This window comes from Cydia pomonella, chromosome 6 (genome assembly GCF_033807575.1).
Source record: "Cydia pomonella isolate Wapato2018A chromosome 6, ilCydPomo1, whole genome shotgun sequence".
In the NCBI taxonomy this organism is placed as follows: Eukaryota; Metazoa; Arthropoda; class Insecta; order Lepidoptera; family Tortricidae; genus Cydia; species Cydia pomonella.
In genome coordinates, this window is record NC_084708.1 from 2,786,932 (window position 1) to 3,702,019 (window position 915,088).

General features: G+C 37.0%; 8 protein-coding genes and 2 long non-coding RNA genes across 10 annotated transcripts; 4 read left to right on the plus strand and 6 right to left on the minus strand.

Annotated features, from left to right (window-relative positions):
• Positions 1 to 86,673: 86,673 nt before the first annotated feature.
• On the plus strand, positions 86,674 to 785,027 carry LOC133518725 (zwei Ig domain protein zig-8-like). Its single transcript, XM_061852405.1, has 8 exons — positions 86,674 to 86,687; positions 88,350 to 89,441; positions 187,197 to 187,360; positions 634,273 to 634,483; positions 647,755 to 647,793; positions 767,944 to 768,071; positions 781,816 to 781,984; positions 782,994 to 785,027. The coding sequence occupies exons 2-8, from the start codon at positions 89,381 to 89,383 to the stop codon at positions 783,116 to 783,118; spliced, it is 897 nt and encodes a 298-aa protein (XP_061708389.1). The 5' UTR covers positions 86,674 to 86,687; positions 88,350 to 89,380; the 3' UTR covers positions 783,119 to 785,027.
• Positions 539,024 to 543,158, minus strand: LOC133518696 (uncharacterized). The gene is made up of 2 exons (XM_061852370.1): positions 540,262 to 543,158; positions 539,024 to 539,697 (listed from the first exon to the last, which is right to left on the minus strand). Exons 1-2 carry the CDS (start codon positions 542,537 to 542,539, stop codon positions 539,282 to 539,284), a joined length of 2,694 nt encoding a protein of 897 aa, XP_061708354.1. The 5' UTR covers positions 542,540 to 543,158; the 3' UTR covers positions 539,024 to 539,281.
• LOC133518647 (uncharacterized) lies at positions 714,627 to 717,281 on the minus strand. Its single transcript, XM_061852327.1, has 2 exons — positions 716,631 to 717,281; positions 714,627 to 716,472 (listed from the first exon to the last, which is right to left on the minus strand). Exons 1-2 carry the CDS (start codon positions 717,045 to 717,047, stop codon positions 716,203 to 716,205), a joined length of 687 nt encoding a protein of 228 aa, XP_061708311.1. The 5' UTR covers positions 717,048 to 717,281; the 3' UTR covers positions 714,627 to 716,202.
• On the minus strand, positions 731,676 to 736,240 carry LOC133518697 (uncharacterized). Its single transcript, XR_009799513.1, has 2 exons — positions 733,678 to 736,240; positions 731,676 to 733,097 (listed from the first exon to the last, which is right to left on the minus strand). It is a non-coding gene; the product is annotated as an uncharacterized LOC133518697 (long non-coding RNA).
• Positions 738,124 to 739,679, plus strand: LOC133518698 (uncharacterized). The gene is made up of 2 exons (XR_009799514.1): positions 738,124 to 738,302; positions 739,484 to 739,679. It is a non-coding gene; the product is annotated as an uncharacterized LOC133518698 (long non-coding RNA).
• A 371-nt stretch (positions 785,028 to 785,398) lies between the features above and the next one.
• Positions 785,399 to 787,023, plus strand: LOC133518700 (uncharacterized). Its single transcript, XM_061852371.1, has 3 exons — positions 785,399 to 785,829; positions 785,926 to 786,102; positions 786,273 to 787,023. The coding sequence occupies exons 2-3, from the start codon at positions 786,072 to 786,074 to the stop codon at positions 786,911 to 786,913; spliced, it is 672 nt and encodes a 223-aa protein (XP_061708355.1). The 5' UTR covers positions 785,399 to 785,829; positions 785,926 to 786,071; the 3' UTR covers positions 786,914 to 787,023.
• A 5,825-nt stretch (positions 787,024 to 792,848) lies between these two features.
• LOC133518579 (uncharacterized) lies at positions 792,849 to 794,072 on the plus strand. Its single transcript, XM_061852240.1, has one exon. The coding sequence runs from the start codon at positions 792,849 to 792,851 to the stop codon at positions 794,070 to 794,072; it is 1,224 nt and encodes a 407-aa protein (XP_061708224.1).
• Positions 794,073 to 877,933: 83,861 nt separating this feature from the next.
• On the minus strand, positions 877,934 to 878,558 carry LOC133518701 (cytochrome b5-like). Its single transcript, XM_061852372.1, has one exon. It carries the CDS (start codon positions 878,390 to 878,392, stop codon positions 878,009 to 878,011), a length of 384 nt encoding a protein of 127 aa, XP_061708356.1. The 5' UTR covers positions 878,393 to 878,558; the 3' UTR covers positions 877,934 to 878,008.
• A 6,235-nt stretch (positions 878,559 to 884,793) lies between these two features.
• Positions 884,794 to 885,323, minus strand: LOC133518702 (cytochrome b5-like). Its single transcript, XM_061852373.1, has one exon. It carries the CDS (start codon positions 885,240 to 885,242, stop codon positions 884,859 to 884,861), a length of 384 nt encoding a protein of 127 aa, XP_061708357.1. The 5' UTR covers positions 885,243 to 885,323; the 3' UTR covers positions 884,794 to 884,858.
• Positions 885,324 to 892,278: 6,955 nt separating this feature from the next.
• On the minus strand, positions 892,279 to 892,665 carry LOC133518580 (cytochrome b5-like). Its single transcript, XM_061852241.1, has one exon. It carries the CDS (start codon positions 892,663 to 892,665, stop codon positions 892,279 to 892,281), a length of 387 nt encoding a protein of 128 aa, XP_061708225.1.
• Positions 892,666 to 915,088: the final 22,423 nt, after the last annotated feature.

A 915,088-nucleotide genomic window follows, 5' to 3' on the forward strand; every position in this document is an offset into this window, starting at 1 on the left:
ACGAGGAATTTGCGTGATTGGGAACCAATTAGGTTGGTATATGTTTGGGTCCTGTTTGTAGGGTTGGTGACTGGTACCGGGCCCGGGGCGCCGGAAGTGGCTCGAGATGTCACGTGAGATTAACACTTAAGTGTGCTGGTTTTATAGGTTCCTGCGAGTTGCATATCTTTATGCGTTAAAGCTCTGGGAAAACTTGTGTGTGTGACGTTTTTAAGTCAAAGGGTAGCTAAAATGTGCCTGTTTTACTCCTATTTTTTTTAATTTTAAAATTATTATATTGTGGCAGATATACGATGTATATGCCGATTTAAAAAGTAGACTATGACTAGGTACTATCATGATGTAATACTTAATAGTACATTACGATACAAGTGCGAAAAATAGGACATTCGAAACGAGTGGCGATAAATTAAAAAACGACCGAAGGGAGTGTTTTAAATCGACACGAGTTGCGAAATTGCCTATTCGCACATGTATCGTACAACGTTTTACAGTACATATGGCCCTTTAAATGTTCGACACAGTAACGTAATAGGCTAATTTTCGCACTAGTGCTATAAAGTAGCACCATATGTACTGTAAATGACTTTTCATTTATAAAAACTGTTGGAGCAAAATTATTAATATATATATAATAAAAATTAAGGGTAGTCAATAAAGAGTTAATTTCAAAAATATTGAATAAGATATCAATATTATCAACGATCAATAATGCGGTATTTTGGGAAAATGTGACGAAAAATCTTTGCCTGAAAACGTCACATGTGTGTGATTTTCAGGATTTTCTTTTTTATCTAATTCAGGACTTATATGATTTTGACGATGATCTTTATGCGTGTCGATACATATTAAAATTGTATATATCTACGAAAATCCGAGTATAATAATAATATAATTTAATTTAGGTACGACAGATTGACCAAAAAGTTTTACGCTATAACCTACTCAATATTGTTTTGTCATATATGTTAAGTTAAATCATCATCTTCGTCGCGTTGTCCCGGCGTTTTTGCCACGGCTCGTGGGAGCCTGGGGTCCGCTTGGCAACTAATCCCTAGAATTGGCATAGGCTCTAGTTTTTTCGAAAGCGACTGCCATCTGACCTTCCAATCCAGAGGGTAACTAGGCCTTATTGGGATTAGTCCGGTTTCCTCACGATGTTTTCCTTCACCGAAAAGCGACTGGTAAATATCAAATGATATTTCGTACGTAAGTTCTGTTAAACTCATTGGTACGAGCCGGGGTTTGAATCCTTCGGATTGAAAGTCGCACGCTCTTACCGCTAGGCCACCAGCGCTTCACCGTATTCCTAATAATTATGAACTATAATTAAATTGCTATCGACTATATTTATGAATTAGCATACAAAAAAAACAGTTTTAACGTAGCGTACATTGGTTATAAATATCATTAGGAATATGGATATGAATCTCATACATAGGAAAACAGACATTAAGAATATTTCAAAACTATTGCCATGATTTAAATGGGTCAAAATGATTTTTGTTGTTTTGTTTCTGACCACTCTGTCACGCTTGTATTGGTGGCTTGTAACAAATAAATTAAAAATGCATGTCTTTATATATATATATATATATTATATGACATTATTACACAAATTGACTAAGTCCCACAGTAAGCTCAATAAGGCTTGTGTTGAGGGTACTTTAGACAATGATATATATAATATAATATATCAATGTTTATAAATACTTAAATACATAGCAGTTTATAGCTGTAGATTATAATTTACTTAAGAAAAATTAAACATTAAAAAGCTACACTGTGTCACATTTTCTGGGGATAAATACCAAGACAACGAAAAAGAGTGTTGACCCAAATAACTTAAACATTTTGATAATTTTAATAAACCAGATTAGTCCCAGACGTTCCAAAACACCACAAAATGAGTATTAAGCCAAAAACTTTAGTTATTCGATCTGTTTCAGATACTGATTCAGTGTGAAAAGTGACGTTTTTGGTTGAAGAAATGTCACTTTTGACAATGACAGATCGCATAACTAAAACACGAATTAGCCCTCTGTATGTTTTGATATATTATTATTACCGAAATTATCGCGGTATTTTACCAATATTATAAGAGTTAGGAGCATTAAAAAATGTATGAAACATGTTTTTGCTCCTAACTTTTATAATAATTAAAAAACCGGGCAAGTGCGACTCGGACTCGCGCACGAAGGGTCCTGTACCATTATTTACAAAAACGGCAAAACAATTATGTTTGTTGTATGGGAGCCCCCCTTAAATATTTATTCTATTCTGTTTTTAGTATTTGTTGTTTTTTTTTTAAATACTACGTCGGCGGCAAACAAGCATACGGCCCGCCTGATGGTAAGCAGTCTCCGTAGCCTATGTACGCCTGCAACTCCAGAGGAGTTACATGCGCGTTGCCGACCCTAAACCCGCCCCCCCTCGATGAGCTCTGGCAACCTTACTCACCGGCAGGAACACAACACTATGAGTAGGGTCTAGTGTTATTTGGCTGCTGTTTTCTGTAAGGTGGAGGTACTTCCCCAGTTGGGCTCTGCTCTAGATTTGGAATGACATCCACTGGCTATGCCCTACCACACAAAGCCAGATGACATTCACAATGCTCATACCTCTCTTTTGGACGTAGTTTAAGGACGTACCCGGGTCCAATATGTTATAGCGGCAACAAAAATACATCATCTGTGAAAATTTCAACTGTCTAGCTATCACGGTTCATGTGATACAGCCTGGTGACAGACGGACGGACGGACAGCGAAGTCTCAGTAATAGGGTCCCGTTTGACCCTTCGGGTAAAAACGAAAAAATCAAATTGTCGGGCATAGTTATTACTAAAACACATCAAATAGATTAAAAATATTTTCAATAATGTTTGTATGGAGAATCGATCGTCCTCTTTCCTCTCAACTGGGTTATTTTTGTATTATTTATTATTAATTCATTACCCATTATATCATCGTGTTATGAAAGAAAAATCGATATTCTGAAGGTTGTTGCTTAGGTGCACGTATTGCAATAAGACATGTTATTTCGCCTTTGTATCATTTTTGATTAATGATTTTCAACAGCGCCCGCTTTCAGCTTATATTTAACTTGCAATATTCGTAGGTATGTTTTTTACAAGCTTTTATTCGTAGGTAGGCATGTATTAAGTATCAGACCAATTTTATTTTTTGTAATTTAGTATTCTGCCTATGAAGCCGATGGTCCAAGGTTCAAATCCTGGTAAGGGCATTTATTCGTGTGATGAGCATGGATATGTGTTCCCGAGTCATGGATGTTTTCTATGTATTTAAGTATTTATAAATATGTATATATTATATATATTGTAGTCTAAGTACCCGCAACACAAGCTTTATTGAGCTTACTATGGGACTTCCTTGGATATGTCCTTAAACTACGTCCACAAGAGAGGTATGGGCATTGTGAATGTCATCTCGCTCTGTGTGGTAGGGCACAGCACAGCGGATGTCATTCCAGATCTAGAGCAGAGCCCAACTGGGGAAGTACCTCCACCTTACAGAAAATCGCAGCCAAATAACACTAGACCCTACTCATAGTGTTGTGTTCCTGCCGGTGAGTAAGGTTGCCAGAGCTCAACGAGGGTGGGACGGGGTTAGGATAGGCAACGCGCATGTAACTCCTCTGGAGTTGCAGGCGTACATAGGCTACGGATACTGCTTACCATCAGGCAGGCCGTATGCTTGTTTGCCACCGACGTAGTATAAGACTTAGCCAGTTGGTGTAATAACGTCTTATAATATTTATTTTAATTATTTATATCGATTATTTAATATTCATAGTTTTAACAATATTTCTAATGACATAACCATATTAAATTTCAAAATTATACCTGTGACAGAAACACTGTAAATACATATTAAATATATGAAATAATAGCTAACAACATTCTATCATGGTTGCCTTAGGACTATGTACCTAATAGATGCTAAACTAAATTAATTACGCAATCAAGACGAGTAAATAATATACGATTACAAACATAATTTACACAAACAATCGCTACAATACAAAATACATCTTATTGTCAAGAGATTAAGGGCGAGATTGAAAGTGGTCATATTATTAAAGCTAAGTAATTTTAAACACGCATGATACGATTAGTTCAGCTTTCGTTATTATGATTGCAATTAAATAGTTCTAGAGGCAAACAAGATTAATAAATATGGTGAAGCGATAGCGGTAAAATACTTCAATAGTGTTACTAAATGTATAAAGGGATGTCAGGGCATGTGGTGCTAGCGACTATGGAAGGTAGAGGCAAGAAACAGAATCTCCATATACCAAAAAGTGTCCGACAAAAAACCATAAATAGGTGGCGCTACAATACCTAGAATACTTGAGAAAAAAATCTAATCAGAGACAGCGCACTTTACTCCGTCAATAACGCATAGGTTCTTAACTGCTCTAGCGCTACTCTGGAGAGATTTGGAACTATTATTTATAGCTGACAGCTGGATACTTTTGCAACAGTTCTGCCTAAGGAGATTCTGTTCCTTGCCTCTACCTTCCATACTACCGACGTTGTTATCCTCCTGACGACTGGGTTTAAAATGCCAGCTTAATTTTCACTGTCAAATTGACAGAGTCAAAAGTTAAGAGGAAAACGGAGGACCCGCGCGAAATCGCCTTTCCATACAAACGTAGTCCTCATTTTGCTCTCTATGGAAATTAATATTATTGAAAATATTTTGACACAGTTATGAGCATTTAAGAATTTGTATGGAATCAAAAAATCGAAAAAAAAATCGTAGCTATGGTTAATATACATCAAATTGTATTTAAATATTTTTCATAATTTTATTACTCTGAGAGGGAAATTATTAAATTAGGGTCGGCAACGTGCATGTAACTCCTCTAGAGCCGCAGGCATACATAGGCTACGGAGACCATGCTTACCATCAGGCGGGCCGTATGCTTGTTTGCCACCGACGTAGTATAAAAAAAAAAAGAAATGGGGACTACGTTTGAATGGAGAAGCAGCTGTCCCGTTTCCTCTTAATTGAGGCCTATGTACTATGTGTAGGACGCGAGTCGTCAGGAGGTATGTATATTAAACCAAATGATAAACTTCATAATAAAAAACAATTTATAAACTGAAATAGACGTTGTACCTAACTATACTATCGTACTAAAGCAAGCGAACAACCGCTCCACGTCCCCATATATTGTAATTAGCTGTAAGTAAATAAATAATAAATAAATAAATAAATATTATAGGACATCATTACACAAATTGACTAAGTCCCACAGTAAGCTCAATAAGGCTTGTGTTGAGGGTACTTAGACAACGATATATATAATATATAAATATTTATAAATACTTAAATACATAGAAAACACCCATGACTCAGGAACAAATATCCATGCTCATCACACAAATACATGCCCTTACCAGGATTTGAACCCGGGACCATCAGCTTCGTAGGCAGGGTCACTACCCACTAGGCCAAACTGGTCGTCAAAGTAGGATAAGGCAATATTCAACAACATCTTAAATTTATATAAACTTACTTTGTTCATGACACACTAACAAGCATACAGCACACACTAATCGACACTTATATAGATCTCTCAGACAAACATACGAGTAAGTAGATCGTAAGTAGCTGACACACCCACAGGCCGAATACACTACCGCCGGTGACAGAGGCCGTTTAAAAATATTTGTACACAGCATAATTTTGCTTGTTAGAATGGTAGGGTATCATAACACAATGCTACTGAGCTGTGTATGGAAGGCATCCGCCCTTATGGGCAATGATCGATGGTGAAGTTTAAAATAGCCTGATTTCCCACTGCTGGGCCTCCCCTCGTTTCTTCTACTCGACCTTGTTATTTGTGTTTTCCCACCGATTTGGGTAGAATGCATCGAAGTCATCTTGCCATCTCTTTCTCAATTTGCCGACGCCCCGAGCTGCACCATCTATGCTGTTCCGTGGATCCACTAGGTAACCTAGGTTTTGGCCCACGTTTCTCGGTGCATGCGGCAGACATGTCCAGCCCAGTCCCACTTTAGGTTAGCGGTCTTGACACCTACGATTCGTGTTCTGGAGCGCAGTTTATAGTTTTATTAAAAATGTTTTTCTACTCCAGCACTTTTATTTGTCAATTAATTGACTTCATGTTATCGAAATCTACTTAAGAAGCCCGGACGCGTGTCCCAGCGGGGCCCGGCAGGGACCCTTGTGCGATCCTAAAAGCAGTGATCTTAGGAATATTCATACAATATCATGCAACTGCTGTTTTTTTTTAATTCTAGGGAAAGGTCTACAAACCAATATTTACTTTGATTTTATATATAATTTTAGGTGTTTGCTGCTGCCTTAGAAAAAATATTGTGTGCAACGGTACATGCTCTAGGGATTGCAATCCGGTCCGGCGGATCCGGTAATCCGGCCGGATCTGGCTTTTTTCAGGAGCTACCGGATCCGTTCCGGATCCGGTAGCTCCTGAAAAAAGCCTAAATTATTAAAAATGCCTAAATACAGCACGCGCTGTGCATTTTAGAAGAGGAAAAGGCGATGGATGAGAGGTATGAAGTTGAACAGAACAGAAAACGAATGAAAAAGTTTAAATTTAGTGAGATAAAAATATATTTATTATGACGATGACTGGGAACAGGAGAGGATTTCTTCTTCTTTCATATTGGTTGCACGATATGACGATTACATAAATAATGTAATAGAAGGAAAAATTAAAGGATGGAGATGCCATGGAAGGCATTTTAAATTTATGCTAAAGAGAAGGTTTATGTTATGTCATAATGTTGTGATAGGAGATTAAAATAAAACAAATGAACAGGATTAAGTCGGCGGTTCTCAACCGACTAGAGTTGGGCTCATCAATATGTGTGAATGAATATTTGATAGTATTGATAATGTTTAGTTTACTCAGATTATATATATATGATAAATTAGAGATTCTTTTCTATTCAAATTTAAGAGAGAATTTTTTGCCTTTACAATTTCATGCAATTTCCTTTATCTCCTGGTACGTGATACTCTACGTCTAGCCAATTCTTTATTTGATCCATGTAACTTTTCTTAGGAAGTCCCATTCCGCGATGGTTTTTAATCCTACACTCTATTTGCGCATGAGATCGTCGTGTCGTGTTTTGTTCCCTATAATTTGACCAATATACTTTTCTGTAAAAAAAATTTATCATACAGTTTACTACTTTCTCGGACAAAAAAATTAGAACAAGGATATATTGGAGCGCATTAAATGTAAAATATCTTCTTTTGTTACTAGAATGGATGTCAACGTTACAAAGAATTCAATCAGAGAACAGTTACGAAAACTTGTCCTTTCAAGAAGTTTTATTTCCCACACCACATCCCATCATCAGGCTTTGGAAACTAGTCAAATTTATAATTGTAAACGAAAATTTGAGCACTTGCGAATGGTTAAATATAATAAAAAACAGATTTCAAATTTTGTTTTTAAAGTGATATTGATATTGTAACACTTTTTACTACTAAATTCTATTTTATTGTTAAGAAATTATTTATTAACTTCAAATTATAGATTTAGGAATACGTATTACGCAAACAACTAGAAAAATGTGTCATTTAATTAACTTAAATATTCCTATATTAATCCGGATCAGGGCCAAAATCCGGCCGGAACCGGCCGGATTGAAAATCAATCCGGTTTGCAATCCCTAACATGCTCGTAATTTTTCTAACTATAATAACGTTGCGTTTCATTTTGTAACTTCAGCCATTGAATTTTAAGAACCCTTATTATGTCCCTGTTACACAAAATACTATGAATTGATTTGTGACGATGAAAGCAACTTCTTACCCAGTCTTCGAATTCTTCAGAAAATGTCAAGTGACTTTTAAAATGAAGTTCTACATTCAGTAACTCCTACGTCCGGAAATATTGACAGCAGCTTAACGAATCGAATCGAGAATTTCCAAACATTTTCATAAAGTTAAGAAAGACAAGTTCCTGCCTACAGAATAATTCAATTAGGGAGTTGGAGTGACAATGAGGCCAAGTTTCGAGTTCACCTTGGCGATCGACAGATAAAACGTTTTCGAGCAAATTATTTACAAGCTATTGCTTTTAAGAATGCGCTGAGGCGATTTTTTCTATAAAAAAGTTTGTATATTTTCCGATACCTATCCAATGTTATAATTTTCTCAAAATTTTTCCTTATAGCCAAGTCAAGCAAGCATTATATTTTTCACCACACCAACTGGTAAAGGCCCTCTTGATTGTTCGAAAACGAAAGTTGCATTGTATCCACATGTGGGGCAAAGTAATCAGATGCAAATTTTGAGTTGTTTCCTTATGTTAGCTAGTAGAATTGACTTTTAAATGATGATTTTGAATGATTATTTTTGTATTACGTTCATTTGGATTTGATTTTATTTGAATTTTTTGGTATTTCATAGTTAGTAGTTTCCTCGTGTTGGTGCGGTGAAAATTTTTGTGTTTCACTCGGATGCAAAGTTTGTTTAACCCTCGTGCATTGAAACCCTCGCAACGCTCAAGATTCCACTTCTAGAATCACTCGCTACGCTCGTGGTTCAATTTTGGAATCTTTCGCTTGCTCGGGTATCAATATTAGCACGAGCGGTTAAACAACAACTTTGCCCCCTTGTAAAACAAATAACGATTCTTTAGCTCAAACAATGAATGAATTAATGAATGTAAATCTTTCTTTTCAGGCAACTATTGGCCCTGACCTTATAAACTAGCATACATATTATAAAATATATTTAAAAACTAAAAACACACAATTGGCTGCGATGCAGTTCGCAACCCCGCAGTGTCAGGAAGCCGGCCGCGGAACCGCCGGAACTTGACACTCTTCGGCCAAAACTCCTCCTTGGTGAAGGTGTTCAGTAAATAAAAGTAACGTTTCGTTAGGCTTAAGATACACTTGTCAGTGTCACCAAAAGCCCGACCAGAAATATATGATCATTGTCAAGAGGGCGCTGTTATTCTTATATATAGGTTGACAGATCAGTTTAGTATGAAAAATTTAGTTCCATAGAAATTCCGCAACATGGCGCGTGTCATATATTACTGATCAGGCTTTACGTAAGTAAGGCTATCCTACAGATTGAGAGATGAATATCATTATCTTGTTCGAACAAATAGCTTTGTCCCTTTGGGAATCATTCTAGGAATCATCTTTGAATTCGTAGGATTAGGGAGAAGTCCTCTGATGCCCGGGCGGGTTCGTACCTAGTGCAGAGGTTGGCCATCGCTATCCAGCTCGGTAACGCGGCAAGTGTGATGGGCACCTTTGCACCCGGTGCAGCTCGAGGAGGTCTTATATAATGAGATAGTTCATTTACCATTGTACTCGTAGTTTATTTATATATTGTTGTTTTTTGTGTTTTGTTTTTCCCCAATTGTATGTCACTTTTTGTTGAAAAACTATATCTTAGAATATGTATATTTAAAAGTAAACCACGTTTCTGTGACACTAGCATACAATTTATCGGTAAGTGATGGAATTAATTTTTTTTTTTAAATAAATCTTGATGGCATATTTTTTAAGTTCATGATTTTAAAATTTTAATTTCTGAAATTACTAATCACAAAAAATGTTCCATCCTTCATTTTATTTACGAACTAAACCAATCAACTTTTTTAGAGTGCTTTCCACAATTCTTCAATATTCCATTTCCAAACTATTACAGACTACTAGAGCGGAAAATCGCATCGAAAGAACAAAGTCAACTAAAAATCCGCGAAGTTAATTAATTCGTGTTCTAAAATATTTCCAACTGTTCTGACAGGTGTCTAAATATATACCGGCGCGGCTGACAGCTGTCAGTGTCAAGTCGTGTTGGAGTTAGTCGGTCAACGTGTTTGTTAATGATGAGTTAGGGCGGTTGCAGACTAGCGTTTTATACGAGCGTACGCGTACGCGCGTGTATGCTCGTACAGACCAAATGTAGGTGTGGTTGGACTTCAAGTTCAAATAGCGAAGTCGTCTCGAGAACATTTTGTTTTCTGCTAATTGTTTATTTTATTTTATTTATTTAAACTTTATTGCACACATAAAGAAAAATGTACAAATGGCGAACTTAATGCCAAAAGGCATTCTCTACCAGTCAACCATTGGGTCAAACAGAGACATTTGTGTATGTTGGTGCAGGAAAAAATAATAACAAATAATAAGGAAAAAATTAAACGTGAAGTTGATGTTATTTAAAGTTATATTGAAAGCTTTTTATGCAGTGAATTAACATAGGATTGTGCTGCTAATGAAGAATTAGTTTTGAAATGCGTTTATTATCCTTTAGTAAAGTTAACACCCGTCGTGGCTATTGGTAAATTCCAGCTATCACTTTACTAAAAGCGACTACCAAACAACGTTATTTTGGGCAATGTCGAAATCATAATGATGAAAGCTTTTTTTTAAAGAAGTACTTAGTAGTGGCACTGCTACTATCTTACCGCGCCATTCTCGAGAAGAGACGATCGACGCGACTTGATGCTTTGTCGCGACTCACGCCCGGGAGACGCGTAAAACTCGCGGTCAAATGTCACTGTCAGAAAGTTATTTCAGCATTTCCTCGCTGAATCGAAACGCTTATTCGTTGTACGCTCACGTTCTAACAAGTATGTAAGTGCGAACGTGACGGGCATAGTGACAAGCGATAAAATTGGAACCATGCTGCCACTGCTGGTGTAGATAAATTCTCATTTAGATATCGTGTCGTATAATTGACAGAAGCAGCTCGATTCGGGAAACCAATGTCCCGCGGATTCGGGAAACCAACCAAAACCGCGACTCGCGCCCGGGAGACGCGACAAACTTACGATCAAATGTCACTGTCAGAAAGTTATTTCAGCTTTTCCTCGCTGAATCGAAACGCTTATTCGTTGAGCGAGAAAACTGCCAGCTCTTTTGTCCCCAGTAACATCAACCTGCCGTTTGGCCAAATCTGTAAAGATGCTCTGAGCTCCCGGGCCCCACGGAACGAGGCTCTCGACACCGAAAGGATCAAAGTTGTAATTGGCGTCGACACCCCCGTATTTCATTTAATAACAAATTTTGCTGGCTTCTATGCTGGCATTATGTATTTTTTATGGTTATTTCTATTATTTATTAAATGTATACTAGAATGAATGAATGAAACTTAAAGAATGAAAAATAATCCAGTCGTTATTGGATTTTTTGTGCGTGCCTTCGTCATCAATTTGTCGCATTCAAAAATATTCTCGCATAAAATAAAATAAAAAATATTATGACAAAACGTTTCGAATATTTTCGGTGAGTCATTTCTTCTCTTATTTTAATATCTCTTTGAGTTGGCGGGAATCATCACATTTCACAATTAAGAGCTGCTATATCGCGAAGTGGTAAAAAGTCGAATCCTGCTCTTGTTCAAAATAGCATTTTGAACGTTTAATGTCGCAATGCAGAGTGAGTAAGCAGATATTTTAGTCGAATGGCCTGTAATTTCTCGACTAAGTGGTTTGAGAGTACCCAGAAAACGTCCACAATTTTACTAATAAACTAAACCGTATTCTAAAGACATAAATCCACTTTTGGTCAGTTAGTGTGATAAATGATAACATAAAATCACAGAAAATTTAACATAAACGGTCTTTTAAGCCTATGACAACGACGCGACGTTAAAACAGACGCCTAAAATAAATATGATCATTATAAAGTAAACGCTCGATAATTAGTTAGGAACCAAACTTATTAAAACAATTACATCTCGTTTCCACTAAGTCCAGCTCGAAACCGCCTTTTCATGCAAACGTAGTACAGTCAACTGTAAAAATAAGGGTGTACACATCTTACTCAAAAATATGTCCCATAGCATCTTATTCCAGTGTAATAAAAGTGTAGTACAATATTTATGAGACGATTCTCTCGATACATGTTTTTGCAGCTGACTGTACCCATTTTCCTCTCTGGATATTAACATTATTGAAAATATTTTGACACAATTTGACTTCGAATTATTAAGTATTATTAAGGTTAAGAGCGTAAAAAAATTTGTAATGTATGGAATTCGTTTTTTGCTTATAATATTTAAGATGACGCATTGTTGAACAATAAAATCTAAACATGTGGCGCTTGCCTGCTTCCCGAAACCCAGGCTCATTTCGATACTTAACATAGTGAAATTGCTTTTGCGCTAGCTTATTCTATAAGGTCGTATACGGCAAAACGGGTTTCATCGTTTAAAGTAATAAAAAAAGATTAATCTAAATATCATAACATCATAAATCGCGCCACTCAATTGCCAATGTCGCCCGATTGCCGGCGCTCGGCTGCTTTCTCCTCAGGCCGCGTAGCCAACGTGCATATCGTTCACGCTCCGTGACTAACGAAACGCAACTGTCACAGTCGCACTAATATGGAAGAGTGATAGAGAGAGATGACTACGATACGCTACGGAGCGTGAACGATTGTAAGGTTGGCTACGCGGCCAGTGCGCTTTTGTACGTCAGCCGAGCAACACGTCTCCAAAAATCATAACTACAGAATTGAAGTAACAAGACTAATAAATCTACATGGAAATTTTGGAAGTTTGAACCGGTCCCATATGCCTGTACAATGAAAATGTTTGTTTAAGAAGAGGCATTTTTAATACGATTTTCTCTGCTATGAGTACGAGTATAAAAGTTAACCAACCGTGTAACGGCAACTATAGTACCCCTAGTGTAAATTTAGTCGATAGCGAAACGTGTCGTACGCGTTTGCGTTAAGTCTCATTTTGTATGGGTTTTTGAACAGCGCGCCAAGCGGGACGTTTTGGAAAGTCAAAAATCTCATACAAAATGACACTTAACGCGTACGTCACGTTTCGCTGTCGAAAATATTTACACTAGGGGTACAGATTTGAAGTCGATGCCATGAATAACCAGTTCACCAAACAATACTTTCATGAGTTTTGTAATTGCTGAGATAATTCAAGATACCTGACGCCAAAATTTACAAAGTAAAGTCAAACGAAGGGGCACAGCTATGGTTAATTCCTTTCCCATTAAATTTTTTTTTGCACCACTTTGTACAGTACGGATGTCTACCGTCTCCAATTCTCCCTCAATTGCTCAAAGGTTAACTGGAAGATATCCCTTAAAGGCATAAGTTCGCCTTTGTACTAACGATGACTGTTTTATTTCCTGTTTTGTTTTCATTTCTGTACAATAAAGAGTCTTACTACTACTACTACTAATATACAATAAATTGTATAAAAATATTTTCCATAATGAGAAAGAGAGAGAGAGAGAAGCTGCCGTTCCCTTTCCTCTTAACGAATTAGAATAATATAATATACAAATTATGCTCGTTCAATAGCAGGATAAAGTCGAGTGTCCAGTATTTTAGCAACTAAATGTTTCCAGACATGTTTAGAAGCGTAATTAATCTCCACTTAAATCCTAATTAGTTTTGAACAGACACTCGCCAGTGAAAATTGGTTTTGCTGAAACCTATTTATTGTTTCATGGAAACCAACATTTTGCATTTAAATCTGGTGTACAGATCACCAATACTAGATACGGCATAAATATTTTATAAGACAACATCATATGTGTTATTCTATCCAATGACAACATAAAAAAAGGTCCGATTCGAAGAATAATTAAGACACGTTTAAGATCTTGGAAAGATCTTTAAAAGATCGATAACTAGACGTCATGTCAAAATTGACGTTTATTTCGATTCCGCTGTGTGTCAAAGTGACATTGGTTTCCCGAATCGAACTGCTTCTGTCAATTATACGACACGATATCTAAATGAGAACTTATCTACACCAGCAGTGGCAGCATGGTTCCAATTTTATCGCTTGTCACTATGCCCGTCACGTTCGCACTTACATACTTGTTAGAACGTGACAGGCATGGTGACAAATGATAAAGAGCCAACCATCTTAGCCGTACAGAACTTATTGTTATCGTATCTTAAGTATTCTTCAAATCGGGCCGATAGTATACGTAGCGTAGCATAGTTAGGGGAGACTGACTACGTTTGTAACAGGGTACGCGTAAAAGGGTTATTCCCACTATAGTCTGTATCTTTAGGTATTTAAAAAAAGGTAAACAAAATCTACCCTCAAATGGCTCCTTAAGGCAGCTGAGGGTAGATGAAAACATTACATGATCAAATAATGTAGGTTTAAAGTCAGGTCGTTCAGTGACAGATCCAGGTGGTTTTATATTTGGTTGGATAACCAATAAATATTAAAACTACCCGAAAATGTACAAATTGTTTGTTTACCTTTTTTAAATACCTAAAGATACAGACTATAGTTACCACCAAGTTGTTTGGAATAAAAAGTGCTATAGTAGAAAAAACTATTTTAAAGTACATATGGTGCTGCTTTCTCGCACGCGTGCGGGAATGAGCACTTTCCGTGCATGTGTCGAAACTTGAAAGAGCCATATGTACTGTAAAACGTTGTACGATACACTTGCGAATAGGTAATTCGAAACTCGTGTCGATTTAAAACACTCCCTTCGGTCGTGTTTTAATTCCTATTTTCTGCACTTGTATCGTAAATAACTATTGTGGGTGACTTCAATAACTTAATGGGATTATATTATTACGTTTGGGAGCGGCAGGAAACTTTCGATTTAGGGTTTAATCGAAAGTTAATCACATTTTAATGTCTGCCTACGCAATATTTCCGTGGCCATTATTTGTGGATAAGTGCTGGTTTGTGTTATGTTATGAAACTTACTTAAATGTTATATATTATTATTTATCTGATATATAAAGAAGGGTGGGTGTATTTATATTTTCACGTCAACAGCTCGAACAAGGGTAATTTGCTGCTTAAAAACAGTGAGCAAAATCGCATTTTGCTCATTGAGTGAGACTAAATAACATTCAAGTGACCTTTACATTCAAATGTCATTTTAACGTGCGGGGACAAGTTCGAAATATTTGGATTCAACTGTCTTTGTCCGTTTCATGTCCTTAGCAAAAAGAAAGAGACAAAAAAATTGCATACATAATTCAACGGTTTATAATAGACCCTCGAAATAAGTCAGACCGCATCGTTCCAAAAAAAACTACGTGTCTATAATTAATAAATAAAATAAAAGTTTAAAATTTAATACAAATACCATATTTTACGTATTTTATTATACAATCAAAACAATGAACTAATAAAAATGTACGCAATTGTTACGCAAAGTAAATAATTCTACTTTTAACGATATCTACAGCTGACAAATAGTAGTATCCGCAATTCGGACCGTATCGGACCGCATTTTACAAAAAAGTTGTCGATTAAACTGTCAATTGATGTTCGTTATTTCATTATCTCCGTATTAATTTATTGAAATTTCTTTCGTTTTTTTTATTGGGGTTATTAAACTTAATTGTTAGAATACCTTAAGAAAACATGTGTGAAATAGTGATGACTGATGAAGATGGATTTTATTTTTTTAGGTTATATTCTTATCTTCCAAATATGTTCTCACGGCTGACGTGAAAATTTTTGTGTACTACACGAAATCAAAATTATTTACATCTCGTGCACTTTTGAGTCCCTTACTACGCTCAAGATTCTAAATTAGAATCTTTCGCTTGCACGGGACTTAAATAAGCACTCGAAGAAATATCAAAATTTGCTCTCTTGTTGTACAAATAACTATTGTATATTTGACTAGTCTTGCCTAGTAAGTGACCCTGCCTATGAAGCCAGATTACCAGGATTTGAACCCGGGACGTTCAAATCCTGGTAAGACCATTTATTTGTGTGATGAGCACGGATATTTCTTCCTGAGTCGCAGGTAGGTAGGGCCTTTGCGCTTTGCTTGACTCGTCTTGGCGGGGGCACTGCCGTGCCACCAAATACAGCCAATCGATTAAAGCTTTGTAAACTAGTAAACCAAAAGTAAAAAAAGTAAAAGTAAGGTATAGTACGATTGGCGAGATCAAAGCTTCACCATTCAGCTGGCTCGGTGACAGAGAGGATGGGAGACGATCGTGCTGTGAGAAGAGCGTATATGGGGCAGCCAGGAAGAATAACGTCCGTCTGGGCGTCCCAGATACTACTGGAGTGACGAAGTCCTGAAAGACCTGTTCGCCCTCGGAATACCCAACTGGCGCGAAGTGGCGCAGGATAGAACAGAGTGGCGCTCTCTTGTGTTAGAGGCCAAAATCCTGTTTTGGTCACTGAGCCAGTGAAGTAAGTAAGTAAACTAGTAAACCACCATTTAAATTACAACTTACACAAACTAAACTTATTACAAACTCAGCTCTTGCACCGTTTATCTTCAAGCCGGGATCAATCAAACTATCCAAATATAGCAAGTAGTTTCTCGCGTGATTACACACTTAATGGGATCCTGTTGTAAACGTGAATCTTTAGTTGAGGGGGGTAGGAACTATTTTTGAATAGCAATTTCGTCTTAGAATGGGTGTGCGTAATGACGATGGTTTGACAGAGTGTATCTGAGTGTATAATAATTTAGGAACGGATTAATGTAAATATATTACATAGTTACGATTTGCATCGGATATATCACAGCTGCCGAGATACTAAAAATATCTGAACCTTAAAAACAAAGGATTTGTTCAGATATTTGTGACACCTTGGCCGCTCCAATATATCTGGTGATATTTCTATTTAAAACGGAATAATAACGAAAATGCGGACAAACAATACATTATGACTTAAAACTTTATAGGAAATAATAGAGACCCGTATTAGGTACATGCCTTATTTATGAAAAAGAAGTAATTAATATTCTTTTCTACTGCGTGTATCAAAAGATGCCTCAATACAAACAAGATATAATATATATATATTTACTGCAATAACAATATTCTTTCGGCTCAAAAGTTGTCAGTCCTCAATTTTGCGTGGCCGCTGACTGGACGCAAGCGGCGCGCGGCACGGCGAGCGACAAATCAAGGCCATTCATACATTGCGTTCGGCCAAATGTATGAATGACTTTGGGTCGCTCGCCGCTTGCATCCAGTTCGCGGCATGCGTTTCGCCCGAAATTTACGGCCTCATAAAGCTAACCAGTGGAATGAACTGTCGCATGCGGTATTTTCGGACCGATACAATCCTTCAAACCTTTAAGAAAAGAGCGTAGTTTCATCTTAAAAAGCCGGCTACGCATTTGCATCCCCACTGGTGTTGCAGGTGTCCATGTGCGACAATTGCTTCCCATCAGGAGTTCCATCTGCTCGTTTGCCTCCTATGTCATAAAAAAAGTTATAGGTAATTGTTGTTTGTGCCACTAAACGCCTGTAATTCGAGTATATATACCTAATTGGTGACAGTCAAGGTTATTCCACTCTGGTTATTTTTCTTTATTACGGTGTTAGTTTTGTGTTGTTGTAGTTATTGGCTGGTTCTTGGCATTACGTATTCATCGATAAGGGAATGATTAATGTTTCTGGTGATCGTTATGCTTTTGTCCTTGAGGCCAATTCAACCATTTTGATATCAAAATTATATCTAAATGAAGTCATTTTGTTCACATTTGCCCGTGCGTCTCGCTCGCGCCAATACATGAACGATCAAGTACGAGTGAAATGCACGCGCGAATGATAACGGCCAAGTGATATCATTTAGATGTCATTTCGATACCAAAATGTACTTTCGAATTTGCTTTCTTCGCTTAATATAACTGACTCAATATATAATGACGTGTGTATTGTGCATTTGTAAGTATGTCTTTATTCAAATCTTGTAAAAAAATACTATACACGATGAAATTTAATCGGTGATGATGAAAAATATGAAGTTATAGGTCATATTGAGCAACTCTTACTATGGGGCCAATCCCGAAATCGCGAAAAAAAATTGACTCTCCCATATGAAATGGCATCGTTAGACCAGACAAAATGTATGAAACAGCCAATTGACTCTCCCATAGGAAATGACATCGTTAGACCAGACAAAATGTATGAAACAGCCAATTGATTCTCCCATAGGAAATGTCATCGTTAGACCAGACAAAATATATGAAACAGCCAATTGACTCTCCCATAGGAAATGTCATCGTTAGACCAGACAAAATGTATGAAACAGCCAATTGACTCTCCCATAGGAAATGACATCGTTAGACCAGACAAAATGTATGAAACAGCCAATTGACTCTCCCATAGGAAATGTCATCTTTAGACCATATAAAATGCATGAAACAGCCAATTGACTCTCCCATATGAAATGGCATCGTTAGACTAGACAAAATGTATGAAACAGCCAATTGACTCTCCCATAGGAAATTACATCGTTAGACCAGACAAAATGTATGAAACAGCCAATTGACTCTCCCATAGGAAATGTCATCTTTAGACCATACAAAATGTATGAAACAGCCAATTGACTCTCCCATAGGAAATGTCATCGTTAGACCAGACAAAATGTATGAAACAGCCAATTGACTCACCCATAGGAAATGACATCGTTAGACCAGACAAAATGTATGAAACAGCCAATTGACTCTCCCATAGGAAATGTCATCGTTAGACCAGACAAAATGTATGAAACAGCCAATTGACTCTCCCATAGGAAATGGCATCGTTAGACCAGACAAAATGTATGAAACAGCCAATTGACTCTCCCATAGGAAATGGCATCGTTAGACCAGACAAAATGTATGGAACAGCCAATATTGTTTCGTCATTTTTATGGTGCTGTAATATGGGACGTAATCTAAATATCCTCATAAATTGATGTAAAAAAAAGACAAATAACAATTTGAATAACCTAGCCTCTTGAGACCCAGAACCAATAATTTGTATTTTGAATTTGGAACCCTTAGTTACATAATAAAAATTTGACGACCGGTTTGGCCTAGTGGGTAGTGACCCTGCCTACGAAGCTGGTGGTCCCGGGTTCAAATCCTGGTAAGGGCATTTATTCGTGTGATGAGCATGGATATTTGTTCCTGAGTCATGGGTGTTTTCTATGTATTTAAGTATTTATATTTTATAAAAAAAAATTTTTTATTTTTTTATTTTTTTATTTTTTTTATTTAAATATGAAACAAACGGTCATACAAAAAATATTATTACAGTTTCTTATCTTAATCTAGACCTATAGTTTCCATGTTTGTTAAACATATCTTTATATAGAAGCACGAAAAGTACCTATCTACGTTTAGGTTCAGCTAAATAGTAAGAGGTTACACAGAATTTGAGAAATCAGATTTACAAAACACTCAGTGAAAAGCACAATGTAAAACACGTTCTACGTTTATAACAACTTTTGTATAAGTATGAAGTATCGACAAACATGACATAATAATACTTATTATATACGCGTTAAGATTTATATGCTACTAGTCTTGAATACTGTTTTCAATGAACTTATGGTACAATTAAATATGTCTACATTTTTAACAATGTTATGATCATTATAGAGGGCACATGCTCGTTTAATAAACATATTTTTAGAATAGTTAGTTCTACTACATGGAATGGAGAATAAATGCTTGTATCTGGGACGACATCGGCGCTCTTTATTACCTGGAACTCTTATACATATGTCTTTCAACAAGCTAGGGGCATCAATATAACCATTTATTATTTTAAATAATAGAACAGAATCAACGCAGTCTCTCCGACACTCTAGTGACTGCATTTTATGACGGTTTAAGGATTCCACATAATCTTTGTATTCAATACCACATTTAAAATCAAGGGATTTTAGGAACTTTTTTTGCAATCGCTCTATCCTGTCAATATGAATGCTGTAATGGGGTTTCCAAACCGCACATGCGAACTCAAGCCGACTTCGTACATAACTGTTATAAAGAATTTTAAGTGTTAATGTATTCCTGAAAGGTTTACCAATTCGCAGGATCATACCTAATTGTTTAAAAGACTTAGCTAAAATGGAATCGATATGAGGTATAAATGATAATTTCTCGTCAATGACTACCCCAAGATCACGAATCTCCCCTACTCTTACCAGGTCCTGGTTACACTGGTTTATATATTATATATATCGTTGTCTAAGTACCCTCAACACAAGCTTTATTGAGCTTACTGTGGGACTTAGTCAATTTGTGTAATAATGTTCTATAATACCTATTTATTTTATTTATTTATTTATTTTTTATTTTTTTATTTATTTAAGTTTATAGTTAGTTGTAGTTAGTTGTAAGTTTGATTTGTGTTTGTTCTTTTTAAAGTGTTCGTCTGTAAGTTGTATATTTGTATTATGAAATAAAGAATTGTTGATTGAGAGTTTAAAATAGATTTTGGAATATGTACAAAAAATTGTACTCAGGGTCTTAGGAGGTTATGTTTTACGAAAAAATAAGTGAACATTTTAAAGTGACAGGTTTACTAATAAAAACGAAAAATATACAAACGAATAATATACAAGCATATTGATAGATAGATAAATCATTTATTTGGCATCTTCAAAAACACACAATATAAAGTTTAAATCATCATAATAACAAAAACACAAATTATGACAGTAACAAAATAAAAATGGCAAAAAAGACAATTTAGACAACAAAATAGAGATAAACACACACAAAATCGAATAATTAATACAAAATAAAATAAAATAGATGTACCTCTCTACATACTGTGTACTTCTGAAGTACACAGTACTTCTGAAGTACCAGTGCTTTACTCGAAAGAGTGAATCACTCTTTCGAGTAAAGCACTGGTTTTCTGCCGGAACCCAAGGTCAACAGATGTACTTTAAATAAAATGAGGGTATGTTTTTTTTAATACTACGTCGGTGGCAAACAAGCATACGGCCCGCTTGATGGTAAGCAGTCTCCGTAGCCTATGTACGCCTGCAACTCCAGAGGAGTTACATGCGCGTTGCCGACTCTAACCCCGCCTCCCCTCGTTGAGCTCTGGCAACCTTACTCACCGACAGGAACACAACACTATGAGTATGTGTGTGTTACATGTTTTATTTAATAAATATATATATATATAATACTGAGATAATAGATGAGTCGGCAAGGGTGTGAACTGCAGTGTGTACAAAATATTAAATAAATAAGATTACAATGACGACCGGTCTGGCCTATAGTCTGTATCTTTAGGTATTTAAAAAAAGGTAAACAAACAATTTGTACATTTTCGGGTAGTTTTAATATTTATTGGTTAACCAACCAAATACAAAACCGCCTGGATCTGTCACTAAACGACCTGACTTTAAACCTACATTATTTGATCATGTAATGTTTTCATCTACCCTCAACTGCCTTAAGGAGCCATTTGAGGGTAGATTTTGTTTACCTTTTTTTAAATACCTAAAGATACAGACTATAGTGGGTAGACCCTGCCTATGAAGCTGATGGTCCCGGGTTCAAATCCTGGTAAGGGCATTTATTCGTGTGATAAGCATGGATATTTGTTCCTAAGACATGGGTGTTTTCTATGTATGTAAGTATTTATAAATATTTATATATTATATATATCGTTGTCTAAGTACCCTCAACACAAGCCTTATTACTGTGGGACTTAGTTAATTTGTGTAGTAATGTCCTATAATATTTATTATTTATTTATTTATTTACAATATTTTTTGGCGTTATTGACCTAGTCTCATATTACATTTTTTTCTTCTTTTTCCTCAGAAATGCATATTAAAATCTTTCGGATTCCTGGTATTACACCGTATATGTAAAACATTTGACACGTATTTTTTTTTAACGTGAACTGTATATATATATTTGGAATAGTATTCCAGGCTGGCATATACTTTTGGCACGTTCATCCGCTGTTGTTGATGCTGACTGTACCCCGGCAGTAGGCGTGCATAATTTAGTTAGGCGAGAATGGTGAGCTTTACGACCTACTGTGCTTTCTCCACTGCGCCACTGAATTGAAAATGTCATTATTTTTTAATTTTTACGACTACACAAAGCATTGTAGAAACGAGGTTTTTGGTTTTTAAATTACTTTTTCTTATTAATTTTAAAACATATGGGCTACTAGCTTTTATATGGACTTTAGTTTCTACAGATACATATTATAATATCTACAGACACATATTATAAGAATATGTTTATTTTATATAAATATAATTATAATAATTGGCATTCTGAGCGAAAACACAGAAGACAAAATTCCTGAAGAAAGAAACCTAACTAGATCTATTTCAGGGCGCCTAAAATTACCTAATGTGTAAATAAGTTTTGCTCACAAGAAACTATAAATTATTTTTTAAAGTTAAAAAAAATCTTGACAATATCTTACTATTAAAGAAAAGGGTTTTATTCAATATACTGAATTCTTATAATATAAACATTGAATATTTTAAACATTAGCGAAAAACAACATATTTGAAACTCTTTTTTGACACGATAATTTGTCACAGTAATTTGAATAAGAAATAAATCAAGTCAAAGTTCGTTGACTTTCATATTAATTAACGTTTCACACCTGAACACAACACTTTCGCTAGTTCAAAATAAATAAATCCAACTATTCATATAACAATCTAAATTAAACCTTATTCTTACTGCGTTACGATTTATTTCACTTCACATTAAATCAGCTAAGGAATTCACATAGCGTGCTTAGAACTCCGTCGTATGATGGAGCCATGCTATATGGGATTCTATACATAAAGTAATAAGGTGCTATTTATTTTATGTTAAGGCTTCATAGCGTGCGCGTAGAGGCTCGTAGCACGGTGGTTGCTACGGCGTAGCAAAGCTACGGAGGTTATTGACGTGTCACATCACAATGACTCCTTAGAGACCGGTCACTCGCCATCTTGTTAGTTCTTCTATATTTATGGCATTCTATATACATATCAATAATAGTTTATAAAAAAATAATGCAATATGAATTCAAACAGTTTAGGTGTTTGAACAGCCATTTTCTCATACAAAAGTTTTAAATCATGAAAGACTAACTAACTAACTATAATTATTTCGTGAGAAAATTGTTGGTGTCGATTATCCATTTTTTACAATATAAGATTTTTTGTTTGTAGACATAGTTTATAAGTACTGTAAGATAAACGTAGAGCATAATAATATTAACACATATGATACTTAGTTAGTTCAGTCAGCAGTATACATGTATCGTTCACGAGTGAATGTGAACTAAATGAACTATATCTTTTGATTGAACTCACTCACTCTTCAACCGACTGAAGATTTTACTCGCTCTGTAACTCATCAATTTCAGTATTGCTCGCTCTTTCTCATTCACGATTCGAATAAGCCGGCCGAAACAAAATAATGCCAGATGAATTCAGAATATCAGAAGGTGTCGGGAAATCATGACGGGATCGTATCGCATGATTCGCTATCTGTTTCGCACTTATGGCTGTGTGTATACTCTACAGATACACTGAGCGAAATGAGTGAAATGAATGATATATATCTCCGCGAGCGAAAGATATGAATCAATCTTTTCAACTCAGTCATCAGTTTACTTATAAAAGTGAGCCTTTTAACGGTTACAACGAACTATTAAAATATTTTCAGCGCTCTTAAACTTATAATAAAAGCAGACGAGAAAATTGTAAATACTAATAATTTAGTACATTAATAAATTAGTACTTTAAGTAAGTAAGTAATAAACACTTTATAGTACGAAAATATTTTAGAACAGATGATACTCGTACATAATATATAATGATGTAGTACAAAGGCGAACTTAATTTTAATAAAACCAAGTAGGATAGGTGACTTAATTTAGAAAACTAAAATAAAATAACAGCATTCAAAGTAGCAATCGTAAAATACGACTATTTTACCAAAGTCCGATTGGAACAGTCTGCCGTTTTTCATTAGTAATTTCATGAATGATATTTCTGATCGGGAACGCGCTAGGACGGAGTTCCAAAACTTGATTAAAATTGCTTTTCATTCGCTTATATGGTTTATTTTGCTTTGTTCATTTTGCTTTATTAGATACACTGGGACTGGGCAGGGCACGTCTGCCGTATGCCGGATGACCTGTGGGCCAAAACAGCCACCTGTTGGGTCCCACAGGTTGTAAGGCGTCACGGTAGACCTCGTCGGAGATGGCGGGACGAGCTTGATGCCTTCGAAAGAGACTGGTGGGAGACTTCCGAGGATAGGGACACGTGGAAGAATAAGAGGGAGGCTTTTGCCCAGCAGTGGGACAATATGGGCTCATAGTAATAATAATAATCATCCCATAACCCAGTATTTAGTCCATCGCTTTCACCCAATAGCCCAGTTCATTTTAGATTCCATCAACTCTCAAATAGTCCTTACACCCTGGCGGGTGCTGCCTCTGCGTGCGTCCCATGACACGGGCAAGGGCAACATCCGCTAGGTGTACCCCTTACATTTCATTAAAGTGTCAAAAGGGCCTCTACGTGTTGGCTTCGGCTCCGCGCACGCCTCCCAAAGGTCCGGAACACCATTGTTCCGTGATGGGAAAGACATAATAATAATAATAGGTACACTAAAAATATATCGTACAATATCATACAATTGCATATTATGGCTTAAAAACTAGCACGAGATCCAAAACAAGTGTACACAGCATGCTTCACAAGTAAGCGCAAATCTTACAAATTAATTTAACACCATATCTTAGCTACAGTGAAAAATATCAGAGAACAAATAACTATCTAAACATCACAATATACGAGAGTAATAAACTTTACATTATAAAGATCAAACCTCGCAAATGAGACAAACTTAGAGTCAAAGCAGATGTCATCGGTCAGTGAAAGAGGAGGAGAAAACGATGTCAGCCAAGAATTTCTTAAACCTAGCAATGTGGGATTGGGTTTTAGATGGTGTTAAAGTTATGTTAGGGCTTTTGTCCGCTACTTTGATCATCATTATGTTAGCCTTCTGTCTCCTACTGCCTCTATTTGTGTACACCACTCATTCCGATCATGAGATATCCCCCGCGGACTCCAAAGGTCATCCATCCAATGGACCATCAGACGCCAGGTGTTATTAAATGACCTTTTAATAGACTTGCAATGGTGATAGAGATGATTTGAGTAATCGAAGATTTTTCTTTCATTTTTATTCGAAGTCAAGTAACCTTGTTCTTAAGTTTATTTATTTATTTATTTGTTTATTAGGATCACCAACAGAAGATACAATTCACATACTATAATTTACATACTAAAAGAGCACATTTATAATTGATCCCCCACTTAAAGGCAATCACAGCATGCATTATTTAAGTTAAGATTCAGAATAAGACCTTAATATAAATATGATATTAATTAACAAAACATCTACTTAATACGAACAATAAATTTTCCACACAAAAGTAATCAAGTTAGCTGAGCTAGCTGAGGTTGTCAACAGATAATAATTTGTTTTTAAATGAGGCTTCACTGTCGTGAAACACATCCAAAGAAGGGACATTATTAGCATGCTTGTTGTATAGGCGAGCCAGGCGAGGCAAATATTAAATATTAAGTTTCCAATATTATCGTGCTAAACATATAAGAAACATAAGTTTTGATTATAAAACTTGTACTTGCTTTTTTTTGTTTTACTGGGGTTCTTTAGTAGGGGGTCGTTTCCAGTTTAAAAATAATATCTTTTCTTTAGGATTACCAACAGATAATACATCTTACATGCTCTTAAATCTATATGACAATCAGGACTGATGCTTATCTAATTACATCTTATATAAGTGTCTTCTACCAGTGAACATGCAGTAATCTTAGGGTTAAATTAATTAGTACCAGTACATTATCATTATATTAATATTCTATTCTAAAGATGTCAAAAATAATAATAATTCTTCATGTTATTGGAAATAAAATGTCTATTGGGTTGCTTAAGCCTTAACACGTCCACCGCTGAGCTACGGTCGCAACGCTACTTTGTAGCCGATAACATGGATTTCCCGGTATGCAGCGGAAATACTTCGTAGAGGCAAAACGATAACGTGTCGTGATTATCGCTGAATGGGTTAAATTCACCAGCTTTGTCAGTAAGCTACCGTAACGGTCAAAAGGCCTAGATTAAAAAACAGACAACGCCTCGCATGAGCTCAAATAAAATACGGCACAGCATCCCAATCCCGACATTGAATATTCAGACTTTGCGGACTTGGCCCATTTTTCACGGACAGGAAATTAAATCGCTTTATTGTTTTAAGCGGAGGTTTATGCAAAGGTTTTTTGGTAATTCTAATGATATTAAAATGCAGGGATTCATGCTAGATTTCATTTTAAGTTGTTAAAAAACGAATTTATGTGTATATTGTAGATCTATCCTCTCCTAGTTATTATAGCCAATGTGGAAAATATCAGGATTAATATTTTAACTTATAACCTGTATTAAAATACCATTTATACTCGTATTTCAAACTTCGAACTTCAACATTTTATTCAGCAAATAGGCCACAAGGGCACTTTTACACGTCATCATGGAATTTACATACAAAAAAAACACATAAACAATTATAAAATACAACTAATTGAAAATATCAATGCAAACTAAAGTATTATTATTACTTAGAAACGTATAAAGCCCGAATTATAAAAAATAACTATAATAATAGTATAAACAAACACAAACAGATACACAAAAATAATGTAAAATTCATTTTATAAGAACTGGTACGAGATTTGCTCTCTACGGACTTCATCGATTCGAATCCATTTTTTATTTATTTTAGGGTAGAAAAAAACACGGACATAGGGCTAAAACGCACTTTAAAAATTTGTAACAGTTTACGCACAAGGCTAAAAATGAAAAAGCAATTTAAACACGCATTATTTTTAAAACTTACCACAAATTAACATTAAAAAACATGATATCCGCGGTCCCGAGTACGCACATCCATCCCGCTCTCGCTTACGCTAAGTGAGAGTGAGAGAAAAACACGAACCTATTGAGCCCTAACAAGCCTTATTCAATCACTCACGATCCCAGATTGAAAATAACGGCCCGATTCGAAGAATAAGATAATGGAAAGTTCTTTAAAAGATCGGTAACTAAACAACATGTCAACATTGACGTTTATTTCGATTCTGCTGTGATACCTATAAGATCTATCTACGATATTTCTAATGCCAAAGTGACATTGGTTGCCCGAATCGAGATGCTTCTGTCAATTATACGACATACAAACGATACCTAAATAACAACTTATCTAAACCAGAACTTATCGTTATCGTATTTCATTCTTCGACTAGGGCTGTAACTTACATAATGTTCTTTTCCGAGAAACACTGATGTTCTTTTCAGAATCCAAACGAGTTCATATCGATTCTCGAAACCGTCGGAATAAGTGAATTTCGCAACCTGTAAATGTAAATATTCCCTGAAATCACATTTTTTCTGATGCACCTGCTCCCGAAACGTACATGTTCATTAAACGCGCGATATTGCCCGGAAAATTGTACATTTCTGGCCTGTCTGGTAAATGTTTCATTTCCCGTTTAGCCGTGGTACTTTTTTTATTAATTTTCTACTTAACATAATAAAAAAAACTTACTATTCAAATGCACAATAAATAAACACATATTTTATGCATTGACAAAATTTTGAGAAACCGACATTCCTATTTTGAACGAATATTTTTTATTTTATTTAATGAGTTATTATTGACATAAATGTATTGAAGACTGGTCTTGATATTTTTTTAAACATTATTCTATTATGATTTGTTTTATTAATGCTTTGTTTATTATCAATTATCATGCCCCTGAATGATACCACGGTTAATCTTATATTGACCTCAAGGTGTAGTTTTTTTTACTTTTTATTTAGTGACAATATTACTCGTGCCCGCACAAAATATTATCAAAAAATTTGAAATTGCCATAGATTTCCATTGTTATTATTAAACTCTCATAATTTAAGCGCCCAAATCCTACCCTCATAAAAGCGGTTAAAACCATAACAATTAGCTGTTCAACCGACAGTAAATTACATAATACAATAAATCATACAATACGTCCACGGGAACGTTAATTGCCGGGGCCGTAAAATTTCCTTGCCGGCCGCTGTTCAGTAATACGCAAGATCTTACTAAATTGCACGAAATGAGGGCAATAGATTGAAACAACATGTTCTAAATTTACGGCCCAATTCGAACAATGCTTATAATATAAGATGTAATAGCGATAAGATAGCGATCTGTCAGTGTATAATACAAGAGGCCAATTCGAGTTTTAGTAATTCGATCTTATTCCAATATGATACTGATCTGATACTGACATGTCATGGTTAAAAGTGACGTTTTTGGATTCGAATTTTAGTTGTTAGATATCATTCCGTTCCATAGGTATTTTTTTTATTTAAATACACATGCTTTTTTTAAACACTTTATTTGTAGTTGAAATAAAAAGTAGAGTGTTTAACTCGGGTATAAGTTCATTTCAGTCTTGGACTATTGGCGTTCTCACTGCATTCGAGCGCTAAACTACCTCGAGAGCAACGAGTGCCTTTTACCCCTTGGTTAACAATCTACTATAGTAAACACCCCTATAATGGAACAGGCACCAGTAATGGGATGGTATAGACAAATCCTGTAAAACAAGTATTTACCATCAGTTTTTAAACGCTGGCAACATTTTACCATAAACAAGTGCCAAAGAGCTGCTTAAGTTTAATTTTTCATTGATATTTGTTAGTTTGTAAATTAATGGCGCCATACATCCCATGACTGGAGCAAAAAGCATAGTTTTAAATGGTTAATAATATTGAAAACAATTGCATTAGCTTTCATTAAATAAATAGAAAACATAAAGAACGAATGGGACATTCAACTTTTAAAGCATAAAGCGGTAGAAATTTTACAGATGTCGGTTAAATATCAAAAATACTCTCTTCAATGTTCCATGATTGGTGCCGTTAACATATTACCTGACATCAGCTAAAAACTCTCTTGTATAACGTAATCTATAGCTTTAAATTCAGAAAGCCAACATTTAATGAGGGCACCAATCAACAAGCCATAAAACATTTCGTGACTTTTATTCCAATCTTACTTACTCCGTTGGCTCAGCGACCCAAAATGAGACTTGGCCTCCGACACAAGACAGCGCCACTTTTCTCGGTCCTGTGCGACCTCTCGCCAATTGTCGACTCGAAGCTCGCGCAGATTCGCCTCCACCGTGTCGCTCCAGCGATACCTAGGGCGTCCGATAGGACGTCCTCCTGCTAGGCGACCCAGGTACGCTCTTTATTCCAATTTTGACGACTGTAAATTCGGGCCAGGATTTTACGGCACTAGAAAATCATATTGGTGCTATAAAGAAGCGAAATGGCGGATTTCCTAAACCTTAGGCTTAAAATGAGGGTTCAAATTTAGCAGTACAAACAATCTTTTATCTCTTTATACCTATAATTGTTTCTTTTTTTAATCAACTTCCGATTTCACTAGACTTAAATCGAGCGGGATGTAGACCGTGGTTATCTTTTGTATTGTTTTTGAGCTCCCGATATTTCGACGCAGTTACATGCATCTTGTTCACGGGTAACTGGCGATACCGGGTGGGTGTTGAAGTTGTGTCGATCGATTTAAGTCTAGTGAAACTAACCGTGAATCATTAAGGCGAAGGGTAGAGCAAGCTCTTTCCATACAAACTTTGTGCGCGTTTTTCTTCGTTTGTGTTTGCGCTATAGTTATTATTTTTAGTAAATATGCTTATTTTTCTGTTAGCTAGGGCTTGATGTAGTATAAATTTTTTTTTATTGTATTTTTGTATATTTATTTTTTTAAATAAAGAAAAATTTCTACATCAAGTTCTGCGTATATCCAATATATACAAGCAATAAATGAAATTAAATGCTGTAGTGCCAAAACTAACGAATAAAACTTGCACAAGGTTTGTATGGAGAATGCCTTGCCCTACCCTGCGCCTTAAAAACTTCGATTTCTTTTTTTACTCCTACGAGAGGTGCAGACTTTACTTTTTAACCGACATCAATTTCTTAGAAGGAAGAGGTTCTGTATTCGGTTGTGGCTATTTTTTTTAAATATACGATCACCGATTACTCCGACGCCCGTGATCCGATTTGAGTAATTCTTTTTTTGTTTGAAAAGAGTCCATGAGGAATTGAGGGAACTGCTCATTTTTTAAAGGCACGTGTATGGTGATTTGGGTGTTCTTAAGCAATACGAGCAATTTTTCTCAAAAATTTTGGACTGTTACTGTTACTATTTGGCTTGGCACCGACTTCAAATATATCAGTTGGTAACGCATATACTTAAAAAAGGATACTATTTTATTTTATCCTTTTTGAAGTCGGTTTACTTTTTTTGTAAAAAGTTTTTATAAATAGTATATGTATAAATAGTAACCACTAAGTAAGTATTATATAATTATTAGTATAATAGTAAGTATTATATACGTAACGCGGTGACCCAAAATGGATCTTGGCCTCCGACATCTAAGACGTCGATGCTACTCTGTCCAAAGCCTTTTCTGTCCAATCGACAGCGCCGAGTTCGCTAAGGTGTTTTTGCACTTCGTCTCTCCATTAGTGCTTAGGACGTCCATTTAGTACGCTGCGCGATCTTTACCCACAGATTGCAATTCTGGATATTATGATAGTCAACCATATGATGGTCCTAACTTGGCATTTAACCAGCAGAGTGTTAAGACGAATATAAATCAAATTGAACAAATATCAAAGCGGCTTAGGATTTGAACCCGGGAAAGGTTTACACGGTTCAATGGACCCGGAAAGTGGATTTGGATTTCTTTCACTATTGTACGTGTTCCATTTATATATTATCTGTACTTGTCTTTGATGGGAATATTATGTACTAGCTTATACAAGACTTCTACGTAGAAAGATGATTTCAGTGATAAAAACCCATGTCATTCTGCGAGAGGAGGATGAAATTTGATTATGCAGATAGTTTGAGCTAAGGATCAATACGGATAAGTGCGACTGTGGTATAAGTGTGGCTAGCACATTGCGGCCGTTTACACATTCATTATTGTTCATTGAGAGTTCATACATTCAAGTCGCCAGTTGATGAGTTGCTATGTTCGGTCGCTGAGGGGAGTGGGAGGGGCATATATTTAGTTACAAATTCTATTCTCAAGGGTGTTTTGATCTTATCTATCTCGTTTTTAAGTTCGTTTAAGCGTAAGTAAAGTATCGTTGATGAAATATAATTTGCACTGATTAGTCATAAAACTGTATCTTTACGAATATAAAGAGCGCCAATATAATTTATGAAATATATAGATACGTTATTATGTAAATGAAGCCTTTTCTTCGGTTCTTTAAGGTAGACATCCACAGGGCCGCATCGCACGGATCGGACGCATCGCACGCAGTGGATTTTAGTATTCTTTGTATAGAAAGCCACACAAGTGCGTCCACTGATCCGTTGCGTGCAATGCGTCCGATGCGGCCCTGTGGACGTCTACTTTTAGATTAATTCGTACTTGTCCAAACGTGTATGACGCGTGCAAGGCGAACGATAACTAAATAACATTATTCAAATATCATTCTGATGTCAGTGTATGTCAATGGTTTAATCAATGGTTTATTTTTCTTGTATATTTTTACTGAGGTGTGCCAATAAAGAGTATTCTATCTATCTATCTATCTATGTTTAAATTGGCCTGAGAGTCCGTAAATATTCTATGTATTTGTATGTAATTCTTTCAGTCTTTCAGTCGCCGAGTTTCTTGCCGGTCCCATATTGGTATACAATTTAGGAGGGATTTAAATCTTCTCGGGTCAGAAGTGTAGGGTTAGAGCCGGCGTAGCTTTATTTGACGTTCATGAGCGCATTGTAATATGGCTACTTGGAGAATAAACTTCATCTTTATCTTAGTCATGTTTCGTCAATTAAGAGACAAAATGTTTTCTTTGTTATATTTCAATACGTTGCAAACTTTCTTAACACACTTAGGTCATTAGTTGTAACTTAATTATTACACACTTTTTACACCAACTTACCTTACAAAGGTTTAATCTTTTTTTTTTGACATGGAAATCAGAGTCGACCTGACAAATCCGGTCCTATTTCGTACCCTAAGATAGTACAAATTTTTGCCCGCAGGCCTGATGCTAGCAACTATGATGATGATGATGGTGTATTCTTGTTATTCCTCATTAGGGACAGGATATATATAATAATAATTCAGCCTATATACGTCCCACTGCTGGGCACAGGCCTCCTCTCATGTGCGAGAGGGCTCGGGCTATAGTCCCCACGCTAGCCCAATGCGGATTGGGGACTTCACATACACCTTTGAATTTCTTCTCAGATGTATGCAGGTTTCCTAACGATGTTTTCCTTCACCGAAAAGCTAGTGGTAAATATCAAATGATATTTCGTACATAAGTTCCGAAAAACTCATTGGTACGAGCCAGGATTTGAACCCGCGACCTCCGGATTGAAAGTCGGACGTCACACATTAGGGACAGGACAGGGAAAAATTCTCCATTTGTCGCGATCCTGAGCGGCTAGCTCCAGCTCTTTCCAGCCGAGTCCAGTTGAGCCGGTTCCTTCTCAACTTATCGCTTCCAACTATATTTACAGAAAAAGTCCTTATTAAACATGAGGTGTGAGCAAACCTTATTTTCAACAATACTATATTTACAAAGTAAAACTAGCGTTATACATTATACCTTAAGAATGACTTATATAGGATCACTAAGTTTTTCGTCTGTCAAGGTCCTTTTTCTAATACAATCTGTTTTTTACACGTGCGATTTTATTTTAATACCCCGTCTGACCTCAATCTCACTTGACTGAAGACTGAAACTTTAAAAAGAGGCCTCATAGTCTAGCTAGGATATTAAGTACTCTGTTTTCCCAAGCCTGCCTATTCAGGCACGGTGTTAAATATTCACGCGATATCCAACATGGCGACCCTTACAAAGTATAGATTTAGGGCGGTACGGTATACGTACTCATACAGTCAACAAATAGTATTTTATACAATCGTGATATAATAGAGAGTTTTTCAGTCGAGTACCGTGTTTTGGCAACGAAGCTTGCTGAGTTGCCTACGTAAGGTACGAGATTGAAAATCTTAATTATATCACTATTGTATACAATACTTGTTCTACGAGTCACGTAAAATAAAACTTTTTTTACTATAAAACCTATAAATATAATAAAATAATATTTTAAGGCCACTATAGAACTATATCATAATGAATATATTGATTTATATTCTACCACAGTGCGTTGTGTGATGTATAGTAGGTATGTATTTACATTTAGTAGTTTATTAGGAAGATACATACTAAAATATATCTAGACATAAAACTAATTAAAAACTAAACCTAAATATATAAGAACTTAAATATAAATATAAACTAAATATGTATAAAATAATCACCTACCTATTGGCTACCGGGCCGCCCTCGATGCAAAGGTGCCCATCACGCTGCATTGCCGCGTTGGATTGCGATGGATAGCCTTTGCATCAGGAAAAATCCAGAGCGGGGTCAAGACCCCTTTCTAGCAGGCGACGACCCAGATCCCGGAGGAAGGACTTACCCTCAGCGCACCAGCAACCCGAAGTGAGACAAGAGAAGAGACAGTGAGAGGAACAAATAAATAACCGCTCAGCGACGAGTATTTATCTTTTTTAAAGGACGCTGCGTGCTCAGCAGACGCTCCTGCCGACCGCATACATAGTGCGGCTAAGATGCGATATTTAGTAGTTAAAGCGACAAGGTTCTGAAATCAAAGTGGTTGACTGTACACGGAGCATTTTATTCAATATATTTTTTTTTTAATCTCGACACCCGTTTAGAATCACAAGCTCTTTCGAAAAAAAGTGTTCCAAGATTTTAATTTTCATTCCGATACCACTTTGACTTTGTTTTTGAATGACGGTAACGGAACGAACCTTGCATAATAGAAAATAGGTTTATAGGTTTCTTGAAATTTCGTCCATTTTGATTTCAATGCTCGATTTCCACCAATATCCTAAAAACAGACAATCTCAACATATCTTTCTATTTCCCCATGAAATTGAAACCTCGTTTTTAAATACTGCAAATTCAACGGCATGTTTGAAAAAGCAATATTCCTTTTAACACAGCCCACATTTAATTTAGCTTTTTTATATTTTTCAGTTCAGGTTTCAGGCAGTGTTTCAGCGCTCGTCTACTTTATTTTCCTTTCAGAATATAGAATTACAAGTTTTTTCTTGCAAACTTAAAAGTAGGCTTGGAGGCGTATTCAAAAATATTATATTTTATATTTGTTTCCAGCCAGTATAGCAACGGAAATATTTACAAACACGTTAACAGTACATTGTTAACAAGAATTCAAGAACAAGTATGATTTTAAGCCCGAAGCCGAAGGCGAAAGCGTAATTAACACGAGTTCGTAATTCTTGTACCGCTCGTGGCAGACACAATGTTTTTCATCATACTTGTGAGGATAAAACTAAATTATAAGCGAAGTAATTATGAATACGGTGAGATTTCAAACATTAGTCCGCCATATTGTAATTTTTAACAGGTTAGGCATCGAAGGTACTGACTTATTCGGCATACACCCACGATTGAAAATTGCGTAAAAATGTTTTGAACGGCTATTTAATTAATCAAATTAAATATTTATATACAAATTAAAAATAATATATAAACGTCAGTAATTTAAAAGTAAAACTCATTTATACCTACTTGGAAAAACTTTATGCCCAAAATTCCCATGGGCGTAATGAAAATAAAATAAAAAACTGGCCAAGTGCGAGTCGGTCTCGCGCACGAAGGGTTCCGTACAATTATTTATAAAAACGGCAAAAAAATTATGTTTGTTGTATGGGAGCCCCCTCTTATTTTTTTCTGTTTTAGTATTTGTTGTTATAGCAGCAACAAAAAATCTATCACGGTTTATGAGATACAGCCTGGTGACAGACGGACGGACGGACGGAGGGACAGCGAAGTCTCAGTAATAGGGTCCCGTTTGACCCTTTGGTACGGGACCCTAAAACTATTTTACCCATAGGCATAATATACTCGTAGCTCATTTTATCTCAGTATGCTGGCAAAAAATAAAACCGTATACGAGCAAGTGTGATGAAAATTGAATATAGTTTCGCAATGAGTGCCTTATCAGTGGAGCACTAGGCGCAAATTTAACAAAAAAAAGTAATCGATCAATTGCATTAAAAATAAAATTGCGCATATAATAAATAAATAAATATTATAGGACATTATTACACAAATTGACTAAGTCCCACAGTAAGCTCAATAAGGCTTGTGTTGAGGGTACTTAGACAACGATATATATAATATATAAATATCTATAAATACTTAAATACATAGAAAACACCCATGACTCAGGAACAAATATCCATGCTTATCACACAAATACATGCCCTTACCAGGATTTGAACCCGGGACCATCAGTTTTGTAGGCAGGGTCGTCGTCAAATAAAATAAAAAATTTAGAAGCATATTTCATAATTTTATCTTTCGTGCAAAAAAAATTACAAATTTTTAAGGTGCGTTTTAGTCTTTTGTTCGTGATTTTTTTATGGACCTTAATAAGGAACCTGTATAATTTCGCCAAGTCCTTCTGTCGGTCTTTCTTGACTTGGCTCTTTTTAGTATGTGGTTGATATCAATTTTGCCGACATGTCGTAAAATAATAACCCCGATGTATTAGCGTAGTAACAGAATCGAAGATAATTTTAATATAAAATCTACATCGTGCTGTACGAACGTCGCTCCATCTGTTATTTTAGCATCCCGAAGGTCAATTCGAACTTTCCGATATCTAAATAATGCAATTTTGTTATCATTCGCCCAAGCGTCTCGCTCACTCCAATACAACGAAAAAGTATGAGTGAAATGCCATTGCGAATGATAGCAAATAATATCATTTTGCTATCGGAATATGTTTTCGAATTAGCCTTCGGTACTCCCAAGTCCCAATAAAGTATGAGTTCAGTGAGATCTGAAATTCAGATCCGTTCGGGATGCGTATAATAAAATTGACGGGGAGTCAAAAAGAGTGTAGAAAAAGTTGACAATGTAATTGCTACGTATAGGTTAAAGTTAAAAGGTTAAAGTATTCGAAACGATTATTCGATATTGGTGTTCGTACTTGATTCGTCATTGATAAACCGTTCGCTGTTTAATTTGTTTTAAGGGGGTCCCTAACGCCAATGACCTTCGATCTGAATCCCTGAGTTTTCCTCGGGTTTTTGTAGCTTATCATATTAACAGCAACGGCTGTAAGCAGTATAGAGTCACACTTCGAGATATTTAGCATCAGTTTTGTGTTAATTACTTTAAAATTAAAATCTCTGACCAATTTTTAGAGACGTCGAAGACGAACCCAAATGAGCAGATTTCGTACATGTAAACTACTTCACAGCAATCGAGTAACGAAAAAAGTGTTTTTTTAGACAATGTTTAAAAAATATATTAAAAAATAAGTGTTCATTTCTTTCAAAATCCGGCAGATCAGAATGCAGATAAAAAGTTAAAGAACCGATAGCCGTTTGTCTTAAAATTCTATTTATAGTGCAAACGTAGGAGTAACGACTCAAAACTAGTCAACAATCGATGTATTTAAACCGCGGGCAGCTCCTTAAACTCGTAATCCTTACGGCCCTACCTTGGGCCCATCTCTCGAACGATATTAGACTAATATTATTAGTCTCCGAACTGTCAAGTAGTATGGGTTACCATGGCAACATTAATATTAGACTAATACCGTTTGAGAAATGGGCCCCAGTACGCATATTATGGTCATGTCATGGGTTAGGTACCATGGCAGCGCACTATAACTAATATTATTAGTCTAACACCGTTCGAGAAATAGGCCCCTGTATTAGGGTAAACCGTTTGCTGTTGCAATAATTAATTAATCAACCATCATCAGGCTTCAATATGACAATGGCCAGTAAAGTTACACTTATCCCGCAGCCGCACTTAACCTTATTGACCTGACTTGTTTTTCGCAATAAAGTAACAATAAGGAAATAAACCTTACCTACGCATTTGTAGCAGCAAATACGCTTAGGAATATGATACGTATATTCATAGTGAAGGAGAGTGTATTGTCATTCTTATTTTTCGTAATTTGATATGTATTGACAGTTTGGTATCCAATAACTAGTACATACGTTTGTTTATCGGGCCTTTATTAAAATAAGAATATTTTATAATATTGTTGCCAAAAGTTGCCAAATTACCATCAAATATGGGTATAGATATACCTACCCATCGACCTCAGAAAAGTTACGCATGCATACAAAGAGTAAGTACACTGAATGTGGCACTATATATGTAGGTATCTAAAAAAAACAGTTTTCACGGAATAATTATCTAAACCTTGCTTTTATAATGGATAATATGATTTCTATAATAAAATTATAGACAACAAAAACAACGTGCAAAATCGACTTGTTTAACAAACTTTTTTTACGATAGTCCTTTATTTGTAAAAAGTAACATTAATAAAAACCTTGTAAAATGGGCCTAAAACTCAGAATCCCTAGTGTAAATTTATTCGATAGCGTGACGTGACGTACGCGTTTGCGTTAAGACTCATTTTGTATGGGATTTAGAAACAGCGCGCCAAGCGGGTCGTTTTGGAAACTCAAAATATACAAACTGAGACTTAGCGCAAACGCGTAAGTCACGTCACGATATCCAATAAATTTACACTAGGGATACAGATCGCAAAAGTAGCTCCCGTCACTCGCTGGTATTCCAATATTCTACTGATAGTGCCTCACCTCCCTCGTTTAATAAATATTATACACAATGCCAAAGTGACTGTATACCGGAAAAGTACGCCTTTTTCCCGGCATTTCATACGGAAATATATTATACATAAATGTCACTAAGGTTCATTCTTAAATGCACGTGGCATTTGTAAATGCCCGTTATTGTCCGTGGGGAGCCAAGCTATTTTCGTACATAGCGCATTCGGATTATTTCCCAAGCCGTGGTATTCATCATTATGGCAAAAAACTATCTCAAGGGATATATTTCATTTCGGTCTATAGGTCAATATTCCAATTATGTACATTATTTATTGTTGTAGGAATATTTATTATCTGTCGGGAACGTTTCTTCAAAGGCCTTTGTTAATAAATCATCTATTGAGTTTGTTGAATAAATTGGGCCTACATTTTTAATTGTGTACAGTTGCCATCAGATATATCGGAACGGGCAAAGTGCTCAAAAATATCTGAACACGCACTCTAACGCCTTGGCAATAGAGGCGTATTCAGATATTTGTGAGCACCTTGGCCGCTCCGATATATCTGATGGCGACTGTACAAAGCTTGGAGGCTCTTTATCTGCGCACAAGTATACAATTTTCCATTATATTATTTTTTTATCGCCTACACAATAGTAGTTTATATGACTGCTACATAATGAAAGACATTAAAATATGAGTGTGGGTTTATGAAAGGAATGAAATGAGTGTGTTTGATTCATGTCATTTAGTTATCGTGCGTCTCGCCTGCACCAATACGTGTACGAATAACTGCGAGCGAAATGCAGGATAACTGAATGATATCAGTGTAGGTTCGAATTGACCTGTCTCTCGTTTCGAGCGTTTATGAGTGAATTATCGCCGTAAAACTAAAAACCATATTTCCTAAAATAAAACGAAACAACACAAATTAAACCAAGCGGCGGTAGCCTAGTGGATCTGACGTTCAACTTTCAATCCGGAGATCGCGGGTTCACATCCTGCCTTGTATCATAGAGGTTTTCGGAATTTATGTAGGGAATATAATTTGATATTGATAGAAATGTTTAAAGCTGTTGGTTTTCCATGCATGTAATAAAAATAAAAAAAATATTTGCGACTAGGTTTTCGATGAAGGATAAAATGGTGAGGAAACCTGCATAGTTATATCCGCGAAGGAATTCAAGATATATGTCAAGTCCCTAATTCGCATTGGGCTGGCCCAATGGGAACTACAGCCCAAACTCTCTCGCACATGACAGGAGACCTGTACCCAGCAGTGGGCTAAGCCTATGTAACTATGTTTATATGGGTCAAATCATGCAAGTTTGACCCACTTTCTGACATCCAATGAAGCTGAAAATTTGCATACATACCTAAAGGTAAGTATGCAAATTTTGTAAGTCGTAAGTCGGACGATAATACAATATTATGGTACAATCAAGCTGATCTGATGATGGAGACTCCCGTCTCATCATCAGATCAGCTCGATGGCCAGAGGAACTCTGTGATAAAACAACAATTTTTCGAATTATCTCGTTGAGTATTAGTTGCTTGTGGAAAGAAAAGTACAATCAGCAATAAAAGCTTGTACCAAAAATGAAATTATTGCTATAAACATATTTAAAACTAAATCTATACCACTTCTATTAAATACCTAATACAAATTTAATAATAAACGTAGCGTTGGAAGAATATATTAAGACAGTATCCTACCAGTTGACCTTGATAGGCGATATCCATCCATTGTTCAGATGAATTCCGTGTAAAGGCTTAATCAGAGCCTACTTGACTCAAGGACGAGGGTATCCTAGCTACAAATTACTGCCTACGCCCTATTTTACTTTAAATATATTGGTAAATATAGTCTGGCAGATACAACTTGTCAGTCAGTAAGAAACTACGTCCAAAAGAGAGGTATTGTGAATGTTATCTCGCTTTGTGTGGTAGGGCACAGCCAGCGGATGTCATTCCAGATCTAGAGCAGGGCTCAACTGGGGAAGTACCTCCACCTTACAGAAAACCGCAGCCAGATAACACTAGACCAGAGCTCAACGAGGATGCAGACTAGCACCGCGGCAACGCGCATGTAACTCCTCAGGAGTTGCAGACGTACTTACATAGGCTACGGAGACTGCTTACCATCAGGCGGGCCGTATGCTTGTTTGACACCGACGTAGTATTAAAAAAAAGGGTCACCAGGAAATTGTTCTCATCACCAGGGATCGGATATCGGTATTTTGTCGATACAAAAATACTCGTATTACGTTCTTTTTCGTTTTTTGGTTTATTATTTCATTTTTAAAGTGACAGTCTTAATACGAAGTTGTTTAAATACATGATTCAGACCTACGTAAAGAGTATCAGATAATTTTGTATGTGTTTTTGCGCGCGATATATTTATGTTCTCCGAATCGTACAATGGAGTAAAAACATTTTGTTCTCCTAACCATTCCGTCTAACAAGAAAATGAAACAGATATTTCCGGAACAAGAACACCACAAAAAACAATCAACCAAACCAATTCCCATAATGTTACCAAAGTAAAGTTCCAATTCCTTTACAAAACTGTTTACCCTCATTAGGGGTAAATGGAACACCCGCTGTAAGCGGGAGGGGGCACCTGGGTAATAAAAAGCGGGGAAAAAACTCGCTTTGTGTGACCTCTATGAATACTATATGAGACCCCATGTGCGGGATGGATGTACACTTTACTTTGTACGGGGAAAATAGGGCTAGCAAAAGTTGGGATTTTCTGGAAATATCAGAAAGTTAGATTATTTGTGAGGTGACTGCGTAGAAATTCATAATGCTTTTTGTATATTTTTGTATATATAAAAACCTATTTTATTTTACAAGTTTGTTGTGTTTTAAGACCAAGTGATGCATGCTTCCACTTTGGTGATGAAATATGGACCAGGGTGCCTAGCCAAGAGCTATCTTTTGTTTATCACACTAATATATAAAAGTGATAGAGTTGCCGATTAGCATCTGGGCTATCCTCTGGGCAAGCCTCTGGTGCATTTACATGAGTGATAGATGATCCCGTTGGCCTTCAAGACATCACAGGTCTTCCACCGTGACACAGCCGGCAGGCAATTTTTAATTTACAATAGTTCTTCAACCGTTCCTCAGCCCACCAACGGACTGGTAACTGACGTCCACGAGGGTTCACTACACACCACTTTATAAGTTACCGCCCGGGATGCTACTGGTCACAGAAATCTCTTTTTCAATTGGGTTTTTTGTCTACATTACGTTTTCATGAAGATAACTACGTATAACTAATATGCGTATAGGGGCTGATTTCTCGAACGGTATTAGTCTAATATTATTAGTCCACAAACTGTCAAATCGTATGGGTTTCCATGTCAGCGCACGAATAATAAAAGCCTAATATGATTAATATTATTAGTCCATGTACTGTCAAGTCGTATGGGTTACCAGCGCACACTTATAATATTAGACTAATACCGTTCGTGAAATGGGCCCATGATTTGAGAAAAGGGCCCCCGGTGATAAAATTCTGTTTAAAGTTATATACAATTTTATGATGTGCAGTATTTTGTTCGTCTGAATCGTTTGATAAAACGGTCCAAGTTTTAGAAACTATATTAAGCGCTTGGCAGACTCAATCCGATTCGCACTTCGCTCCGATGTTTGAGCGAGACGAACATGTTTGAGCGCCGTGGAAATCAGATACAGTATGCCAAGCGCCAAAGTTTAAAAGTAATACCATGGATCACATATGAATCGATGTCCCTTTGTGCATATTTTTCATTTCAACTTTATTTCCATATCATGTCACGTCATCTCCTCCGCACTCTTCCTTACAATCACAATTAACTAGCACCATTAATAACGTGCTTTTGTTGTACACATCCACGCAATTACACACTTTATTAACAGCTCAATAAGGTCACCATCTCATTGTAGACATTACTTTTCATTGCATTCAAATAGTGTTTCATTTTGAGCTTTATTACTATGATATAAAGTTGGGAATGGTTGAGTTTTTTCGAGTATATTCCGGCGCTCTGTTTGCGGTTGCTTTAATGAGAACAATCAAAACTTATGCTGCATCTCTCTGCAGCAACGCGGCGATTGGCTACATTGTGTGCATAAAACTGCTTTATCATTGGCCGTTTAACATTCGCATTATTTTGCTAAAGAGACATTAAATGTTATGGTGGATGCAATGATCGTAATGCTCGGCGCGGTGCTCAGGCAAAGTGCTTTATTGTGCGAAATGTTGGATCATTACTTTTATATGCATGCAATTTAGAAAACATTGCTATAACGTGGTTAAAAATCTTAAAGTAGAGAAATTTCGTTGGCGCCGCGTGATCGCAAGGAAGCTGGGAAAGGTTTTTGAACCTTTTTGCCTCACTGGCTATAAGCTCTATGGGAATTAGGGGATACTGACTAGCTGAGCTATGTGTACGACCTAGTCGACCTACAAATTCGTCCTTTATCTCTATTTCCACAGATAAGAGTGTGCTTTAAATAAAATTTTGTGCATCTGTTACATAATAAGGGTTTTTTAAATTCAGGAGCCGAATTACAAAACGAGACGAAGTAATTAGGTACCGTTGTAAATGATATTTTTAAGACAGCAGCAAACACATAAAATTATAAATAAAATCGTGAACATAAGTACCTTACTCTTAGAAAAAATACAACAGTTGTACTACTTATACAGAGTGTTTGTTTACTTTATTTTGTCAACTGCAATAATTTACATACTGAGCCACTTTAACTATGGGACCAACCCCGAAATCGCGAAAAAACTTAGCTGTTTCATACATTTGTGGCTGTCTGAACTTGACATTTCATTCATTTTTTTTTTTCATTTTTCATTTCATTTTTTTTGTTTTTTTTTCTATGGGAGAGTAAATTTTTTTTGCGTTTTCGGGGTTGGTCCCATAGTAAAAGTTGCTCAGCGTGACCTATAATATTCAGCCCGTAAATTGTTGCAGGTGACTAAATACTGTATAGTATAAATATTCATAACTTTCATAAAATGATATGAAGTGCCGTCGCGCCTCAAATGAAGTTCATTTTAATATCATTGTCAGTCATATAATTGACTGATGGAAGAGTACAAAAAATACTTAAAATACACATCTATAAAACAATAAATAAAGAAATCTCCTTACAAGATGTCACATAGCTTATTAAGCTAAAATTGGCTTTGTCTTTCTAGTGCTTTAAAGCCTGAAGGTTTTTGAGCGTAGTACTTCATTAGCCGACGACGTGACAGCAGTACTTTATTTTTTACAGTACAAACAGAGTAGATTTATAAGAGTAGTCTATCTTCAAACCAATACTGACAAAACGCTCTCAAAGCGTGTAACACATACACGCTGGATCAATAAGTATTTGTAAGCAAGCAATAGTTGCATCAGAAATTTGACCGTTAAAAGTGAATAAGAATTAAATAAATTTTCTAAGATGAATTACAATACAATACTATTACTCTTTATTGCACACCTCACATAGTTTACAATAAATGTACAGAAACAAACAAAGACAATTTGATAGAGGTAACAACAGGCGGTCTTATCGCTTAAGAGCTATCTCTTCCAGACAACCTTTGGGTATCGGACACAATAAAATTTGAATATACGGTAGGTGGCACAAAGAAAAATAACAAAAAAATAATAATTGAAAGTCGAATTGAATATAACCAAACAACACAAGACATTAATATGAATAAACGTACTTAAATATACGTCTAACCATAAACATACATAGACATACATACATAACAATATTAATTAAATAAAAAAACAACAGTGTCATTAATAAAAAAATAAAAATAAGGTAGGGAAAGATACTATTCCTTAAGGTTTGATTTGAAGGAGGTAGATTGAGAACGTCTTAACTCAACACAATGGATTACTGTCTTTAGTGCTTATAACTTTGTTTCAAGTGACTCCGGTATAATAAAAAGCCTCTCGTCATAATAGTCCTTATGTAAGCTATTTAGTTTGGCATCTTTTATGTTTATTTTTAGGTTCAAGTCATTTTTCGTGGTTTTGAGTGAAATTTTCGGAATTTATTCTCATTGATCTTTTGTGGTATTTGCGGTCGGTAAATTCATTTTATGCCAGTTCCTGCTATGTTTACGAAGTTAGGCTCACTTTTTCTTGTTAACCGACTTCAAGATTTCAAAAGAGGAGGTTATCAATTCGGTTTTATGTTTTTTTTTTGTTTTTTTTTTTAATGTTAACCATAACTCCGTCATTTCTGAACCGATTTTAAAAATTATTTTTTTGTTTGAATTTATATATTTTATAATCTAATTAAATAAACTGCTGAATGTTGAAAAGTATGAAGATAAGCGGACCGAGTTAACTCTACTTGGTATTAGCAATGACAAAGTGTGCCAATGTCATCATTAATGTTAAATTTCTATAATAATATGAGGTATGTAATTAATGATACTGTCATACTTTGTTATTTCCAAGTTTAGTTTAGCTTACACGAACTCTAATTTCAGTAAATGCAAATGTTGGATGTAAGTAGTTACAATTAAATTGCATTTTGGGCTCATGGCACTTTAGTCGACCTAATTATTGACAGTAGAATACTTGGATTATTCATTGTGGCAAAACCTTTTATCATGATTGCGGAAAAACATCTAATTATAAAATATTCACACTTAACTCCGAGAAACTGGCTAAGGCTACACAAACGTATAAAGTCTTGTATTTCTTACAATCATTAACGAGTCAGGCCACCACATAACCCCCTATAGCTTAAACCGACTTCAAAGGCATGCCGCCTATTCCGATTGGGTGCCAGAGCGCGGGCGCAGTGGTTCGTCGGTTCGACGCCATACTTGAAGTTACACATGAAAATTTTCTGTTTTTTTTTTACTACGTTGGTGGAAAACAAGCATATTAGCTAGCTAACTATAGACTAAGTAAGTGGTTACCTTGAAGCCTAGTCAAGGTGGTAATCGTACATCGACAAATGCGTTAAATCGAAAAAAAAATGTTTCTTGATAGCAGATGCATGGAAAAGTTCATTTCCATACACAAACACCATACGAGCCATACCATATTTTCATACGAGGGGGGGGGGGGGGGGGGGGGGGGGGGGGGTGTTAAGGGTCGGCAACGCGCATGTAACTCCTCTGGAGTTGCAGGCGTACATAGGCTACGGAGACTGCTTACCATCAGGCGGGCCGTATGCTTGTTTGCCACCGACGTTGTATTTAAAAAAAAAACATTTAGTATAACATTTAATTTACAATCACAATATACATAATGGATATATACAAGGGATTACTATAACAAGCCTAAATCTAAAATAAGCCCTTGGTACACCAAGGATGCTGGTGGCATTTCCTCGTTGTATCACAATACTGATACATTGTGCCAGGAAGCCGCCAGCTCGTCGGTCACCAGTTAGGTCAACCATTTTACTTACGATTAGTGCTTTTTTTTATATTGTAGGACATTATTACACAAATTGACTAAGTCCCACAATAAGCTCAATAAGGCTTGTGTTGAGGGTACTTAGACAACGATATATATAATATATAAATATTTATAAATACTTAAATACATAGAAAACACCCATGACTCAGGAACAAATATCCATGCTCATCACACGAATAAATGCTCTTACCAGGATTTGAACCCGGGACCATCAGCTTCGTAGGCAGGGTCACTACCCACTAGGCCAAACCGGTCGTCAAATTTAAAGCTTTATATTAACTATTGTCACTAGGCTAAACTGCATTGCCTTTAAACGCCTGCAACTCCAAAGTGGACATGGCTACCGACCCGTTAGAAGCCCTGTTACACTCCTTTTTGAAGAACTGCCCGTGAGATTAAAAACCTCGGCATTCAACAGCCGAAGCCAACAGCGAAGTTTTTTCACGGTAACTTTTTGCTTTGTTAACAAGAAGCCGTTTAATCTGGGAAGGATAATCCTGAAAAGATTCCTAAAATTCTAGAAGGATCTATCTAACTATAAGTTTTCGTTATACTAATGGAAGACCTTTCGATCTTAACAACTATCCGAGAGTATCTATAGTAACTTGAGCTTAATGAATCTTAATTACTTGAATTAATTTTGCGAAACTCCGCGTGAAGCCTTACGCATCCTGATTTCTGTTCCTATCGTTTTAATGGCTATATCTAAATAAGAACAATACATTTATCGCTGTTGGAATAATTTATTTACGCAAATCATGAAATGTATTTGAAGACCACGCTTCTTGTCTTGAATCTAAAACTCATTTAGTCTTCATTGATTTAAGTAAATACATACTGGCTTTTTCAAGTTTTGACAAAATGTCGTCTAAAATGAGATGAGCCTTAAAGATAAAGTCTTCAAAGACTTCACGAGGCCTTATAAACATACTCGGGGTTTTGGATAAAGGAATTAAGTTTTGTATTTATAACTTTGAAGTTAAAAAACTATGAATTAAAAATAGGTAGTTAGCTCAAAACGTATTCGACTGGGTTTACCTACGTATTTCTTGAGTGTCAAATATTTCTGAGCCCCTAGTGTAAATTTATTCGATAGCGAAACGTGACGTACGCGTTTGCGTTAAGTCTCATTTTGTATGGGATTTTGAGTTTCCAAAACGTCCCACTCGGCGCGCTGTTTCTAAATTCCATACAAAATGAAACTTATCGCAAACGCGTACGTCACGTTTCGCTATCGAATAAATGTACACTAGGGGTTCTGTACCCGAAACCCCGAGGTATGGTAATCAAATTGTCATTACTTTTTATCAAACGGTTATGAACATCAGTAGCAGAAATGTTACTATTGACAGCTGACAGAAAGTACTCTCTGAATAGGCCTAAAGTTTTAACAACCACTGCTTAAGTTGATCCCTCGTTCTCGGTAAGGGATCAGAATTGTACTCTAGCCAGGGTTTGGTATATAAATAGAAATGAGGCGAGAAGCAAATAGCGAGAGATGCCGCGGCAACAGACAAGTTTATGCCGGCTATTTGGAGAATAATAACCGTATTCGTTTGTCGTAAATAGCAACATGTTTTGTGAGATGTTTTCATGGAAGTCGATTTGCGAATAAGATCAACCTTGGTATAATAAATAAATATTATAGGGACATTATTACAAATTGACTTAGTCCCGCGGTGAGTCAAGAAGGCTTGTGTTGTGGATATTCAGACAACGATAAATATAATATACATATATTTGAATACATAGAAAACATCCATGACACAGAAACAAATATTTGTGTGATAAGCACAAATAAATGCCCTTATCGGGATTCGAACCCAGAACCATCGGCTTCATAGGCAGGGTCACTACCCACAACGCCAAACCGGTCGTCGGTATGCATATCAACTTGGTAACACTTGATATGTTTGGTAGTAATCCATTAAAAATTTTTAACGTACCGTTACTTACTTTTTTTGTTTGTCATTATGTGTAGGACATTCTCTATGGATCGGTTACATCTGTGGCAGTAAGACGGTGACGCACCGTTAAGAAAAAAAAACGATACGCAATGCCCGAGGGCAGCGAAAAAACGCTCAGTTTTTTTCACACACGGTACGGTACGACACGCACGTGTCAATTTCCGGTGCCGTGTTTTGTTTTACGATAATAGCTAACAAGCAAATGGCCTGGTAAGGGAACTCCAGAGACGCCGACCCTTTATAAATACAAATAATTAACTGTGATGACAGGTTAAGGGACAAAAATAAGCGTCTATCAGCCAACACAGTGTATCCTGGAGGTTAGACAACCTTATAAATAGGTGTAGGTATATCGGACGGAGGATCCTAATAGATAAGGACAAATAATATACAATATACATAAGTGTATTCCTTTCGGTCATTTCAGATCACGCACACTACTAGAAACATATTGCTACACATGCAAGCACACAAACAAAAATTGTCGTCCGACATTGTTAAAACTGTCGGAAGCACCTTCCGATATCGGATGTCGGATGGTGTTCATGGCATGAAGTCGTTTTTGCGTTATATATATATTTTTTAGTAAATACATAAATTAACACAAAGAAGCATATATAATTTACAGTTTACGTCCTTCCGACAGCCGATACGGATCGGACAATGTGAAGATGCTCTTAGTGTACAAAACGTTCAAGTTGATAATACCAAGCGTGGGTACTTCGAAAAATTCGCGCATCTAGAAGATATTGATGTCGACTTTAACCAGTCTTTCTTCGAGATTTTTTTTTTTTACACGACTTACTACTTAACTTAATTACACGATTAAGTCCCATTGGCGTAATTAATAACCTTCTTACAATTAACACCATATACACACATCATGCTACGGCAGTTTTTATCACTGTGCTAAGGTGGCGGTTTGATACTTCTTCGGTTGCGATGTTCCATTTTTGAGCGATTAGATTTGAGTCGATCCTTTAATCGCCAGCGTGCACTGACAGTTGTACGCTGCGCGCGGCGCCGGCGCAAGTGCTTGTATTTATAGATCATTAGGCCGGTTCACACGATCCGTTAGATTTACATTGATCGTTGGCACCCGCCTCAGCACCATGTTTTATCCTTTGTTTACATTCCGACGGTTTTACTGGCGTATCAATGAACTGGTTAAATGTTTTGTTCATGTGCACTGTAAATCTAAATAAGTGGGTTTATTTTTGGTTAAACGTCTCAATCGAATTAATGTCGGCGGTTGACGACGTGCACATTATGCGTGTACATAATCACGTTTGGTGACAATCGGATGAGAAGAAAGCGAACGGAGAAGATAGGAATGAAGAACGGATGAATGCTATATAGGCAACAGAATGTTAAGGATGAATGTTGATGGACGGAGAGCAGATGGTAGACCCAAAAAAAGGTGGGAGGAGTGAAAGAGAAAGGAGTAAGTGCTGAGGTGATGAAAGATAGAGGAGAATGGAAGAGAAAAATATGTGCCGGCCCCACACAACGTGGGATAACGGCGGGAAGAAGAAGAGGATGAGAAGAAAGCATAAAATCTTGATACATCAAAATAACTCTACTCAACATTATAAATGCGAAAATACCTCTGTCTGTCTGTCTATTACCTCTTCATGCTTAAACCGCTGAATCGATTTAGATGAAATTTTGTATGGAGATAGTTTGAGGCCCGGGGTAGGACATAAGATAGTTTTCATCAATCATCATCCCACGCAGACGAAGTCGCGGAGAGAAGCTAGTTACGTATCTCTAACTATGAGGTAGACAAACTTCTACAAAGGAACCTAAAATGACATTTTCATTGTCGTATAAACAAACTTCAGGGTTTTCTAATAAACAGTAGATTATTATACAATTTGGATGTTACAAAGTATACAATTAAGTCAGTAGAGATACATCATAATTGTCTCTTCGATTACCACTATAACTATTACTCCAGAAGAATGACTTAGACCCATAAGTACTTTGTTTGATTTCGCGTTTGAGGCTTATCCGGTGCGATGTGACGCTGACATAATCCACCGACTCGCTGTCACTTAGGTTGAATCAGCAGTCATGCGAGCTTACAGTGCTATTTCGTATCAACATCTAGGATCTGCTGGTTGGAGTTACCCCAAGTATTAGTATCAGTATCAGTGAAGAGTTACTTAGACCAATTAGAGTAGTCCTTTTTACGGATTATGCCAGATATCAATCATGCTGTGCTCAAATCTCCCACCTGGGCAAGTATCCCGGATGCCCCCTATGACTAAGCGACGCATAAAAAACCGCCCTACATACAAATGTGTGAGACGTCTCCGTGTAATTATGTCTGCTGAATCACTTGGCATTCGAGAAATTTCTTAATTGGTTTCGAAGGGAAACTTTTTACTAACTTGAGAATACGCATGATATCATTAGCAATGTACCTAATGAAAAATTAAATCAATCAGTGTCAGTCTTAATAATTGTTTTAAGTTTGTCAGAATGACATCGGTATGGTGATGGGAACCATAGATTTGTATATGTTATTTGTCTGTCACATTCAATGCCGCGGTGTTAAGTAGGGATTATTTTATCACGTGGATAAAGTCGTCCATCCATAATATGTCTACCGACTTTGTACAACTATTATGATTATTTATTACCTACGTTATTATATATAGTTATTTTCTCATGTACTAGATCATTCGTCCTGTAAGTTCAAAACAAAAACGCAGAGGATAAACGCAAATTATGTAATAAAACCAGCTTGTTATTTGATTACATGTGTTATCGTGATTCAGAAAAGCCGCCTTTTATACACCGCGGGCCAATTAAACCCGACAGATTTCAAAGGTGTATTCTTGACTGTATTTAGAGACTAAAATGTCATACAATGTTTTCTGAAATCGGTCTTGTTTTAGAGATAAGTAATGACAATTTCTGTGAAAATTTGTTTCTTTTATAACTTAGTCAAAAACTCCTTTTTAGCTGTGACGCTGCCACTATGTGACTTGGTTTAGACATACCTACTGACAGATATTAAAGTTTTAAAGTAAACTCGCAATTTTCGTCTGTAAATAAAAAAAAAACTTTACTTATTCGTTGTAATAATTTTTTTTTTCACCAAGGTGTAAAAATAAATAACGTGTCATGTGCAGAAAATGCAAAAGGATTTTTTTTTTCGGCAAAAAAAGAATTTTTTTTGGCGAATTTGGCCAAAACTCATATAATATTTTTTGCTCCTTATGACCTCAGGAATGCGTGGTTAAAATCTGTCGGGTTTAATTGGCCCACGGTGTATATGCAGGGTAAAGAAATGAAGAAACCCTTACAAAACAAATGATGACATGTGAATGGGTAAAATAATGGGTAATATAGTATTGTTTGCAGACGACACTTCACTTATTTTCAAAGTCAAACGACAGCAACAAGCTTACAATGATGTAAACGATGCTATTTCTAAAGTAGTAAATTGGTTCAATGTTAATAATTTATTGTTAAATGAGAATAAGACTAAATGTATTAAGTTTGTCACTAGTAATGTAAGGCATGTACAAACAAGTGTCATTGTGAAGGATGAGGAATTGGAACTAGTTGATAGTACAGTTTTTCTTGGTATAACTTTAGATTCTAAACTCCAGTGGGGTCCCCATATTGCTACTCTTTCGAATAGACTGAGTTCTGCAGCTTTTGCAGTAAGCAAAATCCGTCAGTTAACTGATGTCAAAACAGCTCGATTAGTATATTTTAGTTACTTCCATAGCATTATGTCATATGGTATTTTACTGTGGGGTGGTGCTTCAGAGATAAATACCATTTTTGTTCTGCAGAAGAGGGCTATTCGAGCAATATATAAAATGAACCATAGAGACTCACTGAGAGATAAATTTAAGGAAATTGACATCATGACAGTGCACTGTCAATACATTTATGAGAATATTCTGTATGTGCATAAAAATATTGCCGATTTTAAGAAAAATTGTGACATTCATAATATTAATACTAGAAATAAACATAAGCTCGCCGTGCCCTTCACTCGGCTCCATAAAATTAAAAAATCATTCATGGGTAATTGTGTGAGATTTTATAATAAACTTCCAAACCATATTACTGAGTTACCAATTAATAAATTTAAGAATCATGTAAAGCGTAAACTTATTTCTAAAGCTTATTATACCACACAAGACTACATGAATGATGAAACAACGTGGGATTAATTGTGATTCGAAATGATTAATTATTTATTATATTTGAATAATGATGATGAAATGGATATTCCAATGCATGTATTTCCTTTGTTGTTTTTATTATATTTGTTTGACATTTAGAATTTATTCTAGAAACAATCTAGACAAGTATTTTTTATACATTTTTTTTTGTATGACTATTTTGTGAAAGTTTTAGTATTAAATTTTATCTATGAATTATATTCATTAGTATTATATATGGAATAATATTTACAACATCAATAAATTGCTCTGATAATTAGATTAAGATAATTATATGTAATACTGTCTTACTATTCATAAGTGCTTGTTGCTAGGCCTACATGAATAAAGTATATTTGAATTGAATTGAATTGAAATGAAAACGTTCGCGACGTTTGAAATGACTTGTATAATTTTGTTGATTGGCCAAAATGGGAGGGTGTTTCTGACGATAAAAACAATTTGTTGCTTACTATGTTCTTGACAATTTTACTCTGTGAAATTTACTCAGATTACGTGTAGGCTTTGTAATGGACTGTGAATGACTTATAAAATGGGACCAACTCCACAATTGTGAGACGAGACATGTGATAAATCTGATATCGCAAAAAAAGAGCGCTAGGAGACCTCGAAACCTGATGAAATATAGGAAAATACGTTGATAAAAATTTTAGTAATTTTCTTATAAACACCTTTCAGAAAATTAACTAAAACTATAATCATTTAACTGAAACAAAACGTATTATGTGTCAGAATATTTTCTTCTGGCTTTCATACACAAACGCAAACTATTATTAAAATTATAAACAATATAAATTTACGTGCATTTCATTAATTTCAGTGATTGTACACTTTTGTTTGTGTTTGTCATTCATTCACCGTTACTTCTGTTATACTCATTTCCTCAAAGGTTAACTGGAAGAGATCCCATACAGGGATAAGTTCGCCTTTGTTGTATTTAATTTACTCTGTAACTGTGTTTTTCGTGTTTTTATTTCTATGTACAATAAAGTATATACATACATACATACATACATTTAAATAAAAATGTTAACGTATTTTGGGTTTTGGGCTACTCAATATACAGAACAATCATTATTGCCGTTTCTAAATAATTTCATAGTAAAAGTTGTTCAGTACAACGTACATTATTTAAATTGAAAAAAAAAAACCCGGTTATTTGCGAGTTCGTTTTACTCGCGCACCGAGGGTTCTGTGCAAACTTTGAATTATCTCGTGTAATGATAAATGCGAAAGACTTTTGAACAGAGGTACCTAGTACCTACACTTAGTATAATTGTGTACAGCGACATCTATTGGCTAATTGTCTTACTAATTTGCGCGACGTAATGAATCCACGTTGGTTTTTCGAGGATAATTCTCTATCATGTCCGAATTCGGAATTTCAATTGTTTTTCTTTTATTTGAAAAAAGCTGTATTTTGTGTAATCTCATAGAAATTTAAAATATAATAAACACACGTAGGGTTACTTAAATTACAATCTGTATTCGGAAATGTATTTTGTTAATTAGTTTCCATAGTTCATAATTTAAAAAAAAAACTTCCAATCTGTTTGGGTTAGCGTTGTTCATAACTATTCCAAATTTAAAATCGATAGCTTAAGTGGTTCTCGAGATATTTAGCGATATGACAGACAGACAGACAGACGGAAGGACAGAGGCGTACCATAAGGGCTCCTTTTGTACCTTTTTGGTACGGAACCCTAAAAGCTAGGGTGCATAACTTAATTAAGAAGTTTCAAATGATTCAGCAGCTGCAATTAGTCGAGGGTGTTTCACATTAGTTAAGATCATGTGGTATTAACATTAATACGTTACGTTTAGACTCGAGCTGTTACACTTCTACTATTCTGTTTGTCACTGTCTGTCACATGTGATAAAATAAATCAGGCGTTCTAAACTTGTGTACGTACGTGACAATGCCTCTGAACTAAAATAATTATTTTATTTTATTTCTTTTATGCAAGGTTGGGAAATAATGTTGTTTAAATTCTTGTGCTAATATTGACAGGTACCTAAGCTACCGAAAGTAGCCAAAATTGAACCATGAGCATTGCGAGTGCTTTGAAAAGTGGAATCTTAAGCGTTGCTTACAAAGTTTCCTGTGAATCGATTGAGAAATACAATCTGTAGAAGATAACAGTCGAACAGCCGAAACATACATACGAAAGCATTATTGGCCATGCTGAAACGGGGTATTAAAGTATGGGAGTGCCATGTTGTCTCACGCAGCGGCTTACGTGAGCGAATGACTCGCGAATGCGACGCGGCGCAGCGCGGCGGCCCATCGGCATTCGCGTTCACAACGATATCGCCCACGTAGGACACTTCCATAGGAATCACAGGATTGAATTCACCCGCGCCGCGCCGCGCCGTTTCGCGTTCGCGAGTAATTCGCTCACGTAAGCCGCTGTGTTACATCTGGAGACTAATTCTAACATTTTGATGTCAAAATGGTATCTAAAAAAGTCTTGGCATAAATTTCAATTTTGATACAAGCTTTTATCGCTGACTGTACTTACTTTTCTTTACACAGGCAACTAATACTTATTCATAGAAAAAAATCTAAGACAATTACGGCCCGATTCGAAGAATGAAATACGATAACGATAAGTTTCGGTTTAGATAAGTTCTCATTTAGATATCGTTTGTATGTCGTATAATTGGCAGAAGCAGCTCGATTCAGCAACCAATGTCACTTTGACATAAGAAATATCGTAGATAGATCCTATTGGGATCACAACGGAATCGAAATAAACGTCAATTTTGGCATGTGGTTTAGTTATCGATCTTTTACAGATCTTTCCAAGATCTTAAACGTGTCTTAATCATTCTTCGAATTGGGCCGGTTAGGATGCGTTTATGACGAGTTCCATGCCATCATCAGATCAACTGGTACCATATGTCACCCGACTTACTTATACATTATGTATGAAAAATTTCAGCTTCATCGGAAACGGGGAATCGACTCAAATTTAACTGGCAAGATTTGACCCTTAAAATGTATTTATATTGCAAGTTAATAAAATCTTACAATGTAGTTATTTTGATATGATATGATTCTCGTGTTTTCGCTTGTGCAAATACATGGTGCCAACGGATAAATGCAAGCGAAATGCAGTCGCCAATCATAACAAAATGACATCGTTTAGATATCATTCAGACATCAAAAAGTTATAAGTATGAATTCACCTCCTGTACATGCCCCTTTCTGAATACGTTTCTCGGTTACACGTTCATGAATTATGATTATAACTTTTCAATTTTCCATAATTTACGCACAGGCCACTAATTTCGTCTGGAACTAGTTTTTTCTCGTCTAATTTAATATGGACTTTTCTCGCCAGTCTGCGCATTTAAAATTTAAATTAAGCTAGATAATAGGGGAATTAAGCTAACTCACTTAATTTCTACTTGAAACGGGATGCCCAGAGCATTGTGTTTTCGTCAAACGTTAGGAGTGTTAAGTAAATGGACCAGTATCCCTAGTGTTTTATTCGATAGTAAGACGTGACGTACGCGTTTGCGTTAAGTCTCATGTTGTAAGGGATTTTGAGTTTCCAAAACGTTCCGCTTGGCGCGCTGTTTCTAAATCCCATACAAAATGAGAGTTAACGCAAACGCGTACGTCACGTCACGCTAACGAATAAATTTACACTAGGGGTTCAGTTTATTGAAAAGTATTATAATCAGAATCAAAGTTACGCACATGAATTCGAGCCAATCGTGCAGTTAAATGCCACAACACGATTGGTTGATGAGTTCGCATCACGCACGCGATTGGTCGCAACTAGTTGCGCTATATTGCACGATTGGCTCATATTCGTAAGTGACACCACTGAACTAGCACCATGTTTAGTGCTCGTAAGGCCAGTCCGTAGATATATGTCAATGTACTACCTTTTTTTGTAATTTCAGAATACGTTTGAATTGGCTTGTTTGACTGTAGATATAACAATCCTTTGTTACCATTTTGAAGCGAAATTTACTTAGTAATTTAAACTGCGAAATTTAACTACACTGTCCGTTTGTTTTTTTCATGCAGAATATGTTAGTTTAAGCGAAGGCTGTAATTGGAGCTCGAGTATTTGGGGGTCGTTTTCAGCTCTTTTGTGTGAACTATTTGAATTATTAAAAAGTTTTTGTTTATTATTGAAATGTAGAATAACTTTGGGGACTGTGTCTTTGTGTGTGTGGCGGAGTGGCTTAGGGGGTCAATGGCGCTAGCCTGGTTTCATGGCTTCTGTACACGATGGCCCAGCGCTTGACCAGCGAGATGGTCATGCGATGGTTATGGCTCCTCTACACGATGGTCCAGTGCTTGACCAGCGAGATGGCCATGCGATGGTTATGGCTCCTCTACACGATGGCCCAGCGCTGGTCCAGCGAGGTCCATGCGATGGTTGAAAGCACGCACTATGGAATGGGTCACGTGTAGATGCGTACACACCATCGCTGGCCCACCCTTAATGTGCGGATGAAAACCGACACCGTGGCCATCCCATCACCATCCCGCTGCGCCATAAGCCACGACCACTACCCTCTCTACATGCTGGCCCATTTAAGTGGCCCAGTATGATGGCCCATCGTGCAGAGGAGCCATTACCTAAAGACGCCGATTCAAATCCAGACTTCACCACTTTTTAGGGTTCTGTAGCCAAATGGCAAAAAACGGAACCCTTATACTCGTAGATTCGTCATGTCCGTCTGTCTGTCCGATTATTTCTATTAAGTATATGACATATATTTCAGTTTATGAAATGTACAATAGTTGGGGAAGTAAGTGCAGTAAGTACGCAATTTTGTCTCAGGCGATGCCGCTTGGCACGGTTATCACTTGGATCGTACTAAGCACATCCAATGCCCTAGCCATGAGATTACTCTTGACCTTAACTTGCTGATCGCATAACCAACAAGCTTATCGTTCACGCTCCGTAGCGTAGCGTAGTCATCTCTCTCTATCTCTTACATATTAGTGCGACAGTGACAGTTGCGTTTCGTTCGCTACGGCGCGTTAACGACACGTTGGCTACGCGGGCTGGATCAGGATCAAATCCATAACAATTTCAAAACAAGAAATTAGAAATTTTCCTACTCCTCTACTGTTATCTGTCATTTATGCATTCATTAACACGAATATAAGAACATACATAAAAGGTTTCAAGAAAAGTCTATATTGTCTATTCCTCATAAAAGCTCTTGTGCTTTTAATCGCTATAACGTTACTGCGATTAATGGCTACCAACCTAACAAAACCAAAACGAATACAGTTTTAAACTAAGTGCATTGCTGCCAAGTTACAAAATATTCATTTGGTTGCATAGTAAAAATAATTACTTCATAAGTCAGAAACACGCATGTGACACCCGTAATATAGCAACACCCATAGACTACGAAGACCGCTTAGCGTTGCTTGTTAGTCTCCGTAGGCTACGGTGGCCAAAATTGAGAAAAAACTGTCCAAAATATTAATTTAGCAAGTAGCAAGTACCAGGGCCTCATGAGTTACGAGGAGGTGTCGCCGACCGGCCGGCCGCGGCCCGGGGCGGGCCGGGCGCGTAACAAGGTATGCTCGCGCGTCTTGGCTATATACTTTTGCTGTAATTTGTTTACCTAAATTAAGATTTATTTTTGTTGACTCATAGGAAAAATATTGTATGCAACGTTGTATAAGTAGGTCAAAAAATTCTCGTGGCGTATTCCTTTACAATGTTCGCCTACGCCTTCGGCTCCGGCTCACATTGTAACTCACGCCACTCGCCTTTTTTGACCCTTCTTATACAACTGTTGCATAAAATACTATTTCCTACTCCTCTACTGTTATCTGTCATTTATGCATTCATTAACACGAATATAAGAACATACATAAAAGATTTCAAGAAAAGTCTATATTGTCTATTCCTCATAAAAGCTCTTGTGCTTTTATAAGCTATAATGTTACTGCGATTAATGGCTACCAACCTAACAAAACCAAAACGAATACAGTTTTAAACTAAGTGCATTGATGCCAACTTACAAAATATTCATTTGGTTGCATAGTAAAAATAATTACGTCATAAGTCAGAAACACGCATGTGACACCCGTAATATAGCAACACCCATAGACTACGAAGACCGCTTAGCGTTGCTTGTTAGTCTCCGTAGGCTACGGTGGCCAAAATTGAGAAAAAACTGTCCAAAAAATTTATTTAGCAAGTAGCGAGTACCAGGGCCTCATGAGTTACGAGGAGGTGTCGCCGACCGGCCGGCCGCGGCCCGGGGCGGGCCGGGCGCGTAACAAGGTATGCTCGCGCGTCTTGGCTATATACTTTTGCTGTAATTTGTTTACCTAAATTAAGATTTATTTTTGTTGACTCGTAGGAAAAATATTGTATGCAACGTTGTATAAGTAGGTCAAAAAATTCTCGTGGCGTATTCCTTTACAATGTTCGCCTACGCCTTCGGCTCCGGCTCACATTGTAACTCACGCCACTCGCCTTTTTTGACCCTTCTTATACAACTGATGCATAAAATACTATAAAATCGGGCGCATGGCCCTTTAATAATCCCGTGCGACATAAAAACCTAGCGGTTTTCCAGAACTATTAAAGATCCTCGTGGTAAGGAAATTACATTCCATAACATTTTATTTATACATTTACATTATTATCTGAGATCCTATTATCTGAGATCCAATCCCTGTTTAACCTAAGATCCTCCTTCAACACGAAAGGGATTATCTTCCTAACAAATCCTAGTCACTTACGACCTTTATCATGAGCCGTTTTTAACTGGGCGCAGTTAAAAATAGCCGTCTTTATTACTCTCTACCGCTTAGCGTTTAATCACGCTATTTCTGTCTCTGTCACGCGGTGATTTATTGGCCTCGTTACACGCGCACGCGTCACTTTGAGACGCATGTCAAAAACAAAAGAGTAACAGAATGTTTGTGTGATTTTGGACGCTGTGGGGTGGTGTTAAGGTTGAAAATTGAGTGGTTTTTGTGTTTGGTACGAATATAAGGAACGGGACGGGATTAGTTCTGCAATTATGAAGATATGTGTGGATGTGGAGGCATGTAATAATGGGCAACTGTTTGGTTCCAATTTTACGTTAATTCAGCGGGCGAGAATCTACGACAGTTCATGGTCATACTTCTTCGTGTGATGCAGGGATCGGAACCGGTTTTTTGCAAAAACATCGAAAAAAACATATATTTCGGTTTATTTTATACTCTAAATGTAGGACTCAGTTGTGTTTTCAGATAAAGACTTCGTATTATTACATTGCCTAATTAGAAATGAAGTAATTAACAAAGAACGAAAAAATACCGTTTTCGTTCCCATACAAAAAATACCGGTTCCCGATCCCTGGTGTGATGTTTACATGAAACTTGCTTTCAGCTCGTTTTATAAATTCACACCCGTGTTTTAATGCCTGTCATTATGTAGCGGTCATATAAACTATAATAACTATAGTTTATAATTCAATTATGAATATGTACAATATAATGTACACTGATTTCTACGGAGTTACTATAAAGGCAGGTTTTTATGTTTTTGTTACCGACGTGGTATATCCTCATAAAACAAATTGACATCTATGGAAGGAGGAAAGAATATCTCGGAGCAGATCTTGATTGTGTTCGGTATACTTAATCTTGGAGCTCGATTCTGATTTGATAAATTGTTACAGTTTTGATTTTATTTTGATATGACCCTTTTATATTGTTCATGGAGTGGTCAAATGCGTTTACGTACCGTCCCCCCGGCCGCGGGAAGGCCATGATGGGGAGGTGTGTGCGACTCGCCGCTCCTGCCCCCTCTCAGAGGGACAGGGGTCAGAGGGGAGGAGAATTTGGCCCTACCCACTAAACCCACTCTGGCGTTTCGCCCTTTTTGCCGTTTGCGAGATCGCCATGGGATCGAGTATACTCCACCATAGCGCCCCCCGGTCCTAGAACTCCATTTGTAATGCAATGTTCTCCCTGCTGACTGCTGTCAATCGGTATACCTCAGGCGATGAGGTGGCGTTTGAGAACATCTTTATGTCGCAGTTAATAACCAGTTAATTGTTAAATTAGAATCGACCCTTAGATCTCGATTGTGTTTGGTAGACTTAATCCTTGCCATTTCGGCGGACGACCGCGTTTGATTGACTTTTTATTAATCGCGCTATGTCCGCGGTGATAACCTTAAGTGTTCTTGTCATTGGTTAGAGGCATATCTGTTCTGTTACCATAATAAAATCCTTATATTTTGTATAATACGAATGATTAGTGAATATATTATTAATATATTTTTTTTGTGAATGATAAGATGACGGGCGAGAGAGAGGTATGGAGAAAAAAGATATGTTACACCGACCCCAAATGAATGGGATAAGGCGATGCGAGTCAAGCAAATGATGTTTTTTTACAAAACCCCATCATCATCACAGGCCTTTGCGTCTATTGCTAACGATTTAGGCATTGCTGTTTAGACAACGGGTTTGGTGACTGTGGAGGCCGATGCGTGAGCGGCATGACCTCGCACATTTTTGGCAGAGAAAACTCATGCCACCTGAGGTTCCAGTCCCGGTTTGCTTACCCTAATAAGAGTTTAATACCTTTTTCCTTAACTTGGATGTTTTACTGAGGTGTGGCAATAAAGAGTCTATTTATCTGCGTCAATTCTTAGTATTAGGTTGCCACCAGACCTTATGCTGCCTGAGCAAGCAATTATCATAAGGCACCTTACCAATATCTATACATCCTTTTATCTAGGCAAATGCTCCAAAGCAACGCGAATAACCGTGAAGTTCGGAAACATTTTTGTCATTTTTTCACCCCCTCTTAATGGATGGCTTAAGCTGGTTTAATTTAATTACCTTGACCTACTTGTCGAAGTTCCTTCGAGAATGACGGGTGAAGCAGGAGACTGATGTCCTCAAAGTCTTCTGTCAGATTAGTCGTTTCACATTTGTTTTTTTTTATGAAACGTCTTACAAATCATGGATTATGTGTTCATAATCTAGTCAATTTATTATTATTTACAAGGTCGCTGAGAGCAGTGAGAGCTAATTGAATATAGTAGCTCTCGTAGACAGGAAATTTAATCAACTAGAATTTTTTAGTTTCTGAGTGTGACCCATATAAATGTTTCATTCCATAGTACGGTGGATTTCTATTACAGAGCGAAACATCAAAGGCCAGAACACACCGACTGCGCTAATACAGTTTGATTTGTGCACGCATATGTCACGCAAGCAGTGTGCCGTCTCCCATAAGGATCTGTATGTTGCAACGCGCACGTGCACATCTACGCACACGCATTCGGTATCCACACATGCCTTTAGTCGCTTTCGCAAATAAATTACTACCCACCATAAAATTCAAAATTCAAAATTCAAAATTCAAAAATTTATTCTGCAAGTAGGCCTCAAGGGCTCTTTTACAAGTCAATACAACATTTATAGTAACATCATATAGTGACATGAAAAATACATAACAACATTTATAAATACAACAGCCAATACCTGGGTAAACATTACATTATAATAATCTTAAAATAAATAATTAATACAATACAATAGAGATGTATAGTCTCTATGGTTAAAAACACATTAAATCTGGAGATGTAAAAGGTCCCCAATGCACGGTGGGCTGCGCGCCAAGGGAAGGCGGCCATAACTAATATTTTATGATTTTTCCTGATTTCTTCTACTTTTTCTTTAAATACAATTATTAAGTAGGTAGTATATTAAAAAAAACGTGTTAGGTGCATGCAAAATATATTCATAAATTCTAACAAAAAGTCATTCTCTTAATAATAAAAAAGTTAATTCTTAAATATCTATGTTAATTAACATTATTTACATTTTAATACTAATACATTAATAAAATATGTTTATGTATAATATTATAATATACCTATTATGCTAACAGACAAGCATAGGTAAACAAAAACTAACCAAAAATGCAGATTAATACATGTAGAATTAAAGTTAGTAAGTCCTTAAATGTGTATGTTACTTACAACTATTTATTAACAGAAAATCAGTAAAAAAAACTTTTATTTCGTATAATATATACTAAAGAAAAAATATATGTAAAGGTTAAATAAATCTTGTAAATAAAATAGTAACAAAAACAATATTTTTCTAGCCTAATAATGAATAAAGGAAAACAAAAAGTAAAATTTTATAAGTAAAAGTCAAATCTACGCTATTCTGTACAATCTAACAAACTTAATGCTTCTAAGGAACACTTTTTTTTTGCATCAATAACTTTACCATACGAAGGCAAAATAGGATTAACTCGAGAATTAATAAAAGTACGAAGCAACAGATATTGGTGTTTTGTTAGCTTAGCTTCGTGAGGAGAGATAACACATCGCATCGTCAGGATTTACTTCTTGGGTCTCGAAACTAGTTGTTTTCGTCAGATCACTAACTGCTGATTCATCAAATGAAGCCAGAGCTGCCAATCTTCTACGCTTTGACCGCTTACTACAAGCCAAAAAATCTTTTTTTGGCCGTCCTCCGGCTGCAGTCGAGGCTCCCAAAGGGCCCGATGAAGATGGTTGCTCCAAAGCAACAATTAACGCCTTTTTGTTCACTTTTGGCAGATTTACATTTTGCTTCTCACTGAACCAGTCCGCATGTATCTTGAAAACTGCACACTTTTTTCTCTCAGAAGATTTCCAAAAAACCAGGATTCGATTGCAAATGTACGTGACGACGTTATTCAAATTACTTGTATCCACATTTTCTGCATTTGGTACCATTTGTATTAAATATTGCAGCACTTGACGACGTCTTTCAATATCTCAACCACTCGTAGGTAGCCATTGTTCGAATATAAATCCTCTTGTAAATGATGCGATGTACATGTCATCTGAAAAAAATAAAAAAAAAGGTGAATTGTCATTCGTAATATTTTCGTAGAGCTGCTACGTGTTCGCTTACCGAAGCGTAGCAGTCTTTTAACTATCAAAGCCGCAGGCGTCTGCAGATAATCTTTTATGGCCGTTAATCTAGAGATATCAAGCTTCAAAACAATACTACTTTCAATGTTAGAATTCATTCGAAACATAACTAGAAGTTTAAGTAAACAAAATATTCTAATCCTGTTTATATGACTTTTTGTTACCTCGTAGACCTATTGTTGTGCTTAAATACCAAATAGGTTTCACTGTATTTTATACTTTATGGTCTGTAGTAGTTAGCTATTTGAAATATTTGAATTCTGATGTTCCAATAAAAATGTATGTCAGTCGTGGCTCATGATCCGTGCGTTTCCTTTGTATATTATAGAGGATGTTGTCTCAGATGAGAGTTCAGTTTCAGTGGGGGAACCTTCATCTACAGAAGAGGAGTATATCACAGATAAGACTTTGACAGAAGATGAGTATTTGACAGATAAGACAATGACAGAACCTGAAGATGACTCATACATCCCTAGCAGTGAAAATGAGGACACAGATGAAACCACTAACCAACCGAGAAGGTCTACTCGGATAATTAATTAATTAAAAATATTTATTTCGGACTCTGGTTCCATAATTTGTTAGTATAATACACACAATACACTTACGACTACAACACTGTACAATTTACTTTACAACTAGTGTTAGTGACATACATTACTTAAACCTAAACCTAATATCTCCGGGGAGAGGCGCGCACTGGGGCATGCATCTTATCCCAATAACGCATTATCGGGCAATCTACCCGTTCAGCAAGTGAGCTCAAAATGCTGTTGGTGCTACCCAGAACTCTTCGCATCAAAGATGATATTCTGGTGCGTAAAATTGCGTGGAACCCCGGCACGCCCGCCGCCGCGAACATGCCGGACGCACTGCAATAGCGAGGGTGCCCCATCAGCATCCTGAACGCATTGTTGTATTGAACTTTCAATACATTGACGGCCCTCTGAGAATAGCTAATCCACAGTGCACACGAGTAGAAGGATTGGCAGAATGCCTTAAACAAGGTAACTTTTACACTGTCACTACATCGTGCGAACCTACGACTCAGCATATTACAACGGACCGCCAAAGCTCGACGTTCCCTGTCTATGTCCTGATCATCACATAGCGTGTCCGATACCCAGTGCCCCAAGTACTTAAATTTAGAGACTCTGTTTAGTGGTGTGCCATCAAGTACAACAGGCGGGACAATGTTGTATGTTTTATTGCCAGCCTTAAACAGCAACAACTCACTCTTCGTCGCATTGTACTTAAGGCCATGGGCAGCAGCGTAGCGCTCGCATATGCATAGCAACTTTCTCAATGCACTGATGCATGGACTCAGTAACACCATATCATCGGCATAGCTGATGTTGTTTATAACTTTTCCGCCCACGGAGCAACCTATAGAAGTGTTACTGAGTTCATTGATCAGCCCATTCATATAGAGATTGAAGAGCTTCGGAGACGTCAACCCACCCTGTCTCACTCCGCACTTCAACCTATACTCGTCAGAAACCGATCCTAAGGAGGATAAGGAAAGCTCCAGATTTTTATGGTGTTGCCAATAAATGCCAGGATGCAGATGCAGATGTTCTAGATGATGCCAGTGGCTTGACACTGAAAGAAGCCTTAAGTGGACCAGAGAAGGACCAGTGGCTTAAGGCAGTTGATGAAGAACTCCAGTGTTTTGAGCAAAATAAAGCATGGGAGCTAGTGGACGTTCCAAAGAGTGGCACAGTAGTAAGATGCAAGTGGGTCCTGAAGAAGAAATATGACAGTGATAACAATGTTCGTTTTCGTGCGAGGTTGGTAGCTTCATGCAGAAACAAGGTATGGACTATACTGATACTTTTTCGCCAGTAGTTAGGCATACAACTTTGCGAATGTTATTTGCTTTGTCTGTTCAGCTTGGTTTTGACATAACTCATCTTGATGTTGTCACAGCATTCTTGAATGGGGATCTTGAGGAAACGCTTTACATGCAGCAACCAGAAGGTTTTCCTAACATGCAGAGTAATAAAGTGTTAAAGCTAAAGAGAGCCATATATGGGCTAAAGCAGTCCTCAAGAGCCTGGTACAAGAAGGTGGACCAGAGTCTTATTGAGATGGGTTATAGGAGGTCAAAACTGGAACCATGTCTTTACTCTAGGAATAAGGGTGAATTAAAAACGATCATTGCTTTGTATGTCGATGATTTCTTTATATTTTCAAATGACAGTGTTGAAACTGATAGATTGAAAGGCGCTTTAGCTTCCAGATTTAAGATTAAGGACTTGGGGGAAGTTAGGCAATGTCTAGGTATGACTGTAAGTTTAGATAAGGCTAATGGGGTCATTGCACTCAGTCAAGAAAATTACATTAATCAACTGTTAGATCGTTTTCAGATGACTGATTGCAAGGCTGCTGACAGTCCTTTGGAACCTAAGTTGAACATTAACGGTACTAAAAGTGATTGTGACAAAAATATACCCTATCAACAGCTTATTGGCAGCCTTATGTACCTTGCTGTGCTCACAAGGCCAGATATAGCTTTTGCAGTAGGCTATTTGAGCCAATTCAATAACTGCTTTAATAATGAAACTTGGACTTATGCTAAAAGAGTGCTGAGGTATCTCAAGAAAACTAGGCATATAGGTCTTAGGTATTGTAAGACAGGTAATTCCCAACTAGTTGGCTTTGTAGATGCTGATTGGGGCAACAATTCGGCAGATAGGCGTTCTTACACTGGTATGTGTTTTACTATGTCAGGGGGTGCGGTTTCTTGGGAGACTAAAAAACAGAAGACTGTCGCTTTAAGCTCTACCGAAGCTGAGTTGATGGGAATCACCGAAGCCTGTAGGGAGGCTATATATTTGCGTAATTTGTTAAATGAAATTACAAATACAATTTACACTGTTGATATATTTAATGACAACCAGGGTGCGATCAAGCTGTCATATAACAATGGTTTTAGCAAGCGCACCAAACATATTGATATGCGATATTTTTTCTGTCGTGACTGTATTAATGATAAGATAGTTAATCTTAAATATTTAGAAACGACAGAGATGCCAGCAGACATTCTGACCAAGAGTTTATCTGGTAATAAACATCATTATTTAATGAAAAAATTAGGTTTGTGTTAAATGTTTATTAAGACTTGTTGGTCAAAAGGGTATTTATAGTATTTGGTATTAGTGGGGGTGTTGTGCTTAAATACCAAATAGGTTTCACTGTATTTTATACTTTATGGTCTGTAGTAGTTAGCTATTTGAAATATTTGAATTCTGATGTTCCAATAAAAATGTATGTCAGTCGTGGCTCATGATCCGTGCGTTTCCTTTGTATATTAAATAAATATACTTTTAATGAAAAATTTATACTTTGTATATAAAATGAAACAACATACCTGATTCTTTAAGCTCCATATTAATAATAATCACTAAAATCACTATTGCCTCAGGAATTCACTACTAATGACGTTCACTAATGAGCCTTTGATAAGAGAGCGCGTACAAACGGGAGTTGCGTTAACTTTCAAGGATTGTTAGAGAATGAAAGTAATTAGTTATGCGGGATCTATTTATACCTGATACAAGTACACTTATTAGCTAATAATATTCAGTCATTGGAAACCAAAAAATACAACATGCGTTTTTTTGAGTTATGGCCTAAGGCCAGCCCACCGTGCAATGTCAGAGTACTAATACTAATAAAATTTGGAGGTGTAAAGTCTCTCCAAGTGTCAAAATAAAATTTATACTAAATAAATAAACCGCGTCTGGACTTTAAACTAGCAGTCTCATAAACTAATGCTACATTCTGTACATAACTAGTATGTACCAAGTCAAGTATATTATACAATATGACAGAGACGTATAGTCTCCACGGTTAATACATTAAGTTTGGAGATGTATAAGGTCCCCACGGTCTGAGAAAAATAATAATACACAATAATAAGATTTGGAGGTGTAAAGGTTCTCCAAATGTCAAAGAATAAAAAAAAAAATTGTATGAAATACATATTTCACGTCAAGAGACTGTTAAGCTAACAATCTTAAAACTAGTTCTACAGAATACATAACTACTATGTATTTAATATGTCAATGTCATCATCAAAATAACTAAAACATAACAAACATTAATACATAAGGTTGAACAGCTAGAAACAACAGCGCCATATGCCTCTCCGGGACACTGCACGCAAAACTATTACAGCTTTTGAGACTGGATACTTGGCCATGATTCCGTGTCTCCCAAGTAGTCATCTATTTTATAGTATCCCTTTTTGAGAAGTGCATTTTTGACGTATTGCTTGAATGAAGTATAGGGCAGGTTCCATGCCTCTAAGGGTACTTTGTTATAAAATGTTACACAGTTTCCCATGAACGATTTTTTAACTTTCTGTAGACGAAACTTGGAGACTACTAACTTATGTTTATTTCGCGTATTATAACTATGGATATCGGACAGTTTCTTAAAGGACTTTATATTCTTATGCGTATACATTATCACATCTAGTATGTATTGTGAAGCTACTGTGAGAATATCTATTTCCTTGAATCGTTCTCTCAGTGAGTCACGAGAAGCCATGTTATAAATAGATCTGATTGCCCTCTTCTGAAGAACGAAGATGGTTTCTATGTCAGCTGCTTTGCCCCACGCCAGTATGCCATAAGACATAATACTGTGAAAGTAACTGAAGTAAACTAGGCGAGCTGTCTCCACGTCAGTAAACTGGCTGATTCTTCTTACTGCATACGCGGCACAGCTCAACCTTTTCGCCAGGGCAGATATGTGAGGGGCCCATTGCAGTTTACTATCTAAAGTAAGGCCCAGAAAAACCGTATTCTCGACAAGGTCCAGCGTTTCGCCATTTAATGTGATGATAGTTTCAGATTTTCTTACATTCGGCAGCGAAAATTTGACACATTTCGTCTTTTTCGCATTAAGAAGTAAGTTATTTGCTGTGAACCATTCTAGTACCTTTTCCAAAGTTTCATTGACTTGGCTATAATCGCTCAGTTTCCTGTCAACTTTGAAAATTAGTGAGGTGTCATCAGCAAATAAGACTATCTCACATTTATGTTTTACAAGGTTCGGCAGATCATTTATATATACAAGGAAGAGAAAAGGACCCAAAATTGAACCCTGTGGAACTCCGAGCTTTACAGTCATTCCAGTAGACTCCGTTCCATTTACAACCACTTTCTGGGTTCTTTGGTTTAAGTAAGACTTAACAAGGCTTAGAGCTTCCGTTGACAGACCGTAGTGCTTCAGCTTGTGTAGAAGTGTGTCATGCTCCACGCAATCAAATGCTTTGGACAGATCGCAGAAGACACCTATAGCATCTAGCGAGTGTTCCCAGGCGTCGTATATGTGCTTGATTAGTACAGAGGCGGCATCAGTCGTCGAACGACCTCTTGTAAAACCAAATTGCTGATCTTGAAGTAGTTCATTCGAGTTGAAATGTCGAAGCAATATAGTCCTATATAGTCCTCCTCATCGTTTTCGATGACGGCGACCCTAAATATACATTATGGACGTTGTCTAGCATGAGCCCTAATGTGGCTGGCCAGGCCGAACTTGCTCTTAAATACTCTATTGCACGCGTGATAATGAAGTTGGCCAGCTGTGTTGAACGTGTACGCGTAGGAGTCCTTAGGTCTTTATTTCCATAACTGGCGTTTACCCACCATACAATAGTTTGAAAAGTATTTTTGTCAGTTGCGTTCCTCATTCGCCACATCTCGTATCATAAGTATAATGGAGAATACAAATATCAAAACAAGATCAATTTGCGAAGTGCAAAACCCGCTTCAGAGATTGCTCCATAAAACAGTAAACAGATTCATGAAATGAATGCAGTTTAAGTGTAGCAATATGGCGGAGTTATGGCACGCAAAACGTTTCAAACTAGCTGCTGGCTTGTTATTACCTTTTTATTAGCGAAATGTTGTTTTAGCAAACACTGGGACTATGTACGGATTTTAAGAGTCCCCGGCAAGCGAGGCCGAATTTCACCTTTCCATACAAAATGGCGTTTCGTTATCATTTTAAAACTACGTGTTGGATTGTAATGAAACTTTGCACATACTATGACATAAGGTATATCTAGTCCTGTAATTAGTTTATTAGCAGAGACTTGGAGGACGTGTTTTATTTATAGGACCTTTATTTTAAGCTTATTTTGAGTTTGTATTATTATTTTTAAGTTTATATTGTATAAGTTATTGTTCCATATTGTAATTATTATTCTATCTTTATTTCTACTGTTTATTAGCTCCAGATTATAAAACAAAATAAATACAGCAAAAACAAGTTTTATATGAAAAACTTAAATTCGCTGTATTTTTTTAAGTATGGTCTCTGAAGCTACATAAACTAATTACAGCCCTAGATATACCTTGTCCTATTGTAAGTACAAAGTTTCAGAGCAATCTAGCTAGTCGTTTTAAAATGAGACCATAACTACGTGTGATGGAGAACCGAGCTGGCTGGGGACCCTTAACAGAACATTAACATATTCACTGCCAGACCATGCTAACTCGGCAGCGATTTTGATATCCCAGACTGTGCAGGTGTTATTTTGATATCCCAGACTGTGCAGGTGTTATTTTGATATCCCAGACTGTGCAGGTGTTATTTTAAACGTCATAATTTCACAGAAGCTTGACAGAGTCTGCTATCAAAATCTCTGCCGTGTTTGATTGGTCTGACTGTAGCGCTTACTGCTACAAGGCGAAAAATACATGGTATCTGCCATGTATTGTCCGCCTTGTAGCAGTAAGCGCCTCGGAACAGAAAATCCTCCAGCATACACCCTAGCAAGTTAGCAGTATATGTCTTAAAGCTATTGTTCTTAAACTTTCAGTAATAAGAGACCACTTGACAAAAATATTCTTGCCAATGGCCACCCAATGTTACAAAGTAAATACTTACGACGAAGAAAGTCAAATAAACGGTCCTGTTAATGAATTTGCGGACTACTTCAGATGATTCCAGGAATTTCTAGGTACTGTGTGTAATTGTAAGAAATTTAAGCATTAGTTGACTATAGTTTTGACTAGGAAATATGTTTAAAATACAAACCCAAAATGATAAAAGCCAAAAAGGTGTTGACTAGCTCTCTTTTCATAAGGTTAGAAATAAATTAAAAGTGACGACGAAGAAGTACGAGGCTCCAACTCGCAACTCTAATACTAGGGGCTACTTGCACCATCTCACTAACCCCGGGTTAACCAGTTAAACCGTTAACCCAGTGTCAAATTGTACAGTCAGCGTCAAATACTTTGTAGCAGTCAAAGTAGCCAAATAGTTCGGTACACCATACTAAATATATGGTGTACCGAACTATTTGGCTACTTTGGTTGCTACAAAGTATTTGACGCTGACTGTACTGGTAACCATGGTAAGTACAAGTTTAACCGGTTAACCCCGCGTTAGTGATTGGTGCAAGTAGCTCTTACGGTAGATGTCGCTAGGCGACTCCCTAAGGCGCATATGGTGGAAATATTCGCTGTCCTCGAGTGAAGTTTCATTAGCTTGGCAGAGCGAATGGGCTAGTGATCCAGAGACACGTTTTGGGTTTCAGTTCGCGCTGAACCCGCGACTCTGAGGGCCTACCGCGAACACCGAAGTATAATATTTGAATATAAAGCAGCGTGTAGATACTGTCACGGAAGAGTATTGTTTGACAGGAGTATAGATAGGTGCGACGACGAGCGAAGCGAGGAGGAGCAGCGTGTTAGGTGAACTGCGAGCTAATTGAACTGACTTTTTTTTTGGAGAATTGTAAGGCGTTTATTAGTATATTACTTTTTTGAATTATTATTGGTAATGTTTGTTATATATTTTTAAAGTTATATTAATTCAACATTTTATTACATGAATTTTATCATAAATAATAGTATACTTACAGGGTGTTATTGATTATGAAATTATAATTTTCGTTGTTATTCGTTATAATCGTTATTCTTAGTGAATGTTATACTTTTAAATATTATACTATTACAGTTTATATGTTCTATGGAATATATCATAAGTACGTATACGTTTCATTACTTACCCATAAGATTTACAAGGGTCTACAGTATGGGGTTCTTCAGAGTGTACAGGTTTTTAAAGGGTCGGCAACGCGCATACAACACTTCTGGGGTTGCAGGCGTCCATAGGCTGCGGTGACTGCTTACCATCAGGCGGGCCGTATGCTTGTTTGCCACCGTCGTGGTATAAAAAAAAGATTTTATCAAGCTTATATTTTTAGGGTTCTGTAGTCAAGTAGGAACCTTTATATTTTCGCCATATCCGTCTGTCTGTCCGTCCGCGGCTTTGCTTCGTGATCGTTAGGAAGCTGCAATTTGGCATTGATACATAAATCATGCGTACGGTTTAATAAAAACTACAAAAAAAATGTAAAAAAAGCCAATGGTATGGGGTTGGAGTTTTGTTGGATAGCTCTTTCAAAACAAATAAGGGTCTCCAACAACCTTTTTTTTATGAAGTGAATATTTTCGGAAATAATACTCCGAAAGAAAAATAATATGTGTCTCCCCCCTCTATCTTTTGTACCGTGGGTACAATATTATATAAAAAATATCATTAAACAAAAGTTTAATAAATACTTTCAATGAAAACTATAGCGAACATGATCGATCAAGCCGTTTTTGAGTTATTTCATAGTTTTCCCTTCTTAGTAATAATCGGACAGACAGACAGACATGACGAATCTATACGGGTTCCGTTTTTTGCCATTTGGATACGGAACCCTAAAAAGATGTACAGTGTTAGGTAAACTCCCTTATGCATGTAATGTACTTGATAGGTACTTACTAATAGCCCCCGCTTAGCCTATTTTGACATAATGGTAACTACGGTACTCTGAGCATGGCCTGATACACTCCTGGCCGATTTTACCAAATGTTATCGTCTCAGCAAAACTTTATGGCATAGGTACCTCTATTGCTATACGTAACAAACTTAAGTAAGTCACCTGTTGTATGTAGTTGTGACGTGTTCGAATAGACAATACATGTTTAAAAGACACACACAAACAAAACAAATGTATATTCTATGGAAGGTAGAGTTAAGGAACGCAATCTCCATAGGCAGAACTTATGCCAAAGTGTCCAGTGGTCAGCTATAAATAATAGTTCCAAATCTCTCCAGAGTAGCGCTAGAGTAGGTAAGAACCAAGGCGTTATTGACGGAGCGAAGTGCGCTGTCTATGATTTGATTTTTTTTCAAGTATTCTAGATATTGTAGCGCCACCTATTTAAGGTTTTTTGATGACACTTCTTGGTATATGGAGATTCCATTCCTTATCTCCACCTTCCGTAGTCTATTCGAACACGTCACAACTACATACAACAGGTGACTTACTTAAGTTTTTTACCTATAGTATCAGTTTATAAACTCCTTTTTAGGCTAATTGCCAGGACATTTGACCTATTTTCCTTTTCAACTCATATGGCTATATCACGTGACATGATTAATGTTGCCAGGCTGCTGTCTTGTCTTCTTATACAACGCTATGTTGTGCGCCGCGCATAGCTTTAAGGTTCTGTCAACACCCAATTTCGTTAAAATTGATGTTACTTACCAGTTTTTTAAGAGAAAATATTTGTTTCAGTAAAGCAAAAAGAAAAATGACAATATTCATTATATTTCAAATAACGTGGACGTACTCGATAAATGATTGGGCGAAATGGGTCTGCAATGAAAATCACAATTTCAAAACATTTATACCTAAAACACGAGTATTATTATACAAATATTCCATATTATTTTATACATTGCAATAGTTTTCTTATTAATTCCCTTGCCCAGGCCCAGTAACACTGATGGTGCTATCTCATTTACTCCGATACAAATAGACAGTGTGCGCGCTTATGGTCTTAAGAGGGAAGAATAGCTTTTCGAATCTAACGAAATAGCGGTAATTTTTCTATGATTCCATTTCGTTTGAAAACGGTTTCCACTAACTAAATTTTAACAAATCACTTTGATTTTGATGTCGATCGCTTCAGCATAATATATTCTAGATTTATAAGTTTCGCTTTTTTGAAAAAAAAAAAAAAACATTTTGCAGATTTTGAAAAAAATAACCAATAAACCTAGTTTTTTTCATTGTGTTAATAACATACTAAAAAGTCATGAAGAATGGAAAATATTTAGAAGTGGAAAAACGTTTTCTCTTTTTGTATGGACGTTCTAACTTCACTCCGCATAAGCCCCGCAGTCATAATTCTGCCGCATGTCGCGACGCAGTATACTGTAATAGATTAGCTTTTTTGCGCGGAATTTACTGAACTGAAATCATTTTACATAAAAGTGTTTGGATTGAATGCTATTTTCAGCATAATAATACCAAAGTTTGAACACTTATAACGTTTTTTGATTTGCAAACTTTAAATACACTAGCGGTTGATCCTCGTTCTTTTAATAAATTATAGTAATTATTATGAACCCAGGTTCATTGGTTCAACACTCATAATCGACGACCGGTCTGGCCTAGTGGATAGTAGCCTATGAAGCTGTTGGTCCTAGGTTTGAGTCCCGGTAAGGGAATTTATTTGTGTGATGAGTCCAGATTGTTGTTTCGGAGTTATGGGTACAAGTTGCATTCATAAATACTTTGTAGTAATGTCACATCAGAAAGATCATATCCATAATCGTTTGATAACAAGAACTTACTATTGGAATAGACCTCCTGGTTCCAATTACTTAGGTTTTCCACCATTTTTTTCTTGTACTCATGCTGTAGTTTTCCACGCGTATTACAAATGAAATATATATGTAAATAATGTTATTTTATGTTGACAAGATAATAGGAATGTGTGGGAATAGCTACACCACAAAATACGATGAATGATTTTTTTCCTAGCGTTTGTCCCGGCTTATTGCTACGGCTCATGGGAGCCTGGGGTTCGCTTGGCATATATGAATGAATATTTAGTGAAAATGCGATTATTTCTCAAGAAATGTGGATGAGGAATAGTTATAATAAATAAATAAATATTATAGGACATTATTACACAAATTGACTAAGTCCCACAGTAAACTCAATAAGGCTTGTGTTGAGGGTACTTAGACAACGATATATATATATAATATATAAATATTTATAAATACTTAAATACACAGAAAACACCATGACTCAGGAACAAATATCCATGCTCATCACACGAATAAATGTCCTTACCAGGATTTGAACCCGGGACCATCAGCTTCATAGGCAGGGTCACTACCCACTAGGCCAAACCGGTCATCAAACAGATGAAATATAGATTGTTGTGTTTTATAATATTTATATTATTTTTGAAATTTCCTGCAAAACCGGAAATCAAATCTGGTCACTCTAGCGAAATGCTACTTTAATATTTAGAAAACCTTTTTAGGTTTATACACACATCGGAAACAAAATGAAAATAAAAAGTCTTCAATTTGTAAAACCTTAGATGTCACTTACCTATTTCGTATTCTTTGATGACCCCAACCACAATGAATAATTCCCATCTTATTTGTAGATAACCCACGTATCCCGTAATCAGGGTGGCCATAAACCTATATTTTTATGGATTCGCTTTACGACGGCTCTAGTGCTCGACTCAACAGTTGGCCTGACTCGTGCTGGCTCGAGCTCGAGCTTTATTGGCGGTTAACGTTGGATTGAACCGGTTTACGCGGTTTATGGCCCGATACGGTTGTTTATTAAAATCGGAGGCGCTGTGATCGGATTTGTGATGGATTGTATTGTTTTTATGGGATATAACTTCTGAAAGGTCGTAAGTTCAATTCTATACTTATCAGGGTGTTTAGCCCATGTGTCAATCGTTAACGCTCCGTGCCGTAGCGTAGTCATCTCTTTCTATCACTCTCCCATATTGCGATACAGTTGCGTTTCGTTCGTAAACGATTGGCACTTTGGCTACGCATCCTGCTGCCACTATGAAAACAGTTCCTATAACCAACTTTAACGTTTTCATGATTACCAATTTTCATTACTTATTAGGTAAAGATCTTCAATTATAATATGTAGGTACACATTTACCTTGGGTACCTACGCCAAACTAAAGAAGGTCCGGTTTATACATGTGCCGACTTACAAAATTTGATACTTCTATAAATGTTTAAAGTACGCTTCTATGTTCGCTAGTACCATAGATAAAACTGCAAGTTTATATTAAATATACGAAAATTTGCTTCTTTGGCGCAGGTTAGTATTTTTTTGTATGTACAGTCAGCATCAAAAGTAGCGGATGAAACAACGCGCCAAAAGTATCTGACATCCCAGATAACTTTTCCAAATACAGAAAAAAATCTAAAATTCACGTTCCAAAGTATATCTTTTGCAGTCTTAGTTGTTCTATATTAAAGACATCACTTTTTGTTAAGTTGTTATAGAATGGTAGATACTTATGAAGCGTTATTTGATCCGCTACTTTTGATGCTGACTGTACCAGTTTGTGAATACTTATGAAGGCAATAAATAATGGCAGTGTTCTATGTTAAGTCGGTTATTTTTTGTGCAATATTGCAATATCATTAATTTTGTGTCTCCTATGATATTTATACGGGCTATTTTTTTAGTCGCCTGCAATAATTTTCGAGGTAAATATACTTATAGCTCATACTGAGCAACTTTCACTATGAGACCAATCCCGAAATCGCGAAAAAATAATTGGCTGTGCCATACATTTTCGCTGGTCACATGTTGATATATTGTATGGGAGAGTCCATTTTTTTCTCGATTTCGGTATTGTTACAATAGTAAAAGTTGCTCAGTATGACTTTTATGTTTTTATCCCGTAAATTATTGCAGGAGACTAAAAACATTCTGTATATAGTTTTAGTTTGGGACTCGAGTTTTGAATCAAGCGCAAAGACATTATAAGGAAATAAATATTAGGAGCAATAAATAAATTAAATTGAAATTGAATTTAACTGAATTTCATATTCATTTGTTACTATGGCTTTCAATAGGTACCTACTTTCAATCCGGATTTCGCGGGTTCAAACCCCGGCTCGTACCAATGAGTTTTTCGGAACTTATGTACGAAATATCATTTGATATTTACCAGTCACTCTTCGGTGAAGGAAAACATCGTAGGAAACCGGACTAATCCCCATAAGGCCTAGTTACCCTATAGGTTATAAGCTCAGATGGCAGTCGCTTTCGTAAAAACTAGTGCCTACGCCAATTTTTGAGATAAGTTGCCAAGCGGACTCCAGGCTATAAGGAGCCGTGATTTTGGCTTTCTATAAATAAGGCATATGCAAGAATTTATTTTTAAATGTGCGAATTTATTTCGTTTGCCATGTAAATCTTACAACATTTTTGGACCCGGGTACGTCCTTAAACTACGTCCAAAAGAGAGGTATGGGCATTGTGAATGTCATCTCGCTTTGTGTGGTAGGGCACAGCCAGTGGATGTCATTCCAGATCTAGAGCAGAGCCCAACTGAGGAAGTACCTCCACCTTACAGAAAACAGCAGCCAAATAACACTAGACCATACTCGTAGGTAGTGTTGTGTTCCTGCCGGTGAGCCAGAGCTCAACGAGGGGGGGCGGGTATAGGGTCGGCAACCTACCAGTCCTCTGGAGTTGCAGGCGTATATAGGCTACGGAGACTGCTTACCATCAGGCGGGCCGTATGCTTGTTTGCCACCGACGTAGTATAAAAACCAATGTCAGTGACTCGCAACACAATTTCAAAACAAATTCACTTTTTGTTTTTCCTCCTCACCTAAAATGAAATTCTGAACGTAACCTTATTGCCAGAAAATGCCGTTAGATCCAAAACAAAGCAACTAAATAAACATTTCATACCCATATCACCTTTTAGCTTCAGGAGACAATAGATTTCTTCTCCCCAAGTGTTATGTGTACACACTTCACAAGTGATACATATTACTTCTGTACTATGCCAAAAAGTCGTATCTTTAATATAAGCTTCATAGTAACATACGACATTTTGGTATGTGATATGATATTGGGTTACGTAAGTCCCGAAACGCGAATGTTTGCCTGAAGGCATTGATACATGAGGCAAAGGGGTAAGCACATACACGTAGTATGTACCTATCTATATAGCTGGCACACTCAAGTGGCAGTGAGTGGAACTCCTTGAGCCCGATTTAGACTCCACAATTTGGTTTTTGGTTACGACCTTGATGAACGGTTTACAGTCGTTTTGCCCGCCCCGGACGGCTAATTCTTTGTCTAATATAAGTAGTCCCCAACAAGGTCAGTCATTTAAGTCGAGACATCCTTAAGGCAGGCCTTTTCCCAAAAGTTTAAGTAAATACGCTGTCCGAATAAATAATGAAAAACCTAGGTCGGTTTGGATTTCTTATATTTTTATTAGGCGTCTGTTTACGATATCATACTTTTAATTATTAAGAAAAGAGTGGATGATCGTTTTTCCTTACAAACGTAGTCGCTATTTTCCTCTATAAATATTGTCAGGAAAATATATTTTCCTATACACAGTTTGATACGTACTAACCAAAGTTATGGACTTTCGTTTGACTTTTTTCGATTTCTTAACTGTTATAAGGAAGCTTGTTTTTGGCACCTAACTTTTATTATAATCACATAATATGGTTAATGTACAATAAATTGTGTAATAATATTTTCCATAAATGTGTAGTGGGAGGAAAAGCTCATTGTCGTCTTAAATAAAGGAAAAAAAAAACTGTCTTAAATAAGATTCGAATTCACTACCTTCTGCAGGTTCAGTCATGAAGCTTTATCCAATCTTGCTCAAATCTGTTGAGCATTTGTGTTTGATGAAGTAATAAAACATTAATTTTTCGACAATACAAACGCAAACGTACAGACAAATCGCTTGATGTAAGCAATTACCCATGGACAACACCAGAGAGGTTGCAAAAGCGTTGCTGGCCACATGACAGGAGAACGCTCTTTTCTTGAAGGTTTGAAGGTCGTATCGGTACAATACAACAGGTGACAGTTCATTCCACAGTTCCAAATTTTAAAAATTAATGGAATAGATTTTAAGTATATTGTATTGCCTAGTACTCGTAGTAGGTAATACGTACAGGTAATTATTTATACTCATCACAAAAAATTAATCAACTTTTCATCCCAAATTGCTTTACAAATCCTAACAAACTCCACAAACAACCCCCATAGCCAATTGTTGGAACATTTTACTAAAATCGAACCCAGTAATAAGGGACGCTGCTATACATTCCACATAAGCACGTCCCTGTCACCCTTGTAGGGCTTCGTCACGTAAAAACCACGATTTATTTGTGCGAAACAAAAGTTTATTGGGAAAGTTGGGGATTCATTGCGCGTTCGAGAGATCTTGACGAGTTTCGATCGGATCCTTCAATATGGCGAAGGATATTGGTTTTTCAAAAAAGGAGGCTGATTTGTTTTTTTATTCATAATGTTATAAGAAAAAGTTTAATTGTTTAGAAACGAGAATAGCAGGCCAATTCGAGATTTATTTATTAGATTGTGTTTCCGTCAAAAGTGACATTCATCAAACAAAAACGTCACTTTTGACACTGACAGATCACTATCATATCGGAAACAGATCGAATAACTAAAACTCAAATTAGCCTATATATTTATGTCCTGACACAGCTCTCATCTCATGTCACGAATTACCGACATTTACAAATATGTCAACTTAGAAAAATAACCTCCGCTTCACCAAACATTTGCCTGTGACATATGTCACTACTTTTTTATGAACTCGTCAATTGTTACTTGTCATATGCCGAGATGTCAGCCGACATATGTCGCCGACATTTGTCAGCGTGGTGGAACAGGCCAGGCGACCGATTAAGATTTAACCTTTTGTTAAAGTTTTGATCTTGTGATACGAACTTGGCAATCACACGTGGTGGTGGTGCATTAGGATGTTTTTGACAACGGGATAGTTTTAAAAATAGCTAAAATTTACTAAACTAGAAGCACCTTCTGATGATGATGCTCCTGACCGATTTTGACTGACATTTTTACGTACCGTTCACAGAGTGTAACTGTTCCACTCTCTGGTGCAATTTTAGGTGGCTCGCGTGGTTACGCGTTAAGGTTTGTTAACCTTCCTACTAATAACCATAGAGGAACAATTTGACAGAGGCTGCGCCCCTGACGATCAGACTGTGACACTGAAATAGCGGACGGCTTCAACGTGTGCGTGTGGCGAATGTATACCACGCATGCCGGCGTATTTTTTTTTTCTTCGAACAATTTATGCACTAACGTCTCAATTTGACTGAAGGCAGATTGGTGGACGAGGTCATAGTGATAACTGTCAATGTGTGTATGTCACGCGTAAATACTAGGAAATTGGTGGATGATGGAACCCTAGTTGTGGTTTAGCGAAACTAAGTCCTTAGTATTCTAGGTTCATGCTAATAACAACACTAGAAGCACTTTCTACTGTAGCAACAGTAAGCAAGAAGCCTTGGTATAATTCGTGTCATTCACGATGACGCGCAGATTTGTCAAATATAACCTTTAATGACAAGACAATGAGAGTTAAGCCACGCGTCTTCGTGAATTACACGATCTATTAAGTAGGTAAGCGTTGCAGTAGCGTTAGTTAAATTTTACCAAAATATGAAGTGTTTTAAGCTTGTACGACCACAATGCACGTACGAGTTGTATCGAAATGAAAACTAAACATCAATCAAAATTATCATCATTATCATCTTCCTCGCGCATTATTCCCGGCATTTTTTCCACGGCTCATGGGAGCCTGAGGTCCGCTTGGCAACTAATCCCTAGAAATGACGTAGGCTCCAGTGTTTACGAACGCGATGGCCATCTGACGTTTTAACCCAGAGTGGAAACGGCCTTATTGGGATTAGTCCGGTTTCCTCACGATTTTTTCCTTCACCGAAAAGCGACTGGTAAATATCAAATGATATTTCGTACATATGGCATTGGATTGGATTGGGCATATCTTCAAGAAGCCCCTATCCAAAGTGGCCCTGACCTGGAAGATGCCCGGAAAACGGAAACATGGTCGCCTTAAATATACTTGGCGCCATTCTGTGGAGCAATGCAAGGTTGGGTGTATTGGGGATGGAGTGGGAGGAGGTTACCCAAGCTACCCAGAACCGGAGTCAGTGGAAGAAAATGCTTCGAACCCTATACCCCCGCAGGGGGTAACAGGATGAAAAGAAGAAGAAGAAGATTTTGTACATATAGTTCAGAAAAACTCATTGGTACGACCCAAGGTTTGAACCCGCGACCTCCAGATTGCAAGTCGCACGCTCGCTAGGCCACCAGCGCTTTTTAAATCAATCAAAATTAATGAAGTTGAAAATGTTGAAATCGACCTCCAAATAAAAACATGAATATTTTCATCATTCAAGCTGAAATCACAAGGCACAAAGACGCGGAGGTATTAAATATTGTCAACTCGTCATTTGTATTGTTCTGAAATGAAATTGTAATATTAGGTACCTGTATTTACTGTAGCATACAGATGATACAAAGATAGCTACGAAATACCAGTGTGGAATTATTTACATTATTTAAACAAACACCGTCATTACCACACCATACAAAATTTCCTACTTTAGATTTGAACCTTGTTGTCAATGTAAATTGGGATGATATTCGTTCGTTTTAAAAAGCAGTTAAACAAAACAAATGCTACTGTATTTGATTCATAAAAGGTTCTAATTAGATTACAAAGAATATGAACATTGAGCCTTATGAGGTTATCAACAAGGTTGTTTTTGTGGACATTTCACCGGCCAATATACATATTTTAACCGTTTGAATATTTACAACTCGAGGCAACTTCCGTCCAATTTTGTTTTCTCAAAGTTGCTATGACAAATTGAACAAAATTAAATTGTCTTTTATTGCGAACTGGCAAATAGAATGCACGTGCCAAATTTCAGGGCAGATGGAACTGTAAGCGATGATTAAGAGAAAAGGGGCGGCCGTTTCTCCATACGAACGTAGTTCCCATTTTTCTCTCTGGATATTGACATTATGTAAAACATTTTTACATAATTCGATGTACATTAACATAGCTAACTATGCCCCTACGTTTGATTATTTTAGAATACTGATCACTGTGGTGATACTTATAAGTAAAGCGTAGATAATTCTAATAACTCCTCGTGCGGCAAAGTAGTAGTTAAAACTCTCACGCCGTGCGTTTCCCATATTAAAAATGGCGGCTGCCACACGCGCGGTTGTCGGAGAGCGTCCATTTCGAGGCATCTTGCCGCACGAGGGGATAATACTCTTTGTCTTTATGCTGATATGATGATGACTAAATCAGTAATTCACAGTAGCAGTGGGCACTTCAATACTCCAACTCGCTCGAGCGATCCATTAGCAACTTAGGCAACGGAACCAACAACATGTCTGTCCAAACAGAGTTGCCATGCACAAACACTGGTTGCCAGATGGAAAGGGCGTATCAAGTAGCAATGATTCCGGTTAGATACGAGTATAACTGGATTCTGTGCAGGGACTATTATACTAACAGGCCAATTCGAACGTACACTCACAGTATACTCGTTCGTTTCGTAGCTGGCCCCGAACGGCTAGTGCTTTGTCTGTTGTTAAGTAAAACCGCACGTGCTACTACCAGCATAAAAATGGTCCGGTCACTTTAACCGGTTATTGAATTACATCTATAGAAAAATATTATATATATAACGATTCTATTATTATATCCTCGTAGGAATAGGATTTTCTGTCCACTATCTACATCTGTTAAAGCGACGAAATGTTCGCAAGACTGCCCCAAATCCCTTTGTACTGTGATTCTGTCTCTCGGTATTGCACTGAAATAAACTTTTAATTTTCTCTCTCAAAGCGAATCTGGCTGGTCGTTCCGATTGCCTGACGAGGCATACGATAAAGAAAACCAGCAGAGCAACATTGGAATATACAGGACGGGCAAATAAGAAGTATATATTTTGTTTTTAAATTTTAACTATATTAAGTTAAAATATTATTAAGTATTGTTTTAAAAAAATATTATTCACAGTTGGAAAATACATGCGGAACATAATGTCTGACATATGTCTACCTCTAACAGCAGGCAAATGCATCATCGCAATTTTCAGCATAGTTTCGCACATTATCGGCGTTATCTTAGTCAGTTTGTGTGGGATTGTTGGTATTAACTGTTTGAATTTCATCAGCTTGTTAGCATAGATACTTAATTTTAGATGGCCCCACATAAATAAGTCAAGAGCTGCAAAATTTGGGTGCCAATCACTGTCACTTATTTTCGAAATTAATCGAGCAATAAAGGTGCTTTAAACAGCGCAAACATTTGAGAAAAAAATCCTTGCTGCAAGAGGTAGACATTTGGCAGAAGTTATATTCCGTATACAATTGCCAACCCTGAATAATATATTTATGCTATATTTAATCAATTTTGCACTGAATATTATTATAATTTAAAAACAAAGTGTATCACTCTTATTTGCCCTACCTTTATTATGTAGATAAAGCTTCTTCTTCTTCTTTCCAAATATGGCCTACATCAAACTTTTATTATTTTTATTATTATTTGAATAATTTTGCCAATGTCATGTTTCGTTGATCAGTAGTAACTTTTAAGTGTGCTCGTAGAGCATGACGTTGTTCGGTAGTTGCTTCTAGTAAAGAGACCTCCTCGACCTCGTTTCCGACCGTGTAATAAGCGCGTTATTTTGTCGCACTTCAATATCGACTCGCCAGCACTCGTTCGCCAGCGGAATGTAGGCGTGGTCGGATCGCGGTCACAAAGACGGCTAAAAGGCGGTTGTTTAACGGACTTTGTTTGAATTCGGCTATTTCAAGAGTTCTGTTTTCGAAATTATAAATACTTACATCCTGTGAAAAACGGTTATGACATTTGAAACGAGTATACACTGGGTGTCATTTTTGAAATAGGTGCCCGAGTCTGTCTGCCGGGCGAGAACTATCTTACCCCATTATACTGCGTTTTTTTTTTTTTTTTTTTTTTTTATTATTATTATATTATTAGTTACTTATAAAGTTTTGCTGGGCATTTTCCGCAAATCGATACTCTAACCACCCCAGCTCCTCCACGAAACCTAGCAGTGTTCAGGTTGCTAACTACCTCCTATAGTGTGCACGAATTTTTAATGTAACCACAAACTTAAACGAGACAGCAGCGGTATCATGGTCGTGTTTTTGTCATATCACGCGTCACTTTCGCACTTACATATTTGTTAGAACATGACAGGTATGGTGACAAATGATAAACAGCCGTCCATCTTAGCCCTGCAGGTTTTAGTTGTATGAAATAATTCTTAAAAAACAACTGAATATATTTTTTTTTTAATTTTCGAGCGGCAATTTTGTTCTCACATCTCACTTGTGACAGTTGTGACGTCGCGTCGTTAAGAGGTAACAGGAGTGGTCATTTCTCCATACAAACGTACTCGACTGTTTCCTCCGTGGTTTTTGAAGCAGCAATGATCGTTTCAACACAGATAATACTACTAATATCTATGTTGGAATGTTTAAATTTTTTGGATATTTTTGTTTCTTAATGCGCTAGTGCACTTCAAATATTAGTAAAAACGGCCTAATTTACTAGGCCGCAAAGAGAAGCATGGTATTCAAAACTGACATCAATTAGCCCAAAAAACAAAACGTTCCTAATCAGATAATTTTATTACTGTTTAGATCTCAAAATTTCGTTACATTTGGTGAAGTTATCGAGGAGGGAACAGTCGAGTACGAAAAATCGTTTTTTGAGATTTTTACGCAGGATTTACCCCCTAACGTGGCGTTGTCCTTACCGCACTACTTTTAGGAGCCGCTTCTGTTAGCGAGACGGATATATTCACCTAAAATATTTAAATCTCAGCATATCCTCTTAATGCGACGTTGTGAGTTAAAACAAAGTAGTGATACATTCCTTGCTGAATTATTATATGGAAAACTAAAAGTCGTATTTTTTTTATAAAACAAATGAAAGTGTGATCATTAAAGCCTAAACTAACTACCCTTTGATAATGTGGTCGTTTCAAAAATACACGCTGTATAATATAGTGCTTCGTAAACGGCCCATTGTGGAAAGGGCTTGCCCAGGCAACTGTAACTATGGCAGCTAGCTAAAAGAAAATTTGATTTACCCACCTAAAAAATCTTAAGTACTGTAACTAATTATTTATATTATTATTGTAGGTACACATATATATATAATGTATTTTCTGGACCATGATAGTCATGCTAACATATGATGTCAACTGCTTCATTGCAGCTTTGTTGTTTACCGTCGTAATTATTATAGTTATCTCAGTAACTTAACTGTAGTTGGTAGCTGAGCGCAACTACGCTCCCTACAGGTGTCCACGGAAGACCAGCGTCAGCGTACTACTTCAGTAGGACCTGGCATTGTGCTGAGTGTTCACCTTTTTCAGTATAATTATATACAGTGTACAAGTTAGTTATAAGTAATTTTTTCTCTTTCTTTCTCTATATGTCTTGTATAACTGTGTACTTAAACTGAAATAAACTTATATCAACCAAAGGTGCCACGATGCGTCGCGAGAGATGTGTTAAAATGTTAAAAACCAATAAAATCAATTCATTTTATTGGTTATCCTTGCTCAGCGTGGGGGATCTCTGGTAGAAATGCGGCTTTGGTAGCCCTGTGAAAGATTATTAAAACACGTGGTAGGGCACAGCAGAGTGGATGTCATTCCAGATCTAGAGCAAAGAGTCTAACTGGGGAACTACCTCCACCTTATAGAAAACCGCAGCCAAATAACACTAGACCCTACACAGTGTTGTGTTCCTGGTGAGTAAGATTTAGTAAGATTTCCAGAGCTCAACGATGTTGCGGAGTGTTTGGCTCGGCAACGCGCATGTAACACCTCTGCAGGCATCCATAGGCTATAGAGACTGCTTACCATCAGGCGGGCCGTATGTTTGTTTGCCACCGACGTAGTATAAAACAAAAGATACTACGTCGTTTAGTAATTCATTCTCTCGATTAAGTTTGTCTATCGCTCGATTTATTTTATTTCCTAGACATTTATCAGAGTTTGGCGAATCAAATGAAACTAAAATTTATTGCAACATATTTATATTGTACCAATAGTCACGAAATGTTAGGCTCACGCACGAGTTAACTAAAATATCAGGCTTAATATTTGTTGGCCGCGAAAAGAAAAAATATCGGTTTTTTCGTCAAATTGTCCGTTAGCGGTCGAAAAGTCAAAGTGTCGAAAAATAACTAAGAATGATTGAAATTGATTAATCGGTTACTATCGGAGAATTACAAACAATTTCGACTTCGAATCCCGTTTTTCCTACTTTTTAAGTTAAGGAAGTCCCCAGGGCGTTTTATTAGTCCCTTGGAATTCCAATATGGCCGACGCAACTCGCCCGGCACTAATTATTTCTGCTCCGCTTCCTATTTATTTTCGAACTCTAAATATGTGATGTTCGAAAATATAGCGGAAAAAACTTGGAAAAAATGCTAAAATAATATTCAATTGAAATATTATTAATACAAATGGGACTTAATCGCGTATTAAGTTTTAAATTTACCTCTGACGTTTCGAGGTCGGCGATGTCCCCGTGATCTCTGAGAAGACCGGCGAAAATTGACATCAACAGCTAGCCGCGCGATTTTTTCGAACTACCCGCACTTGGTCTTGTTTGGTTTGTTTGTTATTTTTTATTAGTTAATAATGTGTAAAAATTGTGAATTTAAAATCAGTGTAATTATAAATAGCCATTTGTCTCCAAAAAAGTTTACATAGTATATATTATTTAACGTATAAAAATAAATAAAACGTAATTAAAAATTAAAATTAGGTATTAAAACAATACATTTTTCATTTCTTAAGCTCTGAAAGTCGGTCATTGTTGTTTTACCAGAACATTTTACGTTCCAAGTGAGTTTAAAAAAAATACGATAAGCAATAAAAACTTGGTTTCAAATGAATTTGTTAGACCATTTAATTTTTTTTTGACACCACGACGGTGGCAAACAAGCATACGGCCCGCCTGACGGTAAGCAGTCACCGTAGTCTATGGACGCCTGCAACTTCAGAGGTGTTACATGCGCGTTGCCGACCCTTTAAAAATCTGTACAATCCTTCTTTGAAGAACCTCATACTGTAGACCCTCGGGATTTCCATACTGATATTAACCTCCCCATTCTGTAAATAACGATACTTTTACATAAACTGTTAATTGAAGTACCCTTAAGAAGTCCTGAAAATGGAGGCGTATTCATTTGCGGTCCGATTCAAAGAATGAGATACGATAACGATAAGTTCTGGTTTAGATAAGTTCTCATTTTAGATATATGACGATGAAAGACGTCATATGACGTGCGCGGCTACAGCCCAATATCAACCTTCATGCGTACCGACAAGGTTCACGATTACGCGCCGCGTGCGATAGGCGTGGCGTTCAAAAGGTCAAAGATTTTTCCAAGATCTTAAACGTGTCTTAATCATTATTCGAATCGGGCCGTTGATCTGGGTTTATTATGGATACACTTTTGACACTAATAGATCTTTTAATATAACAATGTGCATTCCACATTGTTTTATATACTGCATCAAACAATACGATTTTGATTTAAAAAAAATCACAAACTGTACCCCTTTTTTTTTTAATAGCCTATATTGTGTCACACTGCTGGGCAAAGGCCTCCCCTGTTTTCCGCCACTCGTCACGGCTTTGTGCATGCTCCCGCCACCAGTACCCCTAGTGTAAATTTATTCGATAGCGAAACATGACGTACGCGTTTGCGTTAAGTCTCATTTTGTATGGGATTTTGGGTTTCCAAAACGTCCCGCTTGGCGCGTTGTTTCTAAATCCCATACAAAATGATAACGCAAACGCGTACGTCACGTTACGCCATCGAATAAATTTACACTAGGGGTACAGATATATTTTAAGTTTGTTTTGTTAACTGTATGTAAAGTAAATTAACAAGATTAGTTTGATCTCGTTCGAACTGATCATTAAAAATAATTGGGTACGTTGCATCATATTTCATGATACCTAATTAATTTTATTTTACTCAAAAAGTTACTCATTTTATATCTAACTAAATGCTTTGGCTCAGCGATCCAAAAAGAATCTTGGCCTCCGAAACGAGAGAACGCCACCTGTCCCGATCCAGCGCGGTTTCCTGCCATGAATTGGCATTCAGCCGACGCAGGTCCGCCTCCACGATATCACACCAGCGGTACCTGGGGCGCCCGATCGGTCGACGGCCGGTTGGTCGCCCCAAGTACGCTTCCTTGACTACGCGATCCTCCCCCATTCTGAGTAGGTGACCGAGCCAGCGAAGTCTGTGGGATTTAGTTACGCCTATGATATTGGGCTCAGCCACCAACTCTTCGATCTCGGCATTTTTCCGGATCCTCCAGGAGCCGTCGTCATTTTATATCAGTATATGTTATTTAATTAATGCTGTCGAATTAAAAATAGGTTATTTATATATGCTATCTTCACGGAGAAATATATGGAACTCAACTAGAAACCCAAAAAAGTTTTGCCGTAAAAACCTGAAGGTGATTATTTTTGGCCGGTACTGTATATGGAATGCGGGTAACGGGTATAGGTTCGCCGGATGTATGCCGGATGTCCGGTTCAACCAAAGTTCAGTGCGTAAAGCACTTCTTTCCCTCGACACTCATAAGTCGAGTGGGCCCGACGGAATCCCTCCGATTGTGCTGAAGATATGTGCTCCTGAGTTGGCACCGGTCTTAACGCGTTTTTTTTGGCTCTCTTACTCTTCTGGCGTAGTCCCAACCTCGTGGAAGTCAGCTTTGGTACACCCGATCCCTAAAAAAGGCGACCGCTCAAATCCATCCAACTACAGGCCAATAGCTATAACCTCCCTTTTCTCGAAGATAATGGAGTCCATTATCAACTGCCAGCTCCTTCGGTACCTAGAGGACCACCAGTTGCTTAGTGACCGACAATACGGATTCCGTAGAGGCCGCTCGGCTGGTGATCTTCTAGTTTACCTGACACATCGTTGGGCACAGGCGATCGAGACAAAGGGTGAAGCATTGGCTGTTAGTTTGGATATAGCGAAGGCCTTCGATCGCGTTTGGCATAAAGCACTTCTTTCGAAGCTACCATCTTATGGGCTTCCCGAGAGATTATGTGTATGGGTCAGGAGCTTTCTAGCAGACAGAAGCATAAAGGTCGTAGTTGACGGTAAATGCTCAGACTCCATGTCTGTGAATGCTGGTGTCCCCCAAGGCTGTGTGCTATCACCCACCCTATTCCTTCTTCATATCAATGACATGCTGCAAATTAGCGGCATTCATTGTTATGCTGATGATAGTACGGGTGATGCGTCTTACACCGGCCGCACCAATATCTCTCGGGAAAACGTCATAGAGAGCCGGAACAAACTTGTGTCTGAAATTGAGACTTCCCTAAAAGAAGTCTCTGAATGGGGTCGACTTAACTTAGTCCGTTTCAACCCTACCAAGACACAAGTTTGCGCGTTTACCGCAAAAAAGTTAGAGTTTGTCGTATCACCTCGTTTTGAGAGCACTCCCCTGACTGCCACACCCGGTATCGGAATCCTTGGCGTCGACATCTCGAGTGAAGTCCAGTTCCGCGGCCATCTAGAGGGTAAGGCTAAATTAGCCTCAAAAAAGCTCGGTGTGCTCAACAGATCGAGACAGTATTTCACACCGGCCCAACGCCTACAGCTTTATAAGGCGCAGGTGCGCCCGCACATGGAATACTGTTCTCATCTATGGGCAGGGGCACCCCAGTACCAGCTTATTCCTCTGGACCGCATCCAACGAAGAGCGACTCGAATTGTCGACTGCCAGTGCATTTCGGATCGGCTTGACTCCTTGGCGCTGCGTAGAGATGTGGCCTCGCTCTGCATTTTCTATCGCATGTACAACGGGGAGTGCTCCGAGGAATTGTTCGGATTAATCCCTGCCATTCGCCATCGCCCTACGCGACAACATTTCCATCCTCACCACTTAGATGGTTGGCAGTCCTCAACTGTGCGTTTTTCCAGGAACTTTCTGCCTCGCACAGCTAAACTGTGGAATGAACTGTCGCCTGCGGTATTTCCGGACCGATACGACCTTCAAACCTTCAAGAAAAGAGCGTACTCCCATCTTAAAGGCCGGCAACGCACTTACAACCCCTCTGGTGTTGCAGGTGTCCATGGGCGGCGGTAATCGCTTACCATCAGGTGATCCGTCTGCTCGTTTGCCTCCTCTACCATAAAAAAAAAAAAAAGGTTCAATACGGGTAAGTGTGGTTGCGGGTTAAGTGTGTATAATTTGCTACTTGCGTGCTAATGGCAAATGTATGACCTCGCCAACACTAATATTATACGTCAAAAAAAATATGGAAAGAGAAATATATTTTTAATCAATAATGACAATAAAGAAAATACGTTTTAAATAATACAATTTCAGTGCCAAATTAGTAAGAATAATCTTCTTCTTCTTCGCGTTGTCCCGGCATATTGCCACGGCTCATGGGAGCCTGGGGTCCGCTTGACAACTAATCCCAAGATTTGGCGTAGGCACCAGTTTTTACGAAAGCGACTGCCATCTGATCTTCCAACCCAGAGGGTAAACTAGGCCTTGTTGGGATTAGTCCGGTTTCCTCACGATGTTTTCCTTCACCGAAAAGCGACTGGTAAATATCAAATGATATTTCCTACATAAGTTCCGAAAAACTCATTGGTACGAGCCGGGGTTTGAACCCGCGACCTCCGGATTGCAAGTCGCACGCTCTTACCGCTAGGCCACCAGCGTTTCAAATACGGCACATGGGTATAGGTTAATAATACGGGGAAGTGTGGTTGCTGGTTAAGTGTGTATAATTTGCTACTTGCGTGGTAGTGGCAAATGTGTGGCTTCGCAATATTCGTACTAATTTATTTCGTAAATGCACACAAACATTACACGTAATTTTTTTTTCTGTTTCATACATTTTAGCTGGTCTGACGTCGTTGACATTTCATGTCACTATAATTATGATGTTACTATAATGTTGTACTGACTTGTAAAAGAGCCCTTGAGGCTTACTTGCAGCATAAATTGTTAAATTATGAATTTTTGACTTTTTCTATATTCAATTTTTTTTTCGCGATTTCGGGGTTGACCTCTTAATAAAAGTTGCTGTGAAAATGATTGTAGGTGACTAAATGAACAACCTGTATAATCGTTACCATGTTGTTGCAGGTGCCGTGCCGTGTAGAGCTGCGAGCCAAGTGCGCGAGTGAGTTAGTGTAGTGAACGGGCATGTGGCGGTGAAGCGATGCGCGACCGGTGCCGCGCCGCGGCGCTCGCGCTGCTGCTCCTGACGCACTTCTCTCCAGGTTAGTGTGGTTTAGAAAGTTTTAGTGCAGTAGGTTCAAAAAAGGATTGAAAAAAGTCATAGCACTTTAAATTGCCTTTCTCTAGGGACTTCAGCGATTCAAATCCTTAGTTTTTGACTTTTGCTTAATAGAAAAAAATCACGAACATCTATAATGACTGCAATTTAAAAAATATTTAAAAAATTGCACAAAAGCTAAGCATAAGAAAATTATTTCTAAAATACAGCTGCCATAAATTTAATTTGCAATCTTATTTGAGGCCTTTCTCTAGGGACTTCAGCGATTCGAATCCCGAGTTTTTGAGTTCCATCTCGCTCACGCTTACGCTCAGTGAGAGTGAGGGCAGAACACGAACTTACTGCATCTTAAATGTTGCTTATATGGGAGAAAAGATGACTACTATGATGGCTGGTTGTCATGTGTCCTTGATGAGACCATATTTTTGAAAGGTTGGGTCTATCACTGAGACTTTCTGTCGAGGCCAATTCTATTTAAAAGTAAAGCTTATATCTTTATTGATGTTTTTGTTTGGTTATAAATATCCTTTATTTCAAAATAAGTATAAAATACCCCATACCTATAAAGAATGGCATAAGCATAACCTTATTTTCAGGCAAACACATACGTTTTTTTGTGATTTTGGGGTTGGTTTTATATCCATAGTTAAAGGATTGAATTAGAAAAAATGGTTCCTGAACACCGGTTAAATTTCATGGTGTATTTAAAGAATAATAATTTATTATCTTAATAATTCAAATACAAATTACCTTCTTTTCAAAACGAAATTCCTTTTGGCTTACTCTTAAGTGAAGCTATTGAATGTGTTACTAAAATAAACCTTAACTTGTATTACATAAAATTACCCTCTGAATTAGGCCGGCAGCGGTAATCCTCCTACACAAATCACATAGTATCATTACTAATGTCGCTATAAACGTAATGAAATCCGGAACCCGCCTCTAAAGGGGCTCGCGTGCATGTAATTTACTAAGTGCCATTTCAATCAGACCAAATTACACCATCACGACGACACGTAATATGATAATTCGTAAATTGTTTTATCCCAAAACTTTCTTGGCACTCCGTCGAACGATCTTTATTGAAATTGAAAAACGCGGGGCGGGCTGGGTTACATGAATAAATTCGATAAAATTTACTTAATCGTAAAAACTTGGGAACATTGCTGTTCAGGGTTCGACCAGCCGTGTTTTGTTATCGGTAGCGCAGGAGCGGAGGCAAATTTTTGCACAATCTAGTATAAGGTGGCCTCATAATCTATAAACACATGGACATTGTGATAGGTGGACCAAAATGTTAACGGATTAGAGGCCGCTTTAGGATGAAAGAAGCGCCTGGCGTCCATTACCTCGTTGAATATATTCGGAAGATCGCGATGCATTTTGTGCGAGATAAGCCCGAACCAGAATTAGTAGTGTACACGGAGAGAGACCAATATTCAGCAGTGGACGAGAGGAGGCTAAAATGATGAGGATGATTATTGTAATCCAATATACGTCCCAGTGCTGCATAGGCCACTGTCATTACACAAGTTCCCGAAACTTATAACTGTACACTGCTTCATCGTTCACGCTTTGCTTAACCCTTTGAACACCAACCCAATAATACGTGCCAAAAACCTTATTGGAATGCATGAAGGTTAATATCACACTGTAATCATGCGCGCCTGTGTCTACAGGCCCCGTCGCAGGAAACACCAAAGATGTGACATGATTCCGGATGGCAAATTCCCAGACCTTTCGGTATCTTTGGTGGATGAAAGATTAATTAAGGTAAACACGCCATAAATAGACAGCCAACTCGAAGTAAAAGGCTACATTTTCGCTCATGTTGAAGGTACTTTTAACTGGTTCCCTTGAGGCGAATGTTTGCTGTTTCTACGAGCAATAGGATTTTAGTTTCAGGACTTTACTGACCCAATATCCTTTGAAATTTGATGATATCGCGCTCAGATATTGAATATTAGCCTCCCCCATACAGTATTGCGAGGTGATTTGATTTAGTGACCTTTCGGACCTTTGCGGGTCGCATTTCTCACGTGTTATAAGCTTGTTACGAATGTCCTTGAGCTCTGGGTTCCTTGACTTCAGATGTGAAAGGAAGTTATACTATGCTGGTAAAAATTGTACTAGATCAGCGTGAAGGAAATCTTTGGTTACTTCGTTTTAAATGAGGTTAAATAAATGTTTCGAGTTATGAAGGGTTTGTGGGTTTAAGGGAATGGGATTTTGTTTAATGTTAACAATGGTTTCACCTTATCGAGGTTCGGGTTACCAAAGTTTTTTTTTAGGAAAAGGTAAGCATTTGAGCACTATCTCGCCGATACAGTCTCGGATGGAGTATGCTTACCTAAAAGATGTATTTTCACTCTCGATTTAAAAAGATCCATATTATAGCAGGCTGGGAATTTAGCAGGAAAAGAGTTCCACTCCCAAACTGTGTGCATAAAAAAGCTTTCCAGCATAGAGTTTCGTGCGAATCTGGATCTGATTTAATGCTGAGTATCATAAAATCGACAGGGCTCTTTAAATCATTATATCTTTTTGAACAATTTTTAATTAAGTACTGTATTATACAATTGCATTGGAAAACGCAAATATATAATAGAACCGATAGAGCCAATAGAATCAATTAGGATCTTTCGGTTTGGCTCATGGTTGGCTTCATGTATTGTGCAATAAAGTTTAAATAAAATAATAAATAAATAAATAGAGGCTCGCTTGCCATAAATACTAAATTAGTAGCTTTGTTAAATATGAACTATAATAAACTGCGAATGTAATTTGAAATATAATAATTAATACGCCAGTAATTAAAAGTTACGGATATAACGACAGTTTGGTAGGTTTAATTTTAAAAAGCACATTTAAAGTTCATAATCAACTAGAATTATTCATTTCCTGCCTAAAGCTAATTAAAATTTATTGTTATAGTAAATTACGGAACTTACCTACTATGAACACTTCAAACTTGCAGGTTCAGAAACTATCAAAGTTATACTTGCCTGGTTTTAGCGGTAAAGTTTAACATTGTAAACAATACGAAACCTCTGAATCGATAATGATATAATGTTTTAATTATGAAATATGTTAACGACCAGAATTCTGCTTACAAAATGATGCTCCTACACTGGAAGTTATATAAGCTTAGTTTCATTTATTCTAGACCTGGTCTCCGAAAGTTTGGACTGTAAATATCATGATTATGAAAGCTTAAAAAGCGTTTATACGAGAAATTGCATGATGAAGTCATGAAACTTTCAAATTGAATAATCGAATATTTTGTTCTGGATATTCGTGTGCGGACCTGAAAATAACTAGGCAGTAAAATATAGAGAAAATAGTCGCCACATACCAGCCAAGTTCCAATAATTTTTTTAAGCAAATAAAATTTCAGAAAAAAAAACTTTCGCATCCCGAAAACACAGGATCGATATCTCTCATCCTAAAAATAGCAAAGCTTATTAGCATCCCACACAAAGGAGCTGTGCGTAATTATGACTTGCGATTTTCATCACAAAGGCATCGTAATAAGGTCCATTGTGCGGCCAGCCGACCATGTCAGCCGTCTTTTGTGGTATAATGGTATTATAAAAATATTATTCAACTACCCGTGTAACGTTCTCAAGGCCGCATATTCTCATTATTAAGACACGTCAACCTTTTAGGTGAACCGGTGAAATTTGACCTTGAAATCTATGACAACTATGCGTAACCCGAGCTCGCCCTTATACTGGAAATAAGCAATCTTATTTAGTTCTGTAGGCTATTATTACATCCAAGGTCTCCGTAATAAAAAGGCGGCACATCACTGTTATGAGAGTAAATGACGATCCTTTCCTCCTAAAATCTGAATTTTATCATGCCTTAAATTGCTACGGTTGATTTCATCGATTAGGATTAAGATGAGTTTTTAAAGTTGTTAAACATCTAATAGTACATTACGATACAAGTGCGAAAAATAGGAAATTCGAAATGAGTGGCGATACATTAAAACACGACCGGAGGGAGTGTTTTAAATCGACACGAGTTGGGAATTACCTATTCGCACATGTATCGTACAACGTTTTACAGTACATATGGCCCTTTAAATGTTCGACACAATAACGTAATATGCTAATATTCGCACTAGTGCGGTAAAGTAGCACCATATGTACTGTAAAATATTTTTTAAGTCTAATTTAGATGTTTTACATGAGCTGAATATCTAAGTATTTACTTAAACGAATATCTAAGTTTTTCTAGATAAATCATTTGTTTTACACAATTATTTCAGAACAGACAATATTGATTACCAAAGGAAAACTTGAACACTAATTGTTTCTTCAAAATCTAACAAAAAAACTTAAAAACCGAGCGTTGAAAATATACCGCTCAATAACTTAAAACCATCTACGAAAGTTATTAATTTGAGATCGTTTATTTTTGCTCATTACACTCGTTGTTTGAGTTTAGACAAAAAGTTTATTTCAACTGCTTGCCGAGCGCTAACTAGTTGAAGTGAACTAGCATACCCGGAGCAATATTCTTCTTTTTAATCAAATATATTTTTCTCAGAACTATATAATTTAAAAAGTAAGACTTTTTAAAAATTCAAAATGTAATTTTTGGTACATTGGAAAATAAACTGATTCTAAGTAAGGAAAGCCCTTGTTTCTGCACTCCAACGATTATGGCTACATTCAATCTTATGACTGGTAGATCCTACAAAAATAGTTCTAATGACTGATACTTTTCAGTAATCCAATTATTTGGTATCCCCAAGGTCTTAAATTTGCACGTAGTTCAGTGACGTAGTTCAAAAAATGTCGTTTAAAAAAATGACTTCATTTTGAAAGAAAGTTCAAATTTTATTTACAGGTTTTTGTGGTTTGGATACTTTTCCCAAAATTACGTCGTAATTTAATTGTAAAACGTCTTGAGGCCACAGTAAATTGGTTTGCTTGAGCCCGAGAATCAGTCGTGAACAGAAATAGCGGCAAGTTCACCTACAAGTAATTATCGCGAGCGCTGAAGTTCGAGTTGGCGGGACTTGGCTGGGAGCACTCCGTGCACACTTTTGGGAAACTAAACAATTTTTTTAATTGAAGCTTTGAAAGTTGTACGGTTGCGGTGAGATAAGATAGATAAGATAAGATAAGATAATCATTTATTTCATTTTAATCTTAGTTGGTAAATACACAGTGGTCGAGTCCTCCTATTAGGTATGAAGTACCTGTGTCAGGAGAAAACCTGAGTGAGGAATTGTTAGATAATACAAATACCATTAAAAAAGAAAAACCGCTTTCGAATAGAGAAAATATTATATACTCTAGTAAATTCTATATGTATATTGTTCCACATTACTTATGACTTGGCTATTTAGCATATTTTGTGTCAAAAACGCAAATTTCTGGCAATAAACATGTTAAAATGACAAGTCTCAAAATTTATTTCCGGTGGTCAACAATTACTGATAATTGATAATTCAGCCTACGTCCCACTGCTGGGCACAGGCCTCCTCACATGCGCGACAGGGCTCGGGCTATAGTCCCACGCTAGCCCAATGCGGATTGGGGACATCACATACACCTTTGAATTTCTTCGCAGACGTGTGCAGGTTTCCTCACGACAAAACAACAACAACAATTAGTAAATATCGTAATTACATAAATACAGCAAATCACTTCAGAGAAGTCACTGACTCAACGCCCACAAATTGCCAAAACACGATTTCATTGAACAGTCCCCTAAAACCTATCACTGTAATTTGAACTATAAATTTGAGACGCTAAGGCTGCAATTAGAACGATTCTTTTTACAAATCTGCCTCCCTAATCATTCTTAGTCCACGAAAAACGACAGTCAACTGTCAGAGAGACACGTGTAGTTATTTATTGCTAAGATCGTTTGTAGTTAACTGAAAGTAAACCTTATTGAACAGTGATAAGGTCTTTCAATACATAGTCATTTAAGTGTGTTGCTTAGTACAGGGTGTCCGGCGCCGCGCGGCAGATTTACGATTTCAAAATTTGATGAAAAAAAATATATAAACCAAACTATTTATTTCTGTATAAAAAGACTATTGCGAGTTTCATTTTGTGTAAAAAAAAAAAAAATGTCGACCTTTTCTGCGTACGCGCTCCTTCAACATACCGCACATTTAAAAATGATGCATTAGTTATGTTTTTCGGTAATAGGAGAAACAGTAGATTGTTAACCGAGGGATGAAAGAAACTCTCTTCTGTCGAGATACTTTGGTGTTTGAGCGCCAATATTCCAAGTCTGAAATGATGCCTTTTACCCGAGTTAAACACTCTACTTTTCATTTTGAATACGAGGAAAGTAAAATACCTGTGTACCTATTTAAAAAAAATATTAGTCAGTGTAAACTTACATACAATGTGCTTCTTTACTTTAATATATTAACAATTTAGGTAAAAGTACTATGGATACTAGGCGTCGATATACGTAGGTATATAGATAAATACATAGAAAACACCCATGACTCAGGAACAAATATCCGTGTTCATCACACAAATAAATGCCTTTACCGGTTGCTAACTAGCGATTCTATGATCGGTCCGCAACGTTCAAGAAACTACCTATAACATCCGTTCGAAAATGATTTGAATTTTGAATCTCCCGCTGAACACACCGTACCATCGTCAACTCTGATAACTAGCCAATCGTGGAACTTAACACATAGACATAAGATCTATGATTGGTCAGTTGACCGTGCTGTTGAAAGTACAGTCGGGTTCAAGCCAACGTTCCCAAGATTATTATAGTTCGTGTCATCCACGATGACGCGCAAATTTGTCAAATCTAATCTTTAATAACACGACAATACGAGTCAAGTCAACGCGTCCTCGTGAATGACACGGTATATTGAACGCCTCTATGACACTGACAATAAGTTCGTTTAAATTTTAATGATCTCGGAAACGGCTCTAACGATTTCGCTGAAATTTGGTATATGGGGGTATACAATCTATCTAGATTAGTCTTATGTTTGGAAAAACGCGTGTTTTCGAGTTTTCATGTGTTTTTCTTTCGACGCAGAATATGGTCGCTAATTTCGTGTTGCCGGCCACTGTCCGTCTGGTCCAGCGAGTTAAGACGCGGACTGCTAAACGAGTGTTACGGGTTCGAACCTCGCCCGGTGACTAACTTTTGTTTTTTTTTTATATGTTCAAGTTTATATATAATTTTTTAATTTTTATCGTTTTAGACAAGTTTAATTTAGTAAAAAAATTACCTATGTAATAAGAGAAATTGATAATTTAGATGGCGTTACTCTGTGACAAGTGCTGTAAGGTTAAAATCGATTGTAAATAATAATAATTGTCAGTTCACATTTTACTTTTTAAGTTTATGTAGATTATCACCTATAAACCACCATATTACAATAAATAGTTATAACCGAGCAAAGCTCGGTCGCCCAGGTACTGTCTACTAAAGTTGACAAGCCGCTAATAATCGTTTGTCCCTTTCCATCATACCAATACGTCGAAAAGTGACAACGATTAATAGCGGCTTGTTAACTTTAGTAGACATTTATGAATAAGGGGGTTAGAATGTTAGCTTGTAATGTTTGTGAGACTGTACATCTGTTTTGACTGGTTTTTTAGATGTTTTGTGGATATTTTTGGATACAAGTAACAGATCTCGAAAATTAGACGTGTCAGAGGCGTAGGGCAGACTTAAAACGGGTGAGGTGTTAAAAGTAGACGTTTTATTTAAGTAGAAAAACACGTGTAAATACTGTTAATGCTTATTAGATAAAAAGCCGTTAGTTTATTTTCATAAACCCACACATATTGGTCGTGATTGATATATTTTGGTATGTTAATTTTCATCACACTTGCCCGAAAAAGATCTTATTTCATGCAGGTGTACTGAAGGACAAATGCCTGTTTTGTTCCCGCGGGAGTTATAGGTTGTAAAGAAAAAGCTATAACTCCCTAGGGAGTTATAGCTTTTATACAAAAATATGTCACTTATTCATACAAACCAAGTAGCATTAATGAGTTTTACTTTTAAAATACTGACGTTTATAATTTAATATTTCTGTTTGTGTTTAAAATTATTTAATTTGATTAATTTAAGAGCCGTTTAAAATATGTTTACATAATTTTCAATCGTGGCTGAATGCCGAATAGGTCTGTGCCCTCGATGCCTATCCTGACAAATAAATACAAAATGGCAGACGAATGTTTGATATGTCACCGTATTTAAGAATTATTTCGCTTAAAATTTAGTTTTTCTTCGCAAGTGTGATGAAAAACATTGTATGTAACTCCGGGGGTAAGAATTTTGCAAATCATATCCAAAGTTTCACATACCTCCCTCGTTGCACAATGTACTACTATTATACACAATATTAGTAAGTAGGCAGTCAAATATATATAATTTATGGGCATAACATGCGAGTATAATACAAAAAGCCCCTCTTTCACGCGTGTAATAAATAACTTAAACATGAACAAATACCGTAAAATGTGCCAAGTTTACTCCAAAATTTAAAATATATTTTGAATTTTAAAATAAAATATTGTATTGTGGTGAGTTATATGCCAATTCAAAAACGGTCAAAACACTTAACTGAGGTCGTGATCTAGTGTCAAAAGTGACGTTTCTTCAAACAAAAACGTCACTATTGACATTGACATATCTAATCCATATCGTATCTGTGTCGTATTAGCTAAGTGAATAGTGTATATATATATGACAATAAGTTCCGAAAATTTGATTGGTACGAGCCGGGGTTTGAACCAGCGACCTCCGGATTGCAAGCCGCACGCTCTTACCGCTAGGCCACCAGCGCCGCAAAAAAAAGTGTCGTAATTTTAATACAGTGACATCACAACAGGACATAAGCCAATAAAACCAGTCTATCGTCCTGTCAATAAGCGACAACTTTCTCACAGATCGACCACCAATAAAAGATCCCCAAACTTACTTTGACAGTTGGAAAAGTTTGAATATATAGCTTCATTGGCCCCTGTCAGCGGCACCTGGATGCTTGACGGGTAACACTCCCTTAGGGGCTTATATTCGCATTGGAGGGCAAAAATTTCGTTTGCTTCAATGACCCTAAGACGGACGGAACTTAAACAATTGAAAAGGAAACATTCGTTTAAAATATTTATCACACATATCGCTTTTTAGATAATAACACGGTTGCCAAAAAATATGAATAACAATGCCCCCTTATTCATAAACGTCTACTAAACTTGACAAGCCGCAGCCGCTAATAATCGTTTGTCCCTTTCCATCATACCAATACGTCGGAAAGGGACAAACGATTATTAGCGGCTTGTCAACTTTAGTAGACGTTTATGAATAAGGGATCCGAAACCTGATTAAATAGCTTTCGCTTGGTTAAAAAAGAAATTATGAACTTTATTTTCACCGACCACCAGACCGGTCTAGCCTTGTGGGTAGTGACAGTGACCCTGCCACTACCCACAAGGCTAGACCATGAAGCTGATGGTTCCGGGTTCGAATCCTGGTAAGGGTATTTATTTGTGTGATGAACACAGATATTTGTTCCTGAGTCATGAGTGTTTTTTTATGTGTATAAATTACCTAATATTTATCTATATATACGTATATGTATAGTCGCCTAGTACCCATAGTACAGGCTTTGCTTATTTTGGAGCTAGTCTGTGTAGGATTGTCCCCAAATTCTTCTTCTTCTTCTTTGCCTTGTCCCGTTATCTGGGGTCGCGGCCCTCCTCGTTCGAAGGCGCCAGGTTTTTCTGTCCTGGGTTGTCTGGGTGTTGATCTGCGCCCGCTCCATGTCCCTGGTAACGGTTGTCCACCACGTGGTAAGCGGCCTCCCTTTGCCGTTCTTTTTCTCTGGAATGGCCAAGGCCTTTTTGACCGCATACTCTTCGTCGCGTCTCATTATATGCCCGAACCATCTCAAACGACTTTCAGCCATCTTTTCTGCAATGGGAGCGACCTTGAAAGAGCCTCGTACATATTCATTTCGAACTCTGTCCAGTCTCGTCACTCCCGCTGCCCACCTCAACATTTTCATCTCATTGGTGTGCATCTTTTGTTCATGTTTCTTGTTGGTCGCCCATCACTCGGAGCCATACATTAATGCCGGTCGTACTGCGGTTTTGTAGGATTGTCCCCAAATATTAAATAATTTATACATTTATAAAATAAATACAAAAGCCATTGATAATTACTTCTAGAATGGCTGAGGTTATTTTTCATCGAACTCATCGATTCCTTTTGTTTAAAAAAAAACTAAAATTAACAATTCAATGACAATGATATCTGCGATCCCGGGCATGCACAGCCGTCCGCTCAGAGCTCACCTAGCTCTGAATGGAGAAGGACCAGGGCTATAACCGCGAAAATCGGTTCCTAAATGCGGGCATTTTTCTCTGTCTAATTACGATTTAATGAGAGTAAAAGAGAAAGATCCCCGCAGCTTGCGCATTTAGGTTTTCGCGTTAGGCCCCCTGAACTTATGGCACGAACGATGTTGCCTGTCAAGTCAGGTAACCACATATATAATTTATCGTAAAATTCTAAAACTCGGTTTTGCATCGGTTAAAAACCGACGGTTAAACTCGATACTCGGTTTTTTTATTACTCGGTTGCATTCCCTACTGTCAAGACTTTCAATCGGCACAAATCGTAGCCCCATCTTCTAAAAGTCTCACCTTATACGACCGCTCTAACGCTCAACAACGCAAAATCGAGTAAAAACGTCCCTAGAGCGCAGGTGGGATCCAGGCAACTCCCGGACAGTTACCAACTTTGCCCACTTCGGCAAAGTTCGGGATAGTTCGGCAACTGGGACCGCCGCTGTATGGAGTTGAAGTTTAATTTCGCAGATCACTGCTTGCCACTAGATGGAGCAGTTACACTGGGCACGCATGTCATTAAAACATAATTTTAAAATAAATAAATATTATAGGACATTTATTACACAAATTGACCAAGTCCCACAGTAAGCTCAATAAGGCTTGTGTTGAGGGTACTTAGACAACGATATATATAATATATAAATATTTATAAATACTTAAATACATAGAAAATACCCATGACTCAGGAACAAATATCCATGCTCATCACACGAATAAATGCCCTTATCAGGATTTGAACACGGGACCATCGGCATAGGCAGGATCACTACCCACTAGGCCAAACAGGTCGTCATAAAAATAAGCTTTTATTTAAAAGCTCAAAAAAGAAGAAAATAAACTTTTCAATTCAATCAAGACCATCAAATTGATTATATGACACATTTTATATGATATAAAAAGCTTCTCGCGCCTATTTTATAACACATACTTTTATTTAGAATTACTTTCGTCAAGATCAATGTAGGTACATAATTATTGTATTCTTGTTTATTTATAAAAAAAACATTGCAAGTTAAATAAAATCTCACAATGATCGCCTGATGAATTATCATGTGCCAAGCACTGGTTATAATAATAAGCATCAATCAGTGACACACAGAGGCCAATCCGAACGTGCCCCTGTCGTTAGCAGATAACAAAACGATACGCTACCGTCTCTCTATTACCCTTCCATATTAGTGCGATAGAGTTATTCGCACGGGCGGGTGTCTCGCTCGCACTAATACATGTATGGACTAGTCAGAGCGAAATGAACGCGCGAATGAAATTTGATTCAAGTATCGCTTTTATGTCAAGTGCACGTTGGAATTGGTCTTCTTTATCTTTAAAAAAAAGACATTTCTCTTCACAATACAAGTCTTCTTTGCTTACCGTGGGATTTAGTCAATTTGTGTAAGAATGTCCCTAATAACATTTATTTTTTTATAATTCACAAAGCTGCATCTAGTGGAAGGCAATCTACGTCCTGCAGTCAGTGTGGAGCGAAGTGGTTTTTTGATTGAAATGAGTTGAGGATCTCGGATGTTTAATTTGTCAGAATGTTTGCGGATGCACTGCCTCGTACATTGTGCGGAGTTTCGTGCGAATTAAAGCTACTACTTTATTTGTTTCATTAAGCTGTTACTTTATGTGCTTTATTAAAATTTTGCTATTGTGAAACAAAGTGTTTAATGTGTGTGTATGTAAACGAATTTCTTAATAATTTCTGCATAGAATTGAATTGAATAAAAACGTTTATTTGCACAACATACGTACAAGGTGTTCCATTTGTGCCAGAAATCTCCTGAGACCGCGAAGTCACAAGCTTTTGGCAGTCCCAATTACATGTACTGTAGCTCATAAAAAATTCGCCAGGTGTGCTCTAAGGCTCCTGAACTAGCTTCTGTCATGGGCGCCAGATTGTGACATGTTTGCAAGTCGATGGATGGCTGTTTATCAGATGTGTCTGCGGTATTGTGAGGTGATGGACGAAAATTGATTGTTATCTGTTTTTCCTAATGTGTAATCCTATTTTATAATCTGTGTAGCCGCCGTGCAGGTCAGGATCTCGACGACTCAAATAAAACTTCGATTTATAATGAAGTGAAGTATAATCTTCCAAAAGGTACTGGTTTACAAGGGTTCTTGTCAAAATAAATGTAGAAAGTGGGTGTTGATAGTATGGAGGATGACGAAAGAGTGAATTTGCAATGTTTAATTAGTACAAAAAGTGGTTTAAATTTAGATGCTTCTAATTGGCCGCGATACAGAATATGTGGAGAGCTCCAATTGGTGCTTTTGAAAAGCCTCCGAATACTAGCCGAGCCCGACGGCTGCGTTTAGCTACTGCATTGGGAATCTTTTTATATAATAATAAATTGCATTCGCAACAATCTAAAATAAATAATTCTTAAGTCCACTCACCAGAGGGTCCCTGAATGTTACATACAGATGATAGTCGATATGTACAGGAACGTCACTACAAACGTAAGATGTCCAGCGGGAATGGGTGATGAGTTTCACGTAAATGTTGGAGTTCACCAAGGGTCAGCTCTCAGCCCGCTTTTATTCAACCTCGTTATGGACTACCTCACTTCTAATATCCAGAAACCAACACCTTGGAACCTTCTCTACGCAGACGATGTTGTCCTCATCGATGAAGAACCAAGAGCACTCCAAAGAACGCTGGAAGGCTGGAGGTCAGCCCTAGAAAAAGCGGGATTAAGAATAAGCAGAGAGAAAACTGAATATATGCACTGCAAGTTTGCCAACAGTAACTCCCAACACACTTTACACCTGCAAAATACTGCGCTTAAAACCGTACAAAACTTTAAGTACCTAGGCAGTGTAATTGCCAATGACGGTTACATTGACAACGACGTAGTGCATCGTAAAAGTACGGGCTGGCAAAAGTGGAGGGAGCTTACAGGAGTACTCTGTGACCCGAGGATGCCTATCCGCATAAAGGGCAAAGTGTACAAAACTGCCGTCAGACCAGCAATGTTATATGGTGCAGAATGTTGGCCTCTCAAGAAGCAACAATCCGACCAACTTCACGTCGCTGAAATGCGAATGCTTAGGTGGTCTGCAGGAGTGACACTCATGGACAAAGTACCGAACCGTTACATCAGAGGCTCGTTCAAAATAAGACCCATACAGGACAAGCTAACAGAAACACGACTCCGATGGTATGGGCATGTCATGAGAAGGCCGGAGGACCACATGACTAGAAAGGTGCTCGAATGTATGAAAGAACCGAAAAAGAGTGGACGACCCCGACTTACATGGATTTCCGTAGTTAAGAAAGACCTAGAGAATAAGAATATAGACCCAACGACGACCCGGAACAGATATAACTGGAGAAAATTGATTAGGAGAGCCGACCCCAAATAAAAATGGGATAAGGCCAGAAGAAGAAGAAGTCCATAAAGCATTTATTTATATGTTAAAACACGCCAAAATAAATGCGTAAGCAAGGCTGTATAACTCATCATCTACTTATTTCCACCCCACTGTAGCGTCTACCGAGCGTCGGCGTCTAATCAACTCTATAGCAGCTGCTTGACGCAACGTTGGCGCAACTGCGCAGCGACGCCATTTTGCATATCGCTGCCTAGACACCGACGCTCAAAAGACGCTAGAGTATGGTGGCCCTTAATCGTAACTTTTTTTTGTGACGCACGGGTAAATGTATTTACGCCTCACCCCGGGCCAGCTCAGCCCATATAGGGGTGGTATGTGGGACTCGCTCCTCCTGCAACTCCCTCTGCAGTGCTACTCAGACGGAGGGGAGGAGAATACCCACTAACATCCCCTGCGGCGTCACCCGCTCTGCCGTTAGGCCCAGGGAGTGCATCGGGATTGCATCCATTCTTTCGGACCCGGGTACGTCCTTAAACTACGTCCAAAAGAGAGATATGGACATTGTGAATGTCATCTCGCTTTGTGTGGTAGGGCACAGCCAGTGGATGTCATTCCAGATCTAGAACCGAGCCCAACTGGGGAAGTACCTCCACCTTACAGAAAACAACAGCCCAATAATACTAGACCCTACTCATAGTGTTGTGTTCCTGCCGGTGAGTAAGGTTGCCAGAGCTCAACGAGGGGAGGGAGGGTTGTTAGGGTTGGCAACGCGCATATAGCTCCTTTGGAGTTGCAGGCGTACATAGGCTACGGAGACTGCTTACCATCAGGCGGGCCGTATGCTTGTTTGCCACCGACGTAGTATTAAAAAAAAATACCACGATGCTCCCCGGAAGCTCCAGTCCAGCGTAAACGCTGGGAGCACCCGCGCTAAGGGAGGAGAGGATCAGGTCCCTCCCCCCAGAGGTGTGGGGCCGTATGGTGGGTACCCAACCCACTAGCCCTATTGGAGGGTCAGACTATGGCTGCTGCATAACCCCTTCGCCGTCTGTGCCTGAGTCCACATTTTCCTCGCACCCTAAATCGTAACTAGAACAACGCGAGGGCTGAGCGGTCAAACTCGATCCAGATATTTTTTCATTAATATAAAAACTCCACATATGTCACTCTTCTTCTTCTTATCATCCTGTTACCCCCTATTGGGATGTAGTGGTTGAACTATTTTCTTCCACTGACTCCGGTACTGGGCAGCTTGGGTAACCTCATCCCACTCCATCCCCGATACACCCAACTCTTGCTCGACGGAACGGCGCCAAATTAGCAACTATACGTATGTCACACATAGTTCTAATTTCAAATACTATTTTCCTTGAGTTATCAGTTAACCACTCACCCCTCGAACGTATCTGTACGCGTGCCGGTGTAATTAGTTCAGGATCCTCTAATTATTACTGCTAATAGACGAGGAATGTTCCTCTACTGCCCGGGGCTAATATCTGCCCTTTTCACCCAAATAAGCCGCTTATTCAGTTGCGTATGATGTAATGTCAATTTGACAGTCAAATAGTTGATTTTAGGTGTATGAAAAGCAAGCATTTGCAAAAAAAAAACAAAGACGTGTCCCGATTCTCGATAAATAAAAAGGTCCATAATAGGTTATGATAACACAACTTGGACCCGGGTACGTCCTTAAACTACGTCCAAAAGAGAGGTATGGGGATTGAGAATATCATCTCGCTTTGTGTGGTAAGGTACAGCTCAGCGGATGTCATTCCAGATCTAGAGCAGAGACCAACTGGTGAAGTACTTGCACCTTACAGAAAACCGCAGCCAAATAACACTAGACCCTATTAATAGTATTGTATTCAGGAATACAATACTATTAAGAGGGCAGGTGAGTAAGGTTGCCAGAGCTCAACGAGAGTGTTAGGGTCGCCAACGCGCATGTAACTCCTTCCAATCCAAATCATTAAATAATAATAAATATAATAAGGACATTATTACACAAATTGACTAAGTCCCACAGTAAGCTCAATAAGGCTCGTGTTGAGGCTACTTAGACAACGATATACATATAATATATAAATATTTATAAATACTTAAATACATAGAAAACACCCATGACTCAGTAACAAATATCCGTGCTTATCACACAAATAAATGCCCTTACCAGGATTTGAACCCGGGACCATCAGCTTCGTAGGCAGGGTCACTACCCACTAGGCCAGACCGATAGAGTCGGCTAACTTTCATAATGTCCACAATAAAGACGCCTGTTTGGAGAACGTTTTGACCCTTGCGACTTTAATGAGTACGAGCTCTCTCGACTCTGAGAGTGTTTTCATATTTGTGACATTATCTATGAAAAGGGACCTTATTGTCGATGGCGCTTACGCCGCACTGCGTAGCGCGGCGTTGTTAATAATATGGGAGCATCGTTGATAATGGCGTGAGCGCCACCGACAATAAAGTCCCTTTTCATAGATAGTGTCACATTTTTCGATTCGATATCGAATATCGGATAGAAGTAAAATGTATGAAATATATGTTTTTCTGTATTTGTGAGTGCTGAGGTGACGAAAGAGGAGAATGAGAAAAGAACATCTTGTGCCGACCCCAATCAGGTGAGATTGTGTCCATATGCTTAACTCCCAATAAAAAAAGAAGATGTATTCATATAAGAAGGCGGACTTGATATCATAGGGTACTCTAGTAGCTGTTTTTCTCATAGGCACCATCTGACATTTCTATATCGGATAGGCACTTCCGATAATTTCAGCCATGTCGGACCCCCGACAGCTGTCGGACCGACATTATCGGATGCAGGTTATCGGAACCGACATCCTATATCAGATCAAAAAATGTGCAAACGCTCTAATTGGAACCGTATAACATTTCCGCTGGTATTGAAATTAAATTCATGTCATATTTTACGATTCTGAATACGTCTTTAGCCTGTTAATATATTTTCTATTTATTAACTATGTTGTAATTATAACAGAGCCTTGTTATTCTTGCGTTATAATAATATATTATCTAACATACTTTCGTTATAAATGAGAAGGTCACCTTCAAAAAATTTATCGTAAATATATTTTAGTTCATTATGAGACTAGTCGATAGGTTAGACGATACATAAATTTAAATATTAATTAGCAATTTATTCATGAGCAATAGAAATTTGTGTTTACAAATTTATTTATACGAAAATGCTAAATACTACAACCACATTCCTCTTATTTTTAACGAGTTTTTTTTTTCAAACGAATACAAATACTTGCGCATTAATATTAGTATGGATTGTGATAAAAATATCGATATCATATTATTATTAGTAAAGATCTATTTGATGTGACGTGTAAAATTATTATTTTATAAATAAAGTAATTGAATTGAATTGGAGCGACATGGTGGAGGCGGATCTGCGCGAGCTTCGAGACGACAATTGGCGAGAGGTCGCACAGGACCGAGAAAAGTGGCGCTGTCTTGTGTCGGAGGCCAAGTCTCATTTTGGGTCGCTGAGCGAAAGGAGTAAGTAAGTAAGTAAGTGAATTGAATTGAATATTGAGTAGCTTTAAACCAAAGTCAAATCAGCCTGATTTCGTAGTTAAACCTCATTGTAAGCATAAAATCTGTAATAACAATGGTTTAAACGGAAAGATAGTAATCAAAATACCAAACAGGTACAAACGACAAACAGTCATGCCACTGTTACATTCGGTAATTATGTCCTTACAGGCTTTTACCACGCGACCGGGATCCATCAATTTATACTGTATTCTGTCCTTAGGGGCGATTGAGGGGAGAACCCCGTCTCGTACCAATTTTCGGAACTTATGTACGAAATATCAATCTTACCAGTCGCTTTTCATCAGTGAAGACATCGTGAGGAAAACGGATTAATCCCAATAAGTCCTAGTTTACCCTCTGCGTTGGAAGGTCAGATGGCAGTCGCTTTCGTAAAAACGTAAAGATTTGATTCCAAGCAGACCTCAGGCTCCCATGAGCCGTGGCAATGCCGGGACAACGCAAGGAAGATGAGTAACAAAATACCATGTTGAACAATATATGAGTCATGCAGAATAATACAAATCATAAACACAAAAGCGTTCCTTTTAAACGATTATCCCCCATGTTCAGTGATTTCAGTATAATACCATTTTCATATAAAACCACTGGGTTATGCGAAGATAAGCTTATTTACTTTTAAGGGAACATTGTTTCAAAACATGTCGTTATTTCGTAACCGAAAACGTTACATCATAACTGCGGTGCTTATTATGGCTTCTAATTAAGGGACTAGTGCCATTAAAAATTAAGGAAACCCGTTTTTGCTAATTACCTCTTTTCAGTGAGATTTGAAAAGGTCGACGACGCCTGGAGGAAAGTGGAACAGGTTAAGACTAAATACGAGGCGGTCTTCATTTAAATCTTCCTTGAGTTTACAGTTTATTACCTAAATACTATTTTGAAGATATTTTAAGACTATTTTCATTATGAAATTACTATTTTTAAGACATTTTAAGACTATTTTCGTTATTAAATTTAAGACTATGCCTTTGCAGAATGATAATTTCTGTGATAAAAACCCATCATCATGATGGAGGCCTTTTGGTGATCCAATCTTGGCCTCTTCCCTCTTCTTCCACTCCTGTCGATCTTGTGCCCAATTTTATCCAGTCCCGACCTCCGTGTCGGATGTCGACTACCTAGCGCTGTGGTCTACCCCTCCCTCGGGTATCTACTCTGCCTCTGTTCAAGGACTTTTTTAAAAACTACCTATCTTATATTTCTCGAGAAGGCCCCAGGATTCAAACTATTTTCATACCAAATGTCATCTAAATCGGTTTAGCGGTTTAAGAGTTAAGAGGTAACTGATAGACATAGTTTATTTGCTTATAATAAATATCAGTAATACATTTTAATTAATGAATAATGTATTTTGCCATACCCTGAAGTTAATTTAAAAGTCTGAAGTTAAATAGTAATTAATAACGTTGTTGAAACACGGCCATTATTATTTACATCCACCAAACAATTGAAAACCATGACATATCAATGACATTTTCAATATAAGTCGTCCGATATAGTACTTGCATTTAGTAGCAAATATAAAACTCATTACATACTAATCAATATGTAAACAGGCCCTAAAGCAAGTGTATAAAAAATGGAGTTTATATTATATTATTATTATTATAGGACATTATTACACAAATTGACTAAGTCCCACAGTAAGCTCAATAAGGCTTGTGTTGAGGGTACTTAGACAACGATATATATAATATATAAATATTTATAAATACTTAAATACATAGAAAACACCCATGACTCAGGAACAAATATCCATGCTCATCACACGAATAAATGCCCTTACCAGGATTTGAACACGGGACCATCAGCTTCGTAGGCAGGGTCACTACCCACTAGGCCAAACCGGTCGTCAGTTTAAGTTTAGGAATGTACCCTTAAAATTAACGAACTTAAAAAAAAACACCGTGTATCATAAAACAGAAATTATACTTGTTTTACTCTCATTAATAATCTGTCAAGCCGTATTTGCATGGAAAAATAAACATTCAAATTCTTATTTATTTAAAATATTACTAGACACAACATATTAAATTGTAGGTAATATTTTAAACCCTGCTCACAACATATTTTTCCCTTCCCACCGACCACTTATTCCCGCGTCCTAATTTTGAACCTTTTTAGAATGCTCAGTGGGTTCGGCAAAGGGAGACAATATAATCAATATTAATGCAGTCATAGTCAAAGACAAATATAACCCTTCGTGCTACGGAAGTTGTTGAGTTTGATTGCTGGTATGTAACCAGTAAACTTTTCTATTTTAATTAGCAGGCCAATTCGAACGTAATGTTATCAGAATGACATTTGAATCATGCTATTTAGTTATCGTGCTTCTGGCAATACCATTTACGGATTACGGACAAGTACGAAGGAAATGCACGATAATTGACTGACATCAGTTAGATATCAGTAGAAGACATATTTTTTAATTACAATAACAATTTACATAATGGATATATACATAGGATTACTATAACTAGCTTAAATCTAAAATAGGCGCTTGATTAATTGTACCAAGGATGCTAGCGGCATTTCCTCGTTGTATCGCAATGCTGATACGTTGTGGGAGGAAGCCGCCAGCTCTTCGGTCACCAGTTACGTTAACCAGACGCTTCGCGATTTCTGCATAAAACTTGTGCGCGCTGGGACCCCATGGACCTACAGTCTCAACGCAATGAAGGGTACTCTCTACTGAGGCCCTTTTACTTTTCGAAATTTCGGCGCTTTCCGCCTCTGCGCCCGCTTTTACATTAGTCCGTTGGAGGTGGGGCGGTGCCAGTAGCATCCTACTCTAACATCCGTCTCAAGCTCCAAGCAACAAAGGACACCTCATCAGGCCTATTGCCATCATCTCTGATAATGCCAGTCGGCTCAAGAATAGTAGGCACATTGATGGTGGCAAGATACAGACGGATTATGTCATCAAGAGACACAAGTCTTGATCAGAATGATATCAGTGTAAGTTGGAATTGGCCAGATTGATGCAGTATTCAAAGTCAAATATAACCATTTGTGTATGTTTTCAAGTTTGATTGCTGGTTTAATCAATAACTTGTCTATTTTAATTAGTTTAGTGATTTATTAGTTTGTATTACGATGTTTCATAACTTCAACAATTAAAAACAACCAATTTTCTTGTGGGCTATAATTATTGCGTACATTAAGAGGCTAACGCATAAACCCTTTTGTATCTTTTGATTTTTTTTTTTTTTTTTTTATACTACGTCGGTGGCAAACAAGCATACGGCCTGCCTGATGGCAAGCAGTCTCCGTAGCCTATGTACACCTGCAACTCCAGAGGAGTTACATGCGCGTTGCCGACCCTAACCCCACCCCCCTCGTTGAGCTCTGGCAACCTTGATGTTTACCTGTTTACATTTATGAACCTTCAGATCTATTTTTATGTATGAATGTATATATTCTGAACAATAAAATAATCTGTGGCCCTAGTGAAAAAGGGTACAAGTCTCTGGCAGTTTAGGTGTATGAGGGCATAGTGTTACGTGGAACTTACACCCCTTTACACCTGCGCTGCCAGAGACTTGTACCCTTTTTCACTAGGGCCACAAAAATAAAAATATATTTGCAAGGGCTGACTGCCAAAACTATAAAAGTTTAAAGTACTATAGGAAAAAAATGTTGCGGAATCGTTGTCAGTCGTTGTATCTGTCAATTTTAATGATATACATATATCTCAGGCGTGAAAGCAATTTTTTTTTCGCGCCGTGCGGCCCATATTGAAAACGGCGGCCGCCGAACGCGTGGTTGTTGGAGAGCGTCCATTTCGAGGCATCTTGCCGCACGAGGAGATAAATGGCACTCACTTTAGTAATTCAGCTGCAGTTGACATCCAAACGTCACTTTAATTTTCCAATTTTTAGACAGAAATCATTGTTCTATTTATTATACACCGTGTTTTTATTGAATTCCGTTAACTGCGGGGTATTGGTAAGTACGTTTAAGGAAACTACATGACATAGTTATTTTCCAAAAACAAAAATTAAAAATAAATATTTATTTTCAACTTTTTTTTTCGTTATAAAAAGTAATTAAATGTTGCATATAACGTTGTTGTTGCACGGGCATTACATTTATCTCAATTAAACAATTGAAAATTGTGACATGTCAATGTCATTTCGAACATCGATCGTCCGAAATAGTACTTACGTTTAGTAGCAAATGTATTAACCCGTACTAAACACTAATCAATATGTGAACGGGCCCTAAGCTAAGTGTACACACTCGTAAGAGCTTTATAAGATAAAAATAAAATATTGATTATCTCCGAAACGGAGTTAATTAGAATACCGGTGTCTTTAAGAAAGTTACTTAATTTAAGCTCAGGAATGCACCCTTGAAATTAACGCAAATCAAAAAAAACACGGTGTATACGATGACATGCAAATTTGTCAAACCTAACCTTTATTAACATGACAATACGAATCAAGGCACGCGTCTTCGTGAATGACAGTATAAAATAGCGGATGCATATTTTTAGGGTAATTGAGGTAAAACGTGAAAACCCGCGGAATGGCCATATCTGCCGTCGCAACTTTCGCATAGCTGAATATTTAGTTATCTTCTAATTTGCTAAATTGACACCCTCTCAAACTATCGTGCGCTACGCCCCCTGAATAAAATTTTAATCAAAACGTGTATTTTACCTATACACCTAGTGTTAGGTGAGCTGTGTAATAACCGAGCCATAATACTCGTACTGAAGCCATAATGTCTCTTGGAAGGCTTCAGTTAAACAACACATGAATACTTGTGTTTCTATGCCAGATTTTCTTTGAAAAGTGATATTTGATCTTACTGTGTGTTGTTACTTTAATTATCAAAAGCTGAGAGTGCTCACTCGATACGAGGGTGAAATCCTACTTTTATACACAAAATAACATCAAATAAACAAATGAAAACATACATATGGGTACATAATATATATTGATAATCAAATCACAAGAAGGATGCACAATACGTACTACTAAACTACTAAATTGTACATAATTTTAAAGTCATTAGACAATAACAAGCATCAATTTATTACATATATTTAAATATATATATTATTCGCCTTACGGAAGCACTGGTGGCCTAGTGGTAAGAGCGTGTGACTTGCAATCCGGAGATCCGGGGTTAAAACCCCTGACCAATGAGTTTTTCGGAACTTATGTACGAAATATTATTTGATATTTATCAGTTGCTTTTCGGTGAAGGAAAACATCGTGAGGAAACCGGACTAAACCCAATAAGGCCTAGTTTACCCTCTGGGTTGGAAGGTCAGAAGGTAGTCGCCTAGTGCCTACGCCAATTCTTGGAATTCTTTGCCAAGCGGACCCCAGGCTGCCATGAGCCGTAAAAAAATGCCGGGACAACACGAGGAAGATGATGATATTTTTTTGCTTTACATAACCTTTGAATTACATATGTGAGTCATAAAAGCTGATAACGGACACATCTCCTTTTTCACCCTGTTATCGTTTGACTTTATGTATGCCACAAATACAAGTATAACATAAACCCCACTTTCCCCAGCCTCGTTTATACGACCGTCGTTGCTTAAAAATTCCTAATTAACGAAGAAAGTTGAGCAAAACCCTGTAAAAAGGGATGGATTAGGCTTTTTGGTGAAAGGGACGCAACGCACGCCGATTCTGTTTCAACAATTTGATATAGGTCCCATATTGTCTTGATACCTTCCTTGCACCGTTACACCAATCACTGTGAGCCGTTACTGATTGGTTCTTACGAAATTAAATCAGGAATCGTTTCATAAACATACCCCCGATTCCAAAAACGGTTTTAAATTCGGGAATGATTTCGTGTAAGGTCAGGGGGCCGATTTTTGAGTTTCGAGTGCTCGATTTCGTGTAATTCCCTTCAATTTATCTCTCTATTCTCTATATTATATTATCTAATATAATTGAAAACGAGTGGTCAATACCACTAGATTCCCAATTTCTATTGCTCGTATTTCTATAATATCAATTCGCCATTTTCCACAGATTTTCGAGTGACGAATTCTAGCGCTCGAAATTCAAAAATCAGTCAATGTGATTTATGAAGGAAAGAAAGAAATGTTTTATTCCAGAAATAATTTTCCATTATTTATGAACAATAAAATAAGACTATTTAAACTAAAATCTACAGTTAATAATACAAATAAAATAATTAAATCGGGCGATAAAAATAAAAATTTAGCATTAACTAGGCCTAGGATCGGTTCACCCCAACCTCATGGTGACAGACAGATTTGTGGTTTATGTTTGATATTTTTTTATTATATTTTTAGGTATCCCATAGTTATTCTTACCCCACCTAACCTGTATTTAAAACTTTGTTCATTCTTAAATTTAGTATTAAGCTTTTGAACGCCAAGAACACCTGAAGTCGTCGTTACTACGCACCAAGGACAACTATATGTGTTATGGCGGACGCTGTCAAAGTAGCCTTCACACTTTCGAGTAAAGTTTACATTAACTCCCTTGCGCCCCGGAGCTTGGCGTTTGAGTGATGTTTGTATTTATGACATGAAGTATTCAAAAGGTTGCAAATGTTAAAATTATACCTGTTTTCTCAATTTTGGCTAGTGTAAAATATTCCCGTACCTAACATTTAGCTCGCACTTATTGGTGCTTGGTGCTTGATAATGTGACTCAAATTCCTATAATATAAGATGAAAACCGCATCAAATTGTTAAAACCGGATCGACATCCGGGACGGCTACGTAATAACTGCCTTTAGAATTCATTTTTGAAGCGGTAGCCGTGAGGGGCCTCATTTCAGAGCGGCTTACAAGCCGAAGGAAAAATTGGAAAAGTAATCACAGGTCTCGAAACCAACGCTGGGCAGTCTAACCCATGTACTTTTGATTACATTTTTTTTTAATTTTTTGTTTCATGAGATTTGAGGCAACGACATTTTTCTGATCCTGATACACATTTTTTTCCCCGTTTTAGTTTAGTTTTCCCTATTTCACCCGCGTATAGAGTTAAATTTCATAAGAAATTTATTTAGTCTTATTTATTCTATATAAATTTCTTATGAATTTAACTTCACGGGATTTATCCTTTGTGGTTAGTTAAACCTTCATAAGGCAGAGGATAGGGTTCAATTTTGCATAATTTTGAAAGAAAAACAGAAAATACATTTATTTAACATTATAATCTGTACACATTTGCAAAACTTTACAATAACACACACAACACATACTAAATGCTAAACGGGATGGGTATCCTACCTTGCCGTGGCACAAATTTTGAGTGCACCCAAAGGGTGGTTTAAGGGTGTGCAATTTTGGACACTCTTATATCAGGGGACATCTAAAGCCGTTGATTTTCCGTCGCTAAAAACTAATTAAAATGTCTAAGTCATAAATATTCCCTCAGTTACCATTAACTATGCCCTTGGGGCGTAAGTTGAAGTTTATATTTTATATTAATAACCTTAGGGTCCAGAGATATAAATGATTTATGGTTATATAAATAATTAGTCCAGTAACTTTAAAATAGAGGCAGATAATTTAAATAAACTAGGTTGAATTTTGAGAGAATGGACGAAGATCGGAATGTAAAAAGAGCGTACCTGGGTCGCCTAGCAGGAGGACGTCCTATCGGACGCCCTAGGTATCGCTGGAGCGACATGGTGTAGGCGGATCTGCGCGAGCTTCAAGTCGACAATTGGCGAGAGGTCGCACAGGACCGAGAAAAGTGGCGCTGTCTTGTGTCGGAGGCCAAGTCTCATTTTGGGTCGCTGAGCCAACGGAGTAAGTAAGTGGAGTAAGGTTGAATTTTATTATAAGTCTTACAGTAGGACCATTATAATACGGACCGGCAAAAAACAAGCTAGTGATGAATTAAAGGGATTTCTGGACAATCATCTGCAGATGTCTTATGTTAATAACATAAATGTCAAATCACTAGACATAGTTACAGGCGAATTTAGGTTTTAGTTATTCGATCTGTTTCCGAAACGATAAATAAAATAAATCAAACAAATAAATAAATTTTATAGAGATATTCTTACACATAATGACTAAGTCCTACGGTAAGCTCAAGAAGGCTTGTGTTGTGGGTACAACGATAATTATATATAATATATCATATCATATCATTTATTTATTGCAGTCATGAAGTTACATAATAAGGTGTTACAATTAATTCAGTCAGTTCATGACACCCTGTTAGGGCACACAATATTAAATTTAACTAAATATCTAATACCTATTAAAACATTTGTACATAATATGTCTCGTGTATATACAAATATTTAAGTACATAGAAAACATCCATCACTTAGGAACAAAAACCTGTGCTCATCACACAAATACATGCCCCTACCGGGATTGGAACCCAGGAGCATCGGCTTCATAGGCTGGGTCACTACCCACCAGGCCAGACCGGTCCCGACCGGGTGATACAACCTGACAGTGTCAAAAGTGACATTTCTTCAACCAAAAAAGTCCCTTATGACACTGACAGATAAGTATCATATCGGAAACAAATCGAATAACTAAAACTTAAACTGGCCTGTTAAGAACACCAGACGAACGCCGTTGAAAACCTATAGTGCTAGATCCAGCTCTAATCTAAGCCAGACTTTTAAACTTTAATCTAAATAAAGCTTGTGTCTCACCAACCCGAGCAATCCATGGTTTCTCAAACTTATAACCCTCCGGACTAACAGAGATACTAAGACTACATTTTTATTTTTTAAGTTTTACTAATACTTATATGGACACATGTCTGAAATAAACAATTTTTATTTTATTTTTATTTTTATTATTGGGTGACTGCTTCTCCATATAAACGTAGTCCCCATTTTTCTCCCTGGATAATGACATTATGCATATCAAACATATTTGCCCTTTCGCTTGTATTTTTTAGATTTTTTATTATTATAAGAGATATGTGCGAAATATATTTTTTTAAAGTAAAAACTTAAGAAAAGAATATTACAGTACCTCCCATACATAATGCTTTTCTTGAACATTTTGTTTCGCTTAAACCCAATGATGTGGAGTATCGTTGGATAGGTCTTTCAAAACGAATAAGGGTCTTCAAAAATTTGTTTTTGATAAAGTGAATATTGTCGGAAATAATCGCTCCTAAAGAAAAAAAATGCAAAAAGTCTTCTCTTCTTAGTAAACAGACGTAAAAAGCACTGCGAAGGTACTTCGTGATGCTTGTAATGTACATGATACTTACTAATGTTTAGCTTATTCTGACAGGATGGTAACTACGGAATCCTACACTGAGCCTGGCCCGACAATCCCGACATGCTCTTGGCCGTTTTTACATTTGGTGTTTGGTAGTCATATTGGCTACGGTCCCTGTTCACACTATATTTTGTTGCGTTAAAATTCTGGTAAACCTGAGTATCCCAGTTTGAGAAACTGTAGCGTATTTAAATCCCTGATAAGAACGCCAACAAAACTCATCTTATTTTCCACTATATTGTACCAAATCATTTGAATAGAATAGAATAGAATAAAACTTTATTTTTTATAATTAAAGTTACAGAGTTATGGCCTGCCAAGCGCAAGCAGTATTATTTTACATATATGTCTTAGGTATCAAAAAGATCTAATGTAAAGTAAATGGGGCTCAGTTCAGGCATGAACTGGCTCACGCTAAAGCTATGTATACGATACGAGGTGGGGCCATTCGCTTGGAGAGTGGTTTTCCTCATCATTTGAAGCCGGGCGCGATATCACTGAGTAATAAAATAGGACCGATGCTTAAGAATCTTTTAGTTTGACTTTTCTTTCTGATTAGAGATAAATAAATAAATATTATAGGACATTATTACACAAATCGACTAACGGCCCTATTCGAAGAATGAAATACGATTACGATAAGTTCTAGTTTAAATAAGTTCTCATTTAGATATCGTTTGTATGTCGTATTAATTGACAGAAGCAGCTCGATTCGGGCAACCAATGTCACTTTGACGTTAGAAATATCGTAGATAGATCTTATTGGGATCACAGCGGAATCGAAATAAACGTCAATTTTGAACTGTCGTTTAGTTATCGATCTTTCCAAGATCTTAAACGTGTCTTAATCATTATTCGAATCGGGCCGTAAGTCCCGCAGTAAGCTCAATAAGGCTTGTGTGAGGGTGCTTAGACAACGATATATATAATACATAAATATGTATAAATACTTAAATACATATAAAACACCCATCTCGGGAATAAATATCCGTGCTCATCACAAAAATAAATGCCCTTAACAGGATTTGAACCAAGGACCATCGGCTTCATAGCTAATTTGCTTAACTTTTTGGTAAGTTACCTTTTGTAAGTACAGTGTTGCTCTACAAAAGTTAATCACATATCGATAGAAAAGTTTATGGTGAAAACCGCATGAAAATTCGTTCAGTAGTTTTTGAGTTTATTCTATTATTTATTTCATTTTATTTATTCAGGGCATGGGAGGGGGGGGGGGGGAACATAGCCAATAACAGATATCCACAAAAGTACAACTAACAGCAATAACTAAGTTCAGGGTCGGCAACGCACATGTAACAACTCTGAAATTGCTGGCGTCCATAGGCTACGATGACTGCTTATTATCAGGTGCGCCGTATGCTAGTTTGCCTGAAACAAGAGAATATACAGACTGTCTATACAGTCAGACGCGGCGGGTGACTGTTTTATAAGGTGTAGTGATGTTATTCAGTTAACATGTTACAAATTAGATTTTAGTGAAATCCCCGAATCAGGTGTACCGAAATTGATAATATGTCTAAGCACCTGGAAAACCTGCTTTTAAATAAAAAAAACTGTATCCTGATCGGTTTACCCGTTTAAAACCTACGATGCCACAGACTCACACCCATAGAGGGCAAACATATCCTCTTTTTAAGTCTTGGGTTCAAAAACTCATGACATCTGCAGAAACAACGAAGACAAATTTAATTATCACTAACACAACTCATTAACCGCTCTCAAAATGCAGCTACTTAATGTTCAACTTTAACCTTTGACAAAAAGCCTTAACACCCCTCGCCTGGCTCGGAAAGTAATTTGGGTACAATTTTAATCGCCCGACTATAAAACGGCATTAATTGCCGCTTTCAGGGCCTGAGGGTGGGGGGGGGGGGGGGGAGGCTACTTGTTTCGGCCACAGTTTGGGTATAACAGTAAGAAAACATGCAATCATTATTAAAACAGAGCGCGCCTGAACAATTAAGACAATATAACTTTCAGACTAATTCGAACGTATACTGACATATAAATTATGTAATTCAGTTATAGTTTATGTATGTATGTATGTCACTTTATTGCACAAAAACAGGTTAACAAAAACAGACAAAATAAAACAAAAATATGTTATGTACAAAGGCGAACTTATCCCTAAAAGGGATCTCTTTTTATGTTATGTTATAGTATAGTGCAAACGAGCATTTCATACGAATATTTCATGGGTTCCATATTTGTAATTGTATTTTGTTATTTTTATTGTTTGTAAAAAAAAATACATACAAGAGTGCCCTTGTGGCCTATTTTTTTTTTATTACGAAAAGGTAAGCATTTGACCACAATCTCACCTGATGGAAAGTGCCGACGTACATACTAGTTATGTACAGAATGTAGCATTAGTTTATGAGACTGCTAGTTTCACAGTCCAGACGCGGTTTATTTATTTAGTATAAATTTTATTTTGACACTTGGAGAGACTTTACACCTTCAAATTTTATTAGTATTAGTACTCTGACATTGGGGAGCTTTTACATCTCCAGATTTAATGTGTTTTTAACCATAGAGACTATACATCTCTATTGTATTGTAGTAATTATTTATTTTAAGATTATTATAATGTAATGTTTACCCAGGTATTGGCTGTTGTATTTATAAAATGTTGTTATGTATTTTTCATGTCACTATATGATGTTACTATAAATGTTGTATTGACTTGTAAAAGAGCCCTTGAGGCCTACTTGCAGAATAAATTTTTGAATTTTGAATTTTGATGCAGTCTAGGATGGAACATGCTTAACTATTCACTCTTGATTTAAAAAGGTCCATGTTATAGTGGAATGGGAACAGATTTGCAGGAAGTGAATTCCACTCCTTAGCCGTATCCTCCGTATTTGCTGAATAAATGTTTGATGTTGATGTTAGTGTACGTTTAAATTGACCTGTTTGCTTTAAAGTAGTACCTCGATTATCCGGACGGACATAAAACCGGCCGTTGACAGATTACGGAGGTTTCCGGATTAGCGAGGCTCTATTGACTTGCCATGATATTATCTACCGTTGTCCCATACAAACGCGACCGTTGCATGTTAATGAATATCTTTTTCTGTGTCAAATGGTCAATAATAAGTCCAGAAAATTAATCATCCGTTTTAAGAGGAATTGGGATATTGACATTTTGGAAAATATTTTTATGTAGCTTTATAATCTTTATATATATGAACCATAGCTGAATAGCTACGAAACGTAGGGGAATAATATATTTTTTTGCTTTTATAAATAAATAAATAAATAAATATTATAGGACATTATTACACAAATTGACTAAGTCCCACAGTAAGCTCAATAAGGCTTGTGTTGAGGGTACTTAGACAACGATATATATAATATATAAATATTTATAAATACTTAAATACATAGAAAACACCCATGACTCAGGAACAAATATCCATGCTTATCACACGAATAAATGCCCTTACCAGGATTTGAACCCGGGACCATCAGCTTCGTAGGCAGGGTCACTACCCACTAAGCCAAACCGGTCGTCAAATTATTAGTTTATTAGAATGGATTTCCGCAAAGTAACGCCTGATTCTATTCATTATTATTTACCAAGCATGAAACGTACAAACAGGTATATGCAATCTACCTTCAGAGTTTCAGACCTCACTTCGCTCGGTCGATAAGTCTTCTTCAACTTAGTGTCCCGCCATAGCGCCAGGGTCCACTAAATTTCTTCTGCCGTCGGTTCGGTCGATAATTATCTGTTAAATATCAAATATTCGTTTCTTTGATAATGAAATGAACAGAAATGGAACAGAGATTAATCTTATTGAACAACTGTAACTTCATAAACCGCTTTTCCCCCACGCAAGCTTCTACGAGAAAGGTAAATCCTTTACGTTACTTACAATGTTATAATGCTCTGATTCATACTTATAATTAAGTTACTATTATGTACGTATAGGTACTTATTTGTCTTTGAAAATTAAATACTCCCACGTTGGACGCCCACGACCATTGAATAACAGCCAAAATTTCGGCTAAAGCATATATACTGAATCCACTCAATCATTTATTGTACATTGTCGTTACACAACTGGTGGTATAAAAGATTTCCTTTCCTGTACTTCGTTAGGAGTAGCAAATAAGTAAAAAGTCAGTTACATACTAAATAATGTATAACAGATAATAAATATAGCTATAAAAGATAATGGGCGGGCCACATTGCTCGCAGAACCGATGCGGCAGAAAAGTTCTCGAGTGGCGACCACGTACCGGAAGACGCAGCGTGGGAAGGCCCCAGACTAGAAGGACCAACGATCTGGTTAGTCGCGGGAAACCGTTGGTTGAGGGCAGGGAATAACCGTTCGTTCTGGAGCTCCTTGGGGAGGCCTTTGTCCAGCACTTTGGACGCTTTTCGGCTGAGATGATGATGATAATATATAAAGGATGACTTATGTTAGAAAGTTTTTTTCATAGATGTTCCAAATTTGAATGTCATAACAAAAACGATTTTGATGTAGTTATGAAGCAATTACAACATTACGAGTATCACAGATAAGAAATTTGTTGTAACAAAACAGTTTAACGTAATGTTGGCCATTATTTACGGATTTTGAAGGCATCATAGAGGGTTTATGATATGTGTGTATATAAAACACTATACATAATATATCTACTCATTGTAAAGGAACTAACAACCAAACAGTGTGATGGAACTATTCCTTTACACATTCACTCATTGCAGGTGACAAAATTGGCAAAGTTGCTCCGTCGGGCAGTTGCCCGTTTTGCAACTATGTCGCTTTTAACTCAAAGTTGCGCCATGTTTGAACATAGGGGTATTCGGAATTAAAATGTTATTGTATATTGAGCTTTATTGTTCACGTAACAAGGATGATAGTTGGTAATTAGAGCTACTTAAAACAAAGTGAGTTGGTATAGGTATAATAGGATTTTAGATGCAGGTAATAGCTATTTGTTTTACAAGGAGGCAAAGATGTTGTTTAACCGCTCGGGCTAATATTGATACCCTAGCAAGCGAAATATTCCAAAATTGAACCATGAGCGATTGGTTCGAGAAGTGGAATCTTAAGCATTGCGAGGGTTTCAAGGCACGAGGGTTAAACAAACTTTGCCCCTGAGTGAAACATAACATTTTTCACCACACGCAAGGAAAATACTAAGTACGAAATACCAAAATAATCAAACCAAATGAAATCCAATTGAATGTAATAAAATGTATCAGCTAATATAAGGAAACAACTCAAAATTTGCATCTGATTACTTTGCCCCACATGTGGATAAAATGCAATGTTCTCATTAGTTTTTGAACAATCTATAGGGCATTCACCAGTTGGTCTAGTGCTTTTTTTATTGATTCATAGCTCTATATGCTTTAATTTCGATTGCTTGGAAATTTTAAATCAATAGTACTTCGTCATGCTATGTATTAGAAATAAAAAATTGGGTACCTTCGCTGCGGCAATTAGTGTAATCCGTAATTAACCAAACTTTGATTAGGGTCTTTCAATCCCCTTCAATAGTGAGCGTGTTAATCTATGATCTGTATAATGTGGATGGGTTGGTACAAACTTTAATTTAAATTGTAACTAGGTATTATAAATAATCTAACGCCAAGCATTATCTATTTGGACCCGGGTATGTCCTTAAACTACGTCCACAAGAGAGGTATGGGCATTGTGAATGTCATCTCGCTCTGTGTGGTAGGGCACAGCACAGCGGATGTCATTCCAGATCTAGAGCAGAGCCCAACTGGAGAAGTACCTCCACCTTACAGAAAATCGCAGCCAAATAACACTAGACCCTACTCATAGTGTTGTGTTCCTGCCGGTGAGTAAGGTTGCCAGAGCTCAACGAGGGTGGGAGGGGGTTAGGGTCGGCAACGCGCATGTAACTCCTCTGGAGTTGCAGGCGTACATAGGCTACGGATACTGCTTACCATCAGGCAAGCCGTATGCTTGTTTGCCACCGACGTAGTATTAAAAAAAAAATCTACTTCCCAAATACTGCTCCACCTTGTACAAAAGCGCTGCGACAGTATCTCGCGCGAAATAGATTACCTGTTCTAATTGTATTAGTTAGAGAGGAACGGGTAGTTTATCTCGCGGCGTTCCTGTGTTCTTGTGGCTTGCTAGATGACGATGAGTTGCGTTCTCGCGCGCGACTCCATACATCTAACGCGACTTCACGAAGAGACTCGCGTGCGAGAACGCAACTCATGCTAGCTGGTCTGAAGCACTAAGCCCAGATATTGGTCCAAAAGAAACAAACAAATCTTACGGCGCGATTCGAAGAATGATTAAGACACGTTTAAGATCTTTAAAAGATCGATAACCAAACGACATATCAAAATTGACGTTTATTTCGATTCCGCTGCGATCCCAATAAGATCTATCTACGATATTTCTAACGTCAAAGTGATATTGGTTGCCCGAATCGAGCTGCTTCTGTCAATTATACGACATACAAACGATATCGAATGGATCGGGTCTTTACTCTTTGGGCACGTGCCATCGCGATCATTGACACGAACACTTGTGTCTGAACGTCTCTTAAAAACCGGCGAAAGCCTCAATCGAGTGATTTGTTTCTTTTTTATCCGGTAGTTTTGCTTAGCTTTGTCGCACTTCAAACCAGCCGAAGCTGGAGGCCCCATTTTCTGAAGCAATAGAGCGCAAAGATCTAGTAGCTGGCAATACGAGATGTAAAAATGTATTAGCCATCCCAACGTGCAAATTGGTAATGTATAAAAACAGCCCCCATGTAAGATCTATACAATTATATAACAAATTACCCCACAGTATATCAAATGAGATTAAAGACGGCATATTCAAGGCAAAACTTGTAAACCTACTAATTAAAAAATGTTACTATAGTATAGACGAATTTCTTAATGATAAAGATTTAAAGTAACTAGATATATTCAATTAAATGTGATAAATACTTTTAGATGTGCCAAATGAGAATAATATTAAATGTATGTAATTAAATTGTATAAGTTATATCATTAAATATTAGTATTATTAACATAAGATGGACAGAACATAACATAGGTATAAGTATAGAAGTAAGACATTGTAATGCCCTCACAGGGTAGCATGTACTATTCCTAAGAAATTATATTTAACACCATGTATCCTGATGCATTACTGTACATGTATACAATAAATAAATACAATACAATACAATACAATAAGTTACAAAATGAGGATATTAAAGTTTGAATGCACAACTTGTCCAGATTTACCGGTTAAGCACTTTACTTTTAAGCTTTTGGTTTTCTATTAAGTAGGAAATCATGAGAACTAAATTGGGATTTCAAAACCAGAACAAGCTGGATTAGATATCGTAGGTTATAATAGGGGAAGGGAAGGGTCTATACTCTATAGTATTTATTTAGAAATTTTACGTCGCTCAAAAGTTACGGTTTTTTGTTTATTTCTTACTGCTACCACCTTGAAGCTTTTCTGTTTTGCCTTATGGTTGACTGGTAGAGAATGTGTGTGCCACTGCACTGTGGCACAGTGCTTTATGTGCAATAAAGTTTAAAATAAATAATAAATAAACCCCACTGTTTTGAAAATTGAACGTGGCCGCTTCTTTGCGCAATCATTCTACGCGACAACATTTCCATCCACCACTTAGATGGTTGCGGCAGTTGCGGGACTTGCGGGTCCTTAATTGCGCGTTTCTCCAGAAACCTTCGGCCTCACAAAGCTAAACTGTGGAACGAACTGTCACTCACGGTATTTACGACATTCACGCTTTCGAGAAAAAGCGTACTCCCATCTAAAATGCACTAGCAACGCACTTGCTAACCCTCTGGTGCTGCAGTTATAGAGCAAGTGTCGGGCCATGGTCAGTGTGGGCCACATAGGCCCTCGTATACCTATACCTACAACCCAGCTGGCCAGCTTCATTGCGCACCATGTGATCGCATTTTCAAAACCAAATTTGGCTTTGCAAGTCATATTAGAGCGTTCCATGTTTCCGAATAAAAACAGTTGAAGGAGTCGCCGTCGTCAGATACGGCGAGGAGGACTATATATATATATAGGGTTCCGTTGTTACCAGTCAGAATAGGCTAGACCGGCTTTTAGTAAGTATCATGTACATAACAAATAAATTACTACCTTTGCAGCGCTTTGTACGTCTTTTACTAAGAAGACAAGACTTTTGCAGTAACTCCTGAGAATCCGGAGAACTTAATTTGGATTCCAACCCAACCAAATTACATAGTAGGCAAGGGAAACCCCTGTTTCATAATTGAAACCAAAGACGTCTTCGACGGTTTCGTCATCTTTAGTATATGACATCTATTTCAGTTTATATGCATGGATATTTGTTCCTGAGTCATGGGTGTTTTCTATGTATTTAAGTATTTATAAATATTTATGTATTATATATATCGTTGTCTATGTACCCTCAATACAAGCCTTATTAAACTTACTGTGGGACTTAGTCAATTTGTGTAATAATGTCCTATAATATTTATTTATTTATTTATTTATAATTTATCTATAGTGCGACTACTTAAAGCATGACCAGTATATGATCACGCGCCATATTGCGGAATTTCACTGGAACTAAATTTTTATATTACAATAACAGCGCCCTCTTGACAATGATCATATATTTCTAGTCGGGCTTTAAAAACACTAATCCAAATATCTGATAAACATAATTTGATTTGTTCCCAAAGTTATATAATTGTAACTAAATGCTACAAACTAATTATCATATCAACGCTTAAAACTTCAGTTTTTGAGCAGCTCAGACACGCAGATTCGTGTCCGTATTCGCGTTAACACGTGTCGAGTGAGTTGTCAGGTGTGTTTGTGACATCACGTTGACAAACTCACGCAACACTTTACCTGCTAATGATCCACATCAAGGAAGACTTTAAAATTGAGGGTCACCGCTCACTAGAGGGCGTCCACAAATTACGTAACGCAAAATTCCAAATTTTTGACCCCCCCCGCTCCCCTCATGTAACAGGACCGTCACGCTTATCTGGGACCCCCCCCCCCCCTTCAATTCCGTTACGTAACAAGTGCTTTGTAAAAATCTTTAGGTTAATATTCAGAAAAGAAAGACAGGAATCGGTATCGGCTTCGGCGGCGATCCCATCTTCTGTGGCTAATATTTTATAATAATACATAAAAAAACAAAAAAAAATTTTTTTATGTATTGATATAAAATCGTGCGTGACGTAACGCAAACCTTGACTCCCCCCCTCCCCAACGTAACAGGACCGTAACGCTTGGCCTGACCCCCTCCCTCCCTCCAATTTGCGTTACGTAATTTTTGGACGCCCCCCTAGCGTCTCCCTAGGTTCACTAATGTTTAACCAAAACAATGTTGGCAAATTTTCATTTTACAAAAAACGTTTCACCAAAGTATTATTTGGCAAATATGTTATTCCGCAAATGTATCATTTTACAAAAAGTCACTTGACAAATAATCATTTAGTAAATAATACATTATTACAATATGTCAAAATACATAGTATCAATTTTATATTTTTAATGTCACCTAGTAATATGTTTAGCAAATTTATACATTCACCAAACTTTGAGGGAATAATTCTGCATGGTTGCAATTTTCATTTGGGCCAGATTATTTTGAGGTAAGTTACTTAGTTGCAAGACAAGCAAGCAATCGTTGCTTACATTTTTCGCGTTGTTAAAAAAAAAATAACCTCGAAGCCTAAGGCGGGAGCAAAGCTCCCGCCTTAGGCTTCTAACCTAACCTATCCGAGTCGGATTGCCCCGACAGGTCTGGCTCGCTTACAGTTTATTAGTACAGAAACACATGTCAAATAATACATTATAGCAAACATTTTATGACCAAGGATAGATTTATTTATTAACTTTGTTGTTAAATATCATTTGTCAAAAAGATCTGTTATGAAATGAAATTTTATTAGTTAATTATTTGGTAATAAGAATAATTTGTCAAAAATATTGTTGTAAAAAAATGATTTGCTAAAATATAATTTTGCCAGTAGTTGGTTGCCAAGTGTCAATTTGCTAAACATCTTTTGGCCAAACGACAGGACACCGTCTCCCTAGCGTTGGCGTCTGCTGACGCAAATTTTGCGCAACTGCGCGGCGACGCCGACGCTCAAAAGACGCTAGTGTGGGATGTAAACGAAGCATTTCCACTACATGGGAAATCCATGTTATCGGCTACGACGTAGCGCTACGGTCGTAGCTCAGCGGTGAATGTGTTAAGTGTGTCGTTTTAAAATGAGAGCATAACTTAGATTATATGAAGGCGGTCAAGTTCGTGAAATTTCGCAAAATAACTTAATCTTAAATAACCCTTAGCTAAAATATTAACATAAAGGAAGGTTATATGGTGACGACCACTTAAGACCGCCCATGTCGAATTACGTCACAGATTACGCGATCCTTATAACGTTTTTCATAGATCACATCTAATAGACTTCGCACCATGAAGTGACTTACGCTACAAGATAAGTTTTTAGTTGCAACTCACATTACAACCAGTCGAAAACATCAATTATACGTTTTTAATATAACAAATAGATGATTATTGTAGGTATTGATTGTTCACCATATTATAAGCTAAGTGTTACGGTGACATACCAGAAACGCAGTACCGATAGAATAATGTTTACCATTTTTTTACTTGTACTTTAAATAAATAAATACATATTTGAGGACAATCTTACACCAATCGACTTTTCCTTAAACTAAGTAAAGTTCGTACTATGGGGACTAGGCGACGAAATACATAGATATATAGATAAATACATATTTATATACATAAAAAACACCCATGACTCACAAATAAGTACCCTTGCCGGGATAAGAACCACTGAAATAGCGACTAAAATTGCGTTTAAGTTTAACGGTCAAATATTAGGTCTAGATACGATATGGATGTCAATGTCAGTGTCAAAAGTGACGTTTTTGTTTGATGAGATTACTTTTGACACTAACATATCCGATCCGTATCGTATTTAGACCTAATATTTGTAAGAAATTTTGTCAGTTAGACGTGACTAACGGCTCGATTCGAACTTTAATATACTACAAATATTAGGTCTAGATACGATATGGATGTCAATGTCAGTGTCAAAAGTGACGTGTTTGTTTGATGAGATTACTTTTGACACTAACATATCCGATCCGTATCGTATCTAGACCTAATATTTGTAGTATATTAAAGTTCGAATCGAGCCGTTAGTCACGTCTAACTGACAAAATTTCTTACCGGCCCTTAGTAGTACACACTTACACAGTTAAGTGAAAACCCCTCTATCAATTGAATACACGCGCACTTTCTCCCCTTTAGGGCATTACCCCGGATATCGTCTAATGGTGCGATGTTAATGATGTTATCAACGGTAAGTGATAAGTCAATTACGCGTAAGTACATCAATCATGGCGTCGCAAAATGAAGCCCGTGATACCCTTGGAGTAGCAAGCAATAGGCTACGATAACTGCTTACCAACAAATGTCCTAAAACATATCCTTAATACTCTCTGGTTAGTGTTTTGTTGTTGCTGAATCTGGCAGCTGTTCTTCGGTGGACCTCTGCTGAAGGTCGTGTAAGTAACGAATATATACTCCATCTAGTATATTACCTGCCTGCTATTTATTGGTGGACTATGAGTTGGACCCGGGTACGTCCTTAAACTTCGTCCAAAAGAGAGGTATGGGCATTGTGAATTTCATCTCGCTTTGTGTGGTAGAGCACAGCCAGTGGATGTCATTCCAGATCTAGAGCAGAGCCCAACTGGGGAAGTACCTCCATCTTACAGAAAACCGCAGCCAAATAACACTAGACCCTACTCATAGTGTCGTGTTCCTGCCGGTAAGTATGGTTGCCAGAGCTCAACGAAGGGGGGGGGGGGCGGGGGTTTAGGGTCGGCAACGCGCATGTAACTCCTCTGGAGCTGCAGGCGTACATAGGCTACGGAGACTACTTACCATCAGGCGGGTCGTATGCTTGTTTGCCAACGACGTAGTATAAAAAAAAAGTTCATCGACAAATTATAATTGAAATACATTCATAAAGTTGTCATGCACTCTTACAGTTTGGTGTACAGTAAGATAACTGACCCCACTGCAAACAATTGTCTATATAGGGGGGTTAGTTATCACTGCAGCTTACTGTGTTTGTAAGCGCGTTCTCCCCTCAAAGGCGTTACGCCGGATGTCCCCTAATGGCGCGATGTTAACAACGGAAAGTGATTACTCAATTACGCGTACATCTAGCTGTCATGACGTGTTGCTAATAAAAGCCCATGAACCCCATGATACCCCTGAAGTTGCAAGCATCAATCGACTATAGGTACTCCTTATAGTGTATTACCAGATAGCAATTTATTAATGGACTATAAGTGGAAGTTCAAAATTCAATTGTTCAGACGACTGCAAAATTTCTTGGACATGTTACGATTGAATGAAAAAAAGCGCTGGTGGCCTAGCGGTAAGAGCGTGCGACTTGCAATTCGGAGGTCGCGGGTTCAAACGTCGGCTCGTTCCAATGAGTTTTTCGGAACTATATTCGGAATATGTACGAAATATCATTTGATATTTACCAGTCGCTTTTCGGTGAAGGAAACCGGACTAATCCCAACAAGGCTTAGTTTGAGTAAACTAGGCCTCTGGGTTGGAAGGTCAGATGGCAGTCGCTTTCGTAAAACCTAGTGCATCCGCCATATCTTGGGATTAGTTGTCAAGCGGACCCAGGCTCCCATGAGCCGTGGAAAAATGCCGGGACAACGCGAGGAAGAAGAGTTACGATTGAAATTCGTTCATAAAGAGCCCATTCATTGTACCATCTAGTGTGGTTGTCAACGCGTTCTCCCCTTTAGGGCGTTACGCCGGATGTCCCCTAATGGCGCGATGTTATCAACGGAAAGTGATAACTCAATTACGCGTACATCAATCATGGCGTCGCTAAATGCCGCGGTCAAAGGATACGTGCACGAATTTTCGGGGCGCCTTAGATTTTCTTCCATATTTATTCTATACTAGTGGCTTTAGACCTCGAGATAGGCTTCATAAAGTAAAAAAAAACCGGCCAAGTGCGAGCCGGACTCGCGCACCGAGGGTTCCGTACAACTGTAGGTATATATTATTATATGACGTAACTTTGTCACTGTACAGCGTTTTGTTATATCACTCCTCATACAGGATCTGCCAAAAACTATTTCAAGGACATTCGAGACTTACTTTTGCATGTAATCCTATTATCATATCAACAAAGCCGTGATTTATCATAGAACCAAAAAAAAACAGTGTTTATCTTAAGAAAAACCGGCCAAGTGCGAGTCGGACTCCCGCACCGAGGGTTCCGTACAAACCTGTAGGTATATATTATTATATGATGTAACTAAAAATTTACGATTTTCCTTTATATGTGCTATAAGATGTTACTTCTAAGTTCACGAGAAGTATACCCTGTAGGTTTTGATTCCCTTGCGAGTGTCGAAAATTTGAGGAAATTTGCGGCATAAACGGCTGTATCTTTTGATTGCGTTGGCTTAAAAGTTTGATTTTTTTTAATATCGTTTTTTTTTTTAATTTTATAATCGCCAAATCATCCGTCACAAGTTTCGCGTGGGGCGCCGTATCTTCAGTTCCTTTCTAATTTCGTGGCTTTTTACAGTTCTCTTATTAGTAGAGCTATTTTTGTTAATGTTATGCGTACATTAATTATGACACGTTGCTACGCATAAATGCCGAGGTCGAAAGATACACGTGGCACACGTACTGTCCGGATTTTCGGAATGTCTTATTTTTTTATCAAATATACTTTATTCATGTAGGCCTAGCAACAAGCACCTATACTTATATAGTAAGACAGTATTACATATTATTATCTTAAGCTAATTATCAGAGCAATTTATTGATGTAAATATTATTCCATATATAATACTAATGAATATAATTCATAGATCATTCTCATTCTCCTCTGCAGGTCGCATTTATCAACCGATCTTCGTAAAATTTTGCGAACATGTTCGATGATTAAATATATTATTTGTGTCGATTCTTTTATTGTAAATTTTTTCAAAACTCAATTTTTTTTATTCAAAACTCACAGAGCCACTAGTAGATACTAGGTTTTTGACCGAGCGTTAGCGATGGTCTATATAATCTATATATTAGCTTGGGAAAAAATGCTTTGTTTGTCCGGATGTTCTGCATGTCACCCCTACTATAAATTATTAGCTTGATCATATAACTAAACGTTAACTAAATTACTTTTTTTGTTTCAGGTACTGTTACATAGACATGGCGCTCAAATAAGAAACAGAAGTTGATTCCTATCACCGAAACCACAGAAGTTACACTTCCCACAAAACCGAAGTTTGACAGCGATTACGATTCACGATTCGATTATTAGCGATTCACGTCATTATCTTATCTGTGGTCGTGCATATATTGGGATGTCGAGTTGTACCAACCCTAATAATTGCTCAGAGTAATGCTTAGCCGAACGGAGCCGAGAAAAGCCGAAACGAGGAGTGTCGCCACACTGCCGAAACGTAATGTTGCAGAGGTAAAAAATATTATGCAATAAATAAAGTTTAAAGGCCACCTCTCATTAGCGTTTTCCGAGCGTCGGCGTCTAGTCAACTCTGTGGCTGCTGCTCGACGCAGCGTTGGCGTAACTGCGCAGCGACGTCATTTTCCATAGCGCTGATTAGACGCCGACGCTCAAAGACGTTGGATGGCTCTAAAATGAACGAACTCAACAACAACATTTGACAACCTATCTGGCCTAGTATAATGACCCTGCCTATGAAAGCGATGGTTCTGGGTTCATATCCATGTAAGGGAATTTATTTGTTGGGTGAGCACGGATATTTGTTCCTGAGTCATGGGTGTTTTCTACATATTTAAGTATTTATATAGTATGATATATATATCGTTGTATACGTAGGCACCCTCAACACACGTCTTATAGAGCTTAGATACTGTGGGACTTAGTCAGATAGTGTAATAATGTCCAATAATATTTATTTATTAATAAACATGGATTCTATGTAGTATTATTAATTAAAAACAATGCCTATTATAAGATAGTGTTTTGATTGCCAATTAGTTTCTTATGATATGTTGACATTTATTTACTGTGTGTATAAAATGTGACAGAAATTTGCACGCCAATAAATAGCTGAATGTAAAAGGAAACCCAAATTATCACCCTAACATCTTGTAACTAATGTACCCTACATTCTTGCAAATAAACATTTATCTTTATCTCTATCTTTATCTACATATACTGTGAATTATATAATATACAAGAGTATATAAAAACGTAATATTACTAAGTAACTATGTTTACAAAAGTTCTTGAAGGTAGTTCTTCAATCTGCCGTGATACAGCCCGAGTTGTCAAAGTACGCTGACCATAAATTCCGCGTCGGACCGACGCCGGGAACTTCGCGGAAGTTTGGATATGGCTAGTCTGAGTGTACTCTTTTTAGATGTAAGTCACCGGTGGTAGCGGTTTCACATTTTTTTTCACATTTACCCCCGTATTTAATGAATATTTAACAACCACTTATAAACCACTTACAAACCTCTGTTCAATTTTGTCTCTTTCTAGCAAACATGGAGGAAAGGGACAAAAGGTTATTATTAACTGTTAGTTAGATTTCACAAAGGTTTATGAATAACGCTATTGATCTTTCATTAAATAATATTAAAATTTCGCTTTTAGACTAAAATACGGTTCACTATGGCTCTGAACTTGTAGTAATAATTGACCGAGTTATAGCACAGATCTCCGTTTCAGCTTGGCCAAATGCTTTCATACGAGTATGTCCAGACGTTCTCGTCTACAAATCGCATTTCTCAACTAGTTCTTGTAAAAATTTGTGAGCACGTTTAAGAAAAAAAATTGTCGGTTCAGTTTTCTGAAATTTTTAAATCGCGGAGTCATGGGGGTTCGCGAGGTCTACAGCTCACAGAGCTACTACTTAGTAAGAATTGGTTGTCACCTGACGATATGCTATACCCTTCTATCCGCTCTCGCCTGTCCCTTGTGTTTTAGTAATGTTACACACATGGATAAGTTTTCAACTTCTAAGACATGTTTTCTTGTAGATATAGAAAGCTAGTATGGACGGAGTAGCTTACTTATTTTAATATTGAGAGAACTTAAAACTTTTTTTTTTGTATGTATCTATTTTAGAATTTAGTATTCTCGAATTTCGTAGTACACAGATTTACCTAGCCCCACAGTAAGCTCAGTAAGGCTTGTGTTTTAGAATGATATGTATAATATAAAAAAAATATGAACACTATTTTTTTACCAAATTTCACTATACCTGAAACCCTCCTCTCCACAGTCGAATAAAAATCAATGCACACAGAGATAGATTGAACCCTACTTAAAAAGAAACCTTTCAACTTATCCCACCCTACCAAAAAGTATTCGTGAGGCTTCCTCGCTGAGCGAGATAAATCACAGATATCACTACTAGATAGATTATACGAGTACTAAGTGATTTTTGTTATATCTCACTATAATTTGCGTAAATAACCACAAAATTGAAAAATAATTCTGATTAAAGCAAAAAATATTACTTTGCTAATCCGCGAGAAAATAACGTGTTAGTCAATCAGTGCTAACCCGCTATACTTACTTGCGTATTTTTACATGCAAAGAATGTTCCCACCCTCCCACCGCAAAAATAAATACGCAAATAAATATAACAACCCACCACCAAAAGTACAAAACTCATTACTCATATAATGTGCATGTCAAAAAACCCAAGTAAGTATAACGGGTTAGCACTAATTGACTAACACGTTATTTTCTCGCGGATTAGCAAAGTAATATTTCTTGCTTTAATTAGCATGGATTTCCGCAAAGTAACGCCTGATTCTTTCAATTAAAATAATTCTGTGTCGTATATTTCGACGAATCCTATGTATATCAGTATTATCTATGGAATAACAGATTTTTTGTGATTTCGGGGTTGACTTCAAAGTAAGTTGTTCACATCGAAATAAATGTCATATACGAAGAAAAACTGACCAAGGCCTCCAGTGCCCAGGGCAATAGTTATTCAGTATGACCTACATATTCACCTGTCACAGTAGGGTCAGACATAACAAAATCACCCTGTATAATCCATTAATAGACCACAGCTTTGCATAGTTGGTAGTCCTGTGTTCGAAAATATCGTATCTCTGCGCATCGTCTCTGATCCCTGCTGGAAACGCAGCCATATAAAATAATTATCTTGCATATATTATATTTTAATAAATGCTAAACTATGCCATAGCTATTCAGCGTGGGAATGTGGCCAGCCTTATGGGCACCCTTCCGCAGGGGTCAGATCTAGGGCACCTAAGATAGGTGAGGTTATATATACAGGATGATTCAGGAGACGTGAGCAGGATGAAGCCTGCATATTCGGTAAATTATCAGCAACTGTTTCGTACCAGTATTTGTGAGATTAACGTTAATTTAATTTTTACTGTTAAAAAAAAAGAGTTTTATTTTATTTACGATATTTATGGTCACCCTCTTTGTTTTATCCATAAGAAGTGACAAATTGAATGTCATCGGAGTCTGGTTACTTTTATAAAATTGTATCTCACTCAAGTGTGACATTTTATTTTCTTCATAATCAAAGTGCTGTCATAACGGTTAAAGAGGTTTTATCTTTGTTAATTAAGTGTTGTAGGGTGTCCATGATTGTAGATAATCAAATTTGTCCTTAAGAAAAAGTTAAATAACAGATAAAAAGCGTGATTGTTTTACTTAAATATGATGGTGAACGATTCATTAACATTTACTGATTGTGTAGGCTTAGTCCAGCTCACGTCTCATGAATCACCCTGTATATATATAAATATATATATATATATATTAGTTCATAGTTAATTTTAGTAGTAGTTAATTATATGTTTTGTTTTAGTACTTGTTATTATATTTGAGAGAGTTATATAACATTATAGTTTAGTTATAGTTAATATACTGTACCCTTATTCATATAAACGCTCATTGCGATTCAAAATCAATATAATAACGTTCTCTACATTGTACGGTGACAGCGAGTCTCCTTTCAAAACTTTGAAATGCGGGATCTAGAAAAGGAAGTCTAAGTAAATACGCAAATGTCAAAGCAATGCCTCGCGTCAAAGGATCCAATATGTACAATCTGTACATAATGTAAAGGACAATACAAATGTAAAGGACAATACAATATACATTACGAAATTGAAATCGTAGCGTATATCACAGCTTTGATGTGTTTGGAGTAGTTTTAATTTGATTATAGAAAATATGTATGGGTTTTTAGATTTATATATATTATATGTAGTTGGTAAAATATAATTTGCACCGATTAGTCTTGAAACTTTATCTCTCCTACTTCAAGACCGAGTGAGGAATGTAGAAATCTGACGTCGGGAACGTCATTACCAAATTAAAATGGAGCTGGGCGGGACATGATGCCAGGCAGAGTGATAGCAGGTGGGCAAAATGTTAACGGAATGGTGGCCGCTTTCACACGAAAGGAGTGCCTGGCGTCCGTTGACTCGTTAGGTGGACGACATTCGGAAGAAGAAGAAGATAAGTGGCGTACTAGAAGAGTGGCGTTTCATATCAGCCCTTTATCGCCCACTGCACACGTATTTTCGCCAAAATAGTGTTCCTCTAAATATCTGTCTAAATGTGCGTCTGTATTTGACGACCGGTCTGGCCTAGTGGGTAGTGACCCTGCCTACGAAGCCGATGGTCCCGGGTTCAAATCCTGGTAAGGGCATTTATTCGTGTGATAAGTATATATTTGTTCCTGAGTCATGGGTGTTTTCTATAAATTTAAGTATTTATAAATATTTATATAGTATATATATTGTTTTCTTATTACACAAGCCTTATTCAGCTTACTGTGGAACTTAGTCAATTTGTGTAATAATGACCTATAATATTTATTTATTTTATTTATCTGTGTGTGTTTCGATTGATGAAGTTAAGTTGAGCAATTTTAATATGTCTATTGTGCGCTGAGTGAATATAGAATCAAAATATTATTATCTTGATAAAAACAAAGGCTGTTAGACAGTAAAATACCCAAATCAATATCCAATATCAATCCAAGTAAATAAACCAGGATAAATACAAATATTGATTGTAGTACTCCAGCAATGAACCATTTTGTGACCTTAGTCAAAAGGTCTGACCACGCGGTCACTCGGTCATTTAGGCTGGATGCCTGTTCTATAATAATAGCTGGAACGGTTTTGGAATAATATTAATAGGTATTTCAATACCGGTCCCGAGCCCTGAGTTGCATTTCTGAACCGATTCTCGTGAAATTTAGTATGTAAGCAGGTTCTATCCAACGTGATCTAATATTGTCTGGATGTGAAGTGCACGTTCAAATTGGCCTGGTATTCCCTTATTTTATAAATTAAATATGATTTATTAACAGGCAACTAAGGCCCATAGATACCTACCTTAAAAACTTACATAAATACATTAATAAAAATCGGAAAAGCTATAAACTATTTCGGCGACGATGGTTTCTAGTAGCGATTGTGGACCGCGCACCTCAAACGAGCTGAAGTGCACGTAATGGCGCGATCGCAGCTGGAACACTTTCAGCTCGTAACGGATCTTCTTCCGAAAATATTCCACCACATCGTCAGCCATGGCGGAAACATGCAGGCGCGGTACATATAAGTATATATATAATAGCGTTTATGGTTCTGAGCTTCAAAGACCTCGTTAAGTGACTATTGGTGACTACATCTACACCTGTAATGAACATGTCTTTGCATTGAGAAAGAAATATTCCATCGTGAGTCATACTAACGAAACTAATTCCACGGTTTATCCCACGTACTTTTAGTTTCGAACATTTTCACGATCACGAAAGCCGCGCGCCTCATACTGCCGTGCGAGTGACTAAAAATACGTGAGTTAAACCGTAAAATTGAGATGCTCAAATGGGACTGGGCCGGCCATGTCTGCCGCATGCACCCACTGAGGGAGGCCAAAATAACCACGGTATGGGTGCCGCAAGGCGGGTGAGGATCTGGTAGGCCAAGACGGAGTGGAACACCGTATAGGCTTATAATATTATCGTAAAACTAGCTTAATGGAGACAGTCGTTATAATTTACTGGTCACTAATACCCATTTCTAGATTGTATTGAATGTATATCTGCGATACTATTGTCCAACTGAGCTAATTGTCCGAACCGTATTGGAGCTAGACTAACCTAATTTAATTTTATCTCACACTATTATAACCTACAATGGCGAACAGATTTCAATTTATTTGTAAAGAGTTTTATTGGGGGCACTTCCTTTGCAAACTTGGATAGGCCAATTCGAGTATTAGTTTAACTGATATTATATATGGTACTGTACCCCTAGTGTAAATTTATTCGAGAGCGAAACGTGACGTTTGCGTTAAGTCTCATTTTGTATGGGATTTTGAGTTTCCAAAACGTGCCGCTTGGCGCACTGCTTCTAAATCCCATACAAAATGAGACTTAACGCAAACGCGTACGTACGTCACACTATCGAACAAATGTACACTAGGGGTTTTGAACTATCAGTGCCAATAGTGACAGTTTTGGTTGAAGAAATGTCACGAATGTAAAAGTTTTTTTTCGTTAAAACGTATAAAAATATATAAACATTATATTGAGAACAATCAAACAATATTAAATTTAGAGGTCGCTCAAAATAAAGCAATCATGCTATTATAATATTTATGAACTAGACTAAAGAAAATATTTTTATCTTGAGGCGTTTTAATGGTTTTATTACACTAAATAAAACATAAACCGGCCATTTTGTTATTTTTGGATGAATGTGTTTTATTTATTGTTTGTCACATCCTAAATTCTTTTCACAAAATCTTTTCCTGTTCGCTTAAAATTCAGTTAGTGCTGGGATAACTTTGTTGATTCAAATTCGAATTTTGTTCCAAAAAATATTTGACCGTTTAATAAGCTGTGACCATAATAAAATACCTGTTGTTAAAAAAATTCAATTACAATGATCTTGGTTTAACTTATTAGGTACATATTTATTAACTATGCATAGGCAAAACTAAAAGATAGTAACAGTATCTACATTACCAATCACTAGATCAAATTAATCCTCGTTAAGACAAACGGGATGTGAATTCGACTCAAATTCGAATAACAAAAGCACAGTTCGAGCCCGACTCAATTGAATGCTCTTCACTATATCACTACGGCCATAAATAACTTGCGACAAAAAGGCGCCTAGAGTGCGATTCTAAGCATCCACTGTGAGTGTAAGTATGCACATATGGATTCGACAGATATAAACGGCCAGGGAAGTTAACTTTTTTCCACCGGATTATTTTTTGGCCACGGAAATTTTTATAGTTTTTTTTTATACTACTTCGGTGGCAAACAAGCATACGCCCGCCTGATGGTAAGCAGTCTCCGTAGCCTATGTACGCCTGCAACTCCAGAGGAGTTACATGCGCGTTGCCGACCCTAAACCCGACCTCCCCTCGTTGAGCTCTGGCAACCTTACTCACCGGCAGGAACACAACACTATGAGTAGGGTCTAGTGCCTGGGTCTAGGTAGGGTGTAGTTGATGTGCCGATTTGATTCAATCGAATTATTTTTTGGTTAGAATTAGATAAAATTTGGATTGTTTGAAGAGCTCTTCATTTTGAATGGAATCAATACAAAATCTAAATTTGGAACAATACATTTACGTAATTATAGGACATGGTGAAATTGCGCTTATACTCGTATTGTACAGAATAAGCAAACCGAACAAAAAAAAAATCGACAAAAATTCAAAATCGGCTCAGGTACTGAATCGTTCACTAAATCTATTGAAATGAAAGTATGAATAACTCTTCGGCTAATAAAACGTTGGAATGACTTCAAAAGCACAGATAAAGTATGCACATATGGATTGGACATATACAGGATGATTTCTGGGTCGTGATCCAGAACCACTTTTTCTGACTCTGTAAATGATCCACATTATCATATGGTAGTAATTGATTAAAATATAATTAGTGTTTTTTTTTCTTATTTTTAAGTAAAATTAATCTTATACTAAGTAATCATGGTCACCCTATGACTTTTGACATACGCTGTATGGAAAGCGACAAGACGTCACATTGAGTAGGGTGACCAAATTGTATGCAAAAATGTTTATTCTACTGGTCATCTGAAAAATAATCATCATTATTGGTGATAATAAATAATTAGCAACATCATTAGGCTCATCTTTGAATTCTGTACGATGTATGTTCTCTTGCTCCACGACCCCGAAATCAGCCTGTATAAATTGCCAAGATTTTTTTTTTTACTAATGTCTCTGGTTCATGCGGTTGATACTGCCAACTGTATAAGTTCAGAGTACTTTTTACAAGTTTCCTACTTGCATTCCTTTTTGCTCAGTACTTTTGAGAAACCTCTTGTGGGTTAAGCAAAAGTTACTCTCTTCTGACCAAGTTATTTTACTGCACAAGTTTTTAGAGCGCAGAATGCCTAGAACAAAATATATTTTTTTTCTCCCACGTAATAGTTTATACTACATATATATTTTATTATAGGACATTATTACACAAATTGACTAAGTCCCACAGTAAGCTCAATAAGGCTTGTGTTGAGGGTACTTAGACAATGATATATATAATATATAAATATTTATAAATACTTAAATACATAGAAAACACCCATGACTCAGGAACAAATATCCATGCTCATCACACGAATAAATGCCCTTACCAGGATTTTAACCCGGGACCATCGGCAGGGTCACTACCCACTAGGCCAAACTGGTCGTCAAATATTATTTTATCAAATAGGTTAAACTACAGTAAAATTTCCGCTCTTTAATTCTAGCCCCTTTTGACATTATTTAGGGGTAATACTAGTGACATACAAAAATATTTGATAGCCAATAATGATTGTACTTATTTTTGACAACCCATACCTTTATTACCTACAATATTTGCAAATAACTGATTTGAACTTCAGCTATTTTTATTTAATTTCCAATTTAATGTAACTTTGGTATAACAAATGACTACGTATCTGTATGGATCTATTTTGATCAAAAACAAATAATTGATTCATTAATGATCTAAAACAGTACTTAATGGTCTTTCCCTGGGACCGTGAAATTAATATAATGTTATTTAATCAGGTAACAACAAAATGTTTGCAAAAGCGAAAAAAAAATCTATCGTGGACGAATCATGTTTTCTTTCCCGGGTGTATTAAAATAAAATAAAATAAAATAAAATAAAATAAAATGCATTTATTTCAGACAAACATGGTCCATATTTTGTTAGTACATCTTAAGAATTAAAAGCTATGACTAAGGTTAACTTAAAAAATAAACTTAAATAACTATCTTAGGTACTAGAGATAAATGCAGAGAGGACCAGTGCCTTATCAGGCCACTGTCCCATCTGTCAGCCACGACGGTCAGGAGACTGTGGCGGCTGTCGCGCACCCTGCGGAGCGTCGCGGCGCAGCGCTTGCGCAGTGTCGCGTGGAATCCGTCCACATGTGCATCCGCGAACATGCCCGACGCACTGCAGTAGCGAGGCAGCCGCAACAGTACCCTGAACGCGTCATTATATTGTACGCGCATGGCGTTAAAAGCCTTTTGCGTGTACCGAGTCCACAGGCTGCAGGTGTACAGCGATGTACAGAGTGCTCGAAATAATGTTATTTTAACTGGCGCTGTATTGTATGTATGTATGTATTGCGAGTAAATTATTTCTTAAAAATGGAAACAAAATAAGAAAATCGGGATATGCCTCTTCTTCCCTTCTTCTATAAATAGATTTAGTAAATACAACATATTCGTTTAGGAAAAATAAGGCCAATATATGACAATATGACGGTAATACGTAATTAGGAAGTATTATTGGGTATCAATTATTCATACGAATTCGATTTGTGGACTTGGTCGTACTTTTTTCCTCATATTATTAGTGTGATTTCGCTTTCTAGTCATTTTTGCTGTAATTTAATAACAAACATAAAGGGCTAAAGGGTATCTTAGGGCTTAAGGTTACGTTGGGATTTATATGAAAATGTCTTAACTAGGTTCATTGTTAATAAAATAAGAAGATTCATAAAAAAGTATGCCATCATTTTAATTTTTCGTTCATCAGTATACTTTTTTTTTATATATTACGTCGGCGGCAAACAAGTATACGGCCCGCCTGATGGTAAGCAGCATCCGTAGCTTATGTACACCTGCAACTCCAGAGGAGTTCCATGCGCGTTGCCGACCCTAACCCCCTCCCACCCCTCGTTGAGCTCTGGCAACCTTACTCACCGGCAGGAACACAACACTATGAGTAGGGTCTAGTGTTATTTGGCTGCGATTTTCTGTAAGGTGGAGGTACTTCCCCAGTTGGGCTCTGCTCTAGATCTGGAATGACATCCGCTGGCTGTGCCCTACCACACAGAGCGAGATGACATTCACAATGCCCATACCTCTCTTGTGGACGTAGTTTAAGGACGTACCCGGGTCCAATACTTCATAAAATAATGCTTTTCGCGAAGTTTTCTTTATTTTATACTACGTCGGCGACATACTAGCATACCGCCCGCCTGATGGTAAGCAGCCTCTGTAGCCTATGGATTCTTGCAACTCCAGGGGAGTTATATGCGCGTTGCCGACCCTAACACCCCGCAACCTCGTTGAGCTCTGGCAACCTTACTCACTAGGAACAACACTGTGTAGGGTCTAGTGTTATTTGCCTGAGGTTTTCTGTAACGTGTTGGTACTTCCCTAGTTGGGCTCTAATCTAGATCTGGAATAACATCCGCTGTGCTGTGCCCTACCACCCAAAGCGAGATGACATTCGCAGTGCCCGTACCTCTCTTTTGGATGTAGTTTAAGGGCATATCCGGATCCTTTGGACGTAGTTTAAAGACATACCCGGGTCATGTTTTCCGTTTTCTCGGGAACTACTATAAAAATACCATAATTACGCCCCGATTCTAAGAATGATTAAGACACGTTTAAGATCTTGGAAAGAACTTTAAAAGATCGATAACTAAACGACATGTCAAAATTGACGTTTATTTCGATTCCGCTGTGATACCAGTAAGATCTATCTACGATATTTCTAACGTCAAAGTGACATTGGTTGCCCGAATCGAGCTGCTTCTGTCAATTATCTGATATACAAACGATATCTAAATGAGAACTTATCCAAACCAGAACTTATCGGTATCGTATCTCATTCTTCGAATCGGGGCGTATCTATCGGCGTGCCTATAAAACTGAAAAAATTCCATCAAATCCCATCGGATCATAAATTAAGTATGAACAGAATTATATATTCTTTTAATAGGCTCAGTTGTAGACAAATCGGTGAACTTTCTTCAAAAATCCCGACGAATTGAAAATTGCGTGGAAAATAAAACAATGCTTACCTATATTTTGATCTGTGTCGTCAAAGATAAGATGTTATTTATTGGTCGTATGAGGTCAAAATCGATGTCCTAACTGTGACCCCTAAAAGCTTTTTGCTCATTTCAATACAAATTAATTGATTCCCTTTTGATAAAGATTGGAAAACAATTTTAATTAAATTGCATTTTTTGTAATTTTCTCTTTGATCATTCTTTGTAACAATCTTAGAAAATAGTTTTGCAATCCTAGGCTTCGTCTAAGTAAATAACGTTTTTCTGACGTTTTTAATGAGTTTACTGTATTAACATTTGCCTTTATATTTATACTTGTGATATTTTAGGTACTAAAAAGTAATTTTCATTAGACAAAATTTATTTGGATGTTAGACCTCGTTCCCACTATGTCGTCTGTCGGGACGATTTTTTATCGTGTGTCGTAGCGGCAGAACATTTTATATGAAACTATTCACACTCGTCCGAAAACGATTTTGTGTCGGATCCGACATAAAATATCGTGTTTTGTCAGCCCTCCGTCCGGAAAAAAATCGTGTCGGATGGCACTGTTCACATGATGTCGGATGTCGGGCCGACCCCGCCCGCGCCGCATCCCTTGTGCCTCCCGCGCGTCGCTGCCGCGTCGCGCTTACACATTTTGGCGCGCAAGCAGAGTTGTTGCGTTTTTCTTCGTAATGGCTGTACTAAATATAAATTGTGAAGTTTTAATCTCACTTGTTGAGGAAGGACGTGTTCTTTAATATAAGACTATAGTTACGTTTGACTGTCGTTAAAATGGCACCAGCTGCGGTCGTGGCCGACAGCCGACTAGTTAAGTGTGAACAGATGCGCCGACATCCGATTAAAAATTCGCGACAGACGACATAGTGGAAACGAGCTCTTACGTCTGGAATGTAATGAATTATATTAATTATCAGTAATTGTATAATCTTCATATTTCTTGAATGTTCTCATTAATTCATTAACATGTTTATAATTCGTCATTTTCGGCTTGCATTTGCCTTGTTAATTATTTAATACGTGCATGTTTGTCTTGGAACAATAACTGTGTTACCTATAAGTGGAAACTGTTCTGGCTGTTGTATTAAATTAATTTGTTGAACTGTTTATATAATGATATGCTGTTTGTTTCCCTTTGCAATAAATAAATAGTAATTTTGCATATCAATTTTTATAAACAAATACTTATGTTTTAGATTTTTATTGAACCATATTTACACATGTAAAGTTAAATTATGCAAGAGGGCACGTGTATAAATATCACTATCTCATTTTAACAAATAGCTTTGTCCGTGCTTGCAATTCAAACTTGCAAAAAAAAAATCCAGATAAGTGCGAGTCGGACTGGCCCACTGATGGTTCCGTACTTTTTAGTATTTGTTGTTATAGCAGCAACAGAAATACATCATGTCTGAAAATGTCAACTGTAGCTATTACGGTCCTTGAGATACAGCCTGGTGACAGACGGACGGGTAGCGGAGACTTAGTTATTACTACCGTTTTACCCTTTGGGTACGGAACCCTAAAACAAATTTTCAATGACTTAGGTACATTTTGTGGGCGATTTTAGCAGTTTGGCCTTACGTTACTTGCTTACTTGCAAATCATTTTAATAATATTTATTTTTGAATAACGATAACCTAGCAAATCTCTTTAAAACCCACCGAAATTAGTTTAAAAACTAAACCAATTTCCGTGGCAAACTGCTCAAATACATAGTACATTCCTCGTAGGTAGCCCCCAACTATCTGGAGCTCGAACTAGCGGCATAACTCGGGCAATTAATGCCTCCAATGAAATTCAGCGCCGAGTTAGTCGAAGGCATATTCTAACTTGAAAAATCGAATCCCAATAATCTGTAATTGATACAAAAAAATATTAATATTTGTTAAAAATTAAAACAAAAAATAATTACTTTGCTAATCCACGAAAAAAATAACGTGCTACTCAATCAGTACTAACCCGTTATACTTGCTTGCGTATTTTTACATGCAATTTTAGTATAACGGGTTAGCACTGATTGACTAGCACGTTATTTCTTCGCGGATTAGGAAAGTAATATTTTTTGTTTTAATTAGTATGGATTTCCGCAAAGTAACGCCTGATTCTATTCATTATTTACAAATATTTGACTTAGCACTGAACTATTGAAAGCTGGTATCATGGCCAAAGATATAATCACTCAGAGCTAGTTGCCCCAACATTGACGGATTGATTAATGTTACTCAGCAGTGAACTATGAAAGTTCTCATACAATAAAATTATATGAATGCTTTAAAGGTGACGGGTGGCTAGGTAGAATCCGAAGGCCGTTAAATAATGTGGAATACCGTTAAAAATCTGGATATCAACTTACACCAAGGGATAAGTTCACCTTTGTACAAAAAAATATGTGTGTCTTTCCTGTTTTACGTTTTTTTTGTACAATAAAGAGTTTTACTACTTCTACTTGAAAAGTTAAAAAAAAAAAAACTATATTGGTGTAGTAGTAACTACACTTTTGGACATTGCGAAAATCCCTAATATTATAGGTAAAAGTGAACCACTTTAGAAACCACGATAAAGATTTGGCAGACGTCTCTTTTCAATAGAACAATTTTTTTTATATATTTTAATTTGTGTTATTTCAAGTAGAAACACTCTACTTAATTAGGTTTATATATTTCCTATGGGACAACCAATTTTTTTATGATACTAGTGTCAATCATTTATATTGATGATCAGATATTTGAATTGATCATTTCAAGATGTGTGCAATCATTTGTGGTTAAATAATTTTATTGATCTCAAAAGAAATATACATTTCACTTAATGAGATACATACATGCACTAATCAATTCTAAGTTAATTTGTTATTTTGCGCCCGTGTAATCATTTCATGAAATTATTGGTCGTAAAAACCTAACCAAACCATAATTATCATGAAGTGGTGAATTCTAAAATGACATTTCATGAAACGACCTGACCACGACAAAACTATTGAAGAGTATACATATATATGTATATATATATATATATATATATATATATATATATAATACTGATTGAATTAGAATATACTCAGGTAACTTTTAACACTTAGGTTAAAAGTACTGTAAAATATTGGCAAGTTCTTATTGTAAAATTATTAGTGTGTTTTTTTTTTAATAAAGAAGGAATTGAGTGTTGATAAACACTGTATAAATAAGTACGTAATCAATTTCAGATTTCCAAAGTTCAAATAGGCCTTTCGGCCTCGTATTGTTGCCATCGATTTACTGACCTTAGATATCGGTAACTTGTTCAAACACTTTGGAATTCTATTGATACATTTGGAGGGATTTCAAATGTATTGGTATTGGAGTGTTCTTAGCTCTTAGTTTATTGACAGTTCTGTTGAATGGATGTTAAATGTAGTAATGTTTAGTTTTATAGTTGCCCAATGTGACACTAGATGTAGCTGTTCTATCGGCTACTTCGCGCTTTAAAGATTTTTCTACAGCCCCTTATAAATTGAGTACCTATAAGTTATCAAGTGTTTTAATATAAATATGGTTTTCTGATACTGCTGAATTCGTGGTTATTAGTAGAAATCGCGAAGCGTCTGGTTGACATAGCTGGTGACTGTAGGGCTGGCGGCTTCTTCACACAACGTAACGGAAATGCTGCCAGCATCCTTGGTACAAATGCCTCAAGGGCCTACTTGTATTTTTGGCTTAAGCTACTTTCAGTAAAATGACTTAGTGTAATTGTTATTTATTCCAAATAACAATATATTCTGATATACAACTCAATTAAATAATACCAATTCGTAATAGCAATAATATATCGTTCAATTGTTTTTAATTAAAACTGACTGAACTGAAATACTTCATTTTACATACTCAACTCAAGCTTGAAAAATTAAAGTTTCGCTATTTTCGCGTTTATTTGATCTAAGTAGTGTTTTTCATTATTGAAAGCAATGTCACTGAGTTTTATACTAGTGTTAACAAGCTGCTTCCAACTTTATCTGTAACCAAACTTTTGATATGAGTTCTTAATTTCCTGCTACCCAAAGGATAGCAAGAGATCGCTTTTTAGCGATAAGACCGCATGTTGTTACTTGATTATAATTTTCTTCTAAATTTTCATCGTAAATTTACATGTAAAATATATTGTTATTGGAGAAATAAAGAATATTTACTTACTTACTTAATCTCTCCCGTCCATTAAAAACAGGAAACTCCGCCAACATTTTGGTGTCCTACAAAGGAAAATAGGTTTGTCAACAAAGTATCTGTTCTTATACAAATAAATAGAAATTCGGCGCAAGAATGAGGGCACATGTAATTAACAGCTTTGCAAACTGATGCCAGAGTACAATAGTTTATAAATAACAGTAATATATCTTCAAGTGACATACTTATACACGTTGACCACGCAATCAGCTAACGGCGATGTCGATATGCGACTATACTACGTTTTATAGCATTAGAAAAATAATACACGATCTTGACGTGTCTTTTTTGAAAAATAAGTCACAGCAAATATGTAACAATTATGTATAGCATTTATTTTTATTAACATTCTTTTGTTTTCATAAGTGATAGTTTCTATTTTTTATGGGCGTTTATCAATAAAAAGATACGTCAATTTCGTGTAATCTTATTATGTATTGTTTAAGAGGACGAAACCGTATTTTAATTGAATACAGACGACGAAAGCGAACGTTACCCTTAGCAGCCTATATTGAAAATTATGAGACAAATCTGTTGAAGCACTTTACTAGATTAGAATTTCCAGCTTCAATTTCTAAATGTTTAAAGATAAATTACTGTCCTTGTCAATTTACTGTGCGGATACTGCGGATACGAGACGCAATTACAGATCCGTTTATTTTAGTAATTAAACAATCTAAAGCTTTACGTTGGAGAATAGATTAATGTAGATATTCTAGAACATGTTTCATTATTCTAAACTTTTGGGTCAGTCCGGGATAGGTAGGAACAATTTACATTTGGACGTTTCTGAGAACGCCTTATAATTGGTAATTTCGGTGGCCTAATTTATTCAGTCCCATATCCACCCAGTAAGTCCGACAATCACTTCGACAATCGTCGGACTCGTCGGCTAGCGGAGTTTCTTGCCGGATTCTTCTCGACTAGACTAGGATTAGTGAAACAGCGACATCGCTTCCATTAGCTTGATACCCTTACCACACTCAGACTAGGTTGAGTCGCTCAACTGATTTCGCTGGAGCGCAAACTCAATAAGAGTATTCCAGTGCAGTAAATTTAAGTGTGGGGTGGAATGGTTCTGGATTATCCCCAGGGTTCCTGTACCTCACAGAGCCCGATCACTCTGCTGCTACAGAAGTATAGAGCCTAAGTCGGGTAAAAAATAATTTCATTGTTGTCGATCGTCGTAAGTGACAGGACGAGCTGTATGACAGTTTGCCAACGCCGTAGTTTAAAATAATTATATGTAATTTAAAACGACTCAACTTGTATAAAATGCTGATAACTATTGTTTTTTTCTTTCTTTATACTTTTTTAAGTCAAGACATCGATCATAGCCCTTAAGGGGTTTATTGTTCTATTTATAAATAACTTCGTAGTTTTACTTTTCTTTGCTTGTTCATTTAAATAAATGTTTTGTTATTTAATGAAATAGTGCGAGTAGAAATTTCCTTAATGGGGTTGGCAGCTGCAAAATGTTTTTATAGATGGAACCAGCATAGGTTTACACCTAAAATTCGGTATAAAACACATTTTTGACTGCGGTATTGCCACTTTAAGGTCTAGTCTGGACATACCTATTGATTGAAATTGAAAAATTAAAAAAATGTATTCGAGAGGCTACCCCTAAATAAAATAAAAAAACGTTTTAGTTAATTTTAGGTCATGTGTTTATCAATAAAAATTACGTTTTATGTACAGGAGTGTTCAAAAAAAAGGGGGAAAAAAAACATTTTTTTTGTCGAATTTCACAAAAACTCATATAACATTTTTTTCTTCTGTTGCCATCAGGAATGCACCGTTAACATCTCTCGCAATGCTCACGGGCACCTTGTATGCAATTATGTCCCGTTTTGCAAAATTATTATTGGCCAGACACCGATCAACAACAGAAGAAAAAAGTAAAATTACAATGTTAAAGTATTAGCACCTGAATCCCCTGACCTCCGCTGCCGGTTCCGGCTGAACAAAACTACAATCATGGCGGCATTTCATAAAGTTTTTTATTGTTCGAAACTGGTGCTCAACGGATGCGAACTTTATAGCTCATTGTCCGTTGGGACCTTACACTGGTGCCTTATTTGTGTAGATATTTTATTAGAAAGAAAGAAAATACATTTATTTAACGCCACAACACATTACATTTGGAAAAAGAAGATCATACAGAGAAAAATAATATTGGACGCTAAAATAGGATCCTTACTCAGCATAATGCCGCGGCAATCCGTGGCGCTGGTTTTCAGTGGGGACCTGACTTAAAACTATGATAGTGGCGGCACATACGCCAAAGAAACAGAAAAAAACAGACATAAAAAAGGAACATAAAAAAATTATATATACCTACTAAAAAACATACCAAAAACATTTCTGCTACTCTACATTATTAAAAATTGTAATTGAAAATATACTTATGTTATTATAAAAACTTAGATACGTAAGAAAAAACTGTAACCTAAAAAAAAATACATAAAAAACAATTATTATATTACATTTATATTAAATATTAAATACCGTCGATAATAATAAATGAAGTTTAAAAAGTACTCAATGCCGCCGCACTAACCCAAGGAATTGTACAAAACAAAACAAAGCGTTATTTTATTACAACGAACGGGGCATATAAATCAAAACTGATGTTAGCTGTCGTGATTTCGGTGGTCGCTATCTTCTTCTTCCTCGCATTCTCCCGGCATTTTGCCACAGATCATGAGAGCCTGGGGTCCGCTTGGAAACTAATCCCGAGAATTGGCGTAGGCATTCGTTTTCTAGTTTTCGGTGATCGCTATCGTTTGACGTTTGAAATAATTGAGTTTATTTACATAGAAACTCCCTGCCTGTCATTTAATTTAGTTAAGTATTTAATGGCATGAACATGAACAGTCACCAACGTATAAAGCGTTACCATCTGGATCCAATGCTGGTTTTGGCCGAACAAAACTACAATCATGCGGCATGGCGGCATTTTATAAAGTTTTTATTCTTCGAAATTAGTGCCTATTGTCTGCTTCTCTCTCTAATCATACATTTTTTCTTTAAGCTGTACCTATCTTTACTGAGGTGTGCCAATAAAGAGTTTTCTATCTATCTATCTCAACGGGTGCGAACTTTATATATAGCTCATTTTATCCGTGGGAATCTTACACCGATGCCCTTATTCTAGTGAAATTAAATATTTTGTTACTTTGCTCAAATCTTTAATAAAAGTAAAATTTTGTCTGTGCCATTTTTATATTTATTATAAATCTAATGTTGACATTGTTTTTATTCATATTTCAAATTTAAATTTTGATAAGTAATTGAACTGATTTCAACAAGACAAGCGTCAGTAGTATTGATTTCGGTGGTATCGTTACATTTGTGATCAGATTTCTGATTAAATTTAACTGGCATAAAAAAATAAAAACACAATAAACTCATAGACAGATATTGAATAAGATAGGTAATGAGAATGTGCAAAGATAAAATGTATTTTATTTTAAAATGTGTGGAATGGCGTATGTATATATGTAGGTACGTTTTTGTAATATGAACATTAGATGCGATAACACCAATATATTAAAATTACAAAAAGAGAAATAATATTAATTGACAAAGGGAAAAAGACCCATCTCAATTTTATTTAATATCAACGTACATATGTATTATGATTATGATTATGATTATGATTATTATGAAATCACTTCAAAATATAGTGTCGTAGAAAGAGAGATTGAGCAATAACATTTAATTATAATTTTACTATTACTACTTACGTTTCTACTAAAGGATGGGATTGATTAATTGTGATTCGAAATGATTGATCATTTATTATATTTTAATTATGATGATGAAATGGATATTCCAATGCATGTACTTCCTTTGTTGTTTTTATTTTTTATTATATTTGTTTGACATTTAGAATTTATTCTGGAAACATTCTAGACGAGTGTTTTAAATACAATTGTGTTATTTTTGTATGACGTTATTTTGTGAAATTTTTAGTATTAAATTTGATCTATGAATTATATTCATTAGTATTATATATGGAATAATATTTACAACATCAATAAATTAGTCTGATAATTAGCTTGAGATAATTATATGTAATACCTACATGAATAAAGTATATTTGAACTGAACTGGACCGGATATTAAATAGATAGAGACAGGGCTGCATACAGATGTTCATTTCCTTCAAATATACTATCACTATCTGCCCCATATTGTTCACAATTTGCATGTCCCATCTCCGGCAGTGTAACCGTACCTGAATAGTTGTTATTGATGAGCGCGCAGGTGGCGTTATATGTTCTACAACATTGTATTGCCAACAATATCCATTGCCGGCGCCGTTTATACTGAACGTGATATATGTTTAGTTTGAAGGTATTTTGAAGCCATCAATTTAAGTTAATGCCTGGAATACGCTTTAGTAACGCAAACAATTTTTGTTCAGTTTAAATAAACGCAATGCACTACTTTTTTATTATTTGAAAATGTAAAAAATTCGTCCATGTGGAAATAGTTTAAAAAAATCTCAAAAATTTCTCAAGGTTGAACTTTAAGAATTCTATACTAGTGGAGTTTTACAATACTTCATCATCTTCATCTTCCTCGCGTTGTCCCAGCTTTTTGCAACGGCTCATGGAAGCCTAGGGTCCGCTTAGAAACTAATCCCGAGTATTGACGTTGGCATTTGTTTTTACGAAAGCGACTGCCATCTAAGCTTCCATCCCAGAGGGTAAGGGTCCCGGTTTCCAAAATATTCTTCAATACCTTTAATGTACAAACTCAAACGTTCATTAAAATTACCAACAATAATATTGTTAAAATAACTTTTTATTTCCATATTAGGTTTTTTCAAAAAAATATTTTCGAATTAATCTAACACTCAAGGAAGAAAACATGCTGCTAGTTGCCGAGAGGAAAATGCTCCGTAAAATACTGGGCCCCAAACGAAGACCGGATGGAAGTTGGACAGTCCTTAAGAACCGTGAGATTGAAGATCGGAACGTAAAATGAGCGTACCTGGGTCGCCTAGCAGGAGGACGTCCTATCGGACGCCCTAGGTATCGCTGGAGCGACATGGTGGAGGCGGATCTGCGCGAGCTTCGAGTCGACAATTGGCGAGAGGTCGCACAGGACCGAGAAAAGTGGCGCTGTCTTGTGTCGGAGGCCAAGTCTCATTTTGGGTCGCTGAGCCAACGGAGTAAGTAAGTAAGTAGTAAACTAATGGATACCTTTTGGGTAAAAGTCTCCTAAAACTTTCTCCATTTGTCTCTATCTTGGGCTGTCTTTACCCAATACTAGTAGGTATGTGCCTGCTACTGAAATGTTGTCTTCCGTCCATTTTCTTTTTGGTTTGCCTTGACCTCTTTTCCCTGCTGGCCCTGTTCATTTTGAGGATTCTAATAAATTATTAACAATATGCCACGGTAAAAATCTTTGTCAACGTATTTTTGGGCATGTACATTGAATAAAATGTGCCTTAAGAGGAAAAGGAACGGCCGCTTCTCCATACAAACGTAGTCCCCATTTTCCTCTCTGGATATTGACTTTATAATAAATATTTTTATACAATATGATATATATTAACCATAGCTATGCCCTTACGTCTGTCTTTTTGTGATGTTTTGATGAATGTTAAAATTAGGTGCGAAAAACAGATTTCATACAAATTCTTAAATGCTCATAACTCTAAGCAGTAGCAGCAAGCGGGGCAGAAAAATTGGTTCAGCTCTCGTGCCTTGAAACCCTCGCAGCACTCAAGATTCCACATTTTTAACCACTCGCTACGCTAGTGATCATGTGCGGCGTTACTAAACAGATTCATCAGATCCATGTTAAAAGAATAAGAGATTTGCAAGAATTGTAACGTCAGAAGATATTGACTCCTGCCTACTTTACCCACTAAAATGTATTTTGTATTTTGAAAATGGAAGATAGGTCCCAAAAACTATTTCAAATAAAATACAAAATAGTTTTCTTCAAAAGGTATTCAAATACAATATAGGTATTTTTAATTTTGTATTTGTATTTTAAATACAAGTATTTCAAATAAGTCACATCTCTGACAAAGTTCCATATTGTATCTCAATGTTGGTTAACTATTCCATTACCAGCAATATTGCCCAAGTTAAGTCAGATTGCGGGCTAAACCGTTTAGTTATGAATTGTTCAACTATTTCTGGACCATATTGTTGTTCACGGTACGATTACGCGGCACAATTAGATAGTCTGACGAACGATTGGCTGGCTTTGAATAAATTGAAGCAGTTGCTTGTCAAATCCTGCTTTAATTAGTTCAGTAGACACAGACATAGGACTTATTATTGATTGGGACTTTTGTAGTAAAAGTGAACAGTATAATGTAAGTATAAGTATACGTTTATGGATTGAACTTTGGGAAGAGACTGGGTTATTGCAAAGATGTCCGGACAACTGCCATAACAATGTTTTCAGTAGTTATCGAGGCAGGTGGTGACTTATTATTATTAAAAAATCTCTGTACCTAATACCTAGTACCCTCATGCACCCTAATACCCTGTAGTTGCAGGCATCCAAAGGCTACGGTGACTGCTTACTATCAGGCGGGACGAATGCTTGTTTGCCACCGACGTGGTATTAAAAAATCTACCTAACATAAAATGTACCAAATACCATATTTCTTATTATAAACGTGATGTTTATTATGTCATATATTATAGAAAAATATAGGAGGAAAAGAGAGAGACCTAAGGGATAAAGGTGAGGATGAAAAAAAGGAAAGAAAGAAGTTAGACTTTTCCTGAAGAGTCTAATTTTCCCACTTAATTTTAAAAAAGTGACATGTCAGAAGTATGATAGTGTGAGAGGATGAACTTTGGTGTTTTTTCTGATTTTTTTTGACCCAGCCCAATAATGAAAATTGTCTGCCCGGTAATTTCAATGCATGGCATGTGTGTGGTAATCCAAGCAATTTAGACTATTTAGATTAAATGCCCGTAACATTGCATGCTCGCAACGTAATGCGTAGGGCGTATCTACGCAGGGAACCGAAGCAGTGCTGCATTTGCATCTGGTTTGCGTTGCCCTATATAACATAAATGACCGACTATATCAAAACTTGCAGCGTTTCCGGAGATTTGTCTTATGCAATAATGAGTAAACAAGCAAGAAATCGTAGAAGACCGCGAACCAGGAACAGATTTCCATGACCAATCGCCTCCCGGGCGAAAACTCGTAAAGTGGTTAGCGGCTAAGTATGATGAACGCTCACCTGACGTCAGCTGCCGCTCCGTTAGTGGGTTGAGGAATGGCAGCTACCGAAACACGTAAAAAAATTAGTCATCGCCTCCCGTTTGATACTTTGTCAGATGATAAGTCAGATACTATTGTTACTTTAAAAAATCGTCAGCAAGTTGTATCCCGGTGGTAAGAACGTCAACTGGTCGCATGAAAATGTAAAAAGTAAGCGCTTTACCTTTTTGATATATGTATGTCAAATTCCATCAGGCGTTTCAAAATAAACGGATTACGCATTTTACACATTACGCATACTTTGCGGACGTAAAGTGGTAAGGCGCGTATTGTTTACTTGTTCATGTGAATAGCTGACGGTCTTTCCACCGCGATACAACCGGCTGACGGTTTTTTTTTAAATTTAAAACAGCATCTAAACTATCATCTGACAAAGTATCAGCCAGGAGGCGATGACTGATGATATATGCTTCTGGACCACGGTCTATATGGATGGGATGGACGTATGGCCACACGTCGGAAGGAACGAATAAACTCAAAAACTAATGTCACATTAAAGGCTACATAGGACATAGATCCCAAGATAAAAAAAGACAAAAATAAAGAAACAAAGAGAAAAGTATGAGAACTTTAAGTTCTTACATTTTTTACGTTCCACAGTCAAAGAAGAAGTGTCTTAGGAGTCAGATTTTGTTAAAAAATTGGTACCGCAACGTCTTTTACTCACCAGTGTGATCATTATTTTACACTTTTGCTATGGTTTTTTCTCAGACTCAGATATTCGCTTGACCTCAAATGCCGTATTTTGTGCTTGAATCTAGAACAAGTCTAATTCTAACCCCAAAGTGCGGTTTGGCCGCTCGAGGGCTCCTAATTCGGAATCTAAGACATTCCGAACCGTTACTTAGTCGCAAGTGCAGGCAACTATGCCAGCGGAGACGTAGCAAAATAGTACAGCTTGTTTACTTTGGTTTAATCTGCACGTTTTCGTTATCCGTATGTTAATGTACAGTTAAAATAATTATCTTTTTGTGTGAAAATAATTCTTTTAATATTAAGTTATTGGCAAAAATTTCATTTTTGGTACAAGCTTTTATCGCTGACTGTACTTTACTTTCCACAAGTAACTAATACTGATCGAGACAATTCTATAAACCCCAAACACAATTAGGTTACATTGTTTTATCACAGAGTTCCTATGGCCACCTCCTGTCTCCATCATCAGATCATCTCGATGGTACCATAATATTGCATTGTCACCCGACTTACATATGTATGCAAATTTTCAGCTTCATCGGAAACCGGGAAGTGGGTCAAATTTAACTTGCAAGATTTGATTAAAAACAGACAACGGTCAGGTGAAAGTAAATAAAAGCTTGTAAAATACAAATTGGTAAATTTCTTTTAATGTAAGAATGTACATTTATTTCTGTAGGATAGACCGTAAGTAATGTTCATTGCCAATTTATATCAGTTGTTTGCTATACCTATTTACGGGATCATTGTTCTTGTTAAATATCTAGCCAGATGTTAACTCAATTACTGAAAGCCAATCTTCACTTGACTATTACGCAAAAGTTCTTCAATAATTGTTCGTGATTGTTCATATCATAAATTGATTGCCGCACAATTATGTTATTGGGCAGGAGCACCTGAATGCCAGCTTGGGCCCTTCGACTCAGTTCAAAGACGTGCTGTAAGAATCGTCGACGATCCCAAACTCACAAGCGGTATTGAACCTTTAAGTCTAAGGAGAGACTTTGCCTCTTTATGTGTGTTCTACCGCTTGTACAATGGGCTGTGCTCTGAAGAATTGTTTGACATGATGCCCACGGCTACTTCCTATCACCGCACCGCCCGCCGTCGGCAGGGTGTTCATCCTCACACCCTAGAACCTAAATGGTCACGCACTGTGCGGTTTAAGAGGAACTTCCTCCCGCGCACGCTCCGGTTGTGGAATGAGTTACCTGCCGAGGTTTTCCCGAGGGTCTACAGTATGAGGTTCTTCAAAAAAGGAGTGTACAGATTTTTAAAGGGTCGGCAACGCGCATGTAATACCTCTGGAGTTGCAGGCGTCCATAGGCTACGGTGACTGCTTACCATCAGGCGGGCCGTATGCTTGCTTGCCACCGTCGTGGTATAAAAAAAAAATAAACATTATTGTGTTTGTTTTTGTTTCATATGTTTGTGATTTTGTATCTTATGTGGCTTTAAATAAATATATTTTATTTATTTCTAAGTGTAGGATGTCTCTTTTAAACTGGTCGCTTGTGTTCCTGCTGCCGTCATCCGATGGTTTCCTGTTTATACGGTGCTTTAAGACGCTTGCGTTTAATCGCAAATCCGTAGTCTGCCATCTCCGACAATGTTTAGAGAAGTCGGAATGTGAAGCCGCAGGCAGGATATTAAACCCTCGGATTTATGATCTAGTAATTAACGTTCAACCTGGAACGGATATTGCGCGGTTTCGCCTAATCTCGACGCCAACTTTGATTTCACTATTGCTTGTAAGTTGAATATTGAGCCGCGGAATTATTGTAAGACAGATTGTGTAATTGGATATGATATGAGTAGGTTTAGTAAAGAAGCCTGAAATGCCTGTTCTTATAATTAGTTCAGTTTTATTAATATAGTACTAAGTATATGCAAGCATGACTGTGTTAAGTGGCACTATTTTGTAATATGCAATTTTATCTGCCATTGTAACCTGAATTACCATATACGCAATAAATCATTAATTAATTCATTCATTAATTCAATGAATAGTACCGCTACCACTGAAAGAAATGACTTAATAACGGTAACAAAACATTTTGTTTCTAAATAATTACACAAAAAAAATGGAAAGACACAAGGAAAAATGGAAAAATTTATGCTACGGACAGGATTTCAACCCGCTACCTCTGCAATCCATGGCTCCTTAGCTTAGTTGGTTAAAGCGATGCAAATCCTGCGAAAGCATAAATTTTTCAATTTTTTCTTTAATATAAAAAATTGACCAAAAGCGGTGGTGATCTAATGGATATGACGTCCGACTTACAATCCGGAGGTCGCGGGTTCAAATCCTGGGTCGTACCAATGAATTTTTCGGCGGAATGTCATTTGAAATTCACCACTAGCGTTGAAGGAAAACATCGTGAGGAAACCTACATACATCCGCGAAGAAATTCAAAGGTGTATGTGAAGTCCGGAACCCGCATTGGGCCAGTGTGGGGACTATATAGCTCAAGCTCTCCCGCGCATGAGAGGAGGCCTGTGCCCAGTAGTAGGACGTATATAGGCCGAATTATTATTATTATTTTATGAAAAAAAATGTAGTATCGCTCGCACACGTATTTGTTTGATAAAAATTGGCTTGTTGATAAATATTTCACCATAATTATAACTACTAGTCAATTAAATCTTCAAAACTAAGTAACTACATCAATTTTATCACAATTGCCACCTTCGTTAGCACCGTTTCAATTAAAAGGGTAATTACTGAGACATGCCTTATTCCCACATGTAAATATACACTTAAGATCAATTTAACCGGGTCACTCAGCTTAAACATTTCCGTAAATATGAGCCGTTTTCATTGCGCTTGAGTGATAAATGTTTCTTGTTGATACAATGTGGGCTGTCACTTTCTGTAATTTAAATACTTTGTTTACTTTCGTTTATTTGAACGTCGGTAATTATTATTTATAAAGTTAGAAACGTAAATACTAGGTAATCCATTTTTACGGAATTCATAAACGGGGAGTATTCCAATTTCCTATAAATAATAATAATTCAGCCTATATACGTCCCACTGCCGGGCACGTCTCATGCGCGAGAGGGCTCGGGCTATAGTCCCCACGCTAGCCCAGTGCGGATTGGGGACTTCACATACACCTTTGAATTTTTCGCAGATGTATGCAGGTTTCCTCACGATGTTTTCCTTCACCGAAAACTAATAATAAACTAAACTAGTGGTAAATATCAAATGATATTTCGTACATAAGTTCCGAAAAACTCATTGGTACGAGCCAGGATTTGAACCCACGACCTCCGGATTGAAAGTCGGACGTCATATCCTATAATCCTATAATCCCTATAATCTTAGTAAAAAAGTACTAAATCTCATTTTTATCCTCGAGCAGCCCACATCTCAAAACTTGCCAAGACAAAATGCAATTTTGTTTTGTCAACATAAAGTTCAAAGTTCAATGAAATCGGAGACCTTATTATGGGCCTCTGGGCGGGTAGAGGAAATATTTTCTTCATCTTCTCTAAGACACTTGACTGATTTAGGACATATCCATCTTCAGTCGGTTACATTATACATCAAAATGGGATCTGGAGAAATAGAATTAGCTCTTCAATCTTTTCGACGCCATGTCAAACATAAAGACTGTCATCGGACGCCACGTGACCGAAGTATCATCACTGAAATTTAACTTTATGCATATGCTCGTACCTAGATTTATCAATTTATTTAAAAATTTGATTAAGACAACATGACCCATATTACAAATACCTTATAGGCTATGTTGCTCTAAGGTCTGTGACGGATTAATCCGTCTTCGGCGTTGGACCTACGGTGCTGATATATCCGTCATTGGCGTCAAAAAGGTTAAAGATGCACTGATTTATACTTTCACGATTTTCACAAATCGTTAATTACAAAACGGGATTTAATTGCGTATAATTAAGATAAACAATTTACCTCCGACGTTTCGAAGATGGCGTAATACTCACTTGGTCGGGGCCTCATGGTCGTGGTCTTTTTAAAGATGGCGAACCTAGGTACTTTATAGTAACTTGTTCACTATTTTGAAATTTAGGTACAAAAATACATATTCACAGTCAATATGATCATTCTATTATTAGTATATCTTTGAACTGTAGACCGCACGAGCCCCATGGCTCCATCATTAAAAAACATTAAAAAGCGAAAAAAAAAAATCGGTCGTCAAAAACAAGACACTAAAAAAAAAATTTAAACTCCTCACATAATTCCATGAGGATCATTTGAGATGTGCGGTCGTATAGATGAGAATACCCAGTCATAATACTAAAGCAAAGCTGAGGTCCTACCTCGAGTACCGAAGTTCGTAAATTGAGGGCATCCTTCTTTTTTACTCCAAATAAGTACCTAGAGTGACAGAGAAAGATGCCCGCAATTTTCGAACTTCAGTGTTAGCGGTAAACGCTCTGAAGCTTTCGCTTCACTCAGTAAATTAGAATTATTGGTTATTTGTATAACAAGGGTGCAAAGTTGTTGTTTAACTCCTTGTTCTAATATTGGTACCTGAGCAAGCGAAAGATAGCAAAATTGATTATCATTCAAAATAATCGCGTAAATTCCGCCAACATGAGAAACTCAAAATATGCTTCAAATTACTTTGCCATTTTTGTGACTAAAACTTTATCATCAGTTTTTCAAGAATAAACTGAGTCTTTACGAGTGCGAAAAATAGGAACTTCGAAACGAGTGGTGATAAATTAAAATACGACCGAAGAGAGTGTTTTAAATCTACACGAGTTGCGAATTACCTATTCGCTTATGTATTGTATAACGTTTTACAGTACATATGGCTCTTTATTTTTCGACATAGTTCCGTAATGCTAATTATATCGCATTAGTGTGGTAAAGTAGCGCCATATGTATTATCAGCCGATGATTACATATCAATACATCTACATTTCAGTTATGTCCATCTACAATTATTACCTAACATAATACATCAATTTACAATATTCTATGATTCCCGTCCATTCCAGTCTGGTTCATTATTGGCTGATGCGTAATTAAGGCTTGCGTGTGGCGTTTGGCGTGTGGCGTGCTAATCGATCATATACGTTTTATGGGCGTTATTAACCCCAGCGTATCAAAGGGTATGAAAAATTTTCACGTCATTGTTATCATGACTTTATTTTTCGTTGATGGAATATTTTGGGAGTTTACTTACTAAGTACAGGATCAATGGTAATGAATAAGATTAGGCGTAACATGTACGTACAGTTCTCTATTAGCTGTATAAACAGAGATACGAGTATGTATGTCTAAAACTAATATGTACAGCGTGGCAAATGACGACCGGTCTGGCCTCGTGGGTAGTGACCCTGCCTATGAAGCCGATGGTCCCGGGTTCAAATCCTGGTAAGGGCATTTATTCGTGTGATGAGCATGGATATTTGTTCGTTAGTTATGGGTGTTTTCTATGTATTTAAGTATTTATAAATATTTATATATTATATATATCGTTGTCTAAGTACCCTCAACACAAGCCTTGTTGTGCTTACTGTGGGACTTAATCAATTTGTGTAATAACGGCCTATAATATTTATTTATTTAAATACTTTTGATGGCGTTCTATTTGTACTACTTAACCGTAAATACTGTGTATATTTTCTTTCGAATAATCTGTGTCTTTCAATTAAGTACTCTGCATTAATAACATGTGTATGTATGTAATCAGCAAAAATTTAGATTATTTTTGATATTTCACCGACACGTAAAATTTCTACCGCTTTGCGTTAAAAGTTGAATATATTTATCATATATGCATTGTATTTAATCAAAGCTACTGCAGTTGGTCTAAATATTTTTAACAAATAAAACTGTTTTTTGCTCCAGTCATGGGTGTAGGGCGCCATAAATTTTCTGACTAATAAATATAATGAAAAATTAAACTTAAACCGTTCTATAGCTCTTGTTTATGGTAAAATGTTGCCAGAGTTAAAAAACTGATGGTACTTAAATACTTATTTTTCAAGATTCGTCTATACCATCCTATTACTGGTGCCAGTCCAATCATAGGGGTGTTTATTATAGTTAGGTCTGAAATACTCGAACCTACATATTTTAACTCAAACTTAAACGTTATTCAGCAAATTGGCCACAGGGGCACTTTTAAAATTTACATGTCAAGTTTTTACAAGCATTAAAAGCAAAAAGTACCTACATTTATTTCTAAAACTTTCACAAATTATGTTCTGCGTATGCCCAAAAGCGAGTTAAAGCACTGTTTTACCATATATATAATTTTTATAAAAAATCAAAACTGTAATATTATGCATGGCAATTTAAGTCTTTTATTCTTTTCTTATATAAAATAAAAAGCAAAACAATTCAACTTAAGCTTGAAAAATCAGCCCATCACCCTTTCCATTACAAACGAAATCACAAGGTCAAAATATAATAAACTGAAGCGTTTAAAACCCCCTTTGTTTACGTTAAGTAAAAATAATCTGTCCGCCATCTTGAAGCGGAAGTTCGCCGAAGTAAACAGTGGCCATCGGCTGTTTGTCTTGCCAACTTCTGTTGGTGTTGTTAATGCGTAGTAAGATAAGTTGGCGAGTCGAACATTCCGTGGACCAGCTTATCAGTTAAGGTACACATATGAAGGCAGCAACAATGACAGTTATGGCTCAGTTTCATTGGTCGATAGGGCCCGTATTCGGGGTGCGGGAGATTTTCATAAAGCATACCATAGGGCCCGCATTTGAGGAACTGTTTTCATTGGTCGATAGGGCCCGTATGCGGGGAGATTGACATGCCGTTATGGGTTTCACAAGTCGTTATACCACTTTACCGCCTGCGGGGAGTCACTCGCATGCTGTATATCGACCGAACTATCGACTTATGAGTTTCACTAGTCGTTATACCGCCTGCGGGGAGTGCCCGCACGCCTTATATCGACCGAGTTATCGACCAATGAAACTGAGCCATTAATATACCTGTTACTAAAATATCGAAATCAGTATTTAGCACAAACTACGTACCTGTTCCTTGAAGCTCCATATTAATAATTATTATTGAAATCACAGATTTGTCAGAAATTTACTCCCGCTTTAACCTGTCGTCTACTCAGCTGTCAAAAAAAGTACCCTCTATTGGCCGGTAATCTCCGGTCGGGGTAGATAGAGGGGTGCTTTTTTTAAAAACCTTGACATAATGTATATGGCTTTTTTGGCCGGAGATATCCGTTCTGGGTAGACGACAGGTTAACTCATAGCTTTATACTTACCAGATGAATTGTTCCCAACTTTCGTCTGAGGGTTTGACTCACCTACGCTCTTGGGCGTTTGGAACAACGATTCTGAACTTGGCACAGTAAATACAGAACAGTGGTATAGTTTTTGTTGACTAAAGACATTTACCTAAAGCTGGAAGAACAGTGCGGTGCATTCTTTACTTAAGATTTATTGTACATATTTTACTTTATTAATGGAATTTGATGTTTTTTTTTCTAGTTTTAGAATATCACTGTCCTAAATTAATTTTTATCGATCGATAATGTCATTTCATTTGCTTATTAAAGAACCGGCCAAATGCGAGTCGGACTCGCGCACCGATGGTTTTGAACAAACCTGCAGGTATATATCATTATATGATGTAACAAAAAAATTACGGTTTTCGCAATTTTTCTTTTATCTGTGCTATAAGACGTTCCTTCCTACCAAATTTCATGATTCTGAGTTCACCCTGTAGGTTTTGATTCCATTGCGATTGTCGAAAATTTGCGGCATAAACGGCTGTATCTTTTGATTTCGTTGGCTTAGAAGTTTGATTTTTTCACAGCTACAAGGGACAGTAGACCTGAGTATTTGATATAAATTCCAGCTTGATACCTCCACGCGTTCCTGAGAAAAAGGGTCTTGACAGACAGACAGACGGACGGACGGACAATAACGTGATCCTATAAGGGTTCCTTTCCTTTCGAGATACGGAACCCTAAAAACGACATATGCTGAATTCTTTTTTAATTGTGGTTTATAATTAATTGTCTGAGATCTGGGGGCTGCACTGATTGTAATAACAGTTTGCAACATTGAATAGCTAACTAACAAATTTTACAAAACTTAGCACTTTATCTACCATTTAAACTTATTTGAAGATTGTGAAACGCCAACGATGAGTTCGGCCCGCCTGATGGTAAGCAGTCACCGTAGCCTATGGACGCCTGCCACTCCAGAGGTGTTACAAGCGCGTTTGGCAAGCTTATTCAGGACTTTACTGAAACAGCCCTTTACTCTACTAACTTATTTGATGTGATAAGCTAACCGCTTCGTCAAAATCACTGGACGTCCGTAAATGTTGTTCTTAGTTAGTTTCTCAGCTAAAACTATCCTTAACAATAGTTAGCTTAGTTTGTTGTTTTAGGCCCCCATTTATTACGAAGATTAGTTTGTGTTGTTAATCGTGTAAAAACTTAAAGTAAATGAGTTAGGAACTTTAGTGATTAAGGGAAGTTTTGGTGAAAAATGAAGGGAAAATAAGGCTATTTGTAAGTATCTTAAGTTAGTCTGACGGCCCGATTCGAAGAATGAGATACGATAACGATATGTTCCGGTTTAGATAAGTTCTCATTTAATTATCGTTCGGGCAACCAATGTCACTTTGACGTTAGAAATATCGTATATAGATCTTATTGGGATCACAGCCGAATCGAAACGTCAATTTTGACATGTCGCTTAGTTATCGATATTTTTAAGATCTTTCCAAGATCTTAAACGTGTCTTAATCATTCTTCGAATCGGGCTGCATGTATATACTGTAGCCCCACCATTACCATACCATCCACCCTAGTAAAATAAGTATTTAAGAGGAAAGGGGACAGCCGCTTCTCCATATAAACGGAGTCCCCATTTTCCTCTCTAGGTACTGACATTATGAAAAACATTTTTATAAAATTTGATGTATATAAACCATAGCTATTCCCGTACGTTTGACTATTTTAGATTTTTTTGATTATTGTAAAAAATATGAGCGAAAAATAGATTTCATACAAAGTCTCAAATGGTAATAAGTCTTATAATAATTAAAAATTCGAAAAAATCATAGCTTTGGTTAATGTACAACAAACTGAGTCAAAATATTTTCAGTATTGTTAATATCCAGAGAGGAAAATGAGGACTACTTTTGTATGAAAAACGATTTCGCGCGAGTCATTCGCTTTCGTCCTTAAGCTCCGAGTGCTCACTTCATACATACATTCCTACCCTTTCGCTTACTTTTTCTCCTTACATATTTATAATATTTATTAAAAATATAAATATTTCCGGCCCTTCAATCCTTCAATAAGTTTTTGGCAAAAATTTTATTTTAGGTACAAGCTTTTATCGCTGACTGTACTTTTTTCCACAGGCAACTTATACTCATCGAGACAATTCTAAAAACCCCAAACACAATTAGGTTGCGTTGTTTTATCACAGAGTTCCTATGGCTACCTCCTGTCTTCATCATCAGTTTAGCTTGATGGTACCATAATATTACATTGTCACCCGACTTACATATGTATGCAAATTTTCAGCTTCATCGGAAACCGGGAATTGGTCAAATTTAACTTGCAGGATTTGTCCCATACATACTAACAGGGCAAGTTAAATAAAAGCTTGTAAAAATAAACAGTACTACAATCTTAAAGGCTGACAACGCAAATGTTTGGTGATGTTCGCTTACGGCTCATAAGATACATCTCGGGACTCGTAAATAATGACCCACTTTGCACACTTGCGTAGAAACGTACTATTTTAATTTTAACTTAATTGCTTATATAAATCAAAGTGATTGACAGTCTCAATGGAGATTCCATTAAAATATTGATAACAAATACCAGTTTCATAAGCCGTATTGAAATTTGATCCGTTGAGAAGCCGGCCTCTAGTGAAAATAACTAGACGCACTTTACTGTACAAATAAATCATTGGTTCTGTCAAAGGGGTAGTGTTGGTAGGAATGCGAGTCTTTTGAGTCTGAATTTGAAGATCTCGACTCGTTTTTACGAAACTCGGCACTTAAAAATATTGAGGCTCTAATTTGATATTACCTAATAATTATTGAAGTTTTTTTCTGCTAATAATAAAATGACACATTATTAATAAAAATGATGTCAAGTAATTGTACATGTTTCTTTGTAATTGTATGAATAATAAAAATCATCATCATAGCATCATCGACATAGATTATGTTAAGTAGTTTTAGGTATTTATTGTTTTGTTTATATTATACTAACTTAGATATATAGGTAGATAAATAATAATTGTTGTATGTACTAACACTATATGAGTTTTTAGCTCGAAATAAATGATTTTCATTTCATTCAAAAATCGTGAGTCTTGACTTAGGGAGTATAATCAAACGTTACTAAAACTGTGTCTATAGGCCAATTCGAACGTGTACCTGACATCGAATCAACATGAGAATGATATTGAAATCATATCAGTTACTTGTCATTCGCGCGTTCATTTCGCTTAGACTTGTCTGCACAAGTATTAGTATGATTTTTTTTTATTTTTATTATATTTTATTAGTGCGAGCGAAACGCCCGCGCGAATGACAGCTAACTGATATGATTTCAACATCATTCTTATGTTGGTTCGACGTCAGGTGCACGTTCCATTTATCCTGTAACTCGCATTTTATACTACGTCGGTGGCAAACAAGCATGCGGCTCGCCTGATGGTAAGAAGTCTCCGTAGCCTATGGACGCCTGCAACTCCTGAGGAGTTACATGCGTTTTGCTGACCCTAACACTCCGCACCCTCGTTGAACTCATCGGCAGGAACACAACACTAGGAGTAGGGTCTAGTGTTATTTGGCTGCGGTTTTCTGTAAGATGGAGGTACTTCCCCTGTTGGGCTCTGCTTTAGATCTGGAATGACATCCGTTGTGGTGTGCCCTACCACACAGAACGAGATGACATTTACAGTGCCCTCTTTTTTGGACGTAGTATAAGGACACAACATTTAACAATTTTTTGATTAATTGCCTTCATCCAAACTTAGTATAAATTTAGTAAAAAAGAGTTGACGAATGTTGTTTAAATAAATAAATATTATAGGACATTATTACACAAATTGACTAAGTCCCACAGTAAGCTCAATAAGGCTTGTGTTGAGGGTACTTAGACAACGATATATATAATATATAAATATTTATAAATACTTAAATAGATAGAAAACACCCATGACTCAGGAACAAATAAGTATCCATGCTCATCACACGAATAAATGCCCTTACCAGGATTTGAACTTGAACCCAGGACCATCGGCTTTGTAGGCAGGGTCACTACCCACTAGGCTAGACCGGTCGTCAAACGTGTGTGGTCGGCCGTCGTGTTTGTTCACGTCATTTTTTTTAGTGAATAAATACTGCAATGGAAATTCAATCTAATACCTAAAGAATAAATTAAAACATAAATGTTTAAATGTATACATAATGTAAATATAATAACACAAACAAGAACACAACACAAACATATACATAATTAGTCAGTAATATACATAATACAAGATTAGTTATATTGTGATTTATCTTTTTTGTCGAAAACAACAAAAAAAGTGTCCTACAAATGTCAGATGATATTATTATTAAAAATAAAATTCCCGCTTTGAGTAATATATCACATAAAAAAATTATATAAATGACATAATGAAATACAACCCTTAATTAATACCTACAAACTAAGAAATAAATCAGCAATTAATTCCAAAACATATCAACTAAATATATGTAAATTATCAATAAATAGATCAAAACAAAAAGAAACCATTGTAATTTAATTAATAATGTCCCATCCCTATTCTGTCAAAAAGGGCATATGGAGTATGGCATCGCATTAGTATTGTTGACAGCTTTACTGTTCGCTGTGAAAGTAGAAATGGCGACGGAAATAGAATAGTGGAGCACTCTAATTTAGTAGTGGTGTCGATAAAAAATGTAGGCGTATGTTCAGGTAATATCGGTAACTTTACTTTTAGGAGCTCGTTCCCACTATGTCGTCTGTCGCGACGATTTTTAATCGGGTGTCGGCGCCTCTGTTCACACTAGTCGTCTGTCGGGACGATTTTTAATCGGGTGTCGGCGCCTCTGTTCACACTAGTCGTCTGTCGGGACGATTTTTAATCGGGTGTCGGCGCCTCTGTTCACACTAGTCGTCTGTCGGGACGATTTTTAATCGGGTGTCGGCGCCTCTGTTCACACTAGTCGTCTGTCGGGACGATTTTTAATCGGGTGTCGGCGCATCTGTTCACACTAGTCGGCTGTCGGCACGACCGCAGCTGGTGCCATACGACAGTCAAACGAGGCTTCTGTACGCAACAACTCTGCTTGCGCGCCAAAATGTGTATGCGCGATGCGATTAGCGAGCGGCAGCGATGCGCGGGAGGCACAGGGGGTGCGGCGCGGGCGGGGTCGGCCTGACATCCGACATCATGTGAACAGTGCCATCCGACACGATTTTTTTCCGGACGGAGGGCTGACAAAACACACGATATTTTATGTCGGAACCGACACAAAATCGTTGTCGGACGAGTGTGAATAGTTTCATATAAAATGTTCTGCCGCAACGACACACGATAAAAAATCGTCCCGACAGACGACATAGTGGGAACGAGGTCTTAGTGTTCCGTATAAAACTTTGTTCACGGAACACTTATGGAATAACTTCGGTCCTGCAAATTGGTTATTTTACATTACTGTAGAAAAAGATCATCCAGAACCCACACGAGAAGTACCAACTCATGGCTCAAAAATCTTCGAACATGGTTTGCCTTACGCAGCTGTGTCTAAAGTCCGTTTAGCCCTCATGATAGCCGACCTCCGGTAGGAGATGGCAATAGAAGAAAAGAAGAGTAGGATTTGATCGCTTTTTGTAACATAAATGTAGCTTAAAACGTTGAAAAACAAGGCCGGGGTGGTAGTAAAGGACAATATGTGTATATGTGGCTGCGGAATTAGTGTGGTTGGCCTACACCTTGGAACCTGGGGGCCTAGCCAAGATAACTATCGTCTACGTCATCGTGGATTGACGCGCAGATTTGTCAAATCTAACTTTTAATAATACGACAATACGAGTCAAGGCACGCGTCTTCGTAAATGACACGATCTATACAACTATTTTTACTGTTTGCTACTTAAAGTGGCAAAAAGTATGACACATTTATTTTAGAACTGGCATTTACATGTTATTTACTTAATGAAATGATTTCTAAAAAAAGTATGAAAGTTTGTGTGGACGCCTTTGTGTTACACTGAGATAAAATACATTAAAAACAATTGAAATTGCCTTAACGTTTAATGTTTTAAACAGTTCCATATGAGCTTATCGAACAAAGTAGTAAATTGTACGGTCCGTAAAGCAGTTAAGGCGTTACAGTAAATTTTAGGTACTGTTTTGCGTATTACGGTAATGTTTAAGATCGTTTTTTCAATACTTATAAATGTTCAAACAGTTTAGGCTACTGTGTTGTATTTGATATTGTATAAAACAGTTTATTTTAATGAAAATCATTTAATATATGCTCGATAGATCATATTTCTTTCAGCGTAAATACGTGTAATACGGAATCGCAGGCAGTTATCAGTATTAAAATAAACATGGCAGAAGCTGGTTATTTCAGAATAAATTGGATATATTTGCGTGTCAGATGTCAAGTGAAAATTAAACAAAAATTAATTATTGATGCCCTGAGCAGATGATACTCGTGGATCGCTAATTAAACATGTTATTCGAAAATATTAAGGCCACGGTGTAATAATTAGTAAATTGAAATGTATAAACCTGTCCGGAATTTCGATATGTGTTACTCAATCGAGATATGATTGAATAACAGCTCTACAAAAAACATATTTTTGTTGTTGCCCTGAGGTGCCCTGAGTATCTCTGCGAATTTCTATATTTTTAAGTGCACAGTTTACGAATATATTCATAATAGTATTGAATGTGCTCTAGTTTTTTTTATGATTTTAGCGTATTTTATATCATATATTTTGATTTTTTAATGTAAAATGAAAATAAAGACTTTAAAAAAAGTAGAGCAAATCTTCCAAAATCATTGATAGTTTCATAAACTGTGAGCATAAATACATCGGAAATCAATCTTATATCAAAGGCAACAAAACAACTGTTGACATGGTTGGTTAAATTAAGATTGTCTGTAGTTGCAGAAGTGCATTAAATTTTTCGCTAGAATATTTACTTAACTAGGCTCTGTGAGCTGATATGACAAAATCGTTGTCGGACGAGTGTGAATAGTTTCATATAAAATGTTCTGCCGCTACGACACACGATAAAAAATCGTCCCGACAGACGACATGGTGGGAACGAGGTCTTAGTGTTCCGTATGAAACTTTGTTCACGGAACACTTATTTTACATTACTGTAGAAAAAGATCATCCAGAACCCACACAAGAAGTACCTTAATATTTACTTAACTAGGCTCTGTGAGCTGTAGACCTCGCGAGCATAGTCTAAAACTAAATAAACTCCGCTATTCTAAAAAAACAAAAACTGAATCAACTGACGACTGGTCTGGCCTAGTGGGTAATAAAGGTTCATTGCCTATGAAGCCGATGTTCCTGGGTTCGAATCCCGGTAAGGGCGTTTATTTGTGTGATGAACGCAGAGATATATTTGTGCATGTGTCATGGGTATTTTCTATGTATATAAGTATCTATTTATCTATATGCGTATAAATATCGTAACCTTGTACCCATAGTACAAGCTTTGCTTAGTTTGGGGCTAGGACGATCTGTGTAAGATTGTCCCCAATTTTTTTTTATCAACTAAACGAATCTATTTAATCATTGAACCTGCTTACAAAATTTCAAGCTGAAATGGAGACCTTTGGTAATGCTCGGTCAATAACCAATTTGACGAAGTTTAATGTGAAAACTGTTTTAATATTCACATTTTTATTTGTTTAGTAATTGATCATTAAGTGACAGAGAGTGAGAGAGAGAGTGAGTGAGTGAGTAAGGAGGACTATAGATGCAAAAAAAATTCGAGTTCACATGTTCACAAGTATTTTTACGAGCCAAAGCTCTGAAAGTGGGTCATTGTTGTTCTACAAGGTGTGCAAAAAGTGATACGTTTCTATACCAGGGCAGTTTACACAGCAAGTAATGTTTTTGTTATTTTTAGTGGTTCGTACAAAACTTTGTTCACGGAACACTTGGAATCACTTTGGTTTTGCAAATCGGTTATATGCGATTTTTTACGATAAGCAATGCAAATTTGGTTTAACAGGATTTGTTGGATAGTTTACATTCTGAGATTAAGTATGTCCATCACAGGACAGGCTATGCCTAGTGTGGGGGCCAGCATAAATGTAATACTGTTATTATTTTATTTCGGAAATAAAAGATTTGTATTTGTATTTAACTCCTCATTCCATAAATAACGAAACATTTACCTAAATTGTTAATTAAACGTACCCTTAAGAAGTATGTAAGTTTATGTCATGAGTTTTTAATACACATGTATTTATTTTCTTATTCGAAATGAAAAGTAGTTTTTAACTCGGGTTAAAGGCACCATTTCAGTCTCGGTGTTTTACAAACTACCTCGACAGAAATGGGTGCTTTTCATTCCTTGGTTAACAATGACACAAGGCTGACGATACAGTCGTGTTAATATATTTTTGGAACGTTCTTGTTTATATGCTTGTGAACTCGACCCTATACGCTAATCAAAGCTCGGAATCGGTTTATGAAATACCAGTAAATACCAGTTATTTCGGTTTTCCTCCGAACTTTTATAAGAACGCGAACGTTTAACGAACTTTATTGTACCCCAAAAATCGGTTTATTCGACGACAAACGAAACGGCCGGCCGGCCTGGTGGTATGCCGCGTAAACATTGACGCTGATATAGGAATAATCTAGTTTTTGTTGCTCTAAACCGGTTAATTTGCTGAAACTGCTGCTGGAAAGGAACTGTTCTCATAAAAACCGGTTTTTCGAGCGGTTTGGAAAATTAACCGGTTTCCGAGCCCTGGCGCCAATTATTCAGTATAGTTTGTAGGTAATATAAGAACAAGTAACATAAACCACATCTAGCTTACACAACAAGTTATATGGTAGGGTATATTCAAATGTTATTGCTCCGAGTACACAAAGATATATTGCCGATATCACAATCAAACCTCTAGTCACTCGGTTGGGTATTTGGGCAGTCCGATCTGCTTAGGAAGTTGCACTGTAGCTGTAGCAATAAAATTATTTTGAGTATACCGAAAAACTACCCAAGTTCAATACGGGGTGTAACTAAATTAGTGGGGACCCGTTTAAGATTTGGTATCGTGTCTTCAAGGCTAGGGTAAATAGGTATCTCATAGGTAAGCGTGCTCCACCGTAGACCGCATCACCACTTACCATCAGGTGAGATCGTGGTCAAACGCCTGCCTATCGTTATATTAAAAAAAATCGTGTTATCATTAGGAAAAAGTGGAAGAAAAAAAATGGACTTGAATATTTTTCTTTATTTCTAGGGGGAGGTCTTCCAAGTCGTCCAATTCTTACAAAGGCTAACATTTTTCTTCTACTTTTTCCTAATCAGAACACGATACCGAATATGCCCTTAAAATAATGCCCACTAGAATTAGACCAAGATAAGTTGGCAGCGATATTAAACGTAATTTTTTTATGAAATTATGACGTTTACTTAACATTCGCACAAGCTGGGCTATCTGCCTGACTGAAGACCGCCTGTTGCTACCTATCTTTACATTGTAAATCTGTTTTTAAATTTGTTTTCTTTGTGGTGCAATAAAGAATATTTACTTACTTATAATAAATGTAAATGTTAAAAAAAAAAAAAACTTTTGCTAATATTTTTATTACACCTTGTATTCCATTAAGTACTAATACCAATGATCTTTTAAATGTTGTCTGAAAATTTTCTTCCAGTAATAAATAAAAATATGGTTTTAACTTGTAGCAGTTAGTCATGATCACTAATCCCTGAGCGGTGTTTTTTATGGTCCGTTAATTTCAAGGATGCATTCTTGAGCTTACAGATATAAATCATTTATTGTACGAAAGTGAGTATTAGAAATGATGTTTATTATGTTATATAAAGTGCGTCACAATCAGCCAGTATTTGGCGTAAAAATCTTGTTTCTAATGCATGTTTATGTTAAAATTAAAATAATTAATAAAATAAAACAATACCAAGTAACTATATTAAGTACCATATTTAATAGGTATAACTATATTTTCATATACAAATAAAAGCTGTGAAATATAATAGTACCACTATTAAAGACGCGTCTAATATTAATAAATAACACAATAATACTACAAAATTAATTATCCTAAACTAAGCTACATTAACATACATTACCAATTTAAAAATAAACTAAATAATTAACAATGTCAAATAATATAATTATACAATCTCAAATAAAATAATTATGGAAAATATGTCAATATGAGTAGGTACTTATTCTTAGGTATCTCGTAATGATCGTCCAATTAAAGTACAAGGCATAAATAAATAAAAAATAGATGTCAGGTACTAAAAAAATATGACTAAGCCTTCAAAACGAAGATGGGTTCGAACCGGTCTTCAGTTTACGTGACTGATACCCTGGACCCTACCTGGAGGCTACCCTCCAATTTACCTATCATTATTTTACCAGCCTCATAATCTACACTTTATTACTCAGATTTTTTCGGATAATTTTCTTTACCGGACTATTTGTTAAGTTAATTAGGATCATCCATCAGCCCGAGGGTCTCTGATGGCCGATTGATTAAGTTTGTTGTCATTTTTTTCAGTGATTGATCCTGTTCAAGATTTGGGGTTTTGGTGAAGGCTTTATTAATTCGTTTTTTGGATAACTAGGAAACATAGAAGTAATCGAACACTACTTACGGTGGTGTTCACAAACATGTTTACATGCTAATATTCCAATAATATATTCACACTGACCTTATTATGAGTGAGTCTTCGACAGTGCCGGATTAAGATATTTTGATGCCCTAAGCATTTCTAGATCTTGGTGCTCCCTCTCCATAGGCTCATCCAGATTACATTGACTACATTGAATCTTGGTAAACTAAGTGACGTTCATGCATCCACATTACTCGCACTCGACTCGTTTGTTCGCATTACTGCTGCAATTAGTACTCGTATTTTCAATCCATTACTTATTTTATCAAGGAAATTGACAGTGCTGCAGCTGTAACGTTGCAACAGTAATGCTGGTGCAGTCGCCATCCCAATGTTACCTTCATCAAAGCATATGTGAACCAAATGACTGAGATTAGGCTAACTATGTGATTAAAACCTGTTTGGTTCACTTCACAAACAAACCCTAGAAGTAACATGACCCCGAGATTTACACTGAATTATACACCTGACCAAAAGTAACCCGAAAGTTACATAAGTACTGAGACCAAGAGGGCCTACCGCAAACCACGTTCGACATGTTTCCTCTATCGCACTTGTAAATTCGTACATAAGTGTGACAGGGAGACAACACTTCGAACGTGGTTCGCGGTTGACCCTCAGTTCTTTCTACCGTGGCGGGCTATCGTGCGAGGCCGAAGGCCGAACTGCAGGATAACTGTGCTTGGAATTGAACCAATGGTGGCAAAAGGCCAAAAACGAATCCAAAGGCCATGCTCTTCATAAGGTTGAAGATCTGGAGTGTCTACTTGGCGCTTCCGAGCAAGACCAAAAGGCGGAGTTGCGAGAGAGCTGGGTTTTGTAACTGTCTGAAAAAGATACCCAGTGTAAGCTAGGACTAAGGCCGAGCTCCACACAGGGTTGGAAAGAGAGCTTTTCTAAGAAGCGCATTCATGTGAGGCCAAAGGTCGAGCTTCAGTAGAGCTCTGGCAAAACCCGATGGCCAAGTGTATTAAAAACAAAGTCGAAAGCCGAGCTCTTCATAAGGCTGAAAGCGCGGTCCCATCGGCGCTTTTACGTATGAGGAAAAAAGGCCGCGCTGCAAAAAAGCAAATTTGGAATTGTCAAAATGTGTGAATGAGGCCGAAGGCTGAGGTCCTCATAAGGTTGGACGTCCGGAGTGTCTGATGGCGGCGCGCTATCAAAAAACCAATGGCGAATTGTAAACAAGGCATAAGGCCCAGCCGCGAGTGACGAAAGCCTGGATTTGGACACATGGGACACAAGTTTATGTGAGGCTTAAGGCCAACTTTTGCATAAAGTAAAAAGCCGAGCATGAATAACCCCTAATGAAATTGAACCAATGTGATCATGGTTCTCCTGCTGCTCGGCATTTGGCCTCGCTCAAAAGGGCAACTTGATTAGAGGTAGTTGCAGCCCATGAAATAAAGCGTTTCGAACCGAAGATTTCCTTTGGCAGGATTGGTCCTTAGGACCCTAGGGTTCATTTCGTTAAGAAGTGGAGCCACCAAGTTTTGTAGTGTACATTTTTTAGACGAGGGGGGGGGGGGGGGGGCTCTCTCAACTTTATCTTGATATCTACATCAGTTAAGCCAGTAGGCTATGTTTGGTATCGTTTTCGTATAAATCAGGAATGCCGAATTCATTTAAGAGTATGGTATCACATTGACACCATTCCGAAGTGGAAACGTAAAATTTACATTATTTTTTAATATTCCCGTTTCAACCGCTGAACCGCTTATTTGAAATTTGGTATAGAGATTGAGTCCCGAGAAAGAGCATAGGATAGTTTTAATCTAAAAAAATATCGCTAAGGGTGTGTAAAGAAGGGTGGAAATTATTGTGGGGAATCAATAACCGCTGCACCTATTTGAATGAAATTTGGTATGATCTACATTTTAGATTTTGTCGAAAATGATACCAAACGTGACTTAGAACCTTAATTAGGTCTTAGGAAAACAAAGATTAATTCTGCTAAAGGAAACCTCTGGTTCAAATAAAACCGTATGCTTTTGGTTTTCGGCCTTCGTGGGGCCCCGAACCTGCACTTTAGCCTTTGATTCCGTCACCAGTTTTTTTGTCATAAAACTTTGACAATTAGTTCGCACGATCGCGGCTCTGCAGCTTGACCGTGTGCAATACGTCGCAAACAAATCTGGTGTGCAAGAGCTCGGGCAGCAAGGGTGACAAATTCCGATCCTTGAAAACCTGTTAAGACTTCGGTGCGAAGCCGAAGGCCGAGTTGCAAGAGAGTCAAATTCAGACACGACATAATTATAAATTGACAAAGTGTAGATCTATTATTAAATTCGACACCCCAAGAAGGCTGAAGAACAAGCTCCACGTAGGTTTGAAGTCAAGTAGTTTTCTAAAACTGAGCCCTATGTTGGGTGTAAGGCCCTTTGGCCCAAAGGCTGGCAGACTTGCAGAATGCTGGAAATCAAACATCAACCACCAACCATTGGGTGAAGTATGAGGAATAAATCAGCATATTGCAAGGCTGATGGAAAGATTTGTCGTGCCCACAGTGCCAAGGATAACTATAGGCATTTGCTATCCTTGCGCCCGGGATCTTTCCATTTGAGTGATGTTTGTGCTTATGACATAAGGCGTTCAAAGGGTAAAAAAAAAGAAAAATTGAATCGACAAAATAATTATATTTAATCATCGAACCTTCGCTCACAAAATTTCGTAAAAATCTGTTGAGAATTGCGACCTGCAGAGAACATCCGGACATACATCATTTTTGCCCAAGCTGAAACGTAGACCTTCGCTAAGGCTCGGTCAAAAGCAAAAATCATCATTATTGACCTTTAAATTTATTACAGACTATTAAAACAGTGTCAGGTAGGGCATCATCGTTTTTTATAGCTACGTAAGCCAATACGATGAACAAAAATGAATACAAAATAACTGACTCCATTTCCGCTTAGTTTCCTTGCTGAAATATAAGATTGCTGGACTAGATATGACCCATATCGAGGAGTTTAAATTCATAGAACTAAGAATCACTGATCTTGATAACGAGTACTGTTCAAAATTCATATAAATGTAAAATTATTCAATTAAATTTGGTTCACTAAGTTGCGATAGCTCTCCAATGTGCTTCCGTCGGATCGCGAAGCGTTGAGAGCGGAAATTTCGCTTAGCACTAACTCTGCAGTTATTACTATTCCGTCAATCAAGAAATACCCGGTCTGGATTAGTTGCTTGACGGAGATATTTTGCTCGTGAGGATTTTACATACTTACTAGCTGTTTTTTCAACTATTAAGATACTGTAAGAAGGGGAGCTCTAGCAGGGAGGATGTGGAAGATAATTAAAACACACTTGTTCGGGCTGTCTTTATATATTTTTATAAGATTATTCGCTACGTACAATACGACCAGACTTAATGGCTGTCTGTTCTAGAATGCCCGCTCGCATACCCGTTCCATCTGACAGCGAGATCTGATTCTCAATTCAAATATGTAACTGCCAGTCACCAAGGCTGTAAAGGTAACCTTTACAATACACACAGATGAAGAAGTGCATACCTATTTTACGAATGAAATTCATTCATAAAGTGGGTATATACTTTTGCAACGCCTCGGCTGCCTCTTGCACTGAGGCGAAAATTAAGGGTTATGAGAGGAGACCAACCTGGTCAACTAATAATCAAGTAATCCAGTGGATCGGAGAAATTACAACCGCTATTGGGTGATTCCCTCACATCACTCATCTCCGTACATCTATGCCTCAAAAGAAAGGCAACCTTAATGATTAAGCGTACACGCTTCGTATCATACGGTAAATAGAACAACGGATTCTAAGTGATTTGTATGTTAGCGCCACCGCCGCCATGTCTGCCGTAGTTCCGCGGCCCGGATACAGGGACGCAATTTCGATCGCTTGCCCAGCAAGAGGGCCTACCGCGAAAGCGAAAATCGAAATTTCGTTATCTGCCTTTCTGTAACTTTTGCATTTTTTTAAATACCACGTCAGTGGTAAACAAGCATACGGCCTACCTGATGGTAAGCAGTCACCGCAACCTATGGACGCCTGCAACACTGTATTCGAGCGATAGATAACGAAATTTTGGGTTTTAATTTTCTAAAGCGTATTAAAGCATAAACAGAGCTGGTTAAGATGCGACCACATCTGTAGAACGCGCTATACAAAGGTACTTGGCTAGATACTTAGTAAGTGCCCGCATATTTTCTTCTTCATAAGTTTTACGCGCGCTGGCGTGTCAAGTAGTTTTATATTCTATATCCTGGTAAAAAAAATATCTTCGGACATTGTTAGTTATACGTGTGGTGCGCGCGAGCAGTGCGCGAATTTAAAGTGCCGTAGTTTCAGAGAACAGAGATTTATTGCTTTTTTTAAATCACAATACGATTGGCAAAAAAAATTATAGATAAAAGTTCATAGATTTTAATCCTGATTTTTTTGGCGAAAGAAATCACGAACTAAAAATTTCTAATTTATGCACAAAAACTTGAAATTTGAAAATTATATATATTTTTGAGGGAACTTGTCGATCACTTTTTGGTTAAAACTTACAACAAATTAAAAATTAAAAAACATGATATCCCGGGGACGAGTACACACATCCGTCTCGCTCACGCTTTCGTTCAGTGAGTGTGACAGAAGAACACGAATCACACCGTAAGTGTGCACTAGCGACGTGGCCCTTTTGTCAGGTATGGACGGACCTTAGTTCTCAAGGACGATTATTTCGATTCCGCTGTGATCCCAATAAGATCTATTTACGATGTTTCTAACGTCAAAGTGACATTGGTTGCTCGAATCGAGCTGCTTCTGTGTGTGTGTGATATCTAAATGAGAACTTATCTAAGCCAGAACTTATCGTATCTTCTTCGAATCGGGCCGTTTAACGCTAGCGACTTGATACATTTGCTAGGTATGGACGGACCTTAGATCAAGGTCACGTATACTGGTTCACGCAAGCGATGAGAATAAACCCGCCCTCTGATTGGCCGGACCGCAGGCGGCCAGAATCCATCATCGGATTATTGACTGGCGGTTTACCTCGACAATTGTCTAGCAACAGCGCCCGAAAATAGTTTTTGCCAAATATTCAATTTCAAAACACGTCTGTGCCATTTTGAATAAAAGTTGTTTTGTTATTTCCAGCGAAATTGATGATGTCTTTTGAAAGAGCCTGTCGACCGCCATATTGGTGATATCGCGTCGTGATTAATTTCTTTGTTTTTGCTCATTAACGTTGTTTAAAGTGTATTATGCAGTAAACTAATGTGGAAGTGTACGGATAAAGAAGAAGAAAATGGTCGCCGGGTTATCCGCGTGTATAGTTGTGTAGCCGCCGTGCAGGTCAGGATCTCGACTCAAATAAAACTTTGATTTATAATAAAGTGAAGTATAATCTTCCAAAAGGTACTGGTTTAGGGCTCTTGCCAAAACGGTTCAGTGTAGAAAAGTGGGTGTTGATAGTATGGAGGATGATGAAAGAGTGGCTTGCAATATGTGATCAGTACAAAAAGGTAGTTTAAATTTATATGCTTCTAATTGGCCGCGATACAGAATATGTGGAGCGCTCCTATTGGTGCTTTTGAAAAGCCTCCGAATACTGGCCGAGCCCGACGGCTGCGTTTAGCTACTGCATTGATTTTATACAATAATAAGTTGCATTCGCAACAGTTGTAATGTTCTCAAGAATGTTCTCCGTTTTGTATGGAGAATGTTCTCGCGCGAGAATATTCCCCTTTGTAAATGGAGAACATTCTCGAGAACACCACAACTATACCCGCGTGTAGCTCTTTATAAAGTCTAGCTTATCGCCTTACAAGAGCCGTATAACTGTACACTGTCTTGAACTAACCGTACAATATTCCTTTGTTTATAAAAACAATACATTTGTGTATAATTACATTTTATCGTCCTTTACTTATAACTTGTAATATTGTAAACGTTAACACAATGTTGACACAGATCTTAATTTCTGAAGTTAAACGCATATTAGTTTACAAACGGAAGACTTTATTCCCTTCTAAGTTTGGAAATGGTGTTATCTTATTTATATATTGAAGTCAGTTTTGACCTTTTTACGCAAAAACTTTTTTAATATTGTTGTCCTGTGTATTTCCGTTTCTAGAAATATTCTCTATTTTATTCCCTAATTTGGTGTCCGAATTATGGGTCTCTTTTTAGCTCTACTTTATTCATGTTTATAGTTTGATCTATTAAACTTTATTAAAACATGTTACATTAAAATAAAATAAAAATAAAATAAAGGATGCGCTTTTATTCCTAAACATTGAAATGCAAAAGTATCTGGTTAAGTTTTCCTTGATGTTCTTTAATGAAAAATTATAACTTTCTAATCTCCCTTTGTAAGATGGAAATATTCTCAACACGTCTCCCGAAATATTCCCAGCCTTATAGTCTGTATCTTTAGGTATTTAACAGAAAATTCTTCAAGTCAATTAATTTAACTCGATGTGCCAAAACTTACAGAAGTTTTACTACGATATATTACTTATTCAAACGTACGTAACAACGAAGCTGCTGTAGTCGTGCTATTTTGTTAATAGAAATACATCGGGATGATTTCATTAATCAATAGTAATTACGTTTTGTAATATTTGCTATTACTTCGCCCTAGTAAATAACCTAAAAAGAGATTGAATATTTAGCCATTTGAGGGTAGATGAAAACATTACACGATTAAATGAAATAGGTTAAAGCCAGAACGATGAAGGAACAGATCCAGGCAGTTTTCTATTTAGCTGGTTAACTGATAAATGTTTCAAGTACCCGAAAATGTATTGTTTCCATTTATTTAACTACCTAAAGATACAGAGTATAGTAACATCACTATAAAACTATTTCCAAGATTACATTCGCACGTGTACACTAAAGTGCAGGCGCTTCGCAATTTCCGCCTCGTTCAACGCCCCGCCCGGAAACAAAACGACGTATGTGCACAGGTCCACTATGAAATCTGCATGAAGATACTACCTTCCTTTAATTATACACCAACTATAACATTGTACACGCAAAAGGGCGTACGTGACTACGAAATTTGTATGGAGATTGGACTTAACATATATTGACGGTTGTTTTGTAGTTTAGCAAAGGTTGATCCTTAATAGGAAAATATTGGCTGTTAAGTTCTTTTAGATTGGGTTGTGTATGGGAAAACACGTGTTAGACTGATGTGTTTACGACTGCAATCACAGGCTGGGTGGAAATGACAATTTATGACGTTAGTTTCACGTTTAATAGAACCCAGTAACTCGAGAAACTTCCTGCTTCGCACAGCTAAACTGTGGAATGAACTGCCGCCTGCGGTTTCCGGACCAATATGAACTTCAAATCTTCAAAAAAGAGCGTATCAACTTAAAAGCCGGTAACGCACTTAGAATATGAGATGTATTGGAAAGAATAACAGGCCAATTTTGACGACCGGTCTGGCCTAGTGGGTAGTGACCCTGCCTGTGAAGCCGATGGTCCTGGGTTCGAATCCCGGTAAGGGCATTTATTTGCGTGATGAGCACAGATATTTGTTCCTGAGTCATGGATGTTTTCTATGTATTTGTATATTATATATATCGTTATCTGAGCACCCACAACACAAGCTTTCTTGGCTTACCGTGGGACTTAGTCAATTTGTGTAAGATGGCTGAGATACACGTCATACTCGTGAACGGGTGCTGTTTGTGGAGACCGGTCTGTTTAAGCTTACACGGGGTACAGGTTATGTTAAAGTATGTAATTTTACTTTTGAGTGACATTAACTTGAGACACTTCATTCGGTTCTTGTCTGTTTTAATTTTTTTGTCTTTTAATTATTTATATAAGAATTCAAGCCTTGGCGACCCTCTACATCTCTAAGGATAATTTAATATCTTTTTTATATTTTATCTCTGACACTTAGAGACTTATACATCTCTAAAGAATTTTAGTATTTTATGGTTTTATTTTTTTATCATAGTTTTTTTTGTGTAATTTGACATTTAGAGATAGTATGCATCTCTAATAAAGTATTTATTATTTCATAGATTCGATATTTGTAATTGTTTTTTTATTTTTTATTTATTGTTTGTAAAAATGGACATGTAAAAGTGCCCCTGTGGCCTATTTGCTGAATAAATGTTTGATATTTGATATTTGATAATGTCCTTTTAATATTTATTTTTTTAATTCGAACGTACACTGACATCAGAATGATATTTGAAACTCGAGTGAAATGAACGATAATTGAACATTGACATCAGTTAAATGTTAAATATCAATCTGATATAAATGCACGTTCGGATTGTAAATGTGTCATTGTGTCATATCAATGTGGTTCAGTGAAAGGGACGGACTGAAAATCAGCGCCGCGCAGTCAATGTGTAATGAAATGGCTGATGCAGCATATGCTAAGCCCGTTCCTTTTGCCGCGCACAAATGGCGCACAATGACAATTTTTTCTAAGTTAATCCATTTGCGTATGGAGAATAACCGGACAAGCACCCGTACATAAGGAGATCCAAACGCGCAAATGGCATTGGATTGGGCATATCCTCAGTAAGCCTGACACCCACCTATCCAAGGCCCTGACCTGGAAGATGCCCGGAAAACGGAAAAATGGTCGCCCTAAATCTACTTGGCGCCGTTCCGTGGAGCAAGAGTTGGGTGTATTGGGGATGGGGTGGGAGGAGGTTACCCAAGCTGCCCAGGACCGGAGTCAGTGGAAGAAAATGGTTCGAGCCCTACACCCCAGCAGGGGGTAACAAGATGAAGGTTTAAAAGCGGGATCGGTTACGGTTTTCTTACAATAAGATACCTATTTTTCAGTTTCATATAAAGAAAACACATTTTATTTTTTTCTGCTTAAAATAAGCCTCATTTTGAAAAAAATTATATAACATTTTTTATTTCTCATATCATTTTCAACCGAAGAGCATTTTTTAAAATAGGATTTTTGGAAAAAAATGCGAATGTCCATTTTTTATTCATTTCGATCCACTGTGCGCAATAAGAGCGCGTCACACATTGTGGCCTTCTTTGTGTATATTATTGCAGGTGACACTGGTGACATTAATCGTTTTTCCTTTCTTGTATGTATTATTGTTTCGTTTTCCAAATAAACATTCCATTCTTAGCTACAAGATCCCTAATTCCAAACACTTTGTAACATAAATAAACGTCATTTACAGACAAATTACTAATAAAGTCACATAATAAACGCCTTACCCTCAAATTACGCCCTCAAACGAAATAAGTTACCGTTAGTCTTTAATTTACTCCATTTATTTATTGTGGGTCTCGTTTAAACAGGCTTACGTGGAATGGGTTTCATCTACGTATGTACAAGTTGGTTTAAGGATGATTCTTGTTACACCGAGGCGTCGCCGCGCTCAGTTCTAGGTATGTATTGGCCACATAGTTTCTTGGTCACCTCTTTGATGGGGTTGAGTGTGGCTGGCCTTCATATTTGGGCATGTTCACGCATTAATTAGTGCATGTTCTGAGTTGATATGATGTGTTATGAGTGACGACGGGTCTGGCCTAGTCAGTAGTGATCCTGCCTATGAAGCCGATGATCTTGGGTTCGAATCCCGGTAAGGGCATCCATTTGTGTGCTGAGCACAGATATTTGTTAGAAGTATTTGTGTACCTATTATATTAAGAGAGGTATGGGCATTGTGAATGTCATCTCGCTTTGTGTGGTAGGGCACAGCCAGTGGATGTCATTCCAGATCTAGAGCAGAGCCCAACTGGGGAAGAACCTCCACCTTACAGAAAACAGCAGCCAAATAACACTAGACCCTACTCATAGTGTTGTGTTCCTGCCGCTGAGTAAGGTTGCCAGGGCTCAACGAGGGGGGGCGGGATTAGGGTTGGCAGCGCGCATGTAACTCCTCTGGAGTTGCAGGCGTACATAGGCTACGGAGACTGCTTACCATCAGGCGGGCCGTATGCTTGTTTGCCACCGACGTAGTATAAAAAAAAAATATCATTGTCTAAGTACATACAATACAAGCCTTCTTGATCTAATGGTAGGGTTTAGTTAATTTGTGTAAGGATGTCCTATATAATAAAGGATAACTCATGGTAGAACAGTCCGGGTCGGGGCCATGGCTTCCGACACTTCATTTTAAATAACGGTTGAACGGTGATCACGTGATGCTTTCTATAGATAACAGAAGTGTCGGATGCCCTGGCCCCGACCTGGACCGTCGGGAATGATCCTTAATATCTATACCCTTGACATTTGCTACTTTCTGCATGTACCTTATGTATGAACTCGCAATAAACAGTAATCAATGTGTTTTTTTTTTTTTTTTTATTACATACACACAACCATCGTTACAGGATATCCTAATTCGACAGTATGGAATTTGACACACAAAATTAAATAATTACATAGGTATATAGTAAATAGATTAAGTATTACAAACTACAGTAACACAATACATATAGCGTGGCCCTTGTGAATTCGCTCAAAGAACAAAGAAACAAATCTAACTCGATCGCTACTCGATTAAGTGTCCGAATTGCGCGCGTAAAGGGGGCCTGGCGAAGGAGTTGCGTTCGAGCGCGCGGCTCGGCCAGCAGGCTCGGCCGCCGCCGCCGCCACACATACCGATCTGGTACGTTCAAACGCACCTCTGCCAGGACTCCAGGGTTGCACAACTTGCCTCCAATGTGAAGACAGTTAACAGACTCCAATGTGAAGACCACCCACAGGTACCCGAATGCTACACTTAATCATAAATATTTACCTATGTACCAGCGGCTAGTACGGTCGCATTTTTGTCGCCTGTCACTATGCCTGTCACGTTCTAACAAGTACGTAAGTAGGAAAGTGACAGGCGATAAAATGCAACCATTTTGTACCGCAGAATGAGTGTACCTAACCGAGGTGTTACGGTGTTAAAGTCATCCTTTACCCTGCATACATTTACCTTGCATATTTTACTACCATATATTTTCCTTCCCATTTATTTAACATTGTAGAAGCACTTCTCCTTTGTTTAAAGAGGGATTTTAGAGTAGCACTTTAAGTTTATGTATGATAGAAAACGGATACCTTTTACCTTTTATCATGACTAACTCTGGCGTACAGCCGAGTTCACAAATATTTTTACAAGCCAACGTTCTAAGAATATAATTTTTAGCACACCAGCTCGTAAAGGATCTCTTTGTTGTTCAAAACCTGATGAGAAAGTTGTATTTTATACATGTGTAGCAAAATAATTTGATGCAATTTTTTTAGTTTGATGTTACCTGGTATAATTGATTTTTAAATGATAAATGTGAATCATATATGTTTAATAACGTTCATTTGGATTTGATCTTGGACTGGGTTCGGTAACTGTTTGTACCTTTGGCACAAGTGGGGATTTAGAACAAACTGTACACCACATAGTATTTGAGTGCCCTCTCACCAAATACAACGGACTTGCTGAAGACAAGTCTATCGCTGCACGGCACTTAACGCATTATACGCGTATTAAAGCGCTCTTATATAACCTTATCGTCTCTATCCTTAGACTAAAGACTCGATCAGTCCCCTGTCACCGCGCTATTACTGCGCTAGTTTACTCGCTATCGGCAGATTATGCTAATCGCCGTGTATGTAAAACCGATTAAAGCCGACGTAAATACCTGCACATAGAAGACTTGATTATAGTAGCGCTTAGGAGACTTCGATATCACCATACAAAACATATTATATGTGACCTTGTCATAAGGACGCCTTGACAGGTTGTTCGTATAAAGATACAAGCAAATCTCGTCCTTATGGCAAGCGACAAAGTGGGGCATATCGAACCGATATTAGAATGATATTGGGATAATATCAAATAGCTTTCATTCGTGCAGGCGTCTCGTTCGCACTAATACTTGTGCGGATAAGTCTGAGTGAAATGAACGCGCGAATGCACTGAAAAAAATAAATAGCCGAACTGGTTTTGTAACTTTACTAAATAACTAAACTACGGTTATAAGAAAATAAACTTTGCATAAAACAAACTTATTTTGTAGTGTATACCCAGTACCTGAACACTGATAGCCAAACACGGTTTTGTAACATATAACACATAGTTCGCAAGTCCCAATTTTTGTGTAAACAGTAACCAAAATTTTGTTACAGTTATGCAAACATTTCTTTCAGTGTGACAGCTAACTGATATGATTAGGTTTAATACCAGTGCAAGTTCAAATTGGCTTGTTTATATCTAAAATAATTAAGTTATTGCAATAAACACTATTCAATGTGTAAATAGGGCCCAACGTGAAGGCCAGCCACACTTGAGCCATAGCCACACTTAAGCCCTCAGCACACAGCGCGTAAACGTAAGAGACGCGTAAGCGTATCGTAATAACGCGCGTAGAACGAGAGCGGTACGAGCACGCACAACTTCAAAAGCGTCGTCGTAGCGTAGCGTATGTGCTTTCTGTCGTCATAACGACAGGCGTAGTGTACTTAGGTCATACTGAAAGTTCCTGGAATCTTTTTTTTTAATACACAACCCCCTGACATAGATATAATTTTCATACAGCATTCCTAAAACACAATTCATCATCGAACATATTGTATCTAAAATAGACAATAACTTATATTTTCAACAAATAAACATTTTCATTGCGTGACCTATAAATGGCTCATTCCAGAAATTACCATAAATTACAGAATTACCCACGTAATACACGCGTAAAAAATAAAACTTCTGACATAATCAAACAATGAAAAAAATCTTCATCTGACGAGAAAGTAAGATCGTAGATACATCTGCCGAAGACATCTGACGCCAGAATTAATGAGATTTCACTTATATAATATTCTATATCTAACTAGAAGTGCATATAAAATTATTTAAAAGTATGTATAAAGTACATATATAAAACATAAATATAGAAGCATCCGGAAATTGTGCAGGCCTACAATTCCCAGAGCTTTGCAAGCTCACGCGAGCTTCATGCGAACATTCGAATGCGAAAGTATACTGTGTTTGTCTGTTACTTCCTTACTTCTTCATGCTACAACCTATTACCCCCTTAATCATAAAACTTTATTAGCCTCTTTTAGTTTTTTTGTAGAATATATTTATGTTTAATAATGGATATATACAGAGATACTATAACTAGCTTAAATCTAAAATAGGCCCTTGAGGCATTGTAGCAAGGATGCTGGTGGCATTTCCTCGTTGTATCGCAATACTGATACGTTGTGCGAGGAAGCCGCCAGCTCTTCAGTCAGTTATGTCAACCACGCTTCACGATTTCTGCAAAAAAACTTGTGCACGCTGGGACCCCATGGACCTAGAGTTTCTTTTAGTTAATTTTTGTTTGATCCCTTTCTTGCAAAACATTATGTATGACCAAATGACAAATTTATTGTCAAAATAAATATTTATGTATGTATTAAATATGTAGTGGTATGTTAATTGTATATTTGACGACCGGTCTGGCCTCGTGGGTAGTGACCCTGCCTATGAAGCCGATGGTCCCGGGTTCAAATCCTGGTAAGGGCATTTATTCGTGTGATGAGCATGGATATTTGTTCCTGAGTCATGGGTGTTTTCTATGTATTTAAGTATTTATCAATATTTATATATTATATATATCGTTGTCTAAGTACCCTCAACACAAGCCTTATTGAGCTTACTGTGGGACTTAGTCAATTTGTGTAATAATGTCCTATAGTATTTATTTATTTATATATTTTAATATTTTTATTTATGTATTCTATATATAGTTTATCAGAATTATAAGTTTTCCAGTTGTTTGCAATAATAGTTTTAATAAATATCTTTTTACTTTTCGGGTACTACCCGAACAGTTTCTTGTATGGAAAGCGCAACAATACTTTCTGTACTCTCTCCAGAAGTAAGACGTACGTTACCTCGTAGGGGCTCCAAACCACAGAGATCGTCTCAAGCTTCCTACTCAGTAAGATATTGAAGAGAGATTTTTTTTCTAATTAGCCTATTTGTGTGTCCCACTGCTGGGCAAAGGCCTCCCCTCTAACGTTCCAATCCTCCCTGTGCTGAGCAAGATCCCGCCAATCCCGCTGAATAAGAGTTAATAATCTGAGCAGTTTTATGATTCTTGAAAAATCCCTGGCATTCCGAATGACAAATCCCAACCTCTTTGAACAATTAAGGGTCACTGCATTCAGGTGCTCATGGAAATTGAGACACAGCATAACAGTTATTCAGGTGTTCAAGGATAACGCCGAGATCGCGGATGGGGCTAACGAAAAATATATTTTGAATAAAAGGGTGTTTTTCTCCAAAACAACCTCAAACAAGCTAATCTAATAATGTAGTCTGAAGGTAGCCAAAAGAACTTGATAGACATGCAAAGGGGAGAAAGTACAGTCGGCAATAAAAGTGAACAAAAAATATTTTTGATGGTAACTTGTGTTTTACTCGGCAAGTGTCGCGAACTACGTAGCTTATGAAGTTTACACGTCGTTGGAATGTAATCTCAGGCAGGTTGATGCTATAAAGTACGTAGGCATAAGCGGCGTAGCAGCGGCGGCGGCTACGCTAAAACATTTTGTGCTTCAATATTGCTTGGTGACGCTAAAAATGGAGGGGTTTTAGTAAACTGGTTTTAATATTTAGGTCATTTATCCTAGCATGGTATATGACAATTAGGTCGAGTACGACCTCTATGTTTCTGCTGCCAGAGTTCGATCTTATATCGTAGTCGAAGGTGTACGAGCAAGGTTTTTTATTGATATATGATATCGCTTTTTGGATGTTCCATATATTTATTGTACTTAACAAAACTTTAATACATAATTATCCAACTATTTTACATGCATATTCAAATCTGTAATAATCAATTTTTTTAACAAAACTTTAAAAAACATTCTTTGTATGTAAGAAATCCGCCACACTGGCTTCGTCAGGTGGTTTTTGTTTGAATATGCCTCATATATTTCAGTCAGTTCTTTGTAATTAAAATGCTACCTCTGTAAGCATAAAAGTAACCTTAATGCTTGCCAAACCCATGTTTGTTTACCATTACCCGGAGAAAAAACTGACCTCATCATTACGCCAGTGAATTCAAGATTTTTTGTTCACAACGCTGACTTTTTGTCCACAACGCCGAGTGCACGAGTGCTCCGCGCCGTCTAACGATGATTGATTGACGCGGTAGCGCTGGCCGAGTGAAATTTTAAAAAATGTCGTGCTCTGCTACATTGTGTTAGCATTGATGCCTTAGACCTATTTTCGTTTTGGTGAGCTTCGAGTAATACGTATAATGTGGAAAATTGTAAACTGTTATTCTATGCTTTAACGTTCATCAATACTAGTGTTGCGTAGATAAATACATATTACGGTGTAATTTACTAGTTTCGGCGGATTAAATCCTAGGATCCTAGGATCTAAATATTTTTATTTTTATTTTAGCCTCATAGTAACAGTATTTTGTTAGTAAAAGGAAATATCTTAGACAATAGATAGATAGAATACTTTTAATTGGCACACCTCAGTAAACAATCCTATCAATTGTGACTGATATCTTTGATATCAATGTTTAACTCGCAATCGTTAGAATAATGGTATAAAGCAATGGTGTTATATCACGGTGTATAATATTAACCGTTGGTATACTTTAGCATTGATAATTGCGTCTCTACATTCAAATTATTCAAGTTTTAAACAAATTTAATAATAACATACGAAAGGTTAAAACTATATAATTTATTTCTGGTGTTAAGTAATTATTATAAACTTTTTGTTACAGTGACAAGTGACGTCGCCGGCGGCGCGCCGATCAACTCACTCCCGGGAGGCGGCGCCGCGCGCCTTGCGCCGTCCTTTGACGCCGCCACGCCGAGAAACGTCACAGCACTAGTGGGCAAGTCGGCGTACCTGAGCTGCCGCGTGCGCAACCTTGGGAATAGAACGGTCAGTCTAGTTCATTTAATTGAAAGGAAAGGAAGCGTACAGTAGATGTTATAAATATTAAACATTGTTGACCCGTAATAGTTACGTTTTACCATAAGGCATATGAAAATGGTTTTTCCATGACATGACAATGCCATGTATGTGAACATCAATTGTGTGCATGGAATGTCTCAATTATTAAGATTCAGATTCAGATTTATTTATTACACAATATACGATTGCATTACAAATTACATTAATGTCAATTTATATGAATCTATATTGTGATCGTCAAAAATAAATTCTAAATAATGACTAACAATAACATCATAATCCAGCTAGCAACAATTATAAAATGGAAATTTTCACCCGAAAAGGATCGTCAAGCCAGGATTTATAGAAAAACAATAATTAAATAAAAACAGTAAGAAAGAAAAACAATGTCAAATATGGAAAAATAAATTAAAGTTATGTCAAAAAATTCGCTTATTTAATATAATGCAGCATTATTTATTATATTAATTGTTAATGGCATAATACTTTTATGCTAAAATAATAATAACTACAGTTAACGTTATAAGTGTAGTTTTTTTAGAGAAGTACAGATAGCTCATAATAATAATAAATAAATAAGATGCCGGCGGCGTTTGTCTTACGCCATCGACAGATTCGGCGTTGTCATGCTGCATATGTTACAACACTAATAGTAGATATAGACCAGTCTGGATATTTTTAGGGATTCTTAATGGAAATAAACCTCCACTATTCATTTGTATATCTGTCAGCAGGCATGTATTAGGTACATTATTCATAGTGACAAGACTTCTCAAGTTGTCCGTCACCAGTAACAAATGCCTGTGCGTCTGTATTTTTGAGTCTCAAGAACACTTAGAGTAGACAGTTGAAAAAAAAAAACGAAAAAAAAGACAAATCAACAGCGATTGACTCGAGTCTCATTTATAGTAAAGTGACTAAGGGACATCGACTTTTATGATCATTGATTAATTTGACATTTTTTTTATAGTTTGTCCGTGTTCAAGAACAAAGTTCGGCAAATTTTGGTAAATTTGTTCCAGTCATATTTTGCATTATTTTGTAACTATTGTTACTTTACTTGCGTGTAGTACGGGTAATTTAATCGCGTAATCTACAATTCTTTGTAATAGTTTTCTTAGTAACGTAGGAAGTTTTAGGCCTATCTTTAGTTCATTTTCGTAAGACAGATTTGTAAAACTGTTTGTTTTCTAAATAAAAAATTGTCCCCACCATACAAGAATAACTAAATATTGATAGTTCCCGTTTCCCGTCTAAAAAAAACCTTTATTCATAAGTCGGATGAAATTCATTTTTATCGTAAGCAATAGCCAAGACGTACCTACAGTTCCCCGCTTCCTTTCGTAACCAGCTGAAGAGGGAAGATCGCAATTATCTCGAACAATTAGACGGCGCCGGCCGCAGCGGAAACGCAACGGCGACGCAGCGTGGGGTAGCCATTATACCTATAAGTCAGGCTTGGGAGGATTTTCGCTTAGATGGGTTTTGTCAGAAGGTATTTTTATAGACATTGGGAAATATTTCTGTTTATTGATATTGATATTGCGTTCCGGAAGTCTTTACAAACTAATTATTTATCCATTAACAACGGAAAAAGAAATGGATAAACACATAATAAAACACTTAAATTTAAAACTTATAATTTAAAGAAAATGTCCCAAGTCGTGATCGTTTGGTAGGGTGCCGATAAGGCTGGCTGCGAAATACAGGGCAACCCGTGTCCGCATTAAGGCACTTTTCTAAGTCCTTATAGAGGCGGCGCGCGAATATGTACAAACAAGCATAATACAATTTACTATTAGTTATAAACCTAGTGGTAAAAAATTCGCCCAGATCGTCGTCAACGGGCATGGTGCCTAGAAAGTTGGCTGTATTTCCTCGCTGTACGGCGATACGATGTGCGTTGTATTTTGGAATATTTGTTGTGCAAGATTACATAACTGCCCAAACGTAACACTCGGTAAACATTGTCCTACCATCTGCTTAAGTCTAAAATTAATTGTGAAAATAAATAGGCTACAAGGACTTTCATAAGTTTTTTAGCGAAAAAAACCTTAAAAGTGAAATCTTAAAATACCCCAAAGTTACTTTATGGAATACTAATTTATTCTGATTGAGTTTAATTTGAAATTCAAAAATAAATTAAAAAGAAGTAAAGTACGTTACGAATGAATGAAATTATTTCGTATTGATGATTAATGACGAAATCGAATTCAATATTCGAAACGATTAAAGCAGAACATACGGAGCGACGCTTTGTAGTGGAACGCGGCGTGTTTTAAGTTTTGTGACGAAGAAAATAACCCAGGCAAATTAACGGTTTCAACGTGGCATGATAAATAATAAGCTGAATATTTTATATGATTCCGATGTCCCGAACTATGAAATGAAAAGCGTTTGTTGTTTTTATGCTTGTTTGCCTCCGTACGCGTGATGGTAAGCAGTCCCGTACGCCTGCAACTCCGGAGGAGTTACATGCGCGTTGCAGACGTTTAGCGTTTTGGACTAGTGTTAATTAAAACTCAAGTCATTTGAATCCTTTAAGACTGGACTCCGTTTTAAAGGCTCTAATCTCTAAGTCGAAACTTATCGAGACCAGTCTTTCGTAGAGAGTGTAAAGGATCATAAATGTAGAAAAGTTTTCTGAAAGGCATTGTTTCCACATGTAATTAATAGGAACGCCTAGTTTCCTTAATGTTCATTTAGACAAAACCCGGGAAAAAATTAGTAAAAATAAAATAAAATAAAATAAAATAAAATAGCCTTTATTTGCGACCCCTTTTTTTCTGTGTTGCATGCTAAACACTTACAAGGAATAACATATAAACTGTATTCAATCATAAAAACAGTTAATAAAATATTATTGTACATGAGATTTTTTATTCATTTTTTATTTCGGGATCCCCTTGTGGGTATAGGCCTCCTCCAGTTTTTGCCATGCCTCTCGATCTTGGGCTAGATAATGCCACCCCATGCCGGCAGTTTTCTTTATGTCATCAGCCCAACGCTTGAGTCCGCTTGGTCCTGTCTGTCACCACTCCCTGGTCCTCTCCATTTCGTCACTCTTTTCGCCCATCTTGAGCTATCGTAACGTGCAATGTGTCCTGCCCATCTCCACTTCATTTTCTTGACATATTGTAATGCATCAATTACTTGGGTTGTTTCCCGAATGTCTTTGTTTCTAATCTTGTCTTTTATCTTGACATTGAGTAGGCTCCTCTCCATTGCTCTCTGACAAACCGAAATCTTTTGGGCATTTTTTTCTGTTAAGCTCCACGTCTGGCAGGCGTATGTCAGTGTTGGTAGGATGCAGTAGTCCATAAGTTTCTTTTTAAGTGGTATGGGCATTTTTGATTTAAACATATGTTTAAGTGACCAGTAGCGTTTCCAGCTTGATGTTATGGGTCTCTCTATTTCTGCTGTGTCTGTATCTAAGAATGATATTAGTTTGCCTAAGTATATGTATTCATTTACATATTCAATGCTCCTTCCTTTTATTTCAATATTCTTTTTCTTGTAGTTAGTCATAAGCTTGGTTTTATCGTAGTTAATTTCCAATCCCACTGATTTGCTATTCTGATTAAGGCACTGAAGCATGTTTGCAAGTTCCTCTGCATTATTGGAAAATAATACGATATCATCAGCGAATCTTAAGTGATTTAAATATTTAGACCCTATTCTAATGCCTTTATTTTTCCACCCAATGTTGTGCAGTATAAGTTCTAAAACTGCAATAAATATTTTTGGTGATAATGGATCTCCTTGGCGGACGCCTCTCCCTATTAGAAAGTATGGCCCTAATTTATCCAGCTTTACTCGGCTTTTACACTTTTTATATATATTAGTTACTAGTTTTATGTATTTTTCCTCTATATTATGATATTCTAAAGCCTTTCTAATTGAATCATGAGAAATAGAGTCAAATGCCTTCTGGTAGTCAACAAATGCCAGGTACAGCGGGGAGTTAAATTCTTTGTACTTCTCAATTAGCTGGCTCAGTACTTGTATGTGGTCCCTTGTGGAGTAACCAGGTCTAAATCCTGCTTTCTCAACTGGTTGTTTTAAAAAATTAGTACGATGTATTTATTTAAGACGCGATTAAACGTCTCGACTAGAACTTCTAACACTCGAAAGATTTTTAAGCGCAGAGTCGCGCAGAAACGAGTTGAGTTCTTTAAATTAAGATTCAATAGACTCGAGTTCCTAACTACTAATGGTAGTTTGAACGCGCAACACGCGTTCCGCGGCATCATCCTTTGCCGTGTGTCACCCTAAATGTAAGTAAACAGATTGTAAAACTCATTTCGATGACGTAAACAAATAGTGAAATATTTCATATAAAATAAATACTCAAAATACGATTGTCGGTAGATCGGAAAAGCTCTGTTTACGACACAGTCTGAAATGATTTGTATTTATATTTTTGTACTGAAAATTATCTTCATGATTAAGCGTTTTACATTTTCCTCCGTAACATTAAAGTGGAATAATTGTTTTGAAAGAAAGTCTTTACGGTGCGTTCACATGTCTCGCTCGTTAGAATGTAAAAAAGCCCTACATAAATGGCTCATACAAAAAAGGTATTACTCTGTAAAATAATTCTTAAATAATGAAACTAATTAAATTAATTAACCACTATATTGACAATATATATAAAAAAGCTAGGTATTTGTTTTATTGACTCCTTAGGTAAACCAATTTAATATAAATATAATGTAACAATACTTTTTAATAACAAAAATGCCTATTTATTTAGCTATCTGTTTGATTCTATATTAATTACGAAACTAAAATTTAACTTATATCTTTTAATTGTGTGCACGTGGATATTCTTGTATATAGGCATGGACTTGATGGACTTTTTTATTATTGTATTAGTGTAATATCATATAAGTAGGCATAATAAAAAAAAATGTATTGTTTGCATGCTGTTTGTGGATAGCTGAATAAGGAGGACAACAACAATTTTTTATTTTTATTTTTTTTGCGCAACTCCGCTCGCCTAAGTCCTAATCTAATTTTATTTATTGGTTAATAATTTAAGTAGTATGTCAACCTCGGCAGTAGTTACATATTTGCGGCGTTTGGGGTTGAAACCCTAGGGCCGTGGGGGCCTAGCGCGCGCCGCCTCTATAAGGAGTTAGCAAAACGCCTCATAGAGGCTTCGGGTGACCAGAGGGCTGGCCTGTACTTCGCCCAGCGGATAAGCATTGCTATCTAGAGGGGCAATGCAGCCAGCCTTCTGGACACCCTGCCAAGCGGTCTCGATCTGGGACAAATTTTTTATTTATAAGTTTTTAATTTAAGTTTTTAATTGTTTTTCCACCCATTTGTGTTTATAATATCTAAAATAACATTTAAGTAGTAACTTAAATACATTCGCGTTTGCGTCATATCCGGTAGTTCAGTAGGTACCCCTAGTGTAAATTTAATCGACATCATAACGTGACGAACGCGTTTGCGTTAAGTCTCATTTTGTATAGGATTTTGAGTTTCCAAAACGTCCCGCTTGGCGCGCTCTTTCTAAATCACATACAAAATGAGACTAAACGCAAACGCGTACGTCACGTTTCGAAATCAAATTTATTTACACTAGGGGTACTGATTGAGGACTCATTTTTGATACTACCTTCACAGGGCGTTTTTAAATACACTAAATTTGCTATGATACGAGACTAGAATTATCTCTGTATATCTAAGAATTTCCGAGGTCTGACATTATAATAGCCTAGCCAGCAAGGGTGAGACCTAGAAGTCAATTCAAACGTTGTGATATCAAAAGGTGCACGAGACGCACTTCATATAATATGAACAGTCATATATTACGAGCAAAATACATGCGTTACTGAGATCGTTTACGAGTAGATGTCACAATGTAAATTTGATTTGACCTCCTCGTGATTTGATTGCTCTTTCGGAGTATACGAAGTAGGGTGGAATGAGGAAACAGTTTTAGGATTCCGTACCAAAAAGGTACAAAAGGAACCCTTCTTATTTATTATGGTAATTCCTGTTTCATCAATCCATTATGTATATTTTCAAAGATTTTCATGCGAAATTTTACCATTATAATTCGACGCATTGAGTTCGAAGTTTTGGAGTACTGGAACAAAACCATCATCATCATCTTCCTCGCGGTGTCCCGGCATTTCGCCACGGCTCATGGGAGCCTGGGGTCCGCTTGGCAACTAATCCTTAGAATTGGCGTGAGCCCTAGTTTTTACGAAAGCGACTGCCATCTGACCTTCCAACCCAGAGGGTAAACTAAGCCTTATTGGGATTAGTCCTGTTTCCTCACAATGTTTTCCTTCACCGAAAAGCGACTGATAAATATCAAATGATATTTCGTACATAAGTTTCGAAAAACTCATTGGTACAGTCAAGTTTGAAAATATCGATACGAAAAATGTGGCAAAAATATGTATACACTACCTTTATATATGGGCAATAATGTCGTGTATACATATATTTTTGGCACTTTTTTCGTATCGATATTTTCAGGCGTGACCGTACGAGCCGGGGTTTGATCCCGCGACCTCCGGATTGCAAGTCGCACGCTCTTACCGCTAGGCCACCAGCTCAGCTCAGCAGCACTGGAACAGAACCGAAAATATAAATTTACTTGTATATTTTTGCACTAGAAAAACTGGGCTATGGCTATGAGAATACCCACACATCCATCGCGGAAATTATATGCACCGTGAAATCGTGAACCATTGTTGTGGGAGATGCTGCTTTGTGAACGCTTTTAAATAGGTTTCTTTTTATTGAATTCGCTGGCGTTATTTTTTATGTTGTGAGCGTGAAATAAGGTTTCGCATTTTAGTTTAAATCTGTTAAAACCTTTGTTTTGAAATATGATTAAAAAGAAGATGATAGGTGGCGGAATAATTATTTACCAATAAAAAATTATATAAGTTTGTAAATTCAGTCTAGCTTCCCCGACTTCTCCACATTCCACGTAATTGTGCAGCGTTGCCCCGCACAAACGTAAAATTTTAAAAGATTTGCACATATAGGATTTTTTCAGTCCCGTGAAAAAGCATGTGAAAAATGTTCAGTAAAATAATCATCGACGTGAGACGTTGAAAAAGTGTATGTAATATATTTTATAATAAATAATAAATAAATATTATAGGACATTATTACATAAATTGACTAAGTCCCACAGTAAGCTCAATAAGGCTTGTGTTGAGGGTACTTAGACAACGATATATATATTATAATATATAAATATTTATAAATACTTAAATACATAGAAAACACCCATGACTCAGGAACAAATATCCATGCTCGTCACACGAATAAATGCCCTTACCAGGATTTGAACCCGGGACCATCAGCTTCGTAGCCAGGGTCACTACCCACTAGGCTAACCCGGTCGTCAAAATACAACGCGTTTTTGGGCAATTTCAGGTAAACTTGTATTAAAAGGGGCCCACTGATTACCAGTTCTTGGGACGATATTGGCCTGTCAGTTACTCGCAAGAGCTGACAATCGCGAATAACTGACAGGCCGATAACGTCCGGCGAACTGGTAATCAGTGGATGGAAGGTAGAGTTAAGGAATCTTCTTTTCGTGTCGAGGTTCCTTTTTTATACGATGGAAGCCCAATAGGCAGCGGTGTTGACAGCCCTGGCTGTCGCGTCCCTCAGATATGCCATGGTTTGCGTTGTTGCGCAGGTACATTGAGTCGAGGAGCTACAGAGCAATCCCCATTTGGCCATATTTTGCTTACAGTGACCAACTTGGGACCTGAGCCTGTTTAAGGACTTCCAAATTGGCCAAGGTTCTTTATGGCCAGGCGGTAGTTGCTCTAAAGCTTGCACGTACACGTCTGGTGGAGGGCACCGGGTCTGCCACAGGAAGCGGCGCACATCGGGCGGCTCACCCTGCAGGAGGCTGGTGCAGTGATGCTGGTACTTAACTTGGTGGTTCCACCAAGTTAAGGAATAGAATCTTCATATACCAAAAAGTGTCCGACAAAAAACCATAAATAGGTAGCGCTACAATACCTAGAGTACATGAGAAAAAAATCTAATCATAGACAGCGTACTTCACTCCGTCAATAACGCCTAGGCTTTTAGCTACTCCAGCGCTACTCTGGAGAGATTTGGAACTATGATTTATAGCTGACAGCTGGACACTTTTGCATCAGTTCTGCCTATGGAGATTCTATTCTTTGCCTCTACCTTCCATATGTGGGCCCCTTTAAAGCACGACTTAAGTCGTGTTTCCCTTCAAGTCCATACATAGAAAAAAAAAGTCGTGTTTCGGTAACGTTTAACTGTCACTTTCCTGACAAAATGTATAGGGTTAGACGTTAACCGATAGTTATGTGACGATTGTTAACCGGCCGTTAATGGTACCAAAGATATATACTCCGTATAAGATAAAGTCTAAGAAAAAAACGTGCCTCCAAATATCAAGAATAAATTATGCAATTAGATGGCGATATACCTTTGGCCTATACTCGAGTAGATGGCGACACCGTTTGTTATTTGACAAATATCAGTGAAAGAACATGGGTCAAATAGCCATACGTTATTCTTAGAGTTTTAGTTCTGTGTCGAAAGATGGCAGTAAATTTAGTTGACTACAAAATTTACTTTGACGCCTCTACAGGGTGACCTTAGCCATTGGACAAACCCTGAAATCCCACGTAGGGTTACTTTACTTCTCAGGAATGCTCTGACGTTAATATTTTTTAATTAGAACAAAAAAAAATTTTTTTTCGAACAAAACTTATTTGCAATAATCGACAACAAAAAGAAGTGTTAATCTTTGGGAGTGTTTTTGACAATTTGTTGGAAATATTTGATAATGATGACATTTTACAAAAGTCATTTAGTGTCATGAATAAAAAAGATAATCAAAAAGGTCGAAGAAGATTCCATACTATTCTTTAAGGATACTACCTTAGGAGCTACTAACACATACAGGCTGCTCTAAAGTAAAAAATGGTAATTTGTTAATTTCTTCGAAACCGCTACACCAGTTGTTATGATACTTTGTACACTGGTTCTAAATACCTTAATGCATATGTACATTTCGGCTTTGTCCAATGGCTAGGGACACACTGTATACTTAATTTGATGGTACACAGTTAAATGATTAATGCCTATACATTTACGAGACAGTTCTTGGAATGGCTCTCCAGCTCTCAGTCAATACTGAAGCAAAGTCGAAGTATTTTTTTTTAATTATATAGGACCTGACACGCAGGCCCGACGCATTCATCCAGATTTTTACAATTTTAAACGCTAAATTACGTGACAATTAACCGCCGGCTGTGACTGACGGCCGCTCGTAAAAAAACGCACTGATTCGACAAAATCCGTAACACTGGCACCGGCAGATTACAAATGGCGTCATTTTGATAAAGCCGTGTATATATTTTTACACTTTACTACACTATCCTATAGTAAAAATATACCGTTAGATTTTGCTACACACCGTAATATTGCTACAAACCGTAAATTTACACTGCCATAGTACTTTTTGAACTGAGACATTTTTAATTTGATATTCGGGACACGACCTCAAAATCATGCTGTATACAGTTAGTATGGCGATCTGGGTACTTGATTTGTATATAGACTCAGTTTCATAAATTTTATGTGAAACTGTTTTTGTACAATAAAATGTGATAGTCGATATAAAAAGGGACCTTATGGCGGTTGGCGCATACGACGCGTAGTGCCGCATTAGTATTAGCGCGCCGGTAATAACGGCGTAAACGCCATAAGGTCCCTTTTGATGTGGACTGTCACAAATGATTACTACAGTAGTTAATAGTGCTACAATTACAAGGAGAAATGAGGCTGATGACAAATACGAACGTTTGTGAGAAAGTACGATGGGAACGGATTATACACGGGGTCAATATATACAAGTATACGTTATTTTTCTTATTATTCTCATAACAGGTAAAACAGGTATCGCAGATGTGGGTGTGAAGGCCGCTAAGCACAAATGGGATTGGGCGGGACACATCTGTAGGATGCACCCGGACAGATGGGCCAAAATAGCGACCAAATGAGCACCACAGATCACCCGAGGCAGAGGAAGGCCAAAAACGAGATGGCGAGACGACCTGGACTCATTTCGTGGCGACTGGCGGGGGCATGCACAAAGCCGTGACGAGTGGCGGAAAACAGGGGAGGCCTTTGCCCAGCAGTGGGACACAATGTAGGCTATCAAAAAAAAAAACTCATATTTCTATATCAGGTTCTGCCAGGAATCAGAGGAGACTGCAAAGCACATTCTCTATTCCTGCGGACCACTAATGTCAGAAAGAAGTACGTACTTATGGCGGCAAGTGTTGCAACCTTAAGAGAAGAATTACGGCCCAAAGAATATGGAATTTCCAAGATTCAACGGGCATTAGTAACCAACTTTAAAAGGCCGCTACAATAGATCAATACCTGGTCGATGTGGTACTCAAAAGGTCTACTAATACTACAGTAATAATAATAGCATTTTTTTATTTCAATGTAATAAAGAAAAAATGAAAAGGCCATTAAAAGTTAATTATGTATATTTTGAGTCACATGTATAATGAAAAGGACAAAGTTTGCTGAGATTTCAATTCAATATATTTATTATTTATTCAGGTCAAAATAAGCCCATATAGCTTGTTAGTAATAACTTAAGCTTTAGCTTTTTTTATTTAAGCTTTGTTGCTTTTTAGCAAAACTAACTTATGATAAAAATAAAATTATTTGCAAGCAACAACTACTTACTCATTTTTTTACTTATAACAGTTATAACAACTTCCCAACTTCGCAATAATAGTTTGCGGTACATTTTCCTTCATAAGAACCTACAGATAATACCGAATATTCAGAAAAATGGCCGAATAACAAATATTTACCAAATATACGTGGCATTTCTATATAATACATACGAATATTTGATCGTCAACTCAAAAGTTCAAAGGTGCAATGGCAAATACGTACCAAACGAGGGTATTACATAAATGAAGACCTCTCAAAAGTATGATAATATATAACTAAAAAAATAGATCTATGAAGCACACATAAAGTGATTTCATTAAGATTGCAACACAACAAATACAATATACAATAGCAAAAAATGTTTGAAAAACAATAAAATAAAATAAAAGTAACGTTATCTGTTTGAACTCAGTATTGAAAAAACAATAAAAATGAACGAACAGTCACTACATTTTATATAATAACACAGTAAAATTTACTGTCTTTTTGTTCGATATGCTCATACAGAACTGTTTAAGAGCAATTCCTAGCTGAGCAACTTTTCAATTCTCAAATTTTTGAAGCCATGTTTCTATCGCGCTGCGGTGGGCGGGAGTGCGTGCGTGCGATAAGGACAACTGCAGCTCGGACTAAAATTCCCACGCAAAAAACTAAAAAATCGAGGTTTTGCTCTCGACTGTTTCCTCCTCCAAACGCAACCAATCATTATGAAATTTTGGGAAATGCAAGAGGAAAAAATAATCTATGCTGCGATGTTTTGGTTTTTTGGATATTTGTTGTCATATTTGCATACTGCGCCTTTTTGCAGCCAATTCAATTGAGCCGTTTTTGGTTTTTGCGATTTTCGAAGCGTTGTAGGTTTTTCAAAATAAAATAATCCAAATAAATAAAACATAGCGGCACAGATATTGATGATATTGATCTTATTTGAAAAAATCATTGCTCTAGGTTAAAAATCCAGGGAGGAAACAGTCGAGAGCGTATGTATGGAAAAATCGCAACTAGGAATTCCTCTTAAAGCATTAAACGTTAATGCAATTTCAATTGTTTTAAATGGTTTTGTTTCTAAATGTAGTGTGTTTTTGCAGGCTATTGAAATTGTACATTGGCTTCTTATGTTGAACTTCCACACTTTAAAACAAGTTGTACATGTACAGGTAATAGATAAGGAATATAAAATCATCTATCCGGCATAATGAAATATTTCTCTATCGTCCTCAATATTTTACTGAACAATAAAGCCTGGACTGCTTCTTGGAACCCATTTGTCGAAAGGGATGCTCTTAATTCAGAAACGTGACATTCGTACTCGCAACCTAATATTTTAATGGTATCTGCGACTTGTCGGAATCGCATTAGACTGCAAATTTGCGCGCGCCCTAATGCCACAGAGTAAGTACGTAATTACTACCTTACAGGAAGGAATATAAAATCATCTATCCGGCACAATGAAATATTTCTCTATCCTCCTCAATATTTTACTGAACAATACAGCCTGGACTGCTTCTTGGAACCCATTTGTCGAAAGGGATGCTCTTAATTCAGAAACGTGACATTCGTACTCGCAACCTAATATTTTAATGGTATCTGCGACTTGTCGGAATCGCATTAAACTGCAAATTTGCGCGCGCCCTAATGCCACAGAGTAAGTAATTACTACCTTATAGAAAGGAAACTTCCTACAAAACCGAGGTTTGACAGCGATTCAGGGACGAATCATGGTAACCCTTTCTAATGGATGGCACTATCCGTTACGGCTATTTAGGGTTGTCAAAATTGAAATCAGTATCTTATCTATGGCTGTGCAAGCAAAGGGACGTCAAGTTGTGCCAACCCTAATAATTGATCGGAGCAATACAGAGCCGATTGGAGCCGATAATGCCCGAAAGGATCAGTTTCGCCTACCTACTAATGCTCCCTGCGAATTGGAGCAAAGCACATTATTTTATTCGCACTTATTTATGTTAATGTTTATGAATATTCATAGTTGGTTGTTTACTGTATAATTTCTAAGGGTTAATTGTATTGTGGTTCAGGAAGACACTTGTTAAGCAAGGTATAGGATTTTTCATGAGGGGTCCAGAATTAGGGGCGGCGTACATGGGTTAGAAGCTTAGCTCTACATGAGATCTGATAACTGTTCGACAGTGCAAGGCATTATGATCTCGTTTTAGCAACGTTTTACATGAAAATGTTTTTAGTGGGATAAATTATTCTAGGAACAATTTCTGGCTATTTACCCTATAAATATTCGCAATGACAGAAATCCAATATCTAATCAACAATAGCACCTTAATCTTCTTATCTCGAGCTTAAATCAATCAAGTTCCTTTAATAACCGTTAATTACGGGCTCCGGGAATTTCACTCGCAACGAGTTTTGTTTTACGACTTTGTTTGTGAAGGGAGGGAGGGGTGGCAAATGTTTTGGGGGAGGAAAACGCCCGTTTTTATGATAAAGTTTTCGGTGTGTGATAATAATGCAGCCCGATTCGAACTTTGAGATACGTCAAAAATTTGCTAAGGATATGAGATGGGTTAGATATGCCAGTTTCTTCAAACAAAAAGTCACTTTTGAAACTGACATATCTAATCCATATCGTATCTATAGGATTGAAACTGGACTTCTGGTTCGAGCGCCATCTGGATAGTCACGTGTCGTGATTAATTCCTTTGTTTTTTGCTCATTAATATTATTTAAAGTGTAATATCGATAGCTTATTATAAAGTAAACTCACGCGGTAGTGTGCAGTGAATGGAGAATTAATCTTGAATCACGTTTAACCACTTTTTGGAGTCGACGGCCGGTAGTCCATGTGCTTTACAAGACTAGATAAAATCACCCTACAATGTCTTGTACTAATCGTATAATTTAAGTTCTATTTAAAGCTCCTAATACTTTGATACTGGCGAAATAGTCCCACTGGACTGAAGCCATAATTTCAAAAGTATTATGATGACGTATCGTAGTATCGGCACACGTTTTAATGCCCTATAAAATAGCAAGATGCTTGAAAATGTACATGATTTCGAATACCTGTGAGTACCAACCTCTTGTAGAAGATACGGCTATCACAAATTTTTTCATTTGTATTAACAATCAAAAGCAAAAAACCCTTTTCCTTCCTTTCTTCTGTTTTGATAAATTTCTACATAGATTGATCCTAATTAATTCTTTTAACTGTAGGTATCTTTACTACAAAAACGCTCGTCGCGTGCTGAGAGCATGGGCTGTCATTTCTGGGCTTCCGGGGTATGACGTCAAAGCAAACGTGATTGTTTGATGTTTTCGCTATAATTAGTTAAGTTTTAATGCAGTTTCTAAAGCAATAGGTGTTTGGATGAAATTGGGAATGATTAAAATGTTTGACAGCCCTCAATTTCATTAAAGAAAGGATTTAGTGATTAAATACTTACCTGAGAGTTATTCAAAAAAGCTGGCAATCACGAATAACTGACAGGTCGATATCGTCCGGCGAACTGTAATCAGTGATGCAGCCGCTTTCGTGAGCGAATAACTCGCGAATGCGACGCAGCACGGCGCGGCGGTCCAACGGCATTCGCGTTAACAACGAGATCACCCACGTAGGAAACTTCCATAGGTATCAAAGGATTGACTACACCCGCGCCGCGCCGCGTCGCGATTAGAGTTATTCGCTCGCGTAAGCCGCTGCGTGAGCCCCTCTATACACGACTTTGATGACCTGTCCTAGTGGGTAGTGACACTGGCTATGAAGCCCATGTTATCGGGTCCAAATCCTAGTAAAGGTATTTATTTGTGTGATGGGCACAGATATTTGTTCCTGAGTTTTGGATGTTTTCTGTTTTTTTTTTTAACAGCCCGATATCCACAGCTCCCGCTGTTTTGCCATTTCTGGCCAGTTACTGATGAAGGTGTCTAGGTCGTCCCGCCATCTCCCTCTGGGGCGGCATCCACTTGGTGGCTATACTAGCGGCAGACGTGACCAGCTCAGTCCCACTTCACCCTGGCGGTCTTCGCTCTTACGTCTGATATGCGTGTTTTGGAGCATAATGTAGTGTTTCTATGTTTTTAAGTATTTATATATTATATTTATAGTTGTCTGAGTACCCACAACACGAGCCTTATTAAGCTTACTGTGGGACTTAGTCAATTTGTGTAATAATGTCCTGTACTATTTATTTATTTTTTATTTAATACACAAAATATTAAATTGCCAGTGACGGCTACATCAAACGTTTGGTATTTTACTAATTTGAATCCCCCGCGGCGTTTGTTTCAAAAGTTTTCTGTATCAAATTTGACAAGGCGAAGATTTCTGTTGCCGTTTTAAGCCATCGGGGACGTCACAAGGCTTTCTTTGATTATTTGTGCCCAATTCAGATTTATCAATTTGTAATGGTTTTGTTCTGTAGCCTTGCCATAGCAGTGTAATTGGATAACTAAGCTATGGAGACTGCTTACCATCAGGAGGGCCGTATGCTTGTTTGCCACAAAAAAATTGCTAACGTCTGCATAACTTACTCTCCATAATGGACAACGCGTGTACTATAGTTCGTTTTTCTAGCAGTAGAAAAAAGTAAGCGATCTTGACGTGACTTTTTATAATAAAAAAAACACTTTTGAAAAATAAGTAACAGCAATGTAACAATTGATATTTAAACTATTTCTTATGGCTGATTTTGCAGGCAATTGGACCCACGCTAGGCTACCTCTAGCCTTAGCCTATTCTTAGTCTATTCTAGGCTTAGGGACTTATGGTGAAATTTTAGTGTGCTCAACAGCTCTTTTCAATGCAATATTTCAGATACCAATGGATTTTTACTTGTGATCTGATTCGTTTCTGTCTACTATACCCTACATAATATATATTGGCGTGAGTGAGACGCACAGACGAATAATGAAAAAAAAAGTCACATCATTTAGATGTCAGTGTAAATTTGCCTCCAGATCAAAACCATTACATATTTTTTAAATTTGAATCACGCTCCTTGCCCTTGAGCAATCATTAATATGAACGCGTTCCCTCTGATCTAAAATTTATGGTTTGTAACAAGTCGATCTTCAGCAGTAACCATGAATTGAGCGCACATAAATATTTAAGTGAAACTTTGTACGTTTCGCTTTGAACTTGACCTTATTTATTTGAATTTCTATGTCTAATTTTCGGTTGTAGGTATTATTAATTATAAAAGAGCTTAAGAGGCTTCCGTTTTCAAGTATAGATATTTCTTTCTGGGTTTGAGATTTGAATCGGAGGTATCGCCAATTTGAAATATTTACGAGATATTTATTGGTACTAATGCGAAACTTTGAGCTGGATTAGTATTTGTCTACCGAACTGTGTAGATTATTCCTGGATGTAGTTGAAGACATCGATTAATTATTGCAACGGCTCAATTTTGGAAATGGTCAAAATCAATTTGAAATAAAAAGAATAAAATGTGGGAAGTCATCAGGTCGTGGCGCTCACGCATCGGCCTGCACAGTCACCAAACCCGTTTTCTAAGTAAACAGCAATGCTTAAACAGCCGGAGCCGGGCCGAAGCTTCGTTTTCGATCAGCCGTATAGAAAATGACGTGTCGGACACCTCGGCCCGGGCTCGACCCGGTCTAGCGTGAGTCATCCTTAAATCGTCTGCAATAGACGCAAAGGCCTGTGATTGTGATAATAATATGAGCTTAAGACAAAAATTATAAAGCAGAATATTTTTATTGCGCTAGTAAATTCCACTATTTGATCTGTCAAATCGGTATAGCTTTATGAAAAGCTTTTGTGCCCTGGTCATTGACTGGTTTTTGATTTTAAAGATGGTCGCCATGAACTTTTTCATGAAGTCATTGTAGTCGTTTTCTAGGTTTCCGAGAATATAAAATACAAAATTGGTCTACTTTTGGATTATAAGGTGTTCGGTCACACATTTATTTTGCCTTCTATATTAATGATTCCGGCCGCGACTTCGTCTACGTGGGGTAATGATGATGATGAATTAAGAGTCCATACAAAAATATAACACGTTTTTTCACTTCTAAATATTTTCCATTCTCCTTGATTTTTTAGTACCTACGTTATTAACAAAATGGAAAACTAGGTTTATAGGTTTCCCTTTTTTTCCAAATCAGTTCAGGGGTTTAAGCGTGAAGAGGTGACAGACAGAGTTACTTTCGTATTAATAGTATTAGCAGGGATTAGCAAGGGAAGCGCTGGTGGCCTAGCGGTAAGAGCGTGCGACTTTCAATCCGGAGGTCGCGGGTTCAAACCCCGGCTCATACCAATGAGTTTTTCTGAACTTATGTACGAAATATCATTTGATATTTACCAGTGGCTTGGTGAAGGAAAACATCGTGAGGAAACCGGAATAATCCCAATAAGGCCTAGTTTACTAGGTTGGAAGGTCAAGTGGCAGTCGCTTTCGTGAAAAATAGTAACTCCGCCAATTCTTGGGATTAGTTGCCAAGCGGACCCCAGGTTCCCATGAGCCGTGGCATCGGAACGCGAGGAAAATGACTAAGGATTAGTAGGGAAAATAAGGCTATAATTAGCATTTATGCAGTTTTCCATTAAAAAAAAAATTATATTCTACTGTATTTGATGAAGTTATGCACTTTTCTCATAAGTTCAAACTCAATAGCTTTAAAAGGTCAACAACCCGTGCGCAGTGTTAAATATTCTGTAGACATTAGAAGTTTTAAAATAAAAAAGCCTGGTCATCCCCTAATGAGTTGGATGGACGTGGGTAATTAGGTCTAACTGCCAAACTCGATCAATTAACGTGAAATGGTTCCCCTGTCGATAGGTTTTCGGTTTTTCAAAGTGATTTTTTGAGATTTTTTTAGTTGACTAAGTCATGATTGATGAGATGTGTTAGGGTTTGAATTAAAAATATATTATTATATGTTTTTACTCAGTCAATACTGAGCTGTAGACCTCGCAATAAACTTCGAAAACTTAAACAATGTAAAAAGAAAAAAAAACTTATTTCGTTAAGTCATTATCATAGCGTACTCACAATAGTCTTAATGCCATAAATCCTAATAAACTAAACTTTTATATGATAATTTCCACTATTTTGAACGTTTTCGAAAAAACGTAACGACATAGTTTGTTTTAGTTTGTTTTATATTTATAAATTGCAATAGATTATACATGTAAGCTATAATAATTGCATGCTCCATCTTGACTTAAATATTTGTATGCCTAATGGCAAAACATGGTGATACGCTACTATAATTATAAGACCTATTATGTACCTGTGTTTACAAATAAACATATTGATTGATTGATTGATTGACAATAAAATTATATTTAACTACTTAACCTGCTCACAAAATTTCACGAGAATTGCGACCTGTCGAATGAATGAATGAAAATCTTTATTTTCAGGCAACTATTGGCCCACAGCTAAATACCTTATAAACTAGCATACATATTATTATAAAATATATTTAAAAACTAAAAACACACAATTATGGCTGCGATGCAGTTCGCTACCCCGAAGTGTCAGCGAGCCGGCCGCGGAACCGCTGGAATTTGACACTCTTCGGCCAGAACTCCTCCTTGGTGAAGCTCGCTAGGTGTTCAGTCGGAACGCTCACCACAAAATAATTAAAATTCACATTGTGTCTGATTCCAACTTCACGACCCTCAGGACGAATCCGGACTTGAATCGTACATACTTCACGATCTCCTCGAACTTCGTAAGGTAGTGTAGAGGAGAGCATCGCATACGAAAGCAGTTTGCCCGAGCCAAGATGTATACCTTCGCTAACGCTTTGGTCAATGAGTAAACAAAGTCATCATGAGCCATATTTTGATACTGACAGGTTACTAAATATGATCTATCAGTGTAAAAAGTAAAATCCAGTTGAAGAATCTAGATCAAATTCTAAACGATATTAGAATAATAAAGCGCCTCCGAAACGAAAAATAAAGAATGTCTTGTAAAATATTTAGTATTAGGTTCGTTAGTCATAGAGGTTATTTTTACAAACGTCTAATGAGAATGCATTGTTGTGAACAGAATGGTTTGCGTCATCTACGAAAACATGGCATAAAGGCACTAAATCAAAGTAAGAATAACACTAGACCCTACTCATAGTGTTGTGTTCCTGCCGGTGAGTAAAGTTGCCAGAGCTCAACGAGGGGGGGCGGGGTTAGGGTCGGCAACGCGCATGTAACTTCTCTGGAGTTGCAGGCGTACATAGGCTGCGGAGACTGCTTACCATCAGGCGGGCCGTATGCTTGTTTGCCACCGACGTAGTATAAAAAAAAAGACGTTTGTTACTCCCAGACAAACTGCACTTAAAACTTTAATAGAAAAGTCAACAAACATAAATTATACTACTTATTGGAATACATTAATTTAAAGCGTACTGCGGCTCTTAAGAGTACGCAGCATGCTCGCTTCTCCATACAAACGAAGTTAAGTTACGCTTTCATTATAAAACGAACTAGCTACATTGCTCTGAAACTTTATACTTACAATAGGATAAAGTTTATCTATTTATTAAAAAGAAAACACGCAGTCGAGGGGTCGAAATTCAAAAATCGGACCCCTGATATCCCACTCGTTAGTGGCGTTAGTGCTCGGCGATTTACTAATTTCAAGCACCCTTGACCTGCGTTCAGTCTAATAAATCCCGAGATCGCAGTTTGGGTGTGAGGTTTGCTGTGAATTTGTGTCCCTGGGACACGCCATACTAAAGAAATCTTTTGAGCCTGTAAACGCATCAATGTGTCTGTAAACTTCTAAAGAGTCCGCAGCAAGCTTGGTTCTCCATACAAACGTAGTTACGCTCTCCTAGCTCCTAGATTACTTTGAAACTTTGTATTTACAACAGAGGTATATCTATGCCTCTCATTAGTTTGTGTAGCTTCAGATACCAATGGATAAAACAGCGAAATTAAGAATTTCATACAAAACTTGTTTTTGCTCTATTTCGTTTGTTATTTAAGCTGGTGAAATATAAACTAATTACAGGCATTAATTATCGTAGAGCTGGCAGCTTGCTCGCACAGAGAATAAGTATTGCGATACAACGAGGAAATGCTGCCAGCATCTACGGCACCATGCCGCAGGGGGATAGTTTATAATTATTTATTTTAAGATTAGTTTTATTTATTTTTAGATTTAGATTTTAAGTTTTATATGTATTATGTTGTGTTTTTAAATAAATTGTAATTTGTAATTCTAATTAATATAAGGTAATTAAGTTAATTTAAATTATAAAATTGTACTTTAAATCCACATTTTGTAATTAAATTGTATTTGATTTTATTATAAAGACTTATTACAGGCATATATATATATATATATATATATATATATATATATATATACCTTATGTCATTGCATGTGCAAAGCTTCATTACAATTCATCATGTAGTTTTAAAATGAGAACGAAACTCAGATTGTATGGGAAGGTGCAGCTTGCTGCGCACTCTTAACTTCCATTTTGTTTATTTGTCATCAGTTTGTTAAAAACTTTCAAAAAGCCGTTTGAAGTTTTAAAAGGATTCCTTGAAAGAGAAACTAAGATCATAAATCTGAAAACTCATTTTCTTTGATAGGTGAGCTACAGAGGTTGTTTACCGCTTTAGCTCATATTAAATTTGTGTTTTGAATCGAAAGTATGAAATAAACAAGTGCACGTCGCTGGCACGTGTTAATACTACAAAATAAACTACACATTTTTTTTGCAATCTTAAAGATATGCTACCTACCTCCCTACCGTTGAAATTCATAGTACACAAGCATTGAAGCCTATGGATGGTTCAATGTCACATCTCCGCATGGGGCGCTTCAGCACATCTTTGTAGGCATATTACAATGCGCTTATGAACGTCAAATAAAGCTATACTGGCTCTAACCCTACACCTCTGACCCGAGAAGATTTAAATCCCCCCTCAATTGGAGGAGGGCATCCCAATATGGACCGGCAAGAAACTCAGCTAGACACATCTTTTCAAAACATAACATCTTATAATTAACATACATTAAATAAGAAAAATAATAAAATTTAGATTACTACAGAAATCATGTAATTACAAACAGAATTTGAAGGTTGTTAGGGACCTCATACTATTACAAGACAAGGTACGACTTGGTACTGCAGCGGCAATTGAATTCCTTGACCGTATTTTGTCCAGTAAAGTTAAGGAGTTCAGGAAATCGAACTACTCTAAACTAAACTAGATTATAGAGTACAACTTAACTCTAGCCGTACATTTAAAGGAACAAGTTTTAATCCCTGACCTTTTACTAATAGTTCAAACTATCAACACTCTTGTTTGTACCATTTTAGTAACGGACAACTTTTCAAGTGAGTTTTTAGACTCTAAACACGTTCTCTACTCTGTTCATGATTGAGTCTTTGACAAAAGCATTCAACTGCCACCTATACTATTGTATGATTATCATTTGATCAGACTATACAGTATTTAATCGTGTTTTGTAATTTTCCACTAAGAGTACTTTCGTATGTCCGGATATTCTCTTCTACATTTCGCAATTATCAACCGAATCTCGTAAAAATTTTATGAGCAGGTTCGATGATTAAATATAATTTTGCTGTCGATTAGGTTTTAAACAAAAACTCAAAATGGCGAAGTTATACATTTATTCAGTTGTAAGCTATTCTCGAGAGGTCCACAGCTCACATAGCCACTAGTTTAATTAAGTTAATATTTAAATAGTTGGTTACATATCTATCGTCTCCAAAATCAGACCGTTTCCAGATAGCATGGCGTTGTAGGTGTTATTAAAAGGTAATTGATTGTTACTGTAAATATGTAAGAGAGAATATAAGCTCAATTGGATACAAATATGTGGTTAACCGCATATATTTGTTTAACTGAATTCTTATCTAAATTCGAGTGAAACAAGCTTATACCTATATAAAATAAGATCGACGCACATAAAACGACAACGAATATATAGTAGCTTCCTAGGTGCGGCTTTCAAAGGCGAGATGAGAGTTTCGCAGATCCCGACAAAGAAGCGGCCAAAGTACCTAGCCTCAAAGGACCGACGCAAGGTCGACGAACTAAAGATAAAAGGGTTTAAAGGCTTCTTGTTACTTATGACGTCTATTTTATTAAACAAATTAAGGTTCCTAAGTAAATTATAATGATTGATATGTTTCAGAAGCGCTGGTGGCCTAGCGGTAAGAGCGTGCGACTTGCAATCCAGAGGTCGCGGGTTCAAACCCTGGCTCGTACCAATGAGTTTTTCGGAGCTTACGTACGAAATATCATTTGATATTTACCAGTCGCTTTTCGGTGAAGGAAAACATCGTGAGGAAACCGGACTAATCCCAACAAGGCCTAGTTTATCCTCTGGGTTGGAAGGTCAGATGGCAGTCGCTTTCGTAAAAACTAGTGCCTACGCCAAATCATGGGATTAGTTGTCAAGCGGACCCCAGGCTCCCATGAGCCGTGGCAAAATGCCGGGACAACGCGAGGAAGAAGAAGATATGTTTCTTGGATGTGTTGAATGGCATAAGTTGGTTAAATGTACTCTGAGTGTCTTATAATTAAAAATGTAATCGAAAAAAATAGCTCGTTTAAGCTCTGCATGGCACTTCCAACAATAAAGTGTGGAAATGTCATCACCAATGTCATATTTCTATGCAAATGTGACGTTTATAATGACAATATCTCACTTAGTTCTGTTACAGTCGATGCAAGTTAGCTTACGCGCACTCTACTATACCATTGCTATTTGGATCTTATAAGGCTATTAGGACAGAAACAATAGTGATTAAATCTAAATAAATAGATAGAAAATGAGTAATGTATCATAGTAAATTGGTAACTTAAAAATATATGGGAATAATAAATTTCATAAGTTATCTCATATCATAAGTAAGTTTTAAGAATATTGTTATACCCTTACAGGGTTCATGTGGAACTAAACAATTCTGATTCTGATTCTTAATACAAGGACTCAAAGTTTAATAATTCAAGGTTTTTTAACTTCCAAAAAGAAAAATAATAATGGTATCATTCGATTCCGTACATTATATTAAAAAAATATCGTACAGCAACTATATACATAAAAATGTAATATTTCACCGACAAAATCGCAATTTCGTTATTTATCATATACATCAAAACGGCTTCTAAACAATCTTGAGGTCACGATGTATTGCCATTTTGTTAAGAGCGTTTCGTTAACGATTGTCAGACTTTGACTATCATTATTTGTAACTTTTATATTGTTTAAATGCAATGGGTCCCATATAAAAATCTGATCCTAAAAACAGACCTGATCGACTGATACAATTATTAAATTATGTCAATTATTCTTAACTTATAATTTTCTTCGCTATACCACAAGATGACAGTCTTTAGCTTTAAGGGTACAAAGGCCATACAATTTTACTGTAGATACAAGTTATTGAATAAATTTTCACTATCTCAGAACATTAAATATAATTCGCCGAAACATAAAGCGAAATGCGTTCAAGAGTCCGAAGGGCAGGCTTTTGAACTGGAAAGGACCGTTTTGTTTTATGACTGCAGTTTAACCTCGAGAAATGGAAGATTTTACCCGAAAATAGGTGTTTCTTATGCAAATAGATTAAAAGCATGGGCTGTAATGAGGAGGACTAGGGCTGTGCGCGGTTATCTGATTCCCAAAAATGTTTCACTTCAAATTGCGGTTGCCATACGTCATTTATCCTGACATGTCAGGATTTTTGGTCTTTTTCCAGGATTGCCGGGGAACTTGGCGAGTGTCAGGGTATTTTAGAAATCTCAACTTACCACTAGAAGCTAGCTAAAAGTTAACAGTTTTGTAGAGAAAAGGGAAGGTTATTCTACTAACTAAGGCGTATTGGGATGAATTTGGATTTAATGAGGGGATTTGGAAAAAACTACCGTCCAGGGAATTTCAGGATTTTTAGGGTGATATCAGGATATTCTATTTTTTAGGGTCGTGTAGACGCAGCCTGCGACTATATTAATTGGCTGTTTGCGTTTTTCTTAGTAAATACATGTTTAAAAAAAAGTAAAAAAAAAAACCCTTTCAGTAATAACTTCCCGTCCGCTAAAACACGTTTTTTATTGTTATAGTTTGACCATAATGAAGAACTTTCTGCACTATTTTTCTACAATAATAAACATTTCAAAGAATATTTGAAAAAATAATGTTTTTACATTTTATGAAGTTTCCTTGGAAACATTGTACGTGAACTAATACGACCATTATATTATTTATTATCTAGGTATATAGATAAGCCCCTATCTTATTTAGTCCTGGGAAAATCTCATATGTATTGAATAATAAATTATTTAAGCTCGTCAATATGTTTTTACATCCAGTGAATAAGTAATCATGAACATAATAAAATAGGTATCTAATCCACAAAGTCTAGTAATCTCTTACAAGACGTATACCTACTTTGATAATACTTTTATTTACACAGGAGGCGGATTCTCATTGATTTTGGAGTCCGCAGCAAGCTTGGTTCTCCATACAAAGGTAGTTACACTCTCATTTTAAAACGACTAGCTAGACTGCTCTGATACATTATACTCGTACTTACAATAGGATTTGGTATATCTATGCTTGTAATTAGTTTCTGACTTTCTGTAGCTTCAGATACCATAATTAATAAACCGGCCAAGAGCATGTCGGGCCATGCTCAGAGTAGGGTTCCGTAGTTACTCTTCCGTCACAATAAGCTAAACTGGAGCTTAAAGTATGGTAGATTGTTAACCAAGGGATGAACTGTGGGTGTACGTCTTTTTACTATGAAGGGGAAACTTTTTGCGATAACTCAAAAACAGCTAAACTGATCATATCCGCTATAGTTTTCATTTAATTTCTTTCTTAAGCTCTACTTCCAAGATTTTTTTCATATTTTTTGGACCTATGGTTCAAAAGTTAGAGGGGGGGGGACACATTATTTTTTTCTTTCGGAGCAATTATCTCCGAATATGTTCACTTTATCAAGAAATTTTTCTTGAAGACCCCTACTAGTTTTGAAAGATCTTTCCAACGATATCCCACACTGTAGGGTTGAAGCAAAAAAAAATGTTCACCCCTACTTTACGTGTAGGAGAAGTACCCTAAAAAAAATTAAATTTTTAGATTTTATTGTACGACTTTGTCGGCTTTATTGATTTATATATCCATGACAAATTTCAGCTTTCTAGCACTAACGACCATGGAGCAAAGCCTCGGACAGACAGACAGACAGACAGACAGACAGACAGACAGACAGACAGACAGACAGACAGACAGACAGACAGACAGACAGACAGACAGACAGACAGACAGACAGACAGACAGACAGACAGACAGACAGACAGACAGACAGACAGACAGACAGACAGACAGACAGACAGACGGACATGGCGAAACTATAAGGGTTCCTAGTTGACTACGGAACCCTAAAAATACAACGAAGTTAAGTGCTCAGCGTTGGAGGTGATGGAGACCGAATCAAAGCAGAGAATTACAATAGTTGCATTTAATGTTAACAGAAGGCTAGTTGAAAAAAGTGATTTAATCTATACACATGTAGAAGCTTATATAGTCGCGTACAGCGCCACACTATGGATTGTTTATGAACTATTGCATACATTGATATGGCTAAGTTAAGAGAGCAATTACACAAGTTTTCGGTAGATGTCACCTTAAAGAGGTTAATTAGGTACATTTCATAGGTGGTGCCACCTACCGACGATAGAGAGACTTAATCTATCTAGATTAGATAAGTAGGTATTTAGGTATGCTACTACCTAAACTTGTTAAGATAGGTCTTAACATTAAGTTTAATTTATAACAAACAAGAAACGTCTGGGAACGATGCTATTAAGCTTAGAATAAATTAAAAAGGGGAAAAATTACTACCTCGGGTGAGACATGAACTCACGTCCTGAGGCCAAAGGCCGGAAGCCGTGAGTTCAAGTCTCAACCAAGGCAGTAAATTTCCACTTTTAAATTTATTCTAAGCTGAACTTTAGTTTTTTCATATAAAGTTTGTTTTTGCTCTATTTCATTTGTTGGAGCTATATAAACTGATTATAGGCATAGATGTTATAGTATGTGCAAAGTTTCATTACAATATAACTCGTAGTTTTAAAATGAGAGTGAAACTATAGGAAGGTGAAATTTGGCAGAATTTGCTGCGGAAATTTAATTAATCTGGATTCATCAACCGAAAACATTACTTTTTATACTGACAGATCATATCTGTTATTATAATCAGAATACGCTTCGGGCACTTTCTTTACCTAAACTATTTATTAAAAGAGTTATAAAAAGTCAAGTGTTTTGAGATGTCTTAATGATTTTTTGTTGATTTGAAACACAAAACGATGTTTCTGTGTTCTGATAGTTTGTTTCCGTGTGTTTTCATATGTACAAATACAATATAATAAACTAGAATATTTGCTTTACGATTACTTTTTTTACACAGTGGGTACTATTCAAAATAGTATGAAAATTCCTACTATACTTATGTATATTAATTTCATACACAATGAAATGAATGACTCTACACACTAAATACTGGTGGTGGTTCATATAAGGGGGCGTCCATTAATCGCGTCATACGTTTTTGGCTTGTTTTAGACCCCCCCCCCCTCCCCCATGGTGATCTTTGGTGATATTTTCAGGACCCCCCCCCCATCCAATATGACGTGTATTTTTTTCGATAACTAAAGAACAGTTTTCTAACAAATGAACCTAAGTACACGTGAAGGATTATTATTGACTATAATACAGTATAGCACAGATGAAAAAAAAAAATACACGTGATACGTGTCCATACCCCCCCGTCTCCTGTGGTGATCATTGGTGATTTTTTGCTGACCCCTTCCCCCCCCTATACAATATGACGCGATTAATGGACGCCCCCTAAGTGGTGAGCAATAAAAACATATTGGATTTGTATTGTATTGCAAATACGACTTCAGAATAATATACTCAAATTATCAGGTTATTCGGAAAAAAGGTTTCCAAATTCATACATCCTAGTTAGCAAAACACATGCCCAGTATGCCCACATTAATATGTAATAAAAATACCGTTTCCAATGTTCTTTACCAAACTATATATCTTTACGGCCTTATGTAGCGATGAATTATATGCCCCGTCGCCTTATATCTTCGTTACAATCAAAAGTATCAATAGACAATCTACTAGCGCTCGAGACGGCACGGCTGGCTGGCAGGACGTGGTATATGGAGTTTATTAAGGAAATGGGACGTGGTTTGGCGAGTTATTAAATATTTAATAGAAATAGAAGTAGAAGAAGAAAAAACTATGTTCGTGTTTATTATGATAAATAAGTAACAACACAAGTTAAAAGTGCGCAGGCAATGAATTTTCATACTTTGCTAGCCTAGGTCACAAAGGTTGACAAAGTGGTCTTGAGCGCACGTCAGTAGCCGCGCTGTACATTGGAATTTTAGTGTTGTTGAAGTGGGTTCCTATTTGGTGGACTGTATATTGAAATGCTGGCTCACTTTTACTCAGTTATTATACTTCTACAAACTCTTGTTTTGTTCTCGGTGAAGAAAGAAACAAGAAACAAGACACACTGCTCATGGTGATCGTGGAAAGAAGAGGGAGGCAAGATCACAGATAACAAAGAAGGTTACAAAAATGCGTGGTTTGTATGCATACCACAGATAATACAAATAATTATAATCCTTATGTTGGCAATGCTGGCAACAAGTGTATTATTGCTTTCTTAATTATACTTTCACGATTTTCATAGCATGGATAGTATTTGCAGGCCTTTTGTTCATGAAATGGCTCCTGCCCTTTCTATCGGCCCTTTATATCGCACTGGGCCGGCAAGGTTATGCCCAGGATTGTATATCTACATATACAATCCTGGGTAGTGTAATGTAATATTTAAAAAAAAATTTCGACAGAGAAAGTGCAATAACAGTTTTTCCTTTTCGGTTAGTACATAAGTACGGTAAATACGTCCGTTAGGTTATCCGTAAACTCTTTATACATCATAAAACTTTAAATCCTTTGTAATAAACTGAATAGAAAGTCTATTAAGTTTAATATAAAGCACTATTCGAGTTTCATCCATGAAATTGAATACTGGACGTTCAAAACATACCGCCGTAAAAGTTGAGGGAAGTGTACCAATTAAAACTCCCGACTCTAATAGGTATCGTTAGCTGCTGTAAACAAAATTACGCTCGTTACACCGCTAAATTAGTTGTTCCGTGTGTGTTAGGCTTGATCAACAGGTGATGCATTTTTGTAGGAAATTTTAGAAGCAGGGTGTTTCACTGACAAGTTTAATTCATAGATCTAGAATGATTCTTTTGCTAAAGATTTTTGAAGCAAAAAGGAAGCCATCAAGAGTGCGGAAAACTAAAATAAATTAAACACACTTTTAAGCCTCACAGCGGCCGCCAGCGAAGAATAGCAAGGTTACTGGAAAATACAAAAACACTCGTAGGTGACGACGCGTCAAAAAAAAAAAGGTTACGGGTCACTAAGGGCAGTAATTAATAACGAGTAACGTGTGTTCATTTATTGATATATCTGTGTGAAATGATATGCAAAATCAATAAGGCAGAAGTACTTATATAACTTTCTTTTAATCCAATCTAGTTATTTAATTTCTATTCGGTAAATAATTTGAAGACTAATTCTATTGAGCTATACAGTTCATTAGTAAATAAATAACGAGAGAATTTATTTACTCAGACCCTTTACAAAGTTAATAAACCATAATAATCAAAGCATGAATCTGAAACAAAATTAATTCTCAAACTCCGTACGATATCTTAATAAAAGTTCAATGATACGAACGCAGTTGTAAATGACAGAGCAAACTGCGAGATACAATTTGCGCAGTGTTGATATTGGACAGTCGAGAGATGGTCAATGTAAGGCACGTTGGACCGTGTCCAGCCTCCCCGAGGGTGGGACGGTCCCCCTGATAGGACACACGGAGCAAAGATGCTAACCGATGGTTGAGGGTTTTTATACACGAAGATCATAGATTTAAATCTATTACGTTTTTACTTTTGGGATATGGCGTTGCACAGAAAAAATATCAAATTTTTAAAACAACAACTAGATATGTTTCAAAAGATATATCTTGTCCCAACTTCAGAGTAAAAAATAATCTTACTCACGATGCAAGAATGCTTCTCAAATTTTGAATTTGAAAGTGTTGTCCAAAAAAAATTGTAACTTGGGTCAAGTTAAGGTTCATATTCAGTTAAAACTAACGCTTTTTTTATTTGGTGAATTGTTTTATGATGCTTGCCTTCGCATTTCAAGTCTCTTTATATCGAAATTCGAAGAGATCTTGAAACAAAAAATGTTCCTTGCTTTAAGACGTTATTTATTTGTATTTTTTTGGTGAAAAAAAAAAATACTCTGCATAAATCTAGTTGTAGTACTAGTAGCAAAACACTTAATTGTACAAACATGAAAACAAAACAGAAAAAAACACTCATCATTAGTACAAAGGCTAACTTATCCCTTAAGAGATCTCTTCCAGAAATCTACTACAGAAACGAATTTATTAATCCAATTCGGGTCCGTGAACACCAGTGGTAGGAATAATATAATAGGTATTAAACAGTGACATTGACATCTAAAAAGATTTTATCGCACTCCGCCGCATTATTTGTCGACATATCGCCCCGTGTGTCCTCAAAATCGATTGGTCTCAACACTATCTTTGAATTATCGCCCAAGACTGCTAGATACAGCCTCTTGTCGTTTATGTGCGTGATAAACCTGTAAATGGTCGTTTCCAACGGTCCAGGTATGCTTTATGGGTGTTCGTATGAAGGTTTAGTGGTCCAATCACTTTCTGTTATACGACATTTACAATTGTGATGTCATCAAATTTAGTGGATGGAGAAGTTAGGGTGCTTTTAGTGCTGCATTTTATTTTTAGTATATCATTGTAAAGTATGAAGTATGACGAATGACGAGATATTGAAGTTCAGACTATAAGGCGAGGTCTTTTGTACCCTAAACAGTTTATTGCATAATGTCAGTGATGTCAGTGTTAAAAGTGACATTTCTTCAACCAGAAACTATCTATAGCAAATCCAGATCTAATTCACGGGATTGTCGTTGAGATTCAAGATGGCGAAGATTTCTCGAGAATATTTTTTTGTGCTTTGCTCATTAATATTGTTTAAAGTGTATTGATAGTTTATTATGCAGTGAACTATCGTGGTAGTGTACAACTAATGAAGAGCTAATCATAAAAAGCGTATAACCATGTTTTAATCAACACCCGGCAATGCATCGTGGCTTTTAGTAAAGTCCAGCTATCTCTGTACTAAAAGCAACTACCGAACAACGTCATGCTCTAGCAGTACAGAGCACATTTAAAAGTTACTACTGGACAACGACACTTGCTATTGGCAAAACCATCATAGATTTGATGGAGGCCACATTTGAAAAGAAGAAGAAGATCTAATTCATAACCTATTATTACAATCAGAATGTCTCCAGGTAGGTTCATGGAGAAATTTGAGTACCTGCCTACTAAAATTTCTCCATTTAACTGTAATAACATAAAACACTCTATAGACTCACGCCACATAATCCGCCTTTTTTCAACAACACGTTTCATAAAACCTCAAGATAAACACGAGCATGATTTATATCCAGAAGGCTGATTCTTCCTTATGGTTTTCATATTATTTCGATACGACCATGTTGACCGGTTTCTCACGCGCACCAATAAGTGCATGCAAGATGCCTAAAGTAACGGCACCAATCATGAGATATCTCAGTTTTTTAAAGGTTAGTTGGACGACATCCCTTAAGAGGATAAGTTCGTCTTTGTGCACATTTATTGTATTCTCTGTGTTATGTACTTATTTTGTACAGTAAAGTGTTTTACTACTACTACTGCATGTGTAGCAACATGCCACTACTACTACATTCTACTATGTTCAGATATTTAAGAGCATTTTTAGTGTATAATATTTGATATTTCACCGTTTTCAATGTTTTCGAAGTGAACGTGCTGTGACGTGAAACAGTTATTTCTTAAAATATAATGCAATTGGTTTGAACATAAATTAACAAAGTAAAAGTATTTTTTTTCTCTTCTATAATAGATAATATGGCGACATTTATTTATAGACAAACAAAAATTAATGGAGCGTTAAACTGAGCTGAGCGAGCTGCTTAAAGCTCTATGATTCTTATTTATAGTAATTGTTGCCAGTGCTTAAAAACTGATGTTTAACACTTATTTCATATTATTTTTCTACTTGTCGACGTACTTTTTGTCTACTTACTTACTTACCAATTTTCATAACTTATTTAGGTTCTACAGTAAAAAATATATATTTTAGATTACTCGAAGAAAAAGTATAGTATACAAAAATGATATAATCAAGCTTTTCAATTTCGTTCCTCACTTAGGCAACTCGGCAAGCTTCGTTGCCTAAACACGGTACTCGACTGAAAAGCGCTCTATTATATCACGATTGCATAAAATATTATTGTGGAACGTACACGTGTCATTATTTTTGCCACATCTATTATAGGATTATAATGACACTAATCCTGATTGAATTTCGTGAGTAACAAATATTGTGAGCGGCTAACGCTGATTGGTGCTCACGATCAAGGTCATGTCAAAATAATATCAAACCCATATCCAATTGCAAAAACAGAATTAGCCTCCTGCTATCTCTTGTGCTAGATTAAAAATATAGGGGCTTCGCTTCCCTTGTTTTCGCGGTTATAATTCAATTTCCGAACTTGGCAAGAGTTTTAACACATTGGGTTTTTTTGCTGAAGTTTTTCGGAAAATCGTTGAGATAAGTTCTAGTGGGTAGTGATGAAGCTGATGGTCCAAGGTTCAAATCCTGGTAAGAGCATATATTTGTGTGATGAATACGGATATATGTTTCTGAGTCATGGGTGTTTTCTATGTATTTAAGTCTTACTGTGGGACTTAGTGAATTTGTGTAATAATGTCCTATAGTATTTATTTAATTGAAAAAAAAAAGTAACATAGTAGACGAAGTGTTCGAAATAAAAAAGGACATGCCAAACGTGTGGAAAATGCGTACCTCTCATGCCATACAATTTGTCAGCTCACGGGTTTCTCTCATAATCAATCAATGGAATGAATTCATTGAATGAAATGAATTGAACGTATGAATCAATTAATCAATCACTTTATTTGCAATTAACCATACATTAAAAATATATTAAACAATCAGAACAATTAATTACAGATAAGCATTTCGAGTCAGAATTACAAAAAGAAAATATGTAGACAGTGCTTTTGGACATCCTGGCATATCTTTTTATCGATTAAAGTCAACTGTAATTCAAGCTAGTCCAATTGGTCGTCCTATCTAGTATTTACAAAGATGAAATGAAAGAAGGGAGTGATTTGGACAGTCTGGCTTTTTGCAAAGCCCTTTGAAACACGACTTCGCAAACGAGCGATAATCCCTTTGCACGTGGATAGCAGCAGATTTACGTGTATTTGTAGTCTATATTTATGTCAGGATTTTCTAGAAAAATTGAACAGTTTCATTTAAAACAATGAGGCGAAAAACAGTCGATATGTTTGATTTGATTTGACACAACTATTTATTCGCCTTTGGAATGATCTCCCTCTACCCTTAAGACAAGCACAGAGCAAATTTTGTTTAAAAACCAGTTACGTAAGCACCTCTCTAACTCGCTCAAAGTTAGTAAATGATCCGCATGTGACTTGTATACTTGGATACATAATACATAATATATATCGCTTTTTAGCGATAAGACCGCCTGTTGTTTACCTCTTCTTTATGTGTTGTATTATTTGTACTGTTTCTGTATTGGGGTATGCAATAAAGATTATTTGTATTGTATTGTATTGTATATATTTATTTGTATATATGTATGTAATATAATTTTTGGTAACCAGATACTGTACAAATGTAACTGGTTCCCCGCGATACAGGTCTCACCTAGTGCGGGGGCAGATTTTTTTTTATGTATGTAGTGTATATATGTACCGTAAAACCACCCAACTATAGTCCAAAGCTGCCAACTATGGTCCACAAATAAACTCAATTTTTCTCGTTCAGTAGGGCTAATATGGTCGGTGTTTTATCATCTGTCATCATGCCTGTCACGTTCTAACAAGTATGTAAGTGCGAAAGTGACGCATGACATGACAAGTGATAAAAATGCGACCATGATACCGCCGCAGGTGTATATTTTACTATATTTTTGTAGTTCTAAGGCAAAGTATGTTTATAAATGGAAGGTAAAACTAGGAGTAAACCAAAAGGAACATTGGTATAGATACTTAATTTCCTTTTGAACTTGTGGACCATAGTTGCAGTATTGGACTATAGTTGGGTAGTTTTACGGTACAGTCAAGTGTAAAAATATGGGTGTACACATCTTACTCAAAATATGTCCCATAGCATCTTATTCCAGTGTAATAAGAGCTTAGTACCATATTTATGAGACGATTCTCTCGATACATATTTTTGTAGCTGACTGTAGGTATATATTGCTCTTATTTTTATATGTGTAAGTGTATTAAATAGAATATTGTTATATTGTTTAGAATAACTTCATTTGTGTTTCATATTCCCTCTCGTTGTGTACAATTCTGTACTAACTGCTAGTTTCTGTTTGATCCAATGGTTGACTGGTAGAGAATGCCTTAAGGCATTAAGTCCGCCATTTGTACAATTTTATATCCGAGTGGATATGACGTTGACTTTCAATCCGGAGGTCGCAGGTTCAAATCCTGGCTCATACCAATGAGTTTTTCGGAACTTATGTACGAAATATCATTTGATATTTACCATTAGCTTTTCGGCGAAGAAAAACTTTGTGAGGAAATCTGCATATATCTGCGAAGAAATTCAAAGATGTATGTGAAGTCCCCAATCCGCATTGAGCTAGCGTGGGGACTATAGCCCGAGCCCTCTCGCACATGAGAGGAGGCCTGTGCCCAGCAGTGGGACGTATAATAATATAGGCTGAATTATTATATATAATTTTCTACATTTTAATTAGGTATATAATTTTAAAAATAAACAAGATATTTTCTTAAGAAGTTCTCATACGATTATAAACCTTTTGATTTCAGTCGGGATGACAAAGAGAAATCGATAGTTATTAGAAATTATGAACAGAAGTGTCAACGTTGATATGTCTGGAGTTCATACAGATCATGTTATTAACGACGAAGCATGCCTTGACTCGTATTGTCATATTATTAAAGGTTAGATTTGACAAATCTGCGCGTCATCGTGGATGACACGAACTATATAGGGAGTAAAATTTTTGGTAAATATCTTCAACTAGAAATACGATTGGAGGGTAATTTAAACAAATTCTACATGAATTACTCGCTCCTGTAATGTCTCCCCATATAATAATATTTCGTCTACATACTTACCTACTATTCATTAAAATCTTTATTTTCATAATAGAGATACAGAGATATTACTATAACTAGCTTAAATCTAAAATAGGCCCTTGAGGCAATGTACAGTCAGCATCAAAAGCAGCGGATCAAACAAAGTTTCAAAAGTATCTACTATTCTGTAACAGCTCAAGAAAATGTGGTGGTTCTCTATGTAGAACAATTAAGACGTTAAAAGATATACTTTTGATAGTAAATTTTAGAGATTTTTCAATATTTGGAAAAGTTATCCGGAATATCAGATAATTTTGGCGCGTTGTTTCATCCGCTACTATTGATGCTGACCCTACCAAGGATGTTGGCGGTATTTCGTAGTTGTATCGCAATGCTGATACGTTGTGCGAGGAAGCCGCCAGCTCTTCCGTCAGTTGCGTCACCTAGACGCTTCGCGATTTCTGCAAAAAACTTGTGCCAACGTCCAAAATTGAGGTATGGGCATTGTGAATGTCATTGCTTTGTGTGGTAGGACACAGTACAGAGGATGTCATTCCAGATTTAGAGCAGAGCCCAACTGCGGAAGTACCTCCACATTACAGAAAACCGCAGCCAAATAACACTAGACCCTACTCATAGTGTTGTGTTTCTGCCGGTGAGTAAGTTCAACGAGGGTGTGGACTAGGGTCGGCAACGCGCACATAACTCCTCTGGAGTTGCAGGCGACCATAGATTACGGAGAGTGCTTACCATCAGGCGGGCCATATGCTTGTTTGCCACCGACGTAGTATAAAAAAACCTTTTTCATTCCGAAAAAGTATCCAAAACGAAAGTATCCAATAAGTGACTCCCACTATTGTGGGCACGGACGAAGCTGCCGATAAATCTGTCATCTTTATCCGCGTTGATTTATCTGGGCGCTCGAGGATTAGTTATTTCTTATACTGAATGGAGATGGACTGCACATTTGTTGGATTCGGCGTACCGTAGAAAAGGTACAGTCACGGACTTTAATAATTGAGCTATTTAGGTTTTACTTTACATTGGACATTTCATACCGTTAGTATTGACAACCAAATTAGCTTGAACCCTAAATGGCTCAGCAATTAAAGTCCGTGACTGTGATTTGATGATTTTGATGAAACTAGATTTTGAACTTACATTTTGATGTCATTCGTGCATGTATTTATTTGACTTGGCATTAGGCGATTCGATTGCTCGTTTGTCTTGTATTTACGTTACCAGAATTTTTCCATTTGCTAATACTAAGTATAAAAATAATAAGAGATCTCTCTATTAATATTCTTTACTATAATCTGTAGTAACTCGAGATGAGTTCGTAAGTGAGTTAGGTAGGGCCACGATTGGCCGTCCGTATCAACACACGGACAGATTTACGACTAAGGAAAGGGCGACCTTGAACTTTCCTTGAGGTGCTCTCGAAACAACAACGTTTTCATCTTATTTATGAGAATATTTTTGCAAAAAAAAACGTAATTAGCAGATTTACTTTTATTTTTTACCGAGATTGACTACTTTTGATGTTGATATCTTGATTATATATTATATCTTGAAGGTATTAAAGATTAGCATAAGGAAAGAACAAGGTATATAGAATTTTGAGATTTTGGAGTTTTAGATTTTTTGGATCTGGAATCATTTGAACTCTGCATGCATATAAGCTGCATGCATATATTAGTTTAAGTATTTTTTTTTAATGATATTTTGACAAAAGCGGCCTCAGTGGCTCGGACAAAAGTGACAGTGCCTCGAAGAGAGCGTACTTGGGAGACGCCTGGTTGGACGTCCTAAATACCGCTGGACAGACAAGGTATCTCAAGACCTGCTCAACCTCGGCCATAGCGACTGGCTGATCGCAATACCGAGAGGCATGGCGTGATCTGGTGTCGGGGAGTCTTGGTTTCTTTAGGTCGTTGCGTCATCGTAGTAAGTTTTATGATGGTAAATAAAAACTCACCAAGTCTAGAGTCCCAAGGAACTCATTATAAAAAGCCGGTTTTTACGACCTCTGGCTTGAAAACTGGACTTATTTCTCGCCCGTCAATACTCAAAATACTTTATAATGTTCCATTTATACTAATTTCTTCTCAAACAAAGCTACAAAACTATACACAACTTCACCGCGACACCGCGTTTACACACAACAAAACTTATCTCCCCATTTGTCAAACTTCGCAAACCTCAAACATGCGATTGTGCCGAATTTGCCGGAGAATTCAGCAATCTCCGTCACGAACGCCAATTATTACTAACTAGTCGCCAACTAAGCAATCACTTCGAATGACCGAAGACTTGTCAAATCATTCATAGTTAGTTCAGTTACAAATGGAAACACAACCAATATTATACCGTGTCTTAAAGCTGTAAGGTTTAAGCTTGGTTCAAGCAATGCTGGTATTTATTCGAGTGATTTATTAGCTAGTGAAACACGGTCGGCTGTGTCTACATCTAATTGCCATTGATAGACAATAGAAGGTTTTGTATATGACAAATAAATGCCCTTTTTCCTTGCTCAGTAGTCTGGATAATTTTAGGTCAATTAGTTTAGAAAAAAGGAAAAGCAAGTATAATATGTATTTCATTATCGAAATAGCAATTTTCTTGCTTTCCATACTTAAAGAAGTCACGAGTACGACCTGTTTAGTAGAGGGTGTTTTGTGTCAATGTTTTCTTGTTTTGCATTAATACAATGGGTTTCATATAGACATTAGGTTCAAACAAACCGGATCGACTTATACTGTTAAAAAATACTTGTCATCTATAATTGTTACAGATTGAATGTGCAAAGGCTAACCCGTGACACAACGGTATAGTCGAACGCGTTGACCAAACACTTGTGTATCATTTTAAAGAAATAACAGTGGCTCTGCAGATTTCATGTATTTTTATTCCTTCAGCTCATAATATATGTTTTCCATAAGTAACTAGACGATACAAGTATTTTTTGTAACCTCCCCAACAAAACGAACGTGTTGGCCAAACACTTGTGTATCATGTCTAAGAAACAGTTCTGCAAATTGTCGCAGATTGAATGTGCGAGGGTTGAGGCTTTTACTTGTGCTCGTTATATGCGGACGCGTGTTGAATCACATATGGCACGGGTTGCGCCCAACACTGCTCCCATATTTTTTGGAAAGCTTCTGCAGATGGTAAAAAAATATTTTTATGAATACGGTCTTAATTTTGTTGGCGATAAAAATTAAGATTTATCAGGCACACCTATTTATCAGGCAGGCACTATTTATCTTTCAGGTATAGAATAACTCTGAAAGTTCACTTAATTCTGTTATCAGCACTCTTTTCTCAATAAACAAGAAGAGTCTGATGACTGACGCTCTTAGAGTATTATTAGTCATTAGGAGTATTTTTGTCGACTTTTTTGTCAAAGCGCTGGTGGCTAGCGGAAGAGCGTGCGACTTGCAATCCGGAGGTCGCGGGTTCAAACCCCGGCTCGTACCAATGAGTTTTTCGGAACTTATGCACGAAATTTCATTTGATATTTACCAGTCGCTTTTGGGAGAAGGAAAAAATCGTGAGGAAACCGGACTAATCCCCACAAGGCCTAGTTTTACCCTCTGGGTTGGAAGGTCAGATAGCAGTCGCTTTCGTAAAAACTAATGCCTACGCTAAATCTTGGGATAAGTTGTCAAGCGGACCCCAGGCTCCCATGAGCCGTAGCAATATGCCGGGACAACGCGAGGAAGAAGGAATATTTTTATCCAGTGACTAGAAAATGTAACCGTCATAAGGTCTGAACCTGCCCAACGTGTATTTTTCAATCTGACGAACTTCATAACTAAGGTTCATGGTCCTACCTGTAGTACTTATTAAGTTCAATGAAATTTAAATCATATTCAATCAGAATAGAGTTGCATTTGTTAGGTTACGTATAATTTTCATCCAAGCCAAAAATATTCACTAGTAAATTTTGTATTTGTTTCTTGTCTGGCTGGACCTTATTCAACAATTCACCATGTCTTTAAAAGACAGATCGCTCAGTAACAATTCCTATAAAAGCTTCCTTCTTTCAGCTCTTGTCAATTTTCATACTGTATCCATATTTATCTTCACTGAAGCTTTTCCACATAAATTCCCGCCAGTAAATAAGACTCCAAACGCGGAAGACCCCGAATCGGCTCACACGCTTCCAATGACCGTAACAAATGAAACAAAGGTCCGGTGTTACGTTACTTCCCGTTGTGACGTCAGTGGCATGCCTCCGAAAATACCGGCCATTTTGGCTGCATGCTCCGAAAATTCATTCTTGTTTATTTTGCCATAAAACGAGTATCTACATGAACAAACGTTTGAGTCATCATTATATTATTTTATCCACGCATATATTATAAACCTCTAGGATGCGTTCTAAAACTGCAAATTGTGGCCAATATGATGATAAACAATTTTTAAAGAAGTTTCTTGTCAGTGAAAATGTTATTATTAAAGAAAAATAGATATAGTTAGTAGGTAAGTAAATATTCTTGATTGCACCAACAATTATACATTTAACATACAGTCAGCGCAAATACTTTGTAGCAACCAAAGTAGTCAAAAATTTCGGTACACCATATATTTAGTATGGTGTACCGAACTATTTGGTCACTTTGACTGCTACAAAATATTTGACGCTGACTGTACATGTAAAACTACAAAATTTCCTTCCTAAATAAATAAATTAAATAAATAAATTATAATAGCTTGTGGCGAGCTGTTGGGGAGTAACGACCCCACGGACCCGAGTGCTCCAGAGAGTCGGTCAGGGTCTCCGTCTCCGGCGTGTCTTCGTCGGTCGGAGTGGAACCCCAAGGGGACCCGTAGGATTCTCAGCTCTGGCTTGCCTTAATTGGCCGTCCAGAGGGGAGACGTTAGAGCTATACGCTCCAGGGGTGGAAGTGTTAAAGGGCATAACGCCGCGAGTAACTTCGGAGAAAGCGCAGCACACCTCTCGACACCCCTGAGCCGCTCACGCCGGTGTTGCGCCTGGCCGTCTTAACGATGGCGCATCAGGTGCCCATCTAGCGAGTGGCGAGTCACCGCTTGCCTTGATAACACTGTATATCACAATGTTATGGCAGGTGTCCGGAACTCTTAGCAATAGCCCTGTCTTATTTTTCACCCAAATTCAAACCATAGACCAGGACTCTTTCCATTTTTCTGCAATAGCCTCCAATGCCTGCTGAAACCGGTTAATGGGTATCTATTTATGTACACATGAATGGGTTCCAGCAGGCGTTTTACATGACATCAAAGCTCTCCAAACGGCCTCTACGTGTTGGATCTATATCCCCACGCACGCCTTATAAATGACCGGGCTTAAAAACCCGAGAGTTTGTAACGGAGATACAAATAATAATAATAATTATTATAATTATTATTATATTTAATTATTTATTTAATAAATTTTAAAGGAAAATAGAACCAGGTAACACTTGGATATATCACAAATAAACAAGATTTCTTCTTAATTCACACTTTATTCGTGGAAAAAACATTACACAGGAAACAAGTTCAGTACCATAGACATAGAGAACATGAAACAGATGCAGTGCGTCATAGATAAGAAAAAAATGAGACACAAGTAAATTGTATACACAGCCAGACATAAAATAAAATTTAACTTCAACACTCCCACTAAATTTTATATGAGTAACATATCTTAAATTTCCTGCATCACGGCTGTAACAATAAAAATTAAACAAAAAAAAATTTTTTTTTTTTTAAACCCCCATCACCATTTTTTTTTTAACATATACCTTAAATACTACCCCACTCATAGTAGGTATACTACATCACAGATAGTATTTCATCTCTAATACATTTGAATTTATGTGCAGGTAAAGCCTTGGTAAAAATATCGGCCAGCTGATCAGAACTTTTTACATATTTAATTTCAATTAACTTTTGTTTAACCTTTTCTCTAATAAAGTTAAATTTAATATCAATGTGTTTTGTTTTCTTATGGTACACTGGGTTATTTATAAGTTTAATTGCACTTTGGTTATCTAAACATAGAATGGTGCAATTTTGACCAACATCAATTTCTCTGAAAAACTGTCTTAACCATAATAGATTCTTTGCAGCTTCACATCCTGCCATAAATTCAGCCTCTGTTGTTGATAAGGCGACACATGATTGTTTTTGACTAGCCCATGATATGGGCCCATTATTTAGCATGAAAATGTACCCGGAGGTTGATTTTCTTGTGTCTATATCCCCACCAAAATCAGAGTCTGAATATCCAATTAGACTATCTTTCCCTTGATATTTAATACATAAATCTTTGGTGTCTATGAGATATCTAATTATTCTTTTAAGCTGAACCACATGACATGGACCAGGGTTGTTAACATATCGACTTAACAAATTGACACCATATGAAATGTCTGGCCTAGTGGCCATAGACAAAAACAACAATGATCCTATAGCCTCCCTGTATGGAAAATTAATCTGTCTGTTATCATCATCATTAACATAATTACTTATCTGTACATTTCCATCAATAGGTGTATTACAAGGATGTGCTGTATTCATATTAAACCTATTGATCAACTGTTCAATATATTGTTTCTGAGTAATACATATGGAATCATTATTTTTGAAAATTTCTATACCAACAAATCGGGTTAAATTTAATTCTTTAATTTCAAAATGTTGTTTCAAGTAACTTGTAATTTCATTTAATACTGTATCTGATTGAGACATGACTAAAGCATCATCTACATACAATATTAACCAAGCTTTAACACCATTAAATTTACCTACAAACACACAATTGTCTGCTTGTGACTGAATAAAGCCAAATTTTAGCAAAAATTCTGTAAACATTTTGTTCCAGCAACGAGATGCTTGTTTTAAGCCATAGAGAGCTTTATTTAATTTACATATTGTATTGGCAGGAGCTTTTACTCCATCAGGAACCTGCATGAAAATATCTTCCTCTAGATTTCCATATAGGAATGCAGTCTTGACGTCAAACTGTTTAATATTCCAATTATACTCAGCAGCAAGAGACAACAGTATTCGTATGGATTCATACCTTGTTGTGGGTGCAAATATTTCACTATAGTCAAGCCCTTTTATCTGCGTGAATCCACGGGCACAAAGCCGAGCCTTATACCTTTCTATTTGGCCATCTTGACTCTTTTTTATATTAAAAACCCATTTTGACGTAATAGCTCTCTGATTTTTATTTTCAACATAAGTCCAGGTATTATTTCTTTCATGGGCATGAAGTTCCTCTTTTATGGCCCCCAGCCATAGCTCGCACTCTTCACTATTTATAGCTTCTTGATAGGTCACAGGAATGTTTAGTTCAACCAAGTTTGCCTCGAGAAAATTATTTCTACGTGGTCTCAGGGTGATATTTGACCGACTTAAATCATCCAGTATATTTTCTTGTGAAGGTTCATATGTTTCATCATATCTGTCAATTTCTTGTGAAGCTTCACAGTTCTCGTTGCTACTTTCATGAACAGTGTGTATGCTGTCATCACTTCTGAAACTGCCATCACTAGATTCTGTATTATTGATTACCTCTAGTGCTGCCTCTCCTTCTCGGTCTGGAATATTTATTTCTTCATCACCAACAAAAATCCGTGCAATGTTCCTTTTAAATTCAGTGCACTCAGCCTCATTAAAAATAACATCTCTTGACACTGTTATTGTCTTCTTTTCTGGATCATACATTTTGTAGTTAGTATGGTCATGGGTTTGTAGTTAGTGCGCTGTCTCACAATTTTCAATGAGTGCTATTTGTTTTAAATCCATTGCAGACGTCATTATAAACATGGCCATTCCGTCGTCTTTATTCCATTGCGTGGCGTTTGTTTCCGGCTTTATCTTATTAATATCCAATCCTTTAGCACGTAACGCACATTTAATTTGAAACTTCCATTGTTTGAAATTAGATCCATCGAATTTATCGAGATTCATCATTTTGCCGACCTCCATTTTTTTAGGTTAGGTCCAATGTGGTACGACTTCACAATGCAAAACTTTCACTGCTCTTTGTTTATTTATAATATCAATTTAGGGCAACATCCTGGGCCCATAACCACTTGGATATATCACAAATAAACAAGATTTCTTCTTAATTCACACTTTATTCGTGGAAAAAACATTACACAGGAAACAAGTTCAGTACCATAGACATAGAGAACATGAAACAGATGCAGTGTGTCATAGATAAGAAAAAAATGAGACACAAGTAAATTGTATACACAGCCAGACATAAAATAAAATTTAACTTCAACAGTAACAACAGGCGGTCTTATCGCTAAAAAGCGATCTCTATAGCGGTAGCAGGAAATTTAGAACTCATACAAAACTCAATAGGTAGTGCAAGGAGCTAAATATGGAGACTATTAAACACAAACACACATACTACTTATATAAGTATTAAAACAAAACCAAGATATAGTATTTTATATACTCGTGATATAATGGAGAGCTTTTCAGTCAAGTACTGTCTTAAGGTAACGAAGCTGGCTGAGTTGCCTAAGTAAGGTACGAGATGAAAAAGCTTGATTATATAACTATTGTATACAATACTTTTTCTGCGAGTCATCTAAAACAATACTTTTTTTACAATAAAACAGTCGACAAAAATGTAGTACAAATATGTACATTTATTTACGTCTCTGGTGGTTACATTAGAGAGAGTATTATCAAAGGGACGGACGAAAATACCTCCACTCAGCGTAATACTATGGAAAGCCGCAGCGTAATAATAACGTCGCTATCAATTTATAATGATATTTCAATTTCGAACATCTCTAAGAACAAAGGTATTTTATATTACCTAATTAATTTTCTTAGACAAAATTGTGATTCAAAACTTCATATAACTAATAACGAAATAACAAGCTTAGACTTACATACTGTTATTATACATTGAAGTTATTTCAGGTCTTCTTCTTCTTCCTCGCGTTGTCCCGGCATTTTGCCACGGCTCATGGGAGCCTGGGGTCCGCTTGACAACTAATCCCAAGATTTGGCGTAGGCACTAGTTTTTACGAAAGCGACTGCCATCTGACCTTCCAACCCAGAGGGGTAAACTAGGCCTTGTTGGGATTAGTCCGGTTTCCTCACGATGTTTTCCTTCACCGAAAAGCGACTGGTAAATATCAAATGATATTTCGTACGTAAGTTCCGAAAAACTCATTGGTACGAGCCAGGGTTTAAACCCGCGACCTCCGGATTGCAAGTCGCACGCTCTTACCGCTAGGCCACCAGCGCATATATTGAAGTTATTCCAGGTATCCATTAAAATAAGGATAGCTTTAGGTAGGAGGGTAAATTAGGCTCCGGGGTTTTCGTAGATTTCATTTCATGGATTGTGAATACATTTAAGTTTATTGTTTTATTATTTATGATTTTCTATTGTTACTGTGTAGTTGTTAATAGCACTCGGGGATTCGGGGTCAAAAAGCATTAATATAATGAATACTTACTTAAAAACACTGTTAATTTTTGCACTGGGTACATAAATGAATATATATGTATGTATATTTAATTATAGTATATTTATGTAAGTTTATTACCGTTAGTATATATTATTTATCGCTATTTTGCTTGTTTTAAGTTACTTATTCTGTTTTTTTTTGTTTAATGCCTGCACGTACTACTGTTTCTGTTTAGCCTGATGGTTGACTGGTGAAGAATGCCTTTAGGCATTAAGTTCGCCATTTGTACTTTATTTGTTATATTGTGCAATAAAGTTTAAATAAATAAATAAATATACATGGTTTAGAAAAGTAATTAAAAAATATAAAATCTTGAAGAAAAATTATAACTGGCAAATGAAAAATTATTACTTGCCGTTAACAAGATGAGAACAAACGGAGATGATATGTCTGAGTGACTCTCCGGGACGTCGGAATGCCCGACAAATGTCGACCGTAAAGTCCTTCAGGATATATCTCCGGTAGTTATTCGTCATGATAACTTCGTCCGCAATTGCACAGGCAAAACCCTCGGTTTCTCCGAAGAGGTCCTCAAATCGTAGCCAGTTCACCGATGCGAGCAGGTCTACATCGGGTCCCGTGATGGCCTTGTAGAACCGCCCGTGTAGCACCTTACTCTCCCATGCCGACTTGCGATCCGCAGTACTTAGTACCATAGGTTTGTGCCAGTTCTCGTTTGCCAAAGAGAGCGGCGTTAGGTTCCTGTCTACTGCCACCACATCAAGATGCATCCCACACTCGGTGTTAAGGAAATAAGTCCTGAGATTGCACACCTCGCGGTTGTGGAGATTTTTGGCGTTTAGAAAGCCTCGACCTCCACACTTCCGTGGGATGAACAACCTCATAACTGACGAGCGTGGGTGTAGCATACGGTGTGTGGCGAGCAGTAGTCGGACCCTCCGATCACGGAACAATTGTCGTCACATCCCTACGCCTATTATTATTTATTTTTGATATAGGAGGCAGACGAATAGCCTAATGGTAAGCGATTACCGCCGCCCATGGACACCTGCGAGGGCTTGCAAGCGCGTTACCGGCATTCAAGAAAGGAATACGTTCTTTTCTTGAAGCAATGTGCAAGCGCGGTAATCCTCAAGCCCATAAAATTTACTATTTTTCTAATTGCCATAAGTTTACAATGCGTAGTAGGTTAAAAAGCGAGCTAAAATGTCCCTTCCAACCTTTAAAGGCAAATTGAGCTTACTTTTATTAAATTACCAAATTTCCTCAGAGGATATAATTATTTAGAATGGTGTTGTGCTATATTTTGCTATTCCTGTTGTTTATAAGTTTGTATTTTATTTATTTATTTATTTATAAGTATTCTCTCATACAAAAAGTACTATTAGTTATCGCTGTACGTTTCAATGAAAGAAACTTATGACTATGGCATTGTTTGTACCTATTCAGTAAAATACTTCAGTTATAAATGTAACCAGTTGTCAATATCAAGTAAATACCAAATTAAAATATTAAATATTCACTTGTAATAAAAATTTCTTTATTTTTTTCGTACTATAATTGTATACACAAGCTATCTCTGGTAATAAAACAAAAAATCCATTAACCCGCATGCCATATCAATGTGGTTCAGTGAAGGGGACAGACTGAAAATCAGCGCTGCGCAGTCAAATTGTAATAAAATGGCTGACGCAGCGTATGCTGAGTCCGTTCCTTTTGCCGCGCATGCCTATTATTATTTTTTTAAGTGAAACATTGTATTTTGTGTGGCAATAAAGGGTTTCTTATTCTTATTCTTAAAAGGCGTGTTTGACAAAAATGTTTTTGTATAGGAAGCCTTAGCCAAAGATGGCAAAGTAAAATAATTACGTTAGAATTGCGAATCTCGCATACATTAGCAATGTTATTTGAAAAATGTTTCGAGTAACAAACGTACTTCCTAACCTAATCCAAAATTAACTTCCTGACTCGTATTCATGGAGTAAGCGCTGACATAGTACTACAAGTAGAAACAGTGTCTTGACTTACTGTAAACTCAGATACCATTAGTTCACATCGCACAACTGTGGCCGAAATTCAAAGTAAAATATGCATCAATATTTTTAAATTAATATTGAGTTTGTGATAGGAAAAGAGTATTTACAGTACATATGGTGCTACTTTGCCGCACTAGTACGAAAATTAGCATATTACGTTACTATGTCGAACATTGAAAGGGCCATATGTACTGTAAAACGTTGTACGATACGTGTGCGAATATTTCCTATTTTTCGCACTTGTATCGTAATGTACTATTACAGCACATATGGTGCTATTTTCCCACACTAGTGCGGGAATAAACACGTTCCGTTCCTATGTCGAAAAGGGGCTGTATGTACTGAAAAAACGTTGTAAAATACACGTATGAATAGGTAATTCGCATCTCGTTGCATCTCTCCCTTTTGTTGTGTTTTAATTTATGGCCACTCGTTGCGAATTTCCTGCTTTCCGCACTTGTATCGTAAATAACTATTGTACATCTTTGCACAACAATCAATGAATTCCAAATAAGCTTGTCAATAATCAACGTTATTTTATACGCGAACAGCGCAAAAGGAATAGAATGTATATTAAAATGTACCTGTATTACGAGGGCTGCTATTTATATATCCGGAAACCGGGATTACAATCTTCTTAAATAGTATATTTCTGTGGCCCTAGTGAAAAAGGGTACAAGTCTCTGGCAGCACAGGTGTAAAGGGGTGTAAGTTCCACGTAACACTTATGCCCTTATATACCTAAACTGCCAGAGACTTGTACCCTTTTTCACTAGGGCCACAGATTTGACCTCCATGGTAAAATTTGAACTTTTTTAAGTACTGGCCGGTATACTTTTTCTTTCTTATTAACGCTAGTGTTTTGTTTTTGACGGGTTTTAAATGTCATCTCGCTGCAAGAATGGAACTCACTCGTGAAAGTATTCGTGCGATGTTTTTTTATGATTTTCGGCGTGGTTTAACGCAACAACAGTGCATAGATCAACTAACTTCAATTTTTGGTGATGAAGCTCCATCTAAAACTATATTGTCTCGAGTTCTAACAAAACAAAACGTACTGACCTGCTAATAATACCATCAACGTAACCACTTGTAATTTTCATCGACTGTCATCGTTCGAATGTCACCTCCCGAATGCTCATTCAATATTTAAGATGGAGGAATCACTCACGTGACCCTTCACGTGATCGGTACTTCTGGTATCGTACTGTAAACTACTTCAGTCTTAGTATACATAAATAGTTATACGTTGAATTTTTTTTAGCCTGTTATAGTGTCCCACTACTGGGCAAATGCCTCCCCTCTTTCTCGCCATGTGGTCCTATCCAATGCACACTCCCGTCATCTCCGTTTTGGTTTTCCACTGCCCCGAGATCCATCCTGTGGGACCCAGTCTGTGGCTAGTTTGGTCCAGCGCTCGGGGTGCATTCGGTAGATGTGCCCTGCTCAGTCCCACTTTAGCTTGGCGGCCTTCATGCCCTCATCCTCAATGCTGGTTTTAGAACTCAGTTCGGTGTCTAGCACGGTCGACTCTGCGAATACCCAGTATGCTGCGTTCCATTGCTCTTTGGCAAACCTTGAGTCTGGACTTTTCAGATCCAGTTTGATACCATTTTTGGGCGCCGTAGGTCACCTGAATATTTATACCATTGTGAAAGTTTTTGTTTTAATTGTAATACATAATGCAGCAACAAACTTGGCCGACGAATGGTAGACTTCACCTTCAGAATCAGAAAAAATATTTCATTAAATATCGGCAATGGAATATATTACTAGCCCACAATTCTCTGTTATATATTGTGGCAATAAGTTTTATGAATAGTCGGGTCGAAAACTTACGGCAAAACCGGCGTCTTTATTGTGAACAATACGAAAGTAATTGATTTGGGTTGGGTAGGGATAAGCCTAAGGATCTGGCAAGAAAATTAGGCTTTAAAGTCCTTTTATTTTATGATGTCCATAGTAACGACATACAGTCAGCATCAATAGTAGCGGATAAAACAACGCACTAAAAGTATCTGATATTCCGGATAACTTCTCTAAATATACATAATTTTTTAAAATTCAAACTCTAAAGTATATATTTTACCGTCTTAATTGATCTTCATATAGAACTATCATTTTTTGTTAAGCTGTTACAAAATTGTTTGATCCGCTGCTTCTGATGGTGACTGTATAACCTTATCTCATACCAAAACGTTTTTGACCTAGTCACTATACTGTACCGACAAGTGTACTTCAACTGTGACGTAAGAACCGTCGAGAATAAATCAAATCCGCGCAGCGGCGCCGCACAAATTATGCTACATCGCGAACATATATTATTAGAAGTTGGTTCGGCTAATTTATATCACAGGGAGTTTTATTGGATACTAATATTTTGTACGTGGGGGGAGATAAGGATAAAGCCTTTTAGGGTGGGCGAGTGATTACCCGACTCTCCCCTAAGTGTGGATGCGTGAGTGGAATTTGCCTTTAATTTTAGCAGTTTCTGGTTGTTATTGTAATATGATTTGGTAGCTAAGATAAGGACATAATAATATATAGAAACTGTCAATTCGAGGATATATTTTGTTACGAATCGTTCAAAAATGGACTCATTTTTGATCCTTCATTCGTTAGGTTAAGTCATTAATGTTTGCAATTAAAAATCAATAATTTATTATATAATTTAATTTATTGTAGCAAAGTATTCTTATAATTAATTTCATTCAGATTGCATATTTTTTAATTAAAATATTCATTCAAATGTATAAATTCCATAATGTTTCAAATCTCTGTTCAAATTCTAGCATGGCAATTTTATATTCAAAACTTTGACAGTTTACAGGGCTTTTAAAAACTTACCGTTGTTGTTATCCAATTCCCAACGACTGTTCACTTTGCCACTTTTTGTATTCTTGTATTTTTTGAAGTAAACCAGCGTCTATACTACAGTCCACTATTATTTATCACCTCGACAACACCTGAGACCAGCGAAGATTTTACATATTTCATATTTAGTTTTCCCTCTTTAAAACTACTGGCTGAAGTTAATATTAATCTATATAAGAGGGGTCACTGGAGTACATAAGTAGCTAACTCGCCACTTACGTTCCCAACATCTACCCTCGAGAACACAACTCTCGTGACTCCACTCTGGACGGCCGGCAAAGGTAAGCCAGAGGCAGAGGAACCTTCCCAATCTTTCGGGTGACAGAGCTCCCCCGGGAGCACTCAGGTACATGAAATCGCTACTCCACAAGCCACAAGCTGCCCTGCGTTAATATTGTTTTTTTCTTATCCTATTTTACTATCACGCTGCTGGGCAAAGGCTCCTACCCTTCATCTCCACGACCTCCGATCTAGCGCCTCTTCCTGGACAGTTTCGGCGAATATTTTATTATTATGTATACAAAGTTTCCGAAAAACTCAACTTAATGTGATTTGACATGACGAATAATCTGAAAATATATTTTAAATTTAAATTATTTAACTTAACAGTTAACAATTCTCTGTCGTTAATTATCTACTTTGTGATTTAAAGCAAAAATTGCGTTACAAATTATTTATTAATTTCGCGATATACATAAGTCACATAAAGTTTTAATTATTGTAATTGGCACAATTTTCCTCAACGAGGGCTGAAAATACAAATATATATATAGGATGTAATTAAATTAAAATTTATTAATATTGACAACAATTATTAACTCATTAAAACATCCAGGGGAAGATATATACTTGGTTTTTAACGTTTAATATTTGAGATTTTTAATGACAGTAATGTTTCCATGATTTATCTTTCCTGTGCACTAAATTTATCTGTTGGTAGTGCCCCCACCATGACGCGGCATTTATTGTTCTATATCGGGGATAATAATATTTTTCACTTTTGTAAAAGGTTTGATGTATTCTCAAAATAACGATACATAAACTTATGTTCGTTTCCATTACACTATAACTACAAATTAAGTTACTCGTAGAATAAATTAGTAGCGGACAGACATTGCCTCTTAGACAATTTCATGAATAAGTCAACGCGTACGAGTCAACTTATTTTTCCAAATTTTGATTCTGGCAAAAAAGCCCTCAATTCCCTGTGCGTCCAGTACAACGATAGGTTCAGGATGCTGTTGGCTCTGCCTCGTTTTTGCAGCGCGTCAGGTATGTTCACGGAGGCGCGCACTGACTGCTTCGGTGCAATAATACGCAAAAGAACTGCCTCCCTGATGCGTCGCGTGCGTGACAGTTCCAACAGTCTTTTGCGCCTAGTGTTAGAGTCGCCTGCTTGCGCCTTCTGGAAACACTGGGAGGATGTATATATGGGATCCAGAGACCATATTTTATAATTTATTATAGGTTAAAGTAACATAGGATTAAGGGATTGTACACTAACACTATGTACATGGTCCGAAATAAATTAAACTGAGTTGAATTTCTATAATAATAGGACGTTTTTTGATTGAGTTAAATTGCTGTATATTTAAGTTTAGATGTAAGGTTTTTTAACAGTTTTGAATGATTCACGATAGTTTCACTAGACTTAACTCGACCGGAAATCGTGAACAAGATGCATGTAACTGCATCGAAGTATCGGGAGCTTGAAAACAATACAAAAGGTAATCATTTTTGAGAATTTTAGGAGTAGAAGACCTAAATAATTTTAACATTTATTTCAACTCAAACAGGGTCGTGACAGGGTTTTTCCGCTATAAATACAACCGTGAAACCTTAAAATTGAACTTTTTCGTTGGCGCATGCATTTCGGCAATGCTCGGAAACCGTTTAAATTTCCAAAACGTTATCATATAGGTACTTGGCGCAAAACCTTTTAATTTCGGTTTCGCTCGTAAAACCGTTATTATGAAACCGGTTTTATGAGAACAGTTCTTGTCAAATTAACAGATTTAGAACAATAAAAACCGGTTTCTTCCTATGTCGGTTTTTGTTTACTTGGCACATCACCAGGCCGGCCGGCCGTTCGTCGCTCGTAGAATAGAACCGTTTTTCCCCCGAAGGGTAAAAAACGGATAACCTAAATAAACCGTTTTTTTGGTTACAATAAAGTTCTTATTGCGTTCACATTCTTATAAAAGTTCAGAGGAAAACCGAAATAAACCGATATTTTATAAACCGGTTCCGCTTGCATTTAGGTTATAATTCTTCGTAGATGTTTTGGCGCGAGCGAAACTCACGAGCGAATTATAACAAAATAACATCATTCACATATACATTACGTCCGTAGCAGGGGAAAGGACGTCGTTTAACTCGTTGCCTCTCGTTTGATGGCTGCTACCGTTCGGAATTTCCCGAACACCCTTTGACCTGAATACTGCCTCTAATTGTGCCTCGTACTGTGGTAATATTCCAATAGCTGGAGGACGGACTTGTACAGAGTCACTCCGAATAAAAATGTCACCATTAGGATATCAGACTAGCGTACGCGTACGAACGTGTCAGGTTCTATAGACCAAATGTAGGAAAAAATAACGCGCGTGTGAGCTCGTAAAACCAAATTCAGGGAAACGTAACGCACGTGCGAGTATCGACCAATGTCCAATAGCATTGTTATCCACATAAAATGTGGATTGTATATTATATTCTCCGCTCCGCTGGATATCGACCAATGCCTTGATTCCTCTTATCTCCGGCCTTCACCTCAGAGGCAGCCTTAGGTGTAGTGGGACAGTTTTAAAATGCCTTTTTGTTAATTTTGCGCCTATTATTGTTACTGTGTTAAGCTTGTCTGGAAGAGATCGCTTTTTAGAGATAACACATCCTGTTGTTCTTTTTTCCTTTAAAATGTATTTGTAGTTTTACATGTATAATGTATTATTATGAGTAGTAAAACATTGTACAAAAATAAACATAAAACAGCAAAAAACCTACATAATTTGTACAAAAACGAACTTATCCCTTTCAGGGATCTCTTCCAGTTAACAGTGTTAGCTATTATTATTGGTGCAATAGAGAATACTTACTTACGGGTCCCTTCAGTTTCTTGATTATTCTACACTGGGTCACCCATCACTTTGACTCGCTCGCTCCAACGAATGGACTGTACAGCTTGAACAGCCTGTACTTTTATTGTATTTTTTAACGAAACCTTTAAAGCTCTCTCAATGGCTTTTTGAGACCCCTCCCTCTCTGCAGTCCAAACACCGAGATAATGTGTTTCCTTTTGTCTATTGTACTCCGTGATACCTATAAATCGCTTCCTTTAAAAAAGGCCTTTGTTAGGAGTATTTTCTCGGGATTTTTGCAAGGAATTTTGCTTTTCGATAATTTTAAAAGGTTTCGTCGTTTAGAGTAATTAACGGAGTTGATGGAGCATGTTTTTAAGAAGGTGTAATGTTTTATTTATATTGCAGGAAAACGTTTTTTTTTTCTTTACGTTTTAAAACGTTTCTTTAAGTGCCAACGTACCTAAATGTTTTCCTTGTCTTCATTCTTAAAATAAACTTCTTATAAGGATATTTTTCTGAAATTAAATTAGATTTTGTTTCAATGTAGAAAATCGTAAGAATTGCTTATTAGATGCGAAGAACTTTTTCTAATATTAAAAAATATGTAAGATTATTTCTCCAAGCTGTTCCAATCACATTAAAATTCAATATTTAAATATATCATAATTTTTTGACTGTTGCAATAAAAATGTACCAAAAAAGTTCAGTTGAAATTTATAAGGTAGGTACTTACATCTAGCAATACAATACAATACTCTTTATTGAACACCTCACATAGTTGACAATAAATATACAGAGACAAACAAAGACAACATCTAACATTTATTAAAACTTTTTAAAATAAATGAATCGGTTTCAACAATAGATGTTTTATCACGAAAATCTTCATTGTACGCAAAATCGTGGTCAAAAAATTAGTACGAAATAAATGTTTTTGAATTTTTTAAATTACAGAAAAAATTTAGAAAATTCATCGCTTTAGGCAAGATTCGTCTTGTGAACACCGATTCAACCGCTTTTGACGAACTGACGCTACGCGCTTTCTTAAGACGTGTAACCACTTTTGTTTCCTTCCTTTGATGATATAGCTGCTTGCATGTTTTCTTTAGATAAGACGATGCTACGCGGGACAACGTCCTGTTTCCTCTCATATTTATGAGCCATTTTGTCTTTCTGCAACATAATAATTATTTAAAATACGTTAAGGATAGATGCCCTTACGGATACCCTCGGGGCATTTATCTGCTAAGCTTCAAAATCTTCAAATAGCTAAGATGGTTAAGAGCAATTGGACCAGGGTCCCAAAAGAGTCAAGGTGTAATCTTTCTTTTTAAAAAACTGTAGGTAATATTTATAATCAAAATAGTAAGTATTGAAGACGTTTTCTTCGAATTTCGGGCACTCGATTTCGTTACTCGAAAATGTGTGGAAAATGACAAAATGCTATTTTTGAAATAGTAGCGACAGCAATTGGAAATCTAGTGGTATTGACCACTCGTTTTCAATTTTATAATTAGTTGAATTTAAATTTCTATAAATGGAGATAATATTGAAGGGAAAAACACGAAATCGAGCGCTAGAAATTCAAAAATTGGCCGCCAGCTTGATAAGTTAAATCAAATTTGATAGGTATTCAATCTTTGGAAAGTTTCCTCTCTAGTATCGATGGAGTGTTCGAAATATCACTTATTGTTTCGCAGTTGACCAACATACATATACGTCTAATTCCATGATTGTTTTTGAGGACTCTGACATTTGTTTGAGAAAAGTTTTGGAAGTTGAGGAAGAACTTGGGAGTGCAGGGCAATCAGTAGCAGTTGTTTTCTAGTAAGTAAGTATCTATCCAATAAGTTTAATTGCTTATATCTTACAAGTTTTCCTGAAATAAATGAGTAGTTAATGTAGGTACATTAGAATAACTTCAAAAACCGGATAATTTAGAAAATGGCAAATATCTAAAAACTAGAAGCACTTTATATTATTGCCTCGGTAAGCGTTGATAGTTGACGACCGGTCTGGTCTAGTGGGTACTGACCCTGCCTATGAAGCTGATGGTTCCGGGTTCAAATCCTGGTAAGAGCATATATTTGTGTGATGAACATGGATAGCTGTTTCTGAGTCATGGGTGTTTTCGATGTATTTAAGTATCTATAATTAAATGTTATATATATCCTTGTCTAGGTACCTACAACACAAGCCTTATTGAGCTTACTGTGGGACTTAGTCAATTTGTGTAATAATGTCTTATAATATTTATTTTATTTATAGTTAGTTGGATAGATAAAACGTTTATTTGAATGCAGCAGAAACTTAACAAGTGCATAGGTTTGGTTCAAAATCTCTAAGAAAACCTCCAAAATATCGATTAGATACTGTCACTATCTGGAGCCATCAGGTGGAGGGATATCATTCCAGCATTTGGTTGCGAAAAATCGAAAAATTGCTGTGGCGTAAAGTATAAAAAGGTTTATACAAATTTTACATTTTTAAAATTATGCCGCCTTCAATGTTATTCTAATGCACTTCAATTTCTGTATTTTTTTTACATTTATAAAATATGAAACAGAATATTAATTTACCCAATGAAAACTTTTAGGGACCAATCACAATTGTTTTAAATAGCGGAAAATTGTTTATTAAGTAAATATTCAAACATTCGGGGGCGGTATATTCGTAGAGTAGGGAAAACTGACAGTGATATGTTTTTTATGCTACTTCGGTGGCAAACAAGCATACGGCTCGCTTGCAACTTGAGAGGTGACATGCGCGTTGCCAACCCTAACACTCCTCACCCTCGTTGAGCTCTGGCAACCTTACTCACCGGTAGGAACACAACATTAGGAGTAGGGTCTAGTGTTATGTGTCAGATAAGTGTCAGTCATGGACCGTTTTTCGAAGTCAAAAATGCACTGAGAGATTCGTAGATGTACTATATATACTCTCGCAGATTTAAGTAGAATGTTGAAAACAGATTGAATCCCAATTATATCCTTAATACTCTTCAGGAGCAATGAAATAGTCACTTTATATGGAAATTTTTACGTGAAATGACCCCTTTCACTGCTAAAAGCCCTTTGTTCTATTTTACAGAATATTTTATGGCATATTGATTCCTGTAACTCGGATTATTGAGGAAAAACCGTTTAAGTATAGGATAACGTTGAAAGTAGGGAATGTAAACCGGTTTTTTAATTGCATGTAAGAACCGGTTTTTTAATTTTATACAAATAAATACCGATTTACATTCACTAATGGAAAGGTTCTGGCTTTAAATAATGGCTTTTAAGATAATTATAGGAATACTAACTTTTGCCCGCTACTTCGTTTGCGGGAAGTTAGTAATTACACATGATCAAGCTTACACATAAATGACAAAACACAGGGTCAGATTACATTGCAACGAATATGTACGTCATAATGTAGATTAAGCTTTAGAAAAGATAAGAATATGTACAAAGGCGAATTTATTCCTAAAGGGACCTCTTCCAGCTAACTTAATGATGAAATTCGTGATCAACAACTGTCTTGTGTCCTCCTCCTTCGGGCATCAATCTATATTCATACCGAATTTCATTTTATTTGGTTTAGCAATATAAACTTGAAGAGGTTATACGGACAGATAAATACTAATTACTTTTGAATCAATCATATTGTTAAGGATTAGTGGGGATTGAAATTTTATGGATAAAATAAACTTGCTTTTCGCGTAAAATTTCAATCAGCTTACTATAATGATACCATTATTTATTTTTTATTTATATCAATAACATACAGGAAGTTCCTCGTCACGGTGACTTGACTCTATATGCAGACGGCACCTGCTTATTTTATTATGGAAGTTCAATTAATGACGTACTAATCAAAGCGTAACAGGATCTCGACATCTTAAATGAGTGGTTCCAATACAATCCACTAACAATAAATGCCAGTAAAACGTCTTAAATAATTTTTAAAGCTAAGGTTATCGCCCGGATTGGCCATGGAAATCTGTTCCTGGCCCGCGGTCTATAATGATCTCCACAAAAACAAAAGCATAACGGATATATTCGAGACTTTCCTCGCTCCAGAACTCTCTCGATAATGATAAGGAAGCCACTCGAAGTGTAATTGGAAAATATTGTACCAGCGAAAACGAGGGTCGTTAACGACTATCATGTTACGAGGAATCGTATGAATGTTGGAGTGATATAAACGTACGAGTATGAGTACCTTTATGATTGTTGTGTTACACATATAGATAAACCAGTTTCTATGCTAAATAGATTTTATTGATCCAGTTTTTGGAAAGTTTTCTAAATGCGGAATTTGGCATACTGAACTTAAGCGCCAATAGCGTTTATGGGACTTAAGACCTTTGTGAGTTCTTAACGAACATTACAATTATTATTATTATTCCATATTTTCTAAGCTTAACGCGAGGTCTACAGCTCAAAGAACCAGTAGTATAATAGTCAAACTGAAAACCAAGGCTCGGAAACCGGTTAAATTTCCAATCCGTTATCATTTACTTGGCGTAAAACCTTTTAATTTCAGTTTCGCTCGAAACACCGTCATTTTAAAACCGGTTTTTCCTAGAACAGTTCTTGTTTAAATTAACCGGTTTAGATCAATAAAAACCGGTTTCTTCCAATGTTGGTGTCTATGTTTACGTGGCACACCACCAGGCCGGCCGGTCGCTTCGTCGCTCGTCGAATAAACCGTTTTTTTTTGGTTACAATAAAGTTCTTAATACGTTCGCGTTCTTATAAAAATTCAGAGAAAAACCAAAATAAACCGGTATTTACCGGTATTTTATAACTGGGACCGCTTAGAATGGTAACATTTCATAGAAACTGATGCCCCACTAGATCTTGTGCTCCCGCTCGTTAGTGCTCGGCGATTGATCTACTAATTGCAAGCACACTTGACCTGGGTTCTGTCTAATAAACCCCGAGATTGCAGTTCGAATGTAGTGAGATTTGCTGTGGATTTGTGTCCCTGGGACACGATATATTATAGAAATCTTTTAAGTTTATTAACGCATCAATGTGTGTGTAAACTTCTTAAGAGTGTTGCGGACTCTTCTCAGCTCAGTTCTTCATCCAAACGTAGTTACGCTCTCTTTTAAAACGACTAGCTAGATTGCTCTGTGCCTTTGTACTTACAATAGGATAAGTTATATCTAGGGCTGTAGTTTATGTAGCTTCAGATACTATATTTATAAAAATACAGCGAATTTAAGTTCTTCACACAAAACTTATTTTTGCTCTATTTCGTTTGTTTTATGAGCTGGAGTAATATAAACTAATTACAGGCATCGATATACCTTGTCTAATTGTATGTGCAGAGATTCATTATAATCCAACACGCATGGTTTGTATGGGAACTCGAAGTTACTCGAAGATATATGATTCGTTTTAAAATCGAAAGAATTAAATTGAATGCAACTTTATTCCATTAACTTTAATAATAATTTCAGTTTAATTGCAAATAATTTGTACTAGCATTAGGACCGTAGGACGCTAGAGAATAAAATAAAATAAGTATATAATTATTGGCGATATTTTAAGGATTTTTTGATACGGTCAAAAACCTTAACAGAAATAGGCAAAAAAGCGTTCAGAAACCAATTTATTATAGTTTAAAAATCGATGAACAATTAAAGTATACCGGCAAAGAGAATTAATTGATTGTAATAGAGAGGTAAAGTGTAACCAAAAAACGTGCTCCTTATTTTAACATCCAAAACAGATGGCGCTGTACTGCGCCATATGTTTTGCTGTCACTGAATTGTCAAATGTCAACTTTTGACAATCAGAATTACCGCCAAATGTATGGAGTGCACGAAACTGTCATAGATTTGACGCACCTTACTCAATCAATATATCTCTGATACCGGTATCGGAAATCGGAATTTAGAAATGTCGAAGGGTAAAATGTTAGTAAGAAAATAGTTGAAGTTATTAGAAAAGCCAAGTAAAATAGAGCATTTTGTGATGCTACCGAGTTTATTGATTATGTTGATTCATATTTTTGTAAAAGGAAAGAATTACTTATTTTACTTATTTCAAAAAGTGTTTTCTTTTAAAGATTACTCAGCCTAGTAATAGTTTTACTAAGTTTTTGACAATTTGATAACACCTTGAAAAAAAAATTATTTTTATTCACCAACTTTCAATTAACCCAAATTCTTAAACACTCGTTGATTAAAGATAAATCCCACCAATAAACCTTCCAAATAAACAGCCTCAAAATGCAAATGAAGGATGAAGATACCTGGGGGACTCAACAAGTCTATATAATGGTGGATTCAGAGCAAGGCACGTAGGACACTGGGATACCACCTATAATTAAAGTAAGGATGGAGTTAGGGGGAAGAGGAGCGAGAAGCGGAAAAGTTAGAGCAAGCGGGTCCTGTCCAAGTCTTGAAAAATAAACAGAAGATTTGGCAAAACAATGATATGGCAAAGTTCGTGAGTTAAGTAATTCTGTATCATTTAGATCTTTTTGTAAACGTAACAAATAGTTAATGAATTTTAATTTAAGTTTCATATTATTTTTGCGATTTTTCCCTCCTATCAACTGAAGCAATTGCCTTTCAGAATGGATGGGACTAAGAAATGAATAACTGTTGGAAGTGAAGTAGGTACAGTAAGTAAGTAAGTAAGTAAATATTCTTTATTGCACCAACAATTATACATTACAGTCAGCATCAATATTAACGGATAATGGAACAACACTTCAAAGTATCTACCATCCAGAAATTATTATTCGAATAGAGATATTCTCTACAATTTGCAGTCTAAAGTATTTGCTAAAGTATAATGGTACACACAGGGACTATTTACAGAGTCTTTTGGTTATGTTATTAGAGAATGAGATACTTTTTCACGCAGTCTGATCCATTACAGTAGGCGACGGACCTACCAACATCTGTGCTGAGCGTGTGCTGGCAGCCTGGCCGGTACGGATGCCGCTGCTAGCGCACGTCTTTTATTTATCTGTTCATAGATGTTTCTAGTTCAGTGCTGTCAATTAGCCACAAATGTTCAGTTGTCACATTTTTTGTATTTTTTATGTGTAAATAGCTTGTTATTTGTAAATATTCTCTGTTTTTTTCGTGTGTTTGTGTATATGATTGTATTATATATACTGTACAGCCAAAGATTTACGTGTTTTTCATTCACCATCGGCGGCCCGATAGCGTACAGTTACTTTTGATGTTGATTGTACAGTCGAGTACACAGATATCTTTACAACCCAACATTTCAAATATATGCCAACGCGACCTTAAAGTCAGTGTCATAGAGGCGTGTAAATATATTATTGGCATGTTGGCTTGTAAAGATGTTGGTGACGTCGACTGTACCTAGCGTACTACTTAGATTTTCTATGTTTACGCACAGCTTGACTATACAGTCTATCTTTCGTGATTGATCACCCCCTTATAATTACTGCATTACAAAGTAGGTATGATGGCTTCCTCGATTGAAGCTCGTAATAATAGTAAGATGTTAGGGCAATAACTTGATATTATTAGATTTCTAAATCCGCTAGTCAAGGGCGTGTCCTTACCCAAAGCAGGCCACGTTATAAATGAGCCGCCTATCACGCCATCTAACGGGTTCATTTGAAAAACTCCTCTAACAAAAGAATTGTTCTTATCTCCAGGCTAATGCAGGATTGTTTGTGAAATTAAAGCCATTTGAACTCCAGGGTCAAAGTGGGTAAGGGTGAAAGGGTTTTTAGGATTCTGTAGGCAAAAAGAAGTTTTATAATTTAACGGCCTCCCAGTCGGTAGTGACCTTGCCTAAGAAACAAGATGTCCGGGATTCAAAGGGTTGTGACAATCACAACCACAACACGTCGGGCGCATATTTTGTTTTGAAAATGAAAAGTAGAATTCACACTTTAAAATTATACATTGGCTGCATAAATATTATAGGGAGATTCTTACACTAATTGACTGAAGTCTTGAAATTGAAGTCCCACGGTGAGCCAAGAAGGCTTGCGTAAATACATAGAAAACATCCATGACCCAAAAGAATAAAGATGTGTGCTCATCACACAAATAAATGCCTTTACCGATTCGAACCCAGGACCATCGTCTTTATAGGCAGGGTCGCTACCCACTAGGCCAGACCGGTCGTCAAATCCATCCCTCCATCCATCCATCAGTTCAGTTCAGTTCAGTTCAAATATACTTTATTCATGTAGGCCTAGCAACAAGCACTTATGAATAGTAAGACAGTATTACATATAATTATCTTAAGCTAATTATCAGAGCAATTTATTGATGTTGTAAATATTATTCCAAATATAATAATAATGAATATAATTCATAGATCAAATTTAATACTAAGAATTTCACAAAATATATCTAGAATGTTTCTAGAATAAATTCGAAATGTCAAACAAATAAAATAAAAAAATACAAACAACAAAGGAAGTACATGCATTGGAATATCCATTTCATCATCATTATTCAAATATAAAAAATAATTAATCATTTCGAATCTCAATTAATCCCACGTTGTTTTCCCATCTATATTAATTTCAAAAATTCTAATATAACATGCGTTAACTTATATGTTTTCTTTTCAGGTAAGCAAACATATTTTTAAAGGCAATACTGCGCAAATGTACGGGCGCTTTGAACTGTAAGTATTTCACAAGTTTACATTATTTTTTGGGATTAGATAACCAAGCGGAGCCGTAGCAAACACAAGGGCCAATCCTAGAGATCATAATTATTTTTAAGGATAGTTGCTCATCCAAACAGATGGTTCTTTCAACAGAACTATAACGATAGGATAACGGTGTCATTATTTGTCAGTGGAACCGCCTTTTTTCAAAGGCCTTGGCCGGAAAACATCACGTCCCTAGTAATTGGGGACCCTGTAAAGAGCCCTTTAAAGGGCCATCCTATAGACATATATCTAAATAGGCCACAAAATTGCTTCTATTTTTCCCTTGCTTTTCACCAACGATCTTCATCTATAGAACATATCTTTTTATTCATATCATATTCAGATCAAACAGAGCTATTCCATTCAAATGTTTTTTTATATGAATAATCTTGTTTGTAGTTAGGTATAAGTTTATATATATATCTACTTACCATAACTTTTTTGGACTTTGACCGACGTGGTATCAAAAATTTACATATCATAAATAAGAACCAAAAGATTCTTAATCTTAGCATAATATAGTAACGTAATATTTTCGTTGACATTACTTATCTTACGTCACTAATAAACAATTATGCATAATTTCCACACAAATTTGATTTGAACATTGTTATAGTGACATTGAGTCGAATTTCAACTATTTTGAAAATGTAACATAGAACTCTGTAATATTGGGCCCGCGACTTGTCATGTCATGCGTCACTTTCGCACTTACATACTTGTTAGAACGTGACAGGCATGATGACAGATGATAAAAAACCGACCATCTTAGCCCTCCTGCATTGCCATTCAACATTTTGTAAGCAATGTATGTTGCATGTAATGTATTTTTTTGCTGTTTTTTTGCGTAATGGTATGGAACCCTTCTTGCGCGAGTCCAACTCGCACTTGGCCGGTTTCTTTTAACTACAGCCGATTATAGTTCATTCGCAGTACACGAGGCGTCTATTTAAATATATGTCTGTAAACCACCCCTACCGCGCCGGCGCGTTAATTCATCCCCATTAGCGTTGAAAGGGTGGATCACAATACTAAACAAGTACGAGTATAGAACTGGGAAAAAACAGGGACTCGTATTGTTCCACCGACACAAATACTTTTAATAACGCGCGTCGTGTGGAGTATCAGAGTGGAAAAATTACTTTTTTGTTTCTATAAAATAATTAATTGCGTAATCAAATCAAGTATTATTAATTTTTTGACGACCGGTCTGGCCTAGTGCATAGAGATCCTGCCTATGAAGCCGATGGTCCAGGGTTCAAATCTTGGTAAAGGCATTTTGTTGTGTAATACAATACAAGCCTTTTACTGAGCTTACTGTAGGACTTAAATAGTAAATTTTTGTAATAATGTCATAAAATATTAACTTATTATTTATTTATTTTGACAACGAGACCTATAGACACATGTATGTGTACCTTAGAGATACTAACTTACATGCAATAACAATAATCTTACAAACTAAAAATCATGTTGGCGACATCAGTGACAACGGCGGAATTCCACCTTTTCGCAGTACCTATTCACATTGGATGCGGATCCACACTCCTCTCCAGTGTGCGAGTGAGACATCGCTATAAAGTATAGCGTTATCGCGCTTACATATTGGTACCAATTTGGTAAGTAAGTAACAGTAAGCTTCCAGATTCAGAAAACCGCGAAACAAAATTAAGAAAAATCCCACACAGCCAAAAACCCATAAAAGTGAAATAAATTGTAGGTGCATATTCAATAGAGACAGTCTCACAAACAAATAGCGAATGTATTTACTGCGAAACACAGTCGTAATTCACTTGCAGTTGAACACAATGCAGTGCGGTTAGTGATGTGAGGGTCAGGAATGTACCGCTAGAGATAGAAACATTCTGAGAATGTTACCTATGCTTTCTGGAATTTTCTTGTTTATACGGAGACACTGATCGCCTTAAATACTAAATGGATCACAATTGAGCATATGAGTCACCACACGTAAAATGAAAACGAAACTCCGTTTGTATGGTAAGGTGAAATTTGGTCGAGCTTGCCGGGGACTCTTAACAAATACAAAAAAAAACAATTTGACAAAATAATTATTATTATCAAAACGGCGTACAAAATTTCACAGATCAGTTAACAAATGCGACTTACAGGGAGGGAGAACAACCAAACATAACTCTTCAAGTGGCGGCTCACCACTCACGGGTCGATGCTAAAATCAGTAAACTGTCGGTTGCTAGAGAATGGTGAGTGAGGTGATGCCATATTTAGAGGCAAAATGGACCGCTTTGAAGTATATTTACGCTCTTCTCGTGCCGGAAAGTAAGTAGCAAGTTAGAAAAGGATAACATACTGCAAGAAAATCATATAGAACTTGTTCTGTAGTAGTTCTGTCTTGATTTTAAAAAGGTAGTTTAATCAATATAATTCTATTGTAGGTCCTTTTTTATGGGTGTCATTAAATCGATCTACTAGATATTCCTATTGTGATGAACAAAAATATATATTTGGTCAGCCAAAATATATATACTCTACAACTGAGAGATATAAATAGAAGATGGTAGTAAAACAAACACACATGATGGCAACATTTAAAATAGAAACATATAGAAACATAATTATATATATTTAGACTTAATACGAAGTCAAATTCTGATTGTTTTACATTTTATTACTGTACGAAATGGTCCATTGCTTGGGAAATATTCCCGGTAATGATCCCGGGACGGGAATATCCGCAGTACATTACTAGACGCAATGCAGCGTGATATTTCGCTGCACGCGGTCTGCGCCCGTTACGTTACAAATGTGTTTCGTTACGGATAAAATATTTACAACGATTCTGTTAAAAGATTTCGTGCATTTGTGAAACTCCGTGTTTACTCGTACTTGTTACGTTCTACGGGTGATTTATTGTTTTTCCTGCTAAGTTCAAACGGATTTTGAATAAAAGTTACGGATGAGTGAATCTGTGTGGATATTTTGATATGATAGCCTTCAACTGGCTGAAGTTGGGTTATTTGTTTGAATTTTGTTGAGTTTTGCGAAGCAACGGTGCAGAAATGATAACAGCGTATAACTCGGCCTCTGACAGAAATAAAATAGGATAAGACAGAAAAGTAAATTAATGTTAAAGGTCATCGTTACACAAATAGACCTGCGAATGCAGCAGGCTAACTAGTCTGTAATTTTTTTAGTTAGTAGGTAGTTAAGATAAATATTTCATTTAACAAATTGTGTAAGTGTCATTATTTATGACAAATATTTATTGTGTTTTACGCAGTATTATGTACTCAGAATACGTGAGGGTGTAATATCATTCAGAGTAGCGCAGTTGCTAGGTAATTTAAATTATTTTGTCGCTTCCGGGAAAAGGCTATAAAGATCCGTTTTCGTTATAATTTATTCCTATAACAGGGATAAAAATTATTTGTAATGGGAGTAATACAAAGCTTAAAAAATTCGGTGAATTATCGTACGGAATCCTTTTTTTTCTCAAAATTCCTGGAATAAAACCTCGTTTTCACAGAAAAGCAGAAATTAGTTGAAGAGCTATGTAAGCTTATATGGTTTGATTACCCAATTCAGCTAATTTTTACAAATTACAAATACTTCCTGCCTCGTATAGCTAAACTATGGAATGGACTGTCATCTGCGATATTTCCAAACCGTTATGATATTTAAACCCCTCGAGTGTCCATGGGCGATGGTAATTGTTTATCATCAGGCTACTCGTCTGCACATTTGCCTCTATATCATAAAAAAAATATAAATTTTAAATTGTTTTATGGTTTTATGGTTGTACCCTCCTGACGAAGAATGGTTGTACCCTCCTGGCGAATATGACGAAGCCTGCGTTGCGGATATGAATTTGTCATCATTTTCTTAATGCTTGATTTTGATTAAATACAGAATGTTGGTAAGGGTTAATTTATTTAGAAATGTAACATTTCAGTTATTTTAATGTGGTCTAAAACTTCTCAACTACATTCCTGAAAGTAATATCTACGGGCCCCAATTTGAACTCTTTTAATTTCATTAAAAATCCAAGTCCACTGACCTACTTCTGACTCCGATAAATATTACCTAAACCCAATTAACAAACTCCGTTGAGCTGTAAAATTAAAGCAACCCTCTTCACCTTTCGCGTTGAAAACAATTACAATCATCATAATTAAGAGTTTTTTTTTGTTTTCGTGTTATCTGGATCAGGTGCAGAACATAATGTCATTATGCTTGATTATGGAGCAACTCAACCATGGATGTACTTTACCTTACTATCTATTTAGGTTTGCCAACAGGTGGAATACAAAAAATACTTCAAAATGTCTAGTTATAAAATAATATTACTGGAGTATTCACACAATTACAGGGAAACACGGCATGCATATAACAGATGTTGCTTACATATGTTTTTTTATTCTAATTACTAAATATATGAGCAGACAAAGCAATGCTGGAATTAATAGAATACAGAAAATAAGCTAAGTAACTTGTGAGATTGATATTATGAGTTGTCTAAGTTAGTTACAATTCTTACGTTAGGTTTTCTAGGAAGCAAGTGAGTGGACAAAATAAACAATTAACTATCCAACTCACACTGCCGCAAATGATTTTACAAGCTATTTAAATTGCAACGTTTGTATTTACCTCTAGGTATCTGTGTTCGGATCAAGTCCTGCATGCTTAATTACATCTACTTCCCATTATTTAATTTAGCTGATGATGGTAGGTACCATTGAGCTGATCTGATGGAGATAAGAGGTGGCCATGGGAACTTTGTGAATAAAACAACGTAAACTAATTGTATTTAGGTTTATTGGAATTGGCTTGATGAGCACTAGTTGCCTGTGGAATGAAAAGCACAGTCAGCAATAAAAGTAAACCAAAAACAAACACTAAAAAAACACGCTTATCGCGGTCAAAGTTCATTACAAGACTTTTCTATCAAATCAAAACACAGCTATGATACGATGTTCCATCATAAAGTTCCAGTTCATATCTTCCGGCTCCATCATCAGATCAGTTCGACCGTACCATATTATTGTATTGTCATCAGAACTACATACAGCTGCTAATTTTCATGACGCTACGATCCTTGGAAGATGGTTAAATTAGTTACCTTAGATTCCATTACATAGTTAGTTACATACAGGTTGCCCTAATAAAAAGCGTGTTAAAAAAATCTGCCAAAAACTTATTTACTTTAATCATCGCGAATCGCGTTAACGGCGCACGGTATCGTTACCTTTTTGTTATTTAGTGGGAAACTTGATCAGGGCGCTCTTTCCCGAGTTAACCTCGGCTGATGCTGAACTCTACCGTGCCTTTGCCTAGGGTTGGCTCTTAGGGCAGGTATTCTATTTTTGTTGGTATATAATAAGCACTAGATAATTACAGGCCATTTTATCTTGCACTGACATCAAACATATTAGAATGATATTAAAATTATATCAGTTATCTGTAATTCGCATGTCTCGCTCGCACTAATACTTCTGAGGTATGATGTTAGTTTTCTTATAATAGTTCATCGAGTATGCCTTCGGCCAAGTACGAAAAAGACGTGTGACACTGAAGTGTGTGTATTAACATGTGCTCCTTCGAGACACTTTTTCGAACCCCATAGTTTTTGTCACATACTTACCGAATAAATTAAGTTTAAAATATGGAAGGAAATGTAGTTTCACTTTTTGTTCAAAAGTCACCTCCACTAGACTCTTCTTTGGTTGTTATGACGTAAATTTGAACTGATGATTATTGGTGATTATGTTATCAGTCGCTATAAGCACTCAAAGAATGCTTTAATCTGAAGAATCTCATGCCAAAAATAACCTAGCTTAAAAAAAAAAGCTGCAAAGTTAACTGACCCCCTGCAACAAGTTTATATGCAGGGTTATCACTGCAGCTTACTGTACATCACATTTTTCGAGCTAACGGAATAAAACACATTCGCTACCAACGTTTTCGTAGCGCTACGCTCGTAGCCGATCCCAGCGTTTTCCCGCATTGTAGCGAAAAGCGACTATGAACAGAGAACCCACCAAGCGGGTTCCCGGTACTCAATGTGTTAAAGAACTTCAACCAACAAATTTGATAAGATTATAAGAATAATTTAGCAACCCTAACATCACTGGTACAGTAGTACAGTCAGTACCCCTAGTGTAAATTTGATCGACATCATAACGTGACGAACGCGTTTGCGTTAAGTCTCATTTTGTATAGGATTTTGAGTTTCCAAAACGACCCGCTTGGTGCGCTCTTTCTAAATCCAATACAAAATGAGACTTAACGCAAACGCGTACGTCACGTTTCAAAATCGAATTTATTTACACTAGGGGTACAGATCTCTTCGCACTCTAGGCACCATCGTGTTTTTCGGCTTGAAACTTCGATACTAATAAAACAAGTCCAATAAACAATTGCTCACTGAACGGGTTATCAACGCGTGAAATATTTACTCAGAATACAGTTTTTGTTGGGTTTTTATTTACTGAACCAAGAGTATTCACTGCTAGTCAACCATTGGGTATAAAAAAGTCATAAATTTTCATGTACAATTAGTACTTTCATATGAAAATGTCCGCTTAGATGGTTGAATTTCATCTGTGCATTTCTCCAGAAACAGAGGCAGGGCTCGCACAGCTAAATTGTGGAATGGAATTTCGCCCGCGGTATTTCCGGACCAATACTATTACGTCTCTAGCTCTTACCACGAGTTACTGACAGTGCCAGAACTGACATGTAGACTAGCATACTTTCTATACATATCGCTCATACTGATATTATAGTTACTAGTGGTACGGGTACAGAAAAAGAGCATACTCCCGTCAGGCCAACAACGCACTTGAATCCGTCTGGTGTTGCAGGTGTCTTGGGCAACGGTACTACACCATCAGATGTTTCGTCTGTTCGTTTACCTCCTATATCATAAAAGAAGAAATCACTGGAATCTGACCTTCCATCCTGAGAACTCACTGAGAAAAAAAAAACAACGAGTTGTATATTAACGTTGTGCATTTTTGATATTTTGGAACGGTTAGGGAATAATTTTGCACGAATTGCTTTATTTATCAGTATAAAAGTACTAATCATTTATGAGGTAAAATACAATATTCATTGATTGCGCTTTCGTACACAAACATGACAATTTATATTACATTAAAAATGTAACACTTCAGAACTATTACAATTATTTAACATTAAAAAGTTTATCTCAGAAAAATCAACATCCATCCATAATTTCAACGATTCTATTGGCTTCAATGACATTGTAACAGTATTTCGATCAGGTCACGTGTCCTTCTTACGAATTTTTTATCCGACGAATCTGTCGGTCACGTGACCTGACGCAAGTTTGACATTTTTTTTCCCAATCACAAAAAGTGCACAGCGCCGTTAAAGAAGTTTTCACTTCAAAAAACGATAAAACCAATTGATATTGCATTAACGTTTACTGCTTTAAACAGTTCCATATGAGCCTATCGAGTAAATTTTACAGTTCCAAAAAGACAGTAAATTTTACCGTTTTGAGTGGCTAAAAGTGACTGTTGGTTTATTTTAATCGTTTTTTCAATATTTAGAAATGTATAAACAGCTAACGTTACTGTTTTGTATTTTAATGTTTTTGTCAACATTTGTTGATATTCTATAAAGCAGTTAAATCTTATTGAAAATCACTTTAATGTGTGCTCGACAGATCTTATTTTTTCAGTGCAAACTTGGCATTATTAGCTGGCTCCGGCTATCGTTTTTTCCTTACTAAATATCAAGGTAAAAACTTATCTTATCCTCTCCGTAACTTCCCGAATTAATGGTTTCACCAAGACGTGGGCTCACTTTTAATTAAACCAGATAGTTTTTTTAGCGATCGATCCTCAACTTCCTCGCCTTTTGCGCAGCGTCCATTTTAATTATGATTTCGTCCAACTTCGAGATTTTATAGAATTTTGAAGTTGGTTAGTTAATATTTAGACTACAGGAGTTTGCTATGCAAAAGAATATTGAATACAAATTATCACAAGATTATGGGACATATTTAGCTCTAAAATAATTATGAAAATATTATGGTAGGTTGTACATATACCTACCATAAAATTGTCTATCTGTCTGCCTGTTGTCCCTCACATACACACGCTGCATAAATCATCTGTCAAGATTCTTAAGACCTTATGATGATATAGGTACAGTCAAGTGCAAAAATATGTATCGAAAGAATCGTCTCATAAATATGCTCTTATTACACTGGAATAAGATGCTATGGGACATATTTTTGAGTAAGATGTGTACACCCATATTTTTACACTTGACTATACATTATTATGATAGTTAATTTAAATTTTGGAAAGGATTCTGAACGGCGTATAGTATTGGATTTTTTAAAAGTGTATACATTAAAGAAAAACATTCGAATTACTATCGGATTAGCATTGCTAACTGTAATGGTTTATGGTTTATGGTTTAAGAATTTATTTCTCCAAACGAATATTACAATTCACTTACATAGAGAAATATAAACAATCGTAATATACATTATTTACATAGTGCACGAATAGCATAAAATATATTCTAAAACAAAACAACTTATTTATTTTTGTAAGAAACAAGTGGGTACATATCTACATAGTGTGAATCGGCAACTGGTAAGACAAGTACAAGTACAGTACAGTGAGATTGTCATCGCGCGAGCGCGGGCGGACCGGGTTGTCGCGCAGACCAGCGTAACGTGACCGAGACATTAATAAAGAGAGCGCGCCAGAGATACGCGTTAATACTGGTTGGTCCGAGCGGTCAACACGTCCGCCGAGCTCGCCCAGCAGTTGGCAATAACAGTCCTACAACATGGATGGGGCTATATTACGTGTTTACTTTCGATCGCTTTGGCGTCATACGCGCCGATAGCAATTCAATCAATGTTGCTTGTTAAAATTGAATTCATTTATTTTTACGTATAATAAATATTTTATTTTATTTCGTATTATTATATTATATTATTATATTATTACTATTTTTCATATATGTATATTATTTCCTTTTTGCCATCAACCTCGAAAGCATGCCGAAGGGGCAGTATTGTTAATTATTTGTATGTAGATATTAAGTAATTAATATTCATTGACTCCCTTTTTAAATTTAATAATTGATATAAGTACTTTATTTTGGTCATTATTTTAATAGGTATTTATAAATTGTAGTTATATGAATTCGGTGTAATTGTTTAAGATGTACTTTTTTAAGTGTTTTTTGTATATAGGAAATGATTTAGCTTCTTTTATTTGGTTAGGTAGTCTATTATATAACTGTGCGCCCTCATACATTAAGTTTCTTTTACCATAGTAGACTGTACGCGGTGCTAATTGAGTAAGCATTAGAATTTTTTAATGAGTTGTTTTCATAAATCATTGATAAAGTAGGTATAACGTCTCTAATTTGTTTTTTCATCATGGTTTAATAGGGTATACTAGTTGGTCACTGTTATACTTGTCAACAATATTTTAGGAATAGTTCGTGTCATCCACGATGACGCGTAGATTTGTAAAATCAACTCTTAATAACATGACAATATGAGTCAAGGCAAGCGTCTTCGTGAATGACACGTTCTGTAACTACTTGTAGGAAATAAACTATTATTTGCATAAAATATCACCCAGTTTAGTATTCCTTACGAGAAGCACACTCACATTGTAGTTTTAGTAATGTCGTTTCAATTCAATAAAGTCTTAAATAATTAAACATTCTCTTTATATTTTGGCTTTTAATTATCGTTAACTCTCAAGAACATTTCACGCTCAATCCGACCTACCGCAGATTACGTAAATTTAGACAGACCACAGATAAATATAGACTCCGAAACAGATGGGCCACATCAAACGGACAGGAAACCGCAGGCGCTACGATGCTCTTACGCGTGTAAACATTAAGCAACGGGCCTTATTCTCGAATATTCGAATTAACTTTTTAATTTCACTCGTTGCCATGCTTATGGTTTTCTCTGTCCCTTCGACAATCAGTCTTGAAATCCCGATTTTATGGTATTTTAATGTATCAAACATGCATTTTTGTGGTAGTTTTATGCCATTTCTATAACATACCATCCACTGAGCATGTTAGTGAATCGTCATACAACATCTCATCGAACAGACTGTGCCAGTACTGCCCCTTGGAAAGCGGGACGGAAAAACAACACAAAAAAATTGATGCGCCTACATTTTAGCCGACTTTTATTTTATTGCCGATTTGTTCTATCATATTTCGATGATATATCGTAGATAGATATTCTAAAATAAGCACAATTTCACCGTACAGTCACGTCTGAAAATATCGGTACGAAAAATGTGCCAAAAATACATTACACTACCTTAATGGGCAATATAGTCGTGTATACATATTTTTGGCACTTTTTTCGTATCGATATTTTCAGACAACACCGTACAGTCGTGGACTTTAATTGATGACCCATTTAATGTTTACTTTAAATTGGATAAGTCATAGCGTTAGTATTGGCCACCAAATTAGCTTGAGTTGTCTTAAAAAATCTTGCACTGAGCTACGAAATCGTATGATAAGTACGTATGTTATTTTCGCAGCTCATTGGAAAAATACATATGTATATATTTATTCTCAAATTGGAATTTCATATTTATTCCACCAAAAATGTAAAACACTCTTCCAACTAGTCAAGCTTTATCTAAATCAATTTAAAAAAAAATCTGTAGTAAAATAACAATCGACCCATTTCTTGTTTGCTAAAGAAATCGTTAAATTACAAAAGAGGTTCTTATCAGTATAGATCAGAGGACATATTCTTATTGTAATAACAGACTATGAATTAGATCTGGATCCGTTAGTGTCAAAAGTGATATTTCTGGTTTAAGAAAAATTTATAATCTGTTATAATAACAGATCAGATTACCCCTCCTGAACTAGTTATTCTATAAATAGTATCCCCATTTATTCATAAATTAAGTCAGTTTAACATTGACTCAAACAAAATGTTTCAATTATAACATTTAAAATCCAAAATTTTGTGATTATACTATAATAACTTTAATGAACTTACGAAAGTGTTTTTATTAATACCTTAAGTTAATTAACTATCCTTTGTTAATTCGGCTGTATCAAAAATACACGTCGTATAATTATTCAAAGTAGGTAGTTAAATCCATCTATTACACCATTATACCTATTTAATAAAAATAAAGTAGAAGATCGCTGGAATACAGGATTTCCAAGTCTCGCACAAAGTGAATTCCATTTTATCCTTCATTGTTCACAGCTTAATAAATATCCCAAGTCCGACATTTCCTTTTTTATAATAAAAACTATGACGTCACAAATTTGCAGCTTGTTTCCGTTGCCAGACGAGATTTTCTCATTTCCCTCTAAGTTTTCCAGGAGGCCAATTCTGTTTTAATACATTGATATACTTTTTTGTTTTGATACGATCGATTGAGCGACAACCCGCGTCATTCTGATTGGTACTTAAGGAATTCAATCTGGTACGTGTCAGTGTTCCTGTTCCTATGCTTTTGTTCTCTGTATATGATGTTCATGAATAAATGGTTTTTATCTTTGGTGCGGCTCCTTAGCTCAATTTAGTATGGAGGTATGGTCCCATCCGCATGCATATAGCTTTATGTTTATAAGAATAAAAGAAGTAGAAACACTCCCAGAAGTTATTGTTTCCCTCCCTCCACGTCCATTTTCATATCCCCATTTTTAGTTTTTATCAATTTTCATGAGAACCGTGAAAGCTATAATAAAAATATCTAGGAGAAGTATATTTTCCATAAAATTCTCTACAATATCGTCTTTGGAAGTATATTGTTAAGACTTATAGTTTTAAAATTACGCTTCATTTCTGGTTATAATATTTGCATGAGCAACAGCATCTCGGTCCGTTGAACGCCGGAGTTGCTGATTTCGATCCATTTGGCAAGACCCTCATGGAACGCAAAGATCTCCATACTGTGTATGTATTGTAAGCAGGTGTGAAATGTAGACGGTTGAAGCCGAGGAGCTAGAAGAAGGCATCCAGCACGGCGATCAGGTCAGTTTCGTGCTTTCTGCGGGATGGGACCATATTTGACCACTACTCATTGTTTTTAGACGGAAACTATATCAAATTGTTGAAACAGAATCAGCCTTCAAGTAAATAAATCTATTTCATTTCAGGCTGGAGTAGCGATGTTCGTTTTTTAAGCCATTTTGTCTAGAATAGTGAACTAAGCATTATGGAAATGTGGGACCGGTAGATGAAAAATGAGGGTGCTTTGGGGTAATTTTTTTGTTACAGTACTTTCAAAATACGTTTTATAAAGTAAATCTATCTACATCAACATTATGTATTTGCCATCAAGAGTATTCGAATAGACGAAAAAAGTTTTTTTAATTGAATAAGGTATTTATTTATACTGGGTGTTTCCTGTAACACGAGCAAATAATTAAACCATATATTGTACTCCTAAAACGATATAATCTTTGAATAACAACTTTTAAAAATTATGAAATCTTTAGATTTTAACTTTTTCATACAAATTTAATATTATTTTCAATGTACGCTAACATCAGTGTGTTTGACGTTGCTTGTCACACTTTAAACATAACAAAATTCGCAATACATTGCGTCTTAGAATTCACTTCAATGTGTAATAAAAATCAAACCATAAGTTATTTTTCAAAGTTGTTGAACAAATGTTGGTCAGTTTGAGGAGTACAGCCTATTGTTTAATTTATTGCTCCTGTTACAGGAAACACCCGGTATATTGTCTCGATATAGTAACTCTTGGTGTACATAGTTTCGAAATACTGCGGAATACATCTGAAAGACTTCATTTGCGGGATCCATTTGAGAACAACTTATGAAGTAAGATAAATAAATAAATAAAATTTAAAACCATTTTATTCTGACTTATTACTAAAATTTACAGAGCTTACTGAAGTTAAAATCTAGCTTATGTTAATCAATTTTAAACTACATTAAATAAAAATTTATTTATTTATTTTTGTAAAGGCCTCTCCCAGTTAGCGCCAACTTTCTTTGTCTTGAGCCTTGGGCACATTTCCATTTCATGCTTATGCAATGTTCGGGGGTATCTACGATCTTGGTTTTTTTCTCTTATTTCTGAGATTTTTATTTATCCTTTTTATTTTAATAAGATATTGCGTTAAATGATCACGTGTGTCTTGATTACCTTGAAGAAAATATCCCCCTGATTTACAATTTTAAAATTCTGAGCCGCCTACAAATCAATACTTGCCGACAAAAAGAAAATCTTTAAATAAAGATTAAAAATAGAAGGCCATTTTATAAAAAGAACTTTATGAACTTGGGCTAGACCTCGATGTACTAGAAACACTCTTTGTGATTAAAATGGTCTCTGGACTTTTTAAAATAATTTCAATTTTTTTTGGAAAATCTCACATTTTGGAATTAGCCCAAATTCCCGTACGTTGATAAATTGGGTGATGTGCCGGCTACAGTAACTTTAGCGGTGCATTTTAAGGTAGCTATCAAATTACCTCTGTGAGTTGAGTAGACATGAATTATGTAGCTGAGTACGAGTATAATATTTTATCTGTGCAATAACTAAAGAAAAAGCATTTTGAAATGTTAAATAAATGAAATGGCAATATTTAACAGAAAAGTAAAAGTTTTTATTCTTCAAGGGTCCCCAGCAAGCTCGGTTCTCCATACAAACGTAGTTACCCTCTCATTTTAAAACGACTAGCTAGATTCCTCTGAAACTTTGTACTTACAATAGGATAAGGTATATCTAGTCCTGTAATTATATAGCTCCAATTACACAACACAACACGGCAACCAGCAGACAAAAGTTGGTACTTTGTCTTGTATACCTAGTTTAGCTAGAAGCTTGTTAATACCTATCCTCGTTATAACAAGCCCCACGCTCCTCTATTAATAGTACTAAATTACCTAGTAAATAAATAAATGTTTAACCAATTGCTCGCTAGATGGCGTCAGCGTCGAGTTAGATCGCGCAAGCGTTAGTTTTTCACAGTTTCATGGCATGTATTAGACATTAGTGTGCAAACCGTTCGCTAGATGGCAGTGGCGTCGAGATAGAACGCGCTAGCGTTTGTCTTTCATAGAATAGTTAAGTTCTAAGTTTTTTTTAATATTATTTCATAGAATTGTAAGGTGACACGGTTCATGCGAAGTATTCTGAATATTCTGATACTCTGTCTACTTTCTAATATATTAGCTCATTACCTATGAAATTGGCGTTTTGTATGGAGTACTCTAACGAAATTCGGTTTTTGATACAATGAATTTTGCGGATTATTTTGTAAGTAATCTGCGACATTTTTAAGGCACATTTTCTATCTCATATTTTTGTTAATCTGTCCCGTCAGAAAAATATAAATACTCGAGCCGTTTTCAGGGCGTTATTCTGAATACATAAAACAATTGTATATAAAATCGTTGTTATGTAGCGCACAAATGAAATTAAAAAATACTTCGAAGTTACTATTAAAATAAATAAACTATGACATGACTAATACTTATGAACAAAAACGCCAATTTCATAGGTAATGACCCAATACTAGAGATGCTCGTAGACTGATTATTAAGTATTGTAGCCGGTGTTTGCTCCTGCATACTCTAGTGGCTCTACACTTGTACATGAACTGTGTTACCTCTTTTTTGTGCACTGTTACCAAGTTTGAAAATAAACTGCTTGTCGTTAACACTGTCTTTCGCTGATTGAAACGCCCAATCGATCTCGCCACTTACAGTAGGCATATTACCTATTCGATATTTTATATTATAAACGTATTTCAGTATTTGTTTTAGCTTTGGTCAATAAATTCTTACAACATAAGTATACCTTTAATAGGGCCGCGACAATCGAGACCTCACAGTATCGATAAGTAGGTAAATTTTCGACTGGGACGTTTCGAGTCGAAGAAAGCGTGGGTTTCGAGTAATTTGGGTTTCGTGCAGTTTGGTCTGATATGGCAATTGTCATAGTAACACCTGTTTCCCCAAAAAAGTTCGAGCAATTTAAGAAAAAGCGAATAAAAATATATGAAAAATTAATTGAGGTAAGGGTTTTAAATTGTACGGAGAGAAAAGTTCAACAACTTGAAAAAGTTCTTGGAAATACATAAATATATAACATAGTTCGATGGAAAACTTAAAAAAATTAACGCTAGGTATTAACTGTGTTATTAACTTCGGTTGCTGTGCTCCCTTTTTCGGCCGTGTCACCTGTCATTTCTTATCATTCCGTGAAAAATACGTCTTAGAGGCTAATTCGAACGGACACTTGATTTAAAATGATAATTAAAACAAGAAATATTACTTTGCTAATCCGCGAGAAAATAACGTGTTAGTCAATCAGTGCTAACCCGTTATACTTACTTGCGTATTTTTACATGCAATTAATGTTCCCACCCTCCCACCGCAAAAATAAATACGCAAATAAATATAACAACCCACCACCAAAAGTACAAAACTTCTTTTGAGTTTTGAGTTTTGTACTTTTGGTGGTGGGTTGTTATATTTATTTGCGTATTTATTTTTGCGGTGGGAGGGTGGGAACATTAATTGCATGTAAAAATACGCAAGTAAGTATAACGGGTTAGCACTGATTGACTAACACGTTATTTTCTCGCGGATTAGCAAAGTAATATTTCTTGTTTTAATTAGCATGGATTTCCGCAAAGTAACGCCTGATTCTATTAATTATTTTAAAATGATAATATTTGTATTATGTATCTTTAGGTATTTAAACAAAAGTAAATAGGCTTTAATCATGCTTTAATTAGTTAACCATCCAAATATAAAACCGCCTGGATTTGTCACTGAATCAGCTGACTTCAACCTACATTATTTGATCATGTAATGTTTTTATCTACCCTCAATTGGCTTAAGGAATCATTTGAGGGTAGATTTTGTTTACTTTTATTTAAATACCTAAAGATACCTATAGTTATCATCATTTGCGCGTGCATTTGAGACGCACAAGCTAATGCATTTTGATCTGAAAAATTTAAGTTGGTCGTAATTTTTGCTACCACCCAGTCGGCCATTTGTGGTGTCCCGTGAGTCCCACTTTGTACCCATTTTGGTTCATCTTTCCGGGTACATGCCCAGCCCAGTCCCAGAAAGCGTTCGTAATTATAAATGGAATTTATTGTATTAAAAAATATTATGGCTCAGTGTAACCTGAAAGAAATTACAAAACTACTAAAAGCTTAAGGTATAAGAAAGACATTCCTAGGCTTAAAGTTGTAAGCGTAAAATACAAGATAAAGATAAATTAAAAGACGCTCACTAGAAATAAAAAGGCATTTTATTCCAAGAGAATTTTAATGTAACACTAAATGGTAGCATATTTTATTTCGCTGCATAATCTCTTTATGTCTAAAGAATGGCAGAATCACATTAAATGCAAAACTTTTGAACAAGGCCCAGCATCCGATGTGATTATGATAAATTCTCAGTTTTGGATGAACTCCAATTTAACAATCAAGTCGGGGTGTATGATTTACTCATGCAAACTAAGTGCTTGGATTGGAAATGGTAGAAGCGATTTTTTTTTAGATTTTCGACGCGAAAGCATGCAAATCATGGACGTAGAATACTACGGACGTAGTTTCGCTAAAACACAACTCCACTCCATTATCCACCAATTGCCTAGTATTCAGCACCAATCTGCCGTCAGTCAAATCGAGAATCCAGAGCATTAATTGTTCGACGAAAAAAATTAAATAAGCATGCGTGGTCGAATGTTGCAAAAATTATACCGATCGAAATAAAAAAATAGACAGGATACATTTTCATACATAGATAAGTTAATCAATTATCACCAGGGCCCGTACATTTCATACCCATGATGCAAAAATGACGTAATTAAACATAAAGGTAGTTTTTTTATGACACTAAAAATTTAAATAACTTACCTATTGACGCGAGGAAAAATAAATACATGATAGGTAAAATATACTGTTAAAACAATAAGATGAAAGTCAGTTAGACGTTTCTGTACTAATTGTCATGTCGCCGTGTGCCTGCTACACTGCCACATCTCAAAAAACCGTTTTTTCGAGAAATCGCGTCTCAAAGTTGTGAGAGTATAGTTCAGGGTGTTTAATAGGATCTTACTCCTTTAGTTTTAGGTCTATGAATTTAAAATTTAGCTTTTTTTACTCGGAATGATATAACCCTTCTTATCACCACGCCACTTTTTAAAAGAAAATGTATATTTTTAAGACACAAGGCCCGAAAGGCAGGTATTTAGAGTTGTGGCCGTATTGCGGAAACGTTTTTTAAAGATTTTGGGATGCGGCCAAATTTAAACACAAAATTATTGGATAAAAGTTACCATGCAAATATAAATAAGAACACCAAAATAGTTAAAATTCCTTTATTTTATCAACTTTGATAGGAACAAGATCACTGTACGCGATAATATGTGTAACTAGCTTATAATCAGCAACATTATTCCATGGCATTATCAAATAATATTAATTGTTTAAAAGGTTCTTTATAAAATTTGAACAAATAAAACTTTGTATTTTCTTTTTTAAAACATTCAAAATAATAAAAAGTATTTAGAATACCTACTATATTCTAAAATACGAAATCAAAACACAATACTGTTCCTTGCTAATTTGTGAAATCAACATCTTTAAGAACATTGCAGGCAATTTATTTATTATAATGTATTCAGTAAGTTAATTCTTACAAGTAGATAACTTCTTATAAGTAATCAGTTCAAGAAATAATGAATATCACAATGTATCACAACTTAGCACTAATAAAAAAAGCGTTGTTATACAAAAAAATTTCTTCGTTACTTTAGTAGAATCAACGTATGTAATAATCAGTCTGTAATAGTTCATCAATGCATTATGTATATTGCGAGTGACTTTCGGAAAAATTAAAATCGCTTATTGGGACCGTGCGAAGTGCGTGGTGGGGGTAAGTAAAGCGATCCCAGCGCATAAGTTGGTAAAAATTTGAACTAACTGCGGATAGCGTCTTTAACATTTCGTACAATTATATGGCTCGAAATGAAACTTTGATTTACGATTACTCCTGAAATATTCATTTAAATTGTATGGTGTAAGGGACCATTGTAATCTATATGATATGCTTAATATAACTAATGTATTTATTTTGATAATTGTTAATAATGTATCCATGTAAATAGCTTTGCAAATGCCACATATTACGTGATCTTTTTCTAGAAGTTAAGAATGGATATAGTAAGTTATCCTTACAAGATAGACATTTCACATCGCGGACTTTTTTGTAGACCTATGAATGAGAAACATTGTTATAGCTCAAACGGATTAGGCAGCGTTTTCGATTAAAGTTCCTAGCCAGCGTGATTTTTTCCGACAACATCGTTATATTTCCAACAATTTACACAAAACCTTAACAAGTTATATACTTAAGCCTTCCTCAAGAATCACTCTATTGATAGATGAAAGTCGTATGAAAATCCGTTCAGTAGTTTTTAGTTTTGGAGTAGTTTTATAAGATGTAGTGAATTGACGTTTTCCCCTAGAATTGCGGACACTAGGTTGCGTGACAGTCGTGCACGCTCCCAATAGTTGGTGGTGAATCTTGTAGGGCTCGAGCAGCGTCCAATAATAGTCTTCCACGTCCTTTGAACATGTCTTTCATTAGGTCATAATCAAGACCGGAAAAACTTCTGTTTTCTGGTGAATCCTTCGCTTTTGACAAAGGTGTCACACGAGAGAGACTGTCCGAGGTGGCATTACGTGTGTTAGAAGATCTACTCGTAGTCCTCGAAATTTTAGATCTAAAACAAGCAAGCATATAAAACATAGCTATATCTAGTTTCTATTATTCTTCATAAAAGCATTTTAATTGAAATAAATTGAATAGCTCGGACACACACCGAAAAAAACATTTAACACTGTCATTACCACGAAAATGCCTTTACCATTATCAAATAAGTAAATAGTAAATGTAAACATATCAAAGTAACGACTTTCTAAGTGATTTAATTTTTGGCGCCAAAGTCCCCAAAATAAAAGCAATATTATGACACCATCCCGAATACAACCATCCCGAACACAGTTAGTAATTTACCTCACACAATAAAATCCGTTGCATATTATTGACAGTAAAGCGTGCTATAGAATTAGACACACATAATATTATATACAATTAAATGTTAGTTAAATACTTACACACTCTTCGAAAACATGCTCAATGCTTATCTTTCTTCAGACGGGTAAAAATATGAATTAGGCTCACGACCCTCACTGATGAGCCATATTGAACCGCACTTGTAAGAAAACAAAGTTGAGATTTGCTTAATCATTTTGTTGTGTTGTGGTAGTTTCGGTAGCGAGCTGGTAATTTTGTAATAATAAGTGTAATACTTACTGCTTTGACACAACCAATTGCCGTTTGTTTCTTTTATATTTATAGTGATTCATCGTAATTATCACTAAACTAATTATTATTTTCTAGGACGCAACTCAAAAGCTTCATTTATACCGTGTGCTATATAGCCACAACTCAAAATGGGCCGTCAGGTTCACGTGCAAACGCCGCGGGAGCAGGCAAGTGGCTGTATTGCAGGGAATCTTCTGACAATTTATGGTCAAATCCATAAGGCCACTTGTGAGAAAAAGGCTCTTAAAGACCTTTTCTGCTATGGCTCTCGAAATAAGGTCGTAAATTGAACAATTTTGAATACGAATCTGCAATAATCCAGAAAATTAAAAATTTTGAATTGTGGCCGTATAGCAGGCACACGGCGATGTATTTAACATCAGCGGCTGTAACACGGTCGCATTTTTATCATTTGTCAGTATGCCCGTCACTTTCGCGCTTACATACTTGTTAGAAAGTGACAGGCATGGTGACAAATGATAAAGAGCCGACCATCATAGCCCTACAGCTGGGCTAAGATGGTCGGCTTTTTATCATTTGTCACCATGCCTGTCCCGTTCTAACAAGTATGTAAGTGCGAAAGTGACGCATGGCATGACAGGTGATAAAAATGCGACCATGATACCGCTGCAGTTGGCTAAAGAGGTTGACAAATGATTAAATATTACGAAAATACTAATTGGAATTTTTCTGTCAACGGCATGAAATGCTGATTATCATGTTATCTTTCGTAAAATACGATATTAATCCATGAAGTTGTATATAAAGTGCGCTCTCATTTTTTTGTCATACTAAATTGAACCTTATCACTGAGCTAGAAAAGTGCTCGTACCAAACTAGAGAAAATGTACTCAATCCGCCTAGGTATATATTCGTGACACGCACACATCAAAACCGTCCGCCATTGCAGTATCACAGCTGGTCATCAGTGGCGCTGCCTCTGTCAAATTGTTCCTCTATGATGCAATAGTTATTTGTGCAGCAAGAGAGGAAAGTTAGTTTAGAGTAAGCGAAAGATTCTAAGTTAGAATCTTGAGCGTAGCGAGGGACTCAAAAACACGAGATGTAAAATAACTTTGCTCTCGTGTGACACATACAACTTTTCACCTCAGTAGTGAGAACATATAATAACGACCGGTCTGGCCTCATGGGTAGTGACCCTGCCTATGAAGCCGATGGTCCCGGGTTCAAATCCTGGTAAGGGCATTTATTCGTGTGATGAGCATGGATATTTGTTCCTGAGTCATGGGTGTTTTCTATGTATTTAAGTATTTATAAATATTTATATATTATATATATCGTTGTCTAAGTACCCTCAACACAAGCCTCATTGAGCTTACTGTGGGACTTAGTCAATTTGTGTAATAATGTCCTATAATATTAATTTATTATTATTTATTATATAAAAGGTTTAAAAAAATTAACAGTAATTAAAGTTTTTATTCCCGTATTCATGGCCTTCACTAAATTAAAAAGCTACTTTGTCTCACTCCCTGGAGTGACGAAAGTAGGTTTGTTTGAGCTGCTGAGGTGAAAATTATATATTTGGTCTATGATACTATAATGGGATTTGATTCAAAGCAAAGTTTTGTAGGTAAAGGATAAATTAGGTTATTATGATGTGATCTAAGCCTCTATATACGGTTTTTCACGAGGAACTTGAAAGAATTCTGATCATATTTAAATACAAAAATGTCCTGTAAGCTTTTCTGGACTTCGTCTAGTTTCAGAGTGAATGCCAGTTGAAAATAAAAATCATTTTTTTATTGTTACTTAGTGCTAAACGCCTTTTTGATGGTGATGTTGCTACTATGGGACGTAGTCTAAATATTCTAATTGATAAATTAATTTTTAACAAGCAGAAACGTTTGCGAACGATGCTATTAAGCTGAGAATAAATTAAAAAGTGGAAAAATTACTGTCTTGGGTGAGACTTGAACTCACGGCCTCTGGATTGATAATTTGCTGCCTATGGACGAGGTCTTGGTGGCTCAGATGACAGAGTTCAAGTCTCATCCAAGACAGTAATTTTTCCACATTTAAATTTATTCTAATTGATAGATGTAAAAAGGGATACGTAATACTTTGCAATATATAAATTTACGAGAAAAAAATATCTATTCATTTTAAGATAGGTTTACTAATGACATTTGAGTTTTGTGTACAAATACAATGAAATAAACACGAAAATAAAATTAAACAAAATGGGAAAATCTACCTAAACTCATATAACATTTTTTCCTTGATTTGGCCTCAGACAAACGTGTTTAAATAGAAAAATCTTTCGGTTTTCTCTTGAGGCATCGTGTATATAGCTCTATTCTATACCCTGTTAACCCTTTCTGTACGGGTGACAACCAGAGTTACCAATTAGACATCATCACTGGAGTACGGGTGTCAACTATAGTTGATCGAAACAAGGACGAAGTTTGAATTTTTTTTTCAACCAACTTAGACCTTATATGTTGGTAATAACGATGATATTTAGTAGTAGCATTAGTATAGATTCGAAGAAAAAAATGGCAAAACATTCTGGTAGATGGCGGTAAAACAAATATTTATTTAAAAATCCCGCATTTTTTCTGTCAACTGGGGTTGACACCCGTACTCCACGAGTGCAGAAAAAGTAACTCAATATGGCGGCAAATAGTGTTGTTTTATATTTCATCGAGTTTTAGTAGTTAGGCTAGTTGCAAGTGTTATAGTTGTAAATTTCGTGATTTATAGAATAATTATAAAAAAAAGTTATAAAATTGGATTATATTACAGTGTATGGTAATAAATGATAATAATATGTTCTTAAGATTAAAATAGTAATGATCTCTGCTACACTTTTTTATTTTTACCCTTGAGCAGTACAGATAAATATCGACAACTGTATCGATAGGTGCACATCACTATTTTATTCAAATGGCAGTCGTGTTTTTATGTTGCGTTAAAACGGTTGATATTTTTGCATTTTGTTAATAATTATTATCATTTCAAGGCCTTGTTCTATTCAAAATATCATAAACTAATATTTACAAAACTAACAATAGTTAAAATAGCTTGTAGTAACTCACATTTATACTTTTTTTAGTGAGAGATATTACGCGTGAAATATAAAGTATTAGTGATTATAAGTGCAATAAGTGAGTAGTTATCAAAAGTGCATAATGTTTTTTTCCTACTCCTCTACTGTTATCTGTCATTTATGCATTCATTAACACGAATATAAGAACATACATAAAAGATTTCAAGAAAAGTCTATATTGTCTATTCCTCATAAAAGCTCTTGTGCTTTTATAAGCTATAATGTTACTGCGATTAATGGCTACCAACCTAACAAAACCAAAACGAATACAGTTTTAAACTAAGTGTATTGCTGCCAACGTACAAAATATTCATTTGGATGCATAGTAAAAATAATTACTTCGTAAGTCAGAAACACGCATGTGACACCCGTAATATAGCAACACCCATAGACTACGAAGACCGCTTAGCGTTGCTTGTTAGTCTCCGTAGGCTACGGTGGCCAAAATTGAGAAAAAACTGTCCAAAAAATTAATTTAGCAAGTAGCAAGTACCAGGGCCTCATGAGTTACGAGGAGGTGTCGCTGACCGGCCGGCCGCGGCCCGGGGCGGGCCGGGCGCGTAACAAGGTATGCTCGCGCGTCTTGGCTATATACTTTTGCTGTAATTTGTTTACCTAAATTAAGATCTATTTTTGTTGACTCGTAGGAAAAATATTGTATGCAACGTTGTATAAGTAGGTCAAAAAATTCTCGTGGCGTATTCCTTTACAATGTTCGCCTACGCCTTCGGCTCCGGCTCACATTGTAACTCACGCCACTCGCCTTTTTTGACCCTTCTTATACCACTGTTGCATAAAATACTATAATGTGTGTACAAAATTTCAACCGCACAGCTGTTATATTTCAGAAAATACACGTAAGTGAAAATATGTCTAACCGCCGACTCTCGCAAAGACATGCCCGTATTGAGGCGGTGCTAGGCGTTCCAAGTCCCCGTACAGAAAGGGTTAATGTATGTATCGTACAACTTACGGGTAAATGTCTCAAACATATATCTAAAAACGTGTTTCTTATAGACAGTATGTAGTAAATATTTTCGGTACATTTACAGATACACACATACTTTTAAAATGTCGCGCACCCTACAATCTTCTTCTATACAGCCAAATGGTTAACTAGCAGAGCTTATTCTTTTTTTGTTTTCCACAGTAAAGTTTAACCTCCTTATTCATAAACGTCTACTAAAGTTAACAAGCCGCTAATAATCGTTTGTCCCTTTCCGACGTATTGGTACGATGGAAAGGGACAAACGATTATTAGCGGCTTGGTAACTTTAGTAAATAAATAGGGGATAAATAAATAAGATACCTTTATATGGATCTGTATTTTAACACCTTATATAGTTCGTGTCATCCACGGTGACGCGCAGTTTTGTCAATTTCAACCTTTAATAACAATACGATTTAAGGCACGTGTGTTCGTAAATGGCACGATGTATTATACACTTTACTTGCTACCACAATTACACGTATTATTTAGATGGCATGGCAACACGAAAACAAAGGCCTCACGAAAAGTCCGGCGATACAGCAAACGTCCCACAATTAATAATCCCCCGTTAGCATTAATCTTGCCCTTTACTACGTCTTATTCCGTCCATTTTTTCATTTAATTAATCGCACGAGGTTGGGCGGTGACAAAAACGGGGGATTTTTTCTCCGAATGGTGAACGTTGAGCTAGGTCGACGAAATACAGTCGGTATCAAAAGTTGCTCCGACAACGCGTCAAAAGTATACGACGTTTTCTAATAGCTGAACAAAAATATACATGCCTCAAGGCTTAAAACCGGTTTATAAAATACCGGTAAATACCGGTTTATTTCGGTTTTCTTTCGAACTGTTATAAGAACGTGAATGTTTTAAGAACTTTATTGTAACCCAAAAAAACTGGTATATTCGACGAGAAACGAAATGGCCGACCGGCTTGGTGTGCCACGTTAAAATAGACGCTGACATAGGGAGAAACGGTTTATATTGCTCTAAACCGGTTAATATTACAAGAGCTGTTCTCATAAAAACCGGTTTTTCGAGCGAAACTAAAATTAAAAGGTTTTGCGCCAAGTACATGATAACGGTTTAGAAATTTAACCGGTTTCTGAGCCTTGATATGTCTCTACGTGTACAACAGCTAGACTGTAGCAGGTACTTTTGAACGCGAATTGTGGGGATATACCGAGTATGACCTGTAACAGGAGAAATATATTAAACTGTAAGATGTACTCCTCAAACTGACCAACTTCCCTTTCCGACGTATTGGTATGATGGAAAGGGACAAATGATGATCAGCGGCATCGTAACTTTAGTACACGTTTATGAATAAGGGGGTAAATGTTTAAAGTGTAAACTTTAAAATGTACTAAAAACCAAAATAAAAGTTATTTTTAGTACACTTGAAAGTTTATTCTAAGACGCAATGTCGCGATGATAGTTTTGTTTAAAGCGTGACAAGTATCGTCAAAATAGTAATTTATTTAATTGAATAGAAATATATGGGTCATTCTCTAAGAATATGTCTGCGGTTGTGTCAAATTGCCACGACTCTTTTCATACAGTTTGTATGGGCCCTATCGTATTAGACCGCAGACATATTTTTTGAGAATGACCCAAATCTTATCTTATCTTGTTGTTTCTACAAAACTTACCTACATCCAATATTTTATGAAATTAACAAAGGTAACTTTAGAAATAGATTATTCACGTAATCGGCTTGTAAACAACTTTCAAAGTAATAAAGTTTATGTAAAACTTAGAGATAAGTAGCTAATGTTTTCGAGTGGAGTTGAATCGGATAGTATAATTTATTTTTACGAATCCTTTTAGCATGAATAATTGTAACTTTAGCTTAATTTACGTAAGTAATGATACCATGGCTTTTTTCTTATTAAAATCCCTTTTTACCAAGGAAACGATTTTTAATAAAAAAAATGTGATAGGATTTCAGAAATGTTTTTTGGTCTTTGAGAATGTAATTTTCGTACTATACAACATTAGGTCTTTAAGGATGACTCCCGCTAGAACGGCCTGGGTCCGGGCCGGGGAAACCGACACTTCATTTTCTATGACAGCTGACCGGTGATCACGAGATGATTTCTATAGAAAACAAAGTGTAGAATGTCTCGGCCCAGACCCGGGCCGTTTAACGTGAATATAGCTATTAAGAACATGTTTTTGTGATACTTTATTATGTAAGAGTTTTGGAAGGTGTCGCAAAGCTAGTAACTTTAATCCCAATATTAAGGTTTTTTTATTTATTCTAGGTAGCATTTTTAATAAGAATTTTCACAGTAAGGTTATAGTTTCGTTATATTTTATGTATCACTTAATCAAGGTGGAAAATACACCAATACATAACTACATTGCCAAAGTGCTTTGGCCGCGCAAAATGTGCTGGTATTTTCTAGAAAGGGATTGAGTTTAGCAAACGTTTATCCTACCACATAACCGTTGAGCACACACTGCTGTATACTCTTGCTATTATACCACTTACTGTAAAACTCGGGGTTTAGACCACGAATAATTGCTTCGAGAAATTGTTCACACAAAGAGCTCGAAGCAGACGTTTTATTATTAGTAGGGGAAATGGGTTTTAAGACGTCCATAAAATGAGACGTTATAACAAGTTAAGCAGACGTTATAACAAGTTAAGCAAGACGTATGATTTTATTGTCACAAACTGAATACAACAGTTTAATATTTAACTTTCCTGTGTATTGGGAATTGAAACGGACCTAGCGAATCCTACATTTTTTTAATACTGCATCGGTGGCTAACAAGCATACGGCCCGCCTAATGGTAAACATTCACCGTAGCCTATGGACGCCTGCATCTCCAGAGGTGTTACAGGCGCGTTGCCGATCATAACACACCGCACCCTTGTTGAGCTCTGGCAATCTTACTCACCGGCAGGAACACAACACTATGAGTAGGGTCTAGTGTTATTTGGCTGCAGTTTTCTGTAAGGAGGTACTTTCTCGAATGACATCCGCTATGCTGTGCCCTACCACACAAAGTGAGATGACATTCACAATGCCCATACTTCTCTTTTAGACGTAGTTTAAGGATATACCCGGATCCAAAATAACACCCAGCCACCTCATTCACCTGATTTTATCTTGTTTATCTTTGTTATTTTACCTAACAAATATAACACCAATCACTTTCGCAATACTTGTAAAGCTGGTAAATTCAGGTTACCCGCCGCCATTAACATTTTAATCAGCAACCGGGTTCGATTTCATTACGCCGGATTACATTTGCCTTCGTGTATAGGGTTTCTCAAACTTTTTATTCAGCGCACCCCTAATGCTGCTAACTACTGCGAACCACTTGACAAAAAAATAAAAGGAGGACAATTAAAACTTACATTGTGCTGTGACATCAAAAACGCGCGTACTTCCATTTTAAAGGCGGGCAACTCACAACTAGAGAAGTGTTGTTCTCGAGAACGTTCTCCATTTTGTATGGAAAATGTTCTCGCTCGAGAATTTTTCCCATAGTAAATTGAGAACGTTCTTGAGAACGGCACAACTATACTTACAACTCGTTTATGGGCGTTGGTAATTGCTTACAATCAGGCGCTTCGACAGCTCGTTTGTCTTCTATATCATTAAAAAAACAAAATTATATCTAAAAATGTCAGTCGCCCGTGCTAGATAAATTCACTTGCACGCGTGAATGACAACATTACTAGCTTTTATTTAGTTTCACCTGTTCCGTTGTCTGTCTGTCGGTCTGTAATCAAATCTTGCAAGTTAAATTTGATGCACTTCCCTGTTTCCGATTGAGCTAAAATATTGCATGCATATGTGAGTCGGGTGACAATGCAATATTATGGTACCATCGACCTGATCTGATGATGGAGACAGGAAGAGGCCATAGGAACTCTGTGATAAAACAACGCAACCTAATTGTGTTTGGGGTTTTTAGAATTAGCTCGATGAGTATTAGTCGCCTGTCTAAAAAAATACAGTCAGCGATAAAAGCTTGTAACAAAAATGAAATTTTTGCCAAAACTTATTTAGATACAATTTTGGTATCACAATGTGAATTTGAATTGGCCTCCAACACTGTATTTAAGAATATATATGTCGAGCTAGTCATGGTCTGGTTATACTTGTATCTTGGCGGGATCTCCTTTACAATCGCATGCAACCCCCTGCGGTTCGCGTTCCACAGTTTGAGAACCACTGGTGTAGACCAATAAAACACGCTCTGTCGTCGTAAAACTTTTCGGTTTTTACTGTTAATACTTTCTGATTTTAGAGGACGTAAAAGTTAATTTTGTTGATTGCAAATGGTGGCTGTGATGTCTATGGAAAAAATTGGCCACGAGCATGTCGGACCATGCTCAGTGTATGGTTCTGTAGTATCTATTCTGTCAGAATATGCTAAACAGGGGCGATTAGTAAGTACATATCATGTATATTACAAATATTACAAAAATAATTGAAAGTACTTATTAAGCTTTTGTCTTAAGATTTTTTTTTATTTTTTTTTGGACCCATGATTCAAAAGCTAGAGGGTGGGGTGGGCCATAATTCTTTAATTTCGGGCGGTTATTCCCGAAAATATTCAATGTACCAAGAAATGGTTTTTGGGTACCCTTATTTATTTTTAACCCTAATACCTATCCAACGATATCCCACACCGCAGGGTAAAAGCGAAAAATAATTTTCAAAGAAAAAAAAATTATAGGAGGTACCCTAAAAAATATTTATGCTGCTTTTGTTTTACATATATGGTGGCAGACTGACTTGGCGAAACTATAAGGGTTCCTAGTTAACTATGGAACCCTAAAATTACGAATATTACTCGCAGTTTTAATTCATTTGGATTATGTAAAGTTCGAAGATTAAGCCCGGAGGATTGAGTTGCTGAGATAAACATTAATCTTAGTACACCGTAGATACTTAGGTATCTTCGTTTTTCAAATTTATGAGATTTATCTTTGTTAAAAAAACATGGGTAATTTTAAATATTTACAAATTATCTTGATTACGCAATAAATCTAACTGAATAAAATACTTACTTTTTTTATACAAATATACTTAAATTATACTTTAATCGATTGCGATTTGAAGAAGTAGGTTCTTAATTAATTAACCTTCGATATCGTGATGTGGCGTACGCGTTTGCGTCGGGTCTCCTTTTGTATGGGATTTTGAGTTTCAAAAACATCCCGCTTGGCGCGCTGTTTATTAATCTAGCTATAAAATATGCATATTAACATTAATTGTACCTTGGGTAGGAGAGTAATAAAAACTCATCTACATTTTGTCATAAAGATGAAGACATCAAAATGATATGTCATTTGGTTACTATTCACCAAATAACATATCATTTTGATGTCTAATTGTACATTCGGATTGGCCTCTAGAACATTACGCAAATCCGTGTACATACATACATACATATAAATACGCCTTTTTCCCGGATGGGCAGATACCACAGATTTCCACTTGCTTCAATCCTGACATACCTCTTTCTCTTCCTTCAAACTTTCATAACATTCCTCATACACTCTCGCCGGTTTCAGGTGCTCTTGATCTTGACCTGGCCTTTCTTCAGGATTTCCCCGACTTGCGGTCCGATTCGAAAAATAAAATACGATAGCGATAAGTTCTGGTTTAGATAATTTCTAATTTAGATAGCTATAATTGACAGAAGCAGCTCGATTCGGGCAACCAATGTCACTTTGACGTTAGAAATATCGTAGATACATCCTATTGGGATCACAGTGGAATCGAAATATACGTCAATTTTGACATGTCGTTTAGTTATCGATCTTTTGAAGATCTTTCCAAGATCTTAAACGTATCTTAATCATTCTTCGAATCGGGCCTTTGATCAGATAATGTCCGCCAAGGGATAGACTTCTAGCTCCGTCTTTTACTTCTCCCTTACACACTCTGTTAGCCTTCTTTTACTCTTTCTTTCCACGTGTCCAAACCATCTACTTAAACATACATTTTATACATAGATACCTACACGTTTACATACAGTTATATAAACAGCCGTTCTCAATATGAGCAACTCAGCTGGATGTGATAATGACTTCTTGACCGCACTCCACCGATCCGTTCCAAGTTGTATTTCCAATTGAACGAGCGAGTTCATTGTTCAGACAAAGCAGGGTATTGGCAGTTTTCTTTTTCTATGATATAAGGCAAATGAGCAGACGAAAGAAATTAGTTCGTTCGTTTTTTTTTTTTCAAAGAGAGTTGAGTGATTTTGACGTGTCTTTTTTATTGAAAAACACTTGAAAACAAGCCCGATTGGAACTTTAAGATTCGTCAAGTATGAGATCTAGATACGATATGGATCAGTATCAAAAGTGACGTTTTTGTTTGAAGACACATCCTCATAAAATAAGGACGCCTATGACGACCATAGCCATCAGCTTCACCAATGCAATAGGACTTACGACTCTGTAAAGTCCAATTTCGTTTAAATAATCGCGATCACCTGGCGTCCGGGGCAGGGCATATTCCTTCGCCGTCTTTCGTTCAAAGGGCTAATAGGGACAAGAAAATAAATAAATATAAATAAATAATAGGGGGCAATTTTATACAGATCTACCTAGCCTCAAACTAAGCAAGCTTGTATAATTAATGGGTACTAGGCGACAATATACATACGTAATAGATAAATACATTATTAAATACATAGACACATCCAGGACTCACGAACAAATTATATTATGTGTTCATCACACAAATAAAAGCCGGGATTCGAACCCGGGACCGTCGGCTTCATAGGCAGGGTACCCACTAGGACAGACTGGTCGTCAATAATAAAGAATTAGATTGACAAGAAATATATATAAAGATTGTCTCGTTTTTAATCGTGTGTGATGGAACCCGCCCTTAAAACCCTCCAGTGAGTTCACGTCCTATATTATGAACCTATTTTTCTATTGCTATTTTCTATTCCTAAATGGTTATTGATTGAGACCTATTTCTTACTGAACTCAATTATGTTGTTTTTATTATCGCCAGCGTATGCTTTAAGTATGTCATGAATTGTTATAATTATGATGATGAAGTATAAGTAATACCTAAGTCAAATAATAATAATTGTATTTATCTGTATTTATCAGGTAACTTAGCTTTTGATTTTCAGGATAATATTCACATTTTCTTGGCAGTTTTATATCTTTTCGTTAGTTGTGAAACTTATTAACTTGAGTTTCAACAGCGCAAAAAAGTAAAAACTCAAGTTTGTCTGGATAGCTGTTCAGAGGCCACTTGTGCTGAACTTAATTACAATAAACCGTTTTAAGAGTAATTAAAAACTTTTATTAATTATATTACCTTTTAACTCGTAATTATTGAAAGACTCAGCTAAAAGAGACAGTAATTGCCCCCTTTAAACCACATTTGAAATTAAAAAATCGGATAAGTGCGAGTCGGACTCGCCCACCGAGGGTTTCGTACTTTTTAGTATCTTATACCTTTAAACGAGCAATTCTTGTATATATATATTTCCGGGATTTAGGAAACGGCTCTAACGATTTTGCTGAAATTTAGTATATGGGGGTTTTTGGGAGTAAACAATCGATCTAGATTAGTCTTATGTTTGGGAAAACGCGTGTTTTCGAGTTTTCATGCGTTTTTCTTTCGACGCAAAATATGGTCGCTTATTTCGTGTTGCCGACCACTGTCTGTCTGGTCCAGCGGGTTAAGACGCGGACGGCAAAAAACAACCAGTGTTACGGGCTCGAATCCCGCCGGTGACCTTAACTTTTTTTTTTTTTTTTATATGTTCAATTTTTTTTTTTTTTTTTTTTTTTTTTATTGTTTTTAGACGAGTTTAAAAAAATGTAGTTAACGTTTGAGTTAACAATACATACTCCTCAAAAGAAAATAAGGGCCACTCAGTTTTTTGGCTGTAACTTAAAACATACTTACTTATTTTATATATTTGTTTACAATATATAATTGTGATATATTTATTTACAATAAAAAATGGCATCCTTTTTTTTTACAATTTAAGTGTATTTCTATAACCATTAACAAATAAAAAAAAATTAAAGTTTTTATGAAAATTTACTTCTCTAATAAAAAAAAACTTAAAACTTCAAAAAAACTCAAAATCACTGAAAATTAAACAAAATGACTTAAATCACTTAGTAACACTTTTGTTAGTAACGGGTATGTTCTCCTCTTTTACCATTACATTCTTGCACCCTTGAGTGCATGCTTTCGATCAAGTTTTTCACATTCTCCTCTGGAATAGCATCCCAAGCCCTTTTAAAAACGTTTATGAGTTGCTGCTACTTTAACTACCGAACCTGTTCATCAAATTTCACGAGAATCGGTCTAGAATTATGACCGGTAGAGTAGAACATCCGGACATACGAAAGCAGTTTGCCCGAATCAAAACGGAGGCCTCTTGGTTTGGTGAAAGCTAAAATAACTTAATCAATGACGCCACCTGTCCCTAACCACGCCAAGTAATTTTTTTTATTATTGAAATGTACTAAAACTTATTCCTAAATGTTTTTTACCAATACACCGGTAGATGGTTTCACCAACCATTATTTTCAATGAATAATAAATAAATAAATACATATTATAGGGACATTCTTCCAAAAACTGACTAAGTCCCAAGGGAAGCTCAAGAAGGCTTGTGTTGTGGGTACTCAGACAATGATACGAGTATATATATAATATACAAATACTTCAATATATAGAAAACATCCATGACTCAGGAACAATACTCGTACCTGTATTCATCACACAAATACGAGTACATGCCCTTACCGGGATTCGAACATAGGACCATCGGCTTTATAGGCAGGTTCACTACCCAATAGGCTAGACCGGTCGTCAAACGAATGGCAATATTGATAATAAGGTTTGGTAATGAGTGAATCAGTTATATTGGTCCAGTAAGCTATAGGAGATATCCCTGTGCAGCTGCCACAAACATCAAAAATCTGTATCCATGTCCTCCTCGAATAATGCAAGAGCGAGCGAGATGAAAATAAACCTTAAAGTCTGCAATGGCCTTTAAGTGTTTTAGATCCATTATTAATTAACTGCGAGCGTTAATTGCGATTTAAAAGTGGAAAAGAATTCTGTTTTACGAAGATAAATGCCTTTAGCTTAAGTGTTAGGGAATTTTGGTTTTTATTTGTGAACGTTTTACATTGAGTTGTTGTTGATTTAAGGTAACATTCGAATTTAGACTGCAACCAGGTTATTGCTGCACCGGAATTCTGCAGCAGTAAAGCTGAAATTACTGCAGAAAACTTCAAATGTAAAGGATTTGATAAAATTAAGTTTTTGACATGTGCTGCAGCAAAGCTGCAACAGTGATGCTGCTCCACAATAAATACTAAAGCAATACTAGAGCTATGTGTCCTTATTAACTGAAAAAAATCGCTTCAAACTAGTACAATCTCACAAATGTATTAGTTCGGTCCTTTAGTACATTTAGTAGAGTAATAATACACCAAGAGAAATTGAGCGTAATAATAACGAAATGGTTTGTGCGGAAGTTTTGTAAAGTAGTACGATCCAAAATGTGTTATCTCGCTTATTCCCATGTAGTTGCAAGGAATTGATGGCTATGTGCTGTCTCGCTCATATTAGCCGAGAGCCGTTCAGTCATCTTCACACGCGCTCGGCTTTCGTTCGGTCCGATCACTCGAATCGCTTTGCCGTCAGAGCACTGCTCGCTCCCGTTCCGATTCGCGTGTTAAAATGTACTAAGAGCAGAATCCTTAGAGAATAATTCAGTTTAGTACAGCTGAGGGAATTGCGTCTTTTTGACTTTAGTACATGTACTAAACAAGCCTAATCAATACTAAATAGATGATGTTGAATTAAGGACTTTTGACATTAGATATAGCAACAATATGTAATTCCTAGATCCGGTATAGGTACTAGCCATTTCAAAAGCAGCTATCATCAGACCTTCCAACCTAGAGGGGATACTAAGTCTCATTGGGATTACTCCGGTTTCTTAACAATATTTTCCTTCACCGGACTAAATAAATGTTATAAGACAATTTCACACAGATCGATCGAGTCCTGTAGCTCAATAAGGCTTGTTTTAAGGACATTCGACGATAGTTATAATATAATATTACATTACGATATAAGTATGAAAGCCTCCTCTTTTTTGTTATGGACGGCTAAAGAATGGAATGCGCTCCCGCCATCTGTATTCCCTGATAAATATGACCTCGGTCTCTTTAAAGCAAGAGTGAATAAGCTACTACTGAACCGGTGAGCTCCATCTTAGGCCCTGTCTTCACTTTCCATCAGGTGTGACTAGAGCCAATCGCCGATCAGTTTTTAATAAAATAAAATAAATGAAACAGGAAATTCGCAACGAATGGCTATAGAGTACATTGTGCAACGTGTGGGAATTACCACCCTCGTATGCGAAATTTCACTTACCCCCCGGTAAGTGAAATTTCGCATACGAGGGTGGTAATTCCCGACAGCCGCAGGCTGGAGGGAATTAAAGACCCGAGTTTGCAATATTCTTACACCCAGAATTACACACAATACTTTTCATCACACTTGCGAAGAAAAAACTAAATTTTATACGAAATAATTCTTAAATACGATGACATATCAAACATTCGTCTGCCATTTTGTAATTTTGTGACAGGTTAGGTATCGAAGGCACAGGCCTATTCGGCATTCAGCTACGATTGAAAATTATGTAAAAATATTTTAACGGCTGTTAAACTAATCAAATTACATAATTATAAACATAAACAAAAATATTAAATTATAAACTTCAGTATTTTAAAAGTAAAATTTATACATGCTACTTGGTTTGTATGAATATGAATAAGTGACATAAAAAAAGATGTAACTCCCTAGGGTGTTATAGCTTTTTTTTACAATCCATAACTCCCGCGGGAACAATATATGCTTTTGTTCTTCAATACACCTGCATGAAATAAGATCTTTTCGAGCAAGTGTGATGAAAAATTTATAACACGACCGAATGGAGAGTTTTAAATCGACACGAGTTGCAAATTACTTATTCGCACATGTATCATATACTCTTTAAATTTTCGACATAGTTACTTAATATGCTAATTATCACACTAGTGTGGTAAAATGGTACCATATATACTATAAATACTTATATACATACTTATTAAATAGAAAACATAGGTAACTCAGGAACAAATAATTGTGACAAGTACCAAAATAAATGTTCTTACCCGGATACATATCCGAGACCTGCTTCGAAGGCAGTCACTACCAACTAAGCTATTTGGAGGTCGTTCAAAAGCAACTGAACTTCTTGAATGATTCCCAAAATATATTACGTAATATGAGTAATAAAACAAATAATAAACGAGACGATTCCCACGCTCGTTCGAGACCAGTCGAGAGTTTATCAACTTACACGGAAGAAACGTCATTGGCCGTATATACAGCATGCTTGGACATTCTGTATTGAGATCTTCACTTGCAGAAGATTGTGGAAGAATAGCTGTTATTAAAAAGTTTAATGTTCTTCCAGCCTAGTCTGCAGAGCCTACGAAGCAAGAGGTGGCTCTCGAGTTCAAATCCTGGTATAGGGCATTTACATGTGTGTTCAACATAAATATTTAGTGAGTTATGGATGTCTGCCTTTTGTAATAAGGTCTACCGATGGACAGTTAACGATGTAGGCGAAGGTATAAGAGGAATAGTCTACGTATATGATTTCGCTAGTGTATAAATCATTATTTATGTTTATTATTTATTGTATGTTTGTAGTCTGTGTGACTATTATTGCGAAAAAACTTTTCTTAGTGGAGCTCTAATATTTTGTCAACCCCAAGTAACTGGAATAGGGTCAAACGTAGTCATGTAGTCTGCTTATGATTTTAGAGAATGCAATACGCAATATTATTAATCCGACACATTGTTTAATTTAAGCATTTGGGCAAAGAAATAATCTTCAGTTGTATAAACGACGTGTTTTCTTCTTCTTTAAATAATAGTTGAACATTGCAAACACCCTATATCTATTCAACGGAGGACATTGTTAATCTTAAATATACACGAAAAGAATCACACCGCGCTAAAATCTTACTTGAATCCAATCAGACGCTTGTCACCGTCAGTGTATATCGGATATCAGCCATGAAAACCAGAACGGATTTAATAAAATTATTAGTATTCGTAATATTATGTGTAGAAAGAAAGAAGATGGTAAAGAGTCAAAACTTTGGAATTATTCAAGATTGGACGAAGAAGCACCAACGATTTTTCCAGCTAACCGGACCGAGATCGCAAAGCCTTTACACGTGGCAATCATTTAACCCTTCAAAAATACCGGTGCACAAAAATTATACAAAAAAATCTACAACGCGATTGCCGTTGGCTAAATCGGGACTACCGGCTGGTTATGATTTCTCAAAAGGCGTGAAATATCCAGATTCAAATGCACTAAAACACAACACACCGATATTTCAGAAATACCCTATGCAAAATGTGATGAGAGCACAGAAATTGGGAGAGCCTATTGGTTTAATACCTCATAAATCCATTAGAGTAGATTCACCTGCTAAAATTATTTCATCAAATTTTAGCAATAGTAATGTAAAAAGTAAATACAACGTGGGCAATGCAAATCAACTTAAAAAAGATAAAAATATAGCTTATCACTTACTAACTACTCGTTCAGCTTTTCCTTATCACATTAGTATCGCACCGTATCTATGGTTCAGAAAGAAAGCGTACGGAACGAAGAACACTAAAAGAACATTAGACGGAGCTTCACCGTATTTGAATCGAGAAGTACTTGTGTACAGTGGCCGATACAATTTAAAAAAAGCGAGATCACCCAAAAATCACCGAGTTCCTAGAAACAAGAGGAGTGACGATAAAACGAAAATGGACTATTATTGCACCGAAAATGGGAAATTCCTGTGTCGATGCAAGAACGCTACGGACTCGAATGGTTCTCAGAAATCTGCGCCTAACTGGTTTTTCCCGGTGCTCTGTAATTTAAAGGACAACAAAACGGCTACCACAGGGTTGTTTACACAGACTGCAGGATAACCATTTAATTATTTGAATAACTGTTTTAGGCTTTTTCATATCATTTATGACGTGTATGAAACAGTAAGATCTTCTATACTATTATACTTCTTTACGAACCAAATACCATCGGTAAGTCACTTTTAAGATATGATATTGATATTGACAGTGGCATTATGAAAATTTAAAAGAAACGAAGTAATATAAATATTATTACCTTTATTCATACTGATAGTATTTAGTCCGCAGCAGTAAAGTTTTGAACATTGAAAGCAAAGTTTGTTCATACTTTATTTACATATTTAAACACTTGTATATTCAGCAAGACATGTACAGGTTTATAAACTATGATTTGTTTTCACGGCAAGTAAATGGGTTTTACTTAACGAATTGCATGTATCTTTTATTTATAAATTCCTCATGTACATGTTGATGATGGTCATGTTTTAGAATATGAAGTACGACGTTCAAAGACTTCGAGCAATACCGGCTTCCGACACGTCGGAATGGAGGAGCCCGAGTGATTTTTTTACCGTAAAAATCGTTGTGCCATTTTTTGCGGAGGGAAATGTGCACACAGTCGCACTTCTCACTGCAATATGTAATGACGACACTAATACATTGAAAATGACTCAAGTCAAAGACAAACCTTGCACACCTCGACCTCTTTTGGTGTACGGGTGGGTCACAACACGCACCGCGCTATGCCCAGTTGGACATATACTTCGGCAGAGAGTAAATAGTGCAAATACCGACTCCCTTCCCGGTGTTGCTCGAAGTTCAAAGATTGAGAGAAATTTGCACGTCAAACTTCCCACAATTCAGTTCCCAAGGTAAATGTTTTGCAGCACTCAATGGCAAACAGTCATTAAGTGATCGAGTACGTAATGCAACAGAGCAGCCAACAAGCAGTGCATGACTTAGCCGGGCTAGTGACGTGTCTGGGGCCTGCCCTTTCAGGAATATCTGGGAATGTTGTCCTGTTTACGGCAAAATCCGAGATTCTTGCGCCATGTCAAATCAAAGCATTTTTTTTCTGTAATATCTGGTGATAGTTATATGATATTCATAATTATGAATGAATATGATGCCTAAATTTCCATAAAATTCTCTAGTCTCAGTCCAATATGGCTGTAGCTTCTGTACATAAAAATATGTATATTCATATAGTTCTTCAGTTTATGTAATAAACTGAAGAAATATAAAGAGAAGGCAGTTTGAAAGTGACGTCATGTGTGCTTTTGACTCCATAGTCGCAAATTGCGATGACAGTTCGGAAAAATAACTTTCTTTGATTTAATGTTTGTTTGACTATATTTAGTTAATGAAAACGAGTCGGCTCGTTTTAAACGACCTTAATAAAAATGGGTAAATTTATTGTGATTAAAAAAACATTTTTTGAAAACAAAACATTACCTAAAACCAAAACATTGTTTGAGTGCTGAAAATCACTTTTCACTTCAACAGAATTATTCCCACTTAGGATTTTCCCCGGGTATATCACATCACTAGCCGTTGCAGTGGACTAGCTGCAGTGACTCTCTGTGATATATTATGCACTTTGCCACGCAGCGAATGCACAGCTCTAAAACCCTTAATGACTCTGAATTAAGGATTTTCGTTAAGTGTAATGTGTATTTGATGTCTAAGTCTTTCTTGTAGTTACAACTACGCACAAACTTAAAATAGTTAGCTATATTGTACTAGTAGTTATGTGCAGTTGCAGAGATAACTGACCGAGGTAGAAGAAAGTAAATAAAATAGTTGGATGAATGAACAAAAACGGTTTTAAAGAGTTAAACAAGGGTCTCCCCGCACACGAAAGGTGGCAGTTAAGTTTCGTGGAGGAGCTGGGGTGGCTAGATTAGTGCTACCTCGTTTACTACGTCGGTGGCAAACAAGCATACGGCCCGCGTGATGGTACGCAGTCTCCGAAGCTTATGTACGCCTGCAACTCCAGAGGAAACATGCGCGTTGCCGACCCAACCCCCCCTCGTTGAGCTCTGGCAACCTTACTCACCGGCAGAAGCACAACACTATGAGTAGGGTCTAGTGTTATTTGGCTGCGGTTTTCTGTAAGGTGGAGGTACTTCCCCAGTTGGGCTCTGCTCTAGATCTGGAATGACATCCACTGGCTGTGCCTTACCACACAAAGCGACGATGCGATGAGTTTTCACGCAAAATAGGAAAATAGTTGTCGATTTGCGGAAAATGTCCAGTACTCAAACTTTGGAATCCTAACGGCCCGATTCGAAGAATGATTAAGACACGTATTTATCTTGGAAAGATCTTTGAAAGATCGATAACTAAACGACTTGTCAAAATTGACGTTTATGTCGATTCCGCTGTGATGCCAATAAGATCTATCTACGATATTTCTTACTTCAAAGTGACATTGATTGCCCGAATCGAGCGGCTTCAGCTGTCAATTATACGAAATACAAACGATATCTAAATGAGAACTTATCTAAACCAGAACTTATCGTTATCGTATCTCATTCTTCGAATCGGACCGTAAGTGCGAGCGAGGCACAACACGTATCAAATTATAAGAAGTCCGAATACCGCTCTCGGGTCTACGGGGTCGGACAACTCGCCCGGCAGGTGCGGTAGTTTTGATGGAGCCGGGCATTAATTGGGGCAAGTATTTGTTCATAATTTAGCTTTATTGACAGTTCTATGCTAGTTAGTTCTATGTAGCCTTTTGTTAATAAAATGGAAGCTGAGTTTGCCAATTTTAGATTTACCTACGATGACTTACTTGACGAAATGTTATAAACGGTGTTTTTCTTAAAGTCCGTTAATTTCAAGGGTGCATTCCTGAGCTTAAATTAAGTAACTTTCTCAAAGAAACCGGTATTCTAATTAACTCCATTTTGTAGATAATCGATGGTTTATTTGTATCTTATAAGGCACCTACGAGCGTGTACACTGTACACTTGGCCTCAGGCCCTTTTTACATATTGATTAGTGTTTGATATGAGTTTATACATTTGGTAATAAACGTAAGTACTATCCCGGATGATCGATATTCGAAATGTCATTGATATTTCTTAGATTAATAAATTGTTTGGTGGATCTAAATATAATATTCGTGTTACAACAACGAAAACTTAACTAAACTTTCGTTACTTTTAACGAAAAAAGCAAACATAAACATTTCCATTAAATTATAGTATTTATTCGTATACATTCATTACAATAAATAAAACTATTATGTAATATAATTTAGTTAAACCTAAAAATAAAATTAAGTATAGAAAATAACAAAGGTAAAATAAAAATATACTTACCTACAAAATAATAATAAACCCAATTACATAGAGAACACCCCGTCCAATAAGTCGGCCTGCGGCATGGACCCCATGACACTGGCGGCGTTACCTCTCTGTATCGCAAGGGAGATGCGTTGAGAGAGGTACGCGGCAGTCTTGGCGTCCCCTGTTGTGTCGACCAGCCGCGCCGACAATGCCCTCCTGAATTCTTTCATGTCGACTGACCAGGGACCCAAAGTCTCAACCGCGAGCGCCGCAAACTCATAGTCGTTGAGTAAGGCCGAGTATTTGTGGCGCTTGAGCATCTGGGCCTGGTCAGCCGTAGCGCCGGCCTGAATGCGGGTTGACCCAATGTGGGACTGTGCAAAGGTGTCGACACACGTTGCGTCCCACACCAGGGCTCTTTCCAGTTTCAACGGCACTAAGGTAGCTCCGTCGGGACGCTTGCCGTCGTCTCTCGCCATGCCCACGGGTTCTAAAACCGCAGGCACAGACACGGTGGCAAGCGCGCGACGGATCAAATCGTTTATAGTACCGTGGCGATATATTCGACCGGCGCTTCTTAAGCAAGAGAGGCCATGACGGCCCAGCTGGTCCACACTTTTGCCGCAGGTGCACGTGTGAGGTACACATATTCTGGACCCAAGCCTCAAGCATATTGCTATTCTTAAGCTATTTGGGTCCAGAACAGTGCCGATCTGTTTAGCAGGGTAAGCATTCAACCAGGGTCCCGACTCGGGGGCCGAAACCGCCAGGATGCGCGCACGTTCATAATCGTCCGGGCTGTCTTCGAGACAACATTCCGTTTCCTTAAATGTACTTAGCCATACCCCGAAGTTAACGAAGTTTAGAAAACACCCTGTAGATTTACCTGTGACGTTTAAGTTTAAGGACTTTGCCTCCTGTGTGTTCTACTGTTCGTCTTTCCATCAGAATTCCCAAGATGACAATTCTACATTAACAACCGCGAAACGAAAGAAAAAATGTATCAAGATGACAGATGCTCCAAAGTCACTTGACTATTTCCATGCATTATTCTAGTTTCTACTGGCGTTTTCTATCAACTATTGTCGTTTTCGCTAGGCCCCCAGGGTGCGTAGCCAACATGCCAATCGTTTACGCTCCGTAGCGAAAGAAACGCAATTGTCACTGTCGCACTAATATGGAAGAGTGATAGAAAGACAAAGCGTTTCGTTGTCGTAGCGCAAGCGATTGTCCAGGTGTGACACATCTAGAGTTGCAGTATGCGTCTATATGCTATAAAAAGCGCTTACTATCGTAATGTGTCCAAATGATTCTAAATAGAGCCACATTATAATCTTTTTTATAATTAGGAATGACAAAAACAAATTGGCACTATAATCTTCATCGGTGGCATGGAGTGAAGTAATTAGTAGACTTTTACAAGAAAGGATACAATGTCTACAATGGGGAATGCTCCGAAGAACTTTTTTAATTGGTACCATCGTCACGTTCTTATCACCGCACCTATAGTTGTGCCGTTCTCGAGAACGTTCTCTGTCTACTATGGGGAATATTCTCGAGCCAGAACGTTCTCCATACAAAACAGAGAAATTACAAGGGAAATATTTCGTTGTTTACGACATTGTTATTAAATTCCCGGTCGCAATCATTTTGCAGCGCACAATGTCAATATTAATTTGCGAAACGGAATACTAAAGATATGGCGGCCAGGAAAATCATTGCTGGACGAGGGCTGGAAAATGGGTGATTCCGTATGTTTGGCGGTTTTGAACGGACAAGTGGTGAGAAGTGTAATTTGTTCGTTTATGTGTGTTCTACTGTTCGTCTTTTCGTCAGAATTCCCTAGAAATTTTAGCCTAAACAACAATAAAATCACAAACGCGAATACAAATACAACCTTAAATCGCATAATAAATAAATAATGTTGACGTAATATTGTTCAATATATGTGGTAGTGTAAAAGTATCACGTTGTATCCATATTGGGAACATATCAAATGGAGACAAATCTATCAAATAACCCATTTATACTTCGCATTATCTATCGGTACACGACAATGAATTGTTTCTCCCGTTCTCAATAGCGCGGAGACCGGCGGAACCACAATGGCAATATTTTATCGTATTGATGACATTGCACTCCGGAGACACAACATTCGGAGACCAATTCTGTTTTCAAAATCTGACAAGGTTTTAATCGTTTTTCTTTTTATTGATAAAAATGTTTACATTGAAATGATTATAGGTACAATTGAACGAATGCGTCACGAAACATAGACTAACAGCAATAATAATTACAATAATAGCGTATTGACAAATTAAATTGGAACAGTTGAGCACCTAGTATCCATCGCCTCACAGAATCTCAAGCATTCACTATACACTGCCGACCATCGCCACGCAAATAGGTCGCATTCAGGCGCCGATGCCAGGAGTGCATTGAGCAGTGAAAGGGCGTGGGGCAGCGGCGAGTTCCTACGCGATACTACCTTCAGTCTTTCCATTTGGTATCACACGCGCACTGATAAATGTGAGTGAGTAATCCTATGAGATGACTCCTGGTTTCATTTCGTGCTGGCGTTCAATCAGATTACACCAGCATTACTGCAGCAGTATTGCAGCTTGACGTTCCGGCCGACTGCATTGCTACCGCAAATATCAAGAATCCGGGCAGCAACATCGATTCTAACATTTGCAGTGCCTAGTACCTAAAATAGTCGGCCAGTCGGGTCGGTCGGGTGGTCTGCTGCCCAGGACCGGAGTCAGAGGAAGAAAATGGTTCGAGCCCTACATCCCAGCAGGGGGTAACAGAATGAAAAGAAGAAACAAGAAAACAGTCGGCAGAAATGTGGCGTTGCAATACTGCTGCCGAGATAATGCTTACTATCGAGAAATTTATATTATTTTTGATATTTGCGGAGTCTGAATCCGAGAGTGACCTTTAAAGGCTCGCGCTGATTGGTGTAGCGGTGCACGCGTCAAGGTCGTGTCAAAATAAATTGAAAACCATATGATATTGTCAAATTAGAATCGGCCTCTCGGTATCAATCTACGTTATCTTACTGATGTCGTATTGTTTTGTTGAAAGGATGAAAATATACATGGTAGGTGATAATAGTTGAGATAGAGTTGCGTTTTTAACTGACTTCAAGATTTCAAAAGGTCGGTTGTCGATTCGGTTGTATGATTTTTTATAAGTTTATTATCATAACTCCGTCATTTCTCGACTGACATAGAAAATAATTTTTTGATTGAAAGTCTACATACATACATATTAGACCTATTTTGTTAAAACCCAGTTCTGATGACGGGATCCATAAGGAATCGAGGGAACTCCTCAAATCTTAATTTTTACATTGTTATCAGCAAATCAAGCGTTTACTTTAAAACAAGTAACGTTTGATGAAGTGGAACTACTGATGATGATCAGAACGGAACTCTTAAACGGCGCTTAGTTCACGTTTGGCGATTTGTCCATGTTTCTTAAGCAAGTTAGGTTTTCCAGCCAATATCTAATAAACAGAAATGTCAATGTCAAAATGACAGGACACTTAATTAAACGGCTTTTGAGGAGCTATTATTAATAATGAATATTTTCATGATCATTATACATATTGCTTACAAATATTTTCTTCTACTGTTTTACCAATAGTTGTCAAAGTGGGCTACTAACTCAATAAGTCAGTCACTCCCCTCAGTACAGCATAAGTTCTAAGTTCACTTTACCCAGAGTACCTGACAATCAATTCCCATTCCTCTCGCGGGCCTTTATTATATTATATAAAAAGATTAAGATTATATAAAAAAATGATAATTCGATCATGACGAGTTTTTATTGTTAATAGTTTTTTCCGATATTTAATCGCTTTTAGATTGCCATCTACAACTTCTACGATTTTTCGCACACAATCTCATATATTAACTGGCCGCCTTGGTCGTTTGACTCATCAGCTAGTTTAGCAATCGGAATTAAACCCCTGGTCCAGCAGGACCGGCAACTTTCAGTCGAGTTTGCTTTCCAAATGTTTGCATGCATCTGACAGCGGAACTTTATACTTCTGATACCGACTCTTTCGGGCAAACTTTGCGCGGCCGAGATGCAAATGTAGGTTTGGAGAAGTCTTGGCTTTGGAGCGGTTATCTTTCTTGAAAGCAGGTCGAGGATTTGGTATTTTATTATCTCAGTTGTTTGTTATTTAAAAATATAGGTAAATTCAATAATTCATTAATTCATGTTTGCCTGCCCCGCTGGCAAATAGGCGTGATTATATATATGTATGTATTTATAATTACCGTTGCTCATGATACCTGCAATACTCCTGCAATATCTGGGGATGCAAGTGCGTTGCCGGAGGTTTCAGATAGGTAGTTAAAGGAGTACTGTCTTTTTTTGTAGGTTCCTATACTTGAAGGCCGGCGGAGATTGGATCCGAAAATTCGAGAAAGAAAGAAAGTGTGTCAGTGTATCGCCGTGGCCAGGCCTAGAGGTCTGGCGCGTTAGCCTTCGATTTACGGCTACAAATCTACCCAATTTCCGGAATTACCTGATAATGGAGTCTTTCATTGACAAACTTTGCCGGCCGGTCGAGGTGCAAATGTAAGTTTAGAGAATTCCTTTGGTGCGGTAATATTTCTTGAAAGTAGGTCAACGGTCTGTTTTGCCAGTTGATAAAGGTGATTGTTGATGGCAACGACAGCTACCAATTTTTTTTAAATTAGGTTTAATTTTATTAAATAAAGGGTTCATTTAAATTTATACTATTAGAAGTATTAGAACAAATTAATTTATTTCAAATTAGAATCACTTCTATATCAATTATAAACTGAAATAAATATCATATATTAAAAAAAGTGACCAAGACCTCCAGTGGCCCAGGGTGAAATCGAACCAGCGTCCTCTGCTATCGTAGCAGGTGCCTGAGCCATTCGGCCACCGGGATCACAGTGGCATAGGTCGAATTTTCCAAGTATATGCATTTATTACTGAAGCCTTATGGCGCCCCCTCTGTCCATGCCTAAGGTAGAACAGTATGGTTCGACCTTCTAACTATCGCCATCTCTCTCGCTAGCCCGGAACGAACATTAGCCTTATATCAACTAGTGGCTCTGAGACCTGTAGATCTCGCAAAGATCCACGGGAAAAAAAACTGAAAATACACGAAATTTCGTATAACTATTGATTCTGATCAAGTTATCAGCTAATGTCTTGCCTCCATGCACAGCATGATAAGCATGATAAGGTGATCAGAATTGTCTTAACCTAAAGATTTTTTGACCAAGCTATAACAATAATCTTTGCTCTTGCTCAATCAATTAACACACACATTTGATTTTTTTTAGATATTTGCGGGTTTTTTAGAAATCATTCTAAAAACCCTGTTCTTAAAAAAACAACTAAGTAATTTGTCGCACAAAAATAACCAGAAACACACATACTGATACGCACTGGGCTTGAACCCACATTTCACCACTTTGAAAACTGCACGGATTTAATTACCTAATTTAAGAAAACTGCCCCAATGTGATATTAATGATACTTCAATATTTTTTTGTTGGTCCATTTGTCTTCACTGAAAGTAAAACGTCATCCCACCTTGAAATAAATGTCTTCCAAGGTACGCATCCAAAATATATTAGAGAAAATTTGATAAAAAATTGCCTCTCATATTTATTAACAATCTTTATCGCGTAGCTTCAATCTTTACAGTCAAGATATAAACAGCATTTTAATATCAAATAACGTATTAATACAGGCAGACTGGCGGTAGATGTCTGATTTAAAATTTGCGTGGAGACACAGGTGAGGGGGGAGGGTGTTTTAATTTTTTGATTGTTGCAGACCTTAGTGACAATAGATCGCTGGCTAGCAGAGCAGCGTGCATGTGCTACTGAAGCGTATCCAACCAAAGGATTTTTTTTACTTTAGTACCGCTATGTGTGAGTTTAGCAATAATTTCGGAATATATAATGGAAAAGATTGGAGAAGTGCGTACACAGCGAAGGACGATATTTAGAAAATGTGATTTTCAACAAATAATTGAATTGGAAAAATATTTAAAAATTCATGCTGCCGGCAGGACTTGAACCCGCAACCTCTGCAGTAGGCGTATATACATAAGGGAAGGAATGGAAAGATTTGCGAAGTTCTGGTAGGCGTAGGCTTCGGTAGTTTAATCGGTTTAGAGCAATGCATGGATTGCAGAGGTTGCGGGTTCAAAATAAATAAAATAAATTGATTTTATTTCAGGCAAGCAACCATATAAAACAAAGTGATACACAGATAATTTAATTTTAACTACCTATACAATGTAAAATGACATAGAAGTGTGAAAAGTAAAATAACTGTAAAAAAATAATATTTTTTAATTATGTTATTGTTTCCAGTTACAAGCGCTGGTGGCCTAGCGGTATGAGCGTGCGACTTGCAATCCGGAGGTCGCGGGTTCAAACCCGCATCATTTGATATTTGCCAGTCGCTTTTCGGTGAAGGAAAACATCGTGAGGAAACCGGACTAATCCCAACAAGGCCTAGTTTACCCTCTGGGTTGGAAGGTCAGATGGCAGTTGCTTTCGTAAAAACTAGTGCCTACGCCAAATCTTGGGATTAGTTGTCAAGCGGACCCCAGGCTCCCATGAGCCGAGGCAAAATGCCGGGACAACGCGAGGGAGAAGAAGATTGTTTCCAGTTACAATACTGGTGTCAATATGTACTTTTACCGAAGTATCATGGGCAAAAGACTTTGACGGATGTCGATGACTTTGCTTCACTTTGGGCCATTTGTTTGCACCCTTTAGCCTGCACAGCTGTAGCATTTTAATTAACTTGGCACAGATAAGAGCTATTTATCCTCTTAAGCCCCAGAATCTTTAGATTTGATTTTAAATTTGGAACCTTGAAATAAAGTTATAAAGTTAAAATTATATTTCGGAACAAATAATATTTGCGGATAATCAATGCGGATCGACCTAGCCCTAAAGCTTGTACTATGGGTACTAAGTGACGATGTTCATAAAACCTGACCAGTAATATATGATCACGCGCCATATTGCGGAATTTCATTTGAACTACATTTTGCATATTAAACTGAACTGCCAGCATATACATGAGAATAACAGCGCCCTCTTGACAATGATCATAATATTTCTGGTCGGGCTTTACTTATATAGCGAAATTCATATATACATAGGAGATACCCATCACTCAGGAAAAAATAGCTTTCATCATACAAATTCGAGAAGACTTTATTTACGACCGGTCAGGCCTAGTGGGTGACCCTGCCTATGTAGCCGATGGTCCTTGGTTCGAATCCCGGTAAAGGCATTTATTTGTGTGATGAGCAAAAATATGTATTTCTGAGTCATGGATATTTAAGTATGAATATATTGTATATATCGTTGTCTGAGTATCCACAACACAAGCCTTCTTACACAAGACTTAGTCAATCTGTACACAGAATGTTCTATATTATTTTTTATCACAAATTAAGCCTTATTAAAAGTTAGCGTTAGGGCCCCAAATCTGTCAACGGGTAACATCACAGCCCATTCATTTAGATAAACAGCGCGGTTTTTATGAACAGGAGACGAGCAGACGAATCGTCTGAGCAATAATCCCCATAAACACCTGCAACACCAGGAGGTTGCAGTTGCAGGGTGTAGGCGGTTGGAGGTTGCCGGCCCTTAAGATGGCAGTACTCTCTTTTCTTATATACATGTCATGTCACGCTTGATAAAAGTAACCATGAACATCACTACTGCCGGGTTAAAGTGAAAGTAACTTTTATTTAAATAGCTACTGATTTAACAACGAATAAAAGTTATGATTAATACTAGTTTTGTAAGACAAGTTTATGGATAAATAATAAGTACCTGGGCGACCGAGCTTTGCTCGGTTATAACTATTTATTGTAATATGGTGGTGTATAGGTGATAATCTTAACTAAATTTTTTTACTAAATTAAACTTGTCTAAAACAATAAAAATTAAAAAAACTATATATAAACTTGAACATATAAAAAAAAAACAAAAGTTAGTCACCGGGCGAGATTCGAACCCGAAACACTCGTTTAGCAGTCCGCGTCTTAACCCGCTGGACCAGACGGACAGTGGCCGGCAACACGAAATTAGCGACCATATTCTGCGTCGAAAGAAAAACGCATGAAAACTCGAAAACACGCGTTTTCCCAAACATAAGACTAATCTAGATCGATTGTTTACCCCCAAAAACCCCCATATACCAAATTTCAGCAAAATCGTTAGAGCCGTTTCCGAGATCCCGGAAATATATATATATATATATATATATATATATATATATACAAGAATTGCTCGTTTAAAGGTATAAGATAAGGCGCTTTTACTGCCATAAAATACCCCGTATTACAAAACAACATTGTTTTATCATAATGTATATTCCAAAACTTTAACGCTAAAGTATATTTACATGTTATCATGCACAAATGGATCCTTATTTAATTTATTCACATGTTAAACTATAGTAATCCGAGTAACTTTCCAAGTTAAAACGTAAAATTTAATACTTCTTATAACACTTAGGAGTTCTCCCAGATATCTGATAAGTAAAGTATATTAAGGGCTTTAAAAACTTAGTTTTGCTACTTAACTTTCCACATTACATTTCAATAGGGTACGTGTAATCAAAAGTTAAGGTTAACTTTTAATGAAAAGTGTATTTTACATGACAGTTTTGATAAGCAGCGTTTTAATGATCTACGAGGCAAACGAAGACACAGATCGTCTAATCGATAGCAAATATCGTCGCCCATGGACACATAAAGATCACTAAAAACGGGCCTACAAGCCCTCACCAAACTATGACTGCCACTACTAGAACAAACAACTAAGCACATTGTGGAGGAATGCCTCAGGACTAAGGAGACGTTTTTCGGGAGGCATGAAAGATCTGCATGAATGCCAGGGATTGGTTGTCAAACCTAGATATTAAGCTATAGATGTATCTACACAAACTTTTGTTTAACCTCAGTAAATTTAATTTGTTTTTAAATAAAGCCGTATGATAGTAATAGTGCGTTGCCTTTAATATGGGAGTACGTTCTTTTCTTGAAGGTCGTATCGGTTCACAAACACCGAGGCGACAGTTCATTATCCGTGTCTAATCAGTATTCTCCGAACACCGTAGTCACGTAGGTAGTTTTTGCTTATATTCTCTGCAAACACACTATGCTAAGATAACAAACTTTCGCGTTTATTTTAGAACTAAAAGTGCTGTTTTCCTTTACAATTTAGCGCCGACAATTGAACAAAGAAGATAAGCACAGCCGTCCCGCCTTTGTTGGCTTTGTTTGTATTTTTCTCTCTAATCTCGATTGAATTAAAGCTTGATCCGCGTTGCGTGTGTTATTCAATACATTTCATACAATGTAACCAATTAAAAGTTGGATGCCGAATTTCGGGTGACAACCTGAAACTTGACCTACTATTTTTGCTGCGTGAAAAGTTGCATCTACAAATGCGAAACGATGTTCGGCGAAACGTTGTCTGCGAATCGATAATCTGTTAAAAAATCGTCGGAGAATCATTAACAGGGGTCGGACAAAAAGTGCGGATGACGTAAAAATGACGTAATCTTGCACACAGGATGATGTTTGAGTTTGTATTTAAACTTCCGTGTGAGATGTAGTAACAAAAATAATCGTAAATAAATCCATGGAATTAATAATACAGGTGGTAGGGTGATGTAGTGAATAAAATAAATTTCACGAAACTTGTTACCATAAGGTATAATTATTTGAAATTAGTTAGAACAAGTCTGTGGGATTGCCACAATATTCGAGTAAAGATGAAATTTTAGAGGGTTTTCTTATACATTAGTAAATATAAATTTTAGCTAAATATAATCGTGAAGATACAATAGCTAAACAATAACGAAGGCAATTTATTGTTCATCTGATTGACAATGTGTCAGTCAAAAACGTACTTACTCATTTCAAGTGGCGATATCGTTTAATAAAGAGGTTGATAAATGATAAGTGATAATTGTTTATGAAAATCAAAAATACTATTTGAAATCACCCATAAGTGGTTTGACGTCATCCGCACTTTTTGTACGACCCCTGATCATTAAGTAGGGCAAACCTTGGCTATTTGGTGATACATAGTTATTCGGTGATAATCAGTTTTATTGTCTTTTAGCCAAGTTACCTGGTAATTTTATGACTTGGAACCATATTACACCACATTAGCCACATTCGTGCTATTTCTTAGACACCGTTTTAAGCAATAAAATTAGAGGGCAACTCGGCTAAAAGACAATAAAACTGACTATCACTGAATAACCAAGATCACCGAATAGCCCAGGTTTGCCCACCCGTCTGTGACGCATGGCACACTGGGTACATGGCGCACTGTTGGAAATAACGCCATAAATGTAATTAATTGGACATGAGAATATTCTGTCTTTCATTGGTAACTTTTTATGGTGTTGACAAACAATCGTAAAATTTAGATGGGATAGTCCTGAACAAATCCCAAAATCCTTACTAAATTTCATAAAATTTTATTAGGAGAATAAAAAGTTATCGTCAAAAAACAGAAAATTCTCATTTCAATCTACAAGTATGGACTTATGAAGTCATTCCACTAGTTGCGTTAGACTGCACGATTGGCTCGAATTCGTACGTGCCCGTAAGGCCCGTTCTTAGATACCCATATGTCAATGTACTAGTCAAGCCTTTCAAATACAAAAAAAAAATACAAAATTATTTATTTGTCCAACATAGATTTGGGCTTTAAGAGTATACTTTGAATTTGTGTAAGATTGTCCCATATTTTTTATCAAAACCATGACAAATTGTAAATTCAGAATTACGCTCCTAATCTAGATCGAATTAAGCCTTAATCCATTTTCCGTGTGTTATTCAATACCTTTTAGACGAACCAATTAAAAGTTAGCCAATAATACGAGGGGTCATAATTGTGAATTTTGTTTGGGCGGATTAAATTGTTGATTACATAACAATTGAAATGCCGGGGCGTCCGATACTTCGTTTTCTATGACGGGTGATCGGTGATCTCGTAATGCTTTTTATAGAAAACGAAGTGTAACGAAGCGAACGGCCCGGCCCCAGGCCGGTCTGATTCATTCTTAAGAAGAAAGGGCCATTGTTGTCTAATGAAATAAATACATCGAAATTGTTAAATTGTATTCACCAAATAAAAAACTTACGTTATGTATATATTTATTGAAAATTCTAAGTATAAAGTGTTGGGTTTCGTGATTAATGTTGATGTATTTTGTGGTAATATTAACAAAACGCGCCAATTTAATGTCAATATCGGTAACATTGAGTACACGCCGAGAGATGGCGTGACCGAGCGGAGGTTTTAAAAGGACCGAACAGTGGGCTGACAGGTCATTCTTTGCTAGACTGCCGTAGTGTTAACAACTGGTTGTATTCTATGGTACCAAAAAGTATTATACCTTAGTGGAAGTGCTAGTTTAAGTGGCAGTTGAATAAAGTGTAATTCCAGTATTGAGTTGTTTTTCTGAATATATGGTGTGAAATATTACAAAAGATATTATATTGTTACTCTTGATCCTTTTGATACTCAGGGAACTATTATAAAACATTTTGTAAGTAACCAGACCAATTGGAGAGGCCCAGCCATCTCCCAGAACCACATAAATTTTCCCTATGAGTATTGTACCATCATGATTATGAGATAGCCGAAACTACGAAAGCTAGGAAGTTGCATTTTGCACATGAGTTTACGTTTAGAATGTTTACGAGACAAGAATTTTGAAAAATTCAACCCCTAAGGGGGTTAAAAAGGGAATACCAGTTTGTATGTTGTACATGTTTAATTTTAAGCTAGGAACTTGAAACTTCGTAATAAGGTAATTTAGTATAATAATAGAAGTACATTCAAAGTGTTTGAAAATTCATCACCTAAGTAGTGGTAAAAAGGGGTTGAAAGTTGGTATCATGATTGAACGTTTTTATGGGTAAGGGACTTAAAACTTTGTATAAAGGCATGTTATAACAATACAAGAAAAGGAATTTCAGGAACTATTAAACGCTAATGCAATTTCAATTGTTTTAAATGTTTTTTTTTTTCAATGGCATCTGCGGTCAGGTTCCGACATGGTACCTTAACTCATACTATAATAGTACATTGTGCAACGAGGGGGGTAAGTGAAACTTTGGAAGCGAGGAGGGTAATTCCCAACAGCCGCAGGCTGGAGGGAATTAAAGACCCGAGTTTGCAATATTCTTACCCCCGGAGTTACACACAATGTTTTTCATCACACTTGCGAAGAAAAAACAAAATTATTATTATAAGCGAAAATTATTATAAGCGAAATAATTCTTAAATACGGTGACATATCAAATATTCGTCCGCCATTTTGTAATTTCTTGACAGGTTAGGCATCGAAGGCACAGACCTATTCTGTATTCAGCCACGATTGGAAATTATGTAAAAATATTTTAATAGGCTTTTAAATTAATCAAATTAAATAATTTTAAACACAAACAAAAATATTAAATTATAAACGTCAGTATTTTATAAGTATAACTCATTTATTCTATTTGTTTTGTACGAATCAGTGACATAATTAAAAAAAGCTACTGCCTAGGGAGTTATAGCTTTTTTTCACAATCCTTAACTCCCGCGGGAACAAAATAGCCCTTTGTCCTACAGTACACCTGCATGAAATATAATCTTTTTCGAGCAAGTGTGATGAAAAAGCTATCGATCGAAGTACCTAACGAACATCAAGGCAAGGATTACATCCCTTTCCAAAAACAAAGAGAATCATTAAACAACACAACCTCAATCAGCCTTTAGAAGTCATCGAAAAAGGGTCAAACGGACGATTACAGGAACTTGCCGAGTACAAGCCCCACGGCCATTAACCTTAGTGCCCGTTGCGAATTATCGGCGGGTCGGAATTACCCTATTACACTCATATTGAGGCATTGCCCTTTATTTCCTCGTCTGCTGTCTGAACTCTAACCGTCATAATATATGCGATGACGTTAACTGAAAGTAAGTTATCGCTTGCGTATGATTCTAATTCAAAGTAAGAATTCTACATGAAATATTGTCTTCGGCGATTGTTTGTCATAAAATAAATCTTATTGGTATATCGCGAATATCACATGCTATATTAAATATAGCTTTTAATATCACATGTAACCAATGGCAAAAACTGGCCGAAGACCGACCCGTATGGCGTCGTGCTATTCACGATGGTCAAGCCACACACGACGATGCTTGGTTTACCTCTTTAAGAGAGAAACGTATGAGGCGCCACGAGCAGGCCTCCAACCCTCGCCCACCTGGGCAAGCATACACCTGCCGCGTGTGTGGACGTGGGATTCTCTCTCGCATAGGGCTATACAGCCACGAACGCAAGTGTCGTTACCAGGATGCTGCTTAAAACATCTCACGCAGATGAAAAGGCCTGTTATTATATCGCGAATAATGAATTTAAAATAAATTCTGACGTTTTACAGCCCGATTCAAAGAATGAGATACGATAACGATAAGTTCTGGTTTAGATAAGTTTTCATTTAGATATCGTTTGTAAGTCGTATAATTAACAGAAGCAGCTCGATTAGGGCAACCAATGTCACTTTGACGTTAGAAATATCGTAGATAGATTTTATTGGGATCACAGCGGAATCGAAATAAACGTCAATTTCGACATGTCGTTTAGCTATCGATATTTTAAAGATCTTTCCTAAATCTTAAACGTATTTTATTCATTTTTCGAATCGGGCCATTAGACCCGTTACGGCGTACGTGGTCAACGGGATACTGAGAAAAATACATTTACCTCTTGTCAACATAACTATCCTTTTATCAAAATTAGAATACGCCTGTTAGTTCTATCAATATTGTGCCAGTGATCAGAATATATTGTCAGCGCGTGACGGACATTGCGGGTATGTATGTCGATAGTGCACGCAAATCTAATGCAGTTCGAGTACTTAATGTTCGTATCACCGTAGTAACATTAATAGTATATTTAATAAGCACTTGTTAATACGGAATGGTTACCATCTAACACATTCCACTTAGCCGCTTCCCCTAAACAAGCAATCCGAGAACATTTTTTTAAAGGAATTCGGCTACTCCTAATATCCCGACCGGTGACCCGCGAACGTTATCTATGGGAAACGTGCCCTTGTGCGAATGTCATTGGGACCACATTTACATAATGTGTCGAGCCCTTAAAGTCTGGTCGGGTTAACGATCGGTTGCTTGTTTACATGAGTGTCGAACGGCCGTTCGGAATTTGAATCGCACTTGTCGTTTTCTACAAATATATAAGGAATATTACTATCGCTACACCTTATAAAACAAAGTCCTCTGTCGCGTCTGTCTGTTATTTGCGATAAACTTTAAAACTACTAGACTGCGGTGCAGAAGCATGTATCGCCTTACGGTTGATACTTTGTCAAATGATAGTATACATGCTTTTTTAAATAAAAATAACTATCAGCCGGTTGTATCGCGGTGGAACATGTAAAAAATACGCGCCTTACTTATTATACTTTATGTCCTCAAAGTATGCGTAATGTGTAAATTGCATAATCCGTTTATTTTAAACGCCTGATGGAATGCTACATGCTAAATTTTATGATCTTGTTTTACTATCATAAAAAGGTAAAGCGCTTATTTTTTACATGTTTATGCGACCAGCTGACGTTCTTACCACCGCGATACAACCGGCTGACGATTTTGTTAATAATAGCATCTGAACTATCATCGGACAAAGTATCAAACGGGAGGCGATGACTAATTTTTTTTACGTGTTTCGGTGACTGCCATTCTTCAACCCACCAACGGAGCGGCAGCTGACATCCACAAGGGTCCATCATACATAGCCGTTAACTACTAAACGAGTTTTCACCCGGGAGACGGATCTTCATGCAGTTTTCACCTATCAATAGGGTGATTTTTGAGGAGGGTTTAAGTGTATTCGTAGTTAAGGTTTTGTGTAAATTCGGGGCGGCTTGCTAGTATCAAATAAATTTGTAAAATATTTTATTCGTGTTTTTACTAAAAACTGACCAATTGCGAGAGAGTTCCATACTTCATGAGGGTGTGACAATCGGTCTGGTCTAGTCGGTAGTCACTCTGCCTATGTAGATATGGATGAGGCTAGGGGTCGTGCGATTGGGTAACGATCGGTAGCGAAGAGATGGCCATCACCAGCAGCACACACGTCCATAAAAAGACGTGGAATAACCTCCCCATATCGGTGGGGAGCGTCCGGCTACAGCCGTCGCCTCTTAACGGCGGACACGGCCACTCATACCTCCTGCCAGGGAGGTATCGAAAGACATCCAGTCCAGGTGGTTCTATTTCGCGCTCGTTTTAAGAGTTAACAATTTCGGTTCTGGTGTTGAACTTTCGATGTGTGTGGGCCTACCAACATCGAAAAATTTAAAAACGTTATCGCTCTTGAATATTCGTACGACAGAGAGACAGATAGCGGGTTTCCATTATTCAATGTTGGCGAAAGGCCCTCAGGTATCTACCTACCGTAAACCTACAATTCAAGAAAAGGGCGTACTCCCGTCTTAAATTCCGGCAATGCATTTGAATTCCCTCTGGTGTTATTTACTTACATGGCGGTAATTACTTGCCATTAATTACATTAAAAAACATATATCTGCTATCAAAACTGCGATTACGATATTTTGCCCCGAATAGTGCGTCTTTTATTACAGAAATGCTCAGTATGAACATAAGTGGTCGCGTACTATGCGGTTTAAGAGGAATTTCCTCCCGCGGATGCTCCGGTTGTGGAATGAACTCCCTGCCGAGATTTTCCCGAGGGGCTACAGTGGGTTCTTCAAAATAGGAGTGTGCAGGTTTTTAAAGGGTTCGCAACGCGCATGTAACACCCCTGTAGTTGCAGGCGTCCATAGGCTACGGTAACTGCTTACCATCAGTTTGGTCGTATGATTGTTTGCCACCGACGTGGTGTTCAAAAAAGTTTATGACGTATCATGATTTTTTTTGTAAAGACTATTATATTTTTATTGTTTTGTAATATAACTTTTACGACCGAGAGCTTTAAAAATGCATACGCTAGAAATTTATTTTTGCACAGCAATATGCGATATTAGTTTGCACAATGAAAGCAAATATTGGATAGCTATCAGTTTTGAATGATCAATATAAAGTTTTAATTTGAATAATATTTCAACCCGGTTCATGTATGATTTTAACATGAGGATGGTTTCAGACTAGCGTTTTATTAGCACGTATAGAAAAGAAAAAATATAAAGATATATCTAAATTCAAATATGCGAACAAAGTATGAATAACACCAAAATGGAAGTGGGCAGGGCATATTATGATAAAATAAAAATAAAAACTGACAAAAGGACCAGGAAGATAACAGAATGGTACCCAATAGGTTGTGAAAGAAACCAGGGTGGCCAATGGAATTGCTGGGAAGAGGACCTCAGAAAAGTGGCCGGCCGGATGGATGAGGCTCGTAAGAGATAGGCAGAAACGGAAATCTTTAGATGCCTTTGTTGAAAGACAAGTTACAAAAACCAATCGTCGGAAAAGAAATGCTTAATATTGTTATCACTGTTAGACAGTTATAATAGTACATTAGTGTAGAGGCCGGGAAAGGGCAATTCGTGGATGAGTTTCGATTTTGTCTGACGACGCGAAGCGGAGTCCGACAAAGAAGACGAATCCATGAATTGCCGTTCCTACTGAGGCATATATAGTGCTTTTCTCCAAACATGCGAGGCAATCAGGTAAAATAACCAGCACTAAAATCGAACCTTCACATCAAGAACGTCAAAAACAATTTCCCTTTTTAATTATTTTTTAAAAGTTAAAGACACAACTATTCTGCCATTCTGTAATTGTGCAATATAAGCTGTATGTGCACGCATGAGATCCTTAAAAAAAAATATATAAGTTATGGAGTCTTTGATTTTATTAAGCAGTATTCGCACGATCATACACAACGGTCTTACACGCCTCTATCCTAGAGCTTGAAATTATGCTGACCGGGTCGTGTAGACGCAGCCTGCGCTGCGGTTATAATAATTGGCTGTTTGCGTTTTTAATAGTGGATTCATGTTTTAAAAAAGTAAAAAACTTCCCGTCCGCTAAAACACTGCACCTACTTAATCTTTCTGACTTAACCCAATGGTTGACTGGTAGAGAATGTCTTAAGGCATTAAGTCCGCCATTTGTATTTGTATTGTGCAATAAAGATTAAATAAATAAATAAAACACTTAATTTGAGTTTGACCATAACTAAGAACTTCCCGTACTATATTTGCTACAATAAGGTGAACATTTCCGAACATATTGGAGAAAAGGCTTATTTATTTATAGTAGTGAGCTCGTTTTTAGCACTTGTGGGCGCGTATCGGCCAAATCTAGCGTGAATGAAAACGCTCTGAAACATTTTTGCAGCACGGCCTCAGAGTCTATAATAGACCCAAACCACATACCCGATTTAGATAAAGATTGAGCTAGTTTTTATCATTTATCATCATCATTCCACGCAGACGAAGTAGATCCAACGGAATACTATAATTGTAGTGTAGGCCAGGGTGCTGGCAAACGAAAATGCATTCTCCTTGAAATGGTGGCAAAATAGTCAAAATACCAACGACTGGGTCGAGTAGAGAAAATTAGGACACTAAGGGTCACTGTTGAAGCATTCGCTAAATTTTATTGTATGGAAAGTTTCTTAGAGGATTTATTCTCGGTCAATGGTCATACGGACTGACGTTTATCTGACGTGGCTACACTGAAAAAATAAATAGCCGAACTGGTTTTGTAACTTTACTAAATAACTAAACTACGGTTATAAGAAAATAAACTTTGCATAAATTTACAAAACTTATTTTGTAGTGTATACCCAGCCACTGAACACTGATAGCCAAACACGGTTTTGTAACATATAACACATAGTTCGCAAGTCCCAATTTTTGTGTAAACAGTAACCAAAATGTTTGTTACAGTTATGCAAACATTTCTTTCAGTGTATTTGTACGTTACCTACTTACAAATAGCCATACATTTGACGTGCCCCTTCCCCGCAAATATCGGCAGACTGTTTTGTACAGAAAATTACAGACAAGGCGTCTCCAGTTGCTAAATCTTATAAGGGAAGTTTCATAGTTGACTGCTGAGAGACGTCGAGTTCACTAAAAGTGGTTGGTGCAACTGGCCCTAAGTTGGGCAAAAAAAAATTAAACATATGTATATATTTATTTTATCCTCCAACCTCACAGACCATTTCCATAACAAAACCAGCTGCAAGTTTAAATGGCTTGCAATGCTAAATTCAGATTGCAACAGATAAACATAGTTGATGTTACCTACGCCACGTTACCAGTACCAGAACAAGAGTATCCTCAACATCTACGACAGCTATATGAGATCGGGGACCAAGATAAAACTGGTTTATCGATGTTATGGGAACTTTGGGCAGGTACATTGTGTTTGTACTGACACTTTTATTGGGTAACGTACAATTTAATAGGATCTGTTGTAGCATGTAGCATTTGTGTATTTGTTATGCGTTGCTGAGTTGCTGTTTAGTTTGGGGAAAAATAGTGATGCTGAAGTAAAATTCTACAAGTTTGTGTGCTTTAACAGTGGTGCAACTATTTTAAAAATATGTGTGGTAAAATGTTTCGTTTTTTAATAAGGAAATATAATCTAAATGGCCGTATAAAAATACAGTCAAAACATTATTTAACGTGTCTCGGAGTTACAAATATGTGTATGGTTTTTAATAAATAAAAAAACTTTACAACAACAAAATTTAACCGCCGATATAAACTAAAAGGCAATAAAAACCCGGCACTAACACGAAACGAATCAACCAGCAAAAAACAATAACGCACTGAAAAGAAAAAAAAATTTGTCTTTAATAACGCAAGTCAATACCTACCCTACAATTACAATTATAATCTATTTCCATACACTTTCTATATACCTAATACAATCGCTAGGCTTATATCAATTTAATTACATCTAGAAAGTATGAACTATATACATACTTCTGAAATCAATCACACAAATCTGCGTATTTATATATTTACAACCTGTTATTTTTGGAGTCTGTGCCAGCCTCAAACAAACTTGAGCACCTTAGTGATGAGTTGAACGCAACACATTCCAAAACTGCAACCTCCGCCAGGTGCTTGCTTTAGCTATTAACGTTACAATCGGTGAGTGAAAAATCAACCAACCCCTATTTTCCTACCATTAAGGTTGGATTTTTTCCAAATTTATATGGGACCAACTTCGGGGTGTACCTTTTCCAATAAAAAAATAATTATCAAAATCGAACTACTCTGTAAAAAGTTATGCGTGGTCATACATAAAAAAAATTATAAATACGCGTCGACTTGAGAACCTCCTCGTTTTTTTCGTCGGTTAAAAACGGCGGACACCACATATGCTACTGTCAGTGTCCAGCCTACTTCTAGCCGCCTAAGGAGTTATGAACAGAGATCGGACAAATTTGCGTCATTGCTCGCAATAATGTGGACATGACTCCAAAATTAATCAAATATGTAATCATTTAATTAATTTCTTAATTGACTTAAATTTCTTAATTGACTTTGTTTAGTTTATCCCAATTTTGAGGTTATCGCCCACAACTTAGAACAGAAAATAAACTCTGAATTATACTGGAATAATAATATTCCTATAAAACTACTTAAGTTTGCCCCATTAACATCAGTGGAGTGCGAGCGGAGTTTTTCAGCACTTAAGTATATTTTTGATGTAAAAAGAAATAGACTGACGCAGAAAATTTGGAAAAAATACTGATTATTTTCTTTAATAAATCTATACTTTAACAAACCTTTGTATTTATTGACTAGGAATTAAAATTTAAGTCAAGTAAGAAATTAATTAAATGATTACATATTTGATTAATTTTGGAGTCATGTCCACATTATTGCGAGCAATGACGCAAATTTGTCCGATCTCTGGTTATGAACCATTTGTCACCATGCCTGTCACGTTCTAACCAGTATGTGAGCGCAAAAGTGACGGGCATAGTGATGATAAAAATGGAACCATGCTGCTACTGCAAAAGGGGACAAAAGAATAATAAAATGTAACTATACCAGCTTAACTAAACACAACCAACCACGTCGCTACTACAGAACAAACAATGAATTTCAAAAAGCACATTCTTTAGCTGTTATTTATTTGCTATGTCACGTAAAGCGATCTAAACCGCAATCTAGGTTACTGTTTTAAAATAGCACAATGTGCAAAAGGAAAATAACTGTATTTGTACAATAACGTGGCTTAAGTCGAAGTGAAAAAAAAAATAGTGCATACATGTATGTATGAAGGCTTTCTAGCTTAGTCGGTAGCAAATTGATTGTAGTGGAGAGGTAAAGTAAGAAGAAACGTGTCCTATAGTTTGACATACAAAACAGATGGCGCTGTATTGCGCCATATGTATTTTTGGTCACTGAATTGTCAAACAACTTTTGATAATGAGAGTCACCGCAAAATGACTGGAGCTTTTTTTGTGAAATTCTAAGCACCAAATTGTCTTAGATTTTACACATCTTAGTCAATGTTCGTTAGTCGTTAGTGACCCTGGCCTCTTTAAACTTGCTTTTTAAACGTGTTACTCGGCTGAGTTACAAAAGCGTACTGAGGAGAAAGCAGCCGAGCGCTAGCAACCGGACGACATTAGTACTGGAATGGCGCGATAGATGGCGCTACTGGTTGATAAATTCACTTAATTAGGGCTGAGTTACAAGAGTGTTATCTCATATGAATTCAAGCGGAGGCAAGGACACCTAAATATTAATAAAAATATCAATATAACGTTGTCTGAGTACCCACAACACAAGCTTCCTTGAGCTTACTGTGGAGCTTAGTCAATTTGTGTAAGAATGTCATAAAATATTTTAACTCAAATAACGGGGTTGGCCGGTTGAAGTAATTCACATGTGGCTCCAGCATAGGTTTTACCTGGCATTCTTAAGAATAGTGTCAGATTTCATTGTTGTTTATGGTCTTTTAAGCTAAATCTCATGTAATAAGTCAAATACGTAAAATCGATGCTGTCGCCATCTGTGAAAACTTTTGACAGTTGACAACCCCATTGGTGACAGACAAACTGGTCAAATCTGTCTTAACTACATCCCCATTCTAACAAAGGTGCGTTACAATGTATATTTCTGATCTCCGTGCGGAAACCGTCAACTTTCGGCCCGCTGTGCTAAACTATGTTGCCGCTTTCCGGCTCCGTTGAACTGAAAAATATTATACAAACCATGAACAGTAAATAAGAATTTAAAGCCTCAGATCACATATTTATCTGAGATCTGAGACATTTTTTTTTTTATACTACGTCGGTGGCAAACAAGCATACGGCCCGCCTGATGGTAAGCAGTCTCCGTAGCCTATGTACGCCTGCAACTCCAGAGGAGATACTGCTCTAGATCTGGAATGACATCCACTGGCTCTGCCCTACCACACAAAGCGAGATGACATTCGCAATGCCCATACCTCTCTTTTGGACGTAGTTTAAGGACGTACCCGGGTCCGTCCGGGTAGGTCCGGGTCCGGGTACGTAGACATGTCTTACTTTGCTGTCTAGGTGCATAATATACTTTACAGTACATATGGCGCTACTTTTCCGCACTTGTGCGATAACTAGCACATTACGTAACTATGTGGAAAATGTAAAGGGCCATATGTACTGTAAAACGTTGTACGATACATGTGCGAATAGGTAAACTATTACAGTACATATGGTGCTACTTTACCGCACTAGTGCGATAATTAGCACATTACGTAATTTAAGGCGCCATATGTACTGTAAAACGTTGTATGATATACGTACAAAAAGGTGACTCGCAACTTGTGTCGATTTACTTTTACCATTTACTACTTTTCACACTTGCATCGTAATTCGCAGACTTTATATATAGGCGATAGATGGCGTGACTACTGGTCGTGCAAGTCATCACATAACCGCGTTTCATACCGTATCGCGATGTTGCGATTTTTCATTCAATTACCACAGAATTTACGACCCTGCGTTCAGCTATTAAGTTTAAAACATGGCTCTAACATGCCATGTTTAGTGTGGTTATTTTTAATGTAGCCATGTTGTGTTGTGGCGATTATTTTTAGACATCGAGGAAAATAAGGTTTCAATTTTATGGCTGCAGCTCTATTAAAATAAATAAATATTATAGGACATTATTACACAAATTGACTAAGTCCCACAGTAAGCTCAATAAGGCTTGTGTTGAGGGTACTTAGACAAAGATATATATAATATATAGATATATAAATACTTAAATACATAGAAAACAACCATGACTCAGGAACAAATATCCATGCTCATCACACGAATAAATGCCCTTTCCAGGATTTGAACCCGGGACCATCAGCTTCGTAGGCAGGGGTCACTACCCACTAGGCCAAACCGGTCGTCTATTGTTACTTTATTATGAACTTAAGTATGTTTTGAAAACTTTCATCTGAATACGAGTTTTTTCGTATATAACCTTTTCCTAACCCTTTAGCTAAGGAGATATTTGAATGGAAATGGCGCTGGATAGGACATGTTTTACGAAGGCCAAAACGAAGGGCTGACTTGGGAAATTCCCGGAAAGAAGAAGCAAGGTCGCCCACGTACCACCTGGAGGCGCACAGGAGAAAAGGAGGCTGCATCAGTCGGCCTCGGCTGGGCGGAGCTGGAGGTAGCCGCGATGGAGCGTGAAAAATGGAAATTCCTTCTGATAGCCCTATGTCCCTGATGAAGGATAACAGGATACCATCATGATCATCATTACCTGTTCCTTTATTCATTAAAAGTTGAAGCCTATGTCATCCGAGCCAGAGAAATGTTAAGGATGATTCACTCGAGAACGGTCCGGGTCCTAGTCGACACACCTCGTTTTCTATGATGGGTGATGGGTGGTGATCTATAGAAAACGAAGTGTTTTTTGCCTCGGACTGGACCTGGATCATTTAAGCGTGATTCATCTTTATATAGCAGTATTTTTATTTACAATAACAATACACATAATTTAAATATACAGATGATTACTATAACTAGAGGCATTCTACCAAGGATGCTGGAGGCATTTCCTCGTTGTATCGCAATACTGATACGTTGTGCGAGGAAGCCGCCAGCTCTTCGGTCACCAGATACGTCAACCAGACGTTTCGCGATTTCTCCAAAAAACTAGTGCGCGCTGGGACCCCATGGACCTTGAGTTTCAACGCCAATCCATTTTAATCGGCTTAGTATATGTCGTGTCATCCACGAAGTCGCGTGCCTTGACTCGTATTGTCATACTATTCAGGGTTAGATTTGACAAATCCGCCCGTCATCGTGGATGACCGCACTATAGTTTATAATTATGATGGAATGCACGCTACAAAAATACACAAAATACAGATTTTAATACAATTACTGAATGCTCCAAAATTGTATGCGAATAATTGATTGAAAGAGATTTAAAAGCCTATTGAAAATTTAAACTGCCTATTCCATATATTCACTGTTCCAGAAATACCTATAAAAATATTTTTAGCCTACAGACAAAGCGGCCTAAGGATACCAAGAGTAGGTACACATTTGAAATCAATTTTTTTAATTGCATTTTTTTAATGGAGGTTAGGCAAGCGTTTGACCACGATCTCACCTGATGGCAAGTGATGATGCGGTCTATGGTGGAGCACGCTTACCTATGAGATACCTATTTACTCTAGCCTTCATTTCATTTCATTTCATTTCATTTCATTTCATTTCATTTCATTTCATTTCATTTCATTTTATTTCATTTTATTTTATTTTCGTTTTATTTTATTTTATTTTATGAAATAAAATAATATTTCATTTCATTTATTTATTTTCCATTCAATCAGCACTAACAGCTAAACCTTACGTGCTAATTGGCATTATATTACTTAAAGCCTAACATGCATTAATCGCTAAAACCAAAAAGAAATAGACTTACAAATTTCAGTAAGTTAACAAAGTAAAATAAGATTTCATTGTTATACCGGAACTAATGTCATATACTATAATGTCATAACTAGGTACTAATGCCGTAAGTGTACCTATTTAAAAGAATTAAAATGAATAAAAAAATTAATTAAATCAGATGTCAGTTGTAGGATTTTAAATAATAATCAATATCAAATAGCCTTGAAGAGTTCTAGATTGTACTCATGCGGAAACACAGACTCGGGCAGGGCATTCCACTACATGGCAGTTCGCATAAGGAACGTTGAAGCGAAACGCTTTGTGAGTAGGTATATGCATTCTCTACCATAATAATAAAAAATCGGCCAAGAGTATGTCAGGCCATGCTCAGTGTAGAGAACCATTCTGTCAAAACAGGCCAAACTGGGACTATTATTAAGTATCATATACATTACAAGCAAATGGGACTAAGGGAAAAACTTGGCCGCGCTTTGTACGTTTTTTTTGTTAAGAAGAGATGATTTTTTGCAATAACTTTAAAACTGCTGTACCGATCATGTTCGCTATGGTTTTCATTGAAATTATTTATTAAGCTTTTGTTTCGCGAATTTTTCCATAGTTTTTGAACCCACAATTCAAAAATTAGAGGGAGGCCCGGACACATATTTTCTCGGAGCGATTATTTCCGAAAATACGATTAACTTTATAAAAAAATGTATTTTGGAGACCCGAATTCGTTTTGAAAGACCTATCCAACGATACTCCACGCTATTGGGTAAACACGCAAAAAAATTCACAAAGATCATCGTGTATGGGAGAGACCATACATTTATTTTTATTTTTAACTTTACCGTTCTGTCACCATGCATGATTAATGTATTCATGCCAAATTGTAGCTTTCTAGCACTAACGATCACGGAGCAAAGCCGCGAACAGACGGACATGGCGAAACTATAAGGGTTTCTAGGGTGACTACGAAACCCTAAAAATACGGTTCTTTTTAACAAATTTTCATGTTCAAATATTTCTATTCTAACAAAAAACGTTATAAATCCCAACACGTTTTACCAACTCGCGACTAAAGTTATAAGCTGTGGATTTTTTCGTGAAAACAGCCTCCACTCTACAAGTTTTAATCTTGCCAGCAACCAGAATCTGAAATACTTCGGAGTTCCATGTTACGGAATCTTCGTCGGGTCAATGAACTACCCGGCTTCCACGAATTGGCATTTGACATTTACGTTAGGGATTACGTGAACTCGATCGCATTCACTCTATCGTACTTATATATCAGTGCGAGCGAGATGGATTGCGATCGAGTTTACGCAGTCGCTATTGTAAACGTCAAGTGTCCAGTTATGGTACTTCTTGAGTGTATTTTTTACTTTTAAAGTAAAGTTGGGTAAGGAAAGTGTAGGCATTTTTCTTTTTCATATAGAAACAAGCATGTCTGTGTCTTTACATACATACAGATGGAGTGCATAATAGTTTTCCATCGTATTTTCTCGGAAACGTTCGTAATTTTATTGTTATGCTAGTTCAGTCAACGTTAGTACTTTTTGTACCGAGACTGACTGAAATAGCAAGACATGTTCGTACGTTTCCGTGAAACTACACAATATTCCGTGATAATCGGCCCGATTCGAAGAATGATTAAGACTCTTTTAAGATCTTTAAAAGATCGATAGCTAAAAGACATGTTAAAATTGACGTTTAACTATTTCGATTCCGCTGTGATCCCAGTAAGATCTACGATATTTCTGACATTAAAGTGACATTTACTCCTTAGCTTACAATCTATAATAAATAGATTATGCTACGTAAAAAAAAAGTTACTTTATTATATACAGTATATTACTATACAGTAATTTTTTTTTCATTGTTTGCCCGAATCGAGCTGCTTCTGTCAATTATACGACATACAAACGATATCTAAATGAGAAATTATCTCGACCAGAACTTATCGTTATCGTATCTCATTCTCAATCTGGCCGAATAGCTGGTTCTCCCTATAGGATTCCTTTCAGTACTACGTTATCGAATTATATATGAATATCGTGCATCATATCAAAAAAAAAATATAACCTTTATTATTTTGAATTTTATTCTTCAGAAGTATACTTTTCCCAAAAAATAAAACTGTCAACCGGGACATATTTCATGCTAATAGGGGAGGGGGGTTGCGCAAAGGGGAGGGGAAGGGACGCTAGTGTGCATAAAGCACCATGCAAAGGTAGGTTATTACTGCTGCGTTAGTAGGTATGTGTGACATAGGTATATATAGGTATGTTTTATAGTATGAATTATCTGAGATGATTTTTTGGCCTCAATCTCTAACCTGAAACAAACGGTGGTAGCCACCGCGGTGCACAGAAGAAACAATGCCTTTTTGTTTAACAGCTTAGGGTTTGAGGCCCAAAAATCATTTCAAATTATTCATACTAAATCTGAGTTATTGGTAGGTATGTATATCAGTGCCCTAGTTGTACAACTGACTAGAACACAAACCTAAGCTAGCTGGGGATATCGGACATATTTGTTCCAATTTTTATTTACTGCAAAACAACCACTAAAATATACTTTACCTAGCTTGAATAAGGTTGATATTCCAATGGTATTTAATAGATAGGTTTCGAAAACCGGTTATAGCTTTATTTCTAGTTTTTCGGGAAATTCTATTTATTTCTAGAATGCTATTCAAAGAAAACTCGCTGTGTCGGGCGCCTTAGATCGTTAAACGGTCTCATTTTAACAACCTCGTATATGTTGACGTGTACCGTTTAACATTGAACTTTATGTTGTAAGTCGTTAGGTTGAAATTTAAGCAAATTGTAAGGGACATATAAAGGTTGAGAAATTAGTACAAATGTTATGCCTTTGTGCGTGCTGGTATTGTGAATAATAATTTATTGCGTTCTTGCTTTTGGTCGAAATGTTCAAATGATTTCGAGAAGCTTTTCTAAGGATGAAGTAATTAACATTAGCAGATTTTTCTTAGTATGCACGTAATATTATTTTACTCTTTAATTTTTATTTGTTTTATACCTCTGGTGGAATGATCCCCGTTGTAACCTAGTTGTAGTGGGACATACACTCGTTTATTATATATTAGTATATATTTAGATAGTCATATGCGAAATTCAAAATTCAAAATTTTATTCTGCAACTAGGCCTCAAGGGCTCTTTTACAAGTCAATAGAACATTTATAGCAACATCATATCGTGACACGAAAAATACATAAAAACCAGCCAATATCTGGGTAAATATTACATTATAATAATCTTAAAGTAAATAATTACTACAATACAACAGAGAAAAATAGTCTCTATAGTTATAAATACATTAAATCTGGAGATGTAAAAGGTCCCCAATGTCAGAGAATTAATACTAGGTTGTATGATTTGGGGGTGTAAAGTCCCTCCAAGTGTCATAATGAAATTTATACTTAATAAATAAATCGTGTCTAGACTATTAAGCTAGCAGTCTGATAAACTAATGCTACAGAATACATAGCGAGTAATTTGATTGTTATTACAGGTTACATTAAAGAATAAAATAAAAAAATAAATATAAAATTTATTAAATTGTAACACTTTTGGTTGAAGTAACATCATGTTGACACTGACACATCATATCCATAACAAATCCAAATCAAATTCATAACCAGTTGACAATTATAATAAGCCTATTGTACGCAGTTATAAGCAATAAAATAATCCCAGCACCTCGTCAGCTTCAATAATCATATTATTACTTATTCCATTAATTAGCTCAGTAATTATATTAACGGCTGCAACCGCAGTGTGGGAGTTCCGCCAGTTTGATTAAAAACACGTTGAGTTACGGGCAATAAATGTAAGGCGCCGTATTACTTATAGCGACATATATTTATAAAATCAGATGTTACTTTGCGGAAATCCATATTAATTAAAAAAAAATATGACTTTCCTAATCCGCGAAATTATAACGTGATTGTCAATCAGTGCTAACCCGTTATATTTTCTTGCGTATTTTACAAGCAAATAAGTTTCTCATCCACCTCGAAAATAAATACGCAAATACATGTCAGGAAACACCAGACCGTCAACATCTCCAGCAACTCCTGATGATGCCTCGTAGAGAGAGGAAACACGTGCCAAGTTTTTTTTGTACTTTTGGTGGTTTTTTGTTATATTTATTTTAAAAAATACGCAAATAAATATATTTGTAAAAATACGCAAGTAAGTTTTAGGGGTTAAATCTCATTGAGTATATTATTTCACAAAATGCCAAAAGAGCAAAGCTCATTTCCTCTTCTTTGGTACATGGCACACCAAGAATAAGCGGGCATCTCACTCGTTTCGTCCCAGAACGCGCAAAATATGGATTGAATTACCTGGTGAGGTATTGCATTGCGCTGCAACATGGGGTTCTTCAAGAAGCGGGTATTCAGGGTTCTCAAGCCGATGCATTGCATAAGTGGCTCCTCCGATGTTGCGGACGACGGTGCCTGCTTCCCATCAGGCGGCTCGTCTGCTCGTTTTCTGACTATAAATATTAGTTTTTGTGGTTTATTTATATATGGGCATGTGATGCGGAGGGATGAAAGTCATGTGACGAGAAAGGTATTACGAATGAATGTGGAGGGATGGAACGGGAGAGGAAAACCTAGGAAAAGGTGGATGGATAGTGTGAGAGATGACATGAAACGAACGCGAGTGAATGATGAGATGATTGGTGACAGAAAGATATGGAAGAAAAAGACATGCTGCGCCGACCCCAAATGAATGGGATAAGGGCAAGCGAATGATGATGATGATGATATTTATTTTTAGAAACTTTATTATACGATATAAAATTGTACAAATAGCGGACTTAATGCTTTAAGGCATTCTCTACCAGTCAACCATTGACTCAAACAGAAACTTGTAGTGCAGGATTGAAGAGAAGGAGATTAGATAAGAAGGAGGGGAGGAGAGCAGTGGGTTTTCGGACTTTTTTTTCCTTTTTAATTGATAGGTGTTGTGATTCTAAAGGCCTGTTTCACAATGTCCAAGTCCTGAGTAAGCTACTTGCCACTTATCTGACGAATAAAGTCATCGTTGGCGTTTCAAAAACTTCAAATAAGCTGAACTCGTAGATAAAGTGCTGAATGTGGCAGGAAGTTCTATCTGGCAGTAAATTTAATTAATAATTAGCTACATAATAGTTTACTTGGACATTTTGAAACAGACACTAAGTAGAAATTAGGAAATTACCCAAAAGTTGATAGGTTTTCGAAAAAACTTTTATTTTAATAGCTACTCGCTCGCAGAAAGGCGTGCGCTCAGTCTATGACCGAGGTTATCTACGGTGGTCTATGATAAAGGACGCACCATAAAATCGGAACTATAGCCGTTAATTACCCTTTTGGAAGAATTTTGCGTGGAAACCATTAGTGCGAAATAGACTCAAGAATAAAAAAATCTATAGTTTCCTTTTGATTTACGTGAAGTACATAATAAATAATAATAAATAAATAAATAAATATTATAGGACATTATTACACAAATTGACTAAGTCCCACATTAAGCTCAATAAGGCTTGTGTTGAGGGTAGTTAGACAACGATACATAATTATAAATATACATATTTATAAATACTTAAATACATAGAAAACACCCATGACTCAGGAACAAATATCCATGCTCATCACACGAATAAATGTCCTTACCAAGATTTGAACCCGGGACCATCAGCTTCGTAGGCAGGGCAGTGACCCTGCCACCGACGCCCGATTTGGCCTAGTGGGTAGTGACCCACTAGGCCAAATCGGTCGTCGAACATGTATGAACATTTTGTGATATAAAACTGTTGTTACACGGGCTACATGTTATGTTATAAATATGTAGCTTTACTTTTGAGTGGCATTAACGTGAGATACTTCACTCGGTTCTTGTCTGTTTGTATGATTTAATTTCATATCTTTTAATTATTTATATAAGAATTCAACTCTTGGAGACCCTTTACATCTCTAAGGATATTATAAGTTATCTCTAACACTTAGTGACTTTTACGTCAATAAAGAATTTTTGTACCTATTTGTTGTTTATTTTTTAGAGACTGTATACATCTCTAATAAATTATCTAATATTTCATTGATTCCATATTTGTAATTGTATAATTATTGTTATTTTTATTGATTGAAAAATTTTAACATTTAAAAGTGCCCCTGTGGCCTATTTGTTGAATAAATGTTTGTTTGTTTATTTGTTTGTTACACACAAACAGACCGATACACAAAGTATAAAGAGTGAAACATCTCACCGACAATACAGCCATATTAGTGATAGATGGAACAATATATTCACATTTTAATTTCTATATTTTGAACGGCTGCTTGTAAACACAAAACAATTTTAATTATTAAACTTTGGATAGTACAAAGTTTTACAAATCATTAATAATATTTCAAAAACCGGACGAAGTGCGAGTACTTTTTAGTTTTTATACCACGACGGTGGCAAACAAGCATACGGTCCGCCTTGGTAAGCAATCACCGCAGCCTATGGGCACCTGCAACTCCAGAGGTGTTACATCCGCGTTGCCGACTACATAAATATTTGTTTTTATAGCGGCAACAGAAATACATCATCTGTGAAAATTTCAACTAGCTATCACGGTTCATGAGATACAGCCTGGTGACAGACGGACGAACAAACAGATGGACTAACAGCGGAGTCTTAGCAATAGAGTCCCGTTTACCCTTTTGGGTACAGAACCCTAAAAATGACTTAACAAGTTTTCTGTTTAATCCCATTTAGGTTACGCTTTCCTTTACAAATGAGACCTAGGTCACAGTACTAATAGCCTAAGCCCTAAAGGCACAATTAGCACGTCAAGCGCTCGTTAGCGTCATCCATCATACAGATATTATCGAGTTACATTACCACTAATTATTCAAGATAAGTAACCTTATTTTTGTATATGGGTTAAGTGCTGTTAAAACACCAGTTTTTAATTAATAAAGATGTTTTTACGTAATTACAGTCAGATCAAGCTAAGTTGGTAGCGAATTTGATAGCCGAGATGGTGGAAGTTTTTTCTTTGTACTACGTCGGTGGCAAACATGTATATACGGTCCGCCTGATGTCCGCCGTCCAACATTCAATTCGTAGGTTGCGGGTTGAAATCCTGGCTCGTACCAATGAGTTTTTCGGAACTTATGTACGAAATATTATTTGATATTTACCACTAACTTTTCGGTGAAGTGAAACATCGTGAGGAAAACTGCATACATCTGCAAAGAAATTTAAAGGTGTATGTGACGTCCCCGATCCGCATTGGGTAAGCGTGGGGACTATAGCCAAAAACCTCTCGCGCATGAGAGAAGGCCTGTGCCCAACAGTGGGACATATATAGGCTGAAGTATTATTTAGTATTAATTATCAGTGAAAACTTAGTGTAGATGGATACATCTATTTTTTTTTATATTAGAGAACTTTTGGCGCACGGTCTGATAATTTATAAACCCGGTTACGGCAACATTTTGAAGAGAAGACCCTACAACCGTAGAAATCTTCAGTTTTAGGAATGTCAAACAGTCAGTTTATTTCACTGGCCTATGTGTTCATAATTAGGAGTATTAAAGAGCCCCATTTGCTGCAAAAGCAAATATTTATTTATATATTTTTGATGCTGACTATACGTTGTGATGTATCCGATTCCAGTGAGAAGAACGTCTACAATACATAACAGTTACCCATGTTAGGTGTCCCGATACACTAGAATGACGACAATTTTCTAATAAAGTTCCTTTTCCTTTCCAGGTAAGCATTCCTGCAGCGAGTAAGGTCGGGTAAGGCTGGGTCAACACCTGCGTCGGTAAAGTTGGGCTACACCGGCGTCGGTAATCGCTGATTTATAAGTACGAATGGTAGTTCCCTGCAGATATACAAAAACATAATAATATTCTTTTACCCTAGTACAAAGATGATGGTCGTATTTGACAGACGTTACAGCGTAATTGGCAGAGACCATCTCTTCCTGTCGCACGTTGTTTTTAATGATACTGGAGGCTAAGGCCAGAGACCGCGACCAAAGAGGCATGATAAAGCAGATGAATGGCCTGATGGTAAGCAGTTACCGTCACACATGGACACCTGCAACAACATATGGATGCCAAGTATAGTCCTTTAAGATGGGAGCACGCTCTTTTCTTGCAGGTTAGAAGGTTTCTTCGGTCCGAAAATACCGCGGAGACACTTCATTCCATAGTTTAACAATGTGAGGCAGAAGTCCTGGAGAAACGCACTGTTGAGAACTACCGAACATCAAAGTTGTGAACATGGAAATGTCGCGTAGAGCGATGGCAAAAATAAGCGACAGGGATTAATCTGAACAATTTCTCGGAGCACTCCCCGTTTAAATGTAACACTTGTTTTATCACGTGAATCGACATAATTTTGTCCTTATCTTTTCACAAAAGGTCACAGAGAAGTGTTAAGTTTACGCGTAGGCGACTAATCGTCGCTCATTTGCTTAGGAGGCCTAAGAACACACCCTTATATGCTTAGGCCTGGCGACACTTTGTTACGTAGCGTGTTTTCTTAGACCTTGTTATAGAATTATGTAATTTAATTGTGTTTACTTACGCCTTCCTTTTAGGAGTTTAAAATTTAGTGTTGCCGGTATGAAAATATAATTAAACCTTTATTTTACTACGATTTTAATTTTTTTCCTTATATTAAAATATCAATACCGCCGAATTAGTAAATCGCAAATATAGTAGTATACATAGTAGATCGATACTAATAAAACTAAATATAAATGGCTTACACAAGTTGCAAAATCTGAATCGTGGTCCCTGTATACATATAAACTTTTATACATTTTGTTAGAATTCTAGTTTGATTTATCGCAAAATCACTTTTCTGCGATACATTTTCTTAGTATTATAGTTTGATTTATCACAAAAACTTACAGACTAAAATAAAAAAGAAAGAATGTTGATAAATTACTAAAATTAAATATTGAATCCAAATAAAAAGGTAACCTATTCAGCCGCAAACAGTAGACAGAGCTATTAATAATATATTTTTTGTTCTAGCGTTTTCTGTTCACGAGTTTCTGCCTCTTCATTAAATAGGTAATACTTCAAAGCGGTCCTATATTATTTTAGTACTATAAACGGGACCGTTGGATAATATATAATAATATTTATGGTTTAGTAGTTATTTAGTCTCTTGTTATTTTTCATTTAAGTTGTCTTTTACATGCTCTTATATGATTTGTGTAGACTTTATCGACCTATATTATTTTCTACACAAACTAAAACAGTCTTAGCTATACAGTTTCCGACAAGCAGCAAGTAAATTCGTATTGTACGAAGGGTCGGCCTGAAAACCAGCGTTGTAGTAGGTAAGCCTGCTGCAACACATGCTGAGGTTCGCTCCTTATTAGCATCATAATTTTAAAAGGTTTTTATATCTACATGTAAACATTAATTTGTGCCTACTTAAGTTTAATTCTAAGGCTTGTAATGTTTTGTAGCATTGCCTGTAAACATTTTTCAATGTGGTGTTAAATAAAAAAAATCTATGACTATGTCTATCGTCGTATTCAAAATAATACATACGAAATAATGGCACGAATAAAGCGATCACTAGTATATGGGAAAAGCATGAATTGAACGACCATTTTTATTTAGCAACATCGAACTTTTTTCAACTCCTTTTCTTTGTTTTTTTTGTTCACTATACTATCCTATACTAGATTAATTTTGTATCAGGTAGAAACGTCTGCGAATGATGTCATTAAGTATAGAATAAATTTAAAAGGACAAAAATAAGGGGGGAATTTCCAATATGACTTGGAACTCATTGTAATTTGAATGTTGTGACGTGTAAAATTATTATTTTATAAATAAATAAATTGAATTTGAATTGAACTCCGATAGTTGTTTCAGAAGTGTAATACTCTTACGGTAGATGTCGCTAGGGTGCCTCCCTAAAATCCCCTACGATGGAAATATTTGCTGTCCATGAATGAGGACTTGGTAGTTCAGATCCCAGAGCACTGAGCTAGTGATCCAGTGGTCCTGAGTTGAAGTCTCTCTCAAGACAGTAAATTTTTCTACTTTTAAATTTATTCTAAGCTTAATAGAATCGTTCACAGACGTTCCTGCTTGATGAAAAATTAAGACTTAGGTTGAAAAAACACCCTATATTTTCTCCTGATATCACCAACCCTAGTTCATACGTCAAGGTGGTATACGCCCACCTTTAGACGGGCTTGTCAGCTTTAGACGGCTGCAGGTTAAATTGACTACCCCGTGATTTGCATTTTTTGCAACCTATTCAAACAATGCGGGTTCTTATGTCTGAATTGTAAGAGTCAATATTGTGTGAATATTTTTTGAATAGACTTATTTTGCGTACTTTACCTTTTGTCAGAGTGAGATATTATTTGAAGGGAATTGATGTTTCTTTTTGATATTTATTTGCCCTTGGCCTTCTTAGTCTATTTATACCGTATACTGGGGTTTCTTAACTTGAGGTACCATGGATCATCGACTTTTAAAGTAGAAGTTTATTCCTGAGTGCGATCATAATGTATTTCTGTTAAGGTTGTCAACTAAATCAATGAATAGGAGATATTACGCAAAACTGCGTAGCGGTCGCCACTACCATATTCTGTGGGCTTACAACGAAACACGAAATTTCGTTATCTGCCTCTCTATCACTCTTGCATAATCGAGCGATAAAGAGACCAGGTAACAAAATTTCGATTTCCGTGTTTCGCGGTAGGCCCCTGTAAACAAACCGCTTTGATGCTTCAATGTCATAGTAAAAACTTCTCAAAAAACTGTTTAAGGCATATTATGTATAAGTTATACTCTATGATTTATGTGATGTGATAGTGCTGCTCTCTGGTGGCAGATCATTGCAGTAATACTCCCTATTCTTAACATAGCGTTCGAATGCAGACTACACTAGCATTACTGTAGCAATATTGCAGCATGCCGTTACTGCCGACTGCATTGCTGCTGGAGATTAGAAGTCAGTAATGTCGCACTGCAAAGAAGTTAAGAATAATAGTTTTACTTACAAAAATAATGTCAACATGAGTGGTTACTTCACTTAAATAGGTACGATTGTGAACGATCTATTAACATTTAGGTACTGTGTGTATAGGGAGAACCTAATGGCTTACGTCTCACGAAAACTCTGTATACCTTAGGAAAATTTGTTTGGCAAGTTTATCCCTGTTTACCGAAACGGAATCCAAAAAAGACAATGAAACATTTTCCGTGAAAAAAACGTTCCGAACATGCGATATTTTCTCAACGAATCTTTTTGAAATGCGAATCAACCGGAATAATGCAGCGATTTGGAACGAAATAAATTGCACAATACGTTCGTCTATTATGCAGAAAACTTTTGGGTAACTAGAATTTATATTTAAAAACGTCCACAGCTTTAAAGATTTAAGGTTTATATTTGAATGTTGATCGGTAGGTAGATTGCTAGGGCCTTATTCTTGAATGGGTATTATAAAATATAATAAAAATATCAAGTGAGTCAGCTAGTTCGGTGGTGGTTATTTGATTAGCACAGTTTCACTACACATACACGCATATCTTGCTTCAATTTGGCAACATGAACTTTTTTCTAATTGTCTTGTACAATAATGCCTGATACAAATTGGTATTGAAAGTATTTCTTTGGAGACAGTCAGTTACACAGATCGGTCTAGCCCGAAAGTAAACAAAGCTTGTACAATATAGACACCTACCTAGGCGACGATATTATTCGACGCGCGAGGAGATATGATTAGATGGATAGACCGTCAAAATGATTTAAAAGGTTTCTCAAAATGTTACTCTATAAGCAAATTTCCGGCAGACAAATTTACTTCAATATCGATTCCGTAGGAACCTTTACTCCAGTTGGCTATAAAAAACATAATTTACTTTATATAAACTGATATAAAAGTAAGATAAACTATTACCGCGGCCTCGTTGAAACTCAATAACGGATTTACGGAAACCGCCATCTTGAAAGGGTCAATTTTCTCCAAAGAATTTGTAATTTTCTAAAAAGATTTCCCATTTCACGGAAGAAAATGTTTATTGAAGTTTAGAAAAAGTAGAATATAATGACGTGTGGTATATTGAATTATAATAAAATTGAGCAAAACTCAAAACCTCTTTCTATTCGATAAGTACGAAATAATATAAAAAGCTCTTAGATTCAGATAATTATCGGAAAGACTTTAATATTGAGTTACAAACGGGCTGATTTAATTTTGTTGGTTATTTTTAACGATGACTTTTTTCGTCAGATAAGTGGCAGTAGCTTATTTAGGACTTCACTTCAAAATTGTGAAACAAACCCTTATTATCAGAACTTACGTCATAAAGAAATACCTATCAATCTCGCATGCAAACAAACATTCTTACCTAACATACCAGCAGCCTTCCACAAACTTTAAAATAAACTATACCGTTTTTCCAATTTACACCTAGAGGCCGATTCATCTCACAACTTGTTACGGTTTTGATATTATTTTGACTCGACCTCAAAGATTGCTCACGCTGAGTGCTCAAGTGAAAGTAAGTAAGTAAATATTCTTTATTGCACCAACAATTATACATTTTACACACATGTAAAACTACAAATAAACTTTAAAGCAAAATAGAACCAGGTAACAACAGGCGGTCTTATCGCTAAAAAACGATCTCTTCCAAACAACCTTTAGTAGTGCGTGACATGCGCGTCAATCACTAAGATAAAAATAAAGAAAAGAAATCGCCACGTTTCAAACGCTCACAAGATTTTTTTTATGATATGGAAGGCAAAAAAGTAGATGAATGATAAGCAATTACCATCACCCATGGACACCTGTAACACCAGCAGGGTTTTAAGTGCGTTACCGGCGTTTAAGATAGGAGTACACTCTGAGGCTGTACGCTTTGAAAGTTTGAAGGTCAGAACGGTCCGGAAATACCGCAGGCGAGAGTCCGCAATTTAGCTGTGAGAGGCAGAAAGTTTCTGGAGAAACGCATGGTTGAGGATCTAAGTCAGATTCTGATTTAACTAGTTATCAACCCCATAGATGCATACCCTACAAACTAACATACACATAATAGTAAAAATCTTAAAAGCTAAAAATTATTTCGACGACACACTTTTCTGTGTGAGTCGCATGTAGCGGTGTAGGATTCGGTAGATTCCCACGGAACCGCTGAAACAGCACACCCTTGGGCTAGAAGTTTGCGCTCGCGATGGTTTCCAGCAGCGGCCGGGCCACGGCACGTGCACGACGAACAAGCTGAAATGCACGTAAAGGTTTTACCATCATACCGGTGATGGCATCGACCGATAGTAGAATGGAACAGTCGACGTCGATCGATCGATTGGTCTAGGTAGAAATTATCCATCAACTTCGACTGTTCCATTTCACTATCGATCGATGATCGATCGATTGGTGTGGTAACATCCTAATGGCGCAATCGCAGCTGGAATAAATAGCTGGTAGAAACTCATAACGGATCATCTTGCGAACATAATCCACCACATCATCAATTAAAAGTCTGAATCGGGCGCCTAGCGTGTGTAAATAAAAGGTGTCGACATCGCATGCGATGCAATTGTTGCGTGCCCCGGCATGCGCTGCATGCATGCATGCTAAGATAACGGTTATTCGAAACGGAAGCGAGCATGAAATGTGGTTTAACTGCATGGTTTCATGCTTAATTATTTGTCTGTGTTGTTTATTAGATCGGGGTTATATGGTTTATAAAATGGTTTTGCCGGGCGTTCTCTGGTGGAGTGTAATGAGTTAAATATAGCTGTAAGTACACAGGCAGTGGTAGCGGAGATGTTGCGGTTACATTTACGTCTGTTTAAATTATAATATTATCTTTATCTTATTATTTCGGGAGCGCTTTACGCGCGCCCTGAAGAGCAACCTTTTACCCAGTCAAGAGTTTTTTCGACTATTTCCATGTGTCTGACGATGGATGTCATGGGCAGCGCTTTGAATTCCTACGGTTCCAGATAATAGCCAGCTCCAAAGGCGTTTATTCTCAGTCAGGCAAGGGCGTGAAATTCACGTATTAGGTGTATTACTGTCTCTTTCTCTTCTCCACACTGACGAGTGTTGTCAGAATGCCTGAATATGAAAATTATGAGTCAGCTTAACTTTTTGAACGCCAGTCGTCGTTACTTGTCGTGCCTATAGTGTCAAGGACACAATTATAGGTGTTATGGGGGACGCTGTCAAAGTAACCTTCACACTTGATAGCCGGGAGCTTCGCGGTTGAGTGATGTTTGTGTTTATGAAATAAAGCGTTCAAAAATTAAGAATAATTGTAGAGGGCCTCGATTTCATATAGTAAAAATACTATAGGTACGTTGTAGAACCATAAAATTTAAATACAAACATTTTTTTCATGCATATACCGCAAATAGGTTTTTAAATGATCAGCGACGCGGTAACCACTCAGTCGGGTCATATGCTTGTTTTTTACCGACGTGATTTAATAATATTATTTTGGCAAAAATCATTTTTGGTTCAAGCTATCGCTGACTGTACTTTTTTCCACAGGCAACTAATACTCATCCAGACAATTCTTATAACCCCAAACACAATTAGGTTGCGTTTTTTTATCACAGAGTTCCTACGGCCACCTCTCCATCGTGAGATCAGCTCGATAGTACCATAATATTGCATTGTCACCCGACTTACCGAAACCGTGGTGATTTGACCCGTACAAACATACATAGTTACATATATAAGTAGTTATATTGTAATTTAAATAAAAGCTTGTAAAATAGTTCCAAAATAAATTCTTGTAGCGCTTTGCACGATTTGCAAATATGTTACTATTTTGGCTAACACTACTTCAATAATACATGAAACATGAAGTGATAAGCCATAAACGTAAGCTATTTTAGAGCGCATCCAATAAAATGCAGCTAAACTTTGACAGCCCTGAGCTCGTTGTATTTCCAAAACTCCCGAAAACCGCTGGCTCCAATGAGAGCCCGTTTATCCTACGAAAGTATGACCCGAGCACACGACAGCGTTAAAAACCACGTGCCCGAAACCTGATGACCTGTATCTAACTGCCAACTAAATTTATTCAAAAGTCAACCGTCGTGCTTATATATTAAAGTGTAAAGTTGACTACGTTAGCCTTGTTTCGTGAGTTCCAAGTTGCATAAGCTGATCTGGACTTTACAGTGACAGATTTAGAGTGTATATTTGAATGCTCAGGTCGTTTGAGTGACATACTGGAATGTGGCAAGCTCTACAGTTGAGCCCGCTGCCAAACTATCGGCCAACATTTCGGGTGACATTTTTGCAGGGAACTTTGTGGTTGCGGAATTTTGACAAGGTGAAATTCTATGTGGTTAGCAGTACCTCTACTCCCTAGTTATACATTTAGAAGCAAAATAAATATTTGTGAATATGATGCAATAGCATAATGTAAGTCATTAAAATTATAGTTCATTAAATCAATATGAAAAATTCTCAATCTCTAAGACTAGACCATATGACTTTCATAAAAAGCGGGGAAGGATGTTTAATCTTTTAATTATTACGTTTATTTTGTATATTGTTTTGCTGGTATTAACTATAGGACCAGTTCCGTGTAAAATGAGAGTGAGCCAGATATTTCGAAGACGCGACCTGATATATGTGACAGAGTAAAGATGCCGCAATGCCGGTCATAGCATACGGTTCTTGAACAACAACGTTCATCATGGAGAGCTTATAATGTGTTGGTATATAAAACAGTGTGTGTAACTGTACTTAATTAGGCACTGGGCAGTGCCTTCCATTATGTAGCAGTCACGTAACTATATTTATAAAACAGTTCCTTTACCTTAACTTAAAAACAGCAAAGACAACTCACAATCTATACCTTACTATTGACCCTTGCCATTTCAATCTTTGTAGAGTCTCACTGAGAAGTGACTTTTGTTTAAACCCGAGTGAAAATGGGGTAATAGTACATTACTATTGAGGCCAGGAAACGAAGGGTTGCAGGCCATGTAGATATAGACGGCCAAGCGTAGCCAGGACGATAGAGATACGCGGCCGGCAACCCCGTTTCTCGCCGCGATTTGTATGCTTTTCTCAAATTTGCAATGAAATATTAATAAAATTAGGATGATGATGATTGGTTCATGTCCTAATGTGATAGGTTATTCAGTGCGTGGGGTATTGAAGGGGAACTAAAATTTGATTGATTTGGCGCTATGATGCACGCTTTATTTTATTTTTTTCTGTAAGTGTGTAAGGCTGTATAAAATTCCTTTACATATCATCTTCACTTATCGCACCGGATATGTAGTATTTTCGGACCTAATTTGAAGTAAGTCATGTCAACATTTCATTGCAAGTTTGAGAAAAAGGTTTATAAGTTAAATAATAAATACTACTACAAGAAGTAGGTAAGTTCACGAACAGGATTACACCCTCCCTACCCCAACCATGTTGTGCTAAGGCTTCAAGGGTGGTAATGCGGAAATACACTTCTGTGCAACGGAGCAAGTAATTCCCTGATTACACAGCAGTGCAGACTTGCTCAAGATGAGGATAGATTTAGGTAGGTACAGTCGTCATCAGATATATCGTACCGGCCGAGGAGCTCAAAAATATCTGAACACGCGCACTAACGCCTTAACAATAGAGGCGTGTTCAGATGTTTGTGATCACCTTGAGCGCTCCGATATATCTGATGGCGTCTATACCTCGCCTTGACCGACAAAGTAGCATATATATCACTTCTTCTTCTTTGCGTTTGTCCTGGCTTATTGCCACGGCTCATGGGAGCCCAGGGTCCGCTTGGCAACAGAACTAATCCCCAGAATTAGCGTAGGCACTAGTTTTTACGAAAGCGTATACCATCTGACCTTCCAACCCACAGGGGAAACTGGACCTTATTGGGATTAGTCCGGTTTCCTCACGATGTTTCCCTCCAGCGAAAAGCGAATGATAAATATCAAATGATATATCGTACATAAATTCCGAAAAACTCATTGCAGTCGCACGCTCTTACTTCTAGGATACCAACGATTTTAGGGGGAATATATATGGATGCTGATAAGCTGATAAGTCAACCCACAAAAACTTAAAAAAGATTTTAATGCCATATTGTATTTTAAAGAATGAAGGGGTCTGCTCGACTTCATTTTGCAAAAATGACCTTAATTATTTGAAATGTATAAATATTCCAAAAAAGGAAAAAAGGTTAACACAAATGTGTCTTTCAAATAATAAAATATGCTTAGTTAAATAACACTTGCGATAACAGTTCAAAAATCTTAAATAAACAATTAGAAATCACTTTTTTATATCTGCGTACGCATGATTTTGACGTTTTCACCTTCTAAACATACAAAATTTGAATAGAACCAACTTAATAATACTTAAAAACCAACACCAACTTATATTTGTATATGCCAAGCTTCTTATCGAATTTATTTTCCAATACTTTTGAACATTCAATGTCCATATTTCTTTTGATTTCTAACCAGATTATGTTCCCAACATTACAGAAGAAATCAACTGTAAACAAAATTGTTCATTTCTTTTGTCCCAAACATAATTGCGAACAATTTTTACTTAGTTCCGCCTTCGTAGGAACGCGGAAAATCGTAAATTACCGTTTACCGCAATGCTACGATGCCTATGTCCACACGAAATGTGGAACGCAGTGGTCATTGGATATTTTTTCAAAACGTTTCACTATAGTCAAGATAACATCTTTTACTTGCGCTTGTCACCATTATGCTAACCAGTGCCCAGGCTCCCATGAGACGTGGCACAAACCCGGATAACTATGGAGGGTAGAGGTAAGGAGAACAGTCTAATGTGTATAAAAAGTGTCCATCAAAAAACATTAAATATGTGGCGCTGCATGGTGAACAAATTTTTTACTTTCTTAAGAAATTCTAATCACTGACAACGCACTTCACTCGCGTCTGAGTTCATGTCATGTCCTTGTGCTACCCTTGCGCCACCGGAGAGATTTCGAACTATTATTTATAGCTATCAGCTGGACACTAGCAACAGTTCTCCCATAACAGTTCTCCTCACCTCTACCCTCCATACAGGCAGAAAACTCATTTCCATATATTATTAGAATTTTGTACAAACACTTAACGGACCTGGTTTACCCAATATCCCAGTAGATGGTGCTGTTACAATCGCAGAAAATCCTACATCTCTCAAACGTTTGTTTATCATTGAATCCATGAAACTTATTTTTGTATTTATGAGGATTGTAGATTTAATAAACATCATACAGACATGAGTCATAATACTCATAATAATAGTTTTTAGAACACTAAACTTTACAGATCTGATCGAAAGCATTGTATATGATGACACTATAATAAATGAAAACATCTGCACACATGTGCTTTTGAATTTTTTTTTCTTAATTATCTTTCTGTAGTCATAATAAACTGACTTAAAGGAGCAACCCTCACAACCTTACATAGATTTAAAAAATGTATGTCATTTGTGTTTGATAAGGATTTGTCATTATTTGTGGTATACTTCTTTCTAGTAAAACTTGAAAACTGTCACGAATCACGAAAGATGCAGTGAGTACGCACAGTTAGATGGCTGAAGTAATTTTCGTTTTCAGGTAGATCAGTCTACCTACCTACATTTTACGATGTTTGTATAAAGTTGGCGATAAAAAGATTTGCTACAAAGGTTTAAGGGGTTTTTGACATGCACCAACTTTCCTTTTGTGATTGAGTTTACTAACTCAGAAGTTTCAAATTGTTGTTCCGATTTATTTACCACACTGCTTTAGTTACTTTTCTTTTATGTTTACAAGAAATTAAAAGCTTTTTTTTCTTCTCATTTCTCCTAGATCGGTAGTCCCATTTACTTGGGATCGGCCCTCCTCGTTCGCATCTTCCACTGAGCACGACTTCGTGCGGTGTTTATGACAACTTGAGCTTCCTTAAGATTTCTTTCGACCGTCGTCCGCCAAGTGGCGGGGTGGTCTTCCATGGTGGTGGTGGTATTTTTTCGTTACGTTTTCTTTCGTATATCTTGACGCTGGTCTTTCGTTGAGACCTGTGTAGGTGATCGCGTCAGTAAATAAACTTAACTAACATTGATTAAATTTTATCGAGATCAGGATAGGAATGATAATTAAATATTAATACAGATCAACCTATTTTGAGCGCTGGCGCCGTCAGAAGTTAATAATTGTATAATTTTAGGTTCTAAGTCAAGTTTGGTATCATTTTCAACAAAATCAAAGATATAGACGTAGATTTCATCTAAATCGATTTAGCAGTTTTTTTATCAACGATACAAACCTACACCTCCCTTTTCACAACCTTAAGGGATGATTTTTGATATAAAAATTTTCGTATGTTCTTCTCTGAGACTCAAACTATCTCCATACCAAATTTCATTAAAATTGGTTCAGCGGTTATTGATTCTCCATACAAATTTCCACCTCCCTTTTCACACCCTTAAGGGATGATTTTTGGGATGAAAACTATCCCATGTTCTTCTCCGGGACTAAAAATCTGCAATTTTACAGTATACTTTTTATATTTGACTTTATGGGCAAGCGAGGCAGATAGGTACAAGGGGCTGATTAGAACCCTCTATCCAGTAGGATCCACTATTTCGATCCACCAGAAAACTAACACAATACCTTAACTAAAAACTTCGCTCACCAGCTGCAAAAAAAGATGTTGGAGGCTAGCTGAAACATGTGAAGGTGAATGGCCTGGTAATGTTCGGGCAGGGCTACTAATCAGCCGAGCTTAGCAATTACAGCTTGTTAACTTAGATTGATATCATAAGTCCTAAGAGGGTCGATTCTGTTTTTACAACTTGATATGGTTTTCATCTTATGGTGTTACATCACCAGAAACATCCTGTCTCCCATAGCTGAATCGTCATTCTTCAGCAATCTCATTCCCCTGGCTTTACCTATTCGCAAATTTCCAGGAGTTTCCTCTAAGCCGTTTTGGCTGTAGATGGAACTTGACACAGGTTACACAGTCACAAAAATTGAGATGCTAGTAAAGCGGAATCACCTGGGAATTTGCGTTTATGTATGGCCAGGGGAATGAGATTTTTGAAGAATGACCCTGAATTGTCGCCCGCGGTATATCCGAATCGATACGACCTTCCAACCTTCAAGAAAAGAGTGTACTCCCATCTTAAAGGTCGGCAATTTACTTGCGATCTTTGTGCTGAGGCAGGTATCCATGGGCTATAGTAGGTACTTAATTGCTTACAATGTGATTATTCTCCTTGTTTGCCACCTATATCATAAAAAAATAACTTATAGGGCTACATACTAAGTTGCAGGAACAAACAAAACCATTTTTTTACCGTATTATTGATGATTATTTGACGACCTGCCTGATTTAAATCCTTTTGTTTTTTTCTATGTATACGAGTATAAGTACGTATTATAGATAATATGTATGGTATTATATACTGTATGTATTATGTATTATATCGTTATCTATGTACCCGCTACTCAAGCCTTATTGAGCTTGCTGTGGGACTTAGTCAATTTGTGTAATAATGTCCTACAATATTTATTCCTTGGCTCTTGGGGTCAGCGCAGCATGTCTTTTTCTTTCATACCTCTCTGTCGTTTTTCATCACATTGTTCACCTGCTTTCTTTTCATATCAACTCTTACACGTTCCATCATCTCTTTCCTCTTACATCCCTCCATATTTATTCCTAATATCTTTCACATCACATGACTGTTATCACTCTGCATCATAATCCCGTACCTTTGTAATTTTGATATTGTAGTGTTTCTGTTATAAGTGCAACGTTCAAGCTTCTTCTGATAAATATATTTATTATTTTATCTATTCTCGTCACACACACATCCAACTTTAACTGTATATGTAACATATTATATTTACTAAAGTACTTTTAAGGAGGGAGCTTTGAAGGTCACCAGCTTGAATGTCAAAATAATTTAAGGGTGACGTGTAGCGGTTAGGCTAAAATAAAGTTTGTATTTTTAGGTGTCTGGACTTTAGAATTTAGACACGTCTTTTAATAGTGTTACTGCGTATTGAGACTTATTTCTTGAAGAATAAGATGTAGTATTGTATGCATAGTCGTACTGTCTGGTGGACCGTATTTGGGGACACGAAGCTTCATTTGCTATTATAGAAAACAGAAAACAGTAAAATATATACACATTATTTATGTGAGGAGCATGAACATTAAAGTGACGTTAGGATGTTAACTGTAGCTGTATCTGTCAAATGAGTGACGGAATGAACGCGTCATAATCGCGGCAGTAATGCGGCGGTGAACGTCGATAAAATATTTGTTCCCTGTGTTTCATGTCACCAACTTATGTACCATAATAATGCATAATAAGTTATTTACTTACTTACAATGACTTGCTACCTACAATCTCAACTCCAAAGGTGACAAACGGTTTGTCGAATAATAGAATCAGGCTGTCAATTACTAAGGCATTCACCAAATTTCTAACCGGCCTGTAAATAAAACCCTGTCTGGATTACTTAATTACCAAGTTTAACAGGAAATGGATTGGACAAAAGCAAATCCACTTAGCGATAGTGAAAGGGGTGGAAACGTCCCGTAGAAACTAGATTAAGGTGTTACAAACTGCAAATAGGAGGTTACGATGCTTGATTATTTGGTTAATAATACCGCTCCCTGTCCAGGTGCCCCCAATTTGGGGTCATAAATGTCATAATGCTTTTTTCAGGAGTCCGTGCTACTATGGGTTCACAACTTCAAATGACCCCACACTTTGGACGTGTGACTTTGTTGTATGAAGACTGTAATTTTTTAAACAATACTTATCCAATATTAAAAAGAAAATAATGCTAAATAACGCTCATGACACCTTATGGCAAGCGCCCACAGGCTCTCGAAACCATTAAGTGGGGACTAAGCTTGTTTAAACGCGGCCATTGTATTAAAAAAAACACAATAGTTATTTATGATACAAGAGCAGAAAATAGAAAATTCGCAACGAGGGAGTGTTTTAAGTCGACACGAGTTGCGAATTACCTATTCGCACGCGTAGCGCACAACGTTCCTCATGAGAAAGTGCTCATTCCCGCACGGGTGCGGGAAAGTAGCACCATATGTACTGTAAATAAAATTATATGTCGAATCTTGGATTTATATAACTTGTAATATCGCAATCAAAAAAGCGTTGGGCGACGATTCATGATGAAAACATATTTTCGAAAATATGTACTGTGCTGATAACATAGAAGGTCAAAAAGAGTAAAATTAATACAAAATTATAGCCACTCAATGTTATCAAGAATACACCACTAAAAACCTTCGATTTCCGCCCGAGCACCTTGTTTGTATATAACTATTTAATCGTGAATGGTTGGACATCAGAACAGCTACCACAAGGGGTTTCCAGGTTTCCTATTCATAACTATAGCGACTTGCCTCAAGTACACCAGTGTCCGTTGACCCGTGATATATTAACAGTGTCATCTGTCATCTCTAATACCACGTGTAGTCACGTCCACGTCATATAGAGGCGGAATAGTAAATTTTTTATCTAACCAGACACACATACTCAGTTAACCAGACGGAATATAAATTCTCTATATTGTTTGAAGCCCAGTTTACACATTCATTAGTTTTTGTGTTCATACTTTTGCTACTATACGTGATACGCAAGTAGCAAAAGCATTTGCACTTACATAGTTTATCAAGCATCTGTGTGCGAAGAACACTGAAGTTTTTCTAGTCAAATTGCAAAAAAATAAGACCATATCATCGAACGAGATCATTCCAATATGAGATGGTTCCAATCGCCTTTAGAGAACCTGCTGAATTGTGCATTATGTCAACCTTCAACCAAAAATGTCACTTTTGACACTGACGGATCAGTATCAGATCAGTATCATATTGGAATGAGATCTCATAACTAAAACTCGAAACCCTTTTGATTCTGATAGATCAGGGCCCTTATTCGACATGCTAAAATTGACGTTTCGTGTTGATTTCCATTTGATGTGAGAAATATTGTGACTTGTCGAATTGCTATTATCACCACCTGTCAGTGAACAATATCCACACTAGAGGCGGGGCGTTGTACCGGAATAGTTTTTGGAACAGGTTATTTGTAATAGATTACTTTTAGCTTGTCGAGTATTTAAAAGTACGGACTTTGATTTCTGAAATAAAACAAATATGAAACTTTTATCACCTCGTACCTCCATTCTTACCGTTACTTTAGGTAAAATAAAATTTTGTTAACAGATGGTCGTCTGGGTGTCTGTTGTATCTAAAAATAATATAATAATATATAACAAAAATATGACAATAGATTCATAGCCTTCACTCAAAACGTCACCATATTTCCGACCCTTACCGAAATAATAAGTCGATATTTGTATAAATAATCCTTATTTGTAAGACGCCTAAGCACGGCAAATACGTAAACTGCCTATTGGGGGTCATACTCGTAAAACTGGTATTTTAGACGTACTTTTGGTACGAGTAACAGAGACGTACTTTTGGTACGCAGTCCCAGCTCTAGTCAGGATTCTAGTTGTCAAATATAAGCGTGTCGAATACGTATTAGTTAACTGTCAAATGAAATTAGATCAACGGTAGACTTTTTTGTCGATGGCTATGGCTGCCATGTTTGGATTTATGACATTTAAAAGGGAATCCTAAGGCAGAGAGCAGTTTTTTCTGTACGATTTTGATTCTTCTACTGGACGCAAGATGGAGTTAGCTGCCAAATTCCGATCAGGCTGACGCAACTAGGAAGAAAAAAGTTTTGTATGGAATTTGTTTCGCAAATCATTGCCAACGAAGAAAAAGAAAACGTCAGTGCTATTTATTCTGTCAAGTTTACATCAAGTCTACTGTCAGCCTAATTGCTTTGTTTGTTTTGAAGGCTTCAATGTTTTGTTCGGGTATTTCGTGTAATTTCTTTATTATTTAGTGAAAAAATCGAAAATAGTCAACCGTGATCAGAGTAAAGAGCGAGTTTGTTACAATGCCAGCGAGAAAACGGTTTACTAAGTGTGAAATATGTGGCAAGCGAGCCACTCGAGAAAATCACGAAAAAAGGGATTTTATGGCGAAATTTCCCTTGGATGAAGACTGGTAAGTATTGCTTTAGATACTTTTGACCTTATTTTGGGTCAGCAGGCTATAAACACATCGAAAATTAGATATTTTACATTATTTTTCGTTGTGAACTAGGGATGTACTATAACTATCGATAACTGTAGTTTTATTTGTATATCAGTGTAAATAATTAAATTAAATATGTGAACATGCAGTTGCGTCGATGTAGATCTATCATAAAAACGTACATGTGACGCATGTGACAATTGTCCAGGATGAAAAAAATATCTTGACAATTAACATAAAGCAATACAATAACACAAAATGTCAACAAGAAAACAGATTTATTATAAAAATACAAATTATATACAAAGCTTCATTTTAAAACCAATGGTCGTGGGTTCTAACCCCGGCGCTTAACAATGTGCATCTTGTAACATGTACCGATTGCTTTTCAGTAAAGAAAAATATATTCTCATGAGGAAGATGGAGTATCCCCAATAAGGTATATTTTCCCCTCTGGGTTAGAAGGTCAGATAGTAGTGAGACAGGGAGATATAGTGAAGAATGCGGAAAAACAAGCATTCATTGTGTTGTTAGGCTAGGTTTTTTTTTTCAAAATTTGAAAACGAACGCAACAGCATGCTCAAAGCCCCCTGTGAGTCAGAATCTGTTAAATTTAGGCTTAAGACGAAACAGGAGCTGAGCCCGTACACAAATTTGAGATTTTTAGGTAAAAGGTAAAAAATATCGCCGTCGCGCTGACGAGTGTGGCACCCCGTACCTAGCTAGAGACTATCCCTTGTGTGTGTACCAACAAACCAAATTTTAGACAAATATGATACGTCTTCTTCTTCTTTGTCGTTGTACTCTTTGCAGAGCGTCGTGGTCAACTGCTGATATCAGGCGCAGATGTTGGTTGGGGGCCATTCTGGCAAATGCGTTCAGGGGACTCTTCATGGCAGATTTGATTTGGTCAGTCCATCGCATAGGTGGCCTTTTGCGCGGTCTTTTTCCGTTTGTTCTACCCTGCACCACTAGACGCTCTATGGAGTCGTTGTTCCTCCTCGAGACGTGACCGAAAAAAACTGAGTATGCGGGTCTTTACGAGAGTCGGAAGGCGCTGCTTGATACGGAGTTCTTTAAGGATGGAGACATTAGTCCGAAACTCGGTCCAGGATATCCCCAGCATTTTCCTCCAGCACCATATTTCTAGGGCGTCTATCGTCTTCTCCTCTGTCTTTCGGATAGTCCAGGTCTCCGCAGCGTATAAGAATATAGGAAAAACGAGGGCCCGTACAAGCCGAACCTTCGTGGTGTTTGTGACGTTTCGGTGATAGGCTACGCTTTACGTAAAAACTAGCCAAGACAAATCCTTTATAATTTCAGGATTTTCTACACAGCACAGAACATGGCACCCATATAGATCTCAATTCCGTTGTCGGCGAGTCAACAACGACACATATTCTTAATATTGAACTTAATTGGCTCTTATTTCACATTTATGTTTTAAATTAATTATAGGCATAGACATACCATATCCTATTGTAAGTACAAAGTTTCAGAGCAATCTAGCTAGCCGATTTAAAATGAGAGCGAAACTACATTTGTATGGAGAACCGAATTTGCTGCGGACGCACAATGTAGCATAATCGGATTAGGACCAACCTCGAAATCTCTGTAACAGTCTTGAAATTTATTATGTATATAAATTAACGGCCCCTTTTTCATGCCCAAACCATTTAACATTTGGGGACCTCGAGGAATCCGAGCCATCTTGGAAAATGTGTACCATCAACACAACAGTCAACATTAAAACTTATTAAATTCTACACAAAAAAGTCCTCGATATCTTTGCGGGACAATACATCTTGTTATAGAGAATACTTGCTGAATCTAAGTTTAACGCTTATACACTTCCAGGGGACATTCTCTTAAAAGGAAACTCGGAGGAATATGAATTCTATTTTTAACTATACATTTGTACGTGGTCTACCCCAATATTAACATTTTACTCTACTGCGACTAAACCAGAAAGAAGGGTTATGGGTGTAAGTACTGATGTTTCAGTACACCCAGTAGCTAGGTATTAGGATACTGGACGGTTTTTTTTTAATGACATATCGTTAGATTCCTCTTGCTATTCACAATCTACTTTTACTTGTTCTATTAAAGAAAAATCAATACAGCCGCCTTGAGAGGACTCCGAATATTAAATCATATTTTTTCTTCTAGCGCCTAAACTATTGAGCGGAGTACAGTAAAACAGACATCAGTAGATCCACAGTTAGTATACAAGTGCTATGCAATACAAAGTTACTAAAATTAACGGAAGAAAAAAGTTTAGGGCTAAATAATACGTCATTTAAAAAATCCGTCCAGTATCCTAAGCTACAGGCTGTCCTGAATCCTCAGTACTTATACCCATAACCCTACTTTCTGGTTAAGTTGCAGTCTAGTAAAATATTGATATTGGGGTAGATTATGTACAAATGTATAGTTAAAAGTGGAATTTTTATTCTTCCAAGTTTCCTATTAAGAGAATATCCCATGAAAGGGTATAAGGGCTAAATCTGGGTTTAGCAAGTATTTTTTAAAGCAAGATCATTTTTTTTCGCAAAGATGTCTAAAACTATTTTATGTAGAATTTTTTAAGCTTGAATGTTGCCTTACACGATTATTGAATAAAGAACGTAGATTTAGAGTAAAACGCGAATTTCTCCTGGATGGTCCACATTTTCCAAGATGGCTGCGGTTCCTCGAGGTCCCCAAATGTCAAATGGTGTGGGCATGAAAAAGGGACCTTTAACGTATATACATACCAAATTTCATGACTGTTCAGACATTTCGAGTTTGGTCCTAATCCGACTGTGCTAATGCCACTATGTACATAAACTGTAACTGTACTGCGGACTCAACCTTCACGTTATAATTTTTTAAGTATTAACGTTGACATGGTAACGAAAATAATAAACACGTCAATTGAAGCAAACAATAGGTATTATTATATGCAAGAAAATTTTGCAAAATAGGTACATTAATGATTAATATGTAAAACACCATTAATTATTGAATTAAAATTATGATTTTGTGTTAAAAAATATGAGACCAATGATACAGCCCGATTACACGGGCTACATATTAAAAATGATTATCATGGAAATAGTAAATATACACAGGTGAACAAAGTTATAGTAAAATAGGTGCATAATTTCAGAGCTTGCCTGGCCCACCTGTACCACCTACCATGACCACGGCCGTCTCCTACTATTATTTTTTTCTAATACCTATGGCCTTACTAGCGAACAGTATTCCATGTTCTTGATCCAGAATTTAAACCCTCAACTTATATTTAAACCCTCAATATTTGTGGCACTTGGGGTTGAATTTGAAACTCTAGGGCACTAGCGTGGCTCAATGAGAGCGCCTTATATAGGCTTCTGGTGACCAGAGGATCAGCATTGTTAACCAGCGCGGAAATGCACCCAGCCTTCTGGGCACCCTACCGAGCGACCAGAATATAGGGCAAATATTTTATGTATACGTTTTTGACTTAAGTGTTTTTATCATGTTTTATATTTAAACTTACAGATGTCGAACTACCAGCAAAGTTTTTGAAGAGGTGTAGTTTTTATATTTCCTGGTACCAAACTGATACAGGAAATTGGAACATCAGTAAATAATCTACACCGAAGACAATGAATTATAGTCACATAATACTTTAATGTTTTATTTTATTAAAGAAATCGGTAAAAAAATGTAACTGAAAAAGATAAATTTTATTTTATTTGTAGTTGAATAACAAAATATGTATTTAATCTCCTTTTAACATAGGAATTCTCTTTGTGTAGGTACATATAAATAATAGGTACTTAGGTCTTGGTAAGTAATATAGACAGTACAGTAGGTCTTATTTTAATAATTTGAGATCTCATACATGCGTTCCGATATATCTGATGGCGACTGTACATACAATGGGGTCGCGTATACGAGTACAAAGAGCATTAAAATAGTTGTTGATAGACCAAGTGAGCGAGCTGCTATGGTACCTATCTTCATATCAATTTTATGCATTATGTAATAGCGCAATACAGATTTTTTTTTTGACAAATGTATTATTTTTATAGTAATAAAGGTTATTCATGAACCATCTCGTAATTTAAAAAAAAACGGACTTTATCTCTAAATCATATGCCTTATATTTACAGATGTGTTAGGTTACAACTTGGTTCGTGAATGTGGTTTAGAAGCAACTTGAGACTGGGTGCGGAGTAAATTGCATCAATTTTTTTTACAATTTTGAGCGTTTATAGGAGAATATGTGGAGCGAGCATTATTCGACGTGTAGGTGTGGGTTCAACTAAAAGATCGCATGTCAATAGTTCTTTATTGTCGTTAAAATTCAATTAATAATCGCCTTTATCGACCATCAACTGTGTGGTCACTTTTTAATTGATTGACGTTGTCAGGTACAGTTTCACTACTCGCCGCCGCATTGTTCATAGCGCATTACTTATCCTATCGAATACAAGATGTCGCTGATTCCTGTAAACTTATGTTTAAAAAAAAAAGACGCTTTACTCTATGCCATATATTGTAGGAAAGGAAGGGTATTCCCTGTCGTACGTCAAAAAATCCAAGATGGTGCCCAAGCCCATGGACAATAAAGTCTAGCAATAAAATCAACACTTGTCAAAATTTGACATTAGCAATCCACAGTCAGGTGACAATCAAATCAAACCGAACCACTTCGAGTTCAGAGCCATTTCAAACTATATAGTAGTAATAAACAAATTTGATTTTTGTTTGATTATTTTTTCTATGAATGAGTTTTGATTGTTCCAAATGATAATATCCACAGTTGATAGAATCAACACTTGATACAATCAACATGCGATAGAATCAAGTGTTGATTTGATGTGGACGCGAAATTTGACAGTTGTGCATCTCGAATAAGGCCCCAGTATTATATCAGTATCATATTGAAAAGAGATTTAATAATTAAAACTCTAATTGGCCTGTTAGTTTCCGTAGTCCAACTAGACACTAAGTTTCAGGTCGCAGACTCATTAATGTGGATAATGGTGCAGGAGGCAGGAGATTGTTCTAATCTCGAGATCACATTTACGATTCAGTAAGTCGAGTCTAAAGCTCGTTAGTTTACAGGAATCACCCAGCACGTCAAGGGGGCACAGGAAATGAGCCCGAACCAAGTGCAGAGCAAACCGAGTTACCTGCATTCGCATCCGTACATTGTGGTTAGGCTCTTGATGAACAGGGCTGTTCTACGGTTTAAAAGAGAGTAACTTACAAGATGGTCCGACTGTCTTAGGCTTGTTTTCTGCGAGAGCTGATGATAGTGCTGTTATAAGGGAGTAAGTCACTGGATCGTCAAGTTGATTTAAGTCCTTTTGAAGACTGTTGAGTTACCTTACCTTGCGTTTAGCTTTGTAAGTGCTCAAATGTTTGTTGACTGAGACTGTTTTTGGTGAAAGAGCAAAAGGGAATAACTAATTGGAGCGTTTATTGACTTAGGCTGTTTAGTAGTAGGAATTGTCTTAGGTGTCACGTAGGATATATCTTTAAATGTTACCACATACACCTTATTGAGGTAAGGGAGTTAGGAATTGTGGATCAGAAGAACAAAAAAATAAAACATGGAAAGCAGAGACGCTTTCCATATAGAATTTCGTACATGGACTCGCTTGTTGACATCTCTACTGCACTCGCATAGTTTCAACTGCGCAAGCTTGACAGCCAATATAATGAATTATCTTACAATGGTTCTTCACCTTACAGTGATAACAGATCCCTGGATTTTTTTGCCAACATTTTTGGGAGTAAAATATTTATTATAAATTAAATAAAAAAAGGGTGGTTCTGTTTATAAATTCGCGGCCTGACGGCCTCTTCAGGGACCGGATTCTGATTTTACAATGTGTGTTATGGTTTTGATCTTATTTTGAAACGACCTTTAAGATCATTCACGCTGATACCGTTCTGGTACCTTGTACATGTTGCTGTATTTGTCTTCCTCTTCTCACTCTCTCCTCTCATTTACTCAAAGGTTAACTGCAAAAGATCCCTTGAAGGGATGAGCCTTTGTACTTAGCTTTTCCTAATTGTGAGTCCTTTTATTACCTATGTGTTTTTGTATAATAAAGAGTTTACTACTGTGTAGTCTGTATTAATCTAAGTCATATCTAGGAACTGTAAACTTTAGACTTACATTATGTTAATAGCATGTATAACTAGAATTATATAGCTTTATACTTACCTCATGTTACCTAAGGAAGAGCGGAGGCTCCCAACACAAGCTATTTTTGCTTACTGGGAGGCTCCATCCCTAAGCTTATATTTTATGTGTAAGTAACAAAAATAAAGAATTTTGTATTTGTAGTAGTAGTAGTGATTGGTGAATGCGAAATGAAGTGAAAGTCGTGCGTGAGAAGCGCGTGAATCACCAAAGGGGGCTTTTTAAAAACCAAAACTAACGGTTTAATTAGAATCTACCTCCATAGAGTAGCGTAGTCATCTCTCTCTATCAGTTTTCCATAATAGTACGACAGTGACAGTTGCGTTTCGTTCGCTACGAAGTTCATTGGCACGTTGGCTACGCACCCTGTTCATATGTTCCTAGTAGGAAGCTAAATGTAGATTACAAACTGAACAATAATTTATAATTGATGCTTGTTTTATATAAATTGCTAAGTGCTCCATAAAATTACCAGGTCTTGAAAAAACCGGAAATTTGCTCGAGTTGGACGCTTGGCGTTTCCTTAAAAAACCTAGTTGCCTATAAATCAGTTTAACTATAAAAATACCTCACAATAAAAAAGTGGCTTTTTATGACCGAAGGCTTAGCTGTTAAAAATGGAGGCCCATACGATATTTTCTGAGGGTTTTTATACGCGCTATATTTCAGCCACCAAATGAAAAGAAGGAAGTTGTAAATTAAAAAAAGGAAGTTATGTTTATGGTCAAACAAATCGGTGACAGAATAATAACGTCGCTGTATTCGTGTCCCAATTTTTTACTCGTCTGTGACTTTTATCATTATTTATTTATTTATTTAATCTTTATTGCACAAAAGAAAACCTTATAGTACAAAAGGCGGACTTAACGCCATGAGGCATTCTCTACCAGTCAACCTTTAAGTTGGGTCACAAGGCTTGTAAATTAATATAGATCGTGTTATTCACGAAGACTTGTATCGTCATATTATTTAAGGTTAGATATGACAAATCAGCGAGTCATCGTGGATGAAACGAACTATATATTACCTAAGTTTTTTTTTTAATTTATTTCACAAATCACAATATACAATATACCTATAATTAAAGTTTCGCCAAACTGTAAAACAGTTTGTTGGCGATGCGCTCCAACTAAACTAAAACAACAATACTGCTTAGGAACCATATATCGACAACACAGCTGTCCCCCGGCCAATAATAAACCGTATTTCGACGCAATAAGCTGTCATAGCATTTGTCCGGTAAGCAATACCTACGCCACACGGCTCACGCTAAATTATTGTTATTTCCGCGAGTAAAGGTGCAAATTATATATTAAAGTCTACCTTAGATCAAAATAGGGTTTACTATTGTAGGCAGGTAAGTAAGTCTTTCCTTACATAACATTTTAGGGGTTACTATTTACTATACGTATATTGTTATATTATTTAACATATGAATAGTATTTTATACATTCGGTTTTTTATTGTATGTTTTAGGACTTGAAAATAAAAATGAAAACTTAACTTAGTCTCGTCAAGCAATAGTGGGTACTCATTATAAATCTTTGGGATCATATATTCTCTTGTTCTTCTTCCGTAGTAATTTTTAACTGAAGGTTGCAATAGTTTAATTGTGTTAGTTGACCTAGTGTTTCGTTTACTTATTCTTCTTACTTTAAATTCTTCACTATAGTAGCTATGTAAAACATTTAAATATACGACCTTGCACTGCACGGGAAGAATACCACACGTTGAAAAAAGTAGATCGTAATTATAGCGGTGCTCATGTTTAGTGGTTTTATTAACCAAATATTTAATTATTCTTAACTGCAGTTGCTTTATTCGGTCCAAATACGATTTTAAGTATTTTTGTCTTGTAAAATTTACAAACAAAAATGTTTTACTCTAATAATGTATAATGTGCTTGCTTATCTTAGAAAAAATATTGTGTGGAACGGTACTACAGTCAGCATCAATAGTAACGGGTGAAACAACGCGCCAAAAGTATCTGACATTCCGGATAACTTTTCCAAATATAGATAAATTTCTAAAATTCACACTCAAAAGCATATCTTGTACAGTCTTAGTTGTTCTTTATTAAAGACAACACTTTTTGTTAAGCTGTTACAGAATGGTAGTTACTTATGAAGCGTTATTTGATCCGTTACTTCTGATGCTGACTGTACAAGGAAGGTCTCAAAAACCTTGGACCTGTTTTTACAAATCTCGATTATAGTAAACACCCCTATATTAACAGGCACCAACAATAGGATGCTATAGACAAATCCTGTAAAACAAGTATTTACCATCAGTTTTTAATCGCTGGCAACATTTTACCATAAACAAGAGCCAAAGAGCTGCTTAAGTTTAATTTTTCATTGATATTTGTTAGTTTGAAAATTAATGGCGCCATACATCCCATGACTTGAGCAAAAAAACATAGTTTTAAATGGTTAATTATATTGAAACCAATTCCAGTAGCTTTCATTAAATACATAGAAAACATAAAGGACGAATTGGACATTCAACTTTTAAAGCATAATGCGGTAGAAATTTTACAAATGTCGGTGAAATATCAATAACACTTCAAATTTTCACTTAAATGTCCCAGGATTGGTGCCGTTAACATAATACTTCTCGTTTTGTATCTTCGGCCATTATATTTTTATAAACCTTGTTATGTACCTACTATAAGCCTTTGCGGAACACGCCTGGGGGGCTCGAATAATAAATATGTGCCGTTGGGACTAGCCCAATATATTAAACCAATAATTTGAAATTTTGTTATAGTGTTGTGTTCCTATCGGTGTACTCACCAGACCAGTGACAGAGCTCAACGAGAGGGGTTAGGGCCGGCAACGTGCATGTAACTCCTCTGGAGTTGCAGGCGTACATAGACTGCTTACCATCAGGCGGGCCGTATGCTTGTTTTCCACCGACTTAGAATAAAAAAAAAACTGCCTCTAAATCGCCCTTGCATACTCGACGATAAAGAAATTTAGGTAGGCCCCTAGCACCGTGCGGACCAGTGGTTTGCTAATACGAGTATAATATGCTCGTGCAAAGAAAGTACTTTTTATCTATACTTAATAATATAATAATAATAATAAAGCATCCCTGGACTTATTCAATGTTAAGGTCAATTGGTTACAACAATACAATTAGAAAGATTTGGGAAAATTAATAATTTAAACTTTACTCAACAAATGGAGCAAAAAAACCGGCTAAGTGCGAGTCGGACTCGCACAGCAAAGGTTCCGTACCATTATCTATAAAAACGGTCACCTATCCAAGTACTGACCCCGCCCGTCGTTACTTAACTTCGGTGATTAGATGAGATTTGAAAGAAATATTTATTTTATTCTGTTTTTAGTATTTGTTGTTATAGCGGAAACAGAAATACATAATCTGTAGAAATTTCAACTCGATAACTATCACGGTTCATGAGATACAGCCTGGTGACAGACGGACGGATGGACGGACGGACGGACGGACAGCCGAGTCTCAGTAATAGGGTCCCGTTTGACCCTTTGGTTATGGAACCCTAAAAATACCTGTCGATTTATGTTTTTAGCTTTAAGTCAAAATAGCTATTTATGAAACGTCAAAATGAGTTCTTTCTTCTGTTTTTATATTCTGAAAGCACAGAAACCAGATCGACGTTGTTTTTTTAATGTAAATAGTTACGTCACTTGATGTGATAACTAGGGTAAAACTATTTATTTTTTCTATAGAAACCTAGCCTAAATTGTTTGTACAAGCCACTTTATAGTAGAGTAGATTGTAAACAAAATTAAACTAAAACATTCGTTCTCAAGAACAAATTCGTCTAATACACAACGCCATTTTTTTACAATATTTATAACATTGGCTTGCAATAAGACTTTAACAAGGTGAAATAAATAAAATTTCATTCCCTTGCGGGCGCAAATTGACCGAACGAATCGAAACAGAATCGAATAAATTGAACCCCATTTCATTTGATACAATAAGAGTAAAATAAAAGAGCACCAGTTCAATTATGTAACTCTATGAAAACATGCCATGATTCGTCCAATCCGTATTTTTTAAATCAACCGCAGCGATTGGTTTTCAAATAGTGTAAAATTTTACACCTCTGTAGGGCTATGATGGTCGGCTCTTTATCATTTGTCACCATGCCTGTCACGTTCTAACAAGTATGTAAGTGCGAAAGTGACGGGCATAGTGACAACTGATATAAATGGAACCATGATGCCACCACTGATCTGTCCTTTATTTTATCAGTTCGCGCTGAACACATTCAATCTCGGTTAAAATCATTCGTTCATTTTGATGTTTAGTTTTTATGATGTCATGAAAATGCCCTAGATGTTAGGAAAGCGTATAAAATATTCAATGTTCGTGGAAAATGTTAGAAAATAATGTAATATGATAGGATTAGCTTTTCCAATACGTAAATCTGATAGTATGATATTAAGTTCAAAGCCGTCATGAAAGCATCAAGCTTAAGTAATTCACGAGCATATAATAAATATTCCTTTGAATATAACTAAACAATAGATTCATATCTTAAGATTTAATCTACATTGTTCTCGAATACTTCGAACTTCTTTAAGTCACGTTAATATTTCGACGCATGGCAACTATATTTTTAAGAAGGCTATATCTCAACCTTTTAACTTTAATAGCACAGTAGCCATTAGATATCGGAGCGGCCAAGGTGCTCACAAATATCTGAACACGCCTCTATTGTCAATTAGTTAGAGCGTGTTCAGATATTTTTGAGCACTTCGGCAGCTCCGATATATCTGATGGCGACTGATACAAGTGCGACAAGGAATTACCTATTCGTGCATGTATCGTTTCACAACACATGTGGCTCTTTAATTTTCGCGACATAGGCACGTAAAGTGCTAATTACCATACTAATGCGTAGTGCTGTAATAGTACATTCACTTTGATTTTGATGTCGATCGCTTTAGCATAATATATAGATACTAGGTTTATAGGTTCCACTTTTTTGAAAAAAAAAAATTGCTTTGCAAATTAAAAAAAAAAGAAAACCATTAACTTAGTTTTTCATTGTGTCAATAACATACTAAAAAATCATGGTGAATAGATAATATTGAGAAGTGGAAAAACGTTTTCTCTTTTTGTATGGACTATATGTATATGGATATACTTCCCTCTTAAAGTAGTATCGAAACTAGATCAGTGCCGTAACAAATTGTCACCCTTTTGAGTCCTTTTTAGGGTTCCGTAGTCGAATGCCAAAAACCGGAACCCTTATGGATTCGTTATGTCTGTCTGTCTGTTTGTCCGTCCGTATGTCACAGCCACTTTTTTCCGAAACTATAAGAACTATACTGTTGAAACTTGATAACTAGATGTATTCTGTTAACAGCATTAAGATTTTCACAAAAAACAAAAAAAAAATTTGGGGGCTTCCCTGGACATTTTTTTTTCATCAAACCCATACTTTTGTGGTGTCTATGGATAGGTGTTCAAAAATGATATTGAGGTTTCTAATACCATTTTCTAACCAGAATAGTTTGCGCGAGAGACACTTCCAAAGTGGTAAAATGTGTGTCCCAATATTTCTTCAAAATATTGTCACATTTTAGACTAAAATAAATAAATAATATTATAGAACATTATTACACAAATTGACTAATTCCCACAGTAAGCTCAATAAGGCTTGTGTTGAGGGTACTTACTACTTAGACAACGATATATATAATATATAAATACTTAAATAGATAGAAAACACCCATGACTCAGGAACAAATATCCATCTATATAACACTACTTTTATCTATATCTATATACTCTCTTATTTATATTTCTCTTCTTACCCACATATTAAGTAAAGATACATCGTAAAACGCCGCAATGCGATATCATACACGCTTCTCCTCTCCTGGGTAAATTCTCTGCCAAGGCAATAATGAAAAAATAACCATTCCTAGCAAACTTAGCTCTTAAAAACGTCATTTAAGTTAAAAGTTCGAACTAAAGAAGTATTACGCAGAAAGGGGTGGACAAAAAACATAACTCTATTGCTACAATTTGCATAAGTAAGGAAAAGTTCATTTCAGCGGGCTAACGTTCTACTTTAGTAAGTAAATAAAGTAGTTTTAGAAACCTGAATGGGTCTTTAATGTAACATCGTAACTTGGGAAATTTATACAGGGCTTAAGTTTTCTGTTCAGTCGATGAGGTTTTTTTTGGTTTAACCTCCGATGGAAAAAGAGTAGGTAAGGTGGGGCAAAGAGAATTAAGAAGACCAAGAGTGCTCACTCCATACAAAATACTATTATTTTCGTAGTCTACATCTAGCGTCTAGTAGCGGAACTGTCAGACAATAGATGTAGCGGCAAACAAAAAGTCTAATCCTTAACTATTTTCCGCTAATATTACAACTAGAGTAACCGGAACTCAATTTTTAATTCCTACGCTTACTCTGTAATATTATGCTTATAATATTAGCTAAAAATCTTTGAGCATTAGACTTTTTTGTTTTCCGCAACACTCCGTCCGACGCTCCGTGGTGAACGAAACGCAACTATCACAGTCGCACTAATAAAGAAGAGTGATAGAGAGAGATGACTACGATACGCAACACAAGCCTTATTGAGCTTACTGTGGGACTTAGTCAATTTGTGTAATAATGTCCTAATGTCCTATAATAATACGTTACGGAGCGTTAACGATTGTAACGTTGGCTACGCGGCAAGTGATAAAGTGCGACGTTTTACCGACCGCGGTCACAAATAGTTTATCTTTCGTTAGTTACTTTTAAGTGTGCTCGTAGAGCGTGTCGTTGTTCGGTAGTTACTTTTAAGTGTGCTCGTAGAGCGTGTCGTTGTTCGGTAGTTACTTTTAAGTGTGCTCGTAGAGCGTGTCGTTGTTCGGTAGTTACTTTCAAGTGTGCTCGTAGAGCGTGTCGTTGTTCGGTAGTTACTTTTAAGTGTCCTTGTAGAGCATGACGTTGTTGTCATTACAACATTTAACATTGACACGCTGCGCGCATTACAGTTGAGTCGCTCGCAGCATAATTAATTCCCGTGGGGTCATTTTTAAGATCTAGTCATACTTTTATAGCTATTATAGTTCCTTGACTGCCAATCTAGTTATTCCTTGATATAAATAGGTATTCTTAAATAAGTTTTATTCATAAACTGAAATAAATGTCATATACTAATAAAAACCGCACATGTGCGAGTCGGAATCGCCCAACGGGGGTTCCGTACTTTTTAGTATTTGTTGTTATAGCGGCAACAGAAATACATCGTCTGTGAAAAATTTCAACTGTCTAGCTATTCGTGACGATGCATGAGATACAGCCTGGTGACAGACGGACGGACGGTGGAGTCTTAGTAATAGGGTCCCGTTTTACCCTTTGGGTACGGAACCCTAAAAAGTGACCAAGACCTCCAGTGCCCCAGGCCGGAATCGAACCAGCGTACTCTGCTTTTTTTTAGTATATGACTTTTATTTCAGTTTATAATGTATATAGTAGTGTTTCTACTTTAAATAAAAATAAATTGAAAATATTTTTTGAAAATAATTTAATTTGTTCTAATACATATTATAAGTTTATTTCACCTAAATAAATATATTTAGATTTACATTAAATATTAAAACTTTTAGCAGTTATTAAATTAACTTATTTAGCAATATGAAGCATGACCTCACCACAAGTTTAGCTAACGTGTTCCAGCATCACATTAAGCAATTTTGCTCCCAAGAAATTTGCATGATACCAAAACTTATGCGGCTTACGTGTTTCAAAACCTAAGTGAAAATTAGTAGCGATCGAGCGAGATCTGCATTGCAAAGTACAAGCGTACATGTCAACACGTTTTCGGAGACAATCTCGAATTTGTAATTATAGAAGCTAGGCAATTTTAAGTTATAAGATACCGTGAGACTGAATTTAATTGCAAACAATTTTGACAAGTCTCCCATATTAATGATATTGAATGATTGGCAACTGGGATCGACTCTAGTTTTTCTCTCTCTCTCTCTCTCTCTTTTCCAAGCCATATATCCTACATGGTGACATGGTCAGCTTTCTAGTCTTTCGCTGTCACTTCGCCCTATCCTTAACGTCATTTTCGGATACACTGCACTCAATCATATCTTTAAGCACTACATCCTTCCATTTTTTATCGATTTACCTCTGCCTCTTTTACCTTGGATTGGAAGTCGTAGTGCTAAATTTCCAACATAGTCTGGTGGTCTCTAGTTTGTCTCTGAAATAAATAAAAAACTACGGTTGCGTGACATGCGTCAAAAAGTTTTCACTTGCCGCAATTTAACGTTCAGTTTATCTTTTATTTGCTTTGTTGTGTTATTCATAAACTATCTATCCACTATTGCATTTTTAATTTTAAATAAGCGATCAAAATGTTTCGGTGATGCCACCCAATAGCTACGACAGAGCAAAGATGGCTCAATGCTGATCGTAACATGCGGTTACTGAACATACCAAAGACATCTCCATGTTATGTTTGTAATTAAAACAGTGTAACTGTGCATAATTAGGCATTGAAACACTCGTGTGCTATTATAAAACTTACCTAGTTCGTTTTATAAACTCATACTCGTATTATAATATCTTATAATGTAGCAGTCACATAAACAACATTTTTGGCTTTATACTAATTTAATTCAATTTTGACTGTATTGTGATCAGGTTAAGTTTCATGCCATATCATACAATTTATCACATTTAATCCTTTGAAATCATCATTAATTAATGACTGAGATGTACATTAGTCAATAATTCGCTCATTAATCTAAACTAAACAATTTCAATTAGTAGTTATGCGAGCGTTAAGGACCTGTTGAAGTTGAGAGGCGAGTTACTTGCACTATTACTTAACTGTCAAGTAGATAGTTGATATGGTTATCATCACTTGAATAGCTGAGGTTTTATTTGATGTAGTACTAGGCAATGCAAAAACCGGAGGGTTTTCAAAACCGGTTTTTTCTTAGGTTTTACCAACAAAAAAACGGTTTTTTCAAATTCTAAAAACCCGGTTTTGGGTTTCCGTCAAAAACCGGTTTTAACCGGTTTTTTCGGTTTCGGTTAAAACCGGTTTGCATTCCCTATGTAGTACTAAACTATATTTATGTGCATTTAAGATGACTAGTGCATAGATTACCAGACAGATACGACCTTCAAACCTTCAAGAGCGTAATATCTACTTCTATCTTCATAATCCGGATAAATCATGTTAATGGAGTCGCCATTGCTGGATAAGATTCAGATTGACTTTTATCTTAAAATCCGGTAACGCCCTTATAACCCCTCCGGTGTTGCGGGTGTCCATGGGCGACGGTAATCACTTATCATCAGGCAATTCGTTGGCTCATTCTATATCATAAAAAAACCGGACAAGTGCGAGTCGGACTCTCCCACCGACGGTTCCGTACTTTTTAAAATTGGTATAGCGGCAACAGAAATCTGTGAAAATTTTAACTGTCGGACGGACAATTCAATTTCAAGACGGACGGACAGCGGAGTCTTAGTAAAAGGGTCTCGTTTTACCCTTTGAGTACGGAACCCTAAAAACAGTAGACAGAAGCGCTATCATCCTTAGCTATTCTTTTAAATGGTGCGCCAAAATTGAATTGAACAATAAATATAAGTGGCACTATTTCGTGCTAGAGTAAGCATAAACCGATCTCGCTCAACCCTATCCTACTGAGCCCCAATATTCTCTAGAATATGAAAACTAAGCAATTCTGAGAAAATATACAGTGTGGTATAAACCTACAAGGCAATATTGAAATACCAGCAATATTTGCAGGGCTGTATAGATTTGTATTCAACACGCGTGTATCAATATGCAAAGTTTCGTACCAAGTTAGGTTCTTTAGATGAATAATAAGACGCACATACTGGGTGAGTAAGAAGGGAGAGATGGCAAAGTTTGTACACAGTTTACGAGTATCACATTAGACGTACTCTTGTAGACTCCGCAGCTACTACTAGCTTCGTAGTACTAGAATTTGCCTGCGTCTTTATCTTGTAGAAGTTGTAATGCCAATGCCGTTTTAGCGTGGTTGATAAACAAACACGCAAATTTCTCCTCGCGTTGTCCGGGCATTTTGCCACGGCTCATGGGAGCCTGGGGTCCGCTTGACAACTAATCCCAAAATTTGGCGAAGACACTAGTCTTTACGAAAGCGATGCCATCTGACCCAGAGGGTAAACTAGGCCTTGTTGGGATTAGTTCGGCTTCCTCACCATGTTTTCCTTCACCGAAATGCGACTGGTAAATATCAAATGATATTTCGTACATAAGTTCCGAAAAACTCACTGGTACGAGCCGGGGTTTGAACCCGCGACCTCCGGATTGCAAGTAGCACGCTCTTACCGCTAGGCTATCAGCGCTTCCTAGGCCACCCAGCGCTTCAAACACGCAAACTTCTAAATATCCAAACTTAAAAAGTTACGTCATGATTATGTAAATTAGACTATAGGTTACCACATAGAAGATCCATATTAAAGGAAAAATTTAAAAATTCACCACCAGCTTATTTGGAAATTTGTGGTATCGCTCTGAGACGTTTATGCTTCATAAAAAGTAATTTAACACACAGAAGTTGGTGTTTTTTTTTTTTAATATATATATATATAGTCCTCCATGTCGTATCCAACAACGGCGACCTGTACAATTTCCTCTGATGAGCACGTATATGGCTCGCGAAACCGAACTAACTAATAATTTATTTATTTTACTTTGCTTTTTTTAATAGAAAGTAAAATAAATATTATAGGACATCATTGCACAAATTAACTAAGTCCCACAGTAAGTTCAATAAGGCTTGCGTTGAGGATACTTAAAGGATATATATATGTACAGAATAAATGCCCTTACCAGGATTTGAACCCGGGACCATTGGCTTCATAGGCAGGGTCTGCCCAGACCGGTCGTCAAAAATACTACGCCGCAGTCCATATCATTCATTCGCGTTTTGCACCCTTATCATAGGAGCTATTATTTCACAGGACATGCATGTGGGCAAATGACACAAATACAGTCCCGGACTTTTGTAGAGGCATTTACAGTTCAAGCTAATTTATTTGTCAACTCTGACGGTATGAAACGTCCAGTGTAAAGTAAACCCTAAGTAGCTCCACAATTAAAGTCCGTGAATGTACAATACGATATAAATTAGCATAAAGTCCGTGACTGTGCTATCAACGTCAAATTTCATAGAAATATGACGTTTATGGTCACGTTTCTCTGTCTTTTGCTAAGATGGCGCAGAGTTAGCTAGAGTCTGTGCGAAAAAAGAAGAGTCGTAGAATGTATGGGGCCCAATACATTATACGACTCTTCTTGGTTGGTAAGCGTTGGCGGTTTTTATTGCATGCTCCGTCTATGGGTAAGTGATCTCGGCCGATGTTATACTGCGTGAGCTGTTAAAAAGTTTCCGGAGTTTACAAGGATATAGGCTATCGAGAAAGTTCGCCGTGGTGGGAATAAACAGGGATTCATGATTTCATTAGCTCAGAAGACTAAGGGCAGACTGCACTTCACTAGTGTTGTACTTTTACCAGAAATTTTCCAGAGACGGATGGTTTTCCCGATAACTTATTAAGGGAGTTAATCGTTGAAGGAAAATCAGAGTATAGCCTTTAGGTTGTCAAGCCAGGTAATCAGGTCAGGAGTGACGGAGACCAAATATTCGGCTGGTCCAGAAAAAGAGTGAAGGGGGCAGCGCTGGATGATATGTTCAGTGGTCTGCTCTTCCTCACCACACTCGCAGAGTGGAGAAATCTTCTAGCCCCATTTCTAGGTAAGATAGTTGCAACAGCTATGCCCAGTCTTCAATCGTTTATAGAAAGCGCAACTTGAAACTAAAATAATGGTTACTTTTCGATTAGTATTTGTCGAAAAACGGCCCCTGGAAGGACTCCCGCTCTCAATATAATAAACCTTACTAATAGGTTTCCGTAATAATTTTGTTTTTGTATTCAAAGGTTAGCATAAACAAGTGAGTGTTTACCATAATATTATTCATAGGTCACCTCCAAAACTTATCCTCCAAAATATGTATTAAAAATCCTTTATTTCTGGACAAATTATGATAGAAAATTCCATAAGGAATTCTCCAGAAATTTAATAGTTTTGTATTCATATACAATTCTTAGCTCCATAGTTCGTTCTTTCTTCAATGCATTTTATGACTGTAAAAACATAAATATATGCGATGAATTAAAAATTAATACTTTCTTGTGTTTTGTTTTATATAAACAAGTAGCTACACATAACTCGTGTTTTTAACATTAAAGACGAGACAGTTAGATATTAATAAACTTAAAAAATATAGTATAAATTTATGAAATTACTTATATTTATTTTCACTCGTCCAACTCTAAAATTTTTGTTTTATACTTTAAAAAAGCCGGCAATCTTTATAAAAACATGAATAGGGCTGTTTTCATATAATTACATTCCGTAAGTTCGGGCCCGAAGCTCAAAGGCTCGAGGTGCCGAGCTTACGAAAACTTCAGGAGCTTTCGGAAGTGGGTTGTTTTTGAAACTGACGCATAATCACGGATGAGATACTTGTGACGGGAATTTGGACCGTGTTTCGGGTTAATTTATGCAATAGGATGTTCGTTGCTTATCTTGTAGCTAAAAGCTCTTATGATTAGAGAGTTTTTAACCCTTACGGGGGTTGACTTGTAGGCCAAATCCACACGTACATTGACATCAGAATGATATTATTTGAATCATGTTATCGCGTATTGGCGTGGGCGAGACGCACGATAGCTAACATGATTCAAATTTCCAATGTAGCGGAACTGTAGTCCAATTAGGAGTGCCACAAGGTTCTATTTTGGATCCAGTCCTGTTTTTGGTTTATACATATAATTTTCCATGTATAGAAGAAAACCTTTGTGAAAATTAAATAGTTCTTTTTGCTGATGATACATATGTCCTTTTTAAGGTTAATCGGAAATCAACTAATTACAGTGTAATTCATAGCACACACGTAACGTTGATGTAATGGCTTGCTATTAACAATTTGCTTCTTAAATGCTAAATGTGTGTGTTGAACATCTAAATCCGACCGACATCCCAGGCGCCCAGGAGGTCATCCAACCTTAGGGTCGGATTGACCTCCTGGGCGTCTTTACGACGCAACCAGAACAGCGCTAATATGAGGTCGCGGATCCCTGTTGTACCTATTAAACTTATCACGATAATAACATTTAACAAGATAAGACCCAAAATGGTCTATATCAGGTGCTCCACTTCACCAAATGTTGCTTTCCTACAAGAAATGCATGAGTTGCTCTAAAATTTCCAATTCATTACGTGTTCTTATAATATTTGGAGAGTTCCCTCGATCTCTCTATGATCCTATTATCAGACCTACTATCAAACCAAAAAAATAATTTTCCAGATCATCCCAGTAATCTTTGGTAATTCGACGAACATACGTCCAAAGGAAACTAATATCCCGACGAATTAAGAATATCTTTGAAATTTCGCAGTCAAACACAACGCAAATTAAGAGACCTTTTAACAGTACCCAGCCTCAGGGTTCTATTAAGTACTCTTAAACGTAAACCCACATGTAAGAAAGGGAAGGTTTTTGTCCATTACAGGGTGCGCAATTATTCGGGCACAAAAACAGGGGGTGGGGCGGATCGGATGATTTATCTACTGAGTAAAATTAGGCTGAAAAAGGGATTCAAACGTTCAGATTCTCATATTAATGATGGCAGTTTTGCGTCATCGTCTCAGTAGCTAATGTTTTTAGTAATTAAATTGACTGAACTTGAAAATTTGTATTAGAGTCAGACCAAAATAAGTTGGCAGCGATTTTGACAGCCCAGTGCAGGTGTTATTTTAAACGTCAAATTTCTATGAAATTACTACCTTTACTTAACTTGCACAGGCTGAGCTATTAAAATCGCTGCCAACTTAGCTTGATCTAACTCTAGTTTTATAATGTTCTCATGTAAGTGAATTTGTAATTCTTATAAGAATAAAGAATCTTTAACCGTTTTATTTAATATCTGTTTTATTCACGGTAAAATTCACTTGATTATCCCAAAAACGAATAACATCCTCATTATTAAGAACATATTGTAAGTCCATCGTACTGTTACATTTTATATACTCCCTGTTGCTCTTCTACTTTTTTACAGGCCGGATTATTTATGACCAGGTCTCTTAAAAGATTTTGATCAGTTTTGAAGGATCTTACCAAAGTAAATCTTATCTTAACTAGGTATTTTTGGCCCAATATAAACGTAGTCCTATATTTATCATTATATTTGTGTAGTCCCTTGTTTCGTTTCTTGAATGTTATATTTTTGAATCTTGTCAGCACTGCAATTATTACTGTTATTAATAATTGCAGTGCTGACAAGATTCAACACACATCGTCTATGTACTAATTTTAGTTCAGTATCTATTTTACTTCACATTTTACACCTCAATTCGATGACAATGTCACTTATGTAAATATTGTTGGTTTATAAATCTTAGTGGGAATTGTCTCAGGATGTAGGCTGCACTTATAATGTCAAAACGAATGTCCTCTTTTTTGTATTATCTATGTCTATTATGTCTCCAATAAAAAAAAATACAATAATCATAAGCTAAACGAATTAAAGATGAAGTTTGGATGTTAACTGCAGCTGCATTACTGTTGCGGCGCACATCACGTCTTAATTTTAACTTTTGAGTGGCGTTAACGTGAGACACTAAATTCGGTTCTTGTCTGTTTGTCTGATTTATTTCTTGTCTTTTAATTATTTATATAAGAAAAGAAGTCTTGGAGACCCTTTACATTTCTAAGGATAATTTAATGATCGTTTTTTTTTAAATTATATTTTACCTCTGACACTTATAAACGTTTACATGTCTAATGAATTTTAGTCTTTGTTGTTTGTATTTTTCGTCATAGTTTTTTTGTGTAATTCGACATTTAGAGACTGTATACATCTCTAATTAAGTATTTTATATTTAATTGATTCCATATTTGTAATTTTTAATGCCTATAAAAAAATTACATATATAAGTGCCCCGGTGGCTTATTTGCTGAATAAATGTTTGATGTTGATGTCATAGTCAGGTATTTAGTCTTCAAAACACTGTAATGTTATCGTCTCAGATAAAAACACATCGCTTGTTTATTAAAACTTGTCAAGCAATAAACGTGAACCGTAATTGCCCTGCACATGTGAACGTAAAAAACGACGTTATAATACGTCGGCCACATAAATTCACAAAACGGTATAAAAGGAAATAAAAACGGGAAAAATTCCTGCGGTCCTCGTAAAACCCCTATATGTACTAACTTTCATGGACGCCTGCTTATATAATGCTTTTCGCTATTATTTTTTTACACAGTACCAAATGTAAGGGAGTTGGACAAATATTTCGCTTGAGTTTATCCTGGAGTAAAGACTTTGGCTTTGTGCACTTAACCGAATTGCTCCTTACTCATAACTCTTATTGTATGAACTTTTGAACTGGCCTCTTTGTCAACTTCTATCTTTTAATTTAAACTGCATGCCAATGTTTAATAAATCTCTCCTAGTAATTACTATGTTATGGAAATGAAGTGTTTATCTATCTAACAAGTCAAACAATTTTATGAAATAAATAATCCAATAACGGATTTCCGATATTTCGACATCGATCCTCTTTGAAATATTAAATATACTCATGTTAAATAAATAAAATAAATAAATATTAAAGGACATTCTTACACATTTTGACTAAGTCCCATATTAAGCTCAAGAAGAGTTGTGTTGTTTAAATACGAAGAAACGTGCCGAGAAAAGATATGCACTGCCTTTTGCCCTTTGTCTCGTCTTGGCACGGCCGTGCCCCCAGATTTATTCTATGACTACAGTCCCAGAATAGTTATAGGATAGTTTATTGTTTCTATCGTTCAGATTGTAATTGCTACATGTCTCTGCCATGTTTAATTGCTACCAATTATCTGGAATAATTGACTACATAGTTTGTGGTTCTGGCAACCAAGGCGTAGCAACTGCATCCACCTAACTGTACTGTCTAAGTGGCAATCGTAGACATATTAGACAGAATAGACAGTCTTTAAGGGGCATTTACACGGTACGACCTTCTCGTCTTGAACATACGATTCAGTTATCGTAACGAGAAATATCATTATGTCAACAATACTTTGATATCGTTTATTGAAATTCGGCTTAGACCTGTGCGAATTTTTCATGTAATATTGTTTTTTTTTTTTTCATCAATTAATAAAAATTGTCGATTCCTTCCTTTTAACAAAAATCTGTCTTATGCAAAAATATTTATTTATTTATTTATACTTTATTGCACACATAATATTAAGTACAACTGGTGGACTTAATGCCTTAAGGCATTCTCTACCAGTCAACCACTGGGTCAAAAAGATAGGTTTGTTAGGTGCCGGCATTGTACTTAAGAATAATTAATCGATATCACAACTTACTTACTGTTTATAAATTAAATACTAATTAATATAATGTAATGAAATCGTAAACTTAAACATATACTTCGTATGATTTACTTACACAAATATCTACATGTATAAATACAATACTATTCGCTTAGTCGATTATTATTCGAGTATCGTATTATTTATTAGATGGTGACTTGTTTCTCGCATTAATATAAACAGTTTTATACCATAATCACGTAATGAGTATCATCAACAGTAATGATTTGCCTAAAATAATAAAAAAAACTCATAATCCACACTACAATTTATGTTATCCTTCCATATTGTGTTATTCGCGAACAACAACAAACTTGTTTTGTTTTCCCCAAACAACCACAAACACATGTCAAAAATAGGGTAAAATACCTTCGATAACACGGGAGCTATTTGTCAGAACTGGCAATACGGCGATTGGCTAAGTTTCAAGTTATTGATAGCTGTGCGCGTAACGGCGCATATGAGGAAAGCCTAAGGAAAGATATGGAAAGGTGCTATTCTTTTTTTTTATACTACTTCATGGTAAGCAGTTTCCGTATTCTATGTACGCCTGCAACTCCAGAGGAGTTACATGTGCGTTGCTGACCCTAACATTCCGCACCCACGTTGAGCTATGGCAACCTTAATCACCGACAGGAACACAACATTGTGAGTAGGATAGATCCTAGAATAACACTAGAGTGTTATTTGTCTGCGGTTTTCTGAAAGGTGGAAGTACTTCCCCAGTTGGGCTCTGCTATATATTTGAAAGGACATCCGCTGTGGTGTGCACTCCCACACAAAGCGAGATGACATTCATAATGATCATACCTCTCTTCGAGTGAAAAATAAATCTATTCGCAACCTCTATCGGCTCACAATACAATATAAATTAGCAGTCAAATTTCAATCAATGGTACTAGGGAATTATGCCCGGTTCCTTCGAGCAACACCAGCTTTCGCCACGTCGGAAGGGAGGAGCCGAAGCGATATCTTACCGAACAAATCATTCTGCCATTTTTTGCGGGGGAAACGTGCACACAGTCGCACTTCTCACTACATACAAAAACCAATCTGTAATGACGACATAAATACATAGAAAATGACACACGTTAAAGACAAATCTTGCACACCTCGATCTCTTTTTGTGTACGGACGAGTCACAACATGCACCGCCATGGGTACAGTTACAGCTATGCTTCGGCAGAGGGGAAATAGTATGAATGCCGTCTCCCTTCCTGGTGTTGCTCGAAGCCCGGTTCACATCTATTCCAGTGGTATACCAGACCAGTGATCTAATCCAGCACTGGAATGCTACTGGAATAATGTGAACCGGCACTGGAATATCATTCCAGTAAGCATTCCAGTCAAGTGACTGGAATGATGGTCTACTTTTGATTCCAGGGAGGAAAGCTAAATACCATAAAATGCAAACCTGATCCATTTAATAATAATATTAATAATGTCAATCAAGGGTCAGATGCAGAAGGCGATCTTGGACACGGCGCGGATAGTCCGGCGGTTCCTCTCTCTGCAGCCCTGACCACCGGCAGCTTGGGCCCTGCCCCGCTGCTAGCGGCACCTTAGGTTAGGTTTTTTATAATGTGTTTATATGTATTTTGTATTTTTCTTTTATTTTCATATTATAAAATGCCTAACCAAATACCCAAGACAAATAAAGAGATTAATAATGCTAATTTTAGTATCGGTAAATTCAACAGTTTAAGTCAACTACCATATTAAAATTCATATAAATATGAAACGAACCAACGATAATCTCGAACTAAATTAACTGAAGTTAATAAAATGTTTCATACATTTAGACGTGAATATGATCGCATACTCACAACCGACAAAAAAGCTTAGTGACAAAAACGAATAACCAATAAGCGATCATACGAAATAAAAGTGCCATAACGTCCGTTCATGACGCACATACGAGTATACGTAGACAAAAAGCCGCATGTTAATGCGAAATGTTGTGGATATGTGATCTTTTGGCGTATTTGAGCAGTATAAAGCATACAATAACGATCCTGGAGAGTTCCAATTGCTTACCAAGTATGGATGAGTCAAAGATAACCAATATAAATACTCGTCTTTCATCATTATACTAGCTGTATTCATATACTAAAGAAAAATAAATAGATATCATTTTCTAGTTTAGTTTTAAATTCCTATAGTGTGACTACTTAAAAAAAAAAAAAACAAAAAATATTTCAAAAAATAATTTTGTTGTTACCTAGTTCAATAGATGGCAGCACCATCTTTCTCCCTATACCGTAATCCAGTAAAGGATTCGAATAGGAGGTGCAAGCACCTACTGCTCGCCCTTAGAGTTGGTCAAAGGCACCTAGTCTTTCAAAGATAGCATACACCAAAGAATTTGGGACGGGTCGTGGCCGGGTGGTCTATTGGTCAGGAGTGTCAGGACGTTAGCCGCGTAAGCTGAAGACGCGGGCTCGATTCCCGCCTCTCGGCCACCCGTAGACTTGGTCACTTTTTCTTCAGTGTATGACATCTATTTCAGTTTAAAGAAATAATATGCAGAGCTGATAGCTAACCTTCCCTAGTTGGAGAAGCGCCTGAAGAAGAAGAAGAGATGTAGACAAGACCGTTGGTCGGTTGGCGATCGGTGAAAATCTCCGAGCTATTGTCAACGTGATTTATTTTCTTTCGAATCTCTTCATTCCTAATTTACCTTTTACAGAAATACTCCAAGCATAACCCGAATCATAATTCTTTGGCGTTTGAGGATGCTTTTTGACAGCAGCACATGCACAGGCCCGCCATTTTTAACTTTGACAACTCGGCCAGCTCATGGAGGCGCAAAAATTTAAAATATAGCTTTGCCTGCTGACGTGACGGGATATATGTGTTATTACTTGTGCTACTCTCAGTCATCGACTTTAAGGTCCCATGGTACTGGTTTATATGAATAAAACAACCGATGAATAAAACGGTCTGAAGTGTACTCGGGTAATAACAAACGTCAAACGCTCGGTAAAAATAATACGAAATGGGACTTCCAATGTTTCACTGCTGGGATCAAGTAAGAGGTGACAAGGTATAAAACCGCATTTCACATTTGTATGGCCGCAAGCCGATCGGTTGCTCGCGGACGCGTATGGCTCCGGACGGGTTTCATCGCTTCTGTCATAATGTTAAATTGCGCTCCGGCGTGGCCTGACTCCAGCCGCCCCAGCCGGTCGGTGGGAATCGTACATATCACTAGATGTTATGACGAAAACATCGAGATGTTTTATATGGAATATAAAAGAAATATGGTTATTTCAGTAAGCGTACATTATTGGAAAGTCATCTTAGATCGTATTAAATTGTGTAACGTCAATATGGGTAAGTGTTGCCTAACGGTAAGTATGGCTGGCTCATATTAGGGCCTATTTATACATTTTTTTTTTATAAACAAACAGTCTTTTACAAAAAGATTTAAAAAAAAATAGACCTATAGTTTCCTAAATTTGTTATAGAATTTTACAATGAAAAGCAGCGAGTAACTATAATTAATAAATTACATTAAGATCAACACGTGATACATAAGTGATGCTTATCCAAACATAATAGCAATCTATACATATATCTCAAATAAGTGAGTTTTGAAAAGTTCGCAAATAAGTAAGTGCTTATTGTGATTTGTTACTTGCTGCGTTTATTAAAAGTGGTACCTTATAATTGAGTGAATTCTGAAAGCAAAAACCCAACAGAATATTTTAACCTCGCATTCCTGAGGTCATAAGGAAAAAAAAAGTATAGAGGGTGTTTATTTAGTCACCGGCAATAATTTACGGGGGTCATACTGAGCAACTTTTACTATATGGGACCAACCCCGAAATCGCAAAATAAAAATTTATCCTCCCATAGAAAATGTAAAGGTCAGACAGCCAAAATGTATGAAACAGCCAAGATTTTTTTTGATCACATTCGTCGCATTTTTTTGCAGAATTTTATTTTTGTGTTTTCTGCACACGACACGTTATTTATTTTTTTACATCTTGGCGAAAAAATTATACCGAATAAATATTTTTTATTTATTTACAGATGAAAATTATGAGTTAGTAGGTATGTTGAAATGAAGTCACATAGCGGTAGTCGCAGCCAATAAGGCGTTTTCAATAAGTTATTACGGTATGAAATTTTCTCAAAAATTGTCATTATCTCTAAAACAAGACCAATTATACGAAACTCTGTGCGACATTTTAGTCTCTAAATGCGGTCAAGAATATACCTTTACAATTTGTCGGGTTTCACCAGTCCACGGTGTATATTACACGTTGTAGCAGTACTGATTTTTCCAGTGTAGGTCAAATATATGTTTATATTTTCACAAAGGAGTAAGCTATAAAAGTGTAATCATATTTCTGAAGACGACTACTATTATACAAACCATTATTATAGCTGAACTCGCCCGTCACTCATGCCTTAACCGCGCGTTATTTTTATTATTTCCAAGAGCGATGGTTATGAGTGCATAAACCGGGGAAGCGGTAACGAGCGGGAGCGATAAGCGTATGCCGGGGCCTCGGGTCCAGGCTGGCCATTTACAAAAAACCGACCAACGTTTCGCTTTAGCAAACCAGTGTAAGCTTCGCTTACTGTTACTTATGGTCTGAAGGTCAGGCTTAAGCTAGCGACTCGCTTAGAAACGGGTATAAGAGCTTTGTGAATGGATAAACTGGGGTGAAGCTTTCGGGAGGGGTTCATGCATTGTCGTGCCAGCATTTTGTAACGCACACTCAAAAGCATAACGTGATAAGTATATATGACTTTTATAAGAGACTAGTACATTTTGCTAAGCATTTCAGTAGTGAGGTTTCGTTGGAATCTTTAATGAACGTGTGCTCGGTGATGTGGTTTTTCGCGTCATTATGGTATTGCTTAGGACTTGGGGATAGTTTTTAATTGGGTCGGGATGTCGAGCTATTAAAAGATACTTTTATAGAGCATTGATTTACTTGTATCTTAGTTTTTTTTATGACCCTCACGATACAAATAATTAATGCAAAAATTAGTGGCAAAGATGTGAAATTATTTCCGAGTCTGATGTATTTTTAGAGAACTGTGTCATTTTACAGAAATGGTCTTTAGAGCGTAGTTAAGAGCAATTCCTAGCTGAGCAACTTTTCAAATCTCGAATTTTTGAAGCTATGTTTCTGTCGCGCTGCGGTGGGCGGGAGCCGGAGCTATCTAAGTGTGAGTGCGCGCACACAGACGCGAGACGCGTGCGCTCGCTCATTGCGCGCCGTTCCGTCGACATCGCCCGCGAGCCAGACGGAATTTATTCTGCGCTGCCCGACGCAAGTTGTTTTTGTTGTTACCACGTAATATTGTTTTTCATTTTTATATATACTGTATCTATTACACCCTAATACCAAACACCCTATCACCTGTACTAAATGTATTTTACACCTATGATGACGAAGTAATAAATGATTGATTGATTGATTGATATTAATTACCATATAGGTAAAAACTGCAAAAAATAATGATGTCTCAGCTTCGGTTGTCGTTGTACAGTCAAGTGCAAAAATATGTATCGAAAGAATCGTCTCATAAATATGGTACTACGCTCTTATTACACTGGAATAAGATGCTATGGGACATATTTTTGAGTAAGATGTGTACACCCATATTTTTTTTTACACTTGACTGTACCTATCCGTATCAGTAAGTTGGGAGTGATCATGGTGTGTTGTGAAATTTTGTAAGTAGGTATAAATATACCTATGGTTAAACTACAATCTATTTAACTTTTAGTACGATGGGGCTAAACTTGGGCCGCCTTATTGAAGAACGTATCGCAATGACAATCTGGGTAAAGTATGTTGGGATAATGCCGGACAATTTTGGGACCAATTGAGAGAACTCGTGAAAAAATGTTTTTTCGAGATCTCAACACGTGACAGATTCTTGAAGTACGTAGCGAATCGTTAAATAATAACCGTAGATTCGGCCTGAATTTTGGTAATCTTCAATATAGAACGGTTTTAGTTTTGTACCTGTGTAAAGATGAGACATACTTTTTTTAGGGTAACGAGTGTTTTGCCATCAAGGGAGAACATTGGATGGTGAAAAAAAGTTGCTTCTAATGGAAAGAGAATAAGGTATCACAAAGAAATAGGTCCGGTGTCTACCCTTTTGTATCCGATCTTAACCCTGATACAAAAATTGGTAAAATTGTGGCTCTCAAACTTTGATACCTATGTCATAAGGCAATTTGATAAGTAAACAATGTGCTAAGAAACCTCTTATTGTAAGGTTTACCCGAAGTAATAAAAAAAAACCACTAAAATAATAGATACGTTGCGAAGTTTTGACAATTTAAGATTTCGGTTTAGGGAAAGTGTAAATGTATTGTTTATTGAATGGAATGTACTGGAAGATATTAAGTACTTAAGTAGGAGGGACAAAAATCAAAATAAAAAATAATCGTGCCCAGTCATTTTTAATGAAGGTCGCCAAAAAAATAAGAATCAAACTTAGAAATCAAAAAGACTAAGTAGTTCTTTAAAAAGGTCAAGGTCACTGAGAGCCCATCTTGAAGTATGGAAAATAATTAAAATTGCGATTTTGTTGGTTTAATTTTGCAATATATAGTTGATATACAATCTTTTTTTTTTGATAAAATGTAAGGATCGTATGTAAAGAGTAAAGTAAATAATTAAATATATAGGAAAAGAGAGCCCTCTTGAAGAATTTTAAGGAAACTAATTTCGAAGCCCTATCTCTATTTTGTATCCGAAACTAGCAATGTATGTATGCGTGCACATCTACATATGCATCCGTATGTGTAGGTACTTTATTGCGAAAAATTGCTCATTTGCTATCTATTTTACTCGATTTTGTTATAAATTTCAACATGTATCATCATCCCTATACAATATAAATACTCTTTATTGCACACCTCAATAAAAGAAAACAATACAAAAGAAAACATACACATAAGCACAGGTAAACAACATGCGGTCTTATCGCTAAAAGGCAACCTTTGGGTTGCGGAAATTAAAAAAATTACATTGTCAGTAACCGTCGCGCTGGTAGTGGTACTGGATAAAAATAATGGTACGAAAGTGTGATCAAGAAAACAATAAATGTGATAATTAAGGTCAGTAGGTAAATTGAAGAAAATTTAAAGTTTGATAATCACTGCTGTTTTTTAAATAGGTAAAGATCTGATTGTTTCTGGTTCGATCTTTACTGGAAGGGTCAAGATCGGATATCGGTCTACAGCAGTGCTAGGTCTATTAACACAATTACAAAAACAAACACAGTTTCATCACAATACGCAAAATAAATTACAGAGCGAAGATCGGATAGAAGGAAGAATTCGCGAAATTTACCTTGCTCTCTGTGATTGCACATAGCACAAGCCCGACTCCCTGAGCGACGCGGGGACACTGGCAGTCGAGGCGCAATGAAATGGCGTCTTACACAATGTTATTAACATTAAAAAATAAAGCCAAATTAGGGGGAAATGAATGTCCTACGTTCTTCACCCGCATCCGGTATTTACCCAACATACCTTAATCGTTGAACCGCCGCATTTCAAAATGGCCCTTATTTTGATATCGGCTAGCCGTAATGTCATACGGCGGATTATACAATACGACTGCGATACTTATATATAAATCCCCTCGTCAATGTAATTTCATTAAATTTGCTATCTAGTGGCAAACATCAAAGTAGTTATCTTTTACTTGTGACGCACAAGTGTGAGCAATGTAAAATACTATATTTCTAAAAAAAAATTGCCTACTACGTAATAAAAGAAAATGTGATTATTAAATTATAATACGAAAGGTGGTCAAATCGCAAAATGCTGTCGTTTTATTTAAAATAATGAAATAATTAGACCAGTTCCGAAAGTACCGGGAAATCCCGGTTCTTTAAAACAGTACCGGTTCTGCAATCCCTATTAAGGATGTTATGCCCATCACTATTCCTTCTGTGTACGTATATTTAGAAACTGTCTCCGCCTCCAATTCGTGCGATAAGGACAACTGCAGCTCGGACCGAAATTCACTCGCAAAAAACTCAAAAATCGAGGTTTCGCTCTCGACTGTTTCCTCCTCCAAAACGCAACTAATCATTATGAAATTTTGGAAATTGCAAGAGGAAGAAATAATCTATGCCGCTATGTTTTGATTTTTTGGATATTTTTTGTCATATTTGTATACTGTGCCTTTTTTTACAGCCAATTCAATTTAGCCGTTTTTGCGATTTTCGAGGCGCTGTATCTTTCTTCAAAATAAAATAATCCAAAAAAGCAAAACATAGCGGCACAGATATTGATGATATTGATCTTATTTGAAAAAATCACTGCTCTAGGTTGAAAATCCAGGGAGGAATCAGTCGAGAGCGTTTGTATGGAAAAATCGCAACTAGGAATTCCTCTTAATTGGCTGTAAATACTTTCATTCCAAATGCTCCATAACAATTTTCTGACTGACTGATAATTTAGGTATCGCAATTTCACAAACCCGAATTCTGCGATTTTTTTTGTATGTATGAGCATCCGTTTTTTTCACAAACATTAAATAAAGCTGACATTTTCAATGGTTTATTTTTTTCTTGGTTTTTGAGTCAGTCCCGTAATATAACTTGTGACGACCGGTCTGGCTTAGTGGGTGAACCATGTTTATGAAACCGATAGTCCCGAGTTCGAATCCCTGTGAGGACATTTATTTGTGTGAAGAAACATAGATAATTGTTCCCGAGTCATGGATGCTTTCTATGTTTAATATATTTGTTAATATACGTATTTATATCGTCGCCTAGTACCCATAGTACAAGCTTTGCTTATTTTGGGGCTAGGTAGATCTGTGTAAGATTATCCCCAAATATGTTTTTCTTTTCACTGTTAAGTATGACCTACATATATTATTGTAATACCCATTAGAGTATAGTTAGTCAAAAAATCACACTGTTTTTAATAACCACTTTCGAGGTGTTTCTAATAATGGTGTATGAAGCCAATGAAGATTATCTGATGGGGCACATTAACCGATTAATGGCCAGTGATGTGACGAAATAAACCCTGGAGACGAACCAGTGTATATGGGACCTCGGGATCCTGTAATAAGTAGGCGTAAACACAGCATACTTAGGATCTACAATTGATCGTACATCTTTGGTACGGACACGTAATTAGACATGAGGATAACCATATGACTAAAAGAGTACTTAATTTATTTATTGAGGAGATAACACAGAAAACATACATGGCATGAACAAAAAAAAACTTAACCTTTTCAACGCTTTTCCACACGTGTCAAGAAATGCCATGGACGCCAAAAAGTTAACTGGTGAAGAGCGAATATGAAGCTTAACTGACAGTAGGAAAGTCGCTTTGACAACGTCTGCCATAACCTTTTTAATGGTCATTGGCGTCGCGGGCACGACAGACGATGACCGTTTTAGTGGTCTTTGGCGTTGAAAAAGTTAAATAGCATAAATGTCCTTAAATACAGATGCTTCCATATACGAGTACGTATCTCACGAAGAATATTATTATTGAAGAAAAGAAAAGGGGCAGCAGATGACACATTCGCATACAAATATAAGTTGATTGATAATGCAATATAATGGTACCAGACCTTATCAGGTATGGTACCGTACCTGATGATGGACACAGGAGGCCATAGGAACTCTGTGATAAAACAACGCAACTTAATTGAGTTTGGGTTTGTTAGAAATGTATCGATGAGTATAATGTAACATTTGTTGTAAGAAAAGTAGAGTCAGCGATAAAAGCTTGTATATTAAAAAAAAACTAAGTATTCGTATTCTGTCATAAACTGTGACATTTTTATTGATTAGATTGTTGACCGCCGATTGCTAACCAAACATTTCATTGGCACAAGTGAACAAAATCTGTGGAAAATTTTATATAGATATCAGGAATAATAATATTAATGTTTTTTTCTTTTTTCAGGTAAGTGATATCTTCCTTCAGAGGCCTTTAGACAAACATCAAAGGTATGTAATAATTACACCCGCCCGTTGTCTACTATAGTCTAAGTTGTATGACATTATATTATTTTCATATTGGTGAGTAATAAAGAATATATGTACTGTATTGTAGTGTACACCTTATAAAACAAAGTCCCCGCCACATCTGTCTGTATGTATGTATTTTTATTTTTTTTATTTTTTTTGAAATGTAATAATATACAGCATTACAGTCGAGACCAAAGCACTGTACAATTCAGATTATATAATAGGATTACATACTAGGAAAAACAGATCACAATCAACTTTCGTCCATCACCTCGCAATACCGCAGACACATCTGATACACAGCCGTCCATCGACTTGCAAACATATCACAATCTGGTGCCCATGACAGAAGGGAGTTCAGCAGCCTTAGAGCCCGCACAGCAGGCGAGTTTTTATGTGCTACAGTGTGTGTAATTGGGACGGCCAAAAGCTTGTGACTTCGCGGTCGCAGGAGATTTTTGGGCACAAATGGAATAGCGAGTCTAACAGTTCGTCCTACCAGCTCAGGACAGTCTGTCTCGCCACGTAAAACTCCACATGCTGTCACCAGGAGATTGTAATTGCGTCTGACTGCAAGGGAATTAAAACCTAATGATCCTAACAAGTACTTGGTCGGATATAAGAATGGATAGTAAGTATACAACTTCTTATACAAGAACCTAAGAAATGTTTTTTGCACTTTTTCTACGAGAAGGGCGTATGTGATTTCAGCTGGGTTCCAAACAATATGTATGTTAGCTGCTATGAAAAAGCTGACCACGGGCCCTATTCTAACATCCATTAATGTTATTGTAAATAATGATCATGTATACAGGATGATTCAGGAGACGTGAGCAGGATCAAGCCTGCGTATTCGGTAAATTTTCAGCAACTGTTTCGTACCAGTATTTGTGAGATTAACGTTAATTTAATTTTTACTGTAAAAAAAAAAGAGTTTTATTTTATTTACGATATTTATGGTCACCCTCTTTGTTTTATCCATAATAAGTGACAAATTGAATGTCATCGGAGTGTGGTTACTTTTATAAAATCGTATCTCACTCAAGTGTGAGATTTTATTTTCTTCATAATCAAAGTGCTGTCATAACGGTTAAAGAGGTTTTATCTTTGTTAATTAATTGTTGTAGGGTGTCCATGATTGTAGATAATCAAATTTGTCCTTAAGAAAAAGTTAAATAACAGATAAAAAGCGTGATTGTTTTACTTAAATATGATGGTGAACGATTCATTAACATTTACTGATTGTGTAGTCTTAGTCCAGCTCACGTCTCATGAATCACCCTGTATATTGCCTAATAATAACAAAGTATCGTAAAAAGTAATATGAGTATTTTTTCACAGCTCTGAAATAATTGTAATTTTTTTGTTATCAACGTTACCTGTCTGCATAGAGAAATAAGTAAGTATAGATTTGTCACTCAATACATCAGATTTCTTATCAAAACATTTATTGAATATTTTATTTGGTAAATATACTAAAAACTAAACTACAAAACTTAAAACCTAGATCTAAAAAAAAAAAAAAAAACTAGACTTAAAATAAAATAAAACTATCCCCCTGCGGCATGGTGCCGTAGATGCTAGCAGCATTTCCTCGCTGTATCGCAAGACTAATTCTTTGAGCGAGGAAGCTGCCAGCTCTGCGGTCACCGGTGACCTCTCTAATCCTTTTAGAAAGTTCCTTAAAAAGGTTATAGGCGCTCGGACCCCACGGACCAAGGGTCTCGACGCCAAATTATATTCGGTGCCGAGACCCCTATATTATTATTTTCGTAGTGGATATCTAGCGTCAAGTAGCGGTTTTATCAGTACTTTTAATATAAGTCGCGAGAAACGAAATGTCTAATGCTCAACAATTTACAGCAAATATTAAAACCGGATTAACCGGAACTCTATTTTCCACTCCTTCTGCTTGTAATATTAGTTGTAAATTGTTGAGCAATATACTTTCAGTCACGACTCGCGACACTCGTGACATCTAGTGTCAAGTAGAGGTACTGATAAATCCGCTACTTGACGCTAGATGTCGACTACGAAGACAATAAGCGTTTTGGTAAGATAAGATAAATGTTTATTTGCAAGAATGTAGGTACATAGGTTACAAGATGTTAGGGTGATTATTCGGGTTTCCATTTACATTCAGCCATTTATTGGCGTGCAAAATTGTGTCGCATTTTATACACACAGTAAATAAATGTCAACATAAGAAAACTGATGTATGGAGTGAGCACTCTATACATACTTTTTTCTGTATGCAGACAGGTACAGAGTATGCAGACAGTTATATATATACTCCTTCCTTGCCGTATCCGGCAATGGCGACTCCATCAACAATTCTTGTCCGGATTATGAAATGCCCTTATGTGGCTCGCAAAACCAAACTTTGTTTTGAAGATGCGGTCACACGATGCGCAATGGAGTTGTCCAGTCGAGTTGCGGGTGTATGTGTAGGAGGGCTTAGGTCGCGTCTTGCGGATATGACGCTTAGCATCTAGGTCTTCCAGACGCTGCTGCTCAAATTGAGCTACTTTCTTTTGAACACTAGAACGCCATTCCGATCTTTGCAATGCAATGCCCTCCCAGCAGTCAGTCGGTATCCCGCAAGCGACGAGGTGGCGTTTGAGAACGTCTTTATGTCGCAGGTATTGGCCCCCCTGCTTCCGTTTTCCACAAGAGAGCTCCGAGTAGAAAATTGCTTTGGGCAGTCTCTCATTCTCCATACGCACGACATGGCCACACCACCTTAGCTGATGCTTCATGATCAGTGCTTCAATACCAGGCATCCCGACGCGACGTAAAACTTCCGTGTTCAGTACCTTGTCTTGCCACTTTATACGTAGAATTGAGCGCAGACAACGTAGGTGGAAGGTGTCCAGTTTGTTCATATCTGATTTATAACTGCACCATGTTTCTGAGGCATAAAGCAGAGTGGGTATGATAATAGCTTTGTAAACCATAATTTTTGTGGACAACTTCAAATCGTGCGACCTCCAAACACGGTTGCTGAGCTTGCCAAATGCAACAGCTGCATTGGCTATGCGTGATGGTATTTCAGACGCTAAGGTATTGTCATTGCGGAGTTGGCTTCCTAAGTACCTGAAGCGCGGCACTTCTTCAAGAGCTTTGTTATCCAGATTGATACTGGAGTATTCCATGTGACAGCCCCTAGGTGGTTGTACAAGAATTTGCGTTTTTGCCGCACTTATCACCAAGCCAAACTTACAGCATGACGCATGGAGAGAGTCCACGTACGACTGGAGAGATTCTGCTGAATCAGCCATAAGGCAAACGTCATCCGCGTAAAGTATGTCCAATATCGAGTGCTTCGTGACTTTACTTTTGGCCCTAAAGCGCGACAAATCGAAAATGGACTTATCTGATCTGGAGCTAATTTCTATACGTCCACTACACGTTTTTGTCGCATCCTTCAGCACAGCAGCAAAGTATAGCGCAAAAAGGGTTGGCGCTAAGACACATCCTTGCTTTACACCGCACGTCACTGGAAATGTGTCTGAAAAATTCTCTTCATGACGAACTTTTGCCATCATATCCACATGGAATGCAGACAGTTACAGTCGTATCTAATATCAGTAAGGGTGTAAGGACCCAGGTGCGGGAACGGTATTGCCACACTGACTACATTATGTGGCAATTTATAATAATTATACGGGTTATAGTTTTCTCAATTTCAGCCCCAAGGGCGACTTTTCCCTTTTTTGTTTGCGATAACTATAATATAAACTATTAGTTACGAGTCCCGAACAGATTAGTGAAAGAGAAACTACGATGTTTGCAGTTAATATTCATACAGTTCTGAATTATTTAGTGTTCGGTAACTTTCTCAACTTTACCGAAGGGATCAGAGGTGAACTATTATTAAAGTGTTTTGAATAGTCGGTCAACCGTGATAGAAATAGTTACCTAGTTCGGTGTTATATTACTTATTTTATCATTAGGAATAAATTATATTAAAAGAGTTGTATTTCATTTATAAAAAACTGTAGAGTGAATGCAGTAAATAAGAGGTATTAGGAGGCGATGGTGTAAAATTTAAACATAATATGGACTATAATCCTTGACCACAGCATCTTGATCGATCGAGTAGAGGTCTGTGAGCCGTCGGAGATTGGAGGTAACCACAGAACATGGACCGCGACAAAAAATTAAATTGGGTTTGAAAATAAAATGGTAGTGACAAGAAAAAAAATCTTACATTGTGATCTTGACTAATATAAAAAATGGCCAAGTTCGTGTCGGACTACGAATAGTGGAGGGTTCCGCGCCTTCACACAATACCCATACAAGCAAAAGGGTGTATCTTTCTAGCACTTGCATCTTTTTAATAAGAAGAAAATGTTTTTAAATATTTTTCATTTTCATTTTTCATTTTCAAACAAAGACCAAGGATTTCCCTACTTCCTGCCATTATTCGGCTTATAGTGCAAATTCAAACTTACATTGTGACATCAAAATGATATGAATGATTCATATATGATTCTAAGCGGCGTGGAACTGGTTCATTGGACAATTTGCAGCTACTTCATTTGCCGCACCGGTTGATGTAGACGATTGCCGCAATATTTCTCTATACGACAGAATGATCATTATTTAGTATGCTAATTGGTGTTTAAATGCACGCATTTAGAGTGAGTTTTACTTATCTCTATACCCAAAACCATACGTTTTAAGACCGTTTTAGAATTCGATACATGACTAGACAAATTAGACTTTATATAAAAAACATACTATATCTTATAATCCCATAAATATAAACAGTATTTTTTTCAAGATGGACCCTTGTTCCTCGTACATAACCGAGTTACATTACCAGCAATATACAAGGAAAAAATATTCTTCGCACAAAACCGGGTAATGTATTAAGAAATATTTTTTCTTTGCACATTACCGATAACATTACCAGTTTTGTACGAGGATGTAAATATTCTTCCTATATTACTTGGTTTTGCTCAAAGAAACCTTTATTCCATGTACAAAACCAAGGAGGTTCTGCGAGTAAACAATAAATAAATAAATTGGCCAAGTTGTTGGCTATTAGTTTGCTAGGTAAGGTACAGATATTAAGAATGTAAACTAATTCAATACACAGTTTTAATTTGGCTTGATAAAAAAGCAAGCTACATCTTAACAATCCTCTTTAAACTGTATTTTTCTATTTTTAGGCATCTGTGATTAGAAATAGCATTCATATAAATTTAAGCCTGAGATTACTTATTAACTGCTGTAGCGCAGTGACCCGAAGTGGATCTTGGCCTCCAACACCAAAGACTTTTCTGTCTAAAACCTTTTCTGTCCAGACGACGGCGTAGAATTCCCTAAAGTCTTTTTGCACTTTCCTCTCTCCAGCGGTAGCTAGGGCGTCCAGACTAGTCTAGTAGTTTAGAGTGTCGAAGGTTGCTCGACATAATATATGTCTCTTCATAAAAAGAGCTTCAACGGGAGCACGCGTTGTAGGGGATCGCCGTAGACTCACTTAAGGTCTCAGAATGTGTCTGAATCTCATGGAAGTTGTATTAATAAAACAGCATTTCAACACTTTCATACGAATAATACAAACAGTTTTAAAAGCCTCCAACCTTGTTTTCATTATTGGACAATTTGCAGCTAACTGGATTGGCCACAATAGTTGTCGACCATCGCTGGAATTGTCCGCTACGGAATCATTATTTAGTTTACTAATTGGCAAACCCCGTTATCAATGTTAGTTAGTTTGTTGAAAATAAGGGTGGCGAAATTAGACTATTGCTTTTTTTTCACCTTAAAATTATTTATACGGTGCTCTATTTATTGTCAGAAATATTTCTTCATAAACCTATGTATACTCCGCACAGTTTCAGTATTCTATCTTCCGCATAGAAACAAAATACACGCATAAGTAGAAAATTCAAGGACGCACTAATTAATTGCAGACAGTACCGAAGGTGCATGTATACAGAAAATACAGCCTCTTACGTTGTGCTGGAATGCTTCAGAGTGGTTCTATATACATAAGAATGTACTATAATTTTATTTTTTATACAAAAAAAAATACAGAGAAAGTCTACGTTCTCCGAGAGAACTCCCCTAGGCCCTACTCAATATCAAAGGTTTCCTTGAGGTGTTTGGCTGGTTGGACTAGCTTACCCCCTCCCGCTCCAGGCAAAATAGGCACCAGTGATGTTGCGGAAACCAGAGTCCTACCCGTGCTACAATACAATACATGGCTCACTGATTTAATCAGAAAGTCACGTTTTTGTGAATCTCGCTTAACAAACGGTGAGTAAAATCTTCAACTTGTCAAAGGCGCAAGCTCAAATGAATAATTGAGTCAAAAAATTCACTCTGAATGCACCGTAATAAGTGTCACCAGAGATCGGTAGATAATAAAGACTCTTAATCTACACATAATCACGAACCTCACCACTGTTGAAGATGGCACATTATGCCAATCATTTTTTTTATATTACATCAGTGGCAAATAAGCACACGCCCCGCCTGATGATAAGCGGTCGCCGTAGCCTATGCGCGCCTGCAACTCAATAGGAGTTACATGCGCGTTGCCGACCCCACCACACCCTCATTGAGCTCTCGCAACCTTAATCACCGGCAGCGACACAACACTGAGTAGATTAGGGTAAAAAAATCAAACCACAAGCTTGTTTTGGATGCAATTGGGAAAGCACTTAGAGGAGAAGGAGCTTGACATGACCCTTGAGAACCATTTTTTTTTGTGATATGGGTGGCAAACGAGCAGATGGATCGCCTGATGGTAAGCAATTACCGTCGCCCATAAATACCAGCAACACCAGAAGGATAGCGATTTCGTTACCGCCTAAGATTGGAGTACACCCTCTATGCTCGAAGGTCAGATCGGTCTGAAAATACCACGGAGTTAATTCTACAGTTTAGCTGGGCAAGGCAGAAAGTTTCTGTGAGAAATGCGCAGTTGAGCACTGCCAACCATCTGACTGATACAAACAAAACCTCAAAATTCACAAAGGATTTTTTTATTTTTTTATTTATTGATAAAAATGTTTACATGACATTACAGTTGAACCAATGCGTCACGAAACTTAAACTAACTAATAATTATAAGTATTAACAATTATAAAAACAATAATGTCACATTAACAAATTAAATTGGGACAGTTGAGCACCTAGCATCCATCGCCTCACAGAATCTCAAGCATTCACTATACACTGCCGCCCATCGCCAAGCAAATAGATCGCATTAAGAACTTACTATTTGTAGATGCCTTTGTAGATAGTGGCTTCTTCAACAATAGTGAGATACGCGATTTTATATGATTAACAGTCTTTACTACACTCGTCTCTAGTGCTGCTAAACTCACTTTAGTCTCGCAAATTGTGTTTATCTGCGCACCCGAGAATCGAGCTTTTCCGAGACCACGAGGCCAGTTCTGTTTCAACTATTTGATATGATTTTTTCGCTCATTTTGATACGACTAACGCGCTCTCATATACGTAGTGCATCCACACCACAGTAAGTTACCTATAGGTGACGTTTAGATCCGACCGCAGCTGCATTAGTGCTGAAAGTCAACAATCAGGGCAGCGACAAAATTTTAGACATTTGCGGCAGTCACGCAGTCGGCATAGTTCTGTTGTCGCGCTGCAATTCTACTGCAGTTGACTGCATTACTGCAGGAAATTTTATACTTAATGTCAATTAATCGAGAAATTTATATGAAATTTGACGTTTCCTGCTGTGGTTGACTGCAGTTATACAGCTGCAGCAGTATTGCAGCGCGACAGTACGACTGCATTACTGGCTCAAATGTCTAAAATGATATAACACTTTTAACGAACGAAAAACGATGTCCTTCCCCGGATTATTTACATTTGCGGCAGTAATGTAGTCGCCAGTAATGTCGCGCTGCAGTAGTGCAGCTGCGGTAGAAATTCGAACGTCACCTTAATGTTAAACACAATGTTAGTGTTACATTGAATTGCTCCACAAAAAATAACTGCGGTGTGGTTGCATCGTTTAATATCTCACACGCATCAATAAGTGCAAGCAAAATACCTTATGCGAGGACTCCTTATTGTAATTAATCAGCTCCAATCAGCGCTCATGGTCAAGGTCATATCAAAAAAGGATGAAAAAGAAATCAAATTTAGAATACGGAATCGGTTGCATGATCTTTGCCGACAACGCCCGATGTTTTGCGAAGCTCGTTAGAGTGCACTGTTATTTTGAATAGCATTATTATGAGGCCGCGGACTGGACGCAAACGGCGCGCGGCGCAGCGAGCGGGGCGGTAAACCTTCGCCACTGTCGTCCAAAACAGCCTCACGGCCCGATTCGAAGAGTGAGATACGATAACGATAAGTTCTGGTTTAGATAAGTTCTCTATTAGATATCGTTTGTATGTCGTATAATTGACAGAAGCAGCTCGATTCGGGCATCCAATGCCACTTTGACGTTAAAATAATTATCGTAGATAGATTTTATTGGGATCACACCGGGATCGAAATAAACTTCAATTTTGGCATGTCGTTTAGTTATCGGTCTTGTAAAGATCTTTCCAAGATCTTAAACGTGTCTTAATCATTCTTAGAATCGGGCCGTCATTCAATTCTATACATTTTGATCGTGCCGCTGCCTGACGGCCTGATAGTGCGTCCAGTCTGCGACCTGATGGAGGAGACATTAGTTGTGTAACTTGTGCATTAAGTGTGTGCAACATTTTAAAAAATAAATATTAAAAAGAATTTATGCCTACATTATTGTTGGTTATATTATAATATAATGTAGGTCCTACTCCTAATAGTTTTAAGTTTATACTAATAGTTGTTATGGATGAGTGATCTAAAATAATCGGATTTTTATTTGTTTAATTTCATAACCAACGATAAAGACAAAACTAAAACTAGACACTAACCATCAATGAGAGCCAATTGGTAGTTTGTTTTATAGTCATTCTTTAAATGTAATTAAAGTTTTTCATTTGTTTTTCACAAAGGATGCTGATTCAAGTCCTTCTTCAAATATTTTTAATTTAAATTTTAGGGTACAGTATGTACTAGCGTTTTGAATGCACATAAGTCAGAACAAGAAGTCAGAAGTACATAGTAATGTCAAAAAATAGACCGTTATTTTCGCCCTTTTCTTTTTTTAAGTCCTTAAAGCATTTAGACTGCAGACGCCAAGTCTGTAATTTTCCGTACAAAGCAGTCTGCCGATTTTTGCAGGGAAGGGGCACGTCAAATGTATGGCTATTTGTACGTAACGTAAAATTAGCCTTGTCAAATAAACGTCAGTCCATACAAAAGTATGCACAATTGTGCTAGGTTTTCGGCAGAGGAGTAAGCTCTTTATTACTTGAACACCTGAGACAAAAATTACATGTGATTTTCTGAAGAATAATAAGTCGCAGTGGAATTTAGAGGAATATATTCGATTCGTAAAACACAGATGATTGACGGTTGATTGTACAGACATTACAATAACAACGGTTTCATAGCAACCTACCAACACTTCCTCTCAAGCAACCATCCATCATCATGTGAACACCCGCAGCATCATCAAGCACTCAAGTCTAAACCTAAACCAGACACACACCTTTCAAACTTAACGCGAGGCAATGGCTTAGTTAAGACATCGGCCAGGTTATCTTCAGTCGGGATGTACTCCAACTGAATCAACCCCTCATTGACGCAATGACGAACGAAATTGTACCTAATATCAATATGTTTCGTCCGCCGGTGAGAAACAGGATTGTTCGCCAACGCCATGGCGCTCTGGTTGTCTACAAACAACTTGATACTCTTAGAGTGCCCCTTTTTGATCACGTGACTCACTAACCTCTGAAGGTATACAGCTTCCTTGGATGCTTCAGATAATGCGACGAATTCTGATTCACTTGAAGAAAGTGACACGCAGTTCTGCTTTCTGCACTCCCAGGATATCATATTTGGTCCAACTTTAAACATGTACCCTGAATAAGACTTTCTGTCTCTTATGTCGCCTCCCCAGTCAGCATCAACGTAACCTGTAATTAAATAATTGTTACGTTCACCTTTTGACTTCCGAAATAGAAGGCCTAAGTCACATGTTCCCTTTATGTAACGTAGAACACGCTTAGCCGCCTTCATGTGTACAAATCGGCAACATGAATTATATTGAGCTAAGAAGCTCACAGCCGCCGAGATATCGGGCCTCGTGTTACAGGCTAGGTAATTCAATGCACCAACCAAAGACTGGTATCGTAATTGTTCTTGGCGATTCAACTCCTTACCACCCCCATCTGCCAAAACCTTATGCAGATCCAGTTCTAGCGGAGTTTTCACTGGTTTGCATTGATCCATACCATGATCCTTTAGAACGGTTTCGATAAACTTCCTCTGATGTAGGAAAAACGTACCTTCTTTTCCTCGTTCTAAACTCATGCCTAAACATTGTCGAGCTTCCTCTAAATCCTTCACTTTGAAGTATTTCCGCAAACCGCTCAACAATTCCACCTTACTATTAATATTTTCAAAAAATATTATAAAATCGTCAACATAATGACATATAAAAATATCGTCTTTAAAATATAAACAACTATCGTACTCGGAACGTTGAAATGACATTGACAACAAAACATCATTAACTTTTTCGTTCCACGAGCGACTTGCTTGTTTAAGGCCATATATTGCCTTTTGCAATAAACAAACTTTTGATTTCTGACCTTCGCTGTCAAAACCTTCCGGTAATCGCATATAAACTTTTTCGTGTAAATCGCCGTTTAGAAACGCAGTATTTACATCGAAATGATGCACCTGTAAATCATTTTCTGCAGCCAACGCCAGCAATAACCTTAGAGTCGATCTTCTTACGACGGGAGAAAATGTTTCAAAATAATCCACACCGTACGACTGCGTGAAACCTTTTGCAACAAGTCTGGCTTTGTATGTCAGGTTTCCATCGGCGTCATACTTGTATTTGTATATCCATTTATTTCCTACTACTTTGGCTTCTGGCGGTTTATCAACAACCTTCCAAACGTCGTGTTCCTTCATAGACTCCAACTCACGTTCCATTGCTGCTTGCCACTCATGACTGTCAGGTCTCTGTAATGCCTCCTTGTATGATCGGGGCTCTTCCTCTATATTGCAGGTACTACGGTAGCAATATAGCCCGCTATGTGCACTATGTAACCTATTCCGTAGAGGATACCTAGGTTCTGCCTCATTGTGCATATCAGCCACTCTTGGTTCTTCGTTACGATCTTCAATGGCCGGTTCTTGTCCAGATGCTTCATTGAGTACTTCGGGCTCAGCTGTACTAGTAGTTTCCACGCAAGCTTCTACGGGTACACCAGCTGTGTCCGAGCTCTCTACAGCATCTTCATAGGACTCCTCTGCCATTGACGTATTCGGAACCTTTGAGGAACGACCGATTTCCCATACAACAGCATTGTCTTCATCTTGAACAGTTCTCTGAGATGATGTTAACTTTACATTTGAACCAGTATCTGATGCCTTTAAATCAGAACCTTCAATAAATGTAACATCTCGACCTGTTATAATCTGCCTAGGATTGCTAAGATCTGCAAAGCGATAGCCTTTAGTATCTTCGCAATAGCCGACGAAAATATATTGCTTTGCCTTAGCGTCCCATTTCTTTCTCTTTTCCTTTGGAATATGCACATAGGCCGTTGAACCAAACACTCTCAAATGATCCAACCTCTGTACTTTCCCTGTCCACAGTTCTTCCGGAATCTTTCCATTATTGGCGCTATGAGGCAGTCTGTTTTTGACATATACAGCTGTGTTACAAGCTTCCGCCCAAAACTTCTTATTTAAGCCTTTATCCATAAGCATGGTTCGTGCCATCTCTGTAATCGAACGCAGGGACCTCTCCGCGACCCCGTTCTGTTCTGCCGTGTAGGGAACTGTCAACTGGTGCCTTATTCCCTTGCTGGAAAGAAATGCATTAAAATCTTTATTAATAAACTCGGTCCCATTGTCCGTCCTCAGTCGTTTGACTGTCAAACCTGTCTCATTCTCCACATGCGTCACAAAATCCTTAAAGAAACTCAAAGTTTGTGACTTTTCCTTAAGAAAATAAACAAACATTTTCCTAGTGAAATCATCCACAATGATGAACATGTAATGAGCACCTCCGTAAGAACGTTCCGACATTGGTCCGCACAAATCGGCATGTAATAAGCCGAGTTTGTCATCTGCTCGTCCTGCTTCACCCTTTGGAAAAGGTAATCTATGTGCCTTACCTCTTATACAAGCGACACAAGGTTCCATTACGCTTTTACCTCCAAGTTCGATCTGTATAAGCTTCCGTAAATCACTCAGATTCACATGACAAAGCCTCCGATGCCAAAGCGCCAACGAGTCCTCAACCTGAACTGTAGCCAAAGCCCCTTCTATAACAGGAAAACAGTCATCCAACTTATAGATACCTGAGACTTCACTAGCAGTCACCACAAGTTTACTCGTAATTTGGCCTATCGACCGGTGAAACATCCTACAACCATCAGAATCAAATATCAACTTCCACCCATTCTGCACCAACTTCGATATCGATAAAAGATTAACTTTCAAGTCGGGTACATAATAACAATCTTTTATAGGTAACAAAACTCCTTTTAAACTTACCATAATGTCACCCTTACCCTCACTTGACATTTTGTCATCATTCGCACATGTCACAACATTCTTATCAGTTATCATAAAGTCTCTAAACCAGTGCTTCTGAAAACTCATGTGGTTCGATGCACCGCTGTCCAGATAAAACGACGAGGGGCTGAAGGAATCGTGTACCGATAGTGAACAGTGTAAAGCAACTTTCTTCGACTTTGAAGAAACCGTTGATACGCCTTCGCTATCCATTTCCTTCACCAGCTTCGGGCAATCTGACTTCTTGTGACCCTTCTTGCCACATCTAAAGCACTTGAGCTTTAATACTGAATGTTGACCTTGTTTCTTTGCTACTAACGCCGAATTCGCAACTGATGAATCATTCGAAGAACTCTGGCCGGAATCCTCTTGTAACAGCTTCTGACGGACATTTTCAGAGGTAAGCTTCATACCTGAGTGTTCTAATGCCATCCGCAATGGTCTATACTCATCAGGTAGACCTCTCAATAGAACTACGGCTATCAAATCGTCATCAAAGCTCTGATTGATCTCTTTCAGCTTTTGAGCGTGGCTCATCACGGATGTAACGTATTCATGCATAGACTTGTGATTTTCTAGCTTTTCATCCAAGAGATTATTCATTAAAGATATCCGCCGGTTAATACCTTTATCTTCGAATATAGCTGCCAACGCGTCCCATACCTCCTTAGCGTAAGATAGATTTTGCACATACGGGTACAGATGCGGCTCCAGATGTAGACATATTAACGTGAAAGCCTCCTGATTCTTCTCTTTTTCTGCAGAATCTTCTTTATTCGGTAGTGTTGACGTGTACTTGAAACATTTTTCGCGAACGAGTAGCATTTTAATTGCGAATTTCCATGACGTATAATCTTCTAATCCGTTTAATTTGGTGACAGAAAATTTTGTAAACTGGGACATGACCTGAAGAATAATAAGTCGCAGTGGAATTTAGAGGAATATATTCGATTCGTAAAACACAGATGATTGACGGTTGATTGTACAGACATTACAATAACAACGGTTTCATAGCAACCTACCAACATTTTCGCTCTCACCACAAATTTTAAATAACTTCTTACAAGCACAAGTAAAGCCTTAGAGACAATATATCTAAATATTCTAGATCCAGGCCGGGCCAGTTATCTCCTAAGGGACCTAGAGTTGCCTCTTTGTTACCTAACAGAAACTTGTTATTAAATATTACCTGGGTTGCTGAGAGACACACCCTGACAGGTTTGAATTGATGTTATTTCTAATAGACTAAAGAGAAAATAACAGTAAATTTAAATAAATCTGGGTGTAGAAATCAAATGCATTGTAGGTATATGCCGTTGATAACAACACCAGCATAAGTCAGCTGTACATACACGACGAGTACCTCTCGCCGAGCCGAGAGTCACGGCAAGAAAACCAACCCAATCGAAGGCCAAAACGAGACGAGTTTGAGCGCGACGGACTATTATATAATCTGTGGCGACGGGAGGGGAACAGTATGCACACACTCGTTCTTAGCCTGTCTCGGATCCCTTGACGAGTTTGTACAGCCGGCATTATATTAATTATTTGCACGAATTCGTCGAAGCGTTTTGTATCATCTAATAATGGGATCCTAGCGAAATCTTGAGAATTCTTCAAATTGGATAAGGGACGCCAAAAGGGAGATAGATATTTTATAGCAAAATTTTGCGAAGTAGCTCGACTTCATCAAATTATTCTATAAACTGAACAGCTGCTCAGCTGGCAACGACCGTAGTGGTTACATTTTTATCTGCTGTGTTAAATCGGTTCATTTAAGCATATTATGATGTATAATTGTTTTCGCTTATTTGTCTGGGAGCATGTACCTTCATAGATGGACTACCTACTGTGTAACTATCTGCTATTTTTAATCTCGAAAGTTTTTCAACTTCTCTTGACAGTCGAAGCTAATTGCGAGTTTATTTTATTAGTTTTCGAACGCCACCCACGTAGTAATTATACGGTTTGATCAGTTCAGTGTACTTTAGACGTTAACATTTCGTATATCAAAATTATAGCTCGGCCAACGAGGCGAAACAATTAATGTTAAGAAACTTTCTGGAATTCAAACTTTTTATTCAAAGAAATTATAGTCTGTTAAACAACTTCCAAGCCTTTCATTCAACCCCTTCAAGTGACGGCAACGGAAACGTGAAAAGTAGTCATGTGGTGGAGGCTCGTTGGGTGGTCAGTGTGGATTTAGAGAATATTACAAATTCAACTTTTTAAGCTTATCTATATGTAAAACCATATATTGAAGCATATATCGCTAGAATCAGCATTAAATTCACTATTCGAATAGAACAATCAATTAAATGATTGTAATGTTTACACATATCGCCACACCTAATCAAACCTAGCAACAGTGAAGGTTTTTCAGTTCATTTCTTAAAAATACTACCACCACAAAACAACTTTATGATTGGAGGTAATTGCTAATTAATTTTTTAAATAAGGCTTAAATTTCTAAGGTTCAGTCATAAAAAAGGACCTACCATACAATTCTATTTATAAACAACCTCTTTGAAACCAAGACAGAACTCGGACTAGGCGGTCGCTTCCGGATGAACGGTATATATGTTATCCTTGTCTAACTTGCTACTTACTTTCGGGCTCTGAAAAACGTAAATATACATCAAAGCGTTCAATTTTGCCACTAAACACGGCAACACTTCACTAACCACTCTCCGGTGGTCGACAGATTACTGATTTTCGTATCGACCCGTGAGTTGAGGGCCGCCACTTTGAAGGGCTACACTAGATCAAAGTTATTTACATAATTATCATGCTTTTGATTCCATTTCTACGCTCAAAATTCTAAATTAGATTGTCTAGTCTATCATATAATCTTTTGCTCGCACATGACTTAAAATAAGCACTCGAAGAAATATCAAAATTTCCTCTCCTGTGTTGAACAAATAACTGTTGCCAGCTTTTTGAACACCGGTCCAAGCGCTCTCATTTCAACCAACTGTGCCATCAAAGCTTTGAGTTTTTTAAGAACAATTGGAGTGGTGTGTTAAAAAGGCCGCAAGTTGGAATCCCTCCCAAATCGATGAAATTTTCTATTTTTCCGTGAAAATTTTTAAATTTAATTTTGTAGTAGTATCATTCATATCATAAAAAATAAAGATCAAATATCAAATATCAAACATTTATTCAGCAAATAGGCCACAGGGGCACATTTACATGTCCATTTTAAAAACAATAAATAAAAAAATAAAATAAAAACAATTACAAATATCGAAAAGATGAAATAATAAATACTTTATTAGAGATGTATACTGTCTCTAAATGTCAAATTACACAAAAAAAAACTATGATAAAAAAATAAAACCATAAAATACTAAAATTCTTTAGAGATGTATAAGTCTCTAAGTGTCAGAAATAAAATATAAAAAAAGGAATATTATACGACATTCTTACACAAATTTACTAAGCCCCACAGTAAGCTCAAGGAGGCTTATGTTGTGGGTACTCAGACAACGATGTATAGTAAACACCCCTATAATGGAACAGGCACCAGTAATGGGATGGTATAGACAAATTCTGTAAAACAAGAATTTACAATCAGTTTCTAATCGCTGGCAACATTTTACCATAAACAAAGTCAAAGAGTTGCATAAGTTCAATTTTTCATTGATATTTGTTAGTTTGAAAATTAGTGGCGCCATACATCCCATGACTGGAGCAAAAAACCATAGTTTTAATAGGTTAATAATATCGAAACCAATTGCAGAAGCTTTCATTAAATACATGGAAAACATAAAGGATGTATTATTATTTTTCTCAGACCGTGGGGACCTTATACATCTCCAAACTTAATGTATTAACCGTGGAGACTATACGTCTCTGTCATATTGTATAATATACTTGACTTGGTACATACTAGTTATGTACAGAATGTAGCATTAGTTTATGAGACTGCTAGTTTAACAGTCCAGACGCGGTTTATTTATTTAGTATAAATTTTATTTTGACACTTGGAGAGACTTTACACCTCCAAATTTTATTAGTATTAGTACTCTGACATTGGGGACCTTTTACATCTCCAGATTTAATGTGTTTTTAACCATAGAGACTATACATCTCTATTGTATTGTATTAATTATTTATTTTAAGATTATTATAATGTAATGTTTACCCAGGTATTGGCTGTTGTATTTATAAATGTTGTTATGTATTTTTCATGTCACTATATGATATTACTATAAATGTTGTATTGACTTGTAAAAGAGCCCTTGAGGCCTACTTGCAGAATACATTTTTGAATTTTGAATTTTGAATTTTGATGAATTGGACATTCAACTTTTAAAGCATAAAGCGGTAGAAATTTGACAGATGTCGGTGAAATATTAAAAATACTCCAAATTTTCTCTTAAATGTTCCATGATTGGTGCCGTTAACATATATAATATACAAATACTTAAATACATAGAAAACATCTATGACTCAGGAACAAATATCTGTGCTCATCAAACAAATAAATGCCCATACCGGGACCGGGATTCGAACCCAGGATCATCGGCTTCATAGGCAGGGTCACTACCCACTAGGCCAGACCGGTCGTCAAGGTCTTCAATATAAGGACAGAACTAATTATTACTCGCTATTGCAATGTAATTCAGTAATAATCAGATTGTAAACTTTATTTTCACGTTTGGTTGGTCCTACATAAATATGTAAATGGCTTAATTATTTAAAATTGAGTGCATTGTATTCAGCGTATTTTTTACAGCGATAGATTTCCAGTATTTATTTAGAAACGAGCAAACCAAAAAATACCATAAAAATCCTATTCGTTAGTCTAAAAATAATCAAGAATATTGACAATATCAATACGGGACATGTGAGCGATAGCAAACTGTACAGTGTACACGCGGGCTTTGCAAATCAAACAAACGTCATCGGAACGTGCTGCGGGCAAACATGTGTAGCCGACCGTACTAACAGCACTCTAAACTGAATATCGGTGGACTATACCTTATTCGTAAGTAATAAGGTTCAAAATTGTAAGTTAACAGTGTAAACGACGGTAGGGGCCGCGTTGACTCGTATTTATGACGACTATTCTGCTATCGACGCCAAATGTTTTTTGATGCAAGTCTTCCTTCCATATACTACGTCGATGCCGCATAGGCCCGCCGGTTGGTAAGCAGTCTCCGTAGCCTATGGACGCTTGCAACTCCAGAGGCGTTACATGCGCGTTGCCAACCCTAACACCGCACCCTCGTTGTGACATTATTTAGATACCGACCGGTTTGGCCTAGTGTGTAGTGACCCTACCTACGAAGCTGATGGTCCCGGGTTCAAATCCTGGTAAGGGCATTTATTCGTGTGATGAGCATGGATATTTGTTCCTGAGTCATGGGTATTTTCTATGTATTTAAGTATTTATAAATATTTATACATTATATATATCGTTGTTTAAGTACCCTCGAATCAAGCCTTATTTAGCTTACTGTGGGACTTAGTCAATTTGTGTAATAATGTCCTATAATATTTATTTATTTATTTTATTTTAATACTTTTTACTACAAAATGTAATAATCTTTGAACTAAAAATACATGACATCACTTAAAATCTAAAACAAACACGTACGTAAAAGACAAATGAATACAAACGAAGATACTAAAACTAAAAAATAAGCACATTACTAATGTATATTTATCCTACATAGTATCAAGCCCATTACAACCCCCACCTATCCCAAAAATACCAAAAATACGGCATTGCCTCAAGCCTGGCAAGCGATATTTGTTGGACTAATTAGGAGCCTGAACGAGGATCGCACCCTACCGCCACGATTCAAACTTTATGATACGTCAAATAGGTATTAGATCTACATACGATATGGATCGGATATGTCGGTGTCAAAAGTGACGTCTTTATTGAAAGAAACGTGATTTTGACACTGAAATATCCGATCCATATCGTATCCAGACCTAATATTTGACGTATCTTAAAGTTCGCATCGGGCCGTCTGACACGTAGACATCGCCCGAGTCTCTTTCCAAATTAGTTTGAATTGACTCAAGACCTACCTTTTTCTGGAGCTTAGCACTATAGAACCTTGTCGCTTTAACTAGTCTATACATGACATGCATCACTCAATAAGCACTGTCGTAGAAGTCATTATGACATGGTTATATAGCGGCCTAGGAATCAAATTGGTTGACCGTACATCTTAAATGTTTAAGTTTATTCATGTCCCAAAATTATTAAGTACCTTCATAATAATATGAGACTGAAGAAAGAGATACTTCGAGGTAATTGCTAGGGCTACAATTTATATTTTTCTATTTAAAAGTGTCGGCAAAGCCTACTTTGCCGGTAAAAAAATAGGTCGCAATGTGCGTAGTTTATAGTTACTCAAAAATTAAAAGGATAAAAACATTGCTGTCTCGATATCAAGACTACAATACTGCATACAAATTCCATTATACCGGGTGTGGCCTGTAGCACGAGCAAAAAATTAAACTGTAGGCTGTACTCCTCAAACTAAACAACATTTGCTCAGCAATTTTTAAAAATAACTTGTATATTGATTTTTAGAACGTTTAAAGTTTATTCTAAGACGCAATGCATTGCGAAACGTCAATTAGACTGATGACAATGTCCATTGAAGGTAAGTAATATTTATTTTGTATGAAAAATAGGAAGTCTAAACACTTCATCATTTTTAAAAGTCACTGAACAAATGTTGGTTAGTTTGAGGAGTACAGCCCACTTTTAAATTTTTTGCTCGTGTTACAGTCCACACCCGGTAGATCGAGTTTCAAACTTTAAAAAAAAAAGTTGAAATGGCCATAACTATCAAATGAAGACATAGGTCCATTAAACAGCCAAACAGATGATCAGTATTTATTATTATGATGTTGGTACCGCGACTATTTAGCTGTCTCAAATAGGTTGCCGTGTTATCGGTAGAAAAATACACTTCAATTTTTTATAAAAAAAAATGGCGTCAAAGCAAATCTTTTCGATTATTTTTACTTTTTTATGTGAAAATATATACGTAAGAACGGTAATTTTGTAAAATATTTCTATTATATTTATATTTCATGGGCTATTTATGAAAAAAAAAAACACTATACATGGCTTCTTGCTGGCTTCGATATCAATTAAAAGGACTCCCAAGGTTGTCCGTTTAAAACGAATCCTCAGCCAGCAAGTAGCTCCTTTCCAGCCTCGACAATAATTTTCTATTATTATAAGTCCATTTAAATAAATATTAACGTTCACAATGAAAGACACTCACTCACATTTTGCCGATCCGAAATTCATGAGATTCGGGAGAAGTCCTGTAATCATTATAATGGAGAGATAAACAAAATTAATATTAAATTTGCCCCAGAGGGCCGTAAACAATCACTTAGAAACATCAAACTATTTGGTTATTTTGTTAATTATATTCAATTTAATACGAATGGATGGCTAACAAAACAAATATTTCAAAGTAAATTTGAATTTCGACTAGTAGCGAAACGCTGTAGATAGGTAAGTTAAGTATTAATATAATACAAGGTTATATTCTAAGGCACTTGGTACACTGGATCCGATTCGCACGTCGGTCCGAAGTGCGAGCGGGAAGTCGCTATAATACGGGCATAGCGTTGTCTCGCTTTTTAAACATCGGAGCGACGTGCGAATCGGACCCAGTGTACTAAACGCTTAAGTATATTGTTCTTATTTCAAAATCTATAACATGAGATAGACGTACATATGTGATGAAAAGTATACAACTATGCACTCTTCTGGATATGGAAGGTGGAGGTAAGGAATACAATCTCCATAGGCAGAACTGTTGCAAAAGTGTCCAGCTGTCAGCTATAAATAATAGTACCAAATCTCTCAAGGGTAGCGCTAGAGTAGCTAAGAACGTAATCGTTATTGACGGAGTGAAGTGCGCTATGTTTATTTTTTTCAAATAGATTTTTCGACGGACACTTTTTGGTACATTTAGATTGTTCACCTCCATTCCTTACCTCATCTACCTTCCATACTTCTGGAGAAACGTCAGATATTTTTTTTTTAATATTCTGGGTAGTTAAGTTAGTAGCCAAAATTGAACTGACAAAAATTCCGCCCCAGGAAAACAGCCAGACAGGCAAATATACCTACGAAAGCATTTTCTAAAGTGAAACAGAGACGCACCGCTCGCACTTCACGCTCGCTTGGTCAATAAACAGTGAGCCTACAAATGACAAGAAACATAAATATTCTCACAATTAACGTAACGCTCAAGTTCAAATTACATTGTTATTAATTCAAAATGGAAGACAGGAAGCTTGTTTGGTAATGTATTATATTACTTTAATGTAATTAGGGAAGCTTAGGGCATAATTAATTGTTCATTAATTGTATGGAATTTAATACGTGTGAAGGTGAAAGGTAGGACTAAATTATTGAGTATATTGATGACAAACACATCAGGCACTTAGCGCGACTCGGGTTGCGTAACCGTGGGTGATGGGAATAGCGTGGACCGTCCGATTGTAATGTATGAAATTACATGAGAGACGTCAACTCACCTTCCACGTATTTTACAGGCCATGCAATGCAATATATTTATAAGACAGGTGACTTATGAGCTGGGTCGTCCTAGCTTAAGGTCAATTCTTCTCCTTTTAAAAATGGCTTCCACCAAATACAATTATGATTGTTTTGTCAATGTCATATGTGTGTTTATAGACTTTACAATAGACTTGATGACCGGTTTGGCCTAGTGGGTAGTGACCCTGCCTACGAAGCTGATGGTCCCGGGTTCAAATCCTGGTAAGGGCATTTATTCGTGTGATAAGCATGGATATTTGTTCCTGAGTCATGGGTGTTTTCTATGTATGTATTTAAGTATTTATAAATATTTATATATTATATATATCGTTGTCTAAGTACTCTCATCACAAGCCTTATTGAGCTTACTGTGGGACTTAGTCAATTTGTGTAATAATGTCCTATAATATTTATTATTATTATTTATTTATATTTACAATAGCAATAGAGGATTCCAATACTACTCACTGTATAATTAATTATTTATTATTATTATTTTATTATTATGAGTTGACGCTTAACGCTTACGCTAGCGACCGTGTACTCGATCGCAGTCTATTTCGCTAGCACAGATAAATTTCGGTATTAGCTTTTTTGAAAGATTCAATTACATCTGAAAGTATATGTACCTATAACAAAAAAATTGTGTAACCTCTGTTCCAGGTGGGAACAAGGAGTTAGAGAATTTGGAAAGCAAACGACTAATTAAATAGAAATAAATACTTACCATCAGGCGGGCCGTATGCTTGTTTGCCACCGACGTAGTATAAAAAAAAAAAACATATACTAGATTAACCTATTGTAGACAGCAGGCGGTCTTCGCTAAAGAGCGATCTAAATAAAAGAAGTAAATCAAGTCTTTCATTTACGATTCTGAAATTACTAGTTTATTTTCTAGCGTTTATTTCTTTCAGTGGACAGTCTGCTTTATTCTTCTGTGCTCCACCGGTATGTAACAGCAAGCACGCAATTCACAATGTATCCAGCCTCTCTCATTTCTTTTGAATCGCTGTAGACATTTGTTACTTACGCTTGCAGGCTTCTAGGCTTTATGCTTGTGAATTTGAATATGAATCAAACTGCAACATGACTTATTATTCCCTTGACCTAGCGTTTTACGAAAATAAGCAGCGTTTTGGTTGCGTGCTGTTCAGGAGGATTGGCGCTCTAGTTATTGAGCACATAATTCCCAATGTAGTAAGTTGCTTTTTCATTCCAGATATTGAAATTACTTGTTTATTTCCCAGCGTTTATTTCTGCTAATAAACAGTCTATTCTACCCTGTGATCCACCGCTTCATAACGGCAAGCACGCAATTCACAATGTATCCAGCCTCTCTCATTTCTTTTGACTCGGTGTAGACATTTGTTACTTACGCTTGCAAGCTTATGCTTATGCGTGTGAATTTGAATATAAATGAAACTCTAATACACTTGAGAGTAATGGCAATGTACCACTTTGTTTGAAAGATTTCATGCAACATTACTTATTATTATCATACACTAATCTAGACCGCCAATTCTCTTTACCTAGAGTTTTACGAAAATAAGCAGCGTTTTAGTTACGTGCTGTTCATGAGGCATGGCGTTCTAGTTATTGAGCGCTTTTTTTTTCATTTATTTTATTGAAATTACTTGTTTATTTTCCAGCGTTTATTTCTGCTAATAAACAGTCTATTCTACCCTGTACTCGACCGCTGTGTAACAGTGAGCACACAATTCACAATGTAGCCGCCGCTCTCATTTCTTTTGACTCGGTGTAGACATTTGTTACTTACGCTTGTAGGCTTCTAGATTTTAATGCGTGTGAATTAGAATATGAATGAAACTCTAATACACTTGAGAGCAATGGCAATATACCACTTTGTTTCAAAGATTTCATACAACATTACTTATTATTATTATACACTAATCTAGACCGCCAATTCTCTTTACCTAGCGTTTTACGAAAATAAGCAGCGTTTTGGTTACGTGCTGTTCATGAGGCATGGCGTTCTAGTTATTGAGCGTTTTTAATTTTCATTTATTTTAGTGAAATTACTTGTTTATTTTCCAGCGTTTATTTCTGCTAATAAACAGTCTATTCTACCCTGTACTCCACCGCTGTGTAACGGCGAGCACACAATTCACAATGTAGCCGCCGCTCTCATTTCTTTTGACTCGGTGTAGACATTTGTTACTTACGCTTGCAGCCTTCTAGGCTTAATGCGTGTGAATTTGAATATGAATGAAACTCTAATACACTTGAGAGCAATGGCAATGTACCACTTTGTTTGAAAGATTTCATGCAACACTACTTGTTATTATTATACACTAATCTAGACCGCCAATTCTCTTTACCTAGCGTTTTACGAAAATAAGCAGCGTTTTGTTTACGTGCTGTTCATCAGGCATGGGGTTCTAGTTATTGAGCGTTTTTAATTTTCATTTATTTTATTGAAATTACTTGTTTATTTTCCAGCGTTTATTTTTGCTGATAAACAGTCTATTCTACCCTGTACTCCACCGCTGTGTAACGGCGAGCACACACAATTCACAATGTAGCCGCCGCTCTCATTTCTTTTGACTCGGTGTAGACATTTGTTACTTACGCTTGCAGGCTTCTAGGCTTAATGAGTATTGGCGTTCTAGTTATTGAGCGTTTTTTTTTTCATTTATTGAAATTACTTGTTTATTTTCCAGCGTTTATTTCTGCTAATAAACAGTCTATTCTACCCTGTACTCCACCGCTGTGTAACGGCGAGCACACAATTCACAATGTAGCCGCCACTCTCAATTCTTTTGACTCGGTGTAGACATTTGTTACTTACGCTTGCAGGCTTCTAGGCTTAATGAGTATTGGCGTTCTAGTTATTGAGCGTTTTTTTTTTCATTTATTGAAATTACTTGTTTATTTTCCAGCGTTTATTTCTGCTAATAAACAGTCTATTCTACCCTGTACTCCACCGCTGTGTAACGGCGAGCACACAATTCACAATGTAGCCGCCGCTCTCATTTCTTTTGACTCGGTGTAGACATTTGTTACTTACGCTTGCAGGTTTCTAGGTTTTAATGCGTGTGAATTTGAATGTGAATGCTGATGTACAGTCAGTATGAAATAGTGACGACAAAGTGGTCTTGTTATATATCGTAAAATGCTATTGTTATAAAAATAAGGATGTCTATTAAATATATTACAAACGGATAATTATAATTTAGTATGTGTGTAACTTATAATTTGGCCAGTTTATGTTTATTTTTACAAAAACATAAATGGGAATTTTGGAATATAAATAGGACTTTTAATAAAACGAAAAACTTATAACCTAAACACGGCTACTATTCGACATTGCATTCGCGCTAAAATATTAGTACTGAAGTATAATTTCTTAAAGTTTTCATTTTGATTCATAATAGCTCCGGTATGGTAATGACAGAGGCCAGTAAGTCCGTAAGGTATGTGATGTTTCATTTAAATACATACAACGCATGCACAATTCAGAAACGGAAAACATTTTTTGATAAACTTACAAACACCCCGTTACCGGAATTCGAACCCAGGACCTCCAACTTCGTAGGTCACTACCAACTGAACTATAATGCATTTGAAGCTTTTGCAGGCAGCATCAAAAGTAACGTATCAGACTGAGCGTCAAAAGGATCTACTACTCCTTAACAAAGAGCGATAGAGTTAGACCAAACAAGTTTGGCAGCGATTTAGATAACACAGACTGTGCAAGTGTCTTTTGAATTCATAGTGTCATAAAAATTTGATGTTTAAAATAACACTTGCACAGTCTGAGTGATACAATCCCAATATCATTCTAATATCAGTTTGATGTTAGTACGCGTTCGAATTAGCCTTATGAAAACCGCGGTAGGGACTTTTATAAACACGAAAAACAAAATTCCATCAACAAATTCTTAATGTTGGTAATTACTCCGGTATGGTAATGACATGGGCCGGGAATGACCGACCTGGGAATCGGAGTAATGACTTTGCCAACTTTTTTGACACATTTGGTAATTAGTTTGTAATCTTGCTGGCTTTTGTTGGTTGAATTATGAGTGTATTTTGGATACGTGTAAAGAATGTCAAAAGATGACAGATGACTCTTTGTTGGCAAACCTTAGTAAACAGCTTAAAGAAAAGAATTGATTAGAGACAGAGGTGAACAGCTGATATACTTACGAAGAAAAGATTTAGAAGAATTGATAGTTTTTTTGTTTACATAGTTTTATCTTTAAATCAGTGTACAAATCTATATATCGCTAGCTATAATAAACTAGATATCGCAAAATTACTATTTATTTATTTATGCCTCCTTTCTTTTGAAAGCGTAGCCAAAGTTGGAAGTGTTGAAAAAAAACACCATTATTGAGTGTATTACCCTTAAAGTGTTATTATTAAAAACAGAGTTTTAAGAAAAATAATGTAATGTATATGACATTTACTGTGATTAAAACGTTCTATTCGAACCATCTAAATCTATGGACACATTTCCATCAGAATACAATAGCTGGAAATGCTTCTACAACGCTTGAAATGCTTCTATCCTTATCAGACCTGAACCTCCGACCCAAATTAATCAATGCTGTAACATTAAGGCGTCCGCGGGTAAGTGTCGCATTGAGTGTCGCCACTCGGTCCTCGTACATCTTTATTACGGCGCGGAGAATCGCGGGCTGCATGCTAAGCAGGCTCTGCGGGCATTACCGGCCAAAGGAAATTTCTGTCGGGCGAACCAATGTAAAATTACCTTCGCATTCGTACCAGCTAGATGTGCGGAAATCCCACTTATATTGGTTTTCAAATTGTCGACGGTAGTGATTGGAATTGTACAGGCTTGACGTGCCAAAGGACAGCAGGCTCGATGCGGTCAACGGTTGGTTAATGTGAAAATGGGAACGAATACTAAGGACTAACAGAGGATTTTAGCGACGAAAAATGAGGAATGTTATAGTTTATAACTATCTGAGTCTCAAAAAAAATTCTCAAATGGGGGAACTCGTGTCGTGCGCGTAAATTTAATAATATTACAATTATTTTTTTATCGAAATTAAGATGACTTCTTTCTTTATTATTAATTAAGTGTCCTCTGGTTTATATTATTATTATATTATTCTAATCAATTACTGTGTTGTGTTACTGTATTTTCTATTTAGTCAATTAATTCGTTAACTTTTAACGTCTCAAACCTGCATGGTGCAGCCACCGCGCGCACTGGCTGGTGATAAAAAGAAATGTTCCCTTTTCGCTCGTCTTTTGTTTTCTGCCGAATTTTTCTCTCGGAATGTTGTTGCAAACAGAACAATTTTTTTAATTTAATGTGACTGGATGCTTATGATTTGGGTTAATAGTTAATAATATGTGGGCTGCCGCTAACGCAGGTAAAAATTGTATAATTGTATATATAGTATTAAGTTTCTGCTTATATTTAAACAGAATCCTAGTCTTATTTGTCAGTCACTGATTCTTGTACCTAAACGAGGCTTGGATTAGGTTCCGAATATCAAATATCAAACATTTATTCAGCAAATAGGCCACAGGGGCACTTTTACATGTCCATTTTTACAAACAATAAATTAAAAAAAAAACAATTACAAATATCGAATCGATGAAATAATAAATACTTTATTAGAGATGTATACTGTCTCTAAATGTAAAAGCGCTGGTGGCCTAGCGGTAAGAGCGTGCGACTTGCAATCCGGAGGTCGCGGGTTCAAACCCTGGCTCGTACCAATGAGTTTTTCGGAACTTACGTACGAAATATCATTTGATATTTACCAGTCGCTTTTCGGTTAAGGAAAACATCGTGAGGAAACCGGAGTAATCCCAACAAGGCCTAGTTTACCCCTCTGGGTTGGAAGGTCAGATGGCAGTCGCTTTCGTAAAAACTAGTGCCTACGCCAAATCTTGGGATTAGTTGTCAAGCGGACCCCAGGCTCCCATGAGCCGTGGCAAAATGCCGGGACAACGCGAGGAAGAAGAAGAAGAAGACTGTCTCTAAATGTCAAATTACACAAAAAAAACTGTGATAAAAAATTAAACCATTAAATACTAAAATTCTTTAGAGATGTATAAGTCTCTAAGTGTCAGAGATAAAATATAAAAAAATATATTAAATTATCCTTAGAGATGTAGAGGGTCGCCAAGACGGAAACAATAACATTATTGCAGCCGTATTTTACCTGATTTTATTGCTGCTGAAGTTGTTTCTCCGTGGGTGCCTTGGTGAGATATACAACATTCGAAGCCACATTTGTTCGGTTCCGAGCTACCTCAAGAGCTACGGATGTTAAGGCCAGTGACTATCTTTTACTTACATATGGCTTACGTACTGACGGATCTTAGTTTTTAACTTAAGAACCTAGTTTTCTACTTGTTAGCCGGCTACAAACTAATTACGAATTAATATTAAGAATTTCTGTTTTTAGATATTACACCTAATTACTTAAGTACCGTAAAGGTACCAGTTCTATTCAGACTAGATTAGCATTACAACATCTATTTTGACATTTTGCAACAGCAATGTCGTCGGCAATAATGTCACTCTGCAATACTGCATTTTGCTGTGAATACGATGGACATCTTTCATCCGGGAAGTTTCGCGTTCAAAAAACGCACTGCAAAGCAGACCTGCTGTGCCTTTACCACGCGCTCCCACTATTAGGTGAGGTAAAAGCACCAATGAGGTCGCCGGGAATTGAGAGAACGAATGGATAGTGTTTGTCAAGTAATGAATGAACATCTCATTCAGTGACCGAATGAAAGTGGGTCAAATTTAACTGGATTTGCACAAACAGCTAGAGGAATGGAAATTCGATTTTGGTTGGTATTTAGTTACCCGCAGAATACAGATATCCGTGAAGAGTTTAATATTACTTGAATTTAAATTCGTATTATTTAGTTGTTCGGGGTTGATATTCAGGTTAAAATTGAATAATTATAGTTTTTTTTTTGTGATTTGACTCGCGTCGAATGATGGTCCCTATAATAAATCTGTTCCCTGCGGAAGGGGGCACCCTTCATTATCATTGACATATATCTAAGGAAGGGCCTTACAGGCAATAAGAATGGAGCCAGTACAGCGGTATCTCGCACACGAATTCGAGCTAATCGTGCAGCTTAACACCACAACGCGATTCGTTGATGAGTTCGCATCACGCGCGCGATTGGACGAAACTAGTTGCGTTAGACTGCACGATTGGCTCGAATTCATAAGCTACTGATCTAGCACCATTCTTAGTGCCCGTAAGACCCGTCCTTAGATATATGTCAATGGTGCCCATAATGCTGGCTACATTCCCACGGTGCCTGGCCAAGGAATGAGCCAACAAGGAGCATCTTATTTACATAAACTATGGGCATTAAAAATATCCTTTTTCTACTTATCGACTGTAATGGTTGAATAAGATTTCGTATTCCAAACTATAATAGCGTACTTTTCATATATGGGCTATTTCATATATTTTCATATACTCAACTATAAGATTCATTTCGATACGCTGTAGTCACTTATAAAAAAAGTTACCAATCACGTGCCGCCGCGCGCTCCCATAGAAAATACTAAGCGGGAGTCGGGCGTTTATGACTTTATGTCTTCCATTTTTGACTACTGAGACTTCCATTAATTATTTAGGTTTTATAGAAAAGTATTATTTAAGATGTAGAAAAAATATTGTATATAATAGTGATATAACCAAGCTTTTCAATTTCGTACCTTAATTAGCAACGAAGCTTATCGACTGAAAAGCTCTCTATTATAATAAAGTTTATTTTCAAAAAAATTTGTATAAAACAGTTGTATCCATATTTTTATGTAAATGCGTTTCTAAATCACTATTTTATTCATCCAGCTTAATATCGAATTTCCATTGCAAAATCGTCTGTCTATTAAATACATTTTACATTTTTTGCGCCGGTCAATTGAATTTTCATATCTGCATATTCGTCTGTCATTTGTTCGAAGCTGTTGCATATGTAGCGGGTTATCGCATGCATGTGGGACTTTATGGCTGCCTGCATATGTAGTTTTTTCCCTTTTCGATTAGACTAATTCATAAGTCAATCAAAAAGCGGTATCCAAATTTTACGAACTGATATGGTTTTGATAATTATGATTAGAGAGATCTAATTGATATATGCGAAAATGTATGGATAGCCATGTCATAATTATAAAATCTCGCTCGTATATATTATATACACAATAACACACGGTTGCGTCGCTAGGTCCTTTTTCTTTGAACTTGGCTGGACACGCTACGGCGTGTCTAGATACGAGCCAGATGTATTGCGTGTCGTGTCATGATTATAATATACTTGTTTTTTATTTTATTGCGTTAACTTCGTGGTATGGCTAAGCTAAGGAAACTGAATAGCATAGTTTTATGTTTTTTTTTTCATAAAAAGTAAATAATAGTTTTTGTAACACGAATATTATATTTTAATTTCACAAACAATTGAAAACTCACGTCTTTGGTTGACGAGCGTTCTGGCCAAGCGGGTAGGGTCCTGGGTTCGAATATCGGTAAGGGCATTCATTTTGTGTGATGAGCACAGATATTTGTTCCTGAGTCATGGATTGTTTTCTATGCATTTAAGTATTTGTATATTATCGGTAGAGCTCAACGAGGGGTTGGAGGGGGTTAGGGTCGGCAACGCGCATGTAACTCCTCTGGAGTTGCAGGCGTACATAGTTAATTCATAACTAACCAATTTCAATTTGAAACCGGTCTGGCCTAAAGTAGGTAGTGACCCTGCCTATGAAGCCGATGGCCCTGGGTTCGAATCCCGGTAAGGATATGTATTTGTGTGATGAGCACAGGTATTTGTTCCTGAGTCATGGATATTTTCTATGCATTTAAGTATTTGTATATTATATTATATCGTTGTCTGAGTACCCACAACACAAGCCTTCTTAAGCTTACCGTGGGATTTAGTCAATTTGTGTAAGAATGTCCCTATAATATTTATTTATTTATTTTTATTTATTTGTTTATACTAACATATAAATGACATTTCGAATATGGATTGTCCGAAATAGTACTTGCTTTTAGTAGAAAATATATTAATTCATAATAAACACTAATTAACAGGCCCTAAGGCAAGTGTGCACGTTCGTAGAAGCCTTATCAGATAAAAATAAATAATTGATTATCTCCAAAATGCAGTTAATTAGAATACCGGTTTCTTTGAGAAAGTAACTTAATTTAAACTCAGGAATGCACCCTTGAAATTAAGGGACTTAAAAAAACACTGTGTATAACAGAGTCAGACCAAGATAAGTTGGCAGCGCTTTTGATAGGGACCGTGCGCGTTGGAGGGTCTGCCATCTTGTGGCCTGAATCGGAACCATAAACATGTACATTTACACGTCACGTGTTTTCTTGTGCATAGTAGGTTCTGCCATCTTGTGGGCTACATCGGAACAATAAACATCACATTTACGACTCGCGCCAAAAATCTGACGGCTCCTGTGCTGCCTCCTACAGTTCATGCACGCTCCCTATAGGGACCGTGCGCGTTGGAGGGTCTGCCATCTTGTGGCCTGAATCGGAACCATAAACATGTACATTTACACGTCACGTGTTTTCTTGTGCATAGTAGGTTCTGCCATCTTGTGGGCTACATCGGAACAATAAACATCACATTTAGGCCTCGCGCCAAAAATCTGACGGCTCCTGTGCTGCCTCCTACAGTTCATGCACGCTCCCTATAGCCCAGCCTGTGCAAGTTTTTAGTAAACAATTTAATTTCATAGAAGTTTGATGTTTCAAATAACACTTGCACTGTCTGGGATGCCAAAATCGTTGCTAACTTATCTTGGTCTGACTCTGATAATAATAATTGGGAGTCGAATAAGTTGATAATTGGAGGATCGAAAGGAGATTAAGTAAACTCATACATTGCCGAAGATGTGTTGTATTTTCGAGTATATAGAAGAGCGGGTTAAACTGAACATAACTTATTTATAGGCTAATATTGCTTACATGCTATTTATACAATTACGTGCGTCGCATATTTATGTTGCAGGCAGTAACGTATAGTTACTGTTAATATGTTAATTTAGGCATATAGTACAGGAGTGTACGAGTACTAATCATATTTGTTTTTTTTTTCAGGTAAGTTTCGATGTCATCGTTCGGGGGCCAGAATAAAGATAAAATGGTGTGGACTAGCATACACACTGACAATCTAGTCGAGACTATTACAGGTTAGTTTAGTAGGTAATTCGCATTATTACGTTATCTTAGCTTAGGTATATAAAGAAAATGTGAAATTTTGGAAGCGAGGGTGGTAGTTAAAGACCCGAGTTTGCAATATTCTTACCCCCAGAGTTACAAACAATGTTTTTCATCACACTTGAGAAGAAAAAACTAAATTTTTAGCGAAATAATTCTTAAATACGGTGACAAAACATTCGTCCGCCATTTTGTAATTTCTTAACAGGTTAGGCATCGAAGGCACATACCTATTCGGCATTCAGCCACGATTGAAAATTATTTAAAAGTATTATAAACGGCTATTAGGGCTTCTCTACACGATGGCCCATCGTACGCCAGTCTAAGGGACGCAGCTATGCAGTGGAATGAGATAGCAATATCACTTGCTCCCTCTAACGTATAAATGTGTCCCTTGGACTGGACTACGCTGGGCCATCGTGTAGATGAGCCATTAAAATAATCAAATTAAATGTTTTGATACATATTAAATTATAAATTTTAGTATTTAAGAGTAAAACTTATCAACACTACTTGGATTGGACTAATTTAAAAAAAGCTATAACTCTCAACGAGGGGAGGGAGGGTTGTTAGGGTCGGCAACGCGCATGTAACTCCTCTGGAGTTGTAGGCGTACATAGGCTATGGAGACTGCTTACCATCAGGCGGGCCGTATGCTTGTTTGCCACCGAGTAATATAAAAAAAAACTACCGCGAGAACAATATAGGCCTTTGTCCTTCAGTACACCAGTATGAAACATGATCTTTGTCGAGCAAGTGTGACGAAATATTTATTTACAGTACATATGGCGCTACTTTACCGCAGTAGTACAATAACTAGCACATTTCGTAACTTCGAAAATTTAAAGAGCCATATGTACTCTAAAACGTTGTACGTTACATGTGCAAATTTCCTATTTTTCGCACTAATATCGTAATATACTATTATTTATTTATTTAATTCTACCGCAACATAACACCATGAAACTACAATAGCCGCAAAAACACGAATAAAATCAGGATAACGATTCGAAAGTTGGGGAAACCGTGAAAAAATATGAAAGTTACAAGGAGACAATATGGCGGTGATGATGACACAGCTAACGAGCATATTGTGGGCGCAAGGCGGGGAGAGTTCCGTACGTTTGATGAATAATGTCTGACAAGTAAGGCCATAGAAATCAATTGATAGGACTTGTATAACTAATTTGTTATTATTATGAGTCCATATTATCTCACTGCGGGGAAAAGGCCTCCCTCTTATTCTTTCACGTGTCTTTATCCTCGGAAGTCCCCTACCAGTCTCTGTTAAAGGCATCAAGCTTGTCCCGCCATCTCCGACGAAATCTACCGTGCCGCCTTAAAATTTGTGGGACCTAACGGGTGGCTGTTCTGGCCCACAGGTCATCTGGCATACTCATACTCATACTCTTTTATTGGTAAAATATACAATTTTACATGTCAGCAATAAAATACTCAGTTGAAATTAAATTAAATTAAAAATTATTTACTTGCTCTACTTCTTCTTCTTCCTTGCCTTATCCCTTCATTTGGGGTCAGCTCTCTTCGTCCTTAGGCGCCAGGATCACCTATCCTGGGTTGTCTCTGTGTTCAGCTGTGCCCGTTACAGATCTTTGGCTACGGTTGTCCACCACATTTACTTGATCTACATTCGATTAAAATAAAAGGATACAAATACAAATAAATAAAAATGACAAGACGCAGACGTATCCAGCCCAGTCCCATTTGAACTTGGCGGCAGCTTCAGCTACATCAGTTTTTCCAGTTTTGGAGTGTAGTATTTTTAATGCTATCGGTTAACTACACGCTCAGAATCTAATTGTAGAACTAACATGGATAATACGAATTCGGGTCTAAGCAGGTTCAGACTTATTCAACGTGGTAGCACCACCAGTATTATGGGCATAATTTAAGGGGTATTTTTGCAAAATTTTATATTTAAAATATCATTTTCATCAAAAATCTTGAAAGTAAAGGTTTTTTTCGATCCGACGATGTTCTCAGTTCTGTACCCCTAGTGTAACTAAATTCGATTTTGAAACGTGACGTACGCGTTTGCGTTTAGTCTCATTTTGTATGGGTTTTTGAACAGCGCGCCAAGCGGGACGTTTTGGAAAGTCAAAAATCTCATACAAAATGACACTTAACGCAAACGCGTTCGTCACGTTATGATGTCGATCAAAGTTACACTAGGGGTACTGATGTTAGTACCACGTCGGTTTCTTTTTCATGTCACGCGCGATAAATATATGGTACGACGTCGGTCTTTTTTTTCTTGTCACACCCGATAACTATATAATTTGAAAAAATATTTGATATAATACAATACAATACATTTTTTTTATTGCACAACCTTAGAATAAATGTAAACGGAAACACATAATACATGAAGATATAGGTAAACTGCAGGCGGCCTTATCGCTTCCAGACATCTTTAAGATAGTGGAGAAATGAAACTCATAATTCATAATAATATTTATTTTATCTTTTTATAAACAGTTAAGAGGCTGTCAATACCTAAAGCGCACACACTGTCTATTTGTATCGGAGTAAATGAGATAGCACTGTCGCATGTTACTGGGCCTGGGCAAGGGAATAATAAGAAAAATATTTTAATAAAAAAAGTGGATTATTAGTGTAATATTTTACTCAATAGCTGTTTAGATATAAATGTTTTGAAATTGTGATTTTAATTGCAGACCCATAAGTCAAAACAATAAAGACATAAACCGTTTAATTGTGATTTTAAGACCAATCTTTGCAATTATTTTCTATCGAGCCGATTTCGTTCAATCATGTATCAAGTACAACCACGGTCTTTGAAATATAATTAAGTAATATGAACGTATATTTTTCTTACTTGACTAAAACAAATAGTCTTTCTTAAAAAACTGTTTAAGTAACATCAATTTCAAGGACATTGGGTGTTGACAGCTTCTTAGCTTTGTATATTTTTTGTAAAAACAACTGAATAGACGAAAATCACCGTTGCATCAAATCGGCGGTAGCCATACGACATTGTACGGAATGACTTCCCAAGGTAGACCAGCAAAAACTGTCTTACAAATTGCGATATTTCGGCGGAACCTCGAATCTCTGAGAATACCCGCTTGAACAAGAATTACTATCTCCTAACAATCAAATCACCTGGACTATCCAATATTATTGTGACTTCTAAGAGTTCTAAGTCCCTAACTAATTCTTCATCTTTGCACTTTCCGGTCGCATTCTATTAAAATGAGACCAGTAGGGCTAATATGGTCGGCTCTTTATCACTTGTCACTATGTCTGTCACGTTCTAACAAGTATATAAGTGCGAAAGTGACGCATGGCATGACAGGTGATAAAAATGCGACCATGATACCGCTGCAGAGTCGACTGTTAGCAACCTAAATTCAAAAATTGGTACTGGGTTGTGTTTAATTAAACAGCATGTGCTGATTTGCTGTCTGGAAGTTTCCAAAACTGAAAAATTCTCACATGGATTTTTTTTTGGAAATCACTATACCTTATAAAACAAAGTCCCCTGCCGCGTCTATCTGTATGTTCGCAATAAACTCGAAAACTAATTAACTGATATTCAAGCGGTTTTCACCTATCAATAGAGTAATTTTTTAGTTCAGGTGTAATTAGTAGGTTTTGTGTACCTAACCCGTGCGAAGCTTAGTCAATTTGTGTAATCATTTTGCAAAACTAGCCCTCTTATGTTGCTGTGCCCTTACAGGGTGTCACATGTATACCTATATGTTCCATTCCATCCATGCATGTAATGTGACATGCAATAAACTATTCTATTCTATGCTAAAACGGACTTCTTAATTTGGTCGGTTAATTTTAGTGTGAAGTTGGCGGCCAAATGATGGCGGCCGATTGGCACCAACATTTTGCCGCTAACTTCACACCGGTTTGCATTTTGCCGTCGCATAATGTGTCGCTTTAGCAGTATTTTGAAGTATCTACGTTATTCCAGCACTTGGTCATTCTGTTAAAGCTAAATTGAAGGTCTCACTTACGCTGGTTATCTTGAGTGAGGGATGGGAATACCCAAGGATTGTGCCTAATGAAGATGAATCTCGTTTCTCGACGTTACATTTTTTCCCCTAATACAGCCTGGGAATTTACGGGTACGCTCAGGAATACTTACACAATTCCTCGTGAGAATAATTTGAAAAGTTCTGAATGGAACACTCGATTAATTCCGTTTTAAGGAAATTAAAAGGGTGAACTTTTTAGGGTTCTGTACCCAAGGGGTCAAACGGGACCCTATAACTGAGACTCCTCTGTCCGTCCATCCGTCTGTCACTAGGCCGTATCTCATGAACCGTGATAGTTAGCCAGTTGAAATTTCTACAGATTATGTATTTCTGTTGCCGCTATAACAACAAATACTAAAAAACAGAATAAATATTACTTTTCAATCTCCAGGTTCTCATCCAATCACCGAAGTTAAGCAACGTCGGGCAGGGTCAGTACTTGGATGGGTGACCGTTTTTATAGATAATGGTCCGGAACCCTTCCTGTGCGAATCCGACTCGCACTTGGCCGGTTTTTTTTATTCCACGTGGATGGCATTGGCAAATAAGCATAATGCCCGCCTGGTAGATGGTCATCTTTAGACGTCTGAAACTCTAGGGGAGTTACATGAGCGTTGCCGACCTTTGTGTGTGTGACACATACTTTTGCAGGCACCTTTAGTTTAGAAGATGTATGTTAATATAAATAAAAACCGGACAAGTGCGAGTCGGACTTGTCCACCGAGGGTTCCGTACTTTATATTATGTGTTATTATAGTGGCAACAGAAATACATCATCTATGAAAATTTCAACTGTCGAACTATCACGGTTTATGAGATACACTCTGGTGACAGACGGGCAGACAGACAGACGGACGGACAGCGGAGTCTTAGTAATAGGGTCCCGTTTTACCCTTTGGGTACAGAATCCTAAATAACGTAAATACAAATCATTCTTCCTGCTTCCCCATCAAAAGTAGAAACGAATTTAAACCGTCGTGAGTCCTTACTAACACTAACCTAAATATACGGTTTAAGTATAGATGGTATGATCTTATAGATGTGCTATACCGCTTGCGCCCGTGAGGGACAGAACATATGCAATGCGACAAAATTAAAAACACGTTTTTTAACATTCCTGACAACATAGCAAAACATACCTACGTAATTTGGTCGGGATATTTGTTACCCACCATAAACCATACTAAATATACGATGAAAAAAAATGCGAGGCTGTGATAAGAACAAACAGTAATAACGCTCTGTTACTCCTACTGAATGATACATAAGACTATCCCGTTCTGTCAGAACTAGTGTGGATTTTCAAAAAACTTAGGTATATCACTACTAAATCGCTCCTGTCACAAATCTACGTAGCTCTAGCACAGTCAGTCATGAATTACTGTATGGGGTGGTGCAAGTAAGAGTAAATTTTTAGAAGTAGAACGAAGTCAAAGACGTCTGCTAAAAGTTATGCACCAAAAACCATATCGCTATCCAACAAAAGAACTTTATAAAATTAGTGAACAGCTTACTACGAGTATGAGAAAATTATATATTACAGCGGCGGTATTACGAGTACATAAAACTGTTAAGTTTGATACAACGATCTTATTTGAACCCGGGACCATTGGATTCATAGGCAGGGTCACTCAGTTACTCACTATCCCACAAGGCAAGACCGGTCGTAAATTAAACTCAATCATAATTTTGTAACTGAAATTTTCAATAATACGTAATACTTGTACTGTAGGGGAATAAAGGAAAATAAAAAAATATAATGTGCTGAAAAATACTGATATTAAAAAGATTGACGTCGAAATTGTGATAGAAACTCAACAAGAATTTACATTACCCGTCGAACATTTTGTTTAGAAATTACAACATATTTCGTACAAGTTTGTTATCTATTGAACGGAGTAATTTTAATCTTCGTTTATTTCGGCTTAGGTATGCATAATTTAGGGTTTATAATTATTTAGTTCAAACAGAATATGTTTTTAACTAACTCGACTGAGATTGAGATATTTTAACATTGATGTTGGTGCGTGATTATTTGTACTGTATATTCATTGAAGTAATATTACAAATTTACATAGATATGTATTGTTTGAACACCTATTTTCCATAATTCTATTTTTTATTACCTAATCCAAATAAGGCTTAGTTTACCTGGGTTGGAAGGTCAAATGGCAGTCGCTTTCGCCAATTCTGTGGATTAGTTGTCAAGTGGACCCCAGGCTCCCATGAGCCGTGGCAAAAATGCCGGGCCAACGCGAGGAAGAAACTATTTTTTATTACCTATTAAATACTTGTAAGTGGGTTTTCAAATAGCTTAGGTCGATCTGTGTTACAGCTTCCTGTAAAATTAAATAATTTATTAATTTAATTATTTTTAAAGAGACGCTTAGCGCGTAATTATATTGCTGCCTCATGATGCCGGCTGTCAATGCCACTGTGCAAGCGAGAAAGCAATATAATCTAAGTGTGTGCGATAGAGATAAAAATAGGCGGGGTCAATGTACGAAATCCCTCGTGCGAAGCGCCTCTTCCTTATGTACTTATTAGCCTTTTTCATATCTACACAAAATGTTAAGATGAATAGGATAAAATGGTATATATCGGTAGCTGGGATATTGATAGATGGTATTATATAATAAGTAAGACCGTTTCATTGACGTGATTTCTCGCTCCAATTGATTTATCAAACTCGTATTTCTGTACCTACTTCGAAATAAAAAGGATCAAAAGTAATGGAGGAGGACATTATATGAATGGAAAATATCCGTGGGCATGTAACATATTAGTAAATATAGATTATTCGCTCTGTGCTTGATAAGAAAATTCGAATGTACACTGACATCAGTACCCCTAGTGTAATTTAATTCGATAGCGAAACGTGACGTACGCGTTTGCGTCAAGTCTCATTTTGTATGAGATCTTAAATAAATAAATATTATAGGACATTATTACACAAATTGACTCAGTCCCACAGTAAGCTCAATAAGGCTTGTGTTGAGAGTACTTAGACAACGGCATATATAATATATAAATATTTATAAATACTTAAATACATAGAAAACACCCATGACTCAGGAACAAATATCCATGTTCATCACACGAATAAATGCCCTTACCAGGATTTGAACCCGGGACCATCGGCTTCATAGGCAGGGTCACTACCCACTAGGCCAGACCGGTCGTCGTTTTGAGTTTCCAAAACGTCCCGCTTGGCGCGCTGTTTCTATCGCTATCGAATAAATTTACACTAGGGGTTCTGAATGATATTTGTATCATTGACCGAAGTGATAGCGATGGTCTACGTTTTGACTTGAGCAATTTGCTTTCGTATGTCCGGATATTCTCCTCTACAGTTCGCAATTCTCAACTAAATCTCGTTAAATTTTGTAAGCAGGTTCAGTAGCGACAAACAGATATTTTTTGTTATTTCATTTTTTGAAAAATGTGAAATTGTCATATAGAACTTAAGTGACATTAAGGTCTATGGCACTTAAGACCATTGTGAGTACGTTGTGAAAATGACGCAAAGAAGTATTTTATTTTATTTTACATGTTTTAAGCTTATCTACTCGTATCTTATCGTCAGCTCACCTAGACACAAAAAAAAATAAAAATCAAATAGGTATTTTTTTAAATCCTTATGACCTTAAAAATGCGTGGTTGAAATCTGCTTATCCGAGCCCATGATGTATATTCTATTACAAAATCTCATTTTCCCACTCAGAAAACACTCCGTATTATCGCCTCTGTAGTAACTCGTGGCAAAACAACTGTTTGGTCACCACTCACCAATGACCTTGACCTCTGAAGGTCAAGCAACAAATAGCAAAAAACTGAAATTACAAAACTTCCTGACTCGCCAATTTGTCACAGATGTCGAAAAGGCACGTCTAATTTGACTGCATGATACCAAAAAAGGGCTTAAGTCACTGTAGTTTCAAGAATACTTCTTTCTTTTGGAAGCGTTGAAACAATCGCACGCCGATAGGACCCTTGGGACGCATAGACAGACAAACTTAGCTGTAATGATGTGTTATACTGGATGGAATAATATTTAGAGAAATGTTTGCAAAGCTAAGCAAGAGAAGAAGTAAGGGCATGTAACTTTAAATCCGGAGGTCGTGGGTTCAAACCCTGGCTCTTACCAATGAGCAGCGCTGGCTTCGTAGCTAGCATTATGCTGAGTTGAGTCCATTTCGTGAGGTGCATTTAATGATATCTTCTTTTCTTGCTGTTGTTTTCCGAACATGTTAGTACATGTTTTGGTTATAAGACCGCCTATTGTTACCTATGTTGTCTTTGTTTTGTTCCTGCACATTTATTGTTTACTATAAATTGTATTGTAAAACAAAATTGGCTGTTAAACAAACTACAAAAGAAAGTCACGGACGGATGCCTGGTTCCCTGCGTATCATGCGGATGTCAAAAGTGGATACATCATACAACTACAATACAGAAGTCCCATCGTTCCACGAAGAGGAGTATCCTGAACATTAGGCTGAAGGACAGGCATCGATCCCAAGATATACGCAAAAAAAATCTCTTTGAAACAAACACAAAATGCCAAAATGACACATATCCAACGATTATCAACTGCTAATTAAAACAGATAATATCAAACGATTATCAACTGCTTATTAAAACAGATAATATCAAACGATTATCAACTGCTAATTAAAACAGATAATATCCAACGATTATCAACTGCTCATTAAAACAGATCATATCAAACGATTATCAACTGCTAATAAAAACAGGTAATATCAAACTATTATCAACTGCTTAGTTGACAGACGTTTATAAAGAACGCCAAAAATTTATAAATTCACTAGCAACACTTCATTTCTTAACTTCCGCATTACAATATTCAGATTTTTTTTTATTTAAGAGCAGGGCTCTTGTTGGTGCAGCTTGATGAAATTGTCTCCACCTTGGTCGATCCGATGCCAGCCCTTTAGTGTTCTGGTACGACACGGCTCCTACATGCTCATTTACTTGGCTCGTATAACTTTTTCTTGGTCTTCCCCTTCCTCTCCTTCCATTTATTTTCCCTTCTATAATGTTTCTGATGATGATGAGTCGTGTCATATTCTGACTATTTCACTAAAAACCGCGTCGGAGCTAAAAATACAGATAAACGCCCGAGTTTGCAATGTACTCGTATTCGCCATGTTATTTTAACACGTGACAAAACAGGCAATATATGCAACAACAGCCGCTCAGTAGCGTGACGCTCAAATGGTTTTATGATGTAAAAAACGCTACACACATTTAGGACTGTCGCCTCACATGATTTCGTATAACGGTGATTACGTAGTTATAATAGAGAAGTAGGTTCTCTTAACACTTTATAGGGCACTATAAGACCTAAGGAAAAAAATACGGCATTGAGGCTTGAATTGGGGATTTCTGGTATGGATATTAAAGGATTAAGGAACAGCGCACTTACCTCATTGACATATTTATCTAAGGACAGCATTCGCATTGCCCGTAAGGCCCGTCCTTAGATATATATGTCAATGGATTACCTATGCTGCCGTCCTATCACTAAAACCTATCAAAGCTGCATATTACCAGTTTTCGTTTGGATGAATATTCTAAGACAGGAAAAAATTCTCTATCGACTGGTCTTGGAATCATATTTTTATCATTTGTAGTTACGGAGATACAGACTCGACCTAACACGCTAACTGCATTATAATATGATACTTCTCGATACTATAAAATCGCAAACCCACATTATTCTTCTATAAGTAATATAAAAGCGCTTAGCCAGTTGTTTATTTTAATTAATCTTTTACAACATACAAAGCTAAAACACATTTACCTGGAAAAACTTTATAAATTTCCATTAAAGCCATTTAACCCTATTATTATGTTTTATCACGTACACTTTTTTATAATAAATACTATACAAAAAAACAGTTACTACGCTTAAACATGGCTAACGTTCTTTAACTGTGTGTTTAAAAGACTTTTATTGCGATCCATATTACAAATACACCACTAAAACCTATTTAGTTTTCTTAACGGGTAATTATGTTTGAGAAAAAGAATAATAATACAACAGTTAAACATGGCCAACTAACAATGCTACGCTAAAACCCCGCTAAGTATAAAACATATTCCCTTAAATTTAATTACGTAGGACAGACAGTTTTTCAATGCGGCGCGCGCGCAGTAAGTTGTCTGTTTTCGTTGGTGAGTAATGGATGCATGTTTATGTCAAAAATGTCCGGTATGCGAATGTAAGTGTTAAATATCTCTTTATATTAAAGATTTAGGCACACTAAGATTAGATTTTAGCTATCTTAGATCCTATACATCTTTTAGACTACATAAATAAGTAATGAAATAAGGAATAAATTATAATTGTTATTTCTTTTATGCGTTATACGATTTTCAGAATACAGGCTTAGATTTAGCAGACCTAGAGAGAAGGGAATCTAAATAGGTACAGTTAAAAACAATGGCCAGTAGAGTATTAAAATCAACCCTGGCAGAGCGCTTTGATTTATGTACCTATCACTATAACTTGAATTTCAGTTGAATTACCTTGAGACCGTAACGTGTAAGTCCAAATCAAAATGCTTTCTAAATTAGTGTTCGTGTTCATGGTGCAGATAGTCTATGTTAGATGAGTAAAAGAGCCTTGACGGTATGTTTAAAGTGATAGAAGAAGAAAATATAATTTGTTAGAGTTTATACAGTTATGAAATAAAACAGGAGACAACACGCTGCGCCGTTCTGTGCAAGAAAAATGAAGATCAAGAGGAATCCACCTTTATATGATGTTGACGCCCTACTTAATAACTATGGAACTAGATATCTATCACAGGAGATACATTATGAGAACGCAATATGCCTCGTAAGATGTCGAAGTCACTCGTGTTGAAAGCATTACCGAAATCCAAGAACGATAACACCCTGATATACCATATTTGCACGTATATATGCAGTAATTTTTACAAGAGCGGTGAAGTGCTGTGCTATGTGGGGTAATCGGGTTTGGTTTATATGGATTTGTGAGCGCATGTCTATTCAAAACAGTAACCTGTTGATGTACAAAAGACACTCAAGAACTTTAGAGAGGAAAGGAAGAAATGGAAATAAATAGAGCGGTAGTCTAAGAAGAAGGAGGAATTGGACTTTTTAGCAAAGGAATAAGTAATAGCGGTATCTTATGAAAGCGACGGGAAAATATAAGAAGAAATACATATGATGATATGATCAATAAGGTCAATTAGAGTTTTTGCTCAGATTGTCGACTCCAACGGCATTAGACGAGATGAAAATTACGTCCTTTCTAAGGGCATTATCAGTGAATTGATCAAGGGAGGAAGAAGGATAGTCAGAAGTTGAGGTATTTGAAAAAAAGTTAGGTTGATGCATTCGAAGGAAAGTTTAGGATATCCTACTTACCGAGAAATTTTTGCAGAAGAAAAGAAGTCCAGATTAAGGGAGTCGAGACCAAAAAAGTCATTAATTCACCTTTTTGATGGTTCCAACTCCAAGTAACTTAAGAAACTACCAAACTTTAGATGGTCCCCAAATTCAACGAAATTATGAATTTGAAGCCTTTGATCATCTCCGCATATTGTACTGCAGTGATTCCGTAATGCATGACACTTAGCTTTATATTTATGCGAAGGATGTTAAAGGAAGATGCTAAAGTAGGTAACACATTTCTGTAAATTCGTTTTTTATCTTATGTGCATCCAACTAGTAAGTCCTCACCGATTACAGAGACAACTGCTCCAAATTCGGCATAATTACTACAGATTTCGATGCCTCTAAACCTAGTAAGTAGCATGTTGAGTTACCTTTTACCATCGTAAAACTCAGGAAGTCACAAATCCCATATAAAAAACTAGTAGGAATCTGAGAACTAATAGATTTTAGTGTGGTCATTTAGCCTTACTAGGTTTTTGAACTGGCAATCAAAGCGCGGGGGGCGCATTATCAAAAGTGGTCTTTATTAGGTACTGGGCCTTACATGGATCACCTGATACCTACCTTACAATGGTTAGTAATCTACGCCTACATCTAACAAATATTTGAGTCTGACACAATTTTCGTTTTTACTCCTTCGCGTAAAATTGTACAAAGCTGAAGACTGATTTGTCAGTATTTTTTACGTTTTTAATTTTATTTTTGAATGCAAATAAATACATATACGATACAGGTGTGATTAACAATAAGTAACTCTATAAACTTAGTAGTATAATGCTGATCAACGTGATTTTATTAAAAAAAATGCAAATATTTCCACGACTTAAACCTAGTGAGCATTCGTCATTTAATTTAACGGGGTTTTAGAATAGGAACGCATACAAATTACTTCAATATGTAGGGTCATTACATAGCTAAAAAACGGTCACAATCCAATAACGTGTGTATTATAAATGTTTTCTAGGTAATATTTTAACAGATCCAATACTATAAAATTGTTCAGTACCTTTGCGGTTATTAAGCTATGTTTTGTTTATTACACAATTCACAATTACGATACTATAAACACGTAAATTGACTTTGGCCGTTATTTAGATATTTTTTATATATTATACAATTCTAAAGAACGGCTAAAGTATACTTAACGGTGTTTTAGGAGTAATATCGTACATATTTTAGTAATTATTTGCAATACTAAAACACAAAATTGTGATTTTCTAATTAATAAAATAATATTTGAGAAAATGGTTTTCAAAAACAGTAAGCATAAATTTAGTTTTAATTTTTGCATAAAAGAAATCCCGAATAAATGTACACATTTTCTAGAGATATTGGTTTGAACGTTTTTTGCCCATATCTCAAAACTATAATTTGTGGGTTAGATAGGTTTTAGGGATAGGACGGCAGTATGTTGCATCAGTCTTTTTTAATTGCACTGCGCTAACAATCAAGCGTACTACTTAATGGCTCCCCAACACGATGGGCCATCATACTGGCCTACTAAGATTGACGTGTAGAAAGGGTAGTGGTGTCGGATGGTTTATGGCACGGCGGGATGCCGGATGGGATGGCCACGGTGTCGGTTTTTTTCAGCGATGGTGCGTACGTAACTACACGTGACCCATTTCATAGTGCGTGCCTCAGCCATCGCATGCTATTATGTAGAGGAGCTATAACCACCGCATGGCCATCTTGCTGGTCCAGCGCTTGGCCATTGCGTAGAGAAGCTATAAGGTAAGCAGCACAGCGCAGTTATACACTATTGAAGGTTTGCCTTTTTTATCACTGTGACGAAACAGGGAGGTACTTAACACGTGACACGTGGTGTTAGCTACTGTGTGTAATTACATGATTTCTGTAGTAATCTAAATTGTATTTTTTTTTCTTATTTAATGCATGTTAATTATAAGATGTATTGTTTTGAAAAGATGTGTCCCGCCGAGTTTCTTGCTGGTCCTTATTGGCATTGCCTCCTCCAATCAAGGGGGGATTTAAATATTCTCGGGTCAGAGGTGTAGCTTTAGAGCCGGTGTAGCTTTATTTGACGTTCATAAGCGCATTTTAATATGCCTACTTGAATAATAAAATATCTTTATCTTATCTTATCGTGTGTGCATTATACAATCAAACACAAGTTTCAATATGATCTGATTCGTTTGAGAATGAATTTGTCTTCAAATAATCAATATTATGCTTCAACTCTGACCAAATATTTGTTTGAAATGCCTTTCTACTCCTCGTCTGTAGGGTTTCTTTACATTCGTTATGGAATTACTTTCTTTATTCTTCATAATTCAAATGTGGTATTCGTACTCGCATGTTGAGAAACGATTGTAATACAGAAAAAACTGCACTTATATTATAATGCCATTATCTGAAATTCCAGAGACGTTACTTTTTTACTACAACTATGGCGCTTCTTATGAAATGTTCAGACGGCATGCGATGTTCCGTGCGCATATCCTATCTAGCCGTGTGCTATGTTGGATTAGTTTATTAAAAACTTTGCTTTATTGGACGCAAAATATTTTGATTGTTTCGAATCCTAAATACTTCAAATGAGATTTATTTATTGATCGACTTTGAAGTGGATCGATTACGATTTGGAAGAAAATAAAAGGTTTTGTACTATTCTGGCACCTAGGCGGCTAACTTTATACGTACGCGAATAGACATTTATAAATGTACTACTTATTTTGTTTAAAACCGTCCGTTAACTCAAACACATACGGAAACGAATCGACATTTTCCTAATTATACCATTAGCGTAAATGCCGTGCTAGGTTCAGAATTACGCTACGTAATAATAAACCCTTTAATTACACTTACTCACGTCCCCATACGAGAATCATAATCATAGCGAGAAATCGTGAGTCGTAAAGCAGTCGCAATTAAATGAATCCATATGTGACGTGTTTCATTAAATGCGGTAGTGTGGTTGTTTACGGTTGGTTTTGACGGGTTATTGCGTGCGTGTTTATGTTTTATACTAATTATAAATACCTACGTAGTTGAACTAGTTACCTATACTAGTTATCATATTTTGGAAGTGTAAAGATCAAAGTAAGTAAGTTTTTAGAATAGGACCAACATCTAAATCGCATATTTTTTATCGCTCTCCTAAGATCAGTCAAATAGTATGATTTTTTTTGTTTTATAGAGGTTTGTAAGACATTTATAAGTTTTATGAATAAGGGGATACATTATAATAAGTTTCATTTTCAATTTATCATATCTCCTTCGTTAATTTATATGAAAAAAAAGTCAGACAGCACGCAAAATAATCGCTCAAATTGCTCGTAGTTGTCTTGTCTACGAGTATAATATATCTAGTCCTGGAGGCCTTTATTATGTTTATGTTTAACCAAAATACCGAAGAAAAATATCAGACAATCCGCCCAAGGGTGCCAACTCATATATTTTTGACCGAAACCGCGAGCCAATAAATGAACTCCGGGTATTGCGAGCTGGATTGCCAGCGCAATAAAAGCGAGAGACTCCTTTAAAAATTCAATACATCTGGCAACATTTCCAAAGTTAATTAATGTATTTGTTTACTGCGGTCCCCATAGAGCCCTAGTAATGAAAACGTCCATACCCGCGGGCCGGGTCTTTGTGAAGCCGACCGAATGTTAATTAGTAACAGAACGCGCCTCATTCACGCCAGATAATCTTTTCAAATCGGGCGACTTCAAAAATACGGGAGGAGTGTTTTCAGTTTGTTTATTTTTGGGTTCATAATTAAGGCCGGAGGAAAAGTTTTATTTATGTTGCTATTAGCCTCCGTTTACGATTTTATTCGCGTAGAAGTTAATAATATTAAATAATAGCGATGTAATGATACCGATATATCGGGCGATACTAAGCCATTGATATTGGTATCGGTATCGTGTCGGTAAAATCATGTATCGTTACATCCCTATTAAATTATCTACTCCCTTAAAATAATAGCGATAGAAAATAAAATAATTCAGTCTAAATACATTAAGCCTTTTGTACATTAAGTTCTTCTTTTGTGCAATAAAGTTTTAAATAAATAAATAAATATAGGTATACGTCCTGCTGCTGGGCAAAGCCCTCCTCTCATGCGTGAGTCTTCTTTTACATACACCTTTGAATTTCTTCGATGATGTACATATGCAAGTTTCTTCACGATGTTTTCCTTCGCCGAAAAGCTAGTACATATTTCTTACATAAGTTAAAAAAAAAAAAACTTGTTCCAGCCAGGATTTGAACCTGGGACTGAAAGCCAGACGTCGAATTTACTCGACCACGTCCTTTAAAAACCCCCGAACTTTTACCCTTAGTTTTACTGCATTTGAAGATATCTTATAGATCGTGTCATTCACGAAGACGTGTGCCATGACTCGTATTTTCATGATATTCAAAGTTAGATTTGACAAATCTGCGCGTCATCGTGGATGACACGAACTATATCTAGCCTCCTAAACCAGAATTTAAAGTTTCCAAAAAAGTTATTCAGTGTGACTTAGTCCATCGTTACGACTAATTCAATTCAAATTTTTTTCTGAGTTTTTATAAATAATCAAGATATTTATAAACAACTGACAAATAATAATAAATTAATCTGAATCATAAATACCTACCATAAAAACTTATATCTGGATCAATAAAGTAGATCATCAATCATCATAATCTCCATGTATTTCTTTCCTCAGCTTTTTCCTTGACAATTCTGATACGATACAAAGTTCACATACTCCTTCACATAATGAATGTTTGCCATTTTTAGTTTCCCTCTCTTCCTGTTTCCTTTGATTTTCCCTTCTATAATGATCTTGCCGGTGGCCTTGTGGATACGACGCCCGACTTTCAATCCGGAGGTCGCGGGTTACCAATGAGTTTTTCGGATCTTATGTACAGAATATCATTTGATATTCACCACTAGCTATTCGGTGAAGGAAAACATCGTGAGGAAACCTGCGTACATCCGAAGAAATTCAAGGGTGTATGTGAAGTCCCCAACCTAGCGTGAGGACTATAGCCTAAGCCGTCTCGAACATGAGAGGAGGCCTGTGTCCAGTAGTGGGACGTATATAGGCTGAATTATCTATTATTAATTATTAATGGTCTTGATGATTCTAACGTGTTATAACAACAGGTATCAAAACATGTTCCCTCTTCCATTTTCGATGGTAAAGTATAATGGAAGATGGTAAAATGTAGGTAAACATTTTCTTTATAGGCTTTGTCCAACTCATAACTTTAAGCACACATATTATCTTGGTGGTTGGTTACCAAATACACGGAGAGATGGCGCTGTCACCTGCGCAAACCAGCTAACGACTGTTTGCCTTAGAATATTAAGTGTGTATTTTTATATTTTGTTTGTGACACTTGTTTGGAAGATTATGATATTTATTAAGAGCACAAACTGCTTTAATTTCAAAAATCGGCCAAGAGCATGTCGGGCCACGCTCAGTGTAGGGTTCCGTAGTTACTCTTCCGTCACAAATGTCACAATAAGCTAAACTGGAGTTTAAAGTATAGTAAATTGTTAACCAAGGGATGAAACGGTACCTTTCACGCGAGTTAAACAAATAGGCCAATTTGCATAATCAGTACCTAATTAAAGTAAGTCTTTTTACTATGAAGGGGAAACTTTTTGCGATAACTCAAAAACAGCTAAACTGATCATGTCCGCTATAGTTTTCATTTAATATCTTTCTTAAGCTCTACTTCCACGATTTTTTTCATATTTTTTGGACCTATGGTTCAAAAGTTAGAGGGGGGGGGACACATTTTTTTTTCTTTCGGAGCGATTATCTCCGAATATATTCACTTTATCAAAAAATGTTTGTTAAAGACCCCTGTTAGTTTTGAAAGACCTTTCTAACGGTAGGGTTGAAGCAAAAAAAAAAAATTCTCCCCCACTTTACGTGTAGGGGAGGTACCCTCAAAAAAATTAAATTTTTAGATTTTATTATACGACTTTGTCGGCTTTATTGATTTATATATCCATGCTGAATTTCAGCTTTCTAGCACTAACGACCACGGAGCAAAGCCTCGGACAGACAGACAGACAGACAGACAGACGGACATGGCGAAACTATAAGGGTTCCTAGTTGACTACGGAACCCTAAAAAGGACCTGAGGTACTTACATCCTTGTTCAGGCTTGGTGGACTAACAAAGCTTTTAACATTCTTCATAATAAACTTAAGGATTACTCGGACCTTTAAAAATTGTTTACACAAACTTAATTACAGAGTGTCACCTCAAAAACGTTTTTAACGTATTTATCCCAGTAATGAAAAGAAAATTTAATTTTGCCTTAATGTTGTTATTCTCATTTGCAGATTTTGATCTTATTTTTCTTTTTGCATCAGGCTCATTATGATTTTTTAATACTACGTCGGTGGCGAACAAGCATACGGCCTGCCTGATGGTAAGCAGTCTCTGTAGCCTATGGACGCCTGCAACACCAGAGATATGACATGCGCGTTGCCGACCCTTTAAAAACCTGTACACTCCTTTTTTGAAGAACCCCATACTACTCTTGCACATCGGGAAAACCTCGGCAGGAAGCTCATTCCACAGCCGAAGCGTCCGCGGGAGGAAATTCCTCTTAAACCGCACAGTTATCGACCATTTAGGTTCTAGGGTGTGTAGATAAACACCCTGCCGACAGCGAGCGGTGCGGGGATAGAAAGCGGCCATTGGCATCATGTCAAACAATTCTTCAGAGCACAGAGCCTATTGTACAAGCTGTAGCACACACAAATTGAGGCAAAGTCCCTCCTTAGACTTAAAGGTTCGATACCGCTTGTGAGTTTGGGATCGTCGACGATTCGTACAGCAGGCCTTTTAACGGAGTCGAATGGTCCAAGCTGGCATGTAGGTGCTCCTGCCCAAAGGGGACAGCAATACTCCATATGAGGCCTGACTTGCGATTTATATAGCAGCAGTCTTTGCCCCGGACTAAAGTATCGCCTCGCTTTATTGAGCACACCCGAGTTTTTTGGATGTTAGCGCAGCCTTTCCTTCCAGGTGGCTACGGAATTGGACGTCACTGGAAATGTCGACATCGAGGATCTCAATACTCCCTGACATGGTAAGGACTGAGCCTTGGAATTGTGGGACCACAGTAAATGGGGTTTTCTTAGCGTTAACCGCGCAAACTTGTGTCTTGGTGGGGTTGAATCGGACTAGATTGTCCCGACCCCACACCGAAACTCTGGATAGAGTGCTCTCAATATCCGACACAAGCTTTTCACGACTCTGCAGCACCACAGAACATGTGTTTTTAGTTCCACATTATATGTTAAACATCATATTTGAGGAGCAAGCCCACATATCCACACCATGATTGATCTTAAATAAAAGAAGTTAATACCTTTTTGCTGATGCAAATTCAACTGTCAGATCTTTGATACGCGATTCCTCAAAAAGTTGGTTTATTGAGATGTTGTCGTATTGTAGTCGCCATAATATATATTCTCTCAGAACCCAGATTAAATATTTACTTCCTTCCACGGTCACATAGACACACACAAAATAGAATCTTCATGTTTCCTCCACTTTACGGTCCGTGCAACTAATTGAATATGTTATGTGCTTGGGGCCCTAGAGCCCGGTTTTATTACTGACGGCCAGACGGAATTAGGAGATACATATCGTCGGTAATTTATTATAAAGTCTGTGAGGTGTATTGTATTTTTTATTGCGAACAGACCTTTCTTGTATAAAAACAATATTATAGAACTGCAACTTTGTGAACAATTAAAATTATTTTACTTTTTTTATATTTCTCACGCTTTGTAAGTGGGTTATTATTGTTCTATGAAGTGTGCAGACAGTGATACGTTTCTGCACTAGATCTTTTTACATTCCAATTACTTTTTGTTTTAAAAAGGATTAAAATTTGGTTTTAAATGAATTTATTGAAAACATCGTTGCAGTAGGTCGGTTAGTAAACATTCACTCACTCCATGAATAACTCCTCATTCCATATGACGATACATTAATTACCTAAATTATTAATTGAAAGTACCCTTAAGAAGTACTATGTAAGTTTTATACTTGGTCATGTTTTTTTTATACACATGTATTTTACTCTTCGTATTCGAAAAGAAAAGTAGAGTGAAAGGCCCCATTTCAGTCTCGGACAACTGGCGCTCTCACTGCTTTCGAGCGCCAAACTACCTTAAAAGAAATCTTTTATCCAGGGGCCGGTCCGTTATCCCCGTCGAGGGTTTCGGATTCGGAAAGGGTATTTCGTAAGGCTTTGTAGAGCTAAGTCCAATAAAGGGGTAAGCAAGTCAAAGGGAAAGACAATCGTTGGGATTCTCATAACCGACTAAGCCATTTAAAGGTTTTTTTTTTCTGGGCAGAGGTGGACGGGTCCCTGCTTTCAACCATTGGTTTTTAAGTATTCACACTTATACAATACTTTCACAAGTTTTATTAAAAAAAAAACTATAAAACGGATTAGTCCTGTCATAACTAGTAAATATTAAACTTAAAAAGATCTACACATTGTAAACCAGGTATCACATAAATATTTAACTTTCCTCTCACCAGAAATCAAATCCAATACTATTACCTCTCTAACATCCGCAGTAACAAACAAAAAGCAACCGCCACTAATCACCGTCAAGATTTACCAAACATTTACCAGATGAGATTTACCAGAGCCGGCATACAGACGCTACAACATGACACAAACACTGATTGATGGTCACCACGCCGGCTTATTTATATGTGGGTGTTGACACTGTTGACCAAGCATGATTGACAAGCACGTGTAACTGACGACTTACATGATTGACAAGCTTTCCTGAAGTATGCACGCGTTGATCTGACCTCAGTCAATTTAGATAATCTACACGTGACCACCGCGAAACAAGGAATGATTTATATGTAGCGCCTATTCCCATCTGTGCTCGGCAGGGACAGATGGGAATACACCATCTAAATGATCAGCGGCGTTAGCATCGCCCCCTCTTTATCACCTGCCGCGTCATGTGTCACTTTCGCAGTTACTTGTTAGAACGTGACAGCTGACAGAAGATAAAGTGGCCGCCATGTTGACGCCGCAGTTGGTTTATTGGTTGGTGGTTGGTGGGTGGTGGTTGGGGGTTGGTGGTTGGTAGTTGGTGGTTGGTGGTTGGTAGTTGGTAGTGTTTGTCAATCAATGATGTCAATCAACATTTTTGTCAAGAAAGAGGGGGCATAAAGCCATGAAATTAGAAGGAAACAAAAGATATGGCGCCGAGCGAAACTTGCGATAGAAGTTATTGCCACCGCGCGGGATTTTACCTATTCTCTCAATTACCTACTCCGAAATATGCTTGTGTTTAAAATTTCGTAAGATACCTCGACTATATTACTAGCTATTTTAAACTACAATTATATTGCTATAGTATGCAAGCTAACGATAAAATTAAGGTAAGGTAAGATAATGAACAATATTATGCTTGAGAGAACTCAGTGATTACTTTTTATGACTAAAACAAAAAAAAAAAAAAAAAATATTATAGGACATTATTATACAAATTGACTAAGTCCCACAGTAAGCTCAATAAGGCTTGTGTTGAGGGTACTTAGACAACGATATATATAATATAGGTATAGATATTTATAAATACTTAAATACATAGAAAACACCCATGACTCAGGAACAAATATCCATATCCATATCACACGAATAAATGCCCTTACCAGGATTTGAACCCGGGACCATCAGCTTCTAAGGCAGTGTCACTTCCCACTAGGCCAAACCGGTCGTCAAATTAAGATTCAAAAACATGATATCCGCGGTCCCGAGCACGCACATCTTGCTCACGCTTATACTAAGGTAAAGTGAAAAAAGAACATGGCCTTAGTGGTAATCGAAAAAGCAGTACATTTTTTCTTAAATAATACAAAAAATAAGCCTATTTGAAAGTCACACTGCGACACCTGTTACGTCAAATTGCCAAAGACATTTTGCAGACATTAAATATTTTGTACTTAATTACTCGCCGGTGTCAGCGTAAAACTAACCTTAACAGGAACGTGATAACGCTCATTTTAGCAAACGTGAATAAAATCAAATATATTAAATATTACCGAAGTGAAATTGCTTCATCGCATTTCCACACGTTTTCTCATAATAATCTGCCTCCGAGAAAGCACGTATTGAAAGTTTGCGCATTTTCGCGGGAAAATTCGGAGAAATGAATCTTTTATTAAAGGGAGAAAGGGGGTTCAGAATTGCACATATTCAAAATCACTAAGTAAAAAATTGTGAAATGATTCGGTCATAACTTAAGAAATCGCCAGAGCGATATTGTACTTCCTTACTTATTAGGACACCTTTTTTTTTTGTTAGCCTTCTTTAGTGTCCCACTGCTGGGCAAAGGCCTCCCCTCGTTTCATTACAATACAACACGTAGTTTTGAAATAAGAACGAAACTCCATTAGTATGGGAGGGTGATACGTAGGTAATACTGAACGTTTCTGGAATGAGCCACTTAGAGAACACGCAATGAAAATGTTTCTTTGTTGAAAATATAACTTATTATTGCAACCTGTAGAGGAGAAATGCCCGAGTCAAAACGGAGACCTCCGCTAACGCTTCAGTCAATAAATAAAATCGTATCTACTACGGTTTTTAAGAATCCAGGAACTTTCAGTATGACCTATGTATTCGGCCGAGCTTCCCAGATTCTTAACAATAACTATTCAACTAAATTACAAAAAAAATCGCAACTCGTGTCGATTTAAAACACTCCCTTTGGTCGTGTTTTAATTTATCGCCACTCGTTTCGAATTTCCTATTTTTCGCACTTGTATTCTCATACTCTGATAGTGGGTCGTTGTTCTAAAAAGTGTGAAGAAAATGATACGTTTCAGATCTAGAGCATTATTCTTTGTAGGAACTTTTTTTAACGATAAGCTATTAAAATTTTATTTTTAAATGGATTTGTTTTATAATTTTCATTCTAAGTACCCTCAAGAAGTGCTACTAAAGTTTATACTTACCCGTGTTTTTTTTAATGCACATGTTTTATACTTACCTCGTATTCTAAATGAAAAGTAGAGTGTTTAACTCGAGTGAAAGGCACCATTTCAGTCTTGGAGTAATATACTGTCTCGACAGAAATAGCTGCTTTTAAACTCTTGGTTAGAAATCTACTATAAGGCGGCCCAAAACTTTAGGTGCGTTGTTTCACACGTTCCTATTGATGCTGGCTGTACTATCTTACATGTGTACGGGTACAGTTAGCAAATAAACTCCTAGTGCCGTCGAAATACGACAGATGAGCTGGGACCCCCATTAGAACTGAAACAAGCGCCCAGTACTAGTTGCTAGTTTCAGACCGACATGCATGTTCTGCGACGTCCGTAGTTCTAGATTTTACATTGGAGCCTATCCATTGTTTGTGTAAGGCCAGTATCGTAATATGTGCCTATTTTGCTACAAAATTTGAAATTTAATTATTTTGCGATTTTTAAAACAACCTCAACAACGCATACCCATTTATACGGTAAAAATAGTTTCCGAACAAAAAGTTTGGGTTATTCCAACTAGTTACCACCAACCAACCACCAACCGGGATTTTTTTGTCCAGTAGTTGCCACTGGTAAAAGATGGGATTTTTTGGTCCAGTAGTTACCACTGGTAAAAGATGGGATTTTTTGGTCCAGTAGTTACCACTGGTAAAAGATGGGATTTTTTGGTCCAGTAGTTACCACTGGTAAAAGATGGGTTTTTTTTTGTCCAGAGTAGTTACCACTGGTAAAAGATGGGATTTTTTTGTCCAGTAGTTACCACTGGTAAAAGATGGGATTTTTTTGTCCAGTAGTGACCAACTGGTAAAAGATGGGATTTTTTCCCAGTAGTTACCACCAAAATTTTGTAAGCATCTAAAGCAGTATACATATAGAGTGCTTTAATCGATTAATAATGAATAGACGAATTAATTATATGTTAATTAGTTATTAGTTTAGTTAAAAGTCGATTACTGTTTCAGTAAATTGCCTTAAAAGTGATAAAAAATCCTCTTATGTCCTGTGATTGACTGGTAAAGAATAATTGCGAAGGCATTACGTCCGATATTTGATTGTTTATGTTTTATCGTGCAAATAACAATAGCTGCAAAGAAATTATATTAAATCAAATTTCATTTTCGTATAAAATGTATAATAAAATATTTCGTAGCTTTAAACAACAATGGCAAATTCCAACATGACAGTAAATATCTCACAAAATCACAAAGCTAAAGTGTTTATTCAAGAAGTTGGACAATAAATTTGGAATAACTGAAATAGTATTGTAGTGTAGACTATCTACTAGCTAGGATGGCGTTTAGATTTTAAAAATATACATTGATTTGATATTCTGACCGACTTTTTTGTCTGTTTTTTTTTGTCAGATTTTGATATAATTTGATGGATAGTTTCATAATCTGTATACTGTAAGCGCAATTTTACAATACAATACAAATATACTTTATTGCACACCTCAATACAGAAACAGTACAAATAATACAACACATAAAGAAGAGGTAACCAACAGGCGGTCTTATCGCTAAAAAGCCATACCATATGTTCTTAAGTTACGAAATGTATCTTATTTCCGTAACTCAATAGATAGGTATTTTTTAACACGTGGAGGGTTCGCATTAATTAGATTAGACCAAGCACAAAACACAAGGCTTTTATTTATTTATTTATTAGATTGAAGAGCTTTCCAAAAAAATACAAATTTCAACCAAATTAAGTAACTATAGGAAAAAAAATTAAGAAAATATAAAATATCGCTTGTACGTCTCTTCTTAGCCCGAGTGTAAGGTGTAGCGAGAAATATCCATAGCAATATCAAATTAATAATAGATTTAAAATCTGAATACCTCCTAAACTAAAGCTAGAACCGTGACCTATTGATATTGTGAATATTGTGATGCTTTGTTGATCTTAAAATGGGAATAGAAAGCTTATTTTATTCATTGTGTATTATGTAGGGACAGATATTTATGTAGTGGTCTATTCACTAAGTATTTAAGAAAATCAAGTAAACGTACAATGAAATATATGTCTTTAAATAAATGTTTAAATGTTGTTAGGAGTTTAAGCATCTTTACAATGGGGTTGGCCGGTAGAAGTATTAGACAGATGGCGCCATCATAGCTTGCCCTGTCAATCCCTAGAATTGTGTCAAATTCTTGTTTTTTTTTGGAATTTTGTGACCTGGATTCCAGTACTTTAAGCCAAATCTCATAGAACAAAACTAGAGACAGGGGCAAGCTATGATGGCGCCATCTATGCAAACCTTTGACAGTTGCCAACCCCATTACAACGTGATACAGGTTCTTTAGAAAAAAACCGACCAAGAGCAAGTCGGACTTGCCCACCGAGTTCCGCCAGCCGCCAGAGGGTTCCGTGCAAATACAACTTTTTTTTCAAATTTATAGATTTCCGATTTTTCCCTGTAATTGTACTATAAGTCGAAATTACTTGTCAAATTTCATAAATGTAGGTTAGGAAGTACCCTAAAAATTTAGATTCCTTGAAACAAAAAAACGTATAATGAAACTAACGTTTAATTTTGCTTTAAAATTTGAAAAAAATGAAAAAATGATTTATTGGAATTGGAACACCGCTCTTCCTTAGTGATTAACTAGAAGCTAAAAGCAAAACTAAATATGATGGCTACGAGTATAAAGTATAAAGTAAGTAAATTTGTTAAGGTAAATTTAATACCCATGCATAACAGTGTATGTTTTAGTTTAATAATATTGTGTGAGCTGACCCAAACTCGCCTGCCATAATTTGGGAGGCTTTTGCACAGGATTTGCCCTAAGTAAAGGATTTAAGTAATACCCTTTGCATATTTTGTAACGTGTGCATATATTAAGATCCAGGAAGGCAAATTCTGTTTTCATTATTTGATTATATAGATAGGTTTTTATCTTGTTTTGATACGACCGTAACTCGTGTCATCACTTATCTTGCGCACCAATAAGAGCCAGTGACGTGCATTATGAAATGACAACTGTTTACAATTAGTAATCACCAAAAAGCGTTAACGGCTTACGCTAACTTACAGAACAGGTAATTGAATGATCATATTTGGTTATCGTGTGTCTCAACGTGCGTGCAAAAGTACGAGCAAAATGCACAATAACTGAATGATAGTGAAATGTCATTCTGATATTTATGTACGTTCGAATTGGCCTCTTAATGTCGTGGAGTACGGTAGAACTTTCTCCAGGCCTGTTTTGGGATTGAAGTCCAGTGAGAGTTGGTTAAGACTTGTACTTATAGTAACTGACATTCGGAACTCCGTAAGTTCAATGTAAGAAATGCTAACGATATCTGTTAGATTACTATGGCACGACGTTGACAGTGAGAAGAGACGCCACAGTCGTATCAAAAGAAGATGAAAACTATATCAAATTGTCAAGATAGAATTGGCCTCCGGGTTTCTTTGCCCTGGGGCAATATTTGAAGAGCTTTTTATCTACTCCATTTTCAGTAGTGCCTCCGGGCGAATTTAATTTTAAAACCGTGCATAAAATAATATTTACCTGACTGTTTTATGAGCTAGATTGTTATTTTAATGGCAGCACATTTCGAGTTCATGGGAATGTAATGTTATTCTAATACTAGAAGCTATTTTTTGTGATAAGACAACCTGTTGTTCGAACTCTATTCACCTTGCTCTTTTGTAACAGATGTTGTTTGAGGATTATTTTTATTATTGTAGTCAAATATCATTATTATAACAAAGCGTAAAAACTAAAGACTAATTTCATGTTACACATTGTCAATTAGGTTATTATTTTATTGTTCAACTTCATTTGGTTTGCTTTATAAGTTATTTGGGTATTACTACTTTATACTAATACATATATTTGGAGGTAGGAGTGACACAACTTGATGAAATATCAAATTACACAATTCTGTTTTTATTTGTTAATGCTTGTTTAGCTGCCAAAATGTTTTCTACAAGCGTTAGAGTTAACTGAATCGTATCTGATTTGGCACAAAATGCATTGGATAAGTGTTTCGTTGCATTCTGTTAAGCATTTCGCTGATAATCTGTGTTGTAACGGAACAGGGTGTGGTGCATACTGTATCATTCTGGTGTCTTGTTCAAACTAGTTGAGGAAAAAATTGCTACACAAACAAAGTCTTCAATTCCTTTTTTGGATAATGATAGTAAATATTTTGATAATATTAAATCTACATTATTATATTCAAACGTGTCCTACGTCCGTTCTTTAACATGAGGTCAACCGATGATCAGTTAAGAGGTTTGCTGTGAGTACTTAAGCGAACTGCCAAGGAGTGGAATGCCCTGCCCGAGTCTGTGTTTCCGCTTGAGTACAATCTGGGTCTCTTCAAGGCTAGGGTAAATAGGTATCTCATAGGTAAGCGTGCTCCACCGTAAACTACATCATCACTTACTATCAGGTGGGATCGTGGTCAAACAGCCTATCCTCCATAAAAAAAATATGGATCGGATCTATCAATGTCAAAAGTGAGGTTCTTGGTTAAATAAATGTCACTGTTGACACTGACAGATCCGATCCAAGTCTAATCCAGATCGAATTGTTATCCTATAATTGAAAATAAAAATATGTCCGTAAGTCAGTGCACGTGTCAGTAGTATGTAGGATAATTCTCATGGGAACTATTACGCCAAGAAATTATCCCTTTGCTCCGTAGGGTGCGCGACAGCCGCCACTCCTGGCCGTCGTGGCCGATACGGTGGGACAGTGACTGATCTCATCTGCACTTAGGTTTAGGTTCTAGGATAGTTATTTAGGTTAACCTTAGTTGTAGGTTTAAACTTTCAAGTGTAAAAATGTTATACTAACAAATGGACCCAAACTATAGTCTGAAATAGCATTTTTATTTGGCAGCATTCTTCGTTACATTGTGTGTGAGCGGTTTAATTTTATCGTACATTGTAAATAAATACTTGGGAAGGTCTCGAATCGACCTAGCCCCTAAGAGCATAGCTTGTTCTATGGGTAATAGGCTACGATATGCATACTAATATAGATAAATATAGACACACAAATAAATATTCTGACCGGGCCTCCTGATGCTTCATAGGCAGGGTCACTATCGATTACGCAAGGATAATATTAAATTGTGCTATGAGGAAATGCAACATCGGGATTTTGCTGACGTGCCACTGTGGTTTCCACCGTTGAACATCTGCTAGATGCCTGAAAATAACATTGCAAATTAGCTAGAGATGTTTCCTCACAAAATTGTTTAACATTTTCGGGGCTAGCATTCTGTCTATAATCGGCTCATTAATTTTAATTCCCATCAAATATCAAATCCCTATCTGAAATTTCTAAGAAATAAACTTCTTTTATGTATTCGTTTTTTAAAATAACTAAATCTGGAAATAAAAATGCTTCCCAGCAATAACGATCCTATTATTTAATCCAAGCCATTATGGATATAACAAAGTTCCGAGATTGACAGCTTGAAGTTTTAGACTACATAAGATTTTTTATTTCGTTGACACCTGTAAATGGTCCTATTAGTATGACAAAAAGTAGATTTATTATTTTTATATTTTTTTTTTTTTTTAATTATTTAACAATAACACGTTTATATAGTTTTTAAAACTGAATCTATACTTAATCACATTTGTATTTACTTTTTTATTCGCTCTGGCCTTTCGAACGTCACGACGTCCGTGGTCAACTGGTCACAGGTAGACTGGCAAACATCTTCTAACTGCGCGGGTTTTACGAACTACCCGCACTTGATCTTGATTATTCACTTTTACGCTAGAGATCACACACAACACTCATGACATCCGATGGTTTGTGACTTTATGTTTTTTTCACGCTTAAATTCGCTAATCACCGGGTTCCTTCTTAACACAACGCATTGTAAAGTTTGGTGTCAGGTATCTTGATTTATCTCAGCAATTACTGTGGGACTCAGTCAATTTGTGTAATAATGTCCTATAATATTTATTTATTTAATTACAAAACTCGTGAAATTATAGTTTTGTGAACTAGTTAATCATGGCATCAACTTCATTTCTGTGGTTGCCGTTACACGATTGGATATTTTTTATAGCAAAAAAAATCGTATCAGAGGCAATCTTTTTGAACAAATATGTTCATTGTACAGGCAAATGGGACCGATCCAAGCCTCTAACTTTTCCATGTAGATTAGTCTAAACACACATTTCAATTCTGTAATTATGATTTTTTGATTTATTCCTCTTTCTTTACTTTAAACGGTAAAACCCGTCTTGCCGCATACGACATTGTAAATTTAGCTAGCGCAAAAGCAAATTCACTACGCGCGAAGTATCGATATGAGCGTGGGTGTCGGAAAGCAAGCAAGCATGCAACCACCGCATTTTCAGATTTTATTGTTTAACGATGCGTTAATTTACACAGTAAAAAAACGGGACAAAACAATATAACTTTCTGTCAGTGCAACACTTGTCATAAAATAAGTTGGTTAGCTTAGAAAGGGAGTGTTGGTCGGGTAGCTCGGCTGAGCCGGGCTCTTATGTAAATGTGGGTCCGTTGAGAGCCGGCTTTGGACGTCAAGGTCAACGGACCCTCGACGTGTTCGTGTTAGTTATGTATGCACACTGATAAGGTTTTCGCAGACGGAGCTTTTGCATGGATTTTCGCTATGGTATTTTTCGGGTTAACGATGTGTCGCTAGATTGAGGTTAGAGATAGCTGGAAGATGTTGATGTTGATTTAAGGACATTTGTTTTTGTTGCGTGACAAAGATAAAACAGTTATAATTCTTATAGCTTTCTATATTTTCATATAGACAGACAATACTTTATCTGTATATGTTATGACTCGATGTAATCATCATTTCAGACCCGGTCAATAACTCAGCCTGAACGGAATACTAAAAAAGTCAAAGCGATCCAAATTGTTAAAACATCGACAATTCGCTTATCATTCCCATCTCCCGTATCAGCCTTTGATCATTCCACCAGAAAAAGCAGCGACATCATTCGTTTTTATCTACCTCTCTCATTTATTTTCCCGCATCCCATCTCCCTAGCAACCCTCTCAACAGCGAGCAAAGGTCGCGAACAAAACGCGGAAACTTGCAAAAATTAAACGCAGAACATTTGACACGTGACCGCGCATACCTAAAATATAGCAAACAATGAAACGGAAATATTTCATTTGTATTTCGCAGTTGCTGTTTTGCGGAAGTTACGATAAAATTTTTGAATAGGGATTTTGTAACGGGTGACGGTGGATTATTTCAATTTCAATTTTCAATTATTTATTTAATTCGAATCCACAGTAGATCCATAATTGTTAGTATTTACAACAAATCTTGAAATTATTATCAAATTGATTCTGATTATTGACAGTCCATTTTTTGCATTTGATTTACGCCTGAGGACTAACTTATACCTTAATTTAATTAAGATTAATTTCAGTTACTCGTAAGAGCATTATTACTAAAATTAAGTATTTGGGCTCGATAGTTGATAATCATAACCGGAGCATTAAGTGCGAATTCGAATTAAAAACAATTATTCTCGTTCGAAACATAGCATTTGGAAGGTTTGTCCGTATAGTTAGTTTATGTAGCTCACTTCTGAATCATTACTTGTGCCACATAATTTCTCCGTCGGAACATTTGACACCCCGACTTTAAAGGAACAAAATCTACAAGATAGCGTTTAAGCGTTATAAATGTTGAAAGCAAACTCAAGGGGCTATGGACAATATTTTAACAGTGAGGAAACTGCTTAAAACTTGCAAATGGACGAAGTTCAAGCCCTCGGGTGAGAGGGCAGTGAGAAGCGGAGCCTTGTTGACAATAATGTTATTAAGAAAGTGGCTGAAGCGATACTTTGTTTTGTCGGGCTTCTAGCTATCTCCCATGGCGTAGAAAAGTTTAATTAAACAGGCGCAGTCAAACACTTTACTAAATACTTTATCCTTAATCAGAGTACGTTAAAATTTATAAGATTTTTATATTTCTAACCTGAATATAGAATCTGTGTCACCTCATATTGATGACATAGTTTCGAGATTTTAGGTTTGCCTTATGGTTATATTTTTCGGTGATATTGTTTTAAGTTAGGTAATTATATTTTGCTGTGACATATTTGATATGTTTTTTTATTTATGCTCTATGTGGTTTTTATTTTAATATGACGTCATTTCTTATTTATCTCTCAATAAAGTTTCACCTTTAATACATTTTTTTACTTAAGTATATCCAACAGTTATGTTGAAGTTCCTATCATCGCTGCGCTTGTAAATCTCTACATGTGCTTGATTTTCGAAAGCTTAAATGAGAACTTGACATCGATACATACGGTTTTTTTTCTAAAATGTTGATAGATCACACAACGAAATTTACAAGCGCTTCGACGCTATGTTTCGTTTATTTATGTTGTGGACTTGCCCGAAATTCATTTTTGATGATATTTTTTACTTCATACTTTTACTGTACAGAGCTAAGACCTCATAAAATGTTTATTCCCCCGAGCTTATTCAGGATATTTATTAAAATCCAATAGCAGTAACTCTCTACAGTAATCTGTTTAATATTGCAAGAGCCGAGTGTCGCCATTGGCCAAGCTTTATAGCATCGCCGTAGCACGTGACTTACGTGACTATCGACTAAATCTGGAACGTGTTTTTCTTGTCTCCATCCCTCGCAAAAGGATGGACAAAGAGAGAAAACAGAAAATTTCGTTGTCTGCGGTTCATTGGTTAGTGCGGGCTAAAACGGAGATGTATTACTGCCAAGAATTGAATTGTCAACGTGATTTGATTCTTTATATATTTGCTCTTAGGACCATTTATTCCAATATAAGAGATTATAAAAGGAGAAGAAGATTTTTCACAGATCTTCAGCATAAAATACGCATGGTGATAATATTGAACCCAGAGTTTTTGGGAATAGAATTCTAAAGGCTCTGATTTTTACAAAAGCGACCGCTGTCTAAACTTCTAACCCAGAGAGGAGAAACCAGGTCTTATTAGATTGATTCGTTTCAGAAAAATTTGGTAAAATTAAATATCCAGTTTGCATCCCACAAATCTTACCTGCTGAGCCACTAGCGGTCATAATCACTAATTAACGTAACACACAAATAAATTCCGACCAAAATTTTTACCCCTGTAAAATTAGTCAAAAGGTGAATAATAGGAGAACATGTTCAAACACGTTTCTTTACGATGTCGTTTGTAATTAGTTCTGCTATTTTAAATCCAAAAGGCATTCTCAAAAACCCATTACGTACCTAATGCATTGTGAAAGCCGTTTAAATTAGAATGTTTTTAATCTCCTTAACACCTTTTGGGGCAAAATTATGAGTTTATATATACAGTAAACTAATTTATATTTTACGTTTTATTCCAATACAATAAGGTGCAAAATCATGCTTTCATAAAGTCACGCGATTACATCGAGAAGATTTAAAGCCTTCATTTGTTCCACGCACTTGCGATTAGATCTACCTGTATGTCGTGTATGGCCAGTATCGGTCTCCCTCGAGTAATAAACGAACATGACACCTGAGTTATGGAAGCATTGATTGGGGACATTGACCTTTGCAGGCATTGGCTAATTTGCTGTGTAGGGTTGATTCGGCTGTCCCAAATCAAAACCTAGTAAGTGCATTTAGCGTAATTTTACAGGAGAGGCAAACAAACACTTTGTTAAAAAATTCAGGCATAGAGACCTTTTACACACAAGACTTGTTTACATATAGAGAAGTATAACTTGCTTTATAAGAAGAATTAGTCAAACTAAATTTATGTGTATTTTTAGAAGTTTTATGTGCCTTACTAACGACTGACTATAAAAATTAAACAGAAGTGTTTTGCCAATTGCAATATAAAAAGCTACCAAGTGCTCTTACTAAGTTTTTGAATTGGTTCTTTTTGATGCTTAATTTTAGATCCCTAACATAAAACCTAGCAAAAGACTAGTTATTAAATTGGACTAGGATTTTTATTTGTTTTAACGGATAATTTGTAGAATTAGCAATCTAGTAGGTATACATTATATGACATTATTCAGGAATTGCTGACTACCAACTTTTGCCCGCGACTACGCCGCGTAAACTTCCATGTTTTCTTTCAAAACTATTATTTATGTTAACCTAGCTTATAAACTACCTGTGTGCTAAATTTCACGCAAATCTATTTAGGCGTTTTAGCGAGATTCAGAAACAAACATTCGAACTTTCATATTAATAATATTTATAAATTTATTAGGACCATAAAAAAACAATAAAAAATATTGAAAAAAGACTGGAGATCAATCGATTGGTTGTTAATTGGCATCACGCCTTGTTTCTGTATAATGTTCTTTTTAGGGTTCCGTAGTCAACTAGGAACCCTTATAGTTTCGCCATGTCCGTCTGTCTGTCTGTCTGTCTGTCCGAGGTTTTGCTCTGTGGTCGTTAGTGCTATAAAGCTGAAATTTGGCATGGATATATAAATCAATAAAGCCGACAAAGTCGTACAATACAATATTTTTTTTAGGGTACCTCCCCTACACGTAAAGTGGGGGTGAATTTTTTTTTTGTTTCAACCCTACAGTGTGGGATATCGTTGGAAAGGTCTTCCAAAACAAATAGGGGTCTTAAACAAACATTTTTTGTAGAAGTGAATATATTCGAAGATAATCGCCCCGAAAGAAAAAAAATGTGTCCCCCCCCCCTCTAACTTTTGATCCATAGGTCCAAAAAATATGAAAAATATCGTGGAAAGACATTAAACGAAAACTATAGCGGACATGATCAGTTTAGCTGTTTTTGAGTTATCGCAAAAAGTTTCCCCCTCATAGTAAAAAGACGTAGGTACATCCACAGTTCATCCCTTGGTTAACAATCTACTATACTTCAAGCTCCAGTTTAGCTTATTGTGACGGAAGAGTAACTACGGAACCCTACTCTGAGCATGGCCTGACATGCTCTTGGCCGGTTTAGTGCTGTAATGCCTCGAGCACCTGATATTTTTATGGGAAGCTCTGTTGCTTTATAGGTTTTGGGCTGGAAATTTAACTCTGCAAATGACTCGTTAAAAGATGTCTTGTAAAAAACATTTTTTGAGCCAACAACGAATTTCACTCTAACAACTTGGTTGAGCAAGAAAGACTTCATCAAATCTTCATCATCATTCTTTCTTGGTGCTCTTCTTTTCCTTGGCCATTTCTTGAAATTTGTGGATTCAATTACGAGTATATATTTCCTCGAACTGTTTACGACATCCTTAAAATCTTCACAGTCCAAGACATCTCCTTATTTTTTCATTTTACTTTCTATGTTTCCGTGAACCGAATCCGCAGTCATATGAGTATGCCCTTTTGTTAAGTAACTCAAAGTTACAGACTCAACCGTTTTTTTCTGTATTGACAATTGTAGCCAAGGCCGTATATAGAGTCCAGTTTTTATTTTGGGCCGTACAATTGTCAATCTAAATATGAAATGTACTTTTAATCATTATGTATGCGTCCGCGCAGCAATGCAAAGTACGACCAACTACAAACTTCAAGTTGAAACTTGTTCCCGATTCCGAATCGCAAACGGGGCGGCGGGACGCGGCGACCGTTAACGCCGACTTCACTCATTACTTACTTGCTAGGTTTTATTTATTGTAATATTTGACTTCCTTGTTCTACACTTCGGCAATTTTTAAAATCAAAAACCTAGTATGGGATTATTTCTGATTTAAAAACCTAGTAAGTTCCGTTTTCAAATTCAAAAACCTAGTATATGGCACATTTAATAGGTTTTTAAGCTTGGAAATGTTACTTACTAGTATTTTGAATTTCATATTTGCAGGTAACATATGCACTTGCTAGGTTTGGTAGGTCTCTTAACTTTGATTCTAATTGTGATAGGAATACAGGTGTTTTTGCATTCGACGCAGCTCAAAATTTGAGGCAGGTTTATTAGAAAAACGTATTTTACCAAAAAATGTCCCTTGCTAGGTTTTGATTTGGGACAGCCGTGATGTTGGTGTGGCATGTGGGAATATACGGGAATGTGATATGGTAATATATGATAACATAATTTCGAAATGATTTCAATCACGTTCCATAAAATTTGTTACTGTAGCATGTTTTAGTATGAAATGTAATAACAAAAATGCGGAAAAAAATTCCGTATATTTTCATAAGGATTTTATTACCTTCTCTTAATATCAATGTTATTTACATATTCAACCAATGGGTATGAACTTCAAACCTTTAAGAAAAGAGAAACCCAAAAATTTTATTGCTTATCGTACAAAAAGGTAAAAAAAGCTTACTTAGAAAGTACGGTATAACTTTTGCACACTTTTTAGAACCACAACGACCCAGTTTCAGAGCATAAGAAATGAAAAATATGTTTATCTAAGTATAGACTGAAAAATATAACCCAACTTGAATTATTTATTTATTTACCTTTTATTACACAAAAGTAAACCTTATAGTACAAAAGGCGGACTTAATGCCATGAGGCATTCTCTACCAGTCAACCTTTAGGTAAAGCAGAGAGATTGTGGGCGGTGCTACTTTAACAAAAACAACCAAATATAATAAAATAATATTCCACACATACATACATATAAATATACATACTTATATTATTTTTAATATATACATTAATAACGTACAAAACATATAGAGCTTACACATACATTATGAATTATACATTATTCGCAGTTTAGTCCACTAAGTCAGACAGAAATCGATACCTGCGCAAATAAGATTATCTCCTTGATCATTGACCCTTGCAGAGTCGTCAAAGGCCATCTAGTAAGCGAGACACGAACGAATCTCACAGCTCGTTCTGCTGTAAATTTGCTGTTACTATGCAAATTAATGTTTTGACCAACGCCCCCAGTGGCTACTTGAGCGTTGGTGCAGTTGAGAAAGGATTGTACAAGCACAGTATACTGTGGTAAACAGTAGGATAAGTTTACAATAATCAAAAGTCAACGGCAAAAATGTATGCAAAAAATAGTTTCCTAGAACAGAAAAGTGGCAATTAGTTGTGATAAGTTTCGACCTCCTAGCCTAGCCGGTAGTGATCCTGCCTACGAAGCAAGAAGTCCCAGCTTCGAATCCTCGTAAGGGCATCTAATTGTGTGTTTATCATAGATATTTGTTGCTGGGTTGTATATGTTTTCTATGTATTTAAGTGTTTATCTTTAGGGCTTTGTTGTATATAGGTATATATCGTCTCTTAGCGAGTACAACATAAGCTATATTGAGTTTATTGTGTTTAATATTGTCCCATCATATTTATTTAGATATTTAAATGTAATAACAAAAAAAAATTATAACATTGGTTACATTTTATCGACTGTCAATATAGTTCACAAATTACCAATATTAATGGTTATTCTTCTAATAGAAGCAATTTTTATATTTTTAGCTTTTATTCATAAATTGTTCTTTTAATTACGTAATTTTAAATAAAAAAGGTTTTTTACGTAAACTATTGAACAATCTTTTGTTAAAATGTAAAATACGAGTACAATATTTCTCTGGTGCAAAACATAAAGAACATAATATTGTCTTCGGTTACCGCGATAGTTACTCGTGAAAAAAAAAAACACTTTCTACATGGATTATATCACATATGATGAATAATACATCCCGACGTTTCAAACCCTTTACAGCGTTCTTGGTCAATGGGAGATTCCCGATATGTATTTCAAATTCATTATATGCGATATAATCTGCTTGCATAGTTTTTATTCCATAAGGACTATATTATTATTTTTAACCGCACTAACTTCCTTTGTTTTTCCACAAAAAACTAAGTCGTCTAGCGTGAGTCATCCTTAACTCTGTATTTTTGCTAAAAACTAAGTCAGTACTGTTCTTTTCTGTGAGCTACAGGAACCTGTATCGGACGTGTCTGCCCGTTGCATATTTGATATTGTTGGTTATCCGTAGACGCTTTTGACCTCCGATTATTTGTAACATTTGGAATTAACAGGTTAAAGAAGCCGTTAACGTAACTTAACTTAAGTTGTATTAAGCCGATTTTAATCATTACGTAATGGGAGTTACTGTGCGTTTCTCCAGAAACTTCCTGTCTCGCACCGCTTAGCTGTAGAATTAACAGAACAGAAGGCCTACCGTGAACCACATTCGACGTGTTGCCTCCCTGTCACGCTTACGTACGAATTTACAAGTGTGACAGAGAGGCAACACGTCGAACGTGGTTCGCGGTAGGCCATCTGTTTTTCGCATTATTTCCGGAGCGATACGACCTTCAAACCTTAAAGAAAAAAGCGTACGTAAGGTTTTTCAATCTTCAATATTAAAAAATAAACCTGTTGTTATAAGGATGAAGAGGTAATAAAATATGAAATGTGATATTTTTTTATTATTCTTACATTAATAGTAGGTTTTTATGTTAATTACGACTTTTAAAGAAAACTAACATTAACACTCATCAATAAGTAGTCATGTATTGGAACAAGTATAAATTAAAACAAATTAGAAAAGTGAAAATCACTATGCAGCTGCGTAAAGTAGCAATTTTGAAGCAACTGTATTAAAAAAACTATTTATTAAACTCAGATGAAACATTCATTGAAAGGTAGGAAGGTGTATGCGGTTGTAACGTTTAAAGATAGTATATATTTTAGTTACTTTTTTGGGTTAGATGAAAGAATTCCCTAATAGGGATAAGTTCGCCTTTATACTTATTACTTTCAATTCTTTATCTACTGTTATATATCCTTGTTTCGTATGATAAAGTATTTATGAGTTACTTACTTAATAGGTTTTGTCCTTCACACTCACAGCAGATTTGAATTCGAACTTCAAATATGTATTTAGCAATACTATTCGCTAAGCACCTTTGCATACAAACTTCTATTGAGGGGGCGGGGAAGGTTGGGCTGGGAGTATGGTACCTTTTCTCTACAGCCGACCTTTAAATAAATATTATAGGACAATATTACACAAATTGACAATGGAAATTAGGGATCGAAGATATTCGAGGTAAAATATTTGTTTAAAATACGTTTTCACAGCATTGAGATTTTGAAAATTTAATTAGGGTCCTAAATTTATTATAGTATTAAATTGCCTTCTAGTTTAAACTTACCAAACAAGCTGCCACAGGCTCCTTGAAAGTATTAAGAATATTAAATTTAGCCACCTTAAGATTATGCAGATATTGTTATACAAGCTTCATCAGAACAAGACCACTAAATTCAAATTCCAATCTGGCGACCTAACTACCTACAAACTAGTTGGCCAACTTGTCGTTCCAACGGCTGATTGTGTCGGCTAACACGATATCCTGTGTCTACTACCCTTATTTATAGAGAACTATGGCTTTGTAGACTAGTACTGTCTTACTTGTACAGGAACGTACACAGGAAGGGACATAATTAACTTATTAGGATAAACAAAAAAATTATATAGGATAAACTTAAACATCTGAACTAAATTAGAATTAAATGATAATAACTTAAATACGCTAAGTACAGTCAGCATCAAAAGTAGCGGATCAAACAACGCGTCAAAAGTATACCATTCTGTAACAGCTTAACCCACACATCGCACTTGTGACTGAGTCGACCATCAACATTAATATATTTAATTATACATAAATGAATTGTCTTTTTATAAAACAGAACTCCCTTAAGGGCGCCACAGGACAGTCGACTCAGTCTTCAAAACATTAGGATGTCATTAGAGTTATATTTGACCAACAAACCAACAAAATGTGAACGTACGAAATCAATGTTATAAGTCGTCAGTAGGGCTAATATGGTCGACTCTTTATCATTTGTCACCATGCCTGTCACGTTCTAACAAGTATGTAAGTGCGAAAGTGACGGGCATAGTGACAAGCGATAAAAATGGAACCATGCTGCCATTGCAGGTGTCATATCTGTTTATTACACAGCCAGGGATTGGTCGTGTCGCGTGTAGATCTAATCGCGAATGCGTCAATTAAATTGGGGTTTTATTGGCGGTCGCTATACGCCCGCTCCGCACGAGGGCAGCAAAGCGGAACTGGTGTTTGCCCTTTTGCCTCCTTATTCATAAAACTATACGAGCCTTAATTAATTAGTTTATGTTTTATCCCTTTCTTAAAGACATAAGTCAAAAATACAGATAACAAGCGATTAATAGCTAATAGAAGTCAATAGCGGTCGTTGAGATTCAAGATAGCGAAGACGTCTCGAGAATATTTTTTTGTGTTTAGCTCACTAACGTTGTTTACAGCGTAATATTGGTAGATTATTATGCTGTGAACTATCGTGAAAGTGTGCAGCTAATGAAAAACTAATCTTGAAACGCGTTTAACCATGTTTGAATCAACACCCGGCAATCCATCGAGGCTTTTAGTAAAGTCCAGCTATATTTTTACTGAAAGCAACTACCGAACAGTCATGCTCTATAAGCACACTTAAAAAGTTACTACTGAACAACGACACTTGACATTGGCAACATCATCATGGACGCCATATTTAAAAAAAAGAATAGAGGCCATTTTTTTAAATAGCGAATTAGGTATAGATATAAAACAAAAATCAAATGAAATTAGACATGTTTTCTTATTTTTTTCTATCAAGCCAAATTCAATGTAGCAAGGTTTTGCTTGAAGTCTGTCTTTCAAAATATATTTAAATATAGTTTCCAGGTGATTGTTTCATGGCATTGCCTAGTTTATAAAAACGTGTAATAAAAACTAAAATTTTCTTAGCCCTATCTTAATAAGTTTTGGTCTTCACAGCCATAGAAGATTTTAATTCGAACTTCTAACTGATATGTACCTACAGATGCAAGTTTTCTGTTCCCTGAAAACCATTATTCATGTCACTGTTAGTAACAAACAGAATTCTCAGCTTCTCACCCCAAAACTCGAACCTTTTCCCGACAACAACGCAAAACAAAACTCTTCCGTCGACTTTTATTGTGGAACTCGAAAACTTTGCTTACTGCGTCTTACTCGATTGTCCCAAGCGTGACGGAGATAGCAATAACGACTTCCGTATCGAATTGGAAGCAAAAGCCGTGAAGCACTTTTATCCTGTTTCTTCTAAACACGATTTATTTTCTCTATCTGACGGGGAGGCGTAGAATATTTAAACTTTATTGTGCACAAGAAATAACAATTGTGTAGCCAAGCCTAGCCAAGGTGACGATCGCTTGTGCTACAACAAAAATAACGCTTCCTGTCTCTATATATTATTGCGACAGTGATAGTTTCATTTTGTTCGCTGCGGAGTATAAACCCAGGCAGGCGCCCACCTCTCGAACGATATTAGACTAATTTATTCAGTATTGCATTGTCATGTACATAATAAGGTGTTTTACGGCCTGATTCGAATAATGAGATACGATAATGATAAGTTCTCATTTAGATATCGTTTGTATGTCGTATAATTAACAGAAGCAGATCGATTCGGGCAACCAATGTCACTTTGTCGTTAGAAATATCGTAGATAGATCTTACTGGGATCACAGCGGAATCGAAATAAACTTCAATTTTGGCATGTCGTTTAAATGTATATCTTTTCAAGATCTTAAACGTGTCTTAATCATTTTACAAATCGGGCCGATAATTATAATATATAAAGTCAATTCATGACACCTGTAAGGGCACATAATAGTACCTTATACAGTTCTATTAAATTTTAGGCTAGTCTGTAAACGGTAAAAAAATCCTAATCAGTAATAAATTTAGGATTGTAACGTCAACAATTGATTTATAGTATACACCCCTATGATGGGCGTGGTACCAGTAATGGGATGGTATAGACAATAATAATTATAATAATAATTCAGCCTATATACGTCCCACTGCTGGGCACAGGCCTCCTCTCATGCGCGAGAGGGCTCGGGCTATAGTCCCCACGCTAGCCCAATGCGGATTGGGGACTTCACATACATCTTTGAATTTCTTCGCAGATGCATGCAGGTTTCCTCACGATGTTTTCCTTAACCGGAAAGCTAGTGGTAAATATCAAATGATATTTCGTACATAAGTTCCGAAAAACTCATTGGTACGAGCCAGGATTTGAATCCGTGACCTCCGGATTGAAAGTCGGACGTCATATCCACTCGGCCACCAGCGCTTCTATAGACAAACCCTATAAAATAATTATCATCAGTTTTTAAACACTGGAAACATTTAACAAGGGCCATAGAGCTGCTTAAGTTTGATATTTCGTTGATTTTTGATAGTTTTAAAATTAATGGCGCCATAATGGCCATGACTGGAGCACAAAAACATAGTTTTAATTATTTTTCATTAAATGCAACGAAACACATAAAAGACGAATATGACATTCAACTTTTGACGCATAAAGCGGTGGAAATTTTACAGGTGTCGGCGACATGTCAAAAACAATCCAATTTTTTTCAAATATACTCAAACGTTGTTACGGTAGATGTCGCTAGAATCCCCTAGATCCATATGGTGGAAAGATTTGCTGGCTATGGATGAGATCTTGGTGGCTCACATGGCAGAGCACTGGAGTATCGATCCAAAGGCTGCTAGTTCAAGTCTCACCCAAGCCAGTAATTTTTCCACTTTTATATTTATTCTAAGCTGAAAAAAGCTATTATCTTTAAATCGAAACTCGTGTATAGCTGTCAATTTGATGCCTATAACCAAAATGAACATTCTAGAAATAAATTACGAACCGCCCACTCACAAACAAGGGCTTCACAAAGTATATAAGTGCTTAATACGAGATGAGACTGTCTGAAGGACCTATTATAGAATCGCCCTTTAAACTAATTTCGGACAACCCTTTTGCTCTGCTAGACACTTAAATTTCGATAAATTAAAGTGGCCTTGAAATGGCGTATCGAAAATTGTAAAGGACTTTTTAAATTCGGACAAGTGCGACTCAAACTATGACCACCGAGTTTTTTAAGTTATTTTTACAAATGTATAGTTTTCAGTACCTAATTGTAGTATAAGACGATATTACTTGCCTAATTTCATAGTTTAACGAAAACTAGCCTATAAATTTTGAGAGCGCTAAAATATGCATTTTTGTGACATAAACGGCCATATCTTTTTGTTTGTTAACTTATAAGTTTGATTTTTTTTCACAGATTCAAGGAACTGTAGACTAAAATAATATGGTTTAAATTTCAACTTGATACCTCCAAGGGTTCCCGAGATAATGGATGTTGATATATAGACGGATGTTGATATATAGCTTTTTGGGTTCCGTACCAAAAAGTTACAAAAATAAATCTTATAGTGAGACTCCGTCTGTCTGTTTGTTTGTCACATTGCTAAATATCTCGAGAACCACTTAAGCTATAGTTTTCGTACTTTTGTTATCGGAATCGGAAGCCCTTAAGAGAGCGGAATGGCGTAACCTTTTACATGACGGCATACCGAAACATGAGGAAGTCTGGCTCGATGATTTAAAACAGCAAAGACTTCGCACTTCACAGGAACCATCAACAGATTCTCGCTTCACCTGCGATCTTTGTGGCAGGAAGTGTCGTGCTGTGATTGGGCTTTACAGCCACAGGAAAAAATGCGCCGCACCTCCGATCTCCGACGAGTCCGACGGCACACAGATCTCTTCTTCCTAATGAACTGTCGCTGTAACAATCATCTGTCAAGATGCTGTGGCCAATGATGAGTGACTAGGTCAAGTGAGGTTATAGTTCGAAAGAGCTCAAATTTAATTATACATACCAAAAAAAATATTTTTTTTACTGAAAAAAAAAAGTTTTTGAAGGCAAATGTGAAAAAAATAGCCCCTTATCTCCGAAGTTTAATAAAAAAAAATGTTTTTTTTTTTACATAATATTAACATTACTACAAATTTTAGAGGAAAAATAAAAGCATACCATTATCTTGATAACTTTTTTTTTAACAAAAAACATTCAGTTTGCAATTTAACCAACTTAACTTGAAATTTCTTTGAGATTACATTAAACACATTTTTTCAAATAAAAGTATGCATTACATAGCGCAAATTAGTTAAACAATTTGCCGATAGATGGCGCTGCACACAATTATACTTAGTATAGGTACTTCTGAGTACACGAGACAATTCAAAGTTTGTACGGAACCCTCGGTCTGCGAGTAAAAGGAACTCGCACTAGGCCGGTTTTTTGTTAAGATATGAAAATAAACCCTTAATTTCATACAATTTATATGAACTTATATTCTATTTTTGGTCTAACTTCAAGACTAAATCAATTCAAACGGCATTATACTATACAAAGTGCTGACGGCTCCAATGAGCCCACTAATGGGCCTGTGTTGTTTCATTGTCTGTTTTGTTTGAACATTGTAGTCATTACTGTAAAGTGTTTGTCGAGTGATTTGCGCGTGAAATGTAAACATCGTAATGTCTGATGACACACTTTGTGAATAGTGCGGCTACAACCTTTCGTGGAGACCGGTCTGTTTAAGCCTACACGGGCTACATGTTATGTTATAAATGTAACTTTACTTTTCAGTGGCATTAACGTGAGATATTTCATTCAGTTCTTGTCTGTTTGTCTGATTTCATTTCATGTCTTTAATTATTTATATAAGAAAAGCCTTGGAAACCCTTTACATCTCCAAGAATAATTTACTGATCTTTTTTTTATCTCTGACACTTAATTTTTTTTATTTTTCTAAAGAATTTTAGTATTTGTTGTTTGTATTTTGTATCAGAGTTTTTTGTAAGTCGACATGTAATTTATTTTATTTCATAGTTGTAATTATATTTCGTAAAAAAATTACATCTAAAATTTTAACTTGCTGAATAAATGTTTGATGTTGATGTTGACCACCAGTTTTGACATTGACATATTCGCTCACGTCTACATAATTTACTTTCTATGCATCTCATGATCTCACTCGTACTGTAGCATACCTATTAGTGCAAGCGAGATGTATAGAATGTAAATTCCGGTCGCGTATGGAGTACTGCATGCAGCCACCTTTGGGATGGATCCGCCAAGTATCAGCTAGCCGCCTTAGATTCCATAGACAAACGCGCTAGGAAGCTTATTGGAGATGCGGGATTGGTAAAGGCTAGACTGCAGAGCATAGATCACCGTAGAAAGGTAGCCTGTTTATTGAAACAGTTCGGCGAGTGTGCGATGGGATTACATAATCTAATCCTCCCACCCGGTTTGCCATCGTGGGACTAGACGCGGACTTGCGTTTCACCCTTACGTCGTTACTCTGCCACTCATTCGCACTAAACGCTATGCATCCAGCTTTATCGTGGGAACGGCTAAGGAATCTCTCTCTAAATTGCGATCCACATGCATCATTATTTAGAGAGAGATGAATAAAACGAATGGATGGAATCACAAATGAAAGTAAAAATAGTATATATCAAACTCTCACTAATATTGTACTCATTTGTTGTTGTTGTGTTTTAGCGATAAGATCGCCTGTTGTGACCTGGTTATATTTTCCTTTAAAATTTATTTGTAGTTTTACGTGTATGTAAAATGTATAAATTGTTGGTGCAATAAAGAATATTTACTTACTTACTTGTTCACAGGTAATCACACATACAGCATGCGTCCTATCCCTCGACATCTTGTAAGTGACAGTGATCTACAGGCCAATTTGAACATGTACCTGATATCAAACCGATATTGGAATCATATCAGTGGCACACTAGGGTATGCCTGCGCTGTTTAGCCTGTACAGTTCAACTGCACAGGTAAAGCTGTAAAACTGCACAGTCGAATGCCTTGCTTGGTTGGTATGAATTAGTGACACAAATTTAAAATATTTATTTTTTTCACAATCCATAACTCTCGCGGGAACAATACATGCCTTTGTCCTTCAGTATGCATTAAATAAGATCTTTTTCGAGCAAGTGTGATGAAAAGCAAAATTATTATTGCCATATATTAGCTGCTTGGAGCGACACTATCGCAGGGTCAAATAAAATCTTTTTAAGACATATTTAAAACTGGGTCTATCGCGCATTTCATAGACTTTTCGTCGGGTGGTTACACAAATCTCTGTTTTGTCATTTTCCTGCGTCGAAACGTCGGAAATAAAGGCAACAACAACAACAACAAACATGGTAATTTTGAAATGTTAAATAAAATCTTACCAAGCTTAAAACTACAACACACTGAGAACAGCACCGAGCGTGAACTATGTTTATATTGCGCAGTGTGATCGCTTAAGGAACCCTAAAAAAATACAACCAGTTTTTGTAACAAAATTGCAGTATTGTCGCCTGAATCACCCGTGATTGTAGTAACCGCTGCGCGGTGAGTAAATACGGGCTTTATCTATTCAATATTTTTACTACCTACTGACAGTTTAGGTGATACAAAAAATATGTACGCATACATTTCCAATCAACTTCTACTACGACAATTCAGCTAAAATTACGAAAAAATCTTCGATTAAATCGGGGATGCCAAATTCATTTATGGTATCATATTGATAACATTCCGAAGTAAAAATATATAAAATATGATATATAACTTTTTTTTTTAATTCCTCTTCACGCTAAAATCAACCACCGCTGAACCGAGCTGATGAAACTTGGTATAGAGATAGTTTGTGTCCCGGGGAAGAAAATAGTATAATTTTTATCCCAATTATCATATTTGTATACTGCGCCCTTTATTGCAGCCAATTCAATTGAGCCGTTTATGCGATTTTCGAGGCGCTGTAAGTTTCTTCAAAATAAAATAATCCAAAAAAGCAAAACATAGCGGCACAGATATTGATCTTATTTGAAAAAATCATTGCTCTAGGTTAAAAATCCAGGGAGGAAACAGTCGAGTTTTAATGGAAAAATCGCAACTAGGAAGGAATTCATCTTAAAACTGAAAAGGGAGGTGTAGGTTTGTATGTTGTATTTTTTTTTATGGAGGATAGGCAGGCGTTTGACCACGATCACACCTGATGGTAAGTGATGATGCGGTCTACGGTGGAGCACGCTTACCTATGAGATACCTATTTACTCTAGCCTTGAAGAGATTCAGATTGTACTCATGCGGAAACACAGACTCGGGCAGGGCTTTCCACTCCTTGGCAGTTCGCATAAGGAATGTTGAAGCGAAACGCTTCGTGCGTATTTGTGGAATACCTACCATGAAGCGATGCCGAAGTGCCGATTGTCTGGTAGTCCGATGGTGAAATGGGGACGGAGGAATAAGGTTGTGCAATTCCTCAGCACACTCTCCGAAATGTATCCTATAAAAGATCTATCTATATACGTTATTCTCGTACATGTTGTTTTTTGTCTTTAGCTTCCAGCTATCATCCCTCACAAAGGATTTGTTCCACAAGTTCCACAATGCCTCTTAGTAGCTAACAACCCATTTGTGTTGCGTCAGGCGTTAAAAATGAAGATGTTAACTTTGTTAGAAAAAAGTGTGGAAACGTGACTACACTGTTTTTTTGCTCATATAAAATTTAATATCAAAGAAAGGATTCTCATTTTACGCTAAAATGATGTAATGATATTACCCCATATTATGTTTATGCGACAGACAAGCCTATTCATACTTATCTATATTTTGATATTAATTTGAATACTTGGAAATATATAAGTATTGGTGTACCTATTTTTCTATATCAATAAGACGTCGACTATTCATTATAACAAGAAATATTCGTAGACATCACGCTAATATTTGCACTCGCCTAATTTTAAGACAGGATAATACATTAAATAATAAAAGTAATATAAATATAATAATTAGTCTCAGAGCTTGTGTACATAAGAATTCATAATAAAATTTGTATTAATATAAATCATGAACAAAAAAGCCTTAAAATACATTTGTGACTTTTAATTTGTCTTTTCGTCTAAAAGAAACAAATATTCCAACGAGCCATCGAACGACAAATATAGCTAGTTAAAAGCGTCAAAAGATATTTTAAATTGTGATTTTCATTTGTTTCTACGCCGTCAACCCACCGACGGCGCCGACCAATCGACCGACAAGTGTGGCTGTGTTTTAATTGATTCTGAAGCGTCGAATACTTGAAAATAATTAGTTTTAAGTGAAAATCAGCTAAGTTAGGCGCAGAATCGAGGACGCACGTGTTCAGGTTTTAATTGGAACTGAGACGATGGCTAGAATATTTTGGATATTAGTGACGCCATTATTAATTATTGAACTGATTATTTTCAAAACATTTTTACCCATTATTTTTATTTTACACCCGTTACAAAAGTTAGAGGGCAGGACACATTTTTTTGGTCTTCTTTGGTCTAAAGTTCTTTCAAAACGATTATTTTCAAGAGTATTCACTTATTCAAACAACTTTGTAGAATCCTTACAATTGGCCCGACACGTTTATTGTGTGACCACGTAACATTGAACTGCCATGGAACTACCCGGAGCGGGGGTCGAGGCTCCTCTCCTGCAAACTGTTGGTGTGCTTACTAAAAACGCAAGAACGGTTCAAAATGTACCGCATCTTCTTCCTAGCGTTGTCCCGGCATATTGCCACGGCTCTTGACAACTAATCCCAAGATTTGGCGTAGGCACTACGCGAAAGCGACTGAGATCTGACCTTCCAACCCAGAGGGTAAAACTAGGCCTTGTTGGGATTAGTCCGGTTTCCTCACGATGTTTTACTTCACCGGAAAGCGACTGGTAAATATCAAATTATATTTCGTACATAAGTTCCGAAAAACTCATAGGTACAAGCCGAGGTTTGAACCCGCGACCTCCTGATTGCAAGTCGCACGCTCTTACCGCTAGGCCACCAGCGCTTCAAAATGTGCCGCATATGACCAGTAATAGAAATTCTTGGAGAGGCTGATGTTCAGCAATAGTCATCTTTCTGATAACGATAATGCAATTACTGTAAGTCACTTGACAAAAAAATAGAATCCTTAGCTAGTTGTCCTTTATGTCGCTTTTGTACAAACCTCTGGAGACGCCATCCAAAGTTATCGTAATCAAGCCTTACGGGTCATCACAGACAATGCCGCAATCCCCGGCCAGAGTCATCGGGGACTTGGGGACGGACAAAGCGGCTCAATCGCCCGCTTTCTATTGAGATAACGTCTGGGACGTTACTTCGTGCTATATTCATACGTCTTAGGCTTACATATGAAACAGTATATACTCTGTTGCAAGTGTGTGCACTGGGTTTGTGCTATATGTAAGGGCTAAATGTTTAAATCCTGATAACGTCATTTTGACGTCAATCAATATTGTTCTTGTAATTTTTCCACATTTAAGTGTTTATTCCACTAACGTTTTTTCATAGGTTAGCTGGAAGAGATCCCTTGTAGAAATAAGATCACCTTTGTATATATTATACATATATCTTTTACTTTTGTATTGATTTTTTTTAACTTATTTACAAAAAAAAGACATACCATATATACGTAACATCGCTAAAGGACTATGCGCCAAAACGGGCCAAAAACTAACAGAGTTGAGAATTAGGTCATTAGATAGGTATTTATATGCACTTCATTTCCTTCTATGGGCACCAAGCGGAATTGCATTGCGGAACTGAGATATTTGTATTTAAGTCAAAATGTCATGACCCTTATTACCTAGGCAATATAGTTCACCGCTGGGCGAGCGCGGCGAATAGCTTGCCGCGCTGCGCGACATCTACCCTGCAGCAATTAATTTACTTACGAGTCCAAACTCTAGAAATACCTATCTAATTACCTAGTTCTCGTTTCTGTTGGTTTTTGGACCAAGCTCCATTCAAAGTTGCCCATGGTCCTTTATTAGATATGTTTAAGTTTATAATAAAATGGCAATCCATAACGAAACTTTATTTTATACCAAATGAAGTAATTTGACGTAGAAAAGAGAAGCTGTTTTTTAACTATTCTCATAAATTAAAAGGGCAACCACTTATCCTACACAACATAGAAAGTAAAAAATAAATTTCAAAGAAGACCCGATAAACGATGTTAATATGATTCAGTGAAGTCTTTCTGTTAACAATTAATAGTGAATACTGGTTAAGCCACCTGCTTTAAACAACCAGCATTAATTGTTCTCCAAACGTCACCGATAATCACATGCGAATTGTAGTTTTTGCTCCTAATTAGCCAGCTTCTTAGCCGTATTACATACCATTTGTTGCAAAATTTTAGAAGCTTTAAGTATTAAATTAATGTATTAACAATACAACAGCTTGCTACTTGTATTGTATTCGCAACACAAGCAGCATCTAATTCCAAATGAAATAGGCTCTCGAGTCCATCCGGCGGAAGCAGATCTCGTTTAGCATTTCAATGGCGGCTGTCTCGGCGTCTGTGACGGTAACCAGGTCAGTCGAGACTGGGCTCTGTACAATGTTTTCTATAACCGAGCATGAGAATACTTCCGTTTGGTTACGTTTAACTGACTATTGTGACTGCTCATAGATGTCATTCGTGAAAAAGGGAAGTAATACCTGACAATATTGTATTTGTCCCTGAGATAGTGTTATTACAAGCAAATCATTTCTGGCAATAATGAGTGTACGCCATGTATAGCCAAATAAAATGACAGTTTTAAATACAGCAAAAAATGTTATATCCTGGTCACGGCACCAATTATAAACGGGTGTACTTAATTTTTATAATAACTTTTCATATAATTATAGTTTGATATATCGTCATTTTGAACCACGTAATCCAAGGCAAACTATATTACCTAATTATAAATGATATTATTCTTGGTATAATGGTTATAGGGTATATTTACACTTCGTTTTATATACACTGCAATAATTATTACCTACATAAGGTAGAAGTACTAGTGCTCGACGCTGCACTAGTCACCGACATGGGCAATTTATTTCATGGAAATATAGGTTAAATTTTAACAACGAAGATTTTTCTCTATTCGAACTTAATCCTTGTCACTTTGACATAAAGTGCCCATGTCGAGTACTAGTGCAGCGTCGAGCACTAGTACTTCTACCTTACACTAAAACATGTTTGTTCTTACTAGTGACATTACATAATTATGTAGGACTAGGACTGGAGAAACAAAAGGCTCCCTGGGTAAAGTTAGGTTAGAGCTGTGACCCCGCATAAAAAAATGTTTTTGATTGTATAAAGTATAAAGTTATATTATAATATATTATAAGAATAGCCATTATACAAATTAAATCATAATATAACCAAACCGATGTATATATTATTATGTAAGTATATGATAATTATATAAACATACACACCCACTGTAAACTATATTCTGACAAAAATTTATGTGGACTTCGCCATGTTGCGAACTTTCAGTGGTTCTAATTTATTTTGATGGCAAAGAGAATTTGACGCAAGACATTAAAAGTCATCGATGTAAATAAAAAACACGAAATTATAAACTATTTTAACACAAAAATGCCAAAAAACATTGTCTGAGATTCAATAAATACAATAAAACATTTACATCAATAGAAGGTTCAGATTGCATAGCATTCCAATTAACAATGTTTTAAATCATTGACATGTCCCGTTATTGCTATTTTATTTGATAATAACCACGTTATTAACAAATCAAAGCTGCGTGTAGCGACACTCTTTTTTTTATACTACGTCGGTGGCAAACAAGCATACGGCCCGCCTGATGGTAAGCAGTCTCCGTAGCCTATGTACGCCTGCAACTCCAGAGGACTCTTATGCCTTTATAGAATCTTGAAATACAATAGGTAGTTCAATACGTACAACTTCATATCAAGCACGCTTTATTTTGCTTAAAGTCATATTATATAAAGCATTATGTAAAGAAATATTAATTTTCGCCTCTTAAACATACACATCGGTCTTCCTCAAAGCTAAACCCTTATAACCCGAGCACATGTGCAGACCCGTAGCGTAGATAGAACTCTTAATAAAGCATCTTTCAACGTGGAACTCATCCCCTCGTAAACATTGCTTACCCTAGTATTTATGGTGAAACAGGGGTATATAGGTGAAAATGAGCGTGCAGCAGTGATAGCATGGTTCGATTTTTATTGTGTGTCACTATGCCCGTCACTTTTGCACTTACATACTTGTTAGAACGTGACAGGCATGGTGACTACTAGACCTACTGGTCTAATAACTGAGCATTGTTTAAGATATAAAATAATATATTGTATATTGTCGCATTTATGAAGCGCTGGTGGCCTAACGGTAAGACCGTACGACTTGTGATCCGGAGGTCACGGGTTCAAGCCCGGCTGTGAAATGAGCTCCTCACCGAGGTTTTCCCAAAGGTCTACTCTACAGTCTGGAGTCGGTACAGGTTTTTAAAGGGTCGGCAACGCGCATGCAACTCGGGAGTTGCAAGCGTCCATAGGTTACGGTGACTGGTCACCATCAGGCGGGCCGAATGCTTGTTTGCCACCAACATGGTATAAAAAAAACCCCGGCTCGTACCAATGAGTTTTCGAAACTTATGTACGAAATATTGTTTGATATTTACTAACCGCTTTTCGGTAAAGGAAAACATCGTGAGGAAACCGGATTAATCCTTATAAGGCCTAGTTTACCCCCTGGATTGGAAGGGCAGTCACCTTCGTAAAAACGAGTGCCTACGTGGATTTTAAGAACTCGAATGCGGGAACACAACTTATGCTAGCCAGCCAGTCCCATGCGCCGTGGCAAAAATGCTGGGACAACGCGAGGAAGATGATGACTTGTTTTATCGTCTTTAACATGAAATGTTTCAAGGTTGAAAATGGAAATATTCGCTGCTTCGAGCAAGACTCGAAAATGTTTCAAGGTTGAAAATGGAAATATTCGCTGCTTCGAGCAAGACTCGAATTTGTGTCCTTTTGGAACACCGATCTTACGGTAGATGTCACTATGCACATCCTGAAGGCATAGTGTGAAACAAAAAGGTAGGAATGAAGACATTCGTACGCTTTTGGTAAGCTTCGGTACGTAGCTCAGTTGGTTTAGAGGAAAGTATACCACGTGCATACAAAAAAAGAAAACGTTTTCCACTTCTAAATATTTTCCATTCTCCACGATGTATTAGTGTGTGATACAATAAAAAACTAGGTTTATAGGTTTTTTTTTCATATTTGCTAAACAAAAAAATAAAAAAAAATTTTTTTTTTACTAAATAGCGAAACCTATAAGCGTAGATTGTATTATGCTGACTTGATCGACATCAAAATCAAAGAGATCTGTTAAGATTTATAGTAAGTGAAAATCGTTTTCTCCCGAAATGGAATTTCATAAAACAATTGCCGTTATTTCAATTACCATTGGATCGGAATAAAAAATATGTATTATTGGTCGCTTATGAATCTGCTTGTTATAAATTAGTTATCTTCTATGTTATATATATGCTTACAAACAATATAGGTATACAAACTGAGAATAAAGAAAAGACAAGACATAACATGCACTCAGGTGATAAATATATTAGGCCAAAGTACCTTTACCCAGCCATAAATAAACGGCACATAAAAAACCGCCTTCGAAAACGTGTAAAACACATAAAACATCCAAAATACTTTCACACTTCCATAAAAACGCCCGCATCGAGTAAAAATACCATAAAGTAAATACTCGCGAGTACGAACTATGCGAGTACCTGCTGTTTGCTTTCAATTTCACTGAATAAACAGATATCTAGTTAAGTGGCAGCGCCGACGTGGCGTCGACTGACAAAGAGCAGGAGAATTTTATAAACAAGCTTATGTAAATAATGTCGGGGCACCTACCCTTAAACATGCCTGAAGTCAAACGCAAAACAACCTAACACGAATTTCCTTGCAATCTAAATTAGAACCTATTTCTAAGTAGAGAAGATTGATGTTCGTTTGTTTTTAAAGGTATTTGACTGAGAAGATAGAGTGTTTACATGTCGGTAGCGATGTTTGTGTTTTTTTGTATAATTTCCGGATCACTGGGCGAAGTAATAATCGTAATAAAGTAAGGCAGTTGAGCCAATCAGTAAATATTGGGTGGAATAAATCTTCAACGTAAACAAAGGTAAGCTTTGTCATTTATTTTATCGAGGTGAGAGAATTGGATAATCGTTTCCTCTTGAACAACCCGTTTTATTAGCGGAATATTGTTGCAAGTCAGCAGCCTGTGAATTTTATTTTCTTATTATTCGGGTTCAATGAGAAAGTTATAAATAGGCGACGTACTTACTTACTTACTTACTCACTCCGTTGGCTCAGCGACCCAAAATGATACTTGGCCTCCGACACAAGACAGCGCCACTTTTCTCGGTCCTGTGCGACCTCTCGCCAATTGTCGACTCGAAGCTCGCGCAGATCCGCCTCCACCATGTCGCTCCAGCGATACCTAGGGCGTCCGATAGGACGTCCTCCTGCTAGGTGACCCAGGTACGCTCGTACGAACGTAAAAAATAGGCGACGTAATTTATATCAAATCTCCTTTCTTGCTTCTATGTGTATTTTATTGTGCAAGAAAGTCAAATAAGTTCTACATTCGTTCTTCTTGTAATGACATTTGTCAACACGCAAAGCGTTCTGTATGACGAAATAATAGACTACCCTTTTTTAAGAGTAAATTGGATTAACATTGAGATAGGGATGATTATGAAAATAGCAAATATTTACCTAACTGGAAGCAGGGGCCAATCTGATCCTTTCGGGCATTCTGGGCCCTGGCTCAGCATTGCTCCGAGCAATTATTAGGGTTGGCATAACTTGACGTCCCTTTGCGTGCACATCCACAGATAAGATAATGACTTGAATTTTGACAACCCTACATAGCCGAAAGGGATAGTGCCGTTAGAAAGTTACAGCATGATTTGTCCCTGAATCGCAGTCAAACTTCGGTTTTGTAGGAAGTTTCTTTTCTGTACAGTAGTGTACTATTACTTATTCTGTGCTAGAAGTCTATTGCTGTTGTAACAACAATTGCTTATTAATCTTGCTTAGATGCCTTGGCAAGCTATAATACTCGTAAATTACAGGCAAAATTATTTTGGGCCACCTTTACTATAATAGCTTAATAATAGACGAACGCTAACTCAACATTCAGAAAGGAAATGATAAAGGTCTTATTTAAAATAAACAATCGCTTGCAAAAAGGCAAAGCTAATAAAATAACTGTGAACTAGAACAATCGGCAAAATCCTAATCTATACACTGTTAATTGCTTCTTTTTTCTCGGCAATAGAAATTGCCTGTTACATGTAAATAAAAGGTTTTTAAAAAGACTTATAGCTTCTTCATGTCGACTTTTAACTTCAACCTTAGATAGTTTATAATAGGGTTTATTTTGTCTTGACAATGAACATGGTAATAAGCACGTTTAATTGTCATTCCTGAGGTTATCGTGCAATTATCAGTTCAGCAGCCGAATAATTGCACCGGCCGGCAATTTGAAACCATTAAACGAATTTATGACTCTAGTGCGTTAAGTACACACAATTTAATGTTAACAAGTTTTCCCTTATTTTTGTACAGCGTTTTAATAGTGAAAGCGCTTTGAATATGGAAAACTCTTTTTTTTAATTCGTAAGACATATACACTTTGACGGAACAGATACAGCACTTTTAAATCAGAAAATTGAAATAGTTTTTAAAAGCAAAGCAAAGTTGGTTTGTATTTAAGTTTTTCATAATTCAGGATTAGCCTTTAGTTTGGAATGGCGGAAAACAATTGCATTGTAGAAAAATATTTCGTGCGCCAATTTATGATAAAACATTCTTAATAAAAAATACAATGGCGAAGTTCACACGTACTCACGAATAGCTTTACCGCTTCCATAGAATTCCAACGAAAAAAAAAAACAGCTTAGCTAAAATATGTTTAATATTTATTAACCCTAATATAAGTTACTTCGCAATAATCTGGATCACTAAAGTTCAGGAACGAATTCCATCGCATACTCGTATATTCGTCCTTGGGCCCGATACGCGTTTATGTATGGAGGATGACCGAGCCATGGCATTTGCAATTAATATAGGGTACCACGGAAACGCGAAAAGGATCCTTTTTTCGCATTTCCGTGACGCAAAATCCGGAACAGCGCTCGGTTCATCCGCTCGGTTAGTCCATTTTATGTAGGACATAAGTTGTGATAATTTCATGTGCATAATTTGTCTGTGTTGTTTAGTAGGGTTTTTATTGCTTATAAGCTTCTTATAGGCTGGCAATTATTGGTTAGGAATACAAATATAATTTATATTGAGGAAAAGAGGTAACTTCTTTGCAGGATTTATTCAATCTGAACGGTGAATTCACAATATTGGTCATCATTATTAAGTCACTAACTTAATATTATTCTCGGGACATCATTATAATACGTCTACACTAAGGCTCTCCACAATGACATATAGTACGCTGCCTTTATCTAACGTTTCCAGTTTTTGATAAAACTTAATTTATCTTCGTTAAGGCTTTTTTGCGATTCGCAGTTGCCACTTTCTGTTTTCTCATTAATGTCTGAATATTTGACCTAAGTCTATAATTGTTGTAACTAGAAAACTACCCTTTTCATCGATAGGATCAAATAACGCGACCCTTTCATTAAGAATGACAGTCACGATCACGAACCACCGTCAAAACTTGCATTCGTAATTTTATCGTCTCTAAAGAGCTTAGCTAATGCGAACAGATCCCAATTCTGATTAGCCCTATTTCAATGGAACACAGTTTAATTTCGGGTGAGTTTTTTTCAGCCCGTTTCACTAACGATTTTATTATTGTAATTCGAATTTCGTTTCGCCAGTCACACCGCTAACGGTCGAGCTAAATGTTCAAGTCACTCGCCCGTGTAATCACCCCTTGACTCGACACGCAGATTCGATTTTTAAACGATTCCTTTATTTTTTTGTAACGGTCATTCGGGACGGGTACGGTTCGAGTAATTTTATTAGGAGGATAAAACGGCAAACGATATTGACAGTTAATTGCTAAGACGTTAATAGTGTACTGGCCTTTCAATTCATGACATGAACATTGTTCAGTAATCAGTACAAATGCAATACCTTATACCTTTGGATTTGCATTTGTGTGGTACTAAAAGCAAAGATCATGATTGACCATCAGTGGTCTATTTTTTGTTTTTTGGTGTGGAGGATGTCACTTCGGTTGCTTTCTACTTTAGCGCCGCTCACCGTCGGAAGGATGCATGTTCAATTATTTATCCACCAGCTGAAATCTATCTACCTGAGAGCTCTGATCTGCAAAGAACAAATGCGCTGCGAGTTTGCTCTAGATAGCGTACTTTATGCGACCCTTGCATGAGTTGTGGTAATTAGGTGCGCAGTCTGAAGCAAACATGTGTGCCCTCTAGTGTCGCATTCGCTCGATCTGGACGCATTTCACACCCCAAAAAGTAAATAGTCACGCACGTCGGTTACAGAAGAATTTCATACCTTGAATGAAGTATGAACTTTTTTTCGATAAATCGTAGATATAGACACGTCAACAAATCGTAAATTCAGAGATTTTTTTAATAAACATAAACAAAGTTATGATTTTTTGTATACTACGTCGATGGCAAACAAGCATACGGCCCGCCTGATGGTAAGCAGTCTCCGTAGCCTATGTACGCTTGCAACTCCAGAGGAGTTACATGCGCGTTGCCAACCCTAACCAACCCCCCCCCCCCCCCTCCCCTCCCCCTCTCACTAGACTTAAATCAACCGGGATATGGACTGTGATTACCTTTTGTATTGTTACAAGATGCATGTAATAAATAAAATAAAACAAAAAGTCTTATATTTCTTACAAAAATAAAAACAAAATAAAAAGTTACACATATCTAACCTAATTTATTTCTACAACAAAATAATCTTTAATTCTAACCTGCTTTAAAATGTCATAGTATCTAATATTGCTAGAACCCCTCGCTATTCGAAGGTGAAGGCCTTCATTATTCGCTTTGCGCATCCATTGATCACCAGCCAGTCTCACTATCTCGTCTCTCCGTCGCGCTTGCCTTGTTTTCTTGTACCTGTATACGTGTGTGTTGTGTGAGTCCAGTGGTTGTCTGTCTTGTCGTTTGTCACGTACTGCGTCGAAATACCGGGAGCTCAAAAACAATACAAAAGGTAATCGTGGTCCATATCCCGGTCAATTAAAGTCTAGTGAAACTAACCGTGAACCATTTAAAACTGTTAAAGTTATGACTTCCTACTTACACACACAATACACTTGGTGTACACTTATAACATTTGTAAAAATATGGGTATGATAATATACATACAAACATACATATGATCACGCCTATTTCCCGGAGGGGCAGGCAGAGACCACGGATTTCCACTTGCTACGATCCTGACATACCTCTTTTGCTTCCTTCAGTTTCATAATATTTCTCATACACGCTCGTCGGTTTAGGGTGCTCTTGACCTGGCCTTTCTTCAGGATTTCCCCGAAGTGATCAGAGAAAGTCCGCCGAGGTCTACCCCTTCCAGCTCCCTCTTCTACTTCTTCCTTATACACTCTCTTTGTTAACCTTCTTTCACTCATTCTTTCCACGTGTCCAAACCATCTTAACATCATGATAATATATCTATGATATATCTCAAAACACGAATTCCCAGTGTCATAGGTGGGTTTACCCTCCCAAGTGTTTTAACCTTAAGATCAAACCGACCTACATTTGCTACATAAAGAAAACATTACCTACTTGTACGAAAAACAAGGCAAAGTCGGTAATCCAGGGCGACATAATCCAGGAGCTCTCAGTCTACCCACTTAGAATGCCTCCTGGTACCGTGTTCGGGGCAATTTGTTTTGAAAACTTCTGCGAGGCACGAGTTTGGCTTCTATAGAGGGATTGCTAAAACAGTATGCTAATAATGTTAGGTGGGGTAAGAGAGGCTATGGGACAAGATAAACTGTAGGGAAAATAAACAGAGAAACTTAAAGACATCGAAAACTAAAGTAAATGATAATACTAAAATAAAATCTATGCATATATAAAATTATCTTAAAAGTTTTTAAAAGCTTGCTGAACAAAGGTTTTTACTGATAAAGAGCTATAGATTCCTTATTATTCATACATATAGTTGAAAGCCTTTTTAATGCTGAATTACTTACTTATTAATTTAACGTAATTTGCTGTCTCAGTTTTGCATAACTCTATGTAATATTTGGAAAAAATACATATAAAAAACATGCAAAAAATACACAAGGTGATTTTGATCCCAATTCATTTCTTTTTCTTTTTTACATGGTTCAGTTTTTCATAAAATAAAAGCTGTTTTTTTTTTGTTTTAAAATATATAATTTTGCCGCGTATTTGCGTCTAACGGCAATCCAAAAGTAAACAACTACTATTATATATTTTATACTAAATAAAGACGTGATCTAACTTTTAAACTAATTATATTGCTTTGATCGGTACAAAACAAGCTTTCACTTCCCGATTTCCGATTGAGCTGAAATTTTGCATACATATGTAAATCGGATGACAATGCAATATTATGAAGACATAGCTGATCTGAGGATGGAGAAAGGAGGTGGCCATGGGTACTCTGTAATATAACAACGCAAAACAATTGTGTTTGGGGTGGCTAGAATTGTCTCGATAAGTACCTATTAGTTGTATGTGAAGATAAAAGTAGTCAGCAATAAAAACTTGTACCAAAAATGTTTTTTTTTTGCTAAAAACTTTTGTTTATGACTTAGGCGATTTGAATGAATTATTAGTCGAAAAAATACGCACTGTTTCTTGTCCGTTTACTATGGCAAGAAGGCGCCATCGCTAGCGGCTTACGATATTACTTTAGCAATTAGGTACGTGGAACAGTTCGAATGGAGGTTACCGGTGAAGCCGGGGCATGCTTATTGGTTTTCTTACTCATACTTCATATGTGGGCTGTGGAATATACTTGCCGTGGTTTTACTATAGTATTTTATGCAACGGTTGCTTAAAAAAGGCGAGTGGCGTGAGTGACAATTTGAGGCGAAGCCGAATATTGTAAATAAAGACGCCATGAGTATTTTTTGACTCAGTTAAACAACGTTGCATACAATACTTTTTCTACGACCAAGCACATACTTTGAAATAAAATTGTAAGTTTAAAAAATATTTTTCATGTCCTCTAGTAGACTAGACCTACGTTATCTACCTATTTTAAATAGTCTAATCTGAGACACTTCTGTTGAAGGATAAAATAACAAACATTTCGTCTTCATCCATTTTACTTTGAAAGACATAGTGTTTTTTAACACAAAAGTTAAGTTTTTACTCGACAACCACATTCAAGTAGTAGTAAAGAATGGAGGGTACGGGTGGGAAAATGAATGAACGAAAAAAAAAACATGTCTATGGATCACTTATTTGTCACAGATGACAATAAGAATAAGGTTTGCAACAATATTTTTAAGTGGTAACACGAAGTATCATTGCCAAAAAGAAACTGCGTGTATGCACAAATTCCTTTTGGGGAATAGACTAAAGACTTGTCTTGACAACTAGGTCGGAGATTAAAGATGTCTGCACGACCCTTTACATGACAAATAAAAGTACGGAAGTAGAAAAAGATTTTAACTCTAAGGCCGGAAGGACTACCGCAAAAATGGAAGTTCGCAAATTGCGGGTATCTTTCTCTGTCATTCTTTTGACGCCTTTATTGGAGTAAAAGAGAAAGATCCCCGTAATTTTCAAATTTCGGTTGTCGTGGTAAGCCCCCTGAACACCCAGCTATAAAAGTGCTTACGCACTTTATGAATGGTATGCACATTTATTTATTGAACGAGACTCAATCACGTTAATTTTTAAATTTATCTCCGACGTTAACAAGACAAATAATATCAGGATCGAGTAAGATCTAACATTAATGTCAATTCAGTACATCCTTTCATTGAACGCACACGAGTGTAATGTGACACACACACGTGTATAATCTCACAGGTATTGAATTAGGGATCCGTTCGATCGCTCTAATTAACATTTAACCGTTGTCAGCCCGCCCACAGCGCTAGAGATAAGCTAGGAGCTAGTCCCGGTAAAAGGTACCGAAAAACTTTCCAAGTATGGTCCAAAAGTAACGCGAATTTTTTCGTGGGGGTGTAAATATTTCTAACTCAAAAAAATTTCACAATAGGAAGAAAAAACTCGGGCAATATCAAAAAAAAAAAATTGTTAAAGATACTTAATTATGTGTTGAACTTAATTGTGGACCATAGTTGTGTAAGAGATATTATTATTTATTCCTAGCGTGGTCGTGATTTTAGTGTCGACTCATGAGAACCTGAACCTCCTCTTGGCTACTAAACCCAAAAAATGGCGAAAGCACTAGTTTTTACGAAAGCGACTACCGCCTGACTTTCCAACCCAGAGGGAAAGGGGGGAAAGGGCCTAGGTCTTATTAGGATTAGTCCGGTTTCCTCACAATGATTTTCCCTCACCGAGAAGAAACTGGTAAATATGAATTGATATATGGTACATAAGTTCAGAAAAACTCATTGGTACGAGCCAGGGTTTGAACTCTCGACCTCCGGATTGAAAGTCGCACGCTCTTACCACTAGACTACCAACGCTTCCTTAAATAGATATCATATGCGAAAGAAAAAGTGGCGAAGGGCTTTAGTGCCTAAGGTTTGAAGCAAACGAGCTCTTTTTGAAGCTGATGTCATAACTCTTGAGCCGCCTAGGTCACTCCAACAGAAAAATTACCTGTCGTAAGTTCCACTATAGCGTCGAGCTGCTGAACCGATTTTAATGAATGGAATATCAATCAACTTAGTAATACGATGATATACTTAAATTAGTTTGTTACGGTTTATTTTTAAACACCTTCACAGACCTATTGCACAATAATTATTTTATTGATTTGCATGACGCCCGAACCAGTTAACCCTTTACCAGGCTGACAGTTCAAAAATGACAATCGAATGTCAGTTATACTCATCGAAAATAGAACACATGTTTGAAGAGCCCCATGTGGGAAATATATATCCCTTAGCCTGGTAAAGGGTTAATAAAGATGAATAAATTGCTTCGTTCCTAAAACTACATACATTTTTCCGGGCCTAGCTCTTTAGCCACAAACGAGTTAACGGAGATATTTACGCGACATTTCACAAGGGATTTAAAGCGTTGCTGGAACCGTGTTTATCGTTTGTTACTGGGAAACTAGCACACTTTCACAGCGACATTGTTACAATACATCACCGCTTTGGAGTTTCCGGGAAATCACTATGGAATAAATAGTGACATGCATAGAGCACTTAAAAGCAAATAACGAGTGAATTTATGTTGAATTTCTGACATTGCTATTAGAAGTAATAGAACAATTCAAATTAATATTAATAAAGATCGAATTATGTACAATCTTTACTCTAAAAATATTAGAGAGTAGTTTTAATGACGTCACGGTCAATTCAACTACTTTTTATATTTCTGCCTGTGATTTATTAATTAGAAATCGTGTTTAAAATAACTGCTATCTATGTTTTTCTATTATCTGGTGCTTTATTCCGTGCATGGTGTGAAATAATTTATTTTAAATACAGGAAACATCCCTGTTATAGCCTCGTAAGGCCCAAGGTCCTACCTATAGGACTTATTCAGTTCGATGAAATTTAAATCATATTCAATTGGAACAGAGTTGCATTGGCTTTGTTTCATTCAATTTTCAAACAAAATAAAATCAACTGTATTCCCTGCACTATAGGTTCAAATTCTAGTGGCAAATTTAGGATTTTTCATTTCTATGGCTGGGCCTTAGGAGGATATTTCGTAATAAGACCCTTATAAGGGCCTCTGGGGCTCAAGAGGTTAGACACAGCACTCTAGCTCTCAATTCTAATGTTACCAAGTAACATTGTATTTTCCATTACGTTACCTGTCGGAACTGTCAGATAACTTCGTTACGCCGGCTCCGGTAACACTATATCAGCACTTAGAGTCAAGGCCAATCCACTTACGTATCCCAAATCTGTGGCGTTTGCTAGAAACGTATCGCTAAGGGATAATCGTATGAACAGTGGAATGGTTACCAAGAACAATTAGATAGATAGATAAATTATTTTAATTTGATTAATTTAATAGCCGTTTAATATATTTTTACACAATTTTCAATCGTGGCTGTATGCCGGATAGGTCTGTGCCTGATGCCTAACCTGTCATAAATAACGATATGGCGGACAAATGTTTGAAATATCACCGTATTTAAGAGTTGTATCGCTTAAATTTAGTTTTTTCTTCGCAAATGTGATGAAAAACATTGTGAGTTACACACAATGTTTAGTTACGAATATTGCAAACTTGAGTCTTTAATGCACTTAAGTCTGCGTCTTATTTAAATGTCTTCTCTTCTCTTACTCCATCTTCCTTATTGCATTATGAATGTTCTAACAATATTTAATGAAAATGGGTCCCTAAATAAAGTTCGTGACTGTACAAAGCGCCAAACAAGTAAAAGCCACGGTGTGCTCAAGTTTTGATAATACATCTTTGCTACAGATGACGTACAAAAGACGCCATGTTATTTAGTGAATTTGGTGGTTAATGGTGGAGTCACATGTATCAGCATCGCGTTGCATTTTGTCTATGAGAAATCGCTCATTAGTATGAATTTGCGTACGCAGCGGAAAGCTTAAAGTCTGCGCACGTCTCTTCATACCAACCAGTGATTTCTCCTGGACGAAATGCGGATCTATGCTGATTTAATTATGTTATTCCCCCCTTAACCGATTTAAAAGAACAAAGTGAGGGAGTATCATTAAAACGAAGTATTTTCATCGAAATTTGACATGGATAACATAACTATCTTGCGTCTAATCGTTTTTAGACTTTTTAGAATAACCAGACCCTGAATCTTCTAGACAAAAGTTACATAGCTCCAAATCATTTGGATTTTGAACTTTTATACGCAATTTTAAGGCGTCACGGTAGACCTCGTCGGAGATGGCAGGACCAGCTGGACACTTCCGAGGATAGGAATACGTGGAAGAATAAGAGGGAGGCCCTTACCCAGCAGTGGGACAATATGGCTTTTTAGATAATAATTTTATGTTACATTCCATTATTACACAAACGATTGTAAAACGAGGTCGAGTATTCCAATACCGAAAGCGTAGTGGCTGCGTTAAACCCCGTAAATTAATGATTACATAGGTATATGTACAAAGTTCTCCGATCGGTTCGTTTCATTAACTGTGTACTTAAACAACCAATATGGGGATGAGTGTTCTTACATAATGGACAAGGACGTTTGGGTGCCTCAAATGTTGGATCAAATGTTGGATTAGCAATACGTTGGCATACAATAAGAAATAGCACTGAATGTGGAAGTAACTGTGGTATTTCCGAATTTCCTTCGACGACGACGACGAACGACCTTCAAAACTTCAAGAAAAGAGCGTACTCCCATCTTAAATTGCGGCAACGTACGTGCAACCCCTCTGGTGTTGCTGGCGTACATGGATGACGGTAATATCATACCACCATGGATAATATGCTGTAGATGGGATGAGGCAGAACACCTACCATGACAATCAAAGACCTGGTGACTCGCCAACTCATTGAGTGGGCCCCACAATGGGCGCACGCACAGTGCGACAATAGGGCAACACTTTGAAGTGGCTGTGAGCTTGTCAAGAGATGAGTCTGCAGTAGCCAGATCCCGGTAATCCATTCAGCAGGCCGCCAGCATTATGACATTTTACACTTCCAACCTCGAGCAAAGGTCCCGCTCTTGCGACTCCACTCCGGCCGGCCAGTGAAGGCAAGCACAGAGGCGAGGGCCAGTTGAAAGTGCCCTCTGGAATAGGGGTCTGCGATGTCACCACTCACCGTCAGCTCGCCACAAGCTGCCCCCGCGGGGATAACCCGTAACTTGATTTTCAACTTTCATTTGCCTTTTCACTATTCTGAGACCGTAAATTTCCCCAGTCTGTCCGGGGTTATAGGTAGCTAGCCTTTGTATTTGTGTCAAACGTTTGCACATTGGCTCAACAGATAGCCATAGCTCATTTGTACCGGCTTTTATAGCCAGCGCACCTCTTACGCGTAATCTTTATGTGCGTATAAAACGCAACACTAAATGCGCGTCTTAAATAAATTGAGTACATTCCATCCAACAACGGTAGCCATTAAGTTAAAAACGAGCTGTGCCTACAACACAATCTACTCCAAAAAGGATGGTATTATGTACATACTCAGAGGCGCTTAAGACGTTCTTGTTATAAAGATGCTATAGGCTGAACGACCAAAATGTTATGGTGGAAAATGCGAAATGTTCCAATGAATTAATGGTATCATTTAGGCGCTCTGTTTGTGTGCAGGTTTGACAAAAACGGAAACAATGATAATGCTTTAGGTACGTTTCCAGGTGAATTATTAGCTGTATTTTGTTCTGAGTTGTTTAATCTAGCTGAATAAATGTTGAAGAGGGTTTTATGTAATAATTGCCCATTGAGGTGGGTTCCGAAAGAAAAATAAGAACGAGTTTTGTTCATAAGTACAAATACGAAGGTAGCTCTCAGATTTTTATGCACTTGACAGTTTAATTTGATTACTTGTATTGTATTTTCATTTTTTTTTTACTCTTAATTACACCATAGGTATACCACTTAATTGTATATTGTACGTCGAGATCATAATTTTATTGTAACAACTCACTTAAAATTATAATTGATATCTCTGTTCGAGGTACACTGTGTTACAAGCTTTTATTTAGTTTGTCCTGTTAGTATCTAATATGTAAGTTTGTTATTTAATTAGTGTGGGTCTGTGGGTCAAATCTTGGAAGCTGAATTTGACCCTTTACTCGATTTACGAGTGCACACACCTGTAAATCGGGTGATAATGTAGGAATGTTATAACGTGTTTTTAATTTTGTCGCATTGAGTACGTTCTGTCCCTCACGGCACACCTGTAGCACATCTGTAGGAACCTACCACCTATGTTATTTTGGGGGGTTTTAGAATTGTCTCCATGAATATTAGTTGCCTATGGTAAGAAAAGTACAGTCAACGAGAAAAGCTTACATGTACCAAAAATGAAAATACATTTTTGGTACATGTAAGTTAGTAATTTATATCAATTTGTAATTTATAAGTATAGTAGTGTTTCTACTTGAAACGAATAAAAACGAATTAAAATATTTTCTAAAAATAATTTAATTTCTTTAAATACTTCAAATACTATTCATCTATCATATCTGATCTCGCAACATGATCGATATTTCCATTCCCATTTTCATTCTACAGACGGTCTTTATTTAACCTTAAATAGGACAAACAAATTAGGGTAACGGCGGCTATTAACGCGGGTATCAAAATCGACGTCTAACACCGCGGTGTTTACAAATACGCATTTTGCAAGCAAACAGATCTATTCTCTAAGAAATAAAGCATACACAAAACAAGCTCATTCATTGGTCTATCGTGCCCATTAGTGTGCATTTGTGTGAGTGTAACAAAAAACTCGCGATTCGTCAGTTTGTGCGACGGCGGCGCAAGAACCGGTTGTTCCATACAGACGCGTGACACCACAGGTAAGTGCACTCTAATCTTACTTAGTGTTTTACGTAATAGTTATGGCAAATAAACTAGTGCAATGCCTTTTAAGAGGTTGTGTATTGGTTTCTACACGATTTTGAATTACTTTTAACTTAGTTTTTGACCGGAAAATACGTTTAAAATTGAAAATAAAATACAGCGGTGATAGGCGCCAATTACTTCTGTGGTAAGTAATTCCGTGGTATGCCACGGTAATAGAAAAAGTGGTAGTTTTGTTATTTACTCTTTAGTTTTGGTACAAATTATCAATTTTATAATTTCTTTTATTTATTCCAATCTTGATCTATTCACGCTATTAAAGAGCTATTTCCGTGGTATGGAAAGTATTCAACTAACCCTTAATTTTTAACAAAAACTTCAGCACCGATTTCCTTGTTTCTATGGGAACCCTTAATCTGTCAACTTTTTTTTTATTTTGAGTTAAAACCTAAAATTTACTTGCCAGTTATGTGATTTTGTCTTTACAAGAAGCTTGTAATATACGTGTTTGATTTGATTTGAAAAAACATCTGTGTTTTAATCTTTTTATGGGTCGGAATTAGGTTTAATTAAACTCCAAATTAAGCCTATTACCGATGGTATGATCATATTACCCTCGGTAATAGAATGTATAGAAATCTATTACCGACCCAGAGAAATATCGAATGGGTCGGTAATAGGCTCTTAAAGAGTTATCTATTACCGAGTGACTATTTGGTATTGTATTGAAATATCGCATTTAGGGTACCGCAAGTACAGATTTCGTTGATAAAATTTAGACTTCAGTTATCATTATCAGATTTAAATTCTTCTGTTTTCTGATTCAGTCATTACTCTGACAGACAAGTAAGGGTACCCAACTGCCGGACAATTCCGATTAGATTTTTTTTTTATATAATTTTATTTATACAGTAGTCCAAAATCTCAGACATGATTTTTTTTAGCTATAAGAATCAGCAATAAGAAAAGTACTGTGATTTGTTAGTTATAAACGGGTAAATTATAACACATAATATGTGAGAGACTTTATTTAACTTTATTACCTTATCAACAATATTAGAATTAAAAATTTTCATGTTTTTATATATAGTCGAAATTTTATTAGGTGGACGTTTACCATTTCACTGTGGTAAACTTTCACTCAGGTGGTAAACGTCCAGCTTATAAAATTTCGACTATAATTTACGCTGTGCCTTATGAGAAAATGTTACTTGTTTTTTTTGTGCAGCTATTTATGTCAGTAAGACACACTCTTATCAATCTTTATAGCATTTAAAAATTACTTTATTTAATACCAGGCAGGCCTATTTGTCATATACGTCCTTAGTAAAACTTTACTAACAATAATTTTTGTTGTTTTACATGTAAAACATTCAACTTATAACTTGTTATACAGGTACTCGTGGGTACTTGGTAAGTTAACTATTTAATAGTATTTGATTGTGCCAAAGTGTAATTATAATCTCTTCGAATATATCTCTTATTTTTAAACATACTCCTATAGTTTTATTTTTTATTTTTGTGTCATTATTAAACTTAATGACACAAAAATAATATACAGAACCCACGTCGTTATTATTGTTTTAACCCTCGGTATTAGGTTTCGAATTTTGAGTTTGGTTTCTGTTAACGAGTGCAGAAAAATCATGCCAATTGTACCATCGGTAATGAAAGCTCAATTCGCGATAATAGAATCACAGCCTGTCCCTTGCCACGGTAATAGAAGATTTGGTCATTTTGGCTTCAAAAAATATTTTAATACATATAATAACCCAAAATGAATCCAAAAACGTGTGAAACGGAAAGTTCATTCAATGCTCTGATGAAAAAAAAAATTCCTGGCTGTTAGACAGCATTGATACCCTTAATTTTTGGATCTCTTTTGAAAAGTTCCTTAACTACCACGGTAATAGGTGCCTTTACCCTAACGTGGGATGTTACAAATAATCTTATATTTGCTTCAGAAAAAACAACAATACTGAAAGAGCGATCATAATACTTAATTATGTAAAGCCTGCAAACGTGACTGAAAAGAACTTTTAAGTCTATTCCATATCAGTTATTGATATAAACTGTTCAAACAGCCCTGGGTTTTAATTAAAATAAGACTTACAATCCACTTAATTACAATCCATGATTAAAACTTAAAAGTTACACAAAACAGGCGCGTACTCTCACACACGTACCTTTAAAGTCGGGGCTGGATTTGACTTTTTCATTTCTTATGATTGTGGGGAGCAGTGTTTAATTAGGGGGAGGATGGGGTAACTTTGTACACTTGTTAAGGGCGTCACACGTGGCGAAGATACCATAACATTATATCTTAAAATGCCTGGATATAAAATATTATAGTATCTTAAGGTATCACACACTGTTAAGTTACGATTATATATCCGATTGATATCTTAAGATAGTGTCATACTATTGTATCCTTGTCGTTTGTATCATGTCCACATAATAACCTTGCGATATATTTTGAATTTTAAGATTTGCTAAGATACATTTCGCATCTTAAGATAATATCTTTTCATACTTGCATAGCTAGGTATCTTAACATAAAATCACCATATCGCTCAATAGTTTAAGATACTGTACTATGAAAATATATAGCATCTTAGCTATCTGTGACAGCCTATAAAAACTGAATAATAAGCAATATTTTATGTAACGATAAAATATTATAGTATCCTCGCTGAGTGTAGAGCTTCCCTTTAAAGTGATTAAGGCAAGGTGGGGGTAAGACTATCACCGGGGCAAGACAAACCCTTGTATGGAATCCTCATACTGTTTGTCTTGCCCCGAGCAAAAATAACTATGTTCGTCTTATTCCACCTTATTAGATATGGTGAAGAAATATAAATATGAATTTCACGACTTAAAACCCCTATAATATATAATTCTCAATATAGGGCATCTTCTTTATTTGGCATTTTTATTCAACATTGAAATTATTGACCGATCTTTACCGAAAACGTTATTCTACGTCAAGATGATCCTCTACAGGTCGCAATTCTCAACCGATTCTCGTGAAATTTTCTTAATTCAGTTATTGGATTTTCTTTCAAAATGACGGACTCATACTTATGAGTGCAAATATACTTATATTTATACAGTTTTTAGCTATGGTCTCGAGGCTTGCTGTTCACAGTGCAAGTAGCTATATTTATTGTCGCATTTATTATTGTATATGTGGGTAGAAATTTGGCTTAAGTATTTGAGTTCGTATGTTAAAATTTACCTTTCTGTAAAAACATTAGACAGTCTTAGTTTTTTACATTAGACAGTTAGTTTTAGACTTTACGTCTGTTTTTTTTTTCTTAGTCTATTTTTGTCTATCATAATAAACTTGGCATACAATTAAGTCAATTCATATAAAAACAAATGTTATAGTAGAACAAAATACAATATACAAGAAGATATATGAATGCAGTCCCTTTTTTAAGACAGTATTTCTAAGCTTTTTGGATTACCCATACTGTTCTTAAAAAAAAAGCGGCCAAGTGCGAGTCGGACTTGCCCATGACGGGTTCCGTACCATTTATGACGTATTAAAAAAAAACTACTTACTAGATCTCGTTCAAACCAATTTTCGGTGGAAGTTTGCATGGTAATGTATATCATATATTTTTTTAGATTTTTCATTCTGTTATTTTAGAAGTTACAGGGGGGGGGGGACACATTTTTCTCACTTTGGAAGTGTCTCTCGCGCAAACTATTCAGTTTAGAAAAAAATGATATTAGGAACCTAAATATCATTTTTGAAGACCTATCCATAAATACCCTACACGTATGGGTTTGATGTTTTTTTTTTTTTTAATTTTATGACGTATTAAAAAAAACTACTTACTAGATCTCGTTCAAACCAATTTTTGGTGGAAGTTTGCATGGCAATGTATACCATATATTTTTTTTAGATTTTTCATTCTGTTATTTTAGAAGTTACGGGGGGGGGGACACATTTTACCACTTTCAAAGTGTCTCTCGCGCAAACTATTCAGTTTAGAAAAAAATATATTAGAAACCTCAATATCATTTTTAAAGACCATAGATACCCCACACGTATGGGTTTGATGAGAAAAGATTTTTTGAGTTTCAGTTCTAAGTATGGGGAACCCCTAAAATTTATTGTTTATTTTCTATTTTTGTGTAAAAATCTTAATGCGGTTCATAGATTACATCTACTTACCAAGTTTGATCAGTATAGCTCGTAAAAAAGTGTTTATATAAGTATATAGTTTCGGTTTCGGAAAAAAGTGGCTGTGACATAATCGGACAGACAGACGGACATGACGAATCTATAAGAGTTTCGTTTTTTGCCATTTGGCTACGGAACCACTTATTTGCGAAATTCACGCAATTTAGGTTTGAATGAGTACACCGTTAATTTATTGCACAGATGCACAATTACATACATAATTACATTTGTTATGTGAATTATCTTGTCATTCTCATCCATTTGTTTAACATCTTATCTGAAATCTGATTCCAATTAACAAATATGATCGATATGATAGTCATATCAATGATGCCAAAATTCATAGTTACCTACGCATATAGATATGTTCAAATTTAAATAATATTTAATAAATATATACAGAGGTATTACAGTAACTGTACAAATACTGAGCTAAATTAATAACTTTTTTTAAATCTAAAATAGGCCCTTGAAGCATTGTACCACGGATGCTGGCGCAATGCTGATATGTTGTGCGAGGAAGCCGCCAGCTCTTCAGTCACTAGTTACGTCAACCAGACGCTTAGCTATTTCTGCAAAACATTTGTGTGCTTGGACCCCACGGACCTAGTTTCAACGCCAAATGGTACACATTAAATAATTTTGTACTCTCTACCGTGGTTCACTGTTGAAATTATTTTCTCAAACTTCTACTTCAATGTTTTAAAAAAAATGGGAACTGTGTAATTATATTTCCCTTTAGTTTCATTCCACTCTACAAAAGAAAGGACGCTTATCACGCGAAATTATGTACATTGCCCGCCTCTTCATATCTCTATCGCACGTGTGTCATTGTATTGCTGTCCCGCTCATAATGTCGATGGTCAATGACAGTGTGTGAGCCGGACAGCAATATAATAAAATAGGATTTTAAATCAAATCAATCCTTTGATACAAGAAATACTTATATACAAGAAATTACTCATGTTAATCATATTTGATTGCTTTGTTTTTTGTCCTCAAGCCTGCCTAGCACGAATATTAAACTTAATGTTTTTTTTTAATTACAGGTAAGTAAAGGCCTGCTTCTTGCCCTGATCAAAAAGTCGAAGAAGATACCTGGAATGGAATAGGTATTTAGTACTTTTAAGCATTTACAGTTTTACAGAATCTTTTATATAAAGTGTAAAATTGTCATATAATGTTTATTTATTTAAAATATGTAAATTAGGCTATTATGCTTCATTAGATTTATTAGTACAACAATAAAAAAGTTAACTACTGTATATAATGTCATACGATTACATAAACACAGAGGCGAGGATTATTGATTATTTAATGTAATTACGAGTAGGCTGGATCCCCAACCTGTCATGCTTTTCACGCACAACGCCTTGATCAACAGTCAGAAAATCAGTGTCTATAACCCGGGTAGCCCAGAAACTAGGAAATGTGTTTACACTGACATCAGCCAATCTCTACCGCTGCTTACCACTATAGCTAGTAGAGCGCGATGCGTATCCATGACAATATAAATAAATAAATAAATAAATATTATAGGACATTATTACACAAATTGACTAAGTCCCACAGTAAGCTCAATAAGGCTTGTGTTGAGGGTACTTAGACAACGATATATATAATATATAAATATTTATAAATACTTAAATACATAGAATATTTCCATCTTCATCACTTAGATATTTGGAAGTCGGGTCAATAGTTATTTGTTTTACGAGGGGGCAAAGTTGTTGTTCAACCGCTCGTGCTAATATTGAACCACGAGCGTAGCGAGTGGTTCGAGAAATGGAATCTTGAGCGTTGCGAGGGTATCAAGGCACGACGGTTAAACTAACTTTGCCTCCGAGTGAAACACAAAAATTTTCACCACACCAATACGAGGAAAATACTAACTATGAAATACCAAACGAATCAAACCAAATCAAATCCAAATGAACGTAATTTAAAATGTAACATTCAAAATCATTATTTAAAAGTAAATTCCACCAGCTAACATAAGGAAACAACTTAAAATTTGCATATGATTACTTTGCCCCACATGTGGATAAAATGCAACTTTCTCATTAGTTTTTGAACAATCAAGAGGGCCTTTACCAGTTGGTGTGGTGAAAAATAATATAATTGTTTCCCTTTGCACGGAACCACTAGTTTTCTCCTCAGATCACGGCTCTGTTTGAACAACCATGTTTTTTCCGGCCGTCATCGCGAGTGGAAACTCTATTGAGAATTTAATTTTGTGCTCGCCCCTTGAAGGAATTCCTAAACGGACTCGTAATAATTCAACAACAAGTTTCGTTCGTTCCGTACGAGTTGCTTTGCAAGCTGCCAGTTACTGGCTCCAGTATTAAATAGGTAGTAAACTCTGAACAGGTAAATATGAATCTTGCATACAATGTACCCTAGTTTTTACTCACGACGGAACGGAGACGGTATATGCGTTTGGGGTGAGAGGATGTTTGTGCAAACCAATGTTGCCATTTTTTCTTAAAAACTACTAGTCCGATTTTGATGCAGTTTTCAGTGATGGGTTCGGGTTTGATTGGTGCATGTTCTTAGATAGGTGTTACGGTGACAACTTAACAGAGGGCGCTGCAGTAAACATTTATTTGTGCATCCTTTTTCAACTAGGTTTTAACAGTCGTGGGTTTTTTCAAAATTGTTAACTTTCTTTTTATGTTATTAACAATATAATGTATAAGATAGAAGCATAACAAGGGGGGAAGTCTTAGATTAAAAGAAACATAAACGAAACACTCTTCAATATATATATTTTTAAAACATTTTACCTCTGTTACAATTCGGCTAGCCTTGATGGCTGCCTCTTTTGGAATGTCGACTGGCATACCCGTTTCATCTGACAGCGAGATCTGAGCGTTCGACGTGTTGTCCTAACACTTAAGTACGTACGACACTTGTAAGTACAAGTGCGACAGAGATGCAACACGTCGAACGTGGTTCGCGGTAGGCCCTCTGATTCTAAATTCAAATATGTAACTGTTGCCAGTCACGGTCCAAAAGGCTGTAAAGGTTGGAAATCTTTGTACAGTACCTATTCTAGGGGAATAACGATTGTCACCATGGCTTTGCTTTCTGGTCATACTTAGATTTAAAAATGTCGATATATTTTTATGATATGGGAAGCAATCCAGCAGAAATGAATCACCTGGTAGTATTAAACAACTATCGTTGCCTATGAATAATAATAATAAATAATAAATATTATAGGACTTTATTACACAAATTGACTAAGTCCCACAGTAAGCTCAATAAGGCTTGTGTTGAGGGTACTTAGACAACGATATATATCATATATAAATATTTATAAATACTTAAATAGATAGAAAACACCCATGACTCAGGAACAAATATTCATGCTCATCACACGAATAAATGGCCTTACCAGGATTTGAACCCGGGACCATCAGCTTCGTAGGCAGGGTCACTACCCACTAGGCCAAACCGGTCGTAGAAATGAATACTTGCAACCCCTCGGTGTTGCAAGTATTCTTGGCCTACTTTCAGCTATCGCTAGACTAACATTTTGAAAACCTTGTCCAATTATGAACTGGTCCAAAACGCCTTGTAGTCTATAAACCTTTCTGAAATTCATTGTCAGTTTTGGTCCATTATGAATTTCATTCAATCGAAAGCATTTATTTCGGACACAAATACATCCATATTATGTTAATAAAAGCTTACATCAGTACCCCTAGTGTAACTTTGATCGATATCATAACGTGACGAACGCGTTTGCGTTAAGTCTCATTTTGTATAGGATTTTGAGGTTCCAAAACGTCCCGCTTGGCGCGCTCTTTCGAAATCCAATACAAAATGAGACTAAACGCAAACGCATACGTCACGTTTGGAAATCGAATTTAGTTACACTAGGGGTACAGGTGTGTTAGTAGAAAGTATAATTACAATTAAAATTCATGTAAAGACATCCAGTGAGTGAAGATAGGGCTGTCCATCCTCTCAGCGATCACCGTTAGTAGTATGATGGTGATGCCTCGCACGCTCTCGCCCAGGGATGCCACCCACTTACGCAGCATGGATTGGAAATAGTCTGTATATTATACCAATAAGATTTATATACAAAAAAATACTTTGATGAAATAAACCTAGTCTTATCTTTCTTAGTCCTTCGAATCCCTTGTGGACACCTTGTATATTAATGTATCCCTACAACTAGTCCAACATATAATTCAGAGCCCCTAATGTATATTTATTCGATTGCGAAACGTGATGTACGCGTTTGCGTTAAGTCTCATTTTGTATGGGATTTAGAAACAGCGCGCTAAGCGGGACGTTTTGGAAACTCAGAATCCCATACAAAATGAGACTTAACGCAAACGCGTACGTCACGTTTCGCTAACGAATAAATTTTTCTAGGGGTAATAGTATTATAAAAATACGTTCTTGAATGTAACTATAAATTAGTTATGTGAATAATTTCATAAAATATATCAATATTATTCAAATTATTGGAATAGCTGCAATGGCATTGCATTTTATTAATATAATGCAAGCAATCATGTATTCATAAAAATAATTATTCCAGAGTATTACGAATAATGAGTGCAGTTCATACCTATATTTTGAAATGTAAATACATTTGGGAATAAAGATTTGTAAATATTCGATTGTCAGCAGTGAAAACAGATCAAGTTTGCATCAGGCTAATATATTTAAATGGGCGACTTTTCGTTGTGATATCAATTTGATGTTAGAGTCAAACCAAGATAAGTCTGCAGTGATTTTGATAGCTCAGATTTGAATAACCCGTACAACGATATATAAACTTCTATGAAATTATGACGTTTACTTGACACTTGCACCGTCTGGGCTATCAAAATTGTGACGTTTACTTGACTCTTGCACCGTTTGGGCTATCAAAATGGTTGCCAACTTATCTTGGTCTGACTCTATTAGTTCTTCGCTTGTACTTAACAACAGTCATGGCCAAAATTCTTATATTCTTCTAAATTAGTTATTAAACAACTCTAGTAACTTTATAATTTAAGAAAAATACATAATGTAACAAAAATAGTGGGGATCCTGTTAAGGAAAAAGTAGAAGGAATTTTTTTACGCCACGAAAATTTTTTGGCCTTTGTTGGTCGACTTGGACGGCTGCCTTGGGACAGCTAGATAAAATAAAACCGGCCAAGTGCGAGTCGGACTCGCACAGGAAGGGTTCCGTACCATTATCTATAAAACCGGTCACCCATCCAAGTACTGACCTCGCCCGACGTTGCTTAACTTCGGTGATTGGAGGAGAACCTCGAGATTGGAAAGAAATATTTATTTTATTCCGTTTTTAGTATTTGTTGTTATAGCGGCAACGGAAATACATAATCTGTAGAAATTTCAACTGGCTAACTATCACGGTTCATGAGATAAAGCCTGGTGACAGACGGACGGACGGACGGACGGACGGACGGACGGACGGACAGCGGAGTCTCGGTAATAGGGTCTCGTTTGACCCTTTGGGTACGAAACCCTAAAAAATGTTTACGCGTAAAAAAAATATTTTTTATTATTTTATAATTAGAACATGATACCGCATATGGCCATAAACGGATCCCCGTTTTTTTTGTTACATACTCTATACATTCATAAATCTTGGCAAAAGGTACGAGCACACTCTTTTATTTTTGCTCAACTTTTAAAACAATGATTAAATGACAATTTAGAAATCAACCCATGACAAGTAAAATATTTCTTGGGGAGCTAGAGCGTCGCAAGCAGGATAGGGCCAGGGCCCCTGAAGGCCTACCGCGAACCACGTTCGACTTGTTGCCTCCCTGTCACGCTTACGTACCAATTTACAAGTACGACAGAGAGGCAACACGTCGAACGTGGTTCGCGGTAGGCCCTCTGGGGCCCTGGCTCGTTCCTTTCACAGAGGTTGTCCATCGCGGTTCAACGCGGTAACGCCGGTAACACAGCAAGCGTGATGGGCACTTTTGCGCCGGGAGCGATGCGAGGTGGATTATTCGAATAGTTTCGTTTCAGTAGGTTTTGTGTTATTTATAGTACAGTTTAGTCCAGATTGTATTGTTTTAGTTGTATTTTTATTAGTAAAAAGTTTAATTGATAAAGTAACTGAAATCTTATTACCTACATAGGTCATCAATTAATTATATCCAACGCAAATATAAATATTATTATTATCTAACTGTGTATTGACTACTTCTCGATTATGATTTCGAGCTACATTAAAGAGCGTGAGTGCCTAATACCTACCATGTTTTGGTAATGTAGGACGATCGACCACCGCAATATAGGCGAGTGCTCATATTTTTACATAGATTTGAACCTTAATACCATCACGATATAGTTGCTTTTTAAAGGACATTGTTGCCTTATCACGTAGCTAATACGGGAGCTTTTGTTTTACCTACAGATTAGGGACTGAGGCCTAAAATTGTTTCGGAAAATAATACTATACTTTTAACCACGTCTGTAATGTGACGGAGATGTACTGAGAGCAATTTGAAATCAAGATGAAACTTTTGAAATTCGAATGCCACTGGTTGTAAGGTGGTGTGACCTGTAAAGATGAGTCAATTAAACAGTTGCGCTTTCATTTCGTTAAAAATTAATTTGGAGTACTTTAGCTGTTTTCGTGGATGGTTTTGTGCGGGCGAAGCCGGGACGGGTTGCTAGACAACAATATAATTAACCCATTTCAACGTATTTGAAGATTACTAATTAAATAAATAATTGAAAACTACCCTTCCAGGAATTCATTATCTGATTTAAGGGTTCTCGAATATCTTGCTTGTTAGCTATTAATTGAATCGTTTTCCAGCAGTCATAAAATTAGTTTCACGAAAAGAATTAATGATTTTGATTCAGAGAAAACCCAAAAAAGGTGAATTTTCGGTAAACCTCTTTAAGACTAACAAAAACCTATTAAAACCTTTCTAAGTGAATACTCTCATTAAAAGATAACACGTTGACATGAACTTTTTGGTATTTCACTGATTTAAACTTTCTTGATTTTTACACGTTATTTAATTATAGAAACGAGACTTAATCGCGTATTTTTGGTAATTTCCCTGACTTATGTGCTATCCAGTTTCCACTGATTTTGAATCAGAGAAAACCCAAAAAAAGGTGTATTTTCGGTTAACCCCTGTATCTGTTAAGAGCTGTTTAAGACTAACCTATAATAAAATTTTAAAGAGAATACTCTCCATAAAAAGAAAACTCGTTAACAAGAACGTTCAAAATTTTTACACGTTATTAAATTATGGAAACGGGATTGCTTAATTTTGGTGTTTTTCCTGAGTTTCGTGCTTTCCAGTTTCCACTGTAGTTTTAAGCTCAGCTCAATTAATCCATCTCTTTCCGTATACCAGGGTGTGAAAGAGAAATCACTCCCGTTAAAGGTAGGTATAGGTGCATTTCAAACGAAGCACAGACCATAACTTTGCTCGAAACCAATAAGTTGTTCTCCAGTTCCAAAGAGTTGTTCGTCTGCCGTCCAAATTGCGATTTGTATCGGCGCAATAAATTACCGTTTCTTCCGCTAGCCAACAATTAATATTGAATTCTATACCAGTTTGTTTACGACGCATTTTTGCTTAAACTAGCCGGGTTACGAGTTGGTTCATTTGCAAAATCCAACTTAGTAATTGAGCTGGTTGTACAAGGAAATCGTGTTGAAATTGCACTTGAGTTTCAGCAGTAAATTGCGAGGGTATTTTTAACTTTTGAGTTTTAAAATTGCTGGAGAAGCTTGATGAGTGCAGTGGAACAATGTTGAGGAACTTCTTGAAACACAAGCAAAAATATTTTAAATATGTATGCTCGCTGTATATTTTCGTTTTTGTATAATGACGACTAACTTTCATTATTTTCAATAACATTAACCAAATACAATGTAAAAAATATGATGTTTGACAGTAGGCAGCGGGTGATTTCAATGTCAATTAACTCGATAAATTGAATCGCTGACGTTGCCGCATTACTAACGCGATTGATTCTTTTTCTTTAAGCATTTTACATATCTTCAGGGTCAAAAGAGGTTGAAATTCGAGTCTAAATTATCACCGCAATAGATTCAACTATAACCGTAGATTTGTCTTCATTCGCAATCTGCAATACGCCACAATTGTCAGCCGTAAAATCTCGGCGATGTTAAAGTCCTATAAAGGGCCAAATATTCCATAATGGCAGGCGTAGATGAAGGCTCATAGACACCGCGTTACGCGTTTAAAGCAGGACATAAGAAGATTCGCGATCATTTTCATTCATCATTACACTATGCTCTTTTAGTTAAATAAAGTTTCATGCCGCGAGCCTCAACAATAATAAATGGTATCTCAATTTTATAATAACATTAATTCGTTGGGTCAGTTTTTTTATATTTTAAATTTTAACACTGATGACTCGACTGAAATGAGCCGTCACGTATTCATATGTGTGAACACGTTTTAGGAAAGTTATAATATGGGAGTCTCATTACAAAAGGATTTATCTGTACACAATAGCCATAGCGTACTAGCTGAGCTGAAGTACATAGCTCTTTTCCTAAATATGATCTAGATATAAAATGATAGTTCTGTGGTTTTAGAGTTAATTAAGATCACTGAGCGGCCTGGAATATAGCATTAAATGAATCGTAAAAAATATTTTTATGATTTTATCCCGAACGAACGCAATTTAATTCGTACACTACCTTAATTTTTTCAACGTTTTAATTCATTGAAAAAAAAAAAACCTCTTATACCTGCACATCTTCAAAAACTTCACGTTGTACGGAGCCATGAAAGATAATTCGTGTAATGGCCTGAATTACGAAAAAAATACTTTTTTATCTATTGCTCAAGTAATCTGTGATGGCGGATGATGGCGTACGCGCACGCACTCGAAACGTCACAATTACATGGGCAGGTAATTTAATTTGCGGACGGTTTATGGCGCGGAAAGATATTCCGGGAAACGAGACACTAATGCGAGTGGGGGGCGAGTTCGAGTGCGAGAAATAGGTGAGTTTTAAAACGAAAGTCGTAAATTCGCGAATCCGGTTCGAAGGACTAAGTTGATAAATGGGAAGCACGAAGATAATTATTATTTTTGTCTTTGAAAACAAAGTAGATAGATATTTTATATCTTTTTCATTGTTTCATCTCAGATATGACATATTACTTCGTCACTTATATGTAGAACTAAAACTTTTTCTAGCAAAAACGAGTGATTGGCAAAATTAAATACCGACAAACCTGTTATCTCTAAGCAAAGGAAGTCAAAGATAAATTATAATGAGTTATAACTGAATCGAAATAGATAGACATTTTGCTTTTATGATTTGTATTGTATTTACTCGACTGCACTAAAATAGATGTGTACGGAACTTTTATATTATTATTTATTTTTCCTACTCCTCTACTGTTATCTGTCATTTATGCATTCATTAACACGAATATAAGAACATACATAAAAGGTTTCAAGAAAAGTCTATATTGTCTATTCCTCATAACAGCACTTGTGCTTTTAATCGCTATAACGTTACTGCGATTAATGGCTACCAACCTAACAAAACCAAAACGAATACAGTTTTAAACTAAGTGCATTGCTGCCAACTTACAAAATATTCATTTGGTTGCATAGTAAAAATAATTACTTCATAAGTCAGAAACACGCATGTGACACCCATAATATAGCAATACCATAGACTACGAAGACCGCTTAGCGTTGCTTGTTAGTCTCCGTAGGCTACGGTGGCCAAAATTGAGAAAAAACTGTCCAAAAATTTAATTTAGCAAGTAGCAAGTACCAGGGCCTCATGAGTTACGAGAAGGTGTCGCCGACCGGCCGGCCGCGGGCTATATACTTTTGCTTTGTTTACCTAAATTAAGATTTATTTTTGTTGACTCGTAGGAAAAATATTGTATGCAACGTTGTATAAGTAGGTCAAAAAATGCTCGTGGCGTGTTCCTTTACAATGTTCGCCTACGCCTTCGGCTCCGGCTCACATTGTAACTCACGCCACTCGCCTTTTTTGACCCTTCTTATACAACTGTTGCATAAAATACTATAAGAAACGTCAACAGAACTCATGCACACTTTACAAACAGAAACGTCACTTTTGCCTCTGACATATCACATCCATATCGTATCTAGACTTACAGGTCTTTCGGTTCGAGCGCTATCTTGATAGTTAGCCTCGTGATTAATTCCTTTGTTTTTTGCTCATTAATATTGTTTAAAGTGTAATATCGATAACTTATTATACAGTAAACTAATGTGGTAGTGTGCAGTGAATGGAGAATTAATCTTGAAACGCATTTAACCACCATTTTGGAGTCAACGGCCGGTAGTCCACGCGCTACTTGTAAAGTCGCTTGAGAGCCAATGTAATGACTGTACACTGTATTGTACTAACTGTGTGTGTGTTTGTGTGTGTGTGTGTGTGTGTGTGTGTGTGTGTGTGTGTGTGTGTGTGTGTGTGTGTGTGTGTGTGTGTGTGCGTGCGTGCGTGCGTGCGTGCGTGCGTGCATTTGTGCGTGCGTGCGTGCGTGCGTGCAAATATTACAAAAAAAAAATGACGGTACAATATTCAAAAGCAATTTGAACTTAAAAAAGTATATGCAGTTAACAGACATAAGACTCCTTTTGATGGCTTCTGCTGTGAGCCCCATTGATGGGCTATTCTTAAGGTAATGAAGGGGCTCAAACCATAGATTGATTTATCGTCGATGACTTTTATATTCTTAGCAAGTTTAAGGTGCAACTCATGTAAGTACAACATTAAGGCGGCAGTGAATTTTTGCGGTGGAATCTTATTAGTTATACTCGTAAGCTTCGTGAGATATCGGACAGCATAATATTACTGATAGTGTTTTATTAGGTTGTAGGTATGTTATATATCATTTTATAACAGCCAATATGGGAACACCATTATATTCACATTTTGCTACCCATGTTGTGGAGTTTTGCAAACGCGTAAAACTAATGAGAAACTTGCACTTTATCCACATGTGGGGCAAAGTAATCAGATGCAAATTTCGAGTTGTTTCCTTACGTTAGATGCTAGAATTGACTTTTAAATGCTGATTTTAATGATCATTTTATTATTACGTTCATTTGAATGTGATTTAGTTTGTTTTTTTTTTTTTGTATTTCATAGTTAGTATTTTCCTCGTGTTGGTGTGGTGAGAAATTTGTAGGCAAAGTGTGTTTAACCCTCGTGCCTTGAAACCCTCGCATCGCTCAAGATTGCATTTCTTGAACCACTCACTATGCACGTGGTTAAATTTTGGAATCATTCGCTTACTCGGGTATCAATATTAGCACGAGCGGTTAAACATCAACTTTACCACGAATGTAAAACTAATAACTATTGTTCCATTAATAATTGGTCACGTTCTTATAATTTTAATATCAATGTATTCACTACAGTCTTTCTGGAGATTTCTTTTTTGTGTTTTAAGGAAATATAGTAGACTAAGAACCAGTCGCAGGAATTCGTGTACAATTTTGAAAACAACTAGATTCCGTTTAACATGTGCAATGTATAGTGCTCCAGGCTTTTATCTCTTTTTTGCCGTAATTGCTTTATTTGACGTTCACAAGCGCATTGTAATATGCCTACTTGATGAATAAACTATCTATATCTTTTACTCGACTTTTAAATGTCTACGTTTGTAGGGTTGTGTGTGAAAGGTTTTGTGTTGTGTGTTCCACAGAAGCATTGAATCTATCTGAGCTGATTTTTATAAAGGTGACTCACGTTAGACCGGGCCGGGGTCTGGCCAAAGCTTTCAGCGCTTTATTATCTATGGAAAGCATCGCGTGATTACCGATCATCCTTAGTGGCTCAATCGATTTGTCTTTATTGCGCGAATTAACAAATATGCCCTGCTATTCTGATATTCACCAAAAGCTGCCACGTGCCTGAAGTAAACTAACAGTTGCTCTCAAAATTGTATACATTTTTCGGAGCTAGCTCTTCGCTTATAACATGTTACATTAATATCCTAGCAAATGTCTGAACCCGTTTTTCCTTTTTCTTTGGTCTAGCCTAATTTTCAAACTAAACAACATCTGTATTTGAACTCTAATCCCTGGAGCTAAGAGTGATTTTACCTAACATTCCAGCTCAAAATGAAACAGGCTTACAGACTAAAATAAACCGACTTTAAGTAAACTTATATTGCCATGTTCTCTGTTTGAAAAGAAAATAGCGTAATAAAAATGGCCATTAACTTTAATTGAAAATGTACTTGTTCTTATTACTTACACGAAAAATAGCGAGGTTTCCCGTAAAACTGTTTTCGTGAAAAAGGGAAATAATTTAATGTTTTTGGCAGGAGCGTTTTCCTCCACTGATTTATTTTAGGTGCCTTCAGGTTGTTCGAAAATTGTATTAAATATCATTCCCTTTTTCAATGCAATACATGTAAAAAAAAAATTATATAACGATAGCCAGGCGTTTGACCACGATCTCGCCTGATGGTAAGTGATGATGCGGTCTACGGTGGAGCACGCTTACCTATGAAATACCTATTTACCCTAGCCTTGAAGAGACCCAGATTGTACTCATGCGGAAACACAGACTCGGGCAGGGCATTCCACTCCTTGGCAGTTCGCATAAGAAATGTTGAAGCAAAACGCTTCGTGCGTATTTGTGGAATACCTACCGTGAAGCGATGCCGGAGTGCCGATTGTCTGGTAGTACGATGGTGAAATGGGGACGGAGGAATAAGGTTGTGCAGTTCCTCGGCACACTCCGAAATGTATCCTGTAAAAGATCGTTAGGCTGGCAACCTTGCGACGATGCTCCAGACTTTGGAGTCGAGCATTCGTCAGATCGTCATCATTAATTCGTTATAATATTATGACAATGATATTGGGTACCGGTGACAAGTAATTTAATATTCTTTATTGCACCAATAATCGTGACCGGTAGAGGCCCTTATGTAAGGAGTATACCGTGTGGATGCTGCCCTTGTCCGTGTCATGGGACGCACGCAAAGGCAGCAACCACCAGGGTTGGACTATTGAGAGTTGATGGAATCTAAAATGAACAAGGTTATTGGGTGAAAGCGATGGACTAAGTACTGAGCTATGGAATAAAAAAAAACCGAACGCCTGCCTAATAAAACGGTATGCTTTTATTTTCGGTAGACGGTGACTCGCCTCACAAGATGGAGGTCCACAAAAAACGACATATATTGTGACATATATGGTATATTGTTGTGTCAGACCTAGGTTTCCAAAGAAAACTCCAAATTTATAGGACACTGATGTCCTACGTTTAATGTTCAGATACAGACTGCCGAGAGTTACGTTTACCCTCTATATGAAAACATAACAATATATTATACGAATGTATGTAAAGCTGATAGGTATTCAATGCCTTTCAACAGGTCACTTTACCTATTGATACAATCTGTAATAGATAACTAATAATTCATTACTCGCATTACTATGCATTGCTCCGAAATCAGTATTGGAGCTCGATTCTGATCCAACAAATTGATACGGTTTTGATTTTTTCTACCACTTTAAAGATCGCTCTTGCTGATTTGTGAATGTCCATGCGAAATGTAATAAAAGTCATGCCTGATATCAAATTAATGTTACCTTTTTTTTTTAATTTTGTTTAATTTTAAAGTAACACAGAGGCACTTAACAACCCAACCCGGACTAATCCCAATAAGGCCTAGTTTACCCTCTGGGTTAGAAGGTCAGATGGCAGTCGCTTCCGTATAAACTAGAGCCTACGCCAATTCTAGCGAATAGTTGCCAAGCGGACCCCAGTCTCCCATGACAACGCGACTAAAAAGAGAAGACAAAGGCACTTAACAAAATACGAATACTAAACGAGACACAAACAACAACAACTTTGTTAAAAAAAGTTTCCTCAAAATAGGTACAATAGTAGCGGATAAACAACGCACCAAAAGTATTTGCCACCCTGGAATACTTTTCCAAGTAGAAATAAATGTCTATAGTTCGCGTACAAAAGTATCTATTACAGTCTAAATGTTATATATACTCGTATTTATTTTTGTTAAGTTGTAAGAGAATTGTAGATATTTGTGACGCGTACTACGTATACGTATACGTATACGTACGCGCTAGTTTTGAGACTGACTATACCCGATTACAAAACAAAACTTTAAGGCCACGCTGGTAAGGCTTCACCTGTTTAAAAAAATACCGGTAAATACCTTTCGGTTTTCCTCCGAACTTTTATAAGAACGCAAACGTTTTAATAACTTTATTGTAACCTAAAAACCGGTTTATTCCACGAGCGACGAAATGGCTGGCCGACCTGTTGCTGGTGGCCACGTAAACATAGACACCGACATAAGAAGAAACCGGTTTATATTGCTATAAATCGGTTAATTTGATAAGAACTGTTCTCATAAATACCGGTTTAAATTTAACGATTTTTCGAGCGAAGCCGAAATTAATAAGTTTTGCGCCAAGTACATGATAACGGTTTAGGAATTTAACCGGTTTCCGAGTTTTGGACACTGGGGCGTTGCGCCGCAGGCGTCCTCACAGCGTCAACGCTGCGTCGTTTTACATATATTTTTACGAGATGCCACATTAAATGCGTTGCGACGACGCGACGCACCCGTGTGGCCTAGTCCTTATAGAACGTCTGCATAATTTCGCGAGCTAACAAAAATGAGGCAATTTTTGCTCAGAAAATTCAACTGAGCTAATGATGTTGATTTTCATATTTCCCCGCAGTCTGTGATAAAATATAAAAATCAGCATATAATTTCCTCTCCATTTCCCCAGGATGATCATTAGGGAGGGCTCGTTTCCATTGTTACGTTCCGTATTGCGAGCCTTGATCGAGGCCAATATTGAACTGAAATCAGTGGTAAATCACTCAATCAACGACTTTTGGGTATTTACTACTAGAGTGGAACCTAGATAAATCGAACTTCGTCACAGCGAAATCCTTCTAAACAAGAAATTCTCGGTAACAAGATATATAATGATATTCCCCTTCCTTCAAAAGCCTAAATCTTTCTTAGAAAAATTACATTTGGCGTCGATAATTCGAAAGCAATGAACTTTTCTTGGCTTATCACCTTTGTAGGTACATATATATTTAGAATGTACCTACTAACAAACGAATGTAACTTGAAAAAATCAATAAAATTGTGCTTTAAATGTTTTTATTAAATACCTAGTACCTCTCCAATACACATTTGTCATTTTTTTTACCTCTTTAACTCGAAAACTGTTTAAGACGAATAAAAATCTACGAGAACCTCTCTAAGTCGATACCCTCTACAAGATTAAATCTTGTGAACATAAGATTTAACTTTTCGGCGTTTCCCTTGAGATTAGTACTATGGTAGTTCCATTGTTCTAGCAGTAACTGTGCAAGTGAGAAAGTACTTATGCGTTAGGAAGGGACAGTATGATTCGTGACGCCATAGTGTGAACTCTGCACATAGTAAAATCGAAACCGTAACATAAGTATCCACTTTTCTAAACAGCTAGGATGGCGGCGTGAGTACTTAAGTTGGGGCACTTACTGTACTATTTATCCTCTACTCTGCTTTAAAGCTTGATCCGAGGCGCATGTGAATCAGTTTCTTTTTTGAGTAAGTGCTGAGTGTTATTTTTATTACCCACACAGATTATTTTTTGTTTTTCCTGTAATTTTTTTGATTGTGTACACCAAGGAGCAAAAGTGCACGGCCAACTTATGCATGCACAATTCATAATGTGTTCATACAATTTATACGTGGGTGTTTTCTACGTATTTCAGTTATAAATATTTATATACATATTATATATATTGTTGTCTAAGTACCCACAATACAAGCAAAATTGTATGAACACATTATGAATTGTGCATGCATAAGTTGGCCATGCACTTTTGCTCCTTGGTGTACACAATCAAAAAAATTACAGGAAAAACAAAAAATACTGTGAACCCGGGACCATCAGCTTCACAGGCAGGGTCACTTCCGACTAGGCCAGACCGGCCGTCCAATCGGTCAAAAGAATAAGAGTTGTCTCTTCTGTTTCTAGAAGCTGTCCTTAATTTGATCGTAACGCCTAATTTTCACCTATATCAGATTCAATGTCTTTTTCACCTGAAGGTAGACAACATCGTGGTATTTATTTTACTGATGTTCTTAATCCTTAATACCTAGTACTACCTCTAGTTTTTGGTCTGAACTGTTTGAGGTTATATGATCTCTCTCCTACTAATTTGAATAAGTAGCAGCGTGTTCTATCCAGTGGCCCGAAAACGACCCAATGGCCATTTATGGGTTAAAGACAAATTATGACGTAAATATATATTTCCCAGGTGTCACTCTGCGCATATGACTTCAACTTCTGTGATTGCAAGTAATTCAAATAATCTTCCACATTTACCGCGGATCGGAAATCGGATTACCCAAGGGAGCGTATCGAACCCTACCGACCGCGCCAGTATTATATATGGTTAACTGAGATCTGGGTGGTTTATTTAAAATATGAAACATTTCACGTGCTATCCCGGACAAAGGTATGTCATTTCGTGTGTTAGAATTGTGGCTTTTCAAGCCCATAATTTTTTAATATACCTGTTATCAGAAAAATCGTTTTTATACGAAATAACGGTATTTCATGGTATTCTCCATATATATATATATATATACAAGTTAATTTTTTTCTAGGCTCTACATATACGAGATATATGTATATGGGGAAAAATTGTGGGTACCTAATATTTTTCTGTTAAGTATATATTCAATTCCTGCTTATATTATAAATGTGAGTAAGACCTCCCCCAAGGTTTCGGTTCTCTCAGCAGAACGCGAAGCACGGCCGTCGAGAACGCTGCTCGCAATGCTAGTGTTAGTGCTTGAGAAAGGAGACCTAGGCTCTTCGAACCATGTCGCGTGAGTGACAAAAACACATGACTGTAAACCGTAAAAAATGTTTAATATTAGTATGTCCCACGTGACAGTTTAAACAGCAGCAGCGTCAGCTGCAGTTGACATCCGGACGTGACCTCAAGACTTTAAATAAATAGCTTTTTTTAAGACTGCCAGTTGAGTTGAGCTCAACGAGGGGGGTCGGGTTTAGGGTCGGCAACGCGCATGTAACTCCTCTGGAGTTGCAGGCGTACATAGGCTACGGAGACTGCTTACCATCAGGCGGGCCGTATGCTTGTTTGCCACCGACGTAGTATAAAAAAAAAGTTGTCGCTAGCAGTGCTTCACTTGGTCTACACACAGGTACAGGCATCGCACAAGGTTAAACCTGCCTCAGTAATTGGAAATGCTTCAAATAATTCCTGCCATTCATGAGCTTTGCAAGTCACCCCAGATCGCTCTTTTTCCTTTTCATTGGATTCATACTGAATGCGAGTCAACATGCTGCTCAAATATTGGCTTTTAATTTGTTTGTCGTATTTAAAAGAAATTGGGCAGGAAAAGATTTTGCGATCTATGTTGAGCAAATTACATACCAGGCGATACAAATTAAGATGTCATAAGTCACTATGAAACTTAAATGTGTACTTCCTTCTCCTTGCGTCGGATTCCTCAATATTAAGACCTCCTTTTTGTACCACTTTCTCTCGTATGATCTTTCTCCATCTGTTTCTGTCTCTGGCGATGTGGAGAGCCATGTGAACTGTGGAGTCAAGAGCGGTGTGGATCTGGTTAGACTACGTCCGCATCCAGGCCTTTTCCCATCCATTTTGTCGATGATATGTACTTACAGATATGACTATTTAACTTAGAGCGTAGTATTATCATACTGCGCTTTAAAGTTCAGGTATGTGCCTAATATTTGAAAACCGAAATGAAGCCCTGAAAACTCCACATAAGGTTTTCTTTCTTTTGACAGGACACATAGTGGAATTCATAAGAGCAATGACGATACGTCTTTCTTCCACTGTTTCATTCAACGAGCCAAATTCAAAACATGCCTTAAGGGCAGCCATTTTACTTCGCATAATAACAGGATTATTATGTTATTTGTTTATTTGATTGAGAGTGCCTTATCTGAAAAGGAAACGGAACCGAGCACTCTCGTATTGGTATCCAAATTGGTGTATAAATATTTAGGATACGCTGAGACGAAATTGAAATGAAAAATGTATCATTGGCATACCTCTGTTTTCGGGGGTAAAAACGTACTAGTTTTAGTGATTAATTAAAAATCGCGTTAAGTGTTATCGATATTGTTAGAAAGCAGAGCCCCTAGTGTAAATTTATTCGATTTCATGACGTGACGTACGCGTTTGCGTTGTCTTATTTGGTATGGGATTTAGAAACAGCGCGCCAAACGGAACATTTTGGAAAATCAAAATCGCATACAAAATGAGACTTAACGCAAACACGACACGTCACGTTACGCCATCGAATAAATTTACACTAGGGGTACAGATTCTAAATGATTAGTATTTTATACAATCGTGATATAATAGAGAGCTTGATTATATCACTGTTGTATACAAAAGTAAACTATTCATCTAAAATAATACTTTGCTTACTATAAAACCTAAATAATTAATGAAAATTGGTAAGTACGAGTATCTCAGTAGACAAAAATGAAGTACAGAAGACATAAACGCGCGACTTTCTTTTATTTAGTCCCGCCCCGCGCCCGTTTAGTATTTTCTGTGGAAGCGGGGGCACGTGATTGGTAAATTTTTTGAATAGTTGACTACAGCGTATCGAAATGAATATTATAGTTGAGTACAAAAATGTAGTACAGAAGACATAAACGCGCGACTTTCTTTTATTTAGTCCCGCCCCGCGCCCGTTTAGTATTTTCTGTGGAAGCGGGGGCACGTGATTGGTAAATTTTTTGAATAGGTGACTACAGCGTATCGAAATGAATATTATAGTTGAGTTGGAAGCCCATACATGACAAGTACGAAATTATAGTTTGCTATACGAAAACTTAACCTTACAGTCGTCGAGTACAAAAAAAAGTGACTCACCCTTGAAGTAAACAATATTAATTAAGAGTGTTAGTTTATTTATTATCGATTAGCAAAAACCTGTCCTCGCCCGTTTTAAACGTCAAATCAAATTCTACACGCGCCATGTTCCAGAATTTCACTGGAACTAATTTTAGAATGAGAATAACAGCGCGGCGCACTCTTGACAACGATCATATATCTTTAACATTTTATCTATCATTAAGTATATTTTGTTATATTACCTATTTTATTAAGAAATTTTAATCCGCCACTTGATTGAAAAGCGGTTTCGTTAATTTTGTTTTCGCTTCAGTATCAGAGTTGTTTTCGTTCAAATCTCCTACACATTTTAGCATTGTCCTCGTCTGATGTTGGTTTTCAATGAAATGGTTAAGCAATTAATTCCACATAACAAATCAGTATAATGAGTTTTTTTCTGTATGTTTGTGTTTCGTTTCTCATAGCGCAGCGTTCGTGGTTAGTTCTATTGACGAAGCTCTTATTAAATCGTACCACTGTTTACCTAAAGAGCTTAAATATATTAATGTCATTCTAAATTCATTCTTAAATCTATATAAATAAGGTACTTATTAAACCGTAAAGCGAATAGAGCGCTTTGGGAACTCATTTGTGCTTCAAATCTCTTTGTTTTTCCAGCATCGATCTGTTGGCTCATGATTTTTCAATCATTAACAATCTTCAGAAGACTGTTTGTTTTCATAATAATTAAATTCTGAAGATTATAATGAAGATAATGTTTACATTATGACTACACTCAGCCCACGACTTTCATATTAGTCGCTCGATAAGAAGAGCTCAACAACGTTTGAAGAATATAGGTATAATTTAAATTTCAAGGTTATTTAAGACGAAAGGGGACTACGTCATGTGACTGTCTGTCTCGTTCAAACAAAAACGTCACTTTTCACACTGACATATCCGAATATCGTATCTAGAGCTAATTTTTGACGTATATTGAAGTTCGAATCGGGCTGTACGAGTAACTTAGTCTGCATTTTTCTCACGGAATTATAATCATAGAAAATATTTTTACGCATTATAATGTACAGTCAGCATCAAAAGTAGCTGATCAAATAACGCTTCATAAGTATCTTCCATTCTGTAACGGCTTAACAAAAAGTGGTGTCTTTAATATAGAACAACTAAGACGGTAAAAGATATACTTTTGAACGCGAATTTTAGTAATTTATCTATATTTGGAAAAGTTATCCACAATATCAGATACTTTTGGCGCGTTGTCTCATCCGCTACTTTTGATGCTGACTGTACATGTAGTGTGTAAATTCAGTACGTTCGAATATTTAAACGCTGGTTATGCAATATTTAAAAGCATAGTACATAAGAAATATATTGAGATAAATTTTGCTTAGAAACACAATGAAAATATCGACCATACAAATGATACAAAATAATCCGGCCCGCAATGTAAAGCAATACACAAGTACGACAGATACAAGCTTTTTAAAGTAACTGTCAACGCTTCTTAGCAGTTACTATAAAGAGCTCGTATCTCGTAATGTTATTTGTAGTAGGTACATTGCTGCTCGGTAAATTTAAAATAATAATAATTATGAGTTCATAATTATGTGTAACTAAAAGAATTTATCGCCCTATATTTATTGGATTTACACTTTACATTTTTCTATTGTTATGAGAGTTAGAAGCTTTAATTTTTTTTGGAATTCTTTTCCGCTTCTAACAATAATCGAAAAAAATACGAGTGAACGGGCAAACGAAAAACGGGCATAACTATGTTTAATATATCCCACGTTAAACTCGTAAAAATATTTTACATAATGTCAATATCAATTGTGGAAAATGGAGACTACATTTGTATGGAAAAGTCGTTCACTAACCTCTAAAATAAGCTAGGTAACATTTCCTTCTACTTCTAAATCTTTTGTGACATGTGAATAGTTTGCAAATTGCCTCATAAGTATAATATACTCGCAAATTTGTCGACACTCTCAGAAACATCGTATTTCAATACAGAATCGATACGATACGTGCTTTGTTTAAGTAAGTACTTATTTGAGACAAAGGTTTAGGTATCGACCGACGATAAGATATGCATTGGAAACTCGAAAATTTCTAAGGTCTGAGCCCTTAAGAAGCACACCAACCTAGCTGCCGCTATATAATGAGGGCTAACGCGTATAATGTCGCCGCTAGGGGCGCTAATGTAGACGGAGGTCTTTCAAAATATCAAATGCATACTATTTTTTCGCGAATTTTCCCTCCTTTTTCATAATTGTGGTAAATCTTTTTTCCTGTTTTTGATTATTCATGGTAAACATTAATATAGTTCAATAAATGTCAGTGGTTTAAAAAAAGTGTCCACTAAAATATACGCAAAATGAAACAGGTTTAAAAACGACAAATTTAAACGTTATAATACTTTTGTGTATATTAGAACGTATTATAATTTTTTGAATGAGCATAGCAGAATTTTTAGGGCTGTTTTTTTGGACTACCATCAACAGTGGCGCCACCTGATGAGCACAAAAACGAGAGCCCTCATTAAAGGTACGTTCTTATTTTAAAAGGACATTCTGAACTAACACAAAATCTTACATGAACATTCAGAGGTGTTCTTAATTTAAGCTTATCCTTAATATGAGGGCGTGACTTCGATTGTATGGTAGCACCTTCAATCGACGTGACTCTTAAGACTTTTAACAGAATCTGTCAGCTTTGCAAAATGGAATCACTACTAAGCAAAGTTATCGATGGAAATTTCTCTCGTACCACAACCATCATCAATGGCATCGTACTCAACAAAAACAAACACAAACATTCGAAGATAACCGCCTCACTAGCCTAGAAATAAAACGCCAGTTACGGAAAGAGAGAACTAAGCCCTCCTACGTGTACACGTTCAACGCAGCTGGCCAACTTTATTGTCACGCGTGCAATAGAGTATTTAAGACCAAGTTCGGCCTGGCCAGCCACATTAGGGCTCACGCTAGACAACGTCCATAATGTGTTTATTTGGGGTCGCCGTCATCGAAAACGATGAGGAGGACTATATATACTCAACAAAAATAAGTTTTCGGAGCCATTCCGATACAATGTGTTGCTCTGTTGCTCTAAATAATTGCATTCATTACACTATAATTTGTTTTATAATTTGTTTTGAGTCGCTTCTAGACGGGTTAGTTTGATTCTTGACGCGTTACGTGAAACATTATAGAAGTTCGCTTATACATTACAAAATAAGATATAATTGTAACTAAAACCTCAATTAACCGGCCACAGGCGATAATGAGACCTGCTTAACAGCAATAGATCAAAAACCAAACCCAACCCAACGCAAATCCAACCGCAGGACCAGTAATCGGATGTCGCAAAGCCCTATTTCACTAACGTCTCAACTCTGAAGACTCTTAATCCGTGATAACCATCACCGCTTTGATTCACGAGAAGATAATGCAGTTGATAGGAGAGCAGCAGTGGAAAGTGTGTAAACGTTTTCTGTTGCTTGGTACAGCGACTGCGCGGAGCGTGAATCGATAGGGCTTCACGACCCGGTCCAGGCGCGTCATTCCAACAACTCACAGAGTCAAAAGCTTAACTAAACCAGTTTACGGTTACTATTTAAGAACGCACAGTTATAAAAGACTCACAGGTCCGGTTGGATTGGTCAGGTATTGAAGCGCGTTTGAGTAAGCTATTTTAATGACGCCCTGCATACATGCAGCTGCCTAGCTCCCTTGTAACCTATATCGGTGATGAATTTACGTCGTCGTTGTTAATGTTAGAAGCTGTCGTGTTCCTCGGAACATGGAAGCTTCGATTTGAGTAGCTGTATGAATGGAGTATGCCGTATCAGTTGTGTTTTGCCCCCATTTCAGGCCCCGATTGTAATGGGTTTTCATTTAGATTGATGTTGGATATTTACATATTAACACGGACGTGGACGTTTTGATTGAGGTCCTGTGTTTTAATGAAAACGGGTTAGAGGGTGTTGATATGTTTATTGTATGGTGATGTACTGTCAATGTATTTGTGTCATAGAAGACAAACATATCTAAATAATGATTCTGTAACTTATTGGCCACAATTGGCTGTATATTATTGGTTGTAAGACGCGCATGTCCTTTACGGCTATTCTTAAGAGGATACTCCGGTGGCTGGGCCATGTGTACAGAATTAACACCAAGATAGAGATTACCCCAACAAGTAATGATGGGCCAGATAGCACACGCAAAAAGACCTGTGGGACGCCCAATGCTGAGATTTAAAGACTCCTGCAAGCATGATATGGAATGCTTTGGCATCAGTACCGGCGGTTGGGAACAACGAGCTGATATGAGACCTGTGTGGCGCAAGGATCTAAGTACCGGCATACAGCAACATGACGACGCCTGGTTTAAACATTTGAAGGGCAAGAATATAAAGCGACAAATAACACCTCAACTAGTGACCCAAATTATTCGTGTGACATATAATATGGGAAAAAATGTCGTGCTGCCATTGGGCACAACCGAAGATAATGACGTTGCAACAATCACCCGACAAGGATGCTGTGACCATTGATGATGATGACGATGATGATGAACTTATTGGCCAAAATATAGATGTTCAAAAAGTATTGTACTTTAATACAATACAAATACTCTTTATTGCACACCTCAATAAAGAAACAATACAAAGAATACAGCACATTAAGAAAAGGTAAACAACAGACGGTCTTATTGCTAAAAAGCGATCTCTTCCAGACAACCTTTATGTAGCAGAATATAATACATTTATGTCATGTCAGTAGGTGTTCCAGATGCAATAAAAGAAGTCTACTAATACATATAAGAAGAATAAAAGAGAGAAAAATATGCGAGAAGTGTATTAATTAATTAATAACGAGTCAAATAAAGCCTCACACAGCGAAATTGTGGAATGAAGGTCGCCCGTGGTATTTTCGGACCAATATGACCTTTTAATCTTCAAAAAAGAGCGTACTCCAAATTAGTGGCTTGATGGTAATCAGTACCCATGGATCCCTCTGTTTGGCATAATTATTGAAAGTCATACGTAATGTAATAATAGTCGTATTATCATTAGTCATAACTCTGAAACCGTTAACTTTTCAGAAATTTCCTTAGGTTATAGGTTAGGTTAGGTTTGTTTTATGGCAATCCTGAAAAGTTACGCGTTTCTGAGAAAAACCAAATTATGGCTAACGAAAATGTAGACAAACAATACATTATGACATAAAACTTACCAGACCCAAATATCCTAAATGTAATGTTGAAGCTTGATAGCTTACCTGTAGGTATTGAATTTCGATATCCAACTATCGCTTCACCCTTCTTCCAAATAGTTCAAAGATCTAATCTGAAAACCAGTCAGTAGCCAACATCTAAAAAATAAAAGCTCTGTATATTGATAAAGATTTATGAGGATCTCAGAAACTAAAGACACTGAAAGGCCGATCCTGGTTTAACGATTTGATATGGTTCTAATATCATATTAATGGATCAACCATTTAGATAAATTAGCAAGCTAGAATTAGGAAAGCCATGTTTTAAGCTTCTCCTTGAGTGATGCTAAAGATTGGGATTGCCTCACGGACACCGGAATCTCGTCGTCTCGTCGAAAAGTAAATACGATAACAACATTTATTCATCAATTTCCAATTTTACTAAATGACTACACGACGTTCAGCCACCTGGTTAAACGTTGCGCTCAAGGACTGGGGTGGTTATTAATTTTTCAGTCATTTACTTAAATGCCGACGTTTAATGAACGAGCTAGGCGTCTAAATTAGCTGGCTAATATCATTTACTGCGACATAAATACGACCTTAAGTTATACGATCAGGTTACGCACGCGCAACAATAAGTGCGAGCGAGAGGTCTTATGAGAAGACTCATAAATTGACGACCGGTTTGGCCTAGTGGGTATTTGGCCTGCCTACGAAGCTGATGGTCCCGGGTTCAAATCCTGGTAAGGGCATTTATTCGTGTGATGAGCATGTATATTTGTTCCTGAGTCATGGGTGTTTTCTATGTATTTAAGTATTTATATATTATATATATCTTTGTCTAAGTACCCTCAACACAAGCCTTATTGAGCTTACTGTGGGACTTAGCCAATTTGTGTAAGAATGTCCTATAATATTTATTTATTTATTTATTTATTTATTTATAATTACATTTCATCAACACGCCGCTGATTGGTGCTCACGGTCAAGGTCATATAAAATATGAAAACCCTATCAAATCATTAAAGCAGGATCCACCTCTCGGGTATTTCCGGGTTTCGCCAAGAATAAATTGAATTCACAGGAATAGGTGGGTTGAATAATTTACCCTCTTGGTTTTGCTTGCTGTAGATATCAGCCGTGACCCTTACTACATAAGCAATAGAGTTCACTGAAAAATATCAAGCAATGAACGGTTGCTTGAAACGTGCCCGATGCAAGTTGCTGGAAATCATGTGAAATTAATTTTAATCTTGACTAAACGTATGGAAGTTGTAGGTAAGAACAGAGCCCCTAGTGTAAATGTATTCGATTTCGTAACGTTCATTTAGTATGGGATTTAGAAACAGCGCGCCAAGCGGAACGTTTTGGAAACTCAAAATCCCATACAAAATGAGACATCCCATGCAAACGCGTACATCACGTTACGCCATCGAATAAATGTACACTAGGGGTACTGAAGTAAAACTCGTCGACGTCACTTAACTGATATTCCATATAAACGTAGTCCCATTTTCCTATCTAGATATTAACATTTTTGATGTATATTAACCTCGGCTATGCATTTTATTATTTTATTTTTAATTTTTTACAAGATTTAACTTGCCCTATTAGTATCTTTGTTTCAAGAAATCTTGAAATTTAAATTTGACCAACTTCCCGGTTTTCAGTGTAGCTGAAAATTTGCAACGTATGTAAGTTGGGTAACAATGCAATATTATGGTAACATCAAGCTGATCTGATGATGGAGACAGGAGGTGGCCATGGGTCAATCTGGTAAAACAACGTAGCCTACTTGAACTATTGGGTTTGTTAGAATTGTTTCGACGAGTATAAGTTGCCTGTTAGATGAAAAGTACAGTCAGCGATAAAAGCTTAATGCATTTTTTGACTAAAAAACGAATTAACTATTATAAGAGTCAGGAATCATAAGCAAAAGATATAAAAATGCTTAGAACTAGTCTATGAAACTGCGAGAGTGACACTTTACACGATAAAAGTCTACTCTTAATCCAGCTGTCGTTTTACGACAGTTTCTATTCCATCATAATCGAATGTTGCCAATATGTGCCACATAAAATACGACTTGGCAATTTGTTTGGACACTTCAAACACTCGAATGACGTCACGTGGCTGTGACAACATTTTATTACTGCGAACATTGTCCAATGGATTTGTAACTTTTTGAATTTCGACTATGATAGTCGCACTGGATTTGAACACACAGTAGATTCAAATTTAAAAAAAATGATATGGTTTTGAACTGGTACTCATACGACTTTGATAATTATCTAAGTAATTGGTGTGTAGATCACATTCACTTTTACCCATTGAAAAAAAAATAGAATCGAAAAAAAAAAATTAGCAGCAGACCTTAAGTTCCTTCCTGCAACCCAGAAATATGCTCAAGATATCCATTTTTTTTTTATAATAGAATTTTTTAAATAGATATATAGGTTAACTTTTTTTGTAAAATATACACTTATCCGAATGCTCTTAAAATTGTAAAAAATCCAAATATGATGGGATAGACATTACTTGTTTTATTACATCAGAATAAAATGCGAAAAGGTCAAGATCTTATCCAAAAATAAGACTTCAATATAATATGATAAGTATTAAAAGTATGGGGTGTACTCTAAACCCTTAGCCAAATTTTACGAGGTGGATATCATACTGAGCAACTTTAACCATGAAACCAACCCCGAAATCGCAAATAAAAAATTTGACTTTTTCATACAAACATCTTCATTATTTATATCTGATCGGCCAAAATGTATGCAACAGCCTAGCTCAGAGGGAGAACATGGAAGGAAAGCCTTCGCTCCGCTTATTCAATAAGTTGCTCAGCATGATCAATATATATAATATATATATATATATATATATATATATATATACCTGGCAAAATATGGCTAAGGTTAGAAAAAAACAGAGTTTTAACTTTCTAGGATACGAGAAATCTTAAGCCAAGTCTGTGCTTTTAAAATAAAGCATCCAAGCGACACATAAAGACGAAAGTACAAATCAAGCAAGTTGTAAAGTCGCTGCACTCAATGAAGTCGACGTGCAGGAGGTTAAGTTGAGGCACTTAAGGTGACTATTATGTTCTCGGGGAATGCAAGAGCATTGGTGAGTCTGGTTTGAGAATAAACCAGTCTAATCTTTAGTTAAAGTAAATGAACGTTATAAAATGTAAATTAAAATTATAAAATGTTAGCTCAGTATAATAAAACTTAAAAGACTGAGTTTTAAATAATTCACGGTTAGTTTCACTAGACTGAAATCGACCGAGATATGGACTATTTTGACAGCCAGCCGCTATCAGTTACCCGTGAATAACGACGGACAATTGGCTATCGGGCCAAAATAGCAAGTATGCAGACATTAAATGTACGTACTAACACTATATTATTCTACAAATTTTATTCATCAAAAAATAAGTAAGGCCTGGCGGCTCTGGGATCTTGGATTATAGGTACAGAGGAGGTGCGGGAAAATTATTATGTCATCAAATGGCGTTGACGTTTAAATAAATTCATTTCCCAGCCCACTCTAAATATTTTAAAATCGAAAGAGAATAGAAATCCTTTAGGTAAGCATGCTCTATTCTAGACTAAATTGGCACTTACCATAAGATAATATTGCGATCAGATAAAAAAAATGGTGAATAGTTCGTGATTTTTTTCCATCGAGCGAAAGTTACCTAATCAATTTTGAATGAATGAAGTTACTATAAAAAGGCCTCAAGATGCTATTCATATTTTAGCCACCGTAATATGATTAAAAAAAGGCTACGATTTAAAAAAAACTCTGCTGGCTGAAGGCTAAACCCATTCACCTTAAACTAGTATAAGTCCTCAACTCGCTTGCTCAGGAAAGTACAGAATGCCATCCTGGGGAAACTTGTGCTGATTACTGCGGACGTCTCATTGCGGGAGTTCGATCTATACCGTGCCAGACGAGTAAATACTCGTGGTACGTTCATTTAGGGGACTAGTTTTATTAGTTAGAATCACAGACCAAGAAATATCTACCAAAAATCGTTAGTGCACAAGATATTTGCTGTGATAGTTGAATTAGGTAGCTCTTTATTATAGTCTTTAGTCAGTCAAGGGGCTGAGCCAAGTTGACAATCATCGGCAGTTAATGCCAATCGAAACTTGCATAATATATGGATAAAATGACTTGACTTTTCTTTTTGTATCAGTTGTCATTCCAATACATTTTTCTTTAAGTTTGGCGTTTGTCAATATACGATTGTCAGCTTGGGTAGGGCCTCAGATGAACTTTTTTCACTCTTCTAGCCTTAGCCAAAAAGTTCACCCGATATAATTTGTGTTTACAAAGCGATATGTAAAAAAAACCGGCCAAGAGCATGTCGGGCCACGCTCAGTGTAGGGTTCCGTAGTTACTCTTCCGTCACAATAAGCTAAACTGGAGCTTAAAGTATAGTAAATTGTTAACCAAGGGATGAAACGGTACCTTTCACGCGAGTTAAACAAATAGGCAAATTTGCATAATCAGTACCTAATTAAATAAGTCTTTTTACTATGAAGAGGAAACTTTTTGCGATAACTCAAAAACAGCTAACCTGATCATATCCGCTATAGTTTTCATTGAATGTCTTTCTTAAGCTCTACTTCCACGATTTTTTTCATATTTTTTGGACCTATGGTTCAAAAGTTAGAGGGGGGGGGACACATTTTTTTTTTTCGGAGCGATTATCTCCGAATATACACACTTTATCAAAAAAATGTTTGTTGAAGACCCATATTCGTTTTGAAAGACCTTTCCAACGATACCCCACACTGTAGGGTTGAAGCAAAAAAAAAATTCACCCCCACTTTACGTGTAGGGGAGGTACCCTCAAAAAAAATTTTTTGATTTTGCTGTACGACTTTGTCGGCTTTATTGATTTATATATCCATGCGAAATTTCAGCTTTCTAGCACTAACGACAGACCTCAGAAAGCCTCGGACAGACAGACAGACAGACGGACATGGCGAAACTATAAGGGTTCCTAGTTGACTACGGAACCCTAAAAAATGAAGCCATGATTTCTAACAAATGGGACAACATTTAAAGCTACTACTTATAATCAAAAATTAGACATACATACACAAAAAAAAACGCTAAATTGTAGAACTTCATTTTAATCTATTAATTTGCTAAGTAAATAGTTTCTTAAATTGTATTGTGTTTTTGTCTTTATACATAAATAATCATAAATTAAGGAAATCATATTATCTTTATACTGTGTTTTTAGACCAATAATTCACACACAATGTGTACACCCGAGTTACAAAGTGCAATTGAAAAAAAAAATAGGAAAAATATTTCAATAAAACAATATTCTATTGAAAATCATTTTAAAAGCACGCTTTGTAAAATATCAAGGACCATCCTTAAATACAACCATTTTAACATAAAAGACCTTTCCTAACACAATTCAAACAGAAAGTCCTTCAGAAAACACTCCTGTAACCATACTGCCGCGTTACTCCTGGATAATTGCACCCGCGTCCCATGCCTCCGATAATAAAGTTATCCTGTCCTAACACAATATTTTATGTACACCCTACGTTTTATTACTGTTCCAGTCACGTAAAAATCACACCCAAACTTTATGGCGTTCCCACCAATATATTCATAATACATTTTGTATTGAAGTTAAGACATTGGACAATTTTATTTAAAGATCTACATCTTATCATTTCTTCTTTTGAAAATTTTCATGGTGTTTAAAATCAGGTGCTTTTTCGGTCTCAATAGGAGAAAGAAGTGTTCAAGATTTTTATTTAGGTATATCCTATTATCATTTGTATATGACGTTATTTTTATGTATGAAGGTAACGGAATGGGAGAAATGAAAAGCGTATGGAGATTTTAGAAGACTCTTTTATCCTATTAAGATCGAAAGAGCTCGTTGAGATAAAAAAAAAATTGCCATGTGTGAAGAAAAAGTGCAGTGTACTTTAAATTACATAGTTCCTTTATAAGTTGACCTTGAAATTTGTAATAACTAATTTTTATCAGAGATCATGTTAGACCGGTTTTTAGATGTGGTTTGGTTATTATAGGTTATTAATGTACCGGGACCTTTGGGGCGTCTAATCGATGATATCTCTTTTGAGATGTAACTGGAACGTAAAAAACATCAAGAACGAGATAATAAATAAACAGATTAGGTTTGTCTGTTATTGGAGTTTTAAGCAGTTTGAAATGTTGAAATCAATTTGGTATAACATTTTAAATATAACCAATTGCTCCAAGATGTTACTTGATCCCGATTGAGATTCAACTATTTAATAAACTTTTCAAAATTTTCACGATTTTTAAACACCATTAATTCTAACGGGACTTAATCGGGTTGCCTGGACGGCGTTGTTGAAAAGACGTCTCCACCATACGTTCACTATACGTGTAGTGAACTCTGATTTAGACGTACCAGCATCAGCTGCCTGTCTTAAATCAAATAATAATAATAGGAGTCGTTAGAGCTAAATGCTCCAGGGGTGGAAGTGAAAACTTGCATAAGACGCGAGTTGGCACAGTGGCTGTTATCAGCCACTGGGTAGAAAGCGGCGTACACCTCTCGACACCCCTGAGCCGCTCACACCGGTGTTGCTCCTGGTCGTCTTCACGACGGCATTTTCAGGGGCCCATCTAGTGGGCGGCGAGTCACCGCCTGCCTCGATAACTAGTGAAAACATTGTTATGGCAGGTGTCCGGACGTCTTTGCAATAACCCAGTCTCATTGTCCTCCCAAACTTCAATCCATAGACCGTTATACTGTTCACTTTACTACAATAGTCCCAATGCCTGTTGCGACCGGTTCATTGGTGTCTATTGTTGCGCCCGTGAACGGGTTCCAGCAGGCGTTCTACATGACATTAAAGCTCTCCAAGAGGCCTCTACGTGTTGGATCTATATCCCCATGCAAGCCTATCAAAAGACCGGGATTTATTGGCCCGTCAAATCCAAGGAGATATAATAATAATAATATACCTCGGGGACAACGCCTTCGTCGAAACGTCGTACGTTTTCAAAAGTGAATTACACGTAATTAAGTCCCGTTTTATAATTAATAATTCAACAATTTGTTGTGCTATTTGAACTGGTTTGACATAACTTTGAACACCGCTTACGCTAATTGGTGCATGCAAAATAAAGTGGTTCTAGGTCTTGACTGGTCCAACAAGTTTCCATCGCCATTTCTTCTTCTTCTTCTTCTCAGCATATATGCTTCCACTGCTGAACATATGCCTCTTGCATGGATTTCCATGTTGTTTTGTATGCGGCTGTTCTATGCCAGGTCGGCCCTGCCGTCTTTCTGATAGCGTCCGACCATCTGGCTTGTGGTTTTCCATCACCTCGGCTTCCCAGTCGAGGTCTCCAGAACAGTACTCGCTGGCCCCATCGGTCATCATCCCTGCGACATATTATATGACCGGCTCATCCCCACTTCAGCAGCTGCACAATTCTTTTGGCGATGTGGGTAACTTTTGTGCGTTGGGGAATGTTCGCATTTCGAATTCTGTCTCGCAGCATGAGAGCAGAGCATGGGAATGCTACCGGTATAATGGAAACTTATGGCCGGGCTTGTTGCAGAGTGGGAATAGGCCTTAGTATATAGATGTTTTTGACGAAGCTTGTTGCGGAATTTATGGGTTGTTTTAGTATTTTTGTGGAATAAGTCTGTGATGATGCCTGTGTAAAAAAATAAAATAAGTGAAAGTCGTGTATGAGATGCGCACCAATCATCCGTAACGATTGTCATAGTCATATTAAAACCGATTCATAATCATAACAAAGTGTTAAATCTCAAACGAGCTCGTGGCACATAAGTACTAGGGTACTGATTTAAACTTTTACGATTTGACACATTATTAAATTATAGAAACGAGACTTAATCGCGTATTAAGTTTAAAATTTTACCTCCGACGTTCCGAGGACTACGCTATCCCCGTGGTCTTGGAGAAGGAGGTAAAATTTAAAACTCAATACGCGATTAAGTTGTCGCGAACGTATTGCGAACCAGCTAATATTTGCCAACGTCATGGAGTAGATGGCGCTAGTAGTCACGTTTAACTTAAGTAACCGCTTCTAGGTTATTGGGATTTTTTGAGGGAAGTTGAGAGGGTAGATGAGAACGACAGTAGGAAAAAGGAGGTTGTGTGCGAACAGATCGACGCGGCAGTGATATTTGCTTTTAGATCAAGTCAAGAACGTTCTTATGGTGTTATTAGAATAATGATATGTCTCTGGTATATTGTGACCAACGTTATCAGTACTCAGAGTGAACAGTGATCCAGTGAGGCTAATATGAACTTAAGGTAAACTTTGTGTAAGGAATGGGGTCGCTATAAGGGGAGGTTTGGAGGCGACTATTAAGCTCAAGAAACCAGGTGGATAATCATGTGATACTCATGTTATATGTAGGTAATAAAGTCGGACACCAGCACAACTCATATCGTCATCTCACTAACATCCAGGCCTCGTATAGGTATGTAGTACATTTACATTATATCGCTTTCCAGTATCCGTAAAACCATTAGCTCATTCGATAGGTTAATAAGTATGGTGAGCTTGACGACATAAGTATTAATAATAGGTTAGTGCCTACCCACCCATCATCATTATACCCTGGTGGGTATCAGGCTGTTTAAATGGTAGACCAATCAATCCCTTGGTTTTTATCCCTATTCAGGGTCAGCCCTCCTGATACTCTTTCGCCAATCTTGGTGGTTCTGCGTCATTTCTGGCGTTAGGCCCATCGTCAGCAAAAATGTTTGCACTGCCTGCATCCAGGTAGTTGGTGGGCGGCCTCTGCCTCTTTTGCTTTCTTCTATGGCTAGTATCTCTCAAGTCATGTGGCTTTCATTTCATATTAATCAACCATAGATATTTTATGTAAATACTTGACCGAAGATTTATCTTTCTATATATTTTTTTTACATAAAGGTGGTGGCGGTGGTGGTGGTGAAACACATTTCTTTGAAACATCATATTTAATCCGTTCTCTAAAGAACAAGAGTTGAAAAGTCATTTGTTAACTCTTGCAGAAAGTTATTTAAACGCTCGTCCAACTTAAAACTAGCAGCTTGAACTATTCTGTATTGCAAACTAAGAGCTAGCTTCGAATAAGGTGCCGAAAAACCACCATTACCCTAATCCAAAATCTCCAAACCATGGTCCAAAATTATTACAAATATCTTTGTCAGTTCATAATAGTCATAATTATTATTTGAATTTAGTGGTTGTATAGGTAAATGTTTTTATAAATTAAAGAAAAACACAGAAAAAAAAGAGCGTTGTTGTTGATATTCAATTTCATATTGACATCGTGGATCACTGTTATAAGAAAAGAGCGTACTCCCATCTTAAATGTCGGCAACGCACTTACAACCCCTCTGGTGTTGCAGGTGTCCATGGGCGGCGGTAATCGCTTACCATCAGGTGATCCGTCTGCTCGTTTGCCTCCTCTACCATAAAAAAATATGCTGGCCCATAATTAGGATAATGATTGGTTTTCCGGTATACTCTTACAACAAAACTTCTCTTTTGTTAATCAATAATATAATACGTTTATTAATAGTAATATACCTACTTCTTTCCAACCGAGTGTTCCACGAAACTCACGCATTTTTTTCTAAATACGATTGTTGGTGGAAACAAGTCGTGCGTCAGATGCAATCATCGTATCAAAAACAGTTCTTAAATATTTGAATCTGAATCGGACTCGAAGGCTAGCTCTCCGACTATTAAAAGACGACAATAATTAAACTAACTGAAATAACCGTACGACGGATCTCGCTAAAAGTTCATTTAACTTTGCAGTTTTTATTCAAGTTGAAGAAGCTCCTTTGCAGTTCGAAGTTTAAAGTAGTGATGAAAATAATGAGGTGCCTTGAGTAATACTCCGAGGGAATTGAGGTGAAGACTATAAATAACTAAATATTATTGGGACAACCTTACAAAAACCGACCTGGTCCCACAAAGAGCTTAATAGGGCTTGTGTTTTGGGTGGGGACCACGATATACATAGGTAGATATTGAAATTGTTTTAAACGGCTTACTAATGTATTATTCAGTTTAATAAAATATATTTATTTCGTCGCGGATGAGCGACTCAATCAAATTTCTTTGTTAAGTAAATTAAACTAATTCTGATGGCATGCATATTTCACCCGATTAAAATTGTTTTTTTTTTATACCTTATATGTATTTACATACATTTTGTATTTTAGCCTTATGCCATGATCAACACGTGAGTTACCAAAATATGAATCGAAAATAGGTAAAAAGCTCCAAATGTGCTTAGAAATGTATTTATTTATTATATTTTAGAAACACTGTCGTTTACAAACAGTACTGCTTAAGTTTAGACCTACAATATTGCTTAAGTTTAGACCTAGAGTTTGATTTGTTACATAAAATCACAGTCTTTTTTTTTAAGATTACAATTTTAAATGTTACCCAAAACTAAACATTTGAGAGCGTAAAGAAAAGAAAACATGCATTATTGCCTAAAGAAAAGCACGTTTTAAAGTATTAATGGAACAAGTAAATATATCTATGTTAGAGAGCTTGTCATTTTCGTTAAATAGTTTGCAGGCACGTCTTATGAACATATTTTGTGCATAACACGTTCTACTGTTGGGAATCGAGAATAACCTTTTCTTCTGACAGTGGCGCTGACGTCTACGAGGAACTCTGAGCTGTATTTGGTGTAGTAGTGATGCATAATTTTATAGACTAAGACGGAATTTGCGATATCTCGACGGTTACTAAGTGTTTGAAGTTTATGTTGGATCAGTGATTCGCTATATGTGTGTGACCAGTTCTAAAATCGAGAGTATTAAGGAACTTTCTTTGTATCCGATCCACTTGTTCAATATTTCTTGGCTAATGTATAATATTTCTGCTCTCAAAACTTCGGATAATGGCTTTCATGTAAGATTACTTTCGGATATCACTTTTACAGTTTCTGATACTCACATTACTCACACTCACAGGGAAATAATATACTTATTAGAAACTAGTAACTAATTCACGTAGTTATTGGAGACCAGTTCTGATCAGCTTTTGCTTCAGATACCAAATGCATGGAATAGAGTGCTCGATTCTGGAATGAAACATTAGTACCCACTTTATCCTCACTCAATAGGAATATTCGGGGAGAGATTTTAGGAGGCAAATTTTAATGACGGATTGGCAGTTCTTTTATCGATAAACTCAATCGCTTGATCGAAATAGTTATTCAAACTAAATAATCGATTATTTTATTCTTCATTTGAAATGATATTTGAAATATGATACTAATAGCCTAGCTGTTATTTAAAATATTGTTTATGTAAACGTAATAATATTTACAAAAATAGACACAATTCCAAACAAAACTTGGAGGGATAGTATATGCGACAATTCTATTTTTGGACAGAATACTGTCAAAATAAGAACAGTTGTGCTAGTTCACAATTTTATTTTATTTAGTTACATTAAAATTTTGATAATTAATTCTCACGCAGTATCAATCGTCCCCAGTCTCCTCTAGCGTACTTGATCCCCAAACTTTTTCACGGCGCTGTACCCCTATACTTAGCCAGATTGGATGGAAATTAGATTTAGATTAGATTAGGACAAACATTAATTTAAGGATTCACTCCTTGTTTGTGTCGACGTCAAGTGAACGTTCACACGAAAGGGAACAAAGACGACGTTGGAGCACTAATTACTTATTTTACTAATTAATCTTATTGATTTTCTTGCTTCCTAAGTAATCAGTAATCACTTTAGGAAAGCTATAGTTTAGTTATACAGTTATAGAACTCTGCCACACCACACATAAACAGTGAATGGCATTTAGAAACTAATTTAGTTGTATTCCAGCGAAATTTCCAAGTTCAAACTGATATTCCAATGGCACTTAGATATGGTTTTTGGTCGGGATTTGACTTATAGCAGACTCTCTTGTATTCTAAACTAGAACTCCATACTACACTCTATATACTAGATCCTATACTAGGTTCACTAGGTTGTATTTTTTGTTTTAATTTCTAAATTAGAGTTTTAAAAGAACTTTTACTTCTAATGATTCTTAATCACCCTTTTTAATAATAAAATTTATATTTATTCTTATTTATTCGGCTGCTTACGAAATCGATAGTGCCGGCTTCGAATGCCGGTAAGGACATTTATTTATGTGATGAACACAGATATTTGTTACTAAGTTATGGGTATTATCTATGTATGTATTTATATAAGTATGTATTTATCTATATTCATATGTATATCTTCGCCTAGTACCCATAGTACAAGCTTTGCTTAGTCTGGGGCTAGGTCGATCTGTGTTAGATTGTTCCCAAATATTTATTTATTTATTTATTTCTCTTATAAACAACCATTGAACTTTAAATCTCAGACGTATCCAAGCATTCTCCATAATACCTATCGTCCACGGAATCTCACAAAGCCAGCTCAGCAGGATTCTTATACCGTAAGCGTCTCGTCTAAATATCTTGGGAACTATACAACCCTTACTGAAGGCACTAAGTCCCAATAATGACCACTATTGTACTATCTTTCACAGCACTATTCTGCTTTTTTTATTCGTATGGAATATGTTAAAGAATCGAATAGTCATCAGTTCTACAGTCGATTAGAGACCGGAATCATTGTGTCATTTGTGAAATCTCATAGGATGTTCTCATTTATCGACTTCCGATACACATATATCGAAACAATGTAGAACATAAAATATTAAAAAGTTATAATAGTTTATCCATATTTGACTGTAAAGAAGTAATATATACAGATAATATGGTAAAAAGATGACTACTTATTCTAATATTAAAAAAGTAACGGGATATTTTGTTAGCACTTAAACATTCAAACGTGAAATTAAACGTGTTTTTTTTTTACACGTGACGGAAGTACCTTAATGTAAAACTAGTAAGTATTAAGTTTTCGTAGTTTTTATTGCATATCTCTATTTAGAATTTTCAACGACTCGAAAAGTTATTTGGAAGTGATCGCTCTTTGGCGACAAGATTGCTTGTTATTTACCTCTAATTTACTCTTTCTTGATATGTTGTATTCTACATTACGTCAAAGACAAAAACTATATTACAGGCTAGCATACACTGGGCTCAGGATAGCACTGGCACGGCTTGGAGAGCACTGGTGAAGAGTGTTCACAATCGTTCATGAGGATTCGAAAAGGAAGATATACCTATAGAATGTAGAATCTCTCTTCATTGTATCGATATAGGTATATAGAAAATCGATAAATGAGAAGTTTTTAATGACAATTAAAACGGCCACTATAATTTCGGCCTCTGAATTAATAATACAATATCTAAATTTTCACCCATTGGGCAGTATTTGCATCAGGTGAGGCATCTATTCTCCTAGGCCACATTCAAATGAAAACTGTTGCAACGTGACGCGGTGTCACTGTCAATCTGCTCGATAAATGGAGTGACTGAATCTGCCATCTTGTGGCCTCAATCGGAATCATAAACTGTATATTGACACATCACGCTAAAGCAAGTGCTGCCATCTACAGTTCACGTTTGTTTTCCTGTGCATTGTAAGTTCTGCCATCTTGTGAGCTACATTGGAAGCTTATACTTGACATTTACACTTCGCGCCAAAAAACGGGGCTCCTATGCTGTCCATACTGGTAATGTTTAAATAATGCAATTAACACTGACATCGCACACACTGCAGCAGTAAAGGTGTCATTCGGATAATGACTGGAGCAGCATTAAGGAAGAACTCACGTTAGAACTGTCCAGTATGCGTTCGATACTTAATTTTCTATGGAAAGCATCAGTGACCCATCATAAAACACAAAGGACTCCTCGGCCCGGACCCGATCTATTCGAGCGTGAGTTATCCTTTACTGTTATAAAGATATAAGGAGTGACCAATTGAAATAATGCCAAAAGTGCGGCGACGGCGGGCAGTTCGTATTGTCGGCGATCCCGAACTTACTGCCGGCTTAGAACCTCTTAGCCTTCGGAGAGACGTTGACTCTCTTTGCATGTTCTACCGTCTGTACAATGGGGAATGCTTCGAAGAACTTTTTGAATTGGTGAACGTTTTAATCACCGCACCTCCAGCCAAAGGAGCAAAGCTCATCCACACTGAAGATACATGGCAAACCAAAAATAAGCGGATATGTCGCTCGTTTCTTCCTACAACGTGCAGAATGTGGAATGAGTTGTCTCCTGAGGCATTTTCTTTGCGCTATGACAAGGGATTTTTCAAGAAGCGGGTATTTAGAGTTCTCAAGGGTCGACAATGCTAAGTGGCTCCTATGATGTTGCTTATGTCCATGGGCGACGATGATTTCTCATCAGGCGTCTTATCTACTTGCTTGTTGTTTATACTATAACATAAAAAAGTGCCATAACGAAAATTATAATGAATTTTGACAGTGACATTGCCTGCTTCAACGCTGCAGAATAATATTGCAACAGTAATGCCGCTGCAGTTGGAATCCAAATGTTACACAGTCGTCATCAACCCAGAGGTAGACTATAATTTAGGCAGCACTTAGTTATGATTATGAACTAGCAGAACTAGCTTTTGGTGGTTTTTGGCTTTGGTGATTTATTTCATAGCCACACATCAGCGTGAGCGATCATCAAAGTTGTAGCAAAGTAAGATCAAAACTGTAACAAGTTGTCAAATCTGAATTGCGCTTCTATATTCAGATAAGACCTGGAAAAGTATGAAGGGAAACAAAAAGAATGACGCTCGGAATTGGTAAAGATTCGCATTGTTAAAAATACAAATCGGAACGGATCGTTGAATGTTTAGAGAAATTTTCCTTTTGGTTCAAAATTCAATTAGAGAACGTACTGAAATATCGAAATAATGAAAACATGAGGGTTGTTGAGATTAAAAGCGTTTTATGAGAGTTTCTATTGTGGCATTGAATGTATTGTTTAGTTACTAACTAAGATTTATGATCATTGTATCATTTGTATCATATAGAAGGAATTTCAGCAATATCCACTTTTTTGGAGTGGATGACTGACTTTTTTTCTATATTTATGCATCAAAACTTTGATACAAATAAAATATTTCAGTATATAAATTGTTGATAAGATAATGATTGTCGTCAAACATTGTGTTATTACGAAGTACCTATTGAAGGTAAAGTGGTTCGCTTACATTATTTGCAATTTCTCTTTCTATTAGATTCCATTTTAAGTAGGTGTATACTTTAAAAACTAGTGCCTGCGCCAATTCTCGGGATTAGTTGCCAAGCGGGCCCCAGGCTCCCATGAGCCGTGGCAAAATGCCGGGACAACGCGAGGAAGAAGAAGAAGAGTATACTTTGAAAATGTGTTGTCTAAGTGTAAGGCCTGAGTGGACGTTCGAGTTGGACGTGCAGCGGGCGGGAGCGTGCGGCGTGCAAGTTAAACAAATGCAAACGTATACAAGCGGCCTTAGTGCACGCTGCTCAAATCACTTGTGAGCCCGACGCTTGGCTGCACGCCCCGCCGAACGCTCCGCTTCGAGCGTCCACTCAGGCCTTACATTAAAGGTGATATTTGGATGGCAAATGCAGCTGCATTACTGTTGCGGCATTACTCTACAACACTGACGCGGGCGCTTTCACTGTCAATGTCTTAGATGAGTTGACGGTGACTTTATTTGAAATATCGCATTGTTACTTTATACTTATCAGAGAAAGACCGTTTGAGCTAGATATTTTGTGATGAATAGAGATAAAAGACATATATTCGTGATAATCACAAACATCTACAAACATGAACAGACAACAAAAGCAGAGAAACAATATTTGAGTGCGATCACGAAATGGACCTAACTCAAAAGAATGAAACCAGCAGCAGCACTGATTGCCCATAGGACCCTTTTGAGGCATTAACGCTGAAAGAGGTATATGGATAATTAAGAGCATTTTCATCTCAAATTACCAGCATATTAACTTGTGATTATGAGTAGAAATGAAACAAAATTCTAAAAAAGCAAACAGTCTTGATTTTCCTCATTTCTACCAAACACCTCCCCAGCTAGCTATTGTCCCTCTCCTCACTTGACCTACATTACCAAATCCTAACCGCAATGACATTAACAAACAGCCATTGCTATTCCGACCGAGTTTACTTTGTTACTGGGACGTGAATGCATAGAATCAGGCGCTGTCAGTTGGATAAACCAAACATGGAAATGGTTTAGGGTGTGAAACCTTAGCCAGACCTAATGGTTTTTTACATTAAATTCCGAATACGGTAGATAATATCTTACCAACCAAACAAGTACATAACATATTACCATTGTAATTTTGCCGAGAGAAACGCACAAAAACTACAATTTTCAGTCAATATTAATTTAACAACTAAAATATTAAAGAAACATTCTTGAGACATCTACATTTTTTACCTTTGACAATCGCACCGTATAATATTAAGTACAACTTGTATATCCTCTGCACGTCATTAAAAAAAAAAGTTCGCTACTTATCTACCCAAATAAATCTTGTTGAAAATGCAGAATTATTAAAATATGTTTTGCGTAGATAACAATTCGAGATTAAGAGAAACAACGGTAGCAATTATTACAATACAAACCAATTTTAATCCTCATACACTAACTATTCCAATTCAAATTCTAACATTCCATTTGAAGTTAGAATAGACAATCCTTTCTGAGGGAGTAAGCTCGGATATATCGAAACTCCAAAAGCACCATGGGAAACAGTTAGTGTACTCCCTAATCCTGCTCAATTCTGGAATGTTCTTCCACACTATATATAGATCAAACCATACCAAACCAGTATACGAGTTGTCTCTTAACTGAGGACAATTGCTTCAATTGAGAGTCAAGCTTATGCTGGACATATAATCTTCAGTAAGGCAGAAGGTTTCGCTAATACAGTTTCCCTTTTCCCAAAGCTATCTCGACTCCGTCTTCACCGTATATCGAACCGGACAGGTCGACAGGCATCATTAGCATGCCCCTATCCGTCTCGGACGGACGGTTGTGCGTCAGTTTTATCGTTCCCCAAGGTCCGTGTGTAGACAGCCTTACATAGTGTGGGAAAAAACTTGTAGTGTTTTAGGAAGTTGGGTTTAGACGTTCGACGTTGAAATATTGGTTTATGTAGTAATTTATATATAAATTCGAACCAACGACTTATCTGAATAATTGGCCAATCGCTCTATCAACTGAACTAACGAAGCTCGCCTGATCCTTGTGCAGTTTTCCTCTCATGTAAAAAATTGTTACATGTAATCGCTTGTTGACAATATATAAGAAAGCGACCACTATTATCAGCTGCTTCGATGATTATGACATGTATCTACGACACGCCCAACAGTTGGAATAATTAATGAACAGATCTAGCGTTAGGTAAACATGAGCTGCTCTTTTTTAGGGTTCCGTAGTCAACTAGGAACCCTTATAGTTTCGCCATGTCCGTCTGTCTGTCTATCTGTCTGTCTGTCCGAGGCTTTGCTCCGAGGTCGTTAGTGCTAGAAAGCTGAAATTTGGCATGGATATATAAATCAATAAAGTCGACAAAGTCGTATAATAAAATCTAAAAAAAATATTTTTTTGAGGGTGCCTCCCCTACACGTAAAGTGGGGGTGAATTTTTTTTTTGCTTCAACTCTACTGTGTGGGGTATCGTTGGATAGGTCTTTCAAAACTAATAGGGGTCTTCAAAAAACATTTTTTGATAAAGTGTATATATTCGGAGATAATCCCTCCGAAAGAAAAAAAAATGTGTCCCCCCCCCCTCTAACTTTTGAACCATAAGTCCAAAAAATATGAAAAAAATCGTGAAAGTGGAGCTTAAAAAAGACATTCAATGAAAACTATAGCGGACATGATCAGTTTAGCTGTTTTTCAGTTATCGCAAAAAGGTTCCCCTTCATAGTAAAAAGACTTACTTTAATTAGGTATACTGATTATGTAGCCTATTTGTTAAACTCGCGTGAAAGTTACCAATTATTACTCAGTACTCGGTTAACAATTTACTATACTTTAAGCTCCAGTTTAGCTTATTGTGACGGAAGAGTAACTACGGAACCCTACACTGAGCGTGGCCCCACATGCTCTTGGCCGGTTTTTTGCTATTACTGTCAAATTATGGATGGCATACAACACTCTACGCCATTTGCTAAAGGTTGGTCTACACTGACTACCAACGTAGTATCCAAAACAGTTTCCACCTAGGAGGCACTGACCAACCACAGTAACGGCTAAAATTCGGACGACGACTTATTTCAATAGCCTCGTGTACTTTCCTCTGAATCACGAATTGACTTTTCGCCAGCACACTTATCTTATCAAAACGGATAAAGTGACTCAAATCCTGATCCAATACGTATTCCGTCACTGCGTCGTTATCAAAATCGCATTATGACCGTGACTTTTCAATATAGTATGCTTCACGATAAGGGGTCTAATAGGTAGTCACGGTCCATGATTCCTTAGTACTCTAATGGATGCAGCCCCTATTCATGCACTATTACCTCCCCACGTAAAACAATAAAAACAAGGAAAACAACGAAGTAGAAAAGCGGAACAATTTGCTCTCTGACTTGCCGGTTTTCCTACAACTTTACGGATATGAAAATCTATTGATTTTCAATTTGAGGCTTGCATGTTTTTGAGGTTCTCTTTGTATTTTTGGCGATGTTTTTGTAGCGTTACTCTGTTGACTTGCAATATCCGGTGTCTTCTTCAAAGATATGTCGACGTCAAAGATGTGTCATCAATTTTGCTCCTTACTCCTTCGTAATAAGATACTTTTGTACACTTTTTCCTGTTATAACTACAACATAATTTAACTTTGGCATTGAATCGAATTTGCGGAGCCCAATAAAGGTCAATGCCATTTTGTATTTTTTTTCATAACTGAGACTGTTTTTTGTCGGTTAATGATTTATTGCCCCATCTAGGGGAAATATGTATTTATGTATAAACTCTTTATTGTACAAAACACGTTAACTCAAATAACGCTACAAAGGCGAACTCACTGAAGTATGAATTTTAGAAGAATTATATATAATGATCGATGGTCAAAAATTACTTACACTTCTTTATAGCTCTAGAATTTAGGTATGGATCATATAATAATGAGTTATTATTATGGTTTCACGAATTCCTATCTTCTAGATAAAAATAAATGTCTGAACGATTCATCCTGTCTGTATATAAATAAAAATGTAAGTCCACTTAAAAATCTAGAATTGATATTAGCATGAGCAGTATTTATTGTACTGATTACGGATGCAAAGCGAAATTGATTCGGTTCCGTCTCTCTCAATACGGGAAGGCGTTCAATATTTAAGAATCTCATCTTGATTTGTAACGGGTATCACTTGAAAGGCATTTCATAACGGCATCCTGTACTGGTCGGTATTAATAGTGACCCTGCCTAAGAAACAGGAGGTCCCAGATTCGAATCCTGGTAAGGGCAGTTCATCAATACAAGCCTTATTGAGCTTTCGGTGGAGCTAGGTTGATTTTCGCACGATTGTATCACAATCATTTATTTATTAATATTCTCTTCCTGGTTCGTACGACAAAGATGCACTGAGAGTGATATTGATATCTTAAAAAATCTAATCGACATCGGATTTTAAAAGTTCAAATGCAGTTTCAGATGGGATGGAGATACTGAAACATGCATTCAGTAAGAGCACTTATCAAAGAGTTATCAAAGGAATCGGAGTTGCATAATAGGTTATTGTGCATTATTTAAAATTTCCTTTAGATATTCAATACCGATATTTTTGAGATGCCAAAGTTTAAAAATTATATTTGATTTCTTATTTTATTAACGATTTGATTATGATTTGACTGCAAGGGTAGAGACATTGAATTTAGAAAGCAATTTAATGGTCTGAAATACCACGACGGTGGCAAACAAGCATACGGCCCGCCTGATGGTAAGCAGTCACCGCAGCCTATGGACGCCTGCAACTCCAGAGGTGTTACATGCGCGTTGCCGACCCTTTAAAAACCTGTACACTCCTTTTTTGAAGAACCCTGTAGACCCTCGGGAAAACCTCGGAAGGGAGCTCATACACGATAGCGAGAGTATTCAGGAGGGACACTTTATTCTGTTTTAAGCTTATATCAAAAGATAAAAGTAAACTACAATAAATAACTCTAACATACGTTATCACTTTTTATTGATAGTTTGCTCATAAAATTATGTTTATATAATACAGACTGCACAACATTTTCAGATAGCTTATATTGTATTGCCTCCACTCCAATCATCACTAAACCTTATAAAACAAAGTCCCCCGTCGCATTTCTCTGTCTGTATGTCTGTATGTTCGCGATAAACTCAAAAACTACTAAACCGACTTTCATGCTGTTTTCACATCAAGAGTGATACTTGAGATCGGGACTCGAGTGGGTCATATTTCTGACCAGTAATCGAATGGCCATTCAATCATTATAAAATATAAGCAATAGGAAATAACGGATATAAATATTACAAACATCGATAACAAAACCTTTAACGTCAAATTAACCATTAACAACCCGTATGAAGTGATAAACGCAACAAAAGGATTATAAATTTATAAATTAACAATCTGTTTGATGTTATCGCGAAACAAAGGGTTCGTATTCTGTGCATAATTGAGCCGATGTCCGAATGTCCACATGGTTGATGTGCGGGTTAGATAATGGGCTTAAATGAGTTAAACTGACACTAACGGCTTCTATTAACACACGCGGACCGCTGTAGCCGCTAAGCGCTGTTTTTTTAGAATTGTTAAATGCAATAATCACGTATAAATAAGTTTTAAAATTCTCCGACATTTCGAGGTCGGCATGGTTCCTGTGACTTTGAAGAAAGATCTCCGAGGTCTCTAAACATTTGTAAAAAAAAAAAACGTGAAAGTTTAAATGAGCATGTTAATTTTACAAATTTTGCTACATGTTTGGCTAATTCAGTACCACCTTAGAGCAGCAGGTGTTTTAAAATGTCTGTCAACATCTTTGTAGTGCGTTAAAGTTTGTAAATTTTGTATGGAATGATGATTTCTGCAGTAATTTTTTACATTATTCAGTTCCTTCGTTATTTGTGTGTAGTGCAACTCACACGTTATCAGCTTTGGTTTCATTGCACTTAAATATCATAACACAGAAGTCATTAATATAGCTAATTTGATTTATAAGAATTGTGTGATCATGAAGATTTCAAGTTAAGGCATTTTGAGCATGTGGTATTTTGGGAAAAAATACGTTCTGGGAGTAAGGCATTTTGATACTATCGTCTTTCAAGATCGAAGAACTTTGGAAAACAAAGTCTTAGTAGTAGTGTCGTGGATTCGGGCCCCACGTTGGGCGCCATTATTATGTGTTGTCAATTTTTCTTCAGAATTTTGAGTGTAGTGTTACTATTACATGGAATGGACAGTTATATTGCAATTTTAACGTTACTTTAATATATTAATACATGCAACATAGTCTAATTTCATTAAAAAAATTTAAAGAACAACTTTAATTGTAATTATAAGCTTTTCATTGCCCTTCAATTCCCTTGAATTAAGTACCCAAATATGAGACTTTCAGGTGAAATTATTATATGTAACATTTTTGATCTTTAGAATCCATTATTAGATATTCCTTTGCTACAAATACAAACGTCGTACCTACATAACATTTGTTCACTGTCCATTAAGTAAATCCGCCGCGCTGAATGTTCACCGAGTTAGCTAAACCCACGGCGTGTCCATTCGATTTGCACGTTTAGAACATTAGATCACTGCGGCTGTTCTGCTGCCGTGGATCAAAACGTGGTAAACGGCAACACAGTACAAGTGAAATTATTATTATTTATGTTTATTTATTATTCGTATATAGTCTTATGTTGAAAATGTTTTGAAATTTTAATTTAATTTTGAATTACGGCAAGTAAATTACGTATCTATACATACGTCATAGCGGTGATTGGCTGAACGAATTCGATTTTAACTTTGACAAAACCTTATATGGAATTATAATGAATCTAAATTAGTATTTAGAATAACATAGTTACAGAGAGCTGACAACAGTTTTATAAAATATTTATAATGTTGGCATCTTTTCGTAAACTTAAAAATTAAAATTACTAATTATTGTATGCTAAATTATTGTCATACCCATAACACAAAGTTTTAATAAGATTATTGTTGGAGTAGCTTGATTTTTGTAAATATGGCCCATAATTATAAACTAAAATATATGACATATTATACTTAACAAAAAATCACACACACAAATCAAAATATTTGAAAAAATATATGATTTGTTAGACTTAAATCGACAGGGGTATAAACCGTGATTACCTTTTATATTATTTTATCATCATTATCGCTCCCGAAACTAACCGTGAATCATTCAAAACTGTTATATGGTTTGTTCCCCAAAGGTTGTATTGGCCCATAAAAGGTATTTATTTTAAGACATTTAGGACAAAAAAGTCATATACCAGTTGTTGATGTAGGTCATGTAACATGTTGGAACATACTGGACACACTGTTAGTCACGTGTGGCGAAGCGAACGCCGCTGACAAATGCCGCACACACACCACAGAACAAGTAATGGCGCTTAAATATTGAACATATATTTCTTTGCTTATTTTATCTTTATTTGCACAAAGCGAACTTAATGCCATAAGGCAGCCTCCACCAGTTCACTTTGGAGCAAAGCAGGTAAGTTGTAAGCGGTGCAAAATCATGTTGTATTGATAATACTATTTGGTAGTTTTACGGGCACAATACATACAACCGCGTTAGAGCATCCCTCAGAAGTAACCCTACGTGGGATTTTAGAGTTTGTCTGCAGGTAAATAAAAGCAGATAAAAGTTACAAAACAGAAACTAAACATTTCTGCCTACTAATGTTTCTAAAACATTTACCTGATTACTGTAATTGGAAAAAAGCTATTTTTTTTTTTTGTTATTACAAAAACAAGTTCTACTGTAGTAAGTAGGAGAAACCTAGAAGGACTGTAGCAATGTTTAATTCAACGATCTCGTGAACGACCCTTTCTAAAAAAACCATTAAACATTTAGGAAATTCTTCTTCCCTTTCTTGTTTTTTTTTCGAAGCACGTTGACAAACTTAAGGAACCGCTTTAGATGTTTATTACACTAACCTTGAGCGGGACACTTTTTAGAAGTCAGGGTTTTCCACGGAATATCAGAACATCGTTACCAATAATTTAAACTGGTTTTATAATCGATCTTTTAATAAGGAAATAGTAATTTTTATTTTACTCCTTCAGTCAGTGACAAATCGCTATTATTGGGAGTAATTTTATTATTATGATTTATTTGTTATGTTGTTCTAACTTTAAGTGAAACGGAAATTCTGACTGGTATAGATGTAATAAAACTTTTATTGAAATTATCAACGTCGTACGGAAAAAAGAGAAGACAATTACTCAAAACATTCCGTTTTTTGTTTTTTTTTTTATTTGATTTTGATTTGAATATTTGAATTTCGGTCGCAGATTTAAGGGGGTTAGAAAATAGGCTATTGGAGATCGATCCTATTTTAAATATTTGTTTTGGTTTTGATAGGACCTTAACGACGATCGTCTGGGTGAATGATGCGAATCTCACGCACGACTTTCACTTCATTTAGCATGCACCTTTTAGCCTGAGCGATCTTCAAAAACATATCAAAAAGATCAAAACCGTAACAACTTTTTGAAATCTGAACCGACCTAGTCTAGAAAAGCTTCTCTTAAACTAGCTGACTAGTAAGTAGTCACCATCTTCATAGTTTGTTCCCATTATTCCAATATGACTTTTAGAAATCAAACGCAAACCAACCCGCAACTTCTTACTACCATTGTCTAACATTCTCATAGCTCAAAGCGAAGTCAAACTAATTCATATAGCCGGCAAAACAATTCCATTGACGGCGGAGCTATTAAACTTTGACTCCTGTTAAGGCATTCGATCTGATAATATCGTTTAACAATAACGACTTTGGTTCCCAATTGTTGGGCTCGGAATGTTTCTGGGCAGAGAATAAATTAATGAAGCTTCATACAGACACGTCTTCACTGTTACAGGCGCTATTTGCGTGATCATAATTTTCGTGATCATATTTTTTCTTTAAATTTTGAACATGATTGCTATGTCTTGGAATTTGAATACGTAATATACCGGATTCAAGTAAATATTTTAAAATCAATAAGATATTCTAATTATAAAGATGGCGGCCGGTGGATAGTAAGTAAACAACCATTCTCGTATAAATGTGTTTAATTACTGACTAATAATATGTCACATATACACTTAGAACATATTTGACTTTGACCATCATATCGTACCATAGTCTAAGAAATAAACATTTGTTATTTGTACATACATGACACACACTACACAATAACTCTAGCCAGGAAAATGATACCCATATCACGAAAATGACGCCATGGTCAGAAAAATTATGTTAGCTTAATAATGGTTCCTATAAACAAAATAAACCACTATCTATACTTTCCTACGGCACATATGTACTTATAAATCCAAAATGTAAAAATACCAATAGCGTCATCTATACAAAACAATGATAACATACACAGCGTTCCTTATTGTCAGTATTTTTATTTATTCCACCTCCTCCTCCCCCCTCCTCCTCCCCCCTCCTCCTCCCCCCTCCTCTTTGCTCCTGATCTCTGAAATATACTCATCATTGATGCTGCCATATTGCAGTCATTTGGTTGACGAACTGGTTAAGTGTACAGTTGAAATTGGTATGCAGGAAATTTATATTGTTACATGCTCATTATAACCATATATATACATTTCCTGCAAGCTTATTAATTTCAATAGCTCTATTATGATGTGAAGTATAATGTGAGTATTATGATATCATAACAATAACGAAATTATTAATTGTTGTAATTGTTAATACCATTGCAGCTTGTGTGTAATGTTTAGTTTATTCTGTTAATTTAGTGCAAATAATAGATTTACAAGTACCATTTCGTCGCCTGGGAAAACGTTTGTGCCATATCCATTTTTGAGAGAAATCGTTTTATAATAATTTCTAATATAACAAAAAACATGATATGAGACACTAATCGGTATAAAAAATTATTTTACGAAAATGTAGTGACATATCCGCATTTTACTGTAGGATAATTACACTCTGTTAACAGAAAATTATCACATATCCAAAATTTTGTGTCATACATACATGAGTTTAACATTCACTCATCAAAAATGGACATAGCAATAATAGAAATGCTTTTATGTTATGAATACCACTTAATTCAAAATATTTGTATAACGTACTTTTACTATTTATAATAAATAGTTAACGTATGTATTTAAATGATAAAAAAGTTCAATATTTCGTAAATATAAAACTATTGATAATTTCTTTTTTGCTTTTTTCTCTCTCCTGCAAACTAATGTAAGACAAAACATATTCTCACCCGACGATTTATTTATTTTCATTAATTTGATTATTTTGTTTATGAAATGCTTATTTGTGATGATGATTACAACTTCATATCATAAAACGCGGCTTACATTATTTACATCTTAGATACATATTTAAAAGGAATATGTTTATTTAACATGTTAAATTTATTCTAATAGAACACATCATGTCGTATTACAAGTCATATTAGGTAATGTTTATTTGATGACATCTATATACAAAACACGTTGAAAGTTTAAAAGAGTACGGCTACTTTTTGAAATAAACCATAACATCCTTCTTGGACCCGGGTACGTCCTTAAACTACGTCCAAAAGAGAGGTATGGGGATTGTGAATGTCATCTCGCTTTGTGTGGTAGGGCACAGCCAGTGGATGTCATTCCAGATCTAGAGCAGAGTCCAACTGGGGAAGTACCTTACAGAAAACAGCAGCCAAATAACACTAGACCCTACTCATAGTGTTGTGCTCCTGCCGGTGAGTAAGGTTGCCAGAGCTCAACGAGTGGTGGGCGGGTTTAGGGTCGGCAACGCGCATGTAACTCCTCTGGAGTTGCAGGCGTACATAGGCTACGGAGACTGCTTACCATCAAGCGGGCCGTATGCTTGTTTGCCACCGACGTAGTATAACAAAAAAAAAACATACAAGCCACCGAATTGTCAAGTTACATTGAATGAATGAATGAATTTATTTCATAAACATCAAATTACATAGATTTCCTTAAATTAGAAACTCTGCTTCCTAAATAGGTATAACCTATACTTTAGGGTAAACAGCGCTCCTCCCCAAAAATTTAGTTGCAGGAGATGTTTTATTTATATAAATTTTAGATAAAAATTGAAAAACTGAAATTATAACGATTTTCCTGCTTTAAAACACAAAGCTATGTTATTCGAATCCCAAATTATCTAAAAACTCATAAAACTCGACCTCATGAATCATAGAACGGAAACAATATAGGGAAAAGCTAAAACGATATCTTAAGTATCCATATCGATCCGAGATTATCTCGGAAGGGTCAAAAATCCCTTGAAAAGCCATTAAAAAGTTTAAGCTAAACGACGCTTTCAGATTTAGCATTCATCGAGGCGCTTAGATAAAATCTAACAGTTCCACCAGGCCAATTCTGTAAAAATACAATTGATATGATTTTTACTTTTTTTTTTACGATTACGGTCTCGAGTCGTGATTCGACGTTAGCAGTTCACGATAATTAGTGCTGACGTACAGTCAAGTGTAAAAATATGGGTGTACAAATCTTACTCAAAAATATGTCCCATAGCATCTTATTCCAGTGTAATAAGAGCGTAGTACCATATTTATGAGACGACTCTTTCGATACATATTTTTGCACTTGATTGTTATGTTTCTGGCCGAAAGGTGTCCAACTCAAGAGCAGACAATAATTCAACGAAGGCAACCCGTTGTGTCATCTAAATAGTGTTTTATTTTATGTTTATGAAATTTGTATTATGTATGTATGTACGCATGGCTCAGATTTAGATAATCAGAAATTGCTAAATGTACGAGGTAGTACATTCATCCTAAGGTATACAAGAATAGGTATATATAACGCGAGGCATATAATACAGTCTCCTTATTGCGACTATCCAACCAGAACCGAGTTCAATCACACAGTGTCCCTGCCTAGGCTGCACCCTTATTCTTTAGTCTACAAAAAAAAACATCAACATATTACCCCAACAGTGCAATTCAGAGAACGCATTCAAATGTTATAAAACAGCCTAACGCCACCACACTCTTAAGTGTCACTTGACGAACACTTGCCAAACGTCTTTAGGATCCTTCCCAGTAGGACGTTTTTGTACTACATAAAATGCCTGATGATACAACTCAAGGTCGGATTTAAATAAGATCATAAGCCTATCTAATTCTTAGACCAGAATCGGCTCCAGTTCCAAATTACCAGAGGAAGGTTGTCAATGAAACAAAAGACGGTATGTCCGTGCACAAAAGCGGGATATTACGGTAAAAACGTCGATAGTGCCTGTATAACATCAATTACTCCAACTCGCTCTTTTGTTCTTCGTACAGACTGAAGTTAAAGGCTTTTTTTTAATTTGCTTACTGCTATATTTCAACGTCTGGTCTTAATGAAATCGCTGTCATCCTTTTCCGATGTGGAGTACGGGTTCATTTCTGTTTTTGATCATTAATTACTCTTAAATAGTCGGGAGTAGACGTAACTATTCAGAAACTTTTAATTGGCTTGACTCAGTTATCAGTCTAAGTAAACTATTGCATATACAATAAAAAACAGGAAATTGCATATGGATTTTTTGTAAAGATTATTTTTTCTAAAGCCAAGTAAATGGATCGACTTGTATGCTCCTTTTTTCTTCTGACTGGAAACCTACTCTTTTATCATTATCTTGTCCAATCCGATGTGTTTAATTGGATTTAGAATTTGTCCTAAAATTTTTTCTTTCAATTTTTTGAGTTAGGTATAGGTACCTATATTAAAAGCGTTTTGTTGATCACATTATTTATTGCAATATCGGGCCAAGTGATCCTTGTCATATATTCTTTATTTATTTTTGTTAGCAGAGAACAACCTAACCGATTTATTCGGCCTGAGCGATGACCCAAAACGAGTCTTAACCCACACAAAAGCAACCGGTCCAACACAAAAGCACCCCATTTTGCTCGGTCCTACGTGGATTCATGCCAGTTTTCACTGACGCCGAGCTCACAGAAATCTATCCGCCAATGGATGGTTAGGATGACCTGCAAGACGGCGTCCAGTTATTGACTAAACCCTTTATCATTATTCATGCGCTCATGTTCCTACTGCTAAACAAACGGTCAGTGGTACACAGAAAATGGCTCAATAAATAACATGGATGCACAAATACGCCACATACTGTGTTTTTAACGGACTAACCGTGCAGCAAACATTTGTTAATTTAGTTACCTTTAATTCTACCTCATTTATTGCTACACTTTTACATTACAATATGAACCTGGTGTAATTTTGAATTGGGTTCATATTTTACCTTGCCTCAACAGAATAATACGAGGTGGTTGATATGTATTTTGCTTACGTGTCGGAGAAAATGTAGAGATGTCATTTTTGAAATGTCAAACTTATCTCCATTAACAGTGCTTCTAGAAATTAACAACCGAGAATGAGCATTCTGCGTATGTGTTAGTGTATTTTGGCAATAGAAGCACACTGCACGAATACAATCAAGTCTCACGATGTCTTCCATCGTCAAATAATTCTATAGATACACTAGGTAGAATATCAGGTAAGAGTAAATAAACCAAGGAATAACAAAGTTACCTTTAATTTAAAAGCAGCACTAGCGTCTCATGTTATTTATTTTTCAGGTCTCGCACAGAAACCTACTTTAGGTAGTAAATAATAACCATTTGCTTCCTCGTGTCAAATTTGTCGGTCCCCGGCGTACGATTGTCCCACGTTTTAACGCGACCTTTTGAGCTTAGGCGGGCTTGGGATTTGTGCAAATTCTGGAACCTTTATGCATTAGGTCTTCAAATATGTATTGATAAAAATATATAGTAACGCAACCGTGATTTTGCCAAAAAAAATACCGTTTTAAGTACCCTGTTTCTCTGTAGCAACTGATAAGAGCTTTTAAATAATTGTGTATTAATTTTACTTATTAAAATTTTGTACTGAATTATTGAAAAAAATAATAATTTTAAGATAAAAACGGATATGCGGAAAGAGATAAGGCCAAATTACAAGATTTAGGTGCTTCGTTGACTTATTAAGTGAATAATCAAAAGCAAGTACGGGTAGTTCACAAATTTGGATAACAAGATGTTGATATATTTCCTCGCTAATGTGTCTGTGACCACAAATTTAATGTCACGCTTAAAACGTCAGGCCAAGTATGGTAAGTAAGCCTAGTGCTCGCAATTATTGTTCTTGACACACGTTTTATAGAAACAAAATTGAAGATGTTTTATGTATCCATAACAGAGGGCAATCCAAAAATGCCTTTTTACGAGCGATCTCTATGTAAATCTCTCTCACTCGACCTGGTAATGGCTCTTCGGAAAGGATGCCATAAGCACCTTTTATTGGCACAATCGTCTTACTTCTTGTCATTTCTTGCCAAATTAAAGGATCATAGCGCCCTTGTTCGTATTGTTCCCGGTATTCCTTTCATGTTATTTATGTACAGAAAACCAACATTTTTATATTCATGTGGTCCCATGTTTCTTCAGGAATGAACATGGAATTATTTTGCTGGACTCGTCGGTCTATCACCGCCATGTGATAAATAATTTTTGTTCATCTTTTACATGCAAACGTGACACTATCACAAGTGGCATTACACATCACGTGGACTATCTATAGACTTAAACTGACCTTTCGTTTCGGCATGGCGTATCAATCTATATTGAATCTATTTCGCGCGCTTCGGCCAGACGTTCGCGCTCGGGTAGGTAATGTTATTTCAAGAGTATGGTTTCAAGTGATGAATAGTGCAAGATCATGCGTTTCAGATATATATCTCATTTGTGATATTAAGTACGCACATTACGTTCACATGTTTAAGATTAGATATGGCAAATGTTAATGTTAGTACATACCAAAAGAAATTTAATTATAATATGCAAAGACAAATACTTAAAAATGTACTTATACTAAAAACTAAATTGCAAAACTTAAAACCTACATTTAAAAATAAATAATGATAAACAAATATATGACATAATTGTGGTAATAGTATCCGAAACAAATGCAGGTATCAGCATAGAAAATTTCCGAACGTATTTTTAAAAATTTATTAGTAATGTGTCATCTCTCCGTCTCTTGTACCTAAGCCAACTTTACGATAAGAAGACGCTGTAAGATATTTTTAATATTTAATATAATAATCAGTGCTTCTTCTAAACCTTTTGTTTGATTAAAGTACTAAATAAATACTGTATATTTAATTTTTTATTATTTACTCAGAAAACATGATAGTCACATTTATTTTATTTGTCACGATTACAATTTTAGTTAAAAATATACTCGTAATTCCATGGATACGTCAACGAACCGTCATTGCGAGAGATTTATTTTATCTGACTTTCAATCGCGCCATTCTACAACCACTAATGTCATTTTTATCAGAATTTATGGCTTTTCCGCTGAAAACCTTTTATGTTGAAAGGGGATGGGTTTCAATTGTGCTTCTCAGTAATAATGACAATACAGTGAAAGACTCTGTTAACAATATGAAATTAATATTACTTACAAACTTGTATTTTTGAGATTTACACATTAATTTCTGTATTTGTAAAACTCTATGTAAAACAAACAATTTTTTAAAATCATAGATATGCAATACACGACTTTAAATACGATACAAAATTAATTTATTGTTAGCTATACAAAAATTACATCGTTGAGATTCACAAAGTAATTTTTGTCAAGAAGTTCATTTCCAAGGGTATTTTTAATATTTCCATATACTTAATTTCAATTTCAATGTCAATTTATTTCAATTTATTAATTAGATAACAGTATTACATATTTAGCCTTAAATACAACTACTCGTACATTTTAAAGTTAATAACTGTAACCGTAGCTATAACTGTAAATTAAATTACTCAGGAAATAAATAATTTCATCAGAATATTTAATACTTTATAAGAATACTCTCGTCATCACCTTTAATAAAGTTTTATCCAATCACTATACCAAGTTAACTGCAATTAAACTCATTGCATTCCAAACAGCTCCTGAATTAACGTAGTTCGGACACCTTGCGAATAGCCTGGCATTTCTGTGAAGCTCCCCCCTTGAAAAGGTGGCATTGGGGTGGTATTTCAATTGCATTCACTTGACCAAGCACCAGTGTAAGTGAAACCTGTAGAGGTAAACCGTTAACTATCATAACCAGCCTATGAGTACGTCTCACTGCTGGACACAGGCTTTCTCATGTGCTCATCTATACATGTTGTCTTGAGCTATAATATTTTTTTCTAAAATCAAATAATTAAATTTGTAATTATTCAAAGAAGGTACGGCCACGTAATGAAGCGATCACATGTTTAAAAAGTGCCTTTCCATCGCTACAAAAAAGGGGGAAGTGGAAGGCCCCAAACAACTTGGACATAGGACGTCCGAAAGGATATGAAGATGTTGGGAATCCACGAACAAGACACCCAAGAAAGAAATAAATGGCGTCGCATGATTGGGGAAGCTGACCCAGTGTAACGGGACAAAGGCAAGGCAGGAGAAGAATAATTATTTGTGTGAATATGCTTACCGTACCTAACGAATAGGGGATCTCATTTACGTCTTTGAATTTCTTCGCAATTGTGCTCAGAAGTCCTACCGCGTAAAATAAAAATCGAAATTTCTTTATCTGCGTCCTCTGAATGTCGAGTTTCGTTCTTCGCGGTTGGTCCTCAGGTTTTCCGGCTTCTTTCTTTCCTTACGGTCGTTTTTATATTCCTCGCGTCTTCCTCTATCGTCCTGCGCTTTTTGCCAAGGTTCTTGGGAGCCTGGGATCCGCTATTATTTTAAGTACCTAATGTCATCGGAATCGTAGTGTTACATATGTTACGTGTTTTTTGTTATATGTTACTTTATTTAAGCCATATTTGAGCCATGTTGCTTGCAATGAATTTACATAATAATATAGATACTGAAGTACTTAGGTTTGCATAAGGACCTAAGTCCAACAGAGCAGTTCGCACAGTGTGAATAACGCTCCTAAACTAATATCAGACTGATTCGTCAGGTGTTTGCTTTGCCTTTGTATGGGAGACTGGAGTCTCGACTATGTGCCATGCGAAGCGATGTGGACTGTTACTGGCGGTGTGGATTATTTGTTATTTGGTTCTTGTTTGCTTAAGGAAGAGACGCTTGAATAGTCTTAGGGTGTCAAACATGAAGAGAATGTTGCATGAATGATTGCAAGCATACCAAGTAGTATTGACTTTAGATTATTATGTAATTTTACGAGTTTACAACATAATAAATATCGGTGTATAGTGATAATAAGGTTTGGAACGGGTACCGTGACAGCGTAGTGAGGCCGGGGGAGGCCCAAGGCGTTAGCTGCATAAGCTGACGACGCCGGTTGAAATCCAGCCTCCGCCACTTTTCTTTAGTAAATGATATTTATTTATATTTCTGGTTATTATGTAGTAGTTCAATTTTGTTTTACTTAAAATTGTTAAGCTTATCGTTTTCGTTTTCCAGCGTGGTGTACATAGGTACATTACCTAGTTAGTTAGATACATAAAACGTTTATTTGAATGCTGCAGAAACACACAATTTACAAATACATTACAAATATATTAAAACTAAAGTATACAATTTAATTATCAGAAAAAAATTATATCACTAAACACGAGAAATGGATTTTCTTGCTGAACGCTGTGTACATTGCAGCAAAAACTGGTTTCTGATTCAGCTATACACTTCACTATTTCGAGTAAAGCACTGATATCGTGCCGGATTATATATTGAAATTAGTTTAAGAAATTATAATTTTGTTAAATTGAAATAAACAGATTTTTTTATTATTTTTAAAATGTTCTACATTTTTATTGAGGGTAGGTACATTAAGAAAATAGTAATTATTATTTATTTTACCACAAAATATCATACTAGTAATAAAAGGCTCCCTATAGTGCAGTCACACCTTTATCAGAATACCGTTTATTCAAACCACATTTGCGGCAGATGAACGGATAGATGACAGCTGTCAGACAGGTGAACATAATCTGTCATGGCGGCATTTACTTAGTCTGAACCACAGTGACAAATACTGGTTGCTATTAATGCGAATAGATTTTTCTTCTATCTAAGAATATAGTTTTGCGAATACAATTTTATAAGAACTATCGGGTTATTCTCAGCTGTTACCACCAAGTTATAACTAATGGTAACAGCTGTGATTTTTTTACTGTGTCTAACAGCATTAAACACAATTCGGGGTCATATTGTTTACCCTCTTTCATGGTGCCTTTGTTATGGTGTGATTTTATTTGTGTAAAACAATTTATTTACCAACAAACTAACTAAGCATAATTCCTACTTACCTGTCCAGAGAAAATATAATTTTCTTTCCACTAAAATTTTATTTCATGCTTAAAAAATACAGAACAAATATGTGAGCGTCATAAGCCCACAACAAAGTTATTCCGACTTTCCTAGACTTTGTGCTCGGATGGTCCTTTATGAATGCTGTTTTCTAGAAACTTCCTGACTGTGTGAGTATTCTTTCAGATCATAACGCATGTGGCATCTGTGTGAGCATAGTAGAAGGATTGTAGACAGTAAACTACCACCAAACATATAGGAAGTCACTTTTGACCTTGAAAGCACGGAAGAAAGAACTGCTTGTTCATATCATCAATCAGCCGCAAGAGTCGAAGCCTCTCGAACCAATTTCAACTAAGTATTATTTATCTTATCCAGTCAATGGTGTCGCCGGGGGGGCACAGGGGGCAGCTGCTCCCCCTAGAAAGTAAAATTTGTAACTTTGCTTGCTTGATCTATAAGCCCTTCAGCGGTCTTCCTTTTTTCGGACTGTTTCAGCTATGCAATCTTACAAGCGAAGTAATTTAGGTAATTCAGTTCCCTACAAATATGCTCGAAATTTTGAACGCGAGTCTTAAAAAAATCAAGTTGATGCCAAAAGACTAGCTCAAGTTGTTCCCCTGTAGTTTTTCTGTTGTTTTTCCATACAACTCGCGCAAGTAACTTTGTTTAAAAATGTACTACTTTATATAAATCTACTCTGTCACAACACACGGTGTCTGTGTATAAGTGTTCCATTCCAGCGTAGTGTGCGCGAGGGAGCACTTTCGACACAGATGTGTGCGTGATTGCGCGACCCTTAGAGAATTAAAAGTTACAACTCTGTTTATTTTACTGATATGTTTACTTGGAATATCGCAGACGGTGAAATATTCTAATGTAGTTTCTTGAGATACTTATTGAACTTACTAGAAGTCTGAATGAAAGCTATCGCTCAATCATATAATGTTTTGTTATGTTGCCGATTTCGTGACGTAGAAATAGTGTAACCAACTACCTACCTTTTTTACGCCACTACGGCTAAACCAAATAGTGTGACTTGAACTTTTTTATCACACTTGCTAGAAAAAGATCTTATTTCATGCAGGTGTACTGCAGGACAAAGGCCTTTATTGCTCCCACGAGAGTTTAGGATTATGAAAAAAAAGCTATAACTTCTTAGGGAGTTTTTTTTTTAAATTATTCACTTATTCATACAAACCAAGAAGCATAAATGAGTTTTACTTTAAAAATAGGTACTGATGTTATAATTTATTAATTTAACAGCCGTTTAAAATATTTGTACATAATTTTCAATCGTGACAGAATGCCGAATAGGTCTGTGCCTTTGATGCCTGTCAAGAAATTACAAAATAGCGGACGAATGTTTGATATGCCACCGTATTTAAGAATTATTTCGCTTAAAATTTACTTTTTTCTTCGCAAGTTGATGAAAAACGTTGTGTGTAACTCCGGGGGTAAGAATATTGCAAACTCGGGTCTTTAATTCCCTCCAGTCTACGGCGGTCGGGAATTACCACCCTCGTATCCAAAATTTCACTTACCCCCCTCGTTGCACAATGTACTAATGTTTGTGAAAGACTGAGTAAATCTGACTCGATCGGAGCCTCAAGTATAGCTAGTTCTCTGGTAGCTAGTTATTGTGAACTGAAAATATCTAATACCATCATGCAGCACAGTACCTGTGTTATCATCATTAGTTACTTTAATATCATTAGCTATTATTAAAAGCCTATATTACTGTCTCAGAATACCAATAATGTACGACATATTAATAAAGGTTCCATTTATCACTACATCAATCCCAGACGATTACTTGAAACTATTTAGGTTGTTCTTATTCCAGTTATAGCCATATATTCTTATAGCTTGCTCAAGCAACTCAAATACTCTTGAATTTGAACCAATGACGCAAAACACTGTTGCAACACGATGTGACGCACCGTGTTGGTGCCCGATATGCACAATAAATTTGCAAATTACAGCGTTGTTATATATACAGTCAGATGCAGGGAGAGGTGCAGGAGGGTCACCTCTTTCTGCAGCTGACTGTACATATAGATAACTATTTTTTTTATTATATAGTTTTAGTGGCACCACAGTCTTGCGCGGGCGCACCATCGAGGGTCAAATCTGGCGCATGTGTACGCACCAGCTGCTCGTACAGATGCCATCAGATATATCGGAGCGGCCAATGTGCTCAAAAATATCTGGACCCTCGATTTTTCAATATAAGCTTTCAACCGCTCCGTTCACCCGCGCAAGACAGCGGAGGTATTTCGCCTATATATATTTATACTATGTAAGAATAATAAAACTATTATACTTGCATCTGATAATATTTAAGTTAAAACAGATTAATGTCCAATTACTAAGGTACTTGCCGAAACACATACAAGATTTATACCTATCCAACTCTAAATCAATTAAAAAAGTTAAAAATTATTTCATATCAAATAATTACGACTATATTTTGTAAACATATATTTGCTTTGTTGTATAAATTAGTTTAATAAGTCCGAACCCTTGCTGTAATTAAGCCATTCATGACTTTAGCAGTAAGTAAACATGGAACTCTGCGAATTTTACCTCCAACTAAATATAACTAAATTAAAAAAAGGTAAATAATCATTTAGTAAAAAGGTAAATAGTAAGTCTAAGTTTAAGGTCTTGTGTGGGTCTAGGTTAGTGTTGGGTACTTGGTCCCGTGAAGCAATCAGAATAATGCCCTAGGCTCCATTACTCATTAGGCTTATTATAATGGTCAGATAGATAACATAATATGTTTGATATATTATCCAGATTGCTTCGATTGTCTTATCTGAGAATACATTGATGAATTATATCCAATTTCAGAGTGAATATATCTGCAGTTTAGGCTTTATTTTGCTTTTAATGTAATCTCTATTGTACGCGTGTAATATATTTAAAAAAAATTAAAAAATATTTATTTCCATTTTACGTTGCAGCCACAGGATATTCCTTTTACGGTAAAGGTTTAAAATCTTAATGTTAATAAAGCCTAAGATTAACGATGGTCTCAAAGCCTGTATCGTGGTTACCAGTTTAAAGATACTTAAATATAACAATTTTTTATAATATACAAAGATTTGTGTGTGTGTGTGTGTGCGCGTCTCTCTCTCTCTCTCTGTGTGTGTGTGTGTGTGTGTGTGTGTGTGTTTGCGCATATAACAAATGCGATATGACAAATCACTATCCATAAATAAGACAGCATAAGAAGAAATTCATTCAGACACAAATAAACAAGTGGCTTCAGTGAGCTATAGAGCTCGCGAAAACCTTAAAAATGCAATAATAAAAATACTTCGTTGAATTATTATCACAGCAAACTCACAATCGTCTTAAGTACTATCATAGACCCTGTCGACATAGTCGTCGCTTAAGTTCTTTAAGACAATTTCTGCCATTTTCAAAACATTCCTAAAAACGAAATGTCAGGAAAATTCTATCTAACTATCGAAACTGCTCACAAAATCGAAGAAATGCGACCCGATGCGAAAGCATTTTTTCCGAAGCTGAAACTGAGAAATGTATATCGGCATCTATTCAAGCATAATTTTTTCTTAATTTTTCGAGGCACGTTTCTTTCTTAGACGTTCACCTCCACGTAATAATTACACGTAGACGTATAATTTTAAATGATTTCTTTCCACAGACCAGACATCCTTTTTTCTGTGTTTCTTTCATTGATTTTTTGTAATTAAATATTCAAATTTCCTTTTCTTCTTAAGTTTTCTTAAATGTAACCTACACGGTTAGCGTCAGGTTTCCAAATAAAAACTATGAAACAGTTAAAAAAACACGCATTTCCTATCTGTTATCTTATTCAAACCTTTTAGCCATTACCTCGAATTCCCAAAGCTGATTCCCTCACCTGATTGCCCAATGATGCGCGTTCCCGGATTCACCAAAATAAGATTTCACTTTAAATTCCGCTAGAAAATCCTAGGTGCGAAATCAGGGGTTCACTTTGTACCGTGTTTGGAATGGGGGGAGGAGGGGGAGTGCAGCGATGCGTGCAGTGGCCGCGCCTTAACCGCTTAAGGCGGGCGTTCAATATTACAAATAGTTCCTGGGATCGCCTGCCGCGAAAGATTTTCTGGGGTTTGCGGTTTAGTCTGAATTGAAGGAGTATTTTATGCATTGAATTTGTTTATTTTGTGTATGATACTTGGTGCAGCTTGAAGCTGTCTTAACACTTTTGCTGACAGTGACAGACTAATTAAGCTACGCTTAACTAAGCGTCGTTAAGCCTGCAAGTACCGCTGTACGTACAGTCAGCGAATTCGTTACATTAATTTTTTTTTTTCATTTGCGATCTTTTGAACAGTAAGCATCAATACGGCCAAGAACATGTTCGGTCATGCACCACAGTGCATAAATATTGTTTTTATGTATTGAATTAGAATAATTTAGTAATTAAGTTCTAAATAGATAATGAGTTTTTTGATAAGTATGCCGGGTATATTTTTTAATACCTGTGGGATTTAGCATGAATAAATAAAAAAGAAATCGAAATTGAATTATTTAATAAGTAAGGGATAGTGCAAAATCAATAATTATAGGTTTCATTGTTGGAATATGTTTTACTTCGTTTTTACAAAATGTATGTTTAATACAAAGGATATAGGTAGCCGTGTTTCGGGTTGTTAATTATGGGTATTTATTTGGCTTGAAGTATAGATTAGAAGGTCGTCACTTAAATATTTAAATTAAGTAAAATCTCTTCGCAAACTAATATTTAGATTTACTTCAAAGCCGAAAGATATTAAGTATTTATTTACCTTCATATATTCGTTCGTTAATTAAAGTTATACCTGTTCATCTACTATTAAAACCTATTTAAAATATATCTCAATTCTGCATTGGACATTGAGTGTAAATAATTAGAATAACTTTTCGTTATGGATATTATGTAAATACAATATATACAAAATATTAGATATCGGCAAATCGTTGGTAGCACACGCCAAGCGCGAAAATGTTGGGGGTAGTAACTGTAACATCATAAAGTCGGGGACAAGTTTTTTTTTCTTTTAAATATACCATGTAGGGTATCATATGAAAGGGCTTTTTGAGCAGATTACAGATAGATAACGCACTATGAAATTTTCATTATTTGATTTAACAAATTACTAGAAAACCTCCAAAAATATTATAATTCCGAGTTGACTTTGAAATGCTTTAGATTTTTTTTATTAATAAAATTATAAATAATTTTACATGTCACACAGCAGTATATACGTATCACTAAATATTATTATTACTAGCTGTTATCGTTAGTTACAGTTTAGCAGATTTGGTAAGTTATAATGGTACTTTTTCATATCTTAGTTTAGTAGTATAATTAGGTACATAGTTTAAGATTACATCATTTAGTTGGAGATACCCAGTGCTCTTTAACATAAATTCACTTATTGTGTAGCACGCTAACTCAATTAAAATTTTCTTAAGTTTACTTTCAAATATTGCCCCACTATTGAATTGATTGAATGAACTATTCCAAAATACATACCAAGGTATTCTGAATATCTTTTTTATAGGTAATCTCTAAAAGTAATACCGACGTTTTTTTTATGACCCACCAAACCTCCACCAACAAAACAACCAACACAACATAGACGGCTAAAAGTGGTTAAGGTAGACTCCACGGGGAGCAACATATCACTCTTATCTTAATTTGGGCTCTCCTACTAAAACTACAGTACGCCTGTTCATTGCTCCTTTTTACGACGTTTCGAACACTTTGCAATGGGCGAAACTACCCACATACAAAAATAATGAACCATAAAAACTATAAATTTTAAGACTGATTATACGACTATTTTCTGGTAAAGATGAAGGTATGTGATAAAGCTTTATTTCATCCATCCATAGTTTTATTTCATGAGTAACTATCGCGGTAATCGAAGACAATATTATGGTTGACCTCCAACATTTTCTCGTATTGTACAATTTGCTCCATCTTCAACAACTGATTAATCAGTTTAGTGTCCTGTTCGATTCAATCCGAGACTAAAAACATTTATTGTGTCGACTCGAATCTGTCCGGGACAATTGCGGTGGTTTATCGATATGTCTTATCTTTTATTTATGGATTTACTTAACTGTGGAAAATGGTTATAGGATTTTTTTTGTAATACACACTTTGATTGCTGGCTGTACTTCCTCTTGTGTGGACTACCAAATTTAAATAGAGTTGGGCACGACATGTTGCTACTGTTGCTAGGTAGAGTGATGGCAGGTGAACTAAAATGTTAACGGAATGGTGGTCGTTTTCGGATAAAAGAAGCCCCTGGGGTCCGTTGGCTCGTTTAGTGGACGACATTCGGCAGATTGTGGGTCACTTCTGGATGAGATTAGCTCATGACCGAGACAAGTGGCGTACTAGAAGACATGCCTATGCTCAGTAGTGGGCGATAAAGGGCTGATAATAATAATAATATGATGATGATGATGATGTGTGGACTAAACGAAGATGTAGTGACAAGAATTGAGAAAGGTATGTTGGAACGCTAACAAACAAAGAGGGAAAAGTAGAAGAGGGAGCTGGAAGAGGGAGATCTCAGTGGACTTTTTCTGATCAAATTAAGAAAATCCTGAAAAAAAGATAGGTCAAGGGCACCCTAAACCGGCGAGCGCGTATGAAGAATATTATAAAGTGAAGGAAGTGAGGCATGTCAGGATCGTAGCAATTGGAAATCCGTGGTCCTGCCTACCCTCCGGGAAATAAGCGTGATTATGTGTATGTATATATGTCTTTATTCTCATTTGCATGTCTATCAAGTACTTCTCTAATGAACCTAAACACAATGTGTTTGTATCCATCGAGGAGTTCATTTGGTTACCTTGCGACTGCATAATCAGATCATCTCCGTGTTAGAATATTAAAACTCAAAACATCTTTATTGCTCTCATAACCTAACTCTCAAAATCTAACCTTTAATAACTTTGTCATCGGTATAACGGAAGTACTCCAAATTTAAATTGATTGCGATTCCATGGTAACGATATGAAAGAGAACCGCGCGGGTGAGCGAGAGGGATCTCCCTTCCCAGGTTCCCGCACCCCGTTATATGTAGAACGAGGAATTAATGAAAATAAATAAAATCACTTATTAATAATGATTATTTTAAATTCCCGCATTAATAAAATTAACTCAATATGTAGGAATACTAAGCGGCACCTCTGCAGAGCATGTTCCCAAGCGGAGCCACTTTCAATGCCCATTATTTCGTTCTCTAGTACAGATACAGACAAACCTTATATGTATATGATGTACAGTCAGCTGCACAAAGAGGTGACCCTCCTGCATACAATCAGTCTATTTCACCATATAACTTAATGATTTTTATTGTGGCAGCACACGAAAAACACAGCCTCTAACATTTTGTAGACTGTTAACAATATGAAATAAACACCCTTGGTCACCCTTATTTATTTAATTCAAGGCGGAATGTAGCAATTAAATTGGATATTCGTATTGATTCTTTAAAATATTTGTTAACGGGCAGTAAATAGTTAGAAACTACTGATCTATTAAAGTGGTGTGCGTCCACACTAGAACCATCTGGAAACGATCAACCGTCGGCAGCACAATCGCCAGGATCTTAATAGTGCCCGCATCTCGCCTTTGTGTGGACGATGAGATTCCTGCACACCTGCCCGCAAGCTTTATCTGTGCATGTAGGTAATAGACTAGTCAGCCGTGGTTATGTCAAATAATTTGTGGTCGATGGCTGGTTTTATGATAATCCCTCAAAAGATGAATCATAAACTCTAAGACAACTATTTTGAGATCAGTATCCCTAGTGTAAATTTATTTGATAGCGAAACGTGACGAACGCGTTTGCGTTACGTCTCATTTTGTATGGGATTTTGAGTTTCCAAAACGTCCCGTTGGGCGCGCTGTTTCTAAATCCTATATAAAATAAGACTTTACGCAAACGCGTTCGTCACGTTTCGCTATCGAATAAATTTACACTAGGGGTACAGATTTAAAACCACACTAAGAGAAGACAGAATCTACTATTGGAAAATACAAAAACTGGTTTGAATAAAATCATCATCAACTCAAAATTCAAATAAGTGAGTGTATTGTACTGAATACACTAGTGTGTACAATTATTACGGTAATTACTGAATTTCGGAAATGGAAACATATTTCTTAAGCATTGAATAAGGCAGATCGTGAAATTCCTAGACATGTCGAGAAACGTGAAAATCTTTGCCTCGTTCCCTGAGACGACGGAGCCCCGGTAGCAGAGCTCCTATTTCTGGCGAGTTTGCCCTTCGAGCCTTTGAAGCAACCTAATGAACATATCCTGAATATCCATTGGTTTAGTTAATGTGACTACCGTCAGAACATTACACAAGAACATTACGATCTGCCTGATCTTACGATCGGCCGCCGGCATATACAAGATAAGGATCAGCGCCCAGCAGTACAGCTTGCTATAGTATATATACTTTTTAGGTAGATATATTATCGGTCAAGATTGCACAAATAGTATTTAAATCACCTGCTCTTTGTACGGGTGAATGAAATTCCTGGTTGGCAGTGTCAGACCCGGCTTATTGGTTCCGCATGCCGAGGGTCTAGTTATTTGATAAACCAGTGTAAGAAGAATTCAGACTAAGTTATAACTATGTTTAGTTGCGAGCCTATTTTCTAAATACGATTCCAAGCTAACGTGGTCTTATACATTGAATCTGTGCGTTTCTCCTGAAATTTCCTGTCTAGTACAGCTACGAGTATACTGTGGAATGAAATGTCACCTGCGGTATTTCCGGACCGATACATACGACCGTTTTGCACTTCTTACGAGATAAGCCCTTATGGGATAAATGTAATTTCATCGCAGCCAACACAATTTTGTATTTTTGAGTTGATGCATCCTCAAAAACTTTGGGAACGTAACTAGTTATCTACCCTACAGGAACATACACACCGGAAGAGAAGCAGCTGTTATGACTATGGTTTCTTATAAGGTGAAAGCATTTTCTCAGTTGGGCTGTTCCAGGTTCGGGCGAGATATATCACTGTGTCCTACTGTTTTAGTCATTTTAGAATATACCTAGTTTAAGAACATACCTGGACCTACTTATGATATGATATGATATGATTTATTTATCTCACAATATACAATTTCACTTAAAACTACACGTGGTAAATTCTTAGGAATTTATATTGTGATTGTCGGTTTGTCTTACTTTATATACATAGGAAAAACATGTAACAATTAATAATTCATTTAAAATGACTAAAGTTTTTAAATTTCAATTGTATAAATAAATTCACCAAGAACGGGTCGTCATTAAGGTAGAAAATAAATAGTTACAGTTACAGAAATAATGTCAGTATAAGAAATAATGTCACCATATGGTCACCATTAGGGTCGTTATTAAGCTAACAAAGAAGTAAATTATAGTAAATCTTAAAATACAGATGTCGACATATTGTCCTTACTATTTAAATAAATCTAATTGGTAATTAGTCTAGTAAGATAATGATGGGTTTCCTTTATATGAACCTAGTTTGTCTTAGGCGATCTTTGAATCGCTCCGGTATCCGGGACAGCAATATATAATAAGTACATACAGCTGTAAAAGTGCATAACCTTTTTCTGAACGGAATTCATTTATAAAATAGGTATACACTTTTGCAGTTCGCTGTACCTAGCTGTCCCACACTGAAGTAGCGGATCTACTCATAATGGTTCACTTTAGTCCTCGACTCGCTTCCTTGATCAATTGAAATGCCACACCTGTATACCGTGCCGAGAATTCCACTGAAAATCGCTGAAAATACCGGCGATTTATTAAGAAAATGTCCCGACGTGTGGCGACACGCCTGCTTGGGAGATTTTAAACTCTAGGGTGGGTTAACTTAGTTGGCAAGGTTTTTGCGGATATGTCTACGTCGTGGAACGACATTAGAGGATTTGGAATGGAAACACGAAACGAATAATGTATTATTTTAAATGACATTAGGATTTTAGATATGATTTAAGACTATTTTAGTGCAGGCGCGATGCATGACAATCAAAATGCGAATGTCGTATCAATATTTTTATTGACGCGCCTGGGCCATGAAAGACCTATAAAAATATGATGATGATGTATAATGATGGTATCCTGTTATCACTCATCAAGGACATAGAGCTCTCAGAAGGGATTTCCATTTTTCACGGTCCAACGCGGCCTCAGACAGTAGACTCTTACAATACCTTACCACCATATTTTATAGAAATAGAACAGTAAAAAAAACAAACTAATGAACATTTATTTTGACCTTAGTTTTTTCTATTGTTACGAGTATACAATACATCCACACAGGTTTTGTCAATTGCGTACCTACTACTTACGGTCCTCCTATCCTTAGTTACTTTTTTAAGTCCTTAAGGTCGGTGATATTAAGGAGTCGCAAATAGACGTCGATCCAACAATGTCCTAAGTTCCTTAATTGAACAAAGCGTAACTCGTTATAAATTTCCAGTACCGGCTTAATTCAATTCCAAGCACTAATTGTTGTAATTACTTTTAGAACTATTCTATTATTGTGCTTAATTAGATATTATCCAGTCTGGTTGACTCGGACCAATCTAACTCTGGTGGTTGTTTTTTTTTTGCAAGTGCGTTGCTAGCTTTTAAGATGGGAGTATGTTCTAATCTTGAAGGTATGTAAGTTGTATCGGTCCGGAAATACAGTTCATTCCACAGTTGTAAACTACCAACCAAAATTTCCAAATGGGGACTGCTCCGTAGCCCCTCGACTCACCTACGATATAGCACCGCAATCCATGGCGCACCACTGCTTAGAGCTGGTCCTGAGGGACGCCACACCAAGGGCTGTCAACACCTCTGCTCACTGGGCATCCATCGTATAAAAATGGAACCTCGACGCGAGTAAAAGAAAATGAACCATCTCAGTCTTCGAGCAGCACCGGGAAGGGATTCGGCGCGGTGCGTGTTGTGACTCGTCCGTATACAGATAGAGATAGAGGTGTGCAAGATTTGTCTTTGATGTGTGTTATTACAGATTGGATTTTGTATGTAGTAGTAAGTGAGAAGTGCGACTGTGTGTACATTCCTCGCCGCAAAAAATAGCAGAACGATTTGTACGGTAAGATATCGCTTTCGCCCCTCCCTTCCAAAGTTTCGGAAGCCAGTAATGCTCGAAGATGTAAGTGGTGAAGATAGAAATGTTGTCGCGTAGAGCAATGGTGGAAAGAAGCATTTCAAGGCCTTTATCACTTCTTTTGTAAGATATGATGTAGAATTAAGCATACATATCGCTTTGTTTGACTGTTTTTATAACTTTTTTATAGTACCTTTCATTGTTCCCTTAGTCTTTACCAATTACACTGTAAGTATTTTGAATATTCATTTCGCAACATAAATCATTGTTTCCCAATCTTCATATTTAGGAACTCCAAACTCTGAAGGAATGTCGCTTCCGAATGAAATTATTAATTAAAATTAATGGAATAATATCCTGTTTGTTTTAGATGTCGTTAATTCCATGCTGAATTAATTGTAAAATAACAAATAAATACTTAAATACACTACTTACTTTTACTTTTTGTGACGAAGCCTGTAGCTGATCGCGAGTTTGTGTTCATCTGACAAAACCCTCACTTCACTGAGCATAAGAGTGAGCGAGATAGATGTGCGTGCTCGGTACCGCGGATATCATGTTTTTGAGTTTTAATTAATTTATTTATTTATGTTAAGGAGAACCAACAGCTTCAAACTTACAACAGGACAACAAGATTAGGAACAGGTAGACAATTACAGGAACTCACAAGTAATTACAAAGTATACTAAAAAAAGTAATGCTAACACTTACGCACAAAGGGAGAAAAATAAAAACACAATTGAAAATGAAAATAGAAGCCATTAAAATTGAGCCTAGGTTCCGAAAAACTTAGTTCATTAGCGCCCAGAATAACTGAGGTCTCGGAGTTCAAAAGAGGAAAACAACATAAAGTTTATCAGATGTTAAAGCTGATAAAGATAATTTTAAAGTTCATATCAAGGCACAAATGCACTAAGTTGATGAATATAATGCATTTAATCGCCTAATGAAAACTTAATAAAGAAACAAAAAAAAAGTATATATGTAATAATACAGAGAAAGAAAGCTCACATAAAACACCGCTTAACCAGACTCTTCCTCACATGAGGAACTTTACAGGATTTTTTGTCTTTTTAAATAATATAAAAGTAATCGCCGGAGGTCGCGGGTTCAAACCCCGGCTCGTACCAATGAGTTTTTCGGAACTAATGTACGAAATATCAGCTGATATTTACTAGTCGCTTTTCGGTGAAGGAAAACATCGTGAGGAAACCGGACTAATCCCAACAAGGTCTAGTTTACCCTCTGGGTTGGAAGGTCAGATGGCAGTCGCTTTCGTAAAAACTAGTACCTACGCCAAACCTTGGGATTAGTTGTCAAGCGGACCCCAGGCTCCCATGAGCCGTAGCAAAATGCCGGGACAACGCGAGGAAGAAGAAGATAAAAGTAATCGCTGAGTTCCCACAAGCATAATATTGCTCATTTTTAGGAAATAATTTTCATATGATTAGCTTTTGTGCAAAATTTTCTATAATTTTTAATGTGCATTTTAGACGTATATGCGTGATTTTTTTCCATCGAGCGAAATTCAAAAATTCAGGATTCGAATCACTGAAGTCCCCAGAGAAAGGCTTCAATTTTGCTTATTAAATATTTGGGAACCGTGTTGTGATCTGAAAAACCGCTACGTCTTTTCAAAAACTCCGTTCTCTAAGCCTACTAAGCACCATAAATAATATATGTGTGCAGGATTCGGTGGTTTTCCAGGGGTCCATTCAATGAAGACGTTTATTTATATATGTAGAAAAATATGTTTATTCTGAATATGGCTTTATATAACCTTAAGTTTTATATGTAACGAACAAGGTGCGTATCGTGTGCCGAATATCGAGTCGAATGAATCCAGAAAGATGAGCGCGGAGAGGGGCGGTACAGGAATTGTCGCCGCAGTGCCGCTAGATGTCACTAGTAGTACTAGATGCGCGAACATGCCCCCGGCCTTGGGAGCACCAACTCCCAAAGTAGTCATCATCCGTCGTGGTCTGCCGGCTCTGGTAGTAGCGGGCAGATCTTTGAAAAGCTGCGTCGAATTGTTCCTGTCGCCGTGAGGATGTCGGCGACACGGTTCACGCCATCGCTCCCAGGGTATAGGCGCGTGACTCGGCCTAGCCGCCATTTGAGAGGAGGCAGGTTATCGTCTTTGATTAAAACGAGACTGTTTAACGATATGTCGTCCTTCTTTGTCTTCCATTTGGTTCGTCGCTGGAGCTCTGCAACGTACTCCTTGGCCCAACGATGCCAGAAGTGTTGACGTAGGGCTTCGATCCTGGCGTAGCGAGACAGGCGGGAAGGCTGCACATCCGTCAGGTCCTCGCTCGCAGGGCAGGTCAACGGCCGACCAATTAGGAAATGGGCAGGCGTGAGCGGGGATAGATCAGTAGGATCTGTGGACATAGGTGACATGGGCCGGGAATTCAGGATGGCTTCGGCCTGTGTCAAAACCGAGCTGAATTCCTGGTAAGTTAACCTAGCATTACCTACTACCCGTTTTAAATGAAATTTGCACGCTTTTATTCCAGCCTCCCACAATCCGCCAAAATGGGGAGAATAAGGAGGAATGAAACTGAATTTAATGCCATCATTGGCAGCAAAATCGACTATTTCCTTCGAACTATTTTTTAGAAATGTGGGAAATTCTTTTTCGGCCCCAACAAAACATTTTCCATTATCCGAATAAATTATATGAGGCTTTCCTCGTCTACTAATAAAACGTTTAAGCGCTAATATATAATCCTCAGTGGAGAGACTCGTAACAAGTTCCAAATGAACGGCTCGTGTGACCATACATATGAACAAACAAATATAAGATTTAATAAGCTGAGCTCCTCTCCCCTTTCGATTAAGTATGAAAATTGGCCCGCCGTAATCAACGGCTGTACGAATGAACGGGAAACCAGGCTCTAAACGATCCAAAATAACATTACCCATGATAGGACTAAGTACTTTACCTTTCATTCGAATACAGGTAACGCATTCTCGCACTATTTTCCTTGCCAAATTTCGCGCACCTAAAGGCCAGCAACATTCACGCAAAGTAGATAAGAGTAGCTGCGGTCCGGCATGTAGCAGCCGCTTGTGTTCATATTTGAATAACAACACCGTTAACTTATGTTTACTGCACAATAACACGGGATGTTTTTTGTTGTAATCGAAACTTGTAGAATTACACAATCTACCACCGACTCTAATCACTTTAAACTTATTACGATCGTCTAAAAACACGTTAAGACCGGATATACGATTATATTGTTTACAATTCGTCTTAATCGGTTTATTTTTAAGTAAACTATCGTAGACGTCCGGAAATGATTGCATTTGTGCGAATCTAACTAGCATACGACGTGATGCATCCAACTCGTCCACCGATAATGAACCGGTTTGGCGGAGTTGTTTACGCTCAGAGTTAGTGCGTGAGTTTAATATAAAGCGGAGTACATACGCGCCGATCCTAATTAATTTAATGTAAGATGAACATCTATCGAAATTAAATAGTTCATCTTGCTGATTGCAAACTAAACTTACCGCGGTCGATCGTAACTCGGGTAAATTTTCGATTGCCGTATTTTTACTCGTATTGGCACTAATAAAATCCGATTTCGGGTCATGCAAGAATGATGGTCCGAACCACCATAAATTACAATCAATTAAATTATCTAAAGTAACGCCTCTAGACAATAAATCACTAGGGTTGTCTTCGCTTCTCACATGAAACCATATAGCATTACCGGTAAGTTCGTTTATTTGTGTAACACGATTTTGAACGAAAGGCTTCAATAGATGCGGAGACATACCTAGCCACGAAATTACTATAGTCGAGTCACACCAAAAGTAAACTTTATTAAACACTAACCTTAAGGAATCAGTTATTTTCTTATAAAGCTTAGCAGCAACGAGTGCGCCTGAAAGTTCAAGTTTCGGGATAGTCAGAGACTTCAGGGGTGAGACTTTACTTTTAGCACACAATAGTCTGACAGTTACATCTGACCCTTCATCATATGTCCGAATATAAGCGCACGCGCCGTAAGCATGCAACGATGCATCAGAAAAAATATGCAATTCCGTATGTCCAGTGTGTACACCCCTTACATGACGCGGAATCCGTAAATCGTTTAAACGGCTTAATGTATTTATGAAATTATTCCACATCGATTTAATGTCTTCTGGAACCGGAGTGTCCCAATCGATGCGACTTAACCATAATTTTTGAAGCAAAATTTTGGAAATTATCACCGCAGGAGAAAGAAGACCTAACGGGTCGTAAATCTGTGAAATAATCGATAACATCATTCGTTTATTTAAGTACGACGAATTAGGCAAAGGATCGATTTTTGTAGTGTAATACAATTCATCGAGTTTATTGTCCCAACCTACTCCGAGCGTTTTATTCTGGGTGTGCTCACCAACAAAATGTTCCTTGGACTCTTCCTGTGTAACGTCACAATTAAAGGTCCATTTACGTAAAGGAAAGCATCCTGATTGCAGAACGTCATACGTTTTTTGACATATGTCAAGTAAGTTTTGGAAATTATCATCTCCCGTAATTAAATCGTCTACGAATATATCTTGGTTGATAACGCGCGCGATGACGTCATCACCACAGTCCAACGCTAACTGTCGTATACAACGTTGACTTAAATATGGCGCACTAGTTTGCCCATATGTAACCGTATTGAGTTCATAAACGTGTAATGGATCGGTAGGGTTTTCACGCCAGAGGATCATTTGCAAGGATCTCTGATCTGGTTGGATCAAAACCTGCCGAAACATTTTCTCCACATCAGCACAAGCAACGTACTTGTATTGACGGAAACGTAGCAAAATAGCAAATATATCGTTTTGAAGTGCTGGACCCGGCAGCTGAATGCTATTCAACGATTTATTCGTGGTGGTAGGAGCAGCGCCACTATATACAACGCGCAATTTAGTGGTGGCGCTCCCCTCCCTAAATATTCCATGATGAGGATGGAAGTAATTCGGTGTACCATAGTCGGTAACACGAGTCATGTGACCCATCTTTTCGTATTCTCGCATGAAGTCACAATATAAACGTTTATATTCCGGCAAACGCTCTAATTTACGTTCTAAGGATAAAAATCGATTTTTCGCTAACGTATAAGAATCGCCCAACGTATCAGCTGATTCTCTTAGCGGCATTCGGACGGAGAAAACGACCGTCCTCTTCACGTTTAGTCGTATTGGTAAAAATATCCTCACATTTCTGCTCATCAGCTGTAAGAATACTATCTACCTGAGGGATATCCTCGATTTCCCAAAACTTTCTAAGTTGAGAGTCAATCGATTGAGTGAAATAACAATGGACTTGATTATTAATGCGCAAGTTCCGTGTATTAATTGGACCAGATACCAACCAGCCTAATTTCGAATTTATTAAGTACGGCCCTGTTGGTAATCGAATCTTTTCACCGTCTAAAAGGTCCCAAAATATTTCTGAACCGATAAGTATATCAATTTCAGAAGGCACGTTAAAATCGGGATCTGCTAACTGAATGTTATCAGGAATACGTATACTATCTAAGTCTATGTGAGTCGAGGGCAAACTGGACGTTATGCGCGGCAAGACAAAACACGTTATTGACATAGAATAGTCCGATTGTTTAGATCGTATAGTTACATCGCATGACTGATTTGTCTGTGTAACTATTTCTGCTACACCCGAGATCTGAATAGTGGACTGTAATTTTTTAACGTTTAATCGATTACGTAACTCTGCCGTTATAAAGCAATGTTCACTCCCATTGTCTAAAAACGCACGACACGTATGGAACTGATTGTTCGCATCGGCTACTTCAATTAACGCAGTAGGAAGTAAGCCTTGCCTGGGAACGAACCGGGTACTTTCCGCGCCACCTTCGCACTCGGCCATAGGCGCGCGGTCAGCAGATACAAAGCAGCTAGATATACTCGGCACTGATAACGGCGCGCTGTGTGCAGGCGCACTCGACGGCCTCACGCACACACTATCATTGCGAGTATTATCCATATGCAATAAACTATTATGTTTTTGTTGACACTGTTTACACGGACCGAATATACATTCATTTAAGGAATGCCCTTCGCGTAAACAGTTATTACACAGGTTTTTATTTTGAATTAAGTTTAACCTATCTTGGACAGATAAATTTAAAAACTTAGCACACGTATAAAGTGCATGATTCTCGTTACACATCGCGCAGTTTCGGAAACGTTTATTATTGAAAGGCTTCGATTTATTAGCATTAACACTAGCAGAGACACAGCTAACTACTTGCGTAGGTTTATTTGACGTGTAATTAGGCTTAGTACTAACCGCGGTCGGTGCCTTGGAATGATTAGAGTTTATCATTTCTAACGTATCCGCCCGGTTTCTGAGAAACGATAAGAGATCTTCCAGCTTAACTTTCTTAGACTCATTATTGATTGACTTATCCGAGATAGACCCTATGTGAGATTCCCACTTACGCTCCGTGGTCGTATCGAGTTTTGACACAATTAAATGAATAATTAACGTATCCCACGAGTCGGTAGGTTCCTCTAACGTTTTTAAAGCGCGTAAATTACGTAACACGGTGTCTATCAGTCTACGTATTTGAGTCGAAGATTCTTGTTTCAAGGCTGAAATATTGAACAGGGATTTTATGTGATTATGTACTAAAAGCCCAGGGTTATGAAAGCGAATTTCAAGCAATTCCCATGCTTGAATGTAGTTGGCAGCCGTGAATTCTAACGCACTAATTACTTGTAATGCACTACCACTTAGTGATGATCGAAGGTAATGAAACTTTTGAATCGCGTCGAGATCGGAATGTTTATGGATCATGGTTTCATAAGAATGTTTAAATTCGAGCCAACGATCATACGAACCATCGAATGAGGGCAATTTAATTTCGGGTAGTTTAAATTTTGAAAACGGTTTGTTCACGGCATGATCACAACTTGAAATAGTAACGTTATTTGTCTCCACACCATCGATTAAACAATTAGCGCTAGCCATAGTACCGAAATATAACTCCTCGAGAGTTTCTACGTATTCGTAATTGGCAGACAGTTCTGTTTCTGGAGAGCAAAGTTCAATTTGGCTTTCAATGTCATTAAAAATTTTAAAAGTCTCTGTAGATGCTTGCATGCGTAATTTTAATTCTGCAATTTGTACTTTGGAAGGAGTCACCGATAAAAGAGAATCAACGAATTTTTTGAATTGCGTAAGCCGGCCTTTCAAGTTACCCCTTTGTTTGCGGAGCTCTGAAATTGTTGCCTGACTTTTTCTAGGTGACCCTGATCCAGAAGGAATAGTCAATTTAGCACCAGTTTCATCCCCCTCACCCATTTCGAAAGATTAAGAGAAATTGGAACTACTCACGTGCATAAATTCCAAACGGGTACGGTAGATCACAAACTGCTGCTGCGTGACTTGCGTAACGAGCGGCACTGGAATGCACAAAAAAACTCGGTTTTAACACAATTCGACTAGGAAAGGAATAGACGGGATTGGTAGACCTGACCGTTCACTGCTGCAGACGCTGCTGAGGTGCTGGTGTCATCTCGCAAGGGTATTTCGTCTTCCTGACGAGCTGACTTCTCTCGCAGTAATCCGGCTCGAGGATCAAATTATGTGCAGGATTCGGTGGTTTTCCAGGGGTCCATTCAATGAAGACGTTTATTTATATATGTAGAAAAATATGTTTATTCTGAATATGGCTTTATATAACCTTAAGTTTTATATGTAACGAACAAGGTGCGTATCGTGTGCCGAATATCGAGTCGAATGAATCCAGAAAGATGAGCGCGGAGAGGGGCGGTACAGGAATTGTCGCCGCAGTGCCGCTAGATGTCACTAGTAGTACTAGATGCGCGAACAATATGCAAATAATGATTTAGGTATGTGATTATTCGTAGCAGTAGTATCTGATATCCAGATACAATTTTTTTCTACTCGTCGACTCATTCAACCATTACGAATTAAGATTTCGTATACCAAACTATAATTATTTCTCATATTCATCTATACTCAACTATAATATTCATTTAGATACGCTGTAGTCAACTTTAAAATTGCATCGCGCCTTTTTGTCTTTTATACTACATTTTTGCCTACTGAGACACTTACCAATTTTTATTATTTAGGTTTTATAGTAAAAAAAGTATTATTTTAGATAACTCGTAGAAAAAGTATTGTAGATCATAGCAACTTTTCCATCTCGTACGTTACTTAGGCAACTCAGCAAGCTTATTTGCCTAAACACGGTACTCGACTGAAAAGTTTACTATTATATTTTTTATACTACGTCGGTGGCAAACAAGCATACGGCCAGCCTGATGGTAAGCAGTCTCCGTAGCCTATGGATGCCCGCAACTCCAGAGGCGTTTCTTGCGCGTTGCCGACCCTAACACTCCGCACCCCCGAGCTCTGGCAACCTTACTCACCGGCAGAAACACAACACTATGAGTAGGGTCTAGTGTTATTTGGCTGCGGTTTTCTGTAAGGTGGGGGTACTTCCCCAGTTGGGCTCTGCTCTAGATCTGGAATGACATCCGCTGTCCTGTGCCCTACTACACAAAGCCAGATGACATTCACAATGCCCATACCTCATTTGGACGTAGCAAGGGCGGATCCACCGTTGTGGGCACGATGGGCATGCCCACAACCCTAATAGGGTGCCCTATTGATTCGCCGAGTAAAATTACGCTGATTTTCGTTTCGCAGACGCTTTGGCAGAGCACGGTTTGGCAGAATTTCATTACGCAGAGTAGTCAGTTGGCAACTTGGCATAACATTGATAAGCAGATTTACTTTTCGTAGAATAATCGTTTATATTTCGTAGAATAACTATCGTGTTTCGAGCCTCGAAACACGATAGTTAGAGTGAGTTTTAGTATTAATTAGAAATTCGAGCATCTTAATATCAGCTGAAACTTATTTACAAAAAATATTATAATTTACTAAAATTACAGGGGCCATTGTTTTTAGCTTAAGGAGTCTTAGAAACCTGAAACATTTACAAATAATAGTACAAATTTCTAAAAATAATACCAGCTTTTAATTTTCAGGCGTAGGAGTTTTTTAGCGTAGTTATCTGTTTAAACGGCTCCATGGATTGCAATAAATTGCTTGCGATTTCCGATACATTACTTTATATGCCGATAATATGTATATAATACCGCAATTGCTAAACTAACGAAACTGTTATAATTTAACTGTCACTTTATTCGAAATTAAATTTTAAAAAACGTTGCTCGAATAAAATTTGTTTAATCGGATAGATTACTCTGCCAAATGAAATTCTTAGGTTACTAATGGATTACTAAGTTTTTTGCTAAATAAGAAAGTAAGGAATAAAGAAAAAAAACACCAATTCAAAGACCCAAAAGATTACCAAAAATTTTTTGCTAGATTCTCATTTTCCAAAGAATCTATCGTAAAAACATAAACGCCAAATTTTTCCACTCAATACATAGCATAAAAAAAAAATAAAAAAATATATTATAGGACATTATTACACAAATTGACTAAGTCCCACAGTAAGCTCAATAAGGCTTGTGTTGAGGGTACTTAGACAACGATATATATAATATATAAATATTTATAAATACTTAAATACAAAAAGCAAGCATAAAAATGTATAGCTTGCAATTTTTTTTTAAAAGAAAGTATATACATTTCCTTATTTAAAAAAAATTTGTTCCCATTTTTATTCCTCGAATTATTTAGTTGCCGTGTTTTCATAGAAAAACGGCCTTTCCACGAAATGTTTACAGTATTTTTTTTATTAAGAACCCTCACGTTTCAGCTTCCTATCTCTGTTATTTTCTGAGATATAAAATGTATAAAACTTTTTATAAATAATTTAAAAAACCCACACTGGCTAATGCGATTTACTTAAACTTTTGGTACGGTAATCTCTATGTAGATGTAGATACTCTAATATTCTTTAAATATTTTATTTTTATTTAAATAAATCAATAAAAATAGACTAAACATGTTTGATAAACTAAAAATTGTTAAACATTTTTAAACGAAGTGAAACATTTTGGTCTAATGAATGTTGTTTAATTATTGTTAGGGAATGGTAATTTGTTAAATTGAAATCTGTCAAATAAGTATAATATAGGGAAAATTTGATTGAAAAATGAACAGTTGGAAATGAAATTTGATTATTTTTTTTTTACTTGACTGCCAAAGGGAGGATGTTTTTCGAGAGTATGTATGTATGTCTGTTTCTTTGTGGCCTCCTGTAGCCTAAACGGCTTGATGAATTTTGATGTATGAAGTATCGTTAGATTCGTCTTGATCACGGGAGTGTCATATGATGTCTTTTTGGGGGTAACTAAAAAAATATAAATAAATAAAAATACCGTCGAGTTTCTTATCTTCGCCTGTGCTACCTATTTTCGCCTAGTTTGACATAAGTTGCCATTAACAAAATGTTTCTAATGGAAGACTTACATAAAACTGCTAAATACAAAGTATTTTTTATGGGTGTCAACATTCTTCGAACAACCTGCGGCTAACTTCACACAGTTGACGTTCAGTGAGGTTTTTTCGCGACACCGACCAGACTTTTTTTAAGCCAGTGTTTTAACTTAAGTTTTAAATAGTGATACGGACCAGGTAATGTTAAATTTTTTTGATGATTATATCCTATAACTATTTCTTTTTCAAATGAAACTATTATTTAATGGCTAGCTTACGTTTAGAAGTCACAAGTGGATAAAACATTGGTGAGGGTACTTTGCGTCCATCTTATTGCCAAATTTCGCCTACACCTAGGGTTGTCAAATTTGTTGTACCACATTAATTGGTGGATGACATTACTTGTTTCCAAATTTAAATATTTTCTTGTGTTTGGTTTTTCGGAAATGGCTTTAACAATTTGGAGGAAAGTCAATAAGTAGATTAGATTACGGATGATTCCGAATATGGGACAATGGACGATTATATCGCGGCGTATTTACAACAAGAAGAAGAAAATTTAGAACCGCCGATATCTTTCGGAATTTCTGATATTGGATATCTCATAGAGGACGATAAGAAATTAAATACTGGCTCCTGGGTTTTGGCAAAGTTCATAACCAATAAGAGTGTTAAGCATTTTGTAGGAAAAGTAATAACTATGAAAGGTAACGTCCCCGAAATCAAATTCGTGAGGAAAGTGAAAGAATCGAAATTTAATACAGGATTCGTATTTTTCTACCCAAGAGTTGATGACAGCTATACTATGAAGCATTTAGATGACATTCTTTTAATATTGCCCGAACCAAAAATTTCTCGACGGGGACAAATTGTATTCAATAATATCAATTTAAGTAAATACAATTTACAGTAGTTTCCAAATAAAAGTACCTACCTACCTATTGGTTTTTATGTCTATTACAAGTTGATTGAAAGTTGAGACTTAATTATTATTTAAGTGTTGATATAAAGTTTAAGAAAAGCTGACTGAGATTTAAGACTTAATTATTATGTAAGTGTTAATGGAAAATTATTAAAGAATATAACCCAAATGCCTTTATACAGTTCCTGTTGAAGACCTTAGTACTAACATGATTTTAGACTGATAGATTTTGTTGAATACTATTTAATGCCAACAAAATGGCCATATTCTGTATAGCTGTCGCAAAATTGATATGTTATTACTTATTTTACGTGTAAGCCAAAGTCGGTACTATTATTGTTATTCGTAGTGCAAACGCAATAAAAAGAGTATTTAAATTAAGAAGTTAAATATTTTAGTTTACGCTATATGAGTATATGCGAATGTTTATCTCTACTCTTGCCGATGTTGAGTACATATTTTTATATGTCTAACTTTGAATAATAAGGTTGATTTGATCTCAATTACTATCACAATAATAAGCGAAAAGAGATAAGTTTTTTGTTTAAATATTAAACAATTTTATTAAAAATATATTTTTTTACTTATAAACCATTACTCCCCTTTATTTGACATGTTGGTTAATTTTTGGCAGCCCTAGCTTCATTATAGAAAATGTATGAAAATAACTTCAGTCTGGTACCAAACTTCGCCTACCACACCGTTTTTTAAAAATATGCCTAGTCTGGTGGAGTTAAGGTTCATAGTATATTAACACATTCCAAGGAGATAAGACTTAACATGCATAAGTCACAGAAAAGTTTATTATTAGCGGTAAGGCATGCCATAGGCGAAGATTGGGAAAAATACCCATACTTCGCCTATTGCCTTCGGGGCCATTTATTACCAAGTTAACCAATTAAATTCAAAGCTTTAGTGGTATATACAGATAGTCAGGAGTACTAAAAAACGTTTTTTTTGCCATAACGCACTAAAATGCTTTCAAATTTGAAAGATTTTTTGGGAAAAGTGTCAAAATCCAGGCGAAGATACGAAACTCGACGTATTATAAAAAAACAAAAAACCCGACTGCACACTAAAAAAGAGGAAAACAAGCCCCACAAGAATATTGTTGTTGATGATAAGTATCGCAGGCGGGGACCAACAACCAAAATGGTTATAAGTAACCCTCTGTTGGTCCCCGCCTGCGATACTCGTACTTACCATCAACAACAATATTCTTGTTTTCCTTTTTGTGTGCAGTCGGGTTTTTTGTTTATTTTTTTATAATAATTATTTTTTTTATTGTAAAATAGCAATATCCCGCAATCCTCCCAATAATTGTAATTGAACGGTATGTGAACCTAGACTCTACCAAACGTTAGTCGACTAAAAGTTACATCTATGTACAAATAAATCCCTTTGCAAAACGATGTTCGGCGAAACGTTGTCTACAAATCGATAATCTACAAAAAATAGGTCTGAGAATAATTAGGTACCCCATTATAGTCATATGACGTAACACTTTCACGGGCTATTGAGATCGATAGGCTGATGATCGTTCATGAACGATGACGATCATGACTCATGAGTCATGATTGTTCATGAGTGAGTTCGTACTCCGACTTTCACTTGGCCGATTTTCGGGTGGCTGTGACCACAACCTTTTTTGAGGGCTGGATCCGCGCCTGGGACGTAGTTTAAGGACGTACCCGGGTCCAAATATCTGTATAGAATATTATTATTTGGCAATTGTACAGTTTTCATTTTAGCTAGGCGAATTGTTTCACAAATAAGTTGATTACCCAATCCTGACCCAATTCCCTGAGAGCCTGCAATAATGCTAATTTATATAATTCCTTCCGTCCTTGTTAAGCCCTGTCGCCCAGAATTTTCAGTGATTTCTGCAAGTTTACGAACCAACGTCAAATTTTGCATTAAAGTTACTCATTTTGAGACAAGTTCACAAACGAATAGGTCAAATCAATTTGCATGGTTTTGTCTTTTGTTCCAGAATTAGATATTTTGGTAAGAAATTTATATTACCTTTTTGAATGAAATGTATTTGATTCTAGCGTAAAAAGGTAAAGGTTATTATGGAAACACAAGAGTATTATGGCTTTATTTATAAATAAGTTTGTTAAAATTATTTTAATCAGGTTACTTACTTATTATTAAGTCTTATAAATGCTCGACATGTTCAGATCCAATTTTCGACGATCTAGTAACGACTACCGCCTTTACTGGTCGACCAGTAACCGAAGATGTAAAAAAAATATTTCCAATTCCTGTCCAAAAGGCGGCTGGCACTAGGCGGTCTGGCGTAGCTCTTCGTTTATGGATTATATTTGGTTGTCCACGCTTGCTGTCGCCACGGTAGCTGTGGGCATATAGGGAGTGTGCAGAAACTGTAGGGGGTAGCACAGGAGACGTCAGATTTTTGGCGCAAGGTATAAATGTGAAGTTTATGCGCCTCATCCGCGAGTGGACGTCTCGACCTACTCTCGTGCTTTATTTTACGAGTTAACATGGCAAAAGTTACACTACAAGCCATCGAAAAGCTAATCCAAGACGCGTTAGCACCGATGGAAGAAAAAATTGCCGAAATTCACATAAAAATCGACGCGATTCTAGTTAATTTAAACCAAGCAAATACGCAAAATAAAATATTCAACGGCAAAAATGACGTTAAAGCAGTTGACAAAGAGCGCCCGAAGCAGTCACCGAATACCGAAGACCCGGCCCCGAAGCAAGCACGAGGCAAACCGACAGGTACGTCACCAGCGGCGACTGCGACAACATCCGCGCGCGGCGCACGAGCGAACGCAAGGACTCTACATGCCCAAGCTACTGCCTCTGCAACTCGGAAGTCTCTCTCACACTCGGCGCCTTCCACCGCTGCGTCTGTCACCATCGCACTAACAAGTAAGTCCGTAGATGCATTAACGCCGAAACCGCTACCGAATGTGTCCGAGCCCGCAGCGAACGTAAGCGATGACGCGCTATCGATGAGTGCGGCCACGAAACCCGCGGGTGAAGACGATCTGCAGACATCAGTGACGCGCGTAGATAATACTACATGGCAAAAAGTTGAATCACGGAAACGCAAGGACAAGAAACGAATTAGTAATAAGATTGTTGTGGGTACGGGCTCCAACCATGATGAATTGAAAGGGGTCGAACAATTAAAATATATTCAGGCTTGGTCTTTTAAGCCCGAGACGACAAACGAGAATGTGTTAAATTTCTTAAGAAAAACGGTAAATTCCGACGACTACTTTGTTAAAAAGAGAATTATAAAAACCGACAGACATGCCTCATTCCTAATTGGCATACCAGAAGACATATTTGAAAGTTTTAAATCGCCCACTGCGTGACCCCCACGCGTAAGATACACCGATTGGTTTCGAGGACGCCCCCGCGCCGCCGCGCGGGGATGCCACCAACGCCACTCTGGCGCAAGCGCAGTGGTATCGGCCGACGAACGATCGCAGCGCAGCTGATCTACCCGCACTAAGCGATATAAAAAAAATTGATGGCTCGCGCAAGATAGTTGTTTGTCAACAAAATATACGCGCGCTTGATAACAAGACGCAGCGGTTGGAAGTACTACTGCGTAATGAACTGAAATGCGACGTACTCGCTATTACCGAACATTGGTTGGACAGTGCCAATTTAAAATGTGTTAGTTTAGATAATTTTAAGCTAATATCCAGTTTTTGCCGTTCGAGTGGCCTACACGGCGGTTCATGCCTATACGTACGTAATAACATTCGAGCGGTCGAAAACTCGGATCTTACTGCATTAGCGCATAACCGAGTTTGTGAAATATCAGCTGTCGATCTTATCGACTTTAATATCACTATTGTATGCATTTACAGGTCAAACTGCCAAGTGAGCGGCTATGATTTTCTTAGGTATCTCGATCGTCTGCTCGATAAACTTAGTAGTGTTGATAAAGACTGTATAATACTAGGAGATACTAATATAGATGACACCGGGAGCAATACTAAGCTTGAGTTAAAACAACTATACGACCTACTAGCGACTCATGATTTTAGAAATATGGTAAATTTTCCCACAAGGGTCACTGCCACTACGTCGACCAACCTGGATCACGTATACTGGAATGGGCCGCGCTCCGCGCTGCGCGCCGCGCCAGTCACCACGCACCTCAGCGACCACCTCGCTGTGCGCGCCGAGCTGCTGCGCCCGCGTGCCCCGCCCGCGCCCCTCACTCGCCGCGCGAGGGTGTACTCAACGCGATTTTACAACGAATTCCGAATAGCGATACGGAGTGTGGACTGGCACGAAACCATACACCGCAATAATGGATCCGTCACGAAACTGATAGAGTCCCTAATTAACACGATTAAAAATAAATTCGAAATTTGCTTTCCGATTAAAAATATTACTAATAGGAAAAGGGAATCGTGGGTGACCCCCGACATTCACGACCTCAAAATCTTATTATTTGACATTATCGATCTGGGTAAGCGATTGCCCGATAATGAACATGTTTCAAATCTCATAACCGGCATGAACCGAAAGTATAATAGCCTACTCAACTTAAAAAAAACAAATTACTACTCTAAAAACATTACCAATAGCACTAACACGATTAGGACGATGTGGGGTATAATAAACCGTGAAAAAGGGAACAAAACTTCCATAGATCACGCGGATTTCACAGATCTAGTTCTCGACTCTGACGGGGTTAAGTACAAAACAAAAAAGGCCGCCGCTGACGCGATGAATAATAGGTTCGCAGGAGCGGCAGTTGCATGCGGCGCGGCACCCGCCGACGTGCCGCGCGCTCTGGCCGCCCTGCGCGCCGCCGGCCCGCCCGCTGATCGCTGCGTTAAGCTAAAGCCGTTTACACCAGACGAAGTGTTCCGCATTATCACCACCTATATAGCGAAAAAAACAACTCGAGACATTTACGACATCTCCGTGACACTGATCCATTCAGTAGCAGTCGATATAGCTCCAATACTCGCCTTTGTGTACAACAGATGCCTTCGAGAGGGCGTCTTTCCCGAACCACTGAAAGAAAGCCGAATTTCACCGCTATACAAAGGGAAGGGAAAGAGAACCGATATCGATGCATATAGACCCGTAGCGATTATCCCGGTGATCGCCAAAATATTTGAGCACGGCCTAAGTTCTAGGTTGACGGACTTCCTCATCACAACCAATGCACTGTCTAATAGACAATACGCGTACCGGAAGGGACGTTCAACAACTACATTGACACGAGCCGTGGTTCGTCAGATACTGGAGGCCCGCGAGAGCAAGAGCCAAGTCGCCGTCCTCTGCTGCGACTTGTCTAAGGCGTTCGACGTTGCGGATCATAACCTCCTGACTTACAAACTTCAGCACTATGGCTTAGCAGGTCCCGCGTTGGCGTTGATGGCAGATCTGCTACGGAACAGGAAACAGCTTGTTTTGGCTGACAGTGGTCGCGTACGATCTGACGCAGTGGTCACAAGTATGGGCGTCGCTCAGGGTTCCTCAGTATCTAATATACTTTTCTCTTTGTTGTTGAACGACCTGCCCAATGCTGTTGGCTGTGGAGAGACCTTCATCTACGCTGACGATGTTGCAGTTGTTGTGCACGCAGAGTCATATGAGGAGCTCGAAAAAAAGTTGAATGTGACTGCCGCAACAATAGCAAACTGGTTTAGTATCAATGGTCTCATACTAAACACTCAAAAAACTCATCTCATTAATTTTGATCTTTCTGGACGCCAAATGAGATCGTTATCAGTGCTAGCTAAGGGTGATGTGATTGAACAGGTCACTAACTCAACCTTCTTGGGATTTGAGCTAGACAGTGGACTCACCTGGAGCTGTCACATTAATAAGGTGTGCAATAAACTTGCTACAGCATGTTTCGCGTTAAAACGACTCGCACGAGTCCTGCCTGTGGAAACTGTCCGTGCTTGCTATTTCGCTTCGGTACACGCGCACCTGCAATACGGGGTTGAGTTTTGGGCAGGAGCCGCAGAGTGGGAGAGAGTGTTTCGGCTTCAGAAGCGCGCAGTACGTGCTATAGCGCGCGTCCCGCAAACTGTTTCAGCGAAACCGATATTTAAGAGCCTAGGTATTTTAACGCTACCCTCCCTTTTAATATTACAAATGGCTGTGACCACACGAGGTGAAGTTGAATCCAACCCCATTAGTAACGAGTCTTACCGGAGGTACAAAACCCGAAGCGCGAGCGCCGGAAAACTACCCCTTTTACCTCTCAGACTCGCCAAATCAAAAAAACTCGCTCACGTTATGGGTCGCAAGGTTTATAATCACCTCCCAAGCGAAATAGTTGCTGCTCCTAGTGCGTCGGTTTTCAGAACAAAACTGAAAATCTGGCTTGTCGAGCAGGCTTTCTATAATCATAGCGAGCTATTTTGTGTTGATTTAGGATAGGATACACATACTGTTGTACTGTATTTTTTGTGTGTAATTTTGAATACTTAATTATTTGCAATATGTACATATGTACTTAAGTATAAAATGTATTGTGACATGTAATATGATATTACCAACAAATATGATTATGATTATGATTATGATTATGCTTCCAATGTAGCCCACAAGATGAACCTACTATGCACAAGAAAACATACGAAAACAGTAGATAGTAGCACTTGCTTTGGCGTGAAATGTCAATGTATATGTTTGTTTCCGATTCAGGTCACAAGATGGCAGACCCTCCAACGCGCACCGAGATAAGTAGTAACGTAGTTGAGGCAGAAGTGCTTATTTCTACCGCGCATAGCCTTGGCGTGTTGCAGTCTATCGAAACAAAATCTAAATAGGATCGAAACATACTGTTAAGCGTTCGACTTAATAAAACTTGAGTAACCCGTTTAAATTAATATGTATAGTATACATTGTATACGTTCAAGTCTCACGGGAGTTTTATAATATATTAGTTTCTATACTCAACTAAAAATTAAAAACCTGAATTATAAAATCGCTTATGACAAAATATAAACGACCATTGAAATTGTGTAAGTTCTAGGTATATTATATGAAAAATAAATTATGCATCTTAGGTCTGATTTTACAAACATCAGATAAAATTATCTGTCAGATAAAGATAACACGCTCCCTCTTTTTCACAAGCAAGAAGAAAAAGAGAGTGTTATATTTATCTACAGATCTACAGATAAATTTATCTGATATTTGAAAAATCAGTGAATTTTTTCAATTTATATTATGATCTTGATTTGCATGTAAGTATATTTTTAAAATCTTAAATTGATAAAAAAATATGTTCCGTATAAATTTTTAAGGAAACTGATATTTCAAATAAAACTAATTTACCTATTTAAAAAAACTTAAATACTTACACAAACCATTTGTTAAACACTGACCTGAAAACTGGCGTGTTGTCTCCAAAACGGTGTCATCAATTCTCATAATTGCACTGAAAGATTGCCCAATTACCTTCTTGGCCTAATTTAGCTGTTAGCGATCCTATAATTTATTTGTCTGTGACTACCTATAGCTATGTTTGCGTGGAAGCAATATCTGTCACAGAATGAATTATTTCCAAGTTGTTTGGTTTGCTAACTACCAGTACCTGTCATGATTTATATGTTTGTTGTTTGATACTTATTTTGGGTAGTACCATCATATCAACCAATATATTAACTACTGGATAAACACTTCGTTAAAAGGATCTTAACAACGAAGTATGTTGTCCTCATCCTACTTTCAACACCTCAATTCCTATTAATATTTTGTCGATTTGCTGCAAGTTTTTTTCGATATTATACAAGTTATTATTTATGTAACTGTGAAAGTAACTATCTGACTATCTGCATTGAGTTTGATTAAGATTTAACAACCTGTTACAGTTTCTTCATCTTATTAGAATACGACCTTGAAAATCGCTCCCGCTGATTGGTGCATGCAAAACGAAGTGAAATGCGCGCTAGTCATCAAACGATCGCCAAGGTCGTATCAAAATAAAACCGGTTCAAAACCATCACAAATTGATAAATTAGAATCTACCACCTTTCTAATTTTAATGCGTTTTCAAATTGTGCGATCCGATATAAAAAATATGTACTTACCGTACCGGTGCAAAAGTGTCCATAATGCTCACGGCATTAACCCACTGGATGGCTATGGCTAGCCTTTGCACCAGAAACGATTCAGAGCGGGCCCCTCTCCCTTTTGCCTAAGTCGATGACCTAAGTCACGCACAAACTGTTTCGCGTCAGCATCCCAGCAGCCCGCCGTTTCCACCGCAAAAGGGACGAAAATATACTCCCAGCCCAATGGATCTTTGGTGTATTCCCATCTGTCTCCGCCGGGCACAGATGGTAATAGGCGCTACATACTAATAATTCCCATCTGCGCCCGCCTCTTGTATGGTGGTGATCACATGGGGCGGGGATAGATGGGAATACACCCTTACTTTTGGCGCTTCACCGCTGATTGAGACTCATCCGTCGTTCCGGACGTGCGTGCTGTGTGACTGAGGTTTTTTTTTTTATACTACGTCGGTGGCAAACAAGCATACGGCCCGCCTGATGGTAAGCAGTCTCCGTAGCCTATGTACGCCTGCAACAGAGGAGTTACATGCGCGTTGCCGACCCTAAACCCGCCCCCCTTGTTGAGCTCTGGCAACCTTACTCACCGGCAGGAACACAACACTGAGGAGGTGAGAGGCAGCGAAGCGTTTTCTCTCCCAAGATACTAAATGTAGGCTATCAGGATGCTTGCCAGGCAGGCTGTGCTTGCTTGCTTGTGTTTATCTATTCATTAAAGAAATCTTTCTTGTTTAAAAAAGATACTTAATGCAAAAAGGAGGATGCTATAGGGCACTTTCTAGCAGCTGTTTTACTCATGTATATCTCGTGTAATTATGTGGGGACAGCTTAGGGACTGCGCGTCCCAGTACATCCCGCGGGGGCCACGACCTGATATTGTAGATACGAGTAGGATCCTACATCCGATATCGCTCTTATAATGCATTAAAGTAAGATTGTGTATCAAGCAAGCATTTTTTACAAGAGATGTTGATTATAACATACAAGCAAATATTTTCCGTACTTATATTCCTTTTTCGCCAGTAGCATTTCTCCTTATATTTAATATTCCTCGGTGTCCATTTCGTAGTGAATTTAAATATAAATGAGCCAGTGCATAATTCATGGGTGTGGAGATTTTGTGGCGCACTCGTACAATTTGCCGGAGAGTAATCTTGTTTCCGCGGCCGGCAAACAACTCGTTTGCGGCCGCTCGCGTTTTCTTGCGTCAGTTTTTAACGCTAAATACGGGGAAGTGCTTTGTGTTTTAGTAATTATGCTCATTTTGTCTTGTTTGCTGCAGTAAATGGTATGTCAGTTGCATGTTAGTTTAATTAAGAAGATAGCTACTTTCTGCATAACTAAGTATGTATAATAGATACTGTTTCTTACAATCTTAAAAGCTTTGAAATGATGTCTCCAGACGACGGATTATTCGAACCCAATTAAATTAATTGGGATACCAAGTATAAATATATAACTTATACATACTAAAATGTTTGTCTTCGTCGTGTATTTTGTTAAAATTATCAAAAAAACTGGACAAGTGCGAGTCGGACTCGTCTACTGAGGGTGAAGATCAGCTCCAATTTTATTACCCCTATGCCACGTTTACCCGTATTGACTTACATTAATAAGTAAAGTTTTTCATAAAAGTTTTTTTCAAATTGTGTTGAAACTTTCGCTGAATGCAGAGAATTCCGGCGCACTGACTGGCCTTAAATTGGGCCTTTGAGCTGCGTGAGTGATGTAAGCATTTATTTCAACTGTCAGCCGTTCCCCAGGGCTATGAAACTAAACTGCTCCGAAAGTAACTTGACGGATACATACCTATTAACGTTGAGACACTATGGTGGTAACGTTTCTGGCGGTCTAGAATTTATTAAATGTTATCCTTGTCTTCCAAAAAATCTAGTATTAAGAATGAAGAGAAACGAAACAGAAATATCTACACAAGTTGTACCATTTTGATTACTAACTGACTATGTATTGGAGATCTGCAATCGCTGATATATTCGAACTTTTTTCAATGTACTAAAGATGACAATCCTGCAAAAGGTAAATCTGACTAATATCTTGGAAACCAATGCAGAAATAACTGACCCCCTTACAAACAAGTTTATATACAGGAGGGGTCAGTTATATCTGCAGCTTACTGTACCTAATTCAAACTTTCAAGAAAAGAGCGTACTAACACCATAAAGGCCGGTAACAATCTTGCAATGCTTCTGGTGTCGCCGATGTCAACAGGGCGACGGTTATTGTTCATAATCGTTTTTTTTTATGTTTGGCGACCTTTTGTGAATTTTTTAGTATTAAAATTTGATCTGTATAATAATTCAATAGTATTATGGAATAATATTAACATCAATAAATTACTGTGATAATTAGCTTAATACTGTCTTACTATTCATAAGTGCTTGTTGCTAAGCCTACATGAATAAAATGTATTTGAACTTTGAACCTTCAGACGGTTCGTCTGCTCCTTTGTTACACATTATAGCTTTATCCGACATTCTATCCATTTAAAAACACATTCATTCCCGAGAAATTCTCCTCCAAACTGAATACTCCTCTTTTCGTAAGTGTCGAGTCGTTAAATATAACCTAGATAAAAGCATGGTCCGTTTTGTGGCCGTAAATATTAGATAAGTGGCCGGCATCGACCGCCATCAGCCATCACTTATGCAGTGCCCAGGTGCAGTGCGGCCCATTATTGGGCGAGGTTCTTTTCTCGGTTGGTTTTTATATCACTGAAAGGTACAATGGTTTATGGTTTAAGATGTTTATTCCTCAAAAGATTACAAATAATCACTTACTGAGAAATACATATTTCAACTTAACATAACACAAAGGAGAGGGTAATTATGCAACTTTCAAGGCCAATTTTAAACTAAATATACAACTATGTAAACTATACTACTACATATTAAAACTAAAGTGGGTAGATATAAGCAACGAAAATACGCATGCGCTTCTTCTAAGTTGTATTATAACAGGTTCAGGTTCAGGTACAAAGTTGGTAAAAACTTGAGTTTTAATGAGACTAGGCTAAAACTAGGAGGCTATAACTTTTAACCATGGGTCCAAAAACTGTGAAAAAATCGTAAAACAAAAGCTAAATAAATACTTTAAATGAAAACTAAAGCTAACATGATCAGTCCAACCGTTTTTGAGTTATTGCAAAAAGTATTTAGTAAAAAGACGTACAACTACAAAGCGCCGCGAAAGTATTACGAACAAGGTACACCCAGCGGCAAAAGTTAATGGCCATTTTATGAATGAAGATAAAGATAGTTTATTATTCAAGTAGGCATATTACAATGCGCTTATGAACGTCAAATAAAGCCACACCGGCTCTAACCCTACACCTCTGACCCGAGAAGATTTAAATCCCCCCTCAATTGGAGGAGGGTATCCCAAAATGGATAGACAAGGCAAGAAACTCGGCGGGACACATATTTTCAAAACATTGCATCTTATAATTAACATGAATTAAATAAGAAAAAAAAAACACAATTTAGATTACAATAGAAATCATGCAATTACATACAGTAGTTACTTTTCTTTATACATAGAAATTTGATAATAAAAATATTTATGTCATGTCAAATCTATATATATAGCTCTTTCAAAAAACATTGAATTCTTACAAAAGGAAAGCAAAATTAAATTAATAAAGAAATGAGAATATAAATAATAATAAGTACAGATTGCTACCTATACCTACAAAAAATCAGCACTGACATAAACGCTATCGAGAACGTAACTTACTTTCTATGCATCTCGCTCGTACTCGCATATAAGTGCAAGAGAGATGTATAGAAAGTACATTACGTTCTCGATAGAGTATATGTCGGTTGGAACATTATCAGTGACTCATGGTATGGGTATCGTTTTAAGCTTGTAAGTAAACTTATGATCTGTTGTGTGTACCAAACCGCCTGTTACCGTTATATTGTTCGCAAACTTATATTGTGAGGAAAGTTTTATAGTTTACTACTTAGTGATGTTGTTCAGTCCGCTAATTGTGGTTGGTGTAACTGGCACTAGACGTATAAACTTAGCAGACGTATTCATCCTACCAATTGAATTAATATCATCATCATAACATATATGGTCATATCAACCTCCTCACGTTGTCCCTGCATTTGGCCACGGCTCATAGGAGCCTGGGGTCCGCTTGACAACTAATCCCAAGAATTGGTGTAGGCACTAGTTTTTACGAAAGTGACTGCCATCTGAGCAACCCAGAGAGTAAATAGGCCTTATTGGGATTAGTCCGGTTTCCTCACGGTGTTTTCCTTCACACAAAAGCGACTGGTAAATATCAAATGATATTTCGTACGGTTCTCTGTTTCAACCAACTTTTCGCAGAAATTTCATTTGTGTGAATTTCATTTCCCAAGTTTACATAATCCAACCTAACCTAACCCAACCTAGTACGCAATTTTGATTTCCCAACTATGGGGTTGGGAAATGAAATGGTTGAGAAATAATTATTTGGGAAAAGTTATTCTGCCAAATGAAATGTCTGCGAAAAGTTGGTTGGCAAGTGAAATTCGGTAATACAATTTTCGGCGAAAAGGCAGAATACCATTTCGTACACAAGTTCTGAAAAACTCATTTTGACGAGCCGGGGTTTGGATTGGACCCGCGGCTTCCGGATTGCAAGTCGCATGCTCTTACCGCTAGGCCACCAGCGCCTGGTGGTCCAATGATAAGTGTATAAACTTAGCTGACGTATTTACCCTACCAATTCAATCAACATCATCATCATAACAAACATCGACACCGTAAAACGAATCACAGCATTTTACAAACAAATTTTAACAAACCTTATTATCTTACATTGTCATATATGTAGATATATTCCAACGTAGAATTCTAAAATTGTTGGAAAAATATATCTTAGAAGACATATAATGCGCGCTGTTTGCTAGCTTCAGGAAATCGAGTTATCTCTGTTTGCGAGGCAACCAACCGACGAACACAGGTACAAGTTTTGTTTTCTAAGAGTTCAGAAGTAATTTAGTTTGTGGAGGACATGCCAGTTTTGAAATAAAACATGATGTATAGCGAACTGCGAAAATATATGGACACATTGACATATATCTAGGGACGGGCCGTACGGGAAATAATAATGGGGCCAGTACAGTCCCCGATCATCTCTGCCTCAGTGAGTGGGCAACCTAAAGGGGTGGAGGGGCAGAATACTATCTGAAATTGAATCATTATATTTCACATAAATTCTTATGTCAAACCACAGAAGAATTAATAGTACAGTCAGCATCAATAGTAGCGGATGAAACGACGCACCAAAAGTATCTGACATCCCAGATAACTTTTCCAAATATAGATACATTTCTCTAATTTCTCGTTCCAAGGTATATCTTTTACAGTTTTAATTGTTCTATAAAAGACATCACGTTTTCACAAGCTGTTGCACTGGTAGATATTTATGAAGCGTTATTTGATCCGCTACTTTTGGTTCTGACTGTACTACCGTACAGAAAAGAGACTTCCTACAAAACCCAAGTTTGACAGCGAATCAGGGACGAATCATGCTGTCTGTTTCTAATGTATGGCACTATCCCTTTCGGTTATTTAGGTTTGTCAAAATTCAAGTCATTATCTTATCTGTGGTTGTGCACTCAAAAGGACGTAAAGTTGTGTCAACCCTAATAATTGCTCAGAGCAATGCACAGCCGAACGGAGCCGGGAATTCCCGAAAGGATCAGTTTCGCCTCTCTAGTCAAACCCATAAAGTTCATCGAATTTATCATTAATCTATAAAATATACAAATATAACGTCGAAATGCCTCTACTTACAGATTTTTTTTTATTTCAGGTAAGCGAGTCAGCAGAATTTTGGTCTTTTCGAGTACGGGTAAGGAATAAGGATTAAAATCGGATAGCAGATATAGCGAAGTAATATATTGAGTAATGGGAATCCTTTTGTGCGATGATTGGACATTTGAGCTGCAAGAGGATTAGATTGATTGACGATTGATTGGTGTCTAATATATTGAGTCTGTCGTGGGTTGGGACGTGGGCTGGGTGTTTGATGATTAGTGAATATATATTATTGACAGGTTTATTTTACCCCAAAATTCTCAGAAATTTTTAATATCTAAAAACAAAGAAAAAAACAAACAATAAAACTTAATAAGTACTTAAACTAAAGATAAAAAATTTGACCCAAATCGCTGGCCGTATTTGTCCCGCTGTATGGTGATACTTATACGCTGTGCGAAATAGTGGCCAGCCCTCTGGTCGTCCGAGGCCTGTATTAGGCGCGCCGACAAATCTTTATAAAGCCGACGTGCACTTGGCCCCCATTGCCCCAAGGTTTCAACGCCAAACACCGCAAACATGTAGCTGCTTCCTAATGCTGCATATTGGCGGCGCTGGAGGCTTTCAGCCGAGGATGCCGCAGCGCCAGCGATAACATTTTCCAGGACAGAAATCACCTCGCCGCCAAGGGTCCCGTCATCCAAATACCATACGTTTAATTTTGAATTTAGTTCCTTAATGATGGGATGTATAACGAGGCTGAAAATTGCTGGACTAGATCTAGATATATTTCTTTCATAATATTTCATTACAATATAAATTATTTTACACTAATCTATACGAATTTATATTATAATCTTCAAGTATACTTACGCCATACTACTGTATGGCGTCATAAAAGCGCTGCAATTATTAGCTATTAATCATTTAATCTGTGATTTTCACTTAAACTTGTAAAAAAGGAATAAAATAGAAATTAACTCATTGAGGCTTGTAAAAATGTATAAATAAGGAGGCTATAAATATGATACTGTTTATTGATTGATGAGCTTCAGTAATACATAGCCGTTTGTGCTTGTTTCTATTCATGTAACCCAACCGAATATTCATAATTATTCATATTCATTCATTCATTCAAACCTTGCCATCTTGTAGATTTGCGTATAATTTGAAAGGAGTATTACCACGGAACCGTTATTTGGCTGTTATTTGTGTTTAATCAACCAACTAACGGTAAAGTTTACGATTCGATAGACTACCTATCAAGATAATTTTATTACTAATATTGTAATTATTATTAATATTGTAAGATTTTATTGGCTGAATTCAGATAAGTTATCATGATTATGCAGGGTGTTTATTTAGTCATATGCAATAATTTACGGGGTGAATATATAGGTAATACTGAGCAACTTTTACTGTGGGACCAATCCCGAAATATTTTTTGGGAGAATTTGGCCAAAACTCAAATAACATTTTTTGCTCCTTATGGCCTCAGGAATGCGAGGTTAAAATTTGTCGGGTTTAATTGGCCCACGGATATATTTATATACAGATATGCTGAAAAATGCCTTCATATTTATTTTCTATTCAATTCCAAGATACATTGAGTAGTGTACTTTACTATTCATATTTTTTTACAAATAGCTGTACGAGTTCTTTTTGATCTACCCTTTCATATTCCCACACGAATTCAAGTAAAATTATGTCACTCCAGAAACATCACAGGGTAAAATAAAATGGCACAACCATTAGCCGGTACGTGACGTGGTGTACAATAAATTGATATTGACGGCCGTAATGGGAGCTTAGCCGATGTGACAGACGGACGCATTTGTCATGCCTGTCACATGTGGCGGAATGGAAACTATTTTACTTATATTTGAAGATTATTGACATATAAATGTAGATTATTAAGCAAGGCTTAAAACTATTGTTTTGTTTGGCTTAATACCAATACGATTAAAACCAATATAGAGCCTTGTGGCACTCCAAATTATAAAATTGTGAAAAATAAAACAGACAGATATATTTTTAATAACTGATGATATAAAAATATGATAGGTTAAGGTACCCTTAATTGTTTTTTCTATATATTTTTTCATTACTTTGTCGGGTTAATAGACACATAGGTATATCCAATGCCAAATTTCAGTTTTCTAGCACTAACCATCACAGAGCAAAGCCCCAGACAGAGTATCACACAGACGGACATGGCGAAACTATCAGGGTTTCTAATTAACTACGACACCCTAAAGAAATCAGCCAAAATACCTTAACCACAATGATATGAAATTCAATAAAATCTCATTGCGTATTAAAATCTCAATCCCTCTGTACGGCTCCCTCAAGACCCCGTTTATTACACGAACGATTTCGATCGCAATTTATATTTACGTTTTATTGCCACATCATTTCGATGATTGTGAAATATTCTTTTATTAGAAGGGATTTTGCATATTGAATGTGGTATTCTGATTGCGTACATATCAATTCCTACTATATCTTCTTCTTTAACATAGCGTTTTCCCGGCCGAGCGCCAGGGTCCGCTTTCTTACTCAATCTTCTCCACTTTGCCCGGTCTTCGGCATCCTCAGGTGTGAGATTGTTCTCTTTCCATATCCGCTTTCACGACGTCCAGCCAGCGCTTCTTAGGCCTACCGCGGCCTACTATATAAATAATAAATAATCCATACTTTATCCTTACTAATATTATTAATGCGAAAGAGTGACAGTCTGTCTGTCTGATACCTCTTCACTCTTAAACCGCTGAACCAATTTAGTCGAATGTTCGTGCCGCGCACTATGCAAAATTTTCATAATCTAGTTCGATGTTTAATTGGGTTGATGTGTTTGTTTTAATGACAGTTGACATTCCATCAACACATCAAAAAATCCTAATGTACAAGCTGCAGAGTGCAAGTGCCATTTACTTTGAAGGGAGGGGGGGGGGCTTAACTCTGCATCTTACTTTATGTTGGGCGGCACGAGAATGAAGATAGAAAGGACATATTATGTACGAGTATGTCCTTAAACTATCTTATTAAGATATATTTTATCCCAGAGATCATTCTTTAAGCGGGTGAAAAGGGGGTTAAAAGTTTCTATGTGGAATCAATAACCGCTGAACCGATTTACAAGATACAATTTGTTATGGAGATAGTTTTTGTTGTGGGGAAGAATATGTTATAGTTTTCATCCCCGAAACCCCTTAAAGGTGTAAAAAGGGGGGTGGAATCTAAAGAAGACAAAGTCGCGGACAAAAGCTTTATATAATAAATGCAAAAGTTATTTTGTTTGTCTGTCTGTCTGGCTATTACCTCTTCACGCTTAAATAGTTACATTGATTTCGATGAAATTTGGTATGGAGAGACGGGGAAGGACATAGGGTTTTTATCAGTCATCAATCATCATTCCACGGAGATAAAGTCGCAGGCAGAAACTAGTATTATACATCTGATAGATAGTTTTAAAAGCTCTCAATCACATTGTTGATATTATAAGTAGAATGTCTAGACATTAAAATGAGAGTTAGTGACAATAAAATATCAAAGAATACCAACCAAGTATCTCTTGGGAACCCTTTGAATCAATTCATTAGAAGTCATATGGATAGTCTGGAATTATACTTTGCATCTTTAGGTATTTAAATAAAAGTAAACAAAATCTACCCTCAAATGGCTCCTTATCCCAGTTGAAGGGAGATGAAAAAATTATATGATCAAATAACGTAGGTTAAAGTCAGGTCGTTCAGTGACAGATCTCGGCGGTTTTGTATTTTCTTAGTTCACCAATAAATGTTATAACTACCCTAAAATTTACAAATTGTTTGTTTACTTTTGTTTAAACACCTAAAGATACAGAGAGTGAGCCGCCTCGTGCGACTGTTTGTTCCAGGCGTCTCTTGAATAGAACTCAGGCCTCAGCGACGCGTTCTTTTAGAGCTGCGCCAGCTGCGCGAACGGTGTTGCGAAAGAACTGCGGTAAGAGCGTGCGACTTTCAATCCGGAGGTCGCGAGTTCATACCCCGGCTCTACGAGTGAGTTTTTCGGAACTTATGTACGAAATATCATTTGATATTTACCAGTCGTTTTTCGGTGAAGGAAAATATCGTGAGGAAACCGGACTAATCCCAATAAGGCCTAGTTTACCCTCTGGGTTGGAAGGTCAGATGGCAGTCGCTTTCGTAAAAACTAGTGTCTACGCCAATTATGGGGATTAGTTGTCAAGCGGACCCTAGGCTCCCATGAGCCGTGGCAAAAATGCTGGGACAATGTGAGGAAGAAGATAGGTACTTAATGCATCGGCGAAATATTTAGAATATAGATACGTCGTTCTATGGTTAGTTTGTACTGATATAACACCCGACCCACTTCCCTCATATTATCTAGTCCGCTAGGGTACCCTCTATAATTATGCGTAGCGCTCGGCCTACTTTTGTTGGCAACCCTGTTAATTAAATGGTGATATTTAGAGTTTAGGTGAAGGATTCTGTATGATTAGCTTTACATACGTGTTAAAGTATATTGTTAACAGAGGAATGAGAGGCATCCAGTTCAGCCGAGGAAGTTCGACGCTCAAACACACTTTATGCTCAAAATCTTTAATTTTTCTTTTGTTTCTCTTTATATGAAGATCCCTTTTATTTCTATAAGCCAAAAATGGATAAAAATAAATCCTGAACTAAATAATATTATTAGTTACAAAATTCGAATTTCGATATACAGAAACTCAAAAATATCTTCGTTCGAGAAATAATTGTCAAGATCTTGGGTCAAGAACGACTTTTTTATATCAAATAAATGTGAGAAATTTAATATTTGGGGGCAATCTTACACAGATCGACCTAGATAAATGTCCTTGCTGGGATTCGAACCCGGGCCCATCGGCTTCATGGGTAGAGTCACGACACACGAGGCTAGACTAGTCGTCAACTAAATGGAAAATTGTCGTACCATGCTCAGTGTATGGTTCCATAGTTATCCTTCCGTGACAATGAAGACTAAACTGGAGGTATTAAGTATAGAAGATTGTTAACACATTCACTGCTGAGCTAAGGTTGTAGCCGATAACACGGGTTTCCCGGTATATAGCGGAAATGCTTCGTAGAGGCAAATACGACAACGTGTCGTGAATAGACGTGATTAGCGCTGTAATTTTGACTGGAAATACTATGTGCCTATCATTTTAGTCGTTCATTGAGTTAGATCTTTAACTGAATATTGTTCAAACCTAAATCCTTATTCAAACTTGTCCTACCAGACTATTTCTTTCATTTAAATTAAAGTATCGCATTAATATCCCTTTCAAAGTCGGCTCTGAATAAATTGGCGCGCTGTCCCAACAAATGCCGACATTAACATACAGAGCGACGTTGTTGTCCCTGTCGCAATCAGCATAAACCCCATACTGCTGTCCTGCTTTTGGGCTTATGTCGTGGAAAAAAGTGGTTGTGAATAAATTATGAACTAGGAAGTTGGAGAACATGAATGACATAATTCAGTGGACTCCGAGAAAAAAATAGACTCTAGCGGCGAACTTTAAGATAAAAAGTCAGTGTCAAAAGTGACGTTTTTAATTGAAGAAACGTCACTTTTGACATGACACATCCGATCCATATCGTATCTAGACCTAATATTTGACTAAGATCCTTTGCGTTTGTAAAAATAACGCACTTACAACCTTTCTGGTGTTGGGGGTGTCCATAGACGACGATAACCGCTTACCATGACGATAGTCAGCTCGTTTGCCTCTTATATCATTAAAAAAATGGGGAAATTCTTACGCAAATCGACCTAGCCCCAAACTAAGCTTGTAAGTACCTACTGTGGTTACACATACTTAGTAGGCGAAGATACACATACTTATATAGATACAAACATACTTAGGTATGTCGGCAGCCATTCGTAAGATCAGGCAGATCGTGAAATTCCTAGGCATATTGTGAAACGTGAAAATCATTGTTCCGTTCTCTGAGTCGACGGAGCCCCGCTAACAGTTTTCCCTTCGTGCATCTGAAGCAGGCGGACTGCATAACCGAAAAATACTATATAAACGATATAATAAAATACTATATAACGAATACTGCATAAACGATAACTTTATATAACGGTAGGTAGCCGAATAAATTTATTTCGCTACCGGTAAATAACGGTACCGTTATTTTTCGGGTACCTTAACCGCTTCCAGAAAGGTATGTATGTATGTATGTATATACTTTATTGTACATAGAAATAAAAACACCAAAAACACAGTTACAGAGTAAATTAAATACAACAAAGGCGAACTTATCCCTGTATGGGATCTCTTCCAGTTAACCTTTGAGGAAATGAGTAAAACAGAAGTAACGGTGAATGAATGACAAACACAAACAAAAGTGTACAATCACTGAAATTAATGAAATGCACGTTTTGCATACACATTGATACAAATATACATAGATAGAAAAATAACCATAAAATAATGCATACATAATATATATATAAATAAAAATAAATAAATATTAAATATATAATATAAATAAATATGAATTCGAACCATAAAAGTAAAGGAAATTAAAAAAGTAGAAGTACTCAATGGAACTAGGAAGTCGTAACCAATGCAAATGCAAAACAAATGCCCTTACCGGATGTCGAACTCCAGAGGGTTCCCCCTCCCTTTGACCTCCTGCTGCTTTGAGGGGACCTCCTGCTTCGTTTGGAGTAAGTTTCTGATGACCTGGAAGAATCAGTAGATGCATATTGTAAAAATCAATTTTTAAGACTTGAATTCGCGCATGTTAGTGTAAGTGTAAGGCCTGAGTGGACGCTCGGAGCGGAGCGTTCGGCGGGGCGTGCAGCGGGGCGGGCGGGCGTGAGATAGAGCGTCCAGCGAGTGGCCTCAGCGCACGCTCACCGCTCGTGTGAATCGGTCGCATTCACCATGGCATCGACGTAGGACGACATTCTTGATTTCTTTTTAGAAGAGACTTCATGGCTCAAAATGTGTCGTTTTTCTACAAAGCAAGGTCCTAGTGTCGTAGTGAAGCAAAGAAGACGGTTTGGAGAATTTCCCACTTTATACGAAACCTTAAGTGTAAGTGTAAGTGTAAGGCCTGAGTGGACGCTCGAGTCGGGCGTGCAGCGGGGCGGGGCGTGCGGCGTGCATGTTAAACAAATGAAACTCATACTGGTGTCCTGAGTGGACGCTGCTCAAAGCGAATGCCGAGCGGGCAAGTTTGCGGGCAATGCGGCGTCGAGCGGGGCGTCGCGGAGAGGTTCAAACCTGTTTGTGATTTGCAGCGGCGATAAGAGCGTGCAGTCATGTCGTGCAAACAAATAATTATTGAAATACAATATAAACCAGCATTTTGGCTATCATTACAAAAATAGACTGTTTAAATAAATGGAAGGTAAATTAAAGTATTTATTTTCACTTTTAATCCATTGCTTCTTAAGGTTTCGTATAAAGTGGGAAATTCTCCAAACCGTCTTCTTTGCTTCACTACGACACTAGGACCTTGCTTTGTAGAAAAACGACACATTTTGAGCCATGAAGTCTCTTCTAAAAAGAAATCAAGAATGTCGTCCTACGTCGATGCCATGGTGAATGCGACCGATTCACACGAGCGGTGAGCGTGCGCTGAGGCCACTCGCTGGACGCTCTATCTCACGCCCGCCCGCCCCGCTGCACGCCCCGCCGAACGCTCCGCTCCGAGCGTCCACTCAGGCCTAAGTGGACGCTCGGAGCGGAGCGTTCGGCGGGGCGTGCAGCGGGGCGGGCGGGCGTGAGATAGAGCGTCCAGCGAGTGGCCTCAGCGCACGCTCACCGCTCGTGTGAATCGGTCGCATTCACCATGGCATCGACGTAGGACGACATTCTTGATTTCTTTTTAGAAGAGACTTCATGGCTCAAAATGTGTCGTTTTTCTACAAAGCAAGGTCCTAGTGTCGTAGTGAAGCAAAGAAGACGGTTTGGAGAATTTCCCACTTTATACGAAACCTTAAGAAGCAATGGATTAAAAGTGAAAATAAATACTTTAATTTACCTTCCATTTATTTAAACAGTCTATTTTTGTAATGATAGCCAAAATGCTGGTTTATATTGTATTTCAATAATTATTTGTTTGCACGACATGACTGCACGCTCTTATCGCCGCTGCAAATCACAAACAGGTTTGAACCTCTCCGCGACGCCCCGCTCGACGCCGCATTGCCCGCAAACTTGCCCGCTCGGCATTCGCTTTGAGCAGCGTCCACTCAGGACACCAGTATGAGTTTCATTTGTTTAACATGCACGCCGCACGCCCCGCCCCGCTGCACGCCCGACTCGAGCGTCCACTCAGGCCTTACACTTACACTTACACTTAAGGTTTCGTATAAAGTGGGAAATTCTCCAAACCGTCTTCTTTGCTTCACTACGACACTAGGACCTTGCTTTGTAGAAAAACGACACATTTTGAGCCATGAAGTCTCTTCTAAAAAGAAATCAAGAATGTCGTCCTACGTCGATGCCATGGTGAATGCGACCGATTCACACGAGCGGTGAGCGTGCGCTGAGGCCACTCGCTGGACGCTCTATCTCACGCCCGCCCGCCCCGCTGCACGCCCCGCCGAACGCTCCGCTCCGAGCGTCCACTCAGGCCTTACACTTAAACGATCTCCTAGCAGCATCCATCTTTTACGAGTACATGATAGAATTAATGATTCTGTAGATATAATTAATATTATGCAATGGGTTTGACAGTTTTCTTATGACATTCTAGTATAAAAGCGATTACAATATTAAAAAATACATAACAGTACCGTCTTACTCTTCAACGTCAAGCAAAATTGCATACGACACCGGTGTCTGGTAATAATGTCATTAATTGACCCCGAAGTTGTAAATGTATTATTATAAAATACCATTTTCTCCAATCTCATCTAAATAATAGTCTTCAAGCCCGAACGCGACGAAGCGCGACAGGCCCCCGACGTCACCATTTATCTTTGCTTTATCCAAAGGGTAAAAACAAAGGCAACGTATCTGCCTGATAAGTGACCGATTTGTCCCAGACCCCGGACCTATCCATCTTACATATGATACAATTAATGGCTCTGTATATATGCGGTTGACAGTTTTCTTATGATATCTGCAAGTCTTCATTAGCATAGCTTCACGGGGGTAATTTTAGTTTGACGTTGAATAGTGCGACGGAAAATGAAAGTTGTTTTATAAGTCGATATCGATAAACTTTGACATATGAGTATTCATCAATCCAATTCTATAATAATTATGATAATTGTGATTACAGTAATATGAACTGAATTAATGTTTAATGGAATGGTTCTGGGTTCCTATCCCGGTAAGGGCATTTATTTGTGTGATGAGAACATATAGTTTTTCCTGAGTCATGGATGTTTTCTATGTATTTAAATATTTGTATATTATATTTATCGTTCTCTGAGTATCCATAACACAAGCCTCCTTGGTTTACCGTGAGATTTAATCAATTTGTGTAAGAATGTCTCTATAATATTTAATTATTTTATTTATTAATTGAACCTTTTTTAGAGTGACTTTGGGTCATACAACTTTTTTAGTATTCGTAACTCGTTCACGTTTTTCCTGTAGAAGTTAAAAGAATCTAAAGCAAATTTTTACGCTGCATCTTTATCGGCAGGATATACTTTTTCTGCACTTGAAACACAAATAAGAAAGTCATTAACTTTTATTGTATTATTCCTTGGCCCCTCTAATCAACATCAGATGTTGGATATTTATCGTTTCAATGAGAATAAATGAAAACGGTTTGCAAGTAAAGGGGCCCAGTGATTACCAGTTTGCCGGACGATATCGGCCTGTCAGTCATTCGCAAAAACTGACAATCGCGAAACATTGACAGGCCTATATCGTCCGGTGAACTGGTAATCAGTGGGCCCTTTAAGAGCTAAAGTTCTTTAGTAATTAATAACGTACATTTTGAGGAGGAGTCACAATGGCTATGTATCGATATCGATAATACTTGAATAGATGTTTAATGAATCACTTGCACTAGTGCATATTTGCCCCCACCAAATAGGCGTAGTTTAGAAAATTTTACTTAGCCATACTCAAATTCTTTCCTTTAGATATGACATACGTATATACATTGTATTTTCTATATAGGTAAAAAAATCAATTAAATAAATACACAAAATTCTTACACAAATTGACTAAGTCCCACGGTAAGCCAAGAAGGCTTGTATTGTGGGTACTCAGACAACGATATATATAATATATAACATACAAATACTTAAATACATAGTAAACACCCATGACTCTGCTCATCATACAAGTAGATGTCCTTACCGGGATTCGCACCCAGGGCCATCAGCTTCATAGGCAGGGTCACTACCCACTAGGCCAGACCGGTCTACAATTGTTACCTAACTATATAAATGTTTCAAACTGTTCCATTTCTCTATTAACACAACGGAATACTAAATATGAAATAAATACCAGCAGGCTGTTTTCGCAAACTGGGTGCATCAGACACAAGAGCGTTATAAGCGAATATATTTAAGGCATACGCTCCGTTAATCCCGGCGGCGGTAATGAAAAATACGACAAAGGCCTTTTGGATAAAGCCGACAGAGACAGATAATAATATCACGTGGCAGACATTTATGGAACAGTAGTTTATGAGACTGCTGCATAACGAGCTGCATTAAAACACGAGTCGGTTTTTAAAAGCTGAAAGCGAGTGTACAGTTAGGTTAGACACTGCTTTATCTACACACATAATTATTGTAAACTTTCTATGATGCTTTCAGAAACCGCATATCCCATTGCGGCATTTGATTACACACATAATGTCAATGTCTTTTTTTCCCAGTCCTAAAATAAGACTAACCAGCTGGGTTGTTTTCACAGACTGGGATGCATCAGACACTAGAGTGTTAAAATCGAATATATTTAAGGCATACTCTCCGTTAATCCCGGCGGCGGTAATGAAAAATGGGAAGCCGACAGAGACAGATAATAATGTCACATGGCAGATATTTATGTCGGTGACTTTAGTTCTCCTCATTGTTGATTCGATCACGTAGAGAAACTCCGAGCATAGCCGAGCTATGGAGAGCCATAGCTCGTTGAGCGACTTTGAGTTTTGAGTTTAAAGTCACCGACATAGCCCACTAGATTAGCAAGCTAAAGTGGCAATGGGCAGGCCACATTGCACGCAGAGAAGATGGCCGATGGGGTCGAAAAGTGCTCGAGTGGAGACCACGGACTAGCAAGCGCAGCGTAGGACGTCCACCCACAAGATGGACAGACGATCTTATTAAGGTCGCCAGAAGACGTTGGATGTGGGTCGCTTCCAACCGGTACATGTGGAGATCCAAGGGGGAGGCCTATGTGGACGTCTTATAGTTGAGATGATGATGAAAGGCATTAAAACACGACTCGAAGCGAGCTCGAACATACAAAATGTCCTGTAACCTAGTATCATACGTGTGTAATGGGTAATAAGTTTATGGCTTTTTTTTTTGCAATGCAGCCCCAGTTTACATCCAATTGTCACCTTAGGCTCGAATTGAGGCAGTGACGATCCGCTACTGAGCTTTCAAGTGTTCAGGAGTACCGCGAACCACGTACGTGTTGTCTCTCTGTCACACTTACTTACGAATTTACAAACGCAAAAGAGAAACAACACGTCGAGCGTGGTTCGCGGTAAGCCCTCTGGTGTGCAACAATTGGCGCATTTGCGGCAGCAATGCGTTCGGCAGCCGGCTGATGTAGGTTCCTAGTTTGAATCCAAACGCTACCTAAAGACCTCCACTTAAAACTACATAAATTGTAATATACGAGTATATAAATAGGTAAATGTATGAAAGAGAAAATGAGAGCACCGCACCAAAATAGAAATTCTATATTTATTTTGTAACAGAACCAGGAAGTAGATAGTATTAAAACGGAATCTCGAAACAGTGTTAAGTAATTAATTTATATTCCATCCCTCTGCGGACTGGGAGATAACACCAATATCTCATAGAACCTCATATACTACATCACCTCACTTTGAAAAATCAACCTTATTCTGTATTCTAACAGAGTTGCTTCTCGAAGGAGATGTTTATCGAGATAGGTGGTTTTGTAAATATCGGAAGGGATTCAGAAGCCCGAGACGTAGGGCTGATAAAAATCGGGTCGCAACCGCCGCGCGCTGTTCGTTGATCGATAAGACGCTGACATCCCTGGCTGTGTCAAGATGTTGTGATTAAAGTTGTTTCCTTTGGATTCTAAACAAATTAGAATGAAAAGTTGGGTGCTGGCTGTCATTTTACTGGATAATTTTATGAAAGTTCATTTCGAAACTCGTTACTTGGAATTTAGATTTATTTCCACTGGAGAATGAACATCAATTTAGGTATCTAACATAATATAGCCAAACAGTGCCATGTTTTACGTTCGCCTTTGACGTGAATTCGGGGTCGTGGAGCAAGAGAACAAGACTTCACACAGAATTCAAAGATGAGTCTAATGATGTTGCTCATTATTTATTATCACCAATAATTATGATTATTTTTCAGATGACAAGTAGAAAAACACATGTTTGCATACAGTTTGGTCACCCTACTCAATGTGACGTCTTGTCGCTTTCCATACAGCGTATGTCAAAAGTCATAGGGTGACCATGATTACTTCGTATAAGATTAATTTTCCTTGAAAAATAATAAAAATCACACCAATTATCTTTCAATCAAATACTACCGTATGATAATGTAAATCATTTATAGCTTCAGAAAAAGTGGTTCTGGATCGCGACCCAGAAACCACCCTGTATACAAAGGTATTACAGTAACTGTACAAATACTAAACTTATTTAATAACTAGCTTAAATTTAAAATGGGCCTTTGAGGCATTGTACCGAGGATGCTGGTGGCATTTCCTCGTTGTATCGCAATGCTGATACGTTGTGCGAGGAAGCCGCCAGCTCTTCAGTCACCAGATAGGTCAACCAGACGCTTTGAGATTTCTAATGTGCGCTGGGAGCCCAGTGTCTTGTAGAGACTTTCTGTTACCGTAAGGTCGGGTAATATTAACCCAACAGAGGGTAACTTTGTCTCACCTGAATAGCACATAATTATATTTAGTACCTTAATCGGTTAAAAGTCGGTAGCCCAGTTAGGGCCAGTTTAGACGGACTGCATCCCGACTGCAACTTTAACGAGAACTGCACGCCGATGTTGCAGTCGGCGTGCAGTTCCCATAAAAATTGCAGTCGTATTGCAGTACTTCTGTGAATCTCAGAAGCCCAAATTTCAATTAAGCCCACTGCAATGACTTTGTCAATAGAACAAGTTCTGGTGGCCTAGCGGTAAGAGCGTGCGACTTGCAATCCGGAGGTCGTAAGGTTCGAACCCCGGCTCGTACCAATGAGTTTTTTGAAACATGTACGAAATATAATTTGATATTTACCAGTCACTTTTCGGTGTAGGAAATCATAATGCGGAAACCGGACTAATCCCAATAAGGCCTAGTTTACCCCCTGGGTTGGTCAGTTGGCAGTCGCTTTCGTAAAAACTAGTGCCCACGCTAATTCGTGGGATTAGTTGCCAAGCAGACCCCAGGCTCCCATGAGCCGTGGCAAAATGCCGAGACAACGCGAGGAAGATGATGACCGTTTAACATAAGGTCACTAAACGCAAGTATATAACAAGTAAAAAGTGCAAAACTCGCAGTAAATACTAGTAAACAGGCCCTAAAGTGAAGTCCAACCAAACGTACCCACCATGACCTAATTAAAATTGTATGAGTTCTCGCTTTTCCCCGAGTTGTGAAAGTGACATAGGTTGCAAAAGGGATCTATAAATTATTAGTGACTTCAATATGTTACCAACTGGAAATCCTAAAGACAGCAGGCTCATGATGACGCTATAAAACCCGCCTGTATAGCGGTCAACATATTGTCCAGGATATGTTGTATACATATAAATCAGCAAAATCCGCCCTTTTTTGCGTCGACGCTCGGTCGCGACGCGCCAGGGAATTAATCTCGCTGTCGCAAAAACGACGGGTATTCTCATTGATGTGAGAGAACAGACGAGTTGATTTCTTGTGAATACGGTTACGGGTAATTCTTGATCAATTTAATGGCGTCGTACAAGGCAACTTTTTGCAGCGATGCAGTTGCAAAAAGGCCGCGATAGAGTCGCAACTTGTAACGTGAAGTACCAATTACGGCTGCTTTTTCCACTCAAGCGAGCATTGAGCGGAATAGTACATTGTGCAATGAGGGGGGTGAGTTTAATTTCGGATACGAGGGTGGTAATAGACCCGTATTGTAAACCCGAGTTTAATTCTTAAATATGGTGACATATCGTGACAGGTAAATAAATAAATAAATAATAAATTATAATATTTTAAATGGCTGTTAAATTATGTAAAAATATTTTAAATGGCTGTTAAATTAATCAAATTAAGTAATGTTAAACATAAACAAAAATATTAAATTATAAACGTCAATATTATAAAAGTAAAACTCATTTATGCTACTTGGTTTGTATGAAAAAGTGACATAATTTAAAAAAAAGCTATAACTCCCACGGGAACAATATAGGCCTTTGTCCTTCAGTAAACCTGCATGAAATAAGATATTTTTCGAGCAAGTGTGATGAAAAGAATAAAAGACGTGCGGGCATCAACCAATTTTCCCGCCCATTGCGGCACGATTCGAACTTTACGATACGTCAAAAATTTCCTAAAGATACGATTTGGATTGGATATGTCAGTGTCAAAAGACGTATTTGTTTGAAGGAACGTCAGTATTGACACTGACATATTTAATCCATAAAAGAAGCGACTAATAGGTATCTCAGGTGACCACAGAGCGGGCTCTTTCTTTGCCCAGCGTTTAAGTCTGGCGGTGCAAAGAGGCAACGCCGCAAGCATCTTGGCTCCATTCCAGAGGCAGGAGACTGTGGTGAGGTTTTTTTATATCTAGTTCCTAGTTTAGTTTGGTAGTACATAATTTACTTGTGTGTATAAAATGTGTAGGTCATATGTTTTTAAGTGTGTAATAAATAATGTAAGGAGAACATGTGTATGTAAAAATGATCACTAATGTTTCCTCTTAAAATATTTGTGAATACGGTCTGCATGCGATGAGAATATACGATCTGAGCCATGTAGCGTCCACGCCTTCGGTTTACTGTTGAAAAGTTACATCGTAGAAGATACATTTTTTATGCATGTTCAGTAAAAGAAATGTTTGCGTAATAATGACAAAATATTTTGAAACTACTTTTACGAAAATGGGGAATTACGGATTAGGTGTTACACCGGCCAATAGGTCGGTATGTAACTACAAAATCGGTTGGATATTTAGAAAAACTTATTTATTTATTACTTAAGTTCAATTCATTTTTTATTACTCCATGAGTTCTGTTTTTTTATAGGTACGCTTTTTTATCCTACGTCAGTGGCATACAAGCATACGGTACGCCTGAGGGCTTACCATGTAACTCCAAAGGTGTTACATGCGCCTTGCTGACCCTAACACTCCGCACCCTTGTTGAGCTCTGGCAACCTTCCTCACCGGCAGGAGCACAACACTATGAGTAGGTCCTAATATTATTTGGCTGCGGTCTTAATGTTTCTTCCATACTAAAAATGCCATACACTATAAGTAGTACTCTTAAGTTAAGAGTTACTAACCATATTATGGGACCTGTTTTCTGAAATAAATGTTTTTTTATTTATTTATGACATAGGTCGCAAACGAGTAAATCGTCCGACGATGGTAAGCAAGCATCGTTGTCTATGGACATCTACAACTAGAGGGGTTACAAATGTGTTTCCGGCTTTTAATATAAGATAGAGTACGATCTTTCCTTGAAGGTTTGAACTTCGCAGATTCTCTGAAGATAAATAAATAAATAATAAATATTATAGGGACATTTCTTACATAAATTGACTAGGTCCCACGGTAAGCCAAGAAGGCTTGTATTGTGGGTATCCAGACAATGATATATATAATATACAAATAGGTACTTAAATACATAGAAAACATCCATGACTCAGGAACAAATATCTGTGCTGAACACACAAATCGGGTTAAAGATATTTATTATTCTCAAAAGAAATTAACATTTCACTTCATGAGACTTAAAATAAATGCCCTTATCGGGATTCGAACCCAGGACCATCGTCTTCATAGGCAGATGTTTGTCATCACCAGAAGAAGCTGGTCGATATCGAATGATTTCTGGTAGGTACAGAATTTCCGATAAGCTCATTGTTGATGACCTTAGCGCTCCGGTTTGGGAGCCGTACGCCTTACTGCTCGACTAAGAAGGACTATGTTGTATTTTTTCCTACATGTAAAGAAAATCGTGCATCTAACTTTTAGCAAGCAATAAATTATAATTTGTACTGATTCCTATCTCTAATTCCCTTCACAACGTCGCGCGAAATTACAAAGAATGAGACCTGAATAAAATCCCACGTTTTTTCGCTTATCACCAAAGGGCGGCCGATGGATGCAATATGGTGACGAAAGCATAAGATGGATAAGACTTAATAAGTTTCGAGTTATATTTATGTATAAAAATATATGCATTTTTTGTTATTATATCAGTAAGTTCCAAATAATGATGAAGTATCACTTTACGAATACGCACCTCTTACATCTGTAGATGTAGAGAGGTCATTTCCCCTGTATAAGTGTATAGTGAACTATAAAAGGAATGGACTGAAAATATAAAGAAAAATTATGATTAATTATTTCAAGAATAAAACGCTATAACTTTTTTGAAATTATGTTGTCTTTATTTAAATCGATTGTAGTCGTATTCATATTACGTATATCGTTCAACATTATTTTGACGTAATTTGCATCCGTCAGCCGCCCATTACTTATCACCATCGCCCGCAGCCGCGCAACTAAATTTCAAGCGTTTTTGACAAAACCTCGATAACATCTCACCTCAAGCATTGTTCTCTAAAATTCTCCTCCGTTCTGTGACGTCAACAAAAAAGCTTTCCGGGCTATCCACTACTCAACCGTAACTAGAAAACTACCACTTATCTAACACCCACACTTATTCAAATATCAACTTTATTCTTATTGAAGCACGGTCGTTTTCCAATAGGACTCTCTAGGAGATACTACAGATTATAAAAGAGAAGATAACTTGTTCGATATTCGCGAACACTTTCGCTCCGCTGATGTGAAGAAGGGTTGCTGGCTGAGTGTATTCACTGGAAAATTTATCTGTTGGATAAGTTTCTTTGTTACCGAGTTGACAGTTCAATGCTCATATTTATAACTTAATCGGATTTATTACGATTTTGTTCAGATGAAAAAGATTTATATTGTGCTTGAAATGTTGCGGGTCGTGACTTTTATAAGATACCTACACAGATATTGACAATGCTGGGGTCTTCAAAATATGTACCCATTTCAGGTAAGGTTACTACAGATAAGTGTGGCTGCGGGGTAAATATAACTAGCTTTTATATTGGACCAGTTTACTCATTGATTAGTGAAACGTATTAACTTGCAATAAACACTAATCAATATGTAAGCATGCCCCAATTCAAAGGCCAGCCACACTTATCCTGCAGCCATAATTACCCGTATTGACCTTATATTGCCCACATAGGTTGTGCCACATAGTTGCGTCGCACGTCGGAACGAATTTAATATGGCATGTCATAAAAAATATATGAAAAACGACGCAGCGTTAACGCTGCGATGAAACAACGCGACGCAACGCAAACGCAACGCATCCTGTCTTATTCTCCTGTCACTGCTTTGAGTATTACTTCAAAACGGAAAACAAAAATTACTCAGAACTGGATGAAACCCATAAATTTTAAATTTCGTAAATATATTCAGCCCTCAACCTAATTTAAACTTTTTTGCACAGTCATACAGTCCATAATCGCTTTAAATGTAAATAAGTTTTTTTTTTAACGCTACCTTCGCATTCTCACTGTTTAGATTCTACTCTCATTTTAAAAGTGTCCTTATGAATTGACCATTAAAGTCTAATTTTGTATACTTTCTTTATGATAAAATCTACACAAACTTGACAAAAATGCCTTCTTCCTTCTTCCTCGCGTTGTCCCGGCATTTTGCCACGGCTCATGGGAGCCTGGGGTCCGCTTGACAAGTAATCCCAAGATTTGGCGTAGGCACTAATTTTTACGAAAGCGACTGCCATCTGCCCTTCCAACCCAGAGGGTAAACTATAGGCCTTGTTGGGATTAGTCCGGTTTCCTCACGATGTTTTCCTTCACCGAAAAGCGGCTGGTAAATATCAAATGATATTTCCTACATAAGTTCCGAAAAACTCATTGGTACGAGCCGGGGTTTGAACCCGCGACCTCCGGATTGCAAGTCGCACGCTCTTACCGCTAGGCCACCAGCGCTTGACAAAAATGCGCAGATGTAAATGTTTTCTAAGTGCACTTTACACTACTATTAAACTAAAACATCTCGCTTGCCGCGTTTTTAATGGCCTTAGATGTGCAAGCGTTAGTTTAAAGTACATAATGTGTTTTATATCTGTAGTGTTTTGTTGTGGCGTATTTAGGTGTTGCCCGGTAGGTATAAGGCGTTTTTATTGTGTATGTTCCTTTTAATGTTATATACTTACTTGTTGAATTAAAGAACTTATAACTGCATACATCACAACTGGCGTATCTACACAACGAACTAAAATGCCGCGTTGCGAATATCTTAGAATTAGTTCGGTAGTAAGTGTATTTTCTAAAACAAAAAGGATCAAAATTTGACGAAACTTAACTGTCGGAATATCACAAGTCCTATTAAAAAACCGTAAATAAATTAATAAACCCTTTTGAGATATTAAAAACAAACAAGAAAAACAGCTAAACCAAACTGTATGAGTGACCTGTGGTATTTCTCAACCAATACGACCTTCAAACCTTCCAGACGAGAGCATGATCCATCTTAAATGTCGGCACCGCATTTGTAACCCCTCTGGTGTCCCAGGTAGCAATTACATTAGCTCGTTTGCCTCCTATAATGTAAATAACATCTCATCCTAGCAGGCGACTCTGTTCTATTCTTAAAAATATGCCACAGAAAACTGTTTTCGAAACTTTTACATCCAATAAAGACGATTAAAAACCAATTCCTGAAGGACGCCGCTCTTGTTTTTTGTGAAAGAGCTATCGGTGCAATTTCACCGCGCCCCGCGGGACCGATCCGGCGTCACTGTATACCGCTATTTATTGTTATTATTTATTACAGGATATCTTATGGTTTTTATTTCGTTTTTCTATGATGATAAAAACGAGAAACGTGAATCTTTAAAGACTAACACGTGCTGCGTTTCTTTAAAAATGGTAATGTGCATTGGGTTAACTTCGGAAGCAGGGTAATTTTGAAAATGGCAAATATTTATCTTTTACGTTAAATCTATGATATTTATGAATCACAAAACCTCTCATCCTAAACGCAAGCGTATGTTTCGTTGTTTAAAAATGCCACAAAACTTGTCCCAAACTTGCACATCCTATAAAGATGATTAAAAACCAATTCCTGAAGGACGCCGCTCTTGTTTTTGTGAAAGAGCTATCGTTGCAATTTCGTCACGCCCCGCGGGACCGATTGGGCGTCACTGTGTACCGCTATTTATTTGCCTATTATTTATTATGGGAGTATCTTTTACTGTTTTTATTTTGTTTTTTTTTTTTTTTTTAAGTGATACGGTGATAAATACGTAATCTTTAAAGTTGTTCATCACGGCCAAGTGCAGACATGTGTAGCTGGCTTTCATATACAGGCCTGTTTCTACATTTATTGGTGTTTATTTTTATTTCATACATTTGACATTAAGTGCAAGTAGGAAATGTATTAACTCAAAGTGAAGACCAGCCACAGAATTGGTATATAATACAGGCATAAGCATAAGGTAGGATACATACACCTTACTCCTTTCAAGTTCCTTTAAGAACGGTATATCGGTAAGGGGCAAGATTTACATGAAAAATCAGCACTGACACTTAAGTAGCCTGAGAATGCCAGGGGGATTAGCCAAGATGACAATGTTGTTAAGGTACGGAAATAGTCACATGGCTTTTCGTTGCACTTTTACTTTGCGTTTGTCATCTTAGCTAGGCCCCACAGAGTTCTTGCACAGAGGTCAATATAGTAATTAAACTTAAATACGAGTAGGTACATCGTTTCCACTTTACAAAAATTATCCCCAGTTTGCTGAGCGGCATCAATTTGAGAATCTCACGTAGACAAAATTTCCCCCGTAATTTCACAAGTCAAATTAAACTTTCCTGCGCAGTCATACGGTTCATAATCAAACAGTTTAAAACTGAAAATGACTTTCAAGCGCTCGTTAAACGGCGCAGCCGAACTATTGTGAAGTAAATTAACTTTTTGATCCCTCCCCGGTGGGAGCATAGTTGTTTCATTTTCGTACTGATGAAAGGGGTTGTTACTTTAAACAGCTATAATTAATTAAACTATTGAATATATTTATTTAGCCCTATGGCATATTTTACAAAATGTAATTGTATTGATACAATTTTATCGCGAAATAATAAAACGGGTCAAAAAGAATACAAATCAAAAAGGTTACAGGTTATCGAAGTCTTCTCTTGCTCCAGAGTTCTCTTGATTCGGAGAATGATTAAGACACGTTTAAGATGATCTTGGAAAGATCTTTAAAAGATCGATAACTAAACGACATGTGAACATTGACATTTATTTCGATTCCGCTGTGATTCCAATAAGATCTATCTACGATACTTATTTCTAACGACAAAGTGACGTTGGTTGCCCGAATCGAGCTACTTCTGTCAATTATACGACATAGAAATGATATCTAAATGAGAACCAGAACTTATCGTTATCGTATCTCGTTCTTCTCTCGTAATGAATTAATGTGATAATAGGCCCCAATTATTTACCTGCCTCGACCTTATTTATTTAATAAAAAATGAAGAGCGCTGGTGGTCTAGCGGTAAGAGCGTGCGACTTTCAATCCGGAGGCCGCGGGTTCAAAGTGTTCGAACCCCGGCTCGTACCAATGAGTTTTTTGGAACTTATGTAGATCTTTCCAAGATCTTTAAAAGATCGATAACTAAACGACATGTCAACATTGACATTTATTTCGATTCCGCTGTGATTCCAATAAGATCTATCTACGATACTTATTTCTAACGACAAAGTGACATTGGTTGCCCGAATCGAGCTACTTCTGTCAATTATACGGCATAGAAATGATATCTAAATGAGAACCAGAACTTATCGTTATCGTATCTCGTTCTTCGAATCGGGCCGTATGTTTTCTACAATTTAGATGTCCTCGCCGCATTCACACAAGGCTGAAACCTTGCATCCCCACTTATTTAAGAATAATTGCACCGACCGTGGCCCGTTCCGAGTCTGTTAAGACGGCACCGTAGTTCTTGGGGAAGATCGAACGGGGAACTGGCGTCTGGGGTCCACAATTGCCGAGCGATAGTCGGAATTCGCAGCTACTATTAGACTTATGAATATATGTCAAATGTACTTGATTCAGAGTTAAATTTATTGTTTGATGTTTAAATTTTTACATCAAGATTGTTAGTTATAAATCAGTCTCTATTATTTCCCATAAAGTTTTAAGTCATAATGTATTGTTTGTCCGCATTTTCGTTAGACATAATTTGGTTTTTCTCAGAAACACGTAACTTTTCAAAATTGCCATAAAACAAACCTAACCTAACCTATCTATAGGATAACCTAAGGAAATTCCTGAAAAGTTAACGGTTTCAGAGTTATGACTATCATTACATTATGACTTCCGATAATAATGCGAAAGAAAGGGATCCGGTTATATATACTTTAATTATGGATTATCTATTCTCAATGACTTCCTTAATAGATTGCCTGTTGCGCGAAAGTAGCGCGTAGTCGATTCGCTCCGTGGTTTATACGATGATTGAACTTGCTTGAATAAACTTGCATAAGATACGATTTTGATAGCACACGTAGTGCCAGTGTTATTTTAAACATCAATCTTCTATGAAATTATGACGTATAAATAACACTTGCACTGCGTGTGCTATCGAAATCGTTGCAGAGTTATCTTGGTCGACTCTATTCGCTTTATGATAAAAAAATGAAACTAGAATAATTAAGTATAATAGAATTCTAAGTTTGAAAAGATGCTAATCGCTTTCGTAAAAAGCAATAATTCTTGTGATAATTATCGTGCATTGCCAAAGCGAAACAATCCTCTGTATACTACGCTGTGATGTTACGGTCTTTGTCTCTTATACACTGTGTCTATACCCTAAATCCCTAATAAAACTATTAGTCCAAGTTTTGATTAAAGCTCCCATCCCAACTGACCGGACGATGTAGCAAACTGTAGAATTACGTAGAATTATGTAGAATTGTGTAGAATTCAGTGTCAACGCGCTAATGCCTGTTGGTAACAAGTTGAGTTAAGGACGGAGATAAATCCTACGGTGACCGCACCGCGCTAGGGTTGTCAATGATGAGTTAGGTATATTATGTTGAGATTTCTCACTCAAAAAACGGCCATCATGTTTTCCCGGCTATTTATAATTTTATTATTTATTTATTATATTATATTGCTTGCTGGATGCTTAATTGTAAAATCTAATTTATGTTAAATTCCATCTGTTATGTCAATTTGTAAAAAAAGGTTTGGTAAATAAGCACATTTGTTGTGTTTGTATTTATAGGTTTTTTTTATACAAATGTATTTGTTGTATTTGTATTTATAGGTTTTTTTTTGTAAGTAGACAGTTTCCAAATAATGGATACTGTGACAAATTACAATATTTGGAAATTTATTAAGTAAGGTCATCATCATTTTCCTTGCGTTTTCCCGCCATTTCGCCACGGCTCATGGGAGCCTGGTGTCCACTTGGCAACTGACCCCTAGAATTGACGTAGGCACTAGTTTTTACGAAAGCGACTGCCATCTGACCTTCCAACTCAGAGGGTAAACTATGTAAGTCTTATTGGGATAAGTCCGATTTTCTCACAATGTTTTCCTTCACCGGAAAGCGACTGGTAAATATCAAATCATACTACATAAGTTCCAAAAAACTCATTGGTACGAGCCGGGATTCGAACACTTTGAACCCGCGGCCTCCGGATTGAAAGTCGCACGCTCTTACCGCTAGGCCACCAGCGCTCTTCACTTTTTATTAAATAAGTAAGGTCGAGGCAGGTAAATAATTGGGGCCTATTACCACATTAATTCATTACGAGTTCACTAATATAGTTTGTGAAGCCATTTCCGTCAGTAGAAAAAAGCGGCGCAAAAAAACGTAGGCGCGAGACTTATCGTCTCAAAGATTATTTTAATTTTGCGCCTTTTTCTACTGACAAAGTTATTTGACAGACTATAAATTTGCAAATTAACAAACCCGTAATAGCATTATATTAGTTTGCTGTGGGGCTGTACTTGACGCGGCCAATGCTGATCCCTATGTCAGTTCATTTTTGTATGGAGTAACTGCCAATGTCATATGTTTTTGGACTCTTTTCTCTACTATAACTCATTCTTTTATTCAGAAATGTAACAATTAAGTAATTAAAATACCGTAAATACCTATTTCAATAACTATTTCTTAAATTAAGTCCATCCAAAAGCGAATTGGAGGAACTGTCATACAGATCATCATTGGCCGCGTCAAGTATAAGTCGATTTGTTTACCTTACGGTTACCCATTATATTTATTAATATTTATTTAATCTTTATTGCACAAAAAAAAACAATCTTATAGTACAAAAGGCGGACTTAATGCCACAAGGCATTCTCTACCAGTTTATTGTACTTCTGCTTAGTGGTGGTAATGATAATAACTTTTACCCTTCCACCCACGCATCGACAACCCTACGCCCACTTTTCGCGGTGTTGTGCGATCTTGCCGAACTTTATTATCCCCCCTTAACCCCCCATAAGGGCTTATGTAAATCCCCCCAGTGTGTACACGTCGTTATTTTAACGCTGAGCTTGGCGGCGGTCAGAACTGCCTATCTATTACATGCATACTTGAGACCGGATTTTTTAGTATGTGACTTTTGGCTATGAACCTGAAGGTCCAGGGTTCGGGTACCGATAGGGATTCTTAAATGTGTGAAAATAAGAGTAAGCTTTGATTAGTTATTGGATATATTATTCTTTTTGAGACCTTAATATACATTCCTAACGCAAAAATGATAGTTTTGTTTTGTACATTTATTGTTTTTTTATTATTTTTTATTTGTATGTTTTTATGAAAAGAAAACTACATGAAAAAATACTCACGGAAACAAGATTATATTTAAGTAGTTGGTAGTAGTTATATAGACTTACTCTTTATTGTACAAAAACACATAGTAAAAGTAACTTACAATTACCTGATTTTTGTAAAATAACTTGTACTACTCTATAAATCTTTTTTTTTTATAATTAGGAAAAGCTAAGTACAAAGGCTAACTTATCTCTTTAAGGGATCTCTTCCAGTATCCAGTTATTTTACAAATTTTAAGATAAAGTAAAACCTATAAACTTAGTTTTCCATTCTGTCAATCACATACTAAAAATCATGGAGAGTGGAAAATTTTCAGAAGTAGAACAACGTTGTCTCCTTTTGTATGGAAAGTCACGTGGTATTATACTTAGCGCATCTTTTATTCTGAACTAGAGAAGGGTAAGCGGAAAGTTGGCGGACAACTCCTCCGATACAAAGATGTTCAGAAGCGACACATGAAAAGATGCAACATTGACGCCTCTCAATGGGAAGGTTTGGCAGCACATCGTCCTGAGTGGCGCAGGCTGGTGCAGGGCAATGTGCGCGATTTCGAGGAGCAACGTAAAGCTGACCTCGACGCCAAAAGCGACGAGCTGAAAACGCGCCAGCCTGCGTCCATTAACTACCACTATGTAGCTGGTGTCCTCACGTGCCCTTAATGTGCACGGGGGTTCACCTCGAAGATCGGCTACGTCAGCCATCTTCGGGCGCATGAGCGCCGAGCTAACTATCGAAGTGGTCGCCATGGTCGAAATCGGCCGGAAGGATCATTATATTTCCCACTTCACCCGGTCACTCGCTTCATGCAACCGCGCCAGCAAGCGAACGCCCTTAACGGCGACAGGCGGTTGTGCAACCCACCCTTAATCTTTATCCTCACAAATATTTAAGCGGACCCTCTAAAGAGTCACGTGTCCGGTCACAAAGGGTCCATGCATTATGTAGCCCAATAACGCTGAGAGGGTCCCGAAACGCTGCGGTCTTAGAGAGCCCTTAGTAATTATACACGTGTGATATTTTAAAAGCTGGGCTTATTTCGATTTTAAAATGGACAGGGTCACTACCTACAAATAGGCTAGATTCTCAAAAAATAGTACAAACAAGATACACTGACTTCAGTATATCTTGTTTGTACTGTTTTTTTGAGGATCTGTCCTATTAGTAGGTATCAGTGTATCTTGTTTGTACTATTTTTTGAGGATCTAGCCTATTAGTAGGTATCAGTGTATGTTGTTTGTACTATTTTTTGAGGATCTAGCCTATTAGTAGATTATCCTTTTATCTTTGCAAATAAATACTTATTTACCTTAGAAATAAATATTTAAAAACGGGTCGTTTTGTACTAAAATATTTTAAATAGTAATGGTATAATTAGCCGTTTTCATTACTCTTGCATGTGTATGTCTAGGATTTTGTCATAAACAAAATTAATTAATGATTTTTTATTTCATAAACATCAAATTAGAAACTCTGCTTCGTAAATTAGGTATATTCTGTACTTTCGGGTAAACAGCGCTCCTCTCCAAAAATTTAGTTGCAGGAGATGTTTTATTTATACAAGTGTAGATAAAAATTAAAAAAAAATTCGGATCATCATTAATACTGAAAAATTTAACTTATAAATCTAAACGTTTGTATGTGTGTGTGTGTGTGTGTGTGTGTGTATGTGTATATATATGTGTGTATGTGTGTGTGTGTGTGTGCAAAAAATTTGACAGAAATGTTCAACAGATAGTTAAGTAATTATGTTAATAAATAGTTGTCTTACTGATAGAACTTTTACAGTTTTATATAAATATTCTGTAGGAGTTACGAAAGGCAGAGAGTGCATAGTACGAAGCGTTGTGCTCTTTCCAGATGTATGAGCGTTGTTTTGGGAGTAGCATAAGTAAAAACAGTCTTGTTTGAACTCTGACAGACCTGTAGCAAATTACCGAGCCAAACCAAGTAAAAGTACGAACTACTTATTTTCTTGACTTAAATTAAGAATAATAACCACACGAATCTAAAAATAATAAACTATATATCTTTGAAATAAAACAGTTCCAGTAAGATTTTATAATACGCGATATAATCCGTTTATTTTTCATAAGTATCACGGCAATCGATGAAAATATATATTACACCTTACGGTTTACTAGTATTTTATACTTAATTAGGGTTCCGTAGCCAAATGGCAAAAAACGGAACCCTTATAGATTCGTCATGTCCGTCTGTCTGTCCGATTCTGTCACAGCCACTTTTTTCCGAAACTATAAAAGCTATACTGTTCAAACTTGGTAAGTAGATGTATTCTATGAACCGCATTGTGATGTTCACACAAAAATAGAAAAAAAACAATAAATTTTGGGGGTTCCCCATACTTAGAACTGAAACTCAAAAAATCTTTTTTCATCAAACTCATACGTGTGGGGTATCTATGGATAGGTCTTTAAAAATGATATTGAGGTTTCTAATATCATTTTTTTCTAAACTGAAAAGTTTGCGCGAGAGACACTTCCAAAGTGGTAAAAAGTGTGTCCCCCCCCCCGTAACTTCTAAAATAACAGAATGAAAAATCTAAAAAAAATATATGATATACATTGCCATGCAAACTTCCACCGAAAATTGGTTCGAACGAGATCTAGTAAGTAGTTTTTTTTTAATACGTCATAAAAATTTTAAAAAAAAATTTTTTTCATCAAACCCATACGTGTGGGGTATCTATGGATAGGTCTTCAAAAATGATATTTAGGTTTCTAATATCATTTTTTTCTAAACTGAATAGTTTGCGCGAGAGACACTTCCAAAGTGAAAAAATGTGTGTCCCCCCCCTGTAACTTCTAAAATAACAGAATGAAAAATCTAAAAAAAATATATGATATACATTGCCATGCAAACTTCCACCGAAAATTGGTTCGAACGAGATCTAGTAAGTAGTTTTTTTTTAATACGTCATAAAAATTTAAAAAAAAAATTTTTTTCATCAAACCCTTACGTGTGGGGTATCTATGGATAGGTCTTCAAAAATGATATTTAGGTTTCTAATATCATTTTTTTCTAAACTGAATAGTTTGCGCGAGAGACACTTCCAAAGTGAAAAAATGTGTGTCCCCCCCCCCTGTAACTTCTAAAATAACAGAATGAAAAATCTAAAAAAAATATATGATATACATTACCATGCAAACTTCCACCGAAAATTGGTTTGAACGAGATCTAGTGAATAGTTTTTTTTTAATACGTCAATAAATTAAAAAAAAAAAAATTTCATCAAACCCATACGTGTGGGGTATCTATGGATAGGTCTTCAAAAATGATATTTAGGTTCCTAACATCATTTTTTTCTAAACTGAATAGTTTGCGCGAGAGACAGTTCCAAAGTGGTAAAATGTGTGTCCAAAGTGGTAAAATGTTGAACAAGATCTAGCAAGTAGATTTTTTTTTAATACGTCTTAAATGGTACGGAACCCTTCATGCGCGAGTCCGACTCGCACTTGGCCGCTTTTTTTTTATATTCAAAGTGTCTTACCAATCTAAAACTGAACTAGGCTAGGTACATAAAATGTTGCCTTCTGTTACTTAGTCCTTTTTTCCTGTTAAAATGCTTAAGTTAAATACGAGTATATTCATTAATTGAGTTTTGCAAATACTTACCTGCAGGAAATCAGTTTAATTTTATTTATATTTCTTACATTAAAAAGACTTCGTTATTTTTCGTAACGTACTCCCGTCATCTTGCCTTAACAAATTAAATTTATTCCGAGCAAAACTCACCAACATTCTAATACGGTCTTCATTACGACAATTCTGATAATCCTCTTCAACTTTGGCAGATCAAAATATACTCTATGCGTAACACTTAAAGTTGTTATTTTTATGTCGAAGACAATCATAATTCAGCATATTACTGTACTCTTGGTAAAGAATGACTTAAGTTAATGTAGAAATTGTGTCAGTTAAGACCTTTTGTGAACGACTCATGATGCCCCAGTTACGAGTACTCAGCAGCTAAATAAAAATGGCGGACTAGGTATGCCGTTTTTTTTTTAATACTACGCCGGTGGCAAACAACCATACGGCCCGCCTGATGGTAAGCAGTTACCGTAGCCTATGGACACCTGCAACTCCAAAGGTGTTACATGCGCGTTGCCAACCCTAACACCTCGCACCTTACTCACCGGCAGGAACACAACACTATGAGTGGGGTCTAGCGTTATTTGGGCGGGATTTTCTGTAAGGAGGTACTTCCCCAGTTAGGCTCTGCTCTAGATCAGCACCCCTAGTGTAAATTTATTCGATAGCGAAACGTGACGTACGCGTTTGCGTTAAGTCTCATTTATTATGGGATTTAGAAACAGCGCGCCAAGCGGAACGTTTTGGAAACACAAAATGAGACTTAACGCAAACGCGTACGTCACGTTACGCCACGTATTTGTTCTGTAGGGGGGCAGCTGCCCTCTATGGAATAACACGATCTATATACATTGTCGTTATGATACATACCAAGTGTTCATGTCAGTATAAAATCACTCTTTTTTAAAGTTATTTGTTACAAATGCAGTAATATTTATATAATTTGTCTCCATATATGGATGTAAATAGTAAAACGAATAATATTAACATTATGTTGATAATAATTCACACAAAATGGCGTCGTCATGTTCCTTCTGTATTCCTTTTCTTTCTACTTCTAATTATAAATTATTTTCATAAAGCAGTTGTTCATTAATTTTCAGTATTATTTAAATAATTAAACCAAGTTTCCAACCTTAACTGAATTAGAATTATTCACCGAAAATGTTTCATATTAATTTTATATTTCAAAACTTGTGGAATAATAACTATAATAACTTTGTTAATTACTTCTAAGGTATATTTTATTTTACATCAGAACAAAGGAATTGTTGCTAAATCTGAGCCACGGGAATTTGGGTAACTTTCTAAAACTATAATGAGTCTAAGAGGTCGATTCTAATTCAACAATCTGTCATGAATTTGAACTAGTTTTGATAGTTGATGATGGTCTTGATGATTGGCGCGTATTTTACGCTCGACTTTCACCCATCAGGAGGTATCGCATGCACCAATTTAAAATCATTTAAAGAACAACTCACATAAATTGGACGTAGTTAAAGGAAAAGGATCCAATCCACAAAAATACCAAAACATGAGTTAAGTATACCAGGCAGGCCTTTAATGTGTATATTTTCATTCAGCAAAAAAGCACTGAGCTCACATAGCGTTTTCATATTTTAATCCACATCGGATACCATCCCCCATGTATGAAAGATTAAAAATGATATTCACCAATAAGTATTCAATACTCTTGGTACCTTGTTGTAAAATTATGTTAGTGACAGGACTGGTTTATATAAATTTCAACAAGAAAAATCCAAACTGCTTGGAATCTTTTTGAGAAAATGCAATGAATACTTTTCGTCCTAAATATATATCAACAAAACTGATCCAACCCATTTGGATCGTTTTTGAGAAACTAATTTGACGATGTGTAAATACTTTAGCTAAACAACAAAAACGATTCAGCAAACTTGGATCACATTTGTGGAATTCTTGTTATTCCAGCATTGGTGTGTCAGTAAACAACAAAAACGATTCATGTTAAATATATTAACTTTAGGCTGACTTTTTAAATTTAAACAACTTTATACTTAACCTAAAAGGCAGTTTTACTGCTATGATAGGCTATTTTTGAATTTTTTGCTATATATGTCGACTTGGATCGTAATTCATAAACAAATTAAATAGATGAGGAAAAATAACAGAAATCATTCAAACTGTTTGAATCATTTTTGCAGGTTTAAATTAACTTGTTCTTATATTCAGCGTCAAACATCAAAGTCGATTTAAGTTACTTGGATCTTTTTTGATAATTTACTCCAGGTATAGTTTCATAGTGGCAAATTAATCAACGGAAAAGATTACATAAATACGTTATAGGGATTTTTTTTATTTAAAATGGCAATACAATGCTAAATTTTAATAACGATCCATGTTAATTATATTGTTCATAAAAAAAATTTGCTTTTAGTATTAATTTCTTTTATACGTTGCTGGTATTAATAATGTTATAGTAATTATAATTTTGAAACTTTACCTATCATTTTTGTAACTAAAAAAACTGATTTTGCTATTGCGTCATGCTGTGCGTTGTCGGCAAAGACAGGCCTGTAGATTTGTAACGACAAAAATGGTGAGTAAAAGCTATTTTGGTTGAATCCATCAAAACTTCTTCCGATAAGATAAGATAAATTATTAAAGTTCTGTTCTAATAATATTAGAACAGAACTTTAATAATTTATTATTTATTTACATATTATGTGTATGTTATTATTTAGCTGAGAACAGCGATCCTAAATTTTTTGCAAGGAAGGCATGCAGGTGGGGCATGCTATGACAAGATGGAAAAAAATGACGAAAATAGACACAAAAGTAAGTGGTATGGTTATAGTTATATTTCTTTTAATCTACAATTACTTTGGTATTAACTATTAAATATTCATTTTCCATTGGTTTTACAAAAGATGAATGAATGAAGAGATGTGATGAATTTGGTATGTCATGGGAAATATTGTTCAAAATGGTATTTTGATTTATGTCCTAATTTTTTTTTATGTAAACGATTAGTGATGCGTTTCAGCGGGACTGGCGGGACCTTGCTCAGCACAGGGAGGATTGGAAAGCTAGAGGGGAGGCCTTTGCCCAGCAGTGGGACACACAAATAGGCTAATAAAAAAAATAAAAAAACGATTAGTGATTATAAGAGGCTTTTATTATCGTTAAACAGAAGTGATCTCAATTTTGTTAATACTCAATAATTTGATAAGCTATTACATTGTTTTTTAATAAAGTTTTTTATCTTTTCTTGGTGATTTTCTCGTTTTTTTTTCCAATTTATTGGGATGGATCCTTATTGCCTATTTAAAATGAAAAAGGTTACATGGAAAAAGTATTTTCTCAAAATGGATCCAACCCCACATTTAGTTAAATATCTCAAGAAATACGACATTAAACTAAATCGTTTATGTACAGAATCTTAAAACACGTCAAAACTCATGTTTCATCCAAATAAGTATTATGGGAAAAGTGAATCAGTAATGAGGAATACCATTTCTAACTTTAAACCTCCATAACTTTTGCTCATCTCGCTGTGGATTGAATCCTTTTCCTTTAACTACGTCCAATTATTCATTTATTTTACTGATCAGTGCATAGAGTGCAGCAGCTGTCGCGAGCACTCAAGCCTGAGGAAGGACCCTCGATGGGTTCGAAACATATCGCCAATAGTGACGAATAATTGACAACAATTATTTTTTGTAACAACTAAAGTTTTATATATGATTTCGAAGTATTTTGCTCCCTGAATACTGCAATATATTTATATAAATTTAATATCACTGATTACAAAATATAAAAAAAAATGAAAAAAATGTTGTAATTTTACCAATTCTACGGCACAATAGGTGAAATGCCATTACCATTCATCACAAGAAAAAAATAGCTGTCATAATATTGGATTTGACACTGTTCTATGTAATTTTTCTCATTAAATTAAATGTAAATTTCTTTGAGAAATAAAGTTCTTTAAACCTAATTAAATACGACGTATTGATTGTAATTCAAAACAAAGACAAATTTATTTATATAATTGAGTTACTATCTACTAATCGTTTTTAAAATGGACAAAGCCGTATATGGATCGATGAGGTACTTGTATATACTCCTCCATAGTATAACAAATATTGTTTCGTCCGTTACCTACTGCAAAAATGATTCGTCAAAGATATCGGACAAACATTTAATTACATGACATTCGTTAGTGTTTATCCATCGTATCCGTATGAAAGCCTGGTGTCGTATTCATGTATCGGTATCCATTATTATATCCAAAATCGTCGTAAAAATCTGATATCTTATCAAAATTGATTTAAAACAACAACGGAAAAAATTAAAACTATGGAGTGTGGAATAGAAGGAGGAACATCTCTATTTATGAAAAGTGTCCATCAAAAAACATTAAATAGGCGGCGCCACAATACACTGAAATAAAATGTCATAGACCTAGTTTTTATATAGATGTGCTATACACAATGCGACAAAATTAAAAACACATTTTAACATTCCTGACAACATACCCAAAACAACCTACGTAATTTGGTCGGGTTATTCGTTACCCCTCCCCCATTTCATCTCTATATTATTATACCTCTATGGTTCATGTAATCCATGAGCCTACCTAGCGCCACCGGAGAGATTAGGAACTATTATTTAAACCTGAAAGCTGGTCACTTTTGCAATAGTTCTGCCATAAGAGATTTTCCTCCTTTTAATTCCACACTTCATAATTAAAACATTGACAATGATAGCGTCTCGTCAATGACTTTTTTTCAAGATCAAGAAAAGACTAGCTTCTAGCGTAGAACTGGAGTTACGCCATTTTAGAATAAGTACACATAAAAAAAAAAAAAATTTCACGTGAGTATGACCGTTGTTCTTTAATTATTATTTTATCTAAAGGATGTCACTTTAGTTGTTCTAATTCGTCCGCGGGACTCACTCGCGCCGATGACGCTAATACAATCATGTACGTGGTACATCGCGAATGACATCTAAATTAACATCATTTAATTTTAGAAATATTTTTTATTTATTTATTTAAACTTTATTGCAATAAAATAAGTACAAATGGCGGACTTAATGAATAGACATATTGCTATATAAATACCAATATATATATTTATGGCAAGCTTTTAACAAATGTTTAAGTCAGAATTGGGCACTAGATTCTAGGCATTAGAGAAAAGCTGCCTTTCTCTAAATGACTTTGTAACTACCCAGAGATGATAATGAAATAATTATTACTCAGTATAATTACATTTCTTTTTAGCACAAAAGAAATTAAGCTTGATTATAACGACAAAATTATATTTCTTTAGAATATAGATATACCTCCACCTTACAGAAAACCGCAGTCAAATAACACTAGACCCTATTATAGTGTTGTGTTCCTGCCGGTGAGTAAGGTTGCCAGAGCTCCTCCTCCTCTGGAGTTGCAGGCTACGGAGACTGCTTACCATCAGGCGGGCCGTATGCTTCTTTGCCACCGACGTAGTATTTAAAAAAATCAGAGAGGAGTATGAGGACATCGTTTGTATAAAGGCGCTTTCTCCATTTTCTTCTTAAGCCACATATGTAGATGCATGTCTACTTAGAGTCAGACCAAGATAAGTTGGCAACGATTTTGACAGCCCAGACAGTGCACGTGTCATTTTAAACGTCAAATTTCTATGAAAATGAGTTTAGCAAACACACCATAGACAAATCCTGTAAAACAGGTACTTACCATCAGTTTAGAATAGCTTCAGTTTTCGTTTTTCGTTGATATTTGTTAGTTTGAAAATTAATGGCGCCATACATCCCATGACTAGAGCAAAAAACAAAATTGGTTAATAATATTGAAAGCAATTGCAGTAGCTTTCTTAAATAGGTATATAGAAAAGATAAGGGACGAATTGGACATTCAACTTTTAAAGGACAAAGCGGTAGAAATTTTACATGTTTCGGTGAAATATCAAAAATACTCCAAATTTTCTCTTAAATGTCCCATGATTGGCGTTAAAATAGTAGCTGGTTCTAGCACGATGCACAAGCATTATATCATATTCATGAGCTGCAGTAGGGCCAGTAGGGCGGGTATTTCTGACGCGACGTCCTTGTGGTTATATTCAGCCATCTTGCTCGTAAACTATTTTTAAATGCCTTTAATGCCTAAGGTTAGCTTTAAAAAGCTTTAACATGCATCGTTAAACTTGATAAACGTTTAATGACGCTGTGGTAGGTTACTTTAAATACAAACTACCGACCATTTTTAATATAAATGAAGTTCTTTTTTATGCCCTTAAAAATATTTACATTTTATGAATGAATACAGGCTAAAGATATTACTTAATTAATATAATCGCAGTAGATCCGTTAATGTCATTAAAATAACTAGGTGTACAAAACGCGAGAGCTTAAAGTGTTATATAGGTGTTATAAGAATCATGTCCAACGTCTAACAAAAATATTGGAATATGACTACATTGTTACCATATTACAACCATCTATTTTATACCACATTTGAAGCATTTCATGTGCACATACATTTTATTTCGTGTATCAGAGTCAAGTTTTCAGTAATCAGTATCTTTATTGATTTTTAGTATTTTAAACCGATGATTTTTATTTGTTACATAAAAAAGTATTTGCAAATTTTAAGAAAATTGTTCAACATAAATTTGTAAACGACGACGGCTGATTTATTCGTGGAAATATTTGCGTACAATTTTACACAGATCAACCTAGCGCCAAACTAAGCAAATCTATGAGTACTAGGCGACGTTATACATGCGTGTATAGATAAATACATTCTTATATACATGTAAAGCACCCATGACTCAGGAACAAATATCTGTGTGCATCATAAAAATAAAATGCCCTTAACAGAATTCGAACACGGGACCATCGACTTCATAGGCAGGGTTTCTACTCACTATGCCAGACCGGTCGTCAATTTGCGGAAAACAAGTATAAATCTAGCCTATAGACACCTGTAAATCCAGACTTATTACATCTAGCCATAGACTATGAACGTCTCTCAGTTCGATATGTACCTACGTTGCTAATAGCCTCTTCAAATTACTCAATATGGTCACCTCAAGCATATACCCAAGTACACTGTAATCCCCTCACACTATATCTCACAAAGGTCCTACACGGTAGCACACTCAAGTCCCACTGTAGATCAAGTGCCTTTGATTACGTGGTCTTTGATACGGTATGGCCAATCTACTGTGAAGTGTGGATCTAGGCATGCGGTTTTGAGATTGGTATTGGCTAATTCAGTGTATGAAGCTATACGTATTTCACAGATGATTTCACACTCTTCATTATTCCTACCGGTCTGGCCTAGTGGATAGTGACCCTGCCTATGAAGGCGATGGTCCTGGGTTTGAATCCCGGTAAGGGCATTTGTTTGTGTGATGAGCACAGAATGATATTTGTTCCTGAGTCTTGGGTGTTTTCTATGTATTTATATATTATATACATCGTTCTCTGTGTGCCCACAAGACAAGCCTTCTTGAGCTTTCTGTAGGACTTAGTCAATCGGTGTCAGAATATCCAATAATATTTGGTTTATTTATTTATTCCTACTAATGTTATAAATGCAAAAGTAGCTCTGTCTGTCTGTCTATCTATTACCTCTTCACGCTTAAGGCCGTGTTCGCATGAGCGAGATGGATAACTGGATGTGCGTGCTCGGGACCGCGGACATTATGTTTTTGGATTTTAATATGTTGTAAGTTTCAAAAAAGAAAAAAAAATACTATAACTGAACGGAAATCATCATTGATAGAAAAAGAACAATACACAAGCTACATACATTGTATTCACAATGTTAACTTTTGCGAACCTTATTTACCAACTTGACACGAAAACAACTCCGTATAAACAAAAATCAAGCAAACACAGTAATGAAACTTTCAGCTGCACCAAACTTATAATACCGTGAAATAAAGTATTTTGCATAAAAGGCTTTTGCTTTGCGCTCTTTCCATTTACTTTCACATATCGCGCGCTTCCGAATATGTATGATATTGAAAGCATCTCGAAACTCGCCCGGCTTCGTAAGTTCGGTGCCGAATACACGGCCCGTTGCGTCGAACTGTAAAGGTGCTCCCACATTGGTGTTACAACGTTATATAACACAATAATATTTACTAACATTTGTTACAACTTGTTAAATGTTTCACATGCTCCCACACTGGTAAAAATGCATAAAATGTTGTACCAAAAATAGATGTTTCATAACGTTATATAACACTTTATAACACCAATGTGGGAGCACTATAAAGCAGCGTGGTGGATAATACCTACTTTATAAACAGCCACGCATGTCCAATCTTCTTTCTAGTTCCATCTTCCTATGTACCTACGTATTTTTTTTTATCACGTCAGTGGCAAACAAGCATACAGCCCGCCTGATGTTAAGCTGTCACCGTAGCCTATAGACGCTATAAAAACACGATATCCTAGATATTCCATTTATAACGTCGATCTAAAAACGCTATGGTTCGTAACATAGCTGATCTCCGTGTGTTTTTCGCCTTACAGCTTTGCGGAGATTTTAAATACTGAAAGTTTCGATAGCTTCGCTGGAACTACTTTTGTAGTGAACGGAATTGATCCATTTATCTACGAGCAAGTTCAGTAGATAAAGAAGTGATGTTCGAATTGTTTTAATAGTGATATAAAGTGCACTCCAAGGCTGCTCAGATTGAATTGAAAACTAAAAAACTGACAGACTCACTGCTTACATTTAATTATTTAGCACAACGGTTTCAACTTCGATACTCTGTTCTCAGAATCATAGTAATATAGAATTATAAAAATTGGGACCGATCTAAGAACAATATTCACACTAGTACGGTCCGGATCTGGACCAAGACATCCAACACTTTGTTTTCCGGCCTGGGCCCAGAGGGGCTACCACGTAAAACAAAATTCGCGGGGATCTTTCTCTTTTACTCTCACTAATCTTTAATTATAGTGACAGAGAAAAATGCCCGCAATTGACGAACTTTGATTTTCGCGGTTATAGCACAGACCTTCTAACATGCAACGTTCTTTAAATACAATATCAGACTTTATACATTTAAAAACTTTTCGTTATTAAGGGGCCCACTGCATGATTACCAGTCCGCCTGCAGTCTCTGACCTTATCGAGCGGCCTGCCTTCCTAGGCCAATAACGTCCACACACATCAATTATTGCCTGCCGACGATGGCCTGCTGCCACCTCTGCGACTACAGACTAGCAATTGAGAGTCGTTAGTTTTCCACCGTAGGGCCGCCCGCCAGGAACGGTCGTTTTAGTTTGACAGGGCCCTATAAATTGACAGTTTACCGGACGATCATCAGCTTGTCAAATAATCGCAACAGACCACAAATTAACAGTTCTATTTCAGACCACGGACTGTCCGAATGATATCGCGTCAAGCAGCCACACACTATCGGTTCATGTTAGCCGTCAGGCCGAAAGCTGAACCAGAACTGTTAGTGTGTGGCCTTTTCAGAGTAATTGACAGGCTGATTTCATCCGGCGGACTGGCGGTCAGTTGGCCCCTTTAGATGTTTTGTTTAAGTTTTAACGTAAACCTAAAAAAACAAGCATTATTTCTATGACACCTACTGAATCATTTATTGCATTTTACCCTCGTCAGCTCTAATATCTCCCAATATGGCCGCTGAGCCGTCGCAGCGTAATAACTGCCTGAGGGCCTATTGCGGACACGATAAACGAAATGTCGTTATCTTTATCTCTATCACTCTTACATATTTGACCGACAGAGAGGCAGATACCGAAATTTGGATTTTCTTGTTTCACTGTAGGCTATCTGATGCCTCCGTAATATTGTTGTCAAAGTGTCCTTCTTAAATAATTGTTTTTGTCCAATCGTGTAACAGTGACGTGTGAGGGAAAGTAATTTCTTGTTTTTCTCGGTAATAAAATGAAGTGTCGAAAGGAAAACTGTACCCCTAGTGTAAATAAATTCGATTTTGAAACGTGACGTACGCGTTTGCGTTTAGTCTCATTTTGTTTTGGATTTAGAAAGAGCGCGCCAAGCGGGACGTTTTGGAAACTCAAAATCCTATACAAAATGAGACTTAACGCAAACGCGTTCGTCACGTTATGATGTCGATAAAATGTACACTAGGGGTACTGAATTAGTATGTTTCCTGTTTGTGATGTTAACTTGGGTGCTCGTGATAACAATGAACATTCTTTTTTGGCCGTTAAATAGTGAAATATAATATTTCAAAGTCTTTAAAAACAAAACGGGAGATTAGTGAAATATTATAATAAAATTAAAAATTAACAATAAACATATTTTTGACAACCAGTCTGGCCTAGTGGGTAGTGACTCTGCCTATGAACCCGAAGGTTTGAATCCCGATAAGGGCATTTATTTGCACACAGATTCCTGAGTCATGGCTGTTTTCTATGTAAGTATGTAAGTAAAAGTATGTAGTTATCTATAAAATTTTGTATATTATATCGTAACGGCATGTTTAATTGAATATTGATAAACTAGAACTATTCAATTTGTATTAAACTATAAAAATAAAGGAATTAACTTTAAGCCCATCATCCCTAAAGTCTGACCAGGAATATAATATGATCACGCGCCATATTGCGGAATTTCACTGGAACTAAATTTTTCATACTAAACTGAACTGTCACCCTATACATGAGAATAACAGCGCCCTCTTGACAACGATCATATATTTCTAGTCGAGCTTTAACAAGCTTTTTAATACCTGTAAGGTCTTTAGGTATCCCGATAAATCTCACGTCACTCGTCCACTAACGCAAAGAGTAAATACTCCTAAGTTAACATGTTTCCCTAGTCCAGTCAACACGGCACGTCATTACCGTCTGTTTGCGTCCGTGTTGACTCGGCCTACGGCTATTGTTTCTATTTGAGGACTGAATCTAAAGGTGTTGTGGATACTTTCAAAATTAATCTGTAGAAGTAAGAAGAAGCGGCAAATTGTGGAAAGAATAATCAGGTTATGTCGGTAGGCGTTTTATTCAGTTGTGTTTTAATATAATAATGATTAAATACAATTGAAAAGTTCGCTTTTTTATTGAGAAACACAAATTGTGAAAACATATGAGAGACTTACAATAGTCAATTAATAAACATTATAAACATATATATATCCCAATGCTTTACACAACTGTCCCGATGGTCCGAAGCAAATTGGAGACTTCATATAAGCATATATATGAATTTAATAAAAACCTAGAAACAAGACTTTATCTAAAGTAAAATAAATGAATTGTATACATTTTTGTAACAATAATCGTTACTCCGGTATATAGGTAATTACAAAGTTATGCGAACTTACGCGTAAGTGAAGTTCCATTTGAATTATACGATATGCCGAGGCCGAGACATATCTTATAAAGTTTCACTAATAGTAGACACCTTTTCAGTGCCTTTAAGTGATATTCAGAAAGTTTGTCGCAAATAAAAACTTAAAACTCGGTGGAACAGCTGACTTCCTTTTTTTCACTGGTCATAGTGATAACTGATAACATAAAGATATTATGTATTATAGCTATTTAGATTCGCTCAATTTCAAATCAATGAAAATAATATTCTGCGATGTTTGGTGCACAGTTATAAATAATGTTAACTCAACAATCAATTGTTGAGTCTAAACTACACCATTTTGATACATTGGTTCAAGACTATACAACAAAATATTTTCACGTAAAATTTAGAAAGGATTGCTTTTCATCAATGATATTTAGTTTAAAGTGCATACTTATTAAACTTAAATTGGGATACTTACCTAATTGTTGTGACATCTACAAACGCTAGAAATAAATAAATAAATATTATAGGACATTATTACACAAATTGACTATTGTATTGTATTGTATTCGGGCGATTTTTCCGCAACTCGACGACTTGCGCCTATTTTGCGTGATATGTTGAGGGTGGGCTAGTCCTGCCAGCCCAGCTCCTCGAGGAATCCTATCAAACCTTTGATGTTGAGTAGGACCTCGGGGAGGTCTCTCGGAGATCCGAGATGTTTAGCCCTGTATGGAGTCACTCCGCTGCATTCCAGCACCACGTGAGAGGCTGTTTCTTCTGTCTCCATGCAACCTCGGCATAGGGGACTGTCTGTGACACCTGTTGTGAAAAGATGTTTGTTAAATAGTCCATGACCTGTTATGACACTGGTTACCATACTCAGTCGGACCTTCCCTAGTTGCAGGAGCGCCCTTGTGAGTTTTCCGTTGATGCCAGGCATGGCTTCTTTTGCCTGTCTGCATCCAGTCTGGTTCAGCCAGTGTTCTGTGTGTGGTTTCCCTGTACGTGCCAGCAGCATTGAGCGTACCTTGCTAAATGGTATCGGAAGAATCGGTTCCGGACCAATCGCCCCCGCCAATCGCCCCACATCACAAATTGACTAAGTCCCACAGTAAGCTCAATGAGGCTTGTATTGAGGGTAATTAGACAACGATATATATAATATATAAATATTTATAAATACTTAAATACATAGAAGACACCCATGACTCAGGAACAAATATCCATGCTCAGCACACGAATAAATGCCCTAACCAGTATTTGAACCCGGGACCATCAGCTTCGTAGGCAGGGTCACTACCCACTAGGCCAAACCGGTCGTCAAGAAATGACACGAGAAAGAAAAGTGTGCCATTAAGACGTGTGACGTTTACACAATAAAAGTGTGATTGCGAACTACCTGCAAATCGACACTCCGTTGTCAAATGTCATGGCGAGCGGATAGCTGCGGTGGCATCATGGTTCCATTTTTATCACTTGTCACTATGCCCGTCACTTTCGCGCTTACATACTTGTTAGAACGTGACAGGCATGGCGACAAATGATAAAGAGCCGTAGCCCTACTGGTCTCAAAGCACACGATCACAACCCGTATTTTATTTACCGTCTTGTCATACAACGGAGCCAAGACGTCACAAGCCGAAAGGGAACCACGTCACGGGACAGCTTCTTCATAAAACTTAGTCCCCATTTTCCCCTCTAGATATTAACAACTATCAAGCACTTTCTATCACCGCACCGCCCGCCGTCGGCAGGGTGTTCATCCTCACACCCTAGAACCTAAATGGTCACGCACTGTGCGGTTTAAGAGGAACTTCCTCCCGCGCACGCTCCGGTTGTGGAATGAGCTACCTGCCGAGGTTTTCCCGAGGGTCTACAGTATGAGGTTCTTCAAAAAAGGAGTGTACAGATTTTTAAAGGGTCGGCAACGCGCATGTAACACCTCTGGAGTTGCAGGCGTCCATAGGCTACGGTGACTGCTTACCATCAGGCGGGCCGTATGCTTGCTTGCCACCGTCGTGGTATAAAAAAAAAAAGCAGAAATTGATATTTACCCTGTTATACTTTTTTATTGGTCTACAATCTTCAGAAAAGTATTTGTGACCTAAAACCTACACCATGACGTAAAACGAACAATAGGAGATAGTGCTTCGGCATGACAGACGGCTTATGCCCTATCGCGGCCTATTGCGTCCCTTCGCCGTCGCGATATAAGTTGTGCTGCCTTTACTAAAATATAGTACTTGCTAGTCGAGTTGCAAGCGGGTCATACACATTTTATGGTATGCTTAAATTGTATGCGTATTTGCTGTAGACATTGGCAGTTAAGAGGTTTAAACGTAGTTTTTGATTACAGGCCGTATAGCATGAGTTGCGTTCTCGCGCGCGAGTCCATATTTGAAGTCGCGCAAGATGTATGGAGTCCTATGGATAATTTCCTTTTTAATACTTGAGACTGAAAGAACAAAAATGTTATGTATATTTACCTGGGTCGTTAACTAAATGTTTTGTACACAGAAGTGATCTTTTTCTGAATTTCGGTTTGAAAGGGTTGATGCCCTATCGCGGTCCATTGCATCCTTCCACAGTCGTGATATGAGTTGTGCTGCCTTTACTAGAAGACAGCACTTGTAAGTAGCAAAACGAGAATACTTGAGTTTGAAAGGTTTTTTGGCTTGTCGAGGCCTATTGCAGTCGAGATATAAGGTGAGGAACCTTTACTACAGAGACTTTTACTTGCCAGTTAAGTTGCTCAGTGTGAAGCAAGAAAAAACAGAGTGCTTCGGCATGTCGGAACTTTTATCGTTTCGCGGCATATGCAGTCTCTTTTGTAACGGATAGGTTGCAACTTTGACATACAGATATTGGTACTTGCAAGCGTTTGAACTTCTCATCCTATTTTTTCCTTCTGGAGCGGCAATTTATCTATCCTATTGAAATTCTTATATTAGTATTATATGCGTATATACCTAAAATAATCAATTAATACATGCTCGGTTGGGACCATGCCCTTAAAATTTGCGGCATGAAGTTACCTCTCCTTCTTGATCTTTTAGCATAGTTGACGGTGTAAGGTAGTGCCCTCCAGTTTTTAAACAATCAAGCAGAATATCCTATTTTGCAAGACTTGCGCTCGAAAACAAGAAAATTTCACAGGATATCAAAGAAATCTTGCAATTTGGAAATGGAAATTCCATCCAAATTTTAAAATATGTAAAAGTTCTAAAAATATGGAAATTTCCCAATTTACAAACTCCGACAGCACCTCAGTACTTGATAGATTCTCATCCTAGCCCCATAACCACACTGTTCTTGAATCTTTCCGTGAACAAGCTGTACCTAACATGCTAGTAACCTGCCTACTAAACTCACCGGTTCAAACACGGCTCAGCGCTATCTCCGCAGGCTCTATCGGACCCAATTGAGGCTCTTTTCGCTTTCATTTACAAAAATATCCATCAGGCGATTACGGCGCCCCCTACCCTAATCTTTATTACTGCTTTCAAGCCGAGATGATAAGTGTGAGCGAGCTGTGTGACCTCAAACATTGTCTTTTAGGATTATTTTAGGTTTATTGGGGTTATGGTTACGGATAACGACCTACGGCTATTAAGGAATTCCTTTCACGTCACAATCAAACTTAAAATTTATAACAAAACACGACGACAATAATCAAGTTAAAAATTAAAAACAACATTGAAAGCCTGTTGCATTTTACATTGTAGTGTTGTGTTCCTGCCGGAGCTCTGGCAACCTTACCATTGCCAGAGCTCAACGAGGGTGCGGAGGGTTAGGGTCAGCAACGCACATTTTCTGGAGTTGCAGGCGTACACAGGCTACGGAGACTGCTTACCAACAGGCGGACCGTATGCTTGTTTGTTGTTTGTAAGTAGGGTCAAGAAGGAAACAGTGGCTCGGTAGAAAAAAAAGCCAGATACAGTGGCTCACTCAACCTAATTTCAACATGAGAGTTGAGCCACTGTTTCCACCTTGACCCTACGTCTGCCTGTAGCTGATTTGATTTTATTCCACTTGACGAAGCCTGCGTTGCTGATCACGAACTATAGGGTTTGACAACTTGTTTATGTAGCCACTGGTACCTGCCTTTTTTCCATACCTGAATAAATAGTAGATTGCACAACAAAGGCATAAAGCGATCCATTTTTGTCCGAGGCAATTTACCAATACAGTCGAGGATAAAAATGGATACTTATGTCTCAGTCACACACTCTGCTTTTCACTTCGATAGCGAGGAAATTATACAAAAATATCCAATATTTTAGGTTATCTTGCCGTATTTTTACAAGACTAAAGAATTCGGTTGGGGGCGCGCGGGCGAGGGAAGATTGTATGGCAAATTTTAGACTTTATAGCTAAGTTAATAAGGGTCGTAATAGATGTTTTTACTTTATGCTAGCATGAGAAGTGAAAATATTTTTACCCTTAAAAGTTTTGCCTGTTCAAAACAGCACAATCCGATTATTTCCAGTCAGTTTATGTGTATCGCAAAGCGAATCATGCGATGCGATCCAAACAATGCGATTTTACTTTGTTTGGTGCACACAGGCAATATTTGGTGTTCGGAATACGAGTATATGAATGAAATGCGGGACAAAATGCGGCCTGAAGGTCGATTCAGATTTAACAACTTGACAGCTTTGATACCCCCAAAAATCACTGCCACTGAGTGGCCCATGCCAAATTAAAACTTAAATAGCACACGTGTAAAAGTACACACGTCATATCGAATTTACATACAAGCAAAAAAACACATCAACAATTATAAAATACAACTAACTACAAATACCAATTCAAACTAAATTATTATACATAATTACTTACAGTACCCCTAGTGTAAATAAATTCGATTTCGAAACGTGACGTACGCGTTTGCGTTTAGTCTCATTTTGTATTGGATTTAGAAAGAGCGCGCCAAGCGGGACGTTTTGGAAACTCAAAATCCTATACAAAATGAGACTTAACGCAAACGCGTTCGTCACGTTATGATGTCGATCAAATTTACACTAGGGGTACTGATGTATTTGTATAAAGTCTCTTAATGACGCATTACAAAAAAAATACAATTATTTAATAAAAACACAACCAGATACAAAAAACCACTTAGTCTAAAATTATTTAGAGGTGTAAATGTCTCTAAGTATCAGAACTAAAAGAGTATATAGTTTATCAAATTATCCTTAGAGATGTATAGGGTCTCCAAGAGTCAAAATCCTGTATAATTAAAACATACATTAAGAGACAAGAAACATATGAGAACCGAATGGGTTTCTCATTGTAATTATACCTACTCAAAAATAAAGTAACTGAATTTTAATCGTGCTCCTGATTTGCCAGTATTTTGTGGAAATATTTTCATACTTCATTCGTTTACAGTCAAGACTTTTAACTGGTCTGAAATTAACTACTAGAATTAGGCGTTTGCGCAAATCCATATTAGTTTAGAACAATAAATATTACTTACTATTCATAACAACTATAATTTTGACTAGAAATAATGGTAAAATTCAAGAAAAATTAAATTAAGACATTAACAACGAAACATTTTTAATCTAACAATTGAGACTAAACTAAAACTAGAAATTTAACTACTAAAGAGTTCATGACATTAGGTACTTACTACTAACCTAACCTAAATAACGCCCTACACTAGAAATTCACCCCACGACCCCGCCGACGCAAAAGTACCCATGACACTCGCCGCGTTGCCACGTTGAACGGCTATGGATAATCTTTGCATCAGGAAGGTCCCTGAGCGAGGATCCAACCCTCTCTCTCGCATGTGTCTCCCCACTTCCTCGAAAAAGGCCTTGGCCTCGGCGCACCAGCACCCGGCGGTTTCTACAGCAAGCGGGACAAATAAATAGTTCGCAAGGACCTCATATTTCTCCCGCTTGCGAACCACTTTACTTATAATAATTGACATATTTATTAGGGTAGCTGACATTTAGTTTTAATTATTGCCTTATTCTTACAATTTATATAAATTTAGATTTAAAACTAGTCAAATTATTAATGATTTTTTTTTCTAGCTTGTGTACAAGTTGCATGTTGAAAAATATTTTAGATGTAGGTGTATATTTTGCATGCTGCAATTCAGCTAAATGTGCGATAAATATTTATAATAGACCGTGCGATAAATATTTATATAAGACCTTTTGTTAATAAACACATTTAACGCAAATAAAGAACTTTACTTTACTTTACTTTAGTAAATCCGCGAAATAAGTATTAGGTTAAGATTATTTCATTAATATTGAATCGCAGTTCGATAGGAAAATATAATTAAACATTGTAGGTAATAACTTTTTGTAAACAAAGGGTTTCGTAGTTTTTAGTATTTGTTGTTACAGCGGCAACAAAAATACACCATCTGTGACAATTTCAACTGTCTGAAATACAGCCTGGTGACAGACGAACGGACGAACGGAGTCTTAGTAATAGGGTCCCATTTTACCCTTTGGGTACGGAACCCTAATAAATAGAAATTGTATTAGGAATTTTATACCTACGTATTATTTAGTTTACATTTTTAGCGTGTTTGGTTTCTAGGTATGAATAGTGTATTCTCCCATTGGTACAGTCAGCATCAAAGGTAGCGGATCAAATAATGCTTCGTAAGTATCTAACCATTCTGTAACAGCTTAACAAAAAGTGATGTCTTTAATATAGAACAACTAAGACTGTAAAAGATATATTTTTGAACGCGAATTTTAGAAAATTGACTACATTTGGAAAAGTTATACGGAATATCAGATACTTTTGGCGCGTTGTTTCATCCGCTACTTTTGATGCTGACTGTACCTATTGGTGTTTTCATATAAATTATTTCCATTTGTCGGGGCTGATTCACGAGCGGTCGCGAGGAGACAAGTACACAGGATACACCTAAATAAAAAATATAACTATAAATAAATATATCCCTGCTTCGCCAAAAAACTTACTGAGAGTCCTACGTAGCATAATTTAAGACCAAAATGAATGCCCCTGGCGAGTTTGGCGCTGCACGAAAAGCATCTAGACTCCAATGCATTCATTTTTGATACCCGCGCCATCTCCACGCCAATGAGCCTCATTGCTTCACAAAATCGTCATGAAAACCTTTACACTTCAACCCGAAATGGACTCTGATACTTCTATCTAAAGTCCATTTTGTAATGGAGCATATGTATTGTATGTAAAGAGAATCTCGTTCTCGTATTTACATTGAGAATGGACAGCGCAGCTTGTATTAATACTTGCTAAATGCTGAGTTGAATATTGAAATGTTATCTCGTGTTATGAAATCTTTCGTATGATCTTATGTGTTCAGCTTTTCAGTATTTTTGTTTAATAGAGTTTTTTTATTTCATTTATTTAATGAAAAAATTCTGAAAAATAAACAAATTACAGTTTATTTTACTAGAAGACCCATCGTAGCCAAAACTGACGATGTTAGCTGTAATTTGGGTAAGTGAATAAATCATAGAAAGCTTATAATATGTGTGTACATAAATAATGTATGTAACTGTACATAATTAGGTATTAAAACACGCGTGTGGTTTAATTAAGAAACTCACTTTGTTCGTTTCTTAAATCCGCACTCATATTTTAATACCTGTCACTATGCAGCAATCACATAAACTACTATTAACACTTATTTATATTACTAAAAAAACGATAAATATCATACTGTGTTTTAAATCAGTTTGTGTAAAAATATTTTCCAAAATGTCAATAGCCAGAGAGGAAAATGGGGACTACGTTTGCCTTCCTCCAATTTCCTCTTAAGTACCAGGAGCTTATTATTCTGATTGACTTAAACCAACTAGATAACAAGAATCTCTTAATACATATTACATAATTTTCTCATACATTCGTAATTTGGTAGACAACACAGCCACTGAATAAATATGTACCTACCTGTTAACGTCACATGGTAAATAATTGTTTGTGTACTTTGATCTCGACGTCATGGGAACGAGCGAATTGGTTCGATTAGAAACATAATATTGCCTTTATTATAATTGGACTAATTACGTATATACAGAGAAAATCACTTCAATGCCTCCGTAATTGTAACGAGATATGATTATATACACGTAGGTAATTGCGTCTGATTTGGAACAATGTTATTAGGTAGGTAATGAAACGTGTACCGTTATCAATACGAGTACCTATTAGATAATATTAGTATGAAATGTTCTCGGATACCTTTTCAGTCGACCGTGTTAAGGCCTCGAAACTTGCTGTGTGGCCTTAGCGGGTACGAGATTTAAAAGCTTGATTATTTCACTATTGTATACAATACTTTTTCTACGAGTAAACAAAAAAAAATCTTTAAATTGGTAGAATAATATAGGTAAACAAACTATACAGCTAAGATACGCGAGCAGCCGCGATACCTTCATACTTATACGCGCCCCAGCGCGGCCGGCTGGTCAACGACACCTTCTCGTATCTCATGAGGCCCTGGTACTTGCTCCTTGCTAAATTCTTGGACAGTTTTTTGTCGATTTTGACCGCAGTAGCCTATGGAGACTAACAAGCAACACTAAATAATCTTCGTAGTCTATGGATCTTCTGCCTTACTATACAACCAAAGATAAATAATTAATTAGAGATATCGTTTTGTTTCGTCCTCTTGGCCGCGGTGGCACGTGATTAACGTCAAATTTATTATAGTTGACTAAAGCGTTTCGATAGGAATATATTAGTTGAGTCGGAATTCAACCATTACAGTCGACGAGTAGAAAACCCGTGTTTTTTGTTTTTTTTTATTAAAATGATTTCATCTCTTATCTTTGTGAAGAAATTCCAGGAATAAAATTGATAGTTTTTGCTGACGAACGAGTGCAGTCTTGTCGAGCCCAATAACTAGGCATATACGGAGTGATTGCAACGAACTTACACCAGACAATTTACCAGCGACTGCGTGGCATCAATCCGCCACTCCGATCGACGAGCCACTGAACCGAAATAAAGTGATTGGCGAATCACGTCGCGTTGCTGTGTCCGATAGACATATACCGATACATGACTAATACGCATTATGTTTATACATATGTGTTGCATATTAAAGTACGTTTAGGTGTTAAGGCCTGTAGATGTATCCAAACATTTGGAGATATAGAACGTTGTCGAACGTACCCAAATAAATTATAAATTTACAAATTTCAGTTTACATTTTCGCATGAAACTTGTAATGAAATCTTGATGTGACATACTCCTAGGTCCGGAAATACTACATATTCGGTGCGATGAGTGAAGATAATATGTAAATTTCTTACAGCCTTACACACCATGGCCTGGAAAGCAACCTTCTTTTGTTTTTAAACGTCAAATTGTGACACAACGTCTTGGCATTCAACCACCAAATAGTAGTAGTTCGTGATTTGTTTTTAGCTGTGTAAATCTACGAATAAAACAAATTTGCCGCCTGCGTATCCCTATCCGTCTATAGGTAGGTATCTACTTAACCCCTTATTCATAAACGTCTACTAAAGTTGACAAGCCGCTAATAATCGTTTGTCCCTTTCCATCATACCAATACGTCGGAAAGGGACAAACGATTATTAGCGGCTTGTCAACTTTAGTAGACGTTTATGAATAAGGGGGTTAGCCTGCAACCCTTCGTTTCCCGGCCTCTATAGTAATGTACTAATTTATATAAATTAAACCGCGTACAAAAGCATTTTTCTAACAGTCTTTGATCTAGGTCCCTACGTAATAATAATTAACAAATAAGGTTCACTTATTACGATTGTGATATTATTTTGATGCGACCTTGAAGATCGCTCACGCTGATTAGTGCATGCCAAATGAAATAAAAGTAGTGCGTGAGATCCGTGTCAATCACCAATGTGATCGTCGAAGTCATATCAAAACAATACATATTGTTGAATTAGAACCTGTTCAGTATGCAAGGGCACAGGGGACGTAAGTTAAAGACGAGCGCTGCTTTGAGACTGGTTTTTATTTTACCCTCCACATGCTAATTATATGACAATTCCCTTTTTCAAAAACAGAAAAAGAGAAGAAAAAAAAAATACAGACCATTACACGTAACAATCGCTTAAATATAAATTATGACTGAGTAAAATTTTACGCGTAACATAAAATATAAGTTGACATAAATTATTTACTTATTGACTATTAATACATTCGTTTCTGAACATGCAATAAGTTTATCTGTAATCTCCTTACTATTTAAAAAAATATATATAAAACATCATTGGTGTAAATAATAAAAATACAATTCAATTCATTGGCAGGTAGAATCATTAAAGTGGTAAAAAAAAATTACAATAAAAAATGCATTTCAATTCATTTCCAGGTAAGATTCTGACATTGGTAAAAATAAATAATATACATATGTTAAAATTTACGTACTTAACTGTATTAAAAATTCAATTTAAGATACATACGTTATTCATTACAAAGACATGCAATTGATTTCCTATACTTGACTGTTAAAACAATCTAAACTTGAATTCATTGTTCATTGACAAATTGCGCCGGGATTAGATTCACTGCATGTAGTTCACCCTTCATGATGTGGCTGGGAATCCCCACCGATCAGGAGGTCGTACTTCCCTGCCGGAACGAGTAGTACGGTAAGTATTGTTTATGAGAACATTGCGAACGTTAGAACCGGTGCTGAGCGAGTGCGGCGGGGACTGCGCGGGGGCAAGGGAACACGTAGGCGCACTGATCAGCTGTGCGTTATCATTACCTATAATTATGTCATCATAATTTGCGCGCGGCAATTCATTATCAACCCTAAACTGTGAATCGACAATTATGTGTTTTCTGTTTCGTCTTACCTCTGTCCCTGACTGTAATTTAACAATGTAAGACCTAAAACTCAGCTTTTTCAGTATCGTGCCAGCCTTCCAAGAATCATTATGTCTTGCCTTCACTTTTTGACCTATGTATAACTCTGATAATTGTCGAGCTCCCTTATCATAATAAATTTTCTGGTTGTATTGGCGGGCCTTCAAGTTTTTGACAACATCTTTCTGTACTCTTGACCTCAATAAAATAGGTGAACATGGAACTATACTTCTTAATTTCCTGTTGTAAAGTAATTCCGCCGGGGATGGAAGACTAGATGAAATGGGAGTGTTTGCGTATTCCAGTAAAGCTAGGTTCAAATCTGTGTTATCAAACGTAGTTTTACGCATCATGTTTTTGAACACCTGTACGAATCGCTCGACTTGACCGTTCGACTGAGAAAACCCAGGTGATGACGTCACATGCTGAAATGACCACTCTTTGGAAAACTGTTTAAAGCTATTCGAGTTAAACTCTGGGCCATTATCACTCATAAGTATTTCGGGAATACCGTGCCTTTTAAAAATAGTTTTTATTTTATTGATGACATATTCGGTTCTTAAGCATTTTAGTTTTACTACCTCTGCAAATTTGCTGTAATAATCTATTAGTAATAAAAACGATTTCCCGCCATAGTGAAAGACATCTACACCTACTTTGCTCCACGCCCGCTTGGGCACTTCGTGTGGTATGAGGGGCTCCTTACTATTTTTCTTTCTATAAGTAAGGCATGCCTGGCAACGCGACAAATAGTCTAATAATTGGGAATTTAAATTGGGCCAGTACATAATTTCACGAGCTCTTAATCGACATTTTTCTATACCTAAATGGCCTATATGGACTTTTTGGAGCATCTCTGTACGCATACATTTAGGAATCACAACGCGGTTTCCTTTCCAAACTATTCCAAAGGCAAGGGTGAGTTCATCCCGCACATCCCAATAGGGATTTAATAACGCATTTATTTTATTTTTATGTGTCGGCCATCCAGACTTAATAACTTTAATTAGTTGTTGTAACTCTTCATCCTGCTTAGTATATTTTTGTATTTCTAAAAAATGTGAATCTGTGAGTGGATTTGACGTGGTAAGCGCACACACCTGCGCCTGCGCCTCGAGATAGTCGCGTGGAACGGAGTTCTCGCTCGCGCCCGGTGCAACTGCACGGGATAGTGCGTCAGCGATGAATAAGTACTTGCCCGGCTTGTAAACAAGTTTAAAGGTATATGGTTGAAGTCTCAATAACATTCGTTGTAATCGCGCAGGTGCGTTTGCTAACGGTTTATTTACGATGCTAATTAACGGTTTGTGATCTGTTTCTATCGTAACGTCACTTCGCCCGTATATATAGCTATAAAACCTTTCACACGCATAAACACACGCATATAACTCCTTCTCGATCTGAGCATACGATTGTTCGGCCTTTGACAGGGACTTTGAAGCATACGAGACTGGTAGGTCATTTTGAAGTAAACAGCAACCTAACCCGTGTTTACTCGCATCTACCGAGATAACTACCGGCTTATCTAGACTGTAATATTGTAGTACCGGTGGATTAGTCAAACATTCCTTTATTTTATCGAAACATTCTTGGTGTTGATAATGCCAATGCCATTCTACAGATTTTTTTAATAAATCTCGTAAAAGGAATGTTTTCTCTGATAGGTTTGGAACAAATCTACCTACATATGTAACTAGTCCTAAAAATCGTTCGACGTCTTTTGTATTTTGTGGCCTCGGGAGGTTTTTTATAGCTAATATATGACTATCATCTGGTTTTATCCCAGCATGGGTGATTTTATGCCCTAGATATTTTAATTCGTTTAATCCAATTTTACACTTCTGGCGATTTAACTTAATATTTATTTCCCTGCACCTCTCGAGTACTGCCCTAAGTCTCTGATCATGAACTTCTTTTGAGTTTGCGTATACTAATAAATCATCGACAAAAAGAATTACCCCCTCGATGTCCTCAAAATGCTCATATAGTTTCCTATGAAATACCTCTGATGCAGACGAGATGCCATACGGCATTCTGAGAAACTTGAACCTGCCGAAAGCCGTATTAAATGTACATAAATCCGTACTAGACTCATGTAGTGCCACTTGCCAGAATCCGTGTTTTGCGTCTAAGGTACTAAAGTACTTAGCTCCTGATAAACTAGAAGTTATTTCTTCTAAGGTTGGCAACTTAAAATGCTCACGCCGAATAGCCTTGTTAAGGTCCTGGGGATCCAAACATATCCGCAGGTCGCCATTAGGCTTTTTTACCACCGTCATGCTGTTCACCCAATCCGTGGGGCGCTCAACCTTGGCAATAATGCCCTGTTCCTGCATTTCTTCCAACTTATTTTTGATTTTATCTTTTAATGCTACCGGTAATTTCCTAGGTGAATGGACTACTGGTCTGACGTCATCTTTTAGTCTAATTTTGTAATTTCCTACCGACTGCGCCATGTTCAGTATTCAAGGGCACAGGGGACGTAAGTTAAAGACGAGCGCTGCTTTGAGACTGGTTTTTATTTTACCCTCCACATGCTAATTATATGACAGAACCGACCTCCCTGTATAGTTCAACTATTGCGTAATTGTATGCTAGCTGTTCTCATTTTTATTTAGACTAGGTATTTCAGCTTGTTAAGGTCGAGATAGCATACGCCCGAGAAAATAAACATGGTGGCAAAAATTCAAAACAAAGCAGACCTAAGTAAATCCCAGGCAATGTACACTCACTTAAGTTGGGCAAGTAAATGATAAAAATAAACATTTTCCACCCATAAAGCATTCTTCCCGAGCTCAGGTTCATATTTACTTTAATTTATTCAGACACTCACCGCAAAAGCGTTGTAAATAAAAACACAGATGTTCTTTAATTAAAAATTCTAAGGAATGGTGTAAACATTTTGATGAATGCAACAAAACGTCGCGCAAATAATCTTAACGTTATTTTTCTTCAACGTACTTGTTTTTAAATCTGCCAGCTGTAAGTTGGGTTACCATTTTCATCATTTTCTTTTTATTTTTGGCACCTTGAAGTGTTATAATAATATGACAGCTGTCAAAATATTCAGACGGAAGACGGAGAAACAATACTTAGTAAGTAGTAATGGTCAAAACGTGTCACTGAAAAAAAAAAAGATTGATATATATATTTTTTTTTTTAGTTCAATTTAGTTCAGTAGCTCAGCAGGTCTATCTATATCAACAGTACTGGTTTCATTTCTCTCATTCGCGGCTATATTGAGTTGAATAAAGAATTTGATAGACAATTCCATTCAATACGAATCACTCAAATAAATTAATTTATGAATCGAAGATTTTCACTATGATTTTAGTTTCAATTGTAAATGGTATTTCTAAAATACGTGTTACGTGTACTCGGGTATTTCTAAACACTTCAGAATATGGGCAAAATCCAAAAATCAATTTTAATTCCATCTAAATAGAGTCCAGTTTTCGAATAAACCGACAATTTTATTATTCGGACTTACCTGAATATAGTTTAGGAAGAACAATATCTAAAAAAACCAATTGTCCTATTTGTACAGCTTTACTGGTACGAGTATCTTTCACATATTTTTAGGCGCTCCTTTGTGCGATTGGCTGTAAATTAATCCAGTTTTATTATGTTATTAAAATATGTTTTGTCCTAATAAAAAACATTGATATTCAAGTACTTAATGATCGTTAAAAACGAAACGAAAGATCATTAGAAACCGATAAAAGACTATATTTTTCAGCAAGCAATAATTTAAAATAAGATGCAGCCGACCACATCGTAAAAGCACTTGTATTATACTTTATTTTTGCTTTCGCACGTTTTTTACTGGAAGTTATAAATTGCTAAAATTCAACCTTATTGTAGGGGAATAAGGTGCAAAATGTATTTATATCTTTGATCTCTGTACAAACGCCTTAATGCCCCTTTTGAGGTTCTATTGCGATGCAAATCACTCAATTGAAACCAGCGACGGCGTTTTAGATCACCCCATTATTTACCTATTTTTAGCTCATAACTAGTTACATAACCCCTCTGCATTCTTAGTCAGCCAATGTTGCTACTGCTACCTATATCTAGTTAAAGTTGCAAATCGTAATGTTCCACGTTAGACCCGAGTATGTCCTTAAACTACGTCCGAAAGAGGTGTATGGGCACTGTGAATGTCATCTCGCTTTGTGTGATAGGGCACAGCACAGCGGATGTCATTCCAGATCTAGAGCCCAACTGGGAAAGTACCTCCACCTTACAGAAAACCGCAGCCGAATAACACTATATCCTACTCATAGTGTTGTGTCATGGTTGCCAGTGCTCGACGAGGGTGCGGAGGGTTAGGATAAGCAACGCGCGCAGCGGGCAGGTGTCCATAGACTACATTTACGATTACCAGCAGGCGGGCCGTTTACTTGTTTGCCACCGTAAAAAAAATGAAGTTACGCGTTTGCGACTTTAGCCGATAATTTTCACTTTTCGATTGGGGTTCCCGATAAAAGATTGTCATCTTTGCTATCCCTGTGAAGAAATCATCTGACCATGAAATGACACGGTAGTGTTTTTAGTACATTTAAGTTCTGCCCCTTCAGCTTCTATACAAAATTTCCATCTTTACCACTTAGATGATCGGTAGTCCTCAACTGTGCTTCTCCAGAAAATTTTCGCCTCACCCTGTAACCCCTCTGGTGTTGCTGGTATTCATGAGCGATGGTATTTGCTTACCATCCTGCTCCAATATCATAAGAAAATACCTATACAGTAGGCACTCGGTACACCGGTGCTCGTCAATCCGGCACGGCATTTAGCGTTTTTGATGGCTCGCTCTAAAATCCGGCAGTTTACACGACCGAACGCCGGATTACAGAGTGGTTGCATTCTTCGGCCGACGGTAAGTGCCACGTGTTTGATTTTGAACTATTTCCTATACAAAACCTTTAATCCGGCAGTTCTGATAATCCGGCAAGGGGGCAAAATCGATTGCCAAATTACCGAGCGCCTACTGTTTTTTTTTTACTGCAGTTCCTAGAAACAAATACTAAACTCCGCTATGGCTGCTTTTCATTTCTGAGCTGCCAAATTACCGAGCGCCTACTGTTTTTTTTTTACTGCAGTTCCTAGAAACAAATACTAAACTCCGCTATGGCTGCTTTTCATTTCTGAGCTGCCTATTAGCTCAATGGGAGAAACAAAAAATACGAAGTAATGTGATTTATAGAAAACCATTCCAATAGTTGCCTTGAAAAATGCAGGCCTCATCACCGTTGACCTCATTCTCGTTCGCAATAATTCTCCATTTTACCAGTATATTTCGTGTAAAATAAAAAGGCTTTTCATCGTCCCTTTACTTCGAGGCTTACGCTAAGCCCTGTCCCTTCGCCCTTTGACGACTTTACGCTGAGAATGTTTTGTGTTGTGAATATTTAAATACACTTGTGATATTAATAATTTTGAAACAAAGACTTTGGGACGAAGTTGGTACGTTAATCAGCGCAATTAAAACCCTCGTATTTGTTAAATATACTTGGCTTTTGGTGGCTTTATTGTGATTTATTGAAGATATAGCTTTTATTTGTGGTTTTAATGGCCTAATTATATGCTCAATTAAGTACGTGACGTATTCATACTTAACTAACAAAATTATGAGCTCAATTAAAATCACGTTTTACCGCCTAGAGGGTTATAAAAAGACCTTCCATTATATTTTAAATCTTATAGCTCGCATCGCATTTTTGGCAAGATATATGATATGGGAGATGTAGGCATCGGGGGTTCTCGTGGGAAACACCAGGGTTGTAAGTGCGTGGCCAGAGTTTGGGATGGGAGTACATTCTTTTCTTAAAGGTTTGAAGGTTGTATCGGTCCAGAAATACGGCAGGCGACTGTTCATTCCACAGTTTAGCTGTGCGAGGCAGGCTGAGGAATAAATTAAAAATTAGACATTTTAAAATTCGGATTCGGAAGTTAGGTATTTAAATAAAAATAAACAAAATCTACTCACGAATGGCTCCTTAAGCCAGTTAAGGGTAAATGAAAACATTACGTGATCAAATAATGTAGGTTAAAGCCAGGTTGTTCAGTGACAGATCCAGGCGGTTTTGGATTTGGTTGGTTAACCGATAAAAGATATAACTACCCGAAAATTTACAAATTGTTTTTTTTTTTTTTAATACTTAAAAATACAGAGTTATAGCCTTTGCTCACGACTTCGTCTGCTGCGTAGACGTTGTTAATCATCTCAATTAATATAGGCTCCCGTGTCTTGTTCTCGTCGAAGATAACAATTGCAATTGCGACCAGTACGGTTACCACCAGTAAACACTTGACGTTTACGTTGGCAGCTGCGTGAACGCAATCTATCTCGCTCTCACTGATGGATTGGTGCGATAGAGAGGGAATGCTATCAAGTTCCCGCAATCTCTAACATAAATGTGAGATGTACGGCTACAGATCGACGGTCCAATTTCTTAGAAGTTTTCTGTGGTTGTCTATACTTGAGCGTAACTTGAAAACATTTTTGGCTTATCCCCTGGTATTAGGGTCGGACCAAGCTACTCTGCGTAGCATTTGCAATGACAAAGTGTAGCATTGTCATCATTAATATCAAATTTCTATGAAAGTGTGACGTTTAAAATAATGTAAAATATCCCTCATTTTGTGGTAGGTATTCAAGTCGCTGCTAAATTAGACATAAATAAAAAACATTCCTTTAGTTTCGAAAACAGCATTAGATTTTTGGATTTTAGTCTCCTTATCAACGAACCTTTCCAAATAAGACAGAGAGAAGTGGGCGTAAACACTTACCTCCTTATTCATTAACCCTTACAAACTTCAATTGGCATAGTGACAGTAAGGAAAATCATGGAAATAATGGTTTCAAAGCAACATAATTATATGCCAATTGTGTTTTATCTCTTTCTTCAGTTCAGTTTTTAGTTCTTATGGCATCTGTCCATTGGAACAATTTTGCCAGCGTCAAAGTTGTGGGATACAAAAGATCGGTTAAGAAAATCTAAACTTCTAAATAGGAAAAATAGGGGGGCCTGGGTGAATCAACTTTTTTTGTTTTGTTATCCTGTCCCGTTGTCTAAGGGATAACAGTGGCACAGTTTGTTTGAAGAGACGTTGTATGCCGTTCTATTAACATGCTTAGTAGGGGGCCCATTATGGACATTGGTTATAACGACCACAAAAACGCAAGTTTGATATATTTAAGTACCATAAAATCAGTATTTCAATGAACTTTTGTCCCCTGGACAACTAATCGTAACCATGGCAACGAGTGACGCTAAAAAGTTGATTCTCCCGCCTACATAAACTAAAAAATATGTAATACATATATGTCAAAATGACAAAATAGACAAAAAGATTAATAGCTAATTGAGACTTGTAGCACGTTTATAATAATCGTGAAGGTACATTGGTAAGTATTTAATGTACTGAACATCGAACCGGGTCGAAATTGAGCTACAATGTTCTCTCAAACAAATGCTCATCCGGGTGCAGCGAGGGTTCGTCTAATATTTAAGAACGAATTTCAAACGGTATGGAGATTGGAAATCCATATGGCGTGTAACCGGGAGCTCTGCAATGCTACTGCGATGGTTTACCGAGCTACCATCTCAAATTATAGTGAGTCATATGTAGATTCCAAGTCGGACATTGTCCGAACCCTGATTTTTAATGAATTGCATCACGAAAACCCTGTTTTCTTCATCTTCAAAATAAGAAGTACTATTAATAAAACACCGATCATGACTTAATTTAATACCGAATTGAAATTGTAGGCTTTGTTTCCCCAATATCCTACTTTTGGAAACAAAAAAGAATTAGAACCTAAGCGTGCGTGTAACATCAATCATTTCTTAGGCACCAGCTATCAACGAATTATGAGTGATCGGCTTCATTATGTTAGAATCCTTTCTTTCTCATACTCCTATCTTAACGCTTCACCGTTTTCATCCCAAAAGAGCCTTGGTTTACGATATATTAGCGCTAAGGATATTTTTTAAAGGTTTACTGTGGGAAAAAATGCAACTGTAAATCTGTAACATCATACATAACATTAATCAATACCATTTCTTTTTATACCACGTCGGTGGCAAACTAGTATACCACCTTGGCCAAGACCCGCCTGATGGTAAGCAGTCACCGTAGCCTTTGGATGCCTGCAACTCCAGAGGTATTACATGCGCATTGCCGACCATTTAAAATCTTGTACACTCCATTTTTGAAGAGCCCCATACAGTAGACCCTCGGGAAAACCTAGGTAGGGAAAAAATGATATCGAATAATTCCGTTCATATTGTAAAAACGATAATATTATTAAAAATAGCATAGTTACCGGTACTGCCTTACGTTATCATTTTATCGACATCGACTTATAGCAAGTTTTACTTGTACTCGCACGTTTAAATGTCAAACCATATTGCATGTGTCAAAGCGGGGTATGATAATAAGGCATGGATACACCCTTAACCTTTCGCCTACAGGAAAACTAGGCCTGTAGGCCTAAGATGGTCGACTCTTTATCATTCTTCACCATGACTGTCACGTTCTAACAAATATGTAAGTGCGAAAGTGACAGGTATAGTGACAAGTGATAAAAATGGAACCATGCTAACACTGGTATCAATGTGTTGGACAGTTTTAAGGTATGCGATGGGAATATCTCAGTACAAACGGCGCAGGGTTAGCTTCAACTGAGTGTATATTTCACCAACGCAGGTGTTTCAAATTATATAATTTTCGGATTTTGTCATGGATTGTTGAATGTAGCAAGTATTAGCGGCAAAGCGTTAAACGAAGATGCCCGAGTCTGAGGCAAATGATTCGAGCTTGAATTGATGTTAATTTCATCTCGTTTTGATATTATTCGTCAGAAGGTACTGTTACAAGTAATATTTTTGGGGTAAAGAAAAAAACTAAAGGAATAATATAAAATGTAAACTACAATAGTCAGTAACTAAGCTTTTATTGAAATCACTGAGGTTGGAAGAACCCGTCAACAATACTGCAAGAAGTCACAGTTGAGGTAATCCTATATTTATATATATATCTATCTAAAGGTTTCTTAATAGTAAGTCAAGTTTCTTAATAATAACCGGCTAGCATAGATTGCACAGACTCTACAGTACTTATTAATTCTTTTTTAAACTAAAGCTTCAGGGAACAAATCGGGGTTAACGAACTCTTTTATTTAGATTTTGGTAGAAACAGCGATCCGAGGAACTAAATTTAGAAAATACAGGAGATGTATATGGGCGCCAGGGCCAGTCGATCTGGTCCAAATGTCATATAGTTAATAAAGGATGGGTCTAACCTCCAACATCGGGAATTGTACCCCAGCCGCCACGTTCTGTGTAGGCCGGGACGGATGGTTACAAAAGGGTCAGCGACAGCTCACTACCGCTGGTATTATCTGGGGTTACCGGTGCATGAGGCAGGTGGTCGGAGACCGCGCGAGTTAGCCAGGTAGTTAGCGCCCCGCCGTGAACCCTGAAATTATTGTATACTCGTTAGGGCAAGTCACCTGATTACGGCTGGGATTGAATCCCAATTAATACTGTAGGGCGGAGATCGCCTTGATTTCAAGTTTGGAACACTAACACGATTCAACAATGCCCGACACGAATTTCGATTTACACGAAACCTTACCTAAAGGTTAAAAAAAATGCAAAACTTACCCGTTGGTGGATAAAAGGCTTGCATGGAAATTATGCAGCTTATGTCAACACCCGGGGCACGCGATGTATCGCTCTTCAACGCAGCAACAAATTTAAGGTTAGCATGTTATGCCGGGGCTGAAAATACGCAACCTACATTAAAAAAGGCACTTTATTCTTACAAAATAAACAACGCAACCACTATAACACTTACTCAAATGGGCGATGGAGCCCGATCTCAAAGGGTATAGCCGATCCCGGCTCGAATCGAACAAAAAGAAGATCTCCCTTCCTTTCCGACATCTTGAGTGACAGATAGGCCGACGGGGTTGCCAAGTCCGAATTAGGCTCGTGCAAACACTACATGACTCCACAGACAAAACGATCGTTTATGCTTCCTTCGGTTTTATTTAAAAAGAACTAAACAACTGCGCAGAAATAACATAATGTTAAAGAAAAACCACTATAGTTAAATATGTTCTACGAATAAAACACAGGAAAGCGGGGAAACGCAATGTTTCTTCCGGATTTGAAGCTGGCAATTCCGACCATAGTGTTCGATCGCGCGTTAGCTAGTACGCTAATCCTTAGCTAGATGGCTGTAGGAGTTCGGAACTAACGCGAGCCTTACTTTTTTAATAATGAAGAAGAAAAATTACATTTGTTGTTACAGTGCTCCCCTTCCCGAAGAAAATTTTGAGTCCGGCAAAATTTTGAGCTGGTCCCCAGCTCGCAAAACAAACCGCAGGTTTCAACAGCTCCCAAATGAACAGTTACACAATGTAAGGCAGAAGGAAAAACAACCATCAAAATCGAACCCACGCACTAAACTATAAAATGATAAACACAGTTGGCTGTAAACCAGTTATCAAATACAAACTATAACAATTACTCCTACTCTCCCTTAAGAGGGAGCTTAACCTAAGTAAAACTTAACGCAGGTAGGAGAAGCTCGAAGCTTCCTTCCTAACGCGTCGCATCGCTATATATCTTGGCGGCGCAGTGAGCGACCTGAGTGGCGGGCTGCGCGTCCAGGGTATACGACGGAATATGGCATATAGCCAGTTAGGTTAAATGAATAACCTACGGTAATAACTGTGAGGTAACAGTCTATCACCAGGGAAAATAATTAATAGTAGTGTCCGATAGTTCGGCTTAGGAGCCACAGAACTACCGGTTGACACTCTTCACAGGAATGCTGTCCCTGCAGAGCGAAATCAGGGACTTCGCCCTGCACTGCCAACACACGCTGTGGATAGACAGCTTATAGCCAGTTAAATTGATCACGGAACAAACTTTTTAAGGTTCCGGGCATGCCAGGACCCCAAATTTTTACCCGTATAAAAATCTTCTAACTCGTATACTAAATTCGAGAGTTTACGAATTACTCGGCACTTCGCATACTTAGGAGCAAGCTTAGCCATAAAGAATTTACCAGCGTCACTCAAAGGAAAAGTTCTTTTCATAACAACCTCACCCTCACTAAATTCAACCGACTGACGACCCCTATTATAATAACGCGCCCCTCTATCATGAGCTTTAATTAACAATAACTTAACCCGATCGAAAACTTCTCTCAAGCCGCCTAAAGATTCCGCGTACCGGTCTGGAGAGTCAATTGATAGGTTTAACTTCGAAGTTTGGCAATCTCCATAGACTTTACCGCAAGCAACAGCCTCCCTACCATGAACCAGAAAGAAGGGGGGATAACGAACTGTTTCACTAGTGGTGGAATTCATGGCAAACTGAACCTTCGGCAAAGCTACATCCCAAGCTCGATGATCATTCTGGACCATGATAGAGACGGACGTCATCAGGGTTTTATGGTAGCGTTCTACGGCGTTAACCTGAGGGCAATAACGCGGGGTGTAGTGAATTTGGGGAATAAAATATTTCTGAAACAAAGCTTTAAGCTCGCTGCCAGTGAATTGCGTAGCATTATCCGCAATCACTGTGCGCGGCACGCCGTGCTTGAGAAACACCTCATCCTCTAGACGCTGGGCAATAGTCTTCCCTACCGCACGCCTAAGGGGGAAAAACATCACGTATTTCGAAAAGCAACATAATACCGACAGAATGTAAGTATAGCCTGCCCGGGAACGAGGTAGTGGACCCACTAAATCGATACTAAGTGTGTCGAATGGACGCGAACAGTTCTTAGGATGTCCCATGGTGCCTATAGGAGGCTGTTGTGAGTTTTTATACGTAGCACAAACCTCACACCCTCGAATGAATTTAGCTACATCCTGGTACATTGAAGGCCAATAATAGAGTAGCGTTAATCGCTTGTATGTTTTAAAAACTCCCAAATGGGAAAGCTCCTCGTTGTGACATGTTCTAATTAAATCTTGACGTTGACTCGATGGTACGACCACCTTCCAGTCGAACTCCCCCGAAAGATTAAATTTACTTTTACAGTAACGCATAAGTTTATTGTTTTGAATCGCGTAATTCGGACAAGAGCCTGGGAAAACCTGACATCGCTTAAAGATCCTATTATACCACTCACACGTATGAATTTCCATCACGGGTACACTACGGGATAAAGCGTCTGGTACTACATGTTCTTTACCTTTACGATGTATGATTTCAAAGTCATAAGGGGATAACCTACAACCCCAACGTGCTAATCTGCCCGTCGGATTAGTTAAATTAAAGAACCACTTTAAACTGGAATGATCGGTAATCACCTTAAACCGGGGTCCGCCTTCCAGATATGGCCGAAAATGCTCTATGCTGAAAACGACGGCTAGTGCCTCGCGCTCGGTTGCGGAATAATTACGTTCGGCGCGGTTTAACGAGCGGCTCGCGTAAGCTATTGGATGCTCCAGCCCGTCCGACATTAGTTGGGTCAAGGTTCCGGCCACGCCGTACCCAGACGCATCACAATGTAGAAGGAAGGGCTTCGAAAAATCCGGGCACGATAATATCGGTGCCGTAACTAAGGCCGACTTGAGTTTTTGAAAGGAATATTGAGCTTCCTTCGTCCACGCGAAAGGAGGCGCATTCTTCCGAGTACTTGTTAAAGCATTTAAGGGGGCCGCGAGGTCACTGAAATTTTTAATGAATCTACGATAATAGGACGCGGTACTTACAAACATTTTCACTTCTTTACGGTTGGTAGGAACCGGGTAATCTATGATAGCTTGGATTTTGGAAGGATCGGTATGTAGTCCACGCTCGTCCACTACATAGCCGAGGTATTTAAGTTCCTTCCGGAAGAACTGGGACTTACCAAAATTAATAGTTAAGTTAGCGGCTGACAAACGGTCCAATACACGAGTTAATAACGAAATATGTTCCTCAAACGTCTGACTAACAATGATGATGTCATCCAAGTACACAAAAAGCCTATCATTGAATTCGGGTCCAAACAACTTATCCATTAGACGCTGTTGGGTACCAGGTGCTCCAGTCAACCCGAAACACATAACCTTAAATTGAAACAAGCCGCGTTTAGGCACCGTGAAGGCCGTTCGTTCGCGCGAGGCCTCATCTAAAGGAATCTGCCAAAACGCGCTCTTTAAGTCAATTGAGGACAGAAACTTCGCGTCCCTCAACTGATCCAGAATACGTGATATATACGGTAACGGATACGCATCGCGTTTACTTACAGAATTTAACTTGCGACTATCCAAGCAAAAGCGTAACTCCCCATTAGACTTAGCTGTAAAAAGGGTAGGATTATTCCAAGCACTAGTACTAGGTTCAACTACGTCCTGCTCTAGCATCTCATCCAATTGACGGTTAAGCTCTACCAGACGATGTGGCGAGATTGGATAATAACGTTGTTTAATTGGAGGACTATCACCGGTATCTATGGTATGGGTGAGTAAGTGCGTACGCCCCAAACCTTTCCTCTCAAACGAAATACCCTCGAAACTACGAATAATCCCGTCCGCGATAGCACGTTGATCATGGGTCAACTCCTGAAAGGAGCAAAGGTGTTTTTCGGGTACGACCTCATCTACGGTAGGGTCCGAAGTTTGGTTCCCATACCGGCGAAACAATTCCGGTGCGATGTTAAACGCCTTAAAGAAGTTAACACCGAAAATCATGCGCGCACCGACGTCCGGTATCACATAAAATTTAATTTCGCGTGTTAAATTTTTAGCTTTAACAATCAAGTACATACACCCGATTATTCTTGAACGAGTTTTATTCGCAGCTATAATATGGGTATTATCCGTGGCAGAAACCAACTGAGCTCCCAATGACAAAAAGTCCTTATGCGAATTCGAACCTATGATACTGATCCCTGCCCCCGTATCCAGGAGGCCACGAAAAGAACGACCTAAAATTCCTACCGACATGTGCGGTCGCTCGTCTTTATTTATAATATACCGACTCCGAACCACCGAAACGGGAAGAGACATCAAAGTACTTACTATAAGGGGGTAATCAGGACAGTCTGGATTAACCCCAAGATTATCTTCACCAAAATCGACAAGATTACATGAGTTCCCACGCTCCCAATCGTAGGGACTCGATATACGGCGGTCCGGAACAATTAGTTTTTTGAAACCCCAGGCATCGTGCCTGTATCTGGCGAGGTAGAAGTAGAAGCCCGAGGGAAACAATTGGGACAATCCGGGTAAGACACCCCCGCCCTACCACATTTGAAACAAACTACACGTTTAGACTTACACTCCCTTAGACTGTGCGTATCTACACGACAACGAACACAGAACGGCTTCTCCAGAGGATTAGCTGCCTCAACTTTAGGACGCGAAGAGGTTTTACAACTCAAGTCTGCGGCCAAGGTAGACGACGAGGGTCTGGGAGGCTCCACAAAAGCATTGGCCCGCTGCCAGCTGTCCTCCAGCACGCGACACACCCTCTTCAAATCCTTTAAGGTAGTAACCGACTGGATGGCCAAAGGTACCGTATACTCCGGACGAACATTAATCGAAACTATGTCAAATTTCTCCTGATCCGACAATTCACTATTCAAACGGCTAAAATAGTTCTGCATAATGCTAATGTATGTAGAAATGTTCTCATTAGAACCCTGAGTACGATTCCTAATTTCTTTAAGTAAGCGCCTGTCATAATCGAATGGCAAAAATTCATCAATCATGGCGGTCTTCAATTGCTCCCACGTAGACACCTCTGCGCGTATACCGCGGTACCACATTAGTGCGTCGCCATCAAATAATTCTACCGCTGAAGCGAAAAGCCTAACTTCCGTAATACGACGCGAAGCTGCTAACTCCTCGACCCGCTGTAAAAAAGCCTTCACACACGTCCGACCATTAAATTTAAGATTTAAAGAGCTAACGGTCTGATATTTATTAAAGCACGAAGTTGCAGAAGCCATCGATGAAGTCTCAGGTTGAACAGGGTTCACCGACCCCTCAACAGCATCATCAAAGCCAACATTGGAATGAGTCGACACAAATACTGATAACATATTATCTAATTTTGAAAGGATTCTCATAAGTCTCTCCATTAACCCTGAATGTAAGGTAACATCTGTGGACCCCTCTGGATGAATCCGAGTTAATCGATGGTACAAATGATGCCCTAAAGCCTGTACCCGGTTAAGAGATTTCAAAGTTATGGGGGTCTTGGCGGCTGTGGTTAATTTCTCCAGTTCGCCCAATTTATCCTGGATAATGGTAAGTTCCTGGGCGATCTGCCCAACAAATTCCTCAATATCATCTGACGGTAACTCTTTTGCTAGCTTCCTAATTTGTTCCCTCAAACCCTTCACATCTTCAGCGGGAGTGACATCCCTTACTGACACTTCATATTCCAACTCATCTTTGTGTAACAAATTATAATTAATAGGACGGTCCTCCATTATGAACAATGTTACAATTGTTTACTACTAAAAGGTACAGTAACCTCCCACAGAGGAAAGCAAAATTAAATAAAAATTTAAAAAAACAAGTCTTAACACTTTGGTACACGACTGTCCCTTATCATTAAAATACCTTGGTTGGTGATACTCTGTAAGCATGCAATTTAATTTTTAAATTGTAATTAAGTTACGTTGAAACTAGTTCAACACTCATACACTTGAAACCCGGTAACCACAATAATAATTTTTATATGCTACATAGACTTAGTCTATTATAAAATAACTTAAGTAATACAGTAACTGCAAACTGTTAATTAATTATATTATTAATGTAATATCCAGAGCAACAAATTAATTAAGGATTTTAACACCCTGTGCTAAACATTACAACATAAGTAATAATAAACCCACACATGTATATAACTTAACCTATAATCATACCACATGTGGTCAACAGTATAACCTAACACAGTTATGCACTAATATTTTAAATTTAAATTTAAAAAACGTATGTAATTAATTTATGAGGATACAAGCTGCACTGTTTCTACCAAAACTCCCTTTAGCTAACACAATGTGACCAAAGAGGTTCGCTAATAATGTCCCACGTGGGCTGCCACTGTTACAAGTAATATTTTTGGGGTAAAGAAAAAAACTAAAGGAATAATATAAAATGTAAACTACAATAGTCAGTAACTAAGCTTTTATTGAAATCACTGAGGTTGGAAGAACCCGTCAACAATACTGCAAGAAGTCACAGTTGAGGTAATCCTATATTTATATATATATCTATCTAAAGGTTTCTTAATAGTAAGTCAAGTTTCTTAATAATAACCGGCTAGCATAGATTGCACAGACTCTACAGTACTTATTAATTCTTTTTTAAACTAAAGCTTCAGGGAACAAATCGGGGTTAACGAACTCTTTTATTTAGATTTTGGTAGAAACAGCGATCCGAGGAACTAAATTTAGAAAATACAGGAGATGTATATGGGCGCCAGGGCCAGTCGATCTGGTCCAAATGTCATATAGTTAATAAAGGATGGGTCTAACCTCCAACATCGGGAATTGTACCCCAGCCGCCACGTTCTGTGTAGGCCGGGACGGATGGTTACAAAAGGGTCAGCGACAGCTCACTACCGCTGGTATTATCTGGGGTTACCGGTGCATGAGGCAGGTGGTCGGAGACCGCGCGAGTTAGCCAGGTAGTTAGCGCCCCGCCGTGAACCCTGAAATTATTGTATACTCGTTAGGGCAAGTCACCTGATTACGGCTGGGATTGAATCCCAATTAATACTGTAGGGCGGAGATCGCCTTGATTTCAAGTTTGGAACACTAACACGATTCAACAATGCCCGACACGAATTTCGATTTACACGAAACCTTACCTAAAGGTTAAAAAAAATGCAAAACTTACCCGTTGGTGGATAAAAGGCTTGCATGGAAATTATGCAGCTTATGTCAACACCCGGGGCACGCGATGTATCGCTCTTCAACGCAGCAACAAATTTAAGGTTAGCATGTTATGCCGGGGCTGAAAATACGCAACCTACATTAAAAAAGGCACTTTATTCTTACAAAATAAACAACGCAACCACTATAACACTTACTCAAATGGGCGATGGAGCCCGATCTCAAAGGGTATAGCCGATCCCGGCTCGAATCGAACAAAAAGAAGATCTCCCTTCCTTTCCGACATCTTGAGTGACAGATAGGCCGACGGGGTTGCCAAGTCCGAATTAGGCTCGTGCAAACACTACATGACTCCACAGACAAAACGATCGTTTATGCTTCCTTCGGTTTTATTTAAAAAGAACTAAACAACTGCGCAGAAATAACATAATGTTAAAGAAAAACCACTATAGTTAAATATGTTCTACGAATAAAACACAGGAAAGCGGGGAAACGCAATGTTTCTTCCGGATTTGAAGCTGGCAATTCCGACCATAGTGTTCGATCGCGCGTTAGCTAGTACGCTAATCCTTAGCTAGATGGCTGTAGGAGTTCGGAACTAACGCGAGCCTTACTTTTTTAATAATGAAGAAGAAAAATTACATTTGTTGTTACAGTACATTGCTCTTGAGATAGACAGACGGATGTCAAAAAATGTTCGTAGGTGACTACAGGATCCTAAAAACAAATAAAAAATATGCAGTTTATCCACAAGAGTGGCAAAGTAACTTGATGCTAAATTTGAATTGTGTCCTAAATTTAGCTAATAAAATTAACTTTTAAGCCATGATTTTGAATGTTGAATTAAATTTTTAAATTTTAGTGCGGTGAATAATTTTGTGTTTTACTTGGAGGCAAAGTTTGCTTAACCCTCGTGCCTTGAAACCCTCGCAATGGTCAACATTCAACTTTCTGAACCACTCGCTGTGCTCGGTTCAATTTTGGAATTTTTCTCTTTCTCGAGTTTCAATATAAGCACGAGGAGTTAAAGAACTGTGTCCCCTTGCTAAATGAATAGCAATTATCCGAGATCTGATTTGAACCTTAGATAAATGTATTTTTTTTCTGTGTTCAGTTTGTCCATTAGGTAACTAAATTCCAAACCAATGACAATAACCCAATGTCTAAAGAAAGCTTGTTCTTTATCAGCATCGATTCAACAGAAACACGCAGACCGACCAAACTAGGTTTTCCACTGTCAAATAAAACACAATAACGCAATACAGCCAGGAATTGTAAATGCTGTACCCGCGGGATGAAATTATCCTCCCATCCGAAACTAAAAAGCTGTATCTCCATCCGAATTTCACGTCGATACGTCATTTTAACAAAAAGCAACAGCTGTTCTATTTATAGAAAGTCGATTGGCGGTGACTGATTGCTTGATTCAAGCGCACGAATATAAAGCCTTCACAACTCAATTTGAAGGGGATTTAGTGCTTATTTTTTGGTGAAAGATGATAAGCAATTTTGACTTTTAGATTTGCTTCTTTATATCAAAGAATATATTTTATTTGAGCGTTAGGTATTCTTTACGTTCCGTGTGTGCGAAGATAGTTTCGCAAATCAATTTGCATGTGTTTTATGTCTTCATTAGTTTTCCACATGGTGAGTATGGTCAGATCAGTACCTTTTACCATTTACCTCACTGCTGCGGCGTGATGACCCAAATGAATCTTGGCATCTTACACCAAAGTCCGCCATACTTTTCTGTCCCAAGCCGTTTCATTCCAATTGATGGCGCTAAGTTTGCTAAGGTATTTTTGCACTTTTTTCTCCAGCGGTACCTAGGACATCCAAAAAGTCCGATGCACGATTCCATGAACTATTTCTCTCAATAACCTTTTTATAATCTCAGTATTATACTCCCTAACGGCTATCGGTTCTACATGAGGCGTATTCCAAGTGTAATAACAGGTTACGAATTTGATCTAGATTGGAGTGAAAATGCTGGTAAAAGTATTAGTTTTTTATATTATCAACCCGTTAATTTACCAACACTTGGTATGGTGGACCGATGGCGTGCGTTGCACCGGCAACCGTCACGGCACCGGCACAGTCCCACGATTGATCGGTTCATTAAGATATCGCTCCATTACCGTTCCGATTGCCGTGGCTATTCACATAACAACAATCGCTCAATGCAAAGCTAATCGTCGAGAAAATCACCAAACCCGGCCTCCGCTGCAGCAGAGCTTAGTCATTTTTTCTTAAGTATATGACATCTATTTCAGTTTATGGTACTGACATGTTAAAAGACGCAGCAAAGGGCATGTTTTACAAATTGCGCTAAACCTACCAGAACAAAAAAAGGCTAAGCCGGTAACAATCGATGGTCTAAAGTAAAAGGAGACCTCAAGCAAGCCCGATTGCCAGAACAACCCAACTTGGTGCAAATATGTGAGGAAGCTCGACCCCAATTAATAGGAATAGTGATGGAAGTGGAACCGTCAACCATGAACACCAGCAACACCAGAGTGGATAAAAGTGCATTGTCGGCTTTATGATAGAAGTACGCTTTTTCTTGGATGGTCAAAGTTGTATCGACCCGAAAATACCGCAAATGACAGTTGTGTCGCATGTCCTCCCATCATCTTTTTATGTGTAATTTAAAAACGCCTGCTCCAAACGGAAATCATCTTCAATAATTCCTCAATCTAAATTCTTCCCCATGGTTTTCTAATTTAAATATGCACTAGTCTCGTACTATACATTTAAGGGCAAATTTACACTGGTCTTTTCACAACGTTCCATTGAACTTTATGAACTGCTGAGTTATGTATCAGAGTTTGCTCACGCGTATGTTAAAGACTAGGTGACCTAGATCCAAGTCTGACGCAAGCCTATTCCTTATCATGGTGAACATGCCATGTTTTATGCACGAAGCTTATCGGTAATATATAGAGCAGCTCTGGTATATTTTCCAGTATAGTTTATTCACAAGATAATGAAGTATCATAAAACTTTTATGGCTTTCTCTTGGTATATTTGATAACATAAAATTTTATATCATTCAAACAGTTTTGATACAAAACAAAGTCCCCGCCGCGTCTGTCTATCTGTATGTCTGTCTATGTGTATGTGTTCGAGATAAACTCAAAAACTACTGAATGGATTTTCTTGCTTCTGATAGGTTTTCACCTATTAATAAAGTGATTCTTGAGGAAAGTTTAGGTGTTAAATTTGTTAGGGTTTTGTGTAAATTGGTTGAAATATGACGTTTGCTAATGATACCGGAAAAACTCACGCTGTCTTAAGAGCTTTAATCGAAACCACTGCCTAATCCGTTTCAGATATAACAACACAATGTGTGGTATAGTTGTGTCACTTTTATTGGTCTACAAAACAGTCCGCAATAGTGTATGTCTATCTTTGAAGGATTCTACCCATTCTTAACTTCTTATAAAAAATCGCGTATAATGTGGTATTTGCCTTTGTGGTAATTACAATGACACATTATTAATCGTTATTTATATTTAACATTAATTTATAAATTAAATACGTTATTTACATCGAACATTTCATACAGATTATAATGAAATAATAATGGTTCTTTACACTATACAATTTAAATGAATATCTTAGAAGTTATCGTAAATAAAAAAAAACACGCGAATGATTCAAGCAGGCTGCACGGTTAAAACCCAAGTCCTTTGAATGCTCTGCTTCAAGACTCGACTCACTTTTTCAGACTAGTTATTTAGTCGAAACTTTAGTCCTTATCAAGTGACCTACTTAAGTCTTTTGTAAAGGCTTGAGCCCTTTAAAGAGAACTCTCAAATTATGTAAAAAAGTTTTCTAAAAGGCATTGTCTCCAAATTAAATTCATGTATTATTTACAAATCTTTAAAAATGAAAAATTTCCTTTGTGTTACTCGTAGTTAAAACATATAAAATTTTCTACGAAGTCTTTGTTCGAAGACTCGAGTCTTTGCAAATTGCACTTAAAAAACTCATTAAAAAGACTAAGCGCAGAGTCGCGTAATATGGACTAGAGTTCTTTAAATTTAGACTTAATAGACTCAAGTTCTTACCAACTCTAGTACAGTGCCACACCAAAAGTGAGTCACACTAATAGTTATTTACGATACAAGTGCGAAAAATAGGAAATTCGTAACAAGTGGCGATAAATTAAAACACGACCAAAGGGAGTGTTTTAAATCGACACGAGTTGTGAACTACCTATTCGCACGTGTATCGTACTACGTTTTACAGTACATATGACCCTTTAAATTTTCATTAATAGTTACATAATGTGCTAATTTACGCACTAGTGCGGAAAAGTAGTACCATATGTACTGTAAAGTCACTTACAGTATAAGGTTGGCCTGTTATTCACGTGGTAGATTTAGAATTACGCCAGTATGCTTCGACTGATAGCCTTTCATTTTTATGACTGGCGCAGTCGGCAGATTCAATACTGTAAATAAAATAATAGTAGATTATGACCACCATTATGGCATTGATCACGTAGTTCGCAATTGACATTTCATTTAAAATAATACCGATATTAAAATTAAATTCGAATCAAATTCCTTTGTTTTTCAGATATTTTTCCAAATTTGAATGTCATTATCAAATAGAATTTGTTGTATTATTATAATATTTCGACAGGTAAAATAATTGGTCTTGCATAGAGTCGGACCAAACTAAGTTGGTAAAATAAACATTTTAATGCTAATGCTGGCCGTAATTTGCAGTTTTTTGACGCGTCATAAAGGGTTAATTTTAACTATGTGTGTAGATAAAGTATTGATTTAAATGTTTCCACGTAAATTTCTTCTTACTATAGTTACTATACATACAGTTATTACAAAATCATAACTGTCACTTTTCATTTAAGCGACCTGACTAAAACATTTAAATTCCTTTGTCCCCAGGTATCCTGGATCCGTCACCGGGATCTCCACATCCTGACCGTCGGCGGCTACACCTACACCTCCGACCAACGGTTCCAAGCTACTCACTCGCCGCAGACTGACGACTGGACGCTACACATCAAGTGGGCTCAGCAGCGCGACGCTGGCGTCTACGAATGTCAGGTGTCGACGCAGCCTGTGCGGTCCTTCTTCGTGACGCTGCACGTTGTTGGTGAGTTTTGTTGTTTATTTTGTAGAGTGTAAGGCTTGTTATGGAAAGTTCAAAACTGACCTCTGAAAGTTGCATATTAACTACGAATGTCAAGTGTGAACGCAGCCCGTGCGGATCCATCTTCTGTCATTATGTTGTAAAAGTTCATTGTGTATTCTGTGTGTGAACGTTCATTGACAATGGACGACTGGATATTTTTTTAAACGATGCAGATTTTGGAACAATTTTGTCAAAAGCACAACAATCATCAGCGTAAGTATTCAAAATTACAATATGATAAATATTTTTGTCATGTTTGATCTACAATATATAAAAGGAAGTTAAACTTAAAAACTGGTTCTAAATCAACAACGTAACCAACAGAGTGGACTACTTCATTAATAAATTCATGATAAAGGAGCTCCGGTTATTCTCGAACCTGTTATGCCATGATTTTTCCTAATTTCATTCCAACCTTTGGCATGAAACCAACCTAACATACATTTTAGTCCACCCACGCTTGGCAACACGTAGCGCCTAACAAAGATATAATTAGCCTATATTTGCAAATCGGTTCAGCACGTCCCATTGTGCTCGGAGTAAAAACAAACAAACATTTGCTTGCAAATGCCCCCGTAAAGTTAAACTAGCCTGCTAATGACGCAAAAACTGAAGCGGTATTCTGATTTTGGAATTTGTTTAGGTTTTGATACTGTTTTGATACGATCGCGCTATTAAAAAATCCTGGATGCTTCAGCAGTGTCAGCGGAGTGTGATGGATAAACACGTTAGTTATCGTTGTGATATATCAAGTGATAAATGTTATAGAAAAATATAAACAACCGTTTCTATATTAATAGTTTATGTGACTGTAATATAATGAAAGGCATTCAAATACGAGTTTCATAAAAGCTTAAGCTAGCCTTAAGATATAATTGTTTTTTAATTATTAAGAATAAGTTAACTGAAGTGTTACTGGTGATAGACATCTAATATTATATGTTTCATGAAAACATCACACGTATGTTTAACTTCTAATAAAATTATTACTATGAACAGTTACGTACACTGTTTTATCTACACACATAATATTATAAGGTCTATATGATGTGTTTAGGAACAGCATGTTACCATATTAAAACGTCATCTCGACTGATACTATAATAGAAATGAGGCAGAATCAAATTCTTCGTTCGTCCAGTTTCTTTGTTCTTTTCAGAAATGTTCGAAATTTGAAGTTAATTATTCAATCGATATGGACGTTTATATTACGCAATGATAACGTTTTCAGAGATAAGACATTTGTTCTAACACAATTAAACTTTTGTGTTGGTCGCAATTTGCGATTTAAACGCTAGTTTAATCAGTGGCCTTATGATATGTGTGTTGTTAAAGATTTAAATCGGTGTCAAAGAAGTATTTTAATAAGGATACTTAATGACTAGCATACATTATGTATACTTATACAAACCTCCAACAAGCCCGCACTGATTGGTGCCCGCGAAAAACATTGCGCGTCGTATCTTTTGCAATCCCGCTTGAACTTTTTGATGACCATGAGATACACTGCGTGTTGTATCATAACAATATCAAAAGTTTAACAAATTGTATCATCCGAATAACGTTTCTGCTGTCGCGCGCCAAATAATTTAAATGCATGAAATGTTCGCTACGCCGACAAAACGAATTCTATTGGCGATAATATTCGCGGCGACAATGCTTTTGTAAGCTAATGGAAATAATGACGCAATATGTCGGTTACGGATATACGAATAATGGGAATATTGGTTATTTTCATGCAATTGATTTAGGGATACATTAGCATTTTAGAGCAATATTTCCGTTGTTAATTCATAAATACGAATATTAATAAAGTAGGTAAGTAAATGTAACGTTTTTGCTTTTGGTCACTGATTTAAAGCAATTAAAATATCTAATGTAGCCACTCTTTTTTTCTGTATTAAAGTTTTAGAGAAAAGGAGTGTTCCGGTAATTATTTTTGCACAAACGGGAGAACCTCAAATAATGGTCTGACTAGACGACCATTCAGGTTTGTCAAAATTCAAGTTATTATCTTAGCTGTGGTCGTGAACGTGTAGGGATGTCAAGTTGTGCCAACCCTAATAATTGCTGAGCCGAACAGAGCCGAGAAAAGCCGAAAGGAGGAGTGTCGTCCCAACTGATCCGATGTAGCCTAGCTTTTAGTATCGGCCCAATTCGAACTTTAAGATACGTCCAATATTAGGTCTAGATACGATATGGATCGGATATGTCACTTTTGACACTGACATATCCGATCGATATCGTATCTAGACCTAATGACGTAGCTATCTTAAAGTTCGGATCAGGCCGTTAGTCTAAGAATAGTATGATAGTGAACACTTCTGTTTCAAAAGGATGTTTAAGTTGCACTGGTTTATTTTAGTTAGCGATATAGTAGGTACACGACAATACATTCGTTCGGAACGTCGCTACTAATGCCCAACGCAGCTGTTCCATTTAACAGTGAATAGGGTTGCTAGCTGTAGAATTACACAGCTAAATTACTGCTGTGTGTATTTTGATATAACGCAGCTAAATTGCAATACTGCGTGTATTTTTTATAACACAGCTAAATGCTATACTGTGTGTATTTTTGATGTAACGTAGCTAAATTGCAATACAGTGTGTATTTTTGATTACACAGCTAAATTACATTACTGCGTGTATTTTTTATTACACAACGAAATTGCAATACTGCTTGTATTTTTGATATAACGCAGCGCAGCTTAATTGCAATACTGCGTGTGTTTTTGATATTATGTAGCTTAATTGCAATACTGCGGTTATTTTTGATATAACGCAGCTAAATTGTAATACTGCGTGTATTTTTGATATAACGCTGGTAAATTGCAATACTACGTATATTTTTGATATAGGTAATACAGCTAACTTACTATACTGCGTGTATTTTTGATATAACACAGCTAAATTACAACACTGCGCGTATTTTTGATATAACGCAGCTAAATTGCAACAATACTGCGTGTATTTTTTATAACGCAGCTAAATTGCAATACTGCGTGTATTTTTGATATAACGCAGCTAAATTGCAACAATACTGCGTGTATTTTTTATAACGCAGCTAAATTGCAATACTGCGTGTATTTTTGATATAACGCAGCTAAATTGCAACAATACTGCGTGTATTTTTTATAACGCAGCTAAATTGCAATACTGCGTGTATTTTTGATATAACGCAGCTAAATTGCAACAATACTGCGTGTATTTTTTATAACGCAGCTAAATTGCAATACTGCGTGTATTTTTGATATAACGCAGCTAAATTGCAACAATACTGCGTGTATTTTTTATAACGCAGCTAAATTGCAATACTGCGTGTATTTTTGATATAACGCAGCTAAATTGCAATACTGCGTGTATTTTTGATATAACGCAGCTAAATTGCAATACTGCGTGTAGTTTTGATTACATAGCTAAATATCGATACTGCGTGTATGTTTGATATAACCGGAAACTTAAACGAGACGTAGGTTTTAGTGCTATGATTTTTTCCTCAAACTTGCAATGACATTTTGACATGACTTACTTCAAATTAGGTTCAGAAATACTACGTATCCAGTGCGATGAGTAAAGATGACATGTAAAGGAATTTCATACAGCCTTACACATCTCCTGTAAAGCCACCTTCTATTTTTTTTAAAAACGTCAAATTGTGACACAACGTCTTGGCATTCAACGATCAAATAGCAGTAGATTCGTAATTTGTTTTTAGTTGCGTGCTGTACAACTACATTTCTTTTTCATTGCAAGTTTTTGTTAAATCTAAACCTGAATAATATGAAAATACGAAACAAAGTACGCGTTATCGTAAATGACAATGATATATACATTATGTAGAAAAAAAAATCTTACTTTGACGGTTGTTATTTAAAAGTAGAAATAAAAAAATATTCTTATAATATATTACTGATATCAAAACGCAAAAAAATCACACAAATATCGTGTTAACGAGTGGTCGATTAGTGGAGTGCAACTCCATTGGCTTTATAATAAAATTTTAAAAACCACGTATACTTAGATCATGTAATTTACGAAAACGCGTGCCTTGACACGTAATTCGTTGTGGATGGCACGAACTTATAATAAATATTTGTTTACCGAAAAGTCACTTAACTAAGCCTTTGTGAACTTAAAATGCAAAGGTTGGCGAGACTTTCATAAAATATTTTAATCACCTAGTTGAAAGTGAACCTCAAATTTTCACATTCAAAGCTAAATTTTAAATTGAAATTTTGTTTATTATCAATTTTCACCGCACGCCTAACCGCGGAGGTCATTCGTTCGTAATAGAAGCTTAGAGGGAATTGACCTGCCTCGATGATTGTCTAGTACGGTCACGTCTGAAAATATCGATACGGGCAAAGTGCCAAAAATATGTATACACAACCTTAATAGATTGGCTATAAGGTGTACACATAATTTTGGCACTTTGTTCGTATCGATATATTTAGACGTGACTGTATACCACTTAACTAACAGGCCAATTTGAGTTACTAATTATTAGATCTATTTCCAATATGATAGTGACTGCCAGTGTCAATAGTGGCTCAATTTGGCCTGTGAAACCCTTTGACTCAAACAAATATCGAATTATATTATATCGGGTTGTGTTTCTTGAATGGTAGTGGTATCTAAATTAGGATAGAGCGTAGATAGTATAAACTGGTGTGTGCGAGCGTGAAGTCTATTCAAAGAGATTAACGCGTTTGAAAAAAAAACTTTTTACATATTAAACTTGTAGTACACGAATTGGTCAAGAGATGGCGCCTCCTCCAAGATAGAATGCGCTAACGATGTGTCGATGTAGAATCATGACCTCCGAGATGCAAATTACTGACCGATGTCAAATGCTTGGATTGGATTAGTGTTTGGTAGACTTCATTCAAGCTATTGAACACCTTCCATCGCTAGTCTTGCAAACTTAGGTGACAGCGATGCGGGAGGTGTCTCTTTTGATACGCCTGCTGGAGTCTCAACAGTTTCCTTACTCACGAGTTACCTGTAATATTAGTTATTATTGCATTGCAATAGATAAGATAAGCCGACTGAGATAACTTTCTTACGTTGTTTTAGTCCGCGAAGAGTAACCCTTACTGCAAACTTCTTTTTAATTTTTTCTTAATTTTGCTGCTTTTGTTTATATTCTTTTATAAAATAATTGCAATTTTTTTCTCAAAATGCTGTAGGTTTGCTACTAATAAGTAATAGATATATATATATATTATATTATGATTCTGAATACCTACCGTTTGACGCTTCTTGACACATGGTTCGTGATATTTATGTGATTCTGAGCAAAAAGTTATCATGATATGTTTAATATTATTCAGACAGTGATAATTACACATTAATTAGGTGATTAATTAGGGACATTGTAAATAATGTTATCGATGTCCAAAATTGTAAATAGTTTTTTAAAATTACTTTTATAGTTGTCATTTCTTTTGAATTCTGTTTTGCTCTATGGTTGACTGGTATAGAATGCCTTAAGACATTAAGTTCGCCAGTTGTACTTATTTTCATTGTGCAATAAAGTTTAAAAATAAAATAAATAAATATTTTCGATACACGTACACAATTTGTATTTGGCTTTGTAATACATGCAACACTTAGTTATTGTAAAAATTTACTGCTCGCGCTTTAAGAACACACAGAAAGGCTTTAAGCATGATTGGTTATATTGTATAACGGATTAAACAACCACTCCACACATTAAGCCCACCCTTCAATTCATGCTTGTATTAATAACAGGTCCACACATTTTTACGAGAACCGTAACATTTTAGAGAGTGACAGCCCTGGAGTGTTGTTACCGCCGACCAAATGCGCAAGCGAGTTACAATTCTCAACGAAACCAGGCTAACTACGACCGTTTTTACAAGCTTTTATTTAACTTGCCCTGTTAATGTATGGGATAAATCTTGCAAGTTAAATTTGACCCACTTCTCGGTTTCCGATGAAGCTGAAAATTTGCACACATATGTAAGTCGGGTGACAATGCAATATTATAGTACCATCAAGCTGATCTGACGATGGAGACAGGAGGCAGCCATAGGAACTCTGTGATAAAACAACGCAACCTAATTGTGTTTGGGGTTTTTAGAATTATCTCGATGAGTATTAGATGCCTGTGGAAAAAAGTACAGTCAGCGATAAAAGCTTGTATCAAAATGAAATTTTTACTAAAACATTTTTCATATTTATCCAAATAAAATATGTTTATAGCAAAGTTGCATTTTTGGTTCGAACTAATACTCATCGAGAGAATCCTAAAAACCCCAAACACAATTCGTTTGCGTTGATTTATCACGGAATTTCCATGGTCACCTCCTGTTTCCATCATCTTTAGCTCCAAGTCATCATAATATTGCATTGTCGTCCGATTTACATATTTGTGCAAAATGTCAGCTCAATCAGATATCGGGAGGTGGGTCATATTTAGCGTTCAAGATTTGACACTAACAAAATAACATATATGGGTCAAAATTATTTTCGTTTTCTTGTTAGGGTTCCGGAGCCAAATGGCAAAAAACGGAACCCTTATGGATTTGTCATGTCTCTCTGTCTGTCCGTCCGTATGTCACAACACACACAAAAACAATAAATTTTGGGGGTTCCCCATACTTAAACTGAAACTCAAAAAAAATTTTTTCATCAATCCCATACGTGTGGGTCTATGGATAGGTCTTCAAAAATTATATTGAGGTTTCTAATATATTTTTTTACTAAACTGAATAGTTTGCGCGAGAGACACTTCCAAAGTGGTAAAATGTGTGTTAAACCTTTCAAAAGACCTTTAAAAAAAAAATATTTTTTGTTGTGCACCAAGTTTAAAGTTAAAAATTGAAATCGCTACCAAAACGTTGGCAGTGAATGTGTTAGACACACTTGTCGTTAGCATCTGCGTTAGTTTAATCAGAATGCATCTTGCTCGTTCCAACTACCAACGCGCCATAAGGCAGGGCATGATCTAACTGCGAGTCTATCCAGTCGCTAGCGATACGGCCATGGCACCTCGTGGGAAGGTTACTTGGAATGCGTAAACGGAGAGCTATATTATGTATTTTTATGAGTAGCTATGAATTTATTAATTTTTCATTAATTTGGTTTTTTGATGATTACTATTAGATAAAGTGAACCAATAACACCATCAAACCAACAGTCTACTTAAGTAGCTGTAAAAGAGTAATAGTTGCTATCGTTCAAATTCCGATCTGAAATTCTATAATACGAATTCCATCTTACGAATCCTATATGCTGACGCTAGCAAGTACGATCAGGGCGTCCGCTAATTGGCGCGGTTTAACGGAGCGGGTGAAAAAATGTAATGAGCATTAGACTCAAATCGAACGAGATATGGACCGTGATCACCTTTTGTATTGTTTTTGAGCTCCCGATATTTCGACGCAGTTACATGCATCTTGTTCACCGTTAACTGGAGATAGCTGGGTAACAATACAAAAGGTAATCATGGTCCATATCCCGGTTAATTTAAGTTTAAGTGAAACTAACCGTGTATCATTCAAAATTGTTACAATGTCCAATGCTAACTAGCGCGGACGCGTGCGCCGGATTTTACGTACTATGGCACCCGCGTGAGACAGATTTTACGTACTATGGTACCCGCGTGCGACAAATTTTACGTACTATGGCACCGGCGTGCGACATATTTTACGTACTATGGCACTTGCGTTCGACAGATTTTACGTACTATGGCACCGGCGTGCGACAGATTTTACGTACTATGGCACCCACGTGCGTGCGCCCACTCCATGCACCGGCGCCAGCTCGCAGACATCCTCACAGCTTGTTCTTGGTATGGATACCGGCCTATATGGTTTGCTGAGCATTTAGCTCTGTAAGTAACAGGAATACCCAGCTTGGGAGTATCGTACCACATTAGCAACCGGCAGAACAATATTTGCGTTTCATTCAAGGGGGTAGGTTGAGGGCACAGCCGATGCGGTACACATACATCAGTCTTTGCAGTATTTCTGTATATTCATGATTATGTCACGTTCGCGGTAAGTGGAAAGGAAATGAAGTGCGTAGGCCTTTAAATCTGTGGTTTTTGGATAATGACTGTAGATGGCGTTTTCCATGTTTGGAAAAAGTTTTAAGTAACTACCTAAAACAGTAGCCGTACCATGATTTGACACTTGACGTTTACATGCGCTCGCTCGTACTGATGTATTGGCGCGATAGAGAGGGAATGCGATCTAATTCATGCAGACGCTAACGTAAATATCAAACGCCAACTCGTGGTAGCCATGCAGGTATATTATCGAATTTACACAAACTTTAAGAGTTAATTACTTACCACAGATATTAAATTTTGACTTTATGTACCTATTACTTTAATTTTAGTATAGTTATTTCTTTCTTTAAAGGCTTCGCCACATAAACCCTGGGTTATTATTGAGTTCATTATTATTGTCTAATATAAAAAGTAAAAAAATTAACATTGTATGATAATTTTAAACAGATTAAATAAAAATTTAATCCATTATGTATGACATTACCATATTAAAATTTAAGCATAATGACCTAGCCTTTTATGCCTCTTCTAATGAAAAATAATGAAAAATTCAAAACAATGAAAACCCTAACTGCGCATAACACATTACATTTAATGTAAGGCCTCTTTCCATGAAACCTAATTCTTGAGACAGTTGAAACCTACACATAAGTTTCGTGTCAGAAAATTAATTTCCCCAAATTGTTAGCCACATCTTTGCGGCCAATTCTGATTAATTAATTTGTTACGGTTTATATTTTGTATTATGTTCAAAGAACTTTATTTAGAACTTAACTTTATTAGAGAATTAAAGACCCAAGTTTGCAATATTCTTACCCCCGGAGTTACACGCAATGTTTTTCATCATACTTGCGAAGAAAAAACTAAAGTTTAAGCGAAATAATTCTTAATTACGGTGACATATTTGTCCGCCATTTTGTAATTTCTTGACAGATTAGGCATCGAATGCACAGACCTATCCGACATTCAGCCACAATTGAAAATTGTATAAAACTGTTGTATTCGGCTATTAAATGAATCAAATTCAAAAACTTTTAAGCATACACAATAAACATATATAAACCTAAGTATGTAACCATAGAAGTAAAACTTAACTATTAGTACTTTACTTAATAACCTATTTGGTTCGTATGAATTAGTTAGATATTAACTCCCATAATCCATAATTCCCGCGGGAACAATATAAGCCTTTTATCTTCAGCACACCTGCATGAAATAAGATAATTTTCGAGTACGTGTGATGAAAAGTATGAACACAGAATCGGCCTCTTAAATATGTCAATAAATCACGTGTCACCAAAATAATTGCCTCAAATTGTTTAAACCTCTAAGACTCTTGTTTCGGTCTAGCAGATAAGATCAATGGCGGCCTCAAAGTTGGCTATTTGCAAGTCTAAAGTTACCTTAATATTGTAATGGTAGCTATAATTGAAACCTCATGCCAAGTTTCCGACGTCGAGCCAAAGGTAAGACTGGAGATGAATAATAAGATAAAGATATTTTATTTTTTAAATTGGCATATTAGGTACAATGAGCTTATAAACTTCAATAAAGCTACACTCGTGTCCGAACCCCGATCAAGACCGACGGCATCAAGGTTGGCCGTCGCTACTTAGCTACTGTGTAAAACTTTGGTAACTTTCGTTATCTTCTTAAACATAATTCATAATACGAAACTTAAACTATGAAATCACTATCTTTAAGTTTTGCTGCTTCTCATTTCGTGAGCTACGATTTTATAGCATAAATTTCCTATTGCAAGTTTATGCAAGAGGATAATAAACTATACTTAGAACAATAAAAAAGTTTGAAGATTTATAGGACTTATCTGTTATCTTATTATCTGAGTCGAAAACTTCTTTTACAGTACATATGGGGCTACTTTATAGCACTAGTGCGAGAAGTAGCATATTACGTTACTGTGTCGAACATTTAAAGGGCCATATGTACTGTAAAACGTTGTACGATACATGTGCGAATAGGTAATTCGCAACTCGTGTCGATTTAAAACACTCCCTTCGGTCGTGTTTTAATTTATCGCCACTCGTTTCGAATTTCCTATTTTTGGCACTTGTATCGTAATGTACTATATTATGAGTAAATGTTATGCGACTTACCTGTTGACTCTAAAGCCTAATTTTTGTACTTCATACATATCGGCATGTCGTATTTTATCCACACCTTCTATTTTTTTTTTTTTGTATAATGACATTCTTAGGAAAATGTAAACTGTAACTGTAAGTACGATTTTAACGTTTGTAATGTCTACAGAAAAGACGCAGATTTTCTCGATTTATATTGAAGTCATTAAAGTATGTCAAAACACTAACGATTCGTCACTTATTATTTTTGTTAAGTAGAAAATGTCGATATTACTAATGATTGTACATTAGTTCTCCCCAATTATCAAATCAGGTAAACCTAAATACTTTTAAAATACGATGACGAAAAATATTCTATACTACTACAAGCTCAAGCCCAATTTTTATCGTAGAACCTATTTTACTTATACTCGTTGCATTTTTTTTACTTAAATATATTACCGTTTTTTCTATATCACATACTCAACATTAGTTTGACACTGATATATTTGCTAGCGTGTGCATAACTTAATTTCTATGCAACTCGCTCGTACTGGCATAGTACAAAGCTACTTGATTTTGAACGATAGTTTTAATTTATGGACTTAAGTTACCTAAGTAACAGTTTTTTTGTGCACCTTTAACAAGAGGCGGTAACGTAACACACTGCTATCAATCGAAATCAACGCTCCAAGTTCAAATTACATAGTCACATTCATAATTACCTTAACGTCAACAACATATACTATCAAAGCCCGGAAACAATTCGCAGTATCCAGTTCCATCGCATACATCAAACTGTCAATGCCGGGCGTGATTGGTTTCTCATGGCCATTTGGAGACGTCTGGCTCTTCGCCAGATCACCTCGGCGACCTCTAATCACCCCCTCCCCCTAATTACTCCCGAAACAATACCATATTCCCCCTCCAGAAGAAAGTTGCGCGTAAACATCTCCACCGACGCTGAGGTGAAAAGTGTTGGCGCCGTGCTAATACAAGGAAAGTCACATACATATGTTTACATATTGAACCTAATTCCTTTGTAATAAGACGAGAAATGAAAATATATCTTTGACTTTCAAAGAATAAAGTAACATAGTACGTTTTGCTGTCGAGTGGAATTACGCGAGTTTTGATAAATGTGAGCTAAAAAAGGAGGTTGAAGTAATTTGCAACTTCGATACAAACTTATAATCGAAGTGCTTTGATTACTTACGGCACATGTTTGTTCATTTTGTTGAAGTTTTAGACGTGTAAAGTACTTATTCCATTCAGATTTTTTTAAGAACGCTTATTTAAGTAAACTTAGACTGTTTCGTCTCACTTTACTTTCTTTGTAAAATTGAGTAAACAAGTACATTAGCACTTAGAGTTGTCGATTTATATTATTATATAGTATCTATACAAAAATGGCTATTTATTTTCCAAAACCTTGATCTAAGTCTAGGAAACTCTTACGGGTGCTGATACTTCAACAAATATTATTAAATAATAATAATAAATAATATATAATAATATATTTAATATTATTAGCTCTTTCTCGAAGCGAACATTTTATTACGAAAATATTTTGGCCCCCACTGATACTGATGGAATGTTAAACTTGCCTTCAAGTTTTGGTTTTGAATATCATTATTTCACAAAAAATGGCAAATATTAAACTTCTTATGGTTACCTATCTCATTTCCGAAAACTTTATAAACAATTATTAAAATCCCGAAATCATTTCATTATTTCATTTAACCGAACGTGTTTTTTCTAAAAACCGTTGAATTTTTAAAATTATTTTTAGGAACTAATCTAACCTAACCTAAACTCAATGGTTTCTGGAGAATGCCTTTTAGAAAACTTTGTAAAATTTCAATGGATTATAGGACAGCCTAATCCATTGAAATTTGGTACATGTATGTCAGATTATAGTAAGTCGGTGATCCGAAGATGGACTAGTAACTTAAATAAATTAATTAACTATGCGGTAATTTTTGGTATAATTTTAAAGATAATTATCATAATTTAGCAAAAACTTACCATAACCTACCTCAGAAAATATTAAAATATAGTCCAATATCAAATGATTGATGAAAAACCTAAGAAAGGACAACCGTGAATTGATCTTAAACAAAAAGATATAAAAACTATTACGGGCAAAGATATCTATACATGTAATGTACCTTATCCTATTGTAAGTACAAAGACCACAAATACACTATCTACCCAACCACAGTGTTATCTTTTTTTGTGAAATCTAATAAGCTTTTGAACCATATTTCTAGAAGAAGGCTTCGTTATAGGGACATAGTGTCGTATATCATTTTTGTGTGGAATTTAATACGAGTAAGCTTCCGTTTCGCCTGACACAATATTCACAACTCATAGATTCTGAGAAAACTAAAAAGGCAGGTAGGTTCTCGAGATGGCACCTGATCCTAGTGGGGGCCACTAGCTCGAATTTTAAGGGACGTTATCATGAAACCCAAAGATTATCTGTGTCAAATTTGATTACTGTCACTATTGTTTGAACCCCATTTAAGACCTAAAATCCGTTCGGTCAAATGAAAATTCAGCAAATGAAACATCGGTAAACATATTGCGAAGTTGCGACATGTGTGCTACAGTGTGAAGTGGCTACACTTTATGATATGGTTATAAGTTAGGTTTGATTTTTTCATGATGTGGCCGATCATTTCATAAATCAAATCAAATAATCGATTCTAAGAACTGGCCACGACAGGTACAGTACTAACAAGAACAATTAATAAGTACGAATCAATTAGTATCGAAATAATACACAAAATGGAATGGACTCATTCTTGCCTTGCGTGCGAATACACATAAAGTAATACTAATTTTTGTAGACAACTTTATACTTCTAGAATTAGTATTACATAGTTTATATTTTATTTGAGACTTCTATTTGATTTGTGAAAAATTTTTTTTGCAAAAAAATGTGTAATTTTTAAGAATCTAACCCTTTTTTGTTTGTGTTATCAATGTTATCATGTATCTTCCTTTATTAAGCCTTGCAGCCAAAGTGACATTTGAAATTTACATTTCTTTGATTTGACTTCATTTTAATTTTCTTTTTGTTTACACCCTTTTTGTTTCTACAGATTGCGACGAAATCTACCAGCGGATGTTCTCTGACGCAGGTCTGTCCGTGTGTCGCTCCCCTTTTACCCCTATTTATCAAGCAACTAAGTCATTTAGCGATTTTCTTACTAACGATTTTCTCATCACACTTTCTAAAGTAACTGTGTGTAACTGTGTATAAAATAGTTGCAGTAATATAGCTAAATGATTTCAAAACTCGAAGAAAGGGCTTTGTGTTAACTCTTTGATTACTTTATCGAGCTGAAAAAATGATCCGTTTTAATGAGTATTTCGCTTGGAATCCCTTACTAATATTTAAATCCCATGTTGGAGTTTGGAGTACTTATTTTAACCTTTTTTAACTATTTGTTGTTTTGGTTATTATTTTTGTATTGTTTGACAGCCTCCTAGCCTAGGCCGAAATCCTGGTTAGGGCTTTTTTTGTGTGTTCATCGTGTGTTGATGTTTTCTTTGTGTATAAATATTTATGTACGGTCACGCCTGAAAATATCGATACGAATAAAGTGCCAAAAATATGTATAACGACCTTATTGCTCATATATTAAGGTAGTATATACATATTTTTGGCACATTTTTCGTATCGATATTTTCAGATGTGATCGTACCATGTATTATATATATAATCGTCTACTAGCCTCATAGATTTTACTGTCGATCTGTGTAAATTGTCCTATAATATAGATATATTTTAAAAAATAGGAATTGATAATAGTTGTATATGAGTTTTGATAACTGGACTCATTGACCTACTGTAAAAACACCGAATATAATGATGTCATAATATTTATACATTACTCCAATATTAGTAGCAGATCGTATAATTAACCGGTACACTAAAATTACAGGAGTAATAATAGGTAGGTATACCATATCCTCATATCATTTCTCCTAAAATAATAGATATTCTGCAAAAATCAGCAGGTGCAAAACACTTAACCAAATTGTATAAAACTTCATTGAAATTGTAAAATAAATCCATACAACGGACAAAACCATTAAAAGATTTGTCGAAATGATCGCTGCAATAAATCCATCTTATGGATATATCAGTTGAAAACAGGCGGCGCCCTGAGGTGCAAGTAGAAACTGATAGCGATTTAAATTATATGGAGTCTTAAGTATGACTCAATTAGAACGGTCCGGGTCCGGGATGAGGCGTCCGTCACCTCAGTTTTTAGGGTTTCGTACCTCAAAAGGTAAAAACGGAACTCTTATAGGATCATCTCGTGCGTGTCTGTCCGTCTGTCACAACCTATCTACAGGACCAATTTGGTTAAAATTTGGTACACATATGAAAATCTGTGATCCAAAGACGGACATATAACTTAAATAAATGAATCTCAAACATAGGGGCCACTTTTGGGGGGTAAACGAGAAAATTAAAAATAAAAGTTTTACAAAGTATATCGTGATACATGTCAAATGAAAGGGCTTATCATAAGAATTTAAAAAATATTTTTTTATAATTTAAAAATAATTAGCTTCGAAGTTACTCAAGAAAATAGGCAAAAAAATGACCATTTCCCCCCCTCCCCTTTATTTCCGAAACTACTGGGTCTAAAGCTTTCAAAAAACTACACAAAATTGTTCTTTATCTAAAGATCACAGGAAAACTTATTAGAAGACTGTCAGTTAAGGGTAAGTCGGACTGAAGAAAAAAAACTTAAGTTACGAGTTATACTAATTGCATCTGCGAAGGTGTTACCGACTCTGGTGAAAGTTTGTGAGCAGGTTTGATAGTTAGATAGAACTTCTCTGTTGTTTAGTTTTTATTGGAAATTGTTAAATATAGCGATGGTAGGCTCAAAGGCCTTACGCGCCTTTAACGTCCATGGCACTTAAGTGCCCTGGTCTTAACACCATTGTGAGTTCGCGGTATGTAACGAAGTAACTTTTTTTTATATTTTAGCCGACTACAGCAAAGTAAAACCAGTATGTATTTATCTGTTTCCTCAAAAACTTCTAAGATAATTGAGCTGCTCTGATGATGGAAACAGGAGGTGGTCATTAGACCTCTGTGATAAAACAACGCAACCTCTCTCGATAAGTATTTATATTCGCCTGTGGAAAGAAAAGTAGCGCTCCTGTCCTGGGGCGCCCTCGCCTGCAACGCTTGAAGCGCCCTTGATCCTTCGACTGATAAGCATGACTGCTACGCGCAGACCAGTGTCAGGCGCTTACGGCGTCCTCGTACAGACTCCAAGCGGCAGGCGAAGGTCGACGTAAAGTCCTGGGCACTAAAGACACCATATTAACGGGGCAACTTACAGTGCGCGCTGCTCGTGATCCGATGCTCTCGTCTCGTTGTAGGTACTTGATATAGTCAGGCGACTCCTGATATAGGTACGTGGCGCGGATTTTTTTATCAGTCGGTTTTTAGTTATATGAAGTCCATCGTAAGGTTTACAGTTTACAGAGATGCAGAGAAAGAAAAATCGTGTGATGTGCGGGACCCTTGCAACGCGAGTCCAACTCGCACTTGGCTGGTTTTTTTTAATACAGTGTGTATTTTGATATAACCTTAAACTTAAACTAGACAGGTTTTAGTGCTATAAAACAATTCTGAAAGATTTTTTTTTGTTTAGTCTTCACTACCAGAGCATAATTAATTTTTGATTTTTTTTCGAGCGGCAATGTATTTCGTACATCATGATCACTTGTGACAGTTGTGATGACGCGTCATTAATGAGACGTTTTGTGTTAAAACACGCAGATGCTAACCGCCGTGCTTGAGTTTACCTTCCACCAATTTAGAGTAGAATACGGTTTTGGGCGACCGGCGGTCCCATTAAAACATAAACTAATCTATTTTCATAATTGACCGTTGTTTTATATTTTATCGGTGGTTAGTGTGAGCGAAATATTAGGGAATGACGTGTAAAGCGTTGGGTGTATCCCATTATTTTACAATAATAGTGTAAACGAGGGTAGTTTCTCGCCTCCCCTGCCGCCGCCGTCGCCCGCGTCAATCAATCAGTCGCAGAGAGCCCGCAGTCTGCGTCCGTCCGCCAAAGCGTGCTTTTGACGCTCCTCGTTAAAGAGCGAAACATGTCGAGCAATCTTCGACTTAAAATACGTACTTAAGACCCGTTTTAAAATATTCAATCTCTTTTCACTTATACCACAAATTGCCACGGCACGCACGTTGTTTTCGCGTGTAATGGAGACAAACAGCGCACGGTTAGTCACGGTAAACAACAATTAACGACAACGGATAACGGAAAGAGTAACGTAACGGATAACGGCACGGACGTTTAATGGGTTACAGATTAACCGCATGATGACGTTATTTGAGTGAGATCTTTGAAGGTATTTTCTATGTGTGAGGGTAACATACTCGTATCTCAACTTCGAAATTTGTTTGATCAATGTTTCATTTACCTAATTTACCGTTTTTTTTTTTCAGAAACCGTTAAATTTATACAGTCTTATGAAAAAGGCATCCTGTAGAAGCCATTGAGCTAGGTTGAATTGGTAACCCTTCTAAAAAATCGACTGTTTAAAAACTGCGAGACAAAAGGGATAGGGTAAATTGTTACTATATTGTCGGAAATTGGCTATGGTGTTTTTCGTTTTATTATTTGAGTACTAAATTTCATCCTTCAATTCTGTTTTTTTTTAAAGTTCAATCCTAGGCTGATTAAGATTTCTGGAAATCTTATATTCTGTTACAATTGGATCATGAATTATTCCAAAACCAAATAATAGGGAATATTACGCAAAACTCTGCGTAGAGGGCACTACTAGCACAAACACCGGGCCTACCGCGGAACACATGCATGCATGCATCAAGGAGGTTTGTTTCCAGAAAGTCTATCGCGAATCGCGAAAATCGAAACTCTCTATTACTCTTGCATATTCGAGCGATAGGGAGGCTAGATAATAAAATTTCTATTTTCGCGATTCGAGATAGACTTTCTGGAAACAAACCTCCTTGATGCATCAGTTATAGTGAAAACTTTTCAAAAACTGTTTATGTATAAGTTAATCTATGGTTTACAATATGAGCTAGTGCTGCCCTTTGGTGGCAGAACATTGCAGTAAATACATGCTGCTTCATTATTTGATGTCAAAATACACTCATATTCAAATTAACCTTTGCGTATACTGCCCAAAGCAAAGCGTAACCTTGAAATTCCCTACGTTTTCCTACGGTGACAAGCACTATCCTTCCCAACTTCAAACCACCCCCTAAACCCCCTGACTTATATTGATAACCCGTTCTCGACTCGCGACGCCCAATCTCCGCTGAGTGATTCGCCAAACAACCCTTCCACTGCTGTTAGGGAAATGCGTGTACTTGTAAATATTTAAAGGGTTGTCAAGGTTAGATCACTCACAAAGCTTTCAGCGTAACAAATTGTAGACTGCTAATGTTAGATAGCTTTTTCGAGGAGGTAAACAGTCTGAGTAAACCAGCCTAATACCCATAGGTGTTATTAGGAACAGAATAAGAAAAGAACGGAAATAAGAAAGAATTTAAACAGTACCTGTGGTCAGTGAGATAATTACTTGCTTTATCTTCGTGGAGCGGGCCCGCTTTATTTTCTCTGATCTTCTATGTCTTCTTACTCACTAATTCAAGTCAGTTAGTGTCTATTCACAACAAAATAAAATGCATAAGGTGCGAAGTCGAAAGGGATTGGTATTTTAACTTTAAAATAAATTTAAGTGCAGGCACGCTGCATCGGCCATGATTGGTTTTTCTATTTCTATTCTTTAAATCTAAAACATGACTGAATGAAGTTTCGAATGGTGAACATTGTGACGTCTTAGCTCCGTTGTATGACAAGGTGGTAAATAAAATACAATATGGATCGTGTGCTTGCCCAGCCATCTGCCCGCCATGACCCGTCCCAACGGAGTGTCGACTTGTAGGTAGCTGGCAAACCACATTTATTGTGTAAACGTCACAAACATGAAGAATGACAGAACATAAATTTGACTTATAATGTTGCTCGATGAATGAATATATTCCTAAACAGGTGTTTTACCTAGAACCGTTAAGCCAGGAAATTAGAAAGGGACAAAAGATTAGGCGTGCCATATGAATCTTGCGACGGCAGATTTCGGATTCGCGCGGGTTTTGTCTTTTTTGGTCAATATCTCTGAAAGTATACTTCTGTTTTAAATTTATACAAAAAAAAATACTGCTACAGTATGCAGAGTACACAATTGAAAATAAATGAAAATTAGACATGTTTTCGAATTTTATTCTATTAATCCAACTTTAACCTTTTAAGGTTTTGTTTCAAGTCTGCTCTCGCAAATACTTATAGTCTAGTTTTCAAGTGTTTTTTTTTCATGGCATTTGCTCTTGATTACAATGTGTAAAAATACGTAAAAATTGGTCAGACGACAGCCGCATTCAACAAAGTTTAGTCATACTTACAATTTAATTTTAGCGATTATATTTCTCGTTACGTTACTCGCTATATGTCGCGTAGCACTTTTACATGTAGATCGTGTCATTCTCTCGTAATTATTATTTATTATTTATTGTTCGGAGAACCAACAGCTATAAATTGTACAATAGTTATATATATAGATAACAAAGAGCCAATTATAGGTTCCCACCGGTAGCAACAGGTTAACAGATAATTGGTGGTTAGCACTAGATTTTTTTTTTTTTTACAACGTGTTACCACTAATATTTTTAAATATTAATACTTATTATATTATATACTGAACAAAGAAACCAAAACTTATTAGTAATCTTAATACGTTATGTAATGGTCGTGACATTGTGAGTGAGTGAGTGAGTAAGTGAGTGTGTGTGTGAGTGAGTGAGTGAGTGAGGGAGTGAGTGAGTGTGTGAGTGATCGTGTCTGACGCATGCCTTGACTCGTATTGTCATGTTATTAAAGGTTGGATTTGACAAATCTGCGCGTCATCATGGATGACACGAACTATAACTTCCTAAAGCTCATTGTCCTAGCTACTAAGTACTTGTTCAGTTCGAGGTTTTTTTTTATTTGAACACAGTTGCATATGTTTTGTTTCATTCAGTTATCAAACAAACCAAAATCAACTGTATTTCCTACACTATATGATTTAAATTATATTTGACTAGCAAAATAGTTACGACTATAAGGAAAGCCTTTAATCACACACATACAATTTTAATATCCGTACAATTAAATACACAAGTGCTATGAATAAACTATTTTTCTATTGCAGACATGTCGGACGAGTAAAAATATCCGACGACCCATATAACTGCATTCGCTGTAACATTAATACTTAACAACGATTGATTTTGAGGTCGTCGTCCTTGTCCAGACGTTTGTTTGTAAGGCTGATAGAAAAAAGTTAAAATCTTGTAATTAATTTAGATTGGCATTCTGCTTGAAAATCGGAGTATAGTAATCGGCGGTGGGTAAGTGGAAGCACGATGGTCAGCACTTGCCCTACAAGGATGTGCTCAAACAGCATCTGAGCGCTTGCGCTATCGACCCTGAGCATTGGGAGGAGATTGCTGGAAGGAGGCGTTATATCATCCATAACGGTGTTAGAACAATTAAAGATAACCGCCTCACTAGCCTAGACATAAAACGCCAGTTACGGAACAAGAGACCTAAGCCCTCCTACGTGTACACGTTCAACGCAGCTGGCCAACTTTATTGACACGCGTGCAATAGTCTTTAAGAGCAAGTTCGGCCTGGCCAGCCACATTAGAGCTCACGTTAGACAACGTCCATAATGCTTATTTAGGGTCGCTGTCATTGAAAACGATGAGGAGGATATTTAGTTTGTAAATTGTTAGAGAGATATATAACAATAAGTAGAGACAACCAATTTGTAAAGTGCACGCCATTCTCCAGAGGAAGGGAAAAACAAGGTCAAACATCTTAAGGATTTTTTCATGATATAGGAGGCAAACGATCAGATGAATTGCCTGATGGTAAGCGATTACCATGACCCATGGACACCTGCAACACCACAGCGAGATGGGAGTACTCTCATTTCTTGAAGGTCGTATCGGTCCGGCAATATCGCAGGCGACATCCGAAGATCATCTTGACTGAGTGAAAAATGTGCAACACAACTTTGCTTTGACATTAGGTATTACGCTTTTCACTCCGACAAAGCAGATATGTCGTGATATGAGCTTCTAGCGCTCATAACACAAATCATGCGCACTGACAAGAATACTGACAGGACACTGCAAGTAGAACAAACACGTGTTTCTAATTGGGCAGAAACAAGACCGCCAGGTTCTGCCAGGAATCAGAAGAAACTGCAGTGCACATTCTCTGCTCCTGCGGACCACTAATGTCAAAAAGAAGTATCTACTTAGTGCGGCACGTATTGCAATCTTATGAGGTACAGAGCACTACGGCCCTAAGAATACGGAATTTTCTAGATTCAACGGGCATTAATAATGAACTTTAAAGGTCCACTACTATAGGTCAATACTTGGTCGACGTGGCACTCAAAAGGCCCACTAACACTAAAATAATAATAGCAGATTATATTCTAATATCCTACGTCAGAATGCCATAACGCAGAATAAAACGCATATAGAAATGCGACCTTTTTGATCTAACAGAAAGATGTCACGGTCCACAGACCTTTCGGGATTCGTAATACATAAAAACAACGGAACCTTTCAATTGAATGGCCATTTATTTAGCCGTCCGGTTACAATGGGGTTATTTCTGAAACGAGGAACGAGGAGGGTAAACAAGGATTTGTTGTGAATTGGTATTGAGTTTAAGGCATTGTTTTACATATATTTGCACATCTAACAAACAAGATCACACCATAAATTTTACAATTTAGATGTCAAACACAATGAAAATATTAACGATGATCAACTCTGGCTAACATGGGACTCAAACCCACATCTTTGGATTGCCGGTCCGACGCATTACGAATTTTGCGAGGTAACCATTCGTCACTCACCGCAAATAACCATTGCAGCTGTGACGTGTGACTACGTCACTAGTGACATCTGCACTTTAAGATTACCTAGGTTTTGTAATGTAAAGGAAATAATAATATTAACACGTACGAAGAACTCAAATTCGGTTAAACGTGAGTCGCAGAACTAAGTCTAAAGCGATTATCACTCCAAACGTCCGCACGCCGCCGCTCTGGTACACTTCGGTACGCTTATAAGCGAGACAGCTCTCTGCACCTGTATAGCGATGTCCTGCTCGCACCCCACAGCGGCGTGTGGATCCCTATACAATGTGAAGACCGCCTAAGGCACACAATATCCGAGTAGCGTTAGCGCCGGAAGAAGATGTAATGGGCATGCTGTTTTATTTACATCTTTACGCTATACAAAATATGAAAAGGAGATTTTACATTGAAATAATTTACCGTTAAATATGCCTACATTGCTCCCAACAGTTTTTATACATGAAAACTATATCACATCCTCATTAAACTATTACAACATGACAGTAAGTAGCCAAATCTCGTAATAAAACTTTTTTATGTTTGTGTCCCACTACTGGGCAAAGGCCTCCCTTTTCTTCCGCCTCTCATCACGGTTTGGTGCATGCTCCCACCAGTCGCTGCAAAAAGCGTCGAGGTCATCCCACCATCTCTTTTTTGACTGCGTCTGCCCTAGCTAATCTGCTGTGTCCATTCGGTAGCCAATTTGGTCCACTGATTGGGCTGCATACGGCAGACGTGTCCCACCGTTGGGTGGGGTGGGCCACTTAAGCTTAGCGGTCTTAACACCCGCATCGTAGGATACTAGTTCAGGAGCACAGTTCGGTGCGATCGATTCTGTGAACTCCGTATTCTGCACTCCATTGCTCGCTGGCAATACTTGAATCAGGACTTCTGGGCTTGGGCGTCGTAGGTTAATAGGATCACTGTCACAGTGATGGTCTACTTTGAATTGGCATGTACATATATTTTAATTAAATTTCGAATTCTGTAGCAAATATAATAATATTTAAAAAAAAAAACACTTCTAGTAAAGTCCGGCAACTGCACTCACGACACGCTCACGACCTCGCTAGTGACACGTGTCATGGACCAATTATCTTAGTGTAGCCGTGGCTTAAAGTGGCTGGAAGATCGTAAACGCGATTGTGCCTTGGACACAGCTTAGCACTTAGCCACTTTATGAGCAACGTGACACGTTTCTTGTGTGACTCGTGTCCATACCCCGATTTAACCTTAAACCTTCATTTCAGGGTCATAGTCATTTCATAGTCAAATTAACTTAAAAACGTATTGGACATTCTAAGTATTATATTTCATGCGTGGTATGATATAATTTATTTTGAACAGTGAAAACATACAGTGAACCCCTATAGTAAATTACGAGTAACTAAAACAGACAGAGAAACAAAATGAACACGTGAACCCTCAAGCTGCGCAATATCCGGGAGCTGTAGACGCCACACGTTCAAATTGGTTTAAATTGAATACGGGAGTTACTGAGCCTTAGCAGATGTACTTCAAACTACACAGACGTATTATAAAGCGTTTGTAATGAGAATGGAGTCACCACACATACCTGTGTGTGAAATGCACCTGCATTTCTACCTATAAAATACTACGACTTTTTGAAAAAAAAAAATTTTTTTTTTTTGTATAATACAAGTCAGATTCAAGAAAAAAATCTTCTTCGTTTGCCATGCCCTAACGAACGTCGGCGACCTTTGCCATCTTTATCTTGCTCTTAGCCATTTCTGCCAATATAGTGGCGTTGTTTACGTTCTAAAACAGACCATTTGGAAACTGCAAATGAAGAAGAAGAATAAAAAATAAGCTACCCCTAATACTTACACGCAGACGAAGTCGCAGGCAAAAGCTAGTAAAAGCTAAAATTAGCTACCTTAGTAAAATAAATGCTAGCAACATTAAAGAGCAGCGAAATTACACGGTTCAATGAAACGAGACCCTTAACGGTAATTAGACTCGATAACTTGTTTCGTTAAGCATTTACTTTTAATTGAAATCTGTAAATTTACTTTTATTGTTAAGGTGAAGTAGGTTAATCAAATCGGTTCCGTAGGCAAGTAGCATTTGCAACTTTCTTTTACAGTAACATCAATAAATGCAGAATTTCCGACTGCCACTTTCGGGCAAAAAACAAAACCCAAAGTGATGAAATTGGGGAGTTTAGCTATGTATAAATTAATTCATAAAAAGGATAAATTTCTAACAGTAAAATGTTTTTTAGTTTAGTTACAGACAGAAGAAGTTAAAGGAGGATGAACATACAACTTTCTGGTGTTGCGGGTGTCCATGGGCGACGGTAATCGCTTAAACCTCAGGCCATTCGTCTGTTCGCTTGTCTCCTATATCATAAAAAAAACTTTTAAACACTTTTTCACTTTACAGATGATACAAGCCAGACCGGGCCGGGGCCAGACCGGAGCGTCCGACGCGTCATTTTCTATGACAGCTGATCGGTGATCGTGGTGTATTCCATAGAAAACGAAGAGCCGAAAGCTCCGGCCCGGCACCGGCCTGGTCTAGCGCGAATCATCCTTTAGAAATAAAATTGTGATGACTTTTTTAGAGAAGTATTAGTATACTTGTAATTATTCGAATAATAATGATGTGTTACAAAATTTTGTATCTGTTAGTATCGACAATGCATGTTTTATAATCTTTGAAAGCAGTAGAACTGACCTCAAAATTCAGCCTTGTGGTTCAAATTAAGCTGTTATAGTTAATAATCCCTTTAGAATTAACACCTAGTATAATGCACTTGCTCCACTGGCCACAGCCTCTTGGTAATTAAGGTACTCAGTCAATCAGTGACGTTATGACCGCAACCAATAGCGGATATTACTCCTTCTGGTTTTACGATGGCTCACACAAAATAGACGAACAATCAATCGACATTTAAAGAAAATGGGTTAAAACTCAAAATCCTTTCTTCAACTGTGCTGTAAAAAAAGGCTGTGCGGTGTCTGTCAATATGCCTACTGAGTCCTATATCAAGCTTGACGTTAGAGATTTTTGAAAATCTTTGAATGGAGTTTTTCATATCTCCCTAATCCTCATAAATTTCATGATTTAAAATTAGCTATCTTTTATATTTCCTATTAACCCCTTTAGAATGATCTCCCTTAATGCGTGTACTTGCTTCGCCGGCCACAGCCTCGTGGTAATTAACGTACTATCTGTGCCGTCACTCCCACAATCAATAGCGGTTATTACTCGCTTGGGTTAATCGCTCCTTATCGCCGTAATACCGAACATTTGAGTTCGGGAATCAGCATGGAATCAGCATAATTATGTCAATCTATAAAGGGGCTTTAAATCGATAGGTAATAATCCTTAAAAATAAACAAATCTTCACTAAATTAATCTAAATTGTATTTTTTTTCTTATTTAACGCATGTTAATTATAAGATGTAATGTTTTGAAAAGATATGTCCCGCCGAGTTTCTTGCCGGTCCATATTGCGATACCCTCCTCCAATTGAAGGGGGATTTAAATCTTCTCGAGTCAGAGGTGTAGGGTTAGAGCCGGTGTAGCTTTATTTGACGTTCATAAGCGCATTGTAATATGCCTACTTGAATAATAAACTATCTTTATCTTATGTTTATTTAAACTCTTTATAATGAAATATTTCGGATCCCTTTGTTTAAAATAATTATTGAAAGTCGTAATGTTGTGATTGTTAGATAATCATTAGTCATAATTGTGAAACCGTTAAATTTTCAGGATTTTCGCAATGTTATCCTATAAATAGGTAAGTCCTGGCTTGGACAGGTTAGGTTAAGTATAGGTATAGATTAGTTGTTTCATGCCAATCCTGAAAAGTTATTTCTGAGAAAAACCAAATTATGACTGACGAAAATGCGGACAAACAATACACTATGACTTAAAACTTTATGGGAAATAATGGAAATCCGTAATAATTATATTATTATGCTCTTTTTCACTATTTTTACTACACCACATGATAAAATATATATATATGCCTGTAATTATTTCAAGAATTCCTTAGATTTCTCGGATCCCTTCATCATATTCTGATCTGATGACCATGGGACAAACTGTGAAGTTACCTCTTCGCAAAATTGGAGAACAAGTCAGCAACAGAGAAGTATTCGCTTAGTACCATTGCATACAAACTTTTATGCAGAGAGGTCACTTTTCTCTGCAGCTAATTGTACATACATTTTTAAAAAGATGACTAATTGAACATTTTCTTTTTCGAAAATGGTTCTGTTTTAAGCCAGGGTATATGTTATTAAAAAGATTAGGAAAATTTATCGGGCAGCCGTCATCGCAAATCGCCAAAATTTTGTTGTTAATTATGATGCGACAACATTTCCATCTTCACCACATAAATCTCTGTCCTCAACTTTGCGTTTCTCCAAAAACCTCTCACCTCGTACAAATATTGTGTAATAAACTGTCGCCCGTAGTACTGTTGGATCAATACGACCTTCAAAACTTCAAGAAAAGATCGTACTTACATCTAAAAGATCGGCAAGCAACCCTTCAGGCGATTAATCTGCATGTTTGCTTCCTACATCAAAAGAAAAAAATCATAAGCTTTTTCTTCCAAAACTTCTTTGCACCGAAATATCCTTCCGAAGCTCCATAAACAACTACAACGTCACCTAATTGTCTTGGAGCAGCTCCAAGCGTGGTATGAAAGACTGTTCATTATTGTAATGTTATGGCCGGCCTGTAAATTAGGGATGGCAATCGGCTGTTTATTCTCCGCTCGGCACCTTTGGAGATAATGGACGAGCCGAAAAAATGGACGGTGAATTTTTGTTGTTTAGGTGGTTGAACTTAATTTTCTTGTAAATTAATTTTTGTTTAAGTGATGGAGCGTAATATTGAGAAATTATGTTGACATTTTTTAAGCGGCTTAAAATGGACGAGGTTATTATTTTTTTTTCTTTTTGAATTCCGTCAAAGATCCCTGAAAGGATTTGGAGGCTTATTATAAATTGTTGTAATAGGTTGTGAGTTTAAGTGACGTTTATGGGCGAAGAAAATTAAATGACAAGTCACTTTTGACACTGACAGATCATATTCATAATGGAATAAGTTTTATTATATTTGACTAGTCCAGTGTTTTGTACTTGGTTGCCAACAAATAAATTGAAATATTCAGATCAAATTTATAACCTATACAACAATCAGCATAAGCTTCTCGGATTTTTTTCAAAGTGTACTTTCACTGAAGAAATTGACGGAACTCTCCAATAGTACATTGTGCAACGAGGGGGGTAAGTGAAATTTTGGATACGAGGGTAGTAATTCCCGATAGCTGCAGGCGGGAGGGAATTAAAGACCCGAGTTTGCAATATTCTTACCCCCGGAGTTACACACAATATTTTTCATCACTTTTGCGAAGAAAGAACTAAATTTTAAGCGTAATAATTCTTAAATACGGTGACATATCAAATCAATGTATCAAACATTCGTCCCCATTTTGTAATTTCTCGGCAGGTGTGACATCGATAGCACAGACCTATTCGGCATTCAGTCACGATTGAAAATTATGTTAGATATTTTAAACGGCTGTTAAATTAATCAAATTAAATAATTTTAAACATAAACAAAAATATTAAATGATAAACGTCAGTATTTTAAAAGTAAAACTCATTTATGCTACAAGTAGCAACCAAGGTTTGTATGAATAAGTGACATGACATTAGGGTGATGGCACAAACTATAAAATCGCTTGTTTATTTGGAAACTTACGTTTATTATTATCCTGGTCCGAATAACACCGTTAAGTTTTGATTGTAAGAGATTTTGACAGGGTTTTTGGAAACATTGTTGCAGATATTCGAATAAACTTAGTCAACTATCCGCAGATATTAACAGAAAATATACCAAACTTTAGATTTTCTGTTTTAAGATGCAAAAAGGTAATTACTGGCCAAGTATTAATCGAGCTAGCGAAACAAAGCGAAGTTCTTACATTTAACATCGTGGCTAGAGGCACCTCTCAGCGTTTCGAAGTTTTTTATTATTATTTTCGATACCTAGGTTGTTCCACCATAACTTTACTACCGTAAAATGCTGCAACTTTGCCATTTAAGCTCAATTTTGCCTATTTCATTTCAATTACGATCTCTCGAATTTGCTTAGTTTTTTCTTGTTTTTTACCATTTGATAGTAATTTTCATTATTCTGGCAACACATATTTAATTTTTTTACAATGGTAACTCCATTGTTGCTCCGCCAGTTACGTATCATAAGTCGGCGTGGGTAGCAACATTTTTTTAGTGTCTCGCAACTTTTGAATTTTTATCTACGAAAAAGGTGTTTTTTGAGAAGTGGTAACGTCCCAGGGTAAGTAAAGACTATCTATTTCCCGTAATATTAATATTTTCAAGAAAAGGACATGATTTCAGCATTATAACGTACTAGGCAATATTGGGCAGTGTTTTGGAAACTTGAATGACACAATTTTGCCTGGGTCTAGGGCTGTCACTAGCTGAATTTTATAAATGTACAGAAAAGAGTAAAAATAAGCTTGCCTAAACTGCTTAAATGAGTATATTTATTACAAGCTTTTTATTAACTTGCAATGTTTGTTTGTTTAAGTCAAATTTTGCAAGTCGATTTTCACCGACTTTCTGTGTGGGTACCTATGTAGATCTGCTGACAATGCAATAATAAACTGACGTTAACAAAAAAAAACGTATGGGTATTAAAATGAAAAAAATTATAAAAAAAAACTTATTGCAATCTGTTATTATATTTTTATTGTAGTTACTTGCAATTGTATATTTATTGTATTATAATTATGTTGTATGTTTACAATCAATTTTCAACCACTTATTAGCGACCAATTGAGGTGTTTGACATACTTATGTAACTTGGGTGACAATGCAATGTTTATGGTACCATCGAGATGGTCTGATGATGGAGACCGAAAATAGCAACTTCTAAACTACACATAATAAACCCACTGTGTTTAGGCTCATTTGATTTGTCTTGCAGTTATCTTTTTTATCGAAATCTGGGTTGTCAGGTGTCAGGTCGATTACAATTGGAGTTCAAAGGTGATGGGTGATTAGAACTTTAAAATGAAATAGAACTTTACACTATAATAATGCATTGAAAATTAGCAAAATAGTGTATCTGCAATGTACTTGTAATAAAAAAATTAAAATAAGTTCAAATTATTAAATACTAAAAGAAAAAGAAATCAAACAACATTATATTACATTTGTTTGTTGATTATTTTGTAACTAACAATATAAATAGATTTTTTAATAATAATATTTTTTTGGCACAACCCTACAGTTAACGATATTTTTGTATAGAAAGTTTGTGGAACCTGCTACAACTTTACCTATTGCATGTGAAAAAAAAAGTATTAAGCTTATGGCCATAATTTGACTGTCAGGGACAAGCATAATGTCTCATGCACAAGAGTAAATATTATTGCAAATAGCAACACATTATTTATGGAGATATCCGTCTAGGCAAAGTTACGTCTTAGGCCTACAACTTTGCCTGCCACTTTGATTGCTTGTAAATCGGAAATACAGTATGATTAGGTAATGATATTTGAGTCTTATCTGGTAAGGCATAGGGTATGTTTTCCGACTAATACTCATGAAACTCATAATGAAAAATAGGTTCACAGATATAAGAAAAAAACGTCAAAATCCAGGCAAAGTTGCAGCGTTTTACGGTACATTTGGACGTAGTTATGCATAAGGGAACCAATCCACACAATGAGAGTTTTGAGAAATAACGGTTTTTGTTAAAAAAGTTTATACAAAAAATGTTTACGAGTATTTTTAAGAATGTTAGATTGCTGAGCGATAAATGAGATTTTTTATATTGTTTTACTTAAACATTCCAAGAAAATGAGGTTTTAAGTGTTATATGATAATATTAATAATGGTAATACTAACCTTTCTGGCAGCGTAGGCGATGAAAGCAGAAACAGTAATATGATAAAAAGTTTCGTGTTAAATAAGTTTGGACAGTGTTTCCAGGCTTAGTTTAATTAAGTTTAATTGTTTACTTTGAAGAGTTCCTTCAAAGTAATTACCTACCATTTATTCATAGACTACTAGCGTTATTCATTATTCATAATCGCTCTTCAACTCCCAATTAAGTATTAATCTGTCATTCTGACGGATGTTCTTTTTTTAAAGAAAAGGATAAGATATAAATTAACTAATTGAGGCTTGAAAAATTTATAAGCTCGATTGAATCGTGCGCGTTGAATGATTTGGGTTATTTAATCGAATTCATCTTTTCCCATTAAATAAAATAAATAAAACAATCAAGATAATAATATTGATTATTATATCAACATTACCAACATAACAGTTGTACTGAAACGATCGTCAGACACGTTTAGCGACAGTTATCAAGCGATTTAGAGATTTGTCGCAGTAGTTATAATATTTTTATGACGAATTTTCAAGTTTTATTAGTGTCCAGCAGGGTTGAGCTGGGGCGAGGCCAGAAGACGAGCTGAAGATAGGAAGGCGTGGCTCGAGCTATTGAAGGCCCTTTGCATCTCTGGGGTTCTTTAGGACAACAACAGCAACAACAACATTAGTGTCCAGTGGTGGTCAAAAATAGTTTTTGAAGAGTAAACACAACATCATTGAGGCTAACAAAATTATTATGAGTTTTGTTAGACACTTTCTGTGCGTTTATTATTTATTTGGTACCGATGCGTACAATTTTAACCGAAAATACATTGACAAAAAAAATTGGGAATATCTCCTACTAGCTCTACTATGTTCTTGAAAGTGAAAGTGTTCTAAAAAATGTCATTCACGTTAAATTATGTTTCAAGATCGCCATTCTCTACAGCGGTGTCCGGTGAAACTCAGCTAGAGTACAGTGTATTATCCCGCAATAGACCTATCGTCAACAAATACGAGAAATATATCTCGAACTACGTATACCTCGCGTACAAGTTTTTGTTTAAATAAAGGTTTTCATAACTAGAGTGAGCTCTAAGTTAACTTATTCCTCTATGCCGTGAATTGCCTCTTACCTCGACTGTAATACACGGTCAGAATCAGCGCTTTATCCGTTACGGCTTTATGAAAGTCAATACGCTGTCCGGTGGAACTTAGCTAGAATACAGTGTATTATCTCGCAACAAGGGTCGACATAAGGGGATCAGACGCAACAGATGTACTTAGAGACATCAATAAACCATAAAGCATTTGAACCTTGTATCCCGCTTAAGCTTAGCCCTACCATGCAATTCAAACGAGCAAAGAGAAAGTGGAAAACTTGTTTGAAGCTCGAGAATACAGTGAACAGTTGAATTTGTCAATTAAAACTGCATCCGACGCCAACGATTGCGCGCGTGCCGGCACCCGCTGCAAAAGATCGAGCGCGCAGAACTAAGTGTTTGAAATAGAATTTCACTTGCTCGCGCGCGCAACGCAGCACAGGTCCGTCTAGCAACACGACTTGCCCCGCACTGACTATATGGACGAGAGCGAGATAATGGTAGGAACCTAGGCAGGATTTAGGCTTATTTTTTAGGAATTGAGGCATAGTTTTATGAATTTGCAAAAAGCAAGAAAACCAAATCATTTTATAGTATTTTGTGAGGTAGATTGTAAAGTTTCATCAATTTTCGATAAAAGTTGCAGTAGTAATAAGGATACAACTAAAAGAAATAGGGGTAAACTAAAAAAAAATCACTTATTTAAATTAAAATAGATTTCCAGAAAAACCATATCATTGCTCATATCTTGTAGATTGTTATATTTTTTTATCTGCTCAAAAAGTGTCATATTTAATAAAGAAAATGGTTCAGAGTAACTTAGTTTTATGTTATTTTGCGGGAGGAGCAACCTAAATTAAAATAAGTGGTCTAAAATTATCATCAAGCTTATTGCTTTATACCGAGGGTCAGTCAGTCTGTATAGCGTTCGACCGCGTTATTTATGTAGCAACGTCGATCTTGTTCACCATACTCATTCACAGATCGACTAAGAAGTGAAATCAACTTTTTTCGCAACAAAAAATACCATGTTATTTACGTAAACTGTGCCGAAATAGGTAATATAATCCTTCTTTATCAAAAGAAAATGACGCCAGAGTAAAAACAACATACCCTCAAACCATAAATATTCCATAAGATCGCATTCCCGTCGGCAAAATTCCAGAAATATCAATTACCGTCCGTTTTTACCGCACCGCACACATTTCCGGAATTCTGGACAGGGATAAATATGTATCCCTTCGCTAAACTATTTACTTTTAACATTGTTTCAAGGGTCGCCATTGAATTACGAATGTCCACTATAACGTTATTCGATTGGGCTTGTATCGAATAGTTTCGATGGCCGTTTATGTAGGCACTTAAAACTTGGGTAGCTGAAGTTAGTTATAGCAGAGGAAAGAATATTGTTTGGAAATACTTGTTTTTGTTTTTTATTTAGACTAGTCATAAAGACAAATTTTGAAAACTTGTACTTTTTTCATCTTCCTCCTTTCTTTCTTCCTTTTTTAGGGTTCCGTAGCCAAATGGCAAAAAACGGAACCCTTATAGATTCGTCATGTCCGTCTGTCTGTCCGATTCTGTCACAGCCACTTTTTTCCGAAACTATAAGAGCTATATTGTTCAAACTTAGTAAGTGGATGTATTCTATGAACCGCATTAAGATGTTCACACAAAAATAGAAAAAAAAACAATAAATTTTGGGGGTTCCCCATACTTAGAACTGAAACTCAAAAAATCTTTTTTCGTCAAACCCATACGTGTGGGGTATCTATGGATAGGTCTTCAAAAATGATATTGAGGTTTCTAATATCATTTTTTTCTAAAATGAATAGTTTGCGCGAGAGAAACTTCCAAAGTGGTAAAATGTGTGTCCCCCCCCCCCCGTAACTTCTAACATAACAGAATGAAAAAACTAAAAAAAATATATGATATACATTGTCATACAAACTTCCACCGAAAATTGGTTTGAACGAGATCTATTAAGTAGTTTTTTTTTTTAATAGGTACGTCATAAAATTTAAAAAAAAATTTTTTTTTCATCAAACCCATACGTGTGGGGTATCTATGGATAGGTCTTCAAAAATGATATTTAGGTTTCTAATTTCATTTTTTTCTAAACAGAATAGTTTGCGCGAGAGACACTTCCAAAGTCAAAAAATGTGTCCCCCCCCCCCCCTGTAACTTCTAAAATAACAGAATGAAAAATCTAAAAAAAATATATGATATACTTGGTTTGAACGAGATCTAGTGAGTAGTTTTTTTTTAATACGTCATAAAATTTAAAAAAAAAATTTTTCATCAAACCCATACGTGTGGGGTATTTATGGATAGGTCTTCAAAAATGATATTTAGGTTCCTAATATCATTTTTTTCTAAACTGAATAGTTTGTGCGAGAGACACTTCCAAAGTGGTAAAATGTGTGTCCAAAGTGGTAAAATGTTGAACAAGATCTAGTAAGTAGATTTTTTTTATACGTCTTAAATGGTACGGAACCCTTCATGCGCGAGTCCGACTCGCACTTGGCCGCTTTTTTGTTCTTATGAACTTGTGAGTAACCGTAGACTTCTGTAGAGACGTGAGTTCTTTCTACAGAAGGATTCTAAATCCGATTTTTTTATATACAAAACTATATACCAGGTTTAGGAACACAAAGACATTTCTAAGTTAATGAGTTCTTAAGATGTGCGCTTCAAAAATACTCTAATGCTAGTGTTACAGTTGAGTATTTTTCAAGTTCAGTTTTTAGACTAATTGAATGAAATGCATTTTAAAGCCCGAATCTCGTAAAACTTTATCGACTTCTTCTAATAAAGACTTGAGTTTTAAACAACACTACTTCAAGAAAACATTACGAAAAAGTTGCCAAGTTTTGAAGACGGACCAAATTTTAAACTTCTAACGACTTCAAACAGCTGTATCGAGATGAAACTCGTCAAAACGCTTTGTGCCAAAAACAAACGCGAGTCTCTCATAATTACTCGTATGAATGTGATACAAATACAAGTGCCTTTGAAGAATTACTCGACAGCCGGGGGCTAATACAAAGCCAAGAAATAATATTAAATTTGAGTTACGCAACACAATTACGAGCGGGAAAGGGAGGAGTATGAGCACCCACTTTGATCAGCGGTGCGCGGCCGGGCGCTAACACTACCTTGCTAAATATAAAAGCCGTATAGAGATACAGCTTTTATAGAACTTACGGCATTTTAAAGCAACAGCGCATTACGCCGCTGATGGCGTCGCCTGTAAGAGCTGCGACCACGAGCCTAATTTTGATGAATCTGCCCGCTTGTCGGCGCCAACTAACTTTTTACATCGGGCGGAAAAATGCGAAGTTTCGCGCGCGAACGACGTATTGTGATGTAAATAAGGCTGCATTCGGGTAATCGTGTGATATATCGTGCGGAATGGCCCAACTTTGATGTGAACTTTAGTCCTGAATAAAAGTATCTGCCTTTATTGATATATGGCCGGCAAAAACGTTTATAGCAAGCTATTAATCGAGTGAATTATTACTTTATATTGCCATGCGCTCAAGCATTATTGACTTATACCTTATTTAGTTTGCTTTTGTTATGCTTTAAACTTAATTAGAACTAGGTGTTTTGTAACATTTCTTCGACCGGCTTCCATTCTGACATTTCTAGGGTGGCACACAAACTTGATAAAAAATCTGTTCACGAGTTGACATTACTCTCAGTTCATCTCACTGGCTTATGAATACTGGAGAAAGATGCACTGTCATTATCAAATCAATCGGTATTGGCGTAGCGGTCATCATCACACCCGGGAACTTAAATTCGTACACAATGCGTTTTCAAATGAATTTGTTCTACTCTAGTTGTGGAATGAGCTATGCCGAGATTTTCTTGAGAGACTTTTGGGCATAGGGCTCTTCAAAAAAGGAATGTAGCAACAGGTTCCTAAATGGTCGACAAGACGCATGTCAGTCAACCTCTGGAGTTGCAGGCGGGCCGTATACTTGTTTGCCACCAACGTCAAATATATCTTTATACTTTTATACTAAACTCCTTTGTAATCTTTGACGTTGACTGTAGGTACAAGAAAAATGAGGAATCTAATACAGATTTTTAAAATTCGAATGCTTTGAATCTGTAACTGGCAGTTCGCTCGGAAGTCTGAACACGCTTAAAACGCTATTCCTCACGTCGAGATAAGAAAAACGTCTTTGGGCAGAAAAAAGTGTGAAAACACTGTAATGCGGCTAGGGTTGTTACTTCAGGTAAAGGTTTGAAATGTTCTGACCAAATTTTTTTTGTAGAATGTTTAAATACATTTTTGCTACTATAACTCTATGTCTAACGTCTTTCCGTACCCAAGGGGTAAAACGGGACCCTATTACTAAGACTCCGCTGTCCGTCCGTCTGTCCGTCTGTATCTACTGAAGCGTGGTAGCAAGACAGTCAAAATTTTCACAGATGATGTATTTCTAAATAGAAATAGTCTATTCGTGGCAAAAATATACAGATAAAAAGAGCAACAAAAGGAAACTTATACATAACATTCAACGTATAACATTACATTACATGACACATACATTAGTTTAACTGACATTTTATCGGAGGTACAACAATTATAATTAATACGTTGTTCAATCGACAGTGGCACCAGTCTAAATTTTGACGTTTTTTACATTTTAGCATTATAATGATACTTGGTTTCAGAATTTTAACTTTTTTTCCTTTTTAACGGAAAATTGTAGTTTTAGTTAAAACATCACGGAAACATGTCTAAATTGCATAATTTATTTTCAGTTGCCCTGTGTCAAAAGCGACACTTTTTCAACCAAAAACGTCAGTTTTGACACTGTTAGATCAGTATCATATCGGAAACAGTTTTAATGACTTAAAATCGAATTGGCCTAATAGCCGAGGGACCTGACGACCAAATTTCAAACATAAGTATATTTTCAAAGTATTTTTTTTAATCCATTTGTGATGGATTCCGTCTGCCAAAAAGAATGTCAGTTAAAAAAGTTTAAGAGCTTCCTATTTCAAGAACATGCCAGTTTCTGAAAAATATGTTAAATTTAGCAACTTTTGATGTTATCTCCTGCAATTTTATTAACTTTTGCCCGGTAAGGGCATTTGCTTGTGTGACGTGCACAGATATTTGATCCTGAGTTAGGGGCGTTTTCTTTGTATTTATCTTTCTCTGAGTACCCACAACACGTGCCTTCTTGCTAACTATGGGTTTAGTCAATTTGTGTAAGAGTGCCCTATAATATTTATTTATTTATTTAACTACTTTTGATGTCATTTTCTACAATTTTATTAACTTTTCGCCTCTCTTCTTGCCACTGTGCGCTATTACTCCGCTATTTCGCGCTGCAGAGACGCTGCAAATATTATCATCTTAATAACATTCTGCAACGCTGCCGCCTTAGCTGCCGGTATTCGACCTCGCCCTCCTTTAAAATATTCTCCATCAGCATTTCAAATATAGTTTAAGTTTTAACACAAGATTTAAGGTTGGTTTTTGGACTTATAATAAAATATCGTTTCTTCCCAGAACGTGCAGAATGTGGAATGAGTTACATCCTGAGGTATTGTATTGTATTGTTTTGTATTCGGGCGGTTTTCCGCAACTCGACGACTGGCGCCTATTTTGCGTGGGCTAGTCCTGCCAGCCCAGCTCCTCGAAGAATCCTTTTAAACCTTTAATGTTGAGTAGGACCTGGGGAGGTCTCTCGGAGATCCGAGATGTTTAGCCCTGTATGGAACCACTCCGCTGCATTCCAGCACCACTTGAGAGGCTGTTTCTTCTGTCTCCATGCATGCTCGGCATAGGGGACTGTACGTGACACCTGTTATAAAAAGATGTTTGTTAAATAGTCCATGACCTGTTATGACACTGATTGCCATACTCAGTCGGACCTTCCCTGGTTGAAGGAGCGCTCTTGTGAGCTTTCCGTTAATGTCAGGCATGGCTTCTTTGGCCTGTCTGCATCCTGTCTGGTTCAGCCAGTGTTCTGTTTGTAGTTTCCCTGTGCGGGCCAGCAGTATTGAACGTACCTTGCTAAACAGTATCGGGAGAATCGGCTCCGGGCCAATCGCCCCCGCACTCGATCCTTGCCTGGCAAGCTCGTCCGCAGCATCGTTATCCCGGGATCCACTGTGTCATCCATCCTAAAGTATTTCCATGACCTTTGCGCTACGACAAGGGGTTCTTCAAGAAGCGGGTATTTAGGGTTCTCAAGGGTCGGCAATGCTTAAGGCTTTTCCCATGTTTCTGATGTCCATGGGCGACGGTGACCGCTTTCCATCGCGCGGAGACGAGCCGCGTTTGCTGACTATCACATACGCACATAACAAAAATTTTCTAGTCTAACCAACCAACTCTATGGCTGCTGCTCGACGCTACGTTGGCGCAACTGCGCAGCGACGCCATTTTCCATAGCGCTGACTAGATGCCGACGCTGAAAAAACTCTAGTATAGGGTGGCTTCTAAGCTAGAGTCTGTGCGGAAAAAGAAGAGTCGTGGAATGTATGGGGCCCAATACATTCTACGACTCTTCTCTTTCCGAACAGACTATAAGACAATAGTGGACGACCGGTTCTCCATACAAAGGTAGTCCCCATTCTTTTTCCAATGATATTGTAGAAAATATTTTTGCATAACTTAATGTAGGTATATTGACATAGCTATGCGTCTTCGTTCGAATTTGTTTTCGCTCCTAACTCTTATAATAATCAAATAAATCAAATTATAGCTTTAGTTAACAAACATTATCTATAAAAATATTTTCGATAATGTCAATATCCAGAAAGGAAAATGGGGACTGAGTTTGTATTGAGAACCGGTGGTTTTTGTTATAATCATGTTAAAAACCGAAAACTCTTTTTTACCAGTGTCTGATTAACAAAACCTGGCCGGTAATGCCATTGTAATTGATGGTACGCTCCTTCTACTTCGGGTGGCTTGGCAATCTAAGAAAAAAAATATCTCCCAAGGCTACTAAAACTTATGCACACCTCCTGGGATTACATAAACTTAGATTACACGCATTTAGGGCCAAATTAATGTATTAAAACGATTTCCAGCTTGCTGGGAAATCATTCCTCAAAACGCTTTTTCTTCTATCTACTTTGATTGGCCTAAAGGTACACTGGACATTGCCATATTTCAATACCTACATAATGGTTTGTAACAAAAAAATATATGACGCAAGACCCAGGATACGACGCAATCCCTCAAACAAATCGAGCACATAATTCTCAGCTACGGCCCGCAATTTTGGCGATACTGAAATATGGATACTCATATGTATCAACATGTTTACTTTGTGGCTGGGAAAGATGCTTGATTATGCTGACATGTTCATATTTGACAATACCAGGCATATTTTAATAATAGGATTTGATTCATTCATTCTTTTAAAATATCATGGTTAAACGCGTTTCAAGATTAATTCTCCATTCACAATACCACATTAGTTTACTGTATTAGCTATCAATATTACACTTTAAACAATATTAATGAGCAAAAAGGAATTCATCAGACCGGGGGCCCATTTTTCGAACGGTTAGACTAATACCGTTCAAGAACTTGGCCCCAGACCGGTTAAGTTAGGCCAGACCGGTCCTCAACATTGGGCGACATTGCAGTGGGTAAAAATCTGTCGCACGCGACTGCGCCAGTTAGCGTTGCTCATACTATTTTTCGTTAACCAGCTCACCAGCTCCGTGCAACGCGCAAGCTAGCGGACGCCCTTAAAAGTTTACCTTCACGCCAATGTAGCTTCCGTAAAACACATTAGCCCTGCTTGTAGCCGTCCTGTAAAGTGTGCCGAAGGATGTAATGAACTGACGTGTTTGCGCGTTAGCGGCGCGCGGTAACCTGTGTTTGCATGTGCAAAGCTTTAGTTTAGCAATTTATATAGTTCTTGCGAGAACTAAAGGGCACAAAAGGCGTGCGACAGTATCTCGCCCGCGAAGTGCAACAGGCATATTTAACCGAAACTTAACATGTAATTAACTTAGGTATCAAATTATCTCACAAATTCCCAGTTTTTGCGCAGTCTGCGGCTGCAATTAGGGCAGTACCACGATTAATGTCTCGCTCGTTAGCCCGAAGCACAGACCACTTACCTGATATACTGAGAGCATTTTTATATTCACCGATCCTATATCGGATATCGGATAGAAGTAAAACGTACAACATAATATTTCAATAAGTTCTTCGTTCGCCTCTCCGAATGGTTCACAGTAAACGGAATAATTTTAAATCTTCAAAAAACATGTGTAACAGGATTGAGCTTGAGGCAAAGTCAAGACGCTGTTGTTAATTCAAGTTCAAACTCAGTATTTATACAAAATACTTCTGTTTTCTTTGTTATGAAAGCTAAATTTTTGGGGTTTACTCTGGATTCTGGTTTGCGATGACAGGGACAAAATCGCAGTAAACACAAACTGGCTTACTACATAATATCTCGCCTTGACAGTACCTTATTTGCTGATTTTAGAGGTATGTAAATTTGTAAGACAACAGAACAGAACAGTTCCCCGAAAAACAGGACCAGTAAACGCTTTCAGGAACAAAAGGAGCACGATCTAGATACCTAAAGACAGGTTAAAAAGGAGTACACTTATTGGGACCGAAAATAATGCATTTATGAATGAAATGAAAAATGAAATGAAAATGAAAATATTTAATTCAGACACCAAGTATCCATATTTTTGTCTACAAGACTGTGTTAGTAAAATAACAAGAAAAATCTTAAAAATAAAGTTAACATTAATGTTAGTGGAACACATAATGCTCATTGGACCTAACATGCATTGTCATCCAGTGAGTTATAAGAGGGCTATCCACCCTTTCCGCAATCACCCTCAGGAGAGTGTTGGTGCTGCCCCGCACGCGGTCCCACAGGGACGCCACCCTCTTACGCAGCACTGCGTGGAAACCGTCTGTGCTCCACTCAGCGAACATTGCTGACGCGCTGCAGCGCCAGGGCAGCCCCAATAAACCCCTGAAAACGTTGTTGTACTGGACACGCAGAGCACTAAAGGTTTTTTGGGTGTAGTTGCTCCACAGGTTGCACGTGTACAGGTTTTGGCAGTAGGTTTTAAATAATGTAATTTTTACCTCACGGGAACAGCGAGCAAACCTGCGTGACAACATGTTACCCCTAACCGATAGTGCTCTGCGTTCCCTCTCCAGGTCTTCATTATCTTTTAGAGTGTCTGTGACCCAATGGCCCAAATATTTAAATTTTGTAACCGTCTGATTTATAAAAAAGCGGCCAAGTGCGAGTCGGACTCGCGCATGAAGGGTTCCGTACCATTTAAGACGTATTAAAAAAAATCTACTTACTAGATCTTGTTTAACATTTTACCACTTTGGACACACATTTTACCACTTTGGAAGTGACTCTCGCGCAAACTATTCAGTTTAGAAAAAAATGATATTAGAAACCTAAATATCATTTTTGAAGACCTATCCATAGATACCCCACACGTATGGGATTGATGAAAAAAAAATTTTTTTAATTTTATTTCGTATAAAAAAAAACTACTCACTAGATCTCGTTCAAACCAATTTTCGGTGGAAGTTTGCATAGTAATGTATATCATATATTTTTTTTAGATTTTTCATTCTGTTATTTTAGAAGTTACAGGGGGGGGGGGACACATTTTTTCACTTTGGAAGTGTCTCTCGCGCAAACTATTCAGTTTAGAAAAAAATAGTATTACAAACCTAAATATCATTATTGAAGACCTATCCACAGATACCCCACACGTATGGGTTTGATGAAAAAAATTTTTTTTTTAAAGTTTATGACGTATTAAAAAAAAACTACTTACTAGATCTCGTTCAAACCAATTTTCGGTGGAAGTTTGCATGACAATGTATATCATATATTTTTTTTAGTTTTTTCATTCTGTTATTTTAGAAGTTACGGGGGGGGGGGGGGGCACACATTTTACCACTTTGGAAGTGTCTCTCGCGCAAACTATTCATTTTAGAAAAAAATTATATTAGAAACCTCAATATCATTTTTGAAGACCTATCCATAGATACCCCACACGTATGGGTTTGATGAAAAAAGATTTTTTGAGTTTCAGTTCTAAGTATGGGGAACCCCCAAAATTTATTGTTTTTTTTCTATTTTTGTGTGAACATCTTAATGCGGTTCATAGAATACATCCACTTACTAAGTTTGAACAATATAGCTCTTATAGTTTCGGAAAAAAGTGGCTGTGACAGAATCGGACAGACAGACGGACATGACGAATCTATAAGGGTTCCGTTTTATGCCATTTGGCTACGGAACACTAAAAACACCCCTATTTTGCTTCAAATTTGAATTTTTTCCTAATCGGTGTAGGTAAGTGTCCGACTCACTAATACAGTTATACTACACAGTGTCAAATAAAATTGAAAGCTTCACTCAATAAAATTGAGTGGAGTCTATGAAGATTATTCCGATGCCTCCCGAGCGCGGCTGAAGAATAACTCACTCCGGCCCATGACCCATGACTACTAAAGTCGTATCTTTATTAAACTTATTATAATACACGGTGACAAATAAAGTCGGTCGGTTGCGTTACACTATTATATCTATTTTATCCAACCAAATATAATGTTTCATAGAGTGGAGTCTATGAAGATTAGTCTATAAGTTCGATGCCTCCCGAGCGTGGCCGAATTAATGCAAACAGAACCGCGAATAACTCACTCCAGTCCATGACCCATGACTACTAACCACGTTACACTACACGGTAAGAAAAATAAAGTCGGTTGGTTGCGAGCTGCAATACTGCTGCCGTCGACTGCATTGGTTAAGTTAAATAGTACATTGTGCAACGAGGGGGGTAAGTGAAATTATGGATACGAGGGAATTAAAGACCCGAGTTTTCAATATTCTTACCCCCGGAGTTACAGACAATGTTTTTCATCACACTTGCGAAGAAAAAACTAAATTTAAAGCGAAATAATTGTTAAATACGGTGACATATCAAAGATTCGTCCGCCATTTTGTAATTTCTTGACAGGTTAGGCATCGAAGGCACAGACCTAATCGGCATTCAACCACGATTGAAAATTATGTAAAAATATTTTAAACGGCTGTTAAATTAATCAAATTAAATTATTTTAAACATAAACAAAAATATTAAATTATAAACGTCAGTATTTTAAAAGTAAAACTCATTTATGCTACTTTGTTTGTATGAACAAGTGAGATACTTAATAAAAAAAAGCAGTTATATATATTTTTGTTCACAATTCATAACTCCCTTCCTTGTTCTTCAGTACACCTGCATGAAATAAGATCTTTTTAAAGGAGGTATGATAAAAAGGTTATTTTAACGAGAAAGTGTAAAATTTGACATTTGTGGCAGTAATGCCAGTACTGCAGTCGGCAGCTATTGCAGCGTGACAATAGTAGAACGTGCATATTATAGTAGTATAGTATAGTCCTCCTCATCGTTTTCGATGACGGCGACCCTAATTAAACATTATGGACGTCTAGCATGAACCCTATAATGTGCCTGGCCAGGCCGAACTTGCTCTTAAATACTCTATTGCACGCATGACAATAAATTTGGCCAGCTGCGTTGAACGTGTACACGTAGGAGGGCTTAGGTCTCTCTTTCCGTAACTGGCGTTTTATGTCTAGGCTAGAGAGGCGGTTATCTTCAAAATTTTTGACTCCGTTATGGATGGTAGAACGCCAAGAAGACCTCCTTCCAGCAAGCTCCTCCCAACGCTCAGGGTCGATGGTGCAAGCGCTCAGATGCCGTTCCGTTCCATTCCGGAATAACGTACATATTACATATACCAATATTGTACATATAGGATATTTTAAACCGAAACAAATATCTTACAAAAACCATTTTTCTTTTAATCGAACTTTTCAAAACCTATATCACTTAAAAATATGGCTATGAAATATATCTCCATCAAATATTAGGCAGCCACTCGAGCGATATGCAATATTGATACACAAACACTAGTGTTTGCTTCTAGTTCATAAACCAGCAACGATAGATGACTATATCTAATATAACTAGGCCTCTAAATCCAAGCCAAATGATAGTGGATAAGAGTTAAAATTATACTGGCCATGTTATGTCAGTTATAGTTTTGTGAACAAAATTGGAAACTATCTATGCAGAGTGGGATCAATCCCGGGATGAAGGGCTCCAATTTATTTGAATGCATCAGGGTTCTATTGACACTCAGTTAAATTGATATAGGTTTTAGGGATTTGTATGTGGTGACAGTGTGACATAGACAGACGGCAGTGTGTCAAGCCATATCTCAATTCTTTTGTCGGCGAAGTCAACAACGACACATGTAGTTAATATTAAACTCGGCTTACTTTTTTGATGGGATTACTTTTACAAGAGCGAGGTCTAAGTGTAAGACCTGAGTGGACGCTCGAACTGGGCGTGCAGCGGAGCGGGGCGTGTGGCGTGCATGTTAAACAAATGCAAACGTATAGGAGCGGCCTTAGTGCACGCTGCTCACATCACTTGTGAGCCCGACGCCACGCTGCACGCCCCGCCGAACGCTCCGCTCCGAGCGTCCATTCAGGCTTAACACTAAGTCTAGGTAAAATGCTTCGATTTGAGCAACTCAACTGAGTTGTATAGTACAATAGGATGACTCACATTAGACCGGGTCGGAGTTGGACGGGGCGTCCGACACTTCGTTTTCTATGACGCTTGATTGGTGATCACATAATGCTTTCTATAGATGTGAGTCATCCTTTAAGCTTAATTTTTGTAAATATTTTTAACTTACGGAAGTACCTACTGATCGCAATTTTGGACGCAACTCAAAATAAACAGTCGCGCTTCCATAATTTTCACGGGAGCGCTTATGTGTGGTGATATCGATTATCTTTACGTGCTGCACTAGTATTTGAGTGTATAACCTTGTCCTTCCAATTTATATCTAAAATGTTCCGGATGCAGCGCATGTGGAAAGCGTTGAGACGACGCTCGTGCTTGGCGTACGATGTCCAAGTCTCAGCCCCATACAAGAGTATGCTCAGGATGCACGTTTGATAAACGATCATCTTGGTTTTTCTGGTTGGATGTTTATTTTGCCATACTCTTGTACTCAACTTCCCAAACATCGTCGCGGCTTTTCCAATTCGAACGTCGATTTCCGCATCCGGTGAGAGATTACTAGTCACCGTCGACCCGAGGTAACAAAACTTGTCGACTGACTCCAGCGGGGCGCCATCCAACATGCTCGTCGGTATTTCCGCACACCCTTGAGCCAATACAACAGTTTTCCGGGGATTGATGGACATAGAGAACAGAGCACAGGCCCGATAAAATTTGTCCATAATAGTTTGAAGCTCAAACTGTGATGTGGCGATGAAGGCTGCGTCGTCAGCAAAGAGCAAGTTGTCAACAAACCTAAACTAAATAAAAAGTGACCTAGTCCTACAGTGGCCGAAACCAAAGTACGTGGCTAACACCCTGGATGGCCACTGCAGTACCCGTTCCAAATTCTTGAATATGTTTGGGCTTTAACAGGTACATATACAAATAACACTAGCCCCTACTCAGTGTTGTGTTCCTGTCGGTGAGTAAGGTTGCCAGAGCTCAACGAGGGTGCGGAGTATTAGGGTCGGCAACGCGCATGTAACACCTCTGGAGACCATCAGGCGGCCCGTATGCTTGTTTGCCACCGACGTTTTAGTATGGAAAAAATATTTACTAGCTTTGAAAACCAGATAATAATATAAAAAAACCTTTCTATCATATTCTACGGTGTAAAATGTTCAGAAGGCCGCAACCGTGGCATAGTTTCCTACTGATACGTTTCACACGAGGCGGAGATAGCCCATAGATTATGGCTGTCAATAAACTACCGTGAGATAAAACTGCCTTAAGGAAAACCTTTCTAGGGGCTTGCATGTCGAAACTTTATTTTTAACGTCATAAAATGTTTATTTTAGCTTTTTATTATGGGATTTCTTATACATATTTGTCCCTGTTTTATACATATATATTGTCTATGTATCTAATGAGTATGTATACAGGGTGTAATCGTTAAGTGTAGCCAGACGATAATTCCGTAAATATAACAGATATCAGAAAACTTCAAATTAATATCGAAAGTGCGTTACCCAATAAGTAAAACTACATTAATAACTTTTTTTAAATAAAAGTAATATTAAAAATATTAAGTTTAAATGCTCCCATACATTAAGTACGACGACTCACTCCTGAAAGAACGTCGGTGTCGTAAGAAATAAAACTGCTTGAGGTTCATTATTTGAACGAATAAACTGTAATAAAATAATAAAACTACCGTTTATGACATATTAAATGTAACATTTATTTCGGCTGGAAGTCGTTCATAAATGTAGGTCCTATCACACGAGGATTTTTTTGAGCAAGGCCATACGGCGGTGAACAGTTCTCAGCCGTCCCGTCGAACGGACATTTATACCCTCAACATGAACGCGTTTGAAATCTGATTTATTTCAATAATAATATAATTTTTTTTAGAGTAAGTTAAACTAACACTGTATGGACCAACGTCTGAAATAAATGATTTTTATTTTATTTTATTAAAAAAAAAGCAAATGTAGGTATGTCACTACATCTTATAAAACAAAGTACCCCACCGCGTCTGTATGTCTATATGTTAGCAATAAACTCAAAAACTACTGAACGGATTTTCATGCGGATTTCACCTATCAATAGATTAATTATTGAGGGAGGTTTAGGTGTATATTTTTTTAAAGTTTTGTGTAACCGGTGCGAGGCCGGGGCGGGTGGCGAGTTGAAATGAAAACAAATGTTAGAGACGGTAGAGTAGATCTTAAATCTCACATCAGCAGACTTAATTTTTTTGTCAATGAGGAAATTCATTATGAAATGAAATATATTATTGCCGGTTCTAGTATACTGCTACGTTTCATAGTAATACATTATACACCTAGGATATTCGGTGAGATTCCAAACGAATGATGAATGTTCCGGATCAATCCAGGGTGCTTAGCCAACGTGCCAATGAGGGCTACCGTTTTTGCGCTAACCAGTTGGCGCCACCGTAGCTGGTGATCCAGGAAAACAGCTCTCAAAATTCTGCTATACTTATGAAAAAAAATGGAACAGAAGTATTTTAACATCTTAACTTACCGTTTAAACTTGTTTAATTTTGCATATATTTTAGTTGGCACTTATTTTAAAACCACTAATATTGATTGAACTATATATATCTAACGTTTACCATGAATAATCAAAAATTTAAAAAAGATTTGTCACAATTATGAATAAGAAGTGAAAATTCGCGATAAAAAACTTAAAAATCCCAAAAATACAATGCATTTGACATTTTGAAAGGCCTCCATGTACACTAGCGTCCCTAGCGGCTGAATTAAACGCGTTAGCCCTCATTGTTAACGCTCCATAGTGTAGCGTAGTCATCTATCTCTATCACTCTTCCATATTAGTGCGACAGTGACAGTTGCGTTTCGGTCGCTACTGAGCGTTGGCTATGCACCCAGCTCTCTTCGACAAATCAGGGAATAAAATATTAAATTAAAGAAGACCCCAATGAATTTAGTACCTCCTCCTTCGTTTTGAAGTCGGTTACAAACTTGTAAAAATTGGGTCTAATTTCAATGTTTACTTCAATTTCAGCCGCTTATACTTTTGTTTATTAAAAATAACGCCCTTATGATTAGTTTCCTTCGTGTGAGCTACGAAGAGCTGCCGTCGGAACGAGGATTTATAATCTCATAGATAAAGGCGCTTTTCAATTATCCTGGACGGATATAATTCTCTCCATGGCGTGGCGGCTTGGCCGTTAAAGTTACTCTCCAAGATTGCTCAGTATATTGAATAAAGTGCTTTGAGAGTTGGAAATTAGGATCGTAACTTGCATTACACGTTAGGGCAATAGAATAGTAGTATTGCAGAATTTTCAGTATAAAATAAACCTAAGTTCACATAGTTATAGTTATCCGGTCTTGAGGGCAAACTCTTTGAATAGCTAGTATGGGCCCACCATGATCCCACACAACGGAATAGCTGCCGAAACGCCTGTCAAAGCAGAGGCGTTTTTTCTTACTACAAGAATGTTTTAAGAAGGCAACATTCGATATTGTTTTCATACAATTTAAATATACGATACACAAATAATCGTAAATAACGATACTTAGGTAATAATAGTATAATATTTTATATTTACAATTGTTTCTGTCTTACAGAACATGCATAAAAAAGTACTTGTTGTTTTTCTTATTTTTTTGCAACTGTATTAAAACACGTCGTTCGATACACGTGCGGAAATGTCATTCTTCAAGTAATGACATACTTTCCGCACTAGCATCGAAATGTACTATTATCATGGTCTCAGAGAAAGACGAGCTAAAAAATCAACATTTAGCCGCACGAGTTTATGAACTACCCGCACTTGGTCTTGTTTATCAACTTGAACCTTTTGCACTCTATACTCTGTATCTTTAGGTATTTAAATAAAAGTAAACAAAATATACCCTCAAATGGCTCCTTAAGCCAGTTGGCGGTAGATGAAAATATTACATGATCAAATAATGTAGGTTATAGTGAGGTCGTTCAGTGACAGATCCAGGCGGTTTCGTATTTGGTTGCTTCATCATTCGCTTGCCCTTATCCCATTCATTTGGGGTCGGCGCAGCATGTCTTTTTCTTCCATATCTTTCTGTCACCCATCATCTCATCATTCACTCGCGTTCGTTTCATGTCATCTCTCACACAATCCATCCACCTTTTTCTAGGTTTTCCTCTCCCGTTCCATCCCTCCACATTCATTCGTAATACCTTTCTCGTCACATGACTTTCATCCCTCCGCATCACATGCCCATACCACGCTAGGCGATTCGCTCTTACTTTATCTAATAATCTATGGTTAACCAATAAATATTATAACTACCCGAAAATGTACAAATTGTTTGTTTACTTTTATGTAAATACCTAAAGATACAGAGTATAGATATAACACGAGTTGCAAAAGGCAGAGCAGATATTATGTAAATATTATCTCTACGACGAGCTTAATGAATAAATCTAGGCCACTGTGTCCGTGCGTATGCAGCCTACGTCAAGGGCCCTACAAACTTCACACGCTAAAAGGCCGTAAGTCAGTTCCACAACCTACGTACATACGACTTTTATACGTATAATGCACTAGAGCCAAGCTCGGTAACCTTGCGCTACATCCCGCATGCAAATCCAGAGTTCTCTGCGAAGCTAAAACGACGTAAGTTACAATAACGTTAGTGGAGATACATCGTTTTTGTTTAGCGTTGCTGTGCGGGTCAGTGGGCAGTGTAGCTAACGCGCCGTATACTTTATCTCTGTCAGTGGGAATTTTTGAATAGTAGACAGCAAAAACTTTAGTGCAAAATATACACACCCTGCTTATTTAGTCGCCTGCAATAATTTACGGGGTGAATATATAGGTCATACTAAGCAAATTTGACTATGGGACCAATCCCAAAATCCAAAAAAAATGGATGTTTTATATTCATACATTTTGTCTGTCTGACCTTGACATTTTCTATGGGAGAGTAATTTTTTTTTCATGATTTCGGGATTGGTCCCATAGTAAAAGTTGCTCAATATGACCTATATATTCACCCCATAAATTATTGCAGGAGACTAAATAAACTTGCTGTATTTATAGTTAGTTAAATTAAATATATATAACTTATTTTCAGACAACTAAGGGGCCATCCATTAATTACATCAGACGTTTAGGGGGAGGGAGGGGGTACAGAAAATGTGACATGTTGTGACATGGGGGAGGGGGGAGTGAGCAGCTTTGTGACATCACTTAACTTCACTAGTAGACAAAAATTGTTTTGATTTTTTTTTGTATTAGCAGTACAGCTAAATAACTAGTTTTTGCAACGATACGAACGAATTTTTATTTCTAATCGGTTCTGTGTCATAAAATTTCTAAATTGCTATTATTACACATTGTTTTTTTTTAGAATAATAATACTGCATTCGAATCGCTTATTATTTTAATAACAAGAATGCCAGATATGTGACGGCACACCAGGGGGAGGGGGTTGCTAAATGTGACCAGGTGTGACAAGGAGGGGGGGAGGGGTAAAAATTTGTAAAATTCGTATGATGCAATTAATGGATGACCCCTAAGGCCCATACCATACAAACTAAAAATAATAAAAATCTTAAAATCTAAAAATCATTTTGGCAAAGCAGTTTTTTGTTGCGCCACCTATTCCGGTGCGAGATTCGGCAGATTCCCACAAAACCACTCTCTCTGATCTCTTTGATTACAAGTCCAATAATAGATAAAGGGCCTTTACTCTAAATGACCATTTTCACGCCAGGCCACTGTATCTATTATTCGACTTGCAATATATTGTCCATACGAGACAGAGTCGATAATACGTTGGGCCTTCAAGATGGTTTTAACGACTTTTTACTACCTACGTGGTCATTACTGTGTTTTGCGGTAAACTTTACAATTGCTTTATTGTTCTTAAGCAAACTGTAAAATGGATGAGCCAAGAAGAAAAACAAAACACTACCTACCTATGCAAATAATGCCAAAGCTACCCGTGACATGACATTTGATACTTTTTGTCTTGCAGAGGATGCATCTCAGAAAAATATAACTTGGTATAGACATCAAGTCTTTATCCCTGTTATGACATGCTGCTTACACCAACCTGAGGCCTATTCTAAATTTAAAATCTTAACTTGATTTGTTATGGTGATGATACGACCTTCACACACCTCGCAGTGTAACTCGCACTCGCTCGCTAAATATGATAGGGACATTCTTATACAAATTGACTAAGTCCCACGGTAAGCCAAGAAGGTTTGTGTTGTGGGTACTCAGACAACGATATATATAATTTCTGTGCTCGTCGCAAAAATAAATGCCTTTACCCGGATTCAAACCCAAGACCATCGGCTTTATAGGTATCAAAACAATAACAAAACCCCTCCTGCCCAAATGTAATTATTGTAATTAGGCTTTACATGCGTATCGATTAAACCCAATTTACCGCTAATGATTCCAAACTTGCTAATTTATAACGTTATTATCTAATAACAATTGTCTATCATAACGATATTAAATGAGCATTTAGTATTTGGTTTTGATTAAAGTTTCAATATTTTTACAATGAATTTGATATTAAGTGTGATGTTAGGGTGCCTTCATTCATTATACTACATGTTCTAGTCAGAAAAATATTATGAGCTGGTCAGCAAAATAGTATAGGCTAGTTGCCTGCAAAACCTGGACTTGGACTCAAAAACTAGAGCAACAATACACTCCTTTTTTTGGGCAGTCGTGTAAAAACTAGCCATGTTCGTATGAAAATCTACGGACCAATCAGGGAGACCGAAGGTTCCTACCGCCAACGGATGAAACACGAACCAGAAGCACTAATGCGGCGAAAGACCATAGTCAAGTTCTGTAAAATACAGCGTCTGCGTTGGGCGAGCCACCTTAAAAGAATGTGGGATTCAAGGGCGAGTAAAATAATAACTAAGTGGAAACCCCAATCAAAAGAGACCAAAAGGCAAGCCAAGACCAAAAGAACACAGAGATGGAGGAAGGAGACAAAAGACCGAAGCAAGTGGAAAAGCACTGTAGAGGAGGCCAAGACCCACAAAAGGTTGTAGTGCCACAGGAAGGAAAAAGTAAGACGATAGCTAGATCCAGTTAAGATGATGTTGTATCGCCTTACAGAATGTGGTATTTATCCTATATTTGCTGTAGTGTTATTTAAGCTTACCCTCTAAAGGAAACTTATTAATCGACAGCCAGATTTTTGTAGCCTACTTTCAGGCCAAATGGATAAAAAAAGGAAAATTGTCTAATTATTAAACTCACTCACGATCACAGTTAAAATAGAAGGAAGTTAAATAAAAGCACCGAAAATGCAGCGCCATTTTGTGCGAGATTAAACAAATCCTAGGTATTCGCAGCAGGTACGTTATTAAGCGTACGTGTCGCGTGAATGCAATTCCTGCCACCACGCGGCGCCATTGTTATCTAGAGACATCTTGAGGAATATAGAATTAATAGCGACTATAGCGAGTTAAATTTGTAAAGCCAGACCCAGACGGGTGTATCGTGTAATGTAGCAGGAATTATGCGTATGGACGGCACTATGAGCATTACATGTAACGCTCGTGCCTGATCCATCGGCTGTTGGTTTTTAGGCGCAAAAGAAAGGCACTCGCAGTGCCGTCCACACGTTGACGCTATATTATATATATATATATATATATATATATATATATATATATATATATGCTCCCGACCGTTTTCGGCCACGGCGACTGCTTCAACTCCTTTTTTGGCGTTCATGTGCTCTCGTGTGGCTGACGTAGCCGATCTTGTTGGCAAAGACCCGTGCGCACAACGGGCACGAGAGGACACCTTCAATATAATTATAGCTGATCACCGCTGGTGGTCGGGCTTTCAGCTCATCCCTCTTGTCGTTCAGATCTGTTTGACGACGGGATTCAAAAATATCCGTATGTTTTTTAATCAAAGATCTCCACCCAGGGCGGTTGGCGGCCTGCTTTTCCCACTGTAGGGGCTCAATGTCGCAGTTCTTCATATGGCGTTTAAGCACGTCCTTGTACCTGAGGAGTTGTCCGCCTTGCTTTCGCTTGCCTTCCTCCAACTCGGAATAAAAGACGCGCTTAGCCACTCGACCCTCCACCATTCTTGAAACGTGGCCGCTCCAACGTAACTGTCGTCGCATGAGGTAGACTTCGATTCCACCCACGCCGGCTCTCCGTAGGACTTCGGTGTTCCGCACTCGGTCAGACCAGCTGATCTTTAGGATCTTACGGAGGCATTTAAGATGGAATCGGTCTAGTGTGCGGATGTGACGACGATATACGGTCCACGTTTCAGAGGAGTACAGTATGTTGGGCAACACCAACGCCATGTATATGGAGATCTTTGTAGCTAGCTTTAGGTCATGCGAGCGAAAGACCTTGGCATCCAGCTTACCGAATACTGCAGCAGCAGCTCCGATCCTGCTGTTGATCTCCGCATCAAGGTCGCACGAAGATGTTACCGTGCTCCCCAGGTAACGGAACTTGGTTACCTGCTTCAACAAATCTTCGCCAAGTGTGACTGTCAGTGTTTCCCGACCATGAATGTCCAGAGACATAACTTCTGTCTTCTTCACACTGACCTTTAGGCCAAACTTGCAGCAAGATTGATGAAAGTCAGTGACAAGCTGCTGAAGGTCACCTGGGGACTCCGAAAGAAAGCATAAGTCGTCCGCATACATGATCTCGGAGACCACAGCGTACGAGACTTTAGTGCGTGCCTTAAACCTAGCTAGGTTGAAGAGGTTGCCGTCGGTGCGAAAGCGGATGCGAATTCCTCTCGGTGCATTTTGACTTTGCAAAACTTCACGGACAACTACTGCGAAGTATAGGGCGAAAAGTGTAGGTGCCAGCACGCACCCCTGCTTTACCCCACAGGTAACGGGGAAAAAGCTCGACTCATCGACACCTACAGCGACGCAGCATTCCATGTCATCATGCAAGAGTCTCACGAGGCGTATCAATTTATCTGTGCATCCTAACTTTGCCAACATCATCCACAGGGCTTCACGGGGAACACTGTCAAATGCCTTCTCAAGGTCAACAAAGCAGAGGTACAAATTTTGACCCTGTTCTCTGCTTTTCTCTTGCAGTTGACGCAATGAGAAGATGGCCTCACAGGTTCCCCGATCAGGTCGGAAGCCGAACTGCGTTTCAGGCAAAATCTCTTCAGAGAGCTTCATAAGGCGGTTAAGAAGGATTTTGGCAAAGACTTTTCCGAGAGCTGTTAAGAGTGAGATACCACGATAAGAGTTGCAGTCAGCACGGTCACCTTTGTTCTTGTAGAGGGCCTTAATTCGCGATATTTTAAAGGTTTTTGGGACACGTTCTTCCTCCCACATACGAACAAATAGCGACCATACAGACGCGTGCAACTCATCACCTCCGTATTTCAGCAGCTCGCCTGGTATAAAGTCAATGCCAACCGCGCGCTTATTGTATTGTTGTTTGATGGCAAGCACGACTTCGTCGCGAGACAGAGGTTCATCCAGCTCAGTCAATATAGGGAGTTGAGGCATCGAGCTAACATATGGTAGATCCGCTGTTCTATCCACGTTAAGCAGAGAGTTAAAATATTCTGCCCACCTCTTAAGCACATCCTCTCTACTTTTTAGCAGGTACTCACACTCATTAAAAAGACCACACACTTATAAATTGAACTCTAATAAACTTCGTAAATATTTATTACGTAAGAGGAAAGGAAAGGCCAGGAAATTATAAGGAGTATAGCGCTTGAGCAGGTTTTTACTTTTTCTCTCAATTACTCTGAAAATATACTTGTGTTTAAATTTTCGCTCATCAGATCCACAGGCTATTTGCTAGATACTTAGCTATTTTATAGTTAAATAATACGAATATAAATTATAAATGATTTAGTGATTTTTTTTCTATCTAGCCAACTTTAACCTAACAAGATCTTGTTTGCAAATATAATATTTTAGCCTTTTCTGAACAGCAGGGCCTGGAATCTATAGAATAAATTGATAGTTTGCAAAGTAAATTGTCTAGGAGGTTTAACATGGAAAGTAATGGCTTACGACGTAAATATTGGCGTAGTACTAGAGAAACATAAAGCAATTCCAGTGCACCGAAGATCCCACTAAAGTCATAACCAAAAAATGGTTTCTTCTATTTTTTCCTGATCAGATCTCGATACCTACCAAATATGCCCTTAAACGAATCCCTACAATTACAACCTGTATTGCTATCTCGCTGTGTAGCGATGAAAACGCAACTCACTGTCCCACTAACATGGAAGACACAAAACGATTCGTTGTCGTAGCGATAGCGACTGTCACCTTAGCTAGGTCGGCTGTTTATGATCATGCGGTATGATATGATAGAAAATGATGGGGTCAATGTGCGAAATTCATCTTCCTTAGCGTCCTTATTTAACCTACACACTGTGTCTTTCGAACGGTGGCAGAATATAAATATAATGTCGCTATTTCATTTCTCAACATGTTCATTTTAATAATAACTCATAACTCTCATAAGCGTTTATTGGTGCAACTGTTTCGAGCTTTTTCATATGAGTTTCATGTCACGTCACGTTTGATGTTCACTATGTCACTTTGTGAGGTGTGTAATAAAGAGTTATATTGCATTTTATTGTTTTTTTTTTTGTATTTAACAATTTCACGTTATATTTCATGTAAATTCTGTTTGTAATTTCATGACGATTACTTTTATTTTACCGGCCAAGTACTTCGCACTAAGCAAATAATGTGTTGCTAACACTTCGTAAATGTATTTTTTTTATCTGAACAGTACGTGATTATTTTATACGAGTATTTATTCATATGTATCATTTATTGTGTACATGTGTTTTCAAAGATACTGTGCCTACTTAATCTTTATGATTTAGTCCATAGGTTGACTGTTACAATATGCCTTAAGGCATTAAGTCCGCTATTTGTAACTTTATGTATTGTAAAATAAAGATTAATAAATAAATAAGTATACATACAGGTGGAATAAATAGCTTTAGGTTTGCGTCGTACATGCTACCTTTCCGTGCAGCCGCAGCATGTGTAGTGCGGCTGTAGCACGGTTGCATTGCCTGTCACGTTCTAACAAGTAAGTGCGAAAGTGAGAAGCATAGTGACAGGCGATAAAAATGGAACCATGCTGTATGCAGGTGTTACAATTTACAATGTAATAAATGTAGTACAAATAAAAAAGCAGTATGTAGTATTTTCAGGAAAAAACAGGTATTTTTTGAGTTGTTCAGAATCTTCAACGGATGTAGGTCTTGTTATCATAACCAGCATGCAACATCTGCGTGCACTGAAAGTGATGTCCAAACAAAAGTTTCTTCTTAATTAAAGTGCGCGGTCACTCGTCGGCAACCCTTCCTTTCTGCGCTATTTTTAGTGCGGTGTCAACCCTAGCGAGCTAGCTTGATGATACACACATAATTGCAGCGCTAACTCTAACTGTTTGATGTTTTTTGTCAAAATATTGGATTTCAATATGTTTTTTTTCTGTCTCTAGTTGCATTTTTTCAAAAGTGCGGCATACGTGACATATATTTTACCTATATACGTGTATACGCAATTTTACTCTCATTAAGATGTAATTAGAGTGCCAGAGAAAAATGGCCGCAATTGACGAACTGCGATTTCGTGGTTATAGTCCCGACTTTCGCGCTCGCGATGGTTTCCACCAGCGGAATATATGGCGCGAACGCTCTTAATCTTAGTACTGAGAGTACAGTCAAATGAATACCAAATCCAAATGACGTGTTTAAAATTCGAATTTAGTGCTCCACTTGTTATTCACGATATTCATCGAAATGATACGCTCCAGAAACGAGAAAAACTTAAGCTGTACTGCTTTCCTCACATAGTGTCACCAACAAGCCCGAGACCCCTTGGCGCCGCAAATAAAGTAAAAATCCCTGCTCTTTGGAAATTCAATAACTTCCAACGGATCTAGCGACGCGCGGACTTTAAAATATGATAGATGATGTCGCGAGCTAGGTGGATGCAGTAGGGTTGGCATTCGCGGTTTCCACCTTTATTTTACGTTTAAGGTCATTTAGTAATAAGAACGGTCTAAGGCCATATATTTTCATTATTTCTACCGTATTATGTTTACCTTACGTCGGATAAGGTAAAAATACAATACAATACAATTACATCGCGATAGAGCCGAACGGATGGATTAGAACTAATTATTAAATATGTGTATAAAATCCTTGGTTTAAAGTGCATTATCAAGTTAGGTAGGTGATTTTTTTGCCGTGTTTTACAAAGATCTTTAGAGAACAAACTTTAGGAGGTTTTTATTTGATTATGAATATGTATAATATTTAAGAATGTATTTTTAAATAAACCAACATTACTAAAGACCGTTTTATTATGTAACGATGTGACAGCGCAACACTCTAAGATTTAACATTTTGTCACTACAGACTTATTGTTAGATACATTCTACATTCAAAATAAATAGTTACAGGAACAACTAAACCTATACTTATTAAGTCCATTCTCTTCCACTTGGCATTGATTCAATTGTATACTTACCGAACTTTTTAACTTTTTGAGAGGCATCGAATACTACCCGTAGTTTTGCTCCATTTTAGTTTCATGGAATGATTTTACTAGAAGAAAGAATTATTATAATGTAAGACGACAACCCTAAAGGAGGCGATTGATATATTGGCAAGTGATGTAAAATATGGTGTAACCGCTGCAAGCACTTGAGTTATTTCCTCGTTGCAACGGCTGCATAGAAAACATACCGTAGTCTTATTTTAGAGGTTTAATGAACATTACTTTTAAAATTGACTGGCATGCAGAACTTTGCCTATTTCTATTGTGTCAATGAGATAATTCAATCAATGAAATATTTCATTCAATAAAAGTATTTAGTTGGCATATGAAGAATTGGGCAGCGTGAGCACGATAGGTATATAATAATTGTACATAAATTAAGTAATGGAATCTGTCGTAAGCAAGGTTTACTTAATTCAGTTTTCTTTAGTCTTAATGTTAATTCCGGCTGCTGAGGATGCAGGCTGCATCCTCAAAAACTGCTTCAAAGAGATCCTAGCTGCTAAGGTTTAGTCAATTCTATATACGTTTAGAATGTTACACATAGAAACGGACATGGATAAACTTAAGGTTACCAGGTAATTTACCTGAATTAAGTAAACCTTACTTACGACAAATTCCGTTACTTGATTTATTTATATTTTATATACCTATATATATTTGCCTGAGTACTCAACAAAAGCTTTATTTAGCTCATTGTAGGGCATAGTCAATTTGTTTAAGAATGTCTCATAATATTTGTTTCATTTTATATTTGTAATGATATTTAAAATATTATTTTAATTCACATACATATGATGTTGACAAAATGTCTTTACACACACACACACGTCATTATGTTTCCATCACATTTTTCAAGTGTGCTAATCCAAGAACACCTAACCTGAACACGTAAAACTGCATTACCTGCCAACCCTGTAGTTGATTTATTGGCAGCCGACGTGGAGAGCTAAAACCGCCGAGCGCACTTGACTCACTTCCCTCGGAAACGGGGGGTGGAAGCGCTTTGTTCCATTTCTGTGCGTGCGCTCCAATGGGGATCTTGCTTGTTTGCTTCACTTGTCTTGTTGGCCCCACGTTGGGCGTCAGTTTTATTTTTATTCACCCTTCTTACTTTTAACATTTCAAACATTTGTATGTTTGGTTGCGTGTTACGATATTTGAATGTTTGTGCGAAGGCTCCAGTGGGGATCTTGCGTGTTTGCTTTTATTGTTTTATTGACCATGCGTGTAGCCATTTTTTTTTTTCGTTCCTCATTCATACATTTACATATTTGTATTGTTGATGGTTTTTATGTTTGAACGTTTGTATGAGTGATTAGTTATTGCTCAATCAGGCAAACACGGCTAAATAGATTTGAATGAAACCTGCAACATGCGCTGGACAATTTTTATACCAGAATTTATTCCTCAAAGAATGAAGGTTGAATGCTATTTAATACTTAGATACTAACGCAGAAAAGGGAAGGCGGGGGAGTTTAATGTAAATTACCGAGACAAAGGCAAAGTCAGGGGCTAGTTATTTAAATGAATTTAACGTCATCGTTTGCCAAATTGAAGTTAAGCTAAATAAAAAGATATATTTTACGGCCCCACGTTGGGTGCCACTATTCTATACTGTCTATAATTCTGCTTATATCAAAAGTCTATGTAATCAACAATTTCTAAAACGAATTTATAACCCAAGAGGCATCTGATTTTGATAGGTCCCCGCCTCTGCTCTGCTGCTCTGCTATGACACCACTGACAATTAATTTGACACGAGTAGTTGAAAATTATAGTTATTTGGCATTAGGCTAATGAAGTGCGTCCGCAAGCACATTAGCATCCCGCCGGCTGTTTAGCATGCATTATTCGAGGGGTGTATGGAAATGGTTTAATGTTAATTTGGATGGATGTTATCGGGAAATATAATGTTACTGTTAACCAGTACATAGCTGTTTCAAAACAGGTAAAACTTTTAAGTGGAATGTGTTTTTATTTTGTGGATCCCACACGGTTAAATAGTGATCCTAAAATCCAATCAGACCAGTTCGAACGTACACTTAAATACACTTTTTTAAGAATTGTATGATATAGGAGGCTGACTACTAAATTTAATTTAAAAACACAATACAGTAAAAGTAAAGTAATTTATTAAGAAATAAGTTTAATATGTATAAACAGATATAGTAATCATTCTTAAGTAATGACAAACAAGATAGTACACAGTGCTGTATTGTCTTGTATCTATTAATTTTAACAGCTATAGATAGCTAAGAGATAAAGAACCTTTACCTAATGTTATTTGGAGCCTTGTCTGCCAACAAATCATACTCTGGTTTGGCGGAAGTTGTGATTCAGTTTTAAGGTTTGTTTTTTGAATAAACATGTATATCATTTCACATAAAAAAGAGCAGATGGAGCACTTGATGGAAAGCGATTACCGTCGCCCATGGACACCCGCAACACCAGAGTTTTAAGTGCGTTGCCGGCCTTAAAGATGGGAGTACGCTCTTTTCTTGAAGGTTTGAAGGTCGTAGCGATCCGGAAACACTGACATCAGACGAAATCTGAATCATGTCATTTAGTTATCGTGCGTCTCGCTCGTGCAAATACTTTTACGGACAAGTACGGGTAAAGTGCACGATAACTGAATGACATCATTTAGATGACATTATGATGTCAATACGTTCGAATTGGTTCCAATGTTGTTGTTTCTTGTCTAAGTGTTTTAGTCAAGGCCAGTCATCGCCGAAATATGACCGTAAGTGACGTCATATCACGTCATCGGCGTCACACCTGTACATGTACCCTAGCTAATATGGCGACTACACCTGTACTTCCCTAAAAAAATTAAAAAACAGGAATACACGCAAATATAACACCTGATCTACCTCTACAATGTACGACTCAATTCAGCATTTTACATTATCATATTCAAAATATGAGGTTAGTCAAACGATACTGTGTGATGCTGCGAAATAACTGAAAACGACGCAGTGTCATTGCACCAATATACAAGCGGCATCCTGTTTTTTAAGCCCTTTAACTGTAGCTGTATAACATCTCCAGTTAGACGACCTAAAAAACATGGGCAGCACACCCAACCATAAGAGGAAAATGATATTTTGCTGGGAGCTGTGAGCCTGTAAATAACTACGTGAAAATTTCCCGTACAAAGTGCTGCTTTTACCGGCATATAGTTTTTAGGGTTCCTTAGGGTTCAAAGAGTATCATCACCTGCCTAAGTTTATCAACTACTAGACGCTAAGAGGATTTAGGCTACAGTTGCCAAATAAATCAGGGATTTCATGCACTTCTCTTTGATTTGAATTTCTTGGAAGATGTTTTGTATCAAGTTTCGTTACGATATTCTAGTTCGTACCAGAGAATGAAAAGGATGGGAATAACCTCCGCTGTCGTCTTTCAACAGTATTTCATGAACCGTAAAATATTATTGCTGCAAAATCAATTAAATCAAATTTTAACAAAAGATTACGATTCAGGAACATTATCTATTTGGGTTCAGTTACACAGGGCTAACATGTACAATGATACGGAACCCCTCTAGTGCAAGTTCAACTCGCATTTCACCGGTTTTTATTTGTCGCAAGTACGTCACGGCTTTAACGGCGAAGCCGGCCGCGTGGCAGTGACGCGTCGTAAAGGCAGCCATCTTGGCCGCCATTTTGCTAAATAAATATGGCGCCCGTTGGGAGATATCTTTTGGACATATTTCGCTTGTATCTTTATAATGTTAGGTGCAACAAAGTATATGATTTTTGCAAAATTTACAATGAAAATTTCACTGGGTAGAGTGGAACGATATGTACAGTCAGCATGAAAAGTAGCGGATCAAACAAGATTTCAAAAGTATCTACCATTCTGTAACAGCTCAACAAAAGTTAATACTTCTATACGTAGAACAATTTAGACTGTAAAAGATATACTTTTGAAAGTAAATTTTAGAGAATTATCTTTATTTGGAAAAGTTATCCAGAATATCAGATACTTTTGGCGCGTTGTTTCATCCGCAACTATTTATGCTGACTGTACCCTTTACGCATAATTTTCTTTCTGGGATAATATTGTAATTTTACAAGCGAAATTTACTCTTTTGACTGTTTTTACAGTCTAATTTATAGTTACCATTTCTTACGAAGTAGCAATCAAGATAACTTTACTACCTCAAATTCAGTTTTAAATAATAATGATGCGAAGGTCAAAGCATAAAGAAAATTTTAAAAATATTATTTTATTGCGTTGGTGAACCCATGAGGGACATTCGAACTTTGAATCTTGATTAGATTTTTATGTGATATTACTCTTAGAGTATCTCGCTTGTATTTACATACTGGTACTGGCGAAATGTAAGTATTGCAAGTAATGTTAAGGTCCGACCGAGATCTCGGTCTCGGTCTCGGTCTCGGCATTCTCGGCCAAAAATGGAGCCGAGATCTCGGTCTCGGTTCTCGGCCAAAATTGGCCGAGATTCCGGCCGAGACCGAGACTAGGCAGTGAGCTAGCCATTGGTGAATTTAAATTTACCGCGCACGAGCGTCCGTTTCTTAGCCACCCGTTGGTTGCATCGCCCGGTTGGTGTGACGTTTTTGGTGGTTCTTTTCGTTTTGTGGTTGTTGTTATTGCGGAGAGTTAATAAATGAAAGTATATTGTTATCGAGACTTAAATTAACTTGATGTGAGTGGAAGATGACACTAGATAGATATTTGTGTTTACGGGAAAAAGCATAACAGTAGGTGAGTACAATACGATACCGGTGGCGGATTACTGTTGTGGAAAATTAGACATAATTTCGTGCGAACTTTGCGGATGCTAATCAATACAATTTTGACGAAACTCGCGGTGTGGTTGTTGGGTCATAGGTTGATTTTCATTTGATATGGCTTATGTGGCCAGCGAACAACTTTTTAGCAAGGCTGGCTAGTTAACGACGAGCGTCGTCACAGTTTAATGGACCATAACGCTGAAAAATTCCCTTTTTTGGATTATAATATAGAACTGTTTCATTTTAATCATTGTTATTGTACCTCTTTTTGTGCACATCCGTACTGAAAAACCCGGCCAAGTGCGTGTCGGACCACGCATAATGGAGGGTTCCCTAACTTCATACAATACAAAAAGCCGTACAAGCAAAAGAGCGTATATTGGTGGCACTTACGTCGCGTCGTTTTAATCAGAATATCCGATGATTAAGCTTATATTATTTAAATATTTTCCGATTTGTTGCTCTCCCGGTTCAAAAGTTAGAGGGGAGGGGACATACTATTTTTGGCTTTCGGAGTGATTATTTCCGAAATATTTAATAAAAAAAAGTTTTTAGCAATGTTGTTATTTTTAAAGACCTATCTAGTGATGTGCCACATGTTACTTTTATTTGAATTTTTACTTTTAGTTACATGTATGGAGTGCCCCCTTGAATTTTTTTTCCAAAGCACTAAGTAGCGATTCACATAATACACCTACGTTCGAAATTCGTAATAAAATATAAAGTATAGTTTTCTTACTAAGCTTTAAATGACATACGGACAAACAGACGGACGTGACGAAACTATAAGGGTTTCGTTTTACGGAAGCCCAAAAATACTATTCATTAGCGCTAAGAATTGATTATGATAACTTTTTTCTGATAAATCGTCGAATTTCAACTATTAAAACATTTTTAGTGCAAAATTCGTGTTTTTTCTTCTATTTTATAAATTCTCGGTCTCGGTCTCGGTCTCGGCCGAGAATGCCATTGAATCTCGGTCTCGGTCTCGTTCTCGGCCGAAACGCAAAAAGCGTTCTCAGTCGGACCTTAAGTAATGTCATATCAAAATTAGATATTTAAAAAACGAATGCCGCCGATCCAGTGCCGTTGCGTAAAGCTATTTAGAAACCTTATGAATCTTATATGTAGTTCAATATTGTACAGATATGGAACTTTAAGATTCATGATGCTTGAAGACCAAATTTTTTATATCATAGAAAACTTAAAACTACCAATAAAAAGCAAAACTTTTTCTGTCATTGTAACATTGTTCTAATCATTACGATCATATAATGTATTTCAGATTTACTTAATTTAAATATTTGGACATGGTGCATACATCCACATAGCACAACGCATTGGCATTGGCATATCTTCGACTGTTCTACTAAAAATCTTTTTTTGTTCCAGGTAAGCATCATACCCTGCACCAGATATATTGTATAAATAAATGTATGTATCGTCTTATTCCAACAATATGCAGTTTGACAAGCAACAAACTAACGATAATAATAATAAGTTCACAAAACTCTGTCATGGACATAAACACGAGTATACTGTGTTCAGTTAATAAATATAGTAGATTAATAGATTATACAACAAGGACATAAAGTAATCCATTTTATTCGAGGCGATGTAGGTCGAGGATAAAATGGACATTTAAGCCTGAGTTATACACTGCTTCTCACTTCGATTGCGAGGGAAATATGCAGAAATATCCAATGTATTAGATTATTTTACGTTTGTATATATTGAAGACTAACGAAATGAGTGCGTGGAGAGGGGACCGCGCAGGTCGCCAACTGAAGCAGTGGCATGCTTATTTTGGACTTTATTGCTCAGTCGATAAGGGTCGTAACAGACGATTTTGCTTTGTGCACTAGAGCATAAAAAGCAATTTTTTGCCGCTTAGACGTGACTTAAGCCCCGACTTCAAGAGCATAAGAAGTGAACACAAAAAAACTTATGCCTGAAATTATTATTATATTGTATCTCCTTATTATTATTATTATTTTTTTAATTCCGCTACCTAAAGGTTGTCTGGAAGAGATCGCTTTTTAGCGATAAGACCGCCTGCTGTTTATGTGTTGTAATATTTGTACTGTTTCTGTATTGAGGTGTGCAATAAAGTATATTTGTATTGTATTGTATTGTAAGTTCCTGAAAAACAGTAAACTGCATTAGGGACGCTGCCGCAGTGAGTACTTGAAATATCTTGCGCTGGTGCAGAGGCTTCGCGTGTCGTTGAGGATTGGTCTCTCTATCGCTCGAATACTTGAATAATGGTCTTGCCAATAGAGAGGCAGATAACGATTTTCAATGGTGACGTTAGGCCGTGGTGCACCATTTTTATATGTTACATACATATACCACACTGAAGCGCCATAGTAAAGGAAACTTTATTTAGATTTTTAATTTTGATTTTGATTATCAGTAGAACTCTAAGTGCCTTAATAGTAGTTTATGTGACTGCTACATAATGAAAGACATTAAAATACGAGTGTGGGTTGAAGGAACGAACGAAGTAAGTGACCACAGTGATCACACCACAGTTTATTAATACCTAATTATGTAGAGTTGCATACATTATTTTATCTACACACTTATTATTAACTTTATATGATATATTCACTAACCCAAATTACAGCCAACATTGGGGCATCGTTGCTCTCTTTGCAAAACTCGCGGATATGTGGTGGCGCTTCCGAAATATCTTTATCGCTCATTTTAAACGAAACGTTTGCTATAGTTACTTTTAAAACATCAAAACAAAATCATTTTTTACTTAAAAATAATTAAAAGATAAATTGTATATCAAATTGACGTAAATGGAAACTTTTTCACACATGTCACAAATTTGTAGTTTTTTTTAATTCAGAGTAAAACTAGAGTCGGGGGCCTATTTCCGCATCGTTCGATAAAAACTAACATGCGAGATTTGTCAAAATTGTATGCAATTGACATTTCATGTCGAACAAAAAGGCATCTCGACTGATATTAGAATAGAGGTCGAATCGAGTTGCTTTTTTTCAGAGATGTTCGAAATTTGAATGTCATAAGCAAATCTATTTTGATTTAGTAATGAAGCAATTACAACATTTTCACAGATAAAAAATTTGTTGTAAGTTTATCGAAATGAAGGTCATTATTTACTGATTTTAAAGGCATCATAGAAGGTTTATGATATGTGTGTAGATAAACTTATTTTAAACCACTTAAGATACAGAAAGTTCCTCAATAAATATATTTTAAACGTACAAGAACAAGTGTACAAACGACGAGATATAAATTCGAGCGGGCGACCCACATTCATAAAAATGTTACAGTTTTGTAAAACTTTTCTGAATTTATGTTTCTAATGGCTTGTTTTGATATATAGGTTGAAACCGCGTTTCTGCGCGACCGACACACGGCTCATGCTATCGTGAATAACATATACATACAGTGTAGGAAAAACTAATGGGGCCTGGAGGGAAAATGCCTTAAAACCTTAAGTTAACCTTAAGTTTTACTTAAAGGAGACATTCTTTATGTAAAAGGAAACAAAACTATATTCAAAGACTTTTAAATTCGCCTAGGAATCAAACAAACTAAAAAAATACTCGCTTTTTTATTCCACAAGTTGATACGATATCTATTACAGTTAATGTTAATGTTAAAGTTTCTCCAAGAAACATTAGGTCTTACACTCGTCTGTCGTACAAAATCGAATATTAAAAATTTTGTGAATTTCAGCAAATGGTGTAGATTGTTTAAGTATCAAAATTACGTTGAAATTGAATCGATTTTCAGAGAAATTGACACTTGTTTTGAAGTAATTTCTGGAGAAAATTGATTTCGTTTAACTTTCATTTAGACTACTTCCAATTTATAATAACAAAAATTTAGTTTTTTACAGTTGAAGTACAGGATAACTTCAACTGTAAAAAACTAAATTTTTGAAATTGAAACTTTATGAAATTTACTAATAACAGCTTTAAAATCAGTGCTTTACGCGCGTTTATCTAAACGTCCATCAGAAAAAACGCATAACTAATGAAGTAAGTCTGTTTTCAAAAAAAATATTCATTAAAATGAAAGAACAAGACGTGGTAATAGAAACCAGTAATTGTTATTTGTAATAGTTAACAAAAGGTGTATAATTTCATCGACTAAATCTATCAATTTGATATTTTTGCGACTAAAATCGATAACGGCCTCTTAATTATCCGGACCAGAGTTCCGATAGATTTGTTAAGAGTTAGTTAAGTATGGCGTCATACTAGTTGTTAAGATTTAGAAATCGCTAAAGATACCGTTAACGTTTTTGCCCGGTGGCTGCAGTCATAATCTGCTTGCTCAAACTATCCACAAAAATGCACAGTATGTTCGTTCAACGAGAAAGTGCACTGTAGTGTATTCAGCGACATGCCCGTGACATACCTCTTTCCTGTTGAACTGAAACGTCACAATGTGACATGCACGTACCCAAGCACAGTGGATTTCGATGCAACAAAGCTAATGTGTACGGTTAGTTTCATGCGTTTTGATGTAGTTGGGGTGGATGCACTAAACGGACGCACTGCGCCATTTAGAAGAGACCTATAGATCGTATCATTTTCGACGCCTTGACACGTTTTGCCATGTTATTACAGGTTGGATTTGACACAATAAATGCCGTTTTATAATTAGTACCTGGGGGACCGAGCTTTGCTCGGTTATAACTATTTATTGTAATATGGTGGTGTATAGATGATGATCTACATAAACTTAAAAAGTAAATTATTTACAATCGATTTTAACCTTACAGCACTTGTCACAGAGTAACGCCATCTATTGTCAATTTCTCTTATTACATAGATCATTTTTTTACTAAATTAAACTTGTCTAAAACAATAAAAATTAAAAAATTATATATAAACTTGAACATATAAAAAAAACAAAAGTTAGTCACCGGGTGAGATTCGAACCCGTAACACTCGTTTAGCAGTCCGCGTCTTAACCTGCTGGTCCAGACGGACAGTGGCCGGCAACACGAAATTAGCGACCATATTCTGCGTCGAAAGAAAAACGCATGAAAACTCGAAAACACGCGTTTTCCCAAACATAAGACTAATCTAGATAGATTGTATACCCCCAAAAACCCCCATATACCAAATTTCAGCGAAATCGTTAGAGCCGTTTCCGAGATCACAGAAATATATATATATATACAAGAATTGCTCGTTTAAAGGTATAAGATAAATGTATCTGTCTCCGTAAATATCCCGTTTTCAGTGAAAACGCGTTTTCCCTAGTTAAAACTAGTTTTCCGAATCGTCTCAATGAAAACGCATAATAGTATTTCATACACCTCACCGTGAATGTAATTAATTATCTTCCTCGCGGAAAGTTGACTACTTTACATTTTGCATCATTCATTACACATCATTGCACATCATAACAGACTGATAGGATTTTACTTCGATATGCAAATATTTACTTTGTTAAGTTCAGTAAATAACATTTTTTATTGAACCATGGCGACTATGACACCATAGTTATGCCGAATGTACCTATAGTAGTTTTCACATGCTATGCTTGAACACTGTGAAAGCCGTCATCTTAATATGATTTTGCGTTTTAAGGTTATAAATTGTGTGGAGATGACAGCTGTCACAGTACCCAAATTATGTTAAACATATAAAAATAAATTGATAGCCCTGAATAACGCACATTGATATTTTAGGTAATAACTAGTGATGTTTTTTTTTTTATACTACGTCGGTGGCAAACAAGCATACGGCCCGCCTGATGGTAAGCAGCCTCCGTAGCCTATGTACGCCTGCAACTCCAGAGGAGTTACATGCGCGTTGCCGACCCTAAACCCGCCCCCCCCCCCCCCTCATTGAGCTCTGGCAACCTTACTCACCGGCAGGAACACAACACTATGAGTAGGGTCTAGTGTTATTTGGCTGCTGTTTTCTGTAAGGTGGAGGTACTTCTCCAGTTGGGCTCTGCTCTAGATCTGGAATGACATCCACTGGCTGTGCCCTACCACACAAAGCGAGATGACATTCACAATGCCCATACCTCTCTTTTGGACGTAGTTTAAGGACGTACCCGGGTCCAGAACTGTGTGTGTAAAATACATTAAAACTACTGATGAATTATCGTTAAAATATCGATAAATTATCACTGATCAACAGTGGTTAACTTACAATTTATGAAACTATAAATGATTTTTAATGAAATGAAAGGCTTAAATAAAAATAAAAAAAATACCATCAACCCCATTCCGACCCCCACCCAGCCCAAAAGTGCCAAAGATACTTTCGGCATTGCCGCGCTGCATTGGCAAGGAATATTTGTTGGACTAAGTAGGAGTCTAAACGGGGATCACACCCCGGATCGGACATAACTACATAACATGATTCAAATATCATTCTGATGTCGGTGTATGTTCGAATTGGCTTGTAGGTAAATAGTAAAATCCAATCTAAAATCAGACCACCACGTGTATAAAAGCTTTTAGTGATTATTTCATTTTAACGTTAAATGGTATAATCTCGAAACATTCGCTTCTGCTTCGTTCTGTGATTCGATTTAGTTGGAAATTTTTACACGCACAAATTCCAATGAATATTATTAGTCAGTTTAAAAAACATTCATTTTCGGTTCATTCGTTTCGCATTCGAACGGATTTTTTAGATAAAAGAGAGCGGAGAAAATTAAATTTTGCATAAATAATTTATCGGGGAAATAAGTTGAGTTAAACCTAGGTAAGTATTTAACTTTATGTAAATATTTTTTTACCGTTTTATTTGTTATTTTATAAGTTTATTTGATTAAGAGGGCCGGGGCCGCGTGAATTCACCTTTACATGCAAAAGTAGTCCTCATTTTTGTCTCTAGATATTAAAATTTTGACACAGTTTCTTGTATATCAACTACAGATATGCCCCTATGTATGATTTTTTCGATAGTTTAATTATTATCAGAGTTAGGATCAGAGTTATTTGTAGCATAAGATATAACCGTATACATTGCAGATTAAGCTAATTATTTAACATTTGCAAAGTAAAAGGTAAATTTTAGGTAATACCGAACATGTTCCACATTGTCACGGCCTGTTGAGTACACGTTCGTGACATATAGATACGGGTTTGTGACATTCTTAAAGTAACAAATACTCGCCACTTGGCTAAATTACTAATGTAGTCTGAACTAGCCTTAACTGTAATCTGAACAACGCATTTTTAAGGCGACAAACGTGGCACGTTTTTTTTAGATTTTGCACATCTAATTCAATTGGGAGTATTACTGAAATGTTTTGCCGCTAGAGTGCAGCACTAGCAGCTTTCATAAACCATAGAGTACTTATACATACTGTGCCTTAAACTGTTTTATGACAAATTTTTACAGATAATAAAATATGACATTGATGCATCAAGACGGTTTGTATACAAAGGGCCTACCGGGAAACATGAAAATCGAAATTTAGTGGTCTGCCTCTTCATCGCTCGGATATGCAAGAGTGATAGAGAGGTTAGATAACAAAATTTCGATTTTCTTGTTTCGCGGTAGACCCTCAGATTGTGATAGTGGTGCCCTACGCAGAGTTTCGCGTAATATTCCTTCCCTATTACTGGATGATGGAAACAGAATAGGCATTAATAGAGAGATAAAAAAATGGATCGCTACTAAGCTCGTGTCACAAGTCGTGAGTGCGACACGTCCGTTATATCCGATCGGCACAAAGGCGACGTGGAGTGTCGACTAAATGCAATAATCTCGACTAGTGTTGGAACATACTCGAGTCTGGTGGAGAACTAACTTTGAGACTCGTTAAGCTACATTTGAAATAAAAAAATTGAGTCGTTTTATCATTTTTTAATCAAACCAGTTGGGCAGCATGGATGCATTTTTATCGCCTGTCACTATATGTCTCTCATTTTCCCACTTACATACTTGTTAGAACTTCATGGTGGCAAGTGATAAAAATGACACCGTGCTACAGGCCCTGCAGGGCTAAAATGGTCGGCTTCTTATCATTTGTCACCATGCCTGTCACGTTCTAACAAGTATGTGAGTGCGAAAGTGACGGGCATAGTGACAAGCGATAAAAATGGAACGATGCTGCCACAGCAGATCAAATTTAATGTATTAGTAAAATGGATAATTATTTCATTCATATTGTAAATATAAAGACAGCTATATTTTTTCTTTTTATACAACAATACTATTTTCATATTTGTTAATTAAGTTCTACACGGCATGTAAATTAAGCTACTTATACAAGTTCTTTACAGTCAAGTTCATTATATAAGGGCCTGTTTCCTCGTGAGGCAGCTCGGCCTGTGTGGACGTGCCTGATAGTATCCATAACTCAGGAACATGTATTCGTGATAAACACACAAACTACCGACTAGGCTAGAAGCTCAGACTTAGACTCGTAACACTCAATATTTTAGGCCATCTCTAATCCGACCTCGGTCATTTATATTTCACTAGAAGCAAGATCTCATAAAATATGTTATTGAATTAATATACATATAAAAGTAACAAAATTGTTTTGGTTCCTGTGCAAACTCAATCTTGAAATCAACCTAATTAATATAATAATATTTGGGAAACCGAGCTTTGCTCGGAAAACATATAGAAAAATTTAAAAAATGCGCGTTTTCCCAGAGATAAAATCTAGCTAAATCGATTTGCCCCCGACAACCCCTTTATACCAAATTTCAAATCGTTAGAGTTATATATGTATAGGTACATGCCAAATTGCAGCTTTATAGTACCAACAATCACGGAACAAATCCGCGGACGGACAGACGGATAAGGCTAAGCTATAAGGGTTCCTACTGTTCCTAGGTGGCTAGGAAACCCTAATAATCGGTCAAGGGCGAGTTCCTGTAACTTGCGCACCGAGGGTTCCGTACAAACTTTGAATTACCTCATGTAAACACTAGGGATTGCAATCCGGTCCGGCGGATCCGGTAATCCGGCCGGATCCGGCACTTTTCAGGAGCCACCGGATCCGGTAAAAATCACCGGATCCGGACCGGATCCGGTCAAATAAAAAAAACGCTTAAATACAGCACGCACTGTGCGGTTTAGATGAGGAAAAGGCGACGGATGAGAGGTATGAAATTGAACAGAGCATAAAACGAATGAAAAAGTTTAAATTTAGTTAAATAAAAATATATTTATTATGACGATGACTGGTGGCACGATACGACGATTACATAAATACTGTAATAGAAGGAAAAATTAAACAATGGAGATGCCATGGAAGGCATTTGTAATTTATGCTAAAGAGAAGAAAAGAGTGTAATAATGTTGTGATAGGAGATTAAAAGTAAACAAATGAGCAGGATTAAGTCGGCGGTACTCAACCGACTAGAGCTGGGCTAAAGAATATGTGTTACATGTGTGAATGAATATAAGATTGTAAGTTTGTACTTAAAATGAATGTATGAAATGAAATGATAACTTTGATAATCTTTAGTTTACTTCGATTTTATATATATAATGATAAAATATTGTTTATTTTCTATTCAAATTTGAGAGAGAATCTTTTGTATTTACAATTTCATCCAATCTTATGCAATTTCCTTAATGGTACATGCTACTCTACGTCTGGCCAATTCTTTATTTGATCCAAGTAACTTTTCTTAAGGAGTCCCTTTCCTCGATGGATTTCAATCCTATACTCTATTATTTTTCGCATGAGATCGTCGTGTCATGTTCCATTCCCTATAATTTGACCAATATACTTTTCTGTAAATAAAAAAAAGGTAATTTTTTTAAATCATACAGACTACTACTTTCTTGGGCAAAAAATTAGGGAAAATTTAATATCATTTTGGTTAATAGTAAAATATCTTATTTTCTTACTAGAATGAATGTCAACGTTACAAAGAATTCAATCAAGGAACAGTCACGAAAACTTGTCATTTCAAGGAGTTCCAATTCCCACCTCACATCCCATTACGGGCATTGGAAACTAATCAAATTTATAATTGTAAACGAAAATTTGAGCACTTGTGAATGGTTATATATAATAAATGACCGATTTCATATTTGGGTTTTTAAGTGATATTGACAAGGTCACACTTTTTACTACTAAGAGTTATTTTATTGTTAAGAAGTTATTTATTAACTTCAAATTATAGATTTAGGAATACGTATTACGCAAAAAACTAGAAAAATATATCATTTAATTAATTTTGATATCCCTATACCAAACCGGATCCGGTCCGGCCGGATCCGGCCGGGTTATGGCCAAAATCCGGCCGGATCCGGCCGGATTGAGAATCAATCCGGTTTGCAATCCCTAGTAAACACGAACGACTTTTGACCACTAGTATACTCGGCATAATTGTGTACAGCGCCATCTATCGGCAAATTGGCAAACTAATTTTCGTGACCTGTATACAGTGTGTCGCTGATCTTGGGGCTTTAAATGTAAGGCTAGATTTTACTCACCAAACTAAGCAACTTTTGTTTTACAATTTCTTAAAAAAATGCTATTTGTTAATTTAATTATTTTCATACAAAGTAAATATGATTTTCAATGTACGTAATCCGATGTTAACTTGACATCGTAACTAATACATGTTTACCTTTAAGAGACGTCAAATGTCAAATGAATGTCATGTCAAGTTCATTAGAATCTAACAATTAAATGATTATCTAATTTACTCTTATTATTGTTTTGAAGGCAATTTTTAGGAAAAGAAAAGTAAAAGCAACATTTTTTGTGAGTGACTTAATTTATTGTTAAAAGTAAGTACAATAAAAATCTAACACTAAAACGAACAGCTCCTATTTATCAGTTAAACACTAAGACTCACTCTCGGTTTCTTCTTGAAATTTCAACATGCCTGCCCTCTCGTCGCATGCAAGTTGCATATCGTCTTAAGATTGTTCTGTGAACAGATCGTAAACTAGCCAAACGAATCTTACGAAAACTGGCAATGATCTTTTCTTGTACTTGAGAGAGGATGGTCAGTAAAATAATTTAAAACTGTCGTGGAATCGTAATGGCAAAGGGTTGTTGCCCACTGCTTCCAGCGTATTTCCGGTAATCGGTAGGCCATCTCTTATTCGTTGAACAGCATTCACTATTACACGAGAGTTATGTGGATGCCTACGATTGGGAAACCGTTCTCGATAAAATCTGAGAGCTCCGGCTCCATTTCCTCGTGTTTCCCCGTAGTACGGTCAAATTAACTCAAATTTCACTAAAGTCAGGAACTAATTCAAAGGACTAATAAAATCACTACGGATTGTTTTGTATGGGCTAAAAATCGAACTTTATACAATCGTTACTAAATTCACCCCCCCGGAAAGGGGTGAAATCGGCTGAAAATAATGTAATGGTTATAACTAAGAAGAGAAAAAAGGTGTACTCGGTGCAATTTGGCGTACGTTTTACAACACTTATATCTAAATTCGCACGTGTTATTTATGTTAATTTAAGCTACGGAACAGGTAAAAAAAAATACAACATTAAAAAAAATCTATTTTGGCCATTGCGGGTCTGGGGAAAGTAATGTACTCGGTGCAAATTGAGTAAATAATTAGAAAAAATATCTAAATCCAATGTCAAATTCGCACCATGGTGCGACACCCGGAAAGTAGTTTTTCATGTTTTACTGTCGTTGTACTTCGGGGGAAATTTTAATACTATTGGAAATTGATGCAATCATATTCATTTGATTTTGTTTACATTCGCACTCCATAAAAATTGGCATTTTTATACGGAACATGCAGTTTTGTAATCAAGTACCAAAAACGTAGACCAATAAATACACAGAAGCGACAAGCGCGTGATTAGTGGCAAGAGAAGGAACGCGCGTAGATGCACCGACGAAGCACGGCTCTTGAGGCACGAGTAGTGGCATGTACTGCAAAAATAGTAGGGTTTCTGAGTATGCAGACAGACAGTCAACAAATTAAATACAGGTACGCTCAATGTTTGTTAAATTCGAAAAATCGCGTTTTTCCATATACTTACGAAAACGTTAGACTGCTTAGTTCACTCAATGATTGTTTAAAACAATAGTTCCGTTTTAATGCCAGAAGAAAGATTTGTGCTCGTTGCCCGTCAAAAGTGTCAAACAAACTGTCTCGGAACAATCGCTGCGCGTAGGATTTGAGATCCGGATATCCGAAATATCCGGATATCGGGTCATAAGATCCGGATATTACGGATCCGTTAAATATGGTTATTGACCTATAACCGGAACAATTTTCTAATGAAATTTATGAATAATTTTATACCATTTTATCATTTAAATATAGTATTTTCATATATTTAATCAATTCAAATACTAACAGCACATCAATTTTGATAGGTACATACAGGTGTCACGCAGTAACTTTATACAATGAATGCGAATGTTGCTTAATGCAAACATTAGATCATTGGATATCCTGATGACTTGGGGCTATAGGCTCAAAACAAAAGCAACCTGAAGGCCAAGGCTAGGATAGTAGAGTAGGAAGGAGAGAAAATTGGTCTGATAATCAACCACTAGAATATCTCCAAATGAATAGGGCTAAGATGGTCGGCTCTTTATCATTTGTCATGAAGGGCATAGTGACAAGTGATAAAAATAGAACCATGCTGCCACCGCAGATTGAAAAGAAAAGACCTATCTAAAGTAATAGGGAAGAGGAGATAGATGTTCGAATCCAAAATGCCCTAAGATGCTCAGCAGCGCTTCGCCGAGTTCTAGTGTCCAAGCTGATCAGTAGACTGTCCATGATTCAAGTCTATAAGACAATAATTAGATTTTGATGAATGACATCGGTAAGTATTACACTTGGACTCTGAATCAGAAAAAAAAAGAACAAGTTCTTAGTGAAGAAGACGAAATTCTGGCGGAATATTCTGGGACCTATCAGAGATGAAGATAGAGAAGATGAAAGCGTAGGAAAAATAGGGAGCTAGACTAGCTAGTTGCGGCACCCAATATAATTAGCGAGATTATAGCCGCACGACTTCGCAGGCTTGGTCACTTTGAGTGGACGGGAGAGAATCGGGCTGTGAAAAGATATACCGCAGGAGCGATGTAGCCCTAAAACGCCTTCGGAGTATCCAACTAGCGTGGAGTGGTGCAGAATAGAGCAGAGTGACGTTGTTCTTGTATCAAAGGCCAAGATTCTTTTTGGGTCACTGATCCAGTGAAGTAAGTAAGTATTGCTTTCATAGTTAGTATTTCATGACGAATGAACACGAGGTGAGGCAATGGATGTATTTCCAACTATGCACCAGCTAATCCAGATATAAACCCTCCTTATTAAGTACGGTTTTAGAGATAACATTATGTTAGCTATTATAGTAATCAAGTAATCATTTAAAATTAGTTGGGGTGATATCATTGTATTAAAACATAGTTAAAAACGTTATTTCTGTGTTATCTAAATCAGTTTATTCGGATATTTATTTTGGTGGATATTCGAATAATTAGAATATCACAATATTCTAATTGCAAACCCTACATATAACTTCCCAGTAGGGACACAAATAGGTAATGTAAATACTGCGAGGAGGATCTTGTTTAGGAAAAACCAGAGCGATCGAGTATATTCCTTCAACAGGATGCTCTCCTACAGCATATAAAAAGGGCTTAACAGACCCACATTGGGACCAATCTACCTGAATAGCGACCCACAAATGCTAGATTCTTGCAACTAGGCTTGGCGAAAGAAAAATGATGGACCAGCGTACACCTCTGCAAGGAGCTATTGTCTTGCAAGTGCAAAGAACGCTGTACAGGGTGTGGGGGACTAAAACACGGATTTAAATACACTATGCTTTGCGCATGCGAAGGTGCATGCTCTGGGACAAAATAATACGTAAAAAAATAAATATTTTTGTTTAATTAGTGTGTAACTTTAATTAGCTAGATCCGGAGAAAATTACAATAAAACGATCTCAGTATTCTTAATTTTGATAATAATACTTTTATCGAAAATATTACTTTACTATAAATATCGTTCAGCAAGTTACCTTTACTTAAACATCATTTGCCTTGCAAATTGTATTGAAACAGCCATCCGACTCTTGGTGGTGTCATCCGGTATGGAAAAAAAATAGTGTAATTTGCTTGTTTATAAACCGATTTTCAAAATTTTAATGGAATTTTATAGCTTATTAATATAGCATTCATATCTTGATACAATGTCTTCCTGTAAAGTTACTAGTAAAGTTGATGAAAACAAAAAACGGATTTTTTTTCGGAAATATTTAAATAAAACTTAAAATTTCTCGCAAACTATGGTATTTACAAGGTCAAATGTATAAACCATATTGTAGCGCATTTAATTTTGCTTTTTATGACACCCCACACAAGCTTACATGTGATAAGCTTGCTGTGGTATACGCAATATTCTGAACACGGCACCGGCCATTTTGATGACGTCATAACTGGTGACTTAACCACGTTAGAAACTGTCTCCCGATGGTTTTTTAGTCAGAATAACATGCTTAACAACATACTAAAATATGATGCTGGTTTCATAGGCACCTTTTGGGCCCTATATGACCATAAGGGAAGCGACTTCATACCTACTCGTATAACATTTTTTTATACAATCAAACACATTTGAATAAGTAGTCGATAAAGCAGTCAAACACCGATAGATTATTAATATGTTGTAACATGACATCACTATTTTTGATCTCACATAGACAATTTACGCACAAACTTGCATTTCATTTTTGGTCGTACTTTTGAAGTTTGACAGTCGTTCTTGATATCCTATTTCTATGTATCCGGATCCGAAAAATTGTCGGATATTGCAAACCCTAGCTGCGCGCTGCGCTATCTCCCCGCCCGCGCGCCCCGCGCCACGTGCTGCCAACCACCTTCGCTTGCAGTTCGTTGCGATTAATTCTATTTACTTTTTGACAAACTTCCGGTGAAAAAAATCTATTTTTTATTTAGTGCAAATGTAGTGTATTTAGATAAGTACCGTTTTTAAAATTTTCACGTCTCTCTTAATTTCCCCCGAAGCACAATGTACAAAATAATTAAAAATACATGTTCCATAATTTGCCCAGGCGTGCAAAGTTAACTGAATGTTTATAATGCTTTAAAAAGCTTAACTTGAGATTGCACCAACCGACTGACTTATCCTCGAGCCGCAATCGAAAAAAAAATTTTTTTTAGGGTATCATACATTGCTCATCTTTTTAATTAAGATATACTATGCACCAAGGTGTTCTCTATACACTACTTAGCTTGAACCTAATAGCTTTTAATTTACTCCAAAATTACGGCACTTTATAGTTTATACCTAAAATTTAACGGTCTTCCGTACATAATAGAAACGGTGCAACTCCGGGGAATCAATCTAGTTGCGCCATCTAACAAATCCCAAAAAAGCACGACTACACGACTTACTTCCATACTTTTTCTTAACTTGACTATACTACCGTACAACAACACCATATCAGTTAATTTTGCCGCAGTAAACGGTTGATTCGGCATTTTGTATTTATTGAATAAAATAATTTGACAGAAATACGTCAACGGTATTTTTTATTGCCAATGTCAACTTTCTGTTTTTAACAGGTTTTTAAGCAAGTTGTAAGGCTACAAGAAGGCCAAACACAACGATAGTCCTCTTTATTCCATGTTAGAAAGAAAAGTTTGTAAGCGGAATTGAAAATTATCAATGAAAGGCCCCCGTACCAAGGTATTAAGGTAATCTCACCCTCGTACAACGAAATGACGATATTATCGCAAAATCCAATACACTGACTTAACCATTAAACTTTGAGGACTAATAAAGTATCTAATTTTCATTTATTTTTAAATGCCCCAAAACAAAATTAGATCGATTTGACGAGTAGAATCTAGCCTTACATTTAAAGCCCCAAGATCGGCGACACACTGTATATGTATGTTGGTTTTTCGGGGATAATTCTTTATCATGTGAACCAATTTCAAGAATTTTTCTTTTATTTGAAAGAAGGTGATAATATTTGTTCCTGTTTAGATATTCTCTGTGTATATAAGTATAAGTGTTTATTTATATTCGTATGTATTATATCGTCTATTACCTATAAGTATTAACACAAGCCCTTACTATGAGACTTTTTTTTATATTACGTCGGTGGCAAACAAGCATACGGCCCGCCTGATGGTAAGCAGTCTCCGTAGCCTATTTACGCCTGCAACTCCAAAGGAGTTACATGAGCGTTGCCGACCCTAAACCCGCCCCCCCCCCCTCGTTGAGCTCTGGCAACCTTACTCACCGGCAGGAATACAACACTACACACACAACACTATGAATTGAACAGACAGAACGATTGGTGTAATATTGTCTTAATAAATAAATATTATAGGGGCATTCTTACCCAGAAAGAAATAATATAGTCCCATGGTAAGTCAAAAAGGCTTTTCGTGTGGGTACTTAGACAACGATGTATATATATTATACAAATACTTAAATACATAGAAAACATCTGTGACTCAGGAACAAACATCTCTGCTTATCATACAAATAAATGCCCTTACCGGGCTTCGAACCCAGGACCATCGGCTTCATAGGCAGGGTCGCTACCCACTAGGCTAGACCGGTCGTCAATTCAATAATATGTATTAATTTCATTTATTTTTGTACCTATTATTTTAGGCACCTTGTGTGAACCGGGTCCAATTATACGAAAACAACGTCAACACAAATTGAATTAACCCAAAGTACATAACATTTCTTCATCCTGCTCCCATCTTACAGGAAATCTGTGTTGGGATGGCAACTTCACGAGGCAGTTAAACAACAAACGTACAATGTTGTATGATAAATGTGAGAACTCCGCGGTAAACAACACTGTCTTGCGATAGGAGTAAACACGAGTATTTACAAATAAAACTGAACAGGAATGTACCTTATGCAAACACTTGGGATTTTAACGCTACTACATTGGGACCGTGCGAAGTGCATGGTGGGGGTAAGTAAAGCGATCCCAGCGCATAAGGTGGTAAAAATTTGAACTAACTGCGGATAGCGTCTTTAACATTCCGTACAATTATATGGCTCGAAATGAAACTTTGATTTACGATTACTCCTGAAATATTCATTTAAATTGTATGGTGTAAGGGACCATTGTAAGCTGTATGAAATGCATAATATTTATTTTGATAATTGTTAATAATGTATCCATGTAAATAGCTTTGCAAATGCCACGTATTACGTGATCTTTTTCTAGAAGTTACGAATATGTATAGTAAGTTATCCTTAAAAGATAGACATTTAACATCGCGGACTTTTTTGTAGACCTATGAATGAGAAACAATCCCACCATACATTGTGTTGTTATAGCTCAAACGGATTAGGCAGCGTTTTCGATTAAAGCTCCTAGCCAGCGTGATTTTTTCCGACAACATCGTTATATTTCAAACAATTTACACGAAACCTTAACAAATTATATACTTAAGCCTTCCTCAAGAATCACTCTATTGAGAGATGGAAGTCGTATGAAAATCCGTTCAGTAGTTTTTAGTTTTGGAGTAGTTTTATAAGATGTAGTGAATTGACGTTTTCTCCTAGACTTGCGGACACTAGGTTGCGTGACAGTCGTGCACTTAATATCAAAGAGTGGATAGTAAAATATACTAAAGTGTTCTTACTGAGATATTACAAATCACGACATGTTCTCTTCCTTACAAAATAGCAGCAGGGAAGGAAAGGGGAAGGGAGCAGTCCAGAACCCCTAGTGTACATTTATTCGATTGCGTAACGTAATTTGTCATTTAAATGTCATTTTGTATGGGATTGAGAAACAGCGCGCCAAGCGGAACGTTTTGGAAACTTAAAATCCCATACAAAATGAGACTTAAGAGGCTGTCAACACCCAATGTCCTTGAAATTGATGTTACTTAAACAGTTTTTTAAGAAAGGCTATTTGTTTTAGTCAAATAAGAAAAATATATGTTCATATTAATTATATTTCAAAGACCGTGGTTGTACTCGATACATGATTGAACGAAATCGGCTCGATATAAAATAATTGCAAAGATTGGTCTTAAAATCACAATTAAACGGTTTTATGTCTTTATTGTTTTGGCTTATGGGTCTGCAATTAAAATCACAATTTCAAAACATTTATATCTAAACCGTTATTGTGTAAAATATTACACTAATAATCCACTTTTTTTTATTTAAATAATTTTCTTATTATTCCCTTGCCCAGGCCCAGTAACATGCGACAGTGCTTTCTCATTTACTCCGATACAAATAGACAGTGTGCGCGCTTTAGGTATTGACAGCCTCTTAACGCAAACGCGTACGTTACGTCACGCTATCGAATAAATCTACACTAGGGGAACAGAACAGATCGAGTGACAAACCACTGGTTAATACTCCCATGTGTATTTTTAGTCGCTCTCTAATATAATAATAATGTTTGAATGTTAATTTATTTTTGTGTCGACGCCATTAACTCTAGATTAAGTCAGGCCCCCGCAGAAAACCAGCGCCACGGATTGCCGAGGCATTACGCTGAGTAGGGATCCTATTCTAGCTTCCAATTTTTTTTTGTCTGCATGCCTTCTTTTTTATGTACTATGTTGAAGCGTTAAACAAATGTATTTTCTTTCTCTTTTTTTCTCTATATACTAGGTATAAACCGTTTTTAAATATACCTCATATAGATTGATAATGAAAAACAGAACCTCAACTGAGCTGATGCATTAATATCTTGATATGTCAAGCATATTTATATTTACACACTTTTTAAAACAGAGAGCTCAAACTAGTGTTCTGTATCCCTAGTGTAAATTTATTCGATAACGAAACATGACGTACGCGTTTGCGTTAAGTCTGGTACTAATTAATTTAACCGTAAGATTACTGCATGTTCACTGGTAGAAGACACTTAATATATAAGATGTGGTTACCAATAATTAGATAAGCATCAGTCCTGATTGTCATATAGATTTAAGAGCATGTAAGATGTATATATTATCTGTTGGTAATCCTAAAAAAAGAAAAAAAAGAGACTTCACGTCACGCTATCGAATAAATGTACACTAGGGGTTCTGAAAGCTCGTGAGTTCAAATCTAGCGTAATATTGTGAAATGTTCCTTTTTACAAGCTTTTATTTACTTTCACTTGACCGTTGTCTGTTTGTAATCAAATCTTGCAAGTTAAATTTGACCCACTTCCCGGTTTCCGATGAAGCTGAAAATTTGCATACCTACATATGTAAGTCGGGTGACAATGCAATATTATGGTACCATCGAGATGATCTAATGATGGAGAAGGTGGCCATAGGAACTCTGTGATAAAACAACGTAACCTAATTGTGTTTGGGGTTTTTAGAATTGTATCGATGAGTATTAGTTACTTGTGAAAAGTACAAAGAAAAGTACAATCAGCGATAAAAGCTTGTACCAAAAATTAAATTTTTAACTGGAATCAAATCGGATAATCCCTTAAAAGGCAATATTACTATTATGTGGCGATATAGCTAATTATATTATGCTAATGATAGGATTAGCCTATTCAATGGCTGCTTGGCCTCACGTATCGGAATTGACCATATTACGTATTATGGCTGATGAGATCAATTCTGGTCTGGCATCTGCCCCTTTGAATGCCACGTGCGGTGTGCTTATATAAGTGTTATGGCGAACACTATAAAACTTATCATTCATCTTCATACTTATAAATACGCATATATGTACACATGTATAGCTGTCGCTCCCAGCATGATTCCCACGCGGCTTACTTAAATAGCCCTTGCTCTTCTTCTTCCTCGCGTTGTCCCGGCATTTTGCACGGCTCATGGGAGCCTGGGGTCCGCTTGGCAACTAATCCTAAGATTTGGCGTTGGCACTAGTTTTTACGAAAGCGACTGCCATCTGACCTTCCAACCCAGAGAGTAAACTAGGCCTTGTTAGGATTAGTCCGGTTTCCTCACGATGTTTTCCTTCACCGAAAAGCGACTGGTAAATATCAAATGATATTTCGTACATTAGTTCCAAAAAACTCATTGGTACGAGCCGGGGTTTGAACCCGCGACCTCCGGATTGCCACCAGCGCTATTTTTTTAGCACTAAAAGCAGCGATTGTAAAAGTTCAAGTTTCAAATTCGAAGCTCCTACGTTCAATGATTTTAACTGTATGTTGTTTATCAAATAAGTGGTATAATAAACCGTCGGGTGAGAATACGTTGTGACATATGCCACTTACATTGGTTTGCAGGAGAGCGAAAAGAATAAAAAACATTTTTTTAGAAAGTTTTATATTTTGAAAGAACTTATTCATTATTTAGGCACATATGTTTACTATTTATAGTACCAAACAAATGTTTTGAATGTAGTGGTATTCATGAAGTAAAAGCATTTTTACTATTACCATATCCGTTTTTGTTGAATAATGTTAAACGTACAATATATGACATCGACACAACGTTTTGGATATGACAATGTCACATTCACAACTTTTGTAATAATTTTCTGTTAATATAGTGTAAATTATCCCAGTAAAATGCGGATATTGCATAACATTTTTGTAACAACAAACAATACGTTACGTTATTCAGCATAACAGTCATGCGCATAATAGGTATAAGGTACCATTCAGCTTCTTGGCTTAAGCACGCGCCGCTGGCGTAATAACTAATTATATAATTTACCTCAAAGCCAATTAAGGCACAATATGGCCCAGTGATCAGTAGACAATAACAACGTTGATATTCATTAGACAATACAAGTTGAAGCTTTGTTTCTAATTGAAACTCTTATTGTTTGTCTCTAATATGCAAATTGTACAAATACTATTTGCTAAATAATACAATGCCTATGATTTTCGATACTTAAATGCATGTAAATATCAAATATTAGGCGGCAATCTTACACAACTTAACTTAGCCCCACAATTAACTCAATTGGGTTCTTATTAAGACTACTAGAAGTCCATAGATATAATAGATAGATATTAGTATTTTATGCAATAATTGTATAAGAGGGTTCAAAAAAGGTGAGTGGCGTGTGTAACAATTTGAGGCGAAGCCGAAAATTGTTAATAAAGACGCCATGAGCCTTTTTTGACCTACTTATACAACGTTGCATACATTACTTTTTCTACGACTGCTTAGGGATTAAATAAAAGACAAAATTAAACGCAGTTTGTTTTAAGAAATTTAGTTTTATTCATTTATGAAAATGAAGATGTAAATTGTGAATTGTGTTGTTAGAAATATTTATATTGGGAGTGGTGGATGTGGTTAAGCTATTATTATTTATATGGATGTCAGAATTCTGTTCTATTATTTGGGATATAGTTAGTGGTGTGGTTGTAGGGACTGGGATACTAGTGTTGGTGGTGTTGATATAATCTGGTTGCTGAGTAAAAGTTGGGGAGCATTGATGGTCTGGTATGTATGTGGATTGTGGTTTCAGGGGTGTAGTTTCTTCTATGGAATTCATTAGTGTATTTGACACTTTTTTTTTTGCTTGCAATGGAGTTGTCTATATATGATTCTGACACCGTTGTGGACTTCATCACCACCAGCATCTACCAATACAGTTGCAGACGTCCTTCGAAAACAGTGCCCTGTGTAGAGCTCTGGATTTAGGAGACCAAGATAGGATGCAACATTTTTTCCTAACTGGCCGAAGGTGTTTAAAATAATCCTATATTTTGAGCAAAACATTTTCCGTTGGCATACCGTACAAAAAAGTTCAGATCGTTGCAGTTATCCGGACGAAGAATCATGTACTTTTTACAGATATGATAATATTTCCCTGTGACTGTAAAAGTGCGATCGATTCGGTTCTTGGTGTTCATTATATGAACCACTAGAGTTTCTTGGGCATCAATTATATTGTTATTTTTTAAATCATGTAACTCTTTCCTGCGACAAGCCCCCATTATTCCAAGAATTACAGCAACCTGTAACAAAAACTAGGAATTAGGGTGTTAGAAATACTTACAATTAAATCAAGTATGTAGTAATCAATCATACATACAATATTTGCATACACAGAATACCTAAACAGTAACATTTACCGAATACCAGTTAAATAACAAAACAGCAATAATGTATCTACCTTGTTAAAGAGATGGTTCTGATCCGGTGCTTCCTCAATGAATTTTTTTAATTCCTCCGGTGAAAATGTTTTTGCTTTTTTCGCCTTAAATCCTTCTGACTTCCGTTTTAATAAAGCCAGTAACTTGGCGTATTTAGAGATGTCGGTCTGGTGGTATATATTAAGCGTTGACTTTAGTTTTGAATATTCCACCCACAGTGAAGACGGCTTGAATTGTTCGTCGAGGTTTTTAAAGTAAGCCAGTAGCACATTCTCTGAGAATGACGTAGTCTGGTGTTCCAGTCTCCATGCCATGAACTTCTCATACGATTTATCATACTGACGCCGCGATTTTGTAGGCAACAAGTTCTCGGTAACTGATTGTGCCGCCGCCGATATTTCTTCTGGTGTCGAAAGAAAGTTGTCGTCGCCATCCATTATTATTTTCCACTCCAAAGTCTAATAAGAATGATTCCAAGAATGATAAACAAACACAGCAATACAGCATAAGAAAGAGCGGGAAGTTGGATAGTGAGAAATGACAGTCGACAGAACGTAATCATAGAGTAGACACGGTATTTTTTTTTCAACTGTCATTTACTTGCAGTTTTAATTATGTTGGCAGCAATTATTTTAGTTTTGTTACTGTTTCAAACCATATGAATTCAGTTGTTTGTTAAGTTGGCACTGTTGGCAGGATTAATTTCCGTTGTAAATTTAGTGTTTTTTTTAATAGGGCACCTCTGAGGGCCTACCGCGAACCACGTTCGACGTGTTGCCTCTCTGTCGCACTTGTAAATTCGTACGTAAGTGTGATAGGGAGGCAACCCGTCGAACGTGGTTCGCGGTAGGCCCTCTGTTAGAAGTTGCATTATATCACATAATAACCCTAGGGTCTTTATGAAGAATAGATTAGATAGACTTTTTTAAAATTGCATAAGACATGCTTTTATATTCGTTTGCGGGACCATATAATTGACAGATAAAAGTACCGGAGTAGAAAAAAGATATTTTAAATACAATTTCTAAATACGTAGAAATTATCCACAAGTCAAAAACAAATATCTATGATAAATACACGTATGTGTAAATGCTCTTACCAGAATTCGAATTCACGATTCCTGTTTGAAATCCTATATAGGGCAATAGGGTTGTTTCCAATTTTTTGAAACGCTTGTATTACGTTCTATATTAACTAAAAGTTGCCCTAAAATTCAACTTTTATACTAAAAAACGGCTTTAAATATGTTAAATTAACAAAATATGTTTTGACGGATGCTTTCGCGCCCAAAACGTTCATTGAAAATTGTGTGACGTCACAGTTTACGGTTTGACACAAAACTACATAAACACGTAGAAGATACGAACTGTCAACTGACATTTATCATTTGTTGTTTATCGCCTAACTGTCAACAGTGTCAATCCGAGAGTTGTGACGTCATCAGAATCTTCAATGACGTTTCGAGTTTGGTCACGTGACGTGTGCGAAAAGATATTTTAAATTCAATATTTACAAAAATATGGTCATTACAGGTCCCCTAAAAGTAGTTTAACATGTTCTTATAATCCAAAAGAATTTATTGGGATACAATTCTGCCCTAAGATTTGTAGATGGAAACAACCCTATTTGTGGCCGTTGTTGAGAAATGTCCAGGTCATCCCGTCATATTCTCTCAGGCTGATTACCTCGCCGTTGCGACGCGAAATAATTTGATTTGTACCCTAGTTATTCCCTTTGAACTAATATTACCGACACAGACAACCAGTATTTTGCGCCATCGGTTGTTACCAGCCGACAACAAACTATCGAAGCGCTTACGACGTTTTGGTTGCGTGGTTCACGCCTGCTCCCCTCGCCTACACGGTGCGATTGCGACAATCGATGGGGCGAGTGATAATGGAATGCGAGAGATATTAGAAAGAGAGATGCCAGAGAGTACTATACCATTATGAATTCCAGTGTCTTACCTGCTCATTTGTTATTGCTTTATAATGGTAATGCTTTATGTTGTTAATGTGTTCCAATTTGTGCCGCTTTGGCATTAGCTGTAAGGTGCAATTTGTTATAAGAAATAAAAAAATAAAAAAAATGCATTGTGTGGTATGGCACCTCTAAACGAAGTAATAGTAACTCAATGGTTGTTCCATCATTTCTGACGTTCCATGGCTTTACCCATGCCATGTACCTTATGGCGGTTGGCGCTCACGCTATTATTAACGACTCTCCAATACTATTGCGGTGCGCCGCGACGTAAGCGCAAAGCACCATAAGGGTACCTTTTCCCGTAGAACGTCACAATTTTATTTAAAATCTATGCTTTTTTCGACAGAGTAATCGCTAGCCCTTTTTGTCTTTTTGTTGTGTATTATTTTGATTTTCTCACACAACGTGTTCCTTTTAATTTGGCTGAGATATTACTAGGGTACCGCTGCCTCTCATCTCTCTAACAACTTTATGGGCTTGGTCTGAATTTAACGTTTTGTTATTATTAATATAATACTTTTCCCGTAATTTTTATTAAGTATAACAGTTATAAGAATGTTATGAACTTATGCGAGCCAAAAGTTCCCCACTCGGTTGTTCCAGCTCGCTCGGCTAAAATATTTGATTGACTAACTTTTCATTCTCGGAGATGTTGTATGAAATTACTTCAAAAGTCGAAGTTTTCGCGTTGTGATTTTAGCTCCAACTCGTTCCTCTACTACCGGATCGGAGCTCCGTGAGTTTGTACAGACTGTTTTTTTAACCATATTGTGCAAAGTGATTGTAGATCATACTGTACAGTCGAGTTCACAAACATATTTAAAAGCCTAAGTTCTAAAAATATATTTTCCTCATGCTCCGAATGTGGGTCCGTACAGTTGTTGTTCTAACAAGTGTGCACAAAATGATATTTCTGCACTAGAGCATGTTACTTTCCCAGTACGTTTTCGCATTTATACAATTTGATATTAAATATATTTGTTGTACAATAATTTAACTCCCTTTCCATCACGATACCTTTACCTATATTGTTAATTGAAAGTACCCTCAAGAAATACTGTAAAAGTTTTTACTTAGTCATAGTTTAGGTTTAGGTTTGTAGGTCAGATGGCAGTCGCTTTCGTAAAAACTAGTGTCTACGCCAATTCTCGGAATTAGTTAGGACCCAGGCTCCCATGAGCTGTGGCAAAATGCCGGGACAACGCGAGGAAGAAAGAAGTATTTTACTCCCCTCGTATTCGAAATGAAAAGTAGTGTTTAATTCGGATGAATGGCACTCATTTCTGTCGAGGTAGTTTGGTGCTTCTATTACACATTTAACACACACTAACATACTGGCCATAAGGTTGTGTAAATATATGTGGGACGTTGTTTTGTAAAGACATTTGGAAACTCTACCGTACAACTTTGATTATGGGATCATATAAGCGAGAAAAATTTGTTCTTTAGACAGCGATATTTCCTGTGAGGTATCTGATATTTTTGGTAATTTTGTTATTAGTCTCATAGTAAAGGTGTTTAATTATAACCTAACTCACTTTAATATTTGTTACTTACATTTTGACGACCGGTTTGGCCTAGTGGGTAGTGACCCTGCCTACGAAGCTGATGGTCCCGGGTTCAAATCCTGGTAAGGGCATTTATTCGTGTTCGTGTGATGAGCGTGGATATTTGTTCCTGAGTCATGGGTGTTTTCTATGTATTTAAGTATTTATAAATATTTATATATTATATATATCGTTGTCTAAGTACCGTCAACACAAGCCTTATTGAGCTTACTGTGGGACTTAGTCAATTTGTGTAATAATGTCGTATAATTTATTTATTATTTTATTTACAATAACAATATACATAATTAATATATACAGAGGATTACTATAACCAGCTTAAATCTAAAATAGGTCCTTGAGGCATTCTATCAAGGATGCTGGCAGCATTTCCTCGTTCTATCGCAATACTGATACGTTGTGCGAGGAAGCCGCCAGGTCTTTGGTTGTAGTTTTTGGTCACCAGTTACGTTAACCAGACCCTTCGCGATTTATGCTAAAAATTTGTGCGCGCTGTTAGGTTGTTAATGGAAACGCCCCTTAAATATAGTCTGCCCTCATATATATTAGGTGTATATATTACTAAGTATTATGTTTTTACCATCAACCATACTCTGTTGGGTGAATATATATGCCATACTGAACAACTTTTCCAATCGAGCGAACCCCGAAATCGCAAAACAAAATCTGATGTTCCATAGAAAACTTTTTTTTTTTGCGTTTTCGGGATTTGGTCCATAGTTTTTTTTAAACTATGTCGGTGGCAAACAAGCATACGGCCCACCTGATGGTAAGCAGTCTCCGTAGCCTATGTATGCCTGCAACTCCAGAGGAGTTACATGCGTATTGCCGACCCTAATCCCCCCCAATCTCTGGCAATCTTACTCACCGGCAGGAACACACCACTATGAGTAGGGTCTAGTGTTATTTGGCTGCGGTTTTCTGTAAAGTGAAGGTACTTCCCCAGTTGGGCTCTGCTCTAGATTTGGAATGACATCCGTTGTACTGTGCCCTACCACATGCACAAAGCGAGATGACATTCACAATGCCCATACCTCTCTTTTGGACGTAGTTTACCCGGGTCTAAAGTATTATATTAAAGTCAAAGTAGTTCAGTATGACCCCTCAGAGCATGGGCAGACAACAAAATCAGTCTCTAGATTAACTGAATGACCAAAGCATATTTATTTTTATATCAACCGACATTTCACAATCATTACATCCTAAGAGAGAAAGACAGCCGGTAACACAATTTTATAATCCTTTTCATTCACTGCAACGATAAATGAGGCCTTACAGTGCAGTTGTAACCCATTTCTGGTGCACGTGCCAAGAGAAATAAAAGTAAAACGGACGGCCAACGCTTTTCATTTTTATTAGATCAGCAGGATGTGCCGGCACGAGCGTGAAAAATGGGAATATCAAAACATTTCCCTCATGCGGCTTGTTATGTTTGACTTTGATGATGCTTTGTCTTTTAATTTAGGCGCTGGGCCATTGTACTTTTCGTTGTACATTCGTTTGTAAAATGCAAATTTTAGACTACTTGGCCATTACTTTCATTTTCTGTTTTGTGATGGAGAAAGAGGCTTAACACTAGAACAGTCGCTAATGGGTCTGTTGGACCCAGGGCCGCTATTATGAACGCTTACATGCTCGTTAGGTATTGACAACAAGCACAACTTAAACAGAGATATGTGTCACTACCCAATGAAAAGTCTATGAAAAAGTCTGGGCTAGGCATCAGTGGTCCTTAATTGTTAATATTCTTAATTACAGCTAGTAACTCAGAGATCCAGATTTTCGCAATTTATTAAAAGCACTACTGCCATCTGTAGTATCTCGAATCAGTGTTATGTAGCCAAAATACGCTATGTCCGTGAAGTGGAAAAACCTAGGTCGAAGTTGGACGGCTCAACGGTTCTAGGCTTACTTCTAGCTTACGAAAAGGACAGCCAGATTCACCACCAGCGGTCTACAACGGTGACAAACGATTCCGTCCCACTCCCGGGCTAAAAGGAACTTCGCACTATTTTTCACTTTAGTCTAATTCCATAGTTTAATTTTAACATACTTAATAAACTTTCTCGCTCAACCAACCCCTAAATTTCATTCCCTATCGCCCCCTTTTTTTCGAATTACAGTTTATTCTCTTGCTACCGAACAGTTAACAATATCCAATACGAAATGTACCTACAGCTTACAATCCAGTCCTGCTAGTCCACAATGCACTAGGGCGGAATGTTTGACTTTCGCAAGGGTGCTAGTAAGTGCCGCTGCAGGAATGCAATTAGTCGCGCTGTTCGAGCGCGGTTGCGGAGAAATATCACTAGAATGCGAGTGCACAAAGTAACAATATTAAGGCCAGGAATGGAGGTTTCGAACGTTGAGAAGTTAATTGTCTTTTGTACAATTTTTATCAAGAATTGAGTAATACCTAGTGTCAAAATTTTATCTAACTTGTTTTTTTTTTATTGCAAGAAGTCTTAGCTTTTGATATGAATTAATCGTTAATTTACGTACTTGTACATTTTAAATAATTGACATTTATTTTATGAAAATATATATACTTTAAGTATACGACGTATTGACGACCGGTTTGGCCTAGTGGGTAGTGACCCTGCCTACAAAGCTGAAGGTCCCGGGTTCAAATCCTGGTAAGGGCATTTATTCGTGTGATGAGCATGGATATTTTGTTCCTGAGTCATGGGTGTTTTCTATGTATTTAAGTATTTATAAATATTTATATATTATATATATCGTTGTCTAAGTGCCCTCAACACAAGCCTTATTGAGCTTACTGTGGGACTTAGTCAATTTGTGTAATAATGTCCTATAATATAATGTCCTATAATATATCAGGCAAAATGCTATATATTCATGCTGAATATTGTTTTGCCCTGGTTAACTAACATACAGGCTGTGAATTTAGTCACCTGCAATAATTTACGGTGTGAATATATGAGTCATACTGAGCAACTTTTACTATGGATGGATCCATATCCCGAAATCGCAAAAAAATTACTCAACCATAGAAAATGACAACGTCAGGCCAGCCAAAATGTAGGAAACAGCCATTTTTTTTTCATTATTTAGGGGTGGGTCTCTTAGTAAATGTTGCTCAATATGACCTATATATTCATACCGTAAATTATTGCAGGTGACTAAATTTACAACCTGTATTTATGACTAGAGGATCTTTTTGAATTAATTACATCATGTAAATAACTAAACATCTTGTTAAAATATAATAAAATAACAATCTTTACCGAAACGCAATGGGTACATAATTCGAAAGTTATTAAAATTCATAATATACTCAAACGGGTAAAAGTTTGAATATTTCCGATATAAAGCCCCGTGCTCAAAAGTTAGGACTAACAAGAATGGACGGGTGACTGAGCCAGTAATTAATTAATTTGCGGCCGGACCCACAATCTACCGTTACTCCCTAGAGTACGGTAACAACGTGTTTCATCTAACTTTAAACCCTAATGTAATAGTTTCTGTCAGGCAAATAAAAATCATACAACCTCGATCTGTCTTAGCATTATTGTCATACAATTACAATAATTCAAATTATACAAATAAACTACAATTAACTAAACTAAAAGTACTATAAAACTAAAAATCTAAATCTAAAATGGGCCCCCGTGGCATGTGCCGAGGATGCCGGCAGCATTTTTAAGTAACTTCAGGATCGCTCAATATTCGTTGGACATTTTTTTTCGATTTAAGAACTCCCAAACAGGGGCGATTTTGAGCTGTCGGAACTCAATTAAGTGTGTCTTTGTGAAACTCACGCTCGCTGAAACGGATAAACTGCACGCTACATCGAGTTGGAGTGATTTTTGTGCCACTTTGTACCCCAAGGCATGGAACCGGTTCTAAAAATAGCGGTAAATACCTATTTGTACTTATTTTTATTGTACACTAAAGTTTAATAGTACATTACGATACAAGTGTGAAAAATAGGAAATTCGAAACGAGTGGCGATAAATAAAAACACGACCGAAGGGAGTGTTTTAAATCGACACAAGTTGTGAATTGCCTATTCGCACGTGTATCGTACAACGTTTTACAGTACATATGGCCCTTTAAATGTTCGACATAGTTACGTAATATGCTAATTTTCGCACTAGTGCGGTAAAGTAGCACCATATGTACTGTAAATAATAATAAATACCGATTTATATCGGTTGTACTCCGAACTTCCATAAGAACTCGAACGTTTTAAGAAATTTATTGTAACCTAAATAAACCGGTTTATTCGACGGGCTACGAGACGGCCATGGTGGTGTGCCGCGTAAACAACGGTATCTTTGTATTTTCAGTACCCCTAGTGTAAATATTTTCGACAGCGAAACGTGACGTACGCGTTTGCGTTAAGTGTCATTTTGTATGAGATTTTTGACTTTCCAAAACGTCCCGCTTGGCGCGCTGTTCAAAAACCCATACAAAATGAGACTTAACGCAAACGCGTACGTCACGTTTCGCTATCGACAAAATTTACACTAGGGGTACATAGGAAGTAACCAGTTTTTGTTCTGAATTGGTTAATCTGACAATAACTTTATGGAAATGTTCTCCTAAGAACTGATTTAAAAATAACGGTTTTACGAACGAAACTGAAATTAAAAGTTTTGCGCCAAGTGCATGATAACGGTTTGGAAATTTTACTAGTTTCCGAGCTTTGTCGCAGTGACAATCAATATAACAGCTATTATCTCATATTGTTCTGAGTGTGACAAGGTACGAAATGACATAATCAAATGTCTGGTCTGCTTTTAACATCCATTATACATGCATAATATAATATATGTAGTTAATGAAACTTGATTTCTGCATGGAACAGTACCCCTAGTGTAAATAAATTCGATTTCGAAACGTGACATACGCGTTTGCGTTTAGTCTCATTTTGTATTGGATTTAGAAAGAGCCCGCCAAGCGGGACGTTTTGGAAACTCAAAATCCTATACAAAATGAGACTTAACGCTAACGCGTTCGTCAAGTTATGATGTCGATCAAATTTACACTAGGAGTACTGAATTTTTTTAAATTAATTAATCATAATTAGACTATATTTTATTTAAATAATCAATGTTGAAATTAATAATTAATGCATGTTGAATACGTACTTAGATTAGTTATTCATTATGTAAATAAAAGGCTTATTATTATTATTATACATGCATAAAACGCCGGTTAGCAACATTATGCCAAGACCTGACTCTCATATACTTCGGACATCTCTCACGCCGCTCCCCGGATAGCATAGAGAGAGTTATTATGACGGGCAAAGTTGAAGGCACCAGACCTCAGGGCCCTCCCCCTACTAGATGATGTGCTCAAATCACTGCATCTAAATTAAAACTGCACGAAGCCATGGGCTTGGCGAGGAATAGAAGCCTATGGAGGAATCTGGTCTTCAACAGAAGGACATGATGTCATGATCCTCAGCATTGAGGGACCGACTGAAGAAGAAGAACATACATGTTGTATGGGCTGCTCATATACCAAATATATTGTGGTGGTTGCTTGATTTAATGATAACTCACAATATTGCTTAAGATGCTGTCAACACCCAATGACCTTGAAATTGATGTTACTTATACAGTTTTTTAAGAAAGACTATTTGATTTAGTCAAGTAAGAAAAATATATGTTCATATTAATTATATTTCAAAGACCGTGGTTGTACTCGATACATGATTGAACGAAATCGGCTCGATAGAATAGTACATTACGATACAAGTGCGAAAAATAGGAAATTCGAAACGAGTGGCGATAAATTAAAACACGACCGAAGGGAGTGTTTTAAATCGACACGAGTTGCGAATTACCTATTCGCACATGTATCGTACAACGTTTTACAGTACATATGGCCCTTTAAATGTTCGACACAGTAACATAATATGCTACTTCTCGCACTAGTGCTATAAAGTAGCCCCATATGTACTGTAAAATAATTGCAAAGATTGGTCTTAAAATCAGAATTAAACGGTTTTATGTCTTTATTGTTTTGACTTATGGGTCTGCAATTAAAATCACTATTTCATAACATTTATATCAAAAACCGCTGTTGAGTAAAATATTACACTAATAATCCACTTTTTTTTATTTAAATATTTTTCTTATTATTCCCTTGCCCAGGCCCAGTAACATGCGACAGTGCTATCTCATTTACTCCGATACAAATAGACAGTGTGCGCGCTTTAGGTATTGACAGCCTCTTAAAGTAAACACTTTTATTGATGCAAAAATACTTTAATTATAAAAGCGCGATATTGTTTATGATAGTGTTAATGAGGACACGCGTGATGGGTGCTAATTATGAACGTGAACTGACTCGTATTTTATTGCTTTACGCCATTGTAAGTCATTTCGCCAGGGATCGGAACCGGTTTTTTGCAAAAACATCGTAATAACCATATATTTCGGTTTATTTTATACTCTAAATGTAGGACTCAGTTGTATTTTCAGATAACGACTTCGTATTATTAGATTGCCTAATTAGAAATGAAGTAATTAACAAAGAACGAAAAAATACCGTTTTCGTTCCCATACAAAAAATACCGGTTTCCGATCCCTGCATTTCGCTGATATGGCAATGTGCGGTATGTAGACCGTATACATGTACTCCAGGGCTCTCTTTTCGCCCTGTGCAAGACTTTGGGGCCTGCTTACTTACATTAGTTATCTGGCAGTAGTAGCTACCAAATAGGAGGTACAATCGCGATCAGAAACATAACATCGGAGCGGCCGAGGTGCTCACAAATATCTGAACACGCCTCTATTTTTAAGGCGCTGTTCAGATATTTTTGAGCACCTCGGCCGCTCTGATGTATCTGATGGCGACTGTACTGGTATTCCATCAACTTTGAAAAAAAACCTAAAACGGAACTGACAATTGAATATCGAACATACCGGCAAAATTTCACGAGAATTGGTTTGGAACGGTTCCATAGAGAAGAACCGTAGGTACATACGAAAGCCAGGGATCGGAACCCGGTATTTTGTGTATGGAATTTTCTCGTTCTTTGTTAACTATTTCATTTCTAACTGGGCAATCTAATAATACGAAGTCGTTATCTAAAAACACAAGTAATAAGTCCTACATTTGGTGTATAAAATAAACCGAAATATATATGGTTATTGGTTTTGTTAAAAACCTGTTCCGATCCCTGACGCAAACATTTACGCCCAAGCTAACAGCGCGGCTTACGTGGGCGAATATTGCGAATGCGACGCGACACGACGCGTTCGAAGATTGCCCACGTAGGGCACTTCCATAGGTATCAAAGGATTGAATTCACCCGCGCTGCGTCGCTTCGCATTCGCGAGTTATTCGCTCAGGTAAGACACTGCCTAAAACGGAGACAATTCGCTCGCGCTTCTCGTTTGCTCGTCCAATGAAGCTCTCTCACATCGAACGTCTTTGAAAGATAAGATTATTTTGACGACCAGTTTGGCCTAGTGGGTAGTGACCCTGCCTACGAAGCTGATGGTCCCGGGTTCAAATCCTGGTAAGGTCATTTATTCGTGCGATGAGCATGGATATTTGTTCCTGAGTCATGGTTCTTTTCTATTTATAAATATTTATAATATTATATATATCGTTGTCTAAGTACCCTCAACACAAGCCTTATTGAGCTTACTGTGGGACTTTGTCAATTTGTGTAATAATGTCCTATATTTTTTTTTTCCACGATGTCTGTTATCATCGCTTTTATTTCCCATGCATTCACAAAGCGAAATAAAAATATTCTCCATCAGTTGCACATAATACCAACCCGCAAACCACGTAATACCTAGCTTACTTTATGCCGTTACTTCCCAGATAAATAAACTTCTTTCGCGCACATATTTTACAGAAACTGGGTCAGCCAGGTTGACCGCGGTTGTAAAAACTTTGCTTTCGCCCGTTAACGAGTAGCATTATCTCTGATTGAGTTCGCGAACTTACTGAGATCTCGTTAAATCTCCGATCATCGGCTTTGACTAGACTTGGGGCTTGAAATTTGACACCAAAGTCTCTGCGGGGGAAATGGAGTATTTAAAGTGCCGTAGGTTTATAGAGTGGATTTTTTAGATAACAATACTGTTGCCAAAAATGTAAATATGTAGTAATCTCGACTATTTTCTCGAGGGACTTCAGCGATATCACGATCAGCGACTTTCGCTGTATAGAAATCACGGACATAGGTCTAAAACGCACTTTTTTTTAATACTACGTCGGTGGCAAACAAGCATACGGCCCGCCTGATGGTAAGCAGTCTCCGTAGCCTATGTACGCCTGCAACTCCAGAGGAGTTACATGCGCGTTGCCGACCCTAACACCCCTCCCTTCGCTCGATGAACTCTGGCAACCTTACTCACCGGCAGGATCACAACACTATGAGTTTTTTGTAAGGTAGGTACTTCCCCAGTGCACTTTAAAATTTTGTAACAATTTATGCACAAAAGCTAAAAAATATGAAAATTGCTTCTAAAAATACTCAGCGATTACTTTTTCTTTTTTTTTTTAATTTACAACAAATTAAAATTCAGAAACATGATATCCGCGGTCCCGAGCACGCGCATCCATCTCCCTCACACTTGCGCTCAGTGAGGGTGAGAGAAGAACACGGTTCTTTAGTCACAGATCACCTCGATTACTACATTTTAGAGAAAATATGTACTTAAAATTAATTATTTTTACAAGCTTTTATTTAGTTTCACCTGTCCCGTTGTCTGTCGGTCTGTAATCAAATCTTGCAGGTTAAATTTGATCCACTTCCCGGTTTCCGATTGACCTGAAAATTTGCATACATAAGTCGGGTGACAATGCAATATTACGGTACCATTGAGTTGATCTGTTGATCTGATGATGGAGACAAGAGGTGGACATAGGAAGTCTGTGATAAAACAACGCAACATAATTAGGTTGCCATCTAGGGGGTTTTTAAAATTGGCTAGATGAGTATAAGTTGCCTGTGGAAAGAAAAGTACAGTCAGCGATAAAAGCTTCTACCAAAAATGAAATTTTTGCCTAAAACTTATTAAGGCGAAGGTTTCGCGTAATTTCTGATGACCATTTGTTGTGAAATGCGGTCAGATCGTCATCAATTCTAAGGTTTGCCTTATCTCTAAATCGAATATCTTTTTCATCCTTTGCACCCATTTAAGTTTTGTATGTATTACAGTACCCCTAGTGTAAATAAATTCGATTTCGAAACGTGACGTACGCGTTTGCGATTAGTCTCATTTTGTATTGGATCACAGATTAGATATATATAAGATATGGCCACCCCATACATTAAAATGCGACCGCCTAAAAGCGCGTCGATACTAGATGGCGTCACTGAAAATGCGCTGTTGCCTAATATGGAGACTAGATGGCGTTAAGTGTCACATCCAGGTCATAAAACTTTTTAGGAAATATCATCAATACCATATAATATTATTACTCCTAGCGACATCTATACATCTTCATTGAAAGTTATTTAGACATGTCGTTGTCAACGATTACGAAGAATCAACAGGTGTCACTTTATTGAGTAAATTGAATAGATTTATTTTCTTGCGATAACTTATTAAGAAAATATTTAAAAAAAATTAAAAATGAGTTTGTTGTGTCAAACTATTAGTGAAGTGAAGCTAAATATGATCCATGATTCCAGCGGGGTTCGAACCGGCATCTCCAGAAACTGTGTTTCCCTATACCACGAATATCGAAATAAGGAAATTGTCTATCTGGGCATCTGCCACTGGAATTGCGCAAGAGCGATAGAGACGGACTTACACGTTCGATTTAGCGACACCCGTCGGCCTATTTATATTGCTGGCATTTTTAAAACCGACCACGACTTCGTGTGAGGTGAATCCACCGGGATCCTTGTATAGGTTAATTATTTGCCGAAGATAGCTGTTTGATAAATAGTTTGATAAACAGAGAAAAATATATTAACATTTCTTTGATGCTAAGAATCTACGCAACAAGCTAGCAGAAAGTGTCACGCTGAAGATTAAATGTAATAACCTCTAAAGGCCTCTCGCCCTGTGACAAATCACACGCGGTTTTAGATACATTGCCGGCTAAGTGTGGTCAACCAATGCAGTTGGCAACAAACATAGGTAGCATAGGTTTTGTCTATTTAATAATATGAACGGGTTTACCGCGAAATAATAATGAAATTATGTCGCGGTAGCCTAATTCTAGTTTTGTTCTATTAGATTTGGCTTAAAGGATTAAGGAAAGGATCCAGGCGGTAAAATTTCAATAGAAAAAAGAAAACCGGCCAAGTGCAAGTCAGACTCGTACTGGAAGGGTTCCGTACCATTATCTATAAAAAACGGTCACCCATCCAAGTATTGACCCCGCCCGACGTTGCTTAACTTCGGTGATTGGAAAAAGATATTTATTTTATTCTGTTTTTAGTATTTGTTGTTATAGCGCCAACAGAAATACATAATCTGTAGAAATTTCAACTGGCTAACTATCTCGATTCATGAGATACAGCCTGGTTACAGACGGACGGACAGACGGACAGCGGAGTCTCAGTAATAGGGTCCCGTTTGATCCTTTGGGTACGAAACCCTAAAAACAAGAATTTGACACTATTCGTAGGACTGGCCGGTAAAACCTATGGGCCAGCCAACCCCATTCAATGGATTCGATAAAAAAAATATCTTAGTTGTTCCCAGTGGTAACAGATGAAAAACTAATTCCCATGTTACCGATAGCAACAACTTGGTGGTAGTAATGCATACTTACGATATCAGCCCGCATGTAATTAATTACTTACAACATTCCATTGGTTGGACCTCTGTCACGTCACAGGGATGGCGGATCTTTAGTACCTATATGTATAATTTATGAACTATTTTTCGGATAGGGCGGTGTACTGAATTAGGGCACTTATATTAGGCAATACAGGTGTGGAGAAGAGGCAGGGTACAGAGAAATAGCGTAGTCAAAAACGGGTTCTAATATACTTTCTGAAAATTAAACTCTGATGGTAATATTATACCTACGCTACATAGTCAAGTCTTACCTAAGTGATTTGACCTGCTGAAAATAAAAATGTCATAATAATTTTGCGCCTGCTACCACCCACCACGGCCACACGGCCACGGTAAAAGAATTAGACATGGTGTATTCTCATTTGTTCCCACAATACATGTCCCCACCGGGCACAAATGGGAAGAATCCATTCACATTGTTGCTGGCGGAGACAAATGAGAAAGAATCCTTCTCACCTGTGACCGCCTCGGTTTCTTCCTGTCCTTATTATTATACAAATGTCGATTAACTGTTCAAATAGCAACTGTCAAAACAATGACAGGAAAAAACCGAGGCGGTCACAGATGGGAATGGATCCTTCCCACAAATGGGAATACACTTTAGACATTCCCTACTGGCGTAAGAAAGTGCATGTACCACTGGTATCATCAGCACTGTACCTGCTTCATACATTATATGTATTACGTATGATTATTCATATATAGTACATACTAGGTATTTCAAATGCCTAGGGAAATAAAACAACAAGCATGACAACTACTTATTTCATTTATTTTGTAACAACCTAAGCTTTTGTTGATTTTGAATCCTGTTTCTTTTTTGTGATTTGCAGTAATAATTGATTTATGTTTCAATTAATTTTTCTACACTGTATTTCAAATGCTCTGTACAGTATAATATATATTACATGCGGTAGCGTGATCTATTTTTAAAATACATATTAAATGATTAGTCATGTTTTTTAATACATTTAATTTATGTTTTATAATATTAAATTGGTCCTCATAATTTGTTAGACAAACGTCAATGACTTGGTAAAAATTGACACTTGGGCATTTTAATGTTGTTTTCAGCGAGCCCATAGGTTTTCTCTAGTATAAATAATTGTTTTTTTATCACTTAAATCGACATTTTTAGTCATCGACATCAAGCATTTGTTACATTTAAAGTTGTTGAAACATTTGTTTGCTATATATATCCTGCGAAATAAGTGACAGAGCATTGTTCGAGAGTCGGAGTCCCTGTGCTATCGGCGCGGGCGGCTGTGCGAGATGTGCATTGTGCAGGGCGTCGGAGCCTTCTCCACTTGCTGTAGGGCCGTGCTGCGGGGCACAACACTTGCTGTAGGCTCGGGTATATCCTCGGAATCCGAACTGAGGCTCGGGCTCCGGCTCCTTGGTGAGGTTCTGTCTATTGTCAGATAGGTCACAATTTGATACATCTGTCTGCTCGCAATTTTGATGACCCGGTAGCCGTACTAGCATTTCAGTTAAATAGCTACGAAAGACTGACCTTAACATTCGAACGCTTGGATTTTTATTGTTCCCGCCCTTTAGTCTATATGTTGAAAATAAATTTTCTAACACATCCTGATTTAACCTGTTTGTTAACAAGTACTGTACACCTTCGGTGTTTTCTTCTGTGTACAATAAGTATTATGCCATTAATGCTTTGCTGTAAGCCCTCGAAACAAGGAGGCGTAGTGTTCTTTTTTAGATTTCCTTTAACAACAATTTTTTTTAAGTCTTGTAGAATTCTGAGACCATTTTCTAATGCTTGCCTCGCAGCGTTATCTTTTGTTAATCCACATTTCTTTGGATTCTTGTCAAATTTAGTTTTGCTGTTGAGAGCGTCAAACAAGTTGTTTATCTGAACAATAAACTGAGCTGTGTTCGCAGCAGTAGGGCTTGACAGTTCTCCTGTTTGTATTGCTGTGTTGATCGCTGCGCCAACTGAATGGGAAAATATTTGTGTAGCTAATTTTACACGTGAAGTAATCTTTTTCTCTTACGGCACTCCTCCATGCAAATGCATGTTCAAATTTTGACGAAGTTGATGAGCTTCCCACTTCTTGATCGTGTAATACTTGCAACGCTCGTTTTCCATACACATTTCTTAGGTCAACCTTTAATTTTTGTGGTGATGTATCAGGTGTCACTTCAACTGCAGTTCCTGAAATTAGATTTGGAATTGAGAAATAATATTTGGATACAAATATAAAGAACGAAAAAGTTCCTTTAAATAAAAATCGGCCAAGAGCATGTCGGGCCATGCTCAGTGTAGGGTTCATGTATCATGTACATTACAAGTATAAGGGAGTACCTTCGCAGCGCTTTCTACGTCTTTTACTAAGATGAGAAAACTTTTGCAATAACTCAAAAATGGCTGGACCGATCATGTTCGCTATAGTTTTCATTGAAAGTATTTAATAACCTTTTATTTTACAAATTAAAGCAAGAAATATTACTTTGATAATCCGCGAGAAAATAACGTGTTATGTCAATCAGTGCTAACCCGTTATACTTACTTGCGTATTTTTACATGCAATTAATGTTCCCACCCTCCCACATTACCAAAAAACAAAATTGGTAATGCATCCACATTACCAAAAAACAAAATCAATCCCCTACACCAAGAACATTTTAACATTTTTAACAAGTGAACAATAAAAAAAACTTGGACCGAACATGAAATTGATGACTTGTCTAGTTATAGAATTTTTTTGTAATTAAGTAAATAAAACAAAACATACCTGAATTGTTTATCCATGTTCGTAGACGATTTGTATCCTTTACTGGAAAACGGAATAATGAATGAGTTCCGCTTGTATTTAGGCAATTTATGTATTGACAGCGCCCGGCAGGAGCCATGTTTTTTGCGTTTCTTTGTCCGTTCAGTGTGCCTTGTTGTCGTTATCCCTTGTCAACAAATCCGTATCGTGGAGCAATCGTAAGTCCGTAGAGAATGCCGAAGTCAAATAACAAAAAAACAAAACAATGAATAAAAAGTAATGAATAACAAGGAGCGCATACGCAGGAGTCACATACCGAAACGAAACCACACTAACCACAGACACCACAGTATACAGTATGTTCCGTTCCGAAACAGAGGAGAGGGCCTACCGCGAACCACCATTGACGTGTTGCCTCTCTGTCGCACTTGTAACTTCGCACGTAAATGTGACAGGGAGGCAACACGTCGAATGTGGTTCGCGGTAGGCACTCTGCAGTGCAAGTCAACGATATAGTATTGCCAGTTTAATTTCTATCAATCCCCACAAATTCCAAAGTATCTTTATTCGTTTGAATTAGAATTGAATTTGAACACGGGTCTTAGAAATGTATTTTAAATTTATTTCTTCGTTTAAATATTATTAAGAATTAAAATAAAAATATTTATTCTTATTTTACCTTTTTACGTGATGTAAAATATGTAGGCAGGCATGTATAATTGTAGGTAATAACGTAATCAGGTTGGTATTGGTTGGTACGGTCAAGGAATTTAATTTCTTACCCATTTCGTACCTTGTCACAGTGACAAACAACATGAAACTCGCTAGAGACCTCATACTATTGTCACTGTGACAAGGTACGAAATGGGTCACAAATTAAATTCTTTGACTGTACTTGTAATACATATTAATTAACGTTATACATAGATTTTATTTGACTAATATTAACATAATTTCATGTGGAGTTTAGATAATGGGAACAAAATTTTTAACGTTTTTAAAAGACAATACATACTCGTATTAGCGAAATTTTTCAAGGCCTCTACAAACCACACCGACAAATTGCGTGCGATTTGTGCGGCATTTGACCGATCGGTTGAATTTGTTGCACTTAATTGTCGGTGATTATCTAAAACGCAAGTAGTTCTTTATACTCTTGCAAAAAAACTTTGTGCCTAATGGAAAAAGGCGTGAAATTAAAAATATGTATGGGCTATAGATCCTTCGAGTCTACTTTTTGCCGCCTTTTTCTACTGACAAAGTTGGATTTTGAGAATATACAAGGCCTTCATTGGCCTAAGAGGACTTCATGTTTACAGTTTTTAAAAATATGGTTTCTACAGATACCATGTCTTGCAACATGCGATTTTATATAAATACTATAATAATGGCCTGAATACATTGTTTAAAGGTCCCTTCTTTTAGTTTTTCTTAAATAACTCGTAAACAGTGGCCCATACCATAAAATGTTCTTTCACGTAAACAATCTATATAAAATTACCTACAAGAAAGATTTAGTACTTTTTTTCGCTAGCATCAACATTTAAAAATTGTATTGAATTTTTTTGTAGACAATTTTGCGTACATTATTTACGTTTAACAACGTTTTTGCGATGTGCAAATCAACTACCGCAATGCAAGCATGTTACGCAAATCGCATTTAATTATTAATGAAGTTTGCAGAGGCCCGGCCCATAGTCTCCACAAAATAATGTAGTAGACTGCTCGCAGTGGTAGCGTTGTTGCCAGCTCAACAGAATGCGTTCGAAGCTGAGCAAGCTGACAACGTCGCGAGGCAAGTTTCGTAATGTCTCATATCTTTATCTATATAATTAAGTATCAGAAGACACCATAATTATGTTATTAAGTGCATGCCGGGGTCTATAACTACATAAGAGTACCTAAAGCGCTTCACACGCCTTACTTAATCTAGTATAAGTTTGTTGGACGTTGGAACGACTTTTTGGAACGAAGTTCCTTGTTGGACGGTTGGCGGATGGCGGCTAGGCGAAAAAAGCGGCCAAGTGCGAGTCGGACTCGCCCATGAAGGGTTCCGTACCATTTATGACGTATTAAAAAAACTACTTACTAGATCTGGTTCAAACCAATTTTCGTTGGAAGTTTGCATGGTAATGTATATCATATATTTTTTTTAGATTTTTAATTCCGTTATTTTAGAAGTTACAGGGGGGGGACACACTTTTTTTCACTTTGGAAGTGTCTCTCGCGCAAACTATTCAGTTTAGAAAAAAATGATATTAGAAACCTAAATATCATTTTTGAAGACCTATCCTTAGATACCCCACACGTATGGGTTTGATGAAAAAAAATTTTTTTTTTAATTTTTATGACGTATTAAAAAAAAAACTACTTACTAGATCTGGTTCAAACCAATTTTCGTTGGAAGTTTGCATGGTAATGTATATCATATATTTTTTTTAGATTTTTAATTCCGTTATTTTAGAAGTTACAGGGGGGGGGGACACACTTTTTTTCACTTTGGAAGTGTCTCTCGCGCAAACTATTCAGTTTAGAAAAAAATGATATTAGAAACCTAAATATCATTTTTGAAGACCTATCCTTAGATACCCCACACGTATGGGTTTGATGAAAAAAAATTTTTTTTTTAATTTTTATGACGTATTAAAAAAAAAACTACTTACTAAATCTCGTTCGAACCAATTTTCGGTGGAAGTTTGCATGGCAATGTATATCATATATTTTTTTTAGATTTTTCATTGTGTTATTTTAGAAGTTACAGGGGGGGGGACACACTTTTTACCACTTTGGAAGTGTCTCTCGCGCAAACTATTCAGTTTAGAAAAAAATGATATTAGAAACCTCAATATCATTTTTAAAGACCTATCCATAGGTACCCCACACGTATGGGTTTGATGAAAAAAGATTTTTTGAGTTTCAGTTCTAAGTATGGGGAACCCCCAAAATTTATTGTTTTTTTTCTATTTTTGTGTAAACATCATAATGCGGTTCATAGAATACATCTACTTACCAAGTTTGAACAGTATAGCTTTTATAGTTTCGGAAAAAAGTGGCTGTGACAGAATCGGACAGACAGACGGACATGACGAATCTATAAGGGTTCCGTTTTTTGCCATTTGGCTACGGAACCCTAAAAAAAGTGTAATAGTAGGAGATACGTTATAAGGAATTACATGGACACTTATTATATATAGGTGATAGAAGTTTCAAGAGGTACGGTTAGATAAACCGGTAAAGTCCAGTAGGTAAACAAATCAAGCCGAAATAATTGCTGATCGGTAAAAGTCTAGTTAAACAATAGCACAACAAATAGTAGCGGGATAAGTATTGAGTCAAAATAAACGTGAGGCGAGTCAAGAAGGTAGAATCATGACAATGAGCATGAGCTATAAGCTATAGTACCTGGGCGACCGAGGTTTGCTCGGTTATAACTATTTATTGTAATATGGTGGTGTATAGGTATGGTGGTGATAATCTTAACTACATTTTTTTACTAAATTAAACTTGTCTAAAACAATAAAAATTAAAAAAAAAATATATATATATATATTTATATATATATATATATATAAACTTCAACATATATAAAAAAAATAAAAGTTAGTCATCGGGCGAGATTCGAACCCGTGACACTAGTTTCTAGCACTCCGCGTCTTAACCCGCTGGGCCAGACGGACAGTGGCCGGCGACACGAAATTAGGGACCATATTCTGCGTCGAAAGAAAAACGCATGAAAACTCGAAAACACGCGTTTTCCCAAACATAAGACAACTCTAGATCGATTGTATACCCCCAAAAACCTCCATATACCAAATTACAGCGAAATCGTTAGAGCCGTTTTCGAGATCACAGAAATATATATATATATATACAAGAATTGCTCGTTTAAAGGTATAAGATAAAAGAAAACAGTTGTGTGAGGTACAACTTTTTGTTGTGATTTTTGCCCAAGGAAGCATTTCGACAAACTTGAATACATAATTATGTACCTACGACGATCCGAACTTTAGGATGCGACGTTGTCAGGTCATTAGCTTCACGGTCACAGTCGTTGCGATTTGGCAGGCTGGCAACGTCGCCTGCTTTCATTGAAGTACAAAATTATTGTTACCTATCTATGATTGTTACCAAATTGTACTTTCATAACGTTCCTTTCTACAGCACAACATTTTTTAAAATAGTCCCCTACTTCAGGGTAAAGTTGTCAAGTTGTTTCTTAAAAAAACTTCGAGATTGGAATGGAAAAGCTATTTATTTTAAAATATTAAAATATATGATATTTTATTGTTTTTTTAAACAATATATATATTATGCTTTATTTTATTCTAACTGAACACACATGCACTAGACAAGCAAAATCGTGAAGTTATTTTTAGGGAGACAAAGAAATTTAAATGGCAACACTCAAAATAAGTTGTCACTGTTCCAATCCAATTTGTAATGTAATGGTTTGTAATAACACTTTTTTTTTATTTGATTCTTAATGTAGAAATTTGATTAGATACATACCTATGAACGTCACTTGCGACTTTGTCTTGCAGGCACAAAATAGTGAATTCAACTAAAGCAAGGCTAAAGCTATTGAAATGAAGTTCCGGTTTGGGAATCAGTGATGAAAATTGCATGCGAATGGATTATCACTTCAGGTAAGTCGTACTTTAAATTTAAATCTTAATTTGTGTAAATACTGAAACAATTCAATACCTACTCTTTATAACTTTATTTTTACTTCCTGTCAATCTGAACTGAAAACTATCATGCGCACGAATATGTATGTTATTTATGTTAAAACCAGAGTGATACTCTTAAGTATTTTTTGTCAAACATGATTTGGTAGTTTCAAAAAAGTAAATGGAATTCCTGTTGTTTAGATTCAGATTTATTTATTAAGCAACATACGATTGCATTACAAATAACATTCATGTCAATATATATGAATCTATATTGTGTTCTGCTTCCTCGCGTTGTCCCGGCATTTATGCAACGGCTCATGGGAGCCTGGGGACCGCTCGACAACTAATCCCCAGAATTGGCGTAGGCACTAGTTTTTACGAAAGCGACTGCCATCTGACCTTCCAACCCAAAGGGTAAACTAGGCCTTATTGGGATTAGTCCGGTTTACTCACGATGTTTTTCTACACCGAAATGAATCTATGTATATTGTGAACGTCAAAATAAATCTAGCTATTCCTAAAACGAAAAACCAATAGACATCAATATTTAGAATTTATTTTATACCTATAAAAAACTAGGCAAGTGTGAGTTGGACTCACGCACGAAGGGTTCCGTACCATTATTTATAAAAACGGCAGAAAAATCAATGCGAAAGCGTCATTTTTCAGCATACTGCGCTAAACGAAGCTGCCGCTCTCCGGCTCCATCAAACAGTTAATAGTATACACACCTCGGGAAGTCAATAAGAAAGCCTCAGATCACATGTTTCCATTACATCACTTCAATTACATCTGATCTGAGACAATTCTTACTTTACTGCCCTAGGTACAGTCGACGCAAAAAAATACAGTCTTGCATCCTTCTCTATAAAAAGGTGACGCACATATTTGTCAAATCTAACCTTTAATAACATGACAATACGAGTCAAGGCACGCATTGTTGTGAATAACATAATCTATATGAGAATGCTTCCAATTTCATAAAGAAGAAGGACATTCAAGAATGTTTTCGAATGGTCTGTTGATGTTGGTTGCCCAAGTTCTATAACTGTCTGTTGTAGACTTATTCTTGTCAAGTCAACATGCAGGTTAGGAAAACTGTATCTATAAGTATTGTTATAGAACTATTTAACAAATATATTTTCTTATTTCAGGAACCAGTCTCTAGCTACTAGAAGTAACAATATAGTATGGGGCAAGACAATGAGATGAGATATGGTCAATGCATCTCATTACCCAATTAAAATATTTTGAGGTAAAAATAGTAACAATTTTTATACCTGCCTCAATGGATACAGACACAAGCTACGAAAATCTTTTTAATATAAATAAATCCTCATAAAAAAGAAACACTTGACAATGATTTTTTTTTTCTCCCTCAATGATGTCTACTCAATTGCTACGACCAATATTATCTCCATCCAACTCTAAAACCACTGAACTGATTTAGATAAAATTTGCTATGGAGATAGTTATTTAGATAGAGGATTATCTATTACATCTACTTACGAATGAAGACAAATTTCATAGTAAAGTTGTTCATTAGTAGTATGTGTGTATAGACTTCAATCTTAGCAAACATATCCCTTAGTAGTCTACCAGTTTCCATAATAAATGTATCTCACAATAGTACACATTTTTTTACCGAATATTCGGCGCTTCGGTCTACGGTGTGGCCGAACATTCGGTATTCGGCCTAAACCACTATTCGTGGCATCTCTAGTTATGAGCCCTTTCCATAATAGGTCATCTACTTAGCATATTAGTAGTGTTCTACACATAGTATAATAATAAAAAAAGTGTATCTTCGCATATTGCAGTCGGATTGTTTAATCCGCCGTATTACACTACGGCTAGTTGTTATCAAAAACAGGGCCGTTTTGAATTGCGGCAGTTCATTAGCCAGATTGTCATTGTGATACTTTCGTCAATAAGGCGGCCCACGTTTAGCCGCATCGCATTGTACTCATTGACATATATCTAAGGACGGGCCTTATAGGCACTAAGAATGGCGCTAGTTCAGTGGTGTCACTCTCGAATTCGAGCCAATCGTGCAGTCTAACGCAACTAGTTGCGCCCAATCGCGCGCGTGATGCAAACTCATCAACCAATCGCGTTGCGGCGTTAGACTGCACGATTGGCTGGAATTCGTGTGCGTGACACCGCTGTACTGGCCCCATTCTTATTGTCCGTAAGGCCCGTCCTTAGATATCGTCAATGATCGTACTACTATTTAGATTGTAGGGTGACCAATGACCATACTTACAAAATAAAACGGCATTCAATACGGCTAATTGTTGAACCGCCGCATTTCAAGACGGCCCTGTTTTTGATAACGGCTAGCCATAATGTAATATGGCGGATTATACGATCCGACTCAAAATAATATATTATTTCAACGGCCAACTAGTCGGTAGTGACTCTGCCTACGAAGCAGAAGGTTCCTGGTTCGAATCCTGATAAGGACATTTATTTGCGTGTTCATCACAAATATTTGTTCCCGAGTCATGAATATTTTCTACGTATATAAATATTTATATATAGCGATATAAATAATTATTGTAACTTTTCTAAGAACAAAATATTTTTAGTTTATATGTAGGATAACTACAGTGACATCTTTTGGTACTTATCCTTAAACAATCCAGCTATCTCGTACACTGGTAAGAAGTTAAACTGGCGCGATAGATGGCGCTTAAAATAAATCTCGCGATATTACATCGATTTTTTTCCGCATCGATTAATTATGTTTAAATGGCCTTTTTAAAAGGTTTTTTTGTTGTAATATGCCAATCAATTGGAATTATACACGTTTGGTTGATAATTGGAGAGATTTCAATTAAAATAAATACCGATGTAGGCCAAATGGTGCTCTGAGTGACATCTCTTGATTTTCTCTGGAACTAATCGAGACTACTATGGGTTTGTGACTCTATATATATTTACTTTATGATTGGATTTAGAAAGAGCGCGCCAAGCGGGACGTTTTGGAAACTCAAAATCCTATACAAAATGAGACTTAACGCAAACGCGTTCGTCACGTTATGATGTCGATCAAATTTACACTAGGGGTACTGATACTACTTATATTATATGACAGTTTATTTGACCGATCTGTCAGTAGTAAAATTGAGCCGCTTAACTTAACTCGGATAAATATAACTGTCAGATTTTGGTATTAAGAAAAGGTAATAGGGTAGATATTTCCTAAGAAGGTAGAGTGGATTTATCCGAGTTTGAAGTTAAACGACTCAATTGGCCAACGAAATACCATTTTAGTATCTGGAATACAAAAACGGCTATTTAAATCTAAAAGCTATTCCAATGTTAAATTTATCGGCCTCTAGAAACGTTCTAGTATTTTATATTCCATACTGATATTCTAAAAACATTTTATATCGGCGTTCAATCGCATTATGTTACATCACGCCATTTTGCCTTTAGGTAATCCGCCATTTTGGCGTGACTACACTATCAAAGCATTTTACTGACAAGCCGAGCCACAAAGTGCAGAGTACCCGACGCGCGCCCGCATTTTAACTGGAAAATTACTCTGCTTGCTTACATACTCTGTGTGCACTTACAATGTATGAGATTAAATGTTTGGCGACTCGGCGGGAGGTGAATTCGGATTTTAATAATATTATATTGTTTATATAATCTGATGTTCACCTCGCCTGCACTTTAGTGCGAGAGAGACGCAATGAAACTCCTGTAAAATCAGGATCGTATTTTTTTTAAAACGACGACGGTGGCAAACAAGCATACGGTCCGTCTGATGGTATGCAGTCACCATAGCCTATGGACGCCTGCGACTCCAGAGGTGTTACAAGCGCGTCGCCGTCCCTTTAAAAATCTGTACACTCTTTTTTTTAAGAACCTCATACTGTAGACCCTCGGGAAAAGCTCAGCAGGTAGCTCATTCCACAGCTGGAGCGCCCGCGGAAGAAAGTTCCTCTTAAACCGAACAGTGTGCGACCATTTAGGTTCTAGGGTGTGAGGATGAACAATTGAACACCCTGCTGTAGCCGTGGGCATCATGTCACACAGTTCTTCAGAGCACAGCCCATTGTACAAGCGGTAGAACACACAAGGAGGTAGTCTCTCCTTAGGCTTTAAAGTTCAATACCGCTTGTGAGTTTGGGATCGTCGACGATTCGTACAACACGCCTTCGGACTGACTTTTGCCTTTTTTGACCGTATGTTTATGATTGTAGTTCGCTTTTTTCCAGCTGCAATAAATATTACCTATGTCGACGTGGTTTAGGTACAGTTGGAATTCGAGAGACTTAAGTGTAAAATAAAGTCAGAAAATGTGTGTATGTGCTTACAGCAGCCAATTTTTCTAGTAAATCTCTATATAATGCCCAATTCTATATAGAAATTTCTCTGTAATTTGGCAGTTAGGCGGAGGATAGTAATCTTCAAGCTGAGTATACAAGGTGTAACAAAAGTAGTGGAGATCCATTTGAGGACATATTTCGTCAAGTGACACGCAAAGCTCACTAATTACTAAAAAATAATTAAACAAAAATCAACCATATTTTAGTTATATAGTTCATTATGGCTATATACTTGTGATGGTAATTAGTGAGTTTTGCTTGTCACCTGTCGATTTGGTATCGTGTTCTAATTAGGCTAAAATAGAAGACATTTTTTCACACTAATTTTTTTTTGTGTTAATGTCGTCCAAGTCGACCACCTCTCCATACAGAGGCCAAACATTTTTCGCGTCAAAATGTTTTCTTTTACTTTTTCCCAATCTGAAAAATATGCCCTTAAACAGATCCCCACTATTGTTGTTACACCTTGTATACTGACCGATGTCGTAAAGTTTTAGATGGTTCCATTTAATTTTATCTAATTATAAATTCTACGCGCGTGGACTCCGTTGGTTAGGCCACCTTGAGAGAATGGACGAAGATCGGAACGTGAAAAGAGCGTACCTGGGTTGCCTAGCAGGAAGACGTCCTATCGGACGCCCTAGGTATCGCTGGAGCGACATGGTGGAGGCGGATCTGCGCGAGCTTCGAATCGACAATTGGCGAGAGGTCGCACAGGACCGAGAAAAGTGGCGCTGTCTTGTGTCGGAGGCCAAGTCTCATTTTGGGTCGCTGAGCCAACGGAGTAAGTAAGTATAAATTCTACGCAGACGACGATCATTATTCAAGACACAACAAAGTCAAAGTACACATGTGAACTTACTGTCTAACAAGATGAGACTAGGTCATAGCATAAATTATTTGTCTACAGTCCTTTAGACGCCTTTGGCAGTTGAGAGACTAGCCGTATGCAAATGCCATTAGGCTGGGGAGACCCCAAAGATCAAACAGACGGACGTGGTTTCTAGTTTACTTCGGGACTTTAAGAAAAGTCAATATATTTACTGTAACAATATATTGATGTGTTTTTAGTAGTCACACTACTTCATTTATAAACTGAATTAGATGTCATGTAAGGAAAAGTGACGGCCTGATTCGAACTCAGTGTCAAAAGTGACGTTTCTTGAAAGAAAAGTTGTTAAATTTGAAAATTTTTTGTTTTGTAAAGTGTTCTTTGACACTGACATATTTTATCCGATCCATATCGTATCTAGACCTAATAATTGATGTATCTTAAAGTTCGAATTAGGCCGTAAGCCCTAGAGTGTGGCAGGGGCCGGATTCGAATAATTGTCTTCAGCTGCTAAGACTTTTTTAAGCATATAACATCTATTTCAGTTCAAAATATATTAAGGGTTAAAAAAACACTGTATCTAAATATATAATACTTATGAACAGGGCCCGAACATTTCATGCCGTTGACGCAAAAATGGCGTATTTTAAAATACAGGGAGTTTATTTAAGGTAATTTACCTATTGACGCGTAGAAAAATAAATACTTTTCACGGAAATATACTGTAAAACAATGCATTTAATAAACTAATAATCTATTATTTAGTTGAGTGACCACAAGATGAAAGTCAGTTAGAAGTTTCTGTACTGATTGACAAGTATCCATATCAATTAACTAAAGAGGTTGACAAATTATTACTTATTACGAAAATACTAATTGGAATCATACTCTATGTTAGCGTGAAATGTACGGGCCTTGCTCGTGAATATCTGTCAATATACGCCATGAGCGCGACATTTCAAAGTCAATCCTCGCTAACATTGGATATCTACCAATAGTCGTGTTAGCTCAGCACACAAGTACACGCACCGCTTGGTAACGCTACCATAAGGCCGTATCTCGATGGAGCACGTATGGAGATACATTGGCTATCTCGACCAATAGTCTTGTTAGCTCTGCATATAAGCACACGCGCCGCTTTTCCACGCTACTCATAATCAAAAAGCCGTATCTCGATGGAGCACGTATGGAGATACATTGGCTATCTCGACCAATAGTTGTGTTAGATCAACACATGAACACATGCGCCGCTTCGCCACGCTACCATAACCAAAAGGCCGTATCTCGATGGTGCACGTATGGTGATACATTGGCTATCTCGACCAATAGTCTTGTTAGCTCTGCATATAAGCACACGCGCCGCTTTTCCACGCTACTCATAATCAAAAGGCCGTATCTCGATGGAGCACGTATGGAGATACATTGGCTATCTCGACCAATAGTTGTGTTAGATCAACACATGAACACATGCGCCGCTTCGCCACGCTACCATAACCAAAAGGCCGTATCTCGATGGTGCACGTATGGAGATACATTGGCTATCTCGACCAATAGTTGTGTTAGATCAACACACGAGCACACGCGCCGCTTGGCCACGCTACCATAACAAAAGACCGTATCTCGATGGACCACGTATGGAGATACGACGTTTTGGAATAAGGGGGTTCAGCTCATTATACAGAAGCTGTAGACCACCTGTCGTAGATTATGCATAATGCATTTACGAAGCGGTCACACACATCGCTCGTGCAGTTGCCACATTACTATGTTATTGTATAGTATAGGTATACAGATATGATACATGTAGATAGCAACATTCTTTCTAGCTTCTTTGCGGTTAAACTATTAACTGATTTTGGACTAGTTATGTGGTAATCGCTCCCATTGCACATTAGAACCTCACAAATTAGGCTAAAATACGGATTGCCGTGTTTATTATATTATTTTTCAACACACTTGCTAGCAACGTACTTATTCAATCAACCAATCATGTTTTACACGTAGCAGCTATGATGTACCTTTCCGGCGTACGATATTTAAAAACATAACTACCTAAATACAATTAATTTACAATTAAAATACATGTTACAAACAGAAGAATTCAAATAAATAAACAAATGTCAAACCTTACATACTCTACCTTCAATTACTAATAACAATATACAGCCAGTTTAATATTAAATTACATTTAGGAATAATATAACAAATCCATGTCAATATATTTATATACTACTATCACATAGAAAATCTTGAGCATTATAGTAACATTTTTCCAAAAGAAATTTGACCAACAACCATTTAAATTTCTTATTGAACTGTCTTTAGGCTCATAATCCTAGATATTACATACATACGCGTGTTTATTTCATTATAATATCGCACTCGTGTGATCTTCTTCTTTAGTGTCGAGGTTCCCCTAAACAGTGGATGCCCTGAAAGCAGCAGTGCTGACGGCCCTGACCGTCGCGTCCCTCAGGTCAGATTCCGAGCAGATTTCGTGTGATAATGTATAATTATCCGATCGAGTTAAAATTGTAACTAAATAATCGCTAATAATATATGGAGACTTGCTCTGTCCTCTGTTACGAATATCCATCTGTCTCACTAACGTGTGGTAACAGCGAGTGTTAATACTCCATCTAGTAGGCAGTAATCTGCAGCAGCGAACACTGAAGCTTCGCGCTTGTACGGGCTTGCTTTGAACCGAAATAGTCTGTCAGCCTCAGACCAAATTGCTACGAGAAATTATTTAGTAACGCGAGATGTGACCTACATTAACTTTAGAACGCGGATCACTGTTGCCTTGTTTAGGCAGATTTTAGGTTGCGACTTATCTAAAGTTGTGTTATTTTTGTAACTAATAAGCAAACCCCGTTTATCAATTCACTAAAAATCGGGGATGGCAAAAGTAGCTACCACAGGGAACCCTAACTTCACCCTTGATACTTAATTTCGCTCAAGGAAAACATTGAAATAATAATTTATACAAGAAAAATATATCCATTGAATTCGCAATAAAATGAGCTGCGTAAAAATACTTTAAATGTGCCTACTTAAAAAGATAAAAATTCTAAAATAATTTGTCTTCGCAACCTGTCCCCAACTTCGTCTTATAATTATACAATTATCCATGAAAATACTGCATTTTGGGGCTCTCTAAAAAAATGATGAGGCGAAGTTAGGAGGCGAGATTAGGCGGAGTTAGCAGTAATAGATTTAGAGTATTCTACTGTTGAACTTATGTAGTTTGGCAAGCCATTTCCATCAGTAGAAAAGGGGACAAATTTAAAAAACTTACGCGCGAAGTTCATTTCGCCCCCTTCACTCCAAAGTGACAAAGTGGGTTTACCAGAGTATAATTAATCGGGATATAAATCATTTTTGGCAAAAGAAATTATACTACGTTGGTGGCAAACAAGTATACGGCCCGCCTGGTGGTAAGCAGTCTCCGTAGCCTATGGACGCCTGCAACTCCAGAGGAGTTACATGCTCGTTGTCGACCCTAGCCACTCCGCACCCTCGTTGAGCTCTGGCAACCTTACTCACCGGCAGGAACACAACACTATGAGTAGAGTCTAATGTTATTTGGCTGCGGTTTTCTGTAAGGTGGCGGTACTTCCCCAGTTGGGCTCTGCTCTAGATCTGGAATGACATCCGCTGTGCTGTGCCCTACCACACAAAGCGAGATGACATTCACAATGCCCATAATTACCTCTCTTACGCTGAACGAACGTCAATAAATTTTCTGACTAGTTCCAAAGTCCAAAGTCGCTAATTAATTTACAGTATTGTGCCTGTAGCGGCTAATTCGGTGACAGTAGTCAAACTGTTCGACGTTAGTCTAGATAAATATGTAACTTTAATTAAGTCTAGTTTTCATAGTACCTTGTTAGATCGTGTCATTCACGAAGACGCATGCCTTGAATCGTATTGGCATATGTTATTAAAGGTTAGATTTGACGAATCTGCGCGTCATCGTGGATGACACGAACTATATTAATTTTATAATGATTGATGCCGTAGTAATTACCATATTTGGAAAGTTATTTGATTTAATCATATTTTAGAAGCAAAATCACTCAGAAAATTGTTAACGCATTTACTGTCAGCGTGAGTTACTCGCTACGTTCGTAAATAGCCGATAACTAGCGATTGCAATCCGGTCCGGCGGATCCGGTTATCCGGCACTTTTAAGGAGCTAAGGATCCGGTTAAAATCAGCGGATCCAGTCCGGATGTAAACATTTATTTTTACTTATTTATCGTATGGCGTTTACACACTGGTTACATACATATAAAAAACTTAATTCAAAATTTACATTTCTGCAGATAAATACTCGCATCTTTTGTCAGGTGTTTAAAATCCTCAGCTGGTCCGTTGTATTTCGTGACGGGGCACTCGAATACCATGTGCTGCACCGTCTGCTCTGGGTGTCCACATTCGCACGCCGCAGACTCGCTCCACCCCCACTTGTGCCAGAGGTAAGCACAGTTACCGAAGCCAGTTCTGAGGCGGTTAAGTCTGCACCATATTTCTCGGCTTTCCGTGAACCCTTGAGGCCGTTTCCCTGGGTCTAACTAAATTTTTGTTTACAGATCCATCTTTCTGGTATCAGTCCAGTAGTTTCGGAGCAAATTGGCTGTGATAGACAGACACACAGACCTTATAAGGGCTCAGTTATTGATATTTAGTACTTATACTTACTACACCAACAAATTTTCCAAAATACAAAGAAAAATGCTAAAAGTTTTTAGGGTTCCGTACCTCGAAAGGAAAAAACGGAACCCTTATAGGATCACTTTGTTGTCCGTCCGTCCGTCTGTCTGTCTGTCTGTCAAGACCCTTTTTCTCAGGATAGCATGGAGGTATCAAGCTGGAATTTATATCAAATACTCAGGTCTACTGTCCCTTGGAGCTGTGAAAATTTTTTTACTTCTAAGCCTACGCAATCAAAAGATACAGCCAAATTTTCGACACTCGCAAGGGAATCAAAACCTACTTCCCGTGAACTCGGTATCTTGAAATTTGGTACGAAGAAACGTCTTATAGCACGGATAAAGGAAAAATTGCGAAAACCGTAAATTTTTAGTTACATCATTTAACGCATTCACTGCCAGGGGGCGTGGCCTAGGAACAAACTTGTATGACGGTGAACGCATATATGCGTCCGTGGCAGTGAATGCGTTAATAATATATAAGTACCTACAGGTTTTTACGGAACCCTCGGCGCGCGAGTCCGACTCGTACTTGACCGGGTTTTTTCTATAATTATAATTTATTCGTTTAAAATCCGTACCCAAACCAACATCACATTTCTGCTATAAATAACATACATTATAATAAAACAGGAGCTTACAGCTAAATAAATTTAAGGACCCACAACTCTGTTTACTAACTTTATGAACAATAATGAAATTCCCAAGGTAAAAAGTTCTAACGGTTAGCGTGTACCTGAGCGTGTATTCTAATTGCTGTGAGAATGGTGAATTAAGTTTGCGGACGAACCATTGTAATATGACATCGGGTTATTTAAGGTGTCACTTGGCTGCTTATGCACGCTTACACAAGGAGTCCCCATTTTATATTAAAGGTGTATTGAGCACAACTATCCCCCTACGTTAAATTTTTTCGACTTTATATTATCCTAAGGTTAGGAACTTGGCCGCCGCGCCGCGCCGCATCGCATTCGCGAGTCATCGCCCACGTAAGTCGCGCTGTTAGGGGCATGACCTATTGTTTTATTTATTTAAACTTTATTACACAAATTTCCAATTTTTTTTACAAATGGCGCCTTAAGGCATTCTATACCAGTCATCCATTGGGCTAAACACAGACAGTTTGGTACAGGATTGCAAAAAGTTGGTATGACAATAAACAGAAGTCGAGATAACTATGATAATTTATACGTTCACATCTTTATCTCGAAGTACTTACCTGCAAAGCACTGCAACTTGAAAAATACAATGAGTAAACATTACACAACATTTGTGTACATTATGCGTTCGTACTTGTTACTTTTTACTTTTGCTATATGAATTTAACTCTACCTCTCATTTTACCCTTAATACGAATGACCTATAAGAACCTCCCAGAATCGATGCCCTTTACTTATAAGACGAAACCGTACATTCATTATTTGGCGTTGCCCTTGATATTCGTGCTTTGTCGATTCACCATATTAGTTCCGACTTAGTTTTCGAAACGCCCGTACTCCCAAAGCTTTGGAATGGCAGTAATAGCACCCTAGCTTAACAAATTGTTTGTTTACGGTCCACACTAGACAACTTTCCTGCATGAACAGCCAGAATGTCGTATCTACAGTTATCAATCACAACTTCACGTAAATATCTCGCAACTATTTTGGGACTACGTTTTGCATTTATATACCTACTGCGAGTAATTTCCGTGCGATTCCGATGAAACATATGACTTTTTGGACACGAATCTTTGCATGTGCGGTGCGACCGCAATTAAAAGTTTGTACGTAATCTGCTCCGCCGCCCCTGGGTAAGAATTATGGATTTTTGTCTATTAATCTCATAAAAAAATATTTACTTGAATATACTAACTGTATAATATTATTTGTATTTTATTTTAGTTTATATTGTATATTAATAGCCTATTTGGTATCCCACTGCTGGGCAAAGACTTCCGCCTCGATCTCCATACGTCTCGGTTTTGAGCAATCTCCGGCCATTTTAGTTTAGATAATGAGGCAAGCGTGGAGCCGAAACCAACAAGTAGGAGCCCATTTGACACTAATCAGATGTAAGGGATACACCGAGTGGATGCTGCCCTTGCCCGTGTCATGGGACACACGCAGATGCAGCACCCGCTAGGGTGTAAGGGCTAATGGGAGTTGATGGAATCTAAAAATTAACTAGGCCATTGGGTTAAAGCGATGGACTAAATACTGGGCTATAGGATAAAAACCAAAGCCTACCTAATATAATGGTATACAATTTAGCATTTTATCAATATACCAACAAATTAGAAGATATTTAAAGTTCGAATTGGTTTCATGTTACTCCTCGGCACCTGCGACACCTGCTCTATTGAACCGTAACTTTTCCATTTCTGTTACCTTGTTGCGTTACTCTTCACTAGTAGCGGAAGTTTCATCTAATGTCTTTGTCGAATCTTTTCTGTTACTTGACTTGAGACTTGAAAGTTTGTACCATCGTATTTTCGAGTATCTATCCTTTTATTATCTAATTGATAAATAAATAAAATTAAGCTGAAGACCAGTATAGTGCCTGAGGGTTAGCTCACGTATTGTGATAGCCTGGTGAAGAGCTTATTATAGAAATGATCCTATGAAGTAAATGTTTGTTATAGTGAAATTTTTCAATATGTCCTGGCTAGTAGAACTCTTGAGAATCATTCATACATTTAACGCAATTCTAACTTTACTATCCTTCCACCGCATAATGCGAGATCTTAAAAACCCAAGTTCCATCTAACACATACTAACCCAACAGAGTGAATTTAACTTTGGCCAGATTTGAGCAAGATGCAAATTCTACTTTAACCCTCTACAAGATAAACTACAGCAAACGGGTCTGAAGTTTAAGAATGCGGGTCACAGGGGGTATTTGTAACAGCTCGGGTCAAAGGCGAAGTAACAAGGTAACTCTGTAATTTGACACATACTTTACAACATGATTAGACTTGCAACCGTAACAGTAAATAAAAACGTAGAAGGAAACATTCTTGCGTATGGGTCATTTGACGAGAAAGTTATTAGAAATTGATGTGGTCCCCACCACCAGTACGAGAAAAACAAACAAAGAAAAATGTGCATGGAGTGTGTGAGACAAAGAAAAAGAAGTGAATGATTACAAGCTACGAAGTCTAGTGACGAAAAATGCTTCGGATCTCTCTAATAATTGGTATAAGGACAAGGGATGATAAAAGGCACATCTGGATCTTTAAAAAAGGGCAATATTTAAAAAAACTTTTCAAAATATTGATTTAATATCGATGACCGATGAAACTCGATGATCATATTTTTCGAAATAGGACTTCTGATATTATTGTTACGTTTCTGGTCGCAATAAAACTGTCTGAAGAACGTCCGTCTAAATATCTGAAAATATGTTGAAGAAACCTGCATAGGTACATCGGCAAAGAAATTCACAAACAATGCAAAATGTATAAGCTGGGGATGGAATTTGCATCTTTCCAAACCGGTATATTGCGGAATACTAAATAGTTTTTTGTTAATCTTTCATTCCGACAAGAGCCAAGCTCTTAAATAATGATGGGAAACCACAATAGCCGAATCGCACCCAACGAAATTGTTGCTTAATTTATTTGTGCCGTCCTTTATAATGGAGATTTATCGAACGAATTTAATTAAGTTGCGGCTGCACTTATCTGGCAGGACGGGATAAACCTACCAGTGGAAAAAGAGCGGTATTGTTACATGAATGTTGTGCTGTTAACGCCTTTCTTAGTTTGGTCGGGTTATAATGTGGCGTCGACTCTATTAGGGCGAGTCCATGATGCATCGGCGAATTATGCCAAGCTCTGATGAAATCTCGCTGGTAGATTTATTGATGTTCATTGAAAACTTCTATTGAATCGAATCAGGTTCGTCAGGCCTTTTTATACCACCACGATTGTGCCACAAAAGATGCCAAATAGGGATATGCATACATTTGTTAAGCTTAAGTAATTATTATGTTAGAGAATGGTAGATAATGATCATGCATAGTCTGATCTGATACTTTTCATGGTGATTCTACCTTGCCGCGGAGACTTAGTATATACTTACAGACTTTTCTTTTTTGCAGTTTTAATAGTGATTTTCAAAGTTACATATCGATAGTGACGCTCATAGTTGCATTAACCCACCTTTGTTATAGTATTTTTGTAAACAGGAAGGATACACTGACAGATGTCATCTCAATACAATATTGCGAGATTTGGCGTTTTAAGGTTATAAATTATATGGAGATGACACCTATTACTGTACACTTCGTGTTTGAAAAATATTTATAGATATACCATAGAAATAAAAATGTGTGCCGATATATTTGCCCACTCTTATATGGAAATTGGTAGGTATACCTTGTTGACCAAGTTCCACCGATGTGTTAAGGGTGCTGTTAAAACATTTAAGGAAGATAATACATAAATAGTTCTCTTAATCATTGCCAAAAATTATTTTTCCGAATGATCAAGTAGAAACTCAACGCAATAATTCGTATTATTACCCAACCTAACAGTTAGCAACTGTATGTTTGGACAACACTTAAAAATACACTTTTTAGACGCAATTTCTTAGGTATCTAAATGACTTCGTAAGTCTGATACAAAGTATAAAAAAAAGTTTTCGTAATTTAACATTGTTCGATGCAAAAAAGCCGGTTCTGGGTTCTGGCGTCATTATTGCGCTGAGCTCGCAGTTCACCTAACACGCTCCTCCTCGCTTCGCTTGTCGTCGCACCTATTTTGACCCTGTCAACTGACTGGACGTTATCGTATTCATCATCATATCATTATCATATCAGCCTTTTTTTTATCGCCCACTGCTGAGCATAGGCCTCTCTTCCAGTACGCCACTTGTCCCGATCCTGAGCTAATCGCATCCAGAAGTGTCCCGCAATTTTCCGAATGTCGTCCACCCAACGAGCCAACGGTTATCGTATTAATAATTATTAAGCCAATTGAATGATTTTATAAAATAAATGTATTCCAAATTTTGAATGTCATAATAATAATCTGCTAAACAATAATAATTCTACCAATTAAAACGTTGTCGTAAAAAAATTTGCCGAATGTTGGTTGCCAAATTAATCTGCGAAAAGTTGGTTGATATGTGAAAGTTGGACAATAAAACTTGGCGAAAAGGCAGAACACCTAAGTACATAAATCTACCTAAAAACGACACCGAAACTGGGCTACATGAGCGCCTAAGCGCCCGGGTCTTAACCGCACATTTAGTATTTCACCAGCTCATTTTTAGGCTAGGTTAAGTATCCCACTCAATGAAGTACATGCCACATTTATATCCTAGATTAAATGGGTTAGCTTAATCGCCTTAGTAAATCAACAGCCTAGTCCTAATACAACAGCAAACCGCGTACCTAAGCCTGGTGTCTGACCGGCGGTAATAAATGAAAAGCGATGAGCGAATGTTTTTTTCTATTAGCCTGCGGAACAGGTGGCCCGATTTTAAGGTACCGTAGCCCTTAGAGTTTCGTCATGTCCATCAGTCTCTCCGTCCGCGGCTTTGCTCAGTGATCGTTAGTGCTAGAAAGCTGCAATTTTGCATAGATACATAAATCATACATGGCGACAGCCCGGTAAAATTACTACAAAAAAGTTATTTTTAGGGTACCTCCCATAAAAAGCGTTTTTCTTGTTTTAACCCAATGGTAGGACCCCATACCATCGCTGGATGAGTCTTTCAAAAAGAATAAGGATCTCTAACAACCAATTTTTAATAACGTGAATATTTTCTTTGAATCATGGGTCTAACTTTTGAATCATGGGTCCAAAAGAGATGAAAGAATCGTAAAACAAAATCTTAATAAATACTTTCAATGAAAAGTATATTTATTAAGAGCTTTTATTAAGATACTCCATTATGCTTGTAATGTACATGATACTTACTAATAGCCCCGATTAGCCTATTCTGATAGAATGGTAACTACGGTACCCTACACTGGGCATGGCCCAACATGCTCTTGGCCGATTTTTTAGTTATTATTTTATTTGTACGGTTTGGACAAACTGCGCGTTTGCTCACTGCACGACTGCTCTGTACGCTGCTCCGTCCCTGATGAAGTTGAGCGCTGGATTTACATAGGTACTTATATTATTTTGCGCGAGAGAAAAGTTGCTTTGTTACCGCTGTTCGGACAGCTGCCTAATAGCCTTAGTAAATCAACAGCCTGCTCGTAATAAAACAAAACCACGTAACCTTTTCCCATTACTTGTGTGTCACTGTGGGATCACATGCTTGTGGTCGGACATGAGAATTTTCGGTTTTTCGGCGATAATTTTCTATTGTCCAAACAAAAATCTATGAAACTTTGTTAAGAACTTTGGCACTACCTAATTGTATAATTCTTTGTCCACACTATTAAAAAGTTATCATTGAAAAACAGAAAATGATCATGTCCAACCACAAGTATGACGTTATTCTACTGTGAGTGTGCGGCCGATCTAAGTACTTAGAGACAAACCCATCTAGAACTAAGACAACATAATTATCATGTCAGTTGAAAGATGTCCATAGTTGGACATAGACATAGGGCATAGAAAAACGGCCCGATTCGAAGAATGACATACAATAACGATAAGTTCTGGTTTAAATAAATTCTCATTTAGATATCATTTGTATGTCGTATAATTGACAGAAGCAGCTCGATTCGGACAACCAATGTCACTTTGATTTCGGGGTTAGACCGATAGTAAAAGTTGCTCAATATGACCTATAGGACCTATATTCAGCTCGTAAATTATTGCATGTGACTAAATAAACAGTCTTTATTCGTAGGCTTGGTGCTAGGAATGCCACCTTAAGCAGGCAAGCCGGCAACCAGCCGATTAAGCCGACCGCTAATACTGCAATTAAGCCACCGCAGCTAAGTGATCCGGCTGCACTGAGCCGGAACGGTGGATTACAAACCTAAGTCTAGGCTTCAAGTCTTTATAAATATAATAATGTTATAATGTTTTAATAAAACTGCAATTAGTTAACAAGACGACATCTTTATTTTATGTGTGTGACCACAGATAAAGCAACCACAGATACCATAATCTATTACATCTCCTTTCTTCTAAATTAAGTATTAGTATCTAGGCTACCTAAACAACTAATAATTAAAACTTAATCAATGACATAATCTGACAAATACTTAGGTTTTTGAACATTTCGACCACTTCTTGATGTGTATACTTCAGAATCACAATTTTTTGATTTTGGTAAATCGGTATTACATCTGTGTGAATTGTGAACTGAAGTATCCAGATTCACATCTACACCACCACTTTCATCCAATACCTTATCAGTAGGAATGATAGAATTATCAGGTTGAGGACTGGTAGACTCAGGACAGACAGGTTCAGTATCAGGGCTTACACTGTAATAGTCATTACTGTTATTGATTTTTACATCAGACTTGTTATGTATTAAATACCTCCTATTTCTGTTAATAACATTTCCTTTCTCTGTTTTTACAACATATGAATTAGGTCTCACATCCTGACATAACACTTTTCCAAATAAATTAGGTTTTCTATTAGAGTTATCTTTAATAATGACATTTTGTCCTGGTACTAACTTAGGCATTTCTCTAGTATTCCTATCATAATAATATTTTTGTTTATAAGCATTATTGTATAATCTACTTTCCATGTTAGTATGTTCCTGATATTTTTCTTTTATAGGCAGTAGGCCTCTTATTTGCCTACCCATTAATAATTCTGATGAAGTTTTAAGTTCTGAATCATGTAATATCGGTGTGTTTCTAAGTTCTAAGAGAGCTAGATCCTTATCTTTACGTTCATAATCAGCCTTTCTAGAGATATTTTTTACGGTTTGTATGAATCTTTCTGCAAGCCCATTAGACTGAGCATAGAGTGGGCTACTTGTTTTATGTTCAAATTCCCATTCCTTAGCAAACTCTTTGAATTTATAACTAGAAAAATTTGTGCCGTTATCTGAAAACAGTACATGTGGTATGCCATGTCTACTAAAGATGCTTTTTAGTACACTGATGGTATTTTCAGCTGACAGGTTATCTAGTTTAGCTATCTCCACATATTTACTAAAATAATCGACCACTATGATATAGTTATCATTTTCATAATGAAACACATCACAACCTAGCATCGACCACGGTTCAGCTGGAAAATCTCTTATTATCATGGGCTCCTTGCAATTATTTTTTCTAAACCTGTTACAAGTATTACAATTGGCAACTTTGTTTTCAATATCTACTGACATTTTAGGCCAGAATAAGCACTTTCTAGCCCTGGATTTACATTTTTCAATGCCTAAATGATTGTAATGAATTTTGTTCAACATCTCTTGTCTCAGTGATAATGGAATAACTAGGCAACTGTTTTTGTAAACTAAATCATCGAAAATGAACAATTCTTCCTTAAATGTATAATACGGTTTTAAGTAATCTGGTACCTTTTTTATATCTGGCCACCCATTTCTTATGTATTTTATCAGTTCAGCCAGATGTTTGTCTTTAGAAGTTTCTGATTTAATGTGATTGTACTTATCTGACCGAATCTTCAAATTACATCTTATCATGCTTACATGAGGTTCTACTAAATCTTCCAAAACTGTATCATCATCTTTAGATTTATTAAAATTGCGTGATAGGGAATCTGCTAACAATAATTCTTTACCTGGCTTGTACTTTACAATTAAGTCATATTTTTGCAATTGTAACCTCATTCTTTGTAACCGCAGTGGAATATCACATAAGGGCTTTTTAAATATAATTTCCAGTGGTTTGTGGTCTGACTCCACTTCTATAGTTTTACCATAAACATACTGGTGAAAACGCAAGCATCCATAGACTATAGCAAGCATTTCTTTTTCAATTTGTGCGTACATCTGCTGTGTAGAAGTCATTGCCTTAGATGCATACGCAACAGGAAGATCATTTTGAAGCAAAACCGCACCTAGCGAGTTTTTTGAGGCATCTACTGACAATTTACAATTTTTATTAGGGTAATAAAATTGCAACACTGGTTGTGAAATTAAGATATCTTTTAACTGTTTAAAAGAATCATCCTGTTCTTTAGTCCAAATAAAATCTACACCCTTTCTTACTAATTTTCTTAGCGGATGACAAACTTCAGACAATGATGGGATAAACTTAGCAACATATGTAATCATACCTATAGCCCGTTGCAATTCTGCTACATTTTTGGGTTTCTCAAGATTTAATATTGCTTGTACTTTTCTTGGGTCAGGTTTGATGCCATCTTTTGATAATATGTGCCCTAAATAAGTTATTTCTGAAACACCAAATTCACATTTTTTTAAGTTAAATTTAATACCATTATTTTTAGCAATTTTTAGTACTTCCAACAATCGCCTGTCATGTTCTTCCTTAGTTTTTCCATAAACTATTAAATCGTCAATGAAAGCCTCGCAACCAGACACCTGTTCAAATATTTGACTATATTGCCTATGAAAAATTTCTGGCGCTGAAGCTAATCCATATGGTAACCTCAAGAAGCAGTATCGACCAAATGGTGTTGCGAAAGTGCAGAGCTTCGAACTTTTCTCACTGAGTTTGATTAAATAAAAGGCAGTTGAAGCATCTAACTTACTGAACACAGTAGCACCAGCCATTTTAGCCGATACCTCTTCAAAAGTTGGCAATTTAAAGTGTTCTCTTTTTATGCAGTTGTTAAGGTTACTAGGATCCAAACATACTCTTAATTTACCATCAGGTTTTTTTACAATTACTATATTACTAACAAAGTCAGTTGGTTCAGAAATTTTTTTAATTACATTTAATTTTTCCATTTTTACAAGTTCTCTCTTAAGTGACTCATGCAATGCCATAGGCACACCTCTGCAGGGTTAAATTTTTGGTTGATAATCATCTTTTAACTTTATCTCGTACTCTACATCTTTAAACAAACCTAATTGTTCATCAAACAAATCTATATTGTCCTTAATAATCTGTTCATAGTCACCATTCACATTGAGTTTTATTTGATTTAAATACTTACGCTTCATTAATTTCAGTGAAAATATAGTTTTGTAACCTAAGACTGCTATTGAGTTTTCATCAACCACCTGAAACAATAATTGAACATTTTTTCCATTTATTAGTTGACATTTCAATAATACTTGTCCTATACATTCAATTTCTGAGCCATTATAATTGCAAAGTTTTGAACTACTTTCGGTTATTTTATGATCTAATGACAATTTTTTTAAAATATGTAATGGCATTACATCACAGTCACTTCCCGTGTCTAGCTTAACATCTACAATTTTATTATTTATCCATAGGGGCTCATACAAAGATTCCTTCAAATTTTTATTATGTTGTACCATACCTATTACAATGTCCGAGTCATCACTATCCGTAGACTTATTTTGATTTACTCCATGCACTTGAGAAGTCTTACACATTTTAGCATAGTGCCCATAACGATTGCATTTTTTGCATCGATACCCAAATGCTGGGCATTTAAACCCATGATAATAACCGCAACGATAACACTGCTTTTTAAAACTTTGACTGTCTCGCTGCTGTTCCTGGAATCTTTCATTACGGTCACGATTTCCTTGCGACTTCTCATTTTTCTGCTTATCATACTTTTGAGATATTTTATTCACTTCATGTACCTGAACATCAGTGGCCATTTTCTTCACATTTTCTGATGCAAGTTCTGATGCTTTACAAATGCTTATACATTTCGGGAGGTCTAGGCCCGTTTCTTGCAGAAGTTTTTCTTGAAGCTTGGAATCTCCTATACCACGAATAATCTGACTTTTAATTAAACTGTCCTTCAGTTTCTCGAAGTTACAATCCACACTCAATGTTTTCAACGCTGTTACAAATTCGTCTACTGATTCCGACTCTTTTTTTTCTCTTGTAAAGAAGAGATGCCGTTGCATCGTTTCATTTTTTACTGGTGAACAATATTCACCAATTTTCTTTAAGATGTCCTTGACATCTGACTCTTCCGGTATGTCTAAAGTATTATACACTTCTAATGCATCCTCTCCTATGACATGTAGAAGTAACGCCTTCTGGCTTTCCTTGTTCAGTTTATCCTCAGCCCCCGACGCCTTAAAATACAGCAGGAATCTCTGTTCCCATCTTTTAAAGTTTTGCGACAAGTCGCCTACTAGTGATAATGGTGGCGGCTGTTTTAATGACTCCATTTGGAATTATCAGTCTAATCTTCTATTTTCCACATTACAAACGAACGACTGCGCCATATAATAATGTTATAATGTTTTAATAAAACTGCAATTAGTTAACAAGACGACATCTTTATTTTATGTGTGTGACCACAGATAAAGCAACCACAGATACCATAATCTATTACAATGGATGTCTTCCAGGTGACTAAAAGGGCTGCAACCGTGCAATGATCGTTTTTAGGATCCAATGCTACAGACAACCAGAACAATCCGTAAGATGGACTAAGTGGACACATACATTTACCTACAGGGATTTTTTTAGGTTTCTGTACCTCAAAAGGAAAAAACGTAACCCTTGTAGGATCACTTTGTTGTCTGTCCGTCCATTAGGCCGTCAGTCCGCCCATCAGTCCGTCAGTCCGTCCGTCTGTCTGTCAAGATCCTTTATCTCGGAAACGCGTGGAGGTATCTAGTTGAAATTTAAACAATATACTCAGATCTACAGCCCCTTGAAGCTGTAAAAAAAACTTCTAAATTAAAGATACGACCGTTTATGCTGCAAAACGTAATTTCTACTATTATTTCGATACTCTCAAGGGAATCAAAATTGATAGAGTACTTCCCGTTGGCTTAGAACTATGAATTGGCAAGTAATATTGTCTTACACAAGTACAGGGGAAAAGTTCAAAACTTCAAATTGGTAAAAAATTAAAAAATAGTTATATTGTACGAAACTTTGGACGGATCCGACTCCCACTTGCCCGGTTTTTATACTCGTATTTCATTATCAAATCAATATCTTTAAATGCTTCAAATCCAACCCTAGGCACATGAGGCCTTGGTGACTTTTTTTCATACATGACATCTCTTAAAGTCGCAAAAATGATTGCAATGGTAGTTTAATTTGAAAATTTTCTGTGACCTACATATTCACCCCAGTAAGGGTTGAATAATCCCCATAGTTATGCACAAAAGGTGATAATAGTTAACTTCCCTGTGTCGGGAGACGTGTCAAAGAAAGTGCAATCCACGCTTCGTTAGGGTCAGCGCGCAACGGCGCTATTCAACACGTTTTAATGCCAGCTCGTCACTTTGCTTACAACAATACGTTTTTTAGGTGCGGGGTGGGTCCCAAAGGAAAAAAACACACTAAACGTTGTGCTTGTATGAGTTTCATTATTGTAAAAAAAAAAAATATTTTCAAATATCCGCCACATCAAGATAAGTTTGTAACATGTTCCATCTTCAAAAAAAGACAGTATGTATGGAATTTTGAGTTTCCAAAACGTCCCGCTTGGCGCGCTGTTTCTAAATCCCATACAAAATGAGACTTATTCAAACGCGTACGTCACGTTACGCTATCGAATAAATTTACACTAGGGGTTCGGATCACGCTAAGGGTGTTACACCCTAACTTTGTACAAACTTGGCAGTATACATGCATACTTGACGTAGCACTTGGCATGCAAACTTAGCGTGATCCGTATTCTTTCCCATCACGCGGTCAGATGCTCCAGGATCCGGGGTTTGCTGAGCTCCCTAACCCCAATAATTTGCCGCTGGCACTACATATTTTCTGTGAATGGGACGGTCATCTGACCCTCCATGTATATATGTTAATTTGTTAGTCTCGGTCTAGGGGCTCGGGTGAATCTTGGAAGCTAAATTTGACCCACTTTTCGACTTCCGGATGAGAATGCAATATTATGATCTGGTGATGGAGACAGGCGGTGGCCATGGGAACTCTGTGATAAACAACGCAAACTAATTGTGTATGGGGTTGTTAGAGTTATCTCGATGAGTACCTATTAGTTGCCTGAGGAAAGAAAAACACAGACAGCGATAAAAGCTTGTACCGAAAATTATTTTTTTGTCTAAAACTTATTATTTTATATTTGCATACCATAAGAAAACTGTACAAATTATGTCATTAAAACATCTCGAATAGAGCCTCAGCCGCTAACGATCCCTAGGCAATACTCACGCAACTGTGCGCCCAACACTTCTCTAGTTCACTGCAATTTAAACTTTAAGTCTACGAAATAAGGTCGAGTTTGGTGTGACTGGGTAAATAAGCCAGATATAAACTTGGAGTAAAGACACAACGCTTTCAACGTTTGATGCTGTGAAGTCTTGTTGTGTCAATAATTCCTTAATTATCCTCTTGGATTTAAACTTATAAGATACTTGGATACTTATAGGATTGATATTGATACTTGGGTTCAAATCCTAGTAAGGGCATTTATTTGTGTGATGAACATGAATATTTGTTCCTGAGTCATGGGTGTACTCGTACTTCGACAACGACATAATATATACCCACAAAACAAGCCTTATTAAGCTTACTGTGGGTCTTAGGCAATTTGTGTAATAATGTTTGTCGATGTACAGTCACGACTGAAAACATCGACACGATTGAAATGCCAAAAATATTTATACAGAATACAGATCTTTATTGGTAAAAGCAAATTTTACAGGTCACTTTTTCCATTCAAATCATATATATGTAATTTAATATAAGTATGTTCATTAAATAATTGAATTATTTCATAACATTTTTTAAACAAAACATTATATATTTAATATTATTAACATTAATAAAAAATACATATAATTACGATGCAGAAGTCAACGCCCTCATCGAACCCCTACACCCCCTATACCTTATGGCCCCTATATTAGGGTCGTGTGTACATATTTTTGGCACTTTGTCCGTATCAATATTTTCAGACGTGACCGTACGATTGTCATCTTGTCTAGGTCCTGAATGTAAATACAGGGAAGGTGTCAGCAAACCGCCAAATGGAGTGAACGTAACATCCCGTCACCGCAGATACCTGGTACCAGCTAGTTAGCTGCTTAATTTGCTGGTTGCGGTTAGATTTGTTTGGACACCGCTGGTTGCGGGATTGTAATTAACTAATGGTTACAGGCAACAATGTAGTTTAATGAATACTATAGTGTGTTTTTCTGATATAGCCGCAAACGTTAACGAGACATAGGTTTTAATGTTATGAAACGGTTTTAAGAGTTTTTTTTTTATATATTCTTAACCACCAGAGTATTTTTTTTTATTTCATACATCGTGATCACTTGTGGCAGTTGTAACGTCGCGTCAATAAATGCGAAGTTTTGACTAAAACAAATTACTGATAAATTGCTTGCTGAATTGTATTATAAGAAAAAATACAAGTCGCACTTTTCTATAAAACCTATGAAAGTGTGCTCATCAAGACCTAAACTAACTACCCTATGATTATGCGATCGTATCAAAAATACACGCTGTATAGTATCATAATTTGATTTTATAACGCATCTATTTAAACCAACACGATTTTCGTTCATAGTTCTAAAACGAATACGGGACTTAATCGCGTAAACTTACGTTTATTATATTGCCTGACGTTTCGAACGTGACGTTACGCTCGTGGTCACAGGCAGACTGGCGAGGGATTGTATCAACATCTTGCTGCGCAGGTTTTGCGAACTACCCGCACTTGATCTTGATTATTCACTTGTACGCTAGGGTTGTCACGTTCGAAACGTCAGGCCATATAATAAACGTAAGTTTACGCGATTAAGTCCCGTATTCGTTTTAAAATTATGCATATTTATTCGTTCTATATCAGTACTTAAGTACTTTTAAGAATTCAGAAGCATTGTAACATTTAATAAAAAGATAACTGGGAGAGCGCAAAATGCAGCCAACCAGGCTTTCAGCAATATTTTTATGACAACTAGACGAAAAATATAAGCATTATAAAATATGACGATGATACGTATTCTGCGTACACTTTAATGCATTGTATTCCATAATTTTGTTTTGTGAATCGTCGATGATCGTGGACAGACAAAACAAAGCAAATAAAAATTATTATATACGGATTTCAAAAGTACGCGTAGTCGATTATCGCTCACCGTTTTCACACCTTCTGCGACCCTATAGCCTTATTGATCCTATAGTTTTATTACTATTTGACCGCCAAAGACATCAACTGACGCATTGCGACAAGACATAGGCGTTGCGTTCATAAGGTTCACAAGGCAATGTATTCTTTACTTTAACATAATTAACATAATTAAGTATTATCTCAAAAGAAAGATACTCGAATTTACAACGTTTCCATCGACAGTGCTATAAAGGGTTCGAGAAAAGTTCGCCGGACGATATCGGCCTACCAATTATTCGCAAAAGTTGACAATCGCGAATCACTGACAGGCCGATATCGTCCGGCGAACTGGTAAATCACTGGGCCTCGTAAAACAGTCGAAACTGCGTATAAAAGCATCATTATGTGTTCAAAGCTTGTTTGTTAGCTTTCGTTACATGCGAACGGTACTTAATCTGCAGGATTTAAAACCCAATAATATACTTGTTTAATCCACCCATTACGCTGCTACCACTTTAGAATGGAATGGAGATGTATGGATAATGTTTACGGGTCGTTAGTAGTAATGGCGTCTACAAAACGCAGACGCAAGCAATGTGAGATTTTGCGGCTAAATTGAGATGCAGAAAATATGAATATTTAAAACTAAATTGTTTTCTTTAGCCTCTACCCGCGAGATCCTCGAGAAGTCGTCAAATTGTCCCTCCATCTCTTTCTTCCTTCGTAATAAAAATTAAATTAAATATATCTTTATTTCAGACCCAGAAGTCCATATATGGTTAGTAAAATAAACTTAAAACCTATATTATTTCCAAAGGTTATGCCAATCAGACCTACTTGACACAGGTCACAGTAGATCTGACCTGCTCCATCCAATGCCACATTATGTAATAAACTTTTACGAAAAAAAAATCGAATTTCAAAGTATTTTATGTCATTTTCCAGGTTATACTTTCATCGATATTTATTCAGCGTTTTTGCAAAGGACGAACATACATCCAGACAGGTTATTACTTACAATTATAAATTTCACAGGTTATAACTTGTACGTACTGTAGGGACATTCTTATTCTTACACAAATTGACTAAGTCCCACTTTTTCATCATCCTCCATACTATCAACACCTACTTTCTACATTGAACCGTTTTGGCAAGAACCCTTGTAAACCAGTACCTTTGGGAAGATTATACTTCACTTCATTATAAATCGAAGTTTTATTTAAGTCGTCGAGATCCTGACCTGCACGGCGGCTACACACGGTAAGCTCAAGAAGGCTTGTGTTGTACTATATATTTTTTAGATTAAAAAAAAGGCGCAATTGGAGATTTTTCAAATTAAGGGATCTTCTAGATATTTAGGGATTTAGGTTATTTCATTCGAACACTTGATTTTTTCTAAAAAAAATTAATTTATTTTACTACAATTGTTAAACAATACAATTACACAACTGTTGTTTTGTTGTTGTTACAATTTTTGTGGTTGTTAAGCATTGTCTTGATACTTGCAATATAAAGAAATAAATCTCAACGTGACTCATTTCCTCTGAAGACCCAAGGACTGCCTCGGTATACCAAGTTATGTCGTATAAACAAGCAGATAGAACGCCGAGATTTAATTAGACAACGTCATTGAAGTCGCTTTTAACGCCGTCACCTCATCCATTCGAGAATTTTTAGCTAGTGTTGGTATCAGAACTCGCGACATGAGTATGTTTTGAAGACCTCGAGTCAGGATTACGAGATTTTATACTTAAAAGAGTTTCCAACATATTAAAGGTTCTAACAATATTTTATAAATTGAAATAGATATAAGAACATTTTGTTGCTATAAAAAGATGAATAAAGATGATAGTCTAAGAGATTTTATAAACTGAAATAGTTACAAGAACATTTTGTGGCACTAACGTGAGACACTTCATTCGGTTCCTGACTGTTTGTCTGATTTAATTTCTTGTCATTTAATTATTTATATAAGAATTCAAGGTTGGGAGACCCTTTATTTCTCTAAAGATAATTTAATGATCTTTTTTTAAATTTTATTTGATCTCTGATACTTAGAGATTACATCTTTAAAGAATTTTAGTATCTGTTGTTTGTAAGAAATTTGGCGGCTGAAGTAGTTTTCGCTTTACGACCCATTGCTTAATATGGTAACTTTATTAAAAGATCACGTTTGACAATAAGTTACCCACTAAGCATGGCGCTGAATAACGCCACCTAGTTCGGTTGTTAAACTCGGGGTTTTGATTTTCTTAGACATTTTACCTGTTCTACAGACAATAAATTTTTGATGAGAATTACTTATATCATTGTACATTAATATATTCTAAAATAATTGGTTCGAGTGTGAGGACTCGAAAGGTTTATGTTTTTCCATCACTATCTTAAGCCCGCCTCGGAACTTAAAACTTTATTAGCATTTCCTCCACTAACTAAGCTTTATTGTTCACTGCACTAATAGCTTACTTCGTCAATCCCTCCCACACATGCGAATCCCCACCCTAACACTTTAGCGGAGAGTGCATTTTGCATTACTGACGATATTTCGCGCTTAAGCCAAAGTAAACCCTGCTCTATATGGTAACACTTAAAGCTGGTATTATTTTGTAAAGGTTGTTGTCGCAATAATCTGCATTCTTAATACAAGTGTTGAAAGTCTGCATTAGTGATGGGCAGGAATATTCGGAAGTTGCCGGCGATAAAGCAATGACAAAATCGCTGGCAACTCTAAAGTAAAAGCAAGTACCGATAATTGTGAATTAATTGAAAAGCACGGAACACGGCTTACTTTTTTATGAGATATCTCATCCACATATATATGTGCTTTTTCATGGCATTCATTTTTTATTTAAATGAGCATAGCATACCTAAATAAACATATTACACTACTAGTTACACACATTAGTTACATTAGTTATTTGACAGTTGACAGATATCATTAATGTCATATAGTATAAAGATTCGTGCCCCCGATTGCTTATTTAAGTATAAATCTGTCACGTTACGCTTGAGCGCTGTCCACATCACGTCGTACAAAATTACTGACGACCCGTCTAAAAAACATTAACTTTATTGTGATGGAAAGTATTCATATATTATTATTATTCTATATAACTTTTGAACAGATTTTTCCCGCGGGACTTTCCCGGGACGAATAATACATAAACAACTCGACACGGCAAGAGTGTCGTTTTGTCTCAAAAACCCTTGCCACCGCAGGAAAACTCCATCAAGCGGGCGAGAGCTATGGGAAATCGAGACCGACGGAGACAAATCACAAGCCGTTAAAGAAGAGAAATTTTGACCAGTCTAAATTAAACAGATTATTTCCCGTGGCATTTTTCCCGGGAACGAAACATTTACAACTCGACACTAGGCTGCATCAGCAAAACTCAACGCGGCAAGTGTCGTTCTGTCTCTTAAATATTTAACAGCTACGATAAATTCTAGCTTTGCAGTTGGAATTAAAATTTGATGTCCAGCTTGTGGAAGCTTGAGCATTTTGCATATTTAAGGGAGTTGTCTCCATGAAGTAAGTGTAGTCGGGGGTCGATGCAATTCATGTAAATTATTACCTAATTGATGTACGAGTATACCGTTTTGTACAATGTTACCTCGTCCAATTTATTATCCCGAAACTTCACGGGTCAAAATTTTTTCTCTACGTCCTAATGATAATTTTTAGATATTTATAAGTGCGTTTACTTAACATATTTAAAGAAGAAATATTATTTTTTGAATGAATATTTTTAGACTTTTTGAATTGAATAAAGAACCGATGACTACAGTAAATATTTAACAAGATTAGCGTATTTTTGGTGTGAAAAATCTGTTACTTATTATGAATGCCTACTTTTGCGACTTATTTCTACTTCGCCATTTTTTTTAAAATATTTCGGAACTTATTAGCATATTTTTTATCTTTTAATTAATTTGAATCTTTGGAAACACTGCATTACTTTGCCAGGAACTTTTTGTTTTACGTTTGTTGTTATGTTTAATCTTATTAGTGTAAAATGAGTCTACTGTAACACTTATGTCTAAATGACAATCAAATGATAGGAACCTGATACTTATAGCCCAAGTTATACAATTCTTACCTACTTAACCTGCGGCCTTTTTTGATGGCCCATCAGGTGACCCTCACCGTCTAGCATGAGTTGCGTTCTCACCCCCAAGTAGAGGCAGAATCATCAAGAGTTCTACCTTATTTCGAACAAAATAAGAATGGTTTCCAAGTCCAATGCTAGTGTAACCGACGTACTTAGAATAAGTAACGTTTATTTCAGATCAAGCTTCAGAATAATACATGGGAATGTCTGAAAGGGTTTCGTTGATACTTATAATAGGTATACTCAATTTTTTTTATGAGGGCCAAAAAGACGGACATACCCTGTAGTATCCCGCAAGATTTAAAGGTGACTTTTGGATGGCAAGGTTATATATCTATCTATACCAAACCTGCTAGCAAGAGATGCGTTCTCGCGCGCCACACCATACAAAGTCGCTCTTACTCTACGATTTCGCGCGCAACTACACTTTTCATGCTAGCAGATCAGTATTGAAAGCGCTCGCGAAATAACACAAAATCTGCTATGAAATTATTATTTCCTTACAAACATTTTTGGAACTGTTCTATAGTGCCTTAGAACCTCATGAGCTTTTTTTGTTACAGTACCATCAGCACGGATCCTCGGCGGGCCGGACCTGCACGTGGACATGGGATCCACTATCAACCTGACCTGCCTCATTCAGTTCAGTCCTGAACCACCCGCCTACATCTTCTGGTACCACGAGGACGAGGTGAGTGCTCTATGCCAACTACTCTATGCCCTGTGCCCTGAACTCTTCAATCTCTTGAACAATCCAGGGAAAAAACAGTGAATTTTTTCCACGTTCTCTTTTGTTGACAATGTCGACACGGAATTTACATCTAGTTAAATGTATTTACTTTTTTGCATTTGAAAATAATCGATCGCTACTAGTTTTTTTTTTGCGCATATTTTTATTGCTGTCAAGCCTATGATGCCAGCGGTTAATGCCATTCTGTGAGGATGACAGCAATATAAACATGCGCGTGCGATAGATATAGGAAATGGGGGGTCAATGTACAAAATTCTTCGAGCTTAAAGTCCTTACTTTGCGATTGTTCAGAGCAGAAGAAAACGTCAAAAAGGCAAACATGGTGGCTTGCTAGTCCACGCGATATAAAAGCACAGCCGTGTAAAAATCAAGTAGTCTTGAATGGTTCTACTTAACAGAGGTACTCTCACTCGTACTGCTGTTGATGCTGGCAGACTTCCAACTAGCCTGAGTCAGCATCAAAGATATGTTTATAGGTATATTATAGGTCGTGTAATTCACGAAGACGCCGTATTGACTCGTATTGTCGTGGTATTAAAGGTTAGATTTGACAAATCTTAGAAGAAAACTCGTGTAGAGGAATATTTTGAAAATTTATATTAAAAATCGTATTGTTGAAATCTTAATTCACGATACTCTTTACGAGGCGCGCACAGACGGGTTCCATGCCATCTTGCGTAAGCGCTCAGCATCTTTAATGCAACGAGCGAGAAGCAGTCCCAACAGCTTTCTGAAAGTATTATCCGATAGATGCGACTGTCGAATATGGAGGCACCTGGTAGTTGTGACTGGGCGACCTGTACGTTGTTTTGTTACTTTTTAGTTTAGTTTAGTTGTAATTAGTAAATACTAACACTAGTTATTAGGTACGTAGCTTACATAAACTAACAAAATCTATGGATTGTAAAGATCTGAAATAAATGATAATTTAATTTAATTTTAATTTAACCCCTTGCCGAAAGTATTTTTTTTTTTGAACTTTAATAGTCAAGGACAGAAGTGCCTGGCGTAAATTAATTAGGAGACCCGACCCCACCTAAAGTGGGAAAAGGCAAAGAAGAAGAAGAAGAGAACTTTAATAGTCAATAGAGTTGTTTATCATATTCGCCATATAAGGCTTCGTATATATTCGCGGTAAAGTGTTAATTCACCAAGAATAAAAAATACCCCACTATGGAATGCTGTTATACTGATCGAGATAACAATTTCTAAGAATGTAATTGTCTTATTGCGTATTGTATTATACCTACTTAAATTTCCAAAAGTCTACCAACATCTTCCATCTTTCATTTTATTAAAATTAATCATTTTCCCTGAAATTAAACACAAAATCTCAGAAATTGCATTCGATATTAAAAAACCATAAACATTCCTTAAATATTTTTCCTGATTGACAGATTTCAGAACACTCTTTGTCTACAATTTCAATCATTTCCCCCGACAAAAGACTCGTTTCCATAAAATTAAGCCTAATTGTTTTCCACGAGCGCCTTTCATTTCCATTAAGCAAGGAAGATAAGTTTCATTGTCCAGACCAAGGGTTCATCAGACTTGAAACGAACTTGAGACTGACACTAGTTTTATTTAACGACGCTCGGAGTTATTTCGGACGACTGGTTTTATAATCAAATAAAATAATAAATACTAGACCGTACTCATATTGCTGGTGAGTAAGTTTGCCAGAGGTCAACGAAGGTGCGCAGTGTTAGGGTCGACAACGCGCATGTAGCATCTCTGGAGTTACAGGCGTACATAAGCTTCGGAGACTGCTTACCGTCAGACGGGCCATACGCTTGTTTACTACCGACGTGCAGCATGCCCTTAGTCTTTTATCTTCCGATTTACATAAATATGTATACAAAATTTCAGAGCAATCGGAAGTCGGGAAGTGAGTCTTTAGCTTCCAAGATTTGCCCACTAACAGGGCAAGGCAAGTTAAAGCAAAGTAAAAGCTTGTAAAAAAACATTTATTGACAGGCAACAAAGGCTCAAATAGACATTTTACAAACATATACATACATCATCATTCGCTTGCCCTTATCCCATTCATTTGAGGTCGGCGCAGCATGTCTTTTCCTTCCATTTCTTTCTGTCACCCGTCATCTCATCGTTCACTCGCGTTCGTTTCATGTGATCTCTCTCACACAATCCATCCACCGTTTCCTAGGTTTTCCTCTGCCGTTCCATCCCTCCACATTCATTCGTAATACCTTTCTCGTCACATGACTTTCATCCCTCCGCATCACATGCCCATACCACGCTAGGCGATTCGCTCTTACTTTTTCTATTATGACAAACATATACATACAATAAAATAATAATAATGTTGAAAATTAAGTAATGTTGGCGATACAACATTTTTTGCTGCGTCACCTATTCTGGTCTTCGTCAATCGCCAAAATAGCACATCCGATGTTCGGCCAGAAGTCCACGGTCACGGTAGACTTCTGGGCGTCTTTCATGCAGCGGCGGAATTCGCCTTAGGGTCTGAGTTACACAATACACATACACTCTAGTTTCTATTGAACATCAAGTTTCTGTAGAACTAGTTTTAAGATTGTTAGCTTAACAGTCTCTTGACGTGAAACATGTATTACATACACTTTTTTTTTTTTAGCACTTGGAGAGCCTTTACTCCTCCAAATCTTATTAATGGGTATTATTATCTTTCTTAGACCGTGGGGACCTTATACATCTTCTAACTTAATGTATTAACCGTGGAGACTATACGTCTCTGTAATATTGTATCATATACTTGACTTTGGATACATACTAGTTACGTATTCTGTAGCATTAGTTTATGAGACTGCTAGCTTAACAGTCTAGACGCGATTGATTTATTTAGTATACATTTCATTTTGACACTTGGAGAGACTTTACACCTCCAAATCTTATTAGTAATAGTACTCTGACATTGGGGACCTTTTACATCCCCAGATTTAATATATTTTTAACCATCTCTGTTGCATTTTAGTAATTATTTATTTTAAGATTATTATAAGTAATGTTTACCCAGGTATTGGCTGTTGTATTTATAAATGTTTTTATGTATTTTTCATGTCACTATATGTTACTATAAACATTGCATTGACTTGTAAAAGAGCCCTTTACTTGTAGAATATTTTTTTTATTTGTTTTCTTTTATTTTATTGAAGGACCCTGCATGTACCGGGTTTGTATTTATTTAAAGTTTTGATAACACATTTGGATTATTAATGAAAGCCTTATTTCTTTGCGGTTCTGTGTTTAAAGTATACAAATATGTAAAAGCGAAGTAAATGCAATCGTTTACATACAGTGGTGTTGCAGCTATGCTATTGACTAAGAATGACTTTTCTAGATATTCTCTGAGTCTTTGATTATCTTATTTGAATATAATATAGAGTACTCATCGTATAAGCGATGGAGCATTATTTAAAGTTAAACATTTTTTTCTGATTTTAAAACATTCACGTTATTTCTACTCAGAATAACGAGTTTTAAAGATACTTAAAGAATAAAAGTTGTACCAAAATTTCCATACATTTTCGTTTCTTTCATTCCATTACCACTATACAACGACTTGAAAATAAAAATCTTGCTATACTTTTTTATTCTATTAGAATCTAAAAAGCTCGTGATTTTTATGTTATTTATATATAAAAATTTGAAAGAAAATATAAACTGATTTTGTCATGAACTAAAGAAAAAGTGACCGAACCCAGTGACAGAGGCCAGATTCGAACCGCCGTCCTCAGCTTTCCTGGACTTCTAGGCTACCCCGTTATGGTGGCACCCGTCCCGATTTGTCGAGTATATGCAAAATAAAATAGCTCAAGGACAAACCAAGCGAAGAGTGCATAATTTACATTCGACTGGCTTTAAGTCCGCTATATCGTTATGAGCTTCGAAAAGGAATCATATATCTGCATTTATCCTGGCATATATTACCGAAGTTGCTCATTCCGTACCATTCCAATTCTTACCGAGAAAGAGTCGAAAGAACATTTAATATATGAGTGGTCTCCAATATTCGTTGTTAATTTGAGTCATATGAGGTGATTTTTTTGAGCTTAAAAGTTAAATCTAGATTAGGCTGTTAAACAAAACGCCGACAGGTCTGGCCTAGTGGGTACTGACCCTGCCTATGAAGCCGATGGTCCTGGCTTTGAATAACACGTTTTGTCAGTTCCAAAAAAATGTACCTGGCTGCGGGCGGCCGATCGTTCTACATCATCCAAACGTGTTGTCTTTGAAAGAATTATAACATGAAATTCAACTTTAATACTACATTGTTACTTTGGTACGTGCCGTATACGGGAGCTGACTGCTAGGCATAAAAGAAACAAAGGCAGGTTTAACAGATTACGGTTTGCCCAAAAATAACACCTCAGAAAATTCAAGAAAGGTCAACTTGCACTGGTTAATCTATGCGAAGTTGAAGTCAATGAAATACATGGACAGGAGCTGGAGGTCGTAAAATTACTGGCGACGCCATTAAGAGGCTTATAGAGGTGATATTTTACGCGCAAACGAACAGTACCATCGAGATATTAGTTAGGTTCATATGAATAAAATACTCGCGTTTATTGTTCAAATGTCACGAATTGGTCCTGAGAAAACCTAACTCCCGCCTGTCAAAAAAGGTATGTCAAAACATTCATTCGTGAAACAAAAGATGTGGACTTTTTGACAAGTAAAAATTAGTAGCCCAAATGTTCAATTTTCGTATAAACTAGTGACAATGTAAATTTCTAATATTAGTTCGCCATACACAGCCCAGTCAGAAAGAAATAGTGTGTTTTGAACGTCAAACTTCTATGAAATTTTTATTATTTTATTTTATTTATTTAGGTTTGCCAACAGGTAAAATACAAAAAATAATTATAAATGAAAGGTTCTATAGCTTGTCATTTATAAGTATTTTAATTTTAGTTGGTTCGAGTCCCTGGCGAGGCTAAAGAGTTTTAGAAAATCTTTGAATGCAGTTTTGTTTCTTTTTAAAAATAAAGGAATGTCTCCTTTAAGTAAAATGAGCCAACTTAAGGATTTAAGCTAGTTTCCCTCCAGGGCCCGACTTATCTTTCCACACTGTATACAAGCAAAGCAATTATGACGTATAAATAATACTTGCAATGAGTGTGCTATCTAAATACAGTATAGTTGCAGACTTGGCTTCGTCTGACTCAAGCTTCTGGAAGTCGTGGAAAAGCAAGAATTTTCGAGTTAGCAACAATAAAATCCTTCTTCTAACTTGACAACCTTTATTTTCTTTCACACACTAATCATACACGAACACAACAATAAATCATTTTGAAATGAATAATCTAGACGCAACAATGAACTAACAGTATTTCTTCGTCTTCTTCTTTTAAAATATGGCTTCCGTCAAATCTAGGATGATTTTGCCAATGTCAAGTTTCGTTGTAAGTACGGAAGGTGGAGGGAAGGAAATAAATCTCCATGTACCAAAAAGTGTCATCAAAAAACCATAAATAGGTGGCGCTACAATACCTAGAATACTTAAACAAAAAAATCAAATCATAGACAGCGCACTTCACTCCGTCAATAGCGCCTAGGTTCTTAGCTACTCTAGCGCTACTCTGGAGAGATTTGGAACTATTATTTCTAGCTGACAGCTGGACACTTTAGCAACAGTTCTACCATAAGAGATGTCACTCCTCTTAATTCCACACTCCATAGCTGTAAGTTTTAAGTGTGCTCGTAGAGCTTGACGTTGTTCGGTAGATGCTTTTAGTAAAGAGATAGTTCGACTTTACTAAAAGCCACGATGGATTGCCGGGTGTTGATTAAAACATGGTTAAACGCGTTTCAAGATTAGTTTTTCATTAGCTGCACACTTCCACGATAGTTCACAGCATAGTCAGCTATCAATATTACACTTTTAACAACGTAAATGAGCCTTCTTCCTCGCGTTGTCCCGGCATTTTGCCACGGCTTATGGGAGCCTGGGGTCCGCTTGGCAACTAATCCCGAGAATTGACGTAGGCACTAGGTTTTACGAAAGCGACTGCCATCTGACCTTTCAACCCAGAGGGTAAACTAGGCCTTATTGGGATTATTCCGGTTTCCTCACGATGTTTTCCTTCACCGAAAAGCGACTGGTGAATATCAAATGATATCTCGTACATAAGTTCCGAAAAACTCATTGGTATGAGCCGGGGTTTGAGCCCGCGACCTCCGTATTGCAAGTCGCACGCTCTTACCGCTAGGCCACCAGCGCTTTAACAACGTAAATGAGCAAAACACAAAAAAAAATATTCTCGAGACTTCATCACCATCTTGAATCGTTGACAACCAAGGGATAGGGAACAGTATTTATATAAACGGTTGGGCAAAAAGCTTTGACATGATAGAACGTAGACAGACGGCACAGACCTGCGCGATTACGCGCATCAGCCAGGGCTCGCCCCAAGGTAAAGGTAGTCTCAGAAGGTAATCTCTCCACCCCTCCACCCCTCTTATGGCATATGCAATATTTTTGGCATAGGCTGCTAGATTACTTGACATGTTCAAATGTTTTATACCACATACATAACAACAACCAACCTAACACACACACACAGCCGGCTTAATTGTAAGGATTCAATTAGACGATTGCCACGCCAAGGAGAACAAAATAAATATTACGTAAGCATCAATATTTATAGTATGTATTATTTTGATATTTTGTATGTTTTTTTTATTTGTGTAATATAATTGAGTGTCATGTATAATATACATGACACTCAAGGAATTTCAAATTGTTGTCCGAAGGTGGTTAGCCTCTCTCTCTTACAGGGAAACTGAAGAGGTATTGAAACCTTTTCAGTAAAATACACTCAGGCACACACCCACCCACCTACACACACACACACACACACACACACACACACACACACACACACACACACACACACACACACGCACACGCACATACACATACACACAAACAGTAGTATTACTCATCATTGTTAATATTAAGTAATGTTCTGCATCCATTCATTCTCCTTTTTATAGTCTTTATCTGCATGTAACTTATTTTAATTATTTTAGTTGATCACCAGCACCAACTAGTTGTTAATTCGTTTTGCTGTTACTGTCTCACCAAAGTCCTCACGACACAGGCTTGACCTAGTGTGAGGGCTACTGTTAATCTAACCGCAATGTATATAAATTTATAATTACCTACTTTTGTCAACCCTGCCTCTAATCAACTCTTCCTTGTTAATAAATTTTTTTTTTATTTGTATTTGTATTGTATAATTATGTACTTCATAAGTATAGTTTGCTTATCTTTTTATTTCAATAAATTTTGTTTTTCTCTCTGCTCCAATTGTATGTGTCCCTGTTTGGCTCTATGGTTGACTGGTAGAGAATACCATTTGGCATTAAGTCCGCCATTTCTGCAATAAAAATTAAATAAAACAAATGCTCGTAAGCATTTCAAAAACCCTACACTCCTATTTTGAGGAACCCTAATCAGATTATTGTCGAAAACTTGAAAGATTTAAATTGTTAATAAGAAATAATCCCGTTTAATTAGACTTTGTTCCTTGTTCCGAAAGGCAAATTTGGGGACGGCATCACGGATTTATCACTGTCCCCCTCTGATAATGAGTCGATTAGTATTGCTGTCCCCCTCTAACGTGTAATGAGTCGATTAGTATTCAAGCGTGAGGCAGTTGTGGAACTAATAAAGCGTGCGTCGCGAACGTTCGCGGGGATTCAGAATTTATTCGCTGTCAAGGACATGAAAATTATATAGACTGGGAAACAGCGTAACCAGGGCTCGTATACATGTCATGCCGTTGACGAAAAAATGACGTCTCGCTACATAAAGAATGTACTTACCCTGATCATAACACTTTAATATCTCGCATTCTGTACACATATTTAGTGATTCAATCGGGTCTACCGCGACATTTTCTCATAAGATACTAAATTGGTAGTTTTTAAACTATCAATTTCGTCAATTTCGTAACCAAAGTTCCTCATTGTAAACATCACTTTCGTCTTCTTTTTATACCATATAATACAGTACGCCTTATGGCAAAGTACAATAGCCAATGAATCTACAAATCGAAATCTTTTTATTAATTCAGGACAAATTAGTTAATTTAGGACAAATTTAAGAGAAAGGCTCTTGTCGGTGTGACTTCTTCCAGTTTTTCTTCTCAATGCAAATTCCTTGCTTTCCTGTTACGACTTTTACGAGTCTAGATCAAATAGTGTTGGTTAAGATAAGATTCGAGTCTTTTGAATCCTCTGTTTTAAGGCTCGACTCATAATTAAATCAAAGCTCGAGTCTTTTTTAACTTCTTAGAGACTTGAGTCTATTATAGGGATATGAGTGCATTTCAGTTTACTCTCATTTTATTCACAAGAATGGTTAATGTCATGCAATTGTCTTCTTTAGAAATATGTAAGATACCCAAATCACAAGATAGCGCCTATTTTCTTTACTTTCAATTAGATGTCACTTATAAACGCTGACGCAGTCTTTATTCAGAGGCATGACTCTTTTTGAGTTGCGCTTAAAAGAATCAATAAACGACTCGACTCGGAACTTAAAAGACTCGGAAGTTATGTAGTTAATAAAAACGAGTCGAGTTCTTTGTATTTAGAATCAAGACTCAAGATCGTACCAATACTAAGCCCATTTCTTTATTTGATCAGGTAACTTTTCCTTGGTTTTTCCTTTCCCCTACCCTATATTATTTTTTGCGAGTGATCGTCGTATCGTAATTCAATTCAGTAATAAATGTCCGATTATTTTTCCCCATACGAGTATTAGAGAAATATATAAGAGTGTTTTATTCGGCTCCTAAACATAAAAGTGTCATGTAGGCCTCCACTTTTCCTATTTATTCTTACGTAGCTGTCACACCTAAAAATGAAAATGATTTATTTCATAAATGTTAGGTACACATATGACAACAAGGTTGGGTCTTCCTAGTAGGTAAGAAGTACCTGTGTCAGGAAGTCCCGCTCCTCCATAATAAACAGTGGGTGATTGTATCAATTGTACCTATTTAATGACTTATCTATAACTTAAAAACTAGAAGTACTTAGGTATTACTCATTACAACGACAGAGCAGTTGTAGTAATAATAGCAAACAAGAATAACACCTGTCACTGACAATCTTGCCAGTCTTCATATAACTCGTCTTTAATTCCCGAACTTCCGCGCTGCGGGCGCGACCCAATTTAGATTAATTAGCGGTGTGCCGTGTAAACAACGGGGGGTTGGGGGTCGGCGGTCGGGGGTTGGGGTTCATCTACAGGTGATTAATATATTAGTATCGCCGGCAAATACATGAGACGATCATGCTGACATGACAACGATCTTTCATCCCGTCCATGTTACATGAATCAATTGCTTACGTCATGATTTGTGTTAAGGCGGCAGTAGATTCCAGGGCTATAACCGCAAAAATCAAAGTTCTTCAATTGCGGGCATTTTTCTCTGTTCCTCTAATTACATCTTAATGAGAGTAAAAGAGACAGATCCCCGCAATTTACGAATTTCGGTTTTCGCAGTAGGCCCTCTGTTCTTCTCTCACTCAAAAATAAAATTGCGCATTTTTAGAAGCAGTTTTCTTATAAGCTAAATTTTTAGTGTATAAATTGTTACAAATTTAAATAAATAATAATAAACAAATATTTGGGAACAATCTTCCACAAATCGACCTAGCCCCAAACTAAGTAAAGTTTGTATTGGTTCGTATTATTGACTGACTGAACTGAATTTTTGACTTTCATTCGATAGAAAAAAAACACGAACATAGATCTAAAAAGCACTTCAAAAATTTCACACAAATTATGCATAAAAGCTAAAAATATGAAAATTACTTCTATAAATCGGCAATATCATGTCTGAGGGAACGTATCGATTACTTTTTTATTTATTTCATCGTACAAAAAATTAAATTGAAAAAACATGATATGCGCGCTCCCGGGCTCACGCTTTCATCTCGCTCATGCTTAATCTAAGAGAAGAACACAATCTTAGTGCACCTTAAGCACGACTCAAACTCAACACAAATTAGTTGCGACTGAATGCAGACCACGCTCAGTGATTCACGAACATCAATGAGATGTACAGTACACAAGGGATCCTGCACAACAGAAATTGGTAATGACGCCACCGTTACTGGGCCCTTGTGCGATCCATTCAGATCTCAGTGAGATTAACTGTAAGGCGTGTGGTATATATACATGCACAAAACATGACCAGTGATATATTGGAAAGCCTTCTGATATATGCTAATTGCTTTCTCTAATGTTATCAAATTAAATGTGCCAGAGACTTTAAGAACAAAAACAAAATCTCAATTGCACACACTTGAAAATGATACTAATTAGTTGCGACTGAATGCAGATCTCGCTCAGTGATTCACGAACATCAATGAGATGTATAGTACACAAGGGATCCTGCCCTGCACAACAGGAATGGTAATGACGTCACCGTTACTGGGTCCGTCTGCGATCCATTCAGGTCTCAGTGAGATTAATTGTAAGGCATGTGGTATATATATATGCACAAAACATGGCCAGTGATATATTAGAAAATGTGTGAATCGCAAGTAACGTTTTGTAGGAACCTTCTGATAATTGCTTCAGAAAATGTAATCAAAATAAATGTGTCAGAGACTTTAAGAGCAAGAACAAAGTCTGAGAGATTAATTGAAAGGCGTCTGTTATATATGCACAAAACTATAATACTTATAAATATACATAGAAAACATGGCATGTTAATTACACAAAGAAATACCCAGGATTCGGTAACCTCTTGTTTCGTAGGCAGGTTACTTCTGACTAGGCTAACAGACCGAAAAAAGAAAATATGCATATTTAAAGAGGTGTGAATTACAACTGACGTTTTGTAATAACCTGCTGATATTATAGCAATTGTTGGGTTAATTTGTAACATAATAAATGTATTACTATAGTAGGAGAAGACAAGAAAAGAATAGTTGGTCCAGGTTGCCTGGATTAACCGATTTTTATCTAAAATCTAGGCAACCATGGACTGGACCAACTTTTTAATAAGGCAACCCATTACAGTTAGATTATATATAAAATAAACTTTCATTTGATATAATAAACGATTATATAACACGAGACAAAAAGAAAATAAAAAGGTTTACAGTTACGCAATTTTACTAGGTAACCTATTTGCAATGCGTCAATGTGAATATTATCTATCATTTATTTCTTATCATAAATAAATAACAGATGAGGGTAGATATTCCTTATAACGTATCTTAGATCACTAAGAGTATGAACAACCGCTATGTTGCTTAATCTCGATTGCGTGCTCAAGAACCTACTATTCGGAAACCATTTTTGGCATGATTTTCAACATTCGGCCTTTTGAATCTCACTGAAGCTTCTAATATAAAAACCTTTGTGTTTCTTAATAATCAGAACACAATTTTTAGGTAACTCGATTGTATGTTAAATGTCATGGGTATTAGATCGAAATTCACTGACCATTTGAATGCAAGGCTCGCTCAGTAATTCACGACCATCAAACAGATGTACAGGACACAAGGGATCCTGCACAACAGGAATGGTAATGACGTAACTGCTACTGCTGCTACTTGTGTCCATTGACATTGATTGGAAGGTGGAATATACGCACAAAACATGGTGTGGCTATTATTCACGATTAGTAATTATTTTCATACTCTTGGCTATTGGTTCGGGATCTAAAGGACGGTATGTTCATTATGCTGATAATAACGAAGGAACTAAGATCTAAGCTATTTATTATAATCTATATAAGCTATGTAAAAACTCTCCGCTGTTCTGAGCACGTGTTTTTTTGCTGCTATCATTATCTTTTAACCAGCTTAACTTTGTACCAAAGGCAACTCCAACAGACTTATAAAAAACATTTTTATTTTTCAAAACAATAGATGATCCTGAGTACCTATTTCTACATCTCCGCTTCACGCACCACCTCCATCAAAATACTACCAGCCACAAACACGTTTTTATACTTTTTAATGGCTCCGAAAAACGCCAGTAGAATTGTGTAATTAAGATCCAGAGCTGCGAATAAGATAGTTTAGCAGAATCCTGTATGGTACGTAGCACTGAAAGTCTCAACAGATGCTAGGTTCACATGAACTTAGTGATTAATGCCACTTGTTTAAATATACCTGTTCACAAAATTAGAATATTCCTGTCTCTCACAGCTAAACCACGCTAAACTGTGGAATGAACTGTCGGCCGCGGTATTTCCGGACCGATACGACCAGTGTTGGCCGAACGTCAATTGCAATTGACAATTAACCATTACAAATTGAACCGTAAACCGTAACGGACAGTTACAGTTTACGGCTCAATTCGTAATGGTTAAGGATCAATTGTGTTAACGTTTCGGCCAACACTAGAGACGACCTTCAAACACTTTTATTGCACCAATTTTCGGATACTAAAAATGCACACAACGGCAATTACGCAAGTTTTTCAAGCTACAACGTCTCTCAACGTTTCAACGAGCTATTTATTACACAAATTATTATTATTTATTATTTAAACTTTATTGCACATAAAAAAGAGTACAACAGGCGGATTTAATGCCAATAGGCATTCTCTACCAGTCATCCATAAGGCAAAACAGAGAAGCTTCAAGGTGGGTGCAGTGAGAATTAAACAAAAAAAACCATAACTTTTAAGCGAAATAAAATTTCTAAATAAATAATATAGTATGTTTCATTATACCTTATGACTATGAGTACACAAATATATACATATATATGGATAAACAAGGATAGATACATATACATACAATTGCACAAATGTGAGCTGGAGCTACCTAACTACTAATAATAAATACTGAACTCGTGTAAACCTATCTTTACCTCGCGCTTGTCGCGGCACTACATAATATTACATGCACTTGCACATACCAATGTAGCTGCTTGCATTGCAAATGACATATTAGTTGTGGCCCTGGTATATAATGTATCATGCATATACGAAATAAATGAATGTATCATGCATATATAGCGCTGGTTGGGTTTTGTGTTAACGAGCGACGCGCCTGGGGATGTTTGGCGCTCTCATTGTGAATGTGGAGCGTTTTAAAGGAAGTTGTTTCACATTTTATCCTGATTAGCCAGTAGTTAAGAATCAGTCACTTTTGTAGCTACGGGATAAATAGAACAACGCATCAAAATGAACTAGAGTCTAACCATACTAAGATTACACTGAATTGGCAAAAACAATCCATCCATGGGAGCGCCATGCTTGATGAAAACTTAACATGATTAGACTACAACACCCTTATAGTTTTACGAATAGAGATATATCTCTATAAGAGTGGGGCATATTACGTTTAGCGTGTTGTTTATTAACTATACGGCTACCAACAGTTTTGAGATTGACATATTCGCTTATGTCTATGTAACTTATTTTCTATGCATCTCGCTCGTACTGGCATATTAATGCAAGAAAGTAAATGACGTAGACGTAAGCGAATATGTCAATGTTAAAACTGGTAGTAGCTGTACTGAACTTAATTTATGGAAAATAATCCAATCCGCAAAAATCTGTCAATAGAATTTGAACTTTCTGTCATAAACAAAGTCATTCCTTTTCAACAAACGACGTCCAACTTATCTTACTTACGTACCTTAATTACTGAATTTCCGATGTGTGAATGTAATTATTATCGTTGTTAAGCAGGTCATATCGTACGACTCGTCCCGCGGCGGCGTCTCCGTGGTGACTGAGAAGGGGGCGGCCACCACCAGCTATCTTCTGGTGCAGGATGCAGCCCCGGCTGACTCTGGCCGGTATTCCTGCTCCCCTTCCAACGCTGAGGTCGCTTCAGTGCGTGTACATGTGCTCAATGGTAAGTTACTTGCTTTAATACTGCACCTACACTAATACCATTGGCATCCCTTCTAACTAAGAAAGGTGCCACCAATTATCTGGTGCAAGATGCAGCCCCGGCTGACTGTGGCCGGTACTCTTGCTCCCCTTCCAACGCTGAGGTCGCTTTAGTGCGTGTACATGTGCTCAATGGTAAGTCACTTGCTTTCATACTGCACCTACACTAATACCATTGGCACCCCTTCTAACTAAGAAAGCTGCCACCAACTATTTGGTGCAAGATGCAGCCCCGGCTGACTCTGGCCGTTACTCTTGCTCCCCTTCCTACGCTAAGGTCGCTTCAGTGCGTGTACATGTGCTCAATGGTAGGTCACTTGATTTAATACTTCACCTACACTAATACCATTTTCATCCCTTCTAACTAAGAAAGGTGCCACCAACTATCTGGTGCAAGATGCTGCTCCAACTGACCTGGACGGTACTGCTGTTCACCTTCCAACGCTGAGGTCGCTTCATTGCGTGTCCATGTGCTCAAGTCACTTGCTTGATACTAATAGCAGAGTCATCGCTCCTGACTGATAAGAGTGCCACCAGCTATCTAATGCAGGAGTGCAGGACGTAGCCCCAACTGATTCTGGGTGGTGTTCCTGCTCGCTCGCGTACTATTTTGGTTCTGAAGCTTCGTTTTTCTGGCTTCCAATGCCATAATTACTTTAGCTGTAAAACATTTTTGAGACTGTTCGTAGTCGTACTGCTTGTCCTAATTCTCTGTTTACCTAGTTACCTGCTTACCAGTGATATTCTTACTGGACGATAAATTTTAGAGTGTAACTACTTATCCTATGCTCGAGCTTATTTTACTCGAGCTACCCTAATGACACAAAGTACATCATTAATGGCCATGGTACGAAATTGTCCAATATTAACTTGATTCATGTTATTTTATTCCACATCGGAAGCACAACATTAATTACCTTATAAAATCATATGTCTCGTAGATTTTCAATTAATATTCCTGTTTTCTTCAGGCGAACGGCCAGCAGCAATGCAGACAGGCTCGGCCGGTCTCTCCAACAGCTCGCACTGCATCGCGGCGCTGCTGGCGCTGGCGGCGCTGCACGCGCGCTGGCTCCGCGCGCGTCTCGACAGCTGATCACCGCGCGGCTGAGCTCGGCCGTTGTAATATAAAACGTCATTGTAAAAAGCATAGGTTAGCGTCTGCTGAATTTTAGGTTAAGACTTGGATATGTGGTTTAAAACCTCATTTTTGCACGCGTGACAAAGGTGGTATCTGAAAGAGTGAGCCACATTTGGAAGTTTGTCATGAAAGCATTATTTACGTCTTGAATGAGAATTCTACTTCTGCAGATGGAAGGTTATGATGGCTGCTGGCGCAAGTGGCGCTACATGAAGCGCCGCTTAGCCCATCCGTTATATTTTAAATCACCATTGTATAAAGCATAAGATAGTGTCTGCTGGACTTTAGGTTAATGTCTCTGGAAATTTAGAATCAATACTCGTTTCAATTGAAATTCTGTGTAAGTTCAACACTTGAAATGGAAAAGGCAAATAAGTTTGGCAAGAAAACATTGTGAAGAGAAAATTTACGTCTGAAGATGATTTATGGCTATAATGATGTTGATTTGTTTTGTTTTCAAAAAGGTCATAGTAAACAAATGATGAGTCGAAGGTTTTAATTTCAATAGGTACAAGAGTTCGTATAATTAGTGTTATTTTAGCTTTACATAATGGTCTTAACTGTTACTAAGAGGCACCAAATTATTTAAAGATTATTGTAGTTATTTTAAAAATATTTTATGATGTTCTATTATATTTATTTATAATCTTGCAAATTACCAATTTTTTTTAATATGTCTGCATTAAAACGTGAATCCCCCCTTTATTAGTCGCCACCGCGAACAGTTTTTCTGAAAATAATAATGAATTTAATAAAATATTTTCCAGTGGTTATTGTCAAAAGCAGACGATAGTGTAGGAGTTAAAAATAAAAGCCAAGCAAATATATTATTATTAAATTCACTGACGCTACGCACGCCACCGTGGCGTTTTACTAAAATTTTAACAACGCTCATATTATATTATCATTATATCATTAACTGAATTGCATGTCATTAAAGGCAAACACCAAATAATCGAAGGTTCTAATCTGTAGCTAATCGATTAAGGTTCATCTACAGTGTAGTTAACTCTTTGTGGACCAACACGGTAACATTAGGTAACTTATCGAGTTACTTGCTACACAAAAGTTAACTGCGGTATGGACGCACATTTAGCAACGTTTCTTTTTGTTCTTGTTTCTTGTCTTTTGGACGAAATGTGTCGTGCCGAGCCATGTCCGTGTATCGTCTCAAGACCGAATTTATTCTTTATAACCACTGTTTTGTAGTAAGTTAAAAATCTTCAGATCAGTAATCCTTTAGGTATTCCTTTAGAGCTTCATTACTCCAGCGATAGGAGTATCTCAGCCAGATATACGTTTTCCACTCAGCTGCCTCACGTACGCTTATCTGGAAGCTCGATTGTCTCCTATCCTCATCATGCATCCAACCCTACGGAGTTATGTATTAGGACTGTTTGATGCACGTGGCATTTAAATACTTAATTACTTACTGCTGTGTTACCCGAATTGGATCTTGCCCTCCGACACCAAAGACTCGTCCTTTTCTGTTCAAAGTCGCTTTTGTCCGATCGACGGCGCCGAGTTCGCTAAGATCTTTTTGCACTTCGCCTCTCCAGCTCTAATATCGCTCTTATATCTACGACGTCCAGGTCTGGAACTATTAAATGCTAGACAATATTAAAAGAAAAAGTACATACTTATATTTAAGTAAAAGCTTTTCATAAAAATGCAGGATAAACACAAAAGTTCACTCTTATGGACGTATTTTATGTAATGGGATTAAAAAGGATTTTCATCCTTGGTAATTTGAAAATCACTCGTATATCGCAGTCCCAGCAATTTTCCAATTAACTTTAGTTGCTGCAACTCTTAATAAGAGCTCATAAATCGAAGGATAAATTGAATTCATTCACGTGCTGTAATTAAGAGTAGGGAGGATATGCCGATTCCAGCTCACTTTAGGTATTTATCTCCCCCTCCCCCCCCCCTCACCCCCCTCACCCCCCTCACCCCCTCACCCCCCCCTCACCCCACTCACCCCCCCCTCACCCCCCCCCCTCACCCCCCTCACCCCTCACCACCCCCCCCCTCACCCCTCAACCCCCCTCAACCCCCCTCACCCCCCCTCCCCCTCCCCTCCCCCACCTTCCCCGCCGCCGCCTCCCCGCCCTCCCCCCCCCGCCCCCCTCCCCCACCTTCCCTGCGCCACTTGGTAGTTCGGCAAAGATCCGTTAGATGGCGCCACTAGCCCCCCCTTCCCCGCCGCCTCCCCGCCCTCCCCCGCCCCCTCCCCCGCCGCTGCCCCCTGGCCCCTGCGCCCCTTGGTAGTTGTGCATATATCCTCGCCAGTTGGCGCTACTTTCTATGTTTAAGGTATTTATCTCCCGAGGGAAAACTTCGCTAAAATAGATGGCACCACTTTGTACGTGTACGACAAACAAAAAGTGACGAGGTGGCCTCCAGTGGCGAAGGTCGGATTCGAACCAGCGTCTTTAGCTGACCGGGGCGTCTTTAGCCAGTTAACGTCATGAACCCCTAGGCCACCCCGTCACGGTGAAACTGGTCCTAATTTCTCGACTATATATGCAATCGTAGTGAGACTAGGCGTTATGTGAAATTCGCATGTATCGATGCCAATTTCCTATAGCTCGTTGAGCAATAATGTAAATGACTACATTTGACCTCGCTCGACAAAGATGATTCAGTTTGCACCGAAAGTTGAGGTAAGTACATATATTTATATTTTAATTATTACAAAATAATGTAGTTTCGTTTCCTGTACGATAACTCAACAAACATATCTTTTCCTCTTTTCATAGAGTTCATGAGAACCGTTTCACACGTTTCTTTACCACATGCGCCCCGCCCGTCTACACCCCACCCCTCCACTGAATTTTTCTGCTATAAAAGAGCATGTTGAACCATATTCCCACTACAGTGTCACAACGAATATTGCGTTGAAATCATGGATCCGCAAGCTTCATCACATACCAAATGTAAGTATAGTTGTATTATACTCACATTAACATTTGAGTATTTCACCTCTGTTCTGTCTGTGTAGTTTAAATAATCTATCACTTTCGACCTATCCCTTATGTTCTCAATTAGGAACACTTGCTGACTTTTAATATAAATAATAACAATATTTTTATTATATTTTCCCCAGCCGACAACAATACCATCACCACTTGGTGCTGCCAGTGCTGGTTGTCCACCACCACAAGCGGCGGCGGCGGCTGTGACGGTGGCTGTAGCAGCTCCACTTCGCAATCGTCACCCGGACCACAACCGATGGCAACAGCAAAGGCACTGTTAAAACAAGACGATGGGGACAAGGGAAAAACAAACTGCCTAGAGAGCGCTTCTGAGAGCGATACGAGCGATGAAATGAAATCTTTTTATCAAGGATGTAAAAGCAAGTGGATAAAAGCGTTCCAGAACAATACTCTGATTAATAGATGGCGCCTCCCCATGCCATTTCACACATTTAGAGCGGAAGTAGCGAGATTGTTAAAACGATTGTATATCGAAGGTCACCATGACGATTGTCATATTTACCAGTTAATTGTAATGTGGGACGATTTAAACGATGACGTAGAAGAGATAGTGGGAGATGCTCAAATCAACTATCAAGACTGGATTGCGTTATTAGGTGGCGTTACAGCGGAACTATTTTCACGCGTGGTGTTCAATACTAAATCTTTTAATTATTTAATCAATGTAATATTTTGTGTGCTAGGTCCAAACATAATAGCTTCCGGTGATTATGAATGTGAACCTAAATGTAAGAATGCTCGTACATATTAAGGTGATGATGCATTTATTCCTTGTCATTGTTTAATTTTAAATTGTTAGCTCGCTGCGAATGTAAATGTTTTAATGTACACGTATTAATAATAAATTCATATTACTGAATATAGGAATGTTTTATTGAGTGAAACCTCATTGATTTGGAGTAAATGAATATTTATTGAGTAAAATAGTTACACAATGTTATCTTTTTCTATCCAACTTTTTTCATTTAAGCCAAGCCATTTTACATACACTTTATTTCCACGACGCTTTAAAACTTTTTCCACTAGATAAATGTCATTGTGTTTAGTTTTCTGCAACTCTTGTTCATAAAAACATCCAGAGATGGGTTGGTGATTAGCGTCTTGAAGTAAATATGTCACTGGATTAGTAGTTTGCACTTTAGTTATTGTAAATATTTCCGTAGTCCAATTGCCGGTGTAGCCTTTGGCGAAAGTGGATTTATATTTACTAATTCTCACATGTTGACCGACCTTGAACTTGGCACGTGGTTTGACTTTAATGTGATTGTAGACTTTATGTAACAACTGTTTAGAGTTGTTTTTATTCACACTCGCCGGTGCCATACCGATAGTACGATGCAGTTTGTTATTGTAATATTGTTCCACTTCACTTGTCAGCTGTATCCATTTGTAGGAACCATTCATGCTAAATTGTTTCCAAATCCAATGTTTTAAGGTTCTAATTAGCCTTTCCACTATGGAAGCTTTCATGACACTATAGGTAGAGTAGTGATTGATATGATGATGTTTCATGAGCGATTTAAATTTGACATTGAAAAACTCTTTTCCATCATCTGATTGAATATTCTTGGGCTTTCTCCCGTTTTCACTCAAAATTCTGCTCATTGCCTTTGTAACATCTTCAGCGCTCTTAGACTTTAGCGGTTGCATCCAAGCGTATTTGGAAAAGGTATCGATACACACTAGAATGTACTTGTAGTTGTTATTATCCTTGGAGTACTTTTGCATATCAATTAGATCAATCTGCCATGTGTCATCGAGCCCCCTCTGAATGAATCGACGACGTGGAAATGTTTTTCTCGCATACCTGTGTATCTCGTTGACCACTTGAGCTTTACTCATTTTTCTTCAATCGCTTTCCTGGAGCTATTGCCGTTGCTAATGGTGTTTGGGCTGGTTGTGGTGCGTGTGTTTGTGTAGTAATTCTAGCTGATAATTGTTCAACCTTTACCCGTAAATCTTTTATATCTTTAATATTTGCCTTTAGCTTTGTGTTTAAAAATACTACTTGTTCATCCAATTCAGCCCTACAAATAGCATCAGTTTTAAGAAAAGATTTATGAATTCCTGCCACCCGTCTATTTTCAAAATTTACTAAATCTCGTTCCACTTTCAAGTCGTCACGGATTGTAGACTCGCTACCCAAGTATTGTCCAAACTTGTTAAGAGGCATTGTGAAAGTGAACGATGGGGGAGGCCTCATCGGTATTTATAACAAGGTAGCAAGGGGGGAGAGGCTTAGTTACAAAACATGTCTGTTTTATTAGATAACAGCTCAGAACAGGTTTAAAAACAGCTAAAACAGAAGAGGGTCTGTTTTCTTACTTTAAAATTATACCGCTCTCAGTCAGTTCCTCAACGATTGCATTGATCTCGTTCGAATGAGAGGTGTTGCCAGCATTCTGTGATGCTATCAAAAGCTGTAAACGGCTCACCAGTTCGTTGGGATCATCCCAATAGATATAATCAGTTTTAGGATAAAAAGTTTTAGTTGTTAATACATCTCTTCTACCAGAGTTCAAACATCCACCTTCTTTATGTTTCTTTGATTCTTGTGGTTGTTTAATGTAACATTGATATTTTACACTTCTATCTCCACTCAATTGGCCGTTTGGTGAGAATCCTCTACGATGAGCGTTTGTAATGTCTAAAATATTATTGTAATCCTCTACATCTTTTCTCAAAACTATATTCTTGTTTGGTATTCTTTTAAAGATAAGTTCCAACAGTCCAGGAGTTAGGTTGAATCGTGAATCTTTAATATGTAACACGTCATCAATGATTTTAACCCGACTATTACCAATATGCATTTTATTATCCTTGAGATAAACACCAAATGGTATTTTTGATGTTTTTAAAAGATGTTTCATATATTTATTTTGTAGATCATCAATACTACTATTACCACTACCACCACCACCTTCATCAAATTCAAGAGCCGACTTCATATCTTCAGCATCGCTAAACTCTTCATCTCCCTCTGTTTTTTCTTTCATCATCATCATCATCATTATCAGCATCATCATTAGAATCATCTTCATCATCATCATCATCAGCAGCATCATCAAACTGTTGTGTTTTTGTAAAAAGATTATTACTCCACTTAATCAGTTTACTATTGGGTTCTTCGGTTTTAATCAGATATTTCCTTTTACGTGAATGTTTTGACAATGGTGTGGAGGTCTTTATCAAAGGGAGCTGGGGGTTATTCATTACTGCTGGTTTAGCATTGTCATCATTATTATTATTACCTTTAGATTCTAAAGCTTTAGTCATTAAAACATTGAGCGGTTTTGTAATTGGTTCAAAGGTTTGAGCTAGCGAAGTGTCAAGCAAAGTTTTATCTGCTCGCAACGCTTTTACTTTTCTCTTTACACTCTCAATGGAATCTACGAGTTTCCGTTTCAACTTTTTATTACCAAACATATTTTATTTTATAGTGTATGTGCTGATGCTGCTTTTGCTGCTGCTGCTTTTGGTACGGCCGATGCTAATACGTAGATAGGATATAAATTAAACGACGTTGTTCTTCAGTAGCTGACAACATAAAACTGATAATAAACCGGAGATGACACTAAATTTTATACAATAATGAAAACGTCAAATCCTTTACGATATCGACCCTTATTAATGTCTCTCTCCTTGTCGATTGTTAAAAAAGTGTACTTTTTCTGCCAACACTCGCGACAAATTTCCTTAAACTGTTCCCAACCCATATCGGTGTTCACGTGATCGTCATAGGCATGTTTTAAATTCAACTCGTCCTGTTTGAATAGCAATATAAGATTGGCATTATCACGTACCAACTGTTTAGGTATCCTACTATATGTCTGGCATAAGTAGAAACAATCTAACCAACGATGACGTCCCATTGCAAAGTACTGACGAATGGCATCTTGATCTTCCAAAGCCACATCGTCAAATACAATGACGCTGTCCTCCGCAGCTTCCTCCGGTGGGACGACTTGACTCTTATCATTGTACGTGTGAAACGGTATGTCACCCGCTTGCTCTAAAACGTCACTCAGAAACTTGTATTTAGGTTGATTCAATGATTTCGAATAAAGATAAACATTATGAAACTTTACACCGTTCGGATGTAAGAGCAGAGACAACAGAACATTTGTCTTGCCACAGTTGGAAGGTCCACAGATGAGACATCTAATGTTATTCGCCAGCAACGAGCCATGTTTAAGGGAGCGACGAGTCATTGCTGGTTTCACATTATCATCTAGCACAACACTCCAATCTTTAATAGCCAGTGACGTGTTTTGTTTTTTAAGCTTCATTTCACTGTGATGTATCAAATCGTTAGGACATGTATTTTATACTCACACATACACACATACATGATCAAATTTCAAAGGTTTAAATATTATATAGATATATAGGCATACTTTATACTCACGTACACAGTCAAGTATAGATACTTGAGATGATAACACACATTGGCGGGGTTAGTGTTAAGCATAATCCCAAACGACCTAGACGACTGCGATCTCATAGTAGCGGTGGGGGTATTATAAATAATTCAATTAATAATCTACCATTCGAAGCGCACATACCCGGTTACAATTATTGCGGTCCCGGTACTAGATTGAAGGAGAGATTGGCTCGCAACGATCCCGGTGTGAATCCGCTTGACGAAGCTTGTAAATTACACGATATTGCCTACTCACGTGATAAAACATTGGAGGGACGTCATCAAGCAGATTTGCGATTGGCCCAAGCTGCTGAAAATCGTTGGCGTGGTAACAATTCAATTGGTGAACGTATTGCCGCGTTAGCGGTAGATAAGATTATGAAATATAAAGTTAAACACGGTATGGGTATGATTCCCATATCTAAAGTCATTAAAGCAAGTCGTGATGCTGTAAAAAAACACATTGCGAAAAAGAAGGATACAGCTACTAATACACTACTAAAAGTGGGTGTAAAAGCTGCTAAACATTTTGTTAAAGGGAAAATTGTTAAGGGACAACAGAAACAGCGAGTCATTCCAATACCTAAGAAAGGCGGTTTCCTACCAGCTTTGATACCGCTACTGGGTGCTTTAGCAGCCACGGGAACTTTGGCCGGCGGTGTTACCACTGCTGCTAAAAATATTTATGAAATGGTCAGGAATAGAAATAATAATAATAATAATGAAAGCAAGATTGTCGGTAGAGGTTTATATTTAGCACCTTATAAACGTGGAATGGGACTCTACATTACACCGGCTAATAACGCAGCAGCAGCAGCAGCAGCAGCAGCAGCAACAGTATCGGCAACTGCAAAAGTGGCGAAAAAAAAAAAAACAAGAAATTAGATTTACCTCCGATTGGTCAAGCTCTCACCGATGTGGACATTGTGAGATTTGCACGTAGAGAGAAAATCCCCTACTTTAGGGGTGTTTTCATGCGAGATAATCTCCCAAAGAAACCTCACTATTATGAAACTGGTATTATCAATTTAGACTCTCAGCAGGGTGAAGGTACACATTGGTGTGCCTATGCGAAAAAGGGTGATTATTGTCTATATTTTGATAGCTTTGGTGATTTGAGACCACCTCGAGAGTTTATTGATTATATAAATGATTCCGCTAGTACCAAACAACAGCGCAACATGCGAGTAGAGTATAATTACAATCGATTACAGAAATTTAATACTGTAAATTGTGGACACTTATGTTTGGCCTTCCTGTGTACCAATGCTAAGCGTTTGTTTTAAATAAATATCATGAGCATTACATGTGTAGTTTCATTCTTACATTAATCGTCTACCCGTCAGTATCATGTCTATGACATCATTCACAATAAGTCTGAGCGGTAACGAGCCTGTGTTGAATGTAGACTTTCAACCGGCTCTAGAATTGGACAATGATGGTTTTTACGAGTGTGCTCTCGTGTACTTTAAGACTTTCAACACTATTCCTAATGTTGATAAGAGCAATAATATGTTTCACTATGGGGATGATGTAATCGCAATTCCTGAAGGTTCATACGAGCTCTCCAGTATAATACACCTCTTGAACGAGGAAATGACAAAGAGGGCTAAAGGTGATGGTGAAAAATTGGTGGATATCTTTGTAAATAACAATACCTCCAAGTGTATGATATTCTCGCCAAAGTATGATATTCGCTTTGACAAACCAAACAGCATAGGGTCATTGTTTGGTTATTCAGCGAAAAAGCTTAAAGCAAAAACATCACATTGGTCGGATAAAACAATTAACATAATCATTACAAACACTATAAGAATAGAGTGCAATATTGTGGAGGGCTCATTCGTAAACAACAAGCCGTCACATGTTTTACACGAGTTTTCACCTGACGTCCCGCCCGGCTACCAAATTATTGAACAACCTACCAATATTATATATCTACCCGTCAAGAAGAGTAACAATCGCATACAAAACATTGAATTGCGCATTGTAAACGAGCACGGTAATACGGTAAATTTCCGAGGTGAAAGCATTGCACTTCGTTTGCATATTCGTAAAAAGTAAAAAAAAAAATGATTATACATAACAATAAAAGCCTTGGTAACAACACCTTCACAACTAGTCGAGATCTTGCTCTCGTCGAGAGAACTACTACAACTCGTCGTATTAACGAGAGACAGCGGCAGTCACTACAAAAACAACAACAACCAAGGAAATTGACTAGAGAAAACAGTACATTTTTACAGAGTATCGGTTTCAAAGTATGTCCTCGTCATCTATCTTAAACATTGGTGAGAAGGTGTTATTCGATGACAGTATAGAAAGTATAGAATTTCACCCATACACTCCGTATAATGACTCTTTCAAAAACAACGATAACATCCACATATGTATCAACCGTCAAGATCTAATTCTACTACCGAGTCAAAGTCAAATATTAGTGGAAGGCACTGTGGAGAAAGGCTGTCTACTGGTCAACAATGGTGCTGCTTTTTTATTTCAAGACATTCGTTATGAATTGAACGGTGTGGAGATTGATCGAGCGAGAAACTGCGGCATCACATCCACCATTAAGGGACTAATCTCATACACCAAGGAAATGGACCATAGTCTTCAGACAGCGGGGTGGGAAGTTGGTGCTAAAAAGATACATGACAAGTTTACATTAACCATACCACTATCTCATTTCTTGGGTTTCGCCGAGGACTACAAGAAGGTAATAATGAATGGGAAACACGAGTTGATATTAAATCGCGCCAGTATAGATGTAAACTGTTTAGATTTAGCACCCGTTGATCCGAATACGGTACCAAAACCGCCGACTCCAAATGGTGAGATTGAAATCACTCGTGTCACATGGAGGATGCCAGTCATAAAAGTATCTGATAAGGAGAAACTGCGCTTAATGTCGTATGTTGAGGGCAGCATACCAGTTCAGATAGCGTTCCGCACGTGGGAACTGTATGAATATCCCATACTACCTTCCTCAGAACGTCATATTTGGTGCATCAAGACTAGTACTCAGCTGGAGAAACCTCGCTATCTCATTGTTGGTTTCCAAACGGCACGCAGGAACGACAAGACCAAAGATATGAGTATATTCGACCATTGTAATCTTACCAATTGCAGGGTGTATTTGAACGCACAGTATTATCCATACGATCCTTTTTCGGCTGAATTTAAAACAAACAACTATGCGCTCTTATATGACGCATTTACCAATTTCCAACGATCGTACTACAGCCGTGATCATACCAGCCCTCAAGTAAATTATGCTCATTACAAGACACACTCTCCATTAATAGTCATTGACACGTCCAGACAGTGTGACAGCTTCAACTCGGGAGCTGGTGCTATTGATATTAAATTGGAAATGGAGTTTAAAGAGAATGTACCTGCCAACACCACGGCATACTGTCTCATTATCAATGATTCACTGTTTGAGTACAACGCTCTCACCAGTGCCACACGTAAAATCATTCAGTAGAGCATTGACCACCCTCAATTGTAAACGTGTCTTGGAACTTTGAAAACACGTTTAAAAAATGAATTATTCAAACATTTTTTTACCTTCTTACACACCGTCGATTGATTGTTCCGGTGCTGGTGATGGTTGCTGTGAGCTGAGCAAGAGTGTCTACAATCTCAAACGCTGTCCTGCTGGTGCAAGTGCTCCGATTGCAAATATCCATGTATACTTAAAGTTGCAGTTTATTCAAGCTAAAATCAGATTACATACCTGTGTCAGTTTTAATGGCCATTATGAACTCACCTGTGAAGAATGGAATGCAATGTTTGCGGAAAAAGTTGACGTCATTGGAAACTTCTTTCATAGCCCAATGTGTGTTTCACCAGAGCTGATTCAGTGCGATCGTCTTCGGATGTGTATCTCTCCTGTACCGTTACTTTTACTCAGCTGTGACAATGAACCGGTGACGAACACACACCCCTTGGTGATAAACCACATGGAATGGAGTCATATCGAATGTGTTATGGAGTGTATTAACGCACGTATCGGATACTTGAACAAAATAAAGTCTACCTACGAAAACCGTCTCAACTTCTTCAAGAAACATTTCAAGATATATCACCCCGCTAATGTTCAACATGCACGCAATATTATAGGTAGTTTGTGCAATGTAAACGATATTGTCGACTCTGAAATCAAGTGTTATGCCACCGATATTTTGTGTAATACCTATATTTTCAATTGAAACGGTTAAAGTTTCATGAAAATAAAAATAAAAAACAATAACTAACCTATTTATTATTTATTTTAACATAGAACCTTATCTTTCTTCCTCCCCTACACCAATGCAATTGTAGGCTGTACAGTAATAACGCGCAGTAATAATTGAATATTACGTCTTTTTTTTCTACTCACAAAGTGGGTTCACCAGAGTATACTTGAAGATATGTAATCATTCACTTGTGTTTGGTCGACGGGAAATCCCCGTTTTCTCTAACCATTCTCAGTCAAGCCCGATGATGCAATAATGACTCACTGTGTCGACACGTGCAAATCATGCGTGGGCGCGGCGCCGGCTAGGCTCCCCTTCCCCGCTTCGCCGCGCACCGCAGACGCCAGCGCACGAGTCGAGGTCGACCTTGACACGTGCAAATCATGCGTGGGCGCGGCGCCGGCCAGGCTCCCCTTCCCCGCTTCGCCGCGCACCGCAGACGTCAGCGCATGGCATGATGCAACTCACTTAGTTGCCCGCAGCCCGCCTCACGGCACGACCGTACCGTTGTCTGAGCGAGTGAATTGAAGCATCACCATGGCGTTGTTACATCATTGCAACTTTTGTAACGAAGATGTATTATCAAACTGTTTGATATCTCATTCGGAAAGTGACCGCCACATCCTGCTTTGTGCACAAGAAAAGTCTGCCGACGGTGCTGTTTACATTGTTGACAGTGCCTTCAAGTGCAGAATAATTACATACCGGATTAATGGGAGTGCAGACATTTTGGATCCTAAAATGTATTTGTTGAATATTGGAGAAACGCTTGAAAAGCTGATTACCATTGAACTAAAAACACATAAACATGTAAAAATAAATGTTGAACTCTTTGGTACTTTTGTGAAAACCAATGCTGAAGGTGAAGTGATACGTGATCTAAAGTCATTCAACACAAAAAACGTGGCTCTGCATAAAGACTGTATGGATTTTCCATCGTATTTTGAACAAATATCCTTGTGTATTTCCAAAAAATGTGAAGATTTCAACGAAAGGGACAGCGGTTGGGGTCTCGAGAAGATTGAGTTTCTCAACGTCAACGTTAACAAATATCAACCACTCAAAGGATCTACATATATACCACTGCCACCCGAGGTGCAATCGAAGAATGCATGTGTTAACGTGAAAAATCGTGATAACAAGTGTTTTTATTGGGCCATCATTAGTGCTCTCTATCCAGTTGATAAAAACAGTGATCGTCCCTCATCGTACCCACATTATACGGACATTTTTAACGTGACAGGTATAAAAGATCCGGTTTGTCTCTCGGACATTAAAAAGTTTGAAAAATTAAATAAAATCAGTGTTAATGTATATGGTATTGATACAGATAAGAAAAGGGATGACAGGGGTCTGACTATTGTACCTCTACGTATTTCGAAAATGTCTTGCGAAAATCATGTAAATTTGTTATATTTTGAGAGAGGTGATGTTTCACATTATTGTTGGATTAAAAATTTGTCTCGTTTAGTGAGTTCGCAAATTAGTAAGCATGGAAAAACAACATGGATATGTGATGGGTGTTTACACCCCTTTGCAAATAAAAATAAACTAGATCGACACCGAGCAATTGGTTGTGGGGGGACACTTGTAGAGCTACCTAAGCCTAATAATAAATACTTACGTTTCAAAAATTATAAAAATAAAATGAAAGTGCCATTTGTAATTTATGGTGACTTTGAATCGATTTTAGTTCCATTAGCTAATGAAAAGTCTAATACTACAAGTGCTACTTGTAACACCCATAAACATGTGCCATGTAGTTTTTCCTATTATATTCATTGTGAATATGACAATAATTTATCCAAATTTGTTATCTATCGCGGTGAAGAGTGTGTGGAGAAATTTATACAGAGCATTCGTGAAGACGCTGATAGAATCATAAAAATCTTGCAAAAAGTCGTACCACCAAAAAAAATTTACAGCGACAGCACCGGTGCTAACAAATCCTCAAATATATGTCATATTTGCAAGAAAAAAATTGGAGATGATGAAGCTTATGTAATTGATCATTGTCATTTAACGGGTAATATTAGAGGCAAAACACACAATTCATGTAATTTGAATTACCAATTACCAAAGTTTATACCAGTCGTCTTTCACAATTTGAGCGGTTACGATTGTCATCTATTCATTAAGGAATTAGCCAAGATTAAGGGAAAGTTAACCTGCATTCCCATTAACAAGGAAAAATATATTTCATTCGATTTAAGGATTGACGAATACAGTCTAAGGTTTGTCGACTCGTATAAATTCATGTCAAGTAGCTTGGATAAACTAGTTTCAAACCTTTCACAGGACCAATTCAAAATACTACCAAATTTCTTACCACCATCCGATAATTGTTACGAACGTGAGAAATATATGAAGTTACATACGCGTAAGGGAGTTTTCCCTTACGAGTATGTAAGTGACTGGAGGCGGCTTGAGGAAACTGCGCTACCCCCTCAGGCCGCCTTCTATAGCAGCCTCACGGACTTAAATATTTCCGATGAGGATTACCAACATGCAAAAGATGTTTGGGATGCGTTCAATATTACAACTCTGGGTGAATACTGTGACTTATATTTAAAGACAGACGTTCTATTATTGGCTGAAGTGTTTGAAAACTTTAGACAAGTGTGTATAGGTGCGTATGAATTAGATCCGTGTCAATATGTCACTGCACCCGGTTTGAGTTGGGACGCCATGTTGAAACATACCGAAGTATGCCTAGAATTGTTTACGGACTATGAAATGATTCAATTTATAAAGAAAGGTATAAGAGGTGGTGTCTGTCAAGCGTCAAACCGCTATGCTAAGGCCAATAATATATTCATGCATGATTATGACGTGAATCAGGACAGCAGTTTTATCATCTATTTGGATATAAATAATCTTTACGGTGATGCCATGCGACGCCCGCTTCCAATCGATAACTTTAGGTGGATGAGTGAAGACGAGGTTAAACTGTTTGATATATCAACACAACGGATAGACTCTGATGTTGGATATATATTGGAAGTAGATTTGGAGTATCCACATAGCTTACATGACTTGCATAATGATTACCCTTTCTGTGCTGAAACCAAACTACCAATTGAGGGTAAAATTAAAAAGTTATTGCTAACATTCGATAACAAAACCAATTATGTTGTGCACTATGCTAACCTCAAACTATATATTGAAAAAGGGTTAATTTGTAAGAAAATTCATAGAATTCTCACTTTCAATCAATCATCTTGGCTAAAATCATATATTGACTTAAATTCGCAAATGAGAGTCCAAGCTAAAAACAGTTTTGAAAAAGATTTCTTTAAACTCATGAATAACTCCATATTCGGGAAAACTATTGAAAATGTCGAGAAAAGGGTTGATGTCAAGTTGTGTAAACAGTGGGATACTTTGCACAGCGAACATAAGCAACGAACAAAACCTACATATGGTCTCGATCGTTACATTTCCAGACCAAATTTCCACAGTGCCTCTATTTTCTCTGAAGAACTGGTAGCTGTGCAAATGAACAAAACCATAATTGTATACGACAAACCTATTTATGTAGGTTTTAGTGTATTAGATTTGAGTAAACAAATCATGTACAACTTCCACTATGATTACATGTTAAATAAATACGGTGACAATGTAAGCCTTTTATACACGGACACCGACTCTTTTGTTTATCATATCAAAACAGATAACTTTTACGAAGACATTAAACCTGACTTGCAAAGCAGATTTGACACTTCAGATTTGCCTCAAAACAACGTATATAATTTACCACAAATCAATAAAAAGGTTGTGGGCATGATGAAGGACGAAAACAATGGAAGAATAATACGAGAATTTGTTGGGTTAAGGGCAAAAATGTATGCGTATATATTAGACTCGGATGACAATAACGAAATTAAATGTATAAAAAAAAACAAAGGTGTTAACGCCGCTGCTGTACGTAGGTTAAATTTTAATAAATACTATACCTGTTTAGACTTGAGTAAAACTCTCTATGATAACATGTATAATTTGATTAGTGATAAGCACAATATGTACACTCAAATTAGAAGAAAGAAAATTCTCTGTGGTAAAGATGAAAAGAGATTCATTTTGAACGATGGTAATAAAACCCTTGCATGGGGACATTGTAAAATAGCTAAATTATTGGTAAATAAATAATTACTCATTCACTTTTAAACTTTTTTTTATTTCAGTATACCTATCTATCTACACACCTGCGCATACATGATCATTTCTCCACATTATTGTTCAACGAGCTATAGGAAATTTCCCATTCCCAATTCAAAAAGCAGTGTATAGGTTTTTAAAGTGTTGGCAATGCGCGTGTAACAATTCTAAAGTTGCAGGCATCCATAGGCTACGGTGACAGTTTATCATCAGGCGGACAGTATTTGCCACCGACGTGGTATAAATAAGTTCACCAGTACCAGGAATCGGAATTAGGTCAGCTAAAAAATACCTATTACATAATATAGAGTGGTTACAACCGGATATAAAAATGTATTTTTCTTGAATACCTGGATATTCGATATTTATTTATTATTCACATACAGATATACTCGACTTTGCTAGTTAACGACATACTTAGGTTTAGAAACTCCCTTTTCTAAAAAGTGTGATGTAAATGTTACCAGATGTAACTAGAAATAGTTACAACTTTTTAGATTAACATGAAACATCCCGTAATGTAAGTAAAAACATGTATGTTTAACATTACGACTAGTACCTGGATAAATATCGAATACCCAGGTATTCAAGAAAAATATATTTTTCTATCCGGTTTTAACCACTCTATATTATGTGCTCTTGCAAATATGCCCGTATGCATATTTTAAAACAAACTTATTGGGCAGTTGGAAAAGTACAAAGTCCATATATTTGTTGACCACAAGCTCCAAAACCAACCGCACCTGGAGCAAGCCGATGCCATCGACCTGGACCTTGACGCGTACACGTGCTCTGTGGCGTCAGATACATACAAAGTAGCGCCAATATATAAACATATAAATATATATATGCATATTTTAAATCTAACTTATTCTCTCTCTTATCTCGATCGACCTCGACGCCCACGTAGGAATTTGCAGGTGGCCGTCGGCGCCACGGTGGCGGCTGATGCAACACGTCGGGAGATAAATACCTAAATTGAGCCAGTAACGAGAAATTAGGACCAGTTTCACCGTGACGGGGTGGCCTAGGGGTTCATGACGTTAACTGGCTAAAGACGCCCCCCCCCGGTTAGCTAAAGACGCTGGTTCGAATCCGACCTTCGCCACTGGAGGCCACCTCGTCACTTTTTGTTTGTCGTACACGTACAAAGTGGTGCCATCTATTTTAGCGAAGTTTTCCCTCGGGAGATAAATACCTTAAACATAGAAAGTAGCGCCAACTGGCGAGGATATATGCACAACTACCAAGGGGCGCAGGGCCATGGGCAGCGGCGGGGAGGGGGCGGGGGAGGGCGGGGAGGCGGCGGGAAGGGGGCTAGTGGCGCCCTCTAACGGATCTTTGCCGAACTACCAAGTGGCGCAGGGGGGGAGGGGAGGGGGGGTGAGGGGTGGGGGGAGAGGGGGGGGTGAGTGGGGAGGGGGTGAGGGGGGGGGGGGTGGGGGGGGGGGTGAGGGGGGGGGTGAGGGGGGGTGAGGGGGGGTGTGTGAGGGGGGTGAGGGGGGGAGGGGGTTGAGGGGGGGTAAGGGGGTTGAGGGGGGGTAAGGGGGGTGAGGGGGGGGGGGGTGAGGGGGGGTGAGGGGGGGAGGGGGGGGGGAGAGGGGGGAGGGGGGGAGGGGAGGGTGAGGGGGTGAGGGGGGAGGGGGGGAGGGGGGGTGATGGGGTGAGGGGGGGGGGAGGGGGAGATAAATACCTAAAGTGAGCTGGAATCGGCATATCCTCCCTACTATTAAGTTTTGAAGAGTGGTGTCTGTAATGTTTGCTAAAGGGGTTTTACGTTACGCGATGAAACAAATAAAGACTGTTTTTGAACCCTTTGCCTTCATACTGAAGACTACCATGGCACGACGACCCGTAGTCGATCTTGGCCTCCAACACCATGCTTCTCTGTCTAAAGCCGTTTCTTCCCAGTCGACGGCGCAGAGTTCGCTGAGGTTTTTTTGCACTTTCAAAATTTTAACTTGATTAATCATCAAACATAATTAATAAAACAAAGTTAATGCCACATACGTTACGGTTATGAATACGTTAATAACTTAGATGGAACATATTGGGATCTGTTAGTCAAGGTGTATTCCCATTTGCAACCGAACCTGAGCGAGTTGCACCCTCACCAAACCTGCGTTTTAAAGATTTGAAAATCCTTTAATATTTCCCCGTAACGTCAATAAATCGTTTTACTACTTAGGTTTAAAAAATGTAAATGTACCACGAGGCTGCCGCTTTACGAACTAGTTGTTTTGATATTAAGTCGTTCATGAAGGCCCTCTGCTTGTTTTACTACCATGACATTTTGAATTATTATAAGCTTTCTGCATTTGTTCTAGTCCTTATGCAGGACAAGTAATTTTGTCGATTCAGTCATTTTAAAATGTGAGGAGTACAGGTAATGCGGGGTGTCCATGGGCGAAGGAAATTGCTTACCATCTGGTGAGTTGTCTTCTCGTTTGCCTCCGATTTCATACAAAAACAGAACCTTTACGGTGCGAGTCAGATTCGCAATTGGCCGGTTTTTTTTATAGCCGGTTTTTATGTATTTAGTAACATTCAATGCTGCGGGCAGGGTATATTAATGGAGAAGAAATAACTTTCAGTGTTATGTGTCAGTCATATGATAACTATGGTCAGTTATTCGAAGTCAAAGATTTATTGATAGCTTCGTCTATGGTCCGTCGCTGGTGCAGAGTTCCCTTAAAAGCTGACAATCGCGTATAACTGACAGGCCGATACGATATCGTCCGGCGAACTAGTAATTAGTAGGCCCCTTTAAGTGGACTCTAAATTGCTCGCCTAAGCTTGTAACTCGTCAACCGCCTGGAACGCGAATACCCGAGTTCATCTGCGAGTAATCAAATTCCGTCCGCGCTCCACGTGTTTAAAGTTTGTCTGCATTAACCGGGGTGTGATTTGATTACATTTTCTGCGTCTCATACACCCTGTATCACCTGTCGCTCAAATTTACTCTAGATATTAATAGTTAATTCGTACACCATTTAGTAATATGGGTCACGCGTAGGTTGAATCTTGAATTTGTCGCTCGTATTCGCGAAAGTTTTAATACATGCCTAAACTACTTAAGTGCTGAAATTAAACTCTTCCTCTCCTCCACTTCTCCCCTCGTCCATATAAGCTTCTTTACTTTCGTGATCGGAAGAGAATACTCTTTTTCTAAGGCATCTCATTACTTGACAGTGTTTAGCCAGCAAATACACGGCTCTTTTTTCTTTTTTTACAGATTTTAAGTCATTTTAACTTTAAATCTCTTTCTCGCAGCATTTCTGCCCTGTTACGATAATAAAGCTAAAGTAACCAGGAAACGCCCTCAGTATAAGTTCATAATTTCCAGAGTATCATTATGAATGACAGATCAACAACGATGTTATACAAGTAAAACAAATAAATTCACATAAAGATTATAGTTCCTTTTAACATCGCCTGTTGATCTATCATAAAATAAAACAGCTCAACCATGTTTTTCACAAAGTAAATACTCTTTAAGCCTGATAAAATTAAACAAGCAATACCAAAATGGAATCTACCGATTCCAGTCTGTTAACTTAATTAGCTGAGTATTTTATTAATTGATTATGAAAGCTCAGTTGGGGCATTGCCAAGAATTAAAAGCAGTGCGGGTCTCTGCTCTTTTACTCCACTTGGCAGGGGAATAGGTCAGCTTGGTAAGTTATACGGTTACGCCATCTTTACTGTTTTGCTAAAAAGCTGGGTTTAATGGACAATGAGGAGTGTTATACTGAACTTAAGTTTTTCGATTTTTACTCATTATTCTTTATGAAAACGGGACTTTATTTCGCATAATTAGGGAAAGTGGGGGAATTGGGAACACTCAACTTCAAACGCTCTAAAGATATAAAATTGTCACAAACCGAATCATTTTTAACTAACAAGTTTGGTTATCGGTCTAATTTTAATAAAATAATATTTTAAATAAACATATCCATACTACATTGCCGTTCCTTTTAATCCGAAAACGTATGGGGTAATTGGAAACAATCCGTGGAAACACTATGGAAACACTGAAGATACTCAATCTAGTATTACTTTTTTAGTTTATTTTTTTACCTCAAGGCATACGTTACAATCCGCAAAGTCATAATATATCGGACTTTCAATCAGTATGTAGTAGGAATCATTAAGATTGCAAGGGGTAATTAGGAACGTCCTAAATTCCTTAGTTCCTAATTATCCCAAGTAATTAATATTAATCAAAATGAGCATCACTCATAATTGTAATATTGGTGAACTTGAAGCCACCTGGGGCTTGAAAGCAGATATCATATACAAGATAATAACAAAATTGGAAGTCTTCAACTACAAAAATTCCATGCTTACATCTATCATGGTGTATGATAAAAATTATATATAAATAATAAAAGTTGAAAATATTTTGTTCCAATAATTGTGACCACATGTGCGTAGCTTCCGAATCTTACAGTCACTTAGGCACATGAAGGTCTCTTTATGTTTGTGTTAACCATTTCTTCGTGCAATTAGAAGTACTATAAATCTCACTGTTTTAATAACTCGCTGTTCCCAATGCCTCCACTCTCTCCTAAGTTTAAAATCACCTACGACGTTTCAATAAACAGGATTATTTAAATGCTATTTCGCCAGTCTTTTTTTGAGACCACCATAGGGACAATGCCGTCGTTGAAACGTGGGTGGTAATTTTAAAAATTAATTATCCGCGATCAATTCCTGTTTTCGTAAATAAAAATGGAGTTTTAATCTTGTTTCAAACTTGAGACACATTTCGCATATACAGGCGTCCCAAGACTATGGGACACCAAGGGAAAGTACCTTAAATATCGTAGATAGGATATTTTGCTGAAAGAAGACTTTATTTTATTTTTAAAAGTAAGTAATATTGCATTCAAAGAATTACTAAAAAAAATTGAAAATTGCTTACTTTTTCTGGGAATTAAACCGATTCTTGAAATTTTTATCAAAAATTTTACTCTATTCATTTCTTTTGCGATATCATATTTCTGAGATGACTTATTTTTTATGCATTCTTTCAATTGGCATCATAAAAATACAGGCTGTTTTTTTCACATTTGAGTCAGTTCGATTTCCAGACAAAGTAACTTTTTTTTTTTTTTTTTTTTTTTAATGCAGTATTACTCAGTTTTGAAAATAAAATAAAGTCTCCTTTTTGCAAAATATCCTATGTCTTATATTTAAGGTACTTTCCCTTGATGTCCCATAGTCTTGAGATGGCCTGTATATTGTTGCAGATCTGCTATTTAATGCGTTTCCTGTGTGCAACTATGTATTTGAAGCTAGCCTACTCAGTAGGGACCCTGCTTACGAAGCAAAATCACAGGTGTGTCCGAGTTATGGATGTTTTCTATATATGCTTAGATCTCACCTCTTGCATTGTATTTTACCCCTTTCATTAAATAAGGAGGTGCTGGGTTCGAATCCTGGTAAAGGCCTTATTCAGCTTGCTGTGGGGCTAAGTTGATTTACAACTGAGCACAAAAGCTTTTAGAAACGAGTTCGAAAATACAGGGAAGCTCAACCTTGTGCTACATTAAAACGATCTTTATCGTTAGCTTAAAGTTGGAAGCTTTATTGGCACGAATCCTGGAGATGAAAGGAGTGCGGCATATCTTCTGCCTCACTTACGCCTGATCGCTTCATTGTCCACTCTCTAGACAGCAATGTATCATCGGACTTTCTAAATTGGATTAGCACTTGTTGGATGAAATTGCTCGTTATGGATTGATAGTACTTAGAAGAATCTCTGGAGATTTTTCTGAATCGAATGTAAGGAGCTTTCAAGATTGCTGAGACAGATTTATTTGTTCAAGTAAATTTGTATCTAGAATTTAAACGCCTTATTTTATTTTTATTCTAAGAAAAAACAAAACGACATTATTTGAATCTGATTTCTATTTTGTCTATTTTTTACGTCAGATTTGGATTAAATTTGACTTGTTTGAAGGGCTCCTTATTCTCGAGGATAAATAAATACGAACTTACAACTTATCGCGAAAAAATATACAAAAACGGTAAATAACCGTTGAGTTACGAAAATATTTTTATTTTTTTAGGATATACGGTGAAAAGGAACATAAGAAGGAACTCTATCTATCCACCAAATTTTATCGAATGCTGGCAAAAAAAAAAGACTAAGTAATTAAACGGTAATTACATCATTGAAACAAAGACTACTCTCGATATAAAATCGAATTGAAAATTGCACAAACCGACCTGAGCATACATCATAAGGTGATGATATACTCGTATTATTGGCCGGTGCAGTAAAACGAGGTGCGCTAGAAATAACTTTAACGATAATTCATTGTGTTTGCGTACCTGGCGTACGAAGATATAAACTGCATGCATGCATGTATAAAAAACGTTTAAATGGAAATTTCGGGGATCCCAGTTTAACTTGAATATGGTATATTTTTGTTGTTTAATTTCAATGTATGATTCATAATTCGAATTAAGTTTTAAAAAATATGCCTACTTTTTTTCAATTATTAATAGCGGGATGAATTGCATTTTTTATTTTAAAAAAAACCTGTTTATAGGTATTTACAATTTATTACATAAGAATAAATAATCGGCAAATAATTTTATGAGTTTTCCAAAAGGGTGATATTTAAATACGAGTATGTATCATTGTTTACTGCAATAGAGGGACTTAATTTAATAGCCACACCTCTGTTGCGTTGGTGAATAGACACATACTGTTTTGCCAGTATGAAGCCTAATGGTTTTTAATTTCTGTCGATTAAATCTGGTAAGGGATATATTTTATGACCTAGATGTAAGCTATGTACTATAATTATACTTGAGCACTAGCATAAGTTCGCAAAAGTTCGAAGCTCGATCTTAGATACGAAATTTTATTTATTTATTTTTAATTTAAATATATACCTCACCCTCGGTGGTTGTAAATATGATATTATACTACAACTGTTTTAAAATTGAAATTCTAACACTAGTTCTAATGTCGTTAGAGGTATGTATTTTTATTCTAGTACTAAAAGGTTGCCGACACATGGAAAATGGTCAAAAACACTGTGTTAATGTCAAAAAAGCTTAAAAGCAATGAAAATAGGTACCTTATGAAATCTGATTGTACATAATGCTTACGTTTTCATTCCTCAAAAAAACATGTTTTTTTTGTATTTTAAAAACTATTGACACTAACGGGTCTACAATTTCGTTACAAATTGATATTAAAGTGTCATTTTAGTTTCTGAAATATAAAAACTTAAAAACAGAATAAATCGGAATGAAGTAATTGATATACAGTCGCACGCTACTATTTATTGTCAATTCAACCGACTGATTTAATGTCATCGTGATGACAGAATTCTTTACGGTGGATCCATGCAGTGCTGGCCGAACTGGCCGAAACGTTAATGCAATTGACAATTAACGATTACAAATTGAACCGTAAATTGTAACCGTCCGTTACGGTGTACGGTTCAATTCGTAATGGTTAGTGGTCAATTACAGTTAACGTTCGGCCAACACTGGATCCATGACGCTTCTGACGCGTCAAACCAAAAAAAGATTGCATATTAGCAGAATCGAATGGCAATAAATTGAATCGTGCAACGTTTTAACAGTAAATGAATGACTCAAATTATTCGGTATTTTCTAAGGGGTAATATAAGGTGCGTCCAGACCGTGGTTAATTTTTGTCGAGTAACACTGTGACACATTTATAGAGCAATACATATATGTAGTATGAATTTTCTCAAATGATTTTTACGCCTACACTACCCTAATCTGTTCAACAAAAGCCGTTGTTGGTTTGGTGTGGCAAAGCAACAAGGTCGTTTAAAAATCGGCTACTAAAGTTAACTGCGATGTGGATGCATAATTATAAAAACGATCGCAAAATAATTGTAAAGACACTGAACATTTTGTAAAAAGATTAAGTGTAAACTAACCATTATAATCTAGTAATAAAGACTCGGTTACTAATGACTAAAAGTTAATACCTATTTCTTAATTACTATGTAATGTAGGTATGTCCGGTCCACCAGCGGGACTTAATTTGTATCTTGCATTTTCATCCTTTAAATTGGATCAAGGGCAAGGGAATATTATTTACCATGGCAACAATAATTTTTAGGACAGAGCACACCGGCTGCTTGTGCGTAAACGTGCAAGTACACGTGCGCTAAAATGTTGAAGTCGTGCATGCACACGTCACGGAAGAAGTCTGCTGTCTAAATACGGATCTGTATATAGATCGTGTCATTCACGAAGACGCGTAACTTGACTCGTATTGCCATGATATTAAAGGTTAGATTTGTCAAATCTGCGCGTCATCGTGATGACATGAACTATATGTACGTGCACGTGCACATCTATGCACACGCAGCGGGTGTACACAGACCTTTAGGGTATTAACTATGAAAAGACCGCCGAAGATTAAGCCGCGTTGGTGTGGCCATAACTAAAACAAGAGAAAAGCACTAATGAATCTCACCAATCAAGTCTTAAATCTTAGACGCCATGACGCTCGGCAAACGACTGTTTACCCAGTTGTTTACGTCAGACGTCGCTGAATGTAACAATATAAACAATAATTAGCGAATTTTGTACACAATGTTATTTCCGTGTGTTTATTTGTTAGTGGTCGCCGGTCTTGCGACTCGTCATGTAGTATCACTGCTCTAGCGTAATTCGTTGTTGGTAATGAAGGATGAAGGATAGTGGGTGAAAATATCACATATATATATTTTTGATCAAATTTATATAAAGAAAACTAGCAACTGTATGTAATTGCATGATTTCTATAGTAATCTAAATTGTATTTTTTTTTTCTTATTTAATGCATGTTAATTATAAATTGTAATGTTTTGAAAAGATGTGTCCCGCCGAATTTCTTGCCGGTCCATATTGGGATACCCTCTTCCAATTGAGGAGGGATTTAAATCTTCTCGGGTCAGAGGTGTAGGGTTAGAGCCGGTGCAGCTTTATTTGACGTTCATAAGCGCATTGTAATATGCCTACTTGAGTAATAAACTATATTTATCTTTATCAGTACCTATTTAAAAAAATATTTGTCATTGAATCCAGATTGAATCGTCCCTCAGAATCTTGACACCATTTAAAGTCCACACAAACGATCCATGACGCATCATCGCACAAAATAACCACCTAAATTTGCCAATTATTGGCAGAGAACATACAAACTCATACATTTTTTTTTATTTAGAAACCAAACAGTCGTATAAACATATCAACAATGCAATACAAATACAATAAAACAAAAGGAAAATACAACAAAAAGACCTGGAGGTTCGTAAATTATAAATTATGTTAACTGAAATAAATATAGTTATATAGCTAATACAAATTTTTGAATCGATCGCATTTTAATTTTGTTGTCGTTTTATTTTCGTAAGTTTTCGATAAAATTCTGGAAGAGATCCCTTATAGGGAAAGTTCGCCTTCGTACGTTGTATATATTTTGTTTTATTGTGCTTGGTAATGAAATGGAATAATTTTTTTTACCTGCTGGTATATGGAAATACTGAGCCAGTTTCCATGGTACAAAGCTAAAGCAGAGGTAAAGCTAAGGTCGCTAGTGAAATGCCAAATATACGGGCACCAGGTGCATTCTTAGCTAAATTGGGTTATCATTTTAACATGCTTTGATATTACAAAGCGGAGTGCATGTAACCGCATAGAGGAATGACTGAGATACGGCAGAATGGAATTTCATCTCGCTATAATTTGAAAGACCGTAGCCATATACTGCCGTGTATAAAGTTGTTTTTTAACTCCCGACGCGAAATGAGGTGTGTCTGTCTGTAGCATCGTAGTTCTCCAAAGGATAAACCGATTTCGACGCAGTTTTTTAAATGTGAAAGCGAGTTTCCTTGCGGTAATCCTTAGCTATGTTTGATAGAAATCGATGCAGCAGTTTGAAGAATATCAGCTCTTTTCCAAAATGATAGGCCATTATTAGCATATAGCGTAAGGGAGTTTTATAGTAGTTTATGTGACTGCTACATAATAAAAGGTATTAAAATACACGAGTGTGGGTTTAAAAAACGAACGAAGTGAGTTTCTTAAAAGGATCACACGAGTGTTTTAATGCCTAATTATGTACAGTTACATACACTATTTTATCTACACACATATTATAAACTTTTTATGATACATGCACTAACCCAAATTACAGCCAACGTTGGGGCATCTTTGCTCTCTTGGCGGAACTCGTGGATATGTGGTGGCGTCATCGAAATATTTTTATCGCTCATTTTACATGCACCTTTTGCTATAGTTAGTTTAAAAACAACAAAACATATTCATCCCAAAAGGACTTAACAGTCTTAGTGACCATCATTCGACGAGAGAAGTGTAGATAATAACATCATACATTTGGTCTGAAGTGCTTTAAAAAACAAGCAAGGTTTCGCATTCCGATTATGACTCATTCACTTGTAAATCGAGTTGAAAAACCAGCGTAACAAAACCTCCAAATCCGTAACAAGTATTACGTTATAGTAGAGGCCTCTTATACTGGTCCTCATGAGACTGCTCAGAATCAGAATACACCCAGGATTGTTAAATATCGCGATGTGGGTCGAGTAGTGCATTCACCAAAAATGCGCCGAATGAATTGCACTTCTTTTTCGGCAGTCGATGTGTTTGTGCTCGGTGGCTGTGATTCGTTTCATTCGGGTTTATTTTCTTATTGCTGGTTGAATTTATTTTATTTAAAACGAGTGTTGTTTATCTTTTATTTCTGAATGCGTCCTATCGAGTTAATTTATTTCTTCATGCATGGCAGGAAAGTATCGTTATGTTTGTCATAATATATTGCAAACATCGCATTTTGAAGCAGCACTATGTGCTGATGCGGGTAAAGATTGTTTTTAATTTCTTCACAATTATACAGAAAACGCTAAAAAAAAATCTTGTAAACGGGATTGCCTGCCTCAAATTACTTATCACTATCCTTCATGCTCGGCCATTTAAGTCTCAGCATCATCGAACTAGTTCGTTCGCGTTAAGATTGCAGTAAAATCATCATTGCCCGCCAGCTGTAACCAATCAAATAGTTCCTAATTAGAAAATATGTCTTCAACTGGTCACTGTGAACTTGATTTTCCAATTAGGAAGGCTTTGATTGGTTACGGGCATGGCTAGGCAGGCTAGGACAAAGATCACGACACATTGTCGTTTTGCCTCTACAAGGCATTTCCACTACATACCGGGAAATCCATGTTATCGGCTACGACCATAGCGGCGTCCTGAGCGGTGAATCTGACTAGAGCAAAATATACAAAAATGACCCCACGTGTATTATACAGTGAGCCACTTAATTGTACAGCAGGCATGTTGACAATGTCAAATGTATTGTGATGCCAGTGAGACGACACTCGGTCGGTAATTCTCGGCTACGTTCGGCTCAGCATTGCTCCGAGCAATTATAAGAGTTGGCACAACTTGAGGTCCCTTTGCGTGCACGACCACAAATAAGATGACTTGAATTTTGACAACCCTAAATAGCTGAAAAGGATAGTGCAATTAGAAAGGGACAGCATGATCCGTCCCTGAATCGCTGTCAAACTTCGATTTTGTAGGAAGTGTCATTTCTGTACGTTAGTACTATTACTATTATTTATTCTGTGGTAATACCGCACAAGAAATTTGACATATAGAATTATATTTTTCGCAATCAAAACTTATAGAGGTAAATTGTGTATTGAGTAATACTCAAAGTGTCAATCATAAGGACCGTTTGTTCAAGTCAAAAATGTAGAGCTTCTTCAACTTCTCAACTAGGGATTGCAAACCGGATTGATTTTCAATCCGGCCGGATCCGGCCGGATTTTGGACGTGATCCGGCCGGATCCGGCCGGACCGGATCCGGATTGGTATAGGAATATTTAAGTTAATTAAATGACATGTTGTTCCTAAATCTATATTTTGAAGTTAATAAATAACTTCTTAACAAGAAAATAGAACTTAGTAGAAAAAAAGTGTTACAATGTCAATATCACTTTTTGTTTGACAAGTTTTCATAACTGTTCTCCGATTGTATTCTTTGCAACTTTGATATATATTCTAGTAACGAAAGAAGATATTTTACTTTTAATGCGCTCCAATATTACCTTGTTCTAATTTTTTTGTCCGAGAAAGTAGTAAACTGTATGATTAAAAAAAAAACAGAAAAGTGTATTCGTCAAATTAAAGGGAAAAAAACACGACATGACGATCTCATGCGCAAAATAAATAGAGAGTGTAGGATTAAAAACCATCGCGGAAAGGGACTTCCTAAGAAAAGTTACATGGATCAAATAAAGAATTGGCTAGACGTAGAGTAGCACGTACCAGGAGACAAAGGAAATTGCATAAGATTGGATGGAATTGTAAAGACAAAAGATTCTCTCTTAAACTTGAATAGAAAAGAATCTATAATTTATCATATATATATATATATATATATATAATCGGAGTAAACTAAACATTATCTATATTATTAAATATTCATGCCACACTCTAGTCGATTAAGAACCGCCGACTTAATCCTGTTCATTTGTATTGTTTTAATCTCCTATCACAACATTATGACACAACATTAACCTTCTCCTTAGCATAAATTAAAATTGCCTTCCATGGCATCTCCATCCTTTAATTTTTCCTTCTATTACAGTATTTATGTAATCGTCATATCGTGCCACCAATATGAAAGAAGAAGAAATCCTCTCCTGTTCCCAGTCATCGTCATAATAAATATATTTTTATCTCACTAAATTTAAACTTTTTCAATCGTTTTCTGTTTTGTTCAACATCATACCTCTCATCCGTCGCCTTTTCCTCTTCTAAAACGCACAGCGCGTACTGTATTTAGGCATTTTTAAATTTTACCGGATCCAGTGATTTTTACCGGATCCGGTAGCTCCTGAAAAGTGCCGGATCCGGCCGGATTACCGGATCCGGCCGGATTACCGGATCCGCCGGACCGGATTGCAATCCCTATTCTCAACATACAATAGTATACGTTACCCAGTATCCTTCAGTCACCATATAGAGATAAATAAAATATATATAATTATAATTGTTGTGACGTTTTTTAAAACGTCAGCAAATAAATTATTATACATAGCCAAGTAAGTAATTGTAAATTACTACTTTAAATGAAATTGAACACGTTTTGTATAGAATTACTTGTAAATATATAGTTTTAAAATAAGACCGAGTTCTGTAGATCCGTGATCGCTGTATCATACGAGACTATCTATGTATAACATTCTAATATATGTATACATAACAGAATAAGTTTGTTTTCAAAATAAAATATTTAATATTAAAGTAACTATGTATTTTTGTTTAAGTCGGCGTATCCTTTACCTCAGTTTTCCTTCCTTCAAAATTTCCTTTCCTGTTTCAAATCTCTTCAAAATAGAAGTTTATGTGACTGCTACATAATGAAAGGCATTAAAACACAAGTGTGGGTTTAAGAAACGAACGGAGTGAGTTTCTTAAAAGGACCACACGAGTGTTTTAATGCCTATTATGTAGAGTTACGTACACTATATTATCTACACACATGTTATAAGCTTTCTATGATATATTTACTAACCCAAATTACAGCCAACATTGGAGCATCGCCGAAATATCTTTATGTCTTATTTTAAACGAAACTTTTGCTATAGTTACCTACTTTAAAAACAACAAAACAAACTCATTTTACACTAAAAACTAATTTAAAAGATAAACTGTACGTCTAATGGCGGTAAATAAAAACTTTTTGCACGCATATCACGCATTCGTAGTAGTTTTTTTTATTTCAGACACAAACTAGAGTCGAGGGCCTATTTCCGTATCGTTCGATACAAACTAACATGCGAGATTTGTCAAAATTTTATGCAATTTTCATTTCATGTCGAACAAAAAGGCGTATCGACTGATATTAGAATAGAGGTCGAATCCAATTGCTTTTTTTTCCGAGATGTTCGAAATTTGAATGTTATTACCTAATCGATTTTGATGTACTAATTAAGCAATTACAACATTTTCACATATAAGAAATTTGTTGTACCTAACAAACAGTTTATCTTAATGTTGGCCATTATTTAAGGTTTATGATATGTGTGCAGATAAAATATTATTAAAGTCGTTTGTTGTGTGCTGTAAAGGAATTTGATTTCTGTGCCATTTTATCAGATATATCAGAGCGGCCGGGGTGCTCAAAAATATTTGAACACGCACTTTACGCCTTGACAATAGAGGTGTGTTCCGATATAACAGACATCCGATTTTTGAAGGCAAAATTTAAAGACCGGTAGGGAGTTCCTATATCGATAAACTCAATTATATTTTTTTACAGTAACTTGTTATTATGTCAAGTCAGGGGGTTCACCAGTAGAGCTACTACCAGTCTTGATATTGACATATTCGCTCACGTCTACGTAACTTTCTATACATCTCGCTTGCACTAATATGCCAGATGCATAAAAAAAGGAAGTTTCGTAGACGTGAGCGAATATGTCAATGTCAAAACTAGCCACTTAGTTTCAGTGCTAAATAAGGTAAATGCGTTTGTAAGTAGGTCATGTCTTCCCACTATCACGGTTGACTAATCTAGATCATCAATCTCGTAAGTTCGGCTGCGATGTGATTTGACTGTGATTGCGCCAGGCCGTCTGATTGGATGGCCATCATTTACACTAATGTGTCAATAAACTTTATGAGATTCGCTGACAAAGCTAGTTGTAACGTTATATTGTGTTGTACGACTTGTGGGTAGTGATCCTTCCTATGTAGCCAATGGTCCCGGGATCCCGGGTTCAAATCCTGGTAAGGGTTTTTTTTGTGTGATGAGCACGTATATTTGAGCCTAAGTCATAGATGTTTTTTATGTATTTAAGTATTTATACTAGGTGAAATTTTAACCACCGTTCATACTCTGCGTAGTAACTTTATAGGTCATACTGAACAACTTTTACTATCGGGCCAATGCCGAATTCGCAAAAAAAAAATTGGCTGTCCCATAGAAATCAATCGGAATGTATGAAACAGACAATTTTTTCGGCAATGGTCCCATAGAAAAATTTGTGCAGTATGAATGACCTATAAAGCCATTGAGTATGAACGGTGATAAAATTTCACCCTGTATATCATATATAAATATCGTTGTCTAAGTACCCATAAAACAAGCCTTATTGAGCTTACTCTGGGACTTCATAAATTTGTGTAATGAAGTCCTATAATATTTATTTATTTATGCTTGTAACATTGTAAGGAGGTCAGAAAGCAGTTTGTCAGTAAAAAGTAGGTATCATAGGTAGTATTAGGGCGTCCGCTAGCTGGCGCGGTTGCACGGAGCGGGTGAGCGGGTTAACCAAAAATACGGCCCGATTCGAACTTTAAAGATACGTCAAATATTATATCAGTGTCAAAAGTGACGTTTCTTCAAACAAAAACGTCACTTTTGACACTGGCATATCCGATCCATATTGTATCTATTATAGATATACAATAGAATCTCCATAGACAGAACTGTTGCAAAAGTGTCCAGCTGTCAGCTATAAATAATAGTTCCAAATCTAGTGTAGCTAAGAACCTAGGCGTTATTGACGGAGTGAAGTACGCTGTCTTAGCTGTCTATGATTAGATTTTTTTCTCAAGTATTCTAGGTATTGTAGCGCCACCTATTTATGGTTTTTTGGTCGGAACCTTTTTAGTATATGGAGATTCTATTTCTTAACTCTACCTTCCATAGTATCTAGACCTAATATTTGACGTATCTTAAAGTTCGAATCGGGCCGATAATATGAGCAACGCTAACTGGAGCAGACGCGTGCGACGGATTTTCCCTACAATGGCACCCGCGTACGTGCGCCCGCTCCGTGCACCCGCGCCAGCAAGCGGACGCCCTTATACCTAGCGGAGTCCTATTATTATTCAGCTTTTCCATCGTAGCGGAGAAGAAATGTGTATTATGTACAACCAATCCTATTGATGCAATGTTGAAGTTGGGTAAGTTATGAGCTAGCTAAATATTAGATATACTCAATAAACGAGATGTAGCAAAAATTGTGGGGATTAATAGTACTCGTATGCAAAAGATATTAAAATAGTGTCCCAGAATAGAAAAGTTCCACTTTGATCCCTCCTAGCAGAGAAGAAAAAAGCCCTTTTCCGATTAGGTGATGTGAAAAATCTTTTTGCATTCCACATGAATTGAATATCATTCCGACCAAATTGAAATCATCTCTGAAGAGATCTGAGAACACAGATCAAAATCTCTTGCTTAATCGAAGTGAAGGAGTGCCCTTTGAGGAAACGAACAATCTGCAAACGTTTGCTTTCCGCGATCATAATCCCTCCCTGTATTACCAACAACCAGATTACTTCTGCTAGATAGTTTTTTGTGATATAGGAGGCAAACGAGCAGACGAATCGCGTGATGGTAAGCGATTACCGTTGCCTGTGAACAATTGAACACATACCCGCAACACCAGAAGAGTTTTAAGTGCGTTTCCGGCCTTAAAGATAGCATTGTAAAATGTATAATTGTTGGTGTAATAAAAAATATTTACTTACTTACGCTCATTTCATTCGGGAGGTTTCATGTTATGAAGCCTAAGTAAGATGTATGGCAAAAATGTCTTTTTTGATACGAGCTTTTATCACTGACTATAATTTTCTTTTAACATGCAAAAACACTCATCTAGATAATTCTAACAAACCTAAACACAATTAGGTTGCGTTGTTTTATCACAGGGTTCCTCCACCAACCAACCTCCTGTGCCTATCATCAGAATAGATCAGCTCGATAATACCATAATATTGCATTGTCACCCAATTTACACATGTATGTGGAGTTTTAGCTCAATGTGATAATGGGAAGCAATGATATTATAACTCAAGATAGGTTTAGGCGTTTCAAAATTGAAGAGAACAAGAAGACAGGAAGAGATAGAAGAGTACAAGTTGCCTTTAGTCGCGCCTAGGCAAGCGAGAAATGTACAAGTGCTAATGAGCTCCCGCACACCGAAAGAGAAAGAGACAAACTCATGTTTAACAACGAGTATAACAAAGATAAATGGAATGAGAAAAAAAATAAAACAGATTTCTTCTTAGGTATAGAAATAAATACGGAAGTATTTTTTGTGCTCCTTATGTATGAGTATAATAGTCATACAATATTATTGATGGGAAGTGAGTCTAATTCAGCTTGCAAGATTTGACCCGACAAATACAAACATTGCAAGTTCAATCAAAGCTTGTAAATAATTTTAACGTGACTCGGAACACGATTACCATAATTACATTAACAGACATAGACTAATATTTATCTCAAATTTAATGTTCTTTCAAAATTACATTTATAAAATGAGAGCGTAATTTCGATTGTACGGCAGCGACATTCGTGTCACTAACATTTGCGTGCTCTATTGGAAAAGTCTGTGTTAGATTAATTCCATCAGAGGGGTTTTAATTCGCACCTGCTTGGGGAAGGGAAGGCACGCATGAACGGGCTGAGAGCTTAATGCTAAACTCTTTCTAATCGCTCATGCATAATGAGCCAGCGGCGAATGCATAATCTGGTATGTTGATGTCGATGTCGCATAGGAGAAGCTTATAAACAAACCCGGTTTGCGAGAGCAAAAACGCACTTTACTAGTGTTTAAAGGGGCCCACTGATTACCAGTTCGCCGGACGATATCGGAATGTCAGTTATTCGCAAAAGCTGACAATCGCGAATAACTGACAGGCCGGTATCGTCCGGCGAACTGGTTCGCCATACTCGGATCTCCATACAAACGTATTTACGCTCTCATTTTAAAACGACTAGCTAGATTATTCTGAAACTTTGTGCTTAAGGATAAGGTATTTATAGGCCTAGTTTATCATAAAAAACTTTCTTGAATCTCCCTTTTTGCGAATTTAAGATTTTCATACAAAACTTGTTGTTGCCCTATTTCTAAACTGGAGCTCTAGTTTATATATATATAAACGAATTATAGGACTAGATATACCTCATGTCATGGTATGTGCAAAGTTTCATTAGAATCCACCTCGTAGGTACTTTTAAAATGAGAACGGACTAATATCATTTTAAATCTTATTAATAATCCACTCATCTATCGACTTCCACATGAAGCAATTTTTGTAGAAGCGCAGTTTTGCTCCCGTCACACCGGGGTTTGCTTATAAAGCGGGGATCATTTATTATTATTATTAAAACAGATTCAGGGGATAAAATCAGATCATAGTTTTATTCAGTCAAATATAAACTCATTCCATAACCAAGCAAATGCTTAATTATGGAATAAGTTTTTCGCAAAAATTTCATTTTTGGTACAAGCTTTTATCGCTGTACCTTTCTTTCCACAGGCAACTAATACTCATCGAGACAATTCTAAAAACCCCAATCACAATTAGGTTGCGTTGTTTTACCACACAGTTCCTGTGGCTACCTCCTGTCTACATCATCAGATCAGCTCGATGGTACCATAATATTGCATTGTCACCCGATTTGCATATGTATGCATATTTTCAGCACCATTGGAAACCGGGAAGTGGGTCAAATTTAACCTGCAAGATTTGATTACAGACCGACAGACAACGGTGATAGATACAGATAGGTGAAACTAAATAAAAGCTTGTAAAAATAATAACATTCAGTGATATGTATTGGTCAAACAAGTGTCAGTTTACCGGAGTTAAAAATGTACTGAGAACTTTGTCTATTACTAATCCGTCGTTGGAAAGACATCATAAAATGTCTAGTGAATTTAAAAACAAAATGCCAATACATTTATACGACGGTTATATTTACGTACACCGACAGTATCCACAAAGCCAGCAAGAAGCCATAACAAAGCTACGGGGCTTATCTCCCAATATTTTTGCTGTAAAAATGAGTTTCCCGGTGCCGATATGTAGGCTTGTTGGAAAATTTTGGCGAAATGATATCAAAAACGAATTGGATATCTACGCGCTGAATAGCTGGATCAAAAAAGTTTAGAAAAACTGAGCGCCTACCGCGAAAGACGAAAATCGAAACTTCGCTACCTGTATCGCTTCTCTCTATCCCTATATTCTGGTGATAGAGAGGCAGATAAATAAACTACGCTTGTTATTTTTCGCGGTAGGCCCTTCTGGCATATTTCCTGTGGGCAATTAGAAAGTTTATGCATTAAGTAGATTTTACTGTGATACAACACAGCGATTTATATAGCTGCAGTCTTTGCCCCGGAGTAAAGTATCGCCTCGCTTTATTGAGCACACCGAGTTCTTTGGATGCCAGCGCAGCCTTTCCTTCCAGGTGGCTACGGAATTGGACGTCACTGGAAATGTCGACACCGAGGATCGCAATACTCCCTGACATGGTAAGGACTGAGCCTTGGAACTGTGGGACCACAGTAAATGAGGTTTTCTTAGCGGTAAACGCGCAAACTTTATAGTACTGTTAATATTATGTAAAAATTTCATAATTTTTCTTCGGTAAACTTCACAATGGTATCTTTCTTCATATTTTGCGCTAACGCTGAAATTTGGTATATGGGGGTTTTTGGGGGTATACAATCGATCTAGATTAGTCTTATGTCCGTCTCGTCCAGCGGGTTAAGACGCGGACGGCTAGACACGAGTGTTACGGGTTCGAATCTCACCCGGTGACTAACTTTTGTTTTTTTTTTATGTTCAAGTTTATATAGAATTTTTTAATTTTTATTATTTTAGACAAGTTTAATTTAGTAAAAAAATGTAGTTAATGTTTGAGATAACAATATATATTTCTCATAAATGTCTAACATTTACCTATACTGATTACGTGAATAAGATTTATGCTTTCGAGTTTTTATTTTATTGAGACATAAAAAAAAAGTAAGGAAAGCCTTCATGTGATCATATCAGTTTTTAGGATCACTGAAATCAAACACCTGATCTACACAGAAATCGATTGTAAATAATAATAATTGTCAGTTCACATTTTACTTTGAAGTATCTTAAAGTTACCCTCCTCCAATTGAGGGGGGATTTAAATCTTCTCGGGTCAGAGGTGTAGAGTTAGAGCCGGTGTAGCTTTGTTTGACGTTCATAAGCGCATTGTAATATGCCTACTTGAATAATAAACTATATTATCTTATCTTCGAAGCAGCCCATAAGACACATAGTCTAATTGCAGCCTTAGTCGCTCCTATATAGGTGCCTATCTGTTGGGGACTGTACTATAATGGTACATATGTGACAGTCCAAATCAAAAGGGACCTTATGGCGGTCAGCGCTTACACCATTATTAGCGGCACGCCATTACTAATGCAATACTACTCGACGTAAGCGCCAACCGCCATAAGGTCCCTTTTGATATAGACACATATATTTAATTTTATTTTCATCGTTATAAAAGAGCTTTGCTGACCCACGATGTTGGTCAGGCGTCGTGCAGTGCGACATGCGCGCCCAGCGCCCACTCTGCGCTAATCGCAAAACGATGCTGGCTCCCTGCAGCGTTACCACGCATTTGTATTTAGAAGCATGGTTAAGAGGAAAGAATAGCTTTGCGACCCTAAAATAACGGTACTTCTTTTATGAAATTCCGTTTCGGGAGAAAACGGTTTCCACTAAGTAAATATTAACAAATCACTTTGATTTTATGTCAATCGGTTCGCATTAAAAAAAATTGCAACTTTAAAAAAATACGAATGCCCATAAACCTAGTTTTTCATTGTGTCAATAGCATACAAAAAACATGGAGAATGGAAAATATATAGAAGTGGAAAAACGTTTTCTCTTTTTGTATGAACGTGGCCTATACTTCCCTTTTAATAGTTTTTGTTGCCTTGTTCTTTCGTTGCAGTACATCTTTTGTATTGCCTATTTAATGTGTTTCTGAATATATATAAAAAAATAGTTGTATAGTACCTAATGTACCTCTGTGATAATGATCCGCTAATTAATTATGCTGACTTTACCTACTGAAACTAAAACAATAATAATGTTGAACTGTAGTCCATATTTTTACAGAAAAAAATATTTCCTTTAAATAGAACTAATGTTTGCACTTTGCAACTCCTAACAATCAGGAAATCAACTATTACGTCGTTTGCTACGTTGCGCAGGGCAAATTCTTCGAGTAACGTCGCCCTGGATCGGCAACGGCATTTCAATTTATGTCTACGATAAAATATCTGTGTTTTGAAATGTTATTAAGTTGTTATGCATCTATTTTGCACATACTCGCGACTGATGACAAAAGAGATTAAAATAACATAAAAGTTAAAGATCGAAATTTAATCACCTATTTTAGATTTATAGTGACAGTCGAGCGCTCGAAATAGAGAGTAATACTGCAATATTCTGCCGCTAGAGGCAGCACTGGCACAAACTATAGACCAGTTACTAGTATACCTACTATAAATAATATATATCTTAAACAGTTTTTTGACAAGTTTCCACAGATTCTTTGTCACAAATAAAATATAACATTGATGCATCAAGGCGGTTTGTTTTGTGCTAGTGGCGCCCCCTACTGAACGGATTTTCATACGACTTTCATCTACCAATTGAGTGATTCTTGAGAAAGCTTAGGTATATAAATTGTTAAGGTTTTGTGTAAATTGGTTGAAATATAACGATGTTGTTGGAAAAAATCACGCTGTCTAGGAGCTTTAATCGAAAACGCCGTTTGACCTATAACAACACAATGTATGGTGGGTTTGTTTCTCATTCATAGGTCTACAAAAAAGTCCGCTTTAAGGATAACTTACTAAACACATTCCTTACTTCTAGAAAAAGATCACGTAATATGTGGCATTTGCAAAGCTATTTACGAGTACATGGATACATTATTAACAATTATCAAATTAAAGCATTTTATACAGATTACAATAATGGTCCGTCCCTTACACCATACAATTTAAATGAATATTTTAGGAGCAATCGTAAATCAAAGTTTCATTTCGAGCCATATAACTTGTACGAAATGTTAAAGACGCTATCCGCAGTAAAATTGAGTTCAAATGAAATTCCGCAATATGGCGCGTGATCCTGATCATAGGTATATTACTGGTCAAACTTTGTATTGTAACTAGTGACATTTCTATTACAAAAGGTAGATTATAGTTTAAAGTGTTAAACCAGTGTGAATTGAAACGAGAAACTCAAAGTCTAAACGTCAATATTGCAGAAAGGACTAAAGATTTGAAACCTACAAAGACCCAATAAATGCAGCGTCGCTATTAGGTAATTGCTAGCATTAGTCGTGCCGTATTGTGTCGCAAATAGTGATGGGACGTTACAGGAAATATTCTTCAGGCATGGCTATTCTAGGTCATACCCGACTTTGTTCCCACTCAGAGAAATTTAGGTTATTTTGGTTATGTAGAACATAAACAGAAATAGAAAAATATTGATTTTCCATAAAACAAAACACATCTATTGGCAGTAGACGGTTGGGCGTTGGGCGGCCTCGCACTAAACGGGAAACAATCACTTGAGAAGGATAATGTCTGAACTAGTTTCGACTGTACTTAAATTCTTCTTTGAGCCCTATGAGGGATCATCATTACCAAAAAGCATACCTAACCAAAGTTTAACTCACAATGATTATAACGTTAAAATACTCAGGTTTTCTAAAGGCATAAGATTCTTAGAATTTTAAAGTTCAGAGTATAATTTCATGTTATAACAATATTAAATATCGCAATCACGCACATCACGTTTTGTTCGAAGCTTTCGACGTTTTTCAGAACGCAGAACAACCATTAAACATGTGCCTACAACAACCATTAGTGCATGTGTATGCACGTCGAATTTTAAATAAAAGTTTTCCTTGAAAAATATTACCAGCGGAAAAGTGGAAAAATCATTTCCGCGGCATCACTAATCTCAAGCTCCTGGAACTCTCGAGAGCGCACGGCAGCCGCGCGGCGCAATTGCCACGCGAATTCCATCAGGCGCTCCTATATTTTCTGGACCCAATAACTTCCGGACAAATATATCCCCAGTTTAATCCTCAGAAGTTATTTGTAGCCGTATTGTCGATTGGCAATTGAGTTGTTATCGGCTCCGGCGTTTCTTTACGCCGGATTAAGGGAGTAGCAAACGATAAGCAGCTTGCGAGGGATTACAAACGGAATTTGATCATAAGTTACTCCGTCTCAAGTTTACTTCATTATTTTACTTGCGTCGTTGTGAGCTAAATAGAGATACTCGTAACACAAATATGAGTAACAGTATGTTAGTCATAAATTTCAGTGCTTTGTTTCGCCTGTGCTAAATGAAAGTCCTAATTAATGTAATGCCAGCTGCACAGGAAAAAGTCGGTAATTAGGTATAAGGGCACCCGCTAGCTGGCGCGGGTGCACGAAGCGGGTGTTGGCTGCATGACGCGGACCTATAATGGCAAATGGCCAGCTAATGGACGCCATTGACATTTATATCTAAGTACGTGCCTACGGGAGTACGGGCACTAAGAATGGTGCTAGTTCAGCGGTGTCACTCACGAATTCGAGCCAATCGGCAATCTATCGCAACTAGTTGCGACCAATCGCGCGCGTGATGCAAACGTATCAACCAATCTAGCTTAAGAAAATTAACCCGAATAAGGGCAATACGGGGGAAATAACTCATGTAATAGTTTTGTAAATTAGTACCTTGTGGTGTCCTGATGAACATATTAAAAGTCCTCGAAGGTGGAGGTTGTACTGAGGGTATAAGGGGGGGCGTGCGCGATTGGCGCGAATTCGTGTTCGTGACACCGCTGTACTGGCCCCATTATTATTGCCCGTAAGGCTAGTCCTTAGATATATGTCAACGATGGACACCCTAAAAAGCGTGTAGCTAAAAAAAATATAAGTGTCTTTACGTGTACTTTGTCTATGTTGAATTAACATACCTGTACACAAAATTTTCAACACATACCTAAGGGATTTAAGTACGCCTTAGGTAAATGAAATAAACTTCTTACGTTTCACCATGTTCCTCATGCCTTACCACTGAAGTATATTTAAGTGACAGACGATTCCGTACAGCAATATCCCAACGAGGCAAGTTTGCGTGCTCAGCATCAAAGACAAGCGAGCAATAAAGACTGCTAATCTACTCACAACTAGCTTTTTTGTTAGTTCACTCTTTCTTACTGGACGATATTTTTATTTACAATAACAATATACATAATGGACATATACAGAGGATTACTATAACTAGCTTAATCTAAAATAGGCCCTTGAGGCATTGTACCAAGGATGCTAGCGGCATTTTCTCGTTGTATCGCTATACTGATACGTTGTGCGAGGAAGCCGCCAACTCTTCGGTCACTAGTTACGTCAACCTGCCGCTTTGCAGCCTAGTTGTATAACTATGTTAGTCAGTGTAAAAATCCGTGATCACTTCCAAATCTTGGGATTAGTAAGCAGGTAAAGCCTTAAGCCTTAAGGCTTTACCTGCTTACTAATCCCTTAAGGCTTAAGGCATTAAGTCCGCCATTTGTACTTATTTTTATTGTGCAATAAAGTTTAAATAAATAAATAAAGCTGATTAGAAGCAGGCTTCTTTTAGAGACATCCGGAATAAAAGCTTCCATTCACCTCGCCTCGTTTGAGTAATCCTAGCGAATTAAACGCGGAAGATGTGCAATTTTAATACTTTTGGTAGGTCAGTGGAATTGTTTATCAACTTCCCCTCGCTATCAATAACGATCACCTCGAAAACCATTCCAGATACCTACTTTAAATGGTTATTAACACTTCTACCTGACCGTTACACTGTGGAACGATGCCATTCTTGGTAGGACATGAGAGTTTTCTGTTTTTCAATGATAACTTTTTATAGTGTTGACAAAGAATCGTAAAAGGGAGGGAGAGTCGTGGGTGCGTAGCCAACGTGACAATCGTCAACGCTCTGTAGCGTACGAAACGCAACTGTTACTGTCGCACTAACACAGTATAATAGCACTAATATGGAAGAGTGATAGAGAGAGATGACTACGCTACGCTACGGAGCCTTAATGATTGGCACGTCGGCTGTGCGTGTTTATTTAGTCACCTGCAATAATTTACGGAGTGAATATATAGGACATACTGAGCATCTTTTACTATGGGGATAGGGGAAAAAAATTGTCTGTTTCATACATTTTGGCTGTATGACCTTGACAGTATAGTAAAAAAAAATTTCGCGATTGGTCCCATACTAAAAGTTGCTCAATATGACCTATACATACAACCCGTAAATTATTGCAGGTGACTAAATAACCAACCTGTATATGTACTTTGCTAAGACAGTAAAAATTTATAATCGAAAAACAGAAAATCCTCATGTCCTACTACGAGTAAGTATGGCGTCGTTCCACGTTAGCTGTCCTAATTACATACAGGTCTGTGGCAAACACTCGTTCCAACTCAACCGAGCGCGACCGCTCTTTGTCCTACGACAAAGACCCGCCTCGGGCGCAGACTTGCAACTTGCAGCTCCAACTAATATAAATTACTGCGTTCAGCAGTTACATGTGACGACATTTAACGTAAATTCAGAGGCGAGAGGATGGCGACAATTAAAGCTCCGTAGGTTGTTTTTCTCTCACTCTCACGGGGGGAAGTGTGAGCGAAATGGATGTGCGTGCTCGGGAGCGCTGATATCATGTTTTTGAATTTTAATTTAAAGTAAGTTTTAACAAAAAAAAGTAGGTATTGGATGAGTTCCCTAAAAATCTTCTTCTTCTTCAGTCGGTCCCTCAATGCAGAGGATCGTGACATCATGTCCTTCTGTTGAAGACCAGATTCCTTCATAGGCTTCTATTCCTCGCCAAGACAGTTTTAATTGCTATCTTCTTCATCCTCGCGTTGTCCCGGCATTTTTGCCACGGCTCATGGGAGCCTGGGGTCCGCTTTGACAACTAATCCCAAGATTTGGCGTAGGCACTAGTTTTTACGAAAGCGACTGCCATCTGACCTTCCAACCCAGAGGGTAAAATTAGGCCTTGTTGGGATTAGTCCGGTTTCCTCACGATGTTTTCCTTCACCGAAAAGCGACTGGTAAATATCAAATAACATTTCGTACATAAGTTCCGAAAAACTCATTGGTACGAGCCGGGGTTTGAGCCCGCGACCTCCGGATTGCAAGTCGCATGCTCTTACCGCTAGGCCACCAGCGCTTCACAGTTTTAATTGCTATGATTGCGCAATAAATAAAATGCGCAGTTTAGAAGCAATTTTCATAATGTTGGTTTAGCTTTTGTGCATACATTGTTACAAATTTAAAGTACGTCTTGGACCTGTGTTCGTGATTTTTTTTTCTGTCAAGCGAAAGTCACAAATTCTGAATTAGAATGGAACAAGTCATAGAAAAAATCCTCAAGATTGCTAATTAAATTATTGGCAACCGTAATGTGATCTAAATAAAAATTCCGTTGCCCAATGAACTTAATTAAAACAAGCAAAGGCTAAACCCGGGCGGCCACATCCTCCGTCGCAAGTTTCGCGCGGCGTGCCATATCTTTTGTCTCGCTCTAATTTCCTGGCTTTACGGCCCTCTTAACTCATAATTACCACTTTTTCCGTCCCCGGTGCTAGCACGCTCGTCACGTCTGAAATGCGATTTTTCACGCCCGACACGGAAACGCTCTAAACAGTGGGGGGCGCTTACGCTCCACCCCACTCCCCATATTTTACCTTGCCTGAATATGCCCACAAGAGCTTATCCAGTAATCAGTAATATAAATTGCTGAAAACTTTGAAGTTTCCCATTTAATGGGCATTCAGTAAGCATGATGTCAGAATCGGCCGGATTCGAACTCAAATATTAAGTCTAGATGCGATATGGATCGGATATGTCAGTGTTAAAAGTGACTTTGATAAGACTTTCAAGACCACGCGATTTGCTGTTAGTTAACAGTCGACATAAGTTAACACATTCAGTGCCGGCGCACGCTACGAGCGTAGCCGATAACATACAAATCCCATATATAATGGCTCCTCGACACACTCTACACTTAGAGGGAGCAAGTGATATTGCTATCTCATTCCACTGCATAGCTGCGTCCCTTAGACTGGCGTACGATGGGCCATCGTGTAGAGGAGCCCTAAAGACAGCGACTACGAAGAGCGAACCCGATCGGGTCACCGGCGCTAAATGTGTTAACTTCGAAAAAGTACTATTTCATGGGAGCAGGGCTATAACTGCGAAAATCAAAGTTCGTCAATTGCGGGCATTTTTCTCTGTCACTCTAATTACGTGTTAATGAGAGTAAAAGAGAAAGATCCCCGCAATTTGCGAATTTCGGTTTTCGCGGTAGGCCCCCAGATTTTGGCTATTAACGAAATGTTCGTGTGACTCTTAAAAGCTGTTTGCATAAAGCCTAGCCTATAAGTATTGAGTATAGAGTACCTGGGCGACCGAGCTTTGCTCGGTTATAACTATTTATTGTAATATGGTGGTGTATAAGGTGATAATCTTAACTACATTTTTTTACTAAATTAAACTTATCTAAAACAATAAAAATTAAAAAAATTACTTATAAAACTTGAACATATAAAAGAAAAGTCAATCACCGGGCGAGATTCGAACCCGTAACACTCGTTTAACAGTCCGCGTCTTAACCCGCTGGACCAGACGGACAATGGCCGGTAACACGAAATTAGCGACCATATTCTGCGTCGAAAGAAAAACGCATGAAAACTCGGAAACACGCGTTTTCCCAAACATAAGACTAATCTAGATCGATTATTTACCCCCAAAAACCCCCATATACCAAATTTCAGGAAAATCGTTAGAGCCGTTTCCGAGATCCCGGAAATATATATACATATATATATACAAGAATTGCTCGTTTAAAGGTATACGATATACGACGTGCACATGAAGCATAAGGACCCTTCTCTGATAGAAAGCCACAAGTGGCGATAGCATATATATTCAGTTTCCACGCTATTTTAGAGCAGACTACAGCGTATCTATATAAAACCGCCTTTAATATTAAATGAAGACAGACTGCTGCTTAAGCCTCGCTAACTTAAGCCCAAATTCGTAATCGACTAAGAGCTAGCCCCGGAAAATGGAAACTAGAGTTGCCATCAGATATATCGAAGCGGCTGGGGTGCTCAAGAATATCTCAACACTCTAGCGCCTTGACAAATAGAGGCGTGTTCAGATATTTGTGAACACCTTGGGCCATGGCCGCTCCGATATATCTTATAGCGACTGTACATGATGATGCTCCCACACTGGCAGATATATTTTAACGTTATATACATATTATAGTTAGTAGTGATAGTGTTATACCGGGTGTGGCCTGAAGGCCTACCGCGAACCACGTTAGACGTGTTGCCTCTCTGTCGCACTTATAAATTCGTACGTAAGTGTGACATGGAGGCGCCACGTCGAACGTGGTTCGCGGTAGGCCCACTGTAACAGAAGTGGAACGTGTAAAAGGCCCCACCCAGTATTAAGATGTCCCTGTCAGACAATGCTATGTAACGTTATATAGCTGGCCGTATTAGGAGCACTATTAATATGTAAAGACTGTAATGCGATGGCTTATCACTATCCTGGCACTTGTCTCACCCAAAAGAAACGTTACGGCAATTTATGTTATATTCGAATTAAATAAATATATATCAGCCACGTGAACCCGCCGATAAAAAGCCGCTCCAATACAATCCAACTTACGATCATATTTTAATTAAAACGACATCCTTAAATTACGTGAAAGGCATGAACATTCACTTAAAACTCAGTTAGCAGCGTCAGCTATCTTGATTTATGTATCTCATCAATTACAAAATGCATGAAAGTATTGTTTGGTGAATTGTGAAGTTTAAAATAACAATTGTATGTCTGTGCAATAAAAATGGCTGCAGAGTTATCTAGGGTTGACTCTATGCATAAAATTCAATTTCAGTTTTGACACTTCAATGTCATGGCGTATTAGTGACTGCTTTTGTGTTTGATAATTTTGGCACAGCATCAAAAAGGTTAATGCTACACAAAACCCAAAACTCCAAACTAAAACTTGCAATCTCTCCACCGTTGAACAACTGCCGGACGCCTGTAATCCAGTAATAAGTATATTATAGCTAACTAACTGCCTAGTTTCGTTGCTCTCGAAATTTTGAGCCATTTTCTGAGGCCAGCTCTCCGTCTATAAATCTCAGTCGACGCCTACGTACGTACGTCATCTAAGTTACTTTGAACTGAAGTACTGTGCCGTTTTCTTAGAGCTCAATTTAAATCTATAAATAGCTGAGGAATTTACAGGGAAGTAAATTTTGATGTTGAGATGGATGTAATCTTCTATCTGAACCATATTAGATATTTTGAACAACATTTAAGCGCAATTTCGCCATACGTCCCACAAAATCTTAAAATTCCACTGAGTTAAGAAAAACCTGGGCAAGTGCGAGTCGAACTCGCCCACCGAGGGCTTCATAAAATTTTAACTATTTTTTTTTTAAATTTTTAGTTTTCAAATTTTTCCCTGTTTGTGTAGTGAAAGACGATATTACTCCAAATTTCATAGTTCTAAGCCAATGGGAAGTACCCTATAAAGTGTTTGTAATATCATTTTATGAAATAAATAAATATCAACTTTGAGTTATTATTACAATGAGATTGTCGCAACCCGTACCACGCGACCAAAACGTCGTAAGCGCCATAATTTCACTAAGTTTCACTTAGAAAACCTAATTTTCTAACTATACTAAGTAGTACTAATAGTAAAATCATTACATATATGCACACGTGATTTTAACTTATGTCTAAGTACACACAGAGCTACAACTTTTCTTTTCAAACCTATAAAGGCGAACCTTTCTTGTTTTACTAAACCAAGTTACTTCTTATCCTGCGTCTAAATCCGCACAACACGTAGCAAAGAACAATCCAATTTAATAAAACTTGTTATGCGGGGCGTATCGACGCTCGCGTCACATCTCACATCACGGCAGCGTCACTGCGAGCGTCACGTGTGACAGTGACGTGGCTGCCAATACCGCGGGCTCCCGTCTTTTTAAACGCATTTTCAATACCGGTATTTTATTAAATAAATCCAATAAAAAGACGGGTATGTTTTTGTTTATTTAAGAAACATACAGTCTTCTATAGTTAGATATAACACTGGATATTTTCCTTAAAACTAGACTTACAGTTTCCTTGGGAACATATTTTAACATCATGTTTGATAAAGTTTCTACAGAGCTATTTGTGCGTACAATAACACAAAAAAAATGTTTTATCCATAGCGTAACAGTTTTTTAAAAACTGAAGAAAGGTTTTGTTATTCTTATTTCAAGTATAAAAAGCACTATCATTGAATGCTGAAATTATTATCTTTTTATATAAGAACTATACCGGGATCCGAATAATTATTTTCAAAAACATTGATTATATTTGGCGGTATCATATAAACTTAAATCGACCGGGATATAAACTGTGATTACCTTTTATATTGTTTTTATTGAGTGCCCGATATTTCGACGCAGTTACATGCATCTTGTTCACGGGTCATCGGGAGCTCAATAAAAACAATAAAAAAGGCAATCACGGTTTATGTAACCGTGAATCATTCAAAACTGGTATCATATAAATCGTGTCATTCACGAAGACGCGTGCCTTGGACTCTTATTGTCATGTTATTAAAGGTTTGATTGGACGAATCTGCACGTCATCGTGGATGACACGAGCATATCTGAGTAAGCGGTGCTCGGCGTTAAATATCTGGTGACTAGACCTAACCAGGCGGATAAAATTTAATCATTTTATAGTCCCTTAAAGCTATTCGAACATATCTGGTTTTGCAATTAGCCTTTTTTCATGTTAAACCTTCCATTTTCAATACCGGAAACCGGTACAATATCCACTACACGCAGTTGCGGTATTAGTATTTTGCGAGAAGTCCGGATTTGGAAGCCCTGGACGTGACGCATGGATAGAAGCCAAAGAGAGAATTGCGATGCGAATATGGGGTAATTTTATTTTCAATAAATTGCAATATTGATAACTGGGTTTGCTGCCGCGAGTTCAGTTTCTTCTCCGAACGCAGCTGAGCACTGAGCGTGCACACGGCCGTGCGTGCCCGGGATCGCGGATATCATTGTTTATGAATTGTTATTTTTAATATTATAATTGTTATTTATAATAATTTGCAGTAGCAAGATCCGTCAGTTAACAGACGTGAAAACAGCTCGATTAGTTTACTTTAGTTACTTTCATAGCATTATGTCATATGGTATTTTACTATGGGGTAGTGCTTCAGAGATAAATACCATTTTTGTTCTGCAGAAGAGGGCTATTCGTGCAATATATAAAATGTACCATAGAGACACACTTAGAGATAAGTTTAAGGACATTAACATAATAACAGTGCACTGTCAATATATTTATGAGAATATTCTGTATGTACATAAAAACATTGCCAGTTTTAAGAAAAACTGTGAAATACATAATATTAATACTAGAAATAAGCATAAGCTCGCAGTGCCCTTCACTAGGCTCCATAAAATTAAGAAATCATTCATGGGTAATTGTGTAAGATTTTACAATAAACTTCCTAATATTATAACTGAATTGTCTGTTAGTAAATTTAAAAATTATGTAAAACGTAAGCTTATCTCTAAAGCCTATTATAGCACACAAGACTACATGAATGATGAAACACCGTGGGATTAAGTGTGATTGTAAAGAATGAATTATTTATTGTTATGTTATTAATGATGAAATTGATAATTCAATGTATATATATACCGTATTTTTTGACATTTAGATTTTATTCTAGAAAGGTTCTAGACTAGTATTTTCATACAATTTTGATGTTTGACGATCTTTTTGTGAAATTCTTATTATTAAGTTTACCATATCTATAATAGTTCAATGTTTTTTTAGAACAATAATAACTGCATCAATAAATTGCTCTGATATTTAGATTAAGATGATATTTGTAAAATTTGACGATTTAAAAGTGCTTGTTGCTAGGCCTATTTGAATAAAGAATATTTTAACTTTGACTTTGACTTTGACTAATAATTTTTACAGCAAAAAAAATGAAATTGCATTATCATGTTGATAGCCTTTGTGATACCTACAAATTTATTGCATTTTAGACCTAGTTCGTGGCTTTTTTCAATCGACCGGAAGTAGTTTAATCAGGTTTTGAATCGCTGAATTTACTAGAGAAAGACCTCGAGAGTCTTTTTCATATTTTTCGGCAACCGTACATGACCTAAAAATCAAGCACTACGATTTCAACCTACCGCACCTTACAGCCCGATTCGAACTTTAAGATACGTCACGTATTAGGTCTAGATACGATATGAATCAGACATGTCAGTGTTGAAAGTGACGTTTTTGCTCGTTCAAATCGGGCAGCTAGTTTTAGCTATGCACCCGTTTATTTCAATTGGAATAATTATACTCGGTTTCGTCCTCTATATTAGCATAAGAGACACATGTAGTATCGCGTAGCGCATGTCATTTCACACTATTTTGAGAATTTTAAGGTTTTTTTTTTTTTTGTAAGGTAGATTGCCTACCAGCTCCCAACTGTCTACCTGTACTTCATTCGCTTTTTAGTGCCCCGCCGTTTCACACCGCGCTCCCGTGTTTAGAGTGATTAAATATCAGTGATTAACGTTTTAAGATGCCTAAACGTAATCGTGAAAAGGATAAGGATAGTTACGATTATCTTTTAAAGAAAATCCAACGGCTTTAGAAGAAATTACGACAAACATCGTGACTCATCGAACTCGCAGGATGACTCAGGTATGCGATAGGCAACCTTATTTTAATTGTGTTAAGATTAACGTAAACAGCATTCTCAAACTTATTTGCTTATGAATAGCAGAATGAACTGATTATAAAATTGGTCGTGTTTATAAAAAAAAAAAAAAAAACAAAACACGAATAGCAGTTCAATTCATAAACAAATGTAACTTTAAACCTTAAACGTTTAAGTATTTAATTTTATTATCGGATTTTGCACGTAGTTGCCAACCTACTTTTATATTCGAGTTGCGGGCAGTACAATGGGACTGTTTCTTCTTGAATAAAGTTAATCATTTCTTCATGTACAAGTACAGTGTATATAGGAAAGCAATATATAAACGTAAACAGCACAGTTACGGCTACGGACAGTACTTGCTATGCAATGGGACTGTTCAGTCAATAATTTAACTTGTGAATAAAAATACGTTACATTTTTTTATACGTGTTTATATTAGTATCACGTACAATGGTCGTAGTACACTAAAAAGTGTGGAATAACAGTTCGGGGGCAGTTCTTGTTAAATAAACTTGCGACTGCCACTTACATAGTTATTATACTACACCTTGGACATAAGGCTGTGTCTCCTTCTCAGACACGGACCTTTTAGACGCATGGGTGATTCTTGAGGATGATACCTATGATGCGTCACCGGCACAGCAACTCTCGCGGTGTTCGGGGGCAGTTCTTGTTGAATAAACTTGCGACTGCCACTTACACAGTTTTTATACTACACCGTGGAGATAAGGCTGTGGCTCCTTCTCAGACACGGATCTTTTAGACGCATGGGTGATTCCTGAGGATGAAACCTATGATGCGTCAGCGGCACAGCAATTTTCGGGGTTGAACCAGACAGCTACAAGTTCCATATCCTATGACGTTTCTCCGCCTGTGGCCGCCATGTCGAGGCATGCCGCCATCGCGCCGCCAGTAGACCCGCAACCGGCTCCTGCCGCGCCAGCTAATCTTGCTGCATCAGCTGCTCCTGCCGCGTCGTCCCTAGACTCTACAGCTACTCCCGTCATCGAGAACACTAACCAGCCGTTACCTGAAACAGAAGAAGCGTTAGATGATAATTTGATGGAAATACTATGTATTGATTAGATCAGAACATTGTGCAATAAACGTATTAAGGAAAGAGTTGCGCAAATAATCCAAAGAGAGATATTTGACACCTGATAAGTTCTGATAAACGCGACAAAGCTATTGAGAAAACTAAACAAAAACAACTTACCTCTGCTATAAGCTGCCTAAGAAAGGCTATAACGCTCGTTATGTCAAGTAAAGATAATTATACACCTTTACTGAAACTTTTGATAGTTTCAAGTAAAATCTTATGTGATTGTCAACATGCAAATACCATTACCAAACATTATTTTTAAATGCACGCCATGAAGAAAGAAATGACGGTGAGCTTCAAAATACTAAAATGGACAAGTTTTTATTTAGCGAAAACTTGGCTGACACTATGCAATTGGCTCAAGCCATTACTATATCTAGAGCAGACCTTAAGATTCCGGCGCCTAAAGCTCAGGCTAAAAAGGCTAATATACCTCATACAAATCAAAATTTGAACTGGAACCGAGTCCAGCTCACATCAAGAAACCGCTTCGTGCGAACTCGATACGTCAGCGGCCCTGCGGCACCTGGGCCACGACATCGACGAGCCACAGACATCGTTAACAACGGTAATACCAGGAGGTAGATTAGCTAAGTTTTATACTCAATAGCTAATGCTCACAGATGATCCTCTAGTATTGTCTTGTCTTATCAAGGTTTATAAAATTCCATTTTCTTAACCAGTTTCACAAATAGTATCACCAAGTACAAGAAACTACTCCAATCAAGAAAAATCATATACGTGAATCTATCTGACAATGACTGTCAATTGGAGCAATCTCACAACGTGAGGCGCACGTCGATCATTTTTTGTCGCCTATTTTTTCTTATAACAAAATTGAATGAAAAATTGCGATTTATTATAAATCTTAAATCTTTGAATAAATTCATAGATACACCTCATTTCAATTTGGAGGATTTGAGCACTGCTTTAAAGTTAATTTCAAAGGACTGCTATTAGATTATATTGCACATTATATATTATATTGCACATTAGATTGAAAGAGTGCTTATTTCCATATTAAAATACACAAAAATGACAAAAAATACTTCAGATTCCAATTTGAAAATAATATCTTCGAATTTAATGTCCTTTCGTTCGGGTTAAACAGTGCTCCTTTTGTTTTCACAAAAGTGATGAAACCAGTAGTAAAGTTGGTAAGGTCATGTGGTTACCTATCTACCTTATGTCGTGATGACTTATTGGTTATCGGTAAAGATTATGATTAATTTCTTAAAAAATACCAAAAATCTTCTTACTTCTCGAGGCTTTATTATAAATAAAGAAAAGAGCAATCCTTGTTGACCCTTCAAAGTTTTGCAAGTTTTTTGGGATATATAATAAAGTCTGATTAACTGGAAGTTACCTTACCAAAGATAAAATATTAAAAATAAAAAATGAAATTAAAAATCTCTCTACAGTTAAACGATACAAAAAATAGATTTCGCAAGTTTTGTAGATCTTCTAACATCTGCATGTCCAGCCGTCGAATATGGCTGGCATTATACGAAATTTTTCAAATTATTTAACTAAAAAAAAAAAAAAAAAATCAAGACAATTACAATATCTTCATGACTATCCCAAACAACTTACCCGTTGACTTTGAAATGTAAGAAAATAAAATAGAAAATTCTAGTTGTAAAATCAGCCTCAACTACTGGGTGGGGGGTAGCATGATGAGAACAGAAGGCAAGAGGTCCATGTAATGCATACGTGACAGATGCAATCAAAAACCATATAATTCAGCTAGGAATTATGTCGGGATTTATAAGTCTAAAATTATAATTTAGGAACTTGTACAATAAACAAATTCTTCATCGCATTAATAATACGAGTATTTAATCGAATGAGAGGCATTCTTCCCTTATTTGACAGAAATCACTAAGCAACTTTGGCAATATTGCGAAATGAAAAACTATTTGTGTTCGCCTCATATACTTATTCGCTCTGCGGATCATTTTATAGCGAATCAGGAGTCATCCTGATACAGAGTGGGAACTTGCTAACTACGCATTTTAAAAATATTGTAAATGAATTTGGCTGTAAATAAATACCAAATACCCGTTTCATATATCTTGGCTTAGCCCTTAGACCCCGACGCGTATGCGATAAATGCATTTACAGTCTCCTGGTTTAACTTTTACTTCTATGCCTTTCTCCCATTCATTTAAAATCAATAAGAAAAATTACTTACGATAAAGCCGGAGGTATAATGATGTTTCCACGAGGCTCACACAGCCATGGTATCCACTTTTCAAAAGTTTATTAGTTACAAAACTTTTATTACTGGATGCAACTAATAATCTCATTTTGTCTGCTACTTCCAGCCGCCGGCAGAAATTTATCCGCGAAGCGATGCTAAGAAGTGGTATCCCACCATCTTCGACGCATATACTATTATATTCATTATCTATTAATTCATATAAACAGTATGAAGGGTGTTTTAAAAATAGGTAAATTTATTGTATAAAGAACATTTATAATACTTATATAAATTCCAGAAAATCATAATTACGATTTTTAACAATTTTGTCTACTAATGGTGCCTAATATGTAAAATTAAATTCTTATAGATCTGCCCTCTCACTGATTGCTAACAAAAACTCTCCGATATCGATGATTTAAAGCGATTTTAGAAGGAGTATTTCGCTCTAGACCTCCGCTTCCTAAATATAATGAAACTTGGGATCCATCAATCGTGTTAATACTTTTTGGCAAAATGGTGTCCCAATGAAGATTTAACTCACGGGCAGATACCTTAAAAATTAATAACACTTTCGACTGTCATAACATTAACAGCTCATAGAGTACAAACACTGGCTAATATTAAAACATGTTATATTGAAATATCTCAGATAAAATTAAAACCCAGATCTAATTAAAACATTGTGAATCGGTTCCACACAACCATTACTGATCATGCCGTTTTTTAATGGGAAGCCAGAGATTTGTCCGACAAGAACAGTTAACTCATATTTACAAAAGACTAATAATATTAGAAATCAAACAGAACTTATTTTTATAAGTTTTAAAAAGCCTCATAAACAAGTAATTAAGTAAATAGTTAAAAAAAAAAAAAAAAAAAATTATAATGGTTCTGTTGATCCAAATGACGATGATTGCTTTGGCTTAACAATCATGAGAAGTTAAATATATTGAAATGTTAAGTAAATCTCAAAGATTATATTAAGTAATAAAGATTACCTCTTAGTCAATATATATATACATACATACTCAATCAATGTAAACATCCATTTATAAAGTAAATCAATAAATAATGATTTATGAGTAGGTAGGTACCTTAAGGTATTTCATTCTATTGCTCATACTTTTACGATCATTGTCTCTAAAAGTCTACATGTGTCTCTTATGCTAATATAGAGGACGAAACCGAGTATAATTAGAGATTAAACGAACTTACCTGTAAGTGAAGTTCTATCCTAATTATGCGAAGGTTTCGTCCGAAGATATTAGCAACCCCCCCTCCGCATTGTGTTACTAGTATTACACCCCATTGATCGTAAAAATATGACAAACCTGCTGGTTATACTCTCAAAGAAATGAAGTACAGGTAGACAGTTGGGAGCTGGTAGGCAATCTACCTTACAAAAAAAAAAAAACCTTAAAATTCTCAAAATAGTGTGAAATGGCATGCGCTACGCGATACTACATGTGTCTCTTATGCTAATATCTTCGGACGAAACCTTCGCATAATTAGGATAGAACTTCACTTACAGGTAAGTTCGTTTAATCTCTAATTATAAAGCGTTTTAATTTTGCTACGTTCGGCATATTTATTCTGTTTTCGATGAATGCAATAAAATATTCCCTCTTGTTTAGCGGATAGTAATTTAAAGAATAGTAACATTAACTATTCGTAAAGGCCCACAGATGGTCAGAACAGAACACCTAGTGTAAATTTATTCGATAGCGTGACGTGACGTACGCGTTATTTTATATGGGATTTAAAAACAGCGCGCCAAGCGGGACGTTTTGGATACTCAAAATCCAATACAAAATGAGACTTAACGCAAACGCGTACGTCACGTCACGCTATTGAATAAATTTACACTAGGGGTTCAGGCTCGTGTTCTTCTCTCATACTGTCACTTAGCGTAATCATGAGCAAGATGGATGGGGACCGCGGATATCATGTTTTTGAATTTTATATTGTTGTAAGTATCAACAAAAGTTTTTGGCAAAAATTTCATTTTTGGTACAAGCTTTTATCGCTGACTGTACCTTTCTTTCCACAGGCAACTAATGCTCATTGAGACAATTCTTAAAACCCCAAACACATTAGGTTGCGTTGTTTTATCACAGAGTTCCTGTGGCTGTTCTGTCTCCATCATCAGAACAGCTCGATGGCACCATAATATTGCATTGTCACCCGACTTGCATATGTATGCAAATTTTCAGCTTGATTGGAAACCGGGAAGTGGGTCAAATTTAACCTGCAAGTTTGATTACAGACCGACAACGGGACAGGTGAAACTAAATAAAAGCTTGTAAATAAGTTTTTGGCAAAAATTTCATTTTTGGTACAAGCTTTTATCGCCGACTGTACCTTTCTTTCCACAGGTAACTAAGAATACTCATTGAGACAATTCTTAAAAATCCAAACACATTAGGTTGCGTTGTTTTATCACAGAGTTCCTGTGGCTACCTCCTGTCTCCATCATCAAGATTTCCCTGTATTCCCTGGAAAATTAAACTGCGCATTTTAGAAGCAATTTTTATATTTTTAGCATTTGTGCATAAATTGTAACAATTTTTTAAAGTGCGTTCTAGATCTATGTTAATTTTTTTATACCACGTCGGTGGCAAACAAGGATACGGCCCGCCTGATGGTAAGCAGTCACCGTAGCCTATGGACGCCAGCAACTCCAGAGGTGTTAGATGCGCGTTGCCGACACTTTCAAAACCTGTACACTCCTTTTTTGAAGAACCCCATACTGTAGACCCTTGGGAAAACCATCATGTTTCATGTTTTTTTTTCTATCGAGCGAAAAAAAAAATGGATTCGAATCGATGCAAAGACACTAGAGACAATCCTCAAGATTGCTAATAATTTCTTTACAACTGTACTATGTTCTAAAAAAGCGGTACGATTTTTCAAAAGCCCCGCTCTCTGAACCTACGGCAGGTTAATGCTGCATCAGGAAACCTTGAAGTTAACAATTATTACACAGCAAAAGTATCCAGGCACGTCCGCGGATGCGCGCCGTGATTATTATATCATGAGGGGTCTAATTGGGTCCAAAACGACCCCCTGCCCACCCCGCACGTGCGTGCCTTGCCAGAACAAGGCACAGCAGGTCCGCTCCATTCAAGGCTACAATCTCTTTATTCTCTTGGTTACATGAAATTGTAACCAAGATGATTCTCTTGGTTACATGAAATTGGAAGCGGTGGTGGCCGAGTGGATATGACATCCGACTTTCAATCCGGAGGTCGCGGGTTCAAATCCTGGCTCGTACCAATGAGTTTTTCGGAACTTATGTACGAAATATCATTTGATATTTACCACTAGCTTTCCGGTGAAGGAAAACATCGTGAGGAAACCTGCATGCATCTGCGAAGAAATTCAAAGGTGTATGTGAAGTCCCCAATCCGCATTGGGCTAGCGTGGCGACTATAGCCCGAGCCCTCTCGCGCATGACAGGAGGCCTGTGCCCAGCAGTGGGACGTATATAGGCTGAATTATTATTATATTATTCTCTTGGTTACATGAAATTGAGGGAGTCTAATTGGATACAAAACCCCTTTAAGACTCCGCAGCAAGCTCAGCGGAATTTCACCTTCTCATACAAACGGAGTTTCGTTTTCATTTTAAACCTACGTGTTGAAATTGTAATGAAACTTTGCACATACAGTGACAGATATACCTTATTAGGTACTTATTACTGTTCGGCTTCTCTTTTTCACATGCGTCGAAGTCGTAAATGCGTCCTTTACGCGAGCAATGGTAGACAGCCGCCGGTTTTCACCAATATCGGGCGCGTGTCGCTCGCGGAGCACTCCGATCTTCGTAAATATGGGTGTTACCACACCAATCGAACGATGGCATTTAAACTTTGGCATCGATTTGTCTAGATAGAAACTATCCATCGATTGGTCTGGTAACACCCTATGATAATATCCAGTTAGCTTGACTTGGACTTCCATTTATAAGTAACGCAGGTCTACTAAATAATGCGTACTATCGGGGAGGGACGAACTGGCCTTAGTAGGCCCTCCATTGCACTTTTGCACTTAAAGCCACCCCACACTAGCGTCTCCCGGACGAGCATCGGCGTCTAGTCAACTCTATGGCTGCTGCTCGTCGACGCAACTGCGCAGCGTGGGGTGGCTATTACTTTCGCAATTATACATAATATCTCAGTATGTTATTATTTTTCTGTAAATTTTATTTTGAGGTTGTGCAATAAAGAGGACCTGGAAGATGCCCGGAAAACAGAAACACCTTAAATTTACTTGGTGCTGTTACGGAACAGCTCCACGGGGAGCAAGACTTGGGTGTATTAAGGATGGGGTGGGAGGAGGTTACCCAAACTGCCCAGGACCGGAGTCAGTGGAAGAAAATGGTTCGAGCCCTACACCCCAGCAGGGGGTAACAGAGTGGAAAGAAGAAGAAAAAGCAATTAAGAGGATTTGTATTGTATTGTATATCTATATCGACCTGCTGCCCTCCTGCGCCTTGTGCACGGAATTAGCACCGCCTCGGCAACGGATACTGCCGATCAGAGGTTATGAGTCGCTTTATTATCCCGTAAAGATGCCAACTCCTTGGATAAGAGGGTACCGAGCCGTTTCCACGCTTGTGGCTCTAACACTTTTCTTCTTCTTTTGAAATATGGCGAATGTCAAGTGTCGCTGTTCAGTAGTAACATTTACGTGTGCTCGTAGAGCATGACGTTGTTCGGTAGTTGCTTTTAGTAAAGAGATAACTGGACTTTACTAAAAGCCACGATGGATTGCCGGGTGTTGATTGAAACACGGTTAAAATCGTTTTAAGATTAGTTTTTCACTAGCTGCACACTTCCACGATAGTTCACTGCATAATAAGCTCTCAATATGACACGTTAAACAACATTAATGATCGAAACATTAAAAATATATTCTCGACACGACTTCGCCATCTTGAATCTCAACGACAACCACGTGCATTTTTGACTTTTGTATAAGTTTCTAACCGACTTCAAAATTTACGTCATTGATTTAGCCTGGCAAAACATTTTATCAGTAGAAAAAAGAGGCGTAATTAATTGAAATCCTATTAATTCTAATTCTAATTTCAAGCCTATATATTTCAAATTTCCTGCCTTTTAGTATGACAAAATGAATTTGCCAAATGTTTTCTGATTTCTCTAAACGGTTGGATAGTTTTAGGACATTATTTTGTACCTATCTAAAACGTTGTAGGTGCTTTCCAATTGGTCCTCTTGGAATCTAATAATGTCCCACCAGTACGACTACCAACAGTTAGACACTGAAAAATTTATTAGCCAGTGTGTGCTGTGCGTACCTTACTTTCTATGCATCTCGCTCGTACGAGCGAGTACAAGCGAGATTTATAGAAAGTAAGTTACGCAGACGTTAGCGAATGTCAGTTTGACACTGCTAACGCAGCGGCTTACGTGAGCGAATAACTCGCGAACGCGAAGCGGCGCGGCGCGGTGCGGGTGAATTAAATCCTTCGATACCTATGGAAGTGTCCTACGTGGGCGATCTCGTTGTGAACGCGATTGCCGTTGGGCCGCCGCGCAACGCCGCGCCGCGCCGCGTCGCATTCGCGAGTTATTCGCTCACGTAAACCACTGCGTAAGACTGCTTAGGCCACTCGTCCGCACAAAACACGGATTACATATACAGTCAGCTGCAGAGAAAAGTTACGGGCGACAGCTGCGGGCTGGGCGAGTTATAGAGCGACAGCTGGGTCATTCCTCAACAATCTCATTCCCCTGGCTATACCTATTCGCAAATCTCCACGAGATTGCGCTAAGCAGTTTTGGTTGTAGATGCACTGGCACGGGTTACACAGTCATGCTGGTAAAGCGGAATCTCCTGGGAATTTGCGAATTAGTATGTCCAGGGGAATGAGATTATTCAGGAATGAGCCAGCTAGGTTCTCATTAAAACACTGTATCCTGGACAACCGCTTGTCAGCCGCATTCAGTACAGGGTGCGTAGCCAACATGCCAATCGTTTACGCCCGTAGCAAACGAAACGCAACTGTCACTGTCGCACTAATATTGAAAAGTAACAGAGACACAAAGCGTTTCTCTATCACTTTTCCATATTAGCGCTTGTCTTAGCTCAAGTGATGGTCACCTTGGCTAGGCACCCAGTTGCGCCTCTTTAAGTCACCCAAAGCACTTGACAGTTCTTAGACCACTAAAAACAAAATTCGCGGCTATGTGATTTGAGATTCCTTAAACTAGTATAAATAATATAAATATAAATATTAGGGGGAAGGGAAGCGCTGGTAGCATGAAACGGTAAGAGCGTGCGACCGGAGGTCGTGGGTTCAAGTTTTTTGTACGAAATATTATTTGACATTTACCAGTCGCTTTTCGGTGAAGGAAAATATCGTGAGGAAACCGGACTAATCCCAACAAGGCCTAGTTTACCCGTTGGATTGAAAGGTCAGATGGCAGTCGCTTTCGTAAAAACTAGTGCCTACGCCAATTCTTGGGATTAGTTGCCAGACGGACCCCAGGCTTCCATCATCATACATACTTATATATACTTACAGATACATATACATATACAGATAATTAGGTATGTATCTTCCAGATAAATATACATACTTATAAACTTAATAGAAAACACCCATGACTCAGGAACAAGTATCTGTGTTCATTACAAAAATAAATGCCCTTACCGGGATTTGAACCCCAGACCACTAGGCCAGACCGGTCGTCATAATGATGGATGGATCGTCATGAGATGGACTACAATCATAATTGTTTTATTTTGTAAAGATTTATACCATCATGATCGTTTTTAAACCTGTAAGTATAAATTGCAAGTCAGCGCGCCGGGCCATCAAGAGAAGCATTATCAGTTGTCACGATGATTCTCAGTTTCGACTAAGTAGGTAGCTTTTAATGTAATCATTCACGAGAAATGAACGGAAGTAATTATGTAGAGACATTACCATGCAATTCATTTGTTAATGCCAAAATATGGAACTTTGCAATAAAATGAAGTTAGAATAGATGGGGTAAAGCGCTGGTTTCCTGCGGCCAGATGGCCTACCGCGAAACACGTTGAACGTGTTGGCTCTCTATCGCACTTATACAGTTGTACGTAAGTGTGACAGGGAGGCAACACGTCGAACGTGGTACGCGGTAGGCCATCAGGTCACGAGATGCCAGACGCTCCAGGCTTTCTATTCCATCGAGGAATACCTACATGTCATCTTTTGACTGAGGTAGGTATTACGAGTACCTAATATAATATAGGCCTTGACCGTGATTGTTTTAGTTGTAACTGTTGTAAGTTAAGATATTTTTTGCATGCCAGATGCTGATGAAATATGTGTTATTTATAATATTGTTTGTACCATATTTCAACCAAAATAAAGTTATTTTTATTTGTATTTTTCCGTGACTAGAGAGTTCGCTGCTGAATTTCTGATTATTCAATACCCTATGTTGTGGTTTTGCGCCTTTTAAGAGATATTTTGAGAAAAGACTTGCGCAAACTGACTGAGCGTAAGCCATTTTTGCTGAATCTTGATCCACAGAAAAAATATGGAAAGCTTGCATATAGCTTTACTTTGATATGCACTCGCAAATAACGCACGGCTGCAATCCAATAAGCTCCTGCCCTGCACGACGCGACGCGATTTCGAGGTGTTCCTGCAAATTCACTTTACGCTAAAGCTAAACTCAAGAAGCTTTCCTATAACTTACGAGGAAAAGATTCGAGGCAAAAACATTTTTCTTAGTAGATATATTAGAATTCTTTTAAAATTAGGTACATTACATAACCCTTTGTCAGCTACAGACGTCAAATGAAGCGCACGGATACAGTCCTATATCAACCTTCGTGCATTTGGACAAGGTTAATGATGACTCACCGCACACGACAGGCGAAGCGTTCAAGGGGTTGAGGAGACTTTAAAATATACGTACAACTTAAAGACAAAACTAGTTTCAACTTGAATAATCAGCAAGGAAAGTTAAGCTAAATCGGTGAAGAGAAAAGGGGCGCTGATTGTCACAAACACACGTAATCTTATGGCAGGCCGTTGAAACTAACTTTACTCCATAAGATTTAACGTAGAAAAGCCCACAAAACGTGTGCAGGACCAGTCATGCACCTACCAAATGTGTTAGTATGAAATGCACCTACGTCGACTGGCTGCAAAATTGCAAATACACGCCGTGGCAGCATAAATCCAATAAGCCGTCCTCCTGCCCTGCAGAATGCGTCGCTCTGAGGAGGGGAGTAGCGGCGGAGACGGATCAAGTTAAACAACCGATATGTTCGACGTTACGTTTAATACTAATCCCTTAAAACTAACACACTACATGATATACCACGCCACACCACCGGGGTTGACAAAAAAAAAGAAAAATATTATACATTTTTTTTTCTTTTTTCGCATATATAAACAATGTACTTAGTACAAACATGTCACACAATACAGTTGTTGTTTTTATTTTAACAAAATATTACTTAAGAACCTTACACATTGTAATAGTTTTACATAATAAAAATATAGGTATGACAGTTAAGACACGTTAATTGTCTGGAACGAACAATTTAGTTCTATTAATATGAACAGTATCCTCTTTTCCGTTAAGAGAAATTACAACATTAGGATTTTCTAATCTAATCACTTTATATGGTCCTTTGTATAGCGTATCGAGTTTGTTACCAGTTTCACTTTTCACTAAGACGAGATCGTCCTTTTTATAACTCACTGTGTTCGCTTTTGTATCGTAAGTACACTTCCTAAGCTGTTTACACTTTATCAAGTTTTCGCGCGCGTCTTTGTGTGCCGTCTGTAATCGATACCTTAACTCTAAACTATAATCACTAGGGTTATACAGTGGTTCAATTGTACTTCTTACTCTACAAGGTAATTCACATGATTTACCAAAAACAAGTTCAAACGGGGTGTACTTTGTTACTGTGTGTACTGAGTTATTATATGCGAAACACCAATATGGAAGCCAATAACTCCACGTCTCTGGATATTTATTACACTGTATCCTTAGATAAGAACCTAGATTTTTGTGACTATTTTCGAGGGAACCTATTGTTTCATGGTGATATGCTGTTGATTGTAGTTTATCGATTTTTAACAGTTTACATACCTCACTCATTGTAGACGAGACGAATTCGGTGCCCCTGTCCGTAACTATCGCCTTGGGTGGTCCATATCTTAATATAAAATTATTAACTAAACTACGTGCTACACTTACCGTATCTTTATTTCTAAGTGGGTAAGCTTCTATAAATTTGCTCAGCTCACACTGAATAGTAAGTATATACTTATAATTTTCATCGTCCTGATCGATCGGTCCCATTAAATCTAAAAATACCTTATCAAATGCCGCCGAGGCTGTAGTCGTCACTACCATCGGCTCCACGGTATGTCGAGAGTGTTTGTACTTTTGACAAGACTCACACTTTCGCACGAATTCCCTGACATCATTTTCTATTGATGGCCAGTAGAAACGTCTCTTAATATTGTTAATCATTCTACGTACCCCCGCGTGGCCACTTGTGGGCAGTAAATGGTAGTCACTAATTATGAATTTTTTTTCGTCATCATCGTATATTCTTTTTACTCCTCTTAATACACATACGTGTGGGCCGGACCACTGTTTACGATTATTTATTTCTTGTATTATTCGTTTGATAAAAAGCTCGTTTTCATCATTTTTAATAATACATATTTGTTTGACGTCAATTTCTTTACAGTATTCACTCAATTTAGTTACAAATTCGACTCGCGTAAAGTGTAATCTAAAATCGAGATTTACATATATTATATTTTTATTTTTATCATAACTGAAACATTCCTTCTTTTTTATTATTAATTGTCCTTTCTTTTCTAAGTTGCTTACTTTCTCGCCTTTTACTAACATCATTTCTACTGCGTTTTCTGGTATTCTTAATATCTCTACAACACGCGGTTGATCAGGCCGCTTGCTTGTGTCGACATTAGGAATATCATTTTGCACGCTTTCCGATTGTAATTTTCTAGCTTGCGCTCTCGTTACCACTGTCATAATTTGATTACTCATCTCTTTTAATTCGTTAGAAGTAATTACTATACGTGATAATGCGTCCGCAACTACATTATCTTTGCCTTTCACATAACAGACATTAAAATCATACTCTTCTAACAGTAGTCGAAATTTTAATAACCTACTTGAGGGGTCTTTCATCCCGAAAAGGTAAATAAGTGGTTTATGGTCTGTCATGATTGTGAATTTCCTTCCGAATAAATATGGTCTGAAATATTTTATACCCCATACTACGGCTAGTAACTCTTTTTGTATCGTCGGGTAATTTTTTTCAGCTTTATTTAATGGTCGACTGGCGTACGCCACTGGTCTCATATCGTAATTACATAAAACCGATCCTACCGCTGTACCTGACGCGTCTGGTAAAATCCGGATATTGTAGTATAGGTGGGGAAATAAGTTTATCTTTTAAATGTTTAAAACTTTGATAACATTCTTGGGTGAAATTGAAAGGTACATCCTTTTTACACAGATTAGTTAATGGCAACGTAATATTAGCAAAGTGTTTTATAAATTTTCTATAGTAGTTACAAAATGCTATGAACCGTCTAACTTCATCGGCATTTGTTGGTATTGGGTAATTTTTTACGATTTTAATTTTTTCAGGGTCCGGTAAAACACCTTTTGCTGAAACCACGTGACCCAAGTAAAGAAGTTCAGTTTTTAAGAATTGACACTTAGTCGGATTTAATTTTAAATTTACTTGTCTTAGCCTTTCAAAAACATCTAAAAGGTGTTTGTTATGAATCTCTAAATTTCGTCCAAAAATTACAAGGTCGTCAAGGTACACGAAACATTTTTCAAAATTTAACCCAGACATAGCTACTGTCATTACTCTAGAAAAGGTACTAGCACTAGTGCGCAGGCCCTTCGGTAATCTTTTCATGGAATATTGGCCTGTATTTGTGGTAAAACTTGTGTATTTACGACAATCTGGGGTAAGCTTGACTTGATAATATGATTGGCTGAGGTCTAAGTGTGAAAAGTATATGGCACCAGAAAGTGAATCCAATATTTCCGTGATATTGGGTAGCGGGAATTTATCGTCTTCTAATTTCTCATTTAATTTACGGTAATCAATTACTAATCTCCACTCTTTTTTATCTTTATTCAATCCCTTTTTCGGTACTAATAGAATAGGACTAGACCATTCGCTTCGCGTTTCTTCAATTATGTCATCATCGATCATTCGTTTAATTTGCTTTTGTATTTCCTGTTGTTGACTCTTAGGCACCCTATAAGGTTTTACATACACCGGACTACAATTCTCTTTAACCTTAATCGTATGTTCGCACACAGAAGTACTTGTAAGTTTATCCCCTGGTAGATGAAATATGTCAGCATACTTAGAACAAATAGCTTCAATGTTTCCACGCTCATTATGTTGCAAGTGGTCAAGTTTCAATAACGATAACAACTCTTTAGCCCGAACGGAACTTGAGTCGCACTTGCTGAATTGACACATGTTGTATTCGTTTAATGAATACAATGTAGGTTGAAATGTAGGTATTGTTATGTTGTTATGGCTAGCATTTAGAATTTTAATAGGGATTACATTGTTACGTGGTTTTACTATTAATCCTGCTAGAAGCACGTTTTCCTGTAACTCTTGCGGGCATACGACACAATCCTCTAGTATTGTTTTATCTAACCTAATATAATGAATAGATTCGCTGCGAGCGGGAATCGATAAATGATCACAGCTAACTTTTGTCGAACCGTAAATTGGCACAGTTGTCGATATGTTTTGGTTTCTTAATGTTAATTGAAAGATTTCTAAGTCAATGTTAGCTTTATTTATCTTTAAAAATTCGAACCCGATAATTCCGTCTGATTTTACAGGTAAATTGTCGAAAATATGAAATTTATGTTCGATTGAATAGCCATTCGGAGTAAGTAATGAAATGTACGTATATGCATGGGAATGTAAAGTACCGCCTAGACCGCGTACCGGTATGTCTTGGTTGTATACAATAGTATGTTCCGGTAACGCCTCGGATTTAATAGCTGATAGCGAAGCTCCAGTGTCGACTAACCACGAACACTCTTTATGTGTTGTGTTTAAAAATACGTATCCGATATTATCGTCAAAGGTTAATACATGCTCTTTAGGCACGAAAAAACTCACCCGTACTTGGCTGTGTAAGTTCGTTGTTTACATGAGTCGTAGCAAGTACCTGTCCCCTACCACGAGAAACTCGACCGCGATTCGAACGCGATCTTACATAGCTGCCGCGGGACTGGTATCTCTTATACGTAGGCATGTTATAGTTACCTCTATACTGTTGGTAACCTCGAGTCGAGGCATTGAAATTTCCTCTATACTGTTGATGTCCTCGATTTGAGGTATTCGGAAGACCGCTATATGGTCTATATCCTCGGTATCCGTGGCCATGGTACTGGTTTCTGTGGAATGACTTACCTCTGAAATTTAACATCATATTGGTCTCTGGCTGCGCTGACTCTTCGTCCTGTGCAGCACGTACCGCATCCTTGAAGTTAGTATAGTCTCGAGCCGCTATAATCGTACTGAGGCGTCTATTTCGCAATCCGTCGGCGAACTTTTTTATAGCTAGTTGCTCATTTATCGGCTTAAGTACCTCACACGCTTTTTCGTTCGTGTTGGATTGTGAGATAGTTAGGTTTACGAAAATATCCTCTATTTCATTTGCGTATTGCGAAATAGACTTCTCACCCTGTGAAACACTGTTTAGTTTAATGAGCAAGGCGTTAGCTGATTTTTTGGTCAGCAAGAACTTTTTCATGTCCGCAATTAAATTCTCGCAAGTGTCATACTCAGATTTTAGTTTTAATTTTGCAGACTTTGTTAACCTTGTGGCTAGGACAAATTTTATTAGTAGTTGTTTGCAACTACTTTCTTTCAGACATCCTTCATACATACAGATTGCATCAATCAAATTATTTGTTACATCTTCAGAACCGTCCATTACAGGCAACAAAGTCGCCGCCGTTTTTAATTCGAACTTGTCCATGGTAGTGGTGTTTGTATAGCTATTTTTAGAACAAGCAGGTTGCGTTATGTTACACTGATATGATAAAATCTTTTTATAAACGCACTCTATGTTATCTATTACATTTTCTAATGTATATTCTGCATACTCTATCGTAAAATCTTTCTTATTTAAGTTAACAAGGATCAGTTTATATTTTTCATATAGATTCGTGGCATTTTTTATTTTGTTACACACATTTAATGGGTACAAGTGCCTTTTTTGACCTAATTTTCTTAATGCAACTTGAATATCCTTTAAATTTTGAAATACGATATCAAGTTCTTCCATAAAAATAAAGATAAGAGCTTACTATTAGTTCTAACTGAAGACAATTAAAAAAAAACTTACATAACTATAAAGCGCCACTTATTTTCGTCGAACCGTATTGTTACGCGCACACGTTTATATTGCCGGTACCGGTACCTCCTGGTCCTGGACGTCGCTGCTGGAACGATCACCGCGCCCCGACAGCCTTAAGCGAAGCCTCCGGAATGCGTTGTCCCGTAGTTCATGTCTCACCAGCTTCCTATGACAATTATTATATTGTCTATAGGCGATATATATGACGCCTGCTCCACATAGGGCCAGCACCACCGACAGCAAGATATTATTAACACTTGTGTGGGCCCTTATTTCGGCTCCGGCATCGTTCAAGTTGCCGTGCTGATTCACGATGACCTCCTTATTGTCGCACACACACTTTGAGCACTCTTTGCCCATTTTTGATAATTGAAAAGTTTTCTCTGAGTGAACGAAACACCGTCGCACGAGTGTCGAGTCGCGATTGCGTCATGATTCCCGTGTATGCAAAAAAGTCCTTCGTTAGCGAAACGCGCTGGCAAGGGTCGCCATCTGAGGAGGGGAGTAGCGGCGGAGACGGATCAAGTTAAACAACCGATATGTTCGACGTTACGTTTAATACTAATCTCTTAAAACTAACACACTACATGATATACCACGCCACATCGCGACGCGATTGCATGAAGCTCACTCTCGCACCTAGAAATGATAACTTATATACTACTTTGCTAAAGGACTCTGACAATGAAAACTTTGAATTATTACGTGTTGAGGGAACTGTTACAAACAATTTAGGAGGACCGCCTCTTTATTCCAGACACAGCGCCTCCTACACATTCACGTACAACCCGTCATAACTATAACTAGGCTAATCACATCACATCATCTTCAATACCAGCCATAAAAATCGCAATGGCCTCCTAGGGTCGCCGGTCAGAAAATAGTTGAAGAGGGATGACTATACATATAGTTTGCTTAGAATATCAGCGGAGCCATAAAGCAAAGCAAATGCACCCAGCAGCTTAAGCTTTAAATACAATACATGTGTTCGATTTCTGCTGTGGGTGCATTCAAATATTAGGTATTTACTTTAAGTTATTAAAAAATACGAGAACACTATAAAATTGATAATTATTTACCTATGAAACTTTTACTAAATTGCTAAATAGACCGAACATGCGCCGTCAATAACGCAGCCAGCAGCCACTAGCCATTCAGGCTGCATCTACGCACAGCAGTCCAAAACGCCGTATCTCCATGTTGCTATTTCGTGATATACGTCTGTTTGGTTCAGGGGTGGTGTAGCTTGGGAACAAAACACGTCCGTTGTGGTATGGGCTAAGATGGTATCCGCAGATCCGCTCAACGTAGGCATATGCGTAAATCGGAGCTAGGGCTGTGCAACGCTAGTTCCACGTCTGTTTGGTTCAAGGGTGCGGGTGGTAGGTATAGTTTGTGAACAAAACAAAACACGTCCGTTGTGGTATCCTATCGGCTAAGATGGTATCCGCAGATCCGCTCAACGTAGGCATATGCGTAAATCGGAGCTAGGGCTGTGCAACGCTAGTCCCACAACCCACAATAAATGAGTAGATCCGGGTACGTCCTTAAACTATGTCCGGACCCAGGTACGTCCTTAAACTACGTCCAAAAAAAAGTTATGGGCATTGTGAATGTCATTTCGCTTTGTGTGGTAGGGCACGGCACAGTGGATGTCATTCCAGATCTAGACCATCTAGAGCACAGCCCAACTGGGGAAGTACCTCCACCTTTCAGAAAACCGCAGCCAAATAATACTAGACCCTGCTCATAGTGCCGGTTCCTGCCGGTGAGTAAGGTTGAGAGCTCAACGAGGGTGCGGAGTGTAGGGTTGGCAACGCGCATGTAACTCCTCTAGAGTTACCGGCGTCCATAGACTATGGAGACTGCTTACCATCAGGCGGGCTGTATGCTTGTTTGCCACCGACGTAGTATAAAAAAAAAACATAAATTAACATACCTACACTGAAATAAGTTTTTTGACTAGACTTTCATATTGTATACTTATATGTATATAATTACGAGTATGTAAGTAGTATGTATGTGTATGCATTGTCTTACTGTTGTAGACTTAAATTTTAAAGGTATTGTCTCTACTGCTATGTAGTTTTAATTTAGTTTTTTGCACCTCCTAATTAGTTAAATTAAAAGTTTCATTTCTCGACTACCTAAAGGTTATCTGGAAGAGATCGCTCTATAGCGATAAGGCCGCCTATTGTTTACCTCTATCTTCATGTATTATATGTGTTTCAATGTACATTTGTTCTGAGGTTGTGCAATAAAGAGGATTTGTATTGTATTGTATTGTAAGCACAAAACGCATTATTCTCGTCCATCACTAGCACGTAGACACTGTGTACACTACGCCTGTAACTGGCCTCCGAGCCGTGTCAACGCAGATCCTGGCTTGCGGCAGAAGCTTGCTTGCTAGGCGCAAACCGCACGGAATCCATCTGTTCGCACGATTCGGTATAATGAACCGTAGTAAGCACAAAATGCATTATGCTCGGCCATCACTAGCACGTAGACACTGCCTTGTAACTGGCCACCGAGCCATGTCAACGCAGATCAGCCGACATGCGGCCGCCGACTCGATCGATGGCAATGGCACATTAGATACCAATGACATTTCCCGTCACAAAAAATACGGAAGGTGGAGATAAGGAACGAAATCTCCATATACCAAAAAGTGTCATCAAAAAACTTTAAATAGGTGGCGCTACAATACCTAGAGTACTTGAACAAAAAAATCAAATCATAGACAGCGCACTTCACTCCGTCAATAACGCCTAGGTTCTTAGCTACTCTAGCGCTACTCTGGAGAGATTTGGAACTATTATTTATAGCTGACAGCTGGACACTTTTGCAATAGTTCTACCATAAGAGATGCCACTCCTCTTAATTCCACACTCCATAACAAAAAAGAAACTAACCACAAATGTAGGGTATATCGAAGGTAGAGGCAAGGAACAGAATCTCCTTAGGCAGAACTGTTGCAAAAGTGTCCAGCTGTCAGCTATAAATAATAGTTCCAAATCTCTCCAAAGAAGCGCTAGAGTAGCTAAGAACCTAGGCGTTATCGACGGAGTGAAGTGCGCTGTCTAGGATTAGATTTTTTTATCAAGTATTATAGGTATTGTAGCGCTACCTATTTATGGTTTTTTGTCGGACACTTTTTGGTATACGGAGATTCTGTTCCTTGCCTCTACCTTCCATAGTAGGGTATTACTATAAAATGCCCTTTTACTACTCATCGACTGTAATTGTTGAATTAAGGCTTCGTATTCCAAACTTTAGTTGCGTACTTTTAAAAAAAAATTACCAATCACGTGCCACCGCACTCCCATAAAACAACTCTAAACGGGCGCGGAGACGCGTGGATTCGCGTGTTTATGTCTTTTGTATTACATTTTTGTCTACTGAGATACTTACCAATTTTCATTAATTATTTAGGTTTTATAGTAAAAAAGTAATCAATCTTTTCAATCTTGTACCTTACTTAGGCAACTCAGCAAGCTTCGTTCTTGTTCTTTCAGGTTCTTGACTGAAAAGCTCTATATAAATATAACTATTTCTTTTTATTAGTACAAAATGCCCTTTTCTCACCCGTCCCTAGCAAATAAACACACAGCTGCCGTAACTGGCCACCGAGTCGCGTCAACGCAGATCAGCCGGCTTGCGGCCAAAGTCGGTCGGCGCGGCAAGCTGCTCGGAATCCTTTCGTTCGCATGATTCGGTAACAGCAGCTAAAGTTGTTAAGCGAATGTAATTCTTCTTTCAGTCGATTTATAAAAATGCCTGCAGTCAAAAACAATGATTCAATGATAAGGGAAAGGTGGCCTTTTAAGGAATTCTTCTTCTTCAAGCAGTATGCGCTCACTGTTGGCCAAACGCTCCAATTTTTCTCCAAACAGCCCGATTTACTGCTTCTTTCTTGCCATTATAGGAATTAAATAAAAATAACTAACAATAACACAATTTGTTTCAAACGGCATGGTTACAAATGCAGAGGAAGTTTAAGTACGTCAGTTGTTACTGTTGACCTACGAGTTATTTTCTTAAAATTATGTTTTAGCCCATGGAATTGGTACATTTTACCTAACATCAAATGAGGTAGTTCTGTTTTTTTAATATGTTGGTAGTGATGAAATGGTAATAACAAATCCAAGTTTTCGACCTCGAAAGCCCTTGGGATCATTGTAAAGTACATGAAAATCCATTAAATTTTAGGATTTTTTTCAGTTTTTGTAAAAAAAAATCACTAAGAACCGGAGTTAAGGCAAACGTCACTATGCACACTTTCAAGAAGATGATAATTGCAATTAATTGACTATAATTTAGTCTTAGTCAGCCAAATAGTTTCTAAGATACGGCTTTTCAAAAGTTTGCAAAATTTTGAAGTAACTGTAACTGCAAAAAAGGTTGTACCAGCACCTGTGGTTGCAGGAAAGCAGGACTCAAATGTTCAGCTGTTTGCAACTACAGCTATTGTCAATCCTGCGAGAATATACAGGACCGGAGATGTGTGCCAACATTGAAAAAACCATTCATTGTTAATCTACCATCGAATGACATTTTCGACCGGCCTAATCAGGTTGACGAAGAAATGCTACCACACACGCTGGCCCCGAGTGCTGTGGATCCAAAGGACAAGCCTGGGGCCTTATTCGAGATGCACAACTGTCAAATTTCACGTCCACATCAAATCAACACTTGATTCTATCGCATGTTGATTGTATCAAGTGTTGATTCTATCAACTGTGGATATTATCATTTGGAACAATCAAAACTCATTCATAGAAAAAATAATCAAACATAAATCAACTTTGTTTATTACTACTATATAGTTTGAAATGGCTCTGAACTCGAAGTGGTTCGGTTTGATTTGATTGTCACCTGACTGTGGATTGCTAATGTCAAATTTTGACAAGTGTTGATTTTATTGCTAGACTTTATTGTCCATGGGCTCGGGCACCATCTTGGATTTTTTGACGTACGACAGGGAATACCCTTCCTTTCCTACAATATATGGCATAGAGTAAAGCGTCTTTTTTTTTAAACATAAGTTTACAGGAATCAGCGACATCTTGTATTCGATAGGATAAGTAATGCGCTATGAACAATGCGGCGGCGAGTAGTGAAACTGTACCTGACAACGTCAATCAATTAAAAAGTGACCACACAGTTGATGGTCGATAAAGGCGATTATTAATTGAATTTTAACGACAATAAAGAACTATTGACATGCGATCTTTTTGTTGAACCCACACCTACACGTCGAATAATGCTCGCTCCACATATTCTCCTATAAACGCTCAAAATTGTAAAAAAAATTGATGCAATTTACTCCGCACCCAGTCTCAAGTTGCTTCTAAATCTAAACCACATTCACGAACCAAGTTGTAACCTAACACATCTGTAAATATAAGGCATATGATTTAGAGATAAAGTCCGTTTTTAAATTACGAGATGGTTCATGAATAACCTTTATTACTATAAAAATAATACTACATTTGTCCAAAAAAATTTCTGTATTGCGCTATTACATAATGCATAAAATTGATATAAAGATAGGTACCATAGTAGCTCGCTCACTTGGTCTATCAACAACTATTTTAATGCTCTTTGTACTCGTATACGCGACCCCATTGTATGTACAGTCGCCATCAGATATATCGGATCGCATGTATGAGATCTCAAATTATTAAGATAAGACCTACTGTACTGTCTATATTACTTACCAAGACCTAAGTACCTATTATTTATATGTACCTACACAAAGAGAATTCCTATGTTAAAAGGAGATTAAATACATATTTTGTTATTCAACTACAAATAAAATAAAATTTATCTTTTTCAGTACCTAAACACATTTTTTTACCGATTTCTTTAATAAAATAAAACATTAAAGTATTATGTGACTATATTTCATTGTCTTCGGTGTAGATTATTTACTGATGTTCCAATTTCCTGTATCAGTTTGGTACCAGGAAATATAAAAACTACACCTCTTCAAAAACTTTGCTGGTAGTTCGACATCTGTAAGTTTAAATATAAAACATGATAAAAACACTTAAGTCAAAAACGTATACATAAAATATTTGCCCTATATTCTGGTCGCTCGGTAGGGTGCCCAGAAGGCTGGGTGCATTTCCGCGCTGGTTAACAATGCTGATCCTCTGGTCACCAGAAGCCTATATAAGGCGCTCTCATAGAGCCACGCTAGTGCCCTAGAGTTTCAAATTCAACCCCAAGTGCCACAAATATGTAGTTAAGGGTTTAAATTCTGGATCAAGAACATGGAATACTATTCGCTAGTAAGGCCATAGGTATTAGAAAAAAATAATAGTAGGAGACGGCCGTGGTCATGGTAGGTGGTACAGGTGGGCCAGGCAAGCTCTGAAATTATGCACCTATTTTACTACAACTTTGTTCACCTGTGTATATTTACTGTTTCCATGATAATCATTTTTAATATGTAGCCCGTGTAATCGGGCTGTATAATTGGTCTCATATTTTTTAATACAAAATCATAATTATAATTCAATAATTAATGGTGTTTTACATATTAATTATTAATGTACCTATTTTGCAAAATTTTCTTGCATATAATAATATTGTTTACTTCAATTGACGTGTTTATTATTTTCGTTACTATGTCAACGTTAATACTTAAAAAATTATAACGTGAAGGTTGAGTCCGCAGTACAGTTACAGTTTACGTACATAGTGGCATTAGCACAGTCGGATTAGGACCAAACTCGAAATGTCTGAACAGTCATGAAATTTGGTATGTATATACGCCCCTTAAAGGCCCCTTTTTCATGCCCACACCATTTGACATTTGGGGACCTCGAGGAACCGCAGCCATCTTGGAAAATGTGGACCATCCAGGAGAAATTCGCGTTTTACTCTAAATCTACGTTCTTTATTCAATAATCGTGTAAGGCAACATTCAAGCTTATAAAATTCTACATAAAATAGTTTTAGACATCTTTGCGAAAAAAAATGATCTTGCTTTAAAAATACTTGCTAAACCCAGATTTAGCCCTTATACCCTTTCATGGGATATTCTCTTAATAGGAAACTTGGAAGAATAAAAATTCCACTTTTAACTATACATTTGTACATAATCTACCCCAATATCAATATTTTACTTGACTGCAACTTAACCAGAAAGTAGGGTTATGGGTATAAGTACTGAGGATTCAGGACACCCTGTAGCTTAGGATACTGGACGGATTTTTTAAATGACGTATTATTTAGCCCTAAACCTTTTTCTTCCGTTAATTTTAGTAACTTTGTATTGCATAGCACTTGTATACTAACTGTGGATCTACTGATGTCTGTTTTACTGTACTCCGCTCAATAGTTTAGGCGCTAGAAGAAAAAATATGATTTAATATTCGGAGTCCTCTCAAGGCGGCTGTATTGATTTTTCTTTAATAGAACAAGTAAAAGTAGGTTATGAATGGCAAGAGGAATCTAACGATACGTCATTTAAAAAAATCCGTCCAGTATCCTAATACCTAGCTACTGGGTGTACTGAATCATCAGTACTTACAACCATAACCCTTCTTTCTGGTTTAGTCACAGTAGAGTAAAATGTTAATATTGGGGTAGACCACGTACAAATGTATAGTTAAAAATAGAATTCATATTCCTCCGAGTTTCCTTTTAAGAGAATGTCCCCTGGAAGTGTATAAGCGTTAAACTTAGATTCAGCAAGTATTCTCTATAACAAGATGTATTGTTCTGCAAAGATATCGAGGACTTTTTTGTGTAGAATTTTGACTGTTGACTTGATGGTACACATTTTCCAAGATGGCTCGGATTCCTCGAGGTCCCCAAATGTTAAATGGTTTGGGCATGAAAACGGGGCCTTTAATTTATATACATAATAAATTTCATGACTGTTACAGAGATTTCGAGGTTGGTCCTAATCCGATTATGCTACATTGTGCGTCCGCAGCAAATTCGGTTCTCCATACAAATGTAGTTACGCTCTCATTTTAAAATGACTTGCTAGATTGCTCTGAAACTTTGTACTTACAATAGGATATGGTATGTCTATGCCTATAATTAATTTAAAACATAAATGTGAAATGAGAGCCAATTAAGTTCAATATTAAGAATATGTGTCGTTGTTGACTCGCCGACAACGGAATTGAGATCTATATGGGTGCCATTTTCTGTGCTGTGTAGAAAATCCTGAAATTATAAAGGATTTGTCTTGGCTAGTTTTTACGTATAGGCTACGTATCACCGAAACGTCACAAACACCACGAAGGTTCGGCTTGTACGGGCCCTCGTTTTTCCTATATTCTTATACGCTGCGGAGACCTGGACTATCCGAAAGACAGATGAGAAGACGATAGACGCCATAGAAATATGGTGCTGGAGGAAAATGCTGGGGATATCCTGGACCGAGTTTCGGACTAATGTCTCCATCCTTAAAGAACTCCGTATCAAGCAGCACCTTTCGACTCTCGTAAAGACCCGCATACTCAGTTTTTTCGGTCACGTCTCGGGGAGGAACAACGACTCCATAGAGCGTCTAGTGGTGCAGGGTAGAGCAAACGGAAAAAGACCGCGCAAAAGGCCACCTATGCGATGGACTGACCAAATCAAATCTGCCATGAAGGGTCCCCTGAACGCATTTGCCAGAATGGCCCCCAACCGCGAAAAATGGCGAGAAATCGTACGGCAAGCAACATCTGCGCCTGATATCAGCAGTTGACCACGACGCTCTGCAAAGAGTACAACGACAAAGAAGAAGAAGACGTATCATATTTGTCTAATATTTGGTTTGTTGGTACACACACAAGGGATAGTCTCTAGCTAGGTACGGGGGCCACACTCGTCAGCGCGACGGCGATATTTTTTACCTTTTACCTAAAAATCTCAAATTTGTGTACGGGCTCAGCTCCTGTTTCGTCTTAAGCCTGAATTTAACAGATTCTGACTCACAGGGGGTTTTGAGCATGCTGTTGCGTTCGTTTTCAAATTTTGAAAAAAAGAACTAGCCTAACAACACAATAAATGCTTGTTTATCCGCATTCTTCACTATATCTCCCTGTCTCACTACTATCTGACCTTCTAACCCAGAGGGGAAAATATACCTTATTGGGGCTACTCCATCTTCCTCATGATAATATATTTTACTTTACTGAAAAGCAATCGGTACATGATACAAGATGCACATTGTTAAGAGCCGGGGTTAGAACCCACGACCATTGGTTTTAAAATGAAGCTTTGTATATAATTTGTATTTTTATAATAAATCTGTTTTCTTGTTGACATTTTGTGGTATTGTATTGCTTTATGTTAATTGTCAAGATATTTCTTTCATCCTGGACAATTGTCACATGCGTCACATGTACGTTTTTATGATAGATCTACATCGACGCAACTGCATGTCATTGTCAAAGAGCATATAATCACTACGTTTTAAGAGACGGGACTTCCATACTAGCGAGTGGAATCAGTTTGTTTCGCAAATCATTACCAAAATGTACGACAAAGAACTGTCAAAGAACCATAGTAGCAACATAAGCGATTTAAATAGTGTAGTACGCTACACGCTTACGATTCTTATCGATATCGATAAAATAAACAACATAAGCTCCTAACATAACAACAACATAGGCTCCTGTCTACAAATTTTGTACTCGAAATCAGGTTAGCATCGAGTCCACATTTAAGTTGCATGTTATAAAGTGGATAGTTCTTAATTGGACTACTATCTGGTCGGGCTTAATGTGGACCCGAATTATTTTAATACAGTTTTTAAGTCGTGTTTTTTTATTTTATTAAATGCTTGATTTTCATAATGATGTGCACATACATGTTTGAATAAATGTAATTTTTCTATGGGAAGATGTATCAGGTCTTCGTTTCCAACAAATTTGGCCCACTGCCTGCATCTGAAAACATACAGCCTTGGAAAAACATGACTTTATCTACAGTTTATATTCCATGTGTTTGCTAATGAGATGATCAACTGATTATTTCGCGCTAATATGCATCTATAAATCATGTTTTTCGGCATCCAGTTATCAACAACCCTTTATCAATGCTTTAACTTTTTATGTATTTATATGTCTGTTAATCATGAGAACGGGTCTGGCCTTGTTGGCAGCGACCCTGCCTATGAAGCCGATGGTCCCAGGTTCAAATCCTGGAACGGGCATTTATTAGTGTGATGAGCATGTATATTTGTTCCTGAGACATGGGTATTTTCTATGTATTTATAAATACTTATAAATTAGGTCTATGTACATATATATACATTATTGCACAAACTGACTTAGTACTAAAGTATGAATGGCATGTGTTGTGGGTATATATATATATATCGTTGTCTAAGTACCCACAACACATGCCATTCAAACTTTAGTACTAAGTCAGTTTGTGTAATAATGTCCTATAATATTTCTTTATTTATCATAAAAATAGAGATTAATTTTCTTACATTTTAGGTTAATATATTAAATAATAATAATAATAAAATTCTTTATTGTGCACTACTAAAGAAAAACTCATATTACAAACAAAGACAGGACTTAAATTAGACCATAAAAAAAAAAAATTAAATGTGATTAATAATCACTAGATAAAAAAAAAATGTTAACTAATGACCATTAATGCATAAGTGATAGATAATTTATGCATTATTAAGCTTCGACGAATTAATTATGGTCATATTGCATGCTAGTTCTAAGGAAATTTCACGTATTTAATTTAATTATTTACACTGATTTACAAATAAAACTACAGTTATCGATAGTTATAGTACATCTCTAGTTCACAACGAAAAATAATGTAAAATATCTAATTTTCGATGTGTTTATAGCCTGCTGACCCAAAATAAGGTCAAAAGTATCTAAAGCAATACTTACCAGTCTTCATCCAAGGGAAATTTCGCCATAAAATCCCTTTTTTCGTGATTTTCTCGAGTGGCTCGCTTGCCACATATTTCACACTTAGTAAACCGTTTTCTCGCTGGCATTGTAACAAACTCGCTCTTTACTCTGATCACGGTTGACTATTTTCGATTTTTGCACTAAACAATAAAGAAATTACACGAAATACCCGAACAAAACATTGAAGCCTTCAAAACAAACAAAGCAATTAGGCTGACAGTAGACTTGATGTAAACTTGACAGAATAAATAGCACTGACGTTTTCTTTTTCTTCGTTGGCAATGATTTGCGAAACAAATTCCATACAAAACTTTTTTCTTCCTAGTTGCGTCAGCCTGATCGGAATTTGGCAGCTAACTCCATCTTGCGTCCAGTAGAAGAATCAAAATCGTACAGGTAAACTACTCTCTGCCTTAGGATCCCCTTTTAAATGTCATAAATCCAAACATGGCAGCCATACCCATCGACAAAAAAGTCTACCGTTGATCTAATTTCATTTGACAGTTAACTAATACGTATTCGACACGCTTATATTTGACAACTAGAATCCTGACTAGAGCTGGGACTGCGTACCAAAAGTACGTCTCTGTTACTCGTACCAAAAGTACGTCTAAAATACCAGTTTTACGAGTATAACCCCCAATAGGCAGTTTACGTATTTGCCGTGCTTAGGCGTCTTACAAATAAGGATTATTTATACAAATATCGACTTATTATTTCGGTAAGGGTCGGAAATATGGTGACGTTTTGAGTGAAGGCTATGAATCTATTGTCATATTTTTGTTATATATTATTACATTATTTTTAGATACAACAGACACCCAGACGACCATCTGTTAACAAAATTTTATTTTACCTAAAGTAACGGTAAGAATGGAGGTACGAGGTGATAAAAGTTTCATATTTGTTTTATTTCAGAAATCAAAGTCCGTACTTTTAAATACTCGACAAGCTAAAAGTAGTCTATTACAAATAACCTGTTCCAAAAACTATTCCGGTACAACGCCCCGCCTCTAGTGTGGATATTGTTCACTGACAGGTGGTGATAATAGCAATTCGACAAGTCACAATATTTCTCACATCAAATGGAAATCAACACGAAACGTCACTTTTAGCATGTCGAATAAGGGCCCTTGTCCATCAAAGATATACAAGAGATACGAGTTAGGTATAACAATTTCCCTGGCTGTGCTGTATTCTGTATATTATACACACAATGATCCGGAGGGCTTTCGAAGTGGAAAACTTGGATTTGTCATTACTATTTCATCACTACCAATATATATAAAAAACAGAACTACCTCATTTGATGTAAGGCAACACCTCTTTTTTGGTATGATTTCTATATATTATTTTATTGTCTGGTCTGTATTTTTGTGTTGCTAAGTAAGGTTTTGTGATAAAAAGCAACGCCCTACATGGTGATGCAGCACTACGACAAATATGCCTGTATCTATATATACACATCCACATCACATCTCCTTCCTTGCCGTATCCGGCAATGGCGACTCCATCAACAATTCTTATCCGGATTAAAGTTTGGTTTTGCGAGCCATCAATATATACCTACTAAACAGTATATCCTTAATATTGAATTCTGCTGCCATCCCATTTTTCATACCTAGGTATATTTTGATAGGACACATTATATGTTCCCATCGCAAATACCTTTCGGTCAGGCCAGTAAATACCCAATAGCTTATGTTGCGTTTACTAATTTGGCTAAATAGCATTATGAAATGACAACAATCGGGTCTTTTATTCAGAAAACATTCTATCTATTTCATCGTTATCAAATATAACTGGATCCCGATTATAGTAACAACTATACGTGATCCCAGACCAGAGAAATACTGGTCTAGTGGTAGTGCTTAGGGTGGTGAAGAGGATCATAACAAGCATCGTTAACATGCTAATAGTTAGGGGCAGTTTGCGATAATTATTCGGATTATATTTCATACAATCCTATTGTTTCGAGGGTTTCGAGTCGCCCATGGGGCTTCTCTGATTCAAGTAGGTATTTATGGTAATATTTGGCCCCAAAGCTATGGAATTTCGCATCCACGCTCGGGCAGCTCAGCTTTGGGCCTGCTTTTGTCGCCATATCATGAACGTAAGTTTCTAACAAGAAGGTTACGAGCGTCATAAAAATATAACCATTATCCTGTTTTGTGAATAACACGTAGGTAACAACCGCTTAATTATATGGGTAGGTTATGTACGTCCATTATAGATATAATAAATATAATGGACGTACATAACTCTTGACGACCGGTCTGGCCTAGTGGGTAGTGACCCTGCCTATGAAGCCGATGGTCCTGGGTTCAAATCCTGGTAAGGGCATTTATTCGTGTGATGAGCATGGATATTTGTTCCTGAGTCATGGGTGTTTTCTATGTATTTAAGTATTTATCAATATTTATATATTATATATATCGTTGTCTAAGCACCCTCAACACAAGCCTTATTGAGCTTACTGTGGGACTTACTCAATTTATGTAATAATGTCTTATAATATTTATTTATTTAATATTTATAACGATATGACAGAGCAGGGGTCAACAATTAGTTACCAGGGGTCTGGTTTTTAAAATAAAATAACCATCGCGGTCCGTTTATATTTGAGCTTATTAAAATAAGTAATAAAAAAATATAGGTCGGCGGTCCAGATCCAGAGTCCAGACCGCCGTCCGCCATTTGGTGACCCCTGTGATAGAATAAACGTGTCATTGTTTAATACACTTTAACAGTTAGAATGAGATGGCCAGACGTCCCTCATGTTATGCTCACGATCACGTCGAAAACCTCGTCCATCATAAGTTTGCAACCATTACTTAATTATCTACATAAAGGTACTTAAACGAAAGGTACCTTTACTATACTCAGTTAATTTGTGTGCGACCAGGTGTTTTGGTTATAACACTTGCGTCATAATTATTATGTCTCTTATTGACACAAGTGTGCAGCAGTTAAAATAAAGCGACTGAATACCGAAGGTATTTAGTATTCTATATATAGCCAATAGGTAAAATATATCTTTCTATTCAGCGACTGCCCCGCTCTACCTACCAACTGAGAACTCCATAAAAGGTCCGAACGGTCCGAGTCCGGGCCGAGGCGTGCAACACTTCGTTTATAGTACGCATCATAACATCACCCGTCACAAAAAACGAAGTGTCGGAAGCCTCAGCCCGGACCTGGACCATTTTCTTTATTTAATATTTATTGCACATAAGAAAACACACTGTACAATAGGCGAACTTAATGCCGTAAGGCATTCTCTACCAGTCACCCTTTAAGCAAAGCAGATAAGTTGTAGGCGGTGCAAAAACATGAGGTATAGATGATGTACATGTACGAACACAATACAATCATAAGAAATACACAATATATATATATGAAATCAGATGAACTTACAAAGCAGAAACACTAAGATTTTCTAGTATTGCCAGCAAAGTTAAGGATTTTTTTAAAGCAAACCTGTTCGGACACTGTCTAATTTTGACAGGGAGACTATTCCAAAGGCGAGCTGCCTGAATAGAGAAAGAATCGGACATGTAACCAGTTCGGTGAGATGGTATAGATAGAGATAGATTGCCAGAAGAGCGAAGCTGATGGACATGAGAGACACCATAAGTAGTGGAAGAAAGATTTTAGATATTTGGGGAACTGAGGGTCGTTAAGAACAGAAAAGAGGGTGCAGAGCATGCGAATGTTGCGCCCAATAAGAATAGGAAACCAGCCAAGTTTTGAGCGGAATGAAGAGACATGATCGTATTTGCGGAGACAGAAAACAAAACGATCTAATATTTTATAAATTTTAGCGTAAATCAACCTTTAACTAATGTCTACTTGCCTAATATGTCTTTTTGCAATATGTTCAACTTTATATTTCGAAAAATATCTATTAATTATATTTGATTCTCTTCTACATAAATACTAAAAGTACTTAACGATTACATTGTATTTTCTCCAAGACCTTGGACCAATGAAATCTCAAATATATTTCAGTAGCAAAAACTATCAGTGATCGGCATGAAATTCGTATCATGCGTACAATCGTGCACATTTGTCACAAGCGATGTGCACGCAACGCACACAATCCATTGCTTCTCCTCGCGGTCCTTTATGTATATTTTACTATATCGCGCGCAATGTACGTCGAAATATTAATAAAATCGATAGCAACCTCAAAATATATCTCGAGCGAAAAACAGCCCTGCCAATCGGTTTTAAGGTTGGCTTTTCTTTAAAAATTCAAATGTCTCAAAGCGTAGATCGCGAGGTCCCTGCATTAGACGTACGTGATCAATCTCTCGCGAGTGAGAGCGTTTTTTCTTGCAATCGCTCGAGCGGACTGACATTTATTTCCTTTTCAAAGATTTCCGAGGGCCAAGAAGGATGTTTCAACCGCTTAACGAGTAAGGTTCAGACGAACCACCGAAGAAACTCAAATCATAGAACATATTGAATATGTACAGCGCTGCCCTCCACCCGGCATCGGCAGTCCAAGTGGTTGTTTGTAAAGTCCAGCAATGGCTTGATAATAACTCCTAAAGTCATCCCATATGCGTACACTGTCTTGTACTAACCGTACAGTTTTCGTCGTATAACTTTGGTCTTATAAACTTGACACTGGCTAAATGAACACTGGAATCCAATGGACAGACGCCATTCTTTTTTTTTAAACTAAACTAGCTGTTATAAATTAAATCGACGGATCAAATAACACTGATTCGTTCAACTAGACCTCGCTTTCACGACCAATAGAATCGCACGGCCGAGATTTGCGCGGGACCCTAGAGCGCCGCGATGGTTTTATTATCGTGTTATGCCTTTCTTTGTCTAACGAAATAAAGAACTCAAAATCCTAAAATCAAACCCGGAATATAGAAAATAGCAAAAATTTACTCATCGGCATTAATACGACTTAATTGTATACCTATGGTTTTTCTGCTTGTTTTTTTTTGTGTCCACATACGTCCGTTATAAAAAGATCCCTAATTTGCAATCACTAATCCCAGTTTTCACTTATTCATGTAACAAGGAGAAACAATTTTTGTTCATGTAGGTCTTGTTGTTCAGGATCTGACAAAGGTAAACCGAGATACGATATGCCGGATTGTACGATCGGTCGTCGACATCTACACCTACGGCCTACTTTACAATGTTGGCCGAACGTTAATTAGAATTGAAAATATTGAAAAATACCGTTACTAATTGAACCGTAAACTGTAACCGTCAGTTACGGTTTACGGTTCAATTTGTAATGGTATTTTTCAATATTTTCAATTCTAATTAACGTTCGGCCAACACTGCTACTTTATTACCTCCATAGAAGAAAATAATATAGAAAATATAGGGTACCCCCTATCTTTAGCATATTGTATAGAGGGAACCTATATACGTTTTCTACAATGACAATGTTCCCCTAATCCCTAAACAGATTACACGTTACGGATTCAATTAAATAAACGAAAAATAAATTGAAGTATTTGAATAAAAAATTGGACATGATAATAGTCTTTTCAAGATTTGGACTCGCAAAAATATTTGGACAAAAGTATATGGCAAAACTAAGCTTCCTGCAAATTTAACATTCGTCGAAAAACAGTTATGTCAAATAGGTTATGCTCGGAAGTTATGCCAAATAGACGGAACACAGACCAAAGAAACTGAAGTAGAAGTAAACAACGGGTGTTCTTATTGCTGAAAAGCGATATATTCCATTTTAGATTTAATGATAACTCACGCTAGAACAGGTCCCCTACTGGGAAAATCGAAGTTCGTCAATTGCGGGCATTTTTCTGTCACTCTAATTACGCCTTAGTAAGAGTAAAAGAGAAAGATCCCCGCAATTTGCGAATTTCGGTTTTCGCGGTAGGCCCCCAGGCCAGGGCCGCCGGGCCGGAGCTTCCGGCGCTTTTCTATGGAAAGCACCACGTGATCACCGATCAGCCGTCATAGAATAGGACGTGTCGGACACTCCGGCCCGGGTCCGACCTGGTCTACCGTAAATCATCCTTTAAGCTAGTAATTAATTTAGTTTTGTATTTGGACAGTTACTTCTATACATATATATCTATTATGTAATTAAAAATTTGTTATTTAATGATTTCAGACAACGTTTAACGTTTACGGAAATAATAAATATAGCACAAATATCATGTCAGTAGGTAAAATATAATTTCCAAGGTAAAAGTGCCAACCTAAGTAGTTTTTCTTTTTAATTATTTATAAACTTAACGATTGACCTCACCAATAATTATATAGTTACAATAGGTAATTAGTATATAGTGTACAATAATTGAATTCATGTTAAAATTACATTAATTACTTACGCCACCAGTTTATTTGAAGATTCTCAGGCCGCACGAACCTTTGAACAGCCTGGCTAACTTTAAATTTATTCATAATTGAAACAATTACCAAGCTAATTGACTGATTTAGATAGACCAGTCTGATTGAAGTAAAATAATGCTCAAACCTATCTGAGTGTACTTCGAAAATATCAGCTTCAACCAAGCAAACCTTTCTAAAATTTATCTTTCGTAGAAAACCGCATCAAATTAATCTTTTTTTAAAACCATGACGCGACAAACAAGCTAGAGCATCCATCATAACACCCATTGTAGTGTCAGGGTTTAAGAACTACTTATGTAACCAGAGTAAGGTCTAGGACACATTGGAAAATACTGCCGGGAATTGTGGGCGTATAATGTTAGAGAGAATATGTACTATAGATCCTTCAATCGAGGATGATGAGGGTATTTTATGCTATTGCCGTCAACCACCCTCTTCACAGCATCAGACCATCTCGTAGGTGCTCTTCCCTGCGCACGCTTGCCATCCACTTGACCCAATATAATCTGCCTTTCTAGGTCGTGCTTTTTCGACCGCATGATATGACCAAAAAAGCTGAGTGCGCGTTCTTGACATATTGTAGAGAGCCGTGTGGTGATTTTCAGCTCCTTTAGGATGAACTTACTAGTTCTCACAGCCGTCCAGGGTATGCGTAGCAGTCTTCGCAAACACCCCCAACACCACATCTAAAAAGCGTCGATTTTTCCCGGTCGCGACTTGTTACAAATCATAGCAAACATATACCTAATCAATATTAGCTTTTTAAGATTTTTTCGTTAAGAACACTCATAATTTAGTAGTAATACCCTGATTTTATAACTTGTTCGACCCACTTAATACCCATCCTGATGCTCAAATAAATATCTAAATATAATATGAAAAAGTTCCCTCTGCGTCACGCACATAAAATTTAAAAAGTTCATATTAAAATGTGACGTCAGTGTTGGCCGAAACGTTCATGCAATTGACCATTAACCATTACAAATGGAACCGTAAACTCTAACCGTCCGTTATGGTTTATGGTTCAATTTGTAATGGTTAAAGTTTCGTCCAACTTTCGGCCAACACTGCGTGACGTTATAGGACAAATAAATTAGCTGGAGTCACAAGTGTACCAAACTTAAAAATCATGGAAGCTTAAGCTTGTGTGTCTCACGACTTGTGTTTAACATGGCGTTCAAAAGTCAAGCGTAAGTGTAGCCAAAGCATGAAGGCAGTGACTACGATGAATGGCTGCTTGCCACCGTGTTTTCGAGATGCGATTACACCTTGCGTCTTCTTTAATCCCCTACATTACTCATGCAAAGTGCAGGAGCCCCGAACACAGTATACAGTATTTTATTCAACTGGCCTGCGCAAATCAAAAAACATTATGTTAGTGACTCTGAACTTGTTCACTACAAAACTCAGTAAATTGCAAATAAACTTGATTCATTGAAACCATTAATTGGGCTGTTTAGATCCCGACATATCCTGCTTTTGGTTTCCACTATGTACCATTTATGAATGATTTTATTTTATTACTTGTCCATGCACTTTTGAACCCTAGTAGTACATACAAATAAAAATTTGTACTGAAACGTGGCGTAATGGAACAGAAAAACAATATACAGAGTGGCATAAAATTATCAAAATTGCGAGAAATAAGTTATCGAGATATTTTTTGAAAATCATATTGTACCGCTGTGCTGATCACCCTTTTGAAACCCGACCGAGGCTCATTGCATGGCCTGGATTAAACTCAGTGCTGGTTTTATTATAGCATTGACGTTATACATATTATAAATCGGAAGGTCTTTAGCTTTTGTCCACATTTTAATTCGTATAACCTTACTTGACTTCCTGTTTAAGCTATATACTATGTCCAGACTAACTGCAGCGACTAATTAACGCCTAACGACGCTCCGATGAAAATGCAACAATGTTTCATAATGACCCTACGCCACCTAGTTGTAGACTTTATAGTATACTTGCCAAACTGTGGCTCGCTGGGGCACGGCGAGGCTGAGATAACCAGCGGAGACAGCTTGGTTCCATTTTTATCACTTGTCACTATGCCCGTCACTTTCGCACTTACAAACTTGTTAGAACGTGACAGGCATGGTGACAAATGATAAAGAGCCGACCATCTTAGACCTAGAGATAACTTACCATTTGTAAAAATTACTACTGAAGAAATAGAGCTCAATTCTAGACGAGTAAGCGATAGGTTATATGACTACCAATGTTACCATACGATAGACATATCATGATATCACTATAGATATGTATGTTATGACTTGTGTAACAGTTTATATTTATTATGAGTTAGAGGATTTACTTATCATAAAAAATTATCCTAAAAAGGTGTGTAACGGTTTGCTTAAACTTACTTACCAAACAAAATATACCAAATTAGTGGCCTGTGTTCGGCGCTTTATGCAGGCCAGCTGACAAAAATAAAGATTGCATACATTGTTCTTTAAGCTGTTAAAGTAAAAACACAACATAGATATATGAGGCTAACATCAATAAGATTGCGCAAGTTAAATATCATTAGCACTTAAATAAAATACTTACTCATAATATAAAAATATACTACATGCAAATATCTCCAAGTCGAACTATCGTAACATAAATCGATATCTGTCCAATATCATCTGTCGTATAATTAATGCATCCCAAAAGGCAGCAGCGCCTGTCACGAACAAATGGACATGGACCATTGTACACAGTTATTTGACCTATTGTAAACCTTTTTGAAACGAATTAACGTCTACTAGTGGCTAGTTATATGTACTGTTATACTTACCTACAGATTTAGACAGCCTAGTGCTCAAAAATTAAATGATTTCTTGATTTTAAATTCTTGCAACAAATTGCCTATTTGTATTAATATTTTTGTAATTAAACGTAATATAATTCTACGAAATATTTTTAATTCAATGATAATTTACATTAATTTAAGCACCCAACAAAAACGCTTAAAGTAGGTACCTATGATAATTAATATTCATATTTTCTTAGCTTTTTTAGAGATTTACAGTATAACTTGTTTTAAAAAAGGTATGTAGGTATAGATGAGGTATATGTACTGAAATTAAAGATTATACTCGTTGGAGTAAAATGGAAACATTTTAGAGAACACTGTTAATTGAATAATGAAATATACCGAATAACCGTAAGACACAAATATGAAAGTGTCTGAACATTTTTTTTTAAATAATAATGGGTACTTATACTACTTATACACTTAACTAAGCAAGCATTATAGTTAGTATAGCAATAACGATGTGACGATCTCTGCATATGTAAAGCAAACAATTCCTTAACCAACTGTACAAATATATGCTACTATATTATGTCTCTTAGAGAACCCGAGACAGGCCAAGAACGAGTACTGTGCATACTGCATGCCGGTCCGATTCAAAGAATGATTTAGACACGTATCTTCAAAAGATCGATAGCTAAACGACATGTCAAAATTCACGTTTATTTCGACGTTTTGTGGACCGGTTTGGCCTAGTGGGTAGTGAAGCTGCCTACGAAGCTGATGGTCCCGGGTTCAATCCTGGTAAGGGCATTTATTCGTGCGATGAGCATGGATATTTGTTCCTGAGTCATGGGTGTTTTCAATGTATGTAAGTATTTATAAATATTTATATATTATATATATCGTTGTCTAAGTATTCTCAACACAAGCCTTATTGAGCTTACTGTGGGACTTAGTCAATTTGTGTAATAATGTCCTATAATATTTATTTATTTCGATTCCGATGTGACCCCAATAAGATCTATCTACGATATTTGTAACGTCAAAGTGACATTGGTTGCCCGAATCGAGCTGCTTCTGTCAATTATACGACATATAAACGAGATCTAAATGAGAACTTATCTAAACCAGAACTTATCGTTATCGTATTTCATTCTTCGGGCTGTGTGTCCTGCTCGTCTCGCTTTTACTCGTTTCGTCTCAGCCTGCTCCGATTGGGTCGGTTTTTCCGGGACTCTAGCTCGGCGAATGTGTACAGCCGTCATACGTGTACAGAGAGGTTCGACGTGCCAAGTAATCGTATGACCTGTTAAATCATATCATAGACTCATAGTCTATATAAATACAGAGTTTAAACTTAGTCACCTGCAATAATTATTGATGTAAATAAAATATATAGGTCATACCGAGCAACTTTTGTTATGGGGCCGACCACGAAACGCGAAAAAAATTGGACTCTCATAGAAAACGTCATAGATAGTAGTGTGGCTAAACATGTGATACCTACAGCTTATAATGATTATGTCAACTTCAATTTACCATGTTTACGCAAATAAATCATTATCTTATCTTATCTTAACGTCAGAATAGCCATTTTTTTTAATTAGGACTTTTATATTCACATCGTAAATTATTACAGGCGACTAAATTTACTTTTATTTTTCCATATAAAATAATTCAACGAGCAATGTATCACTACTTTGTTTTAACTCAAAACGTCGCATTAATGACGCGACGTCATAACTGTCACAAGTGATCAAAATGTACAAAATACAATGCCGCTCGAAAAAATTCAAAAAATAATTATGTTGTTGTGGTTAAGAGTAATTTTTTTTTTCTTTAAGAATCGTTTAATATCACTAAAACCTACGTCTCGTTTAAGTTTGTGGTCATATCAAAAATACACGCGGTATAGAATCGTATTTAGACGTGACGTGACTTATGTGATCTACATGAAACTCAATCCGTCCATTGACTCCAACGTCGAGTTTACCTCAGTTCTAAGTTCTAATCAAATACTTCGTTGAGAGAATCCTAATGCATATTTTACCCTTGTCAAAACACATCAAAAAATATATTCTCGATTTCCTATTCCGCATAAAAATCAAAGACAGTCCAAGTCTATCTAATCTAATAACGGCTAATGCCTACATCACTTTCGATTTAAAGCAAAGATATTCAATATCTCTGGATAAATGCAGGTGATTTTTTTTAATAGCCGCAGCAAGCCGAACATATCTATATGGTTACTAAGTAAGATTAATTACGCTGTATTTGCGATAAGAGACCAGCAGACCCAGCAGCCTCTATCCCTTACCCCATTCAGCGCTAATCAGGACACAATATAATGCGTGAATCCCAAAAAAAAATTATCTACATAGTTAAGAAATGTAATTAGTCTTAAGTTAACCTTTCGTATGCTAATGTAAAAGGAAAATGTTGGCTGGTCAAAACATTAACTTAAGTTCAGTGCTAAAATATATTTAACCAAGGGTTATACTGGGTCAAAAATCTTTTTGTTCTCTTGTTTCTGACTCTGTCACGCTTTTATATGTTTTATATGTTTTCTAAAACGAGTGCTATGGTATGTCTTTCTAGCTGTAGATTATCTTTATCATGAGAGCCATTAAAACTAAATTTCATCTCATACAAAAAGCTCCTCTTTGTCACATTTTTTGGGACCAAAAAACAAGACAACAAAAATAATTGTTACCCAATTAATTCCATAGTGTTACGAAAGTAGTTTTTATTCAAGTTATGAGCATGTAATTGTGTTGGCGTAAGTGGTAAACTTGTCAGAGTATCTTAAACATAACATTATAACCTATATGATTAATTTAAATACCACAGCAATGAATTAAGACTCAATGAAGGCCTTAACTATGTATTTTTTTGCTATTATTCTAATAATGGCCTGGCCAGCGATCTTCTTGCCCACATCTGGCTGTGTAGACAAGATGCCAATCGTTCACGCTCCGTAGCGTAGCAGTAATCTATCTCTATCACTCTTGGACATTAGTGCGACAGAGACAGTTGCATTTCATTCGCTATGGAACGTTGACGATTGGCATCTTGTCCACGCACCCTGGGGGCCTAGCCAACATGATAATCGTTGCCATCTTGGCTAGGCCCCCTAATATTTTTTAAACGCATAGTAGTATTTATTTCTGAATCTGTTAAAATTATTTACATCAACTTCATCGTCGGCTAGCAAACCTTGTGTATCGGCTTAAGTACTTATTATACATATATTATCTGAACTACGACAAAATCACATACTATCCTAATCTATATGAGCTGCTTCCTAGGCGACGTCGACATATCGTTCGTAATATCCACCAAACTGATTCATATAATTATCTCGCCTTGTGAATCTCGTAGCTTGCAGAGCAAGAGTTGAACAATCAAAGCAAGCCAGTGTAATTTTGTACCTGTGATAATAAATATATAAAAAACCCGGACTAGTGCGAGTCGGACTCGCCCACCGAGGGTTCCGTACTTTTTAGTATTTTTTGTAATAGCGGCAACAGAAATACATCATCTGTGAAAATTTCAACTGTGTAACTATCACGGTTCATGAGATACAGCCTGCTGACAGACGGACGAACGGACAGCGGGGTAGGGTAATAGAGTTGGATTTCTCCTTGTCAGAATAATAAGTGATATTTTATTTAGAAATAACAGTTCCACTACGACTTTAATTACTAATCGTGACGTAATGGAACAGACAACTTTGAGACACTCAAATATTCTTTTTTGGTTAATTTCTGAAATTCTCACGTCAGGCCGCGTAGCCAACGTTACAATCGTTCACGCTCCGTAGCGTATCGTAGCTATCTCTCTCTATCACTCTTCCATATTAGTGCGACTGTGACAGTTGTTACGTTACGTTGTTACGTTAGTTGTTGTGTTACGTTGGTTGGTTTGTGTATAGTCAAGATTACAATCGTTGATAGAAAACGCGAATCGAAACTTCGATAATGTATGGAAATAGTCACGTGACGTTTCGTAACATCAGTCATCATTGATGATTTCAAAACCGTCAACAGTAAAGATAGGCCCGATCATATAATTCCGGCCGAACATTCTCGTTTAGTGCGCACCAATGGAATGGTACAATGCGATTGGTTAATGAGTTCACATTACGCGCGTTTGTTTGCTCACCAGTGTGTTGGCGTTGGCCCCAATCTACACCTTATGGCGCTGTAGGCGATTGTAATATAACAAATAGTATAATGTATGCACAATTAGGCGATATTACGCCACACGTCGGCCGCAGAACTATCTAGAACGGCTTGATTACGGCCAATGTCATATTTTCCATCATCGCTCTCTGTACACGGTTGGTTAAATGATATTTATATGATTTTTAATCGTTAAGTGATTTATATAAAAAAATTACGTCAAGATCGCTTACCTTCTTTCTAATGCTAAAAAAACGAACTCAAAGCTTCAAATGTTGCCGGCCCTATGATATTACATGATGTGATACATCCCACACATTTACGGCAATTGGTTACACGACTTCTTTTTCTACCATTGCCATTGGCTTTGGTGCATTATGAATGCACAAGAGGTGACACTTGCGCGTAGCCCATCCTTTACTAAAAGACTGCTGAATAAGCTATGTTTGTACGAAGTACGTAATGCATATAAAAATAATAGCAGTATGTACAGTCGCCATCAGATATATCGTAGCGGCCGAGGTGCTCAAAAATATCTGGACATGCACTCTAGCGTTTTGAAAATAGAAGCGTGTTCAGATATTTGTGAGCACCTTGACCGCTCCGATATATCTGATGGTGACTGTACTTACGACTGACACTAATTGAGTGACAGTTGACTTATGGGTCACAATAATGATATAGAAAAAACAAAAAAACAAGGAAAAAAAGAAAATACGAGGATTTTAAAGTGATCTCCAACCCTTAACCATACTCTGCCAGGTGAATATGTAGTAGCCACGAAATCGCTGAAGAAAAAAGACTGTCCCATGGAAAAATGGACGTCTAAGTCAAAACATGAAACCGGGATTTTTTTCTAGATTTTCTTTGAGAACTAAATAATAAATATTTATATTAGGTATGAGATAATCTTACACAAAACAACGTAGTCCCACAGACGATATTTCGTTATAAATTATAAAAGTCGGACAAATGCGAGTCAGACTTGTCCATCGAGGGTTCCGTACTTTTTAGTATTTGTTGTTATAGCGGCAACAGAAATACATCATCTGTGAAAATGTCAAGTTCTATTCTAGCTATCACGGTTCATGAGATATGGCCTGGTGACAGACGGACAGACAGACAGACGGACAGTGGAGTCTTAGTAATAGGGTCACGTTTTACTGTTTGGGTACGGAACCCTAAAAAAACATTGGTACAGGCCGCGGTTTCAACCACGATCTCTAGCCTCCGGTTTATCCGTGTCGATATAGGGTTATGGATTGCAAACCAGATTCCCAAAGGATTGATAGTCGGCGTCAAAGGTGTTCGCTCAGGATGGGCATCACGTAGCGACGACGGAGCGAGGTCTTATTGCTTCTATTGATTTATGAATACTTTGGTTATATGTTGGTACCTACTTTGTCAATAACTTTATCTGGCAGCCGTATATACGGGACTAAGATGGCCAAATTTTTTTTCTTCAAAAAGTATGGTTCATTTTAAACTTATGTTAGGTTCGCCAAACTTACGTTTAACGGCGAAATGAGGCACTCATTTTCAACGTTAGTATATACAGGGTGTCCCAAAAAGGACACGCCATAGCGACACTGGAGGTAGACCAGCCTGAGAGGGTTCCAACCAACCTAACATGACCCTAGTAAAAGTTGCACCGTTTTCAAGTTATTGGCAATTTAACGTTTTTCGTGAATTTTGACCGTTTTCAGCATTGTTAGGCTCAGTGTGCACTTATAAAGCCCTTAAAATAAGTTTTTTTTATGTGTGCGGCACCATGAATAGTTAATTAGGATAATAAAAGAGATATTTCATCGATAACCTACGTGAAATGTAAAAAAACAAGGGCTTGATCTAAAGTTTTATTCGCAGCGAAACATCAATTTCAACTTTGACCACCTGCCGTGAAAAAAAACTACTTAAAAGGTAACAAAAAAATAACGCTATAATATTAAGCATTTTATGCAGATTCTAAAATGGTATAAAACATGCACATTTCTGCCATAAAATAATGAGTTATTATCATCTTTCGAATGCCTCATAAAGCTAAGTTGGACTAGGGAATTTGCAATCCAATGACGCGTAATTCATCTTGGATTCTTATTGGCTTTGAGTGCAAGTTCTCAAATGGTTAAAAGAGTGAGACAACATGAGATGCACTCGCTCTATCTCGCTCTTTTTATCTCAACTTTGTCACACGGTCAACTGCTACCTGGGATTATCGTAGGGCTTATCTCTTTGAAGACAGAAGTGTAAGCTTTTGTTTGTACAATTGTGTCATCCATATCTAATAAGCATTCCGGAATGCGTAAGCTGTTATGATATCATTGCTACTAAGTAAGGATATCATGAAGTAAGAAAGGTTCGAAAAAAATGTAATACAGATTGAAGTTTCATTGATTTATTTATTTTTTACAACAGGTGCTCAAATTGTTTTCCACCGCTTGTATGCACGCTTGGCAGCGTCTTCTGAAATTTCTTGTTAATTTCCTTAAGTTAATTTCGGATATGTCTCGTGCTGCCTGAAATACACGTCGCCGTAGTTCGTCTTGGGACCTTATTGGCTCGGAGTAGACCTTGTCTTTTAAGCATCCCCAATAAAAAAAATCCAATGGATTTAGGTCCGGCGAACGCGGTGGCCATAATACTGGTCCTAATCGGCCGATCCATCTTCTTGGGAATGTCTGCGAGAGATGGTCGCGAACATCGCGAGCGAAATGTGCTGGGCAGCCATCTTGCTGGTACCACATCCTCTGTCTCAGTGCGAGCGGTGTGTCTTCAAGTAAAACTGGCAGATCGTTTTGCAAGAACTGCAGGTAATTTCTCCCATTTAAAATAGCTGGCAACTCGACCGGTCCTATTATTTGGCCATTAAATATTCCCGTCCACAAATTAATTTTAAATTGATGTTGGGACCGGTCTTCTCTCCCTTCGTGTGGGTTTTCAATTTGCCAGCTATGAATATTGTGGAGATTGAGATACCCATCTCTTCTACACGTGGATTCGTCGCTCCACATCACTTCATTAAAAAAGTTTTCATTTTCTTCCAGTTTTTGAAGCATTTGTCGGCAAAATTCAACGCGGGGTGCGTAATCCGTCGGAAGAAGTGTTTGCAGGCGTTGAATATGATACACATGATATTTATGACGTTTTAAAATTCTCTGCGCTGAGGATTTATTTACGCCGATACGACGTTCAATATTTCTTAGTGAAATTTCTGGCTCTCTTTGTACCATATTTAAAACCACGTCGTCGTCAATAGTCCGGGGCCTTCCTTCAGCGTAAGCCTGTCCTGGCCTTCTGCCATTTCGATATGCATTCACAACTCTTAAAATGATTTCATGAATCGTGGCATGCCGATTGGCATACCTTTGATTGTACAATCTTGCAGCTGATCTGGCGTTGTATGAGACAATTCCTCTGTTAGAGACACGCCTAGTTTCTCCATAGATCATGTGCATGTCACTGTACTCACGATCGGTGTAGTTGTGATCTGCCATTGTGATGGAGAGGTTCCAAAAAGCAATAATCAGTGTCCGTGAGCGGTGCCAAGTTGTCGTTTCAGTCCCACAAACATATCAAGTCAAAAAGAAATCAGAGTCCAGATGAAAGCCAAGTAGATTTGTTTAGGACCACGAATACACAGCAGCAAAGATAACACAACAATTGCACGAAACACACGGTAACGAACTAATCAGGATTAGGATTCCTAAATACTTACTAGAGATAAGGATGACTAGTGGCTATCCCTCCTCCTTCTGTTTTTAAAGAGAATCCGTAGGATAATCCCAGGTAGCAGTTGACCGTGTGACAAAGTTGAGATAAAAAGAGCGAGATAGAGCGAGTGCATTTCATGTTGTCTTACTCTCTTAACCATTTGAGAACTTGCACTCAAAGCCAATAAGAATCCAAGATGAATTAGGTACGCGTAATTGGAGGCAGCTCGAAACATATCCAAAAAGGATTGCAGATTCCCTAGGCCAACTTAGCTTTATGAGGCATTCGAAAGATGATAATAACTCATTATTTTATGGCAGAAATGTGCATGTTTTATACCATTTTAGAATCTGCATAAAATGCTTAATATTATAGCGTTATTTTTTTGTTACCTTTTAAGTAGTTTTTTTTTCACGGCAGGTGGTCAAAGTTGAAATTGATGTTTCGCTGCGAATAAAACTTTAGATCAAGCCCTTGTTTTTTTACATTTCACGTAAGTTATCGATGAAATATCTCTTTTATTATCCTAATTAACTATTCATGGTGCCGTACACATAAAAAAAACTTATTTTAAGGGCTTTATAAGTGCACACTGAGCCTAACAATGCTGAAAACGGTCAAAATTCACGAAAAACGTTAAATTGCAAATAACTTGAAAACGGTGCAACTTTTACTAGGGTCATGTTAGGTTGGTTGGAACCCTCTCAGGCTGGTCTACCTCCAGTGTCGCTATGGCGTGTCCTTTTTGGGACACCCTGTATATCTGCGTCACTTTTTCGTGCGATGTGTCACTTTTTGACACAGCTCGACAGGTAAGTAAGAGCGATACGTTCACGTAATGGATACAACCAAAACCAGACTTTTGAGTACTGGTTGATGATTACGAAATGTTTGGCTTAAATTGCATTAAGATATTTTATTTAAACGACAAATGTTAAGCCTGTTAAACGTGACTATAGTGATAAAGTACACCCAGTTTTGAACTGTTCGGTTGTATCAAAGTTTTATTATTTTATATTACAGACACTAAACATCAGTTCAACTACACCATCTGTCTGTCCATTTAATCTGTAATTTTAATAGATAATTTGTAAAGAAAGTATAAGATTGGGCATTTGAACAATGAGTATTACGTATATTCTTGATTTGAACTGTAGTTTTTGTATTTGGGATTTAAAAACAGAATTTAGTGAAATAAAGTGTTGTAAACTGAAAAGAATAACAAACTATTATATAGATAAGTAGTTTCGCATAAAATGCTTGAAGCAGGTTAAAATATAAGATGGTTTTACACACATTATTTGTTCATACAGATAAGATTAACGTAGGTAAAGTAAAGAGCATCTAACAAGAATATGGTGATATGTAACTAAATACTAGTACACACATCAATAACTATGTAATCACCTATTTATGGCAGAAACTTTTTCTCGAAAACCTGTATCAAAAAAAAATTGTATGAACTGTTGATAGATAAGTGATAACTGGAAGCAGATTAGATAACTAATGAGCATATTATCTATTGGAGAAACGTCCAAACTAAATGATTTAAAAATATTTATTAAAATACAAAAGTCAAAATGATTCACTCTTAAAGCTAAGCAGTCAGTCACACTTCACTAATTGAAAAAGTATTGCCAAACCACTGTTGCTATGATCCCGAGAAAGATAGGCAGTTTCCAAGCGGCTAGAAAACCTTCTTCTTTAACTACAGTAACATTACTGTATTGCGGTCGTTTTTTCTCTGGTGTCTTTTCCTCATCGACCAGCTCACCAATCCTGTATTTCTTCATTAACTCCTTAGCATCTAAACTGTGTCCAATATCGTCGAAATTCTCCGACGCGTCTTTACCAACAACGTTGACTAGGACCTCATGACCGCCGGGATGCTCGTCGAGGAACGCTTTGACATCGTACACGTAATTGTGGATGATGATTACGGTATTGTCTTTTTTGTTGTAAGAGGAAACCTCAGCTCGCGTGAAGCGTTTCGTGTCGGACATGGTGCGAGTTTCTGACTCGGCGCACAGTGCAAGACTGGCGGAGGCGCGGGCGCCGGCAGAGACAAACACGAATGGTATATCAATTAGTTGCGTGAGCGCTGACGAACGGAATCAATGGCAGAACCGGTGTAGCGTGACCTCGAAATAGTTATTAACTTTACGTAATCCAAGAGCCTACTTATACTAGTTAACTTAAGGCATAAGATCGAGTTCTTGGTAAGCCATTGGAATAATTATCGGTCCTCCTCACCCCGCGTTATGATAACTAATTTATGCTACGTCATCATGGCTCATGAGAAACGTGTTTATGCAAAACAACACTAAACACCAGCAATTTTATGCTGAGACTAAGATGACAACGTCGATTTATTAAAATCGTCCAAAGTTAGAGGTTAGTTATGAAATGAGATATAAGCGATATAATAATAGATAATATTTTCAATAGTTACCTAATGTTAATGTCGCATTTATAAAACCTATTAATTATTAAATAAAGTGATCATTTTCGTGATCATGTAAATTCTCCACAACAGTGAGTGAAATGTGATTTTGTTCCCTATTTTTTAGCAGCAAAGTGTGCTTGTTTGTTAAATTCTTTTTATTTTTTCGTATGTATAATCTAAATCCATCATCAGTTTTCCAGTCTTGATACGACACGGATCAACGATAACTGTATGTAAAAATGTGATTAAAAGATAAGTAAAGTCAGACGTAGATAAGTTGGCAACGATTTTGATAGCGCAGCCTGTGCTAGTGTTAAGTAATAGTCACAATTTCATAGAAGTTTGACGTTTAAAATGACACTTGTACTGTCAGGGCTGTCAAAATCGTTGTCAACTCTCAAAATCTTGGTCGGACTCTATGTCATGAAAGATTGCAGTAAGTACCCATTTCTTTGCGTTACAAAGATGTATGCTAAACAAACAACCAAAGGAGCAAGTAGTGCAGTAGTACAGAGCAATCCCACATTTAATACAACTTTATACTGTTAACGTATTTTCAAAATATAACCTTATTGTATTAAGCCTTTTTTTTCTCGCTGATGGCGCACGTCTGTCACGCGAGTAAAAATGTGTGAATAGAAAAGTTGTACTCCCAAGTCTTAGCGGTTATAACACATTGAATAAATAGTATTCCCACGTGTAAATAACCTTTCCTTCTAACACATACCTATGTTTAAATTGAGATTAAAATTATACTACAACCACCTTCTTTAGGTTGCTCAAGTTTGAAATAAGTTCCCTAAAAACCAGTTCTTAAACTAGAAGGTTTACGAGGCCACTGCTCAGATCAGCTAAGTGGCTTTAGTTCCGTCGATAGCTAAAATTGTATATACCTACCTAATTATTTACCTTATTACTTTGATGTTAAGTTAAACATGTAGGTCGGCTGTACAGTCTGCGACATGAATATTTAGATTTTACAATGGGACCAACCCAAAAGTTTCAAAAATTACAGTTTCATTCATTTCAAGTGATTACACGTGGACGTTTTTATAAGACAAACAACATTTTAGAATTTCACTGTTGGTCCCTTGATAAAAGTAGTTCAGTACGACCTACAGATCATCATCTTGCAGAGACGAGACGTCTATCTAGAGGTGCATCCACATTCCACACCGCACTTAACTTTTGTGGAGGAACTCTGCAACACGGTAACATTAGGTAATTTTCCTCACGTTGTTGCAATGTTGCACATTACCATTATAGTCACATGATTATAACCTGTCTTTTTTATGAAGCGATGCCTGGCACCGCCTCTCTAGCATCTAAACAAAAACACATGTGCTAGAAAAAATCACCTGAAACTCCTGAAAGACACCTATTTATTTGGTACTAAATACAAGTAAATCGTGATCTTTCAATAACTAAAGTTAAATTAACACCGCTCATACTGACATTAAAATAAAGATTTAACTGTTTTAAACAGAAGTATATTTAGAGTTGTTAAGGTAAAACTTTAAAACCATTTTTATTGCGCGCGGCGCGATATCCCTTAACTCATTATTAAAAAACTAAGGAATAAAACAAGTCATTTTTCTATCACGTATTGAAGTTACATTCTCAGATTGCGTCAGGGGGCCGCAAAAACCGAAAATCACATATTGCGGGCATCTTTCTCTTTTACTCTTACTAAGACGTAATTAGAGTGACATAGAAAAATGCCCGAAATTGACGAACTATGATTTTCGCGGTTATACCCCAGGATCTTTCTCTGATAAGTACTTACTGAAAAAGGTGACGCATTACTTTTGTCTTATTCTTATTACCAAATGATTCATTACAATAATTGATGAATTCTACCTAAAATCGACCTCGAATCCTTACCACAGATTTTGGGTTCCTTTCTCAGAATCACTAGCATATTTCCGATCTTAATACTAAATAAATTTCACAATTTTTGTATAGAAATTTTAATATCCATTACGACACACACAAGAAAGTTAAAATGTGACGTAATGGAACGGGCAAATCTGGGACATAAAAAAAATGGTGGGAGCGGAAAAGCTAAGGATTCTGTGGGTTAAAAACAATTAAAGCTATACACACTAGAGTATGCCTGCGGAGTTTTGCCTGTACAGTTCAACTGCAAAGTTAAAGCTGTATAGGAAACTGCACAGTGGAATGCCACACACTCTCCGTTTTACCTGTACAGTGTACAGTTGATAAAACTGCGCAGCCGCAGGCCAGCTTAACTTTTAGTGTTCCACCTTTGCCAAGCTACAGGGCCCTAAAAAGTCCACATTTTTATGCAAACAATTTTTTTAATTCTCTGACTAGGAATGTTATTATTGGTAAATTTATTATTATAAGTATTGATTTAAGTATCGCCATGAACATCGAATGCCATATTGCATAGATACTATAGCAAGAGATTCACATAGAAAAATATGTATGTGAATCTCTTGCTACGCAATAGCCAAATATAAGACCATTGGCCTTCAGAGGTGACAATGCCATGGTCAAACTTGTTATACTCGCTCATCTGTCTGTATTGACCTCTAAGGGCCACCATACACTAGCGTCTTTTGAGCGTCGGGGTCTATTAGTTAACGCTATGGAAAATGGCGTCGCTGCGCAGTTGCGTCAACGTTGGGTCGAGCAGCAGCCATAGACGATCGGGGGACGCTAGTGTGAGGTGGCCCTAAGGGCCAATTAGGCATTATGAAAAAAAAAATGAAAGTTGTTTAAAAAAAACAAGGTGTCATCATCTTCATCTTCCTCGCATTGTCCCGGCATTTTTGCCACGGCTCGTGGGAGCCTGGGGTCCGCTTGGCAACTAATCCCAAAAATTGGCGCAGGCACTAGTATTTACGAAAGCCACTGCCATCTGACCGTCCAACCCAGAGGGTAAACTAGGCCTTATTAGTCCGGTTTCCTCGCGATGTTTTGCTTCCCCGAACAAAAAACACAGTGTATAAATTATGTAAATACTAATGGTTTGTGTACCTATAGTATGTACATAAAGGACGAGTCGTGACAGCGTACAAGTCACTAAACAGCTTTAACGTGGCGGATATCACCGATTTAGATGTTATTCGTGTTTGCTATGGGAGTATATCTTTAGGTTTATGGTTACATATATTATTATCTACAGACCGACTCCACTCTGGCTCTTATTACGCAACTTGCCGTTACGATGTGTATAACTACACAAACAGCATTCTGAAGATTATTGCTGATTTCTGTTTGTTGTCCCATAATGATAACTTTAATTCCTAAATTAATTAAGTTCAATATAATTAAAGTATTAACATAGTTTTTAATTCTTATCTTATAATATGTAGAGGCTGTTCGGAAAGAGAAGAGTCGTCGTACGTATTGGACCCCATACATTCCACAACTCTTCTCTTTCCGCACAGACTCTAATACAAAAAAAATGGGATCACTGTTATTACGAAATAAACAATTAAAATTGAAAATGTAGTTATAGTAAACACCCCTATAATGGAACAGGCACCAGTTATGGGATTGTATAGACAAATCCTGTATTAACAAGTATTTATACCATTACTTTTTAATCGCTGGCAACATTTTACCATAAACAGGAGCCAAAGAGCTGCTTAAGTTTAATTTTTCATTGATATTTGATAGTTTGAAAATGAATGGCGCCATACATCCCATGATTGGAGCAAAAAACTACAGTTTTAATTGGTTAATAATATTGAAACGAATTGCAGTAGCTTTCATTAAATACAAAGAAAACATAAAGGACGAATTGGACATTCAACTTTTAAAGCTTAAAACGGTAGAAATGTTACAGGTGTCGGTGAAATATCAAAAATGGCGCCGTTAACATTTAGTTAGGCCAAATATTAGATCTAGATACGATATGGATCGGATATGTCAGTGTCAAAAGTGACGTTTTTGTTTGAAGAAACGTCACTTTTCATATCCATATTTTTAATTTTATTTTATTTCATTTGTAGTTTTAATTGTAAGATGTTTATGGACTCTGTCTGAAATAAAAGAATTTTATTTATTTTTTATATCCGCGATAATTATACACTAACAAGATTTTCTTATACCTCCACCATATTGCGGATTTTCAGTGGTACTGATTTATTTTACTTTCACAACAGACGTTGAAAGTCATTTAATGTCACCGATTTAAGCAAAAAGAAAATATTTTGCTAGTATAAACTATTGTAAGTACCTACCATAAAAAATGCTATAAAAGATTGTCATACATCTTTCACAATGTTTTGAATATATTTACATAAATAAAAATAACAAAAGATTGCATAGCATGAAATGTTTTGAATAAACAATGTTTTTAAATTAGTCGTTGACATGACCAGTTTTCAAGTTTATTGTTTGCATCTCCTTTATTTATTTTACTTACTTATAAAATGTAAAAAAAAAACACTTACAAAACTATACAAAATAAAAATCTAACCTAGGGTGCCGCCAGCAGTGGGACAGGGCCCTAGCTGCCGGTGGTCAGGGCCGCAGAGGAACCGCCGTAAGTATTATACGCGCCGCGTATAGTACGCGCCGTGTCCAAAATTACCGCCTTCTGCATCTGACCCTTGATCCAACCACCCAGTGTCTCTTAGGTGTTGGTCGGAATTCTTCGCTATGAGGCCATTCGCTGACACGACTGTCAGAACAATGTTCGTAGAGTCAACATCCCATTGATTGCATTATTACGAGTATTATAGTCCTCACGTTAGCTTGATGTGGCTTGGGGACTTAACTCCTTTGAAATTCTATGCAAATGGTTGCAGTTTTCAGCTTTTCTCACCATGTTTTCCTGAGCCAAAGATCTATTGGTAAATAACTATATTTAATGTATATATTCCAAGAAACTTAGGTACCTATTGATTCGAATCTAATGACATACCAGCTCAAACCCTCTTGTTATGGCTATTTTATTTGTCTGATGTTTCATTTGACCGAATGCGTCTTAAAAACGGTTGAATGTTTAGAAGAGTCACCAGTCACCAATCTTAACGCGACCTAACTTAGCCCAATGGCTTCTACAGGATGCTTTTATAAGTAAAAAAAATTATCAGTCCTTGAAAAAAGCGCGTTCGGTCCAATAAGATATCGGGCAAACATATTACGAAGGTTCAATATGATACCTAAGCAAAGGTCTATATCTACCACCAGTGAGGCATAGGTATATATGTAGACTGGCCACGTTTATCAATATGATGATAACGACATTAGAGGACGTCACTTTTCGACACTTAATAGAAAGAGACGGACGCTTTATTTTATTTATTATAACAATAATTACTTCGATAACTACTTCCGACATACTCGTACGCCCGCTAGTTGTAATGATAAAGAAATAAGCACAATCTCATAATTTCGAAATATAATTTAGCTAGCTTCTTCCAGCGACTTCGTTTTGTAGATTTAGTTAACCTATCCATTATACCACTTTTATATACATCTACATTTAGTATACCATACCAATGTCATAATAAATTCCACCCCCATTTTCATACCCTTAAGGCATAGTTGCCGGGATGAAAACTATCCTATGTCCTTCCCCGGGACTCAAAATATCCTCTTACAAAATATCATCTAAATCGGTTGAAGTGTTCAAACGTGAAGAGGTATCAAGTTTACATCAATTATTAGGCGATGCAATTATCTCGCTTCCACCCCGCTTTTCACCCTCTTAAGGGATAATTACCGGGATAAAAACTATACCAAATCCAAACTATTTTTTATTTGGATAATACCGATGGATTATAATCTGAGAATATATAGTATGTTAAAAAATGTAAGCGCAAAGGGTTATCGTCCCATAGAAAATTTGAAATACACGTCTTTTTCTACTCACAAACTTGTTTGACCGGCTATCGGTATATGATATGATGCAATCAATGTTTAACAAGTAATCAGCTGTTGACAGCGTGACGGGGAAAGTTCAAAACGAAAGCATTATAACATTACCTTTAATAAAATAGTGTACAAAACCTTAACAATCCTTATACTAAGCAGTCCAGTTACGAGAAGTATAGGTACAGAAGCGAAGAAACCAGCGCAGCTACCAACGGGAGACGCCAAGTACTGAACAATCCTGATCCTCCATCATGCTTAACATCATCCCATTTGACGTTTCTCTTCGCCTTCTCGACTCTTTCAGACTCCACGATTTCACCAACGAGATATTTCTTCATAATCTCTCTAGCGTCGATACTATGACCGATATCGTCGAAGTCCTCAGAGGCGTCTGTGCCCCCAACGCCTACTAGGACCTCATGACCGCCTGGATGCTCGTCTAAGAACGGAGTAACGTTGTACACTTTGTTGTGGATCACGAAGAGAGTGGCTTCGGGCTTGTTTTGGGCCTCTACTTCGGCGCGCGTGTATTGTTTTTGGTCGGACATGGCGCGGGCTCGACGTTCGACGGGCTACTGACAATGCACGCTCGGATATCTGCAAAGACTCGGTTGCCGTGACTTTGGATACACTTGAGGTTACGAGTATATGATAGCGTCAATTAAGAGGGAACGTGTTTGTTCGTGCAAAAATCTTACGCTACCAATGTTTTGCTCCAAGCTTATTTTTGGTCTTAGGAAACTTATTACGGCCTAAAGATAATCTTGGAGGCACTATATGTAAGATGACATTATTACTTGTTTGTTGGCTATCGTCTAGTCGCAATCATTAACACAAATATTTGGCCTTATTTGGCTCTAAACCGATTGGTTTTGTTTCATTAAAAGTACACGAACCTAGATCCGTTATAAAATCGAAGTTACGCTCTTATTTTAAAATTACATTCTGTATCATTATGAAAGATGGAAGAAAAAGAAAAAGGTGGAAGTCGTAACAACTATTAAAGAAAGCAAAGCTACATATTTCGGACATATATATAGAAACTCAAAATATGACTTATGAAAACTAATTATTGAGGGGAAGATTGAAGGGAAACGAGGACGTGGGAGAAGGAGAATATCATGGACAAGGAACATAAGAGACTGGTTGGACGTGGGCAGTACACAGAAACTAATTCGCATGACTTCAGATAGAATGACATATAGACATAAGGTCGCCAACCTCCGAGATGGAGAAGGCACTTAAAGAAGAAGATCATTATGAAATTTGACATGAACATTTAGAGGGCTGGCCAGTATTGTGTTCAAATCAGAAGCATTACCATCCAACGTGGCAATGCAGCCAGCCTTCTGGGCACACTGCCGATCGGCAGTGACTAGGGGGACGTTTTTTTTTAATTTATAAGGCCTTTAAGTTTATTTGTAGTCTATATTATTATTTTTAAGATTATTTATAGTTTATTGTTAATTCTGTGAAATCTCGTTTAAAATGTCTGGTACTAATTGTTGTAATTGTTTCCGTTGCTACAAATTGTAACGTAAAGAAATTAGAGCACACCAAAACTTCAAAGCAAAACTTCTACTCGATCTTTTTTCTTTGTATAACAACAACACTGTGGTGCGAATACAGTGGTTAATAAATTATTATATTAAAATAATAATAACAAGTCAGCCTATATGCCGCCCAGTGCCGTCGCACTGCTTGGCACGAGCCTCCTCTCTTGCGCGAAAGGGTTTGGGCTACAGTCCCCACGCTGGCCCAATGCGGGTTGAGGACTTCACATTATTATTATTTTATTGTGGTTTTATTTAAAAGCACTTAGGTACATGTAAGATGAGCACGGATCGGATGTTTATTCCTGAGTTAAGACGAAATAGGAAGTTTTTTCCTGTTTGGCTATTAACATTATTGAACATATTATGACATATTTAGATTCCACAGCTATACCCCTTTGTCTGGTTTTTTATAGGATTTCTAATTACCTATCATAAAAGTTAGGAGCATTTAAAAAATTGTATGGCCAGGCACCCAGAACTGAAGTCTTAATGAGCTTACTGTAGGTTGGAGGACCAGATATTGTGTATATCGCAGATTTTATTTTATTTGTATTTGTTTAAAAATGGTAAACTCACACGAACCCTTAACATCATTGTTTCTATCTTGTCTCTCCACATGTACCTACCTAAACAGTTCTATCCTATTGTTTATGGCACATTTAGTAAAATTATCTAATTATGCAAAATCAAGCGATAAACACGATGGTATGTTAATATGTTGGTATATAAAATAACATGGTATCTCGACATAAATAGGAGATAAGGACGTGTGAATGACAGCTGGTTGTTGGAGAATATCGAGAACAGTAATATGAATAAGATCAGCCAACAGGGATCGGAAACCGGTATTTTTTGTATGGGAACGAAAACGGTATTTTTTCGTTCTTTGTTAATTATTTCATTTCTAATTGGGCAATCTAATAATACGAAGTCGTTATCTAAAAACACAACCGAGTCCTATATTTGGAGTATAAAATAAACCGAAATATATGTTTATTTCAGAGTTTTTCCAAAAAACCGGTTACGATCCCTGTCAGCCAGGGTAATTTCAACTATGGGGCTAATACAATTACAGTAGGCGCTCGGTAATCCGGTACAGGAAAATTTTCCCCCATGCCGGATTATTGTAAGTGCCCGATTATTGGATTTGTATGTAAATAAAAGTTTTATATAGAAGTTTAATCAATAATGGCAGCATGTTGGGTCTCAATATTATTATGCTCAACATATAAAACGGGTTCGGTTGCCGAAGAGGAAGATGATGATTTAACGTAAAATGTATTTATTTTAGAATGCTTCTTATATATTTTGTTAATAATATTGCCTGTTGATGACTGACTTAACACAAGATTAACTTAGCCTATGGCCCATTACATAAGACACTGGCGCATGCAGACGAAGCCAGTGTCTCATCAGGGGGCTTCCCACGTTTCTGAAACAATGCTTAAGATTCTATTGGGGTTATCTCGTATCCTGCGCATGGTTGGAGCACACCTTTAAGCGTGAAGAGAGATAAGAGTAGACAAATAGTCAGGCAGAATTATCTACTATCGCATTCATAATATTAATAGAATGCATTTTGTGGGCGCTGGGGTTCGCATTAGGAACATATAGGTACCTAAAAAATAAACACCTCTATGACTGGCACCAGTAATGGGATGGGATAGACAAATCCTGTAAAATATAGTACATTTCAATGCTAGTGCGGAAAGTATGTCATTACTTCACGAGTACCGAGATATCCCGTAGAGTAGAGAGAGAGGCAAGACTCGGGACGAGTGAAGAATGACATTTCCGCACGTGTATCGAAAGACGTTTTTTAATACAGATGCGAAAAAATAACAATAACAAGAAGTAATTAGAAACAATTGTAGAACAGAAACAATTGTAAATATAAAACATTGTACTATTATTACTTAAGTATCGTTATTTAGAATTATTTGTCTATCGTATATTTAAATTGTAGAAAAACAATATCGAATGTTGTCTTTGGAAATTTAAAACATGCTTGCAGTAAGAAAAAACGCCTCTTCTTTGACAGGCGTTTCGGCAGCTATTCCGTTCCATTCAGACAACTTATTAACAACGGTTTTTCAATATTCAATATTAAAAAATAAACATGTTACAATGATGAAGAGGTAAGTAATAACATATGAAATATCAATATTTTTATTATTCTTACATTAACAGTAGGTTTTTATGTTCATTACGACTTTTAAGGGAAACTAACATTAACACTCATCAATAAGTAGTAATGAATTAGAACAAGTATAAATTAAAAAAAATGGAAAAGTGAAAAGCAACTAGTTCGCGAAAACTAGCAGTAAAGTAGCACTTTTTGAGCAACTGTATTAAAAAGTAATATTTACCATCAGTTTTTATTGTTTTTAAATTCTGACATCAATTTACCATAATCAAGAGCAATAGAAATAATTATTAGTTTAAAAATTAATGGCGCCATACATCGCATGACTGGAGCAAAAAAACATTTTTTTAATTTATTGATAAAATTGAAACCAATTGTAGCAGCATTGATTTAATACATAGAAAACAAAGGACGAATAGGATATTCAACTGTTCACACATATATTACACTGTAAAACTACCGTTACAGATGTCGGTAAAATATCAAAAATATTCAAAATTTTCTCTTAGAAGTTTATGATTGGTGCCGTTAACATATACCACCATGAAAAAAATCCGCAAGAATTTCCAAGATAAAACTAGTTCTCCAATGTTACGGCACAGAATAAATAGTACTACGGACGTTATGCGAGGCGTGGCAGATTATAGTCGCTTATCTAAAAGGGCCTAAAATAAAACGGCATAGGAGCTACTTGCCATACTCATTGCTGTGAGCTAGTGACAGGCGCAACGCAGCAATCAAAACCGGACAAGAGCGTGACGGTCCATGCTCAGTGTACTACGGAACCCTACACTGAGAATGTCCCGTCTTGCTCTTGACCGGTTTTTAAGGGTTCCGTACCTCGAAAGGAAAAAAACGGAATTATAGGACCACTTTGTTGTCGGTCCGTCCGTCCATCCGTCTGTGTGGCAAGACGCGTTAACTCGGGAACGCGTAGAGAGGAGTTATCGAGTTGAAATTAAAACCATATACCTTCTCAGGTCTACAGTCCCTTGAAGCTATAAAATATAAATATATATATTTTAAGTTAAAGAAAAAAGATACGGACGTTTATGCCATAAAAAACGTATTTTTAGACACTCTTAATCTCAAGGGAATAAAAATGTATAGGGTAGGTACTTCCCGTTAACCTAGATCTATGAAAATTGGCAAATCATACACTACAAGTACAGGGAAATATCTGAAAGCTATAAATTTGTAAAAAAATCTACATAGGTTATTATTCTTTTAAGTTCGACCGACCTAGGCATATCGTTAAAGTGCATGTTCAGATATTTTTGATTACCTTGGCCACTCCGTTATGGCGACTGTAAGTACAGTCACCATCAACAGTAGCTGATGAAACAACGCGCCAAAAGTATTTGATATTCCGGATAACTTTACATCCAAAAGTATACCTTTTAGCGTCTTCTTGTTCTACATATAGAACTACCACATTTTGTTAAGCTATTCCAGAATGGTAGATACTTTTGAAACCTTGTTTGATCCGCTACTTTTGCTGCTGACTGTACACGTCTATACTGCCCATCCTTTACGTACCATATTTGTGTCATAATGTATTCTGTACAATAAAGAGCATACATACATGAATTAGTTCAGCGGCATGACACGGCCGAGGAGCACCTCGCCTTAAACTGTCTTACTGACCTCAGGTCAGAGGCCTGTGGGCCACGGTAGTGACGCAACCCATTTATTTGTAGTAGCCAATCCAGACGCGGTGCGCATGCGTCACTTAGCACGTACGAATACGAAATTATGTAGTTGCTACACACTTTAAATTTAGATCAATTTTTTTAAATCAAATTTCTGTAAAGAAAAGTAGCTACTGTATGTACGAGTAATTGCATGATTTCTATAGTTATCTAAATTGTATTGTTTCTTATTTAATGCATGTTAATTATAAGATGTAACGTTTTGAAAAGATAAGTCCCGCCGAGTTGGATGGTGGCATATTGGGATACTCTCCTCTAATCGAGGGGGGATTTAAATCTTCTTGGGTCAGAGGTGTGGGGCTAGAGCCGGTGTAGATTTATTTGACGTTCATAAGCGCATTGTAATATGCCTACTTGAATAATAAACTATCTTTATCTTATCTATATGGTTTGATAAAAATAAATAAAGCTAAAGAGACATACGGTCAAAAAAAAAAAAATGCTTTCTTTAAATTACATCTCACATTGGTTTTGATGATATAGGTAGTACAGAAGTAAACACATATAATCTAACAATCATACATTTTTATTATGATACAAATCCAATATAAACAAACAACCGATAAACATAGGAACCGTTAAACGTAAGAATGACACGCAACTAATTGAGAAATTGAGCACTATTATATTATACATATATAACTTCTTACTTCATAAAGTAAGAAAAAGTAAAAATATTGCGTGAGTATCGAGTGTCGTGGAACATTCGGTTGGAACGAAGTATATTATTATTGATTAATAAACGTACAATACAAATGATACAAAAAGACTTAATCGACACAATAATAATGATCAAATCTGGTTACAAAATTTCACAAAACAGTTCAGAAATGCGACTTACAGGCAGGGAGAAAAACCAAATAAGAAAACATTTGTACAAGCTGAAACTGATACGCTTAGCTCGAGCTTCACACTTGCTTAGTCAATCAAAAATATGAAACACAAATGCAAAAAAATCTAAAATGTAAGTAATATATACACGTCCGGGGATCGAACCCGGATCGTCGCTGTTACCAACTGCGCCTCCATAGGATATACGTAAGCCGGTGAAATGAGGCTACTTATTCTCGAGAAAGAATTTAAACAATAAACAAAAGAGGGCCGTGAAGGAAAAAAAATACACTTTTTTCCAGCCGTCCGATAAGGAACTTCGCTCCATATCTTCGTTCCAATAACATGTAAAATGTAAATAATGTGTTTTTAACGGTGTGTCAACTCAATATACCCTAGGTAACACATTATTAAAAACACATTATTAAACTGATTTACCGCGCCGCCGTCACCGCAAAGTCAAATGTCAACATTTATTGCAGTATTTTTCCTATATCACTATATCCTCAAAATTTCCTGAGGGCTTACCGCGAACCCGAAGTTCGTAAATTTCGGGTATATTTCTCTTTTACTCTAATTAAGGCGTCATTGAAGTAACAGAGATAGTTGCTCGAAATTTAGAAACTTAAATTTTCGCGGCTTTAGCCCTGGCTTCTGGTGGTTAATAAACTATTCTCAACTGTGACAATATAGCTGTTCACAGTGACAATTCGCCGTACGTTGCAGGTCCGACAAGTAAATATTGACGCTCGGTACCGTCGTTACTAATCGACCCAGAAATGAAGAGGAATTTAGTGTCCGGGTGTCTAGCCAAGACGCCCAGTAGCGAATGAAACGCTAATGTCTCTGTCGCTAATATGGAAGAGCGAGATTACCTTGTCGCTTGCTACGGCGTAAACGATTGGCATCTTGGCTAGGCACCCTGGTGTCAATCGTCAGTGTAGTGAAATAGACCTTAGATTATGAAATAACAATAACACTGTAAGCTCATTTCAAGTTAACATAAACAACAGAGGAAAGATACTATATCTATGGTTTATAAAAAAAGTCCCTCAAAACTACAAAATACATATTTACATTACTAACTACAAACTTTAAGTACTTGTCCTCATTCCTAAACCAATTATCTAACAGTATTAAAATTAAAATTAAGTGCACCGGCATCTTTCATCTTTCTTCTAATTCAGATGGTTAAAAAGATACATCGAGGTATTCGCTAAACAGAAGCTTTGCCGAAGCGCTTTATTTTAATCGTATTGCTGTATTACATAGTATCTTAATTTATATCACTTGCACAGCACTTCCTCAAGAAGTAAAACTTCGCAGAACACTACCATATCTACCCAAAGAGGTAGAAGTATAGAAGCGCAGACGCAACCGCAAGACCAATAGGAGGCAGTGCAACTCCTACAAGCGCTCCAAACGAAAGCGGCTCCCGCGTCGTATCCAGCTGCTTATCACGAGGCTCCACTGGCAATTTTTCTTCCTCCACAACCTCTCCCATGACGTACTGCTCACGCCATGTATAGGCATCGTCACTGTGTCCAACATCACGGAAGCATTTAGTGGCATCAGTTCCTGCGTTGTCTAGCAAAACCTCTACACCGCCTGGATGGTCATCAAGAAAACCAGTTATATCGTAAACGATGTTGTCAATGATTATAGCTGCATCGCCGCGATGGTTACGTGCTTCGATCTCTTTCCTTGTAAAACGACGTGCAGCCATGGTTTGTTTTAAACAGGTGACACAAGTTGTGTACGCAGCGCGCGATTAGTGACTGGCTGTACCGGTGTCCAAACGCGAACGGCGAGCGTCATAAACACGCAATCCGTACAATTTGGTTAACTAATGAGATATCGAATTAAATCAGTCAGAATCCAAGGGTTACGATAGCAGGAAATGTAGGCGTGATTGGATTAAAAGTTAAAATGTTTTAGCTTTCGTTGTGATGGTAAGAAAAACTGACATAAATATGAATAAAGTACGCTTGTTCGAGCCGCTGAGGTAAATGTTACTTATACATTTATACTCGAATATCATAAGTCTATGAGTAATAATTATTATGTACGTACAAAAAATATATTCTTAGTCTGTGCGGAAATAGAAGCCCGGCACGTGCCGCTCCCGTCCGCGCTTTCTGCTCAACACAGTACTAAAGGTAGACCCGCAGTGTGATCTTGATTCTGTTTCACACTACGTGGTATTTCTTTATTCAAAAATATAAGAAAGTAATGGAAACATCTTAATGTATTCATTCTTAAGTCGCAATCGGTCCGATTCGCAGAATGATTAAGACACGTTTAAGATCTTGGAAAGATCTTTAAAAGATCGATAACTAAACGACATGTCAAAATTGACGTTTTTTTCGATTCCGCTGTGATCCCAATAAGATCTATCTTCGATATTTCTAACGTCAAAGTGACATTAATTGCCCGAATCGAGCTGCTTCTGTCAATTATACGACATAGATGCAAACGATATCTAAATGAGAAATTATCTAAACCAGAACTTATCGTTATCGTATTTCATTCTTCGAATCGGGCCGTTAGTCATAAATAATTTTAATGTATTAATATTTGTAACGTCTTGGCTTGTTAGCTTTATGTTACAGATATATATACTTGAGATAAAAATAAAATAAAATAGAAGAGCCATAATGTATTGGTTCCCTTAAATTCCATGACTATTCTCTTTTCGCACAAACTACCTTTTGCTTTATTTAAATACATTTATTTTAATGTGTATGGTGGTAAAAAACCGGTTGGGTTCAAGCCACGGTTGTGCTCTAAATACGAGTATAAAGCAAAGAAACGCAAAAGGATGAGTGAAAACTCAATCAGTATCCTTATCATACACAGCCAAGAGCAAGAGTTAAACATGTTTTTGCAGAATGTAGTAAAACATTCGTCAGCAATGCAAACTTGTTGTATAACTTGATCACCTTTACAACGAGTAGATGAGGTATTTATAAGCAGTCATTAGCTAACAGACAAGCTGGTAGGTAAACACTGTAAATACTGTGATTCACTCTGGTGCATAACTAATTTATCCTATAAAATGTGTTGACGCTATATTGACTGCAACTCGGTACTGTAGATATCCATGTATAATGTTGAATAGTACCTATAATCGAAAAGTATTGATTGAAATTATACCGCCTTCGCTGGCTTGGCCACCTCAAAAAGATGGGTGGCGATAGGGCAGTCAAAAGGGCTTACTTGGTTCGACCAACTAGAAGCCGTCGTGTTGGTCATCCTAAATATCGTTGGGCGGATAGAGTGGAGGTAGATCTCCGTGAGCTCGGCGTCGGCGAAAGCTGGCGTGAATCCGCTCTGGGTCTGGACCGAGCAAAGTGGCGCTCTTGTGTTGGAAGCCAAGAGTCCAAGACTCATTTTGGGTCATCGCGCCAGCCAAGTAAGTAGTAAGTATAGTCTGTCTATAGGTAATTAAATAAATAAATAATAAATATTATAGGAAATTATTACACAAATTGACTAAGTCCCACAGTAAGGTCAATAAGGCTTGTGTTGAGGGTACTTAGACAAGGATATATATATAATATATAATAGTATATTGTGATACAAGTGTGCTAAGTTGGTCGTTACACACGAGGCGATATTGTGCGCGCGAGCTGCAAGCGAGCGCGCAATAAGAAAGCCGATGTGTGTAATGACCAATGCACACGCGTTTCATACGACGTTTTTCAACACACTTGCGAAGAAAAAGAAGAAACTTTCATATTTATCAAATTTGAATTGTTAAATCGGTTGGTAAAAGTCTTGCATCTGTCATACTGCCTGCCGCCCCTCGCCCAGCGCCACCGGCTTCCGTTTAATCGTGTAATGTACTCAAATGCCTAAACATTCCGACTCGTTTTAGGTTCTTCAGTTTCTTCACTAGGGCGAAGTAACAAGCAAATACATATTACAAAGCTAAATCACTATTGATTGATTAATCAAATCATCCCGAGATATTCCTATTGGCAAAAAAGCATGATTATAATAGCTTAATAATATCGTAGTAGAACTTCTGTTAGTTTTGACACATCGAGTTAAAATAATTGACTTGAAAAATATTCTTGCCCAATAAAATACCTTATTGTGGTTTGTTTACATGTTGTTAAATACCTAAAGAAATACACTATAATATCAGATTTGTAAATGCCTGCCTGCAATGTAGACTATTTAGTATATTATTAGGAATATTATGTAAAGCTAAGCTGTAGACACAGTGAAGTTGGCCGGATGCATTACGTACACAATAGACGCGTATCGAGCTGAGACTCGGTTTACACATACATAACTTAAGTAGTTGTCCAACTGCGAATTTGCATTTGTTGTTGCGTACGTGAGCATTAATATATACCTATTAGCTTGTGCCCGCGAAACATGGGATAATGATGATGATTGATGAAAACTATCGCATGTTTTTCCCTGGGCTTCAAATTATCTCCATATCAAATTTCATTTAAACCAATTCATAGGTTTAATTAAGGCTTGGAGTGTAACAGACAGACAGAGTCACTTTCGTATTTAAGTATATTTAATATTAGTAGGGATTTCATATGGAAGCGAAATAAAAACGACACAATTTAAACGGGCGGTGACGTAGGCAGACCAAGACAAATGGAAACAGCATGAGGAAGGTCTTTGCCTGTCAGTCCGATGAGTTTATCCTATCCTACTAATACATACGCGAAATATGATGAAGACATTCGGATGAAGTTTGTCGCACAGATATAGAGGCTGTCTAACGTGTCTAAGCTGCCCACGGTGCTACGATAATGGTCGGTGCAATGCAAACTTACTAATCAAACATACATTTTTTTACAAAAATCATCTCACGAAGTGATAATTAGCTTCAATTTTGTAAAGAAATGCAATTGACAAGTCAAGACAAGTATTTATAAAATACTACAAGTTATAAATATAAATGCAGAAATTAGTCACATAATTATTAGTGATACAATCTTATAATCTAAAAGATATCCCGGTCGATTTAAATCTAGTGAAACATAAAATTGTGTACTAACCCAATTATAATAAACATTTTCAATTGGGTTACATTACAATTATAATAAACATTTTTGTTAAGGAAGATCAACGCCTGCTTTTTATGTCCACGTGTGAGCAAGGCGCTCGCAGCCTCCGGCGTGATGATACAGTATATTAATGATATTACGTTTCGTATGTTAATTCGAGCGAGTCGCTTCATTAATATTACAGGCTACGTACGTACTGATATTTTATATGCGTAATACGACGGGGAATTAAGGGAATGTTCTGGTAAAATATTGATTTAACTGCGGTGTTTTTAAAGCGGATGTAAATGCAACCGTATACAAACAGAATTTTTCATCTTTATGGAACATTTAAAATAAAATGTTACCTATTCATTTTCTGATCCGCAACATTAAACCTTTTTTCCATTCGCAATAAAAATATGTTATGGAAATATTATCGTCCCAAAATGGCCCTAGTACCTAGATTAGGTGGATTAATTTTTTAACAAGAAAATATTTTTTAACAAGAAAGTAAGCATACTTAATCGATTTTATACGATACTTCTTATGGTGAGTGAACGTGAATTGTAAGCCAGACAAGCCAGGATCCTCTTGTTTATTAGGTCTTTATAAATGTAATTTTTTAGGTCTTTATGTTTATTACTTAATACAAAATTTATTTACTTAGCTTACTCTAAGCACTAATAACCAATACGCCAATTCTTACCAAGCGTACCGCAGCCCAGGCTCCCATGAGCCGTATGTTTGATACTTTACAGTTAGTGCTTACTTTATTTCATAAGTAGAAGCGCTGGTGGCCTAGCGGTAAGAGCGTGCGACTTGCAATCCGGAGGTCGCGGGTTCAAACCCCGGCTCGTACCAATGAGTTTTTCGGAACTTATGTACGAAATATCATTCGATATTTACCAGTCGCTTTTCGGTGAAGGAAAACATCGTGAGGAAACCGGACTAATCCCAACAAGGTCTAGTTTACCCTCTGGGTTGGAAGGTCAGATGGCAGTCGCTTTCGTAAAAACTAGTGCCTACGCCAAATCTTGGGATTAGTTGTCAAGCGGACCCCAGGCTTCCATGAGCCGTGGCAAAATGCCGGGACAACGCGAGGAAGAAGAAGAGCTTACTTTATTTCATCGAATGGTGTGGCGAAAAATTTTGTGTTTCATTCGGTAGTAAAAATTGTTTAATCCTTTTGCCTTAAGACCTTCGCTAATATGCTATATACGAGTACTACTTTCAATTTTGGAATCTTTCGCTTTCTCGGGTATCGGATATCAATATTAAATCTTCTCGGGTCAACGGTGTAGGTTTAGAGCCGGTGTAGCTTTATTTGACGTTCATAAGCGCATTGTAATATGCCTACTTGAATAATAAACTATCTTTATCTTATCTTAAACATGAGCGGTTAAATAACAACTTTGTCCCATTGCCCATTGTAAAACAAATAACTATTCTATATAATTGATCTCACTACGTCCAGCGACGCCGACACGACGGCGCTTCCAAGTAATTACGCCTAGATTTACACGCCGCCCGAAATTTAATAACGACCATTAGCCAATCCGAGGATGAAATTATGCAAACAAGTTGTTGTTTATTTGTTTACTGGAGAGTTGCGTAAGATAGCGAAGTTCGCCTGGAATAAGTTTAAATAGAGTTCGTGGCGACAAAAACTGCTGTTAAGTTAAGAGGGGGCTGATAATTTTTTTTTAGATTTTACATTGAAATTTTACAAGTTTTAATCTAAGGCTAATGTCATGATAAAGACGCTCAAACTAGACTACATTGGCAGGGACAGGCTCGAACAAAAACCTTAAAAGGTTGAAATGGGCTTGATAGAAATAAAATAATGAAAACATATCTGAATATTGTTTAACACCTATTTATTTATTTCCAGATATATATCGTCACGCTTCATGTCATATAGACCGCGAGCCAGGAACAGATTTCCATGACCAATAGCCTCCCGGGCTAGTTCGTTAAGTATTTTTAGGGTTCTGTAGCCAAATGGCAAAAAACGGAACCCTTATAGATTCGTCATGTCCGTCTGTGTGTCCGTTTTTACATATTTATGAGACCAGCTGACGGTCTTTCCACTGCGATATAACCGGCTGACGATTTTTTAAATTCATAATAGCATCTAAACTATCATCTGACAAACTATCATGTGACAAAGTATCAACCCGCGGTCTAATAGCCGAGGGATCTGACGAACAAAATTTTAAACAGAAGTACAACTTTCAGAATTATTGAAGTAAAATGTTAAAACTCGCGCGATCGCCAAAGTCTTTCGTCACAAGTTTCGCGCGGCGCGACATATCTTTTGTCCCCTCCTTTCCTGGCGTTATGCCCCCTCTTAAGGGTAAGTGCAAGTGGAAAGCGCATTGTCACCTGCAAGAGCCGGAGTAAGTTAAAGAAATCTGTCTAGTACTTGCTGATAGCAATCAGTTTTATTTTTAAGGAATGGATTCGAGACTACGGAATAAATGAAAAATATTTAATAAAAATTTAAATAATAGATTTATTGTTTTTCGGTCACCATGTGGCCTCAGGGCGTTAGCTGCGTAAGCTGAAGACGCGGGTTCAATCCCAGCCTCGGCCACTGGTGGACTTGGTAACATTTTATTTAGTATGACATCAATGTTTACTCAGGTATGTTGTATTTATAAATCTTGCTATGCATGTTTTATGTTTATCTCCCCTAAAGATGGGCCACATAGGGAGTTTGCCGAATACGGTTCAAATCTTACCGAACCGATTATTCGGCCGATTTATTCGCTCGTCTGTAAAATTCTAATTTGTAAATTAATCGAAAACGCTTCAGTTAACTACATTAGCATCTAAAGATTAACCGCTTCGTAGGCAATTCCTTAAAAATAAAGAAGTTACAAGACAAGGGACTCTGAAACAATTCAACCCTTGCCAAATAATCAGAACAGATTCAACATGAACAGCTTATATTTTACAATGTCCCAATTATATAAAATACTTGCCAAATACGAACATTAAAAGACTTGCCGAATATACCGAATAATTATAGAAAATTTGGCCCATCTCTAATCTCACTTATATGATAGAGCCCATGATTCCTACTTACAGAATTATTTTTTTAATTTAAAATTAGATTTTTTAAATCAGCAATTTTATTTGTTTAATCCGTCCTAATTCAGAGGCCGTTATCGATTTTAGTCGCAAATACGTCAAATTGATAGATTTAGTCGATGAAATTGTACACCTTTTGTTACGTAATATCTAAGTAACAAGTATTGGTTTCTATTAGCACATCTTCTCATCTTGCCTTTTAATAATGAAGTCGCAAGGTCGCATGCGTGCGTCCCCGGTAATATGGACGCACGCTTGCGACCTTGCGACCTATCAATTTTAAATTTTTGCTCTAAAATCGTTACCGGGCTCTTAAATAGCCATAGCACGGTTGTTAAAACAAAAGCCCCAACATTCACATCGTATTTAGATTTATTTATTTCATAATATGAAATTACAATATTAATTATATTAAACTAATCTATATGAATTTATACTATGATCGTCAAAGAAATATTGATTATATACAATTATAAAATGTAGATATTAATAAATTCTTTACAACGTCAAATAGATAATGAAATAATAACAAATTATGGGAAAGACTTATATCTAGGTATCTCGTAATGATCGTCAAATTAAATTAAAGTAGGTACAAGGCATTAGAAACTAATAATAAAATAAAATAACTATTCTAATTCATTCAAATCAATTTATAATATTAAATGTCATTTCCATATATATTATTCAGTTACAGAATATAATGGATTATCCAATAAAAAGGATCTCAGCTGGCGTTCAAATGCTTCGTCAGAAGTTTCGTTTCGTAATTTTGCAGGTAGACGCTCATAATACGTTGGCCCTATCACCCTCGGATTAATAGTCACCGTATTTTACCACATACGATACGAGCATGTTGAAAGGCAATGGATCATCCGTAAACGTGTAGCTCCTATGATATTTGAGGCAATAAGTTTCGTAGAGTTGGGACTACGCGAGCCCTTTGCGATCTCTGCCTGAATTATAGTCGCACTACTAGCACAGGCGAGCTTTTGGCTGAGATTAACCACCCACCAACAGGACAAAACAATGGTTGGCAAAGCACGGCCCGCGGGCCAGCTCCAACCCGTGAAAGGATCCGGCCCGCCGCCGGTCCTATGAAATAATTAGTTATAATATGGCATTGGCCCACGATGATCGCAAATCAAAATATTTTGTATTTTTGCTGCAATTCTGGCCCTCCTCAGCCCTCCATGGAGAAAGTTTGCCCACCACTAATCTAAAAGCTCTCAACTACCTATGGTCCAGAAAGAAATTAAATATCTTCCTTTAGTTGTGACTGTTATTTGAATGTCATAGTTCTATGGCCAAATATTTTAATAAATGGAACACTAAAATTAGACAAAACCAAATACCTGCCGCTTCTTTCCGCCCTCGCCCTATTACGCGACAAAATTTCCATCTTCACCACTTAGATGGAATCCTCAACTGTGCGTTTCTCCAGAAACTTCCCGCCTCTCACACCTAAACTATATCATGAACTGTGTCGCCCGCCGTATTTTCGGAGCGATACGACTTTCGAACCTTTAGGGAAAAGAGCGGACTCCCGTCATAAACACCGGCAACCCCTCTGGTGCTGCAGGTGTTCATGGGCGTCGATAATTGATTATCGTCAGGCGATTCAACAGCTCGGTTGCCTATCTCATCAAAAAAATCGGGAAGCAACGATGAGGACGACTCAATGCCGCCGCTCGCCTGCCCTCGGTAAGCATTGGCAACGAGCACCAACGCTGTTTTACGACGGATCCGTCCCTTTTGGATTTCGGCTCAATGGAGATCAATTATGATTGCAGTCGTTTATTGTGAGGGTGCCGTTAACTTTGCCTGATGTTAATCTATGCTGAGGGTTTTAATAGCAACACCTTGTCGTAATACCCGGTAAAGCGGTTAGTAGGTCAAAAATGGATGTTCATATATGACGTCGTTAACTATCTGCTCTATCTGCATGTACTCATAAGTGAAGCATATACTCTACTGCTCAAAATGAACCCATCATATGGAATTCATTCATTCGAAATTTCGAAGCGCTGTTGGCCATGGCCTAGCGGAAGGAGCGTGCTTTCAATCCGTTAGGTTGCGTGTTTAAACCCCGGATCGTACCAATGATTTTTTTAAACTTATGTACGAAATATAATTTGATATTTAAGTATTATTTATATACAGGATGAAATTTTAACCACCGTTCATACTCTCCGTAGTGACTTTATAGGTAATATTGAACAGCTTTTATTACGAGGCAATGTCGAAAACGCGAAATTGGGCTGTCCCATAGAAATAGAACTCAGCGGCATCATCAGCCGGAATGTATGACAGCCAAATTTTTTTCGCGTATTCGGCATTGGTCCCATAGTAAAAGTTATTCAGTATTACCTATAAAGTCATTACGTAGAATTTGAACGATGGTTAAAATGACACCTGTCTATGTATAAGGATATTTACATGAATGAAAGAGAGGAGTGTGAACTTTATGTGTGTAAGCTTATTTTGAGAAGAAAGGAATTGTGTGTAAGTGTAATCCTAGAGAAATGTAATGTAAAAATAAGCCTGACCTCTCAATATTCACAGTTTTTGCGGACCTACAGCTCAAGTAAAACTGGATACTAGTATCGTTTAGTGAACAGAGGGCCTACCGCGAACCACGTTCGACGTGTTGCCTCTCTGTCGCACTTGTAAATTCGTACGTAAGCGTGACAGGGAGGCAACACGTCGAACGTGTTTCGCGGTAAGCCCTCAGAAATGCGGCAGCGGACGCACCGAGCCGTCGTTGCGTTAATTCAATCGCAGATGCAGCTGAAGGCTGAATTAAGGCGTTCGTTACAGACTGAATTAAGACATTTAAATTGCAGTTTTTAGTACGCGTCTACTGCAGGTCTTTTTTTTTTCTTTTGACTTTCCGTCAAGCTGGGGCCACACTAACGGGAAACGCCGTTGATTATCGCAATGATGGACGTTTGACATGGCCACACTGGCATCATGGCCTTTATTTTATTTTATTTATTGGAGAAACAACAGAAGCAAGTACAATAATAGTAGGTATAAATGATAAGTTATACATTGCAATAGACGTGCACCTACCTCCTAAAACGCTCTCACTAAGAAACCAATGGCATTTCACGTTAGTGTGGCCCCAGCCCAGCATCAGAGTAGGATCCCTACACATTTATATCATAAGGACCCTCGAGGCATGGAACGCCACATTTTTAAGCGATTACGATAAAGTCAAAAGGATGACGTTTTCAGAAATACACGGAAATAGGGCATTTTTTTTACGTTTTCAATGATTTAAATCAACAAAAACTGACATCTTTTTCATTTTAAGCATATCTCGGAGTCTACAGCTCACAGATCCACTAGTTTTATTAGGATAAATTAAATTAAGGTCGTATATTTATTCCAAAACCTATGAAAGATGTGTTCATTAGGGCCTATTTTAACCATTGATTATGCGATCGTATCCAAAATAGACGCTATAGTAATAAAATATAGCGTCTATTTTTATTATTTCGCACAATAATGCGTTTTGACTTTACATCTAACGACAGTTCCAGTAAAATAAGTAAATGTATACGACTGTAGACTAGGTTAGACCACATCACTATGCAGAACGCGTGCTCACGGCACTTCGCGGCTTAGCCCCATCCCCGGTGTTCACTACCCTTATTTAGCCTTTCATCTCGAGACAACCTGTAAAACGGGACCTTTTCTCTGGACCGATGCTGCAATCCTAAGTTATTTAAAATTAATAGGTGTAAATTATAAGGATACAACAGAAATGACGAACTTGCAACCGAAGATATTGAATTCGCGCGGGTTTTTAATTGTTATCGCAATTAAAAATATACCTATCTAAATCTATATATATATTATTATATTGCGCAACGCCGACGAGACGAGAGACGACCTTAAAAAACTGTATAAATCTGTAGAATATCCATAGAATTGAAATCGAAGTTATCAAAAGTCATCATTCATCATGCCAAATATCGGCTTTTTATCTTTATCAGATATGTTTAAAAAAGAACCTATATTCAATCGAGGGAATGCTCCTTCAAAAACCCACGAACCCAAAAATACTTCATAACTCATAATCACTTCGGCTTCAAAAGGACTTGATAGAAGTTCTTCAAGCCCTGAATCCTTGCACACTTAGACCACCAGTAGAAAATTTATGGGTCATTCACAGACTCCAGGTTGAGGTGCTCACCTGGGGCCATTTCATAAACGCTATAACCTAAACGAACAAGTCTTTTTCTGACGAATATATTTTTTCCTTCAACCGAAAGCCCACAGTGCTGAAGTTCAAGTTATATAAGAGCAAGTTGTGAATGTTATGTGAATTAGGTGGCTCAGAGTGCGAGCTCATAAGTTACTCGCGTTGTCGTGATAACGCAGAGGTTGGAGGCACTTCTTCAAATTATGCGGTGTGCGGAGATTAGGAGGGGTTGCCAGACTTCAAGGGTTTTCTTGATATGTCAGAAATTTCAGTGTCAGGATTTCTGAGATAATTATGCATACTATATAAGTCTATAGCCTGGGCGATTTTTGGATCGTGACCCTGAATGTCAAAAATGTGTTAAGTTTGGCATACTTAACAAATCCTGATGGGACTAACCACAAAATAGCCAAAAAATGAAATGGACAACTTAAGTGCCCGAAGTAAACGAAACGTATGTGCCCAGGGAACCAGGGATCTTAATATTAGTCGCAAGGGAAACCTTGTTCGGTATAACCGTCTTCATACATTTTTGACATTCGGTACGAGTATCACGACTCCAAAATCACCCGCAAGTAATGTGTAAAGTGATGTTGTGGTAGGCACAACGTGACGTGACAGGTCACGTCCGTTTACTCATAATATGAAGCGTTTCGGAGGCTCGATACAGTCATACGTATCGGCCCTATATTTTTGTCTATTGTTCTTTACAGTGTTCTCATTTAAATACATTATCCTACCAGAAACTGAATCAAATATACCAAGTAAGTTTCGCCATTTCTTCAAAATTGTATCTAGTCACCCTCCTTACACGCGATGATACCCACGTAGTAATAAGTACCTACCTATTCATATGTCGCAAACTTGGCATCAAAAATGTCGCAATTCACAAATGCTATCACTGAACCAAATCCAGTATACCATCCAAATTCCTTTCTTCATACATGCCGTCATGAAATTATGATCCCGCTGTGCACTGGATAAATAATACTAATGGCGGCGAAAATTGCGGGGGCAGCTGAGATTTCCCGTGGGCACGACGCGATTTCGGCTGACATCTGATGCCTCAGACAAATCACGATGCTTAGGGTATGTTGAGTATTTTCAGTGAAAGTTAAAGTCTTTATTCTTCAAACCTAATGCAATGCACTCATTAATATCAACTACCACCGACTCTAACCTTTACATCACAATCCCGAGAAGATGCAAGAAACTCGGCAGTACATAAAATCTTAAGAATACGTAGCACGTAGGTATGTACGAATAAATTACATACCTCCTCGTTCAAAAATTCAAGGTGTGCTCCCGGTACTGGGTTTCTGACAAACTCAATCCCAGAACCGTAATTCCCGGTACTCACCATACACATTTAATCCCGCGAGCATTCTCTCCACCTCCTCCTCCTGATTGTCCAACCCTCCCAATCATTCTGCTTTTGGTCCAATAATAAAATAACAATTCTTTTAGGTATCGATGTCCTTTTAGGTAAAAACAATTAAAGAAGGTTGGAGGTGTTGGTAATATAGTTAGCTGTATGCGAGGCGTACGACTTTTAATCCGGAGGTGGCAGATTTAAACTTCGACCCGTACCAATGAGCTCATGCAAAACTTATATTATATTCGTATTAATTATAAAAGTGTACACCGCCTGCTATAGAATAACATCTCACGTGTACACATTGTTGTCACGAAAGATGCACAGAATCCCTGCAACCGCTAATTGATGGGACGGATACCAAATTAACGTCTTCCGCTGAATTCATTACGCGTGATTAATGTACCTCCCTTCACCCCACTCCCCCCACTCCCCCTGGAAGATCCGAAGTTTGTGTTGTTTCGAAATATTTCCCAATAATAAATGGGAGGTGCAAGTGCGAAGTCTTGTGGAGAAAATCAACATAGTGCTCATTGAAACTTTAACGTTTGTTCACTGTAACTTTAAACGTATTTGAATAGGTACATAAACTAGGTTTCTGTTGAAATTATACGCAAAATCTACAGCAGTTAATATTTATGGGCATATACATCGTTTGGTTTAAAATAAGAAAAATCAAGCATGATGTTTCGTGCGATTTTTAGGAGTAGGTAAGACTTTAAATCTAGCTGATATAATGCTCCTTTTGTTTTCATAACCAATAAGGCATGTAGAGCATCGTCTAAGTTGACTCTGCAATGATATTGTCAGAACAAAGTGTCACTAAAGTGGTATTCTTACCTGACCTTTCACTTTTTTTAAGATTTCTGAGATTCGCTCAAAGAATATTTGCCCAGGGGCCTAAACATCATTCTGATACATTTTCGTGTGGCGTTTATCGATATACGATTGTCAACTTGGCTAGGCCCCTTTCCGACTCCTGCTTCTACTTTTCCCTCATACTTGACACGCTCTTTGTTAGTCAACTAGGTACTAAAAAGTTACCATAGATAATAAATCTAGTTGGGCCGTTAAGTCCATTTCTGCATTTGCCGACAGTGTAATATGGCGGGAGCGGTTGTGGGGCAGATTACATACTTAATAGACGGGGGTTGTCGTTGAGATTCAAGATGGCGAACACGTCTCTAGAATATTTTTTTGTGTTTTGCTCATTAATGTAGTTTAAAGTGTAATATTGATAGCTTATTATGCAGTGAACTATCGTAGAAGTGTGCAGCTAATGAAAAACTAATCTTGAAACGCGTTTAACCATATTTTAATCAACACCCGGCAATCCATCGTGGCTTTTAGTAAAGTCCAGCTATCTCTTTACTAAAAGCAACTACCCAACAACGTCATGCTCTACAAGCACACTTAAAACTTACAACATAACTTGACATTGGCAAAATCATCATAGATTTGATGGAAGCCATATTTTAAAAGAAGAAGAAATACTTAATAGACGGAGCATGACACGACTCACGGACATTATTCACACTTCACTTCATATTGTATAATAATAGCTGTACTCTAACTACTGTGTATGTTGGAAACCTTCACAGCCTCGTGGTAGATAACTAGCAACGATTATTTGAATTCAGAACTATCGCCCTGCTGAAGGAATGAAGATCTGGAGGCGATTCATTCTGAAGGTGGCAAGCAACAACGATAGACGATATTTCTGTTATTTGTTTGAAGAAAAAATAGAATTAAATATTATCAGATATCTACCTCGAGCGTTTACATTCCCCACCTCACATAGACCGTACCCCTTTGCACTACCCAGCTCTTTCACGAAACCTAGCAAAGTTTTTAGGTTATTAACTACATCCTTCAGTGTTCACGGAAACCTTAGGTAGGTATCTCTATATACTTCTAGGTACCTGCTTGTAGTCCAGAAAAATGTTTTATTGCTTTCTCTGTTTCCATGCACACTCTACATTTGGGGCTATCTGTTTTACGCAGAGATGTATGTTTAATGTGTTATGTAGTTACCTAATCCTACATAACACTAATGTCAAAAAGAAGTACCTACTTAGGGCGGCATGTATTGCAAGCCTATGAGGTACAGAACATTACGGCCCAAAGAATTTGGAACTTCATGGATTCCACGGACATTAGTAAATGAACTTTGAAGGGCCGTCACAATCACTGATATACCAAGATCACTGCTTGGTCGACGTGGCACTCAAAGGTCCGCAACACTCCCAATAATACCTAACCCTAAAACAAAAGCCTTAATGCAGAGTCTGTGTGTGTAGTCTGGTTGTGGTAACGGGCAGTCGGCCGCTTATAACAAATCGTGTTGTAAATGAGCGCCGTAACTCAGGGTATTGATGGAAGATGTACGGTACAGGCGATAGCGAGTGAAGTTATGGCTAAAGTCGGTAAAACCCCATTTAGACGGTTCAAGAACTTGCAAGCGATTTTCGTTACATTGTGTTATTTGGTCGATTGACTGAATTCTTTGTAAGTACTCTTTAGTTAGAAATGTATGGAATATTGCACGCAAGTTCTTGAACTGTCTAGGCTTGCTTTGAATGGCCAGGCAAAATTGTCTCTTCTGGACCCGAAAGACCCGAATGTTAAAGGTACATGAGACATTGAGTCTATAGTTCTGGTGCCTTACGTAGCCTAAAACCGGTCGGATGCCATTTTCTGGTGAGAGTGAACCTGGATACGTAACGTCAACAGTAGAGGCCTAAGGGAGCCAAGGGCCGAAGAGGTCAAGCTTCCCATAAAAGTCCTGCCTATGGTAGGTTTTCAGAACCGCTGGCGGAGCTTTAAATTAAACTCAGACCAATGCCTGCGGTTTATGGCTCAGAAAAAGCACTGCTGTCAAACCTTAGTGGAGACGAGACACGCTCAGCTTGTGGATATGATCTGCCGGAGCTCCAAACTTGGACCAACGTCTACGGCTCATGGCTCGGAAGAAGCACTGTTTGGTGACAGAGCGCATCGTTTGCTATCAAACCTTAGTTGGACGACGCATTGATGACTGATCATGGGAGGATATATTTTCACAATCGAGAATGTTTTGCTGCTGTTAGGTTGGTCGGTCAAAGTATTTTACGGACGGCACTAGCAAAGAGAATTTGAAATAGAGGTAGATTGTCAAAGAAAATTTTGAAGCCACAGTAAATTTACTGCCATCTTTCGACTCATGAAACTTTTCGAACGATGTGTTTTAAATATCAAAAAGTGGCCCCATCTTATTATATATATTATGTATTGATCAAAGGCCAAACGTATGGCGGCATCGTTTCGAGCGATGGTGCCACATTTAGCCGATACCCGGTAAAATGGCGCCACTTTGAACAAATAACACATATCAGTGAAAGAATAAGGATCAAAGTCAAATGGCGTTCTAAAAGTTTTAATCATGTGTCGAAAGATGGCAGTACATTTACTGTGGCTACAAAGGTTTCTTTGACAGTCCACCTCTATTTCACATTCCCTTTGGCACTAACATAGGTTTTACCTGACAAACCTCCGAATAGTGTCAAAATCTTGTTTTTTTGGTATTTTAATGGCCTGGATGCTACTTAATAAAATTTTTGGGGAACGGTATTGTGATTAAAAGTACGAGTACGAGTTTTCAAAAAGTCCGGTCTCTGACCCTACGGCACCTTAAGGTATAATATTATCAATAATATAAATTGTTTTCACTCGAGTTACAGAGGTGCAACTGTTAAATATTTAGTATGAGAAATACCGGTAATTGACCGGTTTACCGGTTATTTTCATACATATTTACCGGTTTGCATTCCCGAAGTGACACGCGCCTAGAGCGCATAGGGATCGCAATGGTGAGAAGTTGCGAATCCAAGTCATCTCTATTCAAAGTTAATGACTCATAACGCTGCATGAAACATAAGATTACAGGAGCCGTGGAATAATAAATATGGCGGAGTCCCCGAGCAACTGAATTTTCAGGATTACTTAATGTAAAAACGGTTCGTGTCGAGAGTTGCAAATTGTTGTATTACCCCAATTCAATGTGCAGTAACACTTTAAGGCCAATCCAGACGGGTAAAATTTTCGACCAATCTGATTAAATTGTCTGATCAAATCAGGTGGTGTAGACGCGAAAATTAAATTAGCTCGCCGATCTCGCTTGATTCAATTTTAAGGTTTTGATCTATCAAATCCAGACGCAAGAATGCCAATTTTCGACGCTAGTGTGCGCGTTTAGGGCATTTTTATTTTATTTCGAGAGCTCATATCTCAGTAATCTCACCATGAATCTATAAACTTGGTGAATAAATTGTATATATGTGGACCACCAAAATCTCAAGGTCATCCAAAACTGAATTAGAGCACCCCATTATCCACGCGGTCTTGTCTGTCCTTCCCCTAGAGAGCAATTGCAAGCCGAAGCTATAGAGCCGAGTGTAGTGACCGTGCTTCGTCATGCGACGGCGGAGGGCTATTTTTCCAGGTCCAAAAGAGGCCCGTCCTCCGCGCCCCGAGCAACTTCCCACGAACTCCAGATTTGACGGACACCCCAGCGATTTTCATTGTTTTGATGTACCTACAGCGCCACGCGTGGTAAATTAAAGAACTAATTCGACAAAAATGCCTTGTCAAATTGCGAACGACGCTTTTAATGTCATAAGGTATTTTACAAAATGCAGACTTTTTACAATTTGCCTAATTTGCATAACGTTTCACGTTTGTAAAATGACGACGCCGTTTGTAAGCGGCGGATTCTTACAATTTGCCTGCGACATCTATACGTGCATAGCGCTATATCGGTAACTTTTTAGTGGTCGTTTTTAGAGATAGAAGTACATATAACAAAAAAGCAACCGAACGTCCACCGACTGACACAAGAATAAAGGCCTGACTCACAGACTGAACAATATCACCAAACTAAAAAGCTGTCACTGTGTACTTGTCGAATGTTGGCGTTTCCGTAGCGCAGACAAATTACTTACCACTAGATAGTGCATATGCATGCGTCATGCTCATCTCACGCATAAGGGGTCACGCGAAGCGCAATGGTCAGCTGAATTTCACGCCATTTTCGACAGTAGTAGATGGAAGCCTAACCGAAAGTTGAAAGGTTTGCGTGAGCAACAAGAGCGTATCTATCCCTTCCACTATTTCGGCTTCAGTCATTTAGAGGCAGTTTTCGCTATGCTGCGTCTAAATGCTGGAACAATTTGCCGCCACCCGTAGTTAAGAGTAAGTCCCTGGCGGTTTTCAAACTGCGTTGCAAGGCATATTTACTGGACCTCCAAAAGAAAGTAACGTACACTTTTGGTTGAATGACCTGCTCTATAGATATTTAAATTTAGTTAAGTTAGCATTTTTTTTTGTATTCACTGCGTATTGTTCGGTTTTGCTATCCTGTCCTAAATGTAATAGTGTTCATGTTTCTGCTGTCCTTAGCTAGATGTACAAATACAAATACGGCGGTGGCAGAATAACAGCGTCCGTTGCTGGAAGTCCTTAGGGCCGCTGTGACCCGAGGCCTTTTGGCGCAGACATTAGCTGAGCCACTTTCCCTTTCAATTAGTTTGTAAGCATTATTGTGTACTTTTATTATGTACCTATGTTTAAACTTTTTGAATAAACGTCTTTATTATTATATTATTATTATACAGCCCATATGTAATTTAAATACATTTAATTATTTATAACTATTTTTCAGTCGCACCTAGCGCGTCGTTGTTAATGAAATAGTCTTAGGGTTTGCTTCATACGGAATCTAGTGGGAGATGACCTACGCAACAGGCCGTCCCTCGACGTTTTCAAAAGCGCGTGTATTCGGCCAGTGTAAATGCCGTAGGTGTTTTTTTTATTTTTTCCTTTAAAATCGTCACTGTGATTGAGGTTTTGAAAAACATCACTTTAGTGCAGTTACCTTTTTAGGGTACCGTACCAAAACGGTAAAAGGGGACACTATTACTAAGACTCCGCTGTCCGTCCGTCCGTCTGTCCGTCTGTCACCAGGCTGTATCTCATGAACCGTGACAGCTGGTCAGTTGAAATTTTCACAGATGATGTATTTCTGTTGCCGCTATAACAACAATACTTACTAAAAAGTATGGAACCCTCGGTGGGCGAATCCGACTCGCACTTATCCGGTTTTTTTTAAACTTTTTTTCTTACAAATGCACATATCTGAATATCATTACCATATTAGCATTTCCAAATTATCCAGACGGAACAATTTTTCGGCTAATCTGATTCTAATTGTATGGTCTGTATTCAAAACTAAAATTCAAAAACGTAAGCTCGCCGATCCCACTATAAAATTGTGAGTAGGGTGTCTTACACTTATAGAAATTGACAATCAAATCGGCAATTTAGTTGTCTCGTCCGGACTCCCACTTACAGTGATTTGCAATATTCATCATCATTTCTATCAAGGATGTCTAAATCTCTTGTTCTTTGTTTCCAAGTGGATCTGCATTACGGTGAACAATAAGCGTTTCACCCGCGTTTTGAATCAAAACAATGAATCGCGCGGAAACGTGAGACTTTTGTTTCTGACAGAATAGCAGGGTCTTGGAAATGCAGCTGGTTGGTTGGTTACGAATAAGCTTATACCTAGTTGAACCTTTATAAGTTTCACGTATCTCTATTTTCTTACTAATATTTTACATCTGCCACGAGCATATCGGGCCATGCTCAGTGTAGGGTTTCGTAGTTAGGGGGAGTCCGGGACATATGACCAGGTGGGAGAGTTGAACCACGACAAATATTTCAATTCAAATTTCGCTCCACCGACGCCGTTGACAGCTCATGTCGTATTTTAACAGAAGGCGCAACTTTTGGCGACGCCATATTGGCCGCTATTAGTCTGGTTTGGAAATGACTGGAGTAAACGTGGTTTCGCTGTCGCGAAGTGAAAAAAATTACAATTTAATATTTTTACACTATTTTGAAAATTAAACAGGTGAGTAGTAATATTTTATCTTATTGTACTTGTTGGTTAATGTAGTTTTACTAACAGTGATCATTTGGAATGTTTATTGTAAGAGTATAAAGAAAACATAATCTATATAAAGTAAGGGGGGGGGTGCGGGAGAGTTGAGCCGCATGGTGGTAGGGAGACATGATCAGTGTTTGCTTTATTTGTATGCAGGCCAAACGTCAAAGGAGGTAAGAGGAAGGTGTTGCAAGATAGCGACAAGAGAAAAAAATCCAAAAATAAAATAAAAAACAAGTGTTGTGCTCCTACCGGTGAGTAAGGTTGCCAGAGCTCAACGAGGGTACGGAGTGCGGAGTGTTAGGGTCGGCAACGCGCATAAAACACCTCTAGAGTTGCAGGCGTCCATAGGCTACGGTCACTGCTTACTATCAGACGGGCCGTATGCTTGTTTGCCACCGACGTAAGTTGCATAAAAAATGTTCGACTGTGTGGTTCCTGCAAAGGATAGGTATATTCACGAAGTTTGCGATGGGTTAACTGACAAAGATGTGGACAACTTTATTTGATATGAAGAATTATGTTATGTAAAATGAAAAGGACCTTGCAGGTGCCTTTGATAATTTGTTGACTGAATTGATCTCATAGAAATAATTCATAATAATAATAATTTAAAGATAGTTGATCTCTTGAATTTCATTTAATGTTGCCGATTTTAAATTTTATAAAGTTTATTAAATTTTAACATTTTGTTTTATGGATAAAAATACTTTGTTACAACTACTTTCCTTTTTTAATAAATATATTGGATTAAACAGCAGTTTTTTCACTGTTTTTCCTACCTAACATATGTATGGTCATATCTCCCACACCCCCTGGTCAACTCTCCCATAGGTTGGGGAGACTTGAGCCAATACCCCATTTAAGAAAAATATTTTTGCAGAACTTAAATTTTGTCCTTTATCAGCACTTTGCTATGCTCTAAAGATACCTATTTAGCTATGTCATGTATACACGAAATATCGAGTTGCTAACACTTACGGATAAACCTCTAGTGGCTTCTGAGTAAAAAGAGGTTCAAGTCTCCCGGACTCCCCCTACCATTCTATCAGAACAGGCCAAACGAGGGCTATTAGGTATTCATTTTAAAATACCTATTCAAGGATACTATTACTATACCCATACTATTGGGACAAACCAAAGACGAACTGAAGGATGCAATTTAAATATTTTATATAAAGGACAAAAAATTGAGGAAACATAAGTGACAAAATTTTTAGGAATAAGTGTAGATCATAAGTTGACATGGAGAAACTGCATCAATTTTCATACGTTTTATATAATTTAAGAAAGATTTGATAATGAACCGGTTGTTTTAACAGCATATCAAGCCTATATGTAACTACGACGCTAAGGTATGGCATTATATTCTGGGCCAATCCAGTTGACAAAGAGCTGGTATTTAAAGCACAAAAAAGATGTACGAGTATTGGATCATTATGTGGAATACAGCAACTGTGACTCATGTAAACCATACTTTAAAAAATTACGAATATTGACTTTACCGTGTTTATATATTTTTGAAATTGTAGTTTATGTCAAAGGCAATTCACAGTTATTCCAACAGTTTAAGACTTCCAAAACAGCGTTATTTAGGAAAAGTATATTTGGAATGGCTCCAAAAATTTTTAATAAAATATCGAATGAGTTAAGAAATACAGATGACAAGATTAGTTTTAAAAGTAAATTATTTAAATTTTTAGTTGACAAAGCATAGTATAAGTGAATTTTTGTTAGATGATTGTTAATGGTAACTGTTCACAGCATGCAGTCACAGTCCATGAATGAAAAATTGTACGCCTTACGTTACGACACAACATACGGTAGTGATACGATGATGATGTATATGGGACCTGTACTGATGTATACATACCTATGTTGGACAAATAAATGCTTTTGACTTTTGACTTTAGATAATCGCAGTTTTGAGATATGGTACTACTCTACAAGCTTTTATTTAACTAACAGTGTTAGTTGGTGTGGTCATATTTTGGAAGCCAGATTTCAACCGTTTCCTGGCGAGTTTAGGCTAAAAATTGGGTTACCGTTGGGTGTTTAGTGATAGTAGAGGTATTATGATCCCATCAAGCTAATCTGATGATGGAATTTAACTGGCCATAGAAACTTTGTAATAAAATAATGTAACGCATGAGGTTTGGGTTCGTTAGAATCGACTTGATGGGTTACTAAACATGGATCGTACTCTATTGAGTATCGAGCAAATCCACTAAAAATCAGTCTCACTAAAAATGTCTAATTTCTATGAAAATATGATGTATGCATAGAATAGCTCTTCAAATCATTATCACGACAAAGTAGGTTTAGCATTGACTTAAGGTGACAGTCCATTTCTGACCACAGCTGCACTACTGCTTCGACATTACTGCAATGCAGCGGCATGAAGGCGTCGGTATTATTGTCAATTTCCATAGTAAAATGAATGACGATACCGACTGCACGTAATATGGTGATTTAAACGTTTTTCCGACCGCAGCTGCACTACTGCAGCGGCCTGAATGCGTCGGTGTTCTGTTTACCTTTTCATTCGCCTCGGTGAAGTTACTAAATATTAGGTCTGATTCTGTGATGAATCCAAAATATCTCACAAATGAAACCGACCTGGATAAACAACGATACAAATTGTGCTTTTGAATAATTCACGCGGAAATCCGACGGCGCACCGAGGCAATGCCAAACATTAAGCGAGACATTTGTAGCTATTCTAGATTATACTACCTATGTAGTAGATTAGAGGTTGGTGGACGGAGGGAATTGAAATTGAGAAGTAAGGTGGAGTTCTCAAAGCCAATGTCTTGAAAATATATTTACATAGGCGTCGCCAAGGGAGGGCAGGGGGGAGGAAATAAATAAATAAATAATCAATTTTGGTCTCTAGGGGGAGCTGCCCCCCTCCGCCCTTCCTTTTGGCGACGCCCATGCAATCTTACCTCAGACAGTCCGGACTATGTCCGGACAGTCGTAGTTTCACGTTGTCTATCCTTCACGCATTATACGAACTCTCGACTCGAAGCATAGGTAATTTACTTTTTATCGGAAATAATCTTAATAATAATTTAAATACTGATATACTGTTTATGCATTCTGCAATAATAATTTTTGAATACTCGTCCAGTAATAAAAAATATATTTTTCACCTCAGCAGTGCGACTTTCCTCACTCTAAGGAGTGAGACAAGCTTTCGTCATAATTTATTTATTTATTCGTATGGCATTTACAGAGTCGCTTAATTATGAATTATAATACAATATCTAAGTTCTTCACCCATTGGGCAGCGTTTGCATTAGGTGAGTGAAGATCTAGGGCCTCTCCAACAAATTTCCGTATCGGGCAATTATGTATAATGTGGTGTATAGTCTGCGCTGGGGCCCCGCAGTCGCACGCTGGTGAGTCTCGCCAACCACACTTAAACAAGTAGTCCGCTTTGCGTCCATGTTCGGT

Coding starts and splice junctions, on each gene's coding strand:
- LOC133518700 (XM_061852371.1), top strand. CDS start 786,072: ATGGATCCGCAAGCTTCATCACATACCAAAT. Junction 786,103..786,272: donor AGCTTCATCACATACCAAAT/GTAAGTATAGTT, acceptor TATTTTCCCCAG/CCGACAACAATACCATCACC.
- LOC133518702 (XM_061852373.1), bottom strand. CDS start 885,242: ATGTCCGACCAAAAACAATACACGCGCGCCGAAGTAGAGGCCCAAAAC.
- LOC133518579 (XM_061852240.1), top strand. CDS start 792,849: ATGTCCTCGTCATCTATCTTAAACATTGGTGAGAAGGTGTTATTCGAT.
- LOC133518696 (XM_061852370.1), bottom strand. CDS start 542,539: ATGAGCAGAAATGTGAGGATATTTTTACCAATACGACTAAACGTGAAG. Junction 539,698..540,261: donor TACCTGTATTCGAATGAAAG/GTAAAGTACTTA, acceptor CTATGTCCACAG/ATCCTACTGATCTATCCCCG.
- LOC133518647 (XM_061852327.1), bottom strand. CDS start 717,047: ATGGATGGCGACGACAACTTTCTTTCGACACCAGAAGAAATATCGGCG. Junction 716,473..716,630: donor AGAACCATCTCTTTAACAAG/GTAGATACATTA, acceptor TTTTTGTTACAG/GTTGCTGTAATTCTTGGAAT.
- LOC133518725 (XM_061852405.1), top strand. CDS start 89,381: ATGCGCGACCGGTGCCGCGCCGCGGCGCTCGCGCTGCTGCTCCTGACG. Junction 89,442..187,196: donor CCTGACGCACTTCTCTCCAG/GTTAGTGTGGTT, acceptor TTTTTGTTACAG/TGACAAGTGACGTCGCCGGC. Junction 187,361..634,272: donor GCAACCTTGGGAATAGAACG/GTCAGTCTAGTT, acceptor CTTTGTCCCCAG/GTATCCTGGATCCGTCACCG.
- LOC133518580 (XM_061852241.1), bottom strand. CDS start 892,665: ATGGCTGCACGTCGTTTTACAAGGAAAGAGATCGAAGCACGTAACCAT.
- LOC133518701 (XM_061852372.1), bottom strand. CDS start 878,392: ATGTCCGACACGAAACGCTTCACGCGAGCTGAGGTTTCCTCTTACAAC.